At 43.8% G+C, this 1,130,884-nt stretch overlaps 8 protein-coding genes, 1 long non-coding RNA gene, 1 other non-coding gene and 1 pseudogene across 49 annotated transcripts; 6 read left to right on the top strand and 5 right to left on the bottom strand.

The window, feature by feature from the left end:
- Positions 1 to 18,225: 18,225 nt before the first annotated feature.
- C7H10orf71 (chromosome 7 C10orf71 homolog) lies at positions 18,226 to 52,338 on the bottom strand. 6 transcript variants are annotated; one of them, XR_012449789.1, is made up of 5 exons: positions 51,069 to 51,493; positions 50,841 to 50,949; positions 34,216 to 34,319; positions 21,587 to 27,880; positions 18,226 to 21,239 (listed from the first exon to the last, which is right to left on the bottom strand). XR_012449789.1 is itself a non-coding variant. In XM_074079403.1 (5 exons), the coding sequence occupies exon 5, from the start codon at positions 27,734 to 27,736 to the stop codon at positions 23,528 to 23,530; it is 4,209 nt and encodes a 1,402-aa protein (XP_073935504.1). In that variant the 5' UTR covers positions 27,737 to 27,880; positions 34,216 to 34,319; positions 50,841 to 50,949; positions 51,069 to 51,321; positions 52,296 to 52,338; the 3' UTR covers positions 18,226 to 23,527. The 6 variants fall into 6 exon arrangements, 4 of the variants coding, with proteins under 4 accessions (XP_073935504.1, XP_073935506.1, XP_020015710.2 ...); XR_012449790.1 differs by having other exon boundaries at positions 18,226 to 21,009; XM_074079403.1 differs by adding an exon at positions 52,296 to 52,338 and having other exon boundaries at positions 18,226 to 27,880; positions 51,069 to 51,321.
- A 120,724-nt stretch (positions 52,339 to 173,062) lies between these two features.
- Positions 173,063 to 244,643, top strand: Fam170b (family with sequence similarity 170 member B). 4 transcript variants are annotated; one of them, XM_074079401.1, is made up of 4 exons: positions 173,074 to 173,182; positions 184,387 to 185,224; positions 195,120 to 195,170; positions 236,256 to 244,643. In XM_074079401.1, exons 2-4 carry the CDS (start codon positions 185,212 to 185,214, stop codon positions 237,032 to 237,034), a joined length of 843 nt encoding a protein of 280 aa, XP_073935502.1. In that variant the 5' UTR covers positions 173,074 to 173,182; positions 184,387 to 185,211; the 3' UTR covers positions 237,035 to 244,643. The 4 variants fall into 4 exon arrangements, with proteins under 4 accessions (XP_073935501.1, XP_073935502.1, XP_073935503.1 ...); XM_074079400.1 differs by lacking the exon at positions 184,387 to 185,224 and having other exon boundaries at positions 173,063 to 173,182; XM_074079402.1 differs by lacking the exons at positions 173,074 to 173,182; positions 184,387 to 185,224; positions 195,120 to 195,170 and adding an exon at positions 222,456 to 222,586.
- Positions 244,644 to 248,853: 4,210 nt separating this feature from the next.
- Positions 248,854 to 372,063, top strand: Vstm4 (V-set and transmembrane domain containing 4). Of its 9 annotated transcripts, XR_012449786.1 has the most exons (11): positions 248,854 to 248,958; positions 256,892 to 257,290; positions 281,769 to 281,837; positions 288,256 to 288,363; positions 300,179 to 300,212; positions 315,392 to 315,498; positions 316,936 to 316,997; positions 341,181 to 341,269; positions 355,167 to 355,249; positions 368,957 to 369,052; positions 371,936 to 372,063. XR_012449786.1 is itself a non-coding variant. In XM_074079393.1 (10 exons), the coding sequence occupies exons 1-10, from the start codon at positions 248,904 to 248,906 to the stop codon at positions 361,658 to 361,660; spliced, it is 1,014 nt and encodes a 337-aa protein (XP_073935494.1). In that variant the 5' UTR covers positions 248,854 to 248,903; the 3' UTR covers positions 361,661 to 361,868. The 9 variants fall into 9 exon arrangements, 6 of the variants coding, with proteins under 6 accessions (XP_073935494.1, XP_073935493.1, XP_073935496.1 ...); XM_074079393.1 differs by lacking the exons at positions 368,957 to 369,052; positions 371,936 to 372,063 and adding an exon at positions 361,653 to 361,868; XR_012449788.1 differs by lacking the exons at positions 341,181 to 341,269; positions 371,936 to 372,063 and having other exon boundaries at positions 368,957 to 369,004.
- On the bottom strand, positions 361,911 to 655,398 carry Wdfy4 (WDFY family member 4). 9 transcript variants are annotated; one of them, XM_074079382.1, is made up of 62 exons: positions 655,081 to 655,398; positions 631,477 to 631,708; positions 622,112 to 622,226; positions 620,491 to 620,597; positions 619,279 to 619,413; positions 615,378 to 615,567; positions 613,111 to 613,300; positions 610,816 to 610,973; positions 608,827 to 609,279; positions 606,382 to 606,486; positions 604,214 to 604,404; positions 597,274 to 597,854; positions 571,333 to 571,426; positions 559,522 to 559,736; positions 558,554 to 558,645; positions 557,286 to 557,511; positions 556,795 to 556,871; positions 555,534 to 555,755; positions 554,348 to 554,526; positions 549,239 to 549,470; positions 547,997 to 548,142; positions 547,535 to 547,646; positions 546,633 to 546,823; positions 544,888 to 545,040; positions 540,144 to 540,217; positions 538,199 to 538,360; positions 537,620 to 537,711; positions 535,557 to 535,656; positions 533,416 to 533,621; positions 532,465 to 532,634; positions 530,590 to 530,715; positions 524,628 to 524,792; positions 521,412 to 521,615; positions 520,700 to 520,814; positions 519,356 to 519,513; positions 517,132 to 517,370; positions 514,940 to 515,061; positions 513,325 to 513,510; positions 511,589 to 511,725; positions 467,657 to 467,734; positions 462,124 to 462,330; positions 460,794 to 460,845; positions 458,188 to 458,354; positions 445,045 to 445,193; positions 439,178 to 439,298; positions 437,247 to 437,332; positions 435,152 to 435,214; positions 403,028 to 403,070; positions 401,834 to 401,953; positions 399,800 to 399,917; positions 398,993 to 399,102; positions 388,863 to 389,016; positions 386,312 to 386,403; positions 383,720 to 383,932; positions 380,727 to 380,874; positions 379,356 to 379,540; positions 378,413 to 378,571; positions 374,440 to 374,619; positions 372,057 to 372,239; positions 370,134 to 370,218; positions 366,157 to 366,268; positions 361,911 to 365,393 (listed from the first exon to the last, which is right to left on the bottom strand). In XM_074079382.1, the coding sequence occupies exons 1-62, from the start codon at positions 655,191 to 655,193 to the stop codon at positions 365,327 to 365,329; spliced, it is 9,657 nt and encodes a 3,218-aa protein (XP_073935483.1). In that variant the 5' UTR covers positions 655,194 to 655,398; the 3' UTR covers positions 361,911 to 365,326. The 9 variants fall into 9 exon arrangements, with proteins under 9 accessions (XP_073935483.1, XP_073935486.1, XP_073935484.1 ...); XM_074079385.1 differs by having other exon boundaries at positions 379,356 to 379,519; XM_074079383.1 differs by having other exon boundaries at positions 521,412 to 521,612.
- On the top strand, positions 408,962 to 430,699 carry Lrrc18 (leucine rich repeat containing 18). Its single transcript, XM_074079399.1, has 3 exons — positions 408,962 to 409,095; positions 424,098 to 424,961; positions 429,235 to 430,699. Exons 2-3 carry the CDS (start codon positions 424,195 to 424,197, stop codon positions 429,254 to 429,256), a joined length of 789 nt encoding a protein of 262 aa, XP_073935500.1. The 5' UTR covers positions 408,962 to 409,095; positions 424,098 to 424,194; the 3' UTR covers positions 429,257 to 430,699.
- On the top strand, positions 574,569 to 574,672 carry LOC141425189 (U6 spliceosomal RNA). Its single transcript, XR_012450279.1, has one exon. It is a non-coding gene; the product is annotated as a U6 spliceosomal RNA (small nuclear RNA).
- Positions 655,399 to 678,114: 22,716 nt separating the features above from the next.
- Positions 678,115 to 864,638, top strand: Arhgap22 (Rho GTPase activating protein 22). 11 transcript variants are annotated; one of them, XM_074079372.1, is made up of 11 exons: positions 678,115 to 678,537; positions 680,491 to 680,653; positions 738,815 to 739,014; positions 765,441 to 765,528; positions 832,833 to 833,009; positions 851,687 to 851,894; positions 856,048 to 856,180; positions 856,931 to 857,004; positions 857,881 to 858,002; positions 859,731 to 860,616; positions 864,067 to 864,638. In XM_074079372.1, exons 2-11 carry the CDS (start codon positions 680,602 to 680,604, stop codon positions 864,293 to 864,295), a joined length of 2,169 nt encoding a protein of 722 aa, XP_073935473.1. In that variant the 5' UTR covers positions 678,115 to 678,537; positions 680,491 to 680,601; the 3' UTR covers positions 864,296 to 864,638. The 11 variants fall into 11 exon arrangements, 10 of the variants coding, with proteins under 10 accessions (XP_073935473.1, XP_073935481.1, XP_073935482.1 ...); XM_074079371.1 differs by lacking the exon at positions 678,115 to 678,537 and having other exon boundaries at positions 680,365 to 680,653; XM_074079374.1 differs by lacking the exon at positions 678,115 to 678,537 and having other exon boundaries at positions 680,374 to 680,653; positions 832,833 to 832,961.
- On the bottom strand, positions 808,446 to 845,088 carry LOC141424836 (uncharacterized). 2 transcript variants are annotated; one of them, XR_012449785.1, is made up of 4 exons: positions 844,517 to 845,088; positions 812,056 to 812,360; positions 811,743 to 811,900; positions 808,446 to 811,371 (listed from the first exon to the last, which is right to left on the bottom strand). It is a non-coding gene; the product is annotated as an uncharacterized lncRNA (long non-coding RNA). The 2 variants fall into 2 exon arrangements; XR_012449784.1 differs by lacking the exon at positions 808,446 to 811,371 and having other exon boundaries at positions 811,477 to 811,900; positions 844,517 to 845,087.
- A 7,691-nt stretch (positions 864,639 to 872,329) lies between the features above and the next one.
- Positions 872,330 to 963,569, bottom strand: Mapk8 (mitogen-activated protein kinase 8). Of its 5 annotated transcripts, none has more exons than XM_020164215.2 (12): positions 963,400 to 963,569; positions 903,515 to 903,685; positions 899,937 to 900,066; positions 895,191 to 895,249; positions 894,949 to 895,087; positions 888,704 to 888,869; positions 885,859 to 885,930; positions 883,967 to 884,149; positions 883,543 to 883,667; positions 882,954 to 883,017; positions 880,448 to 880,525; positions 872,330 to 876,738 (listed from the first exon to the last, which is right to left on the bottom strand). In XM_020164215.2, the coding sequence occupies exons 2-12, from the start codon at positions 903,634 to 903,636 to the stop codon at positions 876,593 to 876,595; spliced, it is 1,284 nt and encodes a 427-aa protein (XP_020019804.2). In that variant the 5' UTR covers positions 903,637 to 903,685; positions 963,400 to 963,569; the 3' UTR covers positions 872,330 to 876,592. The 5 variants fall into 5 exon arrangements, with proteins under 5 accessions (XP_020019804.2, XP_020019805.2, XP_020019806.1 ...); XM_020164216.2 differs by lacking the exon at positions 885,859 to 885,930 and adding an exon at positions 885,438 to 885,509; XM_020164217.2 differs by lacking the exon at positions 885,859 to 885,930 and adding an exon at positions 885,438 to 885,509 and having other exon boundaries at positions 872,330 to 876,743; positions 963,400 to 963,568.
- LOC109686745 (translationally-controlled tumor protein-like) lies at positions 928,261 to 948,136 on the bottom strand (annotated as a pseudogene).
- Positions 963,570 to 1,036,397: 72,828 nt separating the features above from the next.
- Positions 1,036,398 to 1,122,140, top strand: Frmpd2 (FERM and PDZ domain containing 2). The gene is given in 31 exon segments (XM_074079369.1): positions 1,036,398 to 1,036,521; positions 1,038,261 to 1,038,418; positions 1,040,240 to 1,040,305; positions 1,042,337 to 1,042,528; positions 1,044,459 to 1,044,588; positions 1,046,053 to 1,046,140; positions 1,047,598 to 1,047,733; positions 1,049,272 to 1,049,343; positions 1,055,499 to 1,055,673; positions 1,057,993 to 1,058,037; positions 1,058,040 to 1,058,139; positions 1,058,759 to 1,058,897; positions 1,059,924 to 1,059,926; positions 1,065,587 to 1,065,739; positions 1,074,799 to 1,074,982; positions 1,077,429 to 1,077,435; positions 1,080,539 to 1,080,690; positions 1,086,362 to 1,086,572; positions 1,098,311 to 1,098,411; positions 1,099,866 to 1,099,958; positions 1,100,654 to 1,100,761; positions 1,100,849 to 1,100,965; positions 1,102,125 to 1,102,330; positions 1,104,830 to 1,104,934; positions 1,106,609 to 1,106,702; positions 1,107,581 to 1,107,666; positions 1,109,477 to 1,109,624; positions 1,111,649 to 1,111,863; positions 1,114,097 to 1,114,195; positions 1,116,339 to 1,116,679; positions 1,122,092 to 1,122,140. Coding segments are annotated over 31 exon segments (3,897 nt in total).
- Positions 1,122,141 to 1,130,884: the final 8,744 nt, after the last annotated feature.

Genomic DNA, 1,130,884 nt, shown 5'->3' with positions numbered 1-1,130,884 from the left:
GGACATTAAGTCACCTCAAAACAAAGCAAGGCTTGTGGTGGGAAGCGATATCCACTGGGTCCTGTCTTTACTCTGTCCCTGGGCCTGGGGACTGAGCCTTCTCTCTTTGCCTGGGCTCCAAGGTCTCTGGACCGAGAGGAGGCCCCTGCTGGTTTCATCCACTTATCTGACTGGCTCGGGTGGGAGGCAGGACATTGCTCTTCCTTGGGACTGGAGCACAGCCGCCTTTGGTGTTGAGTGTACTGGGACTCCAGGGTTGTGATGGGCCTGGGCACTTTGTCAGACTGTGCTGGGGCTGTGGCCGCTCAGCCTTGGCCTGGAGTGACTGGGTGCAGCCTCTACCCTGCGAGGAATCTGTGGTTGCCTGGAAGGCGAGCAGCTGTTGGAGGGCCTTGACCCTGCTTGGGCCTCATGGGTGGGAGGGCTTATGCTGCCTGAGAAAAGGGACCAGAGAGCATAGGGAGGAGTGTAGGAGGAAATTCCCCAAGCTTAGGGCTGCTGCAGCGGCTCCTTGGGAGGAAGACAGGAACCTTTGGTAGCCTCCACTTAGAGAGGAGGGGCCCCTGCATAGCCCCAGCCCTGGAGAGCCTACTTTTCGGCTGGATCCCCCATCCATGGTAACACCCCAGCAGCTTGGGACTAAGGAAGCACTACAAGTTTGGGAGTCAGAAGTTGGACACTATTAGCTGTGTGACCTCGGGAAATCCACGTAACTTCTCTGTTCCTCTTCTTTATACATGTAGTAATGATAATAATCCTAATTTCTAGTGCACGGGATTGTTGTGAGGAGCCAGGGAAATGATGCCTGTGAAGACAGATCGTGAACAACTAACTCTCAGAGGACAAGGTCAGTGGCAGGCACTGTACTGTCTGAAGCTGCCTCCTGCTGCTTCAACATGGTCTGGCAAAATGTAGCCTAAGGTTAGAGAGGAGGCAGTGCCAGGAAGTGAATTGGGAGGACCCTCCCCTGGGCTTTGCATGCCTCGCAGCCCCTCCCCCTCCCAAGGTCGGGAGGGGCAGGGAGAGGGGCTAAGTGATTGTGTAATGGCCACATCTGTCAGTGCTGGCCAAATGGTTTTTCCAGGAGGCAGCAAGCTAATGGCCCTGCAGCCTGGAGAGAGCTTCTCCTAAGTGGAGCACTTTATCTACCCGGGAACATAAGAGCAGCGTGGCCCCAGGCTGCAGGGACTCAGTGAACAGCTGCTCTGCTGGCAGCCTTGAATTAGTGCCCGTCCCCATTGGCTTGCCTTGCACCTGCAGCCAGAGGCCAGCCTGCAGGTGGCAGCCCAAGGTGGCCAACAGGGGGAGATCGGGAGCCCAGCGGGGGTGTCACCGGACCTGGCCTTGAATCCTGGATCCCACACCGCCCACTGGCTGTGGGGCCTTGGCAAGTCTCTTCTGTGCTCCAAGCCTCAGTTTCCCCACCTGTAAGAAGGAGACAGTGGGGATTAGGTGGAGTGAGATGGCAGGGGACACAGTGCCTGGCACCTATTGGGATTAGGGATCGGGGCAGGAGGAGGGTGAAAGCTGTTCAGGACCAGGGCCAGGAGCTTTCAGCCAGGTGGGAAGGAGAAGGAGTGGTGGAGGAGCAGTCCTTGCAGGCATGAGGGGGGTGTAAGATCAGGATGGGCCTGGGGCACCCACATGCTTTGCCCTTGTTTCATCTGGAGCACACCTGTGGACGACACCGTACATTGTACAGTGGGCTCTGTCTCCAGGGAAGCACAAAATATTACCACAAAATATTATTGGATACATTTAAAAAACCTTTTTGTTTCGAAATAAGTTCAGACGCACATACAACTTGCCAAAACAGTATGGCGTCCAACTTTTCCTCCAATTTCCCCCTTTTTTGGATTTCACCAGTCTTTACATGTGCTCTTTGGGTGGTCAGGGGTGAATGGTTGTGTGAAATGTCATCACGGGTACAGATTCATGTAACCTTCTCTCTATCAAGGTACAGACAGCTCAATTATTCCAAGGAGACTGTGGCGTGTTCTCCCTATCTCTGGCAACCTCTGCCTGTTCTCCATCACTATAACTTCATATTTTTTTAAAAAGAGAGTATTAAACATGATTTGTTTTTCATGATGGTCTAAAAACATGAAATATAGAGAATTAACATTAACTATAGACAACATACATTAGTTATCTCAGGCTACCATCACAAAGTACCACAGCTGCAGAAATTGACTTTCTACAATCTGGGAGTCCAAGAGCAAGACAGCAGCAGGGTTGGTTCCAGTGAGCGCTCTCTTTGTAGCTTGCAGAGAGATGCTTTTCCTCCTTGTGTGTCAGAGAGGGGTGGTAAAGTGAGGGGAGTGAGAATGAGGGAGGGAGAGAACTCTCTCTGGTGTGTCTTCTTATAAGGGCACTAATCCTATTGGATCAGTGCCCTCCTTTATGACCCCATTTCATCTTATTTACTTTCTTAAAGGTCTCATCTCTAAACACAGTTATGTAGCGGGTTAGGGATTTGACATATGAGTTTTGGGTATACACAAACGTTTGTCCATAACACAACATAACTTCTAAATTAAAAGGTCTCATAACAGTCTAACCTGCAGCGTAACACAATGTGACTTTTTAACCCCCAAATCTTGTTCTGTGAGATAACAGTACAGTGACTATTATGAGACAGAAAAGTACTCATTTTTTCACTTTTAAAATGGTAAAACACACATAACATAAAATTTGTGGTTTTAACCATTTCTAAGCATACAGTTCAGTAGTGTTAAGTATATTCACACTGTCGTGCAACCATGGCCACTGTCTATCTCCAGAACCTTCCAACATGTAATACTGACACTCCATACCCATCAAACTACAGCTCCCCATTCTCCCCTTAGCTTCCCCCTGAAAACCATCATTCTACTTTTTGTTTCTACAAATCTGATTGCTTGAGGTACCCCATATAAATGGAACCAAACAGTAATTGTCTTTTTGTGACTGGCTTGTTTCGCTTAGCATAACGACTTCAAGGTTCGCCCGTGTTGTAACATGTGTCAGAATGTAGTCTGCTGTTTGAGGATGCCACTTTTATCTATCCAGGTATCTGTGGGTGGATGGTTGAGTCACTTCCACCTTTGGCTGTTGTGTATGATGCTGCTCTGAACATAGGTGTGAAAATGCTTGTTCGAGTCTTTGCTCTCAGTTCTTTAGGACAGATACTCAGAAGTAGGATTGCCAAATCATATGGCAATTCTCTTTCCATTTTTGGAGAACCCATCATACCATTCTCCATATTGACCACACCATCCTTTGTTCCTGCCAACAGTGCACAGGGGCTCCAATTTCTCTGCATCCTCACCAACACGTGTCACTTATTTATTTTTTAAGTGGCCATGCTACTGGGTGTGAGGTGGTGTCTCCTTGTGGCTTTGATTGGTGTCTCCCTAGTGATGAGTGACGTTGAGCGTCTTTTCATGTGCTTATTAAAGGGAATTATTTTCAATGTAGAAAAAGCTTTGCTGATGAGGAACCTTGAAAAGATTAAGAGGAGAATGTGAAATTGACTAGTGATGTCTTATTAGTGTTTTGGAACAATTTATCAAGGGGAGATGGAATGCCAGCATGCTTGTCTTGGCAAAGCAATTGGTGACAGCCACAAGTGTAACATATGGACTCATTAATTTTCTCTGCTTTTGGACCATTGTACGCCAACCTACTCACATGGTAAGAAGAAACATTGATGGCCTTCCCTCCTCTGGCCCCTCTCTCTTGGGGTGCCCACGGTGGCTCATTCTGCATACCAGCTCAGAGATGCACATGTATACATTGCCCCTGTTCAGCCAAACAGCAGCGTGCCACACACTGTTAGAGCTTTGCCTTTTTTCTCTTAAACACATATTGTGGGGATAGTTGGGTATTAGGGATATAGTTCTGCTTTTGGAATGCTCTTTTGCAGTTCATTTTCAATCCACGTGTCTCCATTACATCCATTGATGCCCTCAGCCTCTAGAAACTTCCTTCCTAGTTTCCCATGTGTGTTTTGCCAGTGACTTCAATTGGCTCACTCCTTACACAGATGAACTCCCAGTGCCCAGTGTGTCCAGTGAGCACTGGAGTTGAAAGCAGAGTGCCTAATGATTTTTGTCTTTTCCTGCTTTAATTCTGGTCAGCCACTTAACACCCCTCTTCCCACTGGTTGTTTTAAAGATAATAAGGATCAGTCACATGCTTTTTACCTATTAAATCTGATGCTTGTGTAAATTTGTAAGGCTGGCAACTTAGTCTATATTGTGATGCTAAAACAGAATACTGGAGAGTGGATAATTTATGAAGAACAGCAATGTTCTTTATAAATGGTCCTACTGGAAAGTAAGTCCATGATGGAGGGGCCCCATCTGGCTGTATCATAGTCTGGCAGAAAACATCACATGGAGATGGAGGGAGGAAGAGGGAGGGAAACTGTGCTGGGGTAGGGGAGGGTGTCTGAGCCAGACTTGCTTTTGTAATCAGCCCACCAGCAACAATAACAAACCTGCTCTTTTGAAAAGGACCAGGGGGCAGTGTGGCTCCCTCTGTCTTGCTTGGCAGCTACACAGTAACACTACACCTAAGAGGATGCTGTCGTTTGGAAGATGTCCCCTCAAGTCCATACACTGAAGGCTTGGTCCCAAGGATGGCACTATTTGGATGGGCTATGGAACTTTAAAAGGTGGTGCCTAGTGGGAGACTATTAGTCTGTGGGACCCCAGACTCCAGGGACTCTCTCTGCTTCCTGGCTGCTGATGAGCTTGCTTTCTCTGACGTATGCTGTGCTGCCTTTGCCAGAGGCCCAAAGCAACGTGCTGCTGGATCAGAAGGTTCAAGTCCAAGATCCAGTAGCCTGTGTAGGGTATTCATTGTAGTAACGCAAAACTGAGTAATATACTCCTCTCCTTCCTCCCTCCCTCACTTCCTTCTTTCTTTCCTTCCTTCCTTCTTTCCACCCATCCACCCATCCACCCACCCATCCATCCATCCATCTTTTTTCTTACTCCCCTTTCTCTTTTTCTCCACCTCCTCCCTCCCTTCTGCCTTCCTTCCCTCCTTCTCTTTTTCTCCATCTCCTCCATCAATCCCTCCTTGCCTGCCACCTTCTTGGACTCTGGCTTCCTTTCAGCAGCCCCACCTGCCTCTCAGCTTCATCTTGTCACCCTGTTACCCACAGCACATAGTGGGTGTGGCAGGCAACTTCTGAGACAATCCTAGTGATCTTTGCCTACTGTGTAATCCGCCCCCTTGAGTGTGGACTGGGTTGAGTTACTCACAGTTATGGGATATTGCTTCTCACATTAGGCCATAAAATGATGGCAGCCTCCATCTTTTGTTTTGGCTGCACCGGGATTTGAAGTCAGGGTCTCATGCTTGCTAGGCAGGCGCTCTACCACTTGAGCCATTCTGCCAACCATTTTTTTGGTGATTTTTTTTTGAGATAGGGTCTCATGAACTGTTTGCCCGGACTGGCTTGGAACCATGATCCTTCTGATTTCTGCTACCTGAGTAGCTAGGATTACAGGTGTGAGCCACCAGCACCTAGCAGCAGCTTTGATCTTGAGGGCATGCTTTTGCCCATTTTTGGACAGCTTTTTTCGGGTTGCGAGAGGGGCAGTTGTCATGTTATGAGGCAGGAACTGAGAGGGCTTCAGGTCCTCATCCCAGAAGATCAGAGGCCTGCCTGAATTATCCTGAAAGTATCTCCTTCCCTAGTAGTTTTCAGGTGAGACTGCAGGCCTGGCCAACAGCTTCCCACTACTCTATGAGACCCCACAAGCCAAGCTGTACCCAATTCCTGACTCACAGAAACTTCCGGATAATCAGTTTATTGTTTTAAGCTACTAAGTGTTAGGCTACTTTGTCATGCAACAGCAGTGGGGACACTGCCACCAAGACCAAGAGGACCTGGACATGGGTGTGAGTTGGCAGTTGGAATCATTGGGGTCTTGCCTGGGACTCCAGGTGTGGAGTGGGGAGGTGGGCTTCTCTCCAAGGTGGGGTATCACCCAACAGACTCTTTTGAGTTAGAGCTCCATGCCAATGTGAGAGGTGGTAGAAGACTTTACTGGGATGGGGAAAGCTGGGGTCCTCCTGCCTTCATCACTGACTGAGCTCAATGTCTGTTTTATTAATAATACATGCCTGGTGGTGAGGCCTGGGAGCGAAGGTTCATCTCTCAAGTCTAATTGTTTTGTCGGGCGGCCTCCTGTAGATTCATCATTCCATCTCTGTTCTTTATTTAGCAGTTTTATTGCCAGCAATTAGGAATGGCATCAGTCGGAGTCCCTCTTTATGGGTAAGATTCATCTCTGTTGACTCGGTGGGATGAATGTGGAGTGAGGGTGTTTGTGAGGGCAAAGCCTGGATCTTCTCTCAGCACCACAGGTTCCCTGGGTCCCCCAAATCAGGCACTACCCATGCCAAGCATGGGCCAGCCCTCGTGGCTGGACTCTGGTGCCCCTCAGGCTTGGCTCTGCCTTATGGTATCAGGAGGTTTCACTGGACAGGGAACATCTGGACAGCTTTCTGCTTTCTGTCTGCTCCCCCACCATTTAGGGGAGACAGAATCCTAACCCCCACCCCTGAGTTGCCCTCCCTGCTGCTCCCCAGCACCATCTAACATCACATTTTGAGGAAGCTTTGGAAGCCATCTTTGGGAAGATGTTCCTGTAACCAACCTAGGCTGAGGAATTTGCCTTTGTCACCAGGCAGACTAAGAATCCCCATTTTCTGACCTACTACTGCTGCCAGCCCAACCAGCTTTCTCTCTTTGAGTGGCAATGAGCTTCCTTGCAGGGGCCTTAGGTAACAGCTGTGCCTCCATGATTGTAGGAAGACTGCAGAACCTAGGGCCAGGATTCAGTGCAGGATTCTCATATGCTCTCTGACCTGCTGGACACAATGGGGACAATAATCAGTTATCTATAAGAGGTTTACCAGTTCCCCAAAAAGTGCGGCCAGTCCTTCAAGGGAAGTAGGCTGGTTGGCCAGAGCTCATAGCCCTCTCCTGTCCCTAGGAGTTCCCTTACTGCCCTCTTATTAACCAGTTCCCTCAAGGGCTGAGGGGAGCTTCTCCTCTTTTAACTTAAACACAGACCCCTATCTTTCTCCTACTCCTGGTAGTACAGTGGAGCCTAATGAAGACCAGCTGGAATTTTCCATTGTTCTGGTTAACTACTGCTAAGTGACAAATTACCTTAGAATTGGTGGCTTAAGACAATAATAGTGACATGCTTTATCTATGAGTCATGAGATTGAGAATGGCTTGGCTGGTGGCTCTGGTTTTAGATTCTTATGTGGCTGCACTGAGACAGTGGCTGGAGTTGGAAGGGCAAGGGGGCAGCTGAAGGGTGGCCCGCTACCTTTCTTCTCTTGTGGCCTCAGGGCCTCTCCAGGTGATCCGTCTGTGAGAGTCAGCTGAGCCTCCTCGCAGCAAGATGGCTTTAGACTTCTTTCTTGACAGCTCTAAGCTCCAAAGAGGGGAGAGAGAGCTGGGAGGAAGCTGCAATCCCTTTTGTGCCCAGCCTCAGAAGTCACATTGGGTCACTTCCATTACACCTGAGGCAGTCACAAGGCTGGGGAGAAAGGATGTAGACCCCTCCTCTTAATGAGGAAATGGCAAGTGTCTTGGAGAACATGTGGGATGAGAAAGACTTTTATACTATTTTGGAAAATTCTATTTGCCATATTCATCCTTTGGGGAAATGGACTGCGAAGAGACCTGTCATCCGGAGCCATCAGAGCCCAGGATATTGTACCTTTTTTAGCTTGTAGGCCACTTGGCCACATCCCTCCTTTCTGCCTGGCCCCATGACCTCTACCATAGGCAGTAGCTCACAAAGCCTCTCCGGGGACAGTCGTGTACACAGTTGAGGCCCCAGGAAATGAGGTCTGAGAACCAGGCAGGCCTTGTCTTCCTGTGCCAGGCCTTCCTTTCAGAATCCACTTCCAATCTAACCACTGGTCCCTTTCCCCATGATTGACACTGGAAAAGTCCCCACCTCCAGCTTTGAAAGAATGACTATAATTATAGGCCTGTGTCCTCCATCTGCCACAGATGCTGGGCCAGCAGAGGCCACTGCTTCATCCTGGCCCACAGAGTACTGTCTGTCCTCTTTCGAGTCCATGGGCAGTGAGTGAGCAGGAAGAAGAGGCTTTTTCCTCTGTTGTTCTGACAGTTTCCCCAGTCAGCTCAACAGCCTCCCTCTCCCACTTGGCTCTGACCCTGCTCATCCATCAGGCTCTACACTGTGTTGGGTAAGGGTCCTGCTGACCTGTGATGCTGTCCCTGGGTATCTTCATGGGCTTCAAGGGATCTTGGACCCTGCTGTATGGCTGGAGGTCTACCATCTGAAGCTAATGCATGCTCCTGGATGTCTGCTTCCCTCCTTCCTCCCTTCTCTCCCTCTGCCCTATCTCCTTCATGTCTCCTTGTTCTCTACTTCACTCCATCAACTGAAAGAGAAAAGAGAGAGAGAGAGAGAGAGAGAGAGAGTGGTTCTCAAAAACAAAATGGTTTTATTCAGGAATGAGCAGAAGACAGCAGTCTGGAATCTGTGTGTTGTGAGTGTGTTGTGAGGTAGCACAGGCTTCTTTGGGGAGGTAAAGGAAGACAAGCCCTTTTAAAAGGCAGAACAAGAAAGGTTAAGCAAGTTGTTTTGAAACAATTATTCTTGGTTCCAGGTGTTAATAACAAGGATAGCATCAGCCCAAGGCTGAATAGGCAGCCTGTGGGCAGATGTTCTTGCAGAAGTATTGTTTGTGCAAGGTTGTGCTTGAAGTAGAAGAGTCTCTGTGACAGTTCTTGTGATCAGGCAAATTATGAATGAGGGCCTTTCCTTCATGACCTACTGGCTTTATTTTTCTAGAGTTGACATAAGCGACTCCATTTTGATTTTGACAACTTTCACCTCTCCCTTTTCCCTCCCTTCCAACTGCCTTCCACACATATGTATTGAGCATCCACTACATCTGAGCTGCTTTGAATACAGAAGAGAATAAAACAGACAGGGATCCTCATCCTTCATGGCTTGTTTTTTTAATGAAGAGACAAACAATAGATGTGGCTGAATCTGAAATTACATGATGTACTAGTGGGTGACGAGCCCTGAGCAAAAAGCCCGGAAGAGAAACAGGGGACTAGCCTGGCAGTACTAGGGCACAGGGCACTGGGTGGTAGAAGACAAGATCAGAGGATTGTAGTGAGAGGTGGGAGGCCTGGTGAATGGGGGTGCTGGTGGACCATGCAGGCCTGGTTGTGTGCCCCCCTCCCAGGACCTCCAGGAATCCAGGTTGCTGTGGCAGAGGGCTTTTCTCGAACCAGTTGCTGCTTCCAGGGTCCCTGGGACCTGCATCTCAGAGAGTGCTTCTCACAGAGTTTGGGGAGTCTTTGTGCAAGACTGGAACTCTGAGCCCTGGATACTGTCACTGGAGCTGGGCTCTGTGGGAGCCATGACTTAGTTGATACTTCACAGCTGTGCCTCAGAAGCCAGTGCTACCCTGTCCAGCTTGCTTCTGCAGATGCTGGTGTTGGAGTTGGCACAAAGAAGGAGTGAGTCACTTTTCTCCAATTAAGCTGCATTTGCTTTGTTGTCTGAATCCAATTCCCCTTCTGCCCCTCGGTCTAGGAATTATCTTTTATTAAACTTGGGCCTTCCCAGCCTGTACCGGGTTCTGACCACAGCTGCAGCAGGCCTGGAGCTGTCCTCAGATACCCAAGATGTGCTCCTGGAGAGCCCCCTTGCAGCAATCTCAGGCCTGCTTGGTGGGAGGATGCCCAGCCAGTCATGACCTGCTCAGCCTCTGGTCCTGGCCCAACTCTGCTGGGTTCATTGAGGCCATCCATTACCAAGTGCTTAGATTCTGTAGCAGGCTATCCTCAGGCCACAGGGTCTCTGGGGACCAGTGAGGAAACCAGAGAGTGAGGGTGACTGCCTGATTCTCACAGACACTTAGCAGGTGACAGGCATTGGGCATACTGATTTACCTAGTCCTCATCACCCTTGTGTGAGGCTGGGGTTTTACAGATGAGGATTCTGAGGGTCAGGGTGGCCAGCTTAGTCAATGAGTAAGTAGTGGTCCAGTGGGGGTGTGAACCTAGGCAATCTGATTCTACACCTGGGCCTTAACTCCTCTCAGGTGAGGTTTCTCTTCAGTAATGCCTGTGCCTGCTTCTGTGGGGTTGGGGCAGTTAGTAGTATAGTTTGACTGCAGGTTGGTATGTGTGTGTGTTTGGCGGGGGGGCATTTAATTTCTGTCAGACACCTTTTGAGGAAGGCCAGATAAATTCAGCTTCACCATCTTGATTCAAGGTCCTAAGCCAGACTATATTGCTAAGACTCTCCTGAAGTTCTGACCCATGACACTGTGAGAAAATAAATGTTAAAAAAAATTTTTTTTCTGGTGGGACTGGGGTTTGAACTCAGGGTTTTGGGCTTGAAAGCAGGGGCTCTAAAAGCAGGCACTCTACCTCCAGTCCATTTTGCTCTGGTTATTTTGGAGATATGGTCTCTCAAACTATTTGCCCAGGCTGGCCTTGAACCTTGTTCCTCCTTATTTCAGCCTTCCAAGTAACTAGGATTACAGGTGTGAGCCACTGATGCCTGGCAAAGTTTTTAAATTTTAAGCCACTAAGTTTGTTACATATCAATAGATAAGTGATAATGTTCACACCAATTAATATTCTGACAGGCAGAGTACTAGAATTCTCATTATTCTCTAGCTTGTCAACACTTGGGATTGTCAGAGTTTGCATTTTGCCAATCTGGTGAATTGATAACACTATTGCATTATGACCTAATTTGCTTCATGCACTTAAGAGTTCTGTTGTTTGATGTATGCACATTTAGAATTGTATGGCTTTGATCAATCAGCTCCTTTTTAATTCTAAAATCTACTTTGGGGGCTGGGATTGTAGCTCAGTGGTTGAGTGTTTACCTGGCACGCATGAGGTCCTGGGTTCGATCCCCAGTACCAGAAAAAAATCAAATCAATTGTATTTTGATTGAAATTAATATAGCCCCTCCAGTTTTATTTATTTTTCTATTTTTTTCAATTTGAATTTACTTCTATGAATCAGTAAGAGTCATCTGTGTTTCTGTGTAAAGTATATCTGCATTTTCTGTTGTACCATACAGTCAGCCCTCACAGCTATGGGTTCTGTACCTGCAGACTGAGCCAACCACAGATCAAGAATATATAAAAGACTCTTGAGTACGTAGAGACTTTTCTTGTTATTGTTCTCTAATGATGACAGTATAACAATGATCTACCTTAAATTTATATTGCGTTAGGTTTTGCAAGTAACCCAGAGATGATTTAAAGTATATGGGAGAAGCCCTCCTGACCTAATGATCTCTGGAAAGGCCCTCACAGACACACAGAAGCGTGCTTTTCTAGTTGAGGTGTATCTCAATCCAGCCACATGGACAAGGTCAGCCCTCACGTTGGGCTATCGGGTTAGAGTGCTGTTGAAATCTTTAGCTATAGTTATAGTTCCTAGCTTTCTTTATTATTTTATAGATTTTTGCGACACACATTTCAAAATTTTGATTTTAATTAGGATTTTTATCACTATATAATCGTCTTTAGATTTGGCATTTATTTACCCATATAATAATCATTTTTCTGAATACTATTTTGTTCCGCATTAATGCAGGAGTGCTAGCTTTATTTTGATGGTGTTAGCATGTTACATATTTTTAGGAACTTACTTTATAGACTGTGGGTTTATATTTTAATTGGATACTCATTTTTCAATCCAGTCTGATCAGCTGTACCACTGAACTGGGGTATTTGGACCTTTTCCTTCCCTTCCTCTCTGCTCCTCTTCCCTCCCCTCCTCTTCCCTTTTAGCCTAGGCTGGCCTGGGAACCAATCCTCCTGATCTCTTCTTCCTGAATATCTGCAATTACAGGTGTGAACCTCTATGCCTGGTCTGTTTTGCCATTTCTATTTAATATAGTTATGTATTTTGGGTTTAAATTTACAACCATTTGTCTTATATTTTCTTTTTTCCCCTGACCTTCCTCCCTGCTTTTGGATGAATTATTTTCATAACTCCATTTTACTCCATTATTGGTTTAAACTTTTGTTTTGTTTTTTAGTGTTTGGCTCTAGGACTTACAACTTAATCCATAATTTATAACACCTCCTAATAATAGTATCACACTTGCTATATATCATAAAAACCTTATAAGACTTTTCTCTTTACCTCCTTTCATTTTTGTGCCATTGGTGACCTATTTTAACTCTGTGTCTGCTGTAAATCCTGCACTGCATTGCTGTGCTTTTTGCCCTAAGCAATTATCTCCTACACATGGTAAGTGTAAGAAAAAGCCTTCTTTATCCGCCATGGTAAGGCTTGTTAACTTACTAGTGAATTCCCAGATTGCCAACTTGCATCATTTTTCTTCTGCTTAAAAAAATCTGCTTTTATCTCTTGAGGTACAAGTCTTCTGGGGCTGCATTCTTTTAGATTTTTATCTGAAGGTTTTTATTTTACCTTTATATTTGGAATCTAATTTTTCTAGGGTGACAGAGTATTTCTTTCAGTACTTTAAAACTATTTCTCCACTGTCTTTTGGCTTGGATAGCTTCTGATGGTTAATCTGCTGTAATCCTTTTGCATGTAGTGTGTTATGCCTACTTTCTAAGAATATCTAATTTTTTTCCCTTTATCATTGGTTGTCATGGCTTTATTTAGAGTTATTTTGTTTGGGGCTTGTTAAACTTCTTTATATATATATATATTCAAATTTAGAAAAAACCCAATTATCTCTTTAATGTTTTCTTTTTCCTCTCCCCCTTTTGATTTCAGTTAAATGTGTATTAAACCTCTTGATGTTTTCTCACAGGTCACTGATGTTGTTAGCTTCTGTAAAGGTCTTTTTCTTTGTGTCTCATTGAATGTAGCTTTTACTGCAATAACTTCTAATTCACTGATATTTCATTGCAATTGTTTAATCAGCAGTTTATCTCACCCTGTGTATTTTTCATTTCAGATACAGTATTTTTCACCTCTTGAGTTACACTTAGGTTATTTTTTATGTTGTACATTTCTCTCATGCTCATGTTTTCCTTTATATTCTGGAATATACAAAATATTTAGAACATCTTTTAAATGGCTTTGTCATCATTTCTTTTACTTAAGGATCTATTTCTGTTGTGTGATTTTTAAAAATTGGTTATGAATTGTATTTTCTTGTTTCTTTCAAGCCTTGTAATAGCTGATTGATACTAATACTGTGATTTTTTTATATTGTTGGTTGATGGATTGTGTTATATTCCTTTAAATGGAGTTATATTTTGTCTTGTTAACAACTAAATTTCTCAAAACCAGTTGGATCCTTTAGAGCTCAGTGTATTATGAAATCTTCCATACTCTTTGCTGTATAAAATGGGGTCCACGTCTCACATGTGACTTACAAGCACTTTCTAGTGGCTAGTGCAACTGAGGGCTTAAACTTTTGATTTTTAAAAAAATTTAAAATAGCTACATATACCTAGTATGTACCACATAGGGCACTGTAGCTGTAGAAGATTGTTGTCAAGCTTTTTAAGGGTAGATTCAGCGAGCTTTTTTTCTGAGATGTGTTTAATTCCACTGCTAAGGTGCCACTCCTCTGAGTAGTCTATCTGGTGCCCTTTGTCTTGACGAGTGACACACAAACTGGTCCTAGTTCTGTGTGTGCTCTGGGAATTCATTGGCAGTTTCCTTTCATACATGTTCACATCACTACTCAGCCAAAGGCTTGAGGGAACCCCCTCTGCAAGTTGCCGGAGCTTTCTTCCTGTAAAATTCCCTTCTCCCCTGTATCCCATCCTGCAAATTCTGGCTTTCTTAGACTCTTTAAACTCTGGTCTTTGGGGCCACAAACCCAAATTTCCAGATTCTGTTTGGGATTCTTTTCATTGCGCTACAACCTGGAAATTACTTTTAGATGATAAGCTGGTAAAATGATAGGTATTGCCTTGTTTATCTTCCTTCTCTTCCAGTCTTATGCTGCCTGTTGTTCAATGTCTAAAAACTGTTGTTTCATGAAGAATGCCTGTTGCCAAGAGGGAGGGTAGAAGAGGCATGCTTTCAGTATGTGTAGTTTAGTGAGTGATAGTAGTTACTAGTAATCTCAGTTAAGAGCTATCCATGTGGTGTAATAAACTGATTTCTAAGCATAGTCCTTTGGATACCAAGTGAAAGTCCAGCAGGCTCTTAGTTTAATCAGAATGGTTGGATGACTTGTGGGTACCACGTTGGATGGATACATATCATCTGGCCTGCAGGAGTTCCTGCCTGAGTGGCAGAGAGAAGGAAGTCACACTGAGAATGATACTGGACCTAGAAAATCCTCTCCAGGGCCATCAGCATAGGACTTGGATCTACTTAGAAAAACCCTTACCCTTCTCATCTGTGCCAACAACCTGGAGGACTCGGATTAGAGTCAATACAATGTGGGTACTTAGATTTCTTCTTCCTTCCTCTGGCGTGTGCTAGGTTTTCTCCCACTGTCCTCCATGTAGAGTATAAGAGGCAAAAGGTCTTTCCTGGGGCTGTCAGGAAAAATAGTATGCTCTATGATGACAGTGTGGTTTGATTAACAAATGTGCTTGGCTGAAGTGAACTGGTTTCAAGTTTCTGGAGCCTTGAGAACATGCTCAAAAGAAACCGTGGGAATTTTTGGGACATCTGAAAAATCTCTTACTGGGTACTTTGACTTCCTAGGAACTTTCAGAGTCCTAGGCTTGGGAGGTGAGGATGTCAAGCATCCCTGTATGCTCTAGGCATTTCTAAAGCTCCTCTGTGCTTGGTAAAGCTCAAATCCTGGATGTGCAGTTTCTATTTATCTTTTTATTGGGGAGAGGTACTGGGGTTTGAACTCAGGGCCTACACCTTGAACCACTCCATTAGCCCTTTTTGGGGATGGGTTTTTTTTTTTTTTTTCGAGAGAGGGTCTTGTGAACTATTTGCCTGGGGTTGGCTTCAAACCATGATCCTTCTGATGTCTGCCTCCCAAGTAGCTAGGATTATAGGTGTGAGCCACCAGCGCCCAGCCTGCTATTTATTTTTTGGAGGCATTTCTCACATTTTGAAACTAAAATTAGACAGATTCATTGGATTGGATTGAGGCAAAATCAGAAGAAAGATAAAAATAACTATCTTACTTTACCTTCCTGATCCTGAAGGAAAACACCCTTGATTTTTCCAAGGTGACTTAAATGTTAAAACCCATCTACACTAACCTGCTCTTCCCTCTTGGCAACTGAACACAATGGAATACTTTAGAAGACTGTAGTCTGATGCTAAGCTCTCCTGTGGTGATAAACACAGAATTCAGGCACATTCACCACTTTCACTTAATACAATTTGCCTAATGTCCTCATCATTTCATCATCACAAAGCCAAAGAATAATTCGGTTCTAATTTGGGTTTTGGATGTAGTTGTGGGTGCTGGGCAAGCCTTTTGGCCTCCTTTTGTTGGCAGGTGTGAAATTTCTCATCAAAGAACATTAGTGAAATGTGAGTACGTAGGGATTACATTGTAGGACATCTGTTCTTGGGCCCTGAGTCCCTGAGACCACATTTGTAGGGTGCAGGCTCCTCAGCTGCTCAGCACACAGGGGTCTGGGCAGCAGAGTACCTGTTCTGCTTGAGACTGAGGTTTCCATGCTGTGCCACACCCAGTTGGGAAAAGAGAGAAAATAGTCAAAATGGCAATGGTTGCTCTCCCAAAAGATTCTTGTTACTGGCTTCAACCCAACAATTTAAAATATGAATTACACTGAATTCAGCGATGTTTACTGATGGCCTATGTTGTACCTGGTACTGTAACAACTGCTGGTGGAATGTAGCAATAATGTGCACAGGTAAGATTCCTCCTTTCTAAACTGGCTGTTGAGTGGGTGTGAGAAAGAGCAAATAAGGCAATCATAGTGTGTGCAGGTTGGGGGACGTACACAGTGATGGCACACTTAAGAAGTGAGTTAGGTAGAGCAAGGAGTTAGAGCATTCAAGGCAGTCTCTAGAGGACATGGTGTCTAAGACAGAACACTTTATGGTATATAAGAGACAGGCAATAGAAGGCTATGAGATAGAACCCACAGGAAGCAGACCTAAGGATGCTGAACGCTCAGAACTCACAGGAAGTAGAAAAGAGGAGGGTATGAGTTCAACGCCCACTGGAAGTAAATGGAAAGAGGCTGTGAGCTCAAGGCCCATAGGAAGTAGACAGGAGGAAGCTGGCAGGGAGAGGGTGAAGGTAGACAGAGAAGAGATACTAGAAAAGAGTCTGGATATCTGTTGCTCTGGCACATAATACTTCAAAACCAAGTGGCTTAAAATAATAACGATCACTTTATTATCGCTCATGGTTTTGTGGGTGAGGGGTCTGATAATGGCTCCACCAGCCCATGACTGGTGCTAGATAGAAGGCCAAGTGTCTCTCCCTCTGTCTGAACATGGTCTCAAGGCCTCACCATGCCATCTTTCTAGAGGGGCTGGTGGAACTTCTTTATAGCTGAGTGACCTAGGAATGTGGCCTGCCTTCATGGCAGTTGGAGACTTGAGGAGGGTGGATCTTGGGAGTGGTGTGGTATTTTTCCACGATGGAGAGGTCAAAGGCATATGGATATGTATTAACCCAGCTACAAAAAGGAGGAACATGTGCAGAGGATGTGGCCAGCCCAGAGATAGCTGGGACAGCAAGGCAGGATAGCTGAGGTATCTGGCAGCTATAGGAATGGGCAGGTGATTAGGCTCAGAGGGACAGGTCCCAGTGCATAGTGACTTTGTACTCTGGAACTTGGCTCTTTCCTGTGGTAAACAGAAATTTTGACAGTTTCAGGATCAGACTGGTGTTAGTCAGGACCATGGACTACTTGCAGGAACAGTTTAGAAAAGGGCCAAATTAGTAATGGAGGCAGTGAGAAGTCTTTGAGAGCAACTGGGATGAAGAATGATGGCGAGATGCAGATGGATAAGTATGCCTGAAAGTAGAATTGACTGGTTTGGGGTTGGATTGAATTGGGAGCCAAAGATTGGGAGCAGTGGGAATGGTGTCCAGGAAGCAGCTTGGACCACCAGGCAGTGCAGTTGCTGAACATGGTGGGCAGGAAGATAAGGACCTGGCTTGGAGGCAGGGGTAGAACCCTGGACCTTCTTCTTCATCCATTTTTTGCCTGCACCCTCACACACACAAGAATGTGGCACTGAGCAGGCTCTCTTCCCTCAGCGTTGCAATCCTGACCTTCTTTGTCTGTTGCTCCTTTGTCTGCAGGAGCAATGGAGAGGAAGAACCAAAGAGGGGAAGGACTGCTTTTTTTAGGTTCCAGTGTGTGCTGGGATGTTTCATGTGGGTGAATGGGATGGAACACACAATGCAAAAAGCTTTTTTGGTTTGTTTGTGTTTAAACATTGTGGTAAAGTATACATAATCTAAAATTTATAATTTTAACCATATTTTACTGCACATTAAATGACTTAAGTACATCCATCACCATCCATCTCCAGGCCGTTTTCATCTTCCCCAACTGAAACTCTACCTATTAAACAACAACTCCCCATTTACCCCTCCTCTGGCCTCTGGCAACCACCATTCTACTTTCTCTATGAATTTAACTGTTCTAATTTCTTGTGTAGGTGGAATCATGTGTATTTGTCCTTTTGTGATTGGTTTATTTAATTGATATAATATCCTCAAGGTTTATCCAAGTTGTACATGTACTGACATTTCCTCCTCTTTTAAGGTTGAAATCCATTCCACTGACAGATTGCTGTATTTTGTGTATCTGTCCCTCCAGTGATGGACATTTGAGTTGTGTCACCTTTTGGCTACAGTGAATAGCATTATGAACATGGATGGACAAACATCTGTTTGAGTGCCTGCCTTTTTTTTTTTTTTTGTGGTACTTGGGTTTGAACTCAGGGCCTACACCTTGAACCACTCCACCAGCCCTTTTATGTGAAGGGTTTTTTCCAAGATAGGGTCTTGTGAAACTATTTTCCTGGCTGGCTTCGAACTGCAATCCTCCTGATTTGTGCTTCCTGAGTAGCTAGAATTACAGGTGTGAGCCACCAGTGCCCGGTGCTTTCATTTTTTTTGGTGCATATACTCAGATGTAGGTTTGCTGGATCACATAATAATTCTACGTTTAACTTGAGGAAGAACTGTCAAATTGTTTTCGATAGCAGCCTCACCATTTGTGCTAGTCAGCTTTTTGTTGCTGTGTTAAAATAACAGAGAGAAACTGTTTAAAGAGAAGAAAAGTTTATTTTGGCTCATGGTCTCAGTCCATGTTCACCTGGCTCCATTGCTTTCAGGACTGTGATGAGGCTGAACATCACGGTAAGGGGAGTGTGTGACAGGGGAGGCTGCCTACCTCATGGAGGCCAGGAAGAAAAAAAGAAAGAGAGAGAAGCCAGGATACTAATATCTCCTTCAAAGGCACACCCACCATGACCTATTTCCTCCAACTTGTCCTACCTCCTAAATGTTGACTCACCTCCCAATGGTACCCCAGGCCAGAGACCAAGCACATGGCCTTTGGGGGACATTTTGGGTCCAAACCATAACACCATTTTACATTCTCACCAATGGTGCGTAAGGGTTCCAATTTCTCTGCATCCTCATCAGCAACTGTTATTTTTGTATTTTGTTGTGCTTTTGATAATAGTTATCCTAACGGGTGGTTTTGATTTGCATTTCCTTACTGACTAGTGATGTTGAGCATTGGTCAAAAGGTTTCAATTAGAATCCACTTTCTGGAAAACCAGCATGCTGGACAGTGCTGGCTGGGGTAGGCCAGACTGGAGCCCCACTGAGATCACATTGCTCCATGCAGTGGGGCTTTCCTAATGCCACACATGAAAGAGGAACAGCCACAGGGCTGGCCCTAGGCCAATGTTGGCTGGAGATGGCTGGAAGTTGACCACTGGATTAACTCGTGACTGGGCTTGCTGACACATTCAGTTTTGATCACTGAGGAAGAATGGGCTGGTGAAAGTACAGGACTACTAAGGAAGACCATGCATGAACTCTGAGATTTGTGAACAAGAAAGAAGAGCACATCAGTCCGAAGTTTCCAAATTCAGAGGAAAATATAGCAATGGCCACAGAAGACAGGAAGGCAGGTGGTAATGGTGTCACTGCAGAGACATTATCCTGAAGGTAGATAGAAAGGCTCTAATACACAGGAAGAATGCACATGAGAGATGGGGGTCATGCCTGGATCTAGAAGAACCAATGGCATAAAGGATCTGGAGAAACAATGCCCACACAGGCTGAAGATTGAGATAGTAAAAAAGAATTACCAAGTAAAGTATATCTTAGCAAATGAAAGAGAGTTCTGTGGTTTGGATGTGGTTTACCCCCCCAAGGGTTGATGTGCTACAAGCCTGGTCCTCAGTGATGCTGTGGCAATAGGATCTTTGAGAGGTGGGAAGTGATGAGGTCATTAGGGAAGCACCCATGTAGAAATTAATGCTGGCCTCCAGGAGTGGGTTGGGTCTTGCAAGAGTGGGTTGGGCCTTGCAAGAGTGGCTTAGTTCCCCTAGAGTGTTTGTCTCAGAGGGTCAAGTCTGGTCCCTCTTTGTTCTCTTGCTTTGCACATGTGCCCCTTCTGCACATAGCTGGTTTCCATACATGCTGTGGTGCAGCCACACCACTCTTGTCAGGATGCTGGTGCCATTCTGTTTAGACTTTTGAGACACCAGGATCATGGACCAAATAAATCTATTTTCTTTTTTTTTCCATTTTCTTTATAAAGCATATAGTGTCAGGTATTTTGTTATAGCAACACAAAATGAACCAATACACCCAGAAAGACTTTCTCCCTGTTGGAGAGTGAGGGTCATCAGCATGGCTCCTTTAAATATCTACTTGTGCTGGTCAGAGCTCTGGACTTCCCCTGTGGACGGGAAGCCCTCCTTCCTAACAATGCCCCTTCATCCCTCTGGAGGAGCAGTCTGTGCCTCTCTTCAGAGCATCAGGGCATGCTTGGAGTGACTGGGGAAAGAAGATGGTGGCAGTACGGGCCAGCTGAGTCAGGACCACACCCTGGGCTCGGCTCTGTCAGGGCTGGCAACTTTGATGGGGGTCCTGGAGCCTCTCCATGCCTTCCCAGTCCACAGCTTCCCTGTGTTCTTCCCACCCTGGAGCGCCATTCCTCCTCCTGGTCCTCCCCAGAAGGGTGTCTGCTGGGCAGACCCCTGGGCAGGGAGTGCCTGGCTGCTATGTTGGGCCTAGGGATGGGTGTCTGTGCTGGAGTGGTTCTTTTGAGTCTACGTACATCAGAATCGCTGGAAGATTCTGTATATAGAGTCTGTTTCCAACTCCTGGAAGGTCAGTTCCAAGCAGGTACTAGAGATGTTTGGTTAACAAGGGTTCAAGTAATTGCATGTTTTGAGTGGGCGCCACCTGGTGGAAGGAAGGGAGGAAACTTCTGCTCAGGTGACAAGCTCTAGTGACAAAGCCCAGTGTTCTCTCTTCTCAGCTTGGGGTTTATAACTACATGATGGGAGACCTATAAAGACAATTGCGTTCAACTTCATGGTGTTGTCTGGGCTAAAATATATTTTTAAAATACATACAGGCCACACCTGTTTGGACTTTGGGCCCTTTGTCATTTCTTGCTGGAAGCCTACACTTAGCCTGGATGACTGAAAGCTGTAGTTTGGTCTCTTATGATTTCTGAAACCCATCTCTGTCCCAGAAAGGCTTCCATTGGATGACTTCAGCTGTGGGAAGCCAGTGTTCCCAGCCTCTCATGTCACGTGTAGGCAGCACAGGTTATCAGAGATGGGGTTCTCACATTGACCAGGCTGTGGGACAATGCTGTGGAGACAGGAAAACAGCCATGTGCCTCCACTAAATCTTCTATCCAGGCTCAGCACTTTACAGAGTTCAATGTGCAGATGAAACCATCTCCCAGGCAACTTTGGGAAGGGCAGATTGGGATTCTAGGGTTCTAGCCAGCTCCTTGACTGGTCTGGGGACCATATGTCCAGAGTACTGGCTGAGGAATAAGAGCATCCACCTAGAAGTGAGACAGACAGGCTTGAGTTCCTGGCATGGCCAGTCCTTAGCAGCTGTGTGACTGGCAGTTACACCCCATGCATGGGCCCTTGTTTACATTACAGTAAAATGAGACCAATGAAGGTACTTCCTGCAGATTTGTTATGAGAACCAAGACCAGGCTCAGAGCTCCTCACTCAGGGGCAAACACACAGCACTGGCTCCATCATGTGAGCTCTTGGTTACTTTTATCTAAATAGCCACAGGGAGGGAGGAAGGGAAGGAGGAGGTAGGGACAAAGGGAGGGAGGGAGAAAAAGAAACAAAGGAAAAAGAGAACAAAGAAGGGAGGGAGGAAGGATGGGGCAGAGAGTGAAAAGGAAGGGGGGGAAGGGAAGGAGGGAAGAAAGGAAGGAGGGAGAAGGAAAGAAAAAAAGGAAGGAGGGAGGAAGGGAAGGAAGAAAGGAAGGAAAAAATGAATAAGGGGCAGATGGAAAAAGGAAGGAGGCATAAATGACCCCTACCAACCCCCAGAGACAAACTAAAAGAGGACAACATCACTGACAACTGAGCTGGTTTTTACTGGGTAGTGACTCTTACCTTTTTTCCCTTGGAGCATTGTCTGAATTTAGGACAGTGGATGCTTTGCTGTGAGCAAGTGTGGGCTGTCTTGCTGGGGCGAGGAGTCCGTCCCTGCTCCCTGATGTGAGTGGATGCTGAAATCTACCAGAGCTCTGCTCCTGTCTTGAATCCACTGAGAACTGACCCTGACCTCCAAACACGTATCCTTAGGTTTTCGCCTCTATCCATAGCCCTCCCCACATTGCCTCCAAGACAGAAGATGATTGCTTCCCCAAAATAATTCCTCAAGGTATTTCTCCTCATGGGGACACAGTTACTACAACAATGGTTATACTGATGGGTTCTTCTTTTGTTAGGGAATTCTTTTCTGGGGACTCTGAGAATTTTAAGATGAGATTTTTTGTTTCATATTTCTACAATAAGATGAAGGCAGTAGAGAGGATCCTGGAGGTGATTTGATGACAGCATCCCAAAAACTTTGTTTGGTTTGCACTTCAGTGAGTGACTCATGAGAACCAGATTTGTGGGACAGTGACCATGCTCCTGGCTGGTCTTCTGACTGATTTATCAGGTGTAGCAAAATCCAGTGGCATCTGGGGGTGGGGGAGTGTGTTGGTGCCTGCTGGGTGTTTTCATAATGATATTTGGGTGCAGCTGCACTTGCTAGGAAGATACATATAAAATCCTGAACTCAAATCATGACCTGGAATATTGCTCAAAGTCCTGTGTTTGTAGGAGTCTGGCACTTATGAGCCAAGCCAGTCCCCATCCTCCAGCATGGAAATGGCCCCAGTGTGAACAGAGCGAGGATGATGCATTATGCATGGTCCCCTGGGTCTGGGGCAGCACAATCCTTACAGCTCTTGAGGTTTCTACGTAAGGAGGTGCTTTTAGACCCTACCTTTCCCCAGAACGAGAATTAAGAGGCTTCAGCAGAGGCCACTGGGTGGGACCCTAGAAGGATGGGCTGCCTTATGGCTGCTTGCCGTGGATGCCCTCCTCAGACCCTCACAGTCTCACATGAGCAGGGCCCTTACCAAATCCCCAGAGGCTGGAGACTCAGGAAACACACTCTCCTTTTGAGTTCAGGACATAGTAACGAGTCACAAGACCGGGGCAGCCAGGGCCTGGCTCAGTTTCCCTGGGCCACCACTGATGGCTGGAGATGGCCTGGGCTGCAGATGCAGTCAGCTGGAGACAGGTGTGGCCCATGACTGCCATGGGAAGCTGGAGAGTACATGACAAGCCAAGAACCACCCCTCTCTGCACCACACTGCAGGGCCAGCAGAAAGGCAGGAGTCCTAGGGACAGAACCACTTTGGCACGCTTGTTTCACTTTTTAAATGGTAGCCTTTTCTTTATCAGAAAATAGCCTCAATGACAAGTTTCCTCCGGTGAAGAAAACCCTTTCTATGCACATTGTTTCTGCACGATTGCCTTGGGTGGTCCTCAGCTAGTTCCACCTGAGTGACCTGGGGCCTGCTGCTGCATACCAAGCCTGACCCCAGGCAGGTGTGTTGGGGGAGTCTGCCTGCTGGGGTGCTCCTTGCCCACTGGAGGACTCAGTATTTCTAGGGCTTCAGTGTAGGGGGCAGGAGCCCAGCAACTCTTAGAATGGGTAGTGTCCAGTGCCACACCCACCCTGGTACAGGGCCAGAGAAGGGCAGGAATGGCTGGAGGAGGAGGAAAGAGGTGGAATAGATCTGGGAAGGGGCACAGAGGGGTCTGAGCCACAAGGGAGCCCAGGGGAGCCCTTAAGATAGGGATTCCCACTTTCCTTTGGACTTTAGGGACCTCAAATGGCTAAGCATGAGTCACAGTGCATGTGTGTGTGTGTGGGGGGGTGCTGGGGAAAGGTAGAGAAGGGAAATGCTTGTTGGGGGAAAGGGGGAGGGGCTGTAAGCTTTTCTGTTTGTTTGTTCTTTTTGTGGGGGGATTGGAGGAAGTCTGCTGTAGTTCTCAGGAAATGTCTTCGTTGTCTTCGGTGGCAAAGTCCTCCAGGTCATCAGTGGAGATGATGTTCAGGCCTGGAGCTTCTGCATCCTCCTCCTCTGGGCTCTGGGGAGGCCCATGGGGGTGCTGGGCAGCTGTGTGCTGGATGGAGTTGCCCTGAGGCCCTGGGGCTAGCTGCTGTCCTGTACCCTGGGCACTCTGGGGCCTGGCACGGGGACCCTGCCTGAGGAAGGTGGGGGCAGATAGCTGGGAGGAGCAGCGCAGAGGCATCAAGGCAGTCACTGGCACAGGCCGGAAGCCAGGGTACAGCAGGTAGGGAGCAGCCAGGGCATCCTGCAGGGGTGGCTCTGGAGGGTCCCCCTCAGAGGATGGGACAGAGACCTTGACGAACTTGCCTGTCTCTGGGTCATAGAAGGTCTTGATTTTGACTTGGAGTGGCAAGTCAAAGAGAAAGTATTTCCCAGACTGGGGATCCTGGAGGACCTTCTGGGTGGAGGGGTAAGGGGGCAGGGGTGTAAGAGGCTGGGGACCCCAGGACCGCCTCCTCATAGGCTCTGAGCTGCCAGACACTGAGTGGCGGTGCATGGGAGGGGGCAGGGAGCGGACCATGGGGAACCTGGGCCGGGGTCTCTCTCTGGGCGATGTTGGCCTTTGCTCTGTCCACTGTGAATTCTCCCAGGAGTCTCCGTGCTTCTCCTGTGCCTGGTCAGTCTTCCTTCTCTTGCTGGCCAGTTTCTTCGCCCGCCGCAGGGCCTTCTCTGTCTTGGGTGGGACTGCAGGTGGCTTGCCAGCTGCCCTCTCCAGGTGAGCAGGAGGCTCAGGTTTCTCAGGGGAGGCTGTGAAGTTGGTGGTCATGTCCAGAAATGAGCTTCTTGGAGAGAGAGTCCGAAGGTCTTCTGATGTCGGCTGGAGCTGGGGGTCAGAGCTGTCTACTTCCCACATGAGGCCATGGGTCAGGTCCTCCCGCCGGGTGAGCCTGGGAGGCTCCCCTGGCAACAGCCCCAGTTCCCCAGGGGCCTGGGAAGCATCATCCCAAAGGCTGCTGGCTGCAGGGGAGCACACGCTGCTCTCTCCAAGGGAGCTGGGGTTGGGGGACGTCACCATCTCATGAGGGGTCAGTCTTCTTCCAGGTGGCCCTGCTCTAGGTGCAGACAAAAACTGACCTTGGAAACCTTGGGTCTCTTCTTCCCAACAGGTGCCAAGTGGCTGTGAGAGTGACTGTTCTTCTAAGTCATCCTGGAGTAAAGTGACTGTGGGGATGTTCCGTGGAGCAACCAGCAACCCCGAGTCTGTGGACCTGCTCTTGCTATTGCTTGCCATGACATCAAGTACTGCACCTGAGGGTGGCTTCATCCTGTCCCCCTCTCTCCTTGGTAGCGATGATGGGAAGTTGCCCTTCAAGATTTGCCCAGAAGTCCCCAACCTGGCTGCACTGTGCTGCCCAGGGTCATCCAGGTCTTCACATGCAATGTGCTTCAAGTGTGTGTCCTGTGTGTTAGCAGATATTGGGGTGCCAGGCATTTCCTGGCTTTGGGGGATACAAAGACCACCAGCATCTTCACCCCACCTTTGCTTTACCAACTCTTCCTCTTTGTGGCCACCACTGAGTGACTCCTCTGAGGACGTGGTCCTCAGGAGGGGCAGGATGACAGGTTTTATCACCGGGGTGGTCTTGAGCGTGTTGTCTTTGATTGCAAACAGCCTGTGCTTGTTTGCTGCAGAAGACGGTGAGGGGGTAGCATGTAAAAGGGCCTTATCCTGATTTCCCCTGATCCAAGAGCCTCTGAAATTCACTTCCTCTGTTGATGCCTTCCTGGATCTCCCTCCAGACACCGTTTCCCTTTCTCCCCCTAGCGCTTCCCCCTGACTGTGCTCTCCTACGCGTGGGTGCCCATTACTTAAGGCACAGTGCTGTGGCTCATTTTTCCCCATCGTGTTCTTCTCGTCCTTCTCACTGACACCTGCACTCACATCGTTCTTCCTGTCTTCCTGCTGGCTCTCGGTAAACCACGTCTTCTGCTGATCATCAAAGGAGGCAAAGGATTGATCTGAGGAGCTGGTGCTGAATTTGGCCTTACTTTGGAGGCCTGGCATAAAATCGGACTGGCTGTCACTATAGAACACATCCTCCTCCTCGGGGGAGAGGGGCCCTGGGGAGAATTTCTGGCTCTGATGTCCCACCTCTCGGTCAGGTTCTGCCTCTTGGGAGATGGATCTTGAAAGTCCATTCTCCAGCTGGTGGGGCTTTGCTTTTTCCGGAGCCTGTCCAGCTCCAGTCTCTCTATCGCAAAGTTTCAGGGACAGGTGCTTCCTGGGGCGGTGTTCCCTGAAGTCTGGATGCCAGCTATACCGGGTGGTGGGACCCAGTTCTGTATCTCCTTCAGCTTCATCCTTCTCATTACTGTTCCTTTCTGCAGCCTCCCCATTGACACAGAAGGGGCCTTTAGTGCCAGTTGGAGGTGAGCTGAGGGTTAGGTGGTTTTCTGCAGAGGACCCACTGGGGCTGGTGGTAGGGTCCCCCTGGGTACCATCAGCTGGGCTATCCTTGGAAACCTCGTGTGGAGGGCTTTCCTCATGTCCATTGGGAAGGATGACCCCGTTGCTTACAGGTTCTTGCTTGCCATCAACCTTACCTCTGCCTTTTTCCTCAAGGCCTTTCATGAGAGGGGAAGGGCTGTATGTACTCTTGACACGCTTCCGCACATCCTTGAGGTTGAACAATAGGCTTGGGGCCTTGGATTTGTAGCTGTCTCGAGACTGACACTCACTGGGCTCCTTCTCTTGGTATCCGTTCAGCTGTCCTGGAGGGGATGGGCTGATCTGCCCTGGCTGGGTGTCTGATGAGTCCAGGGCATGCTTGGTGGGTATGATGGGGGTCAGTAGCTTACTGATATTAAAAGGAGGACTGTAATGCTCATTGGGGTCCCCAGGCATGGCCAGAGCATCATTTTCTGGGAATTGCCCTGGGGGGTTATGCTTTGAATACAGAGGTGGGTCTCTTTTGTTGGTCTGTTTCTTTTCTTCTGAAGCATCTTGGAGAATGTCCTTCCCTCCTTTTCTAGCCTTTGGCTTCCTCCATGGGGGTTGGCTTGGCTTTACCTGAGGGTCCACCTGTGAGCCAGAATCTTTTCCCTCTACAGGGAACACCTGGGCTCCTGTCTCCCTGGAACTCCAAGGTCCAGATGTGGACAGAGGCCCTGGTGCTGATCGGTTCTCCTCCTGGGCATAGCTGGCCAGGACCTGGCAGGGAGACACTTTGTGCTCAGGAAGATGTGGTCCTTGTAACAAGGGCATGTCCTCGTAATGCTTCGGGGCTTTGCTTTCTGGGACAGTTTCAGTGACGTTCTTCCTCTCAAGCAGCTTTGGTTGGTGGGCGGTCCATGACTCAAAAGCACTATTCTCACTGTGCAGAAAAGTCCCTTTGGGAGCCCACTCCTTGCCTCTTCCAGGTTCGACCTTGGCTGGCTTGTGGGGTGGAGAAGGGAACCTTGACTCAAACGTGCCACCTGCACTGGGTGTTGGGAGGAAGCTGCTGGAGCTGTGACAAGCCATTTCAGGGTTCTTGGGGGACTCTTGCTCTCTGCGGTTCCTGCTGGGCTGGTGGCTGCTAGAGACTTCAGCAGGCACCCTCCTGACAGTCAGAAAGGCAGAATCAAAACAGAAGTTGACACCACTTTCTGGGAGAGGGGCAAATTTGGGGGGATTTTTGAGAGCTGGGGGCTTACTAGTCGGAGGTCTGATGTCACAGTGTTGACTCTCAGTCCTGTCAAAGGATTTGATCAGTGACGAGACTTTGGAAACTGGCTTGCTGCTGCTCCTCAGGCCAGAAACTGGCACCTCCAGTCTCCTCTGGACTGGTGTTGGTGGAGGGCTGCTTTTGGGGTACTTTTCCTCTCCTTGAACATACTTGGGTAGCTGTTGGAAAGTGGCTGCCCAGCCAGCATGCTCTGTGCCTTGTGATGGAAGCTGGCTCCAAATGCCACTTTTCCTATGGGTATGGCTCACTGTTCCCTGGCGAAAAGTCCCAAACACCTGGCGGGTGCTGTCTGGGGACAGGGCAAGGTCGGAGCCCTGGAAGGAAGCGTCCTCGGAGATACACAAGCTCCGGAATGCTCGGTCTGTGAGGTTGCTCACCTCCCTGTCTGCATCGTCCAGCAGGCTGCCAATGCTAGAGGTGTCACTGAAGCCATCTGTGCACTTCTTGTTCCCCTGCATGGCCTGTGGGCTCTAATAAGACTGACCAGTCAGTTGTCCGGTGCTTTTGGGAGAGATTCTGGCCAGGGTCAGGTGCAGCTGTCTTCCCACAAATTAGAGTTTCTTGTTGATCAGTTGCAATGGCAAAATGTTTTTTTTTTTTCTCTGCAAAAGAAAGAAGTGGATAGTGTGAACAGGAGACCCAAATTAAACCACATACTGGTCTAGGTGGGTGATGGTGCCTGTGATGGTTAGTTATGTATCAACTGGGCTAGCCTAGGGTATTGTTTTTGGTTAAATACCAGTCTAGATGTTGCTGTGACAGTATTTAAGATGTGATTAACATTCAAATCGGTAGACTGGGTAAAGCAGATTACCTTCTATAATGCAGGTGAGTCTCACCTCATCAGCTGAAGGCCCAAAGAGGAAAACAATTGAGAAATGACATGTAGCAAAAGCAAAAATGGCCAAGTGTGATTGCATCAAACTAAAATGCTTCTATGTAGCAAAGGAAGGGAGCAGCAAGGTGACACAGTACCCCATGAAATAGGAGGAAATATGTGAAAAACCATGTATCTGATAAAGGATTAATATTCTAAATACATAAAGAACTCCTACAAATCAATAGCAAAAGAACCTTAAAAAAAGCAAGTAACCGATTAAAAATTGGTAAAGGAGCTGAATAAATATCTCTATAAAGAGACACACAAATGGTCCAAAAGATGTTGGGAAAACGTGCCCAACATCACAAATTACCAGGAGAAAGCAAATTAAAACCGCAGTGATACATCATCTCGTGCCTGTTAGGATGGATATTATAAAAGTATAACAAGTGTTAGCAAGCAGAGAGAGGAAAGGAAAGCCTTGCACACTGTTGGTGGGAATGTAAATTAGTACAGCCATTATGGCAAACAGTATGGATGTTCCTCAAAAAAAAAAAACCCAAAAACTGAACTACTGTATGATCTAAAGGAAATGATGTCAGGTTCTTACAGAGACAGCTGTAGTCCAATGTTCTTAGCAATACTCTTCTCGGTAGCTAAAACATGGGAGCAACCTAAATGTCCAGGCATGGATGAACAGATTTAAAAATGTGACAACATGGATAGACCTAGAGGAGATAAGCCAGGCACAAAAGGACAGACCACACGATACCACTTGTGCAAGGAATCGAAAACAGTCAAACTCCTAGAAGCAGAGAGTAGAATGGTGGCTGCCAGGGGCTGGGGATGGGGTGCAGAAGCAAGGACCTGATGGTCAAGTTTTGATTTTGTATGAAGAATAAGTCCTAGAGTTCTAGGGCAGAGCATAGGGCCTCTAGTTACTGATGCTGCACGGCATACTTGGAAATTTGCTAAGTTAAGTCTCTTCAGTTAAGTCTCTCGCTCCCTCTCTCTCTCTCTCTCTCTCTCAACCCCCTCTTTCCATCCCTCCCTCTCTCCTTCTGAATCCTTGTAGTTCTGTTCTGGAGAACACTGACTAACACAGTGCCTAAGTTTCAGATGTGCCATTTTCATAGCCCGTCCCTGACATTTCATGAGTGTCCCCTTCCTAGTCTAAGTTTACTTCTTTGCCACCTGGCCCCACATTATAAAGCGATCATCATGAGCTTAGGGGTGCTGGCTGAGTTCCCCCAGAAGAGGACCTGTTCTTCAGAGCATGCACCTTCTGGGTCCTGGTGCTCTGACTTGCTCTGGGGTGTGGCCCTGGAGGTGCTGGGAGGAGCCTGGAGGGAGGGGAGCAGCAACCTTGGGTTTCTTGTTGGGGAGTGGGCTTCTCGCATCACTGCTGTCTTCTGTCCCCTGGACTGTGACTCTCCCTGGCTCCAGCAGCATCACTCCCTGCTTGGTGTCATGAGAAGAGTTCCCACTCCTGAGTGACTTCATGTTCCTGGGCTGTCCTGAATTCTGCCTGTTCCTCTGATATACTTCCTCCATTACATTCTCTTTAGAAGTTGTGGTGAAATATACATAATATAAAATATACCATCTTAACCTCTGTAAGTGTACACTTTAGTACAGTTTTACGGTATATTTGCATTGTTGTGTGGTCATCACCACCATCCTTCTCCAGCACTTCTTCATCTTGCAGAATTAAAACTCTGGTCTGTGGGCTGGCAGAGTGGCTCAAGCGGTAAGATGCCTGCCTAATAAGCATAAGGCCCTGAGTTCAAAACCCCAGTGCTGCCAAAAACAAACAAACAAACAAACAAAAAAACCCAAAACAAAAACAAACCTCTGGCCTGGCATGTCTGTAATCCCAGACATGGAAGTAGAGATCAGGACGATCACAGTTTGAGATCAGTTTGGGCAAAAAGTTTGCAAAACCTCATCTAAACCAATAAGCCAGGCATAGTGGTACACGTCTGTGATCCCAGCTATGCAGAAAGTGTAAATAGGAGGATCATGGTCCAGACCAACCTGGGGAAAAACAGGAGACCCTATTCAAAAAATAGTCTAAGCAAAAAGGGCCGGGGGCATGGCTTCAGTGGTAAAGTGCCTGCATAAAACCCTGAGTTCAAATTCCAGTAATGAAAAAATAAAGCAACAGCCCCCATCTACAAAAGACCCTCTAAAACTCTGGATTACTCACTCTCCAATCATCTCTCCCCCTCCCTGGCACCCTCCATCCTCCTGTCTGTCTCTATGAGTTTGACTACTCTAATATGCTTATAAATGTGGAATCATGTATTTGTCCTTTTGTTTCTGGCTTATTTCACTTAGCATAGCATCCTCAAGGCTTAGATATGTTTTAGCATGTGTCATAGTTTCTTCTGAGGGACACAATATTCAAGGCTGAATGATATTGTGTTATACCTACATACATAAACATACGTCTATCTTTATGTCTGTAGAGATATATGTATATACCATTGTCCCTTGTCATCATGGAGAATTGCTCTAGCCCCTCCCCCGTGTGTATTAAAATCTATAGATGCTCAAGTCCCTTATATAAAGTGGGTAGTATTTGCATATAGCTTGCACAGATCCTTCCCCACACTTTAAATCACCTGGAGATGACAAAATGCACAATACCCTGCAAATGCTGTGTACATAGATGTTATACTGTACTGTTTAGGGAATAATTTTAAGAAAGTAGTCAGTACAGATTAAGTACAGATGTAATTTTTTCCAGGTGTTTTGGATCCATGGTGAGTGAGTCTGTGGACTGTGCCCACTTTGTGTAGCTGTTTACCCATGGTGGTGGACGCTTGGGTTGTTTCCAGCTTCTCTGGCTTCTGTGAATCCTGCTTCTGTGGGCATGGCTGTGTGAATAGCTCTTGAGACTCTTCCCTCAGATCTTTTGGGTGCATCCCAGAATTGCTGGCTGCTATGGTGATTCAGTGTTTCATTTTTTTCTTTTGTTTTTTATGTGTTTCATTTTTTTGACAAACTACCATACCATTTTCCACAGGGGTTTGTACCATTCTATAGTTCCATTTGTAAGTTCCAGTTTCCCCCATCCTCACCAACACTTATTATTTTCTTTCTTTTTTTTTTTTTTTGAGAGTAGCCACCCCATGAGTGGCAGTGAATTATCTTCTCCGTGAACACTGCCTGAAGATACAGCTTCCTTCTGGGACCCTGAGGGTTCCCACTGGGACGCATACAGCCAAAGCTTAGAACATTGCTTGGCCCTGGGGCAGAGTATCAGGAATGAGTACATAAACATTAGATGAAATGCAATATTGGCTGTCCCTGGAAGGGACCCAGCAAACATCTGGCAGGGGGCTCTTACGTTCTCCATGACAGAGGAGCACTGTCCCCCAAAAGCCCTGTCCATGGCAACAGCAGGAGATGCCAAGCTACACCCTCTCCTCATTGCTTGGTTTTTGCAATAAAAGCATTGGTGCTTTGGGCTGGAGGATGCAGGGGTCAGGGAGATCTGACCATGTGTTTGGAGTCCTGGGTCCTGCCTGGCTTCACCCTCTTCTGCTCAGTGACCACCATTGGCTGCTGTGGCCTCAGTGTGTCTGGCTTTTGTGATTTCTACAGCTCTCTGTGTTGGTGGAGTTCCTAAAAGGCTCCAGGGGGTCAGGGATGGTGTTGAGGGTGTCCCCACGCAGGGTGAAGCTGCTGTACTGCCATCCTAGAGGCTAGCCTCCGATAGATCTGTTGCTTCCTGTCTCTTGGCCACAGCACTCTGGTGAGTTTCCATTGCTGACTCACTGACAGGCTACTGCTTTTTATGAATAAAAGAACTGTGCTGTGGCTGACGGAGAGGACGGCCCTGGTTTCCAGTGAATGGAGTGAGTAGCTATTGTCCTGCTCCAGAGGCCTCACCATGTGTGCTCCCTAGCCCTGCCTGGAAACTCCAGCTGCTGGCTCCCTAGGAAGCATGGACCACCCCCTCCCCATAGCATGCACTTCTCAGAAGGCCAAGTGAAAGGGACGGCAGTAGCTAGACTGGTGGTATGGGAGGCTAACTTCGCTGGCCTCATATCTTCCCGTGTCCCTTTTCCACCTGCTGCTACTCAAACATCTGGAGAAGTCCACACTCATGATCCAGACTCCCATGCAGGAGTGACAGGGTTCAGGTTACAGGGATGGAAGCAGCTGAATATGCAAAAATTCTCATCTTTCTGATCGAAGAAACAATCAGAATTGGTTCCTTTCCTCCTGCCTTTGATGCAGACAGGAAGCCTGAAGCTGACTGCATTACTTTGCTAGGACTGTGTTAATAAAGTTAATAAAGCCCACCCTGATGGCTTGAGCAAAGGAAACACACTGTCCCTTAACTCTGGAGGCGCAAGTCCCACATGGGGGTGTCAGCTGGACTGGTTCCTTCTGAGGGCCACGAGAGACGATCTGTCCCAGGACCCTTTCCTTAATGTGCACACGGCCATCTTCTCCATGTATCTTCTTACTGTCTTTCCTATATGCTTGTCTCTGTGCCCAAATGGAGCCTTCTGATCAGGACTTCAACCAAAATGAATCTGGGTCCTCCTAGTAGCCTCATCTTAACTAGTTATATCTGCAGTAAACCTATTTCCAAGCAATGTTCTGGGGGATAGGACTTCAACCTGTGAATTTTAGGAATACAATTCAACCACAACATGGAGGCATTCACTCTAGAACCTCCAGGAACAAGTCATGACCACTGAAGTCCATCTTGCTAATGGCAGGGTGGACAGATGAGCAGTCTAAGTACTTGATGACTATTGAGCTGTGAACCTCTGATGTTTGTGTTACTGGGGTCAAGAAGACCTCTGTAGCTTTGGCCACAGTGGGTCTGGCTTTCTGCCCCCTGAGGTCCTACTAACTCAGTCAGGGAGTCCGCTGGTGTCCTGAATGCTGCGATCATAGTCGTTGCTGGCTCATGACTGTGATAAGCTTGGTAATACTGGACTTCCCTCCACTTTTGCATGAATATGAAGTAGGATAGTTGCAGGCTTAAATCTAAGATCTAGGAGTCAACTCGCCAGCCCCCTAGCCATGTGAACAGCTCCTACTGTTCTATTAGCAAGAATTTGCTAATTTGTTCTACATCATAGAACACTCGGCTTCTGTCTTTCTCTTCTGAGTAAAAAGACTTGATACCTTCAGGACATTTCTTTTTCTTACCATCATGCCCAGTGTCAGAGGTGTTGAAAGTCAAGATGCCTGCCAAGCTCACTGGCCCATGTGCAGATGTGAGAGTCAGGGTGATCAATCACACTATTCCTCCGGGAGTCACGCAAAGGACAGGTGCTCCTCATTCTTCTTGGTGGGAGAGCTTTCCCTGTGCTCTGGGACTGCCTAGTTCTTGATCTTTCCTTCCCTGGAACTTCATCTTTTATAATGAGTGTTCAATTTCCTTTCCATAGCTATTCATTTCTGTTCACGTACCCAGATTCTGTTTCTGTTGCTTATGACCAAAGAACTCTAACAGATCTTTGGTTTTCACTGTAATTCCAAGTAGTAGTCAAGGATGTTCGCTGATAGAGCTTGCAGAAAATAAAGCTGCCCATCAGCTTTATTCAGGTAATTTCTTCAATTCTGATTTGATATACCCGGAGTCAGATGGGATAATCACAATGTTGGCTTCGTCCTCCCACTCCCCAGTAGTACCTTTAGCATAGTTGCCACCCACAGAAGGTGTTTCCCGATGCTGGCTTTTGAGTGGTTCCATATGGCAATGGTTTGGATCTTGAATGTCACCCAAATGACTATATGTTAAGATTTACCCTCCAGCTGGGTGGGTGCTATTGGGAGGTGTTGGAAATGTTGAGGTGAGGCCTAATGGAAAGTTTTTAGGTCACTAGGAGTGTGACTTTGAAGAGGATATTGGAATCCTGCTGCCTGCTCTTCTTGCTTTGCTTATAGGTGGCTGTGAGTTGAGTGTCTACCTCTGCCACACACACTCCCACCATGATTTGTTGCCTTGTCACAGACCAAAAAGCAATGGGGCCAACTGACCATGGACTGAAACCTCCAAAACTATAAGCCAAAATAAATGTTTCCTCTCTTCATGTTCTTTATCTCAGGTGTGTGTTATGGTAACAGCTGATGAGCACATACCTTGTTATAGCAGTGGGGGCTGCAGGTGCCTGCCTTGGTGGGTTTTAGGATTTATGGTTTTAAAACTTCTTTTCATGCTTAAATTTGGAGTCATCACTGTCCATCTAGAAAGAAGAGGAAAAATAATTTTAGTGGAACCCAACTGGCCAAAAGTGCTCAATGGAAAAGCTATCTTCAAATGTCAGTATTATAATTACAACACACTTGAACTTCAGTCTTCTCTTTTTAAATCTGCACTTTAACTCACCAAAATTATAAGCAGGCATTTTTGGTGAAAACCAATGAAGGGTTAATTTATATTCCTTTTAATGTTAATGTTTAGGGTCCAAGAAGTCTTCAGGATCCTGTCTTAAGCCTTTGGGATTTCTAATATGATTAGCTAGGTTGTGAATTTTGTTTCTAGTAAAATCTAACTAAAGGCCCTTTCCCCATGAATTAATAACTTAGCTTTTGCAATAAAGGGAACCAGAACAGCCAAACCCAAGTCCACTCAGCAAACAGCAGTACAGCGTTCGATTTATTGTTGGCAGGAGGCGTGAGTATCTATTTTGACAGCTAAAAGAACCAAAAAGCTGCCCAGGAGAATTCTCAGAGTGCTCAGGATGAAGTGTAAACTAATTAAAATAAACCCGCTATGCAAATCTTAAATGCAGACTCTGGGGGCTCCCACAGACCTCCCCAGATTGTAGCTCCTGGATATTAATCTAGACTGAGGTAGTTTATTAATAATATTAATAATCATAATAACTCAAATTTGGGGGACTTATTTCTTTGGAGAATCACAGAGGCACTTTGTGTCTGCCACCATACGGTAAGGCCCCATCCCCACTTCCCAGGCTGGTTTAGATGGGCCTTCCTGATGTCCCCACAGCATGTGGCTTTACCTTTCCCAGAGCTCAAGCTGTGTTGTCACAGATCAGATATCATAACCCATGTGTTTTAGAAATTGGCGATTGCTTCTTTCTCCCGTCAAAGAACCGAAAGTTCCTTGAACCCTGGAAAAGGGTCTTAAATGTCTTTGTACACTGGTCACATAATTGGTAAACATATGTGGCAATGCTCTGAGTTGGATATCTCAATCCTTGTTTGTTTTTTCCTAGAAGGCAAACTGAAGCACAGAAAAAAAGGAACAAGATAATACAAAGTTTAGTGAGAAAGAGGCCTGAACTTGGGTGGCAGGGCCATCTGGAGACTTCAGATTGGTCCATTCATATCATCTAATAATCCGTGCATGCCACAGCCTTCAACTCCTCTGAGACATGACTTAGGGATGAGGATAAAATCCAGTAGATGCTACATGTGCACAGATATGCAGGTGTGGAATGACATGGAGGCCTTTCTTCTGTGGACATTCGGAATCTTGTGCTCTGTGCCTGGACTCCCCATCCAGTTGCCTCATGGACGCATTGTTCCTGCTGTCCAAATGCGGTTCCCAGGGGCCTGTGCGGGAAAATGGCTCACTCCTCACTGTGAGTCTTGCACAGGACGCCAGCCTGAGTTGGTGAAGTGTCTGGCACATAGAACATGTTTCAGGTAAAAGGGCGCCATGTCACATTCAGAAGACATCTTTGGATGACATGACAAATGGCACAGATCTGAGCCATATTAGAAACCAGGACTTGGAATCAGTCTAAAGAATACACAGGAATGAAAGTAAACATGATAATTTCCTATCTATGTCATTTGCCCTCAAGAGCAGTCTTGTTCTCTTAAGCTTCTCCCCCTTACTTCTATCCTTTCTTCAGCCTCGTTTGCTTGCCTTTGGTGCCCTCACCACCCCTCACTGCTCCCAGATGAATCTTGCAGTGACTCACTTTTGTTCCTCCTCTGGCTTAACTTCTAGGCGTTCACTTGTGAGGGACCTTGAGTCTTTACTTCTCTCTTCCCCACCTTGTGTTCTGCTCCTTGCTGCTGGGTTTCCTTTACTTCCAGCTGAGGCTTCACTTCTCAGTCTGCAGTGTTGCACCCTCAGTCTTAGCCAGCCAGGCCTCTCATCTGGCTCTTGCCCACGCCTCCAACTTCCCACTGTGTCTCACATGTTTAAAACAACACCCAAAAACTTTCCATGGCTATTTCTCCCTCTGGGGATCCATAAACTCAAGAATCAGTGGGGCCACCTCCTCTCCTTCCCTGAGTCTTCTTCTCCATTCCTTTCCAACTCCTGTGCATTTCATCTTTTAAAGGTGTCTTTCCAGGTGCAATGGCTCATGTCTGTAATCCCAGCTATTTGGGAGTTAGAGATCAGGAGGATGGAGGTTTGAAACCAGCTGGTGCAAAAAATTAGTGAGACCCTATCTCAAAGAACAAGCTGGGCATGATGATGCATACCTTGTCATGCCAGGAGGATTGAGGTCCAAGGCTGGCCCCTGGCAAAAAAGTGCAAGACCCTATCTGAAAAATAACTAAAGCAAAAGGGGCCTGGAGATGTGGCTCAAGCGGTAGAGCACCTGCATAGCAAGCATGAGGACCTGAGTTCAAACCCCAGTATTGTCCAAAAAAAAAAACCCAAAAAGTGTCTTACTCCCGTACACCAATCTCATTTGCCACTGAATCACTAGATGGCCCCAGGGCCATCATGTCTCCTCGGGAGACTGTAGAAGTCCATATTTATTTCTACACTCTTTACCCAGACACAGCACCTGAAAGTCAAATCTATTCACGTCAGCCTCTTGCTTTGAACTCTCAATGGATTCTCTGTTTTCAAGAATGAAAAGTCATCTTCATACGGAGTCTCTCCTTCCTCATTTTGGAGACTTTTCCAGCCACCCTGGCTTTTTCCAGCTTCTTCAACAAACTGAGTGACTTCTTGCCTTGGGCCTTTGCACATGCTGTTCCCTCTTCCTAGGATCCTTTTCTTTCTTCTTTTCCCTGTTACCTGGTCCTACACATGCTTCAGAGTCCATATTATATGTCCCTCACCAAGGCTGTTTCCAGCACTGCCTCCCATTACATAGTCCCATAATAAGCCACATCCGTCTCCTTTGTAGCACTTGTCATAATTATGCTATCAAGCTGGGCAATTTATTGTTTAATGTTTGTCTCTCCCGTGCGAGGGCTGGCTTCTCTGTCTGCTTTTTCAACTACCCTCCTCATGTTCATAGCACGAGATGTCTGTTAAATAAATGAGCAAATTCTTCCACCTCTACATCAGCAGCATTTATTTTACTGATTCAATGATTATCTGGTGATTGCAGAACTAGCAAAAATTCCAAATTAGTGAATTTGAATCCAAGGGGATTTTGTTTGTTGTTTGATTCCAAGCCTATTTGTCTGTGGTCAAAGATAATTTGATTATTCCTTGAGACCCTGTTCACACCATTTAAGTCAGGCCTGAGTTTCAAGGTGAATACTGGTTAGCATTTATATCGGGGAGAAATGACTTCCCAATGTCCCTGTTTCTTCCCAATGCTCCAAGTTGCAGGGGTGGATTTGATGTCCTCGGGAGGAACGGTTCCCAGCAATTCCATTTGAACACCTTCCCTCGCAGTCTGGGGATGGACACTGCAAATGGTTATTAAATGATGCGAGATGTACCGACGGCATCAGCAAAGGCAGTATTCTCTGTGTGGTCCAGACAACCCTACAGAACTCAGCAACTCTGCTCTCGGGACCTCCAGCAACCCCTCCACGGATGGTGAGCCTGGGGTAAGCTTGTGTCAGTGTGAGCAGCTTTGGTGGAACACCAGGGCACAAAAAGAGAAGCAGGGTCCCCGGGAAGGAATTAGTGGACTAGTGACACATCCACAGTGAAAGTGTGCATGGGGCCCTGTGTGCATAGCCTCGAGGGGGAAGACTCACACTCCAGGATGCATTTTGTCTTTTTCTTACAGTAGGGCCATCTTTTTAAATAGAATCAGAATATATAAAACCAGCCACATCTGAGAGTGCATCCCCATGAACCAAGCTTTTCTTGAGATGGGCACCAAAATGTCCTTTGCACAGTCATTATTAAATTCTAATGTTTGCACACATGATGCTTTTCTGTGTGTCTCACAATTACTGTCTTGTCATGGACCAGGATGTGCTGCTTCTTCAGAGACAGTTTGTTTTTTTCCCTCCTACTCCCTCATAAATGCCTATGCAGAATGCTGGGAGTGTAACTCAAGTGGTAGAGCACTTGCCAAGCCAATGCAAAGCCCTGAGTTTGAATGCCTATTCAGGACCTGCAAGGTCCTCTGTAAGTGGGAAGCTTGACTTCCCCCATGCACCCTCTCCCTGCCTGGCTTGTGACACACCAGACAGGGAGCTGCTGACCCCACATGTGTCCTAGAGTGGCTCCTCTGAGCTCCTTTGCCTGGAACATCCCTCTTTGTCCTCTGGCCACACTGTTGACCCCATCCTTCTCTGACCACCTATTCCTTATAGAATCTATTTTTTTTAATCCCTCCCATTGTTTCATTCCATTTTTTTCTGCTATGATCCATCTTTCCAACATGACTTTGAGGTCCTTGGACTGAGGTTCCTGGCCAGTCCGTCTTTGACTGACCTGGTGCATGGTGCCTGGTCATCTGGTGTAAATGCTTTCAGTTGCTGTTATGGAGCACGTCTTGGGCCACAAGGATGTGATGACAGAGGTGTGCTGGAGTGTGTGGTGTGCAGACAGAGGGAAGGTTGAAAGGTCAGCCACCCCATGCTTTTCATGTCTCCCTCAAGGCTTGGGGTCAGCTGCCAGCTCAGGCCAGAGAGTGCCACATAGCCCCAAACCCTCATGCATCCCAGGCTGTGAGCACAGGAAGTGGTCTGGGGAGGGGACTCAAATGTGTCAACCCCACCACTAGGGCCTCTTCCATGCTTCACAAACAGCTACTCTTTTGAGCCCCATGACTGAGGGGTGCAGGCCCCACAGAACCAGGGCCCGGTCAGTGACATTGGAGGCTGCAGCTCAGGAACCGTTGCCACCAACATGACTGTGCATTATCACCTTCACTTCAAAGATGAGACCTCAGGGAGGTGAAGTGAACATTCTATGTCACACAGCTGGTGAGTGATAGAGCTGGGCTGGGGTCCCAGGCCTGTGTGGTCCTGGGGTCAGTACCCCACAAGAGAGGAAACTGCTGGAGGTCTGGCATGCCTAGGCTGCCAGACTGAGTGAGTGAAAACTATAGGACCCCCAGGGAAATGCAAACTTCAGATAAATGATAAATACTTTTTTCAGTGTAAGTATAACCCATGTAATATGTGGGGTATACTTATACTAAAAATATTCATCTGAAATTCAAATTCCACTGAAATTCCTATTTTATTTAAATCTGGCAACTCAAATGCCTCACCAGCTGTTAGTACCAAAGTATTAGGAAGACAATATGGCAAATCAATCCTGGGGTGACCCAGGAACAGCAGTGGCTCAAGTGTGCACATCACCTTGCAGTTAGTTCCTGACCAGTCGGCATCCATTATCTTGTTTGATTCCCAGGATGGCTTTGAGGAGGGTTGAGTAGACCTTATCACAATTCTCTAGGTGGAGAAATGAAGGCACAGAGAGGTCCAGGATATTGCTCAGTGTCACACAGCATGTAAAAAAAGAGAGGAACAGGGACTGGGATTCAGCTCCTGTCACCACTTGACCACTTGCACTTTCTCAGGATGAAACCCTGAACTTTTGGCTCCTGGGCTTAGACTCCAAGAGAATGTCACGGGAGGCATCCTCACTGCTCGTGGTTTCTGGGCAGGAGTTCACAGAAGAACTGAAGGCACGGTGGAGAAAAGGAGGGTTTTCATTTCAATGTTTACACCATGTCCTAAGGGTTCACTCAGCTCAGTTTTTTGTGGTGGCCACAGGCATAGAACTGTTGATTCAGCTGGGAATCATGGGGTCCCTCTGCTTGGGGAGGGCTTGGTAGTTCTGAGGCCTCTGCAGAGATGGGGAGGGGGACTCACTCCCAAGCTGCCGAGATGGCCTTGCATTTGTCTCTTCATCCCTGTTCGCCTTTCCACAGGAAGCCATTGGGGTTTGCTCTGCTGCTGAGTTTGACCACTTGCCTATTGTGTGGTTTTGGAGCCTGAGGTCTTTGGGTGGATTTAATTGCCTTAATTGAATGGCGTTTCCACTTCTTTGTAAAGGGGAAGCAGGAAGACAGAGGAGAGGATGGGGTTGGCTTTATCACACCCAGAAGGCCCTAACAAATTGGAATTGATTCCTCTTGCTGTGCTTTCTAAGGTAGGTTTTTGAGACATCAAATCAGGCAGGCCCTAAGGAGCTCTTCAGAGTAGTGAACTATGACAGGTTCCCTGTCTGTGCACAGGCTGGAAGCTGCATTCCAGCCATGGATGTGCACACAACCTCCACCACCCATCCCACACCAGCTCCTGTCCACACCAGGACAGTTTCAGGCTGATCAGTCTCAGGCCAAGCTCTTGACCTCTGTGCAACTGCTAACAGCCCTCCTGTTCATATATTCTGTATTTGATGGGGTGAATGTCTTAGTTGACTTGGGCTGGTAAAACAAAAATCCCATAGACTAGGTGGCTTGAACAGCCAAGATTTATTTCTCAAAGTTCTCTCTTGCTGGTGGAGTGGCTCAAGCTGTAGAATGCCTGCCTACCAAGCATGAGGACCTGAGTTCAAACACTGGTACAACCAAAAAAAGTTCTCTCTCATGTCTCTTCTCATAAGGGCACTAATCCCACTCATGAGGACTCCCTCTCATAACCTAATTGCCTCCCATAGGCCTTGACTCCTAATTCCAAACCATTGAGGATTAGGGTCTCAACATATGAGTTCTCGGTACACAAACATTCACTCTATAACAGTGAATGATGAAATGATAGAATTTCCTTCCTTGGTTGTGCTCTTTAGGAGAAGGGAACAGACATGGGCAGGGCATCTATGGAGTGGCAGGCTTGGGCCCACTGCTGCATGTGCCTGTACTCCCTGACTTGCCAATAGAACTTGGCAGGGTGGGCCTCTGCCCTGTCTTTCAGCTGAGTACACTGAGGCTCCTGGGGTTGATTGCTTCTTCCTTGCTTAGGGCCCCTGCATGCCAGAGCTGGGCAACACCCCAACCTTGCCTTGTTCTCTGGCCCCATGTGATTTCTTCACCCAACGTGGTGATTGCTATGACCTTGTAACTTTTGACTTTTGGAGATCAGAAATTTCAAGATCACTTAAACTCTCCTGAAAGAAACCACGATCTCTCACAAGCTGAACTTGAAGCTGTTTCATGCATTTGTCCATTCAAAAGCTACTCAATGAGCATCTATTATGTGCCATCCTGCTCTGGTGCTGGGGATACAGCCATGGGCAGGGCTCGCTTGCAACTGTCTCCCTGCAGAATTGGATGAATCCTGGGAGGGCCTTGCTTTGTAGAAGCACATTTACCTCTGTTTTAATCTGGCTTCCTTTGGACAATGCTTCTTGTGCATGTAAAAACATAGCTTTGACTTGCACATGGCTCCTTGTACATCTGCTTTGACCATTTTGGCTCCCCTGCTCTGGTGTTTGGCACCCAAAACCTTGGAGGTTTGAATGGCCTCCAAGCTGGGAGTTAGGCTGCAAAAGGCAAGCGTTCTCAGACCAACCCGGTGGCTCCTGTGCCCTGGTAGAGAACAAGACTGACTTTGTCTAACCCTGGGAACATAAAAGTGCTTGGTACTGGGAGTCCCAATGTTAGCACTGGCCTGGCAGCAATCTGAATCCTCCATAAACCACATCACACATGCAGGGACCTCTAAAACTACAGCAAGAAGGAGTCCATGACACTCCAGAGATTCACGATGAAGAAAGCAGCTGGCCTGCACTGGCTGGACACACAGCCCTGGTTGTTGTGTGTGGTTGCCACAACTGTGTCCTGCGGCCTTTAAGGAGAGCCTCTTTCTCTGAGGAGCTCAGCCTGCCTGGAACTGATCCTACCAGGGTAGCTTCTCTGCCGTGTCTAGATGGGTCATTTCCCCAGAAGTTTCCGAGCATTGCCCAGGGTGGAGTCTGCAGTTAGAGGCCAAGGATCCCAGCACAGAGCTGGCTGGCTTGTTTTAACCTGACTGTGAGGATGCCTGGCTCCTAACATCAAGACCCAGGAAAGGATCCTGTCTCAAGAGAAATGAGAAGTCCCAGGAAAAAAGGAGAGAGAACCAGGCTGGATCCAAGGGGTCTCCCAGCAACCTACTGCTTTCTGGCATCTGTTTCTGATCCCTGATGACCAGGACAGGCCCAGCAGTATTTAATGACCTGCTCACTTTTGCTAGGGAACAAGTTGTGATTTGTAGTGCTGAGCAGTTTCCTGAGGCAGAGTTGGGATGAGGTTTATGGTAGGCCTTGTGAGGTACAGGGGTTCTGGGACACCTCTGAGTTCCAGCAGGCTCCAGCCACACTTGTTTTTGCTTTGGTAAGGATATGTGTGCAGAGCCTCACTGGCAGAGGCTTGCCCTTGAGCTAGCAGCAGAATGCACTCACGTGGATCCTGCCCACCTCTGGAGGAAGGGCAGTGTTAGGGATCACTCCTCAGAATGCCTGGTGGCCAGGTGGACTGGACTCGGCCAGGAAAGGATCTCAGGTTTATTCGCCACCAGAAGGAGCTGAGGCCTGGTACTGCCAGAGTCTCTATGGTGCTTCCTCAGCATCTCTGCAGCTGCTACGATGCCTAGCCTCAGCAGCCATATGTCCCCGAATAACAGGCTTCGGTTCCTCCTTGTGGGCTTGGAGGAGACTTCGCAGGAGCAGAAGCACTCTGAGAGGGACAGCAGGTGAACTGAAGCATCCTGCTCTCAGAACTAGGGAGAATGCCAGTTACCCTCTGTGCCAAGAAAGGATCTTAAGGTAGTGCCCTGAGAGGCAAAAGCTAAGAAAAGGAAAGAGGAAAAAAAAAAAAAAAGCTGGCAGAAATGGTTTTCCTGCTTAGCATTTTGACCCTTTGAACTCCTTGTCACTCAGCCCAAATTGTAGGGCCATGCCCACTGCCAGGCCCAGGCAGGGCAGCTTCCAGAAAAGGGACAGTAGATCACAGGGCTCTGCCTGGGATCTAGGTACAGATGTGCTGAGCATGAAGTCAAGTCTGTGAGCTTCAGGCATCTCACCTGTGAAATGGAGCTAGTGCTGTGTACCTTGTGGAGGTGTCACTAATGGGTCTTCTCAACCTTGGCACTATTGACATAGTCAAAGGCCCCTGGGCAACCTCTCCAACTGAGGACTGTTAGGGTTGAGTGTGGGGTCACCCATCCCCATGTGACCTCCAGAGTCTGGTGCTCTGTCCATTCATTCATGTGTCCATCTGCTCTTCCCTTCTATCTTCCTCACAACTGTCTTGCCCTGGAATCTGGAAACAGCAGGAACTGACATGAGAGAGGAATCAAATAGGCAGTTGCAAACACAGGAAGAGCTGGAAGGCTGGATCTGTGGTGGTGTCATTCCGGCCACTGTAAAATAGGGAGAACAAAAACCAACCCTGCTACTTCCTCCCACCCCCAGGGCTGCTACCTGCACGGGGGAAAGGAACTGTGGAATTGGTGTCTGAGGCAGGCACTGCTTGAGATTTCTCATGCTCAGAGCTGCCAGACTCCCCAGATCCTGGCCTCCCCAAGCTGGGGGACACCCGTGCCAGAACAGAGCCAGGAAACTGCATCAAGGAGAGCAGTACTTTCCCTGCCTGGAGGCTGGATAGCAAATGATTGACATTCCAACCGTTCCTCTACCCCTCTCCTGGAGCAGAGGTGGTCACTGTGTTTTCCTCAATATATCCTATGAAGTACATTTACACGATGGCACAGAGCATGCTCACACACACACACACACACGTGGATTTCATGAAGCAAAGTTTACATTTCTTCTGTGTACTACTCTGATCATTCCATTCCATTCTATTCTAATAGTCTTTCATAAAAAACCCTCTATTTGCAACTTAATAAGTGATATCGAGACTCAGTAATTACTTAGGTTCTGCAGTATTCTTTGAAAACCTATCCAAGGCAAGAATCTCTAGGTGCCCCTGATCAGGCACCGTGCACGGTGTCTCTGTTTGTAGCGATGCTAGATTTCCACCTGGATGGAGAATTGGAGACCCGAGGCCCCAGTGCAGTGACTGGAGGGTCCTATGAGATTCACATGGGGAAAGGGAGACCTCTTTGGTGGCAGCACTGTGGGCCACGCCTTGCTGTGCTCCTTGGCTCTGTCTTCAGTCCTCACAGTGTCTATTCCTAGCACAAGGTCAGGACATTTATTTGTTGAGTGAATGAATAAGGTACATTTCTATTTGTTGAATGAATGAATAAGACACATTTCTATTTACTGAGCAACTGGTACAAGAGAGGCCCTTTATAGTCAGTATTACTGACTAATGTTTATTATTTAATTAATACTCACAACAGCCTCATGAAGCAGGAATTCCTCTTGTTCTTTCAGAGACCTGGGCTGCTGGAGATGAGGTCCCAGCCATGTGCACTTAAAAACCTCCTCCATCAGCTGCAGAGATGCTCACCACAGGCTGAGTACCACTGCTCAGTGCCACACTGCCCCTTTGGGGACTATCCTGAAGCCTCTACTCTCAGCTCTCCTGGGAGCACATCTTAAGATATACATCTAGAGGATATCCTGTTCCCTGCATACTGGAGATACTGGGGACCCCAGAGCACAGAGTGCAAAGACCTGGGAACCCTATGGTGCTTCTTTGGGCTGTGACACATGGATCTCTGGTTAAGAATTTTGGAATCTGAGGCTTTGGACAAGTCACTCTGTTTGTCTGAGCCTTGTTTGGTCACCTCGAGGCTAGTGGGACAGCAACCCCAGCAACTGACACCCATGAAAACCCTTTCTAATTGTACAGTGGTTGCTGCAGGACCATGGTAGCTATGGACTCCACCTCACAGAGCCTCATCAGGGAGGAGCCTGCCTAAAGGTCTTCCAGAGAAGATACCCTTGGGTTTGTCAGGAGTGGGGATGTCCCTCAGCAACCATCTCCTGTCCAGCCCCTGAAAAAACAGCAGGCAGTGTGGGGAGGGACCCTGGCTGGCAGACCTGGAGTATGTCAGGTGTGCAGAAAGGAGGCTCCAGGCAGCCTGCTCAGCAGCCTGGGAAGGCAGAGGTGTGCAGGGTTCCTCATACTGTCTACTGAGACAATTGCCCCAGCAGAAAGAGGGTGCCATGTGCCTGGGTCACGCAGCAGAGAAGCAGAGATGGGAGAGGTATGGCTAAGCATCAACAACCTATAGTTGCCCCCAAGCACCTATGGGGATCTCCTGATCCCCACCAGGTACTTTGTGTCCATGACCTCACTCAATGTCACAGCAACTGACAAGTTAGGTAAGGCTGGTGCGCCAAAAGAGTTTTAGGTGGAGAAACTGAGGGTCAGAGAGGTTGCGGAACTTGCTCAAGGTCATGCAGCCAAAAAGCAGCAGAGTCAGGATTCAGACCTAGGTTTCTGTGCTCTGCCCTTCTTAATACAGGGAAGACAGAGAAACAGGTAGTGGGGTGCTCCTGGTGCTACCACCAGGGATGAGGAAGTGTGGCAGCCTCTCCTGGAGCGTTCTCATCCGTCTGCCATGGCTCTCCTCTTCCCAATGGGACGGTTTACTTTAAGGAAGCTGGACAAGGCCTTACAGGGTCTGGCTGTCCCACAGACACCAGCCTCAAGCCCTGGCCTAGGAAGTCAGGGATTAGGGGAAGGGGTCCCTACATACAGCACCTCTGGGAGCTCCCAGCTCTTCTGCACAGGGTCAGAGTTTCTCCTTGTGTCCCTGCCAGGGCTTAGGAAAACCGGGTAGATGGCTGGTTTGTAAATGTCAGTAGTGCTTTCTTCCATCAATTGGGCAGTGATGAGGGGCTGGGACTGGGGAAGGAAAGGGGAAGAATGGGCTCCATGCTGTGTGGGGCAAAGTTATGAGGAACTGATTTCCATCTACCCTCTTCCTGGAGTTCCTCATGGAAGAGAAAACACTCAGAATGTGACCATCAGGCTGTCTTTCTAGAACATAAAGCTGAAAGATAGGCAAGTTGACTTAAAATAACAGCTCCCGTTGATGTGAAAATAATCAGCCCCTTGGAGGATCTCCTGTTGGGCTGGAGAACAGTGGCAAGACTTTCCCCTTTCCTTTCCTAAGGCAGAGGTCAGGTCAGGCTCTGTGCTTCTCAGGATGCCCTGGGGGCTTGTTAAGCAGAGCACCGGGCCTCAGTGAGAGAAGGGAGGTCTAAGAAGTTCCAGGACACAGGCTGCTTTCGGTCATGCCTGGAGAAGGCTGCTCTAGGTCCTGAGCAACAGGAAGTTTGTACTCACATATTATGGTCCCTTGGGTCACTGGGGTCCCATGATTGGTTGTCATCAGCTGTGACTTATGTAGCATCTACCCCTGTCCTGTGCCTGGCATGGGCAGGCCACGTATCTGTGAGGTACAGAGATGAAGCAGAATGCTGTCCTTTCTAGGGAACTGTTCTGTTTCCTTCATGGGCAGAAGGAGAGAAGACTTGCTGGGCAACGAGCAGGCCACAGGAATGTGGGGCTGCCAGTCTGTACATAGGCGCCGGCTGGGCCCAGCCTGGGCCACAGCAGAGGATGCTGGTGGACAAGCATGAGGTACAGAGGCAGGCCAGTGCTCCCACCTCCCATCCCCGTGTGACCCCCCCACAAGTTATTTCCCCTCTCTGAGCCTTCTCATTGGGCCGCAGGAATTGCTGGCTCCTGGGTGGTGGTGAAGACCACAGGAGAAAATAACTCTGTGTAGGACAGATCTCCACAGAGTGAGGACTCCTACACGGAAACTCCCACCTGGAGACATTGTGGGGTTAGGCTGAACCCTAACCCCCAGTGTGAAGGTATCAGGATGTTGGGCCTCTGGGAGGTGACCTCATGAGGTGGAGCCCCCTGAATGGGATTAGTGCCTATAATCAAAGGACATCAATGCGTGCCCTTGCTCTCCTCCCACCTGTGGAAGTCACAACAAGAGGGCGCCATCTACGAAGAATGGGCCCTCCCCAGACACCAAGATCAGAGGCCTGATCTTGGATTTCCCAGCCTCCAGAACTGTGAGAAATAAATGTCAGATGCTTATAAGCCACCCAGTCTATGGTGTTTTTCTTAGAGCAGACCTTGGGCTTTTGATATGGACTGTGTTGGGAAGGAATCTCGCATCCACAGCAGCAGTGATTCACCACTAACAGCAACATCAAGTACATCTAAGGAGCTCATATCTGGAAAGCAGGAGCGGTGCTTGCTAAGTGCTGCTCTTGGGCTGAAGATGTGGCTCACGAGGTAGACTGCTTGCCTCACAAGTACAAGGCCCTGAGTTCAATCCCCAGTACAGCCAAAAATAAATAAATAAATAAAATGCCATTCTTACCATTCCTAATTCCCAGAAGGAAGGGCAGGGCCAGAACCCAGATATTCCTGGGGCTAGGACCCTGGCTGAACTTGTGAGTGGCCCTCAACAAATTACAAAACCTCTTGTGCCTCAGTTTCCTCATCTGTAAAATGAGACTAATGGCTCCTAGCAACTACCCAAGAGATGTCATTGTTGGTACCACCATGTAACCCAGTTAATCGAGGGCCAGGGGCATATGGGTTACAGGCATGGCTTTGCCTTTTCCCAACATAAAGGGGATGGAGCGGCAAGGTAAAGTCCCCACCCTCACCTGGGCCTGACCGTAGCCGCTGAAGGTTTCCCTGGCCTTGGAAGTGCCTCCCATGTTTGCCTTCTCAGGTTGGGAAATGCTGCCCCTCGTTAGTCACACATCCTCGGAGAAGTTGCTTAACCTCTTTTAACTTTAGTGCTTGCCTCTCTGAAGAGGATCATAAGATTTGCTGTGCTGGATCGCCTCAAGAATAAATCCAGACTTGCTAAGGCCTTGCCCATGCAAGGATGTAGCCAAAAATTGCGTGGAGGATATGGTCGGGAGACTAAGGCAGGAAATGGCTCTGATCCAATGAGTTTAGCCTTGTGGGTCTGAGCTCTGACCCCTTGCTTTCTGTAGCCTCTTGGCCTGACCTGTCTCTGCAAGGGACAGATAGGACCAGATACGAGGACAAGTTTGTGATACTGTATGTGGCCTGGTGGCCTGAGGACAAGACCAGCCAAGGGGTAGCTCCAACGTGACCTGGCCCTCACAGATGAGGCTCAGTATTACCAGGTGTGAAAACAGTCTGCAGTCATGGCAGTGGGTAGGAAAGAGCTGTGCTGACCTCAGAAATCCCAAGAGACGGCTTAAGGGAATCTAAGCATTTCCTTTCTCTGCCTTACTTAAGCTTTGGGCAAGGACTTTGAGACGGGAGATGGCTGAGTCAAAAAATCTATGCCTCAATTCAAACTTACAGGCTCCTATGCACTAGCCCAGTGAGAAAGGGGCCTCTCAGGGAAAGAGAAGCCCTGGGTTCCTACTGAAGTCACTTGCAGGTGCCTCCATAGGACTTGAGGGTCCTTCTGGGGCCTGACCACCTGCCCTGTGTTCATGTTGGCCTGAGTGAGAACAGAAGGCTTCTGCCCACTATCATGAACTGTGGGCCAGGAAAATGTCCCCCTCCCCTTCATACTAAGAAAGTGAGGTGTTTTAAGTGCTGGGGAGAAACCATTTGTGGCTGGTGGATTGTTTGGACTCTTGCTGCCAGATTCTCCCAAGGTCAACTGATGTGGGCTTAGAAGGAAATGCATGTTGCACCAAGTTGTCTTTAGTCTTTCACCCGAGCACCAGGTGAGCTGAGAAGCTGCTGTACCTCTGCCTGTCTTCAGAGACTGTATATAGCTATGTTCCACACCAAGCCAGGTTGGATGACACCTCAGCATTGGTATGTGTGCCACACGCTCCCTTTTTGGGTCTTGATCTGTGAGCCTCGATAGATTCCTTCGTCTTCTCCCCTGGCCACTCACAGGAACTCATATCACACAACCCCATGGGAACCAACAGAAACTAAGAGACATTTGGGGTTTTTTTTCAACAAAGTAAATGAAACCTAAGATTGAGTTACAGGGCTATGGACTGACTGGGTTGGGTAACATGAGGTTAAATTCTCAAATAAAGCTAAGACTCACTCAACGTACATGGACTGTGTTGGGGAGCATAAGCACTGTATACCATTTGGGCAGCCGCCCCATATAGCCTTTTGCTTCTCTCCAGTAAGCCTGGGCAGACGGAGTGAAACCCCAAGAGCAAATGAGTGGCAGCTAAGCCTTGGAGCCAAGGTAAGGACTCAGTAACTGAGACTGGCTGAGATTGGAGGTGTAGGCAGATGGGACTTTCCCTCCTCAGTAAGGGTCTGCTGGGCTTCCTGGGGGTTAGGAGCAAAGAGCAAGGAAGCATACAGACAATTGCAGAAACAAGGCAGCGAGTGGCAAGGCCACTCTCCCTTCACAGCTCCCTCTGCCTGGGTTTCCGGGGAGGCCCCAGCCCCTCTGTTTCCAGGACCCAGCATTCCACCAGCTCGTGTGGCTGCTCCCATCCCAAGGACCCTCTGGTCACCAAAGAGCAGACATAATTACTCCCAACCCAAAGACCCAGGGGCAGACGCAAGTTGCACTTGGGTCATCTGGAGGTGGCTATTTATGTATCACCCGATAAGCACAATCTGCCCTGCTCAGCCAGGCCACATGGACATGCCATGCAGCTGGTGACTCCACAGTAAGCTCACTCTCCCAGCCCCATGACAAACTGAACATTTCCTATGCTAGATAGACCTGAAAAACAAGCCCAGGGGAGGGACGAGAGGCCCCAGAGCAGCCAGCCACTGGTCCTAGGGGTCCCTCTTGGCCTTTCTAGCAGCAATGTTTATTGCTTTGTGTGTGTGTGTGCGTGTGTGTGGTTTGCACAACAGAGGTCAACAAACTTTTTCTGTAGAGGACTACACAGCAAATGATTCCACTTTTGCAGGACTTATAGCCTCTGCTGGTGCCATGTAAATGCAGCCATAGACAATATGCAAACGAACGAGTATGGCTGCGTGCCAATAAAGCTTTATTTACAAATCCAGGTGCCCAGCCCACAGGCGGTAGTTCACCAACCACCATTGTAAAGTTGCTGGAAACCAAGTGTTTAACATGCACATGTGCTTAATCTAGTTTGTAAAGTTCCTATCCTTATGGAGGCATTTTAAATTGCTATCTAATAATTTTTCTAAAGGCTATCTAGCTTGCCGTACGTGTTCTCATCCAACAATTCTTCTCCACAAGGAACAAAAGAGATGATTTTAGATTGGGCCAAGCCTGCCCTGTGGGAGTCTGGTGGGGCCCCCTGGGTTGTGTGAGGACTTCACAGCAGTCTGTGGACGGTTTTGTGATGGGGACACATGTGCTTTCTGAGTCCACAGGTTCCAATGTCCCAACAGTTAGTCAACCTCTGTTATAGTTCTTAAGATCCCGCCTTGGGGGAGACAAGAGTGTCATCCTCTCTACTTCTGACTGCCACGAAACATGGGACCACCGGTTGTTCCATTTGTCAATGCAGGGATCCAGTCATGTCCACAGGCATGTGCTCGCTCAGCCATGTGGGAGCAGAGCACCAGAATAAAGTCACAAGTGTGTGTGTTACATCTTCTGTTTACGGCCATGCAACACACCCAGCACCCCAAGAGCCTCAGCACCCAGTGTGCTTTTGTCCCCCAACCCCATTACCCAACACATTACCCAAACACACCCACAGCCCTCCCGGATCAAACACCACTTCTGATTAGCAGGAGATACCCTGCCTGTGCCCAGGAGCCAGGCAAGTGTCCGGACTGTACCTTCTGTTCTCCGCGTGTCCCAGCTGCTCGCTCCTCAGGCCTTCCCAGGAACAGAGGGCGCCCAGCTTTCCCCAGCAGCCCAAAGTGGACAAGTTCCTCTTTAGCCAGGCTACCCAGAGATGAGAAGAGAGTGGATTTCAGAACCAAACCTATTTCTCACAAACCTGCCCACCTGAGGAAAATCAGTGACCAAAAGCTGGCCAGACACTGGGAGTTTGCGAAGCTTACCTAAATAGAGACCCGGCCGGGGGAAACCAAATGGTGTTCTTGATGGGGAAGAGGCAAACAGTCCGCACTGCAACACCCGCGTGGTGTCAAGTAACAGTCAGATTAAACAAACAGCCTCAGCAGCTATTTTTACATCCAGATCAGCCACGGGTAATAGATAACTTGGGGAGTGAGAAATTGCTTGCTTATTAGCAGGACCCCTCACCATGATTCCGACTTCAATCCAGAACAATTTCTAGTGCTACTCCAGCACCTAGATTTGAATAAAAATATCTCAAGGTGGGAAGGAAAATATTTGTCTAGGGAAACATTAAAAAAACACGACAGTGTGTGCCCTGGAGCCAGTGCCCAGAGGCCTGCTGATGTCCCAGGGCAGAAATAGCCTGTTTCATCATTGGCTCTGGATGACCACAGCCTGCATTCCTCGAGTAAGGACTCGGTAGTACTCTGTGCAGCCTCAGGCTGGGGGCCGGCCAGGCTGGGTTTCAGGGATGTGAACTACCCTAGGAAGAGGCAAGGTAAGTGTCCACTTGGGGAGCTTGGCCACAGCAAGTTCACTTGTTTGCAAGGCGTGAGTGTCAGTAGACAGGTCCCTTCTGCAGGCAAAGGCTCCCCTTTCTATCTCTGGTAGGGGCAGCTGCCTACAGCCTGCAGACAAGTTCATACCTGCCTTCCTGTCTTTCTGTCTTGGCCTGGGGTCACCTACTCCCCAAATTGCCTGTAGATCCCCAAACTTCTTCCACTTGCTGTGCCTTTGCTCATGCTGTACCAGCTTCCAGGTTGCCCTCCTTACCCTCCCCAGTCTGGCTCCACTCACTGCCAGCATTTAATATAAGAGTTTATTCTCTTTTACCAAAAGCCCTCTCTTATACTCCCCTGGCCCGTGGCCTAAGGAGTCTGAGGTGACCAGTGCCTGCCAGGTGTCCCGCTCCACATGGTACTTAAAGCCCTGGATGTCTGCAGCACACTGTACCTCTGAATCTATTTGCAGGCTGCCCCTCCCACTCCTGTGAGCATTTCAAGGGCAGCAACCTCTGTCGTAGTCCTAGTTGGGGCCTGGCACCATCTCCAGCCTTGACCCTGCTGGTGGCCGGGGTCATGGGGATCCAGATCTTGAAGTCAGAAAAAACAGCTCCTCTGCCCTGCCCTGCAGACTGAGGTATCCGAGCTCAATCAGCAGGAGTGTGAAGACCCTCTCCTCCTGGAGCTCTGTGAGTGGCCGTTTACCTTGAGAATGCCAGGCCTTAAAGATGGGATGTCTGCACATGGCTGAGCACTCAGAGATGACTCAAGGGAGGCCCAAAGTGAACTCTTCAATGTTACCCACCCATCCATCCACCTGCCACCCCTGCCTGTCAAAACAAGCTCCAGCTAACTTGAGATGTGAGCCAACACTCACAAAACGTCACACGGGATATGGAGCCCCGGCTTCATTATTTCTTAGCTTTTGACACCAGCCAATCACTCCACCTCTCAGAGCCTCAGCTCATTAACCTCTAAGCTGTGGAGCTGAAGATCAAATGCACAAATAGGCTGGGATATTGCAAAGCTTCTCAAATAGTAGGCATTGCCCACATATCCTTAATCAGCTGCACTATCATTTGCTGACTGTTTTCCTTTTAAGAAAATTTAAATCAACTCACTGTTTTGGAACAGAGTTCTAGGGTAAACAACAGTGCCTGAGATACCATAGATTTGATATGTCAGTTTTTCCCCTATTTATTCCACATGGAAACAAATTTATAGTCAGTTTGAAGATCATCTGGGTTTGACTCATATCATTTTGTCCCTGTTGTTAGGAAACACTGTGTTACTGTCTCTTTTCATGCAGGAGTTCTCTGTGGGGCATAGGTAATGTGAGCTGAAGCATTCGGCAGGCTCTTGACTTTCCTAACTCGCTTTCCTTCTCTCTTCAGTATTGTTCCTCCCCAGCTTACATTTAATTCCTCACAGATGGAGAGCATGACCTCATGTCTGGTTTAGGATCCTAGAAATGGCAAACTGGGCTGTATGGCAGAGTTGAAGTAATCAAAAGAGAAAAGTAAATCGCAAGGATGACCAGGGAACCTTCAGGGGGCTGGGCAGTGGCAGGCAGCTTTGTCAATGACATTAGGAGAGATTACACACAGTTGTCCCTGTAAGACCCTCAGAGCTTGGCTCAGGGGTCCTTTCAGCTAACCTGAGCACAGCTAGCTCACTTCTCCTGGAAAATGCCTTTTCCTCCAGCCATGGATTCCCCAGGCTATTGATCCCACCCTGCGTCAGTGATGGTGAGCACATGCCACAGACCACCCCTGGCAAGTCGCAGAGCTGGGCTCTCGACCAACAACTTAGGGTCTGCATAGCTCAGAGCTGGCATCGTTCCTGGGGCCTGGCCCAGGCAAAGTGATCACTGTCTTCCAGTCCAGGAGCCATGAGCCGCGTGGAAAGAATGTGAATGAAGACACAATTCTAAATGTAGACTCACGGACGCTATGTGAGCCGGCATGCTCCTAATGGTCCAGAAAAACAAGGCCTGCTTGTACATTCTGCAAGAACATAAATAAAGCTGTCCTCAGGCAGTGTGCTATGGTGTCCCATCCCTGCAGTGACTCTGGCTGTAGCTCTCAGCCAGCCTCTGGAGCATGCAGTGTGGGTACCTGCCTAACAGAGTGGGCACAAGTGGTCCAGCTATCACCTTGACGATCGCTAGCTTCATTTTACAGCCAATTGCTTCTGTATTCACTAGATGTGTCCAGCAGCTGACCATGAAGGCAATGCAGAACGAACGGGTCCTGCAGCTGCTATCTGCTTCTGAGCATTTGGAGCTCACATCTCTGCAAGGACATGAGGCAAGTCACCTGATTCTTCTATTTTTGCAACCTGGATGTATGTGATTTTTTATCAGGTGACATTTCTTTACTAGTCCTCAGGTTTCTTTAGAAGTCATTTCCTTAAATGTCTTCAGGAACCAGGTACATTTTCCTATCTTGAGAAAAGTAATAATAACAAAATGGAAATGCTAGACAGAACACTTAGACCATGCCCGGTATTGTTCTAAGAATTTACACCAATGACCCCACATACTGGATCCTAACACCATTTTGCTCCAGATCCACACATCGCTACCTATCTGGGAGCTATGGAAAGACTGGATATTTGTACTTAGTTCCAGGAAACTATTTTCTGTGCTTCCTTCCACTAAAGCCCCACTCTGAGCCTGCACAATCAGGGAGTACTTCCTCTTTACAAATGAGGAAACTGAGGCTCGCAGAGGTTCTGGGATGGACATGTAACTAAGAGCAGCAAGTAAGATTTGCCCACTTGCCTGTTCAGTCAGTACATCTTCATTATAGCCCAGCTACCCCTCCATGAGCCCAAGTCTAAGACATGGTCTCCTCCGATCCCCGGTTCTTCTTGCTTCTCCCTGGTGAGAAACAGTCTGGCTTGGGTGCCTCCTTAGCCTCGGATTTGTTATGGGAACCATGGGATTCTGTACCCTGGTATTGGCATCATACACATGTGTCCCCAGGGTTGATGGCAAGATGGTATGTCCCTGGGAGAGGGTACTTCTAGAGCTCAGACCCACCTGGCTGCTCACCTGTGGAGGGGCCTGAGCAATTGGATGCTTCCTTCAGGATACTGGGTTGGTGCATATGTAGAGGGATGCTGCCTGCTTGTGTCTGTTCATGCCTGGCACAGAGGACTGAACTCAGGGGAGGAGGGTCTTGTTAATAGCTCACAGCTTGAACACAGTGCACAGACCTAGGTGGCAGAGAGGCTCCTTCCATGGGGCTACCCTTCTTCCTTTCTGAAATAGGACGGGAACTGTCACAGTCAACAGAGGGCCATCCTGACCAAGGGGTTTTCCTTAAGGCCTATCCTTCATGGCTCCTTGCTTAGGACATTATAACAAATGGCCTAAACAAAAGAATGGAGTAGAATGATGTAAATCTAGTTTATTAAAATTCTACTAAATGCAGAGATAGAGACAACCTGTGAACAAACAAGAGTGGAAAACGCAGTAAATAAAACTGAATTGCAGAATGTGAATTTAGAAATTTGAATTTCATATAGTCTACACATGTCACAAGTATTCTTGTTTTTATTTTTCCTCCCAACTATTGAAATTGGTGAAAAATAGTCTTAGCTCACAGGACTGTACAAACATCCTGGAGGGGTGGATTGGGTCACTGGCTATAGTTGGTGTTTCTGCTCTAGAGTCACTCTGTCCACATCAGGGGACACTGACCACGTGTAGCTAATGACCACTTGAAACGGCTGAAAGTTCCCACTGAAAAATGTGGGATTTCAAAAGCTTACTATAAAAAACCCCCACAAAAGAGCTCAATCATGTCCTGTATTGGTTATATGCTGAAATGATAGGACAGACAGTTCTTGACTTAAAATTCTAACTTAACAATTTTTTCCATTTTGTGATGGTACAGAAGTGATCCGAGCATGGAGGTAAGTGGACTTTGAGCTGTGAATGTGGGTCTATACCAGGCTGGCACTCTGCCTGATCCTTTCTGGCTGTACTGGGCACAGCTCCCAGATAGCCCCTCAATCACAGGGGAACCCTGACACTGCAGTGTGCTGGGCTAAGCTGGGGTCTTCTGTGGGTTACATGGCTCCCACATGAATCAACTTACGATGGTTTCAACTTAATGTTGCTCTTATTTGGCCATAGCCTGGTCTTTCTTTTTGTTTTATTGTTTTATTATTCATATGTGCATACAATGCTTGGGTCATTTCTACACCCTGCCCCCACCCCCTCCCTTACCACCCACCTCACCCCTTCTCTCTCCCCCCCACCCCCTCGATACCCGGCAGAAACTATTTTGCCCTTATCTCTAATTTTGTTGAAGAGCGAGTATAAGCAATAATAGGAAGAACAAGGGTTTTTGCTGGTTGAGATAAGGATAGCTATACAGGGCATTGACTCACATTGATTTCCTGTGCGTGGGTGTTACCTTATAGGTTAATTCTTTTTGATCTAACCTTTTCTCTAGTTCCTGGTCCCCTTTTCCTATTGGCCTCAGTTGCTTTTAAGGTATCTGCTTTAGTTTCTCTGCGTTAAGGGCAGCAAATTCCAGCTAATTTTTTTAGGTGTCTTACCTATCCTCACCCCTCCCTTGTGTGCACTTGCTTTTCTCATGTGCTCAAAGTCCAATCCCCTTGTTGTGTTTGCCCTTGATCTAATGTCCACATATGAGGGAGAACATATGATTTTTGGTCTTTTGGGCCAGGCTAACCTCACTCAGAATGATGTTCTCCAATTCCATCCATTTACCAGCAAATGATAACATTTCGTTCTTCTTCATGGCTGCATAAAATTCCATTGTGTATAGATACCACATTTTCTTAAACCATTCGTCAGTGGTGGGGCATCTTGGCTGTTTCCATAACTTGGCTATTTTGAATAGTGCCGCAATAAACATGGGTGTGCAGGTGCCTCTGGAGTAACCTGTGTCACAGTCTTTTGGGCATATCCCCAAGAGTGGTATTGCTGGATCAAATGGTAGATCAATGTTTAGCTTTTTAAGTAGCCTCCAAATTTTTTTCCAGAGTGGTTGTACTAGTTTACATTCCCACCAACAGTGTAAGAGGGTTCCTTTTTCCCCGCATCCTCGCCAACACCTGTTGGTGGTGTTGCTAATGATGGCTATTCTAACAGGGGTGAGGTGGAATCTTAGTGTGGTTTTAATTTGCATTTCCTTTATTGCTAGAGATGGTGAGCATTTTTTCATGTGTTTTTTGGCCATTTGAATTTCTTCTTTTGAGAAAGTTCTGTTTAGTTCACTTGCCCATTTCTTTATTGGTTCATTAGTTTTGGGAGAATTTAGTTTTTTAAGTTCCCTATATATTCTGGTTATCAGTCCTTTGTCTGATGTGTAGGTGGCAAATATTTTCTCCCACTCTGTGGTTGTTCTTTTCAGTTTAGAGACCATTTCTTTTGTTGAGCAGAAGCTTTTTTAGTTTTATGAGGTCCCATTTATCCATGCTATCTCTTAGTTGCTGTGCTGCTGGGGTTTCGTTGAGAAAGTTCTTACCTATACCTACTAACTCCAGAGTATTTCCTACTCTTTCCTGTATCAACTTTAGAGTTTGTGGTCTGATATTAAGATCCTTGATCCATTTTGAGTTAATATTGGTATAGGGTGATATACATGGATCTAGTTTCAGTTTTTTGCAGACTACTAACCAGTTTTCCTAGCAGTTTTTGTTCTGGTCTTTCTTAAGTTGAGGAATACCTGCTCTTTGGATATTTGGGGCTTAATAAAATGTATTATTAAAGTTTGTTCCCATACATTTCATTTTATTGTTTGAATGTGGCTGCTAGGAGATTTAAAATGACACACATGACTCTCGCTTTATTTGTGGGAGTGCGGTGGAGGTACACACGGTGACAGGGTTTCTGATGGCAGTTGCTCTGAGTCTAGACATTAGGCCAGAACATTGTCAAGTATATTTCTAGATCACTGGTAATGTTTCTTTTTGCTTCTACCATTCTCTGCAAGATACTGGGCCTTCTTTAAACTTTCTTCAAATGAAGAAGCAATGGCAAGAGGTACCATTTTTCAAGCTCCTACTTGAAGTTGGTCACTGGGTTAGCTTTCACATACTCTGGGTATCTTTTGATCCTCACAACCATGCTGGGAGGGGTTTAGTCTTAGATTCATTTCCAGATGTGGAACAAAGTTGAAGAGGTGAGTTTGCTTGCCCCAAATTCTGTAATGACAGCAGAGTTGGTGGCAAAGGCAGGTCTCCCTCCCTCCCTGGACTGTGATTTCCTTGGTGCCTTATGGCTAACACGCTGGTGGAAGCTAGGTCTTCCTGAAGGAATTGCTTCTCCCTACAGCACAGAGGGACTGAGGAGGAGCAGAGCAGCCTGGCTGTGGGGGATGAGGGCTGGAATGCAAAGGCCAAGTGCATTCTTGCTGTTCTGTGCTGGGCATTGCTCTTTCCTGTAGCAGTGGTGGGGAGAGGAAGGCCTCTGACTAAATTACCCCACACCCACTTCTAGGGTAGCAGGATTGGTTTAACTTTAGAGATAGGGGACCCGTCTTCGTGCTGCAGAGGACTACCTCAGAGCCTTTGCATTTGCCTGTCTTCTGCTTGGAGTACTTTGCCCTTGATATTGCTAGGCTGCTTCCTTCTTGCTATTCAAACCTCAACTTAAGTGTTACCTGCTCAGATGGACCTTTCCTGGCCATTCTGTTGAGACACTTGGACCCTGACCCCAGTTGACTTCTATCATGCCACCCTGTTTCTATTCTTCATGGCGCCCATCACTCACAGAAACCATCCAGTTTCTTTGTGCATGGGTTGTCTTGGTCTCAGAAGGCAGTTCCAAGAGGAATTTTACTTTGCCTGTCTTGTTCTCCCCTGAACCTAACATGTTGGTGAGTGGAGGGATGTGTCAGTTACTTTTGGGTCACCATGACCAAAATACCTGAGAGGAACAACTTAAGAGGAGGAGAGATTTATTTTAGCTCATGGTTTCGGAGGGTTCAGTCCATGGTTGTTTGGTCCCATGCACCCGGGCAGAACATCATGGGAGTGTGTGGTGGAGGAGGTGTTCATCTTATGGTGAACAGGAAGTAGGCAGGAAGAGGAGGAAACCAGGGACCAAGATCAGCCTTCAAAGACACAGCCACAGTGACCTGCTCCTGCAGCTTGACTCCATTTTCTGAACCTTCCAAAATAGTGCCACCTGGGGACAAAGCACTCAATACACGAGCCTGTGGGAGACATTCCATAATCAAATCATAACTAGGGTACGCTCCCCTCATTGAGGGCTTCTCACTGTTTTTCCTTTCTTCCTGCTAAGGTGGCCTCTGAGTGTTGGACTTGTTGGAGATCCTTGAAGGGGGAAAACACTGGTTGCTGGAACCTCCCTGAGTTTCTGCTTCAGTGGATCCTGCCTGGGTGTTGTCTGAGCTCCTGCATTTCTAAAAAGTGCTCAGGTGATGAGGATGTTGCTGGGCTGGGGACCACGCTTGGAGAGGAGAGGGTAGGGGCCGCAGACAATCTGCTCTGTGCAGGTTAGTTACTTGGGGCTGCTGCACACCGGCAGCTCAGCTCTGCTCAGCTGCTGCTCAGCTCTACTCTCCAGGTGCTCCCTGGGCCTTTGCTGTATATTGGCGCCCCCTTGGAGTCAGCTTATTTGCAATCTTCTCTTTTTCTCCTCTGTGTCTTTGAGGTGATGGGCGGGCAAGAGAGCTGAGGCTGAGGGGGTTAAATAAATGGTCCAAGGTCATAGAAATCAGAACAGGTGAGGCTGGGGCTTGGCTTTGGGGATTCAAGCACGTGGCCCAGGTAAGCTCGCTTCCTCCCCCCTGGCTCTCTCAGGTCTTGCTGCCCAGAAAGCTTTGGATGTGGGTCACAGGAGCCAGGTAGATCCAGTCTTCTGTTTCTACTTCTTATCTGTGTGGTGCTGGGCAGAGCCTGTCGGGAGGCACAGCCAGGAAAATCTGTAGTCGAGTTGCTAACATTGTGGCATTTGGTCTCAGAAACTTAATTCTTCTTGGTTCTACCACTTACCAGCTGGTGAACTGGGCAAATGACTTGATTTACCCAAACCTCAGTTTTATACCTACCACATAAGACTATTCGCAAATATTAAACGATATAGCACACCTGCTTAGCACAGGTAAGTAAACATGGACAGGGAGGACAGGTCATGGTGTTATTTTGTCGTGGTTATGTTGCCTGAGCTATGTCAGGGTTAGGTAGAGGGTTTGGGTGGAGGGCCACAACAGGTCGGCAGTGGTTGCAAACCTTGGGGGTTTGGACTGAGGAGGCCAACAAGCTGGTTACCCCCTTGCCATGGAGTACTATGTAGTTGTAGAAAGGGGCAAGGCTCATCTCCTGGTCCTTGTAGGGAGTAATCCCAAGGACAAAGGGAGAAACATGGGGAAAGGATGTTCACCATCTATTCAAGGAGGGGGATACAAATGTATGTATATGTATATGCATTTGCTTATACTCAAAGAAAACAACAGAATATGCAAAAATAGTTACCTTTGGAAGGAAACAGGGTGGTGGGGATAGGGGTAGTAGTTAAACTTCTCATTATCTACTCTTTCTTGGGTAGAATTGACTTGGATCCATGCAAATACCTTACAGGATTTTAAACCTAAATTAAATTTAAAAAATTAAAAAAAGTTTCTAAGAATGGAGGGATAATTTGTTTTAACCAATTGAAACAAAGAGCTTAAGGTGTAGGTGGTATGATTTCACAGAGGAGAGAATTACATCCAATGCCTTTAAAATACAGTTATGTGACTTAACAATTAATGGGCATATACTCTAATACAAAATTAAATGTGAAATGAAATCTTAAGGAATTCTCGAAACTGAAGTTAGCTAGATAGATAAAGATAAAGCAAACTAGTAGGCGTGTTAATGTTATCAGAATGCAAGATTTTTTTTTTTAGCATTAGAGAAAGGAGAAGGAAATTATAAAATAAAAATGTTAAGTAAAACTCTGTATTCCTAGACTGGAATATCAATATCAACCTTGGTTACTTTCTCTTAAAAAGAAAAGTATTTTTCTTAAAAAAGGAAAGTATTTCCTAGCTAAGAGAACAGCAATTCACATTGTACTTAGAGTTTTGCTCTGAACACCATTTCTCATTAAAGAGAATAGAACATGTGTAAGAAGAGCCTGGAACATAGTGCCATACCAGCAAGTCAGGCAAGCCACCAAACCTCCCAGGATCATATACAAAACCCTAAGGTGCTGATGTGTAGAGACCCCTACGAGGGAAAGATGAATGAGAATAAAAATGGCAATGAATAAAAACCACTTAAACCCAGGAGTTCCTAATGATACCGAAAAACGATACCAGTGCATAAAACCCTTCCCAGTTCCTTTCACAGACAGAGGAAGCACGTTCATACTCGTGAAAAGTGGGACAGGGTGGGGGACTTAGTCTGACCCTTCTATTTGAACTGTATCAGTCCAAAGCACCAAGTTAGGGATGGGGGAAAGTTTCTATAATAAATGAAAAAGGAATAAACTAGAATGTTACAACTATCAACTTCCCAATGAGACCATGGTTCCAGTGAGCTGCTCCTAGAAACACACAGGAAATATTCTTGCAGAAAACACTAACCCTCCATCGGAACATACCTCCCAACCTGGACATAATGACCAGGTTACAAGGACAACATGTACAGAGAAAACTGTTAAATGATACCTCCAGGGGGCAGTTGGAAAAAATCTGGGAAAATCTGTGGAAAGTTCTACAGGATAAGACACTGATTTCTCTGACAAATTATTGAAAACATGTAGACAAGATTTAAAGATGCTATAAGCACAGAGAACAATTACCCTCTTTGAATCTTGGGTCCCACAAACCTTTGAAAGACAGCTGGGGTACTCAGGACACTGGTTGGGGTTTTGATGACACTAAGAGATTGCTGTTAATTTTTTTAGGTATGATAACAGTATTGAGTTGAAAAAAGTGTATAGAGGGACATGTTCTAACATTTATGAACAGAGCATTGTGGTGATCCCTGGGATTTACTTCAAAGTACTATGGTGTCAGAGGAAATGGGCTGGGGTACAGGAGAAGCAAGACATTTTAATTTGAGAATTTGTTATGCCATCTTCTGGACTTTTGTATACATTTATTTGAAATGTGCCAGAATTTTAAAAAATGGAAAATTCCCTGGGGCAGGGAAGGTAGAAAACGAGGATCAGGCAGTACTGACAGGGAGGAGAGAGTTTCCGGGAAGGAGAGGCATCCAGGGAGCTGGAAAATGCAGGCCGCTGAAACTGGGGAGATCTGAGACTGTTCCCTAACCACGTGGCAGAGGAGGTGCACCTGGGCCCGCCTGGCCCGTCCTGCAGACTCCAGTCTGTCTGGTAACCTCACTTAGGGTTATTTGATATAAAGTGGCTTTAGGGAGGCCAACATCACTACAAATATTGGCAAGAATACAAAACATCAAAAACAAATGTCCAAGCTGAGTGTTTGGTTGCCTACGGCTGCTCTTACAGAGAAAACAGGATGGATTGTTACATAACCGGGGTAAAAATGGAGTTCAGTAATGTAAAAACTGTATATTTATCTAAAGAACAAACCATAAAAATGTATTTATATATAAAAATATATCAAATACTCTATTGCCCTGAACTGATAAAAAGATACCCCAAACTAACAGATTCTGTTTTTTAAGCAGATTGTGGGTACATATTTTTCCTTTAAGAAATGCTGTGTTTCTCATGCTGCGACTGACAGTAGGGTGAAGAAAGCTCGTCTACTCTTGACAAGAGCTCTTTCCATCCCCATTCCACGCGGATTCATGGGGCTTTCTATGCTGAAACAACTGGAGGGAAGTGACTAATTTCACCCATGATGGAAAGGTGCTATCTACTTGCCCTCAAAGGTGGGTCAAGAGTCCCTTCCCAGTGGACAGTGCTGTGGCCTGGTGACTGTGTCTGGGGCAAGATGCTGCTTCTTGGAAACTTGTGGCTCCAAGTTTCCTTTGCTTCAGGGGCCACCTCAGACCCCAGAAGGGAGGTGGGTGCTCACGTCCACAGATGGGCTGCCCAGCATCTTCCCCATGCCTTTGGTCGGAGCTGCTGGGTATCCTGTGGGGACATGGAGGATGTCAAGACTGCATCTAACCCCATCCTTTGGCTCCACCAGAGGGGCTTTCTTCAAGTTCTCTTGTCCAGTTTCAGAGCAGAGAGTGGGAAATAGATACCCATGGTGGGCCCTGGTCTGGCTGAGGTCATGTTAGGAAGTGTGGGGTAGGACATAGCCAGACTATGCACTCTCAGGATGAGTGGGGCAGTAGGTCACTAACTTGCCTCTAGGTTGATAGCTGACATTCAGATCCAAACTTCTCAAGACCAACTCTGCTTCCAGAGGCCAGAATTCACAGAGCACTTGAGGCTTTCACATGGGGCATGATGCTGGCTGGTCTGCAGAGGACTTCCTGTTACTATAGAGGACTTCCCAGCCACTTCCAGTGGAGAGAGCAGGAGCTTGGAGACCTGTGGGGAGCCACACAGGAGTCCAGTGGGTAACAGAGCTGGTGCGAGACCTGGGGACCCAACTCCTAGGCCAGGCGCTCTCCTGCTCTTTTCTGCTCCTGGCCTCTGTGGAAGGATGAGTGATGCTTTTGCTTGCATGCCCTTGGCTCCCAGCTTCAGACTCTGATGTTGCTTTGTGCAGCCTAGGGCCAGGTGTGGCTCATATCAGCAGGTAGCTCAGTTTTAAAAGAACTTGGGTTAGTTAGTAGAATTTGAAATGAAGAGGGTTTTTTTTGGTGGGGGAGGTAGCCGTCTGTCTAGCTTTTTAATTAATTAATCAATTTGTGGGACTGAGGTTTGAACTTAGGGCTTCACACTTGCAAAGTAGGTGATCTATTGCTTGAGCCACACCTCTAGTCCATTTTTGCTCTGGCTATTTTGGAGATGGGGTCTTGCAAACTGTTTGCCTGGGCTGGCCTTGAACCTTGATCTTCCTGATCTCAGGCTGCCAAGTAGCTAGGATTATAGGTGTGAAGCCAAAGGTGGCTGGCAAAATTTTTAATTTTTAAGTCACTATAGAAAACTGCTAATGTTTGCACTAGTTAATATTCTGACAGGCAGTGTGCTAGAATTCTCGTTATTCTCTGGACTGTCGGTGCCTGGCTTGTATGTCTAGCTTTTTAAACTGGGAGGCTGGACACCTCTGGGTGGTAATCTTGTAACAGGACAGGAGCTGGAGCTGAGTCGGGATGCCCCTTTAGGCACGGTCTGCCCCTCTTGCTGACCTCCTGCTATTTTCCCTTACTTACAGGACCCGCTGTGTCCTGTGCAAGTCAGGTCTAAGCTGGGCCTTATTGAATAGATCACAACACGTATGGATGGATCTCAGCTAAGCCAGCCTGCCTCACAATCTCACCTTAAGCCAGCCAGAGTGCCGGACCCCATGACACCCACTCTTTCACCCTCCTTGATATGGCCTAGGGACACCTCCAGCCCTTGGAGAGCTGGGTGCCATGTGGAGATCAGGTGATTAAGCCTCAGAATGACATAAACCAGGAAACTAGGAAGTGTTCTACCCACATTAATACTAAATAAGGCTTATGTTCAGAAACGTTCACCTGGTGGGAGAAGATACATCTTCGTGAAATATGAAATCCACCCAAATTTATTAAAGCCTCCTGTGTAGTAGTGAGAACTCAAACTGAGAAGCCCTTGGTGAGCACTTCGTTATTATTATGGCATTATTTATTTATATCCTACCCTAAGACAGACATGATGTAATCCAGTAATTAAGATTGTTATGATTGAATATTTATTAAGCACCTACAATAAGCCAGCCACCGCTCGGTCCACATAAATGCATCCATCCCCTCCAGAGCTGTCCTCTCTCTGCTATGGGGATCTTGGTGCCTCTCATAGGGGACAGGGGAGTTTAATGGATTGTCTTTCCTGAGCAAGCCTGAGAAATGCAGTTGATCAGAAATAGGGCTCAGTTTACTCTTGCCATCCAATCGAAATGAAATAAAACACATTCATTGCTGGCTTAGAAGAGACATGGCAGGTGAAGGGGCTGTCCCCAAAAGTGGCCTCACAGCAGAGTGAGGCTTCCCAGAATCCAGAGGCATGCTGGGCTGCACTTTACACTCATCCCTAGGTTGAGATGGGGCTGCTCTTTTGAACGTCTTGTAACAGCAGCCCTGCTCTGACATGTTGCAAGCTATGCTCCAGGGGTGGGGCTACACAGTGGAACCAGACACAGCTTGGACCTCCCAGCACCAGGCCCAAAGGGATTTTTCTCCATTTGCCATCTCCTCCTCCAAGTGCTCCATGTCATTCTGGGAGTGTTCCTGGACTCTCCTTTCTCGGATTCTCTTCCTACCTTCTTGTTTCATCTTCTTACCAGGCCCCTCCCTAAAAGGACTTGCCAGGTAAGTTTACTGGGCCAGAGCCTGAGCCTCGTCCCCTGCCTCTCTGTGGCTACTGCCTGGCCACTGTCTTTGGGGTGAAAGGGAAACAAGTGAATGGGGTATCCAAGGGTCAATGGTGGCAGTGCCATTGCAAAGGAGTGCTTGGCACTGATACAGCAGTTCTGTGACCGACTTTCTTCACTCAGAACTGTCCACTAGCAGATTTTTTCTGTTTGGGAAGAGAGTAGAATGTTCCCTGGGTGCTCCGGTGCCTTTGGTAGGAGATATTTTGAAAACTGACATATGCAGGCCATACTTCCTTCAGCACCAGCTACTACTTGAACATTTGGTTCAGATAAAAATCCACTTAGTCACGAAGGGCACCCTTATCATTTCCATAAAACATCAAGGGATTTTGGGTGTTGAGATTTTCTTTTTTAACTGTGGTAAAGTACATATAGTTTGAAATTTCCTATACTAACCATTTTTAGCATGTTGTCCAGAATTGCTAAGTGCTTTCACCTTGTTGTGAAACTGATCTCCAGTTCCTTTTCATCTTGCAAAATGGATCTCTATACCCATTCAACAATACTCCCCATTCCTTCTCTTGTTCCTTAGGCTCTGGAAGCTTCCATTCTCCTGTCTCTATGAATTTGACTCCTCTAGATACCTTACATAGGTGGAATCATACAGTGTTTGTCTTTTTGTGGCTAGCTTATTTCACTCAGCATAGTGTTAAGGTTCATTCATACTGTAGCATGTGTCAGAATTTCTTCCATTTTTAAGGCAGGATAGCATTCCATTGTATTTATCTATCACAGTTTGTCTTATCTGTCATCTGTTGATGGGCCAATTTTTGTCTATTCTGAATAATGCTGCTTTCCTTTTTTTGTGTATATACCCAGAAGTGGAATTACTGGATCATATGATAATTCTATGTGTAACTTTTTGAGGACTTGCCATATAGGCAGGCTCACTTTACACTCCCACCAACAGTGAACAAGGTCATACTTTTCCACATCCTCTCCAACACTCAATATTTTGCACTTTTTAAAAAATTGTTTTGTGGGCTGGTGGAATGGCTCACACCATAGAGTGCCTGCCTAGCAAGCTCGAGGCCCTGAGTTCAAACTCCAGTACTACCAAATAAATAAATAATTAAAAGTTGTTTTGTTTTGATAGAAGCCATTCTAATGGGTGTGAAGTGTTGCCTCATTGTGGTTTTGAATTGCATTTTCCTAATGACTAGTGGTTCTGAGTATCTTGCAAACATAGTTTTCAAAGAAGCATCCAAATATGACTTAATAGAGTTTGATTTAGAGAGTCCTCCTGCTAGACATGTGGTTGTCACCAGTCTTCATCCTGAGCTGTGTAGGTGGGATGGGCATGCAGATGACCCACGGTAAGCTGTGGGTGCTGGCTTGGGCCCTCCCTTTGATGCAAGGCCTGGCTCCCCAGCCAGTGCTGTGCACAGTGATCACATGTGGAGCGAATGCACCCCTAGAGATGTTTCATCACACCTCTTGCCTTTCAGGGGCATGGTTTGATGCTCAAGCTTTGCTAGGGGAGGGTTAAAAAACTTCCCAGGTGAGTGTGACATGTGCCCAGACTGGAAAACACATTTTCATGGTGTGCCATGGTTTCCTCTCCTTTGGGGTCAGAGAGGGGACACCACCGCCAATGGAGAAGCTGATGAACGCTTTGCTTTGGAGAGGTTTCTCCTGGTGCTGGCAATGAGGCCCTACTGGGTCCTCACTGGAACCTGCTATCTTCTTGGATGCTTGCCCCATGCCTCCAGCAACACTCCACAGGCATCTTGCCTGCAGCCTCATGAGGTCTGCATTACAAGGTGGCAGGATGCCTTTTCCTCATGGAAATGACGCTGTCACTTATTATCCACGAACCCACTTGGAAGGAAAAATGACCATTTGCTTTCACATGCAGTTTTGCAATCAGGATGAGCTGCAAGCCTGAGGGATTTCCCTGAAAGGGCTGAATATCAGATGCGCCTGGAGGCCTGTGACAATGAGGATTACCAGGTGTCACCCTTGGGACTTCTAACTCACTCAGACTGGGTGGGGACCCAGGGATCTGTTCTGCTTTGTTCTTAACAAGTACAAGAGCTGATGTTTATCTGGAGTCAGGAAACACTGCTCAGGCATGCGTGTGCAGGGAGGGGATGTGGGGGACAGCTTCCCTCGGTGGGGGCCCACTGCCATGCACCCCAAGAGGGAATGCCACTCACGGCAAGGCACTGTGTGATTTGCCCAAAGTCAGACAGTGAAGCAGGGCCTGAACTGGAGCTTAAGCACAGGGTTCCAGACTCTGGATCCAGAGCCCCCAACAACTCTGGTAGCACGGTGTGTAAAGACTGGGGGCCTGGAACTGTGGTTGGTCACAAGGATCTTATCCTTGGCTTCAACTTTGCCACAAGTCATGTGGAGAGCCCAAAACCAGAGCAATGAAACATAAGCCATGCAGAAGGGTCTTTCACAAAATCAGAGCCAACTTAGCCAATAAATAGACACATAGGCAATTCTCCATCTAATGATTCCCCTCCCCTCCCACAGGGGTCTAGGATTCACAAATACCCTCAAGAGGAAGCCCTTCCTTAAGACAAAGGATTGCATAAAGAGGCAAGTCAAACTTAGATTTGATATCACCAGCACCAAGGGCATCTGCGAGAAGACCTTGTTCATGAAAAAGTAGGACTGCCAGTGACCATAGTTTTAATTTGGAAAGAGATAAAGCCAGGCCACACCCTTGAGAACTATTTAAATTAGAATTGCTGTGGAAATGCTGGGTCAGCCTAGAGCATAGAGGAAACCTCCCATTGTGGACCTGGAAACACAGCAAGACTCAAAGCAGAGCTGTGACCTCAGGGAATGTTTTCCATTTTCTCTAAGGAATGCTGGCTGCCCCTCCATACCTCTCCCTACTCCATGTGATGGTGACCCGAGAGGCAGCCAGAGAAAAGCCTGGCATCTGGCTTCAAATTCCAGCTTGGCCTCTTGCTAGCTCTGTGGGCGTGGGCAAGCTCTTTCTTTACTCTCTGCCTCAGTTGTCTCATCTATAAAGGGGGCATAACAATGTCAACCTGGCATTTATGGGCAGATTGAAGAAAATGTTTACTAAAAACCCCACTTCCCTACTCAATCTGAGGGTGGCACTCAGTGGAAAGAAGCTCAGGTTAGGATTGTGCTAAGTTATTTGTGGGTCTTCCTGTGCAGACCCTGCCTGCTTGGGTTGAGGCTGATGGTTTTAGCAACAGGCAGTGGTGTCAGGGTGACTTTTTGCTGGCAGTATACTGGGCAAAGAGTCATTGCCATCATCCCTCAAGGTTTCCTTCCTGGAAAGCCCCGAATAGCACAGTATTTGATCTTTTTTGAGTCCAAACCGGAGCTCGTTGCCTCCATTTTTCTAATGCCACTTTCCATGGGTTCAGAACCATGCTCATCCTTCCTGGGTTAGGTTCCGATGGGTGATCCCAGTTTTGGAGATTGTCCATGTGCACTTGCAATATGGGGTGACCTTCTGAGAGAAGGTCTGGATATGAGTGTGCATGTGGAGTGGTGTGGGTCAGACTTTGTATTAAAATCTCACCAAGAAGATAAGAAATTGATTTCTAGTTTTTGGGGGCTAATTTTCTCAGGGTCATACTTTGATTTTTTTTTTTGTGGGGAGACTGGGGTTTGAACTAAGGGTTTCACACTTGCAAAGCAGGTGCTCTACCACTTGAGCCACTCCACCAGTCCTTGAATTCTTTGTAGATGTTATTATGTATGCCATAAAAAATAAAATAAGCCGGGAGCCAGTGCTTATGCCTGTAATCCTAGCTACTCAGGAGGCAGAGATTAGGAGGATTGCAGTTCAAAGCCAGCCTGGGAAAATAGTTCATGAGACCCTATCTTGACAAAAAACCCAAAACAGGTGGACTGAACTGTTCTTCCTGTGGAGAGATCTAGCAATGTAAACCCCTAGGCTGTTCGGAAACTGTCTCTCAATTTAAGGCTCCAGAGAGGGCTGAAAACAGGTCCTTGCACACATCCACTCATGCAGCCAGTGTTCCTGTGCCCCCGGCACTAGACACAGGGACTGTGCAATGTGCAGACAGAGGCTGGGTCCCCCACCCAGGCTCCACACTCTGCCCCCTACTGGCAGGTTGCTGACCTTGCAGGTCATTCTGTTCCCAGGTCATGTCATTTCTGTCTTGGACTGAGACAAAGCCATTCTTTTCCAGACTTCAGCTGCAGGTGTGAGAGGGGCTCAGGGTCAAGTGAAAAACTTGTCTAAGATCCAGGATTGAAGAGTGAGATAGGAGGCTTCCTGTGGGGTCTGGCTTGAATTGGGGACTTTAAGGGGGCTGGCTATTGAGAAAGCATTGAAATGGTCTCCCCTTCCCAAGAGAATATGTGTGGGTGGATAAATGAGCTCACAAACTTACAACAGGGAAGAATTCCAAGAGATGGCAAAATAAAAAGGTGTACCAAAAAGCTACAGGGCCAAGCACCTGAGCTCTTACTCGGACACAAAGGATTCTTGGTTGCCTGTCCTGCCCCGCTCCCTGTCTCCCTCCTCACCTTTCTTCTTTCTTCCCGAATAAAACATATTTTTCTCATTACAGACAATTGGCAGGGGGAGAAAGTAGGGAAAAACCACAATGGGTTGTTGATGATGGGGCCACAGCACAAATGGAGGCAGGAAGCATGCAAGGGCAGCTCTACCTCCCACTCAACTTTGCTAGTAGCCTAAAACTACTCTAAAAAGATAAAGTCTATTCATAAAAAGATGCACAAAAACTCTACTCATCGTCCCAGGCGCCATTTGAATGCCATTTGTTCATTTACTTCTTACTTTTTGTTTCTTCCTCCCATATAATTGTGATCTCTCCATCTTGATAATTTTATAGGCTTCTTTTATCACTAAAGTTTATAACAAAAGCATTTCCCTGATCTTCTGCAGCAGTAGTTTAAATGACTTCATGTACCATACTATTGAGATTGCAAGGGTATCTGAATGTTTAGACAAAGCCACGATAAAGATGCTTATAGGTAGTCTTATTTAGACGGGTCAAAGCAATGCACATTATGCATATGCTCTTTATGCATATGCACTGCTTCCCAAATTGCTTCCCATGCTGCCAGCAATGAGTAAGCTTGCCTGTTTCATCGCATCTTCAGCTGCAACGGGCATTTTCATTTTATGAGTCTTACTGAGATATGGAAAATGGAGTCTCATGTGCACAGAATCTTCCCTGCTTCACCAGAAGCCAGGTGTGGAGTGCTGAATAGGGAACAGTAGGGAGCCCACAGCCAGAAAATGGGAGCAGTGGTCTTTTGGGTCATCCCCAGGGCAGGGCACTTGCCTTAGGGTCCCAGTTGAAAAAGGTGAGATCAGGGGGAACAAGGCAGGTGAACCAGGCCCCTAGCTTCTCTGGGAAGGCTGCACTGGTTGCTCTGACAGCAAGGAGACATGTGGGATGCTGGGTGGGCAGGGCCCTGGGTTTGAACCCCTTCTCTGCTATCCTCTGGGCCATATACTTTGGGCAACAGTTCATGTTCTGAGTCTATGTTTCTCCTAATGTACTGTGAAGCTAAAATGCTCCCAGGAGAGCTGTCTTGGGGAATGAAAGGATGTCCTCTCCACAGGAGGGCCTCCTGTAGGCCAGTTCCCTTGTGCTCTTTACTTTGTTCCCAAATCCCTTAGCAGCCAGGTCACAGCCTGCAACTCACAGTTGATGCAGCCTATCTGTGAGAGCCAAGGACCCAGCTGGGCACCCATGGTAAATCCTGTTTTCCCCAGAGCAGCTCTCGCCTTCCTCGACCAAGCTGTGCTCACACTCCTAGTGTGCAGGTGAGACCAGGCTGTTCAGCACTTTCCAGGGCAAGCATCCGGTGGGGTGGGGAGCAGTCCATTGCTCTTCCTCCTGATCTTTGGGATGAGATTATGAGATCATGAGATTCAGGCTGGTAATTGCTCAGGAAAATAAAGCCTCCTTTTTAATCAGGTGCTAAAAGCACTTTCAGCAGCCTGGTGTGTCTGCTGACAGGGGCGGTCTCAGGCTAATTTTGTGACACTTCAAAGAGCAGAGGTAAGATTGCTTCTGGTAAATGAACTCCCCCATCCTTGATTTTCTTGGACCATTTAGCACAGGTCAACTCCAGAGGTGGGAAATATCGATGTGTCTGCCACACAAATATTGCTGAGATCCTAGTGAGGCAGTAGGCAGATCCCCTTCTTGGAGGGCTGCTTTCTCTTTGTCTGTAGAATGGGGATAAATTGAGGAACGCCTAAGTTCCCTTCCCAAAGAACTCCTTCAAGGCCACACAGATCCCCACTGGGATCACCCAGAGATGCAAGGAGTTTCTTGACAACCTAGTGCTGGAATTCTTCCTGCTGCAAACTGAACCAGTTGCGTTTAGCTTCTACCTCTCAGCAAAAGGTTGCTATGCTGTGACTTTTTTCTGACCAGAAGCTCTTGGCATAAAACCTTTCTAACACTGAAAACAAAAGTAGAAAGTGGGTGCTGTCCCAGAGCAGCTGAGAGAGGTGGCACAGCTGGGGTGCTGTGGGTAGGGTGGAGGGTCTCTACTCCCTCTCTTCAGTGTCCCCTCCGACCTTCTGCTCCTGGTAGATAGCATCTTAGGTCAAGCATGTACTAAATATAGCTGCCTCCCTGCTGGGCTGTCATCAGGGTTGTCAGCAGCACTGGCCTAGGCTTTAGACTTAGTGTCAGGCTTTGGCTTGACAGCCAAGCTCCTTTAGGGGATGGGGATTTTGCTCTCTGTGGGGTCAGGGGAGACCCCACAGAGTAGGTTCCAGTGGGGAGGTGGAGAGAGTGCTGGTGCTAGACATCTGCCATGGCAGTGTGGCTGAGTCTTGATGATCAAAGCTGTCCACTCCCATGTCCTGACGGCCTCAGGCAACAGCAGTGCCCAATGAGAGCTGCAGGGCCCATTAGTAAGTTCAGGGTTAAGTTGTTATCACTACTGTGGCTGAGGGGCCTCTTTGAGTTGCCAGGCAGCCTCGTGTATAAGAAGGAATAATACCATGGAGGTGAGAGCAGGGATGTGCCGGCTCCCTGCTGGTGGAACTCACATCATTACGACAGTCACTAGGCGCGTGCTTTATGTGCTCTCTGTCAGCCTTGTCATTCAGGCATGCAATTCTGTTCAGCCAAAATGTTCCGAGGTCCCACGTGCAGGGAGTTCCAAGCTCAGAAAATGGAATGGTCCAGGGCGCACGGCAAATGAGCAGCAGAGACAGGGATTAAAGCTGCATCTCCCTTCTTCCTGCCTGAACTCCAACTTCCTTCCCCCCATCTGATGATTGTGTGTTGTTCTTATTTAGCAGGCTGGACAGTACTAAGGAAAAAGTCAGTTGAAGTCACTGAAGCAGTGTGACTGAGGAAGGAGGCCCAGTGGGGGCTTGCTGTCCCTGATGGAGCAGGCTGGGGGGTCCAGGACTACGCCACTGCCCCCTTTAATGACTCCATCAAGGGCACTGTCGGATTTGCGCAGTCCACGGCCTGTGCAGCTGAATGCAGCGGTTCCTTTAAGGCCATCTTGGCCATTGGAAATGTAGCTTTGGCTTGTACAAACTTCTTCACCCCTCTGAGTCCCGTGGGCTCCCAGGTTCGATGCAGGGACTGAAATAAGCTTAGTCAAAGTGATTTAATTTGTTATCATTCTGTGGTGCAATGCATGGTTTTGGGTTATTCATTTCTTCTAGAAGCATTCGTTCTGTAACTGCCGTAGGTCAGCTAACAAGGATACAGCAGTGAACAAGACAGTCAGGGTCCTGGCTTTCCTGCAACTTAAATTTAGGAGTTGAGATAGGGGAAGTCCAAAGAAGAGTGAGGAGCAGATAGAACCAGGTGTCCAGAGCCGTGAAGGTCAGGACATGTGGTTTGCACTTTATTTAGCATCACAAGAGGTGAGTTTTTTTTAAATCAAGGACTAATAGGACCTGCTGTACATGAAATAAACTGATTGCTGAATGGAAAACAGAATGTCAAGTATAAGACAAGAGCAAGGCGGCCTTTGCAGGGGTCTGTTGAGAAAGAGGGTGGTACAGAGACCCAGGAAAGGAAGAGATAAGGGCATTTGGAGTAGAATTGTTTGTTTTCTATATTTTCTAGAGTTTGTACACTTGCTTAAGACCTGCATGGAAGGAATGAGGGAGAGGAGACTTCCACAGGCCTCTTACCGGTCACTTACTTGCTGTGTGGGACGCAGGAAAGTCATTTGCAGTATGGTTGGGTTCTGGGAGGCCACTGGGCAGTAGACTAGCACATTCTGCAGCTAACAAGCAGTGACAGGCATTACCCAAGTCTCTGTGGCCATGGATTGACTAATCATAGTGCTTCTACGAGGAAGGTACCATTATTTGCTATTGTCCTTCCCTCAGGCCACCAGCTCTGGCCATCAGGGGGAACTTGGTTCATGCCTGTTGTTAAGGGATCAGGTCCACATTTGAGAATTTTATATATATATATGTTCCCCTGCAAAATGAGGTTTGCAATTCATCTTATGAGTTTGCTGAAAGCTAAATTAACTATCTCAGTTAACTGACCCTTAAATAGGAGAGCAGCGGTGTCCTGGAGAAGGTTCTGGGTGAAAGATTGAAAGGGCTGGGCCCTTCTGCTGGGGGAACCCACAAAAAGAATTGAAGCTCCTGGCTCTGGAGACCCCAGGCATACCTTTGAGTGCATTTGGAAGTTTCTGCAGAATAGGAGGACAGTCATTCAAGTGGTCCCATCCAGATGCACCTGTGTAGCAGCTGTTCCAAATGCTGATGCCCAGGCGGAGGAGTTATGAGGTCAGTTGACATTGGCTATGGCTGGTCAGCATTCAAGATGGTGGGAGAGGAGAGAGGTATACAAGGAGATGAGCTTGAGTCTACAATCCTCTGGCCCCCTGCCCTTTATCTTAGTTGCACTGTGCCCCTGTATACCTTTGTATGGACCAGCAGGCCAAATCTGTGACCATAAAGCCTATTCTCCAAAACACAGCGGGGCCTGGCACCTCAGAGCCTGGGGGTGAACCGCTCCAGGTGTTCACACACACACACTAAGCACCTGAATGCACATGGGAGCATTCACTGTTCTCGTGTGCTATGGAGGAGTCAGAGTCAGGAGATGGCATTTGGGGCATTCTTGGCAGAGAAAGACGGTGGTGCAACCAAGGAGCCAATAAGGGAGGAAGAAGGGATTTCCTCTGGGCCTATTAAGAGCCAGGTGCTTTGCAGCTGGGCATTAGGTGCCACAATTCCTGCTTTTCAGGAGAAGAAACTGAGGCTCCATCTCTCACCAGCACTCATTGGCAGGGCTAGTGATGCACCTAGCTCCAGGGTGGTGCCTTGTGCAGTCACCCCATTTTGCTCCCACACGGCCATCCATTGTGTTAATTAAGTGCTTCAACAGCGTTTGAAGGCTGGGTTTTGTGCTTGAATATATTGCCACATTAATAACTTCAGAACATTTCAGGCAGTGTCGAAATAGTAAATTAGGACACGACGGGCCATATATTCAGTGCAGAGAGCTGAAGTACCATTTTATTACATGTGCCATGGAATTAAAGGCTTAATTTTCTTTTAAAAGATGGCGATGCATCATTTCCTGCAGCCAGGTAAAAACAGTTAGCAGAAATGATTTATCCTTCATTCCATTTAAAAATAGGAAACTGAATCCCAGGATCTTGCTCTTTATTTATTTCTGCCTGGAGGGCACTTGAGACTTTTATCCACCATCTAACTTGAAGGACGTGACTAGGCTCTGGGCGTGGTTAGGAAGGAGTAGGGTGGCATCTGAGGCTCCGCCGTCCATAGGTAAGAGGATGTGGTTTCCTCACGTTGGCTCTGAGGGCTGACAGGCTGCGTTTGACTCCTGGACTTGACCACAGGCTGACTCTGTCATCAGACAAGTTTCTTATGGAGCCCTCAACTTCACCTACAAAATGGAATAATAACAAGACCTTCTTGTGAACTGGTGTAAGGATCTCGTGAGGTTTTTGATGGAAGGAAAATGGGCCTCCAGTGACTTGCACACGCATGTGACGTTTACAAAATGACATCTTTTTTTTTGGGTACTGGGGCTTGAACTCAGGGCCCTCACCTTGAGCCACTCCACCAGCTCTTTTTTTGTGAAGTGCTTTTTTGAGATAGGGTCTCACGAACTATTTGCCAGGGGTGGCTTCGGACCATGATCCTCCTGAACTCTGCCTCCTGAGTAGCTAGGATTACAGGCATGAGCCACTGACACCTGGCACAAGATGGCATCATTTTTGAACAGCTCTATTTTTTCTGATACTAAATGTAATATTATACTTTAATATAATTAATATTGAGAAGAACTTGGAAAATAGAGGAAAAAAAGAAGGAAAAGAAAGAATGATATCATATTCACCCAGAGATATTTAATATTATTTTTTCTATTTTGGCAAACTTTAAAAAAAGCTTAACCCAGGCACATGGTCTAAGCAGATTTAATTTGTCTGAACATCTTTTTATACACATGGAAGTTACCTGTTCATATTTTGTTCCAGCATATTCTTTGTTGGAGGGCACTGGCTCTCTCCTGGCTGCTTCTGGCTTCTCTTTCTTTTTTTTTTTTTTTTTTTTTTTTCATTTTTCTTTTATTATTCATATGTGCATACAAGGCTTGGTTTATTTCTCCCCCCTGCCCCCACCCCCTCCCTTACCACCCACTCCACCCCCTCCCGCTCCCCCCCTCAATACCCAGCAGAAACTATTTTGCCCTTATCTCTAATTTTGTTGTAGAGAGAGTATAAGCAATAATAGGAATTGAGGAGACTCCCGAGGAGGGCTGCCCTGCCTTCTCACTGCTGTCCATGGGTTTGATCCCCCACTGCCCCTTGCAGGTGTGTGGTCTCTGAGATGCTCAAGAACTCCAGAGACACAGTACCCTTGGTGCAGCCTGAGAGCTTCACTCCCAAGAATGATCATGCTCGGGACCTGCAGACCCGAGGAGCTCAGAACAGTTTGCCATGCTTCTCAGAGATGGATGTTTGGGGAGATTGGCTGGCTGACCCCACTCCGTATCATAGTCAGTATGATGATACCCATTTGTAAGGTGAAGAAACAGGCAACAGAAGTGGCCTGTCTGGGACCACATAATCAGGACCATGTGGTTTCCTATGGAGGAACTTGGTCCTTTTCTCCAGGTGGTCCCTGCCATGTCTACTTCCACATAAGCGTCACCATGAGAAGTCGTAACCTTACTTCTGCATGCCACGTGAGAAAGGTACAGGCTTGGATTCAGGTTCAGAATTAAGGTTCTTGACTGTAAGCATCTGGACTTGGGTTGGAGCCCAGAGTCCTGAGGGAGGGCTGCAGGTGCTTGAGGGTCCCCATTAGCATCACCACATGTAGAGGCTGGCCCTTGCTGAGCACACTGTCCCTTGCTGAGTGCTCCATGTGACAGCACAGCTGTGTAGAGTGGGCCCCTGAAGCTCCCACAGACTTTCTCAAAGAGAAAGATTAAGAAGAAAATAAGAAGCTGGGTGTTGGAGACTCAAACCTATAATCCTAGCTACTCAGGAGGCAGAGATCAGGAGGATTGTGGTTCAAAGCCAGTTTGGGCAAATGGCTTGCAAGACCCTATCTTGAAAAACCCATCACAAAAAAAAAAAAAAAAAAAGAAGGCTGGTGGAGTGGCTCAAGGTGAAGGCCCTGAGTTCAATCTAATGGAATTAGAGATTTGTTTTGTTCACACTCACTGTCCCATTTAACTTCTCCAGAAGCATGGGGGAGTAGGTCTGTTATCCTCACTTTACATATAAGGCAACAAGACTCAGAGAGGGCTAGTGACTTGCTCAGGGTCACACAGCTAAGAAGGGGATGGAGATGGAGTTTGAGGTTTATTAAAACTCATTCTCTCTGAGACGGAGCAAGTAAGTGTGCCACTATTCTTCTTCCTGATAGAGATCCTACAGAGCAAAATGTTTAAAGGCATATAAGACTCAGACAAGCAGTTGATTTGGTCACAGATGTGAGTCAGTCTAGGGTTCCTAGCAGGTGGCCAGGTCAGAGGTGGCTCCTGCCATGGAGGAAAGTCTGCTGCCTGCTTCCAGGACCCCTGGGCATCTTCCCAGGCAGAACTGCCAGGGGGGCCGAGCAAGTTACTCTGTGTGCTGTGACTTCCTCTTGCCCAGTGCCCAGAATCAGAAGGGCTGAGAGTGAATGCTGGTCCCTATCTACCCACATCCCTGGCACTGTGTCTTTTGAGTGAGGGTCTGGGGCTGAGCACCACCTGCTAAGTCCCTCCATCCTAGGAGGCAGTCTTTAGGGGAAAATGAGTGGAGCCCAGTGGCCCACTCACCAGGCTGGTATCTCCCTGAGGCAGCTGGAGCCACAGACGGGGTGTGGGCAGTGCACAGGGCATCCTCCTAGGCAGGCTCACTTCCTTTCTCGGACAGGCAATGAGACAGCAGGGAAGAATCTGCTCCCACCCAGAAGGGCCTGCCTTTTGCCTGTGACAGCAGATACTACTTGGAAGCCAGCTGGACATTCCTGTTCAGAAAGGGACCATGGCCTGCTGCTCAGAGAGGCCCTCAGTGCCCCTGCCCTGCCCCCGCCTTCCTCTCAGGGCATGGCTCTTCCCTGAACTGTCCCTGTCCCCTGGGACTGGGCCTCTGACCTTGGTGAAGCCCTCGGCTGACCCTGTGCCCGCCCTCTGGCTCTGTTCATTTATAAATAGGCCCATTTCTCATCCTGCTCTGGTTCAGAACGCCACACCAAAGTGGCAGATGTAATCTTGGGATTCCCTTTCTAGCCAAGGGCAGAACAGGACCCAGCAGCAGTGGGCTGAGCAATGAGATCACAGTTTCTCCTGCAAAGAGCAGCCCAGGCTCCCAGGCAGACTCACTCCCAGTAACTCACCTGTGGCTGAATTACTTCCCTGTGGTTGCCGTAACAAGTTACTACACTTGGGCAGTTTGAAACAATAAAGCATTATTATTATTACTATCATGGTTCTGGAGGCCAGTAGTCCAAGAACAAGGCGTGAGCAGGGTCACCACCCCCCTGAAGGTTCCATGGGACGATCCTTCCTTGCCTCTCTGGCTTCCCATGGTTCCGTCTGTTCCTTGTTTTGGCATGTGATTGCTTCCTTCCATGCTTCCTTCCACTCTCTGTGTCTCTCCTCACACTGTCTGCTCCTTTTGTCTCTCTCTTAAATATCTCCTTACTTACTTCTTATAAAAGGACACTTGCCACTGGCCCAACAGGATGATCTGATTACCTCATCTCAAGTTACTTAATTACATCTGCAAAGACTTTTTTCCAAATAAGGTCACAGTCTCAGATTCTGGGGATTAGGGCATGGTCATGTCTTTTTTAGTGACTTACTGCAGCTTGTCACAAATGAAATTTACTGAGACCATCACTAAGAGGTGGGTCAAACAAAGAAGTCCCCGCAGCAGGGACACAGGGCACAGGATGCCTGCTGTCTTCCTGTCTCGGGTGCCCCTAGTGAGCTATGTGGTACGATTCTTTAATGGTGACTAACATTGACTAAGCCCAGGGCTTGGGAGCAGGCTGGGTGTCGCCTTGGGCTCAGCAGTGGCTGAACTTGTGGGTCAGCTGCCCAGTTATCAGTTGGATTAGTGAATCGTCAATAGATCCGGTTGAGCTAAGACAGCTGGAGTCAGCAGACCACACATAGACTCTCGCTCGTTATTCTGGCTTTCGTGGTGATGTGGCGTGATTTGTAGCTTGGCTCTCAGCCACCATGAAACTCACAAAGCCAGTCAGCTGTTGCTGTATTCTGCTCTTTGCTGAGTGCAGATAACCTGGGTATACTCTCCTGATGCCTGGGGCTCTAGAGTCACACAGACCCCCTCACTGCATCCCCTCTATCATCTCTGCCCACGAAAACTTTGAGAGACTCTCAGTGTTGCAGTTACAAAGCATGAGGCTCTCTCAAGGGCCAGTGCAGTGCCTGCATACAGCAAGCGCTCATGAAATGGTCATTCTGCTCTCAGGGTTGGGTGCACCAATGCCACACCAGCCTGGACCTTCCCACCACTTCTTCCGCCTCTTCCCCTCACTCTGAGACTTACCTAGGCATTGGCTTGCCACTAACTCTCAAAGCAACTTCCCCACCACTTTTCAGTGACAGCTTCTGGATTTGTCACCTACCCAACCTGAATGTGTTGCTGACCCCTGCTGGATGAGAGAGAGGCCTTCAGAATCATCCCTGCCCCCAAAGCAGCCTCTTGTCACTGCTCTTTCAGGCCATACATCCTAGCACCGTGAGCTTCTGACCACCACCCCCCATTTCTTGCTCCTTCCTCTCTGCCCCCCCACCTGCCTTTCTTTCTTCCCTCTCCCTCTCCTCCATGGGCAGTGCCCCTTTCCTGTGTTTCTGAAGTGTTTTAATCCATGCCAAGGACGGCACTGTGGGTTAGTATGTGTGTGTGTGTGTGTGTGCTCATCATGGAGTTTATAGTGGCAGGTCAGGCAAGACAATTGTGATGCTGTGTGGTAAAGGAAGTATGGGGTGCACTGAGAGGCCAAGGCAGGATACACCATTAGTCAGGGGCACTGGATATGGCAGCCCCCTTCTTCAGGGAGCCAGGTGCTGCTCAAGGATCCAACTGTGTCACAGTCACGGATATCTTCCAGGGCCTGTCTTCATGTGTGCTCCCAGAACTCTGCAAGTCCTGCTGAGTAAAGGAATGAATGAACAAATTGATGAATGGATGCGTAGATGACAGATGACAAGTAGACTGATAGGTAGGTGGATGTATGGAGAGACAGATGGTTGGAAGGATGGACAGGTAGATGGACAGGTGGATGGATGGATGTACGAGTAAATGTATGTGTGTATATATGCATGTGTGTATACATATTTGTATGTAAGAATGCATATATGTGTATGTATGTATGTTTATATGGATGGATAGACAGGTGAATGGACAGATGGATAGATGGGTGGACAGATAGATGGGTAGATGGAAGAGCAGACAGGTGGATGGACAGAAAGATGAATGGATGGTCAGGCAGATCACATTGTGATCACTTATGCACATGGGTGTTACTCATACTCTCTCTGTGGCCTGTGGATATGCAGTATGGTGAGAGGTTCCTGTCCCTATTCGTTCCCTGGTTTGTTACTTTTTAAATTTTGCTAGCATCACCTCAAATTTCTTTCTTCATGTGGTATGACAGATTGTATATCATGATTTCTGGGATTTCTAGGCAAGTTTTTTTTTTTTTTTCATCTAATGTCAGTTTCCAGTCTTTTGGATCAGGAGGGTCACACCCTGTCAACCTCCCTGTCCTTGTGAGATGCCCCCCTGAGGTGACTGCCAGTAACTTACAGCCTTCAGGTCAGGTCACCCCTTCTTCTATGGACCAGCTGTTGCAACCCAAGGCTTCTCTCTTTCTCAAAGCTAGGCTTTCAGAAAGACATAAATGCTGTGTGTACTCTCAAGCCTTCCTTTCTTACTCGGTCCATGGGAGACCTGGTGTCAGACACTGGGCTCTGTTTGATACCAATCCTTTAAGACCAGTGGAAGCTTTTGAGTGGGGCTGAGGCAGACTAGACATTAGGGAAAGTTAGGGACTTAAAAACAGCCTGATTTAGAGCTCCTCAGTCACCCCTTCCTTACCCATTCCCTCTGAGTCACAGAACCCCGTTTCAACTGCAAATCCTTTGTTAGGTTAAATTGGAGTGGCAATTTTCTCCCATATGGGAGAATTAGCATAGGTATATGCATGAGTCTGCCCAGATCCTCCCCTGGCCGGAAGGCCATTGGAGATAGGCAGTGACCCAGGTACTCTCCACACATTCAAGTTAAGGATGATATAAAAACAACCAAAAATAGAAATTTGTCCCTTTCTTCCTGAACACAGAGCCTCCATTTCACCAGGCCGAGACCAACCCGCAATCCTCTTGCCCCTTTCCTATAATAGAACTCTGTTATTTCCCTCACTACATCCATGTGTTCTGCTTCAAATCTTCCTCTCCAGAGAGGAAGGACCAAAATCTTCTGATTAGAATCATGAGCGATTTTAACAGGGCTAGGTTGGTGAGAGAACTTTGAGAGAGGACCGATCATACTCAGATTGTCCAGACACTGTTCCTCAGAGCTCCTTGATTCTGCTCTTTATCTGTTACCCACCTGCTGGCTCTAACCTCGGACTTGTCCCTTGAAAAAGCCTCTTATCATTCCCTTGTCCAGACTTGATGTCTCTGATAATCGTCCTGAATTTTGGCCTCAGCTAGGTCCACTGGGCTGGATTCAGACCCTTCCTGCATACCCTGCACTTTCTTAATTTGGCACCATTAGCTTCTGGGGGATCTAGCCTACTCCAGAGCTGTGAGGGACAAGGCAGGCTATTTGGCTGTGGTATTGAGTCCATCTTTGGCCAGTCTTTCTGAAGAATCTTATCTTGGGTTGTTCCATCAGAGACCAAAGCAAAGGGTGATGCAGGTAGTGTCTTTGGGAGGAATTCCAGGAATGCAGAGTGGAGGATGGGGAGTGGGCAGAGAAACTGAGTCAGTTCAAAGATTATTAGAATCATCAGAGACTGTAACAGTCCCACAAGTATGGCCATATGCCCTGGAACCAGAGAAGGACTCAGTCAAGAAGTGAGAGGCACACAGATGAGGGCCAGCAGGGGCACATGCAGTTCCCAAAAGAAGGTGGAACTGCTTATTGGTCACGGGTCAAGGCAGCAGTAACTAGAGAAAGGGATGTGGACACAGAGCTTGGCAGTGGTGCTTAAAAGGTAACCAACAGTCCCAGGAAACAGATACCAGGGTGTCAAACACTCTGCAGTGTTTACTCAGTGTCCATTCCCCCTTAGGTGTGGTCAGTTTCTACTCTACCCAAACACTTCCCAAGCTTGGATCAGCTGTTGTATGCACAGGTTTTCATATGAAGATAAATATTCATTTCTCTGGTAAATGCCCAAAGTTGGCAACGACAGGGTTATATAGTAACACTTGTTTTTTAAGAAACTGCCAAACTTTTTTCAGGATGGTTGTACCATTTTATGTACCCACTAGTAATACATGAGTGACCCAGTCCTCTGCCTCATTTTTTACAGATGGTTTTGTTTTGGCCATTCTGATAGGTGTGTAGGGATAGCTCACAGTGGTTTTCATTTGCTTTTCCCTCATGATCACTGAAATCCAGCATCCTTTCATGTGTGTATTGCCATCTGTGTACGCTTTTTGGTAAAGTATCTGATCATGCTTTTTGTCAATTTCCTGATCGGGTTATTTGCTTTCCCCCCACTTGAGTTTTGGAAGCTCTTTATGGATTTAGTTATAAATCTTTTCTCAGATTGTGGTTTGCAAATGTTTTCTCTAGGTCTTTTCATTCTCTTAGCAGGATCTTTTGCAGAGTTACAGTTTTTAATTTTGACGTGGCTTGTGATTTTTTTTTCCTTTTATGGATGGTGCTTTGGTGATCAAGTCAAAAATTCTTGCCATGTTCTGGATCTAGTTATCTACTCCCATTCCAAGAGACTTATAGTTTGGGGGCTTACCTTTTAGATCTTTGATCAATCTTGTCTTATTTTCCCATGAAGATGTGAGACTTAGGCTTATGTTCACTTGGGTGTGTAATGGTTCACTCCAGCACCATTTGTTGTAAGGCTATGTTTCCTCCATTGAATTGCTTTTGTATCTTTTTCAAAAATTAGTTGGGCATTACTATAAGCTGAATTGTGTCCCTCTGAACCTCACATGTTTAAGTCCTAATACTCAGGATCTCAGAATGTTACTTATTTTGGTCTTCTTCTGTTTAATTCCTCAGCATTTTATAATTTTCAGCATACAGATCCTGTGCGTGCTTTGTCAAGTTTATATGTTTGTGTGTGTGTGTGTGTGTGTGTTTCTTGAGAGCAATTGTTAATGGTATTACATTTTTTCTTTTCTTTTGAAGTAGGGTCTCATATGTAGTCCAGGCTGGCCTCGAACTCCATATGTAGTTGAAGCTGGTCTTGAATTTGTGATCCTCCTGCCTCAGCCTCCTGAGTGCTGGGATTACAGACATGTGCCACCATGTCTGACTAGTATTGTGCTTTTAATTTTAGTTTCAAATTGTTTATTTGCATTTGTAGAAATGCAATTTATTTTTGTTTATTTGTCTTGTATTTTGCAACCTTGCTGAACTCAATTATTTGTTTTACTTTTTTTTTTTTGCTATATTCTTTGAGATTTCCTGTGTAGATAATCCTTCCTTTGGCAAATAGGAACAGTTTTATTTATTTTTTTATTTTCAATAAAAACGCCTTCTACTCTTTTTTTTATACTATTCTACTTCTGTGTTTTAATAAGAGTAATACAGAGAGAGACAGATTAGAGACACCCAGCACTTTCCTGTGTCCCCATGAATTTGAAGCCAAACATCAGGTGAGAGGTGGGTAGTGAGGAAAGACAAGGGAGGGAAGGCAACAGTAAACAGTAGACAGTTGGAGACCAGGTGAAATCTAGAACTATCGAACTTTAGATTTATAAAACAAACAACGGACTTAAACATAGAGCACTAAGCAAAACAGTAAGGAAAGGAGGGAATTCCTCCCCAGGGGGGCTATATGCAGAAGAAAAAAAGAAAGCCTTGGGAGACTCCACAAGTGTGCAAGCTGGCACTCTGCTAAAATAAGGTTTTAGATGGGAACTCTGTGCACTATGCGGCAGCAGATATCAGAGAAGGAACCCCCTGGGCTTCCCAGCTTGCTCACTGATGCTGTGGAGGGGAACCTTCTTAGGGCAGATCTTGCAGTCAAATCTTTCTGCCAGGGAGAGCAGAAGACCCTGTATTTTTATATCACCAAACCTCAAAGACCTCCCACTCTATTGGATAAGTAAGTGACCACTCTTAGAATCATTATGGACCTTTTACTGAAGGAGGGTGAGAGGATTCCCACAGTGAAGCAGACAGAAAATAGGGAAAGACTGGGACTCTTAAATCTATACACTTTGATCTAGGGCATCTCAGATTAGATGTTCTCTCTCATGGCCTCTGAACTTCTTTCAATTGCAAGGGCTCCTTTTCAATAGCAAACCCTCTATTAGCCCAAATATGTAAACCTCCACCTGTGAAAGTTAAGGTACCTGAAAATTAGCATAAGTATATGCCCAGAGTGATCCATCACCCTTGTTCAGAGAATGTCCAAATCCCTCCCCCTTACAGGTTATTGGTGATAGGAACTGTCCAAATCTTTCCCCTTATAACAGAGAGCCTGCCCTCTTTCTCCCATGCTCACTGCTTCTCCACCATGCCTGGCAGAGATCATGCCTTCCCTTGTGATTCCATCCTTCACTTATAATAAAGTTCCTGAACACATCCACATGTTGTGCTTGGATTCATCCATGCAGGACATGAAGAATCTGAGTGTCTTCTGATCAGAGACTGTAAGAGACTACAACAACAGCTTCCTAGTTTTCTTGCAACATCACAGGTCCTTGAGATCCACAAACATTTCAACCTATCTCCCAACAAGGAGTCTCACAGATGGAAGTTTTACCAAGGATTTATTTTGGTATGGCAGGATAAAGTTCAGAGAAGTGGAGGAAAGAACGAGAAACATTTCCTACTCCCTATGCAGAAAAAGTGAGTAAAAGACTCGAAATGGTGGTTCAGTATCTGTGGTCTTATATTTTCCAGGGATGTAGGAATTACACATTGTCACAAGTCTAGCAACTGTAATCATTAGACAATGATTCTGAGTGCCCAAGATGGGTGCTGTTTATTATTGTAAAATATGGAGATGTTATCTAGGTCTATACAAAACACAAGGACAACAGGTGGGTTTAGGATTTCCCTTGTCCACATGAACCTTTCCCATTTAAACATTTAAATATGTTTGTTTTTGATTTTTTTTTTGTTTTTGTTACTGCTTTCTGATTTCTCTCCTCTAAGTGATAGTGAGGATCTTAACCCCAAGAGAAGGCTTCCAACTAAGAAGGGCTTCCCTCCAACAAAAGAAGCCTGAAAGCAATATCAAGAGATGTGTAAATTGCAACATAGAAACATAAGAAATATGAAAAAGCATGGCAATAAAACTCCCACAGAACTCCTAAGTAACCTAATCCAAAGACATTACAATTGTTGAAATGCTGGACAAAGAATTCAAAAGTCTAGTTTTAAAAAATGACCTGAAAGAGGGTTTAAACAAACAGATGAACAAAGTAAAGAAATCAACAGAAGACCCAAACTAGAAATTAGCAGCATGGATGAGAAACTCAGCAAGGAAACTGAGATTCTGAAAAACACCAAAAGAAAATGTTGGAAATGAAAAACCTCAATAAATCAAATAAAAAACATAGTGAAAGCATTACCAATAAACTAGACCAAGCAGAAGAAAGAATGTCAGGGGTGGAAGACAAGGTCAAGAAAATACTACAATACAGACAGCAATAAAAAAAACTAAACAAGTATGACCACAACTTTCAAGAACTCTGGGACATGAATGAGAGACTAAGCCTAAAAATCTATGGGGTAGAAGAAGAGCTGAGATGCGAACTATAGGCACAGAAAACCCTATTTAATGAAAACTGCCTACGTTAAAGAATTCAGGAGACCTCAAATAAATAACCTAATAGTGTACCTCAAGGTCTTAGAAAAACAAGAACAGGTCAAACCTAAAATTAGTAGAAGGAAAGAATAAAGAAAAGGGCAGAAATTAATGAAATAGAGACTAAAGGAATAACACAGAGAATTAATGAAACAATTCCATAAATGTGAAAGAGAAAAAATGCTTCCAAACTCATTCTATTATGACAGTATTACCCTGATACAAAAACCAAAACCAGATAAGGATACATACATACATACACACACACATAAAGAAAACTATAGGCTAATTTCCTTGATGAATATAGACACAAAAATTCTCAGTAAAATACTTACAAATTGAATTTGACAACTTATTAAAAAGATCATACATCATGATCAAGCTGGTTTCATTTTAGGGATATGAAGACATTTCAACATATGGAATCAATAAATATAATACAGTACATAAATAGAACCAAGGATAACAATTATATGATCATCTTAACAGATGCAGAAAAAAACCTTTGATAAAATTCAACATCCCTTATAGAAATGTACTGAAGAATCTAGGAATAGAAGGATCATATTTTAACATTATAAAGTCTCTATATAATAAACCTATAACCAACATTATACAAAATGGGGAAAACTGAAAGTATTTCATCTAAAATAGGAATGAGGAAGGATATCTGCTCTCTCTACTCTTATTAAATACTGAAAGCATATAAATAAGAAAAGAAGAAGTTAAATTATCCTTATTTGCAGAATTACCCTATACTTAAAAGATCTAAAGACTCCATCAGAAAACTCTTAGTTCTGATAAAGACTTTTAGCAATATATCAGGGTGCAAAATAAGCACACAAAAATGAGTAGCTTTTCTGTATACCAATAATGAACATGCTGAGAAAGAAATCAGGAGAACAATCCCATTCACAACAGCCTCAACAAACAAACAAAACTAGAAAAAGCTAACAATGATGTGAAAGATTTTTACAATGACAACTACAAAACATTGAAGAAAGAAATTGAAGAAGACACTAGAACATGGAAAAGCTTCCCACACTCATGGATCAGCAGAATTCATATTGTAAAAATGGCTATATTACTCAAAGCAATCTATAGGCTCAATGCAATCCCCATCATAATTCCAGTGATATTCTTCACAGAAATGGAAAAAAAATCCTAAAATTCATATGGAAGGAGAAAAGACCCCAAATAGCCAAATCAATCTTGGTCTTGAAATACCAGACCTGAAATTATACTACAGAGCCATAGTAACAGAACTGTGATGGTAGTGGCACAGAAGCAGGCATGCAGACCAGTGGAAATCCATGCAGCTGCAGTCATCTGATCCTTGACAAAGGTGTCAAAATAAACATTGGAGAAAAGACAACTTCTTTAACAAATTGTGCTGGGAAAACTGAATATTCATGGGTAGAAGAATGAAACTAGAGCCCTATCTCTAACCTGTGCAGAAATCAATTCAAAATGAATCAAAGACCTTAATTTAAGGCTTGAAACTTCAAAACTGCTACAGGAAAATATTGGGAGAAACTTTCAAGATCTAGGCATAAATATTGACTTTCTGGATATGACTCTAATAACTTGGGAAATGACAGCAAGAATTGACAAATGGGATTGCACAAATTAAAAAGCTTCTGCACAGCAAAGGAAACAATTACCAGAGTGAGCACATGTAAGTGGGGGAAAATCTTTGCCAGCTGTTCTTGACAAGGAAGTAAAACTTAGACTATGAAGAACACAAAAGAGAACAAATAATCTAATCAATAAATGGACCAATGAATTGAACAGACAGTTCTCAAAAGAAGATGTACAAATGGCAAATAGATGCATAAAATGTTTAACATCTTTCACCATTGAGGAAATGCAAATCAAAGCAACAGTGAGTTGGGCATGATGACATATACCTGTAATCACAGCCCTGGGGAGGCTGAGGCAGGAGGATTGATAGTTCAAGGTCAACTTGGACTACACAGTGAGAAACTGTCACCAAAAAACCCCTACATTGAGATCCCATCTCACTCCAGTCACAATGGCTACCATCAAGAAAAAAGGAATAAGATGCTGGCGAGGATGTTGGGTGTAAGGAATCCTTTCACTATGGAAATCAGTGTGGAGACTCCCCAAAAGACTAAAAATAGAGTTACCATATAATTCAGCTATACTACTTCTGGGTATATATCCGAAGGAATCAGAATTAGCATACAATTAAGATGGCTGCACACCCATGTGTATTGTTTAACCATCAAGAAGAATGAAATTGTGTCATTTGCAGAAAAATGGATAGAACTAAAGCTTATCATAATAAAGAAAATAAGCCAGATTCAGAAATACAATTATTGAATGTTTTCTTTCATATGTGGACTCTAGATTTTTAAAACACTGTAAAAGTAAGAAGGGGGACTATTTAGGAGTAAGGAATCAGTGGGAGGAGGAAGAGGACAAGAGAGGATGAAGGGGGTTTAATATGATTGAAGATGGTCACATGTATGAAAATATAATGAAACCCATTATTTTGTACAATTAATATATGCTAATAAAAGCAAGAATAATACAGTGGTCTCTTGATATCAGTGTGGGGTTGGTTTTAGGATCGCTGTGAATACAAAAAATCACTTATATAAAATGATGCAGTATTTCCATATAATCATACAGATTCTCCTGTGTGCTTTAAAGCAAAGCATCTCTAGATTACTTATGATTCCTAGTACAAGGTAAAAGCTAGGTAAGTAGTTGTTATATTGTATTGCTTAGGGAACAATGACAAAGAAAATGTATGCATGTGTTCAGTACAGACACTTTTTTCAAATATTTTTATCTGCAGTTGGTTGAACTCAAAGGATACAGAAAATGCAGATGAGGAAGCCTCACTGCACTTCAGATTTTATAGCAGCTGTGCAGCTTACAGCATTCTTACATCTGCAACTTAGCTTTTAGAAAGAGACGCATACTTCTATTTAAACAGTGTTTTATAATTCATGAATGTTCTCACTGAATTTTAGAGCTCATCACAAATTTATCTGTGTTCCAGCTGCAGAAAGACAACCAAAATTGAGCTTTCCTGCTCTGTCTTGGGGTCTTTTTTTTTTTTTTTCTTATCTTATTACAGGGGCTAGAACTTAAGGTACTAAGGTGAACAGGAACAGCAAGAGCAAACACCACTCTCTTGTTCCTAATCTTGGCAGGGAGAAAGTTCGCTTTCTTCAGTATTAAGTGTGGTGCCGCTAGAAGGAATTTTTGGCGAATGCTCTCTATCATCTTGAAGTGACTATTTTACATTCTCAATTTGCTCTATGTTTTTTTTAAAGCATTATTATCATAAATGGGCATTACATTGTGTCAAGATCTTTTATGTCAGTTGATGTGAACATACGATTCGTCTTTTTTCTGTTGATATGGTAGATCACATTGATTGGTTTTCTAATGTTGAATATGCCTTGCTTGTTGAATATACCTGGAACAAACTCCAGCTGGTCATGGTACATAATTTTTGCACATCATTGAATTAGATTTGCTAAACCTTCGATGGAAGCTTTGCATCTATGCTCATAAGGATCTTGGTGTGTAGTTTTCTTGTGATCTTTGTCTGGTTTTGGTATCAAGGTATTACTGGTATCAAGCAATGAATGGTAGCTTGTTCCCTCTTTTACTTTCTTAATGAGATTTATAAATTTGATATAATTATCTATTTGATAAAATTCTCCAGTGAAGCCATTGGGCCTGAATATTTTTTTTTGGAAACTTTAAATTACAAATTCAATTTCTTTAATGGTTATAGAGTTATTAAAATTATGTTTCAGCTGGATTGAATTTTATAGTTGTGGTTTCTGAGAACTTGGTCCATTTCTTCTAAAATGTTGAATTCATGAGTGTATCTTTTAAATGTTAATATATTAATTCTTTCACTACAGGATTTTTAATGAAATCTCTTGTTTTCTTCCTGATATTGGTGATTTTTAAAGTCTTTTATGTTTTCTCCTGGTCCCTTTTCTCAGCTGCTTCTTCCTCTCCCCCACCACAACATCTAGATGTTAGGGTTGTTTGGATTTCTTCCCATTTTGCTCCCTCACTCTGATATTGGTAATTTTTAATTTTCTATCTTTTTTATCTTTGTCAGTTCTGCTAGAGGTTTATTATTTTATTGATTTTTTCTGAAGTAGGTTTTGGTTTCATTGATTTTCTTTATTGTTTTCCTGTTTCAATTTTAATGATTTCTGTTCTCATTCCTATTACTTAACTCAGTCTTAGCTTGCTTTGTCTTTAGCTTGTTCCTTTTTCAGACTCATGAAGTGGGAACTTAAATTATAGATTTGATACTTTTTCTTTTTTTTTTGTTTGGTTTTACGTATGTTACATTTCCTTTTTTCTAATACAATCAATTAGTGCTACAAATTTTCCAGAAGGACAGCTCCTCTGGACATAGAATTTGACTGAGGTTAATGGTATTTTTCCTTTAGCACCTTAGAAATGCTAACTCTTGTAATTCAAATCAGTGATTTCCTATACGTCTGGCATTATTTCTTTCTGGCTCCGTGTGTGTGTGTGTGTGTGTGTGTGTGTGTGTGTGTGTGGTGTGTGTGTGGTGTGTGTGTGTGGTATTGAGCACTGAACCCAGTTCACACATGTTATAAAAGTACTCTATCACCAAGCTACACTACAACCCTTAAGATTTTTTCCTTTGTTTTTAATTTTTAATCATAATTGTCATGTATCTTGGTGTGACTTTCTTTTGGTTTATCTTATTTGGAATCTGATCAGCTTCGTCAATCTGTAAAGTTATGTTTTTTGTCAAATTTGTGAAATTTTAATCCACATTTCTTTGAATATCTTTGAGGGGCAGTACTAGAGTTTTAAACCTGGGGTCCGTGCTTACTAGGAAAAATACCACTTGAGCCTCACTTCCAGTCCGTTTTTGAGTACTTTTTTTTTTGTGGGAGTGGGATTTGAACTCAGAGCTTTGTACTTGTAAAGCAGGCCCTCTACCTCTTGAGACACACATCCGGTACATTTTGCTGTATTTATTTTGGGGATTGGGTCTTGTGAAGTATTTACCCAGGCTGGCCTCAGACTTCACAGTCTCAGTCTCCCAAGTAGCTAGGATTACAGGTATGAGCCACTGGCACCTGGTAAATACTTTTAAGCCCCACATTCTTTCTCTTTTTCTAGGACTCCAGTGGTACAAATCTTAAGTGTTTCCTTAATGTGTAACAGTGTTTTAAGACTTAAGTTTTTGCTTCAGTCTAGTTTCTTTCTGTCTTTTAGGTTGAATACATTCTATTTATGTGTTCTTAAGTTCATTTATACTGTCTCTTCTGTACCTTACTGGTGAGCCTTCTTAGTGAGTTTTTAGTTTTGTTTTTCAGTTCTATAATTCAATTTGGGGGCTGGTAATTTTTATTTCTTTGCTGAGAGTTTATATTTTGTATTTTTTAAAGCTAATGTATAATTACTAGTTAAATAAATTTTACAATAGTTGACTTATAGCACTTGTCAAGTAGTTCCAATGTCTGATTCGTCTCTGTACTGACTTTCGTTTAATATTTTATTGTTTATTGTCTTTTCATTTAAGTGACGATATTTTCTTGGGTGTGGTATGAGCATGATTTTCAGTTTTATTCTGAACATTTGGGTACTGTGTTAGGAGAATGTCTCGTTTGAATCTTCTATTTTTGCAGGCACTGGTCCATCATATTTAGCATGCAGGCGCAGGCAGTCTTCCCCACTCTGCTGACATTGCTCCTGATGTAGATCAGGCCTGCCACTGTATGTAAGTATGGTGGGCAGAAGAATGGTGCTCTCTTTCTCTCTCTCTCTCTCTCTCCAGCTAATTTCTGGAATCTGTGACAAGTTATGTCACATGGCACTACAGTTTGCATATGGACTGGAGTGCATCCCCTGAGATTTCATGGGTTGGAAGCTTGGTCCTCAGTGTGGCAGAATTGGGAGGTGGAGGAATCTTTTAAAGGTGGCTCTTGCTAATGGGGAGATTAAGTGAGTGGAGACATTGTCCTCACGGAGATTAAGGTAGTTCTTCTGGGATTCTGGTTAATTTCTGAGAGACAATTGTTATAAAAGAGCAAGACTGACCCTTCCTGTCCTCTTGTTGGGTGATGTGATTTTCCCCTCTTGTTCATGCTGTGCTGTGATGCCATCTATAATGATGTCACGTAGCCAGATGGGCCCTCACCAAAGCCCGTACCAGGCTGTTTGGACTTCCAGTCTCAAAATTGTGATCTAAATTATTTTCTGTTCTTTGTAAAGTTTGCAGCCTCAAGTATCATGTTCTAGCAATAGATAACAGACTAATAACAAGGCAAAAGGGAATTAAGATTGTGAATGGAATTGAGATAGCTAATCATCTAATCTTAAAATAAGCCCACTGTAATCACCAAGACCTTTAATGGAGGAAGAGAGAATTGGAAGATTTGACTGGCCACTGCTGACTGAAAATGGAAGGGGGCATGATCCAAAGAACCAAATTAGCTTCTAGAAGCTAGAAAAAGCAAGGAGACAGATTTTCCTTTAGAGCCTCCAGAAGGAATACAGTCCTGCCAACACTCTAAGTGAGCTCAGTGAGACCTGCGACAGGCTTCTGACCTATTGATAATAAACTTGCGTGGTTTGGAGCTACTAAGTTTATGGGAATTTGCTGCCATAGCAATAAGAAACTAATATAGTGAGTGTAATGTGGGGAACGGGTTGGCCCCATGCCTCTGTTGGCAAGGTTGCTGCAGGCAGATTGGGCCATGGCTGATGGTTGGTATCTAGTAGGAAATAGGTGTTCCCATTGGGACCTACTAGTGAGCTGTCTGCAGGCAGATCAGACCCAGTGCTGCAGGCCTGTGTGAGGCAGGGATGGGTTGCCTTGCCTTGGCTCTGCTAGCGTCATCTGCACACATCAGGCTCACTGCCGCTAAGCAATGGGAAGTAGGGGATGGGTTGTTCCTTTTCTCAGATCTGCTGCTGCTGTGGGGTAGTCATGTTGCCATCTGTCTTTTTCCAGTGTTTTGGCCAGAGACAGGAAGGTTTTCTCCTTGCCTATTGGTGTTTCCGGGCTCTAGGTGCCCTGGCACGTAGTTTGAGATAGATGGTGACAAAAAGAAAACTTAAGAAACTCACTCTATTGGTGTCTACATCTGGATTCTTCCCAGTGAGCTCCCTGTTGGAGCCTCCCTCTGCCCTCCTCCCTGACCTGGACACATGTGAGCTGACCACAACTCCCACCCTCCTTTCCTCTCTTTTCTTTCCATCTCTCTCTCTCTCTCTCTCTCTCTCTCTCTCTCTCTCTGTCTCTCTCCTCAAGCATTTTTGTTACACCATGTCTTCTTCTTTAGTTTTGGTAGACTCCTTATTTTGCTGGAATGCAGCATCAAGTAACACACACACACGAAGAGAGTGAAGCAAGTACTCTTTCTAAGTCTTGACATCCAGAGAACGCTTCTAATCTTCTGTAACACTTCATTGTTTGTATCAGTGTTAAGTTTTGGAGGGAAAATAAATCACAAGTTTTTAGTACTCTGTGATTGGTGCATGACCAGATGTCTGAATGATATTTCCTCCTTATTGGTGACCTAATTTTATTTCTCCTTTCTGAAAACTTTAAGATATCCTTGTTTATTCTTATGCCCAAGCCACATAGAATTGATTACTGGTTTTGTTCTAAGTCCTTACATTTCTACGTAAATTTAGAATCATTTGTCATTTCCACAGAAACAAAACCTCCTGGAAATTTTGGGGGTGAGTGAAATGAATGTATGGATTAATTTGGGGAGAACTCATATATTCAACACGTGGAGACTTTCTATTTAGTAACAGCTCCAGCTGTTTTTATTTCCTTGACCAATATTTAGTAGCTTAAAAACATAGATCTTCTATGAGCACATGATAAAAGCGAGAGCACACAAGGGAGGGGTGAGGATAGGTAAGACACCTAAAAAACTAGCTAGCATTTGTTGCCCTTAACGCAGAGAAACTAAAGCAGATACCTTAAAGCAACTGAGGCCAATAGGAAAAGGGGACCAGGTACTAGAGAAAAGGTTAGATCAAAAAGAATTCACCTAGAAGGTAACACCCACACACAGGAAATCAATGTGAGTCAATGCCCTGTATAGCTATCCTTATCTCAACCAGCAAAACCCCTTGTTCCTTCCTATTATTGCTTATACTCTCTCTACAACAAAATTAGAGATAAGGGCAAAATAGTTTCTGCTGGGTATTGAGGGGGGGAGCGGGAGGGGGTGGAGTGGGTGGTAAGGGAGGGGGTGGGGGCAGGGGGGAGAAATGAACCAAGCCTTGTATGCACATATGAATAATAAAAGAAAAATGAAAAAAAAAAAAAAAAAAAAAAAAAAAAAAAAAAACATAGATCTTGTATGTGACATGTTATGTTATTTATAAATATTTTATAATATTTTGCGCATGGCTTTTCATCCTTTTCCATTTTCTAACTGGTTATTGAGAGCTTTCCAGGAGGTCTGGGGCATCTGAAGTCCTGGCAAGTGACATAGGCAGCTCTCATGAAGAGGCAAGAATCTGCTCTTTAGTGGAGTTGATGGACTGCAAGGGTTTAAGAGGTTGTGAGCAGGAAAGGAACATGTTTAATGAAGAATCTCTGCCAGTGTGTGTATCTGTGTGTGTGTGTGTGTGCAGGGGCCAAGAGATGTAAAGTCAGGCCAGGAAAGCACACTGGCTTGGAGACTAATGTCATAGGTGAGGTCACAGCCTGGATGACTTTGTAGTGGCTTCTCACTAAGGAGGCCATGAGACTAGCCTGACTAAAGCTATTCTGCAACCAAGCCATGAGCAGGAGCAGCAAAATCCTGCTCTTCCCAAGAGCTGGAAGATTGCAGGAGGCTCCTTCTGCATTGGAGAATGGATGCTACAGTGGTTTGCTCTTCACTTGTGTGAGTTTCCATGACCGGCTCCTTTCCTTCCTCTCATCGGCATGACTGTGACCTGTTTGCCTCCCTTGCTCCCCATTGCCTTTCTAGGTGTGTGCTGGGGTCTGGTCGCACCCACTCTACCTCTGATCCTTGGACTCTCACTCCTCACTGCTGCCCCAAAGCTGGGCTGCTGGATATTGGTGCTCATCCCATGAGCTTGTGTTCACTGTGAGTCTTTGGACTTTGAGTCGTGGCTACCAGCATTTTCTTGGAAAGGCCCAGTGCTATGATTTGGATACAGTTTGATCTGTCCCCTGAAGTTTCATGTGCTGAAAGCTTGGTCCCCAGAGTGGTGATGTCGAGTGATGGTGGAGTAGTTAAGAGTGGTAGGAAGTCAGGAGGTCATGGGGGACCACCCTTGGAAAGGGATGATTCTGGTTTCAAGGAGTGAATTAGTTTTCCTGTGAGGCTGCCCTGTGCACTTAGGCCCTTCTGCATGTAGCCGCTTCCCTTTCTGCCCTCCACCATCTTGGGAAACAGCCAATGGGGCTCTCAACCGAGGCCAAACAAATGAAGCCCCTCAATTTTAAACTTTCAGCTTCCAAAATTGTGAACTGAATAAACCTCTTTTCCTTACAAAATACTCAGCCTTAGGTATTTTGTCATAACAACACCAAATGAACAAATTCAGGGAGTAACTCAGTTCATTATCAAACATCTCCACCCACATCCAGTCTCTATCTGGAAGGTCACTGCACGTAAAATCCAGTGAATTCTCAGATAAATCCAGATCACTTTCCATTGAGGCCAAGCTGGAGAATTTCAAGAGGGCCATCATATGTCAGTCTTTTGTTGCTTCTCTCTGCTATTGGAGTGACAGAGAAAATAAAGAGCCAGTAAAAGCCACCAAGAATACCTCATTGCTCTTTCACACAGCCAAACTGAGCTCAATGCCACTGGACCTGAACTGGTGGCAATGTTTCATCATTTTTCATCATCACTAATGAAAATAGCATGGCTGTGGCCAGGTAGTTCAAAGTGCCCACCAAATGAATTCTGAGTCCCAGGGGAGAACACTAGATCTGGAAGGTCTTGGATCAACTAATGATACAGCTTGTGCAAATTTTAAACCTCCCAATAATGTCCGCGCCTGTGGCCTAACAGTACTGCAGAGATTTCAGGATTGGTACATATATTAGTCACTGTAATTAAAATCCTGGAGTTATATTATATGTTATTTGTATGGCAGTTTTTGATGTGTTTAATGCTCCCAGTTTCAAAATTATTAAAGGTACTGTCCCTGGGCTGGCTAAAGTGATAAGCAAAGTAAGAATGTGCTCTTATTCCCTCTTGATGGGGCAAGCGGGGAGGAGGAGGCATGTGGGATTTTCTTATAAAGAGACCAAATGCCAAATAAAAGAATTCTAGCTGTGCAACAGGAAAGTTGAAATGGTTTGTTAGGATCATTAATATTGCAATGAAAACTAATTAAACCTGGAGCTAGAAGGAGTTCATTAGTGGTTTGGAGCCAAGGATTCTGCTTTTGCTAAGTCGGTTAAAGCAGAATGAAACTTGGAAGGTTGTCAGCTGGTCTTAGGGTCACATGGTTCTCCCCTTCTGTGGTCTCTGGAATTGGGCTGGCACCCATGACAGGCACTGGCAGACAGACTGGCCAAGAGACTCCTTGGGGTACCTGAAGTCCCTTCAGTCTTTCTCCCCAAAGGAATCTGGACATAGCCATACCTGTCTGGGTTGGGCCCTCCTTGTAGGCTACTAAGAATTTGCTGTGGAAGAAAGGGAAGGAGGGGAATTAGCAGGTTTCTTTCCAAGCAACATGACTCACTCCAAACTACTGGAAACGAAAGTAATCTATGGGTTTGATCACAGTTTTGTTGGATACATGCTGTCTCATTTGCTTCTCTCAATGGTCCTCACAAAATCTCTTTCCTATTTCTCTCTCTAACTTGGTTGCCTGAGAGAGGGAAGGCTGTTTTTGTCCAGAGCTGGGTTTCTCAAGAAACAGACCTTAAATGGAGTTCAATGGACAGGATGTTTATTAAGAAGATCTCGTGGGACCAACCCCTGTGGCAGAGGGGCTAGAGATAGGCACGGGCAGAGAGAGAAACCAAACTGTGATCTTGGCCAACCCCATGTGGAGTACTGGGGAAGAGAGGCCTTCTGAGTTATCCTGGGTGGGCTTCATCTTCCAACTTGGACCTATCATTGGGTCAGGACTGCCCTGGAAGGAGCAGGGTATGGCAGCTATAGGCTGCTCACCAACAGCAGCTCACCGATAGCTGGCCAGCATGTTCTTCCTTGAAGGGGGTTCTGGGCAGCACACTGCAGTATTTTCTACAGTCTTCATCATAATCTCCCTTGACCTTAGCATAGCCTCTGGCACCTACTAAGGTTTTAATAGATATTTATTAATGGTGATAGCATATTCCCATTTCACACAGGGAAAATTAATTAAGGCTTGGGAATGTGAAATGAACAGTTCAACTGGAATTAGAGTGTTTCTGGCCTCATGAACAATGAAGAGGCACATCTGGATGACAGTTGTCTGATCCCTGCTACAAACCAAATCCAGTTCATCTTTCAATACCCAAAGAAGATAGCAAGGCTTTGTTTCTTTCTATCTTTCAAGTCCTCAGCCCAGTCCATTGTTTTAGTGAAGGACTGTCACTGATCCCAAGAGGAAGGACTGGGCTTTGTCCAGTAGGTTGAATAAACTTGGCTGGGAGTCTGAGGGCCCCAAGAATGAAGGATGGCCCCCACAATGTTTCCTATTTTTTGGTTTTTCTGGTTCTTGAATCTAGTACTTCCCAATATGCCATGAGTGGTTTACAGGAGTGACAACATGCTGTTCTTCTTGACCCTGGGGGCAGTGGGCAGGCAGGTGGATGGTAGCTGTCCACTTCATGGCAGCCTCATCTGTTTAGTCCCATGTCATTCCTGTGCCAAGACCTGGAAAGGTTTGGGGCACACTGCTTAATTCCCTTTGCTGTTGGAAGCCTGTTTTGAATAATGGAAGCCAAAAGTGCCAAGCATCTCCCAAAAGGAGACAAAACCACTTTTGCACTGTCATAAACATCGCTCTCCATTTTCCAAGTCAAATTCTGAATCCAAAGGGGATTCAGAATCTCTCCAGAGCCCAGCACAGCAATATTGGTAGTGCAGATTTCCTGGGCAAAGACAGCATTTCACTCAAGCCCTGACTCTAGTTCGGATCTGGAGTGTTCCCCAAATGCCCATGTGTTAAAGGTGTGGTCTCCAACTTGCGCTACAGGGAGGTGGTTGACTTCTAAGAAGTGGGGCCTAGTAGGAGGTTCCAGTCACTGAGGTATATCCATGGGGACAGTGAGACCCAAGCTCACCTTTTCCTTTTTTTGCCTACCCAGCCAAGAGGTGAATAGTTTTACTGTACTACATGCTCTTATCAAGATGTGCTGACTGCCTCCCCCAATGGAAGGCCTAAAAGCAATGGATCTACCCAATCATGACTCAAAATAACCTTCTTCTCTTTCTAACCTGATTTATCTTAGGTTTTCGTGACAGTCATAGAAAGCTGACTGAAATACCTCTTCCTTTTCAGATGAGGAATTGAGGCCCATTGAGGTAAATGCCTGGGTGATGGGCATAGAATGAGGTGGTTTAAGTGGACATTATTAACCCTGTTCATTATCCCATAAGAATAATTCCATAAGAGCTTATAAAAATGGCAATTATCTAATTGTCTACTTGATCTACATAGTATATTTTATGTATTATATAATTACCACCATCATAATTAATGGTTGTTAATTCTTCTGTAGCTGAAGCCAGTTAGTGGAAGGGGTTATTTAAATATCTTTTCCTTTATACTTCAAGCTGAAGCCTAAGAACTACTTGACTTGTTTGTTCATTCATAGGCAGCAGACAGAGGGCGTGAACAATAGGTTCATGGGATATCACTTAACCTCCCAATTCTTGATGGTCAGTTATCATTTCTTACTGCTCGGGACAAAAACACATCTCCAAGACATTTGGGGGTGATGTCCTGCAGTGCCTGAAGATGCTCCCCTATTTTATCAGAGTCCCCTAAAGGCCATGGTTTCAAGGGCCTGGAAAATTCCATCTTCTGCTCTGAACCTTCCTGTCCTTAGCCAGGATTGCTGAGAACACATTGTTTGGGGTTTTCCTCACTGCAAGAAAACAGAGAAACTGAAAATCTCAGGGTTTCAAAGAAGTCTGGAGCCAGGCAGTCCAGCACTAGAAAAGCAGTCCCGTGGGGTCATTATGGAGAATGACCCCCTCTTTCCTCATTGCACTCTGTACAGCTTTCTTCAAGGTCACCTCCTAGTTTAACTTGGCTAATAAAACTCCACCACCATATCAGCGTTCCCAGCTAGCAGTAGGGAGGAAGCAGGTGGTGGAGACAGGGTTCTTTTCCCCATTGAACTGACTTCCTAGTATTCCCACTGAACAATTCATTTTCATTTCATCGACCAAGATCAGTCAGTTTACCTGTAAGGGAGAGAGGCCAATATTTTAGCTGGTGCCTTTTCTCCTGGCTAAAAAACCAGGACTTTGTAACTGAGGAGAAAAAGAGAATAATGGTTGGTGCAGACCGCTCTTTCTTCCACAACATCTTCCACCTCAAGCCTTTCATGGAACTGCCATGTGGCTGGGTTCTTGGATATATAACAATTGCTTTTGAGGGCTTACACCTGTTAGGGCTATGACTACATTGCTGATGCAGCCCTTGTTCTCAGGGAGTCTTCCATCTGTGCTTGCAGTTGTACAGAGGCAAGCGTGTGCTGCCAGGCACTCAGCACCTCCAGCTTAGGCATCTTTGTAGTTTGCAGAGCATGGAGCTCCTGAGCCAGTCACCCAGGGTGCTGGGGTGACTAAGTCCGCCAGTGTAGCCCTGTCATTATGAGAAAGTTTTGGTAGCTCCTGCAAGAGGCTGTACATGATGTTGTGTGGACAGAACATGTGGGGACAGCCTGGAGTTCAATCCTGCAGAGTACTGACATCAGCTCTCAATCTGGTGAACCTCTAATTTCTGGTATGTTGAATGGGGATGGGTACTCGCTCTGCAGGACTATCATGACAATTAGTGCTCAGCCTGCCTCTTGTCAAGGTGCTGCTGCTGCTATCACCTCTGGCAGGGCCAGCAGGATCCCAATGATCTTGACAGTTTCCTGGGATCAGACCTACTATAGACCAGGAAAAAGAGTCAGGATGATCCTGTCTGCACTGTTTCATCTGAACTCAGAAACGCACTTGCTCAGTTACTTATTATGATAGCAAAACACATGTGGTACTCAGTGAACAACTTAACACCACTCCATACCAATGTTGAACAAGTTTATGGGAGCCCCTTGCTATGGACTGAGCTCTTTGCACTAGGTGCCAGCAGACCAGACCAAATCATGCTAAGTGCCACAAAATTGAACTGAAGCTTTATGGAAGAAGGTCGATCCCCCAATACACTGACTTTTCTTGAAAAGAGTTGATTCACCCAAACCAATTAGAAAACCAGTCTCTGAGTTAGCCTAATAAGGAAGTCCCCTTGCTTTTAATCCTCTCAAGAGAAAGGACCTGCCACAGACTGATATTAACCAATCCACTTTTAAAGTTGTTCTGTTCCTTGTTCCCACCTCCCCTAAATCAACCTTTCTGTCATGCCTGGATGAACACTCATTCAATTTTATTGAAGAATCACAAATAAAGTCAATTAGATCATTAAACTCTTGTAATGTTGTCTTTTGACATGAATACCAAAAGATCTCTCCATTCTAGGGAAAGTTAGTGGACAAAGCAATCGTCAAGCCCCGTGGATCTTTTGGAGCTTCCTCTTTGTAGTTTGGCTGAAGCTGGGAGAGTGCAGAGGATGGGAGTCCTCACTAAAGGAGGAGCTGTGGGTGGGCTGCTTTCTGTAGCAAAGTTGAGGCCTGGGTTTGTCTGAGCAGAAGAAACGCTCACAGGCTTTATGCTCCCAGAATATCTCCTGCACTACAAGCATCAAATGTCTCAGAGGGGGACTTTCCCAGTGAGCAAGTCCATGGTTTTTCTGAAGCCACTTTAACTCCTCCATGCCTGTGGTGGTCTTCCTGACTTGGGGCAGATTCCCCAGGGTCTGCCCAGCTCAGGAAGTGTACTTCTGAGTGTGATCATGGAACATTCTCCAGCAGACCAGCCCAGGGCAAAAGTAGAAGAACCAGAAGCTCAGAGCCCAGGCCTGGAAATCTGCTCTTTAGTGGTTTGCCCCGGTGATTCTGTACGCTAATGTTTGGTGATTTCTGACTCTGTCCATCCTGAATTTCCTGGGCTCTTATATAAAGACCTGGAATCCTGCTTGGTGACAAAGGGACCAAATTGCACATTCAACAACTTGGGTGCTGTCAAGGGAACTATGGCTAGTGAAAAAGCTAAGGTCAAAGGGTTATGTACTGTCTCACCTCTTATCAACATACTTTCAAGGACACCAGCAAGATGGAGAACAGGTGAGTGACTGCCACGGCTTAGTGGTGGAGGCTGGAGGAGGCAGGTGGGCGTGGCTATGAAAACACAGTGGCTCTTGTAATATATTTGCTATGAAAGAGGGGGGAACCACTAATGCAGGTGGATGAAATTGATTGAAGTACACATGCACGCACACACACACATCTACAAGTAGAGCAGGGGAAATAGGAATAAGGTGGATGTCGCAACCATATCCACTTCCTGGTTGTGAGATTGTACCATAGTCAGATAAGATGTTACTATTGGGGTGAGTGGCCCAGGGATGTCTCTATATTATATCTTATAATTGAATGTGAATGTCAGTTATCTCAAAATATTAATTTGTCCAGCTAAAAATGTAAATCAATGCAAAGAATGCTTTAAATAATTAACCATAAGTACTTGAGAAAAAGGTAATACTGTTGATTACTGCTTCATTTAAATTTTTCGGCATTTGCTCTGATATTCTTTAGGAGGGATTTGCAGAAATGGAATTGTTAAAGCAAAAAAGCATGTATCTGTCTATCCATCTATCTATCTATCTATCTCTATCTATCTATCATCTATCTATCTATCATCTTTTTCCTCACAAAGTGCTAGGAATTGAACTCAGGGCCTTACATTTGCTAAGCAGGCACTCTGCTACTTGAGCCATGCCCCAACCCTTTTATGCCTTGGTTATTCTTTGAGATATTATCTCTATGCCCAGGCAAGACTGACTGAAATTCTCCTATCTGTGCTTCCTCGCATAGCTAGGATGAGAGGTGTTCACCACCACACCCAGCCACTGGTTGAGATGGGAGTCTCACAAATATTTTGCCTGGACTGGCCTCAAACTGCCATCCTCCAGATCTCTTCCTCCCAAGGAATACAGGCTTGAGCCATTGCATCTGGCAAAAGGCATAATTTTTATGAGTTCTAATACACGCTCTCACGTTGTTTCTAAGAAATTTGCACAACTCATGCACTTCATATTGAATTGTCTCATCCAGTGTCCCTTCCTCACTGCCAGTTCCACATGCTCTAACATTATTGCATTGATTTCACTCTTACCCCATTGATTTCTAGTGGGGCAGGACAGTCTGCCATACATTTGTGGCTTACTGGCCATTTACCTTCATAGTCAACTCATTTTTCTGTTAGTGTCTTGATTTCTTTTTTATTTATTTTTTTAATCATGGGGATGGAACCTAGGTCTATATATGCTGACATAAACTCAAGTACTGAGTTATACCCTTGGCTTCATGTCTTTACCTATTTTTAAGTATGGCATTTTTTTGATATTCTGTGTACCTATGCAAGATATACATGCATAGATTGTGCAGTTTAAACTGTCAATATTTTCTTTTATGTTTTTTAATTGCTGATTTTATAAGTATAATCACCATCCCAATATCAATGGTTATTGAATAATTTTCTCTCTCCCTTCTTTCCTTCCGTCATTCCTTCCTGCCTTCTCTCCCTCCCTCCTCCTCCTCCTCCTCTTCCTTCTTCTTCTTGTTCTTGTCCTTGTCCTCCTCCTTCTTCTTCTTCTTCTTGTCCTTGTCCTCTTCCTCCTCCTTCTTCTTCTTCTCCCTGTTGTCATTGTCGTCGTCCTCCTCCTCCTCCTCCTTTTTCTTCTTCTCCTTGTCTTCCTCCTCTTCCTCCTCCTCTTTCTACTTCTTCTCCTTGTCCTCCTCCTCCTCCTTCTTTTTCTTCTTCTTCTTCTTCTCTCCTCCTTCTCCTTTCTTCTCTTCCTTCTCCTTTTTCTCCTCCTTCTCCTCCTCCTCCTCCTCCTCCTCCTCCTTCTCCTCCACCTCCTTCTTCTTCTTCTTTCTTTTAGACTCTTCTTAGGTTTGAACTCAGGGCCCACACTTGCTAGGCAGGTACTCTACCACTTGAGCCATGCTCCAGTTTTGCTTTAGTTATTTTTCAGATAGGGTCTTGCATTTATGCCCAAGGTTGGCCTTGGAGGGTGGTCATCCTACCTCTGCCTCCTGAGTAGCTGGAATTTGCACCACACCTGGTTTGTTTTTTGAGATAGGGTCTTGCTACCTCCACCCTAGTTGGCCTTAAACCAAGATCTTCCTACCTCTGCCTCTCAAGTAGCTGGGATTACATTCATGAGCTATCATGCCTAGCTCTTTACTTTCATTTTCTAAGATTTCCTTTATAAATAAAAGTACCATTTGATGACTAATCTATTCCTTCCCCTGGGTGTGATGTTCCCTTTATCATCTTCTTAGTTCTTATATATTTTTTACATTTCTTTTTGTGCCTATTTAGTCTGTTCCATTGATCTGTTTGCAAATTCTTTCGCCAATAAAACACTTAATTGTTGGAACTTCAGAATACACTTTAATATTTGGCAGAACAACTCTCTCTGCTTCAAAAAAAAACCACTGCCAACTTTTCTCACTTGTTTATATTTTAAAGTTTAGAATTATTTTACAAGTATTTTTATTAAAATATTCCACTGACATCTGCTAGGAGTCATATTAATGGTTTAATTGGAAAGCAATGAACGTTCACACATTTGTCTGTGTCTATTTATGAGAGCCTCTGACAACTTTGCAATACTTATAATCTCTTTCATTTATTAAAGTATTATTTTACAGATTCTATAAACTTTTTTCAGTTCTTCATGTTGATTACACAGATGAATAGTGATAGTTATTCCTGGTTATTTTATTCTTTAAAAGTCTGGTACAAAGAAGTCATTTTGTCACTGTGCTATTACGGTTTGAATGTCCCCATAGGCTTATGTGTGGAAGCCTTGACCCCAGATGGTGGTACTATTTTGGGAGGTGATGGAATCTTTAGGCAATTGGGACCCAGATGGAGGAAGTGGGTTCCTTGGGATATCTTGTCCCTGGCCCCTTCCTGTCTCTCTTTCTGCTTCCTGTCCACCATGAGGTGAGTAGCATTGGTCCCACATGTGTCCACAGCCATGGTCATTGCCTGACCATGACTCTAGAATCAGCAGAAGCAAGGACCATGGATCAAAAATTCTGGAACGGTGAACCCAAATAAATACTCACTCCCTTAAATTGTTTCCCTCAGGTATTTGTCACAGCAATGGAAAATCTGACTAGTACATCTGCTTTTTAAAAAAATAATTATTGCTGATATTTGGCAATATTCTTGATTTATGTTTAGTTCTCTTGCACGCAACAATCTCATTGATTTAATTAGTTTTCTGGTCAATCTTCTTGAATCTTCTTGGTTTATAATCATGTCTACAAATAATATGACTCATCTCATTTCCTGGAATCATTCCACTTCTTGATCCCGTCTCCTGTTATGTCAGCAGGAACAACAGAATGCATGTTCTCTAACTCTGGTGGAGTGAGCTTCTTTTTACTTTATGTTTACTTGTTGAGACTGTGTCTTGTTATGTTACCAGAGTAGTTTTGAACTTTGGGCTCAAGTAATCCTCTTACCTCAGCCTCCTGAGATCTGGGACTTTGGGTATGTGCCGCCATGCCAGGTGTGGCCTTCTTTTTATGTTTCATTTCAAAGATAATAAAGCTGTGTATTAATGAATTAAATCTTTATTTTGTCTAGGTTATTTTTTATAATTCCAGAGTATATCATTCATTTTTAAATTTATAAGAAAGTCACCTTTGTATTTGGTTTGAGTGTTTTTCAGTATCTTTTAACATCATCTTTTTATAATCCATTACTAGGTTTCCTAACATTTAATGTTGCCTGGATTTTCAAATAAAATCATTTCTATCAAGGAGAGATTATTTTATTGTGCTTTCATATTTGATTTGCTAGGATTTTTGCCACAAATGGCTACACAATTTCCAGGACCAAGTACAAAATGAGAAGGTGGGATGACTTGTTCTCAATTTAGAATTTCAGTATGGTGACAGAAGAGATGAAACCGAGCACAGGGCCATGGCCATACGCTGGTCTTGACCTTTGTGTTTATAGTCACAGGATGTTGAAGTCGGCAGCTCGGTGCTCCTCAGTGCCATCTTGGTCAAGTTTTGACGTCATGTTTAAGGTCATTTCAGAAAATGAATAGGGCAACTTATTGTATTTTTTATTGGCCAGTAGCGTTTATTTGACACAGTTACTCCTTGAAAATATGGAAAGAGAGCACACAGGCACTGCCATTAGGGTCATAGGGCCTTCCTGAAAAGTCATTCTGAAAAATTTTGAAAATAGTCAACATGCATATCATTGGCACCCAGACTTTCTAAAGCTAGTTTTAGTCATTTGCTTTTTTTTTTCCCTCCCAGAAAATTGGCTGATTTTTATTCTACGTTGTTACTTCTTGGAGAAAATTTCCATGTCAGGCTTCATAACAATTTTTTAACTTCCTTGTTTTTGCTACATTTCATTTCACATAACTGATTATATTTATCAGTGGTTCACTCCCTTCACTTCATTAACTTTGCCGGAGATTTCTCTGTTTTACAGTTTTACACTGTTTTACAGTGACTTTCTCCCAGCCCCACCCCCATCTCAGTCCCTGCCTCTGAACAAGGGCCCAGCTGCTGCTGATTGCTTTGCTTGTGGCCTCCGTTCCTGCTTTTACCTCGGTTCTTTCCAGCTACCCGTTCTACTTAGGCACTTTGTTTATGGTACCTTGATTAACTTTCACTAAGTGAATAATGAAAGTGCTTCGGATTATAAGCTCATTTCTGCTTCTACTTTGGGTCACAAACCGTGTTCTTTGAAATTCATGTTTTTTTTCTTAGTTTCTCCCACCCCCAAGAATCTGTAATTACAAATGTGCATAGTTAGTTAAGAGAAACTCTCTAGCTTTTAAAAAAATATTACTTTAGTTGTATTATCAGCTTCTCCTCTTACTACACTTTGTTTTAGACTCTTGGATACATAATTACTGCTTTGTGTCTCTTTTTGTAGGTCTTTGTGTCTCTTTTATAAATGCTGGGGGATGCTTGATAAGTAGGAGTATTTTGTGCCTACAAAGTCTACATTCTGCATGTTGACTATATGCTCATAATTTCTATGTCTCTTTTTATAACCACTGGTTTGTCAGTGGCTGAAAGATGTGTATCAAAACCTATTTCAATAACCAATTTTCTCTTCCAATCATTTACTTCCATATTCCTTTCCATGCTTTATGTCTCCTGACTTCGAAGTTTTGTGAATGCTACAGATATACAGAGAATGGTTTCTTTGCCTTGTCAGCGTCTATCTTCTAAAATGGTTTTCTCCACAGCTGGGCATCCTCTGAGCTCTTCAGAGTGCCCGCCACCTTTACTTCTTTCTGGCTGTGTTCTTTAGTGTCCATATCCCTCTGCTATTCCTGTGTGTCCTGAGAGCAGAGCCCATTCAGCTGGGTTTCTGGCACCTACCAAACATTCAATAAACGTGAAGTCAATGCCATCCATCCTCCTGTACAGTTAAATAGCCTTTTCATTTTGAGTTTTACCCGATCTGTAAAGACTCTGGTGACTGTTCTTTTTATCTCTCCTCTCCCCTGGCTTCTGCCAGGCAGCCATGCTGTTCCACCACATCTTTGTGCCCAGCACTGGGTTCCACGCAGGGCAGCTCCACCTCTGTTCAGTCTGTACCTCCTGCCTGTTTGCTCTGCCATTGCTTTGCTGCCCTTGAAGGCAGCAGGACAGAGCAGAAGGTGCCCTAGGCTTTGAATGGTGACTAGGTGTCACAACTGGCTGCAACCTAGGGCTTCCAGCTCTCTGCTCTGACCCTCCATCTTCTTGTGTCTGTGAGGGGAATGGAGGTAATGTGTGTGAGGTACTGAGTCTGAGTGACACTCTGCTGGCTGCCTTCCAGTCCTACCCTTCAAGGAGAAACAACAATAAAAATGACACCTGCCAGAAGGCTGCTAGCGGCTGTGGGTAGGCCCGAAGTCTTGGGATTTTTGGCTGTTAAATGTGCCAGATGCTGCTTCTGGACCCAGAAAGAAGGACACAAGTGTCATCCTAGCACCAGGGACTGACCTGACACAAGGATACCATGACTCATGAGCCCATTAACCTGTCAGGGTGTTTGCCCTCCACACAGGTGGAAAGTGGCAGAGGTGGTTGTCTTCATTTTACCATTGGGAACAAGGCTAAGAAGTTCCTCCTGTCCAGTGCCTTTCAGTGAGCTGGTAGGGGAGCCAGTTATTAATATCTTCCATTAACTCAGGGCCCCACTTTGGAGAAGCTTACATCCTCTCACCTCTCCTAAGATTTCTTGTTTGCATCCACAGCACCAGGATCAGTGGTGAGATCTTTAGCCACCCATGGGCTGTAGATGTCTTTGCTGCTTCCTGGGAAGATGGTGGATAGGCCATGTGAGCCCCATTATTGGGGAACGGTCATAGGTAGGATTCTGGGCCTCCCTAGGGTCTCAGAAGAGGGAGACAGTGTTGGTATGGAGACAAAAGGATCCAGAATCTCAATTCCTGTGGTCCTTTGTCAGGTCCTCTAGAATATGAAGTGTTCTAACCTAGCCTTTCCTGGCAGAGCCACTGCTGTCTTGTATAGCCCTGTTCTCAGGCCTTAGGACTTGGCTCCTATGCACGAGCCTCTCTATAGTGTGTTTCTGCCCTGATTCTGGGGAAGCTGGACTTCTCCTGTTGTCCTCAGTTGCTTCTCTGGCCAAAGTCAGTCTAACCAGCTGGGACACACAAGTCTTTCCCTGAGGAGGAGGTAATCCCTGGACCTTAACAAGGAGGTGGCTGAATTCAGCATCTTCTCCCTCTGGTCACCCCATTCTGCAGTCTCCCTCCTTGGCTGCTGTACTCCCTAAGGCCCTAGAAGCATCCAATCTGCTCAAAGGCCAAATATCTGGGCAGCAGGAGGCCAGTGTGTATCTTCCATTTCCAAGCTATATTTATTCACTTCCTCATGTCTCTCATTCTTCCAAGCCACAACCTGCAGCTCCAAATGCCTGACCAGAGCCCCAGGAGGCATAGGCTCACTCCCAGCCCTGAGAGTTTCCCCCTCCCCCCAGTTCTAAGCAGCTGGGCCCAGCCTGGCCCAACCCAGAGGCCACAGGGATCCAAACTTGGCCTTGCAAGGACTCCTGGCTGAGCAATCCCAGCGAATATTGGATCTCAACTCCTCTGAAGTAAGAAGAATACTTTCTCACTTCCCTGGGGTGCCCTGAGAATGAATTATTTACTATTTGTAAAGCACTTTATAGGGCTCAGTATCATTACACAGGGACCACAGAGCTCAAAAGCAGCCCTGGATGCCTGACAGGGTGGTTGTTACTATTAAGCATTTATATAGTACTTTACATTTGCCGAGTGCCTCCCAATCATTTATTAGTTAATTCTCCCAGCACTCCAGAGCTGTCAGTGGACTTCAGTTGCCATCCTCTCCCTCCTGGAAGTGAGGTTGGCTAGGGCAGGGAGGACTGTGACCTTGTCCAAGGCTATTCAACATGGTTGGCTTAGAGTTCAGGTCACCCTGTGTGCAGGCCTGGAGTCCCTGGCTCTGCCTTTGATTCTGGCACTACCTACAGATTACATTTCTTACAGCCTTGTCACCAACCCTATGACCGGAAGGGACTAATTAGACCCTGCAAGGGACTAATATAAAAAATGGCCTTGAGGACACTCCCAGTAACACCCTGAGCTTATAACCTATTGGACCATTAGAGATTGAATGTTAATTTTGGAGTCACAACTTGGTCATGCAACGTAGAAGAATTGTGACTGTAAGCAATGTTCTTAATTCCGGAAGCTCTGGTCCTCAGCGATCAATTAGAAACAGAAAAACACAGCAAAGCTGTTGTGAGGAGCAGTAGTGTCAGATGGAGAGAACGTGGCTCAATGTGGCAGCACTTTTTCCTTATAGGTTACTAGTTCACACTGGTAGGATCCACCCTGCTGTTCTAGAGTTTGCTTTCTTTAAGCACCTACCAGGTGCATCTTTAGGAGAGAAGGCTTTGGCAGCAAGCAAAAGAGACAGAGCCTCTGCTGTCTGTGAGCAGAGAACTAATGGATGAAGCAACTCTGTTTGAACAATGAGCAGTGGGAAGTGTGCGATGGTGGGAGGAAGAGGATGTGCAAATGGCCTAAGGGAGGGAAGGCTTCAGATGCCTGAGTTGCTGAGGGAAGACCACTGTGGCTAGAGTGGGGTTAGAAAGGGCAAGGAGGTAAGCTGGGTGAGAATACCCAGAGCAGCCCGCAGGGAACACTAAAAATCTGAGCAAGGATTGGGATTGTATTCTCCTGTCAATGCTGCTAAGGCACTGTGGGAAAGGGGTGTGGGGTCACCCAGATTGCCTTTTGGGTTGTAAAACCTTTAGAAGCTGAGAAGTCGAGACCCTCCCAACTCTGTTGGGTGATTCATTTCTTGGCTTCAAGAAACTGCAAGAGCCTTTTCTTAGCACATGTCTTAGCACATGTCTGAGTACACAGAGCCAGTGAAAATGTTTGGGAAAGTTCTATAGACCGGTTCATCTTGTCCAAGTCTATGCAACCAAACAACCATCACCACTTCCAGGATGGGCTGTTCAAAGCCTCCCATTCATCATCTGCTATCAGTTCTGGTAAAAATTCAGCACTCTCAGTGAAATGGCGTGACTCAGGTGGGTTCCACTGTCCAGGCGATTGTGTTGGGAGCTGACTCTGGATCCTGAGGATGAAAGGTTGCTGCAGAGCCCTGGGCCTCTCCCACTGCAGCCTGTCATCCCTTTCCTGTCTTCCTTGTGGACTTGTCCACAGACTGGCAGTGGAGAGCTTTTCTTCTCTTCCTGTGATCTGGGGAGACTATGCTACATACTAAAGTTTTCCTTTATCTCAGAGCTAAGACAGACACCCTGGGTCTCAGATCTCCTGGGGCTCTTCCGAGGACCTTCAGCATTAGACATCCTGCATGGGTAGCTTGGAGCAGTCTAAGAGCGATGTTCTGTCCAGCTAGGAGCTTGCAGTCAGTTGGAAAAACAAGTCTTCAATGGCTTAGAAATTCTATTGATAGAGTTGTTAGTGTTATGGTTGGAAAGAGTGCTGTCATCTTCAAACCCACCCTCCTTCACTGTTCCTCAGGGTAACTGCTGTAATGACCAGGCCATACTTAGTGAATTGCTGGGCATGTCATCTCAACAACGTATGACTTAGAATCTGTGCCTGGCCACACTGGTGATTTCCTTGAAATCCCATTATTGAGAAGATTTTGAGAAAAATAGGGGTGAGGGCTGAGGTCAAAAATGAACCCACGAAGCACTTACACATGTATTATTTTATCTTCAATACAATAAAACAAAGACAGCATACTAAATAAAGACAAAAGCATTGGCCTCTTACATATCATAAATTTGTAATAGCAGGAAGTTTATAATTAATTTCCATTTACCATCCCTTCCCCTGTAGAAACTTTTGATATCTCTTCCTCACAATTTTAGCAAGATGCTTGTAAATTCACTTGGCTTATATTCAGAGAACATGTTTAAAGAGGATAATCTTTTTGAAGTATTTTAATCTCCAGGAAATCTTCATGCCCTGGGCTCCCCACCTGTGTTGGATAGAATTTTTACTAGCAGGCAACAAAATCCATACTGGTTAGTATAATCAGAAAGGAGATTTAAAAATCATATTAGTTTGCTTACAGGATCTCCAGGGAAACCAGAGAATGAACTTGGCTGCCATATAGTCAGGAAAATTGCCCAAACACACACAGAACTCTTCTAGTGAAATATCACTGTTGCCACCACCCACTGCTGACACCCATGCCATCAGGCCATCAAAATCTCATTTTAGCTACTAAGAAGAGACCATTGCGCTTTTCCTTTGAGTTTTTTTGGAAGACATAATGTCCTCCTGTGTGGCCAGGACCTCTGTTGTTCCCTTCATTTCCCAAGTCTTGAAGAAATTATGCTAACTTGGTGGATACTAGGTCACATGTGAAACTCTTACCTGCAAAGGAGTCTGGGAAATGTAGTTTCTGATCTCCTGGTCTCTATTGAGAAGGAAGTTGGTTAAGGGGCCAACTTAAGAATGGCCACAGTGCCCATTGTACCAACAGATTTCAATATTTCCTGGCTGAATAATATTACATTGTATGCACATATCAGCTTTTTTATTCTTCCATCAGTTGATGAACATTTGGGTTGTTTCTACCCTTTGACTATTGTATATACTGTTGTTATGAGCATTTTTGTACCAGTTGTTTGCAAGAACATATGCTGTCATTTCTCTTGGGCATCTGACCCACCATGGAAGTGCTGAGCCATAGCTGCTCAGTCGTTTGAGGGAATGCTAGTCTGCACCATTTTACATTCCCACCAGCAGAATAGTAAGGTTTCCTCTATATCCTCCCCAACACTTGTTGTCTGACTTTCTAGTCGTCCTAGTGAGCATGAAGTGGTGTCTCTTGATGATTTTGATTTGTATTTCCATAGTGACTAATGATGTCAGACATCTTTTCATGTTTGCTATTGATAAAATCTGATGAGGGTATTTGGCTCTGGCCAAATTCTGCTTATCTTTGCTAGAAAAGTCAAGGGTCTAAGTTGTACCAGAAGTAAGTTTTCCATTCACTGCTTGGATCTTCCACTCACCTAGAGCTGGAGTCCCCTGCCTTGGCTGCCATCTCCCTCCTCTGGTCCTTTTCTCTAGACATTTAAGGCTTTTGCTTCTCCTGCACCCCAGCCTGGCCTCCCCAGACCTTGCATACATGCTCAGGACAGCCGATGTTAGATGCTAAGGGGAGTCCAGTGGTCAGATTCTCCTGCATCAGGATCTATGGTCCTCCAGATAAGGGCTAGATCCACCTCTTAACAGATGACTTGTGGCAGTGTATGTGACAACAAGCTAAAGCGTCCTCTTCTATTTTTCCCCTCTGTGCTGCCTTCTAAGAAGCATGGGCATGCTAACTGGAAGGTCTTTTGCTTGCCAAATGTGAAAACAGTTATCATGCTCTGTGTAAGGGCTTCCATAGGTGGATATAGGATTGAATTGAGTGTGTAAGTTTAAAGGGAGAAAGCAAAAAATAGTAAATTGCTCTCTTTAATAAGAGAGAGGTGGTAAATGGAGAGGTACAGAGGAAAATTTAGAAGTGGAGCTAATGCTAGGGGAGGTTTAGAGCCCAGGTTGGCACACATTATCTTAAAGGTCAGATAATAAATATTTTAGGCTTTGTGAGCCATTTGGTTTCCTGTTGCTGTTACTCTTCACTGCATTGTAACTCAGCAGCAGTCCTGAAGAAGATGCACATGTGGATGTGGAATCGTTTGCTGACCCTGGAGGAAGGGAGGTAGGGTAGGCAGGAGAAAGGAGACCTCCTGAAAGAAGAGACACAGACAAACAAGTTTCATCTGCTCTACTACAGCTCATATGGTGTGAACCAGGGGTCCACATCCCTCACAGAATACTTCTGGTGTGAACAGACTCTTTCTAATGGATGTGAGAACTGCTGAGTGTTCCTCATGGCTGGAGGATGGGGGGACTGAGTACAGACATCACACCTGAAGCAGCCAGTGAGAGTTCCCCTCACAAAGTGGTGCTCAGTCCTATCCTTGGTACTCAGGAAACTCCTAGCATGATGTTCTCCTGACTCTCACCAGAATCATCAGCAATGTGATCCAAATCACTGTCTGTGGAAGGCCCTGTTGGTAGGGAAGTTGAAGAAGTGTCACTTCATCTGCCCAGCAAGACACCCCACTGGGAATACTTTCTGACTGATGGAAGCTCTGCTTTCTCCACCAGCACTGACTGCCACACATCAGTGCATTGTTGCCTACTAAGTATTGCAGAGATAAGAAATAGGGAAGAAGAGGTATGGCCTAGACAGGGGGTCCTAGAATGGGACACCTAAGTGTTGGGGGAGGGAGGGCCATCCATGGGAGGTGGCCTGTGGTCTGGCCCAACCATACATTGCCTATTTGACCTACATCAACCACTTATTGGGAGACGTGGGTGTCAGACTACAAGCTGGTGCTCTTCTGTCATTTCCTGGCTAAGTTACTTAGACATTTACTCTGGAAAAACAGAGCTACATTTTCCTGTAGAAATAGAAATGGTGTCACTTTTGTTCCTGTGGATTAGCTTTATTTGGCTTCTTTAATGATCTACTTTTCCTAATTATGAGGTTGTTTGATTTGGTTGAAAAGAAAGCAGTTTGAAGAACAGATCAGTCATTTTCATAAGCTTCCTCAATTACCAAGACATAGCCAGGGAGTTCAGGCTGTTTTGCCATTTCTGGCAAATTACATCAAGAGAACCCCCTTTTATAATATTTTATGTTCTGAATAAGAATAGCTATTTTGTTTCTGAGCAGGCAATTGTCTCATCAGGACACAGAGCTCTCTTTAGGAATGGAGAGGTGTCATGCATAATGGCTGGCTGGTTACCAGGACATCACTATACATTCTCTCTCTACTTAAACAAAATTTTTCAGGAAAAACATTGGAGGCAAACATGATGTGAGATGCAATATCTTTATTATTCAAGGAGCTCATGCAGGTTTGGAAGGACATTACCCCTCCCCCAACAGAGGCGTGGAGACAGAACAAGTCACAAAAGAGGAATCAGAAAGATGCACACCACACAACCCAGCACTAGCTAAAAAATTAATGCTAACTCCCAACGGTTAGTCTCATATGGTGTGAATTGGTACAACTTTCTGGAAAGCAATTTGGCAAAATGCTTCAAGACTCATAAACACGATCGTGTCTGTGATCCAGAAACCCCACACCTGGACATCTTTCCTAAGAAAGGATTACAAATAGGGAAAAGCACTATATATATGAGTGGACTGTCTAAGCAAGCTACAGCTTCAACAGTGAGGGTGATTTAGTGTAATGTCTGACTGATGAACTAAATACAGCCACTGAAGAGCCAATTATGAAGACTGGCAACATCAAAAGTAGAATGGGTGAGATTTAAATGGTGGGTACAATGTGAAATATGTGTACCACTCCAAGGACTGGAGTGGTAGCCAAATGGAATTAAGAATGACCTAAAATACTTTTTTATTGTGAAATGTTTTAAACATACAAAAAGGCAGAGAAGGTCACAAACTCTCACAGACCTACCTACTAATAATAATTACTACTTTCTTGCAAAATTTGCATTATAGGTATTATATACATTTTATATTTTCCTTTTTTTTTTTTTGCAGTACTAGAGGGCCCTGCATTTGCCAGGCAAGTGTTCTACCACTTGAGCTGTACCTCCAATTCAACATAAATATTTTTAAAAGTCATAACCAAAATGCCATAGTGACAATCAGCAAAATAAACCTTTATATGTGTGTATTTTTAAAAAAATTACTGTCGTTGTTTTGTGATGTTGGAGCTAAGCATTCTACCATTGAGCTTCAACCCCATCTCTTTTCAAAATATTCTTTGTGATTTCAGACTTACAGAAAACTTAGAAGAGTAATATAAAGATTTCCTACGTAGTAATAGAAAGATTTCTTTCTCTGGGATTTCCAAGTGTTGTAACATCTCGTCTGCTCTATTCATCCTCCTTCTTCCAATATACATGTTACTTTTTTTTCTAAGCCATTTGAAAATAAGTTGTAGACATGTTGTCCCTTTAGCCCTAAATACTACAGTGTGCATTTCTCTAAAACAAATATATTCTCAGTCTCTTTTTTATTAGCATATAATAGTTGTATAGGAGGATGCACTGTGATATTTACATATGTGCTTACAACATATCTTAGTTAAATTTACCTCCTCCATCATTCTCTCTCTTCTCTCCTCCCCCACTTACTTAGAACACTTTCATCGGGTTTCATTCTTCTTTTTATTTTATCCTTTATTCATATGTGCATACAGTGATTGGGTCATTACTCCCCCCTTCTCCCCACCCCCTCCCTTTCCCCCCACCCAGGTTTTATTCTTCTATTTTCATATATGAACCCAAAATACATCCACCATGTTCACCTTAATTCACCCTTTCCTTATGCCCTCCCACCCCACTAATACCCAACCCTCCTGTCTTTCATTTTTTTAAAGTATGTATTGATAGTCCAATAGGGTTTCACGTTGGTACTTCAGGCCTGTATATATTATGCTTTAATTAAATTCACCATTACTTACTCTTTCTCTGTTACCATGCTCCTCTAATACTCAACAGCTTAAGGTGCATCATGTTACATTATATTCATGTATAAATGAGTTGTTTCAGTATTTTTCATTCTCTAACCTTTTCTTTCCCTCTCCCGCTTCCTGTTGTCCCTCAGACAGACCAACTAATACAGACTTGTTCTCTTCCTCACTATATGTATGTATGTGTGTGTGTGTATGTGTGCATATATAATCATTTATGTATTTATATATACATTTAACTTGTAGACAAAGACTTTTTCTTGCAAAGCTAGGGTTTGGTGATCACAACCAGGGAACTAACATTGTATAATCATGGACATGTGACCTGTATTCACAAGGACCATAAGCCTTACTTAATGTTCTGCTGTTACCATCTTGGAATTCTTAATAACTTTTGAACAAAGGGCTCACATTTGCATTTTACTCTGGGTCCTACAAATAATATAGCTAGCATGGATATAAAACCATATTTAATTTATGGGCTTTATTCAAACTTTACACTGTGATATTCTTTATAGCAAAAAAAAAATCCTGAGTTATGCATTACATTCAATTGTTATGCTACTTCAACTACCACTAATCAAGAATAATTTCCAAGTCTCCTGTCTTTCATGACATTGACAGTTTGGAAGCGCATAGGCCAATTGTCTTGGAGAATGTTCCTCAGTTTGGGATTTCTGATGATTCTCACAATTGGATTTAGGCGAAGCATTTGAAGTAGGAACATTTGCAGGAGTGACAATGTGTTCTCCTCAGTGCATTGTTTCATGAGACCCACAATTTGCATTTGTACCAATACAGGAGGTGTTAACTTTGATCAGTAAGAATCCATAAAGACACTGTTTTTCCCTTTGGAAATGGATGCATATCATATGGGAAGACGCTGAATCTCCACATATGTTGCTACTCCTCAAACATTCTCACATGCATTTTTAGCATCAATTGATAATTCCTTTCTGCCTGAATGAAATTGTTCTGATGATTAATAAGTGGTGACTAATAATTTCAAAATTTCTTCAGTTTTTGTTAGTTGTTTGTCTACTGTAAGGAAGAGCCTTTTCTTTCTATTGATTGAGATTGGGATGGATTTCTGGATTCAGTGGATTATTGCCTGTTACTACCATGATTTATTTTGATGTTTCCATTGCCCCAGATTTGGCTAGTGCGAGCTCTTCATGCTGAATCCACATGCTGCCATAAATTTTTTGAACATTTTCTAACACAAGATATTCCAGTCTTATCTTGTACATTCCATACTTCAGCTCAGTTGTTAGCTATTTTGCTAAGCTGTGCTGCCTTCTATAAGTAGAGATGGCATTTAGAAACCAAGATCTAGGTGCTAACTTTGCTCATTGCTATTGGGGAATTATTGATTGTTGTGGTCTGTGCTAAAATATTTACATGGGTCTGTACCTACCTGTTTCTACTCATTTTCTCACAAATATGCATATATAGCCATACTGGGGTTTGAACTCAGGGCCTCATGTTTGCTAGGCAGACACTCTACCACTTGAGCCACTTTGCCAGCCCTTTTTTGTGTTGGATATTTTCATGATAGTGTCTCACAAACTGTTTGCATCGGCTGGCTTTGAATCACAATCCTCCTGATCTCTACTTCCTGAGTATCTAGGATTACAGGCATGTGTAATCCTGGCTCATATATTGCCTATATATTTATTTAGCTATTTTGTTTAAATGAAAAACTACATATCTATAGCTTTACACTGGTACCTCCAATTCTAATCCATACTGTGGGGTTCATTTACCCTCCATACTCTCCCTATTTGTAATTCCTCTCCTCTAGCCATAAATAAATTTAGCTCCCATTACTTAACATGTATATTTCTTTGCTCTATCAAACCTGTAAAGTTTGGTCATTTTCTGTCTTTTAATTGCAGAGGGCATAGGTTTTGTGCAATTTTATTTGCTCTTTGTGTTTTATTTTATTTTTCCCTGCTTTTGGAGGTTGTGTTGGGAAATTTGGATTTAGTCACAATCACAGTGTTGGGTACCAACAACAATTTCTTAACACTGTCTAATATTATATATGCATTTTAGCATTCCCTTGATTTTCTATACAGTTGACTTGTTTTAATCATGATCCAAATAAATTTCATACTTTTTGTTTAGTATTAAGTCTTTTAAAACCATTTAAATAACACACCCTCTAGATTATTCCACAGAATCCATGTTATGGATTTGTCTGATTTGATCCAAGAGGTGTTATTTAACATGTTTCTCTAGCCCCAGACTTCCTTTAACCAGCCACTGGACCTATGTGCTTGCTTCTGGTTGGATTTGATTTTGTTGTGTTTTGGAAAGAACCTGGCTTGATGCATGGTGTTGTTTTCTTCCTACTGCACAGTACCATAGGAACATAGTGTCTGGGGTCCCACTCCAACTGATGACCCATCAGTGGGCTAGAGAGATGTCAGCTCCTGTTATCATGAAGGTCCCTGTCAACCTTTTACCTTATGGACTTGCAGCCATTGGTGGTCATTGTCAAGACTCATTACTTGCAGTAGGATGACTATGATTGACAACAATTAATCAAATATTTAAAAAATAGCCAGTAGGGAGGATTTTCGATGTCCTAACACAAAGAAATGATATATGTCTGAGGTGATGGATATGCTAATTACCCCGATCTGATCATTGCATGGTATACATGTGTTGAAATGCCACACCATACCCCATAAATATGTACAATTACTATGTGTCAATTAAAAGTAAATTAATTTATAAAAGATTCATTGCCTTGACATGATGAATCTTTGATTTTCTAATTCCCCATGAATGACATCCCATCTCTTTCCACACTTCATGTAATGTTGCAATATACTTGTAATTAAAAATACAGTTTCCACCAATACCAGTAGTAAGCAGGGGCCAAATGGCACTACCCTTTTGAGAGATTTTAATCACCTTTCTCAGATAGCCCTTGACTATTTCCTCCTGAGAGCACAAGGAAGGTTCCAAACTCTAAAGGGTTTATTTTGGGAATGTGTGTGACCAGTTAAATCCCTTCATAGAACAGAAAGGATTTAAAATGCACATGTCCCATCACTCAACACTTTCACTTTAGGTATGGGCTCTAGTGGAACAATGATATTCTCAGGGTAGTGGCTTTCACAGCTCTGAAGACAGAAGTGATGCGTTTAGGGTAGAAGCCAAGAGAGATGTCTAGGACATTCATAGCAGCAATATTTGTGATAATAAATTCTAACAATCTGAAGTTAGCATGGGTGAGGAAAGGATAAATTAAATGCAGTCCCTGGGGGCATAAGCACACTGTTCAATAGGCAAAAAGCATGGAGTTGAGGATGCCTGAGTCAGCTGGGATAAATCTTAAAACTTAAAGTTGAGTGAAGACAAAAGGTATGGAAAACCCTTCAGCTTGACAGTTACAAATGTAAAAACAGACCAAATGATATTGCTTATGTTCTATGAGTATGTATGTGCCAAATTATGTAGTCATCCCTCAGTACCTGTGGGGGATTGACTACAGGACACCCTCCATGGTTTAAATCTCTGTCATGTGCAAGCCCTGTGTATAAAATGTAGTATTTGCACCTAACCTACACACATCCTCCTGTATGCTTTGTGCCATGCCTAAATGACTTATAATATCTAAATACAATGTAAACGCTACGTGAATAGTTGCTACAATACATTGTAGATAGTAACAACAAGAAGTATGTACATGTTCACCAGTGGTACAGATTTTTCTTACCTGGGGTTGGTTGGATCCATGGATGTGGAACCCATGGATATGGAGGACTCGCTGTTGGAGCAACACAAGGCTCATGATAGAGGTAGTTTAGCATAAGGTGAGAGTAAAGAGCTTTAATTTTAGCTAAAGCATTCTAATATTGGCAAAAATTATGTGTATAATTTGTGCAAATTTTTTAAAAAGTATATAAGCACAAAAGCAGACAGAGATGAACTACGTCAAAATAGTCAGAATGGTTGGTTCTGGGGACTGAACTGTGTAGGTCAGTGAGGTTGTCTTTGTGTGTGTGTGTGATTCTTTATTGAAAAACAAATTACAAACATTAAAAAAAGAAGGGCCAGATTTTGCATAGAAACAAAAACAGCAAAAAACAAAACAAAAAGAAATTGTCCAAAGTGACATATGCAGCAGGTGCCTCAAAAGACGCCAGTGCTCTGCAGCGTGAGTCGTAGTCCAGGTTGGCCCCTCACACTAGAGTGTGGACAGCCCTAGGAAGTGGCTTCTTGGGTCCTGACCAGCTCCTGCAGTCTGAGGCTTTCTTGACATAAACCCATCTTCTGATCTAATTCTATTTGCTCTTTTCCCAGTGGCAAAACCTGGCTTCCTACAGGAAGGGAGGCCCTGAGCCCTGCATCTCACCTTTGCTCCACCTCCAATGCACGCTGTGTAAGGTTCCAGACCGTCTTCCTAAATAACACAACAGCCCATCCCGCTAAGTGTGTAGATGCCTGCAGTCACTTATTAAGGGTGGGTCAGACTCTAAGGAGCCCCATATTTGTGTCTCTCTCTCCCCCCAGCCTTCATTCCTCTCCCATTCTTCTCTCTTCCCCCTCTTCCCCCTGCATCCTAACAAGAACCTATTGCAAGACTCAAATGATTCCCCTAGTGTTTCCAAAGCCCATTCTATGCCCTCTATCCTTGATTGTCTTTTTTTGTTTTTGTTTGTGGTGCTGGGGATGGAGCCCAGTGCCTCATTCATGTTAGGCAAGTGTTCCACCACTGAGCTATATCCCCAGCGTGGGTCTTTGTTCTCAACAAACCTCCCATCAGGAATGCCCTCTCTACCTATCCCCTACATTTGGCCCTGGTGCTCAGGAATCTCAGTGCCTTGGTAATGGGTCATCCATGCCTCCACACATCTGTCATACCTAGTGTGAAATAATAGCGGTATTGCTACCACTTACTGAGCACCTCGATAGCAGGTGCAGATGGAGTTATTAACTGGAGCCATTCATTTGATGGAAAGCCAGATAGAAGAGAAGCCAGACAGTGTGTTGAAGTCCTAGCCATCAGGTCCAAGGTGGAGATGGGCTTCCTTGGTTTGTAGAGTTCCATATGCCCAGAACACCAAATACAAGAGGGTTCATTTAAGCCCCTCTGGGGAGCAAAATAGGGGTATGAGAAGAGGTCATTTTCAGAAGTCCACAATAGGGCAGATGTGAGATATACCCTTGTCTGTGGAAATACTCCCTCAAGAACCACTTCCAAGCTGAGCTACAAAGAGTCTGGGACTTCAGCCACAAGAAAAACGGACCAGATGCAGCATCATCCTCAACTTTCCTCTGCCTGGCTCTAGTCCTTTGTATGGCTCCCAGTCCCTGGGTCCTATATTGGGGAAGCAGGCCCAGGAAGCATGGAGTTCTGGATGCCCAGGGTTGGACCCTCCTGCCCCACTTTCAATCTACCACCCCTGAAGCTGCTGTCCCTTTGGCACAAGTCTTCTCAGGCTTGGGAAGGTGAGGCCCCCGGGCAGAGATTCCAACATTCATCTACATTGCATGTTCCATTTCTAGCATATCAGGGTGACTTCAACTCCCTTCTTTATCCGCTAGTCCATTTCTCAAGTGCTCACTACATATCTGGTCTCTAGGCTCTAGATGCTCAGCAGCTCAGTAGGGCAGGAGTAAGAGACAGACATACCCTGGACTGGGCAAGTTCTTATCTAGGGCTCTGTCTTATTTGTCCAGGTGGATCAGGTGTCCTTTGAGCTGGGGCTCTAAGTCTTCACTGCCAGACACCCCCATGTGCATGCAAAAAGTAACTGTAATTTCTAAACATAAGCAGAGACCTTTCCTTTCACACATCAGGGGGCCAAAATCAGAGAAACCAAGGAGACTGCAGAAGGCATCTTGGAGGGCCAGGGCTGCCTAAAGTTTGGACTCCTGTCTCAGTGGGATGTGGCTCCGTCCAGCTGCCCAGCCTCCTGACCAGTTGGTGGCATCAACCATATACCGGGAAGCCTTGGAAAAGGCAGTGCATTTGAGGGAGCTGGAATGCCGTCATCTTCCGGAATGGATGACAGAGTTGCACACGGCTGGTTTTATTTTTACCCCATGTTTCTGGAGAAAGCTTAATGGCTTCGAGTGCTCCTCTCTGTTCGTGAAATTTAAAAGGGGGGATAAAGAGCACACATAATTATAATCGCACAGCAGGGCAATTGGCTTGCTTCTGACTATTAGGTCCCATTAAAGATGTAATATCTGTGGTGTCTCAGGAGAAATTCCTACTTATTTATGCTTAGTATTAGGGCAAATATTAGTTAGCATCAAAACAGGATGCAGTTAAGTATAATCTGATGTCACCAGCAGAGCTTGCCTTATAAACAAAATAAGTGGCAATTACTTTCAAGCTGAACTAATAATATTTTTTCAAGCAATTCCATTTTGTGTTCAGGAGAAATGGTCACCGAAGGAAGGTGAGTGTTTCAGGAAATGTGTGGGGCGTGCTTTTTAATCACACTTTCTTTAAATGTACAACTGAAGGCTGCGAAGCTAGCTTCTCCCCTCTCCTCCTCACTAGGTTTTCCTCTGGGACAGTAATTAGGAAATACAACCCAATATAGGAAATGAGCATTGCTGCTTTTACGACGATTTTAAACCAAATGGCTCTGCTCCCGTGGTGGAAGTTGCGCTCCCTCCAAAGCCCAGCAGGTTGATCCGTGCTACCTAGTGCTTCACGCCTTCTGGAAAATGACTGCCTGGACACTGAAAAGCTGTTTCCTGAGGGAAAGGTGACAAGGCCAGGTGAAGGGCTGAACTGGGACGATCAGGTTGGGAGTAGATCCCAAGCACTCAGCCTAGTTGTAAAGGACCAGGCTGGCTGTCCCCAGCAGTGAGAGGCCAATCCCTTTGCTTTCCTTGTGGTGGACTTCTCTGGCAGTAAATGGCAGTGACCTTGGACTGTAGCAGTCAGATCTCCAGGACATTTTCCTGAGGGACACGGTCCTGAGCCCAGGCTTGCCGGCCAAGAGCTTTGTCAAGTTCTTAAAATTGCCACCACTAGAGCTCTCTTGTGCTATGTTGATCATGTCCCCATAGCCTAAGTGCATCCACACAGTGCCCAGGGATATTGTGTGGTGAACATGTGGGACTCACAGATGACAAAAAGTTCCAGCCTGTATGCACTTCCAGGGACCCAGCACTCTAGTGTTTGTAACCCATTGGGTACCAATCCCTCTATCATCTGGAATGATGTCCTTAGACCCTTCCCGGGGAGGCACTGGGTAGAACTAAGCACTAGAGCATCAGAGCATGGCCACAGGATTCTCATGTGGATTCTAGATCCCTAGCCTCACCTCTGTCCAGTGTAGACCAGTGCTGACCCAGGTCATGTGAGAGTCTATAAGGACATCAGCTTCATTTCTTCTTTCCATGTGTGCCCACTAAATTGCACAGATTCACTGGGCCTTTTCCTCTGATGGTGCTATGGCCTTCAGTCTTTGTTGGGAACCTGGAGATTATGTTTTTTCTTTTTTTTTTTTTTTGGTGGTACTGGGGTTTGAACTCAGGGCCTTGTGCTTGCTAGACAGGTGCTCTACCACTTGAGCCACTCCACCAGTCCATTTGCTTTTTTAATTTGTTTTTCAGAGAGGGTCTTGTGCTTTACCCTTGTTAGTGCTGGACTGCAGTCTTGCCTCAGCCTCCCACCTAGCTGGGGTTATGGGTGTGTACCATCATGCCTGGGCAGGACCTGGGGTTTTTTCCTGAGATCCACCTAGGGGAGGGGGCTCGCAGGCACAGACCGGGTAGGCTCACATGATACAGAATGTCTACCTCCCACCCTCTCTTTCTGTGTTTCTGTTCAGCATAAATGGCCCCACCATCTTCTGCTCACTTGGGCCAGTGTCTACTTCATCTTCATGGCTTGCACTTAGTCCCACCCTCTCACCTTTTTTGTCACTGTGCCCCAGGTCAGGCCTCGCCATCTTCTTGTCTGCACTGTCCCTCATCATCACTTCCACAACAGCCCTTCTTCTCTCCCTCAGATGTCTCTCTATTTCTGTCTAAACTTTTCAGGGGAACTGGTTCCAGGAACCCCATAGAGTATATTAACATCCAAGATGCTCAAGTCCCTTCTATAAAATGGCATAGCATTTACACAGAACTTAAATACATCCTCCTGTGTACTTCACTCTCGATTGCTTATAATGCCTAATGCAAGGTAAATGCTAGGTGAATAGTTGTTATACTGTATTGTCTAGGGAATAATGACAAGGAAAAAAGTCTGCTCATGTTCAGTACAGATACAAGTTTTTTCTAGAATGTTTTCAATCTGGGAATGGTTGAATCTATGGATGTTTGAATCTGTGGAAATGGGAGACTGAACGTATGTGTCTGTTCATGTGTGCATGTGTGTGTGTGTGTACCTTTTTCTACTATTCTTTGAAAATGAGTGTTTAAATGATGAACAGCTTACTCTAAATATTCTAGGAATTAAGCCCCTATGGCACCTCCATTTTGTCAGTCTATGTACTAAAATTGGAATGGTACAGATGAGACTAGCATGGCTCAATCTGACATGGTAGAAAAAGGCTCGGATTGATGCAGAGGCCCGGCCTCAAGAGCTGACCCACTGTTGACCTGACCAGTGGCTGAGCCCCTTTTTATTGACCTGTAGAGAGGGGCACTGACTGTCTCCCTCATCTACAGACTATCATGGGCCTTGACTTAATTTTTTTAATCTGTGGGAGTTGGTAACACTGGAGCTCCTGGCTACCAAGTCCAAGCCACACCATTTTCCCTCCCAGGTGAGAGACAATGCATCAACCAGAGGCTGATGTCCAGGATGGAAAAGAAGACAGAGGGAGGCTTTGGTAGGTGCAGTAACAAGTCCAGAAAATAAATTTTTTGGTGCTGGGGTTTGAACTCAGGGCCTCACACTGCTAAGAAGGTGCTCTGCCACTTGAGCCACTCCACCAGCCCTTTGCTGTGTTGGGTATTTCTAGATAGGGTCTCATGAGCTATTTGCCAGGGCTGGCCTCCAACTCGGATCCTCCTGATCTCTGCCTCCTGAGTATTTAGGATTATAGGTGTGAGACACTGGTGCTTGGCTCAAAAGAAAAATAAATCTTATGAGAACAGTATTGTGTTGGTAGAACTAGAATATAGTGAAACGTCAGAAACAAGGGATTTCTACACACTTCACAACTGGAGGTGCAGAGTAGAGGACACTGCAAATCTGGTAGTGTTGTGTATTTGAGAGAAGGAAGATTGGATGGAGCTGAGGAGCAGCTGTGTAGAAGACAAAACTGGGCCACTGGGGAAAGCTGGGGCATAACCTGAGGAAACACGGAGACTGATGGATGGAACAGGTACCCTGAGTGGGTACTTGGATGCCCGTGTGTGTGAGTCATTCCTGCATGTCCTGTTCATAGCCCCTGCTGCATGAAGGCAGCCCTGGCTGGGGACTGACAAAGCTCGAGTGATGGAGTTCCTCTGAGATGACTCTGCTGGCTTCAGGGGCAGCCTGCCAACTCCACAACTTCTTGCTCTCTCCTAGCCTTTCCCAGAAGGAGCAACCTGTAGCAGCCCAGTGTCCCAGTACCTCACTCTCTTGACCCTTTGTCTGAACACATCTGAGAGTCACAGCATCCACTTAAGAACTATTTTAAGAGCCATCTTGTGTTATCAGAAAGCAGCAATTAAATAGTTGGGCTGCCTGGAATTTTCCCTGGTGTTTGTACGGGAGCTGACCATGGACACATTTCAATGGGCTCCTTCCCATGAGATAATAAATCCAGAAAGGGAAACTGATGAGTCAGTAGATAGTGACTTTTAGGTCTGGTGCTCAAAGTTCTGTGACTAGCGGAACCTTACCAAGTATGATTTTACAGTAACTTGTTGATCACCACTGTGGTTTATCCATCAAATATTTATATGTTGGAAATTTGATCCCCAGTGTAGCATAGTAAGAGATGGTAGAACATTTAAGAGGTGAGGCTTCCATGGAATGTGGCCAGGTCATTTGGGGTATACCCTAAGACAGGACTGATTCTGGCCTTGCTGAGTGTGTTAGCTCTCAGGAGTGGAATTGTTATAAAAGAGCAAATCTGGTCCCTGAATCTCCCTGGCTTTCTATCTCATCTTGTAATCTCTCCACTCTTCATGCACTCCTGCCATGATGTCATCCAGTCTGATGCAGCAACAGAAAATGGACTTCTGCAGTCACCTAATGGTGATACTGGAAGGTCTTTCCTCTAGAAATCACTTGATTACACTAGTGTTCTGAGAAGAATATTGGCTTGTTTGGGGTCACTCAACATGAATCTGGTTCACGGCTTACCATTAGTCCATGATTCTGGTATTTGTCACATCTCTCCAAGAGGGAGGTCACAGGGCTTCAAGAGGGCATGTTATGCCAAATGTGACCAGAAGATCTGGCTAAGCAAGTTGACCATCCATCCCATTTTACAAACAAGGAGGCACACCATATGTTACGGTGTCATTGTACTAACATGAGCAGAGGACACTCTTGTAACCATACACAGCATCCTGGAGGTTGGCAGAATGACAGAGAAACTCTGCCTGAAAACTCAGGCAGAGGTTCCCTGTCCATCTGCTCTAGGTCCTGAGTTGGTCCCTTGCATCTCTGCTGTGAGTGATCGCTGATAATCTGGCTGTTCATGACCATGATGGTTTGACTCTCAAGCTTCTCACCTGATGGCTGTGCCGAGGCTCATAGCCAGCCTCCTGGGCCCTGTGTGTTGAGCAAGAGAGCAGACAGATATTACAATGCTGCAGGAAAGAGCCCTTAGGACATGATAGAAGGAAGCTGCTAGTAGCAATTGCAGGAGGCCCCATGATAGCTTCACCATGGAGGGCAGGCAGATGGGGGGATAGATGATCGTGTTTTTTTCAGAGTGGGCTTAGAACCCATGGCCTAGTGTTTCATTTGCCTTAGTTAGAAGGATGCTACGAACGACTCCCAGAGACTCAATTCTGGGGTGAACTTGGGATGTGAAGCGCTGAGCCGTTGAAGTTCCAGTCCTGGTTGCCAGCTGAGTTTCCCTGAAGCTGCTGTGATGGCTGAACCCCACCCCCAGACCTGGCTGCAATCTTTCCCATGCACCAGTCCCTTTGCCCATTGCACATCATACTCATAGAGAGTAAAGTTGGCTCCTTTTGATGTCCCAGAACCATAAGGGTTGTAAAAAAATGGCATGCTTCTTAGCATGGGCTACAGTATCACAGAGAGGTGGGCTCAAATATGGCCCCAGTATTTACTGCTTTCTGACTTGGACAGGCAGCAATGGTCCTAAATCTTGAGCCCCCCATGTGCCAGGGTGATAAGTAGAGACCCACCACATGGAGCTATTGTGGGGACTAATTGCATACTGAATGTGAAACCTCTGGTACTGTGCCTGCTACCAAGCACAGAGCTCAGTGACCAAGCAATGACCACACCTGGCTTCAGGGACTCCTGACAATCACATGGAGAGGACAAAAGAGCTTTAAGATCTGACATGTGTTAGGCACTTGTCCTTGGCAAGACATACATTCCTTCTCAACCCCAGCTTGTATTATTAACCATGAGTTCTGCTTCCATCCTGCTAAGTTTTAATTACCAGCTGGAAATGCAAGAGGAGGGGTCAGGGAGGCAGTTGTATGGGGACCCTGCAGGTTGGGAAGAGGACTTGGTTGGTTGAGAACCATCAGTATCTGGAAAAGAGTGGAGCCTGAGACCCAGAGAAGAAAGACAGAGATGGCCTTAGGTACTAGGTCCACAGATGGGGAAGTCAGCACTGAGGCTGAAAAGAACCGATGGTAAGAAGAGGAACACAAGGTGATTGTGGTACACAGGAGCCATGCATCATATACAGCCAGGAAAGCAGCATGGCCCACCATGCTGCTCATGGCCTGCATAAAAGGGACAGAGATGCCAGCTTGGGATTTCAGCTTGGAGAGGCCTATGGTGATATTGACAGGAGTGATGTCAAGAAAGCAACACAGATGGATGCTCACTTGGGGTGAGTTGAAGAGTGCAGAACAGATGAGGGAGGGGTACGGAAAGGGAAGAAGGTGAGGGAAAGAGAGTGTGAGAGAGGGAGCAAGAGTAGAGAGCTCACATGAAGGCCTTTGCGAGAAGCTTAGCTTATATGAGAGTGGAGAACAGTAGCTGGAGAGGAGGAAGACCGTCAAGGGAGTTCGGGTTGGTTTATAAGATGAATTATTCAATTGTAATCCCTGTTACTCAGGAAGATCACAGTTCAGCCCAGGCAAAAAGTTAGTGTGAACCCCATCTCAACAAATTAACTGTGCATGGTGATTCCTGCCTATGATTCCAGGCAGATGTGATCTTATGTATGCCTTCTGCATAGGAGGATGATAGTACAAGGCCAGCACAAGGCAAAATTGCAAGACACTTTTTGAAAAAATAATTAAAAGCACGAAAGGGCTGGAGGCATGGCTCAAGTGGTAGAGTGACTGAGACCTTATGTTCAAACCCCAGTGCCACCAATATCCAGCATAGACCAATGGTGTAAGTGAGGGAAAGGATAAACACCTTCATAAGATGGGAGGGGATGCAACAGTCACACCAAAGGAGGGACTGTCTCTCCACATGACATGTGAAGGAGACCATTGTGAGACACTTTTCCAGGGTCTTTTTCTTCTCCTCAGTATCCAGGAGATACGGGATTTCCCTGAACCATGGTAGGCCTTGAAAATTGGGCCAGAGAACCCAGACACCAGCCTTTAGATCTCAGAACTGCTGTTCAAATGTAAGCAGGGAATCTTTGAGGGGAGCACTCTGGCTCCTTCCCTGAGCATCTGCAGAGACCCTCCAATCTGAGATAAGGAAGAGAGCTGGAGGTGGAAGCAAGCATAGAGAAAAACCAGAGATGGCATAGGATGTCTTCTCATCAAAAACACATGGGGGAGGCTCTCCCCTCTGCATCTCTCTGAGAACATCTGGGATGGGAGAGGAGTGAGGTCTTTTTCCACACTCGCTGCAATGTGACGACACCTGCTGTGCTGTCCAGAGGCAGCACCCAATATCCCCTCATTTTTCAAGGCTCAGTATAGCACCTCAGTTGTTCAAGGGACCCTTGTGGGACCTGGAAGTTAGCAGATGCACACACTGTTGTGGGTACCCTCATCTAGTGGTTGAGACAAGGGCATGCACACAGACAAAGTAGCTGGGATAATTCCTTCCTGAAAGCAAAAACCATCACCGAGTGGGGAGCCCACTATTCTCTGACTTTGCCTTGGACCAAAAGGGCTGAACCCTCTGGAAAGCCAGAGGCCACCTTGGATCTGCTGGAGATTGAGACTGACAGGAGGCTCTGTGCTCCTTTTCTCTTCTTTACCTAATAACCTCCACTGCATCAACTCTGGAAGCAATGAGAAGCTACAAAAAAGGAGGGATTCTCAAGCAGGGAGATATGCTGATGCAACTGAATTTTGAACCTTCAGGTATGAGAAATCAGGCATGGACTGAGTTTATAGGAAGTACATAAATAAGTGTCTGTGAAAGATGGGATGGGCAGGGAGTGAAAACATAAATTGAAAACGGAGACATAGAAACTAGTTTCAATATGGCACCCCTTGCTGAGTAGCTTTGTTTGGTCTCCAGTCACAGCTATCCACTCATTCTTTTCTACTGCTGTCTGTGCAGAGAAGGTGATCAGAAGGGGTGACATCAATGTGTTGAGTGGGGTCATATCTGTGGATTGGGTAGGAGTCGTATCCACAGGTTGGGAGGTTGGGTGGGAGCCGATTTCATGAATTGGGTGGGGGTCGCATCCATGGCTCGCAGCTGGTCTTGAAATTGAGCAGAGGAAGAAGATGAGGCCAGGTGTTTACCATCCAGATTTGTTCTTGCAGTTGCCCTGTACCTTGTGCCCTAATTGGGAACCAGATGCTTTCATAGGTGACCCTATCTTCACCTCTGTCTCCCTCTAGAGGCTCCCTTCAAGCCTAGGATGGTAGTAGCCTTGAAATGCTGGGTGCCAGCTTCTGTATTAGCCAGTCCTATTTTTTATGAGTTGCTCAAATGTTCTCTTTTCTTACTCTGTCAGTTACCAAGGGAAAGGTTTTAAACATTTCCCATCATGATTGTAGATTTGCCTGTACCTACTTTAATTTTTCAGTCTTTCCTGTACATGTTATGAGGCTATGGTGTTAGAAATAAAATTTTAGGATTTTTTTTTTCTTTTGGCAGTACTGGAGTTTGAATTCAGGGCTTTGTGCTTGCTACACAGGTGTTCTACCTTTTAATCACACCTCCACTCCCTTTTGCTCTGGTTATTTTGGAGATCTAGGCCAGCCTGGATGTCAATCCTCTTATTTCACACTTCGTGCAGTTGTTGGGATGACCAGTGTATATCACCAGTCCAGCTTTTTACAGTTGAAGTGGGGTCTTGTAAACTTTTTTGCCCAAGCTGGTCTGGAACTGAGATCTTCCTGATCTCAGTCTCCTGTAGAGCTTGGGATGACAGGTGCATGCCACTGTACCCAGCTATTGGTTCAAATAGGGTCTCACTAACTTTTTGCCTGCACTGGCCTCAAATCACAGTTCTCCCTATCTCAGCCTCCCAAGTAGCTAGGATTACAGGTGTGGGCCACTGCTGCCCAGCTAACTTTAGAACTATTTTATTGTTTGGTGACACTTTTCTTATTAGGAACTGCCCCGCTTTCTTTCTTTTTCTTCTTCTTCTTCTTCTTTTTTGTAGTACTGGGGTTTGAACTTATGGTCTACACTTTGAGCCACTTCACCAGCCCTTTTCTTGTGTTTTTTTTTTTTTCTTTTTTGAGATAGGGTATTGTGAACTATTAGCCTATGCTGGCTTCTAACCACTATCCTCCTGATCTCTGCCTCCTTAGTAGCTATGATTACAGGTATGAGCCACCTGTGCCTGGCTTACATCTTTATTTCTAATATGCTTCTTGACTCAAAGTCTGATACTTACATAGTTACCTTGACTTTCTTTTGGTTAGTGTTCGCATGACATATGCTATTCTTTTTTGTTTTTACATTTTTATTAGCATAAATTAGCTGTACACAGGGGTTTCATTGTGACATTTCCACATGTGCTTATAATGTGCCTTGGTTAGATTCATCTCCTCCATCCTTCTCTGACACCTCTACATGTTCCTCTTAAAAAATTTCAACATGTTTCATTGTTCTATTTCTATACAAATATATAGAGCACATTGATCACATTTGTCTTCCTTCCTCCACTTCTTTTATTTTAAAAAGTAGGCTTTTTTTGTGGCCCTGGGGTTTGAACTCAGGGCCTTGCACTTGCTAGGCAAGTGCTCTTCCACTTGAGCCATGCTCCAGCCATTTCTGCTTTGGTTATTTTTTGAGATAGGATTTCACTTTATGCCTGGGCCTGCCTGGATCACAATCCTTCTATTTATGCTTCCCTAGTAGCTGGGATGACAGTCATAAACCACCACACCCAGCTTTTATCAGTTGAGATGGGGACTCTTGAACCTTTTGCCTCCCAATCTCTACCTCCCACGTAATTAGAATTACAGGCATGAGTCATGGCACCTATTCTTTCTGACTCCCACTAACCTCTGGCAACCACAGGTCTTTTTACTGTCTCTGTAGTTTTGGCTTTTTCTGTGATTGGAATCATACAGTATGTAGCCTCTTCAGACTGACATTTTTGCTTACTAAATGCATTTAGGGCTCCCTATGTCTTTTCTGTCCTATCATTTTTAACTGTTCTGCACCATCCAGAGTGTGCCATTTTCCCTCCAATCCAGTGATTTTTAGCTTTATGGAGATATTTATTATGTTCACACTTACAGCACTTACAGATATATTTAGGTTTTAACTAGTTTTTTGCCACTCTTTTCTTGCCTTCTTTTGGATTTTTTTTAAGTCATTCCATTCTTTCCCCTCTATTAACAAGTTTCTTACAAATTATTTTACTAATTTTAATTGTTTCCCTGGAGATTATAACATTCATCACTGACTTATTAACTTCTAATATAGATTAATATCCTCACCACTTCCCATGCAATGTAAGGACGTTATTCCTAGTTCTGTTTACCCTATGCACTTTGGTCACCATTTATTTGAATAAAGTATCTATTTAAATCCCACTAGGCATTATTATTATTGCTTATGCAATTAAGAGTCGCTTACATTTAGGCACAAGTTTTCCTTTTCTGATGCACATTATTCATTTTGCATCTCTGCTTCTGTTGAAATCATTCTCCTCCATCAAAAGAAAATAAGATTTTTCCTTTGATAAGCCACCAGCTGGAGATATTCTCTATTTTGTTTGCCTGACAAGATCTTCATTTTGCTTTATTTTTTAAAGTATTTTTTGCTGGATATAGAATCCTAGGTCTGCAGTTGATGGTCCTTCAGAACATTGAAGACACAATTCCTTTGTCCTCTGGAATTACATTTTACTTTCTACTGAAGAGTCCACACTTGGTCTTACAGATATGCCCGTGAAGGTAATGAGCCTCCTCAGCTTCTTTAAGCATTTTCTATTTACCTTTGATTTACCACAGTGGCTTTTTTTTTTTAACGTTACTAGGGTTTGAACTCAGGGCCTCACACTTACCCAGCAGGTACTCTGCCACTTGAGCCAATCTGCCAGCCCTGTTTTGTGTTGATATTTTCAAGGTAGGGTCTTGCAAACTATTTGACTGGGCCTGCTTTGAATTGTGATCCTCCTCATCTTCGCCTCCTGAGTAGGTCAGATTCCAGATGAGAGCCACTGGCGTCAGGCTTGATTTAGCACATATTTGCTTAGATGTGTATAGATGTCATTTTTTTGGTATTCATCCTGTTTGAACGAGTCTATCCCCTTTGAGTTCATCCTTGTTGTTCTAGCCTAGAGATTGGAAAATTGAGCCACAGCAAGGATGAAGAATGGTTGAAGGCAACCTAAGTCTCTGGACCTTTTGGGTCAGAACTTACCATCCCCTAGCAGGCAGCAGCACAGGCTCCCAGGCTCCTGATTGGCTTCAATCTCACCTACATCCACTACCTTCTCTTTTACTCCTGGGGGTTCTAGAAGAGAGTATAAGCAGTGTATCAGACTTGGAACAGTTTGATGCTGTGATTCCAATTTGTGCCCCACCCCAATTCACATGGTGAAATGCTAACCTTAAGGGTGATGGAGTTAGGAGGTGGTACCTTTGAAAGAGATAGAGTCTTGAGAGTACGGTCCTCATGAATGGATTAGTGCCCTTATGAAATGACTCCAAATAACTGCCTTCCCCCATTCAACTACAACAAGAAGACAGCCATGTTGCAATCAGACAGCAGCTGCTACCTAATCTCTGGTGCCTTGATCTTGGACTTGCCATCTTCCAGAACTTCGAGAAATGAATGTCTGTTGTTTATAAGCCTCTCTGTGTACGGTGTTTTATTAAAGAAACTCAATGGATAGGACATTTAGACTCTTCCAGAAATGTTCACAATGCTCAGGCTGGTGGAGATGATAGACATGGTACCGCCCACCATTTATTGATACGGTCTTTCTAGAGTCATCCCAGAATTGTGGTTAGGATCCAACATCTAGATTAGATCACCAGGGTTTACCTTCCAGCTCTGCTACCATTTATTCTACTAGCTGTGAGTATGAAGCCAAGTGTCATGGTGCCCCCCCAAAGGCCCATTTGTTAAGGGCTTGGTCTCTAGGGTGATCCTAATGGGAGGTGCTATGGACCTTTAAGAAGGAGGACTTGTGGGAGGTCCTTAGGTCTTGAGGGTGTGCCCTTGAAGGGGATTGTAAGGCCAGGGACTCTTCTTTCTCTATTTTGCATCCTGGCCTTGACGTGAGCAGTATTTCTGTGTCATGTTTTACTGTCATGGTATCTTACCTCTCCCCAGGCTCCAAGTAAAAGTAGCCACTCAATCATGGACTGGACTACTCAGTCAAAACTGTGAGCCAAAATAAATCTTTTCTCGCTATAAGTTGATTATCTCAGGTATTTTGTTACCATGATGGGAAGCTGGCAAACAGACAAGGCAATCAAGCAGTCCTTCAATTTTTCACTCTAGTGCTTGCTCAAAGTGGCTCTACTTCATAGTGAGTTTTTTCCTTTGATGAACAAGTTAATTAATACTAAAACAGGCAATAGAATAGTGTCTGGACAATAGCTCTCTGTAATTGCTAGTTGTTGTGTTTCCATGTGCAGGACCCTGCTGATGCTTTCTGAGTATATGCCATGAATGGGGTTGGGAACATGGCCAATGACAGGTGACACAGGTTATAGGAGCCAAGTGTAGGAAAAAATTCAGACTGGAGCCTTCTATGCTCTGTGACCTGGTGGCAACAGAGTAACCCATACCTGTGATATGTGCATGCATGTATGTGGAGCCAGATCTCTGAACCACTTTAAAGGAAAAAGGATTCTGTTTAGTCCAAGCAAGATCATAGAACCAGAGGTGTGAGTTCCTCACCAACTCAGCACTAATCAAGTCTCAATAGCCATTTGGCTTTATTTCTACATTCAGCAGACACTACAACTCTCATTTTCCCTTCCAGCAATTAATAGAGGTGGCATTGAGAGCTATTTCAAGGATCATGAAGAGCTAAAAGGGGCCAAATTGTTAGCAACTGCACTTGGAAATACAACGTGGAAAAAATGCTCCATTCCAAGGCAGCTACCCTTCCTGGAACACCCAGGAAACAAACGGTATCTTTAGGTTCACACTTTCACTGACTTGGTTAGTAGTGTTTTTTTGCAAGACGCTGTGAAAAGCACAGGTTTTGGAGGCAGACATTCCCCAGTTTGGATCTTGGTCCCCCATGTGTTAGTCTAGACCAGGGCTTCAGCCTTCCCTGACCTTGCCTGAGATCTTCAGTTGGAGCGTCAGACACTATTCCTGGGGCTTTACATGGGCCACATGGGGAGGAGGAGCTCAGTGTTCTACAAGCTCTGAGCAGATGGCTTATCCCTAACCCCACCTGCCGGGAAAACCAGATTCTGCTGTCCTAGTAGTTTACATTTTCTTGACCCCTTCTGCTTGGAGATCCTGACTTCCTTTGAGAGGATTCCATATGCATGACACTGATGCAGATGTGAAACTCAGGTTCTGCTCTGAGAGCCATAGGACACATTCACAAAGACACTATTGATAGGGCCAGGAGGGATCAGATGGAGCAACACAGTACATACAACTCAAATTGCTCAAGATTTCCCTTAGATGCATGTGACTCAGCTCATCTCTTGGCCTGTCTCTACCAGTATTCCCATTGGCTTTTCACCCCTTTTCTCCTTCTGCTCTCCTTTCTCTGATTTGCATCAGATAACATAGGAACTCCAAGTTCTCCCCAGATTTCACCCCCAAACGATTTGGGGACTTAGCAGATAAAATAGGCTTTTTAATCGTATCAGCCTTTCCAAGAAGGTAGCTAAGAACATGCTGTTGTGTGAGTGAATTTGTCATTGTTTCTCCCTAAGCTGACACTGAGACAAATCCTTGGATGCAAAGAATCCATTTGGGAGTTCATGCCAGGAAGCAGGAGTGAGGAGAGAAAAACCTATAAAATGTGTATTAGTAGGCTGGAGGCATGGCCCAAGTAGTCAAGTGCCTGCTTAGTAAGCACAAAGCCCTGAGTTTAAACCCCATTACCACCAAAACCCCCAAAAAATGTGTATTTGCAAGATGACTCCAGCAGAGGCTGAACTCTGAGGAACTGCTGAGATGATTCATACAGAATTGTCTGTTTTAAACTCTTGAGCCTAGAATATGTGTCTACAGTCTAGCATCCTCCATCGTTTGAGTTGTACAGGAAGCAATGACTCCTCCATGTTCCCAGGTTACGTATGAACTGAGTGGGATGCTGTACCTTTGGAGAAAGCTCAGAAACAGAGAAGCAAAGACACCCAAGGGTCTTGCCTTGGGATGCATTGGAATGCTGGAGAACTAACTGCATGCTGTGATTGAAATTAGACGTGAACAAGTTGATGTGGAGTGAGACATTTATAGCATCTGCCACATAGTAGAGTGTAGTGCTTGGCACACAGAGAGCCCAGCAACAGTTCTTCCTCTCTGTCCATTTCAACCTTAACCATTTATTTTGTTTGGCTCTTTACCATGAGATGTTGATGGAACCAGGATTCTGGCCAAGGCTGTCTGATTGAATTTAAGAACCTTCTTTCCATGACCTTAGCTTGTATATAATTCATTTAAGAGCTGAATTGAAGCTTGATTTCATTTCTCCCATTGCTGGTTTGAGTTTCTGGGATGTAAATATTTGCTAACTCTGGTGAAAGGAGACTAGAGATCAAAGATCTGGCAAGGTGTTTTGAAGAATACATCAAATCAATCTCTTCTCTCCTTTTAAGCTTGGAATGATCAGGGAGAGAAAATAAACAGAAGGTGGAGTCAGGCCTAGATATAGAAAGGAGAGAAAGAAGAGGACAGCCCTTTAGCAAGGTAGATACTGAGAGGTAGACAACGTTAATGAAGGGCAAACCTGAGGGCCATTTCAAGTTGGTTGTTTCAGATACACCAAAGACTGGTTTCCAGGTGTGGCCTCTGTGGAAATAAAGTTCAAAGAAGCAGATCATAAGGAAGCCACAGGAAGGATTACTTTAACCTGCTTGCTTTTTTTTTTAAACCTGTGACCACTCACCTAGTTTTCTAGATTGGTTCCAAGAGAGCTTTTGCTTTTCCCCCAAATGATTCACTTTTGGGGGACAAAACTCTGCCTCTTTGAAGAGAGGCAGAGGAATAAATTCAGTCACAGAGTTGATAGGGAGACAAGGGCTAAGAAGAGGGAGACCTGAGCAGAGCCACTGACTAGCACAGTGACATGGCTGGGTCCTTTATATCTATCTCCAGGCCTCTCACCTGCTCCAGGTGGGTGAACTTACGTATTCTGTAAGGTTCCTTCCTGTATGACCAGTATGCATGTCCTTCCCTGGGAGAGTTTTCATGAATAGCAGTTGCAATTGCTTGGGGAAGTCAGTTGAATAGACCCCATGGGCAATGGAGCACAGAGGAGACAGAGGCATGTGCATGGTGGAAACCAAAATTGTAGGAGGAAGTGCTTTTGAGGTTGAAGGATGGAACCTGTTTGAACTATCAAGGGTTTTCTCTACCCAGCCTTGGGAGTCAGAGCATGTCACCTCCATTCTTAAAGTAAGGATGGTTCCTTACCCTAGGTGTGCACCCAGAGACCTTGTGACTTTGACTTTTGACTTTTGATTCACACAGTCAATTCCACAGAACGCTGATTCCTAACTGCTGATACAGGCATGTAGGCAGCTTCTGGAGCCACACTTTCTGTGTAGTCGCTTTTAAAAAAATCAGAAGCTAAAGATTTTAAACAGTCCATGTAAATCAATATGGTGGATACTATCTATTCCTTTTATGAATGGCCTTTGAAATGCTAAATATCTTTCTAGTTAGGCTCCAAAAATCATTTTATCCCTGAAACCCTGTATCACTTAGAAGATCACAGCTTTTCTGTTCTTTAGTCTAAATCCAATCATGGACTTTTGGGCGAAAGCAATAAATTCTGGCCAAAGTTTCATGCCCTTCATATAGAGAAAGGTACAGATAAATTTCTTTTCTATTATCTTATATATTCTGAAAGAGAAATGATCAAGTAAAACAATTGTAGGCAGTGGTTTATATTAGGTCCATCCTGGAATTGTTACCAATTTCCTTCTTGAAGGGGAATTTTGATTTTCAGGAAGGGTGAGTGAGGCTGTGCCCAATATTTGCTCTTTGTGCTGAGGACTGAGTTCAGTCTCTTATTTTCTTGCCCAAACAACAGCCTAATTTGAGATGACTGACTCTGAACCAACCAAAGACCAGGTTCTCTCTCTCCCCTTTTTGAAATGAAAAACAGTTTCTACAAACTGACTCATAGGCTATTGGGGCAAAACCATAGCTGAAGTAATTATGTAGCTATAAGCCAGTTACTCCTCCTTTCCATTAGCAATGAGATTCACAGCCATTGCTTCTGTATCACATCCATTCCAGAAAGAAAGGCAAGGCAAATTTCACATGGGGAACTCTTTGTATAAGACCCATACAGATCCAGTCCATAGGCCAGGCTTTGTGGGGTACATAGGTGATCTGAGGAGCTGCTGTAGAAGTTGTGTCTCCCAGGGCTATCACTTCCAGAGCAGTCACCACTGGGGGGACATGGCTCTTGTGCTCAAGCTAAGTAGATTAAAGGAGACTTTTCTTCCCTGAGAACTGAGTGAAGGATGTGTGTGTCCCAGGATCTTCTTTAGCTGGTGACAGTGGTCATAAAAAGCCTTTTTAGCCTCCATAGGTATTTTTAAAGTCCTCCTCATCGGGGTATTTCTATTAGGCTGCCCAGGAGGATGATTCTTATAAAAGACAAAAGAATATTTCCAATCCAGAATATCAGAAAAGCACTTCTTTCCAAGGCTTTCTAGTGGAGGGAGAGAAAGGTGTAATACTAGGGAAATTGAATTTTTCTCTGAGCAGAGGACAGGCCCCTCATAGGTGTGGTTTTGGAGCTGGTTGGACAATCAATCACCTGGCTCTTCTGTTGTTTCAGGTTAGCAATGAGAGAAGCCTAAGTGGTCAGGCAAAATGTGAGGGCTTTCTTGTCCCCCAAACAGTACCCAGATACCATGCTTAAGTCAAAGTGGCCAAGTTAGGCTGAAAGGCTTTATAATCCCTAGATCCAAATTCATGAATGACTGTCAAGCTTCCCTTGGGCATTGTTTAGGGGGTTTGCTAGTGAGAAGAGCATGGAGTTGGGAATCATATCTCCCTGATCGGATGTACCGATCCCTTGCAATCTGCTTAACACTTTGAAAGTCAGTTTCCCTGTCTGAAAAAGGGATGGCAGCATCCAGGGCCTTTGGTCAACGTATTAATAGTGACTGCTGTTATACATGATGTGTCTGGGGAGTGGCAAAGTCCAGGGGAGGGTGGCAACCCAAAGGGAAGAACTGAAGAATGGAAAATTCTCTGTTCCTATGAAACCTGAGGGGAGCTCAGGTTTCTTCATAACTCAACTTTGTGACAAGGTTTTTCTATAAGCCTGGATTCTATCCCCCATCTGTCTCAGCACCTGTACATGGCAGAACAGGGTGGAGTGCGAGAACGCCCACTAGACCTGCTGCATGCTGGACCCATGCTGGCACTGGGGAGGAAGGAGGGATGAGATGGAGACACTTTTTTCTGTCTTCCTGAGGGAGCTGGGAAGAGCCAGTGAGGAGCTCTGCTCCTGTGCAGTCTTGGGGTGGTCATGCAGAGCCAACTGCAAGCCCTATGTGGTGCTATGACTGTAGGGGTTGGGAGTGAGGGGGCAGGGCAGGAAAGGGTGTGAAAAAGATGGGTTGTCACCAGCATGCTCTTGACTGTGTCTGGTGAGAAGGATATGTGTGCTGAAGACATAGCCAGCTTGGTTCAGAGGTCCATGAAGAACCTCTGCTCCTGCCCAGAGAAGCAAAGACTGGTGAGAGATGAGAATTAGTTTGGGGAGCTCCAGGTGGTCATTGTGGAGTCAGAGCCCCCAGCTTGGGCAAGAGAGAACTCAAGAGTGGGCCAAGCAAAGGCAGCTGGATTTGTAACCAAGAGAACTATAGAGGTGCTTTGCTTCTGAGGTGACTGGGGAGTTGGTGAGGCTGAGAGAGGCCAGGAACCATCATGGCCCAGATAGCTTCCATGAATAAACCTAAGCTAAATGTTGGTGTGTAGAAGTGGGAAGAGAAGGGGACCCAGGCAGCTTGGCTCTTGGGTGAGACTCCTAACCACACACCACATGCCCCCCAGGTGGGCTGGCATAGCCTCATGACAACCTGGTGAGATAACCAGGTACTGTCCTGCTTTGCAGTGAGCACTGCTCCTAGATATAGTTGCAAGGGATGGAGTCAGGACTTAAACTAGCACTTTATGTTTCCAAAGCCCAGAACCCTCCTTTAGACCTCAAGGACAGCCTGAATCCCCAGGGTGTCATCAGAAGCTCAGGACAGGGCTCAGCTTCCTATTTTATTTTTCAGAAAAAGCTATTGCTTCAACCCCAACCCAATACAGCTCACTTTCTCCTGCCTGTTTGTTTTTGATGCTGGGCTCTGCATCCTCCCTTAGCACTCCCACCCCCAACTTTAATTAGAGCTCACGATCAACTCATGAGCTCATTCCGTGTACCTGCTCCCTTGGCACGACAGCTTGTGTCTCTGAGATCCTTTGGAGAAGATGACCGAGGAAGGGGCCCCATGGCTTAGAGCTTAGATAATGGGCCAGATGAACCTCCAGGGGGAAAAAAGGATAATACCACACCCTGACCACAAAGGCTGCACTAGAAGGTGATGTCTGACACTTGAGAAAGCACTTCCCAATTGCTCAGAGCAAGCAACACTCAGAGCAGGATGTGATGGAAGGACTCAATTCTACTGGAAATGACAGCAGGATGCAGATCAGTGGAAGACAATTGTCCCAATGGGGACCTAAGGCAGAAGTTTCACACAAATGGAGCCTTGGCGACTTGCATAAAATAAAATGGGATAAAATCTTGAAAGCAAGGGACAAATACACAGAGCTCTCTGTAACTTAGAGTTGTTGCACATTTTCAATGAAGTTGGATTTAGATTTCTGTGGGCAGAAGTCACCAAGGGACTAGACCACACTTTGATGGTTCTAGAATCTCCCCAGGGCCATAAGACCTGCAGATGGCTGTGCTGGGTGGGGACAGTGACAGATTGGGCCAAGGGCTCTTTTGACATTGAGACCACTGCTTGGCATTAGTAAAAATTTGAAAAATACAGAAAAGTTGGGAGGAGGAGACACGATCTTTCTGTAGGCTTAAAGCCTACAGACTCAGTAATTATTGTCATTTTATTTATTTAAGTCTTTTTTTCTGCATGTATTTTTGAGATTGTGCCTTGTAATCAAATTATGTATACTGTCTCTCCTGCAAAGTTTTCTCCGCATGATTACTTTGTACAATTTATTTTTACTTGCACTATATTCTGTTGTGTATGTGTGTGTGTGTGTGTGTGTGTGTGTGTGTGTGTGTGATGGTTTGATATGTTCTCTTTGAACATTTGGGTAATTTCTGATTTTTTTCACTCTTATATTTTTACATATGGCTATTTTCCATATTGAGGACATTTCTTTAGGAAAGATCCTTAGAATCAGTAGTAAATACATAAATAAATTTAGCTGGGGATGTAGCTCAGTGGAAAGATCCTTAGAAGCATAGTTTGTATGATAAAAGCATACCTGTTTTGAAAATGTTTATTAACGATGACCAACTGGCCTCTCTCTCTAAAGAGAGTCCCTGTTTACAATGTTACTGTCCACGGACCCACACAGAGCCTCCATCAGATCCCAACTTTCTGTATCAACTTTGTCTTCTCTTTGCTATTTTCTCATTCATTCATTCATTCAACATTTATTGAGCTCCTGTTGTATACTAGCCATTACTGTGTATACAGTGGAACCAAAAAATAATTGGGTACATTTTTGTTCCCCAGAGAACTCTCGGTCTGAAAGAGAAGGCAAATGATAGAGCAATGTGAGTTGTGTTGGGTGGAAGCAGAGCTGCTGGCCATGTTTTTCTGGGCAGCCCTTGTGTACCCTGAAGCTTCGGCCCCCCCACCCTACCCAGGCCCAGGCTCTGTTCCTTAATTATAGCGCTCTCGGGAGCACCTCCCACACCTCTCTTTGCTGCAGAAAAGGCTTCCTCCAAGTTTCTGCCAGTCCTGGGTCTTGATACATGAAGCCACAGGACTCTCAGCAATCCTGAGTCTGTAACTGGGTCTACAGCTTCCTACCTAGCCATCCCAGCCTCTTCAGACTGGTCATATGGTTGGATTGTCTTGTCCACCTTGTGTTCCAGCTTTTTTTTCTGCAGCTCAAGGATTGCTGGGCTTCCAGAGCATCTAGACTCTTACCTCAGCCCAGTTCTTATCTTCTACTTCCCTTAGCTTCTTTGGGCAAGAACAGGGGTCCATGGACTGTTATCTCAGGACCTCTGTCTGTCTTGAGTTTCTCAGCCCCCAGCACGGGATGCAGAGAAGAGGTCTGAGTAGAGTCTCCTGCAGCAGTGTGACAAAGTCATATCGAATCCCCTTAGAAAATCCCCACTATTACTCTACCACTTAGGTGGTCTTCGGAAAAAGCCGTGGGCAATGGCCCTGAAAATTAAATAAATGCGGATATTTCAGGGGACAGAAAACAGTTTCTTTGCAGCGTTGTTAGGTGCAAACTATTGCCTGACGTTTTAACACTGTTTTCAGTTTTCCTCTGTCAAAACCTGTTTTGAGGTGGGGACTGTTCATTCAGTTTGATTCTCTTTTTTTTTTTTCCCAACTCTTGCACAGAGGCAAAGTTGATAAGAAGGAAGTAGCTTCTCCCCAATCCCAGAAGACTGTAACCGTAACACTTTAGCTTGCCTCTAATTACAGCCACCATGACAGTTCATATGTTGCAGCAATAAAAATAACCATAAACCTTACATAACTATTAAAGTTAAGCAAACAGCCCCGCACTGCATCATAACGCCCAGGTAGCTGCTAATAAACCAGGAACAGCATTGGGGCATTCAAGGAACATCTTTCCTATCTCCACAGTTTCTTAAACAACTTTAGAGACATATTTTTATTAAGTATATGCAAGGCAGATGATCTTAAACCTCAAGAAGAGTATGCATAATAATTGTGTACTCTTCTAATGCTCTCTGAAGACCTATTCAGAGTCCATTCTGAAAGACAATAATATATCAAGAAGTTCTGCAAACTTCCTCCTAATGAAGACATGCCAACTGGAGACCAAGAATGTGGTCTCTAAGGACAAAATAACCACTGCTCTCCGTCTCTCGGTACTTTGCTACTTTATTTCAGAGTGATTCAAAATCTAATTAAATTTCTAAACTCTAATGAAATTACAGAAGAAAAATCATTTAGGATTATATTATGTACAATTACTCACGGTTGAAAATTACAGTTACCCTCTTTCACCGGGATGGAGTCTCCTGGGAAAACCCTTGTTATTTATCCACCATATAAATCTGACACTTCTCTCATTCCTTAAGGTTGGAGGTAAAACTGAATTAATTAAATGTATATATCCTGAGCTGCAACAGATAGGTGGGGAGGGAGCTCAGAGAGAGGAAGGAAGCATAAGGGCTGAGCTCTCCTGGTGCAGGGAAATCTGGGCTGGGTGAGTGCACACTGACCTTGGATTACTTCCCACGGGGCAGGGGCTCCAAGTTTGGGGTCTCCAGGGAGCAAAGGCATCATACCTGGAAAGACTTGGTACACCTTAGGTGTGGATGGCAGTCCAAGTTCTGCTGGGCTTCGAGAATCTTAGCTTACTTTTCTGTAAGTTAGAGAAGTGTTTAGGACTAGAAGACTACTGAGGTATATGGTTCAGATTCTACTTTAACAGGGCTCAGTGGATCCAGACTAATACAAGAAATCAGATTTTAGGGGACGGTTCAGTGACTGTTAGCAATTTCATAAAACATCTCTGCTATGGTCTTCTTTCTCTGTGATGGAGAGCTTTGAAGGTACTATCATAGTTGTAAGTATTGCTGCACTGTGTGGCAAGTTGGACTTTATGGGACTTTGGCTCCCAGGAATATGGACTAAACCATTTGAGTCTTTTTTCCCATTAAGAACAACTAGAGAAGCCAGAACAAAGTACCTATTTTAAAACATTTGTTTGGAGACATCAGAGAGTTTGGACAATATGATGTGTGGATTTAAGAGTCGAAATAAACCTGAAATTTGAGAAGTTTTCTCCAAGAGGCATCATGAAATCTCAAAGAGGAGGTTGAAAGACTGTGTATAATTTTGGGAACCCTCCTGGCTCTGAGTCAGGATGCTACAGGAATAGTTTCCAGGAGAAATTATGAACCTGAAGTCCTTCCAAAGGACTGATGTCCAATTTAATCCATCATCATCTCTGAAACTGTATTTAGATGTTAAGGTCTTGCTAGGAAAAGGCAGAAGACTGTCAAAAGTGACATGGATCCATTTGGGCCAAGATAACACCATTCTGGACTTGTAATCATTTTGATTCTATAATTTTTCCTTTAAAATGCCAGAGACTCATAAAAATAGCAACTAGACACATAAGAAAACATCAAAGTACATTTGTTCACACACACAGTCAAAAGAGAAAAACACTAGACAATAAAAACAGGCCAATAGTTGATCCAGGAAATGGAGCCAGCAGGATATGTACTTTAAAAAAAACTGCTTATTCTGACCAAGAAAATAAAAGATAAAAGATAAGGTTTGTGAATTTTGGCAAAGAACTGGAAAAGTATTAAAAAAAGATTGTCGAAATGATTTTTTGATTCAGTTCAATCAAATAAAAACTTTAGATCTAAAAATTACCATAATTAAAATTAAGAACTCAGTAGATACTTAAATAGCAGATTGTGTGCAGCTGAAGAGAGAATTAGTAACTGGAATATACTTTAGGGGAAAATATCTAGGCTGGAGCATGGAAACACAAAGGATGAAAATTAGGAGATATTTAAATAGACATAGGAAATATAGAGAGAAGTTCTAATATATATATAATTAGAGTCCTGAAGGGAGAAGACAGGGAAGATGAATAAAGAATACTTTAAGAGATAATTATGAAGGATTTTTTTTTAAAAAATGAAAAACATCAAGCCACATATTCAAGAAGTCATAAAAACACCACCCAGGATAAATCAGAAGGAAATCTGATGAAAAAGAAAGACAAAGCAAATGGTTAGGTACAGTTAGAAAAAGAAGAAAAACATCTGGAAAGAGCTACATTGAGATAGACTATTAGAGTTGAATTTTTATGACACCAACTAAGCTTAAATGTTGGGGTTCCTCACTTGGATGAGGAGGCATCTGTAAACATGTCTTGGTTTTTATGAAACTTGATAGTAAGATATTTTAACGATCATAGATTAAGACTATCTTTTCCCACTCCAACTTCCCTCCATGTATGGGCTCCTATGATGGCTTTGGTTAGTGTACTTCCAGGATTTGGGGGGATCAGGAAGGTGAAGGTGAGTTGGGGATTCACTCAGTTTTGATTTAATAGTATAACCATTGAACTATGTGAGTCTTTGTTATTTTTACATTTATCGTCACGGTAGATGAGCGGTTTTCAGTAATACTCTCTACTTGTGATGGTCAATCATGACACAAAGGTTCCTTTTGGGAACCCTCCTGGCTTTGAGTCAGGATGCTACAGGGATAATCTCCAGGAGAAATGATGAATCTGAAGCCAAAGGATGCACCTCAGAGTGAACCCATTTTACCACATCTAGTACTACAAATTTGTAGGAAGTAGGGAAAAAACCAAGCAGACAAAATGTTTTCAATAACCAGAAGCTAGTCTCTGAAAACTCCTCAAACTCTTACAGCTTATTTATGAAAGAAACATGATATGGGTTTCCCCAATTTTGGCAAGAATCATAAACATTTTTTGCTGCTTTACTAGTAGGGTAATTCCAAGGAAACGTATATAAATAATGAGTACAAAAACCAAATTTCAATTGTATTAGAGGAAATTTTCCTTTCACTCTAAAAAAAGATTGCTATCTGAAGATATGTCAATGGGTATGCAGCAAAAACTAGAGGAAAAAGTATGATACAGTTTTGACAGGCAGATGATTAAAAAGAACTTACTTTGTTCTAAAAGATTTTTCATGTTTCATGAACTTGTAACTTTCTGTGATTTCTCCTCCTATTCTAAATAAATACTCATTTTTGAACCTAATTTCATATCAACCATCTCTTTACCCTTTTTAAAAAGAATCGTTCTTTTACATTTTATTATTATCAGACAATACAAAGCCTGCATCTTTCACTGTCCACAGCTGACTTAAATAAAAACAATGATTCAATAAAATAACATTTTAAATAATAAAGAAAATTATTGCCTATGTTTAATCTCAGCAATATCCACCAAAAATATCCTATACAAGTGAGAATGAAGTGAAAGCTTTTTTAGAAAGGAGAGCGAGGAGAGGGAGGGGAGGGGAATAGAGAGGGAGAAAAAGGATGTTATCAGCAGACCCACATTGAAAATACACAAAAGTGTTCTTGAAAAAGAAGGGAATACCATCATATGGAAGTTTACAGATACAGGAAGGAATGAAGAACAATGGAAAGAATATTTGAGCACTCTCACTGTCGTTTAGTAAGTGTTAACATCAGGCAGGACAAATTCCCCTCTACTGACAAGACTTACTCTTACTCCACCATCTAGTCTTCTTTTTAAAAATTATTTTAGCTCTTTGTAGATTTCTATTTTTGTATGTAAAGTTTTAAATCAGTATATGAAGCTCCTGTGAACTTTCATTGTCATTTTATTGAATCCATACATAAATCTACAGACAACTATCACCTTTATAATGTTAAATTATTCCATATATAAATGCTGTCTTCTTTGCATTTCTAGACAATATGAAATAGGTTTCTATTGTGAATGGTATCTTAATAATTGAATGTCCTTTGAATTTATTTTTGCTCTAATAAAAGATTTTGATTTGTGCAGTTGCTTTGTGTTCTAAATGTGGCTTAGGTCCTCTATTAATTTTCATTTTTGCATATTGATGATGCAATTGATGATTATCAATTCTTGTAGAAGTAATGACAATTGGGCTGCTTCTTTTCTGTGCCAAGAAAGTTTTTATTTTTAAAAACCATGAGCAGCTGTAGAACTTCATGAACTGCATTTCCCACATCCATTCAGATAATTAGATCATTTCTTTGATCAACAATAGTGAATTACAAACCCAGATTGATATTCATCAGTTTAAAAAATAAGTAGCAAAATTTTATTTGTCAACGTTTTACAGAAAAAATATGTTTTTGTCTTATGCTTCACATGCTTTGGCATCTGGGGGTTAGGAGCTTTTGTTAAAAAGAGTAAAATAGGTTTCACTCATTTTTTTAACTGTAAAAACTTGGGTAAGAATTGTTCCTATAAAAAAAAGTAGAACTCACTTACAAGACCATTTAAATACGGACTTTTGTTTTACAAAGAAAGAATGTTTTGACTACCTCTTCAATTTTTGGTTATTATAACCTTTTAATTTTATATTTCATCTTGCCTTAATTTGGACACTTGATATTTTAATCAGTTTTGTTCATCTCTTTGAGATTATTAATTTTATTCATGTACAACTTTATTTTTTTAATTTTTTTTAATTTTTCTTTCATTATTCATATGTGCATACAAGGCTTGGTTCATTTCTCCCCCCTGCCCCCACCCCCTCCCTTACCACTCACTCCCCCTCTCCCCCCCCTCAATACCCAGCAGAAACTATTTTGCCCTTATTTCTAATTTTGTTGTAGAGAGAGTATAAGCAATAATAGGAAGGAACAAGGGTTTTTGCTGGTTGAGATAAGGATAGCTATACAGGGCATTGACTCACATTGATTTCCTGTGCGTGGGTGTCACCTTCTAGGTTAATTCTTTTTGATCTAACCTTTTCTCTAGTACCTGTTCCCCTTTTCCTATTGGCCTCAGTTGCTTTAAGGTATCTGCTTTAGTTTGTCTGCGTTAAGGGCAACAAATGCTAGCTAGTTTTTTAGGTGTCTTACCTATCCTCACCCCTCCCTTGTGTGCTCTCGCTTTTATCATGTGCTCATAGTCCAATCCCCTTGTTGTGTTTGCCCTTGATCTAATGTCCACATATGAGGGAGAACATCTGATTTTTGGTCTTTTGGGCCAGGCTAACCTCACTCAGAATGATGTTCTCCAATTCCATCCATTTACCAGCGAATGATAACATTTCGTTCTTCTTCATGGCTGCATAAAATTCCACTGTGTATAGATACCACATTTTCTTAATCCATTCGTCAGTGGTGGGGCATCTTGGCTGTTTCCATCACTTGGCTATTGTGAATAGTGCCGCAATAAACATGGATGTGCAGGTGCTTCTGGAGTAACAGTCTTTTGGGTATATCCCCAAGAGTGGTATTGCTGGATCAAATGGTAGATCCATGTCCAGCTTTTTAAGTAGCCTCCAAAATTTTTTCCAGAGTGGTTGTACTAGTCTACATTCCCACCAACAGTGTAAGAGGGTTCCTTTTTCCCCGCATCCTCGCCAACACCTGTTGTTGGTGGTGTTGCTGATGATGGCTATTCTAACAGGGGTGAGGTGGAATCTTAGCGTGGTTTTAATTTGCATTTCCTTTATTGCTAGAGATGGTGAGCATTTTTTCATGGTTTTCTGGCCATTTGAATTTCTTCTTTTGAGAAAGTTCTGTTTAGTTCACGTGCCCATTTCTTTATTGGTTCATTAGTTTTGGGAGAATTTAGTTTTTTAAGTTCCCTGTATATTCTGGTTATCAGTCCTTTGTCTGATGTATAGTTGGCAAATATTTTCACCCACTCTGTGGGTGTTCTCTTCAGTTTAGAGACCATTTCTTTTGATGAACAGAAGCTTTTTAGTTTTATGAGGTCCCATTTATCTATGCTATCTCTTAGTTGCTGTGCTGCTGGGGTTTCGTTGAGAAAGTTCTTACCTATACCTACTAACTCCAGAGTATTTCCTACTCTTTCTTGTATCAACTTAAGAGTTTGGGGTCTGATATTAAGATCCTTGATCCATTTTGAGTTAATCTTGGTGTAGGGTGATATACATGGATCTAGTTTCAGTTTTTTGCAGACTGCTAACCAGTTTCATGTACAACTTTATAAAATTATTCTTAAACCCCTCAAATTTTGTCATAGTATCATTTATTTATACATCTTTTTCTCCTTTCCCCTTTGATCAGTAGTGCTACAGGTACATTGTATTAGTGTTTTTAAATAACCTGTGCTTTTTTTAACTCATTTTTATTATGTCTTTTTCCTCATCCTTGCCTTAATAATACATCCTTCATTTTTATGCAGGACACACAGATGAAAGGCAACATTTCTCAGCCTGTCTGTCTCTTCGCAGGTTGATAGGTCAGATGTTTAAATTTTTGCTAATAAGATGGAAGAGGACATGATGTGTCAAAGATTTGTATTCTCCCTTTGTCGAGTGTAAATGCATTAGTATGACCTTAATTTTAATATTTGAATTGTGTAACTCTTGCTTCTTTTTGTCTACATCATCATTCACTTTTAAAAACATGTATATGACATCTTCCTGCTGCAAATCTTTATTTCTCCCCCAGCTTCTTTCACTTGTTGCTTTATATATTTTGAAATTACTATATTTCAGGTGCCTACTTGTACATGACCACTGTAGTTTCTTTACTTATATTTTTACCACAGAATTCTCTACCCATCTTTCCCCTCCTCTAATTCTTACCTTACGTTGTTTTATTTATTACTAAAGTTTGTACCCTGTTTTTTGTATTTGTCTGTTATATTTTTTTGTTCCTTACTTTCAACTTTTATCAATGTCTTTTTAAAAGTATAACTTTGTTTAACAACCTAAGGACAACATATTAGGAAATTTAATGAAAGCCAGTATTGGTCATTTTATTTTATAATTAATGAGATGTCCTCATTTACATTTTTTGAATTTTTTATTAGGATATATTCATTGTACAGGGGGATTCATTGTGACAATTCTAAATATGCTTATGTTGCCTACCCTCCTTGACCCCCTTCCCACCCCACTTAAAGCAATTGCAGGAGGTTTCTTTGTTCTATTTCATACAAGTATATGAAGTCCATCTACCATATACCCTCACCTTAGTCACCTTCATTCATCCTCCCCTCCCACAAGTATCCCCAACACACACTGTACCTATTTTACAGTCTTGTCTTTTGTTATTAATATTTTTGCATTGAAGTTCAACATATATAAACAGTATGTACATGTGAAGAGTATACAACATCAAGAATTTTCACAAAAGAACTTATCTGTGTAAAGCTCCAAGTCATTATCAGCACCTACTCTGCTCCATCACTACCTTCCCTGAAGAAAACCCATCCCTGACTTTTAAGAGCACAGATTAGTCCAACCTGCTTTTGTACTTTACTTAAATATTTTGACTTCTTTTGCTTTCATTGTGTTTGTGAGAGCCATCTACAGTGTGTGAGATGATTGTACTTATTACTGTGTAGATTTCTTTTTTTCTTTATATTTTTATGGTTGTGCTGGGTGTGGGTACATGGTAGCATTTACAAAGGTTCTTACAATGTATCAAGTCTATCATACTTGAATTTCCCTTCTTCACCTCTCTCTTCCATTCCCCCTCCCCTGATTCCTAGAGTAGTTGCAACAGGTATCAGTTTTGCACTTACATACATGTGTATACATTGCTTACACCATGTTCATCCTGCTACCCTTTCCTCACCCCCCCCCCCACTGCTGCCAACCGCCCCCAAAGATTTCTACTGTGTAAACATACAGTTTAAGTATCTGCCTAGTTTTGGGGCATTGGGATGACTTCTAGAGTTTCACTATTCCTGTTTGGGCTGCTTCAAAATTTCTAGTGCATGTCTTCTGGCAAACCAATGCATTGTGTTAGTCAGACTTCTCATTAATGTGACAAGCACCTTAAAGGAGGAAAGATTTCTTTCGGCTCATAATTTCAGAGATTTCAGGTCCTGGTGGCTTTCTTTATTACTTTGGGTCTGAGATGAAGCAGAATATCATGGCTGAAGGAGTGTTTGGCAGAGGCTGCTTACTTCATGGTGGCCAGGAAGCAGACAGAGTGACAGGAAAGGGTAAGAACAAAGCCATCTCTCCAGGACACATCTCCAGTGACCCACTTCCCCCAGTCTTCCACCTTCACCAAGTTCCGCTACCTCCCAATAGTCTACTCAAAATTTGAATCCATCAATATTAAGAACTATGTAAGTAATACCAGTAATTATTAGTAAGTAATCGAGAGATGGTTTAAATCATGTAAGGCGAGGCGCTTAAGTTATACCATTTTGTGTAAGGGACTGGAGCATCCACAGATTTGGAGTCTGTGGAAGTCCTGAAACCAAAGCCGCAGGGAAATCAAAGGATGTCATTTATAACCTTAGTAGATATGCCAGACATTATTTAGTGGTTGTGCCAATTTGCACTCCTACCCACTATATATACATATACGTACTCACACACACGTACACAGAAGGGATCTAGTTGTACATTTTTATCAACACTTAGAATTTTCCAGCCATTTTTATCCTTTTAGCTATTCTGGTGGGTATGTAGAATCATGTGGTGATTTTAACTTGTTTCTTCCCAGCTAAGGAATGTAATTTAATGCTTTTTCATATATTTCTTGGCCATTTGTATTTCCATATTTCATAGAGTTCCCTCTTAAGCCTTTCATCCATTTTTCTATTGAGTTGCTCATCTTACAGTATTGATTCATAGGAATATATGTTTATTCTTTCTTAAATACAATCTGGAAATGAGGCCTGGATCAAATACATGTATTATGACTATGTTTTCCAACTGTGAGTTGCATTTTTATTCCATAAATGAATTCTTTTGATACACAGAAGTTCTTAATTTCAGTAAAACACAGTTTACAAATTTATTCTTTTTAAAAAAATCTTTGTTGGGCTGGTGGAGTGGCTCAAGCGATAAGAGCACTGCCTAGCAAGTGTGAGGCTCTGAGTTCAAGTCCCAATACTGCCAATAAATAAATAACTATAGCTGGCCTGGCATTTGTGTACAAGTGTTTGTATGCACCCACTCTTTCATTCCTCTCAACTAAAAAATCTTTGTTAACTCTAAAGTCAGAAGATACTATTCCCATTTATATTTATTTTCTTTATTTTGTAGTTACTTTATATATATATTCTAATTTCTTTCTTTCACATTCTTTTCCTTTTACTACACTTGAAAATTTTTTTAATATTGTTTTCCTGGAGTACATTGTGACATTTACAAACTTCTTACAATATATCATAATTGAATTCACCCCCTCCATCACTCTCCTTTATCCCTCCTGCCCCCATTCCTGGAATCATTTCAATGGGTCTCATTTTTTCTTTTACTATACTTTCTTATTTTTGTTCTTTTTGTCTTTTGGAGGGGTTCCATTGGACATACCAAGTTTTCTTCTGTTCATTTAAAATTTAAGCAGCTCATTTTTGTGATTCTGTTGTTTATCACTAACCTATCATGATCTAGCCCTCTGCCTTTCTCCCCATCAAATTCTAGAGTGTATCAATACTTCTATCTTTTTTGCAATAATAAAATTAACTTTACCATATACTAACTTGCACCTGATGTCCTTCCAGTATCCCATCTCTACCCCTCATGTTAGTAACATACAGAAGGGTAAGTCTGAAAACATGTGTGTATTTATAATAATTTAAGAAATCAAAAGAGAATGTGGAAATTTTTTGAAATGGAGAAAAAAGGAATTTTAGAGAAAATCTACATCTTTTTAAAAACACTAACTTCTAGATCTTTTTTTGGCTTCTTGAATCTCTCCTTTTTGCTGGAGTATTTCTTCTGAGTATTTGTAGAGATTTTGGAGTTTTGTGTGACTGAGTATATCTTTATTTTCTCTTTTCATTTTTATGAGAGTTTAGTTGGCTATGAAACTTGACTTCCAGTCCTTGACTGCACCTCTGTTCTTTAATTGCACTCATTATTTGGACCAAGATCCTGGATATAACCTGGGACACTATCCTTTGTCAGTGACCTTCATTTTCTCTCTTAAAGCTTTTTAGACTGTTTCTCTGTGATGTGATTAAATTGCAATAAAATATACTTAGGTGTTTTTTTCTCCCATATGCATACTTTGGTTATTTAAGTCTCAAATCTTTCATCTTCATTTTTGTGAAATTTCATGTATAATTTCTCCAAATATTTCTTCTTTTTTGAGTACTCCAATTATGTCAACTGACAGTCTTACTCCAAGCTTCTTGACATTTATTTTCTTCTTTCCATATTTTTTTCTTTATGATGTGTTCTGAGAGAGATCAAGAGACTGTTCTTCAAAGTTCACTAATTACTTTTTTCTATTATATTCTTTATTTTATTTATCTCCTCAATAGTGTTCCTTATTTACATGCTTTTGTATTCAATGATTCCGTTTTGTCATAACTGCTTTTTCCTATTTCATGTTTCTGTTGCCCTGTCTTGTAGCTGTGGATTTTTGTGTGCATATGTTTATATTAAATTACTATTTTGTTCCTGTTGCTGATTTCCCTATCATCATCTGTGTGGTCTCTTCCTTTTCACACTGAGCTTTATGGCTGTCTGGTTATTTGCCCAGGACTGCCAGTGGCCTTGGATAATGATGCACTGGTACAGCCAGTAGCCTTGGATAGTGGTGTGCTGTACAGTAGCAAAGTCCTGCCTCTGTTTGCACCTTACTAAAAGAGTTGAGAACTTGCTGGGCGGGGCACCTCTGCTTGCACGATCTGGACTGCAGCATTCCTTCTATGCACATGTTTTCCTACCCCTAAGCCTTACAGTTTAGCGACCCTCATGGGATTGCTCGCGGTGTCTTGGTGTTTTATGTTGCTTTAACAGAACTCTTGAGGTTGTGCAATGTTTAAAGAAAAGAGGTTTATTTAGCTTGTGGTTCTGGAGGCGTCAAAGTTCAAGACCAAGTGGCCACACCTGGTGAAGGCCTCCTGCTGCATCCCAACATGGCTGGTGGCAACGCCCGGTGGGAACGTGAACAAGAGTGGGGAGCTGGTGCATGCAGAAAGAGGGAAGGGACAAAGGATCTGGGCTGCTTATACCAACCAACCCTTTCTCAGGAGAACTGATCCATTCTGTGGGAACTAATCCAACTAATTCCATTCTCATGAGAAAGACATTAATCCCTCTGAAAGGCCCCACTCCCAACACCGCTACCTTGGCAACCAAATTTCAACATGAGTTTTGGCAGAGCCAAACCATGTCCAAACTAGTCCATCAGTTAGTACACTTGACCCTACTCCCAGTTGTTAGTATTCAGTGGCGACAATGCTGTAGGCATGGGAACGTGGGGTGTGGGAGGCTGAGACCTGTGAGTGAACGCTCAGGGGCAGGCCAGCCGGCATCTGCCCATCAGTATTTGTCTGCTCTGCTCCTGGGGCTCCCTGATGGGAACTTATCACCTACACCTGGCACCCAGCTGGCCCTGATGTCCTGCTTCATCAGACAATTGAGGTGAGGAGTCAAGGAGGGAGATCCACTGATCTGGCCTGTGGTGCCTAGGTCTCTTCAACTCCAGCTGCTGATTTCTATACGCACACATTGGAACCCAACTATATTCTGATCCCCGAGGGTTTCTCAGTTTTTAGTTCAGATCCTAGGAATTCACGGTTCTCTCACAGAAGCCCTGTGCTAATCTACCAGAGACCCTGTGTTAGTCTATCCAGGAGCAGCAATAAGTCTCCATTTATTTAAGTCACTTATATCTCTCAGTGTGGATTTGCAATATTCATTTTATATACAAAAATAAAACAATATTGCAAAAGTAAAGAACAACAATAATAGCACAGACAACTTACAATCAGATTTACTATGTGCCAGTCATTGCTTAGGAGGTTTATCAGTGATTAATTATTTCATAACAACTCCATCAGTCATTTTTATTTCTCTTTTACAAATGAATAAACTAAGGCACAAAGAGGTTTAGTGGGAGGTTAAGATCATCTGGCACCACATCGGTAGTCTAAATCATTACAGTGGACATAACAATAAATTTATTTGTAAAAAGACTCACTCAACCCAATCACTATTTCTCTCCCCAATATTTTTTGGCCTTCTTTCTTACCTCATGTCTTACTGCTTAGTAAGCAATGTATCTTGGCAGGAGTATTAGTGAAGCAGTTATATCTCTGGGTTTGTGTAAGAAGAGAATTTTCATATGTTTATTTTCAGAATCTTTTATATGATGTCATTTTAAAAATCTTTATATTTTCATATTATTGTTGTACTGGGGGTACATTGTGACATTCACAAAAGTGTTTGCAATGTATCTGTGTTAAATTCATCCCCTCCATCATTCTCCTTTACCCTCCCTCCCCCTATTCTTAGAATAGTTTCAACAGATTTCATTTTTCCATTTTCTTTTTTGGCAGTACTGGGACTTGAACTCAGAGTCTCACACTTGCTGAGCAGGCACTCTACCACTCGAACCACACTACCAGCTCTGTTTTGTGCTAGGTATTTCTGAGTTAGGGTCTTGTGAACTATTTGTTGGGGCTTCAAACTACAATCCTCTGATCTCTGCCTCCCAAGTAGCTAGGATTGCAGGTGTGACCCACCAGTGCCTGGCTTCATGTTTCCATTTGCATACATGTGTACATAACATTGTCACCATATTCACCCTCTTACACCCTTTCCTTATATTTTCTCCCCTCCCACTGGTACCAACCCCGAGACAGTAACCTGATTTATGTACCTGTCCCCCATTTTTGAGGAAAAAAAAGAAACATTTTGGTTTAAGATAATATAACATTTTAAATATAGTCAGACCACTGTATCCATGGATTCTGCATCCATAGATTCAACCAACTGTGGATCAAAAATGTTTGGAAAAAATTGCTTCTGGGACTGGCTGTGGTCATAAGTGGTAGAGCTCTTAATTAGCATGCATGAGGCCCTGAGCTCAGTCTCCAGTACCATGAAAAATGCATCTGTACTCAACACCTACAGAGGTTTCTTTCCTTTCATTATTCACTATTTACCTAGGATTTACATTGTATTAGATATTACAAATAATCTATGGATGGTTTAAAGTATATAAGAGGATGCACATGGGTTATATGAACATATTATGCCATGTTATTTAAAAAGTGAGCATCTGTAGATTTTAGTACATGCAGGGGGATATGGCACCAACCTCCCTTGGATACACAAGAGAGTAACACAGAAGAAATCTATACTTACCTCTTGTGATTCCAGGACAGAAAGCTGTCTCTGAATTTAGAATTCATAGGTGATTCAAGGCTCACTTCTTAGGCAGAGAAGCAAAACAAACAAACAGGGAACTCAATTCTTCCTAAGAAAACAAAGTGGTGATATGAGGCCACCAACACTTGGTTATGTCTTTGAAGAAGGCTCTGTGTTGCCCATCAGGACCAAATAGCAGACAACCCTTTATACTAGGCTGAGGTCAAGAAACCAGGCGTCTGGATGCTTTTGCTGATCTTCAAATTTGATGAATGCTAACTCTTACGACCTTCTAAGGGTTATGGGTTGAGAATGAAGGTCTTCTTTTCAGCGATGAGGAAAATACAGTATGGGCCATCATTTCGTAATCTTTACATAGTCTTCTCATGGCCACGTGTGGGTGACATTGGGTGTATAGCCTGAGGAGCGACTGCCCTCTGAGCTCCCTTTGCGCTGAGCTCTGAGAAAGCCCTGCCTAGGTTTCCCTGCCAGGACTGCCTAGCCATGTCCTTGGGGTTTAGCCCTTTGAGTTGCCAAATGTGGGTTTGGTCTTTGACCTCCCCAAAGTCATATCAGTGGGTGATTAGCTCCTGAGTGCTCATGGGGCACTGGAAAAAAAAGTGGAGATGGGTTTTGGTAGTTTCGTTATTTTGATATTTTAATAATAAAATTTGCATTAGTGCCTTAATGGATGTTATACTTTTTACCACGACTTGGTCATATTTGAGAAAATGTCAAAAGACAATATCATTCTTGGGTCAGCAACAGAAGTGTGCACAGATATGTAGGGACAGGGAAAGAAATTAAGCCTTGAGTATGCAAAGGCATAAATATAGTTTTTATAATCAGGGACATAATTAAATTACCATAAATACATATGTATTTATGGTAAAAATGAATTATAGTTATGCATAAGATTCCTTCTAGACTGATCCTAAATGCACACATGTCTTCACTTGACCTCATTACTGGTGCTAACCAAGATCCAAGGTCTCTCTGATCTTTCTTTTTATTGGCATATATTGATTGAACAAAATAATGGGTTTCATTATATTTTCATGCATGTACACAATGTACTTCAATCATATTCATCCCCCCTCGTTCCTTTTCCCGCTTCCACTAGTCTTCTTCCTTCCTCCAAATAGTTAGCCTTTCTACTTTCATGTCTTTCTAAAAAATTTAAATACAGATTCTGCATATGAGTGAAAACATGCAGTATTTGGCATTTTGAACTTGGCTTATTTCACTAAATATGATGATCTCTAGTCCCTCCATTTTCCTGCAAATGGTATAATTCCATTCTTTTTTATGGTTGAATAATACTCCACATATATGTATATATTACATTTTCTTTATCCATTGATTGGTTGTTTGGGCACCTAGGGTCATTGTACCACTCAAGTATTGTGAATAGTGCTGCAATAAACATGAATGTGCAGGTAAGTATGTTGATTGACACTCCTTTGGATATATGCTCAAGAGTATTAAGGCAGGTTTACTTTCAGCTTTTGATGAACCTCTATACCGACTTCCACAATGGATGGAGCAATTTACATTTCCAGCAACAGTGTACGAGGGTTCCTTCCCCCCACAACTTCATCAGCATTTGTTGTTTGTTTTCTTGATGATTGCCATTCTGACTAGGGTGAGATGGAATCTGTAGTTTTAATTTGCACTTCCTTTACTGCTGATGATGTTGAACGTTTCTTCATAAGTTTATTAGCCATTTGGACTTCTGAGAACGGTCTGTTTCATTCATTTTTCCATTTATTAAGATTAAGATTATGTGTTCTTTTGATGTTTGTTTTTTAAGCTGTTTGTATATTCTGGGTATTAATCCAATAAACAGTTGGCAAAGATTTAGGTTTTTCTCTTCATTCGGAAAATTGTTTTCTTTAATGTGCCGAAACTTTAATATTTATGCAATCCTATTTTTCAATTCTTGCTATTAATATTTTCTGAGCTATTAGAGTCCTATTCAGGAAGTTCTTGCCTATACCTGTAACTTGAAGTGTTTTCCCGAGTAGTTTCAAAGTTTTTGGTCTTACATTAAGGTCTTTGATCCACTTTGAATTGATTTTTATGCACATGGAGAGATAGGGGTCCAGCTTCAGTCTTGTATGTATGGCTACTCAGTTTTCCCAGCACCATTGTTGAAGATGCTTTCTTTTCTCCACTGTAGGTTTTTGGCAACTTTGTTGAGGATCGGATGACTGTAGCTTTCCACTGACTGTCCCTGGCACTCTGGGAGCATAAAAAGCAGTTTGCAGTGTCTTCAGGGCACAGGGCTCTGACTGATTCTGTGTGCCCTGGTCTCACAGCCCTCTGTCCTAGCACCCCTGCTGGTATTCATACATAGCTGGTCTCCACCCTTAACAGAGTTTGGGCAGTAGCTCTTCTGATGTTTTCCCCCTCATTTTTTTTCTGTGTCATGGCTCATGGCACCCACTTCCTGCCCAGGTAGATCTGTGTCCATAAGTCTGAGTCAAACCCATAACAGTTTCCTGGCTCCACAATGATTCTCTGGGTGGTTGCTCACTTTAGCCAGTGGAGTGGAGAGGCCTTTAGGGTTTAGAGATATAAAAATGCAGGGTTTTTTGCTCTTCCCAGCTGAAAGGTTTCACTGCAATACCTGTCCTAAGAAGACTCCCTCCACAGCACCCGTGAACAAGCTGGGAGGACAGGGACCACTTCTCCAGTGTCTGCTTGCTGTGAGGTACACACATCTCTCGTCTTACATTTTTCTTTTTGCAATGTGCCAGCTTATGTGTCTGTAGAGCTCCCCGAAGCTTTCTTTTCTTTTTAGCTTGCATCCATCCCTTCTGGGGATGGTGGGGGTGGTGGGTTCTCCCCCTTCCCTACTGTTTGGCTTAGCACTCTATGTCAACTTTATGGTTTCTTTTATACATCTAAAGGTCAATGGTTCTGGATTTCACCTGGTCTCTGGCTACTGTTTACTGTTCCCCTATTCTTTCTGTCCATGCTGTCCACCTGTCCGTGCAACCATGTACCTGGTATCTTATTGCAGATTGCTGGAGATGAAGAAAGTGCTGAGATCTCGATGTTCTTTAATTGCCAAAGATTTAGGACAAGTGGGCTGCAACCATGGCTAAGTTTGTTTAGAATCTCCACTCTTTTCCCTGGAAACAGATGTCCACACCAGTTTGCATCCTGAAACTCAATCAAGGTAATGCAGCAAAAGTAACTGTCATTTACTGGTGTGCACTGTCTGGTCTGCTTACTATTTCATTAGACATGTGGTGATTTATGTTAGTTCCTGTCTTCTACTTATTTTTATTTTTAATTTTCTATAATTCTGTGGTGAGCATCCTTATGTATCCATATGCATTTGTTCAACTATTTCCTTGAAACATGTTTTTTCAGGTCAAATTAATAGATCAACTCTTGTGTAAACTCCTCTTTATTTTGGCAGTGCTGAGTATCCAACCCAGGGCCTTTTGCATCCTAAGCACGTATTCCACCTCAGAGCTACACCCCACCCAGCCCCTTGTCCAAACTTTTAAAGCTGCTGATGCTTATTGCTAGAATGGGTTGAGAAAGTTTAAATTTCTATCAATACAATTTTGCTGGTATCAACTTTGGTTTTGATTTCATCTTAATTATGTGATCTTTAATAAATGTCAAGTTCTCCATAACATAGGTGGGTTGAAAATAAGGATTGTGAATATATGACTTATTACCTCAACCAGGAACTTTGTCAGACTTTGGGGAGGAAAAAGGGATGCTACTATATTTGCACCAAGATAATGTACATAAACCAGAACTTACCTGGAAACTCTCAGAGTATGATCCTCCTATTAATGAGGCGTAATATAAAAATGTCCACACGCCCACTTCACACAATTTTTGTATTCTATTCTTTTGTTTTCCTTCTCTGTCTCACTCTAAGAGATAATCCTCTCCCAAATTTACCTCTTCCTAGATTTAAAAAAATATTTAATTCAGTGAAATAGATGTCTGTGTCCCTGAGTCTACATTTTTTAGCTTTGCTTGCTTTTGTGCCCCATGAAAATGGGATCATTCTGTTTGTCATCTTTTGCTAGTTAATTTTTACACCATTTTCTTTTTTTTAAAAATGGACTTTCATTTCTTTGTTTTCTTTATTTGTATGTGCATACATTGTTTGGGCCATTTCTCCCCCCAGCCCCCATCCCCTGCCCCCGTCTCTTCCCCCACCACCCCTTGCTTCCAGGCAGAACCTGTTCTGCCCTTTTCTCCAATTTTGTTGAGAGAAGACATAAGCAATAATAAGAAAGGCAAAGCGTTTTGGCTAGTTGAGATAAGGATAGTTATACAGAGAGATTCCTAGCAATGCTTCCATGCACAAGTGTATTACAACCGAAATTGATTCATCTCTATCTGTCCTCTTCACTACTTCCCTGTCACCTTGCCATATTGACTTCTGTCACTTTAAGGTTACTGTTTTAGCTCCTCTGCAGTGGGGACATCAAACACTTTTAAGTTTTGGGTTTCCTACCTATCCCTATTCCTCCCGTGTGTGTTCTCCCCTTAGCGTGTGACCCAAGGCCAACAAAATTGCTGTATTTACTCTAGATCTAAAGTCCACATATGAGGGAGAACATATGATTTTTGGTCTTTTGAGCCTGGCTAACCTCGCTCAGGATGATGTTCTCCAGTTGCATGTATTTACTTGCGAATGATAAGATTTCATTCTTCTTCATGGCCGAGTAAAATTCCTTTGTGTATAAATACCACATTTTCTTAATCCATTTGTCAGTGGTGGGGCATCTTGGCTGTTTCCATAACTTGGCTATTGTGAATAGTGCTGCAATAAACACGGATGTGCAGGTGCCTTTGGAGTAACCTGAGTCACATTCCTTTGGGTATATCCCTAGAAGTGGGATTGCTGGGTCATATGGCAGATCTATGTTTAATTTTTTAAGAAGCCTCCATATTGTTTTCCAGAGTGGTTGCACCAGCTTGCATTCCCACCAGCAGTGTACGATGGTTCCTTTTTCCCCATATCCTTGCCAACACCAGTTGTCGGTGGTGTTTTGATGATAGCTATTCTAACGGGTGAGGTGGAATCTTAGTGTGGTTTTGATTTGCATTTTCTTTATGGCCAAAGATGGTGAGCAGTTTTTCATGTGTTTTTTTTGCCAATTGAATTTTTTCTTTTGAGAAAGTTCTGTTTATTTCAGTTGTCCATTTCTTTATTGGTTCACTGATTTTGGGAGAGTTTAGTTTTTTGAGCTCCTTGTATATTCTGGTTATCAGTCCTTTGTCTGATGTGTAGCTGGCAAATATTTTCTCCCACTCTGTGGGTGGTCTGTTCAGTTTAGAGACCATTTCTTTTGTTGTGCAGAAACTTTTTAGTTTTATGAAGTCCCATTTGTCCATCCTTTCTCTTAGTTGCTGAGCTGCTGGGGTTCTATTGAGGAAGTCCTTGCCTATTTCTATTGCTTCCAGAGTATTCCCTGCTCCTTCCTGTACTAACTTCAGAGTTTCGGGTCTGATATTAAGGTCCTTGATCCATTTGAGTTGATACTAGTACAGGGTGATAAACATGGATCTAGTTTCAGATTTTGCAGGCAGATAACCACTTTCCCCAGCAACATTTGTTGAAGAGGCTGTCTTTTCTCCATCGTATGTCTTTGGCACCTTTGTCAAAAATAAGGTAGGCATAGTTCTGTGGATTCATAGCCGGGCCCTCCATTCTGTTCCACTGATCTTCATGTCTGTTTTTGTGCCAGTACCATGCTGTTTTTATTGCTATTGCCTTGTAATATAGTTTGGTCAGGTATCGTGATACCTCCAGCATTGCTCTTTTTGCTGAGTATTGCCTTGGCTATTCATGGTCTCTTGTGTTTCCAAATGAATTTTAAGGTAGATTTTTCAATCTCTCTGATGAAAGTCATTGGGATTTTGATGGGAATTGCATTAAACATGTAGATTGCTTTTGGTAGTATAACCATTTTTGTCATGTTGATTCTACCAATCCATGAGCATGGAAGATCTCTCCAACTTCTCTAGTCTTCCTCGATCTCTTTCTTTAGGGGTTTGTAGTTCTCCTGGTAGAGATCATTCACATCCTTTGTTAAATTTACTCTTGGGTATTTGATTTTTTTTGGTATATGGAATTGTTTCCATATATTCTTTCTCAGTTGTTCGTTGTTGGTGTATAGAAAAGCTAATGATTTCTGTAAGCTGATTTTGTATCCTGCCACCTTGCTGTAGCTGTTTATGGTGTCTAGTAGTTTTTGGGTAGAGTTTTTTGGGTCTTTAAGGTATAGGATCATGTTGTCTGCAAATAGGGATATTTTGACAGTTTCTTTACCTATTTGTGTTCCTTTTATTTCTTCTTCTTGCCTAGTTGCTCTGGCTAGGAATTCCAGGACTATGTTGAATAAGAGTGGGGATAGTGGCCACCCTTGTCTCGTTCCTGATTTTTAGGGAAATGGTTTCAGTTTTTCTCCATTAAATATGATGTTGGCTATAGGTTTGTCATATATAACCTTTACAATGTTGAGGTACTGTCTTTCTATTCCTAGTTTTCTTAGTGTTTTTATCATGAAGTGGTGTTGGATCTTATCAAAGGCTTTTTCTGCATCTATTGAGATAATCAAATGTTTTTTGTATTTGCTTCTATTAATGTGCTGTATTACATTTATAGATTTGCATATGTTGAACCACACCTGCATCCCTGGGATGAAGCAGACTTGGTCATGGTTAATGATCTTTCTGATGTGTTGTTGGATTCAGTTTGCCATTATTTTGTTGAAGATTTTTGCATCAATGTTCATTAAGGAGATTGGCCTATAGTTCTCCTTTTGGAGGTGTCTTTGCCTGGTTTTGGGATGAGTGTAAGACTGGCTTCATAGAATGAGTTAGGCAGTGTTCCTTCCCTTTCTATGTTGTGGAAGAGTTTAAGGAGAGTTGGTATCAGTTCTTCTTTAAAGGTCTGCTAGAATTCAGCAGAGAATCCATCAGGTTCTGGACTTTTCTGTTTTGGGAGACTCTTTATTGCTGCTTCAATTTCATTTTGTTACAGATCTATTCACATGATTAATATCATCTTGGTTCAATTTTGGGTGGTCATAAGTATCTAGAAATTTGTCCATTTCTTCAGGCTTTTCAAATTTATTGGAATATAGGTTCTCAAAGTAGTCTCTGATGATTCCCTGGATTTCCATGGTATTTGTTGTTATCTCCCCTTTTGCATTCTTGATTTTACTGATTTGCGTTTTTTCTCTCTTCGTTTTAGTCAGGTTTGCCAGGGGTCTGTCAATCTTGTTTATTTTTCCAAATAACCAGCTTTTTTGTTTCATTGATTCTTTATATATTTTTTGTTTCTATTTAATTAATTTAAGCCTTTATTTTTATTATTTCTCTCCTTCTGCTTGTTTTGGGTTTTGCTTGTTCTTATTTTTCTAGGAGTTTGAGATGTAGCATTAGGTCATTGATTTGAGATCTTTCTGTCCTTTTAATGAACGCACTCATGGCTATAAACTTTCCTCTTAGGACTGCCTTTACTGTGTCCCATAGGTTCTGGTAGGTCATGTTTTAATTTTCATTAACTTCCAGGAACCTTTTAATTTCCTCTTTTATTTCATCATTGACCCACTGATCGATCATTGAGCAATGTGTTGTTCAGCTTCCGATTGTTTGCATATTTCTACTGTTGTTTTTGTTGTTGAGTTCTAGTTGTAATGCATTGTGATCAGTTAGAATACATGGGATTATTTCTATTTTCTTATATTTGCTGATGCTTGCTTTGTGCCCTAAGATATGATCAATTTTGGAGAAAATTCCATGGGCTGCTGAGAAGAATGTATATTGTGCAGAAGTTGGGTGAAATATTCTGTAGACATCACCTAGGTCCATTTGATCTATGGTGTGATTTAGTTCCAGAATTTCTTTATTGATTTTTTGTTTGGATGAACTATCTGTTGGTGATAGGGAGGTATTAATGTCTCCCACTACCACTGTGTTGGAGTTAATATATGTTTTTAGGTCCTTCAGAGTATGTTTGATGAAGTTGGGTGCACTGGCATTGGGTGCATATAGGTTGATAATTGTTATTTCCTTTTGCTGTGTTTCCTCTTTTATTAGTATGGAATGTCCTTCTTTATCTCATTTGATCAATGTAAGTTTGAAATCTACTTTGTCTGAGATAAGTATTGCTACTCTTCCCTGTTTTCAGGGACTATTGGCTTGGTAAATCTTCTTCTAGCCTTTCACCCTAAGCTAGTGCTTGTTTCTGTCAATGAGATGGGTCTCCTATAAACAACAGATTGTTGTATCTTTCTTTTTAATCCAGCTTGCCAGATAGTATCTTTTGATGGGGGAGTTAAGTCTGTTAACATTCAGTGTTAATATTGATAGGTATGTGGTGATTCCTGCCATTTAGTTGTTTTTGTTGTTTAAGGGTTTGATTGTGTGCAGCTGAATTAATATTACTCTCTGATTCCTTGTCTTTTCTTCTCCTGTGGTTTGGTGTTGCCTGCACTCTCATGGCTTTGTTTGCTTTCATTTTCTGTGTGCAGAATCCCTTGAAGAATCTTTTATAGTGGTGGCTTGGTGGTCATATGTTGTTTTAGTTTCTGCTTATCATGGAAGACTTTTATTGCTCCATCTATTTTGAATGATAGTTTTGCTGGGTAGAGTATCCTAGAGTTGAAGTTGTTTTCATTCAGTGCCCAGAATACTTCATTCCATGCTCTTCTTGCTTTTAAGTTTTCCATTGAGAAAACTGCTGTGATTTTGATGGGTTTACCTTTGTATATTATTTGTTTTTTCTTACAGCCCCCTCAATATTCTTTCTCTGTTCTCTGTGCTTGTTGCTTTAATAATAATATATTGTGGGGTAGTTCTATTTTGGTCAAGTCTGTTTGGTGTCTTGGAGGCTTCCTGTACCTGAATGGGCATAGCTTTCTATAGGTTTGGGAAATTTTCTGTTATTATTTTGTTGAATATATTATGAATCCCATTTGCTTGCATCTCTTCTCCTTCCTCAATGCCCATGATTCTCAGGTTTGGTCTTTTGATGGAGTTGGTGAGTTCTTGCATATTCCTTTCACAGGTCTTGAGTTGCTTGACTACTAGCTCTTAAATTTTTCCTTTAATTTCCATTTTATCTTCAAGTTCTGAGATTCTGTCTTCCGCTTGTTCTAGTCTGCTGGAGTAGCCTTCCTTTGTGTTTTGTATCTCTGTTTCATTCTTTTTTTCTGAGGTTTTCCATATCACGGGTCACTTCTTCTTTAATATTGTCTATTTTCATTTTTAATTCATGTATTTCTCTATTTATAGTGTTTTCTGTTTCACTTTGGTGTTTATTTAGGACTCCTATGAGTTAATTTATTTGTTTCTGTGTCTTCTCATATTTTTTATTTTTGATGTCTTGAAATTTCTTGAGTGTCTCTTGTATGTTTTGATTAACCATGTCTAGTAATAGCTCCATGAAATTCTCAGTGATTACTTGTGGGATTTCTTCTTTGAGAATGTTCTTGTAGGTATCATTGGGTTTCTTAGCATCATTTATCTTTGTTTTGTTGGAGTCTTGAACTTGGTATCAGTTTTCTTCATTTCCCTCTGAATCCTGTATTAAATTATTTTTTGGGGGAGAATGGTTTCCATCCCTGTTTTGTCTTCCCATCACTCCACTTTGTACTGTGAACCTATGTTCTTGATAGGCTAGTTGGTGGTTTCAGTCACCTGTTTTCTTTCTCTTGGTTTAATTTTGTTTTATGGCTATATTGGGTTTGTAGCTAAGTGTGTGTGTGTTATTTCTGTCCCTGGTCTGGGTGTAATTTAGTATTTGCTAATTCACAATAGTAAAACTAAAAAAAAAAGAAAAAAAAAGAAATCAACATGGAGAGATGAACAAACAAACAAGAAACAGAACAAACAAATAAAAATTCCAGGTTCAAGAACAATAGAATTTCAGTTTTATTTTAAGTTCTGGTGTTACTCCTCCAGCATCTAATTCTGGTGTTGGTATTTAAGCAGAAGCTCTGTCGTAGTCTCACCAGGTGGTTGGGTAGTGTTTTTTTTTTTTTTCTACTGTCTTTCAGAGGCAGCTGTTTGATCAGCTCCTCCCTCAGTGGGGTGTGGCAGTTTAAGTTTGTATGTTATCCTCAGGTTCTGGAATCAGCTCTGTAATCCACCAGCTGTCCTGCTTTGAAGTTGGGTTTTCACTGTGCTTGATTACTGGGTCTCATTTCTTTGCCTCACCCCCTTTCTCTGGGGCAAGGTCAGTGCTCTGTCAGCCAGCCCCCTGCTGTCAGCATGTTGAGATGATTTGCTGATTACTTTTCAATTTTGCAGTGTTGTTTGACTTTGGATGCTGCTCACTGGCTCAGGAGATGAGCTTTGTGGACTGCTACCTATTTCAGGTAGCAACTTATCACTTGCCTGCTATTGGCCCTTCTGCTTTTCCAGCCTTGGTTTGCTGAAAGTTCACATGGAGATCAGCTCTTAACCGCGCCCCCCCACTTCTCCAGTGCACTTGCAGCACCCCTGCCCTCTGCTGTGTGTTAGTTTTCAGTTCCTTGTTTATTGTTTAGGTTTTTTTTTTTTTGTGGGGCGGGGGGTCAGTCTGTCCAGGGGCCATGCTGGTTTATCCTGGGGGTGGCTAGGGGAATACCGTATGATGCTTGGTGCTCACATTTTGTTCTGTCGAATGTCTCCCAAGCATGTTTGGAGCTGGCTTTGGTGGTGTGGGAGCACTCCTGTTTTCTCAATGTAACGTGGCATGGAGAAGCTTTCCACAGGCTAGGGATCCAGGGTGTTGAAGTTTTGATTCTCCTTGCTGCTTCATTTCTGCCAAGCGTGGCTCCAGCATCTCAGGAAAGTTTTGGAGTCATGGAGTTCACACTGTCTGCTTCTGTGTCCTAGTTGCCATCTTGGATCTTCCTACACCATTTTCTGTTTCTAAGATTTGTCCAACTTGTCCTGTGATGCTGTTGCTTACTCATTTTCATGGCTGGGTCCTATTCCACTGCAAACATTTATCGTAAAACATTTTCCATTCTTCTGTGGATGGATTTTGCCATTCTCTCAAGGTCTTCTTTGCTATTTTAAATCATACTCTGTGAATGTTTTTTCCCACGTCTCTGAGTGTCCATGTGTAAGGCAGTCCTCCATTTCCAGGAGATCTATTGCATCCAGGGAACAGAACATTGCCTTTAAAAATGGCACATCATATATTTTACCTTCTCAACTTCAGCATCACTGGAGTTTTTATTGTTAATCAAAAATACATAAAATGGTATCACTTTGTGGTCTTGATTTTTCATTTCTGACTCCTAAAGAGGCTGAATATAAGGCTTCACTGATACTAGAAATCAATTGAGCAGTTAATACTTTAAGATTTTTGAGGTTTCCTATCACAATGACACACTTTGTATTTATTTAGGTCTTCTTTAATGCAGTGCACTGATGTTTTATCCATATGACTCTTGGGTGACCTTTTTAGATCATTGTATATTATATATAAAATAAATGTATTATACACTTGTATGTTCCATAAATAGAGATAACGCATGTACATATAAATGTATGTATATAACCCCACATATATATGTGAATACATGTCTATTGTTGGTGGTGGTATAATTGTTATTGTGAGTTTTTATGTATTTATTTATTAGACAACAATTATATCCACTTGTTGGGTACAACACATTGCTTTGAAACATATGTATATTGTAGAATAATGGTGTGATATTAACTTTTAAAGAAGCATGTTTTCTGTTTGTTCCTGATATATAGAAATTCAACTGGTTAAAAATATTGACCTGTATTCTGCTATATTTATATTTTTAACAACAAATCTTTGAGACTTAGAGGCTTTTTATGTAGATAAACATGGAACCAAGAATGTGTATTTTTCTTTCTTCCTTCCCGAATCCTTATGCATATCTTTTTAGAAGAAAAAAATCCACACTAAGTAGGTCTCTAGATAACATGGAATAAAAATAGTGATATAGAACATCTCATGTTAGTTGTAATTTTGAAGAGATTTCATTTATGTGACTCACCATAACAATGATCTTTGCTATTTATTTCTGATAGATACATTTTTATCAGATTCAAGTAGTTCTGGTCTCTTCCTAGTTTACTGGGAGTTTTTATTATGAATGTATGATAGATTTTATTAAATTATTTTCTGTATCTATTGGGATTTTCAATCTGTTTTAATTCATTAAGATAGTAAATGATTGGGTTGTGATCAGTTATTCTTTCTCTATATAAAGAATATATGTGAAATATGTAATAAATATACACATCCGTATGAAGACATATACATCACTGGATTTAACTTAGCAATGTTTTGGTAATACTGGGATTGAATACAGGGCTTCACACATGCTAGGCCATCGCTCTGCCACCAAACTACACTCCCATTTCCAATTTGCTAGTTATTTTTTTAGGATTTTGGCATCTATGTTCATGAGTGAGGTTGGGCCGTACTTTTCCCTCCTTGTTCCCTTCATGTCTGGTTTGGCAATAAAGTTCCCTGGCCTCATAGATTGAGTCAGGGATTTTTTTTCCCTACTATCCAAGCTAGCTTGCTATTTTTGGAATTTTTTCATTCCTTAAACTTTCTAAAGCCTTCATAAAACTCTGTAAAGCTGTCTGGTCTGGTGTTTTCTTTGTGGCAAGGTTTTCAACTACTTGGTTCAATTTCAGAATGGTATTAGGATGCCTCTGGCTTTCTCTTTTTCTCAAGTTTGGTTCAGGAATTCTGTTTTCCTGGTACTGTGTCCACTTCCTCAGCTTTCACATTTATTGGCCCAAGATTGGTAATATTGCCATTGCTGTGTTATTACCCTCTGTACTGATGCCACTCTTTTTTTTTCCTTTTTCTTTTATTATTCATATGTGCATACAAGGCTTGGATCATTTCTCCCCCCTGCCCCCACCCCCTCCCTTACCACCCACTCCGCCCCCTCCCTCTTCCCCGCCAATACCCAGCAGAAACTATTTTGCCCTTATTTCTAATTTTGTTGTAGAGAGAGTATAAGCAATAATAGGAAGGAACAAGGATTTTTGCTGGTTGAGATAAGGATAGCTATACAGGGCATTGACTCACATTGATTTCCTGTGCGTGGGTGTTACCTTCTAGGTTAATTCTTTTTGATCTAACCTTTTCTCTAGTACCTGTTCCCCTTTTCCTATTGGCCTCAGTTGCTTTAAGGTATCTGCTTTAGTTTCTCTGCGTTAAGGGCAACAAATGCTAGCTAGTTTTTTAGGTGTCTTACCTATCCTCACCCCTTCCTTGTGTGCTCTCGCTTTTATCATGTGCTCATAGTCCAATCCCCTTGTTGTGTTTGCCCTTGATCTAATGTCCACATATGAGGGAGAACATACGATTTTTGGTCTTTTGGGCCAGGCTAACCTCACTCAGAATGATGTTCTCCAATTCCATCCATTTACCAGCGAATGATAACATTTCGTTCTTCTTCATGGCTGCATAAAATTCCATTGTGTATAGATACTACATTTTCTTAACCCATTCATCAGTGGTGGGGCATCTTGGCTGTTTCCATAACTTGGCTATTGTGAATAGTGCCGCAATAAACATGGGTGTGCAGGTGCCTCTGGAGTAACAGTCTTTTGGGTATATCCCCAAGAGTGGTATTGCTGGATCAAATGGTAGATCGATGTCTAGGTTTTTAAGTAGCCTCCAAATTTTTTTCCAGAGTGGTTGTACTAGTTTACATTCCCACCAACAGTGTAAGAGGGTTCCTTTTTCCCCGCATCCTCGCCAACACCTGTTGTTGGTGGTGTTGCTGATGATGGCTATTCTAGCAGGGGTGAGGTGGAATCTGATGCCACTCTTGATATATTTCTGTCTTCTCTCTTTCTTAATCCATTCTGTGAAATTTTTGTCATATTATAATTTTTTACAAAGAAAATGTAAAAGCTTATTGATTCTTATTATTGTCTTCTACTTTCATAATTTTGTTTCCTTTCTTCTTCTTCTTTTCTTTTTATTAACTTGTTTCTTTTTTCTTTTTGGGGTGTGTGTGTGTGTGTGTGTATAGGGTGATGTTATTGTCTTTTAAGTTTCTGAAATAAGTTGCTTAGCTTATTCCTTTTGTAGTCTCTCTTTTCAAAGTATTTGCATCTACATGTTTCTTTTTAATTATTACTTTGCTGGCATTCTATAAACTCTAGTGTGCAATACTTTCATTATCATTTGGTTCTCGCTATTTTTAATTTTCTCCATAATATTTTCTTTGACCTTATGACTTACTTGGAAATATTTTAAAATTCCAAACATATGGAAGTTTAGCCATGTATTATTGTCACTGTCATCTGATTCAATTGCACTGCAGTAAGAACATGTGGTTTGTGTGTCACTCATTGCTTGAAATTTTGAGGTGTGTATGATGGTCCAGTCTGTGGCCACTTTGGGAGGTGGGAGATACATGTTGCAGTGTGCTTGAGAACAATAGCTAATTTCCAACTGTTGGGTAAGATAAGTAAGTCTGATAAGTCAATTGCGTGTCAAATCTGCCCTACCTTTACTTTTTTCTAATCTCCTTTGTTGTGGTGGTTTGACACTTCCTCATGACTTGCACGAAAGGCACACACATGAGGTGTGAATCCCCTGGCCGGGGCTGGTGCTAAGGGAGCTGAGGGAGGACAGGGGAGTCCCTGGCATAACAGTGCTAGAGCTGAGGCAGCACCCTGAGCACAGGGCAAAGCTGCTGGAGCAGGGCTTCTTCTCTGTTGACTGGCAGTGAGGCGACCTCCTGGCCACAGGTAAGCTCCATGGCATATCTACCTGCTGGGCAGGAGGCTGGGCTGCTTGGATCTGAGTAGGTTCAGTCAACATGCTGGAGCTTGTACCATGCCAGGTTCTGAGTGAAGCACTGTGTCTCTGCCTTCAGGCTCCCCACCTAGTGAGAGCCATTCCAAGCCTGTGACAGGAGCAGCCACAGGGTAGGAACCAGCATTCATGGCAGGATCTTGGGGTAGGGCACCTGCTCATGCTGGGAGCATCACACCACACCAGGAAGACAATCAAGTCACCACGCTGAGGTGCCAGGGCCAGGAGTCAGATCATCGTGGGAGGTTCTCACTTAGAGGCATCTTGAGCTTCTATACTTCCCCTTATCCATTTGACTGTTCAATGGACAATGGACCTCATTGTCCAGATGCAGGAGAACATGGTGGGCTTAAAAGCAGAAGGTGCCACAGATCTACCTTTCCTGGATGTATGGGCCACTGGAGGAGGTGTCCAGAGGAATTCTGCAGCAGGCGTTTGTGGTGACTCACTCCCTGTGGAATCATTTGAAAATTAGTTGCCAATATTAGAAAATGAGTGATTTTGCATCAAAATGAAACCACTGGGCACACCTGGAAGCCCAGGACCTGACCTGAGCATAGCTGCCTTGGTCCCAGCCCCTGACTACAGATTGTCTCATCTGTATTTTCATTTCTGTACAGTACACTTAAAGCAGAATGAAATGTCTCTCCTACTCGTATTTCCATTAACTGGAGGAAATTTCTTTTTAAGTGCATGTTTCAAGATTATAAAAGAGATTATATCTCTTTATACAGGTATAAATGACCTTAATTTCATAAAATAAATAAAGTGTATCTGAGTGAAAGGTTATAACTGGTTTTTTTGATGGTACTAGATTTTGAACTCAAGACCTGGAGCTTGCTAGGCAGGTGCTCTACCACTTGAGCTAGCTCCCAGCTCTGGAAGGTTATAACTTTAAGACACCAAATGAAGCAAATTGCATTTCTCATGACCAGCTTTTTCCTTTCATGCCCATTATTTTCGTGAGATTCAGAAGGAACAAAAGTGAACATGCTGAAGGACCCAGTGGACATCTCTTTACTAAAGAAACTGACCCCTCTGTTTGGACAGCTGGACCTAGGCAGTGGGTGGCATAGGCTGCCAACTGAGGGACTGGGTTCAAAGTCCAGCCCTATGCTCACTGTTGAGTGAAACGGGACATGCACACACCTCCTGTGGTTTAGTTTCTTCCTCTGTCAAAGGATGGTCAGTGTTAATAACTAACTCATGAAGCTGTGATGGGGGTCAAATAAATGTCGCATCCTCAGAGAATGCTGAGTCCATAGGAATTGCTCTGTGAGTTGACTGCTACTATTAAGGATTTGATGCAGGAGCCCAAGAATAAAAAGAGCCTCTGTTGGGTAGAGGCTCAAGGCTTGTAATTAAATGGATTTATATTTAAAAAGTGAGATTTATTGTACATTTGACTTGGGGTCCATGTTTGCTGGCTGAGCCTGTATTGACAGCCAGCATTTCTCCAGGGTACAGCACTTGACCTGGGGGTCTGTGAACTTCGATGGAAGAAAAATTGCATCTCTATTCTCTAATCTCAAACGGAAGCCTAGCATTTCCTTCTAACTGTGCAGAGGCAGTGTGCAACACACAAACCACAGCAACATTACCACAGGGTGACTATTACAAGCAGAAGTCTCAGGTATTTTCCTCCATATTTTAGCCCTTATAGATATCTCAAAGTATTGTTTATGTGATTCACTATGTTGAGGGGTGCTGCTATTTCATCCCCCTCTAGATCGTGCTCTTCACTATGTGGATAAGGAAGAACATAATATTTCTACACTACAAGTTTGTTTTTAGGAACTAGTTTGGTGAATATATTTCAATGCTTCTGGCTCCTTTGATAGTCCCTCTCTACTTTAGTTTGGGCATTTAAAACTGTTCCTTTGAGAAGAGAGCAATAGGCCTCCCCAGACTCACAGGGGTCCATGGCACAAAAACAGTGATGGAGCTGAAGGATGCTCTGGGGGGGCACTTTCTGTCCCTGCCCCAAGGCAGGGGGCTACTCCAAGGGCTGGACTTTGCCCACATCCTCTTCTGAGATCAATCTGCATGTGTTTTGGGGCAAGAAATTGCACCCAATGGAGGGAGATTAGAGGGACCCACCACTTCCTGGGGCATTGGGGCAGGAGTTAAGCATTGTTAGAGCACTGTTGATGTTAATGATAGCCTTTATTGTAAGCACCCCTTGTAATGTTTTCCTTTAAATAAGCTAAGATACTGGGAGCAGGGGAGATTTGACTCCCTAATTGGCAGCAGTTAGATCCTTTCCTGAGAGAATGACCACTAGCCAAGCAGTCACGGGGACTGTCCTCATACCAGCCCAGCTGCTCTGAACACTCCCTGGACACCTTGAGGAAGGTACATGACAACCACAGCTCCTCACTGCCAAAGGACTCTTCCAGTTCCCGAATGCACCGTCCCAGCCATGACTTTTTCAAATAGTTTGCATGAGAATTTTTGCCATCACAAACCTTGATAAACTCTCGATGACCCTGCAGCCATTTCCACCCAGGCCAGACCGGAGCACTTCCCCTGGTGGCCCAGCAGGAGGCCTGTGACTGGTGCAAACACACACCCTCACTTGCATAAAGGAATGTGATTGGTGCAGACCCCTTTTCTGGCTATATAAGCAGGTTATTCAGCTCGCTTTGTGAACCAGCCAACAGACACCCTCTTGTGCTGCCCCCTGGTACTGCAATATTAGCCCTAGTAAAAGGCTTCTCTGGTGTGGTCTTTTCTTACCTACTTTTGATCTTTACTTTAGTAGAGTGGGCTTAGCAGGTAACAAAGAAAGGATGGTAAAAAAAGGCAGCAGAGTAGTAGCAGCAGGGAAGTCATTGCAGTGCAAAGGTACAACAGCTGCCATCCCTATGGTGACAGCAGTGATGGAAGCAGTAGCCATGAGAGGGTAGCTAAAGATTTCCAGAGACTGGCTGTGGCAGAAATGGCAGGGGGCAGAAGTGACAGATAAAATAAGGACTGAGAAGAGTGGAAGACAAGAAACTGTGGGCCCCGGTTGCTGGAAAAGTTCCAGAGAGCTGCCAAGCTCCCTTTTTAAAAGGCCAAGGTGTCAGACACCCTAGGGCTGAGAGTTTTAACACTTGCCACTGTGAGACTAAGGATCTCACCACCCAAGGCCTGCATAAGAATTGCAATACTAGAAGGTGCAATCTGCTGCCGCTGGCTGCTATCTGTTGCCACTGCCCACTGCTGCTAGAAGCCAAAGATTACAGAAGCAGCTAAGTGCTGGGGCTGCTGGTGGGAGCCCAGAGCAACAAACCTCCAACCTGACTGTCTAGAACCCTAAGTCTCTGGCTCGTATTTCTCAGGGCTTAGAACTGTAAGTTTTGGGATCCAACGTTGCAGCCTGTAGGCTTTGGACACTCAAGGACCTGTGACTGTCAGCACTGGAAGAGATCTCCTCTCCTCTGCACAATTCCTATTGGGGTTCACTGAAAGGACTCCAGCTAGCTGACTGGAAACATGAGCAAGCTTCCTGTTATCCAGGGGATAACTGAGGCTGCAATGCCTCAGCTCTCTGCAATGGAACCTCATCACATGCCAGATCCCTTCTCCCACCTGACAGGGGCCAAACAATAGGGGCTTCCTTTACCCCTTACTGCAGAGAGGGCCAAGAGGAACTGAGCAGTCTCTAGGCTGTGGTGGTGGCTTCCTTCCTCATCAGTCATGTGGGTCTTGGTTCTTGTCCCTGGAGCCTCAGATCACACAGCTCACCGTGCGTGCCCTCCTGTAGCCAGGAGCACAGCGCCAGCATGAGTTTGGGATTCTACATCCTGAGTGCCCTCCTCTTCCTTTTGGGTAAGTGAGGGGTGTGAAAATGGAGCAGGTGTCACTGTCCTGGGGGTGCCTAGTCAGTGGGAAACTAGGGGCTGTCAACCCATCGAGGCTCCATCCTTAAAGGAGGAGTACATCCCTTTGGTCACAATGCTTTTCTGACTCTGACCTGATAGTTAGCAACGCTCTTGCTAGTTTCATTTCAGCTGCAACTTACAAGTGTTCCTGGGCTAAGGGAAGCTTCAGGTTTGTGTTCTAGAAAAATTGGTTTTAACTGTGGCTCCATTGCTGACAAATTAGAATAAGTTTCTGGAACTCTCTGAGTATCAGTTTCTGAGCCAATGAAATGAGAGATAGTTTACATTTTTGGATTGTGAGGGAATTAAGTTAAATTTAGCTGCTTTGTAGGAAGGAGGCTGCTACTGTATAGCTCATGGTGAGATGGTATGTTGGGCAGTGAAGGGGACCTTGTTAGCCAGAGTGTTTTTGTTTTGAAAAAAATCACCTTTAGTGCTGTGTGTTGAAAGAACAAAGAAGGCAGAGAGACAGAAACTAATAGCAAAGTAGGGCCAGATGGAAAGGGAGAAATAGAAAGTCCGAGAAGCAGACAGACAGGAAGAAACCCAGAGAGGAAGAAACAGAGAGGAAGAGGTTCAGTGAGATGGTTAGGGCTCTGCATGGTTAGATACAGACAGGGACAGAGAGACAGGCTATTTTGCAAAGTCCCCTTTGACATCAACAGTGACTTCTTAAAAAGGCAGAAGAAATTACACAAAGTTACCCTTTCCCAGAATTTCCCTGGACCACACTCAAAGGCAAGCAGGCTGTCTCCAGATAAAATCCCCTGTCTCCAGAGCAGTGGTCTCTGTCCTGTACATGGAGACATTACTCCTTTGGGTGGGACTTCATGGGAGCCTGCACCAGGCAGGGATAGCAAAGACCACAGCTTCATGAGTTAGGATGGCAGACAGTCACTGTCAATTTGCACATGGATACAGGTCCCTGGCAGAGGTGACGATGGAATAGCAGGAACCAGTGTGCAGCCATTACAGGTGTGCAGAGCAGCAAAAGTCAAAGTGTTTCTGTTCAGTATAGAATCAGAATAGAACAGAAATTCTAACCCCACTTTCTGCTTTTGTTCTAAGTAGCGATACAAACCAGACTGTCCTGGGGGGAGAGAGGGAGTTAAATTTAAGAAACCCAGAGCAAAATATGCAAATTATGTAAACAGAAAATTGTAGCCAAAAAACTTTTGAGATATTCCAACTGACAAATGATACAAGAAATAATAATAGCACCTAACATTCTGAGTCTCTCTGACATGCTGGGTGCTCTGCTGAAATCTACATGGGCTCATTCAGTCCCCACCACAATTTTGTGAAAAGGTTCTGTTGTCATTGTGTTTAATGGATGAGGATTTCATTCCCTGGCCCGGGTGTCTCCGCTTGGCTTGTCAGTGCTTTCGTATGCTGTTAGTAAAAATGGTGTAGGTGAGGGGATAGCTCTAAGCTTTCCAAATGGGAATCTTTGCTCTGCTGCTTGACTGTCCAGAGAAATTAGGCAAGTGGTTCATCATCTCTGCTCAGTTTTCTCATCTGTAAATTGGTGATAATGATCCTACAGTTGTGGAGAGAAGCAAGCCTGTTACCACATTCAAAGCTCTCAACACAGCATCTGACACATGGTGAACACTCAACTGTTGGATATTGGAGGAATAATTCATTCAATCTTTTCAGAGGGCAGTTTGGAAATATATAGTCAAAAGCAAGACGTTTACAACTCTTTGCCCAGAAATGCCACATCGAGGAATTTATCCTAATGAAATAACAAGGTTAAAGCTCCCCCCAAATTTAATAGGATGATATTCAGCACTGCTAAGTCATAGTGAAAGCCAGAAACAAGGGGCCATCAGTAAAAATCCAGCTAAAACAATGACCATCCAATGTTTCATACCATAGCCAAAAACTTCAGATGAAAGACATGACTTTCTATGAACTGACAAAGATGGAGCAGAAGTGACAAAGTGATAGTTATAGAGCCAGAGTTATGTTGGTATAGTTATATTTTGCATGTTTACTTATCTACTAAGTGCCTGGAGGGAAACACAGCACATTATTATATCCTTTGGATTTTTCATAATGATCTTAATTCTATTACACATCTATGGACAAAAATGACACCAGAGCGTGTTGAAGGCAAGTTAAAAAAATTAGGCTTTCCATTTATTCACTGTGAAAGAAATTTAGGGGATTAGCTAGAAAAACCTGATAACTGGTAGCCTGTGAGGGTGGGTGACCAGGCTATCACGCCAGGTGTATGTGATCTGTGCCCGAGAGACCTTGAGGGGCCACGTGGGGGTGATTTCTGCTCCATCACCCTATGACATCCAGGTTCATGTGTGAGCAGCTGACCCAGAACCCAAGCACAGCATTTCCCACATGCAGAGTAGCTGAAAGCTTTTGAAAAATAATTTCAGCTGGTGGAATGGTTCAAGTGGCAGAGGACCTACCTATTAAATGTGAGGCCCTGAGTTCAAACCCCAATACCACCAAAAAGAAAGAAAAGAAAAAGAGTTTTTGGATATTCTGAGAACATTTTTGAAAACTGAGATCAATGAAATGAACATTCGTGGGGGTCAACCCCCTGAATTAACACATATTAAAATTTTGTGGGGTTTTTAGATATGTGTGTTTAAAAATATAGGTAACGATGTGAACATACCACAAAAGAAACAGAACATAGGCTGAGGAGGGGCTATCCTTCTGCTCCCTTCCTCTATCTTGTTGTCCTCTCTCCCTTTCTAGTAGAGACAGCAGCCCTCGCATGGCTGGGCTCCTTCTTGTGCTGCTCCATGGATGGTACAAGCTTTCAGAAACTCCCAGTGGCATAGTTAGGATGTTTCACTGCCTATCCATTCTGACACCCTGGTTCAAATACATTCATTTCAGCTGTTCTATAAGCTTCCATTTAGTTAGATGGAATTTAGATTGCTTCTAACTTTTTGACCAGCCACCTATGTTGTGATGAGCCCTCTTTGGTCTTTCTCCTGGAATTTGTGTGTGTCCAATTTTCTAGCAAACACCCCTGGAAGGGGATGTCAGGTCATATGGGTATGCATCATTCTCTTTTCATTGGATAAATTACCAAATCTCTCTCCCCCAATGAGATACAGACATATCTGTTTCTCTATATATTCAAGAATACTTGATATTGCCAGTATTCTCAGATTTTGCCAATTAGAGAGGTATAAAATATTATCTCTAGGTTTTAGTTTGTGTGTTCCTAATTACTACTGACACTAAGCATTTTCCCTATAATTTACCTGACAGTTTTCTTTTTCTGTAAATTTCTCATCACATATCTTTCTTCCAAGTCCCATCTAGTTATTACTCTTTCACGTATTTTTTCTGGATATTGTTTGTTTCATATGTTACAAATACCTTTATTAGTGTAGTGCTCATCTTTCATCTTCTTCGTATCCTTTGTTGTACAAAAATCTCTAAACGTAATAGAATCAAATTTACCAGTCCATTCCTTTTTGTGTGTTTGGTTTTTCTTCATGAAGAGAGTTTTAATTTGTTTGAAATTAACTTTTGTGTATGGTTTATAGAAAAGATCTGATTTTAATTTTCTAGATGAAGCATTCATTGTCCTAATATCATTTACTTAACAATTGTGCTGATCTCCCTGCTTTGCAACAATTCCTCCATGCATTTGGTAGACATTTGAATTGTTAGTGGGTTTCCTCTTCTATATCAGTTTCATCTGTCTATGTTTGAATCATGTCATACCAGTTTATTTCTGATAGCTTGAAATCTTGATTACTGGCAGGAATGATCATTCCTTCTGTTTCTTGTTATTAGAGTATTCTCGACTTTGAGTTTGCCTTCCTCTCACTTGAGCTCTTTCTTCAAAAGCATGGTGAAACCCACTTCCTGAAAGCTGACCTCACAGGATGTTCTCTCAGAACACAAACATCCCCAGGGTGAATGTCCTTATAACCATGCCTGTTGTGACAGATAAGGAAACCGAGACATGCAGAGAGAAAGTAGCTTACCAGAGGTCAAAGAGCAGGTAAGTAACAAAGCTCAGGTTCAAACTGAGGCCAATAGGAAAAGGGGACCAGGAACTAGAGAAAAGGTTAGATCAAAAAGAATTAACCTAGAAGGTAACACCCATGCACAGGAAATCAATGTGAGTCAATGCCCTGTATAGCTATCCTTATCTCAACCAGCAAAACCCCTTGTTCCTTCCTATTATTGCTTATACTCTCTCTACAACAAAATTAGAGATAAGGGCAAAATAGTTTCTGCTGGGTATTGAGGGGGGGGAGCGGGAGGGGGTGGAGTGGGTGGTAAGGGAGGGGGTGGGGGCAGGGGGGAGAAATGAACCAAGCCTTGTATGCACATATGAATAATAAAAGAAAAATGGAAAAAAAAATAAATAAAAATATTTGTACAGGTAAAAAAAAAAAAAAAAACCAAGACATTTTGATGCTCCAAAGCTATACTTTTAGTTCTAACACGAAACTGCTTGTCAGTTGAAAATGGGAAGGGTATAATCATAAAAATGCTACCTTGACCTTTAAAACTAATTGTGTTCTAATTTTTATTTTGAACTTAAAGAAAAGAGCAGAATAAGAATAAGAGCAGTACACAGGGAACTCAGGATATTTGCTTTTTTTCAATAATTTACCTTACTTGCTTTATCCTATGTTTCTCTCTCTCTTTGAACATATATATTGCTTTTTCTGAATCATTTGAGGGCATCACACACACACACACACACACACACACACACACACACACACACACACACACACCACACAGAGGAAGGGATTCTCTTAAACCCCAAATACATCACTGTGTACTTCTTAAGAATGGAGATATTCTCACCAACAAGAGTGGCACTGGAGGACATCTGAAGTGAAGTAAGCTGGCTCAGGAAGACAAATTCCACATGTTCCCACCCATTGTTGGAGCCAAGAAAGTCAGACTCATGGAAGGAGAGCGCAAAGCAGTGGTCACTGCAGACTAAGAGTGAGGGGAGCAGGGCAGGGGAATTTAGATAACAGGCATGACAATACATTCAGGTGGGAGGAATTATTTTGGGTGTTCTAGCATGCCATAGGGAAGCTATAGTCTACAATTTATATTTCTAGAACAGTCCTAAGTTTCCCAGCACATAGAAATGATAAGTGTTTGAGGAGATGGAATTGCTAATCTGTGTAATTTGATGATTAAATATTATATAACATTGTGTATGTGTATGTTGTATCATTACGCTGTATCCCATAAATACTTATAAATATCATGTGTCAATTAAAAATAAAAAAGAATAGAGACATTCTCTTACACAACCAAAGTACACTCATCAACTTTAAGAAATTAGCAGTGACAAAATACTTTTATTTTTTGTGGTGCTGAGGGTGGATGTGCTAGGCAAGCAATGGGGCTATCTCCCTAGCCAAACAACATACTGCTGTGTAATCTGTGTAATCTGCTGATCGTATCTCAATATTTCCAGTAGTGGTTATTATGTCTCCAAGACAAGTCCACTCTAGAAGCAGGTGTTGCTAGGGTAACCATGCCACTTTAACCTTCTGTAGGCTGGAGCATCTTCACAGCCTTCATTTGTCCTTGGTAGCAATGGTACTTTTTGAAACATATATTATCCTGTCATCCCACTCCCCTGGTCATTTTGGGGTTTGTCTCTAATGATTAGACTCAGGCTATCCGTTCCCTACCACAAGGCTATGGCAGGTGCTGTCGCTCTTCTCAGAGCTCCAAATCTGTAATTTAGACTGAAGTATTTTTGACATTATGATAAAAGACTCAAAGCTAGGTTTTGGATTATGGTCATCAGAATTCTAAATAAATGATTTGCTACCTAAATACCAACTGATCAATAGCTTTAAGTTTTGCTGAAATACTGGCCTAAGAATAGCTATTGAAAATATCTGGTAAAATTTCTAGGCATTTTATTAGAAGCCTGCATCTTCCTTCTAAAAAAAGATACTGTATAAAATGTTCCTGTGGACTCTAATTCCAGCTGAAGTGTCAGCCATCTGTCTTCATTTTAATGGTGTTGGAAAGCATCGCTGAAATCTATGTATTATTATAATCATGAGAATAAAAGAAATACAATATCACTTTAATTATGTTCCAGTGCCTAAAACATCCTTCACTGAAGGAGCCAGAGTTATTGAAGAGAGAGAGGCTTTTTTTCTGCCTTAATTTATAATGAAAAGATGGCAGAGGCCGGGGTAAAGAGAATTAAATTCGTTTTTATCTTACAAGTCAAAGTCATCACTTTATTTCTTGGCTCTTAGTCCCTGAGATCTTTGTAAAAATCTTTCCTGACAGCTTTTCCCCTGTTCCAGTTTCTTGCCAAGACAATGGTTTAGAATTGTGTGGTGTGTGGATGTTAGTGAGAGAAAATTCTTGGTGTATTTGTTTTCCTTTGCTGCCTAACAAATCATCAGAAATGAGACAAAAGAAAATTGATACACTCATGTCTCTTACCAAGTCAGCAGAAGGGAAGGGAAGAGTCTGGGACCCCAGGTAGGCAAGAGAAATTTCTTGATAAGCAAGAATTCTCTTCATGACTTTAAAAAAAATTTTTTTGGCAGTACTGGGGAGTTGAACAGAGGCACTCAGGCTTGCTAAGCAGAAGCTCTACCATTTGAGCCATACCGCTATCCCTTTTTATTTTGGTTATATTTGAGATAGGGTCTTATTTTTACCCAGGCCAGCCTGGATTTCAGTGCTCTTTTTTGTGCTTGACAGGCATGCACCCCTGTGCCTAGTCATTGATTGAGATGGGGGTCTCACAAACTTCTTGCTTTGGTTGGCCTTGAACTGCCATCTTCCTGATTTCCACCTCCCGAGTAGCTCGGATTACAGATGAGAGCCACTGTACCCAGCTCTTCATGATTTTTCTCTTTCTTATTGGATTGCTTGCTGTGTTTTTTCAGACTGTTGAGTTTTAAGAATTCTTCTTATCTTCTAGATGTGAGTCCTTTATCAAATATGTGTCCTGCAAATATTTTTCTCCTAGCTCTAGTTTATCTTTTCATCCTCTTAATATGAAACAGTGTTTAATTTTAATGAAGTTTAATTTATTGATTTTTATCACAGACCCTGCTTTTGATATCAGGTCTGAGAAGTTTTCACCAAGCCCTAAGACTTTAAGATTTTCTTCTAAAATGTGTATATGTATAGTTTTATACTTTGCATTCAAATGTATGATCTATTTTGAGATCATTTTTGTATTAGGTAAGAGTTTAGGTAGAGGTCCTATTCTTTTTGGTCTGTGGATTGTCAAACAATCCATCATTATTGGCTGAAAAAGACCCCATCCTTCCTCTATTGACCTAATTTTGTTCAAAATCAGTTGGTTATACCAGTGTGGGACTGTTTTGGGTTTTCTGTTGATATATGTGTCTGTCCCTCTGTTACCCAGAGCCTTGATTCTTACAGGTCTAGAAAGTCTCAAGATCATAGAGTTGTCCTCTTACTTTATTCTTTCTTTTAAAAAGCATTTTTAGCAATTCTAATTCCTAGTGAATTTGAGAGTAACTTTTTATATATCTACCAAAAAACTTCGCTGAGCATTCTGATGGGGAACTATACAAAGGCATAGATCAGTCTAGGGAGATTTCACATCTTTGTTCTTTTGCATTTTCTATGAACTCAGCACCTGTCTCCTTTATTAACATCCTTTTCAGTGTTTCTCTTTGGTGTTATGGTGTTTTCAGCATATGAATGTATACACGTGCTATTAGACTTGTACCTAAGTATTTTTTGAGTAACTGCAAATTGTGTTATGTTTAGAATTCCCTTCTATGTAAGATCATTGTATGATCATTGATACAGAGAAGTACAAGCTTTGTGTATGTTGATATTCTGACCCACCACCTTGAGGAACTTATTTGTTCTCAGACTTATTTTTAGATATCTTGGGATTTTCTCCTAGACCATTGTACTGTCTGTAAATGAGGTCAGTTTCTTTTTTATTTTATTCTTCCTCTCTAAGGAGTGTGAGGTCGTTTCTTTTCTTTGCCTTGTTGGGCTGTAAGACCTTCAGTACTGAGCTGAACAGAGGTGGTGATACAGATCCCTGTGCCGCATTTGAGATCCTTGTTGGAAAGTGTCTTGTTTCTCTCCATCAATTGTGATGTTAGCTGCAGGTATGGTGTGGATGGTCTTTATCACTCAATTTCCTTCTACCTCTAGTTTCCCAAGAGTGTTTGTCATCAGGTGCATAGACTCTTGGGTATTTCCTGTTATCATGTATGTGATCACATGATTTTCTTCTTTAGCTTGTTTGTATGGAAGATGACATTAACTGATTTTCAAATATTGAACTAGCCTTGCATCCTGGAAACTCCACTTGTCATGATATTTAATTCTTCTTATATATTGCTGAATCCTACTTGCTAATATTCTGTTTGGTGGGTTGCATGTAGACTTCCAGACAGTATTATCTGGAAGGCAGCTATGCTCACCACTATACCACCAACTGGAGGTATACTATCTGGCTTTGCTTTTGCATCATATTTGTTTGGATTTAATATCTGGTAATGTTGATCAAAAATGGATTAGGAAGTATTCCCTCTTTTTCTATTTTCTGGAAAGTAAGGTAGAGAATTGCAAGTCTTTTTTAAACTCCTGCTAGAATTTTTTTTTTTATGAAACAGTCCAGGCCTACAAATTTCTTTTTGGAGAGTTTATAAATTATAAATTCAGTTTCCTTGGCAAATTATAGGGTAACTTATTGTTTCATATTGGGTGAGCTTGTGTAGTTTGTGCTTTTGAGAAAATGATCCATTTTCCTGAATTAACAATTTTTTGTGCATAGAGTTATTCTTAGCTCTCCATTATTATTTTAGTGCTATTATTATTTATTATTATTATTATTACTGCCAGGTTTGGAGTAGTATTCTTATTCCATTCCTTATATGACACCAGTTGGTGTCTTCTCTCTTTATGCTTTGTCAGTCTTGCCAGACATTTTTCAATTTGATTATCTTTCCAAAGAACCAGTTCTTTTTTAAAATTGATTTTTCTTTATTGTTTTTCTATTTTCAGTTTTACTGATTCCTGCTTTTGCCCTAATTACTTGCTTTCTTTTGCTCTGGGTTTATCTGGCAGTTCCTTTTCTAGTTTCTTGAAGTAGCATCTTAGATTATGGACTTGTCCTTTCTTTTCCAATGTAAGCATTTAGTGCCATAAATTTCCCTCTCAGCACTGCTTTTTTTTCCACATATTTTAGTGTGCAGTATTTTCATTCAGCTAATAAATATTTTATGTCTTTGGAACTTCCTCTTTGATCTGACTATCTTAAATATTTCTTTGCATAGTTGAGAACTAGATCAGACAGTGAGATAATTCAATTATCAAACCTAACAGAAATATAAGAGGAGAATGAAAGTCTATTTTATTCCCTCATATTTTTATTCTTTCAAGTGTTCTTTCTCACTTCCTGATGTACCGAGATTCTTTGTTTTATCATTTCATTTCTATTTAGAGAACTTCTACTAGCCATGCTTGTAGGGTAGGTTTGCTGCAGACAAATTTTCTTAGACTTCTTTATCTGAGGAGGTCTTGATCTCTCCTTGTTTCCTACAGGACATGTTCACTGGGTATGGAATTTGGAGGTGATAGTTTTTCTTCCTCGCTTCCTTTTGATCTCTGTATTTTATGATGAGAAACCCATTGTCAATTGAATTGTTTTTCCTCTGTATGCAAGGCATTATTTTTTAATGATTTTGTTTCTAAGGCTTCTGTCTTGCTTTTTAATTTTCATAAGTATGTGAAATGTCTTTTTGTGGATTGATTTGACTTTATCCTGTTTAGAGTTTGATCAGCTTTTTGAATCTCTATGTTTATGTCTTATGACAAGCTTGTAAAGTTTTCAGCCATTATTTATTCAAATATTTTTCAGTCTCACTCTCTAAGATTTTGATGGCAAAAATGTTACATTGTTATAATTGCACAGCTCTTGAATATTTGTTCATTTGAACATTTGTTCATTGGAGGTGTTCATTCTGATTCCCCACATGTCTTCCACTGACACTGTACAGTGGGGTAACCTCATGACTTCTGGGCAGGAGTGGATGTCTTGACTCCCCACTAATCTCTTCTGTGGGTAAAGGGATGTACCTAGTTACAACAAGGTGGAGGTGGAAAACCCCTCATGTTCTCCACTGAAACCACCTAGGAATGGGGACTTCTTTCATCTGTTAGGGATGAGAGTTCCATTTCCCTACCTGGCTCTCTAACAGCATTCCTGTGGGGAAGTTGATACTCCCTCTATTTGGCTTTATCAATGAGGATGGGGGGGTAAGGGCCACAGCTTTTTTTCTGTGCTGGTTGACTGGAGCAGACTGGCTAGTGTCTTACAGTTTTGCTCCCTAGTATACTCCATCCCTTGTCTTTTGGCTATCAAGAGCTGGCTTTTCTTGGGGATTCTATATCTATGCCCCTTGGCATTTCTGGGTTGCCAGCTTCTCCACTACCCCAGTCTGGCATGTGTGATGCAAAAAGAAACCAGAGAAAATCACTCCTGGGGTTCTATGGTCTCTAGTATGCCTGCCTTCTTCTCTCCACCTTTCAGGTCCTGCTTATATTTGTTTATAAATGTAATACCTAACATTTCTTGGCTTGTGGGCTAAGATGAAGTATAAACAGAGTGTCTAAGAGTGTTAGCTATATTTAGTGAGGGGAATAGGGACAGTGAGCATACTCCATCTTCCCAGAAATGGAGTCTGAAATGAGCTTCTAAGCCCTCAGGGGATGGGTGATTTGGAGTGATTTTCTTTGGGGAGAGGGCCTGGGCTACCAAATGTCCCTCAGACACACATCTTTGATCCTAGCGGTTCTCAAAGGGGAGGAAAGGCCCTGTGAGTAAAGAGGGGCTGTCTTGGCAGAATGCCTGCCAGGGAAGGCCCTGGTTCTTAGCTCCTATCAGAACCATGGCTGAGAGGCATAAAACTGGCTGACCAGCCTGATACACAGACCAGAAGACTTTCTCACTAACTTCAAATCAAACACCTATGCTTCCACCTCAAAGTCACTGTTAGCATTTATGGCACACCCAGACCCTCATTTCTCCAGCAGAATTGCTTGAACTGCTCCTTTTATTAAATTTGATCCCATTGAATAACTGGCTAATGTTCTCAACAAGGGAAGCTGAGCTTACTCTTTCCTCATCTGCATTAACAGATGAGCATCCTGGAGTCCAGCTGCACCCACCTCAAAGACCTGTTCAAACCTGCATAAACCCATCAAGACATCACTTTCCAGATAAATAGGTGGAGGACCTAAAACTGGGCCTACAGGCTGTCCCAGAGGACTGAGACAAAGGCACAGCTAGAGCTAAGCAAATACTGATTTTCATCAGAGTTGATTGGGACACAGAGACAAGTGTCAGACCCCAACCTGAGGAGTCAACAGTCTGTGGAGAGGACAGTTGCAATACAGTGTGTTTGATGCTGAGATGAAGGAGGTACAAAGGGGCACAGAGGAGAAGCACTGATCCAAATTGGTTAGACCAGAAGAGGTCCCTGGAGGAGAGCTCTCACTGAATGGGAACTGAGTATGCCTCTGCTTGGCTGACACTGGGAAGCAGATTCCTCATGCTATAAGTGCAGGCCAGAGTGTTTACTGTATCCACAGGACTTCCCAGCCCTGTGTGCTCCTGCTCCCCAGCACTGAGAACAGCCATTGTGTTCCAGTCCACCCTCCAGCCGTGCCATCTCCTCTGCATGCCATCTTCTTCCACAGTCATAGAGATGATCTCATTTCCTGCTTCACTGTTACCTGGGCCAGGTCAGGGATCCATTCTTTCAGTGCCACCACGCAGCACCTGCCCAGAACGCACGCTTGTTTGTGAGCTCATAAGTGTATGGAGTAGGACATCAGTTCCAGGGAGCTGTAACTGTGTGCAGCAGGTATGAATCTTAATGGGACAAATTCCTGAGAATCTAAGAAAAGAGGACCACCTCTGACAGGTGAAGGCAGCATGGATGGCCCAGAAGGGGGCAAGAAATGAAGCTGATTGGTAAGCATGGGCCAGTAGAGGAAAAGGCATGATGGGCCCTATCGTGCAGGATTTTAAGCAGCCTTGGTGAAGAGTGTCTTGCTGTGGCTCCCAGGGGGGACTGGAGGCAGAGAGGCTTCCCAGCAGAGGGCAACTGGACAGTCCAGGAGACAGAAGTCTGATCCATTTGACTGGGGCCATGCCCATGGGGCCTATGTTGGTTTCTGAGGCCCCACTGCACACCTCAACAAAATCCCCACAGGAAGCTGTGTGCAGACTGAAGTTCAGTGTGTGGCTGAGGAGTTACTTCTGTCCAGGAGTTACTTCTGGCCAGTCCAGGTCTAGCCCCACTGGAAGACAATACTGGACAGGATGAGTCCGGTGTTGGGTAGCAGCAGGACTGGGAAGCAAAACAGACCCGGGGAGGGTTCTGAGACACTCAGAGAAGAGTCCTGAGCTGCCCCAGTGGCACTGGACATCAGAGGACCTGCAAAGCTGCAGCTGAGTCTTGATCACTGAGCCACACATGACCCCAAAGATACTTGATCAACTCCTAGAGATATCTACCCTCCAAGCTGATGGAGACTTCCTCAGAGCCAGGCTAAGCCAGGTTCAAACCCAATCGTTTGTATTCAGGCCTGTGATCCTGAAGAGTTCACTCCAGCTACCTTAGGGTCTCTCTCTCTCTCTCTTACACACACACACACAAATGGAAAGATGTTTTTTCTTTTAGATATCACAGGAACTTTTTGGGAAGCTCAGGAGCTAGATTATTACCCAGGTAGGAGAAGAGGGCCCCACAGCTGAAAGTGAAGTCATGTGTTGAAGAAAGGGAATCCTAGCCTAGAGGCTGCCCTGATGACTAGAGGGAGCAAGGGGATTATTTTATTTCAATCACCTGCAGACTAGACACCCGGATACTTCCACTTCTTCACTCCACTTGCTGGTCTCCTTGCAAGAGGATACCACTTAGCACCACCCAGCAGTCTGAGGGAAAGCCAGAAGTTGGGTTGGAGACCCCATGGGGAGTCTGGCTATGGCAGGTTCTATTCCAAGTCCTGGAAGTTCTAGGGGCTCCAGGTGACTGAGGCCAGGCCCAGTTTTTTCTTGGTCTTCCCATATGACCCTGCTACCACTGGGGACATTTGGCAGAGCAAAGCTTCCCCCTCTGGAAGTGGATACTAGGAGAATGGGCTGCAGGGCACTGAACGAGCGGATAGTATCGTTGGTACCGAGCAACTGGAGTTAATTAATTAATTAACGAATTCACTCATTCATTTGGTGGTAGTGGGGTTTGAACTCAGGGCCTTGAGCTTGCTAAGCAGGTGCTGTACTACTTGAACCATGCCTCCAGCCTTTTCTTGCTCTCACATTTTTCTTGGGGGCCAGCTTAGACAGCAATCCTCCTATTTATGTCTCTGGAGTAGCTGCATGCCATACGCATGCAACCCTGCCCAACTGTCGGTTGAGATGGGCGTCTCACTAATTTTTTGCCTGGGCTGGCCTCAAACTGTGACAGTCCTGATCGTTGCCTCCCTAGTAACTGAAGCCATTGTGCCTGGCTGCAACTGGCTTGATTCATAGATGAAATATTTAGGCATGTGACCTGCCCTGGACAGAAGCTGCCTTAAAAACATAACTAGAGTAAGATACCCAGTGCATAGAAGTTCTCACTGAATGGTCTCCTGTGGTAAACAGAGGCAGATGGCCAGCATCTCCTGCCTGGGGTTGCCAATATTGACAGTATGCTACCATTTCCTCTGCAATGCCACAGCTCTTTCCCATGGCCAGGCCAGCTGTCATCCCAAAGCCCCAATCCCTGGGCACATGCTCCCCTCAACCAGGTCCCTGAGGACTCAGAGGGAAACTTCCCAGAGGCTGAAGAGCACAGTATGAATATTGCATGAATAATAATAACCCTACCACTTAGCGGTTATACAACGCTTTTCTCTTCCACAATACTTCACCATCATTAATTAGTTATTCTGCAGTGCTCACAGCATCCCCTGCTCTCTGCAAAGGCAAGCCTGAGTTTCACTCTAGAAAACAGGTCTGCTCTGGTCTGAAGCTCCAATGTTCATTGGTGGCCCCTTCTCAAAACAGTGGAGATCTGTGCCCAGTTTTGAAGGCCCACTCTTTCCTCATCTGAGCACTTCCTCTGGAGCTGCCTCCTGGTGTGCTCTGCTCTCCGCTTGTCCTGCGGACCCCAGGAAAGTGCGAGATGCTGTCTCAAATAGGTGGCTTGTTTGCTAATGCTAGGGGAAGGATAGTCGCTGCCTGCCCCTTACTCTGGAGCACAGTCAGCTCCAGGGGATTTGATGAGCCACACTCTGTGTGGCCCCAGGGCCACTGCACTCAGAGTCATGTCATGTCTGGCCCAAGGTCACTGGCTGAGCAATGAGTGATGAAATAGAAGTTTTGGTTCCAAATAACCTTCTATGGAATATCTTCTGATTCCAACATCCTTTCCTTCCCCTACCCTGGGGTCATAGGGAGGCTTTCAGGACCCCATGAGGAGTTCAAAGATGGGGCAAACTAATTCCCCAGTGAGGGTAGGGTTGGCATCATTCGGGCCATGGTCCTTTTGTGTGGCCCCCTGGATAGCACTACCCATGTCACACACAAGCACAGCCTCCAAACCCCTCTTCAGCATGTCTCACACTCCCCTGCCAGGCATGGCTTGGTGTTCCCACACCAAGGGTCTTAGCCTCCTGGGCAGAATGGACCTGGTGCTCCTACTGCAACAAGCCTGTCCCCCAACCACTGCAGCACCTCTGGTTCTGCCTCAGACCCAAGCCAGCTCCCACATCCAGCCTCTCCATTAGCCTGAAAAGGTATTGATCAATTTGGCTTCTGTAAGCAGAGTGTTTGAATCCCAGTGTGTGAATCTTTAAGAATTAATTAGCAAAGATTGCTCAGGAAAACAGAGTGGGCACAAGTTTTGATACTGTCTGGTCACCCACCCACCATTATCACTCTCCTCTTAATTATGGAGCTATTTTTGGAAGTTGGAGGCACTCACTTATGCTTCACAGCCTCCTTCTGCCTGTTGGCCCAGTGGCCCTGCTTCCTGACAGCTGGCTGTGCTATCACTGACCCCGAAAGCCCTGACAGCCTCAGCTTACCATGCCCAGGGTGGTGTGGATCAAGAGAAGCACACAGAAGGGGCTCAATAGGCAGAATGTGGATAGGGTGAAGCTCTCCAGTCCTTAGGAGTGATGTGCAGTCGCTCAGGGCCATCCTTGGGACTCTCTCCTCTGCTTGTCCAAGGACCCTCATTAGCCCACATTGCTGGCAGCATCTCATGTCAGTACCCTGGCTTCTCAGACCCTGCTGAGCCACCTTCTCTAGTTCTCCAGGTGTCCCCGAGCCTCCTCGCCTTTGTTCCTGTTTCTTCCTCAGCCAGGACACCTACCTTGATCGCCTCTACCTGTGCCCACTGACTGGTCTTCATTGGCTCCCACTGGTCCTTCTGTCTGTGATTTAAATAATAACCCTGGAGAGATCTTCTTAGATACTCTGGGCCTGGGTTGGTTGCCCCTTTGGTCCTCCCGGCTGGCCAATCTCTATGGACTTCATATGTTAGCAGGGTAATATGTTCATATTACCTCTTCACTGTCCGTCTTCCTGGGGTGTTAGGGCCAGGGCTGGGAGTCTTTAGCTGACTTTGTAGAATGAGTGAGTGTTCTGATTCCTGTGTGTTTTCCTTCCATGAGCAGAGATTCCTGGGAACTGGTGGGGAGGGGAAGAGCAGGGTTATCCACAGGCCCCCGGGCTGCCCAAACTCTCTCAACTTGGCCTCTTTCCTGTGTTTCCACATAGATCTGCCTGGGAGGTCTGGGTTCTGCCCCAAGTCCAGGTCCTTTCAGAGAAAGAATGGGGCCGAAAGAAACATGGGAGGATGGGAGGGGTGGCTGATGTCCTGTTTACTTGAAATTTGGCTGCTAGAATTCTGATGACATAGGAAGAGGGTGACCCAGGAAGAGCAATTTCAGGTGGTTTCGGGCTTGTTGGTGGAGCATCTGAACTTTCTGCAGGTTATGGTGGTATGACAGAAGGCTCTAGAACCCAATGGAAGCCACATAGGTGGTGGGAGTGGGAGGGCCATGTAACCAAGGGCAACTCTCTGTCATTTTGCAGGGGTGAGGTCTGAAACAGTGCCTCATTGTGGCTGTCATGTGACATTGCCAGCTTCAAACAGTGTTTGAAGGACTGTGTTTGAAGGACTTCCAGTACAGAGGACTGGAAGGGCCAGGGCTGTCAGACTGGTTTTTCTGAGATCTGCATCAATTTGAGATCATCAGAAGGGGAGGGGCTGCCAGCACACACACCATACAAGTCAAATTAGCCTTGTCAGAGCCTGTGCTCTGCTCTCTGACTACCAAGGTCAGAGAGGTGCAGGACTAAGGGCAGAGATGAAGGAGTGGTATTTGATGAGTCCTTTTTTGTCATCAGGCTCTGTGTCCTTATTTTCTCAGGACCAAGCAGTGGTGAGAAGCCCACCTGGACTATGACTTTGACTTTGCATGTGCAGTCCATTTCTGAGCCTTTCTTGTTTGCTGCGAGTGCCAGCTGGCACCAGGCTCCGGGCCCCTGAGGACTCACAGCCCCCCGGGGAAGATGGAGGTGTTTGCAATGGCTGTTTGCAGTCTCAGAGACACATGAGAAATGCTATTACTTGATTTGTCTCTGTGAGTGAACCTGACTTGGCCACTAAGCCCCTGTATCACTCTTTATTACAAACTTGATCTTATCACTTCAAACCACTTCTGGTTTAATGTTCCAGTACCTTTGGGTGACTGTTTAGTGAGTTCAGAAATCTCCGTTCTACCTTTCGCCTGCATCTCTTAGGAGAACAGTCTGGACTCCAAGGGTCTCATGGTCTTCCCAGCCCTGAGGGGAAATAGTTCACCTTGTGTTATTGGTGCCCTCCATACTACAGAGCAGCCCACAGACCAGCAAACAGTGCGAGGGGAGACGAATGACAATGTAGCAGAGGTGATTTGGGAAGTGGCTTTTGTACTAAGTCTAGAAAGATGAGCAAAGTCTCTCCACAGGTTTTTAAGAAAGGCAATGCACCAGAGACAGTAGCATGTTTAAAGGCCCAGAGGTGTACAGGCTGCATTGATTGCATATCCTCATCAGTGTGCTCATTGTGGCCAGCGTTCTCCACTCCCATTCCCGCCTGGCTGACCTGATTGTCAATGTGGCATTTTCTCACTGAGGTAACTGAAAAGTCCAGGGAGAGGATGACAGAATCCAGCTTCAGGTGTTGCTGGGTTCAGGGACTCAAAAACTGTTGTTGGAGCTTGGTCTCATCTCCATCCTTTTCTGCAGGGACTTCTGTCTCAGCAAGTTCTTTCCATTACCTGGGCAGCCTCAGGCCTCTCTTAGCCCCAGTTACCAGTTCCAGAAGACATCCCTGTATCTCAATATTTTCTCCAAAAGTCCCAGAGTTGAACCTTACTGACCAGAATTGGGTCACCTGCCCCAGCCCTTGACCAATCACTGTTGACAGAAAGAAGAAACATGCTAATTGATCTGTTTGAATATCCATCCATTCTGGAGTGAGCCCCCTGGCAACTACACAGAGGTGATTGCCAGATGAAAATGAAGGGCACCTCTACCAGACAAATGGTCAGGGTTGATGGACAGACCATCAACAAATACGCATGCTAACATCCCTACCCAGACTCCCTCCAGCTCTTGGGAAACTTCCTCCAGCAGGAAGTAGTGACATCACCTGTGACACCTGAAATTTCTCCTCAGTGCAAACCTTGACTCTTCTGTCACCCTGTGAGCTCCTCCATAGGAGACATGGGTCTTGAGTTGCTCTTGGACCTCCTCTGGGCACCAGTGCTCTCCAGAGCATCCTCCAGGTACCTTCTTTCTGAGTGGATTCTGTGAAGAAAGGATGCCATTTGACACCCTTTCTCTAGCTGGGGATGTTGGAATTTATGAGATCTAAAGTTAGGAGCTATCCCTCAATGTTTAAGTTCCAAAATGAACATGGCCAGGCACCAATTGGCAAACTCTGAGGGTAGCCGCTCCCTATTTTTAGTTCAGATACTTATAGAATGACATCTGAGTGCTCACCCACCCACTCGCCCACAACTGGGAGTTACACAGCCTGATTCTGCCCAAATAAGGGTGGTGGAGAGTGTCAGTCCCCCCAGCGAGGGTGGATCCAACAGGTGGACAATGCAGAAAGGCCTGGATGCCAGGGATGGGCTCTTAGAGGGTCAGATTCCAACTGAGATGGGCAAATCCAAGTCCGCGCTTTGCCCTCGGTGCTCTTGAAGAAGCCCTGCCTCTTCCTGTGGACACAGCACCATGGCTGCTTCTCACATTCCTAGGGGCTGTGAGCATTCTCTCTTTCCTCTCTCTTCTCTCCTATCCTCCTGTCTCCTCCCTCTCTCCTGTCTCCTCTCCTCTCTCTCTCTTTCTCTCTTTTTCTCTCTTTCTCTGTTCAAACCTAAGGTTTCATGAATGCTAGGCAAGTGCTCTGCTACTGAGCTCCACTCCAACTTAGGGGACAATTAGGGACTTTTGCAGGAGGTTCTTTGCTGTGAGGAGGCCACTTGCAGAGCAGGTTGGAGGTTGGAGGGATTGTGGAGAGGGCCTGGAACATGTCCAAATGCATGAAATAGAGACTCCAGGATCTAAAGTCCACGGAGTGCCTTTAAGCACGGTGGGAAATGCATTCCTGTGTTCAAGGCCCACCACACCACATGGTGGCTATGCAGACAGGGAGTGTGAGCAGGGATTGCGGGGAGCTACTGAATTGCAGCAGCAGGGGCAAGTCAGGCTCAGTGTGGACAGTCCCACAGAAAGGTGTCAGGCTCATGGGTTTCTGGCCACAGGTAGATGTGGCCGGCACCATACCTATGACTGTCTCAGTGAGTCCACTAGTCAGAGTGTCCCAGGACCACCAGGGATAATAGCCTTGGTATAGTCAGCAGGGATCAGCCCCCTGGGTGTGAGAGCCAGTGATCCTCTGAGTGCTAAGCTCTCTCCTCTTGCGTGAGCATCCTGAAAATTCCTGCAGAGAGCGTGCAGTGAGGTTCTTGCTGGCTTTGCTTCCTCCTGGGCTCACAAGGAGTGGGTGAAGCAGAGCACTCTGGAGTATGGCTGTGCTTGCAAAGGTGTTCCTCCAGGACCATCCGTCTTCCAGCTACTTTGCAGAGCTGGAGGAAATCAGCTCTGCAGCTTGCAGGGGGTCTACAGCCCAGGAGAACAGCCCCCCCGCCCCAGTCTGTAACCCTGGCAGGAGGTGGGGTGGGGCTGTGATGGATCCTTACGCAGGTGCTCTTTAGAGCACGGGTCAGAGTCTGAGTGCAGGCAGAGGGCTTGCATTTGAGGGATTTCCCTCCCTGAGGAGGGGAAAGGCTGCCTCCGAGTGGCCATGGAGCTGGCTAGCAGGAATTACTGGTACACTGCCTGCTGGTGCATAGTGTGATCCACAGCCCAGGGTTTTCTCCGCACACTGATTCACTCAGTCCCAAAGGGAAAGGCGCCCCAAGCCTGATAGGCCAGGGGAAGCCTTGGGGGTTGGAGGGGACACAGGATGGAGTATGGAGCATGGGGTCAAAGGTGAGCTGAGCTGAGCCCCACCCAGGGAGCCCTGTTCAGGACAACGTGTTTGGTGATGAGACTGATGAGGAAGACTGTTATGGGGAACAAGACCTGATTGCTGTCGAGGAGGCCAGGGCAGAGCTGGGGCTTTTTGACATGAAGGATTTCCTTTTCTTTCATTCTCCTCTTTGGGCACCAATGAGCCGAGTTATCCATGTCACCCTGTATGTGGGTCCTATGTATGTGTCTACATGTGTTCCTCTGTGTCTCTATCCTTATTTCTTTCTCTGGCCAGGCTTCATTTCAAGCCGGTACAGTGTTCATGTCACATGCTGTACCTTGAGAGCCACAGTCACCAGAGGAAGATCCTGGAAGCACGATGACAAAGTGTGAGGGGCAAGGCCAGCCTGCCCCTTATGGACTGGCCCCACTGGAGGATGCCTGGACCTTACCACAGAGAGAGGCAGAGGTATTGGCAAAGGGTGTAGTTCAAGGTGAGAATGTAGCACACAGGGCTCTGAGGTTAGCATGTTAGCCGGAATCCTCCTTCCATCCACAGCCACTTCGTTAAGTACAAGGTTTTGCCCTGTGTCCTGGAGGGTTTCAACTTGGCTAGGGCAGCAAGATCAGTTTAAAGAAATGACAAGAAACAATGTAATGAAGCTGCATTGGGGATTCTGGGGATTCAAGAAAAATCAAGGTCATTGTGGTGGTGATGGTGTGTATGCACGTGGATAAGCTTGCCTTCTGTAGGAACAAGAATTCAGCAAGTTTCCAAAAGGACCTGTGATCAGAGCAAGGCTACGAAGTTTTGCCTCAGAATTCCCAGCTTTATTCACCCATTAAGTAGATCACCAGAAAACCCCCAAACTCCATTACAGTGATCGCTCTCCCCACCAAACACGGAGAGCAAAGTTGTTCTCTGTAGAGTCCCCACCTAGCATTCACACTGAGTGTCACTGAGGGTGGTCAGCAGACACTGTTGTATAGAGGTTTTGCCATTTGAGTGAGCAAGGGCCTCTGTGCCCTTCATTGACGAGTAGGTCAGGGCTTTGAGGGTAGATTTCTTGCCACTCAGCTGGGAAGAACAGGTTTTCCCAACCACATCTCCTGCTTCCTTTCAGGGGAACCAGGGCTATGGTGCCTTGACCTGGGAGCCGAACATGAAAACGAGGCTTGGGTCTCACCCTTTGCCACTTTCTTACTGTGTCTAATTCATAAATTAAACTTTGTCATAGCTGCGTATGGACAGGAAAAGCATGATCTATATAGAGGTTTGGACCATCTGTGGTTTCAGGCATCCACTGGGGGTGTTAGAGTATATTCCCTGCAGACAAAGGCAAGGATTGTATCAGATTTTTAGCTGCTTTGAAAAGAGCAAGGGCGTCCTGCACTCCCAGGGCAGTCCTGCCTCTTTCAACTTCTCTTGGTCTTTGGGTACATTATTAAAACCTCGAAGCCTCTGGGTCCTCGTTCATCAAATGGCGATGCTCGCAGTGTCTATCTCACAGAGCTGCTGCTGCTGTGAGCATTAAATGTATGTCTCAAAATAAGTGACCGACCAACGCGTGCCTTCTTCAACAAAGCCCATGCATGGTCTTTTTAGCCCGTCTGAGGGGCCACAGCAGTCCTGTCTGTGGACAATGTCTCCTGTCAAGCATTTAAGTCCTGGCTAGAGCTGTGAGGCACCCTGCAGCATGCTTTCCCATCATCCTTCATTCATTCAGCAGACATCTGTCAATCCCTCCTATGTATCAAATTCTGTGACAAATGCCAGTAACTGTACTGGGTAGTCAGTGGGTTAGCAGTCAGAAGCTCCTAGGATGGTGCCTGGCATGCAGTTGTATAAACACAGTGACAGCAGAGCACCCAGCAGTGGCAGCTAGCCCAGGTGTGGGAGTCAGAGAGGAAGTGACACAGAACCAGGGGGTAGGTAAGGGGAAGGATGGGACCACCACGCACTGGGAGTGGCCCGGAGGCAGGAGGAGTGTGGGGAACTGGAAATAGTGCCATCTGCTGGACTAAAAGGGACCATGGAAGCCACAGAGGAACCTAGAGGTTGGCTAGGGTCTGTGTGTGGGTCTTAGAAACTGTGCTGAAGAGTCACTTTCTGAGCTCAGCAGGGCCTTGCTCCTGCTCTGGGTTTTGAAGAAGGCTTCCACATCTCCCAAGCCCCCAAGACTGTGGCAACCAGAAGCCCACTGAGCTTCTGAAGTGGTAGCCAAGTGGGAGTGGGTAACTGGGAACAGAGGTTTGGCCTGTGACCCCTTGACCCAATATCTCCACTCTACTCCAGTGTAGCTTTGGTGTGTAACCAGGCTCTGGGTTTCTTTCTTTGTAGATGCTCGAGCTCAGGTGTTGGCAACAGGCAAATCTGCTGAAGCAGAGATTGGTAAGTGGCTACTCAGCTTATCCTGTTTGCAGACTTGAGGAGCAGGAAGGAGATGCCCCAAAAAGACACAGGACCATGGGTGGGTGTTGGCAGTTTCCTTCTGGTCAGCACATAGAACTAGGGTCACACCCACCTGCAGGCCACCTGAGTGGCTATCACTTCTTTGTCCTGGGGGCAAGGTCCTGCAGTAGAGCCTGTCCTTAAAGGGGACATGAAGCATCGAGGCCACCTTTGTCTGCTCTCTGAGCTTGATGGACAGCTCCAGCATCCATAGTGCCCCCACTGCAGCCTATGGCTAGCCCCTGCCTCTGTCCTGTTTCCCAGTCCTTGCCAGTGCGCCCTGCCACCAGCATGGTGCAAGCTCCTCTCCACCCAGGACTTGCCTCACTGGCAAGGTATGATCTACATTCACCTCCTCTGAGAAGGCTCTCCACTCCCAGAAACCCATGACTAGTGCTGTCAGATGACGTTAGAGAGAGCTCTTTGCTGTCCTACCCAGCTGACTCCAGTCTCCTTGAGCCTTCCTCATTTGCCCTCAGGGTCACCAAGCAGCAGGCAATTAAAACATACTCCATGAATGAGTCAATGAATTAATAAAGGGGTAAAAGAGATAGGGCTACAGGAGGCCAGAGCAGTGAGCCACCCATCACCAGAGCTGAGCCTGGATGACCTCGAAAGATAGGAATGGTTTCCACAGCTGGAGGGGCAGGGATGCTGTTCCAGGACAAGGGAAGGGCAGGAGAGTGGAGTATGAGGCTGGCCACAGCAGGTGGAGTATGGAAAGTTAAGGTCCTGGCTCACAGTGTTGGACTTGATCTAAAACCATAGGAGGTCCTGGCAGGATGGTGACTGAATCTTGTGTTCACTTCCTCCACATGCTTCAGATTTTAAATATGCCCTCATTGGGACTGCTTTGGGTGTTGCCATCTCTGCTGGCTTCCTAGCCCTGAAGATCTGCATTATCAGGAAGCACTTGTCTGAAAATGACTCTTCAGACCTGAGGAGCTCACGTCAGGGTGGCAGTGGTAAGAGACCCATGACAGTTAGATTTCATAGACCCTATTCTGCCTGTTCTGAGAAAGGACAGTGTGTTAATTAGCTTTTGCCAACTGTGACAAAATGCCTGAGGTAATTGACTTAAAAAGAGGAAAGGTTTATTTTTAGCTTACAGTTTTGGAAGTTTCAGTCCATGATTGATTGACCTTGTTGCTTTGGGGCCTGTGGTAGCAAAATATGTCACAGCAGGAGCGTGTGGTGGGGAAAGTCACTCATTTTATAGCCAGGATGTGAAAGAGAGGAAGAGACTGGAGTTCCATAGTCCTCCTTAAGGGCAATGGCCCCATGACCTAAGATATGTCACGGGGTCTCATCCTTAAATGTTCCACCACCTCACAACAGCACCATGGGCTGAGGACCCAACCTTTAACACATGGGTTGGGAGACCCTTCAGATAGATCCAAACTAGAGCAGATAGGGTCCTACCAAGCCACCCAGCATGGACACTGAGGGCCACTCCATAACAGAGACCTGAGAGAGGATATCAACCACAAGCACAGAGCCCAGCAGACTCCAGGAAGACAAGAAATACAGTGGCCTCTGTCTCTGCCTGTCTCTCTCTCTCTCTGTCTTTCTGTCTGTGCACCTTTCCCTGTCTGTGTCTCTTCTCTGTGTCTTGCTATCTCTGTCTCCGATTCTCTCTCTTTGTGCTTTTCCATTCTTGATATTCCTGGGAACCAGATTTCCTAGAGAAAGGTGGGAAGCAGATCTGAAATTAGCTCCAGACAGGAATTTCTGTTCTCTTAGTCCAGTGATGTGAGCAGATACAATCAGTCCCCAGGGCCCTCAGGTGGCCCTGAATGTGGGTGGATGAGTACAGGTAGTGCAACCAGTGCTTTGGTGTGGTCAAACTGGGCAAGTCCTACTCAGGGCAGTGTGTAGTGGTCCTTCATGATCCAAATGTTGCTGGGCTTGTAAGAACCACAGCATGGCCATTTATATCCTTTAGCACCAGCCAAGAAGGAAGGGCCTCTCTGACAGAAGCTGAGTATGAGTTGCAGTAGCAAAATACACTGTAGATTTGCACTGTTCTCTCCCAAAGTGTCACCCCCACAAAACACCTTCTGTTGTATTAGACTTTTTGTGTGTGTCATGGTGGGGAGGAAACCCAGAGCGGAGCATACTAGACAAAGCATCTGCCACTGAGCCACATCTGCAGCTCCATGTTAGACTCTTAATGCAATGATAGCACAGTGCTGTGAAGTGTCTTTCAGTAGGAGGAGGAAGGAGCCTCACTGTGTGGAAAGGAGAGGGGTGGTCGGGGCCAGGAGAGGAAGGGTGCAGCATTGGCAGTTCCTGAGATTACATGTGGGGCTTCCTTGATCTCGGGAGTTGGCTTATTCTTGACTTGCTATCCCTACAACGGGAGAGGAAACAGCTTTTCATCACCCCGGCAGTCTGACCCAAGGTCTCTGGAGGACTATCTGAAAATGAGGGAAACCCAGAGTTGCAAATAGAGGGGAGGCTGCAAGTTGGGGAGGAAGGTCCAGAAATCCCTCAGTCCCACCTATATGCCAGCTAAAGGGGTCAGGCACAGGACCTGAGACAGAAGCTCCAACAGTGCCACAGGCAGGGCCATGACACTCACTATAGTACACATCTCAGGGAGCCGGCTTTGACTCCTGCAGCTGCAGCTGGGTCACTCTGAGTGCACAGTGGCCACAGAACCACCTTTCTAATGGCCTGCTTTCTCTGTTCAGATACCCTTGTGCAAAAGAAGAGAGCCACAAGGTAAGACTCCCTTTGGATGTGGTCAGCAAGGGATGGTGTCCCTCCTATCTCAGCCATTCTCCTTCACTGCCACCCTAGCTCCCTCTTGGAACTGGAGTGCACTCTGTCCTCCTTCTCCAGCTCCCCTTCTATGCACCAGTGGGCAGGTGTCATGAGAGAGGGGGCAACAAAGTGCAGTAGCCAAAAGGGGCTTGAACTTGTTGCTGAACACCCTGAGTTAGATTTTGCCCCATCCCCTTCTCAGGAACCCCTGGTGCATCCCCCACACTCAGAGTCACGTCTGTGGCCCTGGTCATGGTTGACTTTGGAGGATGCACATAGCCTGTCCCAAGTTAACTAGCTTATTTACTGGCATCCACACTTTTCTGCATGGAGCTCAGGTCTTCCATAGATAGTCCTGCCCAGGGCCTCTGCACTTGCACTTGATCTTAGCCAAAAGATCAAGAAGTAACGCACTTGCTATTTTCTGGACACTTTGTCCAGATAGCTGTAGGTCTTGAACCTCATTTCCTTCACATCTTTGCTTCAATGTCACCATCTTATTTTAGTGACCCATTTTAAATAGAAGTCCTGAACCCCACCTATTTTTCCCTTCCCTTTACCTGGCTTTATTTTTCTTTATAGCTCTTTCCAACAGTTGACATTATATGATATTCCTTTGTCTATTTTTGATGGTTTCTTCTCTAAAATGCAAGCTCCTTGAGGACAAGGTCTTTCTTTTCATTTCTGTGGCCCCAGAACTTAACACAGTGCCTAGAACAGAGCAGGTGTTTGTGCGTGTGTTGAATGAATAAATGCATGGGCATAAGGCCATGGGTTACGTGCTGGGGGAAAGTAAAGGGAAGACAAGATCCCTCTGTCACAAGCAAGCATTGGTCAGCCAGGTCATGAGTGATGGCTGCACAGTGGAGGGTCATGAGAGTGCTGTGGCAGGGTTAAGTGTCTGTGGCCGTGGTTCTTAGGGGTGCATAGCCTGCCAGGAAATTAGGGTAGCAAAGCAGGTGGACCACTGACTCCCTGTGGTGAGGAAGAGAAACCCACCCAGGCATTGGGACCCTGGCACATGTAGGCATGTGCAGGTCTTGGAAAATATTTGGGCAACCAGAGGACAGTGTGGTGGGAGCAAATCCTCCACTTGATGGGGTGGGGAGAAGCAGTTTCTACTCACAGAGGGTCTGAGGGTCTGGGGTAAAGGGAAGGAGTCCAACCTTTATCTTGAAACTTCTTGTCCACCTTGGGTGAATACTAAGCAGGGGATGATGGAATACTCTGCCTGGGTAAGGCCAGGCTGGAAGCCCCCATGGGCACTCAGACCTGCTGTAAAGCCTTGTAGAGCTAGGCCAGCAGAGGCAACATCCACCTGTACATTCTGGGTTATTTTGAGGCCAGAGGAGAACAGGTAGTTTCCATAATCCGGGCAGAGAGGCCAGAGGGGTGCAATAGTTATTCAACAAAAAACATTTGAAAGCAAAGTGTTGGAAAAGAAATGTGATGAGGAACAGGAAGAAGGCAGGTGGGCAAGGAAGGGCAAGAATAAAGTGACTTTGGGAGAGGAAAGAGGCACAGTTCAAGTTTCCCAAACCAACACTAGATGGAGTCAGGAAGAAGTTAGACTCCAAAGAAGTCACAAGCAAGCACTGATCTGTAGTATAGCTTGCTGTGAGCTTTCGGTCACCCAGGACTTAGTTACAAATGGAAATTCTATTCTCTTGTTTTACAGGCTAACCCTCAATTTCCTGTAGGAGTGACTTGTAAGAGGGGCTGATTGGACTAAAAGGAGGGAGGACAGGGTTGCCCCACCGTGACTGGTGGCTCTTTTGCATGCTAGGCAGGGATTGCTAGCCTTTGGCCAGGGACCTTGTGCCAGGACAGCAGTGAGACCTGGAAACTGCATCCTTCTGGGATGCTGCAGAAAGGTCTCAGAGGTGACACTCTGGCAAGACTTAAAGTGAAACTATGGGGTATTTGCCCAACTAGGGCTGAGAAAACTGGATTTTAACAGAAGGATAGTTAATTTTTTTCTTCACTTACCAAGACCTTCTGCTTGACGGTGTCCAATCTAACTGCTAGCCAATTTAGTCCACATGATGAAAAGAAATTCCAAACCATCTTTTGGTGTCATCAGGCTGCCCTTGTGACTGAGTGTTTGCTGCTTAGAGTGGATGAAGCCTGACATGCAGGGCAGGGCTGCTGGGCAGGACAGGGTCTCCAAGCACTGACTGAATGAGTCATGATCCACATTTCCCAACCTGCTTCTCTCACCTCATATGCTGTACCCCGAGAACCCAGAATGGCCACCCAAGGCCTGGGGAAGTCTCTGCTCTTCTCTCCTGGCCTCTTTCCTCTTGAAAAATCTTCAAAATTGAAAGAATAGTGCAAACAGAATACATGCCTCCTACTTGTACTCAGAGCCAATAACATTTTGCTTCTTCTTGCTTTTTCTCTGTATATATACTCCCCACCCCCACTTCCCCTTTTTTTTTGCTAACCTACTTGAAAGTCATTGTAGACATCATGGTATTTCACTCCTACATAGAGATGAATGTCAGTTTAATAATATCTTGTATTACACAGTCTACATTCAAATTTTCCCTGTTGATTCAAAAGTAATCTTTCATTGCTCTATTTGTCCAATCCAGAAAAAAATCTTTGTATTTGATTTTGTCTTCTTTTCTTTGGTGTTAGACAATCTCTGCCTTTTTTCTCCCAAAGCAGTGTCAGTTTGAAAGTTCCTAAATTAGTTGTTCTATCTCATTTGCTGTTTCCTGGATTTGTCTGCTTCCTCCTGAGGAGATTCAGACTGAATTTTATTTTTTTGTCAAGAAAACTGCAGATGTGACTTGTGTATCTCTTGCTGCATAGCACAGAAGGCACATGACTCCTGTGACTCTGGTCAGCCTCACTTGCTGGAGGTGCATCTCTTTATGGCTTGGCCAGATCCTTGTTTTGTAGAGATTGGTAAATAACCCAAGGGCTTGCACTTTGAGGCCACAGAAATATCCCGGCCACCAGCAGTTCCTCGCCACTGACTTCCAATCTACACTTCCAATCCTGAATCAGTTATTGCTGTTGGTGGTTCCAAAATACTGAGTTTCCAATTCTAGCATTTTTTTCTGTAGGATTTAATAACTGACATTTTTATGAGGGGAAGAAGATTTTTCCCTTTTCCCACTTGCTGACATTGTGCATTTTAATTTATCACTATCGTGGTTCTTTGTTTTCTTCCATCCCCGCAGTACTAGGGTTTGAACCCAGGGTCTTGAACTTGCTAGGTGGGCACTCTATCACTTCAGCCACGCCCCCATTCCCATGATAATTCTTTCTGATGCTCAAATTGTTCCAAATTTGGCTAGTGCAAGTCATTTCTTGGTGGCAATTGGGCCCATGTGACAGGACTCATTAGTCTTGGAACATTTCCTTAATTTTTGACACAACACAATATCTCAGGCTCACTCTGTACTGCTCCTACCTGGAATCACCCTTTTCAAAAGATGCCAGTGTTTCTTTTTCTTTTTACTGGACAGTGACATTTAGAAACCAAGACATGGACTCAATGTGTGCTCAGAGTCACGGAGGTGTCATTTCTTCTATTCTCTTTCAATGGACAGAATCAAGAAGTATGTATTTATGCACAAAATCAATCCCATAAGGTTTCCCTCAGGCTTTCCACATTCCATGTTTCTGTCTCCTCCAAAGTGCAAATATTTTCACTCATTTTGCTCTATCCTAATCATACACACAAAATACTTCCCAAATTACAGCACTGTATAGCTGCACACCTGCTCAGTAAACATGAAGATTCCTTTGCAGTACTTTTGTCTTTATACTTTCACCCTCCATGTGTGTACAGCTTCAGTATTGTGCTCAAATTAAATAATTATTTTCTCTGTGTGCTTAATGCTATCAGTCTGATGTCAAATTAGAAACACGGGTTTCAGGATGTGTGCTATTTCAATGATTCCTTTATGTCTTTTTAATTTAATTTTAGTTTTGAATATGTAAGATGTATACACGGTTCAAAGATAAGACTGTACAAACAGATGAGTTCAGAGAAGTCTCACTCCCATAACTGCTGAACCCACCCTGTTTCAACCTGCTGTTTTGAGGTTATTGACCCAAGAGTTCCTGGCTTATCCTCCCTGGGTTCCTTTACAAAAGCGTATTTAATTTTGGACATTTACAGATTTATATTTGTCCTGTAAAATTTAATTTTTACATGTATGTATATACTTGTGCATGCACGTGTATTTTCCTAGTATTTGTTTGGTTTCATTTTTTTACTTAGATCTCTGGCCCACTTGACGTTTATCCTGGGCTGTGAGATGATCTATAGGTACAAATTGATTTTTTTCCCCAAACGCCAACCTCATTATTTCAGTACCATCTGGAAAAAGTGCTTTGTTTGCCGCCTTATCATGCTCTTCATTTCTGTATGCCCTGGCCTATCTCTGGACTTTCTGCTTCTCTCCAGCGGCACAGACTTGCTTGCTAAGGATTCAGGGTATGCTCGACCATCCCCCACCCATGCTGTGCTTCCTCTTCACATAACTTGTTAATTTTTTTTCCATATGAACTTTAGGATCAACTTCACAATCTTTCTATAGAAGTAAATGTCTTGCTATTTTTTATTGGGGTTGTATTAGTTTTATACATCAATAATTTTGGAGGGGCAGTACTGAGGTTTCAACTCAAGGTCTCACACTTGTTAAGCAAGGACTCTACCACTTGAGCCTCATCCCCAGCAATATTTACACATTAAATTGACTTCTTTATGAATTAACTAGTCTTCCATGAAAAAGGCATTTTATTTAGATTAACATGTATTAGTTGCATGATTAATGGGGTTCAGCACTAACCAAATCCAGCCTCCCTTTATCCACCCTCCCCCTTCCCTGCTTCCCACCCCTGGATGTCAATATTCTATATTCAGGTAGACTTTATTTTTTTTAACACTGCCTTATGAAAGAAAACATGTCTTTCTGTGTCTGGCTTATTACACTTCATGTAATGCCCTCCAGTTCCATACATTCTGTTGCAAGATAGGATTTCTTTCTTCTTTATGGTTGAATAATATCTCATTGAATAGGTTCACCACATTTTTTTGTTTTTACAAGTCTCTTTTCATACGTTTCAAGACATCTCAGGTTTCATATTTCTTGTTAAGTGTGTTCTTTAGAATTCTGTGGTTTTTTTGTTTGTTTTTAGTGTCTGACCTGGTCATTGAGTTACAGTGATCTTTGGTTTGTTTCTGTTGCAGCGGCTGCCTTAATGAATGCTTTAAAGTTTTCATTTGCTCTCTCCTCCCTTCTCGTGACTTTCCTCCATGTTATGTCATCTGCTAAAATGTTGATCTTCTTGTGGGCCTCTGCTCATCTTCTCCGCTCTCACTACATCAACTGTACCTAACAATGCTAAATAATAATGTACATGGCACATGTACTTACCTTGTGCCTGGTCTTGGTGGGAAATCTACTTCTGGTTTCCATTAAAATGCTGGCTTTAGAGAGCTGGGACTCATGCCTATAATTCTAGTGACTCAGGAGGAGTCCAGGAGGCCAGCTCTAGCAAAAATTAGCAAGATCCTCATCTCAACAAATAAGCTGGAGATGTGCACATCTATAATCCTACCCTAGTGGAAGTCTGCAGTCAGGAGGATTACATCTGAGGCTAGTCCCAGGCAAAAACATGAGACCCTATCTGAAAAATAAGTAAAGCAGAAAGGGGCCGAGGGATGGCTCAAGTGGTTTAATGCCTGCCTAGCAATTGTGAAGCCCTGAATTCAACCCTAGTGTTGAAAAAAATCCTCAGGAAACTGTCTTTATGGCTGAAACACACATATTTTACCATGTTAAGAAAGTACTAATCAATTCCTATATTACCAAGTTTGAGTTTTTGGATTTTGTTGCAAGTCTTTTCAGCATTCAGACATTTGTTATCCTCAGTGATGTGCTCTGAGACTTTCCTTGACTAGAAGAACTTGGAGGTGAATGCTGATTTTATTTATTTTTCTTTCTGTTCTTATTGGTCTACATGATTTTTGGAGAATATAGTGAAGATTTGGGTTTAACAGCCACTGTAATTGCAAAGTATCCAAATGCTTCTTGTCTCCTGATGCCAGCCAGGGTGTCGTGTGGCCTTACTCACCCATTCTTCCAGCCTGCAGATGCTTCCCCAGCCTCTGTCTAGCTTGTCTTGAGCTTCTGATTCTGCCTGGCTTCCTGGTGGCATGGCACACTCATCCACAGAGTCATCACTGTGCGCCTGAAGCAACCACTACCCCAGCTCAGAGCTGCCAGGAGTGAGAGGAGGCTGCCTTCCCAGGCTGCCCATCAACCCAGGGAGTCACTGTCTCAAGTGCAAATGCTGGGCCACTTAAGATGACCTCCTTAACAACATTAGGTAACATTCAATGCAAGCAGTGACACTCTCTTTAAATATGCCCTAGTCCCCCCCACCACTCTTTTTTTTTTTAAATCAAATGGATGAGGTTTGGTGACCTCAGGTTTGTCAGGCAAAAGACCACTTCAGGGTTGAGATGGATCTGAAAAGTTGCCTCCTTTACCTGGAAGCCACTGGCTGCATGTCACCTGTATTATTCCAGGAGATGTCCTGCCTTGCTGGCACTGTGGATGAAACACATTGTACATGCTTACTGTGTTGCATAAACACATACAGAAGTTAGTTATGGCATGGTCACTGTCAGTACATATTTCAGATGTTTCTGTCACTTTCCAGAGATAACCAGGTGATTGAGCTATGAACTGTTCCATCAGGAGAGGTCTGACTATCTGTCCATAGTTAGAGTCTCAGGATGGTTTGAATCTGAGTGTCCAAGACTGCTGCTAGATGGTCAATGAACTCAGTGTGAGAGGCAAATACTACAAGGACTAGAATCAACAATGCCGCTGTCCTGAGTGTGAATACCACTCCTCTTCTGTGAGAAAATTACTACCTAGAGGCAGTAGGGAAAGATAGAAGCCAATAAATCCACATGGTCCAGCCTGGGTCCCCCATATGGGAGCTCTTCATGCTTCTACAGTGGCATTGTATCCACACCAGTGGAAACAGCAATGACTCATGGTAGTGGAACCAAGACCAAAACACCAGTTAAACTGAACTCTCTTGAAACATTGGCCTCATCTTCTTAGCTGCCAAGAGAATCCTACATTAAAGACAGACGCTGCAAATATCCAGGGAAACATGGAGACGGTGAGTCAGTGCCCAGTGCTAACGGAAGACTGACCTTCGAAGGGAGAGATGGCAACCAGGGCTGGGCTTGCAGCTCTGCAGATCTTCAAATGAAAGAGCCAGCAAAGGATTAAGTAAGAAAGTGGATGTCATGCATCATGCTTTGAAGAGAGCTGTATACACGCAAGCTATAATCATTATCCTTGTGTAATTATTTTGTGGTGGTTATTACAATCTGAACAGCATTTGCAGGGAAGACACGTCTGGCAGAGCCTCAGGAAACCCATGTCATTCTATTATTGTCAACAATCTAAAGTTCTGAGGTGCAGGTGCCACAAACATTTCCCTTGTCTGGATCACTAACCCTGTATTTCTAGAGTTGCATGATGGGAGAAATTGTGCAGAAAAATCCAAGTGACTCTGTGACTGGTTATCCTCAGATTGGGTTAGCCTCCTCCTGGGTGATGAAAGATAAGCTATATTTCAAGACAAAATGCTGTGTTACAATAATTTGCCTGGATTCCCAGGACATCTTTTGTCTAACTTGATAACAATGTTGTTCATTAGTAGTCTTTGTTAACCGATCACCTAAAGTGGTAACGTGATACTCATAAGCAATTTTCTGTGTGTAAGATAGAATAAACCATCTTGTAAGGAATCTGTTAATTGATTTTTTTTAGCAGCATTTTAATTAAGACATCTGGTTTGTGAATGGCAGAATCACTTGTGAGCTGAAGGTGAAGGGCTCTGGGTTCTCAGTCATTGCTTTCCATCCTATACACACAGCACACTTTGGGTCTTCTCCGCCACTGTACTTCAGGATGTATTTTCTTGGTACCACCTCTACAGCCTGGTTTTGCCTTAGCCTCACACAAGGTTTCCTGTGTGAAGAACAGAGAGAAGTACAGTCACTTATCACTTAGGGAAGGGGATGGATTCTGATAAATGCATCCATTGGTGTTTCCACCATGGTGTGAACACCATAGTGTTCTTATACAAACTAAGACAGTTATGATGTCACTAGGTGATACATACTTACAGGACCATTGCTGTATACACACTCCTCTGTTGACTGAAATGTCATTGTTCTGTGCATGACTCTGTGCTAAAACCCAGCATCCTCTACATGGGTAGTTAAGGCTGAAGTCATCTGGAGGCCACATGGACTGGGCCCTTAGACAATGACATCTCCCTGGCTTACTTACCAAACCCAAGCTCAATAGCTTCCTTCTAGAAATTCTCTGAACCCCTTCTTGACAGTTTCTCTCCATGGGAGAAGCTTGTGGAGATGGGGGCCCCAATGGGCAGTAGCTCCTAGAAGTGTTTGGAGGCAGCCACCTGAGTCACTGTATCTGTTGGTACAATACCTCAAGTCATCCATTCTGACCTGATCACCCCTCACCCTGTGGTTAGGGAGCATGATAGCAGACACTAGGGCTGAGATGGACCTTGCCTTCCTGTCCCAGTAGCCCCCAAATGACATGCAGTCCCTACCTCTCCAAAAGCCCACCACAGCATGGGGAACACTATGTTTAAAGAAAGGGACAGGTGACTCTCAGTCACCAGTCAGTGGGAGAAGAGCCACCCCATATGGATGAAGTAAGCTGCAGATGGCAGCAGCAGCCAGGACCTGATGGTGTAGCAGATGTTTGACGTCTCCAGGATATGGTACCTGGAGGAGGAGGTGAGCTGGGAGAGGGTTATTGGACAAGGCCAAGAAATTAAAAATCATCTATAGGTGTATCAACTTACATATCTATAAATTTAAAAATATTTATACTGAATCTCTAAATTAAAATCAATACATAAAAATTAAATGTATGTGTACTCTGTGTGTTAAAAGTACACATATACAATTCTGAGAAATACATGGAGGTTTGAAAGACTTAATACAGGCACCCTTTTCATCACTGAAGATTGGAAATGGCTGACATGTGGACACCTTAAGCAGGCGGAGGTGAAAATATCGGGGTGATTTTGATTCCCAAGTGAATCATGCCATGTCAATATCCCTCAGTAGCCTCGGTCCAGTCCAAGCAAGAGGAGTGTGTGACGGGGTTAGAGCAGGGCAGCAAAGATGCAAAGGATAGATGGGTGTGGGGTAGAAATGCCAGTACTGACTGAGGCAGGGGTCTTCTTGGTAAGGAGGGAACAGAAGAGGGAGACTCAGTCCTCTTCTCATTGTTGGAAGCCATTGACTTGGATGTGGAGGACCCAAGGAATGCCAACCTGGGAAGGGTCAGTAGCTGGGTCCTGGGTCTCATATGTTGACATTTATGAATGGGCTGCATTTGGAGAGTGTGAGCGTCACATTCCTGCTGAGTTCAAGCCTTAAAATTAGGGTTGAAAACACCTGTGTGGACAATTCCTGTAGAACATGATCAAAGATCCATGAGATAGGGAGAAGGCTCCTTACTGTGAGAGGAAGCATGCAAACATGGTTGTTTGGACAGGGAGGCAGAGCCCAAGGTACATGAGGAGATGTGGCCTGTGACAGGAAACCTAAATGATCTGGGTCTAGACTGTGCTCTGACTGATTCATTCCCTTCAGGATCATTTGTCATAATCTCAGACTTGTCAGCTTAATTAATCATATTTCAAAGAATATGATTTTTGCAAATATGTTACCATCAGATGAATGGGTGGCACCTCTCCCAGGCTGTGTAGGCAGAGTGCAAGGTTGTCACTCAGTCACTGAAGCATCATCAGCTCAGCCTCACTTATCAGAATATTTTAAGTCTGAGTATCCATCTGACTTGTGTATTTTTTTATTTGTGGTCCCCTCTCTATGAAGGACAGAATAGTTATATAGTATATGGGCTCTGGAACCAAAATTTGTTTTTTGAGCAAAGCAGTTAGTGATTATTCCCCCATGTCCTCATCTGCATAACAGGCTAATACTTACGTCTATCCTGTGGGATCTTTGTGAGAATTAAATAAAGTAATGTACATGAATTTCCTAGTGCACTGTGTAGTTAGCACCTGGTAAGCATGAGCTACCAGGTATTGGTCAACTTTTACCGAATTCCAAAATTCAGAAAATGTGAGATTAAGGAAGTTTTTATTCTTAGAAATTAATTTATTTATATTTTTGAAAGTTTTATCAAGGATTTATGTTAGTATAGCAAGACAATGTAGGGAGAAATGGAAAAAAGGGAGAAATATTTTCTTGCTCCCGATGTAGGAAATGGGAGGAAAGACTCCTATGTATATACTTTTAAATAAAGTGTTTGTTTTAGAAATTTTGGATTTGCCCAAAAGTTGGGAAAGTGGTTCAGAGAATTCCCATATGTCCCATACACAGCCTCCCCTGTTGTTAACACTTTACATTAGTGTGGCACATTCAGCACAATTCATGAACCAATACATCACTATTTACTAAACTCCACATATTGCTTGGATAGCTTTAGTTTTTATCTGATGTCCTTGTCTCTGGTCCAGGACCCCCATCCAGGATACCATATGACACTCAGTCATCACAGCTCCTTAGGCTCCTCTTGGTTGGGTGGCTTCTCAGACTTTCCTTGATTTTGGTGATCTTGACAGCTTTTTTAGGCTGACCCTCCACTGGGATTTGTAGACTGCCCCTGCACTGGGATTTCTCTGATATTTTTCTTATGGAGATAAATTTCTTTAAAGCTAAGTTGGACACAACATTGAGTGGAATCATACTCAATGTTCACTGATCTTTATTATCGCTCATATAACTAAAATTAATCAGAAAGCTGGCAAGCCCATTTGCATTTGAGCCTACTGAGTAGTCTCAGTAAAAAGAAAAACTTTTATTGCTGAAATAAAACAGGGTCTGGGTGTGTAGCTCAGTGCTAAAATTATGCTTAGCAATCACGATGCCCTGGGTTCAAGTCCCAGCACTCAACCTAATAAGTACATAAATAAAGCAAAATAAGTGCTTCTAATAAGTGAAGGGCTGCTCTTGCTAGCTTCACAGAATCATGTGTTTTGGGTAGCAATAGAGACCAATGGAGCACTGAGGTCCCCCAGCCCCACTGGCAGTACATTTGGCATGCTGTCCACTCTCATCAAGATGAGAAAAGTTGGCTCTGTTTGTTCTGTGGAAGCTCCAGGTGGTATGGTCCTAGCCCTCTAGGGAAGTGGATCAGAGTTACCTATTATTTTCTCAGTAAAAAAGACACATTAGAAAGCCTTTACAATGTAATTCTGGTTTTTATTTCCTGTCCTGAGTTTAAATCAAGAGATGGCAACAAAGTGTAAGTCCAGCACAATTGCTGACAAATAGCAAAGGAGTTGAAACCATGTTCAAGAATCACCCCAAATATGTTCTGAAGGGGTGTTTGTAGCCAGAAGCAAGGCCATGCCCCTGTCCCAGGGCTTTCTCTAAGGGGAGGCACTTAGTGGTCCCCTGTCCACACAATGAAGGAGGCCTTGCCACTTCTGTGGTAGAAGATGCTCTTCTCATCTCCATTAGCCTTTGGAAGCCTGGTCCTGTTGGCCACCCCTGTGCCCTTGGTCAGGCCTTTCTCTGGGTCCATCCAGTCTAGGTATATATGGGAATGATGCTGGAATAGTTTGAATCTGTAACATCCCCCCAAAGTCCATGCATTAAAGGCTTAGTCCCCAGCTTGGTGCTATTGGGAGGTGGTGGAACCTTTAGGAGTGAAGCCTCTGGCTCACTGGGAAGACTTCTGGTTACTGGGTGGTGTTCCCTCAAAGGGAATAGAGACCCTGGCTCTTCCTCTTCTTTTTGTTTCTACTGGCCATGAGATAAGTGATTTTGCTGCACTGTTGCTCTCACAGACCCAAAGTGACAGGGTGGATTGATTAAAATATCTCTTTTCTTTTCATAAGTTAAGGGCCAAAATGGACTTTTTATCTTCTCAGGTTGACTTACCTAAGTTATTTGCTATAATGGCAGAAAATTGACTTACACAGATGGCCAAAGGAAATGTCTGGTCTCAGAAAGAAATAAGACACAAGGGAATAAGAAAACACTTTCTCAATTAGAGGGTGGTGGCAGGCACCTGCAACCTGTATCAAACTTAAAATTATATATGCATTTCCAACCATAGCTTTTCTAGACATGCACTTGATCCTCCCTATTTATGGCTTCTGCATTCATGGATTCAACTAACCATGGTTTAAAAATATTCAGGAAAAAATTGCACCTTTGCTGAACATGTACAGATTTTTTTTCTTGTCATTATTTCCTAGACAATTTAGTATAATAAATATTTACATAACATCTACATTGTGCTAGGTATTATAAGTAATGTATGGATCATTTAAAGCATATGGGAGGATTGTATAGTCATATGAAAATACTGGGAGCATCTTCTGAGTTGGAGATTCAGGGTACCCACAGATACCTAGGGACACTGTAGCTGCACAGCCCACCATAAATACCAATGTGCTCTATAAAAAACAGAATTGTTCATTTAGCATGGTTAACAATATGGACCAATCCAGCTGACTGAGATCAAATTTCTCCTGCCCCTACCACTTACCATCTGTGTGACCTCTGACAGTGACTCAACTTTATTCTAGTTTCCTCATCTGTAAATTGAGGATAATGACCACAGAGGGTTGCTGGAATCTCCCAAAGAGTTATTACATGTAAAACCCTTTGTCCAGTGCACAAACTTGTAAATTCTATAAATCTCCCTGTTCTAATGTATGGTACTAGTCAGTATAGGAAAAACACAGAGACAGAGATGTGGCCCTTATTTAGAGGAAAGCTCAGACAAGCAGGTGTTATTTTAGGGATGTGAAGAGGGTGCTGTGGGAACATGGAAGAAAAGGAGACAATCCTGACCACCATAGTGACCTCTCAGCCTAGCACAAAGAAGGACAGTCCTAAGGAAGGGCAAAGATATCATGGTGCCTGGGGCTAAGACTGTATGAAGGCAAATTGGGAAGTTGAGGGTCAGACAAGATCTTGCTATGTTAGGCTACCTGACTGTCTGCATTTTGTGAAACTGGTTTTATCTTTCACAAAGTTAGTTTCAATAACACAATAAGTGGCTACAAGAAATGAAAGTTCAGAGAAGCAGAATAAAGATCTAGAAGATCTAAGGCTCATTTAGTAAATGCTCTAGAAGGAGAGAAAAGAGAGAACAAAGAAAAGGATGCATCAAAGAGAGAGGACAAACATTAGAGGGCTTCAGAAAGATATTAGACCATAGGTTAAAAGAAAGGATCCAGTGAGATAAATGCAATTCCAACTATGCCCAGAAAAATAAAGTTTGAGAGAACCAATAGCAAAGAAAATGAAATTACCTGTAAAAATATGAGACTGTTTCAGAAATTAGACTTCCAGCAGAACTGAGTGAAAGAAGACAAAAGAGCAGTATTTTCAATTTTTTCCAAAAGCAAACTACTGAAACAAGAAGCCAAAATTCCAAAGGCGAAAAAAATCCTTATAATATGCAAAAAGTCAGAAAATTTACTGTCCCAATAATCCATTCTGAAAGAAAGATGAACTTCAGCAGAATGAGAAATGAATTTAAGAGATACATGTAGATGAATGAAGAGGCAATGAGCAAGAAAACTAGTAGAACTTATATTTAGGTGAATAATCAATGCTTTGAAAATGATAACACATTAAAATCTTGTATGAACTCAACACAGGAAGAAAAAAGAGGGAGAGAGGAAAAACTCACATTGGGAACATAATACAAATTATGGTGGGACATAAATATCGAGGATTGACTAATTCTCAATATTGATAGAAAAAATATAGTATTGTAATGCAAATTCCTAAGAATCCTCAGAAGTAAAACAAAAATGGCATGGAAAGATAACAGTCCAAAAAAGGGCATGGTAGAAGGAGGAAAAGGAAATGGGGAAGGAAGGAAAAGAGGAGGAACAAGCTAGGTGTGGTGGCTTATACCTGTAATCTCAGCTACTTGGGATGTGCAGATAGAAGGATTGAGACTTAAGGCCAGCCCAGGCAAAAAGTTAGTGAGATCCTGTCTCAAAAAACAAGCTGGATGTAGAAATTCATGACTGTAATCCCAGCTACTTGGGAAGTGGAAGTAGGAGGATCAAGGTCTGAGACTGGCCTGGCCAAAAGTTCAAGATTTGAAAAAAAACAAACTAAAGCACAAAGGACTGGGGCATGGCTCAAGTGTAAAACACCTGACTAGCAAGCATGAGGCCCTGAGTTCAAACCCCAGTTTGAACTCAAACTCCCCCTCCTTCCCCCCAAAAAAAAACACAGATGAGGAACAAACAAGAAAACATCATAAATAAATAACAAATTAGGGTAGTGAAAATCAGTATAACACAGAACCTTAAATGTGATACAGTTCATGGAATTCACCTTTTAAAAACATTTAATAAAAAGAATTAACCTAGAAGGTAACACCCACGCACAGGAAATCAATGTGAGTCAATGCCCTGTATAGCTATCCTTATCTCAACCAGCAAAAACCCTTGTTCCTTCCTATTATTGCTTATACTCTCTCTACAACAAAATTAGAAATAAGGGCAAAATAGGGGAGAAGGAGGGGGCGGAGTGGGTGGTAAGGGAGGGGGTGGAGGCATGGGGGAGAAATGAACCAAGCCTTGTATGCATATATGAATAATAAAAGAAAAATAAATAAATAAAATAAAATAATTTAAAAAAACCATTTGTTTCAACTGAAAAAATCAATAACATGCTATTTATAAGGAGCACAACAGAAATAAAAATCATAGTACAACTGAAAATAAGGAGATGTGACTGGGGATGTAGCTCAATAGTAGATCACTCACCAAGCATGTATGAGCCCTAGATTCAATCTCCAGCACTGTAAACAAAACAAAATGAAAAAAAGCCTCACCAGGCAAATGCTAATATAAAAGCAAAACAGCTAAGTTTAGTGATGCACAACTATAATCCCAGAACTCTGGAGGCTGAGGAAGAGGAATGCAAATTCAAGACCAGTCTGGGATGCATGGCCTGATCTTGTCTCAACACCCTTGACAAGGTATGGAGAAAGATGTTTAATATGCCAAGATAATAAAATCATTGTGAAGCTTTACTTACTTGACAACACAGCTCTGAAATGTAGTAAGACATGATGAACACACAAGGATAGGCAGAAAGAGGCTTTAAACAATCTCAACAAAATACCAATAGGCCAAGTTTGGAATTTGTATTAACTAGATCACAAAAAGAAAAATAACCTCAAAAAATGAAACAGGATTGAAATTATACACTCTACAATCATCACAATGAAAATAATTTTTTAATTAAAATGTGGGGTGTAGTCCAGTGGTAGAACATGTACATGGCATGTGTGAAACCCTGAGTTCAGTCGCCACCACCACCACACACACACACACACACACACACACAGAGAAAGAGAGAGAGAGAGAAAGAGAGAATTATTTTAAGATAGTAGTATAAAATATTTCTTTTCTTGGAAATCTAAAAATACTTGAAAAACTAACTTGAAGAATTCTAAAGCTAGTAATGACATAATAGTGTATTATTCTAACCCTCCTACCAAAAATAATGATAAAATCAGCTCAAAATGCACTAAAACAACAATATATGGCACTATAGAATCACCAACAGCAGGCAGAAGCCAGAGGAAATTGATCCTCAAAAGAAGAGGAAATTGATCCTCAAAAGAAGAGAACTAGGTAAATTTCAAATTTACCTGGGGACATGTCCCAGTTCACACTGTACATGGGGCACAAAAATCTAAGCAAAAAGTGAGAGTCTTACTGGACTGGGAAGCTATCATAGTAATTAGAATTTGGTGGAGCAATCCTAAAAATGAAGCAATCTTGGAGATGGAAACCCAAAATCTGCATTAAAATTCTGCTTAACAAGGGTTAAGATGGCTGTCCACTCATCTCTGGCATCTCTGGAGAAGTGACTGGTTAAAGTCAGAGTGTAGCTAATCTTCAAACTAGTTTCCTCTTCTCTGAGAAGTGCTGGGAATCACCATGTCTTGAGCATGTTGGGTGAATTTTTGTCTACTGAGCTACACTCCCAGTCCAGTGGTGAGAAACCAAACCTCAACCCCAGCAATACCCAGTTCTGCTGAACTGCCTGAACAGTTCTGCCTGAAGAATACTTCAACCAAAAGAATACAAGAGATTAAAATCTTCAATGATTGGCCCTAGATAGATAAATCCACATGCAAAAACACAATATGAAAAAAATGTTAACAATAGTGAGGTGAATGAATTCCCAAAGAATTCAAAACAATGATTAAAAGAATGAGCAAAGAAACCGAAGAAGACAAGAATAACTATTTAAATGAGTTTAAAGAGAAAAAAATAGTTGAATGAAATAAGGAAGACAATTCAATAAAGAGACAGAAATTCTGAAGGGAACCAAATTGAAATTGGAAATGGAAAGCTTAATAAGTCAAATTTTAAAACTCACTTGAAAATCTTATCAGTAGACTGGATCAAGTAAAAGACAAAATATTGGGCTTGAGACTGGGGGAGTGGCTCAAGAGGTAGAGTACTTGCCCAACAAGCAAAAAGCCCTGAGTTCAAACCCCAGTACCACCCCCCCAAAAAACAGTATTAAGCTTGAAGACAAGATAGATAAATTACCTTATCAGAGAACAATAAAGAAATACAAATTTAAAAGTATGAATAGAGTTTACAATACCTCTGGGACACCACTAAAAGATCAGATGTATATAAATCATGTGCATAGAAGAAGAAGAAGAAGTGCAATGTAAGGGCAAAGAAAACAACAGCAGAGAACTCCCCAAATATTGGCAAAAGATGGTATAATTCAGGTACAGAATTCTTTGCGAACACCAAACAGACAAGACCAGAAAACAAACTCCTTATGTCATATTATAGTTAAAATATTAAGTATACAGAACAAGGAAAGAATACGGAAAGCTGCAAGAGAGAATCTCCAAGCCATATACAAAGGAAAACCCATCAAAGTAACAGCAGATTTCTCAACAGAAACTCTAAAATCTGGAGGGCATGGAATAATGTACATCAAGCTCTGAAAGAAAAGTACTGTTGACTTAGACTACTGTATAGAGCAAAACAATTGTTCATAATTGAAGGAGAAATAAAAACATTCTGTGATAAACAAAAACTAAAGGAATTCATTACCTCCAAACCAATACTGCAGAAGATGTTTAAAGGAATCCTACAGATAAAAGAGAAAGATAGTATAACCACGAGAATATGGGAAAGAATAAGAGCAGATAAACAGATGAGGATGGGGGAAGAACTCAAACATTATAAAAACAACAAAATGAGAAGAAGTAGCATATACCTTTCAATAATAACTCTGAATATTAATGGTCTCAATTTTCCAATTAAAAGACATAGATTGGCAGATTGGATTTAAAAAGCAAGACCCAACTGTTTAGTGTCTACAAGACAAACACAGACTAAAGTGAAAGGATGGAAAAAGATATTTTAAGCAAATGGATCCCAGAAGAAAGTCAGGAGAGACAAAAAAGTTCACTTCATATTGGCAAGGGAATAATCTATCAAGAGGATATAATAATTGCAAACTTATACATACACACCAAACATTGGCACATCTAATTTTATAAAACAAACACTTCTGGACATAAAAGTACAGGTAGACACCCAACAAAATAATAGTAGTTGACATCAATACCCCACTTGCACCACAAGTCATACAGAAAAAAAAAAGAAACTTCAGAATTAAATATCACTATAGATCAAATGGACTCAATAGACATCTACAGAATATTCCACCAAACAACCACAGAACACATGTTCTTCTCAGCAGCCCACAGAACTTTATCTAAAATATATAATATTTTAGGGACATAAAAAATTTTTAACAAATAAAAGAAAATTGAAATAGCTTATGTTTCATCAGACCAAAATGGAACAAAACTAGAAGTGAACAAGAGAAACTACAGAAAATGCATGAATACACAGAGACTGAACAAGACACTTTTGAATGATCCATTGGTTATTGAAGAAATGGAGTGGGGGAGTAATTTAAAAAAAAAAACTCCTAGAAGCAAATGAAAATGAAAACACACCATACCAGAACCCATGGGATATAACAAAGGTGGTTCTAAGAGGGAAGTTTGTCTCCATAAATGACTACATTTAAAAATCAGAGATATCTCAGATAAATAACATGATTTTATACCTCAGGCTTTTAGAAAAATAAGAATAAGCCAATCCTCAAATTAGTAGGACAGAAATAATGAAATGCAGAGCTGAAATTAATGAAATAGTAGCTAAAAGAAAAATACTAAGGATAAATGAAACAAAGATTTGGTTCTTTGAAAGAATAAACAAGATACACAAACCTTTAGCCAAATTAACCAAAAGAAAGAAGAAGACCAAAATTTATAGAATTAGAGATAAGAGAGGTGGCATTAAAACAGATACCACTGAAATCCAGAGGATCCATTAGGGGATATTTTGAAACTTATATTCCAATAAATTGATAAATCTGGAGGAAATCAACAAATTTCTAGACATATATTACCTACCAAATTGAATCAAGAAGATACAAATAACTTAAATATATCAATTATGAGTAATGAGATTGAAAGAATAATAAAAATCATCCCAATAAAGAAAATCTCGGGGCCACATGTAGTGACTGTTGAATTCTACCAGACCTTTAGAGAACATACACCAATGCACCTCACACTAGTCTACAAAACACAAAGGGGAGCACCACTTCCAACCTCATTCTATGAAGCCAATTTTACTCTGACACCAAAACCTGATAAGAACACACACAACACCTATGAACACAGCTACTCAGAAAGCAGAGATTAGGAGGATCTTGGAGGCATATAGTTTGCGAGACCCTATCTTGAAAACACCCAACACAAAATAGGGCTGGTGGAATGGCTCAAGTGGTGAAGCACCTACCTAGCAAGTGCAAAACCCTGAGTTCAAATCTCAGTACCGCCCCCCAAAAAAGAATAGACACACCAAAAGGAAAACTATAGTCTAATTTCCTTGATGAACATAGATGCAAAAATCCTCAATAAAATACTTCCAAACTGAATTCAATAACACATTAAAAAATCATAGATTATGATCAAGTTGACTTTATTCCTGGGAGGATGGTCCAACATATGAAAGTTGATAAATATGTTAAGCATATAAACAGAAGCAAGGACATGAATCATGTATCATCTCAACAGATGCAGTAAAGGCCTTTGACAAAATTCAATGTCACTTACTGAATGAGGAAAAACTCTAAAATAAGGAGTGAGACAAGGGTGTTCACTATTACCACCCTTATTCAATAGAAAGCTTGATTTTTTTAGCCAGAGCAGGAGAAAGAAATAAAAGGAATATAAATAAGAAAGGAAGACATTAAACTATCACTATTTGAAAATTATATGATCTTATACTTAAAAGGCCTTAAGACTCCACTAGAAGAGTCTTAGATCTAATATACACTTTTAACAAGGCAGCAGGATACAAAATCACCCTATAAAAATCAGTAGCTTTTCTATACACCAACAACGAACTCGCTGAAAAAGAACTCAGGAAAGCAGCCCCATCCACAATAGCCTCAAAAAAATACTCAGGCATAAACTTAACAAAATACATTAAAGACTTCTATCATGAAAACTATAAAGCACCAAAGAAATAAATTACAGAAGATACTGGAAGACGGAAAGGCCTCCTATATTCATGGGTCATCAGAATAAACATTTGTTAAGATGGCCATCCTACCAAAAGTGGCAAAAAAATTTCAATGCAATTTTCATCAAAATTCCAATGACATTCTTCACAGAAATTTTTAAAAAATCCTAAAATACAGATGAAAACACAAAAGACTCCAAATAGCTAAAGCAATCCTGAGTAAAAACAGCAAGGCTGGAATTACAATACCTGATTTCAAACTATGAGACAGAGCCACAGTAACAAAACCAGCACAGTGCTGGCACAAAAACAGACACATAGACCAATGGAATAGAATAGGAGATCCAGAAATAAGCCTACACAGCTACAGCCATCCGATTCTTCATAAAAAAGCCAAAACCATACACTGGAAAAAAGACTTGTTAACAAGTAGTGCTGGAAAAACTGGATATCCACATGTAGAAGACTGAAACTAGATGTCTATTTCTCACCCTGTACAAACATCAACTCAAAAATGACTCAAAGAACTTAATGTAAGCTGGAACTTTGACACTACTAGAGAAGAACATAGGTAAAATTCTTCACGATATAGAACTAGGCAAGAACTTTCTGAGTAGGATTTCAGTAGCTCAGGAAATAAGGGCAAGAATTTAAATAGGTTTGTATAAAATTAAAAAGCATCTGAACATCAACAAAAACACCACCAACAGAGCAAAGAGATGGCCTACAGAATGGGAGAAAATCTTGGTTAGATGTTCATCTGACAGAGGATTAATAGCTAGAATACATAAAGAACTAAAAAAATTAAGTACAGAACAAGAAATGATCCAAGCAATAAGTGGGCAAATGAAATTTGAAATGCAGAAATACAAATGGTCAGTAAATACCTAAAAAATGTTCAACAACCTTCACTGTCAGAGAAATGCAAATCAATACTGCTTTGAGATTTCATTCCACTCCAGTCAGAATGCCTATCATCAAGAAAACAAATAACAACAAATGCTGGTGAGGACAAGTAGGAAAATGGACTCTTTTTTTTTCTTTTATTCATATGTGCATATAATGTTTGGGTCATTTCTCCTCCTTCCCCCACCCCCTCCCTTCCCCCCAGCCCCCCTTCCCCTCCTCGCTACCAGACAGAAACTATTTTGCCCTTATCTCTAATTTTCTTGAAGAGAGACTATAAGCAATAATAGGAAGGACCAACGATTTTTGCTAGTTGAGATAAGGATAGCTATACAGGGAGTTGACTTGCATTGCTTTCCTGTACACGTGTGTTACCTTCTAAGTTAATTCTTCTCAAACTAACCTTTTCTCTAGTTCCTGAAAACCTTCTCCTGTTGGCCTCTATTGTTTTAAAGTATCTGCTTTTAGTTTCTCTGCATTGAGGGCAACAAATGCTATCTAGGTTTTTGGGTGTCTTACCTATCCTCATACCTCCCTGTGTGCTCTAGCTTTATCGTGTGATCAGAGGAAAATGGACTCTTATTCACTGCTAGTGATAATATAAATTAGCACAGCCACTAGGGACTTCAGTATGGAGGTTCCTCAAAAAAATTAAAAAGGACTCCTATATAATTTAGTCATGCCATTTCTGGATATATACCTAAAAGAATGAAAGTCAGTTTTTCACAGACATACTGGATACCTAGCCAAATTATAGAATCAATGGGTGAATGGATAAAGAAAATGTGGTATATATACAAAATGGAGTTTGGCTCAGTCATTAAGAAGAATGAATTATGTTGATTACTGGGAAACATATGAAACTGGAGATCATAATATTGAATGAAATAAGTCAATCCCATCAAGACAAGTATTGCATGCTTTCTCCCATTTGTGAAACTCAGAGGGAAAACAAAAACAAGGTTATGAAAATAGTGGGGGAACTACTGGGTAGTGAAAGGGAAAGGGGAGAGTGGAGAAGTGAATAAGATCAAAATATGCTATATGCATTTATGTAAATGTGGTAATGAAACTCCATATTATGTAGAATTGATATATCCCAAAGAAAGCCCTTAAATTCTCAGCTGACTGTAAACTGGGCCTGCATAGGTGAAATGCTCAGGGTCTCATTGGAAACAGTAGCTGGAAGGCTAAAAAGAGCTGAGAAGAGATTTCAGCAGCTGCCCTGCAATTGACAGAGTTTGGGGTCCAAATTCTGACAAGTTAGAGGGATTTGGTACAATAGTTAATTGTATGGGCCAACGTTGATGGACTCCAGTGTGCCTAGTGCCCCAATATTTGGTTCACGTTATTATGGATGGTCCATGAGGGTGTTAGGGCATGAGATTTACACTTAAATTGATGGACTTTGAGTAAAGCCTATTCCGTTCCTCAATGTTGGTAGGTCTCATTCAATCAGTTGAACACCTGGATAGAGCAAAAGACTGATCTCCCCTGAGCTTCAGTAGATGACTTCAGACTCAAACTGCAACATCAGTTCCCCCTGAGTCTCTAGCTGCCAACCTGTCCTGCAGAGTTAGTATGTGTTAGCCTCCAAACTGGTTTATAAACCAATTCTTTTAAATAAATATCTTTAGGCATATACTCCCCCTTGGTTCTGTTTCTTCGGAGAGCCCTAATACACTTGGTAAGCATAAGTGGCTTCCAATTAAAACCAGGAGTAGGGGTTGTGCCCCAGGACTAGAGACACTATTGAAATAGACTAACAAAGCCTAAAACCAGAATTCTATACAATCAGAGTAGTTTTCTAATAATTTAACTTGGTAGACTAAGGACTTATACCTTGATTTTAATTTATAAAGATCACTGGGTGACAACACAGATTGCTCAGTGTAATTGAAAGAAGAAGTTATTAAATTCTTCTTTATTAAATGAGAGATGTGGACACTCATGTCACACAGGGTCACAGGATGGAAGCACTAGGTTTGGTCAGGAGGCAGAAGAAGTGAGGGGACACATGGCCAAGTCTTTATTGTACTTTCTGTGGGAAAGGCAAGGCAGGACAGGTGGAGCAGTTTAGGATTGACTTGATTGAATAATATTGACTTGGTTTGTGAGAGTTAGATCAACGAGGTGGCTGGGTGACTCGGGATTGGTTAAGAGGTTTGTAATATGATTGTCAGGTACCCATGAAAGTTAGAGGACAGAGGAGGTATGCACAACTTTGACTATTAGTTTTGACCCTGAATTTAATGAATGAAAAAATAGACTATGAAAACACAGAACAACTAAAAAATCAACGCTCTACAGAGGAACATAACAGAATCCAGAGTTTCTGGAGCAATACCAGACATTCAAAGAGACTGAAAATGTGATTCTTGATGAGAGAAAACAGACAATTGTATTGATCTTATAATAATTCAGATGTTGAAATTAGCAGTCAAGGACTTTAAAAATTGTTACTATATATTTTTCCAAGTTAAGTGAACAAAATGGAAGAGAGAAGAATCCTTATTAGGCAAATGGAAATTCTATAAAAGAGTTTTGTGGAATTTCTGCAATTGAAAAATGGCCTGCTTAACCAACTTGCTCTTTCCACTGCTTAGAAATTTCTTTCCCTAGTTTCTCAGATGGCTGATCATTTCCTTTCTCTACCCAGCACTGTGTCCCTACATCATCCTACAGAAAGGCCTCCCATAGGCATTCATACATTTTCCATCTGGCCACATCTCACCACTGACATGTTCCATACTGTTTCTTATATCCATCAGTTATTAATCACATGTAGGAAAGCCAGCTTCTTGAGGACAAGGGTTTTGTCTGTCTTGCTCACTGTTGTATCCCACGACCCAGGATAGTGCTGGCTAGAAATGTACTTAGTAAACATTATTGCAATGAACCACGGAATAAATTCCAGTTGTATAAGCAAGTAAAAGGAATTATTATTACATAGAAATAAATATAAAAATCTAGATCAAATTAAATAAATTATTTTCCCCAAAATTTAAATGACTATACTTGGCTCAAGAAGAAGCTGGAAAATTAATAGGGTAATTACGGCAGGGCAGGGGACATTGAAAATAAAATTGTGCTGGTTGCTGCTTCACTCTTTGTCACTGAGTCTCCACCAACTCTTCACACTAACATGTGGGTATTCTTTCCCACATTCACAAATGCTTTTTGCCTTTTAAATATTTTGTCATTTTCTTTTAATTGAAATCATTTCCAATGTTGAACTTGGTTTTTAATGTTACTGCAAACCACATCCAGTGAAAATTCTTGCAACTATTCTTTTGGCAAACATGAGAATTTCTCTGGGAGAAGACAGAATTTTTATTTCTAAAGCCACAGCTCACATGTGGCATGGCTGTGTGGAAAGGCCAAGCAGCTATTCGTGGTGAGCCTAGTCTCTAAAGCCTCCCACTCCCTAATGTTGGTGCAGAAGCATGTACTCTATGGTCTCTTTGAATTTGGCTCCCTTGATGGCACCCATTTCTTCGTTCTTTTTGGAAGCAGTTAACTTGAAGATGGATTTTATTCGTACTAGTTAGGTGAGCAGATAGGGAATGGCTTCAGAACAGGAATCTCTAGGCACAATGGCCAGGTACCAAGTCCAGAATTACCCTGCTCTTTCTGGTGCCAATGGATCTGCAAAAGCCCAACACTAAAAGAGCGATCAGAGTTGTAGAGAACCAAACATATGGAGGCTTCTAAACCTCTGATTTATGGGAGCACCTCCCCTGGCAGAGAGGCCTGACTATTTTCCCAGAGAAGGGGGCAGGCAAAAGAGCCAGATGGTAGGGAAGGAATCAGCTCTCAGAGTGTTTTTACAAGTTCCAAGGAAGTGAAACTTCTTAGAGAAGAAATTATGATGTACAGATGATTTCTTTGGAAGTTTTCCAATGTAAAGTCCTCCATGTCCCTTCAAGGAAAACTGGATGCCAGCCAGGATAACAATGATGTGATCTCAGGTAAACTAAAATCATCCCATTTTCAGTGACTTTTTGGTGACATTTCCATGTATGTATGTATTATAACCTGAATTGGCTTATCCCCTCTACTTTCTCCTTTCTACCTCATCCCCTTCTTATGGTTATTTCAACAGGTTTAAATATTCTATATTAGTTTTTGTATAGAAAGTACATCAACCATATTCATTTTCTTAACTTCCTTTTTTTACCCTTCCTCTGCCATTAGTGACCTCCCCTTTAGTGTGACCTGTTTTTCATAATATTGCTTGTATTTGTATTGGGCCTATATTTCACAATGAGAGAAACATGTGGTATTTGGCTTCAGTGATTTTCTAAATGTGCGTGGTAATGCCACTTGAATGCTTCAGTAATGTCTCACTGAGGACAAGGGGAGAGAGTAAAGGGGAAAGGAAGAAAAAGCATAATCTGAGCATGGTAACAGGAGGTGACTTTGACACCTGGCACCTGTAGAGGGCTGGTCACATTCTCAGACAGTACCTGGTGCTGAAGGGAGCACCTCAGGCACCTCCACATTCTAAGTGGAAGCCTTTGTCCTTTAAAAGTAATGGAAGAAAAGCAGCAAAAGGTCGTATTTGAGTCCAGCCAATTGAGAAAACATGTAAGGCTACTGTGACTATAAGCTTCATCTATTGCCCATTGATCAGTGAGGCATTTTATCTCCCTAAGGGAAACATCTCTTCAATTAACAGGAATTTATTATATGTGTTTTGCATTTGCCTTGCACAATTTTAAATAAACATTGCAAAGCTACTCCATCCTTTACAAAATAGACGTAAAGATTCTCGACTTACTTGAAGTTATGTTCCAATAAACTATTGTAAATTGAAAATATCATTAAGTCAAAGATGCATTTAAAACACCTAATATTCCTACTGTCATGGTTTAGTAACACAGTACACTGGAGAGGATTAATGTTCCTCTGGTGATTATGGTTCACTGGGAGCTGTGACTTGCTGCCTTGCCTGTTCAGCATCATGAGAGGGTGGTACTGCCCTCACTAGCCTGGTAAAAGATCAGCATTCAAGGGCTGGTGGTGAAACTTAGCGGTAGAGCACTTGACTAGCATGGGCAAGGCCCTGGGTTCAACGGGCAGCATTACAAAGAAAACACAAGTCAGCATTCAATGATTTCCACTGAATGGTTATTATGTTTTCACCGTTGTAAAGTCAAACCATCTTAATTTGGGTGTTGATAATGCCAAGCTGGGCCTCCCACTAGCTTTTTAAGAGCCTCTCTGCTCAGAGGAGATAGTGGCAGGTGGGAAGGATGTAGGTTGGGGAAGGTGTCCTGAGAAGGAAAGGGCGTGGCAAAGAACTGAGAGGGCTCTGGTGGGCCTGGCAACAATCTGCCTCTCTGTGGTGGGGAAAGCCTGCTCTGGGTAGATGGACACATCTTAGCTCTGATGCCTGCTCTTCAACCCAACAGCTATTTGACCATGGAAAACTTAGACTGGAAAATGGGAAGGTGGGAGAGTGCAGAAGCGAGGAGCAAATGTATCTCCTCCAGGACTGCCATAGGGATGTCATGGCACAGTGCAACTCTGCTCTGTGCTTGCTATGTTGTTGGTGGTAGATGAATGCTGATGCTTATTTGTTCTACTGTTGTGGGTTGAGAAGACAGATCTGGGAGGGCCTTCCTTGAGCAGTGGGAGCAGCCAACTCAGGACATAGGGGCCTGAGCCCATCACACCCAACCTCCCCAGGCAGAGTTGTGTTCCAGGCTACATTCCCAACAATTCCCAAAGCTGGAAGGCTGCCCTGGCCTCCATGAGTCCATGTGGCCAAGACTGCGCCTGGGTGTGCCTCTCTCTGCAGCCCAGCTGGCTTTGATCAAGGTTCTTCCTGAGCCACATTTCACTGTCTTCATTTATCCTTATTAATGTTTCCCAACAAACAAATGTCATGTCTTTCCCAAGTTGCCTCTTTCTCTCCAGTTAAGTTTTAACCCTGTGTGGACAGAGGCAGAATTCTACTCCTCACCCCACCCTGTTTTCTGTATCCAGTGAGCCAAATGCTGACCTCAAACCCACAGGCTGATGTCGATGGATTCTGGGGCTGTGGGCTGAGACGGAGTATCTTAGGGACCAAGTGGCCAGGAGGCCTGAGGCTTTTCGAAACCTTACTTGTGGATCTGTATCTTTTCCCCAGCCTCATTAGCATTTAAATAAAACTAGAAGTAGTTTATTGCTCATTTTCTTACATGTGTTAAATGAAAATTACAAGAAGCCATTGTTTGGACCCTAGGCTCCTGCACCCAGCAGAAAATCAAGAGACTAAAGCATATGTAATCACTGAGGCTAAAATTCTCTGTCAGCAGCCATGTTACTAAGCTGAAAGTAAGTTAGGATCTGACCTTCCAAGCAGAAACAGATAAAAGCCCAAGTTCCCAGCAGGCCAACTTCCATTAAAGATGAAGTTTTCTCCCCCTTAATCCTTATGCAAAAAAAGGAAACCTGAAATAATCAGATGCTGGTCAGTTATTTTCCTACTGCTCTGTCCCTCTGTCCCTGTCCTACAGAGAAAGCAACTTTGAAATGACCAATTTACTTGTGGTACTTTGTTTCTACTTTCAGCCCTCCTTTGTCTATAAAACCAACCTCCTCTGCTCCACTCATTGAACATTTACTGTTACCAAAGGCTATTCCAGGTGTTCCTTGGTTCTTGGGTACAATGCCGAAGATTAGAGACAGAAAAGGAACCAGGAAAATTAGGAAGATAGTAAAGAGTGACTTATTAGCAACACAGAATTACACTTTGACGGGCAAGGTGGGGGAAGCTTCTAGGGCTTGGGGCTTCATCCAATAGGGTGGGGTTACTAGGTGGTGCAGAACCATGGCCCCCCCAATCATGGGCCTCCCCAAATGGTTTTGCCACTGTGCAGAGGCTGCCTGGGTGTGGGAATGTATATGCCTGCACATTTGATCCTCTTTGCATTTCCAGGACTAACCTTAGAGTAAGAAGTGGGCTTCATGAGGATATTAGGGCCCTTATCTTAATCATTGGCCCAGAGAGTAGACCATTTTTAGAATGGTATCTTGTATCCTGGAGCATTTCCTTATGCTTGCTCACATTCACCCAACTGCCTACACTAACATTACTCTGTTTTATGGAATAAGCTGTTGACCAACTCTAAAGCCAATTAAGATCTTCCAACTAAGTTGTAGAAATTTTGTTCTTTGACATACTAGAAAATAAAGATATATGAAAGGGCAGGGAACCCCTTTCCTATACAAAGACATTAGCATGTATAATTACAGACTGTCTGTGTATGCACACATGTATACACACATACAAATGCAGTAGGTTTTACATCATTGGCATTATCTGGTATATGTTTTATTCCTGGCATTGTGAACATATTTTTGAATGCAACTAAATTGCGTTTCATTGTTTACCTGGCCCATAATTTATTTAATCCAGAATTTCTCTAATTCCATCAGGCACCAGCACCGTTCACAGGCAGGGCTTATTTAAACCCAGATGGCTGGGCCCCATCCCAGAGTTTTGCATTCAATAGGTTGGAGTGGAGTCTGAGAATTTGCACTTCTAATAAACTACCAGGTAAGGCTGATGCAACCCAACACATGTAGCCCAAACTCCAGCTCAGCCACTTCGGTTACTTCTGAGCTCATGTATATTGAACATGTGTTAATAGATAGGTAGATAGGTAGAGGTGAGCAGGAAATGCTCAGTTCTACAATATCCCATTCCCCTTCAAGGAGGCAGAATCATAAAACACCAATTGGCCCACACTGTGGACCAATGGTTAAGATAATGGCCACACATCATCGTTAGAGAGCACACTTCCCATATCAAAGTTATGCATGCACCCTGAAAGCATAATGACTGGTGGTGCTAAACCAGAAAGGACAAAGAAGATGAAGTACACAGGTGTCTGCCCTCACTTTCTCAAAAGCCCAGGTGTGACTTTCCACACCGGGGCAGCTACTGCCTAGTTGTCAGGCTAATTCAGGAGGGGTTTCAAAGGAAAGGCCTCAATTTTGCATCACCTAGTAACCCCACTCTATTGTATAATAAAACCCCAGACCCCAACAACTTCAGGGCAATCAGTCCTTACCTGAACTGCCCACCTCACCCCCTGCCATTTAGACAGTCATCTCCCCATCTCTAGGGATTTATCATTACTTCTAATAAAAGCCTCTTTTAAAAATAAATAAATAAAAGACTCTTTCTCTACTGGGCTTCTCTTTGCCAGTTCATTCTCCTCTTTTCCATCACTGGGATGGCGCTCTAGTTTTTGACACTATACCAAAGAACCGAGGATCATCTGGAACACCCCAAGTACCAGTGACACCCGGGCTACTGGAACCTTGGGAATGCTCTTCATTTACTAAAGGGTATCACAGCTTGAAAGTTTCTAGTGACAGAAAATTTATTTTAATATATTTTCACAAGAGAGGATACCGTTTTGGACCTTGTATTGATTTAATTTAAAAAAAAAAAACAGATGCTCTCCAATTTATGATGGCTTGAATGATGACTTTTCTTTTTCCTTTTTCTTTTTTTGTGGTGCTGGGTATTGATGATGTTTGGCTTTCTGATGATATGAAAGTGATACACATTCAATAGAGCAGAATCCATACTTTTCCTGGTCTAATACTACACTGTATGATTGTCTCTTGCAATCCTGCACAGCAGTAGCAAGGATGTTCAGACTTATGGCTAGTCTCAATTTAAAGGGTTTTAATGGGATGTCACCCCATGATAAGCTAGGATTATCTGTGACATGTACTCACTTTGCCTTGCTGATGCAGCTGAGAATTCTAGATTTCCTTCCTGCAGGCTGGGAGACCCAGGAAGCCTCCCTTACCTGTCTGAGCCTCAATTTCTTCATCTATTAAAGGAGGGAAAACATTGCTTTGCTCATCTTCCTAGATTGCTGTGAGAATCCCAACAAGGCCATTTCCAAACTGCAACTTACACAGGTGGAAGGGTTCCCTAAGGGTTAGAGGTGTAGCCCTTATTGCAGAAACTGGTCCAGAAAGGTGTAATTAGTGGATAGGGGGATTGCTTAAGTCTGTGTCTTCAGTCAAAGCTGTTGACTCAAGTCATTGCCTCTGGGAGGCCTCAGTGGCGTTATGGTAAAAATTTGACAACCTGCTCCCTGCTAAGGGAATGGGAAGAAGACCCTGGATTTGGTCTTTGCTGTTGACTGTGGTGCAAATACTCCCACCAATCCCTCTTCCAAGCTGTCACTGTGTCATAGCATGGAGTGAAATAATCAGGAAGTGGAGGGTTTACAGCACTTAATGCTATTTGTTCAGCATCACTTATTGAATCATAAACCTATATTATTTTGATTTTGATAATAGCAGTATTTAATAACTGGCTTATGAAATTTAATGTACCACAAACTGTGAGCTTGTGTTATGTAAACAGCCCATTACATGTTGTATCAAATAAAATAATAAATTTGCTGAATTATCACCATTTATTGTAAATAATTTTAAAGCTACAAACTGAAATTTGAATATGCAAATGCTTATAGTCTCACTTGAAAATTATTCATATATGCTCCCATACAATTTTTATCATAGTGATTTTGACAACTGGATGAATTTGGATGGGTTTTTTTTTTTGAAACAGGGTCTCACTATGTAGTCCAGGCTGATCTCAAACTCAAGATCCTCTTGCCTCAATCTCCTGAGTGCTGGGAATACAGATGTGTACCACTACGCCTGACTGAATTTGGAAGGCTTTTGAGGAGAACTTTTGTTATGGTTTAGATATGGTTTGAGCTTGTTCATCAAAGGTTTATGTGTTGGAAGCATGGTCCCCAATACAACAATATTGAAAAGTGGTAAATCTTTATGAAGTGAGTGTAAAGCTGGGTGTGGTTGTGCATGCTTATAATCTCAGATACTCAGGAGGTGGAGGTAGGAAGATCTCAGTCCAAGGACATCTCAGGCAAAAGTGTTAAACCCTATCTGAAAAAATAAAATAAAAAGGACTGGGAGTGTGGGCTTAAGTTCAAAGAGAGAGAGAGAGAGAGAGAGAGAGAAAGAGAGAGAGAGAGAGAGAGTACAGTGAAGGGTAATTGGGGGCTCCACCCTTGAAAGCATTAATGTACTACTGTTGAGAATAGGTTGTTATAAAGTGAGGCCACCACTCAATGTGCTTGGCCTCTTTTTCAGGCAGCTATTTCTCTTTTACTTCTCTGACAGGCATTTTGTTAGCAACACAAAATGGACTAAGACAGCTGACTTTCCCCTGTGAGGTGAATCAAGGCTGACCTTCATCAACTTTGTCAGGGTTTCTCGCTCCGCCCCATGGTGCAGGCGGCACAGGTGGTTCAAAGGGGAGGCCATTTCTGCCCATGTGCCAGCGCTGTGGGTGTGTGAGAGCACAGCTCTGACCCACTGAAGCACCTCCCTGACCATGAGGTCCTTCTGTGACTATTCTGAGCATCAGGGGCCCTAAGAACCAGACTCTCTAACAAAGCAAAGCTCACAGGCCTGGGTGTGTGTAGAAATGCTAGAAGCTGGCATGGCAGCCAGTGTCCAGCCAGTCTCACTGCTCGGAAGGGGACACAGCAGGGCACACATGGACATGACTGAATCCTGCTTCATGTTCTCCCTCTAAGCCCTATCTCAGGTTCCTTTCTTGGGAACTTTCTTGTGGGCATTCATGTAGCTTGACCCAGTCTTCTCAGAAGTCCCTACCCCACCCTTACTTCATTGCTGGAGGGTGTGGAATCCACTCAGCTGTTGGTTAGTGTGCTGGGGAGGGGACAGAGCTGCTGCCCTTCTCTGGGGCACCTCTCCCATCCATTAAGCAATCATACCATCTCTCTGTAGGGTGGTGTGGAAAGAAGCCAGTCTTACGACTGGTCTTCGAAAGACCAGCAACAAAACATCCACGTCCTGCCTGTGAGCTAAAGGATAATGCACTGTTGGCTTCTGGGGTCCTGGGATCTCACTTTCCAGGCTCTACCCCTGGGCCATGTCACTAGGAGGCTCACTCAGTACAACTTAGCAACTGTGGCCTGAAAACTGTGCTCAGGTGGCCTCTGGCCAACCCATTTTGAACACAGAGAGAGGGAAGACAAAGCCCTTTCCCAGAGCTGCCCGTGTGGCTCTCTAAAAACATGCAAAGGGTATGGTTAGCTGCACGTGAACTCCTGGGTCACGTGCATGGCGCCCAGTGGGATATCCTTCCTCTCTGTTTAGATCACCCTTTCAAGGAAGATACGTTGGAAGGAGCCACTTCTGCATCCAGCACCCTCATTAAACATCACAGCCCCACTGAGCAAGAGGGAGGTGGGCTCTGAGCTGGACATAAGCATGCCTGAGGGCACAGCCCCAGAGGACTGTACCTCCTGCTCCTTGTGGGTGCCCTGAAATTAATGTAGACCCCCCCGCAACTAGTGCTAAGCAAACCATGCAAAAGGAGGGTCCTGTTAATAGTAAGTCTAAGGGGAAACAAAAGCAAATCTCATGTTCACATTTGCTCTTCCTATCACATTTCTATTTCTTCCTACTACATTTCTTGGCGGCTGAGTTTTTCCTCGTGCGGTCTACTGACTCACTTCTTATTTAAATAGTCACAAGAAGAGACAGAAAATGAGCTCAAAAGATACGACTTCTCTACTCAATCCTCAATTTGTCTGATCACTTCTGGAATTTTCTCTGCAGACAGGAATGAGGTCATCCTTAATTCCTTCACTGAAAGAACCGCTCCCATCCCACTCCAGAGCTATCACACCCATACCTGGCCAGCAGCATCTGAGGCAGTTTTCCACTTTCCTCCCTCCCTTGGGTGTTAAATCTGATCCACAGGATCATTTTGGACAGGAGTAGGGTGGTTATCATTGCTAGAGGGAGGGTTCGACCTTCAGCGTGAAGAGAGGGGCTTCACCACTTGATCCATCTTTACACTGTGGTTCAGCCACAGAAATACCACAACCACAGTCCACTCACTGCCTTGGCCAAGCGGACAGGCTATTTCTGGACTCTCATGGGCTCTGGGATGAGTGATCTGATTCTTGTGGTAGCCTATGTTATGGCACAAGCTGATCTCTGGGATTAAACCAAAGGAAAGCAAGCTAGATGTGGTGTCTCTACTTCCTGCTGTGGCTGTGGCTGCCTTGCTTCCTGTTGGTCTTCTTCTCAGCTGAGAAAAACAGGCTGGGAAGAACAAGGTTTGGAAGAAAAGTTAAGCCTGGAAAATACTCTTGGCTTTCTGGATGAGGCTGAGGGCTTGCAGGCAGGCAATGTGTGCAGAGTTGGCCAGGAGTCAGACACATCGCTGAGAAAGTTGCTGTGTTGGTCCTTTGAGGGTTTTGCACTCCACCCCTGCTGGCTGCGGCAGTGAAGCAAGGAGGTTCCTGGCAAGACCAAAGAACCAGCTGGGAAACTGTGGGGGCCAGAGCATAGGGGGAGGGGCAGGAACCCTCTATGGGTGGTCTTAGCGAAATATCTTTTTGGAGCAAGCAAAGAGGCTGGGACAGAGGCCCTTCCAATGGATAGAAGCAGCCCTGAGGTCATGTGAGGGTGGACAATTGCAGGCCTTTGGTGGGGTTTCACTCTAAGCTGCCCCTGGGGAGCAGCCCAGGAGGCCAGCATGGGGGCAGTCTGCCAAAGAAGCTCTACCTTGGGGCTTGATGTGGAGGCCCCCTCCTGCAGTCCTCCCATGCCTCATCTAAACCTCCAGTCCCCCCAAATGCTTAGATTCTGGGTGCAATAAAAGGAACAATGAAAGGTACAATCCAAGAGACTTTGCAAAACATTATTTAAACCAGAAACTGTAAAGCTAAAAACCAAAGCGACAATTTATAAACCTCAAGATCTCGTGGGTATTTCCCATGGGGTCAAGGTTAATAATGCGCAAGTAGCTGGACACACACACTAGCATTGAATAGCTTGGGACATGGGTGATGGTGATAAGAGTCACCCTCCCAAATTGTCCTGGAAAACCATAGTGCTCACCTGGCCCTGAAGTTCCCTGACTGGGCCAAGGAGGTACACAGAGCACAGTACTGTCACATTAAGACATATTTAAACATTGTAGGGAAAAATCAATGTCCAGCAAATTACTATGGCTTTGTAACAAATTGCTCCAAAATTTAGTGTGCTAAAGCACCTTTTACTACGCTCACAGATTCTGAGGATGGGGAATCAGGCAGGGTACAGAGGAGATGGCTTGTCCAGGGTCCCAGCTGGAAGATCTCAAGGCTGAGAATCAGAATCATCTGAATGAGTCTTCACTCACGTACCTAGTGGTTGACTGAGACCCATAGACGCTGCTGCCTAGGACACACTTCTATGTGACCTCTCTCTGTGGTCTGAGCTTCCTCACAACATGGTGGGTGAGTCCAAAGAGTGGAGAGAGAGGCAGGAGGAAGTCTTATCACTTTATATGAGCTAGCATTCTCAGTTGCAAAGCATCACTCCTCTGCATTCTCTTGTTTGAGGCAGTTACAAAATCACCGAGTTCAGGCTGAGGGGCTCCATCACGCTATAAGAGGATGGAATTGGTGTGGCCATCCTTGGATAATTCAATCTCCCACCTCATCTTTCTCCCCTTCTGAGGTCAACACTGCTGCCACTTGAGAGTGATTATTTTCAAATCTTCTATGTGCCTTTATAAACAAACATAGAATTTGATTTGGGACTTTTGTGGGAAAAGACGTATGTTTAATTTTTATGTAAGTAAGGTCATCTATATAATTTCTTGCATTCTGCATTTTCATGTACCATGAATTCATTTATTAGTAAGTATAATTCTTTTCATTAAAGAATAGTATTCCATAGTTCAGTTATGTTGTAAATTATTTAACCATTTCTTTTGATGGATCGAAATTTAGAATATTTCCTACTTTTTCTATTATTTAAAAAAAGCTTCAACAAATACTTCTTTCTGTGCTATTTTATGCATATAGCACAAATGTGATTGTTTCCCAGGAGAGAGAGGGTAGAAAAGCACTTAGAGGAAAAGCATACTACTTATAATTGTAATGGGTACCACCAAATTTCCTTTGAGAAAGGTAAGTTACACTGTTAGCAATAGAGTAGAGAATTCATTTCCTCATCTCCTCGACACCCAGTAGCGTCAATCTTTGTAACTCTCAGAAAACGATAGTGCATATCATGCATTTTAAAGTTGTTGTGCTGCCCTTATCATAGTTACATGGAATATCTTCCCGTACATCTATCAGCCATCTGCATTTCTTCCGCTTGGAATTGCCTGTTTATTTCCTTTTACCCATTTTTTCTGTTTAGTCTCACTAAAACACAGAGAAACACATATTTGAACAGTGAGGTTTTTTAAACAATGAAAGATGACAAAGACCTTCAATGTTTGTGAAGACTGCTATCATTTGAGAAAGGCCACCCATAATTACAAATGTTAACATGTATTTCCTTTATATACATTTTAAATTAAACATAATCTCTGAGCTATAAGAAAATATTCTAGTTGCTTCACATGAGGCGGGAAAAAATTAATTTTTATTGTAGTAAATAAAAATTTACAGCCTTGTTTATTGGACGACTCTTTGTTTGCCTAGACATGTGCTATTTGTGTTACCCCTTAAAAATTCTAGCCTGTAATACCTATTTCTAGACTTTTATGCCACTAATCTTACTTTTGTGCTGGTACCCCTTATTTTTACAAAGCGGGTCTCTATTATTAACTTAGTAAGAAAGAACACGTTTACAATGTCTGCGTCCAGCTTGGGGTGTGACTTCGCATGACTCAGTGGAGCCCCCTGGTGTTTACTTGTGCACAGTGATCGCACCCTCTGGGAAGGAGTAGGTGCCAGAGAGATGTTGGATGTGTGAGTGATGCCCATGTTGCTTTTTGAATATTGAGATCACTTTCAATCCATCACCATCTAGAACTGTTTAGAATTTGGAATTCAAAGGAATAGAGTGGGTGACACTGCGCAAGAGCTGGAAAAGGTTGTTGCCCAGGACATCAGTGCAATGCATGCTGCTGAAACTGTATGCAAAAAATGGAGTGTCCTCCGGCCAAGAGATGGCAGGTGGGATTTGTGCCAGGCTGATTGTGATCAAAGTGTGATTCATGCAAATGAAGGAGGAAAATGAGGAGGAGGAAGAAGAGGAGGAGCAGAAGATTTTCAGTCCTCTTGTGAGTGAACCAGCACGCCTTGGAGCTGCAGCAATCTGAGGTACAGAGAGCAAGGCAGAGATCATGCCCTTGTCAACCCACAGTGTCCATCATTTATTTATTCATTAATTTGAAATTATTTAATAGCATGTCTTAATGTGTCAGCCATTGCTGTAGATACTACGAATATAGTGGGAATGATGAAGGGTATCTCTCACCTCTTGGAGTTGGCATTTAAAGAGGAGACAGAGGTACAGTCACAATACACACATAGACGTGATATGTGTCTGAGGATGGTACTGCCATCACAAAAAACAAAGCAGGGTAAGAGATATGGAGGACTAAAGAGTGTGCTTTTCCTCAGTGTGCAAGTGGGCTGCTCTGATAATGTGGCATTTCAGCAGAGACAGAAAGAAGGGAGTAAGCCACACAGGGAGGCAAGGAAGAGCCTGGAATAGACCGGAAGAAGAGCAGGTGGGAGAACCCAGGAGAGGAAGGTTCCTAGTGTGTTTGGGCAACAGAGAGGAAGCTGGAGCTGCAGAAACTGAGTGTGGTTATGCGCAGAGGGACAGGTGATGACAGAGGGTCAAGAAGCTTGCACAGTGTCAGATGGGAACCTTGGGAGGTAACAGTTTTGTGTCTCTGGTGGGAAGTAGGACCATTTTGATTTGGGGAATGACTGTACAGATGTGTCTGTGGTTCAGTGTGTCTGGTGTGAGACTGTGTGCATGGGTGTGTATGTGGTTAAGTGAATGTATTTGAGTGTCTCATGTAAGTGTCTATGTATATCTGTGTAAATATTGTTGATGCTATTGTGTCTGTGTTCACTTATGTTCTAGCATGTGTAGTTGAGTGATCATGGATGTATTCGTGCATGCCTATGTGTCTTAAGTGTCTGAGTTTATGTGTTTGTGTCCTTAGTGTGTACATGTGTTTAAGAGTACATGTCTGTGTTTTGTGTTTGTGTGTGTTCCCTGATACACTAGATAGAAAAGGTCCCAAGGAAAAATGAGCTTGCACAGGGAAGCCCCTCCAGGCACCCTGACTGGGTCTCTGCCTTACCAGTCCTCACAGAGCAGACCCATGTCGCTGATGACATCATAGAATAAAGCAAGCATCCTAGTGACCATGGGGAGCCTAGGTGCCACTCAGGCCAGGGGCCAGCTGGAGGGCTTCAGCAAGCCCACATTCACTCTCACCCAACAGCTGGAGCACTAGACTCTGGGTGCTGGTTTCAAATCATGAAACGGCACTTCAGGGATCATAGTGGAGAACAGTCATCAATTGACGGGACCACCCTGAGCGTGACCACACCTGAGTCCACGGAGGAGAGCGTGAGAATGTACTGGCCGTGTGGGCCAAAAGACAGGGCTGGAGGTGAGCCAGGTGTGCTCCCTGGGAAGGAACCTGGCAAGGCACCATATTGGTCCCTGATGGTGTTACCAAGGGTCGTGCTGACCATAAAAATAGATGGTGGTGTGGCAAGGAAAATGGTCTTTCCTGGATGCCTGGTCCTACCTAGGATGTTTGTTGTGAATACATGAGGTGATTTCAGGAGATATGGAGATGAAAATGTAAAATGTTCACTCTCACATATTTAATGTGTATTTGAAAAAAAAATTAACATATCAATCCTATGACTTCAGCAGTGAGATACAAATTCTTTTATAATAAATTGATGTGAGCTAGTCTAGAGCATCAGTTTGAAAATGACCAGATAGGTCCATGGGCAGCAACAGAGGTAATCTCTGCAAGTGGCCTCTGCCAGTCTTTTAAAGTCTCTGTGCCTCAGTTTCCTCATCTGTTGGATGAGAATCATAACAATGAAATTTCTTAAGGTTGTTTTGAGTATTAATGGAATTAAGACATGGCAGACACTGACATGGTGACAGGGACACCATGAGTGTTCAAGGAGATGGCCTCTGAGTAAGGTTGAGATGCATCAAGAATGGTGAGGGTGTCCCCGGCTGGCTCAGCCGAGCCACTTCTCAAGTATTGCTTTTGACACCGGCTACATTGGGCTGCTGTTTATGTACAATTTGAAGAATTGTGGCAGGTGTACATTTGTATAGGCACCACCACAGCCAGCATACAGGACATTAGCACAACCCCCAATAGTTATCTTGCACATTTAGGGTAACTAGCTCTTCCACCCCACCCCAGGCTCTTGGCAACTGTTCTGTCCCTACAGATTTGCCTTTTCTAGATTGACATTTAAATAGAATCATATGTTGGGCAGCCCTTTCAATTTTATTTAGCAAATGCAGTAGAGATTCAGCCATATTGCTACCCACAAGAATCATTTTATCCGTGAATACGATGCATCTCTTGTCTGTACCACAATCCACCTGCCTGTTCAGTTGATAGCCTTAACTATGTTTTCGGTGATGACAGTCACACATTTCTAGATCCTTATTTCTGGACCCGATGAGGTGGCATTATTAATATTCCCAAGTTATAAGGAACCCCTCCCCTCCTCCATACCCTGGGGTGACTGAAGGTAGACTATGTTCTGATTCCTTATAGGGCATTGATGAAAATGTCCTTCTGCTTTTCAGGGACCTCGAAGAAGGACGAGTTATCTCCAGGGCCGGGGCCTGCCCTTCTCCACGAAAACATCTTCCTCGCAGCGCAGGCTCGGGCTCAGGGGATGCTGCGTTGGAGCAGCTCCACGTCGTCCCAGTCCTCCTCGGACTACCAGTCCTACTCCCTTTACCGGTCTTGCTACTCCAGCAAGCAAGAGGAGCAGGACGCCGCCCCGCAGAGCGTGAGCGCCCTCTACACCCACGTGCAGACCGTGCGTGGCGTGGCGGTGGCCTGGGAGACAGACGCTGGCTTCGAACCAGTCAACAGGAAACCCCGCATCCACGAGGCCGAGTTCATTAAGCGACAGCGGCGGAAAGGCACCTCCTTTGAGATGGCCTCCAACACCGATCTGCACTGGGACCTGGAAGCTTGCAAGAACAACTACTGTCTGGAGACCGACGACTCGGAGCTGCTGGGCCCACTGGAGTGCTGCCTGCAGGAGCTGCGGGCGCACCCCGACTGGCTGGTCACCACCAACCACGGGCTGCGCTGCGTGGCCTGCTGCCGCGTCTTCCCCACGTTGGAGGTGCTGCTGGAGCACGCCCAGCACGGCATCCGCGAGGGCTTCAGCTGTCAGATCTTTTTCGAGGAGATGCTGGAAAGGAGGCGGGCCAGAGATCAAGGACAAGAGCAGCTGGAGGAGGAGGAACAGAGTCCTTCCGACAGTAGCCCATGTTCCAGGACCCACAGCAAGGGCAAGGTGTTTACATCACAGCAGCAAGAGCAGCAAAAGCAGCAGCAGCAAGCCTGAGGTGAGCCGCCCACCCTGCCCTCAGCTCCAGCACCTCGGGCTGCTTCTCCTTTTCCAGCCACCAGGGCAGGGGAAGAGGACCAGGGTCCTGGGGGAAGGAAGTAATCACAGTGAGGAGCAACAATACAAGAGGTAAAGGAGCCCTTCCCCCAGGGCCCAGCATTTCCACCAGAGTCCATTTCAAAAACCTGAGTCCAACGAAGAGGGCTTCAAGTGTTCCGGATGGTTCTTGCAAGCATGTGGCCGCAAGAATTCCTATTTTTGTTGGAGGATCAGCAGGTCCACACTTTCTGTACAAGTAGATGTGGCTCATAGGACAGCCAATTGCAAATGAAGCTTCGGCCCTATATTTTTCATTGTTAGAAATCTGTCAGATGCCCTAGTTCTATGTTGTTGGGATTAAACTTGAATAACTCAGTGTGTAATTGGCTGAACCATGCTATCAGATTGCTCCCACGAAAAACGGTCATTTCTACAGAATACAAGCTACCACAGGCCTAGAAATGGGCTGAGGAGGTCCTTCTAGTCTGTAAGTTCATCTATGTCAACTATACATTTTTAAATGTTACCATTAAATGCGTCTACACCCTCCCACTCAAATCCAGTGCAGAGGGCTGCATTCGCTCAAGAGAAGACATCGGTCACGGCCCACTGTGTTTTAGGTACCCTCCCCAATGGAGCACATCCAGGTTGAGGAGGCCTTACTAGAAATGTTTGGGACCGGAAATATTTCGTATTTTGGAATATTTGTATGCACCTAATGAGCTATCCTGGGGAGGGGACCCACATGTAAACACAAAATTCATTTTTGTTTCATATGTACCTTACACATATAGCCTGTGTGTGCATCTGAGATCCATCACATGAGGTCAAATGCGAAATTTTTCACTGTGGTGTCATGTCAACACTCAAAAAATGTTTCAGATTCTGGAGCACTTTGGGTCTCAGATTTTTAGACCAGGGATGCTCAACCTGTACACAGACTCCATTACTTCCAGTGACAAACAGAACACTTACAAGGGATGAATCACATCAAGAAGGTTTGGGGGTGGGGGGCGCAGATCCCTAAACACACACTAATTGATCAGGATGAAAAACTTTCCCCAAAAGGTGACACAGACAGAAAAGGCAGGTAAAATAAGCTAGACCAGGGTTTCTCAATGATGGCACTGTGGTAAGTTAAGTCATTCTTTGTTGTTGGGGCTATCCTTCCTCTACTCACTAGATGTGAATAGCATTCCCTCTCTGGCAATTGTGACAATCAAAAACATCTCCAGGGATGGGGATGTATCTCATTGGTACAGCACTTGCCCAGCACACAAGACCCTGGGTTCCATCCCTAGCATTGCAAAAAAAGTCTCCAGACGCTAACAACTGTGCCCTGGAGAAAAATTGTCCCTAGTTGAAAACCAACAAGCTGGACAAAAAATGGAGGCCTTAGACAAGAGAATGACATTGTACGTTTGGGGACTTGCCAGCCACTTGACCTAGAGGCATTTATCTCTATATCCTCCATAAAGAATTAGCATCCACCATGCAACAGGTGCTGAATTAGTCCTGGAGAATAAAAAGTGAACAAAGAATGAAACACACATGATGCTGTTCTGTGGAGCTTATGACCAACAGGTGAATATGTATGTAAAAATAATTTGCTGGTACTGGGGTTTGAACTCAGGGCCCTTCTATCACCATCTCTTAGCATTCCCTGTTTTACTTGCTATGCTGCAGCCACATTGATCTTTCTCCTTAAATTATCAAATCTTTTACACCTCAGGCCTTTTGCAACCCTCGTTTTCTAAGCTCATCTCTGAGGATATAGTTTACATGTCACTTTTCAAAGGGCCCTTTTTCGATCATTCTGTCTTAGCATATGCCTCATTCTAAATGCAGTTGGTTTGAAAAGAGAAGTGACATGACCAGGTTTATATTTTAAGAAGCTTTGGCTGATTGTACAGGGATTGAGATAGTGGCCAAAGGAAAAAGAAGTGGAGAGATCAGTCAGGATCTGTTGCAGAAGTCCAGGTCAGGGGTGGTGATGACTTGGACAAGACTGGTCATAAGCCAAGAGGGAGAAGAATGGTTGTATTCAAGACATATTTGGGGAATAGAGTCCAAAGGACTTGGAGGTTTGTCAAGGGGGTGCCTCCAATTCCAAGCAGGAGCCACTAATGGCTGTGGTGGGAGTGTGCACATGTGTATGTGTGCAAGCATGGATGTGTGTGAAGATATTTGTATGAAAGCGTACATGTGTGTGGTCATGCATGTGTAAGCATGGTCTGCCAGTGGATTAGCAGGCCTAGTACTGGGACCAGGATGATGAGGTCAGTTAAGACATGGTCAATTCTAAATACTAAAGGTATGTTCAAGCAGAGGTGTTGAATAGGAAGTGGTTTCTGATTTAGAACTCAGCAGACAAGTCTGCATTGTGGGGTCGGGGGGCAGGGAGGAGGAAAAGAAGGAGGAGAAGGTAATGATTAGCTGGGAGGCTAACAAGCCTGCTTTTGAGCAAGCTAGGTTTGTGATAGGAATATTTAGAAGGGAGCTGGGATGAAAGGTGTAGAGTTAGGAAGAATGGTCGCTAGGATGGAGGTAGATTTAGTCATCCCACAGCCTTATGTTGGATGCACTCCCTCTGTTGGTTCCAGTGCAGCAGGAAGCCATGATGTCAGCTGCAGGGATGAGGTCAGACTTGTCAATGTGTAGTAGAGGCCATATGCTGCCTAAATTTTCTGAGAAAAGTGCTGAAGGATCTATAGGAAGAAAAAAAGGCCCAACTTTGTCAGTCTTTTCTCAGAAACGCTAATCTGGCATTAGAGGGAGTTTAGTAGGTTCAACAGGCAGGTAGAATCCAAGAACAAAACAAGGGATGAACGGACTGCTGAGCCAGGAATGGTGAGCACTAATAAGGAGGAGAATTTAAAAAATCAGTAGGCAAAGATATAAAAATGAGCTAAAGTCTGAAATTTCAGCCTTTAAAAGACTTAGGTCTTTTATATGATAAACTCTGATATTCTAGGACCTAAGTGTTGTTTTAAACACTTGAATAAGAAGTCATGTATGTGCTTCATGATCCAATGAGGTGTAGGTCCTATTATTATCCCTGCTGTATTAGTAAGTGAGCAGGGACCATGTCAAGGTCATATGACTGGTGCATGGCAGAGCCAGGCTTCACACCCAGACAGCCTGACTGCAAACCTACGTTCTAATCATCACACTAAGACTCAAACTTTAATGTGAAGAGAGATGCAGGTGTTTAGGAAACAAACATGTCAACTCCCAGGCTGTATTGTCTTTAGATTAAATAGCAGCAGCTGGAGATAAGGGCAGGAAGATAGGTGCTTAGAACAACTGAAGGATGACAACAACTTTGGTAAGCAAAATCTAAAGCAAGGGATAATTTCAACTGACAAGGTACTGGGGTTTGAACTCAGGGCTTCATGCTTGCTAGGCACTGGTGGAGCCACTCCACCAACCCTTGTGTTTGGATACTTTTGAGTTATGGTCTCACTTTTTTTTTTTTTTTTTTTTTTTTAGCATGAGCTGGCCTGGAACTGTGATTGTCCTGGTCTTTGCCTCCTGAGTAGCTAAGATTACAAGTGTAATGACTTGTGCTTATAACATAAATTCAAGTAAGTTAAATATGAATTATGTATGACCAATTAGGAAATCAAATGGAAAATATTCCATCCACTATGTCTTAGTCCATTTTCTATTTCTATAACAAAATGCCCAAGACTGGGTAATTTATAAGGAATAGAATTTAATTTGGCTCATGATTGTGGAGGCTGGGAAGTCCAAGAACATGGTGCCAGCATCTGGTGAGGCCTTCTTGCTATATCATAACAGATGAGACAGAGCAAGTGTGCTGGCTTAGGACTCTCTTCCTCTTCTTATAAAGCCACTAATGCCATTCCATGAGGCCCCACTCTCATGACGGCATCTTATCCTAATCTCTTCATAAAGGCCTTACCTCCAAATTCCTTTCACTATTGTGCTATGACAAATACCTGAAAAAAACCAAATTAAAAGGAGGAAAGACATATTTTGCTCATGGTTTCAGAGAATTCAGTCCATGATCAGCTGGCTCCATTGCTTTAAGGTCTATGACAAGGCAGAAACAACATGGAGGAAAGACATGGTGAAAGAGAGCTATTCACCTATGACAGCCAGGAAGCAAAGCAAAAAGGAGTAACAGGAAGGGACCAGGTCCAAAACCCTTCAAAGGCACACCCCTACTTCCTCCATGAGGCACCACCTTCCATAGTTCTACCACCTTCCAATAGTCTATTCATATTTTCATCTCTCAATGGACTAAAGCATTGATTAGGTCACAGTCCTTGTGATGTAATCTTCTCTGGAAATGCTCTCACAGACACATCCAGAAGTATGTTTTATTAATTTCCTAGGTGTCTCTCAGTCCAATCAAGTTGATAATCACACACAAGATTAACTGTCACATGCATTTGAGGATTAAGTTTCTATCACACGAACATTTGGGGGGCACATTCAAAGCAGAGCACACCAGATAAACAGATATTCATGGAAATATTGCAAATGCAATGAAATATTCAAATGATTATCACTAGTTGGCAATTATTGATTTTTTTCCCCTCTAGTTCACATTATTTTGTAAGTTTTCTGTATTTGTAAGTGCAACTTCTAAACTAAAAAAGGCAAATAAAACATTTTCTTATAACAATACCTCAGCTGAAAGTGACTTTTGGGGCTGACCTTATTTGCATCTGTGGTCTATAGACGATACTATGAGAATCTCAGCTCTTAAAATTTTAATCTTCAGTCCTTCAAAATTAAATTAGCATTGATTTAAGAGCATTTTATAATAGGTGAGGAATCAGCCTACTCAAGATAGAAAAATGACCAACCTTTTTTGAAAGGGTATTCTTGTTTCTTACAAAGGTTGAAAGCCTTAAGTGAGAAGGATCTCAAGGGAGAACCACGGTTCTCAGTTAGAGAGAGAGAAGAGGTGATGAGTCAAGGACAGGAACAAAACCTTATAAACAGGGCCATGTAAGGAGAATAATGGGAAGGATTTGAAGAAGGATGAAAGAAAGATAAGAAAGTTGATAAGGAGGCAGAAGGGGAAACTGGGACACATGAAATGAACTAGGAATGTGACATCATGAAGGGGTTTAAGAGGATTGATGAGGGTCCCATTGTTACCAGTGGGTGGTCTCAGCAGACCCTAGTTGAGAAGAGCACAGGTCCTTCATCTACCAAACAAAAAATGAACAGAGACATGCAGATTGCAAAGCAGCAGCAAAGTCTTCTTGAGAGTGAAAATAGGAAAGTCCACACCCCAAGGAGGGGGATTGAGAGCAGACTCTGGCAAGGTGGCTTCAGAGCATCATCTATAGCTCAAGAGTACCTTGGTTTGGATGGGTACTACTCGAGGTAAACAAGGTGGGAAGATTTGGGTGGTACTCATGGGTGGCTTTTGGTGATTGACAGATCGATTGCATATGTGAATTCACTCTGTTATAATGAGAGCAGTCCGTATTTGTTAGGCTATAACTAGGGGCCCTTGTGTGCTGCCCCAGTTTGGGTGCAGAGGAAAATGCTATTTCAAAATGGGCATGTTGGGGTGACTCTGGGTGGAGCTAGATGACCTGTTCCCTGTGAGATGATCTGTGAGGATGCTACCTATTCCACTTAACCTGGTTTGGGTACTTTCCCTAAATTTCCTGCCTCACCATCAAAGATAGTAGAATCCTGACAGATTTTCCATAAGTGTCAACAGGCTCTGAAGTGCTCAGTAAGAGATGTGGTTATAGACTGATTTGTGTCCTCACAAAATTCCTATGTTGAAGCCCCTAACCCCCAGCACTTCAGAATATGACTGTATTTGAAGATGAGTCTTTAAAAGGGTAGTTAAGGTAAAATGAGGCCACATGAATGGGTCTTAATTCAAGATAACTAGTAATCTTACCAGAAGAGGAGATTATGACATAGAGCTGGATAGAGCAAAAGTCATGTGTATTAGTCAGCTCTGTCTGGTCTGGGAAAGGGAAGGGTAGAGACACCTATGAAGAAAATGGCCTTCTATAAGCCAAGGAGAAAGGCCTGAGAAGAAACCAATCATGTTGACCAAGGTGTGAGACTGATACCTTGTTCAAACTCCTAGCCTCCACAACTGTGAGAGGATGCACTGTTGTTTTTTTCAAGCCCACCTTCTGTGGCACTCTCTGTGGCAGGCTAAGGAAGCTGATGGATTCTGAGGAGCAGGAGCCCAAGGCAGGAAGGCAGTAGGTCCACCTTTGAGTAGTAGGTGCGTCCTTATGGGAGGGAACCTTCAGAGACGAGGGTCCTTAGGAGTATAAGCATATAGTGAGTCCCCCATGAATAACTGTAGGTGTAAGGGCTGGAAATAGCATAAGTAAGTACATCTAGGAATAAGTGGCTAACTTTGGGCCAATTCAGGGTCTCTGGCCCTGTGGCTATAGTTTTACAGAAGGAGTTGGGCACGTGAGCACATGGTGACACTTTAAGCCTCCCATCTTCCTCTGTCAGTGAGACCAGCCAGAAGGCCTCAAGGTGAATGAGCTGAGTATAAAGGATGAGGAGGATGTGCTGAGCTGAGGGAAAGATGCAACAAAAAGTTTCCTGAAAATGCCATGTCTAGATCTCAATGCCTGGAACCTAGAGCCAGACCTGAGTGTGCATGTGGGTGTGAGGATGACGACATATGTGTATGTGTGTGTTTCCATGACAATGACACCCTGGGCCATGCTGACGCATAGCTTGGGGCATAGCATACGGACCCTGTAAGAAACTTTACAATGACACATCCTCCCCAAGGGCATTTACACTGCGCTGCAGGACTTGCTGAAGCTGCTCTGAGCACACACCCAGGAACCACAAGGGCAGGAAGAGCATGACAATTGTCCCTAAGCAGTGTTTGTGAACTTGAGCGTGATCCTATCCGAAAGTCAAGAACATTCTTCCTGAGCCTGTGCTGACATAAATTATTGCTGCTGCAATGATTCAAATGGCACAGACACAAACATCCAAGTTTATGGTTGTTTTACAACTGTGAAACGAAAACATGTAAGTTAAATACAAACAATTACAACAGCAATAAAAGACATACTAACATTTTATGTGATGGTCTGTGAAACCAAGTTGCCCTCATTGAGTTTGGGACTGAATGTGGTTCAGATTCTTCTGGAGGTGATGGGTTCTCCCCATCATGTGCTAGAAACATGAATCGAGCTGATGAGCTCCATATTCTCACCTCCATGGAGTCAAATGACCGTCCTGCTCCCCAGGGTCCTCTGTTGCTTATAATCCGCTGCTTTATAGACTTGCTCCAGGCTGGGAATCTGTGTCTCTCTCTATGGAGATATACAGAGAGATGTCTTAATTTCCTATTTCCAAATTATTAGGAGTCCAGAATGGGAAATTCCCTAAAGCCCAAGTCTTCTGCTTAGATTCCTAAAACAACAGAACTCTATTTCATTATAACATCTCTTAAATTGGAAGGGAACTTTTTAGAACCAATGGTAACTTATAATAAATGAAATATGGAAATTTGTAATGATATACTAGGTAATAATTACAGGATGCTTGTAATCATAATATAAATCAAATAAAACTGGGATGTCTTCAGATAAACTTCGTAAACTTTTTTTAAATAAGTTCTTCCTCTGTTGCCTAGGCTGGCCTTGAACTCCTGAGGCTCAAATGATCTTCCTACCTCAGCTCCCAAGTAGCTGGAGCTACAGGTGCAGGTGCATGCCATTATACCTGGCCATAAACAAACTTTTATTTCCTAAATTTTATTTAAAAAAAAAAAGCTTAACAGAAGTTGCAAGAGTAGTACAATGAATTCCATGTACATTGTATAGTTTCAACTGCTCTTTTCCTTTTGTCTCTCTCCCCGTGTCTCTGTTTCTTTCTCTATAATACATACTATATATAACTTATTATTTTTGCTGACCACTTAGTGTGGATCTCCTGAAGGGCAAAGTCATTCTCTTCCATAGTCACACTTAGGAAATTCAACACTTACATAGGTAAACTATACATTCCATCCATATCAAATTTTCCAACACTACCAATAATGTCCTTTTCAGTAATTATGTGAGCTTGGATCACACATTACATCTAGTTGCTAAATCTTTTCACCTCCTTTATCCTGGATAGTTCCTCAGTCTGTCTTTTTGTTCATTGAATGTGAATCAGTGGTCAATTTGAAGGTAAATCTTCCCTGAGTTCAATTATACAGTTGACCTGTCCAGTTCCAAGGCTCTTCCTTATTCCTACTCCTCCGCCCCCTTTTAGAGCTTTCTAAGAACTCGGTGCCGTTTGTGTCTCTTGGGAGCTGGTCCAGGTTTTTTTTCCAGCCAACCTGCAGAATCCTTTAACATCAAGCTCATACTTACTGTTAAGGTCATTGCTGTGGTTTGAATGTAAAATGTCCCTCCATAGGAGGTGATGGTGGCACTATTTTGGGAGGTGATGGAAACTTTAGGAGGTGGGCCTAGCTGGAGAAAGTAGGTCACTGGGTGCCTATCCTTGGGATCTGGATCTCCCCCTGGCCCCTTCCTATATCTTTCACTCTGCTTCCTGTCCACCATGACCTTATTTAGCCTCAGCTACATGCTCCTATACAGTGATACACTTCCTCACCAAGGGCCCAGAATCAACGGAGCCAAGGACTAAGAACTGAAACCTCTGAAACTGTGAACCAAAATAAACAATTTTTCCCCTTTAGCTGTTTTTCTCAGGAGCTACACTGGCACAAAACTGGCTAATGTGGTTGAGAATGACGCCTATCCATCAGGACTGTCAACGAGGTAGGTTTGGAGTTGCTGTTTCAGTCTCCACTGTAGACTTTCAGGTCTATAGCTTCACATTTTCTTACCTTAAAGGAAAGCCCACTGCACTCCACACCACTTCCCTAGCAGTGCACTGAAGATGCTGCTGCAGGTGTCATGCAAACCCCACCAAAAAAGGCTCTAGGCATTTTTCTGATTGGATAGATGGACGCATTGTCTGTAACTATGATCTTTCTTATCTTCCCTGCCATCAGCCACAGCTGAAAACCATTTTTTGAGTTTACTCTGTTTACTCCCTTCTAATGGCAATTCATGCATGCAACTGTTTTTAGCTATAATGCCTCTGTGAACAATATGGAGGGGGAAACCTTCAAAATTTCTTGGCTCCTTCCAAACTGAAATAGCAACATGTAGAAATCTGCTGAACACCAGAGGGGGTATTGATTTTTCCTTAGTGCTCTCAGTTTAGGGATATATTTGCTGTACACGAAATCAAAGTGATTCCAAAACCATCCCATCCCATCTGTGGCCCAGGTGCCAATAAACACAGAGTACATTTATTTTGAGAGAATCTGGATTTCTACCAGTAGCAGCTGATACCTAAGATTGGTTGTTTTTAATGTCCATAGAGACCTGGGTCAACTTTAGAATGGTCTGAATGCCTATCCAGAAACCCAAGCAGGGATTTTTAGGAGAAGTAATTAAAAAAAATAATTGGGTGTTGCTGTTCTAATTCAGAATAAAGTCAGACCTCATAGAGCCAGGGCTGTACAAATGAATCAGTGGAGGTTTTCAAAGCACCCTAGGGTGGTGAGTAAGTGAATAGCAGGCTACCGGGGAAAGGGAAAGATCAGGATGGTTTCTATCATTTTAGTCCAGAACAGTTGAAATGCTGAGTCTCATCCTGGTCATTGGTTGTGTCTTCTGTGGGGCCTGGGTATAGCTCCCCATTCTTATGTCATGTACCAAAGGTTTTACCAAGATGTTTTGCTAGATCATTTGGGAAGCTGAAAAGCACTGACAGAGCAACCAGCTGAAAACAGCAAACTATTATGTACCACAGAACTGCAAGAAAAGCACTTTGCAGCCCCAAATCTCCAGTTTGGGCAGATACAGGGCAAAGGGTGGCTGTTTAAACGCCTGCTCAGTTCTGCAGGGAGAAACTGGTATTTGGCTCCTCCAAGCATGGCCCACACTCCCACCACCTGGGCTGGGGTGGGAGGTCTCCAAGAACATCAAACTACACTTTTGCTTCCCTAACCCCTGCTCACATGCACTTACCTTAAAGTAATCTGTGACTTTATACATGTCACCTTCCTTTCAAAAGTAATGTTCAGAGAGGTCACCATGCCCATGAATCCACAGCTGTTGCTCAGTATGAGACACAGGTCTGCTTTCAGAACAGGTGTCCCTTTACCCACAACTTTCTCTCCAGTCCCGCCAAGCACAGCCTTGGGTTCCATGGCTGAGCTGACTGTTGGCAGTCAGGATCCAAGTTTTCAGTTCAGAGACTCTGTGACCCACAAAATTCCAGAGATGTCTTCACTCCAATTTTGAGCCTCAGTTTGCTAGTCTGTTAAATGGGACCTGGGCAGAATGTAAGGCTCACTCCCTTACGTGTGCAGAGAGGTTTCCAAGCTCTTTCCTGAAAGCCTCAGGGGAATGCTTGCATTTGTGGACTGAGAGATTCAATTTGACCCCAGTTCTTATCCTTACTTCTGGTCCTTGCCATCAGTCCTAGAGTCCCTACTGCAAGCTTACCATCAGCTCCTCTCAGAACCCTCCACAAACCAGCCTTGATGGTTAGCCCAGTCCCTAGGGGGGCTCTGCTTCATAGGAGGGTCTCTCAGCAGGCAGATCTCATAGGGCTCCAGGCCCTGGGGTTTGAAGAGCTCCTGAAGCCTTTGTCCCCACTGGTGGAGGGTCCCTCTGGGACTCACCCTGGGGCTCAGTACCAGTGGGCAGCACCACACTGGCTGCATGACTCCCCTACCATCCTCACTCCCTTTAGAGGGAAGGAGGTGGGGCTTGTCCTAGTCTCTCCCCCACCACACACACCTCCTCCTCCCACTCTGGGGACCCGCTCTCAACCAGGCCCACCTTTTTCTTTTTGGTTTTTCTGAAACCCCACAGATACCACCCCTCCCCAGGCACACACAGAGCATACCAAAGAGACTTATTGCTTAGAGATCCTGAGCTAACACATCAGACAAGCTCAGACCCCAAGTTTGGAGCCCTGGTGAAGAGAGTTGGCTTAGAGTGACCTGGGCTGGGTGGCTTCTGTGTTGTGCGACTTGGGTCTGTCTCTTTTCTCCCTGCTTTTGTGTCCCTGTCTATAATACTAAGGATAACTGGCGTTCATTCATGTCAGCTGCTAGGTGCCAAACTTTTACTTGCTCTTCTTATACATCTGATAAGGGAGTGGGCCCGTTGCCCCATTGTACAGATGGAGAAAACTGAGGCATGTAGAGATTAAGGCCCTATCCCAGGGTCTCACAGTGGAATGATTCATTAACATCTGCAAGCCTCTTAGCCCAGGTTGGCCAAGGGTGCCCTAAATGGTAATTATTATTAATAATTTCCACATATTCTGAACTTGCCTGTGTGGACCCTCTAATTTTCCAAGGGTCCTTACCCTGGCCCCGCTGGCAGCAAAAGTGAGCTTTCCCCTCCTCATCTGCTCTAGGGCTCACAAAGGTCCCTGTGGCCTGAAAGCAGGAGGTCCAGGGTCAAGGTTTGGTAAATGTGCCCTGTCCCCAGTCTCTGAGACCCCTGGCCTCAGGAATCACCGTGTCCCTGGGGCAGAGAGACTGACAAACCCATTACAGAGCGATCGCCCCTCAGAGCCTCAGTTTTCTCATCTGAGAAATGGACTTTGCCGCTGAGCGTGGATCACGAGGCCGCTCCCCTTGTCCAGCGCCGGCCAAGGGACCCAGAAGCCCTGGCCCCAGCAGTGGCAGGCGGCCCGAGGGGCGGGCCGGGCCGGGGGCGGGCGCGGGGCGGGCGCGGGGCGGGCTGGCGGCGGCGGAGCCGCGCTCTCCCGCGTCACAGCGCCGGGCGGTGGCGTGGAGATGCGGCTCCTGGCGCTGGCGGTGGCCGCGCTGCTGGCGCGGGCTCCGGCCCCGGGTAAGCGCGGCGGGGCGGGCGGAGCGGCAGCCTGCGCGGGAGGCCGGGATCGGGCCTGGCAGGGAGGCCCTGCGCCACGGGTCCCCTCCCCGCGTGGGCAGCGGCCGGGCAGCGCTGTCACTGTCGCAGGCGCGCTCCTCTTCGGGGGCGCAGCGGTGCCTTCGCAGCTTTCCGCGGTCCCCGTCCCAGCCGAGCCCGCCCCTGGGCCCCACGCTCCCCAAGTGCTCTGGGGACAGTCCCCGTGACCCTCCAAGGAGCAGGCCGCGGGGAGGGGGGGCTCGCTTTCCTTTTCCACCCTAGTCAGGACCCGCAGCTGTCGCAGGTTCCTCTGGGACAGCCACTTCCCTGGAACTCTCTTCGGAGACTTGCTGAGAGGATGAGGTCAGGAGCCCTGGGTGAGCTCCAGCCTGGCGTTGGGGACTGGGGCTTGGTCACTCGTGGGCCTTTTGAGGTGACCAGATCTCCTCGGCTGGGTGAAAGGGGACGGTTTCCCACAAACTTTTTTTTTTTTTTTTTTTACAGCACTGGGGCTTGAACTCAGGGCCCACACAGTGAGCCACGCCACCAGCCCTTTTTTGGTGGTAAGATCTTTGGAGATATGTATGGGCTTGAGAACTGTTTGCAGGCTGGCTTCGAACCGCGGATCCTCCTGATAGAGCTAGCGAGGATTGCCTGCTGACTGGCTAGGATTGGTGGCCTCTCTGCCCAAACTGCAGGCTTGTGTTGGAGCTGGATGGCTCCCACTTGTCAATTGTTGAAGAATTTTCTTCTCTTGATTCCACCCAGGGCCCTGCTGGCTGTCTCCTTTCTGCAAGGGCCAAGCTGGTTAGAGCAACAGTAATAATAAGTTCATCAATGGTCCGCTTTTCCTGGGTGCCTATCAGGTGCCAGGTGTGTATTATCTTATTTAATCACAATACTATTTCCAAGTAATAAGCGACAAGAGCAAATATTTATATTATAGATCATAGTACTTCTACAGAATATTAACTCAGTTAATATGGCCAGTAACTCCCTGAGGGCTGTGCTGTTATTATCCCCTCCACTGTTCTTTTATAGATGAGGAAACTCAGGCACAGGCCTGCAAACTGACTGGTAGACCTGTAAGTGGTAGAGCTAGGATTTGAACCCAGGAAACCGGGCTCCTAACTGCTAAGCTGTGTTGCCATGGTTTTGGAAATAGGGAACTGATACTCAGAGTTAATTAATTTTCCAAGGGTGACCCAGCTACAAGTGCTGGGGCTGGTGTTTGGGCCAGAGTCTGAGGAAGAGAGACTCCTATGCCAGTGGAAAGAAATCCACGCATTGTCCCCTGGTCACAAATTTCCATGGGAAATGCTCCTTCTCCAGGTAGTCACTGTCCTGACTGGCAATGCAGGGGGTTTGGTTAGATTGCAGGTCAGGCCAACACTTGTGGCCACAGACACCGGGTACTGCATGCTTACCTGTCTTCTGACTACAGGGACCTGGGAGAGAGTACCGGAGAGTCACAGTCAAGGACAGTCTGAGGAGCCCTGGAAAGCTCTGAGAGCTGGAGTTTGGTATCCTTCAGAGTCTGTCCTGATTGTGCCCAGGGCCACCCTCCACTCTTACTTGTGGCACTCGGCATGCATTTGCCACCCACCCTTCCAAGTGCTTCACCCATGACTCCTTGCCCCAATTCTGCAAAGAAAGGCCTGCTTGACTCGGTTACACTTGTGTCCAGTTTCCTGGTAGCTGTGCCTTTCAACCTTTCCATTTTGGGATGGAGTGAGACCTTAATGGTCACCTGGTCCCACATTTCATTTTATAGAAAAAAAAAACTGACAGGCAAAATATTTACTAAAAGCCAAGCTATGGTTCCAAGGGGGTGGTTAAGAGTTGTCTTTGAAGCCAAATCTATGTCCCTTCAAGTTCCAGTTCTGCCACATACTGTGTGAGCTTGAACAATTTGCTTAGCCTCTCTGTGACTTGATCCTCTTGTCTATAAACTGAGGATTAGCAGAGGATTTGGATAAATTAGTAAAATACATCGAAAGTGCTTAGAACCATGCTTGACATAGAGTTCCCAGCAGCAGATGTTTGCCTCTAGCATGGGCAAGGGCTAAATTTAGGTGCTGGGCTTCATAGGAATGAATCACTCAGGGGCTAGGTCTGCTAACCCCCTGTTTAGTACTCCTAAACACAGCCTCTTCGTGCTGTGGGGTTGTAAGGAATGCATCAAATTTCTTTCAGGGACTCATTGTCATATCCATTGCCACCAATAGAGTGCTGAAAGTTTGCATTCCTCATAAACGTAGAGGCTCCTGGCTTCTGGAAATGGGTGGTTTCTTTAGGAAGAGAGGAAAGTGGGGTACAGGACTGCCACTACTTGGCTCGGTTAGAACCGAGGACCTTGGGCTGCGTCCACCCCTGTGTCCTTGACAAGGACCTTCACTCTCCTGCCCAGGGGCGCTGCGTGAGAACTAGAATGTGTGCTACCTGGCTCCATAGATGTCCCTTAGGACTAGTGTTAGTGCTGCATTATTCTTTTTCATGAGCTATCTAAATGCAAGCAAGGGGTAAACCCCTTGTCTAGCCCTGGAACTTAAGAATCACAGAGAAGCATAGTCGGGTATGCAACTTGTGAGTCCATTGCAAAATAAAAATTAAAAACATGAAAACGTCAAGAAATCAGCAGTAAGGAATAAAGCCAAGGGCTCTTCCCAGGCTAGGACCCTGTAGGCCTGCGATCGTGTGTCCAGGAAACCTGCTCCATTCAAGGTGTGTGGAGTGCTTTGTACTGCACCTTAGCACACATGAACTAAAATCTGCATGTGACAGGTTTACTCATCTGTCTCTTATGCGCAACACAAATGCGTTATGGTCCATAGGGCTGGTGAAGAAGCTGAGGCTTTGTATACTAACAGAACCAGGTTTCCAGCCTGACTGTTCTGGACATCAGCCCCTGACTCTCCATCCAGTTCTTCCCCCCCTGACTCCCACCACTGCTTCTGCATCTCACTGCTTCTCTCCAGAGACCTGGGAAGGCCTGGTACCATATACATGCCAGGGCCCAGCCCATGTGGGGAGTCCAGGACTCCCCATTACCAAGGCACACCCATGCTTGTTGAAGGAATGGGATCCTACCAGCACGAATCCCGTCTCTGTTTGGATCAGTCTCTGCCCTGCTTGTATTGTCATTTTCTTCTCTTAAGAACTGGTTTTCAGGTCCCTAGCTGGGGTGGAGAGTCCTCTCCCGAAGCCCATGTGCAGGCAGAGGTGGCTGATTGGGCCACACCTTTCCATTTTCAGCCTGCACCACATTCTTCCTGCCTCAAGGCCTTTGCACAGACAGGATTCTCCCCCAGGAAGGTTACTCCTTGCTGGTACTCTGAATTTTATTTTATTAATTTAGATGTGAACTTCAGCTCATGGTCACATTCCCAGATCTCTTCTTTGACCCCAAAGTCTAGATCAGGATCATTCTGTGATTTTTTCTAAACCTCACAAATTTTCTCTGTAGCCTGTGTCATTTGGAGTTCCATCTCTGATGTCTTTTTCCTGATGCGTGGCTGCCTTCCCCATTGGCCTCTCAGCTCTGTAAGGTCAGGAATGCCGCCTTCTTCCCACAGTGCCTGGCCCATGGGGCAGACGCCATAGGAGGCAGGAACCCTATGTGGAGAGGTATAATATGTGTATATGGCGTGGGGGTGGGGAGCTATCTCCTACCTCAATTCTCTGCAGTGAAGGGTCACAAAGCAAAAATTACATTATTTTTCAGCTACAGTGACTTAAAAAGCTTCTAGACCAGGTGAGGAGGATGTTATTTTGGCTGGTAAGGAGGGTAAGTATTACCCAACCTGTGCCATCTCCTGCAGGTCAGGGCTCTGTTATTCAGGCTGACCTCCACAGGAAAGGGCCTGGGCTCCCACAGCAGTGGGCTCTGGACACCCAGCCTGCCTCTGGACACCGTTGTGCCTGCTTCCCACTGTCCTGCTATTTACTTTGCTGAGCCACACGGGCCTGATGACTGCAGTGGGGCAGAAGCTGTCCCAACCTCTGTTCTTTCTGCTAGTGTTGAACTAAGCACCCAACTATGTTCATATTTGGCAGGCCTTTGGCTCTCCTCCTGCACTTCTTCCTCCTTCGGGCTGGGCCAGCTCTCCAGCTCTCCTAGGGCACCTGGCTCTGCATGGGGACTCCTGCAACTGACCTCCAGGAAAGCTTTCAGACTGCGCAGGGGAGGGGCTCACTCATGTTAGTTTCATTCACAGTCTTGTGTTGAAGGTGGGTGTGAATATGAGAGCTGGTAGCAGGTGGAGGGCTGAGGTGAAAAAAACACCTCAGATTGGATTGGGTGCTAAACAACAGAAATGTATTTTCTGACCGTCTGGAGGGCTGGAGTTTCAAGGTCAAGGTACAGCTTCTCCTTGACTTTTAGATGGCACCTGCTCCCTGAGTCTCCACCTCATCTTCTCTCTGTGTATCTGTGTCTTCATCTCCTCTTCTTATCAGGACATCAGTTATACTAGAGTAGCACCCACTCTAATGGTCTCATTTTAACTTAATCTTTATCTTTTTAAAGTCCCCAAATGCAGTCACGTTCTGAGGTATCAGAGGTCAAGACTTCAATGTACGCATGTCTGAGGGCCCATAAAGGTCTTTGCACTTGGGTGGGAGAACCAGATGTTTGGGCCATTTGTAAGAGCAAATGGGACGAAAGGAAGGCAGAGAAGCATGCTGCCGAAGAAAAAGCACCCTGGGAAGTGTGCTCAGCCCGTTTCTTTCCTGGGAGCTGCTGACAGAGCTGAGCTACAGAAGTGGAAGGGGTTACTCATCTGCTTCTAGGATGGAATCTGGCTTCCCATGGGGACTGGAGCACTTGGCTCATTCTCCTGGTTGCAGTCACTATAAATAATCCCCTTTTCATGCAGTGTTAACAGGAGGGGCCCAGGGTCCTCTGCTGTCATTCCACCCATATTGTTTCCATTTCCTGCCTTCCCAGCTCTTCTGGGCTCCAGTGTGTAGCCCTTGGGGCGGGGTGGTGCTGGCCTTGGATTCTGGAAGCCAGCTGCTACATCTCTGCTCTCTCCTCCTGTCCAATCCTAGGGGCTGTTGAGGTGGGACCAGCCTGGGGTCCCAGCTCATCAGGGAGCTCCTGCCTTGGGAGTGTGTACAATTCAGATGGCAGGAGGAAATGTCCAACTCATTGAACAGGTGCATGAGCAAGGTGCCTGCCAGGAGGGCGAGATGCAGGGAGCGTGGGAACAGTCCCTCCTCCCACCATTGCGGGAGACTCCTGGCAACAGTGGGATTATTACTAAAGAAGCCACCCTATAGGATGCTCTAGGAAAACCCAAGAATTTTAAGTTAACCACATGCAGAAAGTGCCTTTTGTCGTGGGAAGTAACATTCGCAGGGTCTTGGGATTAAGGAGGGACTTTTTTGGCTACTGGTTTTTCTGTATTTTCCAAGAATCTCCTGGGCTGGTTTTGTCCCTTGTCACTGGAGGCAGGAGGACCTTATAATGGAACACAAGATGCTTCCAGGCCAGCTCAGCCTTAGCCTTTTTTGTGAGTTTGCTCCCATTTTTCTTTTAAAAGGTAACTAAAGACTGTCATGATGTGATGTACTGAATATTGGCCCCCCAAGCTGTCCTGTCCTAAGCCCTCCCCCCGCCAAGACTGGCACCTTACACAACAAAAGATATTTTATGGAGGTGATTAACTTAAGGTTTTTGGATTCTTATTCAGGAGTATCATAGGGGCTAGCCCCTGACTTCTAAGAGATGAGAAAAACAATGAAAGAAAATTGACCCTCAAATCCTAACTCTGCAAGTGTTCAGCTTCTTAAACCCATAATAGAAGCCCTAGGAGAGGACGACTGCTTTGGTTTGAATATGGCTCACCCCCTCTGACTCAGGTTGAAATTTAATCTCCATTATAAGATATTAAGAGGTAGGTGATTAGGGCTCTGGCCTCATGAATGGATCGATCCATTCATGCAATTAATGGATTCATGGGATAATGAGTTATTATGAGGGTGTTATAAAAGTCAGTTATTATGAGGGTGTGTTATAAAAGTCAGTTTGACTAGGTCACTCAAGCACCCTGACTTGCTATTTGATGTCCTGTGTCACCTCAGGGTTCTGCCAGAAAGGTTATCACTAGACATGGTCCATCAACATTGGACCAGAACAGTGGGCCAAAATACACCTCTTTTCTTTATAACTTACTGAGTCTGTGATACTGTGGTATTAGCAACAGAAACTAGATTAAGACAGATAACCTATTGCCAAGATCTGAACAGAAGAGTATTTTTTATACAATGTCTCCCACCCTACCCCCTGCACAGCCTCACCTTTGTTGATCTATAGCCTCCTTGTCCTATGCTCAAATCTTTCTTGATCTCCTTTTCCTTCTTCCTCCTTGCTTATCTGTAGCACTGACCAGAGGACAAAGCTTTTGTGACTCTTTGACACCTGGTGCCAAGCTCCTTCATGGGACTAGAAGGAGATGGTGGGAGTCTAAAAGCTGTGGTTTGGAATAACTCTAGGGAAACATGTGTGGTCAGGTGAGCAGTGAATGGTACAGGTATTCTACCCTGTATGGAGAACAGGTAGGAATGTGGGACCTGGGAAAAAAACAATCCTGATTGGCTCCAAAATTCAAGGTAAAGCATCCTTTCTTGGGCTTTGTCTTCCAGAGTTTCTTATCCTGATTTTTGTTGCTATAGCAAAGGACCCGAGGCTTGGTAACTTATAAAGAATAGAAGTTTATTTGGTTCTGGATTCTGGGATGTCTAAGAGCATGGCCAGCATTTGCTTGGCACCTGGTGGAGCCTTCTTGCTGTATCATAACACAGTGTAGGGCATCACGTGATGAGGCAGCAAGCGCTGTCTCTGTCTCTTTTTCCTCTTCTTATAAAGCTACTCATGCCATTATGGGGGCCACACTCATGACCTCATCTAATCCTAATTACCTCCCAAATTATTAACCTATGATTTTAGTGATTAAGTTTCCAGTCCGTGAACTTTTGGGGACTCATTCAAACCATAGGACAGGGTATGACTCTGCTTATGAGCTCTAGGGTAGCATGGCCACAACCATGGCTGCACAACCCATCGTGTACCATGACTAGTGGCTCCTAGGAAAAGATGGCTGTGCTCAGCCTCTCTGAGGTTGTCTGGTCTGGATGGTTGTTCAGTGGCTGTTGAGGTGGCTCCATCAAAGGTCAGTTTAGGGACAGAATTGTCCCTGGGGGTAAGCGCCCTCAGGCTGATTCTAACCAAGAAATCAAAGCATAGAAAGCATCTTTTGGGGTGTTGAGAGAGCCAGTCATTCCTCCTTGTTCCTGAGGCTCCTTCATTCTTTATTCTTGAATTTCATTTCTGACACCATAGAGCCTAAGTCCAAAAAAGACAGCAAATAAACATTGTTCTTCCAGCTCACTGGGACTAGTGCCTGACTTACCAATCACCTGCCTTGGTTAGAGCTGAAATAGTTGAGATAGAGAAAGAGTGGGGGGAGGCAGGTCAGCCTTGTAGAGGACAGGCCATCGGAGAGTGCAGCCCTGCCCTGCCTTGCGGCAACCCTTACCTGCAGCCTTGTGGGCAGTGATAAAAGCAGGCCTTGAGTAGGGAAGACAAGGTGTGAGTCAGACATTTTCAAGAGATTCCCCAAATCCAAATTTGTATGTGAAATCTTCTGAATTTTAAATGTCAGTGACTAATTAAATTCTTTTGACAAATACATCTGCACAAGTGATCAGTGTTTGGAGTCCCACATGAATGGGACCATTCATTGATGAGTGTGAGGGAGCACACAGAGGCTCCCCCAAGTGGACTCTTCCTCTGACCGTGAAGGTAGAGAGGGAGCACCAAGGGACAGAGGGGTCACTGACTTCCTGGCCATGCAGAGCACCCAAGGCATGGCCTTTAGTCATCATTTTCTCTTTTCCCTTTTCCTTGCAGAGGTCTGCGGGGCTCTCAATGTCACTGTGTCCCCAGGACCTGTGGTTGACTACCTGGAGGGGGAAAATGCTACTCTCCTTTGCCATGTCTCCCAGAAGAGGCGCAAAGACAGTTTGCTTGCTGTGCGCTGGTTCTTTGCACGCACTGAGTCCCAGGAGACCTTGATGGTCAAGATGACCAAGCTCCGGGTGGTGCAGTACTATGGGAACTTCAGCCGCATTGCTAACCGACAGAGGCTGCGCCTGCTTGAGGAAAGACGGGGGATGCTGTACCGACTCTCTGTCCTAACTCTTCGGCTAACGGATCAAGGACAATATGTCTGCAAAGTGCAGGAAATTAGCAAGCACAGGAACAAGTGGACAGCCTGGTCCAATGGCTCCTCAGCAACAGAAATGAGAGGTGAGTATGCATCTGATATCTCTGGGGAGAGGTGGGGCAGGCTAGTAGTCCCTCTTCCTGCTACCATGCGGGGGGCTGGGGTAGGGGGCCTGAGTTAGCTCTGCTGGACTAGAACGCATCATGTGGATCCCACTTTGATGACCACAGCCACATGAGTCAATCTGTGGGATGAGGGTAGATCTTTACTTGGCCCCTGGGGCTGAGACAAGGAATCAAGGACCGAAAGGAGCAAGTACCTACCCTCAGGCCAATCACCTAACCTTTGGGTAAAATCTATCTCATGTCTGAGAGACCATGTTGTCAGTCAGTTGGCTTGGATACTTTTGCTCTACCCAGATAGGGCAATCCTAGGCCCTTGAGTGCCCAAAGCTTACAGGCTGGACTGACAAGCCCAGAGGCTTACCGCTCCAAACACCGATGACTACAGGCTGACTGCTCCAGGCTTTAGAACCAGAGAATCATGACTGTAGGCACTCAGGTTGGATGGTTATTGCTCTAGGATTTACCCACCAGCCACTCAGCACCTGGCAGTTTTTGCAGTCCTTGGCTTTTGGCAGTGGTGAGCAGTGGTAGCTGACAGCAGTAAGCAGCAATAGGTGGCATCTTTCAGTGGCCAGCTTTCCTACAGGCCTCTGCCCTACAGTGGCAAGAGTTACTCTTGGGCATAGAATGTTGAGATCCCCAGCACTTGACAATGGTAGTGTTACAGTCCTCTGGCCTAGGGTGCTTGAGGCCCTTCCCCTTTGGAAGCCATCTGAAACTTTTCCAGCTATTAGGGCCTGAAGTTTCTGATCTTCAGCTCTTCACAGCTTTTGTGTTTGTCAGCTCTGCTTCCCACCATTTCTGTCCTGGATACTCTCTGGAACTCTTCAGTTACCCTCTCTTGCTACTGCCACTGTTACCAGCTGCTGCCATTTCTGTCACTGCTGCTTCCTTTGTTGTTGCTACCACCTTCATTTCATGTTACCAGATAGACCCGCTCTAGTAATGTTAAAGATCAAAAGTAAGCAAGAAATGATCATACCAGAGAAGCCTTTTATTGGGCCTAATGTTGCAATGCCACGGGGCAGCACAGGAGGCTGCCTCCCAGATGACTCACAGAGTCAAACAGCTCGTTTACATAGCCAGAAAGGGATGTGGCAAAGGTGTCTGCACAAATCACAGCATCCTTCATGTGAAGGACTGCTTGCACCAATCATGACACAGTCTCTCATGCAAATAAGGGGCTATGCTTGTGACAATCACAGCAGTCCTCATGCAAATGAAGGAGTGTGTTTGCACCAGTCACGGGCCTTCTGCTGGGCTTGAGTGGAGATGACTGCAGGTCCATGTAGACTTCACTGAGGTTTATGATGGAAAAAGTCCAGTGCACGGACTGGCAATGTGGTTCCAGTGATAGAGTGACTGCCTAGCAAGTACAAGGCCTGAGTTCAAACCTTAGTACTGCCAAAATAAATAAATAAATAAAATTCCAGTGAAAACAGTTGTGGCTGGGACGCAGGAACTGAAGTTGTTCTTTGGCAGCCAAAATTTGTGGTTGTCATGTAGCTTCTTGAAGTGTGTGGAGTGTTCAGAGCATTTGGGGCAACAGGGCAGTCCAGCTGGCTGCTTGGGTTCTAGTCCTATGCTCAAGGCAGCTGGAGTACCAGGGAAGTGTCTAATAGCTGTCAATTAGGGAGACAAACTCCCCCAGTCCCCAACATCTTAGCTTAAAGAGACAATAAACATTACCGGGGTGCTTACAATAAAGGCTATCATTAATGTCAACAGTGCTCTAACAATGCTTAACTCCTGTCCCAGTGCCCCAGAGAGTGGTGGGTCCCTTTAAGCTCCCTCCATTGGGTGAAATTTCTTGCCCCAAAACACATGCTGATTGATCTCAGAGGAGAATATGGGCAAAGTCCAGCCCTTGGAGTAGCCCCCTGCCTTGGGGCAGGGATAGGAAGTATCTCACAGCCCACCCTTCAGCTCCATCACTAGTTTTGTGAGTCTGGGGAGGCCTATTGCTCTCTTCTCAAAGGAACAGTTTTAAATGCCCAAACTAAAGTAGAGAGGGACTATCAAAGGAGCCAGAAGCATTGAAATATACTCATCAAACTAGTTCCTAAAAACAAACTTGTAGTGTAGAAATATTATGTTCTTCTTTATCCACATAGTTTGTAGCAAGATCTAGAGGGGGATGAAACAGCAGCACCCCTCAACATGGTGATGCACATAGAGTAATCTCATTAACTCTAACAGTGTTTGAGCAGTGTTCTAACAGCGCTCTAACAGTGCTTCCTTAACTCCAGCCCCAGTGCCTGAAGGAGAGGCAGTCTCTCCCATCCTTTTCAACTGGACTCTGAGTGCTGCTAGATAAAGAATCTGGATCCTAGTTACAGTGCTCAGGGCTTAGGACAGATTTTACTCATTAGTAACTACGGTGATTTTGTAGCATCCTGAATGAACCTAACTGAATTCGGACTTTTGCTGTGGGGACTGGGTGTTTTAGAGGGATAATTAGGGAGTAGGGATGAGGTGACTAAGTGTGGAACTCAGTAGAGTCAGGGAAATGTAGAAGTTACAATAAGCAACAGGAAGAGGTCGGGTCTTTGGTCCACATGGAATTGCTTGGAGTTTATAATGAGCTTTAGGAAGTGAGGCTCCTTCTTTCCCATAGAGGTTGGGTGTGGGTTGTCTTCAGGAGTTGGCTGGAATAAACAGTAGGTTCTTGGGCCACTTTGAGTTTTCTCAGATGGGCAATTTGAGGAGACTAGGGACATGGCACATGGCCTGGAGTGTTTATTCAAGTGTTCAAAGACCAAAGTTGAGTCTGGCCAAGAAAGGCTAGAGGAGCCTAGCTGGAGTTTGGTTAGGGAAGAATCTTTGTCAATGTCCAGCCTCCAGCTCAGGTCTGTGCAGGCTTGATTGCTTTGGCTAGGAGTACTTGCTTTATTGCTTGGTTGACTAGGGGCGGTGGGCACCCAAGGAGGAGGTATACCTTGGGTCATGAGGTAAATTGCCAGATCTATGAATGGGGCAGGTTGGTGGCTCTGATCTACTTTCCAGTGGAACTAGGCCAAGTTCAGGACACAACTTGCTGTGAAGGTCATTAAGAGATGGTGAGGCAAATGGGAGGCCAAACACCACATTTCTGGCTTACCAGGTGTCACATTGGAGGTCTATCATTTTTTATTACCAGTGTTCGATTCAAGAAGATATCTCTCATGATTTTAATAAGACTTTCTATTGTGCCTTTAAACTATATCTTTGATTGCTTTGAATTTGGATTCAACCCAGCATAAGATTAAGAAGATCATAGATTAAATAAAGGTCATAGTCCCCAAAATAAAAAGTAATCTACTTTTATTACATATGCAATCTAATATTAAAGGTCTTAGTGATATTGTTTTGGTAAGCTTTTTTAAGGGAAAAAATTCAGTTGTACAGTATTTTTAATGTCCTGTAGGAATAAGGGACATATTATAATAATTTATACAGATGAAATAATTTATAAGATGGTCTTTAAAGTAGTTACTTGTCTTTGGAGTTTGTGTTATGGTCATGTTTGTAAGCACAGAACAATGTATTAATTAAAATGTTGTACACTTTTTCTCCTTAAGCAAATTAATTCAAGAAAACAAATGACTTTTAACATAAGTATATCTTTTGGCACAGAAAACAAAAAAAATGCAGGGGCTATGGAGGAAATTTACAAGGAGTATGACTTGGCTCTGAAGTCATACACAGATCTTTTATAAACATGCATGCATATGCATACTTCTATTTGTGCGTGTGTGTACTATAGATGTAATTTTTGTCTTCGTGTCACAGGATATCCTGGAGCCATACACTAGACCTCTTGGCAGTGGCAAAGCTCTGCCAATGACAATATATAAAATGGCCCTCTACCTTTGAGTAAGCACAATCATCTAGTTTATTTTTTTTAAATGGGAATCCACTTTCAGTGAGTAAAACTGAGTTCTTTCTAGAACATTTATTTGGGAACTTGCTCCAAAAATCTGAGGTAGTTTGCAAGACTTCACTGAAAGTCTTCTCTCGCACTTCCTTCTCCCTTTTCATCCTCTTCCATCTTATTTCTCTTTCTTCCTCAACTTCCCTTCCCTTTGCTCACTGTCTCTTTTTTTCTTTCTCTTTCCTCTCTGTCTTCTTTGTGACTCCACCTCTCCCTCCGTCTCTCCCTTCCTCCCACAGTCCTCTGATTCTCCCTTGGAAGTGGTTTAAACCCCACAGCAGAGTGGCCTCCCTCTCAATGTCCTGCCTTCCTCAGATTCTGGGTAGGAGCATGGTTTGCTGATGGGAAGAATCAAAGCCTTAGGAAATAATGACCTGAATTCTAGAAGGTTCTAGTTAGGCTTCCAGGGGACTGAGCCAAGAAAGTTAAGGAAAGTAACTTAATTAAATGGCTTGAAAGTAGACTGGCTTGTTCGGGTTGGACTGAGTCCTTTCTACAGGAAGGAAGCTTGTGGAGCGCACTGCTTTTCCTTCCTGGGCAGGGCCATGGTTCAGGTGTGCCAGGTGTGGCAGGTGTGCCAGACTTGTCCCTCCGGCCTCCTAGGGCATCTTCCCCAGGGCCTTTTTCCTTGATCACCTCTAGGAGGCTTGATTTCCTAAATCTCCAATCATGTTAATAGTTGTATGGAGATCCAAAACAGAAACCAACAACTCAATTATAAGTTCGGTGGGTAAGCAGACTTGGGTTGAAAATATTAAACAAGAACTCTCAGAGATGGTTCAAATGCCCTCTCCCTCCACCCAGGTCCCACAGCCTGCTGTTCTACCATGCTCACTTTACTTCTTTCCTGTCTACCTGCTTCTCCAGCCAACCACCAGCAGGGGGAATGTTTTTTGGAATTTCCTTTGCCTTTCACCATGGATTTGGTCATGTTCTCCTTCCTGCAGTGTTTTATTATTATTATTATTATTAATTTTTTTGCTTACTTGGTTGTATTTGTTTGCTTGCTTTGCTTTGTGTTTTGAAACAGGGTTGCACTATATAGCCCAGGCTGGCCTTGAACTAGCTATCCTTTCTCAGCCTCCTGAGTGCTGGGATTACAGGCAAGGACCACTACACCTGGTTTCCTACAATGGTTTTTTTTTTAATTTATTTATCTTTATTTCTTATTATTGTTATGCTGGGGGTACATTGTGACATTTACAAAAGTTCTTAAAATATATCATAGTTGAATTCACCCCCTCCATCATTCTCCTTTAGCCCTTTCTCTTCCCCATTACTGGAATAGTTTCAACAGGCCTCATTTTTCCATTTGCATATATGTGTATACAATATTGGCACAGAAAACACCTTCCTATACTCTTTCCATACATCCTCTTCTCTGCCACTGGTACCAACCCCACAAACAGGGCCTGTTATCTGTTATCATGTTCTCTGTTTTTGAAAAAAACAAAAGACTTTTTGGTTTGTTTAAGATAGCTATACACGGAGTTTCCTTGTGACATTTCCATGTATATATGTATTATAACCCAAATTGGTTCATCTCTGTTTTTCTCCTTTCTACCTTAGTCCCCTTTTTTGTGGTGATTTTAACAGGTTTAAACATTCTATATTCATTCTTGTATAGGAAGTATATATTCATCTTCTTAACTTCCTTCTTTTACCATCCTTCTCTTCATATGTGACCTCCCCTTGGTGTGTCCCATTTTTCATAATATTGCTTGTATTTGTATTAGGTCTATAGTTCACATATGAGAGAAAACATGTGACTTTTGGCTTTCTGAACTTGGTTAATATCACTTAAGATGATGCTCTCCAGTTCCATCCATTTACCTACAAATGGCAAAATTTCATTCTTTATGACTGAATAAAATTCTATTGTAAATAAAGACCACATTTTCTTAATCCATTCATCAGTAGTGGGGCATCTTGGCTGTTTCTGTAGCTTAGCTCTTGTGAATATCGCTACAATGAACATGGGTGTGTTAGGTGCCTTTTTTGTAACCTGACTTAGATTTCTTCGAGTATATCCCTAGGAGTGGTATTGCTGGATCCGAGGGCAGTTCTATTTTTAGTTTCTTGAAGAGCCTCCATACTCTTTTCCATAATGGAAAACCTTACATTCCCACCAGCAGTGTATGAGGGTTCCTTTCTCCCCAGATCCTCGCCAACATTTGTTGTTGGTGGTGTTCTTGATGGTAGCTATTCTAACAGTAGTGAGGTAGAATCTTAGTGTGGTTTTGATTTGCATTTTTATGGCCAGGGATGGTGAGCATTTATTTATGTGGTTTTTGGCCATTTGGACTTCGTCCTTTGAAAAGCTCTGTTCAGTTCAGTTCTCCATTTCTCCATTGGGTCACTGATGTTTTTGGAAGTTTAGTGTTTTAAGTTCCCTATATATTCTGGTTATTAATCCCTTGTCAGATGTATAGCTGGCAAAAGTTTTCTCCTCTTCTATGGTCTGCTCCTTCAATCTGGTCACCATTTCTTTTGTTGTGCAGAAGCTCCTACAATGTTTTTAATGCGAGATAAAATTTTCATTCACTGGAAACTCCTAGAAGGAAAAGTGACACTTGGTCTCTTCTCATCTTGCTGCTGTTTCCAGAACCTTGGCCAGCAGACAGAGGGTGGTTTGTATTGAAATATTTAAGGAATGGTTCTTGCACAGAGTAACTACCATGGGAGTGTTGGTTATTATTTATTCTGATTTCCACATATTGGTTGTTTCCTATTGCAAAAATAATATAATCCAATTATTGAAAACATGGGAAAATGCTGAAAGGTTTAAAGAAGAAAACAAAAATGACACCCTATATCCATTCAGGTACACCCTAATATTTCAGTATCAATCCTTCCAGTATTTTCTGTAAAATAAGCATACAACCTCATTTCAATCTTACCATAAATATTATTCTTTACCTGACTTCTCTGAAGTTACTAAATAGTGTTCATTAGCTGGATACTGGTGACACTGCTGTAATCTTAGCTACTTGGGAAACTGAAGTCAGAAGGATCACATTTCAAGGTCAGTCTGGGAAAATAGTTCATGATCTGTTCCATAATTGTGATGGTTAGTTTTCTGTGTCAACTTGACTGAGCTAAGGGATCCCCAGATAGCTGGTCAAACATTTCTAGGTGCACTGTTTTTGTTACTCTTGAGAACGCTAAGACAATAATATACACTTTTTGAGGGTGATGATAGTGATGTAAATGAATGCCGGGAACGGGAACAATACCTGGCATACAGTTGACCCTCAGTTAGTATTTGGTGAAGGCACGAAGCGCTCCTTGTTAGGTGGCATTAGCTTCTCTTGTGGTAGCCACCATAAGGCAGGCCTGTGGTCACCTCTTTAACAGACCTCACATCTTTCGCCCTAGGCCTACTCCAATTCTGCATCTTATTGGAGGTCCCACCTTCATTTTTCCTCTCCCATCACACTTTCTTTGAGTGATAGCCCATGGACTACTCTCTTGGCATCCTGCAGACTCTGCTTTTAGCACTGTTCACACAATATTGCATGTCACATGAATGATGTCAAAATATATTGAGTAAAAGAGTCAAATAGAGCAAATACTAAAATGTGAAACTCTGTCTTGCGCTCATTACAGCCTTCTGATCCAGATTGACTCTTGTTCCCAGCAGAAATCATTGTTCATGATTGATTTAGGTAGTTCAAGTTCTTCTTCTATTCGAATTCATGCACATCCACAGAAATATTGTGGTACTGGGGTTTAAACTCAGGGCCTATACCTTGAGCCAGGTCACCAGTCCTTTTCTTTTTTGTTATGGGGTTTTTTCAAGAGAGTCTCACAAACTATTTGCCCAGGCTGGCTTTGAACCAGCCCTGATCTCTACCTTCTAAGTAGCTGGGATTATAGGCGTGAGCCACCAGTGCCCAGCAGAAGTATATTCTAACAATATACCTGTAGCTGCTTTACAATTGTTATTGACAACATCAGGCATATTTTTTGTATCTGATACTAGGTCGTGAGACAAAATCAAACTGCATTTAATCATCCCCTTCCTCCCCCCAAGTGATGCACACTTAGGAAACTTCTAATTTTTCCCTGACACAAACAGTGATTTACTGATAACTTTGTGCACATTTGCAAGTGTTTCTGTTGGGTGGATTTCTGGAAAGGGATTACTGGGCCTAAGTCTCTGCATTCTTAAATTTTTCATAGAAAATGAAAAAATGCTATTGCTAAAGAGATGTTTACCAATTTATACTCTGACCATCATTGCACAGCAGCATATACTTCCCTGAAGCCTTGTTAACAATCATTATTAATCTTCTCCATTATTTAGCACACTGATGGGAAAATATTTCATTGTTTTTTTTAAATTCATTATATTTAATGCAATAAATTTAATTTCTGTTGTTTTTTTAAATTATTAGTGTGGTGATAGCATTTTTCATGTTTACCGATTATTTTAAAAATTCCTTTTGTGGATTGCCCATCTGTAATCATAGTTGTCCATACTACCTTCTGTCTTTTTCCTGTGTGTGTATCTGTGTGTCTGTGTGTTTTTGAGTGTTTTCAATCACTAGTTCTTCAACTATTTATTTGTGGCACAAACATTTCTTTCTGTTTTGTCACTGGTCTTTCCACTATGCTTATAGTTTTCTATAATGTATAGATAACTCACATTTCCTGGGTATTTATTGTAGCCAAATTTGTCATTTTCCCCATTATGACATGTCTTTTTCCACAAGTCATTTTTATTAAAGTATAATTAACATTTGATAAACTGCACATAGTACTTTTGTTTTGTGCCTAATTTTGGAAATTATAAAGGATAATTATAATTATCCCCAAGATTATAAAGGATTTATAATTTTTTCTAAATTTTTAAATGATTAAAGAAAAGCTTTACCTTTTTTATATGCCTTTTTTTTTCTTTTTTTTTTTGCAGCAGTAGGGTCTGCAGTAAGGGCCTTATGCTTGCTAGGCATGTGCTCTACCCCTTGAGCCACACCACCAGCCCTTTTTTGTGATGGGTTTTTTTGAAATAAGCTGTCAAGAACTATTTTCCCAAGCTGGCTTTGAGCCACAATCCTTCTGATCACTGCCTCCTGAGTAGCTAGGATTATAGGTGTAAGCCACCAGCGCCAGGCCCTTTTTTATGTCTTTGAAATCTAAATGTTAGCCTGTTGTCCTTATATTATCTATTTATCAGGTATTTCCTTTTCTTGAAATCTACATTTTTCATAAGCTAAATTTCTGTATTTAAATGTAAAATGCGTATATCTGACCAATATGGTATAATTTTAATTATTATAGAATAGGACGTCTCTTTATTATTCCTTAGGTCAGTATGGTGGCTATTCTTATATATTTAATTTTTCTTTAAGATAATATTTTTTGTAGTACTGGAGATTGAACTTGGGACTTTGAACTTCTTCAGGACAATCTTGAGAATAACTTACCTAGTTTTGTGGAAAGTATGTTGGGTTTTGATTGGGATTTTATTGATTTTTAATTTACTTTGGGCTTGGTACATATATATCAGTATTAGTCTGTCTTATGTTGCTATAAAATACCTGAGGTTGTGTTCTTTGCAAAGAAAGAGGTTTAACTCACAGTGTGGAGGCTAAAAGGCTAAGATTGGGTGGCCCCATATGTTTGACTCTGGTGACTCTGGCTGCATCACAATATGGCCTCTTAAATTATGGGAGGAGCAGGAGCAAGAAGAAAGGATTACATGGTGGGACAGGAAGCCAGGGAGAAAGTCAATGCCAGAATTGCTCTTTTTATTACAACTTGCTCTTGAGGATCCTAACTGGGTCCTATAAGAATTAGATTAATCCCCTTCTGAAGGCTGCACCCCAATGACCTACTTTCCTTCTTCTAGGCCCCACTTCTTAAAGGTTCCTCCACCTGTGGGGAACAGGCCTCTAACACACAAACCCTTGGGGACAAACCATCCAAACCACTGGGGAATCTTGTATATCCCTAATTTAAATATTCCTATTGGGGAACCTGCTGTGTTCCTTTATGTATTGAGGGTGATTTTTATGTCTTGCTATAAAAATTTCCTCCTGTGACTCTTGAACACTTTTATTATGTTTTCATTTAGGAATTTCATAGCAGTAATTAGGACCTATCACCTATACAATTGCATACACACAGGTTTTAAATTGGTTGTTGCTGAGAGATAGAAAAGTTTGACTTTTGTTGACTTGTGCTGGCTGCATAATGAGCTACTTAATATTCCAGATGGAGTCTTTTTCAGTTGTTTCTTAATGTCTGTGAATTTAGATCTTACTTTTTCTAACCATATCACATCGGCCAGTTCTTTGAAGTCACCTACCTGCATTTTTGTATGACGCTACTATAAATTTTAATTTCACCATTTGGATTTTTATTTTGACGACATCTTTCCATCTAGCTACAGTTAGATACTATCAATTCCCTTAATAAAAAGCCAGCTGTGAGGTATCCATGACCTTTACTTGGTCCCCTCTAATGAGACTATCAGAAAAGAAAGTGGCATTGCCCTGACAGTGTCTTTTAGTAATTTACCTTTTCTTTTTTGAATTTCTTAAAGCCCTTTCTTTAAAATCCATTGTAAAAACTGATCAGCGACCTATGAAAAGCCCATCAGCTTACAGTGACTACTTTCTTTATTAAGCAGGATATTGGCATTCCTCTAATAACTTGGCACTTTCTTGTTTTCTAGGCTTTTTCAACCTGTCTTTAGCTGGAATTTTGGTTGACCTGTGAATGGTCACAGCCTAGGAGAGGTCAGAGATTCTTCTCTGAGGAGGGAAGGGTAGAAATGGTGAGTGAGTCCACTGGTTACAGAAGGTCATTATTAAGGAGGTCACATGCCAGGCTGCTGAATAGATTAAGCCTGTGCATATTATTGGGGTGCTAAAAGTGCCATGCACACTGATTAAAGTGTCCCCACTTGGGGATTTAAGTTGTTTGCACATAGCGCAGTGGAGTCAAATCCATGCTCATGCCACCTGTTCATATTGCCGTGCTTTGGTTTGCTTTTCTTAGTGGGAGAGAAGGGGATGGAGTTACAAGAGTTATCCAGGGACTTGGGCATAGCCCTCTGTCTGTCACAATCAAGCTGCATCCCTTACCTGATGGCCTTGACACTTGTCCTTTGCTTAATAATCACTTGCTGGTCAAATGTATTACCAATATTATGGAAAAATAAAAAATCAACACAAAAATTTTTCAGAGCAAATCAAATAATCAGCCCACCCTCAAGTTTGGAGTACTACTTGCTTAGCTCTCTGATCTACATGTTTTTGGTTTCCTCCAAACTGGACATGTCCTTGAGCATATGTGTATGATGATAAGAATGTAAGTAGCAGGTTAGTGGAGCAAAACCTACACTGATAAATGAAATCCTAGGGCTGCTGTTTTTTGTTTTCAGTGTGAAAAACCATTAAACTATGGTAGAAATTGGGGATTTTGAAGAGTGGGGAAGTATTAATTGGGATGTGTCTGGAGACCAGATATGTGTTGGCTTTGGTGGGGGGTGCTCCTGGTGCACAAGGGTTGCTGATATGACACGACACAAAACCGTAAGATGGAAATGAAGAATAAAAGTGCGTGACTCTCTCGAGGACAATGAAGTCATGCTTGGCTTATTGTCGAGAATCTGTCACAGCAGATGAACTTGTCAGTGCCATTTTTCTTGTACAAAGGCAAAAGGGAAGGCAAAATCTGAGATACGGTATCTTCAATTGCCTGTGCCATGTGAGGATTGCACTGGATGAGAAGCCCTGCTTAGAGAGAAAAAAGGATTGAAAAGTCCTAAATGACACATGGTGTTGGAAGTCCCTGGAGGGGGCTCCCGTAGAAATCATGAGGGTCAGTAGTGAGGTTTGATTTCATTTAATTGCTTTATCAATGACATTGAAAAAGGAGTTCCCATCACCCTAATGAACTGTACGGAAAATGCAAAATTGGGAAATGTTCTTAATGTCAATGAGGAGTAAACCATAATAAAAATGATTCCAGAGAGGTAAGAAATACAGACAGGAAATAACAAAATGAGATTCAATTTGAAAGAAGGCAGAGCAATACATTGGGGGCGCATGAATCTCAAGCACTGTAGGATAGTCACCAGGAGACCAGGAGGCTCTCTGAGAAGGGGTTCTGAGCCGTAATGGAGGGGAATTAGATGTGCTGTGCAATGTGACACCATGGTGCAGCAGCTGGTGTTATTTCCCTCCACGTACAAATCAGCCTGGTGTCCCTGAGAAGGAAGGCGAGCGTGCCATTTGTACAGCACTGGTGAGACTCTAATGGGACCACACAGTCAGCTCTGAGAACCTCATTTCCAGAAAGATAGATTCAAATTTAAGAAGAAAGGCAAATGTGGTGAGGAAATGAGCCACAGCCTTTGGGGATAGGATTTGTTCTTTCAGTCGGAGAAGTCGTGCTTGGCCCAGTGAGGAAGGTGTATTTGAAAATAATATCAGCTAGTGCTAGGTGGATTCATTTATCCCTTCACTCAGTGCACATGTGTCTTAGTCCAATTTGGTTGCTATAACAAAATGCTTGAGACTGATACTTTATGAATAATAGATATCTATTTAGCTCATGGTTCTGGAGACTGGAAGTCCAAGAGCACAGTGCTGGCACTGGCTGAGGCCTTCTTGCTGCCTCTCAATGTGGTGGAAGACATCACATGGCAAGACTGAGCAAGCATGCCAGAGAGCTCACTCTTATAACAAAGCCATTCTTGTGATAACTCAATCCATGAAAGGACCTCCCACCTCTTAACACTGCTGCATCGGAACCAGGTTTCCAGCACCCAAACTTTTGGGGCACACATTCAAGCCATAGCAGCATGTGACTGAGTTTACTTACTCTGCACCTGGCTGTTGAAATAGTGGAAGCCTGCAAACACATGGATGGGTGCATCTGTGGGAGGTGACTAAACAGATAGGATGTCTGATGTGATTACAGTGGCAAAGATGCACACAGGACACCATGTGAACACAAGGAGGCCCTAAGGGGCAAAGGGAGGGGAATGGTGGAGCCAACTCTGGTGGTTTATGTGAGGGTGCTGTGGCTAACTAGGCAGACAGACACTGTGGATCATGTGGATGCTTGCACCCCAAATTAAGGAGTTTTTACTTGACTTAGTAGGCCAGTGTTCTCAATCTTGCCTGATGAAAGAATGACTGGGGCCATTGTTTGCCCACAGATTCTCAAGTCTCTGCCTAGAGGATTCTGGTTTCTTAGATCTGGGATGGTATCTGAATGAGTAATATACAGTCCAGGTGATCGTATCACTAGGTGGACTGGGGAGTCTGCTTTAGTGCTTTAGGCCTGGAAAGCTTTGAAGTATTTCAAATCTTTTGATCAACCCTTCATTTGTTTGCTGCCTGGGGTGTGGATTTGGGGTAAGTAGGCTAAGGGTAAGGAGGCAGAGTCCTTTGTAGCTGCACAGGCTTGAAATAATGGATGTTAAATTTGGTGGGAGGAATAGAAGGATAGTAAGTGGTCAAATGAGAAGTCTTTACTAACAGACCAGGTGTGGGACAGGGAGAGGGCTTTGGGATAAGCCCAGAGGTCTACTCAGTATCCATGTGTGGGGTGGAGCTGTGGCTGACAAAGGGATCACTAGAGGTGGTGTTGGTCCATAAGAGAGGTTGGGGGCTGAGAACAAGCAGCATGAGGTAGCTGGAGGCCGCCCAGCAGGGATGTACAGTAGGCTCATATACCTGTGGGTCTGAAGTTCCCTGTGCTCTTTCTTTTTTTTTATTTTGAGATAGTTCAGGCTGGCCCAGAACTCATCATCCTCCTGCCTCAGCTTCATGGGTGCTGGAATTACAGGTGTGTACCATTATGCCTGGTTCCCTTTGATCTTTCCAGTGTGAACTGATTTCTGAGTCAGGCAGGTGAAGGCTTATGGTTGAGTGAGATCCTCAAAGGACAGGGACCAAGACTGGAATCCTGGAAAACACCAACATCTGCGGCAGTGGTAGGAGATAAACTGTTTGGTGTCCACTATGCAGGCCTCTCTAGGCCAGCCCGTGGGCTCTCTGGAAAGGACATAGTGCTCTGGAAAAGGATCCCCTGGAGGGTGAGGGGCACCAGCTCTTTCTCAGGAGGCCAGAAGGCCTGTCTGGGAGACATGGAGAAAAACCTTGTTCCAGAGGGGAGGGGCTGTATTCACATTGGTCCCAGCAGCCTAGTGAGCCCTTTGTCCTCTGTTCCTATGACAGCCATGTCTAGGTGGCAGTGTCTTGCTCACTCATCATGAGCAGATAAGATGCAGGTGTGGGCCTCATTGCAGGTATTGCAAAGTAAGCCCTGTGCTACTGCAGGGCTGGTGGGAAGGGTCAAGTCCTATGTGCCATGTGCCATGTGCCCAGCACCATGGGGGTATAGCATGTTTGAGGTGGATGGCACAAGGAATTCAAGATGAAAATAAAAGGAGTCTGAGTAGAGGGTGGGGTCACTTCCAACAGGAGGCAAAAGTGCTCTCTCTGTCTCCAAGCTGGTAGCTTATTTTTGTTAGGGATGTTCAGGCTATTCTGATTTGGAATGAGTTTTGTACCTGGCAGAGTTTTGTTCCTTGGCATCTCTAGTAAAAAGATTCCCAGATTCTCTTGGTTCTAGGTACACTTAGGTTTTAAAAAAATATAATAACTCAACCAACCAAAAAAAAACAAAAAACCAAAACCAGCAAAAAGTTCAGCTTTTAAAGTAATTGAGTCCAACAATTTAATATAAGTATGTCTGTCCTAAAAACTGAGAGTATCATATGTCCTTAGAGACAGGGGCAATGTGTTCTTGTCCTCTTCATGGTTAGTTCCAAGATCACCTTTGAAATGAGGTAAAGGTTTCTTATTTAGAGGGCTGAAATCTTTCACATAAGTGAGAAATAAGATAGGTTAAGGATTCTTTATCTGAAATGTTTGGGAGTAGAAGTGTTTCAGATTTGGGAATTTTTGCATCTACTTCCCCATGAGACTCTAGCCTGAAATTCTGAAAAATGAATGCTTTGAATCAAAGTTTCAGAGCACTTCAGATTTGGATTTTCAGATTAGGGAGGCTCCAACTACATATAGCTGGTTGCAGTATATATTTTAAATCAATGATACTTTTCGAAGAAATGCACTTTGCCTCTGCAGATGTGATTGTGTGTGACCCCCGTCTGTCCTCCCCACTCTGTGGACTGGCTGCTTGCTGAGCATTAGACATGCAGTTTGTAAATCCAGCCACTGCCTTCCTGAGTGCCTTCTACTGGCTTGTCAGAGCTCCAGGTGCCCATCAATGACACGCAGGCTATGCGTCAGTGTTCTATTCCCCACTCTCTGTAGAAATTCCTATTCCTCCCTTTACCCCTTTGTCCTCTTCAACTTCGGGAGTCTCCCTGCCTTTGTGTCTTCTTTATCCTGCCTGGTGTTCCTTTAGCTCCTTGCATCACTCCTCTGGCCTGGTCATTGCCAGGAAATGTGGATTCTGTAGTGTGGCTCAGCAAGACAATGGCCTCTAGCCAGGGTTCGGGGTGGACAATCCCCTAAGCCTGGCTGCTTCTTCAGGTGTGGACAATAGAACCTCCAAAATGAGCCTCTGGTCAAAGCAAGATCCAGCCTCAGTTCTGTCACCACACACTATGGCTGTGGTGGAGAACTTGGAGACCCATCTGTTTGCAGGGCCCATCCTGAGGGCACTGCATGAGTGTGACAGTGACAGTTTTCAAGAGAGACATTGTCTTTCATTTTAGGCATCTGCTATGTGGGCTGGAACAGTTTTGATACTCAAGAACTCATGAAAAACGACTCCAAAGGCTTTTTAGCCCAGTTCTGTAACCTGCAACCTCAGAAATAGCCTAACATTGTGAGCTGAAATAAATCTGCACAGTTTTAGAGAGAGGCCTTCATCAGTAGTGAAATGCTAATAATAGCAGTAATCTGCCCACACTGTCTCCTGTAGTTTAATCAGTGTTTCACTCTAACCCCAAATAGCACATTTTAACAAGGTAAATTATTCTTTGATTTAAGATTATCTAAATCAAAGAAAACAAATGGAAAAACAAGTGGAAAACCTTTGTTACTCTAAAAGTTTCTAAGGGCAAAGATGAAATTAGAATATAATTTATCATCTGAATCTTTGACCCCAAATGTGAGAGGAAATTTAATAATTAGATGTAAAGTCAATATGACAGGGACCAGATTCTTTAGGTTTCAATGAAAGAAATCAACTAAATAATTCCTTTTTCTCTGGAGACATGGAACAGATAATTGGGAATGAGATTTGCTAAATGTTTAGTGCTTCTGCTTAATTAAGCAAGCACACCTCACAGTGTTTGCAGTGTCAACAGGTCCAGACACTCAGAGGAAACAAATTGACAACTGGGGTATAATTTATACACCACTCAGAAGCATTCTTCATTGTACCAACTCAAGCTAACTGCCAGTCTTGGAAGGATTTAGGTTAAAAACTTAAATTCACAAACATGTATAAAACTTCATTTTATGAGACTGTCACAGTTGTGCTCTGCCCAAGGTGAGGTGGAGAGGTCTGTTTTCTGTGTGCTACTGCCTCATGTCCGGAAGAGACAGGTATAGATTTCATGGACATTGAGATAGCAAATAAAATAAAAAGAGATTGTGAAAGGACCATACTAGCCCTTACAGGTGAGTGACACTGACATATGAGTAAAGGAGGAACAAGAATATAGTCCTGGAGCATATGAGAAGGTCACTTGGAGGTCGCGGGACTCTGCTTAGACCACAGGATGGCTTCAGCAGGTGGCGTTGAGCCCTCCATGTTAGATCAGGGTGACAGCCTGGGTGACATGCATAAGAGGCAGAAGAACCCACCAAGAACTCAGTGGGGGTGGGGGTATGTTTGAAGCAAGAGGAAGCAACCTGAGAGGACAGGCTGACAAGGGGGACCTGGCCAGAGACCTCATCCCTGGTGACTCTGCCAGATTTTTCTTCAGTGCACTTCAACTGTGACACACAGCATGGAGAGAGGGGCTCAATTTGGATGAAAGAATGAATGAATGACCTAACTCATTGGCAAAATGCCCAATTAAGATGACAACAAGGAATGGCAAGTGGTATACTGTATGTAGAGTGGTCAGTTACCAAGCCCTTGGCTTCAATATTCCCTAATCACTATTTGGGGACATCAAGAAGGCCTTTGTATTCTGTAGCTGGTTCCCTTTCAGAATGTGAACTTCCTTTCCAACAACCTTTCATCATGGGAAGGCTACTTAATAACTATTTTTTTCTTTGCTTTGTTTTTAGAATTTGACTTAAACTTGTGGCAATAGGAAAGAGTGGCTTAAAGTAAACAAAGCTGGAGACTTACTGGGTCTCATCAGCTTGCCTGTGCAGGTCACTTGGAGGTCCTCCTGACATATGGCTTTGTTTGAGCCCCAAGAGGAACTGCCTTTGACCTGGGTCTTGGAGAGGCAAAGGAGAAAGGAAGCAATAGGCCAGCTTCTGAGAGCAGAAACAGAGAAGGTCTCTGTGTCTCTTTGGACTTGCACTTGCTTGAGAATGCTGATCTAGTTATAAATAGTAGGCACACGGCTACATTTGGACAGTTTTTTCCTTGGGAAGCATCCCAGCCTTGAACAGGAACGGACAGTGAGCTGAGTATATTAAGTTTTGAATTTGGAGCAAAAGAGTTGACTCCTTTTTGTTTTATTTAAGATCTTTCTCTATCCTGCTTCCTATCACCATCCTCCTCTGATCACTTTACATGTTTCTCTCTCATCCATCTACATGATATGCTCCTTGAGGAAGCTAAGGCAGGGTGTGGTCTGCTCTCCTCCTGTGTATAAATTAGAAAGACCTCACACCAGTCATCAGAGCTTACTTTTGCTTTTTTTGCTTTCAACTGCAGAGAACCTAAGAGTCATTCTCTACTTAAGGATTTCTGCTTACCTCCTGTAGGAAGCTATAAAGAAACCATTTTATAACCATAAAATAAACCATTGCAGATACAAAGTGTGCAACTGCAAGGCTAGAACACTGTGGAGAAGCCAACTCTTTTGGCCTGGTGGGCTTGTGCATCCCCATGGCTCTTCAGGGTCCACGTGTGGAAAGGAAGCTGGGTGGGACGGGATCCCTCTCCCAGCCTCTTTCCAGACTTCCAGAATGTAACCCCATTTCCTTTGTGTGGCTTTGACCCTCCAGTATGATGTCACAATTATAATTTCATTCATTTATTTATTCAGTTTTTTTTAAATTTTGAAATGGGGTCTTGCTCTATTTCCCAGGCTGGCCTTGAGCAACCTGGGCTCATGTGATTCTCCTATCTCAGCTTCCTGAGCAACTGGGACCAACACCTTCCATGATCTACCTGTGTCTCATTTGTGCTCATCAAAGAGGTTATCCTTGAACTGCTCAAATGCATGACCAACCCAAACCCAGGCATTGGTAGAGCCTTCCTATTGAGTCCTACATCCTGCCCTGCGCTGGAGAGGAGGCTCTGGCCTGGGGGGTGATCATCACCAAAGAACCTCCTCTTCCACATTTCCCTGGACTCTGGTCTCATCTTTCTTCCCAAAGTCCATAAGGTAGGGCTTCTCCATGTGGGATCCTGGGAACTGAAGCCTAAGAATATCCTGAGAGGTGTCCCCCTAATCAGGCAGATTCTGAGCCACCCAAAAGCTGCCTCCCCCAGGGGCACTGCCTGGAAACCTTCATTTTAGCAAGTGTCTGATTCTCCTGCATCCTAAGTATTGCAGCTCTGTCCTTAGATGTCAAGTAAAGGCAACTCCTTGTAAGATGAAGATCTGCAGAATCCAGAAGGACATTCAGCCCAGCCTGACCAGCAGGAGAGATAGAAAGGCAAGGCTGGTCTCCCTACTCTGGTCTGTCTTTTCTGTGTCCTTGCCACTACTGCTCCTGTGACCTCCTTACTTCTCTCCATATGCCTGAGCCCTGTCCTCTGCCAAGTCCTGCTTTCTAAAAGACTTCTGTGTCAGAATATGCACCTGACAGTGGATGAAACCACTACAATTAAGCTACTTTAATTGTAGGATTCTTTGTTCAAAGAATTGAGGTGAACAGAGAGGAAGAAAATTTCAGAAGAAATGGGTCCTTCCCATGGTCTCTGAGAATCTTGGTTATCTCTCCCATGATTGCTGGGGTCAACCAGATAACAGGCATCAGCATCCTTGGTGAATGTAACCAGACCCCTCAGTGTGCTGAGGTATTGTTACAGGATCTTGTATGAACTCTTAGCCACCTCTGAAGCACAGAGTTTTCCCCACCAAGGGAAGTCAGTGGGGCTTTCTTTTCAAGTTAGGATCAAGGCTCTTGGGTTTTGCTCCTCTCTGAGGAATAGTTCACTGAGGGGACTTGACTAAGGTTCTTTCTTTATGACCTGTTTTCTCCAGACATGGACTGATAGAATCAGTTTGTCTGGGGAACTCTGAGTTACATTCTTCCTGCCTGTTTGATCCTGCGGCCACTTTCAGCCAACTCTGCCCACTGGGACAGTGACGTGGTAGACTTCACAACCTGTCCCTTCTTAGATGTCACCCCATTCTGCTCTCCCAGGGAGGACCCAGGTTGGCCAACAGCTCAGTCTTTTGGACAGTGGCCCAGCTGATGGAAGGACTGACAGCTCTGCTTACTGAGTGCCAGGTTCCAAGGAAATGAGCAGCAAGCAGTGGGTCAGGTGATGGCTTAACTTTTGAGCACTCTTTGTTCCTCTTCTCCATGTGAGCCCCAAGCTGACTGATCAGTGAGTGCAGGAGTCAAACAAATCCAAATCCTTTATTCTTGATAAAGCTGTATTCAGAAAGTGATTTGGAGCCAAGGTCATATTGGGATTCCTGTTCCTTGCACTACTCCCCCTCATAGCCCCTGGGTGCAGGGAGGAGGGAGAAAGGCAGAGGGTGGTCCCCTAAGAAGCAGGTCACACGCATAGCAGCTGGGGTGAGAAGACCTTACCAAGGGACCGCACAGTATTTGCCCCTTAGGGAGCCCAGCTTCCATCATGGCCCTACAAGACAACCCACTGGTGGCTGTGAGGAGGGCAGGACTTCCAGCTTCCCTGACTGGTGCTTAGAAGGACCAAAAACCTGGGCATGTAGGGCCCTTTGCTGCCTTTCCCTAATTGTCTGAGCAACCAGCTGAGTCACAGGGTGGGTGTGGGAAACTCAGTTCAAAGTAGATAGACTTACTGTCTCTTGTTAAAGAGGCTGTAGCCTTCTGGTGGCTGACCTCATGGGAAACGATTAGAAATGCTCTTCGATCAGGAGATCTGCATTTTATATCAGGAGGTCTTTGACTAACATTAGTGATCTTTGGTTGGAACATGTGCCCCGTTTTCCTTGGTCTAGAATTATTTTTGTGTGGTGGGAATCTAACCCAGAGCCTCATATATGCTAAGTATGTGCTTTACCACTGAACTATGCCCCCAGCCCTCAAAAAAATACTTTCTTAAAGCGTTTTCTTGTTTCTCAGCTGGTCCACCCTGCAGGGGCCTCTTCTGCTCAGTGCTGACAGGACAGGTTGACCAAGGTCAATTTGTATGAGTCAATTTGTATGAGCTCTGCTGTGGGGAAAGATGTGTTAATAAAAGAAGATTATTCTTTTATTGGATTGTTCGGGACAAAGCACTGGCTACCAGCCTGACCACATGCAACAACTCTGTTTCCTTACTGTCTGTGGACTCAGACACATAGTTTGACAATGTCTCAAATCCACTTGGAGATAGCAACAGATTAGCGGCTGAAACAAGATAGTTGCAGCAGAACCTTGGGAAAATTCCTGAAGCTTTGGCAGGGTCCCATATGAAGATTTTTCTTTCTCGTAGGAAGAGATAAGATTATGACTGGTATCACTAATCTTCTGACACCAAACAAAGTTGCTGTCTTTTCCCGTAAAATCTCACAGGAGGAAATGAGGAACTTCCACTAATCCCTTACTTAGAGCCCCATTAGTTTAGAACCCTGGTTTGTGAGATTTATCAAGATGTTTCCATAAATCAACAGTCCACAATTTCTGCCTCTGAAAGATGGTTGAAAGTGGTCTGCAGGTGTTGGCCTTAGTTGGTACAATAGCAGCTCATTCCAGTTGTAGAGACTTAGCCACAAGGATGGGGAACCCTTTCATGTTGACTATCTGGAGATTCATGCATGGAATTAGAGCAGTGAAGAAAGTAGACAGGAATCCTATTCCCACATCCTTGTGGGTAGAGATGCTTAGTAGGTCTTGGCATTGTTTGGAGCACTTCACACGGATTAACACACCTATTCTGTCATAGCCACTTATCATCATCCCCATTGTAAACTACGGCACCAGGAAATTCAACGGCTTACATGAGGTCCCATAACTAGCAACTGGCAACTTAGTGTTGCAAGCCAGGTGCCTGATGCACTTCATACTTCAAAGTACTTGTGACTCACCAGGATACTGGGGTTGAAAAGCAGCTCTGGTGAAAAGCGACTCTGGTTCAGTAGATCTTGGGTGGGGACTGTGCATTTGCACTCCTAACAAGCTCCCAGAAATGCTTCTGGTCCCTGGACCACACTGAAGTGATGAGGCTCTGGACTCTGATGGGTGCCTTTTACCTCCTGAATATTATGCTCATTACAAGGGGTGTTTATTACCCATTTCTGTGTTGTCTTTATCAGGACTTTGTGCAGTTGTCCTTGTTTAGGCTCAATTCGTTGGAGCCATGAAAACTCATTCAAGCCAATTAAGGAAAGGGGGAGTGGTTTAAGGCTGCAGAACTCATGGATTGTAATAATGGTAAGCAATAAATCAGGCTTCTTGGGATATGGAGCATGGTAGAGTTCAAGTTTCTTCCCTCCACCTTCATCTGTGCTGTTTTTCTCCTCTGCTTCATTCAGCACAATTGTTTTCAACATGGCTGCTTCACCCCAAAGTCCACCCAGTAGTTCAGACCCACTCAAGGCCACACACAATAGCCTTTTACATGCTCTCTTATTTTAAGTTCTCATAAGGAAATCTGATAAGTTGATCTGTCAGACAGGAGATTACAGGGCTCTGATTAGAGAATATTAAGCAGACAGGGGAAGCTGGGTTGATGGATAAATTGTCTGAATTATCTTAGGTGACATGCAAGACTAAGAATTCACTAACAGTTCATTCCTGGAGGTCCAGATTGCTTACTTTGTGTAAGGCAGTCAAAAAGAAATAGGCCACTCATTTATTCACCTACCACCTAACAGGAAATATGGTGGGGATACAGAAGCATAAGATATTACTACTGATTTTAAAGAATTTAGGTTCTCATGGGAAAGGAGTTGTCTGGTAATGTCAGACTAGCTAATAGCTGAGCAAAACCCTCCTTCTGAGGACAATTAGGAAAGCTGAAAGAAAAAATTATTTGCATTTCTGCTTTCTGAATTACATAGCTATATTTCACAAATACATCTGTATTACATAATTGTGCAATTATATATATATATAAATTATTTTTAGATAGGTTAATAGATTCTAGAAACAAAGCAGTGATGTAGTCCAATTGTCAGAGACTTTGAACTCTAAGTAATTTAACCACACTTAAGCATGTGCTGTTTGAGAGACTTTGAAATCAGTGACAGCCAGGATGTTTGGGAGAAAAAATGAGTTTTTGACATTTCTAACAGCGAGATAGAAACTGGGCAGGGGTGTGATAAATACTACAAGTTTCCCATTGGAGATCCCTGAAGGACCAAAGCTTCTGAAGAGAAAGGGAAAACAAGAAACAAGTTTAGAAAACTAAAACCCAATCTCTAAATAGTTCAACCCTGACTGGATTAAGGTGACCATCAACCTTCTCTAATTTCCTACCAGGAAACTACAATTTTGTCTAGTGTTCTAATGATTTTCCACCTAACAATGTCACCATTCAGTTAGGAAAAAAGTATCAGACATACCAAAAGACAAGACAGAAAGGAAAGCAGATGACAGAAACAAGTCTGTGGATGATGCAGGTGTGAAAGTTATCAGCCATGGCCATTAAAATTTTGTTATTAATATGGCTAGGAAATTGGATGACAACCTGGAGAAATCCATTAGAAGACTGGGGTATAAAAACAGAATTAAACAGATAATGTAACACTGAAAGATGCAACAAATGAAAATAAAAACTTAATAGCAGGGCTTTGTAACAGGTTAGACACAGATGAAGAGAACATCAGTAATCTAGAAGACAGATCAATAGAAAATATCCAGTGCAGTGTCCATAAAGACAAAAGGACAGAAAATTCATATCCATGGCAATAATAATTCAAAAATTTGTGGGAAGTGCAGTAATTGAAATTCCAGGCCATCTTTGCTATATGCTTTCACTTCATATTGATTCTATCTACATTCCAACTACATTTTTTTTTAAATTCCAGTCCTAGATTCTCTTGTCTAGGGTTCTCCAATTTGATAGCTGCTGATCATGTGGTTATTTAAGTTTAAATTAATTAAAATTAAATTTAATTGCAAATTCAGTTCCTTAGTTAGACTAGCTACATTTCAAATCACATGTGGCCAGTGCTACTCTATTTGACTGTGCAGCAAGAGAACACTTCCATCATCCTAGACAGTTACATTTAACAATAGTCTCATTCCCTGGTGTTTTTGTCAGTTTAATTTTTAGATTTTTACCTGTGACAAATGTCACACCCCTGTGCAAGCAACCTCTCTATGGTTCCCTTTCCCTTCGAGGTTTTACAATAGTGTAATTCAATTCTTTTTCCTGCCTCTTGAGAGCAAGCACAGTAAATCTAGTGATCAACTACCAACTGAAAGAAGACTAATATAGGCTGGGCACGGTGGCTTGAGCCTGTTGTCATAGCTACTTAGGAGATAGAAATTGGGAGAATTGCAGTATGAGGCTGGTTCAGGCAAAAAAGTTTGGGGGACCCTATCTCAACCAATGGCTGGGTCCAGTGGAACATGCCTGTCGTCTCAGCTCGTGGAGAAGCACAAATAGGAGGGTGGTGGTACAGTCTGGCCCAGGCATAAAGTGAGACCCTATTTCAAAAATAATGAAGACAAAAAGGGCTGGTGGAGTGGCTCAAGTGGTAGATTACCTGCCTAGCAAGTACGAGACCCTGAGTTCAGTACTGCTCCACCCAAAAGAAGACAAAACAATCTCAGAGTCAGGGACCTGTTGCTCTGTAAGGCTGTCTTGCATGGAGAATGGGGCTGTGGGGACTGACACAAGTCATCATAGGGCTCCAAACTCCTCTATCTAGGAATAGTTTGGCAATATTCCCCAGTTCAGAAAGACCACTAGAATGGGATAGCTGTGTTTTGCTCTTAAACTCCCTAGGAGGAAGCTTTATTTTGCAAATATATAGACCAAGTGGGGTTTTTATTGAACTGTATCCCAGTTTTGCTGTTTATGGGCTTTTAAACACAGACAACTTACTTCCCTCTCCTGGGCACCAAGTTTCTCAGCTGTTGGATGTCGTCGTACCACTTCTCCTTGATGTGTGGTTTTGCCAGTGTGAAAATTACTTCACAAATTTAAGTATTGTAGGTACCCTGTGGCATTATTTGGGGGTACACTGAAAACTATAGTACTTCATGCTGGGCTCTCTCTTTTGTCTTCTAGTGATTTCCCTCAAAGCTTCTGAAGACTCGTCCTTTGAGAAAAAGAAAGAGACCTGGGCATTTTTTGAAGGTAAGCCTGGCATGTTTCCTTATTATAAGATGCAGCCTCACTTTTAGACAATAGGAAAGGAATGGAAAAAGAAGAGAGGACTCTAGTTTCTTAGTTTTGTCATAACAAGTAGTTTTCTTGGCCTAACCTTATTCACGAGTACAATGCGCCTTCTTGGTGGTCTCAATCTACAGCTTTGGAAAAGGCAGAGGTTAAAGCACCGACCTGTATCATTTCTGTTTGTCTGCTTTTGTTTTGCTCCAGAATCCCCACTCCTGGGCCATATTAGGGAGGGGCCTGCAAGTGATCTAAAAATAAAAAGTATATCTACTGTGACCACCTTTAATTTGGGGTCACTTACGGGATTTTGGGGTTCTAGAAGGAGTTGAAAACCTTAAGCAAGCGGTTTGCAACCTATGTTAGAATCATTCCAGAATGTTAGCAGCACTGAAACCTGGACCAAATCTTTAGAAGTGTGGTTTAGTTGGAACTTGTTAGCAGCTCCCCGGATGCCTCCAGCATACAGCCAGCTAGGAAGCACAGCCTGAGAAGTGGTTCCCACAGTGTGGCCCTGAGCAGCCACAGCTGCCATCATAGCACCTGGGAGCTGGAAACAAGTGCAGGCTGTCAGGCCCTGCCCTTGCTTACAGAGTCACAGCTCCGGAGGTGGCACCCTGCAATGTGAGTTTTAACAAGGTAGACCTCTGGGTGACTCTAATGCATAAACTCAAGTTTGAGTGTTAGAGTAAGTGTTCTCATCAGGTGTTGTTTTGCTCCTTCAGGGGACATTGGCTGAAATCTGGAGGCATTTTTGAGTGCCGTGACTGTGGAGGGTACCACTGGCATCTAGTAGGTAGAGGCCAGGGATGCTGCTAAACATCTTACCCTGCCCAGCACAGTGACTGATCAAAGAATTCTGACCTAAGTTCAAGGGGGCTGAGGTTGCACAGCCCTGCTTTGCAGAAAGGAAAGTTTACAGAAATTATTATCAGAATGTGACTGAGGATTGGGACCAGGAGCAATGGCCACGTGTACTTTGTAAGTTCTCAGGCAGAGCCTTTGATCTAGGGAAGATTGGTTAATGTTAAAGGAGGTCAGGAAGTTCAGAAGGATTATGTTGAGTCTTGAAGAAAGATGACAGCCAAAAGACTCTAAGGAGAGGCATGTGCCTTGGGGCCTCCCATCATCCCTTGTGAAGGGGTGTGGGGGGAGAGGCGGCAGCAGAAGGCAAGCAGGCCTTAGGACCTCTCTCAGTAGCTGTTATAAAGCAGTGCACAGAGTCACCTTCTTTCTAATTGTGAACATCTTTTGACAACTGTAAAGAGTAAGTCACTCGCTTTGTTAGGAGTTATTGTTTAGTTTTACATTCATAAGTAGCTCATTTTTCAGATTGGATTTTACTCCAGAAGTGATTCTTTGTATTCCCTGACTTTTCTTCTGCACCATTCACAGCTTTTCATTATCTGATTACTTTTACATAGCAAATGAATATCCAGGTCCCTCCCTCTGTGTCTTATTTTGCTTTCCCTTGGGCAGAGACAAAAAAGATGTTTATTCCCCATGGAGTGAAGCAAAAAAAAAAAGCAAGGTTTTCCCTCCTCATTGCAATTTAGTAATACTGAGGCAAGCTAGCTGATGTTTATGCAAGTTTCTGGAGCTGCCCTATGACCTGGCACTGTGATGTGGGTGGTTATGGAGATGGCTTGGGGGGTCCCTGAGGCAGGTCACTGGGGGATGTGCCAGAGGGAGCCCTGTGTGACATCTACCCTCTGGGGAGACCCAGGGCCCTACCTCTGAGGTTCTGATTATCACATTAGAAAGGGATGAAAGAATGTGCACTTTCTCAAGGTCCAAGGTGGGTTTGATGCAAGAGGTCTGAAGACCATACGGTACAAAAAATAAGACCTTATACATTTGGAAGAACGGTAGCATTTAGTCCTGAAATATCCTCCATCTGGCAGCAGAATCTCTAAAACACAACATAGTTAACAACATTTTATAAATCCCATGCAGCCACAGAAATATCAGCATTACCACAACATCTTTCTCTTGTGAAACTTGTAGCCCAGCATCCTCTCAATGGAGGCAGTCATGGCCCTTCAACATCTCGGAATGCATCATGCCCGCCCCAGAGCTGCGGGTTCCAAGCCTTCTTTTCCTATGATTTCGGCAGCGGCAGCATCGGTGTGTTTTGCTTTTCTAACTGGCCACAGCTTTGGAGAGGTCAAGGGTACAGTTGAAACTCCCTGGCGCAAGATTCCAGGCCTTTTGGCCTTTTGTCCCTGGATGGGAGCGCTTCAGTGTGGGTTGCTGACAGATATCCATCCTCCTGGGGCTTAGCTCGGCCTGGCTATGTGCCGGATGAACAAAACAAGCATTGATTGTCAGCCTCCTCTTGAAGAGACGCTGGAGTGAGTTAAAATCCCTCAGGTATTGGGCAGGCATTTGGCCCTGAGAGAAATGGTATTACAGGTTGCATTAAAAAACAGCAGACACAAGTTTTATTGCCACAACTGCCAAGTTTGCCCTGGAAATGTAGAATACTCACCCTGGCTTTCTTGATCCAGTGGTTGTGGGGGTGGTGGAAGCAGGACAACTCCTTGACTCCCCTGTATTAAAGCAGGGCTGAATACCCTTGCTGGGTTGCCAGGCAACAGGTGCTGGCGGCCTTGCCCAAGCTGGATAGAGCAGTCTGAGAGTGGGCTGGAACTGGCATTCCACATTGTCACCCTGTGTCGGCCTCCCTGTGGTGTGCATAGCTACTGCAGCCTGATGGCCCCACCATCTGCTTCAGGGAGGCCTGGGCATTTTCTGCAGTTAGTCTAAAAATGGCAATGGTGCCTTTGGAAGTACAGTGGCAAAAGATAAAACTGCAAATGGATTCAGAGACTATACTCACAGAGTTTACTGTTGAGTGTCCAGGTATAGGTGGCATTTTATTTGATTTAATTTATTTTTTGCCCTGCTGGGACCAAATCAGGGGGCTCGCACGTGCTGGGTATATACTCTGTCACTGAGTTAGAACACAACCCCAGCCCTATGGTATTTTAAAAGCTAATTCCAGATTTGGTTAAGTGCAAATGCTTTGTTAAATTTGAGTCCAAGGTTTAGTTTCAGTCTTTGGGAAAGTATTGTTTGGTCAGGTCTGACTTTTGGAACTCTTGAGTCAACATTTCTAATTAGAGAGATTTTTACATAAACAGTTAAAGGACAAGTGGGAAGACAGGATAGCATCAGGCTGCATTCCAGCCTGAGAACAGTCCCCAGGATATGTGCTACTTTGCCCCAGCTGTCACTGTGAAAAGGTGTCCCTGGAGTCTTAGGATTTTGTGACCCTGGCTTCAATGGCTATGGGTTTAGCCTTTGTTTGCAGGGAACAGTGCGGAGAGGGAGGTGCTGTTAGTGTTTTGAACCGACTCAGCGGGATGGTTCTCTTTATACAGCAAAGGAATGCTTAGAACAGAAGAAAAATTATCACTACAGGTTGCTGCTCAGTTAAGGGAAACTTGGGTGTTGGAGTTTTTCTTCTTTTGTAAAGTAACACTTTTTAGGGTTCCTGTAACTTCAAGAACAGAACAGTACCAAGAGCAAACCTGGCTAATCCTGTGTGTGTGGAGAGCCAATGCAAGCGGGCGGTCCTGCTGGCCAGTGTCCACAGCCCTCAGGGCCTGTGTGCTTTGTGGAGCAGCTGAGCCTTCAGACCGGCCAGATGTTCTATGATTTTGTAGCCTGGCTGCCTGTGGAGAGTGAGCTCCCTTTGTGCCACATGGAGGAGGCTGAGCTCTGACACCGTAACTGGGCCTTGAGCCCTTTGCCTCCTGCCAGGATAGATTGGGTCCCAGATAGCATAGTGTTGTGCTGGGGATGCCTGAGTGAGAATTACAGGCTTGTTCCTCCTTGGTACCCTCAGGTCTGAAGTCAAGGAAGGAGTCCTGATAAATAAGTGAGCTGGTGGGTCAGGCTGCTCTGCTCTAGTGGCATGGGAACTTTAGACAGACAGCTTTCCAAGAGGGAAACTGAGGCCAACTTGCCCTGCCTTTTGATCCCACAGAGTCCAGGAGTCCCACTGTTGAGTTCACATTGCTCAAATAGAGGACCAAGACTATCCTGACCTACTGTTCCACAGTTTTCCTTTGAGTCACTCCACAAAGCCCACACACAGGCGACACAGTGCCTCTGCACAAAGACAGTCTTGATTTTAGTAACAGGAGAGAGTGTTCTCTGCTTCTAACTCAGGGGTCTCACATTGCCAGTGACTCTCCAACTTTTCTCATGTGGCTTCTGTCCCCATCTGTTCCATTGATACAGACTTCCTCCAGGACTTCCCCAGTAGCTTCTGGGTGGGAAAATCCAGTGGGTCTTTTTCCAGCAGCACTTAAGGCTATTAAGGAATCTTTCTTGTAATGGTTTACTCCTGGCTTCTAGAACTCTCCCTGTACTTCCTCTGTACTTCTGTGACTGGCTCTGGATTCCTTTTTGGGACACTCTTCTTTCCTACCACCCACCTGCCCCACTCTCTTAAATATTATGGAGGGACTCCTTCACCAGCAGCTGTAGCCTATGTCTTTCTCTACTTAAATCACCCCTGGATATCAGTGGGCCCCAGGACTTCCCAACCATCCCACTCAGGATAACCAAATCCTTGGATGGCATATAAAATTGTGTCCTATTTGCACGTTACCTATGGACATCTTCTTGTATGCTTCAAATCATCTCTAGATGACTTGTGATACCTGATAGAGTGTCAGGTATATTGATAGTTGCAAGACTACATGATTTATGGACTAATGACAAGAAAAGTCCTGTACATGTTCAGTGCAATCACAGTTTTTTCCAAATATTTTAACCCATGCTTGATTGAATCAAGATGTGGAAGCTACAGATAGAGAGGGCCAACTGTATTTTTTTGTGTGTATATTTTTAGTTTAGACTTCCAAGTGACCAATAACAAAAACCTGCTCAAACTGGCAGAGGCAAAAATGCTGACCAACTCTAAGAAAATGAGAGGACCTCGTGGACTCCAGGGGCAGAGGTTGCACTGGGCTTTCCTGGGGCCTCAGCCAGAGAGGAGAGAGTTGGAAGAACCTGAATATCTGATTCCATGCCCTGCCTGTCTCCCCTTCATTGACCTTTAATTGACTACTAGTCTGACCTGTGTCTCCAGGCTTCCCTTGGAAGCCAGTTACCTGCCACCCCTGCCACTTGCTGCCACCAGCACACTGGCCTTTTCAGTTTAAGTACTTACCTATTGGATTCTCTAAACCCCAAGGGCTTTATGAAGGTATGATCCTATTGACTCAGAAATTCCACTGCTAGGAACTAAATCTTAAGAAGAGATGTATGTATTAAAGTTCAAGTTTATAAATGCTTATCCAAGAATCATTTGTTACAAAGCACAATGGGTAGAAACACTGAGTAGCCAATAGGAAAAGATCCAGGCATTTTCATTTCCCAAAAGTTTTCCAAAGTAGTTGCACCATTTTATATTCCCACTAGCCATGCCTGAGCAGCCAAGTTGATTCACATCCTCGCCAGTGTTTGGTGGTGTTGCTACTTTTTATTCTGAGTGGTATGTAGGTATCACTCTGTAGTGTCACCTTGTGTTTCTTTAATGGCTGTAGAAGTATTTATTTGCCACCTGTATATTCTCTTTGGTGAAGTGTCTCTGTATGTTTTCTTTATTTGTCTAAGAGGATTCTATATTTTTTTACAGTTGAGTTTTGAGAATTCTTTATATTCTAGATACTAGTCCTCTGTTGGATATGTGATTTGCAAATATTTTCTCCCAGTCTGTGGCTTGACTTTTCAAACTTTTTCGCATGGTTGTTTACAGAACAAAAGTTTTTAATTTTGGTGAAATCAAATTTGTCAAGTTTTACATCTTTTCTTTTTAATTTGCAATGCTAGGTATCAAAGTCAGGGCCTCATGCATGCTAGGTAAGAGCTCTACCACTGCCTACACCGAAGTCCTCAGGTTTTACTTATTTGGAGGATACTTCTGGTGTCAAGTCTTAGCACTCTGTTTAGTTTTAGATCCTAAAGATTTATCTCATATACTTCTTCCAAAAATTTTGTAGCTTACATTTTAAATTTAGGCTTGTGGCTCATGTCGAGTTAAATTTTATATAATGAGAGGGATTAATTTTAATTTTATATTTTGTTCATGGAAGTCCAATCACCCCACACTTATTGAAGAGTCTATCCTTCCACAATTGAATTGCTTTTGCAGTTATCAAGAATCAATTGTGCATACTTGTATTGGTCTATTTCTGGGCTCTCTATTATGTTTCATGGATCTGTATCTGTCCCTTCACCTGTAACACACTACCTTGACCACTAAAGTATGGGGATGTTGAAAATTCTGTGTTTTGACTGCTTCTATGCATTTCCCCTAATGTGCATACAGTGACAATGACCCAAGTGTGTCCTTGCTGTTCAGATCTCTACATATATGCCGTCCTTGTGTGCTGCGTGGGGATCCTCAGTGTTCTGCTCTTCACCCTGGTCATCATCTGGCAGTCTGTGTTTCACAAGAGGAAATCCAGAGGTAAGAAAACACATAAGGTCATGTCTGGACTCCCGCCCACAGAGAGGCAGAAGATTTGAGGCAAAGTATGACCTTGGTGGAAAAAGCATCCTGAGTCAGGGATTATTTACCTGAGATAGTAAGCAAAGTGAGCAAGAACATGTGTTTCCTTTAGACACTGCCGAAATAAACTGACCACTATGGCATTGTCTAAATTCCCTATTTCCTCCAACCCTTTCCTTACTGGGTTCCTGAGGAGCCTAACTACACCACATTCTCATGGCATGGACGAGCTGAGATTGCATTTTTGGCTCAGCCTCTTAAGACTGAGTTTTTGGACAAGTTCCTAAACTGTCTGGACTTGAGTTTCTTCAGTCACAAAGAGGTTTGACACGTTCTTCCTTAGAGAGAAGTTATAACAAGTGTCAAGAACTGTCATCTGGCAGGCAGGTGGGGTTTGAAAAGTCTCCACCTCCCTTCTTTTTCTGTACAGCCTGAGCATCTCCTCTCACCTCCTTTGTTGGTGTCGGTGACTCCCTGGACTCTGTCACTCCCATTCTCACTATCTGCTTACTTTCTCAGGCATACAGCTCTGTGATTCCCATCTCCCTATGAATGCTGCTTGTTTTTTCTGGAGTCCCTGCCTCTTACTCATGATTTTGCATGTCCAGCAGTTCTGATAATCTGTCCAGCTGGGAGTGTCTCTGTGCTGTCTCCCAAAGCCAGCTCTGAGAGCTTCCTCCATGGCATCTGCCACCTCATCAGTGGCATCCAAACTTTTCTCTTGTTTAACTCTCAACTGCTTCTCTGAACTTGGGCACATGTTACATATGGGCATTGGCATTTGCCTCCCTTCCAGAGGATACTGTATAGGCAGGGGGCCATGCATGTGACACATCTTTCTTAGAATTTGGCTCATGACAGTTGCTCAACAAATGGTGAACAAATGGGTTTGTTTTCCAACTACTTTGCTTGCAGCTGTTGGAGTTTGGAATCCACAGAGCAGTGTCCAACCCGGCTGTGTTCTAAGGGTGCCTCTGCCAGGACTCTGGCGTGATAGTCTGACTTGAGCTATAGGCCCCATGAGGCCTGAGGCAGGGCCAGGGAAATAAAGCAAGGCCAAGAAGGGCAAGCTGGACACATGGAGCACCTGGCACCCTCCTCCTGACCTCACAGAGACTTCAGAGAATGGGACTGCAGCTGCCTCCTCTCTGCTTTTCCCCCTGCTCCTCTCCCTCTCTGCCCCTAAGTGGGCTCCAGGGTGGAGCCCACTTAGCATTTGAAAGCCCTGCTCAGCTGTGGAAAGTGTTGTCTGAGTACCTGCTATGGACCAGGCCCCTGGCTCAGCCCTTCCACATTCTCCTGTAGTCCTGGCTGGCAGCCTGCATGGCTCTATGTGACAGACAGCATGGCTTAAGACCTTGATAAGGTCTCAAAACGGGAGTGATGGAGGTGAGTCTCAGGTCCCAGTCAAAGTCCAACAGACCTAAGGGCTGACCTTGAAAAAGGAATTTTCCTTCAGCCTTCCATGGAGCTCCTCGCTGAAGTTCTCCCCAAACAGGTCTACCAGGCTCCTGTGGTTCCCAGGCACCATCAGCAAATGTGGGCTAGTGTCCTATAGCCCAGGCAAGGCAGGTCCTGCTTTTTGTGAGCCTAGGAGTCAGGCACCTCCCTTCACACTGTGGGGACAAGGAGAGAGGGCCACAGAGCTGCATATGGTTGCCCTGGGTGTCCCCCTTAACTGGGTCCCAAAGCCTTACAGCAGAGCCCCCAAACCTTCTAGAGCAGACCATTCATCTACTCAAACCCAGGCTCTGTTGCAGTATGTCTGCAGCAGGTATAAGACCTGTGTTTATAGCTGGTGTGAGGCCACATTTGGAGGATGCATTATAGAAGGCCTTACTTATATATTATGTATTAAGGCCAGTTAATTGCTATTATTCTTAACTATAGTTTACCCAGCACTCCTTTTATAATTTTTATTTTATTTACCTTTTTTTTTTGGTGGTATTGGTGTTTGAACTCAGGGCCTCATGCTTGCTAGGCAAGCACTCTACCACTTGAGCCACACCCCCAGCCTTTTTTGCTTTAGTTTTGCCCCAGGCTGGCCTCAGACTGAGAGCCTCTTGCCTCTCACTTTTGTGTAACTGGGATTTGCAGGTGTGTGCCACCATGCCCAATTTACAATGAATATTTTTAAGTGATCCCTTTATATTTTGACATGAAATTCATAGGTAAGATATGCTGCTTGCTTCCCCCAAAATCAATATTTAACCTTCTATAGTTAAAGAAGAAAAAGAAGGAAAATAATTTATAACACAGTAAAATAAATTTTAGATATTGCACCTCTTTTGATAAGTCTGAGTTTTAGAAAAGACAATAATCCTTTGTATCCGACTCTCAAAAGCTACATAAGAATTATGTCTATATGAAAACTTGGTGTTTATGTGACAGGAACAAGTATAGACAGATGTAGATGTGCCTTAAACTCTAGGAGTAGCTTGTAAAATCCCAACTCCTGGTAAGTTTTCGAATAAAAAATTATACTCTTTACTTGTTTTTGTATCCTTGAAACATTTGTTGTGTATTTAAATGGAAAAAAACACACCTTATATTTATACATAAAATGGACTCTGGTCCCAGGCTTGCATGAACAGTTTTTGTTGTTTTATTGTTGTTTGGTTTTGGTTTTTTGAGACAGGCTCTTCTATGTAGGCCAGGCTGGCTTTGAGTTCTCTATCTTCCTGCCTCAGCCTCTCAATTGTTGGGGTGACAGACTTGTGCCGTGATAACCAACTATGAACAGTATTTTATTCACAGTCAAGTAGGACAAATCTTCACTCACAGACATTGACATCACTGGGCATCCAGCATCCTGGCCCTCTGCCTACCAAGAGTCAGACATTTTCCCCAATCAGTGCGCTAATCAGAATTAGCCTAAGAATCCCGAATTGCTCCTGAATACGGGGCCATCCTTCTCTGAAAACTGTGGCCACGAACAGACTGTTCCCAGGTCTGAAGCTCAGTCCATGGAGCTATAGGAAATCAGGCCTCCAGAGACTTGGGGACAGGCACAGCACAGGTACTCACAGTGCAAAGGGGCTGCTGTCCTTACATGGATCTGCCTCTGTCTCAGTGAGCTCTCTGGGTGAGTCATTTTAAGTTCTTTCTGGCTCCCTAGCTTAGGAAGCTGGACACACAGAGTGATGGAGACTTGCTCTGTATTGCTGAAGACCCCCGACCCACTTTTTCCAGATTCAAACTTGTAGGACTTGAACAGATCCACCCTCCCAGAGCCCTGTCACACACAGATAGCTTTAGGGAGCATGCAGTGACCTTTACAGTGCCCAGGAAGGCAGCCCTAGTGCTGATCTGGGGGCAATCCAGAGGCAGGTTGGCAAGAAGATGCCCAGTGAGGAGCCCTGAGTTTCCATGGGATCTGGATTAGAGGACTTTTCCTATCTTTTTTTCTCTATAAGGTTTAATAACAAAAATGGTGTGATGGAACAAAGAGTATTAGATATATACTGCCTTGTTTTAAGTTGGCTGGTTCTGAAGATGTGGCTAAGAGCAATTGTCTTTCCTATTCCTGGGTCAGTTCTCACCTAGAGGACACATGGTGATCTCAAAATATTCTGGGTATCTGTTGCTGCATAACATGTCACCCAAGGATCAGTGGCCAAAACCAACATTTATTGACTGAAGATTCTGTGTGGGGCTAGGTTCCACTGGGGGGCTCTTCTGGAGTCATCCATTATATGGAGTTGATCAGGATTGGAGCTCCAGGATAGTGTCACTTCAGCCCTGGGGTTCACCTCTGAGAGGGATAGGACAGCTGGGTTGGTGACAGCTCTCTTTTCCTGTGATCTCAATAGCAGTGAACCCAGCACCCGCTACTTGATAACTCCAGGCCCAAGCATGTGCCTAGCCTGATACTGACACGGGGTCACCATCCCATATTCTATTGGTTAAAACAGGTTCTAAGGGTGCCATAGATTCAGGAGAGGGGGGAACGTGGCAAGGAATTTATGGTCATTTTTAAACAACACTCAAAGAAAACTTTATTACTGTCTCTTCCCACTGCCAGACCAGAAATGAGGGAGGCCCCAGTTTGGGGAGAAGCAAGGGATATAACCCAGTCTCTGCAGGTAGCTGGGGCATACTTGTGACCACATGGGCTCTGAGGACCAGGGTAGTGGACTGTTCCCCTGGCAACCAGCTAGTTTCCAAGGAGCAGACACTGTTGCGTGGCAAGGAGCAATGGGGCAGCATGACAGCAATTCTGAAGATGCAGGTGCCAGCAGGTGCCAGCATAAGAACAGGGACAGGCACAGGCTACCCCTTTTGTGGATTAGCTGCCAATGGTCATGGCTGTCAACTGAGAGCAATCAAGCATGTCTGGCCAAGTCATAAGTGTACAAATAACCCAAAGATCCTCAGAAAGGCTGTCACCAAATCTAATGACTCTCTTATCACTTGAAAATAGCATAGTTTCACATTAAGTTCATCACACTGCAACAAAATTGCATCATTGTGATTAGAAGTAGGAATACAAAGGGCTGAGAACAATGCTTTGTTTGAGGAGGACCCAGGCCTTCCTAGGGATCCCATAGTGAGACTAGCATTTCTGGGTGTTTCTGCAGACATGTGTTGGTTTGGCCTCCTCATCCTGACCATGGGTTGGAAAGCCAGCCCTTCCCAGGCCTGTGGGCAGGGCCCACAGAGCATCAGGAGCCCTGAATAAGAGAGCTAAGCCCACGTCTTGCTCTATGATTCCTATTGTGACATTTGTCTGAATAGAGGACACCAGAGTAACTTACCGCACTCCTGAAGAGAGCCCAGAGGGATCCCGGGATAAACAGGGCTCCTCCCAGAAGCCAGAGGCCACAGGCCAGCCCTTCTGGTTCTCAGCCTTCCTGCTGCTCTGCTTTACTTTTGAGGACGTGCAGCCATCTTGTGAGCGGGGAGTTAATTGCACCCATGTGTTGCTGGCCAAGCACAAACATGCACTCCACTTCCTTTCTCAAGCAGCAATCTCTGACCCTGCTCTGAGTTTGTGCTGGGTGCCAGGGGTCTCATTCCAGGGTCTTTGTAGCTGAGTTACCCTGGAAAACACCAGTCCTGGTGCCAGGGCTGAGCCCTGAGTTATTGTATGGGTTCCTCAGGGACATGGTCTCCAAAGGCCTTCGCTTATTTGGAATTGGTCCAGACTTGCTGCGTTGGGTGGTCCCAATATTCCCCACCCTTCTGTGTCTGAGCTTCTAAAAGTACAGTATATAAGGCAGGGAGAGAAGGGGTGGCCTGGTTTCGATCTTCACTCACTAGTGTGCACTCTAATGCTTTAGTTTGCACTTGATATGTTAGAACAGGAGACAGGACTCCCCAACACTGGCTAATACCCATCCGTCCCTGTCTGTGAGCTTACACTCCTCTGCTTCCATCTGAGGATGAATCAAAGAGCCAACAGCCTTTATTTCCAGAGGTATAAAAAAGAGGAAACTTGGGGCTACATACCACTCACAGCCAGACTCAGAGTGGGGGAGAAGGCCACAAAGGACAGAATGGGGGTGGCTGGGGAAAATGACGAGCATAGGGATGATCTAAGGCCTTGAGGATGAAGGGCTCACTAGCCTGAGTTAGAGATTCCCAGACAATCCCAAACGGAACCCACTTGTCCTTCAATGTTGCCTGAAGGCTCCACTGACTCTTCCTGGCCCTTTCATTAGGCCCATTGACACTGATGAAAGAGAGACCATCTTTCCCTAGTGGGGCTGGTGATCCCCTTCCTCCCCTCGCCCAGGCCCAGTAGCCTCGGTAAAAATAACCTCATACTTGGAGCCTTTCTTTACAAAGCATGTCTTCTGAAGCCACAAATAAATTGCATTCTGAGCCCCCAAGTCTCCTGACTATAAAATGGGGGTGAGTGTATCTTTCCTCTCAGGGCTGTGGTCTACCAGTTCTGAATGTGTGTAGATGAGGGGTGATATGTTAGCCAGGTTTCCATTGCTGTAATAAAATACCTAAGAAAATCAATTTGAGGGAAAAATGCATTTTGGCTCACAGTATCAGTTCATGTTCAGTCATTAAACATCAGTAAAGGCCCCATTACTTTGGGCCTTTGGGAGGCAGAATATCATGGCAGGGAGCAGAGCTGCTCACCTTATGGCTGCTGGGTAGCAGAGGGAGAGAGATGGGGGGACCCGGGACAAGACCTAGCCCTTCACAGCCACTCCCTTCAACTAGGTCTTATCTTTTAAGTTTCCATCACCTTCCAATAGCCCATCAGATTATGAACCCATTAGTGGATTAATCCATTGAGGAAATCAAAGCTCTCCAGATCCAATCACTTCTTGAAAGCTCCACCTCTGAGCACTGCTGCATTGGGGATCATGTCTTCAATGCATGAGCCTTTTGGGAGACATTCCGGATCCAACTATAACAGGTGCTTTCTGGTGTGTAGGGCTCACCTTTCCTGGTCACAAGCCATCATCATTGCCAGCTCAACAAACATGTTAGCTATCCCACTGCTAAGTAAACATACCATCCCAGTAGATAGACATAGCCACATTAAAATTAAGTCACATTAAAAGATTATAAAAAAGAAGACTTCAAGTTTAATACCTTTTCTTTAACCCAGCATAGCCAAAATATAATTTTAATAAGTATTGATACATAAATACTATGAATGAGGTTACATTACATTCTGCTTTTCATACTGAGTTTGCAAAATCCAGCACCATTGCTCACTTGCAGTCCATTTTAGACTTGTTACATTTAAAGAACTGACAGCCACTTGGGGTTGCTGACCACTGCGTAAGACAGCTTGACTCCAGACAGACAGCCTTGTGTGTGTTGCTTTACATCAAATGAATGTGGTTACTAAGTGGCTTCTAGTACCAGGGAACAGGAGGTGGAGAGCTTGGTTCTCCTCAGCTTCCCACTTGTGACTTGTGACCGAGAGAGGAGGCCCCTGTAACAGTGCAAGCCTGGAAGGTTGTCCAGGCAGGGCCGCTTTTGGAGGGTAAGGGCTCTTGGGCTTGGCTTGGGGAGAACAAAGGGCTGTACATGGGGAGGGGTGCACCCTTGTCTTGTCTCTCCACACAAGAAAATGTGTTGTCCGTGGACTGGACCACAAAATATAGTGATTTATGTGGCTGTGGGCCTGCTCTCCTAGCTGGGGCCACAGGAAGTGTAGGTACAGAATTCCCTTCCTGGGGCTGCCACAGCCCTTGCTGTGAATGGGGAGTACTCAGTGAATGGAGCAGAAACACCCATGGATCCTGTTACAGGGTCTGTGCAAAGCATGGTGGGCAGGTGACTAAAGAGAGTGACAAGAAAGTGGTGGCGGGAGCAAGGAGGTCAGTTACATCTTGGAGGGCCCGAAACTGCTACAGGACTGGTAGGATGGGGACACAGCTGCTTCCTCCTCCAAATCCTCCAACTTGGTGTGGCAGTGGTCACAGGGACAGTCCCAGATGGACCTTCAATCTGGGAGGCCTGGCCATGGGTGGAGGGCTGTGAGCAGTATGGTTTCAGCTGAGGAGGAGAAAGGGTAGAGGATGGCAGGGAGCGACCCATGACTGGGGCTTCTTAGCAGGATTAGTGAGAAATGCCAGCCTTCCTTCCAGAACCTTTGGAGTTCCAAAGTTCATAGCCTCACCATTGAAAAAGATGAGCCTTCAGGTGAAGTACGTACGGGGTGCTGGGAGATTGGCCTGTGGAGAGGGTTGGTTCTATCAACTAATCTCTATTGGCTTTTTTTCTTCCTGCTTCCTCCACTCCCTAGTGTGTCCCTAGGCTCTCCTTCCATACAAACTACTGGCACCTGAACCCATGCCTTGTGGTCTCTGACTGGGGAGTCCAAGCAGGGCTAGAGTCACATGTTTACATGCTCATGCACAGAGAAAGGTGGCTCTGGGACATTTATTTCCCAGATGGCTGTGTCACCTGTGTTGTCCAGAATCACTTCTATTCCTGTGTTCATTGATGGGAACATTGGCCCTGCATACACCAGGCTGAGACCTCAGATAGATCTGTTGAGTGATAAGGTTCCTGGCTCTTCTTAGTCAGTTTCCTCCTCATGGACCTCCCCAGCTGTTTTCCTACTCTCCCTCTCCTACCTCCACCACTCCTGGTCTCCAGGCTCTCACCTTTCTGCCCCTGGACTGTGCTTCCCTAAACACAAGTCAACTGGGATTCTCTTGGATCCCAGTGCAGTTCTACCTGGATCTAGTTTTGGCACAGTGAGCAGGCCACTTAATCTTGGGAGACTCAGTTTCTCTGTTTGTAGGAATCTTAATGCCAGTTGCTCAGGATCTCTGAGAATGGTGCAGAGTCATTACAAGAGAGCTCCCGAATCAAGGTGCCCAACCTTGCCTCCTCCCAGGCGTGTTAGTGTGCCTGGCTTGCCATAGCAAAGCACCCAGACTGTGGGCTCACACAACAGACACTTTGGTCTTCTGGTCCTGAGACTGAGGTCTGCAGTCCAAGTGTCTGCAGGACTGGTTTCTCCTGAGGCCTCTCTCCTTGGCTTGCAGATGGCTTCTTCTCCCTGTCTTCACACTGTCTTCCCTCTGTGTGTCTGTGTGTCTGTGTGTTTTGTTATAAGGACACCAGTCTTATTTTAACTTAATTAGCTGTTTAAAAGATCCTATCCCCAAATACAGTCACATTCTGAAATACTGAAGGTTAGGACATTGACATGAATTTTGGAGGGGACATTATTTAGCCCATAATACCAGCTGTGTGACCTTGGGCAATTTTGTTAACGTCTCTGTGTCTCTGTGCTTCAGCCTCTTACATTGTAACATAGGAAGAATGACAAAGTTATTGTGAAGATTAAATTTGAGTACAAAGTATGGTCTTCAAAGGTATTTGCCTGCCATCACTCCTAAAATAAGTTCATAATCTATGTATTTGTTGACATTCAACTTTTTTATCATAAATATAATTTGTTTCAAAGAATGTCATTTCCAGAGCATTCATTACAAATATTGACATCTTCAAATGAAATGGTTACATCATCTCTCTTTTATATTGAAATGTCTTGATTTTAATTACCAGCCCCACTTATTCAAACATGCTGTGAGTTAAAACAAAAGACCTAGGAACATGCCTCAGCTGTTAGAAATTATATATTGTCTCCTTTTCTCCTTGAATTTTTATCTTCAACCTGCTTCTCCCACAAAATTTTATCCTATTTTAATAAATCTTTTGTTTAGAAAGCACTTGATTGATCACCCAGTTACACTTATTTGCAAAATAATACATGTATACAAATTTAAATTAATCATTTTTAATTTCCTTATTCCATAAGTCTCCAAGTGTTAAATATTTTCATGAGGTTATCAGTATTGCACAGTTTGGAAAATTAGTATAAAATTAACTGAAACAACATAAATATATCACAAATTTAGATAAATAATCATCAAACATAAAGAGTAAAATTCTATTGGAAGTGCATTTTTATTGAAATGATTTTTGTTTTTACTTCACATACTTTGTATGAATTTACTAAGGAGTGGAATTTACCACCAATCCTATTCCTGTTTTGTTAATAAATGTGAGCTCTGAAACACCTCCAAGAAAAAGAGGCAGGAGTGGACAGAATTGTTGTATGCGATTCAGTAGCTCAAACTGCTTCTGAATTATGTATCAAAAGTTGCATAATGATCTATCACCAAAACGATTTTAATGCTCTACGAATTGACAACTGGATTGGGTCATCATTCAATCCTTGTTGGAAGGAGAATTTTGGAAACTGCCCTCTGCAGAAGGTCTGGTTACCCAATCATGCATTCCTCATGTTCTCAGGGCTAACACTAGTACTTTACGTGGTCTCATGTTTGGTGCCTGCTGGGATTTCCTCCAAGCACGGGTCTCCACAGTGTAGTCCTGATGAGTGAAAGGTGTGCCTTGGTTTTACAGAAAAGGTGATGTTATAGGCAGGAAAGGAAAGGAATACAGTCAGATCTCAAGCACATTGCAAGAGAATCAATGTCCCTGGGCACTGGTGGCTCATGCCTGTAATCCAAGCTACTTGGGAGACTGAGATCAGGAGGATTGTGGTCCGAGTCAAGGCCAACCTGGACAAGTAGTTCATGAGACCCCACATCTCCAAAATAACCAGAGCAAAATGGACTGTAATTGTAGCTCAAGTGGGTGAGCACCTGCTTTGCAAGTGTGAAGCCACGAATTCAAACTTTAGTCCCACCAAAAAAAAAAAAAAGGTAAAATATGATTGAGAGAGAGAATTAATGCTTAATGAAGAATACCATGGAAAATGAGGATCCAGCAGTCAATTCCCTTAAAACTGTCCTAAGAGTGCCCTCGGGTGTGCAAACCCAAGACTGAAGGCCACTGACCAATATAACAGTTTAGAATAATGCCACAAGCATATGAATCATTAAATATATACTATGGTTGCTATTATTATCCTTCCATCTATAAATGATCTAGTACACAGTAGGTGTCAGTACATGGAATGCAGGAAGAGCTCAGGAGTTAGTAGAAAGTTGGACCAGGTAAGCCTATGCAGCCCCTCTGAAGCTGCAAGTCTCTCATCCTGCTCTGGACTATTCATTGTTTTCCTATGTGACAGATCACCCCAAACGTAATAGTGTGATACAGCTATTTTATTTGCTCACAGTTCCACAGGCCAGAAGTTTGGGCTGGGCTCAGCTGAGTAGTTCTTCTGTTGTTCTCTACTGGAAGCTGCTGGTAGATCAGCTGGAGCCTGGTTGCTCTGGGGCCTCAGCTAAGATGACTGACATCTGCTCCAAGGGATCCCATCCCCAGAGAGCAAGCCAGGTTTCCTCATGTTGTGACAGACTTCCCTGCAACAAGAGGGAGAAAACCCTAGACACAGTGACTTTTTGCCTCTGCTTGTGACACATTGGCTAATGTTCCCTTGACCCAAGCAAGTCATGTGGCCAGCCCCAGAGTCATCGTGGGAGAGGGTTATACATGGGTACAGATACAAGGAGGCGTGGTTAACCGGGACACTGAAGGTAACCATACACAACACTACTAAGGACTCCAATGGCTGTTTCAGCTTTCCTTCTACTTGAAGTGGGTCCAACTACAAGTCTTAAATTGTGTACCTGTTGGATTAAGTGCCTAGGAATTTTTATTTCCCCTCAGCATCTAGAATAATTTAGTTTTCCTTAAGGAGACCTACTGTAGAAGGATGTCTTTCTCTAAGAGTGGTTTCTCAGGGGCCTCTTTTGTTTTGTTTTGTTGTTTTGATTTTTTGAGACAGGGTTTTACTATGTAGTCCAGGCTGGCCTAGAACTCACGAGGTAGCCCAGGCCGGCCTGGCACTTGCCAACCTTCTGCCTTAGCTCTCCAAGTACTAGGATTACAGGTGTGCCACCCCATCAAGCCTGATTGTCCTGGAAGAGCGTTAATCAGAGAATGCAAACCCATTTTTATAGTGAAAATCTTCAAAGTAGAGATAAGCTATTCCATCTGGCTCCAGGGTGCTTTTCATAACTAAGGGAGAGCTCAGAGGTTGGGTGGCTCTGTTACTCCAGAACCCTTCAGGTAAGAACCCAATTCAACCTGTGGCAGCCCAAAATGAATATTATGGGTTGTGTAAGCAGGAAGTCTGAGGTGTGTGGGTTCATACCTGATTCAAGTTTCTGAGGTGTCCCTGTACTTTCCTGTGAAGGCTCTTCTGTACTTCCCCAAAGAGAAGTACGTGAGAATCCTTAGATTTGCCTGTATAGCACTAACATCCAACAAGACCAGGGCCCTGCATTTCAGAAAGTTACTTGAGTGTCTATATCTGAAGTAGCATTTATTTACCATCTTCTGTTCTTTTTTCCTTTTGCAGTGAGACATTATTTGGTGAAATGCCCTCAAAACAGGTAGGGATATTTTCTTCCTTTTTTTCAAATGAAACTATTTGCTTTCTTATTTACTCTTGATATTACCAAGAAATTGGTTAAATATATAGTGTTTATTACCAAAGATTTGCCTGTTAATACACACATAAACTAAAAATGTGCATTCTGCAGATGTTTGAATGTCTGAAGACTTCGCCACCCCTGAGGGTCCAGTTGCATGTGATTCACATTGGGGGTGGTTTGGTGTGTACTTCTGCAGGGCTGGAAATGACTCACAGCTGATCTAAACCGTGTTGACACTTTCTGACCAGGAACACTCCTCATAGCCTTCCACAGTACTGATTTGTTCCATGCCCCACTTTTGCTGGTGGGACACACCTCACAGGTAGCACAGTAGTTTTAGAATGTATTGCAAACTGATAGAATTTTAAAAATTGAGATTTCCATTTCAAAATATTTAGATAAGACTCAGCCTCCCACTAGCATGCTATCAAAAATCACCCATAATACTGAAAACTGCAAAAATTACAACTTGAATGAGAGAAGACAATTGATCAAATTAACACTGAGATTAAGTAGCTGTTGGAATGATCTGACAAAGATTTTAGAGCAGTTGCCATAAAAATCTTTTGATGATTGGTTACAAAATCCTTTAAAACAAATGTCGAAATGGAAAATCCCAGCCAATAAAGGAGAAGTTATCAAGAAGTGGAAGTTGTAGAACTGAAAAAATATAGTAATAAATAAAAATCTTACTGGATGGACTCAGGAGTAGAGGTGCCAGTGGACATTTGGTAGAATGGAGGACAGATTGATAAAATTCATCTATCTGAAACAGAGAGAACATAGACTAAAACCAAACAGTGAACAGTCTTCAAGGACTAAGGGATAAAAGATCTTATGTTCTATCTTTGGAGTTCCAGGAAAAGAGGAGAAATAAAGAAATAGAATGGAGTTGAAAAGTATTGGTAGAAATAATGGCTGAAAACTTCGGAGATTGGCAAAAAAAAAAAAAGATTTATTGGCTTAAGTGAATGCCAAGCAGAATAAACCCAATAAAATTCACATGAAGATACATAATGATTCAGCACAGATGAATTTGTCAATGCATGTCTCCTTTGAACCCACACTGAAAGAAAAGAACTGTTAGCCACAAATCATATATCCAGAAAACTTTCAAAACAAAGACATTGCCAAATGAAGGAAAACTAAAAGAATTTATCACTAGCATTATTTAAAATACTGGTTTAAGGAAATCCTGAGCCAAAAAAAGTAATTTGGAACATTAGGAAAGGAGACGGAACAATGGATACAGACAGATTATTTTTTTCGTGAATACTCATGAGTTTTAAAAATCATATTTGGTGACTGTGACAAAAATCTAAAACAGTCTAATACTTAAGACAGTGGTATTTAAAACTGAGGAAAATAAAATGACCCAAACAGAGGAGAGGTCTCCACACTTCACTTCATGACAGAATGTTGGTACCAGTAGACTGTTGTCAGCCACATTTGCTTATAATGTCCAAAGCAACTACTAAATAACTATGCCAAAAATAAACCACTCAAAAATACTACAGAAAAAGCAAAGTAAAACTTAAAACGTGCTTAAGTTACATAAAGAAAAATAGAAGAAAGAGAGCCACAGGAAACCAACAGAAAATAAATAATAAAATGGCAGACTTAATCACTAAGGTACCACTAATCTTAAATGTAAATAGACTAAATACATCAATCAAGTCACAGAGACAGAGTAGTTTTCAAATGTGAGCCAACTATGTTCTGTTTATCAGAAATTCACTTCATGCATATAGATAGGGTGAAAGCAAAAGGATGAAAAAAGACACACTGGATAAACAATAAAAATATCTGAGTGGATATAATACATCTGATAAAATAGACTTCAGAGCAAAAAATTTACTAGAGGCCAAAAGGGACATTAGATGATAAAAATCTCAATCTGCCAGGAAGACACTGATCCTTTCAGCAGCTAGCAGACCTTCCTCAGGCCCCAAATCAGCAAGAATATTGGACATTTGAATAACACAACCAACCAACAGGACCCAGCTTGATACTTATCAATAACCAACTATGGAAGACAGTATTTTTTCATCCCCACCCCATGGACTATTCACCAAGGTAGACCACGTCATGGGGTACAAAGCAAGCTTCAACAAATCTAACAATAGAAATCATACAATGTATTATTTGACTACAGTGGAATCAAGCCAGAAATCAGAAACAAAGCATCAGCAGAGAAACCCTGAGGCATGTAGAAAATAAATAGCACTTTTTGTTTAAATAACAAGTTGAGTCTGGATTACATAAGTGAATTTTTTGAAAGAGAATAAAGTTAGAGGCTTCACACTTCCTGATTTCAAAACTCATTCTAATGCTATAGTAATCACGACCAGGAGGGCTTGGTGCAAATATAGGCACAGTGATGAAAGGAACAGAATTGAGCACCTGAGATAAATCCTTACATTTATGGTCAGTTGAATTTTGACAAATATGCCAGAATAATTCTAAAGGAAGAGCACGATCTTTTCTATAAACCATGCTGGGTTCCATGGATATCCATAGACAAAAACATGAACTGAGACCCTTGTCCCATGTTGTCCTCAAAATTAGCTAAAAATTAGTCTTAGACCTAAATGTAAAAAATAAAACTGTAAAAAAAATCTAGGATAAAATCTTTGTGACCTTGGGCTGGGCAAAATAACACTATGCAATATTTAGAAATGAAAGAATTAATAAAATTAAAAATCTTTGCACCTCCAAAGACACCATTAAAAAAATGAAAAGATAAGCCACCAAATGAGAGAAAATATTTGTGAATCAAATAACTGATAAGAAACTTGTTTCTACGTATATACAGATCCTAGCAATTCAACAATAAGATGACAAATAATACAATTTAAAAAGGGTAAAAAAATTTGAATAGATGTCTTCCATGAAGAAGACATACAAATGGCTAATAAGTGTGTGAAAAGATATTCAATATCATTAGTTATTAGGAAAATGCAAATTAAAATCATAATATAATACCACTGTATCCCAACTAGAATGGCCATAATCTAAAAGACAGATCCAAATGCTGGATGTGAAGAAACTGGATCCTTGTACACAGTTGGTGGTAGGAATGTAAAATGGTACAGCTACTCAGGAGAAGAATTTGGTAGTTTCTTAATACATTAATCTCACCATGATCCCGAATCTACCCAAAGGAGATGAAGGTGTATGTCCACACAAGACCTGTGTCACCAGAAACTGGAGGCAATCTAAATATGTCCACCAACTGGTGAATGAGTGAACAAAATTTAGCATACCCATCCAGTGAAGTACTACTTGGTAATGAAATTGAATACAGATATAAGCCAAATCTCAAAACAGTACTAACTGAAAGATACCAGATACAAAATTTACAATTGTATGGCTCCATCTTAAAGAAATGTCTAGGAGAGATGTACTTAAAAAGACAGAAAGTAGATTAAGGTTGCCTATGGTTGAGGGTGCGAGTGGTGGTTAATTGTAAATGGCAAGAGGGAATTTTGGGGGGGTGATAGAAACGTAGCAAACTGCATCATAGTGCTGGGGCTGCACAACTTTATAAATCTACTAAAAATTATTGAACTGCACACTGTGATCAGTAAATTTTATGGTACATCAACAAAGCTGCTCATTTCTTTCTAAAAACATATGTCCCTTTAAGACCCCAAGGGTGATGCAGTTGTTTCATTCTTGGGGGAGGATATGGCTGGGTGGTCAGCAGTTGTGGAGTGTCCAGCCTGACTGCAACACTCAGGGTTTGCTTCCTTTGATGTGTGTCTGACCCTTCATGTAAGCATGCAGATCCTGCGGACTTTTCCTTCCTTTCCTCATTTTCCCCCTAGAGTTGCCCCATTCTGAATTGGTGATGACTGGATCTGGAAATACAGCAAGGATGTCATCCCAGCCTGAGGGCATTAGAGTTTTATTCCTACAACCCTGGGATACACAAGCGTGTATTAGTCAGCTTTGTATTGTGGTGACAAAATACCTGAGAAAATCAACCTAAAAGGAGAAAAGGCTTATTTTGGCATTTTATTTCAGAGGTTTCAGTCCATGGTCTCTTGGCTTTGTTGTTTTGGGGCTTGTAGTAAAGCAGAACATCACAGCAGGACCATGTGGTAGAATGAAGCTGCTCATTTCATGATGACCAGGAAGCAAAGAGAGCCAGGTAGGGGCCAAAGTCCCAATATCCCCTCCAAGGGCATGCCCCCAGTGACTTAACTTCCTTCTGCTAGGCCCCACTCTTAAACATTCCACCACCTCCCAACAGTGCTATCAGGTGGGTCCAATGCCTTTGGGAGACATTTAATATCCAAACCATAAAACCAAGGTCACAGATGATCACAGAGTCCTTCTCACATAGCTGCCTCTTATAGCCATGCTTGGGACTGCGAGTGAAGAAGGTGCAGCTTTCCCCCCGGGCATGCCTCTTATTGGGCAAACCCACACATCTACCTCTGAAAAACCTGCCTTTACCTGCACCCTTGGACAATGATATGGCTGGGCCTTGTGCCCACAGATGTGGGAGTGAGTACATGCCCAGCTTTGCATTCATTTATTAGAGCCTCATACCTGATTTGCAGTGCTAATCACCTGTCATGGTGCCTAGTAGTGAAAGGGTTAATTCTCTTCTTCACCTTATGCTTTGGCCCCAACTGTTCTCTGCCTCTGCAGCCCAGGTAGCTTCTCCTACGCTTGCCACCCTCATATACTGCTGCAGGGGGTGGCTGAACCCCTGAAGTCTCAAGCTCTGATCAGGACCAATGTTCTTTTCTGTCCTCTGGCCACTTCCTGCTAAGGAGGAATGGGCAGAAAGTGCAGAACCAGGGCCAGAAACCAAGAATGGAAAGCTTCAGGCAAGGGAGGGACCCTCAGAATGAGGCTACATGCTGTGCTGAGGAAGTTGTGGTCACGGAGAAAGGGACCTTGCTAAGTGATCAGGGCAGGACTTGGAGACTCTAAGGAATCCCATGACTTGCTAAGAGAAGTTCAAAGAAGAGGAAAAATAAATCTCATCTTGAATGTGCCTTATCCTTGAGGTCAGAAGTTGCCACATCTGGGAGGGGTGGCCCTGACCTTCAGGGTTGGGAGACTGCTCCTTTCCCATGGCCAAGTGTTCTGAGGATGCAGACATCCCAGAGCACAGCAAACATCTTGGGACTCTGCAAGATTTTAAATCTGCCCTCCCTGGGGAAAATGGCTTGAGAACAGGGGAAAATGGCCTGAGAACAGCTCAGCTGATATGTATGAAACAGATCCAAAATGTCCTGGAAAGTCAGATTAAAAATTCAATCCCGTTCATTGCTCAGAGCTGTAAACCCCACCCCCACTTTTGCAGGTCAAGCTAAAGAAAGTTGTGCAGGGACAGATGTGAACATGGGAGAGGGAATTCCCAGTCAGTGCATCTCCTGGGTGTGAGACAATGAGGTGCTTGCCAACGAGAACCAAGAAGGTGGACCCCATATCACTCCTGCCAGTCTTTCTTCATGCTTCCCAGTGCACTTCTTCTCCCAGGGAAATAGTGGCATGGACTGTGAATACACAGGGTGAATTACAGGCACGGTTCCATATGGTTTCTGAGCTTAATTTAAAGCATTTTTCAGTCTTCTCTGAACCACCAAAGATTTGTACATATCCCCCAACAATGGTGGTATGGGATTTAGTTGATAGGTGAGACATTCAGGATCTCAGGAAGAAAATAGAGATATAATTTCAAAGAGAATCTAAAAACACATGCTCTGAATCTAGATATGCAAGGACTTCCTTCTTTCTTTCTTTTTTTTTTTTTATAATACTGAATAGCCATAGGGCTCTGAAACATTTATTCTTTTTGTGAAAGGCAATTGCTGTGAAGGTTAAGTCTCTGGGGGCCAGGCTGTCTCTGTTCAAATCCAAATTCTACCAAAGATTTCTGTGTGCCCTTTGGTTGTTTTTCAACCTCTTTGAAAAAAAAGGGACAATAATAAACCTAGCACATAGCTAAATGAGTGCTATAGGATTAAATGAGTGATTCTGTATGAAGTGCTTCCAACATACCTGGTAAGAAGTGCACTCTATGCAAATGGTTCTGTTATAGTCGGTCAGTACTGACTGAGTAATTCTTTTATATTTGACAGGTTATAAGGCCATAGAGCAGGGATGAAATAACACTCTGCCTATGCCCTTGTCTACTGAGAGACCCAGAGAAGTACAACTGTAGTCCCTCCCATACTGGGATGTCGGTGGAGTTGTCACAGGCACCCAGAGCAGGCACACCTGACTAGCAGAGTTAGGAAACTGCTAGGGAAGGACTCTTGCAAGTGACACTTGGGCCAGGTCCAGAGGATGAGGAAGCCATTCCAGGGGAACAGGGCAGGAGGAGGGCCCTGCAGATTGGGGAGGTGAACAGCAACGCTAGAAGTAATTGGCCCATGGAGGTTGGAAGCCCTGGAGATGCAGGCATCACCAAGGATGCTGATCATCCTATTTATTAGTAACAATAGCTGTCAAATGCCATGTCTTGGGGACAGCACATAGCATGTAGCACACACCTTCTTCACTCCTCTTAACAGCCCCATGGATGGGAGCTGTCATTGTCCCCATGAGAAACTGACACCAAAAGAGTGCCATGATGTCCTGAGGCCTCCCGGTGTGAGAAGCACAGTGGTACAGAGAGAGAACCAGCCCTGGAGGCCTGGCCGCAGGGCCACTGTACTATCCCAGGCATGCCACGAACTTTCGCTTGCACACAGTGAACAGGAATAGATGCTAGAGAAGGCCTGGAAATGGGAGGAGAAGCAGAAAGAGCATAGTGGCTGCAGTACTTCATCTTCTCCTCACTTTAAGAACTCCAGAGGCCAGGATTTGTGAATGCAAAATCCAGTGCATTGAGGGATCTTTACTGTGTCTTTGGATTTGAGCTTAACCAACTCCTGCAGGGATTTTCCTGGGACATTTGTAGGCGCCTGAGGTGGGTCATTCTGCCTCCTGAGCGTTCTGTTTGAAGGAGGAACTTCAGTCTCCCAGGACACTGAAACTAGACAGCCTGTACCCAAGCATTTTGTCTTATTCTTTGCTTAGTTTTAGCCCACATGCATACTGTGCTTCCTCTGTCCCCATTCACCAAGTGAGCAGGATGTCAAGCACAGGGGCAGAAGATGTGAATGTGTCTTCCCACCAGATTCCCTCCCACCAGATTCTCTCCCTGCCCACCTCACTACCCATCTCCTAAGCACCATTACTTCCCAGCCATGTTCTACACCCCAGTGCTCAGAACCAGCCTCTTGCTTCCCCAGCCCTCAAGGCAGGACAGGCCTGTGAGATGGGTTCTTCCTAACAGAGTATGAAGGTCATTCTACCTGGATTTAGACAGCCTTAGTATGAGTTTGAGCCATGCCACCTGACAGCTTTGTGGACTTGGGCCAGTTGCTCAGCCTCTCTGGCACTGTTTCAGCCTCTACCAAATGGCACAGATTTGACCGTTATCCCTAGTGCTCAGACTCACCACGAGAATTCCATGAGATAACCATGGTTGTGGACTGATTCTTCACAGTCGCTTGCGGGTGTCTGTGTCCTGGTGCAGCTGAGCACTTTATGGGATTTATTTCTAATCTTCATAAAAACCCTGTAGGTACAAATTAGTCTCTGCAGACTAAGAGTGTGAATAAAGCTGCCAACCGTTAGATAAATGGGAGCCTTCTATCATTTATGAACCTTTTCATTCCAGGTAACCCTAAGATGGCCCTACCCAGGGAGGGGTTTTGCTGGTTGCCCTAACTGGGGATGCTATGGTTGGCAGGCCTCTAGGCAGCTCCATCCAGGGTGGTCAGAGTTGTGGTTTTCTCTTCTACCCTCCTCTGGGAAGTACTGACTCCATGTGAACATTTGTCATCAGGCCTCGCTATTCTCAGGAACGGAAAGGAGTCATCAGGGACAGGCCCTCACACAATCACCCATGGTCTACATGAGGGTACCCCCTCTCTTCCAATCAGTACCACAACTCTGAACTCCTCATTAGAGGATTAACACAGGCCAGCCACTGTAGTTTGAGAAAGCTGGGGGGTCGGCTATCAATCCCACCCAGAGAGGTGGCCTCAACCCTGAACAGCATGGATGGCCACTCCAGTGACCTCTCTCTGTCATTATCATTATGACCCAAGGACCCTGTTTAGCACCCCAAATATTAATGGAGCACCTCCTGATATTGCCAGTTAGCATTCAGAAGTTTTAAGATCAGACAGAAAAGCAAAGTCTCTGCTGCAGAATGCACAAAGTGGGCCCTGGTTCCAAAGGAAGGGCCTCTCTCAGTGGCTGTGGGATGGCCTTGTATGTGGCTCTAACAAGAGCTTCTTGGGCGATATAACACACCTATAGCAAATATTCATGGAGAGACTGTGGACAGGAGATGCCTTAGCAACCACCTCTGAAAGGGGCAGCTTTTATTCTGATGTCATTAAGAATGGAAGCAGCACAAAATAACACACCATGACCCCCACCTACACAATGGTGGTCCTATCTAGGGTCACCGGTGGTTCCGCATGCAGCTCGTCTCACTCTTGATTCAGCCCTCAGAGAGCACATCCTACAGTGACTGTGAGGATAATGACACTTTAAGATGGTAGGTGACACCCATTAAGGGCTTAGCATGTACCAGACACAGCTGGATGTGCTTGACATGTATTACTCATTTAATAATAAAGAGTCATTTCAATGGGGTCACCGTGACGGGGTGGCACTATTCATCTATCTTGAAAGCAAAGTAATGCACCTTCTAAGCAGCTCCTGGCATGTGATACCAATTGATATTGGGTATTTTGGTGGCAGGTGAGGGCTGTAGAACAAGTTCAAAAAACCCAGGTTGAGACATCAAGAAACTTGCCTTTTTGTATGAGTCCTTGGCTTTCATCAGTGGCAGCTGACCTTGGGGAGAGGTGGCCTATCGTTGTTAACATTGTTTACTATCACTTTGAAAGTGAAAGTGAGTTGGTACAATAGCTGTAGAGACCAGCAATCCTCTTTCGGGATTCCACCCTTTGTGATTTGGGGTATAGGATTATGGGATGTCAGCATGCCATGTGAAATCTTGGTTGGGAAGGCATGGCTAGAGCCTTCTTACAATCTAGGTCAGCCATTCTCCTTGTCAGAACCCAGAAATGCAGTCAAGAAAAAAGGAAACATGGGAACATTTCTGGAAGTAAAATGGATTAACTGAAGTAATGCCTTCCAAAGACAATGTGGAGCAGGAAAAGGCTCTGAAGGCACAGAAGGATGTTGGCAGAACCTGAGCCATGGCTTCCTTTAGCCCCTCTTGCTAAGGGCTTTCTGAAGGGAGATCTTTGATTCCCTACCCGTCCTAGTTCAGGCCACCAAAAAACCCCTTTAGAGTGTGTGGCAGGCAACTTTGTGTCCAGGGGTGAGAAGCACCTACTGCATCAATAAGGAATGCGACGTAACAAACCTCAGGAATCATTTGGATTCATGGTGCACATGTGCAGGCATGAAGATGGCAATGGACCAAAGGAAACACCTGGCAACTGCTGGATGGTTGGACACGTGTAAGCCCTTTGACTCACATGGTTAGCTGTACCTCTAGCATGTGCCAGAGAGAAGCCAGTATGAAGATGGCCATTTGCTGTCCAAGGGACATTAGAGAAACCTGTGCTGTGGTTCAACATGACTGTGCTTTGATGTCACATTTGGTTCCAGAAGCAGGGTGTGACTGGGTGATGTGAGACTTGGTTGTAATTATGTTCTATCAGCTCAGCGTATGGTGGGGTCCTTTCCCCCTCTTCCTCTCTGTAGTTCCAAATACTCTTAACACTGAGTAGAGACAGAATTTCCACATGACTGGCCCACCAGATAACACCATTTTGGTGGCCGACATCTCTCATTCTAGACAATTTCCAAGAATGTGCTCTCTTCCTCTGCCCACTCTTGGGGAAGAATGGTTCACGGTTTGGGGGACCAAGCATAGTTCCAGCCCCAAGATCCTAACATCTAAGCCCTTAGATTGGCCCCTCCTCTTCTTACCAGGGAAGGGGTCTGAGCAGATGCAATGCTTGAATTTAATACAGACTTAAAATATACTGGAATGCTGATGTCACCTTCTAGTACCTTTTCTTTAGGGAGCTGGTTTAGGCTTAGAGCAGCCATTGTGGACCTGGCACAATTGACTATCTTTCTGTCCTAGTTTTCTGGAGTTACATAGTCTGGGCTCCATCCAAGATATTTGCTTCAGGGCCAACAATGCAGGCCAACCTGAATTCGATTCCATGTCCCCGTTTAGCTGGTACTCTTTAGGAAGGGCATGGACCACTTTTGGGTCTCCTTTTCCCATCTGGGAGGGCTAGACATTATGAATGCTAAGCTCTTTGCACAGTATCTTACACTGAACAAACACAAACATAGTTGTTACTATTGTTAACTTTGATATCTGAAAATATGGCTACTCAGAATTTGTTCAATGCCTTGTAAAATCTAGGTCACCACTTTGCCTGGTGTCCTGGGGTGAAAGTCCATTGCTTGGGGCATAGAATCTCTCCCTCATTTCTTGCCTGGTCCCCAGTACTTGTTTAGCATCACTATGTCTGTGGAGGGCATGTGTCAGGGGAGGCACATTGTGCTATGCTGGAAAGAAGGACCTCTGACCAAGGTTCAAGTTGAAATTGCACCCCTTCTCTCAGAGCTGAAACGTGGGCCCCAGGAAATTCCCAAGGTGCAAAATCATACTCATAGGGTGGCATTGTGAAATGTTCACACTATGCACATGCTGGCCAAGACTTGGTTGCTGTCCATCCATTTCATGTCCCCATCTTACTTAGGCCATGCCATCTCATCTAATTTTCATAATAATTCTGTGAGATAGTCAGTGAGGGTTGGTCACCCATTTTACATGTTGAGGACTGGGGAGACCCAAGGAAATAAGTGACTTGCCCAAAGTCACCTCCATAGTTAGAGAGGAAGCAGCTTTGTTGCAGGCCTTCTGTTCCTTGACAAGTGCCCATTCACTAAATCCAGCCCCCATGGGTCATGGAGGAGAGGTGCTGAGCCTCTGTGGGATGGAGACTCCTTCTGGAGGGCTGCCAGGCAGGAACTGTGTGCTTCATACAAGAGCCCCACACGTGGTCCTCCTGCCTTGGCCTTGTCGGAGCCAGGAACAGTCTTGCTTAACAACAAGCTCCTGTAAATAGCACTTCTCTCTGATCACAGAGCCCTCTAATTTAGAGGGAGTTTCTGGGGCCTGTTTTTCATCTTTTCTGGTTTGACTATCACCAACACTTGCCCTCTGTGTCAGAGACAAAATACAGCCCTGTTCCAACCCAAGATGCAGAATAAGTTTTCTTGTAAGTTAATCATAAGGTGGGCTTTCTTAGTCAAAAGAACTTGAACCCAGCCCTGCTGGCTCAGTGGGAGAAATCAGATTCTGAGGGGGAAGTGAGTACCCTATGCTGCTTTACTGACTCACTGTGTAAACAAGGTCTCATTGTTGAACTATAAATTAGAACTAAATTTAGTTTAATGCAGTCTTACTGTTTGGAAGGAGAGTAGTGATGACAATGTGGATCACTTTCAGCTTCCTGAAAGACCTGAGCATGTTGGCATGAGTCCCTAAAAATTTTGCTCTAGAAACTTCCATTTTATATGAAAGAGTTAAAGAATCAAACCCAAGAAGAGAGGAGGAAATGGAAATCATATTTGATTATGCAGTACGTGAGGTGCAGTTGGGAGACTATCCAAGCTCAGAGGCAAAAGAAAGGAAAATACCAAAAGATTCCAGCAAAAATAAAGAAAATTTGTACAAAAAGCCAGAATTCAAAGAGAACTGGAGGAAATATTTGCAATAAATATGTTGGGCTGATGGAAAAGGTACATGCAAATCTACAAGAAAAACCCAAGATGCTAAGTAAATAATAGCAGACACAACACAGAATAGCGAAACTACTCTGGATTATACAAGGTGGACACAAATCATTGTACATTTGTCCAAACCCATAGAATATGTAGCAAGAGTGAACCCTGATGTAAACTACAAACTAATGCTGTGTCAGTGTAGACTCACTAGCACTCTAGTGGGGGAAGTTTACAACGGGGTGGGCGTGCATGTTGTGTGTGTGCAGGGGAGGAAATATTTGGGAAGGCTGTGTACCTACTTCTCAATTTCCTGTGAACTTAAAACTGCTCTAAAAATAGTCTTTAAATAAAAGCAACAAAGAAAAAGAAGAATTGTGGAAATATTTACAAAAGTCATGTTTGACACTGGTGGAATAGCTCAAAAGAAGTGCCTGCGTAGCAAGTGTGAGGCCCTGAGTTCTAATCCTAGTGCCACCAAAAAAGAAAAAAAAAGGTTTGGTTATAGTAGACTTATTTCTTTTCATCTTCATGCCTATAATTGCCATTTTAAACAATGAACCTGCATTATTTTATATTGGAAAGAAAAAAATAAATAGTTAAAGAGTTTTTAAAGCTGCAGAACCAAGCTGTGCATATGTTTGTGTATTTAAGCAGTTCTGAGAGCTTCTAATCCCTTGTTTGCTTGTAGCAGTCAGAGTTTGTAAACTCGCATTCCTCTTGGCCATTTGTGAATGTACACAATGGGCCCTGGACTCTAAAGCTATGACCAGTTAGCATTTCTGTTCCCAGTAAAAATAAGCTGTTCCGAAGGAATCTCAGTGGGAACCATACTCTTGGAGTTTTTCCCACACTGTGTGGCTCAGTATTTTTATTTTTAAACATCTAGGACTAACCCATTAGACTAACCCATCTCATATTAAATGTATATGCATTTATTTGTTTTTAATTATAAATGTATCTAGTAGTAATTCTCTCTATCCTATCTCCCATCAGTTTAGTTTCTCAGCACCCCATTCTTATGAACCACTAATTTAAAATTCTTGAGTTTATTTGTGCAGATGCAGCAAATTCTAGAATATGTTCATTATTTCCTTCATTCTATACAAAGACTGGGACATTTTATACAGTATTAAACACCTTTTTCCCTTAACAATGTATTTTACCCCATTGGGACATAGTTCGATTCTTTATTCCTCTTATAAACACAGGAGAATCCTCCGTACAGATTCACCATAATTTACTTAACCTGTTACCAGTTGATTGACAGTTGGACTATTTTAAAGTCTATTGCTATTACAAACAGCACTGTAATGCCTGATCTTATACATGCATCATTTCAATGGATGCAAGGATATCCACAGAATGAATTCCTGGAAGCAAAACTGCCTAGCCAAAGAGTCTAAGGCTCTATAATTTTGATAGATATTGGTAAGTTATTCTCCATCAGAAGTTCACACTCCTAGCAGCCCTGCACTCTTATTTAAAAAAAAAAAGTGCTCTGAGACTGGAGAAAGTGGCTCCTGCCTGTAATCCCACCTACTCAAAAGGCCGCAATCAGGAGGATTGCATTTCAAGGCCAGTCCTGGCAAAAAGTTATCGAGATCCTATCTCAACAAACAAGCCAAGTGTGGTGGATCACACCTGTTATTCCAGCTATGCAGGAGACATAGGTAGCCAGCCTGGACAAAAATCATAAGGTCATTCCTGAAAAATAACTAAATCAGAAGGGATTGTGTGTGTAGCTCAAGTGGTAGAGCCCTTGCCTAGCAAGTACAAGGCCCTGAATTCAAATCCCAGTACCAAAAATAGTGCTTTATCTCAAATTTGATTGTTACCATTCTGACATGGGAAGAAAGGAAGTACAGTACCTTCTGATCTGGCTTCCTTTTTCAGGAGGGAGCTTAGCATGCTTTCATATGAAAGCGAAATTGCCTACTTACCATCTTTGTTCATTTTGATGATTGGGAAATTAGTCATATTCTTAAGGATTTCTGGAAATTCTTTATGGATTGGGGAGACAACTTTTCTTGGTAACCATACGTACTTAGTCGGAACCTGTGCCCAAGGTTAGAATATTCTAAAAGGGCTTCTGTCTGGGTGACTGGAGCCCATAGGACACCTTTGAATGGGACTGCTGCCTATTCAAGGAACTGTGTGGAGTCCATCTTATATACACGGATAAGAATAGATATAGTTTACATGTCGCTGCTTAAGCCTGCAAGCCTTGGCTTTCTTATTTGTAACATAAGACTTGTCACTACTTGGTTATCATGGATAACACACAAAAGAAACCAATACGGCAGTGACTACACAAGGCCATCTAATTGGAAAGAGGACAATTCTCAGAGTGAATTCACTGAGTCTGAACTAAAGATGAAGGTGATCAGAAGAAAGCCCCAGTACTCACAGAGAATCCTAGAGACTTTTAGGTGTGGCACCCCAAGAACCCTTCTCATTTGCCTGGAAGGTGCTCACTTTTGGGATGATGAACCACAAAACATAGAGGAGAAGTGTTGGGAACCAAAAGCCACAGTCTGACAAGGTCACTGTGACTTAGCAGCATTCCGACAAGGTCGGAATCTGCAGGTGCACCATGCCTCTATCACGGTGGGAAGGAATGCTAAATGGTTTCCTTTGACAGAAAAGAAGTTTATACTTAGTCAAGGACACTGGCAGTAAAAATACAGGATGGCAAAAACAGAGTGTTTTGATGTTTAAGTCTCTTCCTCTTTTGTATAAAGCTTGCTGAGAAAAATAAAATTTTGCCAGTTGGTCATCAGCCTGCTGGCCCTCTCGGTATGTGTTTTGTCATTCCCTTCCTGAGTGAGTGAGACCCTTTGTGTGTCCTGTCTTGTTCATTCCTGCCTTGAGCCCTTTCGGGTCAAGGACCTCTGTGATCCTGACAGAGAAGAATATGGTTTTAGGAGATCTCAAGGAAAACTTTCTAGTGGCATCTTTTATATCCTGCTAGTAAGTAGCCAAGCCAGATTGTGCAACCAACTAAACCAGGTGTAAACTATCAGCTTGTACACCCCTAAATAATGTGGACAAGCTGGCCCTGGGTCTCTCCAGGGAATTTTAAACTTTAAACATCACAACTTAAATCACAAACTAGCTCATCTCACCATCCTTCTCTTGGCCAAGGGTCATTGCCAGACTTCCAGACATCCCTAGAGATAAGCATAGAGTGATCCCTGTCCAGTTGAAAGATAGCCTTTCCTTACACAGTTGCACAGGGAATGCTCAGAAACTATCAGTTCCTTTCCCTTTCTGTTTTGCAACAAGACTTTGGCTTCAACCTGGTCCTTTGTTTTCTACAGCTCAGGGGAGACTGTCACCAGTGTGACCAGCTTGGCCCCTCTGCAGCCCAAGAAGGGCAAGAGGCGGAAGGAGAAGGCAGATGTTCCTCCTGCAGTCCCTGCCAAAGGTAGGGAATTGGCCTGCAATTTCCAACATGGGAGCCACAATGACTGATCCAGGGTGGGCCTGGGATTGAGAGCAGGGTCAGGGCAGGGAAATACACTGATGGTGGATAGGATATTCAGTGGAACTTTCGTCTGACACCTCCACTAGATTCCATCATAACTGGTGCTCCACCATCTCATCCCCTAGGCCAGTCCCTGGAGCGGGGATGTGGTAGCACCACGGGCCCAGTATGGGTCTGGCAGGAACCGTTGGCCAACATAGATAGAAGAATCTACATTGGGTTTACTTTGAACTTTTGAACTGCTCTACTCATGGTGAGGTGGCACAGTGGGTAGCAGCATCTTCTCGGTCCATTCAATGGAAAGAAGGGGCTCTGACTTTTTAAAGATATCATCCAACAATGCAGCGCATTTCAGATTTTTTTCCTAGGAACAAAATGAGAGTTATTCTGTGATTTAGAGTAACATGAGTAAGAAGATAGATGTTTCTCAAGGAAAAATTCTCATAAGTCTTAGGACCAAGGCTGTTCTAAGACAGTTCCTAAAATAACTGGCCAATTTAGATGCTTGACCCTCAACAAATTTGAAATATAGTTGGGAACACAAAGATTTTCAAGGTGAGCAATTTAATAACAAGACAACTACATTTTGTCTTCAACTAACATGTACAGAATGTCTCCTGGGGCCCCTTCAAGTCCTATAGTGAAAGCCATGGGGGTATCACTGGAAGATGGGAAAGCAAGGCTGAGTGGCTCATTCATGGTAGGAAGGCACGGGAAGCACAGACTTAGGTAGGGAAGAAGCAGAGAACACCTGCTCTGGGCCAAATGTCACACTTTTATATTATCTCATTCAGTACAGGGTACTGAATGCCCTACCTTTCGAAAGCTGAAAGTGAGACTTAGAGAGCTAAGTCGTAGAGTTGGGCTGTCAATGTTAAGTTCAAGTCCCAAGTCATTCAAAGACTAGTTACATGATATTAGAGGAAGAGCCTTGGTTTCCTTCTCAATTAAAATGGGACAGTAAGACTCTCCCTAATGACCTCATTGGACTATATGAGGACCAGTCATTGCTATCCAGGGCAGTGAGCAGGTAGGAAAATCTCCAGGGGAAGGTCCCAGCCTCAGTTTTGATAAAATGCATGTGGTTCTTATGTGCACACCTGACAGCCTTTGCAGCTGGCAGTGATTTATGCAGAGCTGTTATGTTGAACTGGCGGAGGGGGAACAATGACGTGGTCAAAGACTAGGCAAGGATCAACCTCCCCCACCACCACCACCACCATGATAGTACCTAGCCAAAGATTCAGAGCTCAGAAACTGGAACTCTTTCAAGGGGTCTGCCAGTTAGCGCAGAGTGTATCTTTTGATACTCACGATAGGGGGGCATTAAGAGGCCTGGGAGGAATTGCAAGTTGAACTTTGACCTCCTTTCCACAGTGCCAATAGCCACCACGTTCCACAAACCAAAGCTGTTGAAACCACAGAGGAAAGTCGCCCTGGTGAGTAACCACGTTCTGTGTTGTTGTTGTGCCTCCAGTCATAAACACACTCAGGGCTCAAGCAGTCCCTTCAGTGACTCAAAATGTGCTGCATGTTCTTGGTAACTTTGTCCCCAAACAAAGGCATTCTCTCTTCTTGGGTCAGATTTTGAGTCAGATTTTCTTTATGATCAGTTCCCAAAGCAACTTTTTAAAAATCTAAATAGAATTATCTTTCATTATAAGTGCAACTTTTCAAAAACAAGAAAAAAGACTTACTCAGAAATGTAAAAATTAGTGCAACTGCTCATACTAATTTACCTGATAACTCACTCTGAAGAGACTGCTGAGGAACCTTCCAGAAAAACATGTGAAATCTTTTTATTTTGAGATAATTTTAGGATTGCAGAAAGTTGCAAAGCTGACATAGAGAGTTTGACCTGCACCCACCTTAATATCAACATCTTACATAACCATAGTGGGTTTACCCAAACTAAGATATTAGCATGTGTGTATTGATGTTACCTACACTCCAGACTTCAACCATATTTCAAAGAATTTTCCACAGATGTTCCTTTTCTGATCCAGAGTCTACTCTAAGACATCACATCTCGTTTAGTTATCACACTCCTTACTTTCTTCCAGACTGTAACATCTACTCCATCTTTCTTTTCCTGTCACAATATTGGCTCTTCAAAAGAGTAGTGGCCAGTTATTTTTTAGAATGTCCCTTAGTGTGCATTTCTCTGAGGTTTTCTGATGATTAGAAATGAGGTTATAGATTTGGGGGAAGAGCAACACAACAGTGAAGTTCTGTTCTCACTGCCTCATATTGGGATCTGTGCAGTTGCCCCTCCTTTTCCACAGGGGATACTCTCCAAGACTGGAGTGGATGCCTAAAACTACAGGTACTATCAAGCCCTATATTGTCTATATTTTCCCATACATACCTATGATAATGTTTGATTAGTAAATGAGGCACAGTAGGAGATTCACTATAACTAATAACAAAATAGAATAATTACAACAATACACTGTAATAAAAATTATTTAAAACTTAGTTATTTAGAACTTATTATTTATTTCTCAAATTTTCCTTTTAATATTCTTAGACAAAGGTTGACTGTGGGTAATCCAGCTATGGAAAATGAAATTGAGGATGGGGAGGGGCTGAGTATGTCTTTTTAGTGCTGATGTCCATCTCAGTCCCTGGTTCAGGTCATGCTTGGCAGGTTTCTTCGCTGTGAAATTTCTATTATTTTTCTTTTCGATGCTCAATATGTTAGAAGCCAATCCATACATCCTGTTCACAAACAAGAAAGGCAGGGAGAGTCAAGCTCCATCTCCCAAAGAGAAAAGTATCAAGAATTTGTGGACATGTGAAACCCATGACAGTAGTTTCAATTGTTTTAGAGGTGATTTATTAAGGTTATGCAAATATGCTATTTTTCCTAGAACCTTATCCATGGACTTTGCATTCACCAGCACCTTTGCCTGTAGGAGTTTCTATTGTTGTGACTTTCTGTTTCCCTCAGTCCTTCTGTACTTACAGTTGGACTTTTTGTATAAGGAGGATCTGCCCCATTCTATCACTTATTTCCTTGATATTGTATGGATGCATAGATAGTTACTTAATCTTTTTTGGTTTTTAGTTGTTGCTATTTATTTTGTTGCTAATATTGTATTGTTCAGAAATTGTGTGTATGTGCATGACAGAGAGAGAGAGAGAACATGCAAAACAGAGATTGTGAAGGCAAGCTAAAATGTGCATGTACTGCAAAGGCAGTTTATCAATATATATCAAGGATAATATATATATTTTTCTACCCAGTGCTTTATCATGCCATTGTATTTAATTCTGATAATAAGATTTCTTCCTTATCCTCCAATTTTGCACATGAGGATACAAACATTCAATTTAAGAAAAGTGATAGTATACCTACAAGTGACCCGTAGTGTCTTCAGTCTTGAATTAGATAACTTTCTCTGTTTCACGGCCTGCTGGGCTGCATCTCTCTTGTATCCATTAAACACAAGCAAATACCAGTTGTGCAATTGTTGGGTACAGAATCTTGCTCAAGCAAGATTTTTTTTGCCATTTATAAAAAGATTTTGGATTCAATAGCATTTTAAAAGATGACTGGTCTTGACAGCAAGTTTTGATTGTGGACTTGGTTGTTTGTGTGTTTGCTGAGCTGACATGCTTCTCTATATGGGAACTTGGCCTAGAAAATATTTTTTAACTCTGATATGCTAAAGATTTTTTATTTTGATAAGAAAATTTTGTATAGAAAAGACATCCAATAAAAAGATGAGATGAGGAGATGTAAAATGAATTATGACATAAATAAAGAAAATATTTCAAAATAACCTATGAAAATTTTTTTATTTTTTACTTTTTTTTTGGTGGTACTGGAGTTTGAACACAGGGCCTCCACTTGCTAGGCTGGCACTCTACCACTTGAGCCACGCCACACCCCTTTTGGTTTTAGTTATTTTTGGAATAGGGTCTCATGTTTATTCCCTGGGCTGACTGGACCTTGACCCTCCTGCTTATGCCTCTGGGTAGCCAGGATGACAGGTGTTGGCCACCACACCCAGCCCCTAAAAGGAACTTAATTTTTTATGACAAGTATGGTCAGGACAGTTATATCTATATCTATATCTATATCTATATCTATATCTATATCTATATCTATATATCAAAAGGATTAGCTGGGCTCTGGTGGCTCACCCCTATAATCCTAGCTACTTAGTAAGCAGAGATCAGGAGGATCTCAGTTCAAGGCCAGCCTGGGCAAACAGTTTACAAGACCCTGTCTTGAAACTACCCAACACAAAAAAGGGTGGTAGAGTGGCTCAAGTGGCAGAGCACCAGAGGACCTGAGTTCAAACCCTAGTACCACTAGGAAAAGAATTATTTGTTTTATGAAAATATTCCCACGATTCTTTAAATATCAAGTTATCCTTTGATCATTTAAGATATGAAGAGTTTAAAATATTTTATACCACATTCTCCAGAAACAAGTCAATTAGGATACCATTTTTCACAAATAACAACTCACAGTAAAGAAAAGAGCTGACCTCAACTGGGCCTCTTTTTGACCAGCAGTTTAGAGTCAAGAAATATGAGGCCTAGCGTCTGCAGGTTTGGGCAAATATTAAGATAGATTTCCCCAGGAGGCCAGCATTGACCTCAGTTCACTCTCAATTTGGTCAATATTTATTTCTCAGATCAATAAGTCTTGATGGTAGCTTGAAACTGAAGTCAATAACTACTTGTTGAGTTATACATGCCTTAGTGGGTAATTTAGAAAATTTCTTGGAGACTTTTTCTGAGTGGGGGAAGTAGCTAGCACCAGACAGGTATTTAACTCTATCATTGTTTGATTTTGCCACACTCAAAAACAGTGCTTCCTGGTTGGGCCCTGGGCCACAGAGTCCCCATTCCTTCTTTCTAAAAGCGGTCCACAGGCTGGGGTAGAGAACTTCCATTCATCGAGCACCTACCAGCTACTCTGCTAGGAGCTTTGGTTCTGCCTTGCTTATCTCAACCCTAATGCCAGCCACGTGACAAGCTTGCTTCTTTATGTTGCAACCCACAGGGTGTTAGCAAGCAGGAACCTTATGTTTCCAAGACAACATGGCATTTTGCAAGAGGTATGTATATCAGCGATTAACAGTGATCAGAAAGTTTCTTTTTCTTTTTTAACGACGGAATACAAGAAGAAAAAAAAGGAGGGAGAAAGGCATTTTGACAACTTATAATCAAGTTATCAAAACTTCCTTCCTCCCCACCATCTCTCTTTTTTTGATCCTAGCAAGCAAATGCAACAGCCTGCTTTCCAAGGACCGCTGATCAGGCAGTGAAGCCCCTGTATCAGACAGGCTCTCTGTGAAGATCTGATAATACAGCTGGTTTGCCTAATGAGTTTACATGTTTCCAGTGGGTCATTATTCCAACATATCCAAAGGGTCCTTCATCCCTTTGGGCGTGAGGGAGCACTTCCACAAAAGTGTGGGCTAGGCTGCAGCTTAGTGGTAGAAAACTCAGGGATGGCCCTGGGTTACATCCCCAGCATCAATCAATCAATAAATAAATAGCTCTCAAAATGCACTGCAGGCAGATGCACCTGTGGGTTTCCTTTAAACTGGAGCACTGGCTCAAAACCCCTGAAGCCTTCTGGGGTCCCCAGTATTCTCACCCCACTTAAGCACCATGAAGCATGAATTAGCTCAATGAGCTAAATCACACACTTCCAGGAAAAGTTGTCGCTGTTTCCTCCTTTCAGAAGAAATGGCTACCAACCAGAAGCTCATTTGACTTATTTTTATTGCATTAGGCCAGTTTATTGATTTAGAGGCTGAATGAAGGAAGAAAATACACACTGTGTCTGTGATTTGGGAGCAAAACCTCCAGGTTTAAAGGGAAAAACACAACAGGAAACTCTACTGTTACCAGACTTAGGAGAGCGGTTACTGGCATCCCAAAGGAAACTAAAAGCAAAGTGAGTACATCTTTGGATTCAAATGAACTTTGATTCCACCCCCTTGCCTCAGTCAGCACCAGCACCCTCTGTGGCAGAGCACCTGATCTAAACTCCTTGTACTTGGCACAAGGGGAGCTGGGAGGGTTAGGCCATCCCTGTCTTTAAGGAGAAAATGAGTTCTTGTGAGCAAGAGACTGAAGGCAGAAAAACCAGGAACACTGTGGTTTAATTACCACAAGTTTCCCAGGAGGTATCTTGTAGCCTGTCTTAGTCCCTCTATCCATCCTCCATACTGCTACTTAGGGGTTTTCCTAAAATACAACTCCAGCCATGTCATTTTCCCTGCCTAAAATGTTTAGATTATGCCCCCTTGCTTCCAGGATGAAGCATGGTTTCCTGTGAATGGCAGGCAGGCCAACACCATCTATTTCTGCTTCCTTGGTCCCACCTCACCCTGGAAGCCTGTGTCCCACAGAGACCCCATGTGGGCTAAGACCTCTCTCCCGGGTACTCAGCCCTGCACCTACTGCTTTCCTCATCTTCCTATGGAGCTGCCATCCAGCTCCGAGATGTGGCTCACTGACCACCTTCTTTTTGAGGCCTCTTGCCCCTCACTCACTTCTCTACAAATCTAGGCTCATCCAGGGAATAAAGCTATGGTTTTTCATATTGACGACTACTCTTAAGGCACTGTCCATCCACCTGTTGTGTCCGACCCCTTGTGGTGGTGTGCTATGAAGCACACCCTCATGCTTGAAGGTGGTTATGTGATCTGCCATCACCCTATTGCCTGCTTTTCCTCCTGGCTGTGGCTGCCCTCCCTCTCCCCCTCTCTAGGGTGCCAGTTGCCTCTGGGGTACTCTATAAGCACTCGCCCTGAGAGCAGTTGACTTTCTCACAGGTGTACCACCCACCTGTTCACCCTATCAGCTCCCTAACTGAGGTCTTTGAGTCAATTCCGGACCAGCTCTTGTCATGTTTATCAGGCACTCCCCTGAAGGCCCAGGGCCCCTCAAATCCACATGGCACACACTGGGCTCCTTGTCCCCGCTCCCCCTGATCCCCCTAGTGTATCCTGCCTTGGAGAATGGCAGTCCCATAGAGAATCGAGGTGTCTTCCTGCTCCTCATGCCTGAGTCCATGGTGTCTGGAGCCTTCCTGTAACTTCTCAGCCTGCCCAGGAGGGTCACTTTCTTCCCACTCTGCTGCTGTAGCTGGCTCAAATAACCACCACGTTCTGATTCCTCAACCCCAGAGCTTCTCCTCGGGGCTCCCACAGCACCAGCCTCACCTGAGTTTTAGCAATTCCTACTCTGACTGAAGTCATGTTTTCCTCACTGACTTGACTTTCGCCTCCCCTGAACAACGTGGTTTTGTCTTACAACGTGACCTCTACGTTACTTGTACTACAAAAGTCATTACCTCGTAGACATTTTGTATAGTACAGACCATGCACTTGCACACGACATAAAATTTATCATCTTAGCCATTTTAAGTGCACAATTCAGTAGCATTAAGTATACTCATTTTGTTGGGCAATAGATTTCCAGAACTCCTTTCATCTTGCTAAACTGAAATTCTGTACCCATTAAGTAACCACTTCCCATTTTCCCAGTCTCTAAAAGTTGTCATTCCACTTTCTGTCTCTATGAATTTAACTGTTTCACTTCATGGAAGTGGAATTGTGCTGTATTTATCTTTTTGTGACTGGCCTGTTCTACTTAGCATAATATCCCTTTGTTCATCCATGTGGTTTGTGTCATAATTTCCTTTTTTCTCAAGGCTGAATGATATTCCATTGTATTCAGCATTTCATCCATTGATGGATGGACACTGAGGTTGCTTCCACCTTCCAGCTACTGTGAATACCATGAATATGAGTGTGAAAATATCTCTTTGAGTCCCTGCTTTTAATTCTTTTGAGTATACACTCAGAAATGAGTTCACTGAATCCTCTGATAAACCTTTTTTTACTTGTTTTTTTTTTTTTTTTAGTTACTGGGGTTTGAACTCAGAGACTCACACTTGTTAGGCAGGCATTCTACCACTTGAGCCACAGCTGTAGCCCAATTTTTAATTTTTTTGAGGATCCACCATACATTTTGCCAAAGTGACTGTGTCATTTCACATTTTCAGCAATAATGAACAAGGTATCCAGTGTCATCACATCCTCACCAACATTTGTAATCTTCCTTCTTTCCTTCCTCCCTTCCTTCTCTCCCTTTCACCTCCTTTCTCCTCCCTCCCTCTCTTCATTCTCTCCCTTCCTTCCTTCCTCCCCCACCTCCTCCTTATTCTCCTCATCTCTCTCCCTCTCCTTCTTTCTTTTAGATAGTAGCCATCCTAATGGGTAAGAGGTGGTATTTCATTATGGTTTTCATTTGCATTTCCCTAATTATTAGTTATATTGAACATCTTTTCATGTTCTTGTTGGCCATTTATATATTTTCAGGGAAATGTTTGCTCAAGTTCTTTGTCCATTTTTTAATCAGGTTGTTTGTTGTTGTTGACTTGTTGGAGTTCTTTATATGTTCTGACCCAAATAGAATTTGGCAATATTTCCACCCATTCTGTAGGTTGCCTTTTCAAGTCAGTTTGATTGTTTCCTTTGATGCCCAGAAGTTACAAATTTTCATGGGCACTGGTTTTAACTTCAATGAGAATCTGCCTTCCTTGTCCATTGTGTTATCCCCAGAATGGAACATGAAATCCACAGGTGTCTCCTCAGCCATTCTGTATGGAGTGAATAAATGATTGAATGTCTGTGGTTGGAGCTCTTCGTCCTTCTGCCCCTAGTGTGGTCTAGCTGCCCAGGCAATGGTAGGAAAGATGCATCTCAGGGAGATGGTAGGAAAAGTAGCATCTCAGGGCCAAGTCCAGACCTACTAAAGCAGAATCTGCAATTTATCAGTATCCCAAATGAATCTGGTAGATGTTAAATCTGAGAACTGTAGATCTGAGTAACTTATCCAGTTAAATAGACATCTCCAGTTGGGTTGAAGCTATAAATGCCCAGAGTCACTGCCCCTACCCTGGATTCTACTTACATCTTAGTAAAAGAGTTCAAGCCCCTGGAAGAATGGTGGGTTGTCTTATTTGTCAATGAGAGAGAATTAAATGTGAGGTTTCTGAAAGGTGTTGTAGCTCTCTTTCATTTCTGCAAACCTTTCACATTTCATCTTTATCTCAGCAAGGTGTAGCCTTGCCCTGGGTTCCCCTAGGACCCTTCACAGGTAGGGAATTCTGACAGGTGACTGAGACCTGGGATTCCCTCAAGTTTAAAGTCTTCAGTAAACTTCCTTCCTTTCTTGGAAATACAGATATCAGAATACTCCAAATGGACAGAAAGGAAGCTGTGCATTCCATCACAGCTTAGTGACTTGTGTCCCAAGAACTTGCCTTTTCCCACTGTATCAGAAGCCACAGAGTGGTGAGCCTGGGCTCAGATACCACGCCCTGTCTTCTTTGCCTGTTGATGGAAATAAGTTCCTTCTCAGTCCTGTTTCCAGAATATACTGTCGGGGCCAAAAGTTTTCCTCTGATCAGGAGCCGAAAAGGGCTCTGAGGCCCATTAGACACCAGTGATAGAATTCTGAGAGGATTTTAATAATCCACATCCCAGCAAAATTATTTCCAGAGGACACGCATTTCAGGTTTCTTGAAGGATGTTTATAATAAGCCAGAGAATTTCTCTTGTTGTCGCTAATGTGCTAGAACCGGCTTCAGTTAAATTTTACATGAAAAGGATATATTAACCTGCATAAAATATGTTCATAATCTCGATTTAAAATTAAAAAGAAGGAAAAAAATCCACAACCACATGTACAATATATTGCCCCAAGTAAAAGCCTTGGGAAAAAAACAAAAACTTTGCTTGTAGCATGCTAGCACCATTTTTACAAAGATAAAAATTCTATGCTCCCCTTGGTGCTCATGTACATCCCATTATTGTCACGGGGAGTTATGTATGTCTACTGGAGGGAGAATCAATGCCGAGGCTTTGGAAGGGATGAGAGTGGGGAAAACAGAAGTCATTTGGTTTCATGGGCCTCCTTCAGACCAGAGAGAACAGGCACTGGAGCTTCCGTAAACCAGAAGTCATCAAGATGGAGTAGATGTGAGAACACCCAGTACTGGGGAGTCTGTTCACCCTGACCCAGAGCTGTCATTTCCACAGGCCACACAATCTGTAAGGCGAGTCCTCTGCCACCTGGTGGTATCTGAAACACCTACCAGAGGCCAACAGTGGTGGATTGAGGCTAAATGAAGCTTTTATGACTGGGTAGCACGTTAAGCACTCATTAAGAACCTGTTTTGAGAGACAATGAGAATCCTAATGCAGAAGTGGCAAAGATGGAGGCTGCCTTGCTGTTCTAGAAGGGCAATGTGGTTCTGTGGTTTGAGAAAGAAGGTGATAACCCCAGGACTGTATGATTCTCCTGTTTGCTACATCACTGACTCATTCAGATCACTTTTTCAGCCTTCCATAAAATCATACCCATACCATTATTGAACACCAATAAGCCGTGTGCAAGATGCTGATGGGGGGGGGCATGAGCTTTGAACCACCTGACAGAGCTGAACAGTGAAAGAGAGATGAGTTGGTCTTCTGTCTGCAGAATGGTCCAGATAGAAGAGAGAGACCTGACATCTAGTGGATCCTGCCCTGTGATGACCTCTCCTGGTGTATAGTCTCCCTGCCCTGCTCTAGCAAGGCCTGTCCCTATGTGTCTGCACGGACTGTCCCTCCCTGAAGAGCAATAGCTTGTTTTCCAACTTAGCTTGGCTGATTTGCTGCCTTTATTGGGCACTTTGTTTCCAGGATCATTGTACTGCTGGGAAATTTTTTTCAAACTTTTACACTCTATTTTATTTTTGTAATCTCATGAAACAATATCTTTCCTACTCACATTTGATTTTTAAGCTTATTTCATTTAAAGCCCTAGTTTTGAACAGAGTTTTTATTAAAAGACTTTTTCAATCTCAAATGAAGAATAGTAGAAATGAAGTGCCATTTTTGGAAAGAAACTAAAAAATCATCAACACATCTGAAAGATCAAGCTAAGGCATCCAAAGTATTGAGAAGAAAATCTCTATGTGAAATTCTGGTTCACAGAAAATGATGGTGCATTTGAGGGGATTTTTTTCCCTAGCCAGATTAAATCCTAATTTATTATCATGACTTTCTAAAGCTAAATTTATAAATTGTCAACAAGCATGTGATGATCAAAAGCAGTAAGGTGCAGTCTCATTAATTTATGGTGAAAGTGTGCATAGAAAGATGAAGAATACAAATTATAAACTTATTTTACATGTGCCCTTTACTTGTGATTTCACAAATGAGCAGGCATGCCTACTGCTATTTTAGAATTGTTCTTGATACTCGCTTTGCGCACTGTACATCATGGCCATGACCTGACACTGTTGTGACAGTGATGATGGTAACAATGAAGGTTAGTGATTATGGTGGTGATGGTGATGATGATGGGGGTGGTGATGATGGTGGCAGTGGTGATAATGGTGAGGATGATGATAGTATACATATTTCAATGGCATTTTCCACATGCAGACCCTGCCCAAAGCTTACCAGTAGGAATACACTTACATCTCTGTTTCATAGATGAGATGTGGGAGATGACACATCTCCCCACTGGGATGGGATAGAGTTAATCCATTGAGATGATTGGCCACAGGTCCTTGTTTTTTCACACTAGGCTATGAGCTCTGTACCTTTTGTCAAAAGCATTCAGTAACGTCTGAGCCTACTGGTTCTCAGGGTGTTTTCTGTCCTGACTTCACTGGCCAGGTAAGAGGATAATGAAAGTTCTAAGTGGGGGTACAGGATTGAGCTGACAACTCAAAATCTTCATGTGTTGAAAAACAAAATGAAAGTCTTTTCTTAGGCTCTTATTTGTCAGAAGAGTATCTGTTAGAAGTTTGTCTTATATTGTTCCAAATACTTTTATATGTATATATAAATTTATATCCATATCTATGTGTGTATCCTGCACAGAGTTGTTGTTGCACTAAGGAAATATAGGTGCTATGATGACATTGTAGAAGAAGAAGACAGAAGACACCAATGAGTGATGCTTTATAATGCCAAGGAACACTATGTGTTCTGGTGGCAGTTGAGCTGGGCAAGAGGGATAGGGAGGGACTGCATTTGTCGGAGAGGAAGCCACACTGGAACAAAGGTCTTATAAAGTGAAGGAGCCAGGAACACTGTGGTATTGGGGAAGAACCTTCAGGCAGAGAGCACAACATGAGCAAAGGCCCTGTGGTCATCCCTGAGTATGCAGTGCTGTCCAGGTAAGTATAAGAAACACATAGATACCAGTGCAGCTAGAGCCCTGGTCTGCATGCTGGAGACAGAAGGTGCTCAGAACGAGGTCATGAAGGAAGAGGATCCATCCTGAGATTCCCCACATGGACTCTAAGTCTCTGATGAGAAATCCCTGGGGAATCTGTGCAAGGCAGTGAGTGGCATGTTTTGACCTATCATTTAGTAGTGTTATTTGGCCTACTACTAAAAAAAAAATCCACTGGCTTTATTTGGCACTGGCCTGATACTTCGGAGTGCTCATCAGCTCCCAGAACATGACATTTCCTGCCTCTAAATATTTCACAGGAACACATTGTTAAAACAATACTCATTCATAATCTATAATAAAACAATAGCTATAATAATAATAAGGGAGTACATGTACATCATTTACCATATGCCTACTGGGTACTTCTCTAAGTTCCTTCCAGTATTAGTGCATCTAGTATTCAAAATAACCCTGTAGAAGAGGAACTTATGAGTCCTACATAGTAGATGAGGAAACACAGGTACAGGGAGATTAAGTACCTTGCCACACAGCTGATAAATGGCAGTCTTTGTGTCTCCAAGAGCACATACTTTTAAGCACCACTAGACAGACCCTGCGTAATCCAGGGAATTGAGGATAGTCATAAAGTTTGCAAATGCCCAGAGTGTATCCATCCATTGAAAAGACATCCAAAGTCTTTTCCTAAGTCAAAACATTGCTCTTGAATGATGTTTCTAGTAAAACTACTCTTGGAAGGTGGCTGAGAATACATACCTCTATGGTCCATAGGGAAGAGAAAACAAATGACTACATTAGATCAGGAGCCGTCACTGTGCATCTATGAAAAGTTTCATGTGACAGGACCCTCCCCAAGACCATTATCCATAATTGCATTTTCTCTGGGAAAACATGCATTAGTGAAATCTAGAGGCATCCATTTGTCTGATGACTAGCAAAATCTTGAACCAGAAAGATTTAGCCTTGGCCTTTCTGTGCTTGGCTTCAGTAGGCTCTAGAGGTGGTCATCTCTGTCCTAAGAATGGTTACCTTTGGCATACAACTTCTCTTGCATTTGAACCTTCCAGACTCAAGAGTATGATATGAATCTGCTCTGCTCAGAATTCCTAGCAAGTCCATTCAATCCCAGGTGCCAACAAACCTGGATAGACTATAGTGTTTGTCTCTTCAGGAACTCTTCTGAGTTCCAGATGTTTTCTTTCCTTCTCTTGTTCTAAAGCACCTTAGAGAATTGGCCATAAGTCACTGGGTAACAACAGAGAGACTGGGAGTAGAGGTGGGAATCGAGGCAGATAAACTCCCAAGGCTGATTAGACAACTGAAGCAGCAGAGCAAGGGAGACGTTGTGTGTCTCTGGATTCTGGCTTGGATTGTCAAGATGCATGTAAGGCATTACTCACATCTGCTTGCTGGATTTGAGAGTGCAACTGAATTGGAGCCCTACTTCTCAGGCCAGCCATGAAGCCACTAGTCCACTGTGACATCTGATTCTAGCAGCATAAGTCATACCAGAAGACTTTAGTGGATTCTGCCTCCCTAGAGCTAGAGGGCCTAGTGGACCAGTGACCTCTGCGCTGAGGATATGATGAAAGTAAACCTGGTGGTTGGCTTCGGTGATTACCTCAGAAAATCCCCTGAACTTTTCCAGTTCTCCCCCACTTGCCGTGTGGCCTCATATTTCCACCCATCTAGCAGATTCCTCTAAACAGGAGATCTGTTGCCACCCCACATACAGCCTGGCCAAAGTACAGCCCGCACCCTTCTTACCTCCAGCCCATGCTGGTCAGAGGTACATCTCCTCCTGTACCTTGGAGGCCAGCTGCCTTGGGCAGGGGGTGGAGGCTATGGAGAGACCTCCAGAGGCACCTAAAAAACCTCCAGTGAAATTTCTCCTTCTCCATCACCCTCTCTCATCCGTGGCAACTCCATATGTCTGCCTCTGCAAAGTCTTGGGCTCTGTAGCCTCAGGTTTCTGTCCCCTGACACCAAGACCAGCCTCTAATGAGGAGGGGACCAGCTTTCTTTTTTCTGCTGTCCTTCAGTTGGTGTGAGCCTCTTCCCAAATCTCACGTAATTTGTGCCAGCGATCCTTCCCTGTTCCTCCACTGGGCTCTCAGGTGTGTTTCTGCAAAAAGGAACAGCTATACACCTGTCTGGCTCACCTAGATAAAAGGCCTTCACCTCTGAGGGTACTCACCGCCTTGAACATGTACTTGAAATATGCTGGTGAGCTCTTACAGGAGTGTTGATCCGTGGCAGGACTGACAGGCTCTGAACTCAGACTCCTGGTAACCTTGAATACTTTCCTGACTTTTAAAGCCTGCTTACTTATCTGTGCAGTGAGAGTAATTGTTGGCCCCACCTCACAGGACTGCAGTGAGAATTGAACAGATGGTGAAAGCTACTTAATGTGTTGAGTTCCTCTCTCAGGAGGCCCAATTCTCCACTACTACACTGAGCTACCTCTCAAAGCCACTTCTGGCCTTTCCTCTTATTTCACATTTCTCTCTTGGAAAGATGTTTCTTTTGTTGGCTCTGATTCATTATCTTTACTTAACATACACATCAGGGAACTCTACATCCTCAGACCCATGAAACTCAAAATGAAGTCAAGTTCAATCCAAGGTCTGTAGATTTCAGTAGGATGATAGGGGCCTTGACGTATTTTCTTTCCTGAGTTTGGTCCTACAGAGACTCATGAGGCCTCTCTGTAGAATGTGCTGGGCACACAGCCCCCGCCTCCTTGGTGGCTGTGGCTGTGCAGGGGATATTGTTTGGGTAGACTTTGTTTTACCAGTTACTTCTCTGTTGAATAAAAAATGAGCACTTACCTTGAAGGGAGAGGAAGTCTGCCCCTGACAATTCTCATTCTCTCTTGCGTAAACAGATTCCTGATAGTGCAACTCTGTAGAACTGCAGCCTGTGCTTTTGCTCGAAGGTGACATTAGCATAAGCATCCCATGTCCTGCGTATTGATCTGTTGCTGTGATAATGCCATTACCCCCATTGAACTTTTGACATTGGGGAACTTATAGTGGCTGCAAATGCATTTCTTTTTTATTCCACAAACTTAATTCTACTTGCACATCCAACTGTGATCTCCAGGAGAAGAAATTGTTTTGCAGGAGTCTGTGTAAGAGAATGTTAAATCCTCTTCTCACCTCCCCACCCCCACAGCAATGGTAACTTTCAGCTTGAGTCATGGAAACACATCCACAAAATGAAATACTCAGAAACTGCCCATTAGGAGTTTAAAGTGTGTGTGTTCCAAAGAGCTGTGTAAATTTTAGATCCCTCGGGGTTGGTTTTCCTACTGTCAGCAAAACCAAGTCATTTCTTCCCTGTGGATGTACTTTCCATAACCATTACCCTAACCAGGAGGAAAGAAAGGCTTAAAATTAAGAGGCAGGAGATGCAGCCTGAGCTGGTGTCTGTGGTCACAGCCCTGCCACTGGAGGAGAAAAAGGATGGGGGGAGGCCAGGCAGGCCATCTGAAGCTCTGAAACTTGCACTGCTTTGTCACACCTGGAGTCCAAAGGCTGCTTTAGCTGGAGCCATAGCCATCAGGATCCAGGTCATGTGATACTCCTGTCTTCATTCTTCTGAGGTGAAGCTATGTGAGAACTTAACCTGACTCCCCAGACATGGATGAGAGCTTGAGTTCAGGACTGGTGAGTTCCTCTGACATGGAGGATTACTGTGACCCTGTCCCCTACTGAAAGAAAAAATGAGTGGCCACAGGGATGTGAAGCTGTTGAAACTTGCATACTTTGCAGGTGGGAGGGAAAATGGTACATTTTAACAAACAATTTGGCAGTTTCTTGTAAAGTTAAAAAAGTTGCCCTATGACCCAGCACTATCACTCCAGGATATTTACTGAAGAGAAATGAAAACATTACACAAACACCTGTATGTTAGTGTTTATAACACCTCTGTCTGCAGCCACCCAAATCTGAACTGACCTTCTTGTATTCAGCAGGGGAATCAGTATACTACCATGTTACACAGAATGCCGTGGGATACTTCTCAGCAATAAAAAGGAACAAACTATTTATATACACAACAAGCTGGGTGAACCTTGAAGGAAGTAAGCTGAGTGAAAAAAGTCAGTTCCAAAAAGTTATACCTACAGTATGATTTCTTTTATGTGATATTATCTAAGAGACAAAATCATGATGAAGAAAGTAGATCAGTCACCACGGTTGGATGGCGGGAAGGGGACCTACAGAGGGGCAGTGTGACGGAAGACCACAGAGCTTCTCGTCTCCTGATTCAGGCGGCCTGAGTAGAACTAGAACCATAGGGCTGAGCGTGTATGTGTGAGTACCTGTGTGGAAACACACCTACCAGGTAAGGAGAATTGCACACCCTTGAGGACATAGCTCAGGAGTATGCTTAGAGCGTTTTTTATTTTATTTATATAAATAAGTTAATTGATAATAACTTAGTCCCTTGGCCATTAAGCTATTCTGTGATGGTAACTAGAAAGAGGGAGAGAATTTCAGTAGCTATAAGCACAGTAGCACAGATGTCACAGGTTCAGGGTGTGGAGGAGAGTGTGGCCACATGGTGTTGGCGGTTGCTGAAAGGCCTGGTTGGGTTTCAAGGGAATAAGGGCCACCTTGTGGATGGGGCAGGAGGGACTTGCATCCAGAGGGAATCTGCTTAAACAGAAACCTGAACTCTCTTGCCTGTTGGGAAGCTTTGGAGAGGGAAGCCCAGTGGAAAACACAGGCTGTCTTGCATCTGAGACACACTGCTGGTACTGCCAGCCATCCCAGGATGCCCTCGGTGCTAAGTGCCCTCCTCTGGTTTTGCAGCCTGCAGCGGGCATTGCTAAAAGGACCTCTTGGATATTCCAAACAATGGATCAGACATCCTTGCAGTGGACATCACAGGCTTCTCTGCTGGGAAGTCGTAAGTTTTCTGATCCAGCTTCTGACTCTGTTGACACCAGATCCTGAGCGCCACCATCCTTCCCTCCTAATGGGCTGTGGGGAATGGAGTATGAGAAGCCTATGAGAACTTGATATAAGCACAGTTGTGCTCAGGCTGAGTTTGGCACAGTTCCAGCCACAGAAGAGAGCGAGAAGGCAAAATGCGGCACAGCTGCGTTTCCTAAGTTGTTTACATTCAGAGAAAGAAGTAGGAACACAGGGGTTTCTCTTGTTACAATGTCACGCCCCTTCTTGAGAACTGTTGCTCCACCTCCTTGTTTACCACTGGATATAGGAAACTCGCTGAAGGAGGATGCAAGGTTTTTTTAATGGTGGATGAATTGAAGGTTTTTGATGGATTTTGATTGGCTGGCTATAGGCTGCTTGTGAAGCTGCTGCTGCCGCTGCTGCTGAGTTACGCTACAGATTAGAGGAAACATGGGACAGTGCAAGTCTGAGGACTGAGACTTTAAGAGAGATTAAAGGGAACATGGGACAGTGCGAGTCTAAGAAAAGAGACTTTAAAGAATAGAAAAGAATAAAGACTTTAGAAGCAAGGTTTTAAAGAATAGTGAAGAAGTAAGGCCTTAAAGAATAAGAGAAAAGAAGCAAAGGAAAAAAGAGAATAATAGAGAAAAGAAGTAACAAGGCTGTTTTGCGTCTCCATCTGAGTGCCCAGTACACCTGGCTCCAACTTCATGTCTGTCTTCTATTGTTTGTCCTTTCTGCATCTCCAGTCGCCTCCAGTTAGGTCAGGAGAACCAGGAGTGAGAGAAAGCTTGTGAGAATGGGCCAGATCTTCTTTTTCTGCATTGAGGGCATGCAGGCAGCTGTGATTTTTGGGAGCTATCCAGAGATTAAATGCCACCACCTCCCACTAGCTGGCCACTTCCACTTAGCCCCAGGAGAGTGAATCTCCAAAACCTTGGTTTAAATTATATATTTTATTTTATCTTGAAATATATTGGCATTTATTAGAATAAAATATCCGGGCATAAGGCAGGATCCCTGCCAGTACCTATGGCATTTTTGTATAGGATACAAAAAAGTGTTCCCTGAGTGTACAAATTATAGAAGAGTGCCCTCATCCCTAACCTAACCCTCGCTCTAATCTGCATTCCACAGAATGTCTTGGGATAGCTAAGCATGGGGTAGATTTAAACGCTCAGCCACCTAAAGCTGGAGACCCTGAGTAGACCTGGGCTGGTCCAGGAGTTTACTTAGGCCAGAGACCAGGCTCCTCTTTTTCCTTCCTGCCATTTTGAACATGGTAGTCTTGGTTTTCTTAGCATTGCTTTTCATTCTTTTTGCCTCTTGGGCTCAAGATCTAGTTCACCTGTTTGTCATTGGAGGAATCAAGAAACTGCCCAACAAGGACTGAGCACATGCTTGTGGCAGGATCCCTTCCTGAAGCAAGGAAGAATACTTTTCTGCAGGATTTTTCTGTCTTCTCCTCAACATGTATTTATTTATTTAGGCAGCATTGGGTTTGAACTCAGGGCCTCATGCTTGCTATATAGGCTCTCTTACCACTTGAGCCACTCCACCAGCCTTTTGCTGTGATGAGTTTTTTCAAGATAGGGTTTCATGAACTATTTGCCCAGATCTGTCTTCAAATCGCAGTCTTCCTGATCTCTGCCTCCTGAGTAGCTACAATTATAGGCATGAGGCAGTAGCACCTGGTTCTTCTCAACCTTTAGCCCGGTATCAATCACCTTAGTCTTCTTCTGAACCTTTCTCAAGTTCAACCTTAACTGCAGCATCTTCTGCATGTCATGGTGCTTCTTGTTACATCCTCAGCACAAGGAGAAGAAACAACAACAACAAAAAAAGTGGCCTTAGATAGCATGCTAGACAGGCAGGTGGGAGCACAGGGATTGGATAAAAATGGTCTGACTTCATAAAATTGCCTGCTCACTCAGAGCCACGTGTGCTCAGTTGTAAACTTCAGGACAACCTGGGGCTTGACCCTACCCCAGGTTTAGTTTAGAGGGCATCAAGCTTGGGTGTGGGTCACCTGAAAGTCAGGCTCATTGTTCAGCTGGAGGAGCTCACCTGGTACTCTGTTGCTGCCTGCACTTTCTCCCCTATCACATTGGAACCAATCGCCCTTCTTACCAGTCAGGATAAAAACAACAAGTCCCAATTTTCCTATTCCTAAAAGCTGATGGTGGGTATGGGTGGCCAATCATGCAGTTAGATCTGTTGTAGCTCGGGTTCAAGGCCAAATTGTGGAGGGCAGAATGGCTGGATGGGAGACATATAACTGTGTGTGCATGTAGTGGTGTGGAGGAGATACTGTGCGAGGGAGTCCAGTACCTCTCCAGCCATGTTCCTCACTGAATAGGTGTAAAGTATCAGACCTCAATCCTCTCCATTTCCTAGGGATGGCATAGCTTTCCTCTGGCATTGACATAAAATGCATTGATCTCTGGTCTACACCCATTCCAGATGAGGTAATTCATCTCTTTTCCCTAAGGGAAGCTATTCTTTCTTCCCTTCTCCTCTGCCCCAATCTTGACTCATGGACTAGTGTTCTAGGACTTCCATAACAAAATACCACAGACAGTGGCAGCTTAAACACCAGAAATGTAATGTCCCACAGTTCTGGAGACTGGAGATCCAAGAGCGAGGTCACTGTAGAGCTGGCTTCTCCTGAGGTCTCTCTCCTTGACTTGCAGATGGCATCTGTTCTTGTGTCTCACATCATCTTCCCTCGTTGTGTATTTGTGTCCTAATCTCCTTTTCTTAGAAGGACACCATCATGCTGAATAGGGCTATCCTAATGACCTCATTTTAACTTATTACTGCTTTAAAGACTCCATCTCCAAATACTGTCACATTCTGAGGTACTCAGGATAGGAATTTGGGGGACCATAATTCAGCCCATAACAACTTATCTCCTAGAGTCTATTCTTTATTGTCAGCTGGTGTCCAGGGCTACTTGCTCTACATAGCTCTTAATTCCGAAAGGATGGTATTTTAACAGATTATGTAGAGGGAATGGGATGGCATTAAAACATTGATTTCTTCAGCACACACGTGTTTAGCACCTCCAGTGGGGCAGGCATTGTACCAAAATGTCCACATGCATCTTATTTAAATCCTTATAACTATCCAATGAGCTAGGTTCCATTGTCCCTGGACAACAATGGTGTAACTGCCCAAGGTTACACAGCTGACATTTGAACCAATGCCACAATCCCTCCTGCCCCTGAGCTCTGTAGTCAGGGCAGGGTGAGGCCAAAACCAGTCCCCTCCTCTCCTCTCCATGAACACTTCCACCAAACTAAGAGCAAGGAAAGTTGTCTTCCATTCCAGCCTTCCTTAGACCCACGACACTGTGCTCATAGTTTTCTCCAACCTGAAGTAGGATTCTCCCTGACCAGTAAAGAGCATGAAAGTGGATTAAAGGTACACAAGACAAGGGGTTGGGGACATTTGAGATACCAGGCAGCTGAACACAGCTGCCCTTTGAATCTGTGGGTTCTGCATTCATAGGTTCAAGTAACTGAAGACTGAAAATGCTTGAAAAAAATTGGATCTGTACTGAACACGCACAGACATTTTGCTCGTTATTAGTCCCTAAGCAATATAGCATAACAACTGTTTACATAGCATTTATATTTTATTAGGAATGTAAGTCACCTAGAGATGATTTAAAGTATACTGGAGGATGTGCAGAGGTTCTATGCAAATACCACACCATTTATATAAGGAACTTGAATATCTGTAGATTTTTGGCATGTTCAGAAGTCCTGGAATCACTCCCCATGGATACAAGGGATGAATAGACACAAGGTTATTTAAGAGACAGAAAGAAAATCTGACCTGGAGTCTCTGCAGGCTGGGTGAAAGGGAAATAAAGTAAAACCAGACAGCTTTGGAGAGAAGGAATGGCAGAGCTGCTTCTCAGTGATGAGAAAGTTCCAATACTTTTTCTAAGGAACCAACCAGGACTTCCCCATAGTTGGGCTGCCTTTGCTGCCTGTTTTCCAGTGAGTTCAGCAACATCTGGGTAGAAATGTACAGCTAGGTCTGTGGCCAGCAAATCTTAGCTTCTGGTAGCAACCCTTTATGCTTTCAGTGGGACCTAAGGTTAGCAGAGTGTTTGTGAACAGCCAGTTCAACATTATTGAAGATTTTATTCCCAACTACAGTTGGCCCTCTGACTCCTTAGGGATGTGTTTCCAGGGACCTGCAAGGACACTAAAATCCTCAGTTGCTTGAGTCCCTCATAAGATGGCACAGAATTTACCTATACCCTATGCACATTCTTCTGAATACTTTGAACCAACTTTAGATGACTTGGGATGTCTGACATGATGTAAATAACATGTAAATAGTTGTTATATCATACTGTTTAGTGAATAATGACAATGCAACATCTGCATGTTCAGTAAAGGTGCAATTTTTTCCCAAAAATTTGATCCTCAATTGGTTGAATGCATACATGTGGAACTTACGGTTACAGAAGACTTACTATATTTCTATCTTTCCAGCATCCCCAAGAGTAAGAAGGGGTCTTGAAGAGGGATGCTTTGAGGGCTGGTGGCTGGGGAACTAACAAAATGTTTCCTGATTCATTTTCAGAGACCCTCTGCTGTCCTGAAATTGCCATATAGATTCTTGGAGTGGCATCATGGTTTAGAGCTATGTTGTTTGTCTAGTGGAGATCAGTTGAAACATAGGTGGGGCCCCACAGCAGGTCCCTCCCTGGGCTCTGCTCTGTTGCAGCTGCCTCCTTCATCCATTACACTTTGCTCTGGCTCCTGGTTTTACTACCTGTTCTCTAGTCTTAGCACAGTTACTGAAATGCCAAAAATATCTGTGTGCACCTCAGCTTTCTACTGAGCATCAATGCAAAGGAAGGTAGCTTGGGGAAACCTGGTGAGGAGTATACATTTGCCCCCTTTCATTGGTCATTAGGAATTTATTTCCAGTTAAACAAGCTGAGAAATGTAATTAAGCACATGGTTGATGGTGCCAGCCAACTGTGCCTGCCAGTTAAAACAATAGGTTCTTTAAAGATGCCAAGGGCTGATATTATGTATCTTCTGTTGGAAACTGTATACACTTCACAATCCTGGGCCTCCTGTGTGCTGCCTCATATCTTCAATCAAATTATTATATTCCAGAAATATGCATAAGGGAAATGATTGTACACATTTTATGGTGGGTTGTTGCTTGTAGCAGTAATTGAAGTACCTTTTCCACTTATGAAAGTACTAATTTTATTTGTTTTTATTGCTTTTCTAGATGCAATTATTTATTTAGTGTGCTTTGGCTTTATTAAATTATGCTTACTATAGGAACATCATAAAAATGTATGAAAACAACACATCAGCCAAGCCAGGCTGGTGACCTGTATTGAGAAAGCTAGTGTTATTTTTCATATCCAAACGTAATGAAATAACTTAAGAATAAACAGATAATCTACACTAGAAAACAATGAAATTTCAAGGTAATGCAATAAAACACCTGGACAATATGATTTCATAAATCTTGGTTCTAAAATTTACATGAGTTGGGTTTTGAGTGCTTATTTGAGGACACATGGCATTTCTAAATAGAATCATTATAATGTGAAATGTAATTAAACCGAGAGGCAAGAATGTAAACAGGGGTTTTGTTTGCTGGTAAGATACAGAAGATGAAGAAGCAATGTAAAGACTTTTGGTGTCAAAAGATAAGCAGAAACTCTCATCCCTATAAATGTACTTAACTATGAGCTTCAAAATATGGCTAGACAAACTGTCTAGCCGTAGTCTGCAGGTTGGGTGCTGGCTTTAAGGAGTCCCTAGAAGCCTCTCACTTCCTATTCTATTAGGGTGCTTTATCTCTGAAGAAGAGACTTAAATTGAATGGAAACAATTTATTTGTCCTGAATTTCTATAAGATAAACAAGATATAGACATATAACTTCTTTCAAAAAGGGAAAAATTGGAAACAAAAAAACCCAAAACTAAAGCCAAAAACCAAATCCAAAAATGCTTAAATCTAATATCTAGTTAATAGAGAGCAGAGCTATTTAAATTAAAATGTCTATATGACTCTAAATGAATGATCACTCAATGCATCATTTAAATACATATGTCTATTACAAAATCCAAAAAAATCATCAAACATATAAAAAAGTGTGAATCTCCCCAAACAATCCATTTCACTTCCTTAGAGAGAGCCACGTTGAATGGACTCCAGTTTCCAAGGCTTGCCAGGGTTTTCTAAGTGTGTAATGTGTGCACACACACATTCACCACATACGTGCATACACATGTGTTACACAGATGGTGGTGAGATACACAGTACATGTATGGCCTGTCATTCTTAAAGACCATGCCACAGAGTCCACTATCTGAATACCCTGGACCCTATTGATGTCCACTTGAGTGTTTGCAGTTTTTTGCTTGTACCAAGAAACACTCCCCACCAACAATGTATGAGAGGACCAGATAATTTGGGCAGCCGTTGAAAGGTTTTTGTTTGGCACCTTGAATCTCGAATCTCTTAGGATGGGTGAGGCTGAGTCTTGTCCCATCTGTGTAAGAGCCACCTGGGCTTCCTTTCTTGGGTACTATGTGATGAGCTCTGTTGTCCTTTGCTGGATTTTTAGTGGACATTTGGCCGTTATCTTTGTTGAATTGTAAACCCATTGGATACAAGCTGCAAACGTTTTCCCTGTGTTTTCCAGTTGCACTTTGATTTTATTTACAGAGTATTTTACCATTTGTAGCATGACAAAGTGCATCATTTTTGTTCTGCCTCCTGAGTTTTGTATCATACTTTAAAATGCCTTCCAAACTATTATCATTTTTTAAACTCCCTGCATCCTAATATTTTTATAGATTTATTTTCCACATTAAAAATTTTAAATCATTTGGAATTTACCTAGACATAAAGAATGATATGAAAATATGATTTAATTTTTTTCTCAAGCAGCTGCCAAAGATGCCAACATTTCTTGAAAGGTAATATTAGGACAATTCCTTTCTCATCTGACCCTGAAAATATGTCTATTCATCTGACAGTAATATAGCATTAGAATTTGTTTTGCTGCCTATTTTTAATATCACTAGAGTTAGATTACCAATTATTCTTTATTGTAATAATGTTTTTTAATCATGTTAAGAAAAGTTACATCTATGATTACTTCACTCAAAAATTGATTTTAATAAGAGTGTTTGCTAATATTTATTAAATGCCTTTCCATTTTAGAGAAAGCATATGCCTTTATCTATTGATATTTTACTATTGTGCATTATATTAACAGATTTTTCTAAAGTTGAACTACGTTTGCATTCCTGGAATAAAATCAACTTGAGTATGATTATTTATTTTTATGTACTTTTTCATTCTAAGTAAATTTGAATTAAAACTTTCAATAAGTGATATGATCCTAGAATATGTGAAGGTTTTCTTCCTTTCTTATGCCCTGGATCAGTTTAATTACATTGAAATCACCTGTTCCCTAGGGCAATTTCTTTTTGAAAATTCTCCTACAAAGCAATTTACTCTTGAGAGAAACCTCCCCCCACTCCCACCTTGATGATAATTAGTACATTCAGATGTCCTGAGTTAACATTTATCATTTATATTTTTTCTGGTATATTACCATTTTACCTGTATTTCAAAATTTTTCAGTAAGTTGAGCAAAGTGGTCTTATAAAACTTTGTAAAATTTCCTTCATTTCCATTCTCTTTATCATTTTCTATTTTATTTGTTTATACATTTTTCCCTTTTTACATTAAATATTTTTTAGTTTTTGTGTTTCATTGGCATTTTCCCAGCATCAGCTTTTAGGTGCTCTGCTGTTTGCTGTCTGATTCATGCCATTGAGTTTTATTTTTATTGGTTTCTTCTGCTTTTCTTCGACTTAATTTGTTCTTTTTCTAACTTCTTGAGTTGCATGCTTGACCACCTCACATGTGTGTTTAGTATATATTTAAAGCTATGGCTTTTCTCAAGCAGTGCTTCAACCATACTCTTTAGAGTCTGGAAAATAATATTTTCTTAATCATTACTTTTAAGATAGCCTAAGATTTTGGTGTTATATAGGTTAATTCATTTATAAAAATGTCTAGGTTCATTATTAATTCACAGAGTGTTTTATTTCTGTCTTCACCTTTATATTTTTATTTTGGTTGGAGTCTATTAGTTATGATATGCTTTTTGGAATTAAAGTTTTCTTTGTGGCCTAGTGGCTAGTCATTTTTTGTGCATGTGTTCCATGTCAGCTTGAATATAAATCTCAGTGTCTCTTGGCAGAGCCTAGCTGTATTGGACAGTGAGCTCTTATTATGTTTGGGTTTATAGATTTTTACAAAATTTTGGTCCACTTGTTTCCCTTTAAATTCCCAACATGCTGTGAAAATGTATGTTTGATGACTGAAGGTGTAATACAGAACTGCCTGTAGTCAACTAGAACTGTGTTTGTTTTTTCATAGCCAAAGATTGCTGAGGAAAACCTGACCTATGCTGAGCTGGAGCTGATCAAACCACACCAGGCAGCCAAAGGCGTTCCCACCAGCACCGTGTATGCACAGATCCTCTTTGAGGAGAACAAGGTGTAACACTTCCTCTTCTGTGGCAGTGTCACCTCGGCCACTCAGTTATTTATGAAACCTCAGAAACAAAGCCCCTATTTTTGTACTTTCACTTGTGCCTTCTGTGTGGTGGGGAGCCCCTTCCCAACTGTGCTCCAGTGACTTTGAAGAGGTATGAGGCTGCTCTCCCCATGGAATAAGGACCACAGCCCTCAGACAAGTCTCCCAGGACCAGCGGTCCCAGGCCTGACCCTGAGGTATAAGGACTCTGCTTATGAGAGTGCCCAAGGACATTGTCTGCTGAGCCAACCCCATCACCTTTCCCTGGGTTTTAATTTGTTAAAATCTTTCTTTAAGATCTTAATCTTCCTATGAACCCTTCCTGTGTCTGTGAGCCCCAGTTCAATGCTACAGGAAATGCCATTAGAGGTGGTGTATATGGTTTTTCTAAGGAGTCCAGGACATTGCCAGGGCACCCAGAGCACCACAGGCCACTGATGGCAAGCAGCCGTGTATGATGGCATCCATTGTTTTAAATAGATGCTCTTATCCTGCAATGGAAGGGCAAGGATGGTGGGAATCTGAGGTCCATCTCTGAAAACTCTGGTACCCCTCTTCCCACCCATGATTCCCCAATGCCATAGGTCTAGAAGGGCACCATTCTAAAGTACTGCCCCCTCAGCAGAGCAGACCTAGATGGATAGAGAAATATACTGCTCACCCTTTTCCAAAGAAGTGAGTTTGCCACCAATGGACACACGGGGAAGAAAGTGAGCCTCTTCAAAATGTGCTGGACTTGGCCGACTTGCACTGAATGCCCACTCGTGGGAAAGCAGTTTTTCACCAGGTTCCCTCAGGGTAGGAGAAGCTAAAGTATGAGCCACACTGGAAGCACGTGTCATGAAAACCCTACTTTTGTCAAGTGCCTTGCGCATCTCAACCTTGGATGTGAATTCTAGTGGGCTTGGGTGGACATCAGGGCCGCACAGGACATTAATATATGGGGAGATTGCTCTGTGGATCTGTACAGGGACCTTGGACTCGCAGAAGTGGATCCGTTCTGCAAGCGTCATCCTGCGGCTGTTAGGTGTGTTGCTGATGTGTGGTGTTCTATGGGTCGCCACTTACTGCACACTATAGGAGTCGTTTGGCTATGTAATGGACCATATATATGTGATAAATTATCTATCTGGGTGTGAGTTGTACCCCTCTATATCTTTGTGTGACTTTGGTTGAGTTTCTTACCTCCTAATAGCCTCAGACATGTATGTGTGTAAAGGTGACTTAACATCTCGTACAATTCTTGAGGGTAAGATTGGGTAAAGACTATTGCCAGAGTCTGAAAACTATAAATTGCTATGCAAATATCCTTGTTTGACATTCATGGTAAAACCATCTGCATTTCCAAAATGAAGATTTCCAAGGCTTTTATTGTGATGGCTTTTTCCCCAGGGCTGGGGATTTGACCCACGGCTTGTGCATGCTAAGTAAGCACCCTACCTCAGAGCCACATCCCTAGGCCTGCAATAACTTTTGGTCCACAACTAACCCTATAGTAAAGGTCCCAAAGACTCATGATGCCTTAGGAGTACCTCGTGGTTTATTGGAAAGGATCCAAATGGAAGCAGATATTGGCTTCCTGTGTGCAAAAATGGTCCTCCTTTTACAAAGTGGAAGTTCAACTTTTCTGGATGACCCCTGCATCTCATTCCCTCTCCCTCTGCCAGATCTGAAAGGCAATGAACATAACACACAGTTTTTGAGGAAGAAATACTATTTGGAAGAACACTAGTGTGAGTCCTCTTTCGTGAGAATATGTGGTTTACACACGACTTGTATTATAATTACCATAAGGAACATTTTATTCTGCCATGGCAGTGTTCCAGCTGATGGTTGTATGGTGTTTTGAGGACACATGGTGATTTCCTAATCTGCACAAAGCACCCTTTGGGCTGCTGGGGCCACAGTAGTGCAAAGTGGGATGGAGAAAGAGACATATGAAGGAGTGATGGGAGAAGGTGATAGGGTAGGAGGGAATGTCTTCTGATACTTCCAGGCCTCCAACCCCACTCTTTCAGATTCGTAGGGTCAGATATGGAAAAAAAAAACACAGTCCACTAAGAACAGCACATGCTTTTAAGGACAGACTAGAATTGGTCATTGTTATACATTCAGTTCAACCTTTTTCTTACAAACTCTGATCATAGTTGTACAAATCCACACCAAGGTGTGTGAATTGGGGTGGGGGTGGGGGGCTCTGTTACTCAGAGGAAAGTGGAAGCTACAAACCGCATCTGTGCAGAGCTTCTCCCATTGTGGTCTCTAGAAGCAAACCATTCACTGCTCAGAACAGGGGCAGTGCATGATTTGTACATGGTGCTAGTTTGAGGTGACAAATTTGGACATTCTTGCCATTGTGAGCTTAAAAACTGTGGCTACTCATTCATTTTCTATCAAATAGGCCACTAGCCATGCAGTAACATTGCTTAAGCTAAGTAAGGGGAAACACGTCATTCAAATAGAAATTAGGAAAATTTCTTCAGTTTGTTCCTACTATAAAGCATCAGTGAGACCAACTATGGATGAGTCATTTTCAAAATGGACAACTGCCTGTTTATTGAAAGAAGATGAAACAAATATGAACCCATTTCTGAGAATGCAGTGGCAGAGTGAAGAATGCAGACAGGCTCAGATTTAGTGGTGAATTTTGCCTAGTCTGTGGCTAGCATGAATCATCACAGAAAGCAAGGAGGGATAATGAAACGACACCTGAATGAAGTTGTCTTGCCCAGTCAAGGAAAGCCCCAATTCCTGAACTAACACAAGTGGGGAAGAGGGCTGGGATTCACTATAGCACTGAGGTTCCATTAGCACACAGGGAAAAGAAGAAAAAGCCAGCCTTCCTCCTCCTGATTCTACTGATATAGAATGACATAGGCATCTCACTGTTTTTAATGGTTAGTTTTGTGGGTTGGCCCACACACCAACAAGCCCAAAGTCTCAGCTCACTATTAGAGACTGTTTTTGTGACCTTGCTTATAAGTCTGGTAGGAATGATTATAACTAGGCTGGGCCAAGAATGGAACTCACACCTCTGGTCACAAAAATGGTCCAGAGCATGCATGTGACCCATCTGAGCTAACTGGAATTCTTGGAAGAAAGAAGCCATCTTTTCCTAGGTCAAGTTACATTTCAGGTCTACTTACAGCAATGTCTCCTGCCAAGTGAAGAGTTCTTTGAGAATGACAGTGACTGAGAGAGAGAAGCAGGAACAACAATGTCCTGCAAGCACAGAATCCCAGTCCCAACCCCCAGGTACCCCAGACTCTACTCTATCCTTCAGTTCTTCTCCACAAGCTACCTCATTATTCTACGATTTAAATTACAGTTTTGCTCTGGCTAGTCAAGTCATGACAGAATTCTAAGAACATGTACATCAAGTTAGCTTCCCATCATCGATACCCCAAAAGTCCACTTACATCAAACCCAACGACTATACAGTCATCCCTCACTGTTTTGGGGAGATTCCAAGACCTCAGAGGATACTAAAATCTGCAGATGCTCAGTCCCATATATAACATATAAATGACAGTGTTCACATGTAATCCACACGCATCCTCCTGTATGCGTTAAATCATCTTGGATGACTTATAATACCTAATGCAGTGTAAATGCTGTGCAAATAGTTGTCACACTGTGTTCTGTAGAGAGTAATGACAAGAAAAGAAAGCCTATAGATTACAATGTCAACATATTTTTATTTCAAATACTTTCGATCCACTGTTGGTTGACTCTGGATACGGTACCCATGGATATGGAGGGCTGACCATCTCTCCAACCATGAGCTCCTGCTTCACTCCACGCCCTCCCACCTGAGCAGGTCCTCCCCAAGCTCTGAAGATGCCCTTCTCAATGTAGAGCTTCAGCCCTGATGCTCTTCATAAAGAATCCTAACAGTCTGGAGTGGAGACATCAGCAGGGCTGGTGCAGTACTGAGAGGGCAATGACTCCAATGAGCCAGGTGTGTGTATATTCTAGGGAGCCTTTCTGGGTTGGCCTTAAGATTTAGGATGGCTTCCACACGGAACATTCCTCCTCAGGGATAGGTTGGAGGGTGACCCAGCTTTGTCACCTGGAGTGCATTATAAAACTAAGCAGCCACACGGTAGGGATGATGACCCCACCTGGAATCACATACCTGGGGTAGAAGCTATTCATTTGGGGAGAAAAACAAAACAGAAATTTCTGGTTTGGAGAAGGACCTGCATTCAGTGTGGCCTTGTTGGGCCTGAGTTGCAATGGAGTGTCAGATAGATAGGCTCATAGACTAGCATACCCCAGATGTGTACCCACATCACCTGGAATTTTGGTAAAATGTGGAGCTCTGGGCTGACACCTGGAATTCTGAGTTTCTAATAAGCTCTCAGGAAATATCAATGCTCATCCCTGGGCCACACTTTGAGTAGCAAGGCCATAGACTATTAGGAACATAGATCTGGAGGTCACCACAGGGATGGAATGCCCTCAGAGTATAGGCCAAAACTGGAGTCCTGACAGCGAGCAAAATCCCCAGGGAGAGGCTGCCCAACAAGGAGGGAAAGGGGGCCAGGCCTGAGTGGTGGGGAGTGCCTAGGATGGAATGTCTGTATCAGGCAAGGTCCCCAGAGAAAGAGACCAGAGAAGAGTGAGCTGTGAGACAGGAATGGGGAGATCCAGGTGAAAGCTGCCTCTGGGAGTTTCTCAAAGAAAGAGTTCAACAGTGTGAACTCTGGGAGGCCAAGTAGAATACAGATTGCATCTATACTCAACCTGAATAAATTGTACTTTTCTCATTTTTAAAAAATGGCTTGTTTTCCTCGGAGGTGGGGGGAGGGTGGGAATCCCCAAGTGCACAAGGCTAACAGACTTTGGCACTGAGCTGTGTCTAGTCCACTCAGTGTATTTTATCCAAAGCCGCCCTCATTTTCCCATAGCGTGGGAGATTTGGACAAGACTCTTACAGAATGTGCAAGTGGGATGTGATGGGTGGCTGTGGCACTGTTCTGTTGCTTCTTTTGTCACTGGTAAAGGATGACTTGGTGCCTGCTTTCTAATAAACACAGCTCAATTAGTTCCACACCAATTTATTGTCTGATTGTTAAATGTTAATGTACTGCACCCTATAGTTTTAAATAGAATTAGAGATGTTTACAGCTTCGGTTATATGCACCTTGTTCTTCTACATTAAACTTTATTACAAGTGTCCTCCATCAACAAACAGGAAAAAAGCTCATTAGTGGCTAGTCTGAGGCTGTGGCTGCTGTGGAAGGAAATGGAGTTCCTTTTTCCTTTATTATTGTTTTCTGGCTACTGGGGTGGCTGGGTGGGATTCTTCCCTGTTTATGTGTATAATTAGAACTTCAGACTCCTCAGTATATGGATGAGTGTTAGGGAACCCACCGATACCCTGTGTTCTTATGTAGAAGTCTATGCTGTGTTCATGAAGGGTCAGTTTTCTAAAGAGTCTGTGATCTACAAGACCTTTAGAGATACTATACCGGGTCCCCAAGCAATATCATGATGAACCTGGGGAAACTAGGTAGGTGACAAGGGACCTGCCAGTTGGGACCTGGGCTCTTGACTCCCAGTCCCATAGCCTCCAAAGTTCGTTGGCCCTGACACGCCCCCATCCTACTACCTACCATCTGGCTATGGGAGGCCCACTTGGGTGTACCTAGCTCCTCGGGGCTGGGGCTGGTCTTTGCTCAGCTAAGGATTGGGGCTGCCCATCTTCCTCTTTGCAGGATTTCTTCCATTCTATTCCTTTCTCAGCCCCAGGGCAGGTTCCTGGTTTTCAGAGTCCTGAGTACCACAGCTGTGACTGTAGCCCAGGCCAGCTCATGGTCAGTTTGGAATTCTTCAAAGTGTCTTGTTCTTGCCCCACTCTTCATTCTTCTATCTCATCAGGATTCCATTTCCTGGTTCTCTAGGGATCTCCTTCCCCAGGTAGCTCCTCTTCTCATGCATTCAACCTTTCCCTCAGTCCCCAAAGTGACAAGTGTTTCTCACCTAAGATAGACCTCTTACCAAGGCATCATTCTCCTCTGACTCCTTCCTTCCCCCTCCAGTCTCTGCTCCCAGCTGCCTTGCTCCAGCCTCTTGCCCCTGCTGGTGCCTTTGCCACCCCTCAACTCAGCTCTGCTCACGGACTTTCAGAAGCACTGCTGAGTGTCTGTTCTATTGCAGAGTATTCTCTGCACACTTTTGACACAGGTGACCTTTTCCTCTTTGAAACCAACCCCTGATTTTCTAATGCAATTCACCTTCCTGTACTTGGGCCACCACCCACTTTCCTTTCCTGGTGTTCATTCCTCTACCCAGCCGTTCAGCGATGGATTTCTATCAAGTTCACTCTTGGCTCTTTCTCTCTCACTCACACCTAAAGTTTCTGGCCACTTTCCAACTGCATCCTGAGAACTCTGCATCCATAACTCCAACTTGATCCCTGTCCTAAGCTCTGTAGCTGCTCTCTGGCCCTTCCCCTCAGCATCCCTCATGCCTCTCAGAGGCAAATGGACACCCTAGGCCTTCCTTCAATACCTATCTGGACATCCTGGCTAAGAATCCTTCTGTTCATCCCATAACTAGAGCTGTGACTCTGGTGTCACTGGAGATGTTAGAATTATTGCTGACTTTAATGAAAAATGCTGAGTTCTGGGCACTGGGCTGATCAGATTTTCTCTCATCTCATTAGGCCAGTGTAATTCCACCCTGATCTCAGAAGGAGACATGGAGGTTCAGAAAACTTGTATAGCCAGCCACCTTCCCCATCTGCTCCAGGCACATGGTTCCTGTTTCCAATCAGCTCTGGTCACCTCTCTCATGGATCACCATACTCACTCCTGACTTGTCCTCTGTCATCTAATCCACCCCCTTAAATGGCTGGCCCTACAGTGTAGACTGGCCAAGTCTCCCCCACCCTGCTACTCACACCCTTAAAAACTTTAGGACACAGACCAGCCTCCAAAAGTTGCCAAGGCCCTTTGTGAACTGGCTCCTCCCCACCTTTCTGCTTTCATCTCTTGCCACTTTCCCTCTGCACCCTCTGTGCAGGCCATGATGACTGTGGGCTGCCATTTTAGGAGCTCAGTGCCTATGTGGTATGGGACATCACAGTTGAAAGAAGGCCTGCCATGCTGGGCATGGTTTGGGACCACAGCAGTGGTGATCATTAGAACCCATGAGTGTTTGGGATCAGGCCTTCAGGGACCAGTGAGTTCCCCAGAGGCAGGTAGCCACACAGCTCTGACTTTGGCAGCATACAGAGCAAAAGCCTGAGAATCAGGGATCTGAGGCAGGGCCCTATGCCTCTGGTTCTTCGATGGGTTTAGGGTCTGGTAATGGCACCCACAGCAGCACTGGTGGCAAGCTCTGGAATAGCTTGTGTGTGAGGCTGTGTAATGGGGAGTGCCTGAGTCCCCAGGAGGTGAGCAGGCTTTGTCTATACTGACTGAGTAAGCAGGACGAGAACTGAGCAGAGTGATGACACAGATGAGGTCTCTGGGCATTCTCTGACAAGCCAATGCAGGGACAACCAAAGAAGAGGCAGGGTCTGCTCCTATGTTGGGGGTTCCCAGTGGACCTCACTGTGCAGCAGCAGGTTTTATCTCTACCCTGCAGTGGCAGCACAGGCCTCCCCAGTCTCCAGGAGAGACCGACTTGGGGAGTCAGCTTTCTGCACAATAATGAATGCTTGAAACAACGAACTCATAAAGGGAAAAGGTTTATTTTGGCTTGTGGATTCTGGAGTTTCCAATTCAAGAGCAAGTGAGCCCTTTGCCTTGGGCCTCTAGTGAGGGCAATACACTGTGGTGGGAGCTTGCAGTAGAGTGAGACTGCTTACATCCTCAGCCAAGAAGCAAAGAGGAAGAGACCTGGGTCCTATAATCCCCTTAAAGGGAACACCTCCATAGGCCTAACCACTTCTTACTAGGCTCCACCTCCTAAAGGTCTCACCAACTCCCAGTAGAATTACCCAGGCACCAAAGCTTTTCCATGGACCTTTGGAGGACATTCATTCAAACCATAGCAGGTGGTCTCTAGGGACATGACCTCTTTATAGAATGTTGGAACTGACAGATAGCTTAGATGTTGTCTACTTAAAGCCCCCTTCCATTTTCTGCCATCTGATCATGATCTAAAGGAGTGTTGAGGTCACAAAGCCTCATAGTGACTCATCAGGATCAAAACTCAGGTTTCTTCTCCTCCTTTCCCTGCCCTTCTATTCCCATCCTCTTGTGCAGTGCCCCCTCTCACACCCAGAGGGTGGCAGTGCCCCAGCCTCATGGAGTGGGGGGCTGGAGGGAGCCATCCAGTGAAAAGTGACCATTGGTGGCCTCCTGCTGTCATGAGTGGGGAGCCAGTTCTGCAGTGGGTTGAAATCATCACATACTGTAAGTTTCTCCCAGGAGGAAAAGCTCAGGACACACTTTTGGGGGAAATATCCATCTGAGCAGAACGCTCATGAAGGGCAAGAAGCTATTGGCAGACAGAGGGCAGGGACCTTCCTGGACTATAAGTACCTACCTGTTTGCAGATCTTCTCCTGGGAAGGTGCCAGGCCCCAGAGAGCAGGAGTGTTGGGCCCTGGCAGCCCTTCTGGGGGATTGCAGTATATAGTGTGACCAGAAATTGCCTGGGAAATTAGACGGGCCACAGGGTTTTGAATGGGACCTTCAATGGTATACAAGGAGGGAGGTCTGGTATAGCTCATGAGACAGCCCTGGTCTATTATGAGGAAACAGGCCATTCAGAAGGCAGGTTAAACGCTTCAGTGAAAAGGACACTGTGGCATGTCCCCAGGATTTCAGAAAGAGCAAACAAGACATATTGTGTTAAGAAATTCTTCAAAGTCTCTAAATTCTAGAGTGCGTCACATTCTCAACCCCAAATGAAGAAAGCTTGGGGGGTGTTTACTTTTAACTCATTTATTTAGTTTAGAAGATTGGGACTTCATGCGGTTTGTTACTGTGCACATGGTTTATTCTAAATATCCAAGTAGAGATGAAGACCATTGCTATTGTACAGATTCCTTCTATCCATTGCCAACTTAGCCATTGGCAAGTTGTGACCAAGTGGAAGAGCAGTCAAGGAGCTATTCATCCAGGAGTTGGGACTTTCTAAGTTAACCGGTAGTCAGGTAGACATTGTCCCCTTGCCCATTCCTTGGCTCCTAGTCCAGGAGTCTTCCTACCTCCCTTCTCCCATCTTTGTGAACTCTGAGTAGCAACCATGCTACTCGGTGCTGACAGTGCCACCTGGTGGCTGTCATTGTGAACTTGTATTTCCCTGGCTGCATCACAAGGCCTCTCTCCCCCTTCTCTTCCAAATTCAGTTCCATCTGCTTTCCTCTACATTCACACACATTCTTTTCTTGATCCAACCTTGGTCCAAACATCCCTCTTCATTTTCTTAGTCTATCTTACCCCTTTCTTTCCTGCCCCTTTATTCCATTTTCAAGTAAAATAATAATGAATTCCACGTACCTTCAGCAGGCTATAAACTAACCCAGTGTGTTCAAACAGTCCTCCCTGACTTGGGTACCAGACTCAGGATCAGATCTCCAGATAGGGTTCAGTGTCTGGAATTATTTCGCCACATGTATAATTTGTTTTCTTTTGCTGTAGCCCTGGGTTTTCTCAATAGCATGATTTTAGAGTCAGAAGATCTGGCCCCAAACTTGGATCTGTCTTTCCATTGCTGTTTCTTTGGGAAGCTATTTAAGCTCTCCAACCTGCAATTTCCTCATTTGAGAAATGGCCACGGCCAACAGGATTTGAAGACTCACCTTTCCATGGGAAATAAGCACACCTCTAGGGAAGAGGGTAGGGTTCATGGGAAGAAACCCCAGATCTCAGAGCAGAGCAGGGGTGGGTGGGTGAGGGTGCTTCAGGAAAGGCAGGCACATGGAGGGAGTGTAACTTCTACAGAGGGCTGCAACCCAGAGACAAGCTCCTCCACAAACCTGGGATGGGGGGAGTCATGCTGGGAGGTCCACCAACCAGGTTGGCTGTCTTATCAGCTTGTTCTCAGTGGAGAAAGGAGATGAAACTTTTTGCTCAGAACACATGGAGCACTGTGCTTGGCCCAGAGCCTGCTCCATGAGGGTGAGTTCCTGCCGCTGGCCAAGGGCCTTCTCTGACCCCTGGCAATGGTCCCCAGCTCCTGACTTTGCTTCCATGGCATGTCTTCCTTTTCAGACTGTGTTCCATGGGGAACAAGGTTATGAGACAGTGGCTTTCTTGTCTGCTGGGGACATCGAGATCCACTGAGGGTAGACCCCTGTCTGCAGTGCCCTGCTGCCCATCACAGTGCCTACTGCTTTGCATTGCTTCTCAGTGCTGAAAACAGCAACACACAGTGGAGAAGGACTGTGAAGCTACTTTGAAAACTCAAACAAAACAAATCAAAAACCCCACAAAACAACAACAACAAAACCCGACACATGGAAGGGATTTTCTTTTTTTCCTATAGATTTTTGTTTCTCTGTAAAGCCGCCATCCAAATCCTCTGTCCAAACCACATTGTCCAGAGCTTCCACACTCAGCAAAAAGACACTGCTATATTTATCTTGTTGGCAGCCCCCTCTGCCAACAGAGACCAGCTTGAAATAACATGATTGTCTGGGGGTGGCGACAGGCTATGGAGGCTGACGGCACCCCCTCTGCTGCCATCAGACCTGTTGTCTGTGATGGGAACCTGGTATGCACGTCAGTTGCCTACAGAAGAGAGTTTGTAGATTTTTCCAGAGAAGTAGTGGACCAGTATGAAACAAGGGGCCAGCTCACAGACTCAGAACTCCCAAATAGTGTCTAGTGCATCTGTTGGAAAAATCACAGCTGAGTTCTTGGTTCTGGGGGAAAATGTCCTCAGCTTCTTAAGGAGGTACCTGACCATAGTGTCTAGATGCAGCTAATGTGCACAGGCTTGAGTTTATTAAAATCAAAAGTTGGATGAGGAGCTAGACGTATAGCTCCATGGTAGAAGCACTTGCTGCACCTGTGTGAGGCCCTGAGTTCAATCCCCAGCACTGCAAAAGAAATTGCAAGCTTTTCCTTGGGAGAAATCCCAACCCTGGAACAAGGCAGTGAGGATAGCTTGTGTTTGCAAGTTGCTTCTAGTTTGCAAAGGAAGATCCTGGTGTTTCATATTTCTCCCTGAACTCAGTACATTGTTTTAATGTGGTACTAGCAAAGGAAGCCAGAGCTTACACTGCTAAGCACCCACTTGACACTGAGCTCCATCCTTGGGCCCTCAACAAATGTTTTCAAGTGCTCTTTCCAAGGGTAGTCCAGACCTTCTATCCCTTCCTGGCCTTTTAACAAAAGCAGAGACATCCTGGCTGCCTCCCCACACTACATCTGGCTCACCCCTCTCCTGTCTGTGTCTGTATTAAGTGCCTGTCACCCTCCAGTGACACATCACCCCCTTCCTCACTGTGTGTGACGTTCAGCCAGGCCAAGTAAGCCTCTGATTAAATGGGATCTCCACAGCTCTCGGAATGTCAGCTTGAAGCATGGAGACCAAGCTTCTAAACAAGGATGGATACTCTGAATCCCATCTTTTGAGCTTTCCAATCTGCTCCCATGGGTCACTTGAAAAACTGAGCTCACTGACGTGTGTTTCTTCACTTTTCAAAATCTTTGCTTATTTTATTGTGGAAAGTGTGTGTGATTTAAAAATTATCATATTATCTGTTGAGTAGAAAATCCTATGACATTAAGTACATTCACATTGTCACATAGCCATCCGCCTCCTGCATGTGTTTTATTATCCTAAATAAAAATTCGATGACCTTTAAGCTCCCTTAGGTCCTTAGGACCCAATGTTCTACCCTCTGTCTCTGTGACTGTGATGGTTCTAGATGATCCTAGATGGTTCTAGGATGCTGCAGTACTTGTCTTTTATGACTGGCTTATTTCTTTGGTCAGTAACGTTCTCATGGCTCACCCATGTTTTAGCTTGGGTCAGAACTTACTCCTGTTTTAAGGCTCAATGATACTCCCTTGCGTGTGTCCACTCATTTGTCAATGGACACTTGAGTTGCTTCCACCTTTGGCTGTCGTAAACAGCCCTATGACACACATGGATGTACAACCATGAGTCTCTGGTTTCAAAGCATGTTCCTCGAAACTTTTCACCATCACCCAGCACAGGGTGGGTGTCCGATAAGTATACCTCGACTGACTTGTTACCACCATTTGCTATGGTTTGAATGTGACCTCTCAAAAACATGTGTTGGAACCAATCTCCAATACAACAGCGCTGGCGAGTGGGACTTAATGAGAGCTCATGAGGGCTCTGCTCCCATGAGTGGGTGCATGTTAAATGTAAAAGAATTTGAGGCTGTGTTCAACTCCCTCATGGGCGTGCTCTTGCCCTTCCGCCTTTTGTCATAGGATAATGCAGTATGAAGGTCTTTGCCAGGTGCCTGCCCCTTGACCGTGGGCTTCCCAGTCTCCAGAGCTGTAAGAAACAAATATCTGTTTTTAAAAATGACCCAGTCTTGATGTTCTGTTACAGCTGCACAAAATGGACCCGGCTACCATTCACCCCTCCCTAGAGCAGTGCCTTTGGAAGTCAAGTTTCTCTTTGAGGGACCTTCAGGAAATATTGTATTAAATTAACAATAATCAAGGATAAAATTAGTACTAACTTAGTAAATTAGGATTCTAACTTGCAGCTGAGTTCTTATTTAGCAAGATAACCTAACCAGGGGTGGGGGCGGGAGTGGAAATGACTTGAATGAGATTCACAGAAAAGCCTCACTGTCTGGTTTTTATAGTGGAACATTCCAGTGACCATGTTTGCAAAGCATGGTTTGAGATCCAGACTTGGTTTGGATCCTGGCAAAAGTGCTGTGAGACCAATTTACAGGGACTTCTTGCTGGTGATCAGTACCCCTCCAGGCCTCAACCTAGTGACAGCCAGATATCTTAGGAACTGGTACTCTGGCCCAGGTACCATTGGTCTAAATTTGTCCATCCTGAGCAGCCCAGTAGATGCCACTCTGGTTTCTGTTCTTTCAGAGGAGCCCTAAAATCATGAAGGCTTAGACTAGGGGAGGTTCGGGAGGCAGGAGGAGACAGAGCTGGCTGAACTCTGAGAGATGGAGGGTACGGCTTAGGCCCTGCTGACCTTCTAAAAGCCTGCAGGCTTCAAACATTTCTAGCTGCTTTCTTACTGTTTTGAGCCTCAGTTTTCTCGACTATGAAATGCAGAGGGTCCTCTTGTGCTGGTGACGAGACTGCCCACAGCCTGCTCAGGACACAAAGTCCATGCTGGTCCCTTCTTGGCCCCTCCAAACCACCCCTGCTACATCTCTGTGGAAGGCCTATCTCGGGCTAGTTTCATCTGCAATGTTCTGACGATAGCACCCTTGATGATGTTTGTGAGGGTGAGAAAAAGGCACAGCATGCACCTGTGCGGGGATGGTCCACAGCAGGTGCTGAATGGATGGATCCTGGGTGTCAGAGGCCTCTCTTCTCTTCCCTCGTGCTCTGCGTGTCTTAACAGCTACCTTGGGCCTCTGGCGGGGGCTGCTGAGTGGGAGTCTCCCTGGCAGGCCTCTGCTCAAGCGATACTAATTGTGCCAGAGAGAACGGCTCACTAGAGTGGAAAATAGTCCTCATATATCTCGCTGAAGACGATAATGACCTTTTAAATAACAGAAGCAATTTTATTTCAATACCTCAATTACTCTGAACTCTCAAATGTCAAAGTGCTCGGCACTTTCAAAATAGCTTAATATAGACATTTATAGCACTTAGACACAGCTAGTTTCTTAGCTAACCTAATTACGTGTTGTACAGGAAATGGCAAAGCTGACCATCTGTGTTATTTTTCACAGGGATCCCCATGCACAGCCCTCAGCTTGCCCTGAAATCTGCCAGCTGGAATCTCTCCCCGGCAGGGGCTGCTGCCCTGGAAGAGGTATGTATGGGTTCTGCCGAGCCCAACTCAAGTTAAATGGGAGAAGAGGTTGGAAGTAGGCCCCCAGTTTGGTAATGCCAGAGCACTGTGTCCTGACTCATAGGACTTGCATGTGGGCTGTGAGGGTCCCTGGGACAGAGGAATGACCAGCAAGAGAGCCAGTGTGAACTAGGTGGGAGTAGTGAGGTACTTGTGCTATGTCCAGCAAAGCCAGGCGTCACCAGCCCAGCATGGGAGGTAGTGACACCAGCATCTCCGGATGTGGCCTCTGGCACCTAACCTCTCCACATCTATAGCCCAAAGGCTGCCCTGGTGATGGACTCTCAATGCCACACCCTCCCCCATTTCCTCTCTGACCCCATCCCATCCCTGCTGCTTCCTGTCACCCTGCCCAGAATCACAGTTATCTCCTGCTGCTTCTCAGAACAGCACATCCTGCCCGAGGACTTGTACTTGCTCATCTCTGTGTCAGGATCCCTTGAAAACCACAAGACCTACTCCCTGTCTGGCTTGCTTCAGTTCTCAAATGTCACCTTAGTGGCAAGGCTGTCCATGGCTTCCCAAATATATGTATCTCCTTGCCCCTTCCCTGGAGAGGCACCTTCCATCCTAGGTGTAATCCTTGTGTATTTGTTGCTTGCTTCCTGAGGTAGAAGGTAAGCGCCACACAAGCTGGACATCCTGCTTTCTGTGCACGCTGCAACTCCAGCACCTTTCCCAGGGCTGAGACACAGCAACCACGTGACTAGTGTATAGTAAATGTGTGATTAATAAGTGAATGGATGGATCCAGATCATGGATTGGTTCCAAGTTGGAATAACTATGATGGGGGGAGCAGCCCATGGTTCAGGACTGGTTATGGTGAGTGGCTGCTGAAAATCAAGCTGTGGGCCAAGTGCAGTGGCTCACGTCTATAATCCCGGCTCCTTGGGAGGCACAGATTGGGAGGATCATAGTTTGAGGCCAGCCCATGCAAAACCCCTTGGCTTTAGGATATCATCCATGGTTGTCACAGTCCTCAGGAACCAGCCCTGGAGATTTATCCACCTTCCTTAAGGATGTCACCTTTCACAGCTCCTCAAGACTCCCCCTGCCCATCTGATCTTGCAACCTGAGCCCTGTCTGACTTCTTTGCACGCACCCCTGAGTCTAGCTGAGCCACAATCATGCCGTGTTCTACACAGAAGTGGGGAGCAGATGCCTCTCCCCACCCGAAGCTACTTTACTGCCCTGGTTTTTGAGCAGTTCCCATGCTAAGTTTCCCCTTGCTCCTCCTAGAGGTTGCCCTGGGCACTCACCCAAGCACAGCCCCGACTAATACAGCCCATAACCTAAGAGGGATTTTTAAATGCTTGAAAACAAAAGAAGAGTATTTTGTGACCTGAAAGTGATAAGAGATTGCATGTTCAGCGTTCACAATAATTGAAGTTGTACTGGAACACAACCACCCTCATTCATGTGTTTATGTACAGATATATGTGTCCCTATTGACAACAGTTTGCTGATTTTCAACTTTACGACGGCACACAAGTGACATGCAATCAATAGAAGCCGCCATACTTCACACTTTGAGTTTATTTTTGCCTGGGCTAATGATATTCGGTCTGACCTCCTCTCGCCACGCAGGCCAGCAGCAGTGACTGCAGCTCCCAGTCAGCCCTGTGACCATGAGGGAGATCACAGCACTCTACAGTGTGCTGTACTGCTGAGCTGGGTGTTGTGGATTAGGTGGATCGGTGCTTTTACCACTTAGGATATTTTCAGCTTACAATGGCTTTATTAGGACATAACCACATCTTACATGGCGGAGTACTTGTTTTGTCGCCGGTGGCTTTCACACTGTCAAGGCAGAGTTTTTCTTTCTGAAAACTGCCAATTTTCCAATATGTCTGCACCACTTTACATTCGGATGTGCCGTATTTGGGCATCCCAGTTCCCCATAACCTTGCCATACATGGTGTGGTCAGTTTTCTTAGATGGAGCCACTTCTGAAGTGCTGTGCCCTGTCATTTGGCTTTAATTTCCACTTTTCTAATTTGCCATCCAGAGGTCTTTGGTGAAGGCTATGCTCAAATCTCTTACATTTATTTACAGGGTTATTTCATCATTAACTTGTGGAGTCTTTCATTACGATTTGGATATAAGTCATTGGTCAACCAAGTGTTTCGCGACTATCTTCTCTTTCTGCTCATTTTTCACTTTTTCAAAGAATAGACTATCTTACATTTACTAAAGTCCAATTTATCATTTTTTCCCTGATGGATCATATGTGTTGGTTTTGTATCTTAGAGATCTTTGAATAACCTCAGTTCACAAAGAAGTTTGTTTCTAGCAGTTTCATAATTTGAGGTTTCACTTTTAAGACTATGATTCATTTAGAAGCAATTTTTCTTTATGGTGTGAGGAATAGATCATCGTTATTTCTTTGCACATGAAATCCAGTGTTCCAACACCATTGGGTGAAGGGCTTTCTTATCCCCCATATGGCCTTGAGGACTGCCATGTGTGGGTCTGTTTCTGGACCTTGTAGTGTTCTTCAATCCATCTGTCCACTCATTGCCGACAGCACACTGTCTTTATTGCTCTAGCTTTGCAATAAGTCTTGAAATCAAATATGGTGAAGCCTCTGGTTTTGTTCTTTGTTCAATGTTTTTAGGTTCTAGGTTATTATAGATCCTTTGTATTTCCAAATGAATTTTAGAATCAGCTTGTCTATTTCTACCAAAAAGCCTGTCATGATTTTGATCTGTAACTCCATTTCGGGAGCACCGACATGCTAATAATATTTAGTCTTTTGGCTCACGGCTACCGTACATGTCTCCATTTAATGAGGTCAATTTTCCTCAACAATGTTTTTGAGGTTTTCAGGGAAGCTTCAAATCTTTTATCATATTGATTCCTAAGTAGTTCATATTTTTTATGTAATTTTAAATAGTATTAAGGTTTTCATTTCAATTTCTGATTGTGTGCTAGGGCTGAGATTTTAAGAGATTGGGTGTAGACTATGATGAATGAGCTTACTTGAAGATGTCACAAAGGTTTGTGGCTGAGCAACCAATAAGATAATGCTCCACCCTTGATGTTGGCCAGCAGAGACTGGGTGGTATGACCACTTTCGTTATGGTTGTTATGCTACTGAGAAATTTGCATGCTGCATCACTGGATTCCCATCTCACATGCATATTCTCCTTAAATCCTCACAACCACCCTACAAGGTAGGTTCCATGACTCCCGGGAAACAGATTAGCCGGTTTCCCCCAGAGTTACCCAGCTCCTGAGAGGAAGTCAGGTTCAAATGCAGGAGTCTGCCTCTACTAGAACCACAGCCACATGCCCCTCCTCTTGCAGACAGGGAGCGAGGAGTGGAGTCTGTCCTTCCCACTCTGTCTCTACACTGTGACTTGGAGGGATGTACTTGGGACCTCTTCTAGGCCATCTGCTTCCTGAACAGAATGCAGTGCTTGCCCCAGGACCTTGGGTAAGGACAGAGTCTCTCAGAGTACCTTCAGGGATCCCAGGAGAACTGTAAGATACTTGTTTCAGTGCATGGACAAGCTTTTATTTGCATTTATTTTATGTAATTAGCAAACCACAGACTGAATCCAATCTGCAATTTTGCAGACAGTTAATGCTTAGGTGAGGCATGTCCAAAAAGTAAAAAGAGTGACATTGAAGACAAATATTAAGAAACTAGTAGCTTTGTGCAAGTGACATAGACAAACCTTGAAGATGGTATGGGAATGAGAACGATTTGGCAAATAATTGAGTTGGGCATAATACCTCCAAGAGAGGAGAAGGAAAGTCGTTATTGTCATATCAGACCCTGTGTGAAAACAGCATTAGTTATCATTTCCTGGGCCCCTGCTCTGAGCTAGGAAAGTGACACCTGCTATTTCATTCAACTTTCAAAGCAACCTTGAATGTCATTATTTATTCTTCCTACGTTACAAGATGACAACAAGAAGAAAAGACACCTAAGGAAGAGAAGGCACAAAGCCTGGAGTAGCAGGGACTGTGAGCATCCCTCAGATCCAGGCACTGTGGGGCAGAGGCAGTGCCCCTGCTTGAGGGGAGCAGGCTGTATGTCACCTGTGCTCACAGTGAGTGAGTCTTCCAGTCATAGAGGGTAACCAGCTACAGTGCTGAGCTCCCTGTTGTAGTTGGCCAAGCTGATCTGGCACAAAGATGCTCAGTTTTTTCTATTCACTCTTGAACCTATTCTCCTTCCTTTGTGTTTCATTGGGAAGTGGGGCAGGGCAGCTGTGCCTCTGAGGCTCCAGGTCCTGGAGGTAGACTGCTTGACTTCCTCTGTCTGTGGCACACCCAAGAGAGCAGGACTCACATGGTACTGGAGAGGGGGTGCTAGGCCTGAGCCTTCAATGGGCTCTGCCACTGCCCTGCCATGTGGCCTTGGCAAGTGCCTTCCTTGTCTGTGCCTCAGTTTCTCTATGTGTGAAGGAGCAAAGTTCTAGGTTTTGTGTGGCCCACAATGGCCACAGGCTTTCAAGAGTTATGTGTCAGGCATCTGTGAATGGACTTAGCCTCTCTCCACCATGTTCCAGCCTGGCATGGTTTAGGCACTCAGTGGACCCTTGCACAATGCTCGTGAGTGAGTAACTGACTGAATGAACAAGTCCTAAGTGTAGTTGAGGGAACATCGCTGCACTGATGTCCGGGAGAGTTCATCATGCCTGGGTGAAGCCCACAGGGCTGCAAAGTGGCACTGCCTGACATTAACACCTCATCTCCCTCCAAGTCACTGCAGGTTGTATATGTATTATGATGCATTTCTGGCAAATGGCAGTGGAGGACCAAGGGCTGTCTCTGTATGGACTAGTTGTGGGATAGATGGATATCTCAGCTTAGGGCCAAAACTGTTCCCTGAGCTCCCAGGAACTCAATGAAGGAGATGATTTGGAGGGTCCTCCAGTTTACTATGAAAGATATGGAGGTGCTTTGAGGCAGTAATCCCATAAGAGAAAAACTGAAAATAGCACATTCGTGTGAACATTCACGTGCGTGCACACGCACACACACAGAAACACACACACATACACACATGCTGATCTGCACATGTGATGTGTACCCAAGAACTTACTAAAGCAAAACTGATTTGTGTTCAGAGAGATTTGATTTTATGCTAAACAAATTTCATCAGGATTTTCATATGAAAAGTCTATTTTCCCCCAAATGTGCCCTGCCTGGCCTGGCTGCATTTTAATGTGGTCAAATCCAATCTCTGAGTTCTCTGCAGGCCCCAGACTGGGTTCTCAGGACTGGCTGCTGGCTGAGTTTGGGGGAGGTGGTAGCTGTCACTTCCAGAGCTCTGCGCTTCTCTCCTGGAGCCTGGAGCACAAAGGAACAACAGGTGGGGCCGATGCAGAGTAGGAGGCTGCAGTCTCCTGGAAAATGGTGGGGAGGACCCAGAATGTTGGTCAGTAGCACCGAGAGCTACATGTGGGCCCTCTGTGAGCCTCTGCTGATGTATTTCAGGCTGTTCAGTAGAGAGTTCACCCATCACCACTCCATACCTGTGAGTCCTGTCAGGTTCCCTGGCTGGGAACCAACTTTCCCTTGCCTCTAAGAAGTTAAGGTAGGGTAGCCAGAGTTGGCAAATAAAAATTCAAGACATGTGGCTGAATTTGAGTTTCCCATGCGCAATGAAAACTTTGTGATCGTAAGTATGTCTCAGGTGGGAGTGGACCTGTCCAGATGCTGATGGGGGCTCAGCCTTAGGGGACCCTCAGGACGTGAAGCTGTCTCCCAGAAGGACTCCAATGCCACCATAATGCCTGTCTTGTGCTTTCAAAGTCACACTTGACCACTGTTCTTCTCGGTGCCCTATGATCAGAGGGGGCTCTACTGTCCAGGTCACCCTCCCTGGATTCAGGACATGAAGAATCAAGGAGGCCCAGGGTGAGCATCCTGTGATGGATGGGTGGCCGCAGCATGCTCTGGGAATGTGACCAGAGCTGAGTCTTCCTGGGGGAGCAGGGGATGCAGCACTGCTCATAGGGGCAAGCCATGCCATCACTGGGGTGGGGCTAGGGCTGGTGTCACCATTATTAGGAAGTTTTGACAGAGGGCAGCTCAGCTGAATGAGAGTCAGGCAAGGGTTTCGTCTTATTACTGAGCAGGTAAAAGAAAGTAAGTGGAATGTGGGGTCCCTGACCTCAGAGCCTGGGGAAGCCTCTCACAAGCCACTATCCTGAGATGGTAGGGTGGGCAGCAGAGGTGGTCATACCTTTTTAATTCCATCCTGTCACTGTTCCTGAGTTCCTCCCAGAGTAGGCTCCCAAGACCAGGCCCCCAGGTCTGTGGCTGCTGCTCCACATTGATGGAACCAGATTCTGCAGGCTAGGTGCCTGAGACCCATTCTACGTGTTCCTGTGCTCCTCTGCAGCTGCCTGAGAAGCCACTGAGGGAGCATGTCTACCTGCTGTCCTCGTGCCTGCTGTCCTGTGCTCCTATGCCTCCTGCCAGCCCAGGCAGAGCTTCTCTGTCCCCAGGACCCTGGCTCAGGAACATCTCAGAAAGGAGAAAACAGGATAAGTTATCAGGTGAAAGCTTGCAGCATGCCAGGTCACAGGCAGTAAGTTGCTGGCTCCAGCTAACAATTTTATGTATTATATTCATGATAAATAAACTATAATGATACAACTTATTTATTATAGCATTTTATTATACAATAAACATATATTATCTTAATCTCAGGACAAATTCCAAGCTACATACCAGGCTCCCATTTTACAGACACAGAAACTAAGGCTGAAGTGGCAGAAAGTGGAGACACAGGGGAACACCTGCAGGTGCTGCTCTTATTCACTCACTATTGCATTTGCCCTCACATTTCAGTCTCTAGGGACCCGAAGGCTGGGCCCACAGGCTGGGCACTGCCTCTTCTCACTGGACTTGGCATGCTGGCAGGTGTCCATGTGTTCCTCTCTCCTAGCCCCTGGCAGCCAGTGCTCCTGCTCTGCCTGGCCTTCCCTCTGCTATGGGTCTTGGTGCTGAACCTCATCTTTCCCCTCTCACCCCTCAGTCCCTTGTGCTGGGCTTTCTTCCATCCCCAACAACACTCAGGAGCCCCAATCCCAGCTGGCCAAATATCTGAAGCCACTGAAGCTGGTGAGAGCTTTCTTAGCAGGTGAAAGAAAGAATGTTGGACTCTTGACCTCATCTGAGGCTGGGGTTCTCCTTCTCAGCCTGTCCTGGGCCTGCCCTGGCCAAATCTGCAAGAGCTCAGAGGATGTCTGTGTGCCCTTCTGGTCTGGGTGCAGAGCAGCTTCCTTCCCTAGGTGACACATGTTGGTCCTGGAGGTATGCAACTGAGGCCCTACCAAAAGTTTTTGGTACCCCAGAAAGAGGCTGGGACCATGTGGTCACTAACTCTTCCTTGACACATACAGAAGCAGTCAGAAATGGGCTTTGCTCCTCCAGTCCTTCCCAGCCTATTCCATGGGGCTCACTCGGCCCAACGTTCCCATGTGCTCTCACGGTATCTCCACTGGCTCCTGCTCTGGATCCCAGGATATCATCCCTGGCCACATCCTGGGCTCTGGACATGACAGACCACATGTCTCCTCCAATGTCACCACCTTCTTCACTCTATTTCACCTCACCCTACCCATGGAGGGGAAGCTACTTGGACCTGCCAGCACTCAGGCTGTTGGTCACTCTGGGGACCAGCAAACTCTGAACTTCCTGCCTCCGTGGCTCATCTGTTCTCTGTATGTGCCTGGCTTAGCCAGATCTTGGGGAGCACCTCCAGGAGCCCTGCCAGAACACAGCTACCTGGGGGGCTGGGTGCCCATCTCTGCTTCTCACTCCCACTCACCTTGCTCTGTCACTAGCCTCCAGCCCCCAGCCCTAGAACAATAGCCTCTCCTCCTCCCAGCCTCTACCTTACCTGCACCTGGACCCACCTGTTCTTCCTACCTGTGGCTCAACACACCCTGTGCCTTGACAGGGCTGACCCTTCTTCTTAGAAACCCTCTTCTCCATCTCCACAAAGTCAAAGCATAACTGCACACCCACATCTTGTTCTAGGGGAGCCTCCTTTAGCCTGCATTGAGTTCTGTCCCTAAAATATACATGTCCTCATCCCAATCCCTAATACCTCAGAACATTACTGTATTTGGAGATAGTTAAAATGAAATCATTTAAAGATAATATGATTGATGTCCTTATAGGAAGAGAAGACCAGGACAGACACACAGAGGGAATCTGTGTGATGACACAGGGAGATCCATCTGCAAGCCAAAGAGATAGGCCTCAGAAGGAACCAACCCTGCTGATACCTGGATCTTGGACTTGTAGCCTACAGAATTATGAAGAAATAAATTTCTGTTAGTTAAGCCATCAATCCTGACCCACTCTGGGTTACTCTGTTATGGCAGCTTTAGTAGAATGTCACCCAGGCCTACCCTAAGACATGACATGTCTTTATAGCTTTCCACCTTAAGTCCCATTTAATTCACTGACATCTTAGCCTCAGGACCTCAGCAAGAAGACACAATACCTTGTTTTCCCATTTTCCCCATGAAATAAGGCTGATGAAAGGCAAAGATGCTGCTTGAACGGATGAAGGGAAGACAGTGAGTGTTTCCCGGCACTGGTATTTATGGCACATTTCCCTACCTTCCTGGGGAGCAGTGTTCTCTACTCATATTTATGGTTCTGTAGTGCAGACCCAGACCAATGAGGGATCTAAAAATGGGCTGTCTGCTAACAGCACATAAGACAGGGCAGGAGGTACCATGATCCTTGGCTCTGGGTCAAGAGAAGCGCCCTCCCCATCCAGGGAGCAGTGCTCTGGACCTAAGCTCTTCCTCCCCCATCTTCTCCTTTGCAAAGACCTCAGAGTTAACAGATAAATCAGTATGTCCTAACTGGCATCTCTCCCTATATTCTATATGGCTGCATACTACTCCTTTCAGAATATTTATCTTTAAATTGACTCACTGCCCCCTAAAGGCTGGATGACCTGGGGCCATAAGACACCAAGTTCATTTTCCTGCCATCCCTAGGCCTAGGCTATACTGAGTGGGATGGCCATAAAGGCCTCTGCAGGGCTTGGAGACATATGGGATAGATTTGTATCCCAACTTGGGTCCTAGAAGAGAGGCCTCTGGAAAGGCAAGCTAAGTAGTTTAACCTCCCTAAATATCCCTACGGCTTCCTGAGTTTGATTTCATTAACTATGCAGGCAAATTTCCCTTCCAGAAGTTCTGAAAGTCTTGGGGTGAGGAGGACATATTAGACTAAGGGTGATCCCAAGGATCCAAGGGCTGGCCTTTGAGTAATCCAGGCACTAGAAGTTTCTGGAATTCATAAGAGGGGTTCAAGTAATTGTTCAACCTGCCATGAGTTTTCAGGATTGCAAAATCAGTGTGTGGTCTACAGAGCTTGCTCTCTGTGTGGGGATAGGTCCTGGGAAAAGCTGGTCAAGCCAGATCGTGGTTGAGACCACAGCCTGCTGTGGCTGCAGAGGTGGGGCAGGCACTCCAGGCAGGGTGTATCCCCCAGCTGGATGCCCTTGTGCCTGCCCTGGGCTACACTTGTGTCTCTGGCTTGTGGCTGAGCTGCCAAAGCTGGTCTGCCTTACCAGCCATTCCCCACAGCCTCCCTACCTTTCTCTAGGTAGAGAGGCAAAAAACTGAAGGGGAAAGAATGGCACTCTTACATTTGGAGAATAGTTGCTTTAATAAAAAAAAAAAAAAAGACAACATGACAGTTTCCAGTAATCAATCCTCTTCTTTCAGTGCAATAACCCTGTGATACGGTAGGTTGTATGTAATTTCCTATGCACCTTGTCACCAAGCAAGTCAGTTTCCAGCACAGATGTGGGCTCTGATCTTTCAGACATAAATCCCATAGGCCACAGAGATGTGCTGGGGTACCTAGTGCTAATCACAAGAGGCCTCTTCTGTGAGAACTGGGGCAGGGGATGGGGTGACTAGAAGCTCCTTTGGGTACAGAGCCAGGCCCTGCATCACCTCTGCTGCCTTCAGACTGGTGCTGCTGCCCCGGGAGGTGCCTGGTTGCAATGTGGGAGCCTCCACCATTTGTCTCCTCCTACCCTTCAGCAGACCAGCAGAAAATCCTCCCCTTCTCATCGCCGACAAGCAGCTTGGTCTGGTTTCTTGGGAAGAGAAAGAAAAGTCAAGAGTGTTGGTGGCCAGCCTGAGCAACGTGTGTATCCCAGCCAAGACTCAGAAAATTGTAACATGTAGCTCAGTCCAAAGCCCAGTGGAGCCAACCCTGGTCTCATCTCTCTGAAGCCAGGGACTGAGTGAGAGAAATGGACAAAGACAGCAGGGACTTTGAGCTGTGAGGGTTTGCAAGTTCCAAAGTACTGACGGGAAGTTCAAGATATTGGGGATACAGGGAGCAGGCTAAAGCCCTGCCTCTGTAAGCAGAGCCTGAGACTATACTTCCTAGTGTAGAGAGAAGGGTTAATGACCATAACTGCTCCCGTGGGGTCATTGTAATGACTAAAATAATGGGAATCCAGTGCCATCTTGACGCTTGGTTTTTCTACATTGGCTTAGGGCCCTCGAAAAGCATTTTCTGTCAATGTGGGATGGTGATCATACATACCACATGTTACAGTAGGCAGTGGAACGCCTTCTTTGGTATAAAATTACAAAATAGTCTTTCCTCCTTTTATATTTCTTTATGAAATTCATGGATATTCAAGAGTTAAAGATCAAGAGAACATGTGAGTTAAAAACACCAAAATAAACTATTTCCTAAGGCCCTATGTGGCCATGTTACCTACAGCCTAGTCTGGTAGCAAACCCCAGCCTCCCTTGGGTCCCTGTGGTGAGATGGCCTTTCTGGGCTTTGCTAGGGTAGCAGCAGTGCCCTCTACTGGAGACCTAGGGAAGCAAGGCTGTGCTTACTTGGACACAGCCAAAGCTGTCACCGCAGGGCTGGCCTTGCTGGGCTTCCCTGTCAAAGCAACACTGACATCCAGCTCTCGACTCAGGGCAAGGTTCTTCTCCCACTTGTGACCTGTTGGAAGTGTGAGAGAGAAGAGTTAGAACACCCAAGTGGCTTCACACACGAGCCTGTGTACATCCACACACAGGACCACACATACACGCATATTTATATTTGTGGTCAGCAACTTGTTAAATTGAGGGGGAAAATATATTTAATCTTGGCCTGTGCTGTTGCAAAAAGGGCCGTCCCAATTTAATTTGCAGGCTGTGATAGTTACATGTGCTGACGTGCCACGGTATCCATTGTGTACCAAATTGGATTTGGGTATTATTGCTTTCTAAATTGCATGCCTAGTTCAGCAAAATTGTTCATCAGTGTTTACTGGCTTTATGTTTAATAAGATGCCCCACAATACTTTGCTGCCAGGATGTAATGCAGCCTGTAATTGCCTAGTAAAAATAAATTACATAAAGTCGGTATTATCAACTTATCTAAATCCTCTCACGCCACAACCAATAATTAAATGCTGAGAACGTTTTCTCAAAAAATATAACTTGATGATTGTTACTTCACTCATTTTAATGACTAGATTTGGGGATAGACAGTAATTCCTCCAACACGAAGGGTGAGATGGAGATACAGCAATGGGACAACCTCCATGGGCAGATATCAGGTGCACGCACCAGGGAATGCATGGGGATACAAGAGAGGGACACTGCCTTGAGTCGGAACCAGGCATTTGTAAATTCCTGCATGAGTCCAAACACCATACTTTTCCTGACTGCTTTTTATGCAACCAGATTGTGTTCAAATCTATGAGATGATTTTTGAAATAAATTGTACTCAACTGGGTTGGTCCTTGCTGCAAATGACAAATAATGAATTCCAGGCAGAAATTAGATTACATCTGCCCACAAATGCAGTATCCTCCATATCTTCAAAGATCTCCTTTCTTGCCCCTTAAGACATCCGAGGGGATGCAAAAATATACTCATCAAGAGAGCACATGTGCAACTATGCATATGTGTCATGCTTAATACTAATCCCTTCCAACAGAAGAGTTTTGAGCAACATTAGAAGAACAACATGATTCCTTATTAAATACCTTCAGCAGGTTAGTCAGGTTTATAAATCTACATACAGATTCTTGACTCTAAATTATGGTCTGATCTTATTTTTTTGGACTATGTGTGTGCTATAATGTCACTTCATCCTAATTCTTGAATTATGACTGTAGTCATGGCAGTTCAGTGGAACCGTGGTAGGTTAGGATAGATGGCAGGAGAAGAAAGTGAAGCAGATACTCCCTGTCAACCTGAAACCATTTTGTAATTTCCCCAATGTCACTGGCCACTGCATTGAAAGAGAAGAAACTCTTGGAAGTTTGAGACGGTGACAACAGTGATCTGCATTTGTGGAGTGGAGTCTTGTTTATGGTTTACTATTTTTCTGTCATCAACAGTCTACAAGATAGGATGTCCATTTGACAGATAAGTTACTAGGACAGAGTTGGATCTGGTGCCTGGTTTCCCATTTCTCATTTCCTAGACCCCAAGGCCAGTGAATACAACCACACCACAATGATGCTGATTAGAAACCTGTGAGTCTGCTGTCACATCCAGGATCAATGAAATGGTTCTGAGGTGCTTCTTCTTCATCTATCCATCCATCCACCCTCCCATCCATCTGTCTAGCTTTCTTTTTTGAGCAATAAGCCAAAACTTATGGGTCCTCAATATCTTCTAAAGGTAGAAGTTGATTCCAAGACAAAGACAGCGTGCAGTCTCACGCAGGTGCACCAGTCACTTCATGAGCAGGCTGGGGAAAAGAACCCTGTGGTAGTTCTCTTCCATGGGGGCACAGTGTGGCCACTCCTTTCCAAAGAAGTCCTGAATGCCTTAGAATGTACAAGGCCCCTGCTTTTCTTTCTCCCTGAGATGAACTGATTCCTCATGATCTCTAAGTTGTTTAGAGACGCTGGGACCAGTGAACTGAACATGACTCTTGGACTTTGCAAAGCTTGTGTTCTGGATCAGCCCAGATTGTTGATGAGAGTTGCTGAGGAAGGAATTCCCAACATAGAGCCTAGAACACAGTAGGAGCTGAGCAAAAAATCTGTGTGTGCTGACATGGCAAAAAAAATTCGTGAGCGGATAACTAAATGAATCAAGGAAGTGTAATGAGGGACATTAGATCAAGGGCAAACACAACAAGGGGATTGGACTATGAGCACATGATAAAAGCGAGAGCACACAAGGGAGGGGTGAGGATAGGTAAGACACCTAAAAAACTAGCTAGCATTTGTTGCCCTTAATGCAGAGAAACTAAAGCAGATACCTTAAAGCAACTGAGGCCAATAGGAAAAGGGGACCAGGTACTAGAGAAAAGGTTAGATCAAAAAGAATTAACCTAGAAGGTAACACCCACGCACAGGAAATCAATGTGAGTCAATGCCCTGTATAGCTATCTTTATCTCAACCAGCAAAACCCCTTGTTCCTTCCTATTATTGCTTATACTCTCTCTACAACAAAATTAGAGATAAGGGCAAAATAGTTTCTGCTGGGTATTGAGGGGGGGAGTGGGAGGGGGTGGAGTGGGTGGTAAGGGAGGGGGTGGGGGCAGGGGGGAGAAATAAACCAAGCCTTGTATGCACATATGAATAATAAAAGAAAAAAAAATAAATAAATAAAGTTTGACAGATACTGACAAAAAAAATAAATAAAGATCAATTAATACAGAATGGTTACTATTTTTAGAACAGAGTCCTCAGAAGTTGAGGAAAGTTCTCTCCTGTGGATAATCACTACTTTGGGGAAAGTGAACAAACAAGGAGCTACGAAAGGCTCAGGATGGTGAGAAAACTCTCATTTCATAGTAACATGCTTCCTTTGATTGTGGGACCCAAGAAAGATGTCTTGGTTCAATCTTTGACAAAGACAGGGCTGAGAGAGAAGGCTGGCTGCATTGGAGGAAGTGATGGTAGCAGGGGTGCCTGGACAGATGGTGGAAGTGAACAGGTGACAGCTTTGAGGGTGGGGGAGCTGGTGGTGGTGATGGCATGGTGGTAAAGGTTATTCTGCAGTGGTTGTGGCTGCTACAGTGGCAGAAATGAGAAGGATGTTATAATTGCTGGTGATATTGGGCAAGTTCCTGAACCTCTGAGTGCCTCAGTTTCCTTATCTCTCTTAGACAGGTATGTGAGTAATATCTACCACACAGTAGATATTAGGAGAGCATGCATGAGAAATGTTCGCAGTAGAGCCTGCTTATGCCCAGTTCTTTGACATCTCAGCTCTATTATGGTGGCTCTGGTTGTGGCAGTGGCAGTGACCATGAGAGCAGAAGGTGGGACTGATTTTCTTACTTCAGTCTCATCTGCCACAACTCAAAGAAGGCTCTGCCACAGAACAGTGGCTCTCTTACTTTGGTGCATACCAGACCTACCTAGGAACTTATTAGAGACTTCAATCCCAAATCCCAAGTCTTTCCACTGGGTTAGGCTGAGTAACAAGATAGGGGTCTCCATTTTAGTAGTGCCTGGACAATGCTCAGGCAGAATGATTCCAGACCCCCTTGCCATGGGGAGGTCGGTGGATTGAGCTAGGGCTTATGGGACAGTCTGGGACATGACAGACCCACTTCCTCCTCCCCAGGGAAATGGCCCCTCCCTTCTCCTGTCCACAGTCTGACTGTTCAGACATATAGCCAGTTGCATCCAGTCCTGGGCTAGGGAGTTTGGCATTCAAGAGCCATCCAGGCAGATGGGTAATAAATTAACCACAAATCACAAAGGTGTGCCTCCTCTCCTGAAGCTCAGAAGCCCAGAAACCCACACCACCACTGTCCACAAAGTCAAAGAAGCTCCCCAGAGCTCACTGATCCCTGGAGAGACAGGTTAGGACTCAACCTGTCTCATCCAAACTAGGCAGGTACCTCTGGGGCTTGGAGGCCCAGTGGAGGGTTCCTCTGCTGCTTCCTGCCCATGAACAGACATCTTCACATCCTCAGTCTTCCAAATCTGTCGAGAGAAGAGAACCTACCATGAGCTGGGAAAATGATTCTGTTTGTAGGCTATTGGTGGTGCATCCTATTCCCTCATCCCTGAGGGGCCCTGTGGTAAGGTATGGGAGCATGCCCCCTATACTTTCACATCTAGTGTTAATTTATTATCAGGAAGAGAGCTATTTAGGCTTCAGCACCCCAGTATGGAGGCTTAGCTTATTAGTCCCATCCCTGAGCCCCTAAGTGCATTCCCCCCCAATCCCTTATCTATTAAACTCCATTGTTAGCTTACCATCCTGTTACTGAGTTAAAAGCATCTTATTGCTACACTATCATCCCTGGGGGCTGTCCCATCCTCTGTGCATTGTCCCCAGCCCTCTGGGTGTCCTCAAATCGACTGCATATAACTTCTCACTGAGTCTGACTTTCTATTGCTGGAAGATAAGAGTCAGCCTCCACTCAAGTGCCTCTATGACCTCCCCCAGGCCTCACACAGCCATGGGGCTGGCCTGATCCAGGAACTTCATAGCCATGTTGAATGAATGAATGCTGAATACTGGGGAGACTCCCACTCCTGCCTTGGGCAGGCCCAGGAGAGAAATACACCCCAATATGACCCACTACAACCTCCTCATATTCCAGCCAGCCCTGGATGTCCTACTCTTCCCACAGATCCTATGTTCCTCACAGGCCACTGATGGAGCCCTATAGGGGATTTCCTGGGAGTCCCACCTTAGCCTCCTCTCTCTCCATTCAGGCTGTCCCATCAGCCTGTAGACTTTTTCACATACTCTGCCTTTTCATCACCCTCAGGACTCAGTTGAAATGCTACCTCCCCTGAGGTCCCTGTACTGGAAAGGAGTTTCCTTCCCGTGGCTCCCACCCCATTACTCCATTCCTCCTCCCAAAGCATCATCTTATGCTGAGACTCAGCCTGGAGGGATTTGGAGGGCAAAGCTAAGTTTTAGCTGGGTATGCACACAGCAGGCTTTTGCAAATGTTTGTAGAATTCAGTGGGCATTCACTTGGGCACCTTGTGCACTCAATTGACATTTCCTTCCACAAATCAAGAAACTCAAAGGACAGTTTCTTAAATAAGGTTCTTAATTATTCCTATCATCCTTTCTGTCAATCTCAGAAAAGTCACCTGTGACTTGTTCTGCCTATTTTATCCCTTAACCTCAATGTTTCTTTCTCTTCTTGGCATCCTAAAGTTTTGTCCTCTCTATGGCTCTTCTCATTGTTGATTATCTCAACAAATGGCTTGTACCACACACACACCATTTTTTGTTTGCCTCCTCTTCTAGAATTCTGATGAAAAAGGCCTGTTTCTCACTAATATCTGAACCTGCAGTGGCTTCTATGAAGTGTTTGGCATGTTCAGTGAATGTTGGATGAGTAGGTAGGTGGATGGATGGAAGGAAGGATGGATGGATGCATGAATGAAATTATGGATGGATGAGTAGATGGATGAATGGATGGGGTGATAAATAGTTGGGTAGGTGGCTAGGCAGATTAGTGAGTAGATACACGCATGGGCAAATTGTGCTGAATAAATGATACACATACCTCTTTTCAGCATTGAGCTATAATCTACTGAATGTCAGCATTCTATTGACCACTCAGCATACATATCTTGCAACATATTATATATGTGTAATATCATTTATGTGATTTTTATTTATTAACTTGTTATTTGGAAAAAGACTTGTCTTTCCCTTCATTTGCTTTAGGTATGTGATCTAGAATGGTCTCAAATGAAACCTGAAGAATTGGACCCTTGGAGGAAGTGGGAAAAATGGAGATAAACACATTTCTTGTATTATGTCCTCATTATGTCCAAAACACACCTACCCGAACCATGCCATCTTGACTCCCGGTGACAATGACATGGCTTGCATCCCATGCTGGGCCCTCCACAATGCAGCAGCAGGTTATGGCTCCTTCTGGCCCCCAGGCTGTGGTGATGTTGGCCAGAGGCTGTCCATTGACATTCCATAAGGACAAATGGGCTCCCGCACAGGAGACAATGGTGCCCTGCAATAATTATAGCTGGCTTTACTCTAAGCTGGAGGCACTGCCAGCCCGTTACCCAGTTTGTACACGAAAGCACCTCAACCTGCCACCTTCTCAAGACCAAAAAAGGTGCCCCAAGACCCCCTAAAATACTCACTTCTTTCCATCTGACTTCATAAGTCTACCATATTTTCACATAACTCTAAATTCCTCACTGTTCATATTGCAATGATGTGTTTGGTTACCACTTTCCCCAGCAGATGCTGACTGGTTATTATGGTATGGATAGAACTGTCCATCCAAAGGCTCATGTGTTGAAGCTTGGTTCCCAGCTAGTGGCTTTAATCATTGAGAGGTGATTAGATCATGAGTGCTCTGACTTCACCAATGGATTAACCTGCCACCATTATTAGAAGGTACTGGAAACTAGGTGGTGAGGCCTGGTTGGAGGAAGCAGGTCACTCCAGTGTGCCCTTGAAGGGTATGTATTGTTCCTGGCCCCTCTGGTCTCTCTCTGCCTCCCAGCTGCCATGAGGTAAGCAATTCTGCTCCATCTGCCCTCTCTACATGTTCTGCCTTGACTCAGGCCCAAAGCAAGGGAGCCAGCCAACTGTGGGTTGAAACTTCTGAAATTGTGAGCCCAAATAAGTCTTCTCCCTTAAGTTGTTTATCTGTGGTATTTTGTCACAGTGGCAAAAAACTAACATTGGCTCACCCTTTGGGCCCCTCCAAGATCCTTCTCCCTGGCTACACCCTGGCTTCCATAGAAAAACCAGTCTGAAGACAAGCCCTGCCTCTAGACATAGGGCCTACAACTGGCCACCCAATTTTGTCCCCATGAAGAAGTTTTCAATCTCACCTGATGGAAGACATGGTACAGAGTCTCAAATGATTGCAAGTAGTTCATAAACTTGGGCAATATCCCTCAAGATGGAACCTCTGAGAAGAAATTTACCCATTGCATCTCCTAAAATGTTCATATGCAGAGCCTTGTTCCCAAGTCCTGTCTATCCTGTATCCAGTGAAGTAGTGGCCACAGTCACCAATGGAGCCATGTCTTTAAGCCTTGCCAAACCACAGAAGCAATGTAGGGAGTTCAGTGCCCTTCCACAGCTGTGCTTTATTGTGGCTTTCCTGAATTGTTAGTCCCTGCCTGAGGTCAGGGACTATGTTTAACACATCTCTGCCCAGCACCCAGACCTGGGCCCAGCAAGCATATACTGAATCCAGCTGGCTCCAGGACAACTTTCCCTAGTGCCAGTGTTCTCTTGGGTGTGGGAACACAATTCATTATGGATTTTATGTTTTTCTAGATCAGGTATTTCCTAATACATTAACTCATCTAGCTATTCACTTATCACCCACCAGGTCATCATTCATTCATCTGTCCATCCATCTTCCATCCACCTATCACTTACTTACCCATGAATCCATTCACCAACACTTCCAACTATGCACCCATCCATCTGCCATGTGTCTACCTATTCATCCCTCTGTCTGCCCATCTATCTACCTGTCTATTCATTTGTTTGACCATCTACCCATCTATCCACCCATCCATTTATCATCCATCCACCCATGTAACAATCATCTTGTATTTAAGCCTATCTGAACACTACTTGCAGCCAAAGTTGGCACCAGTAGGCTTCTCCATCATCTTCTCCTCCTCTTATTAGTTCTCTTCCCACATAATCCATGCTCTGGGCCCTTGGAGATTTCTATGAACACATGCAGATATTCTGCATACTTAGAGAGACTTTCACCCAAAGACAAGGCAATATGCTGGAAGAAATGCCACACTGATAACATACATTTCTCTAACTCCTTATCACACACATGTTCCTGAGATGCTTGTCTTTGCTAGTTTGCATGGAGGGACAAACAGGGACAGTCACTGCTGTTGTAATCCAAGGAACTAGTCCAATCACAGTTAAGGAGCTAAATTCCTCAGCCATGCCCAGCAGACCTCTCACCAAAGGCAGATCTTCCAGTTCTAACTCCCTGACAGAGCAGACACCTTCCAGAGCCTCTATCTCCCTGGGGGAGGAAAGTGAAGAATCAAAAATTAAAGCATGGTCTGCACATGCAGGGCCTACTCCCCATTCTGGGGTGATCAGCATCTCTCTGCCCCTAGGTTTTCTCTTGGGATATTGTCCACCATGCTACCATGCAGACTCAAAGACATGGGGAGGACAAAGACATGGAGAAACAGGGTCCTCACCGAGATATCGCTGATGGCAATGGCTGAGATGCCTTCTCGGTGGGCAGGCAGGCGGGCCACGTGGGTGAGATGGTCCAGGTCCCACAGGGTGCAAGTACAGTCCTGGGAACCGCTCACCAGGAGGCTGAAGGTGATTGAGGCTGCCAGGCACGTGACAGCCTGGGTGTGTCCATACAAGGCCTGGGAACAGGAGGCAAACCCATAGGTTACAAGAGGAACCCTCAATCCAGCTAGTGGAGGGGGAGGCGGATTCCTCACTCTTCCCTTTACCAATGGGCCCCAGATAAGGAAGCAGAGATTCAGAGTGACTCAGTGATCCAGAGCCTTGTATGGCAGGAGATGTGAGGAGGTGTAACACGTGTGCAGGTCCACAGATGGCTTCTCTGTGACATCCATTTCCAGGGACTGAGGCTCAGCTAGGAAGAATTAGTAGTCCCTTTACTTTAACCCAAGCAGAGGCCACCGAAGTCCTTATTCTTCGTCTTCCCCATATTCATCTTGAATCAGAAGCAGCTCATAACACGGTTAAGATGCAAAGGCTCCGTTTGGCAAGGCATGCTGTGCAGGCCGGCAGCCTCAGTGGCCTCTGGGAACTTGCTGGGCATACAAATTCTTGGGCTCTACCCCAGGCCTTCAGAATTAGAAGGTGGTGGAGCCCTGACCTCTGCATTTTCATGGTCCTTGAAGGGATTCTTGTTACCTGCTCCAGTTGGAGAGGTATCACACTATAGAAAACTCAGAAACATGGGATCCCTTGAACTAAACTGGGAAGAAGGAAGGGAGGTCATCTATTACCAAATAGATGTAACTTTCCCAGTCTGCTGGGTCTGGGTTCATGTATAGTGGTGATTCAGGGCCTTGCCCTTAGCCCTCAGGTTTGGTCCATTCAGGGCCTGCCCTGACTCATGGATGGTTGTGTGTGCAGATCTGGCCAGAGGCCTTGTTCTCTCTGAGCATGTTCCCAAAAGGCTGAGTACTCCTGGGCCCACTGCTGTGATAATGACAAAGATTCCATCCCAAGCATCCCAGAGGCTGCCAGGAAAGCACGATGGTAGACCCTCTGTGCTACATGTGTCTGACATTCCCTGGAATCAGCCAGCAGGGTGCGGAGGTGGCATTCTGAAACGTGACTGGCCTGGCTTACCTACTGGTAAACCTCCACCCTCAGGGCACAGACAACTGCTCACTCATTTGGGTCAATGAGGCTCAGCATCATTTTTCAAAGCTGTCACTTTGCCTGATCACAGCAATTAAAAGTTTTGCCACAGGTTTCTATTTGTTCTCAGTGGATCCTAATGTGACACCAACCAGATGGTGGTGGAAAGTTTCTGGGCATGACCCATGGAAGAAGATTGGGTTGTCTCAGGAACATGGAAACTTCTAAATAAATACAGGAAGGAGAAGATTTGACAGAACTTTCTGCTCCTCTTCCCAGAATGAACTAAGTCGGACGACTAAGTTCTGACCACAGGGGACACAGGACCTCCAAAGGGTGCAGGGAAGGAGATCTAGGTATGGGGTCTAGGGATTTAGAGAGAGCAGCTCTGAGCCTGAATACCAAGACAGGCTGATCATTATGGAGCAGAGCCAGCCTGTTCTTTGCAGGGGACAGTCTGTGTGCACCACATAGGCAAGAATTGCTACCTTCTCATCAAACCAGAAACTGTGACACCAGGCACCCAGCATCCCACCATCTGGAAAGGTAGGGGACATCAAGGAAGGACACAGCAGTTCTAAATGTGTTCCCAATGGGCTCTTTTTTTTCCAGGATAGTACTTCTATGCAGGTCGACTAAAATAACTTCATTCTATCATCTTATGCCTAACTAAATTAGCAAAATATAAACAAAATTAAAACCTCTTAAAATAATTCCTCGTGATGGGATATTGTGGTGAGGGGGTATTCAGTCAATTGTTGGTTGCACTGTAAAACTATAGAATGATTTTGGAAAACTTATGTCACAACTCAGCAGTTCTACTCCTCAAAATTTATCATAAGGAAACAATTAGAAGCAAACAGAGATCTGTATAAGATGCTTTCTGGAGCACATTTAAAATAGTTGAAACTTGAAAATAACTTAATTGTCTAGTTTTAGGAGAAAAGGTTTATTAAACTGTGATGCATCAACATAGCTATCAAAATATAATTTTATGGAAATAGAATAATTCAGAACAATTGAAATGTAAATTACAGAGGCTGTAGAAAAATGAAAACAATTTGACAGACTGGCTGAAAATGGAATAAATACATCCAGGCAAGGATCAAAAAGGGATAAATATGTATATCTGGAATGGAAGTGTGCAAAAATGAAAACTTTTATGGGGATTATAGAGAACTCTTTGTTTTTGAAATTCTCTTTAACATTGTAATATCTTTAAAAAAATTTAAAAACTTTAAAAACTATTTATGAAGCTAGTTAATGATGACTTCTCTGTCTTCAGTTCAGGGACAGACCCTTTTTGCTGAGAAGCTGGTGGTTTGGGGGATTCCCAACACCATGTCAGCCTTTACAGGTTGGAAATAAGAGCATTCAGAATTCTCCACACTTTTTGCTTTTGATTTTGTTACAAGAAGATGATAAATTGCATTTTATGGTGTCAATACTAGTGCTTTTAAGATGAATCCTCACTGCTAAACGGAGTTCAGAGTAGTAATAAAAGGGTCACTTTCCTGCACCCCAAGTTCAGCTCCAGGGTCCAGGCTGGAACTGCCTGAAGCCCCCAGTGAGTTATAAGTGGGCATTGCTCATGCTAGGAGAGAGGGTCTGTCTGCTTTTCATTTCCATCTTCACTTAGGTTGGGAAGAAAACCACTGTGGGTGGTGTGGCAGGGAGCCAGGAAACCAGGAACAATAAGAAAATAGGACTAGACCAGAGTGCTGTGCTGCTTTGGGGTCTTCCTGCAAGTCCTGGAAATGTCCCCTGTGCCTTGCCTGCCCAGCAGTCTCTCAGCAACTCCTAGTGAATAGATTGGCTACTTCCTGCTCAACCCATCCATTCCTTCACCTCCTGTTTGTTGAGTGCCCTCCTGTACTATTCAGGCCCTGGTGGTGGCAGCAAGGAACAAGCGCAGGCTCTGGGGAAACACTAGTGACTTGAAAGTCACCCAGAGAAACCCAGTTCAGGAACTGGGTCAGGGGGAAATTTCGTGCAGTTAATCTTGTTCCTTTAGGACTCTGTGGCTAAATGAAAAACAGATGTGAAGGTGATTTGCATTTTGAGTTGGAAGTAACCCTAGTGATGATCCAGGGCAAGTTCAAGAGTACACAGGAAGAGAGCATGGGAGTTAGAAATAGACAAACTCAGACTCAAATGCACACTCAGCCTTTCTGAGCTTCAGTCTTCTCATCTAAAAGCAGGAATAACAGTACCTGCTTCTCAGGGTTAAAGTTAGCACTGAGAGAGGCCCTGGTGCATTTTGAGTGTTAAGTACAGAGAAGTACCACTTGGTCAGCACTAGGAGTGGTGATGGTCCACCGGGTAGGACTAAGAGTTCACTTCTGGCCTCCTGTTAATGGTGATCCACCACAATTCCTTCCTTTCTAAAACAGTCTCATTTTCTGGGTCTGGGAACATGAAGAAGCCACTTAACTTCTTTGCACCTTAGTTTTTCACTGAGAAAGTAGGGCTGATAGAGGTACTTATTTTATAGGGCTGCTGGAAGGTGAAGTGAGGTGATCTGTGTGACAATGTATGGCATAAAGGCCAACCCATGGCTAGAGCTCACACTGGCTCCTCTGGCTCTGGTGTATGTGAAAGCAGCCACTGTGACCTGGAATTGCACAACGAGGAGTGGGACTCCACCATGTGCCCATTCAGTGCAGGGACTGACACCATGCACCAGAGAGCTGGGAGTTGCCCTGCACTTCTCACTGTGTCTCAGGGAGACAGGGCCCTCATCAAGCAGGAGTTCCAGTTTGTGTGTGTTCAGGTACCGTCACTGCCCAAGGCACAGCATCTGCCTGAGGTACATACCTGCCGGAGGTGCAGCCCTCTTGGGCGGCCTTTGACCACGCTGAGCTCCCACACACATACCACAGCACTGGCCCCAGAGGTGACAACCATGGTGGGCGATGGGCACACAGCACACAGGCAGCGGCCCCAGGCAGCCAGGTTCTCAAATGTCATCAGGATCTGTGGGAGATAGGAATGAGCATTGGTGCTTGGCTGGCAGAGGCCAGGAAGTCAGGACAAAATGACAGGGACTCCAGTGAGTGTGTGCTCAGGAGTCATCCCTCATGAACAAATCCAGGCCAATCCAAGCCTGTCCCCAAGGAAGAGCTCCTACTCCAGAGGGTGGGGAGCAAGCCAGCAGGCACCTATGCTGATGCTTGGATGCTGTGAAAAACCGGGAGTACCAGGAAGATTGGCTCAGGAATGGGACAAATGTAGAGACAGTTTTTGAGAGGGGCACTTTGGGGACAATTTATGGCTGCAAAGCTGGAGAGGGCAGAATGTAGGGTGAAAGGTTGGGAAGTCATGGAATGCTTAGGCATGGATAGGCAGAATGGGAAGGGTTAGGGCAAAGGCAGAGACAACAGGCAAATACACAGAGGGCTTACTCCTGGAAAGCTGCTGAATCCTCAGCCTGAATCCTCTCAGTCTAAACCATGCCTGGGGCTGCGGAAGCTCCAGACTTGCCACACAGATTAAGTGAGTGTCTGAATGGTGTCAGTGTGGCCATGTGATCAGCCATGTGACAGTGAAAGTGACTGCGCATTCCGAGCCTACAAGCTCTTCTTCTTGGAAAATTGATTTCAAATCTGGCTCATAAAGGACCTTTGTGGGAGTCCCTTGACCCTTTCTCCTAGACTGGGGCACAGGCTTGCAGGGGAAATGGCTGTGGGCAGTGAGTATGGGTTCTCTGATCTCTGGACCATGGAAATCTGAGACCATGAGGTAACCCTGTCCTCCTCACCTTGTCAGAGCCATAGCTCCCCAGGCAGCAGCTGAGGTCATCAAAGCCCCAGCTGAAGGTTTTGTTCCAGAGAGGGGGCAGCAGAACTTTGTTCTTCTCCACGGCCAGGATAGTCTTCTCAGTAGGGACAATGTGGCCGATGGCCCCTTTGGGGGACTCTGATCCTAGAGAGAAAAGGTACATATCTACCCCCCAGTTAGTATGGTGATGTACAGTGAAGAAGACCACCCACTTTCATTGGACCCAGAGAGAAGCCACTGTAGGCTAACTGGACTTTACCAGGCTCACGCCCAGGCTAGGAGGAGCTTGACAACGCCCTGTTAAACCCTGCCAATGGCCCAGGTCTCCTCTCCTCTTTTCCTTCTTTAACTTGACACACACCTTACGAGTGTGGTCACTCGGGGCTCAGTGTCTCTGAAGTAATGATACCAGGGGAAGGAGCTTCGGCTCTTTTGGCAAACAGCACAAAGCCACAAGGGCCTCCAGGGGACGCTGTGCACCTTCCCTTCCTGTGCTGTGTGGAAGGCTTCCCTGGGAAAGAAGCATGGCTCTTGCTCTTTACCAGCTGCAGTCTGGAAGCCACACCTGACTGCAGCTGGAATACAGCTCAGCACTCAGGGTTTGCTGCTCACTAGCCTGTATTCCAAGCCTGATCATTCTGGGCAAATCCAGCCATCCTGCCCCAGGGCTCTCTCCCATGGAGTGGAGACAATGATCCCTTCTCAGCTTGTGTAAGACATGGAGGCCACTCTCACTGCCATGGGGAGCCTTTCCTTCCTCCTAGTAGTGGCTGCCTCAGGGTGAAATGGGAGATCCACCCTCTTCCTGAACCCTACAACCCACACAGCTAGAAAGTAGTAGGGCTGGGACTCATACCCAGTCCCCTGCCCCAGGGCAAATGCTCCTAGCTACTGGCTTCATGAACATCTGGATACTTAGGGACAACAGTGACTAAAGTGGTTACAAACTGCCTCAGGACCTTGGGGTTTCTCTACTAGCCTTTGGAGTGGAATAGATTGTGTGTGTGTGTGTGTGTGTGTGTGTGTGTGTGAGAGAGAGAGAGAGAGAGAGAGAGAGAAGTCTATGTGTGTACATAGAATGTGTAAGTGTATGTATATGCAAGGCAGGAGAGAGGTGTATGTGTGGGGCAAGCAGACATGTGGCTTCTCAGAAGTCAGGATCTGACCTAGTGGTCCTGGATGCCTCTAGAGCAGAGGCCTCTGCAGATTCCTGCTATATTTAGAGACAGTCATTCCAAGCCATACCTTAGTTCTATGCCCAGGTCTCTGTCCCTGAACCTCCAGAAGAACCCAGTCTCTGAAGGGACACAAACCCCCAGAAAAATGGGACAATGCAGGGCCAGGTAATCACCTTTGACAGTGACCTGGGAGGGTTTCAATGCCTGCAGGCTGTGGAGGAAAGACTGTGGGTGGCTGGGCAGGATCGCAGGTGTAGAGGCATCCTTTCCCGGTAGAGGCTTCCCTGCCGTGGTCCTGGCTGGGTGGGGTTTGGTAAAGAGCTGGAAAGGCACACACACACCACATAGGTTGTTAAGGGACAGACACTCAGGGAAGAACCATCTTATGCACACCCCTGCTCTGGGAACTGACAGGCCTGGGCTTCCTCTTAACAGAGCTGAATCGAAATCCTCTGGTCCAAGTCTCAGACGTTGCAGATGAGGATAATGGACTCAGAGAGGGCAGACCATCCTTCCAAGCACCAACACAGAATTCTTTACTAACATCTTTTTAAATATTCTGAAGATCACAGGCAAATTCTGTTAGCAAGAATCATTTCTTCTCACTTTCCTCAAGTCTCTGTCATCAACTGTCCCCAGTGCCAAACATTTTGCATAGCTGAGTGACACGTTAAGTGTGAGGCTGTGCCATCTAGCCCAGTCTCTAAGGGTGGACCATAGGGTGTAGCTGCAGCCAGGTTGGGCTCTCCGCTGGGCCCCTATGGGGCTGATTTCTCCAGCCATCCATATACTCCTGAGCTCTCAGATGGAAACATCTGTTGGGCACCATGCTGAAGGTACCATGCTTGGAGCTTGGCCCAGCTAGGCACATGAGCAGGGACAGAGGTCAAGTGCATTGGGCAGGCTGGAGGTCTCAAAGCAGCCTTGGCTCAGTTATAGCCTTTGATCAAATGCTTTGATCAGAAGCTGTGTTGGTGATCAAATAGAAATCAGGATGATGATTTTTCAGTGAGCTTGTTCTTCCTCACATAGAATGATTCCTTCATCCACATTCTGGGGCCTGCTCCCCACAAGAGCATCAGCAGGCATACTCCAGAAGCTGGAATAGGTGCAGTCCAGAAGCACTTTAATCTTGACTGTAGACTGGAACAGCTTAGAAATTCTCGTTATGGTAAGTACTTAGAAATATTTTTAAGAGCTCAGGTTGATATAAAAGTTGAGCATTCCTATTCTTGAAGACTGGAATCTGAAACACTCTGAAGTCTGACATGATGCTCAAAAAGTCTTGGATTTTGGACCATTTCAAATATCAGGTTTCAGGTTTTAGAAAACTTTTTATTAGCATAGATTGTATCATGTATGTGGTATTTCCATACATGCATATGATATAGTTTGGTCAAATTCATTCTACCTATATAACTCTTTCTTAACACTCCTTCCTCCTCTCCCTCCTTTTTGATAGTTTTTAGTGGACTTCATTATGCTATTTTTATGTGTATAATGTACTTTGATCATTGTTACCCCCAGCCAACCTCTCCTTTCCCCCATATTTCAGGTTTTTGGATTAGTGATGCTAAAGTCTATATAAATATTCCAAATTCCAAACATTCTGAAATTGAAAACACTTCTGTTCCCAAACATTAAGGGACACTCAGCCAGCACCATTAAGGAAAATCAGAATCTACAGCTGTGTGTGCCCCATGATCACGTGGATATGAAAAGACTTATGCTGATAGACAAGAGTTGTGATTACATAACACTGGACCCAGTTGGACAGTGGTAATAACTACTTTGAACTATTTTATTGCTTTATTTATATTATCATATTTTTTTAAATTTAAGAAGTAAAGCCATTAGGCTACCAAGCTTCTGTCCTGAAATCCAATCCATTCCGCAAGGCCTCCTGCAAACCCACTTCGGACGCACCATCAAATCTCCAAGTCATCCTCATGGCTGCCTCACTCCCCTTTACCCTGGAGCTGAGCAAACCCCTAATGTTCCACAGGCCAGCCAGAATGGTGTGATCAATTCTGCACCCACTGCTGGGGGCACGGGACACTGCTATTGTCTAGGACAGTCCTAATCGGCTGGATTTGAGCTTTCATCTCCCAGGATGGCTGCTGACTGTCTATAGGGCTGGGATTCTGACACAGAAACCTGTGTTCAGGAGAATAACTCAACCAGTTTGGGATTGATGGGGCTGGGATCAGTTGGATAAGCTGTGAACAGTCTTATGTAAGAATACCAACATGAAGAGTACACGACTCATATTTCTAAATACAAAGCCAGGTGGAACCCGTGCAGTTTCACTGGCAGCCTGGCAAGCAGATGGTAGATTCTCTCACACCAATGGCAATATGGCACATGCTTTGGCTTTCCCTACCCAACTGATCTACCTACTTACCCAGTTGACCTGACCTGTTCCACCCCCATGGCTTGCTATTGTTGCGATTCTACACAAGTGATTTATTTAGCCTTTCTGGGCCTCAGTCTCCAAATCCATAAAAGAATACTCTTTTTTTGTCAATATTGGGGTTTGAACTCAGGGTCATGCACTTGCTGGGAATCACTCTGTCACCCGAACCATTCCCCAGCTCTTGTTTGCTTTTTACTTTTTTTTTTTTTTCTCAAATAGGGTCTCATGCTTTTTTCCCAGACTGGCCTCATACTTTGATCCTCTTACTTCTGCCTACCAAGTAGCTGTATTCAAGTAGCTGCCTTCGCAAAGCATGTACCACTGCACTCAGCCCAAAAGAACATTACCCTATACCCAGAGCTTAGGAGAGGATCCAGGACATAACCACACAAATAACTAACATTTGTTGAATGCTAGTCATAGGTCAGGTGCTTTCAACATTGGAAATAATAACCCTAAAGAATAGATACTTATATGAAGAATTGAAAATGGTAAATTTATCACAGTGTCTCTCAGATGTCACAGAAGAACACAGTCTTTACCATTATCACTAATGATCTCATCATCTTCATTAACATCAGGAAATAACTGAAGGTTGAGCCCTGCATTGAAGGCACAGGAAGATGACTGGGGACTGTTTTGCCCTTCCAGATCTCCACATCCACCAGGAATGGTCATCCTCACCCTTGCTCCCAAACTCACAATCTGCACTCTTTTGAGAAAGAAAGATGATGATGTGGTCTTTCATACCTGTTTGGGTACCTGTCCAAAGTTGCTGACAAACCCCAGGATGGTGCTCTTGATCAGGGGGTCACTTATGCTGCTGAAGTCCATTCTGTCACCATAAAAGTAGGGGTGGAAGGTATTAACTGCCTCCACCGCGGCTGGCCCATGCTGCTTGTACCCAAAAATGAGGTCTATCCAATGGTGGAGGTTGGCACTGACAAAGTCACTTTCCAGAGCCTGGAATCAAAACCCAAAGAGTGTGAAAACCCAGGACTCTGATGGATTTGTGCACCCTCTGCATAGATCAGAAGATGCTATTGCTTCAGTAGCTGGCTGTACAGGAGAGAGGGCCAATGGTTCCCCAGGTTTGATGAGTAGGAAGCAGGTAAATGAGCCAGCCACCCAAGGGTCACCTGATTCTCACCTCCCACTAATGGAAAACCCAATCTGACCGTACTCATTCACTTCATAAAATAACCATGCCATTCAGAACATCTATATGGTGCAGCTCTGGGAGTGACATTTACATGAAGTGACCAGACAGACTATGTCTTGGGGTCCTGCTGAGAGCTGTCATATGAAATAGGGTAAACAGAGAGAGCTAATTCTGATCAGGACATGTCAGGAGGTTGAGACCAAGTGTAGTGACTCAGAGAGCATGCTCTGCAGTGGATTGGAGCCAAGCATTTCCATTTACACAGTTAACATCTCTGGTCCTCAATTTCTTCATCTGTAAAATGGGCAAGTAATTATACTTTCTTCAAGGTTAATGTGAGGATTAATGTGTCTGTATCCAGTGCATAGTGAGCTTCATCTGGTCAAGTAACTACAACAAGCACTTTCTAGCTGCCAAACAGTGACTTGGGTTTCCTGTGTTGTCTCTTGGGCTAGAAGGATGAATTCCTCACTTCTTGAACAGGCTTGTTCATGGTTTTTGAACCTACTATCCCAACTTGTAACTTTCATGCTTCAACCCTGCCTCCTCTAAGGGACATGCAGCCTCACTGAGCCGATCTCACTGCACACAAGCACTAAGAATTTCTGACATCTGGGTGTGGGGATCTCCCTAAACCATTGCTGGCAGGGAAATGATAGAGTCTGCTTTGTGGTGCAGCTCAGCATCCAGGAATGGGAGCTTCCTTTACTGGGGCACCTGTGTCCAGCCCAGGGCAAACAGATGGCTGAAAGCATCTTATCCATGCACTCAAGGGGCAAGTGTGTGATGCCCGGAGGAACATTCTGTCCCAGTGTAGTCTCACTGTCCCCAGGTGGGAGGATAGATGTTTCAGACTCAGAGCCTGCCTCTGAGCTTGCAGCCCATGAGTGGGAACTAAATCTCACTCTGCTGGGAACACAGTTCCCACTGGAAACCATTAACATTTGCCTCTCTCTAAAGGTGACATCTAACAGGAAGCAGAAGGAGCTCAGCATGGAGCAGGTAGATACTTCCTACTGCAGCCCAGATGATGGCGCTGGCTCAGGTCAGGACACCCCAGTTGGCCATATTTCTTATCAGTTGCCACCCAAGCAAGAGGAGATGTGAGCAAGAGGGCTGAGGGGGCTTCCTCTGGTCCTCTGGGAAGACATGCAACCCTCGGCATGGGCCTGGAGAAGTCCGAGTGCCTGTTCCAGGATAGCTTCTCTGAGGTCTGTGGCCAATGTGGCTCTGAAGACTCAGTCTTCTATCTGAGCCATGGCACATGAGTTGTGATTGCAGAAAGTCAGCCAGGCCTAGAGTACCCTGTGTGCATGCCTGTCCTCAAGCATTTGCCAGTGACCTTTTCATTGCTGAGTAGGATTCCATTGTGTGGCTGCATTAGATGTTTATCCACTCGCCAGTTGGGCTATTTTCAGGTTTGACTAGTTTGAAGGAAACTAGTGAATGTTGATACACAAGTTTTTGTGTGGCCATTTTTCACTTCTCTTGGGTAAACAACTGCAGGTGGCATTGCCAGGTGATATGGCAAATGCACCTTCCACTTCATCAGAGTGGTGTGTCATTCGGCTATCCTCTCCAGCGGGGTATGCTGCATCCCCATGGCTCTGCTTCCTCGCCAACTCTTGATTTCATCAGCGCTTTAAATTCAAGGCATTCTGTGGGTGTGTGGCTACACCGCATGTGGTCTTAGTTTATGTTGTCCCACGGGCTAATGATGCTAAGCATGCTTCATCTTCCTATTCTTACCCAGGTGTTTGATCCAGAAGAAATGTCCCCAGATGACCTCTGGCTCCTGGATGACAGGCCCAGGCCTCCCCAGTCCTGGAAACTCCTTTGCCCAGAAACCCTCTCTCTCTGAGCTGTACTAGGAACATGACCCAGAGAGTTGCCCTGCCATAGAGCAGGCTAAGGACACTGAGCCCTCCAGGGAATCCAAGCAGACTCAGACTCCTTCCTGCCATGGTGCCCAAGGCACAAGGGCAAAGCCTGACAAACCTCTTGAAACACCCCAGAACCCAAGCCTTCTCCTGCCAACCCAGGGCGAGACCTGCCCCTTCTCTCATCTCTTCAGACATCAAAGCCTCAGGGATTGTCCCCTCCACTGGGACAGAAAGCCTCCATGGAGACCAAGGGGACACAGAAGTGCACATTGGAATACAGACTCTGGAGTGACTCACCTGTCTATGCAGGCTGATGAATTTCCGAGGGTCCCCATCTGCCCAGGGAGGGAGTTGCACATCTCCCAGAGCTGTCCCGTCCTGCATGCAGCCTGAGTGGGAAGTCAAACAGTAGGGATTGTGGTAAATGGGGACCACACTGGGCTAGGCACTGAGCACATAAGAACTGTGCTGTTGGGAGTGCCAGTTCTGTGTAGATCGAGTTCCAGCTGCATCCTACACAGGCCATACTGCTCCCTAAATCTGAAAGTTCCTTTGCTGCCTCCACAAGGTCCTTCTTATTTCATGCAGCACTAGAGTTCGACTTCCAAGTCATAAAAACAATCTTAGTGTCACCAATGTTGGTACATCTTCCTCCTCACTATACTATACCTTTTCAGCCTGGTGCTATTAACAATGCATGCTGGCACACACTGAGCACCCAACCTATGCCAGCTCCACAGGAGGTTCTTGGCACACATCATCTTACTGCTTCACTCCAACTCTATCACTTATGCACTTCCTCTCCATTTTTTCTTTTCCTTTTTTTTTTTTTTTTTGGTGGTACTGGGGTTTGAACTCAGGACCTACACCTTGAGCCACTCCACCAGCCCTTTTTTTGTGATGGTATTTTTCAAGACAGGGTCTCATGAACCTGAACTGGGCTGGCTTTGAATTGCAATCCTCCTGATCTCTGCCTCTTGAGCTAGGATTACAGGTATGAACTACCGGGACCAGGCTTCTCCGTGTTTTTAAAGAGAGGACAGCAGGGTTTTTACATGGAGATTCCCCAGATGGTAAGAAGAGGAACTTGGCTTCCAGCCAAGTCTCTCTCCTCCCCATTAGCTGCAAATTCTTGAACAAGTTGCTTGACCCCTTTGGGATTCAATTTTCACACCTGTAAAACTAGGGATAATGGCAGGAGGCACCTCACAGGATTAATATAGGATGACAAGAGAAAATACACACAACATGCTTTCAGTAGTTCCAGGCCTGTGACTGATGCCCAATAGATGGTCTTGCTCGAACCCTCCAGAGCCTTGATGGTACAAGTTGAACATAAACTTCCCCTGCTCTCTTGGGCCTGCAGAGCTGTGACTGGCTTGGTCATCTGAGCACTCAGTCTTAGCTCACCTGACCCCTCCCCAGACAGGTCCTTCCTGAGCACCAGAATAACACAGATCCCTCTGAGTCACTCTCAAGCCATCCTCCTACTTGCTTTCCTCACAGGATTTCTCAGCACCTGCCAGAGTTCACTTCTTTGTCTATATTTGGTATCCCCTTCTCTTCTCCCCTCTCAGAATGTAAAGATTATCAGGAAAACCCATCCCAGAGACCCAACTAAATCCCCAGGGCCTAAAAAAGGTGCCTGTATACCCCATCTTCCCATCACCCCACTTCCTCTGAGAACACCTGCTTTCTTGGCCTCTGTCCAATAAAGAAGCTTCTGTCATTTCTGTAGTTAAGCCTGCATGCCTTCCTCAAAGAGCCCAGCTGCACGGTGCTCTACCCCTCTGGCTGCCTAGCAGCCCTCCTCTCAACTTCCACCATCCCTGAGCTTTACCACATGCTCTGGGAACTGCTGTTTGGATTTGTCCACTTCTGTCCCCTGCTGCCTGACAATGGGCACTTGAGGATCCAAACACTGCCAAGCCCACCACATCCCATGGGTCAGACTTGCTGGCCATGGCTGGGTAGAGGTAGGTCATAAAAACTCCATGGGTATCTCAGCTGCATGTCCAGGGCTGAAAAACCACTGTACGAGGTTTTCTCACCTGTGCCCCCAGTGGCCACCCCTGGCCTGGCTCAAGGTGCATGCCTGTATGTGCTGTTTGCAGTGAGAAGGGGAGCCCTGCAGAAGAAGGGGAGCCCCAGGGAAAGGGAGGTCTAAGTCTGAAGGGGGCAATGGGACCAGCGCTGGAGTGCTCTCTGCAGCACCCGAAGCTTCCCTCCCCTTGCCCCTGCCCTGCCCCAGCTCTGACTACACATCCTCTCAGCAAATTGTCCCAACTTACCATGGTACACGTTTGCAGTGGAGGCTGCTGAGCTACATGTGGTCACCCGAGGGCCCATCCCCAGGACTGCCTGACTTTTTTGCCCCTGCTCTAAAGCAGGAAGATGGCCTGGTTCATCCAAGGCTGCAGGAACAAAGGGATCACCACCCGTTAGTCTGGCTGTGGTAGGACATGGTGCAAATGGGGCTGGTGAAGAGCCTGCACTTGCTCAAGGTGATGATGAAGCAGGACACTGCTAGACCTGGGCTACTACCAAGGTGTTCTGTTCCCTGACTGCCACATCACTGCAAACTGAGGCCTGGGACTCTGGGAGGAAAGGTCATAGCTAGGGTGGGGACTCAGTGCTCTCCTGTCCTCAATGACTGTCATTACACTCAGATACTGTCACCCAGCAGAGGTCTCACACCTACTACACTGGTCCTGGTGAGGGGCCTGCTCCTTGATTTGCCCAGCAGAGATACTGATAAGTCAGTTCTTGCTGCAGAGGTATAGGTGAGAGCCTGGGCTCCCTGTCTCCCCACTCCAGCCCACCTGGCCTTTCCCAAGTCTTCACTCACCAAACTCCACAGCATTGCAGTTGGTTAGGAACTCAGGCAGGTAGAAGAACTCTGGGGTTAACTCTCTGACGTCACTCATGTTCTCTTTGGATGCAGACTCCCACGTGTTCTTCACACTGTGGAACATTCTGTCTGCCACATCGAAGCTTCCGCCCTGTGAGAAGAGAAGCCAACATGATCAACTGCAGACACTTGGTCCATAGCTGGTCAAGCAGTAGGTAGACCTCTCTCCCTCTATCCATTCAGCCTTGGAAACATGGGCTCTGCCATTGAGACTTTCATCCACTCTCCCTACCCAGCCCAGGCATGTGTGCCATGGTTTCTTCACACATGCGTTCTCTCAATTGCTCTCTGGAATCTTACACCTTTGAGGGAGGATGCACAGTCTATGTCATTCAAGGGTCCCTTTTCCCCATCGTGAAAATGGAGTGCAGATCAAAGACTAGGTGACTTGGTCATTGATCTGATCGTTCCCCATGGTTGTTGAGGGCCACTCTGAATCAGGCACTAACACAAGGCAGCAAGGACAAGAATGACTAAGACCTGACTCTTGAGAGGCTCAGTCAAGTGTACAAGGTGGGAAATAAAGAGCCAACTAGAGGCTAAAGAGATGGGTCAGTCATTATTGAAGTTTCCAGGAGAGTCCAGTCTAGCAGCAATGAGGAAGCCAGAGCATGTTCTGAGCAGAGTATGAGGCCTCTTGCAGGAGCAGAAGTGGGAGAAGAGCTCGATAGGTGAGGGCCCTGGTGACATCCACTACCTCCTATAAGGCATTTGGTGTGGGAAAGAGGTAGGCAGGAAGGGTGTCTGGCCAAACGACCTCAGTCTTGACAAGAGAGAACAGAGTTGAAAGAACACGACCATTTGAGGGGCAGGAGACAGCACAAGAAGGACAGGCTGTCTATGGCACCTGCTAAGTTCAGCCTGGGTTCCAAGGCACATGGATGCAGGTGACCTGCCACAGCCCAAGCTGGGCATTTAGGGTTGGACCTCATAAGACTTAAGGCATGTTCTTTCCTTGGATGCCCTGGTTCTTTCATTTCAGTTGTCAGAGTGCTTCATTTCAATTGTTAAATTGACTACCATTATTCATCTGAGGGTCTTGGGGGGTTAAGGGGAGGCAGAGAGGCCCTTAGACCAGTCCCTGATAGGAGGAATGAAGATGTTAGAGGAGAGGGCCTTCAGAAAAGAGTTTCTGAAACTGGGCCTTGGGTCTACTCAAGTTTAAAGATATCCAAGGACCATTCACCTCCCTGGAATTCTGTCATTCACTTGTATCCACCAAGGCAGGGTCTTTGTTTAACAAGAACTTGTCTTCCTTCTGCCAACTTCTGCAGAGCACACATCTGCTATGAGAACAAAAGGTAGAACACACTCTTCAGCCTTCACTTTTCAGAGGGTGAGGATTCCCATTAGCATTTACTTAAGGCAGCATTGGGCAGCTTCAGCTACGGACAAAAACTAAGAGCAGGAAGAACCTTCTCATGGGCTATCTTAATACACACATAGCTGATTTCTTATAGCTCTCACAGCACTAGGAAGGAATTTCTATTTCCATTTTGCAGGCAGAAAACTGAATCTTCTTTGAGTGTACTGAATTTCCCAAGGCTGATAAAATGACAAAATGACAGCCTTGGGAAATGGAACAGTTGCAGCCAAACTCACAGATGCAACTTCAAGGGCATGCTTTGCCTGCTCCAGTTGCCTAGAGAAATCCCTGGGCCTTCGGACAAACTCATTCCACTATGTATGGACCAAGGTCAGCAGGGGGGTCTTAGCTCTTTCCAAGATGGGAGAACTTGCCACACACCTGGGGAGGGCTATATCTGGGTATCTTGGTGAGTATGGACAGGTTGGTCGATTTCCTGTGCCAGTCTAGTAGGTCCAGTGTGATCTATGGGCCATTCTGTGCTCAGGGATAGGGATACCAAGATAGCCAGCTGCTCATGGGGCAGTACATGGATAGCTTAGAGATGTGGCTCTTCCACATTAGGGGATGATGTCCACCATCAAATTTGAATGGAAATGAAAATAAAATGGGAGGAATCTAAATAAATCTGCACCTAATGAGTCACTCATTGAAATGTATTAAGAGATTTGTGTATTTGATCTGCAGCCTGAGCCTTCCATCCATAGGAAATTGATGGCTTCTCCCCATCCCATTTTTCCTTTTGCAGCTTTTATGAGCACTGATGGTAATCTCCTGAGAAACAATATGATTTGGTAATAAAAAGATTACCTGTATTAAATAAAAATAATATATACATATGAAATATTGTTAGTGCTACAAATCTGGTTAAAGATATTACCACAAAGAAAAATGTTATTTTTTTCACAGCTGTCTAATGTATTTTAGCAAAAGTAATATCTTTAAAACTTAAGCCTGTATTATTTATAAAGGAAGCAATAACTGATTTTCCTATTTCCTATATTAATAAATGTATTTGCATATATTTGTTTCAAAATTAATGGGTTTTCTCACATCTGCAATACAAAAGAAAACACCAAATTCCCTAGAAGAAAAAGCGGAGTCGCTTTGTTACTTGTATTGTAAGTCTGTGGGTTGACATAAACTGGTGACTGCTAGCAGTGAGGACTTGACGGAGGAAAGGTAGGGAAGAAAAAAAGGAAGAAAGGGCAAGGAGGAGAGACACACAGAGGTTCACAATTCAGGATGACAGCATGTCTACATAAGAAAGCCCAAATCCAAATGAAATAAAACAGCAACACAATTAAGCCTGGAGATTAGAAGGAAACAAAGTGATCAGAGAATTCCTGAATCAAGATCTACTCCTATTTTGATGATGCAGATATTCTTCAGTATCAAGACTAATGAATATGGGTGAATTCAACTGACATATTTGGTATATTGTAAGAAATTTTGCAAATGTCACAACATACTCCCAGCACAACAATAATAAAAAAAGAATAATGAATACTACATGTATTCAAATGGATGGTTAAAAATAATAGCAAGGTCATGGTTGTCAAAATGGAACAACTTCTTATTGGCAGAAGATTCTCCCTTGTGACATTCAAGCCAGAAGACAATGGAGCCAAGCCAGGACCAAGCCAGGGCCAGCGAGCTCTGAGGCAAAAAGTTATGGTCTGTGGCTTTTTGCCCATTTAGGACATCACTCATATGTAAAGACACCAGAAGCATATTTTCAATATTATAGGGCTCAGAAATAATATAATCTGAGGCATCTTTCCTCAGCTAAAATATGTTAAGAGTGCTTAGTCTTGCTAAGAAATGAAACAACATTCAGAGCAGTGTAGTGGGGAGAGAAGAGGCTGACAAGGTCAACTGCTGGACATTGACATAAGCTGAAATCAGGGAAAGGTGATAATTATGCTACATTTATTATATCTGCATACACCCTGGGAAGGACTGCTCCTTTTGTGTGTGCATACACAGTCTTTGTGCACCATGCCCTTGGAAAAGCACCTCCATCACTGCATTCTTAAACCCCTCTCCAGCGTGAGTAGGGAAGGACTCAGGAAAACACATCCAATTCTTGACCCACATTCCTAGGAAATTCAGACACTGAGTGTGCTCAAGGGCACCCAAGTACACAGATATTTTTAGAATATTGGTTAGAAAGTCAAATAGTCCTTCCAGGCAGGACTGAACCAAATTGACACTCTCATAATTAGATAATAGACTGATTCTACAAGCAGACTGACAACCTATTTGCACTGTAGATATTCTTCTAATAGTTTAAAAGTATCCTGTGAAAACAATTCACTTACAAGATCCTGTCTACAGTCTGTCTACCAAAAAGGCAGTGTGTCATGGATGAGAACACTTTGGCTCTGGAATTAGGCTGACTTGGTGGGAATTTCAGGATCCACTTACTTGTAGAATGAACATGAGTGAGTTCCTTAAACTCTTTAACCACTTCCTCCCTCCTCTGCAAACCTTGGGTGATTGTTGTGTCTGCGAAAACAACAATGTGTATGTGCGTGTGTGAGTGTGTGTGTCCGTGTGTGTGATGGTGCCTCATGTGGTACCCTAGGCACACAGAAAGTGGTGCCAAATGAATCAAGTCTTGTATCCCTTTTCCTGCACAGACTAGGGACTGGGAAACAGAGCTTGGACCCCAATCTCAGGGCCCCTGGGGAAGACAACTGGGGGCTCACAAAAAAGAAAAAGAGCAAGGGATATAAATTATTGAAAGTGGGAGGTGGGATATGGGGGCAGGGAGGAAGGGCAGGACCCTCCATGCTTAGGACATGGGCAGGAGGCTGGGGAAGGAAGGCTAACCAGCATTAGGATAGAGTGGGAAGCAGAAAGAGCATTATCAGAGCAGTTCCAAGGCAAGAACGGCACCAGGAAAAGGGTTGAATGTGGGAAGGTGAGACACAGCTGGATGCAACACTCCAAGGGCTTCTACAGAAACACGCCAGGCCTAACATGCACTGAAAAGCTAACCACCATGCGTCCCACCAGGCATTTAGGAAGTCCAGGCACCAGTCATTCCTGCTCTCAAATGAGGGTGGGCTGATGCCAGACTAACCACCTGTTCTCCTTGCTATAGGATGTGGCTGGTGGGATGCTGAGGTGACCTGCTATGAGGAGGAGAGCAGACATGCATGGAAGAATCCTAACTCATCCTCACAACCTCCTCCATCAGGATTAGGAAACTGCAGCTTAGTTACACACACTACCAATGAGAAAGTTCTAGAGCCAGGAGTTTGTCCCAGGACCATCAGACTCAATCACATGTACCTTTTCTAATAGTCTTTATTATGATCTTCATCATACCATGTTGGAACACCTGAAGGATTTTTGTCTAGTCACAGTTTTAGGCCCTTATGGACCTCATATCTTGGTGCTGTCTTTAGAATGTGACTACAGGCTTCTGGGCTCAGCACCATCCCAGCCCTGTGCAAAGCACTTGATACCAGGGGACAGCCACTAGCCTCCAAGGCAGGAGCTGGGCTGCAGGAAGCACATGAAGATGCCAGGAAGGGTCCATATAGGTAAAGCAGCCAGGATGAGCCAAGTCTATCCCAGGGTTCCTGGTTCTCTCTGCAGTTAGCATCTGCTGAACACAAAACCCAGCCATCTCTCCTTGGGTGGCTCTGAAAACCCTTCCCCACTGCTGGTAACAGCTGACTGCACACAGGCTGTGGCTTAATTAGCACAGCACTTTATTTTTGTTTCTTATTAAATGCAGCAGCCGCCAGCAGCTTCGCAGGCTGCCTTACTGGCCCCACCCATGCTGGGTCTCATCTCAGGCCTGAGGGCAAGTGGCACTTTTGCTGGGGCAGAAATGGCTGGGATGGAGAAGGGGGTGGCCTCACCAAGACTCAACTTTGTTGAGGCTTACAGACTGGCTTTAAGCAGGCCAGAAGCATGAGAACTTACAGCCCACTGGGACTGTTGTAAGGGGGACCAGTCCCCAACTCCAGCAGACAGGAGCAGCTCATACTTCCTGGGGAGGAGGGATAATGGAACTCATGGCTGACACGTGTCTGGTCTCTGCCTCCAAGTGCCATCTGCTCAGATCACACAGCACACACATATAAGTTGGCCCTCCATATTCAAAAGATCCACATTTGTAAACTCAACCAACTGCAGATCGAAAATATTTGAGAAGAAAATTACATTTGTCCTGCCTGAACAAATGCAGACTTTTTTCTTGTCATTATTCTCTGAACATACGTACAATACTTATTTATGCAGTATTACTTTGTATTAGGTATTAAAATAGCATAAATATGGTTTAAAGTGCAGGTTCTATGCAAACACCATGCCATTTTATATAAGGCACTTGAGTATCCATGGCTTTGGGGTCTCTGTGTGTGTGGGGGTCTGTGGGGAGTCCTAAATCCAGTCCCTCATGGATACTGAGGGAAGATTGTACCATATTTTCTGGACTGTAAGACTCTGCCATTATAATAACAGGTCAGGGGCAGAAAAACAAATAGCAATAATAGAGGTTATGCCCCACTTCTGAGAACATCCCAAACTTAATGACATTTAAACATGAGAGGAATGGAGCACCCCTCCACCAAATTCAAAATGTCTCACATTGCAATTCTGACCCTGTGTGTCCCAGGGCTGTCCACAGCAATCTGCACAGCACACAATGAGCCAACCAGTGCCCAAAGAGTTCTGTGCCTGCCTGTCAGCAGCCCAACAAGCCACAGTAGGCATGTCACACGAGCACATAGCTCATGACAGAAAAGGCACTCCATGTAGAACCACCATGCTACATGTCACCAGCTAGCACAGTGCATGCCTGCCGCAGCACTATCTGACTGCCCACGTCACGCTGCATTCATGTGTGCCTGTGTGTCACATCACACAAAGGAGGGACTCCATTTTAAAATATGATCTTGAAAATGGTGTATGTCCCTCCCCCCACTGTCTCCTCTGGGCAACCTCCTTACTTTATTCATAATGACTGCTTTAGGTTCAGTGTCCCCAGGGCCAGAACCCTTCGTCATTCCCTGAGGGACCTCTGGTCAGTCACATAACCTTTTGTACTTGGGAGACCAAGATTAATTACAGAACACTCTTGCAGCAAATGGGCCCCCTGAGATGATGGCACATGGAAGGCACAGAAGTCCACTGTAGCATTCTTCACAACAGTCAACAGGTAGGTGCAACCTGACTGTGGGCAGGTGAGCAGGTAATGGAATGAGGTGGACACTCACAATGGAATATTCTTCTGTCTCAGGAAATTCTGACATAGGTTACAACATGGATGAACCTTGAGGACATTGTGCTAAGTATGACAAGTCACAAAAGGACACATGCTCTATGATCCCATTTACATGAGACTTACAGTAACCAAATTCATAGAGACAGAAGGTAGGTAGTGTTTGCCGGGGGCTGGGGACATGGATGATAGGAGAGTTAGTGTTTAGTTGGTACAGCTTGAGTTCAAAAAGACTAAAATAGTTTTGGAGATGGATGGTGACAATGGTTGCATAACACTGTGATGTACTTAATATCAGTGAACTCTATACTCGAAATGGTTAAAGGGTAACTATATATAGTCTACCATAATACCAAAGTTAAAAAAAATAATAATACATGCAAGGAACTTGATAACATCTAGGGATACAGTAAGTGCTTAGTGAGTGTTCCAGGCTGGTGCTGTTATGTAAAGATCTTTGGAGGCAGCGTTTAACCCACTGCCTTTATTTCACCAATAAGGAAATTGAGTCCCAAAGAAAGACATTTCTGCTCAATGTCAGAAAGCAGAGCTGAAGCTGTAATGCCCTGACCTGAGTTTCAGCCTGGAGTACAAATGGTCACCCCCTACACTCTGGCTCATTCACACTAGTGGGTAAGAGGCACAGTTTGCTCAGTGCAGAATTTAAAAAATGTGCACTTGCTGGTGCTGATAACTCATATGCACTGGCTCTGGTGTCTAGCAAATGTGGAAAGCCTCACTGCATGTGTTCTGCAGCTTCCCCATTCTTTTTATAAGAATAAAAAACCTGTCCATGGTCCAAATGGAAGTTGGAAGTTAGTTAGTGCCTCAAGCTGCTGAGACTAGGGAGGCTCCTTTCTTGGAACCACAGGGGGCAAAACAAAGGTTTTGTGAGAAGAAACAGTCCTGCTCCTTAGGAAGTAGGTGAGATGGACAGAAGACCCCAGAATATTCCTAAAGAGGTTTGGTGAGGCATAGGACTCCCAAAGGGGAGTCTGGCACATTCCCTCTATAGATGTGGCCTTTGTACCCACTCCTGTGAGAAGATCTAAAACTCATCTTTTGTTCTATGGAAAAAGCAGAAGATGGCTGATTCTTCAACTGGTTTCAGAGGGCTTGGACCTGCTGTGACCCGCTAGAGGAGTTGTTTAAAGGTCAGAACGTAAGACAGAACCAGGGGCACACCTGGAGAGCCCAGATGATTCCAACTTGAATGGGCCAATCTGCCAAACCAGACCTGAGCCAAAAACACAAGGAGTCACATCAGAGACTTCAACATGGGGGTCCAAGGTACTCCCAAGTACCATCTAAAAGCAGGTAAAGCAGGTAAAGCAGGTAAAGTTGGCTCTGACCATCTCACACTCAGTGAGACCATCTCAAACTAGTTTGGCCTGATTGGACCAAACTGGCTAAAATAAGCTCAAACTAGTGATTAGTTTCAGAGTGGCCATTATCCAAATATCTGCATGGGTTCATAGTACACCTGTTTAGTCTGGCTCGTGCTGTGCTGGAATACTTTAATGTAGTCCAGACTGCCTTAAATTAGCTTAAACCAGAGACCAGCTTGAACAAGTTCAGAGCTGCTTGGATTAGATCTGCCCCATTGCAAAGAGAAGAATGGAACAAACAGTGATTGATCACTCCAGGCAGGGGCTTTCCCTACATTTTCTCATTTAATCTTCTTAACAGCCTGGTGAGATGAGCATAGTTAACCCTCATTTCCAGGAGTAATGTAACTTGCAGAATATTTTGTATATATTAAGTGGCAGAGGTGGGATGTAAATCTCATGGTGGAAGCTGTCTCTGTTTCACTCCATCTCCTCCCAGTGTGAAAAGACCCTCGGCAACAGGTAGAGCTGGGCTTCTGGCTTTAATGCACTCAGCCAAGGGAACATGGGAAAGCCTTGAGAGCACCCTGAACATGTAAACATTTAAACTCCCTGGATGAAAAGCAGTAACGGAATCCATCACCATCATCAGCAACAGTGATCATCATTTCTTGTGGATTAATGAGCAACATCTGGATAGGATTCCTGGCACGGGAGGCAGCTCTGGGGCCATTCATTCTCCAAACCAAACTTACTTAAAATGCTTGTTGCCTGAGAAAGGCTCAGGGGACACACATTTATTATTTCTGAGTGAATTTCCAGGGAGAGGGGGTTATACAATGTCTAGACAAACCACACCGTGAAGGAGAGAGGAGCCTGTGCCAAGAAACAGAAGACAGAAGAGGGTTTGCTCCTTACTGGGAAAGGTGCCTTGACTTTGCCTTCCCACTCCTGACCCAGAAGGCTCAGGAGTTAGCTTCAGTGCTGACCCAGAGTGGCCCTTGTTCTCTCAGGGGCAATGTCCTGAGGGACAATAGGAGTGATCTTGCTGGTGAGGTCACACCAAAACACACAGTTTCTTGGACACATGTACTTCTCCAGGATGAGACTCAGGTATTGCAGATAGTCCATGTGTTCAGAGGACCTCTGTCCATGTGGCTCAGGTCTTATTCTCCACAGGACCACTGCAAGATCTGAATCAGGTCAGCCACAAACTCAGTCCTGTGTGTACCTACTTTGTAATCAGCTGAGTCAGCTGGCTGCAGCTAGGTTACCTGATGGCTTTTCACATTCTAAACTGTGCCTCTGGGATGCAGGATCCCATTGATAGGGTACAGGGGAAAGAGAAACAAGGAGCTTTTCAGCACCCTTTCAATGATGCCCATGAGGAACTCGGCCTTCAGAACTCCACATACCTTGGGCACCACCCATTTGGTATTCAGACTTCTAGCTCCTTTAAGATTGCCAGGTAAAATACAAGAGGCCCAGATAAATGTAAATTTCAGATAAACAACAGATAATCATTTAGCATCAGTCGTCGTTTATCTGAAAATACCTGTTCATCTGGAATTCAAATTTAACTAGGCAGCCTGTATTTTTATTTGTGAAACCAGGCAACCCTAAGCTGGCACAATGGTTTGTTAGTTTACCAGTTGGTAAGCTGAGTAGTTTCATTCCCTGGGTTGGCTGTTTGTTTCTGTTGCCAACCATTTTGTTTGTCCTTTGGAGACTTTCAGCTTGTACTTAGCACAGATTTATGCATTCTGGTGTTTGGAGTCACATGCATTGTTCCTGTGTTTGTTTTTCTAATCTTTCACTGCTTGCTTTTCTCGTCTACACAATTCCTGATCTCCTTTTCCACTACATCTTATTTATGCCTAGCATTTTTTTTCACATCTCTTATTCTTTGTTATTTAGAGTCTTTATGCAAGATTCTGCTGGGCAGAAGTGGTGAAGAAAAGGGTGGTTAAACCAGAATCTAGGAGCCAACATCAAGTGAGAATCACCAGTTAAGGACAAAGTTTTTAGCAGAGGGGTCTATCTTTATAGAAGCCCAAGTCATAGTCTGTGTACAGCTGTATGTGTGCATGCACACATATGTGTACAGGAAAAGTGTGTGACAGCTCACCTGCAAAGAGCAGAAGGCCTGGGTGAAGGGTGGCATCCGGACCAGGTAGGAGGCAACAATGATGGCTGAGGAGTAGTGAGTGTAGTAGTGGCACTGGACAGTCATGTCTCCTGCAATGAAAGTACATGCCTGAGGGCTTCGGCCCCACCTGGAGACAGCAGACATGCAGGCTACTCTGTGATTGAGAACAGTACCTTAAAAATACACTCATTAAAGTTTAGGAAGTGAGTAGATCTAAGAAAAATATTCAGGCAATAAGAGAACAGATAACACATGAATGTGGTGAGTATTGTGAAGGTGAGGTACAGATGGACAGAGTTTTGAAACTGGGTTCTTGAGCCAGTCAAGTCTAAGCTGTGCCATTTAGAGGCTATGATCTTGAACAAGTTCTTTAAACTGTCTGAATTTCAATTTCCTTCCCTTTGGAATGGACCATTGTCTATGTGAATGTAGACTGGCCTGCACCTGGTATATAGCTAGTACTGAGTTCCCTTGGCCTTTGCCTACTTTTAAATATGGAGTCAGTAACTCTTAGCATAATTCTTTTCCATCATAGATGGACATTAGAATCACCCAGGTTGGGCCATGCCACAGGCTGATTTAAATTAGAATTTCTAGAGGTGAGATCTGGACTTTGGTATTTTTAAAAAGTTCTTCCAGGTGATTTTTCCATGTAGCCAGGATGCTAACCACTATTCAAGTACAATCATTTGTAGACTGGGTGACCACCTAAATCATTGTTTACCATTTCAAAGCATTCAAATGAACAGCATTGCACACAAAATAATCAAGCTGGAATCTACCCACCTTCAATTTTTTCAACTTCTTTAAACCTCTGGATAAATTTCAGCTTCCTTTCCTTGGTCTGAGCCCCCATGGGCTTTGAAAGATCCCGGAAAGTCTTGGGATTTGTAAAGTTCAACGTCTAGAAAGCAGATATGCATCTGGTGTTAACTCCCCACAGCCCTCTGGTGCCCCAAGAGCCATGGTCTTTAGTTTTATGGTTCCCTTTATTGGTTTATTATCATTTGGTCTGACCCACCTCTGGTGATTAGCTGGCTAGCCAGAGTTTTATGGCCCCAGAGTCAGTGATCCACAAAGACTTAATAGGGGAGAGATGGGAAATAAGAGGAGGGGAAGATTGAGTTCATGCTGAACCTGTTCCAAGTTGACCCAAATCAGAACATGACCACCGGTTATCAAAAAGAGGCTTTTAAAAGAATCCCTGTTGCCTATGAGGCATTTGGCTCTTGCCCTTATGAAGTAATTTACTCCAACAGTTCAGGGTCCCTGCTTAGAATCAAACTGATTTTACAGGAAGCTGGAAGTCAATTGTTTGGGGGAAGACATGAGAGGAACAGCTTAATTTTTCTGGAGGCCCACTCCCTTCTGGGCAGTGAAGGAATGTAATACTGGTCCTGCCTCTGACCTTGGGAATACACCACAGTGGGGACAGGAAGAGCTTCAGAGCCAGGTGTCCTCAGAGATGGTTTCTTTTAGCAGAGATGTTCTGTGTGTTGGTGGAGGGCAAGTATTCTGGGGGTTTGCATTTCTTTACAGGAGGAGATGTTTCTTTATAAACCTTTCTTTTCACTAGCAGGGAATTCCCACAGTTCTTCTGGGGTAGAGGGGTTTACCACCTCAATTGCCTGCAGAAGCCAGGCCAGGGAAAGAGGTCCTAGTAAGTGATAGAAGGGACTCACAGAGACATACTTGCAGCTTCTGCTCATCTTGCCAGTTCAGAATGCTTCCATAGTTGCCAGATCTTCTGATTTTCCAAAAGATATTGGAATTCCAGATTTTTAGGAGAAATCTCCCAATGTTTAAGAGAAATCTCCCAATGTTTAAACAGCAGTAAGCAATCCAAAATTTAAATACAAGGTATGGGCTAAGCAGAAAGGACTTACAAAATAGCTACCGCATTGCAAAGTGTGAGTTAACAGTGGGATTTGTAAGTTTCACATTTGAAAGGCATTGACCTCAGATGGACCATGTGCTGGGTGAGAAAAGTTTGCTGTGTTCTGTGTCTTAAGTGGAAATGGGTAGTCACAAAATAGTGAGTCTCCCTATCCTAAATCCTGGGCTTTGCCATCTAAGCATCTCTAGGCAAGACTGGCCAGGCTGGTCTGAACCAATGAACTTCTGTCCCTCATAAATGGCTCAACACATTCTCCACTGACCAGATCCCAGGAGATCAGGACCCTGCCTTATGGCCTAGTTGTCACTATGCAGACACACACATCACTTATGTGTAATATTTCTTCATCCCCGTCCCCCTGTCTGCTGAGGTCTAAGGATGGAGGTCAAAAGAGATGAGTGAGCTGTCTTGCCATCAGCCTCCCCTGTTGCTATGTGTCTCAGCCCATATGTTAGGTGGAGCCCAGTTACTGGGACCAAGCTACAAGGAAAATGGGTTTTCATCTTTGTCTCTGTCTCTGACTCTTTCTTTCTCTCTCTCCTCTTCTCTCTATACCTGTTAATTCTGGGAACAGATTCTACAGCCCATCTCACTGTGGCTGCAGTGCAACTCCAGTGGCCCATGACAGCATCTCAGAAGATGGGTTGCAGTTGTCTTTATCAGTGAGTGAGCCAAGAACACATTCCCATCAGGCATGTGCTAGTCATGCTGATCACCCCATGGGCAGAGCTGGGACAGGAATCCAGATAGCCAAACTCCAAAGGCTGCCATGGGGTCAAGAGCACCCAGCAGCCTTGAGGCCCAAGTACCCAGGTCCAGAACATGAACCTCCCAGCAGAGACCATGCCTACTGATTAGAGCACTCTGTAATCCACGTATAAAAGCCTCAGGACACCTGTGGCATGTCCACGATAATGTCTTACCTCAGAGGTGTAGTCAGCAAGGACCCAGGGGAATACTGGGTATTGCATGTAGTCATTGTAGGTCCTCCCAGCCAGGGTGTTGAGGTACATGAGGTACTCAAAATTGCTGATGTCCCTTTTCTATCAGAGACACAAAGAGGGGATAAAACAAATGTGTTTGATAGCCTCCAGAGGCCTAACCCTCAGCCTCAGCAGCAGACCCTGGCTCCATGGTGAGGACAGGCAAGTGGCATCTATGCTCTTTCCCTACATCTTGAATGGGAGCCAGCTCCAATTCAGGGTGACACACCCTGACTTCAATGTGAACTGAATCAAGTATATTCAGGGATCTATGTAAGCCAGAAAAAAGAAAATACAGTTCAGCCATCAAAAGCCAAGAATAAAGCATTCTTCTGTGTTAACTCAGATGTGGCACTTGAAAGCTGGTTAAAACTCTGGTAAAAGTTCTCTAGTGAACTTGTTGCTGACCCTTTTATGTTTAGAAAAATCAGCTGATGGGAGTAGTGGACACAGAGAAAGGGACCTCACCCTGGATGATTGTCTCTTTCTGGGACATTGAGAATGGCCTTTTTCCCTGTCCCTCTCTGTCAGGATAACAATGTCTCTTAGAAGCTGCCTATCTTAAGATGAATGGTCACAAATGGAGGCAGGGACTGCATTTGGAAAAAAGTCACCAAAATCACCTGGTGAATAAGCAGTTCAGTAGGGCTACCTGTAATAGGGGACCTGTATGCTCAGGGTCTTCCCTCTTCTCAGTTTGCTCCTTGAAAGAGATTTGGGACATCTGTGACCAGTAATTACTTTCCCATAGCCACATGATCTCTAGGGCTGACACCTTGTTTCCCTTCTTCACTGAGAGCCCAGCTGATGCCAGCTCATCTAGGCTGGAAGTCATGAGTGTCTTCCCAAGAACAAGAAGTAACACGTGTGAATACGCCAAATGTATGTGTAGGTGCTACCTTCAGGACTAGGGAGTGTGTGTGCATACAAAAATATTTATTCCCCAACTCTGACTCCAATTCTCAAAAATTACCCCCCTTTTCTGAGATCTTGTCAGGGGAAGATTTGGGACATTTGGTAAATTAAAAACACAGGTTCCCTTCTTAATTAAAACTGCACACTTCCTCTCGCTGGGCCTGAGCTCCTCTCTGGCTTTTATCCTCAAAGGGTTTCCTTCTGGAGGAGTCATTGTACCTGCCACCTCTGCAGCATAGTCCTGTCGAAGCCGGGTTGTCTCCTGTGGGACAGAAAACCACAGTGGTGATCAAATATCCCAAAGCATGAACATGAATGGAAGAGGTGGGGCTTTGAGGGAGAGACAGTGACAGGGCCTTCTTGAGAGCCCCAGACTTTCCAAAGCCCATGGTGGCTCTCAGGGCCAGTTACAGTGAGCCCATTGTTCGGGTTTTTCTTGCCCCACCCTGCCCACATCACTGTTCCACTCCAGAACATGCTACTGCCTTAAGCACAGCTCATGGAGTGGAAAGTACTCAGACATTCAAAGGAGGACTTGAGGGTCTCATTCACCACCCACAACAATTTCCCATGGCCACATCTCAGCCTCCTTTGCCCCCACCTCCTCTTTCGACATTGAGTATAACAAGTGTATAATTGATAATGCAAAGATCATGGAAGGCCATGAAATATGAGTCTCCAAACTACTGCTTCTACTCAAGAAACATTCACAGTCACCAGTTGCTAGTATGTCATTCCACAAAAATTTTACCCATTTGCCTGCTTATATGTTTGCATTATTTTAATTTTAATTCATCATACATGGGGTCATATTTTATGCACATTTTGCCCTTTGCCTCACTTGCTCAACAACACTCCTTGAGACCAGCTGGAGTTTATTTTTATAGCCTCAGGACACCTGGGGTGGGCTTTGTCCTCACAAATGGTGTTTCCATGTCTACCTTAGGACATAGATCTCTGGAGACTTCTGTGAGTGATATGAGACAGATTTCTAGCTATAGAACTACTAGGTTAAGAAGTATGAGCATTTTCAATTTTGCTACATATTGCCAAACCATTCTCCTAAAAGACTGTACACTTAACACATACAAATTGAACCAAGGAAATAAGCATTGTTGGCCAATCTGGAGGAAAGACTTTAAAAGTGTTAGCAAAATGTAATGTTAGGAAGAGCATGGGGAGGGATCCTGTCCACCTGAAGTGTCCTTCCTGTTCAGTAAAGATTTCCAGAGCCCTGTTCTTCAACCTCCATGTGTCCTTCCTTTCCTTTTCCAGCTGTTTTCTTCCTCCTGTGTCTCATACTCTCAAGACTGGGTCTCTGCTCAAGACATTCCTCCAAATCAAACCATATCTCCTCATTCTACCTATCTCTGCCACAGCCCTGTTCAGACACCCACAGCCTCTTCTCTCACCTGCTCTCCCTGCTATGCCAGGCCTGCCAAAATGCCCCAAGCCTCAATCAGGACAAGCCTGGCTGCTCAAATACCCCAGTGGGGCCATCACCCCTTCACAGCCCCACCATCAATCACTGTCCTGGGTTGCCCATTCCTCTGCATCGATTCTTTTCTTGATAGACTTTTCATAGGCATAAAGCAAATCCAAGGCTGGGATTCAACGCTTCCTCTTCAATAGAGAAATCAACTATTTGATCCATTTCAACAATTACAAGAATACCAAACAGAGGCAAAACATGGTCAAATTTATTGCATGAGATGCAAAGGTTCAAGTGAAGATTCAGTTCTCAGGCTCAGTCTGTGACCTTGCCAGCTTCCTAGTTAGTTCTACAAGTAACCTCACGCTTCTCCAATGACTGTAAATGAGGGTAGAGCCTGGGCTGGAGGCAGCAAGGTCACTACCTTGAACCCTAAAAGATTCTGAAGGCTGTCTTCAGCCTTCCAGAGCCAGGAGCATATGGTCTTGGCACGCTAAAGCCTTCTAGTCTTACTAGTCTATTTTAGAATGTGAAAGAAAAGTAAGATCAGGGGACAAAATGTGGCCTGTCAGGGTTTGGGAAATGAGAGGCAGCCTCTGATGTCCTCCCTTTCAGAAAAGGTTCTAGAATTTTGCCTATGGTCATTTGTGATGTTTTCATCATGTAGAATGACATGCAGAAGAAGAAGGCATTTCATGCTCAATCCTCATACCACCGGCTATGAGATCCAAGGAAGACCCATCTGAGAAAGACACCATCACCAGTGACAGACATCTGGCCTAAAGTGAGCTCTACTTCTAAAATACTGCTCCTCGATTGTATTCACTTGAAACCAATCACAGACCTCTTGAAATAGTCTGTATGAAAGGAGTAAGTACCTGATGATTAATGAGAACAGTTGATAAACTGCATTGTCTATCGTTATCAGGTATGTCTTAGATTAGACAGGATGTCAAGCATGGCTTTGGGCTTTCTAAAGCTCTCCTGGGTTCTAGGTGAGGCTATGCTGGAAAGAGGAATTTGGAAGAGGAAAATCTGAATCCAAATTCAATCTCTGTCATTTGATTGAGGGATCTTGGATAAAAACACCAGGACTCTGAAGAGTTCCTCATCCTTCCATCTGCTGACCAAACTTACATAGGAACATGGGGAAAGCAAGTGTGGTCATATTTCTGGGAAAGGCCAGTGCAGGAGTAGGCACAGATTCCCTCAATAGGTGTGATTCTGGCAGAAGGTGACATTGTTCAGAAGCAGGGGAGATTGTTTTCTACTCTGGAATAAAGAAGAGTATGGTAGCAAGAATGGGGTCCCACTCTGATTAAGACCTGCTAGCTCTGCCAATGGCCTTCTGGGAGATCTTGGAATAATCACACAATGTGTGAATTAGTTTACCCAATACATGAATTAGATCAGCCCCGTGGGCATCTGAGGGAGGAGCTCCCAGGGTTTGTTGGGGTGTCTGCATTGAGTTTCAGGACAAGAGTCTGGGCCTTGGGGAACTGGGAGTTGAGTTTAGATTAACAGAAGAGCCCAAAGCAAAGGAGGACTAGGGAGGTTACCCTGCCTAGCATGGATCCCACAGAGGATGTACTACTGGCACTATCAACCCATCCATCCTCTCCCCATTCTTAGACATACCACCATCCACCACTCTGACAGATTACTTCCAAGACCATCTCCAAATCAGGATTTCTAGCTCAGTAGCTAGACCCAATTCAAATGTTTCCTTCCTTATTCTGAGGGATGATTTTTACCCATGATGCTTCATTTTTTAGTCAAATCTATGTCCTTTGCTCCTTAGAAGTGCTTTAGAAATTCATTACTGCTGCCATATGGCCTTGGAGCTTCCAGGCCCCAAGCATCACAGGATCAGTGCCCTTGGTTAGTCTGATGGACTTGCTTCAATTCTACCCCCTTGGGACAGTTCTGCATGACCAACACTCCAATCCATCTGAAAGCCAGGCCTCAAATGGGTGACAGTGAAGAGCAAACCAAAGCTATATCCTAAGAACTTTCATGTTTCTTAAGAGGGGCTAGCACAGTAGCTTACAGCTGGGCCTTCAGAGGTTAGTCCCCAGACCAAAAGGTCTCTGCCAAGGGAGTCATCTGGCTGAAGGCTGTGCTCTCTCAGTACAGGCAGGAATCTGGGGATCTCTTTCCCTTCATCTCTGGGATTAGTCAACTAGTCTAGGCCAACCTGGTAGACCTGGAAGAGGCCCTGAAGTTTCATCTGGGCTTCTGAGCTAAAGCAGACACATTTCCCTGTCCTCCTGCCTCTCCAAGTTCTCCCAAGTTGTGCTGCCTATTTGTACACACCTGTAATCCCAAATAGATGGAAGGTGTAGGTAATAGAACACAGTCCAAGACTGGACCTAGGCAGAAGTGAGAGACCCTATCTGAAAAAATAACTGAAGAACATGATGGAATGGGTTAATGAGTGACTTGCGGTCTGATTCCTAAACTAAGAAGTATCAGAAAAACAAAACCACGATGAGAAAAAATTCACTCATCTTGACAAACTGTAAATCCATGACTGCCAGTGAGTTTAAGCTGCTTTGAAGGACAGGGCAACCTTCACTCTCAAACATTCTTTGCCTGGGCCAGTTTTCTGAACAGAAAAGACAACTACTGGCTGCTATCTGTCCTTTAAATCAATACTGGGGGTAGGGGGCAGTGTGTGACATGAGCATTCCTCTGAGAAGCAAAAGAGACTGGCATTATAATCACATTCCTACCTCCACCCCACCCCCAGCCTTTTTTTGATCCTCAGAAGCAAAAAAAAACCTCGGAATGATTTTCAGATTTAGGTAATAGGTCAACAGAAATCCATTAGGAGATGGACAAATACTTTCAAACCAGAGAGTTCCCCTTTGGTTAATTGGATATTGACCCTTTCTGTTACAACTTTCTTTCTTTCATCATTTCCCTAACATGTAGAAATGTTGTATTCAGTTATAGACCTAATAACACTTGGTAATTGTCTAACTCGTCACAGATTACACAGACTTTTCTCCAAGTATCTGATTTTCACAAAGACCCATTTCCTCATCTGTAGATGAGGATGATGGCTACCTCACTGGGCTTCGTGAAAGGGTCAAAACTCTGCTAATCAAAGGGGGAAATCTCTGGTTTGAAATAATATATATGTCATCTCATGGAGAAGAAGTGATATACAGACCAGAGAAGTGTGGAAATCACTGTTGGTACCCACTCTAAGGCCTGGCAAGAGCAGGAAGTCACTGTTGGTACCCACACTAAGGACTGGCACACGCTGAGAGGCACGAGGGCCCTGCCTCTGGTGAGTATGCTCTTTCCTCAGAAGGGGAAAAAGAACCAAAATCAAACAAAAACGATATAAAAAAACCAGTGCAGAATACATTAACAGCCAGCTACCAGGAAAACTGGCATATATTTGGAGACATCCAGTTAAAAAAAGGAGCACTAGCAAATTTACCAAATTGTTATTGGGTCACCATGCCATGCCATAAGGCGAAGTTGTGGATGCACTAAATGTGAAGTTTCCTTCAGATGCCAAAGTTACAGAGGGTTTTAATTTTATAAGGTTCTATAGTGCTGTACTTTAAATCTAGTTATCTTCTTATATATTTTCTTCTTTAAAATGTTGATTTTGTTTTTGCTTGCCTGCATTTTATGATTTTTACACTATTTATTTTCTAACTTAAGTTGCATAGTTTGTGTATATGCCAAGAAGTATATTTGGGGCTGATGGAGTGACTCAAGTGGCACAGCACCTGTTTAACAAGTATTAGGCCCTGAGTTCAAATCCCAGTACAACCACCAAACAAAAAAAAATACTTTGGACATAGAATTTTGAGTAATTTTTAATTTTTCTAGTTATCTGTATTTGTTAATTCATTTAAATTCATTTACTGCTTACACTAAGTAATGCATCTTATTTTTGGACTAAAAACATAAAATAGTAGTAAGTTCATGAATTCAAAATTTTTATAGTTCTTTCATTTAATGATACATTTTAGTCATATTTCTGAACTAATATTATTTCTTTTCTTTTGTACTTTCCAAAATTTTAATTGCTTGGGTTAATTTTGGATTTGAAATGGTTTGATTTACTTGCTAATTATTTGCTTTCTAATCCATGTCCAAATGGAGAAATTTAGAGCGTTCTAGTTTTATAGTTACATATTCAGTTTCTAATTTTCCTGTTATCTTATTATCTGCAAAATAGTAAGAGACAAAAAAGGCCCATGAATGCTCCAAAATATTCACTGTAGCCTGATTCATGATAGGGTGGCATTGCAAGCAAGAAAACCCAAATCCCCAGACTCAGTGCTGCACATCCATTCAGATGTAGATTTCAGAAACAACAGATCAGCCTTTAACGACATCAAATCAATTGGCATAAAGAGAAAGAAAACTGTAAGATAATATCTTTAAAATTCAAGTAAAAAAACAGAAGACAGCCCTCTCCCAAACCAAAGAACAGAAAAAAATACATTGACAAATTAGAAGGAAGTCAAATGATATTTCATGGGACTGAATGCTTCTGAAGACACATATCCCTTCAAAGGAAAAAAAGGTATCTTTTTCCCTCTGAACAATGTCCATACAGGTGGTTGCTCTGAGAAGCCTCTTTGTTGGATTAGAAACTCTATCTTGCCCCACTGCCTGCTGGCTGAGCCTGGAGAAAACCCTCCCTCTGTCTGGGGGACAAACTGACCTCACAGGAAATTTGAGTGTCTTGGAGAACCTTTTAGCCAGTGTCCTTTCACTTTGTAGGCTGGCGTTGGGATTATGCTAATTAGCTCCAGGATCCAAGTCTCTTGTTGCCTGGTGACAAAGTTTCACAGTAGAGGAGGAGGAACTAGGACAAAAGGTAAGTTTTTGCTCTGGTGGTGGCCCTGTATTTATTGATTTGCTTTAACTTTGCCAAACAACAGCTGCTTCAAACTCTGCTTTTTCCTTCTCCTTTGAGTAAGCAACTCTGGAAATGCCTGTTCTGGATGCTTTATTTACAAAGCCTAGACATCAGCTAATGCATTATTTAGTTGGGGAGGCCATGTATCCTGGCCAAGAAAGGCAGCTAGCTGGGGACATGGCCCACTGTTCTCAGGTATCTGCAGCCCAAGGGCAAATTTGGGGAGGTAGGTGTCCTAATCAGCAGAGACTTGGAGGATATGCTTGGTTTTCTTTCAAAATCCAAATGTCCTTAAGCATTTTTACTGGCAGGTAGAAGCTAGTGTGTGCCCTACTTTTCTTCATTCAGGAAGGCTGAACCCTTAATGTAACTTCAGCAGATTGCTGTTAACTGTCGAGGGCTTTGGAGAACAGTTTGTTTCTTGAGAAGTCTGGTAATAAGTCCTTCTACAAGTTATCCCAAACATCGAAACCCACTGACAAGTGTTTTAGTCCTAGACTGACTAAGCCTTGCAAAGAAGCATTCTTCGTGGAACACACTAGAACACGCTCTTCAAGTCCCTATTTCCATGACAGGCAATGTGGGAAAAGGCAGCCCCCTTACTTAGAGTCTTTTTGACTTTCAGATAAGTTACTTGGCCTCTCTGAGTCTCAGTTGCTGTGCACAGGAAAATCAGCACATCAGGTACTTATAATATCTTCAAATGCCTGAGTGGGTGGTCACTGTAATTCATATACACAGTTTAGAGGCAGGTACCTAAGGTCAAGGTCTTTGAAACTACGTAGGATCATTGCTTTGCAAAGGGTCTGGCACACAGTAGGTTCTCAATACACTTATGAGCTGTATGGATGTTATTTGAACCAAATACAGAATAACAGCTCCTGTACCATAAAATGCATACCTAGAAAGGTTAAGAGATTTGTGCAAAGAAAGTCACACATGTAGGGAGGGACAGAGCTGTGACTGGCCTCCAAGCTGGAGTGATGCAAATGCCCTCTGAGTTTGAGCCTCAGCCTCCAGGGGAGAAAGGTGTTGAGATAGCCACGGTCCCCTGCAGAACACTGGACCCCCCACCACTCAGGGTCCTCTAGTGTCAGTGCTGGTGTTTGATAGCTCTGGCTTCCTTGTAGGGCCCCCCCTGCTGTGCAGTGCTAAGGGGGACTTCATGCACTTTCTTTCCCACCACCAACTGGAAGATGGGAGAGTGAAAGCCAAGTGATGTTTCCAGGTCCCTTGTACCTATAGAACACAAAGCGTGAACTGAAATCCTCCCTTCCTCCAGACAGATAGACCTGCAGTAAGAACCACTGCCAACTTTTAGAATAGTACCAACTGGACTGCCAACTTTGGTTTCCCAGCTCTCTACCAGTCTCCAATAATGGAACTTATCCTAATCCCTAGAGCTGAGTCTGAAGATACACAGCACCTTCAGTAGGCTCAGGATGAGCCATGAGGATGGGAGCTTGACCAAGACAGAATGAAAGTTCACACAGGTTCTTGCCCAGCTCCACCAGTGCCAGGAGCTTCCCTGCCAGTCCACACGGTCAAATTTAACCCGAGACACTGTAAAGCCAAACATCCACAGAAAATCCATGGAAGCTAGGTCCATAGAAAAGGGGACCAAACCAATGTTGACTCTGTGTGGGTATTACCTTGTGACTTTGACAAAGGATAGGCTGTTGTGGCCTCCATGTTGTATCTGCGAAGTGGGTGGGTGGATTAAATGAGATAACGTGCAGAAAGTACTTAAGCCTAGAGTTTGCACTTGACAAAAAGTAGGGAAAATGGATAGAAAATGCCAGAGTCCACTAGAAGTTTCTACCTGCTCTTGAGTTTTTCTCTTTGCCTGACATACAATCTAGAAGGTTCTAGAAAATTCAACTGCTCCCATTACCTATCCTGAATCTATACGGTCCATCTCTTTCTCCACCACCCTCAGCACATATCACCTTCCTTTCCTGCCACATCTGACCTGCCTTTATCTTCTCTCCCTTCCCCACCTCCACTGTCCTCCCAACAGCCAGCTAATCCTAGACAGACACCTTCCAGTCCACCCCCTGAGCACCACCTCAAGCAGCCCCTGCCTGTGTTCTGCCCTCATCTCCTCTTTGTTCTTCATACTCCAGTTCCCCAGATAGCTCCTTTTCCTCCAGTGTACCAGCCTCCTTCCCATTCTCAGGACTTCTGTCCTAGGGACATGCCCTTCCTGGGCTGTTCTTTCCCAAATCCTCCCATGTGGCTTCTCTTTAGCATTCAAGTAACAGCCCAGATACCCCTTTCTCAGAGAGGACTTTCCCAACCACCCACACACCAATGTTCTCTTCCCAACAGCAGCATTCTCTGTTGTATCACCTCTTTTGTTATCTGCAAGACATTTACACCAACAGAAATGCTCTTTGTTTTTCTGTTCTGTTTTATTTTGGCTTTTCTTTGTTTGCTTTTTCCTCAAATGGGGATGTCACCAAAAAAGCACACTGATGTCAGCCTTGTTCACAGTGTTATCTCCTGATATAATGACTTACAGTGCAACTAAGATAAAAGTGAATGAATGAGTAGGTTGGAGTATAGCAACCCTAGAGATTAAAAGTAGATAAAGCTATAATTGTATCTATAAATTCCTAGTATTAGATTTCTTTTCTTGTTGGCAATAATATTAATAGTTTGCAGGTGCTTAAAAGGTTGTAAAGACTTTATGCTTGCAGTCAGCAAAGCGTGTTTTCCAAGTCCTATATCTGGGATGACTGACCAGTGGGGTGGGTCCAGGGCTTCTAATATGAAGGAGGCAGTGGATATGGGAGCTGGTTGGTGAATCTCAGCAGTCCAGACCATCACATAGGCACTGGCAGTAGGAGCCAGACTACCATGCACTAAGTACTCTCCACCTACTATCCTTCATTTATCACCTCACTTGAAAACAACCTGCAATTCACTGATCCACTTTGCAGATCAATAAACTGAGTGCAGATATGTCATGTGGCCAAAACCAGGCTGAAGGTGGGAGGGGTTCTACTTCCATCTGTCTCCAAGCTTCTGCTTTTCCTGCTGCCCAGGCCCATCTTCTTCTGAGTGCTTTTGTACAGGGAAGGGACAGATGGAATGGCTTAGCCAGGGCAACTATCCCTATTTGGAAAAATTTAAAGAACTGTCCTGTCCTAACAAAGTTGTAGTTATTCACATTATTCCTAACAAGAGTTACGGCTATTTGCCCAACTCACGAGGAAAGGAGACTTTTATATTGTTAAATGCTCAATAATAATTTCAAATAAGACTGATAAATAGTCAAGGAGGAAAGGGGAGTCTGAATAGAAAATGTTTCCACAGGAGAAATTAAAGATTAGATGTTATAGCATTTTCTGAAAGGCCAGTGTCTTCCATGTGAGCAGTGAGCCCAAAATTACCTTGTTGTTATTTGTTTTTGTTTTTTGGTGGTACTGGGGTTTGAACTCAGGGCCTCACACTCTCTTGGCAGGTGCTCTATCACTTGAACCATTCTGCCAAACCCAAATTACCTTTTTGCACCTTTTTTACCCTAAAGCAACTCTGTCTAAAATAGACCACAGTCTTTCCAATGTCCTTCACCTCTGCTTGGAGGTTCCAGGGAGATGGTCAGACCCTCTTATGAGTATCTTCCTCCCACATCACACCCTATCATGGGGCAGCCACACAACACAGGCCATACGTTTTTGATAGATAGTCACGTATGGATGACTACTTGTTTCAGTGCAGTGAGCACTTGCTGGCTCTGAGAACATCTCTGGAGGAAAAAGAGAATGGTGCCCAAGACTTCCATCCCCTCCCTCATCTCTTAGCCACTATGTGCCACTCAGTAACAGCACAGCTCGGATCATAATGGGTTCCCCAGATGGCTCAGGATGGCACAGTTCAACTCAGGCAAATCTGGGTTCCAATTGTCGCCACCACTATCTCATCACCAAGGCTCCCATGTACTAGGCACCTCTCATGCCCCATGCCTTATAACCTGCATTGCCTCTACCTCCTAAGGCTTTTCCTTTCTCCTATACTTAACTCAATTAAAATGGCTCCAGTTTGGATGCGACGAAGACCTTTCCAATACACTCACTCTCAGCACCACGCATGCTGTCACAAGCATCTGTTTGGAAGCCTTTCTGTCCCCAAGTGTGCATCACCTAGGGCTAGCTACACACTCAGTGACCAACAAATTTTTGGTGCACAAATGACAACCCGAGTGTCCCCCAGGAAACTCCACCCTTAGGAAATATTTTTTATGTTATTGAAATCCTTTAAAAGTAAATTTGAAAATAAGGAACTATATTGATTACTCACTAGGGCCAGGTGGTGTCAAAGTGCAGAAAGAATACACATACACAGGCCCCAACATGATGTAGGAAAAACTGGACTCCTTAAGAGAGCCACATGTCCTTCTGTCCTCCAAGATGAAGTAAAGCTTGCACCCAGGGAGGCAGAGGTGTCATGGTACCTGAGGATGCAGCACTATAGTTTTTGCCTATTCAGGGGTCTGGCTCCCTGTTGGCAGTGATGCTATCCTGTCCCTGCCTTGTTCCTTGCTCCTTACAAGGCCTCTAAGTTCCTTACACTCTCTTCACCCACTTTTCTTATCCTTACTGATTGTAGTGGAGACTAATAGGAGGCTCAAGAGAACAGCCAGGCTCCCCTGGACAGTGAGGGGAAGCTGTGGGCTAGCCCACCTCATCTAAAAGCCTCATGCATCCACCCTGCCACACTGCTTTTCTGGGCCCTGGTTTCCTTGTCTACAAGGGGAGGGGAGGCTGTAAGTGGAAGGAAGTAAATGAAACAATGTCTGTCTGTCTGTCTGTCTGCAAGAGAGCAAACGTTGAAATACAGTGGCTGAAATAGAGCCAATGCTTGCCTATTAGGATTTAAAGGTCCTGGGTCCTCCATGGGTCCGCCATGGGTCCACAATGGGTCCTTTGGCCTTTGTGCATGTCGAAGTTGGTTTGTATGTTCTGAACATGTGGTTGATGAACAAGGCATTTCTAGTCTGTTAAACTAATAATCTTAATATTTTATTTTAATTGTAAGGCACCTATTCCCTTTTGTTCCTTTAACAAATCCAATTAAAACAGAGTACATTCAGAATTACAAAATAGATGCTATTAAACCAATAAGAAATCATAATCTTTTGTTATGGGGCCATGTGACCCCTTGGGAACTTTTGCTCCAAATAAAAGTTGAATTCTTATTATCCACAAGGGGGAAGGGGGCAGTTTGACAGATAACGGCTTCCAGGCAGCACATGTGCAGAGCCACACTGGTGCCACAGAGAGAGAAGTAAATAATATTAGGGGTGGGCAAAGCTGTAAATGTATAATGTCCCAGCAAGACAGAGCTGTGTTGATCAAATTAACCAGATAATTGCCAAATGAAGTGAACCTGATGATTTGCATGTCAACACTGTTTGCTGCTTCCAGGCATGGGGGCAGGAGCTTTGATTTTACGGGAAGAAGGTATGCCCCAGTTCTGGCATAAGATGGAGCACTTACCCACTCCCACCCTCTACCACCTTCATCTGTAGAATGGGAGGCGTAGCCCAGTCTGGAAAGAGAGCTGAGAGGATGGAATGATGACCAAGGGCAGGCAGCTCTGAGAAGAAGGGCATTGTTTACCACTGAGGCCCGTACAGTTGTATGGTGCTGACAGAGACGAGCACACAGCCTGATTCCTGGGCAGAGTGGAGCTGCCTTTAAGAGTGGTTGGCTCTTACAGTGAGCTCACCTGGTGAAGAGCAGAAGCTCCTCTGGAGCCAAAGGATTGCTGCTTTGGTGTGTGCCAGGGAATGAAGCTGGCTGATGCGCCCAGGCCATGCTGGGTGAAAAACTTGCCTTTGCACTCTTGACTCGCTCACTGTGGAAAGATCTTCACACTGCGTTGGCCCCGCGAACATGGGAGGGGTTGAGGAGCAGCAAATTTCTGCTTCCATCACGACCCACCTGGGCACATGTGTCTATTCTATTAAAGTGAGCTAGCTTGTGGCTTTATGAGTGCCCTTTAAAATTCTCTCTCTCTCTCTCTAACACACACACACACACACACACACACACACAGAGTCAATTACCAAGCTCTTACAGTTAAATGACTCCATCAATGCTCTAAAAATATCATTAACATTCATATTTTCGTGTATATTTAGATACATACACACATATACATATCTATGAAAATGAGCACCCTGCATACTGGCCTCTGGGCAGTGCAGTGAGCAGGCAAGGGGCCAAACTGAATAGGTTCTTCAAGGATTCCTATTTGCATGTGGTCCCTCCAAAAAGCCAGTGGAGTATCTTGCATTGCTGCTTATGCGCCAACTGTAACTGAAGACTGCATCTCCTTTGCCTCTCTTTGTTGAGCGGGCCTGCTGCGTCAGCTAGAGTGTACACATTTCCATTCAAGCAACCAGCCTGTGAACACCCAACTAGTTCCCAGGCCAAGCCAGGCCACATTAGAATAGATCTGAGCCAGACTGTGGTCACTCAGAGTCCAGAACCCTCTTGGGTTCCAAGGTACCAGAGTACATTAGCAAGAATGCACCTTCATGGGAATATGATGAGCTTAACATTCTGCTACGGAAGATCAGGTGTGGGAGTACTAGGATTCCAGAATGGCTTCCTCTCTTTGGAGTCAGTGGAGACCAGCAATGTAGCCCCAGGATCAGCCATGTGCTTTTGCTATAGAACAGGCAAAGAGGGAGGAGACGAGAAGGTGGTAGAATGTAGTGAAAGTCCAAAAGAAGTGTAGGTCTGACTCATCTAGGTTTGACTTTGGCTGTGCTCTTTGTAGTCTGCATGACCTGGGGAAGTCACTTGCCTTCCCTGAGTTTTGATTTCCTTCTTTTAACCATTAGGGTTGATGCTTGGCAACCCTAATTTGCTGTGGAGATTAGAGATACAAGATGGGCCTGGCAGCTTGCTTGCAGCGATGACCTTGGCACATCTCACATAGTACTCTTGGCACCTAATAGCATTTCCAAAGTAGACCCCAGAAAACCCCCAAGCCATGGAGTTCTTGTAAGACTCCACCCCTGCTGTCTACACCTCTCCACCAACTGCAGAGACTTGGAGAGCACAATTATATTGAGCTCCATAGTAATCTTTGTGACTAGTCTGTCCCTTCCCTAGCAATCTATCCTGTCCACATGAAAGGAGGGCTCAACCTACCACAGTTGAGGGCAGCTTGTAGAAAAAGTAAAGTACTTCACAGTTGTACTGCAATGAGTGCACACTAAATCCAGTTAACACCAGAAAGGAGGTAGTACATAGTTCCTGCTCAGCATGACATTTCTTTATCCTAGTGCAGACAGTACCCATGTCAAAATTAGTGCTGGTTTTAGGCTGACCAGAAGTTCCAGACACATCTTCTCCATAGAAGGGACTCACAGTGACCTCGGTGTCTACCTTCCACATGACTTACTATACGAAGCTACAGCCCCATCTCTCTTTGCAGTGAGAAAACCTGTTCTGAGGAGAGGCAGAGGGCACAGGGAAAGACTTGAAGCCACATGGGAAGTCACAGTGAGGTGAGCTGGGCTGTATATTTCCTGGCACAGTAAATATAACAGTCAGGATAGAGGATGAATGAAGTTGCAGATGGTGCATGACTGACAATGGCTTTCTCCTAAGAATGAATGAATTGTTGAGGGAAGTTGGTATCATTTCCTCTTGAGAGATGGCTCAAAAGTAAGGGATATTTCTCATTCATGTGGCATGAAGTTTCCTACAAAGTTAGTCCCAAATTCTGGCTGTGAAACAGTGGTGACTTTGGGGAATTCATTATTACTATGTATCTATCCTGTATGTAATACCTCAGAGTGAAATAATTATTGTGCAATAATGCCAGAAAGTTTAGAAATAACAGACCTATAGAAACAAAATCAGTTTTACGTAAGAAGGTAATCAAACATACATTAAGCATGAAGCACCAGATAAATTCTAGGATCATAGCAAACATCAGGATCTTACAGCTGAAAATGCTTGCAAATGTTTTGGTAGCATTAAGATATAGGTTGCCATTACATTTTTAATTTAGATATCCACGGGGTGTCTGTTCATGCTGTTTGATTCACAATGGCTAGATAGAAAAATTAATTAGAAATTAAAGCCAAACCAACTGGTCTACTTTTTCCCAAGCATAAAAACCAATTGTAGAAGAAAAAATACAGTACATTTAGAATCCTGTTCATGTGAACTGAAATATGTGATCCATCCCTCCATCAATCAGTCCATCCATCAATTGTCCATCCATCCATCTGTTTATCTATTTATGTTTCTTTTGCCCTATGATAGCCAGATAACTTGTGTGGGTTAATCCCACTGAGATATTTAAAGACTTCTATGAATTGTTAAGAACAGGCCATCCAACCAGTTCTGGTTGTATCAAGAGATTATGTTTCACACTTCTGTTGCCAATACTTACTCTCCTACTTGGTGAGTGGACAGGCCTGGGCAGCATGCTGGCCTTAAAGAGGTGAATGACAGAGGAAAGGTCTCTGATCTTTGGGGCTCTGAACTGGGGCTCCCTGTACTGGTCTGCTTCTAGAGGTTTTCAGTAGCTTTGGGAGACAGGATGTTCTGTGAGCTACACCACACACCCTGCCTCCATAACTAAATATCCCAGGCAGGGTAGGGTGGCCCCTAGTGGATGCATGAAGAGGTGAGGGCCCATCATGGTCCCATCTAACCTGGGGCTGTCTGGGGACCCAGACTTGTCAGGAAGGAGGTGAAGTGCATTAGCCCAGCTCACCCCCTACTTTGCTGAGGTGATTAATGGGCAGGCTCAGAGCCAAAGGGTCCATTGGAGAGAGGCTCCTTAATGGAGCAGTACTCTGTAGCCAGCTCCTTGCTGACTCCTCGCCATCATTAATCAGACTTGAGAGGGCTTCTTCTCACGGTGTGGGTGGGCTGGGGCTCAGCTGGGCCCAACTGGCTGGATCTCCAGTCCAGTGGAAGCATTTCTTCCTGCCCAGGAGCCTTCTAACCCATGCCTGAATTTTATCTTAAATGGAAGAAAACCAAATGGTAGCCCAAGTTTTGAGTGCATAGAGGCCTGGTAGCCAGAATCAGTGACAATTGAGATTTTAGTTATTTGAGCTTAGGGACAGCCTGTTTATTGATTACCTGTTGTATAGTTCAGACTCTTGGTACCCAGCAGGGTACCAACTACTCAATACACTTACTCAATGAGTGAACAAGTGAAGGCAAAAATAAGCAATTGGGCTTGGCTTAAATTGGTCCCAAAGGACTAATAAGAATCATAGACAAAGGAAATTTTATTTAGTACTTGTCCAAACCCATAGGATAGGGTTGCCAAATAAAATATAATACTATACAGGATTTGGGACATATGTACCAAAAACTATCTGTTGTTTATGTGAAGCTCAATCTAACTGGGGACCATGTTATATTTTATGTGCTAAATCTGGCAATCTTAACATGGGAGAAATCATTGACCAGAACATAGGCTTCCCTGATCTCATCCTTTTTGTAAGTACTGGGGTTTGAATTCAGAGCCTCCAGCTTGCTAGGCAGGCATTGTACTACTGGAATCATACACCCACCTTTTTTGTTTTGTTTTTAGTTATGTTTTGCGTAGGGTCATGCATTTTTGCCCAGAGTGGGCCTCAGACTTCTGTCCACCTACCTATGTTTCCTGGCTAGCTTGGGTTACAGATGCAATTCATTGTTGAGATGGAGTCTTGCTAACTTTTTGCCTGGGCTGATCTCAAACCTCCATCCTCCCAATCTCTGCCTCCTGAGTAGCTGGGATTACAAGTATGTATCACTGCCCAGCCCTCAACTCACCATTTTTGAATGAAGATTTTAACTCAAGCACAGAATAGTTTTTCTGACATGCCACTTTGTGAACAGCTGTTCCCCATGGTATGCACAGCTGCCTCCTTGTATACACAGCAGTGCCCAGATGGTGCAAATCTGGATGCCCTTTAAGTGACAAAACAGGGCTGTTGGGGACCTAAAAGTCACAGATGGCCAAACTAGATTGAGTAAGCAGGCACAGAAGTGGCAAAAATAGACTATGGAGTCCCAATTATTTTAAGACTTTAAAAAATGATTTTAAAATTTAGATACAATCAAATCACACTATTTTACATACAGCTCTCTGAACTTTAAGTGTGTATAGACTCAGGAACAATCCCTGCAGTCAAGGTCCAGGTAGGTCTGTGTCCCCAGAGACTCACTCATGCTGCCTTGTCATCAACCTGCCCCAGCCCTAATCCCTGAAACCCCAAACTGTTTTCTGCACCTACAGTGACAGCTTTTCCACAATGTCATGTAGATGTAATCACTCACGATGTTGATTTTTGGGATTAGCTTCTTCTACACAGCAACCTGCTCTTACAATTCACCAGGAATTGCAGGTATGGATAAATTTCTTGTCTTTTCTTATCTTTTTTTATAACCAATTCTTTAAAAGATTTAAATATATTTTTATTGTACTTGTCATAATGTGCTGTGCAGAATAACATTTCAATACATGTATATAATGTGTAATGATCAGGTAAAGGTCATGGCAAAGCCACCTTCTCTATGCTCAGAAGTGTAACGGCATATACAAAATTCACCTGTGAAAGGACATTTGTTTTCTGCTCTTGGTAGTTATGAATCGAGCAGCTATGAACACATGTGAGCAGGGTTTTGTGTGAATGTAAATTTTTATTTTCTAGGCTAATGGAGGAAATGAAAGGTCATGTAAGTATCTGACGAATTGTATAAGAAATGGCCAAACGTTTTTCCAGAGGACTATACCAGTTTACATGCCCATCAGCAATGTCTGGGCCTTCTAGTTGTTGCAATGCCTTGCTAAATCTTTGTACTATTGGTTTTTACCAATTGTAAAACTGGTTTTTACCAGTTTTTTATTATTTTTACCATTGGTTTGCTTTTCTTTTAGCCATTCAAATAGATTGCAGTGGTATCTCCTTGTGAGATTAGTTTGCATTTCTCTAATGGCTCATGATGATGAGCAAGGTTTGGTGGGCTTATTTGTCAGCTTAACTTCTATGGTAAAATATATCTTTAAATCATTTATACATTTTTTTAAAAGTTGTATTTTTTGGTTTCTTACTGCTGTATTTAAGAGCTCTTTATAGAAAGTCCCTTTTTGCACAAGTGATTTGCAAATATTTTCTTCCAGTTTGCAACTTATCTTTTCATTCTCAATATTCTTTTCTGAGGTAAGTTTTAAAATTTGTTCAAGTCCAATTTTGTGAATTATGCTTTTGCCTAACTCAGGTTAAAAGATTTTCTCTTTCATTTTAAAAGTTTTGTAGTTTTACCTTTTATCTTCAAGTCTGTAATCTACTTTGAGTGCATGTGGATTATTCTCATTAGGCTGAAGTTTATTTATTATTATTTTTTGGTGGTACTGAACTCAGGGCTTCACACTTGCTAGGCAGATGCTCTACCACTTGAATCAAACCCCCAGGGCCTTTTGCTTTAGTTATGTTTTAGAAACAGTCGGAGTTTTTGCCCAGGCAGCCTTGGACTATGATGCTCTTACCTACAACCTCCAGTGTAACTAAAGTTTCAGGTCACCACACCCAGCTTGCTAATATTTTTTTGCTCAAATCATTATCCTCCCAATCTCTGCCTTCTGAATAGCTGTGATTACAGACTATTATTTTATTTTATTTGCATATGGATTACCAATCATCCAATGTCATTTGTTGAAAAGTTTCTTGTTTCCCTATTGAACTTTTGCCAAAAACCAATTGACTATGTTGGCTCTATTTGTGTGGTTCTATTTCTGGATTCTATTTTCTGCTCCATTAATCTTGGTATCTGTCACTCCACTGGTAACGCATGTTGTAATTACATGGAAAGTTTTAAAATTGGAAAGCATGAATCCTCTAGTTTTATAATTCTTTTTCAAAATTGATTTTGTTTTCTAATTCCTTTTCCTTTCAACATAAATGTTCAAATATTTTATATATATATATGCAATCCTGTTGTAATTTCTATTGGAATCACATGGTGTTTTGACCAATTTGGAGAGAACTGGCAACTTGAGTGTACTGATTCTTCTAATTCATAAGCATGGCATATTTCTCCCTTTGTTCAATCTTTGATTTCCTACCTCAGTGTTTCATAATTTTCATCACAGAAATCCTACACATTGTTGTTACTTATGTGAAATATTTAAATATTTTACTTTTTGGAAATTATTATTTTTCAAATTTTAGTTTCTGGTTGTTAATTTCTAGTATATAGAAATGGGGGTTTTGTGTGCTAATCTCATTTTCTATAATCTTATTACTCTGACCTATTAGTTGCCAAGAGTGTTTTTAAAATTCTATGAGATTCTTTATGGGAACAATCAGGTCAACCTATACATATAGAGACAGTTTTATTTCAATTCTTTTCTAACTGAATGCTGTTTATTTATTTTTCCTGCATTATTGCACTGGCTGGAATTTCAAATATAATACTGAAATACTTTCGGGGGAGGGCATTCAGTTCCTCACCAAGAACATTAGCTATAGGTGTTTTGTGATGTTGCTTTATCAGATTAGGGAAGAGCCTTTCTGTTACTGGCTTATTGAGAGTTCTTTTTTTCTTTTTCTTTTTTGCTTTTAAAATCATGAGTGAATGATAAATTTGTCAAGTGTTTTTTTTTTTTTGGCGTGAGTTAATATAATCAGATACTATTTTCTTTTTAGTCTGTTAATATGTAGTATTACCTTGACTAATGTCCAAATATCAATTCATCCTTGCATTCCCTCTCGTTTGTCACTTATTATTCTTTTTATATAGTGCTGGATTCAATAGGGTAATATTGGGTGGAGGATTTTTGTGTCTATGTTCATCAGGATACTGACCTGCAGTTTTATCTCCTTATGTTGTCTTTGTGTAATTTTAATATCAGGGTAATGCTGGCCTTAGAAAATAAGCTGGGGATTGCTTCTTCTACTGTTTCCTGGAAGATATTATGTGAAATTGGTGTTTGCAATGAACTAAATGCTTCTTTCCCACCCCAAATTTATATGCTGAAACCCTAAACTCCAATGTATGATATTAGGAGTTGGGGACATCTGGGGAATTACATCATGAGGGAAGAGCCTCCATGAGTGGGATTAATGCTGTTATAAAAGGGGACTCCAGAAAACTCTTTTAGCCTCTTTCTACCATGTAAGGATTCAGCAAGAAGATGGTCATCTATGGACAAGTTATCATGCCCTCACCAGAAACCAAATATGCCAGCCCTTTGGTATTGGACTTCTCAGAACTGCGAGAAACAAATGTCATTTATGAACCACCCTGTCTGCAGTACTTTGTTAGAGCAGCCCAAATAGACTAAGTCCATTGGGCTTGGAGGTTTTAGGGGGGTTTTCTTGGAGGTGAAAGGTTTTCAACTAAAAATTCAGTCTCTTTAATAAATTTAGGCCCATTCCACTGTCGGTATGATTTGGTAGTTTGTGGTTGATTTCCTCTGATTTTTTTTCCAGGGTTGATTGTACTTTTCCCTGTCATCCTGTTAGTGTTTGGAGTGTTAGTGAATCTGCTGTTTGACTTTTAACATTGATAAATTGTGTCTTCTCTCTTTATATTTTCATTATCAATCTTGCTGTTTCATTCATCTTTCCAAAGACCTAGTTTTCAAGTTCATTTATTTTTCTGTATTACTTTTCTCCTTTTAATTTTATTGATTTTTGCTCTTATTATGTCCCTCTGTGTGTGCTTTAAATTTAATTTATTTTGCTTTCTCTTACCAGATTCTTAAGTAAGCTGCAAGTTTATACTATTGATTTGCGTCTCTTTTCCTTTCTAATATGAGACTTTAAAGCTACATATTTTCCTCTAATCATTGCTACAAGTTTTGACATATTTTCACTTTTGTTCAGTCTAAAATATTTTCTAATTATTCTTAAGACTTCCTTGATTTATGGATTATTTATAAATATGTTATTTAAGTGTTGTCTATTTGGAGCTTGCATCTTCTTCCTGGCCATTAGACCTTCCTTGCTTATGGGCCTCTGTCTCCCTCCCATTATGATAGGGATAACACTATGCCTTTTGTTGGATTGTTGAGGACTAGAAACACTGTGTGTAATGTTCTTGTAACAATATTTAATAAGTAACATCAATCAAGCTTTTATTATGTGCCAGAACTGTTTTGAGTGCTTTGTAGTATTAGAAAATTTATACTCTCTAAGAACTCTGTCAGGGGGCTGTTTTTACAAGCGAGGAGACACAGACACTAAGGAGTTAAGAAAATCATTAGCAGCAGAACTGGACTTTTAAGCCAAAGCGCCCTCTTCTTTATTGTGGCCCTCATAACTATCACCGCACCTGGGCAGAGGAGTCCCCAGTTGAGCTCAGTGTGAACAGGCGATAGAGGAGTAAGGAGGGGGGAAAAGGCAGCATTCCCATGGAATCTGCCAGACTCTCCCCACCCTGGTTGCTATGTAGGCAAACCCTGCACCCTGAAGTCAGTGCTGCAGTTATGGTAACCAAGGCCTGGATAGTTCCTCTGGGTCCAACAGGTGAAAAGGGACATGACAGGTCATTACCACCACCTCATTCCCTCATATTCTGGCTTATGTTGCATCTGACAGTAGCCCTCTCCAGGACAGCCATGTAACAACTCTAAAGAGTCTCTAGATGTATGTGGGGGACTGGGAAATGGCAGATACCTAAGAATACACAACACACGCACCTAATCATGTCAAAGCCCAGGCAGTGGAGGTCTTCATAAGCCAGAGAGAGAAGCAGGGCAACCCTGTGTTTCTCATGTAGCACCTGGGAAAGTCCTCTGAAGAGGACATACAATTTGATGAAGATGCTTTGGGGGGGTTGCTTCTGTAGGTAATTCCTCTCTACTAGCCTGTTTCTCTCTCTCTCCAAATTATTGGGAGCACAGCACATGGTTTTGTGGGAGTCCACTACTCTATGTTCTCTTGTAACCAGATGGTATTTTTTTGTTCTCATTAGTGTCTGTCTCTACCAGTTTCATGTGACTTCTTCCTCAAACTGGTCACCATCTAGCCCAAAAAAAAATTCTTCAAAAACGCTCCCTCATTAAGAGAACATGGCCAAGGGTGTTGGAAAAAGCCTCAAGGGCAAGAAGATTACCCTCAATGTGGCCAAGAATTGCATCAGAATCACATTTGATGGGAGAAAACGCCTTGACTTGAGCAAGATGGGAATCACCACCTTTCCCAAGTGTATTCTGCGACTCAATGATGTGGACGAGCTTGACCTTAGCCGGAATCTGATCAGGAAGATACCTGAGTCCATCTCCAGGTTCCAGAACCTGCGGTGGCTGGACCTACACAGCAACTACATTGACCGGCTTCCAGAGTCCATTGGCCAGATGACCACCCTGCTTTACCTCAACGTCAGCAACAACAGACTGACCACCAACGGACTGCCCGTGGAACTAAATCAGCTCAAGAACATCCGCACTGTGAATCTGGGTTTGAACCATCTGGACAGTGTGCCCACCACACTGGGGGCATTGAAGGAGCTGCATGAGGTGGGACTCCACGACAACCTGCTGAACTCCGTCCCTCCCAGCATCTCCAAGCTCCCCAAACTGAAGAAGCTCAACACAAAAAGAAACCCCTTTCCAAAGGCAGATGAATTAGAAATGTTCGCAGACACCATCAAGAGGCTAGATAACCTATATCTGGTGGAGGAAAAGGATCTTTGTGGCCCTTGCCTTCGAAAATGCCAACTGGCCAGGGAAAAACTGAACAGGATCAAGAGCATGGCCTCATCAGTACCAAGAAAGGCCATCTTTTCCAATTTGGTCTCACCCAATTCCATGGCTAAGGAATCCCAAGAAGACTGGAGGTGAACTGGGAACCCCCCCCCCAAGGCAGGAGGGGTAAAGGTGGGAGGGAAGGGAGAAGTAGGCTGTACCCACAGGAAAGGGAGGGCTCTTTTGTTTCTGCAGTAGCCCTTCCACTCAAGCCCATAAAACCTTTCCCTATGTCCTTGGCCTGTGGTGTTGTTGACTGAAAGGCTTTTGGTTCCTTGTAATTCTGCACATTACTCTTTCCTCTTCATGCACACACACACACACACGTATAGGCACAAAGAGTCAGGAAAGGGCATTCATCAGTCCATCTCACTTCTGCACCAGAACTCTCCCTGCAGCCCATGGCCCAGGTGCCATTGCTGCCAGCACACTTATTATCACTAGTATTTCAGGACCCACTGCCAGCTCCAAAAATGTGGAGCTTGTTCCACAGGAATGTTTTGGATCAGGGTTTCATAGGCCAGCAATCCTGGAGCTTGGGTTGGTAGGAGAGCAGGCACTGGTTTTGGGCAGAAGACAGAGTCAGGCCACAGAGATGGACAGGTATTATTAAGTATTGGCAAGTAGCATCTTGGAACTACAGCAGTACTCTTTCTTTTATCTGCACACTCATAGTTTGCCCTAGGAGTTTTCTAAGACTAAACCTGCAGGCCCTTCATGGACTGTGAATGAATAAGCACATTTTATCCAGTGCTTTTCCAGACCCTTGTACAGAGAAAGGAAAGAGTGGGGATAGGTATGGGTTGGTACACTCCATAAGTAAGTACCTTCGTAGGCAACCTGCTAGGTGCAGGGACCATGTCCAGTGGGGAAAGATTAGCTGGCATTGTGAATTCTGGGGAGATGGGGCAGAACAGCATACTCTGAGGGATTCAGGAGATCGGGATCTCATAACCACAACTTGATACACCCACAGACAGGTGTTCTAATAGATAAATATAGTTGTAAGTTATTATTGAGTATTCCATTATACAGGGCTGCCAAGCATAGAGAAAAGCCAAAGATTCTGGAACTGCACAGATGTAGGTCTGTGATAGCTCTGTCTCTCTTGCCATCTCCTTGGGGGGGGTGCACCTGACTTAGCTTTGATCTCATCTGTCAAGTGGGAATAATGCCACGCCCAACAGCTGAAGACAGGACATAGACCATGTACACAACAGATTTTGGTTCTCTCTAACAAAGAGAACTCGGTGCATCTCAAAGCTGAGATAACACCTTGGGCAGTATCACAAATCACACCAGATCTCTGGGCAGAATTCACAGTGATAGGGGCCATCCTACAATAGGTGTGAGCCTTCCCTGGTCTCATTGTGCACCACTCTCACTCATACCTTCATACTGCCAAAAGCAAAGGATCAAGGAAGGTGACTTCAGGAAGGTTTTTCTCCCCACAACAGGATTTCTTACAAAACTGGTGGCAAGTTTTGTAAGTGCTCAGTGTGGGGCACAGGAGGCCCCATCGATTCAGGAAGATGAGCTTTTTTTTTTTCACACCATAAACCCCAGCAGACAGTATGTTTCATTCCTTTATACCTCACTGCTTATTTCCATAATGCTTAGCTGTGACAATCCTATTGTACTTTTAAAATTTCAGAAGATCTAAACTCAAAATTCCCATTTTAGTTTTTTCCTCATATTAAATGTTTTCCATTATAAAAGTATCAAAACCACAACTTGGTTTTAAATACAGTAGCTTAAGTTGTCCACCATTCCACAGTGTAAGCCAATTATAGTAATGGCAGCTTTCCTTACTAGCTATTTTTCAGTACGTATGTTTTTACACATACACACATAGCTAAAATGATAGCGTTCGTGTCATTTCTCTCCAGCTTTGCAACCCATGTTGTCACATGGTCTTTATAACCATAATTTAAGACCACTGTAAGCTAGTTATTCTTATGGATATATATAACTCTAAGTTATTGTTGAGCGTGTGAATTGTTTCCAGTTTTTTAATAATGGAAACAGTTTTATGATGAGAGAGCCTGATGACTAAAACATTTAGAAATAGTTTGGATTATTTCTTTGGCATAGCCACATAACTAGAAATATTGTGCATTACAACAATTATTTTAGAATAATTTTTGGTACATGCCATCAGGTTATTTACACACATTTCTGTCTATCAGTAATGTATCAGAGAACCTGTTTCACTGCATCCTTACCAGCACCAATTACTGTCCTTTACATTTTTCTCTTCATTGAGTGTCCAAAATGATTTATTAGAGGCTCTACTAAAGATGAGGAGACAGTCACACCTGAGATGAGCGTGATTATAATGGGGGGCACTATGAATTAGGATCAATGCAGGAAACCCTACATTAGGAGTGAAAATGGCTGCCCCACGAGCCCTGGTACCAGAGGAAAGATTGGTCTCCCAGTTCCAGTAACTGGGCCCTCAGCTAAATCTACATATGTATCTTGCCTGGTTTTTGTTTCGTCTTTTCTAGAAGTTGTAACACTGCTATGGGTAAGGCGGAGACAGAGTAAGAATTTCTCCACAATTTTGGCCAAAATTATATAAAATTCACTTTATGTATACATATGTATATATAATGTATGTATCTATCTATCTCTATCTGACTGTCTACCTATCTATCTATCTTTCAATCTATCATGCTATTTTCTCTTAAGGCAGGTGAACATCTGGACCCAGAACCAGGCCTTATGGCCAGGAGCTCTGGTAACAGGACTTAGTGGACCACTCAGAGATAGTATCTGGGGGCATCTTTTGTGCATGGCTTGCCATGCTTGGTGTAAGGGGAGGAGCTGGACCCTGCATTGGTCAAAACTATTTTGTTCCAGGACTCTTTCTTTTTTCCCTTTCAGCCAGCTTTGGAGACCCTTTGCCACTTGTGGTAAACTGGAAACATGACTGACACAGTTTGTTTCCCTGGCAAACTCTTGCCCAACAGAGCAAGACAGTTTGTGGGATTCTTTTTGAACCAAAGGTTGGGGTTCCTCTGGGAACCATTTGTTTGACAAGGAAGTTCGGATTTTTTTATTTGGGTTTTGTGCTTTTGGCACCAGTTTGCTCAGACATTAAGAGGCTTAGCAAACCAGGTGTATATGGAAATCTCCGTTGTGGCTTGCATAAGAATGGGAAGCACTAATTCTGTTTGGGACTCCCTAGAGAAATTCTGATGATTTTCTTCTCATGTTTCTGCATGGCATATGTAACTGAAAATGCAACCAATTTGATGCAGCTGTTTTTCTAGAAGTAACTGGTGGGAATATCTGTGACCACTTTTTACCTTTTTGAGCTCATGTTTTTTTCTAGCAAATTCACTTTTTAGTCTGCTCTCGAGGCAGACAACTCATTCCCAGCATGGTATTTTCCATGTTGATCCTAATTCCTAGGGTTCCCAGTACATAACAAGGTGTCATGACTTTGGCATGCTGGGGCCTAGATGTGTGCACAGGGAGGTAGGCTATGGTTCCAGTCATTTCATCTCTGACCCAAGAGGTCCAGAATCCATGCAGAATCTATACAAAGAGGCAGCTGGTTGTTTGGCTATAGCCCACTTCAGTTGTTCTCCCTTGGGACACATGTTTTGGAGGGTTGGTGTTCCCTTCTTAGGCATTCAAAGACATCAACAAAGAAAAGAAGCTAAGAAAAGCATTGCAGCCAAAGATTCTGCCTGGGCTCCAGGAGGGATTGTGTCTCGCCCCTGGATTCCTCCCTCTTTCCCCTCCCAGCCTCTCACAGCTCATTCCTCACTGGGCCTCAGCCTCACTTGCTGAAATGCTGCAGCTCACTGGCCACCAAGCAAGATGCACTTCCTGTCCATCCTCATTCTAGGCACCTCCCTAGGCTGTTGCTCTTATGGCTGTGTCTTAGGAAGGGGTTGAAGTGCGCTGAACTTCACCAGGATTGAGAAGTGAACAGGTGGCAGACTTTGGTTTGTCATTTCATGCATTTCAGTTAAACCCCTTGTTAGCTAAGAAATGCTGGGAGTAGAATGAAGCAAAGTCTGGAGAAACAGACCATTTAGGAGTCATCTTCTGCATTTTCTCTCTTTTTCTGTCAAGGAGAAGGTTTGATGTTGACATTCCTTCATAATGTAAAATACCACTGCCACCTGTGCTTCTAGAAAGTTGTATTAAGTCTAAAAATACTTGATGCAAAGCCATGGGGTTTCTTTTTCCCCAAGTAGAACAAAAGCTATCCACATTGACCCTACTCTTCACTGATTCTGAGTTCCAGGAATGACCTGGGTGACTCTGTGTGACCTCAGTGTAACCTGTGTTTTGCCCCTGTGGCCTGGAGCAGCTGCCTCAGTCTCTTGTGTCTCCATTCCTCAGGTTGAACGCAACATCTTCCTAGAGTAGTTTATGGCAAAAACATGAAGACTAATCTGCTACCAGGAATAAACAACTCTGAAGAGGAAAAGCCCCAAGTTAGGAGAAGACAGAGTGGCATGGGGAACATTCTGGAATCAGGCTCTACAGGGCTGCCTAAACCACTGACTTGCCTCATAAATTTACTTTGACTCCATTTTCTGTAGCCTACCTGTGTGTGATGATTGCATTGGAAAATAATTTGATGTGGTTTTTAAAATGTATATAGAAGAAACATTTAAGAGAATTATAGGCATGTATCATAGATTATGAAAGACTTCAAGGGAACATGTTAAGACTTAAAAGCCTAACAGTCTACATTTCACTCAAACTGGTACACTCTCACCATCTGTAACCCACAGTAAGTTACCTATGTCTGATGAGATATCTCAACGCTGAGATTTATACAAAAATATGTATACAGAGAAACTTACTACCACAAAATAAAGGTAGAATTTTAACACATCTTTTAGTTATGCACAAGAAGGCAGAAAAAGAAAACAAATGAACAACAGGGGAAAACAAAAAGCAAAAAAGTAGGCTTATGTTTTAACATTTCAATAATTACATTAAATGTAAATGGTCAACTTTATTCACAATGGCTCCAAACTGGAAACAACCAAATGTACTTTAACACAAAAATTATTGAAAAAAACTGGTATATTCACACCATGGAATACTACTCAGCAATAAAAAAGAACACACTACTTATATATGCCACAACTTGGATTGGCCTCAGTGGCATTATTCTGAGTTTTAAAGGCCAATCTCCAAAGACTATACACTCTCTGATTATTTACAGAACATTCTCAAGATAACAAAATGGTAGAGATGAAAAGTTAATGAGTGGCTGCCAGGCATTAAGAACGGCTAGAAATGGCAAGGTAGGGGACCGTGATTATTAAGTGGCCGCACAAGAGATACCTTTCTGGGGATAATATAATTGTATATTGTCAATGTTGGTGGTGGTTACATGAATCTACACAGGTGATAAATGACAGGGAACTATGCACAGACATGTACCAAGGCACTTGTCCTGGTTTTGAAACTGTACAATAGTTAAACAACATGTGCCCGTGGAAAGGACTAAGTAAGAGAGCATGGAGCCTCTGTGTACCATTTCACAACTTTCTGTGAATCTAGTTGTTTTTAAAATGCAATTCTAAAAACCAATCATACAGCCTAGATGTAATAATAAACAGATATTTGTACATCTCTCTAATGCAAATTTATGAATCACTATAGCAAGTTTAAAGTGAGACTCTAACACACCCAAGTGACCCAGTGCTGCAATTCCTCAACCATCTCACAGAACTAAGGCATTTCAGGAGAAAGAGTACCTTACCCTCAGCTCACGGCACCATTCTAAAATTACCAGTGTTGTTCTTATCCTTGCATATTCTTGAGAAAGTCGCTAAAATAAAGAGAAAGCATGGCCTCTGTGTCCATTTTCCAGGCTTTCTGAGGTGCTAGATAGCAACTGCAGTGGGTGGGACCTAAAATTCTTCCCGGGTTTTCATGCACCTGCCCCCCACATGCCATGGTGGGAATGTGGAGAGCATGGGAGACACATGGCTGGATAGAGATAGAGGCTTGCTACAGAGAGCAGGTCTTGAATCACACTTTTGCCTGGGGAAAAGGGGTCCAAGGTCATGGTTAAGAACACAGATGGAACAAGGCATGGACTTAGTGCAGCAAGGAAGACAAAGAACAATGTGGAATGGCCATATCAAGATCCCAGCATGACCCAGGTAAAATTGCCATGGCCCTGACACCATGACTCATGGAGCCAACTGTATGAAAAGCAGTTAAATGTTGGGCATTGGTGCCACACTCCCTGTGAGTTAGTAGCCAGGTTTAATCCACCTCTGATTCCACAGTTCTACTCTTGACCCAGAGACATGAATTCTTTAGTCATTCAGCACTGCCCTCCTTGGGCTGCATTACCAAGAAATCTAAGGACTCATATTTCTCCATTCACGGAGGAGCTGAAGATACCTTTATCAAAGTAATTATGTATGCTACAGAATTTTGGCATCGGAATTAGTGACACTGACTTCTGGGCTCTAGAATTAAAGGGGAGAAGTGGAGGAAAGGAGAACTTGATTCTAAGTGTCCAGGCTGTTAAGAGTGGTGCCAGTCCTTGGGGTGTAATTATCCTGGAAGACCATCTTTTTATAGGAATTTCATAGTGCTTATGGTCGATTTTCTAAATTCCTTGTCTTTTATTACTTTTCAAAGATAATTTATAAAGGAAATAATGTACTGAAACCCCTCAACTATAGAACTTTGTGTTCAAAAATGAGTTTCACTGAAAACTCTGGAGCACCATGCACTGTTCCTAGTTGCCCCCGGAAACTTTCTCCAAGGGTCTCCATACTTGGGACTGTGCCCGTAATAACACAGAATGACCCTGGCAGATCCTGCTCTTTGGGCTCAGATGGCCTGGATAGCAAAAGTAATCACAATGGAAATAAAATCAGCTGTCTCGTACATGCAGAGTGACATACAGGGTCATAATCAACTTATGGATGAGTGAGGAATAATTTCCAAACATCTGACCAATCCACAGAGACTCTTCGTCCTACCACTTGGTAACCATTTCTGTAGGGTCGCCCCTCTTTCTATGGGTTTCCTACAAAATAGTAGGGAATTAGTGCCCATAGCCAGAGTCTAGTTCCCGCATTCTTCCTTCTGCCATTCTCTGCATCCCCTCTACCTGGAACAGAAACTGAAACTTACCAATGTGGATGAAGATGTGTGTTGTCAGAGCAAAGCACTTTTAAGAGTCTGTGGATAATAGCCTAGCAATGGACAGAACACTGCCACAGAGGCAGCTACAGGATCACGAGGTGATGTCACATAGAGGCTGAGCTGCTGAGACAGTGGGGCTCAGCACAGTGATCTTCACCACAGTTGCTGCAGCATTGTTTCAGGGTTAGAGAAAACAGATGTGCGGGCAATGAGTGCTGCGGTCCTGGCAAGCTCCCTTTGCATGGACCAGTGGATGGCCGGCTGCCTTTATTGACACCTTGGTTCTCACCCCTCTGTGATGGCAGAATCTTGATTTTTTTGGGGAGCCACACTCTCATCAGTTTGGTCTACCTTGTTAATGGAGCTGACCTCATCCCCAGGACCATGGTGGGCATATCACCATGCTATTTTTAACGAAATAATTTGATTGGTTCTCAGATTAGGCATGTAGCCTAATTTGAGAAAATGACAATCAGTTCGGGATTTTTTTGCTAACATTACAGAATGTGTGTGTGTGGTATAATTTCTCTGTGACTGTCAACCTGAGCTGCCATTGTGCTGGGAAAACATGCCCAGAATGGAACCAGTCCAAGGGAAGCCCTTGCTCAGAAGAGAACAACAGTTTCCTGCAGACTCACCTTAGCCTGGAGAACCAGCCATATCTGTAGCCCGACCATCTTTGGCTTTCAGATATGTGAGGTGATGAATTCTCTTTTTTGCTTCAGTTAGTTTACAATGGCTGGCTTCCACTTACATTGAAACAGCACTGAGAACTCCAACTGTGCACATAGGTTTATGTGAAAATGCTACAAGATCACCAGGTGTGACATCAGCTAATGTGCACATGTTGGGCTGTAGCCTTGCTCAACTGATGAACTGTGTCCATCAGTTAGTAAATATTCTCCCCAGTCAGTGATCCATGACTGCCCAGGCCTCTGCACCACACCCTTGGCATTTCCTGGACTTCCTCAAACTCTAGCAATGAAAGGGCTAATGTCTAGCACAACAGGGAGCCTTGCTGGCAGTCACTGTAATTGGTCATTGAAAGTCACCAATGTCCCTGTGTTTCCAAGTTGAACAGTCATTTCTCAGTTCTTATACTACTTGGTCTATCAAGAACATTTGGCCACTCCTGCCTGGAAGCTTCCTGACATCTGCCACACCTGCAGACTTGGCTGGCTTCTGACTACTCCTTCTCATCCCCATATGTTTCCCCTTTACAGGCTGGTGTGCCCAGGGCCCAGTCCTCAGCCTCTTTTCCACGTGCAACACATTTTCTTGGTGATCTCGTTCACTCCCATGGCTTTTAACACTATTCTATATCTATGTCTTACTTGGACCTCTCCTTTGAAGTCCACATTCATATATGCAATGGCCTACATATGCCTCCACTCCTGGATGTGTGCTAGGAGTCTCAAAATTCACATGACCAAAACCGAGCTCCTGGTATCCAATACAGTTTTTTCTGCTTGTCCCCATTTCATTTTTCCAACTTCTCAAGTCTAAATCCTTGGTCTTATCCTTAAGTCCTCTTTCTCAACACACAACATACACATACCTCACCTTGACTTGTCATCAAATTCTGTCAGATATACCTTCAAAATGTGCTCATAACTGACCATTCACAACTCTTCCCTGCTATGCCCCTGGTCAGTCACCACTGTCTCTCACCTGAGTTACTGTAATGGCGGTCTACCAGTCTCCACTTTTGCCCTTGACCTATTATGGTTTATTCTTGGCACAGCAGCCAAGCTGGTTCTTTTCAAATATGTCAGGTCGTATCATTCCTCTGCTCAAAACCCTCCAATGCCTCCATTAATTCAGAGCAAAAGCCAAAACCATTACCATGAGCCCCCAAGGATTGCACAAAATCACCCAAACCCTTCTCCCATCTATTCACACTAATTCCTGCACTCCAACTGCTCCAGCCTCACCCAAGACAGCCAAGCTCCCCTTCAGGGGGTTGCCCTTGTTCTTCCCTCTGCCTGAATGCTCTTTCCTGGTAACCTGCATAACTGTTTCCCTTTTTGTTCAAGTCTTAATTCAAGAACAGTTTTCTTAATAAGGGCTTTCCTCATCTTGTCTAAGATTTCAATGTCCACCTCTGTCTTCTTCTTTGTTTCTTACACTTAGGATATAACATACTTTATAGTTTGCACATGTAAATTGATTTGTATCTATCTTCCTCATGAGAATATAAGCTCAATTATGACAGAGTTCTTTTTTGTCTATTTTGCTTGTTGCTTTGTTAAACACTGGATATCATACATCACAAGCTATCAGCAAATAATTTTAAGTTAATTGATAGGACCTATTCCATACTCACCATAAAAAATTCTAAGTATCACTCCTGAGGCACCACTCTGCACTCCCACCTCCACACTCCTGGAGAAAACCAGTAAGTACTTGTTTCTTATTTTCATTCCTAACTGAAATAAAAGCATCTATGTGTCCTCGATTGGCCTTCCAGAGAACTGGGTGCCTATAAAGTAGACCTGGCTAGAGGGAGTACACATGTCTTTCCTTAGGAAGAAGCCTGATAGCATTAATTTGTAAGTCACCATCTGATTCCCACACACCATGTTTCTGGTGAGTATCCCCCTTACCAAAATGCTTGGAGCATTGATTTGGATTTCAGGCAGTTTTAGATTGGGGGATATTTGCACATACATAGGGGACAGGACCCAAGCCTAACCAAGAAATTCAGTTTGTCTATTGGTCATCAATGACTCCCATTGACTTGCCAAGTTCATATACACATTATACACAAAGTGTGGAGATAATACTGTAAGTATTTTTAGTGTATCTTCTTTTTGACTGCCTCTAGGCTGTGCCAGGGTGAATACTTCTATGGGCAACCTGCCCACACAGCACAAGTAAGGAGTCACTTGCTGTCATTTGGGATTGAAAAGGGCATGTGGTACTTCCAAGTCTGCTCATAGAGGTTGAATTGGAAGAAGGGATTTGAGGAATAGGATGAAGGATGTGTGGAGATAGGAGAGAGCAAAATAATGGGGAAACACAGATGGACATGGTCTTTACATGACTGTAGAGTAAGACCAGGCAAACGATACAATTGAAGCAAGGCCAGCACCAGACCCAGACAGCCTGCTAGCCCTGATGTTACCTTAGATTGAGGGGGTCCTCTGAGACACCTTTCCCCTTCAAGCTGGGTTGGAATGAGCAGAAGCTAAACAAGAAGAAAGGAATAATTTTGTCAGCAGAGTCAAGTCCCTCCCATGACCAGTAGAGATCCCATTCTTGTTCCTCTATTCCCCATGCCTCATTCTGTTCTGAAGAGGTGAGTACCAGGCACAGGGTGTCTATGAGGCACCTCTCAGCATCTTCTAGCATCTCACATTCTAGCTTCAACAATAACAAAGAGAATAAAGCAATAGTGAATAAAAGAATATGTTTGAGATGCCTCTGGGCCAGGCACTTGATGTTTCTGTGGCCAATTTTGACAACTACTGCTGTACATTCTACTGTCACTATGGGGATAAATGACATCTTAATTTAAGGCCCCTGAGCAGAGTCACATTGGTTAGAGAGTTTGTATTAGGCTACATTCACTGCATGACCTACATGCTATTGTTTGGATCTTAATTGTCCCCAAAGGCCCACGTGTTAAAAACATGGTCCTGGGGTGGTAATGAAATCTTTGAGAGATGGGGCCTAATAGGAGGTCTTTAGGTCATTTGGACTATGTCCTTAAAGGGACTTGTAGGACCTTCACTCCCTCTTCTCTTTTGTTTCCCCACCATGTGGTGAACAGTTTTCCCGCACATTGATGCCATGAAGTAACTGCCTTGCCATAGGCCCAAAGCAACAAGATCAACTGATGGTGAGCTGGGACCTCCAAAATCATGAGCCCAAATAAAGGTTTTCTTTTTATAAGTTGATTATCCCAAGTATTTTATTGTAAGGACACAAAGCTGACCAACATACTATGAAGATAGAAGACTAGATTCACTGCAAAAAACTTTGTTTTATAACCAGAAACCTTAGGGGAAAACAAATCAAGTTTATTACTATGTGTCTCCTTATTCAGTTTGGTCTAACATGGACCTGCACGACACTTTTAGGAGGCAATCTAACAACAGCCCTCAGAGGAAATGCATCAGAAGCTTCACCTTAGTCAGAGTGGGCATGCCCAGAGCTGGTACCATCAGCCCCTCTGCAGGTATTGTTTTTCTTACTCTGGCTCTATCCTCTGGAGGCAACAGTTGACCCTGGTGGCCAGGCCCACCAAAAATGCAAAGATGAACCTCTGAGCACAAAGGAGGCTCCCAGGCCACGATGATTTCACCTTCAAACTTCCAGTCCAACAGGGAGTGCAGCATAAACACCCTCCTACCTCTCCACCTTCTACATGTGACCCAGTCCTCCTGTCCCCTCTGCCCTGCTGAGACACTCTACAAATCTATTTGTCTATAACTTTAATAACAATAAAAATAAATGGCTTTGAATGTTAAGAATTTAGATACTGGCTTACAGTTCTTAGATTGATTCATCTAGCTGGAGAAAGAGCTGAACTAAAACAGCAGGCTTCTCACTTTTAGAAAAAGATGTACAATGCACAAATGAGAAATCGGTTGTTTGGAATTCTTCTCAGTGAAAATGGAAATTGGAGCCACTAAAATTGTAATTGGGATGAAAAAGAAAGATTAAAGTAAAACAAATTACTTGGAAAGTTAGAAAATACAGCCAGAACATTCTGGAACACCAGTTAAACAGCCTGGTTTTGGAATTGGGGTTTGAACTCAGGTCTTGATGTTTCAGCCACAATTGCAGTCTATTTTTGCTCTGGTGGTTTTGGAGATGGAGTCTTGTGAATACTTGTCCAGGCTGGCCTTGAACCACAATCCTCCCAATCTTAGCCTCCCAAGTAGCCACTGGCACCCACCCAGCCACTTTCTAAACAGATTGTATCTGTATGACTTTTTTCTCCCTTCAGTCACTACTGTCTGAAACTGCTTTCCCCCATGAAATTAGAGCTTGCTTCCCAGAATGTAGGGAAGGACCTCCTCTATCTTTTATCTGTAATTTTTTTCCAGGATTCAACAGTATTGTGGGTCAGGATGTTCTTTCTGGTATCTAACCTAAATCCTATTTGATATCACTTGGGAACACTTTTCCTGAGAACATTGCTGAGCAATCTCTGTTCCCCTGCTCTAGGCTCAGGATCAATTTCATTAGAAGGAGGATTTTCAATCCATTACCTTTTGAAGGCTTTACTCCGGTCACTGTTGTAGAAGACAAGGAGCTTGGAATATCCATTTTGGAAAAAGATCTCCAGGGCAATGTCCTAAAAAGAGAAATCTCTCTTACTGCTTCTGATGTTTCCTGGAATAGTGACACCACTGGGGAACCCACTTCTGGCTATGGGTCATGTGGATCTCTTGGTGACGGATGAGAGGGGGATCTGCAGATGGATGGGGTCACCATCCATCTCACCAGAAACACCAGAAAGTAGCAGAGTGGAGGGTGCCTCTCAACCTGAGCACCACTGCATGTTTCTCTACAGACACAAAGGGCAAAAGGTGCTTTGACCAGTTCACCTGCCGAGCCATCCAGACACGCCACACTGACACAACAGTGCTGTTATTAAGGGGATGTTGTTAATGCCAAAATAAAATTGATATACTTTTCTTTTCCTCCTCCTTCACTCTCTTCCTCCCTTCTATTCCAAGATATAAAAGTAACAGACTTGGAATAAGGAATACAGTGAATCCACTGTGGATACACCTCAAGGATAAGTTGGAGTCAGGGCGACAGAATTCCCAGGGCTGGAGGGAGGACCAGCGGGGAGTGAGGCCTGGACCCGCAGGGATTGAGGAGGAAAAGGGCCAACTTCAGAGGTTGGATCCTGCATCCCCTCACAGTCATGTCCCATGTCCACCTGCTGGAAGTGAGTTCTCCAAGTCCAGACATCAAGGTGCCTGAGCAGAGAGGAGGTATTTACAATGGTACTGCAAAATCCCTCTCCTCTGCCAGTGCATGTAAGAGCTGCGGGTAGTTTTTTGTACAAAGAGAAATGTAAGTAACATAAAAAGCAAAGTAAAGTGGAATTCATGGAGGCAACCGTTTACACCAGCTACGGTGAGTGCCAGGATCTGATTTTCCCCTGGGAGACCTAGGATGGACAACTGGTGGCCTGGATCTCAAAACTCCCTCCTCAGCCACCTCTGTCCCACTTGGCAGTGCTCACATGCCACCCACTTCTGTTTTCCTCCACCATCAGGGGAACCAACCATATGGAAACAATCACTGTTTACTGGGGAAAAAGAAACTCACTGAACCTATTTGCTACTACCAATAACCTGTTTAAGGCAGATGTCGAATCATAAAATACAAATTTGAGTACCTACCTTATGCCCCCAAATGTGCTCAGTGTTATATGTATAATAGTAGATAAGACAAGATGTGACCTCCCGTGCCCTGGAGGGTGAGGAAGTCCAGAGAGGTTCCCAAGTGAGCCACAGTCAGGGTGAAGCCCAGCTTCGGCTGCCCTACCCAGGGCGTGTCTAGCGGGAGCTGTCTCTTCCATGTGCCACCTCCTAACTCACAAGCAAACTCAGGAAAATCAGGTAAATAAGAGCCAACTGCTTTGCAGGCAAAAGCAGCAGTGAGGGAGAAAGAGGACTCATCAGAGGCCGGTCTAAACAAGCAGGAAAGCTTTCTAGCATTCATCTCCTGAGCTTCAGTTTCATAGTATAATAATGAGACTCCACAAGGAAGCTCACATTGTAGTTCAAAGTTCACAAATGAAAAGTGTGTCAGGGACAAATACTGTCCTCTTACTGGCCTTGGGAACCATCCCAGACCCTTCAGAGCAGGGCAGGCAGCACTGGACTCTGAGTCATCAGCTCTGTAGTAATACCCTGAATTCCTAAATCTCCAAGCAGCTCTGGAGTATGTTGAGGGGAAAAACAGGATGGATCCTAAATGACATAGTGAGTGAGCGAATGGAGAGAGTGTAGTGGAAGCCAGAACTCCAAGCCTGCTGGGGACCAGCATACCCCCTCTCTCCTAAGGGGTTTCTCTAAGGGCCCTGGGCTGCACAGAGGTACCAAGAGGTTGTCCTCAACGGTGCCTGAATCACCTGTCCCAATGATGAGATGGCCCTCCCATCTGTCCCCTCTAGGCATACCTGCAGGAGGAAGCGGGCCTGCCGGAGCTCCTTGAGATCCCTGTAGCCATGGCGCTGGCAGGAGTAATGGTCGGAGGACCTGTCTTTGCTGCACATGTTGAAAATGAAGGGATCGCTGATGCTGGAGAGGAAATTAGACATGCAATACACACTTTGGGACATTCAGGGGAAAGGGCCTTGGATAGGCTTCTCCCATATCCTGCCTTCTCCTGGCCCCACCCAAATTTCTAGGGACACACTGAAGGAGGCTGTGGCCATGCCACCCGGTGTGCCAGCCCCCATCAACTTGGCAAGCCCTTTCTGAGTGCTGGTTCATGTCCTCTCTGGAACTGGGATCTCTAACACATGTAGCTGCCATGCCCTGGAGGAGCAGGGCAGGGTGGCAGCTCAACAGGTGAGGGACAAGATCAAGATGGGGCTATGAAAAGGCTCCCTGGGTGCAGGGTTCCATGAGAAGGTGCAAAACGACGTGGTCCTCCAGTCCTCTGGGCCCACCTCCCCCAGCTTCTAGCCCCAGAAGCACCGAGAGCTCTTTAGATGGACTGCCTTGAGTTTCAGGGTAAATCCAGCCTAGGAAGGAGAGGTCCATTGAGCTCTGAAGACATTGCTTAATCACACAGCAAAAACAACTGACTGGAAGCCAGCACTAATTTGATTTGCAAGCTCAAGGCTTGGGTCAGAGAAAGGATAGGAGGCACATTCTTAAAGTTCCCCAAAGCCAGGCTTTCCATACTCAGCAGCAAGCCTGGAGGACTGGCAGGAACCTATGGAAGAGGCAGCGTAGGGACACAAGTGAGAACCCAGCCTCACCTCCTGACCACTGCAGCAGGGAGGGCTACTTGAGGGAGGTAGGAGGTGGTCTAAAGATGAGACCACTTGGATGGTTACATGGGGACCTCAGGAAGCTTTTCCTGGAAGGTGGCAGAAGCCTGCCTCCTTGAGAAGAAGAGGATGGAGGAGGAAGGGAGAACCATGAATTTCTCTGAATATTTGTTTCTGAACAGAACATTGTACACTGAAGTAACTGGGCACAGTGAGTAGACCAGTGAAGTTTTAAAGCATCCCTACCTATGGGGACTGAAGAAACAAAGTTGATTTCAGTTATGGACAGTTTCATTTCTGAACAGGTGGACCATGTACACATTTTAGATTGTGTATATAACCATATACATTCTGACAAAATGTCCTTTTATGATAGAGAAATAAAGGGGCCCAGCATGTCAGCCCTTGAGAAGCCTGTGTGCTGATTATAGGCCCGGGGAGTCAAAGAGTTGAAGAACCCCAGCCCAAAGTGGTTCTGCTTGGCCAACCCAAGGTGGTGGGAACAGGCGAGGAGACCTTTTCATCTCTTCCTCATGCCAGAGGACCAGCTCCCAGGGTTGCAACCTCTGTCTGACCCACAGTGGAAACCATGAGGCCTCCATGTTATCATTCTGGAGCCTAGATAGAGGTCAGGCTGTCTTAGGCTGCAGAAATTCTCCAGTCAGTAACTGGTGGTGGTCCAGAATGGACTTGCATGCCAAGTACCAAGTTGACGGTCACTGAAGGTCAGCGGGGAAGCCTGGGTCCTTTGTGCAGCTCCTGTACAGCTAGACTTCAAAGGTGCAAACTCAGGCTCTCTGTGGCCCCTCCTGCTGCCTCTCAGAACAGCCCTCCTACATCCTGTGCCCTGCCCTCCTACATCCTCTGCCCTGAGCCATGTCTCCGCAGGATTGATCAAATATAAAATGTGGCTTTGGTTCTAGTCTCTTCTGCCAGGATGCTTTAATTCAAACCTGCTTCTGGCCAAGGCCTTTTGTACATTATTAATGCTTCTGCCTGGTCTAAGCTGAGCTTCCCCTAAACTTCTCTGAATCCTAGTGGGCCACGGTGCTAATTCTACTTCCTACCCTTGACTTAGGCCAAACAGCATCTCAGGTCAAGGGCTGGTGGGAATAGTAACCGCAAATCCTCTGTGTTCCCACAGGCTCCTGTTTATGGGAACCACAGCAAATATCCTTCAGGCCTTAGCTGCACCTTGGTCAGCTTCTCTCCTCTGCAGGTGTTCTGTCCCTTCATCTCTCTTGAGTTCTGTGCATGTTTCCTCAGTGAGTGCTGTGTTCCCGACCGTCAAGCACTTCCCTGTCCACTGTTTAATTTGATCCTCAAAATGAACATCTAGCGAGCATGAATTATTATTATTTCCATATTATAAATCAGGAAACTGCATTCCAGAAAGCCAAGACTTTTCCAAGGCCACATGGTGATTAAGAGATGGACCCTGGATTCAAACCCAGGTACTATTACTAAAACCAAAGCTTTTTCAATAATATCTTCTCTCCCTGAGGCAGAAAGGTTCCCTGAGTTTTTAGGAGCTCTTCCCATCAGCTCTCTCATTTTACTTTATTCTGTGTTTCTGGATTCTGCAATCTAAGACTCTGAAACACGCACAGTATGAGGAAGAATGCACTGAAAATGGTGATGGGCTTCTAGGAGGAAAGAGTCATTTTTCTGTTGCTTATAGGGACTGAATAAACAGACATGAATCTTTAGGTGGACCCAAATCCTCAGAAAACCTAAATTATACATATTATTGAGTGCACTGGTGGAAGTCCAAACTGAAGTCTATCTTATGCAGTATTAGTCACACAACTGTGACTGGGTGTCTTCAACAACAATACATCCTGCATGTTATATGGAATAAATCAGAGCTCAGGCATCCAAGGTTAATGGGTAGGAAGGGGAAGCAGATCTATGCTCTTGTTTAGGTAGAGCTGTTGCCATGGCAAATTGAATGCTGTTCACAGTGCTACTGCCTGACAGCAATCATGACATGAAAATGGCCCTGGGTGATCACAGTGTAACTTTAATATTCTTACTAGGGAAATCACAGTCAGCTGAATGATAATCATAATATTGATTGACCTGGTCTTTGTCAGCAGCAGTAGATTTCAGAATAAACTACACTTTGGTTTTCCTTCCATTTAAATTTATTCAATTCAATTATTGTCAGAATTATGCCTGAAATTTGTCTTTGGAAACGTTCACTAGATCATAAACTCTTCAGTGGACCCAGCCACATCTAATATCTTTGTATCTGTGGAGTCTACTGTAGTGTCTAACTCAAGATAGTTTTGCAATAAATATTTGAAGAATTGAATTAAACACAGAAATGATGGCTTAAATCTGCTCACCAATGGGGGGGAGCATCTTGTTTTAATATGCCATCACTAGGGTCCAGCTGGATGATTTGGGTTTTCACCAAATCAATAAAATGCTATGTATTGTGATCTTGACTACCATTGTTTTGAGTAAAATTGTGTCCTCCTTCCACCCTAAGAGACATGTTTAAATCAGAATGTGACTTTATTTAGAAATTGGACATTTACAGAAGTCATTAAGTCAAAATGAGTTCACGGGGGTAAGCCCTAATCTAATAAACCAGTTCTTCATAAATAAAAGGGAAATTTGGGCAGAGATAGACGCAGAAGGAAGATGATGTGAAGACACATGAAGGAGAAGACAGCCATGTAACTGGAATGATACAGCTATGCCAAGGAATGCAAGGACTGTCCACTGACACCAGAAGCTGCAAGAGGCAAAGAAGGATCCCCCTAACTCCTCATCAGTCAGGACAGCATGGTCCTGCTGATACTTGGATTTCATACTTCTAGGGTCTAGTCCTAAAAGACAATAGACTTCTGGTTTTTTAAAGTTTTTGACAACCCTAGAAAAATAATATAACACCCAATTTTCAGCTAAGAAAGGAAGGCAATATAAATAAAAATTAACCTCCTCAGAAGGTTCTTAGTTTCTGCAGAAAGTTCCCAAGTACACAAGTCCAATCATGGATGGAGAATTTGCAGTGTTCTTGAGCTTTCTTTGGGATATTTTTATGGTGCATCAGAGAGCATCTTTCAAGGTCTACTGCTCAACAGTACTCAACTTGATGGCAGTCTTTTAGAGAAGCACTTCAGGGTTGAATTAGCTTTATTTTTAACAGGCTTATTTATGTATCTTCCTTAGTCTCCATGGTCAAAATCAAATCTAATCCCCATTGATCTGACATGATCTACGAGCCTGTCTCTGAGAATGGCCTCTCCAGGAGTGCCAGTAGTTTCTTCAGGCAGTAGACAAGACCCCGGAGGAAAAGTGCTGTCTGATTAACAAACGCTTCTTTGAGGTATGGTAACTAAAATTACCTGTGCAATTCCCCAATGCACTACTCCAGGGTAGTAATTTGTTCTCACTCTACTCCTCCTTGCATCTAGAAAAGTACATTTCCAGACAAGAGAAGTCTCTCTTGTCATTGCAAATCAAGTGAATATACACAATGTGACCACTAGGTTTCTATTAAAAGTGCAGAGATAGTCAATTTGATCATGATTAGATGCACCTCATAAACACAATGTACCTAATCAATATGATCTTAACTCACACTAGCTCAGTCTAAACTGGGGTGAAGCGTGAAGCAATGGAGTATGTCATCACATGGGCACGGCATGCAGATAGGTAGAGTAAAAAGCTTTCATCAGCCCTCAGAAAGGCAAGTCTGCAAACCCATTGTCCGTATCGATCAGTATCAATAAAACATGAACAATAAGATGGGATGAGTGTGCCAAGTATTAATTATGCCTCTCCTACCTTGGAAAACACAGAAGACTTGCAGCAATCAGTGAGCATTTGGTATGAATAAAAGATGGGAATTAGCAGAGAGAAAGATGCCAAGCATTATAAAGCAAGTCTAAATCTAAACGGAAAGAGGGTGGGCTGACATCCACTCTCCCTCACTCCTCAACTCTTGCTTCCTGACACAGGCTGGAAATCCTAAAACAACCAGAAGTTAAAATTCTTACTCATTGGCAGGTCAAGACTTCGATTCCTCTGTCAGTAGCTTAAAACAGTGGTTCTCAAAGTATGGTGGAATCTCTCTGAGCTAGGAACTTGGTAAAACCTCAGGTCCTACCTACTGGATTAGAAACTAGAGAGGAAGCAGGGCCTAGAAGTCTGTGTTCTAATCAACCCCCCTGGGTGATTCCGATGTGAGCTAGGTTTGAAGTCACCAGGCTGAGAAGTTACCTTGTCATCACAGGTAACCATAAAAGGCAGCCATCTCTGCATGAAGAAGTCTTCATCCAAACATCTTCAAAAGCAAAGATCAAGTGGAAAAATACAACTCAACAATTTGACTTTTAGAAAAACTGAAAACACGGTCAATTCCATTTTGAATGGCTGTACTTTGTGAACACAAGAGAATTGACTAATAAGAGCTAGTTGAACCTAAATAGACCAAACACACTTTCTGCTAAAGAAGAATTTCAGAATTTCCTGCCAAGGATGTCTGATATTAGATGGTGTCAAATGACTGGAGGTTTCTGTACAAACCTTACCCATCCTTGAAGTCCCAGATTTTAGCCACTTCCTTAGGTCACTGTCGTTTCTCCAAAGAGTGGATTGCCATGTGCCCCATTGTTCCTTTATGACAGTATGCTCCAACTCTCCCCCAAAGCACCTGTGTACACTGTCGATTGTACTCATGCCTCTGCATGAAGGACAGTACCTGTTGGCTCACATAGAATGAGCAACCAACAAATTGTGGACTGTGTAAGTGGATGTCACTGGATTAAATTACCTGAATAACCTGAGGCAAGAGTCCTGTGTACTGGAGTACATTCCATACCAAGATGGACATGAGGATCTGCTATGTTGTCACGCATTCCAGACAGCTTAGGAAACCATGGCCATGGCTTATGCTTGCAGATTCTGTTTTAACTCATGGCTTGGTTTTGGGTCCTAAGCCCACAGTAAGAGCCAACTGGGGAGGGAAGGGAAAGTGAAAAGGAGGTCAGGTTCAGGGGTGAATCAGCTGAAAAAAGTGAGGAACTCACTTGGATAAGCAATGGCGGGTGCAGTAGACATCGCCAGTGGGAGACAGAGTGAAATTCTCGCAGATATAGAAGTGCTGATGGCCAAAGAGCAAGACTCCTTCAGAGACCAGGTGGCCCTGCACAATCACCAGGGGGAACTTCTGTGTCACCTGGAGGAAGAGAGTGTCAGAGTCAGGCTGTGAGCATGTGAAACATGCCCGTGATTCTTCTGAAACAAGAAGACAGTGACCAGCTCCCCAGAGGTAACCCAGAGGTGAAAGGGGGGTGTGCCTTATATGAATGATAGACTGTACTACTATTCATAGCCTGAATGGCTGTTCTACATGCAGAGCCCTGTGCAGTTTTAAACTACACAAGGACACTATCACCCTCGCAAGGCACGTGGATGATGTTTGTTGCTTGTTCTAAGCATGTCAAAATCATTTTTCTCACTTCAAGTCCCTCCACACCCATGCAAGGCATCCTGCGTGAACAATGAGGCAGATTTACCAGGCACAAGGTATCCCTCAGTTACAAAGAAAAAGTTTGTCCAGGGACCAGCAAGTGAGTGGCTGAGTCAGGACTAGAACTCAGGTATGCCCAAAACAAGTGTAAGCCTGCTACTGCTGACTCTGCAAGGCCAAGGCAAGGGACAGGGATGCTTAGGGTCCATCCAGATTCTTCTTCTTGGACTACAGCATCGTTTGGCTGGGGAAATGATGGCAGCTTTTCAGAATTGCCTCAGCTACAGAGAACACCTGGGCCAAGATCCTGTCCCCTCCACTGGTCAATGTGGAGTAGGGAAGCTCAGCCCTTTCAGGTCCACTCTGAAGAACCATTCCAGACCTATCACTCCCAAGATAGGATCGCCAAGGCCATTACTGAAACTGCATTAATTACACTTCTCACTGGGCCAGCTCTGTGACTGAACTCTGACATTCTTCATGCATGCGCTCCTCAGGATCATAGTCAGCTTCCCAGGGAATCTGAACTGCAACAATGACTCCTATGTGTAGCAAGTTGGTCCTTCCATGGAATAAATGCCAGAAGGGAGCAGCGAGTGTCTAAAGAGACTGAGAGTGAAACCAAGGCCAACATTTTGTCAGGGTAATTTATGCTTATAATTGATTTTTTTGGAGGAAAAAAGGAAAGTGGTCTCAGGAAATAAGAATATCAACAAAGGCGGAGTGTCCCAACCCATAGTCCCAGCTACTTAGGAAACTGAGGCAGGAGGACTGCTGCAATCTGTTCAATCCAGCCTGGGTCACAAAGTAAGACCCCATCTCTCCCTCAAAAAAAAAAAAAAAAAAGGAATCCCAGCACAGATCAGTATTATGACATAAATTTGGTTTTCATCAACCAAATTTGTTATGGATTAATTTCCCAAAGTAACAGTATTGAGGTAGCTAGGCCTTTAAGATGAATTAAAGAAGGTTGTTATAAATCCAATTTGGCTCCTTGGATCATGACTCCATCTCTCTTGCTTCCTGTCTTACCACATGATCTCTCTCTCTCTCTCTCTCTCTCTCTCTCTCTCTCTCCCCATCATCATGCAATTCTATCCAGCAGCACAAGGCCCTCACCAGAAACCAGACGAAGACACCATGCTGCTTGGACTTTCTAGTCACCAGAATTGGGAACCAAATAAACCTCTATTTTGGCAGACATTACCCAGCATCAGGTGTTTTGTTATAGCAACACAAAATGGACAAAGATATCTACTAAATGGTACAGCCTGGTACTCAACCTGAGTGCTCACCTTTGGGAGCAATGATGAAGCCATGGTGGTGAGACCTAGAAAGGTGACCCTGAATCCTTGTTCTCCAACTCATGCATTTAAATGAGCTTAGTCAAAGTTAGGGCCAAGGCAACAAAGCAGAGACTGACGGTTTTGTTCCAAGACAAGCATTGGCAACTACGATCCAAGGTTAGTCAAGGCTGAGCTATTTTTCCTTAGTAAAGACCACCCAAGATTTCTGTAACCAAGCCCACTACAGGCAGCAGGATATCTCAGTCTCTTCTAAGTCCACTGTGTCAGAGAGGCTGGCCCTCAAGCCATCTTCCAAGCTAGAGTCCAGTGTGGACTCATTTCCAATTTCATTCATTCTTCCAGACAGTCATCTAGTCCACAGCTGTGGATGTGGTGACTCCTCCATGCTGGACCCTGAGCTGGGGTTTGGGAATACAGAGTGGGCAAGACAAACAAAGCCTCTACCCTCCTGGCACTTAAAATTTATTGGGGGAGATAGATGATGGACATACACATCAACCAACAGCTACTGCAAATTTTTATGATATGTCTGAGAGAGAAAAAATACAGCAATGATAATGAGGCAGAGAGAGACTTGAAGAGGACGCTGTTTTATGCAAACTGAGACCTGAATGGTGGGGTAGCCATGGAAAAGCTCCAAGAAGATTTCAGGGAAAGGGAGGATTCAGCTAAGAGCCTAGACACAGGAAGCACAGACTAGGGGAGCATAAGAGGTCAGTGTGGCTGAGATGAAGGTGGCAAGGATCACTGGGGCCTGAGATACCTCAGAACGCATTGCATTTTGGTCTGGTTGTGATAGAAAACCATTGGAGAGCTCCTTCCATTGTCCTTATCTGACAATAAGGTACTTATTGTCAGATGGAGTATGGATTGGAAAGGCTCAAGAGTGCAGGGAGGGCACACAGTTTTGTGGCCGCTTGAGTGGCCTGTGGGAGGGGGATTGGCCTGGGATGGGATAGCACAGTTGGAAGAGAAAGAGGCATGTGGAACCAGACAAGAAGATGAAGAATCTGCTACTAGATTTGCCATACAAGTGAAAAGAAAGGAAGGAAGGGAAGAAGGATGGGATGGAGGAAAGGGGAAAGGGATGGAGGAAGGAAGGAAGGGAGGCAGGGAGGCTGGGTGGGAGTAAGGGAGGAAAGTAATGTCTGCTTTGGGATTTGGACAATTGAGTGGGGTCCCCAGCTTCCCTATGGTCATCCCCAGAGGCTTCCACCATTATCACTTTATTGCACAGACGGTCCCCAATTTATGATGGCTTGACTTACAATTTTTCAGCTTTACAGTAGTGTAAAAGCAATAAGAGTTCAGTAGAAAGCACAGGCTGGATTTTGAATTGTGATCTTTTTGCAGGTGAGAGACATGCCCTGTGGCTCTTCCGTGAAATGCAGGCAGTGGCAGTGGTGAGCCACAGCTCCCATCAGCCTCATGATCCCAAAAGAAAACAACCACGGCTCCCAGGGTGCCGTGCGGCTAAGCCGAGATGCTAAGCTATAAATTCAGTGCTCTAACTTGGGATATTTTCTCCTTACACTAGGTTTATCAGGGCTAGTGTGCAACCACAGCCTAAATCAAGGAGCATCTGTATATTCTTCCAAAACTGTCTTTATTTTGGCAGTACTGGGCTTTAAACTCAGGGCCTTAAGCTTTGGCAGGTGCTCTACATGAGCCACACCTCCCAGCTCTCTTTTTCTGTAGTTATTTTTTCAATAGGGCCTTGTAATTTTGCCTGGGGCCAGGTTCAGCCTGTGATCCTCCAGTGTAGCTGGGATTATAGGGATGAACTACCACACCTAGCTTGTGAAATAGGTTCTTGCTAACTTTTTTGCCCAGGTTGGCCTAGGGTCACAATCCTCCCATCTCCACCTCTGCCTCATACATAGCTTGGATTACAGGCATGTGCCACCACACCCAGCCCTCTTCCAAAGATGTACAATCGTGCTTCATACACGTTCATTTTAAATACAAATAACCTATCTGTGTGCATATGGCTCTGCATCTAGTCTTTTCCCCTAACAACCCATCTTGCAGAGCCTTCCTAATCATTGCTCATAGAGTTGTCTCACTTTTATTAACAGTTGCAGGCTATTTCTGTGCAACTTATTTGACCAATCTTCCAATGACTCGAGCTGCTTTTAAATTTTCAATGCTGCATTGACCATCCGTATACTGCAGGTGCCCTTCAAACACAGAGGTAAGTTTGCGGGAAATTCCTAGAAGCAGGATTGCAGGTCAGGGGCAATAGTCTGGTAGCAATTGCCAACTGCCCTCCTGCAAAGTGGCACCAATTTTTACTCCCACCAGCCCTGCAGGAGGGCATTACAGCTTGAATATGGTTTGAGTGTGTCCCCAAGGACTCCTGTCATTACCGTCGTGAGATATGAAGGAGGAACAATCCAACTGTGGTGTTTAGAGGTGGGCCCTTTAAGAGGTAGGAGGTGATTAGGATTATATAAAGTCATCAGAGTGAAGGCCCTAATATTGAATTCTGCTGCCTTTATAAGAGGAAGGGATATCAGAACACACACACACACAGTCACACACTCCCTGTTTCTTTGTGCCACATCTGGCCTCTGCCAGCAAGAATGCCATCACCTACAGACCCAGGAGTCAAAATGAATTTCTTTTCTTTATAAAGTTACCAAGTCTCAATATTTCATTATAGTAACACAAAACAAACTAATAGAGAGGATTATGCCAGGCTGCTTCAACTTTTTCTCTTGTATCTTTAAGGGATGACACAAAGAAAAATCTATCCTCCAGTGCACACATTGAGATGTGAAGACATAACACTAGCCCTGGCCTAAGCAGTTCCAAAAACTCTCCCCTCCCCATGATCCCAGTCCTGTTACAGCCTCCATGGTGCCTGCAGTGGGGCCTCAGAGCACATGCCATGAATGGGTGCTTCCCTCTGGGGAGACTTAAGTAACAACCAGAATAAACCAAACCACAAGAAAAATGTCTGGTGAGAGCTGGGTTAATAGCTTAGAAATTGATTCTGCAAGAAAAGAAATGGCATTTTAAAAACTGGAAAATGAGCCCCAGTGAACTATTACCTGCTCTTCCATTTAAATTAGTCCTGGGAGGGCTCCTCCCTGTGTTACTCACTATGAAGAAATCCCTCACACCATGACGCTATTGATCTGAGAAGAGTAGAACTTTTGCTACATAAGTAGAACTTTTAAAGGTCTGTTATCATTTCTGATGGGGATAACAAAGAAAGTAGTTATACTTTGCTCTGTGTATGATGCAGATTGTTTGGAAATTGAAAAATGCTAGAGCTGAAGTTGCAGGGGCAACAGCCCTCTGGGTCGTTCAGTGGTAGCTCTCACCAGCACATTCTCCCCAAGAAGGCCTTGGGGGGAGAGGGTGCAACTCTGTGGGACAAATCACATGCATGTTCTCTGGAGTCTTCTCTAGCATACTCAGTATAAACTGTGGTGCAGGCCCTGAATTTATAGGTGGAGAAACTGAGAGAGTCCATTGGAGATACCCAGTAATGGCTATGGTCACACGTCTATTCTCTTAGATTCTCTTAGATTTGTGTACAGGGTGGATGAGCCTGCTGAAAGAAAGCCTTATCCCTGATCATATTTATGGTCTATCACTCATTCTACATCTTCTGCTCTCGAAGATACTAGTAGGATTGACATATGGAATAACTACAGCTGTCCCTTGGTATCCTTGGGAATTGGTTCCAGAACCCCAACCCACTGTTACCCAAATCCACAGATGTTTGAGTTCCTTCCAGAAAATGATGGTGTATTTGCATGGAAGCTATACTTAAAATCCTTTCTAGATGACTAATACATACCTAATACAATGCCAATGCTTTGTAAATAGTTGACACGTAGTATTGAATAGAGAATAATGACAAGAAGAAAGTCTGTACATGTTCAATACTGACATGAGTTTAAAAAAAATATTTTTGATCCCCAGTTGTTTCAATCTGTGAATGTGGAAGCTGAAGATATTGTAGGCTGGCGTATTTTTTTTAGAGATTTCTGAGAAAATGTTCCGTATCAAGAAGGGCATAGTCTGTGTCAATTATACTTTCGCTGGCTGTGCATGAATTCTGGCATCCATTTTTTCTACCTTGACCATGATTAAGTATTCAGTCACACTAGCAATCAAATGGATGTTAAAGCAATATGGAGGTCCTGTTCATATATATGTATATGAATTTAGCAAAAAGGGAAAGAAATACAGTGTATGGATTGCTTTATGTAGGTATGTCATCTCAGCTTGAGACAAGGAGCAGGGATGCCCCCTGCCTGCCTGTTTGTGCCACTTCCACAATGAGATTAAAAACAGCCAAGCTTCCTACCTGTCTTGCAGGCTTGGAGGAGACCAGGTGGAAATGGCAAAGCCTTTGATATTGTTTGGTTGAAATATATCACAGCCCCGAAGACAGTTCAAAGTCTAGCCTGGCCTGAGTTCACTGATGATCTGTCCCCTGGCAAATGGTTGATATTCTGATTGATATTGGAGCATCTCTAGTGAGGATCGTTCTGAATGCAATAGAACCTGGGCTTGGGAATTGTAACAGCCTCAATCTGAAGTGTCCCTTGAAAGCTCGGGTGTCAAGGGCTTAGTTGCCAGCTGGTGGGCTTTGGGGAAGTGATTGGATCATGGGGCTCTGACCTCACCAATGGGTTAATCCACTTAGACTCCTAATTTCATGGCCTTACTGGGATGTGGAACTTAGTTGGAGGAAGTAGGTCACTGGGGTGTACCCCGGAAAAGTATAACTTGTCACTGGTCCCTAGAACCTCTTTCTTTGCTTCCTGGCTGCTATGAGGTGAGCAGCCTCCTCTGTCACATGCTCCTGCAACCATGACATTCTGCCTCGCCTCAGGCCCAAAGCAAGGAGCCAGATGATCTTGGACTGAAACCTCTAAAACTGTGATATGAATTTCCCCCTTTAAAGTGTTTTTCTCAGGTATCCTGTCAGAGCAATAAAAACTGACTAATAGGAATTTATTCAAAACCTTTGTGCGCATGAGAATCACTGAGGCAACTTGATAAAATTCATATTCCCAGGTTACATCCTTAGAAGTTTCCGTTTACCAGGTGTATGGTGGAACCTTAGAAGCTGCCTTTTCATATGCTGCCAAGAAGCTTTCAATACAGATGATACAAAAACCACATATGGAGAAACTGAGGCATGGTCGCCGCTAGGCTGAGAATGATGGGGTTTCATCTGATATAAAGGATATTGCTCAAAACGTACCCATCCATTTGTGCCTTCATTCTTTCCCCAGTTAAATGAATGTGTACCCACTGGTAGGCACAACAGGAACTAAAGCATGCCTCGAGGTTGCTTATGTCTAACAGAGGCCTCCCACACTGTGCAGGAGACCCCCTCCTCTGCACTCTGCTCCTCCAGAGCACCTGCATGGCTCTGGGATTGCAGAGGAGGGGGTCTTATACACACTGAGGGGGAGAGGGTGACAGAGAAGTGATTCCCAAGGAGGTAACCTAAGGCTGGGGTTAGATTAAAAAAAAAAAAATAGGAGAAGAGCATTCTGAGGTACAAAGTCTTTAACCTGCTGGATATGTTTGGAGATTTTAGAGAGTTCTGCATAATTAGAGCAAAAACTCAGCTGTGTATGTGCCAACATGCATGTGCACATGTATGTGCGGGAGGTAAGCCAGCTCAGGAACATCCTTGTGTACAAAGTGTGCCACAGAGATTTCTACAAGGTATTATGTAGATGACCCGGGCAGCTGTGCAGTTTAGAAAGTCCTGGTGATTCACCCAGCCAGAAGCTTCAACAAAGCAAGGTTAACATCCTTCTTCACCTTCTACAAGCAGCCTCAGCTGAAAATACCTGGGAAGAGCTTGGCGGAGAGAACATTCACTGCTGCCCCGAGCAAAAATCTCTCCCTTTGAGCTGCTCGCTGCTACCAAGGTCAAACTCATATTTTTACACTGAGTTTATATGAAAAAAAAAAAGTCAGGCATTTAGTTTTTCATGTGATCAAAGAGAACAACAGCAAAAACAAACTCACTGGAGTTGACGCTGGATGGATGTGGAAGCTTCGTGGAGGGGTACAAGCATCCCTGACCATGCAATGACTGACAGGGGCCCACAATTAACATGCTGTAAATCCACCACCCTGATGTCAAATGGAGCTCTTTGCAGAGAAATGCATTTGTGGTTTGGGGAATCATTAATCAGTGATGCAAAGGCAGCACCGAATAATTGAATAATTACCATCCCAGGTACTGCTGGAGGCAACTGGAACTCGGTTGTTCACACAAAGAAATGAATTCAGCTGTAGCCACCCTGTAGTAACAGCAGGACTGCCAGCTTCCCTGGAGCCGGGCCAGAGACTTCAGCTCCACAGCGCTCCAGGAGGGACAAGCCACCAGGTTGCCTGGCCTCCTGGGCATAAGAACAAGTGCTTCTAAGACAGTAGGGGGAGGAGGAGCCAGAACTCTGTAGTGGGAGCATGGACACGCTGCTACATCCCTGTCCTGGGCTCCCTTCTCTTAGAAATTTAGAAATAACACAAGGCCCACGAGATCTCATGGAGACATCTAAATTAACACAGTTCCCAGTTACCATCAGTGCTTGCTACAAAATGTCTCAATGCAGGCCAGTGGAACCACACACACGCATACACTGCCTTGGGTACACTTTCTGTATATTAGCTTGGACATGTTCACGGTTAAAAGGTCAGTGTACCTGTTCTTCCTTCCTCGGCCCATAGTTTCTTTCAAAAAATCATGGTGGACCAGGAATAAGGCCATAGTGGATCAGGAATAAGGCCATAGTGAATCACTGTAGACCAGATCTAAGGTCTTTGTATATGAGGGGTAAGGCCACAATAGACCAGGGACAAGACCAGGGACTAAGGCCACAGCAGACCAGGAATGAGGTCATGGTGGAACAAGAACAAGAACATGGTGGGCTATGAATAAGGACATAGCACACCAGGGATAAGGCCATGGGTGACCAGGGCCTAAAGCCAGATTGGACTAGAGATCCTCCATGGTGGACCAGGGATAAGGCATGTGCAGAAAGGCAGGTCACATGCATGGTGTGCTGTGTTGGGCAGAGGAGCTGTGTTGGCCAGGACCTGAAGGCCTGCCTATACCCTCAATACCCAGAAGCTTACAAAGGAAGCATAAGAGGCCTGGAGATGCTGCTTCAGGCCTGACACGGGAGGGTTGCTGAAGGATCAAGTCTGGTAGAATTTATGTCACCTGCCCAGCACAGTGACTTGGGAGACAGTAGAGAGAGGGGGAACCCTATGAACTGAGAAGAAAGGAAGGAGACAAGATACAGCAACTTTATGATGGAAAGGATGAGCCTCCCTCCAGGTGCCATGGTGAAAGGACACAGAGGCAAGGTTTGGGACATTTACCTTTTAACATTTTTGCTACTAACAGCAATAGACAAATAGCAGAAGGAGGCTCTGAGTCCAGCTACACAGTCTCCCCTATGCCCAACTGCCCTCCTACGCACGACTGACTGGCATCTTTCTCCATAATAGGGTGCTAGATTTGTTGTAGCCACCTGTGAGGCCCCTCCCGCTCCTGGAGGGCTTCTTCCCAGAAGCCAGGTTCCCCAAGTGTGTCACCCCTCAGGCTGGGTCCTGAGACACTGAGGATAGACACAGATCAGGTTGAGGTGGCCAACTCCACACTGTCACTTGCATACCCCCAGCTAACTCCCAGGGACGACCTGACCACCATCCTTCAGGCTGAACTCTCTAGCCCAGCCAGTCTTTCCAGAGCATACACTCCACATGTGACGGGACGGAGAGACAAGGATGAAATCAACACACAGTTGTGTGACTCAGGGGATGCTGGCAGGGGAAGGTACAGAGTCCCAGGAGAGGTCCAGAGGGTTGAGCCCTGGGCTCTGCCAGGGTTTGATGCACTGGGGATGGATGCACCCAGAAGGAGGCCTTGGGTTGCAGGGGGAGCAGGTAGGATGATAAGCAGGTGGTAATAGGGTTGCATGCATCTGGCTGACAAGAGGTGTGGGAAGCAGGGGACAGGCCCCAGAGGCTCCACCAGCCAGCAACATTCTACCCATCACTCTTTAGTTTAGAGCAAAGTTTCCATCCTCTGGCCGAAGGATTTTATCTTCTTGTGCTCTCAGCCTCACGTTTTAAATACAGGGCCTCCATGGTTTTGGGGGGCCTTCAATCCAGGCCCCAACCTCAGCAACCTCCCTTTTTCTCACAAAACACTACATTTTGTGTTCAGTGTTGGAATTTTGAGACTGTCCCCATTCCAGCAGTCAAAAGTCTCATGGGCTCTATTCTGACTCTCTGTTTTGTCTTCCACCATCTTAGTGAGACAAGAATACCATGTGTTGGACCCTCATAGTCTTCCCTTCTGTGCAAACACTCTCCATAGCATGTCTGAAACACATGCCATTTCTTGCCCCAGAAGCATCAGTCCGAGTAGAAGTGCTTCATGGATTCACTGACAGGGTCTTCCTCCTTCCTCAGAGCCATGCCACAGGTCCCAGGGTTCTTACTCTTGGGAGTGTAAGAACAACCCCTAGGATGCTATTATAAAAGCAAATATGAGCTCCCTCGTAGGGGAGCTCCTGGGTCTACATGTGAGGGGAGCCACTGGGTCTGTGAGTGGAGGAGGTGGGGCTGGGAGTAGGTGGGGTCTGTACACAACTCCACCCAAGAGCCTGATTGCAGACACCCTGACCTATTTCTCCAGGAGGCCTGCCTGGTGGTCTGGCTCCACTGACCCTGGAAAACTCCGCCCACAACTTACTCATGACTTACATTAAACCAGAGGCAATATGCACAGCCTTTGCAAAGAACAAATGTTCAGACGGTGGCAAGAATCTCCTTGCCCCTGCAGTGGTCCAGTATCTAGTTTCAGTTCCCTGTGTCAATATGCTCCCCAGTCAGCATCCCCAAGCAAGTACCAGGAAACCAGGCGCTAAGTGGAAGCTGGACAGCTCCCTCCACCCTCCATCCCCCTGCTGGATTTGCATGTTCCCATCTTCAAGTTGTGGGAACCCCTGCTGCCACAGCAAACTGTGTGTGGCATTCCTGACAGCTTTCCACTGCGCTCCCTCCACGGAGGGAGGCTGAGAGACTGAAGCTTAAGTAAAAGACAGGGAGGCTGGAGAACAGTTTCTTCCTGGTCCTGCCTGCCTCAGTGGTAGGGAAGGATTCCAGACCTTATCCCCCCAACAACGTCCATGAGGGAAATAGAACAAGGCCAGACAATCTGCAACAATGATTCTCAGATAATCACAGGTGTCAAGGACACCTGCAGGCTGCAAGAGATTGAGAATGGGGCTCAGAGCCATGCCTATAAATCCCAAATCTGCCCTCAGCCCTGCCCTTGACCTCAGGACTGAAACTCCCAGGGTGACCTTGGGGGCACACAAGCACCTGGCTGTCTACAGAGGTTCACCTGGAAGGTGACGGGTATTGGGTGGGCAGAGGGCCTGGGGATATCCAATGTGGCAGGCAATATTCCAGAGGTGTCCCCTAAAAACCTTGGCCCTGATTATCCCACCACATACTGAGGAAGATACTGCTCTAAAGGGGCTTCACAAATGGAATCAGGGTTTCAACTCAGCTGACCTTAAAATAAAGGAGATCATCCTGTATTTTCTGCTGAGCCTACAATGAGCCCCTAAACCCACAGCAGCAGAAGGAGGCACTTCGAGCCAGTCCTCTTAGCCAACCCCAGGAAGAGCGGCCCCAACTTTACATCCTTAGGAGACTCTGCAAGGAGCCTGTCCCTGAGAGGATGTGCTGCAGCCTCTGAGACTTGTTCATGTTCATCTCAGGCTCTCTGAGCCTGTCACCTTTCTGGAAGTCCAGACTACTCACTCAGCCAGCCAGCTTCAGATCCACACTCACCACCCTGGGGCCAGACCAGACCACCCCTCAGCCTCATGCATTCATCTTCTTGTAGACCTCCCATGGCTTGCTGTATTCTACCACCCTCCTCCCTCCTCCCCCACAATGCCCTCCCCTCCTTCATTGTGCTGGGGCATCCCCTTCACTCACATCCCTGGAGAAGAACTTGGTCCACCCATGAGAACTTAGGTCCACTATCCCTTAGATCTCTTGACCTTTGGAAAGGGAAGAAAGTTAGCACCTCATGTATACCTCATTCTGACTTAGCCATTTTCTTCCCCTATCCCATTTAAATGGGACCAAAGTGGAAGGAAATGTCACAAACAGAGACTCACAAAGGTTATGTGACTGCTGCTCAGCATGTGGGCAAGAAGACACATGAGCTCAATCTATTTTACCATAGGGTAAGTGCTTCATCTTCCATTCCATTTGTAGACTTGGTAACAGGCCCTGTTCTTCATGGAGGCCCCCACAGATCTCTGATATGGTTTGCATGAGCATCCCCCAAAGGTCCATATGTTAGGACCAAGGCTGGCAGTATTAGGAGCTGTTGTGGGCTTTTAAGGGGTGGGGCCTAGTGGGAGGTCCTTATATCATTGAGAGTATTCTATAGAAGGGGCTTGTGGGATGTCAGCCTATAATCTCTCTCTCTCTTTCTCTCTCTCTCTCTCTCTCTCTCTCTCTCTCTCTCTCTCTCTCTCTCTCTCTCTCTTTCTCTCTCTTTCCCTCCCTCCTCCTTTCCTCCTTTCTTCCCTCCATCACTCTCCACTTCCTGGCTTGAGATATCATCATGCACTCCCACCATGATGTGCAACCCTCGCTAAAGGCCTTGGACTTGAACCTCTAAATAGCCTCTTGTCTTCATAAGTAGCTTGTCTCAAGTATTTCTTTGTGGTAATGTGAAGCTGATTAATACACTCTCTTCCAGCCATGCCAAGGACATACACACTAAGAGCCTGGACTCCTCCAACTCAGCCCCAGGGTGCTGGTTTTCCTGCCACCAGTCCCAGCCTGCTTCCCTAGCATGTGCAGACTTTAGCATCATATGATCCTTTGGAGGGTGGACAGTGCCAAACTTATCCTAGGCCTGAGTAGTAGCCAAGGGAAGGCCAAAGTGTGATGACAACTTGGACACATGGATTGGGGTGTCCAATTACACGGCCCATAAAGGTGTGAGGTGGACCCTCAGGATGATCAGGTTGCAGGCAGGCAGCCAAGGTGCTGAACTATAAGAAAGTCCAAGAATACTTACTTTGAAACTTGCCCCTCATGTTGTTATAAAGGTGAAGGTAGGAAGTGAGAGCAGATTTCACCTAACAATTTCTTATCTGGGTTGCATCTTTTAAATATTTTGACATGGGGTATGTAGGATTCTGTTTGCACCCTTAGCCTGGGTCCACAAATTTAAGAGGCTATTCCTTTTGCTCATTGAATGTCTAGTTGATAATAGGCAAAGGAGATCTTCCTTCCCTTGTGAGTGAAGACAGCTTGGTTCTTTAGCAAGTAGCTGGGGCAGCATGTATTACCTTTTCCTGATCAAGAAGCTCTTGTAAAATAACTTGTCTTTCCTGACATAGCTCCAAGAAATCTTCTGAATGCAGACTTTCATGCAAGGCTGGGAAGAACGTCAGTTGCGTGCAGTCCACGGCCACCTCGTCTAGCTGGCTGTCAGCTTCCTTTGCCATCGGCTCATCTGCAGTGGCAGAAAGGAATTCAGTCTTGGCATGAGCAACCTGACATCACATCACAAGGGAAGGCATGCAGCATGGGCTCGTGTCACTGAGAGGAAGGAACTATGAGGTTCTGGGACAGAAGTGCGCAGTATGGCTCACTCAGTGTGCCCTTCCACTGCCTCTGAAAAGGGCATCCCTGCCAGTCCCGGTGATGTGCTCAACACACCTCCTCCAAGCTGTTCACCTGGACCCCCTGAAGTGCTCAAGCGACTGCAAGACACCACTTCAAAATTCACTCATAGTCAGGAAAGAGGTTCTCTCCCACTTTGCTCACTCTTTTAAGGGTGTTGCTGATACTTTCTAAATATAGGAACAATATCTTCTTATGTAAAAAAACTTAGAAAAGCCATAATAAATGTCACCTGTGCTCCCAGAATGCTAAGAACAACAGCCCATTCAGTGAGCTCTTCTTGGTGCTTCCTCTTGGAATGCCATTCATCTCTCCAGTCCCAACCAGCTTGCTGCTGACATGTCAATGGGAACATTGACAGAGGCCATTTACTTTACCTGAGGTCACACAGGTGCTAAGAACTAGAGGCAGGGTCTAAACCAAGGATCTCAAGTCTCTTGATCACTAGGTTTATCTCAATATGATTGATCTGCTTGCAATGTCTTCCGTACACTTGTGCATGCGCATGTACACATAATTCTTAACATGATAATAATATTGCATTTGCAGTTTCTATTGGCTAATATTTTTTTATTCAAGATCACATCATGGGCACTTTCTCATTCCATTTAGTTTTTTGAACAACTTAAGTTGTGGTGAAATACTCTATTATGTGACTATTTCATAATCAACTAATCCATCTCCTGTCTTTGAGAGATACAGATGGTTTCTGTCTGTGCACTGCCAGGAATGGTCAGCACCCAGGTCATTTCTTTTCTAGATTAACTTTCTAGGGCAGGGACCTTTGGGTTTAAGATAAGTACACAACTATGTGTGTTTCTGAATCTTTTCTCCTGCTCCACCCCCATGTCCTGAGTGTCCCCTCACCTAAAGCAGGCATGTGGTTCATAACTGTAAAGCATGGGCCATTTCCTTTCTGCCAACGTGGAAGTACAATGAAGCAAACATGTAGTCCAATGTCATCCCAAGCCCTGTAATCACAGTAGGACCCCCAAGCCAACCTGCATCAGACCCAAGATTCTCACTTCTGGGTTTGTGTTACTGCAGACCTGCAGGGTAGCAAACTCAGAACCAAGCCAAGCTGATCTGTGCAAAGAAGCTGTCATTGGGCCAAGGAGGCACTGGCCACAGCCTAAGTTAGAACAAAACTCACAAACCACAGTGCTCCAACTAAAAGCAGCAGGATGAGAACACAAATTTGAGATATATTGGAGGGTGGGAGCTTTGGATGTGTTCATGTCAAAATGACCTCTAAAAGTAAATCATGAATTTCCAGCAAACCAACCTAACCAAATTTGTCCATGAGAATCACACAATGATGAAGCATTAACATAAAAAAATGATTCAAAAAATGTTTACATCTGAGAAATAATGACGACTAGTGCAACTATCATTTTTATAATCAGGTCAGTGTAAAAAGGTCAGTGTAAAAAGTATTAAATATCTACTCCATCCATTTTTATTCTAAGACACTTTTGCTTTGGCAGTACTAAGGTTTGAACTGAGTGCTTCGTGCTTGCAGGCAGGTTTTCTACCACTTGCGCCATGGCCCAAGTGCTCTTGTTGTTTTGGAGATAAGGTTTCACGTTTTGCCCAGGGTGACCTGGACTGCAATGCTCCTATTTTAAGCTTCTCTCTGTAGCTGGGATGACAGGAATGCACCACCACACCCAGTTTTTTTTTTTTTTTCTATTGAGATAAGGTCTTCACCATTTTTCCCAGGCTGACCTGGAGGCACAATACGCCTGATCTCAGGCTCCCTTGTAGCTTGGAATGACAGGCACATGCCACCCAACTATTGGTTTAGATGAGGGTCTCAGAAGCTTGGTGTCCCAGGCAGCCTGGAACCCCTTTTCTCCCAGTCTCAGTCTCCTAAGTAGCTAGGATTATAGGTGTGAACCACTGGCACCCAAGTATTCTAACACCTTTCTTATTTTCTTCCTAGGTATTTTTGGTCCCCAACTGAACACGTATTTGAGTCACTTGAAGACATTTTTAAGGCCTCCCTAATATAATAAATTGAGAAGATAGTCCCCCCCAAAAATTGCTACTATTCCAAACTTGACACAAATCCCCGCCCTCCCATCAGAGTGTCTCGATGTGGAATTCTGGAAGCACAGAAATGCAAAGAGCCTTCATGCTGGCTCCTCTAGCTTTGCAGCACATTTTGCACCCAAAATGTTAATTTAATATTATTAGTAAGTATTAAATAAAACTAATAATTGGTTTAATTATTGAAGAAAATAATTTAAAATGATAAACCCGTTACCTTGATTTTCAGCACTGGGTTGAGAACTATGACCCTTTATGTCTTGGCTTGCCTGAAAAGGACCAAAGAAAAGAGAAATTAAATCCTGAATACTATGTGCACACCTGCTCTTCCTTTTTGCAGATTCACAAACACACATGCATACATGCAACCCTTTCATATTACTCAAGACTCAGATGGAAGGTGGGAAAAATGCTAAATCCTAGAGGACCACAGTAAAATGCAAGTATTAATGCTGCTAAGTCAAAAGGAAAACCCACAGTCTCCCATTAAGTAGGATTTACAGTAATTACCAAAGATGATGCCAAGATGGGCTTAGAGAGTATGCACATGGGCCGCCCTGGAGAGGAGTCTGCCAGAGGGACCAGAGCTGGGGTTTCAGAGCCTGTCTTTGGCATTGTCACCAGCACAGTGAGCAGGTTACTTACTTTTCCTGCTTTAATTCCTAAGAAATATATTGAGGGAAAAAATACTTCATACCACTAGACAGTTGTTGACAATAGTTAAAAGTACAACTGTCTACCGAATGAGTTGAATATAATTTTTTCTTTAGGTTTTATGACGGATTTTTTAGCATGGATAAAAGATGCCAGAGTCACAGCCTAGGGAACAAAGTCAATGTCACCCCTTGGGGTGGATGCAGAAGGACATGTGCAGTGTCCCAATGTTTGGAAGGCTGCCTTTCTGAATATTTTAAGTTATGATTGCTGAGGAGGACATGGAAAACTATTATGATTTCACTATATCCACTACCAAATCAATCCAACTGACTTCCTGTCCCTTAAAAGGCAAAATGTGAGTTTGATGACATACTGTAAGCTTCATTAGTGCAAACTCCCAGGGACTGCCCAGATTTCCCTCCCTGGGAAGCAATGCAACCTTGATATCATGTGGACTATGTGGGTCACTGACTTGAGCTTGCAGAAATTGCTGACTTCAAGATATTTTCATTGTAAAACTTGTTGTACGATTTGCTCATGCAGAAAATAATGACCACAGAGCAGAGGATCCAAGTGCTCAACAACAAAGGATTTGTACTAGCAGACAATGCATATCACCCACTCTTTCCACACCCTGCCATCCAGAGGACTACCTGGATCAAACATAGATATGAACCACTCACTCATCCATCCACTCACTTGCCATCCATTCATTCAGGCTGTAGTTACAACATCCCTCCTATGTACTACTTTCTTCTGTTAAATGACATTGGGAATAGGTTATGGGACGCTTCTACATTTACCTGCTACCTACCTGATGAAAACATGAGACAGAATGGGTACAGAGACACTTCCCTACCCATCTCCTGCCCTGCTGCACCTATGCCTACCTTGTACCTTCCTGGGGTCAGGGCCTCCCATGGAGACAAGCATCTGATACGTTTCCTCATGCGAGCAGGTCCTTCTCTCCAGTCCAGTTCCCAGTGGGAGCAGGGCATGGTTTCTGCCATCTTGCCCCACAAGCCCAGCTTCCCAAAAAGCTGCTCCTGAATCCTGGCCCAGGCGTTGGCTGCCTTGATGTTTTCACATCTCCGCCTCTGGGAAACAGAAATACAGCATTCACCCTTTTTCCTTATAGGCCTGGCCCCAAATCTCCTAGGATGGACAAATCAATTTCCCCATAATTATTTGAGAAAGATATCTCTCTAGGCATCCCTGGGCACCCTCAGGATGTATATAGTGTTCTCTCTGGATGCAAGACCAGACCAGGAGAAACAAACAGTTCCTCAGCTTTGAGATCATTCAGTCCTAGGTGGGGAAGGAGAAAGCTGGCCATAATTTGGCCTTCAAAACCACTAGACAGATGGTGTGGGTCCTAAAGGTCATAAAGCTGATCAGCTAAATAGACTGGACAGCAGTTTGACAAGTGGACATGGAATTTCACTACAGTCCCCACCCTTCTAAAAGATGCTGACATACTTTTGGTGGCCCGGACTGGAGGTAGAATGGGAATTGGTGACAACTGGATGATTTGAGCAAGTCACTCCCATCTCTGGACCTCAGAACCTCAAGCTATTAAATGAGAGACTTGGCCTAAAGGTGTCTCAGTGTCTTTCAGAATCCTAATATGTGATTCTTGAATGTTCAAGGATTCTAGAATGTTCACAGAAAGAAAAACTTTTTATGTTAATGAAAATAATCCCATCTGAAATCCTATTTGGTTTTGTGGTCTTTGACTGTCACACTTCTACTCAAGTGCAGTTTCAACTTTATAAAAAATGTATTGACACCCAACACTGCTTTTATAAAACACACTGAGGTCTCATATACCACCTGCCAAAGAAACACTTCAGTCAGTTTGGTCAGTAGAATCAACTTTCCAGGGTGAACTTTGCAATGATTGGAATATTTGATGGTATTGGCCCTAAATTTTAATTTTTCAGGAAATGGAAAGGTGAAAGTGCTAATGACAAGTGGAGGTCTCAGAAACTTAACATGAAAGGAAACTTGTGATCATGTGTTAGGCCATGCTCCTTACCCTCTTGATCTCATTTCCTCTACCCACTGGACATCATGAACAAAAGTTTTCTGTTATACCTAAGGAAAACCGAGCCTGGACAGAAATGACTTCTTCCTAGTCCAATGGCAGCCACACTGAGACTTAAACCCAGTCTGTGGGGTTCCAAAGACTCCTGTTGAGCCCATGAGCTAGAGTCCTTCGCTGGGGCCAATTGTGACATGATTTCTGCTGGCATCACTTCCGTGATCAGCAGACTTTGGGATCTAAGCTGTGCAAATGTGGGCCATTCTGAACTGGTAAATAACTCCCAGAATTTGCTGGAAGCATTTCCATGAAGACACAGCTTGGGGGGATAGAGCCCAGCATATGTGGGGTTTCTGCTGTTGGCCAGCAGCTGAATCTGAAGGGGCTTCAGTCTCCCTATCATCTGTCAAATTTAGTTAACCATATCACCATAAAACCATGGGTGTATGGAAGCATCAAATAAGACACTTTTATGAATTTAATATTGTTCCTTACCCAGCTTATACAATGTTATTATTGTGAATAAAGCTAAGCCCATTCCAAACAAGATTATTTTTTCAACAGTTCTTAAATTCACGTACAAAACAGTGATAGCATTTTATTGAGTCCTCCAATTGCTTGATAAGGAATCCCAGAAAAAATAAGGACTATTCGAACATGTGGTCATATAAAATGAACATTGATTGGGAGAAACATTTCGGTTCCCTGGTGGTTGTGGCTGTGCTTGTGGTGACAGGTTGAGCTTCATAAAGAATGATCAGTCCCAAGCTATTGGGTTGTCCAGCATGGTCTTCAAGTTAGTCTTTTTAGAGTATTCTTTTTACCCAAAGATCCTACTTTTGTAACCTGAGGTCCCATAGGAGCAGAGTGTTCACATACATGCCTTGTATGTTGGCACCCAGACAGATGTGTGTCAATGGGAGAATACTGAGAGTGACTTTTTAAATCTGGGACAAAGGATGTCGAATAGCTAAGTTACAAAAGCCTCAAGTTCCTGCACCTGCCAAGGGGGCTGAAAAGGCCACATTTTCTGCACAGTGTAAGGTCATACCTCATCCTGCCAAAGGCTACACCATGAGACTCATGGGTAGGGATTCCGTTTTGTGGGAGGCAGCTACGATCTTTCACTGAACAGCAGCCCTTGGGTAGTAACGCTGAGATTTTCTTCAGTAAGGCTGACCCCAGCCCTGCCTTCAGGGCCGAACACTGAGCCCAAGTCTGGTTAATCTCAGTCATTGTGAAGGGTGACAGGATAGTCTAAAAGCATCATTTGCAGGTTGCCATGGTGCCTTAAGGAGCTTAGGCTTCAGAAACAGAGCAGAGGGGCAGACAGTGCATTCCAGCTCCCCCCAACTTCCCCTCCCCACACAGGGCAGCTCTATGTGGATCAGGAGAAGCAAGTGCTGGACAGGTACAGCCCTGCAGGCTCACAGCTTAACACCAAGAAGGCACTTGTGTGCAAATTAGAAAAGTTTTGTTCCAGGAGACACAGCTTGGTGAGCAGAGCAAGCTCACATCAGATGTACTTTCTTTTTTATCCCTGTGCCCTTGAGCCCAGACTCATCCGTAATCTCATGTGTGTGCTTATGTGAATGCGTGTGTGCCAGAAAGAGGAGAGAAGTTGAGGATGTAAGGAGAGATCAAGGGAGAGAGAGAGGAAGAGAGAACACTTATTGCTTGGATCTAGCTCTGCTTGAAGCCTGCTCTTCCCCTGCATTCTTCACTAATCCAAAGCATTTTATTTGTTGCCTAAGCCTATGAGAGTTTCTGATCCCTGCATCTGAAAGGGCTGTGACAAATACTCTATGAGGAGACAGAGACCGAGTGAGAAATGAAACTGCCCATCGGCCCCCAGAGAGCCCCAAGGAGAGTGAACAGAACAGGGTCCCTCATGTGCTCAAAGGAAGGCCTCTTCTGGGGTGGCTCACTTCTCACATAGAGCTTCAGCCAGAAAATACTGCACTTTATTTTCAGATGGCAGAGGTGGGATGAGGCATGTCTGTAAATTATGATGAAGCCTGACACAATAAGTAGAGGACTAGGTGTGTGACAGAACAACAGCAGCTGGACCATGGAGAAGAAAATGAACAGAATTTGGATAAAGGGGAACGTGAATGGAGCCAGAGCCACAGGAACTGATTCTGCCAAGACTCTGGAGTGAGGAGAATATTTTGCTGCAGACACAGCGATGTGCAGCCATGATGCTGGAGCTAACTTCCAAGGCACTGGGTAAGTTGTCCTGTTGTGATGTGGGCTCCTGCCATCCCTAGACTGCCAGGCTGCAGAAATCCTGACAGCCCTGTGATTGTGTGCTTGTGTGGAGGGCACTGGACCCCTTGTGAGAGGGCTTCCTTGGGTGTACCTGGGAGAAGCTGCCCTGAATAACAGGGTGGATTTCACAAACCTGATTTCTGCCAGAAAATTTGAACTGGACTTTTCTGGAAGTGAAGTGGGGCCTGTGTTGGGAAAGTGTGCTGCCCCTTAAAAAAGCGGGGTGAATACTCCAGACCCCATTATCTACAGCAGACAGTAAATTACATCCACATTCTTTTAAACATCAACACAATGGTTTAAATATTTAAACACTTGAAAGTATCCTCATGGATTAGCTTTTAAAATGCTGATTTTTTTTTCTCAAAAATACCTAATCATCAGTAAAACTGCACAAATTTTTCAAACTCTTTGAACCCCAGTCAGGCCCCACTGGTAAAGATGAGCCAGACTGACTTCAGAGAGGCTGATTCCTCCCTTCTGGGCTTGGAGCCTCTACTGAGGCCCAGTCTTTCCCACAGAAACCCACTCTCTCAGACTTAGCAGAAGAGCACGGCACACCACTGAGCACCTCTTTCATAGTCATCACCAAGTCTTGAAGGCTCTTCCCACAGAAATGTCATGCTCTTGACCAGATGCTGAGTAGAAAGCTTAGATAAACAACTTCTTATGATTTGAAATGACACAAGTGTGATGGGGATGTCCCTAAGTGAAGGGATGTCCTAAATTCATCTGTTTTCCCCTCAATGGCAACTGAGTTTATTAGCCACATTGGACAAAGTCAGAGAGCCCATGTGGGAGGCATCAGTGTATGAGTTCTGTCCAGTTGGCACTGACAGCACCAAATAGGCCAGCAAGGTACCATACTGGCTGTGCAGTGCAGTCAGCAATGTCTGGGTAGACAGGCACCCATAGCAAAACCCTGGTCCAAACTGAGTCTCAAAGACCAGACTAAGAAGCCGGAGAAACAGACCTGCTAGCTGGCCCCTTTGACAGTGGTCAGAGCACAGTGTATACCCCAAACCTCTGCCCTCATGCCTGCGTGTCTGATAGTGTCCCCTCTGTAACTAAGGGTAATCCCTGAGGATGTGTTGTTGGGGGGCAACTTGCACATCCCGGGAACCCCTATTACCAGGGAAATGCCTTGGGCTCCCAAGCAAGCACGAATGGAGGGAATTAGAAAAGGTGATGGCTCCAGGGGTTCCCATGGTTCCCAGTAACTGGGCATCAGGCCTTGCCCTTCTGAACTCTGGTCCCCACAGGCTCACTATGACTCCTTCCCCTATCTTCCCCACTTTCATCCTCCCACAGTAGAAAATCCCACGTTGGCTTCATCATCCACTTCTGTGGATGCAGTCCATCTACTAACACCTTTAAGGCAAAGCAGAAGCATCAGCATTTTCTACTCCTTGCACAGGTTTTGGAACAGATAAACTGATCAGTAATTAATACAAATAATAAGGTTTAAAAACAGTTATGTTCTATAATGAGTACTCATTTCTATTTAACTTTTATTAATAACATCAAAAATTAACTTCTTAGCCATTGTATGACAACATACAGGTACCCTAGGCCAAACACTGCTCCCTAAAAAACTTCAGTTCATACCCTTCCTTTTGCAGATTTCAGTCTAAAAAGTCACTTGCTCAGACAGACCACTGCCCAATCCAAAGAGACTCCTTACCCATTATAATCTCTCTTTGTACCTGCACTTTCCCTGCTTAGTGTCCACCACAAGTTATCTATTGAGTTGTGAAGTTTTTAAGATGTATCTCCCTTTTATAGTGAAGCTGAGTCTGAAGCCCAGGCATGCATGTTTATAATCGTACCCTTAGCTCACAGCAGATTCCAAGGCACCCCGGGCTCTCATATCTACTCACTGAGTGCTGGATGAGGTGAGGAGTGCATGGACACAGGCCTGCCTCCTCAGCTGCTGAGGTGTAGACCCTAAGCCCACTGTGCAGGTCTAGGTCATGCAGGCAGGACAGATCAGATTAATAATGATTGGCTTATGTGATCTGAAATTTAAACCAAGACCCTTCTGGCTATTTTTAGATTCAAGGTGGATTCAAGTCTATTCTTCAGAGAAAACATGTTTTGTTTCTTACCTGCATATGGTCTTTGTATAAGGACGCATAGAGCTCCTGTCCCTTTCTTCTGTAGTTCTCTACACAAGACACAAAATCCTGGAGAGAGAACACAAACCACGGCTCAATGAGACATGTGAGATCAGATAAGACTTCTCCACTTACTCAGGAGAAACAGAGGCCACAGGATCCGCTGGCCCAGTCAGTCACAACCTCACAGACAAGGATTTGACCTATACCAATAGCCTCCCACACAAACTCCTTCACACACATAAGCCTGGGTTACTTCCTCTTCCAGATATGATGGGCTCAGCCCACCTCCCAGGAATAACAACAAAAATCTAGACTTAAAAAAGAGTATTGTCAACTTCAAGTTCTCTGTCCAGTGAAAATGGCCCTCAAAATTGAAGACAACATAAAGCATGCCCAGGAGAATAGCACTGAGAGGACAATCACACAGCTTCACCACAGAGAACACCAGTGCAGCTTTTCAGATGGAGTGAAGATTGCTCCACATCAAACACAGAACACTGGAGTGAATGAAGAGCAGTGGAAAAGGCAAATATGTTAGTGTAAGTCTAAGTGAATACTGATCTTGGGGAAATAATAATAATAGAATATCTTATGGGATTTGAAATATATGAAGAATTAAAATATATCTTAAAAATGAAAGATGGATGGGATAAATGAAATAAAGTGCTCTAAGTTTCTTTAATTAAAAATTTGAGGGAAGGAGGATAATTTACATTAGACTCTAATAAAGTAACTGTGCATATTGCAATCACTGGAATAGCCACTAAAATATAATTTAAAAAGCTCTGGTCATGGAGGTACACACCTGTAATCCCAGCACTTGGGAGACAGAGGCAGGAGGATGGAGGCATTTAAGCCAGCCTGGACTACATAATGAGACCCTATATCAAAAAATTGAAGGCAGGGGATATAGCTCAGTTATGGAGCACTTTCTCAGTAAGGCCCTGAGTTTGATTCCCAGCTCTGCACACACAAAATATAATAATAATAATGTCAATGATGATGTCATTTGCAGGAAAATGGATGGAACTAGAAGTCATTATGTTGAGTGAGATAGGTCAAGTTCAGAAAGACAAATATTGCATTTTTTGTTCACATGCAGAATCTAGACCTAAAATAATAATAATAATAATAATAATAATAATATTACATGATTGTAACAGGACCAGGAGGAGGGAGAAGAAAGCAGAGGGTGATTGGGGGTGAATGTGATGGAAGTGATTGCATGTATGTATGAAACCCACAAAAAAACTGTTCAAAGGGCAGGGGGAGGAGGGAGAAAGGTTAAGAAAGAGAAACAGAAGTGGTGGGTTTGATCAAAGCACATTACATGCATGAATATAAATATCTCGAGAAACCCCTTTGTACAATTAATTTACCCTAATAAAAATTTTAAAAAGAATATGTAATTTCCAGATAATAGAAACTAAGGTGAAATAACAAAGAATAGTTGACAATATGTAGAAAGAGGATAAAAAAGAACAAAGGAATGATATTACAAACATAAAATAACATACTTAAACTAAAAATAGCATTACTTACATTAAACAGAAATGGACTAAATGCTCCAAAGAAAAGATAAGCAAAGTTGGATTGTACTAAAGAGCAAAATCCATGTAAATGCTACCTACAAAAGGAACCCTCTTACACTGTTGGTGAAAAATTTGGAGGCTACTTAAAAAGCTAAACATTGATCTACCATTTCATCTAGCAATATCACTCTTGGGGATATACCCAAAAGACTGTGACACAGGTTACTCCAGAGGCACCTGCACACCCACATTTATTGCAGCACTATTCACAATAGCCAAGTTATGGAAACAGCTAAGGTGCCCCACTACTGATGAATGGATCAAGAAAATGTGGTATCCATACACAATGGAATTTTATGTAGCCATGAAGAAAAATGAAATGTTATCATTTGCTGGTAAATGGATGGAAATGGAGAACATCATTCTGAGTGAGGTTAGCCTGGCCCAAAAGACCAAAAATTGTATCTTCTCCCTCATATGCAGACATTAGATCAAGGGCAAACACAACAAGGGGATTGGACTTTGGTCACAAGATAAAAATGAGAGCACACAAGGGAAATATGAGGATAGGTAAGACACCTAAAAAACTAGATAGCATTTGTTGCCCTCAATGCAGAGAAACTAAAGCAGATATCATAAAAGCAACTGAGGCCAAAAGTAGAAGGGGTCCGGGAACTAGAGAAAAGGTTAGATCAAGAAGAATTAACTTAGAAGGTAACACACACACACAGGAAATTAATGTGAGTCAACTCCCTGTATAGCTATCCTTATCTCAACTAGCAAAAACCCTTGTTCCTTCCTATTATTGCTTCTACTCTCTCTTCAACAAAATTAGAGATAAGGGTAAAATAGTTTCTGCCAGGTATTGAGGGGGTGGGAGGGAGAGGGAAGGGGCGGGGTGGGTGATAAGGGAGGGGATGGGGGGAGGGGGGAGAAACAACCCAAACATTGTATGCACATATGAATAAAAAGAAAAAAGACACTCCTTAAAAATAAGGATACATAAAACAAATTTAAAAAGGAGAAAGATAAACTGCAAAATGTAACCAAAAGAAATCTGATCACAATGTACCAATGTCACATGAAATAGAAGACTTTAAGGCAAGAGCTGTTACTAGACATACAAAAAAGGATTTTTTAATTGTTTATACTGATGAGGGGATCAGGACAAATTCTAGGTGGGAAGCACTTGGTATTTTCAAAATGTGTAAACACTTAAAAGGAGAAATTAAGAAATCTATACTCATAAAGGGAGATGTTCACTTCTCTTTCAGGAAATAATAAAACAAACTGACCAGAAAGGTAGCAATACAGAATATTTGAAGAACACAATAAACAAACATGAACTAGTCAAATATACAAAGAGTATTCTTAATGCATGATATTCAAACGGAGTCAACATTGAACATATGATGGACATAAATGAAATTTAAAATAATGTCCAGTGGTTGACATTATAAAGGAGGTATTTTCTGAACATAGTAGGATTAAGTTAAAAACAAATATCAAAAAAGAACATTCCCAAATGTTTAAAAATGAAGCAATAACTTCTAAGTAAACATGGGTAAAATAGAAAATCAAAATGAAAATTAGAGAAGATTTTGATCTAAGAAATGAAAATGTGATATAATGAAGCATTATATGATATAATCACAAATGGTTTTTGGTGATAATATAAGTAAATATGAATGCTGCTTAAAAGAAAAATTAAGGATGTCAATTAATAGCATATGTCAAACGCTAGAAAATCAAATTAAATCCAAGTAAGTAGAATAAGAGAAATAATAAAAGTAGTAAAAGAAATTAATGAAATAGAATATAAAAATTAAAGACAAAAATTGGTTTCTTGAAAGGCTAATTACATTTCAAATCACCAAAAAACTGTCTAGAAAGAAAGAAATAAAAGAGACATAAGTTACCAAGACCAGGAACAAGATTAGAAGATAATATCACAAATCCTGTAAGAATGTACAATATCATTGTGGATTTTAAACTAATAAACTTGAAAATCTGATTGAGTTAGGCATATTTCCAAGAAAACACAACTTACCAAAACTGATGTAAGAAAAATTAGAAAAATAGAGTTGTCCACTGTCTATCACAGAAAGTTAGTGCATACACAAAGTCTTTTAACAAAGAAAATTAATGACCATATAACTGAGGGGCAAGGACTAGGGAGAAAGGTAAATTGAATTCAGCAATATGTAAATAGCATATTCTAACAGCACAAAATTGTTTTCATTCTAAGAATGCAAGTTTGTTTTAACACTGAAAACCTTTGAATGTGTTTTATCACACTTATGAATGAAGGGTAAAATATCACAGGAACTTCTCAAAAAATGTAAGAAAAACATTTCATAAAACATTTCATCAGCAAGAATAAAAGCTCTTAGCATATCAGGAATAGAAGAGAACTTCCTTAATCTGATAAAGGCCATCTGCAGCAAATATGAAACAAACATCACATTTATTTTGTCATGAAATTAGAAGTAGGTCAAGAATGTCTATCACCATTTTAGTGAGGGTGTTAGCCAGTGCAACAGTGTGAGGAAAATAATTAAATGGTATAAAGTTTAAAAATAATAAATAAAACTAAAATCACTTATAGGAAACTGTATTCTATATTGAAAATCATTCATTAATAAACTACTGTACAGAAACTTCAGCAAAACCTAATTATATTTTATATGTTAACAATAAATAATTTTCTTAAGTTGAAAATTACATATCATTTCTTACAAGGAAAACTATAAAATGTTTTGAGAAAAATTTTAAAAACCTAGTAAATACCATGCATGTTTAAGGATTAAAAGACTCATCCCAAAAAGAAAATGTGACTTCTCCCCACACTGATTTATAGATTCAATGCAACACCAATCAAAATCCTACCAGGTCTTTATTTTGAAACAGACTAAGATCTACATAAAAATCTAGTGGTTAAGAACACCCAGGACAATTTCAAAGCAGAATTGAAAGTCATACACTATCACATATCAAAAGTTATCATCAAGCTCCAATTATTAAGAATGATGTTAGTAAAATATAATGGTGTTAATGTAAAATAATCAATTATTTGATGAGGTTCCAAAGTTACATATGACCTAATGAAGTTATATACCATAAACAGATTTCAAACTGAGTACCAAATAAGGTTCAGATTCATCAGGCATATAAAACATTAACAAACAAACAACATCCTTTAAGATTTTTGATCGCTCAATTTTCTAGCTTCTTCAAGATGCTCTAGAAAGAATTTTCACTGATAGAATGTTAATAGTATTTCATGGAAAAAAGTAAAATCCCTTAATCTGCAGACTTTTCATTTTCATATGAAAGATGCACAGTTCCTTGGGATACAGAAACAATGTGTGCACATTAAAGGAAAATAGAATGAAGGATGCAAGATCAAGAGACAGTATACATAGATACCAGTAAATGTGTTTCTGACACCCAATGCACCATGCTAAAGAAAGGAATGCCATTAATACATTAAAAGCAAAAATGAAAACAATGGAAAAGAAGGAAAGATCAAGAAATATCACAAAGAATACAATCGGAGGATTCCAAGATGGCGGCTAGAAGGAGGAAGCAGAAAGTGAGCTTCCTAAAGTAAAATCTTGGAGAGATGCTGGAGATACACCTTACAGGAAAAACCACTGAGAAGAGGCAAAACTTTGACTCCTCCACATCCCCAGCCCATGCACAGCATCTCCATTTCATGTTAAATGGAGAAACCAGGAGGGTTCCCGTGCCACCGCCAGACATCAGCACCCAGACGGCTTGGGAAGACACAGACCACAAGATGAGCTAAGAGATATGCAGTATTCCCACAGACAATCCTGGGCCAGATCAGCATAGCCCCCTGGACAGACCGACCCCCACCCAGGGAAAAAGGAAAAAAAACCACTGAATAATAAGCAATAACAACAAAAAAGACACATAGCAAAGAGGGTGGGGTGCACTGAGCACTGAAGAGGGGGGAATGGGAAATCCCTCATGGAACTGTAAATAAACAAGATGGCTGGAGAAGGCAGGAGCAGCAGCACACGCCCAACAACCAGGAGCAGGAAAACTTGTAAAAGTGGCTGTGGGAGGAAAACCCCACAGGAGAGGGGGGAAGGCCCACTTCCCACATGAACTCTAAGTAAACATGCAGGCCTGAGAAAGCAGGTGCAGTGTCACCTCCCCCAATGAGCTTGGAAAAGGGAAAGCTTGTAGCAGTGGCGGTTGAGCCCAGAACTCTAAGTAAACAAAGCCTGAAGGGCCAGGTGAGTGTTAAGCTCACTCCTGAGATCTGCATAAATAAAGCCTCCAGCAACAGCAGGCTGACAGCAGCAGGCAGGGGAGCCGCAGCCTCAGACAGCCATTCACAGAACTGTCTCCAGACATTTTTTTCCTCTCTTCCTTTGATGAGACAACAACCGAGCTACACCTGCATGATGAAAAACTTACTGAAACTGTATTGCATTTGAACTTGGGACACTTTGTGGTGTTTTTTTGTTTTGTTTTGCTTTTTGTCCCCTTTGATGAGACAATGACAGAACTACTTCTGAGGCACCATCTCCAGGATTGGAGGCTGAGGGACTAACACCAAAATTATTAAGACTGAGACTTTATTGCATTTGAACTTGAAGATTTTTCTTTTTTTTTTCAATCCTCTCTCTGTCTCTCTAATGCCTATTCAGCTTACTGTTGATTAGTATACTCTCTCTCCCTGTTTATATCTTTGAAACTTTTTAGTTGTTTGTTTATTTTTCCCTTTTTCTTTAACTTCTTTGCTTTCCACCTCCTCTCACCCTTCCATTCTAAATATCACCAGTGCTATTATTACAAGCTAGAAAATACTTAATTGCACACAGTACAGGGACAATAACAACACCAAAGGCAATGACTGGAAGACAGAGAAACCAGTTTCCCCACAGCAAAAAATTAGTACAGGAACCAGAGGGGAATGAAGAAAACAGATACTCAGATCCAGACTCCAAATAAACTATGCCAAAGAACCCAATGAAGCCCACAAGAATAATCTAAAAGAAGAAATACTACAGGTAATCAATGAGAATTTTATAGAGATGATACTGGATATGCTCAACCAAATGTACAGGAGAACTCAAGAAATTCCAAGACAACAAAAATAGAGAATTTGAAAAAGCAAAAGAAGAAATAAAGGAAACCATAGAAGCACTGTATAAACACCAAAGTGAAATAGAGAACACAATTAATAAACAGATAAATGAACTCAGGACAAAAATAGACAACATTAAAGAGGAAACCACCCAGGATATGGAAAACCTCAGAAAAAAAGAACGAAACAGAACTGCAAAACAAAACGGAAGGCCAATCCAGCAGAACAGAACAAACAGAAGACAGAATCTCAGAACTCAAAGATGAAATGGTAATTAAAGGAAAAACCAAAGAACTATTAATTTAAAAACTCAAGACCTGTGAAAAGAAAATGCAAGAACTCACCGACTCCATCAAAAGACCAAACTTGAGAATCATGGGCATCGAAGAAGGAGAAGAGATGCAAGCAAAGGGAATGCATAATATAGTCAACAAAATAATAACAGAAAAATTCCCAAATCTAGAGAAAGATATTCCCATACAGATGCAAGAGGCCTCCAGGACACCAAACAGACCAGATCAAAATAGAATTACCCCATGACATATCATCATTAAAACAACAAGTTCAGACACTAGGGAAAGAATATTGAAGGCTGTAAGAGAGAAAAAACAAATAACATACAAAGGTAAACCCATCAAAATCACAGCAGACTTCTCAACAGAAATATTAAAGCAAGAAGAGCATGGGGTGAGATCTTCCCGGCACTGAATGAAAATAACTTCAACCCCAGGATACTCTACCTGGCAAAACTATCATTCAAAATAGATGGAGCAATAAAAGTCTTCCATGATAAGCAGAAATTAAAACAATATGTGACCACAAAGCCACCACTACAGAAGATTCTTCAAGGGATTCTGCACACAGAAAATGAAACCCAACTTAACCATGAAAAGACAGGCAGCACAAATCACAGGAAAAGAAAAAGCAAGAAAGTAGAGAGTAACCTCAACTTAGGTACACACAATCAAACCTTCAAACAACTAAGACAACTAAATGACAGGAATCACCACATACCTATCAGTACTAACACTTAATGTTAATGGACTTAATTCACCCATCAAAAGACACCGTTTGACAAAATGGATAAAAAAGGAACATCCAACAATTTGTTGCTTACAGGAGACCCATCACACCGACAGAAATAAGCATAGGCTTAGGATGAAAGACTGGAAGAAGATTTACCAAGCCAATGGCCCCTGAAAACAGGCAGGAGTCGCAATACTCATCTCTGACAAAGTAGACTTCAAACCTACATTGATAAAATGAGATAAAGAAGGACATTCCATACTAATAAAAGGGGAAATAGACCAAAAGTAAATAATAATCATCAACCTGTATGCACCCAATTTCATCAAACATACCCTGAAAGACCTAAAAGCATATATTAACTCCAACACAGTGGTTGTGGGAGACTTTAACATCCCATTATCATCAATAGATAGGTCATCCAAACAAAAAATCAATAAAGAAATCCAAGATCTAAAATATACAATAGATCAAATGGACCTACTTGATGTCTACAGAACATTTCATCCAACCTCTACACAATATACATTCTTCTCAGCAGCCCATGGAACCTTCTCCAAAATAGATCATATCCTAGGGCACAAAGCAAGCCTCAGCAAATATAAGAAAATACTATCTGATCACAATGCAGTGAAAGTAGTACTCAACAACAAAAGTAAAGACAAAAAACATGCAAACAGCTGGAAACTGAAAAACATTGCTTAATGAACAATGAGTCATTGATGAAATAAAAGAGGAAATTAAAAAGTTCCTGGAAGTCAATGAAAATGAAAACACAACCTACCAGAACCTATGGGACACAGCAAAGGCAGTCCTGAGAAGAAAGTTTATAGCCATGAGTGCATATATTAAAAAGACTGAAAGATCCCAAATCAATGACCTAATGATACATCTCAAACTCCTAGAAAAATAAGAACAAGCAAATCTCAAAACAAATAGAAGGAGAGAAATCATAAAAATAAGAGCTGAAATCAACGAAATAGAAACCAAAAAAACCATACAAAGAATTAATGAAACAAAAAGTTGGTTCTTTGAAAAAATAAACAAGATTGATAGACCCCTGGCAAACCTGACTAAAATGAGGAGAGAAAAAACCCAAATTAGTAGAATCAGGAAAGCAAAAGGGAAGATAACAACAAACACCATGGAAGTCCAGGAAATCATCAGAGACTACTTTGAGAACCTATATTCAAATAAATTTGAAAATCTTAAAGAAATGGACAGATTTCTAGATACATATGATCATCCAAAACTGAACCAAGAGGAAATTAATCTCCTGAATAGACCTATAACACAAAATGAAATTGAAGCACAATCAAGAGTCTCCCCAAAAAGTCTAGGGCCTGATGGATTCTCTGCTGAATTCTATCAAAGCTTTAAAGAAAAACTGATGCCAACCCTCCTTAAACTGTTTCACGAAATAGAAAGGGAAGGAAAACTGCCAAACACATTTTATGAAACCAGTATTACACTTATCCCAAAACCAGGCAAAGACACCTCCAAAAAGGAGAACTATAGGCCAATCTCCTATAGTGGGAGAAAATATTTACCAGCTACACATCAGACAAAGGACTGATAACCAGAATATATAGGGAACTTAAAAAACTAAATTCTCCCAAAATTAATGAACCAATAAAGAAATGGGCAAGTGAACTAAACAGAACTTTCTCAAAAGAAGAAATCCAAATGGCCAAAAAACACATGAAAAAATGCTCACCATCTCTAGCAATAAAGGAAATGCAAATTAAAACCACACTAAGATTCCACCTCACCCCTGTTAGAATAGCCATCATTAGCAACACCACCACCAACAGGTGTTAGTGAGGATGTGGGGAAAAAGGAACCCTCTTACACTGCTGGTGGGAATGTAAACTAGTACCACCACTCTGGAAAAAAATTTGGAGGCTACTTAAAAAGCTAAACATTGATCTACCATTTGACCCAGCAATACCACTCTTGGGGATATACCCAAAAGACTGTGATCAGGTTACTCCAGAGGCACCTGCACACCCACGTTTATTGAGGCACCATTCACAATAGCCAAGTTATAGAAACAGCCAAGATGCCCCATCACTGACGAATGGATTAAGAAAATGTGGTATTTATACACAATGGAATTTTATGCAGCCATGAAGAAGAACGAAATGTTATCATTTGCTGGTAAATGGACGGAATTGGAGAACATCATTCTGAGTGAGGTTAGCCTGGCCCAAAAGACCAAAAATCGTATGTTCTCCCTCATATGTGGACATTAGATCAAGGGCAAACACAACAAGGGGACTGGACTTTGATCACATGATAAAGCAAGAGCACACAAGGGAGGTATGAGGATAGGTAAGACACCTCAAAAACTAGATAGCATTTGTTGCCCTTAACACAGAGAAACTAAAGCAGATGCCTTAAAAGCAACTGAGGCCAATAGGAAAAGGGGAACAGGTACTAGAGAAAAGGTTAGTTTGAATGTAACACATATGTACAGGAAAGCAATGTGGGTTAACTCCCTGTATAGCTATCCTTATCTCAACTAGCAAAAACCCTTGGTCCTTCCTATTATTGCTCATACTCTCTCTTCAACAAAATTAGAGATAAGGGCAAAATAGTTTCTGCTGGGTATTGAGGGGGTGGGGGGGAGAGGGAGGGGGCAGGTGGTAGGTAAGGAAGGGGTGGGGGAAGGCAGGAGATATGACCCAAACATTGTATGCACATATGAATAAAAATTTAAAAAAAGAATACAATCACTTGATTAATGACAAGGGTGACATTGCAGTGGAGAAGTAGTATGTTCAGTGGAGTATTAAATCAATTGAATATTCATATCACAATGAAATAAAAGCCTTACCACTACCTACGCTGTGCCCAAAATACAATTCATGGGTGGTAAGAAGGCTGCATTAGGTTAGAAACATAACTGCCAACGGTAACTCAAACCCATAAGAACAAATAAAAAGAACCGGAAATAACAAGTAAGACAATAACAGCATATGCTTACTCTTGCTCTCTTCTCATCTCTCAGCTTATTTGAAATATGTAAAATTATATAAAGTAAAATTTATATGAATGCATTTTGGGGCTTGAAGCATTTATAAACATATGTAAAATAACAGTGCCACAAAAGAAGGGAGGTAATTATTTCTATACAGGAGTAACATTTCTATCTCACTGGAACTATTATAAATTTGAGGCTGATACTGACAGATAGGATGTGTGTGGTCAACCTATAGCAGCACAGAGGAAATGCTATAAAAGCAATACACTGAGGAAACATTAAGAAGTTTAAGTGCTGTGCTATAACGTATTCATTCAATATAAAAGAAAGCAGTGAAAGAGGATAGAAAAACAAAAGACACAAGATACATAAAAACCACAAAGTAGGACAGACATAAACCAAGGAATATCAATAACATAGCATGTGTATGGACTACACAATCCTATCTAAAAGTAGAAGCTGTCAGATTGGATCAAAAAGTAAGCAAGACCCAGCCATGAACCATCTGTCTATGGGAGATACTTCAGGTGTCTTTAGATGCAAACAAGTTGAGATTAAAAGAATGGGAAAAGATGTATCATGAAATCAGGAACCACAAGAAAGCTGAAGTGGGTATAACAGTAACATATAAGACTTTAAGACAACAAAAAAGTAACTAAAAAATGGAAAGGAGCATCCCAACATACTTTATGAGACCAGTTATAACCCTGATACAAAAATGAGAGAAAGCTATCACAAGAATGAAAATTCCAGACCAGTATCTCTTATAAACACGAATGCCAAAATGCTCAGCAAAACACTCGCAAACTGATTCCAGCAACACGTAAGAAGACAAATACATACCACAAAGAATGTGATTAATCCCGGGAATGGATGGCTTAACACTTGAAAATAATTAACATAATGCACTACTTCATTAGAATAAAAGAACAAGAATCACACAATCATTTCAATAGATACAGAAAGTGTTTGATGAAATCTAAAACTCTTACAAGAAAAAAGTCAACCAACTAAGAAAAATAAAAACTTTCTGAAACTCATAATGAACATCTACAAAAACCTACAAGTAGCATTGTACTTAGTGGTTAAAAAAATGGATGCTTTTCCCCTAATATCAGGAATAAGAGAAGAATATGTACTCCCACGGCTTCTAGTCAGCACAGACCTGGAGGTTCTAGACCAAACAACTAAGCAAGAAAAAGAAATAAAAAGCATCCTAACTGGAAAGGCAGAAGTAAAAATGTGTCCAGAGATGACATGACCCTATATAGAGAAAATCCTAAATAATCCATGACAGAACTTTCTGGAACTAATAAATGAATTAAAGTTGCAGGGTTCAAGATCCAACTACACAAATCAGTCATGTTCCTAACAGCATTAGTGAATAATCCAGAAAGGGAATTAGGGAAGTTTATTTATAATCACACCCAAAGAATAAATTTAGCCAAGGAGAAAGACTAATACAACAAATGTAAGTGAATAGAAAGACATCTCATGTTCACAGTAAGAAGACAATATTGTAAAAATGTCAGTACTGCTTGAAGTGATCTATAGAATTAAATCCCTTCAAAGTCCAATGACCTTTTTTCTCTTTATTGTACTTTCTTGTTTTTTTCTTATTTTTTTCCAGAAATCAAAAAGCCAATCCTCACCTTCATAAGGAATTGCACAGGACTCCAAATAGCCAAACAATCTCAAGAAGGAAAAACAAAATAGGAGTATCCATACTGCCTGGTTTCAAAATTACTACAACACAATTGTAATCAAGGCAGTGTAACACTGGCATCAGCACAGACATAGAGATGAGATAGATCAGTGGAATATAATTCAAAGTACAAAAAATAAACCATGTGTCAGTGGGGTTTTTTTTTAACAAGGGAACCAAAACAATTCAGTGAGGAAGGAACATTTTTTTTTTAAACAGATGGTACTGGAAGACTAGATTGGCACATGCAAAAGAATGAGATTAGGCCTTTCTCCTATAACATATGCAAAATTTACTCAGAATAAAAAAAAAAGACTTGAATGAAAGAGCTAAAACTATGTCAACTCTTAGAAGAAAACTCAGAAAAGAAACTTAGGAAGAAATCTTCATGATCTCAGATTTGGCATTTATCAGACTTAGATTTCACACCAAAAGCAAAAGCCAACAACTAAAAATATAAGCCATAGACCAGACTTCAGCAAAAGTAAAAACTTTTTGTTTCAAAAGACACAATCTCCCAAGTGAAAGAGAAAACCTAAAGAATGGAAGAAAATATGGTCATGTGGTTTATAATGCTTTTTTGGCATTATACATATATGGTGATGGCCCCATAAAATTACAAAAGAGCTGAGAATTCCTGCCATTTAGTGACATCATAGCCACCATAATGCCATTGTGTGATGCATTATTTATGTGTTTGTGTGATGCTGGTGCAAACACACCTCCTGGGAAGACAGTAATATAATGTATGGTAGATATAGTTTTTTACAGGATATTATACTCAATAATGGCAATAATAACTTCATTACAGGTTTGTGTATTTATCTCACTATATTTTATTCCTTCTACCTATGAAGACAAATTTTCTGTAAAGCAGCATATCCGTTATTTCCACAGCAGCCTCATGCATCTGTGTACAGTGTCTGCTGATTGCATCTAGAGGCTGCACAGAGAGCTAGAAGTATGCCATTTGTGTAAGTATACTCCATGATGCTCATACAAGCACAGATCTCTCTAGTAATGCAATTCTCAGCATGTGCCCCTGTTGTTATGCAATGTACAACTGTATTTAGAAATTGTCTATTTGATATGGAACTTGAATCTGGAACATATGAAGAACTCTTAAAATCAATAATATATTGAAGGATAACCCAATTTTAAAAGGATAAATGATCTGAATACTCTTCTCCAAGGAAGACTTCAGCACATGGAAAGATGTCTACCATTACTTGTCACCAGAGAAATGCAAATAATACCCACAACGAGGTTGATGAGATAGCCAACCAAGTAGGATGGCTAGAAGTAAATCTTTAGATAATAACAAAAATTAATGAGGAGAGAGATAAATTAGAACTTTATATATTTCAGGTGGGGAAGCAAAATCATGCAGAACTTTGGAAGATGGCTTGGCATTTTTTTCTAATAATTAAAGAAAGAGACAGCTACCATTGGCCCAGTAATTCCACTCCTAAGTATATAACCAAGATAAAATACACGACCAAACAAACACTTGTACACAAATGTTTATAGCTGTTGTAATGTTGAAAATACCCAAATATCCATCAACAGATGAATTAATAAACTGTGGTTTATGTTTCCAGTGGAATATTATTTGGCCCTAAGAAAGAATAAAGTATTAACACATACTACAAGATGGATAAAGCTTAAAAACATAATCCTAAAATAAAGTAGCCAGTCTCTAAATACTACATATTGTGAATCCATGAACATGAAATGTCCAGAGAGAGAGAAAGTAGATTAGTGGTTACATAAGCCCAGAGGGATAAGGGATGATGAAGTGATAGCTAACATGTAAGGTATTTCATTTTGAGGTTATGAACATGTCATAAAATTGACAATGATTACATCTGTGTATTACTATAAGCATTTGATTGTCTTCAGTAAATTATATCTAAATAAAGCTACTTAACAAACAAATATTTACAGAACTGGAAAGAAAACTACAGTCTTATAACAGATCAAGAATCAGAAACATCTCAAACTAAATAAAAGCCAGTGGTGAGATGGCAGAAATATTCAAAGTGTTTGATGAAGATTTTAAAGCAGCTATGATTAAAATGCTCAACAGCTATCAACTGACATGATTGAAATAGATGAAAAAACTAGGCAGTATCTGTCAATAAATACTTCTCTGTCTCATCAGAGACATCAACCACATAAAGAAGAACCAGACAGAAATTATAGACTTAAAATGTGTAATACCTAAAGGGAAAAAAAGGCTCTATGGATGGCTCAAGAGCAGAGTGCAAGGGACAGAGGGGATATTGCATGAGAGGAAAAACCATTCTGTGCAACAGAGAAAAAACAGAACAGAAAAACCGGGACATAGTCTCGGAGACCTCTAGAGCTCTAAGCAAAGAGCGATATATGTGCCATCAGAATCTCAAAAAGGAAGGATGAAGAGGATGGCACTTGAAAATTACTCTAATAAATAACAGCTAAACAATTCCCCAAACTGACAAAAGACATAAACCTACAGGCTCAAAAACCTAAACAAAGCCCAGACCAGATACACCCATAGAAATCCATGTCAAGATAGGCTACACTCAGACTTCTGAAAACCTAAGAAAGAGGAAAAAGTCTTGAAATCACCAAGAGAAAAATAGTATCTTACCCTGTGGAGAGGAAGCAATTTGAATGGCACACTGAGTTTCCTCATCAGAAACCAAGTGGCCAGATGGAAGTGACACATTTTTCAAGGACTGAGAATAAAGAACTGCCAATCTAGTGTCCTATATTCACAAAAAAAAATCCTTTTGAGTTGAAATCAACATTCTCAGATAAAGGAAAAATAAGAGAATTTGTCACCACCAGAGCTACCCTTTGGAATGGCTAAAGGAAACAGAAAATAAATGGTGAAGGAAGGAATCTTGAAATAGCAGGAGGGAATGAAGAATACAGGAAACAAAAGTAAAGCAGATAAGATACAGTTTCTTTTTCTTGAGATTTCTAAATTGTTGGTAGTGTTGAAGCAAAAATTATAAGTCTCTTGGATGTGATTCTCCACAAAGGTAGGTAGAGAAAAATATTTTGAACAATTACATTGTAAATGGAGGTGGTACTAAGTTATACCTCACAACACCCCCACTAGGCTCTGATAAGGTGTGTGTATACATACAAAGCTATGCCTACAGCAAAAATCAAACCACATAAAGTGATACCCTCAAACACAGTCGGAAAATCAAAATCTAAAGCAACATTCCAGCAACCGGTTTGTAGAAGACTCTGCCTAAGAGTAGAATACATGTTCTTTTAAACTGCTCACAAAGCATGCCAAGACAAACTATGTCCTAACTTCAACAAATTTAAATAGAATGAAAACACAGAATGTCTCCTCTGACCACAGTAGAATCAAAGAAGAAATCAATGACAGAATGATACCATGAAATCTCCACACACTTGGAAAGTACCAACACACATTTAGATAATCCATGTGCAGAAAATGAAGTTTCAAAATAATTTTTTGTGTGGTACTGGGGTTTTAACTCAGGGCATCATATTTGCTAAGCAGGCACTCTACTGCTTGAGCCGCACCTCCAGTCCATTTGGCTCTGGTTATTTTGGAGTCTTGTGAACTATTTTTCTGGGCTGGCCTTGAACCATGATCCTCCCAACCTCCACCTCCTAAGTAGCTATGATTATAGGCGTGAGCCACCAATGCCCACCCCAAGAGAATTTTCAAAAATGCATTCAACTTGATGGAATTGAAAACAGAGCCTATCAGAATTTGTTACACAGCCAAAGCACTGCCAAAGGTGGTATTTGTGGCAAAAATGCATTTATTCGAAAAAGTAAAGTACTGTTATGGACTGAATGTGTCATTCCAAACTCATCTACTGAAGCCTCAACCCCCAATGTGTGGCATTAAGAGACAGGGTTTTTGGAAGGGATAAGGTTTAAATGAGGTGATGAATGTGGAGCCTTCAAATGGGACGAGTGTCCTTTTAAGAAGAGGAAAAACAACAGAGCATTCTTTCTCCATCATCTGAGGACACAGCAAAAGGTAACCATCATCAGCAAGACAAGAGGAATGCAATTAGTAGATAGGCAGCAAGCTAGTAACACCTTTATCCTGGACTTCTCAGCCTCAGAACTGTGAGAAATATATAAATACCTGTTGCTCAAACTATCCTGTCTGTGATATTTTGTTATGGCAGCCTGACCTGACTAAGACAAATTCTCAAATCAGTAATCTAAGCTCCTGCTCAAAAGACTAGGGAAATGAGGAGAAAAATTAGCCCAAAGATAGCAGAAGGAAGGGAATAAAAAAGAACAGAAGCCAATGAAATTTTTAAAAAGAAACTCATAGAGAAAAATATTGAAAAAAAAAACCTTGTAAAGAGAAGAAAATTTTCAAATTTGAAGGAACATTGCAAACATATAAAGAGGGAATGAACCACTAATATCAAGAATGAAACAGGGACTATCACCACAGACCTTACAGACACCAGAAGGATAACAAGGGAATACTATGAACAACCGCACAGACATAAGTGTGACAACTAAGATGAAATGGAAAAATTCTTTGCCAAATACAATCTACCCCAAATCACTCAATATGAAAGAGGCCATTGGGATAGCCTTAGAGTGATAATGATGGTACAAACGGTATTTCTCCCAGGGTTGCAAGCTTGGTAAAAATCCAAAAAAAGCAACCAATGCAATCTATCATTTTACCATGTTAAAGAAGAAAAGCACATAATCATATCAATTGATGCAGAATTATACATGACAAATTCAACATGCATTCATGATTTAAAAAAAATAAAACTCTCACTGGTCAGGTGTGGTGGATCTTGGTTGTAATCCAAGCTACTTGGGAGAAACAAATAGGAGGATCACAGTTGGAGATCAGCCTCGGCAAAAAATTAGCAAGACCCTATCTCAAATAATAAGCCAAGCAAGGTAGGTCATATCTAGAATCCCAGCTACATAGGAGACAGAGGTAGGAGGAGCACAGTCTGAGGCAAAAAGCACAAAGATCCTACCTGAAAAATAAAGTAAAAGGGGCTGGGGGCATGGATTAAGTGGTAGAGTACCAGCCTAAACTCCAAGTCCCTGAGTTTAAGCCTCAATACCTCACACACATTCCCACAAAATGCTCAGAAAATAGGAACAGGTGGGAATTTTTTCAACTTGATAAAGAGCATCTAAAAAAAAAACCCTACAGCCAGCATTATGCTTAATGTGCAATGATGAATGCTTTCCCTCTAAGACTGGGAATGAAGCAAAGATGTCAGCTTTCACTGCTTTCATTATACATATGCTACAAGTTCTCACCAGTTAATCAAGGCAAGAAAAAGAAATAAAAGTTCTACAGATTGAAAATTAAGGAATTAAACAGTCTCTATTTGAAGCTGTCTTAACTGCTGAATTTCTGAAGATATTTACAAAAACAAAAACCTCAGTAAGGTAAATACTCAATATATTTACAAAAAAACTCAAGGTCACAGGCTACAGGATCAAATCACACGTATCAATTGTATTTCAGTATATTAGCAGTGTATACTGAAATAAAAAGCACAATACCATTTTTAATTTTTTTTTAAATAATTAAACACTTGGATGTAAATCTAACAAAACACATACAGGACTCATGTTCTAAACTACAAGATGCAGATGAAAGCAGTCAAAGAATAGCTAAATAAGGGAAGAGATGTACCATGTTCATGAAGTGAAAGATTCAGCATAGGCTGATGTCAGTTCTCCCCCACTTGATACGCAGGTTTAACACAATTCGCATCAAAATCCTAGCAAGACTTTGTGTAGATATAAACAAGATTGTTTTGGGACCAGGCATGGTGGTGAATGCTTGTAATTCCAGCTATGCAGGAGGCATAGGTAGGAGGATCATAGTCTGATACAGGCCCTGGTCAAAAAACGTGAGACCTTATCCAAAAAATAATTAAAGCAAAAAGGGCTGGGAATGTGACTCAGTGGTAGAGCACCTGCCTAGCGCGCATGAGACCCAGGATTCAAAGCCCAGTACCGCGAGAATTTTTAAAAAGATATTATTTTTTAAATTTATATAAAATTAACAAAGGAACCACAAGAGATAAAGCAATTTTGGAAATTATAAGTAACTAGAGGAATCATTCTACTTGATTTCAATACTCATTCTGTAGTTTTTCAGTACTCATTTGTAGTAAAGAAGCACGCATGGTTTGGGGAAGAATCAGAGCCACAGAGCAGCAAGTCCAGGTGTAGATCCACACGCGCATACCCAGATGGTATTGACAAAGTTGCAAAAACCATTCGATGGACAGCTCTTCAATACGTGATATTAAAGTTACTGGATTTCAATAGCCCCCAAATGAACCTAAGTCTCACATCTGAGCCACAATTTAATTCAAAACAGTAGGCTTAAATGTGACTCATAAAGTTATAAATGTTTTGAGAGAAAATCTTAGACTCTGGAGCTAGGCAAAGTGTTCTTAGATTTTTACACTAAGACACTGTCCATAAAAGAAAAATTGAGGAATCGAACCTCATCAGCATTAAAACTTTTGCTCTGCAAAAGCGCTTGAGAAGAGGATTAGTGACAAGCTGCTTCCTGGAGAAAATATTTGTAAACCACATAGCCATCAAAGGACTAACATCTAAAATATATAAAAGAACTCTTAAAACTCAATAAGCAAAAAAGAAAACGTCTCATTCAAAAATGTGCGGAAAACATAAATAGACATTTCAGTAAAGAGGATATGCAGTCCTTACTCACCTTTAATATGAATCTTAAAGCCTGGAGAAATAAATTGTGATATATTTGCAGACTAACTGGTAGCAATGCATCTCAGAGTGTAGCCCAGGAAATGAGTGATGACAAAATTACAGTCATTAACAGAGGGCTGTTTGATAGATACTTCCTTGAAAATGAGCCAATCTCAAATAAAACAAGTGACAGTCTTGGCTGCCGAAATGTGATTTTAAAAAATGAGCTTTCAAGCAAATATTAGAATTGTGGAAGATTTGTGTCTGCTTCTGTGGGCTTGGCAATGTACTGATAACTAAATTTTTTTGTAAAATTATTGGTGACATGATGGTGATATTCCCACAGTGTGTAATGTAACATGTTAACAACTGAAGCTCTATGTAACTCAGGGAAACATATTTCTAATGCGTGTTACAAAATACTGTGTGGGTTAAAGTATCCATTCCAAGTGCAAGGCAGAACAAAAATTTTTTAAATCAGAGAGTAGAAAAATTCCACTGATAAAAGATTTTGGAGAAAAATTCCACTGATGAAGATATTAACTGTCCTTTAATAAATTACTACTGTTGAGTTTTGGTAGAGTATCAAAGAAAAATATGTATAATTTTCTGAAAACTTCATTAAAATACTCCTTTCTTTCCTAACTACTATCTGTGGGAGGCCAGATTTTCTTCACATATTTCAACAACAGCAAAGAAAACAAACATGCAGATTGAATAACGAAGCAGATATGAGAATCCAGCCTCTCCCATTGTCCCCTACAGATATTAAAGAGATTTGAAAAAATATAAAATGACACCACTCTTCTCAAAATCTTTTTGTTTTGAAAAATATAGTTATTCATTTTAAAATGCTTTCAATGAATTAATATATGCATTTTTTTAAAATTCTGCTTTAGTTTCTGTAATGATAAATATCAGTAAATATGATCTACATAAATAGAAGCTCTTGGTGTTCTCAGTGAGTTTTAAGAGGGCAAAAAGAAGTCCTGAGACCAAAAAGTGAATAAATTAGTACTGTATGCAATGACTTCAGTAAATATTACAAATATAATTTGGAGTAAAGTTATGATGTTATTTTATTCATATAAAATTAAAAATGTGGAAAACTGCCATACAGTATTAGATGTCAGCAGAGTGGTTTCTTTTGGGGAAAGAACTAGTGACTAAAAAGGGATATGAAGGGCTGGAGACATGGCTCAGCAGTAGAGCTCCTGCCTAGGAAGCTCCAAGCCCTGAGTTCAAACCTTAGTGCCACCAGAAATTTTTTTTTAAAAGATAGAAAGGGACATGGAGTTAGGAATATTCCTGGGATGCCACTAACACTGTGTGTGTGTGTGTGTGTGTGTGTGTGTGTGTGTGTGTGTGTGTGTGTGTGTTTAAGTGGAAGTTACATGTCTATTAAAATTTTTATTCTGCATATTTGTGAGTTGAATATTTTCCCTCTGTATATGATACTTCAAAAAAATCTGAAAGCGTTTATTGACAAAGGCTAAAAAATATGAAAAGCAATATCTAGTTACTATTATGGAATCATGAGAATAGGGTGATTTCTTCCTTTTTTCTTTCCTTTTTTTGTTCGTAAAATTTTCTTCGATATTGCTTTTACATTGCTCATACACATTTATTAGTAAAGCAATCATTCTGAGCATCACAAGCAACATAAAATGCTGAAAAATTTGACTAATTCTACATCTAAGGCGAAAGCCCAGCCATCTCTTGAAAATGATGCTTTGGAGACAAGAATCAGGAGAAGGACCTCATGGGGGGCACTTGGCCACAAAGCAGCTGCCTTAGAATAGCAAACATGCTGTCTTGCCAAAGAAGAATGGGCCTTGTCTGATGGCCCCCAGCGGGGTAAGTGGGCCCAGAGCAGGGAGCTGGGGCAGGCTGACTCCAGCGTGAGAATATGAAAGACTTTTCTGCTGTTCCTGGGTTGCAGAATGAGAGTGAGGGTAAAAAGCAGAGAAGTCAGACACCTTGGTTGTTAGCTCTCAGCAACCTCATTACATGGGTAAATCACTTCATCTTTATGAAACTTAATATCTCATCTCTAACATGAAGTTACCAGAACCTCCTTTGTCTTGCTGCAAAGATGCTATGAAGCCAGGATGAGGCAAACACAATGTAAAGTGCAGAGGGGTCTCCAGTCTTATCTAGTGGATAAGAAATACCCTGTGTGCAACAGCAGTAGCAAGTCTTGTTTAGGTCTTCAAATTTACTCTCTTCTGTTCAAGTTCAGCAGCATTCATTGAGCACATACTATTTCCAGGCCCTGGAGCACAAAGATGAACCCCATGCCTGTCTCATAGATCCTAATGGGAGAGTCCTAGATCTGTGAGCTAACAAAGCCAATGGTGAGACACAGGTGAAACAGTGGCATATGAACAAAGAAGAGGGGAACTTGGCATGAGCTAGTGTCCAGAAAAGCTTCCCTGGATGAGATGTAGCTTTTCGTCAATCGTGCAAGAGAGGTTTTAAACAGGAGTATGGTATAGTTCTGTTGGTATTTGTTTGTTTGGAGTTTTTTGCATTTTTTGATTTAGTACTTTTGATAAGTCAGTCTGGCAGCAATCTGGATGATGGATTTCATGAACGCAAGACTGGAAGAACCCTTAGAACCCCTTAGAACATTGTCATGGCAATAAAGGTGAAAATTCACATGAAGACCTGAGTAATGGGAAAAGTCAAAGTCAAGGGCCACATGGGAAGTAAGGCTGGTAGGAACTGATGGTTGTATTAGGGGGAAGGAACTACTCCAAGGTTTCTGTTTTGCTTAACTGAGTAAATGAAATTAGATAAGCTAAGAAAAATTAAGGAAGATCAGAAAGTCAAGAAAAAGTGCCAGACTGTGTAAGAAGGCAGCTGAGTATCCCTAGAAAAAAGCTCCAGAGAAAGGTCTGAAGTCAACACAAATCTATAAGTTATATCTCATAAATCAGGGGATGGAGAAACCCCGAGAGACAAGATCCGTCTCAGGGGTTAACTACAGAAAGGAGGCTGATCAGGCAAGGTCAGAAACCTGGAGAACCCTGGCAAAGCTTAGGCCAGGAGAAGGACTGGACAGATGTAAGGGAAATGAAAAGAAAAATGGCATGAAAGCCAAAGGTGGCTTAAGCATAGTAACTACATTAGAGAATCCAATAAGATGAGGTCAGAAAATGTCCTCTGGGTTTGTCCACAGAAATTGATCGTTTTTGATTTCTGCAACAATCAGTTCAAAAGAATGATTAGACAGCAATAGGTCCAACTAGAGATCTGAAGACAAAGAAATGGAGACAGTAAGTGCATACAACTCATTCAAGAAAAAAGATGGGGCAAGACCATAAGTTAAAATCATCAGGATAAACTGAGTGTGGTGCCTCATGCCTGTAATCCTAGCTACTCAGGAGGCTGAGTTTGAGGCCAGCCTAAACAGAAAGTTTGTGAGACTGGGTATGGTGAGTGCTCCTGTCATTCCAGCACTGAGTGAGGCACAGTAAGAGGATCATGGTCCAAGCTGCTCCATGCATAAAATGCAGAAAATGAGACCCTATCTCAAAAATAACCAAAACATAAAGGGCCGTCAGAGTGGCACGAGTGGTAGAGCACCTGCCTAGTAAGTTGAGACCTTGAGTTTAATCCCCAGTACCATCTAAAAAAAGGAAAAAGAAATTGGCAGCAAGAGACAGATTCAAGTATGGTCATCCTTTGCACCCTCAAGTTCGGCATGCTAGGATTCAACCTAGCCTGGATCAAAATTATATTTTTTCAAAGTTAGATTATAGCTTACATACCACGTAGTTAGGTCTATGATGGTTCTGTCTGTCCTAAACATACATAGGTATTTTTTGTCATTATTTCCTAAGTGATACAGTATAATAACTATTTATATAGCACTGACAATGTACTAGATTAAAAGTAAGCTGGGCACTGGTGTCTCGTGCTATAATCCTAGTCACTTGAGATGCTGAGATCAGGAAGATCACAGTTTGAGGCCAGCCCAGGCAAAGAGTTTGCGAGACGCCATCTCCAAAATAACCAGAACAAATGGACTGGAGATGTGGCTCAAGCAGTAGAGTGCCTGCTTTGTAAGCATGAAGCCCTGGGTTCGAATCCCAGTCACACCAAATAAAAGGTATTAAAATTAATCTAGAGATGGTCTAGTTATTCAGAAATGTGTGATTAGGTTATGTGCAAATGCTATGCTTTTTTCTGTAAGACACTTGAACATCTGTGGGTTGTGGTATCAGTGGAAGGTCCTGGAATCTGTTCAACACAGATACTGAGAAAGCTCATGGGTGGCACAGGATAGCCAGGATAAAAGAAGAAAGGATGGGACCACAACCCACATGCACACTGACCCAAGTGATGGGGAAGAGAGGTCACTCGTGCTGGGGAGCTGCAGGGAAGAGGACCAGCTGTAGCTGTGAGGAGTCAGCTGTTGTCTCCTGCAGAGTGAAGCGGGTCACGCCTGATGCCTTCTGTTTCCAGGATGGGTAGGAAGCAGGGCGGCTCTGCTTTCCCAGAGAGCTGAGCAGGAGTCTTGAGCAGAATGGGGAGGGTTTGTGAGAAAGAAGGGGTAACTGGCCAAGAGCACATGTGTGGGTTATCTATGAATATGGAGAACCCAAATGATTCTTATCCCTTGGTCCATTCTCTCACCATTACTTTCAATTAGCTTCCATGCACACAACACTGTATGACTGACAAGAGGGTTTCCCTGTGCATGTCACAACCTGAAATTTCACTTCTGACAAATCTGCTTTATGATCATACCACATTTTGCTAGAGAAGACACTGAAGCCAAGTGAGGATACATGACTGTCAATACAGGAAGTGGTGACATTGGCTGTCACCATGGGTCTCTCCCCCACGTGCGTTTCTACCCTGTGTATCTCCAAGCAAAGATTATGGTCTATAATCTCTGAGTCCTTTTGTGCCCTGGGAAGTTGTCATACTCAGGATGTAGAGACAGGAGGAAGGAGATGTGGGTCAGTTTGAGGGCAGAGGCCCATCTGCCTGAACAGCAGTGAATGTGGCACATCGATGAGGGACAAATTCAGAGCAGAGTTCTGCATCACTTATTGGAACTAAATAGCCTTTGCTTAGCAACTGCCAGTACTTTAGAGAGGTTGAGAACCTTTGAAATAGAACAAAGGGTCTCCAGAGGCTGTTTGGAAACTTGAGAGGGAAACAGAGCAGGTGTTTGGAGTCCTGCTCTCCTGGTGTGTCCTCAGAAGGGTTCAGCTTCAAATATGGGTCTGATCTTTGAATGGGGAATGGGGCACATGCCACCAAGTAGGTCACTTTTAAGTGAGTTGATGACAGCTGGATGGTGCCCACCTCTGCCAGGGGCACCCCAGGGCTGCCAGTGACACTCACATTCTCACTGTCCCATAGGAAATGCCCACTGTCTATTGATGACAGTCATTATGCTTGTTGGTTTAAAGCATCATTAGCCCTATAATCACTATTGTGCAGCCTCACAAATATGAGAAAGGCAGTATCTGAGGTCATCTAATCAGATCCTACTCAGAAACCTGGTGCTAAGATTGCAGACGTGAGACCTGGCTTCTCCAGCTGAGGTGTGTGTCAGGTCTGGGACTAAGCTCAGTCCTAGGGATGGCAAGTCTTCAGCTGCCCTGTATCTATGCAACTTTTATAACATTTAGTCTTTTGGTCAGATTTCTCACTGTTAGTAATTTATCCCAAGAAAATCACAAGATAGATGAACAAATATTCAATGAGAAACATTTTTTACCATCCTACTTTAGCAGCACACATCGAGACAATTTAAAAATCCACACATGCAGGGATGGCTCATCCCACTGGTAAAGCACCATGCAGCCACTGCAAATGGCACTTTTGCAAAAGGTTATGGGGCATCTCCTTTGCATGGGCACCATCCTGGACAGTGAAGCAAAGCTTGGATTGCAGCTTCCTTTTACCAACCTGACCAGATGCCTTCACACACAAGCTGTTCAACCGTTTCACTGTAGCCTCGGTGTCAAAAAAAGAGCTAATGACATATTGAGAATTAATTATATAGTTGAGAGTTAAAGAAGGCAAGAAAACATTGGCTAATAGTAACAATAATTAAATCTGCATATATTTGCAAGAGAAGAAAACAGACACTGTGCTGTTTGCCAAATATTTCCAGCTCTCTCTTCCTGTAGGTATGTGGCTTTACTAGACTTTCAGCTACCTTTGAGCCGGGTGAGACCAGAGAGACAAGTACAGAGGCATCAAGGCTCATGAATAATTTGCTGAGCTCTTTTTTTTTATAGTACTGGGATTTGAACTCAGGCCTATACCTTGAGACACTTCACCAGCCCCTTTTTTATGACAGGTTTTTTCAAGATAGGGTCTCACAAACTATTTGCCTGGGCTGGTTTCAAACCTTGTTCCCCCTGATCTCTCCTGAGTAGCTAGGATTACAGATATGAGTCACCCACCAGTGCCCAGCTGCTAAGCTCTTTTTTAACTCTGCCATGGAACCAGCATTCTAAGATCATCGCTGCTCCATGAGCCAGTGTGGCTGAACAAGGATAAGGCACACACAGTCTCTGGTCAGTTCACAGTGCACTTGCAGCACAACAGAGAAATAAGCGTGTTATTCTGGGCCACTTTGTTTGGGAGTGCTTTCTACTGCAATGTAACTGAACTCTTCCTGAGTAATATGTGCCCCAAAAAAGACAGGAAGGGTTAGAACAGAATTTTGTTAAAACATCCAGAGGTGAAGAGAGCCGAAGTTAGAACAAGATTGAAACCAGTTAACTACTATGAGCAGAAAGCTGGAGCAGTTTGAGCAACAAGAAAAGTAACTTAATGGGATTAATAAATTAGAGCCCCAATTCTGAAATAAATCTGGCCGAGTCCCTATTGATATAAATGAAACAACTGAATAAATAAATAAACAGGGGAGAAAAGTCAAACCAATGACCTGCTTCATGCAGACACTGCCCCCTGTAGGAGACAGAGCTTAATTGCTGACCCCCTTTAAGGGTGGGATGGACCCTAGTGACTTGCATAGAAGAATCAGGTAAAGAAAGAGAAAAAAGTAATAATTTTCAAGAGAGAAGTCTAGCAGATACAACCAGAACCTCGTGACGAGGCTATGGCAGTAATGTCACCCAGATTTCACATAGCTCTGGCATGATGCAACAAGACGGATTCCTCACCTCTGTGGTCTTTCTTCCCAAACCCATAATCCCAGGTGAGTCATGAAAAAAACATTAAACAAACTCCACTGGTCAGATGTCTACAAAATACCTGAGCGATACACGTCAAAACTATTAGGTTCATAAAATATCAAGAAAGTTGAAGGAGTGGTCACACACAAGAGCAGACTAAGGAGACAGAATAGCTACGTGCCATGTTGAACCCCAGGTGAATGGTAAAAATGACAAAACCAAAACCAAGTCTAGCATTGAGTTAGTAGCAATGTACCAACATCTGCTTCTCAGCTTTGAAATATGGTACACCATGTCACAGACAGAGGATTCGTTCTTCCCGTAAATCTCAGCAACTTCAGCATATGAATTTTTTCTTTCCTTGTTGAGAATTTGCACCTTTTCACTTGAAGGAAACACTTTGGGCTTCTCTTTGGTATCTCTAAATTGCTTCCCTCACTACCCTTGTGCTTTGGAAGCAAAATAAGGGTCACTTGAATACAAACTCCATGATAAATCAACAGTCCATATGGTTGAATGTAATCGAAACAGCACACAACTGTGATGAGCATGGATACTTAAGGCAGAGGGATGGCTCCCATCCTGGGCCAGACAGAGTGCAATGCTACAAGATTCAGATTTCATCCCACATACACTACTGAGTGCAGTAGTGTGCAATTTCAACCTTATGAATTATTGGTTCCTGGGATTTTCCATTAAATGTTTCCACACCATGGGTAACTGAAACTGCAGAAACAAAACTGTGGACAAGGTAGGCCTATTGTTCCCAATCAGTTTATGCATTAAGCATCTTCCATCTACCTCTGACATATGTTTAAATGACAAGTTTTTAGTGGAGACCTGGATGAAGTAAAAATAATAGAAGCAATTAATAGAAAAGAAAAATATCAAATGATTTTCCTGTTTGTTATATCTGGGTCTGGGCTCATACGATGTTAGCAGTCCATTATGAAGAAGATGCAATGTGTGCTGAGTGACAGAGCGCCTGGACTCCGCATCCAGCAGCAGCCATGGTCCAGGGGTCTTTGGGGGACATCTATTTGGATGAGTCAGGCCAGGAGATGCTTTCTCTGAGTGCCCAGATAATTACACTTTTCTCTGCTGTGGAGGCGCAGCCCCTGGATCCTTAATAAATGTCAAGCAATAGCAGAGTAATAATCATATTTCCAGCAATAATGACAAACAACTGGGTCTCAGAGTGGGTGAAGAGGGACTGGATCACCACAGCGCAATTCATCTCTTGTTAAATTCACTCACATATTAATTTCTAAGATGAACAGTGGTTTCTAATTTGTCTTTTTTGAACTGTGATGTTTTTATTAAATTCAATCGTCATGAGTACTTGGAAAAAAAAAATCACTCTGGTGTAGCCAAGGAGGAAAGCTTTAACATTACAGGGAGGAAACCTTCACAGGAAGCCACCCTCCTCTTTGTCTTCCTTGCTGGGTATCAGGGGCCCTGTGGCTCAAATGGAATGGAAGGTGTCACCAGGCTGGCCATTTCTGCACTTGGCCTGTTCTCTCCGTGTCTCTGTCAGCCTCTCCCTCAGAAGAGACAGAATGAAGATTCACACTTCTTCAGGCAAGGAAAGAAATGTAGGAATCATAGGAAGGAGTCTAGATAAGGGATGAATGTGAAGGCCTACCCTCAGATTTGCATCTTATGGGGACAAGTTTCCCCAAGCTTGTATTGAGACTTGTACTGTTACAGGTTGAAATGTGTCCTACCCCAAACTCATGCTGCAGTCCTAACCTGAGGGCACCTTATGAGAAAAGGAAGTGACATCATGGGACATAACCACAAGAGTTTTCTAGAAGCAAAAATAAACCAACCGACCCATCTGATGCTCTGTCCTTAGACTTCCAGAACTGTGAGAAACTAACTATGTACTGTTCAGCCATCCAGTGTCTGGTGCTTTGTGATGGTAGCCCAAGGGGACTATTTACAGATTGAGCATCCTTTATTCAAAATGGTTGGGAAAAGAATGTTTTAGATTTCAGGTTTTTGGATTTGGGATTATCTACATACACATAATGGATACTTTAGAAATGTCTCATGTATATAAACATGAAACTTGTTTATTTTCATACACATCTTATCCACATAGCCTGAAGATGATTCCACATAGTATTTCCAGGGAAACTATGTTTTGATTATGACCTGTTAACATAGGTCAGGTATGGAATCTTCCACTAGTGAGGTATTGGGATTCAAAAAAATTCAGATTTGAGAGCACTTTTGGATTTGGAATTTTTTTAAGTAGGACTGCTCAAATTGTATAGCTGTTTTCTCTCCAAATAATGCCTGGTACTCGCTGAGGCATGAACACATCATGACTGGCATTGCGCAGAAAGTGCATAAACAGGGACCAGAATTTGTGTGGAGGATGCCTTCTGTAGGCTTTAAGGAGATCAAGGTCCTCTTGGCCAGGACTGCCTGTCATAGCCAGTGTCTAGAGTAGAACCTTTGGCCTGACCTTTCTGGACAGCACTGACTGCCACCTAGGGCCCAAGGTAGGAGCTTCCTGAGGGACACACATGCATGCCTGCCCCCCCAGGAGGCTGCCACACCTGAACACCCTAGCATTCTTGGGGTTCACACCAGGACTTACCAGTAAGTGCCCACAATTAGGTTGCATGATGTCACAAGTAACAAGGTCAGCAGCCACCTTTGTTCTCTCTTGGCCTGGGAGAACAAAGGTGCACCACTATGGGTGAAGAATACATAGGCCTGGTTTCTTCCTAGAAGCCTCTTTTCAGCCAGTGATTCCAAGCAACTGGGCCGGTCTGGGCCTTTGCTGGACCCAGGTCCTTAGAGATGAGCAGAGCCCAGGGCTTGCCCACCAGGAACTCTTCTAAGGTGATTAAATTTAAAAAAATCCTTCACCCAGAGAGAGATAATCCAGGGTTGTAGCCAGGCTGGGGAGGGCTTGATGCGCCATCTGGAGGGATGGTGCTCTAGAAGCAGAGGAGAAGGGTTTGATCAATAGGAGGAGAGAAACTCCAAGTGGAGAGGTCCCCGTTTGCACAAGGACAGAGATGGGAGAAAACAGGATGCAAAACCAGGAAGTGAGCCTGACAGGAGCAACAACTGTAGGCCAGTGGCAGGAAATGAACTTGAAAATGCACTCAAGTTCTGCTGCACAGTGTCTGTCTCTCCAGCGTAATGGGTCTGAGTCTACCCTGGACATTAGCTGACCCAGTGATTGTTTTAATCAGGATCAGGACACCTTCAGATCTGATCTTTAAAATCTCACAGTGGGTAGCTACTAGAAAGGGAACATCTGCTTTGCTCACCCTGTGTCCCTATTCAAAGGCCCAGGGCCTGCCTCTCAGCAGAAATATAGCTGATGGATGATGAATCAGTGTGTGAATCTCCTGCCCCCCTGTCCACAACAGCTCTAAGAAAGCTGGGCCCAGATTGATGCTTGAGAAAGGTTTTATAGATTGCATATTTATGGTCTTAATTTTCTAGGAACTGACTTTCTTCTATTACTATTTTTTTCCTGATCTCATTTTTTTTTATTTCATTGCATGCATTCTTATCTAAATGTACTGTAAATCCTCTGGAGAGTGAGTCAGAATATAAATAAACACATAAAATTAAGACAAAGTAGATATGGCACTCTAGTAATTCCAAACCAGCAGCTGGCCCACAAGGCAGATGGTCATGACTATCCATTTGCGTGTGGAGGGGCCACGCCCTAACCACCAATCTCCCATCACTCCATTTTTCTTCCTCCTCCTTTGAGTCTCAGGTCAAGCTCCTCCAAACCCCATATAGGCCCTCTGTCTCCTGGGAACCTCCTGTTACATCATAATTTTTTCACCTGTCTGCAGGGAGGGTCTCACAGGTCAGGGACTATGCTTTTTCTTCTCAGTAATGCCCCAGCCTTACCCACAAGGACCTGGGATAGTGTAGGATATCAGTGAATGTGTGAAATATTAAAGAAGGGGCTGCTCAGAGCAGGAGTGTGTTTTTAGTACATGAGCAACATAGAGTTAGGGAACAATGAAGACAAACACATAGAAGCAGATGGAGTCAAGGACGGGCATCCTCTCTAATGCCCTGGAGAACTTGGGCTGGCCCTTGGCACCTCGCATTGTCACCCTCCTCATGGCTCATCCCTCCATTTGAGCTCTGTGAGTACAGAGATCAGCCAATGGACTTCTCGCTCTTCTCAACATACAAGGTCATTTTCCCACCCTGAAGCCATGGCACTAGCTAATCCCTTCCTGAGCTCTCACCCCTAGATATTGGATGGCTGTTCTTTGCTCTCAGCTCATTATTACTTTCCTGGAGAAGCTGTCTTGCACCTCCAACCATGCAAGCACCAGGGAATGCCTGGCAGATCATATGTTCCCTTGAGGTTATTTCACATTACCTAATATTTTTTTCATCTGCTTAATTTTCCTGGCTTCTGTTTCCCTACTTCTCCGCATCCCCAAAACAGAGAGAAGGTGCCTCGTCTGTTTTACTCAGTTGTTATCAGAGCCTGTACAGCCAGTCCTACATGGAGAAGGCTGTGAATCAAGAACCAGTCTGACCCAGACTTGTTCAACTGCACTTTTCATTTTATTCAAGGATCTCAGCTGTTACCTTCATCACTCCCTGTTACAATGATTGGTACATTAGCACCCAAGGCCCCCTGAGCTTCACTCCCAGGCCACCCAGTATTGGAAGGCTTTCTTTTGCTTCCCACTGTCCCCTTTATTTACACCCTCTCTTCCCTTCTTTGTCAGGCCGGCAAGCTAAGTTTTCATCAAAGATGGCAAAGAAAAGAAAATGTTCTGAACTTCCTGTTCTGAGACTTTGAAAGACTTTTTTAATTAACCAAAATGGTTTCTCATAATAGATGGGTCCCAGGGCGAGAACGCGGCTGTAACTCACGCGACAGGCGCCTCAGCGGCCCGGCTTTGAGCAGGGCGCCTAGCGGGTTGTGAATGGCAGCAGCGCCTCAGGAGGGCCCCAGCCTGATTCTCCACTCCTCCACCATCTGCCGTTCCATCATTTTTATAGTTGGGGGACACTTCTGTCATTGGGAAGCTAAAGCATTTTTTTTTTGCATTGATGAATACATTTAAGTCTTAAATATTTAGATTTAGAGAAATCAACAAAAGTGTGTTTTTCTCCATAAGTCATGTTTATAAATCAGAAGCATTTCCTGGTTGAGTCTATCTTGCCCCACCACAACAGCAGTTTTCTGATTTCAGGTATAGCTCACATTAGGAAATCTACTATACATACATCTGAACCTCAAGTCGATCCCTGGGTTTAATTATCCTTTAAAGTAAAGGACTGTATTCAATTTCCAAAAGGATTCAACCAGGATTCCTTTAAATTGCCTTATTCCTAACTTAATCTCAAATCTGATTTAATTTATACAATCTTGATACGTAGACCTTTTCTGTCTGAAACCCATCGACTGTGACTCTTCTTGCGTGTCACCTAACTAGGGAAATAAATAACCACACTACAAGGACTCCATTACATACAGACTGTACGTGATTCATTTTTATATTCTTAGCAAGCAATGCTAGGCCACTCAATAACTTTCTGAAATTGTAAAGTGTTTATGTACATTAAATTTTTGTGAGCCGCAGACTTGGGTCTTAAGTTCCTTGAGATATTCCTCTATGACCGCCATTGTATACAGAAATAAACATGATTATCCTGCCATGTGAGTGAGAAAATAAGTTGCTGCAGGAAAAAAAGAAACGAATCAGTAAATAACTCACAGAAGGAGGAAGAAGGGGTAGGTAAACTTTTCAGACTAGATGCCCCTGTTTGGTTATGTTTTTGGAGAAGGAGCTGAGCCTCTTTCCCTGGGGACTTTCCTAAGCATGATTTAGAGACAACACATCTTTCAATGGGCAGTAATGACCTCAGGTGGAGAACATTCCATTGATTTGGGGAACCTGCATAACTTCAATGTCTGCTCTCTTGGACAGGCTCATTCTATGGCCCTGTTGCCCAAAGCAAACCAACCATAACCCCATTTCTTATGAGACTGAATGACCAAAATAGCAGAGAAACTTCTTGCCACTTATAGGTGATGGAGCCCATGATGGAACACTGTGAAAATCATTCTTAGTGAAGTTACTGACAAGGACAAGTGTGAGTAGCAGGAAAAAGTACTGCCAGCAGCCATGAAGAATCCACACACATTCATTTAATGAATGGACTTTGTGTGTGTTTAAGTCAAGACACGACAGGCCATATTTTAAGATAAGCTTTAAAACAAGCATTCAAGAGGAACATTCTGCTAGAGAAACTTCTATTGCTAGGTAAGGTAGATGCTTGCTGCAGTTCAGATCTGCCTCATTGGATTGCAGCAGCAGTAGCCCTTGACAACTTTGGGATCTTGCTAGCTGGCCACTGTCTTATGCATAAATGAGCCAAAGAAGCCCCGCTGGATGGATAAATGAGAACAAGGTATTCTCTTTCAGTGGACACAGATCATAGCATAGCTTGCAGCTTGCTGTAGAGCTTCCATGATTCCCATTGTATCTCTGTGGAGTCCTGGTCTTGGTGCAGGTCAGCAACTTAAACAGTGATGCAGTCCTCATCCAGGTCAGGACCACTCTGACTCAGTGTTGCAATAATGACACCAGCCATGCTGGAGACCAGCCACTCTCTGCTTGGACCATCAGGATATCCACTTGTATCCCCAGTGATTGAAAGGTGGTCATTCAGCAGGCTCTCTTCATAGCCAGACCCTGACCTTCTCCTGCTCACATGGGTTGGATGACATAAGCTCAATGCTCAAATGGTCCAGTGTCTCCATATGCAAAGATGACAAAGAGGACATCGCATGCCCTGAACTGTCTGGTCTGGTAAGACACTGGCATTCTTAGATTCTGCTGGGAATGAAAGCTTTGAGGCTTTAGCTATGTCACTGTGGCTTCTATCTTGGGAAGCCACTTTTATACCAGGTGTTGGGGGCCTGTGTGTTGTGTCCAGAAGGGCATTAATCTAAGGAGGTTACTGGATTTAATACCACCATGACCTCCTTCCAGCTACAATTCTGCACCAGAAATCAAAAGGTTGCCCAAGGATAGCAGAAAAAAAATGGGAGCTTGTGGGCCACAAGCTTGGTCAGCGCAGGTTCTCTTTCCTGGCTAGGTAGGGGAACACATGCAACTTTCTTTCAGCAAATCATTTATTGTATTTCCAAACCTTAACTGGCAGAAAGGCTATATTGACAAATTTTCCCCAAAACATCTTTAAAGAGTAACATAGGTGAGATAACTTAAGACACAGGTTTTGGAAATTTTTCAGGAAAAAACAATCAGTTGTGATATTTTTAACACAAAGGACATAGCCATAAACAAACACATTAAATAAGTTCATCATATGAGAAAAAAAAGGCACAACGTGCAGCAACAATATATCAACTAAGTGTTCCATGTCACGTAGCACAAAAAAGCCTCACTATAATTCAAAAACACTGGACAGCAGAATGGCAACTTTAATACTCACTGCTAATAGCAAAATGACTGCTTTTACTGAAGAAGAAAAAAACAAAAACTATGTTGCCCTAAGCAGTTTTGAAATGAATATCTGATTCAAAACTTCCCCTGTGCATATAATCACATGCTAATTTACATTTTAATTACTTCCTAAGAAATCAAAAGCATTTGTTGACAGTGGAACATAATGTCAACTTCACAGTGCACTGTTGGTGGATGTTTAATGAACTTAATTAGATAATTAGTGATGTTAATTATCCTTCTATTATGAAGATAAAGATGTCTCACAAATGATGCACTTGGTAAAGAAACATATTAAAGGGATCCGTGTTTGCTTTGTTCATTTACATCTATTTTTCAAACTGCTATAACAGGGGCTTCTGATAGACTTGTGACATTTAAGACTTGCTTAAAATGGAAAAAGAATGTTCAGTCTTCCCTCAGCCTGCTGCTGTCCTTCCCCCAGATTCTGGATGTTAACACTGAGAAGCAGCTGTTGCTGGTTTTACAAAACCACTGCTGTTAAGAAACTTACAACCATGCACCACGTGACAGTGCTATTTCCATCAACAGTGGACCACATACATGACATTGGTTCCATAAGATTCTAATGGAACTGGAAAATTCCTATCACCTCGTGACATTGTAGCCATCCTAACATCATAGCATCCCTCAGGTTTGTGGTGATGCCGGTACAAACAAACCAACTCAGTTGCCAGTCCTATAAAAGAACAGCATGTGCAATTTACATACAGTACATAATCCTGATAATGACGATGAGCATCTATGAAAGATGTCTACATATGCTATGCTGTTTATAGTTATTTAGAGTGTACTTCTTATAAAAAGTATGCCGTGTTACAACAGCAGCAACTTCATACACACATCTCACACCTACTCTCTTGATTGCAAAATTTTCTCCTGTATTTGATTCAACCTCAAGTTGTTTGGCTTATCATGGCCCTAGGAGCAATAGGGTATGTCATCTATATGTCATATACCCTAGTGTGCAGTAGGCTAGGCTATTTAGTTTTGTGTCAGCACATTCTATGACACTCACGCAGACGACAAAATCACCTGATATACCGCACCTGTCTCAGAATGCATCCTGACTAAGCTATGTGTGACTGTGTTGTCTGAACAGTTATGGTATGGAGTTTCTTGTTCAAATGACCTCCTTCATACTCACTCACTGATGCAATGGGTGAGTTTATAGAGTGAGATGTGTGTATACTAAGCAAGGGAAGAAAGGAAATGAGAGAAGGGTCCTGGTTGAGTGCCCAGACCGCTATAGGATTATTTAAAAAGCTAATTCTGTCTCTCTTGCCTCTCTCCATAGCCTGGCTGCATTTCCATGGTCCTGCACCTCCACCTCCAGCACCAGAACACTGCTTCTCTGAGGAGGGCATGTCCATGCATCCTGGATGTGATGGTGAAAGCACAGCTGCCTGTAGGACTGAGGGCTTGACATAGGCTGTATAGACTTTGCTTTTAGTTTAAGTGAGACAAGAAACTTCAGAAGTTTAAAAAATGAAAAGTTGGACCTCATTTTTCCTTTCACCAGACTATCACCACAACTACAGTATAATGGAGTCCTTTCAGGAAACAGCCCTGGCCTAGACAGCACAGAAGAGAGCTCTAAGTCCAGGCCAGGAAGAGTGGCAGGACTGGGTGGTCAGTTATCTCTGGAAAAGCATCAAGATAAAACTGTAACAAGTAGGGACCACTGCAAGGGAACAAAAGACAAACTCTGGGATCTGAATATGCTGCCTATTAAAAGCATGCTTTCTACACTTTTCTCATAAAACATCCAATTAGGCCACATGGCCAGAATATTTACAGACTAGAGCCTCGTAGTGACTAAACCAAGCTGAAATTAGTGGGATTCAAGATGGCCACACAAATGTCCAAGACAATAACAAGGGAGGACTGTTATCAAGGACAAACCTCATCCCATAAAATGCCCTTGGTAAGCATCCTGAATCAACTCAGATGTCAGAAAACCAGTCCGAGCAAAATCACAGCAACATGATTTCTATTTAACGTGAAAATCACTAATTTTGGGTTGTGACACAGCTGAACAACATGAGCTTCCCACTAGCCTGCTGGACATAACAACTCTGATGTGTGGGTTAGAATAGCAGTTGTCTAGGCTACTTTGCAAACACTTGAAGCTGCTTTTACTGAAAGCATTGACTCTTTACTAGAGTCTACAGATATCTGATGGATGACTGAAGTGGGATCAGAGGCTTGGCATCTCTGTCTTCAGATCATCTCCTGTGCTGTTTTAACCTTATGCTGGGTTTACCCAGCTCTGCATGCAGACATTTTGATCATTGAGAAATGTTTTGTCCAAGACTATACAGGGTTGACTTGGCCTGTTGCCCACTGGAGCTGGTGTGGGTTTCTTCTGTCCCACCCTTGTCCTTTCTTGGCAGCTCCAGCACCTACAGTTCCTTGGCCTTCTTATGAGGCCCAGACTAAACAATCAGGCCAGGACATTCGTGCAAGAAGATATCAGGAACAGGAGGGGCTCAGCAGTTCCTGACTCAAGCACTGAAGGTCTTGCATCCCTATAATGGGGCCAAAACCATAAAGTTAGGATATTTATGCAAGACCATGACTCCAGTAACAGGGGTAACTCAGCAGCTCCTGGGTAAGCCACTGCCTGTTAGCCTACAAACCTCAAGGTCATACCATCTATTCACAAAAAGAAAAACATCTTTGGAAACCATGCCCATGACCAATGGACAATTACCCGACTTTATTTTACCCCAGAAAGTCAATAAAAGCCTGCTGCTCCCTCTGGTAAGTGAGCAGCCTGGTCACCTCTGGTCAGTGCCGGCTCCCTTTGGCTTGAGTCAGCCAGCTCAATTTGATATCCCAAAAAAGAACCCTGGTTCACAAGATGTGGCTTGGTCTCATTTCTACTGTCTCCATGCCATGAGATCCTGCTGTCTGGTATCAGAGTGAGTCCTCGGCAGTCTCGCCCTCCACAATTAAGAAAATCAAGAGCCCATTCAGCAGGCCTGTTACACCAGCAGAACAATTTGTATTTTTCAATCATTTGTTTCAGAGTGGTTTTATTCCTTAACAGAGAGTCCTGGTCAATTATTTGCTCACGTGACTTTTTCTACCACCAAACATGACTGAGTTGTCCAATAATACAGAATTGCAGCTTCTCATAAAATCTATGTGTTTAGGGTTTCTGAGTCACTGTTCCCTGGTTTCAATGGTTTTGTACCTCCAGCTGACTCCTTTTCTTGATTTCTGGTTTTTCTGCTCTTCTATCATGCAGTGACAGCACATCACCAAGTTCACCCCGATCTCTAGGCTCTGTGTTCTCTCAGTTTTGGAAATCCTCATGTGTCTTTTCTCCCCAGTTTAGGCCACCTGCTCCAAACAGCTCTCTTAAAGTAACACTTCTCCTGGGGAAGCCCTTTCTCTCTTGTCCACAAACATTAGATTGCGCTTGCTATGTGTAAGTAAAAATATTAAGAGTGGTGACCTCCTGAATTTCAGATTTTTAAAAAATTTCTCATAAGCTCTTAAACTTGTATGACTTTCTCTCTTTTACAACAGAACATCTGTGAGAATTCTGACTTCTGTTTTCACAACTGAATTTTTACTTCCTCAGCTTACCCTCTATGCTGCTACTCACTTCCTCTGTTTCAAAGACCATTCTGGCTATTTTTGAAAATTCATTCTCACCCCTGGGCTCTTCTGATCATAAGCTTTTTATACCAGGGCAGTGAAATCTGAGGCTTGTACCTCAAGTGCTGTTCATTCCTGAGCCCAGAGAGCAGTGTCACAGCAGACCTCATTCTTCTCCCATGTTGTATCACATGGGTCTCCACAGCTCAGTTTGCTTCTGCCTCAGCAAGACCATGGGCCTCTCTCTAGCAAGTTGTGAGCAGACACACCAGCAAGGAAGCCCAGAAACAGCTCCATCACCCCCACCATGACTGCTAATTCCCATTTTACACATGTGCTTCCTTTTCTGCAGTTTTTACTTGGATTTTGTGATTTCTTCAGAGAGAAAATAAGTACACAGAAATATTTACGCATGAAATTACAGGCTGTCTGGGAGGTTGCTTCATAATTATTTAGTACAAGGGGATGGGGAAGTGTGTAGTGATAGAGAAGACAGAAGGCTGGCCAGGAGTTGGAAATTGTTGAAGTGATGGATAGATACATAGGAATTCCTTATTATTTTTTCTACTTGTATATGTTTGAAATTTTCCAAAAGGATTTGTTTTCAAGAAATAATGGGTAAAGTGCTTAGTGTGGATGGTCACAACTGTCACTTCTCTTAACGAGGATCTTAGCAAGGGCAGTCCTTAGCAGAGCCATCACTGATTTGCTGGTTTTAGTCAGTGTCTTGTCTTCTGCCAGCATCAGGATGCTAGCAGCTAAGTGTGGGAGATAGCAGACCTGGTATGTGATCGGGGAGGGAGCTGAAGGCAGATGGCCTACGGATGGCGGATCCACAGTCTCCCGCCCACACAAGTGCCCTGCCCTAAGATCTCCAAGACCTCCAAGTGTGGGCACTGCTAGTCCTATGGAAAGGCTGGGACATCTAGTGTGTCTGGACACGTGGCAATCATTAGAGGACACTGCGACACCGTGGAGCAGATGTCTAGTACTCTCTTCTCTTTGGAGGGCACAGGTAGAAATGCTACAAAAAGCCTATGTTTCATATTTAGTAACTCCAGTACATTAGCCTCGAGCATCTGATGTCTCCCAGTCTCCTCCTATTAAGCCTCACCTAGCCTGACTTCCTTCCCTCTATGGGTCATTTGAGCTTTCCAATATGGTGTTGAAAACGCAACTGGAAGCCTGCCCAGCTAACTCCCAAAACCATGGAAATGTGGTGGACACTGAGCCAGCTCTCATCTATGAGGCATCCTGTTCCTCCTTAATCCACCCCCCAAACTCTGATGAGAAGCTTGTGCAAGGGCACCCCTTCTCGGGTGAGGTCCACTTGGCCCCTTGCATAGGAAACTGTGCACAGGTATACAGTATACAGTGGATACCAGGAGGAAAGTGGGAAGAAATCCAGCTCATGTTCTGCTCAGCAAGACACAAGTCAGGGGACTGCGTCCACCCGGAGGGCTCTCTCCCCTGTAAGGGCTAGAAGTGGCCCTGCCTGCTGGTCCCCACTTCTCTACTCTTACTTTTCCTCATTCCCTGCAGAGTTCCACAGAAACTTCTAAACCACACACCTCCCCACTGAGGCACCTTCTCTTCTCAGAACCAGTGCCTTGGGCCTTGGTAAGCTTCTCTCTTCCCAACCTTAGGTAGCAGGCTTTTCTTATGCGCTCTTTGATGTTTGATACTGCAGCCACTGCTCCTGTAGCCTCTACTATCCCCCACCTAAACCATGTTAAAGCACTGGCCAGCCTCCTGCCTCAGGGCCTCTCACCTTTAACCTAACTTGTAAAACAGAAATGGGCCACACCTTTTTAACTCCTCCCCACTTATTGGTCCACATGGCATGAGACATGGCCCATGTGTCCTTTGTCTGCTGGCTTATCATGTCCCTACAATGCCCTGGTCATCTCCTGCCTGAGGGCTTCCAATCCCTCATCTTCCCACATTCAGACATAGGAGCTACCTCCTCCACAGCCCCTTCCCACATGGCCCCCAGCATCCCAGCATCCACTTTCTGTTTGCTAATGCTTTTCTTTTCATGCCAGCAGGTGATGGCATACTTTAGTTGCAGAATAATTTTAGATGTGCAGAAGAGCTCTATAGTACAGAGCATTCCAGTCTACCTAGCCCTCCCTGGCTTCCTGTAATGTAAATCAACATCATATGTTGTCATTAGTATATCTGCCATAAATAGGAAACCAACAGTGGTCCTTGTGTCTTTTCAACTTCAACTTAAACAAGGATGTCTGAAATTTAGCAGGTAGGCAAAACCATGCTGCCTGTTGTGAAGAGGAATGGCTGGCCAGAGTGTGTACCTTGGATTTCTCCAAACAGAGCGTGGACATGGTGAAGTGGCTTCCAGAACACCCTGAGCTGGCTTTTGGTGACCTTATGGGAACCCAAATTCCCAATCTTGCTCCAACAGGCTGATACTCATGGCCTTCATCATGTTAGAAGATGGTGACTTCACACTTGGATCTCAGAAGGGATCATAATGGAGCCAGGGGATGGGGGGGGTGGGAAAGGAGGAGAAATAACATCTATCAAAAGAAATAGGATCTATCAAATCAGGCTTGCCTCAAAGTTCAGCTCGCCTGCCACGAAGAAAGCATTTTCTATTCAAAATGAAGCTAGGTGAGAGGAATTATGACTCCTACATCAGATATCTCACTCCCAGGAACAATTTATCAGTGCTACAGAGCTGTCAGCACTGACATGATAAGGAATAGCACCAAATGAATAATGCCTTCCTCCAATACCAACTCCTTTAATTACAAGCCTCTTCTTTCCAGAAGAGAGACAGAAGATTCGAAAACACCAATTTCATGCACTTGTGCCTGAATAATGTCTCCATGCTGCTTTTTCCAGATGGCGACCTCCTCACTGGAGGGACTAATGATGTGGGCATATTTAGGGGAAAACCAATAACGGAGTCTTTAACCTTCAACAACAAAAAGCGTGTTGTACAAAATGTTCCTTGGGATACATTAGAAAATATCAATTACATTGCTCACTGAGGTGTAATCAGCTGTAATAATCAAAATTAATTTTTAAAAATAATTAAACAGACCCCAGGGCAAATAGTTGATGCTCTTATCCTGTGACATCACAGTGTACACATGGACCTGAGAACTTGTGCCTTCTGGTAGTGACAAAGGCAGCTCTCAGAGATGAGTGATGGATGTCGGGTCTGAAGGCTGGTGAGTTTCATCTGAGCAGAAGAAGAGGGAGCCTCCTACTCCCTCCTTCTGGACCCTTCCATGCCTATTCTCTAAGCGCCTGCTCTGTGGCAGGTACTGTGCCCAGCCCCAGACCGAGTTACCTATGTAGAACACTGCTAAGTAAAAGTGCAGTTCATTTTTAAAATAGCAACACAGTCCCCTTTGTTTCAAAACTAATTTGTTCTTTTTAAATTTTTATTAGAATATACGCATTGTATGGGGGGAGAGAGATTCATTGTGATAATTCCAAATAGACTTATATTGTCCATTGGTTTGATCACCCCCACCATCTCTCCACCTCAACCCCCTCCCCGCCCCACTTTAAGCAACTGCAAAGGTTTCTTTGTTCTATTTCATATAAGTATATGAAGTCGATCAACCATACACCCTCACCTTAATCTCCTTCATTCACCCTCCCCCCTCCCAGAAGTACCTCCCCACTGTACCAATTTTACAGTCCTATCTTTCATTATTAATTTCTAAGTTTCTAGATGTATCCCCACTGTGAGTCTACTTTATTTTGGTCCATTCAACCCCTTCCATTACTCTTCCTTACCTCTTTACCTCCCACCCTACATTTTCAAAAGCTTTTGATACACATCATCATATCCTCCACCTTCACAGATGTTGTTTTACAATATCACTGATGCCCTATCTTTCTCCTTTCCTTTCCCTTCTTCCCTCAGTTCCATAGAGTAGTTCCACTATTACAAACACGCTCTGTATAAGAGTCTGCATATGATACTGCTTGTTTTTGTGTATATGTTTGTCTTTTGGATCCATCTTCCACATTTGAGGGAAAACATGCAGTTTTTGTGTTTCTGAACCTACTTCACATAACATGAGGTCCTCCAGTTGCATCTATTTACCTTCAAGCTACATATTGTCATCATTCCTTATGCCTGAATAAAACTCCATTATTTGTATATATACGTATATATGGATATGTGAGTGTGTGTGTGTGTGTATATATATATATATATATATATATATATATATACCACATTTAATTTATTTTTTAAAATGCTTAAGATAGTTTAAACTGTAGAAAGGACAAATAAATCAGGTTGAAGGGAAAGAAGGAGTCCAGCAGAAGGAAGAAGCCAGGGAGAAGGTGTGTGCTTTAAAGAAATCTCATGAGGTATGTGCACAAAGCTAGACCATGCGTGCCTCTCTGAGCTTCTGAATGTCCAGGCATAACCACTTGCAAAACTGCTACACTGATTTGCTAAAAGCACAGTTCTCCCTGGCACTAAAAGTTGAGAGTGATGTCCCCAAGGCTTCATGGAAGCTTAGCAGCCTCTGAGCACCTCAGTTTGGCCACGCCAGCATTTGCTCCCCTGGGACACTTGAGCATGCACCAGCCTGAGTGCCATGGTACAACAGCCCTCTTTGCCTGACCTACTGGCCTATTCATGACCTCCTCATGGGTCCCATGAGGCTCATGTTCATCTTAAATCCTCTCTCTAGCCCCACGACCCCTTGGCAATTTCCTCCACCTAAACTTCTAGCTCCTTTTTTACCACCTTCCCACCCTTTCCCTGCTGGAGCTTTCCTCACTTCAAGCAGCACCCCAACATTGAGTTGGCTTATTGTCCATCTCCATTCCCTAGAAAACAGCTCCAGAAAAGCAGATGATAGGTCAGTTTTGTTCTCTGCTGTAACCTTCAAGCTTAGACCAAGGCATGAAGCAGGCACTTAACAAATATCTGTTGAATGGCTTCTGGTAGTGACAAAGGCAGCTCTCAGAGATGAGTGATAGATGTAGGGTCTGAAGGTTGGTGAGAATACTGTATTCAAAAAACCAGTGTTACTGGGTGTGGTGGTGCATGCCTGTAATTTTAGCATTCGGGAGGCTGAGGCAGGGGGATTACAAGTTCTAGGCCAGCCTGGGCTACCTGGCAAGTTCAAAGTCAGCCCAGGTCACATAGTGAGACTGAGTCTCAACAGATAGGAAAAAGGAAAAAAAAAAAAAAGCAGTATCCTTTAGGGTACAACCTGAATAAAAGTTGGGTGTCTCCTCAGTTTGAAGCACCGGGTGGCTGCTGACCCAGTCAAGCTCGGTTCTGATCTCCCTTCCAAGCTGGGCTCTTTTTCCACACACTCTGATTCTCAAAGCTTCGCAAGAATAAAGTTCCTCCCCCAGCTGCTCAGGCAGTTACTCCTCTCTTCTCCCCATCAGCCACTGGCCACCACAGACGAGATTCTAAGCAGATGGATCTGGGGCCATTTCATGTTTCAAAGTTGATGTGCCTGCCAGCTGTCTGCTCTGCTTCCCTGGGGAGCCCGTTTCCCCTTCCCAAAGTGATTTATCCCATTGTGAGGATAAGGAGCTATAGACTTAGGAGAGTTAAGGAATTTGCCCAAGGTCTCCTGACCCCAAGTCTATGGCCTTTAGCAACCACAGTCACCTCTGAAGGTAAGTCCGTGAGTCCAGCATTAGACTATGAGACAGTGTTTACCAAAACAGCTTCAGCAATATTTCCAGGCCCACAGGTTCTTGTGGAACTTTGCCCTTCCCCATCAAGAGTGGAGTTCAGTTCTTTTGCCTTGGACTCGGGCAGAACTTCATCCCTGTCTCTACCACATGACATATGAACCTAGGTCAAAAGACCTAGTAACTTCTGCTTGGTGAGATATTTAATAGTTCCAGATAAAGTCTCAAACAAAAGCCGGCAACCACCAGATATGTGAGTAACTGAAATTTTGATGATCCCATCTAAGGCCCCAGGCATAGTGGAGCAAAGACCCCACACACACCCTCTTATGGTGCTACAAATTCCTAACAATGGTGTTCATGATCACAAAAAGTCATTGCCTGGTGCCACTGAGTTTTAGGATTGGTTTGTTATGCAACTTAGAAAAACCCCAAGTACTCTAACCCACACAGTCAAAAGGACCCACCACCATGGGTATCCGAAATGGAGCCAACATGGACAGTCAGGCTTCTGTTCTCCTGTGCTGGGCTCACAGACTCAAGACCCCCCAAGCAGTGGGCTAGTGGCCTCTGAATACACATAACTGCAGAAGAGATGGAAGCAATGATCAGCTTGGTTTTTAATTCCATAAAGAACACCTGCTCCTGGTACAAAAGGGAAGCCCAGATTGACTTCTCAAGTTAAAGCTTGTCTAAGATCTGGCTCCCCTATGCATAGACTCAACTGGGAAGCCACACATATTTTTGGACACTCAGAAGAACACAGAATTAGATCAAGTGCAGTGATAGCGGACAGTGACTCATGGGTTTTGAAGCAGGTGCCTGAGACACCTGTAAAGACAAGGAATCTGGACTCACCTCTGCCTTGCACTCAGGATCCTTGGCCTGCCGCCCAGGCATCAGTCTCATGGCTGAGGACAGGCTCCCACTCCATGAAGCAACTTTGCTGTGGTGTGTGACACTTGAGCGACTGGCCAGTGATTTCTTCTCAGATGCTAGGGATAGGGAAGCAAAGTATGTCAGAGGTAAAGTTGAAAGGCAAGAACACACTGTTTCCATGGCTGACTTGGCTGTCAAAGGACCAGCTGGGGCACAAGTTCAGCATGCCTGCACTTTTCCCTTTTTCCAAAAAGGGAAAGTGCCTGGGCTATAGGCTCATACTGCCATCTTATCACCCCTTCATTAACAAACATAGGATGGGCTTTGGGGTCACCAGACCTGGCTTGAACTCTTCACTTCATGGCTTATTGATTTGTAGTGAGCTACTGGAGAAGTTAGCTAAAGTTGCTGAGGCTCAAGGTTCTTATCTTGTAAAATAACAATAATAGCATCTCAACTCACCGGAATGTGATGAAAATTACATATGATTATGTGTTTAAGGGACCTAGAATGTAGAAACAGTTTAATAGATAGCCATTGGCCAAAGAGCACTTACTTAACTATATTTGCATGGCATGAGCACGTATGTTCTCTTTTATCCTACTCTTCCCTGAAATAGAATCTGATATCTAGACTTCAAGGTGTAGGTACATGCACATAGGTATTTCTATGCCTTGAATGTGTTTTCTCCAAAATATTGGAACCTAATCCCCACTGTGGTAGTACTAAGAGGCAGGATCTTTTGGGAAGTGGTTAAGTCATGAGGGCAGAACCCTTGTGAATGAATTATAAAAGGGCTGAAGGAAACTGAATCAGGCCCCTTTTTCTCTTCCATCCCTTCGACCAGGTAAAGACACAGAGTTCCAAGCCTGTAAAGGATTCAGCAACAAGGCCCACATTGAAAGCAGACAGAGCCCTCACCAGACAGTGAATTTGTCAGTACCTTGATCTTGGACTTCCCAGTCTCCTGAATTGTCAGCAAATAAATTTCTATTATTAATAAGTGATCTAGTCTGCGGTATTCTCCTCAAGCAGCACAAATGGACTAAGAAAGATATGTGCATACATATTTGTCAGGACCAAGTAGGAAAGCCCATTAGGTTTTATACCTCTGGACAGTCTAGAACAACATACATGGAAAGAAATAACTCTTAAATCACTGTGGATTTTGTTTTGCTTACAGACTTAAAACAGGATATTAGCTAAAATTTGAGAGCAGTGACCTTCTCAAAAACAAAATTAAAACCTCATTGCTATAGCTGCCTTGACTAACATGAAGGTAAAAATGTTGAGACCTGATCACATGAATAGTTTGGGGATGAAGATGTTCATCTTATGAAGTGACAGGACATAAGGAATTGGAGGCCACTGCATAATTAGGTGCAAAGTTTCAAGGCCAGTAGGTGAACATCACAGTAGAACCTAAAGCTCAAGTTTCCAAGTCCATGCCAGAGCCCTGACCCAATGGCCCATCCCTCCAACAGGCTCCTAGAATCTGCTGCTTGGTTGGCACTTTTGGCCTTCCCTTTACCTAACATGCATGAGTCTTTGTGAGGAAAGACCCATGATGTTTCAATGATGTAAATCACACCCACAAAAGGGATGAGACAGAGGGTCTGTGTAGAAAAGGCTCTAGGCCCCTAGTGGAACCTTGGGGGACTCTGACTTGATGACACCCAGGAGCTCCCATTTGCTGGAGCTGAGTGGACAGAGACCTAAGTAATGCTGCCAGGCTTTGAGCATCGTCTCTTCCCAGAGTGGGGTGACCTCTTCAATCTTCACTTCTTTCTCTCCAGGTTTCACAGAGAGATCGATCTTGAAGGTATCCTCCAGTGTCTGCCGCCTCTGTGCCACCAGCTGCTGCCAGAGAGTCCGCACCGTTTTCTGAATGTTGTGCTGAACTAGCAGACAGAGAGAGCGCAGCATAATCAGGATCACCTCACTTGTCCCAGAGAGGGCTAGCAGATGGCATATCATGACTGCTTTTACCTACATGGTTCACTTAATGTCTTGAACATGACCCAGCTCTGCAAGCTCCAGTCAGAAGTAATCAATACTTAGAGCCACAGACTGACAATCCTATCAACACCCATGCAAGCTGAACTTTCCCCACCTCCAACTACCCACCACCAAGTTATTCTGCCTCACATGCCTAGGGCTGGAAAATGTGATTGAAGAGATCAGGGAGCCTCATTTTCCCACCCACCACACCCAATTCTGTTGGATACCAGAGAGATAACTTAAATGAGCCCTTATAAGTCAAACATTCCCTACCAGCTCCTAAACACCCTAAACAGCTCCTTCTAACCTTCTCTTACATTTTTGCATCTCTGGGAAATGGACCCCAAATACAAGACTGTGCGCAGGGGCTCAGGACTTGGTCCAGTCTTCTCTTCTAGCACTGGATCGTGCTTTCCCACCCCTACCTCCATGCCTGGGATTTTCTCAGATCTGGGCAGATCCACCAAGCCAGCTCTGCTCACTGAACCCAAATCTATAGTCCCCTAAACTGTACCTTAATTTCCTCTGATCTTGAACCACTAGGTCCCTCTCTGATGCTAGCCCTCTAGAGTCTGTTTTGTTACCCTAGAGGGGTGGACAATTCCCAGTCCAGCTCTACCAGCCATGTCCCACATTGTGTATGTTCATGCTGTAACAGACACCATGTCAGTATAAACTTCAAAGTTCCAACAATTTTAAGCAATGGCTTTGGGCCCCTATCTGACCAGAACACAGATTCACTTGAGTCTGACATCTCATATCACAAAGTATCCTGAGGTAAGTGGCAGTCTGCTAACTTAAGTGGCTAAGAAGGTCTACTTCAGCTTCTTGGATCAAGAAGGAGAATGCAGGCTCTCAAACACAATCCCTTTATAAAAGTCTTATAGGAAGTAATGAGTTTATTTACTCCCTTCCCATCTTCTAGAGAACAAAACTGAGAGGTAACCAAGTGATGGCATGAACCAGGTGAGATGGCACTTAATCTACAGTGAAGTGTGAAGTGCCCAAGGATTTCAGTAAGTGGGCCAAGCTTCTAGATTAACCAAATCCCACAGACCCTCTTCTCCATCCATCCATCCCTTTCCATTTCATTTCTAATATACAGAGATCATTCCAGTATTCTTTTCTTCCAGGTTAACTTGCTGTACTACTTACTATTCCACTCTGGGATTTCCTAGAAAATTTCAAAATAGTATTTGCTTTCTTAACTTGAGAAAGAAAAATAAACTAAAGAATGCAGCAAACCTACTGGTATGACTACCCATCCACATCCACCAATGCAAGAAAAACAAAAAAGCACAGCAAAAAGTAAAATAAAATAAACTGTACCATCACTCAAACTTGGGAGGTCTTCCTCTTTTTTTTCTTTCACTTCTTCATTTGAGGCAAGAAAGACTTGATGATAAGGAGTCATTCTAGGCTTGGGTTCTAATCCAAATCCCTCTGGATAACTAGAAGACAAGAGAATTTTCATTATAAACTCAAATTCCCTTGGCTCCATTCCATGGTTCTTTATTACAAATAGCCATCCCTCAAACGCAACACATATCAATAAGGAAAAACGTGTAATCAAGTTAAAGCAAACACACTAAAACAACTTCCACAGCAGATACAGCATAATGGTTTTTCTGAGTATTCTAAAAACAACTTCTCTTTATGTGAAGTCCTATCTTGTGAAATCCTGTTCATACTCCATCAGGCCCCCTGAGCCTACTCTCTCCTGGTTCCTTGTCATCAAAACTGGTAATTTCTTTGAGGCATTCATAAAGCATTGAACTCTGCTTTTGTTTGGCACTTACTTCATCTCATGAGGCCAGAGTGGGTCTCATGGGTGTGTGACCTGTGCAACTGCATAGGGTCCTATACTTCAAAGGGCCCCATGCTTGGACTCTGCTGCTGCCATCTTGAAATTCTTAATAATTTTTTAATATGAGCCACACATTTTAATTTTGGCAGGGTTCTCACACATGATGTAGCCAGTTCTAAGTGGGAACACAGTAGTTTATATATTAGGATCCCTAGGAAGTGAAACTACATGCTCTGCTGCATCCCAATCATGTTAGTGTCCATGTGACCTCTTTCAGGGGCCCCTCTTGGCCTCCTGAGCAGAATAAATACTCAGGAAATGTTTATAAATTGAACTTAAAATGACAATCATAAAAATGAAAAAAATGCCAACACAAAAGAGTGCCAACCCATTTTTGAAATTTCCAGAATAGTCACTTTTTGATGTTGGAAGCCATTTTGCTGCACAGAAAACTGAGGGGGCTGCCATTTCAAGCATATAAATCCAAATAGCATTTTGTTCTTCTTACTTGTACTTTCAATACAGATAGGGCCTAATGAATTCTTGAAATTCAGAAAAGTAACGATCCCCAAATTTAGCCACACACTGAAAAATTGGTTCATTTGGACAAATTAAAAGACAGGTGCCCTCACCACCCCAGTGCTATTTTCAAGAGAGTGTTAGAGGAGCTCCGTTTCATGCTTTGCAATGTTCAATCGTCACATCCACAGGGATTGGGGGATTTTCAAATGACCAAACCTACACTTCATATTGGGGAAAGGATGATCAAGAAAAAGGACAAGAGCAAAGTGCACACCCATGGCTCTCTTGATAAGAGATAATGCCTGCTTCGCAGAGAGCAGGATGCTGCAAGGTTAGTGCCACATGAAGCAGGCTGAGCATCCCTGAACTAAAAGTCTGAATTCAAGATGCTCCAGAATGTCATACTTTTGAGCACTGACATGATGCCACACATGGAAAGTTCTACCCCAATCTCTTGTGATGGTCCCAGTCAAACACAGCTGCATCAAAAGGTCTGTACAGAATTACCTTTAGGCTGCGTGTACAAGGTATATATGAGACAAATGAATTTTTGCATTTAGTTCCAAGTCTTATCCCCAATATATTTCACTATATATATGAACAGACTCTAAATCTGAAACACTTCTGCAACCAAGCATTTTGGATAGGGGATACTCAACCTGTGTATGCACACTACCTGCCATGTAGAGGGCGACAGAGATATCTAACACATTTTTCAAACTTCGGACTTTGAGAAATGGTTTTTCTATTAGTATGTCTTGGTGTTTATGGATATCATATTACAGAGTGTGTAAGTGTGTTCCTACAATGAAAATTACTCCTGGCTTGTAGGATACAATATATTATCTAATTTTTTCCATACTAAGACTACATTTATCAAATGTCAGTTTTTGAAACCTGGCTGTATTAAAAAAAAAAATCAATGTGCACACAGAATGTTGGTGTTTTTGCCTCAAAAATTAAATCGATGAAATATAACTTAAAATTGTGGAAATAGGGTAAATTGTTATTTCGTGATGATTCTAGTTGCTCAGTCATGTGGATAGGATGGGGATGACTTAGTATATTATCCAACATTGACCAGATAATCTCAAGTTTCCCCCATTAATAGTGACCTCAGTCAAGTGTCTTTCTACATCTTGTTTTTCTGCACTGACCACTGGCAGGAAAGAAGCATGCCAGCAGCTCTTACCTTCTCGAATTGAGCAGCAAAAGACAATGCATGATACACAGGAGGAAGCTGATGTTGGAATTGTATGTGGCAAAGACAATGTCCCAGTGCTCCTGTAGAAAGCCCAGGATGCTGAAAAGGCCAAAGCATTCAGACAGGGACTGCTGGGGCTTGGAGAGGCAATAAAGAATGACTTTATTTAAGCTGCTGTATAAAGCGCTGATGACAGCATCTCTTTGAGAAGAGGTGTTCTCGATGACCTGCATCATAACAATAAGACATACACACTTGTGAAGACTTTGTAATGTTACGACTTACTAAGTATGCCACAAAAATGATACAATCGAGTGACATGGTCTGAAATTCAAATAGGACTAGTTTCCTTTACCTTTGAACGTCTATTGATCATTGAGAATGATAAGAATTCAGAATTTGGGTGAAAATTTGTGTAAAAAATAAAAAGCCAAAAGCATACTATGGTCATATTATGGAAAATAGATTTGGTGACCAGAGAATTCTGAAACACTGGTAACATGGGTGACATTCGGTGTATGAAAATATGTAATATCTAATCTAAAAATTAAGTGCATCATAATTAATCATTACCATGTATAAAGTGGTTACAACATTCCCAGTATTATGCTAAATAGTGTTTGCATTGATCTGCATAAATTTAAATATATTCCTTCATTTCAATGTCATGACATCATGAGTAGACGCTAAGGTCACTCCACTTGGGGGTAAGAAGCTAGGGATCAGAGGCTAGGTGGTCAGCCAGGGGAAAAACCACTAGTCATACCTATTCTTACCATGTCACCCAGAGGATATGGGGGCCCAGTGGATTTTAGTTCATGAGCAAATTAGAGGGCAAAGCAGATGGTCTTGATTTGTAGCCTTAACACTGATCACTCCACACATCTGGATTCAGTGAACATAATCCAGAGCACACACAGTCTGATAGAATTTTTCACTGTGTCAGAAAGGTTATTGTTACAGATTGCTTCCTTAGAATGATATCCATGGTGCAGGTGTTTTTCCTTCACATAGTTCATTTTGATTTCAGCCTGTTGAGATTTGGGGTTCATGTCTTTGTCATCCTTTCTAGCTGCTCTGACAGTCTGCACCTCTCAAGCTGAAGTTGAGGCCTGCAGGTGTCCCAGGCAGTGGATGGGAGAATAGGACAATGAGTGTGAGGACAACTGAGAGTCTGGGCCTGGTACCCCTGAAGTCCTGAAGGCCTGACAGCCCCAGGAGGCACCCTTCTTTGCTGTCAGCTCTGAGTATTTCTTTGACCACTAGGAGCTCTTCTCATTCTCAATACTGTTTCCCAAGAATCTGATTTCAATCCTCTCAGAGCTGACAATAAATAGTTCTTTGTCTTAGAGTCACTCCTGAAGAAACCTCCCTTTTGGAAGGCAATGTCTGGACTTGGGTATCACCTAGACCGGTGGTTACCCCAGGAATGATACCCAGGCTCAGCTCTGAATATGCAGGTAGTGATTCATCTCATGGCAAGAGAAAGTCATTCCCAAAAATCAAGGACACCCATGGGTGGGACAGCTTACAACACAATGAGCTCCTCTTTATAGGGAGGGTTCAAGCAAAAAGTGCCCAACTTCTCATCAGCAAAGAGCTCCAGAATGCAATGGGAAGCAAGGATCTCAAAAAGTCTCCATAACTCTCGAATTTTGGGTTGTGTAATTCTGTGTGAGTGTGAACACATGTGCACATGTACACACTCTACATCTAAGGATGGATCTATAGGCAGGAATTGTGTAGATCTACTTACCTGGAAAAAAGAACACAGGCAAGAATTAGGTAAAAATAGAGTCCTGCCTGCCTCAATTTCAGAAAAGCACAAAGATAACAGATAGAAGTAGATGTTGAGGAAGAAAATTAAACGAGTCTATTGGAGAAAAAGACTTCTTTGGTTTTTCTTTGCTGATAAGGAATAACAATAATTAAGATTAAACCAGCAATCCCCAAAAAACTGTGGAGGGCACAGGGAGAGGATGCACGTGCAGGAGCTAAGGTTCCCAGTCATGAGAAAAATCTCAGGGGGATGGAGGAACAGCCCTACCAGGAGGCCAGTGGTCACCAGGCATTACCTGGGCCTTGAAGGACCTCTCCCTTTCTCTCCTATCTCAGATTCTGTTTTAAGCAAAGAGTGGCAGATTCAGCTGGAACAAGGGCAGCGTCCAGGAACATGTCAAGAAGCTTCCCCGCCCATCAACAAGATTCTTACCACCATGATGTGCTCTGTGATGAAGAGAAGGATGTGTCTGGGATCTGCTGAGAACATCCCGTTGTACAGCTTCTCCACCAGCTTCTGGGTGAAGCCGGAGATGTTTGCAAGGGAAGGAACAGCAGCACCTTCTGCATTTGGCTGAGGCTCTTTACTACCTGGGTGGAATGAGGAGACAGAATAACATGAGAGTTTAAATGAGTTTCTCTTCCAGTCCCTTGTAACCATGTCTTGTTCACCTGTGTATCCCATTGCTCCAAAAATAGAGTCTTTGGTAGGTGCCCAATGAACACACATTTTTTTTCAAAGCAAATTGATCTTGAATAATCTGGTCAGTAATATAAACCAAGTGATAAGAAACCAAGCAAGAGAAACTTTTCTTCCAGTGGTTTTTTGAAACAAGCATGGGGAGCCTTCAATGCCTGAGGCAAATGAAAACACATTGTGGTGATCCAAGACCCTGCTGTCATTATGGGCAAAGTATACAGCTGGAATGTCAAGTGTCCATCCATGCTGAACCAACATGACAGCCATGGTGCTTGGACCAGCATGCAGTGATCTCAGCTAATCCCTGAAACACACATACCCCCATTAACCATGACTGTCATCCTCACCCAAAGGCCAGGCCATTGCCTCAGATCACACTGCTGTCCAGTGACAGAGCCAGGATGAGAACTGGGATTGTTCTGCCTTCACTCTTCACTGCTTCTTATTCTACTATCAGGTATTCCATGAGAAAAACCAAATGTCAGGGCTACACATCTTGTGGCAAAGAAAAGCCCCCAAAATAAGTCATGTCATCAGGGACTCCTGTGGCTCAGAATCCACAGGAAGGGCTTTTGGTCAATCTTGTGGGGGAAAGTACAGCTGCCCTGGAGCTATGCTTTTTCAATGAAGCCTCAATCTCAAATTCTTGGGGGGAATGGCAGCATCTTCATCCAGGCTCACTTGTTCAAGAAACATTTGCTGAGCACACAGTCTGCACCCAGCATAGGTGCAGAGCTTCAGACGCTGAGCAAGAAATGTTAAATTTCAGCTATTCTGACTCCCCATGTTTCTACCGAAGTTATGTGAGAGCCAATTTCAACCCAGAGGATACAAGGATGTCCTGTCTCAGAGTGACACAAAGGTACAGGGGTGTCATGGAAAGTAGAAAGTATCACATCCTCTCCCTGGGCATCCAAGCCCAGGTCAATGAGCTCCTTCTGCTGATCTGCAAAGGGACTGACCCCATAGAAGGATTGTGCCTTATGGGTGGGGTCAGCAGCTGGTGGCCACAGTGCCTTTCCTACTCAGCTCAGCAGCCTGATGTCAGGAATGGGACGGACCAAGGCATCCACTCACCTCTGAGGATCGGCACACTGCCTCCATTCATTGTGTGGAATATTTCCATGATGGAAAGCAAGACCTCAGACTGGAAGTCTCGCCTCTGCTGGTTGGTGGCATTATCTGGAAAAGCCTGGAAGCACAGCACTGGAGTGAGACAACGACCACACAGCAATCTGTCCCCTCAGTGCTCAACACCCTTTGCCTGGTGGGTACTAAGAGTATGGACTACTGACCACCCATGACTGCCCTTCTCTGATGACCAAACTGCTTCACTCAGATGGTGACACCCACTTCCCACGATGGAGAGGCAAATGGGAGCAGCCCATAGGCAATGGTTACTTAGCAGATGCCTCCAGATGAGACCAACGGTGGAATGTGATAGCACATCAGTGCCCCTTTCAAACCAGTCTCCAGCTAAAATCACCCCTGGGCTTCTCCCCTTGTACTCTGCTTCCTTCCTCCTTGTCCTAAGAGCACTCCCTCCAATCAATCACTTCTGCAAAGCCCTTGCCTCTGGCTGGGCTTCTAGATCACTGTCCTTGCTCATCTGCCACTCTGCCAGGGCTTGTGGTTTACAGACCCCATCCACATCACTATGGCATTAGGAGGCAGTCTCTATCACCAGCCTTCTACTGTCCTTAGATATGGGTGCACCCTGCCCTTATGAACCCATCCTTTCCCTGGTCACTCCCACTGCACACTACCACTAACACCCCATCCTACCCACCTCTAAGAGCACCTCCATGGGTAGCCACTGCTTGGGGCTGGGGGCTCCAAGCAGGAGCTCCCTCAAGAGGATTTGTGTGAACTCTTTCAGCTGTTTCCTGGTGGAATGTGACTTGGCAGGAGCCTGGAGACCCTCTGAGGGGCTGTCACCTTCAGCAGCAGCGTCAGAACTGCTGGTGTTCCAGGCAGGCTCGGCCACGACCTCCTCAAAGACAAGAGACACCATGTGCGGTTAGCCTTGCCTGGAAGCCCTTCCCCCATCTGCTTCTGCACAGGCACAGGCAGCAGTACCATTGTACCCATCAGCATGAGTGGAAATTGTGGCTCTAAAGAGGTCTGAGATTGGCCAGGGGCCCAACTGCTTGAAAGCGGACTACAAGGGTCTGAGAACCTGAGATAGGACAGTGTTAGGCAAAGAGGCTGAGCCACCAAATCACAGAGGCCAGCATTGAAGTCCAGAATGTGTCAAGAATAAGTCACTTCACTCCAAGCCAGCTGCCCATCAGTCAATGCAACTAGAAACAATTTCACACAGGATTAGTGGGCATGGAATGAGAGAATAATGGATGTGGCAATGCCTGGCACATGGATGGATGATCAGAGGAAGCTGGCTCCCACCTTGTGGTGTCATTCTTGCCTTTTCTCTGGCCCAGGCTCTGCTGATGCTAAAAGACAGTACCCAGGGTGAGAAAGATGGAGAAATAGAGCTACAGAGTCCTTTCAACATATCTCTAAGTGCTTTGGCACTCACTTGCTCATTTGAGATATGGGAAATGCTGGGAGACAAAGGAGACAGGGGTCATTGCCCAGGACAGTCCATGAGGACAAGGTGATGATAGGAGGCCGAATGACACACCCAAGGACACACGGCCAGGCCTCCTGGCTCCTGGTCCATGAACTGTTCATGGGCATTCATCTGTTGGCACCTCCCTTTGCTCATTCATAAAATTAATGCAGCCATTCTTAATTAAGCCATAAAATGAATTTAATGGCACCTAGGGAGGTGGTGACTGCATTAATTAGCTCCGTGCGGCCTCAACTGGAAAGATGCCATATAAATTCAAAGCAAATCGAAGACTTTTGGCCGCCAGCCTCCTGTGTGAGGCGGGTCTGTCACATTTTCTGTGCAACAAAGGCCTGGCAGCTGACTTGGAGCCGAGATGAGGAAAGGAGGTATGTGAGGAGCAACTCGGACTAGAACCAGAACCCCGAAGATGGGGCCTGGCTGGCCCACTAGAGCACTCACTGGCTGAAGAGGTAACTTTGGGCCAGGTGCTCCCCCAGACAGTGACTGGTGACTGTGGGAGGAAGAGCCCTGGGTCAGTGTTTTCAGCTGGAACCGCAATTCAGCAGATGTCAATTCTGGCCCTGGGGTGCAGTCCCTGAGCGCTGGGGTTGCAAAGTCAGGCCATGGACTCTAAGGCTCTGACTCCTACAGGGGGACTGCTGAGCAGAGGGCAAGGGATGACCTAGAGGAGGGCTGCTGAGCAGAGGGCAAGGGATGACCTAGAGGAGGGCCCTTCTCCTTACCTGGCTGGTGCCACCTGCAGTAGCCAGCCTTCCTTTGTTCTTCACTGGCTTTTCTATTGACTTACTTGTTTTAATCCATCAGAATATTTTGTAATCACATTATATTTTTTGTAAATCTCCAAGTCTTTTTATTAACACTTAGTCTTTTTATTAACACTGATTACAGTCATTCCTTCATATAAATGGGGAATTGGTTCCAGGACCCCCCTCAGATGCCAAATTCCTCAGATGCCCAAATCCCTTATGGAAAAGGGCATAGCATTTGGATAGACTCATCCCTATACTTTAAATAATCTTTACTTTACTTATTACAACTAATACAATGCAAATGCTATGTAAATGTTTGTTACGCTGAATGGTTTAGGGAAAAATAATGAGAAACAAGTCTGTACATGTTCAGTACAGACAAAAATATTTTTAAATATTTTCTTTCAAGGTTAATTGAATTCCCAGAAGTGGAACCCAGGAATACAGAGGGCTGACTGTATGCTTAAATTTTATTTGGCTATTTAATTTTATCTTAAACTGGCCATAAAGGAAAGGACACAGGCTTTGGGGTGAAAGACTGAAGCTGAAATCTTGGTTCTGTCATCTGTTAATTCTGTCATCTGTTAATGGCATAGCTCATTCTCACAAGCATTCTGTAAGATGGGTCTTATGACCTCTACTAAGCCCCAAGGATACTAAGCACCTCTGACACTCAGAGTCTCAGTTTCCTCTTGCCAACACCACCTTCCTTGGGTGCTGTTAGGGTTAAATTAAGCACTGGGCTTGGGAGTTGGTGCACCAAGAGATGGATGTTGTCACCATAGGTGTACCTCTGGAAAAGGTTAGCTATGACAGCTTTTGGTCATTTAGCAAATGAGTATGAAGTAGCCACTGGACACCCAGCCCTACATTACCATGGCTGGCTGTTCTAATACATTCCTCTAGCTACTACTAATAGACTTGCAAACAGACATCACCAGTTCCCGCTCCCTTTCTGGGTCTAGCACCTGACCTTCTGTGCCTTTTCTCATCACTCAGCTCCCTGTCACTTTTAACCTACCCGAGTCCCCCACAGTTCTGACAAAACCACCCCTTAACCTGCTGGGATGACCTCTCAGTCTCAAACTCACACATTTTTCCAAAGCCCTTTCTCCACCCTCCCCCCACCATGCAAGACCCAAGACCCTGTTCTCAAGGTTCAAGTGGGTCTTCCCGTCCTCCCTCTCTTGGCTCGTCTGGCTCTGAGCTGACAACCTCAATGGGAAGGAGGCCCAAGTCATGCCCTGAGGAGCCTGCAGAGAGTCAGGGTGCTGAGAACAAAAAGCCAAGCAGGACACAACAGTACGGCCCCTCCCTGTCTGGTGCAGAGACAATAGGCTTCCTGGACAGATATCTATTGCTTCAAGTTACCAGTACATGGGTTTCCATATAAATTCTGACTTGATATACCATCAGATTTCTCATTACTGAGATGCCTAAAAACTCAACAGAATTATCAAGTCTCAGAGCTGAAAATGACCTTGAGGTGCATCTCATCCAAGAAAAAGAAAATTCTCCAAGCTGTTTATTCAGTGTTCCAGCCAAGTTGCTTAAAGTGTGTCTTAACTTTGGGAAATGAGAATGAATTTGGCCCTTCACCTGTGAAGGATAATGACACTAATGCCTGCTCTTCCTGGAGCAGGAAGGCAGCCTGTCCTACCTTTTGTGTTCCTAGGGGGAAAGTGACAATGGCCAAAGTCTGGAGAAGGTCAGGAGCCCGCCACACTGGATCCTGAGGATAGGAGCGGTACACCAGGCCAAGGAACTGCATCACGCTGCTGGGGAACATCTGCTCCCAGGTGCCATCTTCTGAACCTGCCAAGGGCTGAGGACACATTTCATGAGACACCATGATGGCAACAGGGCTGAGGCTGCCTGAGAGAGCCAGAGGAACTGAAATCTATGGGGAAGACCTCCTTCCAGAGACTCAGAACAAGATGTTATTGTGAGTCACTTAGACTGCAGGTAAGCACTGGTATTGGTTATCAAAAGGGAAGGTTTAGCATGTGTGGACACTGTTCTAAGGGTTTTGCACACATTCCTCTCCTCATCTCACAACTCTCCTCAGTAGGTTCATGTTTACCCCTATTTTGCAGATGGGACTCAGAGACCCAGAGAGGATCTGTTGCTTGCCAAAGGCCACTTAGTGGGTAAGGGTGAGAGCCAGAATGGAGCCTCAGAGATCTGACTTTAAAGTCTACTGTCTCCCCTACACAGTCCTGTCATCAGAGGTAAATAAATATAGCCCTCCCATTGCAGAGTAGATGTTTCCAGCTATAGACTCCACCCTGGCCCATACTTGGGCACATCTTGTCTGAGGTTGGTGGGGTTCAATGAACCCCTTCCCTGCCAGCCAGGGGTCTAGAATGAATCATGGCATACTAAGCTGGTCCCCAGTACCCTGTCTGGGCATTGGTTTATCCTGCACTGTTACCTCTTTCCCCCTGGTCTAGACCACATAGCTGAGCCTCCACCCAACATCCCAACTTCACCATACTGTCCTTCTGGAGCCCAGCTCCTTTAAGCAACCACTCTGTCCAGAGACCAACTTCAAACCTGAACCAGGGCACCCAGCTGCTGTCTGAGGTCCTGTTATCCTGAATGGACACCTGGAACTTGAAACTAACAAGCCTTAACCTCAGGGTCATTCCCCACATAGCCACACCAACATGCAAAGTGACACACAGTCCACTCCTACAGACACATAGGTGGACATCAGTCCCTTCCTTTGAGAGGCTGATTGCTCAGCCCTGGGACTCCCATGCACAGTTTCCCCACCGGCCTGCCCCTCAGTCCTGGCCTGGTGTGCTCCTGTTAGAATGTATTGTTTGCCAAGTAGCTCCTGAGGGCCTGCCCTGTGCCTCACACTGGGAACTCGAATGTAATTGTAGAGAGCAAGATAGGACACATGGGGAACAGGAATCACATCACCAGGATTCAGTGAGGGTTTGGGATGAGCTGGAGTAGGCAGGCTAAGAGAAACTGGTGCTAGAGACACCTGCACCTGGGTCTTCCTCCAGGCTCTTCTGGTCCAACATTAGATTTGCAGGTGAGTATGAGAGAGAACTCAAGAGTTTCTCTGGAAAAGGTTAGATCAAAAAGAATTAACCTAGAAGGTAACACCCACACACAGGAAATCAATGTGAGTCAATGCCCTGTATAGCTATCCTTATCTCAACCAGCAAAAACCCTTGTTCCTTCCTATTATTGCTTATACTCTCTCTACAACAAAATTAGAAATAAAGGCAAAATAGTTTCTGCTGGGTATTGAGGGGGGGGAGAGGGAGGGGGCGGAGTGGGTGGTAAGGGAGGGGGTGGGGGCAGTGGGGAGAAATGAACCAATCCTTGTATGCACATATGAATAATAAAAGAAAAATGAAAAAAAAAAAAAAGAGTTTCTCTGACATTAGTCCTCCTGCATGGAATCCCGCCTGTACTGCTTACTAACAGAATGGCTTTGGACCAGCTCCTTAATCCCCCTATACCTTGGATTATCCAACAAGGATCATGCTTGACCTATTTTAGAAGGTTGCTGTAAGGATTAAATGAGACATTTTAGTGAAGTGGCTTTCTTTTAGTGACAAGCACGGGGTAAATGCAGAAGCAGCTAGAAGATGAGGCCACGTAGAGATGGCTCGGACTTTTGGAAGAGGAATTGGATTTGATCTGCCAATCAACAAAGATCCGTGAAGGTCAAGGCATGGCCATGACCTAGAATGTGACAGGAGCACTGGCACTTGTGCCTCCATTGTGCCTGGAGGCTCTTTGAATTAACCTTCACAGCTTCCGTGTCCACCTCTCCAAGGTAGAGACAATATTGTCTCTTCTGAAGGATGGTCACATGCAGCAGAATAGCTAAGATAAAAAAAAAGAAAACCTGACAATGCAGAACATAGCAAGAATGTGACGCATGCAGAGCCCTCCTAGAATAACAGCTAGTGAAAGGGAAAACTGGTTCTTCACTGTGGAGAACCATTATCCACTAAAGTAAGTCACATGAGAGCTTCTGAGCCGTAATTTCACTCCTAGGTAGAAAGAAGTACATATGCCTGCCAAAAAGTAGATCCATAACAACTTTACTCCTGGTGTTTCCAAATTGAAATGACACAGATTGCATAAACACACTGTGATTAATTAATCACAAGAAAGTACTACTCAACAGAGAAAAGATGAACGACTGATAAACACAACTACATGAGTAAATCTCAGATCACAAATGAGTGAAAAAAGCCAGACACAAAAATATACATACTGTGTGATTCCATTCGTATTAAGTTCAAGAACAAAAAGCCTAATCAATGGTTACCACTGGGTAAGAGTGCAATATCAAACAAAGCTTTTCCAACAAAAACAATCATAAAAATAAACCTCTTTGAGAAAAATGGAGTTATTCCTACAATTCAATTTCTGGCCTATTTCTCTTATCCTTCTAGTGTTTGCCTTTTATAGTTAGGTATTTGCCTACTTTTATTTGGAAACAATGCTTTCACAATAGGTATCTTCATTGTACTAAATCTATCACTGACTGGCTTTGTTGTGTGTGTGTGTGTGTGTGTGTAAAATAAGAATCAAAGAGATCTTTAAAACTGCAATCACGGAAGTTCTAGAAAACAACAAAAAGTGAAGATTTCTTATAAAATGATGCATGATTATCTTCTTTAAAGAGAAAAGTAGAAAGTGAAAAAAATCGCCTGACAACCCTCACCCGTTACAAGGGAAGAGGGCAAATATAAAAATTTTAGAAACTGACAAACATGATCAGGATACTGATTAATATACTCACAATCTGGTTCCTTAAATCAATCCACAGCCTTCAGCTCCTAAATAATAGGAGAGGTAAAGAGAGAGCATGAACCCCCCCCCCCCAAATTAAGGGGGAAATAATCTCACAGAAAATTGAATTAGAGGAGACCTACTAGAGTTTGGTTCTGGAGTGTTCCCACCAAGGGCCCATGTGTCAAAGACTTGGTGTCACTGTGATGCTATTGGAAAGTGATAGAAATTTTAAGAGGTGTGGCCTAGTGCGAGGTCTCAGATCATGAGGGCCTGCCCCTGAAGGGAACAATAGGACTTCTGCCTCTTCCTCGCTTCTGCATCCCGGCTGTGAAGCCGGGACTTTTGCTCTCTGCTGTGCTTCCATGATCTGCTAGCACAGGCCCAAAGCAACCAGCTAACCAATCACAGACTGGAATCCCTAAAACTGAGAGCCAGCATCAACTTTCAGTCTTTACAGGTTGATTATCTCAGGTAACGGATAGCTGACTAGCACAATATTATTTGTGCAAATTGAATAAATGGGAAATTATTTTTAAATATCAATTAACTAAACTGGGTCAAGAGGAGACCCAAAAAACAAGTCAAAACTCATGGAATAAACTTGAGCCCAGGGAGTTTCACAGAAACCGTTTAAATAATACAAGAATTACGGATTTAACATCTACTTGAATATAAAGAGACCAGTCTTTTATATAAAATTAGCATAATACCAATATTAAACCTCAGGAGAATACAAGAAAAAGAAATTTGAAGCTTAATATCATTTATAAACATGCACCCAAAATCACAAATAAATATTTACAAGCAGAAAAAGGAAACACCAAAAAACAAGGACAGAGTGACTGAATGGGATCTTCACAGGAATGCAAAGAAATCTATTGATAAGCTTCATCCTAGGTAACTGATCAAAAGAAAAAGCATATTATCAGCTAATTGCATGCTATAAATCTACTTAATACAAATGAAAAAAATTCCTGATTTCAAAAAAGACAAAAAGTATGACCCAAACACTTTCAACATAACCACAATACACACATAGTGTGTGTGTGTGAGGGGAAGAAATTGGTAACAGATATAAAAAACACTAAATATACAGGAAAATAGTGTTACTAAACATATAAAAATGATTTCAACCTCAGTAATAGTAAATGCAAAAGAACTCAACTATGAAACCCAGCCCATGTTGCTGAGGCTGTGAGAACAGGGCTGAGAACTTCTGTATAAGATATTGGGGTGTATATTAGATGGTGGGATGGGTATTAGGTGATGTCACCTGCAATCTTTCTGAGAAGTACATCCAAAAGAAAATACATGAAATGGTCTTTGACACACTATCCCACACCGCAGAATTTACACTAAGGAAGTCATCAAACTAAAAAAGCAGAGATATTTGTTCAAGAAAACTCAGATTTTTTTATAATTATGAACACCTTGAAAAACAATATAAATTTCTACTACAAATGTAAATGGTTCTTATGTTTTTCCACTTTATTAACATGGAAATATGTCCACAAAATGCTGAAGAAGAGAAATCAAAGGGAGTTTTTTGGTCTCATCATCTATAAGTGAATGGTGTGATTGTCAAGAGGCATCTGGAGGAGATGCCACTCAAGTCCCATGGGTCATACCTGGTGGGTGTATGCCAGGTGATTTTACCTTATTTTTTATTTAAATGCTAAAGAAGATAATCATGCATTATTCTACAGAAGTGACAATCAGTCCTCCAATTGCCCTTGGTTTCTACAGAATAGTTTAATTTTCCAGCCTCTCGAGCAAGTTCACCTTGACCTTACTCAGCATTAGTTACTCCTGTCCACAGGCCACACGGCCTTCACCCACACTTGCTTTCATGTCTAAAATAAACCTGTCACCCACCTCTAGTGGACCCTGAAGGTCAAAACCAAAGATTTCCCACTCCAGAAGTCTTTCTGTGTCATGTCCATAGCTGGTGGCCACACAGCTTCTCTAAAACAGGTCTCTCCCTCACAGGCAACTCTTAGGCAAGGTCACCTGTCCTGGATGAAGTAAGATCCCTGGAAGGAAATGCCTCTCTTCATCCTCAGAAATGTCCCCTTTACTAAAGGCAGTAAATCACCCAGTGAATAAAAACAAAAATAAGGATCTCCTGGTGAGAATGCATAAAGGTCCTGGGGAAACTTTAGGATGCATTTTCATTGAAAACCTAGGTCACCCCTAGGACCTACTTCACCTGCTTCTTTTGGATCTGCTAGGGTTTGAACGTGACGCCTAAAAGTTCATGTGCTGGAAGCTTAATCCCCAAATTCATGCATTAATGATATTTGAAGGTAGGGCCTTTGGCAGGTAGTTAGGGTTAGGTTAGGGTCATGAAGGTGGGGTCCCCATGATGTCACTAGTGACTTTTTTATAAAAAACATTATTGTTGTACTGGGGGTACATTGTGACATTTACTAGAATTCTTCCAATATATCATAGTTGAATTCACTCCCTCCATCGTTCTCCTTTATCTCCCTTTCCCCCATTCCTACAACAGTTTCAACTCATTAGGATCTTTATAAGAAAAGGAAAAGAGACCTATGTTGGCACACTTGCTTTGTCTCATCATGTGAGGCCTTCTCCATGCTACGATGGAGCACAAAGGCCTCACCACGTACAGAGTGTAGGAGCCATGCTCTCAAACTTTCCAGCCTCTACAAATGTGAGCTAAATAAACCTCTATTCTTCATAAATTGCATGATTTAGGCACTTTATTATAGCAATGGAAAATGGGCTAATACTGAGCTGCTGCTGGGAAAAGTCAAGGTGACCTTCTAAACTCTCCTTCCCATCAGAACCTTCTGATGGGACACATAGAGAACGAGTCTCACCTGGCTCATGGTGGACTTCAACATTTCGAGGAGCAGCAGGACACCTTCTGTGCACAACCCAGCCCGGAGGACTTCTTGCTGGTGGTGCATCTGCAGGAGCCACTGAAGCATGGCATCCAGACTATCCTGAAGGAGGAGGCAGAGGTTGTCAGGAGACCTGAGGCTGCCCACTAAAGGTACCTGCTTTGCCAAAAGTGTACTGTGTTTCCCAGAAGACCCCAGTGAGAAAAGCAAAGCAGCACAGTTGCAGCCTACGTGGAAAACTCCAGTCCACCAGTGGTGTATAAGGGAAACACACCTCTGAGAGCATGCTGGAGAACCCTAGCAACTTACAGCAAGTCTGAGCTGGGTATGGGGCCCTGGGTTCCAGCCTCAGCACCCAAAAAAAAAATGTTAAATGAATATAATTTTGGTAAAAATTTACTTCTTTTGATCTGACCTCACAGGTACTCAATGTCTTAATCAAGTTTAATGAAGTTGATAAGTGAGATTAGTTAAGACATAGGAAGAATTCCAAGCTTGAGGGGAAGTGCAGGCTAGAGGAAAGAGCACTGAGTATGGAATCAGGAGGCCTGACTTTGCCCTTTTAATAACTCAAGCAAGCTATTCAGCCTTTGGCAGTTCAGTTCCTTCTCTATGAAATGAAAAAAATCACATTATCTACCCCACGGGATTATTTAAGTCTCAAGCAAAACAAAATAGGAAAGCATCTACTACAGGTCTTGATATTTAGCAGATGTTTGCTCCCTGCAAGACAGAGAGAAATAAAAAATTCAGGTCCCAATGAACTTAGCATAGTATATTCAGAACATTATTTTGAGGGATGATCTACAATGCTATTGGTATATAGTAAGATTCAGATCTGTGAAATATAAGGATATGCAAGAGAGGTGAATGTCTTTGCTTTCTCTACAAAACCACATCCTTTCTCCATTTCAATTCAGCTTAGTGTAACCTAACTCAATGGAGACCAAGAAATGAATTCCAAGTCTGTTATTTGTCAGGTTCCCCAGGCGCATAGGTACAAGTACCGGTGTCACAGGATAAAGGTACACCAAGGAGGACGTGTCTAGAATTCTACACAAGAAGCAGCACTAAGGCTGAGTACTGCCACGAGGCAGGTGTCAGCAGGGAAAGGAATCTGTCAGGGCATAGAGCACAAAGCATCTGGTCTTCTCAGGGAGGTGAATCTTTGGGGTGACAGCATGAGGGGCAGATGACTGGAGCCAAGTTGGAAAGACAAGTCAGGTACCTAAACATGAGGAATCTCGATGGTGGCTATGGCTCTGAACCTTGTCTTGAAGGAATAAAAACCAATGACTTGGTGTAAGTGAGAGATTGTGGATGGTAGGTGGCACATACAGTGAGCATGGTCTCATCTTTGCAGAATTTTGGACAAGGCAAAATGGGGCAGCAGTTGTCAAGGGGCATCCCCTGGTTTTAACTGGGACATAATTCAACATACTTATGGTCCAAAAGTAAAGCGTTAGTAGAAAAGGAGAAAGTGAAAAGACAAAAGAAAGGATGCATACAGGTAAGTCACCTTTCCAAGGTGACAAGGAGAATCATAGCCTGAGTAGGTGGTGTGCTGAAGCAAGGTCACTCCATTATCCTGTAATTTTAAAATGAGACTGATCTAAATCAGACTGGCTGGGATGTATGGCAGACAGCTGAGGCAAGGAAGTCATGATGCTGAGAGGAGGAAATGTGAAAGTTAGCCAAGGGGTGCAGGACCAGGAAGGAAGGAAGGAAGTCAGACAGTCCCAGATGGAAGAAGTGGAGGGAGGCAAGCAGCAAGTCTTAGGGAACTGCCGAATCTTTTGGAATCAGAAAACCAAGTGTATTCTCAATCCTAGGGGTGCTCCAAGAACCTACTTTGGGTCCGTGCTTCAGTTCTGTAAGTGGCATCTGTAGGAAGAAGGCAGACACGATGAGGTAGACTTCTGGAATGTGAACATGGTGGGCCAGAAAGTCATTCAAGACACGGAACCCAGGAAGCAGGCAGGGGCTCTGGTCAGGCACAGTAGGGTGGCTCTTCAGGTTGTCTATTGATCAGGAGGAAAAGGCACAAAATTGAGGTGAGAATGAACACATCTGATCGAGTTGGTAGTGGACACATGAGCAAATCCCCTGCCACCCACCCATAGGATAGAAACACTGGGTAGAACCAGATGTTACACAGAGGAGAGAACAAGAAAGTAAAAACCTGCTCGACAATAATTCCCTTCCTGCCCCTGACATGCTCCTTCATTCATTTATTCATTCATCCATCAAAAGCACATACTGAAAGCTAACGGTGTAGGAAGCAACTAGGCAACTTTGCATTAGGCAACAGAGATGTCCTGCTTCAAAACGTCAGACAAGATTCCAGGCCCTCATGAAACTTACAGAGCAGTGGGAAGAAAAGACATTAAGCAATTAAGTACCTAAATAATATATGCTTATGAATTATGATAAGCACTATAAAAAAATAATAGGAGCAAAGAGAATTAACACAGTGCCCTAATTCAGGCAAGTCCTCTCTGGACCTGGGGGAAGTGGCATTTGAACTGAGATCTGAAAAATGAATCCATGACTGCCAGAAGAGGCACGTTAGGAAGAGGAAGCAGTGTGTGCCGGGCCAGTGCATGATGAATAAGGAGCCTTTGAGAGGTGGAAAGCAGCCTCCAGGGGCTGAAGAGTCATGAGGTTGTGAAGTTCAAGGGGATGGGACTGATCCGGGGGCAGACTTTAAAGACAGATGTCAAGGTGACCCTGCTGCACAGGCTCCACAGGTTCCTGTGGGGAGGGGTGAACGGAGTCATGCTTCCTGAACTACATGCTCACCCATCACAATGTCCGTGCCCTCTCTGCTGCACTCCACCCAGGATCCAGCAGACAGGCCATCTTTAAATCTCCCACGAAGGGAGGGGTCTGACAAAAAGTGCAGCAGCAGCTTCAGGGCCAGCACAGTGGTGCTGGGATGCAGGTGGCCCTGCAAGAGCAGCAGGAACCAGTCAGGCCCCAGATTCAGGAACACCTCTTCCTTTGCCCTGAAGGGATTAAAAAATACAATAATTACCATCTCTCAAAAGAGGATTAATGTCCAGCTTCAAGAATAACCTAGAAACAGCAAGTTCAAGGTAGCATTTGGCTATCACCCAGTGAGGTACATACTATATTTTGAAAGAATGTAAAATAAAATGCTGGCCAGATTGCTGCGTAACGGATGGATTTGTCTATTAACGGCTGCAGTGCAAGTTGGCAAAGCATTTGAGAACAGTTGGGAACTGTGCATCAATAGTCATGAAAATGTGATGCCCTGTCACAAGCCCTGCTTCACTACTGTTCACACTCGCCCAGTGTAAGATGGGCACCCATCTAATGTAGTTACTATCTATAAAGTCATAAACAAACATATAATGTTTATTTACCTCTGTTTGAAAGACACTGGTCAAACTAATCTAATTGAAATTGCCCAATTTATGCGTCTTTATCAGTTTAGGTTAAAAAAAAACATGATGAGCTGTCACTTTGAAAAATTAATTTTAAAATATGAGTGTGGAGAATACAGACCTGTTGGAGGGAACTGAATGGTAGGAAGGTGAATGGACAACTCAGCAAGGACAATGAACCAGGAGTCAGGGAGGGATCCATTTGTACTGGGCAGTGTTCTCAGCATCAGCTGCCACACCAGGCATGGTGATAAGGTGACTGGTGTCACTGAAATGAGCACTGGACTAAGAGTGAAGAAATTGTCCTGTTTTCTAGTTCTGCCTCTGATGTTTACTAACTGGATGGCTTTGGCAGAGCTCTTGATGTGCTCTGATCATTTTACTCCATGACAATGGGGGTGATGGTGATGGTGTGATTATGGCAGTAAGAATGGTGAGAATGGTGATGACGGTGGTGATAGCATGGTGAGGGTGGTGTCAGGAATTATGATGATGGTGATGTAAGGAGTTAGTTATAGTTTTCATAGTATCCCAGGCAGCATTCTCAAGGCTATCAGCATATTCATTCATTTATTCTCACCATAGCCATCTGTGAAAGGTATACAGTGCTTATATAACCTGGGGACAGAGCTGGGACTCCAACCCAGAAGGTCCAGGTTCCAGAGTCCAGGAGCTTAAGCACTGCACTACATTCTCTTCCAAACAGATGGAAAAGGAAAGAGCCGAACTCATTCACCTCCAAGGTATCTTCCAGTCTTGTCACATTTTGATGCTAGGAAGATAAGGAGCTCTAGGCTGGTGAATCTTTAACCACTACTTGCAGCGTTGCTTTACAGAGGAGTACCTCTCCAACTGCTCCCACAAAACTGCACACACACACTAATCTGTAAACTCAAAGAGAGCAAGGAACAGGGCTGGCCTGCTCAGCACCGCAACCTAGGACAGGAACCGTGTCTGGCATAAAGTAGGTGTCTAACAAATAGGTGCTGAATGAATGACTCCAGGTTGCAGGCTGGTGTGGGGGGATAGTAAATGCAATCCACTTTGTGATTACACATTTTCCAGAAGTTAATTGAAGGGAGATACTCCTTTTTTCCATGTCAGAAAAATAACTAAGGCACTAACAGTAAGTAGCAGAAGGATCTGGCAAGCCTCCTCCTTGATAGCTATTATTTAGGCTAACCATTTCTCCACTCTACTGTCTGCCAAGCATAGGACATCAAAGTCAGCAATTGTCACAACTGCCAAAACAATAACAATGACACGATAGCAATGATGACAAAAGGAGTTTATTGAAATTATACCAAATCCGTTTCTAGTTACCCATGCCCACTGAACATTTGCATCAGGATATCTTAGGGCAAGGTCTGGTTTATTGGGTGGAGAGAATATAATTTTCTTTTTGACTGGTGCAGGAAACACATTGCAGCAAACAGAATAGGAGATGCTAAACTTTTCATTAAGAAAAGGGTTTAATACCGTACCCTGTGTGAGGCAACCTCCTGCCAAATCACTCTTCCTGGAGCTACTTACTCAGAGGACAGATGAAGTTGGGGGGAAGATATTACACTGAGCAGCATCTCCAGCAACTGGTTTCTGAGCCAGATTGTCTTTCCAGATGTTTGGCTTCCAGCTACAAATATGAAAATTCAGATTTGAGAGAAAACGGATGTAAAGAGACATAATATTTGCTGCAGTGAGCAATCATAGTCATCAATTGCTTAGTTTACTCAGGAATTGGGGCATGGATGGGACTCAAATTTTGGCATTCAATCTACACTTCGATGTGATACTTAACAAGAATTTCTGAAAATGTATCTAAAGTTCTCTTTAGAACCTTTTCAATGCTGCTTATCCTCAAAAATAATCCTAAAAAATGAGGTCAAATATATATTTCCATAGAATTTTTTTAGATTATTAAAATTGCAGTATTTCTTGAGCACGGACTGACTATGTGCTCGTATAATGGGAGTTGTTGGGAGTGGTGAAGTCAATGGTCTTTGTTCTCTTTTTTCTGATTTTCATTCATTTCACTTCCAGGTGAGGCCCCTGCGTGCCCGTGTCACACTGAAAATAGAACACACGCAACATGGGAGACACACAGACCTAGTGGGAGTAGAAACCTGACTCCTCAAGTATCATTAAAGCCCAAAAGACAGCTGGGCACTGGTGGCGCAAGCTTGTAATCCTAGCAACTTGGAAGATTGAGATGAGGAGGATCACAAAAAAGTCTGTGAGACTCAACCTTAGTGGGAAAAAGCTGGGTATGGTGGTGCATGTCATCCCAGCAATGGTGGGGAGCTTAAAATAGGAGGACAGGTCCAGGATGACTGGGCAAAAGGCAAAACCCTATCTCAAACTAACCACAGCAAAAAGGGCTGGGGTGAGGCTCAAGCGGTTGAGTGCAAGTGTTTGAACCCCTGTGAGCCCTACCCCCCAGAAAAGCCTAGAAGACATGGTAGCAATGTTTTAATGCTTGTTTAGAGCCAAGTTTCAGAATGAAGTCCAGAGAAGAAAGGCTGACCAACTAAGCTCACTCCTACTCATTACCCATTCATTCATTCATTGCCATCCTTTGTAGCCAACTCAGGTGCACAGACCACACCACAGAAAAGGACTTTTGAGACAGCTAAAAGAAGCACAGTCAGATTTCCCTCTATTTGGATTTTGGCTCTGTCTCTGCTTAAGATCCTAATCTCATTGATCCTCAGTTGTTTCATCTGTAGAATGGGAATGGCAATTCCTACTTTTGAGGCCTGATCTAAGGATAAGAAATAACGTAATTTATCTAAGCTGAGTAATGCTGTCTCAGAGAATCATTTCAAATGATGAGACTGTTTCAGATCATCCCTGTCCAATACAGTGGCCCCTAGCCTCACATGGAATGTGGCTAGTGTGAGAAATTGAATTTTAAAGTTCATATAATTTTAATTAATTCATATTCAAATTTAAATGTCACATGTGGCTAGAGGCTCCCATCTTGGACAGTGCAGATGTGAAAGGCCAGACAAAGGAGCTGAGATTATCCCCTGTGTGCCAGTCACCCGAGCAGTGGGAGAAACGATCTGGAACAGGGCTAGAGTGACCCAAAGAAAGAAATCTCAATTATGTACATTATAAGAAGCCCACAGGTCTTCAGAAGCAGGGCTTGGTGGAAATGGCCAGTTTGGTAGAGGAGCTAGGGGCTGGGGGTGGGCAAGGGTGGCATTGCTGGAGAGGACGGCATGTCCCAAGCATGGGCAGAGGCCACACCTCACACATTGGGACCTAAAGTGCTTCAGAGTGCTGGAATTGGGGCTTATCAGGTATTGGAGGGGGTATTGGAGGGTGATGGAGTTCAACCAGGGGTCAAAGTGCACAGGATCCCATGTGCAGGGAGCCACCTATCCTGGAGGATGTGGAAGCCATTCCAGGTTTTAAAGCAGTAACATATGATTTGTGTCACTGCTTGGCCACCACTGCTCAGCCATGGGCACATTCCCATTCCCTTCCCACAGCCCCTCCCTCTGCAAATGGCCCCCAAAAGTGTGCTTAAGAGGTACGACTGAGGGTTGTCCTGTCACTTTCAGACTGACATCTGGGAAAGGTCCTCTCACCAGGCACAGGGGGGTCTCCAGCTCCATCCACGCAGATATGCCTCTCACTCACCGATGCAGGCTTGAGGGTGTACACGACAAACAGCCCAACTCTGCATGCAACAGGGAGAGAAAGACACACTTGGTGGGCTCCACTATGTCTGCTGGGTAAGTACTAGTGTTTCTATACGATCCACCCGAGTGGGACTTCCAGTGAGGATTTGAAGGAAATCTGGTTATTCTGTGATGAACACAATATTTCCAGAGACTTCTAAAATCTGGTACAAGCTAGGACCGTCCCGTGGGAAGCCTGCAGGAGGAGCCACTAATCATCGCTGGGCTCATGGACACTCTTGAGTTCCCAGGCACATTAGGAGTGTTTGAGCACCAGGATGCTGTAGACCAAAGCTCTGATGGGAAAATAAGGCTCTCCCATTCTGAATTAAGCAAACTCACTCTTCTCCCAACTTTCAGCCCTGAAGAGACCTCTAGAAGTTTCCAACTTATGTTTGCTTGAAAATGGTCAGAGAGAACTGGGCCTATTATCTCTTCTGAAATAGTAGTGGGGCTCTGTCCTCCCCGTGGGAATTGGCAAGGTACCTGAGCAAGTCCTGGATGTTGAAATGGCCCCTCAGCTGACAGCCCAGGATGGCAATGATGGTGGGGACCTTGGAGGGGGCAAGACTCGGCTCATTGAAGAGGAAGACAAGCTTGGGTATAAGCTGTGCCTGGTGACCTACTTCAGCATTCCTGGGTCCTTCCCTGGTGAGTCCAGGAGAGAGACAGTAAAAGCTTTTACTGGAATGAACCAAATTTGCTGTGTTTCTACTAAAAAGGCTTTCCAAGCTAGGCTTGTTCTATGGCCCTCTGACTCCAACACTCTCATGGCAACTTGTCAAGGTGTCGTCAGACATACATTGAATATGTCTGCCAAGTGCCAGAGTCACTGGGGCATACGCTTCCCATCCCTTCCACCTCCCCGGAAACCGCCTTCAAAGACAAACCCCAGTTATTGACTTAAATTCCGAGCCCAGGGAAAACTAATGCTGGCCCCAGAAAATGCAGAACAAAGACAGCAGACAGACGTGTGAGTGAGCTGCACTTCCCAACAAACAGGAGCGTACCACTTTGTGGGCCTGTCTGGGTGCACGATCTTCCTGCCCACCCCAGACCACAAAATGGATAAACATGCCACTGAGAATCAGAGGGCAGAGAGACAGAACTCAAATATCCACCTCCTTAGGATAATCACACAAATTCAATTTCCAGTAAATTCTACCCACCCCCCAAGAAAACAGCCCCCGGGGTAATGTCTGTTTCTTAGAAAACAACAGGTACAGGTACAGAAAGTGGAAAATGGTGGGTGGGGGTGGGTGGAGGAGGACAGAGTTGGGGGGACTGCTCCTTGTGTTGACATTATTAGCACATTAAATTCTGCCAAGCTCCATGGCCTGACACACAAACAAGGCAGGCACAGTGCAGTCTGCACAGCAGGGAAGCCGTGTGTCCCTCCACGCACAAACTCAGGCTACTTCTGCCCTTCTTTCCTACTTCTGCCCAATCGGCACAGGAGTGTGTCTTATTCTCCTCTGAATTTGCAGGACTAAGAACGGGGTGTGAAATGTAGTGGTTTATAACAGCTACTCAATAGTAAGAACCTGAATGAAAAGATGTTTACAAATACATTCATACCTGACTATGAGGAGGATGGTTCATGGCTTTGCTGCCTCCTTTTCTCCCCTCACAGTCCCTGGTTTGCCTTGGAAAGACCTCTCACTAACTCCTTCCATCTCCTAGATACAAAGCCTTGCACCTGTACTGGCCATGGGACACACTTTAGCTCGGGGAGACTCAATGCTATTCTATAATTATGGAATAAAGGAAAAAGTCTGCTTTTGTTGCATGTGCTGAGCTGCGGATGTGCTCCGAGGAGCTGCCCAGCAACCACCCGACTGCCACAGAAGGCTGCTGAGGTGAAGCAGCACAAAAGGAAGCAAGGCAGAGTAGGACCAGAGCTCAGAAAAAGTCACGTGGGCCCCACCCTGCCTCAGTGCAGATCTGTCCCTTTCACTGGTGGAAGCCCATCTTTAATTGCTTTCCTGCCCCCTTTTCCTTCCTGCCTCCCTTCTCCCTTCTTCCTTCTCTCCTTCCTAAAGCTAGTTTAGGTTGCATTTCCCCCACTTGCAACCAAAATACCTCTGATTCCAAAAGTCACTTGGAGAAGCTAGTTAGAGGAAGACTGGGCCAAGGAGGGTGCAGCAGTATGTCCTTGCTGAGCCCCAAGTCAGTGCTAGTCCCTGGCCTACACAGGCTTCTAAGTTCCCAGCACCCACCTACCTTCCTGAGACCCAAGAGGAGAGAGATCTGAGGAGAGAGATCTATCCCACATGTCCACTGGGAGGAATGTGCTCCCACCTTGGGACACAGTGTTCTGGGAGCAGGGAGGAGGCCATGGTTGCTAAGCCGTTGGCTCTCTTGCCCTCTTGGCCTATTTCTTTACATGAAGACATGAGTTCTAACCCTGGGCTGTCAAAACCCCACCTACCTTGGTGACTGAAGGATTTCCACAAGATGGGAAAAGAGTGCAAGCTCCAGGTTATCTGCAGTGTTCATCCAGAGCTGGAAGACAGAAGAGACGCACCCTGAAACTAAAGCGTGTGTGGTGTAGGGTTTGCAGGAGGCAATGTAGGGTGCTGAACATGTTGTCTACTAGCATAGGGTGCTGACACAAACTGCAACAGGATTACCCGCTAGCAGATAATGGGCACCTCCCTGGGGGAGGGGGGCGGTCATCTCCTCATCTCTGCCACTGTCTGTTGCTTCACCCTGGGTCTAGATTCTAACCCAGGACACCATCTATGACTGTACAGGGCCCACAGCCTATACCATACGCCAGATGTATGTCATTTACACTGGATTTTCAAGGCAAATGATGGAGTTCCCACTTTACAGATGAGAACATAGAGGCCGAGACACACCAGTTGAGTGATAGGTTCCAATCACCACTAGCAAGTGCAGGAATGGTATTAGAAGCCAAATTTTTTGCTATGTGAATACTCTGCACCCAAAGTATGTATGTGACACTGTCTTTAGTTCTCTCTTCTTTAAATTTGCAGCCCAACTTCTGCACAGAACTGTGAGTGACACACAGATGTAAAATGCATTGAGCTTTCTAGGGCGACATTTATTGCTGTCTTCATAGCAAGCAAAACACAGCAGGAACCATCCCTCTGTGCAGTACTGATGGCTGGTTTTCATGTTCCATTTCTACTCCCTTTACAGTGCTCTGCTATTTTTCATCTCAAAACACCGACAATTCCTAAGGCCTAGAATATGGCAGGTTCAGACACAAGGTAGTTCAGAGGAACTCAGCGCACAAAGAGCTTGCACTTACACGATAGCCCTGCTCAGGCAGGAGGTGCCATGAAAATCCTAAAACACCATTACTGTAACTGCCTTTTGCCCATAGGGAGACACACTTCAAGGAATTCCATAATGTCTGAAAGCATCAGTAGTACAGATCTGTAGGCAATATACCTATCATAAGATTTAGTTTCTATTGCAGCATTCCTTGGTGTCAGTGGGCGTAGGTTCCAAGGACACAGCCACTGAGGAAAAGCCACAAATGCTGAGGATGCGGAGTGTAAACACAACTGATAACAATGCAGGACCCACAGAGCCTCTCCGGACCAACTAAGCTGCGTAAGGCACATGCAAGAACTTTGTTTTATTTTGACTGGGCTTGGTCAAAACCATGTGTAACAAATCTGTGAGTAAGGCAGGCTTTCCTGTAGGCACAAAAGGAGCTTAATAATAATAATAACAACAACTAATAATACAATAGAATAACTATAACAATATACTATAACAAGTTATTTAAAACTTAAACATTGCTTATTTCTGGAATTTTCCATTTTTGGACCCCAGTTGATGATGGACAACTAAAACTGCCTAAAGTGAAACTGCAAATAAGGAAGGCAGTGCAGCTTCATTTAGTAGAGGGGAGTGAGGATCAGAGAGCCTGAGTCACCAGTGGCTTCTGCTCAGCAGAGACTTGTTTCAAAGCCAGTCTCCAAAGACTCTGTGGGCAGACAATGGCCCACAGGGTCAAGAATCAACCTCCCTCGGAACAAGGCAGATGTCCGTGGCTCCATTCTCTTACAGAAGAGAAAAGCAAAAGTGTGTCAGTGGACACAGCTCATAGGGAGGCCTGTGACTGCAGGACTGTTCCTCTTCACGCCAGAGCCTAGCAGACCATATGCCACATAGTGGCTATATTTTTGTAAAACAATGGAAACAAAGGAAAGCAATGTAAAATAAGTGCATTGTTCTGAAGCCAGAAACAGGCTGACAGATTTCCAGCCACTGCCCAAGATCAGCCGTAGAGGTAGGCCAGTTGTCTTTTGTGACAGCTTGTGTGGGCAGATGTGGCCCCTGTGGGGACGAGGGGTAGGCAACACACCCATCTCTAAAACTCCAAGAGCCCTGCACACTTGGTAGTATTAATTCATGAAATCGGTTACTCAAACAACATGCAGGCTCAGTGCTGTGAGGTGAGGAGCAGAAACGGTAAGACATAAGCCTACCAGTCCAACAAGGCTGACTCCCTCCACCCTTCCTGTAGAAATTTCCAGACTTCACACTTACTTTCCAGCACAATGGAGCAATAATAACTTACCACAACATGTCCAAGGTTGCCTAGCTTTTCTAAAAATTACTTTACACCATACTAAATACCTGAATTTTGGGAAACATGGATAATTGAGTCTTTTGGTTGCTGTCCTGTGTCATATAACACTGTCCTAAGGACTACCTCAAGATGTCTGGGTTAGAGTTCTTTCAATGGATAATGGGTCAGACATTGCTCTCCCCCACACCTGAGACCACCTCACTCTCAGAAATGAGTTGGCCTGTCACTTCTTCAAAAAACCAGAAGCCTAAGACTCGAATGCTTGGGCTCCCTCCCTACCTCACAATTTCCTGTGAGGAAGCACCTTTCACCCTGCTTCTTAATTTTTTGTTCCTCCTTGCTACACAACGGCCATCATGGATCTCATACCTTCTGTGACCACTGCCTTGTCTCCCTCTCCTTTAATGGCCTGTTCTACTAACAGTTTTTTCTCCCAGTAGTGTTCTGACTGCTCCATTTATGCTGCCTCTTCACCATCAGTCTACAATCAGACTTAAGTCTCCCCAATATTAAACACAACACCTGAAGTCCTGACTCCTTCACCTTTATTTTCTAATACCATATTGAGGATTTTTATAGCTATATTTATGATTAAGATTAGCCTGCACTTTCTCATTTCCTGTACTGTCTGTTTTGGGTTCTGGTATTAAGATTAGCTCACGAATGACCTGGGAGTGTGTCCCTCTCCTGTTTACAGGGCAGGTTCATAAATCTGGGATGGTTTATTTCCTGACTGGTAGAATTTCCCTACCAGCCCCTGGGCCTGGAGTTTCCTTATGGATTTGGTCTGTTTGTACTTACTTTAAGCCAGTGCTTCTACTTACTTGATGGGTTTTTTTTTATTGGAGTTTTCTATTTCTCTTTGAGTAAGTTTGGAAACTTAAGCTTTCCATGAGACTGTTCAAATGAGCTAAGCTTTCTAACTTATGGCATAAAGTTATTGACCTTGTCTTCTTGTTACTGTAGCGACTGCTCAGTCCTCTGCAGTATTCAACCCTTTTGCTTCCTAATGTCATTTATTTGTGCTTTCTGTCTTTTTTGATTGACCAATCTCCTCAACATTCAACTTTGATAATTGATTCTAAGGAAACTGTTTTTAAAAATAGTGGGGGGATGTAGACACAAGAGCTCTGTCTGTAAATAGCATTATAATAACAACAGTCAGGAATGATCTAAGGATTTGACAACAGAGGAATACTGGAGAAGCCAGTAACTCTCTGCATGACAGAATACTACTCTGACCTCAAAATAACGTGTATGTATTTGTAATGAAAATTCCTAAATGAGCTTGCTGGGTGAGAAAAGGCAGAAAAAAAAATATCTACAGTGTGATCATGACTATGGCTATACATACAGAAACTTCGTGGAAAAGACACAGAGAAGGGAGCCAGGGCCACCAGCAGCTGATGAGGCCTTGGAAACAGGAGGACTCCCCTCACTTTCTGTAATTTAATAATATTCTACAGCAAGCATTTATTGGAGCTCAACAAAGAAAGACCTTTTAAGACCCTCCAATGGCTCTCAGCATGCTCAGAATAAGCTGATACCCTGCCACTGAGCACCTTTCAACCCTCTTGTTCCCTCCCTGTCTGGCCTCCTCCCCACCTGCCCTGACACACACCCACAGTGCCCACCAAGGTGCTTGCTCTCAACCCCGCCTCAGCTGCTCTCCTGCCCATGCGTTTGCAAACAGCGTGTGCTCTGACTGATGGATTCCACCAGCCCCAGCCCCAGAGCCTCTGATCTCTACAGGTGCACCGACTCTGTCCTCACTCCTATTCTCCAGAGGCCCTGCACCTGCCCAGTGGGTACTCAGTAAATGATTTTGCTTCCTGAGTGGGTTGATCCACCTAAGGAAGCTTTGTGTGATGCTCCTTGCCCATCCTCAGGTACCCCCATCAGGACTTTTCAAGTCATTCTTTTAATGGATCATTGGAAAACAGCAAAGCACCATCCCAAGGAATTAAGGTTCTTTTGCAGTACTGGGATTTGAACTTGGGACTTCACTTTTTAGGCAGGCGCTCCACCACTTGAGCCATGCCCCTAGCCATTTTGCTTTTAGATTATTTTTTAGATAGAGTCTCACACTTTTGCCTAGGTTGACCTCAGACTGCAATTCTACTTCTGCCTCCTAAATAACTGAGATTATAGTTGTTTTTGAGAGAATCTCACTAACTTTTGCCCTGGATAGCCTTGAACTGTGATCCTCGTGTCTCTGCTCCCAGGGAATTGGGGTAATTTTTGAAACCCTCATACATACATGGAACTTTACAGTTTTAAAATCTTTCCTAGATACCACCTAGTTTAACCATCATGACAGACTGTGAGGAAGAGATGGTGGTCTCCATTTCACACATAAGAAGAATGGTTCAGAGAGGTCAAGGAACACGTCCAAGACTACACAGCCCAGAGGTAGCAGGGTTTAACTATAAACTTAGGCTTCAGAGCTCCAAAGCTTTTGTGATTTCCCTTCTTACTGCCACCATGACTGTGGAGGAAGTTGACCCACTGGGCTTTCTTATATTTTACCATCACACATACACAACACACACATGCACACACACATTCCTAAAGGCCTAAGAACCAGTCTCTGATTTACCTCAAAATTGCAGAGAATATGCTGGAAGACACCCATGTTGGTGACAGCAGATGGCCTAAAGCCCAGCTCCGCAGTGCCAGCAATGGAGAGGATGAGCTGGAAGATGCGATGGTTTAGGAGAGAGGTCTTCTTCCTCAGGAGAAACGCCATTATCTGGAAAGGTGGAACAAAAAGTTGTGTCCTAGTATGAGCCTCACTGGCACTCTCTCCTGCAGCCACTCATTCCTGCAGCACCGGGGTGAGTCCACATTGCAAACTCCTGCTCTCTGGAGCTACCATCCTTCATCCCCACAGTCGCAGAAGAAAAACCCTCACCGCCTTCTGTGCCTACCTCCCTGCCAGTGCCCACCTTCCCGTGTTCTTGTGACCTGATCTCACATTGAGACCCCCTCCTTCCTCTTAAATCGCTCCCCTGGTGTTTCCCAAATGCCTCTCTGCTGGCCTCCTCCTTTGCCTCATGGTGCTTTTCCTGAGATTCCATTACTGGGTCTTTCACATGCATGTCACAGTGTCACAGGAATTTGCATGTGAGCCCACCTAGCTTTGCTTCAGGCTGTCATTTGTTGTCCCAGAAAGCCAGCAAGTCACCAGCATCCATTCCAGGGTGAAGGCACTGGGAACTCAGCAAGGCATGTGTAGCCCAAGCCATCTCAGAGATGATGAAGCTACATCAAACCTCACGTTCCTGTTGGCCTCGGCCACACAGAACTTAGGCTGCCCAGCCGTCCACTGACATCCGTGTCCTCATCCAGTTCACCTGGATTCTCAGCTCGTCTCATGCACAACTCAGTTCCTCCTTATTCTGACACAGTCCACTCTGGCCCTGTCCTCCCAGACATACCTGTCCTCTTTCAATATGCTCTTGGGAAGCCTTCCTCGTGATCAGCAGATACATAATATCTTCTCACTCTGTTTTGATCTTATCTGTAATCTGACCATTTCTTCCTCCCCACCAAGACTTAAGTAAGATTCAAATTGCTTGAAAAAACTCTGCTGTCTGTGTGCTCCCAGTCCTGCTCCTATGGCTCCCCTTGTGGTCGCCTCCCAGGAAGCAGGAAGTTTCTCGAGGGCAGTGTCCGTGTCTCATTTGACCATATTAATTGCAAATCGCAGTAACGATCACAGTACACAGAAAGGCAGCAGTTTTTCTATTCAGGCATCCTTTTAAGCATTCTGCATGTGACCATCACAGCTGTGCACACAGGTCCTGACACTCCTGTTTTCACACATGAGAGAATGGATGCACAAAGGGACTATAAATTAAAGTAAAATTAAAGTAAAAGTTAGGTCAGGCAAAATTTTGAGCCCTTCAGTTACATGAAATCATGTAATCCTCCCTGCAGCCTGATGATACAAGAGGTACAACAGTCCAGATCTTAGTCAGGAAAACCAAGAGAGAGGGAGCAAATAACTCTACCAAGGTTAAGTAACAAGTTAGATGAAGGCTCTGAAGCCTGAGCTCTCAGCCACTGTGCAAGAGGCAAAATGAAGAGCCCATGAATGATTTTAGAATCATCGAGGAAAATGCCAGCAGCCACACGCAACAGGACATCCCTGGCTCAAACAGAGCTGGCTATCACTGGGCCCTTCACTGCTGAGCCAATGCTGGACTCTGGGGGTTCGTGCTGTTCTTTTCCAGAAGTCACCTGGAGGAAATGTCACTGAGGCAAGTGAAGGTCACCCTTGATGCTTTGAGGATAACAGTTTTTGGGGAAACCCAGGCTCAGCCAGGAGCACAGGATTACCTTGTACCCACTGATGTGCTGCATCAGGCGGTCACACATGGCATTGCTGGTCAGGACAGAGTGCAGTACTTTCACAGCAGCGTACATGGTGTTGTCATCCGTTGCTAAGGAGATGAGGCCCAGGAGGATGGCAGGTCCACCAATAAAGTCCAGACTGCTAGCAGCAGGGCTGGAGTGAAATACTCTCACTCCTGTGCAGAACAAGGGGGGCATTGCATCAGTGTGTCCCAGCTGTGTAATGTCCCTCAGCAGCATATAGGGGTGAGGGAGTTGTCCTTGCCTCTGTTAACTCATGCTAGAAGGGCCTGTGCCCTGGGACAGACAAGGAGAAGAGGTAGGAGCTCTGAAACTCTTAAGCAGCTGAAAGATCCTGCATGAGTGTCTTTCGGTGTCATCAAAAGGCCAAAAGAGTCCATAGGCTCTCAGTCTGGCCCCCTCTGTCTAGAATCCAGAGTGCTAGATAAGCCAGATGCCCTTTGTACCTCAATTTTCTGGTTGCTCTGAGAACCTCTGGCTCTTCCCTACCCTCTGGATCATGCTGGGCTGGACCCTTGTGCCAGATTTCCACCGTGCTCTTACTCCATCACACTGTGACTGGTAGTCACTGCCTATTGTTTGCATTGAAACAACCACAACCATTGCCTCCGCTCACAGGGCCCACCATGCTTCCTAAATAGGTTCCAGATGTGCATAGGTGTCAGTCTGGTTAGTCACTGAGTTCACTACAATTATTAGACATAGCAAGGTGAATTGACCTCTGTGTTCTCTGAGCAGCCACTCTCCAGCTAGGCTTATTACCAATCCCCAGCCTGGCTCCCTAGCCACTCTATTCTGCCTGCCCTCCAAATTCTAGCATGCACAAGCCCTGCTTTCGAAAGAGCAAGGTTCACTGCCTGACCCACCTAACTGGCCCACAGCAACAGCTCCAAGAGTCCGAAGAGATCCTGAGAGGTGCCCAGCACAATTTCTCAGCAAGAACACAGGCATGGCATTGTCACGGGATGAAATATTCATCTAGAGAAAGTGATAACAATTAGTACTATGAAACTCCTGGAAAAGAAGGTATGTTGCAGGCTGAAGGTGTGTCTCGAGCAGCAGAGCACCTACCTAGCAAGTGTGAAGTCCTAAGTTCAAACCCCAGTACCTCCTAAACAGGGGCATTGTTCATGAGCTCCCTAAGGACAGGCACCCCAAGGCCTCCACAAGCAGTGATTAGTAGATAATACTTAAACCAAGGTTGGGTACTGAAGGTAACATTTGGGCTCACCTGTCCTGCTCCCCTCCCAGGTTGTGACTTAAGTGTAAGTGAACCAGCTTTAATTGTGCAATCTATAGGGAACAGCAGGTGAAGGTAGAAGGTGTACCTCTTTGGCGATCAGGCGGCTGTCTACCTCATTGTAGTCATTTCTGATGTTTGCAACACTTGTGAGGGAGGAGCTGGACACATGAAGACCAAAGGAAACCCTTTCCTCTGCAATGAGGGGCGTGGCTTCGCTGTCTTGGTCCTCCCCTATAGCAACAGATCTTATATCAGTGCTTGTCTCCTTTACAGAAAAGGAAATCCATCCTCAAATAATTAAATACCTACTGCTACACAGCAAGGTAATCATTGAGAGGTTTTCTGTATGTTTTTACATGGGGTGTTTTTTCATGTTGTATGTTCATATGTCATATTTTGCCCTTTACCTATTCTCTTAGACATAGAAAAAACAAAAAAACTAGAGAAATTCCCCCCAAGAATTGACTTTTCTATAAAATAAAGGTGTTCATTTGTGAAATGTTTAAACAGAGTTTAAAACATCTATCAAATCTGTAACCTTGATCCCCAATACCAATCCACAAAGTGATACAAAAACAAAACAGGCTAGGTCAAAAGGCCTAAGATTTTTAGGAGCTGCATGGCTGTGTGGCCTCCCACTAGGAACGCGCATGCTGGTTCTCAAGTCAACAAGAGCCAGGGCGCTGTGAGAAGCCCCATGTGAACATACGCTCAGTGAAACTCCAACTCCAGACCTGGCCTAGTCCCATCGCTCTGGGCAATACCATCTGCCACAGGACCCGAAGTTCAACAACATGTGGGCTTGAGACAGAACCACTCCACAGCCCTCAGTCGCCCTTCTCCGTGCACAAGGCCTTCGTGCTAGATGCATTTCTCATTCCTCCCAGATGGGAACCGACCCCCTTGACTTGATGGAGCTCAAAGAGCAATGCTCCCTGCTTGAACAGCCAGCAATCAATAATGGAAATGTGGATGTTTTGTCTGCCTGTTTAATAATTGAAGACAGCAGTATACTTTAGTTAAAAAGCTTCTTCATTAAAAGGAATGTGACTTATTTATCTCATTCTCCTCTCTCTGTCTTTGCTGATGGTATTGCCTACCCACCCTCTTCCATTAGGTGCTTTGGAGTCGAAATTTAAAGGATATTGTCATTTCCTTTTCTGCGACATTTTCTTTTGGGTTGTAAATATATAATGATCCAATTACAAAGGTTTTCCCTAATGATTGACCTGTGCTGAGTTCATTCTTTATAAATATGCTATAAATAACTGAATGTCCATTTAAGAACTTTATATATCAAAACATTATAAATCAAAACACTCCCTACCTTGAGCGTGCACAGCCTGAAAGTTACCACAGTATCTTGGGCCCAGTTTGATAATAACTGCTAGAGTATCCATTGATATGGCTTCATCAAAGAGATACGCGGGGCCAAGACGCCAGATCAATGATGACTTCTGTCTCCAAACTCGAGGGGTTGAAATATAGCCATAAACATCCACAAACGAAGATGGATCCATGGACAGGAAAGGTCCTGGCAAGGCCTGGATATACAACATCTTTAAAAGATGAAAGACGGAGGGAGTAAGTACTGCTTAACTTCAGAATTAATCCAGTAACTACATAGTGATATAACATGGCAATCTCACGCCCATGTCAAAATGTTTTTTTTCATCTGCAGCGTTTAAAAGGTAACTCTCAAATTTGAGCTGCATGAAGCAAAACAGCCTATAACACATGGAGAAGGGCAAACACAGGTGCTGCCTTTGGAAACAAATTTGATAAGAATTACATAGAGACAAAAATGTCTACCTTTCTTGTCATACACATTCCACTAAGAACTTAAATGTCCATTAATAAAGTTTTATACTAACAGTTATTACAGCTAGACTGCTTAGAAAAAGAAGAAATAAAAGTGTCTCTCTTTGAGGTGACATGTCCATATAGAAAATTACAAGAAATGTTTTAATATCCTAGAACTAATAAGTGAGTTCATGAGGGTCACAGGATACACATTCAACATATAAAATCATTTGCATAGCTATAAGTCAAAAATGAAATTTAAATTTTAAATTAAAATTTAAAAATACCATTTACAATTGTAACAAAAAATAACATAATTAATAAAACATGTAGAGGATCTATATAGAAAACTCCAAAATGATAAGGAAAAAAGTCAGAGAAGACCTATATAATGAAGAGATATACCATGTTTATGGATAGGGAGACTTGCTATAGTAAAGGTGTCATTTTTGTCTCTAATTGATGTAATTCCTGTCAAAATCTCACCAAGATTTTTTTTTATACATCTATGAGCTAATTCTAAAATTGGCAAAGCACAGGTTATGGAATAGCTTAAGGAATTTTGAAAAAGAAGAATTCTGTTGGAGGAACCACACAACTCAATAATAAGTCTTATGGTATTACTATTATGATAATAAACAAAATAGTGTGGTATCATAGAAAAATAGTCATAGATCAATGGAATAGAACAGAGGACCCAGAAATAGCCCATACAAGTATGTCTCAAGCCCATACAAACATGACAAAGGTACAAAAGCAAGTTGATGCAGGAAGGACAGCCTTTCAACAAATGGTGCTGAAGCGAGTGCAAGTGCCTGTCCAATAGGCAAAAAATAGACTTCAACCTGAGTTCTCACCTTATGCGAAACTCGGTTCACAACCAATCAATCACAACCTCACAGGTAAAATATGAAGCTTTAGAAAACATTAAGAGAAAACTTTCAGATTCTAGGGCCAAGCAAAGAATTCTTAGACTTAACACCAAAGGCATGAGCCATAAAAGGGAAATAAAAACTTTTGCTATGAAAAACTTTGCAGGGTGAAAGAAGATGAAAAGACTAGCCACGAACTATAGGAAATTATTTGCAAATCACATATCCAATGAAGAAATAGTACCTTGAATAAAAGACTAAAAAAACTCTAATGCCAACAGTTAAAAAAAATCATATTCAATTAGAAAAGACATAGATAGACATCCTTGAAGAAAATAAGCAGATGACCAACAAACACACAAAATGTTCAATGTTGTGAGTCATTAAGGAAATACAAATTAGAGGCTGAGACAGCTGTCACTATGCAAATATCAGAAGAGCTAATACAGTAGTAATGGAACCAAATGCAGAGACACTGGATCACTCATCCATTCCTGCTGGGATGTGGAATGGTCCAGCCATTCTACAAAGTAGTTTGACAGTGTTATAAAACTGAGTAGTTAATTACCACAGGACCCAGCATTATACTCTCAGGCATTTACTCCAGAGAAATGAAGGTTTAAGTTCACACAAAACTCTATAAATAAATATTCATAACAATATTATTCATAACAGCCAAAAACTGGAAATAGGACTGAGGGTGTGGTTCAAATGGATGAGTACTTGCTAGCAAGTTTGAGGCCCTGGATTCAATTCCCAGAACCATAAAAAAAAGAAACCTGAAAACAACCCAGGTGTCCTTCAAAGGATGAATGATTAAATAAGCAACAGCACCATGAAACAGTACCCAGCATTTAAAACAGGAATGAAGTATTGATGCATGCAAAAACTTGGATGAATCTCCAGGGAACTGTACTGAGTAAAAAATCCAATCATAAAAGGTCAAGTACTGTGTGATTCCATATATAACACCCTTGAAATGACAAAGTTTTATGTTAGTTATTGCCAGGGGTAGGGACAGGGATGTGGGAGAGGGGACAAGGGCAGGAGTTGGGTGTGTTTATAACAAAGCAACACAAAGACCCTCAGTGTGATGGAATTGTGTGTGTTGCTGTGATGGTGGGTGAATGAGCCTACACAAGTGATAATACGGATAGAATTCAACATACACACAAGCATGAGTAAACTGGGGAGATCTGACTAAATCAGCAGATTGCATCAATGCCAATGTCTTGGTTGTGATATTGTTCTAGAGTTTTACAAGACATTGACATTGGGGAAAACGAGGTTAAAGTGTCCCAAGGTTTCTATTAGCTCTTACAGCCAAATGTTAACCTAGCATTTTCTCAATAAAAATTTTAATAAAACAGCCAGGCGTGGTGGTACATGCCTATAATCCCAGCATTCAGGAAGTGGAGGCAGAGGTGGAAGATTGCAGGTTCAAAGCCAGCCTGAGATACACAGTGAGACCCAGTCTCAAAAAAGCAAAAGAAATTACAATGAAAGAGAAACAGTCAATGGATCATCATAAATTTTAAAGTAATGATAACTTCAAATCCTATATGTATATTTTTTAAATAATGGAATTTTAAGTGAGCTAAGTGATACACATTTTCTCTACAGTAAAACCATACTATTGTTTTTTAAAAAGGAAAAAAACTGAAAGAAACTATACACTATGATAAAGCAATGGGATATAAGTAATCTCTCTTCTTTTCTCTGTTTTCCAGTATTTCATGATGTATTTATATTATTCTATAATGACTATAAAACCACTATATATGAATATGTAAAGTTTTGTTGTTTTTTAAGTAGTGGTACTGGGGTTTGAAATATGTCTTGGCCTTGCTAAACAAACACTCTACCACTTGAGTTAGGCACCTGGCCCTTTTTGCTTTGTAACTTTTCAGGTAGGGTCTTGTGTTTTAAGCCTGGATGATCTGTACTGCAGTCTTCCTACTTATACCTCCCATGTGGCTAGTGGAATCACAAGCATGTACCACCATACCTGCTCACTGACTGAGAGGGGGTCTTGCTAACTTTTTCCCCCAGCTGGCCTCAAACCACAATCCTCCTTCTGCGTAGCTGAGATTGCAGACATGAGCCATCATATCCAGCATTCTTTTTTTTTAAGTGACAGTTTATATAATTTCTGAAATAATCCTTTTCAGTCCACCAATTAAATGAGATTTTCAAATAAAAACAAGTTACCAGGCTCTGCAAAGTATGGTCCACTGTGCTGTCTCCCCTCTCCCATTCTCCCAGGTAGACTCTTCCTCACTTCTTCCTAATGAAAGCTCTGCCCCATTCCTCTAGCCCTCCCTGCCCTTTCCTCCCTAAATTCCTAACGTGTGCTTGTCTCAAGTTGTTTCCAAATCATTTTGATCAATTCAGGCTGATAAAATACTCCCTAATTCTCCCCACTTACTCTATCTTCCCTTGAAAACAGAAACAAAGGCTCTGACTCTTTGGGAGCAGTTGTTACACCAGGTTGCCTCCAACCTGTTCTGAAGTTCTCCCATCTCATTCTTGCCCAATGCGTGTTTGCATCAAAACACAAGTTCTTCTGTTTATCCCAGGTAGATTTCACTAGCTGGTCCTGACCCAGCTTCTTAAGGTCACCTTGGAGAGTGAGCTGTTAGACTTGGTGTTGGCCACTCCCATGACATATTCTGGCACCACACTTTCCCCAGCCTCCCTGATGACTGCCCGGTGTAGCTAGTCTCAAGGGCTGGATTCCATCTGTGTAACAATTTACCTGGCCATGCTGCCAGCACTTCATGCTCCTCTCAGTGCCTGTAAACTCAACTCAGTTCATCAAAGGCTTATTGCATGCTCACTGTGCGTCAGCTCTATGATAGTTCAAGAAAGGTATAAGCATCAACAGGACACCCCTCTGTCCTAAAATGCATAGAACAGGCCCCACGACAAAGAATGATCAGTTCCAAAAGTCGCTATCACCCAAATCAAGAAACCCTGGCTGCACACTAGACCAAGGAGAATTTGAAACTCTGCTGACTTGTCAGATCACCCAGCCCCCAGAGGTTCTGATGGCAGCGACCAGATACAGCCTGTGTTCCAAAGCTCTAAAGAAGTCATACGGGGACTTCTAGAACGCAGACTGGGCAGACTTTCTCTGGAACCTGGATGGAAGCCCAGCTGCCCTTCCTGGTGCTCTGAACTTCCCCTCTGTGGCTTCCTAGGGTCCTCTGACACAGGCCACTACATGTACAGAGCCTGCCAGCTCCTTGATCTCCCTCACTCCCTGGCTCTCTAAATGAGGGTAATGAGACACTCCCTCCAGCTATGTGCTGTTCTGTTACCTCCCTTATCTTTCTTGCTATAAACCAGGTGAGCTGGGTTTGGTGTCTTGTTCCTTAGGGTAGTGTGCAGACAGACACCTGTGTGGCCTCCACAGAAAACTTCTAGAAAAGTCAGACCTTAGGCCCTGCCCAGAGCCCCCTGGGAATTTGCACCTCAAAATTCTTTGTGCAGTCTAGAGATTGCTATCCATCATTTTATCGCCATTCTTATGGGTCTGGCCCTGTGCCTTGTCTTTTATCCTGCTTGTGTGACCTTCTGCATACTTTCTAAAGATGTCTGTTTCATGCCTGAGCTCAGACAACACCCTGGACAACAAAGAGTTTTATTAGATCTTGAACCTCTGCCAAAAGAGAACACAGACTGAACGGAGACCACTAGAGATGGCAGGGCTGGGAGGCATAGACATGGGCCCAGTGCCACTTAGGGAACCATCTCACCTTGGCTGAGCCAATAACCTGTCCATCCAGGTAGGTGGAAACAGTGCAATTCCTTTTCATTTCCTTGGTGACGACCACAGCCAGGTGGTGCCACTGACCACAGGCCAGCAGCTGGCCACACCTGACCTGAAGCTGGCATCCTGCAGAAGGCTCAGCCTCATCCTCAGGTTCCATGACATCTGGAAGAGAATGCATCAGACTGCAGCAACCCAAGAGTGCTGGGGAAGGGTGACAGTCCTGGTCAACCCATGTCACCTTTGTACCTATGAAACTGTGGTCTAGTTCTCCTCTTTAAAAAAGTATCAACAGCAGCAGCAGCAAAGGCAACAGCCCTCATTCCTGGAGCTCACACTCTGTGCCAGACACTGGTTCTAAGCCTGAACTCATTAATTTTCACAACAACCCACGAGGCAGATGCTATCATTCCTCCCACTTTACATCCTGAGGCACATAGAGCTTAGGTAACTTGCCTGGGTCATGAAGCTAGGATTCAAACCAAGGAGACAGGCTCCAACTAGGAGCCACCCTAGTGGGTGGCAACTTGGATGCCTCCCTGGTGACATCCACATGTAGTTCAGGTCCTAAGAGAGAGGGAGCAAGGCAGTCTTGCTGTGGGCCAAAGGTATCAGCCATGCTCTAGAACTTCCACTTTGCTTTGCTATGAGACCATGCTTCTCAGAACACACCACAGAGGAAAGGTGACTGGGGAACGCTGGACTTGGCCATTTTAGGCAGGTGAGTTGGAGAACAAGACCCAGGTCCAAAGGACAGAGCAGTGAGCAGCCTCACTGGGGGAAAACCAGGCTCCCGGGTGTCCAGGGTACCACCCTGCCATGTGATCACTGGTGCCCACTGATTCAGGGGTGAGTATTTATGGACGTGTTGAAAGCTGCTTCTGCTCTGGGTCAGTTGTAGATATTGCTCAGGAGAGGTTGCAGCCTGTGTCCCAGGACACGAAGCCTTCAGTCCCATCTGTGGCCATTCTGTAAGGACTGAGCTGTGTTTCTGGAAAGCCACTGAGTATGACCGCTGAAGCCACCCCAAGGCCCAGGTCACAGTGACACCAACAAATATTTATTGGAAAGCCACTGAGTATGACCGCTGAAGCCACCCCAAGGCCCAGGTCACAGTGACACCAACAAATATTTATTTAGACCTTTCACCAGAGGTGGAACCAATGCCTTACCCAGGGGCTGAAACTCTTTCTCTTCTGTGGACACAACCAAGGAGAGGTCATCTGGGCAGAGGCTGATGGAGAAACAGACAAAGGGCTGCTCTGTCCTGGCCAGGTGGCGCACCAGGGTTAGGAAGCGTAGTGGGTGGCCCTCAGTGACAGTGGCCTGCCGGCTAATCAGGAACCAGCAAGAGAAGGTCAGGCCTCCAGGTGGAGGGAATGATCTGGAAGCACCTGGGGCAGAACACAAACACAGCATCATGCTTTGTCCTGCAGCTCTACTCAGCCCCACTGTGCACCTACTAGGTGCAGCATGGTATCTGCCTAACTCACACCCACTCAGCTCCAGAGGCAGAGGTGCCTTTGTCTCACCATTCTTATTAGGCAGAGGAGACTCACAGGAAATAAGAAGGATTGCTGCCAGGACTTGATCGTAGATCCCAAAGCTCCTCCAATCCTGCTCTCCCTGTTACTCCACACAACCTTGCCAAGGGAGCAGAAAAGCCTCCACTGTCCTTGAGGCCTATCTCCTTCTCAAGTCCTGCAGTTTGGGGGTAAAGGACACTGGCCTATCTCAGCCCAACCATAGGTGGGGAAATGGCCTCTCATCTCATGGCAGAGTTGGCAATACAGATCTGGGGCCACTGTCCTCACTGAGCACTCAGCTGTAGCAGCCATGTTGGCACACCTGGTGCCACACTCACATGGAAAGAGACTTGCCCCACACTAATGGCCATGAAGTTAGCAAGTATGCTCCCACAGAAACCCAAAATCCGGTTCTCTTAAACAGAAGGTAGTGAGCTCACGCAGCACTGGGTGCTTGCACTGTCCTGCCCAGCAGGTTTTCAGGTAGGTACAGTGCTGTGCAAAGCATCCCAAAGCTCCAACCAAGGAGCCATTTGCCAAGGTCTGGTCCATCTTCATGGCCATCGGCACAAAAATCACATTTGTCTCCAATTTACCAGTACTGGGCACCAGGACAATGAATCATACCCAGGTTGAATGAGAGTGGCTCACTCAGACAATCAATGCTAACTGAGCCTCTGGCCATGGGCTGAGCCCTTGCGATGCACGATGAACAAGACATTCGCTCTAAAAGTTGTGAACAAACTTGGTGCCTGAAGGACGACTCATCTATAGATACTCAGGACCCAAGGAAAACTCATAATTTCTGTAGACACCAAGTTGAAACCTGTAACCGAGGCTACCTGAGAACTTACTCCTGGGACCAGGTGGGGAGCTAAGCCACCTACACCACCTGGGAGATACCTACCTGTCCCAATTCCTCCGGAGACAGAGTACTCAGTGCTGGTCCCCATAATCGTAGACAGTGTCGGAATAAACAAACAGCTGGAAAGGGGAAAATGTCTCAGGTCACCAGTCTGCAAGCCAACCTCTTGCATCAACATAGCTAGTCTGGGCGGTGACATTCCCTGCTCTTTCTTACTGCAGGGGTCACATACCCTCTGAGACTCCAAGGGCCCAAGGACAGAAAGCAGGTAGGACATCCCAAGAGAAGGAATCCACAGTGGAGGCCAGGAAGGATAGGAGGGCAACAGGGAAGGAGAGGGCCCTGGTCCTCCAAGGGTACGGATACTGCTCCTAGGAAGCCACTGGGTGGAGGGGTATCTACTACCTACACACTTTCCTCTGCTTGAGTAATAAGACTGATGGGAGCTACAATTGTGTAATCAATGTTGCAATTCATCAGAGGCACTAGGAAATTAATAAATCATTTTCCAAATATAGGAAAGTCACCCATACCCATAACCTTCCATAGACATGTCAAATTCCACGAAGGATGGAGCCAGGGCTGCCCTCTGAGGTTGCAGGTTGCGCGGGGAGGTCATGGAGATAAGGCTCAGTGCTGTCTGAAGGGCCATGGTCGAATCCTGGCTGGCCCCTGAGGACTTGACATCCTGAGCTACTCCAGAGCGTGATCTGGCATTTGCAGGTCCCTCAGTTGTGCCTGAGTCTGCTGCCTGTGACCCTGAGGCAGAAAGCAACAGAAGATGTGTCCTTTCTCAGTGCACTTCCACCCTTGTTTGGGCACTGTCGACGATGTACCTGCCACAGCCCCGATGGAGCCTTCTCCAAACTCCCCAGGAATTTCCTGAACACAGCCTCCTTGGCTCTGTTGATTTTGATAACGCTGAATGGTGGTAATAACCTGCTCTTCCTAGAAACTTCTTTTTTTTCTAGCACACTCCCCCTGGGCCAAAAGAGCACTTTCTACCACTGTCAGTGACTTGTTTCCCACACTGGACTTACTTGTTGGGCTCTGTACTGACTCACCGTCCCCTGCTTTGTCTTCCACAGCAGCCTGTTACCCTGAACATTCTCAGTCCCTTACGTACATGCTGGGGCTTGAACTCATGATCTACCCCTTGAGCCACTCCCCCAGCCCTTCTTTGTGATGGGTTTTTTCTAGATAAGGTCTCACGAACTATTTGCCCAGGCTGGCTTAGAACTGTGATCCTCCTGATCTTTGCTTGAGTAGCTAGGTTTACAGGCATGAGCCACCAGCGCCCTGATTGAATCTCCATTCTTGCTTCTCAACTCAGCCTTTTCCTTTTCTCTGTGCCCCATGTGATCTTACATTCATGACTCTTTTCTCCAGCCTAGTTCCCTGGAGCCTCATCATCCCAGGCAGCAGGCCTGATCCTAGGCATCACTCAATGCCTTTCTCTCCTGACACCCTAACGCCCCTGAGCTGGGAGCTATGCAGGAAGCTACAGCATACTTCTGCCCAATGCAACACCAGGTACCGCTGGGCCATAAAGGAAACTCAGTCACTGTTTCATGATCTTGGGCCTAAAGGTCAAGCAGGTGACCAAAACCATCTGTCTCATATGGGGAAGGCCAAGTTTTTCCTTCTGGATCTGGTCTTCCTCCAGGAGCCCGTGACTCCTGTGCTTACCTTGTTTGATCCTTTAAGCAGCACGTACACTATGTTTTAAATCTTTTCCCCTGCTGTGAAAGATTCTTCACTAGGAGCAAACACTCCCTTTCAGTCCCATTAATCTGCTCACCTGAGCACCCACAGTCACCTTCGTGTCCTTTAGAATTGAGGGTTTTCGTTGCAGTCGACAGAGATGGGTGAATTCCAAGGCCAAGAAATTGTCTGAATATCATAACATGCAAGAGAACCAAGTGAGGCTATTTTACAGGCAAAAGTTGTCCAGACTACTCCCTAAATGCTCACTGTTCCCTGATCCTTTCTCCCTCTGCCTTGAAATGCTCTTTCCAAAAGCCATGCAGTCCTCATTCTGCCACCAAGCTCACAGAGCTGGGACGGTAAGGAGCCTCAAGCAGTGATATGCACTGCTTATCAGTTTCTAACAGAATTTGCTACCCAGCACTGTGAGCATGGTCCTGGTCTGACAGCAGGGTTGAGAGAGGCTGAAAGATGCTGGCCCAGCTTCTGGCTCCCAGGTCTGCTGGCTGGAAAAGTTGTCTTCTATCCCCTCTGCACTAGTGAGTGTGTATCCCACTCCAGGGTAGTAAAGGGGGTCTTAGAAGATTTGACCTCCCTCCTGCATGCAGCTCTTCTCTCCTCTGCCTTCCTTCCTCCACCTCTGCTTGAGCAGAGGAGGTCCCCTGCAAATACGGGAAGTCCTGCCCCACTGCCTCCCCTGCAAGCCCAGCTCTCTGAAGTCTGGCCTCTAGGTCTAGTCAGGCACTCCCAGCCCCACCCCTCCTTGCCCAGTTCCCTTCTTTCCTTGATCATAAACTACTCAGGCTGCAAGGTTCAGCTCCAGCTTCACTTCCTGAAGCCCCCTTTCCCCAGGCCACTATTGCCACAGGAAGGGGCTCTGTCTGCCTTGGGGGCATCGACACACTAAACACAAACCCAAGGTCCATCTGTGTTTCTAGTCTTGAATGCTAGAGAGGCCAAGAAGGGACATGAGGACACCTGTCCCTGCAGACTCTATTGCCCATGGTGTGTCTATTACCCTGCCATTGGCTCTGTGACATTTATGCTTAGTGTACACAGTACCTCAGCACATCTGGTTCGATGGCTTGAGAAGCAAGCTTTTCAAAAATTCTGATGAGCCGTGAGTGCAGGGGGCTGCTGCCCATGCCGAGGTCCCTGCAGCAGGAGGTCAGGAGGGTCCTGAGCATCCCTGCCTCACACATGACCTGGCGGTTCTTCTCCGATTTCACCAGAGACTGGAGATGACTGGCCACGGAGCACTGGATTTCCTCAGAAAGCTAAGAGGTGACCAAAGCGAGCCATGAGCCTTGAGGGCAGAATATCCTGTGGCTGACTTCAGCAGGCTCCCCACTATCCCTGGGATTGCTTGTGGGATAAGCTGACTGAACCCACCACAACCCATGCCCACTGAACCCGTCTGTCTGTCTCAGGTACTCTTCTGCAAGCTACACTCACCTGCAAGAGCAGGCCCCAGGGAGACCAGCCCAGGGATAGACCCGACCTGCTCGAGTCAGCTGCAGCTGCTGTCCATGGCAGAGGCCTAGAACAGAGACCGCACACTGACAGGTAGGAGGCTGGGTTCACCCTTAGATGAGTGATGCTGCACCCAATGATGTTGGAGACGTTTCTAAATTAAATGTTAACAAGTGAAAAGTCTGAAGATTCTACATAAAAATCCAGACTTGGGCTCCCTCTCAAAGATGGGAAGATCTGGTTGTGCAAGTTGCTGGTTCTGGGTCAAGATGTCATTGGGACTGGGCAGTGGCTCTGCCTCCACGTGGTCCCACATCTCCCGGCTTCACTCGTTGGGCTCCTGCACTTAGGTGTGCACCCCTGGGTGTAAAGGGTTGGATAAACCTGGGTGTGTGAGCCTAAAAGAAGGGACACACAGCATGGGCACTGGCTATGGCAGACGCATTCATCACTGTGCCACCCTCCAGCCGCACTCAGGGTTGCCAAGCCAACCAGGCGTCGCAGATGTGGTCCCCCTCTCCCCACCTAGGCATCCCCCTCTGTCCCAGCACACTGCTCCCCCTGGACACTGTGCTTTGTCTTAACCTCCACTATGTTCAAGCTTCTTTGCTCTCTTTGTGCCTGCTGAAGCTCACAGAACAGAGAACACAGGGTAGGCTTGGAAAAAATCAAGCAAGCACAGGATGTTCCTTTTATGATTTTCCTTTCTTTATAAAACAAAAATAAATAAAGACCCGGAATTCCCAGCCCTTCACAGATATATAACAGGCCAGCATGGGGAGGGGCGCATTTCCTTTACAAAATTAGTCAGCCCATCCTCATTCTGTCTTATTACTGAATAAAATGTTATCTGAAGTAAGAGGAATGTGGTTAGACCTAAAGGGATTTTCTTTGCTGTAAGGGATGCTATTGGCGCTGTGCCCAGATTTCTTTCTCCAGGTCCAAAGGGCTGCCCTCTATTAGGTAGGAGCTGCCCAGAGGCCATGTGAGCCCTTGAGGCCACCTACACATGGATACAGCTACATGCGCACACGTCATGCAGAGGTATACATACTTACCCATGTGCACACATGCATGCATACATACCATGATGCAATGCATACGTACCTGATCATGCACACGCACACACCATCCTGGAGCTTATGAGGCCAGCATCCTCTAGACTCCAGACCCTGAAGTGCTTCAGAGTTCCTGCCCCATGGCTCAGGCTGAAACTAGGTATCAGTGGACACTCAACTCCTCCCCCTGGGCTCCACTGATCCCCTTCTCCATTTCCCCCAAATCCCTCCCTTGGCAATGCTTCCGTAGTCCCTACTCAGGCTCCGCTTCCTGGGAACAAGTCCTGGAGCACCAGCATCCTTTTCATATATAAGCCTTTGCCCTAGTTTGTGGTTTCAGAAGAAGAGATCTATGGCAATGTAGACAATGGCTAGGACGGGCTACCAATGTAGCCAGGAGGAGCCAGAAACGCACTAATTTGAATACAGCCATGGGTCAGTATCCATGCGAAGTGGCTCTAGGAACTCCCACCCCCACAGACACCAAAATCCTCTGATGCTCAAGTCCCTTAGATAAATGCTGTAATATTTTCACATCGTCCTTACACATCCTCGCACACACTTTAAATCATCTTTACATTACCTGTAATATCTAATACTATGCAAATGCTTTGCAATGGGTATTAGATCGTATTGGGAATAATGTCAAGAAGAAAAATCAACGTGTTCAGTACACACAGGGGTTTTTTTAACCACCTTCAACCCATGGCTGGCTGAACTTTCTGATGTGAGACTGAGTACAGAAGGCCAGCTGTGACCATTCTCTCTCTCTCTCATGAGTACCAGGTTCTGCTCTCATCAAGTCACAGGCCACCTGCTACTCACATCCCCTCAGAAAGCATTATGGGAGTTCTCCCCACTGCCTTGCTTCCTCTCTCCCTCCAGCACATATTAAGAAGTGGCTCTACAACATCAGCTTCTGTGTACTCAAAAATGAAGAAGGCATTGGCCACCTCCCAAGGGGTTCATGGACTAAAGGTGAGACAGGTGAGCAGACAAACAGCCTTGGCACACAGTGAGGCACACTCTAGCAGGAATTCACAGTGTCTGGGAAGAGAAGTGGGTTTTCCTAGTCCTGAACACATTTTATGGAGCTCTTAGAGGTAGAAAGGAGGCAAGGCTTGATATTTACTTTAAGTGCCAAATTTTATGGTGTGATGAGAGTATTTCTTGGGTATTGAGGATGTGCCAAGCTCTGGTCTAAGCATTTTGATATAGATTATGAAATCACTGTAAGGAAGTCTGTGAGGCAGGTGCTGTAGCAATCCCCATTTTACAGATGAGGAACGGAGCTCAGAGGTTAACTACCCAGTACTACACGGTAGAAGCAGGGCCTGGCCTGTACCTGGCTTAGACCTCACATTTAGATTTGCCTCATCCCACCATCTCTTCTTCACATGCAGTCACTTGAGGAGTTCCATGCCAAGAGAGAGACAAAATATGTTTCTACACCAAAGTACAGAAATAAATAAAATCAGGTTCTTCCACAGGCTGTTTGTTAACAGCTAATTTTGTGACATATGTGGGTCAAGGAATCAAGTGTTTGAGGAAATAAACATATTTACACGTTTATCATCAGTTCCTAGATTTGTTTTTTAAAATTGGATGATTTACACAGTCCACCTATCATCCTCCCACCTGTCTTCCTGACTCTCAGCCCTGTACCTCCTGCCTCAAACTGATGGCATTCATTGGTGTCCCCATATCTAAGATATCTTTAGTAGCATTTCTGACTTAAAGTTTGGGTAGATAAAACTCCTGGGCAGAATTTCACCATCCTGAAATGTCACCATTTGCCAACATTGATTGCCCTTAGCCTGATGTAAAGGACAGGCTTCATCACCTTTCCTTTTCTATGTTACTATAATGAAATAATGAGAGAACCAAACTGGGTACTGTATAAGGAAATAAGTTTATTTAGGTTATTGTTCTGGAGGTTCAAAAGTATAGCACCAGCATTGACTTGGTTCTGGTGAGGAGGGCCCCATTGGCATGTCACAGGCAGTTATCATCACAGTGAGATCATATGTGAGAAGGAGAGATCATATGTGAGAAGGAGAGATCACATGGTGAAAGCCAGAGATCAGGGAGGGGTCAGACGTGCTCTTTTATAGCAATCCTCTGTTGAAGACCTACTGGGGTTCCATTAAAGCTACATTAATTCCTTCCACAGGCAACATCCCAATGGCCTCCCAACTAGGTACCATTTCTTACAGTTTGCACCATTTTGCCACCTCCACACTGGGGACCAAGCTTCCAGGGCATGAACCTTGGGGAATATACTCAAACTGTTTCCAAACCATAGTAGTCCCTTTTCCTTTAGCTGTGAGCTCTGTACACTCAGTCTGAGCTGGCAGGTGCACACCCAACAGGGACCAGAAACCAAAGCAGAAATGCCCAAGCTAATTTGCATTAAGCAGTTCCAATTCCATCACTTTCACTTTCAGGGTGCCTTCCACATGGAAATTCACCAATTTCCTTCACTCATTTTTCCAGATATTTCTTCTGATCTATTGACCTGACCCCCAAACCTCATCTCTGCCTTCCTTCTTCACTCTTTTTCTCACACAACTGAGAGAAATGTCCTCCCTCCCACTTTGAGCATTTCCTCTCTACCAGAACTTGGATTATTTCATTTAGTAACTGCACTCTTTTAATTTGGGGTAAGAGCTGGGGAGACAGTCTGTATGAAGCAAGATGCAAAAATAACATCACAATGTATTATTAATAAGAATTAGAAAGAAATGTCTACCATCCCCAATTATATTACCAGCACTTTACTTATTGCTTTGGGGACTTTTGGTTTTGTTTTCTATGTTTTTGCTTTTTTTCCCACCAGAATAAGAATACTTAAAATCTAAATATATGGAAAAAAAGAGAAAGAGAAAAAGTTTTCAAAAGGGAGAAATGCTGATCTTGTCTAATGATGCCACAAGTTTACTCCAAAATTGCTCAATACCCCATAATGGAAGAGGGAAAATTGATCGTCCTCATTATCACTGTAGCTCTGTCAATACCAATATTGCCTTGTTTTGAATAAAATGCGCTGCTTTTTTCAATGTTGGTTCCAGTAAAATGGGGTTTTAGTGAAAATATGAGCAGTAGCAGGAAACCAGTCTGGTTTCTCCCCCTACAAATGGATTGATTTTCCTAGCGCTTATTACTTCCAATGCAGGAAAGGGGAAGGTGGTTCAATTAGGGCTTCATGGTAAGAATGTGGGGTCACCAGGCTGGCTGGCAGGCTGGACCCACAAGGCAAATTATCACAGAGTGACTGCAGGGCAGCCTTAAGGAGTTTTCTCCTTTCTCCACTAACAGTCAAGACTACCCAGCTATGGATGTTTATTCTTCTTTATCTCTGCCCCCAACTTTCTTGGTCCAGATTAACATGGTCCCAGAGTCCACCAAGAGCTGGGTTCCAGTGAGGTGGTAATATGGTTTAGATATGGTTTGTTCCCCAAGGATTCGTGTGTTAGAAGCTTGGTCCCCAGAGTAGTGATAAGAGAGGTGGTGGGGCCTTTAAAAGTGGGACCAGATATCTTAGATCATTGGGGCTGATGCCCTCAGAAGAGTTTAACATAGTTCTTGTGGGATCCCAGTCTCTCACCATGTGATGTCTCCCTTTTACATTTACTCCCTCTTACACTTACCATCTGCCATGAGGTCCTTACCAGAGCTGAGCCAATTCTGGTAGCACTCCCTTGAACCTTTAGAACAGTGAGCTAAATAAACTTCTTTTCCTTATAAAGTACCCAGCTCCAGTATTTGTTACAGAAAATAGGCTAAAATAGACGAGTGCATTCAAGGATGTCAGAGTGTTGAATACACCATTCTACAGTGTATTTTATGAACCCTAACCACACTGCCCTGACATAGCAATTGCTTGTTCCAATTTGATTGAAACATTCTTTATTTCATGATTTTGGAAGAGAGGTGATAGACTTTACATGACCTTAGCTCTTTTGGTTATCAAAGACTGTAAACTGGATGCCAGGGATACGTAGGATACAAATGTGTGGTATTTGACAATTTGTTGTGGGTTTTACCATCACTTACTTAGAATTGGTTCTCTCCTTATATGATCACGAATGTTCCATTTTGCTATAGTCCCACCAGCCTGATATATTCATTTGTGCTACCCACATGACCTTGTAAGTTTGGGAGTTTGTGATCTTAGTTTAAGTGTAAGAGTGAATCCAATTCCCACTGAATCAGCAGAACCCATGCCTAAAGGGTCTGACTCCCATGATGCACCTGTACAGACCAATAACTAAGACCAAGACACACTACACATGGAGGGGGGTGAGCACCTACTCCAAATAATTTGCTTCTTTCATAGATCATGTATATATGAAGGCAATGCTCATTGGTACTAGAAGCCTAGGACCTCATATTTACAAACTATTTCTCTCTTCCCAATTTGCTTTCCACCCCACCCCTTTTGTGGGTGTACTCCAGCCACAGTGACATTCTCATCCTTTGCTAAAGATGCCATATCCTATTTATGCCATATCCTACTCAGCTAAAGATGCTGAGCTCCTACTTATTACTCAAGAAAGAATTCTCATGTCCTCTCAACCAAGAGATCTTTGACCTTCCCAACAAGCACTGTGTCCACACTTCAATCTTGGTAATGGAACACTATCACCAATTTTCTCTCTTCTTCTGCCTCTCTCTCTCTCCCCCTGATTCCTTCTCCTCCTTCTCCTACTTCTCTTTCATCTCCAGCCCCACAACACTACAAATCCAAGGCAATGATTTTTTTTTTCAGTACTGGGAATTGAACTTAGGACCTCACACCTAGTAGGTAGATGTTCTACCACTTGAACCATGTACCCAAGTCCAAGGCAATGAGTCTTGAACTTATTTCCCTGGTGTCAATATCCACTTTAAACACAATGGCTACCTAGTAGTTTGCAATCACAGGATAGTCGAGAACATAGGTGCCCTTAACTCAGAGAAACTAAAATGTCAATTAAATATTGAATAATAGTGAAGAGAGAGCTAGGCCAGCAGGAGAGATGGTCTTTCTGGGAGATCAGGGTGGATAAGAGTACGCACAACATTTCAAGGAAAGTCTGGGGGTCACAGGGTAGAATCACAACATGGGGGCCCTTGGGTGCCATGCAAAGGGACTAACTCTCCCACCTGCTGAATCCTGCTCAACCCCAGTTCCTGGGAGAATCCAAAACTGTAGATCAGAGCTTTGAATGCCTCAGATTACCTGTCCCAGAGGACTAGGAAGCCTGGTGGAGCAGTACCATTCTTGCTGTTGAGAACTGCTCGGAGACACAACCCTCTTCTGCTGCAGTTAATTGACGAAGCCCAGTGAGTTTCTGACCCAGCCTCTAGCAGATATCCCATATCTGTGGGGACAGATCTGTTAAGCCTGTGATATACAGGGCTACCCTCTGACTGCTGTATCCACTCCAAGCCCTAGACCCAAATCAGTATCCCAACATGCACGCCAGGGCCTGGACCCCAGTTGTGAGTTGAGGATCCTGTTGCCCCAGGGGGGTTCCCTCTACAAACATTCTACCTACCAGGGCCCCTCACAGCTATCCCTGACTTCCTGAGAGTCCTTCAAGTGGATGTGGCTGTGCCCAAGCTCAGAGCCTGGCCATCCAGCTGGACTGCAGATGTCAGCAGGGCTCATCACATCCAAAATGAGAATTCACCATGTGCGATTTCACCCCACCTAGAACTATTACTAACCTTACCCTAAAACCACTGAGACTCTTACACTCATGCTCCTTCTTCCCACCCTGGATGAGTGGGCCTTTTGACCAGGTATAGGCCTGATTACCTCTGCTGAATTTTTATCCACCACTTGAACCAGTAGGGATCCCTCCCCTCCCTGTAATCTGAGAGTAACTTCTCCTCCAGTCTTATACAGGTGGCCACCTGAACTTTGCTCAGGTCACTGATAAAGTGCCAAACCAGCAGAACAAAGACCCCGAGTCTGACTCATAAGTAGATAGTAGCATATAGCTCAATATCAATTTTCCATTATTAATTCATCAATAACATGTCAATTGGGCATACTAAATGCATTAGCATTTAATATTTCCAAAATTTTATACATACATGTGACCCAGCCTCCTAAGCACACAGACTGTCAGAGTCAGAGAGCAGGGTGAGGAGTAGCCAGCCTTCATCTGATGGGCACATGCTAAGTACAGACAGTGAAAGAACTTCAAACTGCACTACTCTTTTCTTCAGGAAGATATCCTCATGCCCATTTTTCAGATAAGGACACTGAGACTTGAGATCTTACATCAGTCTCCTAAGGTCATGTAGTCAATGAGTGGCAGAACTGGCACCCACCTCAGGTCTTCCTCTGAAGCCCATGATTTTAACATTGCATCCTGCATACGTTATAAAGAAGCAGGTTTAGCACCTCATGAGGGTCCTAAACTGGTGGTCTATAGAAGTGTTTAAATTATTGGTGAAGTTTGGCTTTACTTCTGTTTTTCCCCTCTCATTAAATGTGAGCACCTTTAGGCAGGGTAAAATTCCTCTCTTGCCACAGGCCTCACCCGTCCCTGTTGTTATACCTAGCTGCATTTGTGCATCTCCATATCTCTTTGACACCAAGATACTGAGCCTGAATCCCTGTGATCAAGACCAAATCTCAGTAAAGTTGAGTGCAGACAAAGAAAGTGGCTTACATAAGTCATTTAAGTAAGGAAAAGAAGCAAGGTCACCTAATCATTGGGCCAGAGCCCATTCTATCCAATTTTAATTTCCCCCTCATCCTCCCAGGTCCACTGTAACTTGCTTTTGATTCTTTTCATCATCACATGAGATTTTGTCTATTTGCTCTGTTTAAGAGGCAACCCTAAGAATTCATCTGGATTTTGACTAGAACCTGAAAATTATCACTCAAAAATAATAGAAATAGTTTGAGGGTGAGTCTCAGTGAGAAAGAGCATAGAAAACACAGGAAATCAATGTATTTGGAATAACTATTGTATTACAGCTTAACAAAGCAAGAATCCTTCTCTACCAATTTCCTTGCTGGGGGAAATGGCTCTTTTCAAATAGCCTGTAGGGCTATTAACACTGTCAATATTTTAGTTATTTGAAACCTATATGATTAGTTCAAAGTGTTTGAAATATAGGCTAATTCCAGAAAATGGCACCCTTTTCTAAATTTAAGCACAAATCAGTTGACAGATACATATAGCCCACTTCATCTCCTCTCTGTCCCACTAGACTGCGCAAAAAGTCTCCATGGCAGCCATCTTTATAGCAGGTTTCAGATCTGAAATACACCCAACAATGAGTCAGGGTGCATACTGGGGGTAGACAATGGTCTTGAAGATGCCTGGCTCTGACTGGATCATTGTTTTCCCATAACCTCCAATGACCACGCCTCCTACAGGAAAGACAACCTGGCAGGTGGCATTTGGAAGTCCATACCTCACATCAGGAACAGACATCCACCACTTAGCAAAGATGTCAATTCTGTGAATTGCTGTGAGTTTCAAGTTTTCATCTGCAAAGTGGGAATATTGATATCCACTTTACAGGGTTTTTTTAATAAAGATTACATAATAAAGTGCTCATAACATTTTTAGCAACTACAGACAATAACTACACCATGTAGCTCGTGCTTCCCAAGCCAGTGTGTATGCTCTACTCACCATCCTAAGCATTGCTTATAATAATGTCCTGATTACAATGACACTGCTGCTCCCCCCAATACTATAATAAGGAAGTGATAGATTAGAGAGGTTACATAACTTTTTCCTGGCTCTCTGACTTGAGTAGCATGGCAGGGATCTGACCATGGTCTACTATCTTCACAGTCTGAATTCTGCCCTCATAAAGTAGGTGTTCATTAAACATAGGGGTATGGACAATGATGATGGATGGCAACCTAATACAGTTCAACTCTTAGCTCACCATGCAAGGCGTTTCACAACGTGGCTTTGACTGACCTTTCCAGCTCCATTCCCTGCCTTTCTACCCATGTGGTCTAGCCCAGATGAACAAAGTCCCCAAACAGGCCTCTTCACTTGTTATTCTCTCTGTATCTGAGCTTCTCTTTCTTTTCTCCTCTTCTGATCTGGATGGACATGCTTTTTTTTGCAAAGTCTCCCTCTACTGCCCCCACTTCTCTATGGCTTTCCCTCCCTGGTATCCCAACACCTGTGAGTAAACTCTGCTACACCCATCAGAATACTGGCTTACTATTTTCTACTCTTCTCTGACAACTCATCCTCAAACCCAGATTATGAGCTTCTGTGACATTCACCTCTGAATCCCCAGAGGCCCAGAGTATGGGTTCCATATTATTTACAGAAGCAAAACCATCCCATTGTTTCTCCAACAGAGGCTGAATTCCACCTCTGCTAAGCTGGATCTGACTTCCCACCCCCTGAATTATAGTTGTCTTGTACACAAGCAAATATCCCTCTGCTGACTACTGATTGAAGGACCTAAAAGAAGTGGGCAGATGCTCAGGACTGGCCAGAGCTCCAGCCCACGACTACATCCTTACCACCTAGTCTTGTAGTTGCTGAGCACATTGGAAAAGGGACGCTTCTTTCTTCCCAGTTAGTTATCTCTTTCTGGGGCCAACTCAGCTCCAAGAGAACTAAGCTGGACTTCATTTTTGCCTTATACACAGTAAAATTCCTGCCTCCCAATTTTTAATATGGGTGATGATGCCAGAGGCAGAAAAACAGCTGGATTATGTGTTTCCAAAACAGCTTGTGGTGCTGGCATTTTGGAGGGTTGTGTGCAGAACTAATTTAATGTAGTCACTATTGGAAATAAATGAGAAAATGACACCCACAAGGGTATTTAAGTAGTGGCCTCTAAGATGATATTTGTACTATGTGAAGCCATCCATTTCTCACCCAAAAGGGAGAAAGAGAATGTGAGTAATGCGGAGAGGATAAAAGGCAAAGGAAGCTGAGCGGGAACTGACTTTCTATCCTTTCACTAACACTGCCATCTACTGAGCCTCCGCCCCTCTTCATGTACCAAGCACTGCAGAGGCTTGAAGTCACTTGTGTTTCAGCATTTTCAGGTGTGGTCTCATTTCTCATTTGATTTACTGTCCTATTTATTATTATGAGGTTTTTCCCCACTCCTTCCAGAAATTAATTACTGTAATTATCCAACTTTTAATAGCTGCTGGTTTGGCATCTGTTGAAAATATCTGAGAAAATGCACCACTACGTTTGATTTGCATATTTGAGAGACAGTGAGGAAAAAAATCAGACTTTTCCTAAATTACTTATTGTGACCTGAATAGAGAAAAAGAACCATACCAAATACAATCTATATTTGCATATTTAGTTTGCCTAATTGCCATCAGAGAATAAGCCAAGAGTGTCTTTCCCACTCAGTGATGTCATACAATTTAAGGAGTTTCTTTGAAACCTAGCTCATCCACAGTTTCCAAGCACATAAGACACAGCAGGACAGGCTACTGTCACTTTATCAGTAATCATTGCAGATTTTTGCAGAATGAATTCATCAGTTTGACTACCAAAACCACTCAACCCACCACTCACTTGAGAGAGGCTTCTTGTTACCCTGTAGATAAAACTGTTGCACTTGCTGGCAAGGCTGCAGCTGACCTTTGCTCACCCATCTCCCCACTTCCAGCTCTCTCCCCTTGCAAATGCCCCTGCCAGCTGCAGCAAGTTCCTTACATGGTAAACAGCTACTTATCTTTTAGGGCTCTGCTTACTCACTGCCATCTAAGAAATGGCTCCCCTGACTTCTACTACTTCACCTAAGTTAGGTTTCATTAGATCTGTCCCCACCTCCATACCCACCATTCTCTCTTGGTACCCTATTTCCCCTCTTAACAATACTTGCCACCATTTATAATCATGTGTTCATTTGTGAGTGCATTCATTTAGTCCATCTGTACTGTGACCACTGCCCTATCTCCACATGGATGCAGCCTTTGTGGACAGTGTCTGTGCCCATTTGCTCAGCCCTACATATACCACAGGGCTGAGATCTCAGCCAGAATGGTTAATCCATTAAATGGCAACCAGAAGGTTCCACTAATGCCCAGTGCTATTCCTTAGCACCTGGAACTTGCCTCATCAATTACTTTCAGTTGTATTTTGTTAATCTGTTGTTTTTAGAAGATCCTTTTACCAACATAAGTGACCTATTTTGAATGGCCTTGGAAAGCTGACCACAACACACTGACACTTCTCTTCAAGAGGTGCTGCCCAAGGGTGGCTCTGCTAATCCAAGGTGCAGAGGGCAAAGGCCAAAGAACAAAAGGAGCCTCCTGCCAGAGGGAGCATAAAAGACCAATCCTATGACAAAGACAAAAATATGTGTATTCATCAACAGGTACCTGTGGATGATCTTCATGGTACAAGCAAGGCAGCAGCCTCACCATGATGCACACAATTCCGGGGTGCATGATAACAGCATCACCATCATCCATCCTGTAGAGAGATGGAAAGCAGGACATCAGATATGAGCTCTTCTAGTCTCTTCCCCACTTCATGGAATTTTCTGGATCTTTCTTTGTGAGAGAGAACATGATCTATATTCCCAGTTTATCACTTAGTACCTAGATGACCTTGAACCCTTCCACCTGAGCTTAATTTTTCTCAGTTGTACAAAGGAGTTGACAATATTGCCCTTTCTTCCTAGAGACATAGAGACGTGTCTTTGTGCCGAAGTTAGTTCCCTGGTTCTTTTTCCTTCTCTCCAGATGTGTAGGAGACCAAGAAGCTTTCATTTTATATTGAACAACGTTACAGATTGAATATGAAAGTACGACCCAGGGGATGTGACTTCAAAGGTTAGACTTGGTCCCTGACCTCTTCCCCCTCACTCTCTGCTTCCTGTCTGCCATAAGTTAATAGCCTCTGCCACAGACTCCCACTCCATGGTGTTTTGACTCACCACAGTCCCAGAAACAATGGAACCAAGGACTATGGACTGAAACCTCTGTAACAGTGTGCCCAATAAATTTTCCCTTATTTTAAGTTGTTCTGTCAGGTATTTTGTCACAGTGAAGAAAAGCCTAATAAACACAAGCACACACACACACACACACACACACACACACACACACACACACACAGGCTTCTGGATCCATTCACAATGGTGTAAACACACTGTGAGGTGTCCCATTAATTGAATGAAGTAAAATCCTAATGGAGCTCAAAGTTCAGCTTTCTGAGGACTCTAAAAAATAAACGATGGCAGACAATGGAACCAAACTTGATACACCATGGGAGTGGCAAAGATTTCTGGGGTTTTCCCCTTCCAGTATCCCCTGGTTGGGAAGCATATGTAGCTACACCATGGAACTATGCACCAGGTGTAGATGGAATGGAAAGACAGTCAAGAGAAGACCTCTATTTCTAGTCTGAGGTGTGAGAAGGGAGGTACTACAGATCATAGAACATGGAGGAAATCCCTAGAATTTTCTTTATTTAGTTTCTCCATTCTTTCCTACCCCAGCCTCTGGTAATTCTCTCAGTAGTTGCAGAAGGGGTAACGACAGCCAGGCAGATTCTACAGCTTTCAGGGAGGAGAAACCTCTCTGACCAAAGGATCTGTGGTCCTAGGAATGTAGATGAAATCTCCACTGTTCCCCCTAACCCTTTTTTCTCTCTTTGCTTTGCACTAGAGACAGATGCAGTTGGATATAAGATTAGAGAAGCTAAATCCCCAGCTTTTTAAATAGCAAAGACGAAAGGGGACCACAGGGTGCCAGAAACTGTTAGGGGGAGGATGAAGAGGAGAAGTCTGAAGAAAGTGTGACCATGGAGTTGTGTACTCACTTTTGTGTTCTGTTGGGACTATATGCGTGTGGGTCTCACCCTAACCCACCCTTCAAGACTGTCTAATGCACAAGACAGTGTGGGGAGTGCATCACATTGCCCTGAAAAGTCCTTGAAAACTGAACTTGTGGCCTGAACTAAACTACATTGATTGTCTGCTAAAACAAAATAATCAATCTTCTCCATAGATGCTAACGAGAGCCAGATTTTATCAGATAATATTCAAAATGTCTAGGCGACAACCTAAAATTGCTCAAGATAGAATAAACCAGGAAAGTCTCAGGATCACAAATGGGAAAAAAAAAAAACAACAGATGCCAGTATTGAAATGACACCAAAGGAATTTTCAGATAAAACATTTAAAACAGTTATTATTAACCAAAGTCTATAATGTAAGAATGAACACCTTTGAAATAAAAGAAAATGAAGAAGAAACAGAAGCAATAAAAGCAATCAAATGTAAATTTTAAAACTGAAGATGGCAATAAACAGCTGTTTTTTAAAAACTCATTGACAGCCCTCTGAACATCATTCCAAATATTAATTATGGAAACCAGGATTGTAAAATAGGCACAGTGTTTGTGGGGGGGATTAGTGCCCTCCCACTAGTGAACTAAGAAAATTAAAGTGATGGTATGTGGTAAATGGACTTCATAAACCTACATGAAACAGAACTAGAAAACCTCTTGCAATTGCTTTAAGTGAGGTGAGGAGGGGATTGAGGGGGAGAGACGATGGGGGCAATGTAACCAATGTACAATATAAGTCTAATCAGAATTGTCACTATGAACCCCCCGTATCATGAATATATCCTAATAAAAATTTATTTTTAAAAACTCATTGAATGAGACCAATTAAAGAATGAAATGAGAAAGGAAATTCCATGAACTTGAAGATGGACCAATAGATAGTCCTTAAACTGTATGACAAAGGGGGAAAAGATTTTTAAAAATGAGATTCTCAAGCTCATGTGTCACAATGACAAAGTATCTAACATTCCTGTTATTGGAGTTTCACAGGAGAGAAGAGTTTGATGTAAAAAGAAAATTTTTTGAGAAGTTTTTTGAATTCTTTCTTCAAATCTGGTGGAACATATATGTAATCTTAAAGATTCAAGAAGTTTTGCAAGAATCAAACAAAATAAACAAAGAAATTTATGGTTGGCCACACCATAGTCAAACTGATGAGCTCAGAAACTGAGAAATTCTTATAATAATCAGAAAAAAAAAGTACATATAGGAACAATTTCAATAACTGTAAATTTTCACATCAGAGAGTACAAGGCAGGGGAACAACATTTTAAATGTGTTACAAAGAAACCAACAGAATTAATTCCATACCCAGAAAAACTATCCTTTAGGAATGACCACAAAATAAATACATTCCCAGATGAAAGAAAACAAAGGAATTTCTTACCATCAGACTCATTTTAAAACACTGCTTTTAAAAGATTCTCAAAAGATAGGGAAAAACAATAAAGGGAAACAGGCTTTAGAAATGAAGAAAGAACAAAAGAAATGGTAACTATTTGGATAAATGTAATACACTATTTTTTCTCCCCTTAAGTTCATATATATATGGTGGTTGAAAGCAAAATTATATTAGATGTAATATGTGAGACAGTCATAACAAAGACAGGGAAATAGAAGGGGCCTGTGTGGAAGCAAGCTTTCTATAATCCATTTAAAGTGGTAAGATGTTATTGTACTTATACTGTTAAAAGTTATGTATTTTATAATGCCTGTTGCAAGCACTAACCAATAAAAACTAGTCAAAAATTCAATAGATAATGCTTACTTTGGCAACACATATACTAAAATTAGAACCATACAGAGATTAGCCTGGCCCCTGCATAAGGATGACACACAAATTCTTGAAGTGTTCCATATTTTCAAAAAAAATAGATAAATTAAAATATACTCAAGCTATCCCAAAAAAACAGGAGAAAAGAGAAACAAGAATAAAACAGAGGTTGGGAAGGGGAAACAAAAAAATAGAAGGCCTAAATTTAAACACAAAAATAATTGCACTAAAAAAATTAATAGATCTGGATTGAGAGCATGGCTTAAGTGGTAGAGTACCTGCTTAGCAAGCTCAATATCCTGAGGAGTATTTAAACCCCAGTACCACCAAAAAAAGAATGAAAGTTAAAAAATTAATAGAGCCAAATATATTTATCTGTATATGTGTATATGTGTGTATACATATACATGTGTGTATATGAGATATATAGATATATATATGTATGTATATCTCAGAATGAATCCCACCAAACACTATGAAAAATGATAGTCTAGCTGATTGGATTAGAAAACAAGATCCAATCATTTGCTGCCTGCAAGAAAAACACTCACGACAGCATACATATACTGAAAATGAAAGAATGAAAAATGATGTTCCAAGCAAATGGAATCTGGCAGCAAGCAGGTATACTCATATCTTAAGGTAGACTTAAAGTCAAAATTAGTCAGAAAAAACAAATGTCACTACATATTAATAAAGGGAACAATACATCAAGAAGATATAACAAATGTAAATATATATGCACAAAATGTTGGTGCACCCAGTTTCATGAAACAAATATTACTAGACATAAAGGGATAGGTAGAACCTAATACAATAACAGTAGGTGATTTTAATACCCCATTCTCACCAATTGATAGATCATCCAAACCAAAAAAAAGAAAAGAAAAGATAAAAGAAACATCAGAATTAAATGACACTAAGTCAAATGGATTTAACAGATAGCTACAGAATATTCCATCCAACAACTGCCCCATACACATTCTCTTTAGAGGTCCATGGTGCTTTTTCCAAAACTGACCAAATTTTAGGCCAAAACATAAGTCTTAACAAATACAAAAAAGTAAATAAATAATTTCTTCCATCTTCAGAATGATAATGGACTGAAACTACAAATCAATGGCAAGAGAAATGGAAATTGTATAAACACATTGAGGTCGAACAACACACTTTTGAATGATCAGTGGATCAATGAAGAAATCAGGGGGAAATTTTTTAATTCCTAGATGCAAATGAAAATGGAAGCACAACATCAGAAACTGTAGGATACAGCAAAGGCAATTTTAAGAAGGAAGTTTATAACTGTAGTGCCTACATAAAAAATCAGAGACATTTCAAATAAATAACCTAATGATTCACTTCCAGGTCTTAGAAATATTAGAACAAACCAAACTTCAAAACACTAGCAGGAAAGAAATAATAAAAATTATATCTGAAATTAATGAAATAGAATCTAAAAGAATAATAAAAAATGATCAATGAAATAAAGAGCTTGTTCTTTAATAAAAACAAACATATTGACAAACACTTAGTCAACTAACCAAAAGAAAGAGAAGACTCAGATTAACAGACTTAGAGATGAAAAGGGAGATATTACAATGATAGCACTGAAATCCAGAGGATCATTAAGGATTATTTTTGAAAAATTCTACTCCTATAAATTGGAAAATCTAGAAGAAATGGATAAATTTCCATACACATATGACCTGCCAAAATTGAAGGATATAAAAAACCTAAACAAATAAATAATAAGTAAAGATGAGTAATACAATGATAAAAAGCTTCCCAACAAAGAAAAGCCTAGGTCCAGATGGATTCACTGCTGAATGTTATCAGACGTTAAAGAAGAACTAATACCAATGCTCCTCAAACTATTCCACAAAATAGAAAGGGAAGGAATGCTTCCAAACTCATTCTATGATGCCAGTAATTCCCTTATGCCAAAACTGAATAAAGAAACAACCATAAAAGAAAACTATAGACTAATGTCCTTAATAAATATAGATGCAAATATCCTCAACTAAATACTTGTAAACCAAATTCAGCATATATTCAAAAGATCATATACCATGAACAAGTTGGTTTTCTTCCAGAAATGCAAGAATAGTTAAACATACACAAACAAATAAACAATCCCACATGTAAATAGAATCAAGGGAAAAAAAGTAACATGATCATCTAAATAGATGCAGGAAGAGCATTCTACAAAAGTCAAAAGAAAAAAGCCCTAAAGAAACTAAGTGTAAAAGGATCGTACCTCAACAAACTATAACAAGTTGATAGCCAACATGACACTGAACGGGAAAAAAATCCTTTAAAGCATTTCCCATTCAAATTCAGGAAAGAGAGAATGATGTCCACTCTCACTGCTCTTATTCAACATAAGAATATTGAATAATATATTGAATGATACTGAATAGTATCAAGTACTATTCAATATAGTACTTCATATTTTAGCCAAGGCAACGAGGAAAGAAAAAGAAATAAAAGGCATAGACATGGGGAAGAAAGTAGTCAAGTTATGCCTGTTGGAAGACATATAACTCCAATACTTGAGGAGACCCTAAAAACTCTGCCAGAAGAGTTTAAGACCTGACAAATTCAGCAGGATACAAGAACATGAAAAAAAAAGTAGCTTTTTATATTCCAATAATAAACTCACTGAGAAAAAAATCAGGAAAATAATCCCATTCACAATATCCTCAAGAATAAAATACTTAGGAATGAACCTAACCAAAGAAGTGAAGTCCTTTATAATGAAAACTATAATTTCTTTCTTGCATAAAGAAATTGTAGAAGACATCAGAAGATCTAAATGCCTCCATGTTAATACTGTGAAAATGTCTATACTACAGAAGTTAATCTATGGATTCAATGTAATGCCCATCAAAGTTCCAGTTTCACACTTTGCAGAAACAGAAAACCCAATTGTAAAATTGATATGAAAACAAAGACCCTGAATAGCAAAAGTGATTCTGAACAAAAAGAACAATGCTGGAAGTATCACAATACCAGACTTCATTACACGACAGAGCCATAGTAACAAAAACAGCATGCTACAGCACAAAAACAGACATAAACACCGACGGAACAGAACAGAAGGGCTAGAAATAAACCCACACAATTACAACCACCTGATTTTTGACAAAAGAGCCAAAAACATACATTTGAGAAAAGACAACCTCTTCCTCAAATGGTGCTGGAGAAACTGGTTATCTACATGCAGAAAACTAAAACTAGACCCCTATTCTTCACTCTGTACAAAAGTCGGCCTCAAAGATAGTAATGCAAGATCTTAAACTTTGAAAACACTACGAGAAAACAGTGGAATTATTTTGTGATCAGGACTCCAACTTCCCAGAAAATAAGAGCAAGAATTAACAAAATGGAACTGCATCAAATTAAAAAATTTCTGCACATCAAAGGAAACAATTGCCAGAATCAAGAGGCAACCCAAAGAATGGGAGAAAATCTTTACTCAACAGATAAAGGATTAATGTCCAGAATATATAAATAACTCAAAAAAATTAAACACCAAAGAACAACTCAACTAATGAATGAGCAAATGAATTGAATAGACAGTTCTCAGAAGAAATAGCACAGCTGGCTAATAAATACATAAAGAAATGTTCGACATCCTTAGCAGGGAAGATATTTTGCCTTCAGTAGGATACCACTGAGTAGCAAGAGTTGAGCTACTCATGACACAGCTGAACCATAAAGGACTTGTGCTCATGGAATGAAGCCAGCCTCACAAGATGGCACATGTATATGTATGTGTCTATGTCTGTGGTTTGGGGGAAAAGACAAAACAATAGGAAAGAAGAGGTCAGAGATTGCCCCAGGCTGGGGTGGAGAAAACATTTGACTCTGTGTAATGACATTGGGAACTATTTGAGGTGACTATTTAATTGTAGTAGCAACTACATGACTCCCCATGAATTAAACCCTATATAACTTTCCAACAAAAAATTTACTTACGTAAATTGAAGTAACAATAGTGATGATGAACTCCTCTGCTAATCTCAAGCTCTAAGCCCTTGACTTTCAAACACCCAGCCCATAGCTGAGCTATGGCTGAGCTCACAGTGACGTGGTTATTGGCATCATAAGTGCATCCACCACTTGAAGTTCATTTATTCAGTTCAACTGAGCAAATACTGGTTGGCCTTTTACTATTTCCAGGCACTAATCTGGCACTTTGGATACATCTGTAAACTAAATAAGCTAAAACTCATGACCAGGGTGGGGGGATAAATTTAAGATAAATATAATAAATTATAAATAATTATCTAACACAGTGTATTAATATATGATATACTACAATATAATAGTGAATAATTAAATTATATCATATGAAGAAAATGACATCTATTTTTTAAAAATTAGACCAGTGGCAGAAGGATCAAGAGTGGTTAGGTAGAGAAGAGGAGCTGTTTGCTATTTCAATTTGAGTCTTAGGGTTGCTGCTTTGGGACGGTAGCATTTGGGCAGAATTTTAAAAGGGGTGCAGCTGTCCAGGGAGAAAGCATTTCAAACAAAGGGAATAGCAAGTGCAAAGGGCCCATAGTAGAAGGGGTCTGGCATATTCAGGGAACAGCAAGGAAATCTGTACCTTTACCCCAATACCAAAACCATGCAAAGACAACACAAAACAAAACTACAGACCAACCTCTTATGAATATATACATACAAATCCTAGATATAGTGTTAGCAGACTAAATCCAAGAGCATATGAAAAGGATTATACACCATGATCAAATAGGATTTGTCCCAGAAATGCAAGAGTGATTTAATATAATTCTTTTATGTTGAGGTCAATCAAAAAAATATACCACATTAATAGATAGATGGCAAAACCACATGACCTCCTCAATTGTCGCATAAAGAGTATTTGACAAAATTCATGATAGAAACACTAGAAATAGAAGAGAACTTCCTCAGCATGATGAAAGGCATTTATGAAAAGCCCACAGCTAACTTCATACTAACTGGTGAACACTGACTCTCAAATCCACATAGAACTAAGTAATCTTAGTATGCAAAACAATATTGAAAAAGAATAAAGTTGAACAACTCACACTTCACCAATTTAAAACCTACTACGAAGCTATAGTAATCAAAACAGTGTGGAATTGGCATGAGGACAGACATAGAGACCAAAGGAATAGAATTAAGAATCTGGATATAAACTCATACATCTATGGTCACTTGCTTTTCAACAAGGGATCTAACACAATTCAAGAATTGACTTTCAGCCAGGCACAGTGGCTCACACCTGTATTCCCAGCTACTGGGGAGGCAAAGATTGGGAAGGTTGTGGTTCAAGGCCACCTGAGCAAAAAATTAGCAAGACCCCCATTTCAACGAACAAGCTGGGTGTTGTGGCACATGCCACAGGAGGCTTTAATAGGATTGCAGCCCAGGCAGGCCCAGGCAAAAGCACAAGACCCTATTCCAAAAATAATAAAGCAAAAAGGGATGGAACATGGCTTAAATGGTAGAGTGCTTGCTTAGCAAGCATAAGGCCATGAGTTTGAAACATCAGTAATGCCAAAAGAATGAACTCTTTGGCCAGGAATGGTGGCTCATGTCTTAAATCCCAACTGCTTGGGAGGCCAGAGATCAGGAGGACCACAGTTCAAGGCCAGTCCAGGGGAAATAGTTAGCAAGACCCCCATCTCAACATATAAACCAGGCATCCCAGCTACTCAAGAGGCATAAGTAGGAGGATCACAGTCTGAGCCCAGCCCTAGACAAAAAATGAGACCTTATCTGAAAATAACCTAAAGCAAAAAGGGTTGGAGGTGTGAGCAATTGCTGAGCAAGTCCAAGGCCCTGAGATCAAGTCCAGTGCACAAAAAAAAGAATGCACTCTTCAACAAATGGTACTGGGACAACCAGACAGCCACACACAAAAGAATGGAATGAACCCTACTACACATCATATATAAAAATTAACTCACAATGCATCAATGACCTCAATAACAGCTGAAACAATAAAACAATGAAGAGGTAAATATTCATGACCTTGGATTTGGCAATGGATCTTTACACATGATGCCAAAATCACAAGCAAAACTAAAAAAAATGAGACTTCACCAAAATTAAAATATTGGGGACATCAAAGGACATTATTGAGAACCTGAAAGGACAACCTACAGAATAGGACAAAATATTTGAAAATCATATATCTGATAAGGGTCTAATAGTCACAGTATATATAAAAGAAAAAAAAACTCATACAACTCAAAAACGAGTCCTTGGTTGTTACCAATTAAAAATAGGTCAAGGACTTTAGAAGATGTTTTTCAAAAGAAAATACACAGATGCCAATAAGCACGTGAAAAGATATTCAACAGCATTAGCCATTAGGGAAATGAGAAGCAAAATCACAAAGAGATGCCACTGTCCACACACTAGAATGGCTATGTTTTTTTTAAAGGAATGTCAGCAAACATATTTGAGTGCTCATGGATTGCTGATGTGGATGTAAAATTGGTTAAGTCCCGGGGGGGAAAACAGTTTGGCAGCTCCTCAGAAAATTAAATGTAGAATCACCATTTGACCCAGCAAATTCTACACTGAGATATAGAACCAAAAGAATTGAAAATAGAGACTCAAACAAATATATGTATATAAATGTTCAAAGTGGCACTATTTACAACATCCAAAAGATGGAAACAACTCAGATGCCCATTAACACCCAAACAGATACACAAAGCATGGTGTGTATCTGCAGTGGCACGTCATTTGTCCATAAAACAAAAAGAAGTGCTGATACATTCTACAGTGGGAATGAACTTTAAAAGCATTATCCTATGTGAAAGCCAGATACAGAAGGTCACTAACTGTATGGTTCTGTGATGTATCCAGAGTAGGTAAAACCACAGAGACAGCAGACTGTTGACTGCCCCAGGATTGGGGAAAGGAAGAGGAGTAAGTATGGGTTTTCCTTTTTTGGGGTGATGAACATGTTTGAGACCAAGATAGAGGTGATCATTGCCCAGCATTGTGAAGGCCACTGGACTGTTCCCTTTATAATTGTCAATTTTATCTTATATGAATGCTACTTAATAAAAATAGGATATTTTAAAATTTTTTTTTGAGGAAAAGGTGCTTAGCAGCTGAAGCAGAAGTTCTAAAGGTTAATTTTCTAACCAATAACACAAGGAGCTTTTAAAAAAAAAAACAGATCTCTAAACTACAACCCCAAAGACTGATGGGGGAAATGTGGGATACGCAACTGTATTCTTGGGCAAGTCTACAACTGATTATGCAGTGCTCTATTGGTCACTCTTTGAGAAGCACAGATCACAAAACCAGGAATAGGGACAGAGATTCTGGACCCCAAGGAAGACAAATACGGCTACCCCAGTGACCAAGTGTTCTAGAATGACTTGTATCTCATGACAGATCTGCAGATGTAACTGAAAGCTATAATCCAAAGGTGTGCAATCGTCTGTACCTTTGAGAACTCAGGGTGACAGAGGGAGGAAACTCTGGTGGTTACAAGGTTAACCATTGTCTGTCCTTATGATCAGTGCTGAAAGTGCTGAAGCAATGTGGGATGTGGGACCTGACAGCCAGGGGAGGCTTCTTGGAGGATGTGACATCTAAACAGAGGAGCAGAACATAAAAAAGCAATTGTTCAGACAACACTACATGGGGAAGGGTGTCGCAGGCAGAGGAAAGAGTGTGTTTGACTTTTGAGTTGGTATCATGACTGCAAGGCTCCAGGTGAGGCTAGGAGCAATGATGATGTGTGAAGTCACAATTCCAATGTTTGATTCCGCTATGAGAGCTGGCAGAGCTCCTAGAGGCTTCCAGGAGGGAATGACAGGGTCATGGGGAAGGACAATTCAGCATTTATGTGGACTATACAGGTCCACACTGCCCCAGGGTTATTGGAAATGACAATGTGCCCTTCAATTAGACTGCTCGGGTCCACACTGCCCATCCCCCATTGGTCTGGATCAGTCATCAAACTAAACTTACAATTACCTATAGCTAAACTTAAGCCCAGGTAGCCCTTCCTCATCTTTCATAGTTTGGCCTATGGTCTCCTTGCCCAGGAAGGTTTCACTGATACCCCTCCCCACACTGTGTCAGGTGCACCACTCTAATCCTCCTGAATTTTGGGGGCTTTCTCTGTCATAGCCACATGGGAATAAGGATCTGTTTGCACATCTGATTCTCCATATGGCTGGGGAAGGAGTCATTCATCCCTTTTTCCCAAGTACTAATCAGTGCCTTGCCCCAAGCTGGCACTCCCTGAGTGCTGACTTGAAACTGTGGGCTCAAGGCTTTGGGACTCACATGACCCTTCTAGGAAGAAGCCGAAAAGAGCTGCAGGCAGGAGCAGCCACATCTGTGGTTCAGATATAACCATATCCACAGGGAACATTGTTACCATAGGAATGATTAGGATGCTACGGCAAGATGACAGCAAAGGAAGACAAACCAAGGGACTGTCCGCTCTGCATAGCACCCAGTGAAACCCTGCCATTGCTTGGTGCATACCAAGTTCCTATTGAAACAACATCCCTTTATGTCACGAGCCAAGGCCACAGCTGAAGTTCAGTCATAAGTCACTGGGATTGCTCCTTTTGCTGACATGAAGAATAAGACTCAGCCCACAAGGGCTGGCCAAAGCTTAACAGGTCAAAGACTAAGGCATAAACCAAGATGGAGAGGGATACCCATAATTGCAATGGACACTTTTCTGGGCTCTATGAGGCCCAGCCACAGGAGCAGTGCTTGGAACCCGTGACCCCTGTCATACACAGCCCTACCCGGAGACCTCCATGGCACTGCACTGCCTGTGGATGGAACTGGAAGGGCTTGTATGGGAAGTGTAACCCTCAGGTCCAGACTGCACTCTCCACTCCACCAAGTCCAGCTCTACACTGAGCATGGACAGCTGAGGAGGGTATCATCATCCCAGCTAACAGCATCTGGGGAAGACCCAGGAAGGTTAGGAAGATCAACATGTGATTGATCACAAAGGCTGCTCCACTCACTGAACCACATCTCATAGGACGTCTGTATGTGTGGTGTGTTTATGCAGGTATGTATGTACATATGTGTCTGTGGTGTGTGGGGTGGAGTGTGTATTGTACTGTGTGTGTGCCTATGCATGTGTGTGCATGTGTGGTACAGTACTGTGATGTCTGTGGTATCTGTATAGCAGGTGCTTGCTGTGTGTGTATGTGTATTTACACATGTAGTGTGGTGTGAGTGTGGTTTGTGTGGTACATGTGGATGTTTCATAGAGATGATATATATTTTGAAAACCACACATATATTTTGGGAATTACATAATATTGATCTTGCATTTTGTGACAAATGTTACTTAAATTGTAGGTGTTACACATATTAAATGAAGTTATCCTTGTGAGAAGCTGAGTGAGGCGCCTGCTGCACACATGCTCAGTAAATGTCATCTCTGGTCACTCTAATTACTCACCACTCTAGGTCACTCACCTCACCACAGTCCTCAAGTCAACACTAATATTGCACCTGCCTTCAGGTCAGGAAAATGAAACTCAGGTTGATAAAGTAGTGGTCCCAAGGAACCCACCATTAATGTACAGGGTGAACCAACCTGACTCTAGGGCCCACAGCCTCTTCCTCTAATCCCTGGAGAGCACTACTGTCTACTGTAGAAGACAAAGCTGAGCAAAGCCACCTGTCCCAGGAGATGCAGTGTCAGTGGTGGACCACAATGAACACCAAGCCTGCAATTCCAAACCCACTGCCCTCTATCCCACAGGCTCTCTGGGGAGGCTGGACTTTCACTCCCTGTTCTCTAATATTAGGAAAGGTCAAGGTCTATCCATCTCTTCAAATGAAGAAAAATCTATCTATTAAATATGACTCATAATTTTAAAAATTATTCACTGTGAACCAGCATGACATTAATACATGGGTTAGCTATGAAGAACTGGGACTGATGCCCACACGTTAAAGTCAGGCTCTCATGTCAGAACATGCGGCAGATCTTTACGATTACTGTGGCAATAACAGGAAGAAGCAGGGAGAACACACACACACACACTCTGGAAGTAGACCTTGCTTCAAATTCTTGTTCTGTCACATACTACATATGTGACCTCTCACTGTGTTACCCTTGATTTCTTTATTAGTAAAATTCCAAGATTCCATAGGAAATTAAATAAAAATATACATTCCAGAGACAAAGGACTCTTTTCATTGCCTGATACCACTTACTAAATGTTTTCTGGTGCTGACAAACAATCCCTGCCTTCTGAGAGCAGGTGGAATAAGCTGGACAATCTTCCATCCTAGGATTTCAAGCTAACCTTCATGGTGTCAGGTTGGCAGTGCAGAGACCCCCCGCTCTGGGGGTTCCACTGGAATGTAGAGATCAGGGAACCCCAGAGAAAGAATTCTACCCAGACCTGGAAGTGTGGCCAGGCCTGGTTTGCAAAGGGAAACCATGGCCTCTAGGAGGCATTCTTACATCTGCGGAAAGGCTGAGTGGCCAGGCTATAATCATGAAGGAAAGGCTTAGAGCAAGACTTACAATTAAAAGCCTCGCCCCACATAAGGAACCTTTAGTGATATCCACAGACACTACAGATTATAGAAACAAATTTTTCAAAAGATACAGGAGAAAAATCCGAATTATTCATATGGTAGAAGAACTAAAAGAAACAGGCAAATATGAACAAGGAAAAGGGCTACACAATCATTGAGTTGATTTGAAAAAGCACCAACTAGTGCATTCAGATATATAAAATGTATCTATTAAAACTTGAAGGAACAAACCTAAATGGGTGCTGAAACATCCGATTAGACAGCTAATAAGAGATTCAATGAGCTGGAAGAGCGATCAAAAGAAATTGTACAGGCAGACAGAGAGAAAAGGTAAAGAAAGGTTGAGGCACAGATGATAAGATGAAAAAGTAAAGCACAATTCTAATTATTGTCTTGGATCTAAGAAGTCATAATAGAAAAAAGTGAGCAAGATATAATGAAGAGAACACCCATAATTGATGAAAGACACCAATTATCAGATTCAGAAATCCCACTGGATATTAAGGAGAATAATTTTTTAAAAGAATCCACAAAAAACATGGTAATAAAACAACAAAACAGGAATGATGAAGATCTTAAAAGAACCCAGAGAAAAATGGCCAATTTCCTTCAAAAGAAAACCAAATTCAACAATTGAAACCATTGGGTGAGGGGGGACCTTTGTAAGAAAACAGCTTGTTGATCAAGAAATGCTACCCAAACAAAGCCATCTTTCAGCAATTAGGGAGAAAACAGATATTTTTCAGACTAAGAAAAAACCTAGAAGAGTTTGCCACAAATACACCATCACTAAAGAAAAGTCTAATGAAGTCCTACCGGAAAATAGACAATAGTCCCAGATAGATAGAAGAGAGTAGATGCAAGAAGAATGGGGAACAGCTGCATATATATTGAAAGTATGTTGGCAAATATAAGTAAACTTTGTATAAAATAATAAATATCTCACTTAAGGGACTAAAACAAGTTAAACTAAAATACTGAACAACAATAATATACAAGAATCAAAGGGTGAAGAAATTAAAGACTTCTAAGATCCTTTACATCTTAACCAGAAGGAGGTTGAAGGTCAGGTTTAACTTTAAACATTGTGAGGATGCCTATTAAATTACTTTAGGGTAAACACTAAAAGACTGTAATCATAGAAAATATAAGTTCTATACTAGTAAATGAAAAAAATTAACTAATTCAAAATAAGACAAGAAAAGAAGGCATAAAGAAAAGCAGGACAAATAGAAAATATACAATAGCAAAGCGGCAATCATTCCAAATCTACCAATAGTTACAAAAATGTAAAAGCATAACACTCTCCAGTTAAATAGCCAAACAAACCACTAGGTTTTTTAAACAAACTAAAAGGGGTTGGAGGCATGGCTCAAGTGGTAGAACACTTGCCTAGGCCCTGAGTTCAAATCCCCAAAACTACAAAAAAAAAAAAAGACTCAAAGTAAAACAAAACAAAAACTAGCTCTCAACTGTTTAAAAGAGAAACACTTTAAACATAAGGACACACAAAAGTTAACAAAAGGATGAAAAATTTTCCAAATAACACTAATCAAAAAAGCTGATGTATTGATATTATTAGACAAAATTGGCAATAAGGCAAAATGTACTAGTAGAAATAAACAGATCTCCACATAATGACAAAAAATTGTGTCTCCATAAGATGATCTAATAATTCTAAATCTATATGATTCCTACAGCTTAAAATATAGGTATGGCAAAAATTAATACACATTGATCTATGTGTATCAGAGTGATTTCAATATAACTTTCTCAATAATTGATATACCAAGCAGATTTAAAATTTAGTAATTCAGGAAAGTTGAACAAAATGGTCGATAAATTTAATCCAATGGATATGAACAGAATGCTGGCTCTAACATTTGGAGAGTGTACATCCTTTCTGTGCACAAGTGGAATATTAACAAAAATTTACCTCAATGACGCCGTGATGTTAACCTCAACTAATTGCAAAGGACAGAATCCAGGGTCCACTTTTTTCCCCATGGTTAAGCAAAGGTCAGCAAGAAAAGGATGACCAGAACCATCCTGTAACACTGGAAATTCAAAATAGAAACAGTATTCAAGCATCAACTAGAAATCTTAAAGGAAAGGAGGAAAATAATGTGTGCTGAATAATATCAAAAATGAAACTTGCCGAGCACAGGTGGCTCGTGTCTGTAATCCTGGTTACTCAGGAGGCAGAGATCAGGAGGATCACAGTTTGAAGCCAATCCAGGCAACTAGTTCATGAGAGCTTATCTCGAAAAACACCATCAGAAAAAAAGGGCTGGTGGCGCATCAAGGGGTGGGCCCTGAGTTCATACCACAGCATTGCAAAAAAAAAAAGAAAGAAAATGAAACTTGAAGGATACAGAGAAAGAAATATTTTAAAAAGAAGACTGAAAATTAGTCTTCTAATCATTCAAGTTAAGAAAAAGAATACCAGAAATAGATACAATTGGAGGACTTCATGTTAAGTGAAGTAAGTCAGGCTAGAAGGCCAAAGGCTGCATGTTTTCTCTCATATGTGGAATATAGGCCCAATCCAATACAGCAATATTATGAAAAACAGGTCATGCTAAGGGGCAGTCACATATGAGGGAGGGAGATAAAAGAAGGAAGTTAAGAAGGTGAATATGGTTGATGTACTTTCTATAGAGAATAAATATAGAATTTTTAAACCCGTCAAAATCACCATAAGAAGGGGACTAAGGTAGAAAGGAGAAAAATAGAAGGGATGAACCAATTCAGGTTATAATACATAGATACATGGATATGTCACAAGGAAACTCCCTGTATAGCTATCTGAGACAAACAAAAATGCCTTTTTTAAAAAACAGACAACAGGAAGGTAAAACAGCCCTGCGATGAGGGAGGATTTGAGGAAAGGGTGAAGGAAGCTGAATGTAGTAGAAATATTATGTACTCATGTATGAAAATAGAAAAATGAGACCTTTTGAAACCATTCTGGAAATGGGGGGAGAGAAGATAAAGAAGACTGATGGAGGGGGTGAATTCAATTATGATATATTGTAAGAACTTTTGTAAATGTCACAATGTACCTCCAGTACAACAATATAATTTTTAAAAACATAGAAATTTATAAAAAAGAAAAAGAATACCAGAATAAGCCCAAAGGTAGGATAAAATAATCAGAACCAAAAAAATGGAAAATTTAAGTATGAAAAACAAGAAACGCCAAAAGTTCATCCAAAGGAAACATTCAAAAATAATCCTCTCATGCTGGAATCATGGTTCAAATAATAGAGCACCTGCCTAGCAAGAGCAAGCTCTAAGTTCAAATCCTAGTACTGCCAAAAGATAAAATAGATAAATAAACAAATAAATAATAAAGCAAGCTCTGACAAAAAATGCTGAAGGAGGAAAGGCAAAAGAAAGTACCTAGAAATAATGTTCAAAATGAGAAATGGGGCTAACCTAACAGAAGACAAATGTTAAGAAGATAGCAAGGTATGGTGGTTCACACCTATAGTCCCAGTTACTGTGGAGGCTGAAGAGGATCACTTGAGTTCCAGAGTTCAAGATCAGTGTCAGCTACATGGCAAGATGCCCATCTCAAAAAATATAGAAGACAGATTCCAAGATGGCGGCTAGAGGGAGGAAGCAGAAAGCGTGCCTCCTATAGTGAAATATTGGAGAGATGCTGGAGACACACCCTGCAGGCAAAACCACTTGAAGAGGCAAAACTTTGACCCCTCCACACCTCCAGCCCGCACAGAGAATCTCCACTTCATGTCAAACGGAGAAACCAGGAGGGCCCCCAGGCCGCCAGTCGCCTGCACCCAGACGGCATAGGAAGATGTGGACCAGGTGAGCTTACCAGTACTACGGTACTCCCACAGACAACCCTGGGCCAGATCAGCACAGCCCCCTGGACAGACTGACCTCCACCCAGGGAAAAAAGAGAAACTGAGTAATAAGCAATAAGAACAATAAAGACAGGTGGGAAAGAGGGTGGGGCGCACTGAGTGCCAAAGAGTGGGGGAAGGGAATCCTTCCTGAAACTGTATATAAACAAGCTGGGCCAGGCTGGAGAGGCTCCAGAGGGAGCAGGGGCACGCGCCCAGCAACCAGGAGCGGGAAAGCTTGTGAGAGTGGCAGAGGGAGGAAAACTCCACAGGAGAGGAGGGAAGACCCACTTCCCACATGAGCTGTAAACAAACACAGTGGCTGGCAGGAGAAGCAGCACCGCCCAGTAATCAGGAGCGGAAAAACTTGTAAAAGTGGCAGTGGGAGGAAAACTCCACAGGAGAGGGTGGAAGACCCACTTCCCACAGGAGCTGTAAACAAACACGCAGGCCTGAGAAAGCGGGTGCAGTGTCGTCTCCCCCAGTGTGCTTGGAAAGGGGAAAGCTTGTAGCAGCAGCTTGTGCACAGGAGAACTCTGAGTAAACAAAGCCTGCGGGGCCAGGTGAGTGTTAAGCTCACCCCAGAGATCTGCATAAATAACGCCTCCAGCAACAGCAGGCTGACAGCAGCCGGCAGGCAAGACACAACTTCAGACACCATTCACAGACCTGTCTCCAGACTCTTTTTTTTTTCTCTCTCCCTACCTTTGATGAAAAAACAACCGAACTACACCTGCATGCTGAAAAACTTACTGAAAGTGTATTGTATTTGAACTTGGGACACTTTGTGGGGTTTTTTTTTTTTTGTACAGTTTTGCTCTACTTTATGTGTCCCCTTTGATGAGACAACTACAGAACAACATCTGAGGCACCATCTCCAGGATTGGAGACTGAGATGGACACCAAAATTATTAAGACTGAAACTTCATTGCATTTGAACTTGGAGGGTTTTTCTTTATTTTTTTTATTCTCTATTTTTCATTTTGTTTTATTTTATTTTTATATATATATATTTATTTCATTTACTTATTTCTTATTTTTATTCTTATCTTTATTCTTTTTATTTTTTATTTTCAATCTTCTCTCTGTCTCTCTAATGCCTGTTCAGTTTACTGTCGATTAGTACACCAAAGCTCCCTGTTTATACCTTTGAAATTTTTTTGTTTGATTCCTTGTTTTGTTTTTTCCTACTTGTCTGTTTATTTGTTTTTCCCTTTTTCTTTAACTTCTTGCTTCCATTCTAAATATTACCATTGTTATTATTATTATTATTACAAGCTAGAAAATACTTAATTGCACATAGTACAGGGACAGTAACAACACCAAGGACAATGACGGGAAGACAGAAAAAACAGGGAAACCAGTTTCCCCACAGCAAAAAATTAGTACAGGAACCAGAGGGAAATGAAGAAAACAGATACTCAGATCCAGACTCCAACAAAATGAAGATAAACTATGCCAAAGAACCCAATGAAGCCCACAAGAATAATTGAAAAGAAGACATACTACAGGTATTCTATGAGAATTTTATAGAGATGATACTGGATATGGTCAACCAAAATGTACAGGAGACACTCAAGAAATTCCAGGACAACAAAAATAGAGAATTTGAAAAAGCAAAAGAAGAAATAAAGAAAACCGTAGAAGCACTATATAAACACCAAAATGAAACAGAGAACATGATGAATAAACAGATAAATGAACTCAGGACAAAAATGGACAACATTAAAGAGGAAACCAGCCAGGATATGGAAAACCTCAGAAAAAAGAACGAAACAGAACTGCAAAACAGAAGGCCAATCCAGCAGAATAGAACAAACAGAAGACAGAATCTCAGAACTCGAAGATGAAATGGTAATTAAAGGAAAAACTGAAGAACTATTAATTAAACAACTCAAGACCTGTGAAAAGAAAATGCAAGAACTCACCGACTCCATCAAAAGACCAAACTTGAGAATCATGGGCATCAAAGAAGGAGAAGAGGTGCAAGCGAAGGGAATGCATAATATAGTCAACAAAATAATAACAGAAAAATTCCCAAATCTAGAGAAAGATATTCCCATACAGATGCAAGAGGCCTCCAGGACACCAAACAGACCAGATCAAAATAGAACTACCCCATGACATATCATCATTAAAACAACAAGTTCAGAAACTAGGGAAAGAATATTGAAGGCTGTAAGAGAGAAAAAACAAATAACATACAAAGGTAAACCTATCAAAATCACAGCAGACTTCTCAACAAAAACATTAAAGCAAGAAGAGCATGGGGTGAGATCTTCTGGGCACTGAATGAAAATAACTTCAACCCCAGGATACTCTACCCAGCAAAACTATCATTCAAAATAGATGGAACAATAAAAGTCTTCCATGATAAGCAGAAACTAAAACAATATGTGACCACAAAGCCACCACTACAAAAGATTCTTCAAGTGATTCTGCACACAGAAAGTGAAACCCAACTTAACCATGAAAAGACAGGCAGCACCAAACCACAGGAAAAGAAAGAGCAAGAAAGTAGAGAGTAACCTCAACTTAGGTACACACAATCAAACCTTCAAACAACTAAGACAACTAAATGACAGGAATCAGCACATACCTATCAGTACTAACACTTAATGTTAATGGACTTAATTCACCCATCAAAAGACACCGTTTGACAAAATGGATTAAAAAGGAAGATCCAACAATTTGTTGCTTATAGGAGACCCATCTCACTGACAGAAATAAGCATAGGCTTAGGATGAAAGACTGGAAGAAGATTTACCAAGCCAATGGCCCCCGAAAACAGGCAGGAATAGCAATACTTATCTCTGACAAAGTAGACTTCAAACCTACATTGATCAAACGAGATAAAGAAGGACATTCCATACTAATAAAAGGGGAAATGGACCGAAAGGAAATAATAATCATCAACCTGTATGCACCCAATGTCAACGCACCCAATTTCATCAAACATACCCTGAAAGACCTAAAAGCATATATTAACTCCAACACAGTGGTTGTGGGAGACTTTAACACCCCATTATCATCAATACATAGGTCATCCAAACAAAAAAATCAATAAAGAAATCCAAGATCTAAAATATACAATAGATCAAATGGACCTACTTGATGTCTACAGAACATTTCATCCAACTTCTACACAATATACATTCTTCTCAGCAGCCCATGGAACCTTCTCCAAAATAGATCATATCCTAGGGCACAAAGCAAGCCTCAGCAAATATAAGAAAATAGAAATTATACCGTGCATACTATCTGATCACAACACAGTAAAAGTAGTACTCAACAACAAAAGTAAAGACAAAAAACATGCAAACAGCTGGAAACTAAATAACTCATTACTTAATGAACAATGGGTCATTGATGAAATAAAAGAGGAAATTAAAAAGTTCCTGGAAGTCAATGAAAATGAAAACACAACCTACCAGAACCTATGGGACACAGCAAAGGCAGTCCTGAGAAGAAAGTTTATAGCCATGAGTGCATATATTAAAAAGATTGAAAGATCCCAAATCAATGACCTAATGATACATCTCAAACTCTTAGGAAAACAAGAACAAGCAAATCCCAAAACAAATAGAAGGAGAGAAATCATAAAAATAAGAGCTGAAATCAATGAAATAGAAACCAAAAAAACAATTCAAAGAATTAATGAAACAAAAAGTTGGTTCTTTAAAAAAATAAACAAGAGCGATAGACCCCTGGCAAACCTGACTAAAATGAGGAGAGAAAAAACCCAAATTAGTAGAATTAGGAATGCAAAAGGGGAGATAACAACAAACACCATGGAAGTCCAGGAAATCATCAGAGACTACTTTGAGAACCTATATTCAAATAAATTTGAAAATCTTAAAGAAATGGACAGATTTCTAGATACATATGATCATCCAAAACTGAACCAAGAGGATATTAATCACCTGAATAGATCTATAACACAAAATGAAATTGAAGCAGCAATCAAGAGTCTCCCCAAAAAGAAGAGTTCAGGGTCTGATGGATTCTCTGCTGAATTCTATCAGACCTTTAAAGAAAAACTGATGCCAACCCTCTTTAAACTGTTCCACGAAATAGAAAGGGAAGGAAAACTGCCAAACATATTTTTATGAAGCCAGTATTACACTTATCCCAAAACCAGGCAAAGACACCTCCAAAAAGGAGAACTATAGGCCAATATCCTTAATGAACATTGATGCAAAAATCCTCAACAAAATAACAGCAAACCAAATTCAACAACACATCAAAAAGATTATTCACCACGACCAAGTAGGCTTCATCCCAGGAATAAAAGGGTGGTTCAACATACGAAAATCAATAAACATAATAAACCACATTAACAAAAGCAAAGAAAAAAACCACTTGATCATCTCAATAGATGCAGAAAAAGCCTTTGATAAGATCCAACATCATTTCATGATAAAAGCTCTAAGAAAACTAGGAATAGAAGGAAAGTTCCTCAACATTATAAAAGCTATATATGACAAACCTACAGCCAGCATTATACTTAACGGAGAAAAACTGAAACCATTCCCTCTAAAATCAGGAACCAGACAAGGATGCCCACTATCTCCACTCCTATTCAACATAGTACTGGAATTCCTAGCCAGAGCAATTAGGCAAGAAGAAGGAATAAAAGGAATACAAATAGGTAAAGAAACTGTCAAAATATCCCTATTTGCAGACGACATGATCCTATACCTTAAAGACCCAAAAACTCTACTCAGAAGCTTCTAGACATCATCAATAGTTACAGCAAGCTAGTACGATATAAAATCAACATAGAAAAATCATTAGCATTTCTATACACTAACAATGAGCAAACTGAAAAAGAATGTATGAAAACAATTCCATTTACAATAGCCTCAAAAAAAATCAAATACCTAGGTGTAAACCTAACAAAAGATGTGAAAGACCTCTACAAGGAAAATTATACACTTCTGAAGAAAGAGATTGAGGAAGACTATAGAAAGTGGAGAGATCTCCCATGCTCATGGATTGGTAGAATCAACATAGTAAAAATGTCGATACTCCCAAAAGTATCTACATGTTTAATGCAATTCCCATCAAAATTCCAATGACATTCATTAAAGAGATTGAAAAATCATTAAATTTATATGGAAACACAAGAGGCCACGAATAGCCAAGGCAATACTCAGTCAAAAGAACAATGCTGGAGGTATCACGATACCTGACTTCAAACTATATTACAAAGCAATAACGATAAAAACAGCATGGTACTGACACAAAAACAGACATGAAGACCAGTGGAACAGAATAGAGGACCCAGATATGAAGCCGCACAACTATAACCAATTTGTCTTTGACAAAGGAGCTAAAAATATACAATGGAGAAATAGCAGCCTCTTCAACAAAAACTGCTGGGAAAACTGGTTAGCAGTCTGCAAAAAACTGAAACTAGATCCAATATTAACTCAAAATGGATCAAGGATCTTAATATCAGACCACAAACTCTAAAGTTGATACAGGAAAGGGTAGGAAATACTCTGGAGTTAGTAGGTATAGGTAAGAACTTTCTCAACGAAACCCCAGCAGCACAGCAACTAAGAGATAGCATAGATAAATGGCACCTCATAAAACTAAAAAGCTTCTGTTCATCAAAAGAAATGGTCTCTAAACTGAAGAGAACACCCACAGAGTGGGAGAAAATATTTGCCAGCTACACATCAGACAAAGGACTGATAACCAGAATATATAGGGAACTTAAAAAACTAAATTCTCCCAAAACTAATGAACCAATAAAGAAATGGGCAAGTGAACTAAACAGAACTTTCTCAAAAGAAGAAACTCAAATGGCCAAAAAACACATGAAAAAATGCTCACCATCTCTAACAATAAAGGAAATGCAAATTAAAACCACACTAAGATTCCACCTCACCCCTGTTAGAATAGCCATCATTAGCAACACCACAAACAACAGGTGTTGACAAGGATGTGGGGAAAAAGGAACCCTCTTACACTGTTGGTGGGAATGTAAACTAGTACAACCACTCTGGAAAAAAATTTGGAGGCTACTTAAAAAGCTAAACATTGATCTACCATTTGATCCAGCAATACCACTCTTGGGGATATACCCAAAAGACTGTGACACAGGTTACTCCAGAGGCACCTGCACACCCATGTTTATTGTGGCACTATTCACAATAGCCAAGTTATGGAAACAGCCAAGATGCCCCACCACTGACGAATGGATTAAGAAAATGTGGTATCTATACACAATGGAATTTTATGCAGCCATGAAGAAGAACGAAATGTTATCATTCGCTGGTAAATGGATGGAATTGGAGAACATCATTCTGAGTGAGGTTAGCCTGGCCCAAAAGACCAAAAATTGTGTGTTCTCCCTCATATGTGGACATTAGATCAAGGGCAAACACAACAAGGGGATTGGACTTTGAGCACATGATAAAAGCGAGAGCACACAAGGGAGGGGTGAGGATAGGTAAGACACCTAAAAAATTAGCTAGCATTTGTTGCCCTTAACGCAGAGAAACTAAAGCAGATACCTTAAAAGCAACTGAGGCCAATAGGAAAAGGGGACCAGGAACTAGAGAAAAGGTTAGATAAAAAAGAATTAACCTAGAAGGTAACACCCACGCACAGGAAATTAATGTGAGTCAACTCCCTGTATAGCTATCCTTATCTCAACCAGCAAAAACACTTGTTCCTTCCTATTATTGCTTATACTCGCTCTTCAACAAAATTAGAGATAAGGGCAAAATAGTTTCTGCTGGGTATTGAGGGGGTGGAGGGGAGAGGGAGGGGGCGGAGTGGGTTGTAAGCCAGGGGGTGGGGGCAGGGGGGAGAAATGACCCAAGCCTTGTATGTACATATGAATAATAAAACAATAAAAATAAATAAATAAATAAAATAAAAAGAAATATATATATATATATATATATATATATATAAGATGTGGAAAAAAAGAAGACATGAGAGGCCTTCTTGCCCATAAATTGAAGCATGGATGAAATGAGAGGAAAAGGTTTAGAAGATAACTCACCAAGAATGATCAAGAATAAATAGAAATTTATTCTCACAAGAATAAATCTCACAAGAAAATACCAGGCTTACAGTGTTTTACTGGCTTGAACGGCCTAGAAATAGTCTTTACATAGAGTCTCTTCCAGAGAACAGAAAAGGAGCACTGTGAAACTGGTGCTAATAGGCTCGCATAAATTTGACAGTAAGAGCAGTCAAGAAAGAATATGAAAGGCCAAAGTCTTCTAAAAGTTTAAAAAGGAGGCAAAAATCCTTTTCAAATGAATATATCCTGAGCAACTTGGTTTGTGCAGGAATGCAAGAGCAGACAACCAACTAATTTACAAAAAAACAACTTCTGATCATCTTGATAAGCGTGGATTTCACACCCATCCCTCACCATCAGCAGCCAGCATTGAAGTCTGGCAAATGAGACTCTCTAGATAAACCTGCACGGTATCTTTCAGAAGGCTAATTTATTGCAATATTAATGGTCCTTGTTGCCTTAGTGGGATGAAGGGGAAAAAGATGAACTATGGCTGCGATCTTTCCTTTTCCCTCCCACCTGGACATGGATGGGGCAGGGATGGCGCTTTGTGCTCCCTAGTTTCAGTGTGGGGCAGGGATGGCGCTTTGTGCTCCCTAGTTTCAGTGGCATTTATTTTACAGATATAAAAGTGAAAAGTTTTTTTCAAAAGTCTGAGCCTGTTGAGGAGTCTGGCCTGCAGAAGTGAGAGGAGTGATTGTCTTTGATGGAGCAAGTGGAAGCAGGAAGAAAGAACAGGAAGAGTCCCCTGATTGGGATGGATACTGTGGTTTGTGTCCTGCAAATGGAATGAAAGGAGCCCATTCCCCACAATCCCTCTCGCACTGCCCTGGGGAGGAGACAAGGCCGCCAAAGGACAAGTCTGTAAGGCACACCGGGGGAGGCCTGACCCAAGCAGCACCCTCTTAGGAGCAGGCAGGGTCCTGCCCTTGGCTTCTGGCATCCTACAGGCCTTGCAGACTCTTTTAGAAAATCAACGGCCTCCACCCCTTTGACTTAGACTGAATCATCTGCCAGCTCCCAAGATAGAGGAACTTGGAGTCAGAGCTAACCTGACTTAAAGACAAGTCACAGAGGACTTCTTCGCACCCAAGCTGTATCTTAGTCTTCCCGCCTACTACACCTGCGCAGAATGTTTGGGTAAGAAATGAACCCGGCCCAGAGATGCACTGGTGGCCCCACAGCAGAAGAAAGCAGCAGAGCTCTACCTCTCCTCGCGGTCTGGCCACTGTCTGACGTTGCCATGGAGGTCACGGCCAGCGTCTTCCTTCTGCGCATTCACAACCAGCTCCTGTCCGGCCCTTAGGGACTCCTTCAGGTCCCTGCGCAGGTGGAGGGTGCCGCTAACCATGCTGTCCAGAAAGCTGAGGATCTGGAGGGAACTTTGTATCCTGGATGGGAAGGGGCAGCTGGTGGAAAAGGCAGAGCTCAGCAAATCTGCAAACGGCCTGACCTTTGTGTCAGACCAGGAGCGTGGAGGCGCGCCCTCTTCCTCTGGAGCCCCAAAACAGCCCAGCAGGCAGAGGTCCTCGGCCAGCTTCTCAAAGAGCCCGTTCCTTCTGAAGAAGTCCCCGTTGACAGGGTCCAGGTGCAGCGCCGCAGACACCGCACAGAGTGTGTGCAGCACCAGCTCCAGGGTCTGGCTGGGGGTCACGGCCCCCCACATCTGCAGTGGAGGCTCATGAAGAGACCCCTCCAGGTCGGAGAGCAAGGACAGCAACCCGTTGAACCCACTGGAAACTCTGAACGCAGCACGGCCCTTGGGGGTCTCCAGGATCCGGAGCAGGGACTGAAACACCAAGCAGATAAAATGAGTGAGTGAACTCCGGGAGGCAGGTCCATACCGTGTGCGTGCGTCCAGCGTCCATGGACTCCGTGCTACTGGACTACACCCCAAGTTAGACCTGCAGGTTAAAGGATTTTCTGAAACATCGCGAAATCAAGTCTTGTTCCCTTGAGCTTTAGTTTTAGATTTTCCCACACATACGTTTATTCAAATGTCTGCTGTAAATCCCACACTGCCTGGTAGGGTTGATCTAACTGAGTGCTTCTTGAGTGGAATGCACTCTCATACCCCCGGCTCAACACTCACTCTGGGGCCAGTATTCACACAGTCCCCTCTCATTACCTGATCAAAATTCTCATCACACTACTGCAGTTGCTTGAAAATTGTTCTCACCTGTCCACCAGACTGGGGCTGCAGGAGAGCAGGAACCACAGCTGACTTACTCTCTGCTGTGGAACAGCACTTAACTCCCTATCTGAGTTGAATAGACATCTCTTCTGTGTGCAGGAGACTCTGTCACAGGCTCAGGAATGGCTGTCCTGTTCCCAGGGCTGAGGCCCCAGGAGCAGCCTATTATTCTTTATCTCCTCTGTGCAAGCAGGGGTGTGACTGTTAGATGAGGAGCAATAGTAAGAAAAATTGACTTCTCAACTGATGGGAAAAGATGAAGGTTTCAGGAAAAGAAGAGAAACCATCAATGGAACAAAATGCCCAGTTGTGCCCATGGCATAGACCAAGTGTGACAAAAGCATTTAAAGTACTCAGACTCCACCACCCTCCAGATGGCTGAGACTTCTACTGGTCAGGCAAACTTTCATTGCCTTGTAAAAACCAAACTTTTACAGAGCACTTACACTGCATCATTCCCAGTTCATGACATTCCATGTATGTTTTTGGAAGGAAGGAGGGAGGGTGGGAGGGCAGTTCTCCTTCTGTGCTAACTTCATGTCTAAAAGTGATGAATGTATGAACAGTTCTAGATAAATATTAAAAGCCTATAGTTTTGGCATTTACTTATTGATTACATCAATTGCATTGGACCGCTCATGTAAGGACCAGGCATTCCAGGCATGTCTTTGTAGTTTTGTGAGTAGACTCTGGAGAGAGGTTTGAGTTGTTTTATCTTTTCAGATATTTGATGTTGTAGTAAGACACGGAAAGGGACACAGTTCAGAGTCAATTCAAGGATGCTTGAGAAAGGGTTCAAAGAGAAAAAGATAAAAGAGAAACTTCCAGTTTGGAGAGAAATTGCACTTAAACATAATGCTATTATAATGTAAGCTCTGACTTAAGCAGAGCTTGACAGGTGGAAGTTAGCAGACAGGAGGAAAACTGGCAGCTCAGGGGAAAAGAGGGAACAGACTAGATTTAAAAACTCTCTTTTTAGAAAGTCAAATGGAAACTTTTATAATGAACTTATGGATAACAATTAAGTATGAAGAAATGCACTCTTGGAGGGGAAGGTCATTTTCCAGCTCTGTCTAAAATGCTAGTACCCTAACCTAACTCCTAACACAAGTCTATCTGCAACAACATAATGTGTGGCTCCCAACACTCACATTTTGTTTTCTAATATACCCCAATACAAGAAACCCGAGTTGGTTGACAGTCAATCCCATGCATCAGCTAAGAGGACACTAGTTAATCCTGGACTATTTTGACACACACAGATGAGAATTCTGTCAAAATCCAAAAAAGTCAGAGAAATGGTGGCCAAGAACCCCTTAATGAGCTCCTACCACCTGGTCTAGGACATTTTAAGAAACCGAAAAACAAGATGAAGGTTATAGCAGCGAGGTCCTAGAAAGGCATTAAGTCCATTGTTATGTTCAAAATGGATCAGCAGTATAAAGTGAAGATTAAAATTCATCCTTACCCATACGGGTCAACGGCTCCTTTCCCAGCTGGAGAAAATGCCTGACTGTGATAAGCAGTGATAACCCTTCCTGCACAGCTCAAAGTATGGAGTAATGGATTGCTTTCTGGCTCTTTGAAAAAACTCAACACCAGAGCCATCCATTCTGACTCAAATCAGAGTCCTCAGGTAGACTTTAGGGAAATAGATCTTCCAGACTGCCAGTAAAATGGAGGCAAAGTGAAAGGTTAAGGACTTGGGGATGGTACTGTTTTTTCCTTGTGGGACAGAATGTGGCCTAACAAGGGTGAATTTGGCTCAAAACCGGAGAGATGTGCATTTGTAGACATGTCCTTTAAGATAAGCATGCATGTTGCCAGAAGGAGTTTGTTCCAGAAAAGTGATGCTCATGGAGAAGACCAAGCTAGGCCTTTCTTTGTGTAGTCAGAGTCACTGCAGCTGCTTGGCTCCACCTTGGGAAGCCTGCAGCAGGACAGGCAATAGCAGAAAGGCACCTACGCCTGCCCTGGGTGAGCAACTCACTCCCAACCAAGAATTATTTCTTCAGCTGAGTAAGAAACCCACTCTAGCACTGAAGTGTGCAATGGTTTTGGCCCCTTCCTTCTAGATGATAATCCATGTGGCAGGATGCACATTGGTGTATATACAGGATGCGTCAGTCTCACTATCGGAACCTGACCTTGTGCCTGGTCACATGACATGTGCCGTGAAAAATAAATCAAAGACATTGAGAAATCTTAATCTCTATGATGTTAAACAGTCTAAGTTTATGTGAGGGCTTTTCAAGCAACTGGGATGAATGAAATTCTTCTGTTTATCTCATGGCACACAACAAAACAAATACAAAGAGGGAGGATGATTTGAAAACAAAACAAATCAGTTTATAGGCAATTGTCTTCACACTGGACAACCACAGAACCCCCTCTTCCCTGCAGGAACCACTCTTCAGTTGTCCAAATTGATACCAGAAACTTTTTAGAAGAGTGCCATCCTTCAGAGTGTTGAGAGTTGATATTTTAAAAGAAAAGCAACTCAGAAACAGTTCCCATTATGATCTGTGTCTCTCAGACAACTGTCACCTGTAATGCTTAGAGGGCTGCTTTCTTCCCCTGCAGTTGGGAGGGGGAGGAGGAAAGAATGGCTGTCCTTAATTGTTGCTTTGTTTGATTTATTAAATTCAGAGTCATTATCTCAAATGGAGGTAATCTCATTAGAACGTAGACTGCTCTATTATTTCTTGGGATGGGGTTAATTTCATATTTGCAGAGTCATAAAGTAAAGAGTCCAAAATCCAATTACAAAGGCTTAATTTCATAGCAACTAAAGAGAAACATTTCTATCATAAAGGAAAATAAATACTTCGCTACTTCGGGAAACGATTTGTCAGGAACTGGGGGCCTAGGAGGAGGGTCCCCATTACTGTCACTCAACTTTGCATGATAATGCATCACATAGGGTTTCAAATCTGCAGAAAGGAGTAAATTTAATCAGCTGAAGTCAAAGTAATCAGGCTGGGGTTGACACATTTCAAGAAAGGTCAGCGTTAAACACATTTTCTCTTCCTTAACTCAGTTACCATGTCATCGTCTCGGAGTTAGTATTCCTCCAGCTTGAATCTATAAAATGGATGTCTGCTGCAAAGCGCTAACTGCGTTAGGACTAACAGGATTTATTTCACATTCTATTTTTTGTTATTCCTCATAATTTTCCATGTGTCATGCTGGAAGACTGGTGAGGTAATGTAATTAAGCTCAGAGTTGAACAGCTAAATGTATATTAGCAAATCAATCTGAATTTGTGCATAACCCAATCACAGTCCCACTGGCCATGGGGAGGAAATTCATTTGCTTATATTATCCTTTAACTCAGTTACCAGTTGCCAGAATTGGTGGTGCAGTCACGTGGCTTCACTGTTGGTATGGAAGCGCCACTGGATTTTGGAAACATCTGCCCTCAATTCATCTTCTCCAGAGTGGCTGATGGATTCTGCCACAGGCAGGGAACACAGGAGTGATGCCAGAGTGTGGCAACCCCTTATGGGGAAGGGACACTGTCTGCCCCCTTGCCTTTCAAGTCCCCACACTACAGCACTTCCCTGTCATCCTCTACCTAAACCACTGAGTAGGTGCAATGCCAGTGGGCACAGCCAGCTCTCAGCTTCTGAAAAGAGAAATCCAGCCAGAAAGTTTATTTTACATCTTTGTTTGAAAGTTTCAAGGAGTTCTCAGATAATTTAGGAAAAAATTGCAGATCCTTCATCAGATTCCAATGACTGTTCATTAGTTACTCTTGTGACTTGGCAGTGGGCGAATCTGGATGAGGCTCGGGGGGCCAGTCCCTCTCTACTGCCCACTGGAGCAGCAGTATGTTAGCATCCCTGGTCCTTGGAGGGCAATGGCAGCTCCTGGGACCTCTAACTGCCCATAAGTGCCTTGGCCCATGGAGAGAAGATAGCACACTGAACACAGGCTCTGACTTTGTTAAATAAACTCATTGAGTACGTATTCCTTACTAGCTCTCTTGATGGTATGATTTTGAAATGATATTGAATCTGTAAAACACCATAATGGCTTTACATTGCTAATTCTAGAAATTCAGTGCTATTGCCCAAGGGGCTAACACTCCAATAAAGCCGCCTCTGGGCTGCAGAGTAAACAAGATGAACTCTCTGTGAGCAGAGTCCTCTTTTCTACATTGGACGCAAAAATACTTATTTCAAACTAAGTCAAAGCAAAACTTTGTTCTCTGTGGGTTTGTTCAGATTTCAATATTAAAGTGTCAGAAATAATTATTCACTCAATCGAAAACCAAAGTCCTGACCTGTATGGTCCCGCCTTCCCTGCTCCTAACCGCACACACAAATCAGGCTGAACATAGATACATGAGGAGAAATGCAATAAACAGCTTGACAGAGAGGAAAGATCACTTGATTTTTCAGTTGCTAGTCTTGGATACAAACTAACTTCACCATTTAGCAGTTGGGTGATATTAGTTTAGTCAGTGAAGAGCTCCTGGTATCTCTACCTGCAATACAAGAAAACTAGGCCACATGAATCTAAGCTCTTTCCCAGTACTAAGTTTTCATTAGGTCCCCACCACCCTGCTATGGGTGGAAGCAGGGGTCTTGTGCATGCTAGGCAAGGGCTCTATCACGGAGACACCCACCCAGCCCTCATTAATTCTTGATGCCTCTCACCCTTCTTTATAGCCTGATTTAGAGATTCCTTGCCTTACATACTCATGGGACTCCAGTGCCTTTCAAAAGGCATTTACCTTTTTGGTTTCATACAAATCACTTTCACTGAATTTTTTGGCCCTGTTTGAGTTCCTGTCTGTAAAACACATTCTAATTATAGGTCACGATGTCACTGTTGGATAAATCACTCACGATACCTTGGCCACATCAAGAACTGCAGGCTTCCGCCATGTGGTAACAGGCACCATTCACACCAATGTCTGCCATTGCCTTTGTGAAGAAATAAAGTAGGTACAATGACCCAAACACCACTTCCTACAGATTGAAAAGGTTTTGTACAAAAATACCCCTAACTAAGTCAGTCAGGTTGTTTTTGTTTTTTTTTTTACCAAATTTGGGAAGTCAGAACAACTTTGTACTTTTTTAATTCATCAAAAATAGGGAAATAGGGTGTGGCATGTTAAGGAAATGTGAGCATGTGTTTCATTTGGGGTCATGTTACACACAGATGTGAGAAGTTCTGGTCATACCCTAGGAGGTTGTCACATTTACTTCCTTCGAATGGCATAAAACAAAAACAGAGGGAGAGAGAATTTTTAGAAGGCATAAGCACAAAGACAAAAGAAATGAAAAGAAAATGCAACAAAATTATGAAAGTATAGCAGGGTTGATATTTTTATATTTCTTTATATTATATAATTTGATAATTATTAGCAATATTACAAAAACATATACTCCTCTCTGCTATCTAGCCATGACAACCGAATATTGCTTGTCCCTTTGTACCCACTGCCCTCTTACTTTTGACTGCCTTTTACTGCCTTTCCAGCCACACACTGTCCTCTGCAACCCTTCCTCCAGGTAAGAAGACAGCACTGGCATGTAACCACATCACTTGCCACGCTGCAGAGCTCCCAGAAGGCAAGGACTGTATCTCATTCTGCTGTATGTCCCAGGCACTCCAGCTCCAGGTCTAGTCATTGGTAGATGCTCAATAAATCGAGTCAGCAAGGCAGCCATTTGGTCACTGCTGATTCATAGTTTACAGCATTGCTGGGAAATAGCTACCACAACTCCAATCATTGCTTACATGCTGCATAAGAAAGAAATTTCTAATGTGTCAGGCAACTGAGGATATGGGATTCATTTGTTGCAGCAGCGAACACTACCTAGATTGGTGTACTACTTATCTAACACAGTGACCAACTGAGCGAACCAATTCAGGAACAAATGTAGCTCACTTGTGTTTATCCATGGGAAAGCCAATCACAAAAGAGGACTGAAAATCACCTTCAGGAGATCCAGCTTCAGCTGCAGCTCCCCCTGAGTGGAGGAGCACAATGCACCCACGATGATGCTCATGTACTCCTCTGCGTTGATGACTGACAGCTGCTCCAAGATGCTGAGCGAAGGCCCCCGGTAGCATTCATCATCCAGGAAGATCTTGATGAAGGGTACCATGCCATGGTCTTTCAGGACAACTGTGAGCCAGACAGACAGGATGGGGCTAGAGCTAGGGCACCTTGGCAACTTAGTTTCAATGACAAGGAAAGCTCTTTCTTACAACTTTCCAAGTTAATTTTGTTCCATTTTTTCTTTTCCCCATTGGTAAATTGTTTTGTGTTGTTTTTTAATATTATTTTTATTAGAATATATTAATTGTACAGGGAGGATTCATTGTGACAATTCTAAATATGTTTATATTGTACATTGGTTAGATCACCCCCACAGACTCTCCCCCTTTACCCCCTCCCTGCCCAGTTAAAGCAATTTTAAGAGGTTCCTTTCTTCTATTTCATGTAAATGTATGAAGTCCATCCACCATATACCTTTGCTTGCTACTTTTGTAAGGCATACCTATTATGGATTGAAATGGGGAGAGGAAAAGAGAAACTGTGAAGCTGAGAATCAAAAAGGAAAATTGCTTTATTCACCAGTAAACATTCTTTTTTTTTTTTTGAGAAAAAAAAAACCTCCTTTGACAATTATTCCCCCCCCATGGGGGATAAGTTCAAGATAGGGGGAATAAATCCAAGAGTTCTATTGTACAAGATTATGACTACAGTTATAACAATGTATTGTAGTCTTGAAGAAAAAGAAGGCAGGGGGGATTCCTTTGCTTTTAGAAACCTAAGTAAAACAAACTTTAACTAGATCTAGCCCTCTCTTTATTTCCTTTATAATTCTCTAATCCAGGGCCAAGGACAATTCTCTCTTTGCCAAAATTCTTATAGAAATCAAACCAGAATTTAAGTTAAAAATACATTTAATTCATAGGTAGTTTCTTAGGGAGAAAATTAAAGAATCTAGTTGGTGACATGTTTTTGTTTAAAAGTACTCCTAAATATTTCCTCCCCAGAATTGATATTTACAGCAATGCTCATGGAATAAAAAACTGGAATTAACTTGACCAAAGGACTTGTGGATTTGGGCAGGACTGCTCCAGTTAGGGGCCATGTCCCCACTGCATGGAAATCACCTTGGAGACCTGCTTAAAAGTTGACGCCTGAACTCTACCTTGACCTACTACTAATTGCATGCCCGGGGCGGGGGGGGGGGGGGGGGGAACCTAGGAATATGAATGTTCCTGGCACCTCCAGGGGATATTTGACTCCACGCTGCTGTGATGAAATAATAGTCTTTTACACTTAGTATAGGTAATCTAGGAAGATCTCAACTAAAGATGCTTAAATCACCAAAACCCATTGCCCACTGATATGACCATTGGTACAACTGTTTCATATTGTATCAAAAAATATATTTTAAAAAACTGGGAAACCACATAATATTAGGAAGCTAAAAAAATCAGGATGGCTGGAGTTGCTAGATTCATTCCTGACTGAGAGGACATCATATTATATTCCTCAAAAAAAGAGTTTAGTTTTTGATTCTAAAAAAGCATCTATAATCCCTGCAGAGGGGTGTTAACAGATTTTACTTGAAAAAAGGAGGAGGGGGGCTCTATGGTCTCATTAATTTAGAAAATACTAGATTAAGCACAGTCTTTTTGCTCGCCACCCTCATTTTACAACCTTAGAAAGAGAAAATGTCAGCTGGGGATGTAGCTCAATGATAGAGCCCATGCCTAGCGTTATGCAAGGTAAGTTCCATCCGCAGCTCTGCAGTAACAGTGATGATGATGATAGTACTAATAATAAAATTTTTAAGTAAAAACTATCAACTGGGATGGCAGAGTGGCTCAAGTGGTAAGAGTGCCTGCCTTGCAAACATGAAGGCCCTGAGTTCAAACCCCAGTATCACCACCCAAAAAAGAAATATATATATATATAACCATTAATCAAGGCATCTACTAATGTACAAATGATTACAAAACAGCAAATGGATATTGCCCACAGCATTAGCATTGGTAATTCCTTGAATATAAGCTTTGAGTAGTAACCAGGAAATAGTAAATATTTTTCTCAACAGTGAAAAGGCAAAACTGGTAATATCCTTACCTGTGTTCCGAACAGAGCCTTTCAGAAGTGTGACCACAGTTCTCAGCATTACACAGGTAAGTTCTCTTTCTGAATCCTGAATGCCAGAACTGGACTCTTTGTTTCCTGCCATTTTGAAGAATCAACACAACCACAAAACAATTTTAAGAAGACATGGTGTGACCCACAATCTCTGACTCCATTGTTTTTCTATTCTTTTAAGGTGATGTGAAAGCAATGCTTCCATTATAAGGGAATGAGCCCCCCAATTCATAAGATATAACCCTAACACCACCAACAACAATAGTTCTCCAACTTGAGCACATCGGAATCCCCTTGGTGGGTTTGTTGTTAAAATCCAGAGCTCCATGCTAGATCCCATCCCCAAAATTTCTAACTTAGTAGGTCTCAGATAAGATCCTACAATATGCATTTCTAACATGTTCCCAAGAGATGCTGGTAGAACTGGCCAAATGACCACTCTTTGACAAGCATTGCCCTAGACTCCCTGATCTTCCTTTTGTGGTCTGCCATTCATGCCTGGGATAGGGAGGGCTATCAGCTCATGGAGTAAGCTATGGAGCAGCTCAAGAGCTTCCGGCATGAATAGCCGATCCGTGAAAGCAAAACCAGATTTCTTCATTCACCATTGTATTCCAGCACTAGAAAGGAACTGGCTTGAACAAATTGGAAGCCCAGTACATATTTGGAGGATGAAGAATGAGTAAATGAATGAGTACAAGAAGAGTTTATTAACCAGGAAACAAAATATCTAAGAATCATTAAGACACATTTAAAAACAAAGCACAACTCTCCTAGGAATGGCCATAGGTCTGGAATTGGATTTAAAAGAAAATTTGCTCTTAGGCTGCTGAAAAGCAACACTTAGCTAGGATAACATAGAAACACTAAACAAAGACTGTGCAAAGACTTCTTGCTAAACACCAAAGAAAGCAAGGGAGGCAATATGTTAACCTCATTCATGATGGGATTTAAGGCAAGAAGTTTGCTATGCTTTGACTGTGTCCTCCAAAAGTTCATGTGCTGAAAACTTACTCTCTAAGTTCATATGTCGGTGGTATTTGGAGGTGAGGCCTTTGGTGGGTAGTTAGCATTAGATGAGGTCATGAGGGTGGCCCAGTGGGATGAATGGCTTGATACAAAGAGGAAGGGAGAACTAATCTAGCATTTTCTCTCAATAGATAGATAGATAGATAGGTAGGTAGGTAGAGAGATAAAGGGGAAAGAAGGAAGGAAGGGAGGAAGGGAGGAAGGAAGGAAGGAGAGAGAGAGGATATAAATATATATATTAAATATATATATTAATATATATATATTGTCCTCATTTTACAGAGGAGGAAACCGTCTCACACAGGTGAAGAACATCCTGTAGTACCATGGCCAGGATTCCAACCCAGACTGGCTCTCTCCCTCAGCTTCTTCACCTCAGAGAGTCCCAGGAAACAGACTGAGTACCTTGCCTTATGTCTGAAGCAGAATTTCAAAAGCTTCTAAGTCTAGAGAGCTCCCAGACCTTCCCAGGCAGTGCAGTGAAGAAAGAAAAGGAGAGGAGGAAAGGGTGGGGGAGAGGTTTAAGTGGCCAGATTCTTGTGTCCTGGCATCTGTCCACCAGGTTGGTATCCTAGAGCAGCAGAAGTAGACAGATCAAGGGACAGCCAGAAGGAATACAGAATGAAGTTTTTGTGCCCTGCTTCCTATTTGGAAATCACTGGAGGTGAGGACTGCAGACTCCCACATAGACAGCAGAGTATTTGGAGGGGGGCATAGTGAGGCAATAACACAACACAACCCCTGACCACTATGCACTCCCATGAGGGCAGAAGGAACCCCAGAGTCCCACAGGGGCAGCAGAGGCTGCTGAGGCTTACACATCAGAATTTTGGGTGGTCTAAACCTCAGGTATGGAGGTAGTGGTCAGGGATGCACACAAGCAGCACAGGTGTACAGCCCAGCAGGGCATAGTAAGTGGGAATAAACTTGGAGGAACATTCTAGGCCAGCAAGGCCCTGGCGACCCCTTTACAGCATAGCCACATCCAGCAGACCCTAAGAAGGGCCCTAGAACCCCAGGCCTCTCCAGGCTCCTGTTCTCTTTCCATTACTGAGAACCTATGGCCACTACCATCTCCCATCTGGATACCCAGACAATGTCTAGCACAGGAGATATCTGAAAACTGAGAATCTCCAGGGCCTGAGTCTCCAAGAGTCCATTTAAAGTTGTATCCATCCCTCTCACTTCTTCATGGGAAAGTCTGAGTGGCTACCCGTTCTTCCTAAAGCCATGTGTCCCTGGGGCACCTTCTCTGACCCTCATGCAGTCCAGGGACATGGGCACACTCCTTTCTCTGCTACATTGAGGTACAGCCAGATTGGCATGCAAACCAGGCCTGGCCTAATGCTGACCCCCGCCCACTTGCCCACCCCTGCTGATGCTCTGGGGAGGCACCTGACTTCCTCATGATCTTGGCTTGCTTCCGCAGCTGGGCAAGCAGCAGGCCCAGCAGCCCGGAGTCCCGGAAGATGTCAGTGAAGAGCGGGTCACTGCCCGTGATCCTAAGGATGCTCTGCAGAGCCACAAGGGTGCAGGACAGCTCGGGACTCTCCTTGATCAAACGCTGCACCTTCCCCAGGATCTCATGGGGCACATAGTGCAGCTTGAACACAAGGGTCTCCAGCAGTTGGAAAAAGTGCACCTGCACCGGAGTTGGCTTCAGAGACACAATCTCCACAAATTGCGAGATGGGCTGTAGCGTCCACTCCAGCAGGAAGAAGTTTCTAGGGTTCCAGGCCCACATGGTCCTGATAGCCAACAGGACTTGTGTGCAGAGGACAGAGTCGCTGACTTTGTGGAAAACATTCTGCAGAACCTGGAAGGCCTGAAGATTCTTAACGGTGATTCCTGAAGGTAAAAACAAAAATAATCCTGCAAGTTATCTCTTCTGCTTTTGTCTAGCAATATGTGCTCACATTATCATTAGTACACATATATCAGAAGTTTCTGTTTTCAGCTTCTTTGAATACATGCTTTTCAAATCCAGAAAAATCCAGCCACCCCGGATGTGAAAATGGCTGTAGTTATCAAAGACATGTTGGCTAATTGTGCACCCCAGCTGTGGCCACTTGAACCAAGATGTGCCCTGAGGGCCAAACACACACCAGATTTCCAAGGGATAACACAAAGAAAATGGAAGAAACTATCTTATTAATGATCATTCAGATTGACTACGTGTCGAGATGTAATATTGGGGATATATCAAGTAAATAAACTATATGATCAAAAATAACTTGACTTGTTTCTTCTGATTTAAAATTGTACGATAGGGCTTTTCCAATGAATAGATCGGTTTCAACAGATTAAAATTGAATGATGTTGAAGGTGACTGAGCAAAGTCAGTTTCATTTCTAGATAAGCTATTAAGGAATACATCCTCCTAATCCTCCCACCCTTTCTCACTTGAAGGTGAAGGTTTGTTCTCTCTCACCCAGAGACTATGTCAGAATCTCTCTGTCTCTGATACCAGAGAGAATTCTGTAACTCTGACAGTCCCTGATCTAGGAATCCTCTCACCCTTATTCCGGTCCCTCTGCATCTTCTGGAATTCCCTCTGACGGCCCTTCTTCACCTGGTGCCTACCAACTTCAGAGCTACTGTCTCTCCCTACAGTTGCCACCTCTGGCCCCAGGTCTGTGGCAGCTCTCACCCAACTGGCCCAGCTGTTTCAGGCCACTGTTTCTTCCCTAGGCTGTACTGTCTCCTGTTAATTTCCTTCCTTTCCCTTCAATCTAGACAGCCCACACTAGCCTTCAAAACTCCCTCCACCAGGCACCTCTGTGCAGGGTTTCCTGACTGACCCACCAGAAGTCACCACTGTGTCTGATGCCATTATCACCTGGTGATCCAGCAGATCATGGTTCAGTGTATGCTTGACAGTCTTTCCATGCTGGGTGCCTGTTCATGCTGGCACCCAGCATGGGGCAGAGTACCTGCCTCTCAAACAGTATCAACATGCTCACTGCAATCATCAGCCAATCAATATCTCAAAGTAGTGAGAAATCACTGACTCTGAGGCTGGAAGGTTGACTCAGGGTCATTAGTCCCCATATTGAAGCAAGTGGCATAGCATAAGGGACACCCAAGGTGGAGGTGGAATCAGAGGCTACTACCATTGAGAGAGTCTTTCTTTGCCTTTACTAAGCAATGCTTCTTCTAAGCTCCACACAAAACCAACTTCCTCATGTGCAAAAAGGCAGTTTCACAGCTGGAAAGTGTGGAAAGAAGATTTAAGACCCACAGGTCACCTTCCCAAAGCTTATGGGAGAATCAGATGCTCCCACATCACTGACAGGTGCACACAGAATCGAGGGAGACCTGCATATCCTTATGAGGACACAACACTATCTCTATCAGTCCCCGAGGGACATGAGAAGGACCCACCAGAAGCCTCCTGATGGAACTTGAAGCCTTCCAGCTGAGGGTAAGTGACGCTGTCAAACACCTTCAGTTCTGACCTCCCACACGTTGTCAGCCACACCACCAGCCCAATGAGCTCCTCCAGGTGGGGATCCACTTCATCCTGGGTCAGCCCGTCATACCTGTGGGGACAGATGAAGTCAGCAACCTGCACTTCTTGGATGAAGCAGCTGCATTGTGCATGGAGCTCCTCACAGATCTGCCATGCTGGAGAGGACTCCAGAGGTCTCCAGCCAGAAGCAATTCAGCATCAAAGGCAAGGACAGTGCCAGGGAAATGTCACTTTATCTTAGATCTAAAGAAGTGTAACTGGGGGCTATCGGAGTGACTCAAGTGCTACAGCACTTGCTTAGCAAGCACAAGGCCGAGTTCAAATCTCAGTCCCACCAAAAAAAAAGTGCAACTGGGATGCAGCAGTCTTCATTTATCTGTGTTCTGCACTCCAAGGGTTCAATTGCCCTCAGCCAACTGCAGTAAAATATTAACTGGAAAGTTCCAGAAATAAACAATTCATAAGTTTAAAATAACTATTGTTATCGTGTACTGTTATACAATTGTTCTATTTTATTATTGTTGTTGCTAACCTCTTGCCATGCTCAATTTATAAATTAAACTTTATCACAGGTATGTATGTATGTATAGGAAAAAATCATGGTATGTATAACGCTTGGTATCCAGAGTTTCAAGCATCCACTGTAGGTCTTGGAACATATTCCCTGCCAGTAACAGGTGTGTTGGGGGGCAGGGAGGCTACTGTACAGAGGAACCTATGACAGACCATAGCACTGCTCAGAGGAAAGCTGCTCTCCACAGCTGGAATTCCCAAAAGGTATGAGCTAGGGCACCAGCAGAGCAGGGGAGCCTCCCAAATGGGAGGCTTAGTATTTCCAAAGAGCAGGAAACAGAATGGGAACTAAATGGACTTCATGGATTTCCTTATGCTGGCCTAGCCTGAGGTGGCTTTTGTGTTTAGCTACTTATGGCAGGTGGGTTACCTTGCTCTGCCATGGGGTGGGGCCTCTGGAGCCTCATTCCAGCTCTGCCTTTTCAGGAGGGAAAGTGGATGCAGTATAGCTGCAGTTAAGGCAGGAAGGAAAGACAACCAGCTGAGTGGCTGCTTCCCTACATTTCCTGGAACAGGCTTATTTCCTTTCTGCCTTCTACGAGAAACCTGGGAAAGTTGGCCATCCACTAAGCCAAAGAAATATATACAAATGCCATCCACAGCACCACAGTAGCCATAATCAGACTAATATAAAATGTGATATGTCCAGAGGAACATTTATTCTTAGCATCCCTTTGGAGAAAGACCGTCAGGGTATTGTCACCTTGTTACATCCCTATAGAGATTATATAGACAAAGGGACTTCAGTCACCCTCATCCAAGTCCCTGGCTCTACATTTGAAGCTTGACTCTGTTGTAAGTCTGTGTAGAGAGTGGTTAACTGCACTCCATAGAGAAGCAAAGCAAAGCCCAAAAGGGCACATGCAGCTGTACCCTGAAGCAGCCTCCTCAAGTTCAGAAGAGTTTGAACTATTAAGGAATTTCTTTAATTTCCATCTCTTGCTCTCTCTCTAATCCTGGGCTCAATCTGAAAACCATATGGCAAGTCAGAGTGAAAGAAGTTAGTCTAGACCCTCCTGGTCTAGGACAGAAGCAGTTCATTTGAGTTAATCCCAGAAACGACCAGCAGAGGAGAGGTAGTGGGAGGCTGGGAAGGGCAGGAAGCCAGTTGGTGAGCATAATGAAGAGGTGTCTCCTTGGACAACTAAGTTAGTCCCTCTGGGAAAGTTGAGACAGTATGGAGCTGGCCCACCCAAGGAACAACTTTCCTGGGTAGTTGCCCAGCAGCTGTTGTCAGTCATTAGCTAAGAGCTGCTCCTGGAGGGCAACGGTTCCCATACACTTCCAGCATCCTAAGCACACTGTCAGGATGGCACACACCAGCCCCAGAAAGCCCTCTACAGACACAGGGACTGTGAACGTCAGGCTGGCAGTATGCAGGTGGTATGTGCCACCAAGTGGAATTGGTAAAGCAATTGTGATTGTCACCCACTGGCTCTCCAGGGAAGCTGATCCCTTCTGCAGTCTGAATGTCGGATTACTTTTCAGTGAGCAGCATCCCTGGCCCTGATCTAGGAAGCTTTGTATTTCAGAGGACATGTGGAGTCTCTTCAATATCTGTCTTCCACCAAATGATTCCGAAGAGCACAGCATGGGTGGTCCCGTTTCTCCCTCTACCAGGTACAGCCACTTACTTCAAAAGCACCTTCAGCAGCAGAGGGTAGCCCTCCCCATTCTCAAACTCCAGGAGCAGTGCTGAGGAGATGGGGTAGGAATCCTTCACGAAGCTCAAGACGAGGACTACAGCCTCGCTCACCTCGGGCGCAGGGAGAGCGTCTGCCAGCCTGGAAAGGCTCTGAACTGAGAGCCGGACACAGTCGGTGGCTGTGGGAGACATACACAGTCCCGCTGAACCTGGAAGCAAGAACCTTTCTGCCATGGTCATTCCCCCTCCCTACCACCCTCCTCCACTTCCATGCAGTTCCAAGCATGAGTGAGAATGAATCTAAAACATTTCCTGCTGGCTCTTGGATCCAAGAGAAGGCATGGGAAATGCCATCCTGAGAAGCAGGAGAAGCAGTCTCTTAGCCCCTTGCTCCTTTTACCCAGCACACAGGGGAGACCAGGTCACTAGGTAATAAGATGCAAGACCCGAACATCACCGAAGACCTTGACAGCAACAGCAGGGCCAAGTATTGACAGCTGAGCAGAAATTAGCTCAGTACAGGGAAGTACAGGGAAGAGTAGATGAGAACCTGAGGAGGTGCAGGGGAAAAGATGGTGTGTTTCAGGTGCTAAAGAAACCAGGGGCTGGATAAGAGTGAACCACAGAGGAAGAAGAAGGTGGTATCCACTCGTGAGCCTGGCATTGAACTTGCTGGTTACTCAGAGCACAGGAAGACAGGAAGGGGTGAGTCAGAAGAGGAATGCCATCTGACTGGTCCTCTGTAGCTCCTGTTTTTAGGGTTCTCCAATTGAGTGGAGCCTCTTCTGAGTGCCAAGAAGGCTACACCAGTGGAAGTGGAGACAACACTAAGGACTGAGGAGAGCCTGGAGTGTGTACCTTGGGCAGGGAAGCCCTAAGAGTAGCTGATGTGGCAGGTAACTGCCAGGCCAGCCTTCCCTACTCCTTCCATGAGCCCACAGAAACCATCCACTCAGTCAAGAAGGTTCTGGGCCTAGTGCTTCAGGTGGCAGGTTTCCCACTTAGGTGAAACCCTTTTGATCTGTTGTCTTGAGCAGCAGAGGACAGGATAGTCAGAAACTCCTGCAATCTACCCCTACTTCCTTTCCTTATCTACTCAGAATCTAGCTAGGGGAGGACCAAGGGAGACTGAGGTGTTGAGGCACAGTTCAGCCCTTGACTGAACACTGGCCCTGGCACTGTAGGGAGCTTTGAGTCTCTAAACTGGGACTTGGAGGACCATGGGGCTTTCTGGCCTCTCCTCATCTAATGCCCCTGTTACAGGACATCCCAGTAAAGACAGACCATAAGGCAATGTTTGTGGACACACAGGCCAGATTGACAGCTCAGACGCCCAGCCTGGTCCCAGCCAACCCAAAGGAAGGATTGTAGTGTCCTTGGGTGGGGGGGGGGTTACCTGCTGTGCTCAGCTGAGGAAGCTAAGAAAAGGGTGCTCAGTGGGCAAGACTGAGGGGAACCTCCCTCAAAAACATCCTCCATGGAGCCAGCCTCACATGCTTCCCTCTCCTGAGATTCCATGAGCAGCCATGGTGAACATTATGCTTTCCGGTGTTATCTAGGTCCACAGGAGGCAGCTGATGCTAAGGGAAGCTTTGAGACTGGTAAGAGAATTGACTCCCATGGCACCTTGCCTCTCATAAAACCCAAATCACAATGGTGTGACACTCATACCAGTGTGTGCCAAGCACTGTCAACTTCACATGTGTCAACTCATTGAAAATCACAAAGATCCAAGGGCAGTATTGTCACACCCATTTTAAAGATGAGAGAACTGAGGCACCCATGTGATTAAGGACCTGCGGTCACTTAGCAGAGTCCACACTCTGGCCTTTGCTCCTGGACATACGGCCCAGAGCAGAAACTAAGGTGCTGGAATCAGACATCTCCAAGTTAGAAAACAGATCTTGACAAGAGCTTCTACCCCTCTGATTCCCACTTTCCCCATACCAAAATCTATCTCAAAGAAATAAATGAGATGATATGCAAATTCACCCAGCATGTTGTCTGTCTGGTAGTATGTGCAAAGACTTTCCCCTTTTCTCACTCTCCATCAACAGAGCATCAAAGTGAATAATGCAAGTACTTTCACAAAGAGAACCACATACTGTAGGATTGTTTCCAGGGTATAACTAACTGTTCACCTCTTCACTGATGCTACAAGAACATTCCAGGGTCTCATCGTAGAAAGTGCACCTCAGCCTTCCCTCCATGAGTTCAAGGGAACCCACAGCCCACACCTGGTCTCCTAAGTCCTACCCTGCAGGTATTGGATGATGCTGGGACTCTGAGCCTTGGAGATCGCCCTCAGCACGCAGAAGGTGGGCTCTTTCCAGAAGTAGCAGCTGTGCTCTCGAAGACAGGTGGTGGCAATCAAGAGAGACTGGAGCTCGCTTCCTGAGAGAAGTCCCTCCAGACTCTGAGGCTCACTGCAAATGTTGAGCAACATCTGAGAAAAAAGAAGGAGAAGGAGGAGGAAGGAAAGGAGGAGAAACCAAGGAGGCTCTGGTTAGGAAGCCACCCTCCTGTGTTGATTTGATCCCCACTTCTCTGCTTTATTGATGGGCATGCCTCAGTGGGAAGGACTGGCTTGTGTGCATGGTCACCTTCTATCTCCCACCAGCATGATCAGTGGAGCCAGCCACGAAAGGGGAGATAGGGCTGTGGCTCAAGTCTGAGACCATAGTGTCTATAAAAAGCAGTTGTCATGCTTTCCAAATCAGAATATAGCAGTCCCCTTATCTACGGGCAATACATGCAAGATATTGCCTAAATGCCTCAACCCCATGTGCTACTGAGCCCTAGAGAAACAGTCAGCCCCCATATCCATGGGTTCCCTGTCCAGGGATTCAACCACCCAAAGCTGAAAAAATATTCAGGAAAGAATATTGCATGTCTGCTGAAGATGTACAAACTTTTTTCCTGTCATACAACAGAACAAGTATTTACTTAGCATTTGCATTGTGTTAGGTATTCTAAGTAACCTAGAGATGAGTTGAGGTATAGAGAAGGTGGGCATAGGTTATATGCAAATTCCATGCTATTTTCTATAGAGGACTTGAGTATGCACAGATTCAGGTATCCGCAGGAGTCCTGAAACCAATCTCCCATGGATACCTAGGGACCAATGTACTGTTTTTTCATATGCATACATGCCTATGATAAAGTTTAATTTATAAATTAGGCATACTAAGAAATTAACAATAATAACTAATAACAACTAGAACAATTATAAAAATATAATAAAAGTTATTTAAAACAGCAATTATTTCTGGAATATTTCATTTTCTATTTTCAGACTGAGGACCACAGTTAACTGAAGCAAGGGAGACTGAAGCCACAGATAAGCGGGGATGACTGTAACAAAGAAGTGGCTGACATCTGTGTCTTTTCATGTGGAAATATAAAAATGGCAACAATGGTTAAGGTATAACCTTAACAGAATGCTGTGCCATTTAAAAAGAAAGGTGTTCTAAAATTCCTGATCAGCACTCAAACTACTTCTCTATAAAATCATGACAGCTCCTCCTCTAACTTAATTAAGCTCCTCCCCCCCACACACACCCCACCAATCCATCTCGGGATGGTTGACAGAGGGATTTCTGATACAGTCCTGTCTACTGAGGCTAAAATTCAAAAGCCCCAGCATGGCTCATAGTGTCGTGCATGGACCAGCCCTGTCTCTGCTCTATCTTTATCAAATGTAGCTCTCCCTTGGGCGCTTGGTGGTCCATTGGAACCTCCTTCCAACTCAGCAAATACCACAAGCTCCGTCCATCAGAATGAATGCATTAGCTTCTGCTAGCATGGTGCTGGGACCAAAGGTGGGTGACCTCGGGGCTGGGTTGCAGAGCCCATGGCCAGGCCTCCCTTGGGGTAGCTTGGCCACGTGACCAGATTTTCACCTTGGGCTTGGGTGACCATTTCTTTGCTCCTTTTCCATCTACTCCCTGCTTCTCTCCACCCTAACCAGGCCAGGCTGCCTTCTGGTCCCAGTCACCCTTCAGCTGTCTGGTCAAAAGCCACTCTGTCATATAAATCAGTCTTCTCAACACATCTCCAACTTTCCTTTGTAGCTCTTACTAAATTGGTAACTATATATTTATTCATGGGTTGTCCCCACTCCCCATTTGGCTTCTCCCACTTTTGTCGCCCATAGCAGTGAGGACTCTGTGTCTGCTGCAGTAATCACAGGTCTGGCAGTGCTGTGCACAGAAGAAGCTCCAAATGTTTTAGTGGAATGAAGTAATGAAAGCTCTTAAGGAACATTCACATAGTCTGTCACCTGGGGCTTGCATCTTGCCAGAAATCCAAAGGAAGACAAGCACTGCACTAGTTCCCAGCAGGGCACATAAAAACCACACAGTAAAGACTCATTAAAAGGTCTGGTGCAGTGTCCTGGCCACCACTCAGAACTGCACATGGGCAAAATGATGCCTAGCTTCAACAAACAGAACTCATGTCATACCCTCTAGTAATGACGATTCTGTTTGAGAGTTAGTATAAAACAGATGTTCATGTGACCAGGCAGGTACCGTGGCCAGTTGCATTGGGAAATTCAAATGCCAGTAAGCACCTGTCATGTGTGAGCTGCTGCCCGAGTCACTGGACACTCAGAGACAAGAAAGGCACATGGTCCTCCTGACCATCCTCTGCACAAGCAGAGAAGCAGAAAGATCCCTCTGGAGAACATGGCATCTCAGAAGCTGAGAACATAGAAACTCTCAAGAAAGGGGCATGGGAAGGAGGTGAGAAGTTAGTCAGGGAAGAAGGGAAAGAAGGAAACAACAAGAGGAAATTGTTTGGTGCTCTGCATCCTGAGAGGTCTTCTGAAGGAAAGGAAGGAGGTGACATCACAGAATACTAAACAGAGTGACTTTGAGTAAATTCATGCCAGATCCCAGCCCCAATCCCAGCTCCACCCATGACTTCTGTGACCCCAACTCCACAAACACTCTCTGTACCTTGTTTATACAGACAGGGAGACAACACTACACACATCCCAGGGACGCAAGAAGGCTCCTGGAGATGGCCCATGTGAGGCCTGTGGACAGTACAGCTACGTATGGCACAATGACATTCTAGTCAAGGATGGATTATTATGGAACTGAAAACTTCCTGTTGTGTAGTGATGTCCTGACCACCATAATAATGTCATACCACAACGTCTTACTCATTTGTGGTGATGCCTGTGTAAACAAATACATCTTCTGCAAGTTGCATAAAAATTATATCCCAAGCCTGGCATGAGGTGCACACCTATAATCTCATCTACAGAGAAGATAGAGATAGGAGGATCACCACCCAAGGCCATCCTGGGCAAAGGTACTACCAGACCCTCTCCAAAAAACAGAACTAAACTAAAAGCAAAAGGACTAGAGGTGTAACTCAAGTGGTAGAGCACTTTCGTAGTAAGCACAAAGCCCTGAGTTCAAATCCCTGGAACCGCAAATGAAAAGTAATTTTGTGCAGTACGTAATATTAGATAATGATAAACAACTGTGTTGCTGGCTTATGTACTTGATACACTATGTATTTGTCATTATTTCAGAGCACACTCTTTCTACATAAAAAAGCAGTTTACTATGAAATAGTATGTTCAAGAGGCCATGTTGAGTGGCTGACTTGTACCATCTAGGTTTGTATCAGTGCAGTCTATGATATTCACACAACAAAATCCCATAAGGATGCTTTTCTCAGAATGTTCCTATCAAGTGGTATGTGACTGTACTTTGAAAATGTTGGCTACTGTTTTGTGAGTCCAGCAGAGCACACTTGCTGTAAGCAGGGAAGGGGCCAGAGAAAGAGGTTCCCATGCCAGGGAGGATGGTAGGATCCATGAATGCAGACTGGAGGAGGAGCCAGGGAGGCAGAGAGGAGGAGCCCATCTTCTAGGAGAGCATAGAGAACCAGGTATCTACATAGCAATGCAGAAGCCGGGAGGTGAAGAGCAAAAGAGAAAAATCATTTTCCAGCCACCCAGACACTGCAGAGCTTGGGGCAGAGGGTGAGTCGGGCCCTCAGGAGGACAGAGGAGCTTGGGAATTAGGGTTGACAAAGGCAAAAGCTTCTCCCAAAAGAATCAGAGAGTCTGGTCCTGGAAGGTTGTGGTGTGGGGAAGGTCGTGGTGTAGGGAAGTCAGGCTTCTGCTCCCACTCACCTGCACAAACATCCTCTGACCTTGAACATCACTCTCTAAAAGTTCATCCTTCTCCAGAGGAAAGGCAAAGAAGAGGTAAAGGCACTGGAGAAGCAGGGCTGGAAGCCCGGACTCTGCCACTCTGCCCAGCGTTTCCTGCAAAGGAAGAGCACATGTGACCCATGTCAGAGGCAGCTCAGCCCCAGAGCCCCAGTCCACGCCGGGCTCCCACAGCCGTGGGCGCTGCAGAGAAGTCTCCCTAAATTTTCAAATATAAAATGCAGGCAATCATGGGACCACTTAGGATGGCTGTTTCAAGGCAAGATAATGTCCTCCTTCCCCCTTTATTTGACCCATTTGGGGAGGCTGTCCCTGGCCTCTCTGGGCTGCACAGGTTTCACTGCCAGCTGCTCTTGCTTTCCTCACAGTGGGGCCCACTGCTCCTGTGGATAACCAGCCCTTAGGTGGACTTGTCCCCACTCAGACTGCAGAGAGGTCCTCTTCAGGGGCAGACAAGCCTTTGCTCTGGGCTTCCAGGCACCATGCCTGTGGTGGTCCAGATCAATTATTCTGAGGAAAAGTCAGGAGTCCCTCCTACAGTTAACATCTGAGATCAGCTGCTGCCCACCCTACACAACACTGCCTGCCTTGCTATCCCAGCTCCATGCTTGAATCCAAACTCCCGCCCACTACCTGCATGTCCCATGCACTGGGGGCAATGGCCACCCTGCGGCCTCCTGCCAAGTTCACAGTATGGGGTATGTACCGTGACTCAGAGCAGGGGCTCTGAAGTTAGATGGCTGGAGTTATGCCCAGGTGACCCTGTTTTCTCATCACTCCCATGGTATCCCCATTTAACTCAGGGTCCTTGGAAGGATTTGCTGGCACCAGGCATGGGATACACCCAGCCTTGCCCCAGTGTAGGCAATGGTCAGTAACCATCAGCTGCTGATATCCTCATATTAATCCCTGGAGGAGAGATGTGATTAGCCCCAATTCTAAAATCAGAAGCATAACTGAGTGATATCATTTGCCTACAGTTACACACAGCTTGTCAACTGAAAAGAGTGAGGTTCAAAACTGAATTTCAGATCCTGAGGTCAAAGTGTACCATCATAGGGGAAAAAGAGTCAATCAGTTTCCTGAAAAGGGGCCATGCTGCCCCTCTGAGGACTTCTCCCTGCCCATGGTTGAAGGGCAGCTCCAGGCACAGGCCATGGGCCTGAAACTCACCAAGTCTGTCCCTGTGAGCACATACACCGACTTCAGGAGCAGGTAGCCATCCTGATCCAAGTCCCCCTTCCACTGCAGCAACTGCCCTGCTGCTGCCCGAGCTTGTTCTGCAAGAAAATGTCAGCAGCAGGTCGGTGGAGCATCTGGCTTGCCAGCTTCCTCCCATCCAGAGTCTCCAGTCCCCATGAGATATGACTGAGCACCTGTGCAGGCTCTGGCCTCCTGCCCATGAACCCCAAGGCCATTTGAGTCTATGGCAAACATTTAAACTCTGCCAGATTAATCCCTTTGGACAACAGCCTTGATCTCGCCACCATCCCCATTTAGTAACCATCAATGACGCCCTGCTGCCAAGTGAGTGGCAGGGCTCCTCAGCTAATGGACTCCCCACAATCCAGATTCTTCACCCCATGTCCTGCACCATACAGCCACTTACACGGCAGGAATCACTGCAAAGCACACCCTGCTCAGACTCTTCCTGTCACCTGGAATTCCCTCCTGCCCCTCAGCCACCAGCTGCAGCGATGGTGCAGTTGCCCTCCAAGGTCCAGCTCACATGGCTGGAAAAAGCGAGGCAGGAGACCCCAAAACAATACAGGCTCTGGCCTTTGGCTTCTCTGGACCAGCACCCACTGACCCACAGGTGCACCCCCAGCCCTAGCACATCCTCTCCAAGACCCTGTCCTCACTGTGTGTGTGTGTTCGTGCATCTCTGTATTTGTGACGTGTGTGCATATCTGTGTGTCTTTGTGAGGAATATGTCTCTGCATTTGTGTGCAGTGTGTGTTGGTGTGTAATATCCATGAGTAGTGTCTATGTGTGTGTGTCACGTGTATGTCTGTGTATGCAGTGTGTGTAGATGACCGTATGTATCTGTGTGTGCAGCGTAGAGTGTTTTTGTGTGTGCTGAGTGTGTAGTATGACTCTACATCCATGTGCAGTGTGTAACATGATTGCATGTGGCTGCGTGTCCACATGTGCAGTGTGTAGCATGATTACATATGTCTGCATGGGCAGTATGCATACTGTGACTCCATATGTGTGTGCGAGCTGTGTGCAGTGTCACTTCATGAATGAATGTGTATAGCATGACTTTCTGTGTCTGTGTGCAGTGCATTTGGGATAATCAGGGGGGTATGTAGCATTTCAGTGTGTGTAGTGTGACTCTGTGTGTCTATGTGTACAATGGAGCATGACAGTGTGTAGGCCATGTGTAATGTCATTGTTTACATCTATGTATGTAGTGCGTAGTGTGACCAATGTCTATCGTGACTGTATGTGTCTGTGTGAGGTGAGTAGCATAACTGCATGTGTTTGTGTGTGTGCTGTGCATTATGACCATGTGTGTCTGGTGTGTGTACAGTGCACAATATGGCTGCATGTGTCTGTGTGTGCAGTGTGTATTGTGGCCGCATGTGTCTGTGTGGGCAGTGTGTAGTGTGACTGTGTGTGTGTCTGTGAGTGTCCAGGTCCCAGAAGCAGCAGACTTCCAGCCCCTGTCTGTGCCTGTCCCTGTGTCCAGCCACTCAGAGGCCAACACTGCTGCTCCAGGCAGGGGAGGGAGCAGCAGGGATGGCCTCTGCAGCTCTGCTCTGCAGGTGCTCCAGCTCCTCCCTCTTACCTGCAGGCTTCCCGGCAAGCGCCTTCTGTATTTCCTGGGCAAGCTGGTCTGAAACATCTTCTGCCAGCCTTTGCAGACTGGGAAAGCAGATGATGCCCACAGAGTGCTCCCAGGCCTGGCGTGTGACAAACAGGATTCCATCAGAGGGGTCAGCATGAGAACCTGGCCTCCCTCCTGGCAGCCCAAGCCAGGTGTGTCCAAAGCCCCCATCACCCCCTGCTGCAGTCTCCAACCATGACATTGACATTCACACCAGTGCCTAAAATCCTTCAGCTTCCCACTGAGCTCCAGACCCACACAGGCCATTGGCCTGGACATCTCCCACTGGATCCACGATCCTGAAATGTTAAACACACGGGACCTAATCTATCACCTGCTCCAAGACCTACTGCACATGTCAGGAAACAGCCCTGCCAAGTGCCCAGTTGCCCGCTACAAATCCTGAGTGATTCTCTAGGTTGCTCTCTCATCTTCCTAACCCCAATCAGCTGTCTCACTACTTCTTCTCATACAGTATCTTAGTTCTGTTCTGTTGCTACAACAAAAATGCCTGAAGCTGGTACTTTATATAGAAAAGAAGTTTATTCCACCTATAGTTTTGGAGGCTGAAAATCCAAGATCAGGTGGCCTCATTTGTTTGACCTCTGGTGAGGGCCTCTCGGCTGTGATACAACATGGCAGAGAAGTAGAAACAGATACAACCATGTGCAGAAGGGGCCAGGCACATGGGGTGAATTGCTTTATGACAATTTGTTTTTGTGAGAACTCACCCTAAGACAGCAGCCCTAATCACTTCCCAGGGTGATGTTCCCATGAGCTAATGACTTTCCAGTAGGCTCCACCTCTTACAGGTCTCACCACCTCAACATCACCACACCGGGGGCCCATTGGGGTCACACTTAAACCACATCCAAACCACAGGGCACAATTTTCAAATCTTACACATGTATCTTAGTGTTGGTTGTTCAAGTATTTCCTTCAAATAAATTCTAAAAAGTTGGTTTGCAGGTTAAAGAATGTCCTTTCATTGATGCTTTGGTACACATCACGAGTCTGCTGTCTGCACAGACTTTACTACAGTACATGCCATGGGCTCCATGGCTTTTTTACATCCAGGTCCACATAGAGCAGCTGCACTGCTTGTTCAGTTAGTGAAAGAAAAACATCTCATCTCAGTTGCAGTCTTTTGATGACTACAGTGAATAAATGCTTTTCCAGCTTCTTGAATTGCCTGTTTTTATTCTTAACCTATTACTCTGAAAGGGTCTTCGTTACTTTCTTGTTTATTTAAAAGAGCTATTTATACATTAAAATGCAAAAACCTTTGGTCTATAATACAGCTGCAATTATTTCAAGTTTGCAAGTTTAAATTTGGTGTGACTATAGAGAAATCTGAAATTCATACAAAATCAAATTTCTCAATCTATTTTTTTTGGCTTTAGTCCTAGGCTTAGGAAATTCTTTCCCTAGGCCAGGTTGGTGGCATTGTTTTCTTTTTATTTTTTTATTGTACAATGTTGAATTTACAAAAGTTCTTACAATATAGCAAATCTATCATAGCTGAATTCACCCTGTTGTTGTTTTCTATCTATCCTAGTCCTATTTTGATCTTCTTTGGTGGACTTTTCCCCGTTTTTATTTAGGGTACTATTTAGGGGAAGTCATGACTTTTCAAATGCTTGTTGGAGCACCAGACCCTTTTCAGCACCTGCTCCCAGTAATCCTGCCTGCAGGCCTGCTGTTCATCAGGCAGATGTCTTCTCTGTGTTCCACGTGCTGTCCTCAGCTGGGAGGACCAGCCCTGGCATGAGGAGGGCTTGTCCCAGGTCAGTGCTCAGGGTGAGGTGACTGCCCTCGGCCACACACACCCTGACCTGACTTCCAGGTGAATCTCCAGATCCCACAGCAGGGGAGAGGGCTAATTCCCAGCACCCAGTGGCCTCAGCGACCACAGTAGTCAGTTAAATTCCTGCACCAAAGCCTCGCTGGACTTTTCTTTGAGCTGAACCCATCCATCCAGAAAAGGTTAGGAAAGTATGAAAATCTCAAGGGTAACCCATTTTAATGTTTTTTTTTGATTTAGCATCTAAAAATCTTTCCTAAAAAAGACCACAAATTGTGAATAAGCAAGACATAGACTGGGAAAAAATATTTGGGATGCATCTAACTGACAAAGGATTAGTATTCAGACTTCTGCAAATCAATAAGAAAAACAACCTGATTTTCAAAATGAAACAATGCATAATTATAAAAGGTAAAATAAATAGCAAATAACTAATGATTAGGAAAATGAAAATTAAGCCACAGGCAAAATGATAATACCAACAGGACCCCCCCACTCCACTGATGGAGTGTAACCTACAAAAGCCCCTCTCGGGGTGTATGCAAAACCAAATCTAGTACAGCTGACAGGGCTCACCTACAACCCCAATCCCACTCCTAGAGAATGCTGGTGCACAAGGTGGACAAGAAATATTTAGGTGTGATTGTGATAAAACTGGGGGAAACATAATATGTATCAATTGGACAATAAATGGTTTGTAGCATATTTATATGATGGAATATTATATAACACGAAAAAATATAGACCCAAAAGTATCAACATGGATAAAGCCCAGAAACGGAATCTTGAGTTTAAAAAGACAAATTGTAAAAACATGCTACAGTGTGAGTCTACAAAATATCTTACAGTGTATATTACTAATGGATGTGTGCATATGTATATAATTAAAGTATGCATTCACACAGAAGAATGGTATACCCTAAATTTGGTATATGGGTTACCCTGCAAGAATGGGTTCTAGACTTTGCCTATGGGGGTTTTGATTTATCTGAAATGTTTAAATTCTTATATTCTAGGTAGTAGATATTCATGTGTTACGTTTTGTGCAAAGGTTTGGATGGGTCTGAATTTTTGTTGTTTTCTATCCTATAAGTGGACATATTTGACACTTCCTTTTGTAAATGAAAAAAAAACACATTGGAACTTTGCTAAAAAAAAATGCTGATGACTGTTACTAGGTAGACGGTAAACCTTTGACAAATATTTAGCAAGTGAGGAAAGCGCTCATGAACCCCAACACACAGGAGCAATGGCCGACTGTGGGTGGGGCAGGCTGGTCTGTGCCAGGTGCTGGGTTCCACTCACCCACATTACCTCCTCACATCGTCTTTGAGGTTGGCTCTATTGCAATGCCCATTTTGCACAAACTGAGGCTGAGTAGGAGGCTAAACACAAATGAGAACATGTCCTGGCTGAGCTACATTTTGGCCACCATCCCAATTGTCACCATTGGTGGCATGTCTAATTTGCTCAGGAGAATCTTCTTTTCTTTGTCACCCCACAGCAAGATCAATCTTTTTACAGTTATGCCCAAAGGGAAATATTAACAAATGTATTAATTAAAATATGCATTTAAATTTGAAAAACAAAAACAAAACAAAGAATTTGTTAAGTGGCAGTGTCAAGAGTTGAATGATTAGTCGGGCACAGTGACTCACACCTGTAATCCTAGCTCCTCCAGAGTCTGAGATCAGGAGAATTGCATTTCAATGCTAGATGGGGCAAAAAGCCTTTGAGACCCCATCTCAACCAGTGGGCATGGTGGTACCTGCCTGTCATCCCAGCTGTGTGGGAAAGCATAAATAGGAAGATGACAGTCCAAGTTAGCCTGGGCATAAAGTGAGACCTTATCTCAAAATTAACAAGGGCAAAAAAAAAAAAAGCCTGGTGGTGTGACTCCAGTGGTAGAGCACCTTCCTAGCAACCATGAAGCCCTGAGTTCAAACCCCAGTGCCACCAAAAACCAAAAAAACTACAAGTTCCTCCCAAAAATAAATAAATAGTTAAATTAGTTCACATAAATGGAACATCATTTGTATGTCTATGAAATGTAGACACCTGGGAACCAGCAGCCATGCTGACATGGTAATGCTGGAAAGGGAAAGTCGATTTCATGGGCTTGAATTTCTGGGGTAAAATGCGTTTCCTCCCCAGGACCACTGCTCTGCTAGGAAGTCTTCATAACAAGTCCCCACACCTCCTCCTGTCCAGGCAAACCCTTCAAAGACCAATTTGCAGGCAGTTGACTCAGAAGCATCTGTACCATCTCGGGGGCCCTGGGACTCAGAGGCCTGCCACAATAAAGCAAACTGGGCCGCTGTGAGTTGAGCAGTAATTGTACTGGAGCACCTCTCCCCAGGCTCAGGCTCCTTCTTTCTGGAGCTGCTTTAACTCTTTCCAGCCACCCGGGTGCTATTTGGTGCTCAGAGCCAATCACCCACTGAATGGTGCCGTGGAGACCTCAAAGAGTTAAAGCAGCTTCCAAAAGGGCCTCACTTTTCCCCAAACTGGGACTTGCATGCTGGGAGAATATTGCTCAATATTTTTAAAAACTTATATTTACTAACATTATCGAAGCTGCACCATCATGCCTTTGTGGCTGTCTGCTCTTGTGGAAGAAGGAAAAAGAAAATGGTGCTTTGGTCTCCAAGGGAAACAAGGAATCTTGAGAAGATGAAGGAAAACCCCAGCTTCCAAATGGTAAAGCACCTGCTTGGTTTTCCAGCCTAACCACAATTCTACTGTTACTCCCTTTCTGCACAGTTTGGGGGATTTTGTCTTTAAGTGAGCTCCAGCCATTTCTGAGACTTTACATGACGTTTCCTTGTTAGTGTGACATGGTGGATATATTCTTTATAAATTAACCCAAAAAAAAGCACTACATCAAAGCTTTGCTTAAACAACAATAATGTTATTCCTGGAGATGGAAATAAACCACATTCCTGGCCCCTGTGCAAGGTGGAGGAGAGTCAGGAGGGAACAAGGAAGGGTATTTACCCTTAGTACCACCTCTGGACATCACACTTGAAAATAATTTATGGTCATCTTTGCTATTATGTTTAATGGGGCTGAGCTTTCTTCAATTGTCAGTTATATCCACCTCTGGTTAACCACATTCAATGACATAAACTCTGCACCATTGGCTAGGTAGTTAGCCTAAGAGTGGGCACACCAGAGAGAGAGTTTTTTTCTCTGCTCCTCTCAGCTTGGGCAGATAATCGGGGCTAACAAATTCACTTTCAAGATGGTGCACTGACATGAGTGTCAAATCAGTGCTGGCTGTCAACACATGGGCCTTTACTAAGAGCTATCAGAAGTTCCTTACTGCAGACCAGAAAGGTTCTAAGACTGAACATTCCAAGTGACAAGAAGAAGCAGCATAAGGCTGCTAAGTCCTGTGTTTAGAAATGACACTTCTGCCATTCCGTTAGCCAAGACATCAAAATCCATCTACATCCGAGGAAAAGGAACACAGACCTCATCTCTCTTGGAGGAGTGTGGACCCACTGGCCACATCACTAATCTTCACATCCACAGATTTCTCTTTTCTCCAATGTGGTCCTGCTGCCTGGGTGGCCTGTCCCATACAATGAAGAATTTTACACCAATTTCTGGACGTTCTCTATCTTGCTTCCTGCTTTCACTCAAAGCACAGATTCTAAGAACAATCTTCAACAAGGAATTCTGTAGCTCTAGCTCTCTGCAACGTGAGGCCTTGACCTGATTCCTGTCCACCAAAGCAAACTCACCCAACACCCAGAACCTGCCAGTGCCTGCCAGAGGCCTTGCCTGCTTCTCTCAGAATGAGCTCCTATAATGGGAAAAGCTCTAAAAAGACCAAAGGCCAAGCTAAGAACCTTGGCGGGCAAAGAACAAGAGTCTATCTTCTTCCCTAAGAAGTCATTGGCCTGTGTTGTTTCCTGTGTGATGCAATAACCCCGCTTCCCTAGAGTCAGCTGTGCAGACATCATGTGTGCAGGGGGTGACAATATTTTTGTGCCCAAGGGACTAGTAAAGCCCTAGCCTGGCAAAGTCATTGTCCAGTGAGTCATGGGACAAGGAACGAGAAAGCAGATTATACCCCATCCTACACACCCCGCACTGAGAAGAGAAGCCCAGTGGTTAATAACACAGAGCCAGGCAGAATTCTCAAGTTAGGTTCCACTCCCAGCTAAAAACTGGGTGACATTAGCCAAGTTACTCAACATCTGCCAGCCTCTCTTTCCTCATTTCTAAAGCTGAGATACAAATAGCATCTACTTCACTGGGGTTATTGTAAGGGCTTGTAAACATTCAACAAAATGCCTGGTTAGAAGGCTGGTAGAGTAGCTCAAGCAGTAAGAGCGCCTGCCTAGCAAGCATGAGGCCCTGAGTTCAAACCCCAATACCACCAAAATGTAAATTAAATTAAATTTTAAAATGCCTGAGAGGTTGTTCAATATTACCTGTGATCATTAGTGACAGCAACTGCCCATCTGGGCATGAGAGAGCCTACATTTAAGTCTTAGCTCTGCCCCTTGCTTACCATTTGAGCCCAGGGCATAGGCTTGCCCTAGTTCATTTCCTTTCTGTTACATGTGCTCCTCGATGCTTTCAGCCCAATAAACCCATCCTCAGGTGGAAACACTGTGAGTGGGAAATGCATTAAATACACCTCACCTACCAAGCACCCTTTCTTAGCAACACCACACACCATGGAGCCTCAGCTGTTGAGCTGATGATCGCATGTGTGACTGGCAACTGTGGCTCACTGATCCTACCAGCATTGTGAGAGAGGATTGTACCACATACCAGTAGTCCAGGAAGAGATCAAATTTTTAATTCAAAGCCCAGTTTCTACTAAATGTGTATTACTTTTACACCATCATAAAATTGAAAAATCTTAAGTGAAACCATCATAAGTCAGTGACCATCATATACACTTTGGGTAGAACTGGTCAAAGACAGAATAAGGTAGCATTAAAAAAGAAAGAAAGAAAAGAAAAGAAAAGGCAGGCACAGTGGCTCATCCCTATAATCCCAGATATGCAGGAAGTGTAGGTAGAAAGATCACACTCTGAGGCCAGCTCTGGGTAAAAACTCAAGACCTACCTAAAAAATAACTGAAGCAAAAAAGGGTTAGAGGCATGACTCAAGTGGTAGCACCTGCCTAGCAAGCATGAGGCCCTGGTACACTAGTACCACCAAAAAGAAAGAAAGAAGGTGGGCAGGTAAAATTAGGGGCACCTGGCCCTAGATCTGTATTGAGACACTGCTCAACTTGTCCTGGTTAAGAACCCCTTTGACCTACAAGAGAAGGGCTGAGCTCTGGATGCAGAGGAGAGCCTGTGGTCCTAGGTGAGAACTGGATTTCTGACTTAGCCCTCCAGGAAGCTCCCTGTTGGGGTTCCAAGTCCCTGAGATTCCACTGGGCTTTCATGTTGCCAAGACAGTAGCTAAACTCTTGAGTGGGTTAGCAACACCAGTGTCATTCTTCAGCTCAGCAGCAATGGGCTGAAACTTTACATGGAACAAGCCCAGCTTCCCTCCTCACCGGCCTACCAGCTACTGCAGTTATGTGTGCACAGTGATAGGGATAGGGGAAAGCTCTCTCCCACTGTGTTTGGGGCAATCAGATATGAGAGAAAACCAGGCAGAAAAGAAGACGCCAAAAACAGCAGCCCTCAGAGAGTCTATTACAGAAGCCAAGACCAGGATCAAATGTCAAGACTGTCTGGGTTGAAGCAGATGATGATCACTGAGGTGGGGCATGCATGGCTGTCATCCAAGCCCTGGCTACACCTGGGCCACCCCTTCTGTGTTGGGTCTGAGTGGTGAAGAGGCTGGTCTGGTTCAGCAGAACCCCACACCTCAGGAACCCACTCCTTTGCAAGCAGAGCTAACCATTCAAAATCTCTTGTGTGCATTGCCTTAGTTCAAAGAACATTCCAGATCATTTCATTTCCCCTTGGGCCCAAAGTGAAAAGAATCAAGTACAGACAGTCGAGTCCATTGAGCAAAGAAATTCAGGACCCTTTCATATGCACTCAGGAGTTTCAAATCCCAAATGGGGTGTAGTTTCCATGGTGACCAATGCACGCATAAGGCTTTGACTTCAACAGCTTCATATCATAGGAAATGGCATAATTTTTTAAATCTGATATTTCCAAGGGGGCCCTTTATAGACACCCTTAAGAACAGTGTTTTACAGTTATAAAATTCAGGACACAATGGTCACAAGCTTGACTGCTGGTACAAAGGCCGACATCCCCACACATGTTCTCAGGCCTTAGGCACAGCTCAAATTTTATCTGAGAAAAGCCTCCATGCTCCCCCATATTCCTTTCTGCCACCAACTCTTACTTAAGAAGGCTGCAGGCTCTGACTCTGGCTCTGGCAGGGTTTTATTTGTCAGAGCTTAATAGAAAGAACATATTTATGGTCATTGTAAGACTTAAAACAAAAAGAATATCAAAAATGATGAGAAGTCTGCAACACTCTGACTCTTCGGGGTCCCTCAGAGGAGGCTCCAAGGATCCACAGAGAAACAGTTACATCAGCAGTTTGGGCATGGTGGACGCAGAACGCTGACCCTTTAGGCACAAGTGTATCCTGGGGGCTGATGGGGAGGTAGGACAGACTGTGCTGTTTTTCCATGTGCTGAGGACACGACAGTCATCATCACATCTCACCCTCAGTCTCCCAGCAGAATGGTACCGATTTCAGTTTACAGAGAAGGAAAAGGAGGTTCAGCAATACTGAGTAACTTGCTCAAGGATACTCAGCTAGTCAGGAACAGAACCAGGGTTTGAGCCCTGCTCTGTTTAACTGGAAGGCCTGTATGCTCAAAAACAGGACAATTGATGCCTCCAATCACTCGGACAGGGTTTGGGAATCATCGTGGGTGAATATCAAGGCTCAGTGATAACAGGTGCTATACATGGGCTTGCAAGTGCAGGTGCCTGTAGGGTGAGGTGATGTAAAAGGAACGTACAGTTTGGGGGAAATGTTAGAGTGGGGGGCTCCATAATCTGAGAGAGACTGAGAGCCTCTTCTATCTAGAAGGGGTACCTAGCAGTCCCCTCTTCCCACCCAGTTGTTGCTATTCTCACACCTACCAAACTTCTGGAGAAATTGGAAATCCGATTTTCATGTTATTTATAAACCATACTGTGTATGGGATTTTACTGCAGAAGCATGAATGGACTAGAACATTTCTTTTGGAGCCAATCAGAGGTCACTTGTGTTGATACTAAAACTACCACTGCAGTTTCCAGTCATCCTGGAGTGTCCCAAAGCATCTCGGGCTCGTACAGTTCCAAAAATAAGAACAGTAAACAAGAAATAAGAGCAGTGGGGTGACAATGGTTAACAGCATTGCAAAGTGTATATCCAAATACATAGAAGAAATGATAAACGGTTGAAGTGATGATCTGCTGAACCCTGATTTGATCATCACCCATTCTATGCGTATATGGCATAGACTGCACACCTTAAATATGTAGTTATTAAAACAATTAAAGCTTTCAAAAAAGATTCTGACCTTTAAAAACAGGGGGAGAAGACTCAACAGACTCTTTCGATGTTCATCTGGGTTCTGGTGGGTCAACTGCTGATATTCCAGAAACTTCGTTTCCAGCATGTCCCAGAGGGCAGTGGGACCGGGGGACAGCCCTCCTAGTGGGATACCTGGCTGCCCAGCAGTGGGCTGGTCTTCATTTTTGGAACCTGGCTCCCCGGGTCTGTCTTCAGCCTCCATGCTTGGCAAGGCAGATCTGAATTCAGAACAGACAAGTGAAAATGAAACTCCTGCCGTCACTTCCAGATTCAGTTCAGTTCCTGTGGAAGATGGGTCTCCTGAGATCTGAAACTGACTAAAAGAAGGAAGGCTTTTGAAAAAGACACTCAGATTTAGACGTGATTAACAGGAATTGACAATCTAGCAAGTACCAGGCGCTGTGCTGGGCTCGTTACGCAGTCTCTCTTATGGCAACACAGAGACAGCTTCTGGATTCCCTGTAGGTAAGAAGCAACAGGGCCAAGGTATAAACAGGTAACTAGACATTAACTTGACATGCAAACCTTTAATACTGAAGCCTGGTTTCTTTTTTTTTTTTTTCAGATCTTCTGATTGCTTTTATTTTTTTTTTAGGTTAATGCAGATTTTATTTTTTTTTCTTTCTTTTTTTTTTTATTATTCATATGTGCATACAAGGCTTGGTTCATTTCTCCCCCCTGCCCCCACCCCCTCCCTTACCACCCACTCCACCCCCTCCCGCTCCCCCCCCTCGATACCCAGCAGAAACTATTTTGCCCTTATCTCTAATTTTGTTGTAGAGAGAGTATAAGCAATAATAGGAAGGAACAAGGGGTTTTGCTGGTTGAGATAAGGATAGCTATACAGGGCATTGACTCGCATTGATTTCCTGTGCGTGGGTGTTACCTTCTAGGTTAATTCTTTTTGATCTAACCTTTTCTCTAGTTCCTGGTCCCCTTTTCCTATTGGCCTCAGTTGCTTTAAGGTATCTGCTTTAGTTTCTCTGCATTAAGGGCAACAAATGCTACCTAGTTTTTTAGGTGTCTTACCTATCCTCACCCCTCCCTTATGTGCTCTCGCTTTTATCATGTGCTCATAGTCCAATCCCCTTGTTGTGTTTGCCCTTGATCTAATGTCCACATATGAGGGAGAACATTGAAGCCTGGTTTCTTTATGAGCTCAGGCTGCCCCCTTTTAAGAGGCTGAGTAGTTTTAAAGGCATGTGATTCTTCTAAAAAATTTTTTTAATATCTAAGATATGATTCATAGGACACACAATGCACTTGTTTAAGGCTCTATAACTCAACTATATAACTCAATGGTTTGGGGTATGTCACATTATAAATTTTTTAAGTAGTGATTTTATAGAGATGTCACGGTTACCATTTTTCAGTACGGAATTAAGCAGCATTAAGAATTTTCGCAGTACTGTGCACCACCATCACTGAATTTTCAGAACTTTTCCTAAAGGCATGTTATCGATAGCTGAATCATAACTTCCTCCTACTGTGGTCTGAAAAGACACAGTCTTCATCCTCGGCATTATTTGGTTCACACTCAGTATTTTTAGAGGACTTTGTCCTCAAAACAATCCTTTAAATAGGGAGTTCACAGCGCCCTCTGTAAGTGCATGCAGGAACAAGTTACACCGCTGGGACCCTCAAGTCAGCTGCCACAAGAACAAGAAACTAGGGGGAAGTGGTACAAACAATGTGTACGCGTGTAAGTAAATGTAAAAACGATACAATAAAAGGAGGGGAAAAAAGAATAAGAAACTATGAGGTGAACACAACCAAAGGCCAGTTCACCTGAGAGGAATCTCCAGAAGGTACTTTTGCTGTGTCCGTGACTCTTTACTGTCAATTGTTTTAAGTGCATAGTGACTGGCACAGCATATCAAAGGTTTGTGGTTGTTTGCCTGGAGTACAATAACTCTACACAGAGACCACAATGTCCAGTCTCCCTGCAAGAAGCCCTCCCAAACTCACTATTGTCCTGTAGGAATCCATCCTCGAGTCTGGCCAACATCCAGCAATCACAGGGTGGGGACCAGACAGAGGGACCCACAGAGACAGGTCCTTTGCTCTTGGCTACAGCAGCGATGAGGTACATCAGGCTTTTTGCAAGTGAGGCTGGGACTTAGCCCTATGTCACGTAATAAGGCTAACCATTCCCTACTAACTTTCTCAATTTCTATGTGCATATACCTCTGTGCCTAAACTCTCTTTGATCACAAATGCTACTTACTTTCAGATGACATTTCCAGAAACCATTTTCTTCTCCTCATTTTTTTGAATGAATAAACAAATTGTGGTATATCCATGCAATGGAATACTACACAGCCATAAAAAGGAATGAACTACTGACAAACACACAACTCTCAAAACATTATGTTAAATTAAAGAATCATTGTACAGCTTGCCAAGTGGCTCAAGTGGTAGAGCTCCTGTTTAGCAAGTGTGAGGCCTTGGGTTCAAACCCTAGTACTGCCAAAAAAGAAAAATCATGATACAGAACAGGACAACTGAATGAGTGCATTCATGCAACACTCAAAAACAAGTACACATAATCGCTACTGAAAGAAAACAGATCAGTGGCCACTCAAGACTGAGAAGGGAGGAGGAGTTTACCAGGAGCCATCATAATGGAATTTTTGTGGCTATGAAAATGTGTGCTGTTGATGGTGGTGATATTACCTGCGTGTATATGTTTGGTAAAATTCATGAAATGTGCCTTAAGATGGGCGCTGCTGTGATTTGGATCTGGGGTGTCCCCCATGTGTTAAAGGCTTATCCTCAGCATGGCGTCTTGAGGAAGTGGGGCCTAGTGGGAGGTCTTAGGTCATTGGAGGCGTGCCCTAGAAGGGGAATGTGGGGTTGTGGCCTTTTGCAATTTTTTGGACCAGGAAGTGAGCAGGCCTCCTATGCCACACATACTGCCACAGGTCTGACGTGACAGGGCTTGCTGATCATGGACTAAGGTCTCCAAAAGTGAGAGCCAAAGCCACCCTCTCCTCTAAGTTCACTTATCTCAGGTATCAGAGCTGACTGACCCAGATGTGTTTTATGTACACAAATTCCATTTCAAAGCTGATTAAAAATTATATGGATAACAATGATTCCACTGCACATAGAAAAGCATATTACGAAACAGTATAAAATGTGATCAGAAATCACTTTCTTATTATAAAAAACCTTGTCCATTCACTGTCAAAAATCAGAAAGGCACCAAAGAGCAGAAAGAATATAAAACTTGCCCGTACCCAGAAAAATACTTGCAGGCATTCCTGCAGCACCTACGACTATGCAGTCTGGTCAGAACATGCTCCTGGTGTCGCTGAAGCAAACGTTTTATTTATGCTTTGCTTTTGTTGGCTGGAGGCTCCTGGGGTTTTACTCCTTTCCCTTTGGGGCCGACCACTGGAGCAGCCAGTGGAGTGGCCCACACTCCTTAGGATCTTCCCAATCTGGGCGGGCTCCTCTGGCCTTGCTCATTGGCTAGTTTGTTCCTTCTATTTCCCTTCCCCTCCACCAGCCCTCCCTACCTGCCCAGTGGGTGTTGTCCCATCCATGTGAGCCCTTCTGATGTGTGACCCATGGCACCTGATTGCTGTACACCTGCATTTCAAGCTACCGATGACCTCTGCATGGTTTTGGCGTCAGACATCCACTCAGCGTGATGTCTTCAGACCTGACCACATGGCTGTGTCTTGTCAAGTCCCTATCCTCTAACTGCTGCCTGTGCTCCAACATGGGTGACATGTGCCCACTTACTTGTTTGCTCTCCCAGGGACAAACAGCTTGATTACCCACAACTTCAGGAGGGACATTCCCATGAGGCCCCTCGTGGGGCTGCATGTGGCTGGCTCTGGGTGTGTTCCCAAGAGCAGCAGACCTAAGGCAACAACCTGGGCCAACTCCATCCAACCAGGGACCACTAACCAGCATGTCTCAGAAAGCTGACACTGACCACATTCCCTCCAACAGGCATCCAAAGACCACTCTGTCACTTCACTGCCACCTTGGATTGGTATCACCCACTCTTTAAAGTGTGCCAATCCAATTGAAGTTCAGTGACCGCTCATTGTACATGTCCCTAAATTACTGAGCATAAGCACCTCTTGTGTGGCTGTGGCCTTCAGGCTCCTCCCCTGTGAGCTGACTACTTAGACCTTTCCTCGTTCTTCCTTGCTTTCCTGTTCTTGGGGCTTTACAAGAGTATTTTCCAGAAGCTGGTCTCGATGGTGTTAACTATTGTAAATATCTTCTCTTGCCCCATTTCTCTTATGAACTGCTTCATAACTTTCCCTGTTGTCACAGTAACGCATGATGAATGCTTTCCACTTTTAAGATCTTCAGAGCCTTTGTTAATGACTCCATGGTGACCATGGAATAACATTGGTCATTTATTTAATAACCCCATGCACTTAGGCGTGTAAAAGGTTTCCGACATTCACTGTCATTAGCAATACTGTAATGACAGTCCTCCTGCCTAAGTCTTATCATCTACTCAGGATTAAATAACAGACCAAAACGCTTTCCTAAATTCTTAAAAGGAAATAACAGCTCAAAATTTCAACAGATTTTCAGGCTCTTGGTCCATGTTTCCAGGCAGTCTCTCTTAAATCAGCATATCAGTGATGGTCCTCCCTCCATCACAAAGGTCGGACCCCCTTAGTTAATACCATTTATTTTAAGCCCTGATGATTTGACAACAAAAGCACAGCAGACACACCCCTGTCAGTCTTGGCTGTGGATTTGCTACAATGTGAGTTGCACTCGATCTATCTCCTCCTCAGCGCTCCCCACAGCTGCTATTCTGGAGTCAGACTGCAGTGTGCTCTTGCTTCCTGTGTTCCTTGCAGGAGATCACAGCCGCTCCCCTATGGCTTTCATTGCCCCCAAGAGCTACACAGCCACCAAATACTAGCTCTAAATGTGAGGGCAGAGCATTGTGCCTGTCACCGAGGCTAGCACAAAGTTGGTGCTCAATAAACTGCTCTTGACTAAATGCATCAAAGAATAGATGAATCCATGAATGAATTAACTGTGCTGATAGAACCCCAGACGTACACACATCCCCCTCCAGGCCCCTCTGGAGAACAAGTCATTTACCTCACTCCAAAATGCCCACTCCAAGTTTGGTTTTTCCTCAAATGCTGAAAGCCACTCTGTCCCAATCTAACTGTCATCCCTGTCACCAACAGAGCCCACGCCATGTCCAGCCGGGAACCACTGATTCACAGTAGCTATTGCAGCCAAACCAAATGTTGTCATTCTCCTATAAAAGTCATTTGTGGCCACACCTACAGGCAGTACTCACCACGACAGGACTTGCTCAGGTGTCCTGTGTTCAAGACAAACAGGTGTTAAGGCATCAGGTCTGAACATAGATGCACCGTGAGTGTGCGTGTGGTTGGACAAGCAGGTGAAAAATCAGAAGTTGACCCATCCCCTCAAGTGGCAGAAGCCAAGTTTGTTGAAGTGAAACGCTAGGCTCGCCTTCTCTGGAACACACAGAGATTTTTAAAAACAAGAATTTCTCACAAATGAGGATCCATGAAATTGCATGGAACTGTCATCTGACTCAAAAATCACGCTGTGGCCACTACCTCCTCCCTGATGTCCCTTACCTGTGCCTGCTTTAGTTTTGCTTATAAAAGGAAGGAAAACTAGGGAGTAGCCTCCCAGGGCAGGGTGGGGACCAGCAAGAAGAAACCACTCTTAACCAGTATCATTACCAAGAAGCGTCTAGACCAAGTGTCCCCAAGCTACTTCTTACCAAGAGCGAAAAGAGACGTGGGGAAGTCTCAGTGGGGCCAGGACAAGAATAAGGCACTCACCTCGGTCACAAGATGAGGTGATGATGCCAAAAATAATAGTACAACAGTTTTAAATCAAAATTACGGTGCAAAATCCATGAGGAACAAGATCAAATTTTCAGAAACGTTAGCATCCAACCTGCACGAGGCCAACCTCCTCTCCCTGCTGCTGGTCCGCCCCAAAGGAATATAAGTGCAGGGTGTATTTTCACACAAATCAGCAACTTTAGACAAATAGCACTCTGGGCCTCTGCTTCCTCCGCTTCCACTCCAATAGGAGGGAATCTGTGTGGATCACAGAACAGACTCTGGATCCAGACAACTCAGCATTGAATATAATGGGTTTTGACCAAGTGACAAAGCCCACCTCTGCCTCAGTATCCTCAGCTATACAATGGGGGTGTAAGAGAACCTCCTCCACACATGTTACTGGGATCTGTTGACGCTCAGCACAGGTCCCCGATGGTATTGGGGGATGAGCTTTGCTCAGCGTCTGCTTGATTTAGCATTTACCCATACCTCTTCACATATCCCACTATTCAGCTGCAGGAAAACTATTGGCCTTCATCTTCAGGCAGCACTGAGACAAGACGAGAGGAGTGACTTGTCCAGGGTTCTATACCCAATGGGTGGCAGGAGCAGAAGCCACCCCAGGTCTGTGGACAACCTAGCCATTGCTCCCTGAACAGGGATGGCTGAGCATAAGCTAGGACCTGCTTGGGACCAGAGCAGAGAGAGAGGCTTGGAAAATTGCAGATGGCAGCTAAGGAGTTCTGGGCCTCCAGGAAAAGATGTGACTCTGCCAGCCATGCTGTTTCCAGTCCGGTGAGGCTCAGGCTATGTGATTCTCCAGCCTGGGTCCACATGGCAAGACCGTATCCAGAGCCAGCCAGACTAACATCCCTGCTCTCCTGCAGCTGTGGAGGCAGAGGACAGAGACCAGGGAAGCTGTTATAGGCAGGACCAGCCTGGCCACTGTGATGTCTCAGCTGACTCAGTTTCTCCTCATCTACATGGTCCTGGTGATCTCAGGTCCACCTGCCATCTTTATGCACTGACAACAGAAGAGCAGGAGAGTGGGCCCAAGTAGGAAGAGGGTCTATGGGTTGTGTGTGGTGAGAGTTAAATGACAAGTCTATAGTGAAAGAGAGAAAGAGGGTAAGAGAGAGAGAAAGAGAAAGAGGGCTGAAAGAGAGAGAGAGGGCAAGAAAGGAGGGAGGGGGATAGAGAAGGAGGAAGGGAGAAAGAGAAAGGAAGGAAGGAAGGAAGGAAGGAAGGAAGGAAGGAAGGAAGGAAGGAAGGAAGGAAGGAAGGAAGGAAGGAAGCGGTCTCTATCAGGGTGGAGTAACCAAGGGTCCCCAGGTCTCTGGGTGTCATAGCCCATCCTCCCCGCCACTGCACCCACTCTACAGAGATATAGCATCAGAGGAATTCTGCTCCTTAACTGCTCACCCAGGGCATCCTGTATACAGCTGCAACATTGAAGGGCAACATCTGGAACCCAAGGAATCTGCCAAGTTGCTGATGTTTGGCTGCTAAACAAACAGTCTGATGGACTGTTTTCATCCTGGACTTTTTGTTGAGTGACATGCAGACAGGTAGGAATTTCGGGTTGTGAGCTGTGATTTGGCACCTCTCAGCACTACTCTGGAGGAAAGCTATTCAGAGCAAAGAGATAGTGAAATGACAATCTACCCAAGGCGGAGATTGGAGGGGAGCCTGGGCCTCACTCCACAGCCAAGAGGAGCCTGGAGATGCAGAGTGGTTGAGATAAAATGGGCCATTAAAATCCCCTCCCGCTTCCTGGCCAGCATCTGTGATTCCATCCATTTCCAGACTGTAAGCTTCAGGTACCCGTGCCGGTTTGCCACCTCCATCACTGACAATGACCCCCAGGCCCTGGAACTGGGGAAGTCCCTAGAGCAGGTCAACTTCCATGTGTGCCCACAGTGACCTGTTTTCCTGTCCATTCTAAACCAGCAGATTCTGACACACTTGCCTCCCATTAGTCAAGACCTGGCCTCCACCTGGAGCTTTCAAAAAAAAAAAATGACAAGCCATTATCTCTCCAAAAACATGTGCAGGAACTAAGAGCACTTCCTTTCCCCCCCCCACCTTTCACATTCAAAAAACCTCACCAGTTAGAACCAAATCAAAATGGGATGGGAGATGGAGGCTAGAGTGGTAAGGACTCTGTTCACATCTCACTCCCCAGTGATGTAGTGGGAAGTACAGCTGGCACAGTAGCATTACCGTGAGGACAATGATGGTGAACACAAGATATCAGCACACCTGTTAGTATGTCTTCAAGAAACAAACCAAAGCTAAAAAAGCCAAGGATTGTCAGGGAGGCCTAGCAGCTATGACTCTCATCCCTGCTGGTGAATGCAAAACAGGCCGCTGTGAAAAACATCTGGGCAGCTTCTGAGAGCAGTTGATCAGGTGCTCAGCAAATTCCATTCCTGGTTAGTTACCCTAGAGTCATGGAAGTTTGTTTCACACAAATACCTACACATGGATATTTACAGAAGCTTCATTTATAGCTTCCAAAACCTAAAAAATCTCCCACACGTATCCCTCTGGGGGTGAATGCAGAAACAAACTTGTGTACATCATACAGCAGACTCCTACTCAACAATAAAAAGGAAAACACTACTGACAAACACCCCACACCCCAAGCCAGATGGATCCAAAGACTCTATGCCAATGATGGCAGCCAATTCCAGAAGACCCTCTGCTGTCTTAGTCTATTCTTGTGACATTATGGAAACAGCATGAAATAGGTCAGTAGGATCTGGGTGACTACCAATGGCAGATGGGAATTTTATGGGCTATCTTACCTGCCTGTGGTGGTGGCTGTGCTTGTCAAAAGTGAATTAAAAGAAAGTTGAATTGCTTTATATGTAAATCATACCTCAACGAACCTAACTGTAACAAAACTAATGTCATGAGGTTGAAAGACAGCCGATACGTAGCCAGCCTGGGCTACACAGTGAGACCCTGTCTCAAAAACAAATATAAAAAGCAGGTGGAGGTAGGGATTTTAGTCCCCTGTCCTTTGCCTGGTAAACCGTGTGTTTAATCATGGAAGTACCTCATGGCCTGAGAGCTCCCTTGATGGAGGCTTGGCATGTTTATCTCTGCATCATCTCTGCCTTCACAACTGCAGATGGCAGCAGTGTCTTATAGTGCTGGACCAGGGCTCAGAGATGTGTCAGTTTCCCACAGGGCCACAGGCAAGTGCTGTCCATCTGACGTCAAAGCCCACACGCTCCTCCCTTACCACACTGCCTCCTTCTCAGCCACCACAGACCAAGATCAGGACCAAACTCCCAACAACACAGGCACACTCAGATCAGAGTCCATGCAGGAATCTTCCTGGGACCGGGTCCTCAGGTCAGTCCAGGGGGAAGACTGTTCCTACTTCCTTTATGCCCAGTGAAAAAGGCTGTATTTGTAATTGATCATTTTGTCAAATTGAGTGAACTAATAAACAAGGTGGATTAGTTATAAAAACAAAAGATATCTACAGGAATTAGAAGTAAGAACACAGATACTTGTACACTCATGTTCACACAAACATCATTCACGATAGTCAAAACATGGAAATAACCCAGGTAAATATCCATAGATAAATAGATAACAAGCAAAATTATGCATATTAGATAGATAGACAGATATAATTTGGTGAAATATTATGCAGCCTTAAAAAAGGAAAGAAATGCAGCCATGCTACAACATGGATGAAGCTTGAGGACCTGATGCTTAGTGAAATAAACCACACATAAAAGGGCAAATATTGTTTGTTTCCATTCAGATGAGGTTCCTGGGGACAGAAAGTTAAAGGGTGACTCCCAGAGGTAGAGGGAGAGACAAGAGAATGAAGAGGTGGTGTTTAATGGGCACAGCATTTTGGTGTGGGAGGGTAAAAGAGTGCCAGAAATGAACAGTGACAACGGATGAACTACACTACAGTTGTGCTCAGTGCCCCTGAAGGGCACACTTAAAAACAGTTTCCATGGTTTGCATATTTGCAAAATTTGTAAATAAATTATATTCACAGATATTAAAGGATTGATAGATGTTAAAGGAAAAGGGTATAATTTGTTCAGTTTAATGACTATAATGAAATAAGAACATCTCCTGAGTTCTTGTTCCACACTGGGTCTGTGCAGAGGGCTTTGCATGTGTAGCCTGATTTATTTCACTCTCCCCAAAGGCCATAGCACAGGGACTGTGGTGCCCTCCCCAATCTCTGCTGTAGAGAAGAGGGCACAGTCACCATGGCTTGGAGCAGCCTCCCTGGGCGCGTTCACAGCAGTGTCTTCAGGGAGAGTCAGGAATTCCCTCCTGGCCTTCAGTGAATGTTTGCCACACACATGCCGTTGTGTTGACAGGAAAATGGAAAATCAATTACCAAGGCCGTGCTCCAGCCAGAGAGGACAGCTCGAGTACACAGGGGACATAAATGAGACTCAGTGAGAAAGTCAGAGAAAATAGGAGAGAGGGTGGTTTGGAGGACAGAAGGTCCTGAAAAGTTGCAGGAAGTGGGTGAGAGCAGTCGGATTCCTACAGGATATGTAAAGGGTCCCAGAGCACAGCTGAAGAAATGAGAGGGGAAAGGGGGGGATGTGGAGATTAAGGGTGATGGAATGACGGCCTCAAGATTCCTGTGTGAGCACCCCAAAAATAACTAGCAGCAAGCCAGCATGCTCAGGATTTTCCCTGGGCATGCCTAGCTTGGCTGGTGGCCAGCCTTCAGGCGGTGCCTGCAGGTGAACTGTTGAGACATTCAGCCCCAAACATGTTCCCCCAGAAAAACCTGCTCCTAAAGAGATCAGTCCCAAAACTTCAGGACACATCAGCATCACCTGAAGAAACTGTTAGAAGTCCAGATTTTGCATCCTGGATCAAGTTTTCAATAGGTCTGGGAGGGGTCCAAGAATTGGTATATCTAACAAGTGCTCAGGTGGTACTGAGGCAGCTGGTCCAGGGACCACACCTGGAGGACCAGCACAGACGAGGTGCTCGGAGAGAGACTTTGGGTAAAGAAGTATCCTCTCATTCCCATTCTATCTAGTGGTATTGCAAGCCTGACCACTCCCATCCCACACGCGGACCAAAACACAGAGCTGTGTGGAGCTCTGTGGCAGCAGGGAGCTGAGCTCAACCTTACTAAGGCCTGCTCTGGAGAAGTCACCAGCCCGGGCCACTTGGGCTACACAGTGATTGCATAAGGCTGACATGGAGGACTGTTTTCACTTGTGGCAGCTGAGATGGGAGGAGGGGCTCTCAGCTCACTGAAGCCTAGGTCTGTCTGTCTGTCTACCTCCCCTGGGCTGTCTTGTCTCTCCCAAGCTGTCTCTCTCTCCCCACCCTTTAAGAAAAGTCCATGTTCACACCAGTCATGTATCGAACCCGGGACCTGTGCTCAGGCTTGCACAGATGTGTAGGGTGAACAGCAGGAGAAACACTGAGATGTAATCACAGGACACTTTGCTCCTGTCCCTCCTGGCTCCAAGTTCCCCACACTGAGGATCCCCAAGTCAGCAATCTCTGGACACTGAGCTCATGACCTCCTTCTTTACCATGCCCTACTCCAGCCTCCTTAGTCACCCAGAGAACCTTGTCCACGAGCTCTCTACCCCTCCCGCTCCCACAGCCATGCTCTCGCATTGCCACCTCTCAGATCTCACCTGGTGAATGTCAGGGGTCTGAAGGAGCAGTGGGTCTTGTCACCTCTGCAGTGCATGCCTGCTGGTATGCACAGAGCTTCTTGCAGATCTCCAATCTCTCTTCAGCGCTGCCTACACACCAACTTCAACATTAACAACTCTACCCTGAGGCTCCCCCTGCCCACCTGCTCTGCAGATTTCACACCTGCCAGCCCTTTCAATCCCGTGAGCCAGTTCCTTAAAAGGAACCTCTACGTACACGCACACCCACACCCACACACCCCCCCACACACACACACACAAACGCATGCCCACGTGTACACACACATTCTTCTGTTCCATGACAGTCCTGATACAAATCTAGCAGAGTTCCTCACCATCTAGACCTTTCCTTGTGTTCCCTCGGCGTTTATGGAACCAATACTGTGTGGCAGGGCAGCAGCACACTGCACCTTCTTAGAGGCGTGCAGCAGAAGACGAGCCATAACTAGGGTTGTGGTTAAAGGAATGTGGTCCCCAACCTTGCCTGAAGCTGACAACAAATCGGAACAAGACTGGACAGGAGACAGTAGACTTCAGGTGTGCATGAGAGAGAGACATCCAGTGACACACAAGAAGTGAGAAAAGGTCTGACCGCCCTCCCCTTGCTGTCTCTTGAGGCTACTGCAGCTCAGAAAGGACTCTTCTCTAAAATCCCAGTCCAATCTGCACATACAAGGAACACCCACTCAAGAGCTGGGGCAGGACTGTGTCACAGGGAGATACCACAACCCAGAAGCACTCTCGGACAGGAGAGTGCAATCAGAGTGTTCCCACTGCGGGAGATGTACTCTATCTCCCAGAACAGAGGACAGAGCATCGAGTACAGACAACTGTGGTATTTGGTATTAGACAGTCCTGGGTTCCGGCCCCAGGCCAGCCCTAAGACTGGGAGCTGCAAAATTTCAGAAGTGATTGTCCAAAATGCAGATTCTTGCCTGGAAAAATGTGCTGCTAGATAGGCCACAAGGTGGCCTATGGAGAACAGGCCCACAGCATGGGCTGGGAAAAGGGGAAAGGTGACCCCTCTGGGAAGCCGTCTCAGGTCACAACCCAGGACTGCAGAAGATTGAAGGTATAGAAGCAGGGGAGGACACAAGCGCCCTGGGGTGGAAAGGCTTCTCAGAGAAGGCCATCAGAAAGCCAGCTCAGTCTTATTATGAGCAGAAGAGCAATGGACAGACATGGTGGCCCAGAGACACCCAGAATGGTGCTGCAGCCCGATCATGAAGAGTCAGAAAGTAAGGCTGAGCTCTAGTTAATGAGGAGGTCCTGGCGGTTCCGAACAGGTGAGTAGCACAATCAAACCCATTCCAGAAGAGCTATCCTGTCCCAACCAGGGAGAAAAATAGTCCAGGGCCTGACCCAGGCCCCACGTAGATGAAGATTCTGGTGAGCAGGACTGCCTTGGAAACAGAGAGGCAAAGGGACCTTGGAGAAAACCAAGATGCTTAGAACCCAGGTGCACACCATAGGATCTCGTCATTCAGCGATGCCCAGAGGCCCAGAGAGGCAAGCAGCCCATCCAACATCACACAGCTGGTGAGAGAGAACTATAGACCACCTCTAGTCCTCTCCCACTTCTCTTTTCACCTAGCAGCAGGCCGGCTCAGTGCATCTCCAAGGGGCCCCTGTGATCCTTGGCTGCTTGGTGGCCTCTGGCCTTGACTCCCCAGGAAGACAAAACCCTGAGCCTGAACCCAGCCTTTCTAGCTGGCCTGGGTCTTCCTACCTGCAAGGGCAGGCTGCCCCTGAGCAGCATTGCATGGCATCAGTTCAAATCCTAGCTCTGCCTCTTCCTAACCTAGCCTTGATGACAAGCTCTCTGAGCCTCAGTGTCTACAGCTATAAATTGGGAAAACATCTTCCTTGCAAGATAGTGGAAAGAATGAAGCAAGACACTGGACATTTGAGCATATCTAGTGTGTTCAAAAAATGCCCATTCTCCTTGTCCCTAGTCCTCCCAACAGCACCAGTAACCACCACACAGCCCCTGCCTCATTCTGTGCCTGGAGGCCATAGTCACTTTTGGGGGTCCAGACCCAAGGCCAGGTAAACTGTCTCAATCCCACCCAAAACCCTACTTCTCTCCTGCATCACCTGCCCCTGGCCTGGTCACTGAATATGTCCAATCTTGGGTTTTCTGACAATAAGGAGCTGGTTTGGGTGACTGTCAGGTCAAGGCCTTGGACAGACATATGAACTTGACAGTATACCCAGACAGGACTGTAGGAGGGGCTCTGGCCATCTTGAGGAGAAAGAGCAGATTCCAAGAATGCAATTGCTGTCTCCAGGACTGACAGTCTGCGTCTGAAGACACATTGGGGCGCACAGAGCTAAAGGAGGCCCTTCAGACAGAGCTGGAGGAACAGAGGAGAGGGCAGGGTGAGAGGTGCTCTGCAGACCCTGCAAGAGGTCCTGCATGTCCAGCTTCTCAGATGGAGCAGGGCAAGGACTGGAGCACTGTCAGTGCATTTGGCATTGCAGAGGACCCCGTCTATCCTCGTCATGTTGCCTAGGCCCCTCCAGGGAGCAAGCGTCCCCACCTCCTACACAAACCAAGGGCCAATCGTACCTGTAGGCAAAGACCAGCAGAGCGCAGGTCCTACAGCTGCTGCACAGGACTCAAGAACAGAAGGCAGCTCGGCTTGTTCAGGAATTCCCCCGAACACTAAGGTGGGGACTGCACTGGCAGGAACTGGGCAGATCAGCAGAAACTTTTATCGAAGCGCAACACTTCCCTTTTCTGCTTCCAGGCTGTGCCGCACTCCTGGCCAGCACACACCTCTGTGGTTTTTACAACAGCAACAGAACTCAGGAACTCCCAGCGTCCTGCAGAAGGGGCTGGTTTTATATCTCAGTAGTGCACCAACTTCCACATTGGTGAAATGGCCAAGGATCAGTTCCTGTGGACAGGCCCTCTGTGCTCTTACTAAGGACACAGAGACACAAGCTGGAGACAGCACAGTCAGAAGAAACTTAGAGCCTAATCACGAGGCTCTCCAAGGTGGCTCAGCCTCCCTGAGATGTAAGGAAACACTGCCTTAGAAGCAGGGCCGTAGATAAAAGAACATCTCCAAACAGAGACACCCAACTTCTCTGACTCGAAAACCTGTGAGCAGGTGATATTTATTCCTGCTCTGTGGATGGGCAAAACAGCAAAACTCCCAGAAATCCAGACTCAGAGAAAGAAAGTAATTTGTCTGAAATCAAACTTCTTAGCATTTTTTCTTTTCTTTGCTTGTGGTGGTTCTGGGGTTTGAACTCAGGCCTTCACACTTGCTTGGCAGGTGCCCTATCACTTGAGTCACACCTCTAGTGAAATCCGACTGCTAAGAAGTATCAGAATCAAGATCAAACCTGATATCTCTGGACACTGAAGCCCCCTTTACCTTGCACCACACGAGGCTGGCTCAGCACAGTGGGCAGCAGTGATAAGAATAAATCCTGACCAGGGACACTCCTAGAATGGGCGACTGCCCACTGCACTGCAGGAATTCCCTGGCTGGCCTGCAAAATTGTTGCCGACCACTGGCTGTAGGAGGTCTGAGTCACACCTGCTGTCTGTCCCCTGTTCACAACACAAGCAGGTAGAACTTAGTGGACCCCCTATTAACTCAGGGAACAGCTGATCCCTGAGAGTCTCAAGGACAAGGATTCATAAGTCCAGGAACCAGGGGTACACCTGCTGGCCAGTCACCCCCTCTACTGAAGCAGGACTGATGTTCAGCAGGGGGAGATGCCTCACTGTGCGGCACAAAGAGACGTGCCACAGCCTGGGGAGGGGCGTGGAGACCTGGGAGGGCTGCTCTGAGCAAAAGTGCCTGTGATGGGCACCTCAGGATTAGGATGAGCACGTGAGGCAAATGGCAGGCACTCCATGTAGGATATTGAGCACTTGGGGACATGTGCCAGTTCCACAGAGAAGCCAGAGCAGAAGGGGCAGGGGTGAAGGAGGGTGTGCTTAGTGAGAGAGCTGCAAATGCCAGGCTAACTGATGTGCCCTTTCTCCACAAAGCTGTCCCAAAGTCCCTCTGGGGCTCTCAGCTGAGAGATGGACAGCGTACGGCAGCCTTCTGCTGGACGCTGAGCCTAGCCCCTGCTCCCAGGTGCTCACAGCAACTAACACACCTGAAACAGCCCTGGGAGCAGGGGGAGTAGGACTCCGGCCCCAAGGGTCTAGGGAAAGAGTTGGCTGTTGGGGGTGACATAGGTCAGGGAGAGGGTGGGAGACATGTCCCAGAAGCAGGGGCTTTCAAGAGGAGCCTGAGGGAGAAGTAAGCCACATGGGCAGGTTAGTGGAAGCTGAAGGGCACAGGAGCTGCTGGGCTGACCTGTGGGTCAGACTCTGAACTAACCCAGCTTATTCCTCACCCTTGGGGAGAAGTGAAATTGCCTGGAATTCAGCAGCATCCCTATACCTCTGAGGTCACCTGCACCTCAGATGGCATGGCTCCCTCACACAGTCATCCTGGTTAGCTTATTAAATGACACATACAATTTGGTCAGAATATGAAAGCATCACTAGTTACACTTTGCAACATATCTGGAAGCTTGTACTCCTACATGCTAAGAATTAAGCACCTCTTAAAAACATAGGAAAAATCCTTGGAGATCCAGGCATAGGTAAGGCTTTTCTGAATAGAACCCAAATTGCTCAGATAATTAGAACAAGAATGAAAAAATGGGATTGTATCAAATTTAAAAGCTTCTTGGGCTGGGGGAGTGGCTCAAGTGGCAGAGTGCCTGCCTAGCAAGCTTGAGGCCTTGAGTTCAAACCCCCCCCGGTACTACAAAAAAAAATTTTTTTAATCTTCTGCACATCAACGAAACTATTACCAGAATGACAAGACAAACTACAGAATGGGAGAAAATCTTTGCCAGCTATTCATTGAATAAAGGATTAATATCCAGCTTATACAAAGAGTTCAAAAATTTAAACAGCAAAGAACAACCCAATTAATAAATGGGTAAATGACTCAAGCAGATAGTCCTCAAAAGAAGAACAAATGACAAATAAATACACAAGAAAATGTTCAACATCCTCAGCCATAAAGGAAATACAAATCAAGGCTACACTGAGATTCCATCTTACCCGGTCAGAGTGGCAATCATCAAGAAAACAAATGACATCAAATGCTGACAAGGATGTGTTTGAAAGTGGAGGGGACCCTCATACGCTGTTAGTGGGTATGTAAATTAGAGCAGCCACTACAGAAATCAGTATGGAGGCTCCTGAAAAACTAAAAATAGGATTACCCTACGATCCTGCTGTACTACTCTTGGGCATATAGCCAGAGTATAAGTCACGTGCAATAGTGATACCTGCACACCCATGTTTAGCACAGCACTCATGACAGCCAAACTACAGAATGAGCCTAGGTGTCCATCAACTGGTGAATGGATCAAAGTACATTGTATGCCTGTATGGAACTATCACAATGAAACCCCTTTGACAACTGATACATGCTATAATAAAAAATATAATAAAACATTTAAAATAATTAAGCACCTCTTAATTCTCACAGAGCCACAAAGCCAGGGCCAAACCCCCTCTGACCAGGTAAGAGAGATCCCAGTTTTCTTGGGCCTCCAGTGTTCTTCTGAGCCAGACAGACCTAGACCTCAAAGCTCTGATTTTAGGTTATTGAGAATAGAGTCACTTCCAGGTGCAGCTCTTCCCACGACCATGAAGAGCAAGGAAACAGAGCAGGCACCCGGGAGGTGGGGAATTCAGCCCTGGATTAGTCTGAGCTTCTCTGTATCTCAGTTTCCCTATCTGCAGCCTGAGTTTTGGAATAGATGTCCTTAAGCGGCCATCTGCCATTGAAGATGTGCTTTTCAAGTCAGCATCCTGTTAACAAACTTCAGATTTCTCTTCTGAAAGCTGGGTATTTGTTTTAACTACAATGAGTCTCCCACAAGCTAGCGAGCTTCTTACTGGGCCAGGGATATTCTTACCCAAGACCTAATTCTTCTGTGTGCCCAGGATACGGGAGGATGGTGCCTGAAGAGAAAGGAGGGAGCCAAGGGACACAGACTGCTACGTGAGTGGGTGAGACAGGCTCTCCAGGTGACTTCCCTCTCTGGGGTCTCTCCTGGCAGTCCAGGGTGGACCCAGTGACATCCTCCATTGCTTCTATTCCCTTTTCTAGCCTTACCAATGCCTCCAGCCTTTCCAATGCCTCCCACTTTACCTCACACCATCCATGTAGATCCTTCATGCTTCTCCCTCACTCAGATATCTTCAATGGCTCCTATGTCCTCAAGGAACATTTCCAAGCTCCAAGTCATAGATGATATGACAAACCCACTTCCTTGCCTAATTTCCCTCTGCACCCCCAATAGGGCTTGGCCAAATGAACTGTTCATTCACATCCTGACTCTCTACTCAGCCATCTTCTCTGCCTAGGAAACCCTTCCTTCAGATATGAACATCCAAATCATGCTGTTTCCCGGACACCGTCGTGGTTGCTCCCGGGACACTGGAAATAAGCCCTCCCTCTCCAATTCCAAACTCAACCCCGTGAGTGGGGGAAGGGCTCTGGTCATCCCCAGTGCAGGTCACACAAAGATGGGGGTAAATTCACTTGTGCACGGAGGACCTGGGCAGAATAAAAGTCCACCTGGCATAATTCCCAAACTTACCTCCCCCAGTCCTGCCACCTGTAATACCTGCAGTTCTCATTGCTTTCTTTATGTCATCTTTACTCATGAATACACGTTCTCTTCCTCAAGTAAGTTTCTATCAATTCTGAGATGTCACAATGGTTTAATTAAAGAGTTGTTGAGGGGGATTCTCACATTAAATGCATCAAAAATGAAACAATTCAGTTTAAATTGTGTGAGCAAAGAAGTATTTCTTGGAATGAGGGTGGTGTTTTAATGAAGGGGCTGGGGAACCCCTCTCACCAGAAGCAGCCATGAATCACTCTGAAGGGGCCCAGCACTCGATCTACTGTGCCATGTTCCCATCTTTGTGCCCTGTTCGAGTACTGCAGGGCTTTCCCCCTGCCTCCCCTCTTGCCGCCATCTGCGTGGGGTCGCCCTGTTTGCTGGGCTTCAGTTCACAGGGAGCAAGGGCAGCACTGCAAGTGTGTTCCTTCATCATTACTGGCTCCCCACCTGTTTTGTGAATCGCAGTTTGTTCAAATGTACATGCCCTTATACATCTCCAACTATATATCTCAATCTTTTGTGGATATATTTTTAAAACTAGCATCAGAGTACTGTTTTGGGGCACTTACTGCCTGAGAGCAAAGGACCTTACCTCTTGCCTCAGTTTTCTCCTCCATAGAATGGAAACAACAAAACTGACATCACTGTAAGGATTAAATACAATTGCAATGCAAGTGCCCTGCCAGGTACTGGCTTCACTGCAGGCGCAAATTCATTGTTCCCAGCTTCCTCCACACTTTCTTTCTTCTTGGAATTATGAGAGGGAAGCAGCCTTTAGCTTCCCCAATTTCCATCTCTGGACCCATGTTCCCCACAGACACCACGGAACAAGAATTAGCATTCCTTGGTGGTGCTGCCCACCAGAAACAGAAAGCTGGCCATGACTTCAAACTGTGCCTGTTACTTTACACTTCCTGGTAGCCATATTAAAAAGTAGAAATATATAGACTAAATTAACTTTTAAAACATATTTTCTTTAACCCCAGTAGGCCTCCATACAAGCAAGTTCCACATAAGGAGATAGAACCTACTTCGAACAGAGAATATTTGGGAAAATTGCGTCTGCACTGAGCAAGAGTAGACTTTCTCTTGTTACTCCCTATGCAAGCAATTTGCACAGCACTCCCATCATATTCATTTTTATGAGTGGATATCTGAGAATATTTAAAGCACAGGGAAGGATGTGCAGATGTTAAGACGCAAATATGTAAAGGATTGGGGCATCCTTGGATTTGGTATCACAACGGGTTCCTAGAGCCAATCCCAGGTACTGAGGGACAACGCAATACCCAGAATTTTCATTCAATATATGATTGATATTTTAAGAAAAAAATGAAATTGTTGAAAGAATTTAAAAAATTAATTAAATATTTTACTTTTTCTTTTTTTTTTTTTGTTTGGTGCTACTGGGGTTTGAACTCAGGGCCTTCTGTTTGCTAGGCAGGCACTCTACCACTTGAGCCACTCCCCCATCCCTTTTGCTTTAGTTATTTTTCAGATAGGTTCTCATATTTTTGCTTGAGGCCAACCTCAGACTGGGATGCACCTACTATGCCTCCCACATAGGTGGGATGACAGGCACACACCACCATGCTTACATTGTTGGTTGAGATTGGGTCTCACTAACTTTTTGCCAGGGATGGTCTCAAAATACAATCTTCCCAATCTCCACCTCCCATGTGGCTGAAAGTACAGGTATGACCTATAGTGCCCAGCATATTTTATATTTCTGATGTTAATTTGTAAAATCATTGAAATCTGGTATATATTTTAAGTTTACAGAATATCTTAATTTAGACTGGCCACATTTCAAATATGGCACTTGAGTTCGGTACTGGAAAGCACAGGTCTAGACATTGAGGTGTAAGTTTTTAATGGGGGCAAATCCCTGACATGGGACTAAGAGCCACCTGCCTGGGAACACTGCATGGTGACATGGTTCTGGATTTTCACGTTTCGCAAAACTTGGAGGGAGAAAACAAATGCAAAGCCCCAGTTGTAAGTAAAATAAGTGGCAGCTCTCTGGTGTGTCCAAGGAACTGTCAGCGTGCTCCGCCTTCACTCATACACAGGTACCTTCCTTCCCTCCGTCCACTGTCAGCCAAGCGGCCTTGCTTTCCTAACTTGAAGGTTGCTGGGGTTGGGGGAGGGTGGTGCCCACACTTCATTTCTCTACTTGGTGTCTAAAAGGATCTCCTTCACCTTCATGTGTCCAAAGTCATAGTCCAGAACAACCACCAACTTCGAAATCTACATCTCCTGCCCTTGTCACAGCTCAGCAAACGACAATTCCATTCCTCCCACTGTTCTGAAGTTCTCCTTTCACTTCTCCCTTTCTCCCACCCCTACACCTTGAAACAGTATCTAGAATCTGACTACCCTGACCACTTCTCATTATCTCGACTGTTATCGCTTGAGGGCAGCCACCATCATCCTCGCCTGAATTACTACCCAAGTCTTTTCCTTTCACATCTCTCCAACCTATTCTCCTATGACAGCCAAAATGATTCTTCCTTAAAGTGCAAGGGTACATAAGCGACAGTCAAAGAAACATGTTTCTAACAGCATTGAGGTGATATAAAAAGATAAACCATTTTGGGACCAACATAGGCAAAATATATACAATGTTTGTGAGGAAAAGTATAAAATTTTATTTGAGTACTTTAAAGAAAACTTACACAATTGGGGAGAGAAACCATGATTATGAATTGGAACAGTCCTTTTCATAAAGATATCACTTCTCCCCAAATTATATTTCCAATCAAGATGAACATGTTTTTTCTGATGAAACTGATAACCTGATTCTAAAATTTATACGGAGAAGTAAAGTACTAAAAATAGTCAAGACAGAATGGAAGAAGAAAAAAATGTGGGAAAAAATTTCTACATATCAAAATTTATTATAAAGCTATGATAATATTATTTAGTGTCAGTAAAAGCACAGACAGATGGACAAAATAGCTTAGAAACAGACTTATATGATGACTTACAACAGAACTATTGTGGATCAGAGGCTTAAAAATGACATTTTTAATAAACAGAACTAAGACTCTTGGCTAGCCATATGGAAAACCCAAATTTATATAGATATAGATATAGATATAGATATATCTTACCCTCTACCTTACAGTATACAGAAAAATCATTTTCAAGTAGACAAGGAATTGCAAAGCAAAAAGCAAAATTATAAATTTTAAAAAATAATATGAGAATAATTTTATGACCTTACCGTGGAGGAGAATTTCTTAGGTAACACCTAACAAGTATGTATCATAAAGGAAAAACTGGAGAAATTAAACATGTGTGAAATTAATCAATCCAATCATCAATAGAAACCACAAAGAATATAAGGAAACAAGACACAAATGAGAAAAAAATATTGCAACAAAAAATTAACATGCAGAATTTGAACTGTGACAAATCAATAAAATAAAATGTCCTAGAATCCCATACAGAAAAGGGCAAACGATATGAACAAGAAAGAGATCTAGAATGGCTAATAAGCATATGTATTTTTAAAAAGGGCGATCAGCTTTAGTGATTTGCAGAATGCAAATTCAAATCATGGTGAAGATGTGGAGAGTGGAACTTTGATGCACAGCTGACAGGTCGGTAAAATGGCGCACAGTTGATCTTCCCCACCTGCAGGCCCCACGTGTTTGGATTCAACCGCAGGTTTTTATGAGTAATCTAGAGATGATTTAAAGTACATCAGAAGGTATCCACAAGTTATATGCAAATGCTGCACTGTTTTGTGGAAGGGACTTGAACCTCTGCAGATCTGGGTATCTGTGGGGCGTCCTGGAACGAGCCCCAGAAGACGGTGTGATGGCTTGGAAAGCAGTTTAGTATCATCCAGTAAAGCTAAATGTTATGACTCTCTAGTTCTATTTCAAAGCGTATAACTAGAGAAAGTCTTGCACACACCCCAGGATAGTGGTACAAGAAGTCTTAGCAGCACTGCTTATAAGGAAAACAACCTAGAATATTTCAAGTGCCCATCGGCAGTATCTCAGAACATATATGTTCTGGTATATTCATGAAATAGAATGCTATGTAGAAGTAAACATAAATGAATGACAGGCCCAGGCAGCAAGGCAAAGGAATTTCACAAACATAATTTTGAGCCAATTAAATAAGTCATAAAAGTATTTAATTCTATGTTTATGAAGTTTAAAAATGTTCAAAACTGAATCATACTTACAAAACAACTTGAATATATGAGGTACTACTAGAAATAAAAGCAAGGAAACAATAAACTCAAATTTGGGGCAGCAGCTTCAGAAGGAGAAGGACAGGTGCACAGAAATCCTCAAAAACGATGAGGATCTTGCATAACAAAACTAAGGACACACAAGGGCTCTCTTATTTTTATCCCTCCTACCCTATGTGCTTTCTTAGCTACTCAACACTGGAAATGACCCTGGTCTGTGAGAGTTTAGCCCAGGGCCTCTGGATGGACAACAGAAAGCCCTCCCTGACCTGACCCGCTCCCTAGCTCTTTGGCTGGTCATTAGCGCATCCCTCACCCACTCTGCCACACTGGCTTTCAGGCCTCCTTCCCCAGACGAAGCCACAAACACTTTCAGAAACCCCCAAGACAGGCCTCCATTCCTTCAGGTCTCCTATCTGGGGACTCAAGCCTTCTCTGGCCTCCCCACCCACGGTCCTCACACCCACTTCAGCCCACAGCACTGAACACCACAGACCCCTATGAAGTGACAGTCCCTTTACCAACTCTTTGCAGGGAGTGGCCTCTCAGTAAATGTTTGTTGAATAATTAAATGGATGACAATACAGAAAATCATGCTAAAATCTAGATGTTCCAGGGAAAGGGTAACACCTAAAACCTTTTTGGTTCAGAGAGGACAGGACAGGACAAAGGATTAGTTCAGTGTTCTAGAAGTTTCCATTTGAAGGGAAAGGAGAATCCTCAACCAGGCAAGTGGTCCTATGTATTCAGAAAATGTTGGCATTTCAAAGTTTGGATGTGGTAATTCAGATAAAGGAACTGAGGCCAGAAAAGACATCAACTCACCAGGTCCCCAGGTGAGCAAGGACAGGACCAGGGCTGACCAACTCTCCTGATGGTCAGTCTGGAGTGGCCCTATTTCCCTGTGTTGTCCAGAGGCTACACAGGGGCTGGCAGGGGGAGTGTCACAATCACAGTCAGCACCTCTTTCCATACCTCGACAGTTAGCAAAGGCCAGGGCCGGCGTTCCCCATCATGTCAGGGTCACACTCCTCAGCAGAGGCGTGAGAAAGGGCTTGACCCTCTGTGGGAGGGTGAGGAGTGGGGCTGGAGCCCAGTGGGTTCAGCCAATCCCAACAGTGACAACCCTCCAGAACACATGATCACGGAGTGGCCCTGACCACAGGGACCTGCTTCACACCTACCTCATCTCCGCATCCACAGACTCAACCAGGCGCTGGTAGTCACATGTGTCCCACACTTGGCCTTCTAGGAGGCGACCAGCAGGCCCCACCCTGACAGACATGCCTCCCCCCATGCTCACCTCGGGCTGGCCTGGCTTAGCCAAGAGCAAGATGACCTGCCTGAAGGGGCGGGAGTCAGGACCCACAGATATCAGATGGTGTGGGCGCTTCCATCCCTTGGCAGCAGCCCCTCAGGCGTGGGGGAAGAGGACCCAGCCCAGCATGTCAGCCATCAACAATGTTTCAGTATGAATCACTCATGCTGGGTTTCTGCTCCATTTCCTGGAGAAAGCAGAAGTGGGGAGTCGGCAGATGCCTGACTCTGCCCGCCCCAGCCGATGACGGAACTGCTTGACGGATGACTGGTGGCCTGACTTGGATTTGGCAAAAAGGCCCTTGCGGCCGTGCACTCCGTGGTCAAGCAGTGCTAGGGGAAGCCAAGGACAAAAATGGAAAGTACAGCCTGTACTGTCATCCTGAATCCTGTGTTCACTGTTCACTAGCTGTGTGACCATCAGCACCCTGCCTACCCTTTCTGAACCTCTAGTAAAATGAGTCACAATTAGAGATAGGTCTCAAGTGTGCCCCAGATGCTCCTCAGACCTCTCCACCAGGCTCAGAGATTCTCACTTGGATTCTTTCTTCTGTTATCCTCGGATCAAACGCAAACCACCAATGAAAGGAGTCCTCCAATGTCAGACACCCAACTATGAGACAGCAATGATGAAAGGGAATTTTAATAATAAAATGAAATTCTCTGAAATGCAGTTATCTAAATTTTCATTCTGTTGAGTATCTTAGGTTGAATCATCCCATGTCATCTGTCCACAGCGTCATCTGAGTGGGGCCCACACGCATGTCCATCCACACACAGTGACTCCCTGTACTCTCTGCAAAAAGTTGTTGCTCCTGAGAGAGAGTGGTTGTTAGCACAAATGCCTGGTCCTCAATGCTAAGCCAGATCCTGCCTGTTTCTAGCTCTTATGAGTGACTGGAGGTGAGGCGGCAACAGTGATGTCATCTGTTATGAGAGCAATCAGTCTCCAGGATTGGTGCAAAGATGAGAACATCACTTGTAATGAAAGTTATTCACCTACACACATGTGTCAGTAGATAGCAGCCACAGTAAGACATCTGTGCTGCTTAAGAGCTGGGCCATAAGCCATGTGCCCCATTCTCTCTTCCCAGAAGACTTAGTGGTACCAACGTTCTTCCATCTCTCTGTGGGCAGAGAATGGTCAAACACTGGCAGGGTCTATCATGACAGGGTTCTCTGTATTGGCCTGAAAAGAGAACAGGAGCATGCAACAGCATTATCACCTTGCCACACCAGAATGGTCTCTTACTCCTTTTAAATCAACTCATTAGAATTCCTTGTTAGACTATTTCCAAGAGCAATTGGGCAATATGGCAAACCAATATGAGTGCAAACCAATATGGCAGGATGAGGGAGTGGAGTTGTTCATCCACTCTGTCAAGGACAGGCCAAGCGACAGAGAAAACTTTGAAGACATTTGGAGTGAAGTGTCTGTAGTGTGTGATGAAAACCTTCCCTTGTGAAACCACCAGTAAAGTCTACAGAGACATATTGACTGACAATCAGAGGCCATACTGAGAACAGATTAGACACCAGGAAATTGCACAGAAGCAGGAAATGTGCTGTCATGGGATGGAGGGATCCTGTGTGTGGATGCACAAAGGCAACATGGCGTGTCTGTCTGGGAGGGAGACCACAGAGACCAATTGAAGGACAGCCACGCACCAGGACTCCTGATCATCTGCCCATTGCAACACCACGTTGGTCAGCCAACACCAGGCAAACAGAGCATTAAATTCAGACTTAAAAATTCAAGGTTGAAACTCTCACTCTTATACTGAGACAATTGACATCTTCAAATCCATTTCTTATTTATAGATTGGGACTAATGTGATGTTGTAAGGAACAAATCAAATAATACTTGCAAGAGAGTTTTTAAACACTAAAATGGGCTGTACATGCCAGGTGTGGTGGTGTGCACCTATAATCCCAGCACTCTAGAGGCTGAGGCTGGATAATTGCCAGCCTGGGCTATGTAGCAAGACTCTGTCACCAAAAGGCAGGATGGGACGTGTTCCAGGTGTGCCACACAGAGGTGAGTCATTATTGAGAGAGATGCTCAGGCTCAGATCCTGAAGCATCCAGGTCAGCTAAGAACTGCCCATATAAATATTTTCTTTTAGAGAAAATATATGATTTGCTGATTGTTTAAAAAATAGTTCAAGAACAGCAAGTATACTTGAGCTCCAGTTATGACAGTGTGAGTACAGGAAATACCCTCCCACAAAGGCAAATATAAACTAGGAGAAATACAAGAGACAACTGCTTCTGGGCTTTGTGTACCACCTGACCTTAAGATAAAGACAAGACACAAGCCAAGCTCACCCTCACCTAGCTTTTTCCTAGGCATTCTTTTCCTGTCATGGTGCTGAGAGATGCAGCCCAGTGGCCTCCTGAACTTCAAAGGTGAAAGTCAAAGTTCAAGGTGCTCTGTAGGAATTCACTGTGTGACTTTGACCAGGTGCTCCTGCACAGGTTCAGGCTGAGACTCCAAGATAGTGAAGAACACCTGCTCTAAGACTGAGGGCTCAGGGAGTTCCAGAGATTGTGTAGGAATGGCAAGGTTCCATCCCGCCCAGCATGGAAAGACCTCTCTGAGCATCTTGAGATTTCATCTTACACCTCAGAAATAAGAATCACATCCTAGAATAGGAGCTTTGAACTCGGAATAAATTCAAATTTATTTCACATTTCTATTTATTTTATTCATTTATTTCTACTCAAATGGAATAGCCCTGTGTTAATTTTGTGTGTCAACTTGATTGGACTGCGGGTGTCCAGACATTTGGTTAAACATTATTCTGGGTGTGTTTGTAGGGGTAATTTTGTATGAGATTAACATTTGAATTAGTACACTCAGTAGAGCAGATTGTTCCCCTAATGGGGGTGGGAGGAAGAACTGAAGAGAACAAAAGGTTAAGATAGAACTTTGTCTGCCTGAATGCATGAGCTGGGACAGCAGTCTTCACTTGACCTTTGACTATAAGTTCTACTGCTGGATCTTCTAGTTGTTAGGCCTTTGGACTCACACTGGACCCTACACCATTGGCTCTCCTGAGTTTCTGGCTTGCCAACTGCCAATCTTGGGACTTCTCAGCCTGTATAGTCACATAAATCAATTCTTTATAATAAGTTTAAAAACAAGTGTGTGTGTATGCTACTGTTTGGATCTAGAATGTCCCCCAAAGGCTCATGTATTAAAAGCTTGGTCTCCACTTTGGTGCTATTGACAGGTGATGAAACTTTTAAGAAGTGGGGTTTAGTCTTCAGGTCACTAGGGACATATCCTTGAAGGCAACAGTGGGATACCAATTCCTCATTCTTTCTCTCTTTTGCATCTCAGCCATGAGGTGAGCATCTTTTCTCCCCCAGGCACTCTCCACCATGCTGGGTTGCCTTGCCATCGTTCCAAAAGCAACAGGGCAAACTGACAGGTAAGCTGAAACCTCTAAAGTCATGAGCCAAAATAAACCTTTGCTAGTTATAAATGTATAGTCTCAGGTATTTTTTATAGTGATGAAAAGCTCACTAACACTGTATACATACATGTAGGTATATGAGTATGTATATGTTATATATGTGTACATATATACATATGTGTACATTTATACATACATATTATATACATATATTCCATTGGTTTTGTTTCTCTGGATAGCCCTAATTAAGGTACCCTAGTAAAGAATAAAAGCAAAACTAACCATATCAAAACATAGTCCAGTAATCTAACTACCAAGTGGAAAAAAACTCCGCATCCTTTGAGGGAAGAGGACCTAACATAGCTTCTTGCAGTCTAGTATCCATAATGTTCACACAATCAAAATTAGTAGAAATCTGAAGAAACAAAAAATGACCCATAATAAGAAAAAACAAGACTCCAAGATAAACCAGATATCAGAATTATCAAAAGAGGATTTTAAAGCAGCTATCAGAATTATATTCCAGGACTTTAAAAAATGACCATAATAAATTGAAAAGATGGAAATTTCAGTAAAGAAGTGGAAAAAATAAGATTCAGATGTAAGTCCTAGAACTGAAAATTATGTCTGATATGAATTTTTTTGATGGTCACAATAGAATAAAGGGACTTATGAGCTTGATTGAAAGAAGATCAATTGAAATTATACAGTGTGAATATGAGGGAAAAAATATTGGAGAAAATAAATACAAAGTCAGCTACCTTTGAAACAAGATCAAATAATATGACATTTGTGTAACTGGAGTCTTAAAGAAATTTAAGAGACAACAGAGCATTAAAAACATATTTGAAGCAGTAGTGTCCCAAAGTTTCCCAAGTTTGTTGAAAAACAGAAATTTTCGGGTACAATAAGCTTGGTAAAATACAAGAATTACCAGAATTACCAAATGGAAAGAAAACACAGGCACATTATGGTCAAAGTCCTGAAAATCAAAACTAAAGATACTACCTTTAAAGCAATCAATGAACAAAGCCATATTACGTGCAGTGAAACAAAAATACAATTGAAGACTGACGTTTTATCAGAAACAATGGAAGTCATGAGACAATGGAAAGACATCTTTAACACACTAAAAAAAAAATAACAAAAACTTGTGAACCCCTAATCCTATGGTCATTGAACATCCTTGGAAAAAAACAGAGGATGAAATAGTTATCTCAAATAAATGGAACCCAGGATCATTCATCTGCAGTAGGCCTTTACTACAAGAAATTCTAAAGCAAGTTTCTAAAGCTGAAGGGAAATGCTCACAGCTGGAAACTTGGATCTACAGGAAGGACAGAGAGCACTATTAATAACAGACATATGTGTAAATATAAATGAATTATGTACTTTTTATCTGAATTTCTTCTGAAGACTATTTAAAGCAAAATTGCAGCACTGTACTTTGGAGTTTATACCTTTTGTAATTATAATGTACAGATAGTCCTCGACTTACCATGCTTTGGTTTATAACTTTTCAACTTTATGGTGTGACAAAAGCAATATGCAGTCACAAAACCCCACACAAACATTGTGGATTTTGATCTTTTCCCATGCTAGAGAGAGGTGGCTCAATCCTCTCTCACAATGCTGGGTGTCAGCAGCAAGCTACAGTTCCCTGCCAGTCACATAATCCATGAGGGGAACAACTGATGTTCTACAAACACCATACTGTGCACATTTTTGGGATAAAGATAGTCAGTAAGTTTCTTGAGCCGTTCAATACTTCATTGTAAAATAGACTTTATGTTTGATGATTTTGCCCATATTAAGGGTAGGCTAGGCTAAACTACAATGTTTAGTAGGTTAGGTGTATTAAATACATTTCAACTTATATTTTTAGGTTTATCAGGATATAATCCCATCATAGGTGAGAGGCTTGTGATAAGACAATAAAACAAAAGATGGAGGAGGAAGTGGATGCAGGCTTCTCATGTTTTACATTAAATAGCATTTTGTTAACTTCAAGTAAATTGTGAAAAAGTAAGGATACATAATTTTATCTACTATAGCTTTGTGATTCAGATGTCAGGAAAGTCAAAGTTCAATGCCAATCAAAATACCCACACTGTGCATCTACTCTGGGGCAGGTCTCTGTGAAGAGCAGAGATGAAGAAGGCAAAGCTTCCATGGAGGTTGTTTCCTGGCTGCATAACAGTCTACATCGCTCTCCCCCACACAATTCAAGAACACATCTCCTTTGTCTCTGAGGGCCTGTGGTCACCTGCTTCCTGTCAGCAAAAGAGAGTGCACAAGGCACACCTCCCCTCACAAAAACCCAGCCTATAAGTGGTCTACATCGCTTTGGTTCACATTCCATTACGACAATACATGGCCTCAGCTAAGTGCGAGGAAGCTGGGAAGGGCAGTCCCACCATGCGCCAGCCTGAGTCCTGTTACTGGAGAGAATGCGTTTCAGAAGGCTATCAGTGTCTGCCACACGCTCTGCAGAGAGCCAATGATGTAGAGTACTCCCGCTTCCTTATCCCCCATACCCCCCGTGGACATCTGAATGCTTGAATAATGCCAAACCTGTACCTATTATGTGTTCCCTAGTGCCCTACAGCATTGCCTCACAGCACAAAAGTTCATCTGTCCTTCCATGCTTTCTGCCCTCGCGGCCCTGGCTTCACTACTCTTGTGCTTTGGGGCTGCTGTTAAGTAAAATAAGGGTGACTGAACACAAGCACTGTGATCTCTCAACAGTCCATCTGATAACCAAGAGGGCTACCAGGTGACTAAGGGGCAGGTAGTACATACAGCATGGATACACTGGATCAGGGAGTGATTCTCATCCCCGGCAGGACAAAGCATGATGGTGTGAGAGTTCATCAGGCTACTCAGATCAGCATTCAGTTTAAAACCTATGAATTTTTTGTCTCTGGAGTTTTTCCATTTAATATGTTCAGACTGTGGCTGACCACAGTTAACTGAAAACAGGGAAACCAAAACTGCAGATAAGGGGGAACAGTACATAAGAAGTTAGTAATTTTTAAATAAATATTTTTATTGTAAAAATAAAACATTAATTTTACAAATTATGCAAGTGTAAAGAATAGGAAATAAGATTTAAAAATCACTAGTTCCTAACAGCTGAGCCATAGCCCTGTGAGAACAGCATTTCAGCCTGTGTATTTCTTTGGTCCTAGTATTTTTCTTAGCAAATATGAATCATGCCATGCTTCATGAGCTATTGTATTTGTTATTATTGTTTCACTCAATTCTCACAAAGATTTCCCCATTCCGTTCTTACATTGTGTTTTGTACACCATGTTAGGAGCCAGAAGAAAGACTGTTCACATAGCAACAGGACTATTTAGCAAACCTGGAGAGAAAGCAGCTTCCTTGGAGCTGGCTGAATTTCCACACACCCCTTGAGGATCATGAGGAATTCTAGGAACAGAGGGAATTTAACCAGCTCACCTCACTTCCTCAAAGATAGAGATGAGGTTACCTCTTCGCATGGAGATAACCCCAACAGAACCTCTGGAGCCTGAGGGAAGATGGTGAGAGCTGCTGGTGACATCTCAGAGGACGCGGAAAAGAATGGAGATAGCACTGGAAAAAATACTTTCTTAATTTTCCAAAGTGGTTGGAAGGTACAACTCCATTTGCAAATATTGACATAAAACCCAAAAGGAACAGGTTGAAAAGAGAAGGAACCATAAGCTACCACCAATAAATACATTGGTATTTATTGACTCAGCCCACCTCCACCAGCATAATGATGGGTCAGGGCCAAGCTTAAGAATGTGTCCCCAAGATTGTCCACCCCGAGATAAGTCCATTAGGCTACATGCATTTACCCCCGACTGTGGAAGAGCGCCAGCTCCCTGCAGGGTGAGCATCAGGAAGGGACTGGATAAGGTCACTCATGATTTATTCCTCCATGGAGTCCACTGTCACCTCTTCAGCATCACCATGTGTTTGACACATGCAAGATGCCCGGACTGGTAATTTCCAATCTGTCTTTGCTAAGTTCATGGACACCACTCACACCATACAGATCTGAGCCACTGTGCACAGTCACATGCCTGTCCTGCCAAAACTGTTTTCTTCTGGGGAACTGGGGGTAGCCAGCTGAAACTTGAGTTTAACGTTGAGTCCTTCATAACTTCTCACCATTGGTGTGACATGGCCAGAAGTGGAGCTCCCTCAACTTGGAGGGAGCTCTGATATGACCAGAGTGAGGGTATTAAAGAGGAACTGGCTTAGAAGGGGAATGAGGTACAGCTACTGGTGATAGGAAATGTGAGGGAATGTTTTAAAAGAGAGCCATGAGTGACAAAAGCCTTTCAACAAGTAAGACCAGAACATGACTAAAAATAAATCAAGGCACCATTGTGGGAAATCAATTTATTACAGCATTGGAATTTTGGTAGAGATTATATTGTTTCTTAGACATAACTGTAAAAGCTAAAACTATAAAGCTCCTAGGAGAAAACAGGAGAATATCTATGCATCTGAGAGCAGACAAAGTTTTCCTGGGCAGGATACAGAAAGCAATAATCATACATGAAAAAACTGATCAATTTGACTTCTTCTAAATTTAAAACTTCTTGTAATTAAAAGAAGACACTGTTAAGAAATGAAAATGCAAGTCATAGACTAAGAGAAAATATTCACAAAGTATCTTTCTGACCTCCAACAAGGGCAGAGGATGTAGCTTAGTGGTCCGGGGACTGCCAAGCATATGAGAGGCTCTGTGTTCCATCTCCAGCACAGAAGAAGAGCAAAAGGAAGAAAAACTCCAGCAAATCAATAATAAAAAGATAAACAACTCAAAAGAAAAAAAAAAGACTTGAATGGATACTTGCCCCCTTAAAAATATATAAATGACTAGAAGTTATATGAAAAAGTGTTCGACTTTGTTAATTACCATAGAGGTACAAATTAAAGCCACATTGAGATGTCTCTGCACATTCACTAGAAAGGCTACAATTAAAAAGGCTATGGGTGGTAAATCTTGGCGAGTCTGTGGAGCAACTGGAATGCTCTACATTTCCTGGTAGGGATGTATAATGATACAACCATATTTGTAAACCATTCAGCTGATTCTTATAAAGTTAAACATATATTTTTCATGTGACCCAGCATTCCATTCCCAGATACTTATGCAAGAGAAATGAAAACACATGTCCACACAAAGATAATGCATGAATATTCCTAAATTCTATTCGTGATAATTAAAAACCAGATGTCTATCAACAGATAAGGGTAAATTCACTCAGGAAGTCTACTCAGTAGTAAAAAAGATGCCATTATCAATATGCTCTGCGACATGAATGAATTTCATATACATTATGTTTAAATGAAAGAAATTACATGCAAAAGCATATGCTATGATCATTCATATGAAATTTGCAACAGGCAAAATTATGGTGGAGAAAATTTGAATGGTGATTGCCCTGGCAAAGCAGTATTGACTAGAAAGAAGCTTAATGGGACTTTCTGAAGTGACAAAAATATTCCTCTCTCCTATCTTCATAGAAGTTTGGATTACACATGAAAAATTTGGTCAAAATCATGCAGTTAAGATTTGTGCATTTTGATATGCACAAAAACTATGAGATTATTAAATGGGGAATGGGTGAAGGTACAAATAAAGCAGAAATGGCAAAATGTTGATTAAGACTAAAGTGAAATTAGGGGCACAAGGTGCTCATTTATTATTATATTTACTGTATAATGTTCAGGGGCTTTACAATAAAAAAGTTCTTTTTTTTAAAAATAGAATAAGGAGGAACGATTATGTTTATCAGAACTTAAAATATACTCTTAATCTTCTATCATAGAAACAGTGTGTCATACGGAAAGAGAACAATGGAACAGAATAGAAAATTCAGAAATAGCCTTAATTGTACAGCTATTGACATACACAAAAGTGACATCTTCAATCAATGGGGAGAGAGGGATTGTTAATAAGTGGTGGTGGGAAAATCAGGTAGATGTATGAAAAGTAAAAATAGATCTCTTTCTCATGACTTAATAAAAGTCAAATGCATCCACTGTTTACATGTAAAAAACAAAGTCATCATACAAGCACTAAAGAAAAAAATACCTGCAGTGGGAATGTAGCTCCGGAGTTGCGGCCACCCCACAGGTCAATGCCAAGGAGAGGCCAGTTTCAAGGCGGGGAACCTGGGATATCGGGCTTACTTACACAAGACTGAGTGACATCACAAGGAGTGTGGAGAGCCTGGTCCAGGTAATAGAAACACAGCTGAGCAGCTGGGCATGGAAGAACCAGAGGAGACCAGAGTAAACCCAGTCCATTTCTGAACTGCATGGAACCAGTAGGCTGCTTTTGATCAACATAATAGGTCAGCTGCAGCAGCTGCCCACAGAGGGTGAGGGAGAAGGAAGATGAGGGGCAAAGGGAAGAGCAGAGCACACACTGCATTTGTGCAGTACACAGAGACCTGTGACTGCCCTGACTGAGTCTTGCACCACAAAGGCGGCAGAATGATGCCTGGCAAGGCAAGGCCATAGCAAGGGGGGTGACAGAACTTTTGGGTGATGGTCTTTCCCAAATTCTTCCTAATCCTGGAGGGCTGCTTCTTCAGTCCCAGAGACAATATACAACCTGTATCAGATATTTGTAGCTCCTTCCCATTGAGGGCCTGTAATTTAACTTTGAGTTGAACAAAGGAAATACCAGTGTCATTAAACATCTCCAGGACAGTCAGCCAACTCCTTCCACCTTCCCCAGAGAAGATGCAAAGTTCTGAGAGGTGGCACTGGAGGGAGCCAGGAAGTGGATGGGCAGGAAGGTGGAGAGAACCAACATGGAAGGGTGCCAGAGGCCAGCATTCTGACTCAGGGTGTGGAAGTCGTGGATGGAGCTGTGCTCAAGTCTCCCAGGTGGTAACTGGGAAGATGGAGCCCTAAGGACCTGGTGCACCCTGACCAGCCTGACTGGAGCCAGGATAAGCAGCACAGGAGGATGGCCACATGGGATCTGCTGGCAGTGGTATCCTGGTTCAGTGGCTGCTGTGTCTTGGAGTGCTGAGAACAGAGACAATGTTCTGGAAATGAGCAAGACTTGTCTCTACTGTAACATCTAAGGAAGTGTCTGGCTCCGTTGGCTAGGGTCTTGGAAACCTTATCATGGGCCTTGCTGGTAGAAGCCAGCAGGAGGTGCACTTCCTATGTCACTTATGCCCTCTATGCCCTGCACTCTCCCCAGGACCCCTTTCCTGCTTCACAGCATTTGTAGCAGAACATAGCCAAGAATGGTTCCAGGGTGTTCTCTCTCATCTGAGGTTCAGCCTCACAAAGACACACTCTACTCTCCCATCTTTGTTTGGATCTGAGAACACCTAGACTAACCATGTGCCCCTGATGGAATCTGGCTAGTAATGGTGGGATTTGGTCACTGTAGGTCAGTACAGGTCAGCCCACTGTCAGAATAATTCCTGAGGCCAGGGACAGACAGCTGTCTGGCTGCAAACTTGCAAGGACCTGGGGGAGAACAGGGGTGTGGGACAGCCAGACTCACTGGTGCTCCGTACAGCCTTGAACCCTGGCTAGGCACTGGTGCCCCCAAAGACCCCTGGCAGTGGATCACTGACAGACAACTGAGGGAGATAAGAAAGGAACTGACTAAGAACGTCACCATGTCTAGCTCTGGAGGAGGTTGAAGAGACCAGTGCACTGTTTTCTAAGTTTAGGAAGCTGGGGTTGGTGAGGACAGAAGTGAGGTTAGCAGGTCCCCTGGGAGCAGCACAGGGAGGGTGGTGGAGCAGGAAGGGCAGCATGGCCCAACTTCCGTTCTTGGATGTGTGGCTTGGTCACGGTTGGACACCTCTCTGGAGGAACTTCCTTCAGGGCTCCTGCAAAGATAGGTAACATGTAGCAAAGAAACAGATGTGCCTTTCTCCCTGTCCCTGGCCACCCTCTGTGATGAGGCACAAAGCTCATGCCTGGGGCCTCTTTGCTTGGCACAACCCTCTGGACAGTGGTGGTTGGTCAGGAGGAAAGCTGGGGGCGCTGCAGGTGGGGCCGGCTCCATGCCCCAGTAGCTACCTTGCCAACTGGCCCGGGGCCCCTGCTAGCCTCCACTCAGGCCTGGCTCCCAGGACACACCCTCCCCACAAAGAGCTTGCCAGAGGAGCCCAGCCACCCCAGTTCCCACTACACTCTGGCCTGGAGAGGAGGCCGTAGGCCTGCGAGGAAGTACAGTTTGTGGACAAACCACACCTTGCTGGGGTGGGTACAGCAGGGAAAGGAGAAGCTGTAATGTCAGATCAACGATGCAGCACACGCCTAAACACACAGTGGCTTGGTTGCCTCATCTAGAATGAAGACAGCCATAGCTGTTTCATACAGACTTTGTCCCATGAAAATTAACACAGTAAGTGTTCACCGACCCCTCCTCACCAGGGACTTGCTGTGGGCACAGCAGTAACTCTGAAGAGGCCATTTCCAGAGCCTCAATGCCAATGAGAGGAAAATGCCTTTCTGTCCCCTGCCCTGTCCCTGGATTTCTGGCTCCAGGACCCTTTTGAAAGGGACTGTGAGACAAGACAGAACTTTCTGGAAGCTGCAGCATTGACTTCTTTGCTTTCATGCTTATTAATGGCATATTAATGAGTTTCTCTGAGGCATTTCCATACAGGCATATATGATGCTTTTGATGGTATCCACCCTCCCTACTATCCTCTCTTTCCCTCCCCTGACTTCCCTTTTCCCCCAGTCCTTTCACTCTTCCCTAGTAATCCCTCTACAACTTTCAGGTCTTTTTTGTTTTTTAATTCCAGATTCCCTGTGTAATGCTTGTACCTGTCTTTCTGAGTCTGGCTCATTTCACTGACATGATGTCCTTGGTTCTTTGACTTCTTACGTAGAGGGAATGTCACATTTCCTGGGGGAAACAAAGAGTGATACTGGTTTAACTCTTTCAATCCATTACTGCAGAGAACAGGAGCCTGACAACTAAAGCCACTAAACTCTAAGACTCTGAGTCAAGTATCTAATCTCACTGAGACTCCCTTCTCATATGTATAATTGTGGGGTAATGAAGACTAAAACTTAAGAATGTACCATATGTCAAAGTTGACCACATATTGGATGTTTGTGGTGTCAACAAGCACAAGATGTGTGGGCTGGCAGAGGAGGAGGAAGGCCATGGGAACTGAAGAGAGGATAAATGTGACTTCAGGCCATTCAGGATGTCAGCACATGTGCTTGAAAGCAAACTATACTGCAAGTGAGATCACTGCAAAGTGAATGGGCCAGGCTACATGAAGCAGAGTAGTTTTTTAATATTAGACACAGTTGGTGGATTTTTTCACTTATAAAGTTACTCCTGCACATGCAAGGAAAATTCAGTTCATAAGAACCTAAAAAGTCATCTCTCCTTTGCTGACAACCATTTCCCTGTTCCCAAATAGTCACTAAGAGGTGACTGGCTTTAGATCTTGTCATGGTCGTGATTACAACTTTAACAACTCTGTAAGGTTGTTAAACTAATAGTTTCAGACCAGTACCTTCAGAAGCTTGGGCATAAAAAAATAAGAAAATGATCATGTTTACACTATCTTTTGCCTTTCTCCTATTCCTTCCTGATTTGTAATCACATTTTTATTTTACTCTGCAAAAGTTGACTTTCCAATATACATATATAATGGTATGTATATATATATATACATATATATAATATACATATATATATATATGTATGTATATATTTGGTACTGGAGCTTGAACTCAGGGCCTACACCTTCAGTCACTCCACCAGCCCTTTTTTGTGATTTTTTTTTTTCAAGATAGGGTCTCGTGAATTATTATGCCTGGATTGGCTTCAAACTATAATCCTCCTGATGTCTGCCTCCTGCATAGCTAGGATTATAGTTGAAAGCCACCAGCCCCTGGCATTCAATATATGTTTATCTATCCTTCCAATAATTTTCTCCGTAACTTTAAGTGATTATAATCAGTCTTGTATGTATCAAATTAAGAAAATATTGGCTTCTATGAAAAATAAAAGATGCCAGCATAGTCTTCCTCCCCCCTTCCCCCCATTTCTGTTTCTTTTATTATTTTATGTCACAATGGTTTGGCATATTTGTGTTAACAACTAAAAGACTCTTATTTTCTCTGCTTATAGGTGAACTCTAAAAACAGCAAATTCAGCAATAATATTCTCTGCAAAATTTCAATTTTGCATGATTTACCCAGAAGGGAAAAAAAATTCCTGTCATTAAAACTTTAAAATTAAATTATATCAACTTACAATTAATTTACATTAAAAACAGAGGTGATGAATATTAAAAACCTATTAATTATTTTATTACATTTTACTATTATGTGAATTGGCTAGGTGACCCATTGTATACGTGTGGTGGAAACACTTCACAGTAGTGGCTGCCACACGTCTTTTCTGATTCTGCATGTGGTTATACCATGTTGGTAGCTTAGAATTGGCCATTGAAGGAGAACTTGCATGATGAGAGCTGGAAAGTGTATGAACAAGGGCTTAGACTTAAGCACTAGGAGAAATGCTAATAAAGAAGATTAAACTTAAATTGTGCTATGTCTATAACCTTTACACTGGAAAGGAACAAAAAATAATCTTTCAGCATTCGAAAACTGTTATCCAAGTCAACAAAGTCATGCATGCCATAGACAAATGACGACATTCAGACTGCACAGTGCTCAAGATGAAAGTAGCTTCCATTCAATCGATGTAATCTGTCTGAGAATGATAAGCCATTTATCAGTAGGTCACAAATCAGATTTCATGACTATAAATACACTGAGTAAAGCACTGTGGACTGGAATGAAACTCCATTTGTCAAATCCTGGTTAAATGGAGACCATAGGTTGGCTAGACACAAGAGTTTGGCAAAAGTCAATAAAAGCATTCTGTAAGAATCAATGGACTGTATGAAATTTACAACAAAGAGTATTGTATGTTTTATTATTATTTGTAAAGGATGTGTTTTACACCCCTTATATCAGTAAATTTATTTATGTTTTTGTAGTGCTAGGACTGAACCCAAGGCCTTGTGCTTGGTAAGGAAGTGCTCCACCTCTTGGCTACATTCCCAGATAATCAGTAAATCTGTAATAAACTTAGTTATTATAGATACATACACATATATGTGTATACTTATATATAATGTATATACAGTCATCCCTTGGTATTATAGGGGATTGTTCCAGGAGCCCCCACAAACACCCACACCTTCAGCTACTCAAGTCCCTTATATAAAATGGCCTGGTATTTACTTGCACATCCTCTTGGGATTCTATAAATTCTCTCGAGGTGACTTATAACATCTATTGCAATATAAATGCCATGTAAAGAGTTGTTATGCTTTACTGCTTAGAATAATGACAAGAGTCTGCCTGGTGTGATGACTCACACCTGTAATCCCATCTACTCCAAAGGCAAGATTAGAAGGATCTTGGTTCAAAGCCAGCATGGGGAAATGTAGCTGGGTGTGCTGAGGTGTGCCTGTGACTCCAACTATGGGAGGCACAAACAGGAAGACAGAGGTCCAGACCAGCTATGGCAAAAACATGTGACCCTATTGGAAAACTAACTAAAGCAAAAAGGGTTGGAAGTATGGTTCAAGTGGAATAGTGCCTGCCTTACAAGTGTGAAGGCCTGAGTTCAAATCCCCATTACCACAAAAAATGTTTGGTGCTGATGGAATTGTTGCCAAATATTTTCAGTCTGCAGATGGTTGAATTCACTGATGTGTAATGCAAGGGCAGACTATACCATGTATTATTCATTTCTTTTTGCTTATTGGGGGCCGGGTGTCAAGCATTTACCAGCACACCATTTCCAAGTATTGTCTGGTCTTATACCACGTCACCCAAGTAAGTAGGAAGGAAGACAAATGCCTCCTCCAAGGCCAGCATGGAGGTGTAGCACTCATCAGGAAGGATAAATAGGGCAGTCATCGAGGACTGGAAAAGTATATGTTGGAAGACAGCATGGGCAGGGCTTTGCTTCTCAGACTGAGGCTGCCCGCCTCCTGGGGCAGTTGAGAGACAATGGGGTGACAGGGCCATGAGGAGGCACAGGTCCTGGAAAAGCAAGGACTGTGGTGACATTTGCTCCTTCAGATAGGGGTCACCCTCCCACCACCAACAGACTGTGGCAGGCCACCCACCCACAGCAGGGTCACCAAGACCATGGGGAGCTGCCAGCAGAGAGCCCAATTCTGAAGTCTGGGGAAAGACAGGGAGGCAAAGCCACTTCTGCTTTCTGCCCTCGTCACCGAGCTACCAGCCCAGGGAGCACATTTGAATTCTGAAACCTCAGCTCAGGTTCACTTCTAGTTCTGAAGGAAACTTCTGGGCAGTTTCATTATAACTGTCTTTGCCCTCAGCAGAAGTACCTTTCAGTGCTTCCACAGAAATATGAAATGTGGGAATCGTCACTCCAAATATGGATGGTGTCACTGCATATGACACCTAATATGGGTGTGCAACCACAGACTGTCTTTTGCTTCCAGACATGTCTGCAGAAAAAGCCCAAACTTAACGCATTCTATTTACCCTCTGTGACTCAACATTCAGTAAATGACCCAATATTGACAGGGTTTTTGATAGATCTGTCTCAAATCCTAAGGGATAGAGCAATGCAGGGATACAAAAAAATACAAAAGCAAACTATATATATATATATTTTTTTTTTTTGGCAGTACTGGAGTTTGACCTCAGGGCTTTAAGTTTGCTAGGCATGCATTACCACTTGAGCCAATTCCCCAGCCCTTTTTGCTTCAGTTATTTTTTAGCTGGGGTCTTACATTTTTGCCCAGACCAGCTGGACCACAATCCTCCTGTTATGCTTTCCTCGTAGATGGGATAACAGGCACATCCCGCTGTTGGTTGAGATGGGGCCTCAAGAATTTCTTGCCTGGACTGGCCTCAAACCCCAATCCTTCTGATCTCTACCTCCTGAGCAGCTAAGATTATAGGTGGCTTCAGCCACCACGCCTGGCTACAAAAGCAAACGTTTATGTGGAAATATCTGAAGCAAAACATTTTAGGATACTTCAAAAATATACATATTATGCAGTCATCCACATGTCTTCTGAGGTGTGGTATTTTATACCATAAGGAAATGCTTTGTTTATGCCCTTCTGGTGAGTAATCTGGAGTCATGAGTGTGAGCACCAACTCTGGGTTCTGAGTGCCTGGCTTGGAGCCCTGCTATGTCTCTCACTAGCCTGACAGTGGACGTGTCATTTCACTGTTTATCTTCAGCTTTCTTATGGTCCAATGGGAACCATAACAACGTCCTTCTTAGTAGGTGGCTGTGAGGGAAGACAGGAGTGATCTTAGCACCTAGCACATAGTGTGTCTTCAGCATTATCTACAAGCAGTATTGTTAATGCGTCCATGGCAAAAATCAATGCGCAGATGAAATACTGGATGGAACTGGCACAAATTTCCCCAATGCTATCACTGGGAGGTAGAATGAGAGCTGCCTTGTCCTCACTCCTGCCCTTTCTGGGATGGACTTGTCCCTCCTGCCATCCTCTACAATAACCCAACTTCCCCACTTCCCCACTTGCCTGCTCCTCTATTCTGCATGTAGCCCTGTTCAGCTGCCTCTTTGTTTTCCTGGCTGGTGACCCTCTCTGCCCCCTCCCAAGTCAGGGACTCTTCCTAGTTCATCATTGTTGCCCCCATCCCAGCACAGACCTCGCAAGCAGAAGGTACTCAGTCAAATTTGATGGTCAAATTTGTCTGAGTTTGATTACAGAGTGTTTCCGATATCTACTTCTACATAACAAAATTAAGTAGTTTCAGTTAACAGCTATATTATTGCTCCTGGTTCTATGAGGTGGGAGCAGGCAGGGTTGGGCTAGGCAGCTCCATTCTATGCAGCTTGGGCTGAAGCCACTGGGCTACATTCTTATGGATGCTGGTGGCAGGGGGGTGCAGAAAAGTGGGGAGGGGGCTTTATTCACATGACTGGCACCTTGGTGCTCTTCCTTGTACCCTCTCTTCCCCTCGTGGCCTCTCATCACTCAATGGACAGTGCAGATTGCTTTGAGCATGGCAGCTTGACTTCCAGGTTTCTTGTGGTCCATGTGCAGAACTGTCACAGCATCATCCCCACCTCCTGGGGTGCTATGTTTTGAATGTGTCTCTCAAAAGTTCCAGTGATGGAAACAACTCCCAAAGTCACAGTCTAAGGATATTTGGAGGTTGGGCCTTTGGGAGGCAATTAGAGGAGGTCGTGAAGGTAGGGTCCCCATGATGGCATTAATTTCTCTGTAAGAAGAAAGACCGAGCTAACACACTTGCTGCCTCACTGTGTGATTTCCCACCATGCGGCAAGAAGACTCTTACTAGGAGCTGGGCAGCTGTGGAGCCAGGCTCTCGGACTTCTCGGCTTTCAGAAGCATGAGCTAAATAAACTTCCATTCTTTGTAAATGGGCAATTTTGTTAGGGCAAAGAAAGCAGTCTAGACCAGGGGCACGTTCATAGCAAGAGGGGAAAAATTTGGAGGGTCATCTCTGGAGCATCTCATCTTGCTCATCTTGATGAACAAGAAAAAAAAAGAGCACATTTCCAAAAGAAACACTAGTTTATTAAGCACTTGCTTAAGTGGCATTTGTTGAAGTTTTTGCCATTGTTTTTCAGAGGGACTCTGAGCCCCCGGCTAAGGGAGGTTGCAGGCCGCAGAGAAGCAAGCCCAGAAGTGTCCCTGTTGGGAAGCCTATGCCCTATCCCTCAGGGTGTGACTAACCAGAGCTCAGTACCATAGACCCCAGAGAAACCTGCCCAGTTTCCCTAAAATGTGCACCCCAGGTGCCACACCCTTTTCCCAGACTCAGCACCACGGAGGTATGTATTTCACAGGGGTGCTTTCCAGGTGATTCTTCTAGAGTGCACAGAGTTCCTCCTGATGGGAAGGGCCTCCTCAGACCCTATGTAAGAGCAGCTGGAAACCCTCCACACCCCAAACAGCGTGCTGAGCTTGCCCTCTTGTGGCTACAATTGCTAATTACAACATGGATTGCCCAGTACTTCTAGCTGGGTGTTTCTTCTGCCAGTTCTGCAAAGCCTTTTTCCCATGTTTCCAAGTAGATACAATCCCTGAACTCCAACATTGGCTAAATATTTAAACACATAAAATATATATAGCCTTCCAACACTTTGAACAACTAGAAAAACAAACAACTTTTCCTAGGTAAAAGCAAGCAAACAAAAAGTCCACCGAGAACTTTTTTGTATGTTAAAAACATTTTTTTAAATTTTCAGACATTTCACCTAAACAGAACTTTCTCAAAAGAAGAAATTCAAATGGCCAGAAAACACATGAAAAAATGCTCACCATCTCTAGCAATAAAGGAAATGCAAATTAAAACCATGCTAAGATTCCACCTCACCCCTGCTAGAATAGCCATCACCAGCAACACCACCAACAATGGGTATTGGCGAGGATGTGGGGAAAAAGGAACCCTCTTACACTGTTGGTGGGAATGTAGACTAGTACAACCACTCTGGAAAAAAATTTGGAGGCTACTTAAAAAGCTAGACATGGATCTACCATTTGATCCAGCAATACCACTCTTGGGGATATACCCAAAAGACTGTGACACAGGTTACTCCAGAGGCACCTGCACACCCATGTCTATTGCGGCACTATTCACAATAGCCAAGTTATGGAAACAGCCAAGATGCCCCACCACTGACGAATGGATTAAGAAAATGTGGTATCTATACACAATGGAATTCTATGCAGCCATGAAGAAGAATGAAATGTTATCATTCGCTGGTAAATGGATGGAATTGGAGAACATCATTCTGAGTGAGGTTAGCCTGGCCCAAAAGACCAAAAATCATATGTTCTCCCTCATATGTGGACATTAGATCAAGGGCAAACACAACAAGGGGATTGGACTATGAGCACATGATAAAAGCGAGAGCACACAAGGAAGGGGTAAGGATAGGTAAGACACCTCAAAAACTAGCTAGCATTTGTTGCCCTTAATGCAGAGAAACTAAAGCAGATACCTTAAAGCAACTGAGGCCAATAGGAAAAGAGGAACAGGTACTAGAGAAAAGGTTAGATCAAAAAGAATTAACCTAGAAGGTAACACCCACGCACAGGAAATCAATGTGAGTCAATGCCCTGTATAGCTATCCTTATCTCAACCAGCAAAAACCCTTGTTCCTTCCTATTATTGCTTATACTCTCTCTACAACAAAATTAGAGATAAGGGCAAAATAGTTTCTGCTGGGTATTGAGTGGGGGGAGAGGGAGGGGGCGGAGTGGGTGGTAAGGGAGGGGGTGGGGGCAGGGGGGAGAAATGAACCAAGCCTTGTATGCACTATGAATAATAAAAGAAAAAGGAAAAAATAAATAAATTTTCAGACATTTCAAAGAAATCCCTTCCATTAAGCAAACCTTGGGAGTGACCCGCTGTAGGCCTGGCCTCCTTAGTAGATGAGCTTAAGTAGATAAGTTAAGACTTGTCTACAAGGCCTAAAATACCAGTCTTATTCCTGTTTTTAGATATGGATCTGTTTTGCACACTTCACATAGAGTTGGACTCTTACCTGTCTCCACTTAACACAAACCAACACCCAACACCCAATTAAATAATTAACATGCAGGGAATAGCTTCTGTGGATGATGAGTCCTGACATAGAGTCACACAGTCTCCAGCCAAACATGCTGGACTCCACCTGTTCCTGTCCATCAACAGGCCACCACCACCTGTGGCTGCCACCCTACTCTGCAATCCTCGAGGTCATGGAAAGTCCAAACAATCATAAATGTGAGACAAAGGCTTCAGTGAACACCCAGCTCAGGGCAGACTCCAGATGGGACAGGGTGGTGATGGCTACTGTCAAGCCTAACATAACCCGTGGATTCCTCTTTCCCCATTTCAACATTAGTTCAAAATATCAATGCAATAAGCAGAATGAATTTCATTGAAACAAGAACCGATTTTCTTAATTGTGAGCAAATGCATATGTCTTTATACATCTATGTCCCTAGAGCATGTAAATAGCCTCCTCTGAGGTAGGTCCTCAAATGAGGATTGAGTCACACTGTTCAGACAAGTTGATTGACTTTTGTCACTCTTTCTGAGCCAAAGCAGGTCACCTGCAGCCCTCATGCAGAATTTAGAAATTATAAATGACTTAAGCCTCAAAAACTAAGTGACTGCCTGGTTATGTGCAGGGAATGGCTCCATGCACCTGAGTCACAGGTCAGCAGACCTCCAACCCCTCTAACCCTAGCTTAGAAAGCAGTTTCCAGTCTCTGCAGCCTCGAGATGAGGGCAAAGTTCCTCATCAGGAGACAGTGTGGTTCTTTCTGCTTTGCTCAGCCCCTCTGCTGAATAGTCAATAAATCTTGAGGACCAGTCCTGATAGCTCACACCTAGAACCCCAGCTGCTCAGGGGGCAGACATCAGGAGGACCAAACTCCAAGGCCAGCCCTGGCAAAAAGTTAGCAAGTTCCTATCTCAACAAGTATGCTAGATGTGTTGGTGCACACCTGTCATCCCAGCTACTGAGGATCCTTAAATAGGAGGGCCATAACTCTCACAAACCAACTCCAGCCAAAAAATAACTCAGGAGTTAGAGAACGTGCCTAACACGCAAGCATGAGACCCTGAGTTCAAACCCCAGGATGCCAAAACAAAAACTCTTGATTCTCAATCTTCTGCCAGAGATGATACTGCATAGTGCATTCTGGTGTGGCCATAATTTCAGCTGTTTTACCACGTACAGGCCTTGTAATCCATAGCTAATCTTTCTGTGCTTCTTGGTGCCAACCCTTGGTGTAATGGCTGTTTGCCCAGATCTATGTTCTTCATGAGCTAAGTGATCTGCTTCCCCCATGAACAAAAAGCCAAATCTCTGATGCTGGAATTCAGTAGGATCCCGCTGCTCACAGGGAGCTCACTCCCATACACATCTCAGACCCTGGAAACAAACAGCATCTGGGAAACACTCATCACACATGAAGATCCTAATCGTGGCATCTGGTTGACCTCCCATAACTATGAAAGTGTTCAGAGGAAACCTTCCATTTCGAGTTGGGTGGCAGTGTTCCCAGAGAATTCATAATTAAAATGATCTATGGTCTGCTCTGTGGTTCTGGCAGAACTGTGACTGCTGGAGTTGAATGGTTCATTGAGCAGAGGCCTCCAGAGGTATCTCATGGTCACTGGGGAGGTGAGGGGCTGCCAAAACCCCTGAGCCCTTACATATGTTGCCAGTTTCATGGAAGTCAGTCAGCCTGCTGCAGGCAACAGGTTCCGGACTCCTGACTAGGGTCACCTGGGAGGCCCCAGGAGACGCCCAAGGGGCAGCCGCAGTCTAGCCAGTGGCTCCCTGGAGCCCCCCTTCACCAGGGTCCAACACTGGAGGGTGGTCATGTTCTCTCCCTCTTGCCACCAACTTGATTTTAAGCACATGCAAACTCAGGCCCTGAGGTCACCCGGGAGCTTTGGGCCATAAGGTGGTCACCCCAGTGGCTTACTTTGGCATTTGTCCTGTTGGTTAAAACGCAGAAGTTAGTTCAAGGTGCAGGAAACCCAGTCTGAGAAGTCAAGGCCATCCTAGCTGCTGCCGCCTGTAAAAATGAGAGAAGCCAGAAGCCAGCGGGATCCTGCCTTTCCTGTGCCTGTTAGAGGCCCAGGTTGCACGGGAGCACTCACCTCAGCCCCGTCCGTAGCTCAGTACCCTGCATGACTCACAGACTCACCGCCCTGCACTTGGCCCTCTAACGGACCTACCCGGTAGACCTATCCGTGGCAGTCCTATCCACACTCTGCAAACGGGAATGAGGTCTGAGAGGCTGTGGAATTTACCCTGTGAAGCAGCAAAGAAGTGTCCACTTCAGGAGGCAAGCTAGCCACCCCTGCCTGGGTCAGAGGGCACAAAAGCACTGGGCCTCGCTGAGTCAGGTGAGTGAGAGGCTGGCCCACTATCGGAGAGGCTCCTCTCTACCCACCAGAGCCCCATGGGAGGCCAGGACAGTGAAGGCCTTCTGTCTGTTTCCTTCCCAGGCCTTGGCTGTCAAATGTCTGCGGTGTAGTTTGTAGCTCTGGGACCTTGGGAGAATGAACTGAGACTTTCTGGCCTCAGTTTCCTAATCTATGAGGTGAGAGAAGCAGGAGCCTTGGGGAATGACTCAGATCTCTCCTGTGCAATCTGTGGGCTCTTCCTGCTGAGGACTTCTCTGGTCCCAACTTCCTCCCCACGTGGAGACACAGGGCTGGGCCACCTGGGACAATCCAGCTGCCGGGAGGAAGACCCTGTGTCCAAAGCCACTGTGCGGCGGGTGGAGAGCAGAGGCTCCTGAGAGCAGGACGCGATGAGTGGCGGCGCTGGTAACCAGGCAACCAGACGGCGGCGGGGAGCTCTGGCGGCATCGCCTGCAGACGACCACCAGGGGGCGCCCCGCGCCGCGCTGCCCGGCCGGGGTCCGCATAGCCAGGGACCGTACGCGAGCCGCCCAGGCTGCCGCAGCCTCTAAGCCAGCCAAGGACTGCCGTCAGCTCATCATCCCTAGAGGCACCGAGGAGCCGGGGAGCCTGCATCCTGCCTGGCGATGTTCAGTCCAAGCTGCATCCCTTGGTCCTACCGGCTGGCTTGTCACATGGGGCCCGGGGCAGGGCCAAGGCCAGGGCGCCCTCGGGTGACAAGCGCCGAGGAAGGAGCCCGGACAGTTTCCGGGCAGAGGCAGAGAAGCCCGGCTCCCCAGCTCCAGGTGAGAAGACCCTGGCCGAGCAGCACTCAGTTTGTCCCGTGGGTGCCTAGTTGTTTGTCCCTTTGCCGTGGCTCGGATACCCACTAGGGGCTGGACTACGGAGTGCCACATGGAGCCCTGCGGGAGACGAAGAACGGGCCAGAAGGTGAGCACTCACGTGACTGGGCCACTCCAGGACACCAGTGTCCACCCTTGGAACGGGAGAGTCATCCCCCACCTCAGCCACGCTAAACCTGTGACTTGGGTGCCGCACAATTGCACTGTGAGACCCTCTTTCAGGTGCCTGCAGGTGCCAGGTAACTATGTTTGGTACCCAGTCGTGACTACTAAGTGTGAGCTGTCATTAATGTCTGTGGGCTGGGTGTAGGGCGTGGGGTATGGGCCTGAGTCCAAGAAGTCTTGGTGGCTCCAGCCCGCTGGTGAGCTGGTTTGCTGGGTGGCCAGTGCCAGCGGCTGCTAGGGCTGAGTCATCCCCAGAGAGCTCCAGGTCCTCGGGCTCTCCCTCCCTGACTTCCAGCAAGGTGAGGCTGCAGGCTGTGTGCTGGGCTGTACTGGGCTTAGCTGGGGGCAACCCACCCTTAACCTGCGCAGAGAAAGGTGGGTATGGAAAGGCTGGGAGAAGAGATCCAAGAGCAGTTTTCTTGTCCCTTCTACTCCTGAAGTCATTCCTGTCACCCAGCAGCCCCACAGTGGGCGCAATATTCTTGGAGCCCTTCTCCCCTCCCCTTGGTCACAGCACCCCAGCATCTAACCTATCACCCATCTCTTTCCTATGCCATTCCAAGTGCATTGTGGAAAGCCAACCCCACCAGCTCCTGAGACAGACAGAAGAGGTTGGTTTTAGCCAATCGGCACATCGCATTGATTTGGATTGGTTCAGGGATGGGTTGATGAGTAGTTCAAATCAAGGTCCGGAGGAAAGAGATGTGTTCATTTATTATTGAATTCAATTTGCTAATGTTTCATTGATATATGCAATCATCTTTTAAATGTTTAATTAAACTTTGTATTTCCGAATTTTAAAAAAAATGAAAGGAAAGAGGAGATGTTTGGGAGATTGGGGAGGGGCAGCTTCCAGGCACATCTGTGAGAGACAGGGGAAGACAATACTCCAATACTACTCTGCTGGACAGGAGAGAAGAGAAGAAATACTTGCTCCTGGGGATGCTTCCAGAATTAAAAGAGTTTTTTGTTTTGGTTTGGTTTTTTTTTAAGAAGCAGACACCCCAGAAGCAACCAGGAGAACTGGAAAGAAACTCAGGCTTTTATGACATTGTTAAAAACTGCTAGATCTAGCCATTCTTGATGCCCATATTATGAGAACTTTCCTGCTAAAGGAGGCAATGAATTCCCTTTTATTCTAGAAACCCAGATGTGTTTAATTGGGTGACATTGTACTTGCCATTTTAGAGCCCACCTTTGCCTGAGGTTGCGGGACACTGTGTTAGTGATGCTCGTGACTGCATAAATGTCACTTGCCTATTTCATAGTCAAACCTCTTTTTTCCCAATTCTCCACAAGTGTAAATTATGCTGTCATATTGCTAAATGTCCAGACACAGAATGGGGACGCTTTACCATCCACAGCTGACTGCTGGATGAGGCCTGACACTAGCTTTCCTGGGCTTCCTCCCTGCACCTGCATAGAGGCCAAGTCCTTGTTCATTCCTCGGGACAGGTGAGCTGCCCACCCCAGACGAGACTCATTCATGCAAACTGGAGTCACACTGCAAATTTGCATGTTGCTGTCTGTCCTGCCTCTCCAGGCCGTCTGAAAACATAGCTCCCTGAAGTCCAGGTCAGCTAATTGGAAAAATCAGATCGAGCAGCTGATGAGGGCTGAAAGCTTTGCCATTTACAAAGTCCCTGACTTCCGCTGACTCCCGGTCATCTGTTCCCTCTCAGAGGCACTTGTCATCACTGTTGTTCCCATTTTACAGATTTGAGGAACCGATACCCAGAGGCCCCCGTGACTTCCCCCAAGGGTACTCCAAGATCCCTGGTTTGTTCTCCTAAGGGAGAACTCACAGCAGGCTTTGTGTTTGAAATCTAAGCAAACGCCAGATAAAGGGCATTCTAAATATATTTCTTTTCTATAGATGCTGATCTCCTGTTACTGGAAAACAGGAATTAGCTTGTCTGCCTGAGGATGTGGTTGGCTCTTTATAAAAAGGATACAGGAGAAATCTGCACAGAGCTCCGGCTTCGTTATGCTGCCAACAGCTTCCAGCAAAAGAAGAACCTTCGCAGCCAGATATTTCAGTAAGAATTTTATTCTGTTCTGTGTAAGGAATGATTGCCTTTGCTTTTGACTTTTTGTTTGGGATGGGGTCACCCAGAGCCACCAAGGAGCTGCCTTGGTCTTGTGGGCTAAGGGCAACAAGTGGCATCCATAGACAGGGACCTGCCCTCCTTCAGCTCCCAGGCACTGGCCAGTGGCCCAGTGCTCAGTCCTGAACTGGGGTAATGCTTTGCCTGGAAACAGGCTCAACTCGTCTGGGATTGTCAGGGAGCCCACACTCCAGTGGCTCTAGGCTCTGAGGACATTTAGAGTCTGTAAGGATCACAGTGTCTGAGGGCTGCTGGGGTGTAAGGCAAGGCCTTTGCAAAAAGGCTGTGTATCCTGCAGCTGTTCTGAATCCCTGCTTGGAAACCATCTAGCCAAGCAATTGAGAATCAACAAGGATGTTCAGTAGCTCCAGCTATGTGCCCAGGAGGTGACTGTAGACAAAGTGGAACACTGTCTATTTGGGTAACAGGCAGTTGCTGGCTGGGCATGCCCTGCAGGTGCTGCTCAAGTCAGATTTGGAGGCACTGGCCAGATCCCAGGCAGGAAGGAGCTGGTTGGGTTGGTCATACGATAAGGTGCCTGGTTGCCTGGATCTGAGTGTCCTCTGGCAGGTAGTGATTGAAATTCCAGATGCTGGCTGGGGAGAGGCTGACCTTAGTCCCCCACAGGCTCGCTCCGTGTCAGAATCACTGGAGGAGCTTTGCAAAATCCCCAGTGTCTTCTGGAGATCCAGGTTTAACTGGTCTTGGGCAGATCCCAGGCACCAGCACATTTCTTAAATCCCAGATGATGTACTGTGCATCCAGGGTCAGGAAGCCTCAGATAGAGCCACAGAAGGGCTCAGGGCTCAGACTCCACACAGCTGCCTTTGCAGGGGTCTAAGCAGATGTTTGCAGGATGAGGAGTAAGGCTCTGTGTTCACAGAGATGAGAACTAGATGGGCTGGAAGCCAGAAACCTGGCTCTCACTCTGGGCTTGACTCCAGCTGCAAACATGTCTCATGTCCTTGGATCTCACTTTCTGAGAGTGGAAATAGGGCTGAGGGAACAGCCCTGTTCAGGCCCTGGAAACTATGCCTGGCCACCTCCAGGTGTTGTCCTCTGAGCTGGCCTCACAGCATCATCCAACTTGAAAGGAAAAGTCACTTGTTGGAGGGGTCAGCTGCCAGATTTCTCAGATGTAATAAATTGTCTTACCTGCCCCTGCCCTGCTTCAGAGTACAGGAGCTAATCTTTTGAGAAAGGGACAAAGATGTTGCACACAGATTTAATGAGTTAGATTAAATCAATTTCTATATTAAGACAAATTTACATAACTTAAAATTAACCATTTGGAAGAATAAACCAAGAACAGTTCATCCATTCGCAATGCCATGCAACTACTGCCTCTAGCTAGCTGGAAACATTTCCTCACCCACGCTCCCCTCCCCGTAAGCAGCTGTCTCCCCAGGTCTGTCCCCAGCTGCCAACAATCTGCCACCAGTCTGCTCGAATTTACCTATTCTGGATGTCTCTGGTCGTTTTGTGTCTGGCTTTTTCAACTTAGAACATTTTTTAGGTTCATCCATGCTGTGCCATGTGTCAGGCTCTTCATTCCTTTTGACTGGATTAATGTGTGCAGATTATCTGATCGCAAACACTTTAGTAGCTTTGTAAAAGTGGCAGTGCCATTTCATGGAAGGCTTCAGAAAGGAAAGGACTCACCCAGGACAGGGAGATGTGGCTTTTCCTCCCCACCTTCATCTCATGGTTAGTCCCTTTTTCTGTCTGTCTTTCTCTCTGTCTCTCTGTCGCTTTCTCTCTCTCTCTCTCTTTCTCTCTCTCTCTTTCTCTCTCTCTCTTTCTCTGGCATCCCTGAGAGAGAGGAACTTGACTTTGTTTTAATAGACATTTCCAGGGATTTGGGGCAAATGGTAGTCTTGTAGGTGTTAAATTGTGCCATTGCACCTTGCTTCTTCACTTTGCCCACAACTTTGCCAAATCAAGAACCTGCCAGAACTTCAGAACTTTCCTTCTATCAGACAGCCAGAGGCCAGCCAATCAGTCTGGGTCTTGATCTCCCCTCTGGTGAGGCCTATGCTAAACTCTTGCCCAGCACTGGGCTACCCTGGCCCCATCCCTGGCTGGCTTTCAGCTTTGCAACAGAACTTTCCTGCCAGTTCAGACCCTTGCGGCCTCGGCTCAACAGCACTCCAAACTTCTGGCCACTGGTCTTGCCTGATTGTCTCCCAAGGACTGGTGGCTTCTCCCTGTACTTGACCCTGTTGGGCCCTTCCCCTGCCCAAGGAGCCACAGCATCTCAGTCATCACATAAGAAAGACAGTAGGCTCTGCCTATTCCCAGTCAGAGTCCAGAGGAGCCAACCCCCCTGACTCCAGCCATCCCTCAGAGTCCAGGACTCCTGGGACCATGACTTACTTGAGGACCAAGGCCAGGAGGTAGCTTGGAATGGCTATGCCCCCTCACACCCTTCCCCAGCCTCCCTACCTGTGAGGCTTTCTCACCTGGCCCTTCTCTCTGTCCTGACCAACGTATCCTCTCCTCCCTGCTTGTAGGTGGAGGGATGCAAGTAGGTGGGGAGGCAAAACTGTCCTGGGAAAATAGAAGACCCAGGAGAAGGGGACTAAAGTGGGGGGAAGGGTAGTAAGAGAGGAAAAGTAGGCAATCGATTATCATGTTGAAACATGGACTCTTTCGCATAGGTAGTAGGGAGTTATTGAAGGTTATAAGCAACCTCCTCCTTACTTGCTCAGATGTGCCAGTGCCGTGCACTCTGCCCACCCTGAGGACTATGCTCCACACCCCCACCCCCATAGCCTCCTGACTCACAAACTCGCCTCCTGAGACTTTCCCCAAGCCTCCTTTCCTGCTGAAGCTTTCTCTAGCCTGAGTCAGAATGGAATAGGTTACATATTGGCCACCCTGGGGACCAAGCTTTAATTCAGGGACCAGGAGGACATTCAACCCAAGGCACAGGAGTCCTTATCATTTTCTACATTTATTTCAGCAGCTTTATTGACGTGTAAGTTACATGTGGTAAAATCCACCCATTCTAAGTGCATGTATACACTCGTACAATTGTCATCCTGAAAGTTCCCCTGTGCCCATTTGCTGTGACCTCCAGTCCCAGCCCAGCCACGGATCTGCAGTTAACCTATAAGTTTGCCTTTTCTGGATATTTTTTAGGAGTGGAGTCTTTTGCCGTGGTCTTCTTTGGTTCATTCACACTCCCGTGTGTACCACAGTGTTCCCAGTCAGCTGGATGATGTACAGATATGTACAGACGGATGCACACTCTGTTATCCACTCGCCAGTTAATGGACTTTGGAGTTGTTTTCAGTTTGGAGTTATCATGAATAATGCTGTTATGAACATCACCTAATGCGTTTCTGGGAAAATGTGCTTTCATTTCTCTTGCTGAGTCATATAGTAAATTTGTTTAATTTTTAAGAAACTTAAAATATGTTCCACCTCTGTACCATCTTTCACTCCCACCAGCAATACATGAAAATCCCAGTTTCTCCACATTCTTGCCAACTCTTGCAATTATCTTTTTATTATTATTGTCATAGCCATCCTGGTGGATGTAAAGTGATATGCTGTCGGGAATTTGATTAGCATCTTGTCTAACAATTAATGATGCTGAGTCTCTTTTGATAACATACCTGTTTGGTTGTTTTTTTATCCACTTGTAAAATGGACTATCTGTCTTATTATTAAAGTTTGTAAGAGTTCTTTATATATTCCAGAAAGAAATCTTTTACCACCCATATGGTTGGCCAACATTTTCTGAGTCTATGGCTTGACTTTTCCTTTTCTTAAATGGTGCACTCAATTTTTGAAGTGCAAAAGATTTTAATATTGATGAAGTTCAGTTTATCTGTTGTTTTCTTTAATAAATCATGATTTTGGTGTGGGACTTAAGACTTTTGCCTAACTAAACATCACAAATATTTTCTTCTATATTTGTTTCTAGAAAATGTATAGTTTTGGCACTTACATTTAAATCTATGTGCATCTCATTTGAGTTAATTTTCACCTATAGTGTGAGATAAAGTCAAAAGATTTTGTTTGGCTTGTTTTGTTTTGTTTCCCATCTGGATAGCCAACTTCCCCAGTACCTTTTGTTAGAAGATTTTCCTTTGCTCTGTCCAAGCACCTTTGTAAATGATTGACTACAAATCTTAGAATTTAATTCTGCACTCTCTGTTATGTTGATGTATGCATGTATCCTGTGCTGGCACTATACTGTCTTGATTAAGATCACTTTAGGGTATCTTTCCAAATCAAGTAGCCTCCAACTCTGTATTTTTACAAATTCTTTTGCCTATTCTAGGCTTCCATGTCTTCATATGTAATTTCAGATCAGTGTGTCAATTTCTACCCAAAATAAAGGCTGCTGGGGTTTTGACAGGATCACACTGAGTCGGCAGGTCAATTTGAAGACATTTCTCATGCTCTCCATGACTGAGTCTTCAGCTCCATGAACAAGGATGTGCCTCGATTTATCTATAGCTTCTTTAATTTCTCTTAGCAGTGTTTTTCGAGTCCTCACTTCATTGTTAAACTTATTTCCATGTTGCTTATTCTGTTTGGTAGTATTTTGAATGAGTTGTTATTTCATTTTCTTAATTTTTATTGCTGATATATAGAAATATGACGGATTTTTGTATGTTGGTCTTTATCCTGAGACCTTAAGCAACTTACTAATTCTAGCGAGGTGTTTTCTATTAGTTCTTATGATTATTTCCCAAATGAATATTTTCTAAGTATCATCTCATCTGCAAATAAAGACAGACTTACTTTTTCCTTTCCAGTCTGGATGGTTTTGATTTCTGTCTTTCTCTCCCTGTCACCCTCCCCTTTTTCTGTCTCTTCCTTATTGCACCGGCTGGATCCTGCCGTACAGTGTTTATTAGAGGGGATGAGTAGATACTCTTTGTCTTTATTTTAAAGGAAAACCATTCAGTTCTTCACAAGTGCATATGATGCTCTGGATTTTTCATAGATACCTGTTAGCAGATTGACTACTTTTCCTTCCATTCCTAGTTTTTGACAGTTTCTGCTTTAAAATCACGAATAGCTATTGAAGCTTGTCAGCTGTTTTTCTGCATCCATCAAATGAGCATATGGCTCTTGTCCTTGAGTCTATTGAAATTAATAGAATGTATGGACATAAAATAGATGTATAGCATTAATTTTTTTCAGGGGTCCATCTTATGTTGCGTTCCTGAGATAAACCATATTTGGTCATGGCATTGTAATTATTTTATATGCTGCTGGAATTCACTTTGCTAGCATTTTTACTAAGCACTTTTGTGCGTATATTCGTAAGGGATGGTGACCTGTAGTTTTCTTTTAATAAAATCTTTGTCTGGCTTTGGCTTCAGAGAACAGGTTAGGAAGCCAACCCTCTCCCTCCTTTTCTGAAAGACGTGAAGCCTTGGTGTCATGGATTTGATCATTTGCCTCTCGAGGAGCCTACCCACTCTCTGCATTGCCTGGTGTGTTGGTATAAGGTTGTTCACGGTATTTCTTTTTAAGACTTTCTAATTTCTGTAGAGTTGATATGGTGTCTCCTTTTTTCAGTCCTGATTTTTTTAATTCTTGGTTAATTTGGCTAAAGGCATGTTAACTTTGTTAATCTTTTCAAAGAACTATCTTTTGGTTTCATCAATTTAATGCTTTGCTGTTTTCTAGTTCATTTATTTCTGAATTTCTTTCTTCTCTAATCTTTATCACTTCCTTTTCTGTTGTTTTGAATTAGCTTCTGGTTGTTCTAGTTTCTTTAGGTGAAAGCTTGAGTTACTAACCAGAGCCCTTTAGTTTAATAGAAGTATTGGAAGCTATAAATTGAAGCATTGAGTTGTTTGTATCCTATGTTAGTGTACTGGGTTTTTTTTCATTTTTGTTCCACTCAAAATACTTTTAAATTTCCCTTTTGAGTTTCTTTGTGACTCCTGACTGATTTAGAATTGTGTTAAATTTCAAATATTTGAGGATTTCCAAAATCTATTTCTGCTATTGTTTCTAATTTAATTCCAGTATAATCAGAGAATGTACTTTGTATGATTCAAATTTTTAAACTTTTTCATGGCCTAGCATATTATCTACCCTAAAAATGTGTCAGATGTACTTAAAAATAATGTGCATTCTGAGGTCATTGTGAGGAATGCCTATGTATATTAATTGGGTAAAATTGACTATATATCATGACTGATATTCTGTCTACTGATTCTATCCATTATTGAGATTGGGTATGGAAATCCCTAACTCTTATGATTTAGCTATCTTGTCTCTTTTGATTATGGTCAAGTTTTGCTTCATGTATTTTGAAGCATTCTTGTTAACTCTGTATAAATTGATAATTGTTATAGCTTTCCATCACTGTGACAAAATATCTGACAAAATCAGCTTACTAAAGAAAAAGGGTTATTTTGGCTCCTGGTTTCTTAGTTTCCAGTCCATGGCCACTGACTCTGTTGCTTTGGGCCTATGGCAGCACAGCACATCATGGCAGGAGCATGGGCAGAGAGACGTCTTTTCACTTCCTGACAACCAAGAAGCAAAGGAAGAGAGAAGAGGCTGGGTCCCATTATCCCTTTCAAGGGCACACCCCTAATGATCTAACTTCCTTCATGAGGCCCCACCTCCTAAATGTTCCACCACCTCCCAATAGCAGCTGCGTAGCCCATTAACACAGAGGCCTTTGAGGGATATTTAAGATTCAAACCAGAGTAGCTTCCTAATGTATTCACCCTTTTATCATTGTGAAACATCCCTCTTTGTCATAATGTTTGTTTTCTTAACATCTGTTATATCATATATTAACATGACCAATTCTAGCTGTCTTATTATTACTGTTGTGGCATATCTTTTCCTATCCTTTTCCTCTCAATAAGTTTGTGTCTTTGATTCTGTGATGTGTCTCTTATAGACAGCAGATGATAGAATCTTGCTGTTGTAAGCAGATTGTGTGCCATAGTTAAAATATGGCTAATTCCTCTAAACTCATGTAGGAGTTGGATCTCTAAAGTCATACAATAAAGGTATTAAAAGGGTAGAAGTGAACCTGACTGGTGTTCAGAGATGGGACCTTGGGAAGTGATTAGGACCAAATATGATCATTATGACATATATTAGTGAACCCATTATGATATGATTAGAGCAGAAGCAAAGAGACATGCACTTGTGCTCCCTGTCTCCTGTCATGTGACATGCAATGCTGCCTCCAGACTCTTACAGCAAGATGCAACCCTAGACTTCATACTTCCAGAACTGTGAGCCAAAATAAACCACTTTTCTTTATAAAGTAACCTACTTCTGGTACTTCATTATAGTAAGCAGACTAATATACCATCTTTGTCTTTTGTTTAGTGTATTTAGATCATTCACATTTAGTGTAATTATTGATAAACTTATCAATAATTTTGTAGTTTGTTTTCTGTATGTCTCCTCTCTTTTTGTCTCTCTGTTTCTCCTTTGCTGTCTTTTTTTGTGTTAGATATTTTAGTATTTTACTTTAATTTTTTATTTTTATACTCTTTGTGTTACCATCTTAGTGTTTGCTATAGGAATTTAATATCCATTTTCCTCAATCTACTTCAGATTCATAATTAATTCTGTAAAACAGAAACTTTGCTCCATGCACACAATACATCTGCATAGACCATGCAAAAATACATCTATATAAGATTGAAAATCTGCTGTTATCATTATTGCTTTATACACACTATGTTTTTAAAAGATGTTAAGAGAAAAATAAGTCATTCTTTAGTTTTTCCTGTGAATATGAATTCCTGCAGATAGAAATTTCCTTCAGTGTTTCTTACAATGCAGATATGCTAGTGTGGCGTTCTCTCAGTCTTTGTTTTTCTGGCAATTTTGTCATTTTGCCTTCATTTTATAAGAGCAGCTTTTTGGACAGGATTCTTGGTTGACAGGTTTTATTTTTCTTTCAGCACTTCGAACTGATCTTTCACTTCTAGCCTCTTTTGTTCCTAGGACACGTCACCTGTTAATCATCTTGGAGCTCCACCCTGTGAGGAGGCATTTTTCTTTTGCTGCTTTCAAGCTTTTCTCTGTCTCGCAACAGTTGGACTCTGACTCAGCATCATCCATGCATCCACCAACCTTGCATCTACCTACCATCCACCCATCCATCCATCCATCCAGTATCCACCCGTGTGTTGGAGTATACAGCTCTATTTATCCTCCTTGGAGTCCTTTGAGCTTGTAATATGTGCAAACCAATATTTTTCATCAAATTTAGGAAGTTTCATTCATTATTTTTTGCAAATAACTTTTCTGTGCCTTTGTCTCTGTTGTCTCTAGCTGTATGGGAATTGCATTACACATATATTGGCATAATTTATGTTTCTTTACAGGTCTCTGTAGGAATGTTCTTTTTTCTTCATTTTTAAATTTATCTGTGTTGTTTGTATTTGATAATTTCTTTTTTTTTGTGGGGGGTAGTTTGTTTGAGACAGGGTCTCCATATGTGGCCCAGGCTAGCTGGCCTCACACTTGTGATCCTCTTGCTCCAGTTTCCCAAATGCTGGGATTACAGGTATGTGCCACCACACCTGGCTAATAGTGGATAGTTTCTATAGCTCTCCCTTTAAGTGCACTTATTCTTTCTTCTCTTGCCTCACATCTGCTGCTGGGCTCCTTTAGTGAATTTCATTTTAGTCATTGAACTTTCAACTCAAGAATTTCCATTTGATTGTTTAGTATTTTCTATCTCATTGAAATTCTCTGTTGATTCATTATTGTTATTTGTCCCCTAATTCTTTAAGCATGTTTCTTTTAATTCTTTCAATAGTACTTTATCAAGGTCTTTGTCTCTTTCATCCAAAATCTGGAGACCCTCAGATTTTCTGTTGACTGGCCTTTATATCAATGATATTTTTCTTTTGCTTTGTACATCTCATTGTTGTTTAAAAAAAACTGGGCATTTTATTAGTTTTGTTTTGTTTTGTTTTGTTTTGTTTTGTTTGCAACAGGGTCTCACTATGAAGCCCAGGGTAGCCTCAAACTTTCAATTCTCCTGCCTCAGCTTTCATGAGTGCTGGGATTACAGGCATGAACCACCACACCCTGCTAAAACTGGGCATTTTAGATATCATATTGTAGGAACTCAGGATTCTGATTTTCCCATATGAATAATGTTGAACTGTTTGGTAATTCACCTGTGCTAAATATGTGAAATCTTTCTCTCTCAAAGCATGCAGCCAGTAATGTCTCTGTTACATTCGCTTTTTATTCTTGCTTTTATTCTTAAACCTGGCTTCCTAAGAGTCACCCCTGTTTCTGTGTAATTTAGTAATCAACCAATGATTGGGCCACTAAGGCTGCATCCTCTTCCAGGAGGTCTGTGTGTGGGTGGGGAGATGCGCTCAACATTGTGGGGAGCAGAGGTTAAGTTTGCCTTGGCTTCTTTCTACAGGGTCCTGCCTCTCACCTCTGCCGATGCTCACAGTCTTGTGGTTGGCTAGAGTGCGTGGGTACCCAGCCCCCTCGGGTCTCCACTCACATGCATGCTGCTCAGGCAGGAATGTGTGTGCCAGGTGTGACTGCTCGCTCTGACTAATGGAGCACTGGTCCTCACATTCCCACCACTCAACTGAATGAGCCATTTTCATGTGGGGGCTGCTCCCCATGATGGCCCCACCCTGGCAGAACCTCTGTAAGAACTGAGTTGGGGGCAGTGGGTAGGAGCAATGCCCAGCAAGAACTGGGGCCTTACACTGGTCTTACCCACAGGGGAGTGGCTTTTCAAGCATGAGCCTTTCCTGGTTGTTTCATGCATTTGTCAGCTGCCAGAGTACAAAACGGCTACACTTGTCAGTTTTGTCCATTCTTATTGGGAAGAGAATTTGCCAGCCTCTGCATTTGCCACCGCTGGGAGTCCCGCCTCCTTGTATTTCAGGTTTTCCGTATCCTCTCTCCATCTAGAATACAGGCTGCATCCTCAGGCTTTATTACCACACTACTGGTCCTTATGCAAGCACCACTAAGAATGAGGAAGGGAAGGGGAAAGTTACAGTTAGAGCAGTTTGCAAATCAGAGGAATGCCCAACACATAGTATCTGTTGAATAGCCATCACTGAAATGAATATATGAATATCTAAATGAATGAATAGCATGGAAGGAGGACTAATGAAGATCACATGGCATTGCTAAGAGCCTGAGTCAATAAGAATATAGAGGGGACAACAGTTTCCAGATGCGGGGCATAAAAATGCACACTTGGTGGTGCTGGACAGGGAGGCACTGAGGAGGGCAAGGAGCTCTTGCTACATAATGGAGTATTTGATTTTGGGGATGCAAAGTCATCCTGCAGAAGCCAGACCCCTTCATCATGAATCTAAACACACACACACACAACCTGGTACAGGAGTCAGAGAAGCTGAACAAGGATCCCCACAAGGTGGAGCAAGGGCAGCCCAGTTGCTGCTGCCTGCTGATGAGATGAATCTGCTGATAGGCAACAAAGGGTGTGGAGTGTGCGTGCTGCTTCCGTTCTGTGACCCAGTCACACAACAAACACACAAGAAAAGGATTCCTAGGAAATACTATTGGCAGTCAAGTTGAATTATAAAGTCATCAGAAGACCCTGTTTTCTAGTTTTCATTAGCAAAGTCAATGGAAGGTTGGATGTCATTCTAAGATCCAAAGGGAAGGGCTTTGGGGGTTGGGAGGGAATTTGTAGGTAGGGGTAAGAGGTCAGAGCAGGGATCCCTATGGGGAAGGTGGTCATGTAAATAGTACAGAGCAGAGCTGATGAGAAACTGAGTTCAAATAGTAGGGCAAGAGCCTAAGAAGATGAAACGCATAGGACTGTGTGGTTGGCTGTGCGTAGACCAGTATGAAGGAAGGAGGCAAGTCAAAGTATATCTTACAGGCTTTGGCAGCCAGAGGAGTAGAGATATCTTTGTTAGGAGAAGGTGCAGGGAGAGGCATATGTATGGAGAGGGATTTTCAGTGCCCTTCCTCATCAACCTTTTTAGTAAGTACTATCAACTCATAATCCCATCACACTGACCCTTACACCATCTATCCACCCACCTACCCATCCATCCATCTACCATCCATCTAGTCTCTTTCCACTCATCCACCAATCAACTTACCCATTCACCATCCATTCATCCATATATATATATATATATATCCATACAATCCTGTCCCCTGTTAGATGGTGTCCCCTGTCAATCTTCTGTTAGCAACAGCTCTATGAGTAAAGAGAGACACCCACTACCTGATCTCACATAAGCAATGATCCAGGGCTCCTTCCTACCCCTTATCTCTCAACCCAACATAGTGTCTACTCTTTCTCCATCTGCATCCTCAGAACTGTGGCTTCCTGGGGCAGGAGACTCTCATCAATGTTCAACCAAAGGCCTGGAGGATCAGCTTCTTGCAGATTGATCTGGCAGGGGTGGCAGCAACATGTATGTAGGGGCAGCTTTTCTCCCTGTTCCACCTATCCCCTCTGACCTTGATACTAGAAGGGTTCTCAGAATTAAGCTGATGTCTCAGCCATTATGAAGAAGCCCCTGAGATCTCTGCCTCCCTGATGTGTCCCCACCAAATCTGATGTTCTATCCTGGCTTATTAACCATTTCATGTGCCAACTCAAGGAGTAGCTCTGCTTCTGGTCCCTTTGTCCTCCCCCTACTGACTTCCCTTCCCATATACTGGGTTTGCAATCTAACCAAGGTTCTGACTTGGTAGGCCCATCCATGACCTCTTAGTGTTACCACAAGTGAGGACTCTGCTTGCTACCACTGTTCCACCCAGGTGACTGTGGCCATAAGTCTACAAACATTTATTGAGCCAGTCAATTTGCCAGTCAGCACTGTCCCAAATGCTTAGATATATGTGTAGTGTCAGACCCCTCTTCTAAATACCTTGGTCTACAGAAGGGCAGGATTCTGGTGCAGGAGTACAAGGACCAGGGACACCCCAATGCAGCCTGGGAGTCAGGGCTGGATCCCAAGGCAGAGAACATCCTACTTGGCTCTTAGAGCACAAGCAAGAACAACTCAAAGGCAGGCAGACTAAATGGATATTTCTGAAAAAGGGCCATGGCCTTGCCTGGGGCTCTGAGGATCCTCTCCTGCTCAGCACAGTCTCCCTGCACAAGCACCAAGCCTTGGGCACCCATGCACACAGACAGCATGAATACAAGGATAGCCTGGGAAGACCCAGTCACCCTGCCCTAGGTGTCTCCTCCATCCTCTGGCTAACATGTCTTTATAGAAAGCCAGGGGCAAATGCCAAGGCTGTATGGAGGAGAGAGGGGAGCAGCAGTTATCATTAATCCTATAGCCCCCATTCTTCCCCACAGTGCACACCTGCACCTGGCAACGCAGATCCCCAGGAAATGAGTCTGGAGGTTAATTTTTTCCTTTCTTTCTTCCTTCCTTCTTTCTTTCCTTTCTTTTTCTTTAATAAAAACAGGGATGAAGAAAGGATCTGGTGCTACCACCAGGCTAAAAATAATAATAAATAATGGCATTGAGGTCACCTGGTCCCATTTACAATGCACTTCAACAGGTGATCTCAGTCTTAAGATAGCAGTGCTCTCATCTCACAGGTTAGGAATCTGAGGCTCTGTTGAACCTGCTGTCCTACTCCCCCAGCTAGTAGGTGGTGAAGCTATGTATAAGTTGGGCTCCTCCAAAGCAGACCTAAGTCAAGGGCTTGGGTGGAAGTATATTTGAGAGGTGGTGGCAGGAAGCAGGACTGAGGAGCTGGAGAGTGACGGGAAGGAGAGAAGACCAAGGTCAAGGGACAATGAGACTGCTGCAGTACCATAGGCTCCCTCTACAGGTTGTCTGAGAAGGGGTGGAATTCCTCCTGAAGTCACCCTGAGAGGAAGACTAACCCAGGGGCATAGATGGCCACACTTCCAACAGCATTTCTTTCCATGGGCTCAGGGACAGCCCCAAGGCTGGGAGCCTGGAACAGGAAGCCAGCAGTGTGCTTGCCCACAGGGAAATCTTGAACTAAAGCCAGAGCTGGCCAAGTGGACAGGACATGGGTACTCTGCCATAACAGAGTACCATAGCCTGGATAACTGAAATAGATATTTGCTTCCTCATAAGTTCGGAAGCTAGTAGTCCAAGGCCAAGGTCTCAGCAGGGTTGGTTTCTCCTGACGCCTTTCTTCCTGGATGGCAGATGGCATCTTCTCCCTGTGTCTCACATGGTCATCCCTCTATGTGTGTCTGTGTTCTGAACAACTGTTCTTATAAGGACCCCAGTCAAATCGGAATAGGGCCACTCTGATGGCCCTATTTAGTCACCTCTGCAAAGACTTCACCTCCAAATGCAGGCACCTTCCGAAGTATCGGGGCATAGGGCCTCATCCTAAAAGTTTTGGGGGACACAGTTCAACTCTCATAGTTTCCTGGGCTCTGAGCTGCCGGCCCTGAGGGGTAGTGAAGACTCCATGCCAGGAAGAGGCTGGGCAGAACCCGGAGCAAGTGTCTAGACAGACACTCTGCCAGGCACTCTGTCCTCTGGGGAGCCAAGCGGAAGCCTACACTTCCACACTGCCAGCAGCTGAACCCAGTAAGGGCTGAGTCAGCAGCTTTCCTTAGAGAACCCGCTTCCTGTGGTGACTTCTGTTCCTGCCCATCTGGGAGAAACACACTCCTGAAATGGATATAAAATGGGAACCCACAGGGCAACTTGCCCTTCCTGCAGGCTCACTGAACACTGGCCCAGCTCAGTGGGGACGGAGAGGTTCCCCCTGGTGGCCAGATGAGAAAGCAGAGGGTCAGGACAGTTACTGACATTCCCAGTGCACAGGGCTAGTGAGTGAAAGAGGTGGGAATCAGTCCAGATCTGAGCTGCCCCATCTCTAACTCTGCCTGTAGGGACATCAACTGACACCCTTGGCCACAGACATCCAATTCCACCCCAGAGTGTGAATGTACCCATAGGCTGCCCCAAGTATGGCTGGGCTAGTGGTACAAACTGGCTTCTCTCAAGTGTGCTGGCTGGCAGGCAATACTACCAACCAGTTACCATACAAACAAGGGCAATCAAAGACAGCATCCTTGTGGACTGGAAAGAGGTGAGGATGAGTGTCGGGACATGGATACCCATGGTGTCAAGGTCCCTACTCTATCCAGACCTCTGCTACCTTCTCCTCTTATACCCTGGCATGACAAGGTCCCTGTCAACATGTGTGGCTTCTGCAGATGGAGGTTGACAGGGATTGCCTTGTCCACAGCTCACAGGAAAGGCCAGTCTCCCGCCTCTAGCCTCACACCCTACTGCTAACTTCATTTTGCCACTTGTGGAAAGATAAAAACACTGTTAAAAGAAAACCAGGTCAGGGGATGGTCCCAGATTCCACTACTTTACTTACTCTGTGGTCTTATTCTTCAGATATGAACTGTCCACTTAGGTATAAAAAGGAGGCTATAGTAGGCAATACCTCACAGGACTGCAATGAGGGTTAAATAAAGAAAGCAGAGTTCACATAAGGATACAGGATAAATCCTGCATAGGAAGGAATTCCCTTCCAGACAAACAGTAGGATCCTACTGTTAATCTCTGACTATGAACCGCAGCCCTTGGGAATTTTTTTAAAAAACAGAATGGAATGATGCAGACACTGGGCACAGAGAGCTCACACTTGGGGTCTGGCACACAGTCTTACTGTTGCATGCTCATGGAAGGAATTGCAGCAGTATAGGAAAGAGTAAAGCAGAAAGCAGGTGACTCCAAATTCACGCTCCAATCTGCAGAAATAACTGCTGTCAGGTCAGCTCCAAGAACTTGACAGGCATGCATCATTCCTGTGGCTAGAAACAAAGACCATTGAACAACCAGCTCCTCAAGCTGTGTGAGTCCTCTTCGTTACTGTCCCCCAAGTCATCAGTGTGCAGGGGACTGGCATGCAGTGTAGCAGACTGTAATGGAGATCAGCAGGGAGTAAGTTCCTCCATGGTGCCCAGGGAGAGCCAAGAGCTGGGCTTCAACAAAGGATACAGGCAAACAGCTGCCTCAGTTGACTCTGAACTCAGTTCTCAGACGGACATGGGCTTTCAGACTTGTCCTAAATTGGAGATAAAGGCCAGGCCTCTGTACCCCCAAGCAACCAGCCATCGTTAGCAGCTCCCCTGTGTGGGGGGTGCCCTTAAGTAAGGAAATTCTTAGTGGAGGTGGAGGCTGAGGGCCTCATGTCATCAGAGCCACTTCAGGTCATCTCCACATTGTTACTGTTATAAGAAATGCTGTGGATACACCTTTCCCTGCAAGATGAGCTCCTGGGAGTGGATACCTGGGTCAGGATGTGCACTGTGTTCCTCTCTTTGTCTCAGCAGCAGTCGTCCAGCCACCAGGCCACAACTGCCTCTCAAAGGCAGGGAGCCTCTCTCGGGTCAGACTCCCAAAAGTAATGGTTGGAAAAGTTGTCCTTTTACTGCTAGATGTGTCACTGTTGCCCCACTTTCACCAAAGATGACTCCAAGAAGTCACGTGGAGAGTAAGAAGGGGTTTAGGTTCATTTTGTGATAAAATTCTGCTGGTTATAAAGTGCTTTAACATATTTTACTGAGCCCATGACTCAAACACTTTCAAAATTTTCTTTCCTTTACATTTGCTAATGGGTCACCAGGAAGAGTTAAATGCACTGAAAGCAGATTTCTGGGCCTGTGGATTGGTTCAGGATCTCAGGGGTGCAGGGGACAGCCACAGAAGACACAGTCCACACACTCCATCACTCAGATGCATATGGTGGATGGATACCTGTGCCTCAAGAGTCACCTGGTGTTACTCAACCTGGCAGGCTAGGGTTAAGATGTCAGTTTTGTTGTCTCCTAGCCAGTGACCTTGCACACATATGTACTCCCTCTATGTTAGTTATATACCAGAGAAAACTGACTCAAAGGAGGAAGGTCTTATTTTAGCTCACAGAGGTTTCCATCCTTCAGGGTGGGGAGGGTGTGGTGAAATAGTTTAGATCACAGGGCAGGAAGCAGAGAGATAGATTGCCTGTACCTTCCAGCTTTCTCCTTTCTCCCCTTAATTCCTCCTAGGTCCCCAGCCTATGAGGTGGTACTGCCCACATTCAAGGGCAGTTTTCTTCCCTTAGTTTATCTTCTCTGGAAACACCCTCCGACCCACTCAGAGGTGTGCTTTATGAATCTCCCCGTGACCCCACTTTCTTCTACAAACAGAAATTAACAAAGCGTCTGGAGCAGTCACATGTGTGGCCCAGGCTGGTGATGCCTGGTGTGTCATGGGTGCTCAGCAAATGCTAACTGCTAATGACTGTCAAATTCGCTAAGGTTAGCCACCTATCGCCTCCAGGCACACCTTGCTCCTGGAAAGGCAAGGCCTAAGCAGAGGGTTGGCCAGTCATGCTCTGAGTTTAGACAGAGCCTTTTGCAAAGGGCAAAGGTGCCCCTTGCAGGCTGAGCCAGCCTCCTGCCCAGCCCCTGTAACTTGTTAATCAGAGCACCTTGTGGCATTTTTCCTCAGCCAGATACACTGTAGGCAGGGCCCAAAGTGCCCAGCCCCACCCAGGGGTCCTGACAATGTGTATCCCAAATTATCAGGACAAGATCGCTCATGAACCCTTTGGAACATCAGAGGGACTGAAAATCAAAGTTGAAAATGTGGTAAGAGGAGCAAGTTGGCTGTGTCATGGTGAAACTGCTCCCTCCTGCCCTGCCCTGCACTGCTGGACCCTATGTCCTGCTCTCCACAAAGCACCTGCTCTCTCCAAACCCTATTATAGTCACCAGCCTAAAGGGGATGAGGCAGGCCCTGTCCTCAAGGGCTCAACCTGGTGGGAAGACAACCATTCTTGGACATCTGTCTTGCTCTCTAGGATTCTCTGACACTAACTGGATGCCCAACAATTCAGCTCAATTCATTTCTGACTTGAGCTACTCAGATTGAGCACAGAACAGAACCCACTGGCTCAGGGTTCAGTCCCATGAAACTGCACCCACTTCTGATGCCTGTTACCAATGGGTGTCCATGTTACCCACTCTTCTGTCCTCCTGGCTACACATTCAGGAGCTCCCACCACCCCTCCTCAGTTTTGATAATTCACTAAAACAAACCTCAAGAGAACTCAACATTTACTGTTTAATTATAAAGGACACAACTCAGGAACAACTAGATGTAAGAGAAACATGGACAAGACATGGAGGAAGGGGTAGGGAGTTCTATGTTTGCTTGAGGTTCACCTCCCTCCTAGCACCTCCATAGCTCACCATCCTGGAAGCTCCCTGAGGCATTTTATGGAGGCGTCATTTCATATGCAAGGTTGATCAGATCACATCATTGGTCACTGATGATTAAACTAGCCCCTGTCACTCCCTGGAGAAGGATGTATGTGAAACTTCAGACCCTCTAGTCACCTGGTTGGTTCCTCTGGTGACAGCCCTGCCCCCCTCCCCACAATGTTACCATCTTAACAAAGACTCAGGTGCCTTTAAATAACAAAAGATACTCCCCTCACCTCTACCACTCAGGAAATTCCAAGGATTTCAGATCTGTGCCAGGTACTGGATAGAAGGCCAAATAAACCGCCCCCCCCCTCCCGCATTATACCACACCCTCCAGGTGTGTGTCCTAGAAACAGGGACTGTGTCCCTCCTTTGTTGACATCTTCTATACTGCTTCATACTGAACTTTGTAGTGTTGGTTATTAACATATACTCATATATACTCATATAGAGGAGAGGATTGAGTATTTTCCACCTTCCAGGCAGTTCTGGCAATGTTGCCATGGGTTTGGAACAGCAACCTGGTCTTTGACTCCGAAGGCAAACACTTCACAAATGTCAATGCAGCACCTCCAGGCAGCCACCATTGGTGGAACACAACTAGATTTTAGGACCATGCACAAGCCCCACATGTATTTTGCAAGACTTCATAGTGATAGATATAATGTGTCCTGATAAGGCTCAAGAAACCCAGCTTGTTTCTTGTCCAGCCTTATCCAGCCTCCATGCTGGATTCCCAGGCTGAAGTCAGGAAACCACAAAGACAGAACCAAGAAGGCTTGCTGGATGAGTCTGTGTTATGACCAGATTCAGTTTAGAAGTGGGATAGAGTTAGCAATTGCGGGATCACAAATCAGCATAAAACTCAGGACTTCAAATAGTAAGCAATTCTTCTTAACTTCTGGACCTGTGAGTCAAGCTCCCCAGAGGTCACTGTGTATGTTTTTTCAGGGCTTACAGGGAGAGCAGCCCTGCTCACATGACAATGATTGCTGGCTTTCAACAAAGGCATAAAAATGAGGTTTTTGGGGCCATGTGTCTCTCAGAGATGGAGAGGTCAACAATTTGGAAGATTTTTCTACTCTACCCAAAAAGAGACCCAGCTGCTTTTAAGAATTAGAGGCCCAGGGGCAAGTGGTGAAACTTAGTGGTAGAGTACTTGTCTAATATGCTTGAAGCCCTGAGTTTGGTCCCTAGCACCACAAAAACAAAACAAAGAATTGGAAGCTCATTAGCCAGGTCTGTTGGGCTAGCTTTCCTAGTGTGAGCTAAGCATGTGCTATTCTATATGGTAGCATGCTGTCACACAAACATGCTCCTTTGCTAGGGTTCCAGGGTGGTTGACTATGCTGGGGAGTAGAGTAGAGTGGCTCCATCCCCTTGGAGCCACCCTGGAGTTGGGTCCAGGCCAGAAGGAAAGCTCAGCAAAGCAGGTATGAATGTCAAAGCTGGGTGGAGGCCTCTTCTTTGCATAGGGGCAACTGAGCACCACCTGCTCTGGCTCCTAGGAGAGACAGCTGTCCTTACACTGGAGGAAAATTAGAAAAGCACTTCAGATTGGCAATGCAGGATAGTGGCAGTGGAAGGCATGACCCTGCATTTGAGCATATTGCAAATATCGAGTATGCTTTTTCTTTTCTTTTTTTGTTTTGTTCTGTTTTGTTTTTGAGACAAGGTCTCACTATGTAGCCCAGGTTGGCCTGGAACCCTTGCTCCTCCTGCCTTAGCCTCCTGAGTGCTGGGATTGCAGGCACACTCCACACCCAAATGTGCATGTTTGAAGCCAGTTCATGAATCGTAGTGATGTATTGTGACTAGGGTGTACATCTTAGACAGACAAACCTGGATTTAGTCCTGGCTCACCCTGCCTCCTTTAGCTGCACCAAGCCCCTCAGCTCCACTGAGGGTCATGGTCACAATGAACTCAGAGAGTTGTTTAAGCAAGTTCCCTATAAGAGTTCTTGGCACGCAGGCCTGTTCCATAAATAGGACTTAATAATGACATAAATAATTGTTGTTAAGGGATGTTGAGGCAAGCAGCTTAGTATCCAAGACTTCCCCCATGACCACATTGTCCCGTGAGGTGGGTATTGTCCCTATTTTCCATATGAGGATGTGGAGGCTCAGAGAAGACCAGACTGGCCAAGTTCCCAGAGCTACCCTAGCCAGGTGAAGGATCTGAAGTTAGGTCTCCTGGATTCCAACATCCAAATCTCCTCCATAACTCCCAAAGGCCTCCCCAGAGTGACTTTCTCTCAGCACCAGAGCAGTGTACTGGTCAAAAGGTCATGTGGGTCTCACATACCTGTGCCATCTACTCTTCTCTCAGCTCTGCAGGTTAGATGCCACCATCTAGACACCATTATTTCCAGGGAGGCTCCAACCCTTGTAAGGAACAGAGTCCCCATTGGGGTTAGATGCTGGGACATCCCTTCACCCTAACCAACTTGCCCACTGACCCATGTTTCTTTCTCAGAGACATGAGAACTTCTTAAGACTTGGCTCAAAATAACTGTCTTTCTGTTCAATCTTTTACGTCCTCTCAGATCTGAAAGATGCCATGGAGATTAGCCAGTCCAATTCCTGCATTTCCTAAAAGAGAACACAGATGCATTGAGGGGAGATGACTTGGCCAGGATGGGGCTTAAGTGTTAGGATGAGGCCTCACGTTGGAAGAGCAGGTGCTCCCAGAAAATAATGGACATAAATCCTCTCACTTGATCCTCTCAAATTCCTTGACAGGTGGTATTCGTGGCCCCATTTTAAAGAAGAGAGTATAGCTCATGTTGGAAGTCAAGTGTGACCTCAAGGGCTGATTCAAATTGAGTAACTGAGAAATACTTACACACCTATATTTGGGAACTGTTTCACATGGAGGAAGAAAAACAACCCTAACCCCTGATGATTTCAGGAAGTGGTATTTTGTGTTTTGTGATGGATCTGACTTCCCCCTGAGAAATGTGAGAGCAAATGAGTCACGGGTTCCTCTTTCGGGATGTGCTCCACAGACACTCTCACTGTAGCAGTTTCTGTGTCAGCCCCATGCCTGCTCTGGAGATTGGACATGGATTCTTAACCCAAAGTCCAGGTATCTTTAGCCTCAGGTCCCCTCTTTACTTCCAAGGACTATAAAGGGAGAGAGAGATCCCCTAGCCTGCACCACCAGGAGCCTAGTGGGCTCTGTCTTTCAGTTCATGTGTTGTGTTTGAGAAGAGTTAATACTGCTCCACAATCGCCCCCAATCCCGACCTCCAACCATGGCTCCCTTGCAAGTTGCTCTGAGATGACTCAATCATTCACTTAGCCCATAGTTACTAAGGTCTCTGGAGACACAAAGCTGTACACAGGATGACATCTTTTCCCAAGGAACCCAGTAGGAGAGTTAGACACACAGAGCCAAAATCAAAGCTGCTGCCATGCAACATACCTCTCATTGTCACTCTGGACTTCAGGCTGCTCTGTCCAGTTCTGGCTGACCAGAGAGCAGCAAGCACTTATAAGGCAGCCCTACTCCAGAAGCCATCAGGGCTGTCCACGGAAAGCTGGTTGAAGGAGGTGGAGAATGTCAAGCTCATGGCCAGAGAACCAGACAGGACCAGCCAGTCCCCAGAGGAGACCAGGAAAAGTCAACCACCTTGAGGTGTCTGGCACGAACCACTGAGGCACATTTTGCAAGTAGTCACCCCAGGCCTTAAGGCTTTTGTTCTTTTAGAGAGGAGGTTGATATGTTCATTAGACTTTACTGTTGACCAAAGTAACCTATTTTAAGAATTAACATTAGATATGGGGAGAGGCAAGGAGCTGCATCTGCCTGGAAGGGACATGGGGGGTGGGGGGGAAGGGCACAGGTCCGGCTCCCTGTATGCCTCCTCCTTTCACTACATTACAGGAGCTGAAGAGCACAAGATCTGCTCCTTCTGTTACCTGTTCACTAGCCAGTTCAGGAAACCACATGCCTATATTTTATAGAGGGCCAAATATGTACCAGATTACTTTAAATTATTGATCTCATTTAATCTCAGGACACTCCTGGAGGGGACCTTATTACTCCATTTTACAGCGAGTTAGTTGAGGCACCAAGAGATGAAATAGTGTATTCAATTCATTCAACCAGTATTAAATATATATATATATATATATATAGAGAGAGAGAGAGAGAGAGAGAGAGAGAGAGAGAGATGGCAGATTTTGATCCCAAGACTGATTCCAAAGCCCAGGCTCCGTCCATGATACTAAACTGCCTCCCATGATAGAATGAATAGAAACCAAGAAAATCCCAGTCAGATGTTAGAAGCTAAGAAGAACATTTGGGTTTGCAAAGAGTTTGTTAACGGCACCGGTACAGTCTGACCAGAAGGCTTCCAATTTTTTTGTCCAACCGGGAAGAATCCATGGAAGGACATGTGGGTGTAAATGGGGTTTATTAAATGTTAGAGAAAGGGAAATACATGGTGGGGTGCAGGTAGAGTCTGCCAGCAGAGAGACCATGACTTTCTTTTTCAGGTTCTTTCAAAACCTACACTAACCCATGGGAAAGGCAGACCCAGGAGATTCCCATCCAATAATCAATGAGTGGGGAATGCATGGGCGGTTCCTGGCCAGGTGAGGGTGGTCTGGGCCGTCTCTGGGAAACCTGCATATGAGTCCCGAACTTTCCCTACTTCTAGCCTGCCTCAAGTTGATAACAGGAGAGAGCCCTTGGCACTGGTACTCAGTGCTCTTGAAACTATGCTGTCTGGTCTGAGCAGGGGACCCAGGACTGTGTTCCTGGTCTCACTTCTTGGGAAGTCACCTTCTTCTTTCTGTGCCTCTTTACATTCAGACACTGCCTGGTTGAGCTATGTGAAACTGTAAACAGGGAAGCCATGTTTGAAAGGCATGAAATTACTGACCACAACACAAGACACACATGCTGAAGAGGTCCAAGCAAACTAAAAAGCGAATGTACTATTCTAACACGTGGGATAATTAAGTAGACTGACATTCCTCAACTTACAAGGGGGTTACATTCCAATAAATTCATCGTAAGTTGCAAACATCCTATGTCAAATGTGCATTGAGCACGCAGAACCTACCCGGCATCCCAGCTTAGCACAGCACGCTGTCAAGTGCTGGTTGTTGCCCCTGTTGCCTCTTGTGAAAGCATGGCTGACTGGGAGCTGTGACTCACTGCCATCACCCAGCATTGCCAGAGCATCATACAGCAATTGCGAGGCCACAAGAAGATCAACATTTTAAAAAGTATGGTTTCTATTGAATACGGACCACCTTCACATCGCCATAAAGTCAAAAAACCATAAGGAGAATCATCATTAAACTGGGGACTATGTATATCATCGTTGGTCAATAAAAAGATAAATTTCATTCTAGCTATGAAAATACAGCTTTCTGAGCCAACGTATTAGGTAAGAACAAACCAGCATGGCTCCTCTCAGCACTTCTTGGGTTGTCAATGGTTACAGAGAGCTGTTGGTTGTTAACCATCATGACCTTTGAAGGTGTTCGTTGGTACATGTGCTTGTTCTTATCTGTCCTTATATAGTGCATGGCAGTTTGTAAAGCACTTTCTCATACACAGGCCTCCTAACTTAGCATCACCCATCTGGGATAAGTAGGGTGGAAATTATCAGCTCCATCTGGATGGAGAAGCAGGTTCAGAAACAGATGTTAAGTGGCTTGTGATCTTACTGGGATCACGAATAGTGGAGCCTTGAACCCTGAGCTGCACTCAGTTCTGCGTCTTCATCCTTATTTTGCTGTGTGTATGTGTGGTGCTGGGAATGGAACCCTAGGCCTTGTTCATTGAAGGCAAGTTCTCTCCCACCGAGCTACATCCCCAGTCACATCTTGCTTTAGATGGGGTTTTGATTACCTCTTGCCTAAACTGTCCCCGCCCTCCTACTCAATTCCCAGCCTCCTTACACCCTCAACAGAGACATCTTGCCCCATGTGGAGAGGGAGCTAGACTCTGGAGTGGGAAGATTGAAGGAGCCCAGTGGCTGTAGGTGGAGGAAAGGATGATGGTTCTCTCACAGAGGCAGTGAACAAAGTCTGTGAAGAATAGAGCACAGAGCCACCCTTTGCCCATAGACAGGAATTTCTGATGAACTTTCATGTTGAAGTCAACATCTATACCAACATGTCACCCTGCATTATAGCCAAAATCACCACCACACTATAGTAACTCTGGAAATCAGACTTTATCCTCTCTTGGAATTGTGGCTGCTGCTTGTTGTAATTTCTGTTATTTATTTGTTTACTGGCTTTGGGGAAATATCTTGGTAAAGTATGTATTCTTTGTCGTGTGTCACCATTGAAGTCTCTGTTCCATTAGTTTAAAGGCATGGACGCCTTCAGGACTCAGCCCCCAGCTTACAGCTCGGCCTTACCCTTTCCTTTCTGCCTGAGAAGAGCCTAAAGACCAGCGATTGCTGATGGCTCAGGGCCTCCTCAGCAAGCACACAACTCTGGCCTGTACAGGCATGTGTTCTGAATTCTCACTACCGCAAGCATCTCCTTCCCCAGCCGTTTCTCCAAAGCACTAGGTTGGTCTCATTTTATCCACTATTGTTACCCACTATGTAAAGCAGCAGTGACTGGATGTTTTTGATGAGCATTTCTTGCTCCCTGCTCAGCGTCTGGAGAGTTCTGGGTTAGGTGAGATCAAGGTGAATCTATGAGTAGGTCTTTCCTTTCCTACAGTAAGGATGCTGGCACCAAGGCTGGGTTTTGTCAGGCTCTTGATGGGTTGACAAGTTGGAATGCCACAAAGCTGCTCTGACAGGTGCTCAGTGGGGTTTCCTGATGAAGGATTCCCCTGGCTGATGCAGGCTTTGGTTAATTTCCAAAGTTCCAAAATGTTGACTTGCCAGTTTTTGCATTGCTGGTATAGGGACAGACTTGAAATTCCTCGTTCTGCCATTTTCATTACTAAGCTATTTATTATTAAATATAGGTTTTGTATGTTCTATTCAGCATTTTTAGTTTGGTGAGCTTTTTGTTTTTTGATTTTGGTTTTGGCTGTTCTGTTTCATTTGTGAGGGATTTGGGAAAGTGTGTTCCTGTCCTTGATATTGCTGGAATTAGAATTCACCAATAATTCAGTCCACTCCAGCTTGCCGTCTTACTTCACTTTCACAGTGAATCTGCTCTCTTAGATCACATGCTACTCTCGCTTGCCAGATCCATGGCACACCGTCCTCTTCTCCATTGTCAAACCCTTTCATTGGCACTGACAGTGAACCCCCACCTGGACCTGGTGGAAGCACTCCCTTGGCTTTGCTTGGCTTCCGTGACCCTCACTCTCGGTGGAAGGGAGGTCCTCCTTCCCCTCTGCCCATGTTGTGCTTGCTGTCTTAAGTAAACCCTCTCATTCCTCCCAGTAATTCCTAGATGTTGGAGCTGCTCAGAATTTGGTTTTAGCTTCTCATTTTCTTTTTCTCATTCTTCTTAGTTGTCTATTACAATTATATCCCCAGCCAAGACTCCTCTGATTAACATAGTCTAACATCCAACTCTCTTCTCAGCATCTCCACTTAATGTCCATCAATGGGCAAGACCAGACCAGGAGGACTCTGGTCTAGGACTAACAAGAATGGCCAATTAGGTTTGCTTTAAGTTACTTTCCTTTGATTTCACTAATGACTCAAGAAAATAAGAAGAGAACCAAGGCAGTAAGGGGTACAGTACACACAGAATTCTGCTAGGTTTGAAGAGCTTAGAGCTAAGGTTATGAACTTACCATCTTCCTGCTATCTCTCTCTCTCTCTCTCTCTCTCTCTCTCTCTCTCTCTCTCTCACACACACACACACACACACACACACACACACAGAGCCTGTGCTGGAACACACCATTGTCCCTGCAGGGCTCTGCCCAGGAGATTCAGAACGCCTGCAGGAGCATCTGGTCAGCTGGATCTCAGTCACACAACCACATCTTGACAGCTGGGGACAGGGCAAATCTGTTCCTTATGGCTTCCAAAGAGGGAACTGGGAACCCCAGCAAATCAAGAGAGGGTGGATGAAAATGTACAGAACAACCAGGCTCCACCCCACCACAAGAAATGTGATGGAGAGTCCTGAGTTTGCTCAGGACTGAGTGTGGTCCCAAGAATCTGGAGACTGCACTGAGCTTGTGGCCCTGGAGAAAGGAAGCAGTCAGGGAGGGAAGATTTAAGATGCAAAAGGCAAAGACATGAGTAGAAATGCAGAGAGAGGTGTGGGGAGCAGGGGCATCTGCTCAGGAGAAGAGCAAGGAGGAACTGGACTGCGGGAGAGACATGAGCAGAGAGGGAGGTGCTGGAGAACTTCCACTTTCCCTTGCTCCCCCTCTCTTCTTCAGCAAGCAGGTGTTCTCACCAGGGACAAGGCTTGTTTTTCAACAGTGCAAAACTGTCCCAAACAGTGATTCATCACTTTCTAAAACCTGACTCCTGACCTCAGTTCAGGACAGGCAATCATTCCAGCCCACTTCCTCACTGGACCCCTGGGAGGACAGGAGTTGCCCTTGGCACCTGGGCAGCAAGGCTGCCAGTAGCCCTCCCTTCACCTGCCCTACCTGCTTCAGGGTCAGTGACATCACCTTAGAATCTCAGGCCTAGCATTTTTAGGTCTCAGAAACTCACAGCTGTGCTGAGAAGGTCACAGTCTCCTCTTTTATCTCAGCCTCAGGCAGCCAGAAGCAAGGGACCCTGCTTGGCCCATGGTAGAGCTCATAGGTGCCCTACAGTTCACCTCCCTTCCACCCCGCCCCCACTGCTGTCACCTGCACACCCTCTAAGAGAAACTTCTCCCTCTGAGAAACCCACAGTAAAACTTTCTTTTGAACAAATTCTAAATCTGAAAGTCACTCAGTGCAGTGGGGTCACAGACACTTGTCCAAGTGGAGCAAAGATTCTTAAGTGAGCAGTATTTGTTCTGATCCCACATTTACAGAAGCTTAAGAAAGAAAGCCCAAGTATGTAGACATGGAGCTGAAGTGCTCCAAGCTCACTTCAGGGAAAAATTCATTGCCCAGGTGTGGGAGTGGAGTCAGTGACCACTGCCAGATGTTCGTTCTTTTGGGGTGAGCCTCAGATTTCCAGCCAAGTTCATGCTCTTCTTGGGTATCCCCCAGCCAATGACCACACAAGATGGTGGCCAAGGTCATGCCCTTCTCAAAGAGGTCCCAACCAGTGACTGCACAGGGCCATGGTATACAGGCCTGATAATCTCCATTCAAAGTCACACCTCCCTGATGGGTCATCTGCCCAGAGCTCCCAGCAGGTGGAGATGCTGTGGGGTTTGCAGGGGGCCTTAACACTCCCCTCCCTGTCAATCCCCCTGCTTTCCTAGCAGGTGTTAATCCCTAGCAGAGCTCTCACTTTAGCGTCTTCTGCCAGAGCAAGACTGGTCCCCAGTCACTGTCCATCAATACATGTTAAGTGTCAACCCACCATCACTGTCACCCTTGGTTGTCACACAGTAGCTGATGCTGGACAAGTGCCACAATGGAGGTTGGAACAAAGGCTTAAGATTATGGTGTCTGAGCCAAGTTAGTGACCAAAAGCCACCTCTCCCCAAGACCAGGGCTGCAGGGCTCTAGCAAGTATTCCAAGCACACAGATCCATGTCCTGGGGGCTTTCCGAGCGGAGCCTCTGTGCCCTGGGCTGACCCCTCCTACTGTGACCTGGTAATCTGGGTTTTCCAATGCTTAATTCTGGATTTTGCATCTTAATCCTTCTGCCCAGGATGCTCTAGACCCCTTCTGGGGCCTGGGCTATGAAAGACAGTGTGTGCCAGGGGATTCAGTACAAAAAAAACCCTGCAATTAAAAGCCAAGCTGAGTGTCTGAATTAAGCCTGATGGACTTTAGGCCCAAGGCAGTGGGACACAGACTGAAGAGGGCAAGGCCACCATCTGGGGCAGGGCAGCCTGCAGGTCCACCTGCCCAATGGTGACACAACGGAACAAGGATATACTCATAGTACAAGCAAGGCAAGGCCACCAAAGTGTTACAAAAGTTTGCCTTTGGTGAATTCCACATAATTTTGCAGTTTAAAAATCTGGACAGAATATTTCAAATCCAACATAATGAAAGCTTTGTGTGGTGTTAATATCTAAATTTGAGGGGAGAGGGAGGACCTCACATTCCCCTAAAAGCCTGGCACTCCCAGGCCTCGTAGAAGGACCCTGGGGCCTGGGGCATGAAAGATGGGGGAGATGGAATCATGACACACTCCAACTTTGGAACACTGAGTGGGGAGATGATGCCAGAACAGGGTCTAGAGAGATGTGTGGAGGGCTCAGAGGAAAGGAAGGGAAGGTGGAGTTGCTGTCTGGTGGAAAGGCAGCTGAGGTAATGAAAAAGAGCAGTGCTGTAACAGATGGCTCAGTAAAATGAGCCATCATTTGTGCCTCTCAAAACTGTCTAAGATGCTTGCCTCCACGCAGCCTTTCAGAGGCCCAGACCATATAGCCTCTACCATCTTCTACATAGGACTTCCAAGGTGGTCCCATCTCAGTTGACCAGAGAGGGAAACAAACTTGAAGGGGTGTCAGGGGACAGAATGTGTGGCCCAGAAGAGGCCCCATTATATCTGATCTTATGCTGTGGCCAGAACACAGTCCCACCTGACTGCAAAGGGGCCAGAAATGGCAGCATCTGTGTGTTCCCAGGAAGGAGGGGAGAGCAGATTCAGTGGAGAGCCAGCACTCTTTCCCCAGAGTGGGCTCCACACTGGCTGGGGCACACAGAGTGAGTGTGGTAGGGAGGGGCCAGAGGCCCGCTGGCAAATGCATATGAACCAGGTCTCTCTAGAAGAAAAAAAAATCCTAATGTCCTGATCTATAGCACTGGCTTGTTTCCTTGGTATAAATTCTACCATAGTTGATTTCAAACTACCATGCCCCTGAACATGTATCTGGGAGAGATGCACAATAGAAGCCCAGTACGTAGGACTCTCTCTGACATTTGCAGACATGATGGGAGTAAACTGCCTTAATAGCAGGGCATGGACTGGAGGTGTGGCTCAAGCAGTAGAGTGTCTGTTTTGCAAGAGCAAAGCCCTGAGTTCAAACCCCAGTACCATCCCTCCCCCACAAAAAAAAGAACAGCTGTGTGTGGTGGCACACACCTGCAATCCCAGATACTTGGGAGGCATAAGAGAATCATGGTTCTAGGCCAGACCAGGTAAAAAGTTAGTGAGACCAGTCCGAAAAATAATTAAAGCAAAAAGGACTGGGGCATAACTCAAGTGGTAGAGCACTTGCCTAGCAAGTTGAAAGGGGAGATGCCCCCTTTCCCACTGCCCTGAGCTCAAACTCCAGTACTACTTAAGGTAGTTAAATGACTATGAGATGACGAGCCTTGAGTACTTATTACCTTGGTTTAAAATGCAATGTACTTCATTGTAATTTGCATCATTTAGTCCAAATGATGCTGTGGTTAAACCACTGACACGACGTTCCTAGAAACTTAACCATGGCTCTCCTGCCCACTGACGCCAGCTGGCTGGCCCAGCACGCTACTGAGATGGGCAGCAGGAGGACTGGAGCATGAGCGGAGAGCCGCCATGAAGAACTCGAATGACAGGGAACGGGAGCGGCAGCCTCCTGGCAGTGGAACCAAGAGTACTCTAAGCAGGCAGACAGGGGACAGTGGAGCCAGTGACTGATGGGCAGGCACTGCAGAGCCCGGGTAGTACTGCAGCTTCTGGATCAGGGAAGCAGAGCTCTGCTATCTATGTGGCACCTTTGTGCAACTAGAGAAAAAAGACTCCACTCCTGGCTCTTCCCTACTCCCACCCCATGCTAGAATGCATGGCTTTGCTTGTACAGCCAAAACTTGGCCCACTTACCCCCCTCTAGTGGACACCTTTGTGCAGTGCACAGGCTACAACAGTACCTGTGGTTTCAGGAATGGAGTTGCTTGCTTCCGGTGAGAGCAGGCTGATGTCCTTGTCTTCTCTCTGATTGGGAAACTGACTGGCACATGTGCCTCTCCATGAGAAGAAGTCTTCCTCAGGATGACAGCAGGCAAAGGACACTTCTGGTGGTACTGGGCCCAGGGACATGCAGCTGTTTTCTAAGACAGTGGTTCTCAGCGCTGGCTGCACGTGGATTGATGGAGGAGCTTTGACACACACCAGTGACTGCAGTACATCCCAAGCTAGTGAAATTGAAGCTCTGCGATGGGAGCATAGACACTGGTTGTCAACACTCCCCAGCACGCACAGGTTGAGAACCACTGTTTTGAAGACATTCTGGCTATGGGCCAACCAGTGTTGCTAGGCAACCATTCCACCAACAGGTGTGCATTGTAGCAGATTTCTTTTGGTGAGTTCCACCTTCTCCATCCCTTCCACACACCATACAGTGCCTGCCCCAGAGAAGGCTTTAGAAAATTCCGAATGATGTAGGCAGGCACCTGGGTGAAGACAGATTGGGATCACTGTCTGGGAGGAGAGGCACTGAGTGGGAGATGCCGGGCAGTAGGGAAGAAGACATCTCCCCTCTCAACTGCTAACTAAACCAGTGTTTCTCCTCCTTGATTTTGGATCCCCACTTATAAGCAAGGGACATGGAACTCTTTCTTCAAATAAAAGTTCTTGAGGAAGTCATCCATTTAACAGATCCTCTGCCCTGCTCTAATCCCCACTGACATGTCACCCTTGCCCCAGCAGTCTTGGGGGGATCTAGAGGCTCGGGGCCCTACAGAGCAGGTTTGGTAAATTTCAACATGTGGAGGACTCTAATGCCCCTTCCAGCTCCACCCTACGGATCCCTCATCCAGATGAGGGGAGCATGGCTTGGGCATGGTGAGGAGGGAAGAACCACTTTGTACCCCTCTACTTCCCACCTTTCTCCAGTGCGGAATCCAGATTGACTCCTGCCCTTTTCCAGTTTGACTTCTGGGCCTGAGCCCAGAACCTGTGGTTTTGTCCTATTCCATCTCCAATCCCCAGAAAAGCAGGCAAGCGATCACAGTGACTTAAGGCCATAGGGAGAAACAGCTGCACAGGAAAGGCGCCCGGAAGGTGGCTTCTTAACCTAAACAAATGTGAGTGGAACAGGCTGAGTCTCGGGCATATGAGAATGTAGGCCAGGCTGCATTACTCACAGATGGCTTCCTGATTGCTCAAGTTGTTTTCCCAGGCCACAGGACTCACCCTGTAACCCTGGTATCAACATGCGATTCTTCCAGCTCAACGTCCTCTCACCCCTCCTGGGTGGCCTCTGTCCTGGCCTGAGCTGATTTATACCTGGCCCTAAAGGAAAAGTGGGCATGCAGTAGTGTATCCTGATCTGCACTCAGAGCCAGAATCTTTTAGAGGGCTCCTGGCCCATGGCTCAGGGCTGGGAGAACAAGAGGGTCCATCTAAGGGACACAGATAAAGACCCAGGGACAGTACTGAGTGGCTCCTTATGTTAGTAGAATCAGAACAACTTCACAGTGTTCAAAGCATGACAGGGCTTGTATGGCTGAATCAGTGTGGGGAAGAGCATCCCAGAGACAGGGTACCAAGCACACAAAGGCATGGTGACACACGGAGCAGGGGCTGCACATGCAAAAGCACAGGGACACGCAGGAGCAAGATCTGCTCAGCCTGTGGTCAAGTGCAACAGTGACAAGAGATGGGTCATAAAGGAAAGCGTGGATGGTGCCATGAAAGGTTTTGGATGTTGTGCTAGTCCTTCCTCTGAGGAGTAGACTCCCTCTGAGGAGGCCAGAGGAAGTAACTTAGTGCTGAGTAAGACAGTGTCTTGGTGGACTGTACTTTCTCCCATCTACCTCACCACACAGCTAGCACATTCCAGAGTCTTCCCCTTGTTCTCCAATCTTCCCTTGCTCCCCACAGACCAGGCCTTCTCACCCTTAGCTTGGACTGCTACAGGAATCTCCCAGGGGGTCCCTCTTCTGCTCCAGCTGCTAGAGATAATTATGCACCCATGAACATTTGGGGACATGGAGGGTTTGGAGGACCATAGGGGGTGCCATTCAAAGCAAGGAGGTTATAACTCAGCTCCAAATAATCCAGCCCCAAGCTCAGATGCCTATGAGGACACATGGGATGATTATCAGAACCCCGAGGGGGTCACAGTCCAACCAGTTCACTGTGTACTCACAAGCCAGGAACTGTGACCATGCAGTGGTTTGAACTGGAGTGGTTAGAGAGACTGGCTTCATGGAAAAGCATGAGTTATAGAGAGACACAGGCTGGAGTCCCAATGCCAGCCCTGTCACTAGGTAACATGTGACTTTGGGCAAGTCATTGGGTAACATTGCTGCACCTTATTTTCCTCGTCTGAAAAGCCTAGTAATAGCACCTGACTCAGAGTTTGAGACTCAAGTGAGATGCTGAACATAAAAGCGTCACCTCAGTGCCTGACACATAGGAGATGCCTATACATGATAACTATCATTGTGATTGCATTTGCAGGGCAGTTTTTAGGATCGTGAGGATGGACTCCCCAAAGGCCACAATACATACCTTTTTTAAAATTATGTTACCATTAAACAGAAATAGGGCGAGTAACAGAGCTTCACTACTCAACGCAATGAATAGGGTTTGTGATGCTACTATGGGTGGGATCCTGAACTATGCACTTCACAAGCACTCATTCCTGTCACCTTACTAAGGAGGCAGAAATAATTAACATTCCTAACAGGCATTTTCCTACTGCTCGGGTCTCGGGGAGGTTCTAAACATTGCGAGACTGCCAGCTCCTTCTAAGACACACCTTTCAGAATTTAAAAAAGCGAGCTCATAGGCTGGTCCCACAGGACTGAGTCAAGAGGCTTTGGCTTAGCGTGCGCGCTGGGGCAGCCACAGTCCTGTGCATTTCCTCTGGCCTGTTGGTGGCCTCAGGCCGACTGGCGAGCACCCCATCCCGCATTCCCAGAGCGGAGGACCGCAGGAGCCAGGGAACCGGTGGGCGGGCCGGGACAGCTTCACACGGCTCCAGCTAGCCCCGCCCACTCAGGGCCCGCCCCTCCCAGGCCCCGCCCCTCCGCTCCCTGCATGGCTGGGAGTGGACAGCTCCGCGTGCGCCCCCGCCCAGCGGAGGGACTGCCCTACCGGCCCCGCCCTGGCCCAGTGATTGATCACCAAAGATTACCGTGGCTTTAATGGTCCGCTTGGATGGGAATTAATTCTGGGATGGATAAATAATGCATCAAGGTTTATGTAGTCCAAGGCAAGGCGTCCGTCCGGAGCCAAGAGAGGAAGCCTTGTGGGCCACGGAGCGAGCAGGGAGTGAAGGGCGATTGGACCAGAGGAAGAAAAAAGTGGATGGCAGTATGATCGGCCCAGCTGGGCTGGCCCGGCGGCTGCAGGACCATGCTGAGCCCAAAGATCAGGCAGGCCAGGAGGGGTAAGTCCAGTTCCCGGGGTTTCTCCACGCACTCTGAGTGCCTCTTGGCAAACGTGCGCCGACAGCGAGTTGAGTGGAGGGGCAGGGAGGCAGGCGTCCCGGGCAGCTCTTGCTGAATGGTGAGCATCCTTGTGACTAATGTATCCTTCCCGGAGAGACTCCTGGGCTGTGGAGGCTCAGACCTGAGACTGCAAAGGGGCAGTGCTACTTTGTGCCCAAGTGGGCGAGCAGACTTCACCCCACATTTCATGTTTTACAGAGTCCCTCTGTTGCTCCAGGTGAGCAGGTGACAACTTTGGGGGAAACTTTGCTTCTGTGCTAAAAGGGAACTGCCCAAGACTCGCTCAAACAAAGACAGAAATGGCTCTCTTAGGGAGGGTGGTTCCCTGGCTTCTGCAGAGTGGGCTCTGAGCAAGGATTCTCTTCCAGCAGCCCAGGAGGTTGGTCTGGAGCCTTCAGGGACCGTTCCTCCCATCATCGGGTACAGGCTGGCCTTTGTCAGAATACCACCCAGGAAACTGCGGGGTCTGGAGCTAGGATAGCAAATGCATGGGGGGAGCAGATTTCTAGACAAGCAAGAGATGGGAATCTAGAGTGTTCCTGCAGAGTGGCCTGGTTAGGAGTTAGAGATAGCATCTCTCCAGACAGCAACTTCTTGGCTAGGCCAAGTGTCACTTTAGATGAGAACTTCTGTCTTTGAAGGAGTGTGTTTTTTTCAGAGGGACGATGTTTGGAGAAGGCCTCCCTCCTCCACTGAGGACAAAAATGATCTTTGGAGATGGTGAGGCACCTGGGGGGTGAGAGGCTTGAAAACTGCACCACACTATGTGTGGAGCAGTGACTCTTCCACCTCCTGTGGACTCACTAGGATCACCTGTTCTCATTAGTACAAAAAGGCACATGTGTGACTTTCTTGGGTGGGACCCACCTTCGAGCATGATCAATGTCCATTGGGATGGGCTATAACCTGTGAGCCCAGTGGGCAAAGGACAACCTTGCCTGGCTCTGCTGAGGGCTGGAGGCACAGTCTGGCAATGACACAAGAAGTGGGCAAGCTAGATCCCTTTGAGTCATGTGTCTACTGAGCACTCCACAAGTGCCCATTGAGAAAAATGCACACCAGATTTTCTTGATTTCATACAAAAAGTAGAATGTAAAATATCTCATTAATAATTATCTTCTATCGATTAAATGCTAAAATGATGATATTGTGGCTTATAGTGAGTTAATTAAAATATATTATGAAAGTTCTAACTGCATTAGAAACTGCTCATAGTCATATGTTTTATATTTCTGTTGTACAGTGCTCGTCCAGAAAGGGACCAGTGCTTCAGCACAAAGATCTGCTTGTCAAATCTCAAGCTCTTTATTAACATTTGTTTTATATTTATTTCAAGTCAGTGGCTTTCAACCAGGAGCAGTATCCCCTGACCCCCAAAACACATTTGGCAATGTCTAGAGATGTATTTGACTGTTCCAACCTGGGGCTGCTACTGGCATCCACTGAGTATAGGGCCCAGGACGCAGGCTGCTAAACTTCCCTCAATGTGCAGGGCGAGTCCTGCACAAAGAGTGATTGCTCTGAATATCAATGCTGCCTAGCGCCAACACTGAGACTTCCTTTTCTGAATGATATTATCTGGACAGATATGTGACATGATCACAGTACTGTTCTTCAGACATTAATAAAGGAATTACTTGCCCACAAAATGTCTGATTGTAGACCCTGATCAGAGGTATTCTAGGAGCATGTATTTCAAATAAAGTTGCTGTGCACAAAGCAGTGGGAAGCTTTGGGAGGGAGGAGAAAGGACCTGTGGTTCTTGAGCTGTGGGCTGAGGAATGACAGAGGGCTGACTAAGCCAAGGGTGGCAGAGGCGGAGGGAGAAGGATCATGCTGCTGGGGGGTGGGGAGCAGCACGTGCAGGTGCCTGGGGAGGGTGCATGTGTGTGTGTGTGTGTGTGTGTGTGTGTGTGCAGAATCAGCAAGGCTGGAGCTAAAGCAGCCTGCACAGCGTGCTGGCTGGAGCCAGGCCAGAAACCAGATTAAGACTTGTGGCTTTTTAAAGAACACTCCCTGAGGACATTTCTTGAAAAATAGGGACCAAAAATTAAATACTCATTGAAATAAGGCTGTGGTGGAAAGAATTTTCATCAAAATTCATCCCCAAACCTTTCAGGAACAGGGCAGGGTATGTGTTATCAATGCAGCAAATCATAGCTGTGCAAATTACAGCCCCTGGTCCCCAGCCACTGTCTGCTGTAGACTGCTCCAGGTGCGGTCACACTCCAGGCCTCATCATTACACAGATGTGCTTGGTTGCATGGAAAAGACCAACATTCCTTTCCATGAGAGTTACTAAAACCAGACCCAACTGGCAGGCTCAGAGGGTTTGGGAGCTGGCCGAAAGGCTGCTCTCATGAGTTGTTGGTACCAGGACTTCCCAGGTCCCCTTCCCAGTCACATTCACCATCACCTTCTCAGCCAGCCCTGAGTGAGTGGGCAAAGGCACCCATCACCCTGAAGGGTAGCCTTGTCTCCTTCCAGGGAAGGGAGAGGTGTCAGGACTGAGAACCACTCATGGGAAACCTTACTGTCAGTTACCTGCATAGCATAGAGCTCTCTTAGTCTGTTTTCTGTTGTTATAACAGAGCACCTGAGACTGGTGTAATTTATAAAGAAAAGAGGCTTGTTTGTCTCACAGTTCTGGAAGTCCAAGAGCATGTAAGGGCCTCATGACAGAAAGCAGAAGAGATGGATGTGCGTGTGTGGATGGAGCATGCGTAAGAAAAACCAAGAGGAGGCTCCCCACTGCATAACCCACTCTTTCTATAACTAATGCATTCCGATGGGAACTACATCACTCTATAAAGGAATGACCTAATTACCTCTCAAAGGTCACAACAGAGTTTTGGTGGGAACAAACCATGTTCAAACCATAGCATGAATTAAGTTTGGTCGATTGTCCTGCCCTAGCTGATTTCAACTTCCAAAAACTTAGAGGCAGATCTCAACACACACACACACACACACACACACACACACACACACACACACAAATAATAATAATAATGAAAAATAGACAAGTACCTGACCCAGTTTGAATGGCTCAAAAGAGGCCAGCTTTCAGGCAGCTTTGTTTCATGCACATCCCACAATTCCAACTGATTTCAGGAAAGTGGTCAGGCCATGTTTGTTTCAATCATTCAAACTGCTGATTTACACCAAATGTGGCTCCAGCCTGCTGTTGCCTGAGATCTAGCTAGATGTGGTGTAGTGAAGCCAGGCGTCAGGCTGGCTGAGCCCTGCTCAGCTCCCACCAGCAACGACGTTCCTGGGGAGTCATTCCTGATGTCCCCAACAGCCTCCACTGACCCATACTCCCACCCACAGCCATACTCCCACCCACAGCCATACTCCCTAGGTGGAAATGAAAAAGACAGTTCACCCTGTTCCTGCAGAACTAAACTTCCACAAAATAATGATGCAGAGGGTGGAGCAAATCACAAGCCTGTGTGCTTTGTGACAGGCAAGTCATTATTTCTTTTTCAAGATAGAAAAGAAAAACCTAAGTTAGGGGCCTCCCTCCTGGAAGGGGTGGGTAGTTTTCCAGGGTGGCAGGGACCCAGGCACCCAGATCACAACCTGTGCAATCCCTCCTCTGCCCACCCAGCCTGCAGCACTCAGACTGGGCCCTTCTAAAGGCAAGAATGGGTCTGGTTCAGTTCCACCTCTCTAGGACTCTGATACTAGCTACCCTGGCCCGTGGCTTGCTCTCTAAGTTCCACTGCCCCACACTTGTTTCCTGGAGATTTGCTGACTCTTCATTCTTGACTGAGGCTTCCTCAGTGCCCATGAGCACTGTGCACCCCCCCGCCCCCCACTCTATGGGCATGAGGGACCCCTCCCACAGAGCTTCCCACTCCTCCTCAGTCACCTTTTCCTGCTATCATCGCCTCTCTCTGGGCTGTAGCAATAGCACTGCCTGCTTACCCAACCATCCCCCACTGTAAAACCAGAGCCATTCTTCCAAAAGTAAACTCAGTTCTGCACCCTTCCAGTTCTTCCCCCAGCTCCACCTTGGAATCCTTCAGTGGTATCCCCACTTCTCTCTGGGTTAAAGTCCAAAACTTGTACTGAGCCCTTCCATCTGTTCCTCAATGTTCCATAAGCCTCCTGCCACAGGACCTTTGCCCATCCTTTTTACCTCTGGAATTACTCACTCTCACTTCTTTTTTTCTTTTCTTTTTTTTTTTTTTTTGACAGTACTGGGGTTCAAACTCAAGGCCTCACACTTGCTAGGCAGGCACTCTGCCACTCAAGCCCTTCTTTGTGTTGGATATTTTTGAGACAGTCTCACAAACTATTTTCCTGGGCTGGCCTCAAACCACCATCCTCCTATTTATGCTTCCCACCTAACTGGGATGACAGGTACATGCCACCATACCCAACTTTTTTAGTTGAGATGGAGTCTCACAAACTTTTGCCCAGGCTGGCCTCAAACTGCAATCCTCCTGATCCACCTTCTGAGTAGCATGGATTACAGGTGTGCTCCATCATTCCTGGCTATCCACCAGTTTTTATGTTGGATCTATTTCCTTTTAGAGTTTCCACCTTTGTATGGAACATTTGGGATAAACTTGCTACCTCTACCTAGAATGCTCCTTTCAGTGGAAATCCCAGAGTGATGATCACAGCCACAGCAGCCTTGGCCACCCTCTGTAGCAGGAGTGTCCACATGTGAGAACCTTGAGTGCGCAGAGCTGGTTAGTCCTACAGGGTGGAGGCAGAGCTCAGGAGTGGATGAAGTCCATTTATGGCATTTTCCTGTGCTTTTCCCACAAGAATGTAAGCCAACGTTTGTGGTATGCCTTTCATTCCAGGCAGTTTTCTTGTGCTTATTTAATTCTCATGACAAACAGAAATGAGACGTCATGGCTACCACGTTGACAGGTGTGGAGAGAGAATCACTGGTGTCCTGGCAATCAGTGGAGGAAACAATGTTCTGGTTTGCCATTGCTAAAGCCTCTGCCTTCTGCCTCACTCAACACTATCTCTACAGGCTCTGCAAGCAGCCCTTCCAGTCTTCAGGGGAGCTATACACTCTTGGACTGATAAAAGGCAATGGTGTTTGTACAAGTTGCCCTTACCCTCTGAATACATGGAGATTAGATAGACAACTGATGGACTGTGTAGGTTGAATAATTGATGCCTGGTAGAAAACTAAGCAATTATGTAAGCAAGGAGAACAACAGGAAAAACAGAGAGTGAAAAACTTGTTATACTAGAATCCATAGCTCAAATGGGACTAGTATGTTGATCGAACCAATTTTACAATGCAACTTTGTTGGGAGGGTGAATGTGCTATGTGGTAGGAATAGGGGAGGGAAAGAAACAATGCCTTCTTCCATTGTAAGAAGTCACTAGATAACACTTAAGCAGGAAAAATCAACATGTGGCAATAAATGAATACTTTTTAGAAATGTAGAGGTGAGTGGGGCACCTGCCTCTCAGGAGGCGGAGATCAGAAGAATCGAAGTTCAAGGCCAGCCTGTGCAAATACTTTGCAATACCCTGTCTCGAAAATACTCAACACAAAAAAGGACTGGCGGAGTGGCTCAAGTGGCAGAGCTCCTGCCTAGCAAGCACGAGGCCCTGAATTCAAACCCCCATACCTAAAAAAAAAAAAAAAAAAAAAAAGAAGGAAATAAATGTGAAAGTAAATGTAAGAAACAGCTGTCGTCACCTGTTGCCTAGTGGCAGGGACACATTCTGGGAAACGCATCATTAAGAGATTTTGTCATTATGCCACCACCGCAGAATGTACTTACACATAGTACAACCTATTGCTTCTGGGCTTCAAACTAGCCTGTCACTGTGCTGAGCGCTGTAGGCAGTTGTAAGTTCCTGTGCGTCTAAATCTGGAAAGGTATAATACAAATACATCATAAAAGATTAAAAATGGTGCACACAGGACGAGCAGTTAGCGTGAACGGACTGTGCAGGGATGGATGTCACTCCGGCTGAGTCGGAGTGAGCGGGAACTGAGTGGGAAGACCCGGATGTCTCTGTGTGCCACTGTAGGCTAGGAACACTGGGCATTAGATTCATGAAAAATATTTTTCTTTCTTCACTTTCTTTCTTAGCTTACTATAATGGTTTTTACTTTATAAACTTTATAATCTTTTTAACTTTTTGACTCCTTTATAAAAACACTTAGCTTGAAACATAAACACACTGTATAGCTGTACAAAAATATTCTTTATATGATTATTCTATAAACTTTGAAAAGTTTATTTTCCTCCTTGGACATTTTTGTTAAAAACTAAGGCACAAATACACATATTACCTGAGGCCTACACAGGACAGCATCATCAATACCACTCCTACCTCCACATCTGTCCCACTAAAAAGTCCGTAGGGGTAACAACACAAATGGAGCCATTGCCTTTTCTTTCTTTTGCTTTTAGTTTTTTGGTGATTTTTCTTTTTTTGAGACAGAATCTTACTAGATATCCCAGGCTGACCTCAAACTCTTGATCCTCCTGCTCCAGCGTCCCAAATGCTGGAATTACAGAAAGGCACCACCACACCCAGTCCCAGCATTCTTTTGAAATCCCTTCTGAAGGACCCACATTAAAAAAAAAAGTAGAGGCCGGGTGCCTGTAATCCTAACTACTCAGGAAGCAGAGATCAGGAGAATCGCGGTTCGAAGCCAGCCTGGGCAAATAAGTCACGAGACCCTATCTCAAAAATACCTAACACAAAAAGGACTGGTGGAGTGGCTCAAGGTGTAGGCTTTCAGTTCAAACCCCAGTACCACAAAAAAAAAAATTATTGTAAATAAAATAATAAGAATTATAGCTATTAAATACAGTAGTTTATTATCATTATCAAGTCTTATGTAGTACTATACACAATTGTATGATGTGCAATTTTATACAGCTGGGAGCAAATTAGGGCTAGTTAACACCAGCCATTGCCACAAACACAAGAGCAATGTGTTGTGCCACACTCATGACAGGAAGGATGTCACCAGCTGATAGGAATTTTTCAGCCCCATTATAAGTTTATGGGACCATTGTCATATGCATGGTCAAAACCTTGCTATGTGGCACATGACTGTACAGAGGTCATGTATCAGCCTCTGGGGGTGGGGATAGAAGTGAAGGCTGGAAACTGCTGGGTCTTGTCCAAGGCCGTGAGACTACTTGAGATATGCCTGGGGAACAATAGCCCAGAGGCCATCTGCCTTGAACCAGCTGACTGCGGTTGCTCAGTGCCCTGGAGGTCTCTGCTAAGTGCAACAGTGGGGTTCACAAGCCCCCTCTGATTGCTTAGTTCTAAGTGGTATGGCTTCCCAGGATATGCCCAAAGTGACCTCATGCCGCCTCTGCCTGGGCAGGACAGGTGCCCCGGGGGCTCCAGACGAAAGATCACATTTACTCTGAGAGTGGAGCTGAGAAGAGCATTACCTAATTAGTGATGCAACAACTGTCTTTGCCTGCAACCCAGAGAGGGGATGAAGGCTGGCCAAGGGCTCAGTAAGCTCTGTCAAGAGGGGCCCAAGAGAACTATTCCTGGAGGGATAGAACCAGAGCTCAGGTAGAGGCAGGAGGCCTCACGGACCAGAGTCTGATCCAGCTGTCTCCTTATGTCCAGGCCAGGCCTGTCACTGTTGTTCATAGTTGATGTCTACCTGGTGGCAGAGGTATCCCAGCCTGGACATCCTCTGCTGGCCAGTCTCTATCCCACACTGAACACACTGCCTCCTGACTTCCCTTCCGAGTTTGCTCAGAACTTGCAGGGACCTCAGACCAGCAAAGAGTTAGGGACAAGCCCCAGAGAACCTAACTGGAGATGTAAAAATGCCCAATTTGGGGATCTTTCAATGACAGTGGCTTCAGACCACACTGCAAATGAGTTGTTATGTACCGCTTACTCTGGGTTCTTATTCTTTATTTCTAAATTTTTTCTTACTTGTTTCCGTTGAGGTATAACTTACAAACATAGGTCACCTTTCTCTGTGGTTTACTGCCATGGTCAACTATGGTTAAAAAATATAAAACAAGAAATTCAAGTTCATAAGTCTTAAATTGTGTGCCATTCTAAGTAGCATGACACAATCTTGTGACATCTCATTCTGACCTACCTGACATATGAATCCTCCCTTTGTCCAGTGTAGCCATACTGTATGCTACTCACCATTAGTCATTTAGTAGCCATCTCGGTTATCAGAGTAATGGTTATCATAGTCCAGTGTCTGTGTTTATTTAATCCTTATTTTACTTAATAATGGCTCCAAAGCACAAGAGTAGTGATGCTAGCAATTCAGATATGACAAAGAGAAGCCATAATGTGTTTCCTTTAAGTGAAAAGGTGAAAGTTCTAGACTTCATACTAGAGATAGATACATAGATGAAAGATAGATGATTGATAGATAGATGATAAATAGATAGATGATAGATAGATAGACAGATAGATAGATAATGAGAAACTCTGTTAATATAGAGCTCAGCACTACTGGTAATTTGAGGCATCTGCTGAAGTCCTAGAACACATCCCCTCCACAAAGGAGGGACAGCTGTACTGTACAATGCACAAACTGTAAGTGTCCACTCAATGAGCACCATTCAGAGCAACACATAGGAGATTTCCCATAACCCCAGAGAAGTCCCTCCTGTGTCTTCCCAGGGTGATGCTCTTCTTATTTCTATCACTTAAGAGTGGTTTTGTCTATCCTTAAATTTCTAGGTGCTTATCCTTTATCCTTAAATGACTGGGTGCTGGTGGCTCATGCCTGCAACCTTAGCTACTCAGGAGGCAGAGATCAGGAGGATCGTGATTTGAAGCCAGCCTGGGCAAATAGTTCACCAAAAAAAAGGGCTGGTGGAGTAGCTAAGCATTAAGAGTATCTGCTTAGCAAGCGTGAGGCCCTGAGTCAAACCGCAGTGCCAAAAGGCAAAAATTTCATATAAATGGAATCACAGGTATAGTTTTCCCCTGTGAACACATGGAGTCCACAGTCCTAAGGAAGGAAGGAAAGTAAGAACATCTGTTGAGTGTTTAGAATGTGCTGAATGTGTGCTGGACTTTCTGTTCACATGAAAACATCTCATTTCAATCCTGTCAACAAGCCTGTAAGACAAGAGAAAATGGGGCAAAATATTTGAAGTTAAATGCTCAAAATCACAGCACTAACGTATGAGTCAGACTTTGAGTCACTGTGACCAAATACCTGACAGAAACGTCTTTAGGAAAGAAAGATTTATTTCGCTCATGGTTTCACGAGGTTCTGGGCATGGTTGTTTAGCCCCATGGACTTGGGCAGAACATCACGGCTTTGTGACTGCGACATAGAGGACAGCTGCTCACTTCACGGCTAACACGGAAGCAGAGAGGAGAGGAAGGGACCCAGGTCAAGATATGCTACCCTCAGTGGCCCACTGCCTCCAGCTAGGCCCTACCCCTTCAAGTTTTTGGTGCCTCCCAAACTAGTGCCACTACCTAGGGACCAAGCATTCAACACATGAGTCTGTGGGAGACATTTCATGCTCAAACCATAACGACTAATAAGATCACAGACAGCTTAAACTCAGCACTTACAGATCTGAGAAACCTCCTTCCTAAGTACAGCCAACCCTGTCACCGAGCAGCTAATGTTTCACCATGTCGTGCTGTCTGGTTCTGTCTAACTTTCACATGCACCTGTTCCTGCAAGCAGGTGTTCACAATGGTACACCAGGTTTGGGGGCCACCAGAATCTGTCCTGGCCATCTGTAATGTGCTCGGCTGATAGGCAGCCCAGCCCAGCAGCAGGTGAGTGGGAAGGGGTGGGGGTCAGGATTAGATATAGACAGGACATGAAGATCCCTTCACGTGAAGGTGGCCCTCCTGGGAAATGCCAACAGTGTTGGCCTTGCTGAAAGGTATATGGCCAGCTCAGGTGGGCCTGTCTCCCTCTACCTGGTGATGTTGAGAATCCCAAATATGGCTGCTATTTTATACTAACTCTCTGTATTTATGGGGAAAAAAAATTAGCTCAAATGCTGCAGACTCGGATGCATTCACCTTCCCAGAATGAGACACATGTAATTAACTTCCCAAACACTTAATGATAGTGATACCCATTGCTAACGTTTGGTGAACGGCTCAGGCGCATCCCAGGAAGTCACTTGTGCCCTCCGTGTCCTGGGAAGCCAGGCCTTCCTGGCCCTTGTCCTGTGTCAATTCTCAGCACTTGTGGGTAAGGCAATGTCCTAGGGACATGTTACCTTGCAAAAAGCAAGACTAGGGCACTCTCTTCCATACCCACTCGAGGGCTGCATAGCTAGCATGGGGCTACTGCTTTGAAAGGGTGCTTCTTGGTCTGGCTCCACTTTAGAGTGTCATGTCTCCTGTGTGTAGGTGCTTTCAGAAGTCCTGTCACACTTGTGCCATCACCCGTGGGATCTCCTTTCGTCCTCCCAAGACCCCTGTTAAGAAGGAGACAACTGTGGCCCCATTTTTCAGATACGAAAACTGAGTCCCTGCAGAAAGGATCTCTTTTGCCCTTCAACTGGTCAGAGGAATCTGGGAAGAAGGCAAGGGCGGGAGGCTTGAGTTTGTGGTGCCTTCTGTCCTGGCATGCAGACTTCAGGGGCCTGGGTAGTGGGGGGTGGCTGGAAGTCTGTGATCTCCACCTGTGTTCTTACTGCATACAGGTATTAACCAACTTTGCAGAACTTGCCAGCTAGGAGGGTTACCCAGCCAGGAAGTAGAAGTACTGGGATATGAACCCCAAAAGCCTTGACACACCCAGCCCAGATCCGGGCAGCAGACAAGGAGAATCAGCTGGGCAGAGGGCCCTGGTGGGCGGCAATGCAGAGAGGCAATGTGGCTGTGGAAACACGCTGGTCCCACAACCAAGCAGGGTTTGAGCATGGAAGTGGGAGAGGTGGCCAGAGCTTTAGGCAATGGCACAGGCCGCAGGGCTCTGAGGGCAGGGAGAGAGCAGTCCTTAGGGAAATGCATATAGAGCAATGTTTCCCAGCTCAGCTGAGTGCAAGGGAGGCAAAGTGGCCACTGTTGGAGCGATGATGAGAGCACTGGGCTGTGGCCAACCAGGTCCCTCTATGTCTGCTCAGTCCACTCTGAGTGCCAGCTGCAGAGCTGGGCAGCAGCTGACCACCTTCCCTCCACCCTTGCATAGTCTTAAGTACCAGGGTATTTTGAGAACAGACTGGGCAGGGTGCAGAGGCACACGACTATAATCACAGCTCTTCAGGAGGTGTGATTATGAGATCAAGGCCAACCTAGGAAAAACGTGGCAAGACCCTACCTCAAAACCAAAGTGAAACAAGTGCATCAAGTCGTAGAGTGTTATCCCAGTATGCACAAGTCCTCAGTTCTGTTTTAATAAAGGAAAAAAGAACACTGGCCGAGAAAATAACACTCCCAGCTGCCCCAGAGAAAAGGCTGTTGTTGTGTCTAGGAGAGGGGCACCATCAAGCCTCCCACCCTGCTCTTCCCAGCTTCCTCCAACCAACTGGCAAGCAAATGAGCTCCTTCCTCATGGAAGATGCTCAATGGCCATAACTTCATTAGACAATTAGGGCACGGGCCTCCAGATATGGCTACAAGAGCTCCAGACTGGCCATGGCTTTATTGTTTGAAGGTGGCCCTAGATGATTTATTCGTGGGACAGGCCTGTGCTGGGTTGGGCCTGGCCAGGAGGCTGTCATGGGCTCCCTGCCCCAGGCAGCTTGGGATCCTGCCTGACTGCTGAAATCATCAATAGCCTCAACCATGGTGAGACTGTATCGATCTCAGCTAATAGCATGTAGGCAGGCTGAAAATGAAATCTATAATTGATATTGAATTACATCAACTCACTGGTTGCAGGCGTTTGGTGAATGGGCTGCTAGTCAGAACAGGAGGGGAAGTGGCGATCACTGAGGGGTGCTGGGCCAGCAGAGATGGGGGTGGGTTTCGGAGGGGCTCAGCCTGCAGAGGTAAAGACGATGCTAAGCGCCATCACCAGGTGCTTCTGCACTTATAGACAACCCAGGCTGGTTGTCTAGTCTTTCCATCTTCCCCATAGCCTAGAAAGTGAGTGGGATGAGTATTTTTCCCCTTTATGGGTGGAAAATGTAGGGTTATAAGAGGCTCGTGTGCCTGAGGACTCCAGGTCCTGCGTTCCTTCCCTGAGCTGACATGGCCTCACCACACTAACTGCCAAACTAGGAGAAGGTGCAGTTCCACGTTGTCACAGTCCTGCTTGCTGCTTCTCTGTTTACAGGCACAGAATCAGTGATCTCAGGCCCTCTACTTTAGCATCATGTGGAAACAGGCTGTTTCTTCCAAACTAAGGAGACCATCTACACAGAGGCCCTGGGTCTCTTGGATTTGATCTCTCCATCCATCTTCTTTGAACTTGGATTCCTGTCTCACATCCATTCATTCATTCCCAAGCATTAATAGACAGGCTGTGTACTATGTTCTAAGGATTTGAACACAAGGAAATCACCCTAGGTAGCTCACAAATCAGTATGGCAGAGGTGTGTGCAAGTTCCCTGGGGGCTGCATAAGGAATGGAAGTCAGTCACTCTGCTCTGAGAACCTTCCAGAAGGGTCTTCACCCCCTGGGAAGCAAGTACACTGATACTTCAAGAGCAAGTGGGGCTGGCAAGCAGGCAAAGTGGTCCAGGGAAAGAGAAAGACAGACACAGGTGTGGAGGCATGGCATGAGTGGTCAATATGGGGCCGGTGATTGGTTTGGAGAGACTGTAAGTGTGGTAAGAAGGAGGTGAAGCTGAGCACCAGCTCATAGACTCCTTCCATCAGTGTCACACCCACATCCATGATGGCCAACAACGTGGTGAAAGTTGTGTCTGTCCTGAGAAAAAGCACACTGTCTCTTCCAAGCAGCCCCAGTAAGAGGGACCCAGCACAGATGGCAGTTGGAGATCCAGCCAGCCCTCGGCAAAAGCCAAAGGACCTCTACCAAGCTACTCCTCCCTAGAGGAAGGGGTGACATGAGTCTGATGAGAGCTCAGGAAATAGACTCTCCAAGGTCAGGGATAAGAGCCTGGGAGCCTAGCTGAGCCAGACTTCCTGAGGGGTGCCTTCACTCTCTCACCCTCCATGCCTTCCTGCTCCCCTGCTAGGCACATCCTTTCACCCCCAGTCATCAGGTAGGCATAGCTCAGTCCTTTCATTCATATAGCCTCAGCCTCAGCTCTGGCCTCCCTCCTCCTCAGCTGCCTTATTCTGTCAGCCTGACCTCGCTGCCTTTATGCTTCCCTCTTCCTTTGTACATGTGAAGATGACAGTGAGACTGGTGTCTGGGTGTCTGTTCTCCCTTTTGCCCTGCCAGGACAGGCACTGTCTCCTGGGGCACTCCCACAGGTGGACACACAATTTTTGGTGGCCCCATAAATTGAAAGATTGGTTAAATAACCACTAGATGCAGTTGAATCTGGGGGAGCACCCTGCATCCTTGCACAGAAGTAAGGAAAAGCAGTATGGGTGTCACCTGGCCTCTGCCAGCTCCTTGCCTAAGAGCAGCCTGGCTCAGCCAGGAGGCAGACCTGGGAAAGCCAGTAAGAATAACTTTTAAGAATGTGATCTTTTTATATTGATTCTTTAAATCATTAAAATAATCGTTATGAAAAATTTCCAAACTTTCTAGGCTACCTTACTGCCATTAAAAATTAATATTTTCATTGATGGGGGTGGAAGGTAGATTGTGTATATCTGAAGTTCTCCAGGCACTGAAGGGTGACCCATTCGGAGGCCCTGGCTGATTTTCTAGACTCCTCAGATGGTAGACCTAGGGAAGAAGATATGGTCACATAGAATCCAGGAAGAATGCTAACAAGTCAAAAATAAATAAAGAAAGAAAAAGAGTAGGGCACTTGGGAACTACTGTTTAATAAATCATCTACCACTCCAGCAGTATTCCCAGGTCAGCACAGGACCCTTCAGAGCCTCCTGGACACTGGCTGCAAATCGCATTAACTTTATGAAGCCATCCCATCCAGGCCCCTCCTGAGTGGCCTTCCATTACCTCACCCCTCTCTTCACAATCAATCTTTCAGCCTCAATACTTACCCTTTAAATCAATTCAGCTCTAAGATCCATCTTGCCATTTCCCTGGCCTGCTTTAAAACGTCATTGACTTTCATAAATCAATGGTGCTTCAGTTCTGCAGTCACTTCTGCAAGCTCCCGCTGCACTGATAGAGCTGCAGGTGGACAAGCATCCTGCAGGCCCACTGCAGGGTGCCAAGCCCTGAACACAAGGTGCAGAGTAGAGATGCCCTAGTAAAGGCCAAGAGTGCCTCAAACCTGTTCAAAAGATCCTGGAGACAGTTGAACATGTTGGGTGGGGGTCTCCAAAGTAGACCCTGAGATAAGGACTCACATGCAGTAATATTAAAGAAGTGCCTGCAGGGGACACCAGTGAGGGTCTGCAGAACAGAGGCCAGAGAGGAGTCCAAACTGGGTGCAAAGCCCGCAAAGGGAGGTCTCTTGATTTAGCCAAGGGCTCCCAGCAGAGATGACTAAAATTCCCAGGCATTTCCGGTTCTCCTAGTGCATGGGCAAAACCAGTTCCAGCAGCCCAAGGGCAGGCTTGCAAATAGGCCTACATCCTGAGAGGCCCCTGAGGGTGGTCTACAAGTAAAGTAAGGCAAAGTGAGAGGGTGGGGCAGGCAGAGTGGAAAAGGGAGCCAAGAGAAGTTGGGCAGAGCTGCTTCACACCCACTGTAGAAGGTGTCTTTCCTGCATCATCAAAGCAGTTGAACTTGTCCAGGCACCGGGTAAGTGATCCACACACCACACAGAGCCCCTGGACCAGCTGGAGGGAATCTGGAGAGGCTTACCTATAGAGAGGGACACATGCTCACTGAGAGTGACCTGAATGTGGTCCCTGGAAGGGCCACAATGGGCCAGGGCCAGGCTTCCATCAGAATGAGCTGTTAAGCTCCTGCCTGGGACTCCCTGCTGGCGAGGCTGTGTCTTTCCTGTTTCTTGTGCTCCAGAGCCTAGGTGGTGCTTCTCACAGGTAAAGACTCAAACATTTATCAAATTGGTGATACTTTATTTGTTTATTTGTTTGGGGTTTTAGTTTAGTTTTGTTTTTTGAGACAGGCTGGCCAGAGACTTAAGATCCTCCTGCCACAACCTCCTGAGTGCTAGGATTTTAGATATACACCACCACACCTAGCTTCAAATTAGTGAACTTTCATTTGCTATTTTATATCTCGTAAGGGGATCCAGCTTCAATCCAAAACGCTCTTTCACTTAAAATATTTCATTGTAACTTACATAAGCAACATATGAATTTGTTCCCTTCATGAAACACAACCTTATGGTGCTATCTACCTCTCATAAACAGCCTCTGTTATGGGTTCATTTGAAATACCTTACTCCATACAAATACCTGTACCTGCCAAAGCCACACTGCCATATCTTATTTTAGATTGATATAGAAAGGGGTTTCATTGTGATATTTCCATAAATGTGTACCATGTACTTTAATCAAATTCACCCCTCCGTTATACTCCCTTAGCCGCCTCTCTCCTCCCCCACTTTCTCAAACAGTTTTTAATGGGCTTCACTATACATATATACATGTACTGCCATCATGTTCAACCCCAGTAACTCTCCTCTCCTCTTCCCCCACCAACTGCCCAGGGAGTCCCCATTTCACACTCATATTCCATTATTATTATTATTATTATTATTATTACTACTACCATTTTAAGTACAGATCCTGCATGTGAGCAAAACATGCGTATTTGGCATTTTTAACTCAGCTTATCTCATTCAACACATTGATCATCACTTCCGTCCATTTTCCTGCAAATGACATAATTTCTTTCTTCTTTGTGGCTGAATAATACTCCACTATGTATATATACCACATTTTCTTTATCCAGTCGTTGGTGGTTGGGAACCAAGGGAGATTCCATAGTTTGACTATTGTGAACAGTGCTGCAATACAAATAGTGTGCAGTGTCACTCTTGTACGTTGATTTCAGATATGAGCCCAAGAATGATATAGCAGGGTCATAAGGCAGGTCTATTTTTATGAACCTCCATACTGATTTCCACAGTGACTGCACTAATTTACATTCCCACCAACAGTGCATATGGGTTCCTTTTCTCCTCCCCAACCCTTGCCAGAATTTGTTGTTTTCTTGAAGATAGCTATTCTGACTGGGCTGAGATAGAATCTCAGTGTCATTTGGATTTTCATTTGCTTTTTGACTAAGGGTGTTGAACATTTCTTCATGTACTTGTTGGGCATTTGTACTGCTTGTTTTGAGAACTATCCATTTGATTCACTAGCCTACTTACTAATTAGATTGTTCTTCAATGTTTAATTTGTTCAGCTCTTTTTATATTCTGGGTCAATCCTTTATCCAATGAATAGCTTGCAAAGATTTTCTCCCATTCTGTGGGTGATCTCTTCATTATGGTAATTGTTTCCTCTGTTGTGTGGAAGCATTTTAATGTGATGCAATCCCATTTGTCAGTTCTAGCTCTTATTTTCTTGGCAATTGGAGTCCTGTTCAGAAAATAATTGCCTATGCCTATATCTTCTAGTGTTTTTCTGTAGTAGTTTCCAAATTTTAGGTCTGACATTAAAATCTTGATCCATTTTGAATTGATTTTTGTACAGGGTGACAGATAAGTATCTAGTTGCTGTCTTCTACATGTGAATATGCAATTTTCCCAGTGCTATTTGTTGAAAAGGCTGTCTTTTCTCCAATATATGCTTTTGGCTCCTTTGTAAAAAATCAGAAGGTGATAGCTATATGGATTCATTTCTGGGTTTTCTTTTCCATTATATGTCTGTTTTTGTTACTATGACTATGATAACAAATTTGCAGTCAGATACTATGATATCTCCAGCATTGCTCTTTTTGCCCAGGATTACTTTTGCTACTTGGGGTCTTTTATTTTTTCCATATGAATTTTAGGGTTTATTTTTCTATTTCTGTGGAGAACAACATTGGAATTTTGATAAGAATTTCATTGAATTTCTCTTGTCTTACTGCTCTGGCTAGGAATTCAATCACTACATTGAATATGATTGGAGAGAGTAGACACACTTATCTTTCCTGACTTTAGAGGAAATGGTTTCAATTTTCTACATTTAGTTATTGAATGTATTGTCTATGCCTTTAGCTGGTACCTCTTCTCCTTATTCTATGCCTGTCATCTACAGGTTTGACATCCTAGAGATCTTGCATGCTTTGTTCGTACTTTCTCAGTATTTTTTCTTTGTCTTTATCTGAGTGTTCTAATTCCTCTACTTCACCTTCAATTCCTGATATTCTATTTTCAGCTTGTTTCACTCTATTAGCAAAGCCTTTAACCGAGTTTTTTATTTGAGTTATTGAGATTTTCACTTCAAGATTTTCAATCTTTTTTTTTCAGGATTTCTGTATCTTTATTGAATTCCTCCTCCTTCATATCCTATGATGTTTGGGGAAGGTATTTTTCTACCCCTTTTATATAGTTTTGTATATCATATATTGTTCTGCAACTTGCTTTCTTTTAGTTTTGTAATAGAATTTAATTATGGCCATCCCTCCATATTCAACCAACTGCAGACTGAAAATATTCAAAAATAATGGCATCCATACTGAACAGGTACCGACTTTCTTATCAACAATGCAGTATAATAACTATTAATAGTACTTACAGTATATTAGGTTTTATAAGTAATCTAGAGATGGTTTAAAGTACACCTCTATGTATAAGTGGTGTGCATAGGTTATATGGAGATGCTACACCATTTTATGTACAGGACTTGAGCATCTGAGGATTTTGAAGTATACAGGGGGTCCTGGAGTCAATCATTTTTTAAAGGGTTGCCCACTGAGAAGAGGATTCATTAGGGAGATGGTATTTGAGTGAACAGTGAAGGGGCTGAGAGAGGAAGCCCTACAAGTGTCAGGGGAGGACACAGCAGATACAGAGTCAAGGCTGGACAAGTGTTTTCCCAGGAGCATCAGAGGCCAGTGTGGTGGGCAGAAGAGGGCAGAACAGGGCTAAAAGATCTCCAGGATCCTTGTGGGCCACAGTGATGGCTCAACTTTTGCTATGAGCCAGCTCAAAGGGGAACCTTGCAGGGTTTTCCTAGGGAGTAAATTGATCCAATCCCCTTTTTAAAACTAGCTGGCTGCACTGTTGAAAAGAGATGGCAACAGGTGATGGGGAGGCAAGAGAAGAGGAACAGCAGCTATTCAGCTGAGAAATTATAGCAGCTGGGTACATGCAGTTCTACTGACAAAGGTGGCAAGGCCATGGGAGGAACAGGTTCCTGGGCAAGAAAAGATGAAGAGTTCAGCTTTGGGCTTGTGACCCTGGAGGTGTCAGGGAGACAGTGTGACACATGATCTCAAGTTCAGAACTGATCTCAAGTTCATACCGATGATGTCTAAATTTTGCAACAGTGTAAGTAGAAGTGGGTCCAAGAACTAGTCCAGGGCACTCAAGCTGCATGATCAGAAAGATCCAGAGACAGAGCACAGCAGCTGGTGACATAGGGAAAGACAGGAGGAAACTGTTGGAACCCCAGAGTAGAAAGTGGTCCCTGAGAGGAGTGATCAAAGGGTAAATGCTACAAAGTGGCCAAGGAATGTGGGAACCGACTAGACCCTTAGGTTGAGCAATGGGAGGGTCAGCGGGGACCTTGATTAGAGCAATTTGGGTGGGAAGAGGTAAGAGAGGGTTGGCTGGAGGGTGCTCAAAAGAGAATAGGGTGGGAATCATAGACAGGAATCCAGTGGAAAAGGGGAGATGACCACATTATCTCATATGCCTTCACATTCTTTTCAATGTCTGTGTGGTATCCCATCTCGTAGATGCCACACTACCAATATGTGCCTGTCCTTCGGAGGCATTTGGCTTCGTTGTGTTTATAGCTATCACAGCACCCTTGTGTGTCATTAGCCCAACCCTTGGGGCTCTTTCTGTGGGAGAAGCAGAATTGCTGAGTTGTAATGGTTGTGCAATTGTAATCATAATACATACAGCCCAATTCCCCTCTAGTCACTCAATTACTCACAACCTCCCCCACAAATGACATCACCAAACTTTCAAAACATTATATAAGGGTACACAGTGCTGGAACTTGCATTTCCCTGAGGACAGTGGGAGTTCAGAATTTCTTCAAGTCTCTGTTGCTCATTTAGTTCTAGGGATTGCCTATTCACTTTTTAATTTCTTCACTCTGAGAAACCGAGACCCCCTACTTCCTTGCTAGGAACAGGGCATGCATCTGTGCCTCATCTTCTGGCCCCACACCTCGTGCAGCCTTAGCAATGCCTGGATGCACACAGCCCCGCTCCCTTCTCTAATAAGGAATGAACCTTTGGGATTGAGGTTCTGACCTCTTGAGTTTGAGCTGACTTGTGTTTTCATCCTAAGCAGGCGTGGTCAAGGGAGTTGTCATCTACACCCTCCTTCTGAGGTATCCTCCTCCTCTGCAGAGGGGAATCTACTCAGAAACACTGAGGGGCCACCCAGGCTCACTTCTACCTGGATGGTAGCAACCCTCGTGATCAGGACCAATTCTGGTTCCACCACATCAGAATAATGTGATCCTGAGCAACCTGTTTCTCTCCTCCGAGTCTCAATTCTTCTATACCACTCTGCCTGGTGCTTCTCCTGTCTGGCTGCTCCTGCCCATGTCTCTCTCAAACTACTTTACGTCTTCCCTTCCAATCCTCCATACACAGTCTCAGAGTTCTGCCTCAGTCCCTTTTTCTCACTACACGAGCTTCCTGAAAGATGTCACTGAGGCCCACGTAATGTCATGAAGAGGTTAGTGCACAGGCCCTGAAGTCAAGCAAATGCAGATTTGTGAATAGGGTTTGTCACTTGCTAGCCTGTGTCTTATCCTCTGCAGACCTCAGCTTACACATCTGTAAATGGAAGTAATGTCACTTGTATCAGGAGTTAATGACATAATTCAGGCAGAGTGTTTAGGCCCATTCATAGAATATAGCGTCTAAACACACAGTGAACTGTGATCATTTTAATGATAATGATTGTCATTAAATACCTATTGAACACCTCCTGCTTGCCAGCCCTATTCTGTAGCTACCTCTATCTAGCCAAGTGTCTCTCCCCAACATCTCTTTCATTGAGTATAGGGCCTGAACAGGAGGGATTTGCTTCAGCAACGCCAAGGTGTGACTGGTTGGTGGTGGGGTCCTGGATGAGAGAGGAGGCAGAGGGGGTTTGGGAAGGACCTGTGTCCATTGAATTTTGCACTCAAGTGGCCACAAGCCATCCCAATGGAATGTCCCACAGGTGGCTTGACACACAAGTCTGAGGCTCCTGAGTAAAATCTGGGCAGAAATAAAGGACTCTGTCTGGGACTCACGATGGGAGAGAGGGCAGTTGGGACAACCTAGAAATAGCAGGAGGACAGAAGAAGTCAAGGCCAGAAGCAGGTGGGAGATTTAGGTATAGATGTCAGCAGTTGGGCTCTGCAAAGTGGAAAAAGGAAGCGTTTCCAGAAGGAGAGGATGATTAACAGTGTCTGAGTGATCAAGGGGTCTCAGAGGTTGGAACTAGAACTGGGCTGTTAGATTTGATGAGCGCAATCTCAGGAAAGGCCAAATCTCTAAATGCAGGAGGTTGACGGGAACTAGGGCAGGAAGGCAAAGAAGGGAAGGCAGGAGCAAAGGATGCCCTATCATCAATACCTGCTTGCCAGCAAGAGGTGACATCATGTTACGTGCTAATGTGAACCAAGGGGTAGCAAATGCCATGCTTGTTTCTAATCAACTGAGCTCCACCTGCCCGAGATGGACCCATATTCCAGTCATCTTTCAAGGCCTGGTCTGAGTTTCCCTCCTCCTGGTGGCTCTGCAGAGTCTGAACCTTCATTTCAGCATCCCCCCGCCCCACCCCACCCCCACACTTTGCCTGTCTTGCAGGAACTTGTGGCTCCTTCATCCCTGCACACTTGTTGCTTACGGTTTACTTCTCTTGCCAGACCAGGAGCTTCTCAAAGGACCATCAGCTCAGAAGTCTGCAATGTTCCTAGTAGGGTTCTATTGGTTTAGAATGAATAAATGGATGGAGAGATGGACGGATGTCATGCTTGTGAACAGAAGAGCCTTGACTTTGAGGAGGGTGAAGGTCTCCGCCCTCCTCTCAAGTCACTAGCTTGCCCCAGGCCTGTTTCTGGGCCCTCTCCATAAGTCTAATCAGTTCTGGAATCATAGCATGCCAGAGCTGCTTGACTTGAGGCCTGGTTTAAATATTTACAGTAACAAATAAACTGGTTAAAGGAAGTGCCAAAGTCAGAAACAGTGGTTATTAATAAATCATAGCAATGATTATTTTCCTTTTGAGAAGCTCAATAATACTGATAAGTAATATCCAGGTGATCAATCATCTGGGGAGAAGCCTGCTCTTGTTTGGCAGCCTAAGTGAGCTAAGCAGGAAGAGCCTTCCCGTGGGCTGTAGGGACATGGCTCCCTGCTGCCTGCTGTCTCCTTACCTGCTGCTGTCAGAGGGCTGCTGTCCAGGGCTTGGGAATCAAGGCACAGAATACCACGCCCTCTTCTTTGTCTCACCATGTTGAGGGACTTATGGGCCATTCACATGGTCAGCCAGACAGTCACTTATTGCCTAAGTTTCTAGCTTCAGCATCCTGTGCCTGTGCCCAGAGGGTTCAACTTTCTATGGGTGCCCCTACTGGACAGAGAGCATCTCCACAGACCTCATTTACTAGTACTCAGGATAGTCCAGCTCTACCAATGAGTCCCACGATTTTGTTGAATTCCCATTATGGGATGCCCTTCATAAGGTGCCATTGGAAGGCAGGAGGAACAACTTCTATTGTAACAGAAGACAAGAGGCAGAACCATGTGACCCTAAAATATTCCATCACTTGAGTCCCCACAGAAGGCCCCACAGAGGGACGTGCAAAAATCCTCACAGGCACAGAAGGTTCTAAGTGCCCCTACACATTCCCTGAGAAGAGGAAAAAGAGCTCAAGAATAGACAGTGGAGGCCTGAGCTGACCCACTCACACCTGCCCTCCCCTGACTGCCAGGTCTCAATTTAGAAATCTCAAGCAATTTATAAAATAAAATCCCAGGCCCTGGTGACTTAATTTTATCATTAATTCTTAACCCATTAGAGATGACCAATTGAGACCCAGAGATGAAAACTCAATAACCAAAGGGACAACCCTGTCCCCTCTCCCCCTCATTCCTCTATGAAGAATGACATCATCTCCATGTCCCCAGAGCCTGACAGAGGCCTGACACAGTTAGTGTCTGGGGAATTCAGCCCTGCTTCTGCCCCTGATAAGTTTGAGATGGGAGCAGAGACACAGGGGTAAGTGAGAAGGCAGCCCTGACAGTAAAAGGACCCCTCCTGATGCCTGATGCCATTGGATCCCTTCAGCCACAGCCCCTATCTGCCTCATCAGCAGCCCAACCCTAATCAGGCAGGGTGTTTCTTCCACATCTGCATCTTCCCCAGCAGGGCCACTGAGCAGCAGGATAGAGACGCTGACAAGGTGCTCCAGGTGCCTGGAAATGAAAGGGCAGTTGTCGAGGGAAGGGTGAGGCTCCTGTGGAGTGGAGGAGAGGGCTGAGTGACCTGTGAACCTTCAGGACTCAAACTGCTCCACCCACCGGGGGAGGATCAGGTCGGTGGGTGAAAGGAGTGAGCAGGTGTCTCATACATATGACAGTAGAACCCAACAAAGGTATCCAACCTGATTCACAACACAGAAACAGCATAAGCTAAGACATTTACTGTCACATTCCTACTAAATCATGGAGTATTTAGTGTATAACTTTCCATATTGGTGGAAAAGTGGCACACAAGTATAATTGTGAGGTACAATGCAGGGACACACCATTTTCTTTAATTTTTTTGGCAGTACTGGGGTTTGAACTCAGGGCTTTGCACTAGCTAGGCAAGTGCTCTATCACTTGCACCCCATCTCCAGCCCTCATGCACCATTTTTTAGAAGGCAGTGTATAAGGACATCTAAGAGCCAGTAGCCATAGAAAGATCCATCCCTTCTGCCCCATGACCTCACTGCTGGCATTCCAGCTTCAGGAAACAAATTCTGCATGGAGGTGTCCACCCCACTGTTTCCATTATCATCATCATAGTAACCAGTCACTGCCCGGTGTGACTGTCTCCCCTCCTCCCCTCGCCCTGCAGGGTGAGGTATTGTCATTGCACATGGGATGGCCTCTCATAGGGACCACTGCAGCACTGTCCTTGATGCTGGCCAAGGAGGGGAAAGGAGCTCAGTGTGAAATGTAGGAGCACCCAAAGCTCAACTCTGCATGGCATGATGCTGGGCTTCAGAGATGGCAGTAGTCCTGGAAGGAGCTGGTCCCCCCATTGAACTCCTCGGAGTACCCTTCCCCTGGTCTCTGGAAAACCCCAGCTGCCCTCAGGGGTCAGCAAGCACCTTCAGTGTGCAGGGTGAGGGTGGAGACGACCACCCTCACTGGGTGAGGGCCCACTCTTTAGTCCTAAACAGAGCCAAGGCTGGCACAATCAGTATCAACAACCAAGAGGTGGCAACAGGCCATCAAAGTGGAGCAGGCAAGGTCCTAGACAGCATGACATGTGTGGCTAATGGGACCCATGGAGTTGGCATGGTCAGCCCTTATTAATCCTGCTGCTATCAGGGTGACAACCCTTCTAGATCAAAGCAGGGCCCACAGAATGGCCCCATTTAGTTTTGCTCACATAAATGTGGTAGATTCGTGATCATATCCCAGGCTTTAACACTCCAGGCTAGACTGGGAAACCCCAGACTATATATGGTGTCCTCAAATGACAGGCGAATGTCATGTTACATTAAGTGCAACCCTAAACTCCTGTGATGCTTCACTGCCACAATTTATATCTGTTCCCTGCCCTGCACAGTGGTGTAGGCTGTACTACATATAGAACTGGTTAAGATCCCATTTCTGCCTACAATCCCAGCACCTCAGAAGGCAGAGATCAGGAGGATCACAGTTTGAGGCCAGCCCAGGCAAAAAGGCATGCTGGCATGGTGGCACACACCTGTCATCCCAGTTATGCAGGAGGCTGAAGGTTCTTGGTCTGAGGCCAGCCTTGTACAAAAACATGAGACCTTACCTGAAAAATAAACAAAGAAGAAAAGGCTGGGGGTATGGGCCCAGAGGTACAGCGCCTGCCTAGCAAGCTCTAGGCCTGAGTTCAAACCCATAGCAAAAAAAAAAAAAAAAAAAAGACCCTATTTCCTTCCATCCCACCCCTCAGTCTAGCAGGGCAGAAAGGCAACCATATAGATGATTACCAGCAACAAGTCCTGTGTCCTGATAGGGGCTGGAGTAACTATCTGGGGACGATTCTGGAGGAAGTTTTCAAAGTGAGGGTGTCCTGAGTTAGATTTTGGAGGTTGAGTAGAAGCTCACCATGCAACCAAAGCCAAGAATTGAGTGAGAGAGGGATGGAAGAAAGGTTCAGGCTAGTGAGACAGGTGGGCAGAAGACAAGCTGGGCTTAGGAAACTGCAGTCACAGGTAATGGGAGAAGTTTATGCACACACACACACACACACACACACACACACACATGCACATATACACACGACACAGAATTGAGGATCTTAGGGACTTGCATTCCAGTCAGAAGCTGAGCTCTGTGCTCTAAGAATTGTGATTACACTTGATCTCAGAATTGTTCTTCAAAAGTCTGGGATGGCCTCTTGTACTGACGAAGCAACGTCCTTGATGCTGGCCAAGGAGAAGAAAGTAGCTTCCCCAGAGACTGATAAGATAGGAGGGTGATCAAACAGGGGATGGTGGTGACAGAGGGGCAAGAACTGAGTCATCATGTGACTCAGTTCCTAAGTCTCCTTAGGAAACATCTCCTAAAGAGGGGGCTTTAAGCAGAACCAGGGAGGAGGTCTGGATGGGTCCAGCTCAGCTCCCTCTGGACCTGAGTTAGAATGTGAGCTCCAGAGATAGCCAGAGTTTACCCATTTTTTCATTTCACTACTTTATGTCCGGTAACTGGAACAGATCCTGGCACATCGCAGGCAGTTAATGTATAGTGACCAAATGAAAAAATGAGTGCACCATTCAATGAACGCATGGTTAGGTGGAGGAATACACAAATGGATGGATGGGCAGACAGATGGATGTGTGGTTGGATGGGTGGATGGATGGGTGGATGGATGGGTGGATGGATGGATGATGGATGGATGAGTGGACACATGGCTGCCTGGACAGATGCATGCATGACAAATAAAACCTGAAGAAACTGAGACTCGAGACTCTGCGAGATAGAACAGAAACTAATTTGGCAGACATATTGTCCACCTGCCTCAGGTGTCTAAGGTTGACCTGCTATTGAGTGATCCAGTTGATGCCTTGGCCTGGTCCCCTATGCCTCCGTCCCTGAGTGGTTGGGATGCCAGGGTGGGGATAGGACTGGTCCCAAGCAGGCCAGTCTCCAAGCTCACTCTGCATGCTTTTGGCTTCCAGCCCGCTCCAAGAGCCTGGTGATGGGGGAGCAGAACCAGAGTCCTGGGCGGCCACCGGGGCCCCGCAGGCCAGGCCCTGTGCTGAAGGCAGGCTGGCTGAGGAAGCAAAGGAGCATCATGAAGAACTGGCAGCAGCGCTGGTTCGTGCTGCGTGGGGATCAACTGTTCTACTACAAGGACAAAGATGAGACCAAGCCCCAGGTGAGATGATCATATCCTGTGTCCTGTGGGTGTGACACCCAGGCTCCAAGGGAGGGTAAGCCATGCCCAGGAAAGGAAGGGGGAGAGACACAGAGACCTTATCTTCAGTCCCCTCAACACCCAAGTTTCATTCTTACCCTCCCTGTTCCCAGCGTCACAGCTGGGACACACTCTCATCTTTCATAATGAAGTGTTTCTTTATAACACTCATAGAGGGCAAGTCTGTGCAATATACAAAAACACATTTCCCATGTTCTTTTCAGTCCCTTGGTGCTTCCAACAAGGACACATGTACACATATTTCCTCACCTCCATCATCTAGGAAAATGGGCTCTGTGCAAATCTTATCTCATATTGAAATGTGGCTCTCTGTGAAGCCCCAGGTCTGATGTGTCTGCCTCACATAGAACATCTGTTTCCCACCAGCAGTATGAGCCCCACTCCTCTGGTGCTCAAAATGTCTGCCTTTTCACCCAAACTGCACTCAGTTCACTCACATAGAGCAGCTAGTCCTTTCATCCACGATGTGTGACCTTGCTGTGCCTGCACTATGCAAACTGGGACAAAGGGCTCTGTATGCTGCCATCTAAGACAGCTGGACTTGCAGGACGTGGTCAATCTAATCCTTGCAATGAGTACAATCAGCATCCCTAGGCATAGGTTCTGCACCCATGCTTTCAATCACCATGGAACAAAAATATTTTTTAAAATCATGTCTAAATTGAACATGGACAGATTTTTTGTCATTATTTCCTAGACAATACAATATAACAATTATTTACATAGCATTTACATTGTACCATGTACTATAAGCAATCTGTACCATCTCACGTGTAATTTAAGCAATCTCCTGTATAATTTAAAATACACAGAAAGATGTGTGTAGGTTATATGTAAAAACTACATCATTTTACATAAGGGGCTTGAGCATCCATGGATGTTGGTCTTCACAGAGGGACCTGGAACCTGCAGATAGTGAAGGGTAACAGCTATATCTCTTGGGGAAAAGTGGGGAGGGCACATTTAAGGGCATGTCCCAAACGTCAGAGCTCCAAGTCAGAAAGAGCCATCAGACTCCCTTGTTCTGGGCCAGGAGTCACAGAGCCTTGATGGGCAGGAGCGTTGTACACATCTCAGCAGTTCCCACAGCATGGGGCAGAGAAGTGTTTAATGGCGGGCAAAGTGTAAGCGAGGGGGTACCTGGGAGCAGCACAGGGTAATGTCAAATTCACAACCAGAAAATGACTCAGTTACTCCTCTTTTGGCTCTTCTGAGTATGTCAAGGATGAAGTGTGGCTCGGTGTGAGTGGATCTTTACTGCCTTCCCAATTCTTGCTATCCTCATCTCATGGGCAATAGTGGCAACAAGGGTCAGCCTGCAGTTAATAACTTTCTGCCTTCACTTTTTTAACTTTCTCCAGTCATTACCTCTGTTACTGGAAAATAATTCTGGTTTCTACTCATGGTAGCAATAGCAAGCCTGCCTTGCATTAAAAACAAGAAGTGAAAGAGTTTAACGTCACTAAACTACACTTAAAAACGGTTAGTATGGCAAACTTAATGCTCTATCGATTTTGCAATAAAAATAAATAAATAAAAATGAAGCTGCGTAAGGAAAACTCTCACATAAATAATAATATAAAGGAAAGATGGGTAGGATGTAAATCACGAAGGGGGACCTGAACTAAAATGCAGAACAAGATTAAGGGGGATCTAGGCCAGATAAGAAACCTTCTGATCTTTCTCAGTTTTAAAGAAAAAAAACAACTCCCAGAGATGCCCAATAGAACAGGCAGGAACTCTAGAGTCAGATCGGTCAAATTTAATCTAGCATGCAAGCCATATGACTTTGAGCCTTCAATTTTTTTTTTAATTTTAGTTTTCATTTGGAAAATGAGACACCGGGTGACACTAAGAATTAGCTAGTGTAACGTTTATATAACCAAGGCAAATTCTAGCACCGCAGATACTTAAATCCCAGCTCACATGCCTCCCAGCCTGCCCTACCCTTCCTCGCACCTGGTCCTGCCCTTGAGTCCACTCCCCAGGCCCAGCACCAGGTCTCTGGTTGCTCACCACTACTTTTCCTCTGACTTCCTTGGCTCTTCAACAGTGTCTTAGCTTTTCCTGGCTGACCTGTTAGTGACCAGTCACTCTGATGACGCTAACCAAAAATGCCAGGATCACCAACCTTTCAGAGCCATGCTTAGGGCTCCTGTGGTCACCCCCTTCCTGGCCCAGCCTCCAGAACTACCTCCAGGGAGCACAACATTCTGATGTTGGGTGAGGCCAGGTGCTGATGCAAAAGCAGCCCTCACAACCATGCAGGCCAGAGCAGTGCATACAGCTCAAGAGAGCACTGTGGATCTGTGAGAGAAGCCAGCACCATCTCACAACAGATCCAGCATCTGTCTGATTTTCCTCTTATGGCCACTCGGGCCTGCTGACACTCCCAAAACCTCATAGGATGTTCTGACTCCCTAATTGTTCCTCCCCAACAAAGCCTGGTTTCTACAGCAGCCCTGTTACACAGGTTCCTAATACCAAGTTCACTATTAGTTCAGTGTGACTCACTTAGCTTCCACAATATGATCTGAAACTGCTGTCACAAATTTCAGTTTCATTGTATGAACTACATCTAGTAGCCTAATTTGCAATATCTGGTTCCTGGAAAAATATGCCCTGCTCACTGTTCCCAGTGACAGCGTGCCCTGTGGCCAGCTCCCTCCCATCAGATGGCCCATACTAGCTAATGTAATTGTCAGGAAGAGGAATGTCCAGCCACCTTTGATGCTTCCCAGAGCTCTGAACTCATGATAAGCATCACTCTCTGCCACATCTCTTGAGCTCGCTTGCTCTCTCTCTTTCTCTCTCTCTCTCTAAGCCTTTATCTCTTCCCCTCTCCCCTTCTCAGGGGCAGGGGGTCAGTAGCAGTCAGAGAAAAGTGGCTTGCTCAGTTGGAAAGATCAGCCAGAGACCTAGCCTGAAAAGTGCTCTCCTCCCTCCAGCCTTTCACACGTGTATCCCCGGGGGTCTCCAACAGACACACCCAGTTTGGTGAATGAAGGATTCCAGGGTTTCTCACCTCAGTGGTTTTAGCTTCTGCTCCACATGTTTTCTCAAGTCATGAATACTCTCCTGCCATGTGCTTTGTTAATCAGCCTGGTTCATTTCCACTGTTTGGGGACTTGCTTTAATTGTACCCTTTTCTTGTGGGTGTCTTGACTTTGAATAGAAATGAAACAGAATAGAAATAGTAATTCTAACTTCCAAAACATACGACAGAAAAAATGTGACAAATTAAATGGGATTTACCCCCAAAGTGAAGAAAAACAGGGAGAAGGAATAAGCAAGAAAGGTAAATAAAAAAGAAGCAATAAGATGGCAAGAGTAGGTTCAAACATTTCAGCTGTCATAATAAATGTCAGTACATTAATCTACTTCTTAAAATATGGAAAGTGGGAGACTGGATCTAAAACAGGAATAAGAAAAAAAGTGGAAAAGTAAAAGAATGAAACCAGTAAATGTGAGCAAACAAAAACATTGATCAACAGCAAGTAAAATAGGTCCAGGTGATGACAACCAAAGAGAAGAAAGAGGTACAACTCATAATAGAGGCAACGGTCCTCCTGAGAGCTTCTATGCTCCTAATAGCTTTGACGAATGGACAAAGCAACAAAAAGTACCTATTATTTCTAATCTCTCCCTCTTCTCTCTCACTCTCTCTCTCTCTCTCTCCAGGGTGGGAGGTTGTTTGCTTCTTTGTTTTGTTTTGTGCTAAGGATTGAGCCCAGGGCCTCAGACATTCTAGGCAAGCAGTCTACCACTGAGCTACCTCAGCCCAGCCCTCTCCTTTTTCTTTTCTCTCCCAAAGCAAGCACCTTTTTTTCAAAAACTGAAATCAGAGAGACACATTCACTGACAGTATTGCAAAGGAAAAATAAGACATAAGTTACTAACAAAACAATATCCAGAGAGGGCGTGTGTGGAAGATAGAACAAGATCAATACACATGGGAATCAAACACACAAACGTCATAATGCCTTCCTGGTTAATGAGAAAAGCAAAACTCAAATTCAGACCTCCAGTTTAGAATGACAGATTTTAACAGTCATGTTTGGCTCTTCACATCCTCAAACTCCACGGAAAAGCACTAAAGAGGTGTTTTTGAAGCTGTAAACACACCTAGATGGGAAGAGGAGCGAGGCAGCCTTCTGGATGCAGAGGAACAGATGGGTGGCAAGCAGCTGATCCACTTGGCTGGATTCCAAGCCAGCACTGGGGAGTGCACAGAAGCTGCCTGGCTTGCAAAGCAGAACTGCCCAAAGACCCAGAAACTGGCAGGACTCCATAGTTCTAGAAGTAAGGGCCAAAGAGGAGTGAAGAACAAGAGTACCAGTTGAAAGTTTCAAAAGCAATTGGAGCAAAGAGATTTTGGACAACCTGGTGCCAAGAGATGCCTGCCCTCCACACTCAAGAAAAAGAGTACAGTTTTAGCACCTGGAAAGAATCAGAAAGAAGCATTGCAGACAGAGGACATAGGCATAGCCCTAGGTGAGAGTCTCATACTGAAAGCAAGAGGGTTAGTAAAAGTTGATGTGCCCCACATACACAGTGGTCATCCCACATTTGGTTCCCAGGCCCTGGCAGTCAGGAGTAACCTCCAGAAAGGAAATAGAACAATTTTCAGGGGCTGCCCGTTAAAATGCCTAGATATAGGTAGGTCTCATTCTGTATGTCCCTCTCCCCTTCCTAACACACCTTTCAGTTAGCTCCTTAGGAAATAAAGAACAGAATCTCATATGAAAGACAAAACAGGAAGTAGAAGAAACAGGAAGGGAGGAGGTGGTGGAGTAGGTGAAGGAGGTGGTAACAAATGGCAAGGAAGAAGAAAACCTTTACTTCAAACTATCTTTAACATCGTCAGAGACACTATACAAATGGAGCAGTCAGAGAACAAACTACCCCCAAGAAGTAAGAAATGAGATTCTGGAAATGAAAAACTCAAAAGACAAGTTGAACAAAAAACTTGACTCTCCTGAGAAGAAGAGAAAAATAACAGAGAGGAAACAAGGGAGACTCAATGTCAGAATAGAAGAGTTCTATAAAGGGAGAAGAGAAAAATGAAGAGAAAGGAGTCCTTAGAGAAACACTGCAAATATAGTTCCCAGAATGGGAGTATAAACACTGAATGCCAGCTGATAAAAATAAAATTACCAGTGAAGTTCAGGAAGGCAGGTGGGTGGGGTGTAGGCTTTCGAGGGATGCAAACTATCACCTTCCATTTGGGGAATTCCATAGATAACACTCCAAATTTTAAATCAAAAGTAAATGAGTATGTTATTTGGAAATAAATATCAGCAAAAAAAGGAAAAAAAATCTCATCAAGAGAGTTGACAGTGGTGGCAGATTCAGGCAATGGCAGAGGAGAAAGAAACTACTGTCTCTTGACAAGTTGTGGAAAGCTATTTAATTCCTTAAACTGCGTGCATGTATATCTTTTATTTTAGAAATAAATGAAATAATTTATTTTAGGGATTTTGAGAGTACAAATAACACACATGAAAGCCATGGGCAGGGCAGGGAGAGTAAGGTGTGAGAAAGTCAACTTGAGTTTTATCTATATTATTTCAATTTGTCACAGTGACATTATGGTATAGTGTGATGTATAGTAAGACTATATCCATAGTGAGACTATATACAAATACATATGGATTTGGTGGTACTGGAGTTTGAACTCAGGGCCTCATGCTTGCTAAGGCACATGCTCTCACACTTGAGCCAGTCCTTTTGGTGTGTGTTTGTTGAGTATTTCCCAGATACAGTCTCATGAACTATTTCCCCAGAGCTGGCTTCCAACTGTGATCCTTCTGATCTCTGCCTCCTGAGTAGCTAGGATTACAAGCGTGAGCCACCTGTGCCTCACTTAAGTCCATATTTTTAAAAATTTAAACAAGAAGGGAAACTAAAATCAAAGGAGAAGTACAACAGAGCCACAGCCCTAGAAGGCTCTTCTACAGACAACCAGTGATCCTTAAACTGGGCCACAGAGGGCCAATGAGCCCTTCTATGACCTCTCACAGCAGGCCTTGGTGTGTGTATTGCTGTGGCTCAGAAGATAGGTTTAAAATGAACCTAGGGATACAGTGAGAGGCCATGGATGGTGTGTGTCTGACCGTCCCACCCCCCAGGGAGGAGCCCAGAGTCCCTGAAGTGTAGTGGGTGAGACTCATCATAGCATATAGATTGGAACACAAACTACAGTTGTATACTAGAAGCTGCAAGCCAGAAGTGGAAAGACAGATAGGAATTTGGGTGCCAAACACAAGAACTGGGTCTTCATTCTGCCAATAGTGTTGGGGAATCTGCAGACTAAGACCCCGACAGCAGAACTGGAAGAAGGAAGTCATGGTGCAGGAACATGGCCAGGCAGGAGTTTAAAAGGCCATTTAGATGGGGCTGTTGTCCCATCTATCATCTGTGAGGCCAAGAAAACCCCTACTGTACTCAAGCAAGGGGTGAGTCTTCTTTTCATTATCATCATTTTATTAGGAGCAATTGATTTGATCTAAATATTCTTGACAGCTGGGATGGTAAGACATAGTGAAGGGCAGTGTGTTGGATGGAATTTAAGAGCAATTACTGAAAGTATCACAGCAATGGAAAAATAATGGAGAGAGTATTCGAGGTAGGTTTTGAAGTCTTGAATCTATGTGGCTGGGCGTGGCTGATGCAGCTGTAGGTTCCAGGAGACACAACTTCAAAATCACTTTTGAGAGCAGGCTGGGTTTTGTTGTTGCTTTCTTTCTTTTTTATAGAATCAGTGAGAGGAGGCTCAGCAGTAAGAAGCAGTAGAAGATTGATTTAAAGTCTGATTTAATTTAGAGTAAAAGCTTGGTGGGAGGAGGAAAACAAGATGGATGGGAAAACAGATGCACTACTGGGATTAGTACTAACTAGACAGTCAGAAATCAAAAATCTTTAAGAAAAAAGAGGGGGATAAAAAAATGATGGAGGGGGTGATTTCAACTATGATATATTGTAAGAACTTTTGTAAATGTCACAATGTACCCCCAGTACAACAATAATATGATAATAAAAAAAAAAAAGAAAAGAAAACCTTAGGGAAAGAAGGAGGGGTGATTGCATCTGATGGCGTGAAGGTCACACACAGGGAATGTTCCAGCATGCAGCCAACTCCTCCTCCCCTTCCTTGTGTTATTATCAAACTCAAAAACAAAATAAAACACAAAACATCAAAAACAAAATAAAAATGGCACCATCATGAACTTACTCTTTGGGTGCTTGCCTTGGATAAGGTGACTGTGTTTTGTCATTTTTTGGATGAGGGAAGTGGAGTACTGGCATTAGGTCCAGGCTAATGAGTACACTCTGATAGTGCCTAAAGGCTAACATGTTTCAGTGAGATCCCTAGGAAGTGGCTGTCTGCTGTGCCACTCAATGTCTATCCACAAAACCGGCTACATTACACTCAACCCACCATGGTCATTATCTCATCACTGTCTGGGTGTGCCATTAAGACACTCTCAGGTGTCTGAGCCAATCTTATGCTCACAGTTCACAGAGCAGGCTACCTATCAGACACCCTTCACTTCTAGACCCCATAAGCTCCACTCAGCTCAAGTCAATTGAGCAAACCTCAATTGAGCATCCATCCTAAGTCATTAGTTGTTACTCAGCCCAACCAAGAGGGTGTTTTGATATTGCCATTATTATTTAGCTTAATGTCAGTTCTCCATTCTAGACTATAAACTTCATTTCAGTAGGCCATAGTCTGCTCCTCTTCCCATCACCCACACAGCCCCTGACCCATGATTGAATCCAGTAATATTTGATGATTACAGTATGGATGAATAAAGTAGTTACATTGAATGGATGAGTGAATACCACCCTTGTGTTGGTTTGTTGCCTTTATAAAATGCCTGAGGATGTCAAAGAGCTTATTGACTGCATTTCCCTAATATCAACCTGCCACGGTCAGGATTCTGTCCATTTTGTTTACATCTGTGACTGGTGTCCAGAATCATGCCTGATACATAGTAGAAGCTCTCCAAATACTTGCTGAATAAATATTCATGATTTCCTCTGAGCCTCACAGCAACCCTCCAAGGGGAAGCACAGTTAATTCTCACTATGCAGGCAGAGAAAATGATACCCAGAAAAGGGTACGGACGCTTACAAACTGTAATGGGAAGAACATGAACTTGGGAATCAGAGTGCTGGGTTCAGGTCTCATTTAACATCTCCTGGCTGTAGACCTGGCAGGTAAAAGCCCCTCTTGTTCCTACCTTTGCTGTAGAGTCCTGAAACTCCACCCAAACTAAGCATTGGACAAACAGAAGTTGTAGTTTGTGGTGTTGCTTGGCAAAGCCAATGTTGCTGCTTTCAGAGACAAGATTTGTATGATTTTTAGGATGGGCTCTGGAATAAAAGAACACCCAACAGCATGAAAAAGTTTCTAAACTGAAATCGAAAAGCAGGTGGCAGATCTAGGAGGCAAGGACCACAGAGGAGCCAAGATCTCTCAATGCCTTGTTTTTTGTTGTTGTTTTTGTTTTGTTTTCATTGTTGTTGGGGGTTTCGTTTTGGTGGTAGTGGCTCTGGGGATTGAATTCAAGTGTCTGCACTAAGCAAGTGCCCTACCATTTGAGCATAAAGGACAGGTTTAGAAGCATCCATCACAGCCCTCCTGCCTCTGGCTACCTCAACAGCCGCTGGGAAAATGCCCTCCACAGGACCTGGAGTCAACTGGGGGCCCATAGTCACACTTCCCTTAGCACAGCAGAAGAAAATTAAACAATAGATACTTCCTTGTTTAAAATGTCCTTAGGAGCTAGGCAAAGTCACTCCCAACTGTAATCCCAGCTACTCACCAGGCAGAGATTGGGAGGATTGCAGTTCAAAGCCATCCTGGGCAAAAAGTTCATGAGACCCCCATCTCAATCAATAAGCCAGGTGTGGTGGGGTGCACTTGTCATCCCAGTTACATGGGAAGCATAAATCAATGGTCTAGACTCGCTCAGCATAAATAAAAGATCCTATTGGAAAAATCTGTAAAGCAAAAAGGGCTGGGGGGTGTGGTTCACATGGTAGAGCATCTGCCTAGCAAGCTCAAGGCCCAGCCTATCATTCTACCTGCTGAATATTAAGGAAAAGTGTAAGATTTCAGTAATTATCCAAAAATATGCTTTAAAGTTTATCTTACACCAGCCTCCAGTGGCTTGGGACACAATATCAGCAATACCTAGGAACAGCTATGACTAATAATTGATTGTACAGCAATATTTGGCCACTGTTCTAGGAAAGGAAACCAAGTCACTAAGAGGCCTGATCCAAAATGGAGCTTCACCTTCTAAACACTGGCTTCTGGTTTCCTCCAGTGTCCCTGGCTGTCCACGTAAGTGGAATGAACTCTTCTCAGAGTCTGCTAATTTAAGTCAGTATGGATATGGATACTAGCTTACAGTCCTTAAGTGTCTCCCACTTGTCACAGATCAATCCTTGGGCTTTCAATTGAACCCAGTTAATTGCAGTAATAGCTGAAAGACCCATTGCTAAATTACAAGTTTTGTCGATTACTAGGCAGAAAATTGAATTGAATGACATTAAGGCAGCATGGGAAGCACATTTTGCTCTTTGTTTAGAGGAGTGTTACTTATTTTTCATTACCATTTGGGCTTTCTAGTTTTTTAAGGTAGAATTCTGAGCTATACTTAATCAGCATAATGGAGGTGAGTTGAGTGGCCCAGGCTGCAGACGAAGATGGCCTGCAGCCTTTGCAAAAGATGGAGGTGAGGAGAGCCTTCCTCAGCTGTGCCTTCCTCACAGGTGCCCTTGGCAGAAGTCAGCTCAGCAGATCGGGCCTGGCACAGCCAGGGCTGTTAGTGCAAAAGAATCTAGGCCATGTTTCTGAGGTGAACCTGTGCTCATGGGGATGGACTCTGGGTGGCGATGGGGCTTCCAGTCTGAGCTAGTCAATTAGTCCCTAGGACAGTCTGTTCATTAGAGGGATAGAAGTGTGGGAACATGACATAGCGCAGGAAATGTGACAAGGACAATTCAGTGAAGGTGCAGGATCTTGGTATAGCACTGCAGAGCCAAGTAGTGGAGAGGTCTTGTGTCCCCATGGGCACCCCATGGTGGGGAACAAGGGTCACCAGGCAGGGCCACCAAGAAACAGCAGAGACTGTTCCAAACTCAACAAGCTGAAGTTAGGGTGAGTATCAACGTGAGGCAGAAATCAACACTAATGTCCACCCGAGTCCTGCATCAGGGAAAATACTGGAAACACATTAGTAGCTAATAAAGAGACACTCCCTTCCACATGCCCACAGATGGCTGGCTTGCTTCTGAATACAGCTGACTTGACTGGTGTCAAACTCAGCCACTGAATACCATGGGTAGCCAGAAAGATTATGCTTATCTCAGTTTCCCCCCAAAACCTGCATATGGAATACCAGGCATTTCGGGGTGACAGGCCTACCATCTGGCCCTGTGAACCAAGTTGGAAATTGGGTCATTTTCATATCCCTAGGACCTCACACTGTCCAAAGCAGGTCCTTTACAGGCTGGACATTTGGCCAGAGACAGGATGGTGGCCACGACATACCTTGCACAATGACCTAAGTCAGTCCTTCCTGGACTACTTCCAATGCTCCAGTCCAAAAGGTCAGGCAGGCAGGGGTACTATAAGCCATCAAAACTTGGGGTCCAGCTAGGCACTGGTGGCTCATCTTGGAAGGCAGAAATTAGGAGGTTCCAAGTTTCAGGACAGTTCAGGCAAAAAGGTTTGTGAGAGCCTATCTCAATGGAAAAAAAATTGGGCATGGTGGTAGAGCCCTGTTATCCCAGCTATGACAGGAAGCCTAAAATAGGAGAATTGCAGTCCAGGCTGGTCTGGGAACAAAAAAAAAGCAAGACCTTACCTTCAAAATAACCAGAGGAAGAAAGGGCTGGCTCAAGCAGTAGAGCACCTGCCTTGCAAGCATTAAGCCCTGAGCTCAAACACCAGTCCCACACATGAAAATAAAATAAAATAAAAAACTCAGACCTTCAGTCACGCCCCACTCAACACTTCTGACCATCAAAGCCAGACTGCTCCCCATCCACTTGTATCCCCAATGTCATATCACAAGGAGATGAGTCAACCTCTCATTGCTTTTTATTTCTCAACCTCCAATCAGAGGAGCAAAGGAATAATTACAATAACTCTGCTATCCACAAGGAATACATTCCAGAACCTCCAGTGGATGCCTGAAACCACTGATGGTACTGAACCCTGTATGTGCCACATATTTTCTTATACATATATACTTATGATAAAGTTTAACTTATAAATTAGGCACAGTAAGAGATTAACAGTAATAGGTAATAAAATAAAAGAATTAAAACAGTATAGTAAAATAAAGGTTTGTACTTTGGAGCCATTATTATGTAAAATAATGGTTACTTGCACACAAGCACTGTGATATTATAACAGCCAACCTGTTAACCAAAATGACTAACAGGAGAGTAGGGTATACAGCATGGGTACACTAGCAGGACAAAGAGATGATTCCTAGTCCATGTGGGACTTAGCAGGATGGCTTGAGTTTCATCAAGCTACCCAGAATGACACATAACTTAAAATTTATAGTGTATTTCTAGAATTTTCCATTTAATATTTTCAGACAACAGTTGGCCAAAGGTAACCAAAACTGCAGAAAGTGAAATAGAAGATGAGAAGAGAATATTACACTATTAAATAACTTTACCAGCATAGAAATACAATGTGTAACAATCCTACAGTTTTAAAATTTGTGTGTGTATGGTCCTGTGATCAGTAAGACAACATTAATATTTATTTTCTCAAGAAAACATCTGATTAGTTAAACTAAACCATGCTAAATGTTCTCTAAACTCCTACTGCTACACATACCCAAAGTTTACCTCTCACTGGAGCAACATCAGCTGTGAGCTTCAGCTGTCTCTGAGGCCTCCCAGGTTGACCCCCAGACGGGGAGGGAAGCTGAAGGTCATGGGCAGGTTTTAAAGGACCAGGCCTGTCAGTGATGCCCTCACTCCCACCCAGTCCCACTAGCTGGAGGTTCATCACTTGGTCCCAACCCCTGGAGATTTGGTGACACCGGAACCTGTTCCAAGTCTATTACAAAATAACATGCACTTTGCCTGTCCCCCTTCTCCTGGGGCAAGATGAACACTGAGGGATTCAGGAAGTCCCAGAATTAGCATTCTTTTCCGCTGGTCGCTCAGCACTGGTTCCCTGCATCCTGGAACATAGCTCAGTGCCACATCCTGGGCACCACTGAAGCTAGGACATTAGAACTCATGAATGCTGGCTCCATGTGTTCTCTTCCCAATATGGCATTGCATCATGTCCTCCTGAATACAGAGTAAACGAGGACCTGCCCACTCTGGGGAGGGTACTGCCTGGGGGTCAGGAGAGGCTACTAACTCTGAGACCTGAGCCTTCTTGAGGGCTCCCCCAGGACCCTGGGCTAAGGCTGCAGGCTCCAGAGTCCCACTCACCCATGTTGGTCTTCCTTGGGCTCAGTGCTGGGCTAAGCAGCCCATCGATGGTATCTTTAGGTGTGTGCCAGCTGGGGAGCAGAAAGGTACAGAGATCTGATGCTCTGACCCTGCAACCATGCTTTCTACAGAGCACTGTGCTGTTCTCAGCACCCTGCTCATGGGCACAGCCTCAGATTTTCCAGGAAAACCAGCTGTAGCCCAAAGATACATTGGTGAAGCAGGTTGTTCTCTGGCCCATTTATCTGAGTGTGAATTATGGAGCACACCAGATATTTTGAAGTCTACAGTATCACCATAGAATCTTTGCTGAGGACCAAGTCATCAGCAAAGAAAGAGGCTGGAGATGTGATTTGTCTCCACTACACAGGAAGGGACCTGCCTCACCCAACAACTCATTTGTCTCCCACCTTCACCTCGCCTTCCTTGGTATCTAGAGTTTGGAGAGTAATGGCTCATGGTTACGAGCCTGTGTGATAAGGAACAGGGGAGGATTCTTCCCTTCTTGGCACCGAACTTGGTTCTGACCTGTATTGTTTATATAAAATTTGGAGAGTTTCAGTTCCTGATGTCAGATGGCTAAAGCTTTTAAAGATGGATCTGACGCCTCCATCGGAATCACTGCAGATAAGGAACCTGAGCAATTGCTTTTTAAAATGAGTCTGCAAGTTCCCAAGATGCTGCTTTTCAAGGATCTTATCATGAGGCTTCGTAAGAAGCATTTCAGAAGTTGTTTCTTCTAGACAGGATTAAAAATGAAGGCTTCCCAGGGAGCTATCCTGTGATGGAGCTGTACACAGAGCTGAACTCAGATCACAAAGACCTCAAAACTATTGCAAACGCCAAAGCTCAGAGCAGTCAGAGAATCACAGCCATCCATGGCCTGCAGGTGATCCCCACAGACTGTTGTCACATACTCTGAAAGAGAGCCCTGTCTGTCACCATGCTGGGCTCCTGAAAATACTTTATTTCATGGCACATGCAAGGAGATTCTCGATGAGCAGGAGGGCTGCAGAAACAGACTAAATTAAAGATATAGTGGTCTAAATAGGTTTTGAAATAGTCATAGTAAGGACTCAGTTCAATAGGCTCTTCTTGCCTACAAGGCACAGCCAGCCAGTGAGGAACGAAGGACAGAGGTTAATATCATGTCCACAGGTGAGGAAACCAAGCCTCGGCATGTGAAGTGACCTGCCTAAGTCCCTAAGTGGCAATGTGACAGCATTACAAACCTCTGTCATAGTTTCTAAATGTTTGTATGTGTATCTGTGTGTGTGTGTGTGTGTGGTGTGTGTGTGTGGGGTGTGTGTGTGTGTGTGTGTGTCTGTGTCTCTGTCTGTATGTGTGTGGTGTGTGTCTGTGTCTGTGTGGTGTGTGTGTGTGTGTCTGTGTGTGTGGTGTGTGTCTGTGTCTGTATGTGTGTGGTGTGTGTCTGTGTGTGTGGTGTGTGTGTCTGTGTGTGTGGTGTGTGTGTGTGTCTGTGTGGTGTGTGTGTGTCTGTGTGTGGTGTGTGTGTGGTGTGTGTGTGTCTGTGTCTGTGTGTGTGGTGTGTGTGTTGTGTGTGTGTCTGTGTGGTGTGTGTGTGTGGTGTGTGTGTGTGTGTGTCTGTGTGTGTGGTGTGTGTGTGTTGTGTGTGTGTCTGTGTCTCTGTGTGTGTGTCTGTGTGTGGTGTGTGTGTGTGGTGTGTATGTGTGTCTGTGTGTGTGTGTGTCTGTGTTTGTGTGGTGTGTGTGTGTGTTGTGTCTGTGTGTGTGTGTCTGTGTTTGTGTGGTGTGTGTGTGTGTGTGTGTGTGTACCATCCTGTAAAGTGATCATTAACACTTGACCATGCAACTCACAAATCACAGTAATATTCATAATAGCTTGCTAGATGCTGAACCTGGGGCTATCAAAGCATTAGTTCATGAAATCCTCAAACGAACCCCACATTACAGAGGCGGAAACTGAGGCTCTCAGGGTTGTACAGGTACTGTCTGTAGAGGTCAATGCAACCCTGGCCTTTCTTGAGGTACCCTTGGTACCTGCCATAGCTCAGCTCCATGCCAGCCCTCTGTTCACTTGATTCCAGATGATTCTCAGACACCTGTGAGGAAGATGCCATACTATTCCATTTAACAGAGAGGGAAACTGAGGCTGGGTCAGGGAAACTTGTCCCAATGCTTACTATCAACAAGCAGTACATTCCAGATTGAAAGCAGACCTGCCTGAGTGGAAACCTCTGAGGTTTCAAGCCAGTCCTATGTCATCTCGATTTTATGTGCAACCCTTGCTTGTCTTTTCATGATTTGAGTAAGTTCTAGTTTGAGTGCAACATCTAACAAGACACAGGTGAGAAAATTCTTTGTTGCTGTTGCTATTCTTAATCCCACTCCTGCCTCCCCTGGACAGGGTTGAGGCTTCTGGACCATGTGTGACCCTAGGAGCTGTCCCCAAGACCCATGCTTCTTTGAAAAACAGGCATGGAGCCTTCCATGGGGGCAGGGGCTCCCTGCAGGCCGGGGCCTGTGATGATGACTCTGGTCAGAGAACATGGAGAGTGATTGCCACTTGATTTTAGTCTGAAGAACTTTGAGAGGCCCGCCACCCTAAATTTTTGTAGAATGAGGAGGGGAAAATCACTCTCCTTTGTTTAGAAGTGATGATGGACATTCCCGGCAGCAGAAAGAGTGTCCAGTGAGAGGGTGGTGGTAGACAGACGCCAACAGCCATTGCTCAGGCGTGAGCAGCACTCCACAAATCAAATGACTGCCTTTTTTTTTAACTTTAATCTTATTTAAATGTTCTTATCTGGGTACAGACATTAGAGGGCAGAACATAAAAGCTGCCTTGCCACTCCCTCCCTCCTCAGGTGGAAGAATTCTGTTCCATTTCTGAGCAGAGTTAACCCTCTGTATCCAAGTGCCCTGCACCCACAGATTCAAGCAAATGCAGATCAGAAACACTTGAGAAAAAACTATGTGTAATCAGTGTCTGTACTGAACATGTACAGCCTTTTGTTGTTGTTACTCCGTAAATAATAGTTTATGGCAACTATTTCTATAACATTTACATTGTATTAGATATTCTAAGTAATCTAGAGATGGTTTAACGTGTCTGGGAGGACTGACTATATGTAAATTCTACACTATTTTATATAAGGAACTTAACCATCAGGAATTTTGGTATCCAGGGGGTGGGAGAGGGAGGTCCTGGAGGATATGGAGGGACAGCTATATTTACACAGAACTTATGTGCTCTTAAGGGAAGGTAGTATCAGAAATCAGAATAGGAATGTACTAAAGTTATTTGTTACCACTCATACTTTTTATATAATAATTCACCTCAGAAACATTTTTGTTTGCCTCATTCTGGTATGGCTGTACCAGAAATTACTTAACCACTGCTCCATTGATTGACAAACAAGTTGTTTTCTGGTTTTTTTCTACTAGAAAAAAAATTCTACAATGAGCTTCATTTAACATGCTTTTCTTTGTGGGACTGGAGCTTGTACATGCATCTTTTTGTGTATTTGTCTATTTGTCTTGCCTTGGAACAAGTTCTTAAAACTCAGCACAAAATTAAAGGATATTTCACTTTAAAATTGCAAGCTTGCTTTATAAAATTACTATACCATTAAATGGGTATGAGAATGCTAACCTCTGTGCTTTCTTTAACACTGGACAAAAATTGAGAATCTTATAACAAGTTATCTCAATCCATTTGAGCTGCTAACAAAAATAGCCATGCCTGGGTAATGTACAAATAACAGATATTTATTGATAGCAGCTCTAGAGGCTGGGAAGGTGCTAGCAGACTTGATGTCTAGTGTAGTTTCTCTGCTTCATAGATGACATTTGGTGCTGTGGCCTCATACGGCAGAGAGAGCGAGGTTCTCCCCTCGAGGCCCTTGTATAAGGGCACCAACCCCATTTAGAGGGCTCCCTCATGACTCAGTCACTTCCCAAAGGCCCCCTTTCTCAATATGCTTACACTGGGTATTAGGTTCCCACATGTGAGTTATGGGGGAGCAACATTCAGACCACAGATAATAGCACAGTATTTAGTGTGCTATTATTTCTTGTTACCCTCTATCTGTGTTTCTACTGGATTCTCTTTTATTTTGCTAATACATTTTCTTTATCCTAACCTATCAAAGTATTTTCATTCGAAGTACTTTATATTGTAGTCAATATAAAATTGAGGTGTTTTACATTTCTTTATTTATAGCAAACCCTTGGAATCTGTTTACAGTGTATCTCCATTTGCACATAAGTTTTTATCGAAACTGCTTGGTCTGAAGGTTGGGGTGTCTCAGTGGTAGAGTACATGCCTTGCATGCTCAACCCCCTGAGTTCAATTCCCCAGCACCACAAAATAAGAAAAAGAAAAAGAAAAAAAAACCTACTTGGTCTGTATTTAGATTTCATGAAATTTGCATTTGAAGTCGATTCCATACTCCTGTTGTTCCCAATATGTTTTGGTGGGCAGAATAACGCTGCCGTAAAAAGATGTCCCTGCCTAATCACTGGGACAAAGATGCTGTGCTCCTTAACGGGAGTTAAGGCTGCAGGTGGAATTACGGCTGCTAACCTTCTGACCAAACATGAAGAATTATCCTGGATTATTCAGGCAGGCCAACGTAGTCAGAGGATTCTTCTAGTGGAAAAGGGAGGCAGAGAGCTCAGAAGACTAATGCTGGCTTTGAAGGTGGAGAAACATCCAAATACCAAAGACCTCTCGATGCTGGGAAAGGCGGAGGTACAGAGCCTCCCCTAGAGCCTCCTGGAGGGACCTAATCCTGACAACTCTTGACTGTGGCCCACTGAGGCCTGTTTTAGACTCTGACCTCCAGAACTGTGAGAAAATGAATCCATGTTCTTTTAAGCCATGAGGTTTGTAATTATCTACAAGGAAACTAACACATAAATTTGATTCTGGTAACTGAACCAAGTATCAATTTTTCTTAACAGCTCTATTGAGGTAAAATTAATGTACATAAACTACAGATATTTGTCATGTGTAGTGTGACAAGTTTCGCCATCTGTATATACCTGGGAAACTATCACCACAATCGAGAACACTAACTTATTCATTACCCTCAAAGTTTCCTTCTATCTTTTCATAATCCCCTCCTTCTCCCATTGGCTTTGCTTTCCTGACCTCTAACTCCAATAACCACTTGTCAGTTTAGTTTGCATTTTTTAAAGTGTTATACGTATGAAGTCATGTGGTATGAGCTCTGGCTTTGTTGCCTGACGTCTTTCACTCCCTATAACGAGTTAGAGGCTCATCCATGTTGAATGGAGCATGCGTTACTAGTTCACTCTTTCTTTTGTTTTTTCAGAGGGGGTCTCACTATTGTTGCCCAGGCTGTCTTTGAACTTTTGATCCTCCTGCTCAGTCTACTGCGTGCTGGGCTTACAGGCATGTACCACCATGCCCAGAAACTCGTGCTTCTTTATTCTTGCATGACTATACTACCTAAGACTCCAGCACGAAGTTAATGAAGTAGTGAGAACAAATGTCATCATCTTGATTCTGGTCTTAGGAGAAAAGCATTTAGTTTTTCACCATCAAATATGACACTAGTTTTTTAGTTTTCCATAGATGTCCTTTATCAGAGTGAAGAAGTTGCTGTCTATCCTTTATTTGTTGAGAATTATCATCAGGAATAAACACTAAATTTTATCATTAAATTTTCTGCACTTGTGAGATGATTACATATTTTCTTGTTTTGAGTTTATTAAAATGGTGAGTTACATTGATTTTGAATGTTAAATGAATTCCCAGGATAAAGCCCAGTTGATCATGTGTGTTTTCCTTTTTACACACTGTTAGATTAGATTTTTTTTTTAATTCTGTTGAGAGTTTTTGCATCTATGTCCCTAGGGACATTGGCCTGTGTGTCTTTTTCTTGTAATGTCTTAGGCTGGTTTTGTAACACAGTAATGCTGGCCTCATAAAGTGCATTGAAGTCTGACTTCTTTTCAGTTTTCTAGAAGAGTTTTGTAGAACTTGTATTATTTCTTCCTTAAGTATTTGGTAGGATTTACTGTGAAGCCATCTGAGTCTGGAACTTTTTTGTGGAAAGTTTTTTTATGTACAAACTTAAATTCCTTACTAGATATTGGGCTATTTGGGTTAGGTGTTTCTTCTTGAATGAGCTTAGTAGTTTTTTTTTTTTTTTTAAGGAGTATGCCCATTTCATCTAAGTTGCCAGGTTTACTGGGATACTCTTCCTTTGTGTTTATGTGCGGGGCTGGGGTTGAACCCAGAGCCTCGCTCACACTCGGCGCTCTCTCTACTACTGACCCGAACCCTGGCCCACGTGCTGGTCTAACCTTGCCTTGCTAATCTCTCAACGGCTGGAGGATCTGTAACGATGCTGCTTCTCGCTCCCGATATGGATAACTTATCGAGGAAACAGTTTTGGTTTCACTGATTTTCTCTATTGTTTTTCTATTTTGTATTCATAGACACTCTGATCATTGTTCTCTTTGCTTTGATTTGTTTCGGTGAGGACACTGAGGACACTGAGGTCTTTGAGACTTGTCTCCTTTTCTGCTGGGAGCATTTCACACTGTTGTTTATCCCAAGGCCCCTTTAGAGGCATCCCACGTGGTTATGTGCTCTTGCGTTTATTCAATTCAAAGTACTTTCCTTCTTTTTGAGTTCTTCTTTGACCCTTGGATTATTTAGAAGTACATCATTTAGTTTCTGAATATTTGGTGATTTCCCAGAAATCGTTCTGCTCTTGATTTCTAATTTAATTCTATTGTGTGACTTTATTTATGGAGGTTTATGACCATCTCAGTGAAAGTTCCACGTGCCTTTGAAAAGAATGTGTAGTCTACTACTTTGGAGGCAGTCATGAGGTCATGTTGGTTGATAACATTTTCTCAGGACATCTATATCTTTACTGATTTTTTTCTCTATTTGTTCTATTGATTATTAGAAAAGGAATTAAAATTTACTATCATTGTATGTTTTCTATTTCTCCTTGAAGTTCTATCAGTTTTTGCTTTATGTATTTTAAAGTCTGTTATTAGCTACATAAACTTTTAGGAATTGTTATGTTCTATGGATGAAGAAGCTCTTTTATTGTTATCAGATTATCTTTGTGTATCATTGATACTATTCCTTGACCTGAAATCTCCTTTGTCTGCTGCTTTTAGCCACCCTGGTTTGAGCTGATTAGATTTAGCACAATACATCTTATTCCATTTTTTTACTGTAACCTAATTTATCTTTCCATCTTAAGTGAATTTCTTAGATTCAGCACATAGTTAGTTCCTGCTTTTTTTAATCCAATATGACAATCTCTGCCTTTTAATTATGGATGTTTAAGCCATTTTCATTTAATGCGATTGTTGATTTGCTTAAGCTTAAATATATCAATCATCTTGCTATTTGTTTCCTCTTTGTCCCCTTTATCTCTTTTACCTTCATTTTCTACTTCCCTTTGGATTAATTGAAGATTTTTTGTCCCATCTTAATTTATTTGCTAGTTTATCAGCTTTAACATCTTGTGTTGTTATTGTAGTGTTCACTTTAGGGTTGATAGTAATCAACTTAGCTCTTCCTGGTCTACTTCCACATGATATTCTACCACCTTGTATAATATATAAGAAACTCATAGCAGTGTGAATCCTTTTCTCCCCTCCATCCTTTGTGTTATTGTTACATAGCTTTTTTTCTAATATAATGTAAGCCTCCCATTCTTTTCATTTACTCAATTATTTTTGAGTCTTAAGACCATATAGGTACCATTTTCAGCACCTTCATTCCTTTTGGTTACATTCTTATTTTTATCTAATATCTTCTTCTGCCTGATTGTCTCCAACAATTCTTTTACTGTAGTTCAGCTGGTAATGAATTCTTTCAGCTTTTGTACATCTTAAAAGGTCTTTAGTCTTCATTTTGAAGGATATTTTCACTAAATTCAGAATAATAATTTGGCTGCTTTGTTTTTATTGTTGCTGTTCAGTTTTGATATCTGAAAGATGTTTTTCCACCTACTTTTCACTTGCATGTTTCTTGAAAGAAACTTGCTGTTATCCTTATATTTGTTCTTTTTGTATTTGGGTTTCAGTAGGTTGATTACGATATGGCTTCATGCACATTTCTTTATGTTTCTTGTGCTTGGGGCTTTTTGAACTTCTCTGAGCTGTAGGTTTATAATGTTCAGAAATTTGGACCATTTTGACCATTACTTAAAGTACCTTCCTCAGTTCACTCCCCTTTCAGGGACTCCAATTACACATGTGTTATACTGCTTGAAGTTGTTCTGCATTTCAGTGATACTCTGTTCCTCTTTTTAAATTATCTCTTCCCTTTGCATTGCATTTTGGATAGTTTCTATTGCTGTGTTTTCAAGTCCACCAATCTTTTCATTTGCAATGTCAGATCTACTGTTAATCCTATCCACTGTATTTGGCATTCATCATTGTACCTTTCACCACTAGAAGTTTGAGTCTGTTTTATGTATTGTGTTTGGCAAGTCAACTGGAAATGTCTTCTGCTCTTCTTCAAGAAAGTGTCTGTACTTTCATCCAAAATCTTAACTGTCCCCTCATAAAAGATCCCAAGCTAGGGTTTCTCATATAAGCCATCCCCAAATTCCTAACCTACAGAAACCCTGTGAGAGAATAAGTGATTATCATTTTAAACTACTAAACTTTGGGTGTGTTGTGTAGCAATACATAACCAGTACATACAGAACATAGCATGATAGGCTTTCTGAATTCTCAGCCCTCTCCCCTGCCCCAACGGATGCACTGCACCCTGGTTCCCCATTGTAAGGTTGAGGCAGATGAGAGAGAGCGAAGCTAGTCTCTAGGCTCCTTTCTCTTAGTCTGTAGCATTTCTAAAGTTTGCATTTAACATGCCATATAAATGATGGATTTTTGAGTGCTGCTATACATGAATTTTGATTTGCTGCTATGTCTAAAATGTTCTCTCCCCCAAAAGCCCATCTGCCTGGTGTACCCTATCCATTTCCCAGCGATTGGCTCTCTGAATGAAGTTTCTGGAATGTGTGGTCAGGGGTCTACCTACTGTCCACCAGTCTCTTTAGAAAGTCTAGGTGGGAATGTTCACAAAAGTCAGGAAGGGAGCTGTGGTGAAGACAGCAGAGGCCTGGGAGTAGAGCCCTGCTGGATGCAGACAGAGTGGCATGTTCTTTGTCCATTAGTTTTTGATACCAATGGACTGCATCAGTATGGAGCCAGAGATAAATTAAGTCAGTGAAGCTTCTGGGGATGAACTTAAATATGAGCAAATCCCCCAAACACAGCAAATGCACATAGACTCAGACACGGGAAGGGGAAAGGGCCCAATGTCTGCAGGAACCTATCCTGTGCCTGGAGTTAGCACACTCATTCAATATCCAGAGGTTTATCTATCTGTAAACTGTGTGGCTCTAGTGTAAGCCATAGGCTTGGTCCCTTCCAAGGACACAAACACTCAGGCCCTAACCTGGCACTGAAGTAAAACGGCCCACTGGTCCCCTCCAAAGTGCTAATGCTCCCTTTGGGTTCCTCAGGGAAATACCAGGACCTATATGATACCAGGGCATTGTCTGATGTGTTGCAAGCATTGTCCTTGTGACCTGCATGTGTCCAAGACCTTGCTCTATAGGTCACTGGGGACAGATAACAAATCATTTCATCCTCACACAGCCTTACGAAGTGGTTACAATTATTGCCCACAGTTTACAGGTGAGGAAAGTGAGATGCAGAGTAGTCAGCCTGGCTAGCTTCTCTTTGTGCCACTCAACCAGTGGCTCTCAAAGTGTATTCCCTGAGACCAGAAAGCTGGCTAGAAAAGCAAATTTACCAACTTTCTCAGACCTATTGAATCAGAAACTCCAGGGTAGGACCCAGGGTTAATCTCGTCAGACCCTTCCATAATGAACAATTAAATCACACAAACCTACAATTAGATAAATTAATTGTAGTTAAAAACAAAGGTAAGAAACCCTCCAAATGCTCCCCTTCCTAATCAGCTGCCTTCATTTACTATGGCCTGCTCTTGAGGCTACTGCCCTCTGTTGTTGTACGATGCAGACACTGTGGTATATCTCCCAAGCTCCTTATTCAAAGACATCATGAATCAGCCACAGGAGATGGGGATGTGTAGATCACAGAGACTGGCAAACACAACAAATCAGGGTCCTTTATTTTTATTTAAAAAAAAGTTATTAGTATATGATAGTTTTACAGGGGGTTCATTGTGACATTTCTATACATACCAAACCCCAGTTTGGTTCATCCCCTGCAATATTCTCTCAGGATCATTTGTTTTCTTCATTGTCAAACACCACAACCTCAGGCCAGCTCTCTGTGTATGAACAAGCCCGAGGATGGTTTGTGAGGCAGGCTCAAGGTTAAGAGTCAACCCCAATGTTTCAAATGGATGCTTTATACTGACTGCTTGCCCTCTGACCCCACCCAATGCCAGAGTCCCTGGGATCAAAGTCTCGCTCTTGACCTGGGAGAATGGGGAATCTGGGCAGATAAGGACCAGTGCCCTGGGCTCCTTGTTGTGGTGGGGGCCACACTGGGATCCATCTGAGTGCAAGTCATAGTCTTGTTCTCCACAGCACTTCTTGGAAGTGGAAGCAGAGTGGGGAGAACTAGGCTCCAGCAGCAGATCCCTGGGTTTGAACCCCAGGTCACCCTGCCAGACATGGAGACAGGGCTAGTCACTTTATGTCTCCCACCTCCTTCCACTAGTCCAGTAAGATGGCTACAGTAGTACCTAGCCTAGGAAGCTTCTAGATTAAATCTAATCATTTAGGCTAATAGCTAGGAGCATGGTACTGGCTCCATAAACAGAAGCTATTTCTGCTTTTCCATTTAGCTGAAGTAGAAAGCAATGTCAATGCCAATATTGTTACTCCCATTTTATGGGTGACAGGTACTGAGGCACAGAAAATTTAAAAAGCAAAGTACCCAGAATTACACACTTAGTTATTGAAACAACAAATGCCCATGCCCGAGACCCATCCCATTAGCCAGTGATGGATCTCACCCACACCCTGTAATGAGCACATCCCGCATCCTGGGGCTGTGCATTCCCAGGTTCCCTAGCAAAAAAGTAACCATTAATTCAGTTACAGTGATTACCAGCTGGTTGTCTGGTTTATTGCTGTAATTTCTCAAGAGCAAGCATCTGTGCATAGAGATATTGCTCTGCCTTGACGATGCTTAAATGAGAAGAGGCATTGCCATGTGTCCTTGCAGTGCAAGATTCCAGCAGCCTGTGGGAGGCTCCTGTCATCCACTTACAGCCACGATTTTTCCAGGAAAGTCCTGGCCCAGATGCAGGTGAATTCTTAGCCTCTCTGTGCTGCAGTTTTCGTATCTGTGCAGAAAGAATGATAACAGTCCTTCAAGGGGCTGTTGTAGCATTAAATAAATTAGTAATTGCCCAGGCATGGGGGTGGGCACTGGAGGCAACCTGGCAAACAGACAATGGCACCCCTCACCTGGGCAAGTGCAGATGACGAATGTTCTTCCTCCACCCAGTACACGATGATAGCAGAGAATTATTTAGCAAACACACACAGTTCTCATGTGCCAGGCACTGTTCTAAGGACTTTCCAGGGATGAATTCACTTACTGCTCACAATAACCCCACAACGTACTATTATTATTCCTGTTTCACAGATAAGGAAACTGGAGCATAGAGAGATTAAGAGATTTACCTGTAGCTGAACCAGGATTTGAACCCAGGCAGTTGACTGCAGGGATGGTAGGGTTTAAAATGGGTTTTGCACAGAGAGGAGCCTGAGTTGAAAGAAACTGAGAAACTGAGTATGAACAAAAGTAAGGAAGTTCTCAGCAGAGATCAAAGTCATTAACACAGAGGAGGATCAAAGGGGCTCTGCCTAGCCCAGGCTAAGGGAAGGATAAGTCAACGTAAGCCTTTGGGCAGGACAAAGCAGGAATCTGGCATGTGGACCCAGCTAAGAATTGAGACTCATTGTCACACTGCACAGACGCAGAAACTGATGTTCAGAGAAGTTAGGTGGCTTACCTAAGTCACACAACCCAGATGCATAGGGCAGGGACTCACTTCCAGCCTAGCTGGCTCTACGCCCCACTTTTCTTATGCTAGATTTTTTAAAGTGTAAATTAAGTGTACAAAGAGGTTTCATTGTGATATTTACATATATGCATGTAATGTGCTTTGATCAAAGTCACCCCTCTATTGCTCTTTCTCCCCCCCTTTCAACCTTTTTAGGGCACTGCATTATGCTGGTTTTTTACATATATATAATGTGTTTGATCATAGTCAGCCTCCATCACCCTCTTCTTCCCCCCTGTTTTGTTCCCCCAAACAGTCTCCTGCCGTATTATTATTTTTTAATTCTAGATTCTATATATTTGAGAAAACTTGCAATATTTGTCTTTCTGAGCTTGGCTTATCTCACTTAACCTGATAACCTCCAGTTCCATGCCTTTTCCTGCAAATGACATAATTTCATTCTTCTTTATGACTGATTAACACTCCATTGTGTATATATACCACATTTTCTTTACCCCCTCATCAGTTGATGGGCACCCAGGCTGACTCTATATTTTGGTTATAGTGCTGCCATAAACATAGGTGTACATGTATCTTGACTGTATGTTGACTAATGTTCCTTTAGATATATGAGTGGTATAGCAGGATCTTGCAGTAGTTCCATTTTAGTTTTTTGATGAAACTTTCATACTAATTTCCATGGTGGTTGCACTCGTTTACATTCCCACTAACGGTATGTAAGGGCCTCCTCCCCCGCCCCCACACACACACCTTGCCAGCATTTATTGTTATTTATTTTCCTGATGATAGCCATTCTGGCTGGGGTAAGATGGACCCTCAGTGTCGTTTTGATTTGTATTTCCTTTATGGCTAAGGCTATTGAACCTTTTTCATGTATTTGTGGGCCACGTGTACTTCTTTTGAGAACTGTCTGTTCAATTCATTTGCCCATTTATTAACTGGATTGTGTTCTTTTGTTGTAACAATGACTTACCTAGCATCTCCATTCATTAGGTACTATAAGTCATAGATGGTTTAAGGCATGCAGGAGAATGTAGGGACTTGAGCATCATTGGATCCAGGTACCTTCAGGGATCCTGGAGCCAGGCCTCCATGGATACTGAGAGAGGGCTGTGGTCTCTCATCTGGACTGGTGCATTGTAATCACACCCATTTTATTGGTAAAGAGGTAAAACCTGAGGCTGGTGTGTAACTCAGTGGCACACCGCTTCCCTAGCATGCACAATCATCACATCATGAGCACTGAAAAGATTTTTCTTAATTAGCTACATAAATAAAAACCAAGACAAGAAGGGAAACCTTGCCCTGCCAGAACATACAGAACTGGACCCACACTGATCTGTGATGTGTCTCCCTCTGTCACCTCAGGGGCCTTGCCCCAGGATGCAGGCCTTCCTCTTCCTGAACTCCGCACCTAGAACTCTACTGGCCCAGAAAGACTGCAACAGGCACCCTGCAGTGGGAAGTAGTGGGGGTGGGTGGCCTTCCTCCCCACCCCAGACTTGCTTTTTCTTGCTTTATGCTGGGCTGTCCTAGCCCCACCTGTGGGCAAGGCCACTCCAATCATATGTGTGGGTGATGGTGCCCCCCCCACACCTGGGGGCCCTGTGGGGAGGCTTCCCCTGTGCTGGTCTCCTGTTGTGGACAGGAGGCACATGCTCGTCTCTAGCACCTAGCCTGCCCTGCCAGGGCCTGGATGGCTAGCCAACCCACCCTCCACCCACAGATCCCTACCCACACACACCCTTACCCCTGTCCCTACCCTCCTCTCTCCAGGGACCCTGACAACAGGAGCCTTTTCCTAGCCATCTCATGTTTCCTGTTTGTGTTTGTCTCCATTTTAGGGATTTATTTCTCTACAAGGGACCCAGGTGACTGAACTTCTTCCTGGCCCTGAGGACCTAGGGAAGCACCTCTTTGAGATCAGTCCAGGTAGGCCTGAGCATTGTTCAGCTCCGTTGAGGGGCCCCTGGTCACCCTAATGGGGATGTCGTCTTACCCTCTCCGTCCACAGGACTCCTCCTTGCAAAAGAGCCAGCACTGTCCCCAAGCACAACTGGGAAATGGCCAAATCTAGAAAGATTTGGGGAAGGAATTAGAAAATCTAATCCGTTATCTGGATAATTAGCTCTTGGGTACAAGAAGTATTATGAATTTATAAATCCATGATAAACACAAGCAAATAAAACAGTCAGTGGGGCATTTTAGGGCCAAGGTCACATAGTGCCTAGAAATAAGTCCAAAATTGAAGGCTAACACAGACTCAGAAGGCTAAAATAGAAGGCTCATCCTGAATCTCAGAACAGAATTAGGATGTGATAGAAGGGAAATAATTTAGCCCAAATATCTGCTATCCTGTTGGCAGTTACAAAACATTTTTTTTAAGTTCCAAGTTTCGCAATGAGGTAGTTATTGAACTAAGTAAAAGCATCTGGCAGATGAGGCTGTCTGTTTACAACTGGGCCTGTTCTGGATGAGGCAGGGTAGCCTTTTCCAGAGGCAGAGCCTGAGGCAAGGATCTGAACCTCTGACAGCCTGGGGACGCAGAGAAGGAGCTAGAGAAGGGAAGGGGTCATCAGGGTGTGCTGGCGAGCTGGTTGCTGTGGTGAGCACCCACTCAGTTTCAATGGGGCATCTGAGGTGGGGCAGAGCAGGCCTCCGAGGTGTCTCACTCAAGGACTGCAAGACTGGGGCACACCTACCAACTCCCACCAGCCCGCCATTGAGCACTATGCCCTGTGTTGTGAACCCTGTCATTTCTTGCCTGCCCAGAGCATGGGCCACACTGCCTGCAGACAGAAGAGGCCTTCAGTGACAGTCACAGATGCCTGAGGGAAGAGGCACAGCATGATAGGAAGAGTGATTGTGGGGTTATCTGAGCAGGGCACTTCCTCCGGGAAGCATGAATGTGTGAGGGCCTCACTGGGGGGTTGCCAGTCAGTAACAGTCACAGAGAGGCTTGACTACCACAATCATGCTGATGAAATGACCTGGCTATTGGCTGTCCCCCAATGGGTGGGTCAGCTTTAGGCTCAGGCCAGCAAAGCTGCAGCCCACTGGGAACAAGAGTGAGCAAATTTAAGCCTGGGGCAAGGGTGAGTCTACCCTTCCCCTAGCTATACTGGGAATTCTGGGACACAGACTAAGTTGAAGTACAAAAGCACACTTCCCAACTGCATGCCTGTGTGCAAAATGCACCCACCTGTGATTTTCCTAGACGTTCCTTTCACCCACTACAAGAACCCTGGTACTGAAACTGCACGTTGCAAGAGCAAACAGAGTTTTGGGGTAGAAATTAGAAAACAGAGGCTTGGTGGACCGTGAGACAGGTTTCTGCAATGAAGAAGAAGAAATGAAGGCCAGCAAGGTGGGCTACCCTGTTGCTATTTGGGGAGTGGGGAGCTGGGCATGTGGAAGCAAGGCCTGGAATGCAGTCCCTGCCCTAGGAGTCGTGAAGCAAGGTTAAAGCTGGAACGTGGGGCTCAACCCACTCTCGCCATAAAGGCAGAAAGGCACTGAGCTTGTGCCCCAAAGACAGGTCCGGGGACATCACCTGTGTGCAAGTTCATTATCTGGTCAGAGCTGTTTACAAGGATTTCTTTAGGGGCAGGGTGACACTTTTGTCATTTAAGGTAACAAATTCATAAGGTTCCAGGGAGTAGGATGTAGACATCTTTGTGGGGCATTATTCTGCCTATCACAATACTCACAAGGCCCCTCTAAGGTAGGAGATGGTTTTTATCCCTGTTTTACAGACACTGGGGAATAGCAAGAATAAACAACTATCCCACGACACAGCTGGACAGTAGTGGGGCTTTGTCTTCGTCCCTTTCTACTGCTATAAATGAATTCCACAGACTGGGTGATTTATAAAGAATAAAGGTTATTCAGCTCACAATTCTAGAGGCCAGAAGGTCTGAGGTTGGGGGCAGGGAGGAGGGTATTGTATCTGATGAGGACCTTCTTGCTGGTGGGGACTCCCCAGAGTCCCAAAGCAATGCAAGACCTCACATGGCCTAAGGGATGTATATAAGAGACACAGCCAAACTGGTTTTGTAACAGACCCACTCTCAAGATAACCCATGAGTGACCCTCTTGTGAGGGCACGGCCTTCCATGGCCCATCACACATGGAGCCTCCCCCTTGTAATACCTCACAGTGCGGATTAAATTTCTACCTGAGATTTGGTGGAGACATTCAAATCACAATAGGTTCCAACCAGGCCATCTGGCTTCCCACGCCACACACTCAGGCTGCCCTGGAACTCAGGCACCTGGGCCTGTGGGGCCATGTACAGACTGACTCTTGCATCTTTCCTACCTCAGCTTGGAGGTCGAGGGACCTGGTCACAGGAAGGAAAGCTCCTGGAACCCCTTCTCTCAAGCATCAGTGGCCTAGTCAAGTGCCATATTTATGCAGTTCCCAGAGCCTCTCATCTCTACGCTCCTGCCTGTGTACCACCATCACTCCTGAGGCCTTGGGGCAGAGCTGCTGAGGCTGCTCTGGGAAGCAGAACTGGTGATGAGTGGTGAGGGACCCAGCAGCCTCCACAGAGTGCTATACATCCATCTGCAGAGAAGACACAATGCCAGTGCCGTAGGGGCCTAGAGTGACTCCTTTTCTCCCCCTCCCAGGGCTTCTGGATTCTGGAGGCTTCTTATCAGCCTGGTCCTATGGAACCCTGGAGGCTGAGCCCATGGCTAAGGCCTGGTTCTGTCTGTAGGTGGCAAAGCTCCTCAAATTTCACAACCCATGAAGGATAGCATCCCAGAGAGGTTAGGTGAACCTCCTGAGGTTAAACATCAGGCAAGTCGGAGAGCCAGGACCCTCAGGTCAGCCTGACCTCAGGCTCAGGGGCTGTCTGTGACCAAGGTTCCTAACCTCTGTCAGGAGGAGCCTTGTTGGGGCTAAGATGGGAGGATGTAGAGTTTGAGGCCAATCTGGGTACATAATGAGAGACCTGTCAAAAAAAAAAAAGAAAAGGAAAAAAAAAAAAAAAACCTAGAGTAAACCATACAAAAGTTGCAGGAAGCTCACATCCAACCTGGTAAGCCCCAGTGTCCCTGGAGCCAGCTCAAGGGGCCCTGAGGGGAACAAGGTACAGGGCCTGCCCTTAAGGAGTCAGGAAACATTTTCTTCCTGAGCTCAAGACAAGGAAAACAGCTTAGTTGCTAGGTTGAGGCTGATTACCTGGGTGCAGGAGTAGAAAGTGTGGCAAGGGACCATGCTTGTGTCTCCCTGCACTGAACAAGAACTACAGGCTGGGTGGGGGTAGTCAGTACAGCCTGGGAACCTGCAGTACTTCTTCCACAGTTCTGAGGGTGCCTGAATGGTGGGCACTGGGCATAGAGAACTAAAAGCGAGGGAGCTAGAAGTAGGAAAAGTTTGGGGTTCATGAAGGTTGCCTGGCGATGGCCCATACCCCTACAAACTTGTTCATTATTGGGTGGGAATTTTCTGGGTCTGCCCTCCCCACAGGTTAGTGTACATTTTAAAAGCACCTGAAAAAGAAAAGCAAGCTCTATTTGCTGGCAGATTCCACCTGCACCCATCATGATCCCTTTGTATTTCCTACCTTTTAATAAGCCCCATTTACACCCATGCATTCTGCTTGGGTTCTTGGATGCAGGAATGCAAGGACCAAGATCTTCTTGAAACACCGTTTTGCTGTCAACAAAAGGAGTGGGAAGAAACCTAGCAGCAAAGCCTAGGGTCCTGGCCCAGGGCCTGGGAATTCATGGCAGGGCAGGAAGAAGAGGGAAAGATGTGATGGCTCTCATTGATGTGGCACTCAGGCAGGCAGAGGTCAACAGGTCCCTACTTAGAACTCCATCCCCCAAGAGGAGGCAAACTGGGCAACTCTTGGAAATGTGGTAGAACTCAACATGACCGTGCATCAAATCGTCTGCATAAATGTTAAGTCATAGCTCTATTTGTGTTCTTCAACCCTGTAAAAAGTGACAGTTTTTCCAGATAAAAATAAAAACGATGAAAGATTATACTGAGAGTGCCATCTAATGGAAGGACTGACAGGTGGGGCCTCCTGCCACCTCCAGCTCTGCCAGGCTGCATCTCTGACTCCAAAGTGTCTGAGAACAGCACACCCAGCCCCCGGGCAACGCATGGAAGGGCAGCGTTACAAGACCCTAAGTCCAGCGGCTCCTCTTCTTGTCCCAAGTCCATCCCCTCCCTTTCTTCCAGATATCTGTGATGGGGAGGGGAAAGGGACAGAGTCATTCACTCACACTGACCACACTGACCCCTGGCAATGCCCCAGAAAGGTAACACGTACCAGGGCAGAAGCCATATGGTACCACAAAGAAAGCTGGCCCCAGGCACCAAAGTCCTGACCCTCAGTGGTCAAGCAAGACAGGGGAGCTGCAGGTGAAGGTAATGGTGACACCAAGGACCACGAACATACCGTCATCCTTTTCCTGGCCCCTCGTAAGCCCAGCCACCAGTGAAGCCCTCACTCCTTTCTAATAGTGGCCTGGGAGAATAGGGCAGAGATGGAATTAACATGATTTCTTCCTAGTGAATGTGACAGCTGCTGAGTTCCTGAGGTGACAGAGGTCTGAACATTTATGGAGTTCTTTCTAGGGATGGAGGATGAGCACAGGCATGTTTTCCCCCACTGCACTCTTAGGACTAAGCTTTATTGACCCATGTAATAGATGAAGCACCTGCCACCTGACCAGCCAAGTTTTCTGTGACTGGTGGCACCACAGCTTGAACCAGTTCTAACCCCAGGGCCCAGCACCTCAGCAGAGCTCTGAGACTGGCTCCCTGGGTCAGGTCTGAAGGAGGCAGGCCCCACAAAGTGGCTGTGTGTTCTGCCCACCTGGGACCCTTCTCTCATCCCGGCGGTTCTTACTCCTCCCAGCCCGTTGCAGACTTGATCCTGCAGACCTCCCAGACTCAAGCTTCCTTGGCAATATGGGCAGCTGGTCCCAAGTCAAGTTTAAACCTTTCTCTAAACCTGCAAAGAGCCACCAACGAGTAAAGATGGCTGCTTTGGGCAAAAAGAGTTGCTAAGACCATGAGGCATGCCAGTCCCTGGAGATAGTTTCAGATTGTAACCAATAAAGCATCATGATTCTTTGTAATATCCCTCTTGTGGTGCGGAAGGGATTCAGACCTGACCCCTAAATCTTTTGGGCTGAACTCTCGTGTCTTCTCCATTGCTGAGAAGTTGTCTCCCAAGGATAGTAACAGAAGTTAGCTCTGGCTAACTCCAGCCAAGGGGAAGTTACCCACAAGTCGACATGGCCACAGGGTATCAATAGGAAACTAGGGAGCTCAGGTTGGAAGGACTAGGCAGTGGGGCTGCTCAGGGGCCCAGGAGCAGAGCTGGGGGCTGTGCCCTGAGCTGGGGAGACTAAATCCCCCTGACAGTCGCCACCCCCCCACCCCCGGCATTGAACTTGCAGTTGCCTGTCCTTACCCTGCCGGCAGTTTAGAGCAGACAGGAGGGCTGCTGCCTGTTATCGCTGAGGCCTGACCTTGAAAGGGAGCCAGCGCACGGATTTCTCTGTAAAAGGAGACTGATACCAAGCTCCCAACATGCCCACAGCATCCTTGATCACATTAGCAACCCCCTGAGCAGAAGGGAGGCTGATACAGGCCTATCTTGGCACCTGGTACCAGCCAGTCTGCATCAGCCTGACCCTGGGTGGCCCCGCGGAGTTTGCCTGCAGAGCACCAGACGATGGGTAATGACTAGAAGTGAAATTAGTTGACTTCTCTAGCAACTCCCACCATCCAGAATGGGAAAATCAGCAAGTTCAAGAGTGACTGCTTACATTTCCCGCCTTGCAGTCTGGCTGCCTCCACTTTTTTTCTTTTTTTTTTTTTTTGAGATAGGGTCTCACTATAGGAATTTGAGATCCTCCTGCCTCCTCTTTCTTTCTTAAACTCACTTCTCTCAACTGAACACAGGATCAAGGATTAGAAAGTCCCCCTGGTGTCCCTGAAAAGAGATGCCTTTTAGACAAGTCTACGGCTGATTCCTTTGGCCAAAGTCGAAGTCTAGAGCTACATTCTTCAACAGAATCAGAATGCAAACACTCTAATTTTCTAGCTAGTAGTCTGAGTTAACAAAAGAAGAAATTAAAACAGGTGAAATTTTAATAACACATTTTATGTAACCCACTAGATCCCAAAGCTTAACAGTTCAATATGTAATCAAAATATTTCAATAGTGTAATAGTTCGCAAAACATTGGTGAAATTTGGGAAGATTGAACCCAGAGTCTTCAACATGCTAAGCAGACCCTCTACCACTGAGTTCTACTCCCCACCCCAGGGTTGGTAGAGGGGCTCAAGTGGAAGACTGCCTGCCTAGCGAGTGTGTAGGCCTTGAGTACTGACTGACAAAATACCAGCCCACAGCAGGACATTTTAATTCTTTTTAAAAATATTATTCTAAAATCAGTGAGCATTTTACACTTAACAGCACTTCTCATTTCAGACACTAAACTTCCATTGGGAGTACTTGCTCTATATTTAGATTTCATAAAATATGTGGTTAAGAAACTAAACTCACATATCCAAGTTATTCCCAGAGTCCCTAGAGGGTTTCAACAACTGGATTGAATGTTGGGTTTTGAATATAACTATAAATGAATGTAAAGGAACAATTCAGTTGCTCCCTCTCAGTAGCCATAGTCAAGTGGTGAGCAGTCACTTGTCTGGAGGTGCCATGTTGGATGACTTGGGACCCAATAAGGAGGAGCACAGGGCTCCACCTGGCATAGACCAGAGCTCAAAGAGAGCCCTCAACTCTAGAGGGAAGGAAGGAAGCAGAGGGAGAGAGGGATAAAAGAAGAAAGAACAACTGGAGGCCTGAAGACCAGGTTGTGGAATCAGACAGACCTAGATTCACATTGCCCCTCTGTGCTCTCTTCAAGCAAAATCTTGGACCAATGACTCACTTATCTGCAGGAGTTACAGAGATGGCTCCCAGAGTTTCCACTCCCATCAAATCCTAGTCCAATACCGCAGAAGAGTCTTTACCTGGAGTACCCCCTACAGAGTGGGGAGGGTGGTACTTTAGAACTTTCACCTTCACCTTTGCAGATCAAAGTCATGGTCCACATCAGGTGATTAAACTGCAGCCATTTCTCCTGTCTGAGGCTAATTAGAAAGCATCTTCTATGAAAGAGTGGAATCCTGTCATTTGTAACAACATGGATGGAAGTGGAGATCAGGATGTTAAGTGAAATAACTCAGGCACAGAAGACAAGTATCACATGTTCTCACCTCTGTGGAAGCTAAAAAGTAGATGTCAAAGAACCAGAGAATAGAATCATGATTATCAGAGGCTGGGAAGGATGTGGAGGAGGGAGCAGAGAGAGGATGGTTAGTGGCACAGGGGTGTAGTTGGCCTGGAATTACTTCTAGGGTAAATATGATTGGACCCAATTAATTGGATATTTCAAACAGCTAATGGAGAGGTTTTGAATGTTCCGAACCCAAACAAGAGATACAAGTCTGAGGTGATGGATATGCCAGTTACCTTCATGTGACCCTGAAAAGTCACCCTGTCCTCACCCACAGATATATACAATTGCTAAGTGTCCATTTAAAGTGTATTTTAAAATAATACCTAAAAAATATGATAGTTAGAAAAAGAAAAGAGAATAAACCTTTAATGTTCCACCATGAGCCAACCTGGCTTCCGATGGTACAATGCAGACTTCACTCCAGTGAGGTACTCTAGCCTCTCATCAGCATTGTGACCTCTGCCTGACTCCCTGACCCTACAGCCTAATCTGCATAAGAGGGCGCTTCCATGGCCTTTGGGGACTCCAGAACAAGTCCTGCCTTGTGGTAGGCTAGGTGCATGGATCTGAACTCTACGCTTGTGTATCTGCAACTTCAACCTGGTGCCTGGCCTGGATGAGGAGCTCAGAAGAGAGGCACACACAGCCTAGCTTATGCTGAGTCCTTCGGTGCTGGAGTGTCAGATGGAAGGGGACTGTAGCTGGATTAGCTGCAAGGGTCAGCTGGAGTCAGATCACCAAAAGCCTCTTATGTCAGGGTCAGGCATTTGGACAATCAAGGGCAATGAGGAGTCACTGCGTGTCCTACATCAGAGAAAGGTGTGGTCCTAATGTCACAATGATGAAAAGGTGGGATTGGGTGTAGGGTGACAGGGACCAGCCCTAAGGAGCAGCAAACGAGGCATGCCAACAGGGCCAGGAGGGTAGAGAGGTGGTCCGATGGCCAGATCCAGTGAGGGACCCAAGGCTGAACATAGCTAGTGGAGAATAGGTGTCTGCCAGCTTGCCGGGCAACTAAGCAAGGACATTCAGGAGAGAGGCTGATGGTAGATAAGATGACAGAACCACCACGAGGCCCAGATAGCCAGACTAGTCTAGTGCAGGGCAGCTGAGATCAACTGGTTCCAGCCCTCTGCTATGACCCAGTGGGGTCTGTGTTCTAACCCTTCCCACATATAAGTGATGTGCTTGACCTTCAAGTCAAGTTCAATGATCCATTACTCCAGGGAGCTTTTCCAGACTCCATGTCCATCTCCTCCAGTAAGTCCCCCATAAGCCTTGTAGTGATAAAGGGCACAAAGCCAGGCCCAGCACCTCCTGGCTGTCTGCTTGAATAAGTTGTTGACCTGTCTGTGCTTCAGTTTCTTCACAAGTATGAAGAAGATAATGAAAATATCTACACTTCAGGCTAGGGGTGGGTGTGAGGGGCTGGATGCAACTATTTAAAGACCACAGAGGGAACCGTAGGGTGATGGTGCAGTTAAGTGTCAAACTGTGTGGTGGTTACACGAAGCCACACACATGATGAAGTTGCATAGAGCTACACACAATTTACACACACACACACATGAACACGCATGCACACACAAAGTCAGTGAGTCTGCATCAGCACTGAGGATATACCAAGGTCAGTTTCCTGGTTTCACTATTGCACTGTGGCTACATAGGACATTCCATTACCCTTCTGGGAGGCCAAGAGAATGGTACACAGAGATTGCTGGAGTCTGCTTTGCAGCTGCCTGTGAATCTAGAACTATTTCAAAATAAATCATACTTCTAACTGTGACCATTCTGTGCTAGTCACCAGTGACTCACACCTGTAATCCTAGCTATGAGGGAGGCTGAGATTGGCAGGATAGTGTTAATTCTTTTCCCCAGGCAAAAAGTTAGTGAGACCCCATCTTAACCAATAGCTGGGAGCAGTGGTATATGCCTGTCATCTCAAGCTGTAAGAGACTGAGATAAGAAAGATTATAGTTCCAGGCCAGCCCAGGCAAAAGTTTGTGAGACCTCCATCTCAACAGAAAAAAGCTGGTATGGTGGCATGTGCCTGTTGTCCAAGCTGTGGCAGGAAGCCTAAAATAGGATGACTGTGGTCAAGGCCAGCCTAAGCAAAAAGCAAGACCCTAGCTCCAAAATAACCAGAACAAAAAGGGCTGGAGTTGTGACCTATAGCTCAGGATAACACCCCACCTGTGTTAAGTGCTCAATAAAGCTTAGCAATGATTACAGCAAGGTTTCTTGTAATTGAGAAAGAGCCACCTGGCTTTTTTAAAGAGGCTATTACAATAGCCTTTTCAAATAATATGCCAATGTGTTTTCTACCGCCTTCAGAAGCCTTTCCAGATAAAATGCCTGCATGTTTAAAGCCATGGGTCCAGTCGCTCATCTCGGTACTTCTGAATTTTGTCACTTTTTGACACTCTGTGGCACCTGTTCGTTGTTTTTGAGAGGATCTCACCTGAAAACTCATTGAGCAAGTTCTTTGAATATTTGGCAAACATACTGCGTTTCTCCACTTTGCAGACATCTGGGTGAGTCTTCTCCTGGCTGGCCCCTTCTCATGCTTGGCCCTGCACCCTCCCCCACCCAGACCAGGTCTGGGTACTTGTTTGCTGACTGACGGAATGAGAGACCCCTTGCTAATTCCTTCTGGTCCTCTGTCTTACCCTGGCAGCCATGGAGGTGAGTTCCTTAATTCACATTTTCATCAGGACACAAGTGATCAGGTGAGCATCAACTTAGAGAAGAAAGTGGAAGTAGTGACCAGCGTAGGCTCATGTGCCCTGTGTGGATGGCACTGCAGTGAGTGGGCATTGCATCTGGGTTCTATTCATGTGTAAACTGAGGCTCAGAGAGGTGCTTCATCCAGTGTCACTTGACCAGCATGGACAGAGTTCAAGTTCCTTCCCAGGTGAGCCCCTCTCCAGGTTCTCACTCTCAGCAGTAGCCCACGGAAGCCCCTGCCAGCCAGTGCTGGGCATCACAGCTCTGAAATAGGAGGGGCGTGGCGAAGCCCCTCAGGTGGAGCTTGCGTGCTGGACAGGGAGGGATGGTATGGGGGAAGAGGCATGGTCGGTGCCAGCACAGAACAAAGATGGAGATAAAATTCTTTATGAATGATATCAGTTTGACTAAATCCCTAGATAAATTAGGATGTGGGAAGGAATGCTGCCAGGGATTTAGTAGGTGGGGGTTGAATGACCCAGGTCACCCCTGGGGAACCAAGTCCAAGTACTGAGGAGCCCAGGAGAGGTGGGCTCAGGAACCTAAGGACAGGCTGCTGTTTGGTCCAGGTCCTTCCTCCTCCCACGAGGTCCAGGGAGTGGCAGCATCAGCCTCTCCAGGAGCTGGACCCGCCTGGACCAGCTACACAGAACCAGTGTTATGGTGATATGTGCCAGGCGATGTTTTACACAGAAAGTTTCAGGAGCAATGCTCTGAGCAAAACACCCTCTCGGCTCTCCAGCCCTGGCCGCTGAGCTCCAGTGGGAAAGGCTCGTGTTCATGCAACCTGAGCCTAGTGCCTGACACCTTTAAACAATGCCTGATGAATAGAACCAGTGGAGGAGCCTTCCTCTAAAGAGGGAGAGTGCTGAAATCACTGGCAGGGAGAGAAACAGTGGCAAGAAACTGAGCCTTGTTCTCAGGGCTCATGGCCATGGCTGACTCAGGACTGCAGGCACGTTTTGTTTGCCTTATTTTTTAAAACAAGGAATTTTGCCCACTAAAAAAATAGATTTCTATAGGGTCTGCTTTCTCCATATAAACAACTGGCAGGAACAAAATAACATGCGTCCTTTAGCTAGAACCTGCAATCTCCCTAGTTGGCCAGAATCCCCATCACTCCCTATTGCCCCCTCCCCTTTCCATCCTGCTCTTATCAATTCCCTTTACCTGCCTGATCTCTATAGGGGTTTGGGTTGAGTCTCTGAATCCCAAAATAAGTCCCTCAAAAGTTTGGAAGTGAAGATGGACACAAATGGTGGTTGGTGCACGGCTGACTCATTTGACCTCTCCAGTTATTTGTCATGTTGGGTCATGGTTAACGGCAAGAAGCCCAGTCACTGTCTGAGTGTCAGCCCTCGCTCAGTCTCTGCCCAAGTCTGTTGTCCAAGTGAGACACACAACCTCCTAAATTTCAGGCTCCTCATCTGTAAAATGGCCACAAGAAAAGCAATTCTGTGTGGAGCGTTAAGCACACGTGCCTGGTGCACAGTTAGCTGTCGCTAAATCACTATAAATTACTAATTACTAATCGGTAACCACTTATGAATGGCTAAATAGTGCAGCTTGGGTAATTGCAGTTGCTAGAGCAAAGGCTGAAATTTGAAATGTTACTCATTTCAATTTTTTTTAAATGTATAAATATTAGAACATTAAGTGAATACATAAACCTATGAAATATAAACATTAAAAATATTACCGTTCTAAAAACAAAAGAAAAAACAGGAAAATATTACCCTTCTAATAAAAATAACTAGCAGATGAAATGAGGTAATCAGAAGGCAGAGACTGGGAAGGTACTGTTCAAAGCTAGCTGAGGCAAAAAGTTAGCTAGACCCCCATCTAAACAAGCTGGGCAAGGTGGTACAAGACTGTAATCCCAGCTATGCAGGAAGCATAGGTAGAATCGAGGTCCTAGGCCAGACCCAGTCAAAAAATTAGAGAGCTGATCTGAGAAATAGCTACAGCAGCAAGGATCTTTATGGCATAGCTCGAGTGGTAGAGTACTCGCCTAGTAAGCGCAAGGCCCTAAGTTCAAACCCAACATCACCCCCAAAATACAATGATAACAACTAAAATAAAATCCCATTGCTTCTTTGTTACTGTGAAGGCTACTTAAAAAAATAGCAACGACAGAACTCTCCTTTTTATTGACCCTGAGCTGCATTTTTAAATTGACTTTATTTTTCATTTCAAAGAAAGAGTTTTGATGCCTCTTCAGCCTCTTCCTCTTGTTCAGTATTGTGAGTGGGTTTTGATCCCAATGGGACACCTGAGGCAGTTCTTAGGCCACTGCTTTGAAAAGTCTTTAGACCAGAATAAAGATCTGTGTTAAGATGGAGGCACCTCGGTTCTCTTTTTCCCAGTATCAGTCTCTGTTTTCTGTTGCTATAACGAATATCTGGGGCTGAGTACTTTATAAAGAAAAGAGCTTTGTTTAGCTCACAGTTTTGGAGGCTTAAATCCAAGACTGGGCAGCACCATTTGTTTGGAGTCTGTTGAAGTCCTCCTTGGTGATGTCACAGCATAGCTGATGGCATCATGTCAGGATCATATATGAAGGGGAAAAATCACATGGCAAGGTAAGAAACCAGCAAGATTCAGGGACCAACTTCCTCTTTTATGTTAACTCACTCCCAAAGGAGCTCACTAGGGCCCAGGGAAACTACATTAATTCCTGCTAAGAACAGGGCCCTCATGACTAGCTATCCAATTACCCCACCTCTTAAAGGTCCCACCCCCACCCCACACTGAATTCTGACCTTCCAGCACATGGACCCTGGGGAACACACTCCAACCAGACCCAAACCTTTGCCCTCCCTCAGGATTATGGAGGAGCAGGAAACCACTGTCCTAAGAAGCCTTCCTTTACTTAAACCAAACTTCTGCCCAGTGTATCCCCTGGCATAAACGTTTCTGATTTTAAATATATATATATATATATATATATATATATATATATATATATATATATATATATATAACTAATTCAGCATTTTAAATACTAGTGATCCAGCATTTAAAACACACACACACACACACACACACACACATTATTCTGGAATATCAGAATGTCAGAAACAGAGGCTATAGTTCCAGAAAAAGAGCAGCTCAGCTCAGGATATTCTGCAGCCAGAGAACTTTCTGGGCTGTGAAAACAGCCTTCCTCCATGCTTTCTTGCTGACTTGGGAACAAGGGGACCATTTGGAAGGGAGGTTGTCATTTGAGCTAGTGTCCTCCCAGAATTCATGTCCACCAGCACCTATCAATGTGGTCTTATTTGGAGGCAGTGTTTGCAGATACAACTCACTAAAATGGAGTCCTCATGAGAGGGCAGAGGACACAGACGCACAGAGGTGGGGTCTCTGAGCCAAGGAATGCTAAGGGCTGCCAGGAGCCACCAGAAGTTGGGAAAGGCAAGGAAAGATGCCCCCCTCCCCCGACCCCGACCCCAGAGACTTCAAGGAAAGCATGGCCCTGCTGACAGCGTGACTACAGATTTCTAGCCTCCAGAGCTCTGAGAAAGTTTCTTTTTTATGGAGTTTGTTGTAGCAACCCCAGATACCGCGGTGGAGTTGAGAACAGCCCTGCCCATGACAACTGCCCTTTGTGCTAGGGCCCACCTAGGTTGACCTTGGGAATCTGGACCACACTATCAGGGGCTGAAACCCAGAGGACCTGGCTCCTCTTCCTGCTTTCCACCCCTAGTGGGCCCCTGCCCAACACCTCTGTCATGCTGTGTCATTCTCAGCCTGCAGCACCATTCTGGGGACGTCTGTTGTTCCAGGTGTCCCATGGTCAAGTAAGAAGAAATGTAGTCCAAGAGATCTGGGCAGTACCCTCTGCTTCCTGGCTGTGTGCACTGCCTTGGAAGGTGACCTCATCTCCTGGAGCCTCATTAGATAGTGACAATAATAACTTTTGAAAGTCCTCAGATATAGCAGTGCCTGGCACATAGCAGGTGCTCAGTAAACATGAGAACTCCCTGTCTTAGTCTGTTTTCCGTTGTTATCACAAAGGGCCCGAGACCTGGTAACTTATAAAGACTAGAGGCTGATTTGGCTCATGCTTCTGGAGGCTGCAGTCCATGAGTGCACCAGCATCTGCTTGGCCCCTTCTTGCTGCAACCATAACATGGCAGGGGTATCACGTGGCAAGACAGAGCAAGCTCCATCTCTCTTCCTCTCCTTATAACACCACTCATGCCATGCTGGGGGCACTGCACTCACGGCTCCGTCTAATTTTAACTACTTCCCAATGGCCTCACCTCCAAACACTCTTAATGAAATCAGAGTTTTGCGCCCAAAGCCCAAAATCCTGAGATTCCATATGCCAGGTCCAGCCCCTCGCCCCTAAACACCAAACAAAGAGGCATGATGAAGACAGAGAAAGGAGGTTTATTACACGGGAAGGGGCAGAGTAAGCACTCAGCTCATCTTCAGCCATCTTCCGGGTACAGACATAAGTACACAAAAGAACTGGGGGCAGGGGACAAAGGTCTGCATAGTTAAATAGTCCCAGTCACAGGTGTGTTCTGGTTGACTATTATCCCAGTCCAAGGGTTCCCAGAGGGGTTCTGGAGAAGATGATATCACTGTCATCACTTGAGGGGAGCCATCTGGTTCCCATGAGCTGCTTGCCCCTGCTCCAGGGTGCAGCCTCATCATTACAGGTAATTGTCTTCATTGGAGGGGTGGTCTGTCCTGCAAGCCTCCACTGTTCCTTATGGGAAGTTTTAGTCCCTTGTCATACAGATGTGATCAGATCTGTCCTTTCTGGAATCCAAGGTGATCGCAAAGTCATTGCAAAGAGAATGGCTTAGAGCAAAGGCAGATACAAAATGGATGCAGGGGTGCCATGCTTCTCCTGTTTTTGTTAATTCATGGGCCCAAGTAAGGAGTCAGTGCTTTCAGCAAAAGCAGTTTAAGCACCTCTTACATTGACATGAATTTACAGATTAAGTTTCCAGTGTATGAATGTTTGAGGGAAGCATTCAAACCCCGCCACTCCTGTTGTCCCAGGAAGGCCTGCAGAACCAGGCCTTTGGTGAGGAGCTGGGGGCTGAGCTGGGACCTCTGGGGCCAGGGGGATGATGTGCATTGAGTGAGCCTGGATGGGGAGGCAGAGCCATGCATTCTCATCACATGGACACAGCCCAGGGCCCAGAAGAGAGCCCCAGGACAGGAGGCTCTGGTCTGTGGTTTCCCATGTCTGGCACAGAGTGGCACTCCACAAACGGCAGTGGCAGGAAGAATGTGGAGAAACAAACAACTGTCACCCCTGGGATGTGTCAGCCTGTAAGAACCAGGGGTCTGTGCTGAAGGAATGTGGAGACCACAGGGGGCCTTTCTTTTCTTGCACTGAGAAAAGCTGATCTTTGTCCTGTGAAGGGTCACTTAAGTGGCCCTCTTGGATATGCAAATGCAAGACTAGTCAACAACGAGGATCCAGGATTAGCGTATAAGAGGAGCTTTCGTAGCTATAGGTGGTAGTTTGCTTTTTTATTTTTGAGTGCTTTGGCGAGGATTGTGCCCCTCTTCGGTGCTGAGAAGAGAAACCATCAGCTGAGAGTTGAGGAGAAATTTGTGGACTGATTTGCACAAAAAGCCCACATTTTCTGGAATTTATGAGATATACATCATGTTTTCATGCTTTTGGGGACAAGAAATGAATACTGCCTGCACCCCAGGATCCAGGTACACATTGAACAAAGGATCTGGCAAAGCCCTCTGGCTTTGTTCTAATCTATGTGATTCTGTCTCTCTTTTTTTTTTTGTCAGTGCTGGGGACCAAACCGAGGCCTTAATGCATGCTAGATAAGCGCTCTACCACTGAACTACACCCCGAGTCCTTGTCTCATTTTTTAAAATCCTGGTCAAGACCCGCAGAACTGATTGTATGATTCCATAAGGGCTTGGATTCTGTAGCCTGAAAAGTGATTCCTGGGGCTTGGTGCTCAGGAGGTCTGTTAGGTGGACCGAGGCTGAAGGATGAGGCTCTGGAGACAGGCCTTAAGAGTGGAATGAGGTCAGTGTGCTGAGTACCTGGTGGGTGAGAAATGGTGAACTCAGCAGTCCAGTACTAGAACTGGGTCTAATCTGACTATGTGGCACAATTCACCTCTGGAAATAGCATGTGGGGGGACATTAGGAAGTCAGGGCTGGAGAGATTTGGCAGTCCTGTCCCACCTCCAATGAGAGGGGGGCCTCTGTGGTGTCCAGCAGTCCATCTCCATAGCACCATCTTCCACTATTAATGGAAATGGTGCAGTCTCTGATCAGAAGATTTCCAAAATCTTTGTGGTCCGTGTGGAAGAATCCATGGCAGGAGACCAGGGTGTAAAGGGAGTTTATTAAGATTTATGGAGGGGAATTACAAAAAGGGACATAGTGGGACCAGATGGAAGCCAGGAGTATGGGCTTCTTCTTCAGGTGCCTTTAAAACTTATGCTAACCTAGGAGAAGGGAGGAACCAGGTGATTCCCATCCAATAATCCATGAGTGGGGAGGGGCACCCTAGGCCAGATGAGGGTGGTTTGAGGTGTCCTTGAGGTAGGGTGTGGATAACCTACATGCCTTTGCAATTGAAAAGAGGGTTCAGAGAAAGAGAATGTTCAATCTGAAATACAATAATAAGTCATATTTCCTAAGAAAACTTTCCCTAATTCTAGCCTTGCCTCAACCTCACTGCCCACCCAATGCCCTCTTGGGAGGGACCCACTCCATGCCCATTCCTGACACCAGTATCTAGTAGAGAATCTTCCAGACTGAGGGGAATGCTAAGGCATTCTCAGAAGGCAGGACACACCTTGAGGAGTTGCAGTTTCCACGGCAAGAGCCTAGGATTGGGGACTTTACCCACTTGCATCTATGCTTTGGACACACAGCCAAGGACAGCTTCTACTAGCCAGCCAGCTGGGCATCAGAAGGAGCTGGACTTGGCCTAGACAGGAGAGGCTGGACCGCTGTCCTGAGCCTTTTTCCTCCCGCTGCTAGGTGGCAGCAGCGAGCGCCTTGCGCTACCCCAGCCGCAGCCCCGAACCCCCCTCCCGCCCCCCCACCCCCCAGCCCTCCCCGTGCAGGTCCGCTCAGAAAGGAGAGGGCACTGGGCACTGCCCATATGCCAACCTCTTTTGTCAGCGTCACGGTCAATGCTCACAACCCTCGGGACCTCCAGCACTGTGCATCGTCCAGGTGAGGAACTGCTGCTCTTTCAAAAAGTGAGATTCGATTGGGACCGCTTTGATGTCAGATCTGTCATGGTAGGGTGGTCTCAGAGCACATGTTTGAGCCCCAGATGGCCCGACGGCCCATGACCCGAGGCAGCTGAATCCTTTCCTTTTCCACGTGCACCCGGGGCCTCTACCTCCCAGCTACTGCACCCCGCCCCCCGCCCCCACACGCACCGTGTCCGCTGCGGGCTCTCTGGGCCCTCTTGTCTCTCTGACAGCAAGAGCAGAGGACGGCACTAGATCCTGGAGGGATCCCGGGTTCCTCCGTGAGCCCATGGGCGCCCTCGCCCCTTTCATGATCACCTATGGGTGTGGTGACCTGAGCTACTGGGGTCTCTCTCCTGTTCCAGCAGCATCAGACATCTTTTTAATGTGTTCAGTGTCCTTCTCTGAATGGATGAGGGACACCAGTCTCAGAGTTGTCACATCAGTGATACGTAGTGTAGGTAGGCACCCTTCCAGTGGGCTGGCACAGGGCAGAGACTCCTACAGTCACCTAGGCCCCTCCGACAGCCTCAGCAGCAACAGGAGCACTTAGTAATCCTGTCTACAGTTCTGGGCCCCAGCTAAACTGCCCAGTTCACATAAGGGTCCCATCTTCAGAGGCGTGGGGGTGCTGGGTGACTTGAAAGGTCCCCAGGAATCATTGCTATAACACCATTAGGGTGTTGTCTGTAAACAGAATGCTGAGCTGAGGGTCACATGCATTAACAGAGATGACGATCACCCGGGGAGCCAGACACGTCAGTTCAAATTCTGTCTCTTCTGTCTTCCTTACTAGCCGTTGGATCCCCACAAGTCACTTAATTCCTTAGTGCCTCAGTTTCCCCATCTGTAAAATGGGGAAGACTGGAGAGTTCGTGTGGGAATTAATGAGCACACATATGTAGAATGCTCAGAATGGTGCTTGGCATACAGTAGGTACTCAATAAGTGTTACTCATGTATGCCCAGGTATCTCAGACCACTTCCCACCAGTTTAGTGTGCAGAGAAGCCCAGTGCCTCCAGATCCACATGGAAGTGGCCGGCCTGCATCTGTCCACAGCAGGGAGAAAAAGCCCTCTGAGCTATGACCAGCCTGCTCTTTCCCAGGCTGCATTTGTCCTGGGGGTGGGGGAGGAAGGAAAGAAAGAAAGAGCAGGTGGGGGTAGGGGTGAGGGTGAGACTTGGGAATAGGACAATGGGCTTTGTAAAAATCCCTCTCTGGGCAGTCTGGCCAAGTGCAATGGCTTCAGGCCACATGAACAGCAAGAAAAATGTAGCTCAGGAATTTCTCTCCAACGATTCCCCTTGTCTTTCTCTGTGGGAATTTGGAGCTGCAGACACATTCCTTCTCCAACCAGCATCCACTGCAGCTGAAGGCCCCCTGGCTTGAGCTGAGAAACCTGGCTGGCCAGGCACCTCCAGCACCTCGCCACATGCCCCCTCCCCAGGAGTGGGCATTGCAAATGTGTCAGGGAATGAGCTCCAGTGGGCAGACCTCACAGCCTCTTGTCAGGGGTCCCACCAGCACACCCGTCCCTCTGCAGAGCCAAACAGCCCAGACAGTTTTCACAGCTGCATTTGTCCTCTCTGTCACCCAGCAGTGGAGACTGGACATCTTGGACAGAATTCCTAACATCTTGGAGATGGGAATTTACTTGTTTTTCTAAGCCAAGTACTTCCCAACTTAAGAGGAAACAATTTCCCAAATGCCCCAAAATTCTTTTCAAACACTGTAAATTCTAGTCACAGGCCAAATCTGGTTTGCCACCTGTTTTTGTACATAAAGTTTTATTGGAACACAGCCACATCATTCATTTATGCAGCATCAATGTCTGATTTCGTGCTGCCTGGGCAGATGTGAATTGCTATGGAGGCTGTAGGAGCTGCAAAGCTGAAATACATTTAGTATCTGCCCCTTAGAAAAAGCTTATTAACTCCTGGTTGTACTACATTTGGGCACTAAATTGTAGTTAAATAGGAGTGAGAAGTTCTGATGTGGGCTGGGGGTGGAGCTCAGTGGCAGAGGACTTGCCTAGCACAGGCAAGGCCCTGGTTAAATCCCCAGCACAGCGCTGGAAAGTGGGGTTGTTCTCATGAGCTATTGCCTAGCAGGGTAACTATAGATAACAACCATGTAGCGTAAACTTCAAACAGATAAAAGGTTTTGAAAGTTTTCACCATAAAGAAATGATCACATTTTAGCTGGGTCCAGTGGCTCAATCCTGTAATCCTAGCTACTCAGGAGACAGAGATCAGGGGGATCGTGGTTCAAAGCCAGCCCAGGCAAATGGTTTGTGAGACTCTATCTTGAAAAACCCCATCACAAAAATGGGCTGGTGGAGTGGCTTGAGGTGTAGACCCTGACTTTGAGCCCCAGTACTGCCAAAAAAAAAAAAAGAGAGATGATATTGTTTTGAAGAAATAAATGTTTAACTTGAGCTGGGTATGGTGGCACAGGCCTGTGATTGCAGCACTTTGGAAGCTTAATTTGAGACCAGCCTGTACAATATTGGCAACACCCTGTCTCAAAGAAAAGTTTAATTTGACTTAAACATTATACAAATTGCTCACTGAGACATATGGGAACTGAGTAACGTGTATAATTTTTATGTAGCCATTAAAAATAAAAAAATTTAAAGTGAAAAGAAAAAGACTAGCTGGGCAGGGTAGCGCCAGCCTGTAATCCTAGCTACTTGGGAGGCAGAGATATTGGGAGGATCATGGTTCAAAGCCAGCCTGGGCAAAAATTTTGTGAGACCCCCTGCTTCCCAACCAAAGTCTGGGCATGATGGTGCATGTCTGTCATCCTAGCTATGCTGGGAAGCACAGATAGAGGGACTGTAGTCCAGGCCAAACAGGCATAAAGTGAGAACCTATCTTAAAAATAATCAGTATAAAAAGGGCTGGTGGAGTGGATCAAGTGGTGTAGCACCCGTCTAGCAAGCGTGAGGCCCTAAGTTCAAAGGCCAGTACTGCCAAAAAGAAGACTATTTTTTTATTATTTACTTATATTCCTGTCATTCCCCAAAGGATTTAAAATTGCTTCTAATGAGAATACTCAATAAAATAATGATAACACAATAGTAACAACAACAACAAAAACCTAAGAACCTAAGAATTGTCAAATAAAAGTTGAAAAGCAAAATCAGGAACCAAAACACAAATGTGAAGACTATTAGTATCTTCATAGTTGCCAAACACAAACTTTAAAATTTCCTTGAGCTTCCTGGAAGCCAAAGAAATAAGAGAAATGAGAATTAAGTCTTGTTAGGAGAAAGGAAAAAGCATACTAGTTCTGTGTGCTAGCTTTTTCTAGCCCACAGCTATATGGGGCTTGCTTCAAAAAAAGTGTGCCTACTTTCCCCAGAGTCATACTTCATTAAAAACAAAAAAGAAACCAGAACAACTAATGTGCAAAACTGCATGCTGTTATAAGGGGTAATACGGTGGGAGGGGTTCTACCTATTTAACCTGTTTAACCAAATATTTAGCTAGATATCTAAGTGCAAATCAGCTGGCATTTACTGTGATAAGAGTACACAAAACATTTGAGACAGGATATAAGAGGTCTCCTTTCTGCTTATCGTTATTGAGAATATATTTGTTCCAGAGCAAAACTGGAGTTGACTGAGGCTAGCTCCCAACTTGTCACTATGCCACCTTGCAGAGCCAAGCACATAGTACTAGGGCCTCAAGAAATGCTTGATGTGGGATGGATCAGCAATCTCACGAAAAGTGAGGAGGTTGTGTCAATACATAGAGGCCCTTCCAGTTCCAGAATGTGAGTCAGTGGGGTGTATTCACACTGAGTGGTAGCCAAACTTTTTTTTTTTCCTTGGCAGCACTGGGGTTTGAACTCAGTAAGATGCTCTTACTGCTTGAGCCACTCTGTCAGCCCATAGCCAAACTCTTGACACAGGTGAGGACCATGATGGGAACAGGCCTAGGGAGACCCTCCCACCAAGAGGCAGGCGACAGTGGCTGGTGATTGAGGAGGTGGCCTGTGACTCTGCCACCCGCCAGCCTGGGGGTTATCTTGAGAGCTTGTGCTGCCTGGACAGGTCTCAGTATTCTCACCTATAGAATGGGCATGAGCACCTAGCATACTGCAGGGCTGTTGGAAAATGAAACAACATAATAATGCTAGCGAGGCGTTAGCATCCACAGAACGTATGATTGTTACTCAACAAGTTGTCTCTAGGCGTCACCATTAGTCCCATCATCTAGAAGCCACTCTGCTAGGCATCAGGGCTGGCACAATTCAAAAGCTGAGCGATGAGCCACACCAAGCTTTCCTTCCAGATGCTTCCAGTACTCCTTGGGAATTGTCTTTTGTTTGTTTGTTTTTGCAATACTGGGGTTTGAATTCCAGGCCTCCTGCATTTGAACCACACCCCCAAGCCCTTTTTGCTTTAGTTTGTTTTTCGGATAGGGTCTTGTGTTTCTTGCCTGGGGCTTAGCTTTGGATTGAGGACCTTCTACCTCCACTTCCTGAGGATCTGGGATTACAGATGTACACATCATGCCTGGTAGGTTGTCATTTTTAGTCAAAAGTCTCCACTACAGACATATGTGCCTCAGACCCTCTGAGCATCTAATTCATCAGCAGGCATTGTCCTCTTGCCCTGCAAAATATTTGTCATAGTCTTTGAGAACACAGGATGGGCTGGGTACCAACCTGAACTCACCCACTAATTAGCCTCATACAAATTACTTTGCTTCTCTGCTCAGTGTCCTCCTGAGGACATTAAACTGGAAATAATGACAAGGCGAATGCTTAGGGCTGCTCTGAATTCTAAGTGAATATGCACTTGTCAAGTTCTTCACTGGCATGTTGTCAGGGCTGGGCAGTTATGGCCACGAGCACCACATGTATGACTGTTTTAGTGTCATGCTGTGTATAACAAACTAGCCCAAAGCCCGGCAGTTTATTTGCTTGATGTTCTGTAGTGTGGGCATGGCTGCATGGAGACAGCTTTTATTTGCTCTACTTGGCATGGCCCAGAGGATCCTGTTCCAGGTGGCCTCACTCACAGGGCCGGAAGTCAGTCCTACACATGGCCTGTCCTGATCACTTGATTAAGCACCCTGCAACACAGTGGATTTAGGATGGTCACACTGTTCACAGGGGTAACTTTACCTGAAGATGCAAGCAGATGCTGCCAAGTCTTCTTAGGACGCAGGCCCAGAACTGGCCTAGAGTCACCTCTGCCACCTTCTGTGGGTGAAAGTAAGTCATAAGCCACCCCAGATCCAAAGTGTTAGGTGTGAGAACTGGGAAGGGTGGTTGGCTGGGGCCACCTCCACTGTGTCCTCTGATCTGCTGTGTCTTGAGCCCTGCATCTCTCACCTGACTGTGACTTTGCTTCTTAGCCGTCTCCCTGCTCTGGTCTCCCCATTCTGGTCCTGGCTGTACTTTGGCCACCAGGCTGTCAGTGAGAATCACAGATCCATTATATTCCCACTTAGAGGCCATGCCGAGGCACCTCCCAGAAGACCTGCTGCCCACTGCAGGACCCATCCCACACCAGCTCCTAAAGGGCTGACTCCTCCTTCACAGAGCTTTCCTTCCCCCACTCAGCAGACTGGGTCTCTGTGTCCCCCAGGGCACTTCCGAGTGCTCCCCAGAGCTCGGTCTGTGCTGCTTTCTTCAGGTGTTTCACTTTGTTCAGTCAGCTTTTGCACATGGAGTAAGGAAGGAGGGAAAGAGATAAATAGCCCCCCAGAACTACACCTGTGGCTGAGGTGGTATTGTTAACAGCAAAAGGTATCTCCAGGCCTGGTGCGGTGGTTCACGCCTGTATTCCTAGCTACTCAGGAGGCAGAGATCAGGAGGATCGCAGTTCGAAACCAGCCCAGACAAATAGTTCACGAGACTCTTGAAAATACCCAACATAAAAAGGCTGGTGGAGGTGTAGGACCTGAGTTCAAGCCCCAGTACCACAAAAAAAAAAAAAAAAGTATCTCCAGAAGATCTCAGTCCTTTGCTCTGAAGCAGAAGAATCCAAGCAGAACACGTGGGTATAATTGGAGTTTATTAAAAGTTAGGGAAATACAGATGGAAGCCAGGAAGCAGAGAAAGCATGTTTTTCTTCTCCAGGTGCTTTTAAAACTTATGCTAACCTATGGGAAGGGAGAAACCAGGTGATTCCCAGCCAATAATTAACAAGTGGGGCAGTGCATGGGTGGTTCCCGGGGCCAGGTGAGGATGGTCCTAGCCATCTGTGGGCAACCTACACATACATACAATATTAAGTCATATATTTTTTTCTGAGGCCCGAATTTTCCCTAATTCTAGCCTGCCTCAGTATGTCCCCATTTTATCCTGCTTCCAACCTGGCCAGGTCTGAGCTCACATCCTGAGATGGTGCACGTGAGGCAGCCCTGGATGTTCTGAGGAGGGAGTGGCAATCTGGACTCCTGCCACAGGGCTATGAGCAGCTCGAGGTTCTTAATGCCGTGGGTTATATCTAGAACCAGGGGCTCAGGCCCCACAGCTGTCATCCTCCAGAGCTTGCTGTGCTCACTGGATCACCTCCCTTCCCTGCCACTGCCATTCTAGCTGAGCTGCCCTTTGCCCTGTGCTGTGTAAGAGGTTGGATACCCTGGGAGCTTCCACCTCCCGCTTCTGGAGTAGGGCAGGCAGTTTGAGCTCAGCTGAGCTTTGCAGTCTGGATGATCCTCATGTTTTGGTTCCTTTCAAAATCGTCTGGGGTCACGATCAATTTGGAGAGGCAGAGCTATGTTCAGGGAATTTGATTTTTAGAGCAAATTCCATGCTCAGCTTGTGCTTTTCCAAAACTGAACCAAATCTGGGAAATACCATCTATTCATCCAGCCATCCAGCTGTTCATCTATCCAATCATTCACCCATGATACCACCTATTCATCAGTTCACCTCTCCATAAACAATCCACCTATCTACCATCCATCCATCAACTCACCTATCCACACATTCACCCATCCCTCCCTAGCCACACATCCATACGTCCTCCATCCATCTGACCATCTGTCTTGGCTTTGCCTCTTGTCTCCTCATTGACTGGGGAAGTTCTCTTCACCTTCCTGAACTTGACTTTCTTCCTCTGTAAGCTGAATCTAAATGGGCAGATGCCTCATGGTGTTGTCCTGTGGTTAGCTGGAATGATAGCATTTGTGAATTGCTTGGCACATGGTGGGAAACAACAGAGTGAATCTTACTTTCCTTTCCCCTTGAGGAAGAGACACAACAGGAAAACTATATACATTACAAAAAAAGACAATGTGTAATCAGGAATTAAAGTGTGTGAAACCACAGGCAGAAATACTGGGAGCTCTTGCCTTCCTATTTGTCTGCCGAACTGCCCTAGGAGTTGATATTTAAAGCCACATTGAAAAGTCGAGTATCCCAAAATATATTTGAACGGTTCAATAGGGACGCTGACCCTCTATAATAGGCTCATTTGAAAGATCTTGCTTTGCCACTTCCTCCTAGAAAGATAAACAAGCGGCCCACAATGGCCGTTGTGATGTTTTCTTTTAAATCTTGCTTCCCAAATGTAGAACTTGGCCGTTAGACAACCCCCCCCCCCGCCCCCGGCCCCAGATGCGCTCCCTGAATACTGGGAGCTCCAGCCTGGAATTCATGGGGCCTCATTAAGCCCGCTGTGACTAAGTGATCTTGCCGGGTGCTAAAACTGTTTAAAATGACTGGGCAGCAACCAAAGTCAGGTCTCCCGGTGTTTTTCTCAGTTACTCTCTCCGTAGCCCCGCCTACATGTCACGAAGGGAAAACATCTTTCTTTCCGGACCTGCGGCAGGACAGCCCAGGGTCTCCCCGAAGCCCCGCTCGCGTCTTTCTGGGGAGTAGTTAAGGGAGAGGGAGGCAGCCATGTGCCGCGCTGCTGTTAATCTCCCCTTTGAATGAAGACTAACTCCTGGGAAAACCTCCTCCCGGCTGGAAGTCAGTAGGGTCCTCCCCCCTCCGCTGAGCTCTTCAGCCCGCAGCCTCGGCCTTACAGCCGGCCCCGCCGCGCGGGCCTCCCGGACCGCCTCGCTCCTCCGGCTGGGATGGGGCGGGGGGAAGGGAGAAAGTCCCAGGGGAGTCAAGGACAGCGCCCCGCGCCGGGACGAGGAGCAGGTCCAGACTGGAGGGGCAAGAGAGACACTCGCTTTAAGAACCCCGCGGGCCGGGGGTAGGGAGTGGGGCGCCCCCAATGTAGCCCCGTGGCAGAGCGCATGCGCGGGCCCTGCGTTCCAGCTCCAGCACTGCACAAATGCAAACAAAAGAAGAGGAGAAGTGTTGGAGGCGAGGCTCAAGTGGCAGAGCTTAGTGAGACCAAGGTCCCGAGTTCAAACCTCGGTGCCGCCAAAAAAAAAAAGCATAATTTCTCTCATTTGTTTACTTACACAATAATACATGAATATGCTTTTACGAAATGAGGCCACTATAAGACAATGAGGCCATGTTGCCCCACTCTTGTCTTCTACCCTCTCCTCCAGAAGAAGCCACTCCTGATTTCCTGTCCTCCCCCTCCATATTTCTAGGCCCAAGTGCCTAGAAAATGGATGCGATGGTAATATCTTGGGTGTGGTATTTTTTTCCCTTTGGTGGTACTGGGGTTTTCAAACCCCTCAGGACCTTGAGCTTGTTAGGCAGCTGCTCTAACACTTCAGCCACACTCCAGCCCCTTGTGGGGTGTGTTTTATGTGAGAGCCTAGTCCATAAATGTAAAGGCTGAGCCCTAGCTCCTCCTTTTATATCTGCTTCCATTTTTTGAAAATAGCCATATTTGACCATTCTTTTACTCAAGAAGGCTTTGGTGGTTCCAGTGTTTTGTACCTAAAACAAAGCTGCAATGAATAGCCCTATATAGTTTTCCTGGGCCCTTGGGCATGCATTTCTGGAGTTGCTGGGTGCTAGGGTAGGTTTGTTTGTTTGTTTGTTTTGTGGTACTGGGACTTCAACTCAAGACCTACACCTCCAGCCATTCCACCAGCCCTTTTTTGTGATGAGTTTTTTTCCACAAACTATTTGCCTGGGCTGGGTTCAAACTGCGATCTTCCTGATCTCTGCATCCTTAGTAGCTAAGATTACAGGCGTGAGCCACCAGCACCCGGCAGTTAGTTGCATTTTTACTTTTAATAACTAGCACCAGCGTTACCTTCCAAAGTGATTACACCAAACACACCCTCTGGTAAAAGTAACCCTCTGCCCAGATCCTCAGGCCACTTGGGGCTGGTAGTTCACAGCTGCAAAGCACTTAGCAACGTGTGTGTGTGTGTGTGTGTGTGTGTGTGTGTGTGTATATGTATATACATTTAATAATGTAATATATATACATTTAATCCTCACAATGACCCAGTGAAGCAGTTTTTGTTACTCTCTCCGTTTTCTAGATGGGGAAACTAACCACTTCTATCAAATGCAGAGTTTAACCATTACTATCAAGTCTTTAATTTGTGTTAAGTGACTTTTCAGGTAAGGAAACAATCTTGGGGAACTGACTTATCTAAAGTCACACGGTCCATCTAGATTTAGGGGTCACCTGAGCAAACTCTTTTCCTGCTTTTGGCACACAGCTCAGGTAGTCCTGGACTACGTCCCATCCCCGCCCCCCCAAGTCACCCATTAGGTGACTGTTTCTCAGAGGATGCTGGAGGAAGGGGAGGCGCCGCCCTTGCACAGCGAGGCACCTCTTGGTCTCAGGCTGAGCAGAGGCCCTGCCAGCGTGACTCCCAGCCCTGGGTCAGTTCCTGGGTGGAGGAGGGAGACCGCGACGGCGGCGGCACGCGCAGCGCCCCCTGGTGGCGGCCGTGCGAGAGCGGCTCGGCGCCCCGGGAGAGTAACGGGCCGTGGGGAGGGCGCCGCGAGGGCAGGGAGCCGACGCGGGGCCGCCCCGGCGCGAGGAGATAAAAGCGCGCTGGCGGCGCGATCTGAGCGTTCTCCTATTGATTAGCAGGGTCTGTCTCGAGGTCGGGGTGCCCGCGGCGCGGGACCGCGGCGGAGCGCGAGGGCCCGGGAGCGGCGGCCCCGCGCGCACCCCGCGCCGAACTGGGCACTGCCCGTGCGCCGGCTTTGGCCGTGCCGCCCCAGGGGGTGCCGGTGGGCGGCGGGGACGCGGGCTGCTGCCATGGGGCTGTGCTGCTGCAAGGACTGGAGAGGACACCTGCGAGCGCCCAAAGGTAACTCTCGGCGCGCACGTGCACGGCGTCTCAAGAGCGCTGCGCCCCACTCCCTCCAGCCGCCGCTGGGGCTGCCACCTTCGCCTCGGGGACTTGCCCCTGCTTCCCAAGGCCGTCCACACCTGTCTCAACTGTTTTAAGGGTTCTCGAGGGACTTCGGCTCCCTAGGGTCTCCTAACTCTAGGGGAGGGGGGCTCCCCTTAACTTGGGCGCGAGGGCCGCATCCAGTGACTTCTCTTGGCTGGAGGCTGGGGATCCGTTCCAGGGCGGGAGCGCAGGGTAGTGGGACGGCGCCTTCCCCGAGGGCCCGGGGCGGACTGTGGGCGCGGGCTGCAGGTCCGCCAAGTCCAAGGCTGGGGCTGGGGCTGGGGCTGGGCTGGGGCTGGGCTGGGGCGGAGGACCCCGCGCGGCCCACTGCTTGCACGCGCCTGCAGGTCTGCGGAGCGAGCCCCGCCAGCGCCCGGCACCGCCTCTGCGGCTTAACCGCCCTGAGAGCCACCATTCATTCTCGCCCGCCTCTGTCACCAGCTTGGATGTAAGGACCCTGACTCAGAGTTTTCCAAAGTCGCAGTGGAACCTGCGAGCGGAGCTGCTTGTGGAATGCAGTAGGCTTGGAAAAGGCCCAAAGCCGAAAACATGCTTAGGACGTTGGCTGCCGCTAAGGTCCGGCCCACCTCGGTAGTGGCCGGTCCGACTTAACCCTTGCGTTACTAAAACAACTCTCTCATAGTGGTGCCCTTTTATTTCACCGTTCCCCAAACTCACCCGATCCTAATGCTCACCTGTTCACGCATCAAACCTTCTGGATAGGCTCTGGGGAAGGGCTTGGGAAGCTGTGCCTTTCAGGGGTGGCTCATGACCTGTGAATCCTAAGGTCAGGGCAGGCCCCACGCCCATGAGCACCAGGTCCTTCTCCTCTGTAAAGTATATTCTGGATGCAGGAATGTGTCAAGCAACTTGAAGGACTTGGCCAGGTGAAAATGCCACAGGTGTCCAGGTTCGTTCCCCACAGGGTTTGAGGTAGCTTACCTCATACATAATGGTTGAACATAAAAACCTAACAGGACACGTGGAGTATTTGTGGTCCAGCCTCTTTGCAGCCAGAGGCAAATGGGCAAATGTGAACAGTTGCATGGTTCTCACTGTCCCAAATCGTTTTCTTAGCATTTGATTTTCAAAGGAAAAAAAGAAAGAATTCTGCTTGTGGGGCTTCATGCATGGAGGGTGGGGCTGAGCGCCCAGTAGCCAGGGCAACAGTAAGATTGAAGGGCTTTCACAGGCTCTCTGAGGGCAGGTCAGAGTCCAGAGCTGGAAGGATTTCACTGGGGGCAGGGCTTGGGTAAGTTGCTTTGGTCTTCTCTGATCCTTCCTTAGTAAACAAGGCAAGGAGTGAGCCTGTGTCTCAGGGGCAAGGGTGGAATTGCAAAGCCTTGCTGAGGGAGGGCATGTGCTCAGTAAGCACTCCAGAAAGGAGCCAGAGGCCTCTCCTGCTAAGTTTATCTTCCAGAGCTGTGAACTCCCAGGGCCCACCCTTGCCTACACCTACCCATTCCAGTGTTTCCCAGATGACCCCTCCCCCCACCCATCACCAAGCAACAGCTAGCCACAGCAACCTGCCAGCAGGGACCCAATCTGAAGTACCCCATAGGGTTCTGCGGAGATGGCTAAGTCTGGGGTGAGACAGAAGCACTGTGGTGCTGGTGTGCATGTCCAGCAGGGAGGAGGAACCTGTGGGCTGGGTGGAGAGTTCATGGTTCAAGGAAAGCAGATGTTTGATTTCTTAATGTGAAAATCTCCAAATGTTTTTACATGCTGTCGACTCACTTAGCACAGTTGAATGCCTGTGGCCTGTAGGGCTCAGTGGTGGATGGTTTGGCCCATCGTTCACAGTGAGTTCTGCAACAAACAGGGAAAGGGGTTATTTGGTCAAATGATCTTAGACATCATGATTTAATCAAAGTTTGGAAGGTTTTTTTGCAGGCGTTCTCAGAGCCTTTGGAATGTTGATACAACTGCATAGGTATAATTTCCTGCCTTTGCCCAAGGAGAGTTTTTCACACAGCCTTGTGGCACACATACCTTTGGATACCCTTTAAGAATTGCTGTTTTAGACATTAAAGTCAGTTGTCATAGCAGTAACACAGTATGTCTGTTCCCAAGGGCTGTGTGTGTATGTGTGTGTGTGTGTAGCCAACTCACTAAGGAGATTCTGACTTTGCAGGCTAGAAAAGTGTGTTGCTTCTTTTTCTTGAAGAGTTCAAAAAAGAGTCCATTAGTTGTTACTAATCATTTCACTTAAGGCAACAGCTTTGGCAGCCGTCCTTATTGATTTCATTCCTGCCTGTTCCTGAATCAGAACTTTCATAGCACAGTGTTTTAGCATATTGTCCAAGTGTAAAAGTATACTTGATAAAGTAAAAAAAAAAAAAAACGCAATCTGTGATCTTATGAAAAGCACAGCAAAAATTCCTTAAGTGCCAAAGTCCCGTTAGAAGTGCCTTCGTCACAGCTTTCAAACCCAGTGCTGGAGATTTGTCCAGAAGCTGCTGTGTGACAAGTGTGCAGCCAGCACAGGCTAGCACAATAGGCCCGGATAGTAACTGCCATGGGCCTTTCTCGGGTGGCTGCGCTGCTGTGTCACTAACTATTGTCTGTACAACCAACTGCTGCAGGTGGAGCAGGGCTGGGGGCCAGGGCCTCCCAGAGAGGCCGAATGGTCAGTGAGCAGGGACTGATTGGCAGAAGGCTACGAGTCCTTCAGAGAGTGCTCAAGTACTAGCTCTGAACTCTGAGGCACCTGTCTGATTTCTAGATGCTTCTGTATGTAGGACTCTGGTGGGTTTATCTGGAGGCACATTTCATTTTCTTTAGCTTTGTATTATTGCCACGGTCGAGGGAGGAAGATGGTGGTCCCATTGCTCAGCCAAGTCAGCTTTGGATCAAGTCTGGGGAGCGAGCAAGAGAGCAGACTGGAGGGTCCCAGAGACCCTTGACGCACCTGTCCTCTGATGCTGCTCCATCCCTCCCCTCCCCTGCCACCTTCCTACTGGTATGAGTATCAAAAACTTTCCTCTGTCCCCCAGAGTCTTGTCCACTACTGTCATGTCCCCTTCTCTCCTAGGCCCTCTCCTCTTTCCTTCTGCTGCCTATGGCTCCTGTCAGCTCATCAGAAAATTAAAAAGCAACAACAAAATCAGTCTGTTACTCCTATTTCCTACAAGCCCTGCCCATTGGCCCTTCCTCCATTGTCAGCACCAGGGGCAGCCTACCTGACCCTGCCTGCCCTGCAGGAGGTCATCCTGGCTGGACCAGCTGAATAGTCCTGGTGCTCTGTGTATCTGAGAGCCCCTGGTTCCCTCCTGTGCTCCCTCCTGGACTGCTGGAGTTGCCCCGGTCGAGCCTTTTTATCTCTCCTTGACTTGATCTTCTTCCCCATGTTTCACTCTTTTGCTGTGGATTCTTCTACCTCTGGGCTCTGTTTCCCCAGGGCCCTGATGATTGGGATTGCCTCCAGGTACATGCCCACCAGCCCTCCTCTGCAGTGCTCACCTCCCCTGCACATCCAGAGCCCATCAGAGCTACGCCAGAGTCCTGCCTACTCACCTGGCCCTCTCCAGGTTTTCTGGTCCACAGAAAGGAAGACTTACTGCTCCTCTGACCACGCTCTGGAGGCCTCCGACCCCTCACATGCATGCCCTCTTCTTGTTATCAGCACCGAGTGCCTGACTGCTAATTCCAAGTTCTCCTTGCTCCTCTAGTCTGCTGCCCACACAGTGTCCCATTCATGGCTCCAGTCTTACTGTATCTCTTCTCCAACAAGCATTGCCCCCTCACTGCCTACAGAAAAGGCCCAACTTCTTAAGCTTAACTGGCATCCTGTTCCCCAGCACCTGCCCAGTTGTTTCACACCACCACCTGGACCTCTCTGGTCCCAGTGTATACCTCACCCTTTCACTGTGCCTTTAGCCAGGCCCCGAACAATCAAGCCCCAGGTAGGTGACTGGCACCTGCTGCCGTCCCTGAGCCCCTGGCCATAGGGCCAGTTCACCTCATTCTCTTCGGTGCTGTAGTTGGTCTGGGTTGGCTGCTCCTAGTGGTGATGGTTTTGTCACCTGTGTGACCTGCACCACACTGGAACCGTTTTTGGTGAACACCGGCGATGAACAGAGCATAAGCAAAGTTGGGTGACCACAAGCTGGCAGGGCCCAGCTTGTTCATGTTGCTGGACATCCAGCAGATCCTGGTGGCAGCTTGTTTGGAGAAGTCGAGCTCATGCTGCCAAAACAGTGTGAATGCTGGGGATGGACTCCTATGGCCCCGCACCTCTGTGCTCATGCGCTCATGGACAGAGGATCAGCTCCAGCAGGCATGGGCTCATTGGATGGCCAGTGGCCACAACACACTGGTGCTGAGCTAAAACAAGACGGTTAGCCAGATGGGCAGCCAAAGGAAGCATGGCTGTTGCGGGGGCTAACAGGGACTGGCTCTGTTTATATAAACTGGATAGTCTCTGTACCCCCCTCTCGAGAAGGTTCCATCTCTCATGAAGTCTTCCAACACTACCAACAAGCTGCTGCCATCTAGGGTTCTGTCCATAGTGGGCCTGTACCAGGCACTGAGGGTAAAAATCTGGGGAGGGTTTTGGGTTTGTACCCAACATGCTAAGAACCTGACTGAGTACAGCCCCATGCTGAGAGAAATGCAGGTGAGCAGTAAGCTGGGACTGGAGAATGGGGACCCCCCCCACACACACACCTGGGGATTCAGAGAAGGCCCAGACAGATGATGCCCATGTGGGATCATATAGGATGAGGACCAGCTAGCTGAGAAAGTAGAGAAGGGCTTCCAGGCCTGCAGAGGTATGTGGGGAGCTGCAGCCGGCTGGCCAGTGCAGTGGCTGCCCCTCCCCCCGAGTTGGCCTTGGTCGGCAGACTATCAGGGTCTAGTCCCCTTCTCAGCTTGGCCCACTGGCTGCTCAGCACCCCTGCTGATGGTCTCCCAGGCCAGAGCTAGACCAATGTTAATCAGGCAGCTAAACATGGACTCTTAATTTTGCCCCTCTACTCTGACTTGCCACTGCCAGGTCTTACCAGCTGTGTCTCCAAAATCCATTTGAATCCCTCTACTAGTCTCCATTCCATGCCAGCACCTGGTCTTGGCCACCACTGTCCTCTCCCTGTCTGACTGCTGTCGTACCCTCCAGACAAGTCTGCCCCTGTGGACTCTAAAGGTTGGTTCCTCAGTAGCAGCCAGAGTGACTCGTTCCGGTTGTGTCCTGGGGCTCCCTGCTCACAAACGCTCAGTGGCTCCAATGGCACCAGTCAGCTCCCACCGCCATTCACAGGGGGCCCGGGTGGTCTCCAGCTTCTCTCTACCCCTGCCCTGTACTCACACCTGGCCCACTTTTACTTCTCTCTCTGCCCTCAGGCTCTCTGTCTGCAGTCACCTTGCCCCTGCTCTTGACCTGGGCACCCCGGTGTTTGGGTCTAAGTGTCTCTGTTCACTGAGAGGCTGGCTGTCCTAGTCTGCTTGGGCTGCTGCAGCACAATACCTTAATGATCATTGATGAATACCTGGAACTTATTTCCCACAGTTCCGGAGAACTGTCCAAGGTCCAGTAGCTGGCAGGTTTGGTATCTGGTGAAGGTCTGCTCCTCATAGATGGTGCCTTCCATGTGTCCTCACATGGTGAACAGGCAAACACGATCCCCTTGCCCCTTTTATAAGGGCATTGCTCCCGTTCATGAGGGTACAGTTGCCCTGACTCAGACACTCCCCAAAGGCCACCTCTTATCATGACATTGGGGATTACGTGTCAACATACTGATCTGAGGGGATTTAGAGGCTTCCTGACTTCTCAGCTGCCATTCTGTAGCGTGACGCATAAGTATACATGTGTCATTAGTTTGCAGAATCTGTCGCCTCTCTCACTAAGCAGCAGCTCTGGTAAGGCAGGGATAGGTAATATGTTTTGCTTGCTGCTGGGGAGGCTGGGGGCATGGAAGCTTTTGTGTCTACTTGACTTTGAAGCAGCTGATGGGGCCTGAGGTGAGGCTGGGACCACATGGGGGACATAGAGCCCTGTGGTTCTACAACTGGTGTTCTGGGGTGGAGCCCTGAGGCCTCCTGTTCCTGGTTTGGGGTTCTCACAGGTCCCACTCTGTCTTTGAGAAGTGTCCTTTGTTACCCCATTCAAGTATCTGGGCAGCAGTCCTGTGGGTTCTTCAAAATGGGATCCAGCCTCAGGCGGAGCATTTGGTTCCATTTCCTAGCCAGATCACTCGTCATTTCCCTCCCGGAGCCTGGGCTGGCTGAGTGACTTAAGTGGTAAGAGTGCCTGCCTAGCAAGTGTGAGGCCCTGAGTTCAAACCCCAGTGCTGCCAAAAAAACCAAAACCATTTCCCCAAGTCTCTGCATTCCCACCTGTAAATAGGGATGGGCGTACCAACCTCAAGGATTTTCAGAAATCCCAGGGATAGTCCTAGTTCTGCCCTTTACTAGCTGTGTGGCCACTTGGAACCTGTTTCTTCATCTGGAAAGATTGAAAAAGGCAAGCCTGGGTGCTCTCTAGGGTCCCTTGAATCTCAGACGATTCTTTGAGGAAACTCAGAACTGCTCTGGGCTCCTAGCAGCAGGGCATCAGCAGGCCCAGTGCCACCTCTCAATGGCTTGGATGATGAGTTCAATAGTTGTCCCTCTGGGAGAAGGGCTGTAAGATACATGGATAGGTTAGCAGCCCTCCTTTGACCACGCTTATGGGTGGGTCTGTTTAACTAGCACATGGCCAAGGTCAACACTGCCAGCCTTCAGGGTTGGGAAAAGGGTCCCAGAGGGGAACCAGTCCTAGAAAGGCCTAAATTCCTGACCTTGGCCATTAGGACAAAAAACTTCCCGTACACCTTCAGAGCCCTGAACTCCAGAAGAGACATGGACAGAAATGCCTGGAGGTATGTTTTTTCATCTTGTTAGTCTGTGGGTCCTTGAACCTGTAAGGGACCCCCTCCAGGAATCTTGGGACTAAAATAGGGAGCATTCAAATGAAGGGAACCCCTTAAAACAGCTCCTCTTATTCCCCCTCACTCCACCTGGCTATGTGGCTCACGCATACCTACCTGGATTTCTATCTTTTGAAGGACTCTTCTGCCTAAAACCCATCACTGGACTCTCGAATGTCTTTATTGAGATGTATTATACCTTAGACTTCGTCCATCTAGAGTATTCGGCTTTTAATATATTCCTAGAATTGTGCAACCAGCACCGCAGTCTTAACTTCAAACATTTTCATTACCCCAAAAAGAAACCTCACGCCCATCAGCACTTCCCATCTCAGACAGCTCTACCATCCCCCTCTCCCATCCCGTTCTGAAGCCCCAGGCAGCCTCAAAACTACTTTCCCATGATGTATGGCTTTTTGTGTTGACTTCTTTCACTTACCAAAATGTTTTCATTGTTTATTCGTGTACTGCTACTTCATTCTTTTTCTGTTTTTGGTCGTATCGAAGATTAAACTTAGAGGCTTGCACTTGTCAGGCAAGCACTCTACCACTTGAGCCACACATTCAGTCTTTTCACTTTTCATTTGTTTTTCAGATAAGAGTCTCAAGCTTTTTTCGGGTCAGCTTTGGACCGAGATCCTCCTACCTCTGTATCCTGAGTAACTGGGATCATAGGTGTATGCCACCACTCCCAGCTTGTTTTTGAGATAGGGTCTTGCTAACTTTTCCACAGTCTGGCCTTGAACCTCAATCCTCCTATCTCTGCCTTCTAGGTAACTGGGATTAGAGATGTGCACCACTACACCTGACCTGATTCCTTTTCATGGCAGAATAGTATTTCATAATATGAATGTACCACATTTTACTTTCCCATTAATCAGCTGATTCAGATTATATTTTGCTAGCTTATTTTTTTGAGGATTTTTTTATGACTGTATTCATGAAGGATATTTCAGGCTTGTAGTTTCCATGTGATATTTTCATGTTTATTATCAGAGAGGTACTGACTGAATAGAAGGAATTTTTTGGAAGAGTTTGTGAGTAGTTGTATTGAATGCTTGGTAGAATTTACCAGTGCAGCCCCCTGGCCCCATGCTTTTCTTTTTGGGAATGTGTAAGTTATCGATCCAATCTGTGTACTTGTTAAAGGTTTATTTAGATTTTTCTGTTTCTTTTGAGTTGGTTTCAGTAGTTTGTGTCTTTCTAGGAATTTGCCTAATTCATCTAAGTCATATAATCTCTTGACAACTGGTTGTTCATATTATTCCCTTTTAATCCCTTTTATTCTGTATGGCTGATGTTAATAATTTGAGATATCTTCGTTTTCTTGGTCAGTGTAGCTAAAGTTTGTCAAACTTGGTGATCTCGTCAAAGAATCAACTTTTGTGTTTGTTGATTTTCCCTGTCTTTGCTTTGTTCATCCCTACTCTAATCTTATTTCATTCCCTCTGTTTGATTTGGATTTGGTGGGCTGGTGGAGAGGCCCTAGTGGTAGAGCACCTGCCTAGCAAGCAGGAGGCCCTGAGTTCAAAACCCAGTCCAATTAATAATAATAGTAATTTGGGTTTGTTTGTTCCTTACCTAGTTTCTTAAGATGTAAGATTAGATTATTGACTTGAGATCCTTCTATATTGTATAAAATAGACATATTTCTGTATTTTATTATATAGATGTTTATACCGATATCCTCTAAGTACGCTTTCACTGCATCCTGTAAGGTTTGGTATGTTGTACTTTCATTTTCATTCATCAGATAGTTTTTAAAATGTCTGTTGTGATTTCTTCTTTGGGGATTTATGAGGGAGTTGTTTACTTTCCATATTTGTGAATTACCCAAATTTCCTTTTTTTATTGATTTCTAATTCCTTTCCTTGGAAGTCAGAGGGCATATTTTTATAATTTATTTCAGTAAGGTCTTCAAATTTTTAAAGGTTTGCTTATGGTTTTGTATATTATCTATTCTGGAGTATCTTCCATGTTCACTGGAGACTGTGTGTTCTGGTGGTGTTGGAGTACTCTCTACATGTATGTTAGGTCTGAGTGTTTCCTCTTTCTCTCCAAATCTTCTGTTTCTTTGTTGACTTTCTGCCTAGTTCCATTGTTGAAAAAAGAAGCATGAAAGCCTCCAATAATTATTATTGAATATTTCTTCAATTATGTCCACTTTAAATTCATGGGGCCATGTTATTAGGGACATTTATGCTTGTAGTTATTACATCTTCCTGCAACATCAACCTTTGTATCTTTAAAATGTTCCTTTAGCAACATTTTTAAGTCTGTTTTGTCTGATATTCATATACCCACTAGCTCTCTTTTCAGTACTGTTTGAATAGTATATCTTTTCCAGTCATTTCACTTTCAACCTACTTGTGTTTCAGAATTTGAATTTCTCTTGTAGTAGCATATTGTTTGCTCATTTGAAAAAAAATCCATTCACCAATCTTTGCTTTTTTGTGGGAGTATTTAATCCATTTATATTTAATATAACTACTGATAAGGTAGACTTATGTTAGCTGTTTTGCTGTTTGTTTTCTGTAGTCAGGTCTTCTGTGTTCTGTATTCTTCTATTACTACCATTTTTTTATAGTAAATAGAAATTTTCTAACATATCGTTTTAATTCTCTCATTGTTTCTTTACAGTATTTTATGTTAGTTGTTTCCATAGTTGTTCTGGGTGTTATTTAATTTAAAATAGTATAATTCATACTAATGCTATCTTAACTTCAGTAATACACAGAAAATTTGCTCCAGTATTGCTCTGTCCCCTCCTTTATGCCACAGTCATAATAATACATCTTTATGCACTACCACAATTTTGCAAGCATTGCTTTATGCAGTTACCTTTTAAACAGAAGAAAAAGTTACTACATACATATTTATTATCTTTTATATCTAACTGCTCTTTATTTCCTGCTGTGGATTCGAGTGACCATCTAATGTTCTTTTATTTCACTTGAGGGTCTTTTTTTATAGTTTCTTGTAGGACAAACCTGCTAGGATGGAGAACTGAATATTTATAGTTTTCATTTATCTGGTGTTCATTTTTTTTGTGGTACTGGGGCTTGAACTTTGGGCCTACACCTTGAGCCACTCCACCATCCCTTTTTTGTGTTGGATATTTTCGAGATAGGGTCTTGGTAGCTATTTGCCCAGGCTGGCTTCAAACGAAGAGCCTCCTGATCTCTGCCACTGAGTAGCTAGGATCACAGTCATTAGCCACTAGCTTCTGCTTTTGTCTTCACTTTTAAAGGATGGTTTTGCTGGGCATAGAATTCTTGGCTGGTAAACTTTTTTTTTTTTTCCCTTTCAGTATTTTGAAATAATCCCACTGCTTTCAGGCTTCCATGGTGTTCAAAAAGATACCAACTATTAATTTAATTGAGAATCCCTTGTGTGTGACAGATCATTTTCTTTTGCTTCTTTCAAGCTTCTTTGTCTTGGTCAACTTACCTATTAGATGTCTAAGTGTGTGTTCTCGTAGTAGTTCATGGAGACTCTTTAGTAGAAGATGATTTTCTAAACATCAGGAAGTTTTCAGCCATCATTTATCCTTCCACCATTTTTTTGCCTCTTCCCTCCTAGGATTCACATTATCTGTATGTTGGTATACTTGGTGGTGTCCCATCAGCTGCTCAGGTTCTGTTTATTTCTCTCTAGATTTTCCCCTCAGAGTAGATATTCTCAATGAGCCTATTTTCAAGTTTACTGATTTTTTTTGTCCTTACTGTTGAACTCCTATAGTGAATTGTTTAGTTGCTACTATACTTTTAAACTGAATTTTTAATATTTCTTTATCAATATTCTGTAATTGGTGAGATATCATTGACATCCTTACCTCTAATTCTTTACACATGGCTTCTTTAGTTCTTCGAGTGTATTTATGGTAGCTGTTTGAAGACTTTGCCTAGTAAGTCTAAGAGCTGGGTCAAGGTCAGTTTCTACTGGCTACTTCCTTTCCTGTGTACAGGCCACACTTTCCTGCTTCTTTGTATGTCTTATAATTTTTTGTAGATAATATAAAGGCAACTCTGCCAATCAGTTTTACCTTCCCTTCCCTCTCAGGTCTTTCTTGCATATGTGCACACACATGGCCTTTGGATCTCCAGGATTATATCAGAGCTTTTCAAAGTTTCCAGTTCTTTCTGGAAACTTAAAAGATCTTAAAAGATCTTGCTTTTACGTTTTGGCCAACTCCTGTTTGTCTTGACTTTAACAGCTATACTGTTAAAGAATTCCTGCTTATTCTTTCCAACAAATGCTCTGAAAGTAGGGTTTCCCCCCAAAGAATGAGCTGGGAATGAAATAATGACAGTAGTCTGTAAAAGGGGCTTTTTCAGGGAGTTGCAAAACAGGTCAAATTATGACAATGCCCTGGGGATGGGTTTTTTGAGAAGCCAATTCATACCAACATATGTGTGCCGGCACTCAACTCTTGTCTTTCTTACCTAAACTTTAACTGGGTGTTAAGGGGGGACGTAGAGGTGAGTTAAGGTGCCCAGGGGCTTGGGCTCAAGGAGTTGGTGTGAAATGTTAGAAGGTGATAAAACTTGGAGTTAGACAGACCTGGTTCTGAACTCTGACTCTGCCATAGTTCATGCAGTGTTGGGGACAGGTTACCCCTTTGAGAAAAAAGAGGTATCTTTGTCTATAAATAGGGACACCAACAACCTCACCCAGTTGTGTTAAGGGAAGAATTAACTGGCATCTCTATACTAGGGCTCTGGCCCACAGAAATGCCCAGTAATGCAAATATTATTTGGCTTGTGACTTAGGGTGAGACTCTAAAAAGTAGATGAGGCCAGTGTTGCTTTGCTGACATAACAGCATTTATAATATGTACAGCACTATGTGTCGAGACCTGGCCTGAGCACTTTCTATATTGGTATGCAAGAGTTCATTTACTCCTCACAGCAACCCTCGAGTACATTCTGTCCCTAGTCTCTTCCTTAGAGATCAGGAACCTGAGTCTCCCCATCCAAGGCCACTCAGAACTGGGATGCCTACCCAGGCTGCCTGTCCCCCAAACTGCCCCATGTTAGTGCCGCCCAGTCTCTCTGTTGCGACAGCAGTGGGGAGCAGCAGAGAGATCCAGAAGAGTACATGCACCCTTCTCTAGTGAAACCTGAAACTGAAAGACTGGCACATCCCCTATCACATCCAGTTTGGAAGGAGTCAGAGGTCAGGTGCAGACGAGCAGCTTCTCCTTTCCTTTGTGGCTTTAGCCAGGCTAGGTTCCTCTCTGAGGACCCGTCACGCACAGGGCCTATCCTTATCTGAGTTCCTCCTGGGGTGTAGCCTGTCCCTGTCTCCCAAGTCTTCTCAGACCAAGCCAGGTTGGGGAGTGAGTGGTGTACTCTGATAGGCAGTCCCTCTGTGGACACTGGCAGCCACAGCACGAACAGCGAGAGGATGTTCATGAACTCAGTGATGCACCAGCGCCATGCAGGAGCAGGCATCGTGATCCTGGGCCACATCCAGTCTTTTACGACTTCAGGTCTGACAGTCATCAGCAATCTCACAGTGGCCTCTGCCACGTGGGACTGTCTGCAAGTACAGAACATGAGGTGCACACCAGGGACTGTGTGGAGCCCTCTACCTGCTTTCAGTCACCCTAGCCCAGCTCCTCAGATTTCCCAAGGGGTGCCCTGCACGCAGCAGGTGCTCTGATCCCTTCCCACCCGGGGGCTCCACAGTAGGTCATGATTCAGATGGTGCTCAGCAGAACAGTGAAGAAGTTTGTCACAGGCTGACAAGTTCTCCTCTACCACCCCAACATTCCTGGGATCCTCCACATCCCTGCCATCCAGCACCTGAATTATCCATGCCTGGCCCACTAGGACCATCTAGAATGCTGGAGTTTGATCTGTTCCATCCCACAGGTCCTGGGTCTGCACAGCCACTGTGGAGATCTTCATACAGACCACGTCTGCATCAACTTCCTCTGGAGGCAGAGAGCCTTGCACAGGGTGTGGGGAGAGAACTTTTGAGATTAGGCAGCTCTTCTTCCTTAGTTTACCCATGAGAGTCAGACAGAGAGCTGTGTCGGGGGCATGGCTTGTTTGGAGATGACACCAGCTCCTCAGAGGTTGCAGGACAGGGGAGCATGAACGGCTTTGGAGTCGAAGCTCAAATCCTGACTCTGCCACATTGGCATGCTGGGCCTGTGGGCACATGCCTGGGCTTGCTAGGCCTTGGTCCCCTGGCAGGTTGAGCACAGCTTCACAGGGTTCTCGTGAAGCAGTGAGGGCCGGAGAAAGGGACTGGTGTAGGGTCAGTGTCTGCCACTACCAAACACCAGTTTCCTGCTGGATAAACCAGCACCTTATGACTTAGTGAGACCCTGGCTGCCGTGTTGAGTCACCTGTCTACCCACAGGCTAGTCCTTTCCTGCCTTGACCCAAGCAGGGTCTTTCCCAGGGACAAGCCTGGAGGAGAGGGGAGGAGGGTGCCCACCCTCACCGTCCTTTGTGCTGGTGGTGGACTTGAGGCAACTGTTAGATGTCACTTGCAGGCTCAGGTGAAGCCCAGTGGTTCTTGGAGATCACCTGGCCTGGCCTTTGCATTTTTCATGTGAGGTTTTATAAAAACCCAAAGTGGGGCTGGGAGTGTAGCTCAGTGGTACAGCGCGTGCCTAGCATGTGTGAGACATGGGGTTCCATCTCTGGCACCATGAAAAAGAGGATGTAAGTGACGTGAGGCCATGGAGCATGCCGCTGGCCCTTTCAGAGGCCTTGAGTCTGTGGCCTCTGTGCTCTTGGCTCTGAACAGGGCTCCTAGCTTCATCCCCATTTAGCCCTCATGGCTGGAGCAAGAGCTCTGTGCTCAGAACTGTGTGGGCTACGTATGGAACAGGTGTCACACTGTCCCTACTCCGTGAATACCAGTCATTCAATGCCAGGAGGTGAGAGGGTGCTGCCCTCCCATGATACCTCTGACATAGCTGATGGATTTGGCCACCAGCTTACAAATGTGCTGGGAGATTGGAGCACGTCTTTCTTAAGTGATTCTTTTTTTATTGCCTCAGATGTTTTCCAAGTACCCTAAGTGACAAACGAGTCTTGGACCTTGCTCCTCCACTTTGCCACAGGCCCTGACGCTCTCTGTCGCCCCACCCAGGCTTCCTGTACCCCGCTTATTGACTCCACAGCCCTGATGTGTGTAAACTGTGGGATCAAGATGGGTCCCCTGGCCTGGTGAGATGGCTCACGCCTATAATCGTGGCTACTTGGGAGGCAGAGATCGGGAGGATTGAGGTTCACAGCCAGCACAGGTGTAGTTTTTGAGATCCCATCTCCAAAATAATCAGAAAAAAATGGACTGGAGGTGTGGTTCCAGCGGTAGAGTGCCTGCTTTGCAAACCCTGGGTCAAGCTCCAGTTCCACTAAAAAATAAATAAAAATAAAAATAAATTAAAAAAAAAGAGCGGTTCCTGGATGCCTGCCATGTTCTCAGTCGTGGTTCTGCTGTATGTTAGACCTGGAACGCATGTGTGCATTAGATGAATGGTCTCTCATTTGGGATGAAGCCAGACAAACATTTACCAAGTGTTTTCTGGTCTCACACAGCGTGTGCCATGTGCCCTTCCTCACCCTTGCCATGTTGACTGTAAAGGACAAGACTTAGAGACTGTGAGAGGTAAATAACTTAACTAGACCACCCAGATGTCCCAGGAGAGCTGTCTTTTCACCTAGCTCTTACTGACTCCAAAATCTGTGTTCTTTCTCTTCTCTCAGCTGTCCTCTAAGTCTCCAGAATGGACTCTTCTGGAAAGATTCCAGTTCATGGTCCTTGACTGCTAGGACAATGGGTCTTTGAGATTCCTCTGGCTACCTAATAAAGTGATTTCTGATGAAGGCCATCCTTCCTTCCTGTGCCCCCCTTCTCTTTGACCCATAGGACATCGTTAGAGCCTGGAGATCCGGAGTGGCAGGCGTGGAAGGGATACCACAGCCCTCTCCCATTATTCAGAAAGCCCAGGAAGCCACTCACCCCAATAAACTGGGAGCCACTGGGAGACTGGGCTATGCGGGGCGGGGGTGGGGGTGGGGGGGTTCCCTGGGGCCTGGAGGAAGTGAGGCCCTGAGCCGCAGAAAGGGGCCAGGGTCACCCAGCATCCTGCCCTGCCCCCCCCCCCACCGTGAGGCCCCATTGTGCTGGCCAGAGCTCCCAGGCGGCCGCCCTCGCGTGCAGCATTCATGAGCCTGGCTCTGAGGTCCATTCTGCGCGAGTGCTATTTGTAGAATCTTCTTAAAATACCACAACAGTGCCATTCACAGAGCGTCTGCCCAGCCACGGGGTGGCGGGGCCAGAACAAAGCTCCGCTGTGCCCGCTCCTGTCTGGCCTCTGCTGGAGGGCACCCCGGCTGCTTGCTGACCAGGGTGCCTGTGCCCCCTGTATTGGGTGCTCCTGGGTGAGGCCCTGGGGTCCAGCATAGTCGCTGGCCTAGAGCAGGACCCCCCCCCCCAGCTCAGCTGGCAGCTGAGGGAACGCGGGATGGCCTGCAGCTTTCTCTGTGAGGATGCTTGGGCCTTCTCCCGGCTGCCTGCACAAGTGTAGTGTCTTCATCCTCCTATGCTAGGCCTGGGCATCAGGCCTCACCCAGAGCTTATGGTGATCAGAAGCCCTGGAGAATGAAAGCTCTACCCTGTCCAGCTCTCTGTGTGTTGGTGCCCAGTTTCATCATTAGATGGACAGCCGTGTCCCCCAGATGCCTCTTCCCCTGCCTCAGCAGTCCCAAGGGGCATTCTTGGGAGTGCTTTCTTCCCATGGGATGTCAGTAGTGTCACCATTAGCAGTTCACACTGTGGCTTTTGGGATAGCCAGCTGAACAGAGTGACTAATCCTAGTCACTCTGGGCCTTCAGAATGGACCACGTGTCAACCTGACTTTTCACACCTCACCTTTGACTTGCAAAATAAACGGAGGTTTTGTGGCTTCTTGTGCTCAGCCCCACTTGACACTGTGAACTCCCTGGGGGACTGCCTGTCATCCTGGAGTCTCCAGCACATCTACAAATGCAAGATGACTGTCATATAAGGACCCGTAGGAGGCTGCTCACAGCCACTTCTTTGTGCCAGGGTCTGGCACACTGAAGCCTCGGGTAGGAGGGAGACTTGTCACTCTGTGCATGTTTGAATGGTTGGTTTTTGTTGGGGTGTTGCTCACTTTGCCCTCAAAGTTCCTCTTTTTGAATCCTGGAATCTTGTTTCTGTTGCTGTCAGCCCTCACTTCTGTTGCGATAAATTTTCACTCTGTATTAGCTCTCCCAGTCCTCTTTTTACCTACCTGCTATCTGATCTATAAACTATGGACCATGAAACCAGTGAGCCATGCATGTTAGAAATGTGTGTAAAATAAGAGTAAGCATGCCCCGAGTAAGGTCTGTGCTGATGTGCTCTTTACCTGCTTTGGCTTCCATTCATTGCTTCTCTGTCCCTGGACCACCACATAAGCAAGTTGTGAATAAACAAGGTTGCTGTAATTTCTGCTCCTGGGAGAGACAGGTGGTCACCCTGATTGTGGCAGCTATCTTGGTTCTGTAAGTCAAGATTCTTCAAATGAGGCTGTCCAAGGTGATGAAGAACCTTGGGAACAAGGTCACTTTTCAAGGAATTTCCCCAAGGTTAGGGCTGAACCTTGCCCCTGCAGCTGGGACTGAGGAGGACAGGAGGCCCTTGAGGCTGGAGAGTTGGAGCCTTGTTCCTATCCCTGTGAGCTCTGTTGAAGGGGACAACACTGGACTTAGAGTCAGGTAGACAACAGGAAATATCTCAGCTTTGACCCTCTTGCTGGGAGATTGGGCAGTTTCCTTCTGTGGATAAGACCTGCCTCAAGGTTGTCTTTCTGCACGAATGTGAGAGCATCTAGGCCCTTCCAGTGTGTAACTCTAGGGGACGCCATACATGTAAACTGCAGTATGAGTGGTGGCCTCCAGAGGGCACAGCATTCATTTAGACTACAACGTGAATGGGTGCCTCCTAGATGTGCTAGGGAGTGGTGCTGGGTAATAGTGAACATGCTAAACTTCATCCTGTCATTAGCAAGACCACTTCTTACTCATCTGGTTGTATACCCAGCCTCCAGGGAGCTTATAAATATAGCATCTTGTTTCTTTTCTTATTTTAAGGACTAAACAATTTGTGTGGTAAAGCACTAAGGTCCTGTGCCCCTGTGAGATTTGACCTCAGTAGAACCAGTTGCAGTGACATGCATGGTGGCCCTTCAAATAAAGGGGATATGCCCAGCTAGGGAGGAGCCGAACTAGGGTAAGGGGGAGCACCTTGAACCCTGGCCACCTACATCTCTTCTGTGTGATACATCACTTCCCCTGGGCCTCTCTCTCCTCAGCCCTTCCCTCCAGTCAGCAGAACTACTGCAGGCCTTTCATTATATCTCTGGGGCTGCCTCTTCTATGCAGCCCTCCTCGTCCACTACCTGTCCAGGTAGGCTGAGGAAAGAGGTCAAAGTCAGGCAAAACCCATTTACCCTGAAATTCCTCCTCTACTCACTCCCAGGTTTTTTGGAAGTAAGTAGGAAGGGCCAGCCATGTTCCCTTCCTCCCATGTGATTTCCTGGAGCTTTTATGATGCAGGGTTGGGGGAGGGGTTGAGGCCCTGGGTTTGGGCTAAGACTCCACTGCCACCTCCATAATAAAGGGCAGAGGGGCCAAGATGTGCGACCTTGGAGTACAGGACAGATGGTGTAGGTGTTGCCTTCACTAACTTGCCTTCCAGGTCTGCTGCAGACCTGTTTTCCCTCAGTGGCTCACTGAGGACCCCGCCCACGTCTGCATCACTTTCGTCTCCAGTTCCTAACACAGTGCAGGACTCAGGGATCGTGAGGTCACAGTGTCAGGGAATGGAGAAGCAGACGCAGCTGGCTGGCTGCCACCTCCTGGTGGCCCTGAGAATCCAGCTTGAGCTCTTGGGGGAGATGGGCAGTTCCTGCCTAGCATCCTGGCCTGAAGCCAGCCTGTGGGACCAGACCCAGGCTGGAGCCCCGGGCAGGAGGAGCCTGGTGTGGGATTAGGGTTTATCAAGCTTCTGAACCAATTAGGCGGGTGACAGGGTGGGGGGACACCACCAGCATTAAAAAAATTTGGTGCCCACAATTATAGGGTGGTTTTTGTTTATTTAGTCTAAAATGTACTGTTTCTGGAGACAAGGGAAGCAGGGTGGGGTGGGACTTGGGACACCCCCTTTTTTCCACCTGCCTGGGTTCCACTCACCCCAGAACTTGAAGCCTCCTCCCCTTTCTTGGACTTCATTTCCATCACCACTCAGAGAGTTCAAGGTTGAGTCCTGAGCTCTTTCTGTTCACCTCCTGTCACTTCCCAGCTCAGGGCACTTGCTGTCCTCCTACCCCCATCTCACCATGCCTCAGCTAGATCTGTGCAAGAAAGGCAGCTGTCTCTTTCTCAGCTTGGGATCCACGCCCCCCCCCTCCCGCCCCCGCCACCCCAACACACTGCTTAAGGAGCAGCCCACCCATCGCCAGGCAGCTCTTGCTCCACCTGAGCTTATCTCCTTCATTGCTCCCTCCCCACCTACAGAGCTCACCCCTGGAGTAGGCTCCAAGAAGGGGCTTGAACCTGTCTTGTTCATCCATGCACTACAGCCTGTCTACCCTGTAAGCCCCAGCCACCTGCTATGATGCCTATCTGGTGTCTCCTGCCCTACCAGCCCTCCAGAGGCGGGGAGAGTCAAAGATCCCCGCCCCCAGACCACCCTTGGCCAGTAGATTACTGAAGCCAGGGGTACCTGCTCTCCTTTGGTCCCAGGGTTGGAAGGACAGATCTCCAGGCCTCCAGAGCAGCAGCCAGCTTGACCCAGCACCCATCTGTGTGGGGCCTTTCCCCCTGCTGTCCGGGGATAGTTTCCTGTTCATGAGCCCTTGCTCATACTTTGATTTGGGGAACCTGGAGTAAGAGTCACAGTGTTAGTGGGCAAAATAGCAACCAATTCTCAATAGCAACCCATATTAGACAGGTGCCACCTGGTTCCCTATGTCACAGCAGCTGGCCACTGGCCTGCAGTGTCTTGGTCAGTTAACAGGCTTTGCTGAGGGACCCACCTGGAGCCAGGCCCTCTGTGAGGTGTTAGGGGAGAGGGCCTGTTGCAGCGGGACATGGACTGAGGAGGGGACTTGGATGCAAGTTGCAGCTTCCTCCCACTGCCTTAGTTTCTCCGGAGCACTGGGAGATGATAATAGTGTGTCCTTCACAGAGTTGCTGAGCAGAGTGCTTAGTGGTAGCAGAGTGGTGGCGCAGTGGCATGGTTGTCATGGTGACAGTGGCAGCTGAGAGCCGCCGTATTCATCTCTCTGAAGTTTCTGTCCGACACATAGTGTGTGGCATGTAGTAGACCTTCAATAATTCCCTGTGGAAGGGAGAAAGGGATAAGGCAGCTGGGATTGGGTACGGAGGGAATTTTAAAGTAGGGATGTTTGAAGGGGTCTTGAAGGATGAGCGGGAGCTAACCAGGTGGTCAGGTGAGAAAGACATTTATCTGCATTTGCAAAGCCGGGGGAGAAGAGGGGAAGCACATGGTACACCAGGGGCCAGCAGGCAGGCAGAGGGGGAGTAGCTAGCTGCCTGGGCTGCAGGGGTGCTCTCAGTTCCATGAGAACCCCAGTGAAGCAGTAAGTCCTGGCAGGTCCTGAGACCCTGGAGAGGCCACAGCTGGGATTCTGGCTGGGGAAGGGAAAGGTCTATCTGCCTTGCACTTCAGAGGCAGCCCTCCTCCCTGAAGCCAGGCATTCCCCAGCCTGCCCCACACCGCATCACTTCTGCAATTGTCCCTGGGAGAAAGATTAAACCCCAGTTCTCCCATGGTGGCAAGACCATACACAGATTCCCTGAAAACCCAAACATCCCCAAAACCACGAGAGAAGATTCCCAGGGAGATGCCGCTTTACGAAATGAAACTGTGCTCAATGATGGGTGCCAAAAGGGGAACTTGAAACAAAGACCATTGCGAGAACATTTAGGGCATTTTCCTAAATTAACAGCTGCCAAAGTGCAGGCTCAACGTCTGCAGGGCCAGTCACACCAGCTGCCGCCTCTCTTAATGGGAAGAAAAACACAATCCTTATTTAAGAGACTCATGTGTCCCCTGAGAACATACAGGGGCCCTTCACAGAGCCTTCAAGTGAGAAGGCAGTCTCTCCCCTGCTCCTGGGCCCTTCCTCCTCCTCCCTGAAGCAAGCCAAGTGGGTTCCTCCTACTTGTTCCTAACAAATAGGCTTATCTATCCATGGGGAGGCCACTGTTATGTAAGTGGAAGCCTCTCTTCACCTGGAGTTTGCTCTCCCACATAATAATGGATCTTCACACAGCTTCACCACCTTTCGGTTGTTTGGATGTATGCCTATGATTTATTAAAGTAGTGTAATTGGCCTTGCATATCTGTGGGATTCCCATCCCTGGATTCAGCCAACTGTAGATTAAAATATTCTCATGAAAAATTGCACCCATGTAGAGCATATAGACATATTTTCTTGTCATTATTCCCTAAACAATACCACATAACGCGTTCCACAGCATTTACAGTGTATGACTAGTTGTCTAGAGGCCATGTAAGGGTGTGGAGGATGTGCACGGGTCCTGTTTCAATACCAGGCCATTCTATATAAGGGACTTGCACATCCACCACACATCTGAGTATCCATAGGAGGTCCTGGAAGCAATCCGTTGCTGATGCGGAGGGATGGCTGTGTTATTATTTATTTAACTTGATGGAAGGTTAAGTTGTTCCCAGTTTATTTTTGCTACTTCTTTTTTTTTGGTAGGGGGAGACTGGGGTTTGAATTGGGCTTCACGCTTGGAGCTCTATCGCTTGAGCCATACCTCCTCTTACTACCTCTTTATGCATATGTGTAAATTTATCTGAAAAGTAATTGTCCAGGAATGAATTGATGGGGCACTTAAAGTTTCCACAGATTCTGTAAATTATTCCCTAAACAGGGTGTGCCAAAGTCTACCAACAGGGTAAGGGTTTGTCTGTTTTCGTCACCATCCTTCCTAGGTCGGTGCTTCCAGCTGCCCCCAGCCCCAGGGAGCTGGGAAACCAGCTGTGAGGACTTCAGGTGCTGGAGGCCCTGCACAGGCAAATGCAGAAGCTCAGGCCTGCTCACTGCCCTCGCCCATCTGGAGTACCTGGTTTGAGGTTTGCTTCGCCCGTTTCTCCTTTGTATGAAAGCCTGTTTGCATTTAGCATTTTAAATGGGCAATAATGTAGTGCAAATATCAAAGGCAAAAAGCCCTGCTTCCTGCTTCCGTGCCTCCCACCTTCCCCAGAGGAACCTCTGTTTCAAATGCTTCCTTTCTCTTTTCGGATTTTGTACATATTCCAACAAATAAGTACATCTCATATCCTTCTTCCTTCTCCTCTTCCTCCCTCCCTCTTCCATTGCAAATATGATAGCAGATTGGTTTTCCTTTGCTTTTTTTCACTTAACATCATTTCTGTTAAGTGTGAGAACATTCCAAATCTAGACACAAAATACGTCTTCCTGTGTTTTTTGCTTGTTTGTTTTGTTTTCAGATAGTTTTGCCTTATAGCCTGTTAGGATTACAGACGTGCACCTCCACACTTGGCCCCGTGTGTGTGTGTGTGTGTGTGTGTGTGTGTGTTTGTGTGTGTGTGTGTGTGTGTGTGTGTGTGTGTGTGTGTGTGCTGGGGTTGAACCTGGGGCCTTGCACATGCTAAGCATGCATTCCACCACTGAGCTACTCCTCCAACCTGTCATTTATTTCTTTTCAGTACCTGGAAAACATCCCTTACCAAGTCATATCCACTTCCTCTCCTTTTGTCATTCAGTTTTTCACTATGTAAATATTTTTGATTTATGCAGACACATCTTTTGGCCTCTAGTTTTATAGTCATACTTCAAAAGGTCTTCTCCACTTTCAGATTATACACAATTTCTTTCCTGGTTCAGTCTGGTGCTTTTATGGCTTTGCTTTTAATTTTTGATCTGTTGTGAATTTCTATTTTGTTGTAAATGATCCATCATGTATTCATCTATTTGAAATAACTCGATATATTCCCACCTCCCATTTGAGTCTATCTTGATCATGTTATCAGTACCATGTGGTTTTAATTAACTGTAGCTCTGTACTCTTATTTCATACTTAGTAAGGCTGGTTGGACTTCCATTTTTTTAATGATCTGCTAATTTTTGCTATTAGTATCTTAATTGTGTTAAGTTTGTACACTAAATTAGCAGGGATTGGCATCTTATTGTGTTGTGTTCCTCCATATACACATGGTATCCATTTCTATTTCTTCAAATTTACAAGTAGATTATGATTTCCATACACTAACTTTGTGTCTGGCTAACGGACTGGATTCTTTTATTGCTTGTGATGGTTTGTTAGTTCATTGACTTAGATTTTCCACATATATGAACAGACAGCCTGAAAAAAATAATAGCAGTAATAATGTCACCACATTCTTCTTTTCTGCTTTCATAGTGTGTGTTGCTTCTCTTGCCCATTTGCACAGGCTAAGACTTCTAGGGAAGTGTTAAGTAGTGGAGTTGGGTGGTAGTGGCCTTGCTGGAAGGGCCTCTCCACCAAACACACTGTTGTCTGGAGGACATCTATGTGGAAGAGGAACCCACCTCTTCCCCTTCAATGGAGAATTTTTTATCCAAGAGGATGTTAAATTTTGTCAAGTACCTTTCTCGGTTTCTCCAGTGACTCAGGCTGCAGGTCCCCTGTGTGACCTGTGAGCCCCTAAAGGTGCTCCTCCCAGTAGCTGAGGAGAAACCTGGGCAGACAGGAAAGCTGCCTGTGACTGCTGAGGTCCTGTGCCAACATGCTTTCAGCTGCAGGAAATAGCCCACCTCCCTGCTGCCACCAGAGGAAGAAGCAGGTCCCAAACCCCCTCCCTGTCCCATAATCCAGGATAGAGAAAGAGTCCCCATGCCCTGCCCCAGGCCAGCTGGCCAGAGGTGTCCTGATGCCATCAAAGTGGTTTAGGGCAAGCAGTGTAGGCAAAGACAGGGGCTTGCCTCCACCCACTCCGCTATCCTCGACCTGGTGGTTCCACATTGCAGGATGACCACTAAGTGTCCCCAGGCAGGACACAACCCTGGAATGGAGATGCTCTCATTTAGACATGAGGTATCACCTCCCAGATGGCCAAAGACCCTCAAGGTATCAGTGGCTGTGTCACTAGTCTCAGGGCAGCTAGTTTTCACTTCTTTCAAAATCTTTAATGTGTGGTCAGTGCTCATTTCCTTTACTGACCATATGATTCCACCTCACTTATGGACACAGCTGATTCTGTTCCCCTGCATTGTTGCTCCCGTCATCTCACTGGGTTTGTGTGCTGGCTCACTCAGGCTTGACTGAGTTCTGAGACACTGAGCAAGCACTCCATGGCTGCCACCTTGCTTAGTCCAACTAGAGTGACATTTGATGAGGCTCCAGATGGTCAAAAGGTGCTAGCTACTGCATGGTGTGTCCAGGACAGGGTGTGAGCAGTCCCCAAAAGGTGGAGGGCTAGCCATGGGAAGCCACAGGGCCAGCTGCACTGGGGCAGGGCATGGGGGCTATCTCTGTCCTGGAACTGGGGGAGGGATGTCTTTGGGACCTGCTTCTTCCAGGTGAACCACTTTGCTGCCTCTTGACTATAGAGAAGAGGATCTGGTCAGATGTTAATATGGGACATCTGGAGCCCCAGATGAGCACCCAACACTCTTCTGTTCAGGGACCTTGGTCTAGAATTAAAAGAAATCTCAGTGGGTACATCTCAAGGAGGAAGGGCAGTCAATAGGGCTTCCATGAGCACTGACATAGACACTGCTCTGCTGAGCATGGTCTGACTGGTGTAGTCACTTCAGGGATGGGGTCAGGTGGCAGAGGACTCTGCTGGTCCCCATTCTGCTGGGACCAGTGTTGTCTATTCTTCACTGGATCCTGTTGACCTTCTCAAATGCAGAGTATGTGTTTTCTTGATTCTGGGCCAAGGCAGATGTTACCTTCATAGAGCCCCTAAGGGGTAGATTCAGGCAGAACCCTAAGGAGCCATGGGGACCAGACACCTGTCCTGCTGATATCCTGCACCTTCCCTCTCCTGGCCTCTGGGAGGGAAGAGGCTCTCCACGGAACAGTGGCACCAACCTCGTGAGAGATAGCCAACAAGCTCAGGACCCATAACAGCGTAGCCCTGGAATGGAGCAGAGTGGGAAGGCCAGGTTTATTGAGACCTTGGTGGGCAGGGGGAGCTGTCATGAGTGGCAGAAAGTGCACTGTGTGTGAGCTCCTATGGCTAGGGAGGTGGACAGTGAGAACCAGCTTTCTTTGCTCCCATCCTGTATCCCTGGCAATTCTGTCTTCCTTTCCAGTCTGCTTTTCTTTCCTTTTGTCAGACTTATTTTGTGGCACATGCTGAAGCCACAGGACCACCTTTCACCTACTTGGTGTCAGCCTGCTATCCCATGTCCTCTCTCCTAGGTCTTCCCTAGTCTCATTTTCTCTGTGCATTTAGAGCACAGAGAAAGGCTTTCTCCACACACAGAGTTTGGTTGTCATCCTTCTTCCATCCCTGGAGGAAGGCAGCCACTTACCATAGCCTGAGTAGGGAGGCAGAAGCAGAAAATCCAGTTATCCCCTAAGAGATGACCACCTGCTATGGATCCAGCTGAAGGAGGCAGAACCATGACCTGGGAGCCTGTACCTGTCGGTATCCCTGAGGCCTGCACAATGGGACCGATCAGCATCCTGCTGTCCTCCAGAACTGGGACCTTGCTTATATTTGTTGAGTGAGCATGCCTTGTCTTTCAGATAACTTCTACATGGGAAGCCTCACTCTCTATGTGCAGATGCTTATTGTCCAGGTCTCATGGTCACACCCCAACATGACTGGAGGGGAATCATGCCATTGGAGATGGGCTGGCAGGTAGTTTCTCCTGACAAGCCAGGGCCAGCTGGGGAGACCAACTCGAAGTTCAGTGTGAGTAGAGTTCGGTGTCTGTGAGCCACGTTGACCCCACCCCCATCCTTAGAGGTGCATTGCACAGCACCTTCCAGACAGGTTTGTAACTCCTTAGAATGGGACACAGGTAGGAAACCCCTCCCACCTTGTTACTGCACTGAACTGGGAGACAGACGCATGAAGTGGTAGCCCCTGCCCCTTTATACAGGTCACTTTCTCTGCTGTCACTAGTAGTCTTTCTGTGGATTCTGGAAGGCACCAGTGAGAGTTCAGAGGGTACCTGGAGCCAAGGGTCAGGTAAGACCATGAAGAAGGTCAGGTCCCAGAAGCTCAGGTTGAGAAAGTGGCGAGAATGGGCAGCAGCTTTGGGCAGGGAATTCTGGTCTTTCCAGTTCTTACCAGTGACTGTGAGCAAGGCAGCTTATTCCTCTGAGCCTCAGTTTCCTTCAGAATCGGAACACTGTCTCACAAGTTATGGAGAAGATAAAATGCCAGTCTATCTAATTACCTGGTCCAGAGCTGTGCACAGTAGGTGGGGCTGCTGTTTAACATCTTTATCCCCCTCTTCCTCCTGACTGTCATGAGTGAGAGAGATGTGAGTGTGCACAGCACCAGTCCTCCTGCCCAGGCCTGTTCTGTTACTGCTGCAGACCACGTCGGGGAAGGCTGCTTTGGGTTCATGAACTCTTGCTGCACCTGAGAGTGCACTATAACTTAGGGGCTTCTCACACATTTATCCTGTGGGCTCAGGAATTGGGGAGTGAGTTTCAGGTCAATGCAAGCGTTGGCTATGGCCCCATCTAAGATTCTGCTGAGGGCAGATGGGCTTCAAGCCCAAGCACGTGGCTCTCGGTAAGGACAGTGCCTTGTGGGCTATTGAACGGAGCGCCTCTGTCACTTGCTGGCTGTGGATGGGTGACTTCCCTGAGTTCTTTGCCTCTCCAAAGCATGGCAGCCACTAGAGCCAGTAAGTGAAAGAGCAAGACAGAAGTCCTGGTCTCTTTGAAACCTTATCTCAGAATTGACATCCTGTCACTTTTTGCCAAATTCCATTCACTAAAAGCAAGTTACTTGGTCTAGCCCACAATCAAGAGGGGTGATCTATAAGGATGTGAATGCAGCGCTGACTGGGGAGGCATCTGAGAGGTTGCCCACCACAGGATGCAGACAGGAGCAACCAACCTGGGGGTTCCAATCTTCAACCCTCAAGAGTGGGTGTGAGTGCCCAATGCTTTAGGGGCCCAGTTAGCAAGTAACTTCCCATGGCTGACCAGGATTAGTTGGGAAGCTCCACCTTACTAGTTATGTGACCTTCAACTTCCACCTCCCTTAGCTTCTGTTTTCTCACCTCCAAAATGGGTATTGTGATTGTTCCACCATATAGGGCTGCCATGAGGAGATTAAGCTAAAACATGCAAACTCTTGGAACAGTGCCCAGCAGGTGGTAATTAGTCAAAGCTGGTATTTTAATTAACAGAGATCGAGGGTCAGTCCACAGTGCCCTCCAGAGCCCCACAATGCCTGCTGCTGTTCACTGAGCTCCTGCCCTGCTCTAGGCACTGGACTAGTCCCTGGGAATGCTGGGAAGAACTGGGCAAGGGCTGCTTTCCCTTAGCAGAGACACGCAATAAACACATGTACAAACAAGCAAGTTGCTTTCCAGCTGGTCAGTTCTATAGAGAAAAAGTGGCGGAAGGGTATTTGGACAGGAGGGCGGTTCCTAGGCAGAGGGTCTCATGCAGGGAGATTCCTCTGAGTGACACTTGAGTGGAGGCCTGAAGGTGAGGGGGATCACTTTGGAGCACCAAGGGAGAGTAGAGGTGGTCTCCTCTACCTCCCCTCAATAGTCCCCACAGCTGGGGAATGCCCCGCAGGGATCCCGGATCTTGGCTGGTCCTTTTTGCCCTGCCCCTGGACATTCCCAGCCTTCAGGCACTGAGAAATGCAGAAGTTCCCCAAGAGAGTCAAAGGGCCCCAGCCCAGCACCCGGAGGCTCAGTGCACTGGCAGTTTCAGCACTGCCTAGAACATAGCGTGCCTGTGTGCTGTTCCTGACTCAGCTGCACCTGGCTCAGCTACGCTGGTCACCCTCCTCTCACCTGCTCCCTGCAGCATGCCCTTCTGCCTTACCAAGTATCTGAAGAGGACCAGGCGTCTACCCAGGGGTAAGTGGGCAGCCAGAGTCACAGGCAAGCTTTGGGGACACCAGGTGGGGAAGCAGGGCAATGAGGAGCCCTTGAAGGGTGAATGGTGTTTATTGGCTCCAAAGGAGTAAATAAAGAGAAATGAATGATGGAGGGAGGACCCACAGTCAGGTTCAGCCTGGTGTAGACTGGCAGGGATGGGCAAGTGAAGCTGTCTCTGGGAGCCCTGTGTGTGTACCCCTCGTGGTTCTCCCAGCTGGTTCATTGCCCAGAGCTGGCCACATACACACAGACAGGTCTCAGGATACCCAAGGGTGTCAGGTGCCCGCACAAACACCCACCATTTCTTGGGAAGATAGTAAGTAGAGTAATAGCTTCCCAAAGATAGCATACCTTTCCTACTACCGTAGTCTACACTGTGAAAGCTGTCCTGTACTACAGCCACCACATGTGGCTACGAAGCACATGAAGGGTGGCTAATCTGAATTGAGATGGGCTATTATTGCTAAGTGTATACTAGATTTTGAAGACTTAGAACAAGACTTGAGTTCAAAACGCAATAATTTTTGATTGTATGTATTATTTTAAAATACTGGGATAAATAAAAAATATTATTAAAGATAATTACATCTGAACCTGGGGAATGTTTAGTGTGTGCAGTGCCCTGGGTTCAATCCCCAGAGTCAAAATATTAATAGCACCTGTTTATTTTTAGTTTTTAAATGTAGCAACTAAAACAATTAAGACTGCACACATAGTTTATATTGTATTTCCATTTGGCCACAATGCTGTACCCCTGGCACTTGGCCTTCACTCGGGAAATCCTGCTGCTGGGCTTCCTGCTCCCTTGGACAGCCAGTAGAATGACATGCACTGTAGCAAATCACACTGTTAATAATGCCACTTTTAAATGGTCTTAATAATTTTTTCCCAGAAACCCTGGTAGAAGAGGGCTGAGTCAGCTATGTACTTTAATTACACAGAATGACATTTCTTTCATCTGAATGTCACGGAATGCTCTTAAGGATTACAGTGATTTACAGTACACTTTCATGTGTGTCACTTACTTTTTTCTTACTGTGAAATTTTTCATATGGAAAAGATGAAAGCCAGTTCTGTCCTGGGACCCTGCCTGATCTGTTGCATCTCAAGCCACCCTCTCTCCCCAAAGTCCTTTGCTTGACTTGAAAGAGGAAGCTATGACGTTCAGAAGCTCAAAGGGAGAGAGAGCTCGGCTGAGATCAGGAGGAATGGGCTGGGGTCCTAACTCAGTCACCCAGGGCTAGTGCCTGGGAGCTAGCCTGCCTGGGGTCATCTGCAGTTCAAGTTATAGTCTGGACATGTTTTTTGACATCACTGGACTTCAGTTTCCTTCCCTGTGAAATGGGGCTAATGACACACTGCCCTGGAGATTCTGTGCATGTTCTAACTCCTAACAGCCATCAGTTGGCTGATAATCATGCCTGACTGCAGTGGGTGCTATGTATGTTCTCCTCAGCTCTCCTGCTGCTGTTGATCTTCCATCCATCCCAGGTTCTATGGCTGCCCTCTCTATGCCAGGCTCTGCTCACTGGGCTGAGTGAGGGTGGGCTGACAAACAGTGTGAGTGAGCGTAGCCGGTAAACACACATCGTGGATTTGATTGCAGTGAACGCTATGGGACAGTGAACGCTGGAAAGGAGAATTCATGTGTGGTGATTTAATAGGGTGGTCAGGAAAGAGTTCCCAAGGTGACATTTGAGGAAAGACCTGAAGGAGTGAGGGTTTGCTCATGGCAAACCATGCCAGAGGAGATGCAGAGACCATGAAGCAGGAGCGTGCCACCAGCATGCATTTGAGGAATGGCAGAGCAGCCAGAGAGGAAGGCTCTGGAGTAGGGGGCAGGCAGGCCTTAAAGATGGCTACAAGGACTTGCCTCAAATGGGGGCTCCTGGGGTACACTGAGCAGGGATCTAGGAGCTGGTTTGGGTCTTAACTGGGTCATGGTGCTGCTATAATGGGGGCAGAGAGGGAGCATGGTGACCTGGACCAGGTGGCACAGTGAAAAATGATTGGCTTTTGAATTTTTTTTTTTAAATGGGACTGGGGTTTGAACTCAAGGCTGCATGCTTGCAAAGCAGGTGCTCTACTGCTTGAGCCACACCTCCAAGCCCATTTTGCTCTGGTTATTTTGGAGATGGGATCTCACAAACTATTTGCCTACTTTGGCCTCAAACTGTGATCCTCATGATTTCAGCCTCTCAGCCGAGGCTCTGCGCACTGGTTAAGAGCGCCAATGATACCTGGGGTAGGTAGTGGGATGGGGTGGCAGCAACCACAGACCACCATCTTTCATGATGAATTTCTTCCTGAAATATTTACTGTTTTTCTTAAAGCCAGTATCAATCTTTTTTTTTTTTATTGTTTTATTACTCATATATGCATACAAGGCTTGGGTCATTTCTCCCCCCTGTACCCCCCCTCCCTTACCACCCACTCCGCCCCCTCTCTCTCCCCCCCACCCCCTCAATACCCGGTAGAAACTATTTTGCCCTTATCTCTAATTTTGTTGAAGAGAGAATATAAGCAATAATAGGAAGGACTAAGGGTTTTTGCTGGTTGAGATAAGGATAGCTATACAGGGAGTTGACTCACATTAATTTCCTGTGCATGTGTGTTACCTTCTAGGTTAATTCTTCTTGATCTAACCTTTTCTCTAGTTCCTGGTCCCCTTCTCCTATTGGCCTCAGTTGCTTTTAAGGTATCTGCTTTAGTTTCTCTGTGTTTAGGGCAACAAATGCTAGCTAATTTTTTAGGTGTCTTACCTATCCTCACCCTCCCTTGTGTGCTCATAGTCCAATCCCCTTGTTGTGTTTGCCCTTGATCTAATGTCCACATATGAGGGAGAACATATGATTTTTGGTCTTTTGGGCCAGGCTAACCTCACTCAGAATGATGTTTTCCAATTCCATCCATTTACCAGTGAATGATAACATTTCGTTCTTCTTCATGGCTGCATAAAATTCCATTGTGTATAGGTACCACATTTTCTTAATCCATTCATCAGTGGTGGGGCATCTTGGCTGTTTCCATAACTTGGCTATTGTGAATAGTGCCACAATAAACATGGGTGTGCAGGTGCCTCTGGAGTAACCTGTGTCACAGTCTTTTGGGTATATCCCCAAGAGTGGTATTGCTGGATCATATGGTAGATCAATGTCTAGCTTTTTAAGTAGCCTCCACATTTTTTTCCAGAGTGGTTGTACTAGTTTACATTCCCACCAACAGTGTAAGAGGGTTTCTTTTTCCCCGCATCCTCGCCAACACCTGTTGATGGTGGTGTTGCTAATGATGGCTATTCTAACAGGGGTGAGGTGGAATCTTAGTGTGGTTTTAATTTGCATTTCCTTTATTGCTAGAGATGGTGAGCATTTTTTCATGTGTTTTTTGGCCATTTGAATTTCTTCTTTTGAGAAAGTTCTGTTTAGTTCACTTGCCCATTTCTTTATTGGTTCATTAGTTTTGGGAGAATTTAGTTTTTTAAGTTCCCTGTATATTCTGGTTATCAGTCCTTTGTCTGATGTGTAGCTGGCAAATATCTTCTCCCACTCTGTGGGTGTTCTCTTCAGTTTAGAGACCATTTCTTTTGATGAACAGAAGCTTTTTAGTTTTATGAGGTCCCATGCTATCTATCCTATGCTATCTCTTAGTTGCTGTGCTGCTGGGGTTTCATTGAGAAAGTTCTTACCTATACCTACTAACTCCAGAGTATTTCCTACTCTTTCCTGTATCAACTTTAGAGTTTGTGGTCTGATATTAAGATCCTTGATCCATTTTGAGTTAATCTTGGTATAGGGTGATATACATGGATCTAGTTTCAGTTTTTTGCAGACTGCTAACCAGTTTTCCCAGCAGTTTTTGTTGAAGAGGCTGCTATTTCTCCATCGTATATTTTTAGCTCCTTTGTCAAAGACAAGTTGGTTATAGTTGTGTGGCTTCCTATCTGGGTCCTCTATTCTGTTCCACTGGTCTTCATGTCTGTTTTTGTGCCAGTACCATGTTGTTTTTATTGTTATTGCTTTGTAATATAGTTTGAAGTCAGGTATTGTGATACCTCCAGCATTGTTCTTTTGACTGAGTATTGCCTTGGCTATTCGTGGCCTCTTGTGTTTCCATATAAATTTAATGATAGATTTTTCAATCTCTTTAATGAATGTCATTGGAATTTTGATGGGAATTGCATTAAACATGTAGATTACTTTTGGGAGTGTGGACATTTTTACTGTGTTGAGTCTACCAATCCATGAGCATGGGAGATCTCTCCACTTTCTATAGTCTTCCTCAATCTCTAAAGCCAGTATCAATCTTTCTTAATTAGTAGAGAAAAAATTAGGCATGAACAGTTGAGTGTTATAAATAATCCCAAAGTTTATTTTAATAATCTATTTAATCTCTCTTGTACTCTATTGCTAGAAGGTGTTGTTTTTGTATTTTTTTTAGGACTGGGGTTTGAACTTGGAGCCTCACACTGGTTAGGCAGGTGCTCTTCCTCTTGAGCCACACCCCCAACCCTTTTTTGCTTTGGTTATTTTTGAGATAGATTCTCAAGTTTATGCCTGGGCTGGACCACGGTCCTCCTATTTACACTTCCCTTCATGGCAATGCACCACCACACCCAGCTTTTATTGGTTGAGATGGGGTCTTGATAACTTTTTGCCTGGGCTGGTTTTGAACAGGGATCCTCCCAATCTCCGTCTCAGAAAGAGCTAGGAGTATAAGAATGAACCTCGCTGCCTAGGAGGTTTTATATTGAGAAAATAGAGTGAGTTTGTGCAAATGAACTTGGGTTTGTATCCTGGTCCCTTCACTGATTTGTTCTTATGATGTTTAACTTCTCTGAGTCTCAGTTTCTGCACCTGTGAAGTAAGGTCATAATTTTCCTTCCTAGGGTGTTTTCAAGGACTAACTGTGTTGAGCACTTTGTTGCATACTGTGTCTGTCCTTAGATACGGTAGTATGACTTTCACTTCTGAACAAGGTGAAGCAACAGGGACTGATTTATACTCTCACCTGAAGTGACCAAAAAAGAGAGAAGAGAAAGAAAAGAAAAAAAGGACAAAATGCCAAAAAAATGGACAAGAAGTAGACATTAAACAATAAACAACGAAGGACTGAGACCGTCAGAGATGGGCAAACAAGATGAGGCATAAACATCCTCTGGCTTATTGTCTTGAAGTTTCCAGGCTGTCATGCAGGAAGGGGAAACCCAGGTGGAGCTCACTGGACTCCATGATAGAGGAGATAGAAATGAGAATTTGAGGGGCCAGAACAAGTAGAGTCTTCAGGATCACATACGAAAGAAGAAAGAGCTGCACAGAGCAAACTCCCTTGAGAACCACAGGCATGTGAGGAAGCCACCTGAGGCTGGGGGAAGAACTACTAGAAGTGGTCAGAGGCACCAGAGCCCACCCTTACATGGTGCAGGAAATAGTGCCTGTCCCCACCTGCCAGACTCCAAAACTATCTTGCTCATGGGCACTGGGTGCAGAATCCCTCTTCTCTCAGTAGTGGGGAATAATTAGCTCTTTACCTAGCACTCTGGATCCACCTAACAAACTCTTCTCAAGGACCTAACCTCATCCCAGAAAAATGCTCAAGAATATTTGTAGGATTGCAAACATATCAGCACCCAGCCATTTAAAATCACAATGTCTGTTACTTAACCAAAAATACTGGGAATGCAAAGCAGCAGAGAAGAATAGCCCATAACGAGGAGAAAATCAATTGAAAACACCCTGGAAATGACAGATTTTAGAATTTGCTCATAAGGTTATTAACATATTTTTTTTTAAATAACTGTGTTTCTTATGTTCATAAATTAAGTAGACATGAAAGATAACTCTTTTAAAGACCCAAATGAAGCTGGGCATGGTGGATACCCTAAGGAGGCTGAGGCAGTAGGACAGCCTCCTGCCAGTCCTGTGTCAAAAAATAAAATAAAATACCCACATCAAACTTCTGGACATCAACCCTGCAATGAAAAAATCCACTGGATGGGATTAATGCCAGATTCAACAGAGAAAGTTGAAAAGATTGGTAAAGTTAAAGATTTTGCAATTGCAGCTCTATCTGTATTCATTTTCTTCTGACTGACACATTACGACAAACTTAGTGGCTTAAATGACACAACCTGATCTGTAATTCTGTAGGTCAGAAGTCTGTTACAGATCCACTGGGTGTCAGGGCTCAGTGCCTTTCTGGAGGTTCTAGGAGAGGACCCATTTTCTCAAATCCTCCAGCTTCTGGGGGCTGCCTACCCTCCTTGTCTTCAAGATCAAATTTTGTCTCTTCTTCTGTAGCCACAGTTCTCTCTGATTCCTCCTCTGCCCCCCTTTTCTATTTGTAAAGTTCTCTTTGGTTACATTGGGCCTGCCTGAATAATCCAGGCCAATCCTCTTGCTCTAAAGTGAGCTGATTGGCAACTCGGATTCCATCAGCGATCTTATTAATGCTTTGTTGTGTAACCTAACCTAACCTATTCATGGGTCCCAGAGACTAGGATGTGGGTATCCGTGATCAGGGTAGGGCTGGGGGACGATATTCTGCTACCACACTATCCAAAAATAAAATACAGAGAAAAGGGAGTTTAACAAAGGAAACAGTGCATCATCACTGAGCTGTGTGCTAACTTCCTAGATGCCTTGTATTCATGTAACTGGAATCCCTATGAGGCACAGGGAAACAGACAGATGTATTTAAAATACTAATAACCAAAAATATTCCCAATGCTATAAAAACCATAAACTTACAAATCTAAGCAATCCAGTGAGTCCCATGTAAAGGAGACACGGGGAAACTACACTGAGCACATCATAATCAAACAACTCGAAACCAGTAAAACAGAAAAATACAAAAGTGAGAATGCTGCCCAGTTCCTCACAAGGAACAAGGCAAGTGAGGAGCCTGTCCAAAGCCTCTTTAGAGGAACAAGAGGGAGCAGTTCAACCCAAAGGCTTCACTCAGTGAGAAGATGGAGTCAGGACTCCTTCCCACATTCAAAAGCCAGAGAATTCCTCATCAGAGGAAGAGTGGCAGGCAGAAGTGAAATAATGCCACATGGGAAGCTGGATTTATATGAAGGAATGCAGAGCTCCATGGTAACTACATGGGAAAATACGTTTTTCCTTATAATTGAAATCTTTCCAAAAGATATTTACTGTTTAAGTAAAATTAATAAAAAGTATTGTGGAAAATATAATAGTGTATAACAGTAAACTGGCCACTGTGGCAAGAAGGACAGGAAAGAAATGGAAATGTACTCTTACAAGGTCCTCTTGCTGTACCTGGGGGTATAATATAACCCTAAAGCAGACAGTGATAAATAAAGATATATACCATAAACCCCCATGGGTGGGTGGAGGGACAGAGATTTTCTACTAATAAGTCAACAAAGGAGATGGAATGGAATCATAAAAATTAAATAAGGAAAAAAAGAAAAGGACAGATGGGACAATGGAAAGCAGCATCTGATAAAGCTTATCAGATTAGATAAGAAAAAGCAAGACCCAGTCACATGCCTGATAAGAGAGGCTCTTACAATGTAAAGACACAAGTAAGTTAAAAGGCTGGACAAAAATATTCCACACTGACACTAATCAAGTGAAAGCTGAAGGGACTACATATTATTTATCAGACCAAGATTTCTGAAAAAGAAAAGTACTGGGAAGAAAGAAGGGCATTTTACAGCCATAAAGAGAATTCGCCAAGAGGACAAATACTTAACTTCTAATGCAGAGCTTGAAACTACGTGAAGCAAAACTGATAGAAATGCAAGGACAAATCTACAATTACAGTTGGAGATTTTTATAACTTTCTTAGTACTTGATGGAACAAGTAGAAAAACACTAAGGATATTGAAAATTTGAGCAAAACCATCCAACTAGACTGACATTTATAAATACACCACCACAGAAGAATGGTTTTCTTAGTGTGCACAGAACAATGACTGAGATAGACTATATATATTCTGGACCAAAACCAAGTTTTAATAAATATAAAAAAAATTCAAGCCATGTAAGGTGGAATTAAATTATTAATAATTATAAAGATTTCTGGAAAAATCTCACCCAAATTTGGAAAGTAACACACTTCTAAATAACCCATGGATCAAGGAAGAAAGTCAAAGAGAAATTAGGGTTTTTTTGGACTGAGTTAAAACGAAAATGCACCATACCAAACTTTGGGAGAATGCCTCTAAAGCAGTACTTAGAGAGAAAATTGTGATACTAAACACACAAGAATCTAGAAAAAGGACAATTAAGCCCAAAATAAGAGGAAAAAGTAATATCCATCAGAGAGAAATCAATGAAGGAGAAAATGGTGGCAAACTAGAGCTGGGGGGGGGGGTTGCCGACCTATGTGTAAAGGAAGTCTTACACAAGCATCTAGGCCCTTTCATTTACATATGGTCAGTGACTGCTTTTGTGCTTTTTTGGCAGAGTGGTGACAGAGACCATTTGGCCTAAAAACTTAAGATATTTCCATCCAATCTTTCTTAACAAGTTCACAAGACAAAGTCTGTAAAACAAAAGGCTAGTTCTTTTGAGATCAATAAAATTAGTAAGTCTCTAGCAGACTGATCAGGAAAAAAAGAGAGAAGACACAAATTATCAAAACCAGGAGTGAGAGGTGACATCACCAGACATTCTCCAGATTTTAAAAGAATAATACAAGAATATTGAGAACAACTTTATGCTAGCGTAGTCAGTAATTTATATGAAACAAATGAATTCCTTAAAAGACAAATTACCAGAGTTCTCTCCAGAAGAAATATAAGTACATACTTTAAAAATTTAATTAGTTATTAAAAACTTTCCCACAATGAAAACTCCTGAGTGGCTACCCTGATGAATTTTACTAATTCCTTAATGTGGAAATAATAGAAATTCTATACAAAGTCTCCCAAAAACTGAAAAGGAGGGAATCCTTAACATCTTATTCATTGAGGCCAGCATCACCCCCAAACCAAAACCAGATAAAGACATTACCAGAAAAGAGAGCTGTAGGCCTGTGTCCCTCACGAAGAGAAAGGCAAAATTCTCAACAAAATTGAATGCAACCATATATAAGAATACTGAGTGGGATTTGTACCAGGAATACAAAGTTGGTTTAACATTTGAAAGTCTCTCAACAAAATGCATCAAATTAACAATTATAAAAAATATGTGATCATTTCAACAGATGCAGAAAAGGCATTTGACAAAATCCAACCCCGTTCTTGATAAAAGCTTTCAGTAAACTAGGACTAGAAGAAATTCCCGCAACGTAATGAAGGGCACCTCCAAAAAACTTACAGTGGGAGTACTTAATGGTGAAAATCTGAATGCTTTTGCCCCAAGATCAGGAATAAGGCAAAGATGTTTGTCCTCACCTGGTCTATTCAGCATCATGTTTGAGGCTCTAGCCTGTGTGATTAGACTGAAAAAAATAAATGAAAGGTGCCCAGACTGGAAAGGAAGAAGAAAAACTATTTGCAGGTAGCCTGATCACCTATGCAAGGTGCCTGGCAAGTCAGCAGAGAAAGGATAGACTTTTCAGTAAACAGAATTGGAACATTCATATGCAAAAGAATGAGCTTCAATTCAGACCTTTTACCTTGTACAAAAATTAGCTCATAGGCTTAAATGTAAATCTCAAATCTATGCAACTTCTGAAAGAAAGCCTAGGAAAAGACTTTTATGATCTTGAGTGAAGCAAAGATTTCTTAGCTACAATACAATGCAAGCGCAGTCAACAAAGGAAAAAAATAAGAAATTGGATTTTTCAAAATTAAAAACTTTTGTTCTTAGAAATACACTGTGAGTAGAATGCAGGAAAAAAAAGACATAGATGGGAGAAATATTTGCAAAGCAAATATCTAATAAAGAACGTGTCTAATAAAGAACTCTTAAGCCTCAATAACGGAAAATAACCTATTTAAAAAACTGGCAAAAGATTTGAACAGATGTTTCACTAAAAAAGTTCATGGATGGCAATTAAGTAAATAAAAAGATGTCTACCATCTTGAGTCCTTTGGGAAATGCAAATGCAAAGCCAGTGTTGTACCTCTACACATCTGTTAGAATGGCCAAAAGTGAAATGGGTTGGCAAGGATGCAGAAGACCTGGAACTCTCGTGGTGCCGTGGGGGACTGGTGGTGTGGCTCAAGTGGTACGGCGCCTGCTTTGCAAGCTCAAGCCCTGAGTTCACACTCCAGTCCCATAAAAAAACAAAACAAAACAAAAAAATCATAGTGCTGGTAGAATGTGAAATGGTGCAATCACTGTGCAAAAGAGTTTGTGACTGTTTCCTAAAACATTCTTCATACACACAATCTATACATACATAAAGAAACACACAAAAATGAAACACTGAGGCTCAGTGCACAGGGATGGTGGTGGGGCGGGATGCTGGCCAGGGCACAGTGGGCATAAGGGTGTCTGCAATCCTCTCTGGATTCTGAAACTTATTGACACAGTATGGTAACCCTCTTTAGGAAAAAGAATTTTAAATGGAATTCAAGATTAGATGTAAAGTGAGTATTTAGGGTGACAGATTCTTGGAGCTATGGATCTCCAGATTCCTTTCTTCTGGGTTGCCTTGAGACACTTTTCCAGAAAAGACCATGCAGAAAAGCTTCCTGATGGCATCAGCTTCCTCTCCCATCCAGAACAGTCAGGCATTCCAGCCCTGATGCATCGAGTGTGGTGGCAGCCTCAGTGGCAGTGCTCATGCCCCCGTGAATATACACAATAGCTGCTGAACTGCTCTGGGCTTTGGGCTCTGGCTCCCAAGTTCCTTCCTCCCACCTCCACTGCTGTGCTGCTCAGGAGTGGTGTGAGCCCAAGACAGCAGGGCTCATCTGCATCCTGACATCTCAGGGCCCCAGCAGCATTGTCTCCTTGCTCACCACCCTCTTAAGCTTTGGCTATGGCCTCTCCAGCCTGCTGTCCCAGTCTTAGTGCCTGCTCATGGCACCCCTCAGTGAGGATGCACCTCCTCTCTGTGCTCCAGCCCTCAGAGCAGCATCCTCAGTTTCCCCAGTCCTAGGCAGCCTTGCCATGACCCTAACAGGTTGCTCACCCTTCAGGGGTGGTGGTAAGGGGTGTGGGGTGTCTAAAAGCCCAGAGCCAGGACCTAGAATCCTTGACTCCACCACTTATGAGTTGTGTGAGTTCAGGCAAATTACTTGATTACTCTGTGCCTCAAGTTTCCTCATCTGTAAAATGTGAATGTTCGGTTGGGGGTGTAGCTCAGTGGTAGAAAACTTGCCTAACATATACAAGGTCCTATTAGATCAAGGGCAAACACAACAAGGGGATTGGACTATGAGCACATGATAAAAGTGAGAGCACACAAGGGAGGGGTGAGGATAGGTAAGACACCTAAAAAACTAGCTAGCATTTGTTGCCCTTAATGCAGAGAAACTAAAGCAGATACCTTAAAGCAACTGAGGCCAATAGGAAAAGGGGAACAGGTACTAGAGAAAAGGTTAGATCAAAAAGAATTAACCTAGAAGGTAACACCCACGCACAGGAAATCAACGTGAGTCAATGCCCTGTATAGCTATCCTTATCTCAACCAGCAAAACCCCTTGTTCCTTCCTATTATTGCTTATACTCTCTCTACAACAAAATTAGAGATAAGGGCAAAATAGTTTCTGCTGGGTATTGAGGGGGGGGGAGCGGGAGGGGGCGGAGTGGGTGGTAAGGGAGGGGGTGGGGGCAGGGGGGAGAAATGAACCAAGCCTTGAATGCACATATGAATAATAAAAGAAAAATGAAAAAAAAAAAACATATACAAGGTCCTGGGTTCTGTCCTCAGAACCTCAAAAAAGAAAAAAAAACATGCAGATGGTAGCAGATGAGGATTAAGGAGCAGGCATGTGTCTGCTCTGTTCACTGGAAAAGACCCAGAGTGTTCCGTTCCAGTGATTGGGGATCATTTATTCCTGCCTAGGCTCCATTCCTGGGCAGCAAGAACAGACTGGGGCTCCCAGTACTTCCTGCCCCCACCCTCTCTCTCTCTCTGGGACATAGGTCTCTGGGACTCCCATCTCACAGCAAAGAGGTGCTAGGGCCTTAGCGAGAAATGGTGAATTACATGTTTCTGGATGTGGAGAGTGTGATACCTGGAGAACACTCATCCTTAAAAATCCCTTAAACTGTCCACAAAGTTCAGCATCGATGGTTTTTTGAACATCCCAAGCATGGAAACCTGAGGCCCAGAAGAGGTGCTGGAGGGGAGGAGTCCATGCATAAGCTGCTGAGCCCCTGGCCTTCTGTCTTCAGGTGTGGGCTTTGAGGGAGTCCAGTGGGAATTCTGGGGTGCTGTGCTCTGTCCTGTTTTAACATCCAGCCTCTGTAACCTTGACACATTCCAGGAATCCAGCTTCATCTTCAGAATGGGGAGGGAGGCCAGCAGGTCAGAGCTCAGGTTAAAATAAAAGCACATAGTGACTCACTAAAGGGCCCTTCAGGTGGGTAAGGTTGATTGAAACAAAACATGCAGTGAGGCCCCTGCGGGGAACTGAACTGCCTTAAAATCTGCATGCTTTTCTTCTAATTGCGCCCTGGGATGTTTTTAATGATTTTAATTTTGATATGAAAAATAACAGACTAAGGGAGAAAAGAGAAACTGGACAGGGCCTCAGAGAAAGATGTGTGAGGTGTGAGAAAGACTGGACACAAACAGAACCCAAAGCAGGGGGACCCTGTAGTAAACCTCGTCTCCCTGTCTTGCAGGTGGTGCCGGGGAGCAGGAGAAGGTGCCGGCCAACCCCGAAGCACTCCTGCTCATGGCCAGCTCCCAGCGTGACATGGAGGATTGGGTGCAGGCCATCCGCCGGGTCATCTGGGCCCCACTTGGCGGAGGTACTGCCCGTAGCTCGCATGCCCACCCTGTAAAACCCTTGCCTACAGGTAATCTTCCCCTCCCCCACCCCGAGCCCACAAGTTCCGTCTGGCTCAGAACTTGCTGGCTGTGTCCTGCTTGTCTGTCAGCAGCCTGGCCCTTCTGCTGCTGCTATGAAGTTACACACACTTCCCACCCATGTACCAAGCAGGACCCGGGGAAGGGGACACCAGACCTGACTTTTAAAAAGCAGTATCCCGTGGTGTACTGGCCTCCCTGCATGCAGACTCCCTGATGGAGCCAGGCAGGAGGAAAGTGGTCTGCACACAGGCAGAGGGGCTGCGTGTGGCCTGGGTTCATACCCAGAGCCTCAGTACACCTTCCTTCCCCTCTGCCAGGCCTCTCTGTGACCACATGGGGACCTTGTCCTGCTCTCAATTCCACTCTCTTGCATTTACTCACTTCTTCCTTTATTCAAAAGCGTTCAGTGGGTGCCTAAAGGTACCCAGTTCTGTTCCAGGCACTCTGTTCCTTCACCCTACCTTCCTTGACACTCTCCATGGGAGACAGACGTAGATAACAACATGGGTCTTCTGATGTCCAGGAGTGAGAGATGCAGGAAAGCAAAGTCAAAGCTCAGTGAGAGGATAGAGGTGTTGTCATTAAATGAGGGGACCCAGCAGACTCAATAAAGGGACCAGGAGAGTCAGGGGCATGCTGGAGAAATGCACTGGCAGAGGAACTGACAGATGCAAGGGCCCTGAAGTAGGAATGAGCTGTGGGTTTGAGGGGGTGATAATGGGGCGAGTAGGAGGGGCCTTGGGACAGTGGGGTGGGGGGGAATCAGATTTTGTTGCAGATGTAATGGGAGACAGAGGACATGGTCAGATAGGGGAGAGATAGGACATGACTTACATTTATGAAAAGCCCTCTGGCCTGCACGTGAGAAGTAAACCAAAGAGACAAGAATGGACATAGCTGGCCAGACAGTCATGGACAAGTAGTGATGGAGACACTACTTGGGGTGGGAGTGGAGAAGATGGTGTCGATAAATTCTGAAGGGAACTGTCCGGTTATGCCCAGGTCTGGACATGGTGCAAGAAAAAAGAACAGATGGCTACAGCCATGTGGCTGCTGCCTCAGTAGATTAGTGCCCATGTGACATCCTAATGAAGGAACTTTTATGAGGCTGTCACCACATCAGGAGTTAAGGAGAGGAGGGCATAACTCCCTGCTGCATGTGGAGACCTGTAACCTTCACACTGGCCGGGCCTGACCACAAAGCCACGGGTGTCCTGTTGTTTCTCCCTCCGATGTTTGGTGCAGTCAGGCAGGGACATACCCTCACTTTGGGGGCCCAAAGCCCACCTCTGGCTCTCACGAGCTCTGTAGGCTGGGTCTCCCTTCATTGCCCCTTCATGTCCCACCTCTCCAGCTGTCCTATCCTGGCCCCGCTTGGGCCTGCCTTACCACTTTCATTAAGCCATAAACCCCCGCAGTGGGAGAGTCAATATAACAATGAAAGTTAGAGTTGCTCTCCTGGGCTTCATAAATGACACCACTGTTAAGCCATAGCTCCCAGACCCCTGGTTATCACAGCAAATTTGACCCATAGTCCCAGATTAATGGCTTCAGAAGGCTGGAGCCACACAGGGCCTCCTGAAGCCTCCTAGGTCTTCCTTTGGTGCTAGGTTGTTGAAAGTGACCCAACGGACAGAGGAAAAGCCAGAGAAGACTCCCATGTGGCCAGGCTGTGGTTCATAAAAGGTGGCACCTTGGGGTGCCAGAGAAAGGAGAATATTGTCAGGGTTTGGAGTCAGGAAAGATTTTTTAAGTGTTACAAAATGCGCTCATCTTTTAGAAACAGATTGATAAGTTCTACTACATGAAATGAAGAACATGTTCTTTCAAAGGGGGAATGAAGAGACTGGAAAGGGGACCTGTAGGCTGGGAGAGAGGATATTTGTAACACATAAAGCCATCAGTGCCTCCCTCCTCAAAGTGACAGATCAGTAAGGCAAAGAGAAGCTAGAAGAAGCATGAATAGGCAGGATTTGAACAGGCACTTGGCAAAAGATTAAGCGTGGTCAGGCGGTGTGTGGCCTCATCAGGAAATGCAACTTCTCACCACCAGAACACTAAATGACAAAGACAGACACCTTGAAATGTGATGCTGTTAGAGAGCTAATAATCTAACATAAATTGTAGGGAAATTGCTTGGTTTATCTGGTAAAGTCACTGCTGCTGTTCATGGGGTCCAGCAGTTCCAGTGAGAGGCAGGTCCCATGCAGAAATGTGCACAGACATCAGGGGACTTGGACACAGTGGATGTTCACAACAAGTTTATTCATGATGGCAACCCAAGTGCCAGCAACAATGCAACGAATAAGTATCAATGCAGTGGGGAAACTACAACTGTGTGAAGGAAGAACTGCCTCTCTGCATGCATGAACCTTTAATACAATGTGGAACTGAAGATGCCAAACTATGGGGCAGAAGCAAGATATAGCATTTATGGGTAGGTAGGCAGTGGAAATATAAAGAAATAAAAAGAAAAGCAAAGAAATGAATGATAAAACTCAGCATAGTAAGAAGAAGTGAAGAGGTTAAGGGACAGCATAGTTTCTGGAATGTTCTCTAGCTTGATTTTGGGTTAGCAGTTACACAGGTGTTCATTTTACAATAATGTGTAAATGTGCACATTTATGCTTAAAGTACTTTTCAGGATGTGTACATATTTCTCTACATAAAAGATTTAAAAGAGAGAGAAAAACTAAGCATCAAAGAGGCTGAGTAATTTGCTCAAAGTGACAAAGTCAATTAAGCAGGAACTGACCTCAGAGGCTATGCTTGGTACCCATTCCAGCAGTGTACCCAAGACCGGCCCCAGGCAGGACACCCTATCAGTTCTACCTGTGTGGGGTTGCTCAGCTCATGTAGATTCCTCTTATTCCCTCTCCCTGCTTGCTCAGAATGAGGACCCGGGGCACAGTCGCCCCTCCCAGGGCTGTGTGCTGTCCAGGAAGGATCTGTGTGTGGTACACAGGCACTGCCATCAGAGGTGCCTATCTTTCTACCAGAAACACAGAGGAAATGCAGCACCACTAAGCGAGTGAGGTCGACAGGTCTGGGCAAGCTTGACACTCACAGATGGGCTCAATGGGTCCCTGAAGGATTCTTGGCAGCCCCTGGTAGCCTGGGTCCCCTGGAGGAGGACTGAGAGGCTTAAAGGAGCCATCCTGTTCTCATAACCCCGTTGTGAAAGTGCATGGGCGCTTCTCACAGACTCCAGTGGGCAGCGTGTGTGCTGTGGGCGGGAGAGCCCAGCTGTCCCCACAGAGAAGACAGGGCTGGCACTGGGCTCTTGTGGACCTCATCACTCATTCATTCAGCAGGACATGTGGGCCCTGTCCTCACGAGTCCACATTCTAGCAGAGGAGGCAGATGGCAAGCAAGCTACAAAATCCACTGCAGGCCAAGTGGTGTGAGTGCAGGGCAGGGTGGGTTGGAGAGTGGGCTTGGAATTTGGTGACCCCTCAGTGAAAGAGGTGAAACAGTGAAGGATAGCATGGGTGGCGGCATGGTGTCCATGCTGAAGTGCAGCGAGGAGGCCAGGGTGATGAGAGCAGCAGATCAGGCAAAAGGGGGAGAACAGGAGGAAGGAAAAGGGGCCTGTCTTGGTGGCACGGTTGGTGCCCCAGGGTTTTAGACAGAGAGGTGGTAGAGCCTGAGAGGATCCCTCTGGCTGCAGTGTTGAGAATGACTAAAAGGAGGGCAGGAGAGAAACAGAACAGTTAGGAATTCCTTACCCAATAATGCAAGCGAGAAGGAAAGTGGCTTGCCCAGGATTGTGGTGGTGATGGGAAGCACAACCAGACCTTCATTTCTGTGGATTCAACCATGAATCAGAAATGTTAGAGAAAAAGAAGTGCATCTGTCCAGAGCATGCACAGACTTTTTCTTGTCATTACTCCCTAAACAATACATTGTAACAACTACATAGCATTTACATTGCACGGGACGTCATAAATAATGCAGAGATGATTTAAGGCGTATGGGAAAGGAGTGGTACTGTGACTGTGGTTAAGTGGTACAGCCCCTGCCGGTGTAGTATGCATGAAGGTCTAGGTAGTTTGAGCCCTAGCAGAAGACGGGGTTGGGGGGAGAGAACCAATGTATATGGGAGGATGTGTGCAGGGATTATATGCAAATACTACACTATTTTTTATATAGGGGACTTGGGCATCTATCTAATGATTTTGGTATCCACAGGAGCACCCAGAACCAGTGCCCCATGGGTACTGCAAGATGGCTATAATTGAATTCTGCACTCACTTTGAAGGTAGAGCGAGTTCTATTTCCCAGATGGACATAAGAGAATGAATGAGAGAAGTCACAGTTCATTCAAGGGTGCTTGATCCAAGGATGGGTTGGCCATGAACTAAAATAGAAAACCATAGGAAATAAAGTTGTTTGGAAGGAAGGTTGAGACTTAGTTTGAAGTGCCTCCTAGAAGCTTAAGTTTGGATGTCAAGCAGGCACTTAGATATTTAAGTCGAGTTTAGGCTGGAGAGAGAATTTGAGGAACTACTACTGGCTTATCAATGGGGTTTGAAGCCACAAGGCTGGATGAGACACCAAGGAGCAAGTGTAGGGACAGCAGAGATCTGACTGCCTCCAGGTAAGAAATCAGGAACGCCACAGAATGAGAGGGCCAAGAGTAAGGACCCAGAGCCAAGTGAGGGCAGGTACACTAAGGCAGAAAAGCAGTGATCAGCCGTGGCAAGTGCTGCTGCTCCATCAACCTGAGGAGGCTCCAGATGAGCGTGTTCAATGGTGACTTGAACAGGGTGGCTTTGATGGCATGCTAGGAGTACAACCTGGTAACAGTGGTCAGGAGACATGACGTCGAACAGGAATGGGACTGTGGACATAGTAGCTCCATCAGGAAGTGTGCTGTAAGGGGAAGGGGAGTGGGACAGTAGCTGGAGTTGGAGATGAGTAAAAGTGGGTGCATATTTTTTAAAGTTGGGATACAAAACAGCATCACAGCAGATTGATGGTGCAGGACAGTGGGAATTATTGCTGGAGTACTAATAGGTCTTAGATTTAGATGCAAAATTCAATAGAACTCTAGCACACTGAATACAACAATATATAAAAGATCATGCACTGAGCCCAAATGAGATTCATCTCAGCAATGCAAGGGTGGCTTAAAACATATAAAAATCAATTCATGTACTACATCACCAGGCTAAAGGACAGATATCACATGATCATCTCAGTAGACTCAGAAAAAGTGCTTCCCCTCAGAATAGAAGGGAATTTAACCTGAAAGAGGACATCTACAAAAACCACCCCACAGACAACCTCATACTAAGTAGAAGAAGTTTGGATGCTTCTCCTTCAAGATCAGGAACAAGTGCCGTCACCACTAGCATTCAGCATTGTACCGAAGGTTCCAGCCAGGCAATTAGGCAAAGTGAAATAAAATGTGCCCAGATTGGAACAGAAAAAGCCCAATATCTCTATTGGTAGATGACATGATCTTTTCTATGTAGAAAGTCCTCAGATAGCCACTAAAACTATCAGAACCAATAAAAACTCAGATTGCAGGATACAAGATCAGTATACATAGCCAGGTGTGGAGGTGCACTCCTGTAATTCCAGCATTCAGGAGGCTGAGGCAGGAAGGCCAGGCTACCTACCTCAAACAACAAACAAACAAACAAAACACACCTGCCTAGCAAGTGCAGGATCCTGAGTTCAAGCAAAACAAAACAAAGCAAAGGAAAAAAATATATATCTATGAAAATCAATTGTGTCTGTGTACAGGAGCAATGAGTAAAATGAAATTAAGAAAATTTCATTTGCAATAGCAACCAAAAGAATAAAATACTTAGGGATAAATTTAACAAAAGAAGTGCAAAACTTATGCTTTAAAAATGACAAAGCATTGTTGGAATTAAAGATCCAAGTAAGTGGACAGGTATCCCTTGTTTATGGAGAGAAGTTTGATATTGTTAAAAGGCCACATCCCCTGACCAGATCTCTGGGCTTCTGGGCTCAGCTCAAGGGACACAGCCCTGGGAGGGTGCACTGTCAACACCTCATTGCAGCTCCCCACAGGAGATGACAGTCATGGTGTGCCCGGGGCTGGCTCAGCGTCTGATGGTTGACTGTATGTACATATCCATTGCCTGTCATCTTTATGTGCATGGGGAAGGCATGAGATTGGACAGAGGGGACACAAAGGCTTTGGCAGTGGCCTCTGCTATGTATTGATGTGACTGCTACTTGCCACTGACCCTCTGTACCTCTGTGTCCTTGTTTGCAAAGTGGAATAGAATCTTTGCTGGGTTGTGAATAGCAGTAATAGAGAAAATGTTGCAAAGCGCCCAGCCCTCCCTCAGTAGGAGATAGCCCGTCACCCAAACACATAGCATCTGCCACGTGTACATAGGGGGTGTGCAGGGAAGGAAGCAGAGAGAACCTGCATTCTGCAATCTGAGACAAGAATAAGGAAATGAGATCACACTGTAAGTCAGAGGAGTAGTTCTGGGAGCATTGGAATCACCCAGAAGAAGGCTCATAAAATATTTTACCTGCCTGCATTCCCCACAGGCTGACTCACATGGGTGGGCACAGTCCTAGAATCTGGGCTTTTAAACAGGCAGTGCTGACAGTTTGGGGACTATGTTTGGAGAACCACTGCTGTTGTGAGGTAGTGAGTGTTACTGCAAAAAACAAACAAAAAAATAGTGGTGTCATGAGACAGTGATATTCAGACATTCAGGGGTTTTAAGACTTACATAACTTCTATTTTATTTTAATTTTGGTAAAATACACAAACCCTAAAATGTACATTTTAACCATTTCGAGGGTATGGCTGAGTGGCATTAAACATATCTGTAGTGTCATGCAGCCATCATCACCATCCACCTACATAGCTTTCTCATCTTCCCAAACTGAACTCTGCCCCCATTAAAGACCTCCCATTGCTTCCTCCTCCTGCCGACCCTCGGCAACCACTACCATGCTTTCTCTCTGTGAATGACCACTCGAGGTGCCACATATAGGTGAAATCATGTAGCATTTGTCCTTTTTTTCTCTTGGCATCATGCGCTCAAGGTCCATCCATACTATAGCATGTGTCAGAATTTTCTTCCTTTTTAAGGTTGACTAATACTCCATTAATCGTATCTGCCCTGGTTTGTTTATCCAGTCCTCTGGCCATGGAGTTTTGGATTGCTCCCACCTTTTGACTTGTTCATGATGCTACTTTGAACACAGGTATACAAATACCTCCTCCAGTCCCTGCTTTCTGTTCTTTTTGGGATTATACCCAGAAGTGGGGTTACTAAGTTTAATTTTTTGAGAAAGCACCGTACCATTTTCCACAGTTACATTCCAACCAATGTGCACAAAGGCTCCGAGTCCTCCACATCCTCGCCATGCTTTTCTGCTTTAGTTTCGATAGTAACTACCCTACTGGTGTGAAGTGGTGTCTCATTGTTCAAGCAAAGTGTTGCAGGGTGAAGCAGCCAGCCAGGAGGATGTCTGGTGGAAGCCTGCCAGACCAAGGCCACAGCCCTGGCGGAGCAGATATGTGCTGTGGGCTCAAAGTGGAGGCCACGGGCTGAAGGGCAGTGGGAGGAGCGGGGTGAGAGGTAGATGGTAGCCTCCATCAGGATGTTGACTTCTGCTCTTCAGAGAAGCTGGGGGTGGGTGCACTGGAGGGCTTGGAGCCTAGGGAGGTGAGGATCTGATACTGCTGAGCAGGCAGGTGTGAGGGGAAGCTAGAGATGTAGTTTAGTGATCCATGTGAGAGAAGGGAGGGTTCTCGGCATGGTCATGGGTGGTAAAAGTAATCAGGTTCTAAATCTGTTTTGAAAGTCTGCCAGAAAAGACTTCTAGATGTGGGTATGAGAAAGGGACCTTGACTTGGGATGTGGCCGAGCAGCTGAAAAGACACAGGTCAGTAACAGCAAGAGAGGGACTCCCTGGAGCAAGTTGGGGACTGCGGCGAGAGCCTGGCTCCGTTTGGACATGTTTGAGTTTGAGATGTCTGTGAGTCATTAAGCCAGAGGCGATTCGGAGTGGGCAGCAGGAGTCTGGGGGCCAGGTGGCTGTGTCAGCACTTGTAACTAGTAGTGTGCTAAGTACCCCACCTACGGACCAGCAGGCACTGCCAAGCAAAGCCAGGGGCCCAGCTGGAGAATGGCAGCCCTCCCTAGAGTGACTGCTGGGGAGGGACGTTGGGGCCAGGCAGGCCTGTGGTGGTCATCAGAGCCACACTGCCCAAGCCTGCCCCAGCCTGGTTGGGCATTGTCCTCACAGTTCTCTGGATACTTTCCTCTGATCATGGGAGTAATTCTGTTGCCCTCAGCTTCCTCAGGCATCATGGGGGGAGGGAAAGGGACACAGGTAGCTCTCTGAGGCCATAGGGCAAGACTTGGAGAAAAAGCCTTGGACAACTTGGGACACAAAGCAACCACGTTAATGGCCATCACTTGCTGGCATCTCCAAACAGAACCATGGAGGCACAATCAGGTTCAGAGACAAGGCGACTGGCCCCAGACAGGCTGGCGGTGGTGGAACCTAAGTTCCTATGGATCACTTCTCCCCAGCAGTGTTTGCTCCATATCCCAGCCCTGCTGGGAGACTCAGGAGAACAATCTTATTTCCAGTTCCTGTGATTGTCAACCTGCCAGGGCAGGCCACTAGGCTGAGGCTGAGCTTCAGGTTACTCAGTATGCAGAAAAGGTGCTTGAGCCTGGTTCTGGTGCCCTCTGCCTATTCTAATGGGCCCTGCAGGCCACATGCCAGGTAGAACAGGAGATATCCCTATAGGCGTCAGGCCTCGTATGGACTCAGAGGGTGACATGGCTTTCTCTGAGTGTAGGGGCTGGTTTGTAAGCACCCTTAGGCCTCCCTTCTGCAGCCCTCAAGGTTTCTCCTCTATGAGAGGCCCAGAACACACAGCTGAGATTCCCAAGTCAGGGAACAGCACAGCCAGGGGGGCTGGGGGCTGTTTGTCAGGAGAGCAGAGGCCAGAGCAGCTGCCTCTCTGGGAGGACGAGCCAGGGCAACCTGTATTCTGCTCAGCTTAGTTGACTTCGATTTCCATCCTCCTCTCCTCCCATCCTCTGACCAGCCTGGTGTGTGCTGCAGAGAGCTCAGGTCCCAGGACTGGGAAGGGTGGAGCACTAGATGGTGGCTCAAGACTTCTCCTTGCCAGCGAGGTGGACTGCAGGGTGTTTGGGTATCCTGTGACTGGGGGCTCTGGCTCTCAGCATGTCCCAGGAAGCTCTGAAGACTTCAGCGCATATTGCTGAGGGAAGAGGAATGCAGCCTGTGTTTTCGTGGGCTCCTCTTGCCTGGGGTTTGACAGAATCTGGAGGGGCAAGATGCCAGAAGTGCTCAACAACTTGCCTGGCAGCACACAGCAGGGCCCAGGATTTGGTTGCCAGGCAGACCTCAGAGCTCTGCAGCCTCTAGATTGGAACTGCATGGACAGGGAGGGAGCAGAGTTTTTGAGGTCCTGGGCCCCAGACTTGATCCAATACCTGTTGCAAACACAACTCAGAGACATCCATCCAGGTTGAACAGCTCATCTGTCACCAGGCTGCTTATGTAGGAGCACAGACCTCAGACTCTGACCTCCCAAGAAGAGGGCAGTTCCCGGACTCCCTCTGTGTGCCCATCCCAACAGGCCACGCAGCTGACTGCACCTCTCTCCTGCAAGGTGTGGCAAGTGTTAGCAGGGCCAGGTGTCACCTAGAGCTCATTGAAGTGAGACCAGTCAGAGCCGGTTATAAGGTAGCAGTTGCAGACCTCCATCTATGGGAACTCCCTGGACTGGCAGGTCTAACTCAGTCATAGCACAGGTAAGGAAACTGAGGCTCAGAGAGGAGAAAGCAGGTTAGCACCAGAGCCTGCCTGCCCACCTGAGAGGGTCCCACCTGCCCATAGAGGAGGGTGGTGCCTCTACTGAGCCCTCAGGCCCTTCTCTTCCTCATGGACAAGGCTGTTCCAACCCAGTGGACCCCTGGACCATGCGTTAGCCTTCCCACCTTTTCATTTACAGCACCTCTGCTCCCGTGCCCATGGTATGGGAGGACTTTAGTCCCTACCACACACTTAGCCTGAGGGCCTGGACCAGGAGCCTCACCGTCCTGGGGCCCAAAATTTAAGGGGACAACAGACTTCCCACCCCAGTAATCAAGACAGATATTCTTATTTTTACAAAAGAGAATGAATGCAAAAAACAATTCCATTGTATTAGGTTCCTTTTGCAATTCCAATGGTGTGCTACTAATTTAGTTTAAAACAACAGCTATTCTCTTTAAAGATGTGGAGGTCAGAAGCCAGCCCGATGTCCTCTGAGGCCAACATCCTGGTGTCGGCAGGCCTGGGCTCTTCTGAGGCTCCAAGGGAAGGGGACTGCGCTTTGCCTTTCTACCTCCCAGGCTGCTGGTGTCCCCGGATGTGGCCCAGATTCCGGGCTCTGCCTCTGTCCTCCCCTGCCCTTCATTTTGGACTTTAACTTCTCCCTACCTTCTTCTCTAAAGGACCCTTAAGATTCCACTGGGCTTCCGAGATAATCCAGGGTAAACTCTCCGCCCCTCAGCGCTGAGTAACTGTGAGGTCAGGGACACAGGTTCCTCGAGTAAGGACATGGACGTCTTTTGGGAGCCGAATTCAGTGGACTACATCATGATGACAAAATATCCAAATGTGAAATGAAAGTAGGACATGTGAGTGGGATAAGGGTCAGGTGAGTGAGTCCCCAGCCCCTGGGTCTGGGCAAGCAAGAGCCCAGACCTCTCTTCATTTAACATTTTGGATTTTTTCAAATTAATTTTTACTCTTCAAAATCTCGCATCCTGGGTACAGGTGGCTCATGTCTGTAATCCCAGCTATCGGGAGGCAGAGGGCAAGAGGATCGCGGTTTAAAGCCAGCCTGGGCAAAGCGTTCACCAGACCCTATCTAGAAAAAAACCATCACAAAACAGGGCTGGAGATGTGGCTCAAGTGGTAGAGTGCCTGCCTAGCAAGTGTGAAGCCCTGAGTTCAAACTCCACAGTACACCAAAATTTATACATACATGTATGTTGCAGTACATTTTTTTTATCTAGGTTACTGGAGTTTGGGGCACCCCTTAAAGTTTGCTTGGTGAGAATTCCCCTTGCTTCACCCTAGGCCAAGCCCTGTTAAGTCTGAGCTAGAAGCAGGATACTCTCGTACACCCAGCTTCAAGAGGGGTCCCCAGCCTTCTGGAGTGGCCCTGAGCCCGGGGCTCCCCTGTCCCACCCTTGCAGAATTCTGCCTACACCCTTTGGGACTTCCTGCTCTCCTGGCTGGTGATGTAGTCCCAGCTTTTTTGACCCTCCAACTGCCCTCATGATTTAGGACTGACTCTGTGTACCCATCGTCCCCACCCTCTCTACTCTAGGCCAGCTCCTGACATTTAGGAAGTATGAGATTGTAGACTCTTCTTAGAATCCCACCCTGGGAAGAACATAGGCTCTGCAGAAAGGCAATTACAGTTTGAATGAAGATTATCACTTACCAGCTGTGTGACTTTGGGCAAATCATGTAACTTCTCTGTGCCTCAGCTGTCTTTTCTGTAAAATGGGGGTTAATACCGCTCAGCTGCTCAAGGAGATAAGTAGGTTAAGTCCAAACCACTGTCCCTGGCACTGGGGTGCTGGCCCCAACCAGGGCCGAGGCCGGGAAGGCCTGGAGTCCCCGGAGTGCACTGCGCCCACTGAAGCACAGCTCAACACCCCGCTGGCTGGGTGACTCAGATCCAGTTGCCTAACCGCCCTGGGTCTCCCGGCGCCACCTGGAACCTGCGTCCCAGGCTGAGGTAGAGTGGGTGCTCGCGAAGCAGGTCCTGGGCAAAGAGGAAGTGACCGCGCTGGGAGCTGCATCTCCAGGGTGCCTAATAACTTGGCGAGGGAAGAAGAGGGTCGCTGTTAGGAGCCGTAGCTTCTGGACCGGCGACGCCAGGCGACATCCCAGGCCTTCGCAGATCCAGCCTTCCCTCGCCCCCGGGTCCGGCTCCGGGCGGCGCTGGCCGGGGCGCGCGGCGGGCAAGACGCTACCTGCGCGCGTTCCGGGCATTCCTGCCGCCGCCGCCGCGCCCGGGCGCGCCATGGGCCTGATGCCGGCCGCGCGGGCCTCCTCCCGGTGCCGCGCCTGTCCACGGCCGCCCTGCCGTCTGCCCGCCTGCTGCGCGCCCGCCGCCCCAGGTAGGGGCGGGACAGGGTGCGGGGGCCCCCGCGGGCTCGGCGTCTGGGGGCCCCTGGGTGCGCCGCGCATGCGTCTCGCTGTGCTCTACCGGGACCCCGGGAGTGTTGCCTCGTCGCCGCGTTCTCGTGGGGCGGGTGGGGGCGGGGAGGCAGAGGCCAGGATGCCGCCTCTAATCTGCCGGGAGGGAGTGTACGTGAAAAGATGGGGAAACTGAGACAGGGGGTGGGGGAAGTTGCAAAAGATCCATTCCCATCCCCCACCACCCTGGAGCTGGAGGCCAGTCCAAGGCTCTGACCCCAAGCCTAAGGCACGCCCCAGTCTTCCCCCCAGCCTTGGGAAAGCCACCACCCGAGGGAGGAGGGAATCCCTTCTGCCCTGAGGTGGGGTTGATGGAGAGAGAGAGAGAGAAGCAGGAAGGATTCGCAGCCCCCCGAAACTCTGGTAACTGGACAGGGCCTGTGGGAGTCACAGAGGGACCGGCAGTCCACGAGTAGATGGACAAAGGGTGGGTAGATGCCAGAAGGATGGCAGGGATAGTGACTACAGACCAGGAAGGGCTGGAGCCAGGAGAGAGACTGTAGGTTTACCCGAAGCTTTTCAGTTGCTTCCCCATTGTGTCTCTTCCCTGCCAGCTTTCCCCTATGCTGGAAAGAACCAGAAAGACCAAGCCCATCTGCCCACTCAGCTCCAGAATGGGCTCCTCCTCGGCTGGGCCCAGGAAGGGATTCAGCTGGGCCAGGGATGGGACTCAGGCCCTGGCAGAGGTTCCCTCCTGGACCGGAATGCTATGCTTACCTGTGGATGGCTCAGCTCCATGAAGTAGCAGTGACCGAGGTGTACTGAGGTTGAGAGACAGAGACTGGAGTTGGCTAACAGCCAGGCCTCTGGTGTCCTGCTCCTATGGGGATTCCTAGGAGGACCTGCTCAGGGACAGGAGGCTGACTCTGCCAGGGAGCAGCTGTCAGGGAGTAGGCTGGCCTGGCAGGCTCCTCAGGAGGAGAGGCAGGCTCTGCCAGCGCCCTTCATGATGGCAGAGCCAGCACTCGTGAAAAGTGTGGGCTGGAACCTCGAGGAATCCGTGTTGGCTGGGCTTCCAATATCTGACAAATCTACTGGAATTGGTTCTTGGCAAGGCTCTCCTCTAAGATGTGCCAGGAGGGCTGAGGGTGTTTAGGGCATTGGAACCAGTCTCTGTAAAAGGGATGGGAGTAAGGGGAGTGGTGGGCAGGGCCCCTGGGAAGAGAGGCCACCTGAAGCCTGAGCATAGGACACTGCCAGCAGGGGGACAGCTGGCAAGGAAATGGAGTCCCCGTGGGGCTCCCAAGGCAGCTCCAGTCCAAGGGTAAGGGAAGGACCATGCACATAGCAGCTCTGATGCAGGGCCCCACAGCACCCTGGGAGTGTGGCTCAGTCCTAGGCCTCAGGGCAGTCTGGTCTTCATAGTAACCTCTGAGGACAGATGTGATTGCTCATTCTGCATATGGAGAGACTGAGGCCCAGGAGAGGGGACCACTGCATTCCTTAGTGGCTCAGCAACAATGTGCAACCAACTAGTGCTCTTGGGGACTCAGGACTTTTGTGTCTGGGGCCTTTGGCCTTGAACATTACCTACCTGCCTGCCTGTGTGCACATCCCCATGCCATGCAGAAGCTCAGCACTTTGAGGGCTTCTGGGTACCTGAGAGTCATATGGGGTCAGTGCTCAACATAGCTCCTGGGGTTTGCCAGGTCAGGGTACCAGCATGTTCCCAGCCTCCCTCATTCCCTACCTCCCCAATCAGGGGTCCTCTGTCATGTGCCTCCCCCGCCCCCCATTCTTCCTTACTCTTAGACTTTGAGTAAAAGTCACTGTTTAGAATGGCTCTCTCAGCTCTATTTGGGGGCAGGGAGAGGTCAGGGAGGTTTCTAGCATGGGAGGACTGGGAGGCGATGGTCCTGATGGGGTTGAGAGGGCCTGTCCCAGATGCAGAACTGCCAGGCCTGGGTGCTGTGTGAACAGTTGGGCTGGCCCAGGTTCTGCACCTGGTGGACTTAGCCTTTATCCTGTGCACAGGGCAGACAGCACAGCGTTTTCAGCAGATGAGGCAATGGTGGGATTTATGTTTCAGTCCTCCAGGCAGCTCTGAGTCTCTTCAGTCTTGTCTTCTCCACAACTTCACTTTCCATGGTTCCTGTTACCTATGTTCCCCTGCAGCCTGAAATACTGAATGGGACATTCCAGATGTATAAACAGTTCATAAGTTTTCCATTGTGTGCCATTCTGAGGATTGTGATGGAACCTCCCACCATCCCACTGTGTCCTCCCTGGGACATGGATTGTGTGCCCCCGCTATGTACACTACTCATACGTCAGTCACTCCGTAGCCATTTTGGTGATCATCTCTCATGGTATCACAGTGCTTGTGTTCAGTAGCCCCTGTTCTGTTCAATAGGGCCTCAATGTGAGGCCGGCAGTTCAGGCTTTCACGTCCTGTGAGTGAAAAGTACAATAAAATAGTTTGGGGGAGAGACGAATGTGGTCATGTTCACATCCTTTTATTCCAGTACATTGTTATAATTGCTCTATTTTATTAGTTATAATTAACCTTTTACCTTATCTAATTTATGAATTAATTTGGTCATAGGTATATATAGAAAAAGGCAGTATCAGTGTATATAGGGTGTTCTGTGTGATTTCAGGCATCCGCAGGGGGCCTTGGATTGTGTCGTTTGTGGATAAGGGGAAGGTGTACCTAGAACAGGGCCAGGCACAAGTGCTGAGTGACAGAAAGACAGAAGGGCAGATGAACAGCAGTTGTCCTGGGGACAGGACATGGAGAGCTAGAAGGACTGGCAAGAGGAGGTCAGATGTAATTACCCAAGCTTGGCAGATCTGTAGAGAGAATTTGTAATTGTTTTTCTCTGTGTCTCTTCCTGTCCGAGGCTTTCGGTTACTGTGAACTGAGGTGGGGAGCTGAGCACAGTGAATTGGGATGGAAGTTGGCATTGCCTGGTATGTCCATCCCTCCTGTACTTGGCTGTACTCAATTTCTGCAGTAGGGAGAGGAGGTGGCCCCAGGTAAGGGTCCAGGCAAAAGCAAGTGTCCTCACACCACTGTGATTATAGGGGTCAGGGCTGTGATGGAGGTGGAAATCCCTGCCCAGGTGGGAGGCTCGCAGCAGGAAAGCAATACTGAAGATGCTGCTCCGGGAGTGCGTATAACTGAACCAAAAAGTCCATATGCATCACTGGGAGGGAGGCAGGTGCCAAGGTGTAGTGCCAGGCTAGCGCCCTCCCCTCTTGAGGACTCTCTGCTGTGGGCACCTTATCTAATTCTCGGCTTGCTCATTTGAGGCAGGCACCTCTGGTCACATTGCACATGACTTCGCATTTCTTCCCTCCCAGGTCAGGACTCCTTCCCATTTCTCCTGACCCTATTGCTCCTTGGGAGCTCAAAGCAGAAGAGGGATGTGAAACCCTGCAAAGCTCTACAAGTAAAGTGTGGTTGGATAGGAGGCACAGGAGCAATGGGACTGCAGAGAATAAGCAAGTGGGTGTCTGCCCAAAGCTCTGCCATTGTTGCCTTTTGGGCCTGGTGCTACCATCACCGTAGATATTTCAAGAGAAGTTGGGGGGCTAGGGATGTATTTCAGTAACAGAGTGCCACACATACTGGGAATTCAGACTCTGAAATGTCTTGATTTTAAATAATTTAAAAATTATCCCAAGCAAATACATCTGAGGATCCAAGCAGCCAGTCACCATAGGGTGACTATGCCCTGAGTGTTGGGAGAGGCAACAGGGCCCTTGTGGCCCGGGACTAGCCAGATGAAAAAGACAAGCCACTGTCAGGTGGTCTGTCTCCAACTTAACCTGTGCAGTGGCCTCTGACAGGCCTCTGCAAACACAGCCCCTGCACTTGAGGCTGTGGCTGTGTGCTGACCATGGGCCCCACTCTGTAGTAGTTCAGAGGTGGCAGCCTTCCCTCTTTGCCAGTATTGCAGCTCATCCATGTCTTTGGGACCCGCTGTGAGGAGAGGAGAAACAGGGCAGTAAGGCCACAGTGTCTACCTCACTAGGGGTCTGTCCCAGCTTGGGCAGCAAGCAACCATGTGACCCAGAATGGGTGCTGCCCCTGAAGCCACACTGCCAGGGCTTGAACCTGGGCCCTGACAATTGCAAGGAGAACATGGACACATTCTTAAATTCTGAAATTGATGTTGGTGTGTGTGTGCAGTGCTCAGAACCACACTTGTCACCACAGCACTGTGTGCTGGTGACCACATCCTGTTCTCACATGTGCACACATAAGCTGACATGAATGCCCAATTCCCAGTGCCAAATGCCATGAATGTGTACACAGCACACACACTTTTCCCCAAAGCATTGAAGGCATCCACCGGACGCACCCCATGTGCATGTTTCCTAGAAGGGAGTCTTCCTGCCCTGGTTCTGGTTGCTTTGTCTTTAGGTCAAGTAGGGTAAGGAGCAGCATTTGCTGAGTTGTGCTGTGTGCCAGGCACTGTGTAAGAAACTGGCTTTTTTTTTTTTTTTTTTTTTTTTTTGCAGTGCTGGGATGGAACCCAGGGCTTCATGCCTATTGGGCAAATGCTCTATCACTGAGTCACACCCCCAGCCAGGACACTGATATATTTTATTTCAAAACAGCCCTCATAGCAGAGTGAAGCAGGCTGCTGGATTGAACTCCTCAGCTGGCTCACCATCCAGGTTCTGGGACGTCCTGTGCATGGACTCAGTGGGTCTCTGGCATCATGCCCTGGCACTCCTTTACAGTGCCCTACAGGAAACATCTATACATTATTACGTTAATAATATCAGGCATTCCAAAGTCCTCATAGGGCTTAGGGCTGGGAGAGGTTGTTTGTCTTGCTACTCAGTGGTGGGATAGAGAACTTTACTGATCTCAGCTCCTTCCCTTCTTTGCTTGGGCTGCCAGGAACCTCTTAGCCCAGTTCTGTATATAGTTGTTATAGATTTTCCCAACCAGAAGTTTCTCTGCCTTCTTCCTCTCTCCCTCTTATTCTCCTATCCCTTATTTGCTATTTTGTCCTGGAGTAGATGTTTTTGATCTTTTCGTCCTGATGGGTTTTTTTCAAAAGTGATATAAGTATAGCATTCTAAGAAATGCTATACTCAGTCCAGTCTCCAGATGTCTCTGGTCATTGACCCTCCAAGAGCAGTGCCCTGGCTTGCAGCATGGGTCACTTCATCTCTGGTTCTGACTTCCCAGAGATGGAGTCATGCAGTGTGTACTCTGGATCTGGCTCCTTTTGCTTACAATTATGGTTTTATTTTAAATTTTTTTTATAAAATATACCTAGCATAATTTACCATCTTCTTAACCCTTTCTACAGCGTACAGTTCCGTGACACTAAGTACCTCCATACTGCTGTGCAACCACCACGACCATCCATCTCTAGAACTTGTTTTTATCTTGGAAAACTGAAACCCTGCACCCACTAAATAGTAACTCCCCATTTCCCTCCCCCCAAGCCCTTGGCTTCCCCCTTCCACTTTCTGTCAGCATAATTTGAGTATTCTAGGAACCCCACATGAGTGGGCTCACATAAGGTCTGTCCTTTTGCAAATGGCTTGTTTTGTAGTGTCTTCAAGGTTTATCCGTGTTGTGGCAGATGTCAGAACTTCTCTCTTTTTCTCAGCCTGAATAATGTCCCATTGTTCAGATGGATCACACTTTGATCATTCATCCTTTGATGGGCACCTGAGTTGCTCCCACGTTTTAGCAACTGTTCAGAATGTTGCTTGTACACATGGATGTGCAGGTATCTCTTTGAGACCCTGTTTTCAGTTTTTTGGGGGAAGTGTCTACCTAGAAGTGGAGTTACTGGCATATATGGTACAGTAATTGTATTTTATCTGACTGTGTCTCACAGCAACTACAGCAGGTCTCATTCACACCCCAGTGCTCCAGCTTCTCTTCATCCTTGACCACACTAATTTTCTGTCCTTTTAACAGTAGCCAGCTGAAGGGGTGTGAGGGTAGTGGCTCACTGTGGTTTTGATTTGCATTTCCCTAGTAATTGATGATGCTAAATCGTGGCTGTGTTGGTCACATTAATGTGTCATCTGCTTTGTCCTGTGAGCTGTGCCTCACGTACTCTGTTGGCTACGCTGTATCCCATGTGCAAATCCGTGAGGTATCTGCTCGTTCCACTGTCGATGGGCCTTGGATGCCTTTCCCTTTGGAGTGTGGCAGCAAAACCGATCAATAAAATGCATAATTCATGCTCCCCAAGGGCCATTTTGCTCCTGGCTTGGGCAGGCTTCATAGGTCAAGGCAGGCCATATACCCACTACTCCTTGGCTTTCTATCCAGTGGGTGCATCTTCCCAGTGTCTACTTGATTCCTCAGGTAGAGCCTCTTTTGGCCCTCACAGTACCCCCTGCACTCCATTGTCCCAAGTGCCCTCCCCTCTCCTAAGCTGGGTGGCAGAGGGTGTGACCAGCTCCCCTCTGTGCCCAGGGATCTTTGGGCAGCGCCTGGAAGATACCGTGCATCATGAACGGAAGTATGGCCCCCGCTTGGCACCCCTGCTGGTGGAACAGTGTGTGGACTTCATCCGGGAGCGGGGTCTCACTGAGGAGGGGCTCTTCCGCATGCCAGGCCAGGCCAACCTGGTGAGAGACCTGCAGGATTCCTTCGACTGCGGGGAGAAGCCACTGTTTGACAGGTGAGCTCTGTGGGACCTGGTGGTGCAGATAGAGCCTGTGGTCCCAGTGTCCTTTGGAGCTCCTTCCCAGCTGCTGCCTGGGGAGACTGGCAGGTGGATGGCAGGTGGCTGCTTGTCCACATTGGCATATGTATGCCAGCAGGCAGAGCAAAGGGCATGGAATCACTCCTGTAAGCCTGGTCTCGTCTTGAGGATGAATGCCTGCCACAGATGACACAGACCACTCATGTGCATTCTGGCTGTTTCATGGCTTGTCAGCCTGGCCTAGGAAGAAGGAAAGAGGCTGTGCTGGCTGCCAGGATAGAGTAGTTCAGGCACAGCTGTGTCTGAGACTCTAGACTCACTGCAGGATCTGTCTCCTGGCTCTGCCTCCTCTTGGTCATTCACCCCAGGCTCCATCAGTGGCCGCTCTGTCCCATCTCCTCTCAGGTCTTGGGACAGGGAAACTGGCCTCTTCCACCTGCCCCGGGTCTGTACACATTCTAACCCATCATTGACTTAGCCACACCCTAAGTGCCACTGCTAGGTTGAGACAAGTACATTTACAGCCTAGGGGCTGAGAATGGGAGCGATGTGGCTCCCCCCTCCCCCACTCCCAGTGCTGTTTGGGAGTTCTCTTCTCTCTGACAGGATCCCACCCATTATGGCACAGTTTTTCATAGAAAGTTCTTGCATCATGCCAACACAGTCCTCTGTGGAGCTTCTGCCCCTTCTTAGATCTGTCCTCACAGACTCAGCCTTCCTCTGCAGCAGGACAGGCCCATTGGTACTCATGGCAGCCCAGGCCTTCCCAGGTCTTCTCTCAGGGCAGAATGTCTGCGTCCCTCCAGCATCTGCCCAGAGCCACAGCCATAGCCAGGGGGTTGCCAGTTCCTTTCCCTAGATATGGATCCCAGCACCTAGATATTTCCCTACATATGCTTCCCAGAGGTAGCTGGCCCAGGGAGGACCTAGGGGTCCCTTCATCTGGAACCTTGTAAGACTCCATCCCAAGGATGATTGTTGGTGAGCTTGTGGCTCACTCTGAACCTCTGCCAGCCAGGCTCTTCTCTCCTGTGCTTATATGGTCTGAGGTCAGAGTTGGAGTTTGCTTCAAGCAAATGCTCCCTAGGTAGGGCCTGGAATTGAGGCTTTTAGAAGCTCCCCAAGATTGGACGCCCTGCCCTAGTGCTCAATACCAGAGGAAGAATTTCTGTAAACACAAATCCACCCTTACTACTCTCCTATGCAGATTTCCCTGGGGCTTCCTGGCCTGGGTGAAGTCTTGGGCCTCACCTTCCTGAGGTTATCATCTTTGCCTAAGGCATGGTTTTGGCTGGGCTCAGCCTGGCTCGTCTAGCTGGCTCACCTGTTGAGCCTCCGCCTACAGCCTCTGCCTACAGACCTGTGTCCCAGCTTCCTAGTAGTGTGAGCCGATGCACCTCTTCTGGCTGCCTTGCCACCTTGGCTACCTCCACTCCTCTTCCTAGAATCTTAACAGAGCCTCACCCTCCCAGGTGTGCATCTCAGACTTGCCCTGCCCTGAGCTCTGGTTTCCCACCTTTAAAAACTCCTTCTGGAGTATCTGAGAACATTTTCCTCTCCTTTCTGTCATTCTCATAGCTCCCCTGTAGCTGTGCCCAACCTGTCACGGGTTTCCTAGGCTCTCCTCCCTGCCTACCTGCTCACAGGGGGTCCTTGAGAGTCCCCTCCTTACCCACCCACTCACAGAGGCTCCCCTCTCCTCTAGCCTGCTCGCAGGGACTCCCCGGGCTCCTCTAACTACCCATCACAGAGGATCTCAGGCTTCCCTCCCTGCCCACCCACTCACAGGGAGTGCAGGCTGGTGCTTCCAGGCGGTAGGGCCTCGTTCTGCACATTCTGTAGCCTGGCTGCCTGCTGGGGTGTTGCTTCTGTCTTTGGCACCCCTCCAGTGTGACACACCCTCTTCAAACCCTGCTCATCTTGGTAAGAGCATCCTCTCCCCTGTCAGCAGCCCCACTAGCTGGAAGCTGCAATGACCTGAGCTAGTCCTCTCAGTGACTGAGGAGCACCTTGGGGCCCAGAAGGGGCCATGAGCCAGATGTGAGTTCTGTGTTACCTGCAGCTGCCATCCTAAGTGAGCACATTTGGGAACCAGGCTGGCCCTGGCAGAAGGCAGCCTACGAGGACACTGTGCTACAGGTTCATGGGCAGCCACTAGGCCTCTGTAAGCCCAGCAGATGGTGATTTTGGGGTGAGTGTTCTCAGAACTGCACTTGGCTAGGGGACAGGGCTGGGCAAGGGGACCAGAAGCCATCAGGATGCCGTGCGTGCGTGCGTGCGTGTGTGTGTGTGTGTGTGTGTGTGTGTGTGTGTGTGTGTGTGTTAGGCAGGAGCCTAGGTTCATGTCTTGGATGGATGCTGGTGCTAAGTTCTGGCTGACCTGCTTCCCTGCAGGTGGCAGCGAGGGCAGCTGAGTTGACCAGGGCAGGCCTGCAAACTGGCTGTGTCTGGTCTGTGCCTGTACCTGGCCCCTTCCACCAGCAGCAATTGCTGCATGCTATGAGACCCTCATGCTGGTGGGCACCTACTGTGCACTGAGTGGAATGCTCTCCTTGGGTGCTTATGGGGATGAGGCTAAGTGCAGAGTGGATGTGGGAGGGGAAGACCTGGAAAAGTAGGAAGAAAAAGCCTTGATTCAACTGTTCAACGTAAGAGGCCTGCAGTGAGTGCAGCAGGAGGGCTGGGGAGGGAAAGGCTCAGGGCAAAGCCTTCATTCATCCAGACACCTGCAGAAGGGACACACATCATTCTACCTGGCACAGCTGATGGCCCCCCCTGCTTCCTATCCCTCTCCCAGTTCTCCTCAGGCACCCACTCAGGAAGCTGCAGCCACTAAGCCTGCAGGGGCCCTAGGCTCAGCCCGGCACCCTCTGTGACCATAATCACTCCGGGCTGGGGATGGTGAAGGTGACCCAGGAAAAGGCAGTGAAGGGTGGGCAACAGCAGGCCTGGCTGGAGAGATGAGACTGGGCAGGCAGAACAGGGAGCCTGCTGGTCCTGCCAGACCAAGAGTCACTGGGCCTCAGGCAAGGAGGGGGCTCCACATGGGTGGATTTGGGATATATGTAGGCATATGGAACCCTAGGATCCTAAATGTCAGGATCAGTGCTTAGTGAGGCCAATACAGGACTTAGCCAGGGCCAGGTGACACCTTAATCACACAGCCTGGGGTTAAAGCCAGGTGCTAGGAAAGTTGATGAGTTCCCTGGGGTCCAGGTCTGGCTGAAATGCTAGCTTGGAGGAGAGACCAGCTGTAGACCAGGAACTGCACCACAGAGCCCAAATAGGATCCAGGGAGAGATTATGCCTGGGCTGTGACCATCACTGTATCCAGTGACATATTTCATCATGGGCAGCTCCAAGTCAGGAGTAAGAGACTGAGGCCTGTGGTGGACACACAGGGCCCTAGAAATTGGGTGATGAGAGAAACCCAGCTATCTTAAGTGTGGACAGGATCCAAGAGGCCAGGGGAGGAGCCTGACTTCTGACCTGCCAAGCTCCTGGTAGCAGGTACCCAAGAAGCCTGCTCTCCAATGGGAGCTGTGTAGCAATGTATGGGTGACTCACAAGGGCGAGCTCAGGTCAGGGCTCTGTGGTCCCTAGCAAGGACTGGTAGGACAGCTGTTCCCACTCTGAGGAGCAGGCACTCCCACCTGACCCTGCAGGGGCCCCACAGATCCCTTTCCTCCCACCTGTTCCCTGGCCTGCTTCCACAGGCTCCTGCTCAGTGTGAGCCAGCCCAAGTCACAGGTGATCCCTGCAGCTGCTGTGGGGGGAGCAGCATGTAGTGGCCATCAGCCCCTGAGTTCTGTAATGTCTGCACAGGAGGTGACCTCCTGGCTGCATGAGACTAGGGGTTCTAAGCTACTGTTTGGGTCTAATGAGTGGTTGCTGAGCTGGGGCTCCTGGTGCTCAACCTCCATCCCCACCCCCACTGGAGCCCTGTCCACAGGCAGCCTGGGCCTGTCCTTGACCAGAGCCAGCTGGCTGCAGATGAGCCTCCTGCATGCACACACCCATGGACCTGACAGACTGGAGGCTAGCTTTGGGGGTGGGGAGTGGCGTCTGTGTTATTCCCGCAGCTGCCTGGGATCCTAGGCCTCACATATGGCCCCTCTTCCACTCCCAGCACAACAGATGTGCACACAGTGGCCTCCCTACTGAAGCTGTACCTGCGGGAGCTCCCCGAGCCTGTGATCCCCTTCGCCAGGTATGAGGACTTCCTCAGCTGCGCCCAGCTGCTCACCAAGGACGAGGGGGAGGTTAGTGCCTCCGGGGGACCTATCCTGGGGGTTGGACTGGCTGGGTGGCAGGCACATGGAGTCAGGACACAAATGTCTTGACTTCTCAGTGGCACATGGATCATGCTCACAAGCCAGCTGTTCGTGGGCGGGGAGGGACCTGGAGCACCCTACTCTGTGGGGAGAAGAGGGAGGTGCCTGGAGCATCCTGTGGTCCCCTCATGTGTGTGCCTGAGCATCTGGGAGGGCAGGCACTTTAAGTCCCAACGGCCCAGCTCTGGCCATCTCACAGCAGGTTGTCTTCTCCAATGCCTGGTGTAGACCACCCAGGTTTGTCATGGGACTCAGAAACAAGGACTCCCTTTTACCTATTTATATGCTTTGAAAGAACCTGAGACAGCTCCCAGGACAGAGAGTCCAGCCCCACTCTCTCCCAGCCCTGCAGGTGTGGGCCCGAGCCCCAGGTGGTTGTAGCCAGGGAAAGACTGCTTGCCTCCCTGTGGCTGTGTGAGAAATGAAGTTTGTTAACTGGTAAATATTTGTGCCTTGATAAGGGAGATGAGACATTCCTCTGTGGCCCCGCAGAAGCTCACCCCTCCCAGAAAGGAAGTCATTCTCCATGGGAGGGCACAGCCTGGCCTGGCCACTCCAGGGAGTTTGTCAGCTGGGGCCAGGCCCCCACCTCCCTTCCACTTGTCCAGCCTTCCCCAAGTCAGAGAATGCCTCATTGCTAATGTTTGAAGTTCTGTGATTTTCTCCTTTCTTCCCAAGGGGACTTTGGAGTTAGCTAAACAAGTGAGCAACCTTCCTCAGGCCAATTACAACCTGCTCAGATACATCTGCAAGTAAGTGGTCCTGTGTGGGGGACTGCACAGCCCTACATTCCCTTCCCACGCCTTCAGGTTCCTGTCCCTTGCAGAGTGGGCCTGGGTCATTCACCCAACATAGACTCACCAAGGGTTGTTGTAGCAGGGACTACAAAAGAACAAGACTCTGGTTAGGTGCTGGTGGCTCACACCTGTTATCCTAGCTACTCAGGAGGCAAAAGCCAGCCTGGGCAAATAGTTTTTGAGACCCTATCTTGAAAAAAAAAGACAAGATTCTGAGCTGTGGGAGCAGGTGGTTTAATCAGTCCCAGTGGATCATTCCAGAAAGGACATACCCTCTGCCCTTCTGGGCACTTCTTACTATCCCAGCCACTCTGGTGTCTTCCCCTTTGAGCATAACTCTTCATGTGTCCTCATCCTAGACACTGGCAGGGGGAAGGAAGGGATGGCTCTCACCCAAACCCATGCCAGGGTATATGGACCTTCTTGGGAATCTGCTGCCACTATAAGCTATAGAACTGGGTGTCCTTCCATGCCAAGTGGGATGGGGCCCTTGTCCCACAGATCTTTTGTTTCTGATGGCCCTCTTGGACCTCAGGGAAAGCTCTGTCCTCATCCAAGCCTAGCAGCTGGCAGCTGGCTGTGCTCAGCAACCCTGGAAACTTGTGCAAAGCCTGGTTAGGGGTGGCCTGACTGGTGTGGGGGCCATGGCTGGGTGTGGGAGTATAGTGGTATGGTGGGTAGAGGGGTGAGTGTGAGGTTGTAGCTGAGTGTGGGGGTGGGGCTGGGCACCATCGGGTGTGGTGTGGTTGGTGTGGCTGGGGCAGGGCATAGGGGACCAGGCAGTTCATAACATTGGACTTCAGAATTTGCTTTTTCTTCCTTACTTTGCAGGTTTCTAGATGAAGTTCAGTCCCACTCAAATATCAACAAGATGAGTGTCCAGAACTTGGCAACTGTCTTTGGACCTAACATCCTGCGGCCACAGATAGAGGATCCAGTGACCATCATGGAAGGTAATGGGAGGTGTGCATAGCAATGCTGGATGCTGCTAGGGTCTGGGCAGATCTTGGTCCCAGGCACAGCCCAGAGCCAGGCCAGGGAGATGGTAGCTCAGGTGGCCTGGGGACTTGACAGGAGCCTTTCCAGACCCTCCCCCAAATGAGGTCAGCTATAAAAGGAAAAGGAACTTTACCCTGTGGCTGGTAGCAGTCAGGCAGTGGGTGCAATTAGAATGGACAGTGGTTCGTTGGAGGGAGAGCTGGGGTAGTGAAAGAGGTCAGAGTCCTTGTCCTTGAATATACACAGACATTTTTTGTTTTACTTTCATGATTGATTGTCCTAGGTTGCAGATGTCAGAGCTTTGCAAAACCCAGGCAGTTTCTCTTCTATAAGTAATAATGAGATGATTTGAAGACACAAAAAGGAAACTGGGGGGGCTGAAACAGGAGGATCCCTTGAGTCTAGGAGTTCAAAGCCAGCCTGGGTGACATAATGAGCCCCAACCTCAAAATAAAAACAAAAAAAGACAAAAAAAAAAAGCAGCAATATGCCTTTGTTTAGCGCTTTATTTGCATCACTTAATTTCAGTCTTCACAACCAGCCTTGTTGTGATAATTGTTCTGATTTCACAGATGAGGAAACCGAGGCCAAGAGAGGTGAGGTGACTCACCAGAGGCCAGTAGCCAGACTTGCCAAAGGGCACAGGTATAGCTGGCATGGAATTCCCAGCAGGCAGGGACTCCCAAGTTCCTGGTTAAAGAGTGAAGAGGCTGGCTAAGGCCCACGCAGTCACGAACACTAGCAGGAAGGGCAGGGAGAGGGCCAAGCTCCTTGCTGAGCGTGACATCTCCTTGGGGAGATGTGGTGTTGGGGTGGTGTGGAGCTATTCTGGTTGTCCCTAAGCCAAGAGTATAGCCCTTGGGGGCAGTGCTTTTGCTCAGGCCTGTACTTTGGCCTGATTCTTCTGCCTCAGGGCCTATAAAGCCAGACAGACACAGGGTTCTGCCTTCCTGGCTGTACAAACGCTGGAGGGTAACCCTTGCCTGCCTATTTCACTGAATTCCTGCTTCACCTGGTTTTCTGAGGAATCTTTCCTGGATCTGAGGACCACCTTAACCTCAGTCTTCCTTATCATCCAGCAGACCTCCCCAGTCTCTGGTATTTGGTTGTGAGTAGCTGCCAGATAGCTCACCCACCTCTGCTGGTGACCCCTGCCCCCTTGCCACAGGAGCCGAGTCCCCAGAATTGGGGTCTGTGTTTCAGGGGGTCTTGGTCTGAAGAAGGGGGATCATGTGTGTGATTTTCTGTGTGTGCCCACACACACGTGCAACAGTGCTATTCCTTCCCAGAGCCATGTGCCCTAGAGGGCAGTCAGGCATAGCCATGGTCAGCAGCTCAGGAGGGAAGATGTGGGGTGACTGAAAAGGCTCATGTCCCAGGTTCTGGTTTCTGGTCTATCTTGCACCTGCCAATCCCTCAGCCTTAATGGGCCCAATTTCTGCGTGGCGCCTGGCGCTTCCTCCACAGCTGAGGCTTCATGTCTAAGGAAGGGAATTCGTAGGCACAGTCCTTCCCCCCATGCCTGGATCTGGAGGTTGTGTGGTGGTCCTTTCCTGTACAGACAGACAAAGGCCCCCTGGAGCGACAGGCACTCCATCTCCAGGTTCCACCTCCCCCTGACCATGTAGAGACGCTAGGCCGGGGTCACTTACAGCAAGGTCTCTCTCCTCTCTTCCTGGCAGGCACTTCGCTGGTCCAGCACTTGATGACCGTCCTCATCCGCAAACACAGCCAGCTGTTTACCTCAACTGTCTCGGAAGGGCCTGCCTCCCCTCGTGGGGTTCCACAGTGCACAGTGGGTTGGGGCTCTGAGGAGGTCACCAGAGACAGCCAGGAAGAGCCCAGTAGCCCTGGCCTGCCCACATATAGGACCTCCTCTCTGGACCGGCCAGCAGCAGTGGTGCTCTCTAGGACCTCCACAATAGGCCTGGGTAGCCAGGGCGGCCCTATAACCACCAGCCCTGGGAAGGGGGTGCAGACTCTGCCCAGTTGGAAGTCTTCCTTCCGGCACCCGGGGTCCCGGTCAGGGAGCCCAAAGCGGGGAGGTTCATCCCTGGAGGTGCCCATTGTCTCCTCTGGTGGGAACTGGCTCATGAATGGGCTGTCCTCTCTGCGCAGCCATCGCCGGGCCTTATCAGGTGACCGGCTCAAGGACTCAGGCTCTGCGCAGAGACTGTCTACTTATGACAATGTGCCCCAACCCAGCCTCTTTCCCAGCACCGCCAGCATGGCCAGCACAGCATGGTCTGCAGCTTCATCCTCCCGTGAGGCCTCTGTCAGCAGCTGCACAGCCTGTCGGGCCAGTGACTCGTCTGCCTGCAGCTCCCTGCATACTGAGTGGGCCCTTGAGCCCTCCCCGCTCCCCAGCAGCAGTGAGGACTGCAGGTCCCCGGACCTGCGCCACAACCTGGATGAGGCAGGTGTAGGTGGTGGCAGCAGCGAACCCAATGACCTAGGCAGCCCCACCCAGGACCATGCCCACCGCTGCCAGGCTCTCCAGGTCCTGGTGGCTGAACTCAAGGCAGAGTTGTGCCGGCAGAGGACTGAGTACCAGATGAGCCTGAAAAGGTAAAAGGGCTGAGCTTCCTCTGGGCCAGGCCAGACCACAGCCTCTAAGAACTCATGGTTGCTGGCTGTGAGAGAAAGTGCCAAGAGGCAGGGCTGAGAGTGGTATCCCCAAAGCTGCATTTCTGGGAGAATCTTCCCAGGACTCTTGGTTAGGGGTGGGATGGAGCCTATGTCTGGGAAAACCCAGAGCTGGCAGGCCTGCCATGCCACTGGTGCTTCACAAATGCCCACTGAAGGCACGGTTGAGTGGGAATGTCAGCCCTGGCTGGCCAGAGCAAAGTCAGCAGGTAGTTCTCAGGGGGTGAAGCAGGCCTCTCAGAAGCAGGTCCTAGGTCTCTCCTGGCTCTGTCCTGTGCCCCATGTGTCACACAACCCCAAGCCAGCCTGGTGGGGAGTGAGAACTCCTTCTAAGATCAGAAGAGATGTCCATTGCTGGGGCCCCCATCTATCTTGGGTCACAGGGAACATGTGCCACCCCCTGTGACTTGCATGCTCACTCATATATGGCCCTAGTTGGTACCCCCAGCCTCCCTGTGAGGAGGGTGTTCTCTGCTTTGTAGGGAAGACCCTCAAGCTCTGAGAGGCTGAGGTCTCTTAGCTGAGGTCAATGGCAGACTGCTATGGACAGCCAGGCACAGGCTTCTGCCAGTATCTCAGGCCCCTGAGCCCCTCGCCCAGGGCCTCTATTAGCTGGCTGACCTGTGAGCTGAAGTCCCACACTCCAGCAGGCCTTGAGTGGACTCAGGGCTGCATTTGTCCACTGGAGGCACGCATGGAAGGCATTCTTGTTTCTCTCACTGAGCCTGGGACCTCCATAGGGAGCTGGGAGAGCAGTGTCTAGCCCCTTTGCTCTTGGGCTCTGTACCATTCCACAGTGGGAAGAGACAGGAAGGGGCACTGGAGGGCAGAGGCCCTTGCCAAGGGTTGGTCATGGCAAGCAGTGCCCAACCAGGACTTGAAGAGCCAATAGGACTGAGATGTGCAGAGGAGAAAAGGAAAACTTAAGTAAAATCAAAGGGTATGAAACTGGGGAAAAACCACACTGGTAGGCCCTGCTCTAAATAAGCCAGTGGCCCTTCCCGGATACAGCAGCCAAAAAGAACTGCTGGCAGCTGATGGCCATAGGTTTGGGAGGCCGTGACTAAAGGAGGGCTGTCCATGATGGCCTACTGAACAGACCAGCCTCTTCTTTGTGGCTGCCTGTGGCACCACCTTGAGAGCCTCCCTCTTTGGCCTGCACAGAGGCTCCACTCGTCAGTGGAAGGTGGTGATGTTTGGTGGTGGGCTTGGACTCAGAATGCCTGGGTTCAAGTTCCAGCCCTGCTGGTGTTGGCCAAATGTCCAGACTCAGCTGAGCATGTGTCCTGAGGATGAATTATCTCTCTTGGGTGAGCAAGCTCAGCACAGTGCTGCAAGTCCCAAGTGCTCTGGAGCCTCTGATGCCCTCATGGACTATGGCTTCATAGGCTCAAATAAGATGGAAGTTCCCAGAGAGCAAGGAGGCCCTTGTAGTATCCTCACTAGCAGTGTGGCCAGAATATTGTGTTTGTCGAGGGAGGGTCTGCAGTGAGAAGGGTGTCTGAGCATGGAGGGGTGCTCTGCCTTGTCCCAGCTGGCAATCTTTGGGATGCACCCTTGTTCTCTGTCCACATGGAACCCTGTGAAATCATCAGTTTTGGTACAGTGGAGAAGGGTGCACTGGGACTGGCCTTCCACCCTGTCTCCCCTCCCTATGGCCCGATGGGGTATCTTGCTTTGAGCATTCCCCAAAGAGAATCATTGTGCTAGATGCTAGGGACAAAGCCATGAACAGAGCTCAACAAAATCCCTGCCCTCATTTGGGGGGCAGGGACAATGCACGAGATACATCTTTGTAAGTGTGGCGTGTTACAGGTGGGTGGAGGAGAACCATCAGATAGGGTGGAGGGTAGAGGCATGTGGGGGAGAGGCTGGAAGACCTGGGTGTGAGGAAACTCAGAGCCACTCAGTGCCTAGCAGAGGGGTAGAGTGGGGCCTTCTAGCCTGAGTGATGCTCTGGTCTTACTCAGAAGGAGGTGGGAAGGGATGAGCAGTGGATGGAGCACTTTGGTCCCTTTGACAGGTGTGCCTAGCTGCCTTGCTAACCGGGGAGTCTAGGCAGACCAGAGACCAGTCAGGAGGCCACTGGGCTCAGGCCCCTAATGTGATGGCATGGGCCCAAGGGCAGCAGTGAAGGTGGAGAAAGGAGCCAGATTCTGAGCGTGTGCTGGAGGTGGAGCCATGGGTGCTGACGACAGGATGTGGGAGAGAGAAAGATCCGGGTCGTGGGAAGACGGACACTAGTTAGGGTTTTGTCAGAGCACCCAGAGAAAGGCTCTGCCTAAAGGGGCACCACCCTGGGATGTGGCTTGGGGAAGAGGGTCAGGAGCTAAATGCTGGACCCATGAAATACACCAGGAGTCACGTAGAGAGGCTTAGGATCAAGAGACCAGACAGGCCGCTCCAGCGAGGCTCAGACAGGAACTGGGGAGCCCAAGTCCCTGACCTGGGGGAGCAGAGGGCATAGAGGGGCCAGTGAAGGAGGGATTAGGGACCAAGGAGAAGCAGATGGGGCCTCAGTGTCACCCTCTTTCTGATGTGTGCCCATCCATGCTTTGGTGAAGGGAGGTCTGCCTTCTCCAAGCTTTGTGCTCAGTGACTCAGAAGAGGCCTGGGCTCAGCCCATCGTGGCAGGCAGTGTATCCAGCACTGTGCTGTACACACATTGTCCTTGTGTGTGGCCACTGATGTTCTCTGGGGAGGGGTTGCCTCTGCATTTCAGAGAAGGATACTGGAGCCCCATTTAGTCAGTTGTGCCACCAGCACAGTACAGCACAGTACAGCAGGGGACCCCATACATAGCCAGGCTGGGCCCTAAGCTCTGGTGGGTAAAGCAGGGGCCAGGCTCAGGTATCCCTTGGGATGGGCAGGAACTTGTTATCTGGTCAGAAAGATGGGTGCGCCAGCCATTGCACAGCACAGTGTAAACCTGGGAGGCGTGTGGTGTAGGCTCTGATGTGGTACCAAGGAGCACTGCCACAACCTGTGGGAAGGATCGTGGGAGGTGTCACCTAGGGGGACATTTGAACTGGGATGTGAAGGGCCAGCAGGAGTTTCCTGAGTCTCCATGTCTATCTGGAGCTGTTCTCGCCAGTGGCAGGTGATCAGTAGGTGGTACACGTGCCAGGACTGGAGGGAAGCCTCAGCCCCTGTACTGAGGTGGCATTTCTAGATCACAGGCTTGGGGAGCTTCTTTCTATTAGAAAGTTTTCACAGGTGTCCCAGGGCAGTACCAGGGGTGGGTGAGGTCTGTTGTCCGCCTGGCCTTCCTGCACTGGTGAGACTCGTAGGGCTGCACCTGCTGGAGATGGTGCTACTGAGCAAAGTCAGCAAGCCAGAGTCTGAAACTGTCTTTGGTTTTTGATTTTGAAGCATTGAAGAGAGCAGTGCTGACCTGAGAAAGCAGACATCACGGTTAGAGGAGGAGCTGGACCAGGAGAAGAAGAAGTGCACCATGCTGGAAATCAAACTGCGGAACTCGGAGCGGGCCCGTGAGGACGCTGAGAGGAGGAACCAGCTGCTGCAGAAGGAGATGGAGGAGTTCTTTTCCACACTGGGAAGTTTGACTGTGGGTACCAAAGGTACCAGGGCCCCAAAGTGAAAAGAGCAGAAGCCTCTGCTCACTGTGCTTCAGCAGAGCTGGCCTCAGGCTACAGGAGGAGCTCGAAGCCTGGAGCTTGGACCAGCTGGGCAGAGCCAGGTGTTCTGCAGCCAGCTGGAGAGAGATCCTGAACCCCTGTAGAGACTGTCAGGGCCATGTGCCTCAGGTGGGATCTAGATGCTGCTCCCACTATGCGGGTATCAAAGGGGACAGTGCCAAGAGCCGCATTTAACCTGTCACCCAGGAAAAGTCCCCAAGGCCACCCACAAGATGGCACCCAAGAGCTGGGCAGCCAACAGAAAGGTTGTCTTTATTAAATGTGCTCTGAAGGCATGGTGCCTCACCACCTGCTTCCTTCCTTGTGGCTGTGATGTCTCCTGTTTCTCACAGAGGTGAGAGGCCTCTGGGGAGAGGGTATGAAACTCCCAGAGGGGCACCCAGCATCTTCAGGGAAGCTGGATTTATATAAATCTGTATTTTGGCTCCATCATTCAGGACTCAAGGTCAGTGCCTTTCCTCCATACCTCCCTCTCGGCCTCTGCAGCAGGTTTCTGCCTTGGGAAGCCCTCTGAGCTACCTGCTGTAACCTGCTTTCCTCTGCTGGCCTGGCTCTGCTCCAGGGTCAGAGCCAGCAAGCTGCAGGCCGCATGGGAGCCATGCACCAGGCAGACAGATGAGGTCTGTAGGAGAGCTGAGCTGGTGAGTCCTCCAGGTAGCCTCACCTCTCACTGGGCCTGGCCCCGTCTCCTAGAAGCCCCATAAGTGAGGAGTGACCCCATGCACACTCACCTCCAGTTCGTCCTCATTCCCCAAGCCTCCATCCTTCAAGAAACCTTCCCGCAACCCACCTCCCCGCGGTACGGTAGCATTGGCACTGCTGTCCTTGCCCTGTTCCTGCTCAGTGTCCTCGCATGTAAGTTCTTACTTACATAAGCAATAACGTACAGTGGGTTTAGGAGGAGTAGTGTTTACCCAAGTGCCCAGTTTCTGACCAGTGTCTCTAGAGAAGTCATTCAGCCCCAAACACCCATCGACCTGGACTGGCGTATGATGTCTGGTAGCACTGGCCGGGTAGACTATGTCATGTTATGCCTGTCAGGGTAAATGCAGTATCCCCAGAGAGCGCTGGTCACCTACCAGGAAGTGCAAGCCTCCAGCTGCATCTGGCTTGGTGACTCTCACAGTGGTGAGGCAGGCCAGCTTCTGATTGTCCCCAGGCAGCTGACTGTCCTGTTGTCCCCTCAACAACCAGGAGGCCAGCGCCTGCCAAAGACCCTCCACAGCATCAGCGGTCAGGGCCAGGTGTTGCTGGGATCTCCAAGGGGCCAGTGGAGAAGTCTTGCCAGCCTGCGTTTGGGAAGATGGAGCTTCCCTGAGGGTGAAATGCTACCTTCCCTCCGCTCAAGGAGACAGAGGAAAGCCTATGTGACTTACTCCTCACATCAGCCCAGTAAGGTAGGAACTGGCCCAGTTCTCTTCATGGAAAGGGAAAACTGAGGCTTGGAGAAGGCAGGGAGGAGCAGGGTCTTCTCACCACAATGAGAGAGTTCTATTGATTTTGACCTGGGCAGAAAAAAATGCTGCCAGGCTGCCAAAGAACACAGAAGTTCAGAGTGTCACAGGGGTTCACTGGAGGAAAGGGGGCTGCCTATTTGGGTCACTAATAATGCCAAGTCCCTGAGGGAATGGCAGCTCATGAACCACATCTGCCACCTGCTGGCCAAACTAGGATCTGCACGTGCAGCTTTTATCAGAAAATGAAGGTACTGTTTAGTTCTGTTCTCCAATCTTCAAAATCCACACTCCATCCTTTGCAGACACTTGACTTCTGAATGCAAAGCACTGCACACCCGCCGGTCACCCATGGTGGGGATTCTGGTCTGGACCCCCCCGCCCCCAATCCTCTTCTGTTCTCCCCAGTTAGATTATGTTTCTGCAACTTCCCAAACGGGCACTTGTGCCTGTCACTGTAATGACGTCACTTAATATTAAGTGGGTCAATGGATTAGGAACACGAACAGATAGGGGATCAATTCTTTGAAAACCTGATGGAGAGCTTTAGAAAGACTGAGTAGAGGCAAGTCACTAAAAATATTGTTCAAGTATGGAAGAGTCAACCATTTAATAGTTGTGGGAGCTTGGTTTAAAAAATAGGTCTCTGATCACAGATTGCTTCAAAAGTTTTAAATTTGTGTTTGACCTTAAAGAGAGACGGGGGAAACAACTCTCTGAAGGAAGAGTTCTCACAGGCTTGCCACGCCAGCAGTTGTACTTTTCATCTGTGTCTCCATTTACTTCTTAGGGTGTTGGTGATGTTCTCAGCACTTCACTGCTGAGGACAGGGAAGCATTGAGAAGTTAAGGACCTGGCTCACACCATGCACAAAGCAGTGGAGGAGTTCAAAGCCAGGCAGCTAACCTCAGAGCTTTCATTCTTCCCACTGGCCGGCTTGAAAGAGTAGTAATTGTGCTCTGATGGGGAAGTCAAGAGTGCTGCAACAGAGACCTGTATATCACAAGGAGGGTGGGGGTCAGGGAAGGTGTCCTGATGGATGTGACACCTCAACTCAGCATTGTAATAAAAATGGGGTTCACCAAAAGAAAGAAGTAGGAAATAGAATGTGTGTGGTGGGAGAGAGGGACCAAGGGCTACAGAGGGCAGTGAGGGTCTGGTCATGGAGAGTGGGACACACTAAGCTCAGTCAGTATTCCCTCACCTAAGTCCATATACTCACAAGGCTGTCCATCCATGCGGGGTTGGAGAGAAAAAGATTGAGTCATACTTGTTTTGCAAGGTACTGGGGTTTGAATTCAGGGGGCGCCCAACCATGTAAAGCCATGCACCCAGCCTTTTATTTTGCTCTAGGTATTTTTCAAATAGGGTTGCATTTATGCCTGGGCTGGCCGGGACCATGGTTTCATATTTATGCTTCCTACATAGTTGGGATGATGGGTACAAACCTCTACACCCGGTTTTTTATTGCTTGAGATGGGATCTTGCAAACTTTTTGCCAGGGTTGGCCTCAAACCAAGCTCTCCTGATCTCTGCCTCCCAGGTAGCTATGGTTACAGGCGTGAGTCACCATGCCCATAGTCACGGCTTCTATAGAATTTACCTTATAGTGGAGCAAGATCATAAGGAAGTAAGCAAAACACAGCCAAGATGCACTCAGACTGTAGTGCATGCTCTGAGAAATGGTTCCAGGAAGCCTTCTCTGAGACAACATGTGAACTGAGACCTGAAGGATGCCCAGGAATGCAAGATCAGTCCAGGGAGACGTGGGAGTGCTGGTGCCCCTGAGCAAAAAGAGCTTGGGATAATAAAAGACTTTGGATCTGGAATGTCTCCTGAAGGCCATGTGTTAAAAGGCTTGGACCCTCCCTAGGATGGTGTTATTGAGAGGTGGAGAAGCCTTTAAGAGGTGGGGCTTTGTGGGAGGTTCTTAGGACACGGCGGGGGGGGGGGGGGGGGGTGTACCATTGAAGGGGATTGTGAGACCCTGGTCCCTTCCTCTTCCTTTTGCTTCCTGTCCATGGACTGAGTAGTTTTGTTCCACCACACCCACCACCAGGATGTGGTGCTTTGCCACAGGCCCAAAGCACCAGGGCCAATCAATCATGGGCTGTAAACCCCAAAACTATGAGCCAATAAGCCTTTTCTCTTTCTATCTCAGGCACAAATACCGATAGAAAAAGGTAGGGTGCAGACAATCGCAGGTAGAGCTGGGCAGAGGTCAGCTACCGCAAGGACCTGCTGTCCATGGTGAGAGGTTGCTTTCATGCTAAGGGAGGTAGGGAAACATTTGAGAGCTTTAAATCAAATGACATGAATTGACTCACACTTTGACAATGCTCCTTTGGCCACTGGGAGGAAAGTGAGCACAAGTGGTCGTGGGATACTCGTCAGAAAGATATTCTTGGTCAGACCAAGAATGAGAGACACTAGAAGCTGAAAAGGAATAAAAGGCAGGGTGAGAGATGAAGGGAAGAGGCACACAGGCCCATCTTTCCAAAGTCTTGGTGCAAATGGAGCAGAGAGGCAGGGGACAGAATGGAAGGGGCCGTGGGTGCTTTATAAAGGTGGGAATTATCAGAGTATGTCCTCATGCTGCTGAGAATGACCTAGTAGAAGGGATGAGAATGGATGAGGAAGAAGAGAGACCATATCTAGGGAGAGGAAGTCAGCAAAAGGCAAGAGAGAGGGGCTGGCCTTAGAGAAGACAGGAAGACAGAGGGACTCCTACAGGTAAGTTTAGAAAAATGCATGCCCCCAAAAAGGAGGGACATGCTTGCATCTTGTGAAACACTTCATCACATAAAACCTCTAAGGTTGTGGAGATAGCAGCTATAGTGAGGACTGGAGCCAGCCAGCCCCATTCCTGGCTCCACCATTTAACTAGATGATGGCTGAGCACCACTGGTCTAGGACAGGTCAATCTCTGTGGCAATGGCTGGGCATCACATCTTGAGACAACCTAGGAGTTCCATTTTGGAGCCAGGTCTGAGATTGTGGCCCAGCCCTGTCAGCCCCTGAAGTTGTAAATCATAAGCACCTTGCCCATCCCCCAGGCGACTTGAGAGTGGCCTGGTCTGGGAACCAGCCCCAGTTAGGGCCACTGTTCAGGACTACCTGGTAGAGATGTGTTTTCCCTAATGACTTCCCCTTCTCTTCTCTCAGGTGGCTTTTGGTATCAGTTTTAAAATGAAATAAGGGACAGGGTCCAGGCCACATGGGGCTGGGAAACACATAAGTTCTTTGGCTCTGTTGCACTTTGGGGGTGGCATGGATTCCAGGCATAGAATATCCTTCTTTCCAGAACATCAGACTGAGGGGAGAAAACAGCATTTGGTTCATATCAAACTCTTCTGGGAAGATTTACTGAAAACATGGCTACCACTCCGACCAGACAGGGACAGCTATTACATTTTAAATACCTCTGTGGCCAGAAGGTATTTGTATGGCAAGTCATGACAACAGTCACCAATTTTCAAGTGATTCCTAGCTCCTGCAGACACAGAAGTCCTCACAGCAGTCAGTCAAGTTGTTTTACAACGAACAAATGGCTGTGGAGGGTTTAGGTCACTCGTGACTAGCGTGAGGCTAGGATTCTACTGTGGGTGTGTGGAATCATAGCCCCTGGTCCCATTACTGCGATCATCTCTTAGTGTTGTAGGCAACACCCTTGTACCCACTGTTGAGGGCCACGACCACTGCATTTCCTGAGGCCAGAAACAGTGAAGACACATCCCAGGCTTGGCTTATGCTGTAGACAGGCTCTCCGTGCCACACCCAAGACATTGCAGGGCGCAGCATTAGTAGAAGATAAGCACACAGGCTGCCACCAAATAACTGAGAGGCTACATGTCACCATCCTGTCATCTGTGCATAGAAGTGAATAAAGTCAGCTTGTATGCAATTGGTATGCAAAAGGAAAAATGACCACAGAGGTTTATCACAGGAGGAATGACTCCATCTGGGCCGTAAGTAGTGAGGCTTTAAAATGGGCAATGGTGGGAGTACACAAAAGCATGCACGGGAAGTGCAGTGGAGGTGGCTCAGGTAGACCAGACAGGGCCTGGTGGGAATGACATGACACAGAACCAAAACCAAACGTGCCACTCCCAATTCTCAGTAAAAATTCAGTGCTGATATGGAGGGACTTCTCTGGCATGAGGAATTACTCTTACCAACCACATGAAGTTTGGGACTACCAAGATGGAGATGATGATGCAGGTGGGAGTGTACAGTTTCCAGACAAGACCATACAAACTGCACCCCTTTCCCTTCCACTTTCTCCATCACACCATTCCTGTTCCTTTCCAAGGCTAAAATCACCAGTTACATTGGCCTTATTCTGCTCATTTTCATAAAAGCTCACAAAGCCAATCAGCACAGAAACCCAGAGAGTAGCCCACCCTCCCCTGACAGATGGAAGAAGAGGCTCAGGGAAGGCAGTTGAGACTTAGTTTGAGATGACCTCTCCCCCTCTTTGGGCCCACTTGGGACCACAAGAACTAGGAGATCCCTTCTCTAAGGCTCATCTCACGAGGGTACATGTGCCTTTGTCTCCCTTTTAGTTTGTTCTGATGATGCTTCAGTTCTCCCTGGACACCACCATGACTTTACCTTTCCTGTCCAGTTTTTAGAAATGCTTTTACCCTCCCAATCCATGACACACTCATCCTTAGCAATCAGAATAGGCCCCACCTACTCAGGTAACACTGCCAGGATTATGTGTGACACCCAAGAAGCAGCTTCCCTCTTTCCTCTGTCCCCAAATGATACTAAGTAAGGAGGTGTAAAGCCTCACAGGCAGAAGTCACACCCTCACGAGGGAGGATGAGACTGGAGAGGTCCAGCTGGCCAGGGCAGCAAACCAACGGTCCCTTCCCTCCCTTTCCTCACCCAGCAGTGGTGTGCCAACATCATGCCTGGCTTCGGTTCTGTCTCAGGCCTTGCAAACTGGGATGTACAAATTGCACGGCACATTGGGTGTATTTTCCCTGCGCATACCTTGTGCACTGCCCAATCATTAGGGCTCAAAACCTCTCCCAGCTCCAAATGCCAATCTTGGCAATGTCGCCTATGTAATAGCAAGGCATCTAAGTGAGCCCCTTTTCCAGCCCCACTGTTCTCTCTCTCAGCAGGGCATCTCTGGCTTCCAGTCTAACTGGAGTTGCTCCCACTGTCAGTGACCTACCTAGGTATAAGACAAGGGTCTGCTCCCCCACTCTTCTTCCTTATTCTATAATGGGTTGCCAAGAGGACAAAAGCAATTCTTGACATTTTTACTTCTGACCCTTAACTCATTTCAATTCTGAATCTCAACTTTTCAGCCTTCCCTCCCATTATCTCCTCATAGGCCATGCCTACACCAGGTAATCTCTCACTCCTTGCACTTGCCCTTAATTTTAAACCCTCTTGATCTCCTCTCCATCTGAAATACTCTTTCTCTCCCAGTCTTCCAATAAAGGCTCAAAATGCACCTCCTTTGGAAAACCCTCATTTCCTCATCAATCCCTCCCGCCTGTGTCTTCAGCACAGCCCTTGTTCCTCTACATAATGTTATTTAGTCAGGCGGAGTAGTATGTCATCCAGTTTTGTCTCCTCACTCTCAGCTTACAAGTCCTTCATCATATATGCTTTCACTGACTGATGAAATACATGTTAAAAACCTAACATTTACAAAACACGTGCAAAGTATCATCTCTTAGTTTCAAATAAAGTCCAAAAAGATGCTGATATATGTACCCTGCAATAACTAAAAAAATAATAATTAAAACCACAAAATCAGTACAAATCAATCTTCATTTACATAAAATTAGGGGAGCATTTTAGGAACAATACTTTCAAAATAGAAGTACCTAATTTAACAAGTACAAATTTAAAAATCTTTAACAAATCTAAACTCAGCATTCTGGTATCTGCTTGATACTCAAGCTTGTCATGGGAGGCCACTCTAATCACTGATGCAGCAGCAGTGGCCAGGAAAGAGAGCAATCGTCCTCTCCTCTCCTCAAGGGAAGAAGCCCAGGAACAGGAGGGGGCAGGATAGCCTGGAGGCAAGGGCTGTGTGGAGCAGGGACTGGGCTGGATGGAGTAATGTCACCACACAGGTCACAGGTTGGGGTGGCCTAAAGCCAGGGATTCTGCATATCCACATAGTTGCCCAACAGTGGCAGCGAGGAAATCTGCATGGAAGAAATGAAACATGCTACAAGCTAAAATCCCCTGCTTGTTCTGAAACAAACCTCAGTTTAAATACTTACTCTGCCAAGTGGCCATGATTTCTGTGAAGGGCACTGAACCAAAGCACCTTTCCTAAAGTTTCTCCAATGATTTCAAACGAGCAAGTCTAGATCAAGCCAAAAATAAGGGTGATAATTTAGACTCCACAACATGAATAAAATCCAAATCTAAGACACCTGCCCTGGTAATATCCCTTTTCCCCAATCCACAGGAAATCCTAAATCACCAAAAAAAACCCCTTTTACTACAAATTTAGTTTTCAATGAAAAAACTTAATTTCGTAACTTTCATACCACTTTTTTCTTTTTTATTTAAAATATTATAACCAATTGACATACTAGATAACATTGTTTACATTCCAGTGGTGCATGTTTAATGACTAGGGCATGAATGATTAAAAACCACAATAATGATCTCAGCATTCCCTACAAAGTGCCCCATTCTGTTTTGTCTACAGAGAGGAGAGGAGAGGAGAAGGAGCAGAACACACGGAAGGGTAAGGACGAAGAAGGAATGACATGGATAGGGAGAAGAGCAAATGTTAATTATCGTATTTAGGTCTCCAGGTTCACAGACCTGTTAAACAGAATAAACTGTACTGAGAAAATAGATGTCACAGTCCAGGTAGACAGCTACTCCAGCTTAACTTCATCATTCAGCTAAAAGATTAACAGCTTCTCAAAAATATACCAAATATTGGGCCTACAAAAGTAATTTATTTCTTCGTAAAATTTACTAAGATTTACTCCTTTTGTAAAATGTAAAGAATGGACTGATATCACGAGCAGGTTTCTACTTACAAAAACAGATAGTAATGACGTCAACAAGTACATCTAACACAATTTTCCAAGATATACAGTGAAAGATTTTACATGTGAGTGTCTCTTACTGATGCAAGGTATATTTTACATACTTACTGGAACTCTGTCAACAGTGGCTATTAGTATTCAACACACATTTATAATTCACACTCAGTAAAGATCTAATAGTAAGGGCAACAGATTACTTGGGAAAGCGTAGAAAATTAGTGTGAGGTAGTTCAATAAAAACCTAGTTTAATTTTAAGCCATCTCGAGAATAGAACATTGTGCAAAACTAATCCACAGTAATATTTCTTAGAAGTTTCTGTAACAAAGAGAATCTAAACCAGAAATGGCCAGAAAGTGTAACTCTTACTATAGACTCTCCTTAAGAGCACTTCAACTAAGAGCAGTTATTTTGAAATTAATTAGGACTTTGTTTTCCTTACAAGTTTTCCAATCTTACCCCAAACTATACATTTCTGCTTCAATGCCCTTTAACCTCTTCAACTTTCTTGCTATTTATCAAGGACAAATTAACTTCCTGTGATTCAGGAAAAACCTAAGAGAGCTCAGTAGAAACACAATGCACAGGAAAATGCAACAGGCCATGGAGAGGCAACATTGACAAGGACTGCTAATGACAGATGGTGCTTGGTTTTCTACTCACTGGAAAGAGAAGTTTACTGGGGTCATGGGGCGTCATGCATCCACTCTACAACTAATGTGTGACTAATGAACAACACTCACAAACCACAGTATCTTTGAAAATATACTATGTTTTTGCCTCAAAATGTTGTGCAGGCTAGTGCCTAGGCAACACTAAATAAAGTCTTCACATGTACAGCAGACAATGGTCAATAGTATAAACCAAGTCAGATTTGTAACCCAGTAAACAGCTTCATTTGCCTGCTGCTGAGCATACTATCAGACAATGGTGTCCTCTTCATCTTCAACTATTTGGACCACACAGCAAGATCAGCCCAGAATAGAGGGACAAAATGGCTCACAGAGAGCCACCGCTTCACACACAACCAAACTTCTCTGAATGGTTAGGAAGTCTGCTGTGGGCACACTGTACTTTTGCTGACTCGGGAGAGTGTATGCCAGGAGAAAGCAGCAGCAGAAGGTGCATGGCACAGTGAACACAGTTCAGCAAATAGTAAGAAAGAGCTGAGATGCTCTATTCATGTAAATTACATATAAGCAATCTCAACAACATGATCATTTTACAAATGGTCAGTGTACATTAGAGGATAAGAGAATTGTAACCTGGAAGACATGTAGAAAGAATCAGTAAATTCCTAACCTACAAAACTGAGTGGTAAATTCGCAGTTAAAATAATTTTCTGACAGTAAGAATATAAAGTTGAAAACCAAAATTATAAGAATGTTGGCTAAACACAAAAACTCAACATAAATGTTATTTGTAATTTCTTTTTAAAAACAAATGTTTATGACGCTTTAAGACTTTATAATAAAAAGTATCAACACATACTTAGCTTAACAAATTTTAGCAAAGGGGAAGTTGTATTTAAATATATTTTAAAAACCAAGGGCACGCAACATTTGACAAATAGACGTTGCTTCTAGGATAGAATTTGTTAAGTATTTCAGCTTACATGAAGTAAGGAGAGTTTGTTTCCCTTGAATTCAACTGAAACATGATGGTTGGCGTGGGAGCTGGCATTTACTCTGAACAATTGGTTTTCCTTGCTTAACCAAAATCTGCCTAAAGAGAAATGGCTTATCAGCAATCAAACATAAAATATGGAAAACATGTGAAAGTATGTCAGCTGTTAAAGTGCAATAGTGACGTAACTATCCTAGAGAAAACACAGTTAACTGTAAACCTAATGTAAAGTAAGAACACACTCATGTTCAAATTTCTGCTAACACCATGAATCCAGTCCTGTGTTTCTACAACTCAAGAGGTGTAGTAGTGTCAAAACTCAAATTTGCCTGATAAAATTAATGCACCATGTTGTATGTGTTCAAAGGCTGGGAGGCTTGAATCCTAACTTTAAACCATCAAAAACCAAACTTGCTATTTCAAAGTATATAAAAAGGCTAATGCATTTTAATCTTAAATATTGCACATTAACAACCTAAAATATCTTATTCAGAAGGAATTTTGCACTATATATAGGAATAAAATGCCAAGCAAACTTTCATACATTTGCTGAGCTTCATCTGTTCTTGCTCCTTGTTGGTCATGAGTTCCAACGGGCTTCTGCCTAGAACCCTGCTGCTCATGTAAGTATGCATTTCCCAGTTCATTACATGAAATCCCTCTTGTTTCAGACATAACAAAAGGTGCCTGGGGCCATTACAGACATTATTTTAGAAATAATGAGACTTCAATGACACTTTACTTAGGAAAAATTCAGTTATAGAGAAATAATTCTGCAGATATAAAATGTAAACAGTTAACACACACTTGTCAGGAGCAGCACCATTCTTACACTACTCAACATCCACATTGCATGTTCTATTGGAAATCATGTATAAAAAATGAAAAACTCTGACCAAATAACCACCATTTATGCCTGCTCTGCTCAATGTGAAGAAACAGTCCTTAGAAAATGATATCCTACATATGGCTGTGTGCTACTATTTTCAGATGAACGGTATATTGCTCATTTGATACGCCACCTACACAAATTTAAGTAGGCTTTGGAACCTCCTGACGGCTAGTATAAATATGATTATGCTACAGGTAGAAGCAACAGAAACACCATGAGAACTGGTGTTCAACTGACTGATCCTCCAAGTAGTAGGAAATCAGAAAGATTGAAGGGCCAGAGGCTGCACTAAAGGGAAAGACCAGACTCTAAACCATTGCTTGGATCTACAGCCTGAGGAGATTAACTTAGTGTGTACAAAAACAGGCTCATACCTAGGAGAAGTGAACCATTTGTTTATTTGTGTTGAAATGTATTATTCATGAAGTATCCTCTTGATTTTATGCAATCTTAAGCTTTGGGCATGCCACAAATGTGCAGAATGCACTATATATTCCTTGACTTTTTGTTTCGTGGGATGGGAAGATTAAGGTGGTGGTACACGCCTGGCTTTTTTAAAGACATGTTCTGAGTTATTCTGCCATTTAGATGCTAGACTTTTGTCAAAATTCAGGTAGGACTGCCTACCAATTTTTCTAACTAAACCAGGATTGGCAAGTAGCAATTATTGGAGGTCTCTTGACACGTTCATCGTTTACAGTAGTTATTCCTGAATATAACTGGCTACAGGTTATTTTCCCTCACTCCTTTGGGGTTATTTCACTGATAAGCACATAACCCTGAAGGATAGCATCATGAACAAACATCTGAAATAAATTCTAATAAAAAAACTATAAAAATCTTAAATAATTCATGATATAGGCAAGTCACCACATAATAGTTGCTTTGATAAACAAAATCTTACAAATTCAGTAAAAAAAAAATCAGCAGCATAAGATAAAGCAAATATGCAAAAAATTTAAACCATGATAAAATAATTAGGTTTACATTATACAGTTAATTACAGCAAAAAAAAATACAATACAGTTTTGTTGCTGTTTTAAAACACAACTTAGGTTTTAAATTACATCACTTGAAATTAAAAAAAAATAAACTACTACAAAATGAATTCTACATTTTTTAAAAATCACTCAAAAATAAGACCACTGAATTGTTTTCAAAGTAGTTCTATCAATGACTAACCAACTCCCCATCCCTCCCACCACCCCCCAAGGCCCAAGTAGTCATCTACAACAGCCCAGAGGTCCAGCTGATGCTTCCAGACTGCTGTCTGTATCCGAGGCCAAGGTCGGATCTGTTGACATTGAAGACACATCATTGACAGACGACGATGATGATGGATGCTGAGAGCCATTGATCACTGCTGCACCTGTGCTATGAGAAACAAATCAGCAAATCAGTTGCAGACAGAGTTGTAAATCCAGCTATTTGCACTGTACTGACTCCCACCCCGTGGTTGATGTAATTTTTCTTTTGGGTTTTCAGGGCTCCCCAGCAATCACAAATGATACTGAACATAACACTGACCTATAAACATCCTTCTATGACAACTATAAGGCAAGAACCTTGAAAATGTCTAGAAACCCATAGTCCTTGTTCTTTCCACTAACAGGTTTTGAGTTTATGACAAGAAACTTCAAAAGTCCAAGTCACACTTAGAAATGGTCCTATAGCATGACCCATGAAAGGACTTCATAGTACATGTGTGAATAATGTTGCTAATACATGCAAAATTGTCTACACTGCATTTTATTAGAGAGTAGATCATAAGGAATCATCTGACTAAAAAAGTTTAAAAATTAGTGCCCTAAGCAGAATTTCCAAGGGTGAGATTTAGAAAATTACTTACGGTAACTTCCCATTACAAAGGAGAAGTTCAAATAAGACTTCTGTTATATCTTGTTATAAAGCAAAAGCCGCCATGAAGAATAAAATCATTTTATTGAGAGGGACCTTAGCTCAACTGCCCAAGTTGACACAAGTACACTTGCCACGGTAATTTGCATGGCCTAGTTAGTTAAATTCAGGTCTTATTTCAATTCTAATAAATACTTGATTATAAATATGCACCTACTAAACAGATACAGAGGCAAACTGTTTTCTTTGTCAAAAGTAGTACCTAACAAGTACTTTCTGGATTTTAAAAATAGAAATAACTCACTGAGACAGAAAAATTCTCTTAAGGGGGTTGGCTGGAATGTGTTAAAGTTAACACATATTAGGTTAGAACTTTTGAACCATATGATCACTAAGTAAGGGCCATTCCAAATTAGAATAATGTAAGTTATAAAAAAGTTATGAAGAACACATTAACAGAAGAAAAATAATGGTATCAAACCAAACACTGAGCAGAATTTCCAAAGGTGAGGTTTAGGCACCCAATGATGCAGAAACTAAACAGGCAGAAGGAAATTCACTCTCCTGATTCTAGAATTTTAAGGTTTGAGATCATCCCTCATTCTAATTAGGAGCAAAAAAAATTGTGAAAGGTCCTCTGAGAGCCTGTCTTCAAATGCAATAAGGGAATAGGCAAGGTAGTAGGGATAGACAAATCTTTAGGGCAGTGGGGAGAGAGCTAGGAGACAGGAAGGAATAGAACCACAAGGAACAGAGTAGGTGCTGACAACTGAGATGAGAAAGGAAAGCAGGCTGAGTGTATGAATTCCAACAGAAGAAAGAGAAGGGTCTAACCTCCTGGACTTAAGAAAGGACCATGTTGTTCTTAGCCAGAGCAAACCTGAGACTGTATATTCTTTGTAGTTCAATCACTTTATCATGGAGTGTGCGTCTTTGAACTACAGTGTAGTAAATATTCTAAATCATATACAGCGCACTATGGTTAATTTCTAAAATTTGTACTGAAATATGTAAACCACAGGAAAGAATTCCACTATGCATACTCCTACATAGGTCTCTAGTTTAAGATCCTTCTCATTTTTATCAAATTTCTTAACTTGATAAACATTAATATTTAAATGCATTATAATTAGCTAACTTTTATAAAATAGTTAGATTTAGAAAATCAAATACCTAAGAAAAAGAAAACTGCTTGCTTTCTCTGAACAGTAAAGCAACACAATAAATTCCCAAATATCTGAATGACAATATTGTGGAACATCTTTAGTATCAAGGTACCTGGGATCATTCTCTTCTCAAATGAGCCTTTACACAGTCAATGCAGGCAATTTTAATATCAGCTAAACCAAACCAAAGATAGGCAGATAATCTACTGGGGAAGATAGTATCATTCTTTCTTTTTTTGTGGGGGACAGTACTGGAATTTGAACTTAGGGCCTCACACTTGCAAGGCAGGTGCTCTACCATTTGAGTCAGGCCGTCAGCCCTGATAACTCATTTTTTAAAGTGAAGTGAAAATGGCTTTTGATTATTTGACACTTTACTTTCCTAAATACTATTCTTTCTGGTTTTGTGCATACTCAAGAACTGAATATTTGTATAACAGTTTAAATTACTAATACTCTTCTTTGCAAACTGTAACTGAGAATCCAGAAAAAGTCTAGAAACCTCAAATCCCATCTTTTCCACTGACTTATTTTGTAATCGTAAGGAAATGATACCTATGATTCAAATTATTCACTTCCTAATTAAGAAAGAAACAGAATCTCTCTATCCCATGAAATCATTACACTTACTCAAACACATGACCTTAGGTTGTGCCACTCACTAGGATGGTATGCCAAGTTATTAAGTTATCCCAAATAATTGACTTTCTAAACCCCACCCAGGCCTTCATCACAAATAATTCACTTACATTACTATTATGTAGCAATAGAAACCTAACTAATTAACTATACTATTAAAGCACTTATTATATAGCTTTGTCAATGAGGTTACCAAAGTTATTCAAACAATTATGTCTCTAGTAGAACAAATGAGCATCTGAAACTATAGCTAAAAATCTTACCAATAAGGGCTGGTAGAGTGACTCAAGTGGTAGAGTGGCTGCCTAATAAGTGTGAGGCCCTGAGTTCAAGCCCCAGGACCACAAAACAAAACTTACCAATAAGTAAGGTGCTAGGTATGATACTCATTTTTTTCTTAGAACACAGAAGTTTTAGATGGACCAAAATAGCATAGTTTTACTCAAAATCAAGACCTTTTTTTGTTTGTTTTTGGGGTAGAGTCTCACTATACAGCCCAAACTACAATTTTAGGTATATGTCACTGTCCCCAACCTGCCTAGCCAAGAGCTATCTTTTGAAACACTACTCAGCCTTTGAAGCTCAGCCCAAATTTGGCCTTGTCCATAAAACTGTCCTCTCCTCTGGAGCCAGAGAAGTCTCTGCTACCAGACAGAGATGACATGGGTTACTAAAAAACCCACATACTCTGAGGTCACTGTATTAATTCTGTATAATTGGTTTATAATCTTACACTATTTTTTTTCTGAACTTTGGTTTTCTTGTCTGTAGAATGTGCTTAATAATGCCCACCTGGTGGTACATAAATCACTAGTGTGTCATGTGGTATGTACTTTATATGTATATGTTACCTGTCATTTAGCATTTCCCTTCAATTCTTTATACTTTACACATGTACCAAAATTAAGATCCACTTAATAATAAAGGAAAATGTTTTAACTCCCACAAGCCAGTTTTTTCTTAGAGAATGAATTCATTCTGGTAGTAGTTTCAATGCTATTGCCCTAGTTTGGTGAATCAAAAATAATAAAAAGAGAATGACAGTGCTTGCTATCACAGCTACCAAATTTTGCTGTGAAGATTTTATTATTCAAAAGAAAGACTGTCAAAAAAATTCATGGAAAGGTAAATATATTGAATTTTGAGAAATTTTCTTCTTTAAGGATAAAGATATTACAATGCCAATGAAAACAAGTTTTAAATTTTTTCAATAGAATGTCAGTACAGAAGAAGATAAACATTTTACAAAGTTAGTTACTGATATATCATTGCAATGGGACATCAGTGTTATCAGTGCTTTCAAATTTAATCACCCAAATTGGAAAAATAATGGTGCAAATACAGAAGTGAAGGCCACTAAAGATTACAACACAAGAACTAAACTGATATCTTAACCAAGCTTATATTGGAACCAACCTAAAGGAGAGGGCTGCCCCCGTATAACTCCATTCTTGGTTCTCTCCTCCAAATCCATCACTTCCTTGTATATCAATTCTGAAAAAGAGAAGAATAAAATAAACTTTTCAAAGTCTGAAAGCCAACCTTACTGAAAATATGTTATGCATGTTAAGTGCTTCAAATAGTGTCCTTATAAATGACAGAGGGTCAATAAATGTCAGCTTGTATTCATGGGTTATAACAATTCCTTCACCTTCAATCATCAATTATACTGAAAGTAAAAATGGCAGCTGGGGTTAGAAGCTTTATTTTCTTATTTCACCAGCACCACATAGTGGTGCCTGGTTTATTTAAGATACTCAAATATATATATATAAGTATACATATTTTTGTTTTTGGCAGCACTGGGGCTTGAGCTTAGGGCCTTACACTTGCTAGGCAGGTGCTACATAACTTGACCTACTTACTCCCTATCAGCCCTACAACATTACAATGTTACAAATATTTGAATCAAAGAATGTGTGGAAGCTTCTTTAATCAGAATGAAATATATACAAATTTTTATTAAAGGAAAAGAAGCAAGTAGCTACACTTTATGTATAGTCCAGGATGACATGCTATCATTACCAAGCCAGACACCAGCACCTCCCACCTACAATCCTAGTTGGGAGGCTGAGATTGGGAGAATCTTGGTTCAAGGCCAACCAGAGCAAATAGTTCATGAGACTCCATCTCCATCAGTTCAAGGCCAGCCTGAGCACATGAGACTCTGTCTTCAGTGAATGCTACGTCACTGTTATTCTTCATCTTTGGGTCATGGAATCTTTTAAGAATTGCATAAAAGCAATGAACACTCTTCTGAGAAAAATGTACAAACCAAAAATGTTGCATAGAATTTCAGAAAGTCTGTGTAATTCCTAAAGTTCAAACTTCTTGCAAGAAATCTCTAACTGAAGGCCAGGCATGGTGGTGCATGCCTGTAATACAAGCATGTGGGAAGATGATGCAAGAGGATCATGAGTTATAGGGCAGCCTAGACAACATAGCAAGTTCCAGACCAGCCTGAGCTACACAGTGATATCTGTTTCAAAAAATTAAAAAAATGTGTAAGATAAAAAGAATCCTTAGTTGGCTGTGGTGGTGGGCACCTGTAACCCTAGCTACTTAGGAGGCTGAAGCAGGAGGACTGCAAGATCCAGGCAATCCAACGAGACCCTGTCTCAAAAAGAAAAAAAAAGATCCCTCAATTACAGAGTATGTGGCAATATTTATGTTTCACAATAAGGTAAAAGCAAGTGGATATGCTGGAGCTAAAGATACCTAAGTTTGTTTCCTATGGTAACCTTGAGTTTAAGGAAAAAAATAGGCTTGATAAAGGAAAGATGATGCTTTCAAAGAAGCAAAAATGATAATTATTCCAGAAAAACCAAAGCTAATCAGGAGTGCTAACCAGTCAAAGCAATATATAGTTAATGGCTTTGAAAGTGATTTTTCTTTCTCTATGATAGCAAAATTCTTAAGCCAATGTTTAAAAAGGCAGTTTTTCTGTGTGTGATTAATTATTGATGTGCCCTTGGGGATAGGAAAAAATTATCTAGAACAAAGGTAAACATTTTTAAAGTAATCAAAATCCCTAAATATACCATATAACTGCAAACAAAAATGCTGTATTCCTAGGGCTGACAGTGGTTCAAGTGGTCAGCATCTGCCTAGCAAGTGTAAGCCCTGACTTCAAGCCCGAGTACCACACAAAAAAAAAACAAACAAAAAAAAACCAGAACAAAACAAGTATATTCCACTAATATTAAGATGTACTGTTCCAGTTTAGTATCTCTGAAATTGGTTACATCTTACAATCAACAGTACAGTACAATGTGAAGTGTGATGATGCATGCCTGATATCCCAACACTCAGGAGTCTGAGGCAAGAGAGTTGCAAGTTCAAGGCTAGCCTGGGATACATAGTGAAACGTGAGATCTTGTTTCAAAAAAAATGCAATGTAATTTAATATTTCCCTCTTACAATTCTATAAAATACCAATACTATACAGGTCTATTATAAATTAATGGGGTATAAAAATATCAGGTGAATATTTTAATATGTACTATCATCTAGAATGACAGACCCACCAGGTTGAACCCAAATCTACATTCTGCAGGGCTCTTCTAACATTAGTATCCCAAAGTCAATGTAAAGAAAAAGAATGTCTGGTTATTCCTAAGAATCAAATTTATTTTTCCCAAAATGTATTTATAGATGGGTTACCTATTCTAGTTTATACCTCCCAGTCCCTTTTGCCTTCCTAATATTGACATACTCAGCTCTTGATAACAGACCTTCTGTCTCTATTTTAGGTGAAGTAAAAAGGGAGTCAAGTGTTAAATCTTACCTTCCACTTTTGTGAAAATAATCACATTACCAAATATCAGAAATATCATGATGGAAACAGAGAACATCATTAATCTCCCTAACATGGAGAATAAATCATCACAAGTCAGTTTCCAAAGAGTCTGATGGACATTACCTTTCCACTCTTCTATTGTGTGCTCTCTTTCGTCTAACTGCTTGTCAGGGATCTTTGGTGGTGGCTGAAAAGTAAAAGGCGATAATAACTGAGTCACTTTACTAAAAGTACATAAAACTCTTTATAATTATTTGAAATCGACTGGACAGAAGACTGCAAAAATATATCATGAGACTGAAACTGATCAACCATCAACATTATTATGTAGAGAGATTAGTTCTGTGGAAAATAAGACATGTATCTTTTTCTTTACTTCTAGCTTTTGAACCTGTCACATTTTACTTGTATCATGTAATTCCACTGTGCTTTGAAGAAAACTGGCTTCCAACTAAGTAATGATACTTCCCTACAGCATTCAACATAGCTCCTCTGATCAGGTATCAGGGCAAGGTAAGAAACACTAGGAGGTGACTTGGCTTTGTGAGGAAGGGCTTGGATATATGTTCATTAGCTTAAGGTATTCTTTATGCAAAACCAGAAAAGCACTGTATCTTTATTTTTATTTAAAATTAAAAGGTGTGCTCCAAACTTAATTAATTCTAACTGTAAGAATATAGTATGTTCTTCAAACATTCAGAAAAGAACTTACAGCTTCTGCTTCAGAAGGATCATACCAGACATTGATATACGGGTGCTGGAGAGCTTCATCTACAGAGATCCTTTTGGATGCATCTATTACCAGCATTTTGGATAACAAATCCCTTGCCTGACTGGCTGCAAAAATAATGATATTAATATACACATGTGTGTAAGGTTCTAAAATGATCAACACTTTCAGAAAGTTGAGATTATCTTTCATGTAAAAATCATGTTTTAAAAAAGTTTTTACTACAAAGCCAACTTGTACATAGGATTTTAAAAATATAAAAATGAAAGGTTAAAATAACAAAACCTTCATTTTGTTCCACTACCCAGAAATAATCTTGGGTTATATCCTGTAAGACTAAGGAAAAAAGCATACTCCCCCGAATTTCCAAAAGGGGATTTAATGTATATATATTTGTAAAACTTACCTTTAAGTTTGTTGTGCTCTGAATCAGCTGGAAAAAGTACATCAGGGAAGAGTTTCTCAAAGCTGTACCCAGCATATTTAGGTCTATTTTCAACATAAGTCCTTACTGTTGGTTGAAGTTTCTTCATGAATTCAGGACATGGTGTTCCAAGCTGTTCAATAACTTTATTCCACTGATCAATATCTAATATCAAGCGCTAAGAAAAATACTTCATATCTAATGTTCAACACATTATTCATAGCAATATCAACATACAAGTAGAAAAATTGTAAATCCTAAGAAAGAATGTGGCAGTTATAAATTCTGTATCTTACAGCTACTTTGCAAAAGGCAATGATTGCAGATGGGCAGAAATGATCAATAAATAAGTTTTGTTAATCTTATTTATTGTATGTCTGTGTGCATGTGTATGTACATGTATGTGAACACTAATTTTACAATGAAAATAGAAGCTGAAATTCATAAATTCTAAATATAAGTTATAAGTAACTCAAAGAGAAATGATCATTACTATCCAGAGGCTCTAAATGGAAACTACACAAAATTTACCTTTTCCCCAGCTTATCAAAAAATATGAGTGTATTTCCTAGGGAATATGAAAATATTTATATAATCAGTCTTGTTTTTTTTGAGTCTTCTACCTAACAAAAAATAACTAATACCATTTAAAATAACTTTGATAAAAGTAGCAAGTTCTTTTGCCATTCTTTGTTTAGCTTATAATCTTTTTTTAAAAGGTCTGAAATACATAAAAAAAATTTCAGAAATTTGGTAAGTTGTAAGGTTAGTATTTCCTAGTCTTGTTCTTTCTAGTCTTTCCACTTAAAGACTACGGTCTGGATATCTTACTGTAATTTACTGAGTATTCCCACTCCTCCTCCTAAAATAATTCTGTGTTACTCCTTGATAACAAATCACTGTTAACATAAATATTAAAAGTAATCAGATAAACAAAAAGCATGAATCCAAATGTAATCACCATATAAAACTATTACTGCTGAAATTCTCACATGAAGAATCAGTATGTTATGTTGAATAATGAGACAACAATCAAGACACAAAACACACAGAACATTAACAAAAAGGAGGTGGAGGAAAAAAAGAAAAGGATGGCCAGAAGCAACAGACAATTCCAAAATTCATATTAAGTTCTAAATATTTCTAGATTTACTCAAGTGCACAATTATTAGAAAATTTTAATGCAAGCCATGATTTCTTATTTAGGTTAACTAAACCAATTCAAAGCCAGTCAGTAACTGGATAACTATACTGAGCACTTTTTCAGAATTAACATATGAAACAACAAATGAAGGAAACAAAAGTCTTTGTCAAATAGCAGGTGGTATTTTGAAAGAGTAATTTAACAATACTTTGTATTAGGGAGAGACAATACATTACACCTGACCAGGCTAAAGTGCTATCATACATTTTGACCTTTAGAAACTACATTTTAGGCCAAAGATAAGGATACGATCTGTACCTGGGAACAAAACACCACCTTTGATCATTTCTCCCATGATGCACCCAACTGACCAAATGTCAACTGAAAACAAAATGCAATGACATTAACATAAAGATTTTGGTTAAAATAAAAGAAAATATATAAACATTAAAAAAAAATCACACACACCATGTACACTTTAAAATTATAAAAAGCAGTACAAAATAAAAATGAGTGACAGTGAATGTGCTCTGACTACCAGCAGAGACTGTATGTCCTGCTTCCAGATGCAGCCTACAAATAATTCAGCTTTATAGTTTTACAATTTTTTGAACTATAACAGCCACAAACTTTACCTGTATATATGAATGTAGCACATTCATTTTCATTAGAGAACAAAAGGAAGCTCCATCACCTAACTAATTAATCTGCTGCAACAGCACAAGGATACAGTCCCTTCCTGGAAAGAGGATTTTGTGGCAAACCATTTCTCCCATAATGCACCCCACAGACCATAAATCCACTATATGTTTGCAGCACAAAAGAAGGAAAAGCAAAGCAAAAGGTCATTAAAATCAAAGAAGCATAATATGACTGCATTATATAAAAACTGCAAAACATCACAAAAAGAAAAATGTGATTTTAATTTTAGCTAATGGAATAATTTAAAATAAAATTACTTTTTAAAAAGCTTTGGTTCAAAAAAGAAAATGTAAAGTGTGGCATTTAACTATATACCTAATTTTAAAGTGAGAGCTATGCACAGTTTGCATAAATTTTAAAAACCTATCCATTTTATAACTGAGAATTTATTTATAAAATATGAAATAGAATCAAAACTGTATAAATAAGGCTAAATATGTATATAAGGTACTAAAACTATAAAAATAAACTATACTAATATTTTGAGGTTTAACTGTGCATTATACTCTGTTTTCAACATAAGTGCTTATGAAGTTTAACTGTGCATTATACTCTCTCTTTAAGTTAAATAAAAGAAAAAAGCATGAGCAGAGATAATTTAGCACAATAAAATAATTCGCAGAAAGAATGTCTCTATGAATAATTATAATAAAATGTTAATTCAAAACTCTTCAGAAATTTTCAAGCTGGATTTCTTAAATTTATTTAACTAAACAGACCTATATTTGTTCTGAATTAAAAGTCAATTTTTTGGTAACAACATTCAACATTTACAACACTTCCCCCACAGGAACAACTGATTAGAGAACCAACAATTAATCTACTGAGAAAACTCCAGAGGTGTATTTGTTTCCTACTTAATTTTTTAAACTACAAAACCAAAGTACTTTGGTTTTAAGAAGTTAGTTTTGGCTACACAGTATGAAAATTCCTACAGATTTATTATTTACAAAGAATCTCTTAGCAGACTTTCTGGAGTAAGTCTGGAGCCCCTAATCAATGTTGAAAAGAATATGCTAGACATAGAAACAGGCAATTTGGGGATTACTGTTTACTAAAACTAACCACACACCCTGACATTTTAAACATTTGAGTTAGAGTATCAGACAAAAAGAGAGTAGGTGCTTGCAGTTTAATTTGGGGGTGGGGGAGAATGAGCTATTCAAAAGAAAATAACTTAGAAACTTAGATTTGGGTCTGGAAGTATGTAGTCCTAAATTCTCTAAGAGCTGAAGAGGAAAAGGGCAGGACATGTTTGAGAATTTAGGAAATTTTAAGCCTGTACTTTTTATAAGAATGTACTTAGAGAGTCTGTAGTTCACTGAAGAGTCTTAGGAGCTAAACTGGGTATAACTTTTAGAATTAAACTTTCTCTAAAATTTCATATTAAAATGCATATAACCTTTTTAATATTTACAGTATGATTTAACTTTTAAGGATACAGATTTAGAGGAAAAGTTAATGTTCAAAAATCAGTTCATCAGAGAACAATTTTTTCCCAAGGTTTTCACCTTTGGCAAAAATCTACTAAACCTTCCTCTATAGACTTTAATAGAAAATGGTTACTTAACTTTAAATAACTTTAAGTAATCAGGACACAAATTACATTGAGAACCTTTAGAAAAGCATATTGTTAAAGAAAAAGACCTTGAAGGCTCAAGTTTGAGAGAAAATATTAACTGGGTCAGTGAAAACTTTCTAAGATCATTAAGTCCAATTTATATATAAAACTTGCAGTAAAGGATCGAATTACTTACTCATAGGCAGTTTAAAATACATTTGATTATCTGAAGTAGTTTTCAGCAAAAGACAAATAAAACAAAGTTGTTAAAACAGGTGTGTGTGAGAAGTCACTAAAAGGAGGAAGTACCCTTGCTGGCTAACGTAGTTACTCGAGTAAGCATTACATTTTATTCTGTTTCCTGGCAGAAGGGGCAGGGAGGCAAGGAGATCGACGTCCCTCTTATCGAAGAGAGGAGAGTATATCAGTTCTTTATGATAGTTTCTTGTGGTGCTAATTTCTGATAGGAAGTTATGCCAAGGTCATATTTATAGGACACTGATACATTATAAGTATCTGAAATAATCGATAGTTTCACAGCAAAGCAATTTTCTTTCTGGTCACTTGAAGTATCAATTTTCAAACAAAACCATCAAAGTTTATGTAGACAGTAAGAAAACAGAAAGAAACATAATTATTTAAGAATAAAAGACTGACAGTAAATTTTTAAAGTTTTTTTGTGTGTGTGTGATGAGCTCAGAAAAGGAAATTAAGCTAAAATTCTAATTTTAGCTTAATGGTCTCTTTCCTGAATTGTTCTTTCAGTTTTTTTCCTAGAAAAATGTCTAGGGGATATCTGGGATGAAGCCACCACACTTAAAAACTTAACAGTTTAATTCAATATACTATATGCCATTTCCTTAAGACCGCTTCCTCCCAGAGGCATGGCCTCACTGTAGTCTTCAAGGTTACAGTAAGTGCTACTGCTATTAACACTAATTTCATGGTGTTGGAAATATGGGCAAATATCACTAAAGCACACTAGGATTACTACTAAGATTAAACTAAGTATACTTTATACTTTCCTTGTATATAGTGGCAGGTATGCAAAGGCCATATATTCTGTTGTTTCAGAGGCCATGACAATTCTTTATCCAATGGTAGCGTTGATAGTAAGTAGTAACATTTAAATAAACAAGGTCCCTATGTTTTCCCAAACATTTATGATAAAGCTTACTTTCAAACTCTTGATAAACATTTCAAACAGTGATACATATTTAACTCAATGCATTTCAACTTTAATTATGTAAGAAATCTAATGAACAAAAGAAATAAGTCAGAAGGGTATTTCAAACAAAAAGGGTGTGCTGACCGTTTTCCTTGTAGCCCATGCCTAGGATGACCTCAGGTGCTCTGTAGTAACGAGTCACTACATAAGGAGTCATCATAAAACTCGTTCCTGCAGTCCTAGCCAGTCCAAAATCAAGAATCTTCAAAGTGCAGTCTGATTTTACTACTATATTACTGGGCTTTAAGTCCTTAAAAAAAAAAAAAAAAAGATCGATATATATGTATACACACACACACACACACACACACACACGGAGATTTGCACTTCATAATTGAGTTATCCTACAATTTATAAAACAATTCAAATTAATTGTTCATTGTTTTCACTATAGTATCAGTGCACAGATTCATCATAAATAAGCAAAACTGAGAAGTCAGTTTTAAGGCATTCTAAATCATACTGATAGTATTGTGGTTTGAGGTCAGTCTGGGCAAAAAAAATCAGTGAGACACCCTATCTCAACCAAAAAAGCCGGGCCTGATGGCACTGCGCAGGAGGTATAAATTGTAGTCCAGGCTGGCCCAGACAAAAACTTAAGACCCCACTCAAAAAATAATAAAAGCAAAAAGGGCTAGGGGCATGCCTCAAGTGGTAGAGTGCCTACCTAGCAAGCATGAGGCCTGGGTTCAAAATCCAGCACCTCCAAAGAAGAATATGAACATAAGCAGTTATTACAGAATTAGTAATACTTCATTTCTTAGAAATCATTATTAGTTAGAAATTTTTGGTTCAATACAGTAAAAGATTTGGAAAGACATCTTAAAACTCAAGTAACAGCTGTTATGCCCAGGAACATGGCCCATCCCTGTATCTCAACACTTGGAGGCTCAGACAAGAGGATCAGAAGTTCAAGGGCAGCCTGAACTACATGCCTATACAGTGAGACCCTGTCTCAAAAGACCAAATCAAAAGAACTATTATGGCAAAAGAAAGAGTTAAGTCAGCATTTATATTCATTTACATACTATATTACCAGTATGTTTAAAATTTAATTTAATTTAATTTTTAAAAACTATTTTTAATTTTTGGTAGTACAGAGGCTTGAACCCAGGGCACTGAGCAAGGTAGGCAGGTGCTCTACCACTTGAGCCATGCCTCCATCCTTTTTTGCTTTAGTTATTTTTTGAATAGGGTCTCATGCTTTTGCTTGGTCTGGCCTGGACTGGGCTCCTCCTTACCCTTGCCTCCTGAATAGCTGGGACCACAGGTATGTACCACCATGTCCTGGCTCTCCTCCCCCTACCAGGCTGACCTCAAACCATGATCCTCCCTCGTGTTTCCACATCTGGAGTAGCTGGAATTAAAGATGATACGCACCATCATGCCTGGCTCATTTTAAAGTCACAGGCTTTATACATATCATAAAACAATGGGCCACTCTGCCAGTCCTGGCATTTGTTATTTGATCTTCCAGACTAGCAGATGTTCAGTTCTTTTTCATGCGGGGCTGGGGATCGAATCCAGGGACTCAGTGTTCTACGACTGAGCCACACCCCAGTCCCACAGATATTCAGGTTGAAAGAACCAAAATAGTCATTATCAGTCTGTCCATCTAATTTTCCCATCTGAAATCACAAATACTTGTTCATAAAATTTGTCTGCCTGTAGAGTAGGACACTACTGTTCTGGTGGTACTGGTTCATAAGACTATTTGCTGTTGACACTGCTAAAAAGTGACTTTGTAAAGACCATACACCTAACCCCAACAAGAAGGAAATGTATGTGATGCCCATTAAAAGGATGGCAACGTCACAAACACTCAAGGCTTCACATTCAACATGCTTTGCCTGATAGCCTTGATGAATCTTATCATGAACCAATGAAGGAGGAAAGCATATATTCACAACATAAATACTGCATTACCTGTACTGACATATTAAACACCAGTGATTAATGCACACAAAGAAGTTGGCCTCAAAAACAAAGATTACTTTTATAATGTCTATATCCAGGAAAGCATATTTTGTTATGTAATCATGGATGGGGTTAGAATATGTATAATCTGATGACTTTATGAAATTACATATACAAAGATAGCAGGTTTGGTGAAACTGAAGATAAAAATTTTCATTATCCCTATTCTGTAAATATGTGCTAGTATTTCTAATATAGGATCTCAGCAAAGTAACAATATATGTTCAAGAATAAGCATTATAAACTTTGATGTCTATTTGCTATGATAGAAGATTACTGGCTTTTTATACCAGTGCATTCTAGTCTAGAAAGAAGATTTCAACCTTAAAATACTTTATTATGGAAAATTAAGAGCAAATACAATTTTTTTTTTTTAGAAATAAGTTCTTTTGCTTAAGAAAAATAAATTGCTAAAAAGTATCTCAAAGAATTTTAATTCAGAGCTGGCAGAGTGGCTCAAGTGGTAGAGAGCATGTCTAGCAAGCATGAGGCCCTCAGTTCAAACCCCAGTACTGCAAAAGAAAAAAAATTTAATTGAAGTTCATCCATATATATCAATATATGTATCTTCCCCTCAGATGTTAGTCACATTGCTAGCTACATATGGAGAAGAGTAACTTAGAATTTACATGAATTGGGGGGCAGAGGCAATGGAAGTCACCCAACATCCTATTTTCTCCCCTACATTTTTCCAGCTTCCTTAGTCAGCATGAGTAGTTCTAGTGAATGGGATCTGGGTGGGAACAAAGAGAAGTGCCAGTGTACAATCTTCTGTGGTGCCTTCCCTGGCTTTGGTGAGTAGGAATATTCCAGGATTGTACATGTGGTGGCCTGAGTAGTTGCTGAGTTCTCTGTAAAGCAGAGTTCCTACCCCTCATCACCTGCAGTGGACAAGTAATGGAAGAAATAAACCTTAGTGGTGTTTGACCACTCATTTGAGATTTATTAGTTATGTCAGCAAAGCTAGTCTATTCTGCCTAACACTACAACTGGTGCCAGGAATGGGGTGTTACTACTACATGTTGAGCATCTCTAATCTGAAAACTGAAACCAGAAATACTGAAAGGTTTAGATTTTGGATTTCAAATTTCAAACTAGGGATACTCAACTGGTAAAACTCTATGCAAGTACTTCTAAATCAAAAAACCTCCAGAATCTGAAATATGTCTGGTCCCAAGTGTTTCAGCTAATAGATACTCAACCTGTACAAGAACATAGGATCATGGTTTAGCAGTTGAGAGCAGGAAAACTAGTATCAAAGGTGGAAAGGTGATCCGAATTATCTATTTCATGAAGCTGTTCCCTCTATACTCTAGGTGATCTAAATTATTCATTTTAATAAAGATGTCACCTACCCAGCATGTGCACAGTAAGCCTGAAGCTGTAGAACAGAGGTTGACAACAGGGGTTGACAACCAAAACCTGAACATAAAATAAACCTCAAACTGACCCAAGGTCTGGGGCACTGTCACAAGTCAACCTTGCAGATCCCTGACCAAATGATGTACTGTTTTAAGCCACTTGATATCTCAAGTTTGTTTCTATGCATCATTTTCATGTAACAGTTCTGAAAGTCTTTGAGGGACAAATGCACGTGTAATTTTTTTTTTAATTCCTTGTAGTGCTGGGGGCCAAACTTGGGGCCTTGAGAATGCTATGCAAGTGCTCTAGCACTGAACTACATCTCTGGCCCTTATAAAATTTTTTGGCTGATGAAATTACCTCAGTCTGCCAACAGAAGTCTGAAAGCTTAAAGGTAGACTCAAGGTAGCCTCAAGTAAATCCAATATAGGGCCTGAGAGGTGACAAATATATATTAAAGAGAATTGTAAGAAATACAAAGCCTCTTAAGTTTCTGAGAGAGCTAGCTATACTATAACATTCCATTAAGTCCGTGACCATTCTACATATCTTAAAACAGTGGTTATCAATTCACAGCAGTTTTGCCCTCAAGGAACATTTAGCAATGTCAGGACACATACTTGGTTGTCTCAACTGGAGAGAGTTTCTGGCATGCAGTAGGTTGAGCCCAAGAATGCTGCTAAACATCTTACAGCAAAAAGAATCAATAGTGGTGAGATTGGGAAAGACTGGTTTAAAATGACACGAGTTTCAATCTTTTATAGATGGGAAGTAGGCTAAGAAAGCTGATGAGCCCATGAACATATCCTTCAATACTCACTTCAGATATGTTGAAGGAGGATAACAGAAGAACCTACTCTCATAGACTGTAGCCAGGTGTCATGGAGAGCAGTAGACAGGATGCTACTTGCAGAAATCAAATCCAGGGCCTAATCAAGGAATGTTCCCATCCCCAGAGCAAGGGATGCTCACAATGCTTGTCTGGCAGAATTTCAATAAGAATTAATCTTATGTAAAGGCAGCTGTGACCTTTGCCCTCAATTACAGATGAACTCTGGACCCCAAAGGTTTGGATGAGCCACTCCCCTCCTTTTTTTTGGGTGGTATTGAGATTTAAACTCAGAGCCTTACACTTGCTAGGCAGGTACTATCCTAATTGAGCCATGCTCCATCTCTTTTTGGCCTTAGTTATTTTACAGATAGGGTCTCACATTTTTGCCCAGGGCGCAGACCATGATATCTGTGATCACAGGCACAAGAAAATGGAAAGATAGCTTATATTCACAAATTGAAATAATAAATATTCTTAAGATGCAAAACTAGTGAAGCACTCAACAGATTCAATGAGATCACTGAAGACCAATGGCCTCTTCTTTTTTTTTTTTCTTTTATTATTCATATGTGCATACAAGGCTTGGGTCATTTCTCCCCCCTGTCCCCACCCCCTTCCCTTACCACCCACTCCGCCCCCTCCCTCTCCCCCCCACCCCCTCAATACCCAGCAGAAATTATTTTGCCCTTATTTCTAATTTTGTTGTAGAGAGAGTATAAGCTGGCCTCTTCTTTAGAAACAGAAAAACTGGTCCTCAGATTCATATGGAATCACAAAGGGTTCCAAACAGTCACAACAATACTGAAAAAGAATAAAGCTGGAGGATTCATACTTCCCTATTTCAAAACTCAGTACAAAGCTAATCAAAATAATGTGGTGCCAGCATATGGCTAGACATAAAGGGCAATGAAACAGAATCGAGGTCAGAAATAAAACCATATACCTATGACAAGGGTGCCAAGACCATTCATTGGTGAAAGAATACTCTCTTTAACAAATGGAGCTGGTACAACTGAATGTCTACATATGGAAGAATGAAGTTGGCTCCTTACCTTACACCATATCTAAAAATGAACTCAAAATGGATCAAAAACACATGTTAAAAACCTTTACAAGAAAACAGAAGACCAAATCCATGGTTTTGAATTTGACAATGGATTCTTATATATGACACGAGAGCACATACAACAAAAGAAAAAAAATTCATGAAAACTAAAACTTTTTACATATTAAACGGACATCAACATAGTGAAAAGATGTTCTATAGAATTAAGAGAAAATATTTACAAATTATGTATATGATGAAAACCTACTATATGGAATATATAAATAACCTCTACAACAAGAGTAACAAAAAGAACAACCTAATTAAAACAAGCACATGAAAAGGTGCTAGACATCAGTCATCAATAGGCTATGCAAATCAAAACCACAATGAAATATCACTTCATATCCCCTATGATGGCTAGAATAAAAAAAAAAATCAGATAATAAGTACTGGCAAGGTTGTGAAGAAACTGGAACCCTGTACACTGCTGAGAATGTAAAATGGCACAGCCACTTTGGAAAACAGTTTGACGATCCCTCAACAAGTTAATCACAGAATTACCTAATGACCCAGCAATTCCACTTCTAAGGTATATACCCATAAGAACTGAAAAACAGATATTCAAACAAGTATTTGTGCATGAATTTCCATAGAATTATTCAAAATTGCAGCACTACTCAGAATAGCTGAAAGGCAGAAATAACCCAAATGCCCATCAATGAATAAATGAATAAGCACTCACAAAAATGAAAGAAGTACTGATACATGTTACGACATGGAAAAATCTTGAAAACATTAAACTAAGTGAAAGAAACCTGACATAAAAAAGTCACATATGATATCATTCTACTTATATGAAATATCTAGAACAGGTAAATCCATAGATGCAGAAAGTACATTAGTAAAGTGAGGAGAGAGAAGAATAGAATATGGTGTTTTCCTTTGGGGTGATAAAATACTTTAGGATTTGGTACAGGTGGTGATTCTACAACACCATGAATGGAGTAAATATCACTGAATTGTACATTTTAAAATGGCTAATTGTATTATGTGAATTTCAATTCAATGATTAAAATAAAAAGAACATGGTAATGTGTTTTTTCAACTAACCCGATGAATAATTCCAGCAGAGTGAAGGTGCTTGATTCCACACAGCATCTGATAGAGAAGGTAGGACATTCTTTCATGATCTAGTTCCATCTGAATCACTTGGCAAAGATTTGCATCCATGAGCTCCATGACTATGTAACTTTATGGGTAGAAAAAGATGACAGCTAAATTATACAGCAACAATCTAAGAATAATATACTAACAAAATTTTGTACTAATAAAATTTTAATTAACATACGTACACATCTTGAAATTCTTCTAGGGATTTCTGTGGTGTGAAAACATTCAAAAGGCCAATTATCTGTGGTAAAGCAAAGTGACAGAAAAATTAGAAACTTGCTTCCTAATGCTTCATTTGAGCATGGTAATACATGGATTAAAAAATCACCAGCAAATCTCTCAAATTTTATGTTCTAAGCTCAGGTATATATATATATTAAGGTTTTTTGGCCAGGAACTGGGAAAGGGGAAGCACTGATTAAGAGGAGGCACAGAAGATCTCAGGGCAGTGAAAATGAATAAATGAATGTATTTGTTCAAACCCACAGAATATACCATACCAAGTGAATGCCAGAGGTTGAGGAATGTCGCTCAGCGTTAAAGCACTTGGTGTGCAAACCAAGACCCTGGCTGGGTTCGAGTCCTAGCACTGCAAAAAGAAAAATAAAAGCAAACCCTACCATAAATTATGGACTTTGGGTGGTAATGATGTTTTAATGTGAATTCATTAATTATAACAAATGTACCACTATGGTGGGAGATGTTGATTTTGAGGGATGCTGTACATGTGTAGTGGCAGGAGATACATGAAAACTCTCTGCATCTTCCTCCCAATTTTGCTATGAACCTGAAACTGCTCTAAAAAAAAAAAAAGCCTTAAAAACAAAAGCTCTTATCAACAGAAGGGCTTCATATTATGGACACTCTATTCTTATATTACACAAATATCTACATAATTTGTACTTCTACTAGTTTTATTCAACTCAGTATTTCTATATAATCTCAGTCCTTTCCTCCCTTGGTTTCTAATAATATTGCATTTTCCCAGTTCTTTTCATTCCCAGTCAAATCCACTATTTCATCTGTAGGCATACTCTCTCTTTCTTACCATTGTCATTAAGCCTTTTCTTTTCTATGTTTAACCATTCCCATAAATAAAGACATTATGCCTTTATCTCCAAACATCTGTATGTGGATAATTCCCAAATATGCATTAGAAGCTTTTGCTTATGAGTTCCAGATATGCATTGCTACTTACATGGACATTTAGCAAATAATATGAAATTAAACTAATTTTCATTCCTATCTAAACTCCTTAATTTCTCAGTGTGCTTCTCCCTTTTACAAAAGAAGGCTCAGAGTGATTTTTTTTTACTCCCTTTTCAATATCTGCACCATAATAAGTATTGAAAGAATGCTGTCTGTTCTGCAGCCTCTTTTTTTCCATTCTCTGTGTATACAGGTCAAGTATTCTAAAATTTCATCTGGACTGTTCCTACAATAATTCCTTCTAAATACCTGAGTTACAGACTGAATGTCTGTGTGCCCCTCCAGTGCCCTGAAATTTGTATGTTGAAGTCTAAGCCCCTAATGTGATTATATTTGAAGACAGGACTTTTAGGACATAAGGGTTAAATTAGGTCTGAAGAATGGAGCCCTCATAATGGGATTAGCGGCCTCAGAAGATCAGAGAGAAAGATGTCTCTTTCCCTGTATCCACACACTGAGGAAAGGCCATGTGAAGTAAAGCAAGACTCTGGCCATCTGCAAGTCAAGAAGAGAACCATCAATAGGAACCAAATAGCAATACTTTGATCTTTGATTTTCCAGCTTCCCAGAATTATAAAAGTAAACTTTTGTTGTTTAATCTACCCAATCTATCATATTTTGTTATGGAAGTCTGAGCAGACTATGACAAGTAGAGTCCCTAGCAATGGTTTTCTGAAAATCCAGCTACTACTTTACAGTCTGTCATCTGGCTAAAAAAAAAGACCTGATATTATTTACCTCCTCAAAAACTTAAAGCCAACAAATATGTTCCAAATTTCTCTAGCAATACAACTGAAGTCCTCCATAGTAGAGTTAATTTGTTCCATCTCCATTTAAGTATTACACTAGATACTTTAACAATGCTAAAATTGTTTCAAAGAATGTTATTTTCAAAACCTCTTGATGCCTTTAAACATATCACTCTCTATGTAATTTATTTTCCTACTGAGCTTAATTATCCAAGATGGACCACTTTTGTTAAATCTGCCAACCCCTAGTTCTTGTCAAAGTTAACTATTGTCTCTACATGGTCCTCAGTTATTGTCTATGCTATTATGATACTTGATACCCAGTAATGTTATCTCATTTTCACAACAGGGTCATCCTGACCACACAAGATCCTTCTTAGAAAGAACTGTGGCTTAGTCCCTTATTTATAACCCAGCACACAGCAATACATCTGACACCTATCTTAAAATGCTGGCTAACAATTTAGGGATGAGAATGTTTTTGTAGAAATAAACTTCATGCAGGTAGAATCTATATTATTCATCTGTACATTAAGCCCTGATTACCAAAAAAAATTGTTCAGTGAATAAATTCAGAAAAAAAAACAGATCAGAAAGGGTAAAATAAACTTAAGATAAGGGAAGTGTTAAAAGTGTCTAATTGCTCTAAATAAATTTGAGTCTCCCAACCAGATGAACTGCACATGTGGAGACATGGACAAGTAGTAAAGCTATTCTCATCAATATCTGGGAAATCCAAGAACAGAAGAGAGGTGTTAAAGACTAAAGACATACAGACACAGAAATGAGGTGAGTGGTTACTCTGGTAAGTGTGAGAGGTATAGGAATGACAGCTAAAGAGTACAAGGTTTCTTTCTAAGGTGATAAAAATATTCTAGAGTTGACTGTGTGATGGTTGCACATATCAGTAAATATACAAAAAAACCTATTAACTGTACACTGTATGGTATGTGAATCATATTTCAAATAAGATTAAAGCAGACAGACATCCCATTTTTCAAGGGGGAAAATAAAGGAAATTGTATCAATTTAGTTAGGCAAAAGTCAAGGATTTGGCTGGTAGCATATAACTAGTTTGAAAGAAATAGTAATGATCAGAATCAAGTAAAAATTCATTGAGAAACACTGTTTCCTTCTGTGGACAGAAACAACAAAGAATAGCAATAGATGCAGCTAGATAAAGTATATGAAGGTTTCAAAGGGGCTTTTTGTGAAAATGTCTCTAATAGTAACAACCATGTGAAAAAGGTACAGAAAAGGGGGCTGAGTAATTTTGACAGTTAAACATACATTTTTTGCAATATGCCCAAAGGTTTCATCTATTATGAAAACACCCTGAGTAAAACTGGGAAGTGAAGCCAATAAAATAAAAGCCAAAACAAACAACAACAAAAATCTCTAATACTCTAAGGAGAGTAACCAAATTTCCTATTTGAAATCTAAAAAGGAGCAAAAGAAAGTAGTGTACTTAGTTCTAGGAAGTGGGGAGGAGAAGGGAGGGGAGAAGGGAAGGAGGGAGACAGAGAAGGGAGGGGAGGGGGAAGGAAAAGGGAGAGGGGAAGGGGAGGGCAAAAGAGGGGGGATGGGGAAGGGGGAAGGAGGGGAAGGAAGGAGGGAAGAAAAAGAGAAAAGAAAAGAAAGAGGGAGGGAGGGAGGGAGGAAGGAAGGTGAAAGAAAAGGAAAGAAAGAAAGCAAAGGGGTAGCGAGAAGATGCGACTGTAACTTGCTAGCAGGCCTCTGAAAATGTGAGTCAAATGGTGACATGATTTCTAAACAGAATCTTAATGATAAGGTCTTATCAGAGGATTTGATCAGATATGTAGCAACAGTGTGCTAGGTAACTTATCAAAATGTGTTCAGAGATAAGTAACCAGGTTAAAAGAGAAACTCAAAATCACCCTTGAAAAGAAGAGCGTGTGTCTTGAGCACCAAGGCTGCGCCACTCCTGACAGAGGAATAATCGTGTGAGACATGCTTCCCATGTACTTCATTTAATAGAAGGGACCATGTTTCTTTGCAGTCATCCATGCTTGGGAGGAAGGATGAACTGGTCCTTAACAAAGGAAAAAGTAAGGCAACAATACCAGAACCCTCATCATAAAACTAACTGGGTCAACAGGATAGAAGGTGCATGAGCAGCTCTACCAATGGTTAGAGGCCACCAGCAAAACCTTGGTGAGCAACATGTCTGGCTGCCACATGAAACAAAAAAGGCCTCTCCAGTCAGATGTTTTCAGTCTAGTACTTCATAAAACTGTCCTGAACACAATTTTCTCCTAGTTTATTTCCTCTCAGCTTGGACCGATCATTCTGTTAAAATAATAAAAGTATCAATATGCATAATATAACCTTTAAAATGCATAACTATTTGTTCTCAAAATGAGTAAAAGGCTTCACAATCATTAGGGAATATAATTAGAAATGCTTTCCTAATTCTCTTTAAATATTTTCAAAAAGTTTCTGCTGAACTGCTTTATAATCACTGGTTATTCTCTACATAAAGTGATCACTTTAAAGAGGTAGGGGTGGGGTGGGGAAAAGTGATAGGAATTTTGTATTTCAGGTGATTAAGTACTTAAAGTTCCAGGGTCAAAGTAAAACAATTTCATCTCTGTGCTAAGGATACAGGTTTTTGAAATGCCAGCTTTATAGAGAACAAAAAGCAAAAAGATGAGATCAAGCCTCAGTAAAACTCCTCATAAATTAGAGGAGTTAACTTAAAACTCCTCTTATAAATTAGATGCCAGAATATTACACAATCTAAATTTCAGATTTCAAAAATAATCATTTTTTTGATAATATTTTATAAAGTTGAGGAAAATTTCAGTGGGTTTATCCCTTTTAAACAATGTTTCAATCTAGAAAAACAATTTAAACCCTCTAATATTTAAAACAAATCATTGATATTCATGTACTGATGGGTAAATCTTGATTTCATCTATACTTAAGAGATCTAAAATATTCACTTACATTTTTGTGATTAACACATTTCATAAGAACAAGCTCTCTGTAGGCCCGCTTAGCATGAGTTTGATTCTGAAATGGCCGGCTTAGCTTCTTGATTGCAACATTTCTTTCAAGAATGGCATCATAAGCTGCACTGTAATAAGAAATTCACAAACAAAAAAACTTGAGCAAAAATACATAAAACTGAATTTTGAAACAGTCATGCAGATTACTCACTTTCTCCAAAGATAAATGCATCCAACTCACTCTCCAGTCTGTGTTGTTCCAAATGTGTCTTCTATACTTATAACTATTTCTTAAAATGCTACTGGCTTCAGAAATAACTGACTATGAAGACAGACACCCTGCTTGTGTTATTAAAGATCCACCTACACGGATGGGCACTGAATGTACAAATGCTTAATATTAAGGCCCACTAGACAGCTTAAAGCCTAAGTGAATCCTACAATAAGGAGAGGCAGGATAACTCATGGTCATGAGTGCTATCCAAAATACTTGCTAAAGAATTTTATGTAAATACATTAATGCAATCCTTTTGGACACAAGAAAAAAGAGCACAGAAATAGGAAGGTACATAATGAAAGTTTATTTTGTAATTTTTAAAAAAGTGTTGAGGAACTAAAAAAAATTGAGGTATTTACAAATATGAATGCTAGCTTTGAGGATATCAGAAGCTGCTTCATAACTGTTACGTACACCACCACATTTGTTACTCTTTACATCTTCCACCACTCCATATCACTTACCACATGTCACCTTTCAAATATGACAGGTCAGGGAAAGTGAAATACAAATAAGGCCTTTAAAATTATTGAATTTTATGACTGAAAGACCATAAAGACCATTTGGACTCATCAGTATCTAAACAGGGTCTGCCCAAGGTTAGCCAGAAAGTTAAAAGCAAAGCTAAGACTAGAAGACTAAGACAGGAGGCTGTGCTTTTCATACTGGGCCACCTAACATTCTATAAAAGACTATTTCTATTTATGTAATACTTGGGAAGCCAATTCACTACTGATTGTTATTTCTTCACCTGACTGAAAATGTGCATTTGTTTTGTAGCTATCTCATCATATCAAATATAGCACAGAACTGTGTGTATATGGAGTAAGAAACTGGTACTACATAAATGGATATATGTATCCATTCTCTCTCTATGTATATATATAAAATATAACTACTGCATGTAGATATATACATATACCAAAGTACACATATTATAATTCTTAGTATAAAAATGCCATGTTTAAAAAACAAAACCAAAACCACATGCAAAATTATTAGAATTCTGATGGCTTCAAATAAATCAGGTTTTAATCATTAAACTCATTCCTATTAATTTCTTAACTGTTCGAAGTATCTGAGTTGATTCCACTAGTTTGTATCTAAACAAAATTATATTTCTAATTGTTGATTCTTAAATCTGCACAGATCAGAAATACCTAGGGATTCAGAGGCTCTAATTCAGACCCAGTGAATCTTACTATCTATAGTTGGGGTCTAAAATAATCCTTAATGTATGTATGTAGTACTGGGAATTGAACTCAGTGCTTCACACTTGCTAGACAGGTACTCTATTACTCTCATTCATGCCTCCAGCCTGTTTTTTACCTGGTTATTTTTGAGATATGGTCTTCCCTTTCGCCCAAGCTGGCCTGGACCATGATTCTCCTATTTTACACTTCCTGCTACACCTGTTGAGACTTGTGTGCAGCAACCCTCTACTCCCTCAACATTTTTCCAGATGGGTTCTGGTGAACTTTTTTGCCTAGGCTGGCCTTGAACTGTGATCCTCCCAATGTCAGTCTCCCAAATAGCAAGCATTACAGGCATGAGCCACTAATGCCTGATTTCATTTTTTATTTTTTCCCAAATTAAATTCTTCAGTTCATTCTGACAGCAATACAACGAGTTTTGAAACTTTGGTACTTAATACTTGTTTATTTCACAATAATCTTTTATGGAAAGTATTACTTTAAGTAAAAATTTGAACACAGTTATTCCTTAACATAGGAGCTGTTTAACAGGACTTAAGTTCCTTTCCAATACAATTTTTTATTTTTTAATTCTGGCACACAAATTTCAAAGTGTACTTACGAGAATAAGTGAAAAAACAGAAACATTAATGTATTTTTTCAGTACCATGAAGTATTTTCTAAATAACACAATCCTCATAACTCAGTAACTCAGATGAAAAAAGTCTTAAAAGTATTAATTGTCCAAAGTCACAAAGCTAGTAAATCAATGACATGGACAGAATCTGACTCAGGAACTGGCTTTCAGAATTCAGCCAAAACAGCTTATAAAATGATTCTATAATTTTTGATATTATAAATTACTTTAAGAATACAGAAAAGAGAATAAACATCAATGTTTCCATTATATAAATGTTAGATCTTAATATTTTACAATTGCTCTAATTTTTTTTTTTTTTGAAGAAATGTACTGTAGATAAAGCTGTCTTCTTCACTGTTCTCAGAGGTAACCAAAATCCTAAACTGGGTGTTTAGGCATGCTTTTACATTTTCTGCATATGTAGGCATCCATAAACATATGGTATTGCTTTGCATATTTTAAACTGCTGATAAATGGCACAATGTGTATCTTGCTTTTATATTCGACTCTACATTTTTTATATTATCTCTGATGACACATATAGCTCCAGTTCATTTAAAATGTTGCATAGTATTTCACTATATGACTACATAATTTATTCCACTGATAGACTTGAAGCTAAATCTAATTTTTGCTAATATAAATGATGCTGCAAAGAACAGCCCTATATCTATTTGTATCTTTGTGCACATGTATAAGAGTTTTTCTAGAACCTGGCAGAAGTGCTGGATCATAAACACGTTAGATTTTTAAAATAGATTTTGAAATAAATTTGGTTCACAAAGATGTAATACAGAAATAATTATACTTGAGTGTGGAATTTCCCAAAACATTAGCTTATTATGCTAACTTGGTGCTTTTGAATTATTAACAGAACTATCCCAAGGAGCATTTTGCTCCTTTATAAATTTAAATATGTAAGTTTATAACAGATTATGCTGATCTATAAAGTCTGGGTCTTTTGTAGAAATTAGCTTGCAAATCAATTTTAAAGATATATATATATGTATGTATACGTGAGTTTTGAAACATTTATAGTGAAATATTAGCTGACTTCATTCCCCAGTGTGAAATAAGATATCTGAAACTCCAGAGTTTCATTATAGTGTGAAAGTGATGATTAAGTGAGGCTTCTTATTAATTAGCTATGGGAATAGATGTATACATGGAGTTAACAAGTATACCACTTATTCTTTCCAGATACAGACGTGTCTCTTTATGGCTTGTAACCAAGCATTTAATTATAAATCTGTACTTAAAGATAGCAGTGCTGGTTAATAAAGTTATGTTTTATGAATAATAATAAAAAGACCACTAATCCCTGAAGAAAAAACTTACTATATTATAGAATTTTTATAGTCTTACTTTTTTGAGGCAAGTTGATTATTTACCAAAATGTCTGCATTACAAGAGGAAAAAAGGTAGCAGTTAATGACTCTGCCTCATTTTTGGCAGTAAAAACTTACCACACTATTCCTTGAGCTCCTGAGCCTATTGGTTTCAAATTCTGATATCGTTTCAGGACTGTGAATGTAGAATCCCCAATCTCTACACTATAAAAATTGTTGTCTCGCTTGCTTCTGCTCATGGTGGCAAGCAATTAATTTAATGGCTTCATCCAAAAATTCACCAAGAGGCTGCAAAATGAAGCAGAATGTAGAGTTAAAAATGAACTTGTTTAAAATTCAGGTCCTTACTCTCTTCACTGACAGACTGCTAATCATGTTCAAAGAGCTACTTCATTAAAAAGCATTATTAAGAACAAACACAGAGCACGTTTAGTAGTATATGCCATACTTCAGTAAATGGCTGATAAATTATTTTAAAAACACTTTTATTAGAATGAACAGTTTCTCCAAAGAAAGTCACTGTTATTAATGCAAACTTACCTCACCGAAAGAAAGCAAATGATTGGAACTAAACATGTTCTAAAAGTCACCTCCACAGTTTTAAAACCAGCCCTTTTTATGTGTTTATTATAGCATAATGAGACTTCAATTTTTTTGAGAAATTGATAAATCTTCATTAAAAAATAATTAACAGTCTTGTTTAGTGTCAAGTGGAATGCCAGGCTAGTAAACTAGTTAGCATACATAGTACCTGGCTAGCAAATGAGGTACTCCCAATGTAACAGATCCTCTGACCTCCAACAGCAACACACTGGTATAATGCCTATGCTGAGGTTATAATGGTCAAAAGGCTGAGAAACAGGGTAGAAAATATAAAATCAAAGGGAGAAACTGGGGGGGGGGGTGCGGGGAGGGGTTAGACAGAGACAGAAAGAATCCAGAAACAATGCTGTTCTAACATGTTTGGAGCATCAAGAGAATCATTTAAGTTCTGACCACAGTTCTTTTACCACCAGTCAAATGTCAAGGCAGACTTTTCCTACTCATTGAGTATAGGATATTGACAAATCTATTATCTCCCTATTCTTAGTAGATGAAAATAGTCTAATCTAAAATGGTGGTGTACAACTATAGTCCTAGCATTCAGAAGGCTACTGCAGGAGAGGATCACTTGAATCCAGGAGTTTGCGATCAACCCAGGTAACATGACAAGTCCCAGTTTCAAGCAAAACAGAAAAAACAAAATGCATACAAGACAGCTTTAACCTACCATCCACTAACCCAATCAATTATGAATCCAGTTAGGTCTACAGAATTACTGTTTGTGTTTGCAAGACAATGCTAGAAATAACAAAAAAAATCCTGATACTTACAATGCAAAGATTTAATTCAACAAATATTAAGTGCCTATCATGAACCAAGCACTGTGCTGTATCCTGGGGCCTGGTTACAAACTTTAGCAAGAAATTGAATTCCAGTATAAAAGGGTGGAAGTCACTGAAAAGTGGAGAGCAAGAAAATGCCTTGACCAGACTCCTGGTATGTGGTTATTATCCTGCAAGAGGAAAGGGTGCAAGAAACAGAATAGGAAAATTAGAGAGGTTACTGTAACAATCTAGATGAAAGTGTTACCATTTAGCTGAGTGGGGGGTCCTTTTGTTCTACTCAGATAGAAATAATGAGTATGTAAGGAGCAGCTCCTCTAATGGTCACAGACCTGGGCAAAGTGCCAAGGCTTAAGGATTAGGCTGACAATACTCAGAAGCTCATAACTTCAAGTCCTGAGAACTAGAGGCTTATAGCTCAAGACTCTACAGGCCAGACTTCTGGCTCTAGATGCTCAGGTTGGAGACTTCTTGCTCTGGGCTTTGTTTGCCAGTGGCCCAGCACTCATCAGCAACAGCGAGTGTTAATAGCTCTGAACCCCTGGATGCTGGGACCCATGACGAACAACAGTTCTTGAGCCTTGGGTGTCAGAACCCTTGACCTTAGTGTTACTGCTAAGGCTCTTAGGGCTCAGCAGCTTCCTGGAACTCTTCTGGTGACTGTGGCTCTTCGCAGCTTTCTCTATGCTTCTACCATCCTTTGTCATCCTTACTGTCTTTGCTAGCCACTGTCACTATTGTCACCCCCCCAAACTCTTCAGCTGCCCTTTTGCCACTACTGCCATTGTTATTGCTGCTACAGTGCAACTCATGTTCCACTGCCTCATTTTTGCATTACCAGCTCAACCTACCCTACTTGTGATAAAAATCAAAAGTAGGCAAAGAAAAGACCATTGAGGAGAAGAATTACTGAGGCTAATGCTGTAACACCAGCAGGGACAGCACAGGAGGGTATCTACTGAGCTAAACAGCCTAGTTATATAGCCAGGAGAGTATGGCAAGGGTGTCTGAACTATTCAAAGGCCTTTTGCTGGGCCACCAGGGGAAATGCTCCCCATTCTGCAGGTAAGTAGGGTCATATAGCGTTCACAGAGTTTTGTCTTGCTTAAAGTGCTGCTTCTCAAGGCCAGTGCAGCCTGTATGGAATGGTCATGACTGGAGCATGCCTTCAGTTGTGGTTGTAGTGGTACTCTACAGCTCAAGTGCTCTCAGAGTGATTGTAATGTGTCCAGAAAAGCTAGGTTGCCATAAGGGCAGTATGGATGGCTTTAAGTAAGGGGTTTCTTGGCTGACAGCCATAGGGAGGTTTCCCTGTCTGTTAAAAAGAAAAGAAAAGCTTCTCTTTATTCTCAGAATAGGATGGTCCAGCAACCAGAGGATCTATAGTACCCACACTAAGTCTTAGCAAATCATGCAGACAGTTGAACATCAATGGTCATGATTCCCTAGGAGCGATGCAACAACAGCAGACCAGCTTTCAAGGTTAAGCAGGAAGCCTTAATCAGGGGTGCCATCAGCAGAAACCACAGTTGCAATCCCTAAAAACAGGAAACTAAGAATCCTCTACTCACTTATACTCAATAGTGCAGTACTTACTGGAATTTCTGACTCAAGCACTATGAACACAATGGTAACTAGCACCTAGCTCGTTGAAGAGTTTGTGTTCAAGACAGAAAAGGGAATGTAAACTGAGTATTACCGGCCTGACCAAAACTAAAGCTGTGATAAGGGAAATGAGAAGGAGCAGGATGCCACAGAACCCTATGATAGTCTGGGCTCAGGAACCAATGGATTCCCTTGACAACATGATATTTAAGCAAGATCCAAACACTGAATGAATTAACCAGGCAGAGAGAGAAGGGGGTTTTCTAGGCAGAAGAAACAGCACATGCAAAGGCTCTAAAAAAATTCACCAATTTTAACCAGGTGTGGTAGTTTGGACCTTTAATCCCATCTACTCAGAAGGTGGACGAAGAAGAATCACAGTTCCAGGCCATCCCAGGCCAAAAGTGTAAGCCCCTATCTGAAGAACAAACAAAACCAAAGGACTGGAGGTGTGGCTCAAGTGGTAGAGAGAGGGCCAGAAGTACAAGGCCATGAGTTCAATTAACCAGTAATGGGCAGGGGGGAGAGATGCACCAACTTTAACTGTACAATTTAATGAGTTGTGGTAAATATATACAATCCTGTAACCAACCACCACCAAAATCACAATATAATATTGAATATTTCCATCACCTCAAAATGTTATCTGTATGGTCAATTTCTGCTTCATCCCCTTGTTCCTCATACCACAGAACTGCTTAGTTCTCTCTTTTGTAGATCACACAAGTGAAATCACATACCATGCAACATTTTTGTTTGGCTTCTTCCACTTGCCCTAATCTCCTCCCTTCCCTCTTATATCTCTTTTTTTTTCTTTTTTTTTTGAGACGGAGTTTCACTAAGTAGCTCAGGCTGGCCTTGAACCCACCATCCTCCAGCCTCAGCCTACCAAGTGGGATTACCGGCATGAGCCACCATTGCTTTTGAGCAATGCCCTTATGCTTTTGAGATTCGACCATGATGCACTCCTTTTTACAACTAAGTAGTATTCTATTGTGTGATGTACCACTTGAGCATTCTACATTATTTCCAGTTTGGGATTATTATAAATGATGTTAGTACAAACATTCACAGATTTTTTTGGTGATTTTTTAAAATTCACCTTAAACACATAAGTTTATGGGTGAACCCCACATTTGTGGGAAATTGCCAAACTATCTTCCAAAGTAGCCACACATTTTTCATTTGCATCAGCAATGTATGTGAGAGTTCCTGGTGTTCCACATTCTTATGGTTGTCATTTAATTTTATCCTAGTGAGTGTATGGTATATAGAATTTCATTATGGTATATACTACACTAGCATTTCATAATAAGTAATGAAGCTGAGTGTCTTTTCATGAGCTTAAATAACACTTTCACATTTGCATGTATACACATTTTTTGGTTAAAGTAGCTATTAAATTCTTTTGCCCATTATAAAAACTTAATACTGCTTTCTTGTTACTGAATTATAATATTACATATTCTGAACATTCATTATCAGATATTTTATAAATAATTCCTTTCCAAACTATGGCTTGCCTTCCATTTTCCTCATGGTGTCTTGTTTTATTCTGAAATACTGGAGATTTACAAAGAAGCTGAAAAAAAATACAATATTCCTGGAAACCTTTCACCCAGTGCAACATTTGCAATACCGTAACAGGTTGAACATGCCTAATCCAAAAATTTGAAATCCAAAACACCCCAAAGTTAGGAATTTTGAGACATTTCAGATTTTTGGATTGGGGTGCTTAACCTATGTAACATTTTTGAGTTTCTGATTGATAATGGGGTACTTGTTTCCACTTATTTGGTTCTCCTTTAAAAATTTCAGCAATCTTCTATAATTTCCATTATACATTTCTACAAAATTTTGTTTAGCTTCTCTGTAAGTAATTTTTATTTTAGATGCTGGTAGAAACATTTTTATTTATTTAAATTTCCAATTGTTCACTGCTAGTGTATATAAGGTATTTTTTATTCATTTCCAACATGGATGTCTTTAAATTCCTTTTCTTGCTCTGCTGCACTAGCTGTAATATCCACACAATACCAAAAAGAAGTGGTGAAAGCAAAACATCATCTGCTTTTCTTTAAATGTAGTGAAATAGATGGTAGGAATCCATCTCTCCCTGGGGCAACAGGGCAGGAGTTAAAGCACTGTTGAATACTGTGAAGGTGCTGTTGATGTTAATAATAAAAGCCTTTATTCTAAGCACTCCTTTTAATGATCACTTTTCCTTTAAATAAGCTAAGGCGATTTGACTCCCTCATTGACAGCTGTTAGGCCCTTACCTGGTGCCCTGGGATTTCTTTGGGCAAAGGACTACTTAGCCAAACAGCTAGCTGGACTGTCCTCCACAGATACCTTGAGGAAGCTACATGATAACCACAGCTTGCTGCTGAAGCATGACACCAGCAGCTCCTGAAGCCAACAGACAGCTTGGACCAGACTTTTTGTCAGTCAACACAAGCCTCAGCAAACTCTAGAAGACCTTGCAGCTATTTCTACCCAGGCCAGAGGGGGAGCACTTCTCCTGGTAGCCTAACAGAAAATCTGTGATTAGTGTAAACAGTTCTTCATTTGCATAAGGAACTATCGTGACAGGGAATGTGCCATAATTGGTGCAAGCACAGTCCTTCATTTGCATGAAGAGACTGCAAACCCCCTTTCTGGCTATATAAGCAGACAGTCTGGCTCACTTTGTGAGTCAGCCAAAGACACCCTTCTGTGCTGCCCCCTGGTGTTCCAACATTAGGTCCAAGAAAGGCTACTCAAGCGGTCTTTCTTGCATACTTTTGATTTTCCTCATTAGTAGTGTGGCTTAGCTGGTAACACAAAGAAGCAGAAGCAGCAGCAGCAAAGGCAAGAGCAGCAGCAGGGGCGCCAGGAGCTGTCCCAACAGCAGAGCTCTCCCAACAGCAGAGCTCTGATGTGGATGGCCAATGGGGACTAGCAATAGGCCCAGTAGTAGAGCCAACAGGAATGCCCATGATAGCAAGAGCCAGTGGTAGGAGGGACATTAGAGCCAACACAGGCTGATCAGATGCAGCTGCAAGAGGGAGCAGAAACTGAGGAAAGTAAGGGCTTTCCTCAAGGCCAGAAAGAAGAAACTCGACTCTAGTCTAGTTGTAGGAAGAAACTGCAACAATAGCTGCTACCAACACAGTCAGGCCCCCCTGGTCCTAACCCCCAAGGTATGGGAGCTCTTGCCTCAGGTGAGGCCACCAAGCATCCTGGGCCAAACCCCTGCAGTGCAAGAGGTCTTGCCATTGTCCCTGGGCACAGGAGCTGTAACACTTAAGTTAGGGCTAAGTGTCCTACTATGCAGGGGCCTATGGGAGTTGTAACCAGAGGGTGCTACCTGTTGCTGCCTGCTGTCATCTGAGATCACGGCTTGCTAAGGATTAAAAAAACCTGAGAAGGGCCCAGAATAACTGGAAAAGCTTCTCCTTGTCTATCTATTATACCTATCTGGGTAGAACAGATGAATCAGCCAGCTGATTGGTAATATTAGAAAGAAGGCACTCAGTCTTTCACTGCTAAGAATTATGTATACTATAGTATTTTATTAACTATACTTTTAACAGTGTGAGAAAGTTCCAGTCAAGTCCTAGTTTACTGAGAGTTATTATTATTAATGGGTCCTGAATTTTGTCAAATAATTGTTTTCTGAATCTGCTGAGATAATCACATAGTTTTTCTTTGTTAGTTTGGTCATATGATGAATTACCTTGATTGATTTTCAAATGCAACCCTGAATGAATCTCAGTTGATCATAAAGTATTATTCTCTTTATATTCTGATTGAGCTGGCTAAGATTCCACTGAAGGTGGTATTTCAATCTGTTTTATGGGAGATATTCATATTAGGGTAATACTGACCTTATAAAGCAAGGTGGAAAATATTCCCTGTTTTTAGTTTCTGAAAAACTATGTATAGAACTGCATTACTTAAATTTACTTAAAACCTAAATGTTTCATAGAATACCTCAGTGAGGTCATCTTAGATTTTTCGTTTGTTTTATTTTTTTCAGACAGAATCTTGTTATGTAGCTCAGGCTAGCCTCAAATTGTGCTGTGTTATGAATGCATTAGGATGAGTTTTTCTGAGGGAAGATTTTGACTACACATTTAAATTATTTTATAGGCATAAGGCTGTCACATTATCTATTTCTTTTTAAATGGGCTTTGATAACTTGTGTCTTTTAAGGAAACTTTTACCTAAGTTGTTCAAGTTAATGTCTAATATGGTCATGTCTACTCTTTCAAACTTATTATTTTTTCTTCTTTTTCCTTAGTCTGGTTAGAATTTTATCATTGATTTTTTTTAAAAATATTTTTATTTTTCTTTATGGTTTTACACTTTTCAATTTCACTGGTTTCTACTCTCGTTTCCTTCTTTTTTGCTTGTTTTGGGACTGCTTTTTTCTTCTAGTTTCTTAAAATGGAAGATTAAGAGTGGCGATTTAAGAGCTGCTTTTTATAATATAAGCGGTTAATACTGTAATTTGCCCTTTTAGCACTTTAGTTTCATCCCACACTTTTAAAAAAAAAACATCATATCCATATTTAGTAACAATAAACACAAGTATCTATACAAAGCTTTCTTTATGTGGGGACATGTTTCAAGTGCTTTATAAATACTCTTAATCATCATAACAACTCTATTAAGGTTTTCTAGTTGTTTATCTTGGCTGGAAGAATAAGACTCATGCTTACATTTTGTCTGATGTTTCCTCATACTAAGATAGGAGTTACTTTTTCCACCTTATAGATGACAAAATTGAATCTTAGGTTAATTGCCTATGTTTACGAAATTATTTAGTAAGGGATAAAGTAAGGATTTGAGTACTTCACAAATAGCCTATATTGAGTCTAAAATACAGTAATTCTTAGTGGCAAACAGGATATGGAGAAAGAAGAGAAGTTATAAGTCTTAAGCATATTTTATTTAAGATTATCTCTGAGCTATCCAAATGGAAATATCGAGTTGATAACTAGACACAGAATTGGACCTCAGAGGAGAGTCTGGGAGAAAGAAAATTGGGAGTTGTCATTGTTTTTGAAGAAATGAGAGAGAATTAAATTACTCAAGAGAAGTGTAGTAAGAAAAAGGAGACCCAAAACTTCTATTTGTGAACATTCACATTTAATGAACAATTAGAGAAAGACAAGCTGACTGAAGAAGTCAGAGAAGTAGCTAGAGACTTAGATAGAAAACAAGAATATATTGGAGAAGCCAAATGAAGAGAGTGCTTTAAAGAACAAAGAGGTCAATAGCACTGAATGCTAGAGAAATATAGCATAAGCTGTCTGAGTGATAGAAACAGAAGCCAGATTGTAATGAGCTAAAGTATGAATAGGAAATCACTCTGAAATGGGAAAGTTGGTATAGTCACTTCTTTAGATAAGTTTAGTAAAGAGGAAAAATGCTAGAAATCAGCTACGGGTGGATAATTAGATTATACTTGATACATAACATGGTATGGGACAGTGCGACATACATGATTGTGAGAGAACTTGCACATATTTGCATGTTAATGGAAAGGATCCAAAAAAAGAAGGGAAACGTGAGAACAGAGAAAGAAAATGGAGACTTTCCAGTTAGTCATCAAAAATAGATATTTTCTATTATCTATCTTTGAAAATAATTTCAAAGGTAAGAGCATTAAGGATATTAGTAAGATTTATGGAGGATGCCTACGGCACACTGTTCTCTCCATTATGAAGTCGACCACCAAGAGTGCGTGAGGAGGAAATGGCATAGACTGATGACTCATTTCCCTACTCAAAGGCTTCTAACCTTAAAAAAGAGTATAGTTTTAGAATTTAGTCGTAATTAAAGAAAAAACGTCAGGTACCATTATACCATTTAACAGACGAGTAAACTGAGATTCGAAGAGGTTATAAAGAACATTCAAAGAATGCTATAATTGTTTAGCTTAAACTTTCAAATTTCACTTCTCAGTACAGTTCTATGGCAAGAACATTACATTCATGTCAGTATGACTAAACTACCATTGACAAAACTCTCCATTTCTCTCTCATGAAATATTTTCACCCCTCATGTTGTATAAGTCAAAAGTCTAAGACTAGCTTAAGTATGACTTTCATGAAACCTATTCTAATCAAACTAGCTTGATCTTAAATTCTAATCTAAATTACCCTGCCGTATATTTACTTGCAGATTTTCAGATCTTAAACTAGGCTATAGTCTTTCTGAGGGCAAGGTCTGTGTCTTCTACATCTTAAGATTTCCAAAATACTCAGGCTCTTCAAAGAGAATGTAATAATTGCTAAAAAATAAAAGTTAAGCAAGAATGTGAATCTTTTAAAAGTAACAAATTAGGGAGGGGGTGGGGGCAGGGGGGAGAAATGAACCAAGCATTGTATGCACATATGAAAAATAAAAAGAAAAAGGAGAAAAAAAAAGTAACAAATTGCTTAATTGTTTATGTTCACCAGTATTTTCCTTCATAACTAGAACAAAAAGAGACTGCATTAGGTTTTTATGGCTAAGATTTATGTTTGATAAGGAACACATCTCCATTGCTATCAGTGTGACCAGTCCATAAAACGGTCAATCTGGCAAGCCTGAATGCAGACAAAAAGAAGTTAAACTGAACAGTTACAGAAAACACACTTAAAATGAAAATAATGTGTTCAATGTAGACACACAGGTAGGTCCTACAAACACTAGATAATAATTCAAGCAATGCAACAAGCTTCTGAATTCAAGATAGCTCTAATCACCAGCCAATCCTGGCAATAATTTACTGGGGTTCCTCTGAGTTTGTCTACTTTTAGTTATCATGCTTCTGTGGCTCCCAACAAACCCAAACAACAACAGTTAAGTTTATGTAACAACTTGCCTCAGACACAGATATGTTGTCAAACATGAGTCTGGATATTTCTATAAGTTTTTTGGATGAGTAATATTTAAATTTATAGACTAAGCCTAGTAGGATGACTTCTATAAAGCATCATTCAATTAATTCAAAGCCTAACTTTTCTGAGGGTAAGATGGGGAACTCCTCCAGCCTGACTACCTTGAACTTGGATCTGGTCTTCCTTCGTTTAGAGACAAACTGAAACATCAACTTTTCCTGGGTCTCAAGCCTACTGGCCTTTGAATTAAACTACACCATTAAGTTTTCTGATTCTCAGGCCTTTTGACTCAGACTAGAACTATACCATCAGCTCTTCTGAGTTTCTAGCTTGCCAACTGCAGATCTGGAGATTGATCAGTTAATTCCTGTAAGCCAATTCTTTACAATAAATCTCTCTAGGGCTCCTCACAGATGCCTATGTGATTAGCCTATCTAAAACAGTACCCTTTAATCATTCTCTCCCTTCACCCTGCTTCTTTTTCCTCACAGCACTTACCACTACTGACATTCTATTACATGCTTATTATCTTCCCCACTCAAAGGTCAGTGCCATAAAAGCATGAACTTTGTTTTGTTCATGGAAAAAAAATCACCAGTCTCAAGTGGTACCTGCATGGTAGGCATTCAAATGGTTGTTGAATGAATGAAGAACAAATGAACAAATGCAACTTTAGGTTCCCATTATGAATTGTGTCTGTCATTCTCCTCCTCCCCAGGAGTAATTTACAAGCCAAGAAAGAATATATAATTAGTTCAATTTCCATTACTGCTGTTTATGCAGTCCACTCATATGCCATAGCCTTGAATCAGAGATCTGCCAATATAACGAATTATGGCCAAGGTGGCAGAACCACATGCTGCAGGACCCATTTATGCTAATGAACTGCTATGGGCTGCTTCCACTTAAAAATGACAGCTTTGCATATAGTCGGAACTATGATGTTAGGCCTAACTAATGTAGTCTACTTTCAGAATATACTAAGAATCTCTTGGCTTCACACCTAAACCAAGTCATTATTTCTCTTTAACTTACATAGAAGTTCACACTTAACATCTCTCCCAATAAGCCGTCACAATTGGCCTCCAGATCAGATATCAGCTGCCATTATACAAATGTATCCATTTCAAGTCTATGTATTTGAAGTACAAAGTACAATGGGTAACCTCCCTGTCCTCCTTTCTAAAACCTACGTTATTAGCCTTTGTGGTGTCCTGGTAGACATGCAGGCAGGAAGGGTGGAATTACAGTACCCAAGGGCACAAGTGTACCATATGGTCCAGGTGGAGAGGATGGTTAGTACTGCCTGTGAGGCCTTAGGCATCAGCCATGGTAGCCACTGCCTCTTTCCTGCAGCAGCCATGCTTCTCCACCATTCTTTCCTCCTCACCTGCTCATCTCTGCACCAAGCATGAGGCATGCATGTCCACACTCCAGGTCTCTGTGCCTAGCAATCTATAGGCTTGCTCTGCTAAAATGCACTGTGTGTAGAACACTTGCCAGGATTTCTAATCCCCTGGCCCAGGCAGCCATGTGGCCTGGGAGGCATGCTAGCCATGGTGGCTGTCTCCCCAGACATTCAGGCTGGATTCCTCCAACCTGTCCCGTGCTATGAGCCTCCAGGAGGGATCCTGGCGGGCTAGTGAAAGGGCATGCCCCACTGGACAGGCCCCAGGCCTTAAACTACCTTCAGGAGTGCTGCTGGAAAATGGCCTTGGAGGTTTGCCTTGGTTCTTGCCTCCAGCAGAAGATTAAGTGAAAGTGACAATAAAAATTGTTGGAAAGGAAGTGTGCAGCAGCCACTGCCTCTAAAGTGAGAACAATGGGGTCAGGTTCCAAGATTAAAATCTTTACTAAAAAACTCTTAGCTCTGGATTCTTGTGGCCCCTGGGGTGATTTTCTGAGTTTGAGTCATTGTCAAGAGAAACACTGAGTGATCTACTAGTTCCTGCTCAAATTGATGAAGAATTTCTGTTTCAGATTCCTAGTCTTTACTCTAACTCCTAGTTTTGGGTCTTTGTTTGTTGTACTGTAAAAAATGAATTAGGCTTTAAAGTAGTGGCTAACTTTAGAACTTCCTAGGCTCTGGCTGTTTGTTTGTTTTTTTTTCATTTTTCTTTTATTATTCATATGACCATACAAGGCTTGGGTCATTTCTCCCCCCTGTCCCCACCCCCTCCCTTACCACCCACTCCGCCCCCTCCCTCTCCCCCCCACCCCCTCAATACCCAACAGAAACTATTTTGCCCTTATTTCTAATTTTGTTGTAGACAGAGTAAAAGCAACAATAGGAAGGAACAAGGGTTTTTGCTGGTTGAGATAAGGATAGCTATACAGGGCATTGACTCACATTGATTTCCTGTGCATGGGTGTTACCTTCTAGGTTAATTCTTTTTGATCTAACCTTTTCTCTAGTACCTGTTCCCCTTTTCCTATTGGCCTCAGTTGCTTTAAGGTATCTGCTTTAGTTTCTCTGCGTTAAGGGCAACAAATGCTAGCTAGTTTTTTAGGTGTCTTACCTATCCTCACCCCTCCCTTGTGTGCTCTCGCTTTTATCATGTGCTCAAAGTCCAATCCCCTTGTTGTATTTGCCCTTGATCTAATGTCCACATATGAGGGAGAACATACGATTTTTGGTCTTTTGGGCCAGGCTAACCTCACTCAGAATGATGTTCTCCAATTCCATCCATTTACCAGCGAATGATAACATTTCGTTCTTCTTCATGGCTGCATAAAATTCCATTGTGTATAGATTCCACATTTTCTTAATCCATTCGTCAGTGGTGGGGCATCTTGGCTGTTTCCATAACTTGGCTATTGTGAATAGTGCCACAATAAACATGGGTGTGCATGGCTACCTGATCTTAAATAGAGATTAGTGGAGGTGGAAAGTTAAAGTGACTTCTTTCTGTGGCCTCTGTTTACCTGCTACCTTTCAGAGAAACTGGGGACACACCCACACCCTCGAGTATCTGGCCCTGCCTATCAGGTCCAGGCTGGGAGGCTTGAGGCACCTGACTGGGCCCTGACAGCAGCGCTGAGGCAGGCCCAGAACCCAGTTCTCCCTCTCAGTGTGGGCCTAGAAGCCCCGCCTCTCCAGCCCCACCCCTCAGCACAGGCTCAGAAGCCCCACCTAGCCAGTCTATGCAGCCTAGTTACCAGGTGGAGTCTGCCTGTCAGGCAGCGGTGGCAGCAACGCTGGCAACACTGGTGGCAGCAGTGGCCACCTCTGCCACTGCAAGCTAAACACACTGGTAAGCGGTAAGCTAAAGGTGCCCCTCAGGCCAACACTGCTGTTTCCTGTGCTGCAGTACATCTTCTCCCCACTGTCCCTCTCCCTTGTCTGCCTGCCCACCATGCCTGTGTTTGCCCTGAATACCTGGTCCCAACTCTCAGACAGCCTGCAGGAGTCATGAAGCGCTCACCCCAAGGTCACATTCCCCCAGTATTCTAAAGAAATCGCCTTTCTTTGGGAAAACTAACAAGGACTTGTCTGCCTATTTTAACCAAAGATTCTCAATTCCATTCAAAGGTAAAGTCTAAATAACATATATATGACATCTGTGTAGCTGTGATGCTAGTTGTTACTGTCTTTTAATGTTAAATGTACTTAAATTCTTTATGTAATTAAGGATTGGATATTGGTCACCCATAAAGTATACCTGTAATAAACAAAAATACTGTAATTTATTTAAAATTCATTTACTCTAAAGGCAAAATTAAAAGGGGGAATATATTTTGCCTGCCATTTTTTTCACACTAGAATAGAGTTTTAAATATATACCTGAAATAAGGAAAACTTAATGGTACTAACTAATGCTGTCCATCATAATTATGTTTTAAAAAATGCCCCATTACTTACAAAGAAAAAACTTAGGCTTACTTACAGCCAAGAGATTTAAAAGAATGGGTTATAATGTGTGGGTATTTTGAATAGGCAATTTAATTAGAGGTTTTATTCTTAGCAATTAAATCTATCCCATCTTGATACTTCAATTATTATTATTATTTTATTTTTTTTGCAAGGGCCAGCATTAACTCTACCACTGGAGATTAATGAAACTTTGTTCTCTATAGCTCAATGTAGTATATCAGATTCTAAACTTGTTTAAGGTCCTTTCGAAACTGTAGATGTGTAAATGGCTGGGTTGTACTGGATTTGGATTCCTGGCTTTCTAGGTAATAACAAAGACCCTTTATGAGACAACCGAGGATCTGTTTATAAGTACCTGGAGTAATCTGGATAACAAAAAGTCCCTCAAAGCTTAAAGGTTTACTGGCATTTGCCCTAGCCCCAGCAATCCTAAATTTAGGTAAGCCTTTAAAAGTAAAAACCGAGACATTATATTCAAAGAGAGAAAAGTTTTGCAGCCTATGACTAAATCTCCAAAGCTATCAAATGATGTCACATTCAAGGAGACTAACAAAACTTTTTAAATCCCACCTTAATTTGCTTCAATTATTTGGTCTTTTCATTAGCATGACTAACTTATATACCACCTGTCTCTAAGGGAGAAGTGTCTTTTATTCCTAAAACAGATTGCTATTTTGAGCCTGTATGTTGTATGTAACATGTCTTTGTGTTCCATCTGAAAGCCCCTTTGGAGAGACCAAGGAATCAGAGAAAATGGTGCCATCACGATGAAGTCATGTGTACAGCACCATCTTGCAACTCCCTAGGGATAGTAAACACATGGGTGATGCCATATTGCCATCCTTTATAAAATTACAGCTAACTTGTGGTTAAAATTTCTAAATTACTATAGTTTTTATACATGTTGCTTTTAATACCATTAATGTTAGGATAAGACAAAAAATAAGATCAAATATAAACCACTTAGGAATCTAATAATCTACTGAAGACAATGACAAAGAAATGATGTATTTAATAGTGCACTCTGAATTAATGAGATTATTTTGTGTGACATTGTGTGTGTTTTCTATCTTTGTCTCCTACCAGTTGTGGCCACTTAATTTTTACTTTATTGACCTCATATATGCATGCTTTGCTATTCTTTGGCATGCCTAGTTCAAAACGTGTGTGTGTGTGTGTGTGTGTGTGTGTGTGTGTGTGTGTGTCTCTTTAGGATGGTTCCTAAGCTACTTTTATAAAGTTAATATACACAGCTGTCTCAAAACTTATCTGAAGTTCTAATTCCAACCAGGTCTAAGTATCCTCTGCCTTAGGACAAAAAGAAAATTTACTGACAACAATCTGTTTCATTCTATTGTGAATGTAATTTACACTTAACTCTTTCATAGTTAGGTTTGTTCATCCATGTGTTCTTATTGACTATTATTATAAAAAAATATAGCTCAATTTAATTTTCTTCCTAAGTCTTTTAAGATATAGGTTGCTAAGAGTTTTATTAACAGTGTCATCTAAACTCCAGTTTTTACAAAGATTGTTTCAGGATACAAATTAAGGTCTTAAAGCTTATAAATGTATGATACGGTTGGCTATAGTTTAAAGTTTGCCTAGAAAGTTTTCTGAGGTCAAAATTTAAGATACTAATGTATGTTTAAAAAATAGGTTTCTGTATTATCAAAATAACTGCAAGATCTTTTGGTGCTATAGGCTGGTACAAATTTTTACCAAAACCAAAGAAAAGTTCACTCTTCCTGTGGGATAATAAAACCTTACACTTTTATTGAGGTCTACTAAAAGGTGATTAATACTACAATACTAAATTATGTGTGTCATTAATTCTCAATGACTGAGTCTGTTATTTTTGGGCTCCAGGAGGCTACATGCAGGTCAACAACTACCTGCTGTGGGTCCCAAGTCATTCTTTTAGCTAAAATCAGCAGTCTACGATGTGATTTATTATGCTTACTCCCTTATCTCTGTTTCTGTATCTAATCATTTGAGACATTAATTTTGTTGGTTTATACTTGTTCCCTCATTCTTCTCAAGTTTACAAGCAGACTACAACCCTATGGCCTGATGTGAAAGCTGATCACAAGTGATTCATTTGTACCAGCCAAGCTTACCTTGGTGTGATATGGATTTCTGCACTGGTCACAAAAGTTCATATTAAGATGTCTCCCTTTTAACACTCAACACAGATTGTCTTCCTTTATATTGTTATCTTTTTATTTTACATGTTTTTGGTATCAGTCTCTTCATCCAGCGTTTCATAATTCTGATGCTCAAATATTTTGAGCTGGCATTCAGGATCAACATCCCATTTAGGAACCCTCATGCAGGGGAGTAAGAGACTGGCCCTTTGCAAAAGGGTAGGAAGACAGGGTACCTACAGCTTGTTTGCACAGGGACATCTGTAGGAAGCCTTTTTAGGCAAGACAGGTCTAGAGAACCTGCAACTGAGACTTCCAAGATATAAGAGGGACACCTTGAAGATCTTGGAACCAATCTCACTCTCTCTCAAAGGGCAATCTTCCTCCTTCCCTTTCCTCTCTCTCTCTCTCCACTCAGAAGAATTCCACTCAGGAGCCCTTGTGCAGAGGTAAATGGATTTTCCTCCCTCCAACAGCCAGCATAGGGGAAACCAACATATTCACTTGACTGTATCCTTAAGTACTAGGAGTGCTTTGATCCTGCCAACCAAAAGAAAAGACAAGTTCTCTACACAGCCCATTTGAAATTATTTACTATTCTTTGCATCCTGCCTAACTTAATCTCTTGCCAGACACAAAAACCCTAAGGTATTTTTCTGATGTCACTGAGGAAACTATGTTTAAACTAAGTAAAAATTCATTTAAATGGTTCTAACACTGCTAGTGCCTTGTACCTAAATGTTATAAAATCATTTACGGAGTTAAAAATGTATGCATGTAAACAGCTATAGTTCTTTAATCTAAAGTACATTCTATCTAATAAGGTCTTTGACATTTCTGCTCTTTCTGACAAATGATGGAAGTTCTGCCACTTAGGCCTGACAACTGTTTGTCAGATAAACATTGTTTTATATATATGATATGCAATTTAGCATTAACACAGGGGCTATTTAAAATTACACTGCTTTCCCTACTATTGGAAAATTTAGGGTTAACACTAACTTGTTACTTTGCATAACCAAAGTTCAAGACATAAACTGTGATGCTGCTACTGGCTCCTTTATATGTTAGGTGTCTTTGTGTTCTTCAAGTATATAAACCTTCTAAAAAGACACTCCTTTATATGTTAGGTATGTTTGTGTTCTTCAAGTATATAAACCTTCTAAAAAGACACTGTACCAATTAGTGCCTTAACTCCTTTTATAAGCTTGCACTACAATTGTACTGAGAGGTTAACACAAGGCAACAGGGTTATCAATCTTTACAGATGAATAAGATCTCCATGAGGAACCTTAACTGTGCTAGACAAAAATTCAACATCTTGTGTCCAAATGAACCCCAAGAGGAAGAAATAGAAGAGACAATTTCCCATTGTAGGTAGGGTCTGCTGCCCCTTGTCAGCTTGAACCAGATACTGAAGATGGAATGTCCTCTTTCAGCAACCCCCAAAAATAATTTTTTGGAATAGTGTCTCAGGGGGAATTTGAGGCAGACTAGATTAGGGAAAGTTCAGGACTCAAAGAAAAATATTACATCTTAGATTAACCATGCTTTGGTTCAGGAACTGCCCTTACGTGGCTGGGAACTGCCCATGCCCCTCCCCGCCCATGATTATTGGATGGGAATCACCTGTTCCTCCCCTTCCCGTAGGTTATCGTAGGCTTTAAAAGTACCTGGACAGCAGCTCCCCTTTTTATTTCTCTTCCCTGACTTTTAATAAACTTCCTTTACACCCATGTGTCTTGCCATGGCTTCTTCCCAGTGGGATACAAAAAATTTGGAAGTCTTCTGATCACAGACTGCACCAGCACTGTTAACACAGGAGCCATCTCCTGTGAGGCTTACTGAACTCATTATCCTCATAACAAATAAACCATTGATAAGTATTAAGAGTTTAGAGTCATATTATTAAAACAAAATGAAACAGAACCATCAGATGACAAGAAGGCATTTTAGGATCACTTACCCACCATCTTCAAAGCTGAATGAATATATAGATACCTGTGTATTTTCCTTTTGCCTCTTAGTTTAGTTTAGTGATTCTCTGGTTAAATACAAGTGAGAATTCATGTTCAGGGGCTGGAAGTGTGGCTCTAGCAATATAGTGCCTGCCTTTCAAGTGCAAAGCCCTGAGTTCAAACCTCAGTACTGAAAAAAAAAAATCACGTTCAGGAGTATGCATGTATACACAAAAGATTTCATATTAACTTTTCTGGGCTAAGGAGTTTTCAAGGGTAATTCTAACTGTGGCTTTACATACTATCTTTAGACTAATCCCAGTGTACACAAGATTCTGGCATTCCAAATAATCCACAAGACTGGGACAGCCATGCTATTCCTAAAAGTTCCTCAAATTGTAACATACAAAAACATTCAGTGCAATTTAACATTTAAGGATAAAACTCTATTTAAACTATGACCACACTAAATATGCAATGTTCATCCTATCAGAGACATGCAGGACTAAGAACAGCAGATTCCCATCTGTAAGAGCATTGACTTCCTAGGAAGGGAAAAATTCTCTGTATTTATGTAAACTTATTTGTCTACAAGATAGATAGGTACAGCTGGTTATTCAAAAGTTAAATTCATGTAAGATCAAATGTTAAACATAAACATTAAAATGAAGTTTTCAGGAAGAGGTTAGAATTAATGCCCCACTAAATGTGATAGATAAGTCTTCCTTTTGCCTTTTTTGCACTACACTCTAACAAAGAAGGGATTAGGGTCATACTGAGGTAGGCTAAGACAGGGAAACTCAGACTCATATGACTTAATATATTCTAGAGTGAATATTTTTCTCATTCTCTGAACCTCTCTTTCAATGCAAGAAATTTTCCTAGCCTCCGAGGGTCATTTCAATTGCAAATTATGTGCAGGTTGTTCACACCTTAGCCAGGGGACACCTTTAACCACCACCCTAGTCCAGGGACCACCCAAATCCCTCCCCACTCACTGATTGTTGGTGATCAAGAAATGCCCAGGTTTTTCCCCTCACATAGGTTAGTGCAGGTTTAAAAAGCACCTGGACACAGACCTCACTCTCTGCTTCTGCCCCATATGTGCCCAATCATGGCCTCTCACTAACCTTTAATAAACTCTATTATCTTCCTTACTACATTCCAGTGTTCTGCCTGTGTTCCATGTGGGACACAAAGAATCTGTATTTTCTATTTATTAACTACAACTCTACTCCCACAGATCCTCTTAGACAAATGTGTGCAGGGGGAGGGCCTGGTTTCCACTTCCACACTTGGTTTTTGTAAGATTCAATCAAAAATAGATTAATTCTTTATTGAGCTTAGTTGAGTAGGTTTATTACATTCCAACCACAAAATGATGCTTAAACATGTGTCCCTTCACAAATTCTGTATTTTGAGAAGGATGCCTTTAACTAAATAATTGCAGCCACATGAAATCACTAAGCCTCAAACTCATTTCCAAGGCTTTATACAGATGTTCATGTTACTTATTAAAGATCTCAGAACTTTGTAGAAGATTCCTCAATGAGAAAGTGAGTAATAGAGTAATAATGTCGCCATTTTGTGAACCAGACCCCTTAGCAGAAATTCCCACATTGTAAGACAGCCCCACCCCTACCAGAGACTACCGTGCATGCACTAACTTCCTTAACCTCCCCCTTCTATAAAAGCCACGCCTGTTCTAGAGTTTGTGCTGTGCCATCTTTCCCCGGCCAGCCTGGAGGTTTGAGCTTGCCATTAAGCTCTGCTCTAGGACGTGAGACTTTTCTCATGAGCTTTCTGAGGACATGATTTTGGCTACATTTTAAAACAAAATAATAGATTTTAATAGATTTTAAGTAATAGAACCCAATATAGGTTATGATATTACCATAACACTTCAATTAGCTAGCATTCAAGATTCTAAAATTACTTTGTACTCAAAATGCAGAAACAGGGCTGGTGGAGTGACTCAAGCGGTAGAGCACTTGCCTAGGAAGTGTGAGGCCCTGAGTTCAAATCCCAGTACCACTAAAAAAAAAAAGAGATCAAAATGCAAAAATCTCAAAAAATTAGGAAGCTGGATCTAGATTGCTAACATTAATTGTTAAAAAACAATTGTTAAAAAAACAATTTTCAATGACATTCAACTGAAAAAAACAGGTAACCTAATATGTAAGAATATACTATTTCCCAATGTACTAAAAAAAAATTATAAATCTAAGAATAATTCATACTGTATGAGCTTTTACACAGGAAAGAACACCTAGCTTTCTTGCTAACTTTCTTTATTTTGTGGTGCTACAGATCAAATGCAGGGACTCATACATGCTAGTCGAGTGTTCTACCACAGCTACATCCTATGTTAACCTGTGCTAATCTTATATTGCCTATTTGACCTAGCTGAATTTCTACCGTAACCTAGTCTTGTTTATCTTGAGGACAGGATGCTATCTGTGGGCCAGAAGTTTCTCTTCTGGTGATCTAGCAGAATTGGTTGGGTCTAAAATGGCTGCCAGATTGACCACCAGACAACCTTTAACTTCATTATAATCCCACCTGTATGCTGAATGACACATCCACCAATGCAGTGATACATGATAGTTGACAACTGCTATGAAGATCAGAGTTATAAAAGGCATTAAAAGGAATCAGTGGTGCCCAAGTTCCTAGAAAATCTCTGCTCAATCAGAAGACATAACTATTCTCCTGTATTAGCCTACTCCCCTGCCTTTACCCCATTTCTATATCCCAGTATATATATAACCTTTAAACTCCCAAGGACTGAGAAATTGAGTTTTTAATCTATCTCCTACTTCTCCTATTTCTGGCCAAGAATAAAAGTCTGCTGAATCAGAGCTCTATCTCATCACTGGTTCCACAATACCAAGAGAGAAAAACAGGCTAGAATCAGGGAAAGTTTAGAACTGAGACCCCTCCCTGACTCTCCTTTTAATTACAATAAGTAAGTTAGAAAGAATGGGAACTTCCTCCCTCATGGGTAGGGCACCTGAGAATTAATACAGATGCAACTACCACTAGCTTATCTTGCCAGCACTGTAATTATGATCAGAATTTTTAAAAACTGCTATGTAGGTGTTAGAAAAAAATGATTCCATGACAAATAGCTTTATATAATTAAATGTGCCTGCTCCCAGAAGGGAAAAAAAATTACTGATTTTTAGAGTAAACTATACCATGTTTCAGAATCTGAAAGCTCAGCAAGAGCTTTTTGATTGTGATAACCATATATGATAACCTGAAAACTTGCAAGATTAGTACAAAATTTAATTGTCCAGCTACAAAGTTACTCAAAAATAGCTTCAATTTATGCTGTATCTCATCATCAAGTTGCCCCTCATAGGATAAGGATAAGGACAGCTTGCACCATAAACATCTTTCTTCATTATTAACAAAGTCCAGAAACTAAAAACACAGATTTTTTTCTACATAAATATGCACTAGATGTTAAGTATTTCTCCTATAATTCCCCACCACAACCCCTAAAGATATTTATTTAAAACTTTCTGGGGCTCAGTAACTGAATATGGGGAAAGTCCATAAAATCAATAAAAGGCAATTGAAACTTAACATGAGTGTCCAATCGAAGTTATCACTTTGGTGGCTTGGTTTTCTGTGGAATCTCAATAGTGCTAACTAAGCATAACTGTATTTATTTGTATTGTGAGATTGTGAAATATGTATTTAGTCTTGTCCCCACTATATGGCACATAACCCCTAAAATTCTTGAAATCTCCAAAATGGTAAAGCTCTTTTTGTATGCTAGTGAGTTGACTGACAGCTAGGGGCTCCTGGATAACGTCTGGATTACTTTGCCAGAGGAACCAACAAATGATTAGAAATTTCCAATGGCTGGAACTTGCAGTCTTGCCCCATCTCAAAGAGGATAGAGGGACACTGCATTAATAAATTAATAACCAACAAGCTAAACAATCATACTTAGGTAATCAAGTATTCATAAAAACTAAAAAGGGCTGAGTTCTGGGAGCTTCGTGATAGCTGAGCACATACAACTTTTTGAAGGGTAGCACTCTAGAGAGGGCATGATGGCTCTGCACTTCTTCTTCCATACACTGTCCCATGCATCTCTTCATCTGATTATTTCTGTATTCTTTGTAAAACTCTTTATATTGTATAGGTAAATGCAAGTAAAGCTTTCCCTTGAGCTCTATGACCCACTCTAGCAAATTAACTGAACCCAATGAGTGTGTTGTGGGGATCCAGATTTATAACTGGTCAGTCAGAAGCACAGGCCACAACATGCAGTTGCAACTAGCACCTAAAGTGTGGGCACTGTGTGGGACTGAGCCCTCAACCTGTGGGATTCGAAGCCATTTTCAGGTAGGTAGTGTCAGAGCTGAATTGAATTAGAGGACACCCAGGTGGTATCCCCTTATCTACTGCTTAAACTGCCAATGGGGAAATATCTTCACACATTTTGGTAACCCGAGACCATAGAATTTTTCTGTGTTATGAGAGTACACTAGGAGATACGGTTTTGTGTTTTTTCTCAGCTTCTTCCTCAGGTATACCTAAAGCAGCATGCAACAATTTTAAACTACAACACAGTGAAATGCTTTATTGGGGAAAAAGACCCTTGAACAATGTCAAGTGACTTAATACAAGTGACAAAGAAAGAAGGCGGCCTGAAAGACACAGTATATTGGAACCACTCATACAAGAATAACTGATCCTAACAGTATTCTAGCCCATAATAATAATAACTATAATGCTCCTGAGGCATTAAGAAATTAAATGGCCAGTATACTCGAATTCAGAAAATTATAACATAGGTACTAATTTTTTATAAGGAAACTAGTAAGAGTTATCAAAATGTTAGTATACCGGAGAGATAAAAAACAATAAGCATACTGCCAAGAAGTCATGATTACTCTTCACACAACTCAATACCCTGAACCCTCTGGGGAATGACTCAAGAGCCCCCACAACCAGCAGCCTGCTCAGTGAGTTTTTAAAACTTCTCTTCAGTTTCTCTGCAAAATTGCTGAAACCCTGCAAGCACCTTTTCTCTGACTTTTATTTCCCACTCCTTTTCAATATACCTAAAGAAGACCTAATCGTTTTATATGCTTGGTAAATTCACAGCTTCAATTATGATCTTCCAATTTTGTTTCTTGCCCTGACCTCTCTTCTGTATGTTCTCTTGGCCATCTCAGTATAAATGCTTCATAGGTACTTAAACTTGAAATAGTGAAAACCCACGTTTTCTTCCTCCTAGAACTAACCTGCTCTTTCTTCCATGTTTATTTCCTTTAGCAGCAATATCAATTTCCAGTAATGATTGGAAATCACTGAAATGATTGGAAATCAAAGAAGCTTCTGGTTTATTTTCCTTTATTGTCACTCATTTTAGGATCACAGTGAGTGATCCTATTAGTCCTTTCCCTTTAGTCCTCTCTTTTTTTAAACTGATATCCTTCCTCAGTCGAAATTCCATGGTCTATTAGTTAGATCACCATTACATCAATATCCCTGCCCTGCTCTCCCAACACACCAACCTGAAATCTAGCACAGCATGGTCCAAATTAGATGACTCCTCCTTTTGAGGACAAACACTAAAACAGCATATTGGTGCTGCATTTTAAATTCAAGGCCTCCAGTCTAAGCCAGGCAAATTATCTTAAACTTCCTAGTAAATGTGGGGACAGTTATCTGCTTTTCTGTGCTTTCCTCTTTCCAGAACTCCTCCTTCTGCTGGATCACTCTTGGCCTTGCCACCAGCTTTCTCAGAAAGTCATAAACAATCTCCTGTCCTCCAACCTGCCTTCCTTATTTCTGGTATATACAAGGTTGGGTGGAAAGCCCTGTGTGGTGGCCTCAGAGGCTCCTCACTTGCCAGCTCTTTATGAGTGACTGAAACCTTTTAAAAAATATGACTCTCCAGAGAAACCTCTGGCTTTAACCTTGTGAAACCTGACGGTGCTTTAATAAGGTGCCCTCCCCCCACAAACTTTAAGATAGCTAAACCAATTTTTTGAAGATTCAATGGCCTGTTCATCTTCCAGATGTAGCTATTGATCATACACTTTACAACACAGTATGTGAAACCGTGGTGGTCCTGATGTATAGAATTTCTTAATTAAAATCTCTGCTGAATAAATTTGGTTTTTGTTTGGTGGGAAAAAAATTTCCTAGTAAACTATCATCTCTAATTTTCATAGCTACTATTTCAAATAGTCCCACTGCACCTTAACTCTTCAATCCTACCTTGCTTACAAGATAGCCCCAACCTCTTTCTACAAAAAACAGAAGTCAGAAAGTACCTCAACTTCCATTCACAAGGCCATTTTCTATCCACCAGTTTTTGCTTTATTCTTCACCATTACAATGCAACAGTGATCTGAATAACTCTCCAGATCTTGCTCAGCTGTACCACATTTTCTCCTGCTAATTTTTTAAAACACATACACTTAAAAATCTTACATCCCTATCATCACTATTTCTAGCCCTTGGCCCCACTCTCCTCCTCTCACAGTAAAACTGCTTAAACACTGTTTAGACTTGCTACATGGATCTGTTTTCCTCCCAGAATCCGAAGACCTGTTTCCACCATTTCCATTGAACTGATGCTCCAACGTCATCATCAAGCTCCTTGCTCCAAAACCCAACAAAACTTTCCTCTTTCTCTTGCTGCTCAACAGCACCAGATGCTACCTATAACACTCTTTCTTTGGATTACTAAAACCACTGTATACTACATTGACTTTTTTTTTTTTCCCCATCATCTCTTCCTGTTCCTTCCCAGTCTCCATTGCTGGCTTCTTTCCCTTCACCAGCCCTCAAAGAGGATTCTCTTCAGGGCTCTCTTGGCCCTCTTCTCTTGTTATATATTCCCCAGGAAATTTCATCCACCCACATGGCTTCAGTTATCACCTAAAACTGAAGAATTTCAAACATTTTCTACTACTGAGCTTTTCTCCCTACTCAAGGTACACATAATTCAAGGGTCTATCAGACATCTCTTAGATGTCTCAAAGCTACCTCCAACTGCATGTACAAAAATAAATCCTTCATTTCCCTCAATGCCCATCAAATTGGCTTTTCCTGTATTCGTCCATCTCAGGAACTGCTACCATCATTCCATCGGTTACTCAAGCCAGAAATACAGACATTATCCTTGTCTTTTCATGCTCCTGCACACAACCTGTCACACAGATGTGGAGTATCAATCTTTCTCTATCAAAAATTCATTGTTTTCTTATTCATCACTGGAACTCAGGCCAACATTACCTGCTGCCTGGATTACTGTATTTTCTGAAAGGGCCCTGCCTCTATTCCCTCTGCTCCCAATCCATTTTGAAGCCAGAATGATCTTCTAAAAGTTCATCCTTTCTGAGAAATCTGCCCAGTTCACAACTCCCTATACCTTCTTAATTATGGGGGGAGGAGGGTTGGAAGCAGTTATATTTATTCTATGTGGTCCCACTCTCCTAACCATAGATACAGGGTAGAAAACTGACCTAAGAAGTCAACCAGAATCTCTCCAGGGAATCTGGAAATGGGAGAGTAACTCCAAGGGTGTGGGTTAGTTTTGTTGTCAGAAAAGCAAAGAAGCCAGTAAACAACGGAAGAACAATGAAAAAGACACAGACAAAAATAAAGACAAAACCCATGTGGTGCAGGACAGTGGAAGAGCACCTCATATTTACTGATAACCATGTCTGGCTCCAAACCTTTGAAGTCCAGCTGTACTTCCTACCCTTGAGTATGCTGAGCTTTTCTAGATCACTTTTGCATTTTGTTTAAATTTCTTGTAACTAACACCCTCTTAATTAAAGTAATCTTTATAACATGCAAATTTGATCCTGACTCTCCATTACTTTAAATCATACTTGGGTTCATTCTGTTCAAGTCTTCATTAGGGATTCCAGGGCTCTAGATGATTTGGCCTCAGCCTTCTCTCTTACCAGATTCTCCTCCCTCTTCAATTCCAGGAGCTAGCCACAGTGAAATCCTTTAAATATACCACAATCTCTCTCACTTTCAAGACAATACAGGTTGGTTTGGCTTGGTTTTGTCTTAACACACTTCTCCCCACTCACTTTCCCTGATCAAGCCTACTTTTCTGTGAGGCTTCAAGTTCAGTAAATAATCAGTGGGCTCACTCTCAGGGCACAATTGGCTTTCCTCCGTGTAGCGTATGAAGTACCCTGAAATGAAAATGTTTGAGCTCCTCCATTGGACTAAAACCTATGCCAGGACAAAGAGCATGATTTGTTCACAGTTGTGTTCCCAGAATTGCAGAGCAGATACTAAAATATTTTTGAGTGAATTAATCTAATCAGTAATCAAATAGTGTTGGTTCTACTCTAAGATCTTGGTAAACTGCCTTTTCTATTTCCATAGATACTGCCCTACTTCAAAGCTCATTTCTTCTCTAAAACCATTTCTTAACTATTCTCCCTGTCAATTTTTGCCCTATTCAAATCCATCTTATTATCTCCTATAACAAGTAGGTGTTGATTTCAACAGATGTTAGCACCTCCCTCTAAAGCAAAGTCCCTCCAATTGACTATTTTTTAAATTTCTTGAAGACATCAACATTTCTACCTTTATGACTCTCATACCGTAATGTGAAATGGCTTTCTCCACCATCTCCAAGTGTTCAAATATAAACCATTTTTTAAGGCCAGGAAATGGTACTTTTCATTAAATTTTATCTATAGTCCGCATGACACTATCTTTCATATTGTATTAAAAGTTAGCTAAACATGTAACTAAACTTTTTTGTCAACCAAGTAAAGTCAAGTTTCTTGGTTAGGCAAAGATAAAACACATGAAGGAATTTAATGAAAATGAAGCACCTGAACTATTAGCATTCACACATACATTTTATAATATTTGCAGTTACTTATAAAAATTATATTTGCATAGACTTTTCATATTTAGGATGTTTTCATCTCCAAGGACTAATGCCATGTACCAGTTAGGTACATCCTTTAAACACAATTAAACTGAAATTTATTGTCTATTAACTAAAATAGTCTTCATTTTAAGGTTACACAGAAAACCATGGTATCTTAATCAGTATTAAATTTCCCTTTATCAGTATTAAATTTACTTCAAATGGTTTTTGGTCTAACACCTTCCAATCATTTAATTAAATATTCAAGTCCAAAATACAAAAGTAAAATAACATTTGGTGACTACAGAAGCACTGAGGATAAGTAAGCAAAGACAATTTTGTCGTTTGGTTTTTAAGCCTGCTAATAAACTGCAATAAAGCTATTCAAAACCCAGTTTCAGAATAGTCCATTACAAATGCTTAGGATAAAGTATTTACTTTTCAGTCCTATATGGCACTGTTTTCCAAACTACTGATAAGAGCATGAAATCAATTTGGTGGATTTTAATTTAATTTAATTTATTTAATGCTGGATATTGAACCCACGGCCTGGTGCATACTAGGCAAGTATACTGAGCCATACACCCCAGCCCCGTTTTATTTTTTAAAAATAAAATAGAAAAGGAATATCAAGATGTAGCTCATGTGGTAAGAATAAATATTTGTGAAATTTATGTGTACACATACAGGAATGTGTGCTGCAATACAGTAACAGCAAACCAGTGGTATTTACAAAACACAGGGTCTTAAAATATATATAGAAAAATATTCCCATTCTAAAAACCTACCTCACTGTCAACAAAAAGTTACAGCAGGCTAGTCTGTAAATATAACTAGGGTTTTCTTATTACATGAGGACATTCATGGTCACTTCAAGCTCAAAAAAGAAAAAATCTATACAGGTTGAATTCTAAAAGAATTTTTGCCTTTAATTTTTTCTGTAGATTTTACTTACCAAGGACCTTCTGCAATCTGTGAAGTACAACATGCTAGCTATTAAATGACTACACATGCTCACTATTAAATCAAGAAGTGACTAAATGATATTGTGTAATTAAGGTTTAAATGAAGTTGATTCAACAAAGATAATTGTAATCTAATTGTCACATCACTATCGTAACTTATTAAACATGCTCATTTCCTTGACAACTGAAAGTTCCTTCCTTACATCTAAAATATCATTCAGGTTACATAGCTATCAATAATAAAATGGGTAGGAATTCAATGTATTTTAAAACACACCATTGTCAAAGATTCTTTACAGAGAAATAAATAATCTTACATTTCCCTCAAAAGATGGAGTAAGAATCTCTAAATTTAAGCTAGGTATGCTGGTGCAGGCCTACAATCCCAGCTACTTAAGAGGTAGAGACAGGAAGATCTCAAAATTGAAACTAGCTGGGACAAAGGTAGCAGCACAGGACACTTTTTCAGAAATCAAATAAAAACAAAAAGGCTGGGGCCATGGCTCAAGTGGTAGTGTGCTTGCCTTAGCATGGGCAAGGCCTTAGGTTAGGTTCCCAGTATTGTCCCTCTTACCCCCTCCAACCCAGACCAAAAAAATTGTTTTAGTTTACCATTATCTTGGTTATCAAGAATTGTCAACGTTTTGGGATTTTCATATAAGACAACAATATATAACATGGCAATAAATTGTTAACACCTGATAATATGTAAAAATGTCAGTGTATCTAATCAATGTGTAGAATAATTTATAAGGTGGCATAAGGGGTATAAATTTACTCAGTCATGGGAAGATGACATTATCTTAAATCTGATGACACAAAATGACATCAGTGGTTGAGTCAACAATTCTAATTATTTTGTTTTAATCACTGTGATGGTACAACCTCAACCTCAAAAATTTTGAATATATTTGTTAACTTTTCTGATACTGTGAAAAAGGCCAAAGACTACAAAGCAAGAAAAAAGTTACCACAGACATAAGTAACCCTCTTAAATGACATTTCAAAAATTATTTTACTTTATTTCACTTTTGTTTTCTTAAGAAAACTGGGCAGCCATACTTCCTGTTTTCAGGTTTCAAAGACCCTTAAACATAAAGAGAAATAAGTGAATTTTATGAAGACATTGTTATCCAGTTGCAATACTGTTAATAATTTGTATATTTTTACATTAATAACTTACCATCTTCCTTTAAATCATGCTCTATTTTCAAACTGATGGAAATAATTTATTGTTATTGGCACAAATACTAAAATATACATAAACATTATGCCTAGACTATTAGGTGCAAATAGTCTTTCTAGATGAAGCAGTTGTACAATTTGCTATCACCCTATGGTTATCTGTCAGACAGTATGACTGACTGCTCTAGTTTGTAAGTGAACATCTTTCTATTATCAAGCTCTCTTTAAAAAAATCAATTGTCAAAAGCAATCAATACTCTGGAGTTTTCTACCTTTAGGATATGCAACTATTCAACTAGTTGATCATCCAGATCATTTAAAAGCAAGCAGCGCTCAGAGAACAGAAACCACAGGCAAAACAGGCAAACTGGTGTGAGTGAGCCATCTAGTGGGTAAGATAAAAAATGAATTTAATTCTATTAGAAAAATGTCCTTAAAAACAGTAATAAGGTATATGTTATTGGTGACAATAAATTATTATCCATAAAAGACAGCAGAGAACTAAGAAGGTATTAGGGGAAATTCAGATTCCATGGAAAGCTAAACTGAAGATAAAACACCCCTCCTTATGGTATTTTTCTTAAAACCATATAACCAGTAGACCATATGTAACTGTGTAAAAGACATTTCAGGAAATTAAGACTTCCTACCAACCAAGAAGGTCTGAAGAACAGCAGGAGGCAGTAAAACAAGACAGCAGTCAGCTGCTGGTGAGAACAGGGAAATGGGACTCACAGACTGAGTTTCTATGGGTCTAAATAAAGAAAAAGAGGCCCTAACCCTTTCTCCTTAGGGACTTTCACACAGTGAGGGCTATGGCAACCCCCAGCTCACCTTGGCCTTGCTCCCTACAGGGCAGAAAACAAACCCAAGAAGCAGAGTCTTACAGAAATGCAGAAAACTTAAAAATCTGGTAAACAAATCAAGACTCTTCAAAGTACCCAAATGCCACTGCTTCTGAAAGTCAGAAAGTGAAGCTTGAAAATTTCAGAAACTACAAATTACTTGAGCACTATGATCATTGTGGCATTTACTTAAATTTTGGAGCTATATTTTTCTCACCAATAAAATCATGTTCCTGGAAAAAAATCACTGTAAGATTGCTCCTACCTCGAAATTTAATGATTTTTATTAATCCTACCCACACCAAAAAAAAAAAAAAACTAGAAGAAAATAAAATATGTTGTTCGTATTTTTCCCATTAATTCTCATGGTGTGTTGCAGGCAGAAGAACCAACAAAGATGAAACTTAGCAACAGAGAAACCCCAAGCATCAGAGAAATTAGGTAGAAATAAAATCCTTATGCCTATTTTAAGGCAAGGAAGTACAAGTGTCAGAAAAAGATACAAATGCAATGCTACAGAAATCTCTGCAGCTTGAAAAACAGGTAATTTTGGCTCATGTATCTTTCTTTCTAAGATACACTGTAGGAGAGGGAGGAGGGTAGAACTTGGTTAAGGAAGTGAATTTTGAGAGGAAAAGTAACAGAGCAAACCCAGCAGAAAAAAGAGACAGAGAGAGAGCGAGAGAGAGAGAATAAACTGTCTGCTTTGCTGGGCATCCAGGTTTCAGGACCGATCCTGCTGGAAAACAGCTATAAGGGTAGGACGAACTAATTTTTGTACTACATACCATGGAAAACTGTAAGCAAGTCAAATAAGCTTGGACAGGTCAGTGGAAATAATGAAAGACTTCAGGAATACTGAAGAGAATTGATAGGATTTGTGAAACAATTGGCTATTCAGGGCAATGAGGAAGAAGCTAAAATAGAAGAAATTCCAGTGTATGCTCCAGGAAGGGTAGTGATATTATTGAGCCAAACATTCATTCTTGAGGTTTCTGAAAATTATTGCTTTGCTTTTCCTTATAGTTTTATGATCTAGGTACTGATCCCGTGGTATTTTCCAGCTTTGCCTCTTTACTGAACTTCACATTAAAGAAACCATAGTGTACATATCCTTTCTGTGGTATGCTTCTTTCACTTGATTTTATAACTCTGACGACCTGTATGTGTAACTGTAGCTCATTAATTATTCTTACGGAATAGTACTGAGGCAGGCTAGAAGTAGGAAAAGTTTGAGGCTCAAGTAGGTTGCCTGGGGATGGCCCAGACCACTAGCACCTGGCTGAGAACTACCCATGCCCCTCCCCACTCATTCATTATTGGGTGGGAATCTCCTGGGTCTGCCCTCCCCATGGGTTAGTGTAGTTTTTTAAAGCATCTGAAAAAGAAAAGCACGTTCTCTCTGCCGGCAGACTCCACCTGTGCCCACCATGATCCCCTTGTATTTCCTTTCCTCACTTTTAATAAACCCCATTTACACCCACATGTTCTGCTTGGATTCTTCCATGCTGGAACACAAGAACCAAGGTCTTCTCAAAACACCATTTGCCATCAACAGTATCTCACTATATGAATATAATGCAACTTATTTATCTATTCTACTGTTTAGGGATATTTAGGTTGTTTCTAATTTGGGGCTATGAGAAGTGCTGTTATGATCATACTGACAGATGTCTCCAATAAAACTTGCTTATGCCTTTCTAGACTATTTACCAGATTTTCCAGACTGCCTAGGAGGTGAACTACTAGAACACAGAAAAGCACATGTTCAACTTTGTTAACAGAAAATGAGTTTCCAAAGTGGTAACACCAACTCTTGGACACCAACTGTGACTTTAGAGTAGTACAGTAATATCCTACTTAGTTTTAATTTGTACTTCTCTACATATTAATGAGATTTGACATTTTTCCTGTCAACTTACCTCTCAGTTTTCCTCTTTTAAAAGTCTGTTTCTAGTTGCTTTGTTAACGTTCTCTACATATTCTTGATAACAGGCTTTTTTCATTTACATGTTGCAAATACTTTCCACTAGTTGTAAAACAGATGGCAGGGACCATCTTCTTGGAGGACAGTGGGCAGGAGGGAGTTAAGTTGTTAGAACACTATTAAAAACTGTTAAAGCACTGTTAAGAGTCAATGAAAAGCCTTTACTGCAAGCAACTCTTGTGTTTTTTTGTTTTTTTTTTTTTTCCTTTAAATGTGCTAAGACATTGGGGCTGAGAAGGTTTGACTCCTCAGTTACTCTTCCCTGAGGCCCTGGCTGTGTTGAATGAAGGACTGCTGGTCAGATAGCCAGACTGCTTTGAACACAAAGTACAATTCCAGCTCTAGAAGGCACTAACCCAGCAAGCAGCTTGCACTGGACTTTTGCCACCACAAGCATCAGTGCACTCTAGAAGATCCTGCAGCCATTTCTACCCTGGCCAGAGGAGGAGCACTTTCTTCACCTCCTAGCCCAGCAAAAGACCTCTGATTGGTTCAAACATAGTCCTTCATTTGCATAAGGTGATACTTTGAGTGGTGACAGGGACTGTACCATGACTGATGCCAACAAAATCTTTCATTTGCATGATTGGTTCAGATATCCTTGGTCATATTCTCTTTCTGACTATATAAAAGCAGAGCATTCTACTCACTTGGTGAACCAGGACCCACCTCCTCTGCTGCCCCCTAGTGTTGCAACAGTACATCCAATGAAGACCTCTCTCCATTGGTCTCCCCTGTCTACTTTATTTTCACCATTAGTAAAGCAGCTGAGCTGGGAACACGAAGAAGAAAAAGCAGTGGCAGATGAGGAAAGCTGTGGTGAAGGCAGAACCATCCTGGCAAAAGCAGCAGTGGAGCTGACAAGCAGCTCTGATGACAGTAGGGGTGGCATTGGGCTAATCATGGCCATCAGGCCTGCCTGTGTCAATGAAGACAGACCAAGAGGCTGGCAGTGGTGGTGTTAGTGACAGAGAAGTTGTGGCAGAAATGGAAGTGACAATGACCAAGGTAAAAGTGACAGAAAGAAGTGATGGAGGCAACGAGGGACAACAGTACAACTCTCAACAGAAGTAGAGAGCTGAGGCTGAAGAAAGTCAGAAGATTGTGAAGAGTCAGAAGAAACTATGAACCCTGGTCAAGAGCTCTAACACTTGCCCCCATCACAGGCTGTCAAATGCTCTGGGACCCAAACCCCAGAAAGCAATGGCTGTAACACTTGCCACCACCAGGGGCTGTCAAACACTCTCAGACCCAAACCCCAGAGCATAAGAGCTGTTAACACTTGCCCCAAAAGAGGGCAGTAAAGCACTCAAAGGCCCAAATGCCCACAGCCACTCTACCTGTCAATCACCCTGAGACCCAAGACACAGAAGCCAAGCCACCATACCAGATTGCCCTAAGCCCCAATCACCAAAGAATGGAGCCTGTGCCACCACTTCCTTTGTTAACTGCCCCAGACCCTAGCCCCCCAAGACAGGGGAATTGTGATATTGGAGGGAACCTTGTGCTGGTGCTTGGTAAGGATTATAAATATCCACGGAGTGCCTGGAATAGGGGGAGGAGCTTCTCCTTGCCTACCTACAATATCTATCAGGGTAGAACAGAAGGAACCCAAGCAGCTGATTTGTAACAGTTGAAGGCTTTCTGTCTCACTTCCCTTACCAACTTTTCTTGAAATAGAAGCTCCCTGGTGATTTGGAGCAAGATCTAAGCTTTTTAAGAGTACTGTTAAATACTACTAACGTACTAATAAACCATTATTGTGAGCACCCCTTCTAATGTTTATTTTTCCTTTAAATAAGCCATGATGTTGGGGGTTAGGAGGATTTACTTCCTAATTAACAGCTGTTAAACCCTTCTCTGGTGCCACAACTGCCTTGAGCAAAAGACCATCAGTCGCAGGCAGCCAGACTGCCCTCATGTCAGCACCAGATGCTTTGGACATGCCAGGAACACTTTGAGGAAGCTACATGACAACCACAGCTGCTTGCTGCCAAAGCTCAACTCCCACTCCTGAAGGTACTGTCCTAGCAAACAGCCTTGCCAGACTTTTTGCCATCACAAGCCTTGGCAAACTCTAGATAACCCTCCAGCATTTGTACCCAGGCCATAGAGGGAGCACTTCCCCTGGTGGTCCAACAGAAGACCTATGTCTGGTACAAATCTAGTTCTACATTTATGTAAGGGGCTGCTATGACTGCTGACAGGGACTGTGCCATGATTAGTGCAAATATCCTTGCCACGCCCCATTTCTGACTATAAAAGAGGGATGTTCTGCTCACTTGGTGAGTCAGCCAGGGGATAGTCCTGTGCTGCCCTTCATGTTGCAACAGTAGGTCCAATAAAGGTTTCTCTTGAGTGATCTTTCTTGCCTACTTCATTATTAATAGAGCAATTGCTCTAGCACCACACACACAAAAAAAAAGTGGTGGTGGAAACAAAAACAGTGGTGGGAGTGGCTGGATTCATCCCAGCAAGAGCAGTAACAGAGCCAATATGGGTGCCTACAACCAGTGGGAGCTGGCAACAGCAGGAGGGCCATCAAAGCTGATGGTGGCCAACTGGGCTGGCTATGGCAGCAGGAGCAAAACTGACCCTTAAGGGTCAACTGGAGCCAGTGGTGCCAGTTGCAGCAGAATAGTGGTACAAGAGAGCTGTTAACGCTTGCCACCAATGAAGATGTGCCCTGTTCCTAATCCCCAAGGCACAGGAGCTTTTGATGCCATCAATGCTGTCAGGCTCTTCAGGCCTAATTATCCAGGAGTGAGAGCCCTTGCTGCTGCTGACATTGTCAAGCAGTCCAGTGTCAGACCTCTGGGGTATAGGAACTGTTATCACTTACCACTAAGTGTCAAATGCAGCAGAACCCAACATCTGTGGCATGAGAGCCAAAATGTGAGAGTGCTGTAGGAATAAGGGTTCCAGCACCCACACAAAAGCTGCAACACTAAAGGACACTACTTGCTGCTGCTCACTGTCATCCATTACTGTTGCTAGCAGAGGATTGCAAAAACCTACCAAGGGCCCAGAATAACTGGAGGAGCTTATCTTTGCCTATCCACAATGCCTATCTGGGACTCAAGCCAACTACTAGCTTGTAACATTCTGACACACAGAAGTTCTCAAACAACATAGCTGAAATGATCAATCCCTTCCTTCAAGGTCAGTACTTTGAGTCTTATTAAAAATCCTTCTCTTCCCCAAATCATGGAAACTTTGCTCTTAGTTCATTATTTAAAAGCTTTATAGTTGTTACTTTCACACAAAAAGCTTTATTCAATCTGGAACTGATATCTTTAGTGTGAGGAAAGCATCTAATTTAATTTTTTTCATATGTACATCTAATTATGTGGGCACCATTAATGAGGACTAGCACACATCTCTCTTAGGAGTCTGCAATGCTATTCTGTCATATAGCAAGTATTCATAGACACAGAATGAGTGGTCTGGGCAATCTATTCTTTCCATTGTCCATTTCCTGTCCTTGTTCTAATGTCACAATGTTTCATTTTTTGCATTTTATGTCTTTGCAGCAAAAGGGCAAGCCTCTTAACTTTATAAGAAAACTATACAGACACGAGAAAGAAACACTGGGTTATCAAATTTACAAATCTATGTGAAACATTTGATCCCTGGCACCAAAATATATAAATAAATTTTTTAAAAATTGTGCAATAAGCTTTTAAAAATTACTAAACACTAAAATAGATCTGAATTTGAACCATAAATTATAAACAGAAAACTACTAAAAGTAACATCTGGAAATAAATTAATGAAAAATATTAATACTTGTGGGATCCAGTTATGCAGTATTTTGAAAAAAAAAGTATACTCATAAAATGCATACTTAAAAAAAGAAACAAAATGTCAAACAGCTAATGTCAAGCTAAACAAGTTAGAAAGAGTAATGAAATAAACCCAAGGAATATAATGAAAGAAAAAAATAATGGAAATGAGAACACAAATTAATGTAAAGGGACAAATAAAGTAGAGGGACAAGCAAGCCCAGAAGTTGAGTATAAGAAAAGCAAAGGAGGGCTCCTTCTGATTTTAAAGCTTATTATACAATTACAGGAATCAAAATCAGTATGATTCTGGCATAAGGCTGCCAACCTAGATCAATGGAACTGAACCGACAAGTCCAGAAATAAATCCATTATTATCAATGGTCAGTTGGTTTTTGACAAGGGTACCAAGACAATTCAACAGGAAAAGAACTGTCTCTTCAACAAATGGCTTAGGACAACTAGACGTCCACATGAAAAAGAATAAATTAGGCCCTGCTGACCCATGTTCAAAATGAACTGAAAAACGGATCAAAGACCTAAACATAAAAGCTAAAACTAGAAAGCTCTTAGAAGGGGTAAGTTTTGTTAACCTTGAATTTGGCAATGTTTTCTTAGATATTAAGATTCCACAAATCTTAATATTTTTCACTAATTTAATCTCAGGTATCACTTTCAATAGTTTTCTGCTTATAACTTATGGTTCAAATCCAGATAAATTTTAGTTTTTTTCATTTTTAAAAAGTGTAATACAAGAAAAAAACAGAGACAAGCTGGACTTTACCAAAATTAAAACTTTTGTGTATCAAAAGAAGTGATAATATAACCCATAGAATAGGTAAAAATCTTTGCAACTCATATATCTAACAAATATATCTCGAATATATAAAGAAAGAAACCTTACAACAAAAAGATAAACAACCTAATTTATAATGGCAAAAAAAAAATCCTCCAAAGAAGATATAAAAATGGCAGTAAATATATGAAAAGATGTTCAATCATTAACTACTGGATAAATGCCAATCAAAATCCCAAGGCACAACTTTGTATCTGCTAGGATAGCTTAAAAAAACAAACACACAAAAATACGAATTGGCTAGGATATGGAGAAATCAGTGTTCTTGTACATCACTGGCAGGAATGTAAGATGGTGTAACTGCTGTAGAAAACACTCCAGTCTTGAATATATACTTAAAACTGAAAACAGATTCTCAAATAAAAATCAGCACTATTCACCACTGCCAAACGGTAGAAACAACCCAAAGGACCACTGACTAAAGAATGGATAAACCACCTGTGATACATTAATCAGAAATGAAGTACTGACACATGCTACAATACAGATGAACTTCAAGGACAGTGTATTAAGTCAAACAGACACATACTGTATGATTCCGTTTATATGACATACACAGACAGGCAAATCTATAGAGACAAAAAGACCAGTGGTTGGTGGTCTGAAATAGGGGGGAATGGAGAGTGACTACTTAATAGGCACAGGGTTTCCTTTTGAGGTCAAGAAAATGCTTTGGAATTATTAATACTAGTGATGGATGCACAATACTGCAAATGTACACAAATGGCAAATGTTGTGTGTTTTATCATCAAAAGACTGATGAACTTCTACTATGCTCAATAACTGAATAGTCTCAACAAACCACAAAGATTACCATTAGCACAGTATAGTTAAATTTGGTGCATGTGAAATAGCACAAAAAAAAATCAAAATGAATGATGAATAAAGGGGCATGACCACAGATGTTGCAGATGTGAAACATATAAAAGGATACTAAAACAGGAGGTATGGCTCAAGTGGTAGAGTGCCTGTTTTGCAAGTGCAAAGCCCAACTCTCTTCACCAACAAGTACCTTAGAATACTAACTCTGTTCATTTGTCTTCTGTCTTATATGCTATCACTGGTATACACATTAATTCTATTTTTAAAAAAACCTATGAAACATGATTTCTATCTTATAAAAATCATCGTTTAGATGTACTAAGATATATTCTTCACTTTTTGTGCTTACACTTTTTTAATCTTAGGTCTTTCACCTAAGAATCAATTTCCTCCTGCCCAGAGTACATTTTTCAGACCTTTAGTGAAGATTTCCTAATCGCAAACACTTAGTTTTTATATAGATTTCCTGATTTTTTTTCTTTGGCACATAACTCCAGATTGTGTTTCCTTTTTACTTAAGATAACATTTTGATGTCCTCTGACATCTTTGAAGGTAAATCTGTCCTCCTTCTCTAGACATGACAAAGATCTTTGCCTTTGGTTGTCTAGCCATTTCATTATAACAAGGCTTTAATATATAATCAGCTTGGGTTTCTGAGTCTTCTGAGTGTCAGCTTTAAAGGGAAGAGGAAGACCAGTCAAACTCTTCCTCTCAGAAAGACCCTCTTACTTCTACTTATTCTACTTCCTCAATGCTCCCTGAGACAAAGGAAAGTACATTTTTCCATGTTTTAGCAAATAGCCTCTGGATAAAAGCTAGTCAAATATTAGAAAAATTCCCAGAGATCCTGTGCCTTAATTTAGTTTTTTTATCTGAAAATTTTTTACTTGATGCTTTAGCTGGCATTAAAAAAAAAAAGACTTTGTTTTGAAATAAGTATAGATTCAAAGGAAGTAAAAGAAGTTTCCCTAATAGTTAGGTCTTTGGGACATCTGTGGTGCATCCATGTCATGGAACCCTACTTAGCAATAAAAAGGAATGTGATATATGCAACATTTGGAAAGATCTTAAAGACATTATGCTCAGTTAAAAAGAAAAAAACCCCAATTTCCAAGTCTCATACAGTATGATTCCATTTACATAACATTCTTAAAATGACAAAATTATAGAAATGGAGAATAAATAGTTCTTGCCAGGAACTAGGGATGGAATTGTGGGAGCAGAGAAAAATCTTGCTAGTATTTTGACAGGGATTTTGTTAAAACTTATTCAAGAATATAGATATCTAAAATCTATGAATATAACACTATGTCTCTCACTAATCAGAAGATTACTGTTCTCAGCATGCAAGACCTATATGTTTTGTTTAGATTTTAGCTAAGTTTTTAAAGCAATCTAAAGTATTGTTTTATTTTTAATTTCAGTTTCCAAAAATTCATTGGTAGTATAGAGAAATATGGCTGACTTTTTTATGTTAGTCATGTATTCTGTGATGCTGCTGAATTCACTATCATGTAGATTACATGGTATTTTGTACATAGGTGATCAAGTCATAGTCAAAAAAGAAGAGTTTCAGTTCTCACTTTCCAATATGCATGCCATTCCCTCCCCATTATGCTAGCTAGAACTCCACTTGAGTGGACAAGTGGACATTTTTGCTACCTTGTTTCCTATCATGGGGGAAAAGCAATCAGTCTTTCATCAGGTATATTAACTACTCATCATCTAATCAAGTAAGTTCCCCATTTCTACTTTCCTAAAAGTTAATAAAAACTGGTATGGAACTGTATCAAATGCTTCTGTGACAATGATATGATCATGATTATTTTTCATTATGTTAATATTGTTACATTGATGGATTGTATTGATAAAAATTTACCTAATTCAACCTTACATACTTAGCCCACTTGTTCCTAGTATATAATTCTATGTATGTATTTTTGAATTAAACTTATTAATAATTTTTCCCATGTACACTTGTCAAGAATACAGGCTTGAGGTTTTCTCTTTTTGTATTGGCTTTGTCTGGTTTTGGTATCAAAATATGAATTAGGAATTATTTCACCTTATATATCCTGGCACAAACTACAGAAATACCGTAAATTTTTTTTTTTTTGGCTGGGGGGAGTGGGGGCAATGGCATTGTCATGCTACAAAGCCCAGACTGGGCTTGAAATTGCTAAGTAGTCCAGACTGGCCTTAACTAACAACCCTCCTGGGTCAGCCTCCCAAGTACTGGTAATTACAGTCATGCACCACCATGCCCACAGGGCTCATGGCCCATTTTTATTTTAAAATTAGAAGTTAAATTTCCCTAACAGTTGTAGCACTATTCCAATTACACGGATTGAGCTGCAGTAGCTTGTGCTTTCTGAAAAGTTAGTGTGACAAAGATATTAATTTGCTTTTGTTATCCTTTTGATATCTGCAGGGTCTGTATCATGCCTGATATTGCTAAATTATCTTTGTCAGTTTTGTTAAAGTTTTGTCCAGAGTTTTTAATGTGGGTTACCGTATTTTTCACTTCTAATATTTCCAAGATTCTGCTTTATATCTTTTACTTATTTGCTGAGACTTACTCTGTTGAGAATTTCCATTGTTTCCATTTGTTTCAAGCATATTCATAATTGCTTGTTGAAACATTGTCTTCATGGCTGCTTTAAAAATCCCTACCTGATTAATTCTAACATCTGTGTTATATCACTGCCAACATGTATTGTTTTTTTAAATTCAAGTTGAGATTTTTCTGGTTCTTAGATTTTTTTTTTATCGAAACCTGGCTATTTGGGATATTATGTTAGGAAACTTTGGAGCTTATCTGAATATCCTACTATGTTATAGCAAGCTTCCTTTGACACTGCTCTGATGGAGAAAACTACCTAGTCAGGTAGAAATGCCATTTTCTCACTTAGGTTTTTGTTATCCACAGCATTTGGGGAGAGGGAATGGAAAGAGGGAGGAACTCATGTTGTGTGAAGATGGAGTTCAGGCTGCCTGCCAATGGGTTCTGCTCCCCATGCTGCCTCCACTGACACTATGGTAGGAGAGGTTACCTTCTTACAGTTGAAAATGGAGAGAGTCTAGATCCCCACTTGGCCTTTGCTAACCAGGGTAATTTTTTCTGGGTTGTTTGGCTAGAGTGGAATGGTTTTTTTTCCCAAAATTTTCTGTCTTGCTGGATTACCCCCCTCCTTGGTCCTTGGCTTAAGAAAATGGGCTTTTCTTGCTTTTTGTTTGTTTGTCTGCACCCAACATTTCTGGATTGTTAACTTCTCCATATCAATTCTGGAATATCTGAGGCAATAAGAAAACCCAGGATTTTTACAGTATATTATTCAGGTCTTGATAATCCACATTCTCTCCATTTTTCAGTCTTCTTATGTTGTGCTTTGTAAGTAACAGCCACAGATTTTAGCTGTATTTATTAGCAGAAATGAGGAAAAACACATCTACTCAACTTAGGAAACAGTAGTCTGCACTGTTTCACTTTTAGGCCTATTTATATTTTCTTCGTGGTTAGGCTTCTCAGGGAGAACACAGCATGTATGTGTGTTAAAGAATCATATCTGGACTCAAAGAAATGTTCCTAATTCATTTCATTCATTTACCTCCTTATGACTCTACAACAACTTGAAAATTTTACAAAATATTCAGTATTGGCTTTCTAGCAAAAAAAAAAACCAAAAAAACCCCCAAAGAACCCAAGGACTATAAACTGACTGACTCATGAACCAAGTTAAGAAATCATCCAGCACTTAAGAGAGAGGGTAAACTGGGCACTGTGGCTCACATCTTTAATCTTAGCTACTCAAGAGGCACAGACCAGGAGGTGGTTTAATCAGTCAGGGCAAACAGTTAGTGAGAAGTCATCTCAACCACTAAAGTTGGGTATCATGGTGTGAACCTGCCACCCTAGCTATGCGGGAAGCTTAAATAAGAGGATCATGGTACCCAGCCCAGGCATAAAGCGAGACCCTATTGGAAAAAATAACTGAAAAATAAGGGCTGGCTGGCATGGTTCAAGTGGTAGAGTACCTACTTGGCAAGTACAAGGCCCTGGTTTCAAAAATAAATACTATAAAAAGAGAGAAAAATCATACAGAAAATAAAGTGTGTAGCTCACACAATTATTAGATTAGGCCATGAACTGGGAGTTACAAATAAATTAATTTAGATCTCATATTTCCTATAGCTTAGGTAAATTCTGTGCATACTTTGCTCTCAGAGATAAGTATGTAAAAGTCCTCTAGTAATCAATTAAGAAAAAAAGATATGCTTTCCATTCTTAACATTTTAAGCCTTGAATTGGACCACATCTTATTAATACTGTAATTTGTGGCTAATTTCACAGCCTTTATTTTTTTTAAAGTGTTTATGAATTTAAAAAACAAAAACTTTAAACCTATAAACAACTTTAGATGATTTCTTTTAGAAAGCATCTACCTAAACTGGGTGCCAGAGGCTCATACCTATAATCCTAATTACTTGAGAAACTGAGGTCCAGAGGCTCACAGTTCAAGGCCAATCCAGGCAAACAGTCTGCAAGACACCCTCTGCCCCTCCATCTCCAAAATAACCAGAACAAAATAGGCAAGAGGCATGGCTCAAGTGGTAGAGCATCTCCTATGTAAGTGCAAAATCCTGAGTTCAAACCCCAGTCCCACCAAAAATAAATACAAATAAATAAATAGAGCATCTACCTAAATTTGCTTCTCCTGACTCAATTTGGATTTCAGTGGGCAGACAGAATGAGACACATGTACAATATGAGCCTACTTAAAATTCCCAAACTTATACATTATTTTTACTTTCCGTGTCTCACAGTAATCATAACTACATGATTTAGGTATATTTACATATATGCTATGTCTCCATGGGCTATAGACATTTGGAAAAATTCTGATTAACCTGCTAAGGTTTCTCAAGGTATTTAGCATACATGTTGCCGTACTTATAGGTATTAAAAATGTATTTTGAGGGCTGGGGATGTAGATCGATAGTAGAGCACTCGCCTAGCACATGTAAGACCCTAGGTTCAATTCCTAGCACTGGAAAAAAATGTATTTTGAATTTAGTGAGGATGATTAATCATTCAGCATCATGAGGCTAAGCAAGTATAACAACAAGACCTTGATTAAGCAAACAGTCTGCCAGTTCAGAAATGCATGCTGAAAATCCCACACCACCACCAAGACATTCAATCAACTTCTGCACAGTGGTCCCCACATTTCCAAAGCAAAAATGAACAGAAGAAACGTTTTGGTTAAGTACATACCAGAAAACTAATACCTACTGGGTAACAATAGCAGATGACCAATTTAGCAACAATATTAAACAAGGGGAGCCCTATTTAGTCTTAAACAGGCTTCTTAAACAGGCTTATCTTAAAAGACTTAAACAAGGGTTTAAAACCCTTAAAATGAGGTATCTTAAATAGGGATAACCAACTACTTAATTTGCATTCCTTAAGTGCATCTTGGCATCTTAAGTACATTCCTTAAATGCATCTTAGTATACTTGTAGGTGTAAATGCACCAGGTAGGTATGCCAGAAATGTTCAAGGAATAATTGGTCTAGGTGAACTACTGCAAATCTACATACCAAATAACCCAGGTTTGTAATTGATAAATCTATTGCACGTTTTCTCATGTACATTTATATTTGGCAGCACCACCACTTTTTCTCTGTCTCCTTTCATATTTCTGGTTCTCTGTCTTCTACTGCCTTCTCTTGAAAACAGTAGAAACAACAAAAGCTGCAGCCCTGTGAAGCAAATCAAAACTGCAGTCAAGTGAAGATTTCACTTGTGTCAAATTAGCCAAGTATTCTGGGCACTGGACCACCACATCAAAAAAAGGGGAAAGGCAAATTGATCATGACTCTTATTTTTCATTTCATCAAAGAAAATATGTGATGTTCAACCAAATGCCCACATCATTGCCAAGTAGTTCCACCCCTTTGAATTCGACCCAACCCTTCCAAGTCTTTATGAAGCCATTAGCATGGAGCTCCAAATTCCCCTATATCCTCAGTCTTTTCTTCCAAGCATCTGCTTTGCCACTTTGCTTTGAATGAAACCTTGTATTATCAGGACCACTTCTCAAGACCACGTCCCATGCTGCCATCTCAAATAATGCTAGAAGGTATCCTGCTTACACCCTGCTACCATCACTCCCTAACTCTTATAAGGCACATACAGTAATCCTTTGATCCTTTAATGAAGCTGAACTATACCACCCAACCTCTCACTGTCGTGACCTACCAGTCTCCTAGTCACACTCTACATGGACTGAGAACTTTCACACCTAAGTCTTTCTCTTTACCCATCCCTGAGACCAAACCCTCCAAAACCAAGAACTTTCAAGTTCTTTGACTTGACAATATTCTATCCATGTATCCCCAAGTCACCTATACCCATAGTCATTTCCTGGATCTAGTCATCATCTGAAACTAACCTACTTATAAAAAACATAGTCAACTAGAATTTGTACAGCGAAGTAAAGAAAGCTACTCAGAGGAGAGAGCACTCCAGAAATCAGCACAGGCATCCTGCTATAGTTCTAGCCGAATACTAATCTGCACATATATAAAACAAAACCTCCCCAAGTATGAGGACAATTCAATTCTGAATTGTCCCTTATTCAGAAACAGGGACAAAAGAATCAGTACAGACTTCTCGTCCGAAACTAGGTAAGTCAGAAATAAAGAAACTGCAATTTTTTTTTTAAATTAAAAGTATTTTATGTTTAGATAACCTACAAGGTATGTTTTTTTCTTAACAACTGATACCTTTACTCCAAATAAATCACAGTCAAAATAAATGCAGAGGTCAAAATGACAACATTTCCATTATTTTAGGCTCTGGTGGTGTGTGGATGACAAGCAGCAGCCAGTTATGATGACAGGTGAAAGATCCAAAGTAACTGGGCTAGGAGCATGGATCAAGTGGAAGAGCACCTGCCTAGCAAGCTCAAAACCCCTGAGTTCAAATCCCAGCATCACAAAAAAACCCAAAACCAAAATAATTATCAAACTTGTCAACATTTTCCATTTCTTAAAGCGAATCATATAAAAGAGTCACACCATTCTCACGGTAGTCCAGCAGAGCAACCATGCCATCAGGATTCATATTTTCACCAATAAAGATAACAAGTTTTCAAATAAGTAAGGATGTGCTTGTTTCATCCCACAGCCTCCACCATAGAAGGTTTTACTTTGGTTTCTGTTCTTCATGTTTGCCTTTTACTGATTCCATGTAATATTCAACGTACTTCCTATAGGCCTCTTTTGTGAAGCTGGTTTCCTAAAACTGATGGCTCATTACAGTACCAATACCAGTGATTACCACACTTTCCATTACAGTTAGCACTGCAGGCCTGCAGCAGAGGCATTTATTTCCACCAGTAAGCAGCAAGTCATCAATATTACCCTCTGTCCTACTGACCACCTATGCACCTCCAGGCACAGCCTGTCCACCATCTCCTGGATATTGTAAATGTCAGAGAACATCTTGACTGTCTGATGAGGTCCCAGTAGATTATCAGGGTGGCAGTTGGAGGGAGTCAGCTTAGCAGGTGACCAGAGCACAGAGTGAGCGCTATGCTTGGGGAGGTAAGGAACAGACAGAAAAGTGGAACCTACAACTTTAAAGTACTGAAAGACAAATGTGTGGATTCAGAATGTTTATCATTTGCTGCTGTGTTTCACATTGGCTTGAATTATTTTTCTCCTTTTGAAAATATTTTACATATGAATGTTGTTTATATTAATTCTTATCTTGTAAATGAACTAATAGATAAATATTTTTTAAAGTCCTACTATGGAATAAGGCAAATCTTGATAGCTATAACCCACAAAAAGGAAAACTCTAGAGATTCTCTATTTTTTGTTTTTGTTTTTGATAGTAGCCGCGTTTGAACTCAGGGCCTCACACTTGCTAGGCAGGTGCTTTACCACCTGAGTCACACCCCAGCCCTTTTGCTTTAGTTATTTTTCAAGTAGGGCCTCAAGTTTTTGCCCAGGGCCAACCTCGGACCACTGATGTTTTTCCTGGGCTAGCCTCAAACCACAATCCACCCATCTCTACCTCCTGAGTGGTGGACTACCAGCACGCCTCGCCATCAGATTCTCACTAATTTTTAAGAACACATAAAGACATTCCAAGACCAACAAGTTGGAAAGTCACTGCTTTATGAGCAACCCTGTTAAAATTAGTGTTTCCTTGTAATGAAACAGGCCCTGTGAGATGGTTTTATACTGTAAATTCAATTTCTCTAATAAATACACAGTTTTCTTCTTGTGTTAATCTAGGTAATGCTTACCTTTAAAAAGAATGTGTCCATTTCACATAAGTGGCTTAGTTGGTACCTAGTTGGTAATAATAGTCCCTTCTTGGTATCCACTATTTTATGTAATATCGTTTTTTAATGAATGACTGACACACAAACTGGAGTCATTTTTTTTTTTTTTTTGACAGTATGAGGATTTGACTTAAGGGCCTCACATCTGCTAGGCAGGCGCTCTATCACTTGAGCCACTCTGTCACCATCACTTTTTCATTATGGATTTTTTTTGAGACAGGGTCTCATGAATTATTTCCCCAGCTACTTATGACCCACAGTCCTCCTGATCCCAGCCTCCTGAGTAGCTAGGATTACAGGCATGATCCACTGGTGCCTGGCACTGTAACTAGTATTTTGATGGAAAGTAACTTAAAGAAATTTAGTGAGAAGAGTACCACTGTTAAATATTTTTGCAAATCTTTTTATTGTATGGTTTAATTACTAAGAGCTAAATTCCCTTATGTGCTTCTGCATTCTGTCTATAGGCGCATCATAGATCAGGTCATGTGGCCTCTAAAAAATTCTTGAGAAAAGATATGAAAAAAGGCAAATAACATCTTAGTATTGCTATAAAAAACTGTACCGAACCCGGGTGCCTGTGGCTCACTCCTGTAATCCTAGCTACTCAGGAGGCAGAGATCAGGAGGATCGAAATTCAAAGCCAGCCCAGGCAAATACTTCTTGAGACCCTATCTCAAAGAAAAAAAAAAAAATCACAGAAAAAGGGCTGCCTTAGTAGCTCAAGTAGTAAGAGTGCCTGCCTATATTAAGCATGAGACTTTGAGTTCAAACCCCAGCTCCCCCCGCAAAAAAAGTCAGTATTTTATGAAACCCCTTCCTATATTTTCTAATGTTATAATTAAAACATGGCATCTTATAATTAAAAGATGGCAATAAGCCTTGGCAGACTAAGCTACAAAAATCAAAGTTGCAAATCTCTTATAAAATTTTTTACTGTTAATGATATATTTCTTCTAAGCAAAATCTATTTTTTAAAACTTTGACCCTGATGAAATCAAAGCAATTATTACTACTCTAGTTTCTAGTTATTGTATGTTAGTATGATTCTTGGATACTTATAAATGTAGAAATATAAGTATTCACTCATGCATATAAATATATTATCTTCTCCATGCTCACAAAATATATGAAAATAAATATACCAAAATAGTACTAGCTAGATTATGGGTACTTTTGATCTTTTTATTCTTACTTTTTCCCCCTTCCCCCAATATTTACATATTTAGTTTTTAAAAAATAAATGGGAAAAAATGCTCCCCATTTTAGCACTAGCTAAACTTCTTTTTAAAAGCAGAAAACCAGAGGCCTTAGCAACTTCAAAAAGGCGGAGAATAAAAACAAAACTAAGCCAGGATATAGGATGTACTACACCCCATGTTAACAAATGAAACAACTGGAATTTAGAATTCTGATTCAAGAATCTAGGATTACCAGTCAAATATGCTCTTCCCATAAAATAATTATTCTTCTACCATATGAAGTATTTTCATTCCCATTTGATTTTATACCACAGAACATAACACTTCTAACATTCACATTCTAAGTACATTTAATACACTTAAAAAAAAAAAGGACTGAATCCTTTTAAACATTGTCATTATTCATGAAAATGTCTACTTCTTGGCCAAACAACTGTAGCAAAGTGAGACTATCTCAATTGCAATGAAATAAAAGTTTCTAAATTCTTCCACTTAGGGATCTCAAAACTCTGTTGCTGAAGCAACTGGTTCAGCAATACCATATCAAGGCATTATGGCAATAGGAGTGACACCATTACTCTGTAATCAACATGAAGAGAAGGGATAAACATTGTGCAGACACAAATAACTCTCCTCCTTAACCAGCAGAGCAGACAGGCAGCACAAAGCAATGGTTGGGCCCTCAGGGACTGGATTCAGACTCTGGCCTCACCCCTCCTTTATATGTAACACCTTGGACCACTTTCTTAACTTCATCCTACATCAGTTTCCCCATCTATAAAATGGAGAAGAGGAGAGAACCGTACTACATAGATACTCTGCCCTCAAGAACAGCATAACTCCCCACTCTTTAAGTGTAAGCTATACATAGTCACCTCTTTCAACTTCTACAGTATGGAGAGGTGGAAAAAGAGTAATTTTATAGTTGAAATTCTCTGACAAACTTTCCTCATGGTCAACATTAGTCATAAATTATGCTAATAGTATATACCCTTGATATCAGATGACAAAAATGCTACTTCACCTCTGTGATCTTCCTTCTGAAAACTTATAATCCCAGTCTGAAAGTGAGAAAAATATCATATAAATTCCAATAAAACAACATTCTACAATGTATGTAAACAATACTCAACAAAATTGTCAAGGTCATCAAAAAGAAACAGCTAAGAAAACCCAAGAAGACATGATAACAAAGTGGAATGTGGTATCCTGAGTAGGTACTGCAACAAAAAAAGACTTTAGACTAAAACCTAAGGAAAGCTAAAAACTACCACAGATTTTAGTTAGCAATAATGTATCACTAATGTTCACTAATTGTACCTAATGTACTACACTAATCTAAGATGTTGATAATAGGAGTATCTGCATGTGTGGTTTATGGGAAATCCGTCACATGGTCTCAATTTTTCTGCAAATGTAAAAAATTTTTAAATAACACCAGTATAAAAAAGTGACTAAAATGATTATAAAACAATCAAAAAACAAAAATCTTTATGATACTAAGAGTTACTTGCCATTACTGGAGATGACCGCTAACCAATTTTCAGACTAAAGAGCTGGTATATTAAAGAACAACAGCATTTACCTCACCTTGAAAGGAAGAACTATAATTCAGTTCTATCTGACAAGGGAAAGGTGTTTTGCTATGAAGCCCAGGCTGGCCTTGAACTCAGTATGTAGTTCAGGCTGGCCTCAAAACTTATTCTGTCAACCTCCTATTGACCTGATGACAGGTGTGTACCAGCATGCCTGGCTCAAGAGAAGTCTTTTTAACAAGAGGAAAAGCTGGCTAACAAATCCAGAAAGACAGGATTAGGAAAGAGCACTACTTTGCAAGACCAAATGAAATAACTGATTCAGACAAAGCTAATCAATGAATGCTAAAAATGTCTGATGAGAAACAGGATATTCACAAGGAACCAAAATGTCACCTCTCTGATCAATTGCTGATAGCATGGCATGGGGGCAGACCAATTTTTATAATGGATATACTTAAAACCACCTTAACTAACTGATACTTTAGGGAGACAACATGATGCCTTGTATTATATATCAATATAATAAACATAGTAGCACCGAAGCCAACACCTAAACATAATCCAGCCTTTAAACCCAACTGTCTGTATTTAGGAAACACAGTGCCTAAAGATACAAGTTAATCACCACAAAGAAACAATCAGACAAATCCAAAATATGGGAGCAATCTGTTAAGACAACTGGCCTGGTCTCTTCAAGAAGCTAGTATTATGAGCCAATAATGTAGAGGTGGGAACGACTGTAATAGGTTAAAAGTGATTAAGGCAATAACAACCAAATGCAATGCATGAACTGTGATTGAATCCTGGTTGGAGAAAACCTGACATGAATTGACCTTTTGTGGGGAAAAGGGATAAAACAAGATGGTAAAATCAGACTCCCCAATTATCATCATACCCTGCCAACAACACTGTGAGCTATCCACACCATAAAAATACCTTCACAAGAGTCAAGGAAACCAGGTAAAGGATCATTGTACCCAGTTGTAGCACAAACTGCCCTTTTGGAGAAATAATTAGAACTTCAATATACACTACACTAATGGGCTTCCTCCTTAAATATTCTCCTTGTAAGATGGGGACAAGAAAGAAAGGTGACCAATTTATGAAACAATGGTTGAGTAAATTTACAATTTTGAAATTTAAGAAGTACGAGAATAAGTTGGAAGACCAAGAACATAAACAAACCTTAAAAACATTCACATATACATATATTCAGAGAGTAATAGCACAATAAACTGGTAACATTTATGTATCTAACATGTTATACAGAATTAATTCTCTCTGCAAGCCCTTATTATATTGGTGGCTGTGATGCAGACACATACTGCTACAAAGAACAACCATTAGTCCAGCTCCAAAGTGACTCTCCCAGTTAGTAACTCAGAGGTTATTCTGAGGTTTCTCTGTGGAACAACTTCTAAAATTCTACTCAACATGACTGCTCACTGCCTCCTTCCCAATACCCACAGCCTTTTAACTTTAACAACAGAACACCAACAAGCATGTCAGCTCTTTTATATATGACTGCCTTTCTCACTAACAGACATGAAAATGTTAATCTAGCTTTTTCTCTTCCAAACTTTGCAATAATGTCCACTTTTTTTCTCTCCTTTTTCTACTCCTAATCCTATTTTCCTCTTGTCTAATATTTGCTATAATATATAGAAACTGATATCCCAAATCTCACCTCAAGGAAAAACTAAAATGACATATACTAAAACCTTAATCAAGCTAACAAATTACATTCCTTACAATGGTAAACTATGTAATTCAGACCAACTTCTTAATTTTGAGAGCAACAAGAGAAACTGGACACACTCCCAAGCTCCCAAGAAAAGAGGAGGGAAAAAAAGGAAAGCATCAGGAGTGTCTTTACTCTAGGAGACCAAGATCTAGGTCTATGTAGAGGCAGAGGTAAGCCTGGCAGTTGGAGCCATTTTCTTCCAGCCGGTGGGGGGGGGGGGAACCTGCAAATTCCTAAAAGTTGTCTGTGAAGATGAACTTTCAGTAGATCTACAAGGCTAGAGAGAATTAAATACTGCAGTGAAGAGGCCAATAAAGTAAGGCGGGGGGTGGGGTGAGGAAATGGGCTGATTGATAACCTACCTGACTTTATGTTGGGAACCAAATGGACCATATCCTAAAAGAAAAGAAAATGAAATAAAACAGATTTTCCAGAATCTAAACATCTTGGTCTCTGAAGAGATTGGGATGATCCAGGATGGCTAGTGCCACTAGCTAGCTTCCTGTCAAAAGTAAAAATTCTCCTAGATATACATAACATCATTCTCAAACCTAAAATTATCCCTATAATTTTTTACATGAAAATACATCCAGGTTATGAGACCAGGATAACACAAGTGACACAAAAGTCTGTAATAATGACCTACAGAGTATTAAGATAATAAAGTTATCTAACACAGACTTAGTGTGTTCAAAAACAGTTCTTTTTTTTTCTTTTCTTCTTTTTTTGAGAATCACAAAAGACTGGCCCAGTACAAAACACTTTAAAATTTCAAATCATACATTCCATAATTCTTACATTCATCTCTCTCTCTCTCTCTCTCTCTCTCTCTCACACACACACACACACACACACACACACACACACACAAAAGAAACCCTCAGGATGGATCCTAGACCTAACTGTAAGAACTAAAACTATTACACTCTTAAAAGAAAGCAGGCATAGTTGTCACGTCCTTGAGTTAGGCAATGATTTCTTGTACAAGATACCAAAAGCACAATCAACAAAGACAGAAGATAGATAAAAATAGATAAATTTGATTTCATTAAAACCTTTTGGGATACAAACAAGACCATCAATAAAGTAAAAAAGACAACTCTCAAAATAGGAGAAAATACTTACAAATCATACATCTGGAAAAAATTTATATATACACTATATGAAGAACTCTTAAAACTTACTGGAAAGATAACTCAATCTTTACATGGGCAAAAGATTTGAATGTCTTCTTCCAAGAAGATATACAAATGGGCAATAAGCGCACAAGATGTTCAACATTATTAGCAATCACAGAAATGCCAGTCGATACCTACTTAAGATGTGAAGAAATTAGAACTTTTGTACCTTGCTGGTAGAAATGTAAAATAGCATAGCTACTTTGAAAAACAGCTTGGAAATTCCTCAAAATATTAAACATGGGGTATTAATATGACCCAGCAATTCTACTCCTGGGTAAATATCAGAATAAAATGAAAACATACAAAACACACAGAAACTTGTGCTTGACTAGTCACAAGAGCATAAAGTCAAAAAGTGGAAACTACAAGTTTCCATCAACTGCAGAGAAGATAAATAAAATGTGGTATGCCTATATAATGAGTTATTATTTAGACCATAAAAAGAAATACATCACTAATATACAAAACCTAACATTATGCTACATAAGTAACTGAACCTTGAAAACATTATGCTGAGCAAACGATGCCAGTCACAAGACTGTATACTGTATGATTCCACTTCTATGACATATCCAGAAGAAGAAAATCCATAGAGAAGAAAAGAGATAAGTGGTTGCATGGGGATGGGAGGGGATGTGTGGTTAGGATGAAGAATGACTGAAAATGAGTTGGGAGTTTCTTTCTGGGCTAACATGTTATAAACTCAGGTTGTAGTAATGGCTATATTAAATATACAGTATTAAAGTCTTTAAACTATACTTCAATTGGGTGAATTTGACTGGTATGTGAATTACATGCAGTTTTTACTGTTAAATTCTTAGCCCCTTATTTCTTGTAATACATTATGATACTTTGTATTTCATTTCATTTCAAAGTAACAGGTTACAATCCCCTATATTCATTTTACACCAAGGTATTGGGTCATGAAAAGCAACTTGAAAAACACTGCCACAGAGTCCTATAACACTAGAATTGAAACTCACCATCATCTATTATGAAGATGAGTGTATCATACCACATATCCCTGCTACCTCAGTTATCAGAAAAAGTCCAACTTCCCTCGTCATCTATTATTCTCAGAATTGGCGTTGCCATGAGGCTGAATACAACTTTCATTTTATCCAATTCCTTATCCCTCCTATTCCTTTACTTGGCCTTCTGAGATTCAAGATCCATAACTTCTAGCAAGCAAACTTTGCCAAGTATACTTCATCTATCTTCCCACATTCATCTAGAACTTTAACAAGTGGTTCACATTATGACATTATGTTTCTTTACCCTGTCACCATTTGCTGATTTCACTACTCATGCAGGCTGACCCCTTTAAAACTTTTGTTTGTTTTGTTTTTGTTTTTTGGCAATGCTGGGAATGGAACCCAGGGCCTCACATCACTGAGCCACACTCCCCATTCTCTTTAATTCACTGGGCTCCTCAACTCTACAGATTCACCTCTCAATTCTATCTTATCAGCCAAGATCATCCTGGACCTTACCAATGCAGTAACAATTACCCTTATGAAATCTCTCTCAGGCATCCCACTTTGACCATCCTTCAAGTTCACTTACTCAATCCTCCAGCCCCAACAATAACTCTGAAATTTCTAGTGCTTTTAGTACAGCACATCCTTACTTCATCTCTCTTCCTGTTCATGTCAGAGTCCATCATTCATTGTTACTCTTCCAAGCACATTCTTTAAAAGACTTATTTCCTTTCTCCCCTTTTCCTTCTCTTGTAATGACCTGGTGTAGTTTTGTGTGCCAACCTGGTTTAGTTATAGTGCTCAACTATTTAATCAAACATAAATCCAGGTGTTGTTATGGATGTATTTTGAAGATGTGGTTAATACCTACAATCGGTTCACCGTAAGAATAGATTATCCTTGATAATGTGGGCAGACCCGCAATCAGATGAAAGGCTTTAAGAGGGAAAATAGATTTCCTGAGGAACATGATATTCTGCCTCAATAATACATCATTAGCTCCTGTCCATGAGTTCCCAGCCTGCTCTGCACATTTCAGAGTTACCAACCCCGACAAGAGCAAATTCCTTGAAATCTCAGTCTATGTAGCCATCCATCTATCTATGGGTTTTACTCCTCTGAAGAACTGACTGCTAAGCCTGGCAAAACCTCACCCTGGATACACTCAACTATCTGATCAGTTAAATAATGCTGCAGGGCGGAGGGAGAGGAAAGGGCAGCGGATCACAAACTAGACGGAATGATAACGGACAATCAATACTTCCTCACAAGCTGCTTCAAACCCCCTCCCCCCGCCCCCCCCCCCCCCCCCCCCCCGCCACTCCCATCCCACTCTGCCCTCATGAATCTCCTGCTTCATTGAGAAAACAGAAACCACAAGACATGAAAGCTAGAAGTATAAGCTTCATCTTCCAAACATCAAGTTTCCTTGGAAGGGCACACAACTTCTCTGATTCCTTCCTGTTTGATGGAAAGTATCTCCCCTCTAACAAGGGTCAAAACTCTTTCTGTGCTCTGCATCCCCTTTCCTGCACATTCTCATTTTTCACTCTCCCGTTTCCTTTACCTACCAACCTATTTCTTTATTTCACACTTCAGAGCTAACTTTTAAAAGTTGTCTATATCTACTGTGTCTGCACTTGCTTCTTTCTCACTTCTTTTTTTAAACTTCACTCATTGCTTTTTAACCAACTTTAATTTGACTTCTTTCTCACTCCCCAACAACTTCCCACATAATCGCTCTGTGCCTGTTTCCCTGTCTACAAAATGGGAATAACAGTGCCTAGGGTCATCATGGGATGTGTAAACAACTTACATATGTGAAATATGGGTAAGCACTAAATAAGTATTAGCTATTACAATCACTAGTATATTTTCGAGTCTTGTTTTCCCTGGGTTCTAATCTTTTGTTTTCTAACTTAACAGTGTGGGCCCATGAGTAGTAAACTGCTTCAGATTTTTTAGAGTACAAGAGAGGTAGGTAGGATGAAAATAAACTATGCAATATTCATTAAACAATGAGATCTCTACTGAATTATAATTTCATAAGCGTGAGCAACCTCAAACCCAAACTCAAACTCACTCCTTCCAACCCTCACCCACTCCGTTTTTTCTGACTTACTGATTTTTGTCAAGATCACCTTTTTAAGCATAACACCTTCCTGTCCATACTCATTCACTTCTCACTTCTATAGATCTTAACTTCTAACTTGATTGTAAGTTCTCTGACAGCAAACTAAGCTACATTTCTGGAAACTGTCTCTGAGTGCTACGCACATAGAAAGTAGTCTATCTGTATTATCAAATAAGAGACAAGGAAGTTAATTACTCCTCATAGTACTTGTTTTGATATTCTGTCATATTCCAAAAGAAATTTGAGGTCACTCTTCTTGTGATTTCTATTTTGACTCATCAGTATTACACTCTCAACTATAACCAGAAATTAGAAAAGACATCTTACTTTCTACAGTTTATCAAGTGAGCATTATTTTTAAAGGCAGTGCAAGACATGTTAAGGATTGGATGCTCCCAGTGTCCGAATGGCAAAAGAAATCCCTAATGAAATGGCTAATGATATTTGCTTCTCTGTGTGAGGATAAATGCATTTATGCTTGTCTGCATTTCCTATCAAGTTACACTCAGATCAGTGAAGGTAGAGGCTGACTTCAGTGCAGATGTCAGGGTCCCACATAACTTACTCCCTGGAGTGGCACAGAGTGGGTTCTCAATGAATACTGTCAGTATAAAGTCAGTGTCACCTCATAGTTTCCCTCCTCAAAAAGGAACAAGAGATTTAATGTGCCATTATACCCACAGAAACAGCAACAGAAAAGTGAGAAACTCTAGAAAATCTTCATGAATTATTATGGTTCATTAGGTCTCTGAAAATTTTACAATATTCAGAGTCGAAGATCTCAATAACATAAAAATGTTTAAGATACAACAGCATTCCATTTTCTTCAAATGTGTTACTTGATAAAGCTAGTCCCAGCTCCTAGATTCCCATTCCTTTCGCTATCTCTCAAAACAGCCTAGGAAAACTTACGCAATTCTCTGAAATAATGTATCAGAGAATGTGGCAAATACTTTCCCTTCAATATTTGTTTTGGGAACATTTCCAAATTTTAAAACAGAGAGGATTACTGGTCCAAATATTAACACAAATAATCCCAGTCAATTCAGATTAAATGAGACTATCAAATTTTAATAAACCCACCAGAGATGAAGAGGGAAACAAATGGCATATCCCAGAGAATTTAAATGTACACTATGCATCAAAATAACTTTAAATTTACTAGGCATTTTGCACTTGTTCAAAATTATATATAGTATGTGACAATCGTTAAGATTTCCTGAATGCCTATATCTATCATCCAAGAAACACCTCTCCCAGGCACTATATATGCATTACTTTATTATTATTTTCACTCAATGGGTAATAAAACAGGTACAAATAAGTTATATAACCTGAACTAGCTTATGTCACATAATTTATTAGATTTGGAGCATGAACAGGAACTCAGGGTTGGCAACAGAGTCCAGGATAGTCAGTTCCTAAAGAGCTGGCAGATTTTAACCAAATCTGATGTACAACTAAAAGGGTAAAAGGACACTCAGAAATCTACTGTATCTGTGATATAACTCGCCATAAATATAAAACAATGGTGACTAATAAAGTTTTCCAATAGCACACATATGTGTGTGCACAATTTTAAAAACCAGAAATCAGTGAAATATGGCCTATCCAGAGATTTTCAGTGGGCTTTTTTGGTGGGAGAAGCCCTCTCATATATCTTTTAAAAGAGCATAAATTCATTGCTCAGATACATCATAAGTCCCATCCTTTATCATAAGCTTTAGGCTAGTGAAGTCTTCATTTTCACATCTTCCACAAAGTCTCTGAGAGTATTTCATCAGAAGGCATAGTGCTATGGAATGAATAAAATCTACCATTCAAACAAGCTTTAGTTTACGGTAAAGTCTTATTTGTTTTTGAGAGTCTGAACACTAAAGAAAAAACAAACAATTATGTCTGCTTCTAGAAACTGCAGAAGTCTAATTTTGATTGCCATTCTATATATTAAAAACAGTTTTGAGAGCCTCAGCTTACAATACTAAAATAAAAACAGTAAATAAGCAACTTGCCAAAAGCTCCAGAGCTTGTTAACAAGGAGGTACAGAATGAACCCAGGTATGATTACTGAACAGCTGTAGTTCAACCTACTGCCCCAATGGCAGGATAGCTCTTATTTGGATACTCCTTTTAAGTGGTAAATTCTCTTGAATCAGGATGCATTTCTGAAATCAAAGTTCAGGCAACCTACATTAGAATAAGAATACAAAGCTTCTAAAAGTTCAGGTAAAGAGTTCATGACTAAGACGATAAGCACCACAGCCCACAGAGTTAGGCAAATGATTCATATCTAAAGCTACATGGTTATGACTTCCTTGCACTACATGAATCAGAAAGGCAGCAGCCTTTGACTTGATCAGAGACCTCTAAAAAGGTGGCATCTTAATCATACTTCTACACGTGCGACAAAGCATCCGCGACAAAGCATCTCAACCATGTAAATGACTCAACTATGTCAAAACTCAACCCACTGGCAAAGCAAAGCAACAAGAAGCAAGCTTCTATTCAACAACCTCATAATTACCACTAGGATAATTTGTGACTAGTCATTTAATAACAAATTACTTTAAGTTATTTCATTGACTAGTATCCTCTTAAGATTATTTCCATAATATCAAGCATGGAGCAGATAGTTAAGGTTTAACTGTATTAATTTTGTACAATTTATTCTTATACTAATTTCTTTTCCAAGACACATTTCCCTCAGGACCTAAAGAAGTATGAAGGATATAGTTTCCTATTTTGCCAGGACAACTAAAGAGTGTCCCTTTCAAACTCATTTAAAAAACAAAAATATAGTTTGGTGGAATGACTGACTGCTATCAGGTATGGGAGTTTCTTCTTAGGATGATGACAATGTTGGAATCATACAGTGGTAATCAATGCACAACTCTGTGAATATATTAAAGACAACTGAAACATACACTCTACAAGGGTGTATTTTATGATGCAAAAATTAAACCTCAAAAGCTGTCATTTAAAAAAAAAAACCAAGAATTTAGAAACAAAACAACACAACTGTAGTTCTGTACATACACTGACTGAACTACTCCCAAAGGACTTGTATCAATAACCCTTACTGAAATCTAACACACCTTAATTAGGAAAAGCAATAAAAGTTTGGTGTCTCAAGATTTTCATTCCCTTATTATTTCTTCATTTCTACTTTATAAATAAGCTTATCTGGAATTTCTTCATACCCAAAACAAATGCTAATAATGTATTTAGTAATGGAAATGAGCTACAACTTGTATAAACTGAGTTTTAGATTATGCTTTGTCAATAGTATGAACACAAGCTAAAATATTGAGCACAAGTTAAAGCTGATATTAAGCATTTCTAAAGTATTAGAACTTAAAAATTTGTAATAATATATATAAACAAGTTGTTTCTTTTGTCTATTTTCCTAAAAAAAAAAAAGTCACCAAAAACTTTTCAAATAATACTCCCAGAAAGACAAATGCAATCATTTTAGACTCCTACTTAAATACCACTGTCGGTGTCTGGGTGTGTATGTACAAACAAGCTGAAAAATCCCTTATCTAAAATGCTCAGGACTAGAGCTGAGCGCCGGTGGCTCACTGCTGTAATCCTAGTCTACTCAGGAGCCAGAGATCAGGAGGATAGCGGTTCAAAGCCAGCCTCCGGCAAATAGTTCTCAAGACCCTATCTCAAAAAAACCCATCACAAAAAGGACTGGTGCAATGGCTTAAGAGGGAAGAGCACCTCCCTAGCAAGCATGAGGCTCTGAGTTGAAACTCCAGTGCTGCCAAAAAAAACTCAAATAAAATAAAAATAACTTGCTTGGGACTAGAAGTAATTCAGATTTCAGAGTATTTTGAATTTGCAGATTAGAGATGCTCAATCTGTATGTGTATACATACATAATACACCCTAATTTATTAATCATATTTTTAAAAATCTAGACAAGGTTTTATTTTAGGACAGTGAATATAAATGATAAGGCAAAAACCGATACTGAAGTGACTCAAATGCCCCTGTGGTCTGATACGAACTGATCATTTAGCCATCTGGAAGTGACCATGAAGCCTTCAAAACGTCATATACAACCTTCAAAGTTTTCATTTTAAGGTTTGGTTTTAAATGTTATCAATTACAAAGAGCTGTCAAGCAATGCAACATTTATTGAACACTTACTATATTCCAGGTAGATGGAGGAGAAGCAGATGCAAGACAGGCCTGCCTGTCTTGAGATGCGACTGCCTCAAGGAAGTCTCATTTTGGTTTCCTGATTTTGTCAAACAAGGCACTTGTAAGCATCTGACCTCCTAGGTTTAAAGTTAACCACAGCAGGGGAATCTGGGATAACCATTACAATAAATGACTGAAAGACTGGAAAAAATATTAACAATAAAAGCAGCTGTATATTTAGAGCAACTCTAACTCTACCTTCCCAATATAATACTACATGTGAAGTTCCAGATATACTCCTAAAGCATGGTTAAATGGCTGGTGGAGTGGCTCAAGTGGTAATAGCACCTGCCTAGCAAGCTTGAGGCCCTCAGTTCAAACCCCACTGCCAGCATTAAAAAAAAAAAAAGGTTAAATGACATGGAGAACACCTTCTTTAATATATATCCCTATGTAATCATCCTATTTAAAGGTACATCTATTGTATTTCAAAGTATCTTCCATCTAAGGCTATTTCTCTTTTCCTTCAAACCTCTTCAATCTGGATACAGTACCGAGCAGTTGCTAAATGAATGAATGAAGTAAACAGATGTCCTAATTGCCAAGAGGGCACTTGTTAGATGGTTACCTCAAAACACAATGGGCTGACAGACCACAATTCTACTGGGAAGATCACTGAATTTCACAAGTAAAAATAGTCACCACTGGACATTGTTCAGTACAACGTAGTCAACATGTTGTTAAATTCACGATCCGATGAAAAACTTCAGGAAATGAGAATGTTTAAGTGTTCCTTACAGTACTTTAAAATGAACTTGGTTCTATCATCTCTGGATGGGGAACACAAGAGCAAGACAAAGAGCCAGCAGGGTGGGGTGAAAAAGTCAAAAGGTCATCACCACCGAGCGACCCTCAAGAAAAACGCGCGCCGACCACTGAAGCTCCGCCCGGGCTAGACACACACCTCGCGCCCAAGCCACGGGCCCTGGCTCTCCCTTCAAGCACAGGGCTGGGAGCCACCCCAGCCATTCTCGGCGCTGCTGCCTGCGTTCGCCTAAAACGTTAGCACAAAGAAACCACCGAGAAACAAAACCCGGTCTCCGTGGGCTCGGGGCGGGCGAGGGGACCCGGCGACCGGGACGTTCTCCCCGGTTCCCCGCCGCCCGGGGAGGCAGCCTCCGTCCGACCTTCACCGAAGTGTTTCAGAACTTGCCACCCACCCCCGGCTCCATTTTCTCCTCTCTACGTGGAAACGGCCCCGCGCGAGGAGGGCGCGCGAGGACGGACGGGCGGGCGGAGCTCCGGGTGGCGGGCCGGGCCAGGCGCGGCCGGGAGGCCAGGGTCCGCGGCCCCACGCCCCCTCGGCCGGCCTCCGCCTCCAGCCGCTATTGTTCCCGCGTAGCCCCCGCCCGCCGCGCTCCCGCCCCCGCTCCCGGGAGGGGGTCACGGAGGAGAAGGCGGCGGCTGCACAATAACATAAACACGGCGGGGCCGCTGGCCGCCCTGGCCCTGCGGAGCCCGACGCACTCACCCGGCAGCGGCGCGAACAGTGACAGGGGAGCCCGAGGCAAGGACCGGCGCCGTCCGGATGGTCTCCGCTGCCGTTACCCAGCACTGCTCGTGGCTCGGCGCTCCGGGCCGCGTCGTCCGGCCTCGGCCACTCCGCTGAGTAACAGGGGCGCGGGCCGTCACCGCGCACGCCCGCCCACGTCATCGCGCAGGGCTCCGCCCCCGCGCCTGCCGAGCGGCCCGCGGGGCGGGGCAGCCCCGGGGCCCGGATTGCGGAGGCGGGCCCGCAGCCCGGGGGCGGGGCCACACTAGCGGGCCGGGCGGACTAGCCGAGGTCGCCTGGAGGCGGAGCCGCGGGCAGAGCCTCGGAAAGCGGTGTGTGAGGGGCGTAGCCGGGAGCGGGAGGGGGCGGATCTTGCTCTGGCACGTGGCGGCGCGTGGCCCCGGGAAACAGCTTCTGGCTGGAGGCCGTCAGCGCCTCAGAGCCTGAGCCTTCAGGGCTTCTTGCCCCAGGGTTCAAAGGTCAGGTGGCTTAGGTCAAACCCGCTGGGTCAGCAGGCACACCTGCCATGGCGCACACCTGAGAGAGAGGAAGATTTTTCTTTACTTTGACAACATGTGCATGCTGAGGATACCCTTTGGGGCTTTAGCCACCTACAGGCTAATAGTCTCTTCAGCTCCCTAGAAAAAGCTGCCTCCTGTTTTTCCCAAATCCACCTCCTTCCAGATTCCTGACATTACCTGATTTACCACTAAGGCCCCCCCCCCCCCCCCCCCCCCGCTTGCACAGACGTTAGCTATGGACATGATAAATTGGGCGGTGGAGTGGCTCAAGTGGTAGAGCGCCTGCCTAGCGAACATCAGATCCTGAGTTCAAACCTCCAGTACAGCGTCGTCCCCCCTCAAAAAAAAAGTTAAAAAGAAGAAAAGGAAATTATAAATATCCAGCAATAGGTGGAAAGGCATTTGAATTACTCTCATCCATAGACGACATTTTAGCACTTCAAAGCCATGTGTTCAAAGAAATTCCTACAGACATGGGAAAATGTTCACAATATATCACTAAGAGAAAGAAGCAAGAAACATATAGAATTATTCCACTTATGAATGATATTTATGTATATAACTATGTACATAGAAAAAAACCTGGTAAGAAACATGTCAAAATACTTTAACAGTGTTTCATCCTTGGACTGTAGAATGAAGGATGAGTTTGTTCTCTTCTACTTTGGGTATTTCAAAATACTTTAACAGTGTTTCATCCTTGGACTGTAGAATGAAGGATGATTTTGTTCTCTTCTACTTTGGGTATTTTCCCACGATTTCCAAAAGGAATAGTTATGTTCACAATCAGAAAAGTTGCTTATTAAAAATAAGTTTCTTTAACTTTATATACTTAAATGAAAATAGAACAATGAAGCCTGTTGAAATTGTTTTAAAAAGGGAGGAGTGGGATAAGGGAGAATGATGGAGGTGGTAAATCTAACCAAGGTACATTGTAAGCATATATGGAAATGTCACAATGAACTCCCCCCCCATACAACTAATATATGTTAATAAAAAATGTTTTTAAAAGAAGAACTAAGTTACTTTAATAATAAATGCATAAATACTTGTTGAATAAAGTAAATCCAAGTAGACTTTTTTCCCATTACATGTGAGGCTGCACAATTTCTAGTGATTCTGAAATAGAACATAAGTAAACATTCATTCATTCATTCATTCTCTTCCCATTCCTTCCTTTCCTCTCCACCTTCTTTATTTCTTTCTTCCTCTATTTCTCCAATAAATATTTGTCACATGCATGTTCTCTGCCCAGCAGTGCTCTAGCACTGGCAATACAGTGGAGCTTTCAGACCTAACCACTGTCATATGAAAATAATAAATGTAAACAAATGCAAAACTATCACTGTTATAAATCAAACCAGTAAAGATTCACAATATTATGAAGCTACTTGATATAACTAATAAGGCCAGGAAAGGTTTCCCTCAGGACAGGTTTGACTAGGCAGAGATTATTTCAGACAGAGGTGACTTGATGTGCCAGGGTCTTGTGATATGAGAGAGTAGGGTAAGTTGGGCAAATTGAGGAGAGGCCAGCTTTGTTGGAAGACACAAGAAGGAACTATGGGATGAAAGTGAGAAGAATAGTAAAGGAAACAAGCCTAGAACAGCCATGTCGAAAATGGGTGTTTTTTTTGTTGCTGTTTGTTTATTGCATACTGGAGCTTGAACTCAGGGCCCAACTTGCTCTACCACTTGAGCCATGCTCTCAGTCCTTTTTCTTTTAGTATGTTTTTCAGGTAGGGGCTTTTTCCCTGATCTGGCCTTAAACCTCAATCTTCCTATCTTTGCCTCCCAAGTAGCTAGGATTACAAACATGAGCCACCATAATCTGCTAGAAAATGTTTTTATACTAAGTACAATGGGAAACCCCAGCATGTCCAGCATGATTAGAATGACATCTTGTAGAAGAAGGCCAGGTGGATATAAGATTAGTCTAGTGAACTTGGTCTGAGTGATGGTCATGGAAATAGTAATGAAGGGATGTGAGAACTATTTAGGACACTGATTGTGTGAAGGTGCACATTCTGTAAGTGATGTATGGGGTCAGTGAAGAAGAGTCATCTAGGAGGGCTCAAAGGTTTCTGGCTTGTGGGCAAGGCTGTATATTGGTGCTGATTCACCAACATGCTCATCTTGGAAGAGAATCATGATGAGTGGGAAGATCATGAGAGTAGATTGGTTGGTTGTTTCAAGGTTTTTGAGATGCCCCAAAGAGATGCTAAATTGGTGTGTGGATAGACAGAGCTAGATCCCAGCTAAGGAAGAGATGAATCATATCCTTGAGTATGGATGAGTTAGCCCAGGTCTGAGGAAAAGAAGACAGTAAGCAAGAATTAAAAAGGGCTTGGGAGCCAAGCCTAAGCAACTTCAGCACTGAATGGTCACAAAACAATACTTTTACTTGAAGTTATAAGTGATAGCTCTTCTTTGCTTCCAGTTACATGCAAGAGAGAGACAAGTTAGTCAAGCCAACAGGCTGAGTACATACCTATGTGTTCATGAAAAAATCATTAGGATTTACTCCTTAATATGGTTTGGACATGACTTGTCCCTGCCAAAACTAATGTTGAAATTTGGTTGCCAGTATAAGGATGATTGGGGTCATTAGTGGATTAATATCTTTCTCAAGAAACCATATTAGTTCATGAGAGTGTGTTGTTATAGTTGTTATAAAGAGTCTGGCATCTCTCAGGTACATGTGCTTTTTCTTTTGCATGTATCCACTTCACCTTCTGTTCTCCTCCATGAGTTAATGCAGAATGAGGCCCTCATCAAATATGGCCACCCAACCTTGGACTTCCAAGCCTCCAAAACAAGCTTATTTTTCCAGCCAAAATAAGCTTCCTCAGTTCACAATACCCAGCTACTGAAGAGAATCAACATTTATCCTCTAGAGAAAAAGATAAAGAGAATTGAGTGGGAAGGAAAGAATACATTGTTAAAGACCTGTAAATGATAAATAAAATCACCATTTTTTAAAAATGATGCATATTTCAGAAGAGGTCTTTTTGCCAGACCTTTCAATATGGACCTCTTGTCCCATCTATAATTCTTCACCAAGTATTTCTTCTCATCCAGTAGAATTTTGCTGTTTATAAGCTTAAAGCTATTGCAGAACATTTGTCTGGGCCCCATGGTGGAGGGAAAACAGCACTTCATGTCTGGCTCCTTTTTCTTGGCTTTAGGGAGGAGCTGCATCCCCATCTATTCCTTTGTTCCTCTACTCCTTACCCTTCAGATGTCAAACTGGAGCTCATATTAGATGGACAGACATTCCACATTGACCTGTAACAGAATTCCCAACCTTTACCCAAAGTTCTATTGCCCCTATTCTAGACTGAATTTGAAAAGACTCATTATGGTGTCATTAGGTAACAAGAAGGAGATTTTGGCTTCCCTGGAGTTAAGAGTCATTGTCTGTGGTTGACAGGATTTTCAGCTCCTCAGAAAGCAAGTGATGCATGTCCCTGTTGCTGCCTTGCCAAAAGTCTCTAACTGAACAGGGTTTGTCTCACCACCCTGATTCAGAAATGAACCCTGAAGCCCTCTGATGCTAATGAGAAGATACTGTGCCTTCTGGATGGCAGAGGTTAAAAGACAGTTTGTTCTATAGTGCAGGAGGATAACTACAGCTGACAACAATTAATTGTATATTTCAAAAGAGCTAGCAGAGAGGGTTTTGAATGTTCCCATCATGAAGAAGTGATAAATGTTTGAGGTGTTATACCAAATACCCCAATCTGATCATTATGCATTGTATACACTATTGAAATACCACACTGAAACCCATAAATATGTACAATTATTATGTGTTCATTAAAAATTTTAAAAGCATTTTTAAAAAGACAATTTGGTAAAGGAATTTTCAGCAGCTCCTTAATTATTCTGTTCCAAAGCAGATTCCTGGACAATAACAGCTTCTCTTATGAGGGTAGATTTCATTGCCTCTCTTGCTAAAAACATGCAGAACTTATTCTAAGCCAAAGGTTGATGTAGCTGGTCAGCCTGCCCCAGCTGGTTGGGGAACTGTGAAGTGGGTGGAAGAGAATAAGGTTTCAGGACTTGGGAAAAGGCAGAGGGAAGTACCCCAATCCTTTAAGGTGTGATTCTCTTAAAAATAAGGGAAACTATGCAGGAATATAAGTGAGTGCTTCCCAATCCCAAAGCATTCTGTACAGCAGTGGATGCTTGTGGAATAAACAATATATGGCAAATTGGGGAGAAGTTAATTCATGGCAGTGCTAAGCCATGGAGACCACATTAAGGTCTCAAACCCAGACCCCAATATACCCCTCCTCCTGCTCCTTGCAGTATTCTATTTCCTTGAAAAGTCAAAGTATTGCTGGCAGTGTCAGTCTTCGCAGAGCAGACAGCAGGACTTCTCTTTGTCATTGGCGAGAATAATAAAGGATGTCACAATTACCTTCATCGTAAAGGCAGGGCCTGTCATGAGGCTACATCTCAACTGAGCGAGGTCTACCAAGCAAGAGTGTGCCATTGTGAAATCGAGACCAACAGTTTGAAGCCCTAGTGAGAATGTGGTACCACACAAACTGACATTGGATTTAAACATTTGGGTCACTCTGCACTTATAGAAGGGTGAGGCATCAAGACCTAGGAGACAGACTATTCTGCCAAGAATTTAGAGGTCTTCATCCCCAAGAGACTGGATAGGGCTGAAAGAGACAGATCAAAGAGAAAAGCAAATATTGAGCACTAGTCTCTGGAGTTTAGATTTTAAGTAAGAGAGAGAAAAATACTAAAAACCACACAGATAAAATCCCCCAGAGGAAATTAGTCAAGACACTAGATTTTTCCCACTCAAACAGACCTACAGCTTATACATCCAAGGCAAGACATTTAAGAATGCCAAAGTAAATGCTGATTTCGAGGATTCTCGAGTATACTCAGCTGAAACTGAAAGCTATGAATCCACAGAATTGTGGACATTTCTCTAGAATCCTTGTCAATTCAGATAGAAAACACAGACATAGCACTTTCAGGAATGTTTCCAGGAGTTGAGGGTTTCCAGGGCATGTCCAGTGGTTAAGGCAATGAAATGCACCCCTGAGAAAAGACAAACTGGACCCAGGTTGGGCAGGAAGTCTAATGAGGCTGGTAGAGGACAAAGACATTGGGATAAAATTCACACAAGGAGAAAGTGATTTGGGCTCTTTAAGACTGAGAGTGGTTGTGAAGGCAGAGAACAGCATGCAAGGGAGGAGATGGACAGAGAGGAATTGGAGGAGTATGTGCTTGAATGTATATAGTTTTTGGATAGCAGAAGTGAAAATCACAGTGAGAGAGAAGAAACTGTGGCTGTCTCTTGGCATTTGACCAAGTGTCCCAGGTTGTCCAGGATGGGCCAAGTTTATAGGTATCCTCCAGTGTGATTATTAATACATCCTACACTTTCAAAAGCATCAAAATTAGTCTGAATGACTAATTATATGGCCACTTTTTGGATGCAGCATTTCATTAGACCAGGCTGGCTTCATGAGCATTTGACCTATGCAGTTGTACAGAGTCTGTCTCTAAGAGGGTATACCTTGCATGTTTTCTTGCTCTGCTGTTGTCACCTTGAAATTCTTATAATTTCATCTTTGGGTTTGTGTTCTGTAAATGAAGTCTGATGGGACATTGGAGCATGCACATGAACTGTGGAGAGCGGTCACACGGTAGCCGGCACACCATGGGCTTAGACCCGCATGCATGTCCAGCAGAGGCCTGGCTGCTCCAGGACACATGTGTATCTGGGGTAATCTAGGATACTGTGGGACACTGAAGGGATAATCAGGGCTAGAACACAAACTCAGATTGGTGTTAGCAATGGCAGCAGCAAAATAGAAGGAAGCAATGGACATAGTGGTCAGAGAAAGGAGGGGACTGTGGGGAGCGGATTAAAGCCTCTGAGAACTGGACCCAAGCAAGGCCAGATGCAGTTAATTGTTTTTACCTGTAGGCCAAGATAGGCACAGCCCAAGCCCTGAAACAGGGAAAGGCAGAACAGTTGTGTCTCCTAAGCTGTGTTCAAAGAAGCAGGAATGCAGGTTTCTCCTGTTGCAATGTCACGCCCCTCCCTGTGGCTCCACCCTGTTTGCTGCTATAAAAGACCCCTGAAGGAGGAAGAGGGGCTTTTGGTGTTTGCTTTTGGCTTTTGCCTTTTGGGGCTTTATTTTGGGTTTTTTGGTGTGGGAAGCTTTTGGAAGGGAAAAGAATTATTGAAGTGAAAAAGCTAAAGGGAAAAGGCAAAAATTGCTGAAGGGAAAATGTTAAAGAGGGATTGATAGAAAGTCTGCACTGAGAACTTTAACATAGGCTTCAGAAAGCAAAGCTGAGAAAGAACTTCACACTCAGGCCTTAGGAAAACTAAAGCTAAAGAAAAGCCAAAGAGAACACGGGACAGTGCGCAGGGCAAGTCTAAGGACTGAGACCTTAAGAGTTATGCATATGCAGGTTGTAGTTGAGACTCTTTGCAAGTTTGTAGCTCCCAGGCTTTAAGAGAGCAAAAGCAATGAGACAGTGCAAGCCTGGGGGAAAAGACTTTAAGACCAATTAAGCTAAAGATAAGCTGAGAGCAAACATGGGGCAGTGGGAGCCTAAGGAAAGAGGTTTTAAGCAAGGTTTTAAAGAACTGCAAGGAGAAAGGCCTTAAAAAATCAAGAGAGAAAAAGAAGCAATGAAGGTTGTACATCTCCAGCTGAGTGTACAACACACCTGACCTCAAATTTATTTGTCTGTCTATCCTATATCTTCTCTCAAATCTCCAGTTGCCCCCAGTTAACCCCCGTTAGGTACGATAATAACCAAGGAGCAAGAGAGGAAAACCTCGCTCTAGCAAGGGAAGGAGCACGAGAAACAGCGCCCCCTTCAGGGGACACTGGGGGACCCAGTTGGAGATTTCTTCCTATGAGTCTCCAGAGTCCATCCAAGTGTGCAAATATTAACTGTTTGGCCTGAAATTGTCTCTATTCAGGCAGAGAGTTAGTCAGCCTTCTGTCAATATAATAAATACCTGAGACAATTAACTTATAAAAAAGAAAGTCTTATTTTGGTTCGGTTTTGTAGGTTCCAGTCCATGATTCGTTGGCCTGTTTGGCCTGTGGCAAAGCAGCACATCATAGTGGGAGCATGTGGCTGAGCAAATCTGTTCATTTCATGCCAGGGGGCAAAAGAGGGCAAGGAAAGGGCCAGGGTCCCTTTAAAGGTACAACACAGTGACCTAAAGACCTCCCAATAGGCCCCAGCTCCTAAAGATTACTCCAACTCCCAAAAGTGCCACTGTGGACCAAGAAACACATGGACCTTTGCGGAGACATTCAACATCCAAACTATTAGCAGGCAATGGTCTTTGTTAGCTATGAAATTGTACTCACACTAAGAAATAATGATGCAACATAGACATTGCAATAAAGTATATCAAGGAATTATTAGAGTTCTTCAGAGTTTAAAATATCCATTTTTGAAAACTGACCCACATTGCAAAGTAAATTTCCATAGGCTTAAAAGTAGAAATTAAGATGAGCTATTGTCACGTTCAGTTAAAAAGAGTGTTATTTTCATATAAAGCTTCAGACAAACCAATTACTAATAAGGAAAAAAACTTAAATTGACTTTTCCTGGTGATAAAAGATATAGCGACACAGCAATAATGCATAAATGTTTTTGAATTATCCACAAACCATGAAGCTGCTTTGTTTCTTGTTCAACTTCCAGAAGTTATAGGGAATGATGGAGGAAAGATTAATATGCCATTGTATAAATTTATATCTCAAATTATACAAATTCCATGAAACCAAGTTTAATGAATAGTTACTTTTTTAGAAAAATTGTTCCTTAAAAATCATCAGTCCTAGATACATTGTTTATATTTTGAAATAATTTATCAGAAATTTATCCTGATATTGTCACGAACTATAAAATACTCTTAACAGTTCCAATAATGGTTACATTATCAAATCTTTCTCAAAATTTTAAATTATCATGTTATTTGTTGGACTTCCTCAGAAGAACTCCAGCAGCCCAGCAACTAAGAGAAAGGATAGACAAATAGGACTGAAAGGAATAGGAGGTCTCAGCGGGCCCCAACCCCCTTGTTGGAGAAACCAGTACCAAACACCCCGTGTAGATAAGATAAGCAATGCGGCAGGGCTCGGTTAGGGCATATAGAATGTGAGGAGTGCGAATGAGAGGTACGTGCAAGATGTGAGGTACGAGCAAGATGTGCGGTACGTGCAAGATGTGAGGTACGTGCAAGATGTGCTCTGCCTGCTTGCCTAATGTTGATAATGAAAATATGCACGCCACCGCAGTCTATATAAGATTTCCCCTAAAGAGGCTCAGGGTCGTGTTTTCCTAACTGGTCCTGCGTGTCTGTGTGGGAGCTCGACCCTGGCTAGCCAGCCCAATAAACTCTGCTTTGTTGATTGCATTCATGCCTGGCTCTCTGTCTCTCAGGGAAATAGGATTCCGGGTCCTAACATTTGGAGGTCCCACCGAGATTTCATTTTCTCGAGAGACAGAACCTGCCTGCGAGAAAGCAGGGGCGATCCCAAGTCCTAGGCGTTGGGAGGGGATCCCAGACCCTCATTTGGAGGAACTTGAGTGTTCCATTTGGGCCGCGGCGGGGATTCGGCCAATCTCCAGGGAGATTCATTCTAGGAATCTCGCAAGGAGGACCACAGGGTCCTATTGGGAGAGGCTTTCCTCTCATTTGGGCTCGAGCATTTTAGGAACCCTGGTGCCAGGTGAAGAACTAATTGAGCTAGTCGACCGACCACCGTCAAGTGGACGCCTTTCGGCCTGATATCCCAGTTGGATGGTGAGGAGGTTGAATGGGGTGCGCACCAGTGTGAGAGAAGGACCGGTCCGAGCGAGTGCTGGAGGGTGTTATGTGTGTGTGGAATTATTGTTGCCTTTACCCTTTTTGTTCTATCTCTCTTGGTGTTTGAGTCTCCTTCCACAATGGGACAGGGACAAACAACCCCAAAGTCTCTGATCCTTTCTCATTTTTCAGAAGTTAAAGAAAGGGCCTTAAGTGCGGGTCTGGTCATCAAGAAAGGTAAGTTCAACACCTTTTGTTCTGCAGAGTGGCCCACTTTTGGAGTCGGGTGGCCCATTCAAGGTTCCCTCTCCCTAGACCTGATCACTAAGGTTAAAGCAGTCATTTTTTAGCCAGACAATCGAGGCCATCCAGACCAAGTTCCTTACATTTTGGTTTGGGAGGATCTGGTGAGGAACCCTCCCCCTTGGTTAACAGTTTTTCTGACCCACCCCTCCAGTTCGGCCCCCGGGGCTAAAACCCCAGTCACGCCCGCCTTGGTCATAAAGGAGGAGGAAAAACTTCCTCTTCCCACCTTGACCGGTCCTCAAATTAGGGCATCTCCTTCACCATCTCCGGTCTTACCAGAGAGTTCCCCCCTTTACCCATCCCTCGCAGGGGCAGAGGAAGATCGGCCGCCTCCATACGTGACTCCCCCTGGCCAAGCCAGTGCCCCGGAGGAGGAAATTTCCTCATCCTCCTCAACAGGACTGGCAGCAGGAGGAGAAATGGGTCGAAGACTTCGCCCCCGAGGGATCCGGGAAAGGGAGGGGGAAGACGGCCCCCCTCATCAACACAGGGGGAGGAAACTGTCCCTACACTTCCAGTCCGGATGGTGGGCCAAGGGGGACCGGGAGGAGGGCAACAGTTTCAGTACTGGCCCTTCTCCTCCAGTGATCTATATAACTGGAGGACGCAGAACCCACCCTTTTCTGAAGACCCCAAGTGTCTCATAGATCTCTTGGAGTCCATCATGCATACACACCATCCCACTTGGGATGACTGTCATCAGCTGCTCAATACTCTTTTTACGACGGAGGAACGAGAGCGCATCCTCAACAAAGCGAGGAAGAACGTCTTGGGGGATAATGGGAGACCCACAACTCTCCAACCGGCCATAGACGAGGCTTTTCCCCTATGCCGCCCTGATTGGGATTTCGGGACCGCAGAAGGTAGGGAGCGTCTTCGGATCTACCGCCAGACTCTTATGGCCGGTCTCCGAGCGGCCGCTAAAAGGCCCACCAATTTTGCAAAAGTGAAAGCAGTTGTTCAAAGGGAAAACGAAAGCCCGGCCGGTTTCTTAGAGTGCCTCTATGAGGCATACCGTCAGTACACCCCTATTGACCCTGAGGCGGACCTCCACCGGTCTGCTGTGGTACTCTCATTCATTAATCAGGCAGCTCCAGACATTAGGAGAAAACTCAATAAACAGGAAAACTTAGGGGAGATGACTATAAGGGAAATGCTACAGGTAGTGGAAAAGGTCTTTACCGCTAGGAAACTCCAGAAGAAAGGGAGGAAAGACAGAGAAAGGAAGACAGGGAGGCCCAGGAGAAATTGAGAAAGGAGGACCAGGAGTTCCAGGCTAAGGAAAACCGAAAGCAACAGAGAGAAATGGCTTGTATTTTCCTAGCGGGTGTCCGGGACCAACCCAGGGGAGGGGGCCACGCCAGGACCCCGGATAAGGAACACTGTTTTTACTGTAAGGAAACGGGGCATTGGAAGAGAGAATGTCCTAAGTTAAAGGGAAAAAGAGGGTTTGGAAGGAGACCGGGGGAAAACAGGGAAAGGGAACGAGCAGTAGAGCAGGCCAGAGTCCTCCTAGCCGGAGAAGAGGACTAAAGGAGAGACGGGGCTCGGACCCCCTCCCCGAGTCCTGGGTAACAATACATGTGGAGGGGAAGCCAATGGGGTTCATGGTGGATACTGGCGCCCAATATTCGGTTTTAAACAAGGCACATGGACCTTTGAATAAGGCACAAACAAGTGTTGTTCAGGGGGCCACCGGTACGCAGTTATGTACATGGACTACCAAAAGAAAGGTGAACTTAGAAAAAACACCAGGTCACACACTCCTTCCTGGTTGTCCCTGAGAGCCCCGCTCCCCTGCTCGGATGGGACCTACTCACCAAAATAGGGGCCCATATCCCTTTTGAACCGGATGGAATAATTGTGACTGATCGAGAAGGGAGCCCGATTCATGTCTTGTCCCTATCATTGGCTGACGAGCATCGTCTGTTTGAGAGTCAACAGGAACCAGGAGGGGACATGACTCATTGGGTAAAAAGATTTCCCACGGCCTGGGCGGAGACTGCGGGAACCGGCCTCGCCAAACACCTCCCGCCCGTAGTTATACAATTGAAGGCTTCTGCTCTCCCCATTCGGGTGAAACAGTATCCTATGCCTGAGGAGGCCCAAAGAGGCATAGCCCCTCATATCCACAGGCTAATAAAGAAAGGAGTACTGCGGTCTTGTCAGTCTGCCTGGAATACTCCTCTGCTCCCCGTCCGAAAGCCGGGAAGCGGGGACTATAGGCCTGTGCAAGACCTACGAAAGGTAAACGAGCGGACGAAGGACATTCATCCCACCGTTCCGAATCCCTATACCTTGCTCAGCCACCTACCCCCCTCGCAAGTATGGTATACAACCCTTGATTTGAAAGATGCTTTCTTCAGCATTCCATTGTCAGAAATTAGTCAGCCGCTATTTGCTTTCAAATGGCAAGAAGATGGGGGCCAATCCGGACAGCTCACTTGGACCAGACTGCCGCAAGGATTTAAAAACTCTCCCACCCTGTTTAATGAGGCCCTGAGCCAGGACCTGGAACCTTTTCGTCAGAGTCACCCACGAGTCACTCTATTACAGTATGTTGATGACTTACTGTTAGCGGCAAAAACCCGAGAGGAGTGCATCAAGGCTACTGAACACCTGCTAACGGAATTAGGTGAGCTGGGGTATCGGGCAAGTGCCAAGAAAACTCACATCTGTAAAAGGTCAGTGACATATTTGGGTTATTGGATTGCAGATGGGGCAAGATGGCTGACTGATGCCATGAAACAGACTATTCTAGCTATCCCATCCCCGACCTCCACTAGGGGGGTGAGAGAATTCCTGGGCTCCGCGGGGTTCTGTAGACTCTGGATTCCAGGATTTGCGGAAATAGCCAGACCCCTATATGAGGCCACCAAAGAAACTCCAGATTGGAGTTGGGAAGAGAGAGAACAACAGGCTTTTGTTCAGCTAAAAGATGCTCTTTTGCAGGCCCCTGCCTTAGCCTTGCCAGATCCTACAAGACCATTCACTCTGTTTGTAGATGAGAAAAAGGGGGTAGCCAAAGGAGTCTTGACCCAACAGCTAGGTCCCTGGAAGAGACCAGTGGCATACTTTTCCAAGAAATTAGACGCAGTAGCGTCAGGATGGCCCCCCTGCCTCCGCATCATAGCGGCCATTGCCGTGCTGGTGAGAGAAGCCGATAAACTAACCTTTGGACAGGCCTCTGGGTAACAGCCCCTCACCCGGTGGAGGGAATCCTTAAACAACCCCCTGGGAAATGGATGACGAATGCCAGGCTCACTCACTACCAGGGGCTCTTGTTGGATTCCCCTCGGATCACATTCACAGATCCCATAATCCTGAACCCTGCCACCTTGTTGCCTAACCCGGAACTGCAGACACCTGTCCATAACTGCAAAGAATTCCTCTCTGAAGTTACACAGGTACGGGCTGACCTAAAGGATACCCCCCTGTCCGGCTGCAAATTAAACTGGTACACGGATGGAAGCAGTTTTTTCCAAGATGGAGCCCGAAGGGCAGGGACAGCTGTAGTCGACCAAAAAGGAAATACGGTATGGAGCAGCGCCCTCCCACCCGAAACATCAGCCCAAAAAGCGGAATTAATTGCCTTGACAGAGGCCCTGGAGAGGGCAAAAGGAAAGCAAGTCAATATCTACACTGATAGCCGCTATGCTTTCGGTACCATCCATGTTCACGGGGCCATCTATCGCGAAAGAGGATTCCGCACAGCAAAAGGAAAACATCTAAAGAACCTAGCTGAAGTCCAGCGTCTACTAATGGCAGTGGAAAAACCAAAGGCAGTGGCAGTGATGTATGTCCCAGGCCACCAGTCTGCCAAGACGCCGGAAGCTGTCGGTAACAACAGAGCAGATCAAAAAGCAAAGAGAGTAGCAATGGTGAGTCCTCCCATGGAGACAGGGAAACCTTCCACGGTTGCGGCGATAGACATGCCGGTCCCAGAGCTCCCTCCGCTACCCCCCCCCCCCCCGACCAGAATACTCCACAGAGGATTTCACTTGGATGAGAGCCCACTCCCCCTTTAGAGAAGGGGAAGACGGATGGAAAAGCGACTTGGAAAGCAAGTTAATTCTGCCTGAAAAACTCGGACGATTCCTGTTGGCTAACTTACATAAGTCCACCCATTTGGGGCAGAGAAAATTACTAGACTTGTTGACATCTGCGCAGCTCCGATTTCTGAACCAGACCATAGCAGTCCGCCAAATTGTGGAAGATTGTGCCAGCTGCACAGTCATGAAACCGGGACGAAGGGAGGGGCACCATACAGGTACTCGGGAACGGGGGAGGGCTCCGGGAAGAAGTTGGGAAGTGGATTTTACTGAGGTAAAACCGGGAAAGTTTGGGTACAAATATTTGCTGGTATTTATAAATACCTTTTCAGGCTGGGTGGAGGCTTTTCCTACAAAAAAGGAGACGAGTCAAGTAGTGGCAAAGGCTTTGCTAGAGGAAATCATACCCAGATATGGGGTGCCCGAGGCAATTGGGTCAGATAACGGTCCGGCTTTTGTTAGTAAAGTCCTGCAGGGACTAGCCCAGACTATGGGGGCCAATTGGAAGCTACATTGTGAATATAACCCCCAGAGCTCAGGGCAAGTAGAAAGGATGAATAGGACACTAAAGGAGACTTTAGCCAAATTGGCCCTGGAGACTGGCGGTGATTGGGTGACGCTCCTTCCCTTGGCCATCTTCCGAGTCCGGAACTCCCCCTATGTCCATGGGCTAACTCCCTTTGAGATCCTGTATGGGGCTCCACCCCCCATCATTCAGAGGACCTTAAGCCCAGAACTAGGTGATCTGGCCCCAAATTACCTGACCATGTTGCAGGCTTTAGCTAAAGTGCAACAACGGATTTGGCCCTTAATTCAAGCATACCACGCTGTTAAGAGGGACCCAGCTCCGGAACATGGCATAGTCCCAGGTGACATGGTATGGGTTAAAAGGCATCAGTCCAAAACCCTAGAGCCTAGATGGAAAGGACCTTATGTTGTACTGTTTACTACCCCTACCGCTCTCAAGGTTGACGGCATCGGACCTTGGATCCATTACTCCCACGTGCGTCGAGCCAATCATCAGAAACACGAAGAGGCCAGAGAGTGGACTGTACGGCGGCACCCAGACAACCCATTGAAGCTGAAGCTCTTGCGGCCCCAAAAACATGCAGAGTCTTCAGGAACCAACACGAATAAACTGGATGATCTCCCTGATCCTGCTCACTGCCCAGAGCGGGAGCCTTGCGGAAACCAACCCTCACCAGCCTTATAAACAAACCTGGATACTTACCGATGGGGAGACACACACCACCCTCAACGAGACCGCTCACATCTCCCCATTGGGAACTTGGTGGCCAGAACTACAATTCTGCTTCAAAGACATCAATCCTGCCTACAAGGCCGCCGCCCCGGACATAGCTCAATGCTGGGGTTTTTATGCCTGCCCAGGGCACCAAAAGAACAAAGACTGTGGGGGGATACAATACTCCTTCTGTAAGTCATGGGCATGTGTCACATCTAACGATGGTGACTCGAAATGGGCAGTATCAAAGCCAGACCTGCTCACATTTGCATTTGTAAATGAGGCACCAAGGATAACACCCTGGAGAGGCAGCGGGGGGGGGGGGGGCCCGATTTTCATGGGGGGCACAGGTTTTGGGGGCCGAAGCCTTCCGAGTTCCAACCGGGGTTGCTGGCCCACAGATCTAGATAGAATCAAGGTCACTTTCACTGAAGCTGGCAAAAAGGACACCCCTGGGTGGATACAAGGAAAGGTATGGGGACTTGTGTTTTATACAACTGGATATCCTGGCTCAACCATAGTAGTCAGATTAAAAATTGAGCCCACAGGGCCGCCATCCACAGCATTAGGCCCTAATAGGGTACTTAGGCCACCCTATGTAAAGCCACCTCCCCGACCTTCCACAACTCACCACCTTTCCTTTACCACAGCTCTGGTTAATGTAACAACTCCAAGACCATTAGAAACCCGCCCTCCCAGGGGAAACCCAAAACCCAGTCTCAGGACCGGGTCTAAAGACCCCCTCTGGGACATGGTGGACGCTGCATTCCTGACGTTAAACCACACCAACCCTAGCATGACTACCTCCTGCTGGCTGTGCTACAATGTGAGGCCCCCATTCTATGAGGCAATAGGGCTAAATATCACTTATGATAACTCAACTAGTGACAACCCCACCCAATGTGCCTGGGGAAACCGTAAAAGAGGTCTAACCATACGACAGGTAAGTGGCCAAGGAACCTGCTTAGGGAAGGTGCCAAGGGATAGACAAGGTTTGTGTACTGTTGTTACAAAAGGAAACAACAACTGGGGCAGCACTATTAAATGGGTAGTTCCAAAGGGCGAGGGATGGTGGCTATGCTCACGGTCCGGGCTCACCCCTTGCCTATCAACTAAGGTGTTTAACAGCTCCAAAAAATTTTGTGTCATGGTGGCTGTGCTGCCCCGCATCCTCTATCATTCAGAGGAGAGTCTATATTCATACTGGAATACAAAAATGGTTGAAGGAAAAAAAAAAAATGAGAGCCTATTTCTACTTTAACCATTGCTACCCTGCTTAGCTTAGGAGTGGCTGGGGCAGGGACCGGCATAGCCTCCCTGGCCACTCAACATAAAGGGATGTCTTCGCTGCGCGCAACCATAGACGAAGATATAGAGAGAATAGAAACCACCATTAGCCACCTGGAAAAATCCCTCACTTCTCTGTCCGAGGTAGTACTTCAAAACCGACGAGGTCTGGATTTGCTGTTCCTCCAAAAGGGGGGACTATGTGTTGCTCTAGGGGAAGAATGTTGTTTTTACGCTGACCATACCGGAGTTGTTCGTGACTCCATGTCTAAATTTCGAAAGAGTCTAAAACAAAGAAAACGAGAAAGAGAGGCCGGGGAAAGCTGGTTCGAGTCTTGGTTTAACCAGTCCCCATGGTTGGCTACCCTTTTATCTGCATTAGCAGGGCCAATAATAATCATCCTATTGCTTGTTACCATAGGACCCTGGATTCTAAACCGACTTATGACTTTTGTCAAAAGTCGAATTAATACTATCCAACTTCTGGTCCTCCGCCAACAATATCAGGCTCTTCATCCCCTTGAGAATGATTCCTCAATTTAGGCTGTAAGAAAGGGGGGAATGAAAGGAATAGGAGGTCTCAGCGGGCCCCAACCCCCTTGTTGGAGAAACCAGTACCAAACACCCCGTGTAGATAAGATAAGCAATGCGGCAGGGCTCGGTTAGGGCATATAGAATGTGAGGAATGCGAATGAGAGGTACGTGCAAGATGTGAGGTACGAGCAAGATGTGCGGTACGTGCAAGATGTGAGGTACGTGCAAGATGTGCTCTGCCTGCTTGCCTAATGTTGATAACGAAAATATGCACGCCACCGCAGTCTATATAAGATTTCCCCTAAAGAGGCTCAGGGTCGTGTTTTCCTAACTGGTCCTGCGTGTCCGTGTGGGAGCTCGACCCTGGCTAGCCAGCCCAATAAACTCTGCTTTGTTGATTGCATTCACGCCTGGCTCTCTGTCTCTCGGGGAAATAGGATTCCGGGTCCTAACAAGGACTACATAAAGTTAAAAAGCTTCTGTACAACAAAAGAAATGGTCTCTAAACTGAAGAGACCACCCACAGAGTAGGAGAAAATATTCACTGGCTATACATCAGAAAAAAGACTGATAACCAGAATACACAGGGAGCTCAAAAAACTAAACTGCCCCAAAATCAATGAACGAAGAAAGAAGTAGGCAACTGAACTAAACAGAACTTTTTCAAAGGAAAAAATCCAAATGGCAAAAAAACACATGAAAAAATGCTCACCATCCCCGACCATAAAGGAAATGCAAATCAAAACCACTCTAAGATACCACCTCACCCCTGTTAGAATAGTTATCATCAAAAACACCACTAACAACAAATGTTGGTGAGGATGCAGGGAGAAAGGAACCCTCACACACTGCTGGTGGGAATGTAAGCTAGTACAACCACTTTGGAAAATAATATGGAGGCTTCTTAAAAAATTAAACATAGATCTGCCATATGATCCAGCAATCCCACTCCTAGGAATATACCCAAAAGAATGTGACTCAGGTTACTCCAGAGGCACCTGCACATCCGTGTTTATTGCAGCGCTATTCACAATAGCCAAGCTATGGAAACAACCAAGATGCCCCATTACTGACAAATGGATCAAGAGAATGTGGTATTTATACACAATGGAATTTTACTCAGCCACAAAGAAGAATGAAAGTTTTTCATTCACAAGTAAAATGGATGGAACTGGAAAACATCATCTTAAGCAAAATTAGCTAGGCTCAGCAGACCAAAAATTGCATGTTCTCCCTCATATGCAGATTATAGACATAAAACAAATGCAGTGATATTATTAGACATGGGTCACACACTAAGGGGAGAATGCATACAGAAGGAATAGGGAAAAGGAAGGAAATCTAAAACTTGAAAGTATTTGATGTGCCCACTGTAGAGGAGCTAATAAAGTAATCTTAAACTGGCAGAGGCCACTATTGGAAGGTGACCAGGAAGTAGTGAAGAGGTCTGGTAGAGATGAACCAATGTGGACTGCAATACACATGTACATGGAAGCAATGCTAGGAATCTCTCTGTATAACTATCTTTATCTCAAGCTAGCAAAAAATGCTATGTCTTATCTCTTATGTTTTCTCTTCAACAAAATTGGATAGAGGGCAGAACACGTTCTGCCTGGAAGCGAGGGAGAGGGGGGACAGATGGCCCAAACAATGTATACACATATGAATAAATGAATAAGCAATTTAAAAAATGTTATTTGTTGGGCTAGAAATGTGACTCAAAGAGGTAGAGTGCTTGCCTTGTAAGCAGTGAGGCCCTGATTTCAAACCCTAGCACCGTAAAAAAAAAAAAAAGTTATTTGTTATCCTGCACTTTCTAAGAACAACTGATATTACTTTTGTCTGTATCAATTGGTTGAAAATTGATTTTTTTTTTTTGAGGCATGTCTTTCTGTATGGTGTAGGCCAGCATTGAACTTGATCTAATGACCCAGGATGGCCTTGAACTCACAATCCTGCTACTTCAATCTCCCTAGTGCTAGAACTATAGGCATAAGTCACCATGTTGGTCTTGAAAAATTGATATGTTATTTAAAGAAGTTACGAAAACTACAAATTTTGATAACCTGAAAAGTGAATTTGAAGAAAAGCCAGAAAAAATATTATGATTGATCAAGCCAACACATTAATAAAGTAGTAGTATTTATTGTACTGTATAAAATTGTGACAACAAAAAGACTATTTTTGCAATCTGTAGGTTTAAGTTGCTCATGAATCATTATTATTCCTATTATATTTGATATGCAAGAGAATATTTTAAAGGCAAGAGCTTTACATCTTAATATCTTTAATGATACTTTTTTAGTAAAAGACCCCCCCCCCATTTTTTTTTGTGCTGGCTCTCACAGATTATAAAGTGGTCTCTGCCATAAGCATTGAATTCACACAGGATGACTGAACAGGACAGGATGGAAACATGTGCCTAGATACATTGTGAATATCACAGCCTAAGGAAACACTGCAGAGATGCTAGCCCAGGGGGCAGAGGGCCCCTCTCAAGAAGAAGCCTTGGGCTCTGGGGAATGAGAGCCCATATCTGCCCAGGGGGATTGAAAGGGCAGCTTTGGGGAGAGTGGAAGTTAAGGTAAGGAGGGGGAGAGAAGTATGTATGTGGAGGCTTTGGGACCAGGAAGAGAGTTCCAAGTCACTGTTGACTGGTTGGTTTTCCCTCAGCAAGGGTCAAGGGGAGAAGGGCGGCAATGGGATTAATGTGATTAATCATATGTGCTCAGCTTCAAGAAAGGAATTACCTCAAGGATGGGGAAGCAGGCCCAACCATTCAGGAAGCTCAACTTTTAATTTTATTAGGGTTTTTAATGGGGTATTTGCATTATCCATTTGTACCAGTCAATATCCTCATAGGAAAGAAATAGCCTCCCTCAAATGGGAGCTTAGTAAGGAGCTATTTCCAAAGATGTGAGTAAAATTGAAGGAGACCAGCACGTGGCAATGCAGCATACTGGGGCTGGCAACACCAGAGATCTTTGCCAGCTGGTGCCCGAAGGAGGAAGGGAAGAGGGGGTTCAGCTCCACTAAGGTAAGAGAGAGAGAGGCCTTGGCAGTATCTCTGGTCTATGTTAGGAAACAGACAGTTCCCTGCAGCAGGCAGGGAGAGAGCAGAGGTAATACAAATCCCAAACTCCCATTCGTCTATCTCCTGCCATTGCCCCTTGTCTCCCAGTAGTGGAGCACTGCCACAAGCAGGAGAACAAGAGCCCATAGATGAATCAGCATAGACAAGTGGGAGGTGGATCTGCAGGGATTAGCAAGGAATATGCAACTCCTGGTATTTGCACGTGAGATATACAGATATAAACACGTACCATCTATAATATTTATGGCAGCTAATATATGCTATATCTTATGATAGAATCCTGGCCAAGGTTGAAGGACTTAGAATAACTATTGTATATACAGTGTACATATGTATACATATATTATGTATTTATGGTGTACATACACACATATTCAATATCTATATATGATATGTACGTATATACAATGTATATATGCATATAAACAATATATGTATATATATAATAGAAGAAAAAAACAAACTACATTCTAGGAAGTAGAGAAAGGTAATAACTGTGTTAGATTTTGAAGACTTTTCAGGGCTGTGACAAATACCTGAGAAAAACAACTTAAGGGAGGAAGGATTTATTTAGCTCTTGGTTTCAGAGGTCTTAGTCCATGGTTTTTTGACCTCATTGCTTTAGGTGTGGGGCAGGGCTGAAAATCATGGTGGTGGAGGCTGCTCACATGCTCACTTCATGGTGGCCAGAAAGCAGAGAGTTGGAATGCCTGCACTAGCTGGCTGCTCCTCTCTCCCCTTTTATTCTCACATAGGCCGTAATTTATGGGATGGTGCCACCAACATTCGGGGGAGGGTGGTCTTCCCTTCACATAACACTCTCTGGAAACACCCTCTCAGGTGCCCTCAGAAGTGTGTTTTAACAACTCTGATAGGTGCTTCTCAATCCATTCAAGGGTCAAGATTAACCATCACAACAAAAAAACACCTGCTACTAATTGCTCTCATATTCTCGATTCTTTTAAAACTCTCTCTATATAAAATTAGGTAGAAGAAAGAGTACTTTTTAGTTTGCCTGGATTCTTCCCCCAGGGTAGGCAAGAACAACCAGAGGACTGAATTCTTAAAGGACAATGAGAGGCTGGTTCTGTTATTCGTATGTGTGCATGGGTGTGAGTATGTGTGTATGCCTGTGTGTGCATGTATGCACATGTGTTTGTGTAGGGTGGAAATACTGATCTGATCTGAGTCAGGCACCAGGGACCTGATGTGTGTTTTCTCTCTTGCTCTATATAATGCCTCCATATTTGAACATGACCCGTACAGGCATAGATCCAGGCAAAAAGGCCTTGGACTAGGCTACCTTTCACCACGGGTACGCTATGGATGCAGTGCAGAAGGCAGTAAAGAAATCATGGACAGAACTTAAAGTGGGTTGAAATAGGGCTTTCCTATTGTCTTGGGGATTTGGTGTCTTTCATTAGATTCCTACGGAACTCTACTCAACCTAATCCCAACATTAGTTCCCCTCCTCAACTTGATTCTATCCCACCACATCTAGCATGCCAAGAATCTCCTCTTTCTTCTCCATTCTCTGTACCCTCACAAATCTTCTATCTCTCACTTCATATCTCCACTCCTCCCAACCAATAGGATATCCCTTAATGGGGTCCTGAAGTCATTGATAAGCAGATGTTGTCATTCTTGGGTCCTTCACCCAAACACTTCTATTCTAAGTGATGAGTCTTACATACTACTTAACATCAGTTAACGTCAGGAAAACAAAGGTTGGAAATAAAGAGGCCTAAATAAGACCTCAGAATCTTATCGGGTTCCTCCAGAATCCTGTGATTCCAGGCCACAGTGCCTTAATGCATCACTTTGGCCCAATTAAGAGCTACTGCATCTCCCCAACCCTGGCCAAGAATATGGGCCACTTCAGATAGTAAAAAATGGCCTTGTGGCAGTTTAACTGAAAATCTTATTCTTAGCAATTAAATCTATCCCATCACGATGCATGAATCATTGATTATACTCTTGGTTTTATTTTTGTAAGGGGTAACAACATTAGATCTGATGCTAGAGATAACCAAGGAGACGAATGAAACTTTTTGTTCTCTGACAACTCAGTGTGTCAGATTTTAAACTTAAAAAGGGATTAACAATCATAAAAGCCTTAGCAATGGAATTAAAGTCCTTAACTTTCAACTGGAGCCTTGGCCCCATATGCAGATGATCTTAGTTTCTTGGTATGTACAGGATACTGGGTCTCTCCACAAATGGCATCAGTCTCCCCACAAAAAGTAAAATATCTAGGCCACATTGTAACTCCCCGAGAAAAGAAAGACCTCCTTAATAAAAGTAGGGCCACCTTTAAGAAACAGCTCAAAACTTATCTGAGAATGGCTGAGTTTTATAGGATTTGGGTCCCTAGCTTTAGGGTAACTAAGTCCTTGTATGAGTCAACCTAGGACCTGTCGGTAAACACCTGGAATGAAGTTGGAAGCAACAAAAAGTCTCAAATTTTAAAGATTTACTGGTATCTGCCCTATCCTTAAAAATTCCAAATTTAGAAAAGCCTCTCTCTATATAACTAAAAAGCAGGGCATGACATTAAAAGTTCTCATTCAAAGGTGGGGAAGATTACAGTCTATGGCTTATTTTTCAAAACTTAGATGCTATCACATCTAAGGACATTCTTCTTGGATTTACATTTCAAAAATAAAAACTATTTCTCTTGAGTCCACACAGCAAAAGCAGACAGCCAGATTCATCAACGACTGAAGAATTTTATGAATTTTATTCCTGTGAGTCATTAAAGAATTTAAAGTTAACCTCCTCCCTCCAGAAGGCACTCAGTATTCAACTTCAACATTGTCCACAAAGGATGACTGTGATCCCAACCATTAGTATCTGAAATAGACAACAGATGGGCCTACGTTGCATTTTTGTGGTAGTGATCAATCAGCTATAATGTTTCTGTGGATGGCAGGTGTTATCAACAAATCTAGATTTTACATTTACTTAATGTTTTTATGATTCTCTTTAAGAATCCTATTAACTTTATTCACAAGGAAAAACTTTTTACTTTTAAAGGATGGTTTTCATTAATTTCTGTTTGACTTGTCTTTTAGTGAAAAAGTAACTTTTACCAGAATGTCTTCTGGTTCTCATTTCCTGCCAACTGAATTTCTCATGTCACCTCCTAACTAAAATAGGAAAATGACTTTTTGGTTCTCTTGCTAGGTAGGGCCAGCACCCAATTTCAACTCAGAAGTAGCTATGCAAAATGGACCATCAGTCTCTGTACTCTTTTTAAGATTAAAAGGACCAATATTTTTTAGGGGGGGAATTAGGCCTGAGAGATAAGATAGATAAATGAGGAGACAGAAAAGTTTAAGGACTCAGACTTAAAACTAGGAGGTATACTGAAAAACCAGGGTTACAAGACCCTCTCACAGCCTTTTAGATATTAAGTTTTCAAAATAGGGAAACATAAAGGGGCTATCTACATCTGCCTTTTCCTTTGAGATGTTAAAAAGCTACAAACTCTTCCTAAATGGGTAAAGAGACAAAGTTGGAAGACATTCCTAGTCAAAGGGCATGTCTTCCCTGTGTTTTGGGTAGGCCTAGATCACATCTCCATGTTTTAGAATAATAAACAACACCCACTGTAGCCACCCAGAACCATTTTCCCTAATGAGCATGGGTTGCTAGATTTGGTGACGTGTATTTCCCCATCTCAGAGCATATAAAGCCCACAAAAAAGACAACCACTTTTCAGCTCATCCCCCACCCCCAAACACACACAATTCTAGCAACAGGTGCTTTCTCTCCCCCTCTTTTTTTTCATTTCTCCCTACTTTATCCTGTTATACTAAAATCCTCACAAAAACTTAAAAAATATGGCCACGTGAGATGCTGAATGGAAGAAGTAGTTGAGAAAAAAAAATAAATGGATGAGCTTCCTAAACCAGAGTTAGTAAAGCTATGGAACTCATGGCTTAAGAACAATTTCTTGGTGGTAGACGTACTGCATTGTTTAAGACTGACTATAGCAGGGGAATAGACAACACAAAATCAGTGTTTTCTAACTCTTGTAGCCCCAAATAGAAGTGGAGTCCTGTGCAGATGGACCTCTCTGCTTGATTCAGTTATTCGTGTTTTTATTGTGGGATGGCATCCGTACTCAGTAATGTGTGGGTGAATGACTATCTGCCACCCAAATAATGAGGTGAGGTATTTTACTTTGCTGTTGCTATAGCAAAATACTTGGGACTGGTTAATGTATAAAGAAAAGGTGTTTGTTTAGCTAAGAGTTTTGGAGGTTGAAAGTCCAAGATTGGGTGACCCTATTGCTTTGGCCTCTGATGAGACCTTTCTGACTATATGACATGGAAGATGGTATCATGTTGGAAGGATGTAAGGGAAGGAGAAATCACATAGTCAGACAGGAAGCAAGACAGATTCAAGGACCAGGCTTACTCTTCTTATGACAACTCACTCTTGCAAAAACTAACCTAGGACCTATGAGAACTACCTAATCCCTTCCAAGGCAGAGCCCTAATGACCTAACTACCTTCTACCTTCCAATTAGACCTGCCTCTTAAAGTTTCTATCATTTCAGTACCACCATACAGGTGACCAAGCTTCTGAAACATGAATCTTTGGGGGGACACACACTATATATGAACCATTGCATGAGAGAATGACAGACGCAGGCAGGAAGGAGAACACAAGTTTCCCACTGACCTTTGGTGGGTAGGAAGGAGATATAATACACATCAGCCTTCCAGATAGCCAAGCAAGGGAGCACAGTTATGCAGAGGGACTTAGAAATCCTTAAAAGCAATATCCACTTGAATTCATTTGTCATTACCCCACATTTACTCTCATGAAAACAAAATAGTTTTTTCTCAAAGATTCAGGGAACATTTGGAATTAAGTCCTTGGGTTATGTCATCAGTATTTTTCTTCTCTCCCCATCCCATGACAGCTCAGGGCTCCCCAAATGCTTTTAATGTCATGACTCCAGGTACAGGACTTACCTGCTATGGATTCAGCATCCCAGTTATGTAACCTCTCTTTTCTTATAGGGTCCAGATGTGGACAAAGAGTAAGAAAGCCATCCCAGTGAAGCAGTCACATAATTTGAGTGACTGACCCAGCCAGTTACTTCCATTTTCCTTCTAATGAACTGAATTGGTCTTTAACAGGTAAAATAGTTGGTTTTTTCATATCTGCCCAGGCTGCCTAGGAAATACTGCTTTCCAATTTTCCTGACTCTTTTTTTTCTTTTTTTTGAGAGCATTGGAATAAAATCCGTAGATCTGCTGCAGCAGTGTACAATGTTTGCCCACCAGGAATAAGGATTTTGCCCATGGGCTGAGGATGTTGGTACCAATGTTGGATATCCCAGTTGTCCTGGAATAACTTACATTGTGCCCTTGGGTCTTGATACTATGACTGGAGAAGATGATCTGGCAAAAGTGTCCCCGGGAGCTGGATTGAAGTCATAAGCCGAATGCCAGACTCCATTAGAGTAACATTACAAAACTCCCTTGGGGACATTGTTCACATTCACAACTCCAGCATGCATGCTCAATTATTGTAGCTGTAAAGTTTCTAGGCATTGTATTTGGAAAGTCAATTCTTTTAGTTCACAGCTCCCTATAGATATAACGGAGGGCTGGTGGTATGGCTCAGTGGTAAGAGCATCTGCTTTGTGAGCTCCAAGCCCTGAGTTCAAACCCCTGTCCCACCAAAAAAAAAAAAAAAAAGTCAGCTTTAGCTATAATGGTTCCTTTGTATCCATGGGAGGTTGGTCCCAGGAACCAATGAAGATACTGGAGCCAGAGTTTTGGACCCTTGGCCCAAACTCCTAGTCTTCCAAATGTTAGGTCTGCCCACTCACCCCTATACGCCAAAAAAAAAAAAAAAAGATAGTGTGAAGAACAGAGAAAGGAGACTTATTACATAGTCCAGGACACGCCTTGGGAAGAGACAAAATAAGCACTCAGACAGGCCATCTTTGGGGTATAGACACAAGCTTTAGGTTTAAATAGACAAAGAACTGGGGGCTGGGAGAGAGGTATATATATGTAGTTCCAGTTATAGGTATGACCTTATTCTTCAAGGGTTGTTGAGAAGATATTATCTAGTAATTGTTGCCTGGCAGGTGGTCTACACTTTTCATGAAGATGTTATCAGTTCTGTCTTTCCTGGAATCCAAGATGATTGCAAAGTGACTGCAGAGAAAACGGCTTAGAGCAAAGACAATACAAAATGAAGACAGAAATGTGATGCTTTTCTCCTGCTTTTAGTTAATTTGTGGGCCCTTGATGCTTTTTTAGCAGTTTAAGTACCTCTTATAATACCAAAATCTGTAGTTGGTCATGTCTCTTGTGTAAAATGGTGTAGTGTTTGCATGTAGCCTACACACGTCCTTCCATATACTTTAAATAATATTTAGATTCCTTATGGTAGCTAATGCAATAAAAATGCTATGTACTATACTGTACTGTTCAGGGAATAATGACAAGAAAAAGTCTGCACAGTCCAGTCCAGTACAGATGCAATTTTGTTTTACCAAATAGTATTAATTCTCAGCTGGTTGAATCCGTGGATGTGGAACCTTTGGATATGGAAGACTAACTGTATTTTTAAGCTTGGCTTTTATTTACTTAAATAAAATGCAAAGAGTGTTTCATAATTGGTGCTTAATATCTGATATTTTCTCTCTCTCTCCTCTCTGCCCCTCTCTTCCTCTTAGAGGTTGGATCTCATTTATTTGTTACTTTTAGAAAATCTCATTTTTGACTGAACTCAGAGGTATCAGTTCTTACAGCAGACAGTCTCCATCTCTTTGCAATCTGTTCCTGGTATTTTTCTTTGACATCCTTCATTCTCTTGGCCAAAAGTTTAGCATCTTCTGCAGCCTTTTCCTAGTGTGCTGCTTCCTCCAAGCAAGATGCAGAGATCTGAGTTCCCAGACACATGGAGTAACCAGGCATGGAATTGTGGGTCTTTGTTCCTGGGTTTTTTACCTTTTTGGTTCAGGAGCTCAACACACTGGCAGACCCCATCTTCAGAGGGATTGGAACACCTGTGGATTCTTCTAGCTCTTTGGGAACTCAGTGAAGAGGCACAGCAGTATCAGCACAGTATTCTCCTCCCCCTCCTTTTTTGTTTTTTATAATAACTGACTTGAGAACGCTCAGATTGGCATCCACAAAGCAACCCTGAACAGATTTGTGCTTTCATTCCATAGTTCTCTTTGGCCTATAACAGGAATAATCTTACCTACTAGATTTGGATCACATTGCCTTTCTACTTTTCACCCAGGGCCTCAGAAGCAACTTCTGTAGGCATACACTTTGTAAAAAGGAATGGTAGTTTACATTTATTGTTCACTTAGATAGATTTGTTGCAGGCAGTGGCTGGGAGGACATAAATATTCCATTTCATCTTAAAGAGCTGATTGCCGAAGAGGCACCATGAAAAAGAGCATTTTGAGTCTTTTCAGTTGTTTTGTTCATGACTGTATGTTTTAAGGTCCTGGTTTTGAATGCAGGAAAGTAAAACAATTTTAGACATTGATAAATTCAGCATGCATGTCACAATTTATAAGGCAACCATAAAAATAAAAGAATAGAATATATAATGATATATAATTTCCAAACCAGAAGAATGGGAAAAAAAGAATTGATATAAAATCTAGGGCCAGCTTTTTTGCTTTGACTTGGAATATGCTCTTTTAATCAAGTGCATTCTGCTTGATTAAGTAAGAAACCTGAAATATGCATTAGAATTGTGAACTGTCTTGTGAATTTGCCAGTCCCTAGAGTAGAACCAAATAGCCTTTTATATAAAGGCTAGAAGAAGACAGAAGCCCTACTTCAGACCTCTAATCAGGTCTAAATTATGGACTGCTGTGGAAAGAGTGGTGTCTGCTCAGGTGAAGAGATACGCTGACCTGTCCTTAAAGATTGACAGCAACCTGAGCAAATCTTCACCTTAGCACCCACCGAAGTTCATAGATCTTGCATGGTCTTTAATGAAAATTTCTTATATATTTGTGCCAAAATGTTTAAGGTATTGGACGAAGTGATTGTCCCCAACTTAGTTTTGTTGTCAGCCTTTGGTGTCTTCAGTATCATTTGGAAAGGCAGGGTAACAAAGTCAGAGATGTGTCACTTATGTTTTAATAGTTACAGTGTAAACTATCCACTTCTACTGAGTCCTTGAAAAAGAATTGAGGAAAGATCCCAGGATACCGAAGTATTTTTCTATTTAATGAGATAGTCTAGCAGTTTCCTAGATTTGTGTCTTTGGTTCAATAGAAATAGTCCATAGTGGGATGTGATCACTTGATGTAAGGTCTGGGATTTCTTGGAGTCCCTTTGCCAAATGCATGAGTTGATACTGGCAAGAGTGAAGCAAATGGATGAGTAAAACTCTCTTCGTGTGAGAGCACGTGTGAGAGTTCAGTTGTGATGAGTGAAGGAATTGGGCTCCTTGGAGGCTAGTGTCTCCTGAAGACTGACAGACACTTCTGGGCAATAATAGCATCCTTAAGGTAGAATTACATTACCATGTCTGCCTTCTTGTTTACTTGGGTGTGATGTACTTGAGTGAGTAGCTGAGTCAGCCAGAAGCAGGTATAATGATGAGACAAGAAATAAGAGATTTTGGTTAAACTGAAGACTTCATTCAGGAACCAAAAAGTTTAACAGGTAATCTCTTGGACATTGAGCTACGTACTTTCCTTAAGTATGCATTTTTCCCACAAAATTTTGCTGGGAGTTATGTTATTAAGAAATGAACTGAGACAAATATGAAAGGGTTTATTTAATGGCATACTGTACTGGAAATCTGAAGACCTGCAGCAAATTTAAATTCCAACTCTTAGTATAATTTTTTAAAAGATTGTGAAATTACAAAATGCACATGAATCAAGTTTTAATATACTGTATTATGGGTGGATGAGACTGTCCATTGTATCATTTCTTTCTCTGGATTCTCAGGCATGGGTTTGTAACATTAACAAATTCAATAAAATGTAAGCATATAAAAAAAAAAAACACCTAAGGCCGGAAAAGGTAGAAAGGAGAATGATAAATAGATTGAGTAAAGAGAAAGCACAAACTAAGTTTTTTAAACCAAACCTACAGAAACATTTTATCAAATATATCAGTATTAATTTAAATGTTAGTGAGCCAAAATCTTCAGTTTAAGACAAAACTGGAACAGAAAAACAACCACATGCTATTTCTAATAGACTATTTCATCTTAAAAAGGTTAAGAAGAAATACTATGCAACCAATAACAAAAAAGCTAAATAGCTGTACTTCTGTCAGAACTAGTAGACATTAAGTCAAAAATCATAATCGGAGCTGGGCGCTGGTGGCTCATGCCTGTAAGCCTAGCTACTCAGGAGGCAGAGATCAGGAGGATTGTGGTTCAAAGCCAGCACAGGCAAACAGTTTCATGAGACCCTATCTTGAAAAAAACCCATCACAAAAATAGGGCTGGTGGAGTGGTTCAAGCTGAAGGCCCTGAGTTCAAGTCGCAGTACTGCAAAAAAAAAGTCATTAAGAGACTAAGGATAAAGAGAATCAATTATGATAAAAGTTCAGTTTACCAGGAAAGTATTACTGTTTTAAATCTTTAGACTTTACTTAATAGGATACTTATATATGTTTATGTGTATGTACTACATATACATACACACTAATAGAACTATAAGGAGATACAACCATGTACATATTCTTAGTAGATTTTAATACATCATTCTCAGTAATTCATAGAATAAGCACACCCCAAATCTGTCAGGATATAAAGGATTAAATAACTTGAGCAAATGATCATATTAAGAACACTGTCCCCCATAAATGCAGTGTTCACATTCTTTTCATATAGGAAACATATGTGAAAATGATCCAGAAAGCAAGTCTTAATATTTTCAAATGACTGAGAAATTACAGAGCATATCTTATGACACACTGCTACTAGGCAAGAAATCAATAACAAAAAAGACAATAAGAAAATGTTCTTATATTTTGAAATTAAAAACTCATTTATAAATAACTCATTGAATCAAATAATTAATCATAATCTATGTTATAAACTTTGTAGCTGAATAAAAATATAGAATACTTGGGAGATACAATCAAAGCAGTATTTCGAGAAAAATGTCAGTGTTAAGTTCTTCAAATTTAAAAGAGAAAATTACAAAACTTGATTGAGAAATGTTAAAGAAAACCTACATAGGGAAATATATCATGTTCATGAATTGGAAGATTCATTATTGCAATGAACTAGAAAAATACCCATTTCACAAACAAAATAATTGCAAGGAAAATAGAAGAACAGAAACAGCACACACATATAAAAGCAAGTTAATAGAGGAAAAACTGATACAGACTGGGGGATAAGTTCAGGAAATTAAAAAAGATCATATATATGGTAGCTAGTAAAAACAAATTAAATGGAAAAGGCACATTCTGAAAGTAGTAACCTATCAAAACCAATTGAAGAAGAAAGATAAAGTCTGAATAGTTTTTGTCCTTAATGAAATTGAATTAATTAAAAAAAATCTTTCCAGAAAGCTTTAACAGAAAGTTCTATCACTAATTTAAGGAGCAAATAGTTCTATAAAAATGTGCTTTTATTTCTGTCATATGGTAATTGTACATGAACGACATTTCAATACTTGCATGCACTGTGTAATTGATATATCTATCACCTCAGACACTTATCTGAGGAAGGATAAGGAAACACATTTCTCTGTGTTATGAACATTTAGAATACTCTCTACTAGATATCTGAAATATATAATTAATTGGTTGTCAACTAGAGTTACCCCATTATGCCATAAAAAATTAGAAGTTACTCCTCCTGCCCAACTGTACCCCTGTCCCTGTCCTTTCTCTCTCTTGTCCCCTATACCCTTCCCAGGCTCTGGTAGTCATTATTTTATTTTCTATTTTTTCCCCCCTTTTTTGGAAGTACTGGGATTTGAGCTCAGGGCCTCATGCCTGCTAGGCAGGCACTCTACCACTTGAGCCACTCCACAGGCTCTCTTCTCTACTTCTGCGAGATTAACTTTTTAGCTTCAATAAACAAAGAATTTTAACTTCATGTTATGAAGCTAGCATAATTTTATAACCTACAAGGTCAATAAAAATAAATGAGTGTAAAACTTCTAGGCCAATTTTACCAAATGAAATCTAGGAATACATAAAAAGGACAATTCATCATTACCAAGGGAGTTTATCTCAGGAATGCTTCTTTATCATTAGAAAAATCAATGAAAATAATCAACTGCAGTAACTGAGTAAAGGGAAAACTTACATGACTTCTATGAATTGTGAAAAAAAGTACTTGAATTTTTAACATCCAAGCATGGTACAAACTTGAAGCAAACTCTGATAGAAGAGTATTCCCTTAACCACTGTGATGCACCTACTCAAAACGATGGGATCATTCTCATTGGCAAAGTGCTGGAAACTTTCCATCTGAACAGAAGCCAGATAAATCCCACCTCTGTTTCTAACCAATATCACACTGGTGTTCTTACCGATACACTAAGATAAGAAATAGGATTGAATAATCCAAGCTGCCACTGTTCGGAAATTATAACACGATGTATATAGGTAATTCAAAAGACTCCATCGACAAGTTGCAATTAACAAGTTTAGCAGAGTAATTAATTTATAAGTTAAACATATTTCTACATATACTAGCAAGAAACAGATAATAACAGAAAAAACAGATACTAAGTGAGTTAAAAGATAGTCTAAAATAGTATGAAAATATGAAGCATCCAGGTATACATCTAACAAATGATGCAAAAAGCCGCTAGGGAAAAATTACAAAAATAGTAATTGAAAGGCAACAAGCAAGATCTAAATATGTGAAATGATGTACCATTTTATGACATGAAATACTCAATATTGCAAAGATGTCCATTCTCCCTAGATTTATCTAAAGATTTAATACAGCCACTATCAAAATCCCAAATAGGATGAGAACCTCATATTCTGTCTTGACCTTAGGTTCTTTCCATCCTTCTTTTACCTTTCTCTCCAACATTGTTTCCAAACAAAGACTCTTTTCGGGCAGTACTGGAGTTTGAATGCAGGGCCTCACACTTACAATGCATGCACTCTACCACTTGAGCCACTCCACCAGCCCCAAAACAAGCAGTCTTAAAACAGCTCTGAAAGATGGCCTCTCACAGTCTTCCTCTTTTCATCATCTCCCACAATTGTTATCTCTGTGCCAAAGTCACCCGATTGCTGAGGGCACTTCCAGTCTCTGGCCCTGTCAAAGTGATTTTTGGCCCTTGGAGGCTCTTGGAGTGATGACAATATTGCTTTTGGCTTGTTCACTCCTTTGAAATATAACTTTGTTCTCAGCCCATCAGCAGGTAGATTTATTTCTTTGGTATTTAGGATGTTCCTGTGACTTACTTTAACCAATTAGAATGCAGAAGTAGCACTGTGTGATTTCTGATCCTAAGCTTTAAGAGGTTGTGCAACTCCCACTCCTGCCCTCTTGGAAAGCTGTCAACTCACCATTTGAAGAATAAGAGACCACAAGGAGACAGAAACCCATCTGACAGGCTGATATCAACAATCAGAAATGTGCCATCTTGGATCATCAGCTGGTGATCAGTCAGATGACTCATGTTGTACACGAGGGACCACCCAGCTGACCTAACAGCATTTTGGTTTGGTTTGTTACCTAGCAATGGATAACTGAAATAAAGTAAAGTTCTTAACTGGGAGTCACTTGGGCCCATGGAGGCCAGGTCTCAGGAAATCCTGACAGACTTTGAGCAGGGCTTTATCATAAATGAAGAGATAGAACTAGTTAGTAAGGTTCTGCAGCAGGGCCAAGTATCTGATAGGATATTGGTTCTAAGGACAGTATGTGCTAGCACTTCATAGGGAGATAAAAGCAATTGGGTGGGAAATGGGAGTTTCTACAGTTTTGTGACACATTGGAGGCAAGACAAACTTGTTAGCCCCTCGAGTGGGCACAGCAGAGTGGGTGAGAGACCTCTTCCCAGCTTGATGGGAGTACCTGCAACTCTGAGAGGATCAGGCATCAGTGGTTGGAACCTCTCAGCAAAGAGGCATGTGTACAGAGACAGAGAATTTGTGCAGCCAGTTTTACTATTTCCTGTCACAAAGCTGTCACTATGTTTCCTTTTTTGTGGCCCTTTCTAGAGCAAGTAGAGGTAAAGTGTGCACTGTCTATAGTCTTCAGTCAAGATGGTACCAGAAAGTCATGTTTGGGACCAAATGGTACTTCCAGAAACATGGGGGAATTACCATTTTTCAAGGACCAAAGCAAGAGGGGCTTGTGCTTGAATAGATGGTGGATTAATGACACTGAATCCAGTGGCTGGGAGTCTGAGGACTTTGAGGCAACAGGTATTAACATTTTGAAAGATCTGGCCATGGTTTGCACTAGCACATTCAAAATTTCACATTGTCTTCATATTGACTTTATGAGATAAGCATCACTATGATTCTGGTTCAGATGAGAACATTGATTTAGAGGTTAAGTAACTTGCCCAAGGTCCCCCTACCTCACTGATTTGACAGTCTGAAATCTGTCTGGCTCTATCATTGTTACATACTGCCTCCCAAAGAGTGTGCTGTCTTCAACTTTAATTTCTTAAATAGTCTCATAATTGGGCCATTCCCATGTAACCCTCAAGGTTACCCTGTTTCATTAATTGTGAAGTCATGGTGTAGTTCCAGTTACAGCCACCAGGCGTTGTGATCACTAGTTGGTTGCACCATTCTGGGTCTGCATGGTTGGACTTTGGACTGTCCTGTCATTGGTCTTGGACCATCTTGCTTCTCTGACATTTGACAAGGGCAAAGATAAACATCTCAGACAATGCATACAACTTCATCTTTTCACAATGGCTTCTGTCCTACATTGAGATGAGCACTGTAGTACAGGGGAAGAAATCATTTTGACAGAGATGTCATTACCCAAGAGAATATGAAGAATTTCTAAACTTCTAAAAGAAATGCTTTATTTGTGAAGGGTTTTTTCTGTGTATTTGTGCTTTTTCTTTTTTAACAGGTAACAAACTATAGAGGGAGACAGAGGGTGGTGTTGCAGACCATTCCAGCACTAAGCTGCTCAAACACAGTCTCTTTTGCATTTTTTTTTGGCATGCTCTGTAACGTGTACCTGGCACAGAGTTGACGTCAGTAAATATTTGGATAAATGATAAGAGGGTAATAATGAAAACAACAATAATGAGAATGATTAACGCATCTTGAATATATAAACTATGTAGTCCATAGCCATAGATTCGTTCATTTTAATTCTCATAATTATTCTATTTAAATGGGCAAGTTAAGTCTCCCAAGTTCCAGTGAGTGGTGGGGTAGTGAATGAATGAATGAATGAAACATGGAGATAAGTTTCATTATTGTCATGCTGTTTGGAGTCAGGTCTCAGTTTGTGTAATGGGAAAGTCAGGCAGCATGGTGACTATAGTGAGAGCCAAAAGAAACAGGTTATTGAGTGTTCTTCCCCATGAGTGGGCTATTGAGGTCTGGGAAGGAGTGTCAGGGTAGGGGGTGTAACTGTGCATGTAGCCAGGAGTGTGGCAGCAAGGCAAGAGGGGAAGGCACAACACTCTCACCTAATGACCCAGTAGGATCAGCACCGAGTGAGTATGAGTCAAAGCCATCAAGAGCCATTTATGAATTAAAGCCATTTCATTGTCAAGGAAAACACTTGATTGCGAAATTGTGGGATGATTGTATGCTTTGGTCCTTTTATAACTGAACATATCCAGAGGATCTCCTCCCTGGGATGTAGAAGGACAATGACATTGGATGTGCCTTAGGAAACTCCCCTTCTCAGTAGCAGGTAAACCATGGAAGAATGGGCCTGTTTTCTGAATTTTGCACTTCCCTTTTCATCTGGGAATTTCAGTTTTCATTTGTCTCTTCCTAGCTCTTTGCTGGCAACTAGAATGTGCTATCATGAGAAGAAAGATCATGGGAACTCAGTGTCCACAAACTCGTCTACCAGCAGCCTTGATCCACATAGGTCTCTGCCCTTCTATGGACCCTTGATTGCCCTTCCTGTCTGCAGACCTGATCCCAGTAAATCTTTGATTCCAGCTCCAACTCACTGCTGCTTCCTCTGTGAGGTCTGACTTGACTTTTCAGCTACCCGGGCTGGAGCCTCCAGTGAGTTCACTGTACTGAAAGGAGAGAAACCAGGGCCAATGTGGCCAAGGGAAAGTGTCTGTCTGTCTGTAGGTGGTGGTCCTGCTGAGACTTCAGCCTCCTCCTCATGACTCCCAGGAATGAACCTCACTAGGAGGATCTTTCTTAGTAAAGCGTATACTTTCATTCAATTGTGGTTCCTAGAGAAGCAACTCCCAAATTTATCTAAAGAGACAGCAGCAACACTAGCAAAGGTCAGTCATCCCAAGTCACACACGTTTGTCAGCTTCCTAGGTACTTGGTTATGACTTGAAGCTGAAATGCCCCCTACAAACCTATGTGTTGAGAATTTGTTCTCAGCTGGTGGCACTATTTTGGGAGGTGGTGGAAACTTTCGGAGATGGAGCTTGGCTGGAGGAAGTAGGCCATGGAAGAGTGCCTTTGAAGGCTATACCTAATCTTTAGTCCCCTCCTCTCTCTGCTTCCTGTCCACCATGAGGTGAGTAGCTTCTGCCACATGATCTGGCTGTCATGATGTTCTGCCTCACCAAGGACCATGAACCGAAACCATGAGCTAAAATAAATCTTTATCTCCTTAAGTTGTTTATGTCAAGTATTTTGTCAGAGCAGTAACATAACACAGCAGGTAAGCTCTGCAGTGTTGAAACTGCAGCCCTGCAGTTTCTAAGTAAATAGCAGACATCAGGCCCTGCCTCCAACATTTCTGGTTTGGCCTACCAGTCTCAGACAGCTACACCTCCCTCCTCAGCTCCCTGTCCTCACTGTCCTTTCTGGCCACTTACTGGTCAGCCTACACCTGCCTGCCCAGCACCACCTGGACCTGGTCCAGCTCCTTTGTTGATATTTTGCAGGATCCTCCTTCCTGTTTATACAAAGTTTCCTGTATGTTCCGTCTTTTTCAATAACTGTCCAGGCATTTTCTGTTCCAGATCAGAAACTAAACATCTGGTCTGCTAAGACTCAACCCTTTAAAAATCCTTCCTGACCCTCACCAATACCAAATGTAGCACGAGGCACTGAGCCAGCCTTTGGCATCTGTGTCCCTGCCTTGTCCTCGTCACCTTCTCCCCTCATTGGTTTCCCTCTGGCCTTCCTGATTTTCTGACCTTCTGCACAGCTCCACTCCCTTGGGGTCACCATCTCTGCTCACCATAAATGTGATTCTTCTCAAATTACTCACCATCACAGTCCTCCCTACAAATTGTTTCCATTCTTTTTTTTCTCTGTACTGGATTTGAACTCAGGGCCTACACCTTGAGCCACTCCACCAGTCCTTTTTTGTGATGGTTTTTTTCAAGATAGGGTCTTGCAAACTATTTGCCGAGGCTGGCTTCAAACTGCAATCCTCCTGATCTCTGCCTCCTAAGTAGCTAGGATTATGGTGTGAGCCACCGGTGCCTGGGTCATTTCCATTCTTAAGTCTGAGCCTCAGCATACTCATCAACAGATGACTTCACGTACAATGACCTTTGAGAAGTTGAGGCCATTTGACTGGATTTCCTCACCAGCCACAGCATATATTTGCCTTTTTCTCTGTACTTTTTTCCCACCTCAAAGAAAAAAACCACTTCTCCATCTCTGAAGGGCTTTCACTTGTGCTGGTTTGCTAAAAGTAGGAGCACATGTCTTGAAATCTGGCTACTTTGGGTTCAAATCCTAACCCTGCCATCTTTTGGGTCAATTAGTTGATTTCCTGGAGCTGGTTTCCTAATATGTAGGATGGCGATCATACTTCTTGCTTCCCAGCGTGTGTATGAATGGAATCACATACTATGTGCAAAAGCCTTGGCCCATAGTAGGCCCTCATCAAAATAAGAGAATTATGCTGCTGCTTCCTCTGCTCTTGAATCTGCAATATCTATCACTTTGGGAAATTTACTATGGATTTTATCACCTTAGTCACTTCCCAACTGGGACTGACCCTGCCAATTCAGTTGGGTGACCTTGGTCAATTCAGTTAACTTCTCTAAGCTCTAATCTCTGAAAAATAAGGAAGGCATTGATCTTACAACGCTGCTATGAAGACAAATGGGGGTGGGCTAAAGGTGTGCCTTCACAGTGGTATTGCACCAATGTGAGAGGTCCTAGCTATTATTCAGAATTCTAAAACATTATTACTTTAGATTTAATTAATATACAACTTAAGAGAATTTACACGTTGGACATATCCTTGGTACAAAGCATAAAATAAGGGGCTGTGATGGTTAATTTTATATGTGTGCGTAGGGGTGTGTTCCTGAGATCATACTCCTTTGGATCCTGAGGGAGACAGTCTTTGTTTTGTTTCCTCTCTTATCCCTTCTCATGTAACAAAGGTACTAGTAGTATGTGAGTATCATTAACTTTACATCAAACTATTTAAGTTATGGTACATAACTTGTGGAGAAAGGGGAGCATCACTCAAGGATTTTACTTCCTCTTCTGGGAAAACAACACATTTTTGGTTATACTCAGGATAGCAGTAGCATATTTGGTGGAATTATGGTCTAATTATTGCCTTTATTTGAAGATCAAGTACAATTTAAACACATGGGCATGTGTGCCAATTTGTGTCAACTTGACCGTACCATGGAGTGCCCAATATTTTGTTAAACATTATTCTGAGTTTGTCTGCGAAGATGTTTCCCAATGGAATTAGCATTTGAATTGGTGAACTGAGTAAATCAGATTGTCTTCTCTAAGGTCATCATCTATTCCACTGAGGTCCAGAACAGAACAAAAAGACAGAGAAAGGGGGAGTCTCTCTCCCTCTCCCTTGTAGAAGGCAAATTGTGGAAATTCTCAGTCTCCCCATAGCCATGAGAATCAACTCAATATATTTATTCTTTCCCCCAGAGAATCCTGCCTAATAACTGGTGATGATTTTAGTGTTGAATTCTACCTGATTAGATACCCTGCTTTGAAGAACTCTCTCTAACTATGAGTAAACACAGTTCTTTAAAGTGAAACAGCTGAATTTCAAAAAGTATATAAACTCAAACATTTCAATACGGCAGTAGGATTTTTCCTTGCTTTAATTAGATCTACAGAGCAACCACGGAAGGAGATACTACTGTATGCTAATCTTTCTACCAGAAAAGGTTGAAGTGGTAGTAACTTTTGGTAGACCAGTAGTTGCCTAAGTGGCAGGTGACTTCTGTGTTGCTCTTTGTTCTACATGACTAGAGAAATTCATTTTCTCCCTATGAGACTCAATTTCTTCAAATGTACATGGTTGGCATGAATGAATTACTGACTAAAAGTTACATGGGCACTTGCTAAAGATGCAGAAGTTCTGGTTCTGCCCCAGAGGTGCAGGTTCATCTCCTCTAGGGCAGTGCCTGGTAGGAATCTGCATTTTATCACGTTTCTTTTTGTCAGTACTAGAATTTGAACTCAGGACCTCACTCTTGCTAGGCAGGAGCTCTACCACTTGAGCCACTCCCTCAGCCCCATTTTATCAAGTTTCTGATTGAATCTGAAATTTGCGAGATGGTGGCAAATATTATAAAATGCTTTGCTATCTAGTAGAGAATGCCAATAGGGGTAGCTTTAAGCAATAAAAACATAAATTTTATAAAATATTATATATTTTTTGTTTTTTTAAAGGCAATAAAACACACAAAGGTACAAAGGAGAAAAACCCCAACATTGGTAATAATTTCTCTCTCTCCCCCAAACAACCACTCTTGTTTCTTATGATTCCTTGCAGATAAAGAATCTCTATACATACGCTTGCTTTTTTATGCATCTATTTGCAATACAAGGAATCATACTGGGCTATGCTCTACCTTTTGTTTTTTTAAAACATTTTCTTGGCAACTGCTGAATACCAGTACTCACATCTGCCTCCCTTCTTTGTACAGATATGTGGCTGGTGTGTCACAGAGTGCACTTTGGTAGTGTTGAGTTTTTTGCTATTACAAAGATATGCTATGATGGTTTTTATCAACAAAGAAATTAAAAAAATTGAAATGTATGTTCTGTAGTGTGCACCCTTCTTCAGCTGCTTGGGTAAACTTTTGTGAGACTATCTACAGGTTATTTCCTAGTATTGGGTTTGCACAGGCAGTGTGTATTTAGACTGGATGAATATTAACAAATTCCTTGAAGGGAGGTTGCACTAATCTATATTCTCACTACTAGTATATGAGAATATGTTCATTTGCTGTGCTTTCCTCAGCTCTGGGTCTCATCAATTTTTTTTAAATCTTATTATTATTTCTTTTTGATGGTACTGGGGTTTGAACTCAGGGCCTCATGATTGCTAGGCAGGCGCTCTGCCACTTGAGCCCCTCCACCAGCCTAATCTTTTATTTTTTTCTTTCTTCTTTTCTTTTCATTTTTTAAATTCTTTTATTCACATGTGCATACATTGTTTGGGTCATTTCTCTCCCCTGCCCCCCTCCCCCACCCTCTCTCCTAATCTTATTTTTTGATCAAGCAAAAACTCACATTTTCCTTTTAGTTCTTCTCAGTTTGGGACTAGAGACAAACCTCAAGCAGTAGAGTACCTGTGCAGGCCCTGAGTTCAAACCCCCCTACCACAAAAAAAAAAATACTCAGTTTTTATATTATGCACTTAAAGAACTCAAAAGATGTGCTGTCTTGCCACTGCTTCTACTACTACAATCTATTTCTGTTTCCTACCTCTGCAGGTTCCTTCCTGAACCCAAGCATCTGAGAGTGTGAGGAATCCTTTCCCCTTTCTCTAGCACATTTGGCTTGCCTTCCCATGGGCAGCTCCAGGTCCCTATGCCTCAGGATCTTGCATGCTTCTCAGTTGTCCTGGGTGCATTGTTAAAGGGCAGGGAGGATGGAGAGTTGATGGAGCCAAACCCTGTCCTCCTGTTACTTGCAGAGCTTTTTCTTTTAATGGACCAGAAGATAAAGTGACATCAACATAGAAGCCCTGATGAACCGCCCTCCCATGGCCTTCAGGGGCACCTAACCCGGTTGAGCTATCCCAGGCTCTCACTGGTCACTGGTTTGGAGGACACAGGCTGCAGGGTGCCTCTGCCTGTTAACAGGCTCAAGAACAGGGCCAGAGCATGGGGGCAGCAGGAAAGGGAAGGAGCCTTGTGGACTCACTTGCTGGGCTGTGAGTGCTTAGTGACAAACAGTAAACAAAGGCCACAGCAACAGTGTAGGGGCCTGCTCAGCAGACAGACAGCAGGGGATCCTTGATGTTGTTGGGAAGTTGTTCCAGGTGAATGCCCAGCCGGGCCACAGACACTTTTGGATGCAGGCTTTGACAAAGGACACAGGTACTCCTTGGCATGGTTCTCTTTTTCTCCTATAAATCTGGGTCAAGCAAAGGGCAAATCTGTCACTGGGGCCTGGTGTGGGGAATTAGGATAAAGCAGCTGGCTGGGCCCTGTCTTAGGGACTCTTTGCAGTATTATTTGGGGCATTATTTATTCCAGGCCACTGGGAGGGCCTGATAGACATGGTATTTGTTTTTTTTAAAGAAGAACAGGATGAACTCAGAAAAGGAAACACAGATTAAAGAGTTCAACTAACTCATTTTAATTACTGCTTGGCTATTCAGCATCTGTGCAAATTCAAATAATGTTTTAACTTTCCTGAGACTCAGTTTTCTCATCTGTAAAATGAGGACATTAGTGGCCACATTACTGCATTGTGGAAGATTCATGGGGGTCACCTCATAGCACACCATATGCCAATATAATATGTAAGGCACTTAGCATGTACTTGGAGCATAAGAGTAGCCCAATAAATGAGGCTGTTACTATTTTTCAGAAACAAGTATTTTCATTCTTAAAGAATATTGGTGGCTTGAGGTAAAGAGTTTCAGGCCATGTCTAGCTGACTTCCAGAAAACAATTTAAAAAGAAAACAAAGACCAGTTCATCTAGTTTTATATGTATGCTTAAAAGAAATAAAAAAAAAACTCAGTTGAGTTTTTAACAATAGTTGAAATTGTTAAATTGTTTTTCAACAATTTAAACAACTTTTTAAAAAGAAGCAATTGAATTCAGAGATGAATGGTGTATATTTTTTCCTGACCAAAGCCTAAGATTAGCTATAGCTGAAGCCAATTAATCAGTCATTAGTTCTACAAGCACTTAACAGATAGCTCCTGGGTGCCAAGTCAGGTGCAAGATGCCGGGGCACCTCTCTCTTCCCTTAGGATCTTCCAGGTTGGGGGAAGCCTGACAAGTTGCAGTGAGAGAAGCCCTGGAGCTCCTGGGAGTGGTGGCGGTTGAGCACAGCTTGGTTGCTAAGTGGGATCAGGGAGTGTGTGGGGAAAGGGGGAAGTGTATGGGGAAAGGCAACCCACACAATATAACCTTTGGCTCCCACCTGTCAGTAGGAGCCCTCCTTCAGCACCTCATAGGATCTGAGGGAGTTGTAAAGAGGGAGAGCACACAGTGATGGGAAAATAACTAGTGAGAAGGGAGCAGGAAGGGAGGAATATGGAATACTTGCTCTCTCCAGGGACAAAGAGTCCCTAATGAAAATGTTGAATTCTTTGAAAAGAACACCATGAAAAGATGACTAAGAAATCAAATGCAGAACAGAGGACGCTGATGACTATCTGTCGGCTTGAAGAGCAGTGACCGGCCTTCCTCAGAGAGCTGCAGACAAGGTGCTCACTCCCCTGTGAGTGAGTCCATGCCTTTGTATTGTCAGTATCTAGATCTCCAGGCCTGGTACATCGGTGCTCAATAAATGGTACTTGAATGAAGTTTGTAGTCCAATGGAATTTCTTTTGACTGAGGCATTAATTCTTTCATCTGCGTTAATTCTTTCATCTTTAACATTTACTTTGCCCTTCTATAAAAATGAAGGTAATTCAACTTTCTGTTATAAACTAGCTGGGTGGGGTCCCTCCTGCTCTGCCCAGATAGAAATCATGGAGAGGCGAGCAGAAGCTTTTCCAGTTATTCTGGGCCTTTGTGGATATTCGCAGGCAGCAGAATGAATGATAGTGGGAAGTAGCCATCAGCTCTGGGACTTTGACAGTGAGGGTGCTGGCATAGGGTTCAGCAGAGACCCTAAGTGTTATTATAGCTCTTTGTGCCCCAGGTGACTCAAGGCCTTAAATGTCACAGCTCTTTGCTCCCTGCCGATATGCTCTACTGCCAGCAGCTGCTGCTGCTTTTCATGTTACCAGCTCAGCAAAGGTGGGCAAGACCACTCAAGAGAAAGTCTTTATCTAGACCTGATGTTGTAATATCAGGAAGGCAACAAAGAAGGTGTCTCCCAGATGCTTACAAAGTGAGTTTAGCAGCCTGCTTATATAGCCAGAAGAGGGCGGGGACAAGGGTATCTATACCGATCACAACAGTTCCTTCATGTTTGAACCAATTATGGTACAGTCCACTATACAAATGAAGGACTGTGTTTGCACTAATCACAGGTCTTCCATTGAGTCAAAGTATATCATCTTCTCTGGCCTGGGGGATGTGGCAGTTGTGACAATTGGTCTTCTGTTAAGTAAAATTCTGGTGCAAGCTGCTTGATGGGATAGTACTCTCTCAAGCTGGAGTCATGTTTTGGTTGTTGGCACGCGGACAGTCCAGCTGCCTGGTTGACAGTCCTTTGCTCAAGGCAGCAGGGGCCCCAGAGAAGGATCTGATAGCTGACTAGAGAGTTAAGTCTCCTCAGATCCCAACATCTCAGCATATTTAAAGGAAAAATACAAACTTTCAGAAAAGTGCTTACAACAAAGGCTTATCAGTAACAGTATTACAGTGTAATTTAATGCTGTGCCAGTGTTGCAGGGAGAGGTGGCTCCCCACCATTTGTTTCATTCCTACAAGGTGTGTTTTAAGCCTACATTGTATGTGGAAAGTGATGTAGACCTCCCTCCTTGGAGAGTCTGGAACACTCCCTCACTCAGGCTGCCTCTCCATCAGGCATGCTCCTTGTACTTGCCATGGAGTACAGCCATGGAGGCGGGGACAGGCCTGCCCAGAGTGTCCTGTCAAACCAAAGCAGTACTTAGCTTGGTAGGGAGCATACATGAAATAGCCCTGTGAACACATCTCGCCCTCCCATTTCTCTAGTGTCTGGTTCTAGTGGTCACACCTTCCTCACATACGCTCCCCTCTGCAGATCCGTTTCAGTCATTGCTTCTGGTGTTCAGTGCCACACAAGCCCACTTGATACTGGGCAGTTTGTCCTGATTTCTGATCTCAGTTCTTCCTCTGACTTATCTTCTACCTTAATTCTTCCACTTGGATCTAAGATCTAGTTACCGAGGTTCTCTGGGTCACTGACCAGCCCGGGTTAGTGGCCTCCTTAGTTACCTAACAGGAATTCTATCTCCAAATTCCAAATGGCTGCAGCCAATGTGTGAACTGATTCTTTCAAACAAGCCAAAGGGACCAGGGCAGTTACCTGTAACTTGTAATATACAAATGAATCACCTGGTGGTTAAAATACCGATTCTGATTTTGGAGGCCCTGAGTGCATTTCTAGCAAACGCCAATTGATGCTATTGTAGCAGCTCTGAGGGACAACACTTTGAGTTGCAAGAATGGGGACATGTAGCCCTCTCTGGTGAAGCCATTTCTGCCCAGAAGCCCTAGTTGTGCAGGTCTTTGCCTGCTCTGCTTTCTGCCCTCACCATATGCTCAATGTTAATAACATGAATAGCCAGCATGTATTGAGACAATGACTCATGGTCCAAAGAGGAGAAATAACTTGACTGAGGTGAGTCAGTATCTGTTCTACTCTGACCTCAGAGCTTGGCCTCCCAGCCATCATGGTTTGCTATTCCCTGAGTGTTGGAGACCCTGAGAGGCTTGGTCAGTGTTTTTAGCTACTTTCCTCCCATAGGTCTTCTCCTGAAACATCTGACTAACCCCTGTCCCCAGACTTGGCCTTCATTTTGCTCTTGGTTGTGGCCAGTTCTTTTGTAAACTGTTGGCCCTGTTTTTTTTTTTTATTTGTCTTGGCCATGGACGGCTTTATTTTTGTAAATCCTGGGAGTAAAATGGTTGTCATTGCCCAGCATTGTTGGAAAGAGCATAGGTGCTGAAGGAAAGTGAGTAGGTGGTGGCGACAAGCAGGAAGGAGGCGTGTGGATGGGTAGAAAGGCCCAGTTCTGGTGGGCCAGTTCCAGATGAGAGGCAAGATTTCAGGACTAAGCTGTTGGAACTCACTCTTCTATAGATAACAAGGTGTAAAGAGTATCTCCTAGGTAGGGAATGTGTTGGGCATTTTTTAAAAAGTACCGTCTTAGAATTTAATTTATTTCTTGTCTCAGCATTATTCTGTGTGCAGCTTGCCCACGGAGCAGAGGCGGCTCCCAGCACACTCATTGCCTATCTCAGCTGCACTGAGCATTTAAATGCTGCATTGGGGAACACCTTCCCAACTCCAGGACTGAGGAGGGCTTTCTGGTGGATGAAGCCCAGGAGGCGCATAGCAAACTCTCCCTAAAGCCCCACAGAATGGAATGCTGGGGAATGCTTCCTCTTTCACCACCAGCGAGTGTTCTCCCCTTTCCTGGCTGGGCTGAAGTGAGGTATCCTGGATCAGTTAAGTGGGATATGCATAGTAAAGCTGTCGTTTTACTAACTTTTATTTTTAATGGTCTACCCTGGATGGATAAAGTTGGCTGAATGAAACTGCTTCACCCCTAGAATATTTTTAAACAAAGCATTCCTTCCATGGGGTTTGTGACGGGGTGAGAATCCACTAGAGGTTCTGCCCTGCCTGAGTCCCTTCAGCTATTAATGTAAAGGGTGAAGAGATTATGTTTTCCGTGGTGTTGGGACCCCTCAGACCTGTGTGGCCTCTGGTCCCTCCAGGAGCCTGGCCTTCAGTATGTACTTGTTCTGGTGCTGGCCACCCTTAGACCGGGCACCACCTGTGTCTTCCATGTACAGTGTCCCTCCTGTACATGCCGTTCCCTGTAGCACTTAGAAATGTTCCCTGGGAGGATGGAATTGGTGTTTCTGGGATTGGGGGATGTATATTCTCACTTTCAATAGATTACTCTGACAAACATAAACTAGTTTAACTCCCATACTAATGAGGGTTGTGGGGGGGCCTGATTTGCAGTTCCCACCTTGGTAACATCAATTATTTAAAGTTTTACATGTTATATGACCATTTGTGATCAGCTTTTCTCACCGCTCTTGAGATCATCCAACCTGTTACATGTACCGCTGATTGCTTTTCATTGTCAAGTAACATCTCATTATGGCTATACCACAATTTGTACATCTTTGGTTATTATCGGTTTGGGACTGTTATAAATAAAGTTGCTATTATGAAATAAGCATGAACGTTCATCTACAGATTTTCAAAATTCATCCATGTTGTAGCATGTATCAATACTTTATTCCTTTTGATAGGCGAATGGTATTTCATTGTATGGATATACCATATTTTGTTTATATATCAGCTGATGGGAATCTGGGTTTTTTTCCCATTTTGGTTATGATAATATTCCTATGAACTTTCACATCTTTTCTTTGGAAAAATGTCTACTTCAGTCTTTTGTCCATTAAAAAAACTAAGTTGTGTTTTTGTTGTTGAATTGCAAAAGTTATTTGTATATCCTAGATAGTAGACTCCTATTAGGTTGATAATCTATAAATATTTGCCATTCTGTATATTGCATTTTTACTTCCTTCATAATGACCTTTGATACTCAAATTGCCTTTTGATATCTGGTAATATTGAGTAATTTCCATTGTTCTATAGTCAATCCATTGTTTCTTTCTTTTTTCTTCTACAATTTGTTTTTGAGCTTACCCATTGAGTTTTAAATTTTGATCATTGTATTTTTCAGTTCTAATATTTCCATTTGATTTTTTAGATTTCCTTGCTGAGACTTGACGTTTCTTTGCTGAGATTTTCTATTTTTGTTTTATTCATTTTCATTGTGTTTGTAATTGCTCATTAAAATCCTTGTCAGATAATTCTGACACACACACACAATTTTGGTGTTGGCATCTGTTATCTGTTTTTATTCAAGTTGAGACTTTACTGATTTTTGACATGATGAGTACTATCTACCAAATGCTAGATACTTGGACATCATGTTAGGAAACTCTGGACCTTCTTCAGATCTTCCTTTTTAGCAGATGTCCCTGACACTGTACTGACAGGGGAAGGGAGTGTCTACCTTGTTACTCTCAGGTGAAGGTAGAAATCCAGGTTCACCACTCAGTGGTTATGCTGCTGCTCAGGTTGGCGTTGTATCTCACCATTAGTACTCATCTGGTACCACTCTTGCTAGGAGGGTTAGGGATACCTCATTACTGGTCCTTATGTCATACCTAGGAGGGAGTGCCTGCTACCCTGACTCTACTAGGCCTCACCTGACACCACAGCAGGGAGGAAGCCAAGGAACATCTTATCACCAAATGGAGATGGAAGTCCAGGCTCCAGTGTGGTTTCTAACTGACATGAGACTGGGAGACTGTTACCACTTGTTGGGAAATAAGACCTTTGGCTCCCCACTTGACCTTTGGTGACTATTAATCAAAAAGACTACCTCAATTTAATTACCTTTGCTCCTTTGTTAAAGGTCACTTAACAAAATTTGTGTTGGCCTATTTTGGGGGTTTTCTATTCTCTTTCATTTCTAACTCTATTCTTTCAGCATACCACACTCTCTTGTTTAATGTACTTTATAACTTTTGAGGTTAGTGTTAGTTCTCCAACTTTGCTTTTTCTTCAGTATTATGTTGTTTGTTCTGCTTTTTTCCTTTTTCTTATAGCTTCAGAATTGGTTGTTGATATTCACAAAATGAATGTCTGAGACTTTGAGAGTGTATTAAGTCTCCAGATTATGCTGGAAAGAACTGTCATCTTAATACTGAATTTTCCTTTCCATGAACAGGGGATACTGCTCCCTTTATTTACATTATTAAAAAATTTCTTTTTTTTTCCTCTCTGTACATATTTTGCTAGATTTATTCCTAAGAACTTCATATTTTGGAGGTTAATATAATAATTAATATTGTGTTTATAATTTTACATTCCAGTTGTCATTGCTGATATTAAAATCAAAGCAATTGACTGTGTATTAATGTAATAGAAAACTATGCTGTTTCTATAATTGCTTATTAATGTCTAGAGGTTTTTTTTTTTTTTACATTTTTGTCATCTCTGAACAGAGACAATTTGATTTCTTCTTTCCCAATCTATTTGCCTTTTATTGTTTTGTTACATTAACTGGAACTTCCTATAGGATGTTGAATAGGAGTGGTGACAGGGAACAACCTTATCTTTTTCCTGATCTCAGCAGAAATGAATCTATTTTTTTTACCATTAGGTAAAATATTGGCTGCAGATTTTTTAAAAAATCAAATCGAGAAAGTTCCTTTATTCCTGTTTAGCTGAGAGTTTTTAAAAATCTATATTAAAAGCTATGATTATATGATTTTTCTTTAGTTTGTGGAAGTGATGGGTTACATTAATAGCTTTTTGAATGTTCAACCAATTTTGCTTATCTGGATTAAATTTCAGTTGGTTACAGGGTGGGTGTGTGATTGTTTACATATTGTTGGATTCATTGCAAATATTTTGTACAAGATTTTTGCATCCTCATTCCTAAAAGATACTGAGCTATACTTTTTTTTTGTTGTGATATCTTTATCTGGTTTTGATATTAGGGCAATTCTGGCCTCAAAGAATGGGTTAGGAATAACATTGCTTCTATTTCCTGGAGAAGAGTACAGAGGATTGATGCCATCTATTCCTTAAATGTTTTGTAGATGTCACCAGGGCCTGGTATTCTATGTTTGAGAAGGCAATTGATTACTGATTTGACTTGTTTTATAGGGATAGGCCTATTTAGATGACCTCTGCATGAATTTTGAGAGATTGTGTCTATCAAGGAATTGGTCCATGTGGTCCAAGTTATTAAATCCGTGGTCATCAAATTACTCATAATACTCCTTCATTATTCCTTTAATATCCATAGGATCAGAAATTATGGCTCTTCCTAATTTGTGTTTCAGTTTTTTCTGTCTTTTTTTTCTTGGTTGTTTTGGCTCTATGTTTATCAACTTTATTGATGTATAAAAGCAGCAAGTTTTGTTTTTTTTCTCTTTTTTCCTGCTTTCCTTATTGAACTACTCTAACTTTTTAATATTGCTTTCTTTTCTTCAAGTTTGTATTGCACTTTTTGTAGTTTCCTAAGGTAAAAGTTACATTATTGATTTAGATCTTTTGTCTTTCCCTTGATGTGTATTCAGGTTCTGTTTCTACTTAAGTACTGCTTTCACAGCATCTCACACATTTTTGTTTAGTTAAAAATACATTTTAGCTGGGTGCTGGTGGCTCACATCTGTAATCCTAGCTACTTGGGAGGCTGATATTGGGAAGATCATGGTTCAAGATCAGCCAGGGAAAATAGTTTGCAAGATCTCCAAAGTAACCAGAGCAAAATGGACTGCAGGTGTGGCGTAAGCAATAGAGCACATGCTTTGCAAGGGCAAAGCCCTGTGTTCAAACTCCAGTCCCACTACAAAAGCAAAAAAAAACAAATTTTTATCTTCTATTTTATTTTCTCTTGAGATTTCTCTTTTGATCCATGTGTTGTTAAAAAATGTTTACTTTCTAAACATTTCACAATTTCCAGCTATTTTTCTGATATAGTTATAATTTAATTCCACTGAGAGCACACTTCATATGATTTCTGTACTTTTAAATGTGTTAGTGTGTCTTACTGCCCAGAATGATGTATGTGTTAGTGAATGTTCCACATGAGCCTGAGAAGAATGTGTATTTTGCTGTATAAAGTAGTCTGTAAATGGAAATCAGATCCAGTTGAGTGATGAGGTGTGCAGTTTAACTACATCTTTCTTGATTTTATGTCTGCTAGATCTGTTAATTACTGTGAGAGGGTGAGAGGAATGTTGAGGTCTTCAATGATAATAGTGGATTGTTTAGTTCTCTGCAGTTCTATCAGTTTTTGTCTCCTATATTTTGATACACTGTCATTAAGTCACACACACTAAGGCTTGCTATGCCTTATTGGCGTATTGAACTCTATCATCCCAATATTCCTCTTCATTCCTGACAGTTTTCCTTGTTCTGAAGTCTGCTTTGTCTGAAATTAAGATAACTGCTCCAGCCTTCTTTTATTTATGTTAGTGTGATATTGTTTTCCCATCCCTTTAATTATTTTTACCTATTTGAGCCTTTACATTTGAAGTGAGTTTCTTGTACTGAACATTATTAAGTTTTATATTTACTCCACTCTGTTAGTTTCTGACTTTTAAATAGCACATTTAGACTATATATGTATGTGTATATATATATATATAATTTATGTATTTATGTATGTATTTATTTGGTGGGACTGGCGTTTGAGTTCAGGGCCTCACATTTGCAAAGCAGGCACTCTACCACTTGAGCCATGTCCCTAGTCCATTTTTCTCTGGCTATTTTGGAGTTGGTGGGGGGGGGGGTCTCATGAGCTATTTGCCTGGGCTGGCCTTGAACCATGATCTTCCAGATCTCAGCTTCTCAAGAAGTTAGGATTACAGGCATGAGCCACTGGCACCCAGCTATACCAGGTGTATTTGAAGTGATAATATGATGTAGTTGGATTAATACCCACCATATTTTTAAGTATTTTCTATTTGTTGCACTTGTTTTTTAAAATCTCCTATTTTTATGCCTTCTCTAATAATAATAGAGCATTTTATATTGTTCCATTTTCTCTCCTATCTCAGAATATCAGTTTTATTTCTTCCCAAAAATATTTCTAGTGGTTGCTCTAGAGTTTGCAGTATACATTTACAACTAATCTAAATCCACTTTCAAATAATATGTGTAGTGAGGGAGGTATTCTGCAATCTCAATTTTTCCCTTCTATCCTTTATAATAGACCGGCATTCATTTCATCCATTCATAAGCTATAATCACCCAATCATTGTTGCTATTATCATTTGAACCTTTCAGATCAATTAAGAATAAGGGACATGAAAGGTTTAGATATGAGCTCTTGGCATATATAATTTTCCTTCTCTGTGAAGAACTTTTAGAACATTTCTTGGAAGGCAGGTCTACTGGTGACCAATTTTCTGCTTTGCTTATCTGAGAAAGTCATATTTTTCTTCACTTTTGAAAGATACAGAATTGTAGATGGGGAGTCTTTTATTTATTTCAATACTTTAGATATTTCTCTGCTATCTTCTTGCTTGAATAATAATGGTTTAGAAGGGAGGTCCAGTGGAATTCTTATCCTTGTTCGACTGCAGGTAACTTGTGATATTTCTCTCACTTCTTCCACGCTGTTCTCTTTGTGTTTGGTTTCCAGTACTTTTAATATGCTATGCCTGGGTTTTAATTTTTTGGGGGTATTTATCTTACTTAATGTTTTCTGAGCTTCCTGGATCTGTTTTTGGTGTCATTATCAATTTTAGAAAATCCTCAGGTATTTCAGTTTGGGAAGTTTCTATTGACACATCTTCGAAGTCATTGATTCTTTTCTCAGAGTTGTCCAGAACACTGGCGAGCCCACTGAGGGCATTCTTCATTTCTCTCACGATGTTGCTGATTTCTAACTGATTTGTTTGATTTTCTGTTTTGAAATTTCCATCTCTCTGCTTATTTACCCACCTACTCTTGCACATTGTCCACTTTTTGAATTTTTGAGCCCTTAGCATTTTCATCAGTTATTTAAAATGCCCAGAATGGTAATTCCAAGATTTCAACCATATCCAAGTCTGGTTCTGTCACTTGCTTTGTCTCTTTAAAGATTTTTTTAGGTTTTTTTCTTGCTTTTTATACATGACTTGTAAATTGACAGCTAGACATGATGTATTTGGTAATAGGAACTGAGATAAAAAGACTTCAGTGTGGGCATTTATGTTTCTCTAGTTCCAAGCTGCTATTTTTACTGTTTGCTGTAGGTGTGATAATTAATTTCATGTGTCAATTAGACTGGGCCATGAATGCCCAGATTAAACATCATTTGGAGGAGTGTTTGTGGTGGTGTTTCCAAGTGAGATCAGCATTTAAATCAGTGAACTCAGTAAAGCGCAGATGGCCCTTCCCAGTGTGGGTGGGCATCATCCAATCAGTTGAGGGCCTGGATAGAACAAAAAAGCAGAGAAAGGAGTAATCTGTTCTTTTTCTCCCTAAGTACTTGAGCTGAAGCATCTTATGTCATCTTCTGCCCTTAGACTGGAATTTACATTATTTGTTCCCTGGTTCTTGGGCCTTTGGACTTGGACTGAGTGACACCATCAGATTTCCTGGACCTCCAGCTTGTTATAGGACCTCGCAGCCTTTGTAAATGCATAAACCAATTCCTTGTAATAAATCAGTATCTCATATCTGTGTGCACATGCACAGTATCTCATATCTGTGTGCACATGCACACACCCACCCACCCACCCCCACAGAGACATCTCTTCTATCCCTTTGACAGATATATTAAGAATTAGTTGAACATTAATCATGTGAAATGGTTCTTTTGATATATAAATCAGATTACCAGAGCATATTTTAAAGCTGAATCTGGAGGCTCAAAACAAAGCCATTTTTAAAATTCACTACTTTAATAAATTGAATGCTAATTTAAACCTATATAGCTTTAGTCTTGTTAGCATATAGCTCCATCCCTCCCCTCTTAGAATTCTTAATGGCACTTATTAGGCAGGTGTCTTTTGTGATCTTCAATCAGTTAAATTCTCAGTTTCATCATCTGGAAGAGGGGATCATTTTTGCCATTTTGTGGGAATCACAGAAATTCATGAAAACTCTGAGCTATAAAGGGCTATTTCCCTGCAACTTATTACCATAGGCAATCCATGCTGTGAACAGATTGCATTATAAGCAACTCCAAGGCCTTAAAAAAAGGCTTAAATGGTGCTTCCCAAAGGCCAAGGCAGGACCATGGAACACAGGTGGTACTGAAACTGCATTTATAACGTTGAATTATGTTTTCGATATTTTACTTCAAGTTTTTTCAGATAGTGTCAGGAAGAGAGACTGTTTTAAACTGTAGACGTTCCCCATTTCTCAAACTAACTGCTCTTTTCAGAAGAAAAGATCAGGCCCTAGGCTCAGAGCCTTTGGAAGGCAATATTATCTGGTAAGAATTTAATAATTTAAAAAACGACTGTGATTATCTTCTATTTATGTCTATTGATACCAACTTCCTATTTCCTATAGTGGTGCATGGTTTCCTTGGGAATAAATGCATTTAAATGCAAAAAAAAATCTTACATAATACAAGTGAGATGGAAATGTAGCAAAAATTGGGGAGATGGGGTGTAAAAGATTGTAGATGAGAGAAATGCTACCCTAACGTGCTCTAAAATTGTTTCTCTGTCCTGCTGCTCATTTTCTCTTCTACAAACGAGAGCTCCACCCATCTTGGAGTGCTAAGGGAAGATGGGCTGCTCTAGCTGTCTTTCCTACATTTGCTTGTTCTGTTTCTCATATCTACCGTAAAAGGCAGGGAATATTGTGTCCACTTTACAGGTGGACAAAGGAGATTTTGAGAGTACCCTTGAACAAGAGTATATCATGACAGTACTGTCTCTGGTATTTAAATTGTCAGGGAGGCAGAGCTTAGGCGCAGGGAATATCCTCAATGAGGCGGTAGCAATATGACCTCATGCATTACCCACTAGAGGTCAGGTTCTGAGGTACTCACTGTGCAGAGCTCTGGAAGGGAAGAGCCCTGACCCTTTGGCCCCTTAAATAGGAAGCATCTTTCCTTGGGGAAACGATGCAGCTTGCTTTGTGGCAAGTTGCCCTCAGATCTGGATCTGACTATAGGCAGATGGTTTTTAGTGAATGTCTAGAGGGAGAAAGAATGGACAGGCACACAGGAGCAAGGGAGGAGAGAGGACAAATTCATTCTGAGAGCTTTGGTTCCTGGGAGCCCACATCCTCCCTGGCATGTCTATTTTGTGGACATTGAGATATTTAAGGTATTTTGCTAAGGTTGAAAATGGGATGTTTATAGCATCTCAGTCCTGGCAGACAGATGGAAACAATTAACACTATATCTTCAAAATCGTGTAGTTGGAAGCTGATCAGCAGTCCTGATGCTAAAAATCCCTGTCTGAATGATTGCAGCAGAGATGGAGAGAGAAGGGAAATAAGAAGTGCTTCTCTCCTTTTATACCCCTGGCACTTTAACATAGCTTCTCAACAGTTCTTTGACATAGCTGCTACTGTTAACCCTACTGCCGAGATAACAAAATTGAGGCTCAGAGAGGTTAAGAAAGCGCCCAGTGTGTGGGGTCATACAGCCAGGACGTCAGGAAGCTGGGGAGTCAACCTCCAAAGCGCTTGTCTTTTTCAGCCAACTGCTAGACAGTGCAGAATTGAAAAGGGCCCAGGGCAGGCTGGATAATTCCCCTTCCAAAATATCAAAACAAAAATAAAGATACCCACATCCTGATCTGTGGAACCCATGAATGTTACCATGTATGGCAAAAAAAGATTCTTTAGATGTGACTGGGTTAAAGGATTTTGAGATTATCCTGGATTATCTATGTTAACATTAAAATATAGTCACAAATATTCTTAGAAGGAGATTGAAAACAGGTAGAAGAGAAGGCACTGTGACTTCAGAGGCAGAAATTAGAGAGATGTAGCCACCAGCCAAGGAATACTGGCAACAATCAGAAACTCGGTCGAGGAATGGAGTCTCCCTCGGAGTCTGTGGTGGTAGTGTGGTCCTGCCCACACCCTGATTTCAGCCCCATGAAACTGATTCTTGTCTCTGAAGCTGTGCTATAATAAACTTATTTTAAGTCATCAAGTTTGTGGTCATTTGTTATAGAAGCTGCAAAAACCTAATGCAGGGCCTGAAATCAAATCCTGAAGAACAGCATTTCAGGGACAGTGACAGAAAGGATAGTGAGAAAGTTAGGGGGACCAGGAGTTAGAAAAGAGTATTGCCTGGAGAGAGTAGTTGCCTGATCACCTGTCCCCATGAGACTAGAGACTAGGAGTTGTGTCCACTGTTCCCACCCTGCTTCCCTTGGCTCCACATTTACCTCAAATTTCAGAGCTAAGAAAGGCTGAAGAGGCCCCAGAGGCCTAAGTTCTTCCCCTGAGCTTTCCAGAGGGTTATAAATTATGCCAAGAGCTGAGGGTCCAGTCCAAAGCTCCTGGATGGTTTCTTGGAGGAGGTTAGGAGAGGGAAGGTAAATGAAGGTGATCAAAGTCTCACCGTTGAAGGCTATAATACAGTAAGTCAAGAGATGCTTAGGACCAGCAGAGAGTCCTACTTCTTCAGGAGCCAGCCATTGACAAACACTGCAAAGTATCCTGGCAACAAATGCACATGGTGAGCCCATGGGTAAACAGCTAAACCCACCAGTGGGCACTCAGTGTTGGCACTCAGCCAATCACTTGGCACATTGTTCTTCCTGTGGTGATAAAAACCATCTGATTCACAGGACTGGTGAGGCGCTAGGTGAGATGAGATGCCAGACTCCTAGACGCTCAGGCACTTACTTCCCTCAGTCAGTACTCAGCAGCGGGACTGAGTCAAAAAGGTCTCTGGCTGGCTTTCCACAGTGTGGGTTGCATTTGCTCTGCAGAGGAGCAGCTAGGCCGAGCTTCCTATTGCTCCCAGGCAAGAATGCACATTCCTTTTCTTGGCCTGAGAAACCAGGCAGATTGCCTTCTGCTCAGTTCTATGACTCTAGCTCCTACCTGTGCCCTTTCTGTCACCTCCCTCACCTCCCTCACCATGCTCCACCATGCCGGGCTTCTCTCTGTTCTTGAAATCCACCAAAAAGTTAGGATCTTTGTGCCTGCTCTTTCCTCTGGGAAACTTTCCCAAAGCTGGTGCCTTCTCAACCTTCAAGTCTCACTCAAATGCCACCTCCCCAGGCACCTTGCCTGAGCAGTGGGGACACTGCTCCAGCTATTGTACATCGCCTTGCCTTTCATTCTAGGTGATTATTTTAGTTGCTTATCTGTTCATTGTCTGTTTCCCTCTGCCTGTTCCCAAGCCTCTCAAGGTAGGGTGGTACATTGGTCACCTTCTATTTGTAGCCTTGAACTTGAAATATACTATGTCCCTGTCAGTATTTGTTAAATAAAAGGAATGATGAGACAGGAGTGCCAGGACAGCCTCACAGATGAGGTGTTTTGCTAAGGTTGAATGTTTACAGCACCTCACCTTCGCAGATAAAGCTCAGGCCACTGTCAGAGTGGCCACATAAGAGGGAGGTCCAAGTACATGCACTAAATATCAAGGTCAGAAGTGAGCTTTAGTCTGAATCAGACCAGTTAGAGGGCTGCTGAAGGCTGGATGCTAACTAAAATGTGCCCTGGCAGACAGGATGCTCCACAGCCTGGGAATTCATCAGAGGGCATCCAAGCAGGATCCTGGATGAGCCAGGGGGCTTCAGATGGGAAAGGGAACTTCAGGCTACTAGCTGACCATTCTTCAGATAATGGAGTCAGTACAGAAAGTTTGGTGCATGGAGGTGAGATCCAGGAAGATGCATGAGAGATGAGGGTGGGAGCAGTGTGGAGATCCCAAAAGAGTGCCCGTTGGCAGACAGTTTCCCAGAGCATCCTCACTGGCTTGTTTTGTGCAGTGGGACCCCTGCATCCTTTTAATAGTTAATGATCCCCTTTTTAGTCCATAGCACAGCAGCATCTTGCCTGCCAGACCATTTAGAGAAACTTGGAGAGAAGCCCAGAGGCATCATGGGGTGATGAAAGGCTGCTGCCTGTTTTGCTTCCCAACCTCAGACTGCAGTCTCCGTAAAGCACTTCACGTCACTTACACAGCTAGAATGTGGCTGTGAAGTACATTGCCTTGGAGATCAGGAGCATAAGGGCAGGGTCAAGCCAGGTGATGCTGGCCAAGGCACTGGAGCTCTCTGTTCCTCAGTTTCCACATCAGTAAATGAGAATGATAATAGCCTTAGTTCAAAGGCTGCCATGAGGTTTAAATGATTCTGTTAACGGCAGTGGTGCAGTCTGTGATCAGAAGACGTCCAAATTCTTTGTGTCCTGTGTGGAAGAATCCATGGCAGGACATGTGGGTATAATTGAAGTTTATTTAAAAGTTAGGGAAGGGAAATACAGGTAGAAGCCAAGAAGCAAAAAGAGTGCCTCTCTTCTCCAGGTGCTTTTAAAACCTATTCTAACTTATGGGAAGGGAAGAACTAGGGGACTCCCATCCAATAATCAATGAGTGAGGAGGGGCATGGTGGTTCCAGAGCCAGGTGAGGGCGGTCCCTGGGCGAGGGCATGGTCAATGTGAAATGCAATATTAAAATATTAATATTAATATTAAAATATTAAGTCACATTTCCCATGAGTCCCGAACTTTCCTAACTCTAGCCTGCTTCAATTCGACCATATAAAGTCGTTTGAACCCTGCCTGGCATATAGTAATTGTTATGGAAATGTTAACTTTCTCTGATAGAAAGTGTCAATTGACTCTGAATCTGCCATAATACACTGTTAATTGTGAAGTAGCCAAATAGGCCACTCTCCATTGGGACCTCGCCAAGGACAGCTGGTATGGAGGGTAGTGCTTAGGGCTGCCAGAGAAATAAAAAGCTCTGGATGGTTTCCAGGCATCAGTGTTCTCCCCTGGACACCCACGGATACCTGGGGCAGGCCAGAATATTCCACTGCAGCTCTCGGGTCAGTCAGACAGGGAGTCTGTGCAAAAATGTGGTATGAATACATTTCTGTCTGCAGAGCAATCACGGGTTTTCATTGGAATAAGAGTGGTATTTGCTTTTTTTTGTTTTGTTTTATTTTTAAATGGGAAAGGATGATGAATAGTTTTCTTTCACTGACTCCTGGGTTTGGGGTTGCATCTGATGTGGAAGTTATGATCTTGACACTTCCTATAACAAGAGTTGCAACTTCAAGCCCCAAGGACCTCTTCACTTTAACAACCAAGAAAGGCGCTTGTTTTGCCAACCTTAGCAGTCATGTGGTTTTCTAGAAGTTGGATACACCTTCTTCTTTTAAATCACAGAAGAGAAAAAATGAATTCTAATAAAAATGCATCTTTATTGTCTTGTACATTTACCTATGTGATTACCTTTCCTTCTGCTCTTATTTCTTTAAGTGGCTCTGAGTAACTGTCTAGTATCTGTTCATTTCAGTCTAAGGATCCCTGTAATATTTCTTGGAGGGCAGCCCTGCAAACAATAGGTTAGCAATAAATTATTCGATTTATTTATGTGAATAAGTATTCATTTCTCTTTCAGTTTTGAAGGACTGCTTTGTTGGATACAGAATTCTTGACTGCCCCCTCCCTGAATATGTCACTCAGCTACCTTTTGCCCCCATAGTTTTTAATGATAAATCAACTGTTAACATCTCACTGAGGATTCTTGTTTGTGGTGAGTTACTTTTTGTTTTTTCCTGCTTTCAATATTGTCTCTTTGTTGTTCACAGCTTAATTAAGATGAGTTTAACATTTGTACATGAAAGCAATGCTAGGAATCTGTCTGTATAGCTGTCTTTACCTCAACTAGCAAAAATGCTGTCTTTCTTATTATTGCTTATTTCTACTCTTCAATGGAACTGGAGAAAAGCTTAGAACAGGTTCTGCCTGGAAGGGAGGGGGAGAGATGGTGGGGGCAGGGGCAGGAGGGAGAAATGACCCAAACAATGTATGCACATGTGAATAAATGAATCAAAAAAAAAAAGAAAAAAAAGATGAGTTAAGCTCTGAATCTCTTTGGATTTATCTTTCTTGGACATTGCGTGTCAGATGTATAGATTAATATTTTTCTTTATATTTGTGATTATCCTGGTATTGGTTCTTTAAGGATCCTTCCTTCTTTTTTTCTTTCTCTTCTTCCTCCTCCTTTCTATTCTGATTCACAATATATCGGTAAAGTTGGTGTCCCTCAGGTTTCTTGAGGCTCTGCTCATTTTTTTTTTCATTATTTTTATTTTCTTTTTCTCAGATGGGATGATCTCAACTGACCTATTTACTTTTTTAAATTGTTGTGCTGGGAGTACATTGTGGCATTTACAAAATTCTTACAATATATGAAATATACCATAGTTGAATCACCCCCTCTGTCATTCTCCTTTATCCCTCCTCTCCCTATTCGTGGAATAGTTTCAACAGGTCTCATTGTTCCATTACATGCGTTAGTACACAGTATTTGCACTATATTAACCCTTGCACACCCTTTCCCTACCTCTTCCCCTTCTTCCTCCTCCTAGTGGTACAACCCACCAGAAAGAAAAAAAATGATATTTTTGTTTGTTTAAGATAGCTACACAGGGAGTTTCCTTTTATTTCTATGTATATATGTATTATAAGACAAACTGATTCATCTCTTCTATTTTTCTTCTTTCTACCTTAGTCCCCTGCTTATGGTGATTTCAACAGGTTTAAATTCTAAATTCACTCTTGTATAAAGAGTACATCAACCATTCACCTTAACTTCCTTCTTTTAACCTCCCTCTCTCATATATTACCTTCCCTTAGTGTGACCTGCTTTTCATAATATTGCTTGTATTTGTATTAGGTTAATATTCCACATATGACAGAAACCATGCAGGCCTTCTGGACCTGGCTAACTTCACTTAAGTTAATGTTCTCCAGTTCTATTTATTCACCTGTAAATAACAAAATTTCATTCTTCTTTGTGGCTGAATAAAATTCTATTTTATATAAATACCACATTTTCTTAATCCATTCATCAGTGGTGGGGCATCTTGGCTGTTTCCATAACTTAGCTAATGTGAATAGTGCTGCAATAAACATGGGTGTGCAGGTGCCCTTATTGCAACCTGACTTACATTCCTTCAGGTATATCCCTAGCTGTGGAATTCCTGAAACATACGGCAATTCTATCTTTAGTGTTTTTGCAGAGTCTCCATACTGTTTTCCATAGTGGTTATACTAATTTACATTCCCACCAGCAGTGTATGAGGGTTCTTTTCTCCCCATATTCTTGCCAACATTTGTTCTTGGTGGTGTTCTTGATGGTAGCCATTCTAACAGGAATGAAGTGGAATTTTAGTGTGGTTTTGATTTGCATTTCCTTTATGGACAGAGATTCAACTGGACTATTTTCAAGTCCACTAATTCTTTCTGCTGATAATGGAAGGTTACAAAATCTTGAACAAATAACCCCGCCTTGAGGCTACCTCAAAATTCCTCTCCTCCCCTGAACCATTGCACGACCTGCAAAATGACATATTTCACCCACCCAAACACATGTTCTCCCTTCCTGGAACCAGCTACCTGGTGACCTGTTTTTTTCCTCCTCCCTCCCTTCTTAAGGACCATGCTTTACCACAACCGTGTGCCATTACTTTTGGATTTGTTCTGGCATATTTGGCGCCCCTCTCTGGCTTTTAATAAAGGCCCATCCAGTCTGTTGAGGTCAGTTTTTCTTTCTCATCTATCCTTTGTTCATTAAATAGTTTGAACCTAACAGCTGAAATGAGCTTTTGAACTGCTCTAGTGAGAAGTTTTTCTTTATTTTTTCTATTTTTTAAAAATTTCTCTTTATTGCTGTTATGTTCAGTGAGAAATCATCTTTACTTTCATTTAGTCCTTTAGCAATTTGAATGCATTTTAAATCACTCATCAAAGTCTTTGGTAAGTCTATTATCTAGGCCTCCTTAGGAACAATGACTACTGACTGCTTTTTTTTTTTTTTCATCTGCTTATGAGCCATCATTTCTTTTCCTTTTTACATTTCAAAGAGTATTTTGGTTGAAAACAAGAGTTTTATGCAATATAATGTGGCACTTCTGGAAAATAATTCCCTTCCACTTCTTCCTAATTTTCCAAGGTCTGTATTCTTACATGTGGCTGCTGAAGTCTCTGCTCAGTTAATTTAGTGGTCATCTAATAGTTGGTCAGGATTTTCTCTAAGTGCAGCTACCCGTTAAGTCGCTTAGTCTTTGCTGGGGAACTTTGTGTGATGTGAGGACATGCGTACATCACTAAGCCAGGTAAATGACAATTCTGCCTCAGCCTTCATTTTCTACTCACTCAGCACCTAGTGCTTGGCGAGAGGTAAGAGTTTGGGCCTTCTCATGTGTTCCAAGTATGGGCGTATGACTTTCTAGATTCTTGGGGATATTTTAGAGCATTTCAAAAGTATTTATGGGCATCTCATTCCCCAGATTTCTTTTGAGTTTTTTGTTTTGTTTTTTGCAGTCCTGGGGTTTAAACTCAGGGTGTCATGCTTGCTAGGCAGGTACTCTATCACTTGAGCCACTCTGCCAGCCCTGTTTTGTGTTGGGTATTTTCGAAATAGGGTCTTGTGAACTATTTGTTCAGGCTGACTTTGAACAGCAATCCTCCTGATCTCTGCCTCTGGAGTAGTGAGAATTACAGGTATGAGCCATCGGAGCCCCCTTCTTTTGAGTTTTTGAATAGCTTGGTGAATGCCCAAGCAAACAGACGACTGCCATGATTATCCCAGGGAAGAGTCTGTTCCCACTGGGAGAGCTTTGAATCAGGTCAATAAAAGCAATTCTTGTGAGCAGAGATTTCCAGAGAACTTCTTATAGGTCAGATAAAGAGAATTCTCTGAGAGTGGGCATTGAAGGAGTGATAATTATGTTCTAACTCCCACAGAGTCTATGAGGTTGCTTGTTTCATCATTGCTTTTATGGAAGAGAGGATTTTGGAAGGTCTCACTCTAACATTCTCATTTCTTCTTTTTAAAAAATAATTTGTTTGTTGAGGAGCCCAGGTTGGTTGACCTGCAGAGTTTCCCAGGTTCAGATTTTGTGATTGCATTTCTAATACAATTCAATATGTTTTTTTGATGGGTGTGTATCATTCTGCAGTAGGCACAGTGTTTGAACTTTGAGGCTGTCTTAGTCCATTTTCTGTAGCTATACAGAATACCTGAAATTGGGTAACCTATATGTAAAAAAAGGTCTATTTTACTGCACCTTCCTGGAGGTCCAAGAGCATGGGAATAGCATCTGTGTGGCTTCTGGAGAGAGCCTTATGGCAGAACATAGAAAGGCAAATGGGTACACATAGACAAGAGGGAGGGGACAGAGGAGCTGACCTGCTTTACTATATGTACTCTTTTGAGAACTAACCCATCCCCAGGAGAACAGATCCAGTCTCCTGAGAAAGATATTAATTCCTCTTAAAGACTCCACTTTCCAACACCACTACATTTGCAACCAAATTTCAACTTGAGTTTTGGCGGGGACAAACCATATCTAAACCGTATCAGAGGCCAAATCTAAAATGCAGTTAAATTTCTTTTTGAGCAAGCTGCTAAATATAGTTATGTATATTTATGTTTTAAAATTAAAAACAGATGGAAATCTCATTCAGACATTATAGCTGACTATAAGAAGAATCTAATATGTTGTTTTGTTGAAACTGAAGGTTTTTGGATTCAAAATTACCTGTAACTATAATAACCTTAGTAATATTCCAGTATAGTATATTTAATTACCTGCGAATGCTGAGTTAGTACCCATCCTAATTGTTAAAGCTACTACTTAAATAGCGCTTGTTTTATGGAAAATACTTTTATAAACTGTTTTGCACATTATATATCTTTTTCCTTTGCTTCTAGTTGACCTGTAGCAAATTGCAAATGTAAACATATATAATGTACATATATCTATATCTATATCTATATCTATATCTATATATAATATATGTTATGTGCCCTTATTCACATGTGTTGGAAAATGTGGATCATATTCTGTTCAATAATGCCTAAGTCCTCAATTTCAATCTTTTTATTTTAAAAGCCTGCACAAAAATCTGTTATGAGCAAAATAATGTTCTTTTGCTCGAGAGATAATGTTAAGAGTATTGCCATGGGGTATATCTATTGAGGAAGCTGACATGGCAACCTGAGCACTTCACACAGACGTGTACATGCATGTGCACACACAGCCTCATGTACCATGGCCACCTAGGCCAGAGTAACTCCCTAGCCTGAGAGACCTTGAATAGAGCTCTACGCTTAGGGTAGTACCTGCTCTGTGTATATGTGTTTCCATGCATGTTCAATGCATGTTCAGATTTAGTAGTTCATACTAAGTGTTGTTCTAGGGTAGCTGTGGCCATTTCACACTCTCACCAGCAATGTATGACTGATCTGGTTTCTGTCTGTGCTCACCAGATTTTGAGGTTGTCACAAATGTTTATTTTTGCAGTTGTGATAGGTACATAGACCATTTCATTATGGTTTCAATTTATATTTCTCTAACATCTAATGATATTTAACATAGTTACATGGGCTTAATTTGTCACCTATATAAATATCTTTGATCAAATGTCTGTGTAATTTTCAATTGAATTGGTTATTTTCTTTTTGAAGAGCTTTGAGACTTTTTAAAAATACGTTCTAAATATGTGTACATTTTCAGATATGTGCTTTTTAAATATATTGTCGCAACTTACAATTTTTCTTCATTGCTGTAACAAGATCTTTCTCAGAACAAAAATGTTTAATTTTGATGAGGTCCAGTTTATCAATTGGATATCTTTTTTGCAGATATGCTTTTGGTGTTGAGTTTAAAAACTTATGCTTGTCTTAGGTCCTGAATATTTTCTCTCATTTTTTTCCTAAGAGTTTATAGTTTTATGTTCTGCATTAAATTGATGGTCCATTTTGAGCTAATTTTTCAATAAGGTGTGAGGCTTAGGCCAATGTTGGGTTTTTCTTCACGATGGACCCAGGACTTCGTGGAAAAGGCCGTTCTTCCTCCATTGAATTGCTGTGCTGAGATGATGTTCTTAACTAGCCACACCAGTCTAGAAGGCTTTCAATGCATTTTTTTCTTCTTGTCTTAAAGTGATTGGAGCACCCCCCCCTGATATTTCATACTTTAGATTTAGGTTTAGAGATTTTTTAAAAATTATTGTTATGCTGGGGGTACATTATGACATCCACAAAAGTTCTTACAATATATCAGGTATATCATAGTTGAATTCACCCCTCCATCATTCTCCTTTATCCCCCTTCCCTCCATTCCTGGAATAGTTTCAATACATCTCATTTTCCACTACACACATGTGTACACAGTTTTTGCACCATATTCACCCTCCTACACCCTTTTCCCACCATGCTAATCTTCTCTGCATTGTTCCAATTTTAGTATATGGGCTGCTGAAGCAAGCACAAGATTTAGAGATCTTTCTGTCCTTCTTTTTTTTTTCTTTTTTTTCATTTTTCTTTTATTATTCATATGTGCATACAAGGCTTGGTTCATTTCTCCCCCCTGCCCCCACCCCCTCCCTTACCACCCACTCCACCCCCTCCCGCTCCCCCTCAATACCCAGCAGAAACTATTTTGCCCTTATCTCTAATTTTGTTGTAGAGAGAGTATAAGCAATAATAGGAAGGAACAAGGGGTTTTGCTGGTTGAGATAAGGATAGCTATACAGGGCATTGACTCACATTGATTTCCTGTGCGTGGGTGTTACCTTCTAGGTTAATTCTTTTTGATCTAACCTTTTCTCTAGTTCCTGGTCCCCTTTTCCTATTGGCCTCAGTTGCTTTAAGGTATCTGCTTTAGTTTCTCTGCATTAAGGGCAACAAATGCTAGCTAGTTTTTTAGGTGTCTTACCTATCCTCACCCCTCCCTTGTGTGCTCTCGCTTTTGTCATGTGCTCATAGTCCAATCCCCTTGTTGTGTTTGCCCTTGATCTAATGTCCACATATGAGGGAGAACATATGATTTTTGGTCTTTTGGGCCAGGCTAACCTCACTCAGAATGATGTTCTCCAATTCCATCCATTTACCAGCGAATGATAACATTTCGTTCTTCTTCATGGCTGCATAAAATTCCATTGTGTATAGATACCACATTTTCTTAATCCATTTGTCAGTGCTGGGGCATCTTGGCTGTTTCCATAACTTGGCTATTGTGAATAGTGCCGCAATAAACATGGATGTGCAGGTGCCTCTGGAGTAACAGTCTTTTGGGTATATCCCCAAGAGTGGTATTGCTGGATCAAATGGTAGATCGATGTCCAGCTTTTTAAGTAGCCTCCAAATTTTTTTCCAGAGTGGTTGTACTAGTCTACATTCCCACCAACAGTGTAAGAGGGTTCCTTTTTCCCCGCATCCTCGCCAACACCTGTTGTTGGTGGTGTTGCTGATGATGGCTATTCTAACAGGGGTGAGGTGGAATCTTAGTGTGGTTTTAATTTGCATTTCCTTTATTGCTAGAGATGGTGAGCATTTTTTCATGTGTTTTCTGGCCATTTGAATTTCTTCTTTTGAGAAAGTTCTGTTTAGTTCACATGCCCATTTCTTTATTGGTTCATTAGTTTTGGGAGAATTTAGTTTTTTAAGTTCCCTGTATATTCTGGTTATCAGTCCTTTGTCTGATGTATAATTGGCAAATATTTTCTCCCATTCTGTGGGTGTTCTCTTCAGTTTAGAGACCATTTCTTTTGATGAACAGAAGCTTTTTAGTTTTATGAGGTCCCATTTATCTATGCTATCTCTTAGTTGCTGTGCTGCTGGGGTTTCATTGAGAAAGTTCTTACCTATACCTACTAACTCCAGAGTATTTCCTACTCTTTCTTGTATCAACTTAAGAGTTTGGGGTCTGATATTAAGATCCTTGATCCATTTTGAGTTAATCTTGGTATAGGGTGATATACATGGATCTAGTTTCAGTTTTTTGCAGACTGCTAACCAGTTTTCCCAGCAGTTTTTGTTGAAGAGGCTGCTATTTCTCCATCGTATATTTTTAGCTCCTTTGTCAAAGATAAGTTGCTTATAGTTGTGTGGCTTCATATCTGGATCCTCTATTCTGTTCCACTGGTCTTCATGTCTGTTTTTGTGCCAGTACCATGCTGTTTTTATTATTATTGCTTTGTAATATAGTTTGAAGTCAGGTATTGTGATACCTCCTGCATTGTTCTTTTGACTGAGTATTGCCTTGGCTATTCGTGGCCTCTTGTGTTTCCATATAAATTTAACAGTAGATTTTTCAGTCTCTTTGATGAATGTCATTGGAATTTTGATGGGAATTGCATTAAACATGTAGATTACTTTTGGGAGTATAGACATTTTTACTATGTTGATTCTACCAATCCATGAGCATGGGAGATCTCTCCACTTTCTATAGTCTTCCTCAATCTCTTTCTTCAGAAGTGTATAGTTTTCCTTGTAGAGGTCGTTCACATCCTTTGTTAGGTTTACACCTAGGTATTTGATTTTTTTTGAGGCTATTGTAAATGGAATTGTTTTCATATATTCTATCTCAGTTTGTTCATTATTAGTGTATAGAAATGCTAATGATTTTTCTATGTTGATTTTATATCCTGCTACCTTGCTATAGCTATTGATGATGTCTAGGAGCTTCTGAGTAGAGTTTTTTGGGTCTTTAAGGTATAGGATCATGTCGTCTGCAAATAGGGATATTTTGACAGTTTCTTTACCTATTTGTATTCCTTTTATTCCTTCTTCTTGCCTAATTGCTCTGGCTAGGAATTCCAGTACTATGTTGAATAGGAGTGGAGATAGTGGGCATCCTTGTCTGGTTCCTGATTTTAGAGGGAATGGTTTTAATTTTTCTCCGTTAAGTATAATGCTGGCTGTAGGTTTGTCATATATAGCTTTTATAATGTTGAGGAACTTTCCTTCTATTCCTAGTTTTCTTAGAGCTTTTATCATGAAATGATGTTGGATCTTATCAAAGGCTTTTTCTGCATCTATTGAGATGATCAAGTGGTTTTTGTCTTTGCTTCTGTTAATGTGGTTTATTACGTTTATTGATTTTTGTATGTTGAACCACCCCTGCATCCCTGGGATGAAGCCTACCTGGTCGTGGTGAATAATCTTTTTGATGTGTTGCTGAATTCGATTTGCCATTATTTTGTTGAGGATTTTTGCATCAATGTTCATTAAGGAGATTGGCCTATAGTTCTCCTTTTTGGAGGTGTCTTTGCCTGGTTTTGGGATAAGTGTAATAGTGGCTTCATAAAATGTGTTTGGCAGTTTTCCTTCCCTTTCTATTTCATGGAACAGTTTAAGGAGGGTTGGTATCAGTTCTTCTTTAAAGGTCTGATAGAATTCAGCAGAGAATCCATCAGGTCCTGGACTTTTCTTTTTGGGGAGACTCTTGATTGCTGCTTCAATTTCATTTTGTGTTATAGGTCTATTCAGGTGATTAATTTCCTCTTGGTTCAGTTTTGGATGATCATATGTATCTAGAAATCTGTCCATTTCTTTTAGATTTTCAAATTTATTTGAATATAGGTTCTCAAAGTAGTCTCTGATGATTTCCTGGACTTCCATGGTGTTTGTTGTTATCTCCCCTTTTGCATTCCTGATTCTACTAATTTGGGTTTTTTCTCTCCTCATTTTAGTCAGGTTTGCCAGGGGTCTATCGATCTTGTTTATTTTTTCAAAGAACCAACTTTTTGTTTCATTAATTCTTTGTATGGTTTTTTTGGTTTCTATTTCGTTGATTTCAGCTCTTATTTTTATTATTTCTCTCCTTCTATTTGTTTTGGGATTTGCTTGTTCTTGTTTTTCTAGGAGTTTGAGATGTATCATTAGGTCATTGATTTGGGATCTTTCAATCTTTTTAATATATGCACTCATGGCTATAAACTTTCCTCTCAAGACTGCCTTAGCTGTGTCCCATAGGTTCCGGTAGGTTGTGTTTTCATTTTCATTGACTTCTAGGAACTTTTTAATTTCCTCTTTTATTGCATCGATGATCCATTCTTCATTAAGTAATGAGTTATTTAGTTTCCAGCTGTTTGCATGTTTTTTGTCTTTACTTTTGTTGTTGAGTTCTACTTTTACTGCATTGTGGTCAGATAGTATGCATGGTATTATTTCTATTTTCTTATATTTGCTGAGGCTTGCTTTGTGCCCTAGGATATGATCTATTTTGGAGAAGGTTCCATGGGCTGCTGAGAAGAATGTATATTGTGTAGAGGTTGGATGAAATGTTCTGTAGACATCTACTAGGTCCACTTGATCTATTGCATATTTTAGATCTAGGATTTCTTTATTGAGTTTTTGTTTGGATGACCTATCTATTGATGATAATGGAGTGTTAAAGTCTCCCACAACCACTGTGTTGGCGTTTATATATGCTTTTAGGTCTTTCAGGGTATGTTTGATGAAATTGGGTGCGTTGACATTGGGTGCGTACAGATTGATGATTATTATTTCCTTTTGGTCTATTTCCCCTTTTATTAGTATGGAATGTCCTTCTTTATCTCGTTTGATCAATGTAGGTTTGAAGTCTACTTTGTCAGAGATAAGTATTGCTACTCCTGCTTGTTTTCGGGGGCCATTGGCTTGGTAAATCTTCTTCCAGCCTTTCATCCTAAGCATATGCTTATTTCTGTCGGTGAGATGAGCCTCCTGTAAGCAACAAATTGTTGGATCTTCTTTTTTAATCCATTTTGTCAAACGGTGTCTTTTGATGGGTGAATTAAGTCCATTAACATTAAGTGTTAGTACTGATAGGTATGTGGTGATTCCTGCCATTTAGTTATCTTAGTTGTTTGAAGGTTTGATTGTGTGTACCTAACTTGATGTTACTCTCTACTGTCTTGCTTTTTCTTATCCTGTGGTTTGGTGCTGCCTGCCTTTTCATGGTTAAGTTGGGTGTCACTTTCTGTGTGCAGGATCCCTTGCAGAATCTTTTGTAATGGTGGCTTTGTGGTCACATATTGTTTTAGTTTCTGCTTATCATGGAAGACTTTTATTGCTCCATCTATTTTGAATGATAGCTTTGCTGGGTAGAGTATCCTGGGGTTGAAGTTATTTTCATTCAGTGCCCGGAAGATCTCACCCCACGCTCTTCTTGCTTTTAATGTTTCTGTTGAGAAGTCTGCTGTGATTTTGATGGGTTTACCTTTGTATGTTACTTGTTTTTTCTCTCTTGCAGCCTTCAATATTCTTTCCTTAGTTCCTGAACTTGTTGTTTTAATGATGATATGTCGTGGAGTAGTTCTATTTTGATCTGGTCTGTTTGGTGTCCTGGAGGCCTCTTGCATTTGTATGGGAATATCTTTCTCTAGATTTGGGAAATTTTCCGTTATTATTTTGTTGAATATATTACGCATTCCCTTCGCTTGCACCTCTTCTCCTTCTTTGATGCCCATGATTCTCAAGTTTGGTCTTTTGATGGAGTCAGTGAGTTCTTGCATTTTCTTTTCACAGGTCTTGAGTTGTTTAATTAGTAGTTCTTCAGTTTTTCCTTTAATTACCATTTCATCTTCAAGTTCTGAGATTCTGTCTTCTGTTTGTTCTATTCTGCTGGATTGGCCTTCCGTTTTGTTTTGCAGTTCTGTTTCGTTCTTTTTTCTGAGGTTTTCCATATCCTGGCTGTTTTCTTCTTTATTGTTGTCTATTTTTGTCCTGAGTTCATTTATCCATTTATTCATTGTGTTCTCTCTTTCACTTTGGTGTTTATACAGTGCTTCTATGGTTTCCTTTATTTCTTCTTTTGCTTTTTCAAATTCTCTATTTTTATTGTCTTGGAATTTCTTGAGTGTCTCCTGTACATTTTGGTTGACCCTATCCAGTATCATCTCTATAAAATTCTCATTGAGTACTTGTAGTATGTCTTCTTTTAAATTATTCTTGTAGGCTTCATTGGGTCCTTTGGCATAGTTTATCTTCATTTTGTTGGAGTCTGGCTCTGAGTTTCTGTTCTCTTCATTCCCCTCTGGTTCCTGTACTAATTTTTTGCTGTGGGGAAACTGGTTTCCTTGTTTTTTCTGTCTTCCTGTCATTGTCCTTGGTGTTGTTACTGTCCCTGTACTGTGTGTAATTAAGTATTTTCTAGCTTGTAATAATAACAATGGTAATATTGAGAATGGAAGAGTGAGCTGAGATGGAAAGCAAGAAGTTAAAGAAAAGGGGAAAACAAATATACAGACAAGAGGGAGAAAGCAGAACAAGGTATCAGACAAGAGAGTTTCAAAGGTATAAACAGGGAGTGTTAGTGTACTAATCGACAGTAAGCTGAACAGACAATAGAGTGACAGAGAGAGGATTGAAAATCAAAGATAAAAAAAATAAAAAATAAGTATATGAAAGTAATATCTATTTATAAAATGAATTAAAATAAAATGGAAAATAGAAAATTAAAAAAAACAAAAAAAACCAAAAAACCAAAAAACTTCCAAGTTTATATGCAATGCAATTTCAGTCTTAATAATTTGGATGTCCGTCTCAATCTCCAGTCCTGGAGTTGGTGCCTCAGATGTTGTTCTGTAGTTGTCTCATCAAGGGGGATGCATAAAGTAGAACAAAACTACACTCACACACACACAGAAGAAAAAAAAAAAAAAGCCCCACCAAGTGTCCCCAGTTCAAATGCAATACAGTTTCAGTAAGTTTTTCGGCTTGCAGGTGTAATTCGGTTGTTCTCTCATCAAAGGTAGGGAGAAAACAAAAAAAAAGCGTCTGGAGGCAGTTCTGAGAGTGGTACCTGCAACTGTGGCTTGCCTGCCTGCTGCTCTCAGCCTGTAGCTGGCGGCGTTATTTATGCAGATCTCTGGGGTGAGCTTAGCACTCACCTGGTCCCACAGGCTTTGTTTGCTCAGAGTTCTCCTGTGCGGGGGAGGGGGGCCTCTGCTACAGGCTTTTCCCTTTCCAAGCACTGGGAAAGGCCACATTGCCCCGCGTTGTCAGGCCTGCGTGTTTATTTACAGTTCACGTGGGAAGTGGGTCTTCCCTCCTCTCACAAGCGTCCCCGCTCCCGGTTGCTGGGCGCGCCCCGCTCCCGCCAGAGCCTCTCCGGCCCGCCCGGCTCGTTTATTTACAGTCCCGGGAAGGATTCCCTTCCCCCAATCTTCAGCGCTCAGGGCGCCCCACCCTCTTTCCAGCGTGTCTTAACTCTTCTTATTGCTTAGTACTCAGTTTCTCTTTTTTTCCCGGTGGAGGTCAGTCTGTCCAGGGGGCTATGCTGCTCTGGCCCAGGCTTGTCTGTGGGGGAACCGCGGTACCGCGAAGCTCACCTGGTCCGCGTCTTCCCAAGCCGTATGGGCGGGGCGGCCTGGGGGCCTCCTCGGTTCTCCGTTTAACGTGAAGTGGAGATTCTCTGCGCCGGCTGGAGATGTGGAGGAGTCAAAGTTATGCCTTTTCTCGGTGATTATGCCTGCAAAGTGTGTCTCCAGCGTCTCTCCAAGATTTCACTATAGGAGGGTCGCTTTCTGCTTCCTACCTCTAGCCGCCATCTTGGAATTCCTCTAGGAACTTTTTAATTTCCTCTTTTATTGCATCGATGATCCATTCTTCATTAAGTAATGAGTTATTTAGTTTCCAGCTGTTTGCATGTTTTTTGTCTTTACTTTTGTTGTTGAGTTCTACTTTTACTGCATTGTGGTCAGATAGTATGCATGGTATTATTTCTATTTTCTTATATTTGCTGAGGCTTGCTTTGTGCCCTAGGATATGATCTATTTTGGAGAAGGTTCCATGGGCTGCTGAGAAGAATGTATATTGTGTAGAGGTTGGATGAAATGTTCTGTAGACATCTACTAGGTCCACTTGATCTATTGCATATTTTAGATCTAGGATTTCTTTATTGAGTTTTTGTTTGGATGACCTATCTATTGATGATAATGGAGTGTTAAAGTCTCCCACAACCACTGTGTTGGCGTTTATATATGCTTTTAGGTCTTTCAGGGTATGTTTGATGAAATTGGGTGCGTTGACATTGGGTGCGTACAGATTGATGATTATTATTTCTGTCCTTCTTTTTATTGTTTTTGGTGGGACTAGAATTTGAACTCAAGGCTTTTTGCTTGCAAAGCAGGCTCTCTACTGCTTGAACCACGCCTCCAGTGGGCTTTGGTTATTTTGGAGATGGGATCTCTTGAACAATTTGCCTGGGCTGGGCTTGAACCATGATCCTTCCAATATCAGCCTCCCAAGTAGCCAGGATTGCAGTACTGAGCAATTCCTTTTTATTAACTCTGAGCCTGAACTCTGGGCCTTGTGCTTGCTAGATATGCACTCTACCACTTGAACCACTCCACCAGCCCTTTTTGTGTTGGGTATTTTTGAAATAGGGTCTCAAGAACTATTTTCCCAAGCTGGCTTCGAACCTTGATCCTCCTGATCTCTGCCTCCTGAGTAGCTAAGATTGCTGGTGTGAGCCACCAGCTCTTGGCTCCTTTTTATCTTTAATAAGTATCCTTTCACTACTCTAAGTTAGAAAAATGTGGCTGAATGGAAATTCTTAGTCCATAAATCTTTAAGGTTATAAAAAAAGAAGGAAAAGAAAAAAAAAAAGGAAAAGGAAAAAGAAAAGAGAGGACCTGCACTTGAGCTTCTAATTAATCACTTAAAATTTGAAATTGATACATGATAATTGTACATATATGGGATACAGTGTGTTTTTTTGTTTTTGGTACTAGGGTTTGGATTCAGGGCTCACATTTGCTAAGCCTACCACTTGAGCAACTACCCCAGTGCTTTTTTGCTTTAGTTTATTCTTCAGATCAGGCTTGTGCTTATGCTGGGGGCAGGCCTTGGATCATGATCCTCCTACCTCTGCCTCCAAGTAGCTGTGATTACTAGTGAATTTTTTTTGGTGGCACTAGAGTTTAAACTCAGGGCTTTGCACTTGTTAGGTAGGCACTGTACCGCTTGAGCCACTCCACTAGCCCTTGTTGTTGTGGGCCAGTTTATGTCCAGACCGGTCTCACCTTGATACTTCTATTTACACTTCCTGAGTAACAGGGATGAAAGGCATGTTCCACCACACACAGCTTTTTTTATTGATAGAGATGGGGTCTTGCTAACTTTTTGTCTGGGCTTGTCTTGAACTGTAATCCTCCTGATCTCCCAAGTAGCTAGAATTACAGGCATGAACCACCATGCCTGGTTTGACTTGTTTTTGAGATAAGGTCTAATTTTTTTTTTTTTTTGAGGCTTGCCTCAAACCGTGATTCTACTATCTGCATCTCCTGAGTAGCTGGGATTACAAGCACACATCACCATGCTTGGCCAGGGCACAATGTAATTTTGATGAATGTATTCATTATGTAATAAGCAAATTAGGATCTCTAGTGTATCCATTGCCTCAACACTTACCTGGTTACTTGGAGATAGCAGCTGCCCTTCAGACTCCTTGTGGTAAATCACAGCTCGGAGGCCAGGCACCTTGAGGTCCAGCAGAGCTCCCTTCCTGACCCCAGGTAAAGATGGAAGAGCCAGGTTCTTTCTTCAAAACCTGTCTCTCTTCCCAAGAGCCTGAACAGCTGGTGAGTGGTCAGCTTGGTTTAATGCCCATAGAGAGAAAGGAGTGTCGTGTGTGTTACCCAACCCACCCCCACCTATCACATACACCCTCCCTGAGTGCAGGTGGTAGAAAAAAAGCCTGGAGATATAAACAGATTAGGAAAAGCCTGCCACCTGGCCTCTTCTGCTGCCACCAGCCCTGGGGACTCTGGAGATTAGTGGAAGGCAGCTTTGTTGGGGATAGACATTGAAATGTCAGTTTTAGTTTAAAGGAGCACTTTTTGTTTGGCTTCTAGGAACCAAGGAAAGAAGGCAGACCTCCTGCTTCTTATGTGTCTGCCTGTCTCCGAAATGTGGGGCTGGTTCTTCTGGGGATTTTTGCTTGCTCTGCAGGCTGGTACTGGCACTGCTTCCACCTCTTCATGTGGCAGCCAGAGAAGAAAGACACAAATCATGTGTTGGAGGCAAAAAATGGGTTGTTAACCCACTTTCCCAGGTAGAGGAGGCGAGCATGCAGTGCACAGTCCCTGGCATAGAGAGTTCTCCCACAGGAGGTGCCCCTGCCATGGCTCTCTTGTTCATTCATTCACTTAGTTAACCTTTCATTTGTGAGTTGATTTATCTATTTGTTTGCTCATTCACTGAGCACCAACCAGCCTTCCCTGCCCTCCTCTTCCCCCAGTGATCAGCTTCCTTTTACGTCTCCTATGTGCCTGCCCTGCAGGTGATGAAAACATGGCACAGGAGCACCTCAGAGTCCTCACAGCAGAGTGGGCCAGGCTGGTCCTAATGTAGTTCTGGACACTACAGGGGATCTACCACATGTGTGTCTTTGCAGGTATGAGCCCTGCCTCAGTCACACTGGCCAGTGTCCTACAGGTTAGGGGCGAAGCTCTCTCTGAGGAAGAAATCTGGTCCCTCTTGTCACTGGCTGTTGAGCGGCTCCTGGAAGATCTTCACAACGGTAAGAGAGTGTTTTGTGCAATTGAGTTGTGCAATCTGAGGTACTAGAATGAGTGGGCAAGTGGAGCCCCCTGTGCAGCTGTATTAGGAGTCTGGCCTGTCTCTCAGCCCCATGCTCTATGGTAGAGTAGGAAGGCCTTGTTTTTTCTTGGTCTTGCATAGCATTTAAAGAGAGGCTGGCTGCAGCAATAGGGGCTTCTTCCAACACCGGGGTCACCGATGCTTCACCAGAGATGAGAGGGGGGGGACAGTCCCCTGGGACATCCCATACTCCTTCTGCCAGATGCTGCACTAGTCTACGCCATATCAGAAGACAGAACCTGAGCCACCATGTGTGCAGTCCCAGCTACCAATGAGGTAGTGGTAGGAGGATCACCATCTGAGGCCAGCCCAGGAAGAAGTGTAAGATCCTACCCGAAAAACAAACGAAAAGCAAAATAGCTGAAGGAGTGGTGCAAGTGGTAGAGGGCTTGCCTAGCAAATGTGAGGCCCTGAGTTCAAAACCCAGTAACAACAACAACAAAAAAGAAGACAGAATCCACACAGTGCTCTAAACAGGAGGTTAGTATAACGAATTACTAAACTGTAATACAGAACTAACTGAAAGATAGGAAAAAACCTCAATGTGGTTCTCTAGGGTGGAGGACAGTACCTAAGAGGGGTAAATGTTGAGGGGAGCCCCCTCTTCAGGTTGGGGTTCAGATCTGTTGGAGGAGCTATGTGTGCAGCTCATGATGGTGACATGACTTGCCTGAACAGAGATGGTCCACAGCCATGACCAGGTGAGGCCAGGCAATTGCTACCAGTGGCCAGGTAGCAGAGGGATGGGGGAGTTGGGGATAGCCCTTTGTGGGTGTTGACATGCTCAGGTGAGTAGGAAGATGAGGTGGGCAGGAGGGTTGGAGTTTGTACATTCGTGTGGACACGGTACACAGGAGGTTACCACATGGCCAGTCCAGACCTTGAGGTAGCCAAGGGACCTCTCTTCCTGGGCCTGAGTCCAGGGCAGAGCGTCACTACTGGGTGGTGTCACACTCAGACCACTGACACCGCTCCCCTCCAATACAGCAGGAGACCCCTTGCCTCCCACGATGTCTCTCTAGCACCTCTCCTGAGAAGACTGCATGTTGTGCTCTCTGTACACAGAGATGTTTAAAGATTAGATGTGGAAGGGTAAATGTGGAGCTGTGAGGTATTAAATAGGTAACCGAAACAAACACTGAGAGCCCACAGTCAGATGTGGACTCTTAAATCCCATGACACATAAGATCATATATGCTTCCTCAGGGTGATGGGCCCCAGCATGGGCTGGTGAAGAGAGGCTGTGGATCTGTGCTTTCAGAGTCCTTACACCCTCTCCCCTGTCCTGGGGTTTTGATGAACAGCTACAGAGCTCCCAGAAGACCAGATGTCTTGGGTCATGGTCTGGCTGTAAAGAACTCAGGTTTGCACCAATTTCTAGTTGGACTTGACCACTCTTTATGTTTTACCTTGAGCCTCCCGGGCCACTAATGAATTTGAATGTAAGTGCTAAATTCCTGGCCATGTCTAGTGCCATCTTTAGTAATCCACGTTCCTCTGCACCAGGGTGGAATTTATTCTGTTCTGTGTCTCTCCTTAGTCTTGCTCTTAGTCAGAACCAGAGGCAGGTACTGCCAGGCAGCTGTTAGGCACAATCCCAGGATTGGCCTACCTGATGGCAGCCCTGTCTCTATATCCCTGTCACTTCCTTGGTTTCAGATTCCTTGGACTATGTGGTCTGTCCCTGGTCAGTCCTGCTCTCTGCAGCTGGAAGTCTTTCTTTCCAAGATCACATTTGTCATATAGAGGCTGCTCCATTCAAGGCTCCTGAACTGCTACAGGGACTGAGTGAGGGTGAGAAGCCTGATATGTCACAGGTAAGCTGTGTGGCACTTCTGCAGCACCTGCATCCTGGGACAAGCCTGTCCTGGGGGTGGCACCCCAGCTCCCAGCCCAGCTCTGAGGAGTCTGGCTCTCAACTCTGAGGTAGAATGGGTTAAAGAATGTCGTTCCCAAGATTTCTAGCCAACAACTTACTAGCTCTTGGACAAGGGCAAGTCAACTTCACTGAGCACGTTTCTACATCTGTAAAGCTGGGTTAATGTGACTTAGTGGATCTGGCTATTATCAGCATCCAAAAGGAAGTATAGGAAAATCATGGATAAATGATCTGCACATTGGAACCATTGACAGCATGAAGCAAGAAGCTCCCAAATGACCCAAGATGTCCTCAACTAGTTTATCCTGAGTCAGAACAAAGGTGGAGCAGCTGCAGCATGCTCAGGGTTGCCCTGTTGATGTCATCCATGAAAAGAGATAGATGATCACAGAGATATGAGACAAGACTGCAATCAGATGAGATGACTGCAAATAGCTATTTAGTGACTTGAGAAAAAAGCCAGCACATGCATGCACAGTGTGATGAAAGTTTGTAGGGGTGGGGAGAGAGAGAGAGAGAGAGAGAGAGATTCTAATACACCCGGCAAGGTGTCAGAATGGCAATACTTCTGATATTTCTACAGTGGACCTTTCTAAGGAGAAAAAAAATCCAGTGGACAGTATTTTCAATTTTAAAAAGAAGGCAAGGCAGGCTCACAGTCCTGAGCAGGGCACGGTGGGTGTTTAATCAGTGAGCCTTATTCCTTTCTTCTTGGCCTTCCTCGGGAAAAGCACAGATCTAGGAATGCCGCTCCTCCCAGGAGCTGTTCTCAAACAGCTGCTTTTCCTTTGGGCTGTGAGAAGGAGAGAATGGGGTCTTGGTGGCTTCCAGGTTTGGTTGGTCAGGGTCCACATGACCTCAATTCATGTGCCAACAGTGAAAACATGGAATCCCTGTTGCGTGGCCTTGGCTCTGTGACCCCATCCCCCTCAATGGGCGCCACACTCCAGACCTGCATACTCTCTCCTGATCTGCTGGGGAGCCTTAGGGTGAGTCACTGGCCTCCTGTGTCAGACCCACCCTTGGATGCTTCTAGACTGCCTCTGTTTGGGTGTCTTGGCTGGTGCTCCACCTACATGAAATTGCTTTCCTGTGCCCTGGGCTCAGCTAAAATGCCACATGCTAAGTGTGGGCTGTGACGTTCTGAGCCCTCACTACAGGGCATGCCCATGCAATCTGCAAAAGTGGAGCTAGTTGCCCATGGGAGGAACCCTAGCCAGTGCCAAATGAGAGTTGAGAGAGAACTAAGAAGATAAATTCTTTCTCTCTTTCTTTCTGGATGACTTCAAGATGTGCAAACCTTGAAAGCCTTCCAGAGAAGTACTGAGATTCAGGATTCTGCTGCATGTCTTGCGGGGCTCTGTCCTTGATCCCTTCCTCCTTTTTCCTCACTCCAGTTACCCTGGGTTTATAGCTTCTGGATGCAGTATTGGCATGTAATCCTTGCCTCAGGCTCTGTTTTCCAGAGGACCTGAGTCTTGGGTGCTTTTGGGGTCTTTTTCTGCCTCCCACCCCAGCACTCACTGATGGGTAACAGGCATTGACCCTCTGACTGTAGTTTGGCCTTTACAGAGTGTACATACCTGTGTTCAAGTCAAGAAACAGGAGGGGAAAGGATGGGACCAGTCACATGTCTACTTTTTGTTAGTAAAGCAAAAGTTTTTTCAGAAGTCCCTTAAGCAACTTCCCTCATTTCTTTTGCTGAAATTGGGTGTCATAGTTATTGCTAGAAAGCAATCATGTACTTTTCTCTTGGCAGGTGCATGTCTATTCTTTAGGAATGACTCTGTACTGGTCAGCAGGGTTTCATGTCCCACCAAACCAGGTCTGTAAACAATGCTCCAAGTCTGTCAAATCATGCCTTTAGGTTAATTTGGTGGCTGTGCCAAGGTAGGACCACATCTATTGAAGCTGGGCATACCAAGATTCCTTCCTAAGGCCTAGCTAGACATTGCCAATCAATCTTGGCTCCTTCCTGAGCCTGTAGAAACAGCCCCAGCACACCACTCAGCACAGCACTCCACGCCAACACAGTTAAGGTCACTTGCAGTCTCTGCTCAGAGAAGTAGCAAAGTAGAGGACATTATAGACATGGAAGATAGAGTTCTTTTCTGGACTAAAAAGCTTTTAAAACAGCCCTTCCTGAAGTGAGATGCTCCCTGAGAAAAAGGTCCTGTACTCTACAAATCCTGCATGCTTTTTCCCTGCAATGTCTCTCTCCTGGGGGTATTTCAAAGGAGTATGTTAAAGGCTGTAAGAAGGCTTAGTGCCAAGAAACTTTTTAACTTTGGGTAGCATAGCATTTTATAGTTTTGGACTGCTCTGTGTGTGTGTGTGTGTGTGTGTGTGTGTGTGTGTGTGTATAAAATTTCATCTGACACCTTAGAGTTTCTTAGAAACTAGTGCAAAAGAGCACACACTAGAGAGCCCTGGCCAGCCAACTCATCCTTTTCCCTTCCTCGTTTCCTCCCTGCCTTGTCCAGTCCAACACCCCTGGCCTTTCTGAATGCTTCTTTTTAAGCAGAGATCTATTCACCATCCTCTCTGTGTGAGCTTGCTGTGCTCCTGCTCCTGTCTGCTGCTTCTCTGGTCTCTGCCATCTTTAGGACCGACCTCATGGGTGTGTGAGCCGTGGTCTTGTGTTTGGTTTAATGCTCTGCTATTAATATCTTAAAATTCCTAATAATTGGGATCAAGAGGCTCCACACTATCATTTTGCCCCAGGCCCGGCCCTGCCCAGAGCTTCCTTCTTTTCAGACACATGCTCCTTGTTTGCACCTCTGTGCTGTTGTATCTACTGCCTCTTGCACCGCAGCTCACCCCCCCCTTTCTCTCCCTGGTGAGGCCCTGCTTACTCTTTGGCATCAGTCTGGGTCAACCCCTGCCTGTGTTCTTGCCATGTTCTGTGCTACCTGAGGCCAAGCCCTTATCATCTTGGACTGTCCTTGTCTCTGTGACAGTGTTTCTAATCAATCAATTGGCCTGTGATTTTAAGGCAGGGAACATCTCAAGTAGACATGCAGTCCCAGGTACACAGTGGCCTCTCATTTGCTGTGTGAGTACAGAACACAGTAGCCCGACTGCTGTGACAACAGGCACCTCAGCTGGTACTCCCTTTGAGACAGGTAGTACAGCCTTGCTGCAGAATGACTTGTAGTAGAGATACCGTTAGTTTTTGCACTGTTCAGGTGGGCAAGTGGTCTACCACTGAGCCCCAGCCTCTAACAGTCAGATTTTGAGTCTGAATTTGTGTAAGTGGTGTCCATGTAAATGTATGAAGGAAGTTCTTGTAAGAGACCTAGTTTTTCTTTCACTTGACGTGTGCATGTAACATAAAGTTTGAACCTGGGTGACTGAGCCCTCATCTTGCTTGCTGTTGACAACTCCACAGGGGAAGGCCATAGTCTGAATGTCCCTATAGCTCTCATTCGAGGGGAGAGGCCCCATGAGACCCATCTAACTCACAGGGGGACATGACAGGCTGCTGGGTGAACATGCATGAAAGGCTGTTCTCTGGGGTGATGGGTGCTTGGCTCAGGTGGTGATCCATCTTGTCTGGCACCTGCTTTCTGTCAGCATTCCAAATGCACATATGGGCTGAGGGCATCTGGTTTAGAGAGCATCACACTGTGCACAGTGGGGGCAGAGACCAGTGCTCTGCCTTTGATGGCCTCAATGATGGAGCGTGTATTTGTCCCAAACCCTTCAGAAGGAGCAGGCTTGTGTCTGGGTGATGAGGGAATAAATGAGTGTTAGAGATACCATTTCCAGGGTATTCCAGGGTACTTGGGCTAGTTTGGTCCTGCAGCATCTGCCCCAGTGGTGCCTATATTTCTCACCAACCTGTGCCCCACAGCCCCTGCTGCTCAGCCAGCCAGTGCATGCTCTCCTGCTGGCCATGTGTGAAGACCAGCCTTGCAGGCGGCGGCCGCTGCAGTCAGTTCTGGAAGCCTGTCGGGTCCATGAGGAAGAAATGACTGTTTGCCCAGCCCCTGCCAGCCTCCACGTCAGACGGCTGGTGGGTTTGGTGCTGGGTACCATCTCTGAGGTACAGAATTAGGTTTTGCAAACTGGTGACCACTTGCCATGGGTGGCTATTGAAATTTAGATAAGCTAAATTATAACTAACTGAAATGAAATAAAAATTCAGGGGACTGGGTATGTAGTTTAGTGGTAGACTGCTTGCCTAGCATGTGTGAGACCCTGGGTTTAATCCCCAGCAACACACAAACAAATTCAGTTTCTCAGTTGTATCTGCTACACTTCAAGTACTCAGTTGCCACAGGTAGCTGGCAGCTACCCTACTGGACTAGAATAGTTTTGGTGTTGCAGTTCTATTGGGCAGTACTGCAAAGCCCATGGGCAGACTATGATTACTAACATGGCTTTGACCCTTGGATCTTTCAGTTCTCCTACCAAACCTCAACTCTGGACCCCATTCAACCCCTCCCACAGGGTCTCTGGCCACGCCCTCCCCTCTGCCATCTTGTTTCTGTGGAGGTGCCCCTTGCTGCCCTTGTCTCACTGCACAGCCTTCTTCCCTGTTCATGCCCAATGCCCAGCAAGGGGCCTGGCACATGGTAGGCATTTGGCACAAGTCAGATTCCCTCCACCCTAACACCGAGTTGGAGAAAGTACTCCAGAGGGAGGGTAGTGAGAGAAGGAGAGTTGGATTGAGGACAAGATAAAGAATGAGATGTCCTAACCTGGAAACAGCCTCCTTTTGACCCCCCACCTCCTAAGGAACTCTGGAGCAGGAATGGTGCCTAGAAGTTGGTCTCCCATGATGCCAGGATAGGGCTGGGGCAGGGTGGCAAGCAAGAGGCCCATGTTACACATTGTAAGGTTTTCATTTGTGATGAACTGGAGGGAGGAAAATATAGCTTGGGCAGTTACTCTTATCCAAGATTGTCCAAGATTACTATAGGAGTCATGTGGCTGGAGATGAGGGGACAGCTGGGTAGGTATTGCCAACAGTCCATGGGAAAATGCTACTCCCAAGGCTGGGTGCTGTGACTCACACTTGTAATTCCAGCTACTCGAGAGGCAGAGACTGGGAAGACCACAGTTCCAGGTCAGCCCAGGCAAAACATTAGCGAGATCCCATCTCAATCGGTAAGCCAGGTGTGGTGAAGCACAGCCACATGATAGGTTGTAGGTAGAAGGATCACAGTCTGAGGCCAGTTCCAGGCAAAAACATGAGAACCTACATGAAAAATAACTAAAGCAAAAAAGATGTGGGGTGTGGCTCAAGTGGTAGAACGCCTGCCTAGCAAGCCAGAAGCCCTGAGTTCAAACCTCAGTATTGTAAAAACAAAAAAAATGCCTCTCCCTTCCAGCATCCTTTGTGGACCCCTTCTCCCTGTGTGTATGGACATGTGGCTCCTATAACTGAGCCAGAAGATTCAGTGTGGGAAGAGGGGTATATTTTTCTGAAATATACCCCCTGTCCTTTCTAAGGACAGTGTGTCACTGTCCTTGCTGAGGTTCTGTGTTGATCTACGGCATTTCTATTAGGGACCCACAAAGTAGACTTTCATTCTTATTTAACATTCCCTGGGTTCTGGGGGAGAGCTGCAATGCCTGCTGCATAGAGCGTACAGTGAGATTGGGGAGACAGACAGGCCAAGCAAGCTTAAGGTAGTTGGTGTAACAGATGTGAGTAAAGTGACAGGGAAGGTGATCACAGGGCAGAGGCTGAGAGAGCACAGCTCTAGGTCATGAAGGCACAGTGTTGCTTCCAGGACCACAGTCAGTGAAGAGACTGCACCATGTGCTTGAGTGCACAAGAAAGGATGGCATAGGTTGCTGTTGTGGGTCCAGAGCATGTTCTAGTTGCTGGAGAAGGCAACCTTAGGCTCACACTGGGTAGGGCAGACAATTTACACTGACCTCATTTGACACACAATTTGCATGAGTCTGCACAAACTTCCTCTCCTGACATTGGGCTTTGGCTGTGTGATGCCCTTGACCTTCAGGTGGACCGGAAAGTTGTGGAAGAAAGTGCCTGTGGGCCACAGAGCAGAAGCTACCTGCTCAGGAAGAGGCTGCATCAGGGGAGCAGCAAGAGTCCTGCCCAGACCCTGGACGGTCTGCATCCTCTCAGAGGTGGGTGCAGGTTTTGGGGGAACCTGCTTAGGCCAATGGTGTCCACTCTGTTTTCTCCTGATGCAGGGTTCCAGACATCCCTGCCATGTTGGCAAAGAAACCCTGTGTAAGTGCCACTCTTCCAGGAAGCCCTGGGGAGAATGGCTGAGCCTAGGCCCCCTCGGTATCCCCGGGAACATTTTAACAATTTAGCAGAGTTAATTATAGCAAACATTAACTTTTTTTTTTTTGAGTCTAAATGGTCAAGTTGATGAGAACAAATCAGAACAAGCCACAAAAAGAAAAAAAAAAAAACCTTTTTTTTTTTTTCCCATTTTATTTTATTTTATTTTTTTTTTCATTTTTCTTTTATTATTCATATGTGCATACAAGGCTTGGTTTATTTCTCCCCCCTGCCCCCACCCCCTCCCTTACCACCCACTCCACCCCCTCCCGCTCCCCCCCTCAATACCCAGCAGAAACTATTTTGCCCTTATCTCTAATTTTGTTGTAGAGAGAGTATAAGCAATAATAGGAAGGAACAAGGGGTTTTGCTGGTTGAGATAAGGATAGCTATACAGGGCATTGACTCACATTGATTTCCTGTGTGTGGGTGTTACCTTCTAGGTTAATTCTTTTTAATCTAACCTTTTCTCTAGTTCCTGGTCCCCTTTTCCTATTGGCCTCAGTTGCTTTAAGGTATCTGCTTTAGTTTCTCTGCGTTAAGGGCAACAAATGCTAGCTAGTTTTTTAGGTGTCTTACCTATCCTCACCCCTCCCTTGTGTGCTCTCGCTTTTATCATGTGCTCATAGTCCAATCCCCTTGTTGTGTTTGCCCTTGATCTAATGTCCACATATGAGGGAGAACATACGATTTTTGGTCTTTTGAGCCAGGCTAACCTCACTCAGAATGATGTTCTCCAATTCCATCCATTTACCAGCGAATGATTAAAAAAAACCTTTTGAAAAGCTACTTTGTAAGTGGAATGGCAGGAAAAATAATTTGCAAAACATTATTTATTATTCTAGGTGTGTTAAAAAAGTGCCTTTAAAAATAACCTCCAAATTTCCTATTATTCTCCATTTTTAAACTAAATCTGAGCTTTATTTATTTATTTAGAGATAGGCTCTTCTTAATGTAGTGCAAACTGGCCTTGAACTTGAAATCCTCCCGCTTCCAGCTCCCACACTTGGGATTACAAGTGTGACTCTCTGTGCCTACCTTATTAATTAAAGTTAATGCTTTTTTGTTCCTAAAACAAGGTACTATTTTGCTCTTTGCCAGATTATCCTGTAACACTGCTCTCACCTCCCTGCCTATGACTGTCATTACCGTCTTTGACAAGAGAATACAGACAGAGAGGCTCCGTAATTTCACCAAGGGCACACAGCTAATGAGTGATTTTATCTCACTCTGGGCTGCTCAATTCCAGAAAGTCAGGTCCTTGCCTCCACCCGTGCCCTCCAGCATGCTATTTTAATTAGTTTCAGAGAGAAGCACAGAGACCCAGCACTCCCTGGAGCCCCACCGGAGTGCCTCAACACACAGTTGCTGCAGTTGCTTTGTGACCAGGTAAGGTTTACAGGTGCTGGGAACTTGGAGTGGCACTGCCCATATCCTGCTTGCTAGGTGAGGCCTGTTGCTTCTCCAAAAATGCTATTAGCAAATGAAGAAGCCATGGTTTTGAGGGGCCCAGTGCCCTGTCTCCTCTGGGAGCCACACTCAGGCTCAGGGATGTTGCAGTTAGGCCCCACCACACCGTGCTGCCCAACTGGCAACCACAAAGCACAGCGGTGAAGCAACAACTACTCATTTAACTTGCTGCTCATGGGTTGGGGACTGAGGATGTGCTCAGCTGCCAGCAATTCTAGACCCTCTGGGCATCTTCTGTACTGTGATCTGCTGTAGCTTGCCGGGGTGGGGAGGGGGCTGTCTATTGTCTGGGGGACTCTGGCTCTTCAACAGATCAGGCTGGGGGTTACTCATTGCTCTCATGACAGTGGCAGAGAGAAAGAGAGAGAGAGAGAGAGAGAGAGAGAGAGAGAGAGAGAGAGAGAGAGAGAGAGAGAGAGAGAGAGAGAGAAAGAGAGTGTGTGGGTGGCGGGGTGGAAGACAGAGAGATATAGTTTACCGAAGTGGCCTCTACCACTTCTATCTCTATTGGCCACATCAAACCTCAAGTCCAGCCCAAACTCAAAGGGTGGGAAAATGGACTCCATCTATTGACAGAGGAGGATGTAAAGTCAATTTCAGAGGTCAGGGATCAGGGAGGAAAATTGCCACTGTTTTAGAATCAGTGTAACATTGACTAAATTGGATGAAATCCTACGTGGGTCCACACCTCTCTGGACCTGGAACCCTGAGTGCCTTGTGTTTAGAGGGTTTATTGGTTTAAATATTGCTTTGTGGAGAGCTGTGATGGTGCCTTGTCATCTATGGTTCAGACAAGGGCTTAGGCCACACTTGATGCCATATCCATAGCTGGAGCTTTGACCAGAGATCATAGCTTTCACACTACAATGATTTTTCCTGCCCTAAAACACTATTTTTGCAATGAAACTAGCTCCCCCCATACTACAAATAATATATAGTCCTTCATCATTTAATGGCGGGATACACCCTGAGAAATGGATTGTTGGAGATACCATTGTTGTATGAACAGCATAGTATGTTTGTACCCAGGCATAGCCTGCTACACAAGTAGGCTACTTGTGTGTGTGTGTGTGTGTGTGTGTATAATTTTTTTTTTTGGATGTGGGGTCATGGTAGCCTGACCAGAGGCAGAATCCTGAGGTGGGGGAAAAGCAGACCATGGCCTCAGACCCTTGTCCTATCCCACCTTGTTCTGCAGCTGTATAGCCTTGAATTCTGGGGTCTCAGCTTCCCTATCTGAAGAGTGGCTGTGATAACTCCCCACAGGATGGGGTATGAAGACATGAAGTGGGGGGTGCACCCTGTCCAGCTACCCAATGGCTGTGGCAGGACTGAAGCATCGTCAAGTGCTTCACTGCTTTTCCATCCCTGGCCAGTGGTCTTGCAGGTGCAAGTCCCCACGACTGTCAGGAGAGCCGGCGGCTCAGCTCTGGGTCTGTGCTCTTGGCAGAAGCAGAAAGCTCACAGTCAGCAACTCCTTCTCCAAGGGGTTTCCTGCAAAGAAAGGGAAAGGTGAGGAGAAAAAAGGCTGAAGGGGGCTAAACATGGGCAGGGCTTTGGGGATGGGATCCCTGGAATGAGATCATAGATCTGGACTGACATAAACCTGAAATTGGTGGTTCAGGGTTTAGGCATTTATTGAGTGGCCTCTCTGGGCCAGGTTCTGCCATAGACTGTAGGAATGACATTGACAATGACAGGCCCACCTCTCAGGAAGTTTGGTGTGAAAGGCTGAAGCACAGAGTGGTATGTGATAAAAGAGCTGACAAGGCCAAGGGCACTTGTCCCGGAGGCCTTCTGGACAGATGAAATGCAAGAGTCACAGGTCTGGGACTGCCAGGGGGTCTTCTTTAGGAAGGAGAGAGTCTCCCCTCTGTTTGGCAGAGGGAGTAATAAGATCAGGGGGACTATGGGGGAATTGAGGCTAGAGGGTAACCAGGCTAACTCACTGCAGCCTTGAAGGACAGGTGGACACCATGCAAGCCCACAGAGACGCTAAGCAGATCGGTGTTTCCTAGAGCTTGGAAGGACCCCATCTGGGCAGGGCAGCTCTTCACTGAGGAATGAGCTCCCACTCATTCTCACCATCTGGGAACCTTTGGGAACATCAACCCAGATGTTCGCAGAGGGCCTTTGTCTGTCACAAGGAGATTTGCTTAAAGCCCCTCAACAAATTAGAGATGAGCTTTGAATGACTTCAGGACATCCCTCCTCTTGTGTGGCCCTAGTTCCACATGTCCCACCCAGCCCTCTGTTGACCTCCAAGGCACTTTCTTGCCTTCATGAGCTTGGGAAGTGGTCAAGGAGGGACTCTCTTAGGGTCCTCGAAGAAGCAGTCCCACCTTCAGGAGGCTTGGAGTCATTGGTGTGCAGGGAGCAAAAAAGCTAATACACTGCTTTATTAGCTTTTCTTCCTGATCAACCACTAGAGACATATTCCTTTGACTCTCTCAGGACTCAGACCTCTCTCCAGCTGGAGTTGTGGCCTCTTGAGACTGGAGTCCTGCTGGGCATCCTTGGGGGGGCACATTGCCCTATCACTTGCTGGTTATATGAGCACCAAGTTTATTAGCCTTTTGAGGCCTTGATTTTTCTCACCTGTAAAATGGATAGCGAGCACTCTGCCCAGGATGATGGCTGGCTCTAAGTAACAATGAAGACTGGGACATTTCTTGGGTCACCAGTGTGAAACAAATGTGGAATTTTGTGAAATGGAGAATGAGAACTGCGTGTATACTCTATTGATACACCCACATTTACCAGAGCCGGAAAATATTTTGTTTAAAAAAACTTTTTCATTGCCCATACTATATATTTGTACTATGGAATGTGTTTTACACTTTTGATACATACAAAAGATTGTGTAATTCTGTGTGCATTACAAGTCCACTTCTGTGCACACTTGTAGAGAGCTTTGAAATGGCCAGCTTAGCCTCAGCCCACATCAGTTCTATCTGTTCTGGGGACAGATGGTTTGGGGAAACCAGTCATAGGGGAAGCCAAGATCCCAATCCTTGTCCACTGTAAGAAGCTCTGAATGTTTTCCCCAGTTCTCCAGGCCGGAGTTCGTCCTGCTGCCTGGAGAGGCCCCGGTGACCCTACATCTGCCTGGATCCATTGTGGTAATTATGGGGTTAGACTGGACAGGATGGGAGGGAGATGCCCAGACAGGCAAGCACTCTGACTGTGGTCTTTTTCTGGGTGGGAGGATGGTACTGGAGTTTGAACTCAGGGCCTCATGCTTGCTAGGCAGGTGCTCTACCACTTAAGCCACTCCCCCACCCCCTGACTGGTGTCTTATGTAAGGATGCCCTGGTAGCCCTCCAGACTTGACACAGCCCTGACAGTCTGGTGTCCCTCAGCACCCCCACTTCCCCTTTGAGAGGAACCCCTTGCAGCTTCTGGCCCCATCCTGTTGATCCTCCCACTCAGTCTTTGTCTCTTCATTCTGCCTGGATACTTGTAAATCATCTCTCATGTGCTAGTGCTCACTCAGTCATCTTACCATCTATCTATGTTCATCCACTTTTGGTTATATGCTTTTGACCTCTCCCTCCTTCATTCTTACTACCTTCAGCTTCTTCTGTAGTAGAAGCAGGAGCTGGAATGGGATGAACTGTTCACCCACATTTAGGTGGAAACCTAGCCCATGTGGAGCATCTGTTGACAACTATTTTCTCACTGCACCTAGCAGGTGTATCATCAATACTAGGAGCTATTCATTTCATTACTACTATTCATGTAGCACCCTCAGCCATATGTCAATATCAAACATCTTTAGGTTTGATCTGTTCTCATTCCAGCTGTCTTCTCCTTTCACTTCTAGTCCAGCAGGTATTCCTATACTTTTAACAGACTAATACACACACACAGCAGGGTTTGAACTCAGGGTCTTATGCTTGCTAGGTAGGCACTCTACCTCTTGAGTCATGACACTAGCCCCAGACTGTAATCTTCACCCTATTTTCTTTGGCCCTGCTGGAGAAGCAGATCATATCCTATACCAACACCTATTCTGATTCTTCCATCACCAGAAAGCTGTATTTTTAATTCTATTCAGTTTTGGTATGATTTTCCATATTGTAGCATGCTGTTCTGGAAAAAGGAACCATGTGGCTACATTGGGGCAGTATGAGTTATATCAACTGGGCTTTTAGGCTTTATTATATGATCTCACCACATGTTTGTAGTAGGCGTAGATGTAGATAACTCAGCAGCTATAACGATCGCTATTGCAACAGGAGTAAAAGTTTTCAGCTGACTATATCCCTACATGGAGGGAATATTAAATGATCCCCAGTTATATTATAAGCTTTAGGTCTTATCTTTCTATTTACAGTAGGAGGCCTAACAGGAATGTATTATCTAACTCTTCCCTTGATATCGTACTTCATGACACATACTATGCTATAGCTCACTTCTACTGTGTCTTTTCTTAAAAAAATTATTCATTTATTCACATGTGCATACATTGTTTGGGTCATTTCTCCTTCTACTGTGTTTTATCCATAGGATAAGGTTTCACAATTATAGGATTTTTACATTGATTTCCACTGTTCTCCCACTATATTTTAGATAAAAATGAGCAAAAGTCCATTTTACCATCATATTTGTAGGAGTCAACCTTACTTTCTTCCCTCAACACTTTCTTGGATTATTAGGTATACCATGACAAATGCTTACACTACATGAAATATAGGGTCATCAATAGGATAATTTATTTCCCTAACAGCCGTTGTAACAAATTTTCACAATTTGAGAAACCTTGGTCTCAAAATGAGAAGTTGATTCAGTTGAGCTAACAAATAGAAATCTAGAATGACAACACCTATCTCCTTCACTTTATCAGCAATTTGAAGAACCTACATATGTCAAAGCTCATTAAGAAGGCAAAGAAACGAATTCTCCAAAACTAGTTTCAAGCCATCCTCATAACCATTATGACTTTCTCAATAAACAAAATATTAGCAAGTCATGATATATCTTTGCCAAAGTTAACTTACAGATTTAACTACTATTCCAGTTTGAATTTCAAGATGCCATATCCCCTATTATAGAATTACTTTACTTCCATGACCATACTTTAATAATTGTCTTTATTATTAGCTCATTAGTCCTCTATATCTCACTAATACAAAACACACTATAGATGCTCAAGAAGTGAGAAAACAGTATGGACTGTCTTACCAGCTATTATTTTAATTCTAATCACCATTCCATTCCTTTGCACTCTATATACAATAGATGAAATCAATAACTTCTCATTAACCATAAACATATATATAGGGCACCCAATGGTATGGAAGCTATGGATATATAGACTTTGAAGACTTAACTTTTGATCTCTAAGTAATCCCAACATCAAACTTTAAACCAGGGAACTTATGACTGCTTGACGTTGATAATCAAGTGGTTTTTCTCATAGCAATACCTGTTCTTATCCCAACTTGAGCTGAAGGTGTGCTGCACTGATGAGTTGCATCATGTCTAGGCTTAAATGGATGCTGTCCCAGGACGCCTAAATTAAGCTACCCTTACATCAGCACGACCAGTGTTATTTTCTGGTCAGTGTTCTGAAAGCAGTGGATCAAACCATAGTTTTACACCTACTGCTTTAGAATTAGCACCACTTAGACACTTTCAAAATTGATCAGTGTCTATGCTATGGATACCACTATGACGTGAACGCAGCATTGACCTTTGAAGTTAGAGGATGAGAATAGACTTTCTCATGAAACACCACAACTAGATATGTCCACATTATTTATCATTATCTCAATAACCCTTGCACTATCTATTACTTTTCAACTAAAAATAAATTGGGGCACTATTCTAGGTCCCAATCTATGCTGTAGGAAAAAAATCCTTTCCATGTGGAGCTTACAATCTAGCAGGCAGAGGTAAAGATAGTGAAACGCATACACATAAAAGAATGGCAGGTAGTGATTTGTGCTAAAAACAAAATGAGAAGCCCTGTAAGGATGGAAGAGGATGCAAGACAAGGGGTCAGGGAGGAGGAGGAGAACTGCTCTTTTATACAAGAAGTATCTGAAGAAGCAGCAGTGAGCAGGGAAGGGAAAGATGAGAGGGTGAGAAATGAGATTTTAGGTGAGAATAGTCCAGGCAGAGGGAGCAGGAGGGCAAATGCAGGTGGGCTGCCTTTCCCAGGCCAGCAGGTGAGCCTGAACCTGTAGCACACCTTTGCAGAACCCCTTCTCACAATCACATGTAACTGGACTCATCCTGAGCTCCTTTTCAGGCTCACAGCCCTGTTGTCCTGTGCCCAGCCTGGGTCCAGGAGATTCTCACCCAATGGTGAGCATTTGAGGGTGTGTCCTTCCCATCAGAGCCCATCTGGTCATTTTGGCCTGGCTTCACTGTCACTTGGCTCTCAAGCTTCTACTCAGACCTCACCACCTGGAGGCAGGGCTCAGGGAAGCACTGGCTTGGTGTTCCTCTTCTTCTGGGTTCCTTCATTGTGTTCACATTTGTCCTTCTCCTGTAACTCCAAGAAATGCAGAAAAGCTCCTGGAGCCCTCTCTGGTTGGGTCTGGGTTAGTTCAATGCTTCTAATAGAACTGCCTTGAAGCCCAGTTTAACAAACCGCCTGTCAAGGAATATTCTGCCATAGTACCAGAACACCATCTCCTTAGTATCTGGCCAGTGTGAGCAAGATGTTTGAGCTCTGACTCTGTGTTCATAATAGGGCACTCTTGGTGTGGTTGGCCCCATGCTGGGACATGAAACATAAAATGGGGTGATGATTTTCACATCCCAAGAATGCAAGGATTAAGACACCTAAAGCACAAAATTCCAGAACTTAAGAAGGTTCGTGTATGAGCATGGTATGGATGTCATGGTGATTCACTCTGGGGGTCAATGATCTTTGGAAGATGCATCACACGTAGACTCAGGCCAAACTACAGAGATAGCAGAGTCAAAGTAGGACTGACTCTGGACATTTCTTTACTTCACTGTGCATTGATCTGTGGCACTGGGCCAGTTCCTCCTCTGCCCGTCCCCTTTGAGTCGCCTGTCCGGCCCTCCACCAGTCATCTTTGTATGTGCCCACCCAGTGTTATAGAGAGGAAGGGGCAATTCTCCCAGAGATTCCTTTCTGACACCCTTGAGGTCACATGGCTTCAGTCTGCAGCTCCTCCCCCACCAAGTAGATGGACCAGACCTTCTGTGATGGGTCAACCACCCCTCCCTGCAGGAATGCTTGTGCAATGCTCAGGGTACCAAGACTCTGGAGGAGATGTGAGGGGGTATTGGCCTCACTCTGTCCCTTGCAAACATCTCAACCAGAACACCAAGTTTAAGAACCTATTTGCAATCCTCAGAGGGCATATTTATATAAATTCTGGAGACAGAACCCCCATGGTATCGCACATGCTAGGCAAGTGCTCCATACTGAGCTGCAGCTCCAAGCATGGTGTTTTTAATTTGCTATTTAATGTCATATTCCCTTGGGCACAGGGTGGGCAGAGATCCTCCCAGGTACCTGGGTTTCTATTCTGTGATTCAAGTTCCCCTCCCACCAGCTGCTGCATCCCTGTGCCATGTCCTTGGCAAGATGGAACAGTTAAACTCCCTTCCCTGTGGTGCCAACCCAAACAGATGTGACTCTGAAGGGAGTCCCAGTCTCCAAATGGAAATGCACTGGAGTTACCTGGATTGGGGGTGGGTGAGAGCCTTGTCCCTGCTAAGTCCCCCATGGCAGGGTACAGCTGCTGCCATACCTGCTCTGAGAAGTCTTGGAGTACACATGTTTGCCTGGAACCCTTCCTGTGCTGGCCACCTGCAAAGGGGCATAACTAGGGGGACATATGAACCATAGTTGCCCTGGGTGGCAGAGATTGCCATGTGTGAGGAGGATGGGAGGAGGATGGAAGGAGGGGAGGCTGGGACAAGAGCAGTTGGTAGTCAGATCCCATTGCAGGGAAGTAGGGAGGCAGGACTGCTGGAGCTGCAGTGACACCTACATCTCCTTTCTCCTATCAGTTCACCTAGAAAACACATATTCGAAGATGCAAGGTGGCATCAGACCCAGCAGAGCCTGTTGGTGCTCTGAGTCCAGGGCCTCTCAGCAGCCATCTCACATGAGAATTGCCTAGGCAGTGTTAAAAATAATGACCCTGGGCCTTGCTTCAGACTGATAGAAATGTCTCGGGCGGCCACTTCACCAGCAAGTGACTCAAATGTGCAGTGGGTTTGGGGGAGGGGGAAGGAACCTCAGTGGCTCAGACCACACAGTGCCTATGTGACCAACCCTGCCAGGACTGTGTGGAAAACCCACTCCCACAGTCCTGGTTGCTGGAATGTACAGGCTGCCCCTAGGTACCGGGAGGTCAGGATTTGGCTGCAGGTATGGTCCCTATTGGCAATAAAGCCACACGTTAGCCTCCATCCATGACTGCCCTCCAAGGAGGACTTCCCAGGGAAGTCTGGCAGTACCTGGGTTGGTTTTGGGATAAGAGGATTTGAGGCAGATACTCAGCAAACATTCTTACAGAAGAACACAGACAAGGAATCTGAGCCTAACTTGGAGGACCCATAGGAAGCTGCAGTGTGGGGATGAAGAGGAGATCACGTCATGTGCGCTGTGTGCAAACGCTCAGATAGCACAACAGATGGGAGCTCTGCAGAGTACTGAGTTGTCTGGGAGGCTGTGCTGAGGCCAAGGTGAGGGCAGAGCTGCGGCGGAACTGCCCTGTGGTAGGAGGTGAACCCGGTAATAACCTAAGGAGGCTGATGAGACAGAGGCAGGCTCTGGTATGCATCTATGACTCTGGTGAACACTATCTTGAATCCCCTTGCTCCAGTCCCCTCTCTTCATTGGATTGGTACTTGCCCAAATTCTCCCTGTAGTCTAGAACTCAGCAACCTGTGATCTTCAGGGTTCTGGGGGTCACAGTATCAGGTTGATGGACATACAGGAGTGTGTGATTCATTGATGAGTCATGATGGCAAGCAGAGGCCAAAGATGCTCAGAATGTCTACAGAGGAAGATACGAGCCAGACTCGCCTCTCAGTCTCCCTGGCCCCCACAGAGCCTAGCACATTTGTCTACATTTGTAGACAACTCTGCAACCCTGGGCAAATGTCTTCCCATCTTAGAGCCTTAGTTTCTCATCTGCTAAGTAGGGATCATAAGCATATTCATCTCTTAGGGTTGTTTGACAACTAAATGAGATGATGCCTATAAGGTTCTCAGCACAATAACTAGTCCAAGTCTCATAATTACTGCGATAATTGATACTGTTATTGTTTTCAGACCAAAAAAGGGAAATCATATTTGGCTCTAAGGGACCTCTGTGTGTTTCTGCTGAGTGGACAGTGTCTGGAGGTGAAATGTGACATTGAGTCCACAGCAGGAGCTGTCTTCAATGCCGTCATGTCTTTTGCTAACCTTGCGGAGACCACTTACTTTGGCTTGGCCTATGTGAAAGGTGGGTATCTCCTGGGGACACTGCTGACCTGAGGCCTCTGAGAACCCAGGTACATGGAGACATGAGCTCAGTTCCTTCTAGGCAAACTGCCTGAGACTGGGGTATGTCCCTTTGCCCAACTCAGCATCAGTCAGTACAGTGAGGGACGGATTCAGATGCTTGTGTGAAAAGTCACATGCATGCAGATTGCCATTCTGTTAAGGGGCTTTTTATTTTTCTCCACTGCAAATATCCTTTTGCTGCTGTTGAAAATATTTAACCACTGTTTGTTGTGGTTAAGGGGTAGAAGATAGAGTTGGGATTTTTTGAGTCTTTAGGTGAAGTCCTGTCTTCACAATTTGCTAGGTGTCATGCTCCCAGTGTCCCTCTATTCTGCTGTCTCTAAAAGGAGCTTGTTTGTGATTATAGAATGGGCTTCAGTGGGGCAGGCAGGATATCCATGTCTCTCCATAGTTCTCATCAGCCTTCCACCAAGGTCCCTCTCTCAAAATAAAAAGATGTATTTTGATTGTGATCTTGATCATGGATGTTTATTTGATCTTTTGTGTAGTATGAATAAAAGCATTTTCAGGAAGCATTGTATTTTTAGTGATCCATAGCATGCAATCTAAATAAAAACGAGGCGAGTTTAACCTCTATCTGTCTCCTCCCATCAGGCAACTGCCCTTGAGCCCTTCCCTAGCTGGCCTCCTGGAAAAGTTCACAAAAGTGGCCACCTCCAGGACAGGGATATAGACCATCTTGGGAGGATTTGCCAGGCAGACCATATTAGGAACCTGCCCACCCCTCAGGGAGAAGTCACTCTAAGGGAGGCTGAGTCTGGTATGGAGTCAGATTTAGTGGCAAGGGTGGAGAACAGAGTGCTGGGCATCAAGTGACGATAGCTTTTAGACCTACCTGGATACCTGCCCTGCCCCCCCCACATGCATGTCCTTGGGCAAAAGACTGGCTACCCATTTGTATGCTGCCTTCTAACACTGTGCCAGATGGCCACCTAGGCAAACCGCACATGTGCACCCTGAACTCAGAGGGAGTGCATAGAGAAGGGCAGTGTAGGGTGGGGCCTGGCCTGTAGGAGTCCCTAGGGAGTGGCCAAGGGTACCCTAATAGGTTGGGGAGAACCCCTGAAGAGAGCAGAAAGGTGGGGATGCTGACTTAGTGGCTGAGACTGATCCAGTCTTCCTGGAGGTATATTAGAGAACAAACTCAGCAGGAGTTAAAGTCCTTAGCTTAAGTTGGTAGAGTTGTTAAGGTCAAGGAGCAAACGTGATTTCACTTATACACTGTCTTAGTTGCCTTGGGCTATTATAACAAAATACCATAGACTGGCTGGTTTAAATGAGAAACATTTATTTCTCACAGTTCTGGAAACCAGGAAGTCCGAGATCAGTGCGCTGGCTGATTTGGTTACTAGTAAGGACCTGCTGCCTGGCTTGTAGAGGGAAGTTCCTCACCGGGTCTTTACATGGTGGAGAAAGTGAGCTCTGATGTCTCTCCTGCTTCTCATAAGGACACTAATTCCATCCTGGGCCCACTCTCATGATCTCATCTACACTTAATTACCTTCCTAAGGTCTCACCTCCCAATACCACCACTTTGGAATTTTAGGCTTCAATGCATGAATTCTAGGAGGACACAAACATTTAGTAACATGCCTGGGGAGTAGAAGATGATCAGTTGATGCAGAAGAGCCTGACATGTAGCAGGGACTTGATAGTTTCATTTTATCTCTATAAGATGACAGCTGGAAAGCAAATGTTGAGTGACATCTTTCTATCAAAATTACAATTGTCCCTCAGAATGCTCAGAGGATTGGTTCCACAACCCTAGCAGATACCAAAGTTCACAGATGCTCAAGTCTTTTCTAGAAAATGCCCATGATTTGCATATAACCTATGCACATTTGTCTTTATACTTTAAATCATCTCTAGATTGCTTAGAGTACTTAGTACAATGTAATGCTATCTAAATTGGTGTTGTTTCATATCATTTAGTGAACAATGACAAAAAAAGATCTGTACGTGTTCAGGATACATGAAAATTGTTTTAGTAATATTTTTCATCTGTGGTTAGTTGAATCCATAGATTCAGAGCCTGTGAACGTTGGAGGGCTGACTGTAATCATATTTTCTTCCTTGATCCTTGATCCTTAACCCTTTGTCTCCTGCTCTTGGCTCCTCACGGCCCTGAAAAGGGCTCTCTCCTTCATCAACATGGCTCATGCCAGACCCTTCTGGTCAGGACTTAGGGCTGTGAATCTGACAGGTGGGGCACTCCCTATCAAATTTTCCCTCCATACTCCCTCTTCTTCCATCTCAGGCAAAGAGTTCTTTTTCCTGGACAATGAAACCAGATTATGCACAGTTGCCCTGTAGGCTGGAGGGAGCAGCCCATGAAGACCTCTGCAGAGACCTTCATACTCTTTCTGTGGATAAAGTTCTTTGCCAGCCACTGTGGGATGCTCCAGTGAGTGCTGCACTCTGTCTTTGGGCTCCTTAAGGGATTTATGCCAGTCCAGGCTGATACTACAGAGAGTGGATAGGCAAGTGCTTTGGGAACGGTGAATTATAAATACATGACAGCAGCTACTGTTGGGGTTCTTATGGATGGAACTAAGAGGAAAATCAGTTTTTTGAGGCAGAATGATCAGAATGAGAACTTTCCCTGTGTTTCAGATATAGTCCATTCAAGGTCATCATTCACTCTTCCCTAACCTCAACATGACCCCTCCTTCCTTCACATGCAACCCAGCAGCTCAGGAATAAGGGTTAGAGGAGAGGGTGACAGATTTGGACTTGAATCACTATCCTTTTATTCCTTTGATTACTAGAAATACTACCTGAGTAGCAGGTTTCTCTGTGAGTGTCATGGGAAGTGCCTAGCACAGAGAAGACCCTTGTCCATGGCAGGGACATGGCATGGATAAAGGAGACCACAGTGGTCTTCCTGGCTTGTCCTCCAGGTTCTTTTGGGTGTTAGTCTGTCTTCCCTCCTTCCCACACTTCCCAGGCTGAGAAGCCCTCTGGGGTTGAGTTTTCTTGGCTTCAGCATTCCAGTTGTCTTTATGCCTCTGTTTCTTTGCCAGGCACAGCCTGACAAGACATCAGTTTTACCTGCAGCTTCGGAAAGATATCCTGGAAGAGAGGCTGCACTGCAACGATGAGACACTGCTGCAGCTGGGGGCCCTTGCCTTGCAGGCAGAGTTTGGCAATTACCCTAAGGAGGTAGGGGCAGACTCCTGGGGCCTTTGGGTGGAGTCCCTGGAGAAGCTATTATGGGGTGTGGGGACTGCTAGTAATGTGGAGACTCTGCCTTGGAGAAGCGTTGTTGGGATCTACCACTGAGATCAGAATAAACTGTATCCATCCAGCCACCCATATACTTGTTCATTCATCCATCCATCCATCCAATCTGCATTTATTGAATGCTCCTTTCTAGGCTCTGAAGGATACAAGAGTGAACAAATCAAATTTATACATTGTGATATAGTTCTAGACCATAGGTCCTTCCTGTATTAATCAGCTTTGTATCCCTACAATGAAATATCCAAAATAGTTGGCTTATAAAGAGAAAAGGTTTATTTAGCTCACAGTTTTGGAAGTTCAAAGTCCAAGATTGCCACCCTCTCCATTGATTTGGCTCCTGGAGAGAGGTGATGGTGGCAGCACATCAATGAGGGAACATGTATGTGGAATAGCTTATAATGCCAAACAGGAAGTCAGAGAGAGAGAGAGAGAGAGAGAGAATATGAATGAGACTGAGATGCCATGATCACTCCAAGGGCATGCCCCCAATGACCTAAGGGCCTCTCAATAGGTCCCATATTCCAAAGAATCCATGACTTCCCAACAGCATCACTTTGGGGACCAAGCTTTTAAGTAATAATGGACCCTTGGGAATACTCAACCACACCTAAATCACAGTACTCCTAAAAATATTCGTTTACTTATTTATTGAGTTATGATCATCAATAGTAACAGCCAACTTTTATTGAGCAACAATTCTGTACCTCCACTGACCCAGGCATATAATATGGTGTTAGCTCACTGAACTCTCACAGCAACATTGCAAAACTGATATCGTCACTTCCATTTTCTAGAAGAACAATTGTGGCTCAGTGGCTAGTAGGTGTTAGGTATGTGTGGGTCCAAGGTCGGTGCTAGCTCTGCCTGGTTGCACGCCCCTGTGCAACAGCAGACCCATGTGTAACTTTCTTTGATTGATCTTGCCTGGGGTGGTCCTGTTCTCAGCAAGTTGATAAAGGAGGCTAGTTATTTAATTTGCAGATGCCTGAAGCTTAGGGAGGGACAATACTAATTTATTGTATTTACCTGAGTTAGATTCTAAATGTGGAGCCTGCCAGGAAGGAGAGACCACAAGGTGAGCTGTTACAGAGAACAGTGCAGATTTGCTTTGGGGTTCATGATGTCCCTCACCCATGTTCAGGATGAGGGGGAAGAGGTTTGGCCACAAGCCCCAGCAGAGACCTGGCAGTGTGACATGGTGTCCAAATGAGGAGTCTACCTCATACATCCGTAGGAGCAGATGGAGAACAAGAGAGGTGGAGTTCCCACTGATCTCTTCTTGGCTATGTTAGCCACCTTTCTTTAAATGTGACAAAATGCTTCAGATATTCAACTTATTTCAGGAAAGGTTTGTTTTAGCTCATCATTACAGAGACCTGAGTGTATGGTCACTTGGCCCTGTTGCTCTACACAGTACATAATGGCAGGGGTGTGTGATAGAGGAGGTAGCTCACCTCATGGCAGCTGGGACGGAGGGAGAGAGAGACAGAGAGAGAGAGAGAGAGAGACAGAGAAAGAGACAGAGAAAGAGAGAAACCCAAAGCCCCTTTCAAGGGCATGTTCCCAGTGACACTACTTTCTACCCGGCCCCACTTCCTAAAGGTTCTACCTCCTCCCAATAGTGTCATAGGCTAGTGACCAGGCCTTTAGCACATGGCCTTCGGGGTAAAATTAAGATCCACACTATAACACCTTATAACGTCTCATCTAGCGTGCTGGGATTTATCTCAGGGGACACGCACCACTGCCATGTGACAAGAGCTGGTGCCACAGAGGAGTGTGGATGAGAAAGATGTTAGCTTGGAGAAAGATGTTCTAGAGAGGACATGAGGGCTGTGAAAGAAGGAAGCCACTGTTCCAAAGGAACCCCACCCTTCTGCCTGAGAAAACTTCAAGAGGACCCTCTAATCCTTGAGAACTGACACATGCTTGCGTCTTGAGTGTTCTCCCACTAGTGTCTACACGTTCCAGGCCACCACCCACCCCAGCTCTCTGGCCCCACAAGTGTACTGGAACCTTCCCTCTATCCTCTGGGCTCCTTTGAGCATCTGCCCCAGACCATGGCCAGCAGAGGCAATCAGTGCTGCCTTGATTACGAGGGACTGACAAGGAAGATTTTTGCTTTGTTTAAGTCTTTAACAGATTTCTTAAAGCCCACTGCTATGGTTTGAATGCATCCCTTGGAAGTTCACACTGACGCTTAGTCTTCATTGTGGTGGCATTAAGAGGTAGGCCTTTGGAAGAGTAATTGACTGTTCAATGGATTGGGCCCTTATAAAACTGCTGGAGGGAACTAGTTCTTTGCCTTTTGCTGTTCTGCTATGTAAGGACATAGCAGCAAGGTGCCATCTTGGGAGCAGAGTACTCTGTAGAGTGCTCACCAGACACCAATGCTGGTGCCTTGATCTTGACATTTATTTATTTATTTAATTTTAAAATTAACCAGTCTGTGGTATGTTGTTATGACAGCCCCAATGGACTAAAACACCCACCAAGATCAGATAGGCAAATCTGCTTTTCTCATTCTACCAACCTAATCTCTAATCTCATCTAAAAGCACCCTAACAGACATACCCAGAATGTTTGACCAAATGTGTGGGCACCCTGTGGCCCAGTTGACACATAAAATTAACTATCACAATGTCCCATTCTGGGGGACACCCCTCATGTCTGTCAGATATCCTGGCTGAGCACACCTGCTTCTGCCTCCCTTTGCCTCCCTCCACTTCCTGCTCCACACCTCTGGATCCATGCCCTTTGTGTCCATATGCTCTCAGTTGCCCCGTGTGATCTAAAAAGGCAGATCATTTTCCTTTCTTGGGTGTGAATGCCACAGGTTATGCCAACCCATCCATTTGGGCATCCATTCACTTAGTTCAAATTTACAGAGGGCCTGTTCTATGCTTGGTACCATCTAATCCTTACATTAACACCAAAAATTCATAGTTAAGAAAACTGTAACTCTGAGGTTGGGTGAGTTAATAAGAGGCCAACCAGGATTCACATCTAGTGATTGCTTGGGTATATTCCTAGCAAGGAGGTGCTAGGTCAAAGATCCTAAATGCTTTTCAAAAAAATGTTTTAATAAACTCTATTTTTTAAGAGCTGTTTTAGTTTCACAGCAGACTGAGTGGAAGATACAGAGATTTCCTGCACACCCCTGTTTATAGACCATCCCCAACCATCACTATGGATATCCTGCTAAATTTTGACAATCAACAAATGCACACTGATACATCGGTATCACCCAGAATCCACAGTTTACTTGCCCGCTTCTCTATGTGCCAGGTGCTAGAGCAGGCACATCAAACAGCAGTAAGAGAGTATGTTAGTTTTCCATTGCTGTGACAAATTACCTGTGATAATCAACTTATAAGGAGGAAGGGTTCATTGAGCTCATGGTTTCAGAGGTTTCAGTTCATGGTCACTTGACTTGTCACTTTGGGTCTGTGATGGAACGGTATATCATGGTGGAAGAGGATGCTCACCTCATGGTGAACAGAGAAAAATGAGAGAGAGACAGACACACAGACAGACAGGAGTCCAATATCCTTTTCAAAGGCATGCCTTCAGTGTCCTAACTTCCTCTCACATGGCTCCACCTTGTAAAGGTTCTGCCCCCTCCCAATAGCACCGCGGACTGGTGAGCAAGCCTTGCACACATGGCCTGTGGGGACATTTAAGAACCTAAGCATACCAGGGAGGCCTCAAAGGGGAGAGAGGCTGCCCATCCAGCCATCCAGGGAGCTTTGGGGATTTCACTGTGGCCAAGCTTGTGGCTCTGAGGCGGTCTAGATGCTGTCCATCATATCTGGGAGGACTTAGTGTGCTCTGCTAAGGGGCTCATGTTTTGTTTGATAAGTGGTTCTGGTGCTGAGGGAAAATTGACTTGAAAACCACTGTTGTGAAAGATTGGGGCCCCTGCGGAATTTTAAGCAGGGAGGTAGCATGATTACATTTGCATTTTAAAAAGGGAGACAAAGACAATTTAGTATAAAAATAAATCTCCTTAATCACATCATCACAGCAGAACGACATTCCTCTGGGCACCAGCCTTGATCACATGCAGGGTGTTGTGCAGCTGTAAACATTGCCATGTTTGATTTGCCTTCTGGTTTCTCACTCTGTGGTCTGTGTCCTCCCATGGCTTCCTGATGGTCGTGGGCAGCGGCTGCGTGTTATTTATCACTCTCCAGGGTGGTCTCCCTTCCCTGTTCCCTTACTGTCAGGGATTCACCTGATCGAGCCATGTTAAGGGGTAATTAATATTATTATTGCTCGACTTGTTCTGATCTTTCTCTTTTATAAATGACACAGAAATGTAGCATGTAAGGTGCATGTCAACTTACTCTCTTAGATTTACTCCTAGCAAGAGATGCTGAGTCAAAGGTCCTAAATGCTTTTTGTTCCTCACAAATGTTTTACTAGACTATTTTTTAGAGCACGTGTTAGTCTGCTTTCCATCACTGTGGCAAAATACCTAACTTGCTTCCACTAGGCTCCACCTCCTAAAGGTTCTATCACCTCCCCACAGTACCACAGGCTGGGGACCACGCCTTTAACAATTGGGCCTTGGGAGGACATTTAAGATACAAACCATAACAGAGCAGTTTCAGGTTCACAGCAAAATTGAGTGGAAGATATAGAGAGTTCCCATAAACCCTCCCCCACCTCTGGCCCATATACATGCATAGCTTCACTTATGAACAATAGAAACATCTTGTGCCAGAAAGCACATTAGTTACAGTCAACAAACCTAGGTTGAATCATTGGTGTCAACCGGAGTTCATGGTTGAGACTGGGGTTCATACTTGGTGTTGCATATTTTATGGGCTTTGATAAATGCATAAAGGCATTTATGTGCCATTAAAGCAGCATGCAGAACAGTTTTTATTGCCCTAAAAATCCTCTGTGCTCCTCCTATTCATTTCCCTTCCCCACTAATCACTGGCAACCACTGATCTTTTTACTGTCTCCATAGCAGAATGTCACATGGGTGGAACCATACAACTTGTAGCATGTTCAGAAAGGCTTTTCTCATAGCAATACACTTTTAGGATTCCTTCATGTCTTTTCATGGCTTGATAGCTTTCTTCTTTTTAGTGCTCAGTAATATTCCATTCTCTGAATGTATCACAGGTTGTTTATCTACTCACCCACTGAAGGACAGCTTTTGCTTCCAAGTTTTGGCAGCTGTGAGTAAAGCTGCCATAAACATTCATGTGCAGTTTTTTGGTGCATTGCTGGGGATTGAGCCTATGGTCTCATACATGCTAGGCAAGTGCTTTACCACCAGCCCTATATGTAGGTTTTTCTGTGGACACAAGCCTTTGACTCTTTTGGGGTAAATAGCAAGGGGCACGATTGCTGGATCCTATGGTAAGAGTATATTTAGTTTTATAGGAAGCTGCCAGGCTGTCTCCCAAAGTAGCTGAGCCGTTTTACATTCCACCAGCAGTGAGCAAGAGTTCCTGTTTCTCCACAGCCCCCCGCATATGGTGTTGTCACTGCTGTGCCTTTTGGCCAATCCAATAGCAATGGAAATGTTTTCTATGCACTAGACGGCCCAGAACTAGGCTAGGCCAGCACCAAACTGGAGGGCTGTAGGATTCTCAGCCCATGGTCACATGGGACAAGCCTATGCCATGGCAGGAACATGGGATGTGTTGGACACTGTGGTGTCAGGCTGACTGTCCCACACCCTGCCAGGAGAAGGCCTGATTCTCCCAGCTGCCTTCGTCAGAGGTAACTGCCCTCGGAACTGGGGGGAAGTGACTTGCCCAAAGGTAGGCTGGCAGGGTTGCCTTAAGACCAGGATGAGTTGATTCAGGAACATGAAAGTAGGGTAGCTTCTGACTCTGCGCAGCCTTGCCTGCCTCATTCTTCACAATGAGTCTGAGACTGCTCATCTATGAACTTCATCCTACTCCTCTCTGCTCTAGTCTGGGTTCAGGGACCCCACATCAGGTCATAGGTGATGCTGATCTTCCAGCCTCTAAAAAGCAGACTCAAAGAAGATTGAGGCCTAGGGTGGCATGGAGGTATGTGGTCTTTTCTTCCCTAATACCTTCTGGTGTCACAGATGAGATCTCCCTCATAAGAAGGTACCACGTACTAGGAGCACATGTCAGCAGAAATGTGTATTAAAAGAAGCAATGTCTTAGGGCTAATGTTTTTCTGTGGCTTTTGGGAAGTGTTGTGGCATCAAGGAATGTGTGGGAGTTTTGGGTACACAAATCTTGTTTCTATCACTTACAAGCTGTGAGACCTTGGCTTTGTGAAATGACTTCTCTCCTTGTTTATCTTGGCAATGGCAGAAATATTGCCTCTCTCATAGGATTTTCCTGAGGATCAAAAGAGCCTACTGAGTCCTACCTAGTGTAGTGAAGGGGCTCAAAAATGTGTGGCTGCTTCTCTTCCTTCAATTCATGTCATGGGGTTTGGCCCTGCTTCTAGTAGGTAGAGCATGATGTTCCAGTGGAGCACCTCAAAGCCACCTCCTTGCCCAGTGGCCTGATGGGATTGTGCCTACACACGTTTCTGTTCTGCTTGGAATCCCCCCAAAAGGCTTGAGTAAGCTCCTTTCCCCTGCAACTTGTTCCCTGCAGGTGGACAGTAAGGCATATTTCCGAGTTGAAGATTACGTCCCGGCAAGTCTGATAGAGAGAATGACAGCTCTTCAGGTCCAAGTTGAAGTCTCAGAGATGCACCGGCTCAGTTCTGAGCTGTGGAGAGCGGATGCTGAGATGGAGTTCTTGAGGGTGAGGCCTTCTGGATTTCAAGACGTGTTGGCGTGCAAGGAATGCAGGCAGCAATCCTCTCTAAGCCTTTTGTGGCTCAGAAGTGGCTCAGACATGAAAGGAGGTACAGGTAAGGGCCTCAGGATGCAGAAAGAAGCCCACATCACTCTGAGGAAGATGCTTGTGGCATTGGAAATGACCTCAAAGATAGGTAGGACTTAGTGGGCTTGGCTGGGGGCTGTGGGGCTTTTCTTCAGCTTTAGAGCAGCACTTGTTTGTGAAAAAGGAGACCACATTTTTCATATGTGGCCCATAGGACAATTGAAGTATGAAACTGGGGTGTGAGCCAGAGCAAAGCCATGGAAGACCTAGTGTGCACCTTCTGGGCAACTGACCTCACCTAGCACAGCAGGTGTGGTCCATGCAGATGGGTGTGGCTCTGTGCCACCCTCTCTTCACCTCTGGAGCAAAAGCAGCCACATCTCATTCCCCAAGTGTTCATGGGTACCCATAGTGATTAATACCTTTGTTCATTCCCAACCTCCCTTTGCTGTGGGTCAGTTCCAGTGGGGAATGTGTCAAGAAGCATATGCTCCCTGCCCCTAGTGGGGCCCTGGTCTCAGAATGAGAGACATGTCCCCAGAGACAGGCAATACTCTGATAAACAATTAGTGAAAACACCACCAAAGACAAGATGGGACCAGGGAGGGCACTGCAGGGTGAATAAAAGGGTGGTCCCCAGATCTTCCAGGACAGGGTATGTGGCTGGACCTTTGGATTGCGGGTGGCCAGTTTTGAAAGGAAGCATGGTGATTTTACACATTTTTCTGTAAATAAGTCTCCAACTTTGGGTAGAACTAGTCTGTTCATGTTTTCTTGCCTTTAACAGAGACAGGTGCTTGAAAGCAGAGCTAGTAAGGGAGGCCTGGCCTTTTCTTTTTGGCCAGGCATTTATCAGAACTGTCTCAACTCCTGCAATGGGGTCAGCCAGCAAGTGTTTCACTGGAGAAGACCTGACAGAAATATGCTTGGTCATTCCATAGTCCAGTCTCATGCATGTTCTTTGTCAAGTGGATGTAGCATGGCCATGATGAGGGACAAGTGGAGTCTTCAAAGCCATCTGATGATGAGTGGCCACAGAACTGAAGAACTGAGCCAAGAGACCAAGGACTCCACCCTATAGGACACTCCTACAGCATGGGATGCTGCCTGATGACCTCTCCCACGTCCAGCTTGCTGTGCCAGGATCTGCCCAGTCCTTCCCAGATTTGATGGTAAAAAATGACTTCAAAAGCAGTTGCCATCTAAGAATCACAAAGCAGAACACTGTTTCTTTCCAGTCTTTCATGGACAGCAGTGACTAGACTTGATTTCATTTGCATGCAGTCTTCAATGGTATCAAGAAATACTTGGCTTTCACACTTCCCTTTGGTGGTCTGACTGGAGATGCTATTGCTATAGGCTTAACTGTCCTTGGTGCAGAGAGATGACACAGAGGGTGTGGTTGCCCCCAGAAGACACTGGAGCCCTCCGCTTACTATGCAAGTTTGTTAAACAAATTCCTTTGCCCTTCCTAATTATAAAAGTAAATACCCTCATCATTCTGCCCCACAGAGCTAGTGCACTTGCTTTCTGGTACATTCACCCTTTTCTGTTCTGTGTGTTCCTATCTAACCATATATACATATATATTTAAAAGTGGGTTTATAAGACATCTCCAAAAAATGAGAACTGTAGGCCAATCTCCTTAATGAACATCAATGCAAAAATCTTCAATAAAATAATGGCAAACCAAATCCAACAACACATCAGAAAGGTCATCCACCATGACCAAGTTGGCTTCATCCCAGGGATGCAGCAGTGGTTCAACATACACAAATCTGTAAATGTAATACAGCACATCAATAGAAGCAAAGATAAAAACCACTTGATTATCTCAATAGATGTAGAAAAAGCCTTTGACAAGATCCAACACCACTTCATGACAAAAGCTCTAAGAAAACTAAGAATAGAAGGAAAGTACCTCAACATTATAAAGGCTATATATGACAAACTTACAGCCAGCATCATACTTAATGATGAAGAACTGAAACCATTTCCTCTAAAATCAGGAATGAGACAAGTGTGCCCACTATCCCCATTCCTATTCAACATAGTATTGGAATTCCTAGCCAGAGCAATTAGGCAAGAAGAAGAAATAAAAAGAATACAAATAAGTAAAGAAACTGTCAAAATCTCCCCATTTGCAGATGACATGATCCTATACCTTAAAGACCCAAAAAAACTCCACCCAAACACTCCTAGACACCATAAACAGCTACAGCAATGTGGCAAGATACAAAATCAACTTACAAAAATCATTAACTTTTCTATATACCAGTAACAAACAAATTGAGAAAGAATCTATGGAAAAAATTCTATTTACAATAGCCTCAAAAAAAAATCAAGTACCTAGGAGTAAACTTAACAAAGGATGTGAATGACCTCTACAAAGAGAACTACAAACCCCTGAAGAAAGAGATTGAGGAAGACTACAGAAAGTGGAAAGATCTCCCATGCTCATGGATTAGTAGAATCAACATAGTAAAAATGGCTATACTACCGAAAGCAATCTACATGTTTAATGCAATTCTCATCAAAATCCTAATGATATTCATCACAGATACTGAAAAATCTACCCTAAATTTCATTTGGAAACACAAGAGACCATGAATAGCCAAGGCAATACTCAGCAAAAAGAGCAATGCTGGAGGTATCACAATACCCGTCTTAAAATTATATTACAAAGCAACAGCAATAAAAACAGCATGGTACTGGCACAAAAACAGATATGAAGACCAGTGGAACAGAATTGAGGACCTGGATATGAATCCACACAGCTGTGCCCACCTGATTTTTGACAAAGGCGCCAAAGACATATGATGGAGAAAAAAAAGACAGCCTCTTCAACAAATGTTACTGGGAAAAGTGGTTATCTGCCTGCAGAAAAGTGAAACTAGATTCATGTCTATCACTCTGTACTAGTATCAACTCAAAATGGATCAAGGACCTTAAGATCAGACCCAAAACTCTGAAGTTAGTAGAGGAAAGAGCAGGGAATATTCTGAAAGGAATAGGTATAGGCAAGGACTTCCTCAATAGAACCCCAGCAGCTCAACAACTAAGAGAAAGGATGGACAAATGGGACTTCATAAAACTAGAAAGCTTCTTCACAACAAAAGAAATGGTCTCTAGACTGAAGAAATTCCCCCACAGAGTAGGAGAAAATATTTGCCAGCTAAACATCAGACAAAAGACTGATAACCAGAATATACAGGGAGCTCAAAACACTAAACTCCCAAAATCAATGAACCAATAAAGAAATGGGCAACCAAACTAAACAGAACTTTTTCAAAAGAAGAAATTCAAATAGCCAAAAAAAACACATGAAAAAATGCTCACCATCTTTGGCCATAAAGGAAATGCAAATCAAAACCACACTGAGATTCCACCTCACCCCATTCGAATAGCCATCATCAAAAACACCACCAAAACAGGTGTTGGAGAGAATATGGGGAAAAAGGAACCCTAATCCACTGCTGGTGGGAATGCAAGCTAGTGCAACCACTCTGGAAAAAAATAGGAAGGCTTCTTAAAAACCTAAACATAGATCTGCCATATGATCCAGCAATCCCACTCCTAGGGATATACCCAAAGGAATGCGACTCAGGTTACTCCAGAGACACCTGCACACCCATGTTTACTGCAGCACTATTCACAATAGGCAAGTTATGGAAACAGCCAAGATGCCCCACTACTGACGAATGGATTAAGAAAATGTGGTATCTATACACAATGGAATTTTACTCAGCCATGAAGAATGAAATTTTATTATTTGCAAGTAAATGGATGAAACTGGAGAACATCATCTTGAGCGAGGTTAACCAGGCTCAGAAGACCAAAAATCCTATGTTTTCCCTCATATGTGGACTTTAGATCTAGGGCAAATGCAGCAATGTTGTTGGACTTGGGTCACACGCTAAGGGGAGGGTGCATACGGGAGGAATGGGGATAGGTAGGAAACCCAAAACATTAAAGTGTTTGATGTCCCCACTGCAGAGGAGCTAATACAGTAACCTTAAAGCGACAGAGGTCAATATGGGAAGGTGACAGGGAAGTAGTGAAGAGGTCAGGTGGAGATGAACCAATTAGGGTTGTAATACACATTTGCATGGAAGCAATGCTAGGAATCTCTCTGTATAGCTATCCTTATCTCAAGTAGGAAAAATGCTTTGTCTTTCTTACTATTGCTTATGTCTACTCTTCAACAAAATTGGAGAGAAGGTTCTGCCTGGAAGCAAGGTGAGTGGGGGAGTGGGAGGGGGCGGAGGACGGGGGGTAGAAATGGCCCAAACAATGTATGCACATATGAATACATGAATAAAGAAAAAAAAGTGGGTTTATAATATAGACATACATTTATGTATTCATATAATCCCACATCGCTAAATTTTTGAATCAATATACACTTTGCCCCCTAATGCTCTATTGTTTGACATACAAATTGTTTCCATCCTGAACTATTGTAAACAATACTGAGCTTGCCATTTTTCTATGTCAATGTTTAGCCATATTTCTGCTTAATTTGTTAGTGGTAGAATCTCACTAGCAGAGTGATGGGTCAGAGGTAGTGAGCAATTTCAATCTCGTTGCCGCACAGTGCCGAGACACCCTGCATCCCAGTCACATCTTTCTTCTCCTCCACAAGGCTGTAAATGGCTGAAGGGCCCTGGATCTTCAGAGCCCATTGCAGAGCTGTTGCCCCATAAATAGTCACTGGATTATTTAATCACAGCTCCCCTTTGCTCTTCTTTATCTTTTTTTTTTTTCAAAAAGAGGAAACAATTCCCATACCTGCTGGGGCTGGTAGAGTTCATAGACACTGATCTCTGCTAGTTCATCACCTTACACTAGAAGCAGACCTGGCAGCAGGCCAGTGTGGGTGCTGTTGAGTGCCACCCTCTGTCTAGAAGATTCACAGCTATATAAGCATGTTAACCCAGAACAACCTGTTAAAGGTCAACTCACTGTTTTTCAGACTTCCTCAACCATGGAACCATTTTCCCATACAACTAGGGGCTGTGATGTGTAAGGAAATTTTTTTCTCTGTTGGAATCATATTGGTTATAGCCTACATTTCCTCCACTTAGCATTACAATAAATACATTCCCCAGATTATTGAAAATGCTTTGTGAAAGTCCTTTGTAAGGGCTGCCATCTACTTTGAGGCAGTTCTGTCTTTAGAAAACCATTTGCCACTTGGGAGCTGGGCCCTCAACCTAATCCTGCAAGTCTTCACTGAACAGCATTACGAGAAGGACTTGTCTCAAGATTCAACATGTTTTCTCAGGACAGAGTCTCAGAAGTGGAATTATAGGGTCAATGCATATGAATCACTGTGAATTCCTATCTGGAAATAACAATCCACTTACTTCTGACAGTTTTTAGAACAGCAAGCAAGGGTGCAGTGAGGAGCTCTGGTTCCAGTCTCACTTTGCTGTGCACTGTAGGAGGACAGGGGACCCTAGTGGATGGTCCTGAGCACATGTGGAGGAGGTGATCCTCTGAGAGGAGTACCCATGTGGCATGGGTGAGGAAAGGCACCATGGACAGTTGATGTCATTATGTATTTTGTACACATTGAAGATGCTCATGATGATGACATGAGGCATATTCACCTGTGTGTCCAGTCTTTATGGATACCCAGAGGTTTAGTCGTTGTGAGTGAAGACTGGGGAGCTATCAGGCTCATCTGTCCATGTCCCCATCCTGCCTCGTGAGTGGGAACTTGGACAGGTCACTTGGCCCAGCTGAACACTTTGTCTCTCAAATGTACCCAGTTGGAGAATTTATCCCCGGACATTTGTATCAAGCATACTGAAACTAAAAGTCAAAACAGCATATTCACTAACAGGAAATTGTTCTTAATATATGTAGTAAAAGGGGATTGAAAACACTATTTTCAAATTGATTGTGCCACATAAATTCAGCAAAATATGACCCAACACAGCAGCATTGTTCTCCTGTCCTGTATGTGACTTTACATTTGCTCCAATAGGATTTGATGTTTGGGATGGATTCTGTGCTAGTCAGCTTTCTAGTGCTGTGACAAATACCCAAGAACAACCTAAAAAGAGGGTTTTGGCTCATGGTTGCAGTCCATGCTTACTTGGCTCTGTTGTTTCTGGGCCTCTGGTGAGGCAGAGCATCACGGTGAAAAGAGTGATGCTCACCTCATGGTGTACAGGAGCCAGGTAAGGGGACAGGAACAAAATATACCTTTCAAAGGCATGCCCCTAGTAACCTACTTTCTCCAACTGGGTCCCATCTCCTAAAATTTCCACTACTTTCCAATAGTACTGCCAGCTGTGGAGCAAGCCTTTCAACACATGAGTTTTTTGGGGACATCTCCCATCCAAAGCACAGCACAGTCCAAGAGGTGACACAGAGCAGAATCTGGTATCATTTTGGGAAAGCTGAGCATGTTGGACACCAAGGGGAGCCTGAAAGCTATTACCCACAGCCCACAACTCTGAGTGAACAGTAGAGACAGGCTTAACTGTGTGTTGTAAGATATGCAAAGTTTGGGCAGAATAGTCGCCAATAATTCCCAAACAGCCAACAGCTGGCTACCGGGTGTTATCTATGGTACCAAATCCTTGTTTCTCTCTCCTGCGCACAGATGCAATGATACTTGAATTTGTGGTTAAGACAGGACGTGCCAATGTGCAAGTAATGGCCTGGAGCGTCAAACTGCATCAGATGGGTGCAAAGTAATTCTTCCATGCTTTTGGACAACTCTGCAATATTAAGCACAGCAGGGATGGAGTTCCTGTAACCGCAGTAGCCACTTTCTCTGTGATTTGCGTAGACCATAAGAGAGAAGCTGAAGCTGCATTTTCAGGGAAATGTTGGAGTTTGTGAAAAAAGTTTCCTTTCATCTGAAGCATTTGACCTGCAGAGACAAATTGTTCAATTGATTTGATAACTTAACCCACTGTGATTCCATTTTCTCCTTTGAAAAGAGACAGTCACACCTATCTCTTATGATTGCTGTGAAGACTAGGTAGCAGTGCATGGGAAATGCTTAGCAGGAAACGTAATCAGGTGAAGAATTTTGGGATCCTTGGTATTGAAGTATCATATCCCTCTCAGTATAATTAAAAAATAAAAGAAGCTGGGTGCAGTGACTCACATCTATAATCTCAGCTACTCAGGAGGCAGAGATTAGGAGGATCATGGTTTAAGGCCAGCCCAGGCAAAAAGTTAATGAGACCCCATCTTAACAAATAAACCGGGCATGGTGGCCATAATCCCAGCTATGTTGGATGCAATAGTTAGGAGGAGTTCTGTCAAGGCTGACCCAGAAAAAAAACACAAGGCCTTATCTGAAAAATAACCTTGGCTGTGGCTCGAGTGGCAGAGTGCCTGCCTTCCTAGCAAAGTGTGAGGCCCTGAGGTCAAACTCCATTTTCACCAAAAACCAAATGAATATTAAAGAAAATAAAAAGCTACTAGTAAACAATTTTAAAAGTATAAGCAAGTTTAGCAATGTCATCTTGAGTCTTGTGAAAACTACTTTAATACTTTAAAATTGTTTTTCAGAAATGTCTCATCAGGGCTGGGCACAGTGGCTGATGTCTGCAATCCCAGCTATGCACAAGGTGGAGATAGGAGTATCCTAGTCCAGGCAAAAAGTATGAGACCTTATCCAAAAAATAGCTACAGCAAAAACCATGCAGGGTGGCTCACGTGGTAGAGCACCTGCCTAGCAAGTGTGAGGCCCTGAGTTCAAACCCGCATATGTGCAAAAAACAATACCAAAAAAACCCCTCATCAAATATTTGAAAGAATTCATCAAATTGTTTTAGGGCAGCTCTGCGTTGTCATTCTGTAACTACGTGACAAACCTGAGCATGGCTGTTTAAGCACCAGTGCTTTGTGTGTAAGTGTTGTGGTGAGGGTGAAAATGAGGATGACAGTGACAATGAGAACAGTACTCAGTGTCCAGGTGTTTAATCAGACCCCAGGGGGTTTGCAGACAACACCACCAGTCTGCAGAGATTGTCACAGGAGAGGGGTCAGCAATGAGCCTAGGAAAGATTGACAAAAACTATCATTTTTCCCTGTTTTTGTAACCATGCCTGGGGGTGAAAGAGATTAAATAGACAGGACCCCGCACACTGCTTGGGGGCAGAGATGGAGTACAGATCTCACAGATGCAACCCTTCTGATAGGTTTCAAGTATGTAGATCAGGACACTCTTGCCCAGGTCCATGTGCATCAATCTTCTGATGAGGAATGGAGTCTCCCCAGCGCAGATAAAGATGACAGAGCCCAGGATGGAGACGTGACTACCATTCAGACATTAAAACGTTTCTGTTACATTTATGCTCCAAATTCTTTTAAGAATTCAGTTGGCTTGATGAAGTGTCCAGCTCTCATTGGCCCTCAGCCCCTGGCAAAATTCAGTTTCCTAACCTGGTACACTGAGGAGAGCCCTGGGGTTGTGGAGAGCCTATGGAGGCATTGCTGCCAGGTTAGAAATGCCTACGGGATGGACTATTTTTTTCTGCAAGGTGTTCATGGCTCAGTTTGCTTTGACAGTGAAGTTAGTGACCCGGATGTTTCCTTTCTATGTCTGGGCCTCAGTTTTTCTGACTGTTACATGAAGAGGTTGAACCAGTAGACTATGATTGACACAATTGGGAAAAAGACTCCTTACCTTAAGATGTCCCAGGACAGTCTGAATTCTAGAAAACTTGTTCAGAATATTATTCTGCTGGATCTTATTTGTAAGGTTGCATTCCAAGTGTTGTTTTAGGTACTCCACAAATAATGAATTCCTTGGGTTAAAAGAAAGAAAAAAGAAAAATGCTATCATATCAGAGGTGCAGATGCATTCCAGAGTAAGAAAATAGGTTTGACTGAGTGTTTCTTGAGTTTTATTTGGCAACAGTAAGCCATCTAATGCATTCTTTGTGAGGTGGTTTGAGGCCCAGTGCACTCCGCTCTCCTAAATTGGCCTTTTCTTGCCCCAGGTCACTCAGCAGCTCCCGGACTATGGAGTGTTGGTGCACCAGGTTTTCCCAGAGAAGAAGAGGCTGGAAGGGGAGATGGCCTTGGGGGTCTGTGCCAAAGGTGTCATAGTCTATGAAGTGAAAAACAACAGCAGAATTGCGACTGCATGGTTTCTGTGGAGAGAAACTGGGAAGATTTCAATTTGTGTGAGTGCAGCTCTGTTGATAAGTGAACCCTGCTTTGTTTTCCTTTGTTCAGTAGCACCTTTAAAGGAGCAATGGCTATGTGAATTTCTCTTGACAAATACACTCACAGCCTGTCATCTGTAGCCCATATTCTGATGCATTGGGGGTATTTGGGGGGAGTCTACCACTGGATTTTGGGAGGTGCACAGGAGGCAATTTCTTCCTTCTATCCCTCCCTAGTCCCCTCAGGAGCCCCAAGGATCGCTGTCAGCCTTCAGGGTTCCACTTGCCCTCTGGACAGTTTCCTTCACTGGGGAATGCATCTATGTTGAGAGCAAGGCGGAGGTGAGAGTTGGAGGAGGAGAGAATGGAAGATTGAGTACAGTCTGCACAGTTTTGAAACATTTTCTTTGTGTGTTCATTTTCCCTCTGCACAGTGTGCCCAGGCACCTGGTCTGTGTCTCATGGACCACAGGTATACTACAGGGCACTGAGGATTGAAGGCTTTTGATGGCCATTGAAATTTAAAAGCCTTAAAAAAAGCAAAACAGAAAATCCCTATTAAGCATACAGTATCTGAAGGGGCACTTGAATGCTATTTGTGTGAATATTTATACTTCCTGAAGTTAGTTCCTATCAATGTGGCACTGGACCCTGGTAGCTGATTGTCCTGCCTGTCTTGTGGATCATCTAGGACAATGTTCACACCATTTCCTGCCCATTCACTTTAAGACAAAGTTTTTTGTCTTGTGGCCCATGAAAAAATTTAATTTTCTCTTTATTTAAAATTTTCTACTAACTGGATCACTGTTGTATCATTATCTGCTGTTAGTGTTCTCTAGTAGAACATAATTGCTTTTATCAGGTTTCTTTTGTGCCTTCCATCCTGACTTTTGAAGTTAACATACTGTTAAAGTCTGAACTAGCTGGGCACTGATGGCTTGTGCTGTACTCCTGTCTACTTGGGAGGCTGAGATCAGAGGGACTGCAGTTTGAGAGCAGCCAGGCAAATAAGTTTGAGAGACCCCACTCCAAAATAACCAGAGCAAAATGGACTAGTGGTGTGGCTTGAGTGGTAGAGTGCCTGCTATATAAGCACAAAACCCTGAGTTCAAATCCCAGTTCTACCAAAAAAAAAAAGAAAGAAAAAACACTATGCTCTGTAATAGAATTCCATAATCAATTATCATTTGTCTTTAGGAAAGTGAAGCTTACATCTAAAAATACATAGTAATTGAGCATAATTTGAATGGTCTGTATGTTAACAGGAAATTGGAAATTGACATTTTCCTTGATCTTTTTGACCAAACTTAAATATAAACAATATTTACGTTCACGAATTCCTCAGAATTTTAATTACATGAATTACTTTAACTCAAGACATTTGTAAAAATGCAGGTACTCTAAATAGCAGTTTTGAAAAATGGATTCTTTTGAGGCCATAGTGTTCACAGCCCCTTTAAGTAAGTACTTTATGAATCGGTTTGATTTGTATAGACATTTATTTTTCCTACTACCAGGGACAATTTCTGATTAAAGCTGGGAAGTCATCAGGTTCAAGACAAACTCAAAGCTTAAGAAAAAATTAGTTAATTAGAATTTCCATCCCCCAGTGATCATCTTCTTTCTTGGCTCAAATGATTTACTTTCCTGGAAAAGTTGTTACATGAAGGAATGTCACCAGCTGCCTGCCACCAGCCAAGCATTTTCCACAGAAAATGACTTGAACTTTTTATGCTTTTGCAAGTACAAAACAGGGAGCTCTGTGAATAATGTGAGAATTAGTTCAGGAAGCTAATTTCAATTTTGTTTACTAATAGCTGAACAAATAGTTGAACAAATACTACAAGTATCACAAAAGTCAGAAAATAATACTTTTATTTCCTTCCTGAGAAAGTCAGGAAAAAGTTGTTTCGTTTTTTTTTCTCCAAATTTTTGATGGCATATTCTTTGGTTATTTTTTCATATGATGAAGTTTTGTAACATCATTTTATTTTCTTGAGAGAATAGAAACACAGTTTAGTCTTTCTTCTAGCATAGCTGATTGAAATTTGTTTTTATTATGGGTAGGATGATGAAAACATGCAACTTTGCATAGAGACATGCTTGCACTGAAACACATTCCAAGCACCAAATGCAGGAAACCTAACAAATTCTATTTTATGTGATTCCTATCAAAAGAAAAATAGACGTGGTGCATTAATAATGTCGTATGTATACAACTTCACTTAATTGGGTGTTTTCAGAACTAAATTAAAGCTTTTAATTTCTGATGATTGTAAAAATGTCCCTCAGACCAGCTCCTGGCTCTGTACATGTCAACCCCCTTAGGTGTTGGGTAATGTACAGTAAGGTCAATTTCATATGGCCTCTGGCTCTGTATTTTTGTGCTGAGACCTGGGTGAGTCAGCCCAAAGGAAGGGAAATTCAAGAGGCCTGGCAACAATGTAACTATTGCAAAAGAGACTGCAAGTCACATGAATAAATCCTACTAAATGTAGCCTCATGTCAGTTTCTCCTTAGAGGGATCTGCTCTCAAAAGGCCCTCCCTGCCCTGTATGATGGTGTGAAGTAGGAAGGAGGGTATGTTAGCTTTTTGTCACTAAAACAAAATACCTAACATAATTAACTTATACATAGGAAAGATTTTGGCTCACAGGTTCCAGTCTGTAATTATTAGCTGTGTTGCTTTGGGTCTGTGATCAGGCAGCACATGTAGGAGGGTAGGGCAAAGCAAAACCACTTACATTATGGCCAGGGATCAAAGGAGAGGGGAAAAGGTGGGTCCTTACTTTTTATCTCCTTTGACCACAAGTCCTGTTGACCTAACTTCCTTCCACTAGGCCCTACCTCCAAAAGGTTACTACCTCCCAATAGCACCATCATGGGAACAAATACTGCATTGGTCTGCATTGGTGGACATTTAAGATCCAAACTGTACAGGAGGGGAAGTCAGGGGACAAAGTAGAATCAGTGGTCTGGACTGACTGTGGTGGGAACACGTTTTTGTTTTTGTTTTGTAGATACTAGGGATAGAACCCAGGGCTTGGTGCTCTACCACTTGAGCTCTGCCCCAGTCCCTTCCACATTTCACAAGACCATGAATGCACTGTCAAGGCCACCCCCAGGAAAGGGTCTGCCCAAGGGAGGGCACTGGAGCCTTAGCACCATGAACGTCACTGCAAATTTTCCTCAATCTGGAAGATTATCATTGCTTGAGAAGATATATCAAAACAAACAAGAAAACAGGGGAACAAACAGCCATGACAATAAAACTGCTGGGGAAAGTGGTAAACTGATGCTTTGAAACAGGCACGATGGTACAGAAGCTCCTAGAATGTGCACCCACATGGGCCTAAAGAAAGGTTTTCATGTTTGTGCTGAAAGTTACACAGCATCTTCTTTACAGAGCTGCTGGCTCAGGAGAAAGTTTGCTGCAGATATGAATTTCCCATTAAATGATGTCATCAAAGTGGTGATAAGTAGAAAGAAAATCCAAACCACTATTGTCAAGACTGTTTTTAGCTTTGCACCAAGCTAAACGGCTATACTGATCTCTGTGTTCCATCCTTTAAAGCTCTGGCATCCCATGGGAGAGTACTGTTGACACATTACGAACTGAGAGAAACTCTGGGGTGTGTGTGTGTGTGTGTGATTACCCCTTTTTAGATTTGTTCAAGAACAGTTATTAGATTTTAAGATGTTATTTGGTTTTCTAAAGTTTTTAATACTTGAGCTTAATATAAGATCATCAGGAGTGTAAGGAAGCGTATCAATGTGTACTGATAAGGTGCATGAATTCTCAGCAAATATTCAACTTTGGAAAACTGTGGACAAAATGATCAATTAAAAACTAAGGGAGAATTATTAAGACCAGTATAGCAATATGTATGAATTCTTGAGCAACTACATTATTTGAAGAAATGCTAGATACTGCACGGTTCAATTGGATTCAGAATCTGTTTATAGTGAGGCAAGGAAGCTCAGGGCTATGTTTGTTGATAAAATTATTGAGTATTTTATTATCATTTTTTGGCAGTGCTGAGGTTTGAACTCAGGGCCTCATGCTTGCTGGGTAGGCACTCTTAATGCTTGAGCCATACCCTACCCCCAGAGTATTTGTAAATAATTCAACTACCTAAAATTAGGCTAATGCTGAAAAAGAATTTCTCAGAGGAAAAGCAATGAATAGTTATCTGCCTTTTGGTAATAGCTGACATGTGAATGGAGTTTCTTAGAAATGGTGAACATCAGGAGTTAAAACAGAACAGCCTTCGGGAGGATCAGGAGTTTTGGAGGGAGTTCTCTCAAGCATGAACCCTATTTTTATAAAGTTATCTTTATAGAAGCAAGCTCAAGGTTCTTGTTGAAATATACAGAATATCTAGAATAGAGATTTAATTTGGAATTTATATATAAGTTCATGTTCAGTGTCACCCTTATGACTTTGTTCTCATTACAATTATATATTTCAAAAAGTCATGACTCTGTCCACGAAGGTCCATGTAAATTGCCCCCTGTAGTACTGCAGTAATATCATTTTAGACAGTGAGCTATATAAACTTTGTCATTTTGCATGTGGACCTTGAAGCTATAATGTAGAGAAGCATTTCTTGGTGGTGAGGCCTCATTTCCTGCTGCACTATGAGAACACTCTTGCTGTGTGCATCTTCTTTGGTAGGATAAAGATCTGATAGAACCTCCCTCATTCTCCAGCTCTGAAGACAGAAAGAATTAATACGTCGAAAAGAAGCATTGCAGGCTGTCCCCAGAGTAGCCATGAATGAAGATATGCATTTCATTTTATGGGGAAGGGTTGTTGAGTATTCATGCTTTTTCTGAGAAAGAGAAAGGGAAAGGCTTTCATCCAACACACACCACTTTGCACATGATTCAAAATGTGCCTATCCTTGTGTTATAATACATTGATTGCTACACTTATTTATTATTATGAGGTATCATGAGATTCAGGATCAGTTCTCCATCAGATTTGTGGCCATCTTGGTGGTTGCTCGTCTTGACCCATCTGTAGCTCCCTATTTTTCTGCTCAATTATCACTTATTGCAAGAAGGCAAGAAACACCTGCCTGTTACTGTAGGGAGTCCAGAAGCCTGCCTTTTTCCTGCTGTTTTTCTGCTTCATGATAGCAAGAAGTATTAGAACATGTAGAAGTATCTGTTGTCTATTCTGTACCTACTAGCTGAGATTTTTATCTTTGACTTCTTGGAGTTTATATAATAAAAACCATTGAGGATTGTGTCCACTCCTTGCTGAGGGCCAAGCATGTACCTGACTCATTTCATACTCTTTGCACCCAGCACACTTCTTGATAAAAAGCAATGTCTGATTAACAAACATTCATTTATAAATGAAGGAAAAATAAGAGGGATTTTCTCTAGTCTAAGAAAAACTATCCAGTCATTGTCAGATAGTAACTGCCCTATCCTTAGATGCCTGGTACGCTGTTACTGAACTGAGGGACGGAGATTTTATTACTCCCTGTACACAGCTACTTCAAAGGATGGGTAAGATTGGTCAGTATATTTAAGTCTGTATTTGCTTCCTTCAATGAAGAAAGTTCACCATCACCAGCAGCATCACTGGGAAAAAGCACACGGTTGTCACTGATTCAGCCAAGACCTGTAAATATTTACTGCGCCTCTGCTCTGCCCAGCATGGGTTTAATGCACAGATGGGCTCTGGGCAGGCTTGCCACCTTTTAACTGGTAAGTAGATTTATATTCTCTATGTATACCTAGACAGTATGTTATTTCATAAAACAATTTGTGTGGGCAGATGCATTTGACCCAGAAGTCTCTAAAAAGTCTTAAATATGCCCAGAACACCAGAAACACAATAAAAATGAAGTATAACTTTTTTCTCAGACTGGCAAGCACTGAAATAAATAACACTAGAAAGGCAAATTGACATTATTTTCCCAGAGTGTAGTTGGGAATATATGTATTTTTTAAAAAGCCCATGTCCTATTGCCCCATTATTTTACTGGTAGATAGATATTTATCTGAAGGTAATAAATATAGAAGTACACAGAATTTGATGGTCACAGGTGCTCATTGAAGTGTCGTGTATAGCAGTGACCATTTGGGAGCAAGCTAGGTATCCCCAAATAGAAAACTGCCTAAACAAATCACAGCCCATCTATAAAATATAGGCAGTAAAATGCAGCTTTTAGAGAACGAGGACATGTGAAAAAGTAGATGGTGTGGTGCTAAGTGAGGAAAAGCAAGACCTGACACCATATCCACGGTTGATGGAACTTTCTTTGATTATCCAAACATCTGTACCCCTCAGCATGGGAGTCACCAGCAACAGGTACCTATGAAGCACTTGAAAGGTGGCAAGGACCTCCAAGGGATTAAATCTTTCATTTTGTTTAATTTTTAGTTTTAAATTTAAATTTAAATGTCATATGTGCCAATTGCATTGGATACTTGTGTGGTTACTATTAACGTGTTATGAAACAGGAAAGAAAGAATGCAGAAATGAACAATAACAAAAAATGATAAGTTATTATGACTTGTTACACATGTGGACATGATTGTTTTCTCTTTTTTATTTTTTAGCAGTTATTAAACTTTCAGCAATGACCATGTATCACTGATATAATTTAAAAAGAGATTAATGGTTAAAATGTGGGCACATATCTCATAAGACTAGTTAATGTTTATTGAGCACATTGGAAATGCAATGCTGTTATTTACTATTGTTACTACTATTTTTCCCTGGAATGATCCAGGATAAATGCTTATGTGAATTATCTCATTTATGCTCAAAATATACTGTTTTGTCAAACTACAATTATCTGGCAACACTGTGAGGCAGGAACCAGCGTTATTGGGAGGAGCAAACTGGGGCCGGGAGAGATGAAGTGATGTGCCAGCTGCAGGGTGGTGGGGCTGAGACTTGAACTCTGTGGCTCTTGGGGCCCAGAGCCTGCCTCTTTCACCCCCTGCCCTTGGCCTTCATAACTTGCCAGACTATGGCCTTTGGACCCAGAGAGACTTGGTTTTGAGTGATAGCTTTATCACAGTTGCTGAAGATCTCTAAGCCCTATTTCTCCTCTTATTACAACAGGGAACAATAAAATACAACAACTTGCACTCTACACATTCAGAGGACATTCTCTGGGCTCTGTAGGATGCATATCATCCTGGAGCTCACTAAGGATGTAGAATCTCAGAAACCTCCCTCACCCCCACCCCCAAATGGGATTCCACATTTGAAAAAGAACTCAGCTAATTTGAATGCACCTAAGAGTTGGAGGAGCACCAGCTAGGAAAGAGGCTTGTGGAGACCCATAAACTCAGGGGAGGACCACTTACCATCTGGGTGACTTTGAGCAGTTCATTTCCCCTCTCTGAGCCTTAGCGTCCTCATTTAAGCTCACTATCTCAGAGGTTCGGGTTGTGCTCCTCCAGTGGGACAGTGTGTAGAATGTTTCTAGCTTGATGTCTGGTATTCAGTGTATGATGTGAATAGTGAAAGCAGCTTCTGCCCATGGGGGTTTGGTTCCATGACAGCTAATTTATGTGGGGGTTGGTCCACAAGTTGTGATCAAGTGGGAAACAAAACCACTGAGTTTTCAGACACAGAACCATACACAGGGAATACAAAGCAGCAAAAGAAATGCATAAACATTTCACTGAAACCATGGCTGTTGGTTCTGAAATATTTCCAGGGAGCTGGAGATGATAAATGCAAATTAATTACATTTGTCTTGCCTGCTATTGCTGAGATACTGTATGTGTGAAACATCACCAATATTACTTTTATTGCCTGACTCCAATGACCATAAAATATTTATAAAGACTCCATAAGCTTGTTTGTGAAAGTAGTCCTTCCAGGCCTATTTTGGTCATAAAATACTGTTTTCTCAAACTACATATTCCCCCGTCTTAGATTTCTGGAATCTAACTCACTTGCCTTTCAAGAATTTTCATGTGAGAAACTGTGCAGACCCATTTTCAATGATTGACAAGGCAGAGAGCTGGCCACCTCTAACCTGTCCTCGTGGCACCCACAATTGGTCTCTTCCTCCCCCACACTCTCTCCCCCATGATCATTGTCTTGTTCAGATAGGACTGCTGCCCACCCTGCAGGAAAATGGGAGTCAGGACCTGCCTCCTCTCTTCCCATTCCACAACCACTACACACTCTCAGGTGAACTTCCGGCAGGTACTCGCATCCCTGGTAACTGTTCTTCTCTCAGCCTTTGGAAAAACCTTTCAAAAGGACCAATCCACTCATGTTCTTCTACACTGAAACTTGTCATTGGCTTTCTGCTGTCTGCAGAGACAAAATCCATGTTATCAGGATGACGTGTTAGATTCCCACTCTGGCCCCAACCTTGATTTCTTTCATGTCCCATCCCTTGCCTCTGCTCTCCTGCATTACACCTTGCTGGCTGATAACACACTAGGAATTCTCAGGCACCAGAGTCTTTGTGCTTAGTGACCTTCACCTATGATGTTGATCCTAATACCTTCAAGGTGTAGACCACAGATAAACACACTTCTCCATGAACACAATTAAAGATAACTTCTTCATTGCTGGCTTTCCTGATTGACTGCCCCCAGGTGACTCCTTCCCAGGTGGAGGGGACCACACCCTCTTTTTTTGCAGATCTCTCTCCTCACCTATAATATTCTGCCACTTTTATTTGTGTATATGTCTATCTCCAGTCTGTGGTAGATGAGGAATTCTTTGACAGCAGATACAATATCCCAGTCTTCACAACTCCATTATGGACCAGATAGACCAGATATGGGACAAATGGGAAGTGATGGGTACATGTTTTCTGAATGGAAGGATGTGAGATGGATGGAAATTTATATGGAAATACAGACAATCATTCCCATCTTTTGATATTTATTTTGCTTTTTGTTTTTCAGTACTAAAAATAATACTATGATAACCATCATTAGAGCAAATATTTTTCTAGACCTTGTGTCATTTCCTTAAGCTAGATCTCAGAAGTTTGGTGTTTGGACACACATGCTGGGGCATGCTGACGGCCCTCACTGTGATGTGCTATGCTTGTGCTGCACGACATCCTGCTTGTTTCATTCATCTTTACTGGAATAGACATCATCATATTTATTTTTGTAAAAACAATCTCACACTCTTGCTTTATTTTGTGTTTCTTTGATGGTTAAGATGTTGATGTTTCTTAGTTGTTCTTCTGTGAATTGTCTCAACAAGCATATTACTGCATAGTTATTTTTGATTCCCTGGGGAGAAAGCATAATCACTGAGCTTTTACAAGTGCACAATTTCAGGACTTAACCCGTCAGTCTCTGCTAGCATTGCTGAGCAGGCCCCACAGGCCTCTGTGGATGCCCTTGGAGCTTCTTAAGCCTGTGACTGCAGGACGCAGGTGTGCCCTGAGCTGCCCAGCATCTCAGCTGGTAGCCTTTCCCTTATGTCCTGGCTCTGGGGGTCTCCCATGTGCTTGAATCACTGTAACTAGCTTGGATTTCAGCCCTTGGCACTTCAATGGATTCAGATATTTGTCAGCTACTTACCCAGTGCCATTCTTAACGCTGTGAGTCACCCCAGGTCAGAGAATAGACAATGTCTGTTCTCCTTGGTGTGCTGGTGGCTTTTAGATATTCTTGGCAACCCTTCCTTCCATTCTTAGAAGATCAACTCTTGGCTCTACAGCAAATCCTCCCTCCACTGTTGGTCCACTAGTGGAGCGCCATGAAGTTGAGATCTGATAATGACATCCACACTTGTCACCAGCCCTACAGGTGCTCTGCCTCAGGCTGCATCTGATGCTAAGGGCTTTGCACCTTTTATCTCTTTTCATGAATTCACCACGTGGCACCCGTCCTGCACACCGAGCGTCCTCCTCAGCCTCAACACTCCCCAGCTTCCCATAGCACACCACAGACACAGAAACACCCACAACACACCATCCCCACACACCACAGACACACTCACACCACACCAAACACACACACTCCACAGACACCCCAGTGAGACACTACACATATACACCACAAACACAGACACCTCCACAGCACATCACACACACACACCCTAGACACACACATACCACAGACACAAACACACCCACAACACAACACACACACACACACATCACACAGGTACCAGACAGACACCCCAGGGAGACACCACACATATATACCAAGGCACAGATATACCCACAATACATCATACACAAACACCACAGACACACATACTACATACACAGACACCCCTATAACACACTACAGACACACACATCCATATACACACATCACACACACTACAGACACAGATACCACCACACCACACCACACCACACACATACACACACCACACTCCCACACATCATACATACATAGATATCACAAACATTTACAAACCATATGCACACATGCATAGATACTGCATGCACACACACATTCAAACAACACATGCACATTCACAGAGACATCCATGAGCACCAAATGTGCTGTTCTTCCCTTCCTGGTTTTAGCAGGGAGCAGATGGTTTGAAGATAAATCACCATTATCCTCTCTCAAAATACAAAGGCTCGTTCTCTGAGCACAACAGCCTCTGAAACCAAGTGACAGACTTGACCTGGGCCTGGTGTGCAGGACTCAAATTTGCCATTTGCACAAACTTCTCCCTGTCTGAATTGTGGGGGTGGAAGAGAGAGAAACACATTCACACACAATAACACAGTAACTTAAGGGATCTGTTGTTCAAATCCCAGTGGGTAGTATATAAATAATGAAGTGGGTGTCCTTCACATCCTTGGTCTCCAGTGCAGGACCTCACCAGTGTCATTTATTAAACCTGCAAGTGTCAAAGCTGGGAGACCGAGTGTCTGATACACATTTATATTTCAGGAAAGAGGCTCTTAGGTAAGGTATTATTATCAGCACAAACTAAGCTGTGTAGAGATAAAGATTATATTTCACAGGGCAGAGACTGTTGTGGGAGCCTGGGTGGTTTGATGACCTCTTTGTTATAAGACCATTTTCAAGGACAGATCTGTAAGGCAGATGCAGACTTGGGTGTTGCAGCTGATTTTATCTGGGACCTGCTGGAGCCTGGTGACCCCAGGAATGTTTTGGTTTGCATGGGTGAAAACAGGGTTCTAGCTCCCAGCTGTCAGCTACAGGGGGAGGGAGTACCTTGCCTCTTCTTGGGTTTCTGAAGTGTCTTTCATTAGCAAGTGTTAATTAGGAGGACCTTGATTCCCAGGGCTCATCACAGAACTCCCCAAGTTGGCATGAGGCAAGATGGCAGGCCTACTGGGGCAGAGAAGCTTAGAGAGGAGAGCTGGGGCTGGGAGTGGGAGCACAGTGCTGCCACAAGAGCAGTGAATGTGTTTCTCTCTCTCCCACCCCCACAATTCAGACAGGGAGAAGTTTGTGCAATTGGCAACTTTGAGTCCTGTACACCAGGCCCAGGTGAAGCCTGTCACTTGGATTCAGAGGCTGTCGTGCTCAGAGAATGCGTTGTTTGCAACCAGGTTGCAGGAGCCAGAGGGAGGCCTGCTGAGCCTGTCACTGCAGAACTTCAACATGGAAGCCACCAAGGAGACCAGGACAGAGGAGATCAGAGGCAGGTGGGTTTCATCTTTCTTCTGAACCCAGACCACCAGGCACTTGCTGTCCTGGAACCACCCATACTTGAAGCAATTGTTTAAAAGATGTGCAATGCCGAAGGGAAGAATACCTTCACTGGGTCACTGCCAACAAGGTCCAGAAACTTACAAGGCTGACCTTGGGCTAGGCCTAGGCTAAATACTACAGGGCAAAATCTCACTCCCCTGTCCTGCTGCTTTTACTCTTTGGTGGAAAAAGAGCTATGTGATGATGGAAAAATGAAGAAGAAAAAATACACAAATTATTTTTGTAGGTACTGGGGGTAAGATAAATTATAATAAGCCTTTTTAGCCTTTTCATAAGCCAGGTAATGGTCTAGACACTTGTCTCATGAACTGACTTAACCTGCACAACCCTGTACAGGTCTTCATCATTCTCTCCATTTTACAGGACAGGAAACTGAGGGGCTAGGACTCAAACACAAGTAGTTTCCATGGAGACTAGACTCCTGACCTAGACACCACACTACCCGATGGATTGCTGGTCATTTGAATTTGTATGTGAAAACAATGAGCTTATAAATGCAGCTTTTCATTATAAAACAATGATCCTTACATTTAAAAATAACCTAGAACTTGGATTACACTGATGTTGCAAATTGTATAAATAGAACAGATTCCCAGGCAGCAGACGACTGATCCGGGAGGGTTGATGTAGAGCCGTTTTGGGAATGAGTTATACATCTGCTGCAGCAAGACTGTGCGGATGATTCATTTGAACTGAAATTCAAGTCTATGTGCACATACCTTAAAGTCATTCATAGAAAATGAGTGCCCAAATTCTGTTGGTGCAAATGTGTATTACCATGTACTGCAAACTCAATCAATAACAGGGAAGCAAAACTGTTCCTAGCATCTGGAGCTGTCTAACAAATGATCCCAAAGTGCAGTGATACAAAATAACAATTGTCTTGTTATTGCATTTCACAGTTCTGGGTTAGAAAGCCAGGCAGCACTTAGCTGAGGGATTGTTCCACTTAACATGGCATTCACCAGGGTCATGACAGTCCTCAGAAGGTGCTGGACAGGTTTAGAGTCCAACACACCTTTCTTTTCATGCCTGGTCCCTGGGTATAAGTGGCAGGGTCCCTTCTCCCTCCCAGTAGAGTCTCAAGCTTTCTCCAGCAAGCTTCTACATGGCAGCTTAGGACTCTAAGAGCCTGGGAGAGGTTGCCAGTTTTCTTTTTTTTATTATTATTTTTTTTATTTTTTTATTTTTTTTTTATTTATTTTATTTATTTTATTTTTTTTCATTTTTCTTTTATTATTCATATGTGCATACAAGGCTTGGTTCATTTCTCCCCCCTGCCCCCACCCCCTCCCTTACCACCCACTCCGCCCCCTCCCTCTCCCCCCCTCAATACCCAGCAGAAACTATTTTGCCCTTATCTCTAATTTTGTTGTAGAGAGAGTATAAGCAATAATAGGAAGGAACAAGGGGTTTTGCTGGTTGAGATAAAGATAGCTATACAGGGCATTGACTCACATTGATTTCCTGTGCATGGGTGTTACCTTCTAGGTTAATTCTTTTTGATCTAACCTTTTCTCTAGTACCTGGTCCCCTTTTCCTATTGGCCTCAGTTGCTTTAAGGTATCTGCTTTAGTTTCTCTGCATTAAGGGCAACAAATGCTAGCTAGTTTTTTAGGTGTCTTACCTATCCTCACCCCTCCCTTGTGTGCTCTCGCTTTTATCATGTGCTCATAGTCCAATCCCCTTGTTGTGTTTGCCCTAGATCTAATGTCCACATATGAGGGAGAACATACGATTTTTGGTCTTTTGGGCCAGGCTAACCTCACTCAGAATGATGTTCTCCAATTCCATCCATTTACCGGCGAATGATAACATTTCGTTCTTCTTCATGGCTGCATAAAATTCCATTGTGTATAGATACCACATTTTCTTAATCCATTCGTCAGTGCTGGGGCATCTTGGCTGTTTCCATAACTTGGCTATTGTGAATAGTGCCGCAATAAACATGGATGTGCAGGTGCCTCTGGAGTAACAGTCTTTTGGGTATATCCCCAAGAGTGGTATTGCTGGATCAAATGGTAGATCGATGTCCAGCTTTTTAAGTAGCCTCCAAATTTTTTTCCAGAGTGGTTGTACTAGTCTACATTCCCACCAACAGTGTAAGAGGGTTCCTTTTTCCCCGCATCCTCGCCAACACCTGTTGTTGGTGGTGTTGCTGATGATGGCTGTTCTAACAGGGGTGAGGTGGAATCTTAGTGTGGTTTTAATTTGCATTTCCTTTATTGCTAGAGATGGTGAGCATTTTTTCATGTGTTTTCTGGCCATTTGAATTTCTTCTTTTGAGAAAGTTCTGTTTAGTTCACGTGCCCATTTCTTTATTGGTTCATTAGTTTTGGGAGAATTTAGTTTTTTAAGTTCCCTGTATATTCTGGTTATCAGTCCTTTGTCTGATGTATAATTGGCAAATATTTTCTCCCACTCTGTGGGTGTTCTCTTCAGTTTAGAGACCATTTCTTTTGATGAACAGAAGCTTTTTAGTTTTATGAGGTCCCATTTATCTATGCTATCTCTTAGTTGCTGTGCTGCTGGGGTTTCATTGAGAAAGTTCTTCCCTATACCTACTAACTCCAGAGTATTTCCTACTCTTTCTTGTATCAACTTAAGAGTTTGGGGTCTGATATTAAGATCCTTGATCCATTTTGAGTTAATCTTGGTATAGGGTGATATACATGGATCTAGTTTCAGTTTTTTGCAGACTGCTAACCAGTTTTCCCAGCAGTTTTTGTTGAAGAGACTGCTATTTCTCCATCGTATATTTTTAGCTCCTTTGTCAAAGATAAGTTGCTCATAGTTGTGTGGCTTCATATCTGGATCCTCTATTCTGTTCCACTGGTCTTCCTGTCTGTTTTTGTGCCAGTACCATGCTGTTTTTATTGTTATTGCTTTGTAATGTAGTTTGAAGTCAGGTATTGTAATACCTCCTGCATTGTTCTTTTGACTGAGTATTGCCTTGGCTATTCGTGGCCTCTTGTTTTTCCATATAAATTTAACAGTAGATTTTTCAATCTCTTTGATGAATGTCATTGGAATTTTGATGGGAATTGCATTAAACATGTAGATTACTTTTGGGAGTATAGACATTTTTACTATGTTGATTCTACCAATCCATGAGCATGGGAGATCTCTCCACTTTCTATAGTCTTCCTCAATCTCTTTCTTCAGAAGTGTATAGTTTTCCTTGTAGAGGTCTTTCACATCTTTTGTTAGGTTTACACCTAGGTATTTGATTTTTTTTTTGAGGCTATTGTAAATGGAATTGTTTTCATACATTCTTTTTCCATTTGCTCATTGTTAGTGTATAGAAATGCTAATGATTTTTCTATGTTGATTTTATATCCTGCTACTTTGCTATAGCTATTGATGATGTCTAGAAGCTTCTGAGTAGAGTTTTTTGGGTCTTTAAGGTATAGGATCATGTCGTCTGCAAATAGGGATATTTTGACAGTTTCTTTACCTATTTGTATTCCTTTTATTCCTTCTTCTTGCCTAATTGCTCTGGCTAGGAATTCCAGTACTATGTTGAATAGGAGTGGAGATAGTGGGCATCCTTGTCTGGTTCCTGAATTTAGAGGGAATGGTTTTAATTTTTCTCCGTTAAGTATAATGCTGGCTGTAGGTTTGTCATATATAGCTTTTATAATGTTGAGGAACTTTCCTTCTATTCCTAGTTTTCTTAGAGCTTTTATCATGAAATGATGTTGGATCTTATCAAAGGCTTTTTCTGCATCTATTGAGATGATCAAGTGGTTTTTGTCTTTGCTTCTGTTAATGTGGTTTATTACGTTTATTGATTTTCGTATGTTGAACCACCCCTGCATCCCTGGGATGAAGCCTACCTGGTCGTGGTGAATAATCTGTTTGATGTGTTGCTGAATTCGATTTGCCATTATTTTGTTGAGGATTTTTGCATCAATGTTCATTAAGGAGATTGGCCTATAGTTCTCCTTTTTGGAGGTGTCTTTGCCTGGTTTTGGGATAAGTGTAATACTGGCTTCATAAAATGTGTTTGGCAGTTTTCCTTCCCTTTCTATTTCATGGAACAGTTTAAGGAGGGTTGGTATCAGTTCTTCTTTAAAGGTCTGATAGAATTCAGCAGAGAATCCATCAGGTCCTGGACTTTTCTTTTTGGGGAGACTCTTGATTGCTGCTTCAATTTCATTTTGTGTTATAGGTCTATTCAGGTGATTAATTTCCTCTTGGTTCAGTTTTGGATGATCATATGTATCTAGAAATCTGTCCATTTCTTTTAGATTTTCAAATTTATTTGAATATAGGTTCTCAAAGTAGTCTCTGATGATTTCCTGGACTTCCATGGTGTTTGTTGTTATCTCCCCTTTTGCATTCCTGATTCTACTAATTTGGGTTTTTTCTCTCCTCATTTTAGTCAGGTTTGCCAGGGGTCTATCGATCTTGTTTATTTTTTCAAAGAACCAACTTTTTGTTTCATTAATTCTTTGTATGGTTTTTTTGGTTTCTATTTCGTTGATTTCAGCTCTTATTTTTATTATTTCTCTCCTTCTATTTGTTTTGGGATTTGCTTGTTCTTGTTTTTCTAGGAGTTTGAGATGTATCATTAGGTCATTGATTTGGGATCTTTCAATCTTTTTAATATATGCACTCATGGCTATAAACTTTCCTCTCAAGACTGCCTTAGCTGTGTCCCATAGGTTCTGGTAGGTTGTGTTTTCATTTTCATTGACTTCCAGGAACATTTTAATTTCCTCTTTTATTGCATCGATGATCCATTCTTCATTAAGTAATGAGTTATTTAGTTTCCAGCTGTTTGCATGTTTTTTGTCTTTACTTTTGTTGTTGGGTTCTACTTTTACTGCATTGTGGTCAGATAGTATGCATGGTATTATTTCTATTTTCTTATATTTGCTGAAACTTGCTTTGTGCCCTAGGATATGATCTATTTTGGAGAAGGTTCCATGGGCTGCTGAGAAGAATGTATATTGTGTAGAGGTTGGATGAAATGTTCTGTAGACATCTACTAGGTCCACTTGATCTATTGCATATTTTAGATCTTGGATTTCTTTATTGAGTTTTTGTTTGGATGACCTATCTATTGATGATAATGGAGTGTTAAAGTCTCCCACAACCACTGTGTTGGCGTTTATATATGCTTTTAGGTCTTTCAGGGTATGTTTGATGAAATTGGGTGCGTTGACATTGGGTGCGTACAGATTGATGATTATTATTTCCTTTTGGTCTATTTCCCCTTTTATTAGTATGGAATGTCCTTCTTTGTCTCGTTTGATCAATGTAGGTTTGAAGTCTACTTTGTCAGAGATAAGTATTGCTACTCCTGCTTGTTTTCGGGGGCCATTGGCTTGGTAAATCTTCTTCCAGCCTTTCATCCTAAGCATATGCTTATTTCTGTCGGTGAGATGAGTCTCCTGTAAGCAACAAATTGTTGGATCTTCTTTTTTAATCCATTTTGTCAAACGGTGTCTTTTGATGGGTGAATTAAGTCCATTAACATTAAGCGTTAGTACTGATATGTATGTGGTGATTCCTGCCATTTAGTTATCTTAGTTGTTTGAAGGTTTGATTGTGTGTACCTAACTTGATGTTACTCTCTACTGTCTTGCTTTTTCTTATCCTGTGGTTTGGTGCTGCCTGCCTTCTCATGGTTAAGTTGGGTGTCACTTTCTGTGTGCAGAATCCCTTGAAGAATCCTTTGTAGTGGTGGCTTTGTGGTCACATATTGTTTTAGTTTCTGCTTATCATGGAAGACTTTTATTGCTCCATCTATTTTGAATGATAGCTTTGCTGGGTAGAGTATCCTGGGGTTGAAGTTATTTTCATTCAGTGCCCGGAAGATCTCACCCCATGCTCTTCTTGCTTTTAATGTTTCTGTTGAGAAGTCTGCTGTGATTTTGATGGGTTTACCTTTGTATGTTACTTGTTTTTTCTCTCTTGCAGCCTTCAATATTCTTTCCTTAGTTTCTGAACTTGTTGTTTTAATGATGATATGTCGTGGAGTAGTTCTATTTTGATCTGGTCTGTTTGGTGTCCTGGAGGCCTCTTGCATTTGTATGGGAATATCTTTCTCTAGATTTGGGAAATTTTCCGTTATTATTTTGTTGAATATATTACGCATTCCCTTCGCTTGCACCTCTTCTCCTTCTTCGATGCCCATGATTCTCAAGTTTGGTCTTTTGATGGAGTCAGTGAGTTCTTGCATTTTCTTTTCACAGGTCTTGAGTTGTTTAATTAATAGTTCTTCAGTTTTTCCTTTAATTACCATTTCATCTTCAAGTTCTGAGATTCTGTCTTCTGTTTGTTCTATTCTGCTGGATTGGCCTTCCGTTTTGTTTTGCAGTTCTGTTTCGTTCTTTTTTCTGAGGTTTTCCATATCCTGGCTGTTTTCTTCTTTATTGTTGTCTATTTTTGTCCTGAGTTCATTTATCCATTTATTCATTGTGTTCTCTCTTTCACTTTGGTGTTTATACAGTGCTTCTATGGTTTCCTTTATTTCTTCTTTTGCTTTTTCAAATTCTCTATTTTTATTGTCTTGGAATTTCTTGAGTGTCTCCTGTACATTTTGGTTGACCCTATCCAGTATCATCTCTATAAAATTCTCATTGAGTACTTGTAGTATGTCTTCTTTTAAATTATTCTTGTAGGCTTCATTGGGTCCTTTGGCATAGTTTATCTTCATTTTGTTGGAGTCTGGCTCTGAGTTTCTGTTCTCTTCATTCCCCTCTGGTTCCTGTACTAATTTTTTGCTGTGGGGAAACTGGTTTCCTTGTTTTTTCTGTCTTCCTGTCATTGTCCTTGGTGTTGTTACTGTCCCTGTACTGTGTGTAATTAAGTATTTTCTAGCTTGTAATAATAACAATGGTAATATTGAGAATGGAAGAGTGAGCTGAGATGGAAAGCAAGAAGTTAAAGAAAAGGGGAAAACAAATATACAGACAAGAGGGAGAAAGCAGAACAAGGTATCAGACAAGAGAGTTTCAAAGGTATAAACAGGGAGTGTTAGTGTACTAATCAACAGTAAGCTGAAGCCAGTTTTCTTGAAGTCTCACTGGAGCTAGCATAGCATCACTTCTGTGATACCCTTGGTTAAATTAGACCCACATCTGCACAGATTCAAAGGAAGCAGAAATAGATGCCACCTCTTAATGTGGGGGTGACAAAGGATTTGTGACCATCTTTAATCTGTCACTCAAACTAATGGCACCTTATAGCATTTTATTGTTGAAAAGGTAGGAAAAAAAAAGGCAGAAGCAGCCATGACTGACTTAAAATCACTGTTAGCTTCCTGTTACTGTAACAAAATATCCAAGATAATCAACTTAAAAGGAGGAAAAGTTAACTTTGGCTCCCAGTTTGTAGGTTTCAGTTCAGTCTATGGTCTATTGGCCCCATTTCTTTTAGGCCTGTGGTGAGGCAGCACACAGCTGCTGAGCATGGGGTGGAGGAAGCCCATTCATTGCATTGTGGGTGGGAAGAGGAAGGGGATGTGGTCTCAATATCCCCTTTCAAAAGCACAATGACTTAAGGATCTCTGTTATGGTTTGTATATGAAATGCCCACCCAAGAGTCTCATGCACTGAAAGCTTAGTTCCCTACTGGTGGCACTATTTAGGGAGGTTCTGGAAATTTTAGGAGGTGGGACCAAACTGGATGAAGTAGGTCATTGACCTGTACCCTTGGGGGCTGTATCTTATCACCACACCCCCTCTCTGTTTTTCTGTTCACCATGAGGTTAAGTAGCCCCTGCCCCACATTCTTGTCACTGTCATATTCTGCCTCACCATGGGCCTAGAATCAATGGAGCCAAGGACTATGGACTGAAACTTCTAAAAACATGAGCCTAAATAAATCTTTCCTCCCTTAAGTTGTTTTTGTCAGATATCTGTTACAGTGACACAAAATTTGACTAAGAAAACCTCCCACTGGATCCTAAGAGCACCATGGGCAGGTGACCAAGGCTTTTTAATATGAGGGCTCATCAGGGACACTTATCCAAACCACTGCAGCCATCTGCTGAAAGTAAAGTGTCCTTCCTGAGGGTGATGGGACTTCAGGTGACCTCCTCACTGATGGGGAGGAGCTTTGCAGTACTGCATGGCAACTGACCTTCTCAGGAGGAAGCTGGATTAGAGTCCTCTGCAAATGCTGATTCTTCTGTATCAGATGTGTATGTCTGTGTTAGTTTATTAACACCCAATTTCCACAACACACCCTAATAACTCACTTTGGAGGTCACTAGCAACCCTTGGGGAATGGAGAAATCCAGGACTTGCCTTTGAGTCCTCGACATCAGGAAGAGTTCCCAGAAACAGAGCCAAGAGAATGACTTGGGTCCTGATGAGTTTTTGGGGAGGTGAAGAGGGAGTAAGTTGTGGAAGGATCAGTCAATCTAGAGTGGAAGTTGTCAAAGTAGTTGTTGAAAGTGACCAGGGCTCAGTTCCACTGAGAAGATTACAATTGTCTGTCTAAGGAGGGTGGATGCCTGTGTGCCTGTCCTGTGCCCTCTGGTTGAGGATTGCCTGTGGGAGGGGTTGGCTCTCCCATGGTTTTGAGCGGCAGGAGTAGGTGAGGAAGCTACTCAGATGTCAAGAGGCTCCAAGGTAGAGCGAGGACTGCATCTGAGGCAGGGCATTGTCAACATGAACTGAGCCTGTGCTCCCATGTGCTGTCCACTGTGGCCAAGGTGAAGTCTGAGGTTGGCCAAGAGCCTGTCAATGTGTCCACAGGGCTGTGTTGATCTTGGTGGTGTGGATGAGACTCTAAGTATTTCTGCTTTGGCTGGAGTGAAGATGACTCAGCTGGGCCGTAGAGCAACCCCAGTGTCCCAGGAAGTCATTACCATTATCTGCTCAGCTGTCTGTGTAATCTTAAGCAAGCAATCTAACATGCCTGTGCCTCAGTTTCCTTATCCATCCAGTGGTGTTAACAGTCATGCCCACCCCACTGGGTGACTGAGGGAAGTTATACCATGTGATAAATGTTGAATGTTGAACATGGGATGAGCCCGTGGTGAGGGTATTGAGATTGGTGCCTTTTCCCTGACCTCAAGGGGATACAGTAGGAACATGCCCTCCTTTTGTGGGAACAAGATGGGTTAAACATCTAGGTACAGTGTAGATACAGTGTTCTGGCTCACTTGAGGGTGAGGGTTGGGGAGGGTCACATCAGATCTTGATGCATAGGTGGGATTTGGGCTCAGTGAGAGGGAGGGAGGAATGCCATGCATGGGGAAACCCCACTGGTCTTACTAGAAAAACTAGTTAAGGACCTAATGTGTGCCAGCCCTGGTCAGATGCCAAAGATTCAGCATTAGTAGGACAGACATGTTCTCTGCTTTCTGGTGTTCACAGGCAGGCAGAGGTGAAAAGTCAGGATCATGTGGGATAGAGCAGGTCATGCTGGTGGCTTGGCATTTGGGACATGTGACCAGGGAGGGCTAGAGTCAGGGAGGGAAGGACGGGATACACAGAGGAGCAGGAACCCCATTGCCAGTGCCATTTATGGCAACTGTTCACTCAGAACTCCTTAGAAGAGAGAAGCAGTAGGTGACAACCCTGACATACAGCTGCTGTTTGCTCCCCAGATGTCTGTCACCTTCTTCCTTCCACTGCTTCTCTGAAGTCTTTCTTGACTGTCCCAGCAAGGGACTTTTGAAGCCTCCTTCACTCTGCTGACTGCCTTTAGGGCAGCCCCCCGCCCCCCCAACATGAACATACTCTGCTAAGCACTGACGTACCCAAGAATAGCAATATGCCAGCTGTATCCTCAGTTCTGAGGCCAGATGTGCAGGCTTCCAGTAAATGGATCTTTTGAAGGTTTGCATTAAAACAACTTTTAAATTGTGGTAAAATATACAAACCATAAAATGTACCATCATGCTGCATCTTCCTAAACTGAAACTCCTTCCCATTCAGCAGAAGTCCCCATTCCTTAGTCACCCAGCCCTGGCACTTAATACTCTTGTCTGTGAATGTGGCTATACTATGTAATCAGTGGACTCGTATATATTTGTCCTTGGGTGACTGGCACTAAATGGCTTTAAACAATCAAGGGTTGGTTGTGTGTATGTATGGACCAGGTCAAATGAGTCACAGAAACCTGGGGGCAGGTGAGTCTTTGCTTCCCTTCAAAGGCCACCCAAAAGCCCCTATTCTCGTAGCCTTTCTGGGCTCCTCCCAGACTGCTGGGATTTTTCCTTTCTTTGAACCTAAAAGCACACTGCCGGTGCCTCTCCCTGGGCACTTTGGTGGGGTTGGAATGCAGATAACGCCCATCCTCGGTAGGATGGGGATCCCAGAGGACAGACCAGGTCTGACTCACCCTTCCACTGTCAACACCTTGCTGGCCCAGGCCAGATCCCTAGTGGGTTCCCAAACAATCTGGGTTGGACTTATGACACAGGACCAAACAGGAGAAAAAGAAGAAGGAGGCACTTCCCTATCTGCAAAAAGCTGCTCTGTGTTACCCTTGCCTCCCCACCACGTTCCCATCACCCAGCTCTCCCCTTCACTCTTCCCATCACTCCCCTGAGGAGTGCCAGGCTTCATGCCAGGAGACCCTGGTGTCACTGCTCCCAGTGTACAGTGAGAGGATCCACAGGAAGCTACCCAAAAAGTACCCTCTGTCATAGTCCAACTGCCTGAGCAGTGGGGTGGAGGAGGCCTCACTGGTATTGGGGAGAAGTCTGCTTGGCATCATGGAGGCCCAGTGCTAGCTTTGTCAAGGGCTCTGAGCACCCACAGCTTTGTGCTCTTTCTTCCTTCTCTTGTTCTCTACCTTATTCATCTCTGAATACAAACTTTCTCTATGCAAGCTGACTTTAGGGGTAGGACAGGGGTTCCTACTTGATTCATCATTCTTCCTAGCACCTGGAACATTTTTCACTTACTAGAATGTTGCAGGTATTAGTCCGTTTTCTGTTGCTATAACAAAATAAGGTGGAGTACCTTATAAAGAAAAGTTGGGGGACTAACTGGGATTCCCTGGGAACTACTTATTCATGCATCCCCAGTGACCTAACTGGTCTCACAGGCTGCATCTGTTAAAAGTTCTACCACCTCTCAATGTCACTCCACTGAGGACTAAGCTTTCAATACATGAACCCTTGGGAACAAAGCACATCCCAAGCATAACACCACACATTTGGTCCAGGCCATCTGAACACATGAAAGTTTCGTGGTCTCAGTGTGTGATCAGGGGGGCATCCAACTCAGATGCTACCAGGATCGGGCTGCAAAGAGACTGTGTGCAGCCCTCACTGGGGCACAGCAGATACAGGGTACTGGAGCATGCCTGACCCTGCCAAGGGCCTTCAGCTAAAAGCAAGAGCAAACAACCAAACACTAACCCCCCCCCACACACTTGCTTTTGGTGGTATCATAAGCTTGGGAAATAGGACGATTTTTTTGTCTTTTATATCCAAACCTAAGGTGTACAGTGGGAGGTTCAGAAGGGGTCTGGGTGATTGTTGTGAACCTTCTAGGACAGAAAGACCCCAAATCTATTCCTCCCATTGTACTCCTCATAACCAGACCAGCCCTTGATGGGGTCTTTCTGTGGCTCTGCTGGAAGGCTAGAAACCATGTTGCCTTCCCCAAGCCACTGCCCATTCTAACATATGTCCAGAAAGTTGCCATCAAGGGGCATCTTATCTTTTTTACCTTGTCACCTTTCCCCGCAGCAACTTCACTGGCCAGGAGCAGCAGCACAGCATTTGATTGAATCAGAAGCCAACGGCTTGTGACCCTCTCACTGGTCCCCCTGCTCAGAGTGCGTGCACAGGTACAGACCAGGCCACGGCCAGGTTTAGGGTAAAGAAAACCTTCCATGTGATGCTTGTTTTTAACCTTTTGCCACCACTTCAGTTTGCTTCCCAAGCAATGTTCACAATCTTTTTATTTTTAGAATGATTCTCAAAACTATTTAGGGAAATGCTTTCCCAGTCAACATTTGGCTCTGGCTTGCACATGGATCGGAGAGGTGTTAGCTTTGGCAAAGCAATTTCCAGTGTTCTGTCCAGCATGAGGAATAACCACTAAAGGGTGGTGTATTTAGAAAAGGCACCATTTCAATTATGCTTCTTCTCACGGCCCAGAATATCACCCAGTGTTTCTCAGAAAATATGCTTAGGGATGGTAGCAATCACATACCATCCCTGGCAAGGGCCCCGTTGAAAGTAAAGACAGATTCCATAACTAGGGAAAATATTTATGCTTTGCAAACGTTTTCAATCCTGGGGGCTCAATCTAGAACACCACCAGGAACCTGTCTACTTTTAAGTCTTTCAGGCTCTTCCATGGTCCCTGCAGACCATGGAATGATTGTGGCAGAGTCACTAGTGGGGGATTTTTCTACTGGCATTGTGATAAGCATTGGAGTGCCCCTCTCTAGGACTCCAGCTCACTAGGAACAGTCTCAGGGCTCTGTTTTGGGTGTCCTTCAAGACCCAAGCTGGAGAAGCACTCTAGCAACACCCAGGTTGGGCTGCTGACCTCTAGCAACTGCTGATTGGTAGAGACCTGTGTTAGTCAGCTTTTCATTGTGGTAACAAATCCCTGAGATAAATCAACTTAAAAAGAGGAAAGGCTTATTTTGGCTCATGGTTTCAGAGGTTCCAGTCCATGGCCACTTGGCCCTGTTGGTTTGGGCCTATGGTAGCTCAGTGCATCATGGAAGGAGCACATGCTGGAGGAGGCCTGTTCAGTTCATGGAAGCCAAGAAGCAAGGTGGTGCGGGGGGGCATGCAGGGTGGGGGAGAGAGAGAGAGACAGACAGACAGACAGACAGACTGGAGTCCCAATAGCTACTACAAGGGCTCTCCCCCAATGATCTAACTTTTACCCATAAGACCCCAACTCTTGAAGGGTCCAGTACTTCCTAAGAGGGGAAGACTTTGATGGTTTTACTTTTAGTTGTCACTGCTAGCAAGTACATCCCTACTCGTCTTTTGTTTTGTCCCAAGACGAATGCAGAAAAAAAAAGAGGGTATAGTAAATGATAGAGAAAACAGGCATCACAGCCCACCCTACCTTGGCCTCTGATCTGCAGCCCAAATATCATTAACACTGACCCAGAGAGACTCATGGGAAGTATGTGCTCAGTGATCTGTTCCCAGTGCTGTGGGGAGGTTCAAACTGTTAGCTACTTTTGCTTTCAAGCATCCATGTATGCACGTTCCCCCCTTTAATAAGAATTTTTTGGGGAAGCACAATAAGGTATTTTGATTCTACTTCTAGGGGTACAGAATAACAGAGGAAAGAGCTTTACAGCAGGACCTGATGGAGAAATTGTGCATGTGACTTTGAAACGTGATCCACACTGTGGTTTTGGTAAGAGGGCTCCCCGTAGGTCAGAACTTGTCTCACCTGCTTGGCAGTGAGACAGAGGGAGCCACTTTTCCCTTTTGAATTTTCTACTCCTCTCTTCTGCTCTGCCTTTCCCAATTTGCCCTTTTCAGTCATCACTTCTGCTTTTTCCTCCTTTGAGATATCCTTAAAGAACAACAAGACTAAAAGGCTTCCTTGAAGACCCTGATGCATTTTGGGGGTGCATCTAAGCATAAGTTAAAAAAAAATTTCCCCCTAATACATGTAACACATTTCTGTATATATATATAGATCTTAGTGATGGAGTGGAATTGGCAATATTTCTCACCTTTTATTACTGATCACATTTAAAAATCCTTAAAACCACTCAGAAACAAGACACTGAGTACTTGATTAAAAATCATGTCTGTTATGATTTTTGACTTGGGGTTGATCTGTAACAATCCCAAGTTACAGATCAGAAAAGTCAATTGTATCTCTGATTATGTCCTGGAGCAAAGTCTAGCTCACATTGGTGGGCTGTATTTCTAGCTTTAGCTGTAGATGCTAAAGGGAGCAATCCATATTTCCCCACATATTACACCCGAGACAAATGATCAGTTGTGCCACTGGGTAGCTGTGTGAGCTCGGGTAAATGACCTAACGTCGCTGAGCTGCAAACACGTCATCTTACCATTAAATACCATCTTAAATTGCAGGTTTTGTCATTAATGAGGGAGAAGATGGAGGCCAAGGTAATCCTGGCATTTTTATATTGTCTCTTATACCTGGAGGACCAGCAGAAAAAGCTAAAAAGATCAAACCAGGTACATCTTGTTATCAGAGATGTTGTCTTAAGGAACCACTCTTTCTTATTTCCTTAATGGGGTTATTGAGATGTTTTGTTTTTCTAGGAGGGCGAATATTAGCCTTGAATCACATCAGCCTAGAGGGCTTCACGTTCAACATGGCTGTTAGAATGATTCAGAATTCTCCCGACAACATAGAATTAATCATTTCTCAGTCCAAAGGTACGTCTCAACCTGCTTTTAGAAACTCAAGAGCCTCATCTGTTTTCAGGAGTGCATTATTATCACCCAGCACTGAATACAAAGCTCACGCAGGTCTTTTGTGTAGATCTCTTCCTGATAGTGGCTTGTGAAGAGCCAATGTAGTGACACCAATCAATAGCTCTGCAGCTGTGGGGACAGGATTGGTATGTCCTTTGAAAGGCAGCAACCTATTCTAATTCCTTATTAATTAATAAGGCTTGGCTGGACACACCACTGTGTATGTTTCTGCCCATTCTCCTTGCATGACAGGGAGGAGATTCTTATTGTCAATCAAGCCCTCATTGAAAGGGGCTGCTCTAGGAGTTCTAGAGTTTGGGCTTAGGTGGAGTAACCACCTATGCTGCTGGGAGGGCAGCTGACACTGGTCTTGAACCTGAATTTGCGCAGTAAGTACACTATTCTCACCTGTGCGGGTTACAGATCAACCCGTAAAGTTTGGTTTTTCTTTAAGGTATTTTTCCTCATCTTTTACATAAGAAGGAAAGAGCAACAGCTGCTTAGATCAAAGACCCATATTATTATCTTTATTGGGGCAGGTGTGGGAGGCTAGATGGAGGCAATGGGGCTAGATGGACACCCTTATACCCTAGTTACCTGAGATCCCTGATGCTTTTTCGCTGGGAGGTCTCCTAAGTTTCAGGAGACTTCCTGCAAAGTCAGGCTCATGTCTGAATGCAGGCACCCTATTTGCTGTACCTCTGAAAGCTATGCACACCCTTTTGCACATATGCACACCGCCACCCGATGGCTTTCCTAGGGATTGCAGCTGCCTGGTCCAGAAGCCATCAGCTGTGTAGGAGTGAGGAGGTGGCAATGCCGGGGGGCCTTAGCCATGCTCCTTTCTCTCTCTCATCATATGACAAGAGTTTAATAAAAAGGAGCTGGCAGTATTCACTCTCCTCGCTCCTGTTTTCATAAATAGGTCACACAAGTGACTTCTATTTAGGTTTCTGAGTCACATTCTAAGTGCAACATCCTACATGAGGTGCTAAATTCGCATCCCCTGCAACTATAAAAGGTCTCTCTGTCTCTAAAGGAAAACTTTGTGCCTCCCATAGGGTGCCCTGAGATGCCAGCCTTTCCAAACAGCTAACTTTTTCTTGGCCTGTTTTCATAGGAGTTTGTGGAAATATCCCCAGTGAAGAGAAGAATAGCACAGACAATTCTGGCATTTTCTCTACAGACATCCTGAACAACGGTCAGCAGGGAAGTTTGTCACCACACACACAAGACCAGGACAGAAACCCTGGAGGACTGGAAATGGCTCGTGTGCCAAGTGTAATCCCCAGGCAAGGGCCTGAGCTCTCCCCTCTGCCATCAAAGGTGACAGCTCCTTGGTTCACGTTCTAGAATGTTCTAGAAAAGAGAACAAGCTGTGGAGCCCTGCCCAGCTCCTGTGCTCTCCATGTGCCATGTCTGGTGGCTAGGGCTTACTTACACCAACTGGCCCTCAGCTTCTCTTCTGTGAAATGGAAATAAGTGACTGTCTCACACGAGGAAATGGTAGAGCTCTGGGCACAGTACCTGGGTCATAGGGCTCAGTGTTCTTAGTCACTGTAATTGCTACTGGTAATGACAACATGAGGAAATTGATTACTACCAAGGGCAGGATAACCTTGGCTTATGATTGGTCCTGGAGTTGGCAGCTCACTTGCTTTTGCTCCTGGAGGAAGAAAATAAAACCTGGCCTTATGGTGGACAGAGGATGGTACAGTCCCAGCTCTCCATGCCCTGCTGTTTTCTTGGATACTGGGTAGGAGAGTCCTTTTTGGACTCCACAGAACCACTTTCTTCCTTCTGCTCTGGGTCCCTCAAAGCTGACATTCATGGGCTGTATCAGTTCTCTGTCTCTGGTTAATTCTTCCTAGGAGAAGCCCTTGCAAGAGCCTGAAGTTGGAGGTACGAGTAGGGACAGACTTGTCACTCTCTCTGAGCTTTCTGTGTCTTTCCACTGATGTCTTTCTATCCTTACCCCAAAACAACTCTCTAGGCTCCACTGCCCACCTGCTCCTCTCACCTCCAGTCTCAGGTGCTTAGCTGCTTCTTCTTGTTTCTCCACAGGTGCTAGCACCTTTGAGAGCAGGCCTGGCATTAACCCTCTTCCTTACTTGGTCAAGTGGGCACCTTCTCGTTCTTTCTGGGACGCTAGTTAAAATAAGCAAGTGGTCCCACCCCTCTCAAAATCACTTTCAGGTAATGACTTTTGTCTACAGAACCACACTGTGTCCAGTGTACAGAAAATATCATTTCCTTCTATTTACCTTAGATCCATTGGCTAGGCCCTTGTAAGAGTATAACAAGAGAAAAGCATACACATTTATTGAATATTAGCTTTACATGATCTTTTGTAAGGAAATGAGGACTCAAAGAAACAGAAAATTCTGGGTATGGGTCATAGTAGATTTATGATAAATGGAGAGCTGAGGAGAAGTGTGACAGGGCAGTGGGCGTGAGTCACTTGGGGATACTTAGTGAAGACTTATTAACTTAATTTCTCATCTAGTCCTTTAGTCTTTAGAACTAAGGGTGCTGCTTCCTCTGGGTATAGGAAGGGCACCTCTTATGTGAGGGCTTCATGAGAAAGGTCCTTTAGGGAAAGGCCAGAACATCCTTAGGTTTCAGGACCTACTTCAGGGGAAAAGGGCCAGGGAAGGTCAGAGAGACCTTCCTGTTCCTGCTGCTCTCAGATTCTTTCAGTCTCAAAGATTCAGTATGTTGAGGTTCCATATCTCGATGTAGCATGTTCTGAACTCAGTTGCCAAGATCTGCAGGACTCTGTGAATGTTAGTGCCTTCTTAACTGGCCACCACGATCACTTGGACAACATATCCATGAAGAACTGAATGCAGAAGGCCAGCAAAGAATAACAATGGCTGACACTTGAGTGCTTACCTATGTGTCTGAGAGTCCTGAGCACTTTATATATGTGAGCTCATGAGAGATTCATGGTGATCCTATGAGAGAGGTACTACTGTCAGCCCACTTGACAGGTAGGATACCTGAGGCACAGAAAGGAAAGAATCATGCCAAGGTCCCTGGGGGAGGCTAGTGGCAGAGGCAGGGCGGGGTCTCAGAGCATGGGACGATAGTGTCCTTATGGCCCTTAAGTTTCACCTCTTCCTACTGTCGAGATGGCAATAAAATTTCAGATAAGTTTGGGGGGGGCACTCAAGCCATAGCAGTTTTGCATATAGTAGGTGCTAACTAATGTTGTTGCATGATTGTATAAATGAATGAGCAAGTCTTACATGCTAATTGTCACAGTACCAAGCAACTGCCTGATATACGGTATGCTCATTTTTCTTTTTCCCAAAGCATTCAACTATTGTATAGTAAAACCCACTATGGTCGCTCTTGCTAGGAATGGTCAGAAGTCCTGCTGAAGTTTGATTCTGCCTCAGAAAGCTGTTGTGTATTTGGTATCCAGCATGCTGTCACTTTGCTGGTAACCTGTGTGAGGTTTCCAGGCAGTTCCTGGGTAACTTTGGTTCTAATATGGATACTTGCAAAATAATTGGAGACAGGAGTAACCTACATTTATGGAGCCCCTACCATGTGTTGGCACTTTTGCAGTCACACAATTAGGAAGGATGTTCCACACCAGTCATATGGATTGGGAAATGGAAGCTGGAGAGTCAGAGAGACTTGCCCAAGGTCACATGTGGAGGAACTGATAATGTAGGAGCTGACCATGCTGGAAGCCCCTGCTTCCTTTGGGTACAATGCTACCTGCTCCTGTGAGCAGGTGAGAGCTAAGAGGAGCTGTCAATATAGGCAGGGCAGGTGCTTCATGCCTTTCTCTTTTCTGTTTATTTGCGGCAGAGTGCTCGTTCTCCTTGCCCTCCATCACCTCCAGAAACCAATGTAGGTGATATCTACTTCGTTGAGCTGGTCAAGGAAGATGGGACCCTTGGATTCAGCATGACTGTAAGAGTTGTTGGGGAAGGGGGGGCTTGGAAAACAGTTTAAAATATATCCATCTGGAGCACAAGTGGCACATGGGAAGTGAGTGAACCAAGAAAGTCACTGGGAGCCTCTGTGGGGAATGAGAATTCAAAGACAAACTGGGAGACACAGGGCAACCTGAGCTTGAGAGGGAGGTAGGTGCTGAGGAGGCAGAACGGTGTGAGAAGGTTGTGTAGGTGGAATTGTGTGATGGGTCCTGATTCTGAGCTAAAACTGGACAGGAAGAAAAGGACAGCAAGGTGGGGCTTCAGGGTCATGAGCCAAAGGTGAATGGGGGTAATCCACTGTCATCCCAAATAGGATGACAGAGGAACTCTGTACTCCAGCCTTTAAAGGCCAAAGTCTGTAAGACTTCTGTCAGACTGGCACTTTGTATTTGGCTTTTGAGCTCTGCCTGGCAGACCCTGAGAAGGTATATTCCCTACGTAACTGTGATCATCCAAGAGTGTGGAAATTGGTACACACGAAGGCAGTGAAAACTCAGAGGTCAGAGGTTGGGAGGTTTGCTTGTTTTACTGGGCATTGAAAATAACCCATCACCTTGAGAGCTTGGAATGTGTCTGGATCTTAGGGATGGCGTTATGGAATCTGATTGTTGATTGGAAATAGAATGGAATTTCCCAATAGGCAAGGAAATGTCAAGGCCAAGAAAACTTCCAAAGGAAACCCAAGAGATAAGGTAATGGAGGGCAATCTTTGCTTTCGTATATAATAAAGGTATGCACCTAGAGCAGGGATCCTGAATGGCTAAACCATCAGCCTGCAATCAATGTGTCAGCAGATGATTTTTTGACATTAAGAAATAAGGCTCATGAGTCCCTAGAGAGTGAACAGGCTGGTAACAAGTATGGTCAATTTATTCTTGGCTTGAGTAACAATCCTATCAGATACTAACATAGTTACTTCCTCTGAAAAACTTGCTAAATTTTACATTATTCAGATATATGCATACACATATGCTAAGAAGAGATCGGTGATTTCTTTTGGCTGGCAAAAAATTTTGACTTCCTTTGGAGAAATTTAATTAAAAAATAATTATTGAAATGTCTCACTCAAATCCAAATGGCCTCTAAACAAATGAAAGACCCTCAAACCCACCAGAAGTCATGGGAATACAAATTAAATTAAAAAAAAAATCTTTAAACTTTATAACTATCAGTTTGGCTAAATATAGGTAGTTAGATGCAGAAAAAGGGTACTGTCGCACAAAGCTGGTGGAAATGTGAATAATTATATGCACATTCATATTGGGATGTAATCTGGCAACATCTATTACTATAAAAAATGCACATATCCTTGGGCCCATAGAGGTAGAAACAAGAATCCCATTAGGCCAGGCTGTATATGTGAGGATGCTTAATGTAGTGTTGCTTATATAGTGACAAACACGCCGGGGACACAATGATTGGAAATCAGTTGAGGAAGGTTGAATGTACCATGCACATGTACACATAGATATCAAGCAAACCCCATCTTCATAGCTCAGTGGAGAAAAGAGTCTCCATGGGTGGATATAGAAGACACTGTCAGATGGAGATGAGGCCATGGCATAGATGGTAGGCAGGAGGGGCTCCCCTTGTTAGGGAGGTTGAGGAGGGGGCAGATTGGTGGTGAGTTTTTCCTTGTGTTTTTCAGGGTGGAATTAACACCAGTGTGTTGTACGGAGGAATCTATGTGAAATCCATCATTCCTGGAGGCCCAGCTGCTAAGGAAGGACATACCCTACAAGGTGAGGGGTGGAGGCTTCTGGGAGTTCTGCTTTCCTGGGTTTTGAAGGGTAGCCCCAGGCCTTACCCAGTCCTCTCTTGAGCCTCCTGCAAACCATTGCCTCTCTGGGGTCTGATTTCTCCACCCAAGAAGGGGAGGATTACGCCCACACTATCCACCTGATAGGTTAGCAGGGATCTAAAGTTTATAGAAGCTAACTGGAAAGCATTATGTGATGTTGGAGATATTTGAAGTTTCTTGCTGGTCTTCATGGGAGACAGTACTGTTACCCTGAGAAGATAGAGCTAGTATTGGTGGCCCCATTCTAGTATGAGGGTCTGTCTTTAGATACAGATATGAGCTTTTTCTCTGCCCTATATAATGTCTCACTGTTCTAAAGGAAGGGACTGATTTTTATTATTTGCCAAAACTTCCAGAACTGAGCCCAAAAAGGCACCTAGGATCTTACTTATATCCATTTCAGCCTTGTATTCTGGTGTTCCCAACACCAACCATTGTCTCCCTGACCTTTTGTGAAATAAAAAAACAACCTGGGGATATAAATATCACCCCTGAGTGGCTTGAAAATACTTTCAAAAATGATTTCACAGTAAAACAGGAGGAAGGATAAGGTTGAACAGAGCTGGCTTAGCCAGCCTGTGAGCCAATAATAGAAAGGCTTTTATATTATTGATCTGTCGTGTGCTTGGAAGTAGGCATGCAGACAATCAGAGAGGCACTTGTGCTCAAGCCCAGGCAGGATTCCTGCTGAGTCCAGGGGCACTTGGCAGCTCTGCTTCCTGCCCCCTGTCGGGAGGCTGCATGGAGGGCTGGAGCTGGGGCTTTGCAGAAGAGTCTTTCCTTGAGCCCCAGAGATCATAACATCCACCCTTCTTCCAGGTGACAGGCTCCTGCAGGTAGATGGAGTCAGCCTGTGTGGCCTTACCCACAAGCAGGCTGTGCAGTGCCTCCAGGGTCCTGGGCAGGTAAGTGCACCCTTACTGGGGACCTTTCCTTCCTTCTGGAACTTGCCTGGACAACATCAGAAGCTACAGTTGCCTCTGGGTGGGAGAGAGGTGGCCAGGAAACAAAATACATCTTTTTTTCTCTTTCACTTCTTCCTCTTAGTACTACTTTTCTATGGGGATATGAAACCCAGGAGGTCGCAGACAAATACTTCTAAGCAGAAAACCTCACACCCTATAAATACCCTTTCAAAACTTATGGCGGCTTGCCTAGACTTAGGAGTCAGACAGTGAACAGAGATGATGGAGTACAGTGGCTTCTCCATCCTGGCTCTGGCTGTGCACCCCAGGCCTGCTCCAACCTTGTTGACCAGCATGTCTGCCTGCTCTCAGGCCCCCTTTCCTCCCTGTTCTTGCCCACAATGACCCCCTGGGAAGTATCCCAGTTCATGCTGTTCTCATCACCTTGTGCTTTTACACAACCAGGGCCTGAGATGGACTGTTCTAGAATTCTTTTCACCCCAGTGAGGTAGAAATTCAGGATGCCAAGATCTGGAGATACTCATCTGTTATGTGCTCTTTATTCCATGCAGTGCTCAGGCAGTGTCTTGATGTTACCATGCTGGGTCTGTCTTCTGCTTCAGGGTGGAAGCCTTTAATTGTTCCTGTACCCTGGGCCACAAAACTGACATTGCCCTCTTTAGGTAGGCATTTTACCACTTGAGTCATTCTGCCAGCAATTGCCCTCTTTTGTAAATGAGGAGTCAACAGAGGCAGAAGGTCTTTCCAGCAAACTCCCTGGTTGAGTTCTGGTCTCTTCTTGCATCCTTTCCCAAAGCAGTCTTCTAATTCATGGTCACATTTACTTGTCTTGGTGAACTTGGTCAATATACCTTAAGAACAGCCATAGTTTATTAGCACCCTCTATTCTTTGGACCTTTGATAAAGAGCAAGTTATAGATTACTGGGATGATGACAGTAAGAATTGTCACTGTGGGGTCATGGGCCTAATGCTGAGTGATAGTTGCAGCTGAAGGAGGAAGGCAGGGACAAGTCCCCTGAATGGAAGCTTGGCATGTCTAACAATTTGCCTTGTGATATCCAGCCACTGGTTCTTGACTCACTTTGGGTAACAAGGGGATGTCATGTTGTGGGGAAGAAGGATGGAAAGTCAAACTACAAAGAAAGGGGGAGGCACAGGTCTGGAATGATTCTATGGGTTTGGAGTTTAAGTCATGGGAGATGTTGGAGACTTTTAGCCAAGTCTGTTCCGTGTTCAATTTGTGTCTTAGACTGATCCAACAGCAGCCATGATGGGGGTGGACCAAAGGAAATGAACACAAGGTCCAGCAAGCCCAGTGAGCAGGAGCTTGCTGCTGTCCAGCTAGGCAGGGTCAATGGAAGGAATGGAGGAGGGGCACTGGGGGAGTTGTTTCTGATGGGGAAACTTACAAGCCTTAAAAGCAGATGGGTATTTGGAAGGTAGAAGGGGAGAGAGGTGGATCACTCCAAGGTTGGCTCCTGTGAGGTTGATGGATAGATAGTTCCATGTACTGAGGGAGCAAACAAGGCGAGGAATGTTTTAGACAAAAGAGGAGGGGAAGGGAGGGGCAGTGAGGCGAAGCACATGCTGACACGGAGGTGCACATGTTACTTCCATGGGTACTGGAAATAGGGGTCAGGATCCCACAGAGGCTAGATTGGAGACTTTGATTTGAGATTCAAGTGAAGCAGCTTCTTAGGAGCATCAGAAAATTAAGAAGCATTTGCAGAGTGAAGGGAGTGGTTGCCATTTAAAATGTAAATTGAGTTTGTCCACCCATCCTTCTAGGTTGCAAGACTGATCTTAGAGAGAAGAAGCCCCAGGACTGCACCACAGTGTTCTTCTGCTAATGACAGGATGGGTGATAAGCATGCAGCTGTTTCCCTGGTAACAGCCCTGCCTGGCAGGCCTATGAGCTGTGTCTCTGTGACAGATGGTGAGAGGAAAGAGAATTGAGTGTTACTATTGTCATATCATTGCATGCTGCTTTGAGTTGGCAAGTTGAAAAGGAAAGTCAGGAAGGCGTCCTCTGAGTTCTCAGAAAAAAACAAAGTCAGCAGTGTTGATCATTATTATTAGTCAAAGCTGATGGAATATATTTCTGGAAAACAAAGGCATTGTCCCAAAATGATTACGAGGCAAAGTTCTACCCCCAAGCATTCCTCAGCCTTCTGATCAGCTGCCTGAATGCTAGTGTTTGTGCATATGTATTTAGGGGTGAAATTGACATGAAAGGGTCATGCACTTTCAGACACACTTGGTTCTGTATTCCAGCCAAGGCATCTGTAACAAAGTCATGTGAGGACTGATTAAGCTGGTTGGGAGGGGTGAAGGTGTTTAGGAATCTAGCCTTGTATCAGCATCATTTACAAAAGCAAACTCATGATCAGTTTAGAAGGATATAATTTTCTTTCTGATGGATTTCCTCTTTGCACATCCCTTGTGATTTTTGATCCCTGCTAGGAAAAGGTCTATATCCTTCCTACATCATGGTTTGGAGCTTAGTCATGTTCAGTCCCTTCATAGAGATTTAGTGGTCCTGGTAGAGGACCACTAAATGAGGAAGACTGGATGCAAAATGGCCACAGGGTTGAGTGATGGGGGACAGAGGGGCAAGACTTAAATCAAGTCTATTTCTTCCTTCCTTATTCCTCTGCCCATTCCAATGGGGGCTTTGTAAAACTGACTACAAACTAAGCTGCGGAGGACAGAGTGGCAATCATAGAATTGTTCAAGCCACAAACCTCCACCTACCTGCTTCAGCCATTTCCATTCTTGCTCCAGTGAAAGTTTTTAAGTCAAGGGTGTGTCTCTATGGTCATTAACTGTTAACTGAGTTGTTGAAAGCAGACCAAGGATGGTGAAGGATGTCCAAGTTGGACATCATTGTATCTGTAGTCTAATTATGCAAAATTTAGTGCTGAGCATAATAAAACATGATTAGGGTTCTAAAAATGCAATGTATACATGATACAAGTTTTACTCAATACTAAGAATATGCTGTATATGTCTAAAAATGTTACATATAAATTTAGTTGGTTACTTGTTCTTGCATTATCTGGTATGGTAGCCACTGCACTTTTGGCTATGGAACATTTGAAATTTGTCAATTCAAGTGGATAAAATAGATACCAAACTTTGAAGACCTAGTTCATAGGAAGAATGAAAAGTATCTCATTAATATTTTTCATATTGATTATATGTTAAAATGGTAATTTTTAGATATATAGATGGTTTTCCCTACTGTGTTTTTAAACTTTACAATGATGTAAAACCATATACATTCAGTAGAAACCATGCTCTGAACTTTGAATCTTTTTTTTTTTTGGTGGTACTGGGGTTTGAACTCAGGAATTCACACTTACTAGGTAGGTGCTTTATCACTTGAATCACACCTCCAGCGCCAAACTTTGAATTAATCTTGATCTTGGCCAGGCTAGTGATACACGCTGTGACCTTCTCATGAGGTGCTGGGCAGTGACAGTGAGCACAGCTCCAGTCAGCACCCTGATCACCGAGGGAAGTGACCGATGTTCTGCGATGTGCTGGGTTGCGAGCCTGTTTGGTAGGACAGGTACATTCAATGCGCTTTTGACTGACAGTGTTTTTAATTTACAATGGGTTTCCCAGGATCAAGCCCACAGTATGTTGAGAAGAATCTGTATTGGGTTAAATAAGATATATGATTAAAGTTTATTGTACCTGTTTCCTTTTTGTTTTTTAGAAACGTAGCTATTTGAAAACTTTACATGTCCTTTGGCTCGAATTTGAAGCTTACTTTACATCTCTGTTGGATGGTGCTGATCTATAAAATGTGCAATGGACTCTGCCACAAAAGCCAGCACTTGAAATCTTTCTATGCAAGACAGAAATAATTGATCTCTGTGTCAATTTGCATTCTGAGGCTGGTTAATTGTATCTTACTAAAGGGTTCATTTTTATCAATATCCCACAATACAGGGCCTAAGTTTGAAGTCAAACTGAAAAAGAATACCAATGGCTTGGGATTCAGTTTTGTGCACATGTAGAGAGAGAGCTGCAGCCACCTCAAGAGTGACCTTGTGAGGATTAAGAGGCTCTTTCCTGGGCAGCCAGCTGAGGAACATGGGGCCATCGCAGTTGGTGACATTATCTTGGCGGTGAATGGAAGGCCCACAGAAGGCCTCCTCTTCCAGGTGCTGGGGCTAACAAGGACCAGAGCTATGTGCAGGCTGGTGCTAGCCATGTTTCTTTCTAAGGCTTCCCTCATAGGAAATACCCAGGACTCTTGAAATTCACACCTGGAGCCTGGGCATGAATCCCACAAAGAAAGCAGAATGTTCCCACATTTAATTTTTTATCTGTTTTAAATATCTGACCTTGAGTAAGCCTTGCATCTCATTAGGTTTCACTAGAACATGAGTTTTGGGTTCTGTGTTGGCTACAATTATCGTCACACATATTCTGGGAGGTGTGCATGAGGCTGGAGGGCTGGAGAAAGTCCCTTCTGCTCTCCTTCCAATTTCCCTGCTGAATTTACAGTTTTTGACTCATTGATTGTCCTGCCTGTGACCAAAAATATAAATGTGATTAAAAAAATATACATACATACATATACATGCACACATACACATATACATAGAGGGAGAGAGAGAGAGGGAGAGAGAGAGAGAGAGAGAGAGAGAGAGTAAAAAAATGGACCTTTGTTTTGTCAATGCTTATAGTACAAAATCTCAATGAAATATTTTCATGTCTGTTGGGGTCCATACAGAAAATGAAGTCATTCAAGGAGAGTTTAATGAAGCTGTGGGCAGGTTTTTGGGAAGCCAAGGGAGACTGTAGTGGCCTAGGATTGGTCACAGTGGGCTGTGGTTACTCACCCTTCTAAGCCCAAAAGCAGATGAGAAGAAGCCATTAAGAGTTGGGGGGAAGACTTGCTGGCATGAGCTGTGGTTTTAACTGAGGGACACAGTCATCCTGTGGCAACCACATGGGAGGAAGTGTGGAACCAACACCCTCCTCCCTCTCCTCCCTGACTGTCCTCAGTCCCTGCCTGTGCTCTTCCAGCCAAGTCCAAGGGGAAGCCTCATACAGCCTACACATGTGGGCTCTGGGAGCACACAGTAGGGCACTGTTAGTTAGCTTTCTGTCTTTATGAAAAAATACCTGGGAAAATCAACTTAAAGGAGAAAAGACTTATTTTGGCTCATGGTTTCAGGGATTTTAGTCTATGGTCATTTGTCTCCATTGTTTATGGGCCTGTGGCGAAGAAAAACTTCATGGCAGCAAGCATGTGGTAGAGCCAAGCTGCTCACTTCATGGTAGCCAGGAAGGAGAGAGAGGAAGAGGGAGGGAGAGGGGAGAGGAAGAAGGAGAGGGAGAAGGGAAAGAGAGAGGGAGAAGGGAAAGGGAGAGGGAGAAGAACAGAGAGAGAGACAGAGAGAGAGAGAGAAGGGCCAGGGTTCCAATACTCCTTTCAAGGCACACCTCCAGTGACCTACCTTCCACCAACTAGGCCTGGCCTCCTAGAGTTTCCAACACATCTCAATAGCACCATCAGCTGGGGACCACTTTGGGACATTCCAGATCCAAATGATAATAAACACTGCCTGTGGAAGTGATGGAGAAAGAAGTGAAAGGGACTATGGAGCATCTGGATCAGTGGTTCTTAGTCAGGGATGATGGTTGCCTCCTGGAGGACATTTGGCCAAGTCCAGAGACAGTTATAGTTATCACAGCTGATAGGTGCTGCAGTCATCTTGTGGGTAGAGATCAGAGACGTTGTTAAACATCCTTTAGTATGCAGAACATGCGTCCAACCAAGAATTATCTAGCCCAAAATGTCAATAGTGCTAGGAGGTTGAAAAATCCTGATCCAGATAGGAAATAGGAGCTGTGAAGGCACCTTGTGCCCTAAGCAGGGAGAGGGTGGCTTGGAGCAGAGATTCAAGTGGTGACAGCTTAGGATGGGGGCACAGAGGGAGTAGGCAGGAGAGATCTGACTAGGGAGAGAAGCAGCAGCAGGTGAGCACAGGTTCTGAGAGCTGCATAGCTGGGCTGAACTGAGGAGTCTGTTGCAGGAGAAGGAGTTAGCTGTATTTGTACTGTGGAAAGGCCACCCTTGGCAGTGTGGAGTGAGGAAGGTGGCAGAAGGCAGGGAGCAGACTACAGTAGCACAGGGGATTATTCCCAAGGCCCCAGTTAAGCCTTGTCAGGCTGTGGAAATTGAGTGATAGGGCTAGTCCCAGCCCAGCCTCTGTGCACTGCCTGTGTGGGGCCCCAGGCTGCTGTCCTTGTCTTCTGGCCTTTTGGGAGCTCAAGTCCACAGCAGTGTTCTCTAAAGTTCTCTGGAGCCAAGAAACAGATCAAGGTGGTGAAGAAGGCAGTAATGCCAGCCCAGATCTGACCATGGTTCTGGGTTTCTTATAGGAGGTGTTCCATTTACTGCGAGGGGCCCCACAGGAAGTCACGCTCCTCCTTTGCCGGCCCCCTCCTGGTACACTACCTGAGATGGAACAAGGATGGCAGGTAAGATGCAATACCTCTGGCTCTTATCTGGTAATCCTGAGAAGTCCACTGCTGCTTGTAGGCAGGGTTCAACATCACCTTCTTCCACAGGGGTAGGAAAATAGTGGAGCCCAAACGTTAAGCAAGTCTATTTCCTCTCCCTGCTTCTCTGGACATTGGGGACTTCCTGTAGATGCTTATACATCTCGACTTTGGCCAAGAAACTTGTAGGGCCAAGCTCTTTTGTAGCATGAGCATCAGAGAGGGGAAAACTAGGAACGAGGAGAGCAGATGTAAAACCCAGGCAAGGGAATTTCCAGGCTAAGGAATGAAGTGGAGCACTGGATGTGTTCCTCCTAAATCATAAATGGGCCTGTGTGTGCTACTGCAATGAAAAAGTCATCAAGACCAGGGGAATTCAGGATCTTTACCTTAATGCTTCTCTGAAGAACCAAAACCAATGGTGTGTGTTTGTGTGTATGCATGTGCATGTGTGTGTATGTGTTTATAAGGGGCCCCTTGGGGTGGGCTCCTTGGGAGGCAGATGTGGCAGAGCTTGTTGCTCAGCCATGTTCTCTGTTCACCAGGGATGTCAATTGTGGGATGAAAGTGCTGACCTAGTTTTCAGGAAAAAGTAAAATCACAACTCTTCTATAGTTGTTAGCATAAACACATGTCAAATATTCTATTTAACTCCTTCAAAGAGGGAAGCAGGCAGATGTTAAAACTGGTTCAAAAGAGATTTGCAAGAACATGTTTACTTACAGAGTTGTAGACTAGCTCAAAGACCATGAATCAGCTAGCCCAGAAGAGTGTGTTATAGGCAGACAGTGTATAGGTTTCTGCTGAAACATGCATTGTCTTGCTATAGCAGGTCACCAAAATCAGAACCTAGGACTGGCAGAGTGGCTCAAGTGGTAAGAGCACCTGCCTGGCAAGTGTGGTGCCATGAGTTCAAACCCCAGTGCTGCCAAAAAAATATCGGAACCTAAAAGGCCAACAGGACTGTAAGTGGTGAGGTGAATCAAGTTGTCTGGAGAAATGTAAAGGAGACCTGGGGGAGAGCCTCAGGCTGGGAGGGCAAAGAAGTCTGTGATGATAGATGAAGATGAAGAAACTTAAAGGTTTTTTTCTTACTGGAAACTGGAATAAAAAGTCATTGCTTTTCCTTTTTTCTTCCTGTTTTTATTTTGTCTAAAATTTACGAATATAGTAGTCCCTCCTTCCTCCCCTACTTACAGGGGATCCATTCTAAGACTCTTCGTAGGTATCTGAAACCATGGGTGGTATGGAGGCCAATAATACACTGTTTTATTTTTCCTAAATGCCTTGCAATATTGCCATTCAGCACCTGATTTAATCTGTCCTTTCACTCTCTGTGCCCTGGTGCCCTTGCTTCACTGTTCTTGCACCTTGGGTAGCAAAATAGGGCTGACCTGAACAAAAGCACTCTGCTACTATAATAATTGATCTGAAAACCAAGATAACTACTGTACTATTCTGTGACTAGTGGACAGGTAGTGTATAGAGAGTGGATACACTAGACAAAGGGATGATTTACATTTCAGGCAGGATGGAACAAGACAGTTCAAGATTTTATCATGCTATTCAGAACAGAACGCAATTTACTTCTGGAAATTTCCATTTAACACTTTTAGATTCTGGTAACTGAAATTATGTAAAGCCAAGCCATGGACAAGGGGGTATGACGATATTTTTCATTGAAAAAAATCGAAGTACTTTCACATGTATGAAAATAGAATGAGAATAATGAAATCTTTTAAAAATTGTTTAAAAAGGAGGAGATAAGAAAGAATAATTCAGGAGGTGAGTTTGATCGTACTACATTATATGCATGTATGGAAATATCACAATGTACAATTAATATACACTAAAAAAAATAGTCTCACATTTATTCTGAGCTCTCACTACCCCAAGCTAAGGTGCTTAGAGATAAGGCTGAGTGTGTTGCCTGGGCCCAGGGGGAGCAGGTGGGGAACCTGGGACTCTAAGGGTGGGAGACTGATCCCAAGGCCTATCTCTTAACTGCTGGGGCCTACAAGTCACATGAAAAAGAAAGGTTTTTGTTTTTTAAAGAAGAAATTTTTAGAGTTTGCTCAGAGTATACCATGGAGCAAATAATCATGAGTACTTCTTTTAACAGACCCCTGGACTCTCAGACCAAGGATTCACCAGGGCAACGTGTACTGATTCAGAGCAGAGCCCCAGCTTTGATCAAGAGGATAACTGGAGGGAGAGCACCTACCTAGACATGGGGCAAGACCTGAGTCTCAGGCCTGACTCTTCCCACAAGGCTGTCAGATTGATGCAAGAAGACCAAAACAGAGACAGGCCTTGGACCAAGGCCTCAATGCATTCTCTGGAGTCCCATCCTCACTTATGTAAACTTCGCCAAGAAACAGAGACACCAACATCGGCCACCTTTTTGGAAAAGGGTATGAGGCAAAATTGCTATTCCATGTGTGCTATCAAGAGACTTGGGAGGTAGGACACATGACATTTGCAGACTTTTTAGCAATCACGCGTATTGCTAGAAGGTTATAGTCAAGCAAGCAGTGACTATGCTGGGAGGCATAATGTGCCCAGCACTGTCTTAGGCATTTGGAGGAAGTAAGAAGTGTAAGGTTTGGAGCTCACAGCCACCACCTGTGAGCTTTTGCAGAAACAAAGCCCACCCAGATCACGATTGTCCCGTATGTCCTGGAGGCCACAGGTAGTGGACCTCTGGTGCTCTCCCACTACACAAACCTGTGTCCTGCACCCTTCAGGGCCTTTTAAAGGTCTGGGGTTAAGGGGGAAGATCTTGTATGCATCCTCATTTCTATTGCTACTTAATGCTTTTTTAAATCAACATCACCTTTTAAATAAACACATCTACATTTTCAAAACCAGGCTGACACCTCCAGTTTTTTTTTTTTTTTTTGAGGTACTGGGGTTTTAAAGGTAGAGCACTTGGTAAGCAGGTGCTCTACCACTTCAGCTGTACCCCCAGATGTCTTGTTTACTTTAGTTACTTTTCAGACAAGATCTCTCAGTTTTTACCTATAGTCAGCATTGGACTGAGATTCTCTTATCTATGCCTCCTGAATAGCTTGGATCACAAATGTGTGCCACCATACCTGGCTTTTACTAACTTTTTTTTGCCCGAGCTGGCCTCAAACAACTATTTTTCCTATATCTGCATCCTGAGTTGCTGAGATTACAGGCATGAACAACCATTCTGGCCCTTTAAATTTGAGAGTGGGTAATATCAGGGTTTGAACTCAGTGCCTCACACTTGCAAGGCAGGCTCCCTACCACTGGAGCCAGGCCCTCAGGGAAACCTTAATTTTAATAACCATTTTTCATTTGCTTTGCATTTTTGTGCCCACTGACTCCTAAGTATGTTTAGTTTTTAAGTTCTATTCTTAAGTATGAAAAACATACTCTTTAATTCAGTTTGACAAGTATTCATTGCACACACCCAAGGCACAGAGAGAAGGGTTAAAATACAGGTGAGGATAGTACTTCTAGGCATTTGTTAGCTTGATGCATGCATCGGTACAAAATAGGAAAAAATTGTGAAGCAGTAGGTTGTGTTTGGCACTAGATCAACCTGATGAAATTCAATGGCTCTTATCTGGCGGCAGACACAGATTCATAGGGACTGGGAGGCTACATGAAGTGTGGTCAGTCCTCTGTATCTGGGTTCCACATTTGTGGATTCAACCAACTCTAGATTAGAAAAAAAGTTGCACCCATTCTGCAAATATACAGATTTTTGTCATTACTCCCCAAACAATACAGTTTTACAACTATCTACATATAGCATTTCCACTGTATTAAATTTTATAAGCAACCTAGAAATGATTTAAAGAATACGAAAGGATGTGTGTAGGTGATATGCAAATCTGTACTACATTTTATGTAAGGACTATGATATCTGAGGATTTTGGTAACTAAGAGGTCCTGGAACAGTCACTTATAGATACTGAGTGTCCACTCTATGAAGCAGCAGTGATCATAATACAAGTAGGCCCTGGGAGAGCTGTGACAAACAGGGCCCCAGCTTACATCTCCCAAAGCACCCAGACACAATTTTTAAAAGAACACTGTGCCAACCAAACAAAACCAATCAATTTGCAAAGTAGAACAGGGTAGACAAGCACACGCATCAGTGTTACCCATTTCCATTGTTTGATAATGAAAATATGAACACACATGTATCTGTAGTTCCTCCTGATGGAGTGCTAGGCAGTAACTGATATTCTAGATAAAATGAGAAAGGGAATAGCTGACAGATTTATCTGAGGACAGCCTTGGCATGCTCCTGTAGGACACATAAGAACTCTAATTTTCCTGTAGGCCTGGGCCACCTGTTTGGATTTTTGAAGGTTTTATGCCAGATAATTTGGGTGATGAACAAACACTCTGATCACAGATTATAAAGTGCTTCTGGAGTTAAGTATAAGTTTAGACCTAGACTTACCATGTGCCTTCAATCCAATAGAGTCAGTAGTTGCTAAAAATGGCATTTAGAAAAACTATTTATTAGCAGAGGCCATCATCTTCATTTGTGGTGTCACAGTATATCAGCTTATTCAACACAATATTAGTACAATCTAACATTATACTCCATGTTGCTTCAACATGGGGTATGAGATAACCGTGCTGGAAACTGCTCGATGACTTCCCATGAGAGGGGATTCTGGCTTTTATTTGAATATCTCCAGTGATGCAGAACTCGCTATATTCTATCCCCATGTACCTGTTGATCAGATAGAGCTTTCTTCTATCAAGGTGAAATATACCTCTTTATATCTTCTACCTGCGAGTCCTGGTACTCATCTTCTCTGATCTTTTTGTCAGTCACTTTTTTTTGAGAAACAACACAATATTCTGTTTTGCCAAATCCCATTGAATTTGGCTTAGTGTCCCTACTTGCAAGGGTATATCAGATGTCCTAAATCTGTCATTCTTGGAGGGGAGTGCCCTTTAGAGTGTGGCACAAGAGTTCTGCCTGCTTGTCCAGAGCATTCTGGCAGAGCCTCTGATCCTCAATTGCTGTGGTTGCCACTCTGTGCTCATTTCTCAATCCCACGTGGTCTATGCAGCTATGGGCAGTAGCCTTACTGTTCCTACCACTGCTCTCTCCATGGCTCATGCTTTCTCCTTGCACTTGCAGTTAACACTGCAAATTGACTACTCCCTGAAGGAAAAAAAGAGTGGTGCATGTCCAGCAACCACTGAATACAGATCCCCTAACTCCAGAGTAAGGTGGAAATTAGGATTCCAAAGTGTGATCATGACTCTGCAGACCTACTTAGAAGGGTCTGCAGTTCAAAGGTGGCTGTCCCAGCCCAACTTCTTTGTTTCTGATATCTTTGAGCCAAACTCACTTTCTGCAGTTTAGAACAAAAACAGCACAGACTTCTAGATCAAATAGCTTAGTTTAGCATCCTCACTAACTAGTGTGCCTGGAGAGTTGACTTCCTGAGTCAAAGGCTTCCCAGTTTATAAATGAGAACCCACAGGTCAGAGGGAGGGCTTGACTGGGATGTGTCTTATACAAAGGTAGTTCCTAAGTTCAAGCATAAGGTGAAGACCACATCAAGTCCCATTAGCCTTGGACTTCATCTTAGAAGGTGTGATGTTATGTACTCCCTTGTGCAGGAGCCTTTCCTTGGTGGAATCCAGGTCAACAGAAGTCTGGGTCTTGCATTTATGGACCATGCTGTGTGCACAATGTAGATCTTTAAAGGCTGGCCTCCTGGGAACTGACACTGACTGACGAGATCATTCTCCCCACTGTGTGCACTTCAGGGCTTGCCCTCACTGAGTGATATTGGTCTTTCTCTCTGTCTGTCTCTTTTGCCTCACACCTGTAATTGAACTCATATAAGTAAAGCGCAGGCAATTTCAGCAAGTATTATTTTTTAAAAGTGATGATATAAGTCTTCATGGTCACTTAAAAATGCAGAATAAGGGAGAAGTCTTTGAAATACACCTAAAGTGATCTAAACTGACTATGCCTCCTGTGGGAGGCCCTGTAACTGGACTACCAAAGGATAGTTAGAAGGTCGAAGGTATAATTCAACTACAGCCACCAGGACCCTGGGCACTGCTTGAGCAGGCCATCTCTTCACTCCTACAGACTCCTAGGAGAGCCCGCTTTCCCCATCACACATTCCTCCCTGACAACTTTTAAATATTTATCATTTGAGCCTCAAATCCAGCAGTCCATTGACTTCTCTACCTTCCTGTTTTAGAAACACTAGTTACAGAGACCTGACCTGCAAAATGCTAAGTGCAACAGGCAGGAGCAGAGGCCTAGAGCCTCCAGCTGTACCCCAGGTCAGCAGGGATATCGGGGCAGGTCCTGAGGAGGAAGAGCTAGAGAAGGCTGAGTCTTACATAAAGAAGCATGAAACCTAACTTTGTTGTGGGTATAACCACAAATGAATAGTATAATTTCAGTATCTTAATATTTCAAGTTGGAAATGCTGTCTGCTAATTTGACTTATCTTCCTGAAAGGTGGGAATGATTTGGGTGGTCCAAGTCTTTGAAGGATAGCTGTCTAAGGAAACTGGGCATGGTGTCTTTTCTCTGGCAATGTCCTGCTGCAAGTATATCCTTCAGTGATATCAGTGACCTTGGAGCTAAACTGGGGTTCCTCTCTGTGTAAATTGTTGCTGAAGAGTTACAGGGCTTGGTGGGGCTCTGCCAGCTTGAGAAGGAGAGGTGGCAGGGCAGGGAGCCCACACAGGGTATCCAGATTGTTTTCTACATACCATCTGTCTACCAAAGGCTCTTCTTGGGCAGCTTAGTGGGTAGGGAGCAGTAGAGGTCATTAAAGTCTGTGGAAATGAACAGAGCACCCTAAGCACCTTCACCCCTTCAGACTCTGCCATATTTGCCAACACCCTGCACTCGGTTGCACTGAGCCCTGGTGAAGGACTCTGCTTTTTTACCTGGCACATCCACCTGCTGTCCTTATCAAATTCCTCAAATCTCCACATCTTGCTCTTTCCATAACATGGCTTTGCCTTAGGGCACACATAGGCCTTCCTGTGCCTCTTCTTTCCTTGTCTTCCTTTTCCCATACCCATGGTCAAGTTCAAGGTCAGATCTGCAGTGAAAGGCTGGTGGCATGTGTGGAGGGGTGGAAGGAAAGGCAGTCATTCTCCCTGACTTGTGGTTCAGTGAAGGCTAGTATTTAGCCCTCAGAACCACAAAGGCTCCTCTGAGTAAGCTTCCTGCCTTTCCTCTTGCCTCTCAGGTTTCTGTCCAGGCAGGACTGGGAGCTAGTACCCCAAACCAAAGCTAGAAGTTGTGGAATGATTATTGTGGTGAGGGTGAACTCCTATAGTGGCTGGTGGGCCTCAGTGCTCTGCACCTCAGGGCCTGGGTGTGCTTGGTAGCCTGCTGGGTTTCCTGCTTTTTGACAAAACTTCCTGGATATCCCCTTCCTGTGTTTATAAGAAAATGTAGTTTCTGAATGATTTGGCCAAGTATTTTAAGTATTTAAGCTAATTTTTCCTCCAAGTGCTCTGCAATTTTAAAATATTTCCCCCACAAAGTGCCCTCTTTAGTCCTTATAGAATATGTTGTCCTTTCTATTCATGTGAGTGTGCATATATTTACCTGAAATGTGCTTTTACACATACCCTGTAGCTCTCATGAGCAGAAATAATGTCCCTTTCATAGGAAAAACTCAGGTTGCTCTCTGGGTGTTTTTGTGTTTCTAGCTTTGGGGAGGGAGCAGAGCTGATTTTAAGCAAAAGAGGCATTGTGGGGAAGGAAAGAGGGGGTGGTGGCACATAACAAAGTCCACCTGTTGATTCAGGTGTGGGGAAAGAGGCTGAGAAATGAGGATGCATTTGGTAAAAAGCTAAATCTCTGTTGTTTTCTCTTAGATTTTCCTTCTCATTCTCTCTAACCAGACTTGTCACAGGTATTTTCTGAGTGCCTTCTCTGCATGTCTGCAGTGCTGTACAAAATGCCCTGCTGTCTGCATGGACTACTCTTTCTAATTCAAGGCATGTGTGGCCATCTTGAGGCAGCCCCTGGAAGGCTGATTCTGTCTCCATTGCATCTGCATCACTAGATAATGAGCCTTTCTGTTCCTCTGCCTCCTGTGTCCTTCCCATGAAATAGGGAGTAATTGTCATTTCATCTGGCTGCCTCTCTAAATGGGCACTTTTTAAAGCACTCAGAAAAGGACCTGGTATTTGCACAAAGACTTTGAAGGTCACCTGCTTGAGTGGCTCCTGGTCTCCTTCTTTGACTCTTTTCCTCTAATCTCTCTGCTGAAATAATAATCACTGTTGCAGTCATAATAATAGCATCTATGCTGACTGAAAACACACCCTGTGCCAGGAGCCATGTAAGGCATGTATTAAGATTATTTAATTTAACCATTCACCAATCCTATGAATTTCTTGACCTTCCAGTTTTTCAGATGAGAAAACTAAAATTCCAGATAAGTTAATAAACTCATTCAGGGTCTGAATGACTCTGTCACCATGTAAAAAGTGGTCCTAGAATTAGGTCATAGTATATAGTTCTGCTTGCAACACCCATATCCTCTGGCAGGTCCCTTGCAGTTTCCTGGGCTTGGTGAACTGTCTCCCTAAGCCCCACTCCATAATTCTCTGAGCTGCCTCTACTTACTTCTCAGACTGTAATATTTGTCTGCTGCTTTTTCTCATTAAATTGGAGGCTTCTCCAGGATAGGGGCCACCTCTTATTCAATAATGTTTACTTCCTTGTGACCAGAACTGTCTCTGACAGGAGCTGTTTGAACCCAGGCTGGATCTCACGTTAAGTGTCATGGCAAGTCTCGTGAAAGACAAGGGTAAGGTGGGATGAGGAATATCTGATCGAGGCAGGAAGACATGCAGGTTTCTGTTTTCTAGTCCTGGATTGGAGGACAAGTACGATGCTGAAGGTGACACATGCTATCTATTTGAAGCCCCGTCCCCCACCTCGGAGGATGAAGAGTACCTAACTATCAACTCTACGTCTGCAGACCAGCTGCCCTGTGGAAAATGTTTGGAGGCAGAGTCAGAGACCATTCCCTTGCCACAGTTTTGTTCTTGGGGTGCTCTCCCAGAGTCTTTGCTTCTAGAAGGACCCCATGAGAGTTAAAGTGAATGGGAGGACCTGGAGGATCCGGTGGATGTGAGTGATGGTGCTCTCGGGTGGGTATCATGCGCTTTGAGTGGAATGAGGCTGAGTTCTTTCCATGAGGCTCCATGTTTTCAGTGTCCTTGGGCTGAAGCAATGATCCTGGGCATCACTGATCATTACAGTGAGAAAATGAGAGAGGCAGATGTCTATTCCTACTCCCCATACCTAGTCCCACATCTTGAGTGCTGTCTCTAGCATGGGATGGACACATGGGCTTTCCTTAGGCATCTCTTCTGGAAGTCAGCACATCAGGGGCCAATTTCTGTTTTGGTTGCTCTTACCTTCCATGGACTACACATGCTTCAGAGAAGAGTCTTTTTGTCATAATCAGATGCTTCATGTTAAACCACTATGACTATATAACATTGCAATCAAGAAAACTCCAACTACTAATGCAAGCAGTCCCCAGCAGTTGGGACAGGGCTGCGAGGCTGGGGCACAGCTTGCTGCAGACAAGGAGGAGTAAGTATAACATAAGTAAGTAAGCCTGGGAGAAGGGGAGGTTAAATTCTCCACAGCCATGTAAACAATTTAGCATCCTGGGAAAGTACCCACCAAGTGTGTAGTTACAGCTTTAAAAAATGCTGAATATTCAAGAAACTTTTCTATGAGAGTTACTGAGTTTATAAAGATTCCAGTAGAATTAAACAGTCTCCTTATTCACCTTTGTCCCGTTGTGTCCTAGCTACTTTTCACTGGCTGTATAAAAAGAAGTTCAGACAGCGCAAGTGATTGAACTGGATTCCTAGAAGACAGTGGCAGGCAAGCTGATAAGAAGGGTGGATATTAGAAATTCAAATTCTTTGATAAAAGCCCTGGTTCTTATCTGAAATAAGAAGCAACACGTTAATTGAGAGGATGATTCTGAGGCTTTGAAGGCAGTGCATGTGCGTTGGTGGGGAAGCCAGACACCCTGACAAGGTTGGAAGGCCCACTATGGCTTCACAAAAGGGAGGAATAAGCAGGGAAAGGCTTATATATGGAGGATACTCTTCCTGCAGGGGCTTTTTAGGACTGGGGAGCAGAACGAAGGAGGCTTAGAAATCTCTGGGCACCCACAGGGAGGAATTAAGAACCACAGGCTTATGTCAGTGCTTATGAAACATCCCACTGAGATCCACAGTGCCAGAGAGCAGAGAGAATAGTGAGGACAGGGCATTGTGACGGGAGAGGGCTGGTTTTAAGCCTCGCTCTGTCACCCTGCTAGCTGAGTGACCTGCAGCAAATGACTTTTTAAAAACAATTATATTAGCATATAGTAGTTGTACAGTGAGATTCATTGTGATATTTACATATATGCTTACAATATATCTCAGATTTACCTCCTTCATTGTTCTCCCTTCTCCCTCTCCCCCACTTCGTAGAACAATTTTAACAGATTTCACTCTTCTGTTTTCATACATGAATACAAAATATATCCACCATATTCACCCTCCTTCACCCTTTCCTTATGCCCTCCCCCCTCCCACTGATACCCACTCTCTGAAAAGACCTATTTTACCATCTTGTCCTTCATGTTTTTAGAAGTATGTGTTGATGGTCCAAGGGAGTTTTGCCTTGGCATTTCAGACATGTATATATCTTGCTTCAATCAGAATAACCCCCACAGTACTTGCTCTTTCTCTATCACCATCTCCTCTACTATTCAACAGCTTACAGTAAATTACATTATATTATATTCATATATAGATGCAATGTTTCAGTATTTTTCACTCTGACATTTTCTTTTCTCTCCTACCTCCTGTAGTCCTCTCAGACAGAACCACTAATACAGTCTTGTTTTTCCTCTCACTGTACATATATGTGCATGTGTATGTATGTATATATATATCTATACCTATATATGTATTTATGTGTACATTTAACTTATAGGTCTAGCTTCCACCTGTATGGACAAACATGTGACCTTTGACTTTTTTAAGCTGTTGAAGTGGCTATCATCAATAACATAAACAATAACAAATGCTGGTGAGGATGTGGGGGACAGGAACACTTCTACATTGTTAGTGGGAATGTAAATTAGTACAACCACTATGGAAAGCATATGGAGAACCCTCAAAAAACTAAAAGTAGAACTACCATATGATCCAATGATACCACTCCTAGGCATATATCCAAAGGAAATGTCCTCCAGGATACAATAGGGACACTTGCATACCCATGTTATTGCAGCACTATTTACAAAAGGCAACTTTGGAAACAGCCCAGATGCCCCACAACTGATGAATGGATTAAGAAAATGTGGTATACACAATTGAATTTTACTCTTCCATAAAGAAGAACGAAATTATGTTGTTTGCAGGTAAATGTATGGAACTGGAGAACATCATGTTAAGCAAAGTAAGCAAATGACTTTTAAACTATAGTGCAGATGAGTGCCAATGGAGATAACTGAGTCCACCTCTTGCTGCTGTCATAAGGGTTAGGTGGCCATGCTGGTATAGCAAGTGTTAGCAGTATGCACTCAGAAAGTGTTATCTATTTTTCTTATCATAAACATAAAAGAGGAGATCAAGTCAGTGAGATAAGGTCACCTTTTGAAGACATTCAACCCTCTTGGTTTTCAAGGTAGACAAAGGAATTAAACAGTCAGACTTGTGCTGTAACCTGAAGTAAGGTGTCAGTATCTGAGTCGAATGACCAGCCCTCAGCTATGGATAATGGCTTGGGATGTAGTAAGGATAAGTCCTGTCATCATCTGTTATCCTGCACAAAAACAAGAACAGGTCTCACTCTCTGCGGTTGATAGAGGGAAGCGTGCAGGCATTGAGTACTCGAGCCATGAGCTCTTCACTCGGGCTCCATGGAGTGTCCATATGTGTGCTTCATGACACCTAGGGACCTCCACATCTAGACTAGTGTGTTTCCTTTGGGAAAAAGCAGCTCTGAACATTCTTTACATTTTCTAAAGCATCCATAACCCCCAAAAGGTAAAGGACCTCTACCATATATATTTTCTCCTTCGTCTTGAAAGTGGAGAGAAGTCTGGGACGATATATATAGCACTTTGCTTATGGATGGAATAGAGCATCCTTTAAACCTATATCTTCTTGAACATTAAGACAGTTCTAGTAGAAAGGTAAGTGATTTAATGTAATCCTCATATCAGTTTTGCATGGTATTCATATTTTCTATAAATGAGCTTCAGTTTATTTAGTTCGTCCAGGATTGTATAGTCAGGAGAGACGGATTCATGCTACATCTCTTGGATTCTACTTTTGGTGCAGTTTTACATCTCTATTAGAATGTGTCTTCCCGTTGTATCTCTCTAATGCATCTTTCCATCACGTGGCATGAGGGCTACTTTTCCCTCACAAAGTATTTCTCTTTTGTGAGGCCAAACAAAAACAACCAAAAAAATCTCAAATCTACTGTTTGGTGGAATTACAAGGAAAGGGTTAAACTATTCAATTTAGTGAAGTCTGATGGCCAAATAACAAGCCCACCCACTAAAAGTTGCTTATTGTTTTAGGTGAACACAGAGAACAAAGCAGCTCCAGAAGTAGAACCTAAAAGTTTCTATGTGGACATCTTTTGGCAGAAGAGACCCTCAGATGACCCTGGTTCACCAGCTCTGCAACCAGGATGACCTAGGATGGAGCCCTGGCCCAGTTGTTAAGGACTAACTTCCAAGAGACCATGCCAGTATCCAAGACTCATTGTGCACAGTAATCTCAGCCTCTCCAGTTTTGGAGTTTATGTGAAGCAAAACTTTGTGTGTGTGTGTGTGTGTGTGTGTGTGTGTTAGGGAGTGACTTCTCCTCATGAAAGAAGCTGTGAACTACCTATTCCATCAGGATGAAACAGTGCAGGGCAAGGTTGGGTGGCTCATTGGTGCAAACTTTCCAGGATGGATGTAACACTGTTGAGTCCCTATTGGTCAAAGGAGGTTCTGTGTGCTGGTGCACCCCCAGTGTGCTGGAGGGATCTGCTTTGAGGCTTAGTTCAAAGTCCATATCCTTCCTATACACTTCCAAATAGTTATACATCCTTTAAAAGAAGGGGTTTTCCTCCCTTTCTAATGATTATAATAAAAGTGAAAAAGTAGATCCAGCACTAATAGATATTAAGACATAGTTATCACCACTACAAAAAATTAAGCAAATTCACAAAAATAAAAAGAGACTTGGCAGACCAATGTGCAAGACATGGAACATAGTTGGCCCTGTGTAATGGGGAAATACATGGCAGAGTCGAGGTCTCATGTGGGAGGAAGGAGGCTAGCCTCATAGATATAATTGGGAGAGAGAAAGAAAGTGGGCGGGGTGAAGAGAGACAGACAGACAAAGACAAAGGTTTAAAAAGTCTTGTGATCTAAGATCAAATTCATAAATTCTTCCTTGTGTACTTTTGTTTCTAATTTTCCTGTTTTCTTCAGAATAGAAGTGTTATGGTATGGCTTGCTCTGCTGTTAATTAAAGAGAACTTTTCCAGGGATCTGAATAGTCTTGCTTCAGATTCTCTCATAGCTTGATGATACAGAGCTTCATAGGCCTCAAGATTCAGTAATAAATCAAGTGTGCAATGAGGTGAATAAAGAGAACACTATTTACCTTTTTGGAACTGTTTGCATCCTGATGCACTCTGCTTCTTTGCTCTTTGAATAAGAAATGGATGAATAGCAGATCATATGAATCCAGTCCTCCTTCTATGGGAAATAACCTCTTAACCCAGATCTGTTTTTGTTGAGCCATTTCTCATGAAGGGTATACTCATTTCCCCTTAGGCAGACTTGCTTTGTTTCAGGGCAAATGTCAGAAAGAACAGTGCAATCCTAGGGCACTCTCTGCTTCCACTTTTGGCCTACACACCAAACATTCTCAAACTTGACTGTGCTTGAGAATCAACTAGAGAAGGTGTTAAAAACGCAGATTCACTGACCTCATCCCTACAGATTCTGAATCGGTAGGGCCAGACATTAGTACTTTTACTAGGCTCAGCAGATGGTTGTTCATGTGGCCAGATCTGGGGTCCACTGATCCAAAATCTCCAAGGCTTCCCTTAGTCTTCCCATATTCCCTGCCTGCCACATTTATTAAAGTACTATTACACATTGATATAAGGTTGCTGAAACATGCATAGTCAGCACTAAATCAGAGTGCAAATGTGTGCTAATCGACTAATGCAGTAAAGATGTGGATTCTCCTTAATTTATAAGTCTAATGCATTTCCTATCACAATTCCTGCAAGTTATTTTGTAATCATAGACAACTTTATTTCGTAATTCATTTTGTAAATTTCATTTGATATTCATAATTTAATTATATATAGAAAAAGTATAGGTTGGCTCATGCCTATAATCCAGTGATGTGGGAAGCAGAAGTAGGAGGATCGCTTTCTGAGGTTGGCCCTGGGTAAAAATGCAAGACACTATCTGAAAAATAACTAAAGCAAAAAGGACTGAAAACATGGTAGAGTGGCAAGTGCAAGGCCCTGAATTCAAGCTCTATTACCTCCAAAGAAGAAAAGAGAAAAAAAAAAGAAGATATATATTCTCAAATTTATATGAAAAGGCACAAATCCCAGAAGAGCTAAAATATATTTAAAAAGTAGAACAAAGTAGGAGGAGTCACTGTACCCAAAGTTAAGGCTAACTATAGCAGTGCAATGATCAATATAATATGGTATTGGCAGATGGAGAGAGAATAGATCAATGGAACAGAATGGAGAACCCAGAAATAGACCCACAGAAACATTCCCGACTGGTTTTTAACAAAGGTGACAAATTCAATGGAGAAAGAGTAGCTTTTTACAAGTGGGACTGGAATGATTGGACATCTTTAGATAAGAAGAAAACAACAATAACAATAAAAGAACATTGACCTAAACCTTGTACCTTTTACAAAATTAACTCAAAATGAACCATGCACTTATATATAAAACTATGACTTTTACAGAAAATCTTTGGTATCTAAGGCTAGGCTAGGTGTTATTAGACTTGATACTGAAAATATGATTCTAGGGCTGGTGGAGTGGCTCAACTGGTAGAGCACCTGCCTGGCAAGTGTGAGGCCCTAAGTTCAAAACCCCAATGCTGACAAAAAAAATTAGGAAAACATGATCCATAAAAGGAAAAAAATTGACAAATTTGCCTTTTGCTCTATAAATGACTCGTTAAGAGGATTAAAGATAAGCTACAATCTGGGATGCAGTATCTATAAACCACATATCCAACAAAGGATTAGCATCCAGTATATAGGCACTCTTTTTTTTTTAAATAGTACTGGGGTTTGAACTCAGGGCTTCAGGCTTGCTAAGCAAGTGCTCTACTACTTGAGCTATTCCACCAGCCCAGTATCCAGTATATATATAAACCTCTCAAAACTCGACAGTTGAGAAAAAGAAAAATCCAATTAGAAAAAGGACAAAAGACATACCAGACATTTCACTGAAGATGATATGCAGATTGGCAAATAAAACATGAAAAAATGTCCAGCCTCATTAGTCACTGGGGAAATGCACACTGAAACCACAGTAAGATACCTTCACACATGTATCAGAATGGTAAACTAAGAAAATAGGGACAACACTAAAGTTGGTAAGGATGTAGAGGAAGGGGATTGCTCATATGTAGCAGGTACAGCATGCAACCTGGAAGAAAGCTTGAGGTGTCTTATAAAACTAAACATGAAATTACTGTAAGACCCAGCAATTGCACATTGTGTATTTATTGTGGAGAAATTAAAATTTATGTTTACTCAAAAACCTTTACACAAGTATTCATAGTGACTTTATTTGTAATAGCCCCAAACTAGAAACAACGAAATGTCCTTCAACCAAGTGAATGGTTATACAAAGTGTGTTAATCTGTATCAAAAGAATGCATTACTGACATGTGCGACCACTTGGATGGAGCTCCAGAGACTGATGCTGAGTGAGGGAAAACCAATCCCAAAGGAGGTATAAGTCTGATTCCATTTATATAGCATTCTTAAAATGACAAAATTATAAAAATGGAAGATAAAAGTTAAAGAAGACAAAGAGGAGACTGGGTAGAATGGGGGGGAGGGAAGTGTGGTTTTGAAAGGGCAAGTGGAAGGATCTGTATGGTGATGGAAACGCTCTGCACCTTGACTGTGGGAGTGTAGTGGATATGTGAATCCAACCACATGATAAAATTGTAAAGCAAGTTGTATAGAATTTAATACTCATGCATACACAGAAGTACAAGGAAGACTGAGAAAATCTGATCAAGATGGATGAATTGTTTCAGTGCTAATATTACAATTGTAATATTGTACTACAGTTTTGCAAGATACCACCATGTGGGCAAACTGGGAAAAGGGTACAGGGGTTCAACTTTGTTATTTGTTCTAACTGCATGTGAATATACAATTATTTCAAAGCAAAAAGTTTAATTAAAAAAGGGAGTGGGCTTCCCAACTGTCTCCATCAGGCCATGGGTTGTTCCATATCTTATCAGGGTGGTCTCTACAGAAAGCTACAGATCTACTGACCAAGAGTGAGAGTGCCCAGATTCAGGGACTGACTGTATCTGTGTTGCCCATGACCCTCCA

This window comes from Castor canadensis, chromosome 7 (assembly GCF_047511655.1).
Source record: "Castor canadensis chromosome 7, mCasCan1.hap1v2, whole genome shotgun sequence".
NCBI lineage: Eukaryota > Metazoa > Chordata > Mammalia > Rodentia > Castoridae > Castor > Castor canadensis.
The sequence above is the reverse complement of the archived record's forward strand: the minus strand, read 5'-3'. Positions and strand labels throughout refer to the sequence as shown.

Excerpts from the sequence above, each read along its gene's own strand:
- Mapk8 (XM_020164215.2), bottom strand. The coding sequence starts at position 903,636 with ATGAGCAGAAGCAAGCGAGACAACAATTTTTATAGTGTAGAGATTGGG. Across the intron at positions 883,018-883,542 it reads ATCCTTCTGAAGCAGAAGCT|CCACCACCAAAGATCCCTGA; the intron begins GTAAGTTCTTTT and ends TTTACTTTTCAG. Across the intron at positions 876,739-880,447 it reads GGGGCAGCCCTCTCCTTTAG|GTGCAGCAGTGATCAATGGC; the intron begins GTTGGTTCCAAT and ends CTCATAGCACAG.
- Arhgap22 (XM_074079372.1), top strand. The coding sequence starts at position 680,602 with ATGCTGCCAACAGCTTCCAGCAAAAGAAGAACCTTCGCAGCCAGATAT. Across the intron at positions 680,654-738,814 it reads CTTCGCAGCCAGATATTTCA|CCCGCTCCAAGAGCCTGGTG; the intron begins GTAAGAATTTTA and ends TTTGGCTTCCAG. Across the intron at positions 858,003-859,730 it reads TCCAGTGACCATCATGGAAG|GCACTTCGCTGGTCCAGCAC; the intron begins GTAATGGGAGGT and ends TCTTCCTGGCAG.
- Wdfy4 (XM_074079382.1), bottom strand. The coding sequence starts at position 655,193 with ATGGGGGGAGGCATGTCTGTCAGGGTGGGGCCTGCTGGTCGCCTCCTA. Across the intron at positions 557,512-558,553 it reads AGGTGACTGTGGGTGCTCAG|GGTCACAGGCAGCAGACTCA; the intron begins GTGAGCAGATTA and ends TTTCTGCCTCAG. Across the intron at positions 532,635-533,415 it reads GGGCACGGACATTGTGATGG|ACAACCTGAAGAGCCACCCT; the intron begins GTGAGCATGTAG and ends CCTGATCAATAG.
- Fam170b (XM_020159848.2), top strand. The coding sequence starts at position 234,939 with ATGAAACGGCACTTCAGGGATCATAGTGGAGAACAGTCATCAATTGAC. Across the intron at positions 235,051-236,255 it reads CGTGAGAATGTACTGGCCGT|GGACCTCGAAGAAGGACGAG; the intron begins GTGGGCCAAAAG and ends TCTGCTTTTCAG.
- Lrrc18 (XM_074079399.1), top strand. The coding sequence starts at position 424,195 with ATGGCCAAGGGTGTTGGAAAAAGCCTCAAGGGCAAGAAGATTACCCTC. Across the intron at positions 424,962-429,234 it reads GAATCCCAAGAAGACTGGAG|GTTGAACGCAACATCTTCCT; the intron begins GTGAACTGGGAA and ends TCCATTCCTCAG.
- C7H10orf71 (XM_074079403.1), bottom strand. The coding sequence starts at position 27,736 with ATGCAGGGGAACAAGAAGTGCACAGATGGCTTCAGTGACACCTCTAGC.
- Vstm4 (XM_074079392.1), top strand. The coding sequence starts at position 248,904 with ATGCGGCTCCTGGCGCTGGCGGTGGCCGCGCTGCTGGCGCGGGCTCCG. Across the intron at positions 315,499-316,935 it reads TCCTGCAGTCCCTGCCAAAG|TGCCAATAGCCACCACGTTC; the intron begins GTAGGGAATTGG and ends TCCTTTCCACAG. Across the intron at positions 341,270-355,166 it reads GGCGTTCCCACCAGCACCGT|GGATCCCCATGCACAGCCCT; the intron begins GTATGCACAGAT and ends TATTTTTCACAG.